The 1153433-nt window shown below is 39.8% G+C and overlaps 24 protein-coding genes, 5 long non-coding RNA genes and 2 pseudogenes across 45 annotated transcripts in view; 19 read left to right on the top strand and 12 right to left on the bottom strand.

Moving 5' to 3' along the window:
* The window catches only part of Nmdar2 (NMDA receptor 2), a 1937843-nt gene extending 1530262 nt beyond the window's left edge, over window positions 1-407581 (bottom strand). For 4 of the 6 annotated variants that reach the window (XM_046618083.2, XM_069134406.1, XM_069134408.1 and 1 more), the window contains exons 1-3: window positions 407092-407581; window positions 331158-331643; window positions 185291-185462 (exon numbers count right to left, since the gene is read on the bottom strand). In XM_046618083.2, the coding sequence (XP_046474039.1) occupies window positions 185291-185462; window positions 331158-331460 (475 nt within the window). In that variant the 5' untranslated portion in view covers window positions 331461-331643; window positions 407092-407581. Of the gene's footprint in view, window positions 1-63289; window positions 63836-168878; window positions 169402-185290; window positions 185463-331157; window positions 331644-407091 lie in introns of those variants that run through there. The other 2 variants (XM_069134407.1, XM_069134410.1) reach the window with 1 other exon arrangement.
* LOC138190653 (uncharacterized) lies at window positions 283879-285021 on the bottom strand. Of its 2 annotated transcripts, none has more exons than XR_011176663.1 (3): window positions 284643-285021; window positions 283980-284033; window positions 283879-283896 (listed from the first exon to the last, which is right to left on the bottom strand). It is a non-coding gene; the product is annotated as an uncharacterized lncRNA (long non-coding RNA). The 2 variants fall into 2 exon arrangements; XR_011176662.1 differs by having other exon boundaries at window positions 284647-285021.
* On the bottom strand, window positions 331550-338785 carry LOC124214352 (jerky protein homolog-like). Its single transcript, XM_046616618.1, has 4 exons — window positions 338281-338785; window positions 336920-337824; window positions 332155-332189; window positions 331550-331643 (listed from the first exon to the last, which is right to left on the bottom strand). Exons 1-4 carry the CDS (start codon window positions 338783-338785, stop codon window positions 331550-331552), a joined length of 1539 nt encoding a protein of 512 aa, XP_046472574.1.
* Window positions 341795-356647, bottom strand: LOC124214351 (jerky protein homolog-like). The gene is made up of 3 exons (XM_069134358.1): window positions 356297-356647; window positions 342157-343000; window positions 341795-342114 (listed from the first exon to the last, which is right to left on the bottom strand). The coding sequence occupies exons 1-3, from the start codon at window positions 356645-356647 to the stop codon at window positions 341795-341797; spliced, it is 1515 nt and encodes a 504-aa protein (XP_068990459.1).
* LOC124215112 (uncharacterized) lies at window positions 365805-366791 on the top strand (annotated as a pseudogene).
* Window positions 366752-379661, top strand: LOC138190333 (uncharacterized). Its single transcript, XM_069134356.1, has 7 exons — window positions 366752-366787; window positions 366881-367082; window positions 370132-370304; window positions 370368-370520; window positions 370607-370783; window positions 378573-378761; window positions 378903-379661. The coding sequence occupies exons 2-7, from the start codon at window positions 367061-367063 to the stop codon at window positions 379659-379661; spliced, it is 1473 nt and encodes a 490-aa protein (XP_068990457.1). The 5' UTR covers window positions 366752-366787; window positions 366881-367060.
* On the bottom strand, window positions 400431-402098 carry LOC124215111 (zinc finger MYM-type protein 1-like; annotated as a pseudogene).
* Window positions 407582-425149: 17568 nt separating the features above from the next.
* On the top strand, window positions 425150-438046 carry LOC124215750 (zinc finger CCHC domain-containing protein 8 homolog). 2 transcript variants are annotated; one of them, XM_046619499.2, is made up of 7 exons: window positions 425150-425546; window positions 429081-429327; window positions 429566-429873; window positions 430667-430880; window positions 431486-431669; window positions 431784-431926; window positions 434476-438046. In XM_046619499.2, exons 1-7 carry the CDS (start codon window positions 425179-425181, stop codon window positions 434935-434937), a joined length of 1926 nt encoding a protein of 641 aa, XP_046475455.1. In that variant the 5' UTR covers window positions 425150-425178; the 3' UTR covers window positions 434938-438046. The 2 variants fall into 2 exon arrangements, with proteins under 2 accessions (XP_046475455.1, XP_046475454.1); XM_046619498.2 differs by having other exon boundaries at window positions 434473-438046.
* Window positions 438047-439587: 1541 nt separating this feature from the next.
* LOC124215751 (small integral membrane protein 14) lies at window positions 439588-467299 on the bottom strand. 3 transcript variants are annotated; one of them, XM_069134903.1, is made up of 5 exons: window positions 467181-467299; window positions 466623-466738; window positions 455135-455189; window positions 447541-447689; window positions 439588-440630 (listed from the first exon to the last, which is right to left on the bottom strand). In XM_069134903.1, the coding sequence occupies exons 2-5, from the start codon at window positions 466695-466697 to the stop codon at window positions 440625-440627; spliced, it is 285 nt and encodes a 94-aa protein (XP_068991004.1). In that variant the 5' UTR covers window positions 466698-466738; window positions 467181-467299; the 3' UTR covers window positions 439588-440624. The 3 variants fall into 3 exon arrangements, with proteins under 3 accessions (XP_068991004.1, XP_046475456.1, XP_046475457.1); XM_046619500.2 differs by having other exon boundaries at window positions 439588-440544; window positions 467181-467298; XM_046619501.2 differs by lacking the exon at window positions 467181-467299 and adding an exon at window positions 466820-466983 and having other exon boundaries at window positions 439588-440544.
* Window positions 442256-445102, top strand: LOC138190731 (uncharacterized). 2 transcript variants are annotated; one of them, XM_069134902.1, is made up of 2 exons: window positions 442256-442712; window positions 443815-445102. In XM_069134902.1, exon 2 carries the CDS (start codon window positions 443828-443830, stop codon window positions 444761-444763), a length of 936 nt encoding a protein of 311 aa, XP_068991003.1. In that variant the 5' UTR covers window positions 442256-442712; window positions 443815-443827; the 3' UTR covers window positions 444764-445102. The 2 variants fall into 2 exon arrangements, with proteins under 2 accessions (XP_068991003.1, XP_068991002.1); XM_069134901.1 differs by having other exon boundaries at window positions 442256-442718.
* Window positions 451134-452140, bottom strand: LOC138190561 (uncharacterized). 2 transcript variants are annotated; one of them, XR_011176607.1, is made up of 3 exons: window positions 452059-452140; window positions 451876-451995; window positions 451134-451815 (listed from the first exon to the last, which is right to left on the bottom strand). It is a non-coding gene; the product is annotated as an uncharacterized lncRNA (long non-coding RNA). The 2 variants fall into 2 exon arrangements; XR_011176606.1 differs by having other exon boundaries at window positions 451134-451995.
* Window positions 453212-454218, top strand: LOC138190556 (uncharacterized). The gene is made up of 2 exons (XR_011176597.1): window positions 453212-453293; window positions 453357-454218. It is a non-coding gene; the product is annotated as an uncharacterized lncRNA (long non-coding RNA).
* Window positions 467300-502590: 35291 nt separating the features above from the next.
* On the top strand, window positions 502591-507063 carry LOC124214350 (uncharacterized). The gene is made up of 2 exons (XM_069134355.1): window positions 502591-502621; window positions 504956-507063. Exons 1-2 carry the CDS (start codon window positions 502591-502593, stop codon window positions 507061-507063), a joined length of 2139 nt encoding a protein of 712 aa, XP_068990456.1.
* A 331-nt stretch (window positions 507064-507394) lies between these two features.
* LOC138190605 (uncharacterized) lies at window positions 507395-507730 on the top strand. Its single transcript, XM_069134354.1, has one exon. The coding sequence runs from the start codon at window positions 507395-507397 to the stop codon at window positions 507728-507730; it is 336 nt and encodes a 111-aa protein (XP_068990455.1).
* Window positions 507731-510638: 2908 nt separating this feature from the next.
* Window positions 510639-514657, bottom strand: LOC124214348 (uncharacterized). Its single transcript, XM_069134353.1, has 4 exons — window positions 514184-514657; window positions 513982-514138; window positions 513268-513523; window positions 510639-513174 (listed from the first exon to the last, which is right to left on the bottom strand). The coding sequence occupies exons 1-4, from the start codon at window positions 514655-514657 to the stop codon at window positions 510639-510641; spliced, it is 3423 nt and encodes a 1140-aa protein (XP_068990454.1).
* Window positions 514658-521973: 7316 nt separating this feature from the next.
* On the top strand, window positions 521974-523902 carry LOC124214652 (choline/ethanolamine transporter FLVCR2-like). The gene is made up of 6 exons (XM_046617153.2): window positions 521974-522254; window positions 522396-522865; window positions 522938-523152; window positions 523217-523320; window positions 523389-523499; window positions 523596-523902. Exons 1-6 carry the CDS (start codon window positions 522046-522048, stop codon window positions 523864-523866), a joined length of 1380 nt encoding a protein of 459 aa, XP_046473109.1. The 5' UTR covers window positions 521974-522045; the 3' UTR covers window positions 523867-523902.
* A 6962-nt stretch (window positions 523903-530864) lies between these two features.
* LOC124214653 (phospholipase A1 member A) lies at window positions 530865-533841 on the bottom strand. The gene is made up of 2 exons (XM_046617154.2): window positions 532637-533841; window positions 530865-531794 (listed from the first exon to the last, which is right to left on the bottom strand). The coding sequence occupies exon 1, from the start codon at window positions 533800-533802 to the stop codon at window positions 532765-532767; it is 1038 nt and encodes a 345-aa protein (XP_046473110.1). The 5' UTR covers window positions 533803-533841; the 3' UTR covers window positions 530865-531794; window positions 532637-532764.
* Window positions 533842-538096: 4255 nt separating this feature from the next.
* On the top strand, window positions 538097-538732 carry LOC138190604 (zinc finger MYM-type protein 5-like). The gene has a single exon (XM_069134352.1). The coding sequence runs from the start codon at window positions 538097-538099 to the stop codon at window positions 538730-538732; it is 636 nt and encodes a 211-aa protein (XP_068990453.1).
* A 5408-nt stretch (window positions 538733-544140) lies between these two features.
* On the top strand, window positions 544141-547645 carry LOC138190603 (uncharacterized). Its single transcript, XM_069134351.1, has 5 exons — window positions 544141-545187; window positions 545335-545577; window positions 545868-546366; window positions 547163-547396; window positions 547509-547645. Exons 1-5 carry the CDS (start codon window positions 544141-544143, stop codon window positions 547643-547645), a joined length of 2160 nt encoding a protein of 719 aa, XP_068990452.1.
* Window positions 547646-566456: 18811 nt separating this feature from the next.
* On the top strand, window positions 566457-567734 carry LOC124214347 (uncharacterized). Its single transcript, XM_046616612.1, has one exon. The coding sequence runs from the start codon at window positions 566457-566459 to the stop codon at window positions 567732-567734; it is 1278 nt and encodes a 425-aa protein (XP_046472568.1).
* A 22816-nt stretch (window positions 567735-590550) lies between these two features.
* On the bottom strand, window positions 590551-595573 carry LOC124214209 (ankyrin repeat and MYND domain-containing protein 2). Its single transcript, XM_046616379.2, has 3 exons — window positions 595286-595573; window positions 593743-594120; window positions 590551-591975 (listed from the first exon to the last, which is right to left on the bottom strand). The coding sequence occupies exons 1-3, from the start codon at window positions 595484-595486 to the stop codon at window positions 591331-591333; spliced, it is 1224 nt and encodes a 407-aa protein (XP_046472335.1). The 5' UTR covers window positions 595487-595573; the 3' UTR covers window positions 590551-591330.
* A 4735-nt stretch (window positions 595574-600308) lies between these two features.
* LOC124214463 (uncharacterized) lies at window positions 600309-608383 on the top strand. 3 transcript variants are annotated; one of them, XM_069134231.1, is made up of 10 exons: window positions 600309-600565; window positions 600826-601000; window positions 601081-601242; window positions 601320-601476; window positions 601552-601836; window positions 602328-602397; window positions 602942-603231; window positions 604482-604793; window positions 606299-607083; window positions 607200-608383. In XM_069134231.1, the coding sequence occupies exons 1-10, from the start codon at window positions 600468-600470 to the stop codon at window positions 607239-607241; spliced, it is 2376 nt and encodes a 791-aa protein (XP_068990332.1). In that variant the 5' UTR covers window positions 600309-600467; the 3' UTR covers window positions 607242-608383. The 3 variants fall into 3 exon arrangements, with proteins under 3 accessions (XP_068990332.1, XP_068990331.1, XP_068990333.1); XM_069134232.1 differs by lacking the exon at window positions 607200-608383 and having other exon boundaries at window positions 600311-600565; window positions 606299-606375; window positions 606458-606532; XM_069134230.1 differs by having other exon boundaries at window positions 606299-608383.
* A 4949-nt stretch (window positions 608384-613332) lies between these two features.
* Window positions 613333-614908, top strand: LOC124214473 (uncharacterized). Its single transcript, XR_006882124.2, has 3 exons — window positions 613333-613986; window positions 614091-614202; window positions 614542-614908. It is a non-coding gene; the product is annotated as an uncharacterized lncRNA (long non-coding RNA).
* Window positions 614909-615070: 162 nt separating this feature from the next.
* LOC124214474 (uncharacterized) lies at window positions 615071-618123 on the bottom strand. Of its 4 annotated transcripts, none has more exons than XR_011176593.1 (4): window positions 617937-618123; window positions 616803-617089; window positions 616118-616700; window positions 615071-615998 (listed from the first exon to the last, which is right to left on the bottom strand). It is a non-coding gene; the product is annotated as an uncharacterized lncRNA (long non-coding RNA). The 4 variants fall into 4 exon arrangements; XR_011176592.1 differs by lacking the exon at window positions 617937-618123 and adding an exon at window positions 617258-617740; XR_011176591.1 differs by lacking the exon at window positions 617937-618123 and adding an exon at window positions 617267-617740.
* A 3104-nt stretch (window positions 618124-621227) lies between these two features.
* DAT (Sodium-dependent dopamine transporter) lies at window positions 621228-1130709 on the top strand. Its single transcript, XM_046615324.1, has 13 exons — window positions 621228-621498; window positions 621749-621942; window positions 623907-624082; window positions 803741-803875; window positions 943755-944070; window positions 1000164-1000302; window positions 1016379-1016513; window positions 1078834-1078937; window positions 1112383-1112620; window positions 1112708-1112836; window positions 1113713-1113913; window positions 1121544-1121711; window positions 1122462-1130709. The coding sequence occupies exons 2-13, from the start codon at window positions 621890-621892 to the stop codon at window positions 1122684-1122686; spliced, it is 2019 nt and encodes a 672-aa protein (XP_046471280.1). The 5' UTR covers window positions 621228-621498; window positions 621749-621889; the 3' UTR covers window positions 1122687-1130709.
* Window positions 875639-877294, top strand: LOC124213732 (LIM and senescent cell antigen-like-containing domain protein 1). The gene is given in 2 exon segments (XM_069134055.1): window positions 875639-875932; window positions 875934-877294. Coding segments are annotated over 2 exon segments (1008 nt in total). The 5' UTR covers window positions 875639-875678; the 3' UTR covers window positions 876688-877294.
* LOC124213735 (LIM and senescent cell antigen-like-containing domain protein 1) lies at window positions 881901-883563 on the top strand. Its single transcript, XM_069134052.1, is given in 2 exon segments — window positions 881901-882196; window positions 882198-883563. Coding segments are annotated over 2 exon segments (1008 nt in total). The 5' UTR covers window positions 881901-881942; the 3' UTR covers window positions 882952-883563.
* On the top strand, window positions 888165-889827 carry LOC124213734 (LIM and senescent cell antigen-like-containing domain protein 1). The gene is given in 2 exon segments (XM_069134051.1): window positions 888165-888460; window positions 888462-889827. Coding segments are annotated over 2 exon segments (1008 nt in total). The 5' UTR covers window positions 888165-888206; the 3' UTR covers window positions 889216-889827.
* LOC124213733 (LIM and senescent cell antigen-like-containing domain protein 1) lies at window positions 894429-896092 on the top strand. The gene is given in 2 exon segments (XM_069134053.1): window positions 894429-894724; window positions 894726-896092. Coding segments are annotated over 2 exon segments (1008 nt in total). The 5' UTR covers window positions 894429-894470; the 3' UTR covers window positions 895480-896092.
* On the top strand, window positions 900694-902342 carry LOC124213731 (LIM and senescent cell antigen-like-containing domain protein 1). The gene is given in 2 exon segments (XM_069134054.1): window positions 900694-900988; window positions 900990-902342. Coding segments are annotated over 2 exon segments (1008 nt in total). The 5' UTR covers window positions 900694-900734; the 3' UTR covers window positions 901744-902342.
* A 3512-nt stretch (window positions 1130710-1134221) lies between the features above and the next one.
* Window positions 1134222-1140563, bottom strand: LOC124214346 (uncharacterized). The gene is made up of 2 exons (XM_069134350.1): window positions 1136478-1140563; window positions 1134222-1134557 (listed from the first exon to the last, which is right to left on the bottom strand). The coding sequence occupies exons 1-2, from the start codon at window positions 1140561-1140563 to the stop codon at window positions 1134222-1134224; spliced, it is 4422 nt and encodes a 1473-aa protein (XP_068990451.1).
* Window positions 1140564-1153433: the final 12870 nt, after the last annotated feature.

The raw sequence follows: 1153433 nt of genomic DNA, 5'->3' as shown, positions 1-1153433 counted from the left end.
GGCGGTTTGAACAAAAAGTGTCGAATGTGACCCTTTTTTTCGACAGTTTTTCGTAAAAAAAATGGGAAGTTTTCAAAAAAAAAAAAAAAAGCTTCCATAGCGCGATACAGGATGACGTTTAAAATGTTCTCCCGAAATTGGAACTAGATATCTTTAAAACTCTTCCTTTGAGAGTGGAAACCGTTTTGAAAAACACCATTCTGAGAAAAACGCGTTTAAAGATTGAAGTTGGAAAAGTTTATATAAATCGTTTACTTACGATCAATCGGCGATGCCAGGTCTTGATTTTTTTTTGGGGGGTTTCTCTCGTACGTCTATCCGTGGTGGATGTCAAAAACGAACTGAAATGCTTGGACAGTTTATTCTGCAAGGTTATAGAACCTAAGCACCTTAGTACTCGCGCAGGTAGAAAACCCGTTCCCTTTCTACAAGAAACGCTGTAGCGACCGTAATAATTTGAATTTCGATCTGAAAATTTGAGAGAATGTTTAGAACAGTGTATACTATACGATAATGCAAAACAAAAAAAAAACAATTTTTTGAAAATTTCACACTGAGACGATCTCTTAACCACGTCAGCCGCCTGGGGAATTTGCCGACCATGAAGACGTCGGAACTCGGAATTGGGGTAGTGTATGACGTCACTGGGTTACGACTAGTCGAAACGAAATTTGGGGTACGTGTTCTCGCAACGATCAAGGCTGACTACAACGTCTTCTTACCACCGAGAATCGTGAAGGTTCTATAAAATGATTCTGATCAGCTGGCTGAAATGTGTAACATGGCTGGGGAAAATCGTCTGCAAATGAAATACTTTGCTGGGGAATTCAACAAGTTTGAATTTTCATGCAGTTATGTACTGATGAAAATGGACAACAAGATTGCTAGTTGCCGCAGATGTTTCCTGCATTATACACCACGATTCGAAGGCGATATAGTGCATGGACCAAATCCTCCAGTGGAAGACTGCCTGGAATGCAACCGTCTGTCTTAAATATGCCCGCATTATGCGCAAATATAGCATTAGAATTCATAACAATTATATTATAGTTTACACATAAAATTAAAATGAAATATTCAGTACAATTATTTACCTATCTAGGAAATATAATTTATTACAAATATATCCAAGTTTATACATAAAATTAAAAAATGAAATTATTACATATCTAGAAAAAATAGAATTTGATACAACTATGCATATATCTTTATAAGTCTTATCTGTTCTTTTCATATAAATTCATCTAGTGGGAAAATGTGAAAGTATTATAAATTTTTTTTTCTGTAAAATAGACAATGAATAATTGTAAATTTTATTCTTCGAAATAATCCCCATTATTATATACATTCTATAAAGTACTCACAAAAGTAGAAACTCATTGAACTCTTCGGGTTTTCCAATGAGCACCTTTTTTCACCACTCACTTTGTCAAACATCTGTTTTTGCACGACGGATTTTTCAAACGCGAGAGAAGTTTTAAACTGCCATTCGAATTTGTACGAAAGGAGACACGCTCACCCTTCACCGAGCAAAAACCAACCAGCCAATCGTTCATGAGGTGTACACTACGTGACATTAGGCAAAAATGTGACACGTGAACAGTATAAGCTGGGAAAATTTTCTCGAGAGCTCGCTACCTGCTTTTTTGTTGACCGATTTCCTTCTCGTCGCATGTCCCACGCTAATGGGGTTGGGGGTTTGCAGGTTCAGACCTGTTCGCCATAAAGAGTCGTAAGCCCTAAAAACAGTATGTACACATACCACCCGGTCAAGAGTAGGCAAGACCAGATTTTTCCCCTGTCATACGCCGCCCATTACCTGCTTTCTCGTTGACCGATTTTTTTTCCCATCACATGCCCCACGCTGATTAGGGTTGGGGTGTGCAGAGGCTCAGACTTGTTTGTCATGAAATTTTTTTATTCTTTGATGGCGGGAGTGGTACAAAGCTTGAACCCCCCACCACCACACCCGAATTCTTGGGATCTATCGGCATATGTTAGCTCAACGCATCCGATGCAGACTCGTCAGTCTTACACGATACGTGCAAGTTGAAATTTCCACAAAGTTCTGCTTATATCAACATTAGTCATGGCCGCCGAAAAATACTTGAATCTCGTCAAGATGATGGAGAATGCGCACAATTTGTTGGATGAGCTGCATCCTGAGCGGGAAAATGACGATATCTTCAAGCACTGGATTGATGTTGGAACGGAAAATCTTCAATTGCTGCGTGATGTTCCCAAGCGTCCGAGAACGAGCATAGGTGCGAAACTGCAAACTCAACATGCAATCGCACTCGTACAATCCTGGGTAGCGAAGATTCAGCAAAAGCTGCTGCAGCGACAGCAGCAGCGGCAGCAGCAGCACGCTGTGGTGATGGGCGCTAATATCGGCAGTACTGCGGGCGTACAGTAAGACGATGTCGATAGTGCTTTTACCAGCCGGATCCGAACAGGAGTTGTCACAGATCTCTAGCATAAGAATTTGGAGGCCTTTCCGGACGACGCGCAGCGTGTCATCGTTGAGCGATTCAGGCTGGTACTGCGCGAGAAGGGAAATGTGAAGGTTAACCTCACATTATCGTGCAAATTTGAAAACACAAAGCACAACGGAACAGCGGAAGAAGTTAAAAGCTTCAACACCTCCAACACCGCGATCCTCCCCTCGAGCGATATAGACGGTTAGTTTACACACGCAAGGAACGATCTGCTTGTGAAGGTTGGAGATTTCGAACAACGCGATTCGGGGTGGAGCATGATCGATATCCTCAATACTGCCGTAAACATTAACTGGTACCAGCCTCTCGCTGCGGGGCTTTCAACATTCGTTGAGCTGCCCAAGGATATTCAGCGAAAGAAAGCGGTGGTGAACGTGAAAACCGACGAAAAATGCCTTCTGACGTCCATCACTGCAGCCCTTCACCTAGTCAACACCCACTCAAAGAAGACTCTTCATTATAGTCGGTATATTTCCGAGTTTGACTGTACAGGTATCAAATTCCCTACTACTTTGCACGACGTGAAAAAGTTTAAAAGTTTGAATAAGTTGCGAATCAATGTAAATGGGATAGAATCTCAAACTTCTTTACATCATGCAAAATCGGAAAAAAGCATCATCGTGCCAATTTATTTGAGTAAAAATTTACATAGCGTAAACATCAACACGATTTATTTTCTAGTGCTTGAAAGTAATGACTGCCACGAAAATGATATGGCTCGCGAGTTGACATGTAGATTCCACTTTGCTTGGATTAAAGATCTTTCACGATTGGTTAGCAAACAATTGTCTGATTATAAAGGTCAGCTATTTTTATGTGACAGATGTTTGTGTCACTTTGCCGTAAAACACGCCTACAACAACAATTGACAAGATTGCATTATGTTAAATAAAGTGCGCATGGAATTCTCCAAGTCTAAAGATTTAACATTTTCAAATATTCAAAATAGAGGTACCGTCCCGTTTGTTGTTCACGTCGATCTCGAATGTATATTAGAGTCTGTACCGGTTAATGAATTCCAGAATCACGCCTCAAACCGTGAAACACATGAATATCAAAAGTATGTCCCACACAGTGTAGCATACTATATACATTGCGCGTACGATGCGATTTTATCGGAGTTCCACAGTAAACGCGGTGCTAACTTCATAGATTGGTTTATTCAGGAGCTTGAAGATTTATTGATTCAAGTGGACTCACACATCAAAAACATAATTCCGATGATGTCTCTCACCCAAGTGCAATGCGATCGTCACATGCGTGTGAAGTATTGTTATATTTGCGAAAATCCTTTACCCCTTAGCAGAAAAAGTGTCACGATCAATGTCACTTCACGGGTAAATATCGTGGTCCTGCTCATAATCGATGTAATTTGAATTTCAGAGAGACGCACACAATTCCAATAGTTTTCCACAATTTGTCCGGTTACGATTCTCACTTTTTAATAAAATCCCTCGCGTCAACTTTTCCTGGTAAAATTACACTGCTACCCATAAATAAGGAAAAATATATATTCTTCACGAAACGTGTTGATGGGACGATGATGCACTTGAGATTCATTGATTTGTTTCGATTTATGGCTAGCAGCATCGATAAACTTTTTTCATATTTGAATGATGCCGACAAACACACAACGTGTACATTCTGTAATAATCCCACACAGTTTAGTATAATGACCCGCAAAGGTGGTTTTTCCTACAAATACGTCGATTGTTGCGGGAAACTCGATGAAACGCGATTACCTGTAAAAAAGCATTTATACTAATACTTCTGTAATGCAAATATTTCAGACGCCGATTACCAGCACGCTAATAATGTTTGGGGGCGATTTCATTTAGAGTCATTGGGGGACTATTCTGATTTATATTTAAAGACTGATGTCCTTTTGCTTGCCGATATTTTTTAAAATTTCTGAGCCAGCTGCTTCAAAAGATACGATTTAGATATATTGCATTACTACACAGTGCCGGGATTTGCTTTTGACGCGATGCTCAAACATACTAGAGTAAATTTACAACTTTTAGACGATCCTAAAATGGTGTCATTTATTGAAAGGAGCGTTTGAGGCGCAGTAGCACAATGTTCTAATCGACACGCTCGGGCCAATAACAGGTTTGTGGGGTAAGATTTTCATCCAAGTAACGTGGAATCGTATCTCATGTATTTTGACGTAAACAATCTATTTATGAACTCACCCGGACGATTCACCGATCGTTTACATCCTGGAGGCGTATTTAGAATATCCTATAGAGCTTCACGAGGATCATAAAGATTTACCTCTTTGTCCTGAGCATTTCACTCCTTCAGGTGGTTAAAACGCTAAACTCGTCACCGCCCTTCATCCCAAAGCAAAGTATATATTACACTATAGAAATTTGGATCAGTGTTTGAGTTTAGGATTAAAAGTAACGAAAGCGCATAGAATTTTAAAGTTTGCACAATCTCCATGGCTTGAGCCTTACATCACTCTCAACACAGACATGCGCAAGTAGTCTAGGAACGAGTTTGAGAAAAACTTCTATAAACTCAAGAATAACGCGGTGTTCGGCAAGACTATGAAGAATGTACGAAATCACAAAGATGTTAAATTGGTCACAAAATGGGAGGAAAGAAGTGCTGTGAGAACGCTTATTGCCCGAGCAAACTTCACAGCTGCACCGTATTTGACACAGATATGATTATCATTGAAATAACTTGTGTCAAAGTTCACTTCGCTAAGCCTATATACATTGGCGCCGCAATCCTAGATCTGTCCAAAATTATTCTCTACAATTTTCATTATAATTATATCAAAACCAACTTTTCGAACAAACAGGCCAAATTGATGTACACCGACACCGACAGCCTTATTTACCAATTCAGTGTACCTAATATATATGATGTCGTCAAACGTGATGTCGACGCAATGTTTGACACTTCTGAATATCCTCCCGACAACGTGTACGGTATTCGGCTGAAAAACAAAAAACGTCTGGGCCTGATGAAGGATGAGAACAAGGGAAAAATTATGACGGAGTTTATTGGGTTACGAGTGAAACTGTACACATTTACCACCATGGGTGAGGACGAAACGAAACACATCAACGACATCAAAGTGAGCAAACGTGCCAAGGGTGTCAAAAGTTCAACGTTGAACACAATCACGTTTGACGATTATAAGCGCTGTCTGTTGGCCTACAAAGAGTTGACCCGTCCTGAATGCTTAATACCTAGCAAAAAACATCAAGTTCACACCATCGTTCAGAAAAAAATTGGCTCTGAGTTGGCAAGATGACAAGCGGCAATTGATACCTGGGCAGAGCGACACCGTACCATGGGGGTTCGTCGCCGCCTCCGAATAGCTATAGGATAGTACTGTAGACAGAGAATCGTTGTAAATATCTGCGTTTGACACCTCGGACGATCCTACATCAGGCACAGACGTTTCTTCATTAATACGATATTGAACGGATCGAAGTTTCAAATGTGAATTCAAATACTTAACAACTATTCATTTATTATTAATATATTGACCAATTACACTGGTCTGCAAAAAAAAATTTTTTTGAGTTCTTATTGTTTTCATGCATGATAACATCATATTTGGTGCTCCAAACATGGAATATAACATGCAAATGAATACAGCACATAGATTTTAAATACAATCTTCATTTAATTATAAAGCGATATTATCAAAGTAACAACAATTACAAAAAAGTGAAAAAAGACTACAGTGTAAGTTTTACAGCGAAAAATGCTAATTTTACAGTCACAAGTTATATAAATACCAGTATATTCATCTTATTATGGTAATATAATTCAAGTTATTTTGTAGTTTTTTTTCTTTTCATCGCTTCCATCGAAGTTTCTCGGCTAATCGACCAACAAAAATCAGCAAGCATTGCTGCTGACCATTTTCCTCCTTTCTCTTACGACTAGCTAAAACCTATTTCGTATGTATATACGTTGTTTATAATGTTAACGCATAAAACGAATTAAAAAAAAAAATGAGCCGTCACGGGACGCCTGGCAGATGTGAAACATCGACATTATTTTGTAAAATTAAAATTAATTATAATTAATAATCAATTTAAAAAAATTAAAATTAATTAAAATTAATAATCAATTAAAATATAAAAATATAATTAACTTACTGATGACTTGATAGTGTGTCATCGGGTGATTTTGCTTTTTTTGCAGGAGGCTGATCACTTTCACTCTCTAAATTATTACTGTCAGACATTTTATTATCAGAATAATTTGTTTTCAAGTAAAACACAGGTTATGTGTACTGTAGTAAACAAAAACAAAAACAAAACACTGTATACACTCCGGGAGTATACAATGCACAGTCGATTGCGCACGGCGACGCGTCGCCACACCGTACTACCATCATATAGCGTGGCGACGCGTCGCCACGCCAGAAATCTGTTTTACGTGCGGCTATAGATGTTTCACATCAAAAAAAACCTAAATTTATGATATTTCGGAAAAAAATTCATATCGTAAAATTGAGACGTGATAGGAAAAATCGGCCACCGGGAACAGATTCAGAGCATCAAAATCTTTATATTTATGACATAGTTTTTTGAAGGAGGATTTTGTTGCAGACCAGTGTTATTCATATTTATTCGCTTACCACGAAAAAAGTTTTCAGAAAATAAAATGTGTATTAATCGTATGGAAAAATTGCAGATTATTATTATTATTGTTGTTGTTGTTGTTGTTGTCGTTGTCGTTGTCGTTGTCGTTGTCGTTGTCGTTGTCGTTGTCGTTGTCGTTGTCGTTGTCGTTGTCGTTGTCGTTGTCGTTGTCGTTGTCGTTGTCGTTGTCGTTGTTGTTGTTATTATTGTTATTATTATTATTATTATAGTAACGAGTATTGCACGTGTGTGTAAAAAGTGGATAAATGTGGAAATATTTCTATAATTAAATCTTTCATTGTAATTCTGAAAATACATACAAATTATGCTACATGTCTGTTTTATTTATCCAACTATCGTGCGAAGTATCAAAACCCAACCCCTTTACATAGAACTGATTCCCTCGTTTGCGTAATATTTTCTCCATAAGGTAGCCGTCGGGGTATTTTACTTTACTGAGCTCCTCCTAATAGAAGCCTCCTTCGATGGGATGATCTAGATAATCGGTAAGCTTGTACGTCGGTGGATTGGTATTTTTCACCTCACTCACGGTGAATATTTCCGTCGTCCAATTGGGCGTATAGGGTCACATCCTCGCTGCCCTCTGCCCCTACCCATTAGTTTTATTTTTGATTACCTTTCAATTTATCATTGAATACATTTATATTTTCTATTTTTCATTTGAGTCTCCGTATGCATTGCATGCATACGGCTCTCTTCATCACTTTTTACTACTGCGGGAAATAAACACCCTAAGCCACAATAACCTTACTGTTTAGATGATTCTTCGGGACAATCCTTACCCAAACAGACTCGTATATACAAACTCCCTAAGAGGAACCAAATGACCTAACACGTGCAACGGATAGATCCGTATGGGTCTATCTCAAGTGTCTGTTTGGGCAGTATTGGCCCGAACATAAAATAAAGATATCTTTATTATATACAAAACACAGCACGGAAATTCCTACCCGCACGTGTCGAAAAGGCAGGGTAGTTCATGATAAATTTTCATGCTACACCGTACCCGAAGGGCGGAGCTAGTTTAGACAAATGAAAAGACTCAACATTTCATCAGAACCTCCTGATTGGTCCAGCATCCCTTAAGGATACTGGGAACCAATCAGAAAGTACCTCAGACAACAGCACACGAATCTTTAAAAAGCATTGCTTTTTTTCTTTTTTGAGAGTCAGGGAGTCAGAGGTCGTCAGTCAGTCGTCAGACAGTCGTCATTCATTTTCGTCATTCAGTCTTTAACAAGAAATCATTCTCTCAGTTTCAGATAATCCAATCATATCAAGTCGAAGAGTCTGTTGAATATGCGTAAAAGGTCTTGTACGAAATCGATACATCAAGCGCTAAATGAATTCCGTGTTGTGTTAATTAAATATAAACTTTTTTTTCCTCCCATTATTTATAACTAAAACCATTTTAACCATCTTCATAAACCTAAATCAAATAAAGGGATAATTGTGTTTTAAAGCTTATATCACGAGTAAACCAATCAATTACCTTTAACGCATTCATTCAATTAATCCATCTAGTATAATTATTTATCTTTTCTTTTGGAACCCCACATGTAAAGTAACACAGTTTACAAGCTAATAAAAACTAAACAATCAGTCAATTAATACCGTATCCAGTCCTCGCCGAGCACGCAGAGCCGCCCCACAAAGCCCGAATCAACAGTTAACAACAAAAGGTAAGTGACCATTTTTATATCAAAGCCAGTTCAATTAGGAGGGAAAACTATATCAAAATTCCAATAATTCATATCCGGGAAAATCAGTCTGAACTAAGCGTTATATTTATGAAGTGGTTTGGTTATCAGCCAACCCAGCCCATAACAATAGCCTTTTTCGAATACATTCTGGTACTTGCTGATTCGAACTCGATCGCCCACATTGAATTTCCGCGTCCGATCACTTAGTTTGATTTGCCGAGGCTTATATACGCTACGATACAGTTATTTACCATTGTCTGTGCTGACATCCACCGATTTCATCTGAATTGTGCGATGCTTGGTGTTGTTGTAGGATCTCATCAAATTACCCAAAATATTAATTCACTTGTGTGATCCTTAGCTAGTAAACCGCTTCCACATTTTATTTTTCAATGTTTGATTACATCATTCGCATATCGGCGCCTTTAAGTTGCTAAATGTCGAATACAAGTTGATATTGTGCTGCTTCACGAGGGCTTGGAATTCGCTGTTGTAAAATTCTTTGCCTTGATCAACGTGTAGGTGTGTAGGTATACGGCTCTGGGCCAGTACAGATTTCATGGCAGCAGTCACATCTTTCCCACTCTTGGACTTTATTGGCACCGCCCACGCATACTTGGAAAATAGATCGATAATTGTTACTAGGTATTTGTATCCGTTGTTGTGCGAGCTGTATGCCATCATATCAATCAGATCAGCTTGCCAGGTCTCATCCAATCCACGTACATCTACGAACCGACGTGGATAATTGCGCCGAGCGGGTCTGTGGAGTTCATCCGCTATTGTCGTCTTCATTGTTTTTCTCGCTCTGTGCTGTCAAATTTTTCACACTTCTCTTCTAGGCGCTTCTGCTCTTCAAACGGGACTGATTCCTCGCTGGTTTGCTCCAGTGTTATCACTTCAGCATAAAGCTTTCTGTTACGCACGCGCGTGTGTTTAAATGCTTTACTGATTTCTGTTACTCTCTTGTGATAGTTTTCGTCCAAACTATTGAGAACTTTTAGGAAAACAGCATCGTTGAACTGTTGTGGGTCGGCTATGTTACACAATCGTTTTCCATCCAAATCATACTGATTGTCGTTGGTGGTTTTGAATCCAACACCCGAAGGCCCACGAATAAATTTGTTACCCCCACCACGCTCCGAGTGTCGCCCAAATATGTCTATGCTCATCACTGGACGGTCACTGAACAAATGATAATTCTATGTTCATTCGCCGCTAATAAACGGTTCCAGCCTCGCGCAACTCCTTGATAATGGTGACTATTTCGTTGGAATGGTTGGTATTGCCTGCAGCGTGTGACGCCATAAGTAGTCGGAGACGATCTATAATTTGATTTGGATCATCCCAGTAGACATAATCAACATCTTGACCCTCCTTTTGCGCAATGTTATGGACGGGTAAGCCTTGACCTGATTTTTTTGGCGAGCTGACGTGTTGTGCAATGAAATTTATATACTTTGTGCTTTTTGAATCGTCTCGAAGACTTCCATCGGCTTGGTAATGTTTTCGATGCGCATTTGTTATCGTTACAATTTTTATGTAAGTATTTTTGTACGCGTCATTTATAATTGATGCATCAGGTGATTTTTTAAACAATAATTCAAGTAATCTAGGTGTTCTTTCGTAACTTTCATCCCTCACATTGATCAGATTATCAATGAGATTGATTGGCGTATCACCAATCGTCATACCGTTTGTCAACTTTCGAACACCGTATGTGGTATCCAAATCCCCCTTTTTGCTTGTGCCGAACAATTTCAAATATCGCGCCATGGAATCCGTTGTTTTCTTCACCGGCGTGCTTGTAGTAGAAATTTCACCAATTTTTTGTGTTTTATCACTTGCATCCATGAAATTCCCATCGTCCATATCCTCATCCTCCTCATCGTCATCCCTGGTACTCTCGTCATCTTTTTCTCCTTCTTTTCCCATTGTAACATCCGTCAGTTCCATTTTAAATTCTTGTTTGATATGCTGCTGCTGCTGCTGCTTTGGGGTATCCACCAATTCCTACAACGGTGTTCCTAAAGGCTTGAATACCTCTCCCATAACCTGTTCGGTCGTATCCTTGTCTAGCTTGATTATTTTGTGCTTCCGACGTATGACATCGCTAACTTTAGATATTTCACTCAATGTATCACTATGTTTACGAATCTTGGTACTCTCCATGTTGCCGGCTCGATTGTTGCAATGAAACTGTGCAAGTTCATGTGAGTTTATGCTTATAAAGCAGTTGAACCCCTTCCCGTATCTCCCCCCATTGATTTCGCTACCCTCGTTAATTACGGTAAAACTGTAATTACCGTCATTCCAGCATGCCGAGCTTTAAATTGCTTATACGTCATGTCTGTGTTCACATGATCGTTGTAGATATGTTTCAGATTCATTTCATCCTGCCGAAATAGCACCAATAAGTTTGCATTGTCACGCACCAGGTGTTTCGGAATGCGTGCGTACGTTTGACTTACAAGGGGACCTTACAGGTTGTCACTCACGGATTTTGATGGGTCTCAGATATGTTGTAGAGGGACCAGCCCCGAGTACCTTAGTACAGAGATTTTTTTCAATGGCTCATAGTTTTCGAGAAAAATCGTTCGGAAATTTAACTCGTACCTATGATACCGGTAAAGTATTATAAATTCCGAACAAGCGAGCGCAGCCCAGTGGGCAAAGTTTACGGCTCTGACTCTGGCGGTCCCGGATTCAAGTCCCGCGCGACAGTTTTTTTTTTTTTCTCACGAAATATGGATAAATTGAATGGACTGTGCAAAATCGTCTAATTATTTATTAACATGTTATTTATTAATATTTTTAGACTTTTTTTTTTATTTTTTTACAAAATTAGAAAATATAATAGAATTAGCTTAATAAAGAGAACTTCACTCAAAGATAACTAGTCGTTATTTTTGGAGTATTGGCCTCAGACGTGCTTTCGGTATTTTTAGCGATATTCTGTACGTAGGGAAGTGCGATAGTTAACACATGTGACGGGCTATGAAATACCACATCAGAAGCCAAAGCTGTCAACGAAGCTAGTGTCAACAATTATCGGTTGAACGAAACCAAACGGCACAAAACAACAATGGAGGCGATTGCGCTAGGCCAGGGATTATACCTGAGCCCCTACCGCACTGGCGTAGGTCTGTATTTACAACCGGCAAAAAACTAGCAAAGCTACCACTCCGAGCTCTCACCAACATTGATTTACGCAACTATGCTAGGAATATAAAAATTTTATCTTTTCATAGCGTTATCATGCGGAATAATCTACCGAAATCAGGACCAAAAATACGAAAATCCGCAATTATTAATTTTGACGATAAAAACGGTCCAGGGACACATTGGGTTGCGTACACGAAAGATGGTGACCATGTTGTGTATTTCGATAGTTTCAGTGATTGGAAACTGTAGTGGGGGAGGTCAGGATAACTGATTACTATTTAGACCGATTATAATAAAGCCACAGTATATCTTCATCAGATGTGACTGTTTGAAGATATCACAGAGATATATGGATCATCGACGTGGGATCCGCGAATTGTTGATAGCTGGCTATGGCGAGGGAGCGGGATGCTTATAATAATCGATTACTAATTGAAGATCCTTTGTTCGAGGAAGATACAAAGGTAGTGCGATCTGTATCGCAAGAGAGGAGAACGATAACTCACGAATTACAGCCAAGGATAGACATTGATGATATACAGATATGATTTCGCAACAGTATAGAGAATAGGACATAGATACAAAGCAGATTTGTTTAGAGTCGCGACACGGACAAGCCGCGAGATTTGATGCAGAGACGGCAAGTAAACATTGCACGCGAGTGTGCGCCCATGCGTGAGGACGATTTTGAGTGTCGCGAGACACACATTTAATTCGATACTTTGCTGAAACAGTCACATTATAATCTTACACGTTCGCCAGTTAGGCGTCGACTACCGCCCGCGGGTCCCCGCTCTCACACCTCTGCCCGAGGTGTCGCTACCGAGGTCAAGCCTGCGGCGATCCCGCAACAGAAACCGCCTAAGGATTTTATGAAGTATCTCGGTGTTGGTAGCGTTGAATACAATCATAAAAGATGTGAGGAATATGATACTGTGATTTGCGGCCACTTGTGTCTCAAATTTCTCAGCGAACTATTATAAAAAGACAAGTGTCACATGAGCAAGCATTAGTCATGTCGGAATCGTTGACGTTAACACTGTCAGGCACATCCTCGGTGCTAGAGGCTCAATATCTCGCCCCAATCGAGTCATCACCGGAGAAAAACTATGTTCTCGGACTGGTCGAGTTCCTGACATTCAATTCAATACCCAATATTAATGAGACGTGTAATAAATTTCACCTGAAACGAGCGGACAACATCAGTGAGGTCATCACGATACCCACGGGAAGCTATGAAATTGAGGATATCAAAAATTTTCTGTGTAAGGAGCTACCTTCCGACATCACCCTCAGTCTAACAGCCAACGACAACGAGCTGAACAGTGGAGTCACGTGCAATGAATTAAACCCAGAGATTCTATCCGCCGATTATTGGGATTTAAAGCGGTTGAGCTAGCATGAGACGTTACTCGTCAATCAGAATTACCAGTGGCCATACTGAAGGTTAATACTTCACGCGTTCAGTGTAACATAACCACAAGGGCGTTCATAAACGAGTGTCGAGCTCACACGATTCATGAATTTTTCCCAACCATTCCATCAGGATGTAAGATTGTCAAAGTGCCAGCCAACGTCATTTACCTACCAATCGCCGTGCAGTCGATACATCATTTACAGCTGAGAATAGTTCATCAAGACGACGAGCTGATTCATTTTCGCGGCGAAACGATTACTGTGCGTTCACACGTGAAATCACTCAAATGATGAGAATCGTGTTTAAGACGAGAAAGTTGGGCAAAGGTTGTAAAAATCAGACGTGATGGTCAAAAATCATCAGCCGCCCGGCACCTCTGACAACGCTTACACCCTCCACGAGGCTGACACCTCTGAAAGTTCGGTTTCTCCGGAGCCTAGGTCTTCGATTACGTGGAAATTTTGGAAAATAAGAATTCGTGTTCGCTGCATCCTTTGTGTGTTACCATGGAATAAATCATTAGAATACAGAAACCTGTGGTATTCGACGAACCGATTGCGCACTCTGAGATTCATGCTCATCAGTCATTTGCATCATCCACTTTCCAGAACAACGATGAAATCCATATTGTTGTTCAACATCAAAACTTGTGCCTACTGCCCAGTAAAAGCTTTCTCCACATCCACGGAAAAATTACAAAGCACGATGGTGTGATTGCGGTGACGACTACGAAATTGATCAATATGGCTGTTTGCCATTTGATTTGTTTGAGGAAGTTCGCTACATGTTGAACGGTGTGGAGATTAATCGCTATAAACATGTTGGTATCACCAGCGTTATGAAGGGACACTTATCCCTAAGTCCAGATCAGCAATATAGTCTGGAGAATACCGGTTGGTTGAGTGGTGATACCGAACTAACTGATGCTTCTGGAAATTTCGACGTTGTTCTACCGTTGAATTATATGCTGGGCTTCGCCGAAGATTATTGTCGAGTGATCGTCAATGGCAAACACGAGTTGATTCTCACACGTTCCAACACCGATTTGAATGCGGTGATTTAGAGCACGCCCACAGAAAACTTTAAAATTACCCTAAATAAAATCGAATTGTTGCTACCCAACATCAAACTGGCCCATAAACCGAAAATCCAGCTACTCAACTACATTGCCAAGGATCCGGCCATATCCATGAGTTTTCTTTCTTGGGAAACGTCCGTGTATCTGATGCTCCCGTCAATGACACGACATGTGTGGGCGGTCAAGACATCGACGCAGTTGGAGAAGCCGAGATATGTCGTTTTGGGATTCCAAACTGCAAGAAGAAACGATCCCCCAAAAAATGCCAGTGAATTTGATCATTGTCGAATCAGAGATGTGAAACTCTTCCTCGACTCACAGTGTGATCCCTACGGAAATTTCAATCTCGATATTACCAATAATCAGTACGCCATTCTCTACAGCATGTGTGTTCAATTTCGAACGGTCTACTACAACAAAGAGGCCGATGCTTTGTTATCGAAGCGTGAATTCATAAACCGAGCTCCCTTCATTTTTATCGATCGCTCGAAACAGAATGAATCGTTGAAAACCGGACCGGTGGATATTCGATTGGAATTTAAAGTGAGCGTGCAATTTCCCGCAAACACCGCAGCCTGTTTCATGATCTTGCACAATCGTATTGCCGAGTACAGCCCAATTAGTGGCATGGTTAAGGGATCGTCTCAGTGTGACCCTTCGAAAAATCATTGATTTTCGCGACTTTTTTTTTTAATGTTGTAATAAACTAATCGGTCTGGTTTTTTTTATAAATAAATACATTCATGCCAAATACAAAATGATTTTTTCAAAGTGAATACTTCTTATGCGACAACGGCACGTTCCTTGGTAACGCTAAAAAGTGTCCGTAAACCAAGTGTCCGTAAACCGGACAAGAGAATGGAGGAATAGAAAAAGAGAGAGAAAGAGTGATGTGTGAGCGAGAGAGAGTGATGGTCATCCATAGCATGGCCGTGTACAAGAAGAGACAGAAAGAGTCATGTGTGACCGAGACAGAGTGATGGGATATCTATAGCCCGCGTGTACGTGTTTTATATGTGGTAGGACAGCAGCGCGCATGCATGTCGTTCTATCCGTTGTGTGTGGGTCCACATATATGTGTGAGTACTTTGTGTTATGTTTGTATATATATATATATATATATATATATATATATATATATATATATATATATATGTAAAAAACTGTGCAATTTTTGGAGTGTTAATATTACAATATTATTATTGTTTCTAAGTTCAGTGCTATTGTGTGGACAAAAAACATTAGTTATAATATATGGTCCAAATCAAAATCATTGACAACATTTGAAAGTAAGGTTATTTCGTCAGCAGAGGGCAAAGAAGTATTCACTTCAGACGCGTATGAAGCACCAGTTTTCTTGTTTTTTTTTAAATTTGACAAAATGGCAGCTGTTTGAACAAAAACTATCGAATTTGGCCGTTTTTTTCGACAGTTTTTCGTAAAAAAAATAGGAAGATTTCAAAAAAAAAAAATCTTCCATAGCGCGATGAAGAATAACGTTAGGAATGTTCTCTCAAAATTGGAAATAGATATCTTCTTTAAGTCTTCCTTTGAAAGTGGACACCGTTTTGAAAAACACGATTCCGAGAAAAACGCGTTTAAAGATTGAAGTTAGAAAATTTTTAGTCCAGTCAAATTAGGGATTGGGTTGGTTGTTGGCTTACCACACTTGGGGACCAAGTGCTTTTTATGTAAAAGAATCGAAAATCCTAGTCCCCGTGGGTGCAAAGTGGTGGAACATGGTTTTAAAAAATTTTTTTTTTTGCAATTTGACGGCCTACAGAATTAAAAAAAAAATCACTTTTTTTTCCTAATAACAAATGGAATAACTTTCAACTTGTACTATAAAGTGTTACTTCATACTACACGGTTAGAAAGCTGTTTTCAAGACGTACAATTTCAAAAAAAAAGTCGAAATCCAATAGGTAGATCCCGAGATAATGGCCTTTAACTTTAGAACTCGTTTTTGAGAAAACTATGAATGCTAGCACAATCTGCGGAACGCCGATCGGTTCGGTAAACCAACTCCTATCTACGTGCAAGTTGTTGAAAATATTATAATACGCATTCGCATTTAGAATGCAGGACAGAGTGAACGCCGTCTCGCGAAATTGCAGTGTGCGCGGCTCCCGTGCAGCGTGCGTGACGGTGGTGGGGGAAGAGCGCAGCCGTCTTTGCAAAAAAAATTTTCTCGCGCGCTCTGTCATTGCGAATTTTTCGGCTTCTATTCGACCGAAATGGATTATTTTTTTTAGTTTGAATGTTTTAAGTCAAGGAATGCAATCCGCATAATCGTTATTCCAAATTCACCACAGGTCACAAGATATTACAGGAAATTGTAGTACAGTTCAGTATATTCCAATTGTTTCAGTTAGTAGAAACGATAATATTTGTAAGAGTTATACAAGTACGTGTATAGAAGCATGGATGAATCGTTGCTCCTATGGAAGACTAGCACATTTGAAAATGTAGCGAAGAAAAACTGATTTGAAATATTCAAATGTGCTAGTCTTCAATAGGAGCGACGAAATTTTGTGGTGATTCTTTCCACTCCTCTCCGAAAAAGATCTACGGGTTCGAGGACAGAGAAATGATCGGGAGCAGGTATACGTTTTAGATGCGAGGGTCAGCTGCCGAGGGTTCGTTGTCGTGCTGCAACTTGTCAGTTTTAGAACAGTCTTTGTGTGAGAAGCGTCTGTCTGCAAACAAGTTTCGATCCAAGTTCTCAGTCAGAGTTTGGATTCTACGTCTTAAGATTGTGGTTTTTTGTGATAAAATTTGAAACCTGAGATTCTTTGGAATCAAGTGAATATCTCTATTTGAGGTGAGTTTCCAATCATGTACTTTCATTAAAATATTTAGTTCTTACGATCGTGAACATATTTCTCATATCCCAATATGATGAATGTATTTATTTATAAGTTTTTGTGCAGTTTTCAATTTGTAATATGAAATCTTTCTATTTTGTGTTACAGCAGTTTTTTCACAATGGATGATAATGAAGATCCTTGTTTCGTATGCGAGCATTGTTTATTGGAAGGAGAGAAGTTCCATAACATCAGTGGTGCAAAAATTGATAATTATAAACGGGCAAGCTTACTAAGGAAAGATAACAAGCACTTGGTTTTGAATGAACGGAATTCAATAAAAGTCTATGAATCCTGCGCAAAAAAGTATCTATCGAAAGACAAAATAGATATATTTCTTCGCCGTAAGCAGGACGTACAACCGATGCCGGATAGAGCAACACGATCTTTGACTGACACTGAATTTGATTTCAAGAATCTGTGTCTTGTGTGTGGAGAAGATGCATCCGATTCCTTCATCGAAAGGCAAAAGAGACGTACACATGCTAGGAGAAAAATAACTGTACGTGTAGTCTCTAGTAACGATAAACGGCAATCGTTTATAGATAATTTGAAAGATCGAACCGATCAACAGAGTGCGCTTATTCTATCACGTATAAGTTCTGTCGGAAATTTAGTGGAGGTAAGTGCCAGATATCATGATAACTGCCGTAGGTCTATTGAATACTGTTCCGTATTGAAATTCAAAGATTCATTGCGATCACAAGTAGAAATGGCAACTGAGTTTATATGTAAATATATCGCTGTAAATAGTGATAAAACTCAATTTTTTTGAAAAGGATACTCGAAGATTATCATGATTCCTGGCCTAATATCAGATACGTAAAGAAAAAATTAGTTGAGACGTATGGCGATAGTATATCGATTATCAATACGAATAATAGACCTGTAATAATATTTACCGAGTCAGTAGGTAATATTTTAGCTAATCATTGGTATACCTAAAACATTCGAAATGAAGGAGAAGAGCGTATGAACATTGTAAAGAAAGCTGCCAAAATTATACTCGAAGACATAAAATTAAAAAGTTATGACAAGTCGTTGTATCCACCAACAAATTCATTTTTTGATAAAGCTAACGAAGATATACCTAAATCTTTGGATATTTTTTTAAAACATATAATTGTACAGAGCAAAAGCAATCCAGTTCCATTTGAGAAAAAAGTCACTGCTATTGGACATGTGCTTATCTCAAATGCTCGGCCACGATCTTTTGTATCTTCTATTCAAGTTGGTTTGGCAGATGTCTTAGCTAAACAATATGGGTCAAAGGAGCTTATTAATATTTTAAATGCTTTAGGATTTTGTTCTTCCTATGCAGAGTCACAATTATTCGAATCATCTATTATGAAACATCACGAAAATCTGAAATTTGATGACAGGGCTTATTCTCAATTTGTGTTTGATAACGCAGATCATAACATCAATACGATCGATGGTAAAAATACATTCCACGCCATGGGTGGCATTCAAATTGTAACCCCTCATGATTTTGTAACGTCAGATAAATATATTGAAAGAAAGCCATCTTCAGCAGTTAAAGCGGGAGGATTCGGTAAAGTTAATCTAAAAGTTTTCGTGAAACCTCCAAATTCAGGATATCAAAACATCATTATCAAACATGTTGATTTGCATGTAACTCCAAATGTAAAATAAGAAAAATTTCTTTCGAATGAAAATTATAAAAAAGGTATTTATAGATAAACTCCGACAGAAATTATATGGACGTGGTATTTTGACAAAACAAGCATATGAAGATGCTGACACGCTTATGGTTGAAACTGCTATTGAAATAAGTAACGATGAGAAACCAACAGTAATTATTGCAGAAGATATTGACGTTTTAGTTATACTAACTCAGCGAGTAAGAGAAGATGAAAACATTTATTTTCTCAAACCAAGTCGCCAAACGGTAGATAAAAAATTATATAATTGTAAATCTTTCAGTATTCCCGAATTGAAAAACTTACTATATTTAATTCATGCTTTTACTGGTTGCGATACTACGTCAGCCTTCTATAATCAAGGAAAGAATAAATTGTTTAAACTTTTACTTTCATCTTCTGATATTAGGATGAAAGCTGAAAATTTTAATTTCCGTCTTGCAGAACACAGATGCATAGAAGAAGCAGGCGAAGCTCTTATAAAAGGTTTATATTTTGGGAATAAGAAACAAAATATGATGTTAAATGATTTGCGATGTGTGAGTTTTAAAACGTGCTCCACAAAAAGAAACTTTTAAATTATCAAGTTTACCACCGACACGAGCCGCTGCTGATCAACATAGCAGGCGAGTTTTTTGTCAAGTACAAACATATCTAGGCCACAAAATAGATCCAACGGAATGGGGGTGGAAGAGTGAAAATAACGAGCTCAGACCAATATTTTCTACAGAAAAAATGTTACCCGTACAATTACTAAAAGACATAAGTTGCAAATGTAAGAAAGGCTGTGGCAAAAGATGTACGTGCGTTAAATTTGGATTCAAATGTTCTGCTTTTTGTGCGACTTGCGTAGGAGAACACTGTACTAATACAAGCGCGAAAATAAACCCAAAAGAAATAGACATGGGCGAATGTATAAACGATTTATTGAATTCTGGAGAACAGATAGACGGTTCAGCAGAACAAATAGATTTAGAAAAATCAAGCGATTTGTATTGTACGAGTGATAGCGAATCAGACAACGGCGATGATTACGATATTCCAAATAAGCAACCGAGAATATGTTACTTATTAATGTGAATAAAAAATGTGTATAAAACTGACATGACCTTCTTTTTATTTGACGATCCATTTATCCGTTTATCATGACATATAATTAAACTGTTCTATCACGGATAACGCTTATCTACAAATACAAATAATTATAATCTCATCAGAGTTCTGCCATGATCGGAACTTCAGAAATACTCTCATATCTTATAAACTGTGGTGAATTTGAGATAACGATTATGTTCATTACATTCCTTAACTCAAAACATTCCAATTAAAAAAAAGTTATCCATTTCGGTCGAATAGAAGCCGAAAAATTCGCAATGACAGAGCGCGCGAGAAAATTTTTTTTGCAAAGACGGCTGCGCTCTTCACCCACCACCGCCGCGCACGCTGCACGGGAGCCGTGCACGCTGCACGGGAGCCGCGCACGCTGCAATTTCGCGCGACGGCGTTCACTCTCTCCTGCATTCTAAATGCAAATGCGTATTATAATATTTTCAACAACTTGCACGTAGATAGGAGTTGGTTTACCGAACCGATCGGCGTTCCGCAGATTGTGCAAGCATTTATAGTTGTCTCAAAAACGAGCTCTAAAGTTAAAGGCCATTATCTCGGGATCTATCTATTGGATTTCGACTTTTCATTCTTGAAATTGTGCGTCTTGAAAACAGCTTTCTAACCATGTACTATAAAGTAACACTTTATAGTATAGGTTGAAAGTTATTCCATTTGTTATCAGGAAAAAAAAGTGATTTTTTTTTTTTAATTCTGTAGGCCGTCAAATTGCAAAAAAAAAAAATTAAAAAACCATCGGACATTGTTCTTGGGGGTGTATATGTGTAAAAAAATCAGGACCAGTGTGGGTGTTATAGCAAAGGCTACAGAAGGCATTACTTTTTTTTTACTTAATTATTCAATAACTATTCAACCCACAGGGATCGGGTTCCACTTACTGTTTTGCAACGAAAAGATGTAACTAATTACAGATCATCAAAGAGGTTGGATGAATTTTAAGGGGGGATAATGAGTACTCAATTTTGCAAAATTTTTTTTTTCGTATTTTGAATAAAAAAAAAATCTAATTATGAAAATTCACATTCAAGACCAAGTGCATCTTGTGGAAAATGTAATTCTAAACAGATTTACCTTGGTACATTTTTTGCCTCAGAGCCATACTTTCCGAGATATTCGACGATGAATGCGAAAAAATGCGACTTTTTTTGGTAATTTTTCAGTTTTTGATTTTTAAAACCATGTTCCGCCACTTTGCGCCGACGGGGACTAGGATTTTCGAAATCAGCGCATTTTTTGACATCAAAAGCACTTGGTCCCCAAGTGTGGTAAGCCAACACCAAGATCGACCTATTATTAGAGCTGATTTGACTGGACTATTTAGATAAATCGTTTACTCACCATCAATTGGCGATGCCAGGTCTCGATTTTTTTCTTGGGGGTTTCACTCGTATGTCTATCCGCGGTGGATGTCAAAAACGAACTGAACTGCTTGGACAGTTTTTTCTGTAAGGTTATAGAACCTAAGCATCTTAGTCCACGCGCAGGTAGAAGAAACATTCCCTTTCTACAAGAAACGCTGTAGCAACCGTAATAATTTGAATTTCGATTTAAAAATTTGAGAGAATTATGAGAACAGTGTGAACTTTACGATAGTACAAGAAAAAACGAATTTTTGAAAATTTCACAGGGAGACGATCCCTTAAGAAATTAGTATAAGTCAATTTTGGGATAGGATGTTTAATTATCATTATTGTGTGGATGATAAAAATATGTGTAAGGTTATTTGCTTAATTTGAAATACGATGATCTATTACCATTAGTATGTATAAGCTGAAAACAAAATGTAATTGTTGATAAATAAAAAACATCTATTCAAGGCATCCAACCGTTATTTTTTGAAACGTCCACCTAATCACATGATAAATAAAAAAGTTACCGTCTTGCGGAGAACATTGGAAACATCACGCAGAGTCGATCGGTGGAATATCTATTCATCGATAATGCGGTGGGGGCGCCACATACGACAAACCTGTGACAACACCCGGTAACACCAACTTTCGGTAAGATCAGAGATAACAATTTCGTTGGTAAAATGTTTGCCATCTAACAATAAAAAATTTGAAATTTCTCTTCATCTGACGGTGAAAAAATCAAAATGGCTGCTCATCTGACTAAGCAAAAAATTTCATTGTCAAACTGCCTGTCGGTAAAATCGGGTAAAAATACTGGTGGCGCCATCTATGTTAACACTTCAGCTGGTGAAAATATTGGGGGTAAGGCTAACCATCGTGGTGGTAACATACCGACCGTCGGTAAGGTAGGAATCGGGGCTACTCTGCCAGTACGACGCCATTTTATGGTCCAGAACTCTTATATCTATACTACTGTAGTAGACTCCTTTCAGGTAACAGACAGACACTGCCACGCTGTGCGACCTATCGTGCTGCTGGTGACACTTGACGCGAATAACGCCTTCAACTCGGCCAGGTGGGTGGACATCTTGGAGGCGCTGAGTAGCGACGTTGGGATTCCACCGTACCTGCTTCGGGTTGTGGAGGGCTACCTTCGAAACAGACGACTGACGTACGAGATGATTAAAGGTCAGGTGACGCGACAGATCACCGCGGGGGTCGCCCAAGGATCCATCCTTGGACATGACTTCTGGAACGGGATCTACAACAGCTTGCTCAGACTGGAGCTCCCGCTCGGCGTTTGCCTAGTTGCTTACGCTGATGACGTGGCGATGGTAATAACTGAGCGCTCCCCAAAACTGGCGCAGTACAAACTCAACCAGACGATGAGACGAGTCAGACGATGGATGACTGACTACGGACTGTAACTAGCGACGGAAAAAACAGAACTGGTGCTTCTCACCAGAAAACGGATACCGAGCAGACTCTTTATGACAGTCGGGACAGACGAGATCGAGACTGGCAGGAAAGTCAAGTACCTCCCTAGATACGAAGATGACTTTCTGGCCTTACATAGAAAGAACAGCCCGGAGGGTGGCCGAAAGGATAGCATCCCTAAGCCGCCTGATGGTAAATACGAACAGACCGAGATCAGGGAAACGTAGACTATTGATGTTAACAACACAGTCGATTCTGCTATCCTGGGCGGAGATCTAGGCAGATTCCCTGAAACCAAAGAAATACTGTCACACCATGAAGACAGTACAGAGTCGAACACGTTGAGGATCGACTGCTCCTACCCGACGGTATCACAATCAGCACAGGCCGCTCTGGCGGCGGCGGGCGTGATCCCCATAGATCTCCTCACCTTCAAACGCAGAAGGATCTATGGCAGAGACGTGGACACGATACGAACGGACACGGCAACGACGGAAAGAGATAAGACGATACAGACGTGGCAACAACGCTGAACGGAAGAAACGACAGGAAATTGGACGAGACGATTGATCAAGGACTTGAGATCGTGGATCCAACGGAACTTTAGGGACGTGAACTTTTAAGTCACCCAATTTCTAACAGGCCACGGTTACTTTAGACGGTACCTCTACAGCATGAACTGAGTACGGACACTGGACTGTAAATACCGCGGAAACGAACGGGACGACGCGGAACACACGTTCTTTGCATGTGACTGCTAGCCAGGACTTAGACAGAGACTGGGGACGACCGTGGGAAGCATCACGCCCGACAACATCGTCGAGGTGATGCTCCACGGAACAGAATGGTGGCAACTCGTTGCTACCTACACAGAGACAATCCTACGACGCAAAAACGCTGATGGCTGCCTGACGTGACGTAATGGATGGACGGTCGAAACAAAACAGACGGACAGAACGACGAGACGTAGATGTACATGGACAGAGATGCCAGCTAGAAGTAATATTAACATAATCCCTGGGTGAGGGTGGTTGCAGAGGAGGTGGCGGTTTAGTGGGTAGGCCAATCGGGAGTCCCACATGAATGCCAGCCTGTATGACTGGCGCGAATCCGTCACTTGGAATCCGCAACTCTTCGAAAAAAAAAATAATAATAATAATAATAACGATAACAACAACAACAACAACGGTGATTATGATGATACACAATTTTTCCATACGATTAATACGCATTTTATTTTAGGGAAGACTATTTGCATATCTGAAAATTTTTTTTTCGTTTCAGGTGTTGCAGGTTTGAAGAAGATTGATTCAACAAGCGGTTATCGAATCACTTCTACACCCACCGAAGATGTTATTTAGATAATTTGGGTAATTTGGGTTCGGTGTCGTCGCTGTTTTTAATTCGGAAATGATGGAAAGAGTGATAATGAGATTCAGTAAGTGTACCTTTTGGGTGTATGAAGGCTTTATTGAAGCTGAGTAATGTACGATTGCATAACTAGGTGATTTGGATTATAAAGAGGTGAAGTGATTATTCAGACTGTTAAGAATATTTGAAAACCACTAAATGCTACATATACTATACATGAGTATAGGCCCAGCGAGGGCGCTGTAGCTTAGCCTTAGCTACAGCACTGTACCAGTTAGTCTGCGTCGAGCTGCGCTTACGCTCGCACGTCCAAGCTCGCGGTCCGTTCGGAGCACACGCATGTCTCCTCAATTCTGTAACTCACTCTCTAATACAATAAAGCTTCCTATATGCAAATAACCGCAGTCCAGTTTATTATCAGGTTATGGGCCCAGACTGTTGGGTGTGACACATACAAGGTTAAAGTATAGTGTTGATTGCAATTGGACTCTGTCGCCAGCCTCCGTGCGAAAGTGCAAAAGAATTGTCTTGTGAAAATGGATACCGATCCAGTGAGAATTGCAAAGTTGAAAAACATTGAAAACTGGGGAGTGTGGAAGTTCCAGATGCGTGTGTTGTTAACCTCTCATGATGCATTTAATGTTGTGAACGGAACCGAAATTAAGCCGGAACCTCCACCGGAAGCTGCCGAACCGGCAGAAGTGCTGACATACGAAAAGGAGCTGAAGGATTTTCTAAAAAAGGATGGAATCGCACAAAAGTTCATTGCTACTTCAATCGAACAACAGCCGATGACGCATATTATGAATTGTGTGAGTGCAAAATCCATATGGGACAAACTCCTGGCGATTTATGAGAATAAATCTGATATAAATGTGCATGTGCTTCAACAGAAGTGGTTCAGTTTCAAGAAAGATCCGAGTGATGATATTGCAACGCACATTTCGAAAATTACTGATTTGTGCAATTCACTGAGAACACTCGAAGAAGAAATCTCAGAAGGCATGTTAATCACAAAAATTCTGATGACTCTTCCATCTAATTTCAACCATTTTCGTTCAGCGTGGGATTCTGCTGCAACGGATCAGAAAACCGTTGAAAATTTAACATCGCGCTTGATCATGGAAGAGATGAGAATGAAAAGTCAAGAAAGTGCCGAAAACAGTGCGTTTTTAGCGGGAAACGAAAATAATCAACGCTTTCCAAAGAAAGTTCAAAATTACAAGTCAAGAGGGCAAAATTCGGAGAAGAACGCAGAAGGCCAGTCAAAACAAGGTAAATGCTGGCATTGTAATAAGCCGGGACACCGCAAGAGCGAGTGTTGGAATCTTCTGAGAACTCCGGAGCAAAACAAGTCCGGCCCGAAGCAGTTCAACGGCGAGTCGACGAGAAGGAGGGACAACGCGCTGGTAGGAGAGGTAGCTGCATTACCGACAGAAGAGGTACTCATCACTCCATCAGCTGACTGCCAAGATCGTTCGACATCGTGGTTTCTGGACTCCGGAGCATCAGCCCACATGTGCGACAAGCACGAATGGTTTGCTACATATGAAGATATAGAGCATAGACCGGTTACATTAGGCGACGGTAAGATTTTGTACGCTGTAGGAGAGGGGGATATTGATGTATTAGCATTTAATGGGACAAAATGGGAAAGTAAATACTTAGAAAAGGTTTTGTATGTTCCTGGTTTAAAATACAATTTATTTTCAATGGGTAAAGCTCTCCAAAAACAAATGCTGTTTGAATCAAACAATACGAAATGTACCTTTTATAAAAATGATAAGACTGTTGTTGTCGGGTGTAAAAAAGAGCACGAAACTATTTTTACGATGAAAATTAAAGTTGAGATTATTGAAAAAATATTGATGGGCAATGAAAATATTATTTCTGATAAAAGCGAGATGCAATTATGGCATGAACGATTGGCACATCAAAATTTTTCTTACGTAAAAGAATTTCTCAAAAATAATGACATAAAAGTTAAGGGTGATTGCAAAAATAATTTTTGTGATGGATGTGCACTTGGTAAATTACATCGTTTTTCATTCCTACCTAGTGACTTTAAAACAAGCAGAGTAGGAGAATTGTTACATGCAGATCTCTGCGGTCCTATGGAGGAAAATTCTATAGGAGGTGCTTTGTACTTTTTCTTGATAAGAGATGATTATTCGCAGTATGTTACTTTGTATTTTTTGAAAAGCAAAACTGAAGTTAAAAGTTGTTTTAAAAACTTTATACAGAGATTTGAAAAAGAAACCGGAGAAAAAGTAGATACATTTAGAAATGATAACGGGTCTGAATTTACTGAAAAAGACATGAATGAAATGTATTTCGCGAATGGTATCAAGCACCAACGTACTGTAGTGTACACTCCGCAACAGAATGGCAAAGCCGAACGCGAAAATCGCACGTTGGTAGAGGCAGCGCGTACGATGCTGTACTCTAAAGGTCTGCCGAAGCGTCTTTGGGCAGAAGCGGTAAACACGGCCGCGCATGTTTTGAATAGAAGCAGAAAAACTCGCTTTGTAAACAAAAGTCCGTACGAACTTTGGCATGGTCGCAAGTGTAGTGTGAAACACTTTAAATCGTTCGGGACGGAAGCGTATGTACACATTGACAAAAGTCGTAGAAAAAAGTGGGACGCGAAATCGAAATTAGGAATTTTCGTGGGTTATGACGATTGCACAAAAGGTTATAGAATTTTAACTGATAAAAACAAAATTGAGATACATAGAGATGTTTGGTTTAAAGATGAATTTAAAACTGATAACTTAGAAGTTGACCAAGAAAAACATGATGATTATTTTTATGATATGTTAATCAAATCAAAAGAGTTTGATGCAGTTGTTGAGCCAAACATTGTTGCGAATGATAACAATCAAAATGTTCTTGATAATCAAAACATAGAAAATGACTTTGAAAATGATAATTTAGCTGGGAATAATCTTGAAATTGAAAATAATCTTGGTGATGAAAATGTAAACCAAAATTTATTTGAGAATAATTTAGAAATGAATGATCAAAATAATTTTGAGATGGATAATGTGAATAATTTTGAAAATGCTATTGAAATAAGAGACCAAAATGTTGAAATGCAAAATGAGCCTGCCAATGTAAACAATGTAAATAATGAACCAAGGTATAATTTGCGAGATCGACGAAATTTACAGCCACCAGACCGTGGAGATGTTGTTAACAATTTTGTATTTGATTTCGAAAATGTAGAAGAATTATTTTTAGCAGAAGTTGATACTCCTAAAAATCTTAAAGAAGCGATAAACAGTGTTGATTCTGAAAATTGGAAAAAGGCTATGAAAGATGAGATGATCGCATTACATAAAAATAAAACTTGGATTTTAGTAGAGGCTCCGAAAAATGCAAAAGTGTTATCGAATCGATGGGTTTTTAAAATAAAATATGAGCCTGGAGGGGAAAAGAAATTCAGAGCTAGATTAGTTGTTAAAGGTTATTTACAAGAAGAAGGCGTAGATTACACTGACCTTTTTAGTCCAGTGGCTAGGTATACTTCATTAAGAATTTTCTTATCTATAATCATTTCTAAAAATATGTACAGTCAAAAGTTCGATGTTACCACAGCCTATTTGAATGGCAAAATCGATGAAACAATTTATATGAAACAACCTGAAGGGTTTAGTGATAACTCAAATAAAGTTTGTTTTGTGAAACAAAGTTTGTATGGTTTAAAACAATCAGGCAGATGCTGGTACAAAATATTTATAGAATGTTTGAAAAAGTTTGGTTTGTATCCTACTGACGAAGACTCTTGCGTTTTTGTTAGCAAAGATTCGAATGACTTTGATTTTCTGATCATAATAACTTATGTCGATGATGGTATCGCGGCTTCTAGAAATAAAAGAAAAGTTGAAGAATTTCTGACATACCTTAAACAAAATTTTGAAATCAAAACTGATGAATCAAATGTATTCTTAGGAATCGAAATTAATAATTTAGCCAATGGATCAGTACTTATAAATCAAAGAATGTATGCTGAAAAGATTGTTAATAAATTTAATATGTTAGAAGCGAACACTGTACGTATACCAGCTGATCCAAATAGTATGTCAAGTATGTTTGAAACGAGAAAATGTAGTAAAGAAATTAATTTTCCATACAAAGAGGCGATCGGGCACTTAATGTTTCTTGCATATGGATCACGTTTAGATATCGCTTACGCAGTGGGAGTATTGAGTCAGTTCAATGAAAATCCAGATAAAATCCATGTAAGTGGCGTAAAGCGAATCTTAAAATATGTAAAAGCGACGCTTGATTATGGTTTAATTTATAAGAGAAATAACAATTGTAAAGAAATTTGTGCTTTCAGCGATGTTGACTATGCAGCAGATCAAATGAGCAGAAAATCAATTACTGGTTTTGTTGTAAAATTGGGTAGTAATGTAGTATCATGGGGATCTCGCAAACAATGTACGGTTTCTCTGTCTACTACTGAATCTGAATTTGTAGCAGCATGCACTGCAGTCCAAGAAATCGTCTGGACAACGCGATTAGTCAAGGCCCTGTGTGGCAATGATATACAGAAACCTCTTCTTTTGGTTGATAATCAAAGCGCCATACATTTAATAAAAGATCTAAGATATCACTGTCGTACTAAGCATATAGATGTAAGATATAAGTTTATAAGGGAAAAATACAATGATAAAGTATTTGATGTTAGATATGTAAATTCTGCAAATCAGCAGGCTGATATCTTGACTAAGGCGCTTCCTGTAAAAACATTTGAATATTTAAGAAATTTGTTGAATGTAAACTTTAAATGAAATGTATGTTATGAATAGAAATGACATGTAGCATTTGCGATTTTCAGTGGGAGTGTTAAGAATATTTGAAAACCACTAAATGCTACATATACTATACATGAGTATAGGCCCAGCGAGGGCGCTGTAGCTTAGCCTTAGCTACAGCACTGTACCAGTTAGTCTGCGTCGAGCTGCGCTTACGCTCGCACGTCCAAGCTCGCGGTCCGTTCGGAGCACACGCATGTCTCCTCAATTCTGTAACTCACTCTCTAATACAATAAAGCTTCCTATATGCAAATAACCGCAGTCCAGCTTATTATCACAGACTGGAACTACGGTTGAACTTGGAAGTTGTGATGGAAGTTGATTATACGAACGTTGAAATAGGACTGATACCGAGGTAAAGACCAGGAGTAGACGAAGGTGCGCAAATTCAGAATGGTGGGGAATAAAATTGACAGAGTCCGCAAAAGCGAGTTGCATGAGCCAGAAAAGAAATGGGAGAACAGGAATGAAATGATAAGGTTACTATGAGGATCGTTAGAGAGTGATGAGATAAGGGTGACGTGTGCCGATAGGCCGGAAATGACACTGGGAAACTTTTCCGTTTCTGGAAAATTTTTTTGACATGCTTGTTACGTCCGTGAAAGTCGTTTATTTCCGAGCGGTAAGGAATAAACTGGTTTGGCTTCACTTTTACGTCAGGGGGCAAACAGTAGTTGGGATAAGGGTTGAATAACCATTGGGATGTGAGATATCAACTATACAGTTGGAACGGAGTGTGCAATTCACGATATCGGTAAGAAAAGTTATACGTGAGGTTGTTGAGTATTGAAATAGGAATAAAATGATAAGGTTACTATAAGGATCTTGGGAGAGTGACGAAATGAGGGTGACGTGTGGTGATACGCCGAACGTAAAATGTTAATCAAATGGGAAAAAAAATTGAAATAATTTTTTTCACTTTCTGGAAAATTTTTTCATTCTCTGGAAATTTTTTTCACACTTTATTACGTCCGGCGTATCGCCGCACGTCCCCCTTATCTTGTCACTCTCCCACGATCCTTACAGTAACCTTATCGTCTTATTCCTGTCCTCCCATTTCTATTCTGGCTCACAACCCTTACGGAAAAAAACCCTAATTTCACCCCTAAAATAACCCTCAAAATAACCCTCAACGTCTAAGGGGTAAATTCGTACCCCTTAATTCAGGGTTAACCTCGAAGTCGAAGGTTTAATCCCAAGTTGAGGGTTTACTTTCAAGTCAGGGGTCTACTCCCAAGTCGAGGGTTCACTCCCAAGTTGTGGCTTTACTGACAAGTGGAGGGTCTACTCCCAAGTCGAGGGCTTACTCCCAAGTTGAGGGTTTACTGTCAAGTCGAGGGTCTACTCCCAAGTCGAGGGTTTACTCTCAAGTTGAGGACTTACCTCAAAGTTGAGGGTGAACCTCCTAATCGAGGATTCACTTTGAAAGAATTCTCGAGTCAAGAGCTTATTATGTTATTTTATTGGGATTATAGATGTAACGGTATTACAAAAGTACATTACACACCATTAGTAAATAAAATAGCAACTGACTAATCAAGAAGTTGTCTGGTTATATCTCATTTCATATCTTGAGGCAATCATATACATATATTATATATGCATTTGGATATTCATTTTTATCAGTGAATGCCACGAAAATTATGTATTAACATTATTAAATTCATGTATATCTATACGAATTCGCGTTTAATATAGAAGGAGGGTATAATGTATCCCCACACAGAAAAATAATCGTAAATATTTAATGTACGTATGTATAATTCATATAGCCATGAAGAATTATCCATATCCAATGCATTCCATTGATTATTATATTATAATTCAGATGTATGCGTACATGTACAATGTACATACACTATATGAAAATATATGAAATATTCAGATTCGATAATTTTCAGATAATTTCCCAGAACCATCACATAAAAAATAACTGAGAAAATCGAAGAGGCTCAATGTTTTTGATTCACCGAGTTGACGTGCGAATCCCCATATATGTATAGTGTAGTTTATGATTTCTAATTTCGAACCTGAAAAAACTAAGTAGTATTCTTTTGGAGCGTTGCATAATGACATGCAGGGTAAGTAAAATGCAATATCAATAGTGATCTTTGTACTATATGATGCGATGGCTTAATTCCAGCGAGCTGCTCGAAAGCTGAATTCAAATTCAATCATTGGATTTGCTATAAATAAGATATAGATAGATCATTTCAGATGTTATTGAGAATAATAGAACTTCAACGAATATCATAAGAATTACCTTGGAAATTTCACGGGTTATGTTGCCTTGCAATGGAATCAAGGGTTCACCACCAATCTTTTAGATATTATATTTTCGCGTTGACACCCAAATTTTAGAGTTTACCGTCAAGAAGAGTTAGATGTATCCCTTGGGGTTGCAGGGGACAATCCCCGCAATGTTGGTAGTTCACACTCACATTTACCATCATTTAAATTTTGGGGATATGAATTACCCTCATCGTTGAAGGTGTACCTTAAACGTCGAGGGTTCACCTTCGTGTCTTGGGGATTGAACCCTCAATTGTTAGGAATCAACCTTTATCTTTAAGGGTTTCCCTTCAACGTTGAGGCTTCACCTTCAAGTCTTGGGGATGAACCTGCAATTTTTGACGGCTAATCTCCAACTATTGGAGATAAACCCTCCATTATTGATGATTTATCTTCAATTTTCGGGGGTAAACCCATAAATTTAGGGGTTTATCCTCAACTTTCAGGATAAAACCCTAAATTTTGAAGCTTACCCCCAAAAACTCAGGGTTTTTTTCCGTGAGGGAACACTCGCTTATTGTCGACTCTGCTAATTATATTCCCCATCATTCTGGATTTGCGCACCTTTTGTCTACTCCTGCTCTTTATCTCATAGATGCAGCGCTATTTCAACGTTCGTATAATCAACTTTAACCCTTATTTCCAAGTTCAACCTCAGTTCCAGTCTAAATATCATTGTCACCTATTCGTACGCAATTGCACATTACTCAATTCTAATGCAGTTTTTATACAATCAAAAGATACACCTTCTCTATCGCATTATCAGTCCTTCCACCATTTCCGGATTAAGAACAGCGATGAGACTGAGCCCCAATTACCCAAATAACATCCTGGGTAGGTATAGAGGTGAAAACCGCTCGTCGTATCAAACCTTCTCCAACCCGTAACAACTTTCTCAAAACTTTCTAATTTTTTATAAACTTTTGTTCAGTTAACGAATGAAAATAAATAATGTTTATTAAATATATTATTATTAAGTGAATGAATGAATAATTGTTGAACATATGAATTTTTCGATACATGGTATTCACATTTGAAACTGATCCGTCCAATATCACATTGATGAAGAAGCGTCTGTGCTTGATGAAGGATCGTCTGAAGTGTTAAACGCAAATATTATATTTACAATGGTTCTATATCTGCAGTTCTATGCTAGTTTATTGAGGGGGGGGAGGCAGCGGCAAACTTCCCAGGTATGATGTCGGTCTCCTCAGGTAGCAATTGCCGCTTGTCATCTTGCCAATTCAGAGCCAATTTCTTCTGCACGATAGTGCTGACTTGGTGTTTTTTGCTACATATTACACATTATGGTCGGGCAAACTCTTTGTAAGCCAACAGACTCCGTTTATAATGGTCAAACGTGATAGTGTTTAACGTTGAACCGTAGACACCCGTAACACGTTCGCTGACTTTGATGCCACTGACGTGTTTTATTTTCGCCCTTATCCATGGTGGTAAATGTGTCCAGTTTCGCTTGTAACCCGATCAACTCACTTATAATTTTTCCGTTGTTCTCATCGTTCACCAGGCCCTGACGTTTTTTAACTTTTAATGAAATACCGTACATATTTTTGAAAAGGTAGTTAGAAGTGTCAAACATGACGTCAACATCATATTTGATGACATCACGGGTATTGGGTACATTAAAGTGGTAAGTAAGGCTGTCGGTGTCGGTGTACGTCAATTTGGCTTGTTTGTTCGAAAAGTTATAATTATAATTATAATTATAATGAAAATCATACGAAATAATTGTGAAAAGATGTGGAATGACGGTGCCAATGTATAGGCTTACCGAAGTAATCTTTGACACGATTTATGTCTATGATAACCATATCTGTATCAAATACGGTACAGCTGTGAAAGTTTGCCCAAGCAATAATTGTTCTCGCGCCACCTCTTTCCTTCCATTTTGAGATCAATTAACATGTTTGTCATGTTGCATATTCTTCACAGTCTCACTAAATACCGCGTTATTCATGAGTTTATAAAAGTTTTTCTTAAACTCATTCTCAGACTGCTTGTGCATGTCGATGTTGAGAGTGATGTGTGGCTCGAGCCATGGAGATTGTGCAAAATTGGACACTCTATGCACATTCGTTAATTTTAATCCCAAACTTGAATACCGCTCCAAATTTTTATAGTACAATATGTACTTTGTTTTGGGATGAATGGTGGTCACGAGTTTAGCGCTTTCACCAACTAGAGGTGTGAAATGCTCTGAACAAAGGCGCAAATACTTATGATTTTTACGGAGCTCTACAGCATCCCGGTTTTCTACAGAAAAACGTTTTTTAAACCGTCTTCCACCTGGGAAAAAATTGACAATTCTAAAATATTTTGTTTAATGTGTTTTTAGCCCGATAAGACAAAATTTTGAACTTTTGATTATCAGAATGGGTCTACTTTAGAAATTTTTCAAAATATGACTTTGGATTCGTGATCAGCGATCCAAAAAAAAACGTTTGAGTTCCAGTTTTGCGCGGAAGTCCGTCTATTCGTGCCATTATTTTTTGAAAGTAAAGGAGCGCAAAGTTAACAGGCTGCCTCACAGTGGTTCCAAATCCCGAATCACTGGCCAAATATAGAAGGTATTATCGAATCGCTATCAAATTTATTACCCTAGGGTTTTTGAGGTCGCTGAACACGAATCTGAAGTCGAATTTCCAAAAAAATAAAATGGCCGCCGAAAATGGCGGATAAAATTATTCAAACTTGAATCAATCTTTATAGAATTTGGTACCAGGGGGTTTTTGAGATCGCTGAACACGAATCTGAAGTCAAATTTGCAAAAAACAAAATGGTGGCCCAAAAATAGCGGATAACTTTATTTAAACTTGAATCAATCTCTATGGAGTTTGGTAGCAGGGGCTTTTTGAGGTCGCAGAACACGAATCTGAAGGAAAATTTTCAAAAAAAAAAATGGCGGCCCAAAAATGGTGGATACTTTTATTTAAACTTGAATCAATCTCTATGGAATTAGGTACCAAGGGGTTCTGAATAGAAATAATTTATCATTACGTACATGTGTAGGATGTAGTAGATTGGGAAAGTATGTAAATGTAAATACGAATTTCAATACAAATACTTGTTCAATAAGAAATTACATTAAATATTACATTCATATAATAAAATGACGTAAAGGCACTTAAACTTCAAGGCTGCAATTGCTATCCGAATCGCTATCGTTATTGTTGCAAGAGTCGCTGCAGTCATACATTGCAACTACTCTTGGTTTGTTTGTAGTTGGCGATTCCAACAAAGCCATGGCTTCACGCGATAATCATTTGCTTGACTTAGCTGGTAGTTTACGTAAACTTGAGATAACAGGGTCAGATGCAATCAAAAGCCGCGCAAAAACATCCTCCATATTTTGTTTCCTACTAAATTTTCTAGCAAAGTCTGGTGTAAATGATTTTATATATTTATTTCAAGATTCCAGGGCTTCCTCGAACATCTGTCTTATCGGCAACATGGAAACCCCTATTTTTTTTGTGCCGTGAATTAAAAGTTTGTGCACAGTAGTCGGCATGTAATACCAAGGATACAGTAGCACGTATCCACGGGCTGTTGTCTACGGGGGCAGTATAACCGACAATGAACATTGTTAACAATAAATTGATGGCACATTTTATTAATCGTAAAATGTTTTCCTTCGCAGCTATAAAAAAATTACTTCCAATAAAAGTTGTAGATGATATTTTTCCCTACAAAAGTAAAAAAAAAACCAAAATCCGACCAATAGGAGCCGAGATATCGAGGATCACCTGTTTCTCATGTTTTTCAAGATGGCGGACCCAACACAAGGAAATTTTGTTGGATTTTGGTGGTTTTAGGCATCTCTAATGACCGTCTACTTCTCCTGAAAAATTTGAGAATTGAGTCCTTTTTGCCATTTTCAAACCTAATTATCTTGTACTATTAGACAATAATAGAAAATTTTTAATAATCAGCAATGATTTGTTAATGAAAATGATAGTCGAATCCAGTACAATAATAATTATATTTATGAGAAACAAATCACTCAGATTCGCATCCTACTGTGATGCACTTCGCACAGTATAGTATACATGCCGCGCCAGCACGCGCCGTGCCTGTATTTCCGCGTCCATTTATCAAAAAATTGACCACAACTAGAGGGGCAACTCGGTTCATCTAATTTTTTGGTGAGGTATTACTCAAGAGTGTATACAATAACGTGACACTTAACCAGTATTAGAATTATTTAGAATTATTAACTTTTATTCAATGTGAACATAACTTTTTTCCGCAGCGAGCACGAGAATTTACGGCAGATTTTCACAATTTTTGTTGCTCGGTGTACGATTAATATAAGAAATCGCAATGATATAATAAGTGTACTTACATCTAGGAAGAGACACCATTTTGCAGAATCAAAATAACTCAATTCTACTTGAAGATATATCACTTTGAACACAACGATATTTTTCTAGCGTAGCGCACGACCAACTATACCAGCTCGAGCGTTCCGTTACGAATGAAATCCCAAAGGCTAAATGCAACACCTGAACCTACGGACCCTTGAAAGGGTTCCCCGAAATACCCCTCTACCTAACCCCGCAGGTAAAATTCCTTGAATATAAACTTCGTTTTTCGGTTTATGGCCAACGATTCGGGATTTGGAACCACTGTGTGCCTGTGCGCCACATCATCGATCGGTAACATTGCGGATAACTCTATTACCAGTTATTGTGATACAACTCTAAGCATCTAAGTATGAAAATATCAATGGGTTAGCAATTGTTCTCCGTGAATATGTTTGCCAAGCTATTTTTCGAACGATAGATTTGACGAACTGTGACGAATTTTTCATGTGATTTGAACTACTTCGACGTTAATTTAATGACTTTAATAATGAGGATTAGCGGATCAGCTGTCCTCGGCGTCAGTCTTCGAGTGTACCTCTATCACGATACAACGTTGTGTATCGTCTAGAGCCACTCCGTGTACATTCAAAAGAAAGTTTATTTTCTGTTCGCGTTTCACGCATCTATATAACGTGTGCAACGTTTCTTTATAAAACCTCTCCATAAAAATGCATCTTTGCCGGTAATTGTGTTTCATCGAATTTCCCCTAACAATCGACGTATTCATAGAGAAAGACGCCTTTGCGGATCATCAAATTGAACTTTGTAGGATTATTATGAAATTTACGCGTTACGTATTTATCTGCATCGTCCAAATATGACGAAAGTTTATCGATACTGCACTGATAAAAATTTCATTAGTTATAGATGCTAGACAATTTCAGTAAAACATGTATCTTTGAAATAACTGTTTGTATATTGTTGGAATTACTAAAAACGAGGTACACGTAACCATTTTGCGCTATTGTCGACCCGTTTTTGGTAATTGCAACGCAAAACCAGTTTGTTCAGTTTACTTTATTTTTTCAGTTAAATAATAATACATTTTCGCAACAGTTACAAGAAAATATAGTAATAGTGATGATAATGACAAAGAATAGTAAAAAATACTAAACATACTGGTGTCAGCTACAAAACTAATTTTCATTTTGTACCTAGACCTATATTTTTCGATTGTGGTTAAAAATTAAAATAGTTAAGGAGTGAGCGATAACCGGAACTAAAAATTTCTCTTCGTTTGCTAGCCATAAATCAAATCGATTCGATAAATCTCAAGCGCATCATCGTTCCATCAAGCCGCTTAATGTGAAGGATATATATTTTTCCTTATTTATCTGTAGCAGTGTAATTCCACCGGGAAAAGTTGAAGAGAGAGATTTTATTACAAAGTGCGAATCCTAACCAGAAGAATTGTAAAAAACTATTGGAATTGTATGCGTCTCTCTGAAATTCATATTACACCGATTATGAGCAGGACCGCGATATTCACCCGTGAGGTGACGGTAATCGTGACAATTTTTTTCCTCAGGGGCGAAAAGCTTTTCGAAAATAGAGCACTTTTGCACGCATGTGGAGATTGCGTTGCACTTGGGTAAGAGACTCAATCGGAATTTCATTTTTGTTGCGCACCAATCTATGCAATCAGCGCCGCGTTTACTGTGGCACTTCGATAAAGTCTCATCGTACGCGCAATGTACATAGTATGCTACACTGTGCGAGACATGCTTTTGAAATTCATGTGCTTTATGGTTTGAGGCATGATTTTGAAATTCATCCACCGGTACGGACTTTAATATACACTCGATATCGGCGTAAACGATGACCAGGATGGTGCCTTTGTTTTGAAGATTTGAAAACGCTAAATCTTTAGACTCGGGAAATTCCATACGCACTTTATTTAACATAATACAATATTGCCGATGGCTGTCGGAGGCGTGTTTCGCGGCAAAATAACATAAACATCTGCCACATAAAAACACGTGACCATTATAATCAGATAATTGTTTGCTCACCAATCTTAAAAGATATTGGATCCACGCAAAGTGGAATGTTGGTGTGAAGTCACGAGTAATATCTTTTTCGAGGCTATCATTATTTTTAAGCATCAGAAGATAAATTGTATTAACGTTTATGCTATTCAAATTTTTACTTAAATCAATCGGCACAATGATGCTTTTTCCGATTTTGCATGGTGTCAAAAAGTTAGAGATTCTACTCCGTATACATTAATTCACAAATTATTCAACCTCTCAAACTTTTTCATGTAGTGCAGAGTATCGGGAAATTTGATAACCGTACAGTCAAACTCGGAAATATACCAACTATAATGAAGAGTCTTCTTTGCGTGGGTGTTAACTAGGTGAAGGGCTGCAGTGATGGACGTCAGAAGGCATTTTTCGTCTTCGGTTTTCACGTTCACCACGGGTTTCTTGCGTTGAATATCCTTGGGCAGCTCAACAAATATTGAAAGCCCCGCAGCGAGAAGCTGGGACAGGTTGATGTTTGCGGTAATATTGAGGATTTCGATCATGCTCCATTCTGAATCGCACTGTTCAAAATTTTCCAAAACCTTCACAAGCAGACCGTTCCTTGCGCATGTAAACCAACCGTCCATATCTCTCGAGGAAAGAATCGTCGCGTTGGAAGTGTTGAAGCTTCTAAGTTCTTCTGCAATCCCATTGTGCTTTGCGTTTTCAAATTTGCACGATAATGTTAGGTTAACTTTCACATTCCCCTCCTTGCACAGTATCAGCCTCAATCGCTCAACAATGACCCGCTGCGCATCGTTTAAAAAGGCCTCCAAATTCCTATGCCCAAGATTTGTGACAACCCCAGTTCGGATCCAGTTGGCGAAAAAGTCTTTCATCATTGTCCCTCTGTACGCCCGCAGTACTGGTGCTATTACCACCCGTCACCACAGCGTGCTGCTGCTGCTGCTGCTACCGCTGCCGCCACTGTTGCTGGTTCTTCGTCACACAGGATTGCACGAGTGTGACTGTGTGTTGAATTTGTAGTTTCGCAGCCACGCTCGTTGTTGGGCGCATGAAAACATCACGCAGCAATTGAAGATTTTTCTTTCCATTGTGAATCCAATGTTGGACAATATCATCATTCTCTCACTCAGGCTGCAGCTCGCTCAACTAATTGTATGCATTCTCCATCATCTTGACGAAGTTCGAGTATGCTTTGGCGGCCATGACTTTGACGTTGATGTTGATATATTAAAAACTTTTAATTTGCAGAACTTCTGACTTGCGCGTATTGTGTAAGACTGACGAGTATGCATCGGATGCGTTGACCCAATATATGCGGATAGATCTTGAGAATTTGGCGGTGAGGGGTGGGGGGTGGGGGTCCAAGGTCTGTGCCACCTTTCAACAAAGAATGAAAAAATTTATGGCAAACAAGTCTGAGCTTGTACACCCCCAAACCTAATCAGCGTGGGACACGTGATGGGAAAAATCGGCTAACAAAAAGCAGGTGGCGAACGATGTCTAATGGGAAAAAAATCATGTCTTCTCGACTCGTGGGTCAAGTGATTCGTGTTTATGCCATTTGAGGAAAGGTCGCACCCGCATAAACTAGAGGCAACAACTAACCATTCGGAAAAACTCGAACCCACAAACACTTGCTAATAGATCAATGTTTACAATGTAACAGGAATATAGGATAATCGTATCTAACTCAACGTCAGATTCGAAATCCCTAATTATAAGGTATCCACGATTAATAAATAGCTTCCGAGTCACTTAAAGTCATTTAAATATTACGCGCCGTTACGCCATATTGACTCGAGACGAATAGGGTACAGACATTCAAATTCAGGCTAGCGCGCAGGCGTCAAATTGTCGAGCGAATTATCGATCCAAGCCACGTGCGGTAGGAGCCGACACACTTCTATGTCAGCTTCAGTGGGTAGCGTTCGCGTGGTTTGACTCTTGTGTCAACCTTATTGTTAGTGCAGTATATTTTGTGACTTTACTATTGTGTTAAGTTTGTGTCAACTAGTACCGAGTATTGTCTTGTAATTTGACTGTGGAATCAATCCTATCGTAACTGCGAGAGTCGGATTTCGACAACAATTTGTAAGTACAAATAAACTTGTATATTCTGTCCAATTCTTTCTTCTATGCTCTTGGAAATTTGGATTCTCCCTTCCTCGGGTCCCCAAATGAACTCCCTTGCGAATAGAGTCTATAAATAAAACTATTATTGTTATTTGTTAGCCAACTGAGCTTAGCCGTTATTTCGTTTTTGTTAATTTTGATAATTAACTGGCGCCCAACATAATACAATAAAATTGTCTGAGCCTCGACAGCACTTGACCCAGGCCGCGTCGAGTAGAAGCAATTCAAAATAAAATATAGTTCAGTATAAATTGTCAATAATCTTGATAAATTATTAAACAAATTGAAGGGAGTGAGTTGCTTCTATCTCAACAATAGTTTATGACACTTGGCATGAAATGTAGCAATTGGGAGGTGTAAGGATATTTTGAAGAATAAAACTGAAAATGACTTAAAATTCACAATCATTCATCATGTATTTCACCGTAAATAAAATTCATAATGTTTTTCCTCTAATAAATTTATATTACAAGAACTGGTGATAGTTATAAAGATGTATGTATAATTGTAATAAATTTTTTTTTTTTACATAAATAAATAATTTTATTTAATACTTTATACTCATTCTACGTGTGAGTCGGGATATAATTATAATAAATTCTATCATCTAGATGATTAAATAATTTCATTGAATACTTGATTTCAACTTCGCTCACGGAAAGAACATCGGTTGTGAGTTCTTTGCAGAAAGAGGTTAATAGTGAGTTCATTCGTTAAATTCGGGCTATCTCAAGGTAATAGGAATAAGAAAGATAGGTATTGCATATTCAAAACAAACTCTACGCTGCTTTAACTTATCCGTGAGGTGTTCAGGGGTTACCTTCGCCACCTTTTTTCACAACTAAGATTGGACTACAATCGTCGTTCGAGTTTTGACCTATTCCACACTCTCGGGTGCTAATGCCGTCACCGTGGTCCCTTTAGCGTTGCCGGGTTTGAACTTCCCGGGCTCGCCGTGCCTGTTCTTTATTTTATTTATAGTCTCTACAGTCCAGGGTGGATTGCCGTGGCTGTCAATCAGGCTCGGGATTCACAATTACACGACTGTATTATGGTTTATAACGATGCCAAGTGTGACGTTTTGTCACCATAGCTGAATCCCTAAATGATACGAGATTACTCCCAAGTTTGTCAGATAATGAAATAACTACGTATAGTTCATAATTGCTGAATGCACGAATAATAACAATATATTATACAAAATAATAGTACGTTGGTTTGGATAACAAAATGGATATAAAAAGAAAAAATAACATGGAGATAAATTTACAGGTGGTGCCATCTATGATAACGCTCCTGTCGGTAACGCTACCGTAGGTAAGGCTTACCATCGCAGGGGTAACATACCGACTATCGATAAGGCAGGTATCGGGGCTACTCTACTGGTACGCTGCCATTGTGTCCCAGAACTCTTATATCTTATTTACTGTCGTCAAAGACGCATTTTTAATTGCCGAGTGTCAATTAATTTCGAACAATCTTTATACATAACATACATGGCAGAGGTACTATTTGGTTTTTTCTTATTGATTCGTAATATCTGTGTGTTTGCTGCTGCGATTATATTTCCCGTAACGCATTTTTTAGCACTCTTGGTATGCTGAATACTGCAAACCGTTATTCGAGCAAATGATCGTTCATCACGATTAATTCGTCTTATTCTTATCTTGAACTCTGTGAGAGTAATTAAGTCCATTGTGATTGATGATTTTTTGCGCGTCTTGCAATTAACCTCCCGCTGCATAGAACAAAGCTTGCTTTCATCAACAGAATTTGACAGAACGATAAACCGTTCCAAATGACGTTTTTCGTAACGAACATTCTTCTGCCGTAATGTCTTTTTGAGTCGCACACACTAGTAACACTTTTTTTTCGAATTTACATGCACATCGTTGATTGGTTGATAGTAATATTATCAATGCATACAGCAGTAGCTTCTGCAAGAACAAATTTTATAATTGTCAACCCATCGCATATACGTAGACGATGAAATTCGTTCAAGATGCTCGGCGTAATTCGAGGATCAGTCAAAATTTGTGGAAGTTGTGGCACGTCATGCATTATAAGCTAGACGAGGACCGCGTACTTCATATTTCTCTTATAATTGATTAATCCGGTTTTCAGAATTACAGTTATAGCTTCATACAATAGTGTCCGGCAAAGATAATCTTATGATTAAGTAAAGTTTAAAGAATGCGAAATAGAAATACAAATATATCATCGTGAACTTCTTCTATTATGCAACCAAAATATGTAATTTAAATATTGTTAATAACGGTTAACAATTATTTGTAACAAAAATAACACTTTTTGCTTCTTCATAAATATCCAGCCAAGCATGAATTACGCACTATATGCGAAGAAGAAATATAGTAACTCAAAAAAAAAAAACTTGGAAACGATAACAAATGTAAGATTTTCATCAATACTTGGTAGCCATACCCTTCTAAGCTATCACGGCAGCAGATCGGTGAGGCATCGATTCAATAAGTTTGATGATTCTATCTCGGGAGATATTTTTCCACTCTTCTTGATTTTTTTTTGCATAAAGCAGCTTTAATGGTACAATTTTCAGTTCCCAGTCTTAGTTTAAACTCTTGCCATAGATGTTCTATAGGATTCAAGTCCGGAGATTGACTGAGTCACTCTAAAACTCGAATTTTTTACTTGCTAAAAACCTGCTGAAGGAACTGTGATCGATGTTTTGGATCATTATGTTACTGAAAAATCTATTGCCATGGCATGTTCTGACGAGCATAAGGCAGCATTTCTTCTAATATTATATCTCTAGATAATTTCACTGAAAATTTCAAATCTCTCAGTAAAGACAGGATTCATAGAACAGTTGGAAGTAGGCGCTAACATATTCCTGGGACAGGCCCTGATTATCAACCAACAAGGATGCCTACGCTTACGCAATCAACTACAACGAATCAGCTGTAGAAATAAGAAGACTAGTCGTAAAACTAGAAGAAGTCGATGATCTCGCGAGCACCGCCCCGCTCAGCGCAAACACACACCTAACGTATACAAGTACTGCAGACAGCGGACAGGTCTTACTAGCACAAAACCATGACAGTAAAAAAAAAACGAGAATCGCGTTCTTCCCACAGCCCTAAATTACGATTTGAGACACCTCGACATTTTGAAAGGAAAGTTGCCACTGGATCATTTGAATGGTGAAGAAAAACAATTAATAATTTTTTATATATCTATAGGTATGTATATAGGAGCGGGAAGGGAGTAGAGCAAAGAGACACACGATGTGATAGCTTGTGTTCCTTTATTTCGACTGCCTCGTCGTCCCGCTCAGCGATAGTCGAGGAAATAAAGCAATGGACTGTCGATTTTTTGAGCAGTAAGACGGATTTTAATGCGGTTTTTTGCATTCGCTTCGTAAGAGCGCCTACAAACTTTGTGAACTAAATTGATTAATTAATTTTTTGAAAATGCATTATGGCATTAATAATATGCATTTTGCAAGTGCACTTCCAAGAGACACTAAATAAAAAATTAACTGCAGAAGACAAATTCTATACTTCTTGTCACCACAATCTACACAATTCTTATAATATTTCAATAAATAATTAAGAACAATATACTTTAATTGAGGTAAAAATGATAATACTCAAGACAATTCCAGAAAAAGACGTTGAAACGTTCACCCTGGGCACCACGTACCTCGGAGACGGTTGTCGTATCGATATTCGTATTCAGTGACCCCAAAAACCCCCGAACAACGAGTTTCGACAAATTCGATCACAATTTTCGCCAAAACTCTAGGAGAAGACGTTGATACTGTCCACCCTGGGCACCAGGTACCTCGGAGACGGTTGCCGTGGCAATATTCGTGTTCAGCGACCCCAAAAACCCCCGAGTAGCAAAACTGGACTAATTTCCATTAATATTTACCGAGTTGCAAATTTTTTATTTCGTGTCTCTTGGAAGTGCACTTGCAAAATGCATATTATTAATGCCATAATGCATTTTCAAAAAATTAATTAATCAATTTAGTTCACAAAGTTTGTAGGCGCTCTTACGAATCGAATGCAAAAAACCGCATTAAAATCCGTCTTACTGCTCAAAAAATCGACAGTTGGGCCGTTTTTAGTGCTTTATTTCCTCGACTACGATGCCTCCTGTGCTACACGTCGACATACACATACGAGCGTGGCGACCTCGCACTTATCAATTATCTCTCTCTATCCTAATATCGACTTCTACATAATTAATCTTGCCAACGAATTCAACCAATTATTTTTCCTCCCAGATGACACCCTGAGACAGACGAACTTATTCAGCCATATGATCCCTACTACTAATGACACACCAATTCACACTAAACAATACAGACACCCAAGAGTACATAAGGATGAAATATAAAAACGTGACCAAGCTCCTTGATCAAAACAGTATTACACTTCCTTCATCTGCTTATAAATCTCCGGTTTGGATCATCCACAAATAATCAGATGCCAGAGGCGAAAAGAAATGGCGAATGGTCATCGACTTCCGGAAACTCAACGAAAAAAACATTGATGACGCTTATCTACTACCAAATATCGTGATATTCTAGACCAGTTATGCTCTGCAAAATATTTTTCAACGTTCGATCTGACGTCCGGGTTCCACCAAATTCAAATGCATGCCGATCATCGCGCAAAGACTGCCTTTCTGACTCCTCACGGCGATTTTGAGTATACTAGACTGCCATTTGGCTTAAATAATGCCCCATTCACCTTTCAACGTCTAATAGATCAGGTTCTATCGGAATTACAGGGTGCCGATATGTTTGTCTATTTGGATGACATAGTCATTTACTCCCGATCCTTGGAGGAGCACGAAACCAGATGAACCAGAGAGTCCTGAAGAGATTGTCTAATGCGGGACTAACCCTTCAACCAGATAAGTGCGAATTTCTGCGTAAAGAAGTAGCATACCTTGGTCACATCATCACTCAAAATGGATTGAAACCTGATCCGGACAAAATATCAGCAATAAAAAACTACCCGGTTGCCAAGAATCCTGAACAGATTAATTAATTCTTAGGCTTGATAGGCTACCACCGAAGATTCATTCCTAACCTTTCAAAAATTGCTAGACCTATTAATAATTTCCCGAAGAAAAAATGCCCATTCCTATGGACAGCAGAACATCAATTTGCATTCGAAACTCTACGCGATAGTCTGTGTCGGGAACCAATACTGCAGTATCCCGACTTTGAGAAACCGTTCGTCCTAACGACTGACGCTTCAAAGTATACAATACGAGCAATACTCTGTCAAGACAAAGATAACGAAGATTTGCCAATCGCGTATTCATCGAGGCTGTTACACAAGGCTGAAATCAATTACTCGGTGTCAGAAAAGGAATTCCTAGCAGTCGTTTATGCCATTAAACACTTTTGCCTTTACCGTTACGGTAGAACCTTCACCTTGGTAACAGACCACGAACCACTAAAGTGGATGAAAAACGTGAGAGACCCGACTTTTCGTTTAATGCACTGGAAACGCACTTTCCAGAAATCCACCTGTCGATCTTTCCGAATTCTGCCTATTACCTCAAAACGGGCACGACTCGATACGGAATGCTCATCTACTGACGCCCACAAGGGCGCCAAAGTAGCTCACCAATACTCAACAAGTGCTCGCGAACCAGATACGCTGTCTTCGTCTACCGGTACTTACAAACACACCAAAATAGCTCACCAACACCCAACACGTGCTCGCGAACCAGATATGCTATCTTCGTCTACGAGCGCTCACAAACACATGAAACATATGGACCAGTACCCAACACGAGCGCGTGAGTCTGCACACGAATCCACCAATCCTTCCCCACAGAGACGGACCAAAACATTACAAGACACCTCCAATTCTGCTGTTACCTCCGACTCAAGTGCCAGTATGACTGACAATAGCAGTACAACAGAGCCACCGATTGTAGGAGGTAAAACGATCAAGTAAACTACGGAACAAGTTCAACCACTTACCTCATCTAAACCAAACCAAAACTCCGGTAAACCCCAGGGCCGTAGTATTAAAATATGTCAAAAACTGTCCTACACACTGAATCAGCCGACATTCAAAGTCACTACCAGCAAGGGACGAAATCACGCCCCTCGATTCACGCATTTCCTGATAAACTCAATATCTGACTTTTGTTGCTAAACACTTCGATTTATATTCAAACTACGTTCCCACTGCGACTGCATACTTGTCAGCATCCACCCATTATTATATTCATATATATCGATGACAAATTACTCGCCAATTACCATTGTCATATTTCGAATGACGTTATTATAATCATATTTCCTTCATATTTACATATCAATGACTATGCAACTTATATGTTTTATTTGGGGTCTCAAAATACTATATTCAGGTTATTGATACCTGAAGGAAACAATTTCGAAATTTTTAGGTGAGTTGAAAATTTAACGACGGAGCCAGGAATCGAACCTGGTATCTAGAGATGCTTTACCGGAGACTTACTCCACTAGACCACCTAGCCGCCCTGACTACATGTCATTAATTTCTCTCATCATCTGTATTTCGAAAATTGTTTGTTTTCGTGTGCCTTTGAATATATTTACATTTTAAAGTTCGTCGCGATAGCACATATTTTGACTTTGTGTGTGAAGCTTGTTGACATGTGCTCACATGTAACGTTTGTATGTGGCTATTAATGTGAATTACATTAATTTAGCCGTTAGCCGTTCGGCGCGCCGTTTAAAATGGCTAAATTAATGTAATTCACATTAATAGCCGCATACAAACGTCACATGTGTGCACATGTCAACAAGCTTCACACACAAAGTCAAAATATGTGCGATCGCGACGAACTTTAAAATGTAAAGTTATTGATACTGTACACTACCTATATTAAGTAAAATTATACAACTAATTTTAAGCACATTTAATTTCGAAATCATGTTTCACTACTGTTATATGACATCTCCACCTTCTTGCTTTCCATATTCGGCACCATATCTACCGCTATGCTTCCTCTGACGAGGGGGGTGTTACTTTCGGCGTACTACCTTCATCTATTTTTTCCTACTTACTAACTCTCCCACAGTTCTTATATTAATATCATGGTCTCTGTCCTGTCCTCTGATCTCTACTTAGCCTTACGCTACTCACTATAGCCCTTACACAGCTAATTCCGTTCCCTTTCTTCAGCATCCTCACACTTTTCCCGCACCCGTACGGTTTGTCTCTGAGGACACTTCTATTCTAACTCTCAACAACGTCACATCCAGACTTCTTATGTACCTTTCGCACAGCACACTTCATTCCTACTGCTATCTCAACTTCTTCGCAATAAACATCTAATCGATGTATCAAACATGCCCAAGGTTATTCAACCCTCATTTTAACTTCCGGTTGTCTTAGTACGTAAAAGCGAAGCCGAACCTGTATATTACTGCCGCTCGGGAGTAAACCCCCTTTAAGGACGTAACATCATTTTGACCTTGAAATGAGCTTGATTTTGGCCTGATGGGAACAAACGGATCCCAGATTCGGATTTAGCGACCCCAAAAACTTATAGTTATGTTGATTATAATTTCGATAACTCATACGACCGTGTATTACTATTTTCTTACTTTCAACAGCAATTTACTCAAAAATCGGCCCGGAAGACCCCCCATTATGACTTGAGATTTCGATTTAACGAGAAGAAGTACGTAAGAAAACATATTTCGTATATCGACTCCAGACGCTTTTTTTTGGTCTGTGTTATCGATTCTTGCGAAAACAATGTTTCAAAATTTTCCACCACTTGATTCAAATCATTGCAGAATTTAAACTCATTCTTGACTCTAAATACTACCGTAGACAAATAACTGGAAATTCAGCCATCTTAAATATCGATATTGGAATCTACTTCCTCTTTGATCGCCTTGAACTCAATATTTCATGAGCTTAGAATACGCAGTATTGTTAGGAATTATAATTTTAATATGAATGTATAGTACTATACTATATGTACTAGTTTGTCTCATCGATACTGTATAATGTACATGTACGATTCCTTATACTGCCTTCTAACCACTCTTCGATTTTCCTGTGATCTCATTAAAGCAAAGTATGATCATCAAAGATTCCTGCTAAATTTATTAATTCTCCCAGACCACTGCTTATCAAATATTAATAGGTTGCTGTAAATTTTCATTGTTTGTAATCAGGGAATGACTTCACTGTGATTACAATTTTTAATAGACCAAGTGTGGAATTTATGTATAAATATAATTCAGTCAATTTTCACATTTAATATGCAACACCTGAGTTGAGCAACAGATGAATAACTCCACTAAATTTTTATAGCACTATCTACATGCATAGTTGCTGAAACATAACTCAAGATTTTTTCGTTTTTCGTTTTTGTTTTGTTTTAATAAATTATCTTCATGATAGCTGGCAGGGTCCATGCGAGAACGCCACACATTACCGAAAAACAAAACAAGGCATGTTTCTTCTTCTAACCTTCCCCGATGAGTCTAAGGCCTCAAAGTATAATAGTTCACGAGTCACAAATCTCGACTCTTCTATGTTTGTGTGATGCACGAGAAATGTGAAGTATGTGATGTCAATACCACACATAGTCTGTGCTTTCTGATTTCATTACACTGCAATATTGTGCAAATCTGAGCTGCATGAAGTTTGTGGAATGCACAAGGAAAGAATTCTTACGTATGAAAAACGTATAAAAAATTGATGTCGTGAATCTCGAGATTCTTGTCGAGTAAAATAAATATTTTACCGAGAAAGGTGAATTTTTTCTTTTCCATGAACTATTCAATGCGATATATATTATTGGCATTGCATCAAAAAAATAATATACACCGCATTCAATAGTTCATGAAAAGGAGAAACTCAAATGTAGCTTAATTCACCTTTCTCGATAAAATATTCATTTTGCTCGTCAAGAATGCCGAGTTCGACGATGCCATTTTTTTACACGTTCCCGATAGACTGCCAAATACCCTGTAAAATTTACAGCAGAATCAAAAGTGACGCATAGAAAGAGAAAAAAGAATCCACTTTCTTTCTTGCTCAAAATAGGCTTTTTGATGCCATGAAAAATATAACATATTGTAACGTTCTTGGACGTTACGAAAATAAATATGGATTCGTGAGTTTGATTATCAAGCCAAAATCAAAGGCGTAAATAAAATGCTGAGAAAAAGCTTTAATTGCAGGGTACGTGTTTCTGGTTTTAAGTCAGAAACAAGACTGTTTTTACAATAATGTTGGTCGACGCAGCAACCTTATTCTTTTCAAAGACATAACAGGTTTATAAACGTCTTTTATCTTATGATGACTACTAGATCATTAAAAGGGGGCAAAACGGGTGATTTCACCCTTTATAACACTACTCCCCTCCGAGAAAAAAAGTCGTCCCGACTTGGGAAAGATAAAACAATTGTAAAAGTGATCTAGCAGTCAGTGCTCAAAAATTCGCACAGTAAACAGGGAAAAAGATAGGTCTATGGCGCTAAGCGAATTTGGGAAAATGCACGAAAAAGTTAAATTAAATATTCATTTAAAATAGAAAAGAAACGATCTTATCTGAATCATGTCCACGTGGTTCTTTGAAATAAGGCCACCAGTCATCCTCAGAAATCGCGAAAAGTCGGAAGGAAAAGACTGTGTATCAAACAACCTGAAAAAGGTCTCACAAAAACTGACACTTGGGGTTGATAAAATGTGAACATCAAGCAATCGCTCATCGACCTCGAAAAATAATCGTGGCCCTATTCACATCATTAAAGAAACCAAAGCCTATCCGACAGAAAATCCGATTCAAAAGAAGAAAACTTCTAGAAGGAAACAAAGAAGGAAAACAAATCCCGAGTTGATTAGCTATTCAGAAATAACAAATCATTATCAAGTTATCTCAATTAGAAGAAGCATGTCTAAAATTCATAATTTAATAAACGCCGGGATACTGACCCAAAAGTTTGATTTTCAAAGTTTTCAAAATCTTTCGGAGGAAGAAATGGAGATTAAATTTGAGCAAAAATGGAAAAAATTTTCCTACGGATTTTTCAATGGAAGAGTTGAAAAAGGAAAACCCGGTTTCTTGTGTCCAACATGTTTTATTCACGAGTAAGTGAAAAAGTAAATATAAGAAACGATTTCCTTTCATTAATCTTTTATTAATTTTTTTTTTAATCTTTGATAGTTCCAGTCCCGAACATCTGCGTTGTGAATTAGATCTTCATGCAACCTTTCATAATGACAAGACTTCATGCAAAGGCTGTAAAGAAAGCCTTTTTTATATCGAGAAGCAGACCGAAGGGTGCGAAGAATGCGAGTCCGTCAAGACGGAACGAAAAACAGTTATTGAGACCGCTTTCTATTTTCCGATTGTTTAATTCACCGTTTGAATATTTGATTTAATAAATTTCTTTCAAAACAAATCCTCAATAGAAAAATTTTTTTTAGTATTAAATTCAAAGGCTAAACCTTGTCCGTGTGACATTGCGAAACAAAAATTAGAATGAATTTGGTCGGCTGTGGATTCTGCATTGCTAACCAAGACGGGAGCCGATAAAGAAGAAAAGGTTTGTTTTATGAACCAATCCTCATGAACCTCATGAATAGTTCTGAGAAGCTCTGAAGAAATGTTCAATTCTTCCTGACGAGAACGGGAACTGACCCGGGCGAAAGAAGTTTCTGGGGAGACTCGCAAATAAACAATTAAATCTACTCTGAACTCAGACGAGCGAATGAGAAGATTGAAATTTTTCATCAATAAATAAGATTCGAAGTCGCGAAAATGACCTAATCTTCGACGAGCTTCTATAAAACAATTGCTGCTAAATATCGACCTTTCCATCACCTTTACTGGTAATGAAGTCGTCTGAAGATGCTTATCTAACTTAACCATTTGAGCGAAATGCTGAAAATGATAGCATTGTCGATCTGGGTCCTGGTACATCAAATTTAAAAGATTAATTCCAGCCACGTCTCGATATTCCTCAAGAAGTTCTAAAAGTGTACAGACCTGGCGATCTGCTAAAAACGTCTTGGTGAAAGTTGATTTTCCGCAACCGATATTCCCTTTAATATTAATCGTAAGCGGTCGAGTTTTATTCAAATAAATTCCAAAAGGAAGATTCTTCTTCCGAACAATGACTGACTGTACAGAAGGTTGAATCGATCATAGTTGACAAGAGTGTACGTCCGAAGATCTAACGTCGAAGGATGTCCCAGGTCTTGGAGAGTCTGTTTCGGGTTGATCTTCTCCAAATGGAGCAAGACGGTCCAGGTGTACCACTTTTGCCTTGGAATAAAGGTTTTTTCGGATCCTGTAAACGACATCATTGATCCGGTTAACCACTAAATAAGAGCCTTCCCAATTTCTTTGTAGTTTTGGACATCGTCCTTTCTGTCTTCGAGGTAGAAAGAGCCAGACAGAATCTCCGAGATTAAATTTTAAATCCCTGGCTCGAATATCATGACGAGTTTTTAATTTGTCTGAAGCCATATTAATTCTACTTCCAGCAAAGCTATGAATTTCTTCTAATCTTTGTTGTGAAACAGAGGCATAATCTGTTTGGTGCTGTCTTTGCACAGGAACAGGGCTTTTTCTAAATCTGACGGAAGTCGAACATTTCTTCCAGTAAGCATGAGGGCTGGCGTCTGTTTTGTCGTCTCATGAATCGCAGATCTGTAAGATAAGAGGAAGAACGTGATCAAGGAGTCCCAGTCTCTTTGGTTCTGCTCTACGAAGGACGAAAAATATTGTAGTAAGGTTCGATTCAGACGCTCTATCATGGCGTCAGATTGTGGATGCAAAGGAGTCGTACGAGTCTTTCTAACCCCCAAAATCTGGGTAACCTCTTTCATTAAGGTTGACTCAAAATTTCGGCCTTGATCAGTATGAAGTTCTAGAGAAACTCCGTATCTACAGATAAACTCTCTAACGAACGCTTGAGCTACAGTAGAGGCTTCTTGATTGGCAAGTGGGACCACTTCGGGCCACTTGGTAAAATAATCGGCAATAACCAGAGCATATTTATTTCCTGTATAGGTTGTAGGGAGAGGTCCGAGAATGTCCATTGCTATTCTCTCAAAAGGAGTTCCCACGTTGTAAACTTGAAGAGAGCTATGTCCTTTAGCTCGAGGTCCTTTCTTTGCCGTGCAGATTCGACATCGTCGGCACCAATCTTCAACGTCTGTCTGGCAACGAGGCCAAAAGTAGAAATTGCGTATTCTGCCTAAAGTTTTATTCGAGGCGAAGTGTCCGCCTGTAGGAGTATCATGATGAAGTGCAATAATCTCTCGAACTCGAGTCCTAGGAACCAAAAGTTGCCACCTGATTTCCTTCAAGTCTGCAGATTTCCATTTACAGTATAAAATTCTGTCAATTAAAAGGATAGAGTCCCATTGAGCCCAATAAAGTTTCAAATCTGTCTCGGCTGAAGATATAACCTGCCAGTCCGGGCGGGTCTCTGTTTCCTTCCAGGACTTAATTTGAGTTAAAGTGTTGTCCTCTTGTTCAGATTTTCTCCTTCCGTAATAAAGGAGGGAGGTTTCGGTTTTTCTCTAATCGTGCACATTGTTTACACTCTGGCATTTCTTCGCAGGGTCTTCGGGAGAGAGCATCGGCGTTTCCGTGATGAATTCCTGCTCGATGACGAATATCAAAATCGTACTGTCCGAGCCTTCCTTACTACCTAGCTACCTGACCTTCGGGGGATTTAAACGAAAGTAACCACCTAAGGTAAGCATGATCTGTCCGTATCAAAAATCTCCTACCGTATAGATAATGATGAAAGTGTACCACGGTCTTTACAACAGCTAACAGTTCTCTACGAGTGACACAATAATTCCTTTCGGTTTTACTCAGAATTCTACTGAAATAACTTATCACTCTCTCCTGACCACCCTGAATTTGCGATAGAACACCACCTAATCCTGAAAGAGAGGTATCTGTATCCAGAATAAAAGGAAGTTCGACCTCTGGAGAGGCTGAAATCGGCGAAGAAATAAGTTTTTCCTTCAATTTCTCGTAAGCTTCTTGGCATTCCGGGGTCCAGTCAAAAGGAATCTTGATTCCGGTTAAATGATGGAAGGATTTAGCTATGCTAGCGAAACCTTTTACAAATCTTCTGTAATAAGTACAAAGACCTAAAAAGCTTTGTACTTGCTCTTTATTTTTAGGTGCCGGCCAAGAAGAAACCTTCTCGATTTTGCATGGGTCGGTCTTCACACCTTGAGCTGATACGACATGTCCGAGGAAGCCTACTTCTTTCTGGAATGAATGGTATTTTTTCAGGCTCATTTTTAGGCCTGCTTGCTTCAGCCTGGCGAAAACTTGTTTGACAATTTGAACTTCTTCTTCAAAGTTCTTACCAAAAACAATTATATCGTCTAAATAAGCGCGGCATATTTCGCCAGTGAGCCCATATAGAACAGCCTCCATCATTCGTTCAAAGGTAGCCGGGCCATTACTCAAGCCGAAAGGCATGACCTTGAACTGCCATAATCCTCGTAAGCCGTGACACAAGCTGTTTTTTCTTTGTCCAGAGGATCCGTTTCGACCTGCCAGTATCCACTCTGTAGATCTATGGTGCTGAACCAAGTTGCACGAGCTATCAGGTCGAGTGTCTCGTCGATTCTGGGTAAAGGGTAAGAATCTTTCTTCGTTATGTCGTTCAGCTTTCTGTAATCGATACAAAATCGTTTGGATCCGTCCTTCTTGTTAACAAGGACGATTGGTGAGGCCCAGGGGCTAGATGATGATTCGGAAGAGGGTCCTCTGAAGGTGAAGAAATTTTCTCGGAAACCCGTGGATTTTCTGTGATGGAAGGTTCTTCTCTGCAACTTTCCCTTCGACGAGAGCGTGTCAAATGACTATTGCTCATAGTTAATAAATTTCACGCACTGAATTGACTCGATTAAAACTCTTCATCCCACTTCTGACACCAGTGTAACGTTCTTGGACGTTACGAAAATAAATATGGATTCGTGAGTTTGATTATCAAGCCAACATCAAAGGCGTAAATAAAATGCTGAGAAAAAGCTTCAATTGCAGGGTACGTGTTTCTGGTTTTAAGTCTGAAACAAGACTGCTTTTACAATAATGTTGGTTGACGCAGCAACCTTATTCTTTTTAAAGACATAAGAGGTTCATAAACGTCTTTTATCTTACGATGACTACTAGATCATTAAAAGAGGGCAAAACGGGTGTTTTCACCCTTTGTAACAATATATTGCATTAAATAGTTTATGGAGAAACATAGTTTTTTTATGGGTAGAATTTTTTTGGATGACTTCAATCTTCCATGATATACGGGTTTTTATACACAAAGAAAAAAACATTTCCAAGTCGAGTAAATTATAAAATCTAAAAAAATTCACAGAGAGTATGCTTGACTAGTATTATATATGTATCTAATATTTATTGTTCCCCTTGAGATTACAGAGACTCCCGTTTCTCTCTCATTTTACGCATTCTTACATATCTTCTTACCCTATTCTTAACCAATTCTTACACCCTACCTTATCACTACTTATTCTCTACCTGCCTTTGCCCTGTGCCTTGGCTTGCCTTGCCAAGCTCTTACTTTACATCTTATCTTTACCTTACACCTTATCTTTACCTTACATCTTATCTTCACTTTACTTTGCTTTATCTTATTTTATTTTATTCTATACCCTATCCATCCTTAACCTACTCGGCTTCCGTTTCCCATTCATCTCTCATTCTTTCCTTCTCTCTGACATTCCTGACCCTTTCCAGTTCTCTCATCCAACGGTCTCCGTCCCCCTCCTCTCCTAACATCTCCCTGACCATCTCCTGCCAGCTTTCCCCCCTTCTATCCCAGCCTAAACACCTTTTCCAAACGTGCTTCCATGTTTCCTCTTCCCACCCACATACCCTGCACCTTCTCTTTTCCTCTTCTTCCCAGTACTTTGCCTCCCTCATCTCGCTTCCTAATCTGAACCTAGCGACCCTTGTCCACCTGCTTTCTCCCCAACCCTTTTCTAGATACCCTGGTATCCGCTCTCCTTTCACCAACCTATACCATCTATTGTACCTAGATTCCCCTATCTGCTCCCATCTTTCGTTCCTCTGTTCTTCCCTCTCTCTGTAGTCTATCTCCCTAAATTCTAGCTCTCCTCTCTCCCTCCTCTTTACTACCGCCCTACTTTCTGCTCCCTCTTCCGCAAAGAAACTTTGCTTTTTCCGTTCCCATTTCGATCTCTGCTTCTCCTCCTCTACCTTTCGCCGTACCTCTTCCCAGCATCACCTCGCTAACTCGCTTCCCTCCCCTCTCTCCAGCTGCCTTTCAAAATTCCATGCCCTTTTGCCTGCTCTGGTCCCTAGCTTCCCCCTCTGTCACTCCACTCTGACTAAATACCACAGTACTCGCCAATCCACTCCTAAAGTCCATCTTAAATACCTATCCTGTGCCGCCTCGATCGTTCTCCACTCCCTCCACCCCCATAACGCCGCAGCGTATTCTATAACCGTGCACACTAACCTATCAAACAGCTAAATCCTTTTCCCTCAGTCGCTCCTAAACCTTCTTTTCCCCATTCGCCATACCAGTCTCGTCACTACCCCTGCTTTCTGTACCCTCTCTTTCACGTGCGCTTCCCCCCCCCCATTACACTTTGCTATGTACCCTAGGTAGTAAACCTTTCCACCTTCAATCCACTTTTATTTTATACCTCCCCCTTTTCTCCATCTCATGATCTTCGACTATACTACACTTGCTATCAGCCTCTTCCATCCACATATTTTTTTGGCTTCCTAACAATAATTGCCATCTCCTCATTCTGCTCTGCTAGCAGTACTGTCATCGGCGTACACTATAGTCCAGACCCTACCTCCCCCCAACTTCACCCCGCTGACCCTTCTCCCTCTCACCATCCCCTCTTACATATACGCCAACAAAAGGTACAATAAGTGTGGACTAAGTGGCCAACCCTGCCTTACCCCCCTTGTCATCCAGAACACCTCTCCCCCCCCCTACTCCTTTCCTTACTCGCCGTCTCCTTGTATATCTTCTCTGCTATTGCCCTTAAGCCTACCCTTACCCATGTTCTTTCCACAGCCTCCCACAGTTTTTTTCTATCTACCGAATCAAATGCCGCCTTTAAGTAAACAAAAAACGCGACCATCTTCCCCTTGTGCTCCCCAACCTGCCTGTTTATTAGATAGTTAAATACGTACACATTGTCTATCATCCTTATTCCCTTCTTAAAACCCGACTGGTTGTGCGGTACCACCCCCTTCTTTGCCACTTCCGTTTATAACATGTCCGTAGACATTGTACAAAGTCGATATTAAAATTACCCCCCTGTACTCTTCTGCCCTTTTTCCCTCTCTCTTCTGTACTATCGGTGCTATTCATCCCTCTCTCCATTTTCTCGGCCAACCCTCTCCCATCCATACTCCATTACATATTTTCCATGCCAACTGCTACATCCCCCCCCCCCCCCCCGCCCCAATCTCTCGATACCTCGATAACTACTCCATCATCTCCCGGTGTTTTTCCATCCCTCAATTGTCCTGTCGCCTTTTTAATCTCTTCCCTCAGTAGCTCCCCTTCCACGTCAACCTCGCTGCTTGCTGTCTCTCACCTCCTGTTACTGTCCTCTCCACTTCACCTAATAGACTCATGAAATACTCCCTCCACTCCCCCTTACCTGTTGCTTCATTCGCCCTCTTCCACTTTTTTCATTCTCTATTTATTATCTCCCATACTTAGCTTTTTGTCTTTGTTTCGACTGCTTCTTTTATGAAACTCTCATTCTCTTTCCTTTCTCTTCCTTGCATAACCTATTATATTCCCTTCTCTTCTGTTCTATATTATTCGCTTTCTATATTTTTCTCTCTCTCCCTCCCTCTTTCTCCAATTTCCTAGATTTTACCTAACGTCTATTTTCTTTTGCCTACATTCCTCATCCCACCAAATCTTTTTCGCTTTACCCTCCCCACTTCCTGCCTCTACTGCTCGCCTAAGCTCCCTTAGTCTTTCCTCTATCCCTTTGCCTACGTCCGCTTTCCCTACCCCCTCCCATTGTACCTCTCTTCTAAACCTCTGCCTACCCTCGACACCTTTTTACGACACCTTGAAAGTGATAAATTGGCATACTTTCCATCAGTTCGCCACTCCAATTCCAGACGAGTTGCTTCGTTGTCTGCAATCTAATCTCGACTGTGCTTTGGATGCGACTGCTCCCTACAGAACTTTTACTGTGAAACGGGGACTGGACCCGTGAATCTCGCCTGACTTTCGCTCTCTGGTTCGTCGTAGGGATGCCCTCTACAGAATTAACAAGCGATCCCGTTGCTTCTCTGCTCTTTTACGCTATCGTGACGCGAGGGATGATCTTCATAAGCGTATATCTTATGCCCGCTCTGCCTTTCTTGCGAACCGCCTGGCTAATTGTCATGACTCACGTGCCCTTTGGAATCAGCTGAGAATCCTCGGACTAGCGTCCTCTCGCCCCAATGACTGTGGTGGTCTTGCTCCTGACAAGCTGAATGCTCATTTCGTGGCTATTTCCCAGCAACCACAGTCTGACCAAGCTGTTAGAGCCTTTTTCTCTGGTCTTCCTTCACCGGCATATAACGACGACTCGTTCTACTTCCAGGACATTTCTCCCACCACACTTGCCAGTGCCATTTCTAAATTCTCGTCGCAATCGCGAGACGTTGATGATCTTACGTAATAGCAAAGACGCTCTGCCAGTTATTTTTCCCTTCCTGCTGGCTCTTCTTAACCAGTCCCTCAGTTCAGCAATATTTCCAGCCGAGTGGAAGAAGGCGCGGGTTGTTCCGTTACCCAAAGTCAAATCTCCATCTTCGCCGCAGCATTTTCGACCAATTGCCAACCTGTGTTTCCTCTCTAAAGTTTTGGAACGGATTGTTATAGAACAGCTTATCGCCTATTTGGAGGATCATGCCCTCCTCAATCCGCATCAATCCGGTTTTCGAGTTGGCCATAACACGCAAACAGCTTTGCTCAAGCTCACAGATGACGTTCGTCGAGGTGTTGAGTTACCGTATTGGTACTCTTCGACTTCACCAAAGCGTTTGATTCTATTTCGCATGCGAGATTACTTGCTAAGCTGCTCACCCTTGGGCTCTCCCATCATTTTTTAATGTGGATCTCTAGCTACCTACTCGGTAGAACTCAGGCTTCGTTGCCCCCTCTGGGGAGTTATCCTCGGGGTTAGGGCCAGATCTAGGTGTGCCTCAGGGCTCTGTTCTAGGCCCTCTTCTCTTTTCTCTCTTTGTGAATGACCTCTCCAGAGCTGTTAAGCACACTGAGCACCTGATCTACGCGGATAACCTTCAGGTCTATATTCAATATCCCCGGGAAGAGTTAGATCTGGCGGTGGAAATACTGAACCTGGACATTGCTGCGGTTTCTGCCTGGGCCGTCACCGAGAATACTGTTAGATGGGACCTCAATGCCGTTGTCTACAGTCGTCCGTAAGCTAGGACTTGTCCTGGACAATAAGCTTGCGTGGGTGGATCAGGTAGATGCTGTCTCTAGTCGCGTCCATTGCGTTCTCCGGCAGCTCTCCATCTCTCGCCGTATGCTCTCTGCCCCTTTGCGCAAGCTGCGCATGACGTCGTTGGTCTTTCCCATATTCGACTATGTGTGCATAGTTTATAATGACCTCTCGGCCGTCTTGAACATTAGGCTGCAACGCCTACTCAACACCTGTGTGCGCTTCGTCTGCGGTTTTTCCAGGGACGAAAGGATCACCCGCCATCGTCGAGAGCTGGGATGGTTGGCGGTTAGGGATCGCAGGCTCTATTTCATCGGGTGTCTGCTCTTTACCGTCTTCTATTCTGGAATTCCCTCGTAGCGATCTTTTTCTCAAACGTGACCCTGCCGCTCCAGGCTCTGATGGGTTGATGAGGGGGATTATCTCATTCCTCGTTTTGTGACGGAGACCTACAAGAAATCCTTTCCGGTGGCCAGATTGTAATTTTGGCACTCGCTTCCTTCTAGCTTGAAAGTGATCTCCTCTTATCCAAGCTTTAAAGCTACCTTGCGCTTGCACTTTTTTGACACGGAGCTGGATCGTGATCGGCTTGCTGCACTATAGGCTAGGCCTTTCACCTACCTTAACTTACTCTGCGTATTCTCGTTTTGGTCCTGTTCGGTCGTTCTCTAATCTCTCTCCTGTCTTACTTTGAGCACCTTTTCTTCGTCTTTGTTCTATCCTTTTGTTTTTTCTTTTCTCTGTTAGTTAGTCTTTAAGTAGCCTTAAGTATTCTCTGTAACTTTCTTGTATTTGTCCAGCATTGTCACGGACATAATAAATTACTATTCTATTCTATTCTATTCTACCCTCCTCTGTCCAAACTCCTGTACCAACTCCCCTTTCCCTTTTTTCCTTTCTTTTCCTAGACACTGCCCTCCTCATTCACACTACCACTGGGTGATGGTCTGAATCTACTCTGTCCCCAATCTCTAGCCTTTTTACCCTTTCTCGAACTTCGTTTTTTCCAATAGCATAATCTATGACAGTCCCTCTCGCCCCTCCACATACGTAAGTTTTCCCTCCTCATTTTCCTTCATATCCCCATTCATTACTGACCAGCCTGTCTATTCTAAAAATTCCAACAGCTCCCTACCTTCCGGGTTTATTTTCCTGTCCTTTGACTTCCTATTCTTATTTTCCTCCTCTGTTTTCCTCCCAGCATACTGCCCCCTCTTGCCCCGTCCTGGCATTGAACTCACCCCCCGCTAGCACTCTTGTCCCTCCGCCTGCTTCTTCTACCCGTTCCCTCCATTCCCCTGATTTAGTTTTCAAATCCCCTTTCACGTTGTAACGTGGCGTTTTAGAGCTGCCTGTCACAAGGGCACATAACTGAAGGAAATCTCTAGAAACGCGTCCCTGGCGGGGTACTCCAACCCAACTCGATACAAAATATTATAATTAATATCATATATAATTCTTTTTTTGTAAATTCTGTACTTCGGGCTTTGGCGCACGCTTACAAGGTACTTGGACGATGCCGATCCCGACCACCGAGGGACCAACAGCTATCGATAACTACCGTTTCCAACTCTCGATTACTTCGTCTACCGACGGTCCAATTCGACTACACTGGCTACCTTGGTGCACTTCTAATCACCTGGGGTAGTATCCATCCGAACCTCTCGTATCGCCTCGACTGCCGATGAACAGGGATGTAAAGTCCTCCTGATAGCCAAGGGCACCACTTCTCAAGGAAAAACCAGCCGCCCACTTTCTCAGATGCCGTAAGAATGGCATACAGGGCAGACCGTAGCCTGCCATCTTCCGACTTACCGGCCGGGTTTCAGACCGACCCCAAACCACCACGTCCAGTTTGATAAAGCCCTCGTTCTGAGGATCGACGCAGCCTTCTTATCAGTAAGGACTATAATCAACGGAGCCACAGTCCACGACTTACAGTTGCAGTCCGCCGTCGTCTGACTGCATGGTCTCCTTGATGTATCGTGGGCAGTTGGCCACTGCTTATACGACGAAGCCGGTGGAAGCGAAGAATGAGGCGTCGCTTTTCACTCGGTAACTTTGGCCGAGAGGCACCCTGCGTATGCCTCTGTCAGAGGAATCCCCAATGATAGGCAACCCGGACGGTAAGTTGAAACAACTAATCAAAGAAACGATACACATATGACAAAATAACACTGTAAACAGAAGAACCTGTATCCAAAATTTGGGCCACTTATACTCTTACGTCATCTGAACGTAATTTAACACATTGTGATCCTTTGAAATTGTTAGAATATGTGTAATTCGTATGCTGTGACTACATATATCTTGGTATGAGTGAATGCTCAAACGAGGATGCGCGCGCAGCTATACAAAAGGTGTATGCGTATGTGTGTAGAAGAAAGTATAAGGCAAAGGGAGTCCGCCATGTAGCGCACGAGAGAATATAGCTCAATGCCTTGCATACACTATTAGTAATCTCCATGTATCCTATTAATCATTATAAAGTATGAATAAATAATAATACATTTTTCTTTATCAAAGTAAACCAAGACACCTCACATATTTATTTCCAAGATCCGGACCTAAAACATCAACACAAATGTTACCGCTTAATACTCTAGTCAAATAAAATGGACAGGAAATAAAACCACTGATATCAAAATCAATTGAATGTCTACCATATTGTAAATCGATTAAGGAAATCACTTCCTCTTCGATCCCCGAACATGAAACACCTTAAACGCTTAGAAAAGTTATTTTAAGTAAGTAAATATTAATTCTTTCGTATATATCTCTTTTCACTTCACACTTACCTGTTAAAATTGGAAAGAAAAATTTTAAAAAATGTAAACTCTCCGTTTCTGGCCAATATGTAAAAATAATTTAATGAAACGTGCGCAATTTGAACAAAACCTACAAAAAAAGCATGCGGTCTGAACCGCCATAAGTGTAGTAACAACGGTTAATACTTTTCTGATTATATATTTTGTTTTTCGATTGTTATTAAAGAAGCCTGAAGACGACCGGCAGGGCACCGATGCGTCGCATAATTCAAACAAAATGTTGAATAGGCATTATGTCATTCATTGGCCTCAACCGACGAATCCCTACATAATTGAAAATGTCACGTCCCACTCTATTCAACTCCTCCAGAAATCCTCGTCTTTGTTCTCTAGCCCCGCTACATTCCAGAACACTACTTTCCAACCCTCACCCCCGGTTTCACTTACCAGTCATCCCATTTCCACATCTTTCCTTCTATCCAAATTTTCCCATACTCCACTCTAACTCTGTGTCCCCTTCCCTCCTCGAACGTTGCTATCTCCCTCGATTTCCATTTCATTTTCCTTTCCGTTCAGGTAAGATCTCTATTCCTTCTTCCCTCCCTCCGAGATGACTTTTTTTTTCCATTACCTGCCTCTTTTGCTCCCTGCTCCATAGCCTTGCTATCCATACCCCCTTTCTCCTCCCCCACTTTCGTGCCTACCTCCTACATGTCTTTTATCTCGACCTCTACCCTTATTACCTGCATAATCTTTTGTGATCCTTCCTTTTCCTTTCCTTTCTCTATTGTAGCTCCTCTCAATACCATATTTCCCCTTCGTTCCTTCTTTTCTTTCCTCTCTAAAGCCCACTCGACCTCTCTTACCCTATCCATTGCTATCTGTGCCACCCCTGCGTTCCCCTCCCCCTGCTCTTCTCCCCGTATTCTATGCGCTTCTTCTCTATTTCTGCCAGTCTTTGTTCTACCTTTTCTATTTCCCCCTCTCCCCCGCTTTTCTACAGTCTCTTACCCAGGTCCCTTATTGCTTTCTTCATCACCCTCCTCTCTAATTCCCATTGTTCTTCCCTGCTATTCATTTCCCCTTCAATGTTTTCCATTTTTTTCTCAGTCCCCTTCTCTGCGCTTTAACTTCTTCTCTGCCTATCTTTAACTTCTCTCTAATCACCCTTAACCGATCCTGTATGCTCCCTCTCTTTTCTTTTACTTCCTCTCCACCCTTGCGCTTTGGCGACCTTTGCACTCTCCTGCTTTTCCCAAAAACCCTTTCCCTTTCCTCTATCTTATCTAATTTCTCCCCCCTTGTCCCCCTACCTCGCCCCGCTTTCTTGTCCATAGCTCTGTCATCGTCGTCACCGAACCTAAGTTATGACTCCTTCTCCTGCCTAGTAATGCTACCTCACTCGGTCTACCTTTATTTATATCTTCTTCCACGCTCCACGCCCCTTTTTTCTCATCACCCACATCACTCATGCTATTTCGCTTCGCCGCTCCGTACCTTACCTGCCTGACACTTACCTATCTCCACTCTAACCCCTTTCCTACTCCCTAGATGTTGTCCCCTTTTCTTCTCTACTGCAGTACCCCCTTGCCGTCTCCTATTTCTCGTTACCTAACGTCAAAACGTCTCGTCCTTCCTTCACCTGCCCTTCCCTCTTTTCTCCCGTCCACCTATTTCCCCTTGCCTCTTAGCCTATCTCTTTCCCTACTCGCCCTTGTTATCCCGCCTACTTTCGCTTTACTAGTCGCACTCTCTCACATGCCTGTCACTCACATCCAACCGGAAATAGAAGTCTTTGAGTAGTACTATCATATAAAAAAGTAGGAAACAGATCCGAGAGAATAAAAAACATAGCCGAGTTGGTGGAGAACGCCTCATAATTCACATTGCAGACAGAACATACTAGTAACTCCACAGTACATCTTCAGTTATACAAGAGTGTCAAGGGTATTTTCTCAGTACAATTTAGGGTAATACCGCGCTGAATAAGAAGAAATTTTTTATGTGAGCAATTTCCTGCTAAAATGGAATGGGCATCATGAGAAAAAAAAATTATAGATTTATGGATATTTACCTCTTGGGCTAGGAGTGAGCTCCATCATGACGGTCCTTACGTGATTCTGGGTGAAGTTGTACTTCCTCAAGAAGACGAACTTTGGTGGTCCTCTGGCCTTGTGAAGACTACCAATAGCGGTATTTATGGCTTTGAAGTATTCACGAGCTCCAAAGTTAGTATGGGGCACGATCAATCCGACAGTCAAATTTTGGACCAATACATCACTACTCACTGAATATGGTAGACCATGTTTTGTGATTGGCCAAGAACTCGCGTAAGATATTAAAAATAACCCAGATATGAAAAAAACACTCAATAAATACTGCATTGTTCACAAAGTATAACAGACACTCGTATGGTTTAGTTGTTATACACTTTGGAAAATTATGTTCATATAGATGAGTGTGGCTTCTGTTCAATATCGATTCATCATTCTGTTTGAATGATTGCCCACATCGAAACTCTTTCGCGTAGCTTAATTTCGTAGCATCTGTTTTAAATATCGTCACGTACGGTCGCATGCATATTCAAACTTCTGACTATTTCTTTTTCGTATTGTAAAATCTATGCATCAGTGTGAAGAAATGAATTGGTTTCATAGCCTAATGATGAACAATTGATGCGTCACAATTGTCATATGTATGACATTATGTAAAATTAATTAAACATGCTGTAAATACAAATCGTATCTGGTATACGTATGCAACAATCTTTCTTAGCTTGTGCGCATCTACATTCATCGACATATACTCTGATAGTCACAATCATCGTGAAACTTTCGTAATAAGAACTCGACTCTGGTTTTTCTTTCTTAAATCAGACAACTGACTGCAATATTTTTTATTCTTTTAATCCGTCAGGTTGCTGGCCTAGGCGTTTTGTATAACGCGAAGATTGCCTGAAAGTAAAAAATGCCCGATCAAGACACACGCGATATCGATAGAGGATATGACGGACACATTGTCACAGGGTATCCTGACATATGAACCACGCCGCGCACCGAGCAGTAACGAGATCACCATAGCATCATCTTCGGCACGTAATATCAACTGAATTAAAAAGTTGCCGGTCGAAAAAATGACGGCTGCTGAAAATTCGCCATAAGAATACTTCTTAAAAGTGCAAACTTTGGGGATCCATTATTGGAATTCAAAATTGCACCACGTATACCAAGTCGAATATCAAAGCAAGAACAAATATTATTGGCGTCGAAAAGAAATTTTAATAAGTTTGAGCTGGAAATATAGTTGAAAAAATGCGGGGCGACATCGGAGATTTTTTTGAAGACAAGGAGATCACTTCAAAGTTATGTCTCTTCAGAACATCAACTTTTTTATGGTTTGCCGATTGCACTCCCATCGAAGACTACGTATATTACGATAACTGGAGCTAAAAAAATCATTTGGACTCACACAAAACATAATCGAGGAGGGAAATTATGGAAAACACTATCTATTACCTATAGAGGGCTTAAATATACAGATTTTATAGGGAACGAAATTCTTGAGATGGCTAAAAAGTCACGGTCATTCGCCAACAGCAAGCTGGTGAAGAAAATTCATCGAATGTTATTTCCTTTTTTTCTGTGTCTGCACAGCGCCTTTTTACAGTCAACTTTCAAGTCTACAGGTCTGGTCTCGCTAGCTGAGAGCCAAGGATTCGACCGCACCTGGAATTTCCCTACATGTAGCATTTATGGCGTGACGCGACCCTCAACCTGAACTCGGGGGCGACCTTGCACTTTTTTATATTTTGTAAGTAATATTCGCCGCACACTCAGAACGTACGCATCTACCAGTTAGTTTCATTCTCTTTGCCTTCTGCACCCTTGTTAATCAACCGAAGAAACTCTGTAAGTTGCCTTTTTTTCTGTTTCAATAAACCGTTGTTTAAATTATCATTTGGCTGATTCTTACAGAGTGTACGCGTCTTTCTTTGAGGTCCTAGTTTTACTTAAGGTGTGCAAGTGGTTTGTTGTGAATGCAAATAAAACTGATATCATCGTGATCGTGGAAAGTTCCAGTTTACGTAGATTATTGAAATATTGACTTTAAACCTTTGCTCATCGGAATAAACTTGGTTTTCCTGGATTTTTGCGGCTAGGTTAGGTAGCCGTGTGGTTATCTATTATTATCAGAAAGTGATATCTCTTGATTCTGCTGAGAAGTTCTTATCAATATGGCTAAGGTAACTTGCGCACTCTGTTATGAGTTTATCGACCGTTCCACAAAAGGACTTACCTCAGGGGCATCATGCAAGCATAGCTATCATGCAGACTGTGTTGTTGTTAGACTTAGTGTTGATAATGTGCGCGCTGCTCAAATCGAGCTACAAACAATGTGTCCAGTTTGTGACGTTACTGACAATAGAGTCGTCACACTATTAGAGTCAATCAACAAGAAGATGGATAGCTTTGGAAACCAGCTTACCAAAGTTGCCGACGAATTTAAGTCGCTTCGCAAGGACTTTACTAAGCTTACTGCTAATCAAACTGCTACTGATACCAAAGTTGAAACTATTTCTGCGCGGACTAATGTCTTGGAGAATCGCCTCGATGCCATTGAATCGAATGTAGCTGAGTACAAGCTGTCAGCAGCTGATGAGGCTGTCCTTCTTCGTGCTGCTTGTGATCAGGTTGCTCATCAACTCGTTGTCACTGGGGTACCTGAGGTGGATGGTGAAGATGTTAGGAAGCTGTCCAAGTCTTGGATTGGAGCTCTTGATGCTGCGCTGGATAAAGATGAGCTTGTAGATGCCTTCAGGATCGGAAAAAGGCGCCGTGTTTCAGGATCGCGTCGTAGCGGCCTTGTTGGGCCTCGCTCGGTCATCATATCTTTTAACAGCAAGGATACTTGCAAGAAATTAATTGAAGCTTAAAAGGGTAAGCCAGATTTAAATGCAAAGCAGTTGGACCAATCTCTGCCAGAAGCCAAGGTCTATGTTAATTTTCATCAGCCAGCTCAGCTACATCAACTCAGAGATCGTGTGTTAAGAGCGTTTCCTAATGTGGATCGTAAACACATTTGGATTTCTGATGGGGCTGTTTTTCTGAGAAAATCAAGAGATGATCGGCCGGTAAAAATTTCACCTTCCACGGATTTGCAACAGCTTGCTATTTGACTTTCTGGGTCTCTTCCAACGTTACTTGCTACTAATAAGGATAACAATGCTGAGCTTACTGTGCTAAACATCTGCTCACTAAATGCTCAATCATTGATGGCGCATTTCTGCGAGTTTCAAGAGTTCTTCAGGGTAAACCCATACCATGTGATAGGAGTTGTCGAGACATGGCTTTGTGATGCGATATTGGACTGTCAAGCTGACTCACCGGGATACACAATGCTGCGCGTTGACCGTCATATCAAGCGTGGAGGCGGAGTGGCTCTTTGTGTGAGAAAGAAGCTCAATGCTCGCCTACTTAGTTCGTCAGCTGGAGCTGGAGAAGTTATATTGCCAGAGTATATCATCGCAGAGGTATGGGGTTCGTCGCAATATAAAATCCTGATTGCTATTGTTTATCGGCCGCCAAAAGCAGGCTATATGTCCGTGTTTGAGGATGACTTTGCGCCTAGAATGGTTAGTTACAGATTTCTGTGTGTTCTTGGTGACTTTAATGCAGACCTTCTAGTCAATAACGACAAGGCACTTAGGTTACGTGACTTCTTCGTCAGAACTGGCATGAGTATTCTTCCTCTTCAGCCCACTGATCACACTATAGATGCAGATACTTGGATTGACGTCTGTGCTGTCAGTCATCTGGCAGCTCTTGACTTGTGGGAGCAGTCAGGTCAGCCTTTCCTGTCATCTGATGATCTGATTTACATTTGCCTCAAGTATAAGCATCCTAAATCTGAGAGGCGGTTGATAAAGTGCTTATCGTGGAAGGAAGCTGATTTTACTGCAGCAGCTGGTTTGGTTGCTGCAAGGTTGCATAAATTCGACGAGGATCAAGACAATTCGCTCCAATCTGTTGACTCGCGACTAAGCAAGCTGAATAACTTGTTCAAGGACGTTGTAGATCAGTGTGTCCCCGTTCGTGAATTTATTCCTAAGCGAAGCCCAGCTCCTTGGATTACGCGGGAGCTGCGTGAGGTCCGCAGACAGCGTGATAGGTGCTATCGTCGATTCAAAAGGAATGGTCATCGCCTTGCTTGGGAAGAATATGTTTTATTGCGTCGTGAAGCCCAGTCGCTTTGGAGAAAAAGCCAAGCGAGTTATTTGCAAACAATTTTCAATCGCGCGGGAAACACGAAACAATTTCGGAGTGAAATGGACATGCTTGGACTAACAGTGAAAGCTAGAAAATCGCGAGATGTGTTACGGTTTGGCATTGAAGAACTAAATGACTATTATGCTACTGTGGTTGATGGTAGGAAACTTCCGTCGCTTTATCAAGTAGTGGCTTGTGTGTCGAGACAAAGAGCAGGTGTGTTGTTCGACTTTGCTCGTGTCCGTGTTAGTGACGTTATCAAGTGTGTCTCTGCTGGTACTTCGCGGGCAGAGGGAATTGATGGTCTCTCAAATCATGTCCTAAAGACCTTTAAAGATCTGTTCGGGCCATTAATTTCTGATTTAGTGAATTTATCTTTAAACAGCGGGTACTATCCGACGCTATGGCGTTCGTCGCTTATCACACCGATACCTAAAACTCGTAATCCGGAGTCTGTCGTAGAAATGCGTCCGATCTCAATACTTTGTGCAATGTCTAAGGTGTGTGAGCGTGTTGTGCTAGATCAAGTTGTTCGCTTTTTGAACGATTACAATGTCCTAGATTCGCGTCAAACCGGCTTTCGGCAAGGCATGGGTACGCAGACTGCTGTAGTCAAGTTCGTGGATGATGTGCGGTTTGGGATTGATGAACAGTAGTCACTCTGGCGGTGTTTCTTGATCTAACCAAGGCATTTGATTCTGTTGATCATCTGCTTCTGTTAAGCAAACTCTATGAGCTTGGCTTCTCGCTTGAAGTCGCTCGTTGGATGTATTCTTACCTGGCGGAGAGGAAGCATGCAGTGAGAGACAGTGATAAGGTGTCTACGTGGCGGGAGTGTGTGACTGGTGTGCGTCAAGGTAGTGTCCTTGGACCGTTGCTGTTCTCACTCTTTATTAATGACCTTCCAAAGTGCCTGAGACATTGCAGTCAACTTTTCTTTGCTGATGATGGTGTTATTTATTTTACTTGCAAAATTTCTGGACTAAATAGTGCTATTGATAAAATGGATGAGGATTTAGCAGCAGTAGCGGACTGGTGTCGTAAGAACAAGTTGAAAATTAATGCCTCAAAGACCAAAGCTATGATTTTAGGCAGTGCTTTCAATGTGAATTCTATTCAGCTTGATCAGATTACAGCTTTAGTCCTCGGTGGTGAGGATATTCAGTATGTGGTCAGCTTGAAGTATCTTGGTGTCATGCTTGATCCAAGGTTATCTTGGACTGATCAGGTTGCGAGAACATGCAGTTCTGCATCGAGGATACTGTATCGTCTTCGTCATTCAGTCAATGATCTGAACACCAACTTAAAACGGCAGCTTGTCACTAGCTTAGTCCTTCCAGTCTTCGATTACTGCGCGATAGCGCTTACAAATTTGAATCTGAACCTTGAGAAGAAGTTAACAGTTGCATTGAACAATTGTGTAAGGTTTTTGTTGCGTAAGAGGCTTGGAGAGCACATCAGTAGTCCTCGGCTGGATCTCGGGTGGCTTTCGCCGTGTAACCGCCGTTTATATCCGTTAGGATGTATATTCTATGGAATGTTGGTGTTAAATAAAAACGCTTTGCTGTGTGAGCGTATCAGATTAAATCACAATATTGCTCGGCATAGACATAACAACCGGACTGATACGCTCCTCGCACCAATTCCTCGCACGTCAATCTTGCAGCACTCATTCCTAGTTGTTGGCACTACCTTTTGGAACTCTCTACCGCCAATTGTTACTACTTCCATGTCATTGGATGTGTTTAAAGCAGCTTGCTTCAATCATCTTATGGCAATTGAGCGAGCTGATGTTGTGAGCGCGTTGGATTAATGTGCAGTTACATGCCTGTGTTTGATTTGAGTCCCAAATCTGTGAATCACTATTATGTGCAAATGTGCTTTTTTATTTTTATTTTAGGCAGCCCAGTGCAATTTAAGCTTTATTATTTCCTGTTTGTTATTATTGACAATTGACGTTGACAGACCATACATATAGTACTATTATTATTCTTCAAATGTTTTTTTTTCTTATTGCTTATTGTTAACTACGATTTTCAATTATTCTTCCAACTATTGTTTTTATAGTATGCTCTGTATATTTTTTGTATTTTCTTTAGGCCGTTAGAGGATTTTAATCCTACGGCCTGTTTAATAAATTACATTACATTACATTACATTAACGTGAGCCAAAATTCTTAGTGTCAATCATTTCACTAACCACCCTACAACTCCACACCGATTGTAATTCAGAGATCACAACAAATGGTAAAACCATATGTTTCGGTTTTTCCAAAGAACTGCATCTAAGAGGTGAAATGCCCATACAAATATATACAGTAATTATCAACATTATTGTTAATAGTACAGGGTGCAATTAGTAGTGCTCCTATCATTGTTGTGTTGAAAGACAAACAGTGGGTCTCATTCCCCTTCATGCGATCTCGTGCGGGGCACCGCTTGCGCTCTCGCCTCAGTATTGCTGAGGTCTCCTTGATTCAACTGTTACTACCTTTACTGTCACCTATCCAATATACCTTCAATTTGGCTATCAACTTTTGTTTTCTCGTGAATAAAATCTTGTACTTACATTTTTGAGAAATTTATTATCAATTCAACTTTGGAAAGGATACGTCCAATTTTATCAAACGGGAAGGTTTGATACCATCTATACGTGCTTTGATCGGCCATTGACCGTATGTCGTAGTTTTTTAACAAAATTTATTATCATTTATAGATATTGACTTGAAATATAATTTGCTTACGGAAGCATGCTGACATTCGAACGCTCATACCTTCGGTTCTAACCATCCTACAGATTTCGTCTTGTGCTCGTTTGAAAGCTTTTGGAAAACATTTTTAACACGGTTAACCCTTACGGAAAAAAACCCCAATTTTACGACCAAAATAACCGTCAATCTCTGAGGGGAAAATTCGTACCTCTTAATTCAGAGTTAACCTCGAAATCGAAGGTTTACTCCCAATTCGAGGGTTTACTTCCAAGTTGAGAGTTTACTTTCAAGACGAGGGTCTACTCCCAAGTTGAGGGTTTACTGTCAAGTCGAGGGCTTACCTCTTGAGTTAGGGTTAACCACCAAGTCAAAGGATTACCTCCAAGTTGAGGGTGAACCTCCCAATCGAGGATTCACTTTGAAAGAATTCTCGAGTCAAGAGCTTATTATGTCATTTTATTGGGATTATAGATGGAACGGTATTACAAAAGTGCATTAGACACCATTAGTAAATACAATAGAAACTGACTAATCAAGAAGTTGTCTGGTTATATCTCATTTGATATCTTGAGGCAATCATATACATATACTATGTATGCATTTGGATATTCATGTTTATTATTAAATGCTACGAAAATTATATATTAACATGATTAAAATCTTGTATATCTATACGAATTTGCGTTTAATATAGAAGGAGGGTATAATGAATCTCCACAAAGAAAAATAATCGTAAATAAAATTTAATGTACGTATGTATAATTCATATAGCCTTCGACGTGGATTTTTCCCGCTCCTCGGTCACTCGGAGAAAATGACCGAGAACTCACTGCGTGCACAATAATTTGGCGTCCACGATGTACCCTGTATCTAAAAACAATACCGCGAAGTTTTGTTGGGCGCCTGGCGTGATTAATACGCCTCGAAATCGTTAATGAGCTATACTTCGGCAATATGCTCGGTAGCTCAGTACCGTGGAGAGGGGACGGGTAATTTTTGGAGAGAGAGAGACACTCGAAAACCACACGCTACTTAACAAAAGAAGTAAAATAAAATCTTATATTTCCCAATAGGGGTGATACAAAAACAAAAAAAAAAATAATCCAAAAGTCGCTCATCGCGATTCTAAAAATAAACAGAAAATTACACGTAACGTACTCTATTTCTTACTCTACTGAGCTCGCGACTCCCAAACTAAAATGTCACTCAACCATCACAAAATCGCAATACGCTATTCTCAATCTGCAAATTCGGAGTTTCTTCTCCACAGCGATAATTGCTCAAAACCGGAACTAAAACTACTTTCTCGACGGTGCGCCGTCGGGCTACCGAACAGACGGCGTCCTCAACCCCACCCGAGATCTGACCCGACTCGGAGCTTCGACGCTACCGCGGGCTGTTCTAAATCTAAATGTGACGACCTTACTCAACCTAAAGCTTATTTCCTACTTATTTGAACTAAACAAATCCGCAAACGCCACTAAACTTCAGACGCAACCAAAACTCAATAGTCGAACTTCTCGTCTCAACCGCTGCTCAACGCAACGGCAATTTTGACTGTACATCACCTCGACTCGACTAAACACTATCTTAAATAAACGGCAACTCAACTAAGCGCAAGCACCACTAAATGTAACTTCAACTAAACACAAGCTCAAGGTAACACAACTCAATTAACATTATCTCAACTAAACGGGTACGGAACTAAGCGCAAGCGCAACTAAACGTAACCTAAACCATACGCTATCGCAACGCATCCGAAAACAAACCTTCTCAAAATCCTCGAAAACGTTATTCGCTAATCCAAACACTCCAATTCGGCACTTCCCTACCTACTCGAGTGGTGACACTGAAAAACCCGATAACGCGACTCGACCCGGTACAGCGGAATACAGCTATACTTGATTTCAAAACGAGAGAGACTCAACTAAAACCCGTGACGCATTCGTCTTCATTATAACAATGAATGGAATGCATTGGGTATAGATAATTCGTCATCACGTCACAAATTGCCGCCCGAGAGCCTTGCGAGGATGGAACCTCAAGTTTTCCGGTATTGGCGAGCCAAGTGCCGAGGACTTCTTGACTCGTTTGGACGAATGACGAAGCTTATCGGAATTGTGCGAAAACGAAGTATTGAGTCTGCTCACGATGATCTTCTGGGACGTAGCCTTGGAATGGTTGCGCTGCGAGAGAGACAGCTGGGTCACGTACGACGAGTTTCGTGCGGCGTTACGTTTGTGGCAATTAGTCTGTAGCTTGCCGTTCGTGCAACTGTGCGTTACAGTGAATTTTCGTTTGCGAATAAATATTCGGAGAAACATGGATATAGCAAATAAAGGTTCTCGAGAAGCTCATCGATCCGGATCTTTTAGCAAAGATCAATGCAAAAGGAAAATACCGCCCAAAAATCGATATTGTGCCGAAAAACTTTCCGACCAGAATATTAGTTCCAATGCCAAAAAATTGAAGACTGATCGTGAGACATCCGCAACAGAAGGTTCAAACATCGGATATCGAATTTAAAATTTTCTGACTGTGTTTTCTGCCTTATCGGAATGTGTAAAATGAAAAAAGTGTGATAGTGATGTTCGATTCTCTATAGAAAGCACTCAAGGACTCGGTTTTAAAATTGTAGTCTCGTGTTCATCGTGCAAACTGACTTTCATTCCACCGTGCCCGTACATCAACACAGCTTACGAAATAAATACACGGTTTTTTTTCGTTATGCATTTATTGGGGATTGGTTTGCGTGGAGTTATGAAATTTTGTGGACTCATGGATTTACCGACTCCGCTTCAACAAACGACATATAATATGATAATTAATAACATTCATTCTGCTGCTTCAAGTATTGTTCAATTGATGTTAAAACAAGCTGTGAAAGAAGAACAACAGGAAATAACGTAAGAAAATTCGAGTGCTGATATAACAAAACTGACCGTTTCGGGAGATGGTACGTGGCGAAAACATGGTTTTACCTCATTATATAGAGTTGCGGTTCTCATTGGTCAGTTTACAGGAGAAGTCGTTGATTTTCTAGTAAAATCTTCTTATTGTGCTGAATGTATTGGAATAAACACAAAAATACCGAGCAATATGAGGGATGGAAATCTAATCACGATGAAAATTGTCAGGCCAATCATGAATGATCGTCAGGCAAAATGGAAGTAGACGCCATGATAGAATTATTTTCAAGATCTGTCGAAAAGCATGGAGTTGTGTACACCAATTACGTGGGAGATGGCAACTCTAAGACGTACACGGGAACAGTAAATGCGAGACCGTATGGTAATGAGATTGAATTTGTAATAAAAGAAAACGTGAGACACGTTCAAAAATGAATGGGAACCCGTCTTCGCGGATGCAAAAAAAAACAATCCTGGAATCGGCGGCAAGAACAAATTTACGGCAAAGCTTATAGATAAGCTAAGCATTTACTATCGTTTAGCTATTCGCAGAAACTGTAACTCCAAGGATGACATGAAAAAAGAAATATGGGCAACATTCTACCATTACGGCTCAACAGACAGCAAGCCTCAACATCTTTTCTGTCCCGAAGGCCCCGAATCGTGGTGCAAGTGGCAACAAGCGAATGTTAAAAAAGAACTGAAAAATTTCCGTCACGATTATTCTGTATTGCCAAAAATGGTGTTAGATGTCATCAAACCAATATAGAAAGACCTCAGCAATGACAAATTGTTAGAACGTTGTGTTGACGGATATACCCAAAATAGCAATGAGAGCTTGAACCAACTTATTTGGAAGATAGCTCCCAAAACGATGAACAGCGGGGCCAAAATCGTTAACATTGCTGTATTCTTGCAGCATGTACGTTCAACAATGGTGTCACCTCATTATTGGAAGTTATGAACGCGTTAGGAATATCGGTTGGATCAGGAGCGCAATTGTACGCTGCGCAAGAAGACGACACTCGCATAGCGAAAGCCGAGTTGCAAGCGCAAGAACAAACAAAAGGAGGTCGAATACGGCGCCGACAACAAAATTTAGAAGCTACGAACATTCCGCCGACCGTAGAAGACTTACACTATGGGCCTGGTATCGTTGATTCCATGTGAGTTCGCAAATTTCATGATTTATTCATTCTCAAATTTTCAAACGCATTTTTCTCAAAACCACATTTTTCAAATGGGTGCCCAAAATTTCTCGAAAACCAATGAACCGATTGCCTTGAGGTTTTTTGTGGTTATTCTATACAACATTATCTAGTACTTGTCATAGGCTTTTTTTTCATCACTTAGTATTTCTTTTATAGGCAAAATAACTAATTTTTGGCCCAAAAATCAATATTCATGTTTAAACGCCCGCCATATTGTCACAAATCGGTATTTTTAAAATCGGCTATGACAAGTACTAGATTATAGTATTTAATTTAATAATCTTTTTGGTTTTTTGTTTTCAGATGATTTTTGAAGAAACGCTAGTGTGTACCGTATACGCAGATTTTTTTACGACGCTCCAAGGATCATCTAATATCCTTGTATATTTTTAATATTTTTAAATGAAGAAAATTAAACATATTTTTGGATGTATATGCTTTTAGATAATTAAAACCTCAATCCGAAATTTCAAATATTTTTCCTTGAAAAAATTCACAAAAATGACCTTTTTTCCGGCTCCTAGGTGTATGTCTCCCCTGATACTTTTTGTCAACATCTTAAACGTGTAAGCGACGAGATTGAGAATCGTCGGAACATCGTTGAAGACGCGAAGTAACGCTGACCATGTATATTTGGGCATCGGGAGGTCGCCCTCGCACTTCATTGGCTAATTACCATTGTAACCTACTGCAACTGCAGCTCCTTGGACCCTCAAGCCCAAGAAGCATTGTCTTTCGTCCGTCAAGTCATGAATTGCGTGAATGTCTACCCGGATTAGCCCTCTCGAGCAAGAGTAGCGTTGGAAAATCTTAATTGTGACCGGCCTAAAGTCTCGCGCTAATTCGTGAAAACCGAGAATTCAGTTATGCTGTTACCTGCAAAAGACTCACTATCTTCTACGTTCCAATATTTACTGTTATGTACTGAATTTTATTATTTCGCAAATAGACATTTTCATGATACTCTATTTTCCTCAATTAAATCAAGTTCGGCCCTGATTCAAATAGAATCCGGTAATATTAAGTATTTATAATAATAACCAGCTGCATTATCATTGCCAATTAATAATCTTTAGAATAATTTTCAATATATATTGTAACGTGGCGTTTCAGAATCGCCCGTCACAAGGGCACACAACCGCTATTATTTTTAGTTTACGCGTCCTCAGCAGGGTACTCCAACCGAACTCGATACAAAATAGGCAATAACTACTTTTAACTAATTCTTTTTTGTAAATTCTTTATTTCGCGCTTCGGCGCAAGCTAATAAGGTACTTTGACAACAACGATCCCGATCAACAAGGGACCACTAGCTACCGTTTGCAGCTCTCGACAACTTCGCCTACTGACGGTCTCATCAGACTACACTGGCTACCTTGGTGCACCTTTATATACACCTGGGGTAGCATCCACCCGAACCTTCCGTATCGCCTCGACTGCCGGTGAACAGGGAGATACAAATCCTCCCGGCGGCCGAGGGCATCGTTCCTCGAAGAGGAACCAGCCACCAACTCTATCGGATGCCGTAAGGATGGCGTGAAGGGCAGACCGTAGCCTGCCATCCTCCGACTTACCGGCCTGGTGCCGGACCGACCCCAAACCACTACGTCCAGGTTGATAAAGCCATCATTCTGAGGATCGACGCTGCCTTCCTATCGGCAGGGACTAATTGTGTGGGTCGTGGTCCACGGTTTGGCCAACCGTCTGACTGCACGACCTCAGGTACAGGCAGCTAGCTACTGCCTGTACAAAAGCCGGTGGAGGTGAACAATGAGGCGTCACTCTCCACCCGGTAACTTTGGCCGAGAGGCACCCTATGTATGCCTCTGCCAAAGAAGTCCCCGATGATAGGCAGCCTGGACCATAACCGAAGCGACTACAAAATCGTACGAGTTGGTGTCAACGACGAAATCGCGAGCAGCACATTACACCACATCTAGCGGTAATTTCGGAAGACGTATGACCACGCAGTAACCAATATTCGCCACAGGGGGATGGCCTATTTGCGGTGGGGGTCAACCGACCAATCAAAGAAGAAGAATCACCTCACGACAACCGCGACATCGGCGAGCTGAACTACGACCTGCTATTCTACGCTTGACCTGCTGAGAGACAGCATCGTTCTTCCGCATCCTTCCGATTATTCTCTCGATTTAAGCTACCGATCCTTCTTCCTTTCATTCTACCATTATTGTATCTACTGTTTTTCCATACTCTCGATCATTGCACTACCGTTAACTTCTTCCTGTAAATTCAAGTCCTTTCCTTCCTTTCTACTTTCGTTTTATTATTCTAAGTTTGATTTAAATTAGAGTCAGTTTGTGTGCCTGAGGTCAACCGTCAAGGTAAGGCTTCTGCCTTTGAATTGTACCGTTACGAAGTTGCTCATAATTTCTATTCTTTCTTATGGTATTTATCGACTTTGCGTGGATCATGGTCCACGGCCTAGAGTTGCAGTAAGCCGCCGTGTGACTGCATGATTTCAGTCATTTATTATTTTCGTATCTGAGCGACCTCGTAACTGCCAAATAATTACTTCTCTTGTATTTATGATTTTTCTGATTATTTGTGAATCTCTATTATCCTGCTTCTGTATTTTCTATCGTATTTTGAGCCCTATTGGCTTCATATTTTATTCCATACTCTTTTTGTAATAATAGTGTGCTTTATATTTTATTTCTGTCATTGCTTATTATATTTTTATTTATTTTTGTGCCTATTGTATCGTATATCGAGTTCCTTGGAGTACAAGCGAGCGTAGAATCACCCCTAGCTATTACCGCATTTTTCTTTATTACTATTGACAATTTTATACTATTTCTGCCTGTTATTTATTTTTCCGTATTTTGTTAAATTAAGTTCTATGAATTATTCTTTTGTATTGCGGTGTATTTTAGTGTATTTCTCTATTTTGTAAACTCTCCGAAATTCTCTCACTCTCACAACTTTGTATTTTGGTATTCTCTCAAAAGTTATGTTTAGGAATTCATTATTTAATTCCTCAAGTACGTAATCATTATAAATTGTCGAATCTACCGTTGATGAATAATTCTACCGAAGGCTACCTAGTCGATCGTTTGCCGACTTGGTAAATTGTTACTGAATGTCAATCTCTCATACTGGTTATAATCTATGGTAAATTTGTCGTATCATCTACCGAACTATCGTCACGTTGTTTTCTACCGATCGCAGTGAAGTTCTCTCGTTCCAATTGACAGAATACTAATTTTCGTAGCGTCATTTGCAACTTGGGTAAGATCACGTCGCCCAGTGACGTGTAGTTTTAAGTCAACTCTTGCATTATATCGCATCTCTCGAACTACGTCTATTTTTCTCTGTTAACTACCGTCTCTCGTTTTAAAGCTACCGTTTACTGCTATTCTACCGAAATTTTTGTGAACAACAATTATTTATTTTATTAACTACCGCTGTCGATACCATCTTATTTGCCTGTCTCAATCATGTAACCTTCTCGACAATATATGATCGATTGACCTGTTCATTTTCCTTTTGCCTGGAGTTTATTCGTTATTTTGTTATTTTCTTTAATTCTGGAATTACTGTTAGCTGCCTTGAATTCCGCCACTCTACCGGGATGTACGCGATCGTACCTGTGCCTAGCCAGCCATACAACGGGTTCTCTATTTATCTCTTTTGTACGGTTTTGTGTTAATTTTATTGATTTGCATTATTGTTTGAAAATCGACGCTAACGCGTCTGGCGCCCAACGTAATTATTTTGTTATAGTTTGATATTGCGGATAAGTAGAGAATCGCGTCAAAGTGTCAACGGTAAGTCCTCATCCGAGGGTAACAGAATTTAGCGTTACAATATATATTAGGGTGTTTCAAAAAAAAAAGAATTTTTTTTTTCTTATGGTGTCCAAAAATTAATAGTATATCTAAAAATAAAAATTTTGGCGCCAATATAAGCTCTTAAGGGGGTATTTTAGTGTAGAGGCATGAATTTGAGGTGTTTTTTGAAGTGCTATAAACAAAAAACAAAAAATATTTTTACCATCCATTTTTTTATCAGGCGTTTATTATCATTTCACGATTACAAAAAAAAAAAAACAAGTCAAAAAATACAAAATTGAAAGTGCTATGAGTTGTTGAAGTGGGGGGTACGAAAAAAATTGCGCGCCAATGTTGTCACGATTGCAAGCATTTTCAAAATCAGAAAAAAAAAAAAAAAGATTATTAATCTACATAAATGCAGCTATCGTACTAACCAAAAAAAAGTCGAAAAAAAATTTTTTTTTGCCAAATTACGGCTGTCCGAAAAAATAATACGTTTTTTTTGACTTTTTTGGACGTTTCTGAATTTTTTAAAAATAGTAAAAATTATTATTTTGTTATAATAATGGTTCGTGCGATAGAGACATGTATTGAGAAGATTCTCACCAAATTTCAAGTAAATCGGTTCAATAGAACTTGAGAAATCATGTCAACCGTTTTGAAACATGTAGTTTTGAGAAAAACGCGTTTAAAGTTTCGAGTAAAATTCGTTCCAGCCGAGCCAGTATTGAAGACGTGTCACTAAAATAGCTATATCTCTGAAAATAATTGAAATTTTGACTTGTCCTTTCAAGGACACATTCTTAAAAGGTTAAGCTTTGAAAATATAAAAAAAAAAAAAAATCGATTTTTTCAAATTTCTACACTAGAATACCCCCTTAATATCAATAGGAAGGTTTGCCTCTATCCATTTCTTTATTTTCCATTTAAATAACACCGGAATTTTTTTTTTTATTTTTGAATTTTTATTACTTTGGAACGGTTCATCATAACAACAATATGGAAAAAAAGATTTATATGAAATTTTACGCTCTATAAAAAATGTCTAAAGATCAAAGTTTCTCAGATCAACCGTTTCAAAGATATCAGCGATCAAACATAACACTAATCAAAAGTTTCAAATATTGTCCAATAAAAGTACAAAAAAATATCATATGCCATATTTATATTATTTTTTATGTAAAGTTACTTTAATTCTGTTAACCTGAGACTGTAAAATTTTTTTTTTTTTTGCTAATTAATTCAATACTTAACTCACAACAAGCACAAATACATAAATATAAAGGTTAAAAATATCACATAAATGATTTTTATATATATATATATATATATATATATATATATATATATATATATATATATCGATCTATTTATATAGCGGCGATCTATATATATATATATTAGTAGTGTCGTAAAACCGTTTCTGCGTACAGGCACCGATGCCGCTATTTTACAAACAATTTAGCTACATCACAGTTCGGGCACAGATCTCCTTTTTCGGATGAGGTGCTTAGCACACTCTGGTCAGACATCCCCTTTTTCTAGAGTAGAGGTTATCCCCGCTCTGGTCGACTTGCCCAATAATCGGAAAAATGTCTTCGGTGGAGGGTTATCCCCAATTCAGTCGACTTCATCGATCGTCAGAAAAATATCTTCTGCATGGTGTTCTAGGTCTCTATATCGACCTACTGCGCATGCGCAGCGGTGGAAAATTTAAAATCCGTTAGGTGGAATGAGCACACATGCTTGACGGACCATACGTTCGCTGGTGAGGGTCTGGAGGGGCGGGGAGTCGGGGGGGCATCATTGCGTGAATTTGCATACCAGCTATACCTTTGCCATGGTTTCAACACGTAACGAGCAACGTCGAGACATTACCGTGCTGAAGCATTAACCAGCATACATGGAAAGTTCGACAAGTCAGCTTCTAGAAGTTCCATCTACCATGAGTTAGCATCGAAAAGGTACTGCCATGCCTAGCGAGGGAGTGAGACATTGGAAGGCTAGCAAGTATGAAATTTTCGAAAGCTCGTAAAACAAACAGCTCTCGAACAAGTTACTGGACAACGTCGTGAGGCCCGCGTCGATCAGTAAAACGTGGAATGCTTTGGATCAGCATCAGCTTGAACAAATTCTCGGAAATCAGGCTAACAAATAGTTCTCGGTATCGCTAAACAAGTTGCATCATAATGTTGCCTGGCCCGCGTTGATCGGCAAACGTTGAATTCTGCAAGGTTGATCATCGCGAAGAAGGCTTTGACGACTTCTGCCAACGTCAGTATCGAGTTGTATGCTTAACCCTGAAAGTTGCAGCATCGAGATATTGGTTACCTTATAATGAATACCAGATAAGTCGTATAACGGTCGAGGTTCCCATCCAGAATCTCCGTTTCCAAAATGCCGCCAGACAAAATCCCCCGTGGAAAAATGCCCCTGGCCAAAATCCTTCCTTGTCAAAATTCCCCCGGAGAAAATTCCCTTTTCCCAATATTATTATACGTTTATGAATGTTCGTACAGTTATTTATTTATTTACTTGGGGAAATTTTACCAGAGGGAATTTTTTCCAGGGGGGATTTTATTAAAAGTCATTTTGTTCGGGGGAATTTTGTTTGGCGATTTTATCCGGGGAGATTTTGTCACAGGGGGATTCTGGATGGTCACCGCCGTCGAACGTTTGGAAATTAATCTGATATGTAACATCGGGGATAAGAATTGTTTTACACTCTGTACAAGCCTCTGCCGTTCATTATTCAACGTATTACAATCTTTATTTTTCAACCATAATATAATTTGACACCCGATACACAATAATTATAAAACCAATACACATCTTATATGCTAACGTACAGTTTATTCACAGATGGAATTGAGGATGAAATTTTTTTACGATGAGAATAAGTGATATCCGTTGAAGAGTATCTTAAAACACACATAGCTCAGGTACATGGCTTGTCACAGTCGATTGTAGGAAGCGGGCTAGTACTATTTGGGAATACGATCTGTTTGTCGTCACTCCAGCTCACAATCAATGCAATTTCCTTTTGTCGTACGGTATGGACTATATGTTTCTTAATTTAATCTTAGTTCTTTAATATTTGATTTTGCACATTCTACAAAGTAATTATAAAGATTATCCCCATCTCATGTACTAATATCCAGCTTACGTACATGATTTGTAACCCTACGGGAGCGTGATGTCTGTGGTATGAGGTAGCATAATCCGCTTATCATCATTCTAGCTCAATGCTATTTTCTTTTGCTGTACAGTATAGACCTCATGCTCCGTACTTAATATCAAGTTTTTGATTTTTGAACAAATTTTGATGTTGTACAACACATTCCATATAATTGAAAGTTATTGTTTTCAATGGTGATCCTTCGACACCTTCGGCATGTTTATTGTCTTTCTTATGTCCTAACACTTTGAAAGAATATAATTTTGCTTTCAATACTACGAATTCTGACATTATTTCACCATTGTTCTCATTTTTCACTGAACAAAGAACTTTTTTATCTACCAAAGGTTTCCCATACACATTGTCAGGTAGGTAATCAGAGGTGTCAAATTTACCTACGTCCTGCTTCATACATTGGTGTATGTCAGGGACGACGAATTAGTAAATGATTAGTAAATCAATTGAACTTGGGTTCTAAATTTGGTTTCAACATAATTATAGTGGAAATCGTAAATAATAGTTTTTAAAACTAGCCTACAATGGTTTTTTTAATTTAACTTTCATTTTGTTCAATTCGACTATTACCATGTCTTCTTTGATAACGGTGCGAACCATCTTTTGGTTTTGCAGTGAGAGTTTTAGTATCGTATCTTCCGTCCCATTTCATGACCAATTTCACTTGCCGGTAATCTTTGGCATCATCCATCGATTTTCCGAAAACTGCGTTATTCGTTAGGTTGTAAGAATGTTTCTCGAAATCGTTGTTAGATTTCTTCCGTAAATCGGTATTCAAATCTATATATTTTCTTAGCTATGTTTGTTGGAAATTGAAAACTCTTAACACAGTTTACGAAATAAATACACGGTTTTTTTTTCGATATGCATTTATTGGGGATTGGTTTGCGTGGAGTTATGAAATTTTGTGGACTCATGGATTTACCGACTCCGCTTCAACAAACGACGTATAATATGATAAATCGATATTCAAATCTATATATTTTCCTAGCTATGTTTGTTGGAAATTGAGAACTCTGTGAATTTTAACAAACTTTCGACTCAATTGTGAAATAACAGTTTGAGAAATCGATACTGAATCCCATAGTTTTGTTTCGAGAGTAGCGTGGTTGTCCATTTAAGCTGATTGCATTTTGAGACCGGTGATACATAATGCTGTGGATGAAGTGGTAAATCTTTACGCAATTCATGCAGTTCTTCCGGATATTATAAATCTACCTCGAATATGTACCCCAAGTCGGTTTCATCTGCGATAGCAAGCACGTCGAGTTGTTTGGTATGGATACCCACTCAAACTAACTGTACGGCAGAGCGAAACTCAGACGCACCGTATAAATTATTGACATCGAAATACGTATGATTCTTCTTGCTGTGAATCGAATGTTTCTGCCATATATATATAATATATATATATATATATCTATTATTAGCCTTGGCATGCTTGTTCTAGCACAGAGCTTTGCCACCTCGAATACCTTTTTCAATGAATTACGACGTAGTATTTTATACTCCATCGCATGGGATAAAGTGCCGCACTCCTGTACTCTACAAAATAGCAATAAACCCGATGAATGATGACAATACTCCAAAGAAAGGATTAGCTAATATGCTACGACGCCTCGATAAGGGTACCTGTGTCTTTGTCATTACCGATTTCGTCTGATTGTTGCCAATCTCATTGACACTGCCGTTTACTGCCGAACACCGGTAACTGGCAGATGGTGTACATCGAGTGAGTCAATGCTTCATAACATGGTTGATACGGATTTTGAAACCCCTGGCGTGATCTAGCGCCAAGACAGTGAACCAAATCCTCGGTCTAACTGACATTACTACTCTATCTGTTAGTAAGAGTTAGCGTTTCTTCATTGGAGAGCTAGAAATAGCTCTATCTACTGTTTCATCGATAAAACTATTTTCACGACAGCGTCACTCAACCAGGCGATGTGTCACGAACGCCGCATGTACATACACATAAATTTATCATTATGCATTCATATCATTACTCATTAATATTCGCTTTTAAAGTAGACGAGGAAGCAAAGTCTTAATTTCGTTACTAAAATCACATAATTCAACCATCTTATAATCCAGTTCGTGGCAAGACGAAAGAGCAGCGGCACAGTTTACCGCTGCAACGTCAGCGTTCCCGCGCCCGCCAGATCCCGGGTGTAATCAACAACGGGATGAGGCGAGCGCGAGATCACGCGCTTCCAGGATGAGCATCGCGAGGCGAGCCTTTGTTCAAAATTGTAAATTCAGCAAAAACCTCACTCGCTGTCCAACGCTCCAAGGGGTGTCGGACGAGCGAGCGAAGGCAGTCCCCGTTAGAGACAGCTAAGAACGACATCTACGGAATCCGGCTCCTCCAAGGCTGTTGTGTGAAGAGTATCAGACTTCGAATCACCAACGATTAGAGTGGGCACCCCTCTAATTCCACAAGCGGTATTCCAAAGCATCTCGCGTCGCGGTGTTAGTCCTTGAAATAGTAATAAGTGATTAGAACCTCGTGCCACGAAGTCAATCGAGCTGTGTAGTAATAAGAATAGTGATAATTGAGAGAGAGTGAGAATTCGGAGTAGAAACCACCAAAAGAGTGAGTAGATGTATGAACGAGAACAACTAGGTTAAGAACATTATGTAAGCTTCCTCGTCTCAGATATTTCACCCGCTGCTTTCGCTTGCTATTTTCAATCGCATTTGATTCATTAAAACTTGGTCCGATAGTAAACGTTCTATTACATTAATATCATTAAATCCTCCACCCCTATTCCCAAGGATCGCCCTGTAGAGGACGATCACCTCATATCCACACAAAAATAAATATAAACCTCTGTGGGAATCTTAGAGGGTGAAGTTAGTCGCATGCGAGACCGCTCCGCACGTGACAGATGTGCCCAAGCTTCGCTGGTCCTTACACCTTCGACCAAAGACACAGTGAAAATACTGAGGAATACAGAGCCCTACCAGACCGCCTAACAGCAAGTGACTCCTGCGGTCCGAACAACAATGCCATATACTGATCCTTTTTTCTTTTAGGACGTGTCCGGCAAGTGAAAGAGCGACGCTATCTTCTTCACTTTTTGCCCTGCTATCACTTTGACTAGACGTATCTTTCCTGTATCAGATAACCTTTTGTGTATCGTTGTGTCCGACGAGGGGAAGGTGGGGCAAAGCGGTATACAAGATTTTTTAAAGCAGCATTTGATCCCCACCTATCGGTATTTTCCGAAAGTTGTTCCTGAGTATGCTTGTGTTATTTCCGGACTATTGTATGATTTCCATTGTTTGTTCTCGACTAACGTGTAGTCCACGTCGTAGGAGAGCGGCCTTACTAATTTGTTGGTCTTCCAATGCAAGTAAGTTGTGGTTTAATTAATTACTAGGAAAATCGCTGTAGTATCACGTTTTAGCCTGCACCAGTACCTTTCATTTGTATATACAATTAAGTGTTTTTGTTGGTTAGGCTTATTTTTACGAGTTTTAATTTTCACGCGGGACCTGAGTGCAAAGCGGGTGGAGCAAAGCAGTATACTATTGTGCTCCAACCAATATGCATTAAAAAATGTAGTTAAATACCTACTTATTATTCTCTAGCTAGAAAAATTCGTATTGTATTAGAAATATGTTATACTACAAAGGAAAAAGCAATTTTGCTGGAACGTGAGGAAAAAAATGACAAGAAAAATTATACATATGCCTATTGTTGAGGCACATGTTTTGCAACAATTCTGGTGGAATCAGTATACGATATGAATGGAAACGAACAAATAATTATACTTAATAATTGAGCAAGAACAATAATTATCAATTGTCAATAAACAATTATTAATTAAGATGAAAATTTATTATAAATAATTTAACTGGGTAAATTACAATGAAAATAACGAAAAAAATATTCAAATTCATAAAATATGTATTATTTTTATATCGTAATGTAATATAATATTTTTATATATAATGATGATTATATAATTATGTATATGATTATCCCACACGCGAGCAAGAACAAAAAATCGAGGTACTTTGAGGATGTGCTAGAAGATGAAAGCGACGGTTAAAATATTTTTTTATACTTTTTTGTATCACTAATAAACATTTACTGTCTGAAGACAAAAAGAGAAATCATTTTCCTGAGTTAAAAATGATATTTTTTTTATATTTTCCTGTCGGTATGATTGCACTTTTTTTCAAACAGCAATAATCGACTACATGCAATCAAAAATTTCAAAAGTTGAATACCCATAAAACGTTTATGATACATTGAACTAGCAAATCACTAACTCGATTGAGTAAAAAAAAATTTCTTTTTAGCGAAAAATTTATGTTAACGTGAGGTACACGGTTTTGCCCCGCCTTCCCCTACCTTTATTTCGAGTTTTCCTGTAACGAGTTATTTACACCTTTGTTTCGTCAGTAAGCTTGCCTTATCGCACGACTAGTTAAGATATTAACTTAGATTTTGCCAAGTGAAACAGCTCTGTCCGATTACGACGTAACCGATCGATGACGTCATTGTCCGTATTTCAACCTTTTGTTTTAATTCCCTCGGGCTTTAGTGTACCTATTCTCTTATGTTCAGTATCTCATCCCTCATTCCGTACCGTGTGTGGTTATATTTTGTTCTAATTTCGTAATTTACATGTCATTTTATGGTAATATCGTCTGTAACATCTCCCTGACATATGTGCAAGTGTGCATTTTAGTGTTTGTGTGAGTAGCGTATCATAATTTTCGCCCATATTTTACTCATGTGTGTCCTATTAACGATACGTGGAATCCATTTACTGTAAATATTTCTGTAAAACGTCGTGAGTGAATCTGGCCGCGGATAAATTATCAATATCTAAATTTGCGTTATTGTCACTTGAGCGCTACTTTAAATCACGAGGTGTCCTTCGCTCGCCATTATCTTGTACAATTGTAATGTTTTGTTTTGAGTCCAAGTTATTTTTTCGTTGGTAATTTTTATAGTGATTCAAATCTTGTTGAAATATTTTTTTTTGTTATTCAGAGTTTTAAGTTTCGCTATTATTTCCATGGTAGTTTCTCGTTTATCATTTTATTGTTCGTATATAGCATCATTTTTATATTTTAATATACCTAAGCAATATAAAAGATTGCATATCACTAAACTGACTCATAAAATTTTTCACACTACAAGGGGAGACAATCGCAAGCCAGGTGCCATAAAGAACATCGACTGTTCCAACAAGACACCGTGTCTGGAAACGTAGCCAAAGAGACAAGGCTTGCACACGTTCGACGAATTCGGGACCTCGGACTTTCCCTGTTTATGGCGGTCATGTGGGCGCCAGACGCCTTGCCAGGGCTGCCGGATGAGGGTCCCACGCCGAGGGCCTCGCGAATGTGAAGTAGCTGTATCTGGGTTTTCTCCAACCTCTGCCTGACCACTTGTGGAGGTACTTGGCACTGCCTTCCATCCTCCTGGGTTCGGTCAATATTTTACACGTTTGCTTAACCATGAAGTCAGTCGCCGTCTAATAGTCAAATCGTAGAGTCGACGTCGAGTTTTCGTACGTCGAGGTGCACTGTTACCCCCGGTATTAAGAATGCGGTTCCTGGAGTACACGTTACTCTCGTACAACACTTGCAGCTAATCATAGTTGTAAGTTCACAAATTACAATTGTGCCATTATAAATTTCAGTATTAATAGATCTACTTATATCTACCAGCTAGGAATGCACAACCTCATATGTGTATCACCTATATGTCATTGGGATTTAATAGATTACTTTGTTTGTGTTTAATCCTCATTTCGTTCACACGCATTGAAAAAATAGAAGCGTAGCAGGAGTGCTTGATCTTGCGAACGCGTTATTCCAACAATTTTGATAATTGTAACGCAAGTAGATTCATTGTTGTGAATTTGGATTATTATTCTCTAGCCTGTAATATCTGTGGTAAGATTTGTTGTATTTCTTTTTAGCCATATTTTCTTTTACTCGCTCCCCACTTTTCCGACCGCCTTTTGCGATACAGGCCAAAGTGCCTATGTAGATTTCATGTTACTGACTGTATTGAGGCCTTTTGTACAAGGCAGCATGTTCGCGAGACTTGCCTTACCAGCCCCCAACAAATTCTCGCATTACCTACCAGTTATTCATGATTTGTTTGTGTTTTTTTTCATCCATCGCCCCCACGTTTCCCTGTGCCAAAACTGACAGCTGAGCATATCGCGAGGATGAGGTCAACTAGCGGATTGAATTTACCGATATCAATATTACAGACTATTACGGCCTGATACTTAGCATAATCCCTGTATCTTATTTTCTGACATCTTGTCTTTCATCCATAATTCTCTCTCATATTTTCGATCATTAGTTTTGTCATTTCATTATGTCGTACATTCTGGACATTTGCTAGCGCGCTCACGTTCCCTTCCATTCCCCGTAAGGTCAGTGTGGCAATGACACGGTATACAGTAGAACCTTGATTATCCTAGTCACGATAATCAACACTTCGGATACTTGAAAAGTAATTTTTATCCCAAGGGTAATAATATATACAACACAAATCATGCCTCTCTGCCTCTATCGTTGTGCCGCTACTACTCAACCGCTTCCACGCACTCGGCCCTTTTCAGTCAGCCGTTTTCAGTGCGATATGAGAATATACGTTTTGTAGTACTATACTTTTACTTAAAAATGTTTTTGAAAAATTGAAATCGAGCCATCAATGGCGTAGCGATGCACGCTGCAAAATAATGCATTTCAAAATTCAGATTGCAATTTTGCAAAAACCAATGACCCGACAGTACTTATTTTGCACACTCATAAAATACATGTCAATCACTACTATTTCGCGAAGAGCATGCGCTACAACTTTTTAAATGGCGGAGTCGTGATTTTCCAAAAAAAAAAAACACAACAAAATCTTGTTTTTCTTCGGTACCAAATCTGATCAAGTACTTCTAAAGCTTATTTTGTTCGCATTTTGATTCTCTGCAGTTCATCTTGTCAAAGCATTAAGATTCCTGCATTAGTTTTCATTTTACAAGTGAAAATTGAAAAGAAAGAACGATTGATCGCTTTTAAATGTGATAACAAATTAACAAATGATAGTTGCGAGTAGAAAACGTGAAATGATATAACTATGGCCTATCTTTCGTGTAATCGCACAGTCTGTATCCTGGTATAATGTTTCTGTCACAGAATCACTCATCTTTTGTCCTATCGATTGGCCTGTACGAAATGCACGTATTGTAAATTCTGCGTAATATGCAATTCTCATAAATCGAGTTCGACAGGATCTTTTAGTAGCAATCTGACCGGCTCGTAGCTCGTCACTAGTTTAGTTGAGGTGGTAAGTATAGTACTTTTGGATCCTGAATTAAATGCCCTTTCAGATGCCAATAAAAAAAATATACTGTTTCTTTCGAAAAAACCAAGTAGACCTTCGACTTACCTTGACGGGTCCACTTGCGGAGAATGTAATACTTTTATCTTGTTTCTCTTTTTGAGCCATACAATTTTTGTCTGACTATGAGATATTTTTTACTCACACTTCTAGTTTTCGAGATATTTGATTGGATTAATTGAAATGAGACACCCTGTACATGGAATAATAACCATGCTTAGGAAACTATAGACAATACAGACAAAATATCTCGTATAAAGGTTGCAAAGAATTTTATCATCTACAAAAAAGATCTTTCGGTTTTTGTCTTACGATAAACGGTTCACGAGATATTTTATTAAACATGTTTTCCAAGTTAGCGGCTGAAGATCAACCCCCTTTCCCTGACCGCTCAACTGGAATTCGCACTCAGAAAATACCAGTCTTATGTAAAGTTGGCTAGCGATTATGAATTTCATAACAAATTTCACACAAAAAAAAAAAACTGCTCCCTAATTACTTTTGATTGCTCTCTAACTTTTTTTGCCAGAAGACTAGTAGAGAGATTGCCAATGCAGGTGCTCGAGGAGGTCTCCGCTGGCCGAGGTAGTGGGGGTAGTTCGCGTGCACATTGGCTTGGCCGATACGTCAGATTCTGGAAGTCGCTTCGGCAGCTGCGTGTACATCAGCTACCTGGGTAATGCAGAGTGACTGCAGAGCTGACTAAGCGGCGGCGCCGCGGCGTGCACGTGCCTCGAGCGTATCTACCGGGTGAACCTTTTCGTTTGGAAACCGCGTCTTCCGCATTCGTTGGAGAAACCAACAACTGCGAAAGTTCACGTTTATTCACAGACTCGATTGTATTTTGCTGATGATGAATGATTCTGTAACTGAACATTTAATTGTGATAAGCATATATTTATATCACGGTCTTCTCAATTGGGCCTGTTGCAGAAAAGTACGCTCGTCAATAGGTGCATGACTGCGTCAGAGACTATTCTTTCATTCCAGCACGTATACGCATCAACAATTTTTTCGAATAATATTATACCTAATTGAACTAAATCTACGTAAAAAGTAATTAATTGGCTGTTAAGCCTTCAGTAGATGAAGATGCACTGGACCGCCAAAATTATCGTATATAGTCCGTAGCAGCGGGCGTTGCGCTCATGGCTGGTAATCTAATGATTCTCGGATCGAGACCACATCCTTTTTTTTTTCAAGAGTGATAGATTGACGCATTTTTTGAAATAGAAGAATCTGTTAATGAATTTAAAACGCCTAATAGGAATCTTTGACCGAATATTGAACACCGGAAATGTCAGAATTGAAGTACGAAATTAAATATGCTGAGAAAATGAGTCGAAGCGTGATATGCTCTCCTCGCACGTAGAAAAGTAATTTTTCGAGTCAATCCTGTCTTTATAAATGAAGCGACATTAGAGAAAGTATGTTGGTTCTTTTTCTTGTTGGCGGGTCTATTTTAATTTTCCTCATCAAACAAAAAGGTTCACCCGATAGATACGCTCGAAGCACGTGCACGCCGCCGCTCAGTCAGCTCTGCAGTCACTCTGCATTACCCAGGTAGCTGATGTGCACGCAGCTGCCGCAGCGATCTTCCAAAATCTGACGTATCGGCCAAGCCAATGTGCACGCGAACAACCCCCACCACGTCCAAATCCCCCTGCAACTTGGTTCACCCGCAGGGCGAGCATTGGCAATCTCTCTACTAGTTTCTGCTCAGACGGTTTTCAAGAATATCAAAAAGCAAATGAATTTTCGGGAGCCACAAGGTGAGAGGCGGATTTTGAAAAACCATAGAATTTTTAAAGAATTCATGTACCAAATAATTGCTCTTCAATTGCTCGCTAACATTTATCATTTGCTCCCACGCAGTTCTCCAGAATAAACAAAAAAACGTTTCGCTTTCAAACATTCGCCAGGCGAAGTGTTGCTGAATTCGATTTGATATGTAACTTAGAGGAATAGGGAGATGGGAAATTTGGTAATTGCTACCAATTGCTCCTGGATCACTCAAAATTAATCTGCAAGTTTCGTAATTTGGTCCCTCATAGTGTGATATTCAATGTAATTATAAGATATCATGTGAGAGAGCGTCACGTTATGTAGAGTTAGTGGTTGGCGTAGGAAAACACAGTCGATGTGAAAGAGATGGTCGTGTAAGCGAGACGGAGTGTCGTTCCTCATGATATCATCTCTAAAAAAGTTGATGCGACGATCGAATATTGAAATGATCAAAGTATCGAGCACATTGTTGGCGTTTTATTCGTTCCCTTTATTCGGTCGGTGTAGCATGTCAGTTGACAGTTGGTGTGCCGTTATATGCTTTCATTCGAAGAATATAACCGTGTTTTTTGGTATCGTCTCGTGGTGTCAGTTTAATAGTGGCGCGCCGTTATATTCTTTCAAGGATATGACCGTGTTTTTGTCGTTGTCATGCAAATGATGACCTAACTCGAAAGAAATAATTTGCTCTAACGTTGCAAACATTTCATTGATCAGCGAAAAATATAAACGAATCGTTTCAAATTTTATTTACTTAGTCGCCCAAAATTCCGGGCTATCATCAGTAAATTAAATATTTATATTGACGTGATGTGAAATTTCGAGTATTCATTTTCACATATTGAAGTGATGGAAGATTTTGAGTATTCGTTTCAATAAATTGAATAATCATATAAAAGTAATGTGGAATTTGGGTATTCGTTTCCACAAGGTAGCGCAAAACGATCTCGAGCGAAAATCAGCTTCAGCAAAAGTAAGTTCAGGTCAACCTCTGATAACTATTACATATGAATCATGATATGTCAAAACATTTGTTTTTATTAATAATATTACAGGTTCCATTCATACTACATACATCAGTGAGAACGACGATTGGAATTGTACATATTTCAATCGCCAGCGCCCAAACGGTGACACTAAAAATGGTTTGTAATTCTGATTAGTTATTATAAAGGATGCAAAGATTTCGCACCCTTTCTGTAAACTGGAGGTTGAACTCAAATTGTCAAATTTGAAATTCGAACGCAATCGTAACTGGGATTTAATTACATGTTCAAAACAATGAGTATATCATTCTAACATATATTTGTCATTCAACCTTGGATATATTTCAAGCTCTAAGTATTCAAATGCCTAGTACGTATTATTGGGGAAATATTATAATTTTTTTGTAATCCTCAGATCAGAATCACTGTTCGCAAAACTTTAATTTTTATAGAAATTTATTCAATAGGCAGTGAATACGATACTATCCATATTCAGGATTATATATATTTTTTTTTTTCGAATACGTACAAAAAAACTTCGTTAAACTTTTTCAAATAAGCCTTTATGATCACGTAATCAAATGCTAGTTAACATTTGTTTTTGAATGCCGAATTTAAAATATTTATTTCTACCTCTCCTTCAAGGGTGGGTGAATAATTTGTTCTTTCAGTAAATAAACATTCTTTAGTGATTTGATGTATCGGATGTATTCGGAAATTTTTGGTGACGAATTCGTTATTCTCGCTCGTAACACCGGCCTACAAAATAAAAAAGTGGACTGTACATTTGAACAAACCCACCTACCTTTATGTATTTTGACGCGCTCAATCCGAGTCTGAGGTCCGTTTGGTCCGTACATACTCAAAATTTTGAGAAAAGTGCAAAATACCGTAAAAAATGGAAAAAAACTGCAGTTTTGGTGATAATAAAAATTTCTAAATATAAATCGTATAAGTTTTTCATGTGATTCGATCCGTTGAGTATAAATCTGAAGTTTATTTGGCTCTAGGCCCTCGAAAATATAAATACATTGTAAAAAATTCCTAAAAATTGCTATAATTTGTACATACAATAATAAAAAAATTGATTGAACATGATTAAATTTATTTCTCACATATTGTGATGCACTAAATCCAAATAAAAAATCTGTTAATGTGAATCAGTCAGAAATTCACCAAAAATCGTGCAAAAAAGCATAGAAAGATAAGGTAAGGAACGAGCTTTATCGATTTCAAGCTGTTCTTCGTTTGTGTCGAACTCTTTTGTCTTCGAATGACCTATGCAACGGGTTTCTCTTTTGTTTCTGATTGCCCTTCGTTACTTCTCTCTTCAGCGTCCAGCAAAAATCTGCCATCATGTTGACGTTCCACTTCCCTTGATATCGATAAAGCTCGTTCGTTACCTTATCTTTCTATGCTTTTTTGAACGATTTTCGGTAAATTTCTGACTGATTCACATCAACAGATTTTTTATTTGGATTTAGTGCATCACAATATGTGAGAAATAAATTCAATCATGTTTAACCAATTTTTTTTATTACTGTAAATACAATATATAGTATGATATTTACATATTTTTAAGGATTTTTTGCAATTTATTTATATTTTTAAGGGCTTACAGGCAAAATAAACTTCAGATTTATATTTAGCGAATCGAATCACATGTATAACTTATACGATTTATATTTAGACATTCTTTTCATCACCAAAACTGCAGTTTTTTCCATTTTTTACGGTTTTTTGCACTTTTCTCAAAATTTTGAAGGTGTACGGACCAAACGGACCTCAGATTCGAATTCAGCGCGTCAAAATACATAAAAGTAGGTGAGTAGGCGGGGCACTTTTTATGTGGGCCGCACTGTGGGCAGATTCACAGAAAAATCGGCAAGATCCAAAAATTGAGTTTTCTAATTTTTGATTTGTATGTATGTAATTTCAAAGATCAGGTGTTTCTACGCCCTATTGTATAAGGACCGGTCCCTACCCTTTGCGGTACTCGACTGACGACAGTCCCAACTTATCCGTTTGCGAGTGAAGAACGTAGCGATTTTGTACTCCGAAATTTTCGATTCGCGCGAAGTGAAATATATTTTGTGCTACGCTACCGATTTGAAATCGGTAAAACAGAAGATAATCTTGAAGGTATGTAGAATATTTTCATGTAAAATAGTTTTCTGAAATTTCGAACATTGTATGTTTGAAAGAGTGTTCAATGTATGCACTTTAAGCAAGCGTGTAAATTTAATATTACAAAAAAAGTATGATTACAGTTATGATCGCGGGAGATCCCAGACTTTTGAACATTGTCTCTCTATCTGATAAAAAAGTCCTGTCCCGCGTAAACAAATGAAAAAGAACATTTTAATAACAACAGGTAAAAAAGATTATAATAACAATAATATGCGCATGAATTTGGCGGTGGGGTGAGATCCCGAAAACAAAACAAAAAGCATCTAGCAAACAAAACTTCCTATGTTCATAACAAGATGTGCGCTGAGAAGCCGAACGTGGAGTATTTTCAAATAAATACATTTATTAATAAAGTTACTGTAGCTATGAAGTTAGTGTCAAGTGATTGACAGCTGTTATCGGCTGTTGATGACAGTCTTTGACAAATATCTTTATAGTTATTTGTTTCTGACACACAAAGAATAAATATGCAAACGAGAATTATCAAGATGATTCCCGACGGGAATTGTCTTTTTCGCGCGCTGGCTTATTGTATACACGGCACTCAAGATCGACACGCAGAGGTGAGACTGAGTATCGTTTCAAATATAGTTGATAATTGGTCTACATTTGCGGGTTTTATTACAGGTAATGAGTCAAACGGTGCCGTGATTAGGTCACGTGGTGATTACAAATCACACATGAATAAAAATGGAATTTACGGGGGAGAAGCAGAACTAGCTGCAGCTGCGGACATTTTTAAGATATGTTTAATCGTGTATCGCGGAGAACAAATTCATCCACACCAAACCGGATCCCAAGATGAAAGACAATTCTTGCTATTCTTCACCGGCGACGGAGACAGTGGACACTTTGATGTCTTGCAGAACCAAAATAAAATTCAGATAGTGAGTAATAAGTATCAAAAGTAACAAGCAAATTATAGTCTCTCTATTAAATCTGAATATATCATCAAACAGTCGAAAGGACAGCCAGGACTTACGATGGCAATGGAGAAAGGAGGAGTTTCAATCAGCAGACAAGGCGATGAAGACGATGGATGGTCGGACGTATCACAAAAGAAAAAGGAAAATAAAATTGTAAGTGCGAATAACCAAATAAGCCATAGAATAATATCAAACAAATATTCGTATAACCAGGCAAGAGGACGACCAGGATCTATGTTGACCACAAAGAGGTGTTTTGCGGAGTGAATAGCAACGCAAATATACAGAAAAAAATAATATAAAGAAGGTGATTTTGGAGAATAACAGGCAGAGCGGTAGCGAAAATAATTCAGCAATGGTGAGTGGTAGCCAAAATAATTCAGCGAAGGGTGTCGACGAATTAGAAGAATCGATTGTGATTATTGATTTGGAAAATAGATCAAGAGGACGACCAACCAATATTATGGACATAGAAAAGACAAAAATGAGACGACGAGAATAGCAGCGAAAATATAGGGAAGCGAACAAAAAATATCATACTGGCAAACATGTCAGCATAAGTAATAAAACAGAACTCGAGGAGAGTGAACAAATATCAAGTCAAGGAGATAGATCGATATCAAGGTAGAAGGAACACCAATTTTCAACCAACAAACAGAAGCTTAGATTGATGAAAAAAAAGTAAGCACAGAAGGAATTGAACTGGACAGCAAGAGACAACGAGTAAATGAAACGACAGACGAAAAAGAAGTGTATCAACGACTTATGAGCAAAAATAACGTATCTGAAATTCATGTTTGTGAAGAAATATTAAGTGACAGTGATACGTCGATATCTATGGAGAAGGAACTGTCTGTATCCAGCCAAACAATAGAAGATAGCAGAGACAGGTTGGAATTAGACAGAAACAGAGAACGAGTGGAAGCAATGAATAGTGAACCAGTACTTTCTAAGCGAACTCGCCTAAGAATCGTTGCTGAGCATCGTTACAACGGGGATATTGAAAAAGGCATTTTCAAAACTGTGGAGCAACTAGACATGGGTGAAATGAAAGTAAAATGTAAACATTGCAATGCAGAAAGGTACAAATATGAACCAGGAAGGGTGGCCAATAATTGCTGTCATGGAGGAAATATAACATTACCACCATTTACGGAATATCCTGATGTACTTCAACGTCTGCGAAGAGGAAATCACGAAGTATCAGGACACTTCAGACAACATATACGATCATATAATGACGCGTTTGCGTTTGCATTAGTCAATTGCACCGTGGCAGATCTGGGGAATCGAGGACCATGTGTGATGAAAATAATCGGGGATGTGAATTACAAAATATCTACAAGTTTAGAGACCGCAAATAATAACCGACCGAGATATGGACAAATTTACATCTACGACGCACAAACTCAGCTAGCGCGGAGAGAAAATGACGGTGATTTAGGATGGAGCTATAATATGAAACACAAGAACAAACAAGACAATCTCTCCTGTTCAATACTATGCAGGACATCGATTGGCCTTACGTCGAGGTGAAGCACAGAATCAGTTGTTGCGGAGCGGACGATTGACACAACACTATGTGATTCATGCATATCTCACAACGAATCGCAGCGTTTATTGTTTTTAAGAAATAATCAGAAGGAACTGCGTGTAGAATGTTACAAGGGAATGACTGATCACATATCAAATAGTGAAGCGAATACGTTGGATCGAACAAGACTTGGAAACCAAATGATTTTACACTCAACATTTTCCGGTAGCATGTGACATATGCAACAGCAGTACCAAGATGCAATGGCAATAACAGGGAAAGTTGGTCGACCGGATTTATTCATCACAATGACATGTGATCCTAGGTGGCCGGAAATATGTAGGGTATTAAAAAATTTTCCTGCGGGTACCACTGCAAACGACATTCCATACGCGGTCTGTCTACGTATGGTAAATGAAAATTATACAAGAAAATATAAAGAAAATTATAGAAAATTTATCATTCCACAGCGAAAACATCCTAAAGTGAACGATTTTTCGCTCCCTGGTCAATTTCGAACTAAGTTTAAAATAATAAATGTACAAGACAATAAATTTATTTGAAAAAAAAAAATTGACATCAATTATTCGTACATTGGGAGCTTTCCAGCAAGGAGACACAGTGTGACACAGTGTTACACGGTCGAACACTGTGCCTTGGTGTTTGTTGGAACGGTTTGAGGTTCTTAATTCAGTCACTAGAGTCCGCTCATGCATTATACGAAAAATCTAGGAACATTGAGCGCTCCAGGAAAAAAAAAACATTTGTGAAACGCGTATAGATTATCATTGCATTTAATAAATAAATATAAACAATACCATGCGTCGAAAACAAAATCTCTAACTAAAAAATTGGCAGCAATGAATCCGACACGGTGTCAACCATGCTTTGCAGCTGTGTACGACTGTGTCGTTCTGTGTCGTTGTTGGAAAGCACCATGTTCGACACAGTGTCGCTCTGTGTCGTTGCTAGAAAGCTCCCATTATAAACCAGACACAGTAGACTCTATATCTCTATATGTAGATATACGTAAAAAAATCTAAAAATAATAACTATAGCAAAATAAGTCGCCAAATGCAATTGGGGTTGCATGGCATCGGGGATTTTGTACATGTGAGTGGATTCGTTGACTAAAACAATCTGAGCAGGCCGGGTTGATCGGAAACAACCGATCAACAGTTGCAGACCTGTCATCAAATCAGCATAAATAATTTCACCTGTCTAATAGACAACGTATAAGGAAATAGTGAAGCGCGAAGCGCCGAACAACGAGGCGCGTATTGCCGAGGTGGGGTTGGCGCGCGAAGCGCGCAGGGTGGGGGGGGGGGGGGGGGGGGAGCCCCCAATAGACTATTGATAATGTTATTAAGATTAGCAGTTGATGAAAACTTTCTGCAGAATGTTGCATATCTGGCTTTGGGAACCGGAATTTTCATATCGCGCAACGCTCGGCATGTTTGTTCAGGCTGGGCGCATATTCCCAGCAGGTATACCTGTACAATAGCAGTTCCTTGTGGTATATAAAACAATTTCTACCTAGTGATCTATTCGTCAAGAGGGGGCGGTGTCAAAGTTCCGAATTCGACAAATTCAGAAAGTGCACAATCCCGAATGTTTTCGTGGCGAAACTCGAAGTAAAGAAACAAAACTTTGACGAAACATCAAACTTTCGAATGGTCGAAAATCCGACGCGCAAAGTTCCGAAAGTGCAAAGTTCCGAAAAGGCGGAATTCCGACAGGACAAAATACCGAAAAGACAAAATTCCGAAAGTGCGAAAAGAATAAGGAGTATAAAATGAGCCATCGTGAGACTGTTTTCATGCAGACAATTGTGATTTTTGGTTTTTCTGATTTTTTACCCGCACCCGACAAAAATGTAGTGATAGTAGATTGTGTGGATGATAAACTTTCCTATAACTTTTATTATAAACTTTTTTCTGTATAATGCACATATTTTTATTTATAGCGCGTCAAACTTTCTTCAACATGGTGTTCGCTATTTCTTGATAGCTTTTTCGACCGAGTCGCTTGGAAGGAGTTGATCGCCGTGGTGTCAAAGATGAGAATTTGATGTTATTGTATATACACCTTATTTATTCATTTTCTATTTACATATATATATATATATACAAGGTAGTCAATTATTTGGTTGCCAAGCGAGGGAAGGGATTGTCGTGGTCTTATTGCACCGTGATGGAGGCTGCAGCGAAGATGAGCGGCGACGAATAGGTGCGGTGCTCGGTGGCGGCGTGTAATGGCTCTCTGGTGAGCTAGGCGGCGTTGGAGGACGGCGATTCTCTGGTCCGGTCATTGGTAGTGACGGTTCCCACTCGCTGTCAGATGGTGTTGTCTGAGTGGCCGTTGACACGTAGGTGGGTGGTGACGTCACGTAGGGAGACACCGCCGCTGGGATGATGCGGTTGTACCTTGGAGAGGTGATCCTGGCTCGTCGGACGTCCCAGAGAGATAGAAGAATGCCGGGTGGCCTCATCACTGTCCTTGAAGGGACGTCCACTAGTTGTAGTGCCCAAGGAGCTGGTGGATTGTGGGAACTTATCCTCTTTGCTGAGCTGGCTGGTGCCAGATTGAATGATCCAGTCATGCAGTAGTCCAAAATCTGCGTGCTGTCGAGTAACTGTCGCGTACTGGTGGTATAACGTGATAGTTCTTTGAGTGTAGTTTATGGCTCAATATCGGTGAGACCGAAGTTGTCCTCTCGATCGGTGAGATCGGTTGTCTCTTATCCCAGCCGCGGCTCCACTTTGCAGCGGGAAACCACGCGAGCTGATTACGAGACGCGCGCGGCTGCGTGGGTGGCGTCAGCGGCGCGTGTGACGTCGTGGGTGCTGTCCGCTGTGGCGCGCGACTGGAAAGCGTGTGATGCTTGTTGTGGCGCGTGACTTGTGCGGCACGCGACAGGAAAGTTGGTTTTCACAAGGTTGTTGTGAACACATGGTTATTACTAAATATATAATTAATGGTTAATGAAACATTAAAAATGGTGTTAACCAAATTTGTAGTATATAAAATTTTCAATAAACTTTGTTTCAAGTTTTTTGTTCTGTTGGAATTTTTGCTTTTCGGAATTTTGCTCTATCGAAACTTTACTTTTTGGAACTTTGCTCTATCGGAACTTTGCTTTTCGGAATCTTGCATTTCGGACCTTTGAGCCGTCGGTCTTCTGACCATTCGAAACTTTGATGATTCTTTGAAGTCTTGTTTCTTTACTTTAAGTTTCGTCACGAAAAAGTTCGGAATTCTGCGCCTTCGGAACTTTTCAAATTCGGAACTTTGACACCGCCCCGTCAAGAGTCCTAAGTCATGTAACGAGTGTTCAAAATGTTTCAATAATTTAGTCCATCGTTTACAAGGAGATTAAAATTTTTCCCATGAAAACATTCGATTTTTAGTAAATGTTTATTATACCTGTTTTATTCTAGGTTCACGTGCCATGGATTACACGTGCATTTATCAGGATAGTTTTGGAATGATTAAGAAGAAATTGAAATTGTGCCCGGATGCGCAACTTCGGGTTTCGAAGGATAAAATTACTCACGAGTCATCCGAATCTTTCTCGATTGACAGCTATGTAAAGGATTCATTGAAAAAATTACTTTGTAAAATGAAAAGTAAGTGGCTAGAAGTGTACAGAAGCAACAATGCATTTATTATAAAAAATTAAAAATGGTTCTAAACCTCAATATGTATTTTGGTAAGTAATTTCGTTAATGTTTCGAAAACTCAAGTTACGGGTCAAAATGGATAGTATAATGCTCGCGCTATTGCTTCCAGAATTGTAGGAAAACTAATGGAGAGCCATCAACTCCTGGTATTCCAGGTGTACCTGAGCGATCTCGAAATTCGAGTTTCGAAGAGTCGATTGAACGTACCAAGAAAAGAAGGGCTTTAGAAGTCAGTGAAACGTATTGCGTGGAGGAATTAACTTTGGCTATCAGGATGAGACTCGGTTCTGCAGGATTAAACGATGCTGCCATTATTTTAAAAGACATCACAACAAAATCTCCCTCAAGAGCTGCGAAATACCGAGCAGCATATGAATCGTCGGCGATAGATCTGTCGAATGCTGTTTTAACTATATTTAGCAATAAAATTCGTTTAAAGTGCTTTATAACTAATTTTCCGAAATTTTCTGAAAACTTTCCCTCACTTCCAGAAAAAACGTTTTATTTTCCTCAATTCTAATTTAAAATTTCTGAATCAACAACCTTCAAAACACACAAATATTGATTTCTGATAGAAAAAGTTGCCTGTCAGTAAGATAAAAATATATTTCCGGGTCGCCATTTCGTTTTTTTCCAAATTTCGATTCTAGATTTTCAATAAGTGACTTCTAAACCGCAAATTTACTAATACCCACACAAATTGGATACTTTTTAGTAACGCAGATAGTCACTTCCGGTTCGCCATTTTGTTTTTTTGAAATTTTGATTCGGTATTTGAAATCAACGAGGTCAAAAACTTAAGAATCACCACTGCATTTTTCAGAACGCACATCTGCCTAGTTTTGCCGATTTTTCTATGAATCTGCCCACAGTGGGCCGGTGTAATCTTTCTAATACAGGTTCTCGACTTTCGTTATGTTTTGATATGGTCAGTCCAAGATGTATAACATCTACTCTACTTTTCTGTCCGGTATGGGAATTTTTCCAGTATTTTGAGAGACAAAGTTTCAATTCGCTAGTTCATTATTCCAATTTCTTTAGGATCACTTAATAACATGAATACTTCTTTATACCAATCTTATGTTTACAAGCATTGACACCAGTTTAGTACTTTTTGTTCTGGTCAACTAGTAAAAGGTAGAATTGAAATATCAGCTTTTACTATCAGTGTAAGAAATATTGCGAAAAATGCCGATATGTCCCTAAAATGCCAGTAATTATAGGACTTTTTGCAACAATTTCTTTCCGTGCAGTCCTAATATTCCCAATATCGTCGAAATCGTCAGTTCAATCAAGAATTTTCGTCATTTTCAGTCGTCGTTTTCAGACTACACGCTTTTTGGTGTACATAGATATAGAATCAGTGCTAAATGTGATGGCAATAGTCGTCATCGCGAGGAGAGTGTCACGACTTGTACGATGTCAACTCAATATGGCCGAAACGGCCGAACAGGCTGAACGGATTCACATTTCGCACGTGTTGACATAGGAGGATACTGAAAATTACTGCATTGTTAATAAACAAACATCAGAATCATGTTGTTATTACGCTTGCTGCTTAGATATCATTTGTGATTTTACGAAAGCGACAGCATTTTATCATGGAACATGACTGAAGGTCAGAAAGTAATTATTATACCTAGTTTTTAGTGCAGGCGCATGTAATAATAGATACATTTACAACACATCGAAATGTATCTTTGCATTAGTAGTGCTTTTGCGAAATCATTATCGACATTGGTTTTTAAAAGGCACCCTCAACTGCTACACCATCAACAATGTGTCAAAAACTCATGTGGAATTGATTGCAAAGTTTTTAAATAAAAACAAAAATACCCCCGTAACCGAAACATACGAAGCGACAGCATGCAGGTAAGTGATGTTTTACCATTTATATATTTTACTATATCATATTGATCAAAATTCACTGAAATTCCGAAAATTTCTTTAATGTGAAATTTTCGAAAGTGCATCATAATCCCAAAATGAATGTAGATCACAGTCTATTTTATTTGTTGTATTTTCTGTATACTTTTTTATACCCAGGAGAGTGTGCAGAAATGACTTATTTATTGATATCAATCAGTATCTGCATTTTCCGCGTACATAACCTAACAGATGAACTTGTCATGAAATTAGGTTTGCACAAGCAAGTTACGCAGGGATGAGAGTACATCCAGATATGTCGCTGAACTCAGCATGCGCTATGGAACAAAATCAGTTTAGAGCACAAGGTGCGTAGCAAATCGTATGTCGTAACATCGTCATTTTGTATAACAAATGAATTGCCGTACTAGTATTTGCTGGCCTTGGTCTTTCCTTTTTTGGCCTTTTTACCCAGAAAAGTTGATTGTATTGTAGTCTGTGCAAGCTTGTTCTAGGTCTCTTCTTGTTTGGTTTCGGTTCATTCATTTATCACCATAGGGATTCGAAATTTTTGTGCTACACAATGCAAGTTATAAGGTTGGTAGATAATTACTCAACCACTATTTATGGTTTGCTATATTCTTCAAGTCACGTATGAAACGTATAGTGCTTTATTTCTTCGTAATCTATTTTTTTTTTTTTGTCTATCTTAAACATTACAACATTCTTTCTATATTTTAGTCACTTAAAGCTTCGACTGAATCAGAATTAGTGTGACGTGCGCATGGACAGCTAGTTTTTCAAATATAAAGTACCGAACGCAGGATCAAACACCAGCATCGAAGGACCATTGACTTGAGCAATCAGTTAAAAATCACTGTAAATCACTGAAGTTAAAGAATTACTTTAATATTTAAAATCAGTTGGAAATCATAAATATACCGAACATCCTCGAACGATCAGAAACCACTTGAAGACTAGTAGAATTCAAACTATCCCAATAAACCAGTCATGTAACGGCAATATAACGTGGAAGTTACAATAAATATCACAAATGTTACACTTGTGTAGCATAACTGTTACGTAATATGAAAATAACACCGCAATTTTTCACGCAATACGTGTATGTCATATATATGTAACGTACCATGGTAACATCATGGTTACATTACCAAAGTGTATAACAGTCTCATAACATGTGTGTAACAATGTGAGTATAACATTGGTAATATTCAGGTTATGTAAACATTATGAAAGGGTATAATATTGCAGTTACATTACTAGCATATTGTAACTGTTAAATATTATGCTTATAAAGATGTGAGTATTACAATAATAATGTTCAGGTAACGTGTATGTTATGAAATGTTGCAATATTGCAGTTGTATAACCAGTGCTTGCAACAGTTACATAACATTATTACAACCATGTGAGTATAACAATGGTTGTACGTGCGTGATGTAAATGTTCGAAAACGGCAAAATGTTGCAGTTACATAGTCAACATATCGTAACCGTTACATATTATGCTTGTAACGATATGAATATAACATTGGTACTATTTCCGTAATGTATATGTTATGAAATATTGTAATATTACAGTTGCATAACCAGTACTTGCAAAGGTCACCTAACATTGTTACATCCATGTGAGTATAACAATGGTTGTACGTACATAATGTAAATCTTCTAGAACGGCAAAATGTTGCAGTTATATAGCCAACATATCGTAATCGTTACATATTATGCTGGTAAGGATGTGAATATAACATTAATAATATTCAGGTTAGGTGGATGTTATGAAATGTTTCAATATTGCAGTTGTATAACCAATACTTGCAACATTCACATAACATTGTTACAACTATGTAAGAACAGTTGTAATACAGGTTAGGAATAGTTATAATCTCAGGATTGGCAAGAGTCTGAGACTAAAAAATCAAAAAACATGTTGAAGAGTAAGGATTCTTGCACAGAAATTCACCACAGTTGATACAAAATTGATGAAAACAAAATAACGGCGGATGTTTAAAATAAATTGTTAAGAATCGATCTACATTTTTTCACTGATTTTCACTGAGTATTTTTATTTTTGGCCGAATTATGGTAAATTTTGTTTTGCGGGATATATTGATTTCATAATCATTTCTTCGAAATATTCCAAAATGTAGAAAAATTTGGAAAAAAAATTATAAAATATCACCTAAAGAATATGAATTTTGAATATGTTTTTGCAGTCAGGTTTACCATAAGTTTTGCAAACTTTCAACGACACTTATCCGAAAAAGCCATATATACGGCCATTTTAAAAGTTTGAAAAACGTAATTTCAAATTCGGTGAAAAATTTTGAAAAAAGAAAAATTAACAAATTTAATTCGTATAAAAAAATCAAGGGGTCGTTGTTATATTATTAAACAATTAATTGATAAAACAATTATTTGATAATTTTCGAGTGATTTAAATGTTATTGGTTGTTGTTGTTCATAGCATGCCAATTGTTGCTGAATTTTTTCAGATTTTTATTAAATCACGACCCAGGCAGCACACTTGCTTCGTTTATGTAGCTGCTGGATCACAATAAAAAAGTCATTGATACATCTGGTTGGGTACATGAATGATATCTTCTATGTGCCCTACAAGGTACGTTGACGTTAATGTAACGTAACCGCTGAGTGAAAATTTTATGTTAAATTTACAGAACAGATGTTACGTAACATTTGGGTCTCAAAGCATTCGGCTTTGTGTGGTCCAAAGAATTGATATATCTGTTACATAATGACGTATACATTAAGAAAATATATCGCCGTTAACATCACAGATATGTGTGAACGGATCCATTTCAGTGTGTTTCAAAGTATTTGTATCCTCTTTACATAATCATTTCTATGTAACAATTATAGACCATTGCTAACGTACTTCATATATTCAAGCGGTTCTTTTTTGTGTGTTCCAAGGAATTGATACGCTTATTGCATAATTATGTTTACGTAAGAAAAATCTTCACCCAACTGATACATTGTAACGTGGCGTTTCAGAGTCGCCCGTCACAAGGGCACACAACCGTTATTATTTCTAGTTTACGCGTCCTCAGCAGGGTACTCCAACCGAACTCGATACAAAATAGGCAATAACTACTTTTAACTAATTCTTTCTTTGTAAATTCTGTATTTCGCGCTTCGGCGCACGCTAATAAGATACTTGGACGACAACGCCCCCGACCACTGAGGGACCGATATCTACCGTTTCCAGCTCTCGACGACTTCGCCTACCGACGGTCTAATCAGACTATACTGGCTACCTTGGTGCACTTCTATACACCTGGAGTAGCATCCACCCGAACCTTCCGTATCGCCTCGACTGCCGGTGAACAGGGAGATAAAAATCCTGTGTGAATATAGAAAGTGTTCTTCCTCTTCGAGACACAAATTTGTAAGAATGTCTATAAGTGTTTACATTTTGGAATCTTACGCTTCTTGGTGCGAAGCTCGTAAGACAGTCAATGACCGTCTAATATTGAAATGCGGATATGCATCATCAATATTAATATTAATCACGAGGCAATTTTCATTTTGTGAAACGTATATAATTTTTGAACTACTGGTAAATTCGAAAAATTAACGACGGAGCCAGGAATCGAACCTGGTATCTAGCGATGCTTTACCGGAGCCTTACTCCACTAGACCACCTAGCCGCCCTGACTCTGATGTCGTTAATTCCTCTCATCACCAGTAAGTTCAAATTTGTTTTCTTGTGCTGTAATAGTATGTGTAAATATAGAAAGTGTTCTTCCTCTTCGAGACACAAATTTGTAAGAATGTCTGTAAGTGTTTACATTTTGGAATCTTACGCTTCTTGGTGCGAAGCTCGTAAGACAGTCAATGACCGTCTAATATTGAAATGCGGATATGCATCATCAATATTAATATTAATCACGAGGCAATTTTCATTTTGTGAAACGTATATAATTTTTGAACTACTGGTAAATTCGAAAAATTAACGACGGAGCCAGGAATCGAACCTGGTATCTAGCGATGCTTTACCGGAGCCTTACTCCACTAGACCACCTAGCCGCCCTGACTCTGATGTCGTTAATTTCTCTCATCACCAGTACTGGTAAGTCAATGTCAAAGTCAAATCAGTACTGGTAAGTCAATGTCAAAGTCAAATCAGTACTGGTGATGAGAGGAATTAACGACATCAGAGTCAGGGCGGCTAGGTGGTCTAGTGGAGTAAGGCTCCGGTAAAGCATCGCTAGATACCAGGTTCGATTCCTGGCTCCGTCGTTAACTTTTCGAATTTACCAGTAGTTCAAAAATTATATACGTTTCACAAAATGAAAATTGCCTCGTGATTAATATTAATATTGATGATGCATATCCGCATTTCAATATTAGACGGTCATTGACTGTCTTACGAGCTTCGCACCAAGAAGCGTAAGATTCCAAAATGTAAACACTTACAGACATTCTTACAAATTTGTGTCTCGAAGAGGAAGAACACTTTCTATATTCACACATACTATTACAGCACAAGAAAACAAATTTGAACTTACTGGTGATGAGAGGAATTAACGACATCAGAGTCAGGGCGGCTAGGTGGTCTAGTGGAGTAAGGCTCCGGTAAAGCATCGCTAGATACCAGGTTCGATTCCTGGCTCCGTCGTTAATTTTTCGAATTTACCAGTAGTTCAAAAATTATATACGTTTCACAAGATAAAAATCCTCCCGGCGGCCGAGGGCACCGCTCCTCAAGGAGGAACCAGCCGCCCGCTCTATCGGATGCCTGCCATGTTCCGACTTACCGGCCTGGTGCCGGACCGATCCCAAACCACTACGTCCAGATTGATAAAGCCATCGTTCCGAGGATCGACGCAGCCTTCCTGTCGGCAAGGACTAATTGTGTGGGTCGTGGTCCACGGTTTAGCCAGCCGTCTGACTGCACGACCTCGGGTATAGGCAGCCGGCTACTGCCTGAACAAAAGCCGGTGGAAGTGAACAGTGAGGCGTCACTCTCCACTCGGTAATTCTGACCGAGAGGCACCCTGTGTATGCCTCTGTCAAAGAAGTCCCCGATGATAGGCAACCTGGACAGTAAACCGAAGCAGCTATTAAATCGTACGAGTTGGTGTCAATGACGAAATCACGAGCAGCACATTACGCCACATCTAGCGGTAATCTTCGAAAATGCATGACCACGCCGTAACCAATATTCCCCACAGGGGGATGGCCTATTTGCGGTCGGGGTCAACCAACCAATCAAAGGGAAGAAGAATCACCTCACGACAACCGCGAGATCGGCGAGCCAAACTCCGACCTCCTTCTATTCTACGCTTGACCTGCTTAGCGACAACTCAGAGTGATCCGTATATTCTTCCGTTTTGAGCTACCGATCCTTTTTCCTCTCGTTCTATCGTTACCTTATCTACCGTTTCTCCACACCTTCTATCGTTGCACTACCGTTAACTTCTACCTATAAATTCAAGTTCTTTTCTTCCTTCTTATTTTCTTTTGATTATTCTAAGTTTTATTTTAAATTAACCTCAGTGTTGTGTGCCTGAGATTATCCGTCAAGGTAAGGCTTCTGCCTCTGTATTGTATCGTTACGAAGTTGCTCATAATTTCTATTCTTTCTTATGGTATTTATCGACTTTGTGTGAATTATGGTCCACGGATTAGAGTTGCAGTAAGCCGCCGTGTGACTGCATGATTTCAGTAATCAATTATTTTCGTGTCTGAGCGACCTCGTAACTGCCGAATAATTATTTCTTTTGTATTTATAACTTTTCTGATTATTTGTGAATTTCTATTAGCCGGCTTCTGTATTTTCTATCATATTTTGAGCCCTATTGGCTTTACGTTTCATTTCATACTTTTTTGTAATAGTAGTGTGCCTTATATTTTATTTCTGTTATTGCTTATTATATTTTTATTTATTTTTGTGCCTATTGTATCGTATATTGAGTTCCTTGGAGTACAACCGAGCGTAGAATCAGCCTCTAAATATTACCGCACCTTTTTTCCTATTGCTATTGGCAATTCCATATTATTTTTGCCTGTTATTCTTTTCTCTGTATCTTATTAAGTTAAGTTCTACGTATTATTCTTGATTCTTTCGTACTGCGGTGTATTTAGTGTATTTCTTTATTTCGTGAATTCTCCGAAATTCTCACTAGCATAATTTTGCATTTTGTATTCTCTTAAAAGTTATGTTAAGGAATTAATTGTTTAATTCCTCAGATCCGTAATCATTATAAATTATTGATTCTATCGTTAATGAATAATTCTACTGAAAGTTATCTAGTCGATCGTTTACGCTACCGATTTTGTAAATTGTTGATGAATATCAATCTCTCGTACTGGTTATAACCTATGGTAAATTCGTCGTATTATCTGCCGAGCTATCGTTACCTTGTTTTCTACCGATTGCAGTAAAGTTCTCTCGTTGCTAATTGACAGAATAATAATTTCCGTAGCGTCATTTGCACCTTGGGTAAGATCACGTCGCCCAGTGACGTGTAGTTTTAAGTAAATTCTTGCATTATTTCGCATCTCCCGACCTGCGTTCATTTTTCTCTGTTAACTGCCGTCTCTCGTTTCGAAGCTACCGTTTAATTCTATTCTACCGAAATTATTGTGAACAACGATTGCTTATTTTATTAACTACCGCTGTCGATACCATTTCATTTGCGTGTCTCAACCATGTAACCGTCTCGACAATATATGATCGATTGACCTGTTCATTTTCCTTCTGACTTGAGTTTATTCTTTATTTCATTATTTTCTTTAATTTTGTAATTATTGTTAGCTGCCTTGAATACCGCCACTCTACCAGTTCGTACGTGTGAGTACCTGAGCCTAGCCAGCCATACAACGGGTTCTCTATTTATTTTTCGTACGGTTTCGTGTTATTTTTATTGATTCGTATTATTGAAGACGATTTATCTTGACCTTGATGATTTGTTGATTAATGTTATTCTTGGATATGAAGGTCACAACTCAAAACACTTTTTTATCGTGTTTACGTTTCGGCCCTGATGGGGGCCTTCCTCAGAACAATTTATTTAAACATCTGTCACGAACAAAAATAAAACAATGTACAACTAGGTTTTAACAAAATTAAACATAGTGGTATAGATAATATGCAAGGATGTTTAAGCAAGTATAAAAGAGAGGAATTACCTAGTATCGGATGACACTTCCAATTACATCGAATGCGTGTTGGTAATTAATGAATAAATAGAAACAATAAAACAATAAAAAACAAAAAAACAAAAACCGAAACACACTGCGTTCGCGACACGTAGTTCCCAAGAATTCGTATTTGTTGTTAATTTTGATAAAATAAAATAAAACACACAGCCGTTATAGGTTGAATCCAGAGCACATTTGCACAAGTGGAACGTCCAGTGTGTAGTGGGGGAGGTCGGTATCGATAGTTATCAGAGCAAACGCAGAGTCAACGGGTTAAAAGGAAACCAAAATTTTGTTAAGGAGGTAAAATCGAGAGCAAGCTCAGTCGGTAATGGATAATTACAATGGTCGTATCACAGAGGTGTAAATATTACTCAGATGTTCTATGTCTTGTTTTCGGTTGACAGAATTGGGATGTGCAACAATATTGCACATTTCTAACAGTAGCCTATTATAATACAACGGTTCAACGTCAATAATGCTGGCTTGAGAATAATTGAAGGAGTGGTCGAAATCGATGGCATGTCTCGTCAGTGCAGTATAATTATCCTCGTGTTCATGGATATTGCGTTCATGCTCGGTTATCCTGGTGTGTAGTTGCCTACTAGTTTGGCCTATGTGGGACATGTTGCATTGGTTGCAGGGTATTTTGTAAACTACACCAGAGCGCATACCCGGGGGTAACGGGTCCTTACCCGAACCAAACATCGAGGATAGATCATGTGCACATTTACCCACAAATTGAATTTTGTACTTAAAGGATGTTCTGTTGAGTGACTCAAACAACCCCGCGACGTATGGGATGGAAATATAGTTTTTTTGATTGGTTTGTGCAGTAGTTGCATCGATGTTATTGTTGGGGCTGGTCGATGACAAGATGGAATCGTATTTGAACTGTATATGTTTGTTGAGCAGGCGAGGTGGATAGTCGTTTTTACTTGGTACCTGCCGAATCAAGGACAAATTTTTGTTGTGAAATTCCATAGTTGAGAGTCGGATCGCTCTGTCAACTAAGCAATTAATCGTTCCAATTTTGTAAGATCTGGGATGGTGAGAATGGTAATTTAAATACCTTTGTGACCAAGTAGCCTTATGAAACCAATCAGTTTTGATGAGCTGGTTATCATCGATGATCAGGACATCTAAAAAGCTAATTCGGTGATTACACTCTAATTCAGAGGTAAATTGTAGTCTCGGATGGAAACTGTTGAAGACAGATAGCATTTCTGCAACTTTATCCGAAGGGACAGCTGTAAATATGTCATCTACATATCTGAAATAGAATGAAGGCTTGAAGTCCAGTTTGTTGAGACAATATTGTTCAAGATCATCCAAAACCAAATCCGACAAAATTGGAGAGAGCGGTGAGCCCATCGGTAAACCATAAGTTTGAGCATATATGTTCTGATTAAATTTGAATATGGCAGCCTTAAAACATATGTGCAATGCTTTTAAGAGTTCGTTAAGTGGGACCGGAATTTTGTCCACCAACTGATGCCAACGTTGTTTAACAGCGTTGATTGCAAGATCTTGTGGAACATTTGTAAACAATGATACAACATCCAGCGAAACTAAAATATGATCAGGTGGGAGACGAAAGTCCCTAACAGCATTAACCAGAGCAAAACTATCTCTTACACGTGACAAGGGAGGTACGATGTTGTTGCCTATACATTGACTGAGGAAACGAGCTAGATTGATAGTCGGACTATCAGTGAACGAAACTATAATTCTTACCGGTGTATCCGGTTTGTGAATTTTCGGTAGCCCGTAGGCTGTAGGTGGTAGGCAATCAGTTTTTGCGATTTGACGTCTAAGTTGATCAGAGATGAGTTTGCTTTTAGACCAATCCGTTGTTAGTTTTTTGACTTCTTGTTGCAAGGTACAGGTAAGATCGTATCTAACAACTTTGTAAGAGTTGTTGTTGGAGAGTTGTTGCAACATTTTATCCTCGTACATTTGTTCGTTCATCACAACAGTCGTGTTTCCCTTGTCCACCTTCAAGAAAAGTAAGTCCTGGTTGTTATTTTGAAAGATCTTAGTTTCTTTGATTTTGTGAAGGATATTCTTGTCAGCGTGAAGGGGAGAAGGAGTGTTAATGAACTTTTTTATAGTGTTGGTAAAATCTTGGCGGGCCGTATTACGAGAATTAGAAGAAATGAAGGAAAACTTTGATTCGAAATCAGAGATAAGTTTGTTGGTTGGGATGCAGTGAGGTTTGAAAGGAATGCCTTATTTGGGTCCCATTTTTAGCACGTCAGTAACATTGACAGGAATTTCCGTATTGCTAAGGTTCACGATCCAATTTTCAAAGGTCGAGTCAATTGGATTAGAAGTGGGACGTTTTTTGTTATTAACCAGATTAGCTAACTTGTTGATGTTAGCCGCCTTGTATGACCCCTTACCCCCGGGTATGCGCTCTGGTGTAGTTTACAAAATACCCTGCAACCAATGCAACATGTCCTACATAGGCCAAACTAGTAGGCAACTACACACCAGGATAACCGAGCATGAACGCAATATCCATGAACACGAGGATAATTATACTGCACTGACGAGACATGCCATCGATTTCGACCACTCCTTCAATTATTCTCAAGCCAGCATTATTGACGTTGAACCGTTGTATTATAATAGGCTACTGTTAGAAATGTGCAATATTGTTGCACATCCCAATTCTGTCAACCGAAAACAAGACATAGAACATCTGAGTAATATTTACACCTCTGTGATACGACCATTGTAATTATCCATTACCGACTGAGCTTGCTCTCGATTTTACCTCCTTAACAAAATTTTGGTTTCCTTTTAACCCGTTGACTCTGCGTTTGCTCTGATAACTATCGATACCGACCTCCCCCACTACACACTGGACGTTCCACTTGTGCAAATGTGCTCTGGATTCAACCTATAACGGCTGTGTGTTTTATTTTATTTTGTCAAAATTAACAACAAATATGAATTCTTGGGAACTACGTGACGCGAACGCAGTGTGTTTCGGTTTTTGTTTTTTTGTTTTTTATTGTTTTATTGTTTCTATTTATTCATTAATTACCAACACGCATTCGATGTAATTGGAAGTGTCATCCGATACTAGGTAATTCCTCTCTTTTATACTTGCTTAAACATCCTTGCATATTATCTATACCACTATGTTTAATTTTGTTAAAACCTAGTTGTACATTGTTTTATTTTTGTTCGTGACAGATGTTTAAATAAATTGTTCTGAGGAAGGCCCCCATCAGGGCCGAAACGTAAACACGATAAAAAAGTGTTTTGAGTTGTGACCTTCATATCCAAGAATAACATTAATAGATTCGTATTATTGTTTGAAAATCGACGCTAACGCGTCTGGCGCCTAACATAATTGATTTTGTTATAGATTAATATTTTGAATAAGTGGAGAATCGCGCCAAAGTGTCAACGGTAAGTCCTCCTCCGAGGATAACAGAATTTAGCGTTACAACATATATATACAAGAAAAAAAATATTAGTCTGTGGAACGAACTCTAAAAAATGTTTTGTAAAGCTCAAATTTTTGTAGAGTTACTTTTTTGACAAGTACTTACAGCCATCAAACCCAATCGAAAAAAGAATTATCAATTTTATTTGCATCACCCGCTCAGGCCCCGCAACGTTGAGGGATCGCGGCCGCGTGGCGGCGGTTGCTGTGTTTAGTGGGGGTATAGCGTGAGTTAGTTATGATCGAGCGCTCGAATAGGTAGGACGTGTTGTGAAGCTTTTCTTTCTGTTCGTGCGTCGCGATTGCATCATCTTTTTCGTTACGCGTAGTTCCAAGGTTCGCGCGTGCCTAGTTTTGGTTTATGGGGACGCGGTCCATCCTCCGGTGATCGGAGGTGCCCGTTCCCGGGGCGAGCGTCGACGCGGCGACAGATCTGTTGTTCGAGCATCTCTGCGTTGGATCCCCGAGACGTCGGGACCGTTGTTTGCACGGCTGTGGGCCATCTTGGACGCTCCCCGTTACCCCGCTTCCACGTGACCGTCGGAAGTTGCGGCGTTTTATTTATTTAAATCCGTACTTGGTAAGCTAGTTTAATGTTATTGAATGATCATTCAATTTAGTTAAGAAAAAACGTGTCAGCGAATTTATTGCCTCGTATTCTGTCAATTTAATTTGTGTCAATTTGATATTTGACTTGCTTCGGCTTTTCCCTCTGTCTCGTGAGGGAAATTATGCCGCAGCAAGCATCCTTTTCTTGCCTCGCAAAATTAAGGTTTTATTCATTCGCCCTCTCACTCACTCATCACATCCTGATTAGCGTTAGAAGAGAACTCTTGATAAGTGATTAAACACTCGAAGAACCATGTTAAGTAGCGTGTACTTATTTCTCGCTGTAACACGTTGAATTTGGATATACTCTTACCTGTATATTAAGCAAAATGCGTGTAACGGAAATATATTACCGTTTTCCACATTGTTACTTGTATGACACTACACGTTGAATTTCTATATTCTAGTATCTTTGTTATGCTTTGACATTCCAAGCTGGTTTCGTTTAAGACACATTTTATTTCAATATTCTGGGTGGTAATAAACAATCTTTTCCTTATACATCCTGGTATTTGTGTGCTTTTTTTTAGCAGCGTGCGAATATGAGCACATGTGCACGTGCGCATAAAATGAATCGTCGGATGTTACACGGAGTGACAGATATGTACGTTTATTCAATGGCTCTGATTTGAATGTATTACGTCACAGATAGGAATCTGATCTATCACTGCAAATATAAATGCCATGCGCTGGATGCAAAAAATAACAACATAAATGATACATAACGGATTTGCAAGGATATGAATCTCATCCATATCTGTGATATCATTGATACGTATCTCTGTTCTGTGCCTGTTATATAGCTACAATAATGTTTTCCGGCGGACATAATAGAGTAAATGTACGGTACATGTAGAGCACATGCGATGTAGCTGTAATGTCGGAAGAAACAAGATTCAAGTATTTGTTACGTTACTGGGATATGAATGTGCTGCTTGGAGAAGTACATTAATTGTAATCCAATAAAGTTTTCATCAGAAAAATCTCCCGCATATCCTTATAAGGTTGTGTTCGCGTTAGACGAATTTAAAGATGAATTTTTTTGAATTCGTACGAACCTTCTTAACAATATATCTTTTAATATTTTGTATTTGATGATTTTGCCTTTACTTTGTATATACTATCATGATTATAGCGCAAGAGCATCCTTAATAAGACTTATTATTAGTGCAACCTCGAATTTCGATTCAAACAATTCGCGCCACCATTCAGAGCCAGTGGTGAGCCTGCCGGCCGGTATATGCTCGAAAAAGAGGCGGCATTTTACGAGCACTTTGAAAGTTAGAGGAGATTATATGGGGGAAGTTAATTATATAGGTGTGCAGCCAGCCTTTTAACGATAGAAGAAGAAGCCTGTCAAAAAAGTGTTATATCGCGATAACATTGCGATTACATACATTTATATACCTAAGTTCTGTAATGGTTACGGAGAAAGCGTATAACAAGTGTGTGTAAGCTTTACGAATTCATCATAAGCGTCGCTAGTGTCGTACACCGTGTTCTGTGCCGTGTGACCCCCGTAGCGCTTCATGCCTCGTGCTTTGGGCCCAGCGCATCTCATTCTCATCGTATTTCCGGTGTTTCGGAAGTGTTCGAAGGTAAAAGGTATAATTACTGCGTTCTATTTTTTTTTTTTGTTCAGAATATTTAAGAATATTATAATACCCCGTGAATATATGCGTGTATTTTATGTGTGTTATTCAAGTGATAAAAGAAAAATAGCATGCAGATTTCATATTAACCCGAATTTACATGCGCGTGTGGTTTGATTGAGGTTATAAAAGTGATGTTCGAGTGGAAATTATATTCTTTTTTGCAAGTAGAGCCCATATAGCAATTAATATTATATTTTGTGCAAATGTTAATATCTAGTCGATCGGCAAAGTAAAAAAGAATGTATAATTCATCGTAATTATGAAAATAAAGAACTTTACTTTTCCATATGTATATTTATATATATATACATTATGTTGACTATTAATCATTTTTTATCCATTAATAGATCCATTAATAGAATGGAAATATTTAAAATTACATTATGGCTTAATTATACTTTAAAATTTAGTAATATATTTCATAAAACGACTTTCAAGGTGTTCATAAAACGATAAAATGTATAAGGTCGAGTACAATAAATAACTAATCATATTTTGACGGTAATTACGAATATGGCTTGTTGGAAAATTATAATTGAACCATAGTGTACAATTATTTGTATTTCAAGTTGTAGGAACGGGTCTCTTTGACGTAAACACAATGTTATGGTAACATAACAATTAAAAACACTGTAATTTTGATACAACAGTAAATTTACCTCAATCGTTACGTAAACATACATGTAAATGTAACAAAACATTTACATAAACTGTTATTTAACCATTCATGTACTTGTAATATCACATTCATATCAACCATTAAATAACTGTTCAAATTAATGTAATATTGCAGTTATATCAGCTGATAGGTAACAGCTAGGTTCACTGTTATATTTCATTTCGAAATTGCGGTTACGTAACTGTTGTGCTACTTGATATATTACAGTTTCATTACACGATGAACCAGCAATGTAACTGAGGTATAACGGTTACATAAAATGGTACATTACAAGTAATATGTATGAGCAAGAAATAACAACTTACACGTAAGTTGCATGCAATATTCGAGTAATATAATGTGTAAGTTTTAGTAACGTTACCGTTACATTGCCGTTACATAGCAGTTGCATTATACAGCAAACGAGTAACATAACATAAATGTAACGGTTACATAAAATATTACATAACGAGTAATGCTCATGAGTGGGAAATTTTAACTAAAATGTAAGATGCATGTACTCTCTGGTCAACATTACTAGTTATTTTCGCTTACTTTGCCGTTACATTGCCGGTACAGAACTGTGTTTACTGGGATATTTTTGAGGGTACATTTTTACTGTACTTCGCATAAGGGTTTTGCACCGGAAGTGTTTTTTGGGGGAATAATGTTTGTTTTATACATGACCTATTAGAGTGGTCCTTATTTGGGGGTCGGAAAAATTTTGATTGGGACTCCCCCAGATCTGTTCCAAATCATAAAAAAAAAATTTGTGTAAATTTTCAAGCCTCTACGACAGATGGAATACGGGCCTCTAACCGACAAAAGTTTTCAATGTAAAATAGCGTAACTTGGGGCTCAACAGACCTCCTGAAAAATTGAAAAAAAAAACATTTTCTTCTGTAATATTCATATATTGTTACAGGTTGGTTCAACATGTGTTGAATTAAAATATGGAACATTTTTTATACGATTCTCCATACTCAAAAAAAAAAAATAAATAAATAAAAATGAAAATAAAAAAATAAAACACTCCTACAGTATTTTAGATTTTTTCGGCCAATCGTTAATTTTTTATGATTTGTCAAACCTATTTTAAAGAAGGCATTTTAAAATTTAAAAACATTCTTAAAAATCTTATTGTTTATTCCGATCATTTTGACACCTTCCCGTGTAGAAAATTGTTTAGGTATCCCCAATTGAAGTAAGGGCTCTGTTCGGCATTATCAGGACATCCACAATAAGGGCTTCCTAACTGCTACCCAACTTGGGCCAAGTCGGGACTTACTTAGGCATCCAAATTATTTTTTTCCGGGCTTGCCCAACTTGTGCCAAAGTTGGCCCGAGTCAGGACTTACTCTGGCATCCAACTTAATTTTCTGCAGGCTTGCCCAACTTGCGTCAAATTTGGGCCAAGTCGGGGCTTAGTTACCAGATGAGGCTAAGTTTGTCCAAGCTTGTCCAACGTATGCCAAAGTTGGGCCAAGGCGGGACTTACTTTGGCATCCAAACTATTTTTTTCCGGGCTTGCCCAACTTGTGCCAAAGTTGACCCGAGTCAGGACTTACTTTGGCATCCAAGTTAATTTCCTGCAGGCCTGCCCAACCTGCGCCAAAGTTGGGCCAAGTCGAGGCTTAGTTACCAAATGAGGCTAATTTTGTCCAGGTTGTTCAACCTATGCCAAAATTGGGCCAAGGCGGGACTTACTTTGGCATGCAAGTTAATTTTCCCCAGGCTGACCTAACCTGTGCCACAGTTGAATCAAGTCGGGACTGAGTGGCCGCATCAGGTGATTTTAACAGCCCGTGCTTGCCCAGTCTGTGCCATATATTATTTATATTATTTAATCTTGATATATTTTTAAATATGTACCAAACTCAACTATATGTTATTCGTGCATATTTCTTTCATCGGCATTAATTCTGATTGAAGCTTCCAGTTATCGCCAAACCTGGACTCGTATAGGAATTATCGTAATAGTTCACTATTATGATAAAAAAACAACTACAAACATGATGAATAAATAATTTTTTTATTACAATCATAATAAGTTAACTTGTAACGTAAATGTAGGTTTACATAGAACGGTATATTTAAGGCGCGCTCATAACTGACGATGAGCCCTAGTGTTAAACATTATAATAATCATAGTATATAGCTTCGAATAAATGAATGCCGGTATATAAAATACGAATCATGGCGCATTATCGCACTATTATGTATTACGCTATAACGTTTCAGAAACGGCCCATAATATATATTTTTTTCTTCAGTATATCCACAAAATTATTAAATTTGTCCTTGTACATTATTTACTATCTGAAAATTGAAAGTTCCGTTCGATTACAGTTGTTTTTACAATGACCAGTGACTGAACCTAACCATATGTATATTACATAGCGCTAAAATGGGCACGAATTATTATAAGCTGCTATTCGTATAGAAATGATGAGAACATGTATATGTATCGCCCAACCCTTTTCCGCCAAAAGGAGTTTCGGTGAGAGTTTTGAGTAGTTAAGAATGAGATCAAAATCTGAATAAAATCAACCATATTCAAGATGCTGAGAACATTGTTCTTAAATAATAATAATGCCAAAATGTTATAAATGAATTGTTAAAAAATATTGTTTAAGAAATCTCCGGTAAACTTGTTTTTTGTTATTTTAAATGAATTATATTCTTCTGAATACATGTGAATTTTTTAAAAATTTCTCTGTAGTTTAATTTCAATTTTTTTAAAATTTGAAAAATGTACGAAGAGTCTCAAATTTTTCGTATGTTTTCGGAGAAATGTACCAAATTATATTTAAGAAGTATCCGGGGTATTGAACAAACGGTGTCGTGTATACAGTCTCCGAAAATTTCCGAAAACACGAATTTCAAAATGAAGAGAAAATTTAAAAAAAATGCACATGTATTCAGAAAAATATCAAAATTTATTTGATATAACCAAAAAACAAATTTACCGGAGATTTGTTAAACAATTTTTTTTAACAATTTATTTATAACATTTTGGCATTATTATTATTCAAAAACAATGTTCTTAGCATCTTGAATATGGTTGATTTTTTTCAGATTTTTATCTCATTCCTAAGTACTCAAAATTGTCACCAAAACTCATTTTGGTGGGAAAGGTGTGGGCAATACATCCTTAATATATCGGGGCAAAGAGGGAAGCTGTAAATAAAGACATTTTATTCAAGGTTAAAAATAATTTTTTTGTAGGAGACGAAAGAAAAAATCCAATAATTTCCAAAGAAAAAGGATTTTTCAGGTAAATAAATGTTGAACAATTACTTCGATTAAAATAAAATTTTCGCGGAGAAAACATTACTCATTGATTTCCAGCTGAGAATCCTACTTCGCTTCGGTTCCCTGAACACAAAAAAATTTAGGTATGGAGTAACGACATGACGTAGAGTCGATCTCTCCCCTCAGGTTTCATTGATAGTCGCATAGCGATTAATTTTTGCTGTTCGTGGCTCAGAGGATACGTCATCGTGTGCGGTGTATCTAAAGCGATACTCCAAGTTCCGAAACGATCCGATTTCTGAGGATAGTTATGTGCTGGATTCTTAGTCTTCCAAACTTTGCCAGTAATAAAAATAGATGATAATGTAGTATCCTGTCCACAAATTTGTTCAATTCTCATAATGTACCCGTTTTTGTGGAGAACCGTGTAGTTAGGATTTTTTTCTGTTAAAAAAGTAGAAAAATTTATGGTTCATCTTTTAATAGTGATGCTACCGTTTACAATCTCACTTTTGTGAATTTTGAATTCTATTGGCAATGTGACTTTTTCGCTTTTGAGCATTTTACGCTCATGCTCTCTACGACGAAATTGAGGAATTGGTTTGACTGCAGTTCGAAGGCTACGTTTAATTGCTCCTAATGCGTTCTCAAATGGAAAACAATTCACTCTGCTTAAAGAACAACTAAGATTGAGAACGTCATCGGCGATGTGGACAAGATTGTGCATGTTTATTACCTCCGCTGCGGTGCCATATAACAACGATAGAGCTAAAACGAATTTCTTCACATACTTTTTAGCAACTGAGTTTAAAGAGATTGCTAGATCGTCACTACATAAAATTTAAAGGCAACGTGCAATATTGAAAAGTGTTTGTATGAGTCCTTAGGAATTAGATTTTTGAGCACAATCGGGCCACAGTACAATAAAAAAAATCTGAACTCTGTCGCCTTCCACTGAAGAACATGAAATATAGGTCTCGTTTTTCTTTAAAATCCTGAAAGCAATTGCAATTTCAATGACAGAAGTCTTCTTGATAGTTCCTTTTTGTGTCTTCTGCCCAATCTAACTTTCAGTGGGCCAAACATCAGCATTTCTAATATTTTTTTAGTTACACCTGAGTCCAAATGCATAAAATCGAGAATAAAAATGTTCGTCATGTCTACTGTGGCGCATATTTTCTCTATAGGGGATACTCCAGTGTGGTGCTCAGGGTTCTGACGATTACAAAAGGATGTATTCGTTCTTTCTGGATAGTCGGAACCAGGATAAACCATGGATGAACCCTTCCCAACTGGGGTCATAACGCCACGCACAGTGCATATCTCGCATGCACTATATCCTCCATGACCCTTAACACATTTTAAATATGATCGTGCCGGTGTATCTGCAACTATGCACTTTAGTTGAACCATGTAATTTTTTCCAGATATTACTATTCCATGTTTTTGTAAATAATTAATTTCGTTTATGAAATCTTTAAGATAAAGCGACAGACTTTTAGGTTTGCTATCACCAAGTAAAGGCCACTGTAAAGGGTCTGTACACATCAGGTAGGTAATGCACCTTGCACAAGATTGGCCAGAAGCATTTCCTACCTGATTTCGTTGGAGGCAGCCCATCGATATTGACAATCAATTCAATATTTTGATCGTGAAAATCGGTATTTATGGAAGACTCCAAACCTTTTGCGATACTCAGATATACGAACTCTCCGAGAATTCCACCAGGAGAAGAAGAATCTTGCATTGTAATAATTTCATATTCGGCTAAAGTTGTTTCTAGAAAAGTCTCAGAAGATTTCGGCAGTTCAGGAAGTAATTTTCTACGTAAAATTTGTAACAGTTTATCCAAAGCGAAACAACTGAGATTCGATTCCACAGCCCAAATTCGTATTTCTTCGATTCCTCTATTCTCTTCCTGTGGTGGATCTTGAAAATCAATTTCTTGCAGGTTATTTGGCAGATCAGTACGCAGATGTTCATTTTGAAAATTATCGAGATCTTCGGAGTGCGGGATATCTGATTCGATTAATAATTCACAGATCCCACCTCGTTCAGTTTGATGCTCGGTATTATTAGGAGATTTTTCCAAATCTTCTTCACCTGTATTAAATATTTTAATTTCCATTAGAAATCTTGTAAACTAACTGCAAACGATTTCGAATGATACAATCTTTGCGGTGTTCACTTTAATAATTCTTGTTATTAATTACCTGAAATGCCAGCGACGTCTGTGGAGTTTGCCTCATCACAATCCGTACACGCTTCTCCCAAATTCTCTTCACCTGAGATATATATTTTGATTTTAATTATATATCTTTCGTACCTTTACTGCGAGTAATACTAAGAAAATATTTGTAATAGAGAAATTACATCGTTTTTTTTTTATGTAAAACTTAGTATTCAAAAATTTATTTTCAATTTTTTTATAATTTTCGGTGCATAATTTGATTTGTTATATTTAATTGAGAATCAAGTCACTTTTCAAAAAATTTCAAATTCAAATCACGTGACGCGATGTCGAGACCCTACCGCAGTAGTGCCTCTAGCAGTATTGTGACGCCACCCATGCTGGCCCACTCTAATATATATATATATATATCTATATTAGAGTGGGCTAAATAAATCGACAATTTTTTTTTTTAATTAAAAATAATAATTGTTCATGTAATAGGTGATTGAGTTACACTGATTTTAATATATATGTAAGTAGTGTATATATGCCGGTTCTAACTCAAAGATGGCGGCGCTCCCCCCTAGTTCCCCCCTAGCTCCCCCCTAGCCCCCCCCCCCGGCTCACGGCGCACCCTCTCTCACCCCCCCCCCCCCCCCCGCGACTCACGGCGCACCCCCCCCCCCCCCCCCGGTCATTTTCGGCGGCTATTTCCATAGGATTTGACACACGCGCGCGCACACACACACACACACACGCACGCAAAATAATTCCTGTCGAGACTTGTTTGGCGCCGGAAAGCCGCACATAAATCAGATAGGGTAAAAACTTGCTAGATCTATTGAAAAAATTCCAGGAAATTGCTCTTTGAGATAGTGCCGACAATGCACTTAAACCAATCTGGGATAGTGGGGGAGTGGTCCCCATAAAAATTCCTCGCACAATATGCGTGTCGAGACTTGTCCAATGGAAAAATTGTAGTGGGGGTGGGTGGTATATAAAGCGTACGTCTATCGTGATCGTCACTCTGTTCTCATCGTATTCTCATTGTGAACTGTTCTCGCTCGTGAAATAACCTCGAAACGCGATGGATCTAGCAAAAGTTAACCACGTCAGCCGCCTGGAGAATCTGCCAACCAAGAAGATGTCGGAACTCGAAATTGGGGGAGTGTATGACGTCATCGGGTTACGACTGGTCAAAACAAAATTCGGGGTACGTGTTCTGGCGACAATCGATGGAGAATACAACGTCTTCTTACCACCGAGAATCGCAAGAGTTCTACAAGAAGATTGCAGTCAGCTGACTGAAATGTGTAGCATGGCCGGAGAAAATCGTCTGCAAATGAAATACCTTGGTGGAGAATTCAACAAGTTCGAATTTTCATGCAGTTATGCGCCTTAAATGAACTATGCGATCCCCCTCTACTTCCACAAAATTCATCCACGAGGGGGTAAAAGCGGGTGTGCTGGAGATGGAATAGTCAGTCTTCCACATACAATCCGTCAGTATATAATCGAGCGCAACATTCCCACTCCTCAACATGGCGATGATCCTAGACGTGCAATGTTTTATCGGTCATAACATGAAGTTTGTACCCAAGGAAGTCGCAGTCGTGAATGTAAACGGGTCGGGTCTGGATTACATCATTTTCAAGCCGCCCTATGATTTGGCAAGCCTACCACTTGAATGTAGAGCTACCAATGCATGGTTGACGCACAATCACCATGGAATATCATGGAACGCAGGCAACAAATCTCACGAGGATGTGACGAAGATTGTGAGAAAAATGGTTGAAAATGCGTGTTACGTATACGTCAAAGGGGCGGAGAAGAAAGCATGGCTGACGGAGATCGTCGATGGTACAACGAGGGTTATTAATATGGAAGATTTGCATATCATACCCCCTGCACTGGAAAAATTGAGGTATATGGAAGCGGCATCGTGGCACGACGCGAACCATGGATACTCTCCAGCGAATAACCTCCAGCAAGCAGCAGCGCCAGGCTCAATTTGGTATGATGACAACTCTGAATACATCCCGGCATACAATTGCGCGTTTGAAAATGTGCAGCGACTAAGGAGTTGGTATTCGAAGGAGTGTACCAGCTCCCTCGAGAAATCCTTCCGTCTGTACAAAGAATTGGACGGTTTAAGGGGAATGATGTCCGAGGATATAGCTTTTTTACCAAAAGAATTTATCTGCACGTTCGCATCAAACTCCATAAATGATGCGTGGGATAAACTACCAGAGAATATGAAAATGGACCACACGGTCGCAAGGTTCCGCAGATGTAGCATACATTACACACCAGGACCCGATGGCGATATCGTGGATGGACCGAATCCTCTAATTAAAGACTGTTTAGCTTGCAATCGCGTGTATAGATAATATGGACAATATTTACCAAAATAACAATAGAATTTATTACGATATATACAATTATATTCGCGTTTATATGTAGAATATTCGATAGAATTAATCTCAATTATATCATAGCTTATACATGGAATTAAAAAAATTTACTATTCGATAAAATTATAATCTAGAAATAGGATACATTACAAATATATATCTTTATAACTTTTACCCATTCTCCTCATACAAAATGTAAATGTTATGAATTTTGACTTGTGAAAAATATATAATCAATAATTATGAATTTAGCGTGGCTTATTCCTCGAAATAATCCATAAAATCATTATCGCTATCCTGTTCGTTAACATTATCATCATCATCGCTATTTTCAACATCTATAATTATTACGATAGTTTCATTCGCCCATTTTTCTACAATTATTTGCATACATATATCACCGTAATTTATATAATATTGGCTGTTTGGTCTCACTCGAGCAGCTCGCGCATCCTCAACGAGATCCCGAAGCTCCTCCAACGAGAACTCGCGTGTTGCTTCGGAAAAGCCTATAATTATCTCTTCCTCAGCCTCCTCATCCTCGCCCCAATCAATGCTCGACCACTCGTCGTTATCATCACTCGAATGAGATGACATTTTTTTCTTTCCAAAATTGATTCGCGATGAAAAATCTGTAAAAAGAGCAAGCCGAAATAGAAAAGTTGATGCTGCTGCACTCACCATTTATATGCATGATAAATCTCCAATTCAAAAAAGTTTCCACCTATTCAAAATGAGTGATACGGAGAAGGTGTGGAAGATACTAGAATTTTATTTTAATGTAGTGCTACTCACCAATCCTCGTCCGAAAAATAACCATCATCGTCAGCCCTATCTATGTCTCCCAGGATTTCACGGATTTCATCAATCTGATCCAGAAGTAAACCGAATTGAAAGCGTGCGTCATTATCATCACCGCCATTCCAAACACCCTCCACCTCTGCTTCCTCCTCCTCCTCCTCCTCCTCCTCCTCCTCATCCTCCACATCACTCGATGATGATGATGATTCGAGATGATGCTCGCGAGCCAAATGATGTTCAAACTCGCGATGATCATCACCAACACTATCGTCAATACATCGCTCGGGGTCGATAATTAGCCTATCAGCATCACTATCAGTCAATTCATCCTCATCATCCTCCTCATAATAAGCCGCCCCTCTGCACACCCGCTTATATGTCGGCGATCGTGGTGGTGAATGGGGTGGGGAGTCTGATGGCCCCCTTTTCTGTCCGTTCATATTTTTTCGATATGATTCTAAAATTTTTCCAGAATTTTTATGGATACGATGATAGGGAATACAGAAAAGTTAAAACAAATCGAAAAAAACTTTTGTTAACATACTAATCAAATGCGATAATCATTACGGAATTCAAATCAACATTCACAGTATCGTAAGAGGATTGGCGTAGCACCATATACATATATATGTGTATTCTATAAAGTACTCACAAAAAATATAAACTCGTTGAAGTCTTGAGATTTTTCCAATGAACACCGATTTTTTTCTTTCTCACAGCTCACTTTATCAAAAACGTCTGTTTTGACACGAAGGATTTTTCAAAATTACTAGAGAAGTTTTCAAACCACTGTTCGAATAAATACTAAAGGACTCGCACCCGCCCCCCACCGAGCAAAACCCAGCCGGCCAATCATTCGTAGAGCACGCATCACGTGACATAGAGACGAAAGAGTGACGCGGGGGAGGCGGTATAAGCTAGGAGAAAATTTTCTCAAGAGCTCGCCAGCTTTCCATTGCATACCCCACGCTAATATGGTTGGGGATGTGCAGGCTCGGACTTGCTCGCTATCAAGAGTCGTAAAACCCCAAAACTGCATGTGCACATACCATCCGGTGAAGAGCGGGCAAGATAAGATTTTTCTGACACCAAACACCGTTCGCCACTCGCTTTTCGTTGACCGATTTTTCCCACCACATGGCTCACGCTGCTTAACGACTCATAAAACCCAAAAATTTAGGGATTGTGGGAGGGGGACTGCGGACCCCGTCGCCTCTGACGTCATTTTTTACATGAATTTCATCTTCTCTGCAGAGTCGGGAGGGTGATGAAGAGCGGGCAAATCGATATAACGAACCATCCGGACGATTCGCCGATCGGTTACTTTCTGGAGGTAGATTTGGACTACCCTGTAGAACTCCACGAGGATCACAAAGACCTACCTCTTTGTCCCGAACATTTTACTCCTCCAGGTAGTAAAAATGCCAAACTCGCGACCACCCTTCACCCCAAAACAAAGTATATATTGCACTATAGAAATTTGAAACAGTGTTTGAGTTTAGGATTGAAATTAACGAAAGTGCATAGAATTTTGAAGTTTGCGCAATCTCCATGGCTCGAGCCTTACATCACGCTCAATACAGACATGCGTAAGCAATCTAGGAATGAATTTGAGAAAAACTTTTACAAACTCATGAATAACGCTGTGTTCGGCAAGACTATGGAGAATGTGCGAAATCATAAAGATGTTAAATTGGTTACAAAATGGGAGGGAAAAGATGGTGCGAGAACGCTTATTGCCCGAGCAAACTTTCACAGCTGCACCGTATTTGACACTGATATGGTTATCATTGAAATGAATCGTGTCAAAGTTCACTTCACCAAACCTATTTACGTCGGCGCATCAATTCTAGATCTGTCAAAAATCTTTCTCTACGATTTCCACTATAATTATATTAAAACCAACTTTTCGAATGAACAGGCTAAATTGATGTATACCGACACAGACAGCCTTATTTATCAATTCAATGTGCCTAATATCTACGATATCATCAAACGTGATGTAGATACAATGTTTGACACCTCTGACTATCCGCCCGACAATGTGTATGGTATTCCCCTTAAAAACAAAAAACAACTAGGGCTAATGAAGGATGAAAATAATGGTAAAATTATGACAGAGTTTGTGGGACTGCGAGCAAAGCTGTACACATTTACTACGATGGGTGAGGATGGGGAAAAATATGACAGTGGCGTAAAAGTGAGTAAGCGTGCCAAGGGTGTAAGAAATTCATCGATAAATAGCATCACGTTTGATGATTATAAGCGCTGTCTGACGGCTTACCGAGAGTTGACTCTTCCACAGTGTTTAATACGCAGCAAAAAACACGAAGTAAGCACGATCGTACAAAAAAAAATTGGCTCTGAGTTGGCAGGATGACAAGCGGCAATTGATACCTGGACAGACCGACACCGTACCTTGGGGGTTTGTCCCAGCCCCCCAATAGCTATAGGATAAACTGTAGACATAGAATTGATGTGAATATTTGATGTTTGACGCCTCGAACGATCCACCATCGGGCGGAAACGTTTCACGATCAATACGATATTTAATAGATTTGAAGTTTCAAAATGCGAATTCATATACTCAACAATTGTTTATTTATTTATTATTAATATATCAAGCAATTATTCTTATTTATTCGCTTACCACGAGAAAAGTTTTCAGAAAATGAAAAAAAATTTTCAGGAAACGAAAAAAACTTTTCAGAAAATGAAAAAAACTTTTCAGAAAACGAAAAAAAGTTTTCAGAAAATGAAAAAAAGTTTTCAGAAAATGAAAAAAAGTTTTCAGAAAATGAAAAAAAGTTTTCAGAAAACGAAAAAAAGTTTTCAGAAAATGAAAAAAAGTTTTCCAAAAAATAAAATGTGTAATAATCGTGTGGCAAAATTGCATATTATCATTATTATTATCACTATTATTATTATCATTATTATTATTATTATTATTTTCGTAGTACAGAGTATGGCACATGTGCGTACAAAGGAGATAAAATGTGGAAATATTTGTATATTCAAAATCTTTTATTGTAATTCGGAAAATACATACAAATTATGTTACATGTCAGTTTTATTTATCCAACTATTGTGCGAACTATCAAAACCCAATCACTTCACATAGAACAGATTCCCCCGTTTGCGCAACACTTTCTCCACAAGGTAGCCGTCGGGATATTTCTCTTTGGTGAGCTCTTCCTCGTAGAAGCCCCCCTCGATGGGATGATCTTGATAATCGGTAAGTTTGTAGGTGGGTGGATTGGTATTTTTCACCTCACTCACGGTGAATATTTCTGTCAATTCGTATAACGTCCTGGCGCGGAGCTTCAGGGGCGGCTATGTCCTAGGATTTCACAAGTGGACTAATATTTTGGCTGTGCCGCCCCGAAGCTCCGCGCCAGGACGTCGTATGCGTACCTCAATCATGCGAACTCTAAATCCAGGGGTCATTACTACGCGAGCAATGACAGCTCTTGCGACGACCCTGGTAGGGACGAGGATCGCGGTCCTCCTAGACTGCGGAAGAGAGGGGCTGCAAGCAGTCTCGACGTCGATAGTGCCGGACCCTGGTAGCAGGGGACACCTCCAGCATCACCTGCCGTGATCAAAGGCCTTCAAATGATGATAATAACGATAATGATAATAATAATAATGATAATCTATAATTTTTCGATACGATTAATGCTCATTTTATTTTTTGGTGAACTTTTTTTCATTTTCGGAAATTTTTCTTCGTTTTCTGGAAACTTTTTTTCATTTTGTGAAAGCTTTTTTTTTTTTCTGGAAACTTTTTTTACGTGTTAATTAAATGGGAAAAATGTTTTCGGAAAACTTTTTTTCATTTTCTGAAAACTTTTTTTCATTTTCTGAAAACTTTTTTTCGTTTTCTGAAAAGTTTTTTTCATTTTCTGAAAAGTTTTTTTCGTTTCCTGAAAATTTTTTTTCATTTTCTGAAAACTTTTCTCGTGGTAAGCGAATAAATAAGAATAATTGCTTGATATATTAATAATAAATAAATAAACAATTGTTGAGTATATGAATTCGCATTTTGAAACTTCAAATCTATTAAATATCGTATTGATCGTGAAACGTTTCCGCCCGATGGTGGATCGTTCGAGGCGTCAAACATCAAATATTCACATCAATTCTATGTCTACAGTTTATCCTATAGCTATTGGGGGGCTGGGACAAACCCCCAAGGTACGGTGTCGGTCTGTCCAGGTATCAATTGCCGCTTGTCATCCTGCCAACTCAGAGCCAATTTTTTTTTGTACGATCGTGCTTACTTCGTGTTTTTTGCTGCGTATTAAACACTGTGGAAGAGTCAACTCTCGGTAAGCCGTCAGACAGCGCTTATAATCATCAAACGTGATGCTATTTATCGATGAATTTCTTACACCCTTGGCACGCTTACTCACTTTTACGCCACTGTCATATTTTTCCCCATCCTCACCCATCGTAGTAAATGTGTACAGCTTTGCTCGCAGTCCCACAAACTCTGTCATAATTTTACCATTATTTTCATCCTTCATTAGCCCTAGTTGTTTTTTGTTTTTAAGGGGAATACCATACACATTGTCGGGCGGATAGTCAGAGGTGTCAAACATTGTATCTACATCACGTTTGATGATATCGTAGATATTAGGCACATTGAATTGATAAATAAGGCTGTCTGTGTCGGTATACATCAATTTAGCCTGTTCATTCGAAAAGTTGGTTTTAATATAATTATAGTGGAAATCGTAGAGAAAGATTTTTGACAGATCTAGAATTGATGCGCCGACGTAAATAGGTTTGGTGAAGTGAACTTTGACACGATTCATTTCAATGATAACCATATCAGTGTCAAATACGGTGCAGCTGTGAAAGTTTGCTCGGGCAATAAGCGTTCTCGCACCATCTTTTCCCTCCCATTTTGTAACCAATTTAACATCTTTATGATTTCGCACATTCTCCATAGTCTTGCCGAACACAGCGTTATTCATGAGTTTGTAAAAGTTTTTCTCAAATTCATTCCTAGATTGCTTACGCATGTCTGTATTGAGCGTGATGTAAGGCTCGAGCCATGGAGATTGCGCAAACTTCAAAATTCTATGCACTTTCGTTAATTTCAATCCTAAACTCAAACACTGTTTCAAATTTCTATAGTGCAATATATACTTTGTTTTGGGGTGAAGGGTGGTCGCGAGTTTGGCATTTTTACTACCTGGAGGAGTAAAATGTTCGGGACAAAGAGGTAGGTCTTTGTGATCCTCGTGGAGTTCTACAGGGTAGTCCAAATCTACCTCCAGAAAGTAACCGATCGGCGAATCGTCCGGATGGTTCGTTATATCGATTTGCCCGCTCTTCATCACCCTCCCGACTCTGCAGAGAAGATGAAATTCATGTAAAAAATGACGTCAGAGGCGACGGGGTCCGCAGTCCCCCTCCCACAATCCCTAAATTTTTGGGTTTTATGAGTCGTTAAGCAGCGTGAGCCATGTGGTGGGAAAAATCGGTCAACGAAAAGCGAGTGGCGAACGGTGTTTGGTGTCAGAAAAATCTTATCTTGCCCGCTCTTCACCGGATGGTATGTGCACATGCAGTTTTGGGGTTTTACGACTCTTGATAGCGAGCAAGTCCGAGCCTGCACATCCCCAACCATATTAGCGTGGGGTATGCAATGGAAAGCTGGCGAGCTCTTGAGAAAATTTTCTCCTAGCTTATACCGCCTCCCCCGCGTCACTCTTTCGTCTCTATGTCACGTGATGCGTGCTCTACGAATGATTGGCCGGCTGGGTTTTGCTCGGTGGGGGGCGGGTGCGAGTCCTTTAGTATTTATTCGAACAGTGGTTTGAAAACTTCTCTAGTAATTTTGAAAAATCCTTCGTGTCAAAACAGACGTTTTTGATAAAGTGAGCTGTGAGAAAGAAAAAAATCGGTGTTCATTGGAAAAATCTCAAGACTTCAACGAGTTTATATTTTTTGTGAGTACTTTATAGAATACACATATATATGTATATGGTGCTACGCCAATCCTCTTACGATACTGTGAATGTTGATTTGAATTCCGTAATGATTATCGCATTTGATTAGTATGTTAACAAAAGTTTTTTTCGATTTGTTTTAACTTTTCTGTATTCCCTATCATCGTATCCATAAAAATTCTGGAAAAATTTTAGAATCATATCGAAAAAATATGAACGGACAGAAAAGGGGGCCATCAGACTCCCCACCCCATTCACCACCACGATCGCCGACATATAAGCGGGTGTGCAGAGGGGCGGCTTATTATGAGGAGGATGATGAGGATGAATTGACTGATAGTGATGCTGATAGGCTAATTATCGACCCCGAGCGATGTATTGACGATAGTGTTGGTGATGATCATCGCGAGTTTGAACATCATTTGGCTCGCGAGCATCATCTCGAATCATCATCATCATCGAGTGATGTGGAGGATGAGGAGGAGGAGGAGGAGGAGGAGGAGGAGGAAGCAGAGGTGGAGGGTGTTTGGAATGGCGGTGATGATAATGACGCACGCTTTCAATTCGGTTTACTTCTGGATCAGATTGATGAAATCCGTGAAATCCTGGGAGACATAGATAGGGCTGACGATGATGGTTATTTTTCGGACGAGGATTGGTGAGTAGCACTACATTAAAATAAAATTCTAGTATCTTCCACACCTTCTCCGTATCACTCATTTTGAATAGGTGGAAACTTTTTTGAATTGGAGATTTATCATGCATATAAATGGTGAGTGCAGCAGCATCAACTTTTCTATTTCGGCTTGCTCTTTTTACAGATTTTTCATCGCGAATCAATTTTGGAAAGAAAAAAATGTCATCTCATTCGAGTGATGATAACGACGAGTGGTCGAGCATTGATTGGGGCGAGGATGAGGAGGCTGAGGAAGAGATAATTATAGGCTTTTCCGAAGCAACACGCGAGTTCTCGTTGGAGGAGCTTCGGGATCTCGTTGAGGATGCGCGAGCTGCTCGAGTGAGACCAAACAGCCAATATTATATAAATTACGGTGATATATGTATGCAAATAATTGTAGAAAAATGGGCGAATGAAACTATCGTAATAATTATAGATGTTGAAAATAGCGATGATGATGATAATGTTAACGAACAGGATAGCGATAATGATTTTATGGATTATTTCGAGGAATAAGCCACGCTAAATTCATAATTATTGATTATATATTTTTCACAAGTCAAAATTCATAACATTTACATTTTGTATGAGGAGAATGGGTAAAAGTTATAAAGATATATATTTGTAATGTATCCTATTTCTAGATTATAATTTTATCGAATAGTAAATTTTTTTAATTCCATGTATAAGCTATGATATAATTGAGATTAATTCTATCGAATATTCTACATATAAACGCGAATATAATTGTATATATCGTAATAAATTCTATTGTTATTTTGGTAAATATTGTCCATATTATCTATACACGCGATTGCAAGCTAAACAGTCTTTAATTAGAGGATTCGGTCCATCCACGATATCGCCATCGGGTCCTGGTGTGTAATGTATGCTACATCTGCGGAACCTTGCGACCGTGTGGTCCATTTTCATATTCTCTGGTAGTTTATCCCACGCATCATTTATGGAGTTTGATGCGAACGTGCAGATAAATTCTTTTGGTAAAAAAGCTATATCCTCGGACATCATTCCCCTTAAACCGTCCAATTCTTTGTACAGACGGAAGGATTTCTCGAGGGAGCTGGTACACTCCTTCGAATACCAACTCCTTAGTCGCTGCACATTTTCAAACGCGCAATTGTATGCCGGGATGTATTCAGAGTTGTCATCATACCAAATTGAGCCTGGCGCTGCTGCTTGCTGGAGGTTATTCGCTGGAGAGTATCCATGGTTCGCGTCGTGCCACGATGCCGCTTCCATATACCTCAATTTTTCCAGTGCAGGGGGTATGATATGCAAATCTTCCATATTAATAACCCTCGTTGTACCATCGACGATCTCCGTCAGCCATGCTTTCTTCTCCGCCCCTTTGACGTATACGTAACACGCATTTTCAACCATTTTTCTCACAATCTTCGTCACATCCTCGTGAGATTTGTTGCCTGCGTTCCATGATATTCCATGGTGATTGTGCGTCAACCATGCATTGGTAGCTCTACATTCAAGTGGTAGGCTTGCCAAATCATAGGGCGGCTTGAAAATGATGTAATCCAGACCCGACCCGTTTACATTCACGACTGCGACTTCCTTGGGTACAAACTTCATGTTATGACCGATAAAACATTGCACGTCTAGGATCATCGCCATGTTGAGGAGTGGGAATGTTGCGCTCGATTATATACTGACGGATTGTATGTGGAAGACTGACTATTCCATCTCCAGCACACCCGCTTTTACCCCCTCGTGGATGAATTTTGTGGAAGTAGAGGGGGATCGCATAGTTCATTTAAGGCGCATAACTGCATGAAAATTCGAACTTGTTGAATTCTCCACCAAGGTATTTCATTTGCAGACGATTTTCTCCGGCCATGCTACACATTTCAGTCAGCTGACTGCAATCTTCTTGTAGAACTCTTGCGATTCTCGGTGGTAAGAAGACGTTGTATTCTCCATCGATTGTCGCCAGAACACGTACCCCGAATTTTGTTTTGACCAGTCGTAACCCGATGACGTCATACACTCCCCCAATTTCGAGTTCCGACATCTTCTTGGTTGGCAGATTCTCCAGGCGGCTGACGTGGTTAACTTTTGCTAGATCCATCGCGTTTCGAGGTTATTTCACGAGCGAGAACAGTTCACAATGAGAATACGATGAGAACAGAGTGACGATCACGATAGACGTACGCTTTATATACCACCCACCCCCACTACAATTTTTCCATTGGACAAGTCTCGACACGCATATTGTGCGAGGAATTTTTATGGGGACCACTCCCCCACTATCCCAGATTGGTTTAAGTGCATTGTCGGCACTATCTCAAAGAGCAATTTCCTGGAATTTTTTCAATAGATCTAGCAAGTTTTTACCCTATCTGATTTATGTGCGGCTTTCCGGCGCCAAACAAGTCTCGACAGGAATTATTTTGCGTGCGTGTGTGTGTGTGTGTGTGCGCGCGCGTGTGTCAAATCCTATGGAAATAGCCGCCGAAAATGACCGGGGGGGGGGGGGGGGGGGGGTGCGCCGTGAGTCGCGGGGGGGGGGGGGGGGGGTGAGAGAGGGTGCGCCGTGAGCCGGGGGGGGGGGGCTAGGGGGGAGCTAGGGGGGAACTAGGGGGGAGCGCCGCCATCTTTGAGTTAGAACGGGCATATATACACTACTTATGTATAGATATATCTTTACGTGGGTGACGTCACAATGTCATAATTTTCAATCTGTTATATCATTGGCAATTTCGATTCAATCGAAAAAATAAAAAATACGTCCTAAACATTTTTTTTCAATCTACAAGAATAAGAAATAAAAGAAAAAAATCATTTGAAACCCTAATTTACTAAATGCACAAATAAAGATTTCATAATAAAAAAAATGTATGGTGAAGGCTAATTACCTGCGATTTCTGTATCATCCTCAGTAGGATCCGTACGCATTCTTTTCAGTACTTCTTCTATATCTTCTTTACATCCTTTTTCGAACGCCCGGTATCTACGCTTACGATTTCGGGTACGTTCTGTCCACGCGATTCCATCGTCACAAATAGGTACGAAAACACTCGACGGACTCTGCGATTATTTAATTATTTGTCAGTTACAGTACGTTGTGTGAAACGTATATTTCTTTTCAAGATGATAAGCGGTCGATAGAACGGGGATATTTACGCCGTGCTCTTTCGAAAGTTCGCAATCAACTATTCTTATCGCCACACTATCTCCGGCTCCTTACCTCTTGCACGCTCGTGCGCACAGCCTCTTGTTCGTTCTCGAATATTCGCGAAAGTTGGAATTTTGAAATCGTTAGGCGTAGCTAGGTGTTCGGCGCCCTGGAGCAGAAATGTCGATGCGAGTGTATTAGCGAGTCTTGTTCGCGCCCATTCTATTCTGCGGTGTTAATGCCGATGCCAAATTTCTCTGTATTTATAAAATTATATATCGATATATTACTAAAATAACGTGTGTAAAATAACTTTCCTAAATATTTCACTATTAAAGCATTGAAATTCGCTGCGATAATCGTAAAAAATACGTATTTCTTTACGCAGGACCGAACATAACCTCACACCCACGTGCATAAATAGATACGTGCATAAATCGTGCAGCCCATCATTGTGTGATGGAGCTGGAACATTTCTAATGAAATATAACAGTTTATATCCTCTCGTAGGAACATGCCGGGGATTATTTAGATGAATACAAAATTTATCATGCAGCGTAGCCCGCCTTATGCGCTTGGCTTTCTTATCGGCAGCAGTGCTCAAATTACGCGATTATGCACTTCATATGCACTGTCGCCGAGCCCGGCGAGAGGCCGTGTGAGCAGTCTCAATACTGCTTCCAGGCGTAACGCACGTCTAATTTAATATAATATAACGTTAACACTTCCTTTTACCATTTTTTGTTATCAATCATCATTCAATTCTCTGTTTGAATAAACATATAAATACCTATATAATCGTTGCGCAATATTTGCATGACAAATTTGGCGATCCTTGCCAGGATCCGGTTTAAACCAACGAACGCGGCGCGCGTATCAAACGGCCGGATCATAGTGACGAATTTTGGAAGTGAGTGCGTAAGCCCAATAAATTCACGCGCGAACCTTCGGCTACGCGTTTATAAGTAATTATTACGAATTGTACCTAGCAAGGGATAGAGTGAAAGGCCGCCTTGCGTAGACAATCAAGGACTGCGTGTAGACCGCTTGATAACCAGGGACTGAGTGTAGACCGCCTGATTCTACACTGGACAATTCCTATAGTGAACTTGTGTATTTATTGGAAAGGAAGCAAGTATAAAATTCTGCACTCCTTAGATACAATAAACTTCGCGTTTAAACCATCTAAGTGAAGTGAAGTGAGAATAAGGACATCGAGACTCGAACCGCTCTTATATTCTTGCCCCCGGTGCCTGTCAGAGACTCCAGGACATCGAAGCCTCGTACCGACGGCTACCACGATCTTCGAGTGTGATGCTTCACACCTCAATTTGGCTACTCCTAGCGTAAGTACAAGCATTTTGTTACTTACTCGAGTCACCATAAACTTATCGAAGGACAAATCGTGATCGAAACTAAGAATTTGATGGTCAAACTTGAATCATTCAAATAAATAAAGTCAAAGCTTGACTCAAGGTAAATTTAAAAAAAAAAAATAAATTCACAATGGACGTGAACGAAAACAATGACCGGAGATCGGCAGTACCTCCCACTATTGTTGAGACTGCAGAAGATGGACAATCCGTCACTTCTGAATCCCGGTTTGAAGAGAGATTTTGGGATTTGACGAACCAAATGACTCAGCTTGTGAATAGGCTACAAGAAGCCACCGAACGTAATGATTTAACTGCAATGGGCAGATACCGTCTTGGTCTAGAGCAATTAAACGGAGAGAGGTTAACTGCGCGTCAACTTGCTCGCCGCGAAGATTTGCCTATAGAAGAGGTTACCCGTTTTATTCAATTGAGAAATCAAGAACGCCGTGAACACGACTTCATTCGTCGCAATAATGTAGAAATAAATCGAAACTCTGAAACAGTTCCGCGTCCCGAAGACACGCTTGAAAGCGTCACCAACCAAATGTTTCAGGAAATGCAACAACCGAATAACCAATTAACCGAAGAAAACCGTCAAGAGGAAGCTCTTACAAATAGTAATACCAATCGAGAAGCAATCAATAACTATTATCGCTTAACAACTAGCGATGATCCGAATGTTTCTAATATTTTGAGACCGCCCGGAAACCATACCGGAGCGATACCGCGAATTCAACTAGATACCGCGCGTCTCGTTGAATCAGAGGTGGAAGGTCCTTCTCAGATAGCTCCCTCAATCGTAACAAACCCACCACGTTACTCGGCATTATACGGGCTCGCTCAAAACCGATTGCTGCCACCGACACCGCGCATCAATGAGGTGGGCTCCCCAGCCAATTCAGACTCGGACCATCAAGGTATAAATGCGATGGCAGTACCGATCCTTCACCAAAATCGCTCATTAGAAAACGACCGATTCTCCACCGCGCGAGCCAATGTAAACCATGATATCTTGTCGGATACGGATTCGACACTGCAACGCGTTCTCGAGGAAAGCCGACGTTTATCACGGATGCCGAACGTACGCCTTACACCAAGGCCTAGTCCACAGTGGCCTAATGGTCCGACGGATTACGAAATCCCACGAGGTACTGGTAGCAATACCCGTAACAACGTCCCGCGTCGTCGTCTAGAACAGCAAGAAGAGGATGAACTTCGAAGAGCCTTGGAAATGTCTGCTACTTTACCACATCGTCGTCCGGACACTGTGACGTTCAGTATGTCCCAGTTGCTGAGTGATCCCGAAGCTTTACGCCAACAGCAAGAGATAATGAGAAACATTGAGGAACTTGCGCGAAGAAACCAAACAAGAATTCAACTACCGGCAACTGCGCCACCCCGAGACGTGTTTCCCCCTCGGAATCCAAGAGACCCAGGCCCGTATGCACGAACGGAAGCTTACTTGAATGATGTCAGCCTACGCCCCGATGCTGCCGGAAGATACCCCGGAGAACCAAATCGCCCAGCGGACGAGCCCTATGCGATCCAAGATTTCCTACCCGCGTTTCAAGCCATCAAGATGATTGATTGCAGACTGGAAGGAAAAGCAGGCGAAGACGTACACGCTTGGATCATGCAAGTAAAAGCCGCCGATATGGTAGTTATGCCAACCCAACGTTTCCCGTTTTTGAGCATGGTAATCAGCTTGAAGACAGGAGGAGCTCTTCAGAAGACCATCAACCAGAGGAGACCTCGTACAATCCCAACTTTACTCGAAGTCATAAGATCAGCCGTTATTGTCGAGAAAAGTGCCACCACATTGGAAATGGAGCTTGGCAGAACAGGCCAAAAGGGCGACACTGTGGACGCCTACAATCTCAAATTCAATCAGATCTACCAAGACCTCGTAGCTGCCTTCTCGAATCAACAACTACGAGCGAACATCGATCCTAATCTTCAAGACCTCGAAAATAGAGTGTGCCAGTACTATCTATATGGACTTAATCCGAGGATATTCCATCAAGTCAAAAACCGTCAGTACTTCAAGTTACTAGAAGCCCAGAAGGCCGCGAAAGAAGCCGAAGGCGAGGAATTGAATTTCCGAATGCATCAACAACAGCTGATGAACAGTAACGACACAGCCTCGAAACCCACGTTTTGGAACAAGTCCCAAATTTACGGGCCAGGCAGCGCATCAGATACGCGAAGATTCCAGGTACAACAAAGAACCTCGACGAACTCGCCAAGGTCAACTCCTCGACCACCAGCGTCTGTCCACCACCACGATGAAGCGGAACAAGATGAAGATAAAGAACTCCAGAGATGTGAATGCCACACCTGTAACACACATCGGACCGCCCATGAACAACAAGCAGTATGTCATAATTGCGGAACCAGAGGACACTACAGCCGGAACTGCTACGCTCCGCGCCGACCACAGAACGACCAACGCCCTAATACTAACGGCAATAAGCGAGACGCAAATTTTCAAAACGCCAGCCTCAAAGACAAACCGCCCAACGACCAAGTCAATTGCACGTCAGAGGAACTCCAGTCAGAGGAAGAGGAAATAAAGGGACAGGAGGACGAACTAGAGGACGAGTGCCAACAGGAGCCCGTGTATGTTCAGTTTCACAGGGGTTACTACAGTGTGCTGTAATAAAATTTGGAGAAACAAAGCAAGGAGTAGCCCTTATGGTCGATACAGGTGCATCAATAAACCTCATAAAACGGAAGGTTATTTATCCATCGGATAAACAAATTTGTCCAATTATCAAACGCAAAATTTCCTTTAAGACTGGCAAAGCGCTAAATTCCGCGAATGAAATTGCTGTACTAACTCACATGGGGCTAAAGGACGAATTCGTCATTATACCAGACGATTATCTGCCTGACGAAGAAGATGGAATCATGGGAAACCCGTTTATGAGGAGGCGAGATTTCCGGTTGAATGCCTCGACGCTCACCCTGAAGAATAAGATACACCACCTTAGTAGCGACCGAAAAATTCGATTTAAACCAAATTCGGTGAACAAAATTGCCATCGATACCGACGAAAAGAATCTCGATCTCATGTTACGCATGGTCTATAAAGACGGAATGCCTATGGAAAATATCCCGGTGCAGATTGTACACACGAACAATCATGGTACGGCTTATGGAATCATCACCACCGCTGAAGACGAAGATATCGAGCTCGGACTGGAGAACGTCCAAGTCCACCGAGTAAAGAGTATGTCAACCCCGGGTGTATGGCAACAACCACGTGATGAAAGAGAGCAGACGCTCCAACATACTGTCGACTTGAAACACCTACCGGATGAGTACCAGAAAGAAATTTGGAGTATTCTTCAGGATTTCAGCGATATCTTTGCCTTACAGGAGGAAGACATGGTCAATGGAACTTCAATGGCTGAACATCGCATCGAGTTGTCAGATCCTCAACGCATTGTAAATGTGAAAAGTTTCCGTGCTCCACAGCTGCACCAGCAGGTTGTAAAAGAGGGAGTAGAGAAAATGTTGAAACAAGGAATAATAACGGAATCCGAGTCGCCATACAACTCGCCAGTTTGGGTTGTACCCAAAAAACCGGGCCCCGACGGAAAGCCCAAGTATAGAATTGTGATCGATTTCAGGAAGATTAATGAACTTACCGTTCAGGATTCTTATCCGATACCAATAATCGAGGATTTACTCGATCACATGGGAAGGGCCAAGTTCTTTACTACTGTCGACATGGCCGCAGGATTCCACCAGATCAACATGGCTACTGACTCCAAGAAATACACTGCCTTCTCAACCCCCGACGGGCATTTCGAATACCAACGAATGCCTTTCGGATTACAGAACGCTCCTGCGACCTTCCAACGCATGATGAACGATGCGCTGAGAGGATTGAATCAGAAGATCTGTTGCGTCTACATTGATGACGTAATAATTTTTGGTGAAACGGAGGAAGAACACCATCGAAATGTAAGAACCGTATTTCAGCGTTTAAGACAATGTAACTTGAAACTCCAGCCAGAGAAGTGCGCCTTCATGAAAACTGAAGTGAGATACCTCGGATATGTCATCACTGACGAAGGAAGCAAACCAGATCCGGAAAAGACCAGAGCGATACAACAATTACCCGTTCCAGTCAACGTTAAGACGATTCGATCCTTCCTTGGTTTGACGGGGTATTACCGAAAGTTCATACAAAACTATTCAATGTTAGCGAAACCATTAACAAGGTTAACAAGAAAGGACATCCCATGGGATTGGTCAGCAGCCTGCCAAGAAGCCTTCGAAACCCTGAAAGAAAAGTTGGTCACACCACCGATACTTGTGAGATCAGACCCAGCTAAACAATACGTCGTAACCACCGACGCGTCAAACGATGGAATTGGAGCGGTACTATCTCAAGACGGCCACCCCATATATTTCTTATCTCGAACCCTGAATGATGCGGAAAGGAATTACAGTACGACGGAGAAGGAGATGCTTGCTGTTGTATGGGCCGTCAAGAGACTAAGAGTATATTTGCTCAATACACCGGATAAACCCTTCATCATCCGCACCGATCATCGTGCACTCGTATGGCTGAAAAATTGCGTAGACCCCAGTCAACGCCTGCTGCGTTGGAGACTAAGATTGGAGGAATACTCATTCCTGATAGAACATGTTTCGGGAAAAAGTAACGTAGTAGCGGATGAGTTATCTAGAGTCTTTCGCACAAAGGAAGAGATCTTCGGAAAACTCACCGAATTGGAAAAGGGACTATACGAAATCACACCCATTGACAGGAATCCCAAGTGGGTCCACCATATTGCCGCACGCCACATTGACATCGAGAGATTGTCACTCACAACAGGCAGGACAGAATCTTACATCAAACTCGTTCCCAACCGAAATCGAAAAGGGGAGGACGGCAAATGGGTGAAGATTACCCTAGAAGAAAAGGATGCCTCTGACAACACCCTGATTATACCAAAGAATCAGACTGATAGACGTGAGAAACTCAGAAACTACATTCATCCGAAAAGGTACGAAAAGATATACTTCTGGATTGACCCTAAGAAAACCACCAAAGAAGAAACCAATTCGATCATTGAAGATCTCAAGAGGATACGTCAGGACTCAGGTGCAGACATATCATTTTGCTTGACAGGAAAGGATGTGCCTAACAAACAGCAACAGAAAGAAATCATGGCCAGCGCTCACAACGACATCAATGGACACTTCGGCCTAGCAAAAACAATTGACCGAGTAAAAGAAACGGCCGTATGGTCACGTATGGAGAATGATATCAATTCCTTTATCCAGGCATGCCCCACGTGTCAGATGTATAAAAAGGAAAGGATACAAATGAAATCACCCGCTATTCTTTTCGAAACCTTTGCTGAAAAACCTAACGATCAAATTTCAATAGATATCGTCGGACCTCTGGTCGAATCTTGGAATAAACACCGATATATCCTCACGATGCAGGATTCAATAACTAAATTCATTAAATGTGCCCCACTTACGAACAAAACCGCGACAGAAGTTATCAAGGCTCTATCAGAGTACTGGATAGGTAACTTCGGGTGCCCCAAAGTAATCTTGACGGACATGGGAAAGGAGTTTTGTAACGAGCTGACCGATTCCTTTCTCGAACACTATAATATCAAACATATCACCACAACTGCATACCACCCGCAGTCGAACGGCTCTATAGAACGAATGCATGGTGTCTTGAAAGACTATATTCGAACTGCCTGCAAAGAGAGAATACACACTTGGGACAAGGTTTTAATAGAAATGGCACGTGCCTATAACACTTCCGTTCATCAATCAACAGGTGAAACGCCTCACAACCTCATGTTCTGTCACGAAGCCAACAATCCTGACGGTTTCCGCGAAAACCGATTGGAAACCGTGATTAGTAAGAAAATGTTGTGGATACGAAAATGGGAGGAACGGTTCGAGAAAGCTCTGGTCTGGCTTACCAAATCCAGAGAGAAAAACCAAAAACAAGTGGACCAAGGAACACGACGACAAACTCCTTTATATCAAGTGGGAGATAAAGTAATGATCAAGAACCATACGCGACAGAACGCCTTGGAAAGGATTTGGAATGGACCATTCGTCGTCGTCGAGATCAACGAACAAAAAGGAAATATCACTTACAAGAAAACCGCGGATGATTCCACAGCGTCTTATTGGAAGACCCATCTGAATAATACCAAACCGTACTACGAATACGACACCGGACCAAGGGAAAACGATCCAATCCCTAGAATTAAACTCAAACGGGTTCAGGGTAACGATTGGATCTCCACGGAATAGAGTCTAAGTTTCTTTTGTTATAGGTGTAGCAGTCTGTCCCTAGCCTACTTCGATGTCTCAGTTATCAATGGGACTTTACTCCAGGAGGAAGTGGGCAAAGTATACATGTACCAGGAAAGATGGAAGATATTCCAATCCATTGACGCAAGTGGGTTCACCAAACCATTACTCGACATTCACGACAAACTCGGAGGCCTCCAGACGATACGGGATACCTATCTGGACCATTGGAACCCTGGTCAGCGATCCCTCGCCCAGTCCGCCCTGGACGCTTTAGATTTAGAATTTGCCCGTGCCTCGTCACACAAGAATATTTTGGAAGTCATTTTAGACTTGGGTGCGCCTATTCTTCAAATGACGCGCCGCCCCTCTAAATTAAGGGAATCTCAATCCCACCGAACCAAAACAAGTACTCCGAAAGCGCTCGCGTCGAGCGATGTTACTTACGAAGCCTCGCGCGAAGCTGAGGCGGTATTTGGAAAACACGTCCTTCTGACGGGTCTGGCAAATGAAATGTATCCCCTAAGGAAATCTTATCTCACGCCAAACATCAGACCGAAAAGAGGAATGTTTAACTTTTTAGGAACAATCCAAAAATCAATCTATGGAACTGCTGACGCGGATGATTTGGAAATAATTAATGGGAATCTAGCCTCACTAAAAAATGTAACGGACACTCTAAATCTTGTGGTAACCAAGTCCTTGCACATCAATCAAGTCCAAATTAATATCTTGAATACAAATCAGCTCAAACTTAAACACTCTTTGGAAACTGTATGGGGACAATTAGAATCATTAAAAATAAAAGGTAACGAAACGCTTGCTTATCAGGAATACATGGAAGCTATAACTCTAAGTTTATTTGAAATTAAGGAACTGCAAAGACTGATCGACCTGGTAATGACTGCCGTACAATTAGGAAGGCATGGTATCATCGATAACACCCTTTTTACTCCAAAGGAGCTTATGACAGCTCTTCAAGCTTTCGACGCCAATGACAAAAAGACACTAATACCTATTAAAGAGGAAAATTACGAGAAGTTTATTAAAATAAGTGATTTAACTATAACCACAGATAAAGGCAAACTTATCTATATACTCACAGTGCCTTACTTAGAAAAGGAACCTTGGGTAATAATTCAGAATACCCCGGTACCCGTAAGAATAAATCACACTTATGTAACGCTTAACCCAACATATGCTTTGAAATTAGTACGTAAGAATTTTATAAGAGAAGTCACATTTTCTCAACTGAAACAGATAACCGATTATTTCATTGGTGATTACCGCGATGTGGGACATCGCAACGATACTATTGAACTTTGTGAGAAAATAACTGATCCCATACCACGAGGATGCACTCTGAGTCGTTTTCTCGTCACAGATATTGCTTACATAAGAACGCAGGGATCGCAAATAATCTTACCTTCGAAGCCAATTGAGGTAACCATAACATGCGCTTCAATGCAGACTTTTATTATTCAAATCACCAAGCCATCCCTGATAACCACGAATCAGAGCTGCGAACTTCAAACTTTGAAAACGCGAGTCAAATTAATCGTAGAACATATGACTTCTCAATTAACAGAAATACATGCAGATACCATTTCCCCGCTAAACAAATTTGTAACAGGCCGGGAAATTGTATTGCATCACGTGATTAACTTGGATACCCTCAAGGATCAAGGACAAGCCATTTTAGACCTTGAGAGTGTCCTCGCGAATAACGAAGCGACCCTTCGGGTCAACAATACATGGGCTAACTTCAAAGGTATAGGGATCCCATCAATAGCTGCCGTTTCTGGAACGATATCCGTCTTGTCTATTCTACTCTTGCTGTGGAAATTTAATATACCAACCTATATCTCGGCGTTCGCCGGATATTGTTGCCAAAGGAATCCCTCTGCTTTGGAAGTAGTAGAACGAAGGAAATTAAAACGCAGGATTGAGACACAGGCTAAAAGTAACGAAAGAATCCTACGAGAAATCAGAAGCCGCAGAGACGCGCCTTTGTCTTCGTCGGGGGATGTGATGGAGCTGGAACATTTCTAATGAAATATAACAGTTTATATCCTCTCGTAGGAACATGCCGGGGATTATTTAGATGAATACAAAATTTATCATGCAGCGTAGCCCGCCTTATGCGCTTGGCTTTCTTATCGGCAGCAGTGCTCAAATTACGCGATTATGCACTTCATATGCACTGTCGCCGAGCCCGGCGAGAGGCCGTGTGAGCAGTCTCAATACTGCTTCCAGGCGTAACGCACGTCTAATTTAATATAATATAACGTTAACACTTCCTTTTACCATTTTTTGTTATCAATCATCATTCAATTCTCTGTTTGAATAAACATATAAATACCTATATAATCGTTGCGCAATATTTGCATGACAATTGATACAAAAGTAAGTAAAAATATTGCATTTTATATTCTTCATCTATTTAACTTTTATTCAGTCGAAAAGTGTATATTGTATCTCGAAACAAGAGAGACCCGGGGCAAAACTGACCATATCGTTCTATAGGCTTGAAGCTTGGTATAGAAGAAGTTTTAAAAATATCTATACATTCAAAGCTAAACTTCCTTAAAGTGTCAATTTTTCCCTGTTTCCCCCTATATATTTATATGTGAATTAGCGAATATTCGCAGAAAAAATATAGTCGCATTCCATTGTACCTGTCTCCGGGTGTCTACGGAGCCTGGAAAGATTTTTTTTGCTCCGCACCTTGCACTGAGAGAATTTTAAGAAATGTATTGATTGAGTTGTCAATATATTTGTTGCACTGTATAATACATCATAATTTTTCATCTTTCAGTGGATATCAATGAGACTGCAAAAAAACAGCTAAAAAAATATTCACTCGTCTCGTTTACCGGAGAAGTTACGCCAGAAGGCTTACAAGAAGTGAATTGTGTACCAAGTTCTTAGATCAAATACGACGATGATCTATGTTCGTGTGTTTCCCAGTACCCAAGCCCTCCTTACACGGAAGAAGACAAAAAATTACTACAGGATCTTATAATTCTCCAAGCTAAAGCTCCTGAGGGGACACGCAGGCAAGTTCTAGTATTCGTTGAACTTATTGCATGCTTTTCAAGTGTCATCGGAACTCATAAAATTATTTCGCTTCTCAGAAACCTATGAGGAAGGCATCAAAAGGATAAAGGTACCGAGAAAAAAGCCATATGCGTTCTCGACAGATTCGGAAACACATTCCGAGGAAAAAGCTAAAGAGATTACAAATGTTTTCAAAAAAAATCGTGAGTCAGTTTCCAAAAAAGTCAAGGATATCTTAGCAATCAGCGAGCACTCCGCTTCGTCAGAAAATGAGGATGAAGTGATGAAGGTAAGTATGATTTGTCAGTTGTTTAGTTTTAAGGATATATAGGCCGTACCTTCTCAACCAAAAGTGACTTTTGTCAACAATATTGCATGCTTTATGTTGAGATGAAAATCGAAAAAATTCGATCACAAAAAAGACGATAAGAAAATTATTTTTTAATGATAAATTGCTTAAACAAAACATTATTTCACACATTTTTAGGGAATGTTTTTTTTGTCATGTGAAATGAATTTGTTGATTTTTCTGACTACATATGAATTTTTAAAAAACTTTCTCATTATTTTGTAATTTCGGTTTTCGAAAATTTGTAAAGGTTGTATTTATGAAACTATTAGTTCGATGCCCCGGAAACTTCTTCATTGTAATATACAACGTTTTTACGAAAATCTATCCAAAATTAACGATTTTTCCTCCATTTCTCAAAATTAAAAAATTTCCGAAAACTGAAAAAAATGATAAAATTCTTGGGAAATTCACGTGTATTCAGAGAAATCAATGAATTCATTTCGCATAAAAAAAACACATTCCCTAAAAAGTTGTTAGGCAACGTTTTGTTTAGACAATTTTGTTTAAACAAAATACTGAAGCAGTGATTTGTTTGAACAATTGTGTTTAAACAAGTTTGTTTAAACAATAGTCTGTTTCAACAAAGACGATCACAAAATTAGTTTTGAATAATAATACTCAAAAGTTATCAATAAATATTGATACCTTTTGGGCATTATTATTATTCAAAATTAATTTTCTTATCGTGTTTGCTGTGATTGAATTTTTTCCGATTTTTATCTTAACATAAAGTATTCAATATTGTCGACGAAAATCACTTTTGGTTGAGAAGGTATGGCCTATCCATCCTTAAGCAAATATCAATGCTATATATTCACTTCATGAACTTAATTTCAATAGAAACCTACATCGAGAGTCCTAGCTCAGACGACACATCTGCAGCTATCAATGAAAAAAAAATAATCGAAAAAAAGCAGAAAAATTGCTACGTCGAAGAAAGTACGTGCTCGAAGAAATTCAAATAAACCAAAGTGTTCGAGGTTAACTCGTACTAAGGCTACAAATTTGCCTTCTGTTGAGTACGAAAAATATTCTGAATCTGCAAGAATATCTCCCACATCCAAGGCGCATGATGGTCCTCCAACACAGGACGACACATCCAAGCTTATATTGGAGACAATAAAGAGAAAAGGTAGAAATAGGTTTTAGTTTGTGACACAGTTAAATGTATTTTGCAGTTGGTAAATAAAAAGTAATTAATAAATTTCATAGCTGGCTATCCTAACTCTGTGTTAGATGAGCCTGTTTTGCATTTGGAAAAGAGTGCTGAGGTACAAACAAATTTATCTAAAGCACCAGCCGAGTGGCAAGAGACAAAGGACTTTTCTAAAGGTATACAGGTTTCACGTTTTGATCAGTAACTTCTGCTTTGTGGGGGTCATTACTGTTGGAAATTTATTTGATTTTTTTTTTTCAAAGTAACTCAGATTTTTGGTAAAATTGAAATACATAGATTCGGATAAAAGTAAAATAATTGAGGAAGTGATTACTTGAAAACGAATTAATAAAAAAAAAAAAAAATTATATAGTTTCTGTTACGAATGCGTCGCAGATTCTGCATTAATATATGTGGCGGTGAAGAAATTGGCAATAGGCGTCGGTACCGTCGCAAGCGAATTACAAGCCTTGCGCAATTCTGTTGAAAAGAGCTTGAAAACGAAAGTGGATCAAATCTCTATCATAACGTTCGTAGAGAAATACAACTTCGAAAAGCTTTCAACTGTGGCTAACCTCGAAGCCTTCGATCAACGGTTGGAAAATGATGAATACACAAACGATTTGGTAAGAATGTCTAATGAAACCATAGTTTAACTGCGCAAATCTGTTTGTTAAAAATTATTTTTATAGAAAATCGCGATGGAATACTTGCTGGGCTCGGATCTTCAACGAACGATCAAAGCGATAATTAAAAAGCTTTTTCAACGAGTCTTCACTATGCAGTGTACAGCTTTCAGAAAGTCCAAAGATGAATTTCTGCTCAAAGGCACCCGGTTCTACGACTTACTTTTCGGTATGGGTGCATATTTTTATTCTCCCTAAATATCTGTTACCTGAAATAACACGTAACTTTCTAATAATTTTAGACTTCGTAACTCGATTCCATAAGGGATCAACTGGTGGGGTTGTAACTGAGAAGGAGTTTTATCAAACTTTATCATCCTGTCTAAGCAATGCTAAAGATTGGGAGGGCCATACAAGATATCGCCTAGTACCACCGATAGCTGTAGCTCCAGATGTAGGTCGAAATGCAGTTTCGGCTATAGTTCTTCCCGAGAACGAAAGTAGCTAAGCGTATGCCTAAGTCAAAAGTCTTCGAGTAAGTATACACTCCGAAGAATATTATAAATTAATCATATTAAATACTAACATCAAAGTTCCTAAATAATGAAATACCGTATTGTGCCGATTATAAATCGACATGCAAGTATTTTTTCGTTGATTAGTTAAGGCCAACATGGGGTTGAAAAACGTAATGAACATTTTTGGGTTCTTACAAAGCAATTTTTATCTCTAAAAAATTCCCTCGAATTGGTTAATTTTATTTAAATGCTTAAAAAAAATATATACATATTGTTACAAAGGGTGAAATCACCCGTTTTGTCTCCTTTTAAATGATCTAGTAGTCATCATAGATAAAAGACGTTTATAAACCTCTTATGTTTTTAAAAAGAATAAGGTTGCTGCGTCAACCGACATTATTGTAAAAAACAGTCAGTCTCTAGACTTTGAAAAGAGAGCTTGTGTCCAAATACATCTATTTTCTTTCTAAAATATTCCTTGTTCGTGAGACTTCTTTGGCTCGGCGTTCGCTTAAATCGCACAGAGAACTCTTTGATTCTCTTAGATCTTTCTTAATTTCCCCCGTTGTTACATTGGTGTCAGAAGCGGGATCTCTTCTGTGCCATTTGAGTGGATTTTGAGTGTAAAGAAGTATACAAAACAATTATGCAACGAACTCCTACGTCGAGAGCATCACGCGCGGAGCGACGAGCTGCCGGACGCGTTTCATCGTGCCAGCGTTCTCCTGAACCAGCGTTTCCTCCCATTTCTCGTCGTTCGGAAGCTGAGGTTCAGCCCCAGCCCCAACTAGCTCTCTTGGCAGAGCTCATCCAGGGAAACCAAGATTTGCTGATGCGTCAGATTCAGCAGCAACAACAACATCAACAACAGCAACAACAACATCAACAACTGCTACAACAGCAGCAACAAGAACAGCAGAATCTTCTGCACGAACTCCTCTCGCAACAGCGTCAACGACAAGAAATCGTGTCCCAGGCGTTGATCGGGATCCTGCAAGGTGTGCAGAAGCTTTAGGAGCGGCCGCAGGAATTCCCGATACGCCCAGTCCCATCTCCAGGTAGAAGGACTTCTCTTCCTTCAGTCCCGGTCCCAGCAAGGAGGACCTCCATTCATTCAATTCCGGATCAATCAAGGTCTGACGCTATTTATGGGGGAGGCGAAATTCCCCCTGTTGCTAAAAATTTTCCACCTGTTCATGTCTCGCGACAAGCTCAGGTTAGCTCTTTTCCGCGATGCCACGATGTTCCGTCACGTGATATTTCGGAAGTAGTTGAGCCTCCTGTCGCGTCGTCTCATTCTAGCGTGGATATTCAGTCAGAGTTCCTAGCCTTTTTAAAATAACGCGGAACTGTCAATGTTCTCCCTCCGCAGACTCAGAGCTCGTTCGGACTCAATCAGGTCTCTGTACCTCCCGCGAGTATTGTAGAGTTGCCGTCGAAACAATCGAATTTGAAGCCCGGTTCGTATGACGGTTCGTCAGCTTGGAGTCTATACGAACGTCAGTTTAACATGATTAGTAAGGTTAATGGTTGGAATCCGTCCCAGAAAGCAGCTAATTTGACAGCGTCTTTGTCTGGTCCGGCTTTGGTAGTTCTTGGATCGCTTTCAGATTCGGATTCTGAAAATTTCGACAGCATTTGTGCGGCTCCTAAACTCCGGTTTGGCGAAGAACATCTTTCCAAACTTTATTTTACTCAGTTTGAAAATAGACGTCAAGGGCCCAAGGAAGATTTAGCCTCTCTCGGAAATGACATCGAACGTCTCGCTCGACATTCCCTTACTGATTGTGCAGAAAAAGCTAGAGATCAGATAGCTCGGGCGAAATTCATTAATGCAATTCGGAATCCGGAGCTTCGGTATCATCTGAGGCTCGCAGCTCCAACTTCTCTACATGAAGCAATTATTAAAGGCTTAGAATTAGAAGCCATAAACGAGGCGGATTTAGGTTCGCGTCAACTTCATCGATTGAGTCAAGCTGAACCTTCAGAAAATTCTTCGTCCCGTCCTTCAGTCAATCAGCCTAACTCAGATTCTCTTCCAGGAAGGAAAAATAGTGGTTTCTCTCGCTACAATAGATCAAACTCCAATCGGCCTGTCTCAGAGTGCCAGTTTTGCGGCGTAAGAGGACATATCGCGAAGAATTGTTTTAAACTCGACCGTCAGTTGAAGACTGCGGAAGATTCGTGGCGCAAAAATGTCTCCAAGGGGGCTCCCTCTAATCCGGTTTGGGCAGCGCAACCTTCTGTTCCTCAGAATTCGGGAAACTAGCTACCGATGTTTCGAAAGGGCGGATATCATCGGTTTCTTCCAAGTTCCTTAGCCCTATTGCTTCACAGTTCGTGGTTAGAGGCCTGCGTCGTACCGGCCTATATGCTAAAGGTTCCGTTAACGGACTAAGTTGTTTGTGGGTAATAGATACTGGAGCCGAAATTTCCGTTGTTCGTCCTGATATGATTTCGTTTCTTGCTTCAATTAATCCTTCTGTGTCCATTCGCACTGCTACCGGAGCAACTACCCCTGTTGTAGGTAAGATGGTCGTGCAGGTAACAGTAGCGGATTGTGTTCAATCCCCACATGAAGTTCTAGTAGCTGATATAGAAGATGAAGGCATTTTAGGCGTAGATTTTCTTTCTGCTCACAACTGCATCATTTCTACCGGGGATTCGACTCTCTGTTCTGGTTACCGTAAAATCAACCTCGAAACGTCTAGGTTTATTAACTCCTCTGAACAGAAAGAAACCCTCTCGTCTTTGCGCGTTTTAGAACATGTTTCAGACTCCTTGGTCGTTTCTTCTTATCTCACAGAACGCTTTACTAGGTCTTCTAAAGATTTAGATATCGCTCAGACTAACAGTCTCGTTTGCCTTTTTAACGATTTTAAAGAGACTTTTGCTAAAGACTCTGCCGACATCGGGAGATGTACCATAGCTAAGCATTCGATAGATGTAGGGAATAACGCTCCGATTAAACAGGCAGCTAGACGGCTTCCTTTAAATGGTCTCAGGGAAGTTGAAAAATTAGTAGAGGATATGAGAACAGCAGATGTTATTGAGCCGTCTTCTAGTCCGTGGGCTTCTCCCATTGTCTTGGTCAATAAAAAAGATGGTTCCAAGAGGTTTTGTATAGATTATAGGAAGATGAACGAGATCACCAAGAAAGATGCATATCCACTTCCTCAGATAGGAGATACCCTTGATTTAGATTCTGGTGCCCGTTGGTTTTCTACGATTGATTTACAGAGTGGTTATTGGCAAGTCGAAATGAATCCGTTAGATAAAGCGAAAACAGCTTTTGTCACAGGGTTAGGTGGACTTCGGCAATTTAAAGTTATGCCTTTTGGCCTTTGTAATGCACCAGCTACCTTCGAAAGAGCGATGGAATTCGCCCTTCAAGGTCTGACTGGCAAGATTTCTTTAGTTTATCTCGATGACATCATTGTGTTTGGTAAGACTTTTGATGAGGAATTGGAAAATCTTAAGCAGGTTTTTAGTCGTTTATTCCAAGCTGGTCTAAAAATGAGTCCCAAAAAATGTCATTTTTTCAAAAAAGGAAGTAACTTTTCTCGGACACGTCGTTTCAGCGGAAGGTGTTAAGGCAGATCCTTCTAAAATAGAAAAGGTCTTGAATTGGCCTCGTCCCGATTCAAAAGCAAAGGTTCAAAGTTTCTTAGGACTTTGTACTTATTACAGACGTTTCGTTAAGGGCTTTGCTTCTATAGCGAGACCCCTCCATGCTCTTACAGGAATTAAAGTTGTTTTTGATTGGACTTCCGAATGCGAAGGAGCCTTTGTTCTCCTTAAAAAATTATTAACTTCGTCACCGATATAAGCTTATCCCATCACCGATTCTCAATTCATCGTAGATTCTGACGCTTCTCTCTGTGGTATAGGTGGAGTTTTGTCTCAAATTCAGGATAACCAAGAGCGCGTTATTAGTTATTTCAGTCGGGTCTTGTCTAAACTAGAACGCAATTATTGTGTTACCCGTAGGGAATTATTAGCGATGGTAAAATCCATTTGCCATTTCCATCATTATCTTTATGGAAGGAATTTTTTGATTCGGACAGACAATGCTTCCTTAACTTGGCTTCTTTCGTTCAAATCACCTGAAGGCCAAGTAGCTCGATGGTTGGAGAGGTTAGGTCAATATGACTTCGAAATTGAACACCGTCCCGGAGTTCTGCATGGTAATGCTGATGCACTTTCTCGTCGTCCGTGCGGGGACGATTGCAAACAGTGCTCTCGTTTAAATAAACAGCTAGATCCTTCGCTTAACGTTCGTCAAATTTCTCTCATTGAAAATAAAGAAGACTGGATCATCGCCCAGGGGAAAGATTCAGATCTCCTCCTAGTTCGGAATTGGAAATCCACAGGAGTCAGGCCTCAGTGGGAAGAAATATCTTCTATGAGTCAGTCTTTGAAAATTTACTGGGCGCAGTGGGACTCCTTGTTTCTTCTCGATCAATTGCTTTATAGGAAATGGGAATCACCTGACTCCAGGTTGGTACGTTGGCAGCTTCTGGTTCCTAGAGAAAAGATAGCCGAGATTTTGTCAAGCTTTCATGATTCCTCTGTCGGTGGCCATTTCGCTTCTAATAAGACTTTGGGTAGGATCAGAGAAAGGTATTTTTGGGCTCACTGCCGAGCTGACGTTGAAAATTGGTGCAGAACTTGCACGGTTTGTTTAGCCAAGAAGGGACCTCGTGAAAAAGGGAAGAGCTCTCTTCAAATATATAACGTAGGAGCTCCATTTGAAAGAGTCGCAATGGATATCCTAGGCCCTCTTCCTCTTTCTAGGTCAGGAAATCGGTATGCCCTGGTGATAGCAGATTATTTTACAAAGTGGTTAGAAGTAGTCCCAATTCCGAATCAAGAAGCTAGCACCGTTGCTCGAGCTTTCGTTCGAGAATTCGTCTGTCGTTACGGAGCTCCTCTTGAATTACACACAGATCAGGGTCGAAATTTTGAGTCAAATTTGATGAAGGAGTTCCTTCAAATTTTAGGGATTAGAAAAACTCGTACCACCGCTTTGCATCCGCAGTCTAATGGAATGGTAGAAAGATTGAATAGGACGCTTCTTCGTTATCTTTCTTCTTTCGTTGATCAGGATCAGAAAGATTGGGATGAGTGGATTCCCTTATTTCTTTTATCGTATCGCTCTGCAATTCACGACACTACTGGTTTTTCTCCAGCTATGATGTTGACAGGTCGGGATCTTCGACTTCCGTCAGATTTAGAAAAGGGTGTCAATCCTTCCGTGGCTTCGTCCCAGGTGTATCTTAATTCCGTTTTCCGTCAAAAATTGGACGAGGTTCATGAATTCGCTAGGGAAAGAATTCGTATGGTCTCCGATAAGACTAAGGATCGTTATGATATTAGAGCTAGAAATTTAAAATTTGAGAAGGGAGATTCCGTTTGGTTATTTCAACCTCGTCGGCAACAAGGGCGTTGTCCCAAACTCCAAAGTAATTGGGAAGGTCCTTATTTTATTGTTGACCGGATTAACGACGTTGTTTTCAGAATTAGACGTTCCCCTCGTTCGAAATCTAAAGTCGTTCATCTGGATCGCTTAGCTCCTTATCAGTCAAGAGCATCGTTTCAGTAGCTCTCTGAAGGTTAGAAAGTTCGTTGACAGGTTAAGGTTAGTTCGATGTTGTTCGATTCGAGAAATTTTGATCCATCGATTTCTTTGATTTGAAGAGTGTTTCGGTTCTGCGCTTGAATGAAGTAGTGAGCGTTTGGTCGATCATCTCTTATTTTTCTAACCCATATGTCAGTTTCTTTGAGTTTTTATAGATTTTTCCTGACGAATCTGCCGTCTTTGGCTGTTCCCGATGTTACCTCCAGCTGTACTGTTTGTCCGGTCTTAGCCTGGGTTCTCCGGATATTCAGATAAGATCGTTCCTTTTCTTTTGAATACATATTCAATTTATTTTATTCGTGTATTCTCCCAAATTCACTTAGTGAATTTGAATTGTTTTACCACCACTCACATTTGTCCTCCAAACTCTAGGGTGTGCTGTTTTTGAAGAAGTCTTGGATTCAGTCACCCATTCCTTTTTCCTGTTTCCTGTGCCGGTTCTCAGAGGGAATCAGCCTTTACGTTGTCTAGGACTCAGAGTTTTCCCAGTTATGGTTTCCCGCCTCGTCGTACTCATCTGTGTTCGATTCACCGGGCTATTTTCCCGAAGAGGAATGAATTTTCTTTTCGACAACGATTCGGATGATTTTGATGTCTTCAAATTCATGAAGATACATAACACTAGACAACACTTACCTTTATAAAACAAGGCACACAAATTTTGAAATTCAATTGAACGCTCAACTATCTGCTCAAGGTTTTCTGTGGTTTACCTTGAGACTGTGGGCAAATGCCAGATAGTAAAAAGGGAGTCTTTTAATTTTTAGAGCCACAGCTCCAACTCACCTTCGAGCACTAACTGCTAGATCACTTTTTTTGTAATTGTTTATCTTTTCCGAGTCGGGTCGACTCTTTTCCTCGAGGGGGAGTAATGTTACAAAGGGTGAAATCACCCGTTTTGTCTCCTTTTAAATGATCTAGTAGTCATCATAGATAAAAGACGTTTATAAACCTCTCATGTCTTTAAAAAGAATAAGGTTGCTGCGTCAACCGACATTATTGTAAAAAACAGTCAGTCTCTAGACTTTAAAAAGAGAGCTTGTGTCCAAATACATCTATTTTCTTTCTAAAATATTCCTTGTTCGTGAGACTTCTTTGGCTCGGCGTTCGCTTAAATCGCACAGAGAACTCTTTGATTCTCTTAGATCTTTCTTAATTTCCCCCGTTGTTACAATATATCCAAAAAATGTATGCGTAAAAAAATTCATAGAAAAATGAGTTACTCGGAATAAATAATGAAAATACGTTTTATTTTTTTGTCGAATAATTTGAGAAAATGCCTCGATAACTGCTATTAACTTTAATGGCATTCTTACTAGCTTACCGACACTTTCTCAGTTTGTAAGATTCTCAAGTTCGCATATGTGATTCAAATTGAACCGCCAGATAAAGCGTATTTTGTTAATCTGACTTTACAGTGGCCATGTATGCATAACGTTTACATTGTTCGATAATACTTTACAGTATGAAATATTACGAGCATGAAATTAATATTTTTTGGAGAATTTCTTTAGACATAATTATTACTACATGATGGTGGAACGGACTTGAAAACGAATCAGAATGATATAGCTTCTGTCCAACATATTCCGAAATTTAGCAATTGTTTTGGTGTCTAACTTATTGAATATGATTGACATTCGGTACACTACGGTATTTCTACGTAAAAAGTGTCTTGTATATTTTATATCTACTACCAAGATGAATATCAATCATCCAGAATTTATGTTAGTGCATACAAAAGTACAAGCGTGATAAAATAACAAACTATTAGTATAAAACTGCATTGTATAGACACTATGTGAAGAAATGATCCAAATATTATATTTGATAAAGAAATAGTGTACTACTTTATGACAAATTATAGTATTACTACATGCAATATTATTGTACTAGTTGATGGAAAACGTGTACCTTATATCATTTAAGTTTTTTTTTTTTTTTTTTTATAAAAGTGCAGACACCATAAAACTTTAAAACTAAGTATTATGGTATACACTGTGACGTGGTATTTCATACCCCGTCACATGGTTTAATTATCGCACTTCCCTACGTACGGAATATCGCTAAAAATAACGAAAGCACGTCTGAGGCCAATACTCCAAAACGAATGACTAGTTATCTTTAAGTGAAATTCTCTTTATTAAGCTAATTCTATTCTATTTTCTAATTTTGTAACGCTCTACGAGAACCATCTACGAGACTTCCGCTTCAAGATACCAGGACACTGCCTGACAGGGGTCACGTACCAGCTCAACACCGACCACCACCGACTACAGACGAACGAATACCGCTGAAACCACTCGCGATGGATGTCTATCTGAGTTGTGCACAAACAGCACCTCCAACTATTTAAGACTTATCGGCCAGGAGCCGAACCACGAATCAACGCTTCTACCGCTCGGATGTATCACCAGACGGCGTACAGGGCTGTGCGTCAAAAACACAACAAAGCCTCCCGTCGACGATACTTATCAGCCTGGAGCTGAACCGACCACGACATCTACTAAGTCGTTGTCTATCAAATAGAGGACGGTTTTCTCTTAATGAACCGTCCTATCGAATGGCTGTGGCGTGGAATAGGCTAGACTATGCTGACCACGTGGATCTGGTGGATATAGTGTGGGTATCCGGGTCGAGGGCCATCCCCACCAGATCGTTCCGGCATGAGGGCTCCGATGAGCGAGGGCCGGGATGTAGCGCCAACGAAATAGCTGCAACGGCGAGTACCGGTAAAGCAAGGAGTGAAGTACAATCGGTCGCAAGTCCAAGAGATCGGTAACGCAATATTATCGCACACCTCAATATCGCAACACATGAGCGGTACGACCTCCCCTCTCACCAACGATACAGCACAGCTGAGGGAAAACATCTCCGACCACCTTCCGACGTCCCGATACCTCGATACCTGTCAGCGAAGAAGAAGAAAACAACCGGCGAGGGATTGTCGCCGCTCACCTGTAGACCAGACCTACGCGACCTGCTGGCCCAATTAGAATAACGCAAATTTGAGGAAGAATCACGTGACAGCAGCACGACGAAAATCAGGGTCACCGCTCGTCTCGACACTCTACCTTCAGTTTTCAATAGTAACAGACGTGTTCTTGCTATCGCTATCAAAGTTTTTCGTACCGCTATCGTATCGCATTCTCTAGTACATGTTGTATCTTCTTTTCACGTAAGTGAGGTTCCTTTTCTATTTTGTAAAGCCACGAAATTACTTGCAATATATCGTATCTTTATCTCTCTCTCTCTCTCTCTATCTTGCAGTTGGTTGAGAACCTCTTGAGCCACCTGGGCTTGTACCTTATTCTCTACTATTTCTTATCTTGTCCCTTTCTATTTCTTATTGCAAGTAACTTCGCGACTGGTTGACTCTTACTTACGCATTGTTAGTGACTATTGCTTTATTTTATTATCTCTCTCTTCTAGAATACCTAAATATCTAATATCGCCGTATAGCAGCGTGTTCTGTTAAATTGTCAATTCTTATCTTAGCTATTGAGCATTACTATTTCGTTATACTTCTTCTGATTAATTCATAACTGTTTCTTTACCTATTATCTTTGATTAATTTATCTTAGTGAGTGTACCGCGGGAGCGATCTTACATCGCCGCGCGGTCCCGTTCGTCGTTCTTTTGACTTTGGAGTATTTCGCCGTATCGAATAACATCTTTTTCATTATTTTCTTCGCTAATACCGCTGATCGTAGTTGTCCGTAGACTCTTTGGTTTGTTGTATGTTGCGTATTAATTCTCTTGAGTATTATTTGTCTTAATCCCGAAATTATCTTTTACCGTGCCGAATATTATCTTTCTTTCTTCTCACACTTACCGCAAACTAGAGACTACGTATTATCTGTTAGTTTCTATATTTTATAATAATTCTCTACTTTACCTGTTTCCTTGAATTTACCTCGTAATTAATAATTCCCTGCCTCTGTTATATCTCTGATAATTCTGGTAATGCGATAACTATTACAATTTTTGTATTTCGCATGTTTCTTATAATCGCTTCTCATATTTTATGGTTTACTTGATCAATGCTTAATTTAAGTACCGTATATCTTTTTCTGTTCTGCCTATTCATTATCAAACCGTGTTAATTATTACCTCGAATCATAGTATCGCGAGCCTACGCATATCTCTCGTTTATTCTGAAACGTTCTGTTATTTATTAAATCTCTCGCTTAACTTTTCTCTGGCTGCAAATTAAGTATCGCATCTATCTTAATTGTATCTCAATCTCTCCAGTTGTTTGCTTGTTATTAAAATTTATCGCTTCTTAACCAATATATTCGATACTATTTCTGCTTCACCTGTTTTTTATTTTATCTATTGGATTCAACCCCTTCCCTCTACCATTATCTTGTCTATACTGGGCAAGCTGTGCAAAACCGTCGTAGAACCTGATCTTGTCTTTATCTATATCTTTTTTTTCTAATTATCTATTTTCTGACGCATGTGCGTCTGGCGCCCAACAACCATATATTTCTCTTTTATTATCTCTCAACATCTAATTATTCAGGTTAGTAACTGCGCCGTAGGGTAACCAATCTCATTTTTTATAACCCTCAAAAAAAAAATTGGTTACAACACATGTATAGTATAACATATCATGTATACCACTGTAGTGAAAAACTATGCATTCATGTTTACATCGTACGTAATAAAACATTGAATGAATATTACTGTTCGTATTTATTTGTTATTCGATTGGAGGGCGAGTTTTATGGCGCAAAATTAGGATTAAAATTTGCTTGTAGTTTGGTCCAAGCCTGGTATGCAATACTGGCCCAAGAATAAAACCTTATATTGGCCCAAGCCTGAAATCCAGTATCGGCCCAATATCGATTTATCCCGCTTTTTTCATTTGGCTCCATATGCGCTGTAGAACTTGGGCCTATATTGGTAGCCCAAATTGGCCCCATATAAGCGGTAAAACTTGGGCCTATATTGGTAGCCCAAATTGGCCCCATATGCGCCGTAAAACTTGGGCCAATTTGGGCTAGCAATATAGGCCTAAGTTTTACCGCGCAAATTATATTTAATATGCGTATTTGTCACTCATGATATGTTTTCTTTTCCACAGCTGTCGCAACTTTGCCGATCCGTTGGCGCACGCTCACTTAAGTAAGTCGTAGGTCCCACTCTGATAAGCGGCGCGCGAGGGGTGGGGAGCCGCGGCAACACGCGCTAGCGCCGCCGATAACGTCGTACGCCGCAAGTCGGATGCTGCTGTTCTGATTTACCAGTACGCGGGGGTGGCTTACAACCTCCCGCCGTGCGCCGTCCTCTGTGTACACGCGGCGTCGGTCGTGTTTTTCAAATAATTTTACTTTTGATCGCCGCCTTCATCGTGTCGCTCGTTAGCTATTCGGCTTCGGGCGGCACAATGCCTTCCCGGACACGAAAGGGATGACCCAACAAAACTCGGAAGTAACTTCCGCAAAGGGGTCTAGCGTCCCCAGAGTGACCCGAAAGTCTCTCTGATCGTCGGCTAACACGGCGACGGATCCACCTTGCGGTGCCCGTGCACGTCGAGTTCATATGACCACGATGAAGGCGGCAAAACTGTCAACTTATAAGTATTCGAATTTTCCTGTAGACAAAGCCTCCGTGATTGCGGCGGATCCCGGGAGACTCCCTCTTCGCGCATTCTCTTTACGCGTTGTTCACATAACTAAACTGAAATACTTTCCCGGGAAGAATTAACCGTGGCGTGAAATGTAAATCAAAAATGCTAGAAACGAAAAATACCATATTCGCACAATGGCGGACGTTGTTTCTTTTTATTTATTTATTTCTTTTTTGCGAATATTTTTTTCTCTATTATTATATATATATTTTTTTCTTTTATTTTTCCGGTTTACAACACCGAGTAAGAAGATCTTTATATGATTATTGAGGGATAACACCACTCTAACGGCCAAAAAAACGGCTCAACTCTGACGATTTATTTTGGGAATACGAAAAAAGGAATAAGATTTCTTTTCGATGAGTATATTTAACACGTATTGAAGTATGAAGAAAATAATTCGTCATTTTTATCCCAAATGGCGACGTTACAGCCAATCTTTAAAATCGTCTTTTTTTTTTAAAACTCCTTCACAGGAGAGTGGATTTCTCGTAAAGTATAAGACCTGACACAAAAGATCAAAAAATTGTATAATCTATATACTTTTGCCTATTGAAGTAGGTAGGGTTTTTTTCTTCAATCAAATGTAGAAATTGCGGACTTTTGAAAGAATGAGTTGGTTTTTGGCCAAAAAATAGGCAGTAAATTATTATTGAGAGAAAATGCACTTCCAAAGACAATGTAATTGTGAAGCTACTGTCAAAATTACAAATCGATCTATGCAACGGTGTTCAAGTAATATATCTTTCAGTATGAAAAAAGTGGTTTCGATAAAAATGCGTTTAAAGTTCTACAAACACTTAGCGCGTGCTCCAAGGCACTGTGGCAAAATCGAGAATTGAACCTTCTGAAAATTTTTTTGCACTATAGAATCGACTAAACATTTTTTTTATGACCCTAAAATATTGTTTAAGGAAAAAAAATATCAATTTTCCCAAAATCCTAGAATGGTGTTACCCCTTAAATAAATTTTCCTAGCTTTTTTTAAATCTTGCAGCGCATTCTAAGTATTCTGTTGACAGGTGAATATTTGATGAAAGAGTTGGGTGTGAATATGGAATGGTTACAAAGTGAATTATATACTCACTATCAGTCGAAACTCACATGCATTTCAGAAGGGATTATTCATGTAGGTTATTCAGTAAAATGGGCAGCACAGAATATTCGTTCATTTCACGTCTAAGGGAAAGACGTTCACAGAAAAGAGTTTACATCATTAAAAGTATCAATTTGATCTAAAGAAAGGTGAATCATATTTACTTAAATATATTACTCCTTGTTTTAAAGATATGATACACTATACAACTTTTCGCCAGTAACTAGTGCAAGACATCCATTAATAGGTTTATTTATTCTTTCTAATCGGAATCAGAATAGATATTACCTACTAATTTATTAAATGTGATTTTTGAAAAGTTAAGTTCATCGCGTTTGGAATGATCACAATTATCGTCGAGAATGCATCTGATTGTCAAGGGAAATTATATCAGCGAATTGCAGTTTTACTACTGACCAATCAAATCTACTTGAAAAGTTCAGTAGCAGGTTTCTTGATCTCGCAGGTCTTTCTATATTGTGCGCAACATATAATAGTATGAAAAATATTGGGATAAAGAGCGGTGAAAATAAAATATGCGGCAGGGAGGTGACAAAAATCGGTGGCATACGTTGTTTTTTGTTACTCCAGGACTATATCCCAACTGGCACATAGAGAAAAATGGCATATTTGTCTGATTGCCGTGAAATCTACAGCATTTTGCTACAAACCATATACATATAGTAACTAAACAACTACATTCTCTTTTTATTTTTATGCAATAATTGGGAAATCAATATTGACATGGGAAGTACTTTTCAAAACGGAGAAACGTTCAAAAATCATGATTATTCAGAATGTAATTTTATACTCTTTTGATTTTCAAATATACCGTTCCATGCCACAAGTATTTGAGATTACGTTGCGGTTACGTACTAACTTAAATTTTTTTACATATCGTTTGACGTAGATCAGCATTGTACTGCGAAATCTTCATGTTATAATGTTTAACTTTGGAGAAGATTCAGTAAGGAAATCACACCTTGGACACTAAAATTCCTTTACTAGTGGAAAAAGCAATTCTACGATTAACATCTACATTTTTCGTATGATCTACTTCTTTTCAACTTCACAAGTGCAAAAGTCTGCGACATAGAAAATTGTTAGAAAAAACCAATGGGATGTAACATAACTCCTTCATCAAATATTCACTTTTAGGCAATCTGATGAAACTCAACCAAATAATACACTGAATTAGTAACAGCGGGGTAAACAAATATAACATTTTTTAGTAGTATCAATGGAGACACACCAGGAAATTTATGTTACTTATTCCGAGACGTATTCTACAGTGACGTATACAAACCGGTATTTATGTCTAGCCTAACAGGACTCTAGCCGAGAGCAGCACATACTTCAGGGAGATTTCCTTTTTTTCGTTACATTTATCACTTTTTTCTCATTTTCTGGTGCAGAAACTATGTAACGAATCAATGCGAAATTCGGCATTTGGATTTACTTTTCTCTTATCTATTCTCACGAAATTAAAAATCATTTACTCTTAAAAATATAGCTCCCACCCCCCTTGACGCGCGATGATCCCCAGTTGATGCTGTGCACAATTAAGTCCTCCCATTAATCCGGCATGAAAAATCTAAGAACATTAACCTTTACACACATAAAGCTATCGTTTGACCGACCAAAAAAAAAAAAAAAAATAAGTTGAGGATCCGTGATGTTTTGAACTCAAATTATCAATTAATCCAAAAAAATAGATCAATATTTTTGTTATAAACAAAATATGTTCGACATGTTACTTTTTTTCATCAAACGATAAGGGGCCATCCATAAATTACGTCAGACGAATTTTAGAACTTTTAAACCGCTTCCTGTCCTTGTCACAGGTTGTCACATTTTTAGAACCCCCTCCCCCCTGATGTGACGTCACAAATTTTTCCAAACTTATGCATGTATTTAAAAATAATGAAAGAAAACAGTTATTTTAATTTTTTTCTTATTTTTATTAAATAATCTTTAATAAAATCAACATAGAGTCAAATATTTATGATAACAGAAAAAAAAACGACTAGTTAGGAAGAAAAAGCGACTAATTATGTTGATTAAAGATAAAAAAACTTAAATCATCTTGTGTCCATGGACTTTGGACCCACTCCTTTATATACTTCTCGCAAAAATTAAGGGAACAACAAAATTTTCGAAATTTTTAGGTGATTTTCAACAGGCTGTATTTCAGTGAAAAATGGTCGTACAAGAAATAAAATAACCAAGCTTTTGAAGCTTGAAGACTCTAGTTTTTGAATTTTTTGATTAAAAATTTTTCAAAGCACTATTAGCCATGCAATCCTTGGATAAAGCGCGAAGAAAAAATTTTCAAAATTTTTTACATTTTTTTTTTCGCTCTACGGGCATGGAAAAATTTTTCCGAGCTAAACTAATGCATAGGTCGCATAGCCTGTTTATTCAGCTTCAAGATGCTTTTTTTTAAACCTCGATACGACCATTTGTCTTCGAGATATCGAATTTTGAATGCCAAAGGATCCTTTTTCACTCAACTGCCGATATCTCTGGAACTACCGGTCGCACAGCGAGCCGAAGGGCAGTTTCTTTTTCTGCAGAAAATTTCCTACAAAAATCTGTCAAGGTTGATGTCAAAAAAAATTTTTTTCCACCTGTAGCGTTAACGTGAAAAAAGAGCAAAAAAATGCCATTTTGCCTTTTTTTGGATAATCGACTGTATCTTCGTCAATATTGGGGGGAAAGCATAGGTTAGAAGAAAATTTTACAGCCTAATGTACCCCAAAGGTCCCTCTAAATCGGTAGATCGATCGGTTCAGCGGTTTTCCTGGACCGATTGATTGAAATTTTGAAAAAATTAAGAGAACAAGGTCCCTTAAGAAACAAAAACCTTGTTCCCTTGATTTTTTCAAAATTTCAATCAATCGGTCCAGGAAAACCGCTGAACCGATCGATCTACCGATTAAGGGGGACCTTTGGGGTACATTAGGCTGTAAAATTTTCTTCTAACCTAAGCTTTCCCCCCAATATTGACGAAGATACAGTCGATTATCCAAAAATTCCTTAAGAAACAAAAACCTTGTTCCCTTAATTTTTTCAAAATTTCAATCAATCGGTCCAGGAAGACCGCTGAACCGATCGATCTACCGATTAAGGGGGACCTTTGGGGTACATTAGGCTATAAAATTTTCTTCTAACCTAAGCTTTCCCCCCAATATTGACGAAGATACAGTCGATTATCCAAAAAAAGGCAAAATGGCATTTTTTTGCTGTTTTTTCACGTTAACGCTACCAGTGGAAAAAAAATTTTTTTGACATCAACCTTGACAGATTTTTGTATGAAATTTTCTGCAGAAAAAGAAACTGCCCTTCGGCTCGCTGTGCGACCAGTAGTTCCAGAGATATCGGCAGTTGAGTGAAAAAGGATCCTTTGGCATTCAAAATTCTATATCTCGAAGACAAATGGTCGTATCGAGATTTAAAAAAAAGCATCTTGAAGCTGAATAAACAGGCTATGCGATCTATGCATTAGTTTAGCTCGGAAAAATTTTTCCATGCCCGTAGAGCGAAAAGAAAAATGTCAAAAATTTTGAAAATTTTTTCTTCGTGCTTTATCCAAGGATTGCATGGCTAATAGTGCTTTGAAAAATTTTTAACCAATAAATTCAAAAACTAGAGTCTTCAAGCTTCAAAAGCTTGGTTTTTTTATTTCTTGTACGACCATTTTTCACTGAAATACAGCCTGTTGAAAATCACCAAAAAATGTCGAAAATTTTGTTGTTCCCTTAATTTTTGCGAGAAGTGTATTAGCTATTACTGGTAAATCAGGCACTTCATTTTCGTTCTGAATTTGAACGTCAGGAACATCCTGAGTGTCGACATCGTTTTCTTCCATCCATAAAGCATCATCATCATTCATTGAACAAAGAATTTCTCGGCCACGTCTAGCCGCAATTCTTTGAGGACGAATTTTTGCGACAGGTAATATCTCTTGTGAATTTGAGTCTCTCACTTGCATTACAACGCCGCCTTAGAAGTTGAATGTTGTTGCGTGAGATTAAATCTCATAGCGAGAGTGCTAAATTATTAATAAAAATCTCGATCAAGTGCGAAAGTTTTAAAAATTTTTTATTCACATATAAATTTCGTGTTTTAGTATTTTAAATTTTAACATGTGACGTCACAAAGCTTTTGACCCCCCCTGGCCTTTGTCACACTATGTCACATTACGGTGATACCCTCCCCCCCATCGACGTGTGACGTAATTTATGGATGGCCCCTAACTACGTGTGTGTGAAGTGAAATTTTCTTTGGATTTTGTTGCGAGATTAGTGGGGAGACTCAAATTGTGCTTAGCCTCCACTGGGGATCATCTCGCGGCAGGGATGGTGGAAGATATTTTTTGAGGAAATGATTTTGAATTTGTTTGTGAATAGATAAGAGATAAGTGAATCCACATGCCAAATTTCGCATTGATCCATTGTATAGTTTTTTCAGCAGAAACTTTTCAAAAAAGCGGTATTTTTAGCGAAAAAAAGAAATCCCCCCCTTAAAGACGGCGTGGCGTCGGACACATGTTTTTCCCCCTTAATTATTTTCGTATTTTTAGTAACATAGTGATTCCTCGTTTTTATTATTTCTTCCGTAAGTTTTTCTTGAATTATAAAAGCAAGTACCTATTTCGATTTTTTCAAAATTTTCTGTCACTCCGTTCCTGAGTTCTGATCAGTAGGAATTTGGATATTTACGAAATTGACGAATTTTCGATCAATGTTGCATTGCAACTGAAAATTCCTTTCAATAAAATCAAGGTAGCCAATGAGTTCGTCGTGAATCGAACTTAGCAGAAAAAGTAATACCGAAAATTGATTTGAATGAGGAAAAGTCAAATTATATCGACTAAGTCATTTTTTAAAATATTGACAATTTTTCTTCAATTTCACACATTTCTTCAAATTTAATGATATATGATTTCAACCAGAAAAATTCGACTTCCATTTATTACCCGAAAATATATTTTTGCAACTCAAATGTAAAACACGCTATTTCTCAACGAATGACGTGGCGTTGGGAATTGACGAACCATATTTCCACTAAAGAACAAAAACTCTTTTTGTCCATTGAGCAAACAGCCTTCGTACAATTGCGTGCCTTACCACCCGTCTCGTAAATGTGTCTTGTGAATCGCGGCAAGTTCATTGCGTTCACGCTGTCAGTTCCCTCAGTTTAGGTTAGGTTTTCGAGTCCTTGTAACCTGAATTTTTGATCGTGCAGTTAGTTTGATTCAATTTCAGTTTGCTTTAAACGTACAATTTTTAAAAGATTCTTTTTTCTTTTTTGAGTCCACATTTTTTTCTTAATCGCAGCGCGGAATCCCCCGACGGGGGCGAGCGGTACACCCCTACCAAGACTTCACGTTGACCCCCCCACCCGTTCCCACTCATTCCCTCCTTCGCGGCTCGGTCATGGAATCGTCGTGTACCTTTATCTTCCTGTAATTCTTCAGCATAACCATCAACTAATCAAGAAATCACGTCCTTTGCTCATTTGCAGCACGCAACCAATTGCCTAATTATACAGTTCTGTTGGTGCCAATCGCCTAATTTTATATTTTATTTGAGAAAATATTGCGTGGAACTAGTGGGGAAGACGATTCTGAGTTCATGTGATATCCGCACTTGCTTTCTAGGCCAGTCAAATAGAACTTGAAAATGGCAACACGGATTAAAAAGCCAAATTTTTTAGGACAAGTAGAGGGTCATCTGAGATGCCCAAAAACACCAAAATCCAACAAAATTTCCTTGTGCATCGGCCGCCATCTTGAAAAACAGGTAATCCTCGCTATCTCGGCTCCCATTGATCGGATTTTCGATTTTTTAGAAAAGTTTTTTAGAGAAAAATATTGTCTACAACTTTTATTGAAAGTATTTTTTGATAGCTGTGAATGAAACCGTTTTACGATAAAAAAAAGTGCCATAAATTGATGTCTAAAACAAATTATTGCAGACGAAGACGATTGCAATAATTTGGATTCACTTGCAATGGAATGCAACCAAGGTTTCAGCTACGATTCACAAACCGAAGAAGACGAAATCCGAGAAAGTCGAGAGGATGATGACGATGACGTAGACGACGTCAATATGCCTGGCCCGTCGACAAAAAAGACCAAATACGCATGATTATGCGATCAAATTTCATTCAATAAATATTTTTTAACATAAATTCATGGCACTATTTTATTCATAACCTTTTTTCCTTCCCAATTATCAAAAAATCATTTCAGTAAAAGATGTAGAAAATATTTTTCTCTGAAAAACTGAAAAATAAAGAATAAAATTGAAACAGTAGATGCCAAGATATCGACGATTATATGCAGCTATTCCGGCGCCTATTGTGTCCGTAAGCTTTACAGGTAGAATGCGGACAGAGACAACTTTGACGCTCTCTATCTCAGGTAATATTCGAGTAATCGCAAAATCGTACACAAAAATTATTCAGAATTTAGTCCTCTACAACTTTTATATGAAAAATTTATTGATAACATCGAAAGGGGGCAATATAATTGACAATAAACATTATTAGACATCAATTTATGGCACTTTTTTTATCGTAAAACGTTTTCATCCACAGCTATCAAAAAATACTTCGAATAAAGGTTTTAGACAATATTTTTCTCTAGAAAACTTTAAAAAAAATCGAAAATACGACCAATGGGAGCCGAGATACTGAGGATTACCTGTTTTTCAAAATGGCGGCCGATGTACACGGAAATTTTGTTGGATTTTGGTGTTTTTGGGCATCTCAGATGACCCTCTACTTGCCCTAACAAATTTGGCTTTTCAATCCGTTTTGTAGATATTAGCTACTTTTCGGTCTAATTTGACTGGCCCATTCGGCACGTGCAGCTAGCTATACACTCACTCAGAATCGTGTCTTTTGCTCACTAGTTGCACAATATACTATTTTAACTTCGAGTTTGGAATACATTATTCTTTTGGGAATTGCTTATTCATAATTGGTTATGAAAATAACGGGATTGACTGAAAAGTCGAAGAAAAATAAAGATTTAAGCTGAAATTAGTAAAATCACAACTAATTTGATTTTCAATTGTATGACTGTGAAGTAAATGCAGACATTATTACATATTTGCGAATCAATGAGGAAACCTTGAAATGAAAATTAGTTTCAAATTATTTTATGGATGTATAATGTACGAATAGACGGCTGAAAAAGTGAGTAAGCTTGAGGAATTCACGCTTCCACAACCAATCATTCCATTCATTTTGGGTTTGTTTTTCATAAGTATGTGATTCAAGAATTTTTTTCACTTTGAATTTTTTTTTTTTTGATTTTTTTTCCCCAATTAGAATCAGTAAGTAGGTACCATCGGTATCGACAACAACGTCAACCATTTCGGTCGCTGGCATGTCTTGCTATATCCAAAGAGGACTTTGGTGACGCGCATATATGATATCTCAAAAATGGCTTAACCGATTCAGTTTAAATGTGGAGATAGTATTCTTGAATAGTTTATCTTCTTTAGCATAGTCTCTCTTTTTTTAATTATCATCTTTCTCGTTAACTATGTCAATAATTCGCAGGTTTTCAACAAAAAATAGAATTTCAATTGTAAGCGGTTACAATTTTGAGGAAACAAAAATAGCGCCGTTGAAAAAAGGATCAATTGTTTAAGAATACTATCTCCAAGCTTTCAATGAATCGATACTTATAATCAGCCGTTTCTGGAATATCGTGAACGCAACAAGACACTGTCACCGAGCGAAATGGTAGGCGTTATCGTCATTAAAGCGATGCTTTCCATTGATGGCAAAAAATATTTCATAAAGCCTCTTCTGCATATTCTTGAATAAAACAAACCCGATTCAAATTGAAACATCATCTGTCAAAATGGGAATTTTGGAAATTCATCCACTTCCTCGATCGCCTACTAGTACATAACCTGTCATAAATGGCGATGCTTCTTCTCAATTTGTGATTAAGATGAGTGCAGTACATTTTTAGATTTTTATGGGATAAGAATTATCTAAATAATGTATACTCTGAGTCCATAAAAAATACAAAAATAATATAAAATTTGAAAGCATAGTTACACGCTGAGTTTCTTCATTTGCCGATATTATAACCAGAATAGAAATTTCGAAGAAAAGTCTGTTCACACATTCGTCAGCAGAATTGTGATACGTATTATCATAAGGTGATCGAGATTCTTTATCACGTACGCAACACCCCCCCCCCCCCTGTTTTCCCCGTAACGCGGAAATTTTTTTAAAGTCTAGGGCCGCCAAAATTATAACTCCGGTCCTGGACATAGAATGTGAGCTGTACGAGTTTCATATACTAGTAAATTCATTTTCAGTATAAATGAAGGAGAATTCATTTAATTAATGAACTAAAACCTATAGTATGCGTGACAATTTTAAAAACTCATCACTTTCTACTTAAATAAGTAAAGATTTTGTGAAGTCTGTTAAACTATTGCATCCCAGCGAATGATAAACGGATAAAATAAGCTGTCCAGAGAAATCGCATTCTTTGAGCTTCGCCAAACACACACTGCTAGAGATACAATATCGATGTACTATAATCTATCGGTAAGTGTGCCATTGGTAGACAAATTCTCTCTAATTAAGGTCATTCTCTTATAATTGTCAGTCCTGAAACTCTATCTTTCACACTATCGAATATCGTTCAAGTCAATTGATCCTATTTTCGTGAGATGGAGATAGTGACCCAGTAAACATTATTATGCCAAAAAATCAGTTAATTCGGCAATTTCATATTTTGTATTGAAAAGTTGTCAAAAACGCTATATTTTCGGAAATAGAACTTCAAATGCCGAAAATAGTAGTCTTATTTACTAAGTATGTATGACTTATGCGGGTGATACAAAATTTAAGATAAAATCACGTACGCTAATTTAGACTATTGAAAATATCGTTCTACCTGCTACTGAAAATTTCTTACAATATTATTTTTAACTCTACGGAGTTCAACAATATATATCTATAGTATTCGAATAATTACACTGATAAATCCTGAAAATCTATAGCTAACAACCTTACTGAGCGCGATCGATATCAAAAAACTAGAAATATCACTGGTATTGGTAAATTTACTAATTTGACTAACAAATATACAGTATACACTGTATAGGCAATACTCAAACCAAAAATTCTGGTATAGTGATAAAGTGACGAATATCACCAACGGTTCTGTCGTTTATTTCTGTTTAAAAATATTACTGAAGTCTCAAGATCTACTAACTATCCCGTATAATTTACGTTTACTACGGTGTTTCATATCATCGGTTTGAACTCGAACAGTTGTCAACCCACACATCATTAATAATAAATAGATGATTGATGCGAATGGTTTTACTATGACAGTAATTAGTTATGGTGATTACGATAGCAAAGACTAGTGATTTGAAGAAATACAGGTACTTGCTTGAATCTGTATGCTTTGAAATTAATTATTCCATCACTAAGTATTTATTCGGCTTGTGACCCATCAACTATCAGACACGTAATCTCGACCGCTCGCTTCTACGCCGAGTTAAACTCTAATACGCTGTATTCAATTTTTTAATGTCAAATTTTACTTGTAATTTGGAAATTCGATCGACGATTCGTTCATGTTATCGATTTGCAATTCATAACGACACTCATTAAACGACATCAACGATGTTGTTAATAAAGCGTTGATAACAAGACATTTCACATTTACGTTTCATTCATTTCCGCTAACACTATATTTAGAACACACTGCACCTCACGACACTTTCACTATCCACAACCGAGCACACGCGATTCTATTACATTCAAAAGCACCTCAGCAAATACAAGCGTACATGAAATATTGAAACGAATAAATTATCAAGCTACTTTTATGTGTTTTTTCTTTGTAGAAAAAATTCGCAATTTTTACAGTGTAAATACAGGATAGACGGATGAAAGACAGAAGACACCGCCCAATCTAGTGAATCCCGGGTGTGCCAACACGCGAAACCACCCCTAAGAGATTTCGCCAACCCTATTCAGTGCGCCGACGTCGTTTCCATGACGATCACTGAGCTATGCAACTGAAAGCTCGTATCCGAACCTCACAACACTATCTGCAGCGTACGGCTATACTATAAATCTTCATTTCTCCGTGAGACAGAATTCCATCAATTGACACAATAGCCGTTATAATTAGAATGGTTTAATACTTACAACGCCATCTTGTCAAACCAGTGCGATTAAACATATTTACATGTTTAACATATTTTTAGTGAGTAGTAGGGGGGAATATGACAACTTGATTACCACTCAGCTCAAGCGTTGTTCGAGGTGATTCGGGACTAATAAAGAATAATAATTGACAAATCTAACTCTGGGAAAAATTTAAATGGCGAATGTACGTTACATGAAAAATACAACGCTCTGTTATTGATCCACTCTACGAAAATGTGCTGAATCATGGATATACAATTTTGTTGATTTTTGAGTGGGTGAACTTATTACATACAGAGCGGAATATTTCGAAAATATCATTTGACTTGTAACACTATTTCTGAAATATGTGATTGCAGTTTTACAACACATATATTGTGTGGATTTTAGGCTCGTTATTGGAAACATAAGAGACATATTAAACATAAACTATATATTATATGACTGATTCCGCCAATTACGAGTAAGTCACCAGGTCTAAAAAATTCTATTTGGCTCCAATTTCGGTAAGTCATCGTGTATACTGAAATATGAAAATCCACTAAAAGTTAGACCTCGAGGTCCTACCGTTTACGAGAAATATAATAACAAGTTTTTCACTTTTCTTCGATCACACGGCTTACATCGAATTTTCAGCACCTCTTGTCACAGGACAAAAAGTATGGACCACTATGGTTTTGTGTCAAAGGATTTGATTTTTCAAAATTTTGAATCCGTTTTCGCATAGATCGTCAGTAACAGTGAAAAAGTCTTTTTTGAAGTTTTTTTTCAAGAATTCGGAAATAAAACAAAACTTTGATAGTTAGTTTTGATAGTGGGATGACTATGGAATCGGACTGAGCTCAATTTGTGTGAAATTTGTATTCATCGTGAGATTGATTTGGAAAAACTTGATTTGTGTCATTACTAATTACAACAAATTAATTCATAATTCTCATAGTTTTTCACTCATCGTGTCGAAAGTAAACACTAAGTTTATTGTGATTACTTTAAGCATTTGCGCAAACTGACACAAATTTTAAGCAGTACTGCACGTGAATTTACTTCTTACAGTTTTTTACTCATTGTAACGAAAGTACAGATGTAGTTTGTTGTAATTACTTTTAGCACGCAAATTTGCATGCAGAACTGCTTAGTATTCGTATCAGTTTGCTCGAACGTTAAAACTGATGACAACAGAATGAATGTTTACTTTCGATATAATGACTGAAAAACTAAGAGAATTATCAATTAATTTGTTGTGATTAGAAATGATACGAACAGTGTTGGGCACTATTAATTATTATGTGCAATTAATTACATCTAAATTACCAATTACATCAGTAAGTAACTATGAGAAAATAAAATACTGATTGCATTTTCAATTTGTAATTAGGAAAAAAAAAACTTACTAGTTACAATTGCAATTTATAGCAAAAAAAAATTTCAATAACAAGTAACGATTGTAATGAGTATCGAGTTTGCTTCTAATTGTAGATTACAAATGTAATTAGTATTGCTTTTTCTTCTAATTACAAATGTAATGAGAGTTGGTCTTTGTTCTAACAATAAGTACAAATTAAAAAAGTAAGAAGATTCGGTTTTTCTTCCAATTGCAAACTACGAATATACTTAGAGTCTTTTTTTTCAATTACAACGCAAAAATAGGGAATAAGGATCAAATTTCTATGTAATGACATTTTCCAAATGCAATCGATATCATTTTTCCAAGTAATTACAATCATACTTCAGGTATGAATGGGTATTCCATGCATATCAGTAACTCGGAGTATTATTAATCTAGGCAAAAATATCTGAAATGTAAAGAAATTCGCCAAGTTATCGAAACCAATTCACAATAAAAATTCAATAACAACTTAGATATTGCCAGTCTCTGTCGTAAAGTAATCTCTCAGCAAGTAGGTATACGTCGTGAAGCCGGACCTCGCAGTTTCGTATAGTGATGTCGAAACATTATTCCAAGCGCTACGTACTTTGTGGGCACATTCACTTCATATTTTTTATCGAAACGGTCATACTTGTTCGTGACGTGCGTGATCCCGTGTAATAATTCCGTCTCCAAGACTATCTGTTACCATCTATCAATGGACTGAATTTTTTTTAGCAAAATGAATTGTGCATCAGGATGATTAATTGATGACAGATTCTTTAATTTTACTAACGTATCAGATTTGTTACCTTTCTTTATCACTTGTAGTTTAATTGCATATTTTATAGAATTGAGGGCTTCATGAGATTCAGTCTATTGATCAGTTAGCTTTGAAAAGTAATATTATCGTATAATTTCAATTTTGGAATGCATATGTGCACTTCAATCATTTATTCGAAATCATTTGTTGTTGATTGCAGTCCGAAAACCGCTGCGTGCGAGTGTGCGGGAGTGATGGGGTGCAGGCGCCTTCGACAACGATTTTCAGAAAATGTATTTTTCTTGTAACAAAGTGATGATCACACTCCTTATACACCCTGGCACGGCTGATGCCGATATAATATTCAGTCATATGAGTCATCAAATGTTTAATCATTTGTCTACAACTGAAGAAGGTTGCTGCGTCGTGGCGTCAGCGAATATTACTGTCATAATAGTCAAGCTCCAGACTCTGAGAGAAGCTCTTCGATTCCAAATATATTCACTTTTTGGACACATATTCTTTGCTATAAGATTTCTTCGACACGGTGTGTGCTCATTACGCACGGCGAGCCCATTAATTCCTCTGGATGCAATTCTTAGATTGTCCTTTATTACGTTATTATAAGCATCTTCGAACATGGTTAGTAAAAATTTAAATATTTTTTGGCTAGCTAGCAAGGACAAGATATCGGCAGGTAAATTGGACATATTGAAGCTTTGGCTGCTTGTGCCACGTAAAATATTCAATCGAGTATACTGTTTCCATAAAGCATCGAGTTTTTATTCTGCGTGATTAAATAAATATTATCCCGCGCCGTAAAACTATGTACAGTTTATATTCTCATGTCATTATTCCGCGAATTGATGCGATGGATTATACTCCATGATTACTCTGTCGTTTTGGCATTTGTAATTGATTTTCATCAAAAATGTGCCCGCCAAGTACGTAGGGCTTGGAATGATGTTTCGATGTCACTCCACGAAACAGCGAGGTCCGACTTCACGGCGTTTGTGATTTGGTTCCGATAACTTCGCAGATTTTTTTAGATTTCAGATGTTTTTGCCTCGATTTCATTACTTTTTGTAAGTATGCGGGAATGATACTGCTGTACCGTAGTAAACAATGAAGTAATTGTAAGGGAACCACACTCTTATACCTGTTCAGATACGTACCATTAATAATTGAGAACGTTCTGACTTATGACCATCATGAGAAAGCAAAATAGTAATACGTCTACTCCAATTTGCGCACGTTTACATAAATAATAATATAGCAGTAGACTTTCGAAGACTTGTGTGGTGCACCGGATCATATTACGCGTCTGTGGACCATGTCAAGATGTTCAATAGAAACACCCGTATTCGCATGAAGGATTAGGAAAATTGCAGGCAACCTTACCTAGATGTAGTCAGACTGAGTCTAAGCCTTCATTCACTGATCAAGTGCCGGAACGACATAATCCGTAACCACAAACGTCTATCTCAATTTTCGAACAAGTAATGAATACATTGCGAGGCGAAAACTATGAACCAAAATTCTTTTTTTTTTTACATTTTATTCAACCGCCTAGCACAACAAGTATAGCTAAAATTTGATACTCTCAGTGAATAATCCTATTTTATACAGTTTTCAATTTTCAACACTAATTTATCAATTGATAATACATGTCACAAGCTTAGACCAACGGTGCGAGATCTTTGATATAATGTATTTTTTCGGGAATTCGCGCTTTGAAAGTAAAAGATGCAGTACATGCAACTTCATGTTATGTTTTCTGAAACAACATTTATTCGAGATATTACCGATGGATTTCGGTTCCGTGACACGTTCGAGTAAATGAATCAAACGGAACGGTGAACAGCTGTGCCGCTCGATTATTCGTGAAACGTTCATGAATACCGATTTGTAATCATGTTGCCGGTGGAACATAAATTTGGAGCAAACGCTACGAACATTACGAGTAATGTAATTATCGTTCTAAGAAAGTAAATGATGTAATTCAGCATTTATGTGGACTGCACTAAGTTTTTGTTAATACCATTGTGATTCAATATTCCTTATTACACCACAATATTTATTTTTTTTGAAGGTAAAGGATTGCTAACGCAGATGAAATTGAGATTCATCTATCTTGCGTTCACTTGTTCCTACAAAATAATCTCTCCATATCTATAAAACGTTAAGAGGTGACCCGCGATATTACAGGACATGCGAAGTTATTTCTTTACAATTTTTATATGCCAACCACATGTTATCAGTATAGAGGAAAATTTATGTCTTAAACTGAAAGTGATTCAAAAGTTTCAGATGGTAGTTATTTGTCCAGGGCAGCATTTTACTGCTTGTCCAGTACCTTATAGAACCATGCACAGGTACGCAAAAGTATTGTTTTGAACGTTATACGAAATTAGTGAGAATACAGAGCTTACATTGTGGGTGATGAAATGCATCGGGTGTGGAGCCCATTTTTGTTGATTATAAGCGTTACATGAGTCAAAATGGAATTCATGCTGGTAAAGTTATATTAGCCTTTAACGGCCACACGGGGTAACTAGTTACCCAAGGCTCAGAAAATGTAAAATTAGAGGTCTAAAACCTTTGAAATTGATACAAGTAACGACATCTGCCGGTAATAGACAAGTGTGATAAAAATCATTAGAGATGTTCAAGAACTCTTCAACAAACATGAAACAATCGGTTAGACGTCTTAAAACACCCATATGTCTTGTGCAACTAGGTTTTTCAGCGTGGGGTAATGAGTTACCCCATGTGGCCGCTAAGGATAAGTTGTCGAAATGTGCTGCGTGAAGCGCCGAACATTGAAGCGTGTAGCGCTGAGTTCCTTGAAAACGAGCAATGTGTTGCGGTCGATACGAGAAATCTTTAGTATAATATAATACGCCATTTACAATACCTTGATGTTAACGTCAGTCTATTGAAATACTCGCCCACTTTTGCTCTTAACTTATTTGTCCAATTTCACACCAACAGGCTCCGCAAATTACATTCCTGTTCGATGGACATTTGGTAGACGCTATTTTATAATATTCTATTGCATTAAATAATTGTCATTGGTGAGTGGTGTACATTAATTTCGACAAACAATAGTTTGCACGAAATACTGCCTTCTATGCATCGTATCTTATTTTAGGATTCACGTCTGAATCTGAGAGTCACTTGTAAGGTGAGAAATGAAATTTAAATATTCGCGGCCTTGTGAAGCAAGAAGATGTAACGCAAGAGAGAACAAAGGACGCTACGCCCAGAGGCGTAAATTACCGAGACGGTTAGTATAACCGCTCGGCCAACGAATAGTGGCGAGATCTTCGATATCGCCAAAATCTCACTCTCTTTCTTTCCGGGGACGTCAAGGAGAACAGTCGAGAAGGAAACCATAACAACTCGGAATGAAGGAAGTGAGGAAACGTAGCGGGTATACCGTGTTGGATGTCACGATCGATTTGGCCAGTCTATTATTTCGAGAATCAATTCTTCGCAATTTCACCGACCCGAGAGTCCCTGGAGTTGAAAGGAAAGAGCTAACGAGAAAACCGCGTATAAATAAGATTTTGACATTTTTGTGCTGTGATGAACTGAACGTACAACGGGATAACGTTTGAACGATATATATATCTATACCTCTACGTTTATTTACGTGTTATTGTTCTCTTTTTTCTGTGAATTGGTACAGTCACGGTCGAACGCGCGAGAATATTACTCATGTATGGTGTTTCTTTTTGTTAATATATAGATATATAATGGTCCTATGGAAGTTCCTCTTGAATCTTTTGGAGTTGATAAAGAATAACCAAAAGTGTTTCTCTGCAAATAGAGAAACGACAATTAAAGGTTATATTTCACTCTATTAAAATTACGTTGTCTCTTCCCTGTTTGTTTACGCGAGACTGATCGTTCGGGATACGTCTCCGATAATCCCTCATTATCGGTCACGAAAATAAGGTGACGTAGAGGGGCGCGGCCTATGTAGACTTAGCGACTGTATACTTTCGTTACATCTCCCCTCCCCCGGGTGAAAATTCATAAGATTTTCAGTCCTTGTCACCGTTTTCGAACATTAGTAATAGTTTTGTTACATGGAAAAGTCCAGTTTCTTGGTTTCGTTTTCCCGTTTTTATTTTGTACACTGAGTTGGACACCTTTTCTATTATTTGGAAAGGTCCAACTCTCAGTTCATCTAATTTTTTTCTATTTATCCTGTTGCCATTTTCTATATATACTAGATCCCCCGTGTTAAATTCGTGATTTTTTCGATTTTTGTTGAATATATTTCTGTTATATTCGTGTGATTTTCTTGTTCTTTCTACAGCTAATTCTCTATCCTTTACCCAAGCTTCTTTGTTGTTCCCTTTTTTTATTTCTTCAGGTAAGATGCTGGTATTTGTGCCCTCAAGTAAATATCTAGGTGTGAAGCCCGTTATCATATGTTCTGTTTCGTTGTATTTATTTACACATTCTCTGGCAATCGTTGTCCAGGCTCTCTTTTCTCCCTTCTCGTTTATTTTACATCTCGTTTTGTTAACTAGAGTTTGGTTCAGTCTCTCGTTCAGACCATTGGAGAAGGGCGCATTGACGGCCGTAAAAATTAATCTGACGTCGTTCTCCACCAAAAATTCCTTAAATTCTTTCGCGTTAATTCCCGGATATTGGTCTGCAAGAATTGTTCCGATTCTGTCTGTTTCTAACACGGTGTTTATTAACTTGATGAATTCTACCGCGTTCTGATTTTTTGATGTTGAGATGAACGCGTATCTCGTAAAATGGTCCACCAGTAGGTGAAGGTATCTTTTCGTTGATCTTTGTCCCCCAAAGCCGCCGATGGTATCTATTGACATTATCTCGAATAGTTTTGTTGCCGGCCCTAATTGTGACATCTAGTCCATACTTTCCTTGCCCTCTAGATTTATTCTTAACAATTGTTTCGCAGTTTTTACATACTTTCTTTATGTTCGCGGTCATGTTCTTAACTGTGTAATGAGGACATATCCTATTCATCATTTGTTTAATTCCTAGATGGCACCATTCCGAGTGTATTTCTTTAATTAACTCTAGGCTTAGCTTTTCAGACAAAATTATCTTTTTTTTATTTTTGACGATTTTATAGACCAGTCCGTCTACTTCTGTGAATTTTGTTTTGGTTTTTCGCAATATTTTATTCTCTTTTTGGTCTGTTTTTATCTCTGTTATTTTTATTAGATTTCTTGTTTTTAGTATTTCTTCTGTATTTTCGATTGGTTCGATGACTGGGTTTCTACTTAAACTGTCTGCTTCGACGTTATCTTTTCCTGGAATATATTTAATATCGAAGTCGTATTGTGATAAATAATACGTCATCTCACCGAGTTCCTCATCTGTCCTAGCTTTTAGGTTCATATTCTCTAAGGGTTTGTGATCGGAAAATACTGTAAATCTTTTCCCTATCAGCCACTGTTGCCAATATTTTACGGCTTCTTTTATTGCCAGGCATTCCAAATAAATTGCTTTTTTTCTTTTTTGTGAATCGTTAAGTTTCTTTGAAAAATATGCCACTGGCTTTTCTTTACCATTATCTTGTATTTGTTTAAATATTGCACCGATGCCGTTTAGTGATGCATCTGTATAGATTCTTATTGGTAAATTGTTGTCAAATATTTCCAACACTGGCTGAGAACATAGTAACTTTTTTATGTCCGTGAAAGCTTTTTCGCAATTTTCCGACCATATGAATTTTTCATTTTTCCGTAATAGTTTATGTAACGGATCTAGCAGTACTGAGCTTTTCAGTATGTGATCGTGGTAGAAATTGATTTTCCCGAGAAACTGTCTAACATTCTTTTGCGTTTTCGGGGTCGGGAAATTTCGTATTGAAATCAGGTTGTGTTTCATTGGTCTTACTGTATTGTTTTCTATTATGTGTCCGAGGTACTTTACCGAGTTTGTTGCAAACGTGCATTTTTTGAATTTCAGCCTGAAGCCCTCGCTTGCTATTGCCTTTATGACTTTTTCTATGTGTTCGACGTGTTCTTTAAATGATTTTGAGAAAATTAGAATGTCGTCTATGTAATTCTCTGAAAAGTCTTTTAGATTGTATTTTCTCAGAATATTCGATAAGACTCTTTGAAAAATTGCTGGTGCTGTTTTTAAACCGAATGGGAGGCACGTCCATTGAAAGTGCCCCTCCTGTGTAACGAAGTCTGTTTTTTGTCTATCTTCGATGCGTAATGGAATTGACCAAAAGGCCGAATTGATATCTAGTGATGTGTAGAACATACAGTTTCTTGTTTTTATGATTAAATCGTCTATCAAAGGGAACGGATGAGCCTGGGGTGTGATTATTTTGTTCAATTCGCGAAAATCTATACATAATCTCGATCGTTTATTTTCTTCTCTTTTGAATGTTAGGGTTACTGGTGCCGCAAATGGGCTGTAAGATTCTTCAATCAATTTATTTTCCAATAATTTTCCCACTTGAGCCTCTATTTCTTTTTTGTCCTCCAAGGTGCATCTATATGGCCTCTTACTGCAATATTTGTCCACCAGTAAGTCTATTCGAGCTTCGTAGTCCATAACGGTGCCTACGTCGTATTTATTTCTCGCAAATACTGTGTTGTGTTTGTCTATAAGTTTTTCGATTTCTATTTTTTGTGTGCCCTCTAAGTGACTTAGCGTGATATTAAACTCGTTTTCATTTACGTGTTCGTTGAAGTTAACTCTGATTTCTTCTGTCTTGTTATTTTTGTTCAGTGTGTTTGTTTCTTCTCTTAGGTCTCCCTCTGTTTTGTCTATCTTTATTTCTTTTTTCCGCGATATTTGTAGATTTTCGTCTTGAATTAGTTCGAATTTCTTTATCATATCAAGACCAATAAGGAAATCTTCAAAATCGTCTCTTTCTACAATAAATACGTCTACGTATTCTTCTCTTTCGAAAATTTTTACCTTTATGGTTACTAGACCTTTTGTTTGCGTCACACCATTGACTGTTTTTAAGAATATTTTATTCGCATCTTCTGTTTTTTCTTTTATATTAATTAATTTTGAGTTTATCAGAGAGACTTGAGAACCTGGGTCATATGTTCCGTTTACGTCGAACTTCCCTTCTACAAATAACATTCTCACTTTAATCAATGGTGTGATTATTCGTTTTTTTGTTCTGCATTCAAATTTACCTCTATCACCGAATTGCTTCCGATTGTTCTAGTTTCATTTCCATTTTTTCTTTTAAACCAGCAAGAATCCTCGGGATGGTATCTACTACCCTTGTTTAGTTTTTCGCAATTCTTGCATGGTTTTTTTTCTTCAAAAGATTTTTTTTTTTTGTCCTGTCTTTCCTCTTTTTTCTTGAAAAAACTGTTCTTACTCACCAAGCTCTCGCATTTTCTAAGCTCGTGGAGTAGTTTGGTCGCATCCTCGCAGTTTTCCCTGTCTATCTTATTCCTAATAAATTCGGGCAATCCTGCTGCTACAAGCATCACCAGCGTCCTCTCGCCCATATCGCTGTCCATGTCTCGTAGCAGTTTTTCTTTCTTCATAGCGTATTCCATTAGTGAGCCTTCTCTATATCTGTATGATATGGCGTATACGCCGGTGCTCCATCCTTTGTCCGCGAATGATTCCAGGAATTTTTCCTTCCATTCAGTCCATTCAGCTTCTATCGTCAACGTCGTTAATGTTGCCGAGTGCCAATCCAAGCATGGCTTGTCCAAAAATAGCCGCAGCATTTCGATTTTTGTGTTATCCTTGTCGATTTCGAATCTCTCACACTCCTTTTCGAACGTTTCGAGCCATTGTTTCGCATTTGTGTGTTTACACACAAATTTTTCGACCATAAATCTCTCTGCTACGTTTTTCAGATTCAGTCGATCTTCCTTCTTCTGTGTGGGCTCAAGTGTTGTTGTTTCCACTATCCGTTCTAGGTATGTGTCGTTGAATAGGATATTATCGTCTTCGTCGAAGTAAGCCTCTTCCATCTCTTCTGTGCATGTGATCCGCACCGTTCTTTCTAGACCTCTTTGATTGAGGCTTTTTTTCACCCTTTTATAAATCTCTGTTTTTATTAGTTTATCGTGGACACTCGCAAACTTTTCAGCATCTGGCAATGCGTATTTCTCCTTGTTCTGCGTTGTGATGGAGTTTATCACAATTATGCTTGTTTTTTTGTCATTGGGTGATGCCACATATTTAAATGTGAATCCCAATTTTTTTGCCATTTTGACCAAAATTGTCGTTTTATAATGGTCCTGTGGAGGTTCCTCTGGATTCTTTCGGAGTTGATAAAGAATAACCCAAAAGTGTTTCTCTGCAAATAGAGTGTAGAAACTCCCTTATTTATTAGTTAACAAATTATAATGACGTTACATAATGTACATAGGAATAATATTAACGATAACCTCACCTGCAAATAGAGAAACGACAATTAAGGTTATATTTCACTCTATTAAAATTACGTTGTCTCTTCCCTGTCTGTTTACGCGAGACTGATCGTTCGGGATACGTCTCCGATAATCCCTCATTATCGGTCACGAAAATAAGGTGACGTAGAGGGGGGCTCGACCTATTTAGACTTAGCGACTGTATACTTTCGTTATATATATATATATATATATAATATCCTATACACATTGTAAATTCAACATTTGCGAGCGGTTTTTTCTCTGAGGTTCATACCTCAAAGATTTTCCTCTCTGAGCCATAATAAAACATAGAACTTATGGCTCAAAATACGTATTTATTTCATCTTATTCCTACCCCCTAGATCCTTGTTTTATAGAGTTGGAAATCGTGACCAAATTAAAAAATACGCGGTCTCTTTTTTGTTAAAGAGGACGCGCCCCACGAAACGAAGGTCGAAGATCAAAAGTTGAAAATCAAAGATCGAAAATCGAAAGTCGAAGGTCGATAGTCGAAGGTCGAACGTCAAAAATTGAAGCTCGAAGATCGAAGGGTGAAGGGTCGAATAGGGGGAGGGTGGGCGGGGCGGGTAAGGGAGGGAGGGTTAAAGGAATCTGTGAAGATATGAGGGCATATATATGTGGGTTCGACGTTGAATCTATCAAGGTATAAGGGTACATACGTGGGTTCGAGGTTACATCTGTCAAAGCATACTAGCATATAAATGGGTTCAAGGTTGAATCTGTCAAGATCTCAGCGCATATACGTGGGTTCGAGGTTAAATCTGTCAAGATCTGCAGCAGCGGCAGCGGGATATCCTAGGGGCAGGCGGGGTGAGAGGAATAGTGAAGGGATGGGCGGGTGGTCGATGGAAAAGCTGGATTCTTGACATCGCGGTGACGGCGGCAGCGGCGAGATATCATTATAATATAGAGATATATATATGTACCGGAACAATCTCTTGAAACTTGAAAATCAACTACGCTTGCGCGAGTTTTATCGGTTGTTCGTGCAGGCTGGTACCCTCGAGTTTCAGCTGTCAAACTGTGTTTCTGGCGGCAATGCAGTTGATATGAATTTCAGAGATTAGAATCTTATATAATTGTGGTAGTGACTCGAAAAGGTTTGGGAAGCATTTGCCATCAGGTCGGACAGTTGATTATTCCAGGAACGATCAGCATTCAATGCTTATACTCTTTGAAAATTCGTTTCATTCGATTGAAATAAGAAATCTGTTTAAATGTTGGGTGCTTGTAAGAAACGAAACAGGTAGGTGGGAGCAGTTGATTCAATCATTTTTATTATATCTGTTAGAATGGTTGGGAAAAAACGAGACTCCAATAATTCTATTGGTATATTTATTATATAGAAATACGTTAAGTTAATATTCGAATATTCGGGACAACACCTGACATTCGTGGCGCTTTGTCTGCGATCTTGTTTTCGACTCTCTTCGACTCTGTGTACAGAAAAACAACACTCTTACTTCTCACACACTCACTCGGTATTAGAATACATACGTGTAGGTCAGATTCGGTTTCCTCAATGTCAGTATACATTACAGAGTGTAGATATATGTGTGTACAATATAAATGTATAGTACATACATCAACAATATCATACATTAGAAATAACAATAAAAAATTTTTCTACTGACAGGAAATACAGCCAAAATAATTACATCTCTGTTAGTTACTGATATCTGCTCCTCCTATCCAATTCATCACACGAACAGAAATCATCAGCGATTTTGTTGGTTGGCGAAAGAAGTTGTAGGTATTAGGGTTTCTTTCAATTTCAAATCGGGTGAAACATATCTTCTAAGTACCTCTCTTGTTCTCTCGTAATTTCAGGAGGTAATATTACATTTTCTGAGTTTTGAAAAACAGAGACATTAAACCGATCATTCAAGAAAATTGAATATTTCACTATTTGTAACACAATCGTGAACCCCTTTTTTCCCGAATTTAATTCAACAAGGTGGTCTAGTGGAGTAAGGCTCCGGTCAAGCATCTCTAGATACCAGGTTCGATTCCTGGCTCCGTCGTTAATTTTTCGAAATCACCAATTTTTTAAATTTATATCTCCCAACAATGAATTTTCTCGTAACTAATGATACTGCACATCCGCATATCATTTATTTGACGGCTTTGACCATCCTGCGTGTGCTTCCCATCGGAAGCGTAAGATTCCAACATGTAAACATTCATCTACATACATTCTTACATCAGGTGCTCAAGAGACGAAAACTTTCTATTAATTCAACAAGATATAATAATAATTTATAGTCAATGTATTTGTTCCGATCAATAAATTAATGTGATTTTCACTTTGTGCTACTAGATAACTTCTGTGTTGCAGGTTCCATTTCCAACACCCGGAAGAGATTTTTTTCTGTTGCAGACAGTGCTAACATGAAATGCAGAAATAATTACAAGAAATAGAGATTCCCAAACTTTTAGTCTCAGCGTAGGACCCCTTTAAGAATGTAAATTTGAATCTGGTTTCAAGCTTCCGATAAGTTTCTGGATAACTCTCTGATCCAGATTAATAATAAAAAAGTTAGTGAGCAAGTAAATTCTATTGTAGAACATGTGATTATTTGCATGGCGACGTCTACTACTAAAGTGAATGCATTCTTTAGAATTTGCTGGAATTGAACGAGACTCGAGCACGTTTGATGGCGGCAACTAACTACTCAGATGACACCGTCAACTAAAATTAACTTTAAAGACATTTCCAACTGAAGTTATCTAACCTTGGTAGTTTTGGATTGGTTCAGTTTGCCTAGTAATATTTATCCCTAGAATCTAATACATGATTTAAAACACTATTCATAATTCAATGCAAAAAAGAGTAAAAGTAAGATTGAAAATAAAATATCAAAATGAAATGGTATCAAATTTGAAAAATAATGCTGGCCAATAATACTATTTGGATTACAATAGTATACGGAGTGATTCCTCAGTAAAGCGAATTAGCAGCATCGGTTGAATAACAATTTTTTTTATTTTTTGTTACTGAGTTTATTTATTTATTTCTTGTTCATCAGTACTAATTACAGCCTTTCGGAGCACTGCTCTGTAACAAATCTACTTCCGAGATTACTTCTACTGGGTTTCAACAATCCATTTATTCTTAATTTCATGTAAATAAAGAATTTTTTTACAATAAACATAATTTTTACTCACCCGCTTTAGTTTGTCCAGGCTCACAATTGTTAATTACGTTCCACATCTAACTTCCAAGGTATTACCGAACGATACTATTCTTCTTAAACAATTTACGCTAATCAAAAATTAATAATAAGATAATCTCTATCCGCTACTTTACGCGCGAGAGATTCACAGCACTGCCACATTTTGTATATGTTGTCTACCTGCTTCGCAGTCAAAAATATCACTGCGGGAAGATTTTGCCGACCAATGAGATTGAATTATTTGGCGCATGCGCAGTTGATTTCTAAGTTTCAAGAGATTATCCCGGTATATTAGGATGTGTCGACAAAATAAAACAACTTGTCTTCCTTCTTTGAAACAGGTTCAGAAGTTTCATTCTGGCATCAAAATACGCATGTTAGAATTTGAGCTCTTGATATCAGCATTGAGAGATTGCTACTGTTACGTTCTGGGACGAACGTCGAGAGAAATCCTTTATTCACGGCATGGTTTTCAGCCTGTCTCGATCTGGAACTTTGTCGTGGATCTTGCCAGCTATCACTATGCGTGATTTGAATAAATCGATCGACACACACTTTAGTTTAAAATACACAATTATTATTAATAATATGGTCTTTACATTGATTTTCGAAATACGGTTTTTCGATTATTATTCACTTGGTCAGCGTACCAAAGTTCGGAGCTTTTGAATATGAGTGCTCAATGGCAGAATGGTCTATGACGTTTTTTGATTTCGAGTCGTGCAATGGTTTTGAACTCTAAATCGGTTCTGTTTCTTTTGATGTCTGAAGTGATTCTAATTTGCAGCTGTCTGGTTCGAAAAGGATCTTGAATAGTGGGAGATCTGGAAGAGACTCCAGATTGGTTTTTGGGTACGTCAGTGCAAGATGATTGGTCTTGAAGAGGGCAATCGGTGCAATGCTGACAAGATAGTCAGTTGCAAGAATGCATATTTGAATTCTAAGAATAATACTTTGTGAACTGCTCGTCTTGCCTTTTCTCACGTTCCTTAAGTTTGGTCAGTGAGAGTTCGTGAACCTGAGTTCGGTGGATTTCGATTGTAGACCCATATGGTCTATGTGTGAGTTGAAATTGAAGATGTAAAGTAAAGAAATAAAAATGATACATGAACGATTGTCGGTGCGAGATCATTGCACACCAAGATGGTATCAAAATCTAAATCTATATGGATCTCAAAGGCTATGGTATGAGCACGTGTGCTCTCTTATGGTAATTGCACGTCGGTAGGTTACGGTACAGAGAGGGTACAGCCATAATTATCGGCTGGAATATAACACTACTGCGCTGTTTTATTTTCCATAAGAATAACACGGAAAAAACCGATTTTGCTCCTTTTGATTTTTATCACTAGCTAACGATGCATCGTACGAAAATTCACACACATTTTTGTAGGGAATTGAACACTTTACAAAACAGGACTCATTATTTTATGATAAATATACTGTTTGAAAACTTATTTAAGGTGCGAAACAGTTTTGCTCTTCTTGGTTTCGCAAAATGATTACTGATCTTGCAAAGGTAGAGTTGGACTTCTAGCTAATTCTCCTGTAATCGGTGAAACTTTAAAAGATTTCGTCATCTCAGATTTGTTTCACTATTGTAGTTCAAATTTCATTAAAATACCAGCAACTTATAATACATCCTAATATCGCAAACACTGAATTCATTCATACAAGATGCAACCGTCAGTCACAACTATAGTGTGAAAACTCCCACGTTCCTAAGCGTTTCATGAGCTTAGAAGGTAACATAGCATTCACAAAGTTTCGTGTGTAAATCTAGCATGCATTTTTTATCCGAGTAATTCACGCAAAGAATAGGAAAAAGGTAAGTTTTACTACACGGTTCCTGTATGAAGTCTGTGAGTGTTCTTAGACAAACAGGGATAAATTCTTATTGTTCTATCATTACAATGGTGTTTGACTTACCTATTGGACTCGGTGTCAGTGGCTTCATCGCAATCCTGACTCGAATGTCATATCGTTGGAACAGCCCCAGTTTCGGTCCTCTTGTACTTCTTTGCAGTGAAGTTAAGGCTGACGTTATCGCTCTGGTGTATTCTCTTGTCCCAAAAGATTTGTAAGGGACAATCATCCCCACCTAAAAAAATTCGGCCGTTTCTTTAAAATGGACAGAGCTAATTGTTTGCTGTACTGTCAAAAATCGCGAGTAAAGTTTAGCTAGTCACCTGGTATTGTGATTTGACTATCATAAAATGCTCGCGAAAGCTTTCATTAGTGCATTAGTCCATTCAGTCAAGTTCAGAAGAAATAAACATTAATTCTGCATGAACTTTACTTGCCGATGGCAGCTTATTAGAATATTTAGAATCGAATGTAAGATGTTAATGTATTGTTACAAAGGGTGAAATCACCCGTCTTACCCCCTTTTAATGATCTAGTAGTCATCATAGATAAAAGAAGTTTATAAACCTCTTATGTATTTAAAATTTTAAACTAGAAACACGTTCCCTGCCATTAAAGCTTTTTCTCAGCATTTGATTGACGCCTTTGATTTTGTCTCGTTAATTGAACTCACGAATCCTTATTTTATTTCCGTAACGTCTAAGAACGTTACAGTATGTATTCTTTCTTTATATCTATTTTAGATTTTATTTGAACTATTCATCAATTTTTGTCAGCCATTTCGGTCTGATTTTCAATTTTCGTTCTTGTTTTTCATTGGAGAGCAACAGAGTAAGCACTCTAATAAGTTTTATCGCAATTTGACACGTTGTTTCACCTGATCTTCAGAATATTGTACGAACAATTATTCAACTTTTTATCGGAAACGCGTTTGCACAATTATATGCGGCAAAGTATCTAGTGAATTGTCGGCGCAATTCTAGGCACAAGAATATGTGGGGTCACGTTAACTAACCTTGAAAAATGTCAATCATGACAGTGCTCAGTTTTCAACAGACATCCTTTAAAAAACAAAGAAAAACATCGGAAAATAGTAATCAACACTTGTGTAATACAACAAAGACCGACGAGATATGATATGATCTACTAATGTTTTCCTCTATTGAACAGAATAAAAGGGAAATGAAAATTTAATCTTCATGGAAATTATTTTACGCACTAAATCTCTCACCTGCAATTTGATACACTTCAAACCCTGCGACTCACACCACCGTACTACTACTATCAAAATTTGCAGAAGTGAATCGCTGCAAAGTGCCCTCTAATCAACATTTCCTAGCAGAATAATTGCTAGCAAATAACTTCAAATGAGTTATCTCCGAAACGAACCTGACATTTTAAGGAACTTTTGCAGCAGTGCGCATACACTTTCATCGCAGAAGATTGAACATTTTTTCAGGACATATCACCATAATCTAAATTTTACAGAAAACAATTTCTGATCACATGTTTTTCAGTCATTAAAAAGACGAAAAACTTGATATTATTGAAATTTCACCGAACTTCAACCTTCAATAACATTTTAGTTGATATAAAAAAATTAAATGTGCTATAAAAAATATTGAAAGCATTGGCTCATCGCAGGCCTGGTCTTAGAATGTTAAAAATAGAAAATACAATTTTAGAGAATTTTTTGATAATTTAGAAAAAGGCATTTTCATAATTATGTCACGGGATAGAGGGGTTTGTATTAACGAGCGGGTATCAATACGTCTCTGTACCCACCCAAGATGTTGTTTTGAGTTTCTTTGTCCCCACCGTTCTCGTCAATGCCCTTGGCTTGGGAAAAAAAGGATGCAGCAATAAATGAGACGGAGAAGATTTAATTGAATACGTAGATGATTTATCAGACTATTGAGAAGTGTAAATGTGTAAACGAAGTGGATTTTGGAATAGATAAAATTGGGATTTGAAATGAGAAAATGAGTTTGTTGGACGTAGGAATAGAAAATGAGAAATAAACGTTGGAGTTGAAGTGTGTTTGAGACAGAAAATGGGGCTACAGGAAAGGTGTGAGTATTCGGGATATTGGGAAATAGAATTAGCTGAATGAGGTGATAATAAGTGGAATCAGGCCAGATGGGAATAGGAGGACAGGAAAGAGACTACAAGATTACCATACGAATTGTGGGAGAATTAGGGAGCAGCGAAAAGATGGGGAAATCGTGTGGCGACAGGCGAGTCGTAACACGCTCCCCTTTTAAAGAAACATTCATCAAGGTATAGCAAGCGAATGTTTAGAATAAAGAGAAGAAGGGGATCGGATGACTGGAAGGAATCCACTTCCTTGTTGGAGACTCCATCACATAATGTAAGAATTCGTCTTGACTTCGTGAATTATGTAGGAAAAGTTTGGAAATGTAGATCAAAATAAAAACATAAATTTTTTTTTGTCGACGTTTCGACCACAGTGCGGGCCCTCCTCAGGACGTATTGTTTATTACCATCTGCATATCGAGAAAAATTGTCGAAAATTTTTTTCTATAACAAATTCAAATTTATACTTATACTAGAAAATGGTTCATAGTACTGACATTGAAAGTTCAATTATGAAACAATTTGATTTTACCAACACTACCAACAATCATCACGTTACAATTTACAAGACTAGCATAAAAGAGGAGTCTAGACTTTATATACTGAAACAAAAATATCAAATAACAAGAATCGAAGTGGAAATGCCACAATCAAAAAGAAGTTCCACTAACCTGACTTATATTGCGAGTACATTTAGATTAAACCAAAGAGAGGACATAATCGAATTAAATTTGTTTGGAACCGGATCAATCCGAACTTTATTTCTTTTCCTCATCCACACCTCCATCAGTAATTAGTTAATCACCGTAACAAATATATCAAGGCCGGCAAACCTGTGTCCAGGAGGTGGCACCGTAAGAAAGCAAGGAGGAAGATGAACCGGGAGAGCAGGAATGAAGATCAGAAACAATCAATTCGCTAAACAAACTGTCAGTAACTTATCCTTGAGACTAGCATCGGTGAAGAGCTTCACATAGGTATCGCTTAGCTTTTAACATCTTGCCTGAGATTTATAGAGTCGGTATGACTTACAATATTGCACATTTCCATTATAGTAACGCGGTTCTTTATGCAGAATCTTCACATTGTCGAAATCAAACGATTGATCAAATCGTACTACATGTTTAGATGACGCTTGTGTCACAGGCTTCAGCATCTTTGATGTTGTTATGTTCGTTTAATCTTACTGCAAGATGTTTTCTAGTTTGATCAATGTACGGTTTGTTGCAAGCTCTGCATGAGATCTTATAAACTACGTTAGAGTGCTTATTCTAAAGTAGCAAGTCTTTAACTGAGTCAAACAATAAGTGGACATCCCTCAAACTCTTTCCAACACATTGTACCTTGTACTTCTTAAACGTACGATTTAAAGACTCAAATAACCCAGCAACATACGGCATTCTAATAAAGCTCGACAGATTATTGTTATTAACGTGAACTAGCGAGCTGTTAGTAATTCCGTGGATTTTGCAATATCAAGACTTTATAGTTTTATTCAATAAGTACACTGGATAATCGTTCTTCAACAAGGCCTCCCTTGTTGTCTTAAGATGTAAGTTGATGTAAGTTAAAATTCAAGCACCTCTGCGACCAAGTCCGTTTTTGGTAGCAGTTTGTTCCACTGATATAAGAGTTGTTAATCAGTGGAACATCTAAAAAGTTAATCTTATTATCAACCTTGGTCTTGGAAGTGAATTGTAAACTATTGTGGTAACTATTAAACACATGTATCACATATTACACAATTTCTAGGTACCGCTGTAAGAATGTCATCCGCATATCTATAATGAAATGGTGGCGTGAAAGTTAATTTGTTGATACAATCAGTTTCCAAATCATCCATCACGAGGTAAGATAATTTTATTACATAATGTTCTCGTCGGAATTGTATAATGGTGATTGAGTGAGTGTTAGGGTTCTTATACTAGTAGGTGTGTTATTCTGCTGATACAAATATCTTCGGAATTGTAGTTATAATATGTTGTAATTATCGATCAATGAACAAAATATATTTGGACGTTTAAAGGTGTACGGTTATGGAATTATACGGTTACGTAATACAGATGTCAAAAATGTGGTTGTAATATATTACAGATATTGATACATAAACAAAACATACATATCGTCAGAAGTTGGTGATACATAATTAAAAAATGATATTGTTTTAGCAGATGATATATGTTCGCTAGTTGTTGCTAGCTTTTTCGACCGAGCCGCTTGGAAGGTGTTGATCGCTGTTGAGTCAAAGATGAGATTTGAAGTTGAATAATATACCTTATTTATTCATTTATTTTAAATATGTACAAGTTATTTAATATTTGGTTTCCACGTGATAGAAGGGGTCGTCGTGGTCCTCTGGTATCGCGGTGGAGGCTGAAGTGAAGAGGAGGGGCGACTGATAGGTGTGGTGCTTGGTGGCGGCGTGTAGTGGCTCTCCGGTGAACTAGGCGGCGTAGGAGGACGGCGATTCTCAGGTCTGGTCATTGGTTGTGACGATTCCCACTCACTATCTGACTGTGTTGTATGAGTCGCCACTGTAGTGTAAGTGGGTGGTGACGCCACGAATGGGGACAGAGCCGCTGGAATGGTGCGGTTGAATCTCGGCGAAGTTATTCTGGCTCGTCGGACGTCCCAGAGAGAGAGTAGTATGCTGGGTGGCCTGGTCAGAGGCCTTGAAGAGAAGTCCAAGGGGTGTATTACCCAAGGAGCTGGAGGGTTATAGGAGCCTGTCCCTTTGGTTGAGCTGGCTGGCGCCAGAGTGGATGATCCCGTCATGCAGTAATCCAAAAAAACCTGCGTGCTGTCGAGTGAATGTAGCGTACTGGAGGTGCAACGTGATGGTAAACCTTGGGTGCAGTTTTTGGCTCAATGTCGGTGAGACCGAAGTTGTCCTGACGATGGGTGAGATCGTTGGTCTCATATCCCAGCCGCGGCTCCACTTTGACAGCGGGAAACCACGCGAGCCGATTGCGGGTCACGCGTGGCTGCGTGGGTGGCGTTAGCGGCGCGCGTGACGTAGTGGGTGTTGTCCGCGGTGGCGCGCGACTGGAAAGTGGTTGACGCTTGGGCGCATGAGTTGCGTGTATATTGGTTTTCACAAGCTGGTTGTGAACGATATAGTATATGTCATAAGTGATAAAGATGTACATTGAAGCATCGTACATTGTAGCGGGTTAATTATTCACTTCTAGTTTATAATATTACTTAAGGCTGTCAGACAAAGAGGGGATGTGAAGAATTTGCTTTATTTGATGTAGGTAAAACAACATGAATACGTTAATTCTACTAGTTTGTGGTAGGCGTATGAACCATTCTATTAGTTCGTTATGTACACTTGGGAAGAATGAATCTGAGACGGTTAATTTTTTACAGTAGACAGTTATTTTGGCAACATAGAGAAACCTACAGCGTCATAGTGGGCCGAGCGCGAAACAAACTCAATCTCAATAAACATAATATAACCCATGGCCGTCGAATGTAACCTCCTAATTGGATTGACACGTCAACAAGTCATTATCCCCGCGGTATTGCAAGGTTAGATTCGGCGGTCATGGATTATGTTGAGTGTATTGATATTGAGTTTGTATCGCTTTCAGCTGACTATGGCGCTGTAGGTTTCTCTTGTGTTGCCAACATAACTGTCGAGTATAAAAAATTAGCCATCTCAGATTCATTGTCCCCAAGTGTACCTACATACCGCGACCTTGTATATGGTCGGTTAAAGTCGTCTTACGTGCTTAGTATGTGATAATGTAAAGTCTTAACTAGCAGATACATGTAAACATAAGGCAATGACAAACATCGTTGTTCATAAAGCCGGTGGTTGGTTTGAGACAACATGGTGCACAATATTTACTGCGGCAAAGCAGCTGCATTGGTGGAACGATAGGGTCAGTAATCCATCCAGAAGGAACGTGAGTCAACGCTGCTAGCCAATGACACTGCAAGGCTAGGCTATGGGAGGGGGGAGATAGTTTTTGAGGTTGTCGGGTCAGTTCAATGTATTCTTTACGAGGTTCAAGAGACAGGAGATTCTGGGTATAGTAGGTCTAGTAAACTGGTAGAGCCGAGGATGCTGTGGTTTCGAATTTTCGCGGCATTAGTAGGCGCAAAGCGGATTGTGGATACAGAGTCCGTTACTAATATTATACCGACATTTTGTTCGAGGGTGAGGATTAGGAGGGCAGCGGGGAATGGTGGCATCATCGTCTTTTCTTCGAGAGTGGGGATAGAGGGGTGTAATGACTTAACGAATACTCGAAATTTCAGTTGAAAAACAGTTTTGGTATTGTTAGCAGTGACCACAAAATCAGGAAAGACAAACAATCCGAATTTCTGGAGACAAAAATTTCTCATGATGCTGAATTGATCGGTGAGCGATGAGGAATTCTCAAAATTTGGAATGAGAAAGCAGTTCGTATATCTGCCGGCAAAGAGTTCACGGGAAAGCCTGCATTTATTAGCGTGCAATGAAACATTCCTCGAATTTCACTTGGCAAATAACGGTTCGGATTTCTGCGAGCAAATAGTTCTCGAAGAGGTCAGCGTCGATCTGCAATTGGTGAATTTCAGAAGGTTTTGGATCCACACCTACCTACTTAGTTCACGTATCGTGAAATTGAAGAAGACGAGCAGTCTGCGGAATCGACTTACAAGTTTTGACATGATGTCTAGAGGTCCATGATCGGCAAACATTGAATTCGAAAGATTGTAACATATGCATGGAAGAAAAAATATAGTTATAACGTCAGAAATTCAAGTCAAAACATACGTCTTGCATTGATTGTCCTCTAATGAAGAGAACCTTAAAACAAGTAGAACTGCAAGAGCAAATTGACGTGTTCTTTAAAAACATGTGAGAATTGAAACAAGATATTCATCAAAAGTTTGAGCTGAACCGAGTAATGAAAAAGTTAAGACGTTCAAATTTTGAATGAAGATTAAGTTAAGAAATTTGAAAAAATATCAAAATGGATTTCACTATAATTAACAAAGTCGAATAAGTAGAACGCTGTATTGAAACAAAGAAACTAGCAGACTTGGAAATCTTCAGATCGTATCGAGTGACGAGCATCCGAAGAGTGTCGACGAGGTTCGGTCAACTGGTGGTCATGGATCTCGATGGCACGTTCAGCGTCTTCTTCCTAGCATCACTAGCGAAAGTACTCAACGACGATAACAGCCAATTCTGGAACTTGGCTCATAGTCCGGTCAATCGGTGATTTGACCATGCCTTGTGAGTGAGCAGCAATTTTTTTTTTTCTTTTGTATCATAGAGAGGTCAGCTGTGAGTGTGGAAGCGAGTTATTGGGTTGGGGGATATTGTCATTCGACCGCCATCTTGAAATGAGGGTGTATTTTTTTTTTTTTTTTTGATATATCTCCGTAACCGTGAGGCTCACAAAAATGTTGTCAAAAGCATTTTTGTAGATTATACAATTATCTATAACTTTTTTCTATAAATTTTTCACCTGAAATCAATAATAAACAAATTATGAGTGAAAAAATTCAATGATTAAAGAGATGAAGTACTTTAAGATGAGATAACTCACAAGGAAGGTATCCCAGCCCGAACTCTCCGATTTGATTTTTTTTGTAATATGTTATAGTAGACTAAAAACTAAGCGACACGTATTTTTTTTATCGGCCATGAAACACTTCAAGGGGGTGAAAGCACCCTTCAAAGTGAGGCATGTCAAGGGGCGATCTGGCAGTTTCACCCTGTTACGGATCGGAACTATTAATTCGAGTAATATTCAATTTAAAACAGCGAAACATTTGGCTCGGCAGCAACACTGTCATTACGACGGTCATTCTTTTCGGTTTCCCCCTCTTAGTCTAGTATGACCGGCTCCTTGACGACTCGGCAATACTAGAACAGTCCTGACGAGGAAACCAAACAAGGCTGTCACGCACTTCGGTATTTTTTTTCCAACCGGTTATTAGCGGCTTTCCTCGGGATACATCCTCGTTATAATTCACGGTTTTCTAATCTATGATTAATTTGTTCGGGTACTTCCGTTCTGTGTTTTCTTTTTGTGCTAATTTATTTTCTGTGCGGAAAAAGAGGGAAACGATCAGGGAAACCTCAATCATCGGTTCGGTACTCGTGCCATTTTCTCTCCCGATTGTGAGAAACACCCGACGGACCAAGTCCCTTCGAAAGAAAACCTACGTTTACTCATACTCCTCAAGGCTATTCGCAACATTTGGTTCTTCGAGCCGGATTTTTGTGTGAGAAAACGTGAGAAAACTTGGAGAATTGTGGTGTGCCTCGTGGCGAGAATTCGGGCTCCTCCCGGGTAATATAACGGACAGTGAGAATCGACAGAAAAAGGTGCGTCCTCGAACATTGAACATTATTTATCGGGTTTAGACTCTCGGTCTTTGTGTCGCTCGAAGACGACACTTGATAAGGTCAACCGTGTTTACGAAGAGTGCGCGCACGCTGAACGAGCTATACAAACTCGCCGGCACACGTGCTCTCAGCATTCCTCGAGTGAATCGGACTCTCTCTCTCTCACTCTTGAGGATCACGGTCGATAACGCGGTCAGTTTCTCCATCGGTCGGTATCCAGGGAGTCAGTCGGTAAGTCACAAGGGCAATTATCATCGGAACGGGTTCAAACCTTTTTACCTTCGAGTCAGTGAGTGCCGCGAACGATCAAAACAAAACGTTGTTGTGACAGATGAATTTCGCGATCGGTTTCGAGTGAGTTTACTGTACCACGGGTTACCTTTCTCTCTCGTATTCGTTTAATCTATACTCGGCAAGGGATCGGACATTCCTCGAGCTTCGAATTTGAATTTTTCGAAGAAACGCGGTTTTCCTCGCGTTTGAACGGACAATCCTCTCGCGAGTGCACTGACTATCGGTTTTTCGTACAATCGGAAGTGTAGAGTTCGGTCTCTCATTCCAATCCTCGGTTCGGTTTAATTTCGGTTTAATTTATCCGGAAAATGGCGGACGGTACGAAACCCAAGACGGGCGGAGAGTCCTCGTGGGCGGACTGTGAGGACGATCCCGCAGCCCTTACTCCGGCCGTAACACTGAGCGAATGCCCGACTGCCCCTCCGGAGGGGACGGAAAAAACAGTCCCGCAAACCACGGACAAGGACAAACTCAAGGTTCCTTCGGTTAAGAAAACGGTAGAGCGCTCGGGCTCCCCTCCTCGGTCGGCTTCCCGGAAGGAAGATCCTCGGTCGATATCGAGTGTGTTGCAGTTTCGGGTCATCACGCAAAACGGACGGATGCAAGCGATGGAACGTGTGCTCAACGACGCGAAAGCATATTCCGAGCAACCAATCGACTCGATTACACTCAGCAACGTTGAGACGAGCCTCAGCCTTATCGAGGATCAGTGGAAATCCTTTCGTGTTACCCACGAAAAGATAACGGAGAACTGTATGCTGGAATTTCTCTCTTCGCCTTACGTCGTGTACGACACCTACGACTCGGCGTCGGACATCTACTCAAATACGAAGAAACTCCTTTCGGAATTGAAGGCCAGGGTGAACCGGAACTCGGCACCTGATAACCACACGTCTCAAGGCCCCCTTCCTCGAATTCCTCTTCCAACTTTCTCCGGTAAATATTCGGAATGGAAATCATTTTCTGATCTTTTCCTCAGTTTGGTTGGCAACCACGAGGACATCAGCAAGGTAGAGAAGCTTGTCCGTCTCAAGAGCGCGCTCAAGGATGAGGCTGCGAGTCTTCTGTCCAACGTATCGGTGGCAGAGGACAATTACGCTCCAGCCTGGCGGACATTGATCGAGCGGTATGAGAATCGCAGACTTCTGGCGAGTTCTCATCTAAATAGACTCCTCGGGCGCACATCTCTGCCTCGGAAATCGGCTCAAGGACTCCTTGCGCTCGTATCGACGACCAAGGAAGTGCTCGATGCGCTCAAGGCGCTAGGACTCCCAGTTGTGCACTGGGATTGTACTGTCGTCCACGTACTCACGCGAATTCTCGACCCTAATACAAGAGAAGCGTGGGAAGTACGACTCGGATCAAGGCTCGAGGTTCCTTCACTTACGGAATTTCTCGAGTTTATCGTGGCACGGGCCCGGGCCCTTCAGAACTTCGAACGGGAGACGGCTCCATCGAAGACTCCCGCGAACGCAACGAAACGAACGAGTTATACGCACGCGGCCTCGGGAACGGTCTAAGGTGACAACGACAAGGCGCAACCGTCATCGGATAAATATACGTGCTCATGCTGTAACGGCAAGCACTATATCACGATTTGCGCTCGTTTTCTCTCGATGACCCCTGCTGACAGACGAAGTTTGGTGGAGAAAAGTAGGCTCTGCTATAACTGCCTCGGCCCCCACGGAGCAAGCTCGTGCCGTTCGGTAAAACGGTGCCAGAAATGTGAGGGAAAACATCATTCCCTCATTCATCAAGGGTCTCCAGGGGATCGGACAAAGGCGGCTCTGGCCACAACGACGGCGGCGACAACATCGGGCCAACCCTCGACATCCGGTAAGCAGGACTAACCACAAGGGCTAGACGTTCTCCTCTCGGTCGGCGGATTAACTCTATTCGGGCACAGGAAGAACTTAAAAGGATATTCTTCCAAAACAGATGTGAAGGAGGGAAGTCTCAAGGTCTCGGAAACCTCTCCCCCTCCTCAACCATCAAGGACATCGAACCACGGGCAGCGAGCGTTCAGCAAGAAGGACGCTGCGCAATCTTCCCTCAACTCGGAAGATTTCCCACAAGCAGTTTTACTGGCGACTGCTCGTGCAACGGCTTTCAACGACGATCAAGGACTTTCACAGGCGGTCAGACTACTGATCTATCCCGGTTCTGAACTCTCGTTCATCTCAGAGCGGGTGGTGAATGATCTTCGCTTACAACGAAAAGCAGCGGCTGTTTCAATCATTGGCATCGGAGGATTCAACACGGGTCCAACAAGGGGAGTAGTTTCTTTGAGAATCCAGTCGTTGTTAACTGACGACTCGGTTACAATTCACGCCTACATTCTCAAGCGACTCACCATCATCCTGCCATCATTTCCATCGGAAACCATCAAACGCGATTTTTTCAACAATTTACCCCTTTCGGACTCAAAATTTCTTTATCAAGGACCAATCGACGCATTAATCGGAGCGGACGCTTATGGCAAAATCATCGAGCCTCAAATCGTCAAGTCGGATTCACACGGTCTCATCGCACAGCAAACAAAACTCGGTTGGGTTATCTCCGGCCCGGTGGACGCAACAGTTCGTCTCGGAGGATGAAGACCTCAGCCAGATATTACAACGGTATTGGATTCAGGAAGAAATCCCATCGACAGCAGGAGCGGAAACAAATCCGGACGATTTGATATGCGAGCAGCATTTCAAGGACACTCACTCAAGGGAGTCCACTGGTCGTTATATCGTTCGGTTACCATTCAAGGAATCAACCTCGTTGCTCGGAGAGAGTAAGCCGATGGCTCTACGTTGCCTTCGACGAGTAGCAAAGCGGTTGTCGACGGACGCGTCATATCGGCAGCTGTACACGGAGTTCATCAAGGAATATGAATCTTTGGGCCACATGGAGGCGGTCTCTGACCACTCGGAAACATCGGCGGCGATATATCTCCCCCATCTTGGCGTCCTCAAGGAAGATCGCGTCACAACTGAACTCCGAGTTGTATTCAACGGATCGTGCCGAACATCTTCAGGCGTATCTATTAACGAGATACTTCATGCGGGCGGCAAACTGCAGGTTGACACTTCGGATGTCTTGATTTGGTTACGGCGATCGCGCTGGATCTTCGGAACGGATATCGTAAAGATGTTCCGTCAGATCAAGGTACATCAGGACGACTGGGATTACCAGCGTATATTGTGGTCTGACGAGGACGAGAACCTCGTAAAATTTCGGTTGAAAACGGTTACGTACGGGATGACGTGCGCTCCATGGCTTTTCCTCCGGGTTCTTCAATAACTGACGGAGGACGAAGGACATCGGTTCCCCCTCGCGGTACCATCCCTAACTCAGGGTCGTTATGTCGACGATATCTTCGGCGGTTCAGACACAAGGGACGACATCAAGGCAGTAATCCTCGACCTTATCGGAATATGCAACGCGGGCGGCTTTCCATTGCAAAAATGGAACTCAAATTTTCCGGAAATTCTAAACGAGTTGGGTCTTCAGCCTAGCCCCGACGCCACGATTCAATTTGACGATGAAGCTGTAAGCGTGCTCGGCATGTGCTGGCATCCTGCCTCAGATAGTCTTCGCTTCAAGGCTAAGGTATTCGCCTCACCTACCTTTACAAAACGGTCGGTGTTATCGGAGGTATCTCAAGTTTACGATCCCCTCGGGTTCATTTCGCCGGTAATTATACGAGCGAAGATCCTTATACAGGAACTGTGGCTCCTCAAGGTCGGCTGGGATGATCCACTTCCATCGGACGTTGTCATAAGGTGGCTCGAGTTCCGCACGGAACTCGCACAGTTAAACAATATTATTATCCCTCGCTGGTTACAGATCACTTCCTTGGACACGGTTTTCCATTTGCACGGGTTCTCGGACGCATCGGCAGCCGCGATGAGTGCCTTAGTATACATCAGGACGGAACATCAAGGACAACCCACGACGGTTTCACTGGTCTGCGCCAAGACGAAGGTCACGCCGATCAAGAAAACCGTCATCGCGCGGCTAGAGCTCACGGCTGCACTGATGCTCTCTAAATTGATGGCAAACGCCCAACGAATGCTGGAAGTAAAGACGATACAACTCTACTGCTGGACGGACTCATCGGTTACTCTCGCATAGGTCTTCAGCCATCCCTCGAGGTGGAAGGACTTTGTGCGGAATCGGGTAGCAAAAATTCAAGAAATTATCCCTCAAGGACAGTGGTGTCACGTAGGGGGGAAAGAAAATCCGGCGGATTGCGCCTCAAGGGGTATCTCGCCCTCGGATCTGAAGAATCACCCCCTTTGGTGGACGGGCCCGTCATGGTTGGTCGAGCAACCATCGTTTTGGTCAAAATCCTCGGGTGACGTCACTGCGGAGGAGGCGCCGGAGGCTCAAACAAACCCTCCACGTCACTCCGCCCTCTCGGCACACACTATCAAGGCATCGGTTTGGGATCTTCTCGAGCGATACTCGAGACTCTCAAAGTTGCTCCAAGTAACAGCAACGGTAAAACGCGCTATCAGGCGGCTACGTCGGGAGAAAATTTACGAAACCTCAGTTCTCGATACACAAGAACTCGAGGAGGCTCGAATATTCTGGATCAAGGCCATACAAAACCAATTCTACGGGGGAGTTATTAAAGGCGCTTCAGGACGGCCTCAACGTACCAACATCGGATCCAATTTCTCGACTAACGCCTTTCGTGGATCAACAAGGAATTCTTCGGATCGGGGGGAGATTAAAATTCTCGAACCTTTCGTACGAAGAAAAACAACCGGCAATACTTCCCCGGACATCAAGGTTCACAGACCTCATCGTCGAGGACGCGCACAAGCGGACTCTTCACGGCGGAACCCAACTTACTCTCGCGTGTACACGTGAGAGATATTGGATGATCGGCGGACGCCCGTCGGTACGCGCTCGCATATACAAATGCGTAGTGTGTGTACGGCAACGCGGAATACGAGCGCGCCAATTAATGGCACAGCTTTCGGCCTCAAGGATTACACCGTCTCCATTCGGGTGTGGACTACGCCGGGCCGTTCACAATCAAAACGTGGCGAGGAAGAGCGGCGAAATCATACAAAGGGTACATCGCGGTATTTGTGTGCTTTTCTACTTCGGCGGCACATCTGGAACTCGTTACGGATTATACGTCGGAGGCTTTCGTCGCTGCTTATAAACGATTTACGGGTCGACGCGGAATCTGTGCGACACTTCAAAGTGATAGAGGCACAACACTCGTAGGAGCGGATGAACAACTTCGGAGACTCTTCGAGCAAGCCTCAGCAGGGAACAACCAACTATCGGCTTCCCTCGCATCCCACGGTACAACATGGATCTTCAACCCGGCGGCGGCTCCTCATTTCGGCGGAAAATGGGAAGCTGCAGTCAAATCGGTATAAAGCACCATCTCAAACGGATCATCGGGGACTCGATCCTTACCTATGAGGAATTTACAACCCTCCTGGTCCAGATCGAGGCCATTTTAAACTCTCGGCCTCTCTGCCCTATGTCGGACGACCCAGAGGACCTTGCGGCTCTCACTCCTGGTCATTTTCTGATCGGAGAATCGCTCATCACGGTTCCGGAGCCAGACTGTAGCTCGGACAATATCAATCGGTTGACAAGGTGTCAACTCATCCAATCAAGGGTTCAACTCTTCTGGAAAAGATGGTCTCGAGAATGTATACAACGCTTCCAAGCCATCTCCAAGTGGCGGCATCCATCTACGGAGATTAAGGTCGGATCGCTGGTCCTGATAACGGATGAACGGTTTCCGCCATTTCAATGGCCTCTGGCTCGAGTCACTCGAGTCTTTCCGGGTTCAGATGGCCTCGTAAGAGTCGTCGAACTTCGCACGACTACAACAACGCTTACGCGGCCAGTCACCAAGCTCAGTATTTTACCAATCGATTCCTCTGATACTTTATCACAGTCGTGATAAAGTGCGGGCGGAATGTTACGGATCGGAACTATTAATTCGAGTAATATTCAATTTAAAACAGCGAAACATTTGGCTCGGTAGCAACACTGTCATTACGGCGGTTATTCTTTTCGGTTTCCCCCTCTTAGTCTAGTATGACCGGCTCCTTGACGACTCGGCAATACTAAAACAGTCCTGACGAGGAAACCAAACAAGGCAGTCACGCACTTCGGTATTTTTTTTCCAACTGGTTATTAGCGGCTTTCCTCGGGATACATCCTCGTTATAATTCACGGTTTTCTAATCTATGATTAATTTGTTCGGATACTTCCGTTCTGTGTTTTCTTTTTGTACTAATTTATTTTCTGTGCGGAAAAAGAGGGAAACGATCAGGGAAACCTCAATCATCGGTTCGGTACTCGTGCCATTTTCTCTCCCGATTGTGAGAAACACCCGACAGACCAAGTCCCTTCGAAAGAAAACCTACGTTTACTCATACTCCTCAAGGCTATTCGCAACACACCCACAAGAACATAATATTCTTTAACCGATACAACTGAAAAAATTTTCTCATGCCATGAAGAGAAATGAAAAATGTAATTTGCTCAAAAAGAAAAAAAAAATCAAGAGGGTGAGCCAGCCCTAAATATAATCACATTTATGGAAAAAATTGTTAAATTTAAGTCTCAAAATCTGAAAAAAAATATATATTGCGTATGAATACAAAAGAAAATTGGCCTGTTTTTGGATTTTTCCAAAAAACGATAGTGGCGGGGGTAACTACCCTCGAACGCTGTTTATCTTGCGTGTATGCACAAAATGGTCAAATTCAAGTCTAAAAATCTGAAAAAAACGTACTATGCGTACGAACACGAAAGAAATGTGACGTGTAATTGGATTTCCTCGAAAAAAAGTATCGGAGGGGTAACTACGCTCGAACGCTGTTTATCTTGCGCTTCCGCGAGAAAATGGTCAAATTCGAGTCTAAAAATTTGAAAAAATATACAATGCGTATGAACACGATGGAAATACGACATATATTTGGATGTTTCCGGAAAAAATATTGCACGGCTCAACTACCCCTGAACTCTGTATATCTTGCGTGTACGCGAAAAATGGTCAAAGTCAAGATTAAAATCTGAAAAATATACAATGCGTACGAACACTTAGGAAATATAACATATAATTGGATTTCCTCGGAAAAAAATATTAGACGGACCTACCTCTAAAATGATTTGAATTGTCAACATTTTTTCATTTTCTCACTGTATCATTAAAGGCTCAAAAATGAACCATTGGGAGCAAAGACAATGTTCCCAGACAAAGAAGCTGCTGATAACGGATAGACGCAATACTGTATTATGCTGCGATAAATTACTCTTGAAGTGATATTTTACACTAGAACCTTAAACTGTAAGAAAATGGAAATAATAAATCCGAATTTTCAAAGGTTCTAGACTAGAAATATCACTTCAAGAGTAACTTATCGCAGCATGACATAACATTGCGTCTTATCCATCGTCAGCAGCTTCATTATCAACGCAACCATTTATACATAAAATAACGTATTTGCTTCTACAAATGTGGAAATATTCACTGTATATTGGTTGTTTCGAGACAGTAGCTCATGTTTTCAGTTGTTTTTTTTTTTGTGAGTTCTGCACAGTCAGTGCTACGTCGAAGTGAGCAGTTCGTTTTCAGACAAAATTTTATATTTTATGTGAGCTTATGTGTAGCAATCATAAATTTCTCATTCAAAAAACAGTTAAAGATTTTGTAAGCCTTTCAAATTTTCGACAAGATATTATTCTATAGAAATAAGTTGGTTAAAGAAACGAATTGAAATAATATGTTTTGTTCATTGTTATTAATTGAAAATCAAATTTCTCTCGTATTATTATTATATTATTGTGTTTTGTCTTGTGAATTATTTTTGATGTCAGAAAATTAAAATTTTTCTTGGTTGATTATAAATTAATATTTAAAAATTGTGGGATACAGGTAAATGTTATTTTACTGATGCAATGTGTTCAATAAACAAAACAACACGGTGGCCAACTAATTATTAAATTCATTGCATCATAAATATTGAATATGAATATCAAAGTTCTAACACAAGAAATAAATTGAATTTTTATTGTCTCTCGTCTGCCCTTGTCGCTTTTTTCAACTTCCTTATATACTGTAACGTGGCATTTCACTTATGCCTGCCCGCTACAAGATGCTCCCTGAGCCTTGAGCGGAACCCAGGGATAAGGGTCTGAGATCGGGTCGCGAAAGAATAATAGGCGAACGCCAGAACTGGAGTCCTGCATCCGAGCTTCGACAGGGACGCGATAGCTTTTACGACGATTAAGATATTACAGGGTTTTGTTTTTTTTTTTTATTTTTTTTTTTTTTAGTACACCGGCCACAGGCCAGCGACCAACTCCGACAACGAGGATATTTCGAGGCGAGGCGAAACTGCGACGATCCTGCGAGAAGGATGCCGAGGCTGCGGAGGGAGAGCCAACGCAAATCCCTGCAGCGCGGGAATCCATGGCGGACGCGATTCCCGCTGGCAGCTAGCGCGCAACCTCCTCGCTCACCCCGCCTGCCCCTGATCAAGGCAACCGCGAGAGACTGGCTAGCGACGAGGGAGCACCACCCTGCCCAACCCAGGGACACCGTATAGCTGCGCGGAAGACGACATCGCGATCTAACTTAAGGTCTGCGCCGCGAAGCGACGACAGGTGCGCGTCAAGTTGCGCAATCTCCGAAATCGATGACAGATCGATTGTTGCGCATTCTTAAGGTGATGACGTCACGAAGGATTAGCGTGACGAAATCGGCGTTGCGGCCAATCGGCCATCTGAGATCACTCTAGTTCTGGCGACTGATCAGGGAGGTGTCGTTGAATTTTGCTAGTTCGGGGTTTGATAGTTGCGCCAGAATGTTTCGTGGTGTTGCGAAGACGATGGCCGTTAAGAGTCACGAGGGAGTGGGCGACTTCGTCTTCTGGCTGTGGAGCGGTAAGCGCTGCTAAAATTCTTGCGAGAGAATTTCGAGAGACAATAAATAAAGGCTTGCCGAGGAACGGATAGCCGTCGAGAATTTGCGTCAACGAAAGTACTGGAAATTCTTTAGCCGATAAGTCTGCTTGGTGACCGTAGCCTGAGTTGCGCGTAATAACGTCGAGCCACTTGTGAGCGATTGAGCTGGTCGAGTAGCGTCACGGGTTTGAGTCGAGGCAAGGCTATTTCAAACTGAGTGTAATCGAATTCCGTTGCACTGGGTCACGTCAAGTTCATCGAGATAACGTGTCACTTCACGTGTAGGTCGCGTATCGTCGAAGGGGGAGCGTCGAACTCGCGAACCGTGTTCCAATATCGCGGCGAATGTTGGGCTCGGATGCGTTATAATAAGTTGTAACAGAGGTCGATCGCGGTCAGAGTGACGGGTCAACTTCCGTTTTTGAATCTTGGAGATATTGTTTATTATGAAGGCAGCGACTAGCGCAAGTAAGAACAAGAGGTCGTCCAGATTTGGTCATTTAATTTTCATTCTGCTTTTCTATTATATAATTTTTTTTGTTGTTAAATTCAAGTATTTGAGTACGAATCGCAAATAGCGAATTATGCATTATTATTTTTATTGTTTGGCATTTTGAATAGCAAAGACCGACCGTGGAATTATTGTTTCCCGTTTTGTATTTTGAGTCGCGATGAGCGACGTTTGAGTTATTAATTTTTTTTCATTAATTTTTTGTGTGTATTATCGTTGGAAGAAAATATATTAGTTTGGTTTTATCGTTGCCTAGTAAAATAACGTGTTGCTGTTGCGCATCTCGCTTTCTCTCCCCAAAAATTACCCCTCCCCTTTCTCCGGTACTGAGCTACCGAGCATATTGTCGCGGCATAGCGCATCAACGATTTCGAGGCGTGTTGATCACGCCAGGCGCCCAACAAAACTTTGCGATATTGTTTCTGGATCCAGGGTACACCGTGGACGCCGAATTATTGTGCACGGAGTAAGTTCTCGGTCATTTGTTGAGTGACCGAGGTGCAGGAAAAATCCACGTCACAGTACTAATATTTAGGAATAAAAGAGATATTATTCCAGTTATTACGACATATTTTTTCAGCAATACTGAAGATTAAAGTGAATCCTATAAATGTCGTCAATCTTCTGCTTGGCGTATTTCAATCGCTAAATACAGAAGAGACTCCGATAAATCGAAGGGAAATTAAACTAAAAGAGATCATCGAAGATATTTTATTGGCCGCGGTGAATGAATTTAATGGCGTGGAAATGACGATTGAAGAATCCTTAGATTTTCAAAAACTATACAAAGATACTAATGCCCAAATAATGGAAGATGACATTATGCATACTTTACCTATCCAGCCTGTGCCACCTACAAATAAGTGTACGAAAGACGAAGATGTATCGTATGATTATTAATCAAGAGCCGTAGATTTCTGGAGAAGCGGGCAAAAAAGAAATTTACGCATTGACACTGTAAGAGAAAATTTAAAAAGAGTAAAATTTATAAATCAACTGCGACGATGGGCTCATTCATTGAATAAAGGTGGCACTTACAGGAATAATTTGTTTTTTAAATGTGTACAATTCCGATTGAAGCGAATCCCAGCTGAAGATGCATTCAGGAAGAACTTTGGCTGTCGAAGGACAAAAGCAAGTACAGTACGTAAGGGTAGTTCCGTCCAATATTTTTTTTTCGTCATGTTTACTCTATGTCCTAATTCGCGGCAGCGAATCGCTGCCAAGTTATAAAAGCGAAAGCTAGCCGAAGATACATTTACCCGGCCTAACTACTTCCCTATCTTCCCGTGTACAAGCATTTCCTTATATCGCAGGAACGTGTGAATATTTTTAAATGAGATTTACACAGCTGGTAGATCCGGCCGATATAACCTTCGGGAGAAAGTTTGATCGAAATCTGTCAAGTGGTTTCCGCAGTATTAGCTTTCAAAGATGATGAAAACAACAATTTTTTTTTCTTCTCCACGCCAGAGCACCTTGTGGACACGATTCCGCTCGAACGCGTCTATGAATCGACTTTAAGTTTTAAACACAGATTCTTGGCATCGAAATCTCGCCCCCTATTGATTTTGGTATAAATCTGAATCCGTATTCGGTCGGTATAATATTGTCAAGTTGCGAAGTGGATCGATAAATCATCAAAATGGCTGCTGGGTAAAGCAGTTATTAAATTAATAATTAATAATGCAACAGCCCGATGGCGCTGCCCGCGCTGCAAACCGTTTAACCAAAATGGCCGCCTCATGACGCTGTCACGTTGACGATCGTACAATATTCATGATAAATTATCATTATTTAGTTATTTATATGTTATCCAATCTTAAAATCAATTTGCTAACTTCGTGAAAATCGATCATGTCGATGATCTTATAAAATAAGTGAGTGAGTAAATCAGTGATAGAGTGTAGTAAGAGTGAAATAGAATGAACACTGTGGTTTCGAGCAGATTGTTATTATTATTATCCATTAGGTGACTGTCATTTTTCCCTTGAAATTCGATATTTCTTAGAAGTATGATTTGTGTATATAAACAGTCAACACGTCCAGTGGAGATTCCGATTTATCTACTGACTCCCAAGAGAGCCAGTCCAGCCCTCTAAAGGTTAATTATTATTAGTGGCATCTGCATTACGGGCTCTTGTGATGTCACAAAATGGCTCGTCTGAGGTAGGTGTAAACACAGAATCGAACCAAAGAAAAGATGAGATATTCTGTAATCGGATACAAATTCGATAAACAGCCTGAATAACAACCAGAATATAACCAGCAACATTTGTGACATGCATACATGGCTATTAAGCAAATGCCAAGAACAAGGTTGTTCGCTCGTCATGAATCATCAGATAGAACAATGCTAACCAAAGCTACTGGAAGAATACTCACGATGCTTTATTCAAATCAGACGGTATTGTACTTCGTTAATTCTCATTAGATTATATTTATACACGTAACATTTAATATAGATATAATAGCTTAAGCCTCAACCTCTTCATCTCTACCAAATGCATGACTTGTTTTTTTATTAATTTGTATGTTTGGTATGTATTTGCTCAATTTATTGCTTTGATTCGATGTCGCACGGTGTAGTACTTATCATTGATAAAATGGAACCTTTTCCTTGCTTGTTTATTTTTTCGTTTATTTCAGAGTCATTTGGACCATTCCTATTCTGTTCGAATCCATCGGAACTTGTAAATGTTAAACTTCGGCAAACCGATATTCCAAAGGGAAGATAATCGACAGCTCTGCAAGACACAACATTCTACATATCTTATTGGAACAAACCGATTGTCATGAGACTATTAAGCTTTTACTTCATTTTTTTGTTGTTCAGCATCACTAACTACTGACCAAAAGACTACTATACATTTGTCAATACTTCAATCAACGGTACGCTATACATTTTGATATTGGCGGAATTATGTAACCTCATATGATATGTCCAACACAATAATAAAATGAGGAAGAAGTTAATAACGTTGCTGTGACAATGCGTTTGAGAAAAATCGTCATTTTGCACCTTTAAGAATATACGATATTGAGTAAACCATGATAAACAAGACATGCTCGCATTTTAAAAAACCAAATCCTTGAAAAGTCTTTCGAAAATTGGGCTATGACACTTCTTTTCACTGATGTTTTGTTACAATAACATTACTAACTTCAGCCTCATATAATAAGCTGAAATCATTTCCTTTGTTTCAGCTAAATCCATAATAAAACCCTGATTTTCGTTTGTTTTATGTTTCGCAGTCACCTGGCCCATTGTTAACCGACCGTTGATTTGCTAATATCACTAACATTACGCTGCGGGCATAACTAACACAAAAGAACAGCTACTTTGAGATTGTCACTCATCGCATACTGTCTCGAACAGTCTTTCATTGACTTTCCAATAATTAACTTCATCTACCTATCCATCAGTACCATTGACTTTCCAGCAACAAGCGGTATGCGCTGGCCACAATACTATTACCAATACACCACCTGTTACCATATCAAACAAACTATAGACTTCATAAACATATGATTGTAGTACAAATGGATGACTAATTGAATGCTTATCGTTTTGTATGTGATTGTTATTCTGTCTGTTTTTTACAGCTACTTATGTTGTTCTTACTAACATGTTAGTGACAGAAATTGTGCTCAGTCTTAACGACAGCGAAAGTTAGGTTGTGAATTAACTGGATGCTTTGAATGAAAAAGTTGAGCCCCCATCAAATATGGTGAATTCCCCACTGAGAACTTGTGAATTTCTGTGCGGATCGTGCAGTCTTTTGTAATCATATCTCTCAAGCATGTCTTGTCTGCTTCGACTGTTGCAGTACACAAGGCTGTAGCTACCAGCATGAATTAGCATTCAAGATTCTAATGGTCATTCAAATAAGGTAGTGAAGTATGAAAATCAAAATATGATAAAATAACTAGAACTCTCAACTATTGTATAGCATCATAAAGATAAAACTGAACCGTATTATTTTAATTCAAAAAAGTTAAACACGTGTGACTGCTTACTTTAGCGGCTACCCTCAGCTTCATTTGAAGTACTAGAGTTGCATTGGAAAGTACAACAGCCGTTTTGATAATCAGACTGAAGTTACTAACGTTAGTGTAGAAAAATTTCATACTAAAAAATCGTTATTATTGGGCAATTTAAGAACGACTTTTGCGGAATAAGCTTTTCAACATTAAGGTTAATTTGGTTCATAATAGTTCCCTGAATCTCGGACATTTCTAAAGATGCGAACTAGCGAGTTTTCTTAAACATTCATTGTTACAGTAACGTTTCTAATTTCATCGTCATACATGATACACTGTCAAATGAAAGATACAAGTACAGGATTTACCTCATAGCTGAATGAATAAAACAAAGTGTCAAGAGCTTTAAATCATTACGATTCCCACAGGATTGTCCAAATTGTATAGTGTATAAAATCTTGTCATATTTGGAATCTACCAGTGGCTTGTGTATTTAAAATAAAATTGTTCCGAATGTTCTACATCACTGACAAACTTGAAAAAATCGATTTAAATCACTTGAAGCCTATGAAATCATGATGTTATTCAGCTATTTGTGCAAAAATTTCACATTAAATGGTTTGAAGTTGTTAGAGCATTTGAAATAGCTCATATTATTTGTGAACCAGTCGAATTAATTAAAATAAGTATAATCAAATGTAAAATCAGTTTGAAAATGCTGAAATCATTGAGAGTGCTATGAAATCTGCGTAGATCTATGAGACTTTTTAAATCTGTTAAATCAGATCATGTATTACTTGTTGAATGACACACCCAGTTAATCATACAATATGGACATTACTTATTTTCATTGTAATTTACACATAGATCATCTTCGCAAATAATTGCAATGTCTAAATAATATGATACCTTCACTTTAATTTGGTATTGCCTTATCACAGTTCAACATGAAGTAGGTATTAGGTACTGTGTTACTTCTGACATTCCTTATCTAGAAGATCACGTAATACAGATGTCCCGGATTCTGACCGGTCACTAAGTGAGTCAGGTCACTAAGGACCTCTCTCGTTGCCGACTTAGCACGTTTTATAGTGTTAGAGAGCCGCGGTTACAATTAAGGATATCTTTGGTCTTGTTCAAATACTATTCTATTTATTCTGCGACTTATGACGCTTTACAATCTGGCGTACACACATGTCGAATGCAGTCGTCCTAATAGACCGCAATGCCTCAAAATACTTGGTTCTAAGCCACTGAAACTGTCTATTATTTCTTTCTGAGATTCCGATGACCCGAAGTGATAATCAATTTGATCCATGTAATCCATTCAAAAATCAGACGCCAGGATCCCGACTCGGACACATAGATACCCCAGTGTCCACGCCGAAGGGAACCAGACGCTTTTTGCGTGTGTGATCTGCTCAAATTCAGACGCCGGATCCCCGGTTCGGACACATGGGATACCTCAGTGTCCAGGCCGAAGGGAACTAGACGCTTTCTGCGTGTACAATCCATTCAAATCAGACGCCGGAATCTCGACTGGAACACATGGACACTTCAGTGTCCACGCCGAAGAGAACCAGACGCTTTTTTATGTGTACCCACGCCTATTTGCGTCCTACTTTAAATCGACGGATTTGTCCCCTCACGCCGCGGCGCCGTGACTGCTTAGAAGCCAAATATCTACTCAACTGCTCTGAGCGCTTCTTGTCTCCACCATGTCTGGCGAGCTATTGAGAATTCTGAAAGCCAGCGCGCTACCCCTACTCGCGCAATACCCACCCGATTGCAGCGCCCGACTCCAGTGGCCAATCCAAGAAGCTTTTGCCTGATAACACGTAACACCATCGACGCATAGTATGGACCCGGCTTAGACCGGTAGAATATAATAGGCTGGGCGATTGACCGACACCTCATTCCCGCATTGTTTAACTCTAGCGGGCAATTTCGAGAGCCTTCATGTTGGGATCGCGCAGTCCACACTATACATCGATGGATAATACGAGATCCGTTACTCTTACATGCCTCTCACGCAGTTCAAGCCGCATCTCTACCTATAGATACTGTGACGAAATATTTTTCTTTGCTCATTTCAACTAAAGATTTTTATTTGTATTAACATTCACGTAAACATAGTTATCTGACATCGTCTTGAACACATTAATCGAAATTAGTCACTTTATTTTCACTTAGTTCGTGACAATAGATGAACATAGAATTAGTATTGTTACTGTAACGATGTAAAATCAGGATAAAATATTTTCTTATTTTACAAATCCTATTTCAAGAATGTTATTCTGAAATTATTCAATAATGATTTTTTCACTGATGTTTCATTACGTTAACGTTACTAACTTCAGCCTCATTAATATGGATGGTACCCATTGTTGTTGTACGTTACGCATACACTATCTTGACGATTCACTGTAGTATTGTAATAGAACGATAATGATATTTACTATCAGGCGTTATTGCTTTGTCACAGCTATAAATTAATGAGTACATCTGAATTCAATATGCTCAGTAATGAGATTATTTTCTGAATTTTGTTTTACATAATATTCATGTATTCGATACAATGTCATATTTATTGTAACTAATACGTGTGTAATTGACTACTGAATGTACTGTTATGTAAGTTTACTATTCACAGATAATCCTGTATATGAATTCCATGCTAATTAAATTTGAGCTTCGAATTTGATACTGCCTATTCTATACGAATCTTCAACATGTACTGTACAAGTTAAATTGAACTATTTAAGATAAATAAAGTTGAACATAATGACGCCTGGTTCAAGAAAGAAAAGATTAAGTATAATACTTAATATAAAGGACAGATGCGTTAAAATCATGTGTGTACATTTCGCATTGAATAACTATGTGACATATTAACTGCAGGTATACATACGAATAGTCCACACATAAGTCTTTGGTAATACGAAGCGAATATACCGGGCCATCAATTCGGAACAAAACTACATAGATTTGAGTCAAATTCTAATGTTATTATATTGAATGACAGAGTGACATTATAAACCGAATTTGAATTCAATCGCAATAAATGCCAACCGGTGGAGATTTTGAAATACCTAATAAAAAAAGAATTTAAAACAAACAAGGTACAAACCTTGATTTTCCAAAATTATACCAAAGTTATGATTTGGAAACGCGGCCCAACTATAAATATTAAGTAAACACGAATAATTGTATAGAAGAATTAGATCTGAATAAAAAAAAGTATCACATTTATGTTGTACTGTACCGGTACTTAGTTCATAACGGGCAAAGTAGGAATGAATCGTACACATTGTAACGATATTTTAGATTCGAAAGTGCCCGCAAGGTTTTGCTTGACACAGCCATCTCGATCCAGGCGTCAGGCGGGAGAAACGGCTGAACATTTTGAACATTCTACGGGAAGACGCCAAGCCGACCGATCTTAAATTCCCCGCAGAAATTTTATACTCATTTTTAATACCAGTTTTAATCAATTTTAACACATCGTCATTACCAGTCAGTCTCCGTAAATACAATAACGTATGATTCAACACTGAACAATAAAACGAAGACACGAAATCGAAAGAATTATCAATTTCAAAACTTTCGTGCAATGCTGAGTCAGCACGAAGGAAGCTTCCAAAAAACCGTAGTCTTCAACTTCATCGGAAAATACAATCATCTAGACGATTACACGACGGAGCTGCGGCCAAATAATGAACAACGGGATCAGTGATTTTTAATTTATTTATGAAATTCAAACTTTTTTATCATCATCCCAGACAATTTTATAACCTGACGTGTGTTAATTCCGGCGTATTTTATTTTAATTTTTTTGTAAATGTTTGAATAAATGTGTAATTTTAATTATTTTGACTATGGACAGGATTTAAAGAGTTATTTATATTTTATTTATATTCCCTTTACATTTTATTTATTTTTTCTTCACGTTTTATTTATATGTTATTCATATTTCTTTATATTTTATTTATTTTTCATTCACCTTTTATTTATATGTTATTTATATTTCATTTATATTTTATTTGTATTTAATTTTTCCCAGTTATAGCCAACGTCATATTTATCATCGTATTTATCATTTTTTCTTTCTAAGCCTGTCCAGTGATTTTATCTTTTTCTTTTATATTCTACAATAGACTCAAATTCTTCACCGTCCCCGTATTTATATTATTTATATTGTTACAAAGGGTGAAATCACCGGTTTTGTCCCCTTTTTAATGATCTAGTAGTCATCATAGATTAAAGACGTTTATAAACCTCTTATATCTTCCAAAAGAATAAGGTTGCTGCGTCAACCGACATTATTGTAAAAACAGTCTATCTCGAGACTTGAAAAGGAGAGCTTCGTCACAAAATAAATCCTTTTCCTCTCTTAATTTTCCGCTTCGTAACAATATCATATTTTTACATACATGTTTTTGACCTCCCACATCAATCGAAAATCGGCAAAAACAGAAATAAAAATAATTATTTACAACATCATAGAGAAAGATATTAACGTATAATTTATTGAAATGAATATGTACACAAGTTACCAATTAAAATAAAAACGCACAAAAGCACTTTCGCATCCTCTCTGCCCATAATTTCCTAGTCATCTCCCTCGCCCTCTTTCGCACACCGATCGTCCTCTTTCACTCATCCCCCCTACTCTTCCACCTCTCCCGCGTCCGCTGTCACTCCTCCCCCATCCTCTTCCACCTCTCTCACGTCTGCTGTCTCTCCTTTCCCATCCTCTTCCGCCTCTCTCCCGTCCTCGTTGTGTGCCACTTGTTCTCGACTCTCCCCTCTTCTGGACTAACTGTCCAACCAATTCGAGAATTTGTTGGATCTGTAAATCAAAGTACGAACTGTTGATAACGGATATAATAATATTTTAGTTAGGAAGTACCAAAAGTATTAGATCATGATATGATGTGTTCTTAGTACAGAGCACACGAACAATATAACGCACCCAATTTGTTGTATGTTCATTAAAATCATCAGATTGAAAAAACGAAATACAGAGGTATTTGGTAAGGTAATTTCAAACAGACGTACTTCAAAACACAAAACTATAGAGCTGTATGCATAGTCTGAAAAATCTATTGAAATATCTCTACAAACTCACTAAATAACGAAATATGTTCGAAGTAAATGGCCCACTTGCATACGATTTGTCTTTACAACCATTCAAGCTCACACCATTTGGCTCATAAGACACAAGGTTTAGTAACAATGCAAGACTGTACGTACTTCTGCATCAGACCGCCCATGCACACGACGTACCACTGGATGATCTGGAGCCGGTGCAGGTGCAGGTGCAGGTGCTGGTCCCTGTGCTGGAGTTGCTCCATCCGCACGTTCGTCATCAATTTCTATATCCGCTGCAATCGAATAGATCACGTTACTAGTGTACTACATCTAATATAACCATTATTGATATTATTGAATATACAACGATTGATTAGAATAATAGATTGGTGTAACACTTATGATTGCATCACAAAAATATGAGAGTTATAATGTCGAAAAATGACAGACCATACAAGATCATTGCCCACATAGTTATGAGATTGGACTAATGAGATAAATAATATTAGATGGCAAACAACCAACTATGAAATCTTGATGCCGCTACAATAAGCTATCTTATATTCACGGATCCGGCTATCTATCTCAATAGGCAACACTAATAAGTCGTTCGACATGATAAAAAGTAAACTAAAACATGTACTAAATTACACACATCGAATACCACTGAATAAAAATTGGAACAATTAATCAAACAGATGACGATATAATCGAGCTAATTTGGAAGAAATGCTAATAATTTGTACTTACACATCCTGGTCGTGCAGAGTTGGGCGGAAGAACGAATATCCTGCGTCTAGTCGGACAGAAATTATTTCCACTACCTGATTCATTGATAAGCCAATCAGGATTTGAACAGTTCACCTCGAAACGAATCAAAATCCGTCTATAAAGTGAATTGACCAATCGTATGCAACCGACATCAATGACCGGCCAACACATTACAACCTTATTCTGATTAATAATATATATTATACACTCTTCGTCAAATGTATCAAATAATTATTTATTGTGCAGAAGATACTTATCTGATAAATTTATTCTAGAAAAGTCTTGTATGAATTATTCATATAATCACGACTGAGTGAAATCATGTATTACTAAGTTCGTGGTTTTACGCAATGATTCACCTGACATTCGCAATTAGATAAAATAGATGACTTTGAGAACGGGAGTTCAAAAAATCAAGACGGTGCCCACCGCATTTAGCGAGATTGCGGAAAACATCTGACAGCGCGGTCCCACTTGGAGATACATTGTGTGCATATACCGTACAGATATAATTTGCAATTATTCGACAAGTGAGCTGTGTTATTGTTAATTGGGACGGATTCCAATTGACACAAGTACGCGGGATTATTGATATTGTCTTCAATAATATCGATATTTGACTTATGTTGGTGAACTATTGATACCGTCTTCAACAATATCAATATTCAACTTCCATTAGTAAACTATTGTTATTGTCTTCAACAATATCAATATTCGACTTCCTTTATTAAACTATTGTCTTCAACAATATCAATATCACAAATTCTGCTGGTAAAGTAACCTCTTAGTAAATTAACAATGGAAGAATGTAAAATATTATTTTTTACAACACCTGCTGCGGAAGTTGACTTTTCGAGCGCTCTATGTCATCTCCGAAATACACAATAATCGCATACTTGACGATATGTGTTTCATAAACGCACATGTTCGGTTAAGTATCAGATAACTGCACAGATTCCACCTAAACTATACTACTATAGAAATATAACCACACGAGTACAGTCTGTATTAAACTCACTCTATCTTTTTCACTTTACTAAAAACTACTCAAACGCCATCTGATGCCACTATAGTAATTTAAGTGTTATCGTTCATGTAACTACTCAAACGCCATCTGATGCCGCTATAGTAATTTAAGTTTTAAAATTATTATATTCCACACAAAATTGACTTCCAGATCAGTTTTTGTGAAAAATATTGTATTCTACGTGTGGGATAAGTAGCAAATATGACAGTCGTGATTACGACATTCGCTGTAAGGTTTATGTCGCAACAACACGACTGTCCGATTATTTGCTACTTATCCCACATGTAGCATAAATAACTATTGCGCAATATACGAAGACGTAGACTGCAAGTAGACTTTTAACGATTTTTTTATAACTTCAATAATACCATAGCACAATAAGCATAGATTGACAAACATTAGTTGTGGTCAATAGATTTATATCAGGTTTTTAACCGAAAACATGCCAAAAACTAAGAAACCAAGCTATGCGAAACGTAGGGAACGAAAAACTGAGGCAACGCGATCAGCGCGGATGAATAAGACCGTTGCTCCGAAGCCTGCTGAGGCAGCTAGTAAATATTTACATTCAGTGATACAGATTGACGAATACAATAGATATACATATACACCCCTTTTTAGGTAAGGACTAGGGATCCAAAAAATTGGTTTATAGACACTGTGACATGTCTCACTGAGCGCCATAAGCCGGTTAGGCCGCTTAAGTAACTGTGACTCCGAGCGTGCGGGAGTTATATACCTTCCGTGCCGCGTCTGGTTGGTCGAGCAACAGACTGTAGCCAACGGCCTCTAGCGGCTCAAAGGAAAAATACAACGCGTATGTGTGGCGTTAGTGAAGATGTGATTGTGTTAGTATTGTCGGTGTGATGACGCGTTGCTATAATCTTTGGGGAAACAGTGGGTAACAAATGAACATTTTTCCAAAGATGCCAATTTATTGTGACGTCAAATTATGTTACAATAACGAATATGTCAAAAATCAAAGTATAAATAACGAAGGACAAGTGACGTTTTTTGCGTTACCAAAAAAAGAGCAACTGTAAGTAAATATGAATATATAACCTCACTTTCACGGGAATGTTGTGGGTCCCCACGTATCTTCGTATAATATGAAAACAAATGTACATCGTGATTTTTCATAATACAGGCGCAAAAAATGGCTTGAGTTCATCTAAGCCAAGAATCCGAACCGGCGAGATTTTCGTGTATATAACAAACACTTTGAGCCAAAGTATATCTGGAAGAAATATCCACGATGTTTACCAACGCGTGATGCAGTTCCAACATTGACGGTAATCATCGCCAAGAACAGCTGCATACAGAGTCTAAGGATCTGCAAATTTCGGCTCAAACAAGCTGTTTTGCGATAACAGGTAAAACAAATCAGTATCATTGGCTCTTGCAAACAAATGTAAGCAATTGTTTTTGCATTTACATTAAAATTTTACTTATATTGAAAAATCAAATTCCAGAACAACCACACGTCAGTGGAATCCCATTGGATGATGTCATAACCTCAAAAGATGGACCTTTGACTACGCTGTATAAGGAAAACAAGAACCCAGATATTCGTGGTAAGACTGTAAAAAAGTATTGATAGGAATATCAGCGAATAAATTTGTACATACATTTAATTTAATTAACTGGAAATTCACTCAGAATTCAAGAGCAGGCATTTTCTGCAAATTGTACAGTTAGTTAAAATTGACATTTACTTTCTATTTATATTTATATACTATTTACAACCTATAAACAATTGATATACAAAATGAACGTTTACCATACATATAAATAACCAAATCAGAACTTCCGAGATATACAATCACTAAGTTTTGTACAAAACTTGAAAATGTATTGAAATAAAATATACAAAATCACCAACACTTATGGTTCTATATGATTAAGGCAACGAATTGACCCTTTCAGTTTGTTCACAACAACCTTGTGAAACCAACTTGTCGGTCGCGCGCCGCACAATTCACGCACCGCAACAAGCGTTTCACGCTTTCCAGTCGCGCGCCACAGAAGAAAGCACTCACTACGTCACACGCGCCGCTCACGCCACCCATGCAGCCGAGCGCGTCCCGCAATCAGCTCGCGTGGTCTCCCGCTGCTGAAGTGGAACCGAGGCTGAGATAAGAGACCACCGATCTCACCAAACGGTAGGACATCTTCGGTCTCGCCGGAATTGAACCAGACAATACGACATCCACTGTTACGCTACGTCACCAGTACGCGACAGGTACAGAACAGCAAGCAGGTTTTTTTGGACCACTGCATGACTGAGTCTTTCATCCTGGCACCAGCCAGTCCAACCAAAAGGGCAAGCTCCCTCAATCCCCCAGCTCCTTGGGTGCTACAACCGGTGGATCTCTCATCAAGGCCTCTGACAAGGCCACCCAGCATCCTGCTGTCGCTGTGGGACGTCCGACGAGCCAGGGTCACCTCTCCGAGCTCTAATCGCGGCATCCCGGCAGCGGTTTCTCCATTTGTGGAATCACCACCCACCTACGTGTCTACGGCCACTCAGACAACACCATCTGACAGCGAGTGGGAACCGTCACTACCAATGACCGGACCAGAGAATCGCCGTCCTCCAACGCCGCCTAGCTCACCAGAGAGCCATTACACGCCGCCACCGAGCACCGCACCTATTCGTCGCCGCTCATCTTCGCTGCAGCCTCCATCACGGTGCAATAAGACCACGACAATCCCTTCCCTCGCTTGGCAACCAAATAATTGACTACCTTGTATATATATATATGTAAATAGAAAATGAATAAATAAGGTGTATATACAACAACATCAAATTCTCATCTTTGACACCACAGCGATCAACTCCTTCCACGCGGCTCGATCGAAAAAGCTATCAACAAATAGCGAACACAGTTCTTTGTATAAGCCTTTTGTCATATGTTAGCATATTCATTTATATTCTCAAATTGTCTGGGTCGATATAAGTACACCAGTTAAAAGATCTTCTACAGATCTTTATACAAGAGACACATTTTATGTAACCGTAATTTACGATACAGTATTATGTACCGATATAGATTTTTATTAAGATTTGACATCATTGTTTACGTTTTTTAAATATAAGTACTTTTTTTGATGCTACGTACTGAAGATTAACTATCTAAATATATAATTACGATACAATTTGTTTGATTTGTTGCCATTTATTTCATTAATTTTGCCGTATACTAAATTCACATCACATTCATAGGAGAAATGTGTATGTACGATGCTTGCTTTACGTTTCTTTGTTTACGCAAACATATTTATAGGCTCCCAGATTTGGAGGAAAATATGAGATGGTTCTATAATATATATATATATTGTTACAAAGGGTGAAATCACCCGTTTTGCCCCTCTTTAATGATCTAGTAGTCAGCATAGATGAAAGACGTTTATAAACCTCTTATGTCTTTCAAAAGAATAAGGTTGCTGCGTCAACCAACATTATTGCAAAAACAGTCTTGTTTCAGACTTTAAACGAGAAACACATATCTTGCATTAAAGCATTTTCACAATATTTTATTCACGCTCTTGATTTCTTTTGACTTGATAATTAAACTCGCGGATCCATATTTATTTTCCGTAACGTCAAAGTACGTTACATTGGTGTCAGAAGTGGGATCTTGAGTTTCTTTTCAATTAAGTCAATTCAGTGCGTGAAATAAACTATGAGCAACAGTCGTTTGACGCGCTCACGTCGAAGGGAAAGTAGCGGAGAAGAACCTTTCATCATGGAGAATCCGCGGGTCCCTGAAACGATTCCATCACCTTCCGTGGACCCTCATCCAATTCCTTCGACAATCTCTCAAATTGATCTGCTGAAGATCATGTCTCAACAGCAAGAGGCTGCTGAACGCCAACAACAGCAACTTCTTCAGCTGCTCCTTGATCAACGAGAACAACGAGAAAGAGAACTTGCCTCTCAGTTGGAACAGCGAAGAAGAGAACAAGAACAACGAGAAAGGGAAATTGCCTCTCAGCTGGAGCAGCGTAGGCTAGATAAAGAAGCTCAAGAGCGTTCCGAGACTAGTCTACATGAACTACTCCGGACGACTGTGGCAGCTCTTCAGGCTGTTCATCAGGTGAATGGCTCAGGAGAACCGGCTGTCACCCCACGAGGTTCCAGAGTCGTTACTCCGCTTCCCTCTCCTGTTCCCTCTCCTGTTCCCGTTCCCGCTGTTCGACAGATCCAACATCCAGGACAGTTCCAGGATGTACGAGACTCAAGGTCTGTGCCTTTTATTAGGGGAATAGATGAATCCCCAATTGGTAGAGTAACAGTTAATAATGAGGTTGACTTTTCCGAGTCTTTGCCTCACGTTCAGCCTCGTTATTCCCATTTAAGCCAATTAAATAATACAAGATTTCCTGGGGTTGCTTCTCAAATTAACGAGAAACCTTTCTATCCTTTAAAACCGCCAATTTTTGATGGAAAGATTCCATGGGCAGATTATGAACGCCAGTTTAATACGATTGCAAAACATAACCACTGGGACTCCGCCATGAGGGCCCACAGTCTTGCCTCTTGTCTTCGAACGCCAGCTTTGAATGTGTTAACGGCATTGTCTGAGGAAGAAATTTCCGACTATGAGAAACTTAGCTCTGCACTCAAATTGAAATACGGAAATGACCACTTGACGAAACTGTCCACGGCTCAATTACAGACTAGAAGACAAGGACGAGACGAAGACCTCGCGTCTCTTAGTCAAGATATTGAACGGCTTTCTCGTATAGCTTTGCCAGATCACGAGCCGTCTCGTAATTTATTAGCAACACAAGATTTCTTAAATGCAATTAATGATCCAGAAATTAAAATGGCCGTTGGGACATCGGGTCTCACTTCTCTGCGGGAGGCAACGGCCAAAGCCCTCGAGGTGGAGGCAATGAGGAAACAATATTTTGGGTTGAACAAGCTTCGTCGGATTGAGGTGTCCGAAAGCACCTCAGAAAGACGAAGTTTTGAACACTCGGAGGAGCCAAAACCTCAAAATTATAGAAATAAAAATAACAATAGTAATTTTAAACCAAGAAATCGAGGTTCTTTTCAAAACCAGCAAAACAAGCGTGTAAATAAGAACGCGGTCATGACAAGTCAAACCGGCTTGACTTGTATATTTTGTAAAAAAAACAGGCCACGACGCCAATCATTGTTTTCTAATTAAAAAAATTAGTAGAGAACCGATGCAAGGCTCGAATCCAAACTCTTATAACTGGCGTAAGAAAAATATAGAAATAGGGGAAGCAAATCCTCAGTCGAGTTCTTCAACAGGAATTCACCCAAAAAACTAATTCCAGATGATTTTTCGGGGCGAAAATCATCGCAGATTGTTAGGAGTGAAAGCCCTCTTAGAGAACAGTTTTCAATTGAAAGTCTACGACAGTCTGGTCTTTACGCGCGCGGTACTGTAAATGGCGTCGATTGTCTATGGGTAATAGACACGGGCGCGGAAGTAACCGTAGTTCGATCGGATCTCTTTAAATCCGATGACCAGATTGTTCCCTCTTTTTCTCTGCGAACAGCCACTGGAGAGACGACCCCGGTTTTGAGACAGGTTACTGTCCAAATTAACCTTTTTGGGTGTATCGACTCTCCGCATAAGGTTTTTATAGCAGATATAGAGGATGAAGGTATTTTGGGAATAGACTTTCTTACGGCTCATAACTGTGTTATCTCGACTAAGAGAAATTCACTAGCTTCGAACAATCACGAAATCACTCTTTGTACAAATAGAAATGGAATTTATTGGACTCCTCCTAGAATTCGGGAAATAGAGCTTTCAGAGGATGATTTGCAACAACATTTCCCTTCGCATTTACAGAGCCTTGTTGAGAAATCTTCGATTTCGTTAAATTCAGCTCAGGTAGAATCGTTTAAATCTCTTTTGCTAGAATTTATAGATTCTTTCGCCAAAGATAGTGATGATAAGGGCCGATGTACTTCTGTCAAGCACAAGATCGACGTCGGAGAGAGTTCGCCAATAAAACAAGCTCCTCGAAGACTCGCTCTCAACGCCCGAGAAGAGGTGAAGAAGCTTGTAGAAGACATGTTAATGAACGATGTGATTGAACCATCGTCTAGTCCCTGGGCCTCACCAATCGTCCTTGTTAACAAAAAGGACGGATCCAAACGATTTAGTATCGATTACAGGAAGCTGAACGATATAACGAAGAAAGATTCTTACCTTCTACCCAGAATCGACAAGACACTCGACCTGATAGCTGGTGCAACTTGGTTCAGCACCATAGATCTTCAGAGCGAATACTGGCAGGTCGAAATGGATCCTCTAGATAAAGCAAAAAACAGCTTTTGTTACGGGTTTCGGAGGATTATGGCAGTTCAACGTTATGCCGTTTAGTTTGAGTAATGCCCAGGCTACCTTTGAACGAATGATGGAGGCTGTTCTCCATGGGCTCCCTGGCAAAATATGCCTCGTTTATTTAGACGATATAATCGTTTTTGGCAAGAACTTTGAAGAAGAAGTTCAAAATCTCAGACAAGTTTTCGCTAGGCTGAAGCAAGCAGGTCTGAAAATGAGCCCGAAAAAATGCCATCTGTTCCAGAACGAAGTAGGCTTCCTCGGACATATCGTTTCAGCACAAGGTGTGAAGACCGACCCATCCAAAATAGAGAAGGTTTCTTCTTGGCCGACACCTAAGAATAAAGAACAAATTGAAAGCTTTTTAGGCCTTTGTACGTATTACAGAAGATTTGTAAAAGGTTTAGCTAGTATAGCTAAACCTCTCCATCACTTGACCGGAATCAAGATTCCTTTTGACTGGACCCCGGAATGCGAAGAGGCTTTCAAGAAATTAAAAGAAAATCTTATTTCTTCGCCGATTTTAGCTTATCCAGAGGTCGAACTTCCTTTTATTTTAGATACGGATGCCTCTCTTTCAGGAATAGGTGGGGTTCTGTCACAAATTCAGGGAGGCCAAGAGAGAGTGATAAGCTATTTCAGCAGAGTTTTGAGTAAAACCGAGAGGAATTATTGTGTCACTCGTAGAGAACTTTTAGCTGTTGTTAAGACCGTAGTACATTTTCACCATCATTTGTACGGTAGGAGATTTTTGATACGTACAGATCATGCTTCTCTCAGGTGGCTACTTTCGTTCAAATCTCCTGAAGGTCAGGTAGCTAGATGGTTAGAAAGGCTCGGTCAGTACGATTTTGACATTCGTCATCGAGTAGGAATTCATCATGGAAACGCCGATGCTCTTTCTCGAAGACCCTGCGAGGAAATGCCAGAGTGTAAACAGTGTGCACGATTAGAGAAAAATCGTGACCCCTCTCTTATAATACGGAAGATTTCTTTCGAAAATAACCAGGAGGAATGGAGAAAATCGCAACAAGAGGACGACACTTTGAATCAAGTGAAGTCTTGGAAAGAAGCACAAACTCGCCCGGACTGGCAGGATACATCTTTAGCCGAGCCAGATTTGAAAATTTATTGGGCTCAATGGGACTCCATCCTTTTAATTGATGGAATTTTATACCGAAAATGGGAATCTGCCGACTCGAAAGAAATCAGGTGGCAACTTTTGGTTCCCAGGTCACGAGTTCCAGAGATTCTTGCTCTTTATCATGATTCTCCTGCAGGCGGACACTTCGCTTCTAATAAAACTCTGGGCAGAATTCGCAACTTCAACTTTTGGCCCCGTTGCCGGATGGACGTTGAAGATTGGTGTCGAAAATGTCGAATCTGAACAGCAAAGAAAGGACCTCGAGCGAAGGGTCAAAGCTCTCTTCAAATTTACAACGTGGGAGCTCCATTTGAAAGGATAGCAATGGATATTCTCGGACCTCTCCCGATAACCCATTCGGGAAATAAATATGCTTTGGTTATTGCTGATTATTTTACTAAGTGGCCTGAAGTGGTTCCTCTCGCTGATCAAGAAGCCTCCACTGTAGCACAGGCATTCGTTAAAGAGTTTATTTGTAGACACGGAGTTCCTCTAGAACTTCATACTGATCAAGGCCGAAATTTTGAGGCAACCTTAATGAAAGAGGTTACTCAGATTTTAGGGGTTAGAAAAACTCGTACAACTCCTTTGCATCCGCTATCTGACGGCATGATAGAGCGTCTGAATCGAACCTTGCTACAGTATTTGTCGTCCTTCGTAGAGCAGAATCAGAGAGACTGGGACTCCTGGATCCCTTTCTTCCTCTTATCTTACAGATCTGCGATTCATGAGACGACAAAGCAGACGCCAGCCCTCATGCTTACTGGAAGAAATCTTCGACTTCCGTCAGATTTAGAGAAAGGCCCTGTTCCTGTGCAAAGACAGCATCAAACAGATTATGCCTTTTTATTACAACAACGTTTAGAAGAAATTCATCACTTTGCTAGGAATAGAATTTCTATGGCTTCAGATAAATTAAAAACTCGTTATGATATTCGAGCCAGAGATTTAAAATTTAATCCTGGAGATTCTGTCTGGCTCTTTCAACCTCGAAGACAGAAAGGACGATGTCTAAAGCTACAAAGAAATTGGGAAGACCCTTACTTAGTGGTTAACCGGATAAATGATGTTGTTTATAGAATCCGAAGATCTCCTCATTCGCGTCAGAAAGTGGTTCACTTGGATCGTCTTGCTCCTTTTGAAGAGGATCAACCTGGAACAGTCTCTCCAAGACCAGGAACATCCTTAGAGGTTAGATCTTCAAACGAACACCCTTGACGACTGTGATCGATTTGGCCTTCTTTACAGTCGGTCATCGATTGGGAGAAGAATTTGCCTTTTGGAATTCATTTGAGTAAAACTCGACCGCTTACGATTATTATTGAAGGAAATATCGGATGCGGAAAAACAACTTTCACCAAGAGGTTTTTAGCAGATCGCCAGGTCTGTACACTTTTGGAACCTCTTGAGGAATATCGAGATGTAGCTGGAATTAATCTTCTAGATTTGATGTATCAGGACCCAGATCGTTATTGCTATTATTTTCAGCATTTTGCTCAAATGGTTATGTTAGATAGACATCTGCAGACGACTTCATTACCTGTAAAGGTGATGGAAAGATCGATATTCAGTAGCAATTGTTTTGTGGAAGCTCGCCGAAGGTTAGGTAATTTTCGCGACTTCGAATCTCATTTATTGTTGAAAAATTTCGATCTTCTCATTCGCTCGTCTGAGCTTAGAGTAGATTTGATTGTTTATTTGCGAGTTTCCCCAGAAACTTCTTTTGCTCGAGTAAATTCCCGTTCCCGTGAGGAGGAATCGAGTATTTCTTTAGAGCTACTCAGAACTATTCATGAGGTTCATGAAGATTGGCTAGTAAAACAAACCTTTCCTTATTTATCGGCTCCTGTCTTGGTTATAAATGCAGAAGCTACAGCCGATCAAGTTTTTAAAGATTTTTGTACTTCTATGATGTGTGGGGGTTAATTCAGACTTGAATAATGAAGAAGTATTCTTAATGAAGAGAAAGACGAAAAACAAAGTTTAATTTTCTTTATTAGAACAAGATAAAAAAAAAAGGAACGAATGGTGAAAACGGGAGGTTACATATAAAAAAAAATTAATTTTCAAAAATTTGTTCTGCTATAATCTTTAGAGCAGATTTAACTTCTGCGCAATCGTTGCAACCTTCGGTAGAACTTGTTACAAATAATTTCTTCCTGCATTCGCGGCAAGCTTTGCTTTCTCCCGCGAAGGTCAAATGCGTTTTTTTGAGTTCATGGAAGTTCTTCATGTCCGCGCTGAAATAAATCAGACACGGGGAATTTATATATTTTTAACTGAAAATTTACGTGAGAACTTACCGAGTAACCCAACAGTTTAAGCACACTAGCCCCATTTTGTGTTTCTCTCTGATGGTCTCACCTCGACCACATTTTAGAGTCCTCCATTGGTTTTCAAAATAAATTTTAAATTCTTGCTGCGTCATATTTTTGACGTTCTCCCACGAATAGCTTGAAGTGATTACACCCGCATTGATGAAAGCAGAAACGGGGGGAGTCTTTATGATTGACATTTTGTTCAACTGACTAAGACTGTCTTCGATGAGGACTTTTCTTATAATGATTTGTTATTCCTGCGTTGCTAATCAATTTGAAATTTGTTTTCTTCGGTTGTTTCTTTCTAGAAACTTCTTCTCTGGAATCGAGTTTTGTGTCGGACAGGCTTTGGTTTCTTTTGAAATGTGAATAGAGCCACGATTATTTTTCGAGGTCGATGAGCGATTGCTTGATTTTCACATTTTATTAACCTTAAGTGTCAGGTTTTGTGAGTACTTTTTCAGGTTACTTGACACAGCCTTTTCCCATCCAATCTTTCCCCGATTCCTGAAGATGACTGGTGGTCTTATTTTGAAGAAGGACGCAGAAATGATTCAGATAAGATCGTTTCTTTTCTTTTAAATACATATTTAATTTATTGTATTCGTGTATTCTCCCAAATTCACTTAGTGAATTTGAATTGTTATACCACCACTCACATTTGCCCTCCAAACTCTAGGGTGTGCTGTCTCTGAAGAAGCCTTGGATTCAGTCACCCATTCCTTTTCCCTGTTTCCTGTGCCGGTTCTCAGAGGAAATTAGCCTTTACGTTGCCTAGGACCCAGAGTTTTTCCAGTTATGGTTTCCCGTCTCGTCGTACTCATCTGTGTTCGATTCACCGGGCTATTTTCCCGAAGAGGAATGAATTTTCTTTTCGACAACGATTCGGATGATTTTGATGTCTTCAAATTCATGAAGATACACAACACTAGATAACACTTACCTTTGTAAAAACAAGGCACATAAATTTTTGAAATTATTTAACGCTCAACTATCTGCTCAAGGTTTTCTGTGGTTTACCTTGAGACTGTGGGCAAATGCCAGATAGTAAAAAAGGGAGTCCTTAAAGTTTTAGAGCCACAGCTCCAACTCACCTTTGAGCACTAACTGCTAGATCACTTTTATAATTGTTTTATCTTTCCCGAGTCGGGACGACTCTTTTCCCCGGGGGGGAGTAGTGTTACAAAGGGTGAAATCACCCGTTTTGCCCCTCTTTAATGATCTAGTAGTCAGCTTAGATAAAAGACGTTCATAAACCTCTTATGTCTTTCAAAAGAATAAGGTTGCTGCGTCAACCAACATTATTGCAAAAACAGTCTTGTTTCAGACTTTCAACGAGAAACACATATCTTGCATTAAAGCATTTTCACAATATTTTATTCACGCTCTTGATTTCTTTTGACTTGATAATTAAACTCGCGGATCCATATTTATTTTCCGTAACGTCAAAGTACGTTACAATATATATATATATATATAAGGGCACAACTGGAAATATAAGTAGTTGAAGACTGTAAAAAAAAAACAACTAATAATAAGCACTATAGATTAGCACGAGAAAATTATTAGTTAAATCTAAGTAGTCTCCGCGATTGGCGTGTAACAAAATGTAGCGTGGAGTTATAGATATCAAGCCATGAGGAATTTTCATTGCAAAGCAGCAAAAAAGCGTATTTGATATTCATTCTTCTTAACTAAATAAATATTCCATTTATTTCCATTTCCATGCAAGAATATTGCGCGAGTATTCACCCTCGTTTACTCTCATTCAACTTCCCTGCACTAACTGTATTTCGTCAATTTTCCAGGAAAATCGTCGCTCAACATACGATTTGTCGAAGGAGAAATCAGCGGTTCCTACAACCCAACAATTGAAAACAGTAAGAATTCTCAAATCAATCATTATATAGCTTAATCTTTTATAATCCCAAATTTTGCCAGCGTGTTATGAGTTTTATTATTAATGCCGAACTCATTACCACTTTTTAACATTAAAAATTTCGTTGAAATCACTTGGAAACTTTTACAACAAAATACGAATATTTCAGCATTTACCAAGAGCATCTGTAAGAATGGTCAACAATATAAACTGAAATTGGTGGATACAGCCGGTCAAGATGAATATAGCATATTACCTCCCCATTATTGTATGAACATACATGGATATGTATTGGTCTATAGCATAACAAGTGCAAAAAGTTTCGAAGTTGTACAAATAATCCACGACAAGCTGTTAAACATTACAGGCAACACACAGTATGTAACTTTATACCGATCTTTATTCTTCTTTTGACACCTGAAAACCTGAAACTGCCATCTTTTGTGAAATGCAATATTTTCATTCTTCGATCGATTTCATCATTTAATAGTAGACGAGCGAGAATTATGGATATCGTCTTTATGCAACATCCTCATCACTCGACACTACTATCTTTGTAAAATATAATTGAAGAATGATGTTGCAGCGCACCGATCGTTCTGGTTGGTAATAAAACTGATTTACACATGCACCGAACGATATCGACCGAGCAGGGGAAGCGTTTAGCAGAGACATGGCATGTCCTCTTTTTAGAGACAAGTGCAATACAGAATGAGGTAGCTTGAGATCCGTTAATTAAATAATGGAAAGTATTTATTGCTCTAATATGAAATGTTATTTTGTTTGGAATGTTTCAGTCTGTTGCAGATATCTTTCTCACGTTGGTAGCCGATGGCAATGAAACGAAATCTAGAGTTTTAGACTCGTAAGTAAAATATTTGACTATTTAGGATCACTTTGGAATAAATCCATCATTTCGCTCGCCAAATGCCAAAAGGGCGTATAAAATTTACAACAACAAATTCTGTCTGATTTTGCTATAAAAAAAAAAAAACCTAAGTTTTCACAATACAATAGTAATGTATTGATATACATTCCTAGTTGCATATGTATGTGTGATACCGTAGCGCCTCTACTCTCACGTTCAGAGAGCGAGTCAGTTGTGTGCATGGCTCCGACAAGCACATATGTACTCCGGCATGCTCGTTGCATAGCCGTATCTTTATACATAATAAATCCATACGTTAAATATCATCCCGCTGTGTTGTGAGTGATCATTTATACCCTTACGTTACACCATTGATATATAATAACTGGCGACGAGAAAAAGAATCCTGCGTACTATTACAGATAAACCTTTACCACGCGCTCAAAAACTATTTTGAGGTTAGTGGCAAACACGTGTTCGGGAAGCAATTGAAGATTTGCAGTTAAGCGTAATACGGAAAGGCGTATTACGCAGTGAAAATTGTTCTAAAAAAAGAAAATAAATCGGTCACTATATTTAGTCGGAAGGGGCTAATAGTTCATAAAATTACATTCATTAAATTCAAAGGAGCAACGTTGCAAATTAATGTCGAATAAAACAGGCTGGATACAAAATCTAAACAAAGGAGAGATAATACAAGAATTACAAAACAGAGGTGTAGCATTTGAAGAGGGTGAAAATTATAACACGTTGCGTGAATTACTTAGATCAGAAATAAAAAAAAGTGAAAAGAAAGAAACATCAGAGCAAGCAGCGAGCTCACAAACGCAAGTAGACGGGTCGGAATCAAAAAAACCAATTAAGGGCGTTGCCTAGCTAGAAAGCGCGGGCTACTCCGCTTCCCGCGTTAACCGTGGCGAGAGAGAGAGTAAGAAACAAGTGAGACGGAGCAACCGAGCTGTCGCCGGAGTGGGGCGGGTGACGCGGCTAGCCTCTTCCACCCCTCACGGGCATTCGGATTCAAATACTTTTAAACAGCCCAGTGTGCCGCGCTCGGCACGACGCAGTACCTGATGAATAATAGAAAAAAAAGAGACTCCTTTCAGATTACACTTGAAAAATTTACTAGTAATACAGAATTTAATAAGGAACCCAAAACCATTTTTTTTATAATTCAAAAACTTATCATTAATGAGGTAAAAATCGTCGAACATTTGAATTGTTTATAAAAATTGGGATTTGCAATAATGTTCAACATAACATTTTTTTTATGAAAGCTTATTCGTTCACCTTCCGAATGCACTGTAAATGATGTCTTTACGTCGAATAGAACCGGATATATGCGCGCTCCTTTTGCATCAAAATTGAATGATTGTCTGGTAACTTTCGAAAACAAACATAATTCGGACGAACACCAAAATGCGTATCGATTCTTTTTATCTTTATTTCATGTGAAAAGAAGTATGAATAGATTGAAAAAATACGAGGTCATTTTTTGATTGACGTGACGTAGAATTCCCCGTACGTATGATGATATAGATATACATTCTTAATATTTCAACAAAAATTATATTCACCGGCATCCGTATTTCTACGCAATGCGATCACGGGACTGGTAATAATCTAATAGCCGGTATTCATAGTCAGGTTCGATTTGTCGGACTGTCTTGAGTCAGCTCAAAGCATAAGCTTGATCGGCTGAGAGCTGTTCCTAATACAGTTTCGAAAATAATACGGAACTATTTATGAATACCGACCAGACGTCGTCACAGGTAATTTTAAATTGAAAATTGCAACGAATAGCTGTTAGCAAATTCATGATATAACAACGAATATATCATCAATCTCCCAGGTGGAGGTCGCTATCAAACAGAGACCCACCTAACCCGTCCCTACCTCCCAACCATGATCGGGTTTGCACCAAACAAATAAAAAATGATAAAAAATAATATAAAATGATGAAAGTGAAATTAAACTCGTTTAAACTTAATGAACATAATCACGAAATCTTTATGAAAAGTATCTCATAGAAATTAAATTGAAACAGTATAAGTGAAACATGACAGTAATCTCGATCGAGAAAATTGATATCATAACAAGGCATCGAGCATTGTATACATTATATGGCTAAATAAATTCTATAGAAAGCGCAACCTATGGAAAGTAGTACGTCACGAGTGCAGGTCACAGATAGTAATGAAAAAATAAGCTACAGAATATTTACATAATATATAGGTATATACGCAGTTTGGTCAGACTGCAAAAAGTATTCCTAGAATGAATAATCAGATATATAATTATAACGATATGACTAGCAAATTTTTGGCACAGTAATACACATAACTAACTAAACATAAATCACAGAAATATTGCACGTAAGGTATATACAAAGCTATTATATTTATGAACATATGTACATATATTTATATCACAGTTTTTTATCGTCTGTCGCTCGGGAATTTACTTTTTCTTACGCGCGGCCTTCTGGGCTTCGATGATTTGAGGGGGTTCGCGGATTGAGAGTTGTCGGGCGCGTCTAGAATCTACGATCTCGGGTAATAAACAAAAGTGAAAGAAATCTGCTAATTTATTCTCCATTTTTTCGGTCCAGAATTTATCGTCACGTTTTATTTTATCAAAAATCAATCCCTTTGGCGTCCAAACTATAAAATAGCACCACTTCCTATTTGTAATGTGTAGAAGACCTTGGACCTGATACATGTAATTATGAGAAAGATCTAACTTTGGTTTTCCATCGATTATTTTCATGAATTTAATTTTCTTTGACTCTATGCCCTCCATTGGAGTCAACTCTTTTGCCGATGCTGGACACTTGACTTCTACGACCGCGTCTTTACCTATAAGCCCATCCGGCGATGCCGCAAGGAAGGGTAACGCCTTGTCCACCACTAGACCACTGCTATCAACAGTAACAGAATGTTCGGCAGCGGACTGACCTATTGCTATGGGCTCTTTTTCTGTGCCCCACCTTGTATTTGAATTTCCATGGAAATCGCCGTAGCGGATGCGTTCTACTAATTTAGCACAAGATGTTCGTGGCCTTCGCTTACAAATTTCACCGAAAATTGAGGCAGTCAAACGCTTTCTTCTCTGTTCGTACCATGCGATTGACGAACTCTGCCCCATTGTTTGTCGCTCGATTTCCAATAGGTCCTCCGAATACAAGCTCTGCACGAATGTCCTTTGAGCAGACGCCAATTCATCCACCGACATGTCTGATTGCCGTGGACAAGCAGCATCTGGGCCATAGTCGGCGTCAGCGATCTGGGTCACGAAAGTTTTTTTGCTACCCTTAAAACCCTTTTTTCTAATTTTTATTGACCCCGTCTTATTTTCGCAATATTTTTTCGTGAATTTACCCACCCTTCCTGTCAATTTTTCCTGCACTAATACATGAAATTGTCCACCGGCATTCATTCTCATTACGGCAGAATCGCACCGAGCTCCATATGAATCGCGCAGGGCAAAGTTGACTCTTTTGCCACCTATAGCCTTGGCAACGTGTGAGTTGTATAACTCAGCTACGTTGTTATCCACGTCCCATATGAGGCTCGATGCATGCTCAATGAGTCGATACATTGCCGATTGAATCTCTTGGAAGACACCAGTCAATTTCATATCCTCGACCAGGTTAACTTCCCCTGGTTTGGGGTTACCGTCACAGAAGTAACCTCTCTCCGCACATGATCCATGTTCCCCGAAAACATGGTTCGGACTGTTTTTAATATCTTTGCGCAAATCCTCGACTCGAACGTAAAGTGGCTGATCAACTTGCCCTTTCCTGTAGCGAATTGCGGAAGTTACGGCATATCGTAGTCGCCTCAAGTTTTTGCGCAAATTATTACGTAGGATCACAGTACCAACCTTACGGTTGGTACAGAGATCCCGAAGTCGAGTTCCATAGACGCGGAGAACATGGTTGCGGCATTCAATTTTTTTGACAAGTGCTTCCGGTCCATACGGAAGCGCATCGATAAGTTTTCGGTGAACACTACTATCCCCATCCCCAATTAATTTATCGTATTTAATACCGTGCATTTCTACGCTACACTTAAAACCCTCGACGATAATGTCTGACTCCATCGCGGTACTAGAACCCGTCCAATTTTTCACACATTTATGTTCGCCTACAGATGCCTCGGTATCACCCCGCTTCCTATCACACGTTGAACAATATTTATTTCTTACCCCAATGAATAAAACTTTTCTGGTTTTGAATCCCACTATTACTGCTACACCTGATAGAGAGTCATATTTTGTCCTATACGATCTTTTTGCCCAAGACCCATCGGCGACAACCGCTATGCAAGGGTACCCGTCCTCGTCAACGTCACCCGCCTCACGGGCCAACCTAGCTTCTTCCCTACCTGCCTCTAGCATTTGCTCCCGTGAAATGTCGTGATACGTATCGCTAACTATCCTATGAAATTTTTTCCAAGTCTCTTTAGCCATACATGGCATATCTACCGATGCACTAATCTCTGCGAGTTGAGAAAAACCACCACCTGTGGACACTACACCGGATACTATAGCTGCATTGACGCTTGAGGAACCTGAACTAGAATTCTCTGACGTTATTGATTTGACTAAATTACACATACTACATTTGAAGGTGATGGTGGTAATGAATCCTGTCCGGCTTTCGGATATTGGACACATGTCTGCAAAAGTACAATCAAAAGGGGAGTGACGACCAATTTTTGTAATGCTATCTAAAAAATGCCTAATGTCTACTATTCTTCTCCCAGTCAACTCCAATGGGGGACTTGGTTCGGCCTTGGCATTACCGACTACAAGCAAATTTGAATTCATGTCTTCGACAACATTACTTTCGGTCGCAGGCTGGATACTCACGAAATCCTCCGCGGTGTTGTACTCAGTCGTCTCGTCGTCGTTTCTCGCGTACTGTATCGGAGATTCAGGCATTGTCTCCGAGCAAAACAAATCGGTATCCTGAAATTCGTCGGCAAGTACGACCTCATTAAACGGAGCAACATCTTCTGTTACCTCTTCCGCTGAAGTCATTACTTCGCGAACCATTTCTCCGTCGTTTTGTTGGCTCGCAGCAATTCTACACGTAAAAAAATTTGGCAATGCATGGACGCGAGAAAAAAATTTTAGCAATAAATTATAATGACCACAAATATAATCAGTAACCAAAATGACCAGGTCCCAGGAGACGGTGGATCGAAGAATGCCCAAATTTGCCGCGCAACGATAATTAGGGAATAGCAGATCAGGAATACTTTCACAGTATCACTGTTATATAATATATATATAGTAAATCTTATCGTCTTGTCATTTTTTTTTTTTTTTCATTTAGTGGCACTTGTCGGGTCTTTTTAAAACAAGCACAAGAAAATACAAGTCGAGCCATATCAATGTTGTAATGGCAATATCGAAATGGGCCCGCCAAGTATCACGCACTGCAATTTTTTTTTTCTTCTCAATTTCAATTTTGGTTTCAATTTTTTTTTTTTGTCATCATCAGTTATAGTATATCAAAATCATCATTGGTGTCTAAATAAATTATACTTGGCAGTAGTATCTGATTTGATAACAGTTTTGTGGGGTGGCTGTTTTGTAGGTAATGTATGCATGTATAATTACCCCAGAAGTACGTCAAGTTTATTTCTAAAAACAAAACGCGCGTATTTTAGTGGCCTAATACGTACGCGCCGTATTTACTTTGTATGGAAAATTCTGCCAGATACATTGTAATTTTACATCTCTAGATACCAGGTTCGATTCCTGGCTCTGTCGTTAATTTTTCGAAATCACCAGTTTTTCAAATTCATATCTCCCAACAATGAATTTTCTCGTAACTAATGATACTGCACATCCGCATATCATTTATTTAACCGCTTTGACCGTCTTGCGTGTGCTTCCCATCGGAAGCGTAAGATTCCAACATGTAAACATTAGACGGGGCCAAAAAAATTGACTATTTTTTTTTTTGAAAAATATATTGAGAATATCATTCAGTATGGCAAAAAAAAAATTTCATGAAATTTTAAGCCCTTAATATTAACTTTAAGAGGTCTATCATCGCTATTTTTGATTTTTAGTAATAATTTGATGTTTTACGTCAGAACTGTCGAAATATTGAAGTGAAAAAATTTATGTTTACTTATCCCTTTATAAAATTAAATTCCCTACAAAAAAGGTCTGATTATAGATTTTTGTCAGACAAGCCGTTTCCGAGTAATTAAGCTTAATAAATTGATATAATTTCTCGATTTGACTTTTTTAATTTGGAATTTCGTGACTAACGAATCAATGAATGTATAAAAAAGATCATGACAGATTCTTAAAGGAAATTGATTGTTCTACAAAAAAGATCTCTTAATATTTTTGCCTCAATTTAATTTTTCAAAAGTTATTCTCAATTAAAGTTAATATTAAGGGCTTAAAATTTCATCAAATTTTTTTTTTGCCATACTGAATGATATTCTCAATATATTTTTCAAAAAAAAAAAAATAGTTAATTTTTTTGGCCCAGTCTAGTAAACATTCATCTTCATACATTCTTAGATCGGGTGCTCAAGAAACGAAAACTTTCTATTTATTGTAATTTTACCTTGGATACTTGGGTAGTCACAATAAGTGATCAGAATATTCCTTATGATCGACAAAGTGTAAACACTAATGCAAATAGCCGAATAGTGATTTCGATCATTTAACCTGAACACGTAACAAATTGATGACACATTTTAGCGACTAATGCAAACCGGGCTAGTACCACACGTCACAACGCATTCTAGTTTATGTTTTCATACGTATAAAAAAACTTGAGAATGAATTTGTACTGCTATTATGAACAGCAATATCGGCTCTTGAAAGTACTTTCTTAGATCAAAGCCCTGCGATTGTTCGTACTCATGTGATTGAATCTCGAAGTCAGAGAGGGTGCGACATCAATCATATAAATAATTCAATTTACCTCATTTTTTCCCGAAATTTAGCCAAACTCTTTATGCCGGGTACTTTCTTCTTCTTCACAGACAGATTCCTTCTCTTCTTAGCCATCGCGGGAATAAATACTGACTCGAAATAATAAAAAACACGGTAGAAAAACACAAGCAAAAATAAAAGCGCGGAACACTATCCACGTGCCGAGCGATGAGGATTCGAACGAGGGGAATTGTAGTGGGGGGGTTTGAGTCTACTCTCTTCGCCTGTAATTCGCATGGTCGCCGGCCAACGCGGTCGTGGCGCTAGCAGCCGCCCGCCTTTGGCGCGAAAAATTTGCTGTTTTATGCTTCGTGATTTTCCTTCTCATTTCTTCATTTTTGAAGATAATTAGGTTCTTAGGGAGTCATTTTGAAGATAAAGAATGGATCTGTGTCGCCGTTTTCGCCGAATTTCGAAAAAAAATTCACTGTCCGCTGTGTCTCACTTCAAAGATAACGTACTTTCAAGTACGTTTTTCGCAAATCTGAGAGCGAAATCGAAAATTCGGCAAAAACGGCGACACAGATCTATTCTTTATCTTCAAAATGACCCCCTAAGAACCTAATTATCTTCAAAAATGAGGAAATGAGAAGGAAAATCGTGAGTCTCTGTTCGCGCGCGCTCGTCGAGGCATAGGCAACGCCCTTAAGAAAACTACGTTACCTACACAAGAAAAGGTAGCAAACGATAAGTCCAGCAGCGACGACACTAGCAACGTCGATTCAGACAAAGATAGCGATATGGGCGATCCACATTTTCAATTTAACTTAGACGACGATTGGGAGCTGTTTGAAGATAAATTAGATTTCTTTTTCACCGCAAAAAAGATCACGGACGAGTCGATTAAAATAGCAAACTTGGTTACGCATTTAAGCGACGACGCACACGCACTATTGAAACAGCTCGCGGCTCCAAAGAAAATAAAAGATACTTCGTTCGCCGAAAATATAAAACTCATGTCTGACCACCTTAAACCAAAACCATCAGAGACAATGGAGCGCTGCACTTTTCACAAAGCCAGTCAAAAAGAAAACGAAACTATTGCTGATTTCGTAGCGCGCCTAAAAAAACTATCGCTATATTGCAATTTTAGTAACCTGGATGATGCACTGAAGGACCAGTTTGTTTGCGGAATAAAAGATAGAAATACCCGAGTGAAACTGTTTGAAGAAAAATCTCTGACATTTAAAATAGCATGTGAAATTGCTACCACTCGAGAGTCAGCAGAAAAAGACGCCGCATCTTCAGAAAATGCATTAGATACAAGAAATGCAAAAGCAGATGTATTTGCATTACGCGGTGCTAGACAACCATGGCAGCAGCATCGAGGCAGCAGTTATCAAGGAAGAAACCAAGGATATAAAAATAACTACAACGGAAGACAGCAGCAACAACACAGAAATCAACGATCATCAAGCGAAGCATGGCAAGGTCAACGATCAACGCAGAAAACAAGTGTAGTGAAGTGCTCTTGTTGCGGCAAGGGAAATCACACGCGTGAGGAGTGCAGATATCGTGATTTGGTGTGCCATCAGTGTAATGTAAAAGGGCATTTAGCCCAAGTATGTAGTTTTACGGGAAATAAATTTCCGACAAATACAAATGTTAACTTACTGCAATCGGAAAATGATGAACGAGTCGAAGAGTCAAGCGAATATGATTTTTTCAAATTGAATCTTACTGAATATAACGAATATGAAACTATAGTAGATTGTAAAACAAATATTGTAAATGACGATGTACCGCATGTTAATGTAAATGCAAATCCAAAATTAGAAAATGACGCTTACAATTGTGCTAAGGTTAAGAGTAATGAGAGTAATGCATTATATAAACATACAAGTAAACAAAATGTTGAAGCAACCCCTATGTTTATATTATTAAATGTAAACGGCATCAATGTTTATTTTGAAGTTGATTCGGGCACTTACGCTACTGTTATTTCAAAAAGAATTTATGATCAATATTTTTCAAACTTGAAATTACATAATACAACAAGTGAATTGAAAGCGTATTGCGGTCAACCACAAAAGCCACTAGGCGAATTAATCGATGTAAAAATAGTATTTAATAACGTAGAGAAAACTTTAAATTGTTTTGTTTTACCTGGGCCGGGACCGGCATTAATAGGTCGATTGTGGCTAAAAGAATTTGGAGTGTGGCCTCTTAATTTACCAACTTCAGACAAATGTCAATTATATAAAATAGATAACTTGTATGATTATATAACAACAAAATTTGAAAGATTATTTAGCGACACGCCGGGTGTATATAACAAAAGTTTTATAAAGATTCACATAAAAGAAAACACAAAACCTATTGCGCTAAAATGTAGGCACGTAGCATATGCCTTAAAACATCTTATTGAAATTGAATTGAAAAGACTAGAAAGGTTAGGACATATTGTTCCAGTAGAATTTTCAGAGTGGGCTACACCAATTGTTCCGGTACCAAAATCGAGAGATGTTATCCGTATATGCGGTGACTTTAAATTTACACTAAACCCTCACATAGTAATTGATAAATATCCGCTGCATACCATAGATGAAATTTTTGCAGAATTGCAAGGTGGCAAATTTTACTCGGAACTTGACATGAAACATCAGTACATGCAATTTCCTGTAGATGCTAGCTCCGCGGAATTATTAACTATTACAACACATAAAGGGTTATTTAGATATACAAAAATACCAGAGGGGGTCTCACAAGCACCAGCAGATGTGCAACGCAAAATGGACGAAATTCTACGCGGTATAAAAGGCGTTATCGCTTACCTAGATAATATTTACATATCAGGTAAAAATAGAGAAGAGCATGATGATAGTCTTTTAAAAACATGTGAAAGATTAGACGATTGTAACTTACGATTAAATAAATTCAAATGTAACATTTTAAAAAATAAAATAGAGGTTTTGGGTTTTACAATAGACAAAGATGGATTACACAAATCCGATTCAAAAGTAAAAGCAATGGTTGAAGCCCCGCGCCCTAAAAATGATAAGCAACTAGCTTCCTTTTTAGGTCTTGTAAATTTTTACGCTCGATTCTTAGAGAATAGATCGACAAAATTAGCTCCCTTGTATGACTTACTGAGTAAGAAAAAGCTAGAATGGGATGATGCATGTGAAAATGCATTCATATGGCTAAAAACTGAATTAAGTGCACAAAGTTTTTTAGCACACTATGACCCATCTGAAGAGATAATATTAGCATGCGACGCGTCAGACTATGGGTTATCCGCGATTTTATCGCACCGTTATAAAGATAAGTCAGAAAGGCCAATAGCTTACGCTTCTAAAAGAATTGCAATCAAGGAACTAAAACGTAACATAATTGACAAAGAAGCGATGGCTATTGTCTTCGGTTTTAAAAAATTCTACCAATTTATATTTGGCAGAGTGATAACTCTCCGCACTGATAATAAACCGTTAGAGCTAATATTAGGGCCTAGGAAGGGATTACCTCAAACGGCAGACAATAGATTACAAAGGTACGCGTATTTCCTTTCCGGATTTAAGTATCGAATTGAGCACGTAAAGTCTGAAAATAATGCAAATGCAGATGCGCTATCGCGTCTACCGATTGAGGACCCTATAGATATTTCAATTATGTGTAATCAAGATCCACTGTATATAAACTTTTTTGAAGATTCAGCAACAGCTTTTGATAGCAAGATGCTAGAATCTGAAAGCAAAAAAGATGAGGTTCTAAAAAATGTAATACGATATGTAACAAGAGAATGGCCTTATTTTGATGACTTATCGGATAGAGAAAAACAATATTATAAAATTAGATTTGAACTTACAGTAGAAAAGGGTTGTCTGTTTTGGGGAATACGCGCGTGCATTCCTGAGTCAATGCGTTCTACTATCTTAAACGAGCTTCACGCCACACATTTTGGAATGGTGAAAATGAAAATGTTTGCCCGCTCGTATGTGTACTGGCCAGGTATAGACGCCGAAATAGAGAATATTGCAAATAATTGTAAAACGTGTTTAATCGAACGTAAAGCACCAAATAAAATGCCACTCACACCTTGGCCGTGGCCTACCAAAGTGTGGGGACGAATACATTGTGATTTTGCCAAATTTGGAAATGATACGTATTTGATTGTAATAGATGCGAGTAGCAAATGGCCAGAAATAATAAATTGTAAAAACAATACGGATGCGAAAAGAGTCATAAAAGAATTCAAAAATCTTTTTGTTAGATTTGGATTGCCTATGCACGTTGTAACAGACGGAGGGCCTCCATTCAGAAGTCTAGAATTCTTAACATTTTTAAAACTAAATAATATTCGACACTCCTTTTCGCCTCCGTACCACCCAGCCACAAACGGTGCGGCAGAAAACTTTATACAAACCTTCAAAGATAAGGTAAAAAAAATAGTAAAAGGGGGTAAGAGTGTAGAATATGCCACAAATCTATTCTTATTTGATTACAGAAATTACCCACACATAACTACAGGTAGAAGCCCGGCGAGTATAATGTACAACCGCGAGATAAGAAACAAATTCGATACCTTAAAGCCAAGTGCATCTGATTATGTGGAATGCCAACAAAGGCGTCAAATATTAGCGAGAGCCGGTAATCGCAATGTTATACTCGAGGTTGGCGATAATGTTTATATGGATGCGCACGGGGTAAGAGACGAGAAGAGAGTTCATGGTAAAATAGTTAAGCAAACTGCGCCGCAAACCTATACTGTACAAGCAGACTCGGGTGAGATGCATAAACGACACTCAGATCAATTAATAAAACCAATGCCACGACGCTCTCCGAGGCTTCTTATTAAACAAGAGGGAAAGTTGTAATGTATTGATATACATTCCTAGTTGCATATGTATGTGTGATACCGTAGCGCCTCTACTCTCACGTTCAGAGAGCGAGTCAGTTGTGTGCATGGCTCCGACAAGCACATATGTACTCCGGCATGCTCGTTGCATAGCCGTATCTTTATACATAATAAATCCATACGTTAAATATCATCCCGCTGTGTTGTGAGTGATCATTTATACCCTTACGTTACACCATTGATATATAATAATTTTAAATCTATAAGTTTTCTACCGGAAAATGCAAAATATTTAATAAATATTTGATATTAAAAAATAAAATAAAAACAAATTCGGATAGCTTATGAGGGTACGATTCCTGCACCTTCTCTCTCTTCATCTTGTATTTTTTCACCTAAAAAATAAAGAAATTTATAGAAAATATCAACTTTTCATACACAGAAAATCAGGATTAGAGATTAATGACGAATGTTTTTCCTGCTCACCAAGTTCACGTAAACTCAACCGTGATGCCTGACGACTCAACTCCTCACAACCCTCAAACATGTCTGAACTTTCTTCGACATTGTCATCATCACTTATCCCAGACTTATCCATTGTCGCAAATATTAGGATGTATATAAATATTTATTAGTCACTTTTTATCACAATCCACGTTTTATCATCAAAATGTACAAATTTTCTTCACTTATCACACAGCTGACATGTCATCCAAACCCACTTATCAACACAAACCTCTTGTCACTACCTTCGACTAATTGTCACTAAAACACAAACATCATTAAATTGATTTTTGGAAATGAATGATAACTCATATGAATAACATTATTTTTAATTTGATCAAATTACACTATTATAACAGCAAGTACAATTTCAAAAACTCTGACAAAATTACCTAGCAGTGCACTTTAACGGTTGTAAGGGGCGCCAGCGGTGACCTGGTTCATCATATGGTAACTGAGGCGCGAGATTGAGGATTATTTAAATATTGTCTATATTTTTGCGGAATATTTTTCGCCACATCAGAAGCGAATAAGACTTACTGACGCAATTCAGTTTCTTATCAGTTAACATCTTGATTCAATTTCAGACATGTTCTCGCCCTAGAAATATTTCATTACAGCGTCTCTGAGTTTTGCAAAACAATTTTCAGGGCGCGAACAGGTCTGAAGGAGAATCAAAATGGTAACTCATGACACAAGAAGCTACGTCAGTGAGTTTTATTTGATTCTCATCCGGCGAACAATATTCCGCGCCAAGAATCTACCATGAAAGCACGATGAACGGCTTAGGCAGCCGGAGACGGTTTGTAGTTACGACAGTTCAAATGCAAATATTTGTTCTCATTGTTGAATCATCTGAAACTTGATGGGACAATTTTATTCAATATCAGTTACCATTTTGAATAATACTGATAATAAATAAATCTGGCCCAACAAGTAACGTATGATTTTATGTTGGGAAAAAATATTTAAGGCTGGGCTGTTGAAACTACGAACCGTCTCCCGCTGCCGGACCGTTCATCGTGCTTTTGTGGTAGATTCTTGGCGCGGAATATTTTTCGCCAGAGCAGAATCGGATGAAATTTACTGACGCAGCTGACTGTATTATGAGTTACCATTTTAATTTAGCTTCAGACCTGTTCGCGCCCTGAAAATTGTTTTGCAGACTGGGCGACGCTATAATGAAATAATATCAGGGCGCGAACAGGTCTGAAATTGAATTATAAGATGGTAACGGAATGAGGAACAAACTGCTACAACAAGTTTCATACAATTCTGATGTGGCGAAAAATATCGTTCGCCAAGAATTTACCACAACAGCAGGATGAACGGTTTAGCAGCAGGAGACGCGACAGTGGTTCCAAATCCCGAATTGCTGGCCAAATTTAGAAGGTATTATCGAATCGCTATCAGATTTGTTACCCGGGGGTTTTTGAGGTCGCTGAACACGAATCTGAAGTCAATTTTCTAAAAAACAAAATGGCGGCATAAAAATGGCAGCTGATTTTATTTGACCTCGAATCGATCTCTATGGAATTAGGTACCAAGGGGTTTTGGATAGAAAAAATTTATTATTACGTACATGCGTAGGATATAGTAGATTGGGAAAATATGTGAATGTGAATACGAATTTGAATACAAATACTTATTTATTAAGAAATCACATTGATTATTACATTCATACCTCGGGCAGAGGCTCCGGTCGTTGAACTACCGAATCCTCCAGCATAGGCTCCGGTCGTCGAACCTCCGAATCATCCCGGCAGAGGTTCCAGCTCCTGAACCTTCACCGCCGAAATCAATTTGATCTTTTGATGAAGGCTAACGCTCTAATCGGAGGTTCAACTGCCACTAAAAGACGGCGGAGAAATTGATTCGCCTCTTTGCGACTACGGACTTGTTCACCATAATATACCTCACATGTAATAAACCCCAAAGAAAAAGTACATGTATTTTTAGTTTCATTATACATTTTTTTTGTGGGTATGTAGATAAAGCTACCACGTACGTAAATGTACTAGTCTACAATTTTTGACACCATTCATTTTTGGGGTTTATTACATATGAGGTACAATATAGTGAACAAGTCCGTAGTCGCAAGAAGGCGAATCAATTTCTCCGCCGGCGCCGTCTTTTAGTGGCAGTTGAGCCTCCGATCAGAGCGTTGGCCTCCATCGAAAGATCTAATTGATTTCGGCGTACATACAGTGTATAATAGAAAATAAAATGAAATAGAAGTAAAAATTGTAAAACTAAAATTAATTAAAAGAAAAGAAATTAATACTGCCTTAATATGAAGTGAAGTTTATAAATGAATGTATTATCTAATAACATTATACATTATTTTTGTAGGGGGTATAGATAAAGTTACGTAGATGTACATTTACCGAGTGTTCTCAAGCGCCGAATATCACGATGTCTGCACGTGATATGAAATAATTCAGTGATTGTGTCTCAGCTCGGTTATTGGGTTACTTTATGAAATTCTTTTCTCGTGAGGAGAGAAACAGGATTTAGTCTCTGTACTCGGAAGGAAGGTGGAAAATTTATTTATTGAATATTTAATGAGTTCTTGAAAGAGGCGATTATAGTGGTTTGACCCTGAGTGGTATATTCAGAGGTAACCTCAGCTGGTGTTTCATTACTCTCATAAGCCGTAGCTCAAGTGGAATAAACCCATTCATCACAGGACGTATGAACGGTTTTGGGTCAAACTTATTCTGTGGTCGTGAAGCGACGCACAGAATTATCGCAATGAACAGAGGACTCGTGAGGCGAGAAGTGTTCGCGAGAAGCGTGAGACACCAAAATCAAGAGAATTAGTCAATTTTATACATTTCTTTTTTGTGGGGATATAGGACAAAACGTACGTAAATGTATTTGTCTCTAGTTTATTGAGATACCTTAATTTTTGAGGTTTTTACATATGAGTTACAAATAATAGTAATCAGATCAATTTCTTCGCCGTCTTTTGGTGGCGGTTGGTGAGAGTAGATAGGATATGAGAGTTCTAACCCAAAAAATACCCATGATATTGCTCCCGGAGGTTAACATACATGACGTCACCAGTAAAATCACCCGATTTTGCCGTGTGACGAGCGACCATTTTGATAGCAGCCATTTCGATTTTTGCTTAGTCGGATGAGCAGCCGTTTTGATTTTTTATCGTCATACTGTTTGATAATGTGATTTTTTGCTTGGCCGGATGAGTAGCCATTTTGATTTTTTCACCGTCACCCGTAAACTCTCAAGCTAATAGTTTGCCCCCAGGGCGAAAAATAATATTTTCGACATACTTCGAATATATTCTTTTATGTTAACCGACCAAATGGCGACACCACAATTAGATGGACCAGGAATGTTGATGATGATTCGTAAACTTTCACTTTCTAGAATTTATTATGGGGAGAGAGTGTGGTTGGTTGGTATATAAATCGCGAGCTCATTCAACACGTTATATTGTTCTCATAGTTTTCCTATTGTGAACTTCAGTATCCATTAGGGTGGTCCTTATTTGGGGTGTTGACGAATTCCGATAAGTGCGCCCCCTAGACACGTTTGAAATAAATTTAAAAAAATGTGTGCGAAAACGGAGCGCTGTAGTCCAATTAGAAGACGTGCCTATAAGCTCGTTTTGTTTTTCATTTGAATAACACGGGATTTTCAGACTACTTCAGTCATTATGTTTTTGAGTTGTCCCCATGAACGCAAAAAATTCTTTTTTCACATAAATCTGTTGTTCATGGATCTCGGAATATCGTAAAATCTTTCCCGATCCAGGAAAACAGACGGCGATCAAAACATTTTAATTTTAATTATTACTTTTTAAAAAAGTATAAAGTATAAACGATGTGTTTTTAAATACACTAATTGAAATACATATTTTTTCCCACATGTACAACTATTTTTTTTTACAAACTTATGACGTAAATAAGACTACCTTTTAATTGGTGAAATACTGTCAAGCACCAAGCGGCTAAAAAGAGGTATTCTCACGTTGATCAATTTGCCGTCGTGTATAATATCAGGGGGATGGGGGGCGTAAAGGTTGTGATAACGACTTGTGGAAAAATATACGCGTAGTTGTACCCATGAACAACAGATTTATGTGAAAAAAGAATTTTTTAAAACATGATTGAAGTAGTCTGAAAATCCCATGTTATTCAAATGAAAAACAAAACCAGCTTAGAGGCACGTCTTCTAATTGGACTACAGCGCTCCGTTTTCGCACACATTTTTTGTTCATTTATTTCGAACGTGTCTAGGGGGCGCACTTGTCGAAATTCATCAACACCCCAAATAAGGACCACCCTAGTATCCATAGTACGTCAAATTTATAAAATCTACATCGAACGTTATGGATCTAAATGAAATCAACCTTGTCTGTCGCCTGGAAACCCTACCCACTAAAAGAATGTCAGATCTGGAGGTTGAGGAGGAGTACACCGTGAAGGGGGTTAAGACGTGTAAATACTAAATACGGAGCGAGTATTCTTCTCGCGCTAAATGAGCATTTCGAAATGTTTTTACCCCCCCGAATCGTAAGTCTACTGGAAAATGATGTAGTGCAATCCAACGGGATGCAGAAGGCGATAATCGAGGGCATTCTACGAATGTAATATCAAGGGGGCGAAGTAGTGTAACAAGGAGAGTTCTGCGTAGAAACACCTTCTTCACCGACCAAGCCGACCAATCCGCCTATACCTGCATCCCAGACGCAAACCCTTGAAAGTTACCCCCACTCTCGTAAGATAAAACGTGCTTTGCCGACCGTTCGTCGGTAAGAAAATCTCCCAAATGACCATGATCGTCGGTAAAAAATCCTCCAAATGACCATGATTGTCGGTGAAAAATCCTCTAAATGATCATGATGGTCGGTGCAAAATGCCTGAAATTGCCGTGGTGTTACCCCTTGTGCGATAAATTGTGCTCTTTGTCAGTAAAGAAAATCATGCTCATCGAGCGGGATCGATAACTGCATTACCGAGCGCACTCTGTGGCGATGGAAATCCTCAGGCGTTCGAGCGGACCCCGTGGATCCTCGAACGTTCCACCGAGAATCCTGGCATGTGTCAGGTTTTGAGAGCTTCCAGAAGGTTCGAGAAGATTCTCACGGCCTTGAACGATTCTAGACTGACAAACAATTTGTCCGACGTGTTTCGAGTCGACGGTGAGCGGCATGCGGTCAAAGGATTTCGGCGCAACGTTGAATTCTGAAAGAACCGCTCTGGCCTTGAACGAATTTTAGACAAACAATTCTCGGAATCGTCCGACGGAAAACAATACACGGAATCGTCCGACGTGTTTCGACTCGTCGGTGAGCGGCATGCGGTCAAAGGATTTCGGTGCGACGTTGAATTCTGAAAGACCCGCTCTGGCCTTGAACGAATTTTAGACAAACAATTCTCGGAATCGTCTGACGAAAACAATACACGGAATCGTCCAACGAGTTCCGACTTGACGGCGAGCGGCCTGCCGACAACGGATTGCGGTGCGACGTCGAATTCTGGAAGGTTCTGAAATTTGTATGCGGCTGCTTCGACCCTGAACGAATGTAGGCTGACAAACTATGCGTTAGACAAGTTTCGATTTGACGGCGAGCCGTCCGGGACCGTGAGAAAGAGCTTCTTTGACCCTGAAAGATTCTCGGAATCGTCCGACGAAAACAATACTCTGAATCCTCCGACGAGTTTCGACTTTACGGTGAGTGGCCTGCGGACAACGGATTGCGGTGCGACGTTGAATTCTGGAAGGTTCTAACGTACAATCGAAGACACATCATTTCCGCAACTTCTAGAAGTTTTTCAAGGATTCTGTGTGCCTGGTGGGAGGAATACGGCTATAAAAGGCTGAATTTCAGGTCAGAAAGACAGTCTTGCATCTTCAGCTGTAATGAGGAGAACTCCAAATAAAGCAGAACTAAAACAGCGAATCGATCTGTTCTTAAAAAATATTCACGACTTGAAAACCGTTATTCACCAGAAGTCAGAACTCAACAAAGTGACAAAAAAGTTCGCAAATCTAAATTTATCAAGAAACACGTAACTGCTAAACATTAAAAAAAATGGATTTCACAAAACTGAATAAAGTTGCAAACATGAACGAATTTCTACCGACGAAGAAACTGACGGAGCTAGAAATTTTCGAAATCTATAAAGTCACCAACATTCGACGAGTCCAAACGAGGTTTAAATAGTGTGTCGTCACAGATCTGAACGACGAATTCAGCGTATTCTTACCGGCGCGGATTGTGCGACTGCTGAACGAGGACGAGACCCAATACCAGAAATTGTTGCAGACGATGGAGGAGGAGCGGTTGCTCTTGCAGTATCTCGGCGGCCAGTATGGTCAAATTGAATTCAAAGATGCGTCGACTCTCGCCTAATTTGTACACCGTACCTGGACAACGTGTGCAGCGTCTCCGACTCCTGAATAAGTTTCATCAAATAAAAAAACCGAATCGTTATCTGCATTCCAATTATATGTATACGTGTAGAAGAAGAATCAATCTCATGATAATAAATAACATTCAAGAAAATTATGTGAACGATGATGATGATGATACGAATTTCTACCAGAAAAACATGTTTTATTGAATGAAAGAATGCACATACATTTTTTTTGTTATCTTCGACAACGTTTTAGTCCAATAGTGATCTGAAACAGAGAAAAAACGAATAATGTAATTTTAGAAAATTGAAGAAACCTAAGATCATGTAAGTTTTATGATTGTTATGGTAAAAAAATAAAGAAAGCAAATAAATTTTGTCAATATCATGAAACTATTGTATCACCCGATACTTTGAAAACTAAAGAATAAATTAACCAGCAAATGAATATTTCTTTCCTACAGCATGTAAATTTTTTTACCGCAAAAAATTATTAAAAATGAAAAAAAAATTGTTGTTTTTTTTGTCAAGATGTAATATCAGCTTACACTTTTCAAAACCACCAGGTGCCCTCAGATTCCCGTTCCAGCACCGTCAATACCCCTGCCTGGTGCACGTAAATGTCACTCTCGTTGTTTTCGAAAGCAGCGATTGCGATTCCGATCCCGTTCATAAGTAAGTTAACCGATAATCGACATGTCCATTCTCGTGGCACTCTGATGGTGGCCGTAATACGTACGTATTCCATGTCTGAGAAGACATAAAAAAATGAACACACACGTTTGAAGTTATGATTGTCTATTATTGAAATTTGAGAAAATAAGTCTGTCAGACATCCAAAGTCTTGATTGCCTGTTACAGAAGCTTGAAAAAATTGTAATATTCTGGTACAACTCACCGATTGAGATGGCAATGAAATTATTTGAACAATTTGTTGAAGGAAGCTGAAAAAAAAAACGCACACACGTTAAATTATTTCTATTCACTCAAGTAAGATCGAAAAATTGTTGTGCACTCAAGGTAAAAAAACTGTATAAGTGCACTGATTTCAATCACCCACCTTGACCGTTTGCAAGCTCAACTGCTAATGAATTCATCAGACGGACGGAGCACCCCACTCTTCATACAGCTTCTTCATATGTTTTAGGTTCACGATTAAACTAGTACCAAATCATAAAGTGGTTGACACTTGTTGGTTACGTTTGCAGGATATATTCTTCTCACTCTGTCCTATTGCACTAGTGCGTAGGCCTCAAAATCGTGAAACTGATACCGTGGGCAAAGTAAAACATCCCCGTAACGCTCTCGGTGAACGATATCTACTAAGCCTATCACAGTTCCATGTATAACTCTAGCGATTAGTTCACTCTCACAGCTCTCTCTCGTACATGAGGTGTGCGAAACTTCTTTGCCAAGTTCCAAGAACTGCCTTGCCATCTTCCACGCGCTGCAGGTTCGTTCGAGTAATATCTTGAAATTTTTGTCGCTGAAGAATATTGCATACGGTAGTTCACGAATTTTCGGCAATGTGTAAATCACGTCGTTGTTTACCCATAAAAGGGACCGTGTCAGCGTAGAGCGGTCATTCTAGAGCAAACTTTGCAACTCTATCTCTGTCAAGTGCGTGATCGACAGAAGAAGAAACATGGATTCCGAAAAGTGTTTGAAATTGATACACATCATGGAAATGGCGTTCAAGATTTTATCTGAAAAATCGTCACCGGCAGAGATTGCAAAATGGATTCAATTCGGAACCCAAAATACCAGGCTTTTGAATAAAATCTTACGCAACAACGCCTCAACGATCGGGGAGAAGACAAGAATTTTGACTACAATTGGAATTCTGAAATCGTTGACAGTCAAATTTCAACAATTTCAAAAAGTGGGTGACGGATTACGAAGCCGACGAAAAAGCGATCGAGTACGGTGGGAAGATTTGGAGACAGCTTTCGAGAGCCGAATTCAAACGGGAGCCATTATCAATCTGCGACATAAAGATTTGAACAGATTTTTGAAAGATGCGAAACACCTCGTCGTTGCAAGACCGAAGAAAATCCTACGAAAAGTGGGAAGTTTAAAAGCAAACTGTGTCTTGTGTTGTAAATTCAATATAACGAAAAACGCTGAACTTGTTGAAGAAATGAAATATTTTAACACCAGAAACCAGATCATCCTCCAGCCAGCTGACACACACGGGTGGTTCGAAGAGAACGTAAAGCAAAAAGTGTTGGCCAAGGTGGAAGATTTCCAAGAGAGAGACTCTGGTTGGTCGCTGACTGAAATAATCAATTTGACTGTGAATATCAACAAGTACGTGCCACTGCGAGGCGGTGTGTTCACAGACACACCACTACCCAAAAATATTCAAGATGAGAAGACTGTCGTCAACATCCGCAACAGAGACGCGTATTGCTTCCTCTGGTCGGTCACCGCAGCCCTCTTTCCGACCAACAACAAAAATCCCAATGAAATAACTTCATATCCACATTTCCGCTCAGTGCTACAATACGACGGTTTGCATTTTCCAATGTCGTTAGACCAGATTCCAAAATTTGAGAAACTTAACAAACTTCCAATTCACGTTTATGGTATAAATAGTACAGAAAAACAAAAGCGCAGTGAAATTGTACCCACTTATTTAAGTCGAAACAAGTCTGATAAATCTACAATCCATCGTTTAGTGATAGAGTCTGAAAACAACGATGACGATGATGGTATGGAAAATATTGAAAAGAATGTGACACATCATTTTGCATGGATTCAGAATTCATCGCGGTTGATAAGTTCCCAAATTTCTAAACGTCATGGTCGTACTGTTGTGCGATAGGTGTCTATCACACTTTCAATCTGAAAGGTGTTTGTTCAAGCACAATGTAGATTGCATGAATTTGAATAAAACCAAAGTTATCTTACCAGCAGAAGAGGACAAGATTCTCAAATTTAAAAATTTTCAACACAAAGAAACCGTTCCGTTCTGCGTTTACGCAGATCTAGAATGTTTACTGCAGCCCACACATGAAAGTTCTGGGAAAAATAGAACAATTTATCAGAAGCATCTTCCGTATAGTATAGCTTACTATCTGCATTGTGCGTTTGACGATTCTCTTTCAAAATTCAAAATTAATCGCGGAGAAACTTGCATCTAATGGTTTGTGAATGAGTTAAAGGAATTGGCACATTCGTTAGAGGGATATTACAAGACTGTTGTACCGATGGAACCACTAAATTTCAATCAAATCAACGAATTTGATCTATCGGCGGTCTGTCATATTTGTGAAAAACCGTTTACACCCACAGACGTTAAACATCGGGAACACTGTCACTTCACGGGAAAGTACCGTGGTGCTGCTCACCGCAGCTGTAATCTAAATTAGCAAAATTCGCACACCATCCCAGTGATATTCCACAATCTGTCGGGTTACAATTCGCATTTTCTGATCAAAGCCCTGGCAACGTCATTCGAAGATACTGTTAAACTATTACCTGTTGATAAAGAAAATTACATTTCCTTCACTAAACTCATTAAGGGAACGGATGTAATGTTCCGTTTCATGGATTTGTACCGTTTCATGTCTAGCAGCCTCGATAAATTATCATCGTATCTGGACGATTGTCAAAAAACCAATAACACGTAAATTCTGCAGTAGCTTGATCAAATTTCGGTTACTGACTAGGAAAGGTGTGTTCCCGTACGAATACATAGACGGTTGGGAGAAGCTCGGGGAGTGACATTTACCAGCCAAAGAACAGTTTCATTCAGAATTGAATGACCGGAATATATGAGACGACGATTACGCACACGCGTGCGACGTATGGCAAACTTTTAACGTTCGAACTTTGGGAAAGTATTCGGACTTGTATTTACAGACGGACGTGTTTTTACTGGCTGACGTTTCTCAAAATTTCCGACAGAATTGTTGGACGACGTACAAACTGGACCCATTACATTACTATACAGCGCCTGGTCTGTCGTTTGATGCAATGTTAAAATGTACAGGCATCGAACTCGAGCTTCTTACCGACATAGACATGGTTATGTTTATCGAAAAAGGTATTCGAGGTGGTGTGTCACAGTGTTCGAACAGATACGCAAAGGCCAATAATAGATATATGGGAGAGGAATCCGATCCTGAGGTCGAAGAATCTTATCTCATGTACTTTGACGTTGATAATTTGTACGGTGCTGCTATGAGCTTTGCTCTGCCATACAGTTCCTTCGAATGAGTATCAGACTTTAGACAATGCGACGTTCTTACCATCTCGGACAATGCGGAGTTTGGTTACATGCTGGAGATAGATTTGGAATATCCTGCGGAACTGCATGAAACTCATAAAGATTGACCATTGTGTCCGGAGCACTCTGTACCTCCGATTTCGAACAATAAACAGCCAAAATTGACGCCCACGCTATTTTCCAAGAGAAACTACGTTGTTCACTATAGCGTTTTGGAACAGTGCTTACAATTAGGCTTAAAATTACTCAAAATTCACAGAGTTCTCAAATTCAGGCAAACCCCGTGTCTCGAAAAATATATAGATTTGAATACCGATTTGCGGAAGAAATCTCATAACGAATTCGAGAAAAATTTTTACAAACTGATGAACAACGCAGTTTTTGGCAGAACAATGGAAAACGTGCGAAAGTACAGAGATGTTCGATTGATCACCGAATGGGATGGACGGTACGGTGCTAAAAGCTACAATAGCCAAGCCTAATTTTCACAGCTGCACCGTTTTCTACAAGGAGATGATTATCGTCGTAATGAGTAATACAAAAGTCAAGTTAAATGAACCATTGTATGCAGGTTTCTCCATCCTGGATCTGTCTGGAACATATATCTATGATTTTCATTATAATTATATTGAGTAGAAATTCGGCAACCGAGCAAAATTAATGTATAAGGATACCGACAGTTTGATTTACAACTTTACCGTACACGACATATACGAACAAATGAAGAAGGACTTGCATAAATTCGATACGTCTGATTATCCGCTTGACAACGCTTATGGAATGCCTCGAGCGAACAAAAAAGTCCTCGGCTTGATAGAAGACGAGAATAACGGGATAATAATGTTGGAATTTGTAGGATTAAGAGCAAAATTGTACGCATTCCGAGTCTTGGGAGATGAGAAAGACAATAAACGTGCCAAAGGTGTCAAAGGATCAGCGTTGAGAAAAATAACTTTCAACGATTATTTGGAATGTGTTTTGAACCGTGAGAATTTGTCTACTGATCAGCATTTGATATTAAGTCGAAAGCACGAGGTATACACCGTAGAACAGCAGAAAGTGGCACTGAGCTGTAATGACGACAAGCGGATCGTGTTTCAAAACACAACCGACACGCTTCCATGGGGTTACAAGCCTGCACCTTAGCTTTGTAATTACCGTATCGTAATCTATGTAGGCCTTTATTTTCATAACTGTACCATGATGTATAAAATATTATTATGCAGGATGGTGAATAAGAACGCTCCGGAATATAAAAAATTGTACAACGATGCATATGTCTGTCAATTGTCTGAAAAACAAAGATGCGTACTTGTTATGTCTCGGGTATAAAATAAAGAGACACATACGTTTTTTACAATAAAAATTCATTTATTCAAATGTTACATGTCCGATTCGTTTATCCAACTGTTTTGTGTATTGTCAAAACTTAAGTATTTAACATATATTCTTCTTCCACGCTTCTTGAGCACCTTCACCACCAGATAGATATCCGGATGTTTAACCTTGAGGAGCTCTTGTTCGTAGAAACCACCAGCGATGGGTTGATCTCGGTAGTCTTTGAGCTTGTACGTCACAGGATGAGTATTTTCCACTCGACTTATCGTGAATATTTCAGTCGTCCCATTGGGAGTGTAACCTTTCTCGAAGACATTTTTGAATTTGCTCATTCAAACTTTGTCGCCGGATTTGAACTTTGCCGATATGGTGGTTATCGCTCGAAGCCCTCCGTACGCCTGACGTAATAACAGCCTTTTGTTTGAACGGTGACATCCGACGGTTTCATTCTTATGGTTCGGTGTTTGGCGTTGTTGTAAGCCGAAACCAAATCAGATAAGATATCGAGCCACTTGTAGCTTCCTTGCATGCTGAACCGTGTCCACATTTTACCTTTCAGCGTCCGATTGAAACGTTCACAGATCAAACCCTTTAAATTACTGTACGTGGAGTAAAGTTTGATTCCGTAGCGTGTCATAAGCGATTGGAATTTCGAGTTGTAAAATTCCGTTCCTCTGTCAAGGTGTGAGTTTTTCGCTACCCGTCCTTGGACAAGCACAGATTCCATTGCCTTCGTAACATTATCTTGAGACTTGCTCTTCATCGGTACAGCACACCCATACTTTGAAAAGATATCAATGACTGTGAGCATTTACTTGTAGCCTTTGTTTCGTCCAGCGTACGACGTCATATCAACAAGATCCGCCTGCCAGGTCTCGTCGATGCCGCGCACGTCTACACGTCGACGCGGGTAATTCCGGCGTCCAGGCTCATGCAGTTTCGTCACCAGTGCTTGCTTTTTCTCGTTCGTATTCCAACGCTCTGAGTCTGCTGTCCAATTTGGAAATGATTTCTGCATTTTGAATTAACAGGTCTCTGCCTGTTTTAAAGTCTGTGTAAAAGGTATCCAAGGCTTTCTCCATGGTAAGCTCCAACGATTTGAACATTTGATCGAGGTTGTCGATTTGTTTTTGCAGCACGTTGAATTTTCGTCTCAAGATTTCTAAAGTTACAGCATTGTTCGGCTCTGCGGGATCTGCGACATTGCACAGTCTCTTGTTTCGTATATCGTAATGCCCGTTCGCTGTTATTTGAAACCCGACACCCGGAGGACCGCGAGTGCTCGCAGCTGTGTTTTTATTCAGCTGACGTCCAGACACGTCTACGCACATCTCGTAAATGATTGCAGAGTCGACGAGAATTGGCTAATAAATGAGTACGGCTTTCCGTAATTCTTCCAGAATCGACATAATTTCATTGTTGTGACTTGTATTCCCAGCCGCTTGAGATGCAATAAGCAAACGAAGACGTTCCACCAGCTCGTTAGCGTCGTCCCAGAAAATATAATCTGTTTTAACACCTTGTCGAGTAACCTAAGCCTGAGGTAGCAGAACACCTTTGCCCGTATGCTTCGACATCTGTGCCGATGGTGATACGCCCTTGCTTGACGTAGAAATATTGAGCAGCTCAGCAATTAAATGCTTGAATTTGGTGCTCTGAGCGTTTCGGATAGGCTCGGTGGCGCTATAGTACTTTCTGTGAGCATTTGTTGCGGGAGGGATATTTCTATAATTCTCCTCGTCGTTGCGGGTAACGTGAGAGCTGTTGGGCATATTTTTGAACAGTAGCTCCAGCAGTCCCTGAGTTTTCGGATAGACCGTGCTGCCTATGCGAACGGAATCGCGCTCAAAGCTTATTGGTGAGTCACCAACCATGAGCCCGGCAGTAGAAAGACTCCGTACCCTGTACACGGTATCCAACTCGTGCTGACTTTGTTTATCGTGGAGTATCTCCAGATATTCATTTTCTGATCTCACCGACGATTCTGTGACAGTTTGATCCCCTTCCTCTGCAGTTGCGAAAGATCTTCTGCTTCCATTTCGTTCTTCGGCTCATCCTTCGTTTTAGTTTTGAGTTCTTCCTTCACCTCTTTCTTGACAAGTTTCGTGCTTCGAGAAACGTTGACGAATCCCTGCAGCGGGGTTACCCCAGGTTTGGAGACATCCTTTATTGTTCCCAGCAACGACTCTTTTCCCGTCTTGAGGATTCTGTGCTGACGTCGTATCGCATTACTGGCTTGAGCGATACGATGCAAGACTTCTTTTTCCTTACGAATTTCCTGCATGTTGACACAACTAATTCTGGAAAGCTACTGTTTCGTCGCCTTCGGAGATCGTGTATTTTATTTTTTTGTCATGTTTATAAAATTGTCAAATCCCCTCTTATACCGACCATTACCGAGCTTTTTATCCTCGTCGATCAATACGAACCCATATTTGTCACCGTTCCAGCATGCCGCACACAAGTCTTCAAACTCTACGTACGACATATCGGTGTTTACATGATCGTTGTACACATGTCTCAGATTCATCTCGTCTTGTTTGAATAAGACAAGCAGGTTGGTGTTGTCGCGCACAAGATGCTTAGGGATTCAAGCGTACGTCTGACAAAGATAGAAACAGTCCACATCGTGATGTCTACCCATACAAAAGTACGCGCGTATGTTCTCGCACGCTACGTCCTCGAATATCATGATCGAGTTAGGTTGCGTCTCGTTCCGTGCAATGACGTGCTCATACTCGTTAAAGGGGTAATACACAACACCGTCGACATTTTCGAGCACTTGACTCAGAAACTTGTATTTCGGTTGATTGAGAGATTTTGAGTAAACGTCCAGGTTTTCGAACCTCAAACCGTATGGATGCGTTACAAACGCAAATAATGCATTGGTTTTGCCACAGTTAGATGGTCCGCGGAATACCGCACGTACACTACTCGGCCACAATTCACCATGACGTTCTTTCCGTTTTGTACTCTGCTGCGTAAATTTGTCAAAATTCATCACGGGCAGCTTGGTCGATTTTGTCTCGAACCTCATCTCGAACGTTACTGGCTGGATCTTCTATAAATGCATCGTTCATAACAACTTTCTCTCAGTCGCAGAGCAGACATGATTGTGCACACACGTGATCGTAAGCGATCGTCAAAAAAGCGATCAAGTGGGAAAGGTTTGGTAAATAGCATTACCAACAAATTTCCGAATGAGTTGCATGTTCCCGGTTACCAGTACTGCGGTCCTGGCACCAAGTTGTCGAAAAGACTCGCGAGAGGCGATTCCGGTATCAATCCTCTCGATGCAGCGTGTAAGGAACACGATATAGCGTATTCGAAAAATCGTGAGAACCTTGAAGCTAGAAGCGTTGCGGATAAAATATTAGCCGAAAAAGCCTGGAAACGGATTCTCGCAACGGACGCAAATTTGGGTGAGAAGGCAGCCGCTTGGGCTGTAGCTAACATGATGAAGGTGAAAACAAAGTTAGGCATGGGGTGTCGAAAACCTAAGAACGTTTTCTTGAACAAAATCATACGAGCGGCAAAACAGTCTATGATTCCAAGCTATGACGCGAAAACGGGCATCAAGTCTGCACTCAAAGGTGCTCGAGAAGCTGTGAAAAAAGAAGGTGGTAAACATAAAGTTCGATCACCGCGCGTTCTACCGGTACCCTCAAAAGTTGGAGGATTTCTACCTTTTCTCATACCTATTTTTGCCAGTCTCAGCGCTACGCGTGCGTTAGCGGGAGGTGCTGCGGGTATAGCAAAGGCTGTAAACGATGCGAGCGCGGCTAAACGAGAATTGGAGGAAAGCAAACGGCATAACAAAACGATGGAAGCGATCGCCTTAGGTAAAGGTCTCCATCTCAAACCTTACAAAAAGGGTTTCAGTCTTCATCTTTCAAAAAACTAAATGTCAAGCTACCACGCCGAGCGTTGACCAACTGGGATTTGCTGAAGTATGCAAAAATCATGAAAATTCCATACTTCCGAGGTGTCTTTATGCGCAACGAAATGCCCAAAACCGGGCCGCGTAAAAACGAAACAGCTGTAGTCAATCTCGACAATAAAGATGGTCCTGGGACACACTGGGTTGCGTATAAGAAACGCGGCAGCGATGTAGTTTACTTCGACAGTTTCGGTCATCTTCAACCGCCGTTAGACCTCGTGAAATATCTCGGTGTTGGTAGCGTTAAGTACAACGACGAAAGGTATCAAGATTACGGTACATTCGATTGCGGACACTTGTGTCTGAAATTTCTAAGCGATAAGCTATATAAACATGACACGTAATTTAATAACGTCAGTCGAGCACTCGCAGTCATGGATGATTCGTTTACATTAACGATATCGGGAACGTCGTCGATTCTCGAAGCGCAATATTTTTCTCCGATCCAACTTGCTCTGAACAAAAATCATGTTCTCGGTCTCGTTGAACTGTTAACCTTCAATTCCATTCCCAACGTTGATGTCGGTCACAATAAAATTTACGTAGCCGATAAGGTAGTCACTATATCCACTGACAGCTACGAAATTGAGGATATTGAAAAGTATGTTCAAGACGCGTTAAAAAATACGAACATTGAAATCAGCATAAAGCCTAACAATAATACGTTATGCAGCGAAATCAAATGTAACCATATCGTAAATTTAGAACCTGACGATTCTATTGGTCAGCTTCTCGGATTTACACCGCGCGTATTGGCAGCTAACCAAACTCACCATTCGGATATGCCTGTAACTATTCTCAAGGTCAACGCGTTGTAAGTCGAATGCAGCAATACAACGGGCGCCTACGTCAGTGGACATAAAGTGCATACTATTCACGAATTTTTCCCTATCGTTCCACCGGGATATAAGATCGTGGAAGTGCCGTCGCACGTGATTTACCTTTCGATCACCGTCAAGACCATAGATCACGTACAGCTTCAATTAGTCGATCAAGACGGAGATCTGGTTAATCTTCGCAGAGAAGTTATAACTGTAAGACTGCACATTAAATTGCAATAAAAGATGGGTATAGTATATAACAGATTGTCCAAAAAGAGTTATGTTAGTCAGTCAGCATGTCCCGATTAAGTCCATCATCGATCGATTCCCGAACCGCTAACTCATCGAAACGTGGAGTTCCTGATAGCTTTGGGTCTAAAGCTGACGCCATGTGGAAAAGGAATTTCCGACAAATAAAACTGCGATTCTGCTGTTTCGTTGTATGCTACGTACCTTGGAGGAGGAAATCTTGAGCATCCAAACACCTGTCGTCTTTGACGAATCAATCACCCACCAAGAAATACACGCACACAAACCGTACGCATCGTCAACTTACAACAACAGCGATGAGATTCGAATCACCGTTCAGCATCAGGATTTATGCGTATTACCGAACAAGAGTTCGCTGCATATCTCTGTAAAATTGCTCAAATCGGACGGCACTGCTGCAGCGATCACAACTTCAGTCAATAACGCCAACTGTCATTTATTCAAAGATGTACGGTACGAACTACACGCTGTAGAGATTGATAAATGTAAAAACGTTGGTCTGACCAGCCTGCTGGAAGGTTTCGCTTCGCTCAACCCTGGTCAAAGGTGGCTTATGGAAAATGCTGGATGGCTCGATGTTCAGGAAACGAAAAAATTAACTGATGCCGATGGCAACTTTGACGTAGTTATTCCCTTGAGCATGATATTGGGCTTCGCTGAAGACTATCGCACGATCATCGTTAACGCGAAACACGAGCTGATTCTTACAAGATCAAAAATTGATTCAAATGCCATCGTTCAAAATCAAGACGAAGACTTTAGAATCGTGATCGATCAGGTGGAATGGTTAGCACCCTATGTGAAGCTCTCGGATCAACGAAAAATCGCACTGTTGAATTTCATTGAAAAAGATACACCAGCCTCCATGAGCTTCCGCAGTTGGGAGTTGTACGAATTTCCTTTGCTACCGGCAACCACGAAACACGTTTGGACTGTGAAAGCGTCCACCCATTTGGAAAAACCACGATTTGTCATATTCGGTTTTCAAACGAATCGAAGAAACAAAGCCGGCAAAAATGCCAGTCATCTTGATCACTGTAACATTACTGACGTCAAGCTCTTCTTGAATTCCAAGTATTATCCGTACGGTAACCTGAACTTGGACATGCGTCACAATCGTTTTGCATTACTGTACGAGATGTACGCAAACTTTCAAGCCACCTATTACGGCAAAAAACCTGAGCCTCTGTTGACGAAGAGCGAATTTCTACACTACGAACATTTTATTTTCATCGACTGTTCGGAACAAAACGAGGCTCTCAAATCTGGACCAGTGGATATTCGTATCGAATTTGAGGCTAAAAATAACTTTTCTACTGGTAGATCTGCCTACCGCTTGATTCTACATGATCGTATAATTAAATATAACCCGCTGAGTGGTGGGGTGAGGAAATTAGTATGAAAACCTTGAACGTTGTGACAATCGATTCAGTGTTTGTCACGATGGAGTTCATAGTCGACGTACAAGGATTCAGAAGACCGGGTCCCGGTTTTACACCAAAAGAGTTGGCAATTGCGTCACTCGACGAAGATACCAACCCGTCAATTTTTCTCTTCGAACCTCCGTACGATTGGAAATATTTACTCGCTCCATTCAAAAGCGAAAATTTGTGGTTGTCACGGAATTATCATGAACTATCCTGGAAAGGTGGCGATTTACCTTTCGAGAACCTCGACTTCACCATCGAATGTATGTCTCTGCGCGATGCTTCAACAGTTTACGTGAAAGGTTTGGAGAAGAAAAGTTGGCTGCAAAAAATTCTGGGTCAAAAGTTTAAGTCGTTGATTTGATGGATTTGGGTTGTCCGTTGTTGCAGAAATTGAGTAAAATGTCGTATACGAATTCAAACTGTACGCATCACGCTATATTACGTCCAAACTGCGCAGCTCAAAACGTTTTGTGACTGCGGAATTTTTTACTCAAACACAAAAGACAATCGGTATCTACTCGAACAGTTATTCATTCTCATTGCCCAAAGCATGAGTACGATACCGTTGAGTAAGAACACCCATACATCAGCATTATGAATTTCATTTAAAACTGTAATCTTGAGTTGTTTTTTTCAATAAAATATTGTGCATCGTCAATATCGAACGTTCATTTAGAACCTCTGTCCTGCTGGTTAAGATGTTATTTCAGAACCTTCCAGAATTCAACGTCGCACCGCGATCCATTGTCCGCAGGCCGCTCACCGTCAAGTCGAAACTCGTCAGACGATTCCGAGTATTGTTTCCATCGGACGATTCCGAGAATCTTTCAGGGTCAAAGAAGCTCTTTCTCACGGTCCCGGACGGCTCGCCGTCAAATCGAAACTTGTCTAACGCATTGTTTGTCTGCCTACATTCGTTCAGGGTCGAAGCAGCCGCATACAAATTTCAGAACCTTCCAGAATTCGACGTCGCACCGCAATCCGTTGTCGGAAGGCCGCTCACCGTCAAGTCGGAACTCGTCGGACGATTCCGTGTATTGTTTTCGTCGGACGATTCCGAGAATTGTTTGTCTAAAATTCGTTCAAGGCCAGAGCGGGTCTTTCAGAATTCAACGTCGCACCGAAATCCTTTGACCGCATGCCGCTCACCGACGAGTCGAAACACGTCGGACGATTCCGAGTATTGTTTTCCGTCGGACGATTCCGATAATTGTTTGTCTAAAATTCGTTCAAGGCCAGAGCGGTTCTTTCAGAATTCAACGTTGCGCCGAAATCCTTTGACCGCATGCCGCTCACCGTCGACTCGAAACACGTCGGACAAATTGTTTGTCAGTCTAGAATCGTTCAAGGCCGTGAGAATCTTCTCGAACCTTCTGGAAGCTCTCAAAACCTGACACATGCCAGGATTCTCGGTGGAACGTTCAAGGATCCACGGGGTCCGCTCGAACGCTTGAGGATTTCCATCGCCACAGAGTGCGCTCGGTAATGCAGTTATCGATCCCGCTCGATAAGCATGATTTTCTTTACCGACGAAGAGCACAATTTATCCCACAAGGGGTAACACCACGGCAATTTCAGGCATTTTTTACCGACGATCATGGTAAGTTGAAGGGTTTTTTTTACCGACAATCATGGTCATTTGGAGGATTTTTTACCAACGATCATGGTCATTTGGGAGATTTTCGTACCGACGAATGGTCGGCAGAGCACGTTTCATCTTACGAGAGTGGGGGTAACTTTCAAGGGTTTGCGTCTGGGATGCAGGTATAGGCGGATTGGTCTGCTTGGTCGGTAAAGAAGGTGTTTCTACGCAGAACTCTCCTTGTTATACTACTACCGTTATTTCGCTAATGAGCTTATCGAGTAATGCTATGTGTGATGTATTGGGAAAATAACACATTAATCATTAATACTCTGGATTAATGGTAATACTAATAGAGTAAGAATACATTTAATATAATTTAGGAAATGATGTGTACATGTGTAACACGTTTGACGCTCCCTGGCCAACAACTGAACTTCGCTTGTGTGTCGCTGTATATTACATACTGTGACGTGGATTTTTCCCGCTCCTCGGTCACTCGGAGAAGATCTCCGAGAACTTACCGCGTGCACAATAAATCGGCGTCCGCGATGTACCCTGAACCTAAAACAATACCGCGAAATTTGTTGGGCGCCTGGCGTGATCAACACGCCTCGAAATCGGTAATACGATATACCGCGACCATATACTCGGTAGCTCAGTACCGCGGAGAGGGGAGGGGTAATTTTTGGGTGGAGGGAGATACGTCACACGTACGCCAACAAGTTATTTCACAAAGCAAGAATAAAATTAGACAATAAATTTGAAAATAGCGATAATACAGAGAAAAAAAAAATAAAAATAATAACAATACTGCGAAAGTTTGTCCTCGCGATTCCAAACGCAAACGCTTAGCTTCAGAGAAAAAAAAAAAAAAGGAAAGAGCAAACAGAATAATAAATGAAAAAAATGAATGGATCCACAAGACTTCTACGGCCTACGTGCGCTAGTCGCTGTACTAATCATAACCGCTAATTTATACACAAAAAAAAACCAACAACAAAATGGGACCCAACGCGCTGCCCGCAATCGTCCTCTACAGAATGGCGCTAATCGCCAACTTAATACTAAACCCCTTGACGGAAACGGAACCAAATTCTCGACCGACGCTGTCCGCGATCGGCAATAAATCAAACGAAAGAAAAAGAAATAAAATTGCTTTTGCCCACGGGCGCTGATCGCCAACTTATTGCTAACAGATTATACCAAAAGCCAAACGGAAACGAGGCTCGTCGCGTCACCCGCGACTATCCTCTACAAAAGAATATTCTTGTTAGCATGCACCCGAGCTCAACTTTCTCCGCGACGGCGGGACGCGGTCGCGAATTCGAATGCTCCCCGTTAGACTGATCGCGACCTATACGAGAAATAAGGCTGTATTGGACTAAGTTGAAGTGACCCCGTGTAACGGAATTCGGTTACACTCAAACTCGAGACAATAATGTCTCGGCTCAACCCGTGACTCGAGCGACCTCCTCGATCACCCGAAATTAACGCTACTTCCTTACGCGCAACTCAGGCTACGGTCACCAAGCAGAAGTATCGGCTGAAGAATCTCGAGTACTGTCGTTAACGCCAATCGTCACTGGCTATCCGTTCCTCGGCAAGCCTTTATTAGTTATCTCTCGAGATTCTCTCGCGAGAAGGTTAGCAGCGCTTATCGCTCCACATCCATGCCACGAATCCACCAACTCCCTCGTAACCATGACCGTCCATCCTTCCTCGCAAAATCTAGCTTCACAGCGCGACCAAAAAAAAACAAAACTTCACGGACTTTCTCGCTAGGCACGTGATACTTAATCGTTCGCCAGAACTCGAGTGATCTCGGATGGCCGCAACGCCGATCTCGTCACGCTAATCCTCCGTGACGTCATCACCCTAAGAATGCGCAACAATCGATCTGTCATCGATTTTGGGGATTGCGCAACTTGCCGCGCACCTGTCGTCGCTACGCGGCGCAGAACTTGAAGCTAGATCGCGATGTCGTCTCCCGCGCAGCTCTACGGGGTCCTGGAGTTGGGCGGGGTGGTGCTCCCTCGTCGCTAGCTGGTCTCTCGCGGTTGCCTCGGTTGGGCGTAGGCGGGGTGAGCGGGAAGGCTGCAGCGCGCCGGCCGCCAGCGGGAATCGCGTCCGCCTTGGATTCCCGCGCTGCAGGGATCTGCGTTGCCTCCCCCTCCGCAGCCTCGGTGTCCTTCCCGCGAGATCTCCGCGGTTTCGCCTTGCCTCGAAAGATCTTCGGCGTCGGAGTTGGTCGCTGGAGGGTAGCCGGTGCACTCAACAAAAAATAAAAAAAACAAAAGCCTGTAATATCTTGTTCGTAATGCGCTATTTCGTCCCTGTCGAAGCTCGGGTGCGTGACTCCAGTTCTGGCGCTCTCTAGGATTATTCCGCGACTCGATTTTCGAAACCCTGATTCCTGGATTCCGCCCAGAGTTCAGGGAGTCTCTTGTAACGGGCAGGCCTAACCGAAATGCCACGTTACAACTCCCCCCCCCCTAGACGGAACGTGGGGTGCCAGAGCGCCAGCGCTGCATCCCGCGAGCCGAACTTCGCGAGGTGACCGCAAGCTATTGCGCGGTACTCACCGAGAACCCCATCCCAAGAGAACGATCAAACAACAAGAAAAAACAAAAAAAAAACTCTTTTCTTCCGTATGGCCAAACGCCCACTCGCATGCCCTCCGGGATTCTTCGCGAGCTCAACTGATCCCCTTCCTTACGCCAAGGTTGTCTAGGGGAGCCCTCTACTTCGCCACCGGACCTGAAATTTTTCTCAAAGCCCGCCACCTGGGGTCTAGGAAAGAAAGCGGACGCCAGTTATATTCGATGGATCAATCTTTATTCTAATCTTAAAAAGTAAAAAAAAAGTTTTGTGTGGCCTAGCCGCGTCTTCCCGGCCGGCCTCGATCCCGGCCCCGGCCGGTCGCGGACGCTATAATGTGCCTTCGTAGGGTCTCCGCTTCCCCGACGAACTCGTCGTCCCTCGCGAGCGGGGCGGGGGTTCGGCGGGGCGTCTTCCCTCGCTATAGGGGATGGCGGGACAGGCGTCTCCCTCGCAACTGAGGCTGGTGGGACAGGCGTCCTCCTCGCGATGGGGACTGGCGGGACCACCAGCGTCATCAGGGGGGGTATTGCATGGACGGCTGGTGGCGGGGGAAGGGAGCCCCTGCCCGGTCAGCTCGGCTGATCATGGCAGCTCGGGCAGGAGGGCTTGGCACAGCCCGGCCACCCGCACCGGCAGCAAAAAAGCCCTAATTCCTCCTCGCAATCCCGGTAGTCGTGCGCCCGCCACCAGCAGTTCCAGCATCCCGCCTGGGGCAGCCACTGCCGCCAGTTCAAGGGGGCGGGACGGTCCCAACCATAGCTGGCTCTTACTGGCGGGCGCGGGATCCTTGCCCACCGCAGCAGGTCCCGGACCGCACGGACGTCGTCGTCCGTCCTCGCTACTCCGCCGCCAACTGTGGGGAAGAGTCAGTCAGGATCGTGGCTATCACCCGTCACTCCTTTTCTCTTCCCGAGAAGACTTTTCCCCCCTCACTGTTCCTCCCCGTTTCTATGCGCAAGTGCCTCAGACTCCACGTACCGCTTTAAATCCTTGATGTGGTGCCGACCGAGACCCCGTCCTTCGCTATTCTCTAATTCGTACACGATGGGCGAGATTACCCTCGCCACGCGAATCGGATCGGCGAATTTGGGGCCTAACTTTGCAGCTACCTGTTGAGCGGCGGACGACAGTACTCGGTTCCGCTTTCACACCCTATCCCCAACTGCGAAACGTATATCCCGGTGCCCTTGGTTATAATACCGTGCCTGTCGCTCGTGGGCGTCTTCGAGGTGTTTGGTCACTAGGTCACGCAATTCACCTAACTTCGCCATTCGGTCCCCCCATACTTCGGGATGGGGAACGGGGATTTCCGCGGGACCTTCCACGAGCCGACGCAACTGCGTCCGTGGTTTGGGATCGCGACCCAAATTTAAAAACGCGGGACTAACTCTCAGTGAGCTGTGCACGGCGGTATTGTACGCAAAACGGAACTCGTGAAGGTGTGCATCCCAGTTCCGATGATCGGCCTCGATGTACGCTACGATCATCGTCTTTATTACGCGATTCACTCTTCCCACGGGATTGGCTCGCGCGTGATACGGTGGTACCTTGGCGTGGGTAATATTGTACGCGACGCATAGCTCGTCGACGGCCTTATTCGCGAATTCCGTGCCGTTATCCGTCAGGAGCACCTCCGGGGTACCCCATCGGGACAGCACGAGATTTTCCAGTGCGGCAAGAATATTCTTCGCGTTTGATTTTCGCAAGGGCGCTATCTCCACCCATCGGGTAAACAGATCTTCGAAAACTAAAAGGTATTCGAAACCGGCACAACTTCTGGGAAATGGACCCATGACGTCAGCCGCAACTACGGTCCAGGGCGTGTCGACGGCCCGTCGACTCATAAGGCCCGCCGGTGGCGCCTGTTGCACCTTGCACTCTTGGCAGCGCTCGCAAGCCCGGACCATCAAAACAATATCGCGATACATTCCGGGCCAGTAGTAATCAGCTTTCGCTCGCGCGTAGGTCTTTTCGACGCCAAAATGCCCTGCCTGGGGGTCTTCGTGGACTTCTGTGAAAATCCGCGACCGCTGCTCCCTCGGGAGCACTAATCTCCACGGCGCCAAGTCCGCTAGTATTGGTTCGACTAAGGGGTCCGCCCGCAGATGATATAGCAGCCCCTCGACCACCGACCAAGTCCGGAACTTGTGCGGTTAGTCCAGGACGTCCTGGACGCGGTGTTGGTACCAGGGATCGACGACGGCTTCCCAGGCGGTCTTACGCTCCGTCCCTGGTCTGTCGTTCCCAGCTACGTCGAGGGCGGCCAGCGTTTCCGGCCCCTCGTCTTCGCCTTCGTACATCCGCGATAAGGCATCAGGCACATGGTGCATTGCTCCTTTTCGATGTTTAATTTCGCAATCGTGCTCGAGCAAATCGAGCGCCCACCTAGCTAACCGACCCGTTGGATCCCGCAATTCCCGCAACCATTTTAGACTTGCGTGGTCGTGGTGTATGTGTGAATAGAAAGTTTTCGTCTCTTAAGAGGACTTATGAGAGGAATTAACGACAACAGAGTCAGGGCGGCTAGGTGGTCTAGTGAAGTAAGGCTCCGGTCAAGCATCTCTAGATACCAGGTTCGATTCCTGGCTCCGTCATTAATTTTTCGAATTCACCAGTTTATCAGATTTATATCTTCAACAATGAATTGTCTCGTAACTCATGATAATGCATATCCGCATTTCATTTATTAGACGGTCTCTGACCGTCTTACGTGCTTCCCATCAGAAGCGTAAGATTCCAACATGTAGACCTTCCTTACATACATTCTTACATCGGGTGCTTAAGAGACGAAAACTTTCTATTAACACATACAAAGCACAAGAAAATAAATTTGAACTAAACTGGTGATGAGAGGAATTAACGACAACAGAGTCAGGGCGGCTAGGTGGTCTAGTGGAGTAAGACTCCGGTCAAGCATCTCTAGATACCAGGTTCGATTCCTGGCTCCGTCGTTAATTTTTTGAATTCACCAGTTTATCAAATTTATATCTTCATCATATATTTTACTTATGTCCATTTGGTAGCGCAACAGCAGATCTTGGTAGCAATATGGTAGTTGCCTATTTGTAATAAGGTTTTCGTGAGGTTTTAAGTACTGGTGGGTTTAAAGGAAGTGGAGGTGGTGTGTAAGGAACTGCATCACGGGTTTTTACCTCGTTGGGAATGGGTAGGACAGAAGAAGTAGGTGGATGAATAATGTCTAGCTCGATTGGATTGTCATACCCTGTTTGTCTGGCTCTACATGTCTAGTTCGTTTTCTTAGCTTTACAGTGCGTGCACAGAGTAATGATTTTACCGAGGCATGAGTGACGGTAGAACAAGTATAGGGTTGCGAGAGATATTAAACCTACACCGCTGTAAGTAAGACCGTCCTTGATGTGAAACATATAGCGCTGTGTGCGGTGGTGTGTGCTGATATCAGTAGCTTATTTTACGATATCATGCAGCGATAGTCCGGTATTGGCTAAGGCATGTACATTGATGTGCGAGTTTTTGTAAAGTGGAGGAATTGCAATTAAGGATAAATTTGTGGTTCCATTGTGGTCGGTCTTTTCCGCACTGGCCTTGTGATGATATACATATTCTACTGAGTTTGCAGAAGCTTGATTATTGAGCAAATCGCTTCTTGTTATTATCGGTTGTACTGTGTTTGCTATTGAAGGGGTTAATGTGGGATTTTACTATGTATGTGCGATTTTCAGTTCATTGAGATGGACTATTTTAGTTTTGTTTAGCGTGAGGTATATTTCGGCGTTAACGTCATCTATTTTGCGCTTGATTACATACGGGCCTTTATAATGATCTTGGAATTTTGACCTTGTTTCGTTCAATACGTAGACAGTTTGTCCTACTTCAAACCGTTGTGGGTTAATCGTTGTACAGGAAACTGCCTAACCGACACTATACTCATTAGAACACACACTCTGTCATATTCAAGTGTCTTCGTTGCTGGAGGCAGAAGGCAAAACCAACCACGCAACTCATGAGAGACCTGCCCTTAAGGCGAGTTGGGCAACACAGACCCTTTCTGCACACCGCGGCACCGGCGTGAATTATCTTGGTCCCATCAGCCTGCGCCTCTCAAAAGGACGAGGAACTAAGTCCTACAAAGGCTATATCTGCGTTTTTGTTTGCCTCGCTACTCGTACAGTACACCTGGAAGTAGCATCGGGCTACTCAACAGCAGATTTTCTCAGTGCCTATGAGCGAATCACTTCCTGACGAGGAATTTGCTCGAGTCTTACAAGTGATTGTGGAACCAACTTTGTTGGCGCTGAAAAGGAAATGCGTCATCTCTTCGAGCATGCAAGTGCTCAACACGCTGAGGTTGCCCGTCTCTTGGCGAACGACGGGACTGAATGGAGATTTAACCCTCCCGGTGCCCCAAATTTTGGTGGTGTGTGGGAGGCAGCCGTAAAATCCATCAAATTTCATCTTAAAAGAATAATTGGTGACGCCTCACTCACCTTCGAAGAGATTCCAACTCCGCTCAGTCAGATTAAGGCGTGTCTAAACTCACGACCACTCACACCACTTTCTGATAACCCCTCTGATCTTGACGCCTTGACTCCAGCTCACTTCCTCATTGGAATGTCTACACTCACGACGCCTGAACCTTCGCTACTCGACATATCTACGCCACGCCTGGATCGCTGGCAGATGTTAAGACAAATGTACGAACACTTTTGGAGTCGTTGGTCCTCAGAATACTTGCACGAACTCCAACAGAGATCAAAGTGGTACAGAGAGAAACCGCAGGTCAAGGTCCGTGACTTGTGCCTCGTGCACTCGGATTTACAACCCCCGTGCAAGTGGCCGTTAGCTCGAGTAATCAAAGTGATGCCAGGACCGAATGGCCTCATACGAGTGGTTCAAATGAAAACCGCAACATCCACCCTTTCAAGGCTAATTTCGAAGATCAGCATTCTGCCCTGGGAAATCGAAGATTATTTGCCAATGCCTGGCGAAGGCGGGCGTGATGTACAGGAAACTGGCTAACCGACAGTATACTCACTACACACACACTCTGTAAACATACATACATACTTGCTTATTTACTTGCGCCTATAGCATTCAAAGTTTTCTTGGTCTGTAGTTCGCTAGACGCGACCCCAATCACAACCATACATGACACATAGCCAACTTGTTAACCCCCTAAACTGTTGTCACACCATTGTTAAATATATTAGTTTAATTAAACCACCGTAGTGTTCATTTTTGTCCACCCTAACACCTGAGTAATTGTGCATTTAACAGTGCAATTGCTAACAATCGTTCGATCATAGTGTTCTTTACTTTTCTGTTTAGCTTATTTCAGGTTCAACGCGGCGCGCTTATGGATGTCTGTGAGATTCGCTATTAGATCGAGGAGGAATGTATCGTATGTATGCGTGAATGTGTTGCCTAGTATCGTATCTGTCGGTAGTTTATCTTCCGAGCCGAAGATTAGCTGGTGAGGTGAATAATGCGTACTCTCGTGTTTCGCTGTATTATAGCAGCAAATGGCGAAACGTATGAATTCGTCCCAATCTTTACCTGCGTTGGTGTAATGTTTAATGTATTCGGTAATTACAAGGTGACTTCTTTCTAATGAGCCGTTTGATTGCGGTCTATAGGCGGTTGATCGTAGTAGTTTAATCTTGAACAGCCTGCATATTTTTTTAGAAGCGGTGCTCGTGAAGTTTCGTCCCTGGTCAGTGAGTATAGTTCGCGGAGATCCATAGCGCGTGATGCATTCTTTAGCAAATATTGTCCCTATCGTCTTTCCAGTAGCATCGGGAATTGGAATGGCGTCTAAGAACTTGGTCAGATTACACTGAATCGTCATAAGGTAGTTGTTATTCGATTCTGTAACAGGGAGTGGACCGACTAAATCTAGGGCTACTTTGTTAAAGGCCTCTGCGGGCGTGTCAGTGATTGCCATGAGTAATTTTGTTTTGATCCTGACTAATTTTTTTCTTTGGCAACTGCCGCAAGATATGAGGAAATTTTGAATTTGCTTTTTCATATTTAGCCAAAAATATTTTTCTCTCATTTTATTGAAAATTTTTGTAACGCCTTGGTGTCCTCCAATCAGTGACTCGTGGTACTCCTTGATCATGTCTTCGCGTAATCGTTCGTCTTGTGTAATTGTAGTATTTCTACAAAGCGTTAATCGAATGTCTGAATCCGCAAAAATGTGATAAATGAGTTTTTTGAAGATAGATCGTAGAATATCATCTACTCCTGGTCCTGACATGGGGGAAGATATGGATCGAATGTCTAGTCCGGACAAGATAATCCTCAAGTTAACTAACGTGTAGAAAATGTCGTCAAGTCTGCCCGGGTCTGATTGGCATGATTTCACTGCAAGGGTAAAAATGTATTTGTTGTTTTTCAACCGAGTTTGAATTACATCAGATTTTGCTGGATTCTGGTTTTGAAGGTTTTGAAGGATTCCATGTTTATCAGATTTTCGTCTGTCAACGGTTTTTCTAGTCCTTCTGCCCAACGACAATCAGCTCATATGAAATGAGCGTAATTGTCGCACACCATGAGAAGTCCGTCTTTAGTTTCGGTTACGTTAGGCGTTGGTAATATGTTATTTTGATTTTGTACGAAATAATCTAAGCAACAAAAGTTATCATTGAAAATATGGGGGCGGTCCGGATTTCGCTCTTCGGGAGTGTCGCGACGTTGTGAGCGTGAAGGTGGTAGCGTTGCCATAGGTACAACGGAGGCATCGCTATCCATGTCTGCAACAGCTGACTCCGGATCATGTCTCGCGGAGTCACTCTCCGAGATATCAGTTGGGTAGCGCGAGGAAGCAGAAACGGGAGCATGTCTTGTAGCTGACCTAGTGCCGGTCCGACGCTTCGGCCGACGAGTTAGAGGGGGAGCAGGGATTCTGGGTATTGATGCCTCTGCTTCAGAGTCAGAATATGTCGAGTCATAAGTCGGGTTTTGATAATTACAAATGGCGATCGTTATGTCAGAGTCTTTGAATATGTAATGGATCATCCGATTAACAAGGTTCCAGTCCAACTTACCTAAGCCGCAGCCTAGTCTTGGAATCGAGAGCAATTTCACTTTATCTTTTTCTAAGCAATTCTTTAGGTTTACTGGGGCGTTGAACAGTATTTCTTCAGTTGGTTTTTGGTAGTGGTACTTTTTTATAAGTAGATTATAAATGAGGCGGTTACCATGTGGCAGTGTCAATACGTTCGTTACTTTAGGGTCTAGCTATTGTAGTTGATCTCGGGTGATTATTTTCCTATTGATTAGTTGTCCCGCGACTCCTCGTGATGTCTTGCAGTCTGCCAAGATACAGTGGGCTAGGTGATCTTGCCTGTCGAGTAGATTGGCACGTATTTCTTGAATAAATTTACTATGCGTTAGTGATAGGTGGTTCAGGTCTGTTACGAATTCCATGAATCGAGGGGCGTAATCTCGTCCTTTGCTGGTAGTGGCTTCGGATATCGGCTAATTCAGTGTGTCGGACTGTTTTTACGTGTTTCAATAGTACGACCCTCGGGCTTACCGGAGTTTTGGTTTAATTTAGATGAAGTTAGTGGTTGAACTCGTTCCGTACTTTGCTTGATAGTTTTATTGCCTACGATCAGTGGCTCCGTTGCGCTGCTATTGTCAGTCATACAGGCACTTGAGTCAGAGGTAACAGCAGAAGTCGAGGTGTCTTGTAATGCTTTGGTTGGTCTTTGTGGCTAAGGGCTGGTGAATTCGTGTGCAAATCCACGCGCGAGTATTGGGTGCTGTTCTACATGTTTCATTCGCTTGTGAGCGCAGGTAAATGAAGATAGCGTATCCAGTTCGCGAGCACGTGTTAGGTGTTGATGAGCTATTTTGGTGCGTTTGTCAGCACTGGTATACGAATATAGGGTATGTGGTTCGCGAGCACGTGTTGGGTGTTAGTGAGCTACTTTGGCGCGCTTGTGGGCGTCAGTAGATCAGTATTCTGTATCGGATCGTGGCTGTTTTGAGGTAATAGGTAGAATTCGGAAAGAGTCGACGGGTGGATTTCTGGACAGTGCGTCTGCGTTGGAGTTCGCTATTCCTTTTTTATGTTTTGTGACGTGCGAATATTTTTCCAACTACAGTCTCCGGTGCATTAAACGAGAAGTCGGGTTGTTACCCGCAACCCTCGGCCCGACGCTCACGTGCCAGAGTCGGCCCGAAAAGCGCGAACGGACCCGGCGCGGGCAAATTCACACGTAACCTCATGGAAAATACGCACAACCTTAAGCACAGCGTAAATGCCCGCGCCGCCGCTCCGCGCAGCCACTCGGCCGGCCAGCCTCTCTCCATGGTCCGCGCCGGTCTATAAGCTTACGGTTGCCGGCCGGGGGAGACACGCTACTCTTCATTCTGCGGCAGACACACAACTCCCAACTCTCCGGCAGACACTCCAACAAGCCAAAAACATCGACTATGCAACACCTTCAGCTCCAGCCAAAGAAAAATAAAGAGAATCGCAAAATAAACCAACAGTCCTTTTCAGGATTCTTTTCTTTCTTCTTGTATCCTCCTCTCACTATTCACCTTTCTCTCTCTTCCTGACCCCCCCCTAAACCCTTCTCTTTCTCTTCCTCTGTCGATCCCCTTACCCCCCCCCCCCCCCCCGCCCCACTTTTTTTTTCGTCCTTCTCCACCGCCACCATCCCACCCCTTCTCGCCTCCCCTTTCTCGGGCCCACACGCCCGAAGTCCGGACGATCCCGGACCAAAACCGGCCTCCAAGGCGCCGCCAGAAGCAAGTCCCGCGGAGGCCTGCATCCGGAGACCTACGCGGCCCATCTCCCGTAGCCTCTACGCCGGGCCCGCGCGGCCACCGTCTCGCATCATAGGACCTCACCAGCGGCTTCAACCACCCCTACCTCTCCCCCAGTCCCTTCCTCGCCTCCCCCGCACCTCACCTCCCGTCCCTCCGCCCCGTCGCGCTATCTTTCTCCCAGCTCCTCCAAAGCCCCGCGCCTAGCAGGGTATCTTAACCCCCCCCCCCCCCTTTCCCTTTCCCTCCACCCCCCTCTCCTTTGCTTTTTATCCTGACCTGACTTAACCTCCACGCCAGCCATCCACATTATTCGCAAAAGCAACCACACATGAGCATACAGCAGGGTCTCGAACGTTTTTGATCTACTTTAGTGGTTCGTCGTCCGTTACCAGGGTTAAGGTTCTACCGTGAAGGTAAGGGCGAAAATGTTTGACGGTATAAACGACCGCTAAGATTTCTTTCACAGACACTGAGTAATTGATTTCAGCCTTTTGTAACACCCTCGATGCATACGCGATTGGCAAATCTTCGTCACCTTTGTCTTGACTAAGTATTGCTCCTATTGCATACTTCAAAGCGTCGGTCGTTAGGACGAAGGGTTTTTTGAAGTCAGGATACTGCAGTATCGGTTCCCGACACAGATTATCGCGTAGAGTTTCGAATGCAAATTGATGTTCTGCTGTCCATAGAAATGGGCTATTCTTTCTTAGCAAATTATTAATAGGTCAAGCAAGTTTTAAAACGGTACGAATGAATCTTTGGTAGTAGCCTATCAAGCCTAAAAACTGTTCAATCTGTTTAGGATTCTTCGGAACTAGGTAGTTTTTTATTGCTGATATCTTCTCCGGATGAGGTTTCAATCCATTTTGAGTGATGATGTGACCTAGGTATGCTACTTCTTTGAACAGAAATTCACACTTATTTGGCTGGAGGGTTAGTCCCGCATCAGACAATCTCTTCATAAGTTTTCTAAGTTTGGTTTCGTACTCCTCGAAGGATCGGGAGTAAATGACTATGTCATCCAAATAGACAAACATATCAGTACCCTGTGATCCCGATAGAACCTGATCTATTAGACGTTGAAAGGTGGGTCGCATTTTTTAAGCCGAATGGCATTCTAGTATACTCAAAATGGGCGTGAGGAGTCGAAAAAGCGGTCTTTGGGCTGTGATCGGGATGCATTGGATTTTGGTGGAACCCGGAAGCCAGGTCGAACGTTGACAAATATTTTGCGAATCGTAGCTGGTCTAGGATATCGACGATATTTGGTAGCGGGAAACCGTCGCTGATGGTTTTTTCGTTGAGTTTCCGAAAGTCAATGACCATTAGCCATTTCTTTTCGCCGCTAGCATCTGATTTCTTCCGGATGATCTAGACCGGAGATTTGTAAGGAGATGAAGAATGTGTGATAATGTTTTGATCAAGGAGTTTGGTCACTAGTAGTTATATAAGGGGGGTTCTAGCTCAAACTGATTTACCGACCTCATATGGTGCTGCAGGACGCGCCTCGCCTGTAGTCGGTTCGTTTCCGGTCCAAGCTAACATGCATGACTGACATGGCTGACTGACATGCAAGATGGCTGACTAGCATGCAAGATGGCGGACGAGATGACGGGGCATGTAGTCGGTGCGTTACCGACCTAACCTAACCTAACTTAACCAATATAAACAACAAGATGGCGGGGGGGGGGGGGGGCAAGATGGCTGACATGATGTCGAAACAAGCAGCTAACCTAACCTTACCTAACCTAACCTAACCCAACCTCACCTCACCCGACCAATGTAAACAAAAAGATGGCGGGGCAAGATGACTGACATGATACCGGAGCAGGTTGATAACCTAACCTAACCCAGCCCAGCCTAACGCATGTGAACAGCAACATGGCGGACAAGATTGCAAAGCAAAATGACGATGTAGGATGACGGGGCGGTATTGCAAATTGGCCGGCGGAATACATCCTTTCAAAAATAATATTTTCAGCATACTTCGAATACATTCTTTTGTGCTACGTGACCGGATGGCGACACCGCAATTACATAGGCTGGAAATGTTGACGATGACCCGTAAACTTTCACGCGAATAGTTGACCATCGGGCTTATTTTCCATTCTAAGAAAGTGCTTTAAAAATGAATATTCATAGCCATGATGAGGGAAGAATACAGCTGAAATAACTGCATGATATTTGAAGTACACATTTTTATTTACTAATGGCTACAGATTATTATTATAATTTACATTACACCAATTTTTTCACAGTACCACTAATCGGATTATATTCAACAATGCGATCATGCAAGATCATGCAGTAGGAAGAAGTGTTTGGTGGGAATGCAATGCTAGAGTCAAATTCTAATCGAACGTCCACAGGTCCAGTTCTCAATGTTTCATTTCGCTTGGAGCAATCGATGACGATAAGGGGAGCTTGGTTTATAAATTCACGCTTTGATAGCCCAGGCTCAGATATTTCAGCGGTTCGTTTCTCCTTGCAGTTTGAAATCCTAGAATGACATATATCGGCTTCTCAAGCTGTGTCGATATCTTGACTGACCATATATGCCGCGTTTTTGACGGGAGCATCGGATACACGTACGTTTCCTAAGAACGAAAACTCATGGATATGGCTGGATCCTTGGAGATGTAGTTGAGTAGCTGGATTTTCGGTTTACCGGCCAGTTTGATGGCGATTTTAAAGTTTTCCGTGGGCGAGGTCTGAATCACGGCATTCAAATCAGTGTTGGAACGTGTAAGAATTAACTCATGTTTAGCATTGACAACAACTCGACAATAATCCTCAGCGTAGCCTAGCACATAATTTAACGGTAAAACAACATCGAAATTTCCAGCGGCATTGGTTAGTTCGTTATCCCTACTCAACCAACCGGTATTCTCCAGGCTATATTGCTGGCCTGGACTCAAGGATACGTAACCCTTCATAGCGCTGGTGATACCAACATTTTTATTCCGATCAATCTCCACACCGTTCAACTCATAGCGAACTTCCTCAAACAAATGGCAAACGGCCATATTGATCAATTTTCTGTCACCGCAGCCACGCCATCATCCTTTGTGATTTTTCCATGAATGTGTAGAGAGCTTTTACTAGGCAGTAGACACAAGTCTTGATGTTGAACAATAATATGGATCTCATCGTTCTTCTGGAAGGTTGATGATGCAAACGGCTGATGAGCATGAATCTCAGAGTGCGCGATCGAATCGTCGAATGTTATAGGTTTCTGTATTCTTATCGTTTCCTCTATGGTAATACACACAGAATGCAGCGAATGCGAATTCCTATTTTCCCAAATTTCACGTACTCGCAGTCCTAGACTTCGAAGAAACCGAATGTTTAGAGGTGTCAGCTTCGTCAGAGATCTCAGCCTCGTTGGAGGCGGTTGGCAACTGATGACGTTTGGCCCTAATGTCTTGCTTTCATAGCTGCCACCAGAATTTTTTGTCCCAAACACAATCCCCATTATTTCTGAGATTTCACATATAATCGAACGCTTATGGTTTCACCGCGAAAATCAATTAATTCGCCGTCTTGATCAACTATTCTCAGCTGCAAGTGATGTATCGACTGTACAGCGATTGGAAGGTAAATGACATTGGTGGGCACTTCGATGATCTTATATCCGGATGTAACTGCTGGAAAAAATTCATGAATCGTGTGAACTAGACGATCGTTCATGTGTGCCCCTGTGGTTATATTGCACTCAACGTGCAGAGAGTTTACTTTCAGTATAGCCACCGGGAATTCAGATTTATGAGTGACGGTACTTGGTAGCTGTGTTGCTTTAAATCCAAATAACCGCTCAATGCAATCCCTCGGTCCAAAGTCCACCGCTTGATTTCATGTAACTTCAGCGTTCAACTCGTTGTTGTTGGCTCACAGACTGAGGATGCTGTCTTGGGGCAGCGCCTTAGATACAAAAGTTTCGATGTCTTCAATTTCATAGCTTCCCGTGGGTATTGTGACGACTTCCCGATCAGCATTTGATCGTATTATGTTAAATTTATTGCAGCCCTCTTCAATATTTGGCATCGAATTGAATGTGAGCAGTTGGACGAGTCCGAGAACATAGTTTTTCGTTGATGACAACTCGATTCGAGGAAATATCGCGCCTCCAGCACGGATAATGTACCCAACACCGTTAACGTAAACGAATCAGCCATGACTAACGCTTTGCTCATGCCTCGTCACCCTTTTTGTTGAGTACATATGTAGTACACATTTATATGTAATATGATATAGATGGCAGCACAGCCTACATGGCAACAGCGTGTGAGTGTAGACGGGTACATGCGACGGATAGTGAGAGTACAGAGTGTAACCTCGACAGAGTAAGTCGAATGTGTAACGCCGATAGTGATCCGAGCATATGTAAGACTCGTAGACGTGAAGCATCGCTAGATAATGGTATTAAGAGTGTAATTATTATATAGACAATAAAGCTGTTATTTCACTGATTAATAATAAACTCACAAATCTTCTCATCACACCGAAGAACCTAACAAGATAATGCAAAACATAACACTTTTTATAGTCGCCCGCTGAGGAATTCGAGGCACAAGTGGCGGCAAATCACAATATTATATTCCTGATATCTCTTATGATTCTATTTTACGCTAACACCGAGATATTTCATTAGATCTGTGGGCAGTTGTAAATCGCCAAAACTATTGAAATAAATGACCTGATCGCCATTTTGCTTATATGCAACCCAATGTGTTCCTGGGCCAGTCTTATAATCAAGATTAATAATTGCAGATTCATGTTGTTTCGGCCCCGATTTCGGTAGATCATTTCGCATATAAACGCTGCGAAAATATGAAATTTTCACGGTTTCAGCGTATTTGCGTAGATTGACATCAGTGAGAGCTCGGTGTGGTAGCATTATTAGTTTTTTGTTGGTCGTAAGTACAGCCCCATACCTTTTCGGTAGTGTTTCATGTATAGTCCTTTACCCAACGCAATCGCCTCCATAGTTGTGTTATGCCGTTTGACCTCATTTAACTGCCGTTTGCTTGCATTGGCATCATTGACAGCTTTAGCTACGCCTGCAGCACCGCCAGCTAGAGCCCCCGTAGCACTAAGACCGGCCAGAATTTGAATAAGGAAAGGGAGGATACCTCCGATTTTATCGGGTAGCGGTATAATGCGAGGTATACATATTTTGCTTCGAGCGAGCTTTACCGTTAAACGAGCACCTGACAGCGCCATTGCAACAGCCTTATGACCAGGTTGCATTGTTTCTTTCGCGGCCTTAATAATGGATTTGAAGTTAATTGCCCTCTTCCTCCGCTTAGTCCTCAAACTCGTCAAACGGCGCTTAGCATCTGTTTGCACTTTCCCATTCGTACTTTTGGCGTCAATTTCCGATCACTTTCCCATTAAACCCATACCAAGTTTAGATTTAGTCTTCATTGTGTTGGTAACCCCCCAGACTACGGCTTTTTTACTCATACTAGCGCCTTTAGCTAAGACACGACTCCACGCCTTCTCGGCGAGCACTTCATCAGCTTGATTTCTCACAGTAAAGTTATTCCAATTCTTTGAGTACCCAATATAGTGCTCTTTACATGCGGCATCCAACGGATTGATACCAGGATCACCGCAAGCTAACCTCTTCGACAAATTCGTACCGGGTCTGCAGTACTGATACCCCGGCACATGTAATTCAACGGGAAGATGATTGATGATTTTATTCAATTGACCTTGACCACGCTTCATGCATGTGCATATCGCCATGGTCAAACACCAACTAATCACATTTCTATAAAAGGAAATCATTTATATGTGAACATCTTAGACTTCATTATCATGTTAATCGAGCACCATGAATTTGAAGATCAAATAAATAAATTACCTGTCGCGAATTTCGATAAAATGGTTCAACGTGCAAAAAAGAAAACGAAACGCCACGGAAAATTACTACCAAATACAGTAAGAGCAGTTTTTTGTGGTCCATCGAATTGTGGTAAGACTAACGCCCTCCTTTCGCTTATCACCCACGACAATGGATTGAGATTCGAAAATGTCTACGTCTACTCAAAATTACTGACACAGCCAAAGTATCAATTTCTGTAAAAGTTATTACAACCGGTGCAGGGTGTGGGTTACTATCCGTTCGCCGAAAACGAGGAAGTCGTGAAACCCGAAGATGCACATCCAAATTCCATTATGATTTTCGATGATATCACATGCGAGAAGCAAAAGAATATCAGAGCATACTTCAGTATGGGAAGACATCGGGATGTCGATACCTTTTATCTCAGCCAGACGTATGCGCGTATTTCAAAACACCTCGTGCGTGACAATGCAAACTTTTTGGTATTGTTTCGCCGAGATGAAATGAATATGAAACATATTTACAACGATCACGTCAACACCGTCATGACCTATCAGCAATTCAAAGACTTATGCTCAGCATGCTGGAATGATGGCAAATACAGTTTTGTCGTCATTAAAAAAGACAGGGAAATCGATGGGGGGATGTACAGGAAGGGTTTTGATTGCTTTATAAGCATGAATTAGTGCATAAATTTACACAGTTACATTGCAACAATCAAGACGCCAACATGGAGAGCGCCAACATCCGTAAACATAGCGATGTGTTGAATGAAATATTAAAAGCTGGCAATGCGGTACGCCGGAAGGATAAAATGATTAAATCAGACAAAGACACCACGGAGCAGGCTATGGGGGAAATTTTCAAGCCTCTAGTAACACCGCTGCAAGAATTGGTCGATACTTCGAAGCGGCAGATTAAGCTAGAAATCAAAACAGAACAACCAGATATTACTATGAAAGAAGAAAAACTTGATGAAAACGATGATGATGATGATGATGATGATGATGATGATGGCGATATGGATGACGCGGATTTCATGGATGTGACAGACAAAAAATTCACAGGAGATAATATTCCCACCACAAGCACACCAATGAAGAAGATCGATAAGTCTGCGGTGCAGTATTCAAAAATGTTTGGTACAAAGAAACAAAATGATCTAGACAACACATATGGCGTTCGAAAGTTGACGAAACGCATGATGATTGGCGTTTCGCAAATCCATTCCGTTGAGGATCAGATATATGTGGGGGATAAAACCTATGAGAGAACACCGGGATTACTCGTATTATTGTTTAAAAAATCACCTGACCCCGCCCTTGTGAACGATACAGACAAAAATAATTATAAAAAAATTGTAAACATGAAAAATTGTAATTTATTACAAGGCCGTAGGACAAAGTGCTCTAACGGCCAAAAGCAAGAAAAAGTATACAGAGTGTACATAAAAAAGAAAAAAACTTAAAACTAGCATATTATTAACATTACAAATAGTATGCAAATAGTAATCTTTAACACTGAGAATAGTATTTATAATAATGTTATTAAAGTTATTAAATGGTCTCTCAACGTAATTTTTTTTTTGAAACATCTTCTCAAACAGCCATCTAGCAGCTAGGCTGACGCACTCACTACTTCAGCACGCTCAATAGCCAACAAATAATGATGACAACTCGTCTTGAACACAGCTCAGAGAGCTTACACGTGAGGTAAATAGCACCATCATCAGCATAGAAAAGATGACTGCAGAACCGTAAGCACTTGGGAAGATCATTTATGTACAATGAGAAAAGCAGCGGGCCAAGCAGACTACCTTGAGGCACACCAGCGGAGCACTCACGCTAAGCAGATACATTGTCACCATCTCTCACCGCATGCCTTCTTCCTGATAAATAAAAATACGTCCAGCGAATAACTTCATACGCGAAACCAAGTCCGTAAAGCTTACGTAGCAAAAGCAGATGATCAACAGAATCAAAAGCTTTCGTCAAGTCAATAAACACAGCCAAAGTCACTAACTGTTCATCTATGCCACATCGCACGTCATTCACAAACTTAATCACAGCTGTCTGCGTACCCATACCAGGCCGAAAGCCCGTTTGGCACCGATCCAGCACATCGTAGTCAGTAAGAAACCGAATAATCTGGTTCAGCACTACACGCTCACAAACCTCAGACATTGCACATAGTATCGATATCGGGCGCATATCAGCTACAGATTGCGGGCTACGAACCTTGGGTATCGGCGTGATGAGCGACGACCGCCAAAGCGTCGGGTAGCACTCAATGTCCAACGATATTAATTAAATAAATTTGTGATCAGCGACCCAAACAGATCCTTGAATGTCTTCAGCACATGAACTGAGATGCCATCGACACCTTCAGCTCGCGAAGCCCCAAGCGAAATGCACTTAACAACCTCAGGCAAATCAACACGAGCGAATGAGAACAGAGCACCAGCCCTTGGCCTCACCAAGCCTGCTATCACTTCATCTAGCGACGGAAGCTTACGGCCTTCAATTATTGTAGCATAATAGTCATTCAAGTCCTCAATACTAAAATGCAAAACATCACGTGACTTAGCAGACACTACTGTCAGCCCAAGCATGTCCATTTCAGCCCAAAACTGCTTCGTATGCCCAGCACGATTGAACACGGATTGAAGACAACTGGCTTGACTCTTCTTCCAGAGTGACTGAGCCTGACGCCGCAACATAACGTAGTCTCCCCAAGCCTGCTGATAGCCACTTCTCTTAAACCGCCGATAGCACCTATCACGATCTCGACAAATGTCTCTTAGCTCCTGCGTAATCTATGGAGCCGGGTGACGCTTAGCAACAAACTCGCGCACAGGAACGCACTGATCCACAACATTTTTGAACAAGTCGTTCAGCTTATTGGGACGAGAGTTTAAAGACCGCAGTGTACCACCATCATCCTCATCCAGCTCGTGGAGTCTTGAATTAATCATCTCCGTCGCGACAACAAAATCAGCCTCCTTCCACGATAAACACTTCACAAGCCGTTTGACAGGCTTTGGATATCTATACTTGAGACAGAAGTAAATCAGGTCATGCAAGGCCAGAAAAGGCTGACCCGACTGACCCCAGGAATCAAAAGTAGCAAGATTACTAACGGCACAAACATCAATCCAAGTACTTGCATCAATAGAGTGATTAGTTGGCTGCAAAGGCACAATACTCATACCAGCTCTAACAAAAAAGTCTCGTAATCTCACTGCTTTATCATTATTGACTAAGAGATCAGCATTGAAGTCGCCAAGTACGCAAGCAAACTTATTGTTGACCATCTTAGCCATATAGTCATCCTCAAACGTACACATAAAACCTGCCTTAGGCGGCCGATAAACAATGGCGATTAAGATTTTATGTTGAGATGGGCCCCAAACTTCTGCGATGAGGTACTCTGGCAGTATAGCATCTCCAGCTCCAGTTGACGAACTGAGAAGACGAGGACTGAGCTCCTTTCGAACAAAGACTGCGACTCCGCCTCCACGCTTGCTATGCCGGTCAACACGCAGCAGCACATATCCCGGTAAAACAACTTGGTGATCAGGAATCGCATCGCAAAGCCAAGTCTCGTCGACTCCAATTACGTGGTACGGGTTGGCTCTAAAAAATTCTTTAAATTCGCAGAAATACGCCATTAGAGACTGAGCATTAAGCGAGCAGACGTTTGGAACAGCAAATTCAGTATTATTAACAGCAAATGACGTTGTAGGAGACCCAAATAGCTAAATAGCTAGTTGCTGCAAGTCCGTGGACGGCAGAATTCTAACCGGCCGATCAGCTTGCGACTTCCTACAAAAAACAGCACCATCAGAGATCCAAATATGCTTGCGGTCTACACGCGGAAATGCTTTTATGACACAGTCCTTAAGCTGGTGAAGTTGGACAGGTTGACGAAAGTTAACATAAACCTTGCCCTCAGGCAAAGATTGATCCACCTGTTTAGCCTTCAAGTCACGCTTTCTCTTCTTGGCATCAATAACCTTCCTGCAGGCATCCTTACTTTTCATAGTGACAGTAATTGTGCGCGACCCAGCTAGACCACTACGACGAGATCCTGCAGCACGACGCCTCATACCGATCCTGAAAGCATCCACAAGCTCATCCTCATTCAGCGTGACACCAAGGACTCCGATGACAGATCCGAAAAGCAACTTAACATCTTCTCCTTCAGCTTCAGGCAGACCGCTGACAACCAGCTGATTAGATACCTGCTCAAATATATACCGAAAACATTACAAGGCCGATGAAAGCATTCGTGTTGATGCAAAGAGCGCAAACTATGAAAGTTTAAGTGCGCAATTTGTCGGCTCGTCACGAAAATCTGGCAAAGGTTTACCCAACTATAAGATTGCGCGAAAAGATGGGCAAGAGGTCGATTACGTCTACTGGGATAATCCAAATGAAATTGTGGATCATCTCCGACTGCTTATGGCATCACAGGTGGCCGGCAATACCAACCATTCCAACGAAATAGTCTCCATTATTAAGGAGTTGCGCGAGGCAGGAATCGTTTATTAGCAGCAGATCAGCATAAAATCATCATTCGTTCAGTGACTGTCTCACAATGAGTATAGACATATTCGAGCGTCATTCGGAGCGTGGTGGTGAAAAATTCGTTCGTGGTCCACCTGGTGTTGGATTCAAAATCACCCCTGACAATCAGTACGATCTGGATGGTAAACGATTGTGTAACATAGCTGATTTGCAGCACCCCACCAATGCTGTTTCCTTAAAAGTTCTCAATACTGCTTTACAGTTTATGGCTGAGACTATTGTGGATACTTTTTAATCAAATTTTGAGAGATTCATACATAATCACAACGAGGAGTTGAAACAACTACGCATAAATAGCAAAATCATAGATAACGCGCTGAGTCGCATCGAACATATTGGAATTCACGCTACACCGACGCTGGAACAAGCGAGCAGGGAATTAGTATCGATTGAGGATCAAAAGCGGCTGGACGACAATTCGAAAAATTGGAAGGTGAAGAGTTGGGAACAATGAAGGCGGTAATAGCTGCTGAGCTTCACACACCGGCTCGACGCAATTATCCGCGTCGGTTCGTAGATGTACGTGGACTGGATGAGACCTGGCAAGCTGATCTCGTCAATATGACCGCATACAGTTCGCACAACAAGGGGTACAAATACCCACTAACAATCATCGATATATTTTCCAAGTATGCGTGGGCGGTGGCAATAAAGTCCAAGAGTGGGACAGATGTGACTGCTGCCATGAAATCTGTACTGGCTCAGAGCCGTATGCCTGCACATCTACACGTTGATCAAGGCAAAGAATTTTACAACAGCGATTTCAAAGGCCTCGTGAAGCAGCACAACATCAACATGTATTCGACATTTAGCAACTTAAAGGCGTCGATATGCGAACGTTTCAATAGAACATTAAAAAATAAAATGTGAAAGCAGTTTACTCTCCAAGGATCGCACAAGTGAATTAATATTTTAGATGATTTAATGAAGTCTTACAACAACACCAAGCATTGTACGATTCGGATGAAACCGGTGGATGTTAGCAGGGAGAATGAAAAACAGCTGTATCGTAGCGTATACCGGGACAATCTCTTGAAACTATACATATAATGCGCATGCGCGAGTTTTATCGGCTGCTCGGGCAGGTTAGCCACTCCGAGTTTCAGCTGTCAAACTCTGTTTCTGGCGGCGTTGTAGTTCATACGAATTTTTGAGGTTAGAATCTCAAACAGTCGAGGTAGTGACTCGGAAAGTTGATGCTAATGCTCTTTGAAAATTGGCTTTATTCGACTAAAATGAGAAATCTGTTCAAATGTTGGGTGCTTGGAAGAAACGCAGCAGGTAGGTGCGAACACTTTATTTAATCATTTTTATCATTTCGTACATTAGAAATAACAATGGAATTTTTATCTATCAACAGGTGATACGGCTAAAATAATTACATCTCTGACATTCACTGTTATCTGCCCATTCAATTTGTCAGACGTACAAAGATCATCGCCACTTTCAAGCAACTAAGCAACTTTCTCACTCTTTTGTGATTTCAGGCGGTAATATTGAATTTTATTACTTTCGAAAATGAGACATTAAACCGAGCATTCAAGAAATTTAAATATCTCACTATCTGTAACGGAACTGTGAATCTTTTTTTTCTTGAAAATAGTTCAACAAAATTTACGAATAGTCGATAGTCAATGTATTTTTTCTGATTAACAAATTATTGCTACTACTATTTAAAATTTCCGAATGATTATCAGAATTTATTTCGCAAATTTTCAATGATGTTCGATTAAATAAATGAAGGGAACCTAATACTCAAATTGAAAATTCAAGTGATATTAGATTTATTAAAATGATTTCTGTATTTCATGTTAGTGCGGTTCGAAACAAAGAAAATCTAATCGAAAGCGTAGAACTCAGGAACGTAAATCACATCCTGTGACACAAGTTGCAAATCAGGTTTCTCAAAATGCGCCTCGATGTCACAATTAGCTTCAAGGACAATCATGTTCTAGAGTAATGTCAATTTTAAAGTAATGTAAAGATTGTGTCCCTTGTTCCATCAAAATAAATGAATATCTAATTTTTAACGAAGTTTATGAAGATTTTTTTCCAAATAATGTAATCCGATACAATATCTTGTTCATAGTCCTCCGAACATCACCTTCTAACAAGGATATTTGGAAAGAGTCCCTTTGTTGCAGAAACCATTATAAAATTCTTGGTTTTCAATTCGTGCTATTGAATAACTCTGTGTTTCAGGTTCCATTTTCAATCTCAAAATGGGATTTTTTTTGCTCCAGATAATGCTAACATGAAATGCAGAAATAATTGCGGTACATGGAGATTCACAAGCTTTCAGTCTTAGCGTAGGACCCTATAAAGAGTGTAAAATTGAATTTGGTTTCAAGTTATCGTGCAACTAGCTAGCCAGATGACACCGTCAACTAAGATTAAATTTAAAGACATTTTTAACTAAACTTATTCAACAGTTCTAGATTTAGATTGATTCAGTTTGCCTAGCAAAATTCAACCCTACAATCTAATTGAGGACTTGAAAAACTATTTATCTGAATTCAATGCCAAAGAGAGTAAAAGTAAGCTTCAAAATAAGATACCAAATCAAATGGTATAAAGTTTGAAAAACAATGCTGGTCAATAATAATGCTTAAATTACAATGGTGCACAGAATAATTCCTCGGTAGAATGAATTGGCAGCAACGGTTAAGTAACAAACTTATCGCTATTGGCTCGATCAAAGTAAAATGATGGGATATTCAGCCATTATGATCTGTAGTATATCCCGCTCTTCAATTTTGCCTCAACTGATGTTAAGAAGGTGGCGATGGCCTGATAAAATTCATTCTGGCACCTGATGTCTGACGAAACAACCAGGTTCGATGGTTCTAATGATTGCACCGCTCGAGAAACCAGGATTCTTGTCACCTAAACGTTTTGACCATCAGGTAAGGCATAATTTTCCTCGTGTTAATTAGAGTTTAAACTTCGAGCCTGCTGAAAAAAAAACGAATTTTATCATTGAATCCATGTTAAAATATTGTCATTGTCAAAGATCACGTAATTGGAAATTTACTTACATGCTTCCATGCCTGACAAATTTAGTCCCGCTTTGACAATGAATTATTTCGTACCTGAAAATATTAGAAGCTATTATTATCAAACAGGATCTTTCGGTATTTTTGAAGGCAAAAAAAAGGCAGCACTTTTTGAAAGGCAACCAATGGCCAGACGAGGGGTGATCAGAAGAGTGGAGATTGGTCTCCCAGTGTTATCGGACGATTGTCTTGTAAGTTATTGTTTTGTTTCCTAATTTTTCATTAATAGCATGATTTACACTGTAATATTAACTGTTGTTCTTTTTCTCTTTTTATTCTTGGATATCTGGTGAACCCTCTATGTTAACGGAACACTGATTGTTGTACAATGGAGCTGCAAAAACTTTGTCAACTAATCAATGATGTCGGCGAGGGTTTTTGTGAGTATTGTGTCGGGTACGTTTTCTGTTAATTGCTACTCTTTGTCCTCCTAAGCTTCGTGTTTAAGATGAATAATTTCTTTATTCCTTGTTACTCATTCCTTTTATTAATTTCATGTTCATTGGCACTAATTACTGACTTCTGGAGCACTGCACCGTAACGAATCTACTCTGGAAATACCTTCTACTGGGTCTCAACCATTCATTTATTTTTAATTTTATGTAAATAAAGAATCTGTTCACAATAAACATTGCTTTTACTTACCTACCTTTGTTTGTCCAGGCTCCCACTTGTTAATGACATTTCACGTTGAATTTCAGATTTCTTCTTTCAATAAATAACACCCAATTTCTGTATCATTTGATATTTGCTTTTTCGTTAAATTCTTTATTGCGTCGGTTGAATATCTTCCGAAATCAACCACGGGATTGCTGAACGATACTATTCTTCTTAGACAATTCACGCTACGTAAAAATAAACAGCAGCATAACCTCAATCCACGGCTTTACGCGCGAGAGAATTACAGCTTTTGTTTCATTTTGGGTACGTTGGCGCCTTGCTCAGCAGATGAAAACATCACCGTGGCGCGATTTCACCGACCAATGAGATTAAATTATTTGGCGCATGCGCGTTATATGTATAGTTTCAAGAGATTGTCCCGGTACAAGCCTCGGCAAATCAAACGAAGTGATCGGACACGAAAATTCAATGTGTGCGATCGAGTTCGAATCAGCAAATACAAGAATGTATTCGAAAAAGGCTATACACCCTATTAGACGACTGAAATATTTACCGTGACTGAGCTAAAAAATACCAATCCACTCACATACAAACTTACCGATTATTAAGATCACCCCATCCAAGGAGGCTTTTACAAGGAGGAACCAAGTGAAGTGAAATACCCCGATGGTTATCTGGTGGAGAAAGTATGACGCCAACGGGCAAATCAACTCTACGTGAAGTGGTTGGGATTTGACAGTTCGCACAATAGTTGGATAGATAGGGTTGATTCGTAAAACAATTGCATTTATTAACAATAAAATATATACATAAATCATACAAAATGAATTTTATTCTTCATTTTCACCTATAATCAGTTTATATCGGTAGTCAATGACACTGAATATCGTAATTCAACTGATTCCTATGTACATATGGAATGGTATATGTAGATATATTGTAACGTGGAATTTTGGACAGACATGCCCGTTACAAGATACTCCCTGAACCTTGGGCAGAATCCAGGAATAAGGGTTTCGGAGATCGAGTCGCGAGAGAGCGCCAGAACTGGAGTCACGCATCCGGGCTTCGACAGGGGAGAAATAGTGAATTACGAATAAGATATTGCAGGCTTTTGTTTTTATTTTTTTTTTTCGAGTACACCGGCCACAAGCCAGCGACCAACTCCGACGCCGAAGATATTTCGTCGCAAGGCGAAACCGCGGAGATCACGCGGGAAGGATACCGAGGCTGCGGAGGGGGAGACAACGCAGATCCCTGCAGCGCGGGAATCAAAGGCGGAAGCGATTCTCGCTGGCGGCCAGCGCGCCGCAGCCTCCCCTCTCACCCCGCCTACACCCAACCGAGGCAACCGCGAGAGACCAGCTAGCGACGAGGGAGCACCACCCGCCCAACCCCAGGACTACGTAGAGCTGCGCGGAAGACGACATCGCGATCTAGCCTTAAGTTCTGCGCCGCGTAGAGAGGACAGGTGCGCGGCAAGTTGCGCAATCCCCAAAATCGATGACCGATCGATTGTTGCGCATTCTTAGGGTGATGACGTCACGAAAAATTAGCGCGACGAGATCGGCGTTGCGACCATCCGAGATCACTCTAGTTCTGGCGACGATCGGGAGTAGGGAGAGTTTGTTCTCGCGTAGAATTTCTTTTGGTTGAGTGTGACGAGTAGCGTGGGTATTTGCGAAGCAGAATGGAGGAACACCGTCACGAGGGAGTAGGCTGCTTTGTGGCTTGGATGTGGAGCGGTAAGCGCTGCTAATATTCTTGCGAGAGAATTTCGAGAGATATTAAATAAAGGCTTGCCGAGGAACGGATAGCCATAGAGGATTTGCATTAACGACAGTACTCGAGATTCTTTAGCCGATAAATCTGCTTGGTGACCGTAGCCTGAGTTACGCGTAATAAAGTAGCGCCAATTTCGGGTGATTGAGAAGTTCGAGTCGAGTCACGGGTTGAGCCGAGACGCGGTCGTCTCGAATTTGCGTGTAATCAAATTCTGTTACACGGGGTCACGTCAATTTATTACGATACCACCTCATTTCTCGTGTAGGTCGCGAACAGTCTAACGGGGAGCGTTCGAATTCGCGACCGCGTCCCGCCGTCGTGGAAACCGTTGAGCTCGGGTGCGTGTAAACGAATTTTCTTTTGTAGAGGACCGTCGCGGGTGACGCGACGAACCTTCTCTTTTTCTTTTGGACTTTTGTATTAGTGATTAGAAATAAGGTGGCGATCAGCGCCCGTAGGCATAAGTAATTTTCTTTCCTTTTCTTTTGTTTGATTTATTACCGATCTCGGGCAGCGTCGGCCGAAAATTCGGTCCCGTTTCCGGCGAGGAGTTTATTATTAAGTTGGCGATTAGCGCCATTCGGTAGAGGACGATCGCAGGCAGCGTGTCGGGTCCTGTTTTGTTATTAATTTGGAAGTTAGCGGTTATCGTTAAGACGGTGACTAGCGCACGTAGGCCGGAACGGTCTCCTAGATCTATTGATTTTTTTTTGTTTTTGCTTTGTTGTGATTATATTTAAGCCAGTATCTGGAATCGCGGCGACGACATTCGCAGTATTATTATATTATTTTATTTTTGTAGTATCGCTGGCTGAAAATATATGGTTTCATTTCATTATTGCTTTGTAAAATAACGTGTTGGCGTACGTGTGTCGTATCTCTCTTTACCCGAGAGTTACCCCTCCCCTCTCCGCGGTACTGAGCTGCCGAGTATATGGTCGCGGTATAGCGCATTACCGATTTCGAGGCGTGTTGATCACGCCAGGCGCCCAACAAATTTCGCGATATTGTTTCAGGTCCAGGATACCTCGCGGACGCCGATTTATTGTGCACGCGGTAAGTTCTCGGTTATTTGCTCCGAGTGACCGAGGAGCGGGAAAATTCCACGTCACAATATATATATATATATATATATGTAAGCTTTGTGCGCATGACCCGGGACACTCTGGCTACACGGAGGGTAGAGAGAGGGGGAGAAATAGAAATCCTTCACGAGCTTTGACTCGAGACATAAAATAATCTAATAAATTGGTAACTGATAAAAGTTAGTAAAGTAAACTACGGGCATAGAAACTAAGTCACAATATATGAATAATTGAGAGTGTTGAATCTTCGAAGGAGTAAAAGAGATCTGTGAAGCAATAGCTCTGATTGTTGATTCTCTTATTTCTAGGTTAGTACGACACGCGCTTACTTGGTAAATATGATAATTAGGTAATCAAATAAATAAATCTCTTATTTCTAGACGAATCTAATCGTGCGGCTTCTACTGATTATTACACCGGTACACAAAAAAAAAAATTCTCCGTACTTTTGACCGGACCCATCCATCTCTATGTATTTTGACCCGCTGAATCCGAATCCGAGGTCTGTTTTACCCCTTTACCCTCAGATTTCGAGAAAACTTTGAAAAACCGAAAAAATAACGAAAATTGGCAGTTTTCGTGATATAAAAAATTCTGCGGAGCTGAACTAAGCATGATTTTCATGTTTTTTAATCCGTTGAATACGAATACAAAGTTTACATAGACCATAAACTGTTTTAAATGCAAGAAAATTGCAAAAAATTCTTAAATACTCCAAAAAACCTCATTCATCGATTCAGGAGCTGCAGTTTCTTCTACAACCGAATCTTGATGCCAATTCATCGATTCAGAAGCTGCAGTTTCTTCAACAACCAAATTTTTTTCTGGTTGTACAATTGATGTTACGTTAGCATATTGGATTTTACGTTTGTACATCGAACTAAAACCTGTGACGTCAGTCATGCAAAAGTAGCAGTTCTTTTGATTCGTCGGTGCAGCCCATATCATGGGTTTTGAAAATTTCAAGCATTGTCGATTTCTCGTCTGCTCCCAACGAATTAGCATGGTGTAACACTGATTACAAATGATATGTGGTACCCAAGTTGCATCCTAGTTCGTAATTTGGATACCGAAGCAATCTTCATATACCTTTCTCATTTTGTCTAAAAAAGATCTACGGTACTTTGCTACTTCAAACTCTCCACATATGTAACAAAAGCAATTGGAGCTTTTGTTACATATGTGAGAGACACTTCTTGTCATATTAAACTCTCCAGAAGCCAAGTCAACCACTAATGAAGAGCTGCAGTCGCTTGATGACGACGCCTGCGAGCCTGCTTTCTCACTCTGACCAGACGCCGATACTGGGGTTCCTAATCCCTGCATCGTAAAACACTTTCCGCTTGTGCCTGCCATGACGGCATACACGCCGTTAACCCAGGGACTCTGCCAGACGGATCTGTTGCCCACCGTCACCACGTGGAGGTGCCCTGGTTACAGACACAAGCATCCAAATAAGAAATCAAAAATGCTTTAAAGCTACTCTTGTATAACTGACTTTGCTGGACGACGAAGAGAGATGTACCCGATGAAAACCGAAAGCGAAAAGAAAACGCTGTACATAAAGCATTTTAAGACAAAACGGTTCGATATCAGCAAAAACCGGATTGAAATAAAGGCGATTCACCCCACTTTTTGTGATTTCTGCAGATCTTTTGTGAGTCACTTCAACTTTTTCGAGGTTTCAAGCGAAATAAATTTTAAATTCATACTTCACAAATCAAGTAATATGTAAAATATACTTTGTATAAATTTGAAAATCGATTTTCATCATACAACCTTGAATTTTTTGAAAATAGTTGCAATTTTTCGAGATTTTCAAGAATTTTTTGCAATTTTCTTGCATTTAAAACAGTTGATGGTCTATGTAAACTTTGTATTCGTATTCAACGGATCAAAAAACATGAAAATCATGCTTAGTTCAGCTCCGCAGAATTTTTTATATCACGAAAACTGCCAATTTTCGTTATTTTTTCGGTTTTTCAAAGTTTTCTCGAAATCTGAGGGTGTAGGGGTAAAACGGACGTCGGATTCGGATTCAGCGGGTCAAAATACATAGAGATGGATGGGTCCGGTCAAAAGTACAGAGAATTTTTTTTTTTTGTGAGCCGGTGTTATCCATCCTTACAAATCAACAATCAATCTTTTGTGGAAAATGGAAAAATTAAAATTCGGATTCGCTGTAATACCTAAGCCAGAGGATAACAAATCAAATGTCTACGGCTTAGTATCGATTACAGATACAGAAAACAATTCTTACACCATGCCGAAAGAATATCAACCAGTACATCTACATGGAGAAGTAATAAAACTTGAAGTGTTTGAGCTGATAAAAAATTCGATAAAAAAAAGACATGAAAGGAGGGAAGTATGGGTAAACCTAACCTCTGAATTAACAAAAATTTATTGTGACGATGGAAATATACAATTCCAATGGTTTCCTTCTAGAAAAGTTAGAAAAAGAAAAAGAAGGCCCAACAACAAACACCGATCATATAAAGAAGAAACAAAATAAACTAAGACTAGTGGAAAAATTCTCCATAGAAATAGTTTCAAAATCAACATCGAACGTTATGCAATGGCTAGACATTTTCCAAAAGGAATGTGAACGGTTGGAATTAGATACAGATATAGAGAAGATTGAGATGTTGAGGCTACTGCTAAACGACTCATGCAAAGACTGGTATCTATCAATGATGATAAAAAACACAGTGGAATTAGATTGGTCCATATGGGTACAAAGTTTGAAAGAAACATATGCGGATAAAAGTTGGTCGCCTATCAAGTACGCAATGAATTTCAAATATATAAAGGGATCAATATTAGACAACGCACTAAAAAAGGAGAGATTACTGCTAGAAGTAAACAGCTCAATTAAAAACTCACTACTTATAGACATGATTGCCGTCGGTCTACCAAACTTTGTTACAGATAAGATAGATAAAGAAGAATTGAAGGAGATAGATGATCTTTTTAACAAAATAAGAGGACTAGAACACATAATAAAAGAAAACAATATTAGTAAAAATATATCAGTAGATGATAAATCAAGATTACAAAAGCCAGGAGGCACCAAAGAAAAAACTCCATGTAAAATATGCGAATCAAAAGGGAAAAAATAGATTCCATCCTGAAAGTACGTGTTGGTATAAAAACGAGAAAAAAGAACACAACGAACTAGTAAACACACTGTTAAACATAGAACTATCAGAAGAGGACCCAAAAAACTAAAAATCCCCCCACTAATTGAAATAAAAGTAAATCTAGAAAAGTCCTTGGAGGTGAACGGACTTTATGACCCGGGTTCAAGAATAACAGTAATAAATGCAAAACTACTGAATAAAAAATTTATAAAAAAAAGAGAGACTATCAAATAAAAACGATTAGTGGATGGGGCAGTAGCTACGGTATGATAAAATTAAATGCAGAAATACATGGTATAGCAGGGATTTTAAATGCCTTTGTATATGAGAATGAAAACTTCAACTTTGAGCTGATATTAGGTTTAGATAGCGTACAGAGATTTGGGTTAACTCATGATGAAAAGTTAAACATCACATTCCAAAATAAAAATAAAAAGAATGGGGAAACGATAAATTCAAAAAATAACAAAAGCTCAGATATAGAATGTAAATACGATACTACAGAAGACCTAAAGATTGATAATGAATATGAGATAAACTCTAATGAATTTATGAAAACGAATGAATTCAAAATGGATTTAAATCACTTAAGCGAAGATAGAAAAGAGAAAATAGAAATTCTAATAAATAATTATAAACATATTTTTGCTATGAATAAATATGACGTGGGTCAGGTAAAAAATTATGAAGCCTTTATCGATCTTCAAATTGATAAATATTGCGCCAAAAGACCATATAGATGTTCAAAGAATGACAGAAAAGAAATAGAGGAACAAATAACACAACTCTTAAAACATGGTCTGATTGAAGACTCATATAGCCCCTTCGCGGCACCAGTCACACTAGCCTTCAAAAAAGAAGAAAATAAAAGGAACAGGCTATGTGTGGATTTTAGGGAATTAAATAAGATAATTGTTCCACAATCGCAGCCATTCCCGTTAATAGAAGACCTAATGATGAAAACAGTAGGTTGCAAATACTTCACAACAGTAGACGTGAACTCAGCTTTTTGGTCCATTCCATTGAGAGTGGGAGACAGACAAAAAACGGGGTTTGTAACCCAAGAAGGCCACTATCTTTGGACATGTCTCCCTTTTGGTTTAAAAACCTCACCGGCGATCTTTCAGAAGATTTTGTTAAATATGATAAAAAAATATAATTTGTCTAAATTCTGTGTAAATTACATGGACGATATAATGATATTTTCAAATACATTTGAAGAACACCTAAACCAGATTAGACTACTGCTGGACGCGATAAAAAAAGAAGGATTAAAACTAAAGTTTACGAAATGCAAATTTGCAAAAAATGAAGTAAAATATCTAGGCCACTCAATGAAAAATAACACAATTACACAACTTAAAGATAACTTAAAAGCAATAAAGGATTTCGAGGCACCAAAAAACAGAAAACAGATAAGGCAATTTCTAGGAAAGATAAATTTTGAAAGGAAATACGTACCGAAAATCACACAAATTCTTGAGCCCTTACACAACTTGCTCAGAAAGGATGTAAAATTCCACTGGTCAAAGGATTGCACAACTGCGTTCCAAAATATTAAAGAAATATTGTGTTCAGGACCAATCCTAGACATATTTAATCTGAAATCAGATATCTTTATATACACGGACGCAAGCACGAAGGGTGTTGAAGCAGAGCTAAAACAGCCTCAAGCGGATGGCACAATAAAAACGGTCGCATACTTTTCAAAAAAGTTAAATGAAACTCAGAGAAAAAAAAGCAATCCTCCTAGAATGCCTAGCAATTAAAGAAAGTATAAAGTTCTGGCAGTACTGGCTAATCGGAAATTTCTTTACAATATGTTCCGACCATAGACCTTTGGAGAACTTAAATGTGAAAAATAGAACAGATGATGAGTTAGGAGATATGATACACTATATATCTCAATATAACTGTACGATTAAATACAATCCGGGAAAAAATAATGCAGAAGCAGACTTCCTTAGTCGAAACCCGATCTTAGAACCAGATGAAAATTCAGAAGACGTCTTAGAAAGACTAAATAATATAACCATACAAGAAATAATAGACGATCAAAAAGTAAACAAACAAATAACAGAGAATATACCCAAGTTCACAGTAGAAGATGAAATTCATTACAAAAAAATTAAAAAACAAGAAAAAAATCGTGCCAAGTGAAGAATACAGTAGAACCGTGATAAAACGCGTCCATGAAGAATACTGCCACACAGGAATTAACCAAACTACACTTAAAATAAAACCATTCTATACCGCACAAAATTTAGCTAAAAACATACAACATATATGTGAAAATTGCGAAATTTGTATTAAAAACAAAGCAAGGCTAAACAGTAAATACGGACTTATGTCGTACCTAGGACCAGCAGAGAGGCCTTTTCAAATAATGTCACTAGATACCATAGGTGGATTTGGTGGACAAAGGTCGACAAAGAGGTACTGACATCTATTAGAGGACCACTTTACTAGATATGCTTATATTTTATGCTAAAAAAATCAAAACGCATCTGACTTTATAAAGATAATTAAAAAAATACCGGAGGAAGAAAAAATAGAAATAATACTCTCAGATCAATACCCTGGAATAAATTCCAAGGAGTTCAAAGACTATGTTAAAACAAGAAACATACAATTGATTTTCACAGCCGTGGACGCACCGTTCTCAAACGGGCTAAACGAAAGACTGAACCAAACGTTAACCAACAAAATAAGATGTACACTAAATGGAAACGAAAGAAAAAAATCATGGGCCACAATAGCAGAAGAGTGCAGAGGAAAATATAACGAAACAGACCACTCAGTCACAGGTTTTTCACCCGAATACCTGCTAAATGGAAAATCCACAGATCTACTTACAGCAGAATTAACAAAAAACAACAGAAGAAATTTGGAAGAAGACAGAAACCTTGCACTACTCCGAACCCGTAAATCACACGAATACAACAAATCGCTGTACGATAAAAATAGAATAGAGTATAAATTCAACGAGGGCGACGAGGTGTACGTGGAAAATAAAAATAAGCTAAACAGGAAGAAAATGGACGAGATTAGTGTCGGGCCCTTCAAAATAGAGAAAAAAATCTCGAACTCGATCTTTCAGATAAAAATAGATAACAAAAAAAATTCAATGGGTTTATATCATATCACAAAGCTCATCCCTGTGGACTAATCACTATGATATTAATTTACAGGTAAATTAATGTTTGAAGGGCGGAGATGTAAGCTTTATGCGCATGACCCGGGACACTCTGGCTACACGGAGGGTAGAGAGAGGGGGAGAAATAGAAATCCTTCACGATCTGTGACTCGAGACATAAAATAATCTAATAAATTGGTAAGCGATAAAAGCTAGTAAAGTAAACTACGGGCATAGAAACTAAGTCGCAATACATGAATAATTAAGAGTGTTAAATCTTTGAAGGAGTAAAAGAGATCTGTGAAGCAATAGCTTTGACTGTTGATTCTTTTATTTCTAGGTTAGTACGACACGCGCTCACTTGGTAAATATGATAATTAGGTAATTAAATGAATAAATCTCTTATTTCTAGACGAATCTAATCGTGCGGCTTCTACTGATTATTATCCATCCTTACATATATATATATATATATATATATATATATATGTAAACAAATATGACGAGGCCTATATTCACCTCATCATACTTCTTCCTCACTCCCAAATTTGAAATTTCACCGCACAACAATGAGCGCCCTTGGCAGCTTCACGGTCAATAGTACATGCGTGTAAATATGAGCGAATGGAGACGATAGAATGCCGAAGGCATATGATAGATGAGTACATAAGCTATTATCAGCGGAATCACACGTAGAAACGGCAGAACGAGGAGAAAATAAGCTGTAAATGTCGTTTCTCCATTTACAGGTAATATTATTTTTATTTAACGTTGAATATAAGTAAGTAATGTAAAAAAAAGTAATGTAATGTAATAGTATACGAAACAATAAACTCCATTTACAGAGAAACCCATCGCAGCTTCGACAAGGTTGAAAAAAAGGAACATTATAAAACGACATTTTTGCTTAGAAAAAAAAAAAAAAAAAAAAAAAAAAAGAGAATGGAAAAACTGAAATTCGAATTTACGGTCAAGTCTATATATATATATATATATATTGTAACGTGGCAGTTCGGTTAGGCCTGCCCGTTACAAGAGACTCCCTGAACCCTGGGCGGGATCCCGGAATCAGGGTTTCGAAAATCGTGTGGCGAAATAGTCCTAGAGAGCGCCAGAACTGGAGTCACGCACCCGAGCTTCGACAGGAACGAAATAGCGAATTACGAACAAGATATTGCAGGCTTTTGTTTTTTTTTATTTTTTTTTGAGTGCACCGGCTACCCTCCAGCGACCAACTCCGACGCCGAAGATCTTTCAAGGCAAGGCGAAACCGCGGAGATCTCGCGGGAAGGACACCGAGGCTGCGGAGAGGGAGACAACGCAGATCCGTGCAGCGCGGGAATCCAAGGCGGACACGATTCCCGCTGGCAGCCGGCGCGCCGCAGCCTCCCCGCTCACCCCGCCTACGCCCAACCGAGGCAACCGCGAGAGACCAGCTAGCGACGAGGGAGCACCACCCCGCCCGACCCCAGGACTCCGTAGAGCTGCGCGGGAGACGACATCGCGATCTAGCCTTAAGTTCTGCGCCGCGTAGCGACGACAGGTGAGCGGCAAGTTGCGCAATCCCCAAACTCGATGACAGATCGATCGTTGCGCATTCTTAGGGTGATGACGTCACAAACGATTAGCGTAACGAGATCGGCGTTGCGACCATCCGAGATCACTCGAGTTCTGGCGAACAAAGAGACATAACGTGTGTAGCGGGTAAGCCGGTGTAGTTTTGTTGTTTGTCTCGCGGTGAAAGATACTAGTTTTGAGGATGGACGAGCAGGTTCACGAGGGAATTGGCCCTTTTGTGGAATGGATGTGGAGCGGTAAGCGCTGTTAACCTTCTCGCGAGAGAATCTCGAGAGATAATTAATAAAGGCTTGCCGAGGACGGATAGCCAGTGAGGATTGGTATTAGCGACAGTACTCGAGATTCTTTAGCCGATACATCTGCTTGGTGACCGTAGCCTGAGTTGCGCGTAAGGAAGTAGCGTTAATTTCGGGTGATCGAGGAGATCGAGTCGAGTCACGGGTTGAGCCGAGACCTTATTGCCTCGAGTTTGAGTGTAACTGAATTCCGTTACACGGGGTCACTTCAACTTCATCCGATACAGCCTCAGTTCTCGTATAGGTCGCGAACAGTCTCACGGGGAGCATTCAAATTAGCGACCGCGTCCCGCCGTAGCAGAGAAAGTGGAGCTCGGGTGCGCGCTTGTAAAAACATTCTTTCATAGAGGAGGGTCGCGGGTGACGCGACGAGCCTCATTTCCGTTTGATTTTTAGTGTAATCCGTTAGTTATAAATAAGTTGGCGACTAGCGCCCGTAGGCATAAGAAATTTCATTTCTTTTTCGTTTGATTAATTTATTGCCGATCGCGGACCGCGTCGGCCGAGAATTCGGTTCCGTTTCCATCAAGGGGTTCAGTATTAAGTTGGCGATTAGCGCCATTCTGTAGAGGACGATCGCGGGCAGCGCGTCGGGTCCTATTTTGGTTTTTGGTTTTTTTTTGTTGTGTGTAAATTAGCGGTCACGATTAGTACAGCGACTAGCGCACGTAGGCCGTAGAGGTCTTCTGGATCCCTTCATTTTTTCTTATTTTTTTTTTATTGATTATTTTGTTTGCTCTTTCCTTTTTTTTTCCTTTCTAAAGCTAAACGTTTGCGTTTGGAATCGCGAGGAAAAACTTTCGCTGTATTGTTATTATTTTTATTTTTTTTCTGTATTATCGCTATTTGGAAATATATTGTCAAATTTTATTATTGCTTTGTGGAAATAACTTGTTGGCGTACGTGTGACGTATCTCTCTCTACCCAAAAATTACCCCTCCCCTCTCCTCGGTACTGAGCTACCGAGTATATGGTCGCGGTATATCGTATTACCGATTTCGAGGCGTGTTGATCACGCCAGGCGCCCAACAAATCTCGCGGTATTATTTCAGGTTCAGGCTACATCGTGGACGCCGATTTATTGTGCACGCGGTAAGTTCTCGGTCATCTTCTCCGAGTGACCCAGGAGCGAGAAAAATCCACGTCACAATATATATATATATATGTAATGTTTGTTGTACAGGAGGGTAGGGTTGTCGGATAAGTAAACCAAATTTGTTTCTCTGTAAATAAGAGTTTTTTTTATGTTATAACCGATGTTAATATTTACAATATTTACACACGTGGCCAGTTACTTGTAAATAAGAGTGTTTTAGCGAGTAACAGGAGAGGAGACTCGGGATCTGGTTTGGTACAGGTCGTCACAATAAAAAACTGCGCGCACTAAATTTAGCAAAAAAATTATAACGTGATTTATTGGACACACTATACACAGTTAGCGAATTACCCGATATATACAATGCCAAGAGCAACACGTGGTAGCGAATGCACCCAAATTCACAATTAGTTTAATAATTGCTTTAAAGCGAATTCTCACACATTAATTATTGTTATCAATAGCCAAATAATCAGAAGAATTAGCGACAAAAAAAGAACACGAGGTGAACTAGAGGTAGCCGTAAGTACAATAATGGCGGAGAAACCGTTAGAAATCGCGTCTTCTTCCCCGTGAGGAAGACTAAGCATGTTCCATAGCTAAGAGCCAATAAGAAAATTCATAGCGAGTGACGTCAGAGAATAGCGAAATGCGCAAGCGTCAATGAATTTGAACTAAAAATTCATTGATTGGCTATCGATTGGCGGGTGATCTCTGCTCTGCTTAGTGCTGCCTTCTTGCTGCGAGTAAGCCGAACCTCGCTTCGCCCGGGCAATTTGGGTGTTGACTGAACATTCTCCCCCGGGTTGACGGCTGAGACGTCAAGATCTTCAATGGGCAGAACACACAGTTTTGCAATTGGTCGGATCAGTTCCGTGGTAGCTGTCTTCAGTGTTACTACGCGGGTATGTCCGTCCTTCCCTGGGTGGATAGCGATTACCCTAGCAAGTGGCCATTTTGTCGGTGGGAACCGCTCGTCTGTGAGGAGCACCAGAGAGCCAACTTTGACGTCGTTGGACGCCCGATGCCATTTGGAGATGCCCTGATGACGTTGAAGCACTTCGTTGCTCCAACGTCTCCAAAACTGTTGCAACAGTTGCTGTAGCAATTTGTACCCAGTTAGCGTCGATTCCGTTGTTGAAGGTAGCGAGGGTTCCGATACAGCGGTGAGTGGTTCTCCAATGAGGAAGTGACCTGGAGTTAGTGGTTCCAGGTCGGCAGGATCCTCCGAGAGTGGGGCGAGAGGCCGAGAATTTACCACGGCTTCGATCTGTGTCAAAACCGTAGTGAGCTGCTCGTAAGTCATCAGATGCTCTCCGATAGTTCTAGTGAGATGGAATTTGATAGACTTGACGGCAGCTTCCCATTTACCTCCAAAGTGCGGAGCTCCAGGCGGATTGAACTTCCAGGTTGTGCCATCTGTAGCCAGTAAATGTGAAAGTTCTCCCAGTGATCTTGATCCTGATGCGAATTCAGCCCTTAGAGTTGCATCTGCACCCACAAAGTTTGTACCACAGTCCGAATCTATGGTGTGGCAGATGCCCCGGCGACTTGCGAACCTCCGATACGCTGCGATAAATGCGCCTGTAGAGTAGTCCGTGACAAGTTCCAGATGTATAGCGGAAGTCGTGAAGCACACGAAAACTGCAATCCACCCCTTGTAAGTTTTCGCTCCACGACCCTGGAAAGTTTTCAGAGTGACTGGCCCAGCGTAGTCTAATCCAGTATGTAGAAACGCCCGGGCGGGAGTCACTCTAGAGGGGGGCAGTTGTCCCATCAATTGCTGTGCTCGAACACCTCGGTGTCTAGCACAGACTACGCAGCGTAAGATGTGAGATCTGACTGGTACGCGGCCACCAATAATCCAGTAGGATTGGCGTAACGCAGCCAGAGTCAATTGCGTTCCGCCGTGAAAGTTCCGTTTGTGTGCATGATCGATGAGGAGTGACGTCAGCAGTGAGTATCTAGGCAAAATCGCTGGATTCTTCTGCTGATTGTCCAATAGCAAATTTTTCAAGCGGCCACCGACTCTCAAAATTCCGTGATAGTCAATAAAGGGGGTCAGCTTGGCGAGTGGGTGATTTTTTGGTAGGAATCCCCCGTCAGAAAGCAGCTTGAGTTCCGATGAGAAGTACTGGCCTTGTGTATATTTGACCAGTAGCCATTTTGTGGGTTCCAGGTCTCCAGCGGATAGCGGGGTGGCTAGTGAGGACTGTGGCACCTTTTTCATTCGGCTGATGGCACGTAGACAGATTCCAAGCGTTCGAACCAGCGAAACCCAGCGAGAAAAGCGTTCTAAGAGAATTTGCAGAGGATGTGAATCTGTTTTAGCGAATGTCATGAAGGTTAGACCTGGTCTCTCTTCCTGATGAGTTGCGGTTGTAGCAGATGGTTCAATAGTTAACCAGTTTTCTTGGGATAAGCTGAGCTATTTCGGACCCGACCACCAAAGCGGATGTTTCAGCAGTTTGCCAACTGACAGTCCTCGCGAAGCACAGTCAGCTGGATTACTTTTCCCAGCGATAAAGGTCCAGCGGCTTCCAGGAAGAGAGTCCTGTATTTTCGCAACCCTGTTGCGTACGTAAGTTTTCCAGCGAGAGGGTTGACTTTGTATCCAAGCGAGGGTTACTGCAGAGTCAGTCCACAAATAGATTGGTATTTGCTCCAAGTTAAGTGTTTTTCGCACGTAGAGAGTAAGTCTGGTGAGAAGTACGGCAGCGTTCAACTCCAACCGAGGAATTGTGAGTGTTTTCAGAGGGGCTACTTGAGTTTTGGAGCATAAAAGCGCAACTGACGAATTCCCCTGAAGGTCCGTCACCTTCAGGTAGACCACCGCAGCCATAGCGAGTTGGGATGCGTCTGAGAACCCGTGGAGCTCTGCAGACACACTCTCCTTGAGATTAATCCATCTGTTCACCCGGAGGTTAGCAAGGTTGGTGAGGTCCGCTCGAAATAACGTCCACTTGTGGAATTGTGTCGGAGCCAATTGATCATCCCAGCCCAGTTTTTCAAGCCAGAGTTCCTGCATGAACACCTTGGCTTTGATGATGATCGGAGCGAGGAATCCCAGAGGATCATACAGACGAGCAATTTCAGACAAGAGTGCCCGTTTTGTTGCCGGAGGATCTTCAGGCAAGTTATAGTTGAACTGGAATACATCGTGGTGAGGATTCCAGCCAACTCCGAGGACCTTCACCGTAGTATCTCCGATTTCCCGTAGCGAATTCACTGGTTGATCGTTTGGTGACATTGTAGCGAGTAACCGAGCGCTGTTGCTTGACCATTTTGTTAATGGGAAGCATCCAGCTGCACAGAGTTCCCTGGTTTGTTTAGCGATTGCAATCGCTTCCGTCTCTGTGTCAGCTCCCCCGTAGATGTCATCTACGTAGCGGGTTTCAGTCATTGGAGCGACTGCCAGCGGGTATTTGGATCCTTCGTCCTGTACCAGTTGCAGTAGAGTCCTTATAGCAAGATAAGGAGCACAAGTTGTGCCGTATGTGACCGTAGTGAGGGTGTACGCTTGCTGAGAATTGTCCTTGGTCTTCCAGAGGATGGACTGTAACGGCCAGTCCTTTGGATCAATGTCAATTTGCCGAAACATCTTTGTGATGTCGGATCCAAAAAGTATTGGAAACCGAGGAATGCGGAGTAGTACATCGCAGATTTCTACTTGTATTTTTGGCCCAACGTGTAAGATCCCATTCAGCGAAACTCCTGATGAGGTGTTGCATGATCCATTGAACACTACTCTGAACTTTGTAGTAGTGCTCTGTTCCTTGAGGACACCGTGATGAGGTAGGAAGCAATGTTGTTCCGGTAAATCTCCCATAGAAATGTGTTTCATGTGACCCATGTTCTCGTACTCAGACATGAAGTTGTGGTAGAGGTCACTGAAAGTAGTGTCCGTGCTCATCCGTTTCAAAACCCGACGCAGTGAAAATTGTGCGGATCTCAGTGAATTCCCAAGTGCTTCTACTTTGTCCTTAAGTGGCAAGTGCACCACGTAACGCCCATTTGGGTGACGATAATGTGTGGATCTAAAGTGAGCTTCACATTCGTCCTCCTGCTCACTATAGCGAATGTGCTCATCATGCGGTTCTTCCTGGTCCCAGAATCTGGTGATCAGATCCGGTAGTTGTTCGTCGGCTGCCACGTGCAGAGAATTGGCCGAATATTTCGTAGCAGTTGGATTGACTGAGCCGTAGACAATCCAGCCCAAGAGGGTTGACTGAGCAATTGGCGAATCAACACCCAGTGAACACAATTATGTAAAACTGATGTCAGAATGACGTCATGTCACGTCATGATTTACGTAAGATGTGAGTCATATATGAGTCACATATGACTCATAATTTCCCACTTCCTGACGTAAGATTCTTACGTAAGATAAATGACGTAAATATGACCTCCAATTGACATCATTATGACTTAACTGACGTCAAAATGACATAACTCTGATGTCATAGAGAAGTAAAGTCGGTACCGGAAGCTTACAAAAATATGACGTCCAGCTGACGTACTTGTTATTTAGCTGACGTCAAGATGACTTAAATTTGAGGTAAAATAGTGATGTAAAGTTGCTTATAAAATTGTGACGTCTGGCTGACATGATTATAACTTACCTGACGTCTCGGTGACATAACTCTGATGTCATAGTGATAAAAAGTATTTAAGAATGCTTATAATAATATAACTGTTACAACAGACCTTGTAAAGTCAAAATGTTTATATTTTTCATTTATAAATAGTGATTATTTTGTTACTGTACCTCTATTACAATATAATAATTAATTTTGAAATTAGTTTATATATTTTATTTATGACAATATCCTAATATTTTCAATGTTAAAAATATATTTACTGTTTGCATTTAAAGAGAATTTGCCGTAAGTTAAATTTGGACACTAAATATAAAAGTAAAAATTAAGAAATGTCATATGAAATTCCACTTATGAATTATTAAATCAATACATGATACAACATAGAACATAAATAGAAGAGTATCGTTGATCGTTTTTTTTTATACCGTCGTGACATTAGTATTATGTCACTCGTATGTAAAAGAATGACCGGAAGCTGATGCTTAAGTATGACGTTCATCGTACATCAATTTTACGTAAAAGTATGAGTTGTTTCTTACGTAAGAATATGACGGTATTATGATATCCTTTTGACGTCAGAATATGACTTGTAATTTATGTAATTGTATGATTTATTTCTTACGTAAATAATATATAAATTTATGACTTTGATGTGACGTCACACATGTGATAGGGATAAGACATAATATTCACGTGATATTTAAGTCACAATCATGACGTCATATAAAAGTCAAATTTTATGTCAGCACTATGTCATAATGATGTCATACTACATGACATCATATCAGAGTCATCAATAAAGTCATTTTTATGTCATATCTATGTAAAAAGTCGATGATCTCTATGTGACCTATCTATGACGTCATATGGAGGTCATGTGTTCACTGGGTGTCAATTAGAAACGAGAGAACTTTACTGCAATCGGTAGAAAACAACGTAACGATAGTTCGGTAGATAATACGACGAATTTACCATAAATTATAACCAGTACCAGAGATTGACATTCATTAACAATTTACAAAGTCGGCAAACGATCGACTAGATAGCCTTCGGTAGATTTATTCATAAACGGTAGATTCGATAATTAATAATTATTACGGACTTGAGGAATTAAATAATGAATTCCTAAATATGACTTTTGAGAGAATACAAAATACAAAATTACGAGAGAGTGAGAATTTCGGAGAGTTTACAAAATAAAGAAATACACTAAATACACCGCGGTACAAAAGAATAATTCGCAGAACTTAATTTAACAAAATACAGAGAAATGAATAACAGGAAAAAATAATATAAAATTGCCAATAGAAATAAGAAAAGGTGCGGTAATATCTAGGGGCTGATTCCACGCTCGGTTGTACTCCAAGGAACTCGATAAATGATACAATAGGCACAAAAATAAATAAAAAATATAATAAGCAATAACAGAAATAAAATATGAAGCACACTCCTATTACAAAAAGAGTATGGAATAAAATATGAAGCCAATAGGGCTCAAAATACGATAGAAAGTACAGAAGCAGGCTAATAGTAATTCACAAATAATCAGAAAAATCATAAATACAGAAGAAATAATTATTCGGCAGTTACGAGGTCTTTCAGATACGAAAATAATAAATTACTGAAATCATGCAGTCACACGGCGGCTTACTGCAACTCTAGGCCGTGGACCATGATTCACACAAAACTGGCATCACACGATGCAACCAAGAAACAATAAATATGATATTAATGACCGAAATCATGCAGCCACACGGCGGCTTATTGCAACTTTAAGCCGTGGACCATGATTCACACAAAGTCGATAAATACCATAAGAAAGAATAGAAATTATGAGCAACTTCGTAACGATACAAGTCAAAGGCAGAAGCCTTACCTTGGCTGGTGACTTCAGGCACACAAACTGACTCTAATTTAAACCAAACTTAGAATAATCAAACGAAAGTAGAGAGGAAGGAAAGGACTTGAATTTACAGGAAGAAGTTAACGATAGTGCAACGATAGAGGGTATGGAAAAACGGTAGATACAATAACGGTAGAATGAGAGGAAGAAGGATCGGTAGCTTAAATCGAGAGAATAATCGGGAGGATGCGGAAAACAAAGCTGTCGCTCAGCAGGTCAAGCGTAGAATAGAAGGAGGTCGTAGTTCGGCTCGCCGATCTCGCGGTTGTCGTGAGGTGATTCTTCTTGTTTGATTGGTTGGTTGACCCCCACCGCAAATAGGCCATCCCCCTGTGGCAAATATTGGTTACGGCGTGGTCATACGTTTTCCAAAATTACCGCTAGATGTGGCGTAATGTGCTGCTCGCGATTTCGTCGTTGACACCAACTCGTACGATTTTGTAGCTGCTTCGGTTTACGGTCCAGGCTGCCTATCATCGGGGACATCTTTGGCAGAGGCATACATAGGGTGCCTCTCGGCCAAAGTTACCGGGTGGAGAGTGACGCCTCATTGTTCACCTCCACCGGCTTTTGTACAGGCAGTAGCTAGCTGCCTGTACCTGAGGTCGTGCAGTCAGACGGTTGGCCAAACCGTGGACCACGACCCACACAATTAGTCCTTGCCGATAGGAAGGCAGCGTCGATCCTCGGAACGATGGCTTTATCAACCTGAACGTAGTGGTTTGGGGTTGGTCCGGCACCATGCCGGTAAGTCGGAAGATGGCAGGCTACGATCTGCCCTTCACGCCATCTTCACGGCATCCGATAGAGCTGGCGGCTGGTTCCTCTTCGAGAAACGGTGCCCTCGGCCGCCGGGAGGATTTTTATCTCCCTGTTCACCGGCAGTCGAGGCGATACGGAAGGTTCGGGTGGATGCTACCCCAGGTGTATATAAAGGTGCACCAAGGTAGCCAGTATAGTCTGATTAGACCGTCGGTAGGCGAAGTCGTCGAGAGCTGGAAACGGTAGCTAGTGGTCCCTCGTTGGTCGGGATCGTTGTCGTCCAAGTACCTTATTAGCTTGCGCCGAAGCGCGAAATAAAGAATTTACAAAAAAGAATTAGTTAAAAGTAGTTATTGCCTATTTTGTATCGAGTTCGGTTGGAGTACCCTGCTGAGGACGCGTAAACTAGGAATAATAGCGGTTGTGTGCCCTTGTGACGGGCGACTCTGAAACGCCACGTTACAGGATATAATTTCGAAAGCTTCAGTCGCTGGTCCTAATTGTGATATTGAGCCCAATTTATGTTGTCCTCTTGATTTATTCCTAATACATATATCGCATTCTTTACATATTTTTTTGATATTCTTCACTAAGTTTTTAGCAGTATAATACGGGCTTATTTTCATTCTTGTCTGTGTTATTCCTGTGTGACACCATTCTTTGTGTATTTTTTTTTATTAAATCGATACAGAATTTTCCCGATAATATGATTTTCTCTCTTTTTTTTTACTCTTTTATAATATATTCCATTTTTTTTTACTGATTTTTCTTTTTTATTTTGTAGTAATGTGTTATTCATCTGATCTAATTTTATTTTAAGCAGTCCGCTTCTGTATTATCTTTCCCTGGGATTTATATAATTTTAAAATCGTATTGGGATAGGTAGTGCGTTAGATCGCCTAGTTCTTCATCTGTTCGTGCTCTAATATTCATGTTTTCTAGTGGTTTGTGATCAGAGTGTATTTCGAAGTATCTCCCTATCAGCCAGTGTTGCCAGTACTTTATTGCCTCTTTTATAGCTAAACATTCAAGATATATTGCTTTTTTCTTTTTTTGTGTATCATTGAGTTTCTTTGAGAAGTAGGCCACAGGTTTTTCTTTTCTATCATCTTGTGTTTGTTTTAATATTGCGCCTATGCCTTTAAGTGATGCATCTGTACATATTTTGATTGGAAGGTCTTTGTCGAATATACTGCAGTACTGGTTGGGAGCATAGCATTTCCTTTATGTTTCTGAAGGCTTTTTCGCAATCTTTTGTCCATGTGAATTTTGTGTTTTTCTTCAATAATTGATGTAGTGGATCTAATAATATTGAGCTCTTTTCTATATATTCATGGTAAAAGTTTATTTTTCCCAAAAATTGTCTGATTTGTTTTTGTGTGGCAGGAGTCGGAAAATTTTTTATTGATGTTATATTATCTTTCAACGGTGTCACTGTATTTTCTCCTATTACATGTCCTAAATATCTAACCGAACTAGCAGCGAATGTGCATTTTTTAAATTTTAACCTAAACCCTTCTGCTTTTATTGCTTCTAGTACTTTTTCGATGTGGTCTAGATGTTCTCCGAACGTCGGTGAGTGTATTAGGATATCGTCTATATAGTTTACCGAGAATTCAATTAGTCCATGTTTTCTCAATATGTTGCTCAGTATTCGTTGGAATATAGCTGGTGACGTTTTCAGGCCAAACGGTAGACATGTCCATTGAAAGTGACCATCTTGCGTCACGAATCCTGTTTTTCTTCTATCTTCGATTCTGAGTGGTATTGCCCAGAACCCTGAGTTTATATCCAGTGCCGTAAAGTATTTACAGTTTCTGGCTCTTATTATTATATCGTCTATTAAGGGAAATGGTTGTGCTTGAGGGACAATGTTTTTGTTAAAATCTCTGAAGTCTATGCACATACGAGTCTTTCCTTCATTTTTCTTATATGCTAGTGTGACAGGTGCAGCAAAGGGACTATAGGATTCTTCGATTAATTTCTTCTCTAGTAATTTGGCTATTTGTTTTTCAATTTCTTTTTTGTCATCTATATTACATCTGTATGGTCTTTTACTGCAGTATTTGTCCACTATTAAATCGATTCTAGCTTCATACTCGTTAACCGTTCCAATGTCATATTTGTCCTTTGCAAACACTGATTTGTTGTTATCTATTAATCTTTCTATTTTAATCTTTTCATCTTTATTTAAATCTTCTATTTTTGTTTGGAATTCCCCTGTTTCGATGTGTTCATTGAAATTAACCGAACAATTTAAAGTTACACTCTTTATTTCACTTAATATTACCCCTGGTTTTTCTATCTCTTTTTCGATTCCCTGTGAGACATCTAAGTTTTCACTCAGTCTCAACTTGAACATGGGGATTAAATCCAATCCTATAATGCAATCTTCGGAATCCTCTCTTTCGACTATGTATATGTCTACTTCTTTTTCTATATTAAATATTTTTATTTTTATTCTTACCAATCCATTTGTATGATTCACACCATTGACTGACTTTAAGAATATTTTGTTCACATCTTCTTTATTATCTTTTATCCTTATCCACTTTGAGTTTATTAAGGAGACTTGAGAGCCTGGGTCGTACGTTCCCATTATCTCTATTTTATTTTCAATTAGCATCTTGAATCTGATCAATGGTGTGACTATTCGTTTTTTTTTTTCTGTATTCAGTTCTACCTCTATTACTGAGTTGCTTCCGATAGTTTTAGGTTTTTCTTTTTTTTTCTTGTTTAAACCAGCATTTCTCTTCTGGGTGGTATCTTACACCTTTACCCATATTCTCAAATGTCTTGCATGGTTTTTTCTCTTCATTTCTTACTTTATATTCTGGTTTACCTTCTTTTTTAAATATTTTCTTTTTATCTATCATCCCTTCGAGCTTTTGTAATTCATTGATTAAATTTTTTGTATTCTCTATTTCGTCTCTGTCCATTTTCTCTCTGATAAATTCCGGCAAACCAAATGCAATTCTATCTATCATTGTATCAGCGTCCATGTTCTTATTTATTTCTAATAATAGTCGTTTCATCTTTATTGCATATTGTACTAGTGAGCCTTCTTTGTACTTAAAGTAATGAGCATATGTTCTGCTACTCCATCCTTTACTTGAAAAGGTTTCCGTTAACGTCTGTTTCCATCCTTCCCAATCGTTTTCATGCTCTCTTTTTATCGCTGTAGAAGTGTACCAGTCCTGGCAAGTTGCATCTAAGAATATTCGCAGTAGTTCGATTTTGGTTTCATCTTTTTCTATTTTAAATCTTCCACATTCTCTCTCAAATGTGTTTAACCATTGCTTGACATTCGATGTTTTATAATTGAATTTTTCCAATACAAATTTTTCTGCAATTTATTTCAAGTTTTGCTCTTCTTCTTTTTTCTCTGATTTTTCAACTGATTTTTCCAATATCTTTGTCAAGTCTGAGTGTTCTTTAATGTTTTCTTGAGGTGTTTGTCTTAAATATTTCCCTCCGAACTGGAAATTTTCTTCATCATCCAAATATATTTTTTGCAATTCCTTCGTCATCGTTATCCATATTTTTAATTCATCATGCCTTTTTCCTGATGACTCTCTTACCTTTTTGAAAGCCTCCGTTTTTTTTAGCTCCTCGTGAAACTCTGCATAAACGACTTCATCTGGTATGGCATATTTTTCTCCTTGTTCGGTTGTAATTGAAGTTATGGCTATCACTGTACTTCTACTGTCCTTTGGGGAAGCCACCGCCTTGAACTCAAATTTCAACTTCATTTTGTGACAGAAATTGTCGTTTTGTAATGTTTGTTGTACAGGAGGGTTGGGGTTGTCAGATAAGTAAACCAAATTTGTTTCTCTGTAAATAAGAGTTTTTTTATGTTATAACCGATGTTAATATTTACAATATTTACGCACGTGGCCAGTTACCTGTAAATAAGAGAAACGACAATTAAGGCCACTTATTCGTCTCTCTTTCACTGCTCTGTATGTTGTTTATGGTCTTTGTCCTGGCACGTACTCTGTCTTTTGTCTCTTCTCTCTATCTGTCTCTTCCTATCTCTCCCTCTCTCTATTTCGACTCTGTTTACCTGTCGATCCATTTCGTACTCGACGAGGCATCTAGAAGGTGTCATATAAACGTGGGTGGAGACCATTAAGCGCGCTAAATATAAAGAGAATATATTCTCTTTACATAAATATATATATATATATATATATATATATATGTTGTGACGTGGATTTTTCGCGCTCCTCGGTCACTCGGAAAAAATGACTGAGAACTTACCGCGTGCACAATAAATCGGCGTCCACGATGTACCCTGGACCTGAAACAATATCGCGAAATTTGTTGGGCGCCTGGCGTGATCAACACGCCTCGAAATCGGTAATACGATATACCGCGACCATATACTTGGTAGCTCAGTACCGCGGAGAGGGGAGGGGTAATTTTTGGGTAGAGAGAGATACGTCACACGTACGCCAACACGTTATTTCACAAAGCAATAATGAAATTAGACAATATATTTCCAGATAGCGATAATACAAAAAAAAAAATAATAACAATACTGCGAAAGTCGTTCTTCGCGATTCCAAATACAAACGCTTAGCTTTAACCTAAAAAAAAGAAAGAACTAACAAAATAATAATAAAAGAAAATGAATAGCTCTAGAAAACCTCTACGGCCTACGGGCGCTAGTTGCTGCCCTAATCATAACCGCTAATTCACAAAAAAAAAACCAAAAACAAAATAGGACCCGACGCGCTGCCCGCGATCGTCCTCTACGGAATGGCGCTGATCGCCACCTTAACACCAACTGATAATACCAAAGCCCAAACGGAAGAGAGGCTCGTCGCGTCACCCGCGACTATCCTCTACAAAAGAATACTCTTACTAACACGCACCCGAGCTCAACTTTCTCCGCGACGTCGGGACGCGGTTCGCGAGTTCGACGCTCCCCTTTCGACGGCTCGCGACCTACACGGGAATTGAGAACGTATCGTACTGGTTTGACGTTACCCCGTGCAACGGAATTTGGTTGCACCCAAATTACAGTAGTCTTGCCGCGACTCAAACCCGGGACTCTATTTGACCTTCTCGGTCGCTCAACTGTGGCTCTACGTTAGTACGCGCAACTCAGGCTACGGTCACCAAGCAGATGTATCGGCTAAAGAATTTCGAGTAATTTGGTGAACGCAAATCCTCAATGGCTATCCGTTCCTCGGCACGCCTTTATTTATTATTTCTCGAAATTCTCTCGCAAGAATATTAGCAGCGCTTACCGCTCCACATTCAGGCTACAAATTCGCCAACTCCCTCGTGATTCCTACTCGCCATTGTTCCTCGCAACTTTTACTGCTTGAACAAAAAAAAAAAACTCGAACACGGAACTCTCTCGCAACGCACGTTAGACTTGATTGCCCGCCCGAACTCGAGTGATATCAGATGGCCGATCGGCCGCAACGCCGATCTCGTCACGCTTTTCCTTCGTGACGTCAACACCCTAAGAATGCGCAACAATCGATCTATCATCGATTTTGGGGATTGCGCAACTCGACGCGCACCTGTCGCCGCTACGCGGCGCAGAACTTAAGGCTAGATCGCGATGTCGTCTCCCGCGCAGCTCTACGGAGTCCTGGGGTTGGGCGGGTGGTGCTCCCTCGTCGCTAGCTGGTATCTCGCGGTTGCCTTGGTTGAGCGTAGGCGGGGTGAGCGGGGAGGCTGCGGCGCGCCGGCTGCCAGCGGGAATCGCGTCAGCCTTGGATTCCCGCGCTGCACGGATCTGCGTTGTCTCCCCCTCCGCAGCCTCGGTGTCCTTCCCGCGAGATCTCCGCGGTTTCGCCTTGCCTCGAAATATCTTCGGCGTTGGAGTTGGTCGCTGGATGGAAGCCGGTGTACTCAAAAAAAAATAAAAACAAAAGCCTGCAATATCTTGTTCGTAATTCGCTATTTCGTTCCTGTCGAAGCCCGGGTGCGTGACTCCAGTTCTTGCGCTCTCTATGATTATTTCGCGACTCGATTTCCGAAACGCTTATCCCGGGATTCCGCCCAGGGTTCAGGGAGTACCTTGTAACGGGCAGACCTAATCGAAATGCCACGTTACAATATATATATATGTAAGTTTGAGACTAGCCCAAACTACAGCGCGACATATGAAAGGTCGTCCGCTCGGCACACCTACCAAGCCCGAGACACGCGGTCGTCGCGCTCATGAGTCGAAACTGCGTGATACAGACAGAAACACGCTGATAACGTAAAAGGCTCGTAGCGCTTGACGCTAAAGTGTATAATTAAGCAAAATTAATGATTATAATAAGTACTTGTGGTTGATTCAGGTGAACCTGGGCACAACCCTCTATCGTAATTATTGAATCGCTTAAATACGTGTAAATAGTGTGAATATATTAAGGCTGACGCCGACTAGACCGCGGTGGACGGCGGCGGACGGCGGCGAAATTTTCGCTCATACAGTTATCCATATAGGTGTTCACACTAGACGGCGGCGGACCGCGGCAATTTTTCGCGAGTTCCAGGTTGGGAATATTTCGGCGGTGCGCCGCGCATCGCCGCGCATCGCCGTCGTCTAGTGTGAACACCCGACCGATGCCGAAATTCATCCCAAGTATAAAAATAGGGAAACCTGCGTTACTTTGATGTAAATGGTTATGGTTTACAAGGATTCTTTTCATTCTCTCCGCTGTTCTTGCGAATAATAAATGTATTCATTTTTACATCTTAAATAAATCCTACGGATATTAAATAAATGTTACGTAAGTAACTACTTTATTTTTAAGGAAATTTAAGTAAACGTGAGTTTTAGAACAACAAGTTATGATCAACGGATTCTCTTATGTGAAAAATTTTGTTTTTTTCTTATTGTTCGGGTATGATGCTGATTTCGTGAAGACTGTTTTTTATTTTGCGTATTAATTTTCATGCATAAGAAATGAGAGAGTATATTTTGAGCTAAAATTTATTTCATTTTTACTATACATATATTGTATGTATAATAGGGTGTTTCAAAATAAAAAAATTTTCGATTTTCCAACGGGCCACACCCGAAATAGTTAGTTTAGGTAGAAACGAAAATTCTGGCGAAAGATGAGCATTGTCGGTTGAGTGGAAGATCGGGCACATTTGATTTTCAATCCTTTTTTCCTTTTTATCGAATTTATGATGGACAATTGTTAGTAATTTTTTTTTCGTGTTAAACACTTCTTCATCTGAACTATCCATAATAAGTAATCAAGAAGTAGTGGCAAATATGCATGATTATTTATTGTGTGCCCATGACGACTGAGACAAATGGTGGTCATCAGATAATCGATAAATATCTTTTTTTCGTAGAAACAGTATCGGCGGGTGGTCACGCGACTATAGTGGGCGCATCTCACAGTAACTGCGCCGCGGTCCGCCGCGGTGTAGTGGGCGTCAGCCTTTACAGTTATTACCAGCATCAACCACAGTACCTTATCGGCAACAAAGTCGCCCTAACTACGAAGATAAAGGAAATGTCTTTCATATATATATATATATATTATATATATATATATATATTGTAACCAATTTTTATGAGTTGAGGGTAAAAAGATAGAAACGAGATAATTGGTTACCCTACGGCGCAGTCACTAACCTGAATAATTAGATAGAGAGAGAGGTACTAGGAGAGAAAGATACGATTGTTGGGCGCCAGACGCACATGCGTCAAAAATAGATAATTAGAGAAAAAGATAAAGCTGAAGGTAGAGGTAATAGATAAAGGTAAGGTCAGGTTCTACGGCGGTTTTGCACAGTTTGCTCAGATAGACAAGATAATCATAGAGAAGCGGGGTCGAATCCAATAGATAAAATAAGAAACAGGTGAAGCAGGAATAATATCAAATATATTAAGTAGGAAGCGATAGGTTTAATGACAAGCAAGTAGCTGAAGAGATTGAGATACAATTACGATAAATGCAATAATTAACAATATTTACAGCCAGAGAAAGGTTAAGCGAGAGAGTTAACAAATAACGGAACGTTTTCCGAATAAGCGGGAAATATGCGCAAGCTCGCGATACTACAGGTAATGATTACCACGGTTTTATGATAGATAGGCAAAACAGAAAAAGATATGTGGTACTTAAATTAAGCAGTAAGCAAATAAACCATAAAATATGAGAAGCGATTATAAACACATGCGAAATACAACAATTGTAATAGTTATCACATTACCAGAATAATCAGAAATACGCAGACAGGGAATTATGAATTACAAGGTAAATTCAAGCAACAGGTCAAGTAGAAAATTATCATAAAATATAGGTACTAACAGATAATACGTAGTCTCTAGTTTGCGGTAAGTGCGAGAGAAAGAGAGATAATATTCGGTACGATGAAAGGTAATTCACGATAAGGCAAACAATATTCAAGATAATTAATATGCAACGTACGGCAAACCAAATAGACTACGGACAACTACGATCAGCGATATTAGCGAAGAAAATAATGAAAAAGATGTTATGCGATACGGCACAATACTCCAATGTCAAATGAACGACTAGCGGGACCGCGCAGCGATATAAGATCGCTCCCGCGGTACACTCACTAAGATACGATAATCAACGATAATAGGTAAAGAGACAGATATAAACTAATCAGAGAAAATATAGCGAAATAGCAATGCTCAATAGCTAAGATAAAAATTGATCCTTTAACGGAACGCGCTGCTAGACAGCGATATTAGACATTCAAATATTCCAGAAGAGAAAGATAAAAAATAAAGCAATAGTCACTACAATGCGTAAGTAATAGTCAACCAGTCGCGAAGTTACTTGCAATAAGACAGAGAAAGGGACAAGATAAGAGATAAGAGAGAATAAGGTCGAGCCCAGGTGGCTCAAGCAGACCAACTGCAAGATAAAGAGAAAAGATACGAGCCCAATTGGCTCAAGCAGACCAACTGCAAGATAAAGAGAGAAAGAGATAAAGGTAAAGGTACGATATATTGCAAGTAATCTCGTGGCTTCACAAAATAGAAAAGGAACCTCACTTACGTAAAAGAAGATATAGCAGGTACTAGCGAATGCGGTATGATAGCGAGAATTAAAGCGATAAGTAGCGATAAGGCACTGAAGACTACGATAGCACGTCGGTATGATACAAGAACTGAACGTAGAGTGACGAGATGAGCGATGATCCTGATTTTCGTCAAGCTGCTGTCACGTGATTCTTCCTCAAATTTGCGGTATTCTAATTGGACCAGCAGGTCGCCTAGGTCTGGTCTACGGGTAGGCGGCGATAATCCCTCGCCGCTTGTTTTTCTTCTCCCTCGACGACAGGTATCGAGGTATCGGGACGTCGGAAGGTGGTCAGAGATGTTTTCCCTCAGCTGTGCGGTATCGTTGGTGAGAGGGGAGGTCGTACTGCTCATGTGTTGCGATATTGAGGTGTGCGGCAATATTACGTCACCGGTCCTTTGGACTTGCGACCGACTGTAACTCACTCCTTGCTTTACTGGTACTCCCCGTTGTAGCTATTTCGTCGGCGCTGCATCCCGGCCCTCGCTCATTGAAGCCCTCATGCCGGAACGATCTGGTGGTGATGGCCCTCAACCCGGATCCCCACACTAGATCCACCAGATCCACGTGGTCAGCATATCATTAGCCTATTCCACGCCGCAGTCCTTCGATAGGACGGTTCGTGAAGAGAAAACAGTCCTTTATTGGATAGTCAACGACTTGGTAGATGTTAGGGTCGGTTCAGCTCCAGGCTGATAAGTATCGTCGACGGGAGGCTTTGTTGTGTTTTTGACGCACAGCCCTGTACGCCGCCTGACGATGCATCCGAGCGGTAGAAGCATTCGTTCGTGGTTCGGCTCCTGGCCGATAAGTCTTAAATAGTCGGAGGTACTGTTTGTGCATCACGCACGACCCTGTTCGACAACTAGATAGGCATCCATCGGGAGTGGTTTCAGCGGTATTCGTTCGTCTGTAGTCGGTGGTGGTCGATGTTGAGCTGGTACGTGACCCCTGTCAGGCAGTGTCCTGGTATCTTGACGCGAAGGTCTCGCAGATGGTTCTCGTAGAGCGTTACAGAATTACAAAATAGCATACAATAAGCTTAGTAAAGAGAATTCAGCTTAAAGATAATTAGTCGTTCATTTTTGGAGTATTGGCCTCAGACGTGCTTTCGTTATTTTTAGCGATATCTGCACCTAGGGGAATGCGATAATTGAACAAAGTGACGGAGTACGAAATACCACGTCACAATATATATATATATATATATATATGTATAACTACAATAAATTCTATGAATATTTTTTTTCTATGCACAATATTTACATTTTTTTTTGTTTCGTTGAAAAGACAGAACGATTTCGCAAGAGACCCCGTGCACTCCTTGACATACCACTTCTTCAACCGCTGAACATTTTCGGAGGCACAGTTGTATCTCGTTGAAACTTTTCCATAATAATCATCGCACCAACCTGCCTCTTCCATATGTTTCAGTTTTTCCAGTGATAGTGGTGAAATGTGTAAATCTTCCATTTTTATTACTTGTTTTGCACCGTCAAGGATCTTTGTCAGCCACCGTTTCTTCTCCTCATCTTTGACATATACATAGCATGCATATTTATCAGCCTTTGTTTCAATTTTCTGCGCCTCGGCATAAGGTTCGATTCCCGCATTCCATGGTATTCTGTGAAAATTGTGTGTTAGCCAAGCGTTAGTAGCTTTGTGTTCAGCTGGTAGATCTGCCCAAGCGTACGGTGGTTTGAAGAGAATGCGTCTCAAACCCGATGAGTTTATGTTTATGATGCAAAGTTTCTTGGGTATAAATTTATCGTCGGGGCCAACGAAACTTTGAATGTCCATGATCATCTCCATATTGCAAGTTGGAAAAGTGCTTTTTGTTATGCTCAAATTGCTCATCTGTCACACAAAAATTCAAATTTGTTGTATTCTCTCCCATGACATTTCATTCGTAGAATGCCCTCGATTAACGTCTTCTGCATTCCGTTGAATTGCACCACATCATTTTCCATGAGACTTACGATTCGAGGGGGTGAAAATATTTCGAATTGATCATTTAGCGCGAGCAGAATACTCGTGCCGTACTTAGTATTGACACGTCTTACCCCTGTCACGTTGTACTCCTCCCCAACCTCCAGATCCGACATTCTCTTAGTGGGCAGCGTTTCCAGGCGACAGATGAGGTTGATTTTATTTAGATCCATCACGTTCGAGGTAGATTTTATGAATTTCACGTACTATGGATACTGAAGTTCACAGTAGGAAAACTATGAGACCAATATAACGTGTTGAATAAGCTCGCAATTTATATACCAGCCAACCACACGCTCCCCCCATGATAAATTCTCGCGCGTGAAAGTTTACGGGTCATCATCAACATTCCCAGCCTATCTAATTGCGGTGTCGCCATCCGGTCAATTAGCACAAAAGAATGTATTCGAAGTATACCGAAAATATTATTTTTGAAACGGTATATTCCGCCGGCCATTTTGCAATACCGCCCCGTCATCCTGCATCGTCGTCTTGCTTTGCAATCTTGTCCGCCATGTTTTTGTTTACATACGTCAGGCTGGGCTGGGTTAGATGAGGTTAGCAACCTGCTACGATATAATGTCAGCCATCTTGCCCCGCCATCTTGTTGTTTACATTGGTCGGGTTAGGTGAGTTTGGGTTAGGTTGGATTAGGTAAGGTTTCCCTACGTTGGCTGTCACCTTGTCGTGGTGTAGGGGCTTGATGGCCGCGATGAATCTTGAGGATCCAACGTCACGGGACTCCAAAATCCCAGGGCGGAAGTGATTCTAGATGAGCGTCTACTAAGAACAGCCAGCTCAGTTTCCTGGGGCTGGGTGTATGAATGGTGGTACGAGTGGGTGATGAGTGCATGAGATGTGGTCGGGGCCCCTGGGGATATTCCCCTGAGACTAGACAAGGAAGGAGTAGTTGCCGACCGACCGGGGCTGCGGAAAATGTCAGTACCTTGACCGGGCCGCTGTCGACTCCTAGGAAACCATATGCTCAAAGTGGGAAAACCGCTCTCCGCAGCTGGCTGGAGCCAATCAGGGGGTTGAATCGTGGGGTCTCGGGCGCTTGCATGGAGGATTGCCTGGTCAGTATTTTCTCATACACGAAGTCCGGTAGGGTGAATCCGGGAAGGTCTTACCCGAATGGCGGCCTACCCTAACTCGAATTGACATGGGAATCCCCGAACGAAAGACTTGGAAGAGGTAGGGGGGTAGGAAGGATCGCATGGATAGGGCCGACCACCCGAGAAGCTGACAGCAGCTTCTATGCGAAAGGGGGGTAGGGCTTTTTCCGGCGGGGATAGATGCTGCACCGAGGTACAGCTGCCATGATGGCCGAACCGTCGTAAATAGAAAAATCAAGTAATATGGATCAACAAAAATCGAACCAAAAAACAAACATGGAAATAGGAGTGGAGGAGTTTAAGGCTAATCCCTTCGCTAGGAGGGATAGCATCAGGAGATCACCACCGACAACACCAGCGGGGGATATCGAACTGAAGGCAAGAAGGTCGGAATCAGTAGGGTCCCGGAAGGAACCGCTGATCATCGACCTGGACTTCGGGACGCTGGAGACCGCAAGGATGAGGCCGGGGGAAGCGATTCCCAAGAAAAAGCAGGAGCTCGGAGGAACGTGAGCGGACCCTTCTCGGGCCTGGCAATGAGCCTCGACCTGGGGGGGGGGGGGGGGGGGGGGGCTGAAAAGCGCTCGGCGCAGGACGGAACGAAAGACGAGGCGAGGAAGGGAGGGGACACAATCGCAGCCCTAAAGAAACTGATCAACGGCATGGAGAAATTTACGAGGGAGCACAGGAACGCCCACGCCGCCCTCAAGGAAGCGTCAGGCAAGGCCGCGATCCTCATCCGGCAGGTGGAGCGGGGGTGGAGCTGGGCTACAAAAAAGCTGGACGCGACATCCGACGGAGGAGGGCGAGGCCAGCCAAAACAGATAACAGTGAAGCTCAGCAGCGAGAAGGAACCGGCTACAGCAAGGCCAAACGAGGAGCCGCAAAGACAGACGCAGAAGAACGGGGAGGCGTCAATCAGCAACAAAAATCAGGTCTTCCCGTGCGAGGGGACGGTGGAGAAGAGACACTGTGCGAAGGACAGTGAAAGCGAGGGGGAGGCGGTTGGGCCAACGGGGACAGACGATTAAGCGGAGCGATGGTCGGAAGAGGTAAAAAGACTGGACCAAAGTAAAAGAGGGCGGACCCGAAGCCCGCGGACCCCGGACCGCCGGCGGTAAACCCGGGGCGAACAAAGAGGGAGCCCAGGAAACCCATGAGACCCGATGCGGTACTCATTAAAACGGGTAATGGCGCCGGCAGCTACGCGGAGGTGCTGCGCAGGATCAAGGATCAAGTTGACCCTGGGAAGGCCCAGATCGCTACGGTCAAAATGACTAGGGGGTGACGTCCTCCTAGAACTGAAGAGGGGCAGCAAGGGGGACCAGGCCCTTAAGGAAGCGGTGATAGGAGTAATGGGACAGTAGAGCAAGGTCTCAGCACTGGAGCCCACACTAGTGGTCGAAATTCGGGACATCGATGAGATCACCGAAGCAGCCGAGGTGAGCCAGGCGCTGGGCGCAGCGCTGAAGGGGGAGGTCGAGCTGAAGGGCGAGATCAGGTTGAGACAGGCGTACAGCGGGACCTAGGCCGCGACCATCAGACTACCCGAGAGCGTAGGAAGGAGTGTCATAGCACTGGGAAAAGTAAGAATAGGCTGGACTCAGTGCAACATACGGGAAAGGATAGCGGTTGATAAGTGCTTCCGCTGCCAAGGATTCGGGCACAGGAGCACCGAGTGCGCCGGGAGTGACAACGCCAACGCGTGCAGAAAATGCGGGAGGCGGGGACACCAGGAAAAATAGTGCTAGTCGAGCTCGAAGTGCCTCCCCTGCACGAATGAGAACTGGCGAGCCAACCACTTTGCGGGCAGCGCGCGATGCCTAATGTTTTGAAAGGAGCTAGAGAAAACCAGGGTGAGACTGGGCCGAAACAGAATGGGACGGGTGGTAGGTACGACACCAAGCGAAAGCCAGGGGAGGGTAGACCAAGTATTCCTCTCCCCCACGAGAACCGAGGTACAGTTTAGGAGGAAACTGGGGCTAATGTGGTCGCAATGCCAAGCGTAGCTCGACCCATCTGGGACAGGGGGGGACATGGTACCGCCATCATCCAGGTGAACCTGAACCGCTGCCGGGCCGCCCAGGACCTCCTGGACCACACGACGAAAAGGTGGGCGCTGGGATACTACTGGTGTCTGAGCCCAGCGTCGCGGTAAAAGAGGGCGAGTGGGTAGTCGATACCAGAGGAGACGCGGCCATCACTACTACGCGTCGCTACAAAGGCAACCTGGAACGTGGTGGAAGGGGCGAGGGCTACGTCTGGGCCGGAGCGGGAGGAACGGCCTTTTTTAGCTGTTACTTCTCGCCTAAGGCCCGACTGGAGGAGCTCGAGAGAGATCCGGACGGACTAGCGGAGGCGACCAGAGGAGCTGGCAGTAGGATCCTCATAGCCGGGGACTTCAACCCGAAGTCGCCCGAGTGGGGTTCCGACAGAAGGGACAAGAGGGGTAGAGAGGTGGCAGACCTTATGGCTAGCCTTGATCTGACCCCTCTCAACATGGGGAGGGCCTACACCTGGCACAAGCCTGGCACTGGGTCTCGTTCGGTCGTGGACATTACAATGGCCAGCCAGTGCGTAGTAGCGGAGATGGGGGACTGGACAGTACCGGAGGAGGAGAGCCTCAGCGACTACTGATACATCACCATGAGGTGGTCACCAGCAGCAGGGAGGAGGAAGACGAGGGAGGAGGCCGACCAGGGATGGGTTAAAAAAATGAACAAGGAAGCCATGGTGGCATTCCTGCAGATCGCGAGGAAAAGGACGGGTAGATCGGCGGTGGAGGCGACAATGAACACCATCGTCGGAGCGTGTGATGCAGGGATGCCTAGGAGAAGGCCCCCTCGGGGGAGACCGGCAGCGCACTGGTGGGCCGATCAGATCGCCCAGCTACGGAAGACCTGTATCCAGGCAAGAAGGAGAGTCCAAAGGGAAAGAGCGAGGGGAGAGGAGCCAGTGGATAGCCTAGCGTAGTACAAGGCAACAAAGAAGCGACTGAGAAGCGAAATCAAGGCCAGCAAGGCGAAATGCTGGGAGGAGCTGATCAGGCTGGTGGACGACGACCCGTGGGGACTCCCATACAGGCTCGTGACCAAAAGGCTGGGGGGGTTGCACCAACCGGACGACCCTCGGACGGTTGAACGCGTGCTCGAGGAGCTCTTCCCAGAGCGCACGGAGCCAGGGTGGCAAAGCCAGCGGACACCAGATGGACAACGGCCAGAACCATTTACGGTGGCGGAACTGATGGCGGCCGCTAGGAAGCTTGGTAGGGGGAAAGCTCCCGGGCCAGATGGCATCCCAAACGAAGCCCCGACTGTGGTAACCGAGCACAGCCCAGAGCTGCTGCTGGAAGCCTACAACGAGTGCCTGAACACGTGGGAATTCCATGGCAATTGGAAGACGCAGAAGCTGGTACTACTATCCAAGGGACCAGCGGAAGAGGGCGGGCTCCAGAAATATCAGCCGATCAGCCTACTGGACACGACCGGGAAGCTGATGGAGAGACTGATCCATGCCAGGCTGGATTCAGCGTTGCACGAGGCAGGGGGACTAGCCGAGAGGCAGTATGGTTTCAGACGGGGCAGGTCCATCACCCAAGCGATCGGCGAAGTCGTAAAGATCGCCGGGGAGGCGAATGAGCGTAAGGGACGACTTGCGGCCCCCTGCTTACTGGCGCTTTTGGATGTCAAAAACGCCTTTCACGCGGTGGGGCACGGCACTATCCTCAAAGGGCTCGAGGCCAGGGAGAGCATACCGGCGTACCTCCTAGATATGGTCGCGAGTTACCTGGAGAACAGGCTACTCATGTGGCGCACTAGGGAGGGACCGCGAACGCGCCGGCTCACGGCGGGGGTTCCACAGGGTGCGGTCCTGGGTCCGCTCCTGTGGAACATTGCCTACGACGGCCTACTCCGCATGGATCTGCCCGCGGGGGTAACCACCATCGGCTTTGCCGACGACATCACCCTGGTGGTCACTGCGCGGAACGCCGAACTTCTGGAGGCGAAAACGAGCGAAACGGTGGTTGGTGTGTGGGATTGGCTCCGAACGAGGGGTCTGGATCTGGCCGAGAGGAAGACCGAGATAGTAGTGCTAACTAGGAGGCACACCCTCAGAGTGAACCCCATAAATGTGAAGGGACACGAGGTCAAACCAACTAGCAGTGTAAAGTACCTCGGAGTAACGATCGACGCGAAGATCAACTTCGCGGAGCACATCAGGAGGGCTGCAGATAAAGCGGCAGCGGTAACGGCGGTCATATCCAGGCTAATGCCCAATCTGGAGGACCCGTCTGCGGGCAGAAAAAAGCTTCTGGCGGGCGTGGCGTACTCAGTAGCGCTGTACGCGACACCGGTATAGGAGGGGGCGCTCGGAGTCAAAAGAAACGAGGCCGGATTGGAGGCGGTCGCAAGGACCTGCACGCTGAGGGTGATATCAGCCTACCGCACAGTGTCCACCCAGGCAGCGATGGTCCTGGCCGGAATGGTACCGCTCCGGCTCATGGCGAAAGAAAGAGGGAGGATCGCAGCCGCGGGGGCTGGGGGAACCGGTCGAGACGGAGCAGCTGGAGCCGCGATAAGACGGGAAGGAAGGTGGACAACGATAGAGAAGTGGGACGGTGAGTGGCGGGAAGGAAGGTGGCTGAACCAGGCAAGCCACCCCAACAGTGGGACCGTGGCTGGACAGGAGGCACGGCCATCTGGACTACCACCTGACACAGAACCTCACGGGGCACGGATGCTTCGAGGCATATCTGCACCGAATAGGGAAGGAGAAGACCCCGGGATGCCACCACTGCAACGCAGAAAGGGACGACGCCACGCACACCTGGTTCACTGCCCGGCGTGGGCGGAGAGTAGGGAAGAGCTGATGAGGGTCACGGGCCGAAAGAACAGCATTCATGACGTGGTAACGTCGATGCTAGAGGGTCGAGAGTAGTGGGAGGCGGTCGCCAGGTACGCGTGAAAAGTCCTACGCACCAAAGAAGCAGCGGAGAGGGACAGGAGGCCAGGAGAGGGACCGCGCACGATAGCACCTAGGCGAGATGCGGGCGGGGCCGGATGCGGATGCGACCTGAAGTACAGGCACACTGTGTGCTTCAAAGGCGCCGGATACCTCCACGAAACCGATCCGACGCGGCGGCGGGAAGGAAACATCGGAGAGGAGATGGACAGGATCCAGAGGCTGGCGGAGCACCACGCGGCAGAGCTGCTAAGAAGAGGTCAACCAACTGGTACCGAGGAAGGGACGAGAAGCAGAGAGAGTGCTACGGTACGCATGACATACGGCGATGTCAATTACGTTGGAAACAACCGGGCTACCCTCTACTTTAAGAGGCGTCATGTCGGGACACAGAAATTGGTGAACTCTGTGAGCCCGCTCAGCATGCAGCCGTCGGGGTTCGACATCGTCGTGCTGGACGGGGTGGTGTTCATCGCCAACTGCCAGTGCGGAAGCACTGCTGAACACGAGGGAATGTTTTCCCACGGCCGTTCCACGGTGGAAGAGGGGGAAACTCGCTCCGACTGGTGGTTTGCGCAGGAAAAGACGGGCCACAATAGCGTGGCGGAAGAAGAAGGGGGCCACACTAAAATGGCCAGGAACATACTGTGCAGAAAGTGGTAAGGAGCGAGCACTTTCTGTACGGACGCAGAACGGACACAGGACAAGACTCGAGGCGCGAATGTCGGGTTTAGATCGCTCACACTACGTCGAGGGACGCGGGAGAACTGACGAAGGGGTAATAGTCGGACTAAGATGGTCCACGTCACACACACTGACTGACAGGCAGACAGACAGACAAATACACTGACACACAGTAGGGCGCAGGAGAGAGGCCTAGAATACCAGGCCGGACACAGAAACGGAGTAAAGTAATGCGAAAGCGGTCCTGCTTCGTCCTGGGTGACGAGCGGCGGAGGGGTTTTACCCGGTAAGAATCCGGCACTATTCGAAGATATCCAAGAACATCCGGATGTTTTTTGAAGATTTCCCCTTCGCCGCTGGAACAAGAAAAAAAAAAAAAAAAGGTTAGGTAAGGTTAGGTTAGCAGCCTGTTTCGATATCATGTCAGCCATTTTGCCCTCTCCCCCCCGCCATCTTGTTGTTTATATTGGTTAAGTTAGGTTAGGTTAGGTCGGTAACGCACCGACTACATGTCCCGTCATCTCGTCCGCCATCTTGCATGCTAGTCAGCCATCTTACATGTCAGTCAGCCATGTCAGTCATGCATGTTAGCTTGGACCGGTAACAAACCGACTACAGGCGAGGCGCGTCCTGCAGCACTATATGAGGTCGGTAAGTCAGTTTGAGCCAGAACACCCCTTATATAACTACTGTCACTTGTTTTTGTATTTCATCTTTGTGTACTCTTGGGTGTCTGTATTGTTTGATATGAATTGGTGCGTCATTAGTAGTAGGGATCGTATGGCTGACTAAGTTTGTATGTCTCAGGGGAACCCTGAGAGGAAAAATAAATAGTTGAATTCGATAAAGAGATTAACTATCAATTGTTTTTCTTCGTCATTCAAATGATCCAATCGCAATTTTTCTTTCAAAATGTCAAGGCGTCTAGAATCTTTTAGGGATGTGAGAAGAACGAGATTCTCGATCCCTTTTTTTCATGTAAGACCTGTGGTAGTAAAACCTGTCCGCTGCTTGCAGTACTTGAATGCGTTAGGTGTGTTTTCGCGCTGAGCGTGGCGGTGCTCATGAGTTTATCGACTTCTTCTAGTGTTACGACTGGTCTTCTTATTTCCACAGCTGATTCGTTGGAGTTTATTGCATAAACGTAAGCAAACTCTTGTTGGTTGGTAACCAGGGCCTGTCCCAGGAATATGTTACCGCCTACTTCCAACTGTTCTATGAATCCCGTTTTTACCGAGGGATTCGATATTTTCAGTGCAGTCACCTGAGCCGTTCGTGGTGGTATCAATATGTAGTCTTCGTATAGGAGTTTGAATGGTTTGCTAGTATTGTTCGGTATTATTTTTTCTGTATCCAAAGATATCGTTGTATTTTCGTTCCGTAAAAACATCGATCCTAAGATTCCGTCTTCTTGTATCGGGAACAGATCGTCGACTATATGAAATATATGAAGGTTGTCACCGATTCGAATGCTATTTGTTCCTAATACTTTTATTGGCTAATGTATAGCACTGGTAACGTGGATCTGACCTTGGAGTAATTTACATGGAACATGCGGATGTATTGCTCCGAGTTTAATTATGTTTACATCAGCATCGGTGTCAACTATACATGTGCTAGGTTGTCGTGTGAGTTCACCGATGGTTAGTCGAACCTTCGGTGTTTGTGTGACAGATGTTATGAGGATACGCGGTGGTGTTTTTGTGTTGGTTCTATGTCTGTTAAAGGGAATAACGCCGGTTTCGCAAGAGATAAGGTAGTTGTTTTTGAAACAGATAATCGCCTCTTCCGAACGTAAAAAGTCTGAACTCAGTATACCGTCTTCGATGATAAAGAAGTTATCAACAGGATGGAATTCGTGGCGTGTATTAGCTAACTTGAGGTAAAGACTTCCTATTGTTCTGATGGATTTTTCCGCTATCCCTGAAATCTGCCTAACGTCTGTTTTGTGACATGGACTCTTGAGTCGATTTTATCGATTTTTAACAAATTAATATTAGCGCCAGTATCTATTAATAGTGTCATGTACCCATTTAAAGACTGCGGGCATTGTGTTCGAATCTGTGGAGGTCCAGATTCTATTAGTTCGCGGAGTTTTACGGAGTTGACGTTTGGTTTGGACGCTGCTCCGATTTGAGGGAGGTCGATGCGTCCGCGCGGCCGTCCCTGAACTCGTTTAAATGGCTCGCGTTGCCTGAATATTCGCCGTGTTGCTCTGCTTCAAATTAAACTTCCGGGTCGACGCCTGCATCGCAACTATCGTTTGAGTGATCTTGTGTTACATAATTAACCCTGAAATTCGATTGTGAAGGATTTGGTGTGTTATACCGTTGTGAGCGTTGACTGTCATTTCGCGTCTGGTCTAAAGGTTGGTTTGTCGGGTCTCTTGCTCGATATTGGGTGTTGGGATTGTTCTGTTGTTGACGATTCGTGTTATTTTGGAAAACTCTTGAATCTTGGTGGATGTTCGGATTCTGGGGATATTGGAACCGGTTTGAGCGGCACTTATCGCTTGAGTGGCCTTTGCGACCACACTGCGTGCAAGTTGTATTGTTCCGCTGCCTTGTTCTGCACTCTTCTATAATATGACCTGCCTTCTTGCAGTATCCACACACTACTAATACGGAAGATCGTTCAGGACAATATTTTTCGATGCGATCGGTTCATATCCATATACTACATTTCATATGGTTTTGTGTTTTGTAATTAGTATCACGGTACGAGGCTAGTTAAATTCTATCCGATAATAGTTTTTTGGTCTTGGTGGCCGTGTTTATAGCCGTTTGTAGGGTTTGTGGATTCTCATGAGCCACTCTTATTTCTAATTCGTCTAGTAAACCTTTCATAAATCTTAGTCTTGCAGTTTCTTCGATATTTTTCTTCAGCACTTGAGCATCACTGATAGATTCTGAGGCATCTATTGATTCGCACGCTTGTCTTAACAGATGTTTTATTCTAGCACCGTAATCTAGAACACTCTCGTCTCGCCTCTGTGCCGGTTGTGCGAGGTCCAGCTGGATATCTGGGAAGTGTTGTCTAGATGCGTAGGCCTGTCTTAGGCAGTCTAGCAAATCTCGAAGAGAATCCGGGTTATCTGACTTAACATATTTACGCGCGTCGCTTTCGATTTTCGTGCGAATGAGTGTGGAGAATAAATTCAGTTCTCTGACTAAGACAGCTTGTTTTGCGCATTCTACTTTAGTTATGAATTCGGATACAGGCATATTAGTGCGATTCAACGTGGGAATCAGAGTCAATGCATCTCTAAGAGGCAGATGCGGAAAAATGCTTTCGGTAGCCATGTTGTAAATTTCAACCTAGGATTTGCTGACTTACAAAGTGGAGATGAAGAGAAGGAATGGAAGAAAATGTTGCATTCTTCCGTGAGGATGTTGGTATAGCGATTTCGTGTCTGTAGGCAGTGATGACGTCGGTGTGCGTTGTGTTGTACTAGAAGTCGTGAAGAATGAAGATTTCCTCGTAGTAGCAGCAGGAAATAGTTTTGCAGCAATATCGATTTGGAGATACGGTTTTGTTTGTGACGTTTGTGTGAATCACAGACCGTTGATTACGTCAATCGTAGAATATGATTTTCAGAGTGTCTTCAATACTATTATACAGTGGTATTACTTTTGTATTAACATCACTGAGCTTGTACAATTTGGAACCGGTCTATCAGATGGCACTCCATGCGGAGTACGCACGTAAAATTGTATCACTGGATTTCCGGAAAGCGAAGGTCACCGCTGCCACCAATGTTACGTCCGTGAATGTGGTTTACTCCCGAGCGGTAGGAATAACCTGATTTGGCTTCGCTTTTACGTACTAAGACAACCGGAATTTAGATTGAGGATTAAGTAACGTTGAATTTGTTGGTGATATCAAGTATATATTTATTCCAAGAAGTCGAGATAGAGGTAAGATTGAAGTGTGTTGTACGGAGTTATTTAAGAGCTATAGCTCTGAGGTTCTTGAGAGTTAGGATACGAATGACTCCAGAGACGAGAAACGTACGGGTGCAGAAAAGATGTGAAGCTTCTAGAGGAAGGGAATAGAATTAGATGAGTAAGCGCAACAGTGAATAGCGTGAGACTAGGTAGAGATAAGAGGACAGGAGAGAGACCGTGATATTCATATAAGAACTGTGGGAGAGTTAGCGAATAGGATAAATAGGGAGAGGTGGTATGCTGGACGTAACACAATCACTACACCCGTTTCACTGCTCAAATTTCCCGTGTATAGTGCTTTTACGATTACGTGAAAATCGAATACGGCGTCGAACGCAAAATGACCACTAAATTTGCACTAATTAAGCCAACTCTGCACAGTAGTTCGTAAAACCTCGTCGCCAGTTGTGATGTATTAGAAAAATAACGCATTAATTAATAATACCCGGGATTAATGTTAATACTAATAGAGTAAAAATATATTTAATATAAATGAGGAAATGATGTGTACATGTGTAAAACGCTCGACGCTCTCTAACCAACAACTGAATGTCGCTCGTGTGTCGCTGTATATTACATAGGTACATATCATAATAATGATATAGAGACATATTATAAAGTCGTGAACATTACACTATGCAGTATATATAATTTTCAATCATAGATTCATATCTTCAACCGCATATAGACCACCTGGTCTTACAATCGAAATTTGCAAAACGCAGATTCATAAACCTCGATGACTGAACATAAGGAAGGTGAGAAAAGAAAATATGATCAGTTCACTAACAAGGAACATCCGCGGAGTGTCCGCCTCCGATTTTGATGAAACTTGGTAGGAATGTTGAGTACGCTAAAGTAAGAGATATGTATTTTTTTATATCGGCTGAAACTGATTTTAAGGGGGTGAACTATCCCCCTGAAATGCTATTTTTGACAATTCACAATATATTGCATATTAGGGCTCAATGTACAGATTGCAGGAAAACTTGATTCCTAAGGGTTTTCGACGTCGCTATTTCCAGATCTGAAGGCCAAATTTGAATGTTCAAAATGGCGGATCCAACATGGCCGACGTCAATAACCAAAAGTTGATTTATTTTCACCGAAAGTCGGTGGAAGCTCTTTTCGAGGTCGCTGATCATGGATCTGACCACGAAAATTCGAAATTCGAAGCGACGAATTCAAAACGGCGGTAGAAAATCATCACAATATCCGCCATCTCTACGAAAATTGATATCTATATCTGTTTCTGGAGTACTTCAGAACCCATCCATTTCTGGTTCAATGACGGGATAAAACGATAGCAGGAGTATCATAATTCAGAATTTCTTTATTTGTACCACCTGTAACATTTTGCCAAAATGTTAATTGTATATAATTTTATTTGAACGGTACAACCATAGTGAATTCCCATATATACAATGATAGTTATATTTTGTTGGTTTTATCGTAACAATCCTTGCTTATATGAATGGCTCCTCTACGGAATAAAGTCATGGCAATAATGAAATTCTGTAAAAAAGTGTTTCAAACAAAGTGGTATTCTACACCAAGTGATTATTGCGACCTCGCCACATATATGACACTGTAATGTCAAATCTGTTTCGTAACAAAATTCTGATGGACTTTAAAAACGCGGTGGTCTAGTATCCACGTATCCACTTTTGTGCCATGAATATTTAAATAAGTTTCAAAATCGTGGAGACGAAAATTGGTTGTGCGTCAGAGATTGTAGCTTGAGAATATTATCTCGTAGGTGAAGATTGATATCATAGCCAAGAAAGATCACCATGTCGGAAAAACATCTTACGAAATTTTTCCACGCACGAAACCCATATACGTTTAACGGTTGAATGTGTCCTGTAGTTCCTTTTGGAATGGTCATCAGCTTCAAGTATCGATCATCCGGTACTGCTTCCTGAACACTGCGCTCGCATTGTCCACTCCATGAATCGAGTAACAGGATGCTTGCATTACCTGTATTGGGAAGGTACACTTCCCGAAGCTACATTTGCATATGATCTTTAGTAAGCTTTCCACACTTGGAAGCCATAATGTGAATATTAGGTGGTCTAAACATAGTTTCTCTCACTCTGGGTCCCAATACTCCACTCGTTTCCTTCAGTACTTCAAGAAGAGGAGATAGCAGCGTTCCATCAGCAGATATAGTAGGCTGTATAGTATAACTGTGAGTCGTCGAAGATACGGATTGTATCACAGTTTCAATCTTTTTCTGGCCGACAGGAGCTAACATTCGCCCGGAATGTATCTCCGAATTGAAGTGACTTTCCAAGTTGGATACATTTTGTGATCCATATTGTTGGATAAGTGGCTTTACTTCATTAACGAAACTTTCGCAGTGCTCATTCAAGTTCTGTTCTTGGGCAATGCTCGCCCTTGTTAGATGATTTTTGTGATTTTACGGGAAACGATTCGGTTTGAATGTCCATAACCACGTGTGTCCGGCTAAAAATGATGGAAATTTTTTTTTGATCCTTGCTTGTAATGCCCAACGTCGGAGATCCACATCATGAACTGTTAATCTCGATTCCATTGCTGCCACGAACATATCAAACGTATTTTTGCAATCCGAATCAACTTATCCTTACGTGTTCCACCAGCTCCGACTTGTGCCGCCCATCTTCGTAATTGTCGTTCAGATTTGAGTCGCTTGAACCTGTTTTGAACTACTACAAAAGTTCGATGTTTTTTTTCGCTTCGCCAGTAATCGACAGTTCTTTGTTTACACTCGAAATCTATTAATTCATCTTCGGGTACGCACTGCGGTTTTTCAACGGATGTACAGCTTTCTGGTACTGGTATGCTTGTTATACCTTCCGTTAGCCAATCAGTATCCGTAGATGCTGTTTTACTTGCTGCTACAGAGTCCTCTAGTTCTAATCTTGTCTCATGCACAACGAGGAAAGATAAATCATCCAGAGAATTGGTGATGATTGTATGCACTAATTCTTTGAGGTGCAATTCCGTTGGTACGAGTCTTATAATGTCGTTGCCTGGACCACCAAATTCTACTAACAGCAAGCTTAATACGTTGATGACATTACTGACTGCCATTGGTCAACCAAACACTGAACTGACGAACGACAATGATACCTACTCCCAACGTCCTGGTCATTTTATACAGTATGGGCAAGTTATCGCCTACACATACTGACATGCAAAACATGAGAGGATATCCTTGATCTCGCATGTCATGTATGCAAGCAATAAATGATAGTTTGATTGAATGGTCATACGAAGAGTTTAGAGCCAGAGGAGCCTAACGCTCATTGTTTATATGGTTGATTTTCAAGATCTTACGATATTGAAGAATGACCCTTATCGACGTAATGAGTTAGTTTACTCACGTTCTGAATCCTTTACGTTTACGAAAACGGCTTCCATTGCCTTTCGATGAAAATCGATCGATTTTTCGTTGATGACGTTGGCCATCAATTTCAGCCGATATAAAAAAATACGTATCTCTTATTTTAGAGTACTCAACATTCTTACCAAGTTTCGTCAAAATCGGAGGCGGATACTTCGCAAATGTTCCTTGTAAGTGTCATTCTCAGAACTCAAAAATGCATTGTTGAAACTAAGTATCTTGTTAGCACTGCGCCAATTAGCATCTTCACGACCAATCTCCTTGCACTAACGTAGCTAAAGTCCAATCAGGAGCCTTTTCAAAACTCCCACTATTGAAGATCTTTTCTAAACCAGACTGATGCAACAGAGGATCATTTTAGACAACAGAGAAAACAGAGATAATTTGAACGCAGTACTAATTAAGACGTCAGACAATTCAGAACACTTCGAAATTACGAACAATGCAGATCGTTCTAAATCATAAAACTCTCATATTCAGAAACTTCGAACCTAAGTATAACTAACATGATTTAATAAGTGAATAACACCATTATAAAACCAAACGTCGAGAATCGGTTGAAAGAGTCTCTTATTGTTAATAAATGTGTGTTCAAATGGAAGTGCTGTGTACGAAAAATTATTTTAATCACACACGGTGATAGCTGGTGCGACCCACAGCAACATAATTTCAGATTGAGACAAGCTGAACGAGATATCTAAATGAACAGATTATCGAAGTTCGTACATTTGGACACCACAAGGTCTGTGAATCGAGCTTAACATATGGAAATAAAAGTCATTTACACCTACGGAAGCTTCCTCATTACACGGAGTCACCCTGACCTGAGCCAAATTTGAAACGTTGACATACTCATTTTGTGCAGAATTTTGTGATGAAAAAATTCCTTAGAGTACTTTAGTATGTCAAGAATGGGATCTAATTAGTTATTTGGGAAAAATTAAATTCGAGCCTTGTAAATCATTCTCAAAAAGAAAAAGTCAGTTGTTTTACTGAAAAAATCATAACTCCTACAATTTTGCAATATTTTTGGCTAAAATTTTATTTAGGCATTTTTAAAACACAGTACTTGAAGAAAAAAAATACTGCAGGTCATGGGGTCCTTTCGAAAATATAGTTATTTTGAAGATCGTAAGTGAGAGTTTTCTTGATTCTCGAAATGCACGTTCTACGGTGATATGAGTCTTTTAATCAATCTTTATTCATCCAGAACTGCTTGAATTTAGTAAAAATGATTGTTAAGTGGAGTTTGGGGTGATCTGGACCCCAAATAGGTGACTAGGGTTAGGTCAGAAAAAAGATTATTTTTCAAGTCCACGAAAAAGAATTCTTCCCAGCCTTCCGCAGTCCTGAAATCTCCTTTTTTCTATTATTATTGTTAGCGACTAACTAGCTACGACCCCGAAAAAAATATGAAGTAAGACATTAATATAGTTTGTGCGCTATAGTCAAGGTATTACACTATGTACTCTCGAACCCCTATTTCACTTCACTGACGGAAACTCACATTGATTAACAACGAACCTGAGGCTATTCCACCCCTCCATATATTACGCAAATATGTTACGCTGCGCCGAAAACTAAGAGTCACGTACTTTTTTATTCACTAAAAACGGTTTCGAGGGGTTTCAATCAATCATGGGAATATTTCAGCGTTGGCTTTATCCAAATACATTAAGCACAACTGTTTGAAACTGAGAAACCATCTCCTTGGGCGTCAATCTTTGAGGGTCGCTTTCACCCTTTTAAAAAACGTGTTTCTTTGGTTTTGGTGCTCTACAATGTGTATCAACTAGATGAGAACTGGAGGTGTCGACTGATTTAGGATTCTTTATAAATCACACGTGTGCCGTACTTTTAACCATGACTAATCATAGTGGATTTCTTGATGCCTTACAACAAACTATCTCTGCTTAATAATTGATAGTGATAACAAAATCAGATAAATTGAATTCGGGGATTCAGCGACTAGTAAACGTCAGCTTTATAAATATCGGACAAATGACTGCTGCAAACTATTTTTCGACTTACCGTCAAATTATTCATTACATCCTGATTAGTTGCTGATGAAAATGTAGTAATAAGTTGAGGGACTTCCGTCGATTCAATCGGCTGAACTATTCGTTGCCGCGCGGATCCATTATGAATCCTAGCGTCACCAATTCGAATACCCGTACGTACCCTACTAGTACCAAAGCTACCACCTCTCACAGATCCTTTCTCACTGGTCCCAATCTTGATGCCACTTCCAACTCGCATTATACTATTGTCTCGTGTTGATGCGAAGGCAACAAACCCGAATGAGAACAAAAGAATACCGGAAGTAACCCTCATTTTTTCGCGGTCAGAATGACTGAACTTGAATATTTTTTTCGTAATATCCAATTCAAGCTGTACCTATCTTCAAACTGTGATTGAATCCACTAAGCATGATTGGTATGACTGGGTTGATAAGATGTCCTCTTCTTCGATGTGTTGGTCAAATTTCCGTACTTATCGCAATTGGCTTGGAAAAATCTAAAACAGAAAAGAATAAAAGGTTTATGAAGAGCTGGCAGTTTAAGAAGGACGGGCGTATATTGGAGGATTTGCAACTGCTCTAGGCTAGATGTATTACAATCGGTCCCTCTTATTGTCGGTTAATTCCGGGTTGTACCATCTTTTCAACCGTGGCGCGCTGACAGTCACTTCGTATGGATATGTATATGTATATGTGTATACACGAAACTACACAGATTTCAATATACGTTGGTGTTGTCAAATATGATCAACAGTGTGATTATTCAAGTTCCAATTTCAAGAAAGTTGGTTACAAACACGATAACATATTGAACAATCAAAATGAAGTAGAGGTGTTACGCCCCGACGTACCGCCTTGGCGTACCTTTTTCAAAATTCCATTTCATTTCATTTCTTTAGTTATTTCATAACAATCTCATATTCTAATAAGGTCACGTACAGTCCTCGGCATCCGCTGACATTGTATCTTATTTGCTGACACCAGGAATCGCGCTATAAAATTACTGACCTAGTAACAGCGGCGCTCAGCCCGGGAATATCTCTCTTTTTAAGTCAAAATTATCATCAATAATTAGGATAAACCACTACCTTTGGAACCACCAAATTAAAATAGATTATTTGTTAAGATGTGTGGATGAATGCGTGAGAATTATCTTAAGATACCTTCTGTTAACATCTTGTACGTATAAGTGACGAGATTGAGAATCGTCGGAATACCATCGAATGACGCGAACTAACGCTGACCGTGTAGATTTGGACACCGGGAGGTCGCCCCCGCACTTAATTGGCTAATTACTGTTGCAACTTGTTGCAACTGCAGATTTTTCCCTATTAATACCCTCTGGCCCAAGCAGCCATGTCTTACGTCTGTCAAGTCGCGAAGTGCGTGGACGTAAACCCGGATTAGCCCTCTCGAGCAATAGTAGCGTTCGGAAGATCTTAGTTGTGACCGGCCTAAAGTCTCGCGCTAATTCGTTAAATTCGAGCATTCAGTTATTCTATTAGCTGCAAGAGACTCACTTTCTTCTACATTTCCATCTCTTCTGTTCTTTACTAAATCTCATCTCTTCTGTGAATAGACATTTTTATGATATTCCATTTTCCATAATTAAATTGAGTTCGGCCCTGATTCAATCGAATCAGGTAATCTTAAATATAATTCCAAATCTAAAAGACTAAGTGACCGACGTTCAACACCGTTCGATTGATCAACTCTTCCAAACTTGAGGTGAGGCTCCTGGTCCAGCATTCTACCGACGCAGACCGACACGATCCGACGGCTCTCAATCTCGTCGACCGATTCACCTAAAGCTAAGTCAATCCGAGTGTTAATCTTCGAAATTAAACGAATTCTTGTTTCACCTCTATAATCAAAATCTACTTCAGTAATTTTCATTCAAAATCAAGTCTAGAATTGGTGGCTAGCTTCACTACCCCCAATTAAATCGTACTTATTGTTTCCAAGAATTAACGAATAAGACTTAACCAATATATATATATAATTGATTCAAGATAATCTAAAAAGAGAGATACAATCCAATAATCACGACCAACTAGTTAACCATCGTTCAGAGTAGATGTTCCTGGTACCAAATATTAATATCCTTTAGAATATTATAACACACGATTTGTATGAACTTGAACACTTTATAAATTGTTATTTTCGGCTCATATACAGAAACAGAATATACTTCATCTTTTACCAGTTGAATCATATTAAACATTTATTTTGAACGACCTTCTTCCCACTTTCTTTATTATAAAATTGCCTCAACAATTTAAACAAACCTCACAGACCTGTACAGGACTATAGCAACACGATCCTACAAATTACCGGCTTATCGAAAGGTAGGTCTTCTCTTAGTTTTAATAATTATTCATTGTCGTTACGTGGGAGCTTGATTATTCAATTAATCATTAACTACCACCGCTCAGTACACCCTCACCCCCACGTAATAGAGGTATAAAAGCAAAAATAGGTGACCGCCGAAGCATGGCTCCGAATTGTACATCGCTGCATCGCGGCATCGGGCTATAATTCCAATAAAGAACCGTGCCACTGTTTTGCTGTTCTGTAAAATTCGATGCGGTTTTGGCAGAAATCGATTCCGAGGCAAAATTGTTTTATGAAGCCACCTAAAGTTGAATGTGAAAGACACTTTCGCAAAGATGAGATTTTACAGATTATAATATATGTGTATAGTCTGGTCGAGAAGTGAGTTCACTGAGAAAAATCGTTAGAATGGTCTTAAAAATATGGCGATTGGTGCATTGGATTCAGAATTTAAAATGATGAAACCGGTATTTTTCAATTAATCCGCCATTAAAAATTTCAATAGTTATAAACAAAAAACGAAAAGAAAAAAAGGGAGTCTCAGTTTTATAGCTATAATTTCAAAAATAGAAAAGATAAATGAATTTTGAAAAAAGATCCTAAAAGAAGAGGAAATTTCCGATGGAAAAGTCCGTGATCACGGAATTCTAGCTTTATTATTTATAATTTTAATTTAACGTTGAAAATAGGGCTCCGCGCGGCCGTTTCGGTGCCTAGGCGTCACCGCGTAGCGAAGCATGCAACACGAAACAATTTTTTTATAACATTCAATATTAATTTAAAAATTTGAATAAATTATAGTGTTATCTAGACACTTGAAGGAATGTAGTCTTACCAAAAAAAATTTTTAACTCGATTTTCGTTTAAGTTATTTCATTGTTAATTAACTCTGACTTTTCATAAAATCACTTGTAAAAGTTTAAAAAATGGGTCTATAAATTTTTTTTCTTTTGTGAGCTCTTCTTATATAAATAATAAACAAGATTCAGTGTTAAAAGTTTATAAAAGTTTTTTCATTTGTTTATAATGATTTTTCAAAGTTATCAAAAATGGAAAAATCCGGCTAATGTTATGAAAAAAATTTTTTTCATAAATCTTGAATTTTGGTTGTTTTTAAATTAATATGTTGCGTTTATTAGCTTGGCTGAAAATTTTTTAACGTGTATTGTTTAAAAATTTATCATAAACAAATAGACAAGTTGAATATTTTTGAAAAATTTTTTTTGGTCATTTTATTGTCTTAGTGAAATAATGATTTTAAAAAAAAAATTTTTTCTTCAAAAAATTATTTAATTATTTATAACTGTTTTTTTCATTTATCCACCATTTAAATTATTTATTAAGAAATGATTTTTTTTCTAAAAATCATCATTTACAATTGTTAATATAATTATGAAAAAAATTTTTTTTCTGTTTGAATTTTCATTGTTTATTTTATAAACAATTTGTTATAAACAAATTTATATTTTCATTCTATTTTTTTTTCGTTGCTTTAAAAAATTACAAATACAGCCATGTGCATCAGAGTTGTAAAAAAAATTTTTTGGGGTAAAGTATTTTAAAATTCAATAATAAATAGAGAAAAATTTTTTTTACAACTCTGATGCACATGGCTGTATTTGTAATTTTTTAAAGCAACGAAAAAAAAATAGAATGAAAATATAAATTTGTTTATAACAAATTGTTTATAAAATAAACAATGAAAATTCAAACAGAAAAAAAATTTTTTTCATAATTATATTAACAATTGTAAATGATGATTTTTAGAAAAAAAATCATTTCTTAATAAATAATTTAAATGGTGGATAAATGAAAAAAACAGTTATAAATAATTAAATAATTTTTTGAAGAAAAAATTTTTTTTTTAAAATCATTATTTCACTAAGACAATAAAATGACCAAAAAAAATTTTTCAAAAATATTCAACTTGTCTATTTGTTTATGATAAATTTTTAAACAATACACGTTAAAAAATTTTCAGCCAAGCTAATAAACGCAACATATTAATTTAAAAACAACCAAAATTCAAGATTTATGAAAAAAATTTTTTTCATAACATTAGCCGGATTTTTCCATTTTTGATAACTTTGAAAAATCATTATAAACAAATGAAAAAACTTTTATAAACTTTTAACACTGAATCTTGTTTATTATTTATATAAGAAGAGCTCACAAAAGAAAAAAAATTTATAGACCCATTTTTTAAACTTTTACAAGTGATTTTATGAAAAGTCAGAGTTAATTAACAATGAAATAACTTAAACGAAAATCGAGTTAAAAATTTTTTTTGGTAAGACTACATTCCTTCAAGTGTCTAGATAACACTATAATTTATTCAAATTTTTAAATTAATATTGAATGTTATAAAAAAATTGTTTCGTGTTGCATGCTTCGCTACGCGGTGACGCCTAGGCACCGAAACGGCCGCGCGGAGCCCTATTTTCAACGTTAAATTAAAATTATAAATAATAAAGCTAGAATTCCGTGATCACGGACTTTTCCATCGGAAATTTCCTCTTCTTTTAGGATCTTTTTTCAAAATTCATTTATCTTTTCTATTTTTGAAATTATAGCTATAAAACTGAGACTCCCTTTTTTTCTTTTCGTTTTTTGTTTATAACTATTGAAATTTTTAATGGCGGATTAATTGAAAAATACCGGTTTCATCATTTTAAATTCTGAATCCAATGCACCAATCGCCATATTTTTAAGACCATTCTAACGATTTTTCTCAGTGAACTCACTTCTCGACCAGACTAATATACAGTCCGACCTCCAAATAAGAAACCCGGCAATAAGAAACTTTCCCCAGTTCCTCACTCGAGCGCTTCCCCCACTCCGACTTAAACTCCGAGCTCGAGATTTTTGTGCGCGAAACCTCTGGTTAAGAAACCAGCCCGAAAGGGAATATTTTGGCGAAATAGAGTGAACGCTGTGGTGTCAATTAATGTGTGGATGCGTACGTGAGTATGTGTGTGTGCGTGTGTGAATGTAACACAAAATTTGAAAGTTTATTTGAATCTTTTTGTATTTATTTGACAGATATATGTGGGCGTTGACAATATTTCATGGAACATAAAAACAGAGAGTAGGGCATTTAAAGATTTTCATATAAAACAGCAAAAGATTCCGAGACGTAATGAAAATCGTTTTCGTCTTGTTGAGTATCATTTTGTTCCACAACGCACTCAGCTGACGGTCGAATATTTTCGAGGCAGTCGAACTCTGCCATCGAAGATTAATCCTCAGAAATATCGACTGTTTCTTCTTTTAGATTAATGGGATAAAATAATATGGACATAAAATTAAACGTTTATTCTCACTAGACGATGGCATGACAAGCATAGCTCATGGCCAATTTTAAAGAAGAAACAAAAAAAAATAATACGTTACGTTTTTCGGTTTTTTGAATCCAATTTAATACCGTTGTTGCGCCTACCTCTTCATATCCGTCGACTTTTTTCATGAGATTCAATAGCTTGGTTACGTCTCGATTGTCTGCAGTTATCGATTTAAAGGTGACGTCAGTGCCCACAGACATATCGAGATTATCGATAATAAAAGAGTCCTCGTCCGTTTGAGTCGACGCATCTCTGATTTCTTTGGGCCATAAGTTTTTCCAGCATTTCTGGATCGTTGTGGGTTTTACCTTTTTCCATGCATCAGTAATCCAGAAAATCACTTTGTGCACGTCAATTGTCTTCAAAAACTCGATCAGCGTCACGTTTTCATTTTGAGCCTCAACGATTGCATTTACGAGGTTAATCTCGTAATGTAATTTGACGGTTTGGATAATGCCTTGGTCCATAGGCTGAATCAGAGAGGTGACATTTGGCGGAAAAAAATTTACTTCGATGTCGTTAATTTTTACGTATCGATGAGATCGACAATTGTCGACGAGAACTACTGCCGTCTTTGGTAAGTTCTTGGAGTTGAGAAAACTTTCAACTTTTGGAACAAAAACATCTGTGAACCATTCCTCAAAAATCTCTTTATTTATCCACGCGTTTGTCTGACTGCGGTACCAAACTGGCAATTCATCCTTATTCACGTTCCTCAGACAGCGTGGATTTTTTGATTTTCCAATCAAGATTAGAGGCAACATGAAAGAGCCATCGGCATTAGAACACGTGGCTATAGTAACCCGTTCCAACTGTTTTTTCCCACCAGCAGCTTGTGCCTGATCAGCTGCAACAAATGTCCTCTTGGGGGTACTTTTATACACTAGCCCACTCTCGTCCATATTGAAAACTTGGGACCTTTCAAGTTTTTTTGTAGCCACCATTTCAGCAAATTCTGCTTTATACACATTAGCTGCTTCCACATCGGCTGATAGTTTCTCCCCTTAAAAGTCCATAAGACAAATATCATCATTTATTGGACAATTTTATTTAACTATTTACTAGTTTTTTTGATCATTTATTTAAAAAATAATTCTATTTTTGTTTACAACGGAAACCGGAGCAAAGAGAGTAAAAGAAAGTTCAGAATCAAGTAAAAAGCTAAATTAAGTAAAAAGTAGAATAATGAAAATTCCATTTTGAATAACCCGAAAAACAATCATAAAATGAAACATATAAACCTCACAAAGGCCAGGTTTCTAATCTAAATACAAGAGTCGCAATTTTTCGCAATACATTTCGAGTAAAACACAAAGATATTCCTTAATTACGAGGAAAAAGGAGGAAATAAGGTAAAAGAGTGTTTTTACTAACACAAAACTATACATATTTTGTTAGGTGCTCCGATCTTTTTCCTCCCCTATATTTCCAATCACCTGTGACCTGTGATAATACTTACCGGTGATTTTTAAATTTTTAATGTGGGTTCGTCTCTTCCATTTCTCTAGCCACCCGTGGCTTGCTTTGAAATTTTCTGGTCCGCCGATTCGAGAGTTTATCACGAGAGCTTGTCGGCAAAGCATTGGTCCAGAAACTGCAATGCCTTTGCAACGACAATCAAGAAGCCACATGAATAATTCGGCGTCACGTTCATTTGTTTCTGAAACTTTTTTCAATGTTTTCGAATGGCTCGTTTTGGCGGCATTCTTTATTATCTCCTCATTGGATCTACATTTGCTGAGAACACTTTTATTCAAGCCGTATTTCGCACAGAGTTCTCGAGAGTTCAGGGTTTTACACTCTTCCAAAATTTTCTTCTTTTCTTCAAACGTATATCGATTACGTTTGGTCACAGCAACCTCTTTGTTTAAATTAATATCGCTTTGTGGCGGAGATTCCGTAACATTCTCTTCGACTTGTACACTGCAGTCTGATCTCTTACGCTTTTTCAACGTTTCGGTCATTTTAAGACAGTTATATGATCGAAATTCAGACGTGAAACAAAGATTCGCTAGATAAATGTCCACGCGCAGTCAAAAAAATTTTTGCATGAGCGATGGGAATAACAAGTAGGAACTTGTTCGAGTGTGTTTCCTATTGAGAGGATCGCATGCGGAAAAGAGTGAGAGAGACGGACAGTGTCACTGAGCGTGGAGCGCGCGCCAGGTGGGGGTATGCGATATATACGAAAAACGCTTCCCTTTGGGGGCTTTTGGTTTCTTATTGGGAGGTTGACTGTATCTGTCTATATTATAAAGTTATCTAGCCGCCGCCGCCGCCACCGTGTCAAGAATTCAGACCTTCCTTGCACCACCTGCCTTTCCCATCACTACCTTGCTCCCCTCCCTTTTGGGCCTCGGCCGTTTTTTCTGCTGCCAGGCCCTTCCAGGAACCAGGATCCTCGCCCTTCCGTCCACCCTTCTATACCTTGAAAAATTGAACCTTAAACTTACGTATATGCCCTCAGATCTTGACAGACTTAACCTCAAACCCACATATATGCCCTTATACCTGGACAGATTTAACCTCAAACCTACATACTGTAACGTGGAATTTTTGTTGCCCGTTACAAGGGGCTCCCCGAATCCTCGGCGGAACCAAACTCCGGGGGATACACAGTAGCGAACTGGATGGAGAAAAGAGTGCCAGAACTAGAGTCATGCATCCAGGCTTCCGAGAGGGGACACTGTAGCGAATAACGATTAAGATATTGCAGGCTTTTGTTTTTTTTATTATCGAGTACAACGGCATCAAGCCAGCGGTCAACCACGAAGTTGGAAGTAGTTCGGAGTGACGGAATAGCGATGATTTCGAGCGAAAGATGTCGAGGTTGCGGAGGGGGAGTCAACGAAGATCCCTGCAACGCGGGAATCCAAGGCGGACGCGATTCCCACTGGTGGCTGGCGCGCCGCCGCCTCCCCCGCTCTCCCAGCCGACACCGGACCAACGAATCTGCGAGAGACCGCCTAGCGACGAGGGAGCACCACCCCGCTCGACCCCGGAACACCATGGAGCTGCGCGGAGGACGACATCGCGATTTGGCTTTAAGTTCTGCGCCGCGACGCGGCGACAGGTGCGCGCCAAGATGCGCAATCCCCAAACCGATGACGGATCGATTGTTACGTATTCTTGCGGGTATGACGTCACGAAGGGTGTAGCGTCGCCATATCCGCGTTGTGGCCGATCGTCAATTCCGAGATTACTCTAGTTCTAGTGATTGCACGAAACAGACGATATTTTCGAGGCCGAGGCCATTAAGTTCGTGGTTGGTTGTTCGGGTATTGTGGTTGCGAGGACGATGGCAGCTAAAAACGAGGGGGTAGGAGAGTTCCTGGCATGTATGTGGAACGGTAAGCGCTGTTAATCTTTTCGCGAAAGAATTTCGAGTGGCATTAAGTTTCGTCTTGCCAAGGAACGGATAGCCATTTTAGGATTGGCGTTGTAGAAAAGAATCCGAAATTCTTTTGCCGAATCTTTTTCTTGGTGACCGTAGCCTGAATTGCGCGTGATAAAGTAGAGCCAATTTTGAGTGATCGGGAATGTTGAATAGAGTCACGGGTTTTATTTGCGTCTTTTTCGTTTTTGAACTTTGAGCTGAATTCCGCTGTACCAGGTCGAGCCACGTTATCCGGTTTCAGTGTCACCTCTCGTGTAGGTCGCGAATCGTCGAAGGGGAGGTGTTCGAATTCGCGAATCGAGTTGGGGCACCCCAGGGAAGGTGAGCTCGGATGCGTTGCGATAAGCCGTAACAAGGTAGAATTAAGAAAATATGATTTGAGGTAGTAACTAGGGTTGCGACTAGCGCGGCAAGCACGGCAAGTTATAGTTTGTTTGTTTTTTTTTTCCTGTAAATGCTCTGCTCTTGAGCGCATTAGTCAATGTTGCGATTAGCGCTATAAAATAGAGGACGATCGCTGTTAGCGCATCAAGTGAGGTCTTGTTTTAGTGTTTGTCTAATGGTTTATTGTTAAGTTTGGTGATTAGCGCTGTAGTTAGTAGAGGACGATCGCGGTTAGCGCGTCGGGTCAGATTTTGTTTTTGGTTTCTGTTTTATTGTTTATTATTAAAGGAAGCGACTAGCGCACGTAGGCTTAAGTTTTCTTATAGAGTTAATTTTTCTCAGGTCTGTTTATTTGATTTTAAATCGCGAAGAGTGAATTTTGAATTATTCTTTCTTTTTGTTTTTGTATGATTGCTGTCGTAAAATATATGATTTTATTTTATTTCTGTTAAATAACGTATTGTTGTCGAGTGTCTCACTCTCTCCCCGAAAATTACCCCTCCCCTCTCCGCGGTACTGAGCTACCGAGTTAATTGCCGAGGTCTAGCGACTTAACGGTTTCGAGGTGTGTTAATCACGCCAGGCGCCCAACAGAATCTCGCGATATCTTTTGTAAGATCCAAGTTTCAGCTTACATCTCGGGCCGCCGAATTATTGTGTACACCGTCAGTTCTCGGTCATTTTCTCCGAGTGACCGAAGTACAGGAAAAATCCACGTCACAATTCATGCTCGAATTCCTTCACAGATTTAGCCCTTTACCTTACATATATGCCCTCGTACCCTTACAGATTGAACTCTTTACCCCACATATATACAACATACATCCATCTGAGGATCAATGATTGAACCCTTCACCCTAAATATACCCTTTTATATACGCAGATGCAACCCCTTACTCTAAATATATACCCTTATACCCATAGAGTTAAATAACCATATATATCTTATCGTATCGTCGTATAGTAAAGCCTCGATTATCCGAACCCGTCGGGACCGGGCCTAGTTCGGATTATCGAAAGTTCGGATAATAGTAATGCGTTGTCGTAGATAGCGGTCTCACATATTGCATACGGAAAAAATAAGAAAAACGGGCAGTTATTTTGAGCGATTTAACGTGATGCTTGTGTATTTCAATTATATATTTAAAACAAAACAGTAATATATACCTTCATAAAAATTTAGTGTTCAATTTTAGGTTTTTTTTATCATGAATTGCTGAATCTTTGGCGTCTGTATGGAAGCAACGCGTTTTTTTGCGGCCAAATCCCGCAGTCGCTTGAGCAAAAGAAGCTGCATAGGGCAGCACTCTTCCTGTTTTTCGTACCACTCGAGATCCGTCTCGAAGGCCGAAAATGCCTCGGCATGCGAAATTTTCGTGCTCGAACCTGCAGGTTCGCCGCTACTGCTGTGGTCGTTATTATCCTCTTCGTTCGTATTTGTCAATGAAGATACGATTCCATCATCCTCTAGGTTCTGATATCCAGGATCGTTTACGTCGTCCTTCAACCACTCTAAAGCATCGTCTTCGTTGCAGTTCGTGAATCACGGGATACTCTCGAATAATGCGACGAAGTCAGAGTGTTCATTCTCATCAGAACCGGAATTTCCTTCTTCGCCCTCTCGTCTTGGGTCTTCCGAAAGAGGCCACACTTTCTTCCAGGTGTTACTCAAATTGTTCCCCGTTAGCGATTCCCAACTGTCTGCTAGCATGTAGCAGGCATGCTTCAAATTCAATGACTTGGAAAATGAAATCCCGCATTCTTCGGTAATATCATCTTCATGCAACAGTCGCCTGAGAATTTGTTTGCGGTACAACCGCTTTAATTTTTCGATAACGCCCTGATCCGTCGGTTGGATCAATGATGTTACATTTGGCGGGAAAAACTTGACTACGAAGTCCGAGTCAAGGGCGTTCAATACCTCAGCGGATGGGTGGTACGGTGCGTTATCTAACAGCAGTAACACTCCTCCAGTCTTATCGTTCGCTTGACGCCATTTTCTCACGCCTTCTATGAAATCGTTCACGTACCAATCGCAGAATAACTTAGCGTCCATCCAAGCACTTTTCTGGGCATTGTAGGTGACCGGTAACGTCACAATGTTCTTGAAACAGCGCGGCTTCATAGATTTCCCGATTATTAACAACGGTAATTTGTGAGTCCCTGCAGCATTAGCACAAGTCATCGCTGTCACCCGGTCTTTCGATACTTTAAAACCTCGCGCTGCCGTTTCTTCTTGAGATGCAAGCGATTTTCGTGGTAGAGATATCCAGTGAATGCCCGTTTCGTCTGCATTATAAACGTCTTCTCTCGAGAATCCTTCGTTCAAAATCGTCTGAAATGATGCTTTGAAATTCTCGGCAGCACTGGAATCTACTGATAGTGCTTCACCGTGGATCTACAATTCACGTATCCCATGACGATTTTTAAACATCTGAAGCCAACCGAAACTGGCTTTAAAGTCCGCCGGTCCTTCGAGTTTCTCGTTGAAATCGAGAGCTTTCTCGCATAACAGTGGACCCGATATTGGTTGTCCCGTGCTTCGTTTTTGTATGAACCACTTTGAAACGGCATCATCGAGATTTTCATTCGTCGCACTTTTCATAGTTTTTCTTTTCTTTACCCCATCTCCACAATCCATCTTCGCAGCAAACAACGTAAGTCCTTCACGATTTTTCTTAATGTCGGTGATCGTTGTTTGCCAACATTATAGGAACGAGCTGACGATGCACCGGTCTCACCCTTATCGAGCTTCGATAAAATATCCAATTTTTTTTCCTCTATGAGAACATTGTGTTTCCGCTTAGACGAGGAAGAATGGGACGACGAACTCATAACACAGTCGACTATAAGACTAATATACAATATATATGTCGGCGAAAAGCCTCGGAAAGGCGGAGAGAATGTAAAGCGTTCATTTGGGCGTTGATTATTCATATTTAGCGTGACAATCCCGACACGTCTGGTATGCTCTCTAGCTAACCCGCAACTGTCGATTTCGTCCAAGCGTTGTTATAAACAAACCACTTGTTTGTTGCTAAGATTCCGTCATTCAGCTATACTCTTAGCTTGCTAATAACGCTTGACGCTCGTTTTGTTTAGTTTCATATTCAAAAGAAATATCCTTTTATCCACTTCATACATTATAAAATGGAATTATTTAACGAGATTCGTGATACTCCGACATATATATATATATTGTAACGTGGAATTTCGGTTAGGCCTGCCCGTTACAAGAGACTCCCTGAACCCTGGGCGGAATCCAGGAATCAGGGTTTCGAAAATCGAGTCGCGAAATAATCCTAGAGAGCGCCAGAACTGGAGTCACGCACCCGGGCTTCGACAGGGACGAAATAGCGCATTACGAACAAGATATTACAGGCTTTTGTTTTTTTTTACTTTTTTTTCGAGTACACCGGCTACCAGCCCGCGACCAACTCTGACGCCAAGGATATTTCGAGGCAAGGCGAAATCGCGGAGATCTCGCGGGAAGGACACCGAGGCTGCGGAGGGGGAGACAACGCAGCTCCCTGCAACGCAGGAATCCAAGGCGGACGCGATTCCCGCTGGCGGCCGGCGCGCCGCAGCCTCCCCGCTCACCCCGCCTACGCCCAACCGAGACAACCGCGAGAGACCAGCTAGCGACGAGGGAGCACCACCCCGCCCAACCCCAGGACCCCGTAGAGCTGCGCGGGAGACGACATCGCGATCGAGCCTTAAGTTCTGCGCCGCGTAGCGACGACAGGTGCGCGGCAAGTTGCGCAATCCCCAAAATCGATGACAGATCGATTGTTGCGCATTCTTAGGGTGATGACGTCACGGAGGATTAGGGTGACGAGATCGGCGTTGCGGCCGATCGGCCATCGGAGATCACTCGAGTTCTGGCGACTAATCAGAGTAGTAGTGTTGCGATATAGATTCGGGTTGCGAGTGTTTCGGGCAGAAGTTAGTAATTGCGAGGGAGAATGGCCGCCCAGGATCACGAGGGAGTTGGCGAATTCGTGTCCTGGATGTGGAGCGGTAAGCGCTGCTAACCTTCTTGCGAGAGAATTTCGAGAGATAATTAATAAAGGCTTGCCGAGGAACGGATAGCCATTGAGGATTAGCGTTAACGACAGTACTCGAGATTCTTTGGCCGATACATCTGCTTGGTGACCGTAGCCTGAGTTGCTCGTAATGAAGTAGCGTTAATTTCGAGTGATCGAGGAGGTCGAGTCGAGTCACGGGTTGAGCCGAGACACTATTGTCTCGAATTTGAGTGTAACCGGATTCCGTTACACGGGGTCACGTCAACTTAGTCCGATACAGCCTCATTTCTCGTGTGGGTCGCGAGCAGTCTAACGGGGAGCGTTCGAATTCGCGACCGCGTCCCGCCGTCGCGTGAAGGTTGAGCTCGGGTGTGTGTTAACAAGAATATTCTTTTGTAGAGGATAGTCGCGGGTGACGCGACGAGCCTCGTTTCCGTTTGGCCTTTGGTATAATCAGTTAGTAATAAGTTGGCGATCAGCGCCCGCAGGCATAAGCGATTTTATTTCTTTTTTTTTTTTGTTTGATTTATTGCCGACCGCGGACAGCGTCGGCCGATAATTTGGTTCCATTTCCGTCGAGGGGTTTAGTATTAAGTTGTCGATTAGCGCCATTCTATAGAGGACGATCGCGGGCAGCGTGTCGGGTCCTATTTTGTTGTTAGTTTGGAAGTTAGCGGTTATCATTAAGACGGCGACTAGCGCACGTAGGCCGGAAAGGTCTTCTAGATCTATTGATTTTTTTGTTGGTGTTCGTTCTTTCTTTTTTTTTGGTTATATCTAAGCCTCTGTATCTGCAATCGCGACGACGACGTTCGCAGTATTACTATTTTATTTCATTGTATTATTTGTATTATCGCTAGCTAAAAATATATTGTTTAATTTCATTATTGCTTTGTAAAATAACGTGTTGGCGTACGTGTGTCGTATCTCTCTCTACCCGAAAGTTACCCCTCCCCTCTCCGCGGTACTGAGCTGCCGAGTATATGGTCGCGGTATAGCGCATTACCGATTTCGAGGCGTGTTGATCACGCCAGGCGCCCAACAAATTTCGCGATATTGTTTCAGGTCCAGGATACCTCGCGGACGCCGTTTTATTGTGCACGCGGTAAGTTCTCGGTCATTTGCTCCGAGTGACCGAGGAGCGGGAAAAATCCACGTCACAATATATATATATATATATATATGTATATATGTGTGTGTGTGTATATATTGTAACGGGTGCGGTTTATCCAGGGCCACAGCCTATGTGATAAACCCGTTATTCGAGTGTTCTTTGTCAATTTTAATAGATTTATAAGGAACCCCCTCCGATGGGTAAAAGCTGGATCAGCTTATCAGACCCAAAAACCCCTGATAATCAAACTATACGGACTTAGGAATCACCAAAGCCACCTAGGAATGTGAACAAGCACCTCTGCAGTTGCTCTCTTTGGAAAGACAAGGGCTTGTAGGCCGTTGCTTCAACTGGAGACAAGTGAAGGAAAGCGTATGTCACCTGGTCGGAGATACGGGTTTCCCAGTACTCCCTTCTAATCGCGAACTCGGAGTAAACAGAGTCACCTGCCTATATTTTGTTGTGAGTTATTGACCCAAAACCTCGCCAACCTTTCAGACCAGGGAAATCCTTGGCTGACTGTTGGTTTTATTTCCCTCCCCTTTTCAAGATAACGTTATGTATTCGAGGAATGCGTCGACAGCGAGACAGACGAGTGCATGCTTGACTATAACATAAGTTTAATAGCGATCAATCCAGATACAATGGTCTTTGTCTAAAGACCAAATAAGGTTTTACAAAATATAACCGTAGAGAATAAAAATAGAAAAATAAACTCAAAGAAATAATAAAACTAACTTTTATATCTTTTCTAACTCTTTAGCAGTCCCGGGCTATCGTGGACTCTAATAAACAATATCTTCCCTAATGTTGGAACTAAGCGCTTTGCTTGAGGTTCCTCTCCCTAAACTTGAAGCTTAATTCGATAATGTTCTCTAGGCGAGGAACATTTCGTTTCAATATAATGCAGCTCGGCGCTTTGCCGGTCAACTGGTCTAATAACTTTGATTATCCTTCTACTATGTGACGCAGTTCGGCGCTTTGCCGGATAACTGGTCCCCTAACTGTGACTACCCTTCTACACTGTGACGCAGTTCGGCGCTTTGCCCGGCAACTGGTAACCGCTCTTCGTGGTGCTCCAGTTTTATACTCTTCCGGAACTGTTGTTGGTTGATCCTATCGACGTCATTTCCCTATTTGTGTGTCCTGTTGTGGGTCGTCGTCCTGGTATGCGTTGGTCAGCGTCCGTCGTCTTTGTTTATTATTTTGGATGCTAGCAAGTCATGGTCGCTATCGATGGTCGTCTTGATCAGCTGTCTGTGTCAGTTGCTGACATGTTTTGCGTATGTCACGGGCACGGTTGACATTGCTGCGATTTTGAGCAGCTGTCCGTTACAATATATATATATATATATATATATATATATATATATATATATTTCTTTTCTTCTATTATAAATATATATATAAATATATATATAAATAAATATATATATATAAATATTTATATATATATACATATATAGATATTGTAACGTGGCGTTTCAGAATCGCCCGTCACAAGGGCACACAACCGTTATTATTTTTAGTTTACGCGTCCTCAGCAGGGTACTCCAACCGAACTCGATACAAAATAGGCAATAACTACTTTTTAACTAATTCTTTTCTTGTAAATTCTTTATTTCGCGCTTCGGCGCAAGCTAACAAGGTACTTGGACGACAACGATCCCGATCAACAAGGGACCACTATCTACCGTTTGCAGCTCTCGACGACTTCGCCTACTGACGGTCTCATCAGACTATACTGGCTACCTTGGTGCACCTTTATATACACCTGGGGTAGCATCCACCCGAACCTTCCGTATCGCCTCGACTGCCGGTGAACAGGGAGATAAAAATCCTCCCGGCGGCCGAGGGCACCGTTTCTCGAAGAGGAACCAGCCGCCAGCTCTATCGGATGCCGTGAAGATGGCGTGAAGGGCAGATCGTAGCCTGCCATCTTCCGACTTACCGGCCTGGTGCCGGACCGACCCCAAACCACTACGTTCAGGGTGATAAAGCCATCGTTCCGAGGATCGACGCTGCCTTCCTATCGGCAGGGACCAATTGTGTGGGTCGTGGTCCACGGTTTGGCCAACCGTCTGACTGCACGACCTCAGGTACAGGCAGCTAGCTACTGCCTGTACAAAAGCCGGTGGAGGTGAACAATGAGGCGTCACTCTCCACCCGGTAACTTTGGCCGAGAGGCACCCTATGTATGCCTCTGCCAAAGAAGTCCCCGATGATAGGCAGCCTGGACTGTAACCGAAGCAGCTACACATCGTACGAGTTGGTGTCAACGACGAAATCGCGAGCAGCACATTACACCACATCTAGCGGTAATTTTGGAAAACGTATGACCACGCAGTAACCAATATTCGCCACAGGGGGATGGCCTATTTGCGGTGGGGGTCAACCGACCAATCAAAGAAGAAGAAGAATCACCTCACGACAACCGCGAGATCGGCGAGCTGAACTACGACCTGCTATCCTACGCTTGACCTGCTGAGGGACAGCTTCGTTTTTCCGATTATTCTCTCGATTTCATCTACCGATCCTTCTTCCTTTCATTCTACCATTATCGTATCTACTGTTTTTCCATACTCTCGATCATTGCACTACCGTTAACTTCTTCCTGTAAATTCAAGTCCTTTCCTTCCTTTCTACTTTCGTTTCATTATTCTAAGTTTAATTTAAAATAGAGCCAGTTTGTGTGCCTGAGGTCAACCGTTAAGGTAAGGCTTCTGCCTTTGAATTGTACCGTTACGAAGTTGCTCATAATTTCTATTCTTTCTTATGGTATTTATCGACTTTGCGTGAATCGTGGTCCACGGCTTAAAGTTGCAGTAAGCCGCCGCGCCGTGTGGCTGCATGATTTCGGTCATTAATATTATATTTATTGTTTCTTGGTTGCATCGTGTGATGCCAGTTTTGTGTGAATCATGGTCCACGGCCTAGAGTTGCAGTAAGCCGCCGTGTGACTGCATGATTTCAGTAATTTATTATTTTCGTATCTGAGCGACCTCGTAACTGCCAAATAATTACTCCTCTTGTATTTATGATTTTTCTGATTATTTGTGAATCTCTATTATCCTGCTTCTGTATTTTCTATCGTATTCTGAGCCCTATTGGCTTCATATTTTATTCCATACTCTTTTTGTAATAGTAGTGTGCTTTATATTTTATTTCTGTTATCGCTTATTATATTTTTATTTATTTTTGTGCCTATTGTATCGTATATCGAGTTCCTTGGAGTACAACCGAGCGTGGAATCACCCCTAGATATTACCGCATTTTTCTTTGTTACTATTGACCATTTTATATTATTTTTGCCTGTTATTTATTTTTCCGTATTTTGTTAAATTAAGTTCTGTGAATTATTCTTTTGTATTGCGGTGTATTTTAGTATATTTCTCTATTTTGTAAACTCTCCGAAATTCTCACTCTCTCATAACTTTGTATTTTGGAATTCTCTCAAAAGTTATGTTTAGGAATTCACTATTTAATTCCTCAAGTATGTAATAATTATAAATTATCGAATCTACCGTTTATGAATAATTCTACCGAAGGCTACCTAGTCGATCGTTTGCCGACTTGGTAAATTGTTACTGAATGTCAATCTCTCATACTGGTTATCATTTATGGTAAATTTGTCGTATCATCTACCGAACTATCGTCTCGTTGTTTTCTACCGATCGCAGTAAAGTTCTCTTGTTCTAATTGACAGAATAATAATTTTCGTAGCGTCATTTGCAAATTGGGTAAGATCGCGTCGCCCAGTGACGTGTAGTTTTAAGTCAACTCTTGCATTATATCGCATCTCTCGACCTACGTGCATTTTTCTCTGTTAACTACCGTCTCTCGTTCTAAAGCTACCGTTCATTGCTATTCTACCGAACTTTTCGTGAACAACGATTATTTATTTTATTAACTACCGCTATCGATACCATCTTATTTGCCTGTCTCACTCATGTAACCTTCTCGACAATATATGATCGATTGACCTGTTCATTTTCCCTTTTGCCTGGAGTTTATTCTTTCTTTTGTTATTTTCTTTAATTCTGGAATTACTGTTAGCTGCCTTGAATTCCGCCACTCTACCGGGATGTACGCGATCGTACCTGTGCCTAGCCAGCCATACAACGGGTTCTCGATTTATCTCTTTTGTACGGTTTTGTATTGATTTTATTGATTTGCATTATTGTTTGAAAATCGACGCTAACGCGTCTGGCGCCCAACGTAATTATTTTGTTATAGTTTGGTATTGCGGATAAGTAGAGAATCGCGCCAAAGTGTCAGCGGTAAGTCCTCATCCGAGGGTAACAGAATTTAGCGTTACAATATATATATGCCAGATACGATGATACATTCAGGTGATTAGATCCTGTATCATCGTATCTGGCATATATATATATTTTCTATTATTTGTCATTTTTTTTATATAAAAAAATGACAAATATAAAAAAATGACAAATAATAGAAAAACAATGTACTTCACTGACTGCCGCAGTGACACAGCTTACATGCCTTTCATTAAGCTTCGATACAAGGATAATATTGATTCTAAATATAAAATCGAACCACTCAGTAGCACTGCTAGTAGAGTGTATCACGGAGAGCCTGTTCTAATTAAAAACGTCTTGTCGTAACCAATGACCAAGAAAGTATGACCCGGAGAGCTGTCTCCCACTCCACACATCTTGGCCCCCCGTGACACAACCCACTTGTGGTCCATGCACCACGCATTACCACCATGGTAGGTTCTTCTAAGAACCCTTATCGATTCCTAGCCGGCGATCATATAAACAGCGCGCGCTGCGCGACTCCATCACACGGCACCTGATAAGCTTAGTAAACATCGGCGAGTGAGAAATCGAGAACGCTGTTTCAAAACCTTGATTTCCACGGCGATGCGACATATATATATGTGGCATTCGATGTCAATTCGCCAGGCCATTGGCCTGACCCCTTCCGATTTTGATGTCCAATTTATTTTGGGTTCTGTTTGGCCCAAAATACGACCTTAAATTTTTGTCAATTTTTATTTCATTTTTAAGGGGTTGCACGAGCTCAAAAATCATACAATCGCGAGAAAACATGAAGAGGGATCGTTCTTAAATTGACGATTTTTTTCCACAGAAACTAGGACCCAAAACATGATTTTTCGTCCTGGTCCGAAAGTGGGTCGAGAACTAGCATGTTAATTTTTTTTGTTTTCAAGAATACTTTATTTCATTTTGCGGACGAAAAACAAAGAAAAATAGTTTTTTCTCGTGGAAATTTTTTTTTTCTTAGATTAAAAGTAGATATAAAATAGTAACTTAATAAAAAGTAGAGCTTCTTCGACAATTTTCGGACCTCTTTCCTTAATTTCTCACCTGGTCTCGCCCCTTTCCATCTTCTCTCAATCCTTTTATATCCGCCTTTCCTCTCATTCAGGGGAGTGACAGACTGATACCTTTCCAATATGGTAAAACGTTGCTTCGAACAGTTCGTATTTTTAGTTATTTTGCTGGCCTATGCGCAGCGCCGCTAGTTTTGTGTGCTCACGTGCAGCCCCCTGACACTCACCAATGCTCGTATACTAAAAAATTGTACGCGTTTTGTCCCCGTTTTTTAGTGCCTCTACGTGGCGTTGGTAGACTTCTGGTACGCTCGCTGCCCTCGCTGTCCGCGCGCAAGCTTGTCAGACAACTACTAGCGCCGCTAGTGGTAGAGATTGGCGGCAGAATCGAGGGACATTTTGCGAACCACTTTTAGCAGCGTGTGTCAGGGGGCTGCTCACGTGTGAACAGCATGCGCGATTACTGGCGCCGCTAGTTGGTTGATTGTCGAACTAAAAATCCGAACGGTCGCGTACCGCTCATTGAGCTCGGTGTCACCCCCTACCCTCATCCTTTCATCCGTCACCCTTTGTCGCCACACTTTTGATTTTCCGTTGCCCTCACTTCCTGCTTGTCTTATCCTTTGTTTTATATATCTCACTTCCTCTCTTTCCTTCCTTTTCTTCTCCCGTGATTATTTCAACACTTTTCTCTCTTTTTCCTTTTCCTTTACGTTTTTCTCGTTTTCTCTTCCTCCAACACCTCTCTCTCTAGCGACTATTTCTTTTCCCTCCCAACGAGTGAACATCATTAACAAAATATTTTGTATTTATCCATCGTGACAGCTCGTAATAGCAGCGTTAAAACCCTTGAAACACCATTGCTTCAACCCATAGTAGCATAGCTATGAGAGTTCTACACGCAGTTGTATCGGTCGACGATAAAAATCGCACTGCCTTACCGACAATTCTTATCGGTAGAAGGTCAAAATCGTGCTGTTTTACCAACCGAAGGTCAGAGTCTGTGTGTAGTGCTCGCCAGCCAACGGTAGAGGGTGCAGCGGGGGCGTGAACTTTTTTACCGACCAGGATGTCGGTTACCTGTCCCGCATTCTTTTCCCACGATAGGACTGCTGATTCGTAACATCAACCACCCCCCATTCCTTTGCCACGGTAGGACTGCTGATGTGTAACATCAACCACCCCACATTCCTTTCCCACGTAATCAACCACGCGACATTAATGGTTCTGAGAATTGTTTTTCACTTACTCGGATGCCGGTTTGATATCAACCACGTGACATTCTTTTTGGCTTGTAACTGTCATGTGAACTCAACGATGAATTTTTAACCGGTTCAGTCAAGACCAGAGTGCAAGGTCGACCGATAGCTGCGGTACATTCAGAGCCTGCGGTGTTGGGTTATCATCGCTCTAGGAATGCAAAACATAACTCGGCTTGAGTACAGCTCGGTCAAGTATGGAGAGCAAGGTTAAATCTTACATAAGCTTTGTATTGAAAAAAATTGTCTCTTAAAAGTTAAGGTGAAGGTGTAAAATCATTTCATGAATATTCTTGAAAAAACAGTTTTATTGAGTACAATTTTTAGGGTACAGTTGACAATTACTTCACAACGATAGTACAATAATTCTATTCAACAGTATCATAACCAGGATGATATATTCGCCAGGAATGCGGGACCGTTCTTGTAGACGCTTCTGCGCAGTAACACAAATTGTACAACCTCGCCATCTGAACAGTATGATGATTTTGTAGCCAATTTTGAAGTATCAAAACGTTTTGTGCTGCACAGATTGCAATGGGTGTTGTATGCACGTCACATCTTAGAGACACAGCTGAAGTTTTTTGCAAGGTTTGAAGCGACGGACAGTCAAAGTCCAGCATACCGAGGATTTGAACTTTAGGGGTAATTTTAAGCGACCAATCTCCTTTTTCTTCTCCTTTCACGTACACGGTTTCAGCTTTGCACAGCCTGTCTTCAATGGTCCACTCAACTTCCTCGAACGGTATGGTTCCACAGCTCCAAGGTAAACCGTGAAAATGCGTTCTAACCAAGAATTTCGGCTTTTGTATTTGACGTCCAGTAAATTCCATTCGTAAGGTGGCTTGAAGAGAAACATTGATGGAGATGCTTCCGAGTATTTTGAAATTATGGCCAATTCTTTCAATGTGAAGGTATTGTTGTAAGGTCTACGAAAGCCTTGTATGTAAACGATAAGCTCCATCTTTGAACTGTGCGCGATCGTGGAAACGGGTCAGCTTTTATACCAACTTTTTCACCCCACCACTGAGCGAGTTGTATTCGACAATACGATCGTAAACAATTGAGCAGTACGCCGTTGTTTCAGCGAGAAAGTTGGCTTTAGCTTCATATTCAAAACGGATGTCGACAGATCCGTACTTCAAAGATCCTTTTTGTTTTAAACAGTCAATAACGAATAAGGGGACGTCTCGGAAGAATTCACTCTTTGTCAGCAACGGCTCGGGGTTCTTGTCGTAGTAGGTAGCTTGGAAGTTTGCGTACATCTCGTACAGGAGCGCGTACAAATTACGACTCATGTTGAGGTTCAGGTAACCGTACGGATAAGGTTGAGAGTTCAAAAATAGCTTGACGTCCGTGATATTGCAATGATCGAAATGACTTGCGTTCTTGCCGTTCTTGTTCTTTCTACTTGTTTGGAAACTCAAAATGACGTACCGAGGTTTTTCAAGCTGAGTGGAAGTTTCCACAGTCCAAACGTGTTTCGATGTTGTAGGAAGTAAGAGATATTCGTACAATTCCCAACTGCGGAAGCTCATCGAAATAGGCGGATCTCTCTGAATGAAATTTAGTAGGTCAACTTTTTTCTGATCCGCGAGTTTCAAATACGGTATTAGCCGTTTCACTGCATTGATCGTGATTTTGAATTCCTCCTCTTGAGTCCGCATGATTGCGTTGACGTCAGTTTTTGGTCCCGTCAAAATTCACTCATGTTTAGCGTTGACAACGATCTTGCAGTAGTTTTCCGCGAAACCCAATATCATGCTGAGCGGTATCAGTACGTCAAAATTACCCTAGGCATCGGTTAATTCTTTCTTCTCTTCCACATCAAGCCATCCAGCGTTCTCCATCAGCCAAGTCTGACCAGGGTGCAGAGAAGCGTAACCCTTCATGAGACTTGTCAAGCCAACGTTCTTGCTTCTATCAATCTCAACTGCATTAATTTCGTAGCGAATTTCTTCAAACAGATGACACATCGCGTTGTTTACGAGCTGTGTGTTCACAGTAGCTGTACCATCAGGTTTGAGGAGTCGTCCATGGAAATGTACCAAAATTTTGCTGGGTAATATGCATAAATCCTGATGCTGAACGGTGATTCGAATTTCATCGCTGTTGTTGAAAGTTGACGAGGCGTAAGGTTTGTGAGCGTGAATCTCGTAATGCGCAACGGATTCGTCAAAGACGACTGGTGTTTGAATGTTTAAGATTTCTTCCTCCATGATACGTAGCAGATGATAAAACAGCAAAATCGGATTTTTAATTGTCGGAAATTCCTCTTCCATAAGTGGTCAGTTTCAGACCCAGAGCTATCAGGAACTCCACGTTTCGAGGTGTTAACGGTTCAAGAATCGATCGATGACTGACTTGATCGGGGCATGCCGACTCACAGATATACCTACTCTTTGACAGTCTGTTATATACAATTCCCATCGTTTATTGCGATTTGATGTGTAGTCTCACGGTAATAACTTCCCCACTAAAATCAACCAGGTCTCCGTCTTGATCCACTAACCGGAGCTGAACGTGATCTATGGGCCTTACGGTGATCGGAAGGTAAATGATGTGCGACGGTACTTACACGATCTGACATACTTTCGGGACAGTCGGGAAAAACTCGCGAATAGTGTGTACTTTGTGTCCATTGACGTAGGCGCCCGTTGTAATGCTGCACTCGACTCGCAACGCGTTGACCTTGAATATAGTTACAGCCACGTCTGATTCGTGAGTTTTATCAACTTTCAATACACGTGGTGTGAATCCCAAAAGTTGAGCAATGGAATCATTCGGCTCAAAGTTAATCGTGTTGTTGCATGTGATTTTGCTGCGTAATGTATTATTGTTGAGTTTGATGGCGAGCCTGATATTTGTATTTCTTAGCTCGTTTTGAAGATAGTTCTCTATGTCCTGGGTCTCGTGGCTGCCGGTAGGTATGGTGATCACTCAATCAGCTGCGTGAATTTTATTGTGACCAACATCAACGTAGGGAATCGAATTAAAGGTTAACAATTCTACCAAGCCAACAACATAACTTTTATCACGAGCAAGTTCGATCGGTGGAAAATATTGTGCCTCGAGAATCGAAGAGGTTCCCGAAATCGCTAACGTTAACGAATCATCCATGACTGCGAGTGGTAGACTGACTTTGATAAATCCCGCACCATGTTCATATAGCTCACCACTCAGAAATTTCAGCCACAAGTGTCCGCATTCAAATGTATCATAATCCTGGTACCTTTCATGATTGTATTTAACACTACCAACGCCGAGGTATTTTATGAGGTCTGAGGGTGTTGAAGGTTGCCGAAACTGTCAAAGTATTCGATATTATTGTCCCGTTTCTTGTATGCAACCCAGTGTGTTCCCGGACCGTCTTTGTCGTCAAGGTTGATTATAGCTGACTCGTTCTTTCGTGGACCGTTTTCGGGCATTTCGTTTCGCACGAAAACACCGCGGAAATGCAGAACCTTAAAGATTTTTGCATATTTCAACAAGTCCCAATCAGTCAACGCTCGACGTGGTAGCATCGCATCTAGTTTTTTGGAGGATGGAGACCAAGACCTGTTTTGTACGGTTTTATATAAAGCCCTTTGCCCAACGCGATAGCTTCCATAGTTTTGTTGTGTCGTTTGCTCTCTCCCAGTTCTCGTTCAGCAGGACTTGTATCGTTCACAGCTTTTGCCATATTTGCCGCACCACCGGCTAACGCGCCTGTAGTACTAAGTCCAGCGAAAAAAGGAATCAGAAACGGTAGAAAACCACCGACTTTTGAAGGCAATGGTAGGACGCGAGGTGTTCGCACTTCACATTTACCACCCGCTTTTTTAACGGCGTTCTCAGCTCCCTTCAGCGCAGATTCGATAGCTACTTTTGCATCGTTGCTTGGATCCATAGAACGTTTTGCAGCATTTATAATTTTTCTCAAGGTCACATTTTTTGACTTTCGAATTCCCATTCCGAGTTTAGATTTTACTTTCATTGTATTAGCTATTGCCCAAGCGGCGGCCTTCTCACCCGAATTTGCGTCCTTTGCGAGAACCCGTTTCCAAGTTTTCTCAGCTAACACCCTATCAGCCTCGTTTCTAAGTTCAAGATTTTCACGATTCTGCGAGTAAGCAATGTCGTGGTCCTTGCAAGCTGCATCGAGAAGATTGATTCCCGGATCACCCCGCGCGAGTCTCTTTGTTAGTTTTGTACCAGGCCCACAATACTGATAACCAGGTACATGCAATTCGACTGGAAGGCTGTTGATGATTTTATTCACCAGACCCTTGCTACGATGTTGCTGCCTGCTGCTGCTTCGTTTACCTCTGTACGAGATCATGTTCGTGCGTTGACTGAAGAAAAGTGCTTTAAAACATGGTATATACAGCAAATCCGATCAGTCATGACCGAGATGCGGTTTGAGAAACAACCTACCAAGCTTCCCGTGTTGAATTTTGACAAACTTTCGGAGCAAAATGTCAAAAGGCACAAACGGCACGGTGAACACTCCCGAGTAGTGTACGTGCAATATTCTGTAGACCGTCGAATTGTGGTAAAACTAATGCGTTCCTCACACTTATAACCCATCCCAACGGACTCAGATTTGAAAATATCTACATCTACTCGAAACCTCCCAACCAACCTAAATACCAATTGTTGAAGCAATTGTTGGACCATGTTGAGAATACGGAGTATTTTGCGTTGAGCAAGTGATTACACCGGAAGAAGCACGGCCCAACTTGATAATCATATTTGACGATGTAGCGTGCGAGAAGCAAGATAATATAAGAGCCTACTTTTGCATGGATAGACATCACGACGTTGACTGTTTCTATCTCTGTCAGACGCACGCGCGTATTCCCAAACATCTCGTGCGCGACAACGTAAACTTACTCGTGTTATTCAAACAAGACAATATGAACCTGAGACACGTATACGACGACCATGTCAACACCAACATGTTTTGCACAGAGTTTAAAAGTGTGTGCTCTGCATGCTGGAACGGTAGGGAGTACGGGTTTTTGGTGATCGACAAAAACAGTGAGCTCAACGAAGGACGATACAGAAGGGGATCCGATTCTTTTGTCAGCCTGGAAAGGAAATAAAATCTAACGTGTTCGAGCGAGAGACGCAGTAGCGTTGCAGACTCAGTTGCGTCAACATGCAGAGCTCTGAAATTTCCAAGCAAAAAGATGCCCTACATCAGATCGCTCAAGCAAGTGCTGCGATCCGTCGAAAACACAGATTGCTCAAGTTGGGCAAGGAATCTACGACTCAGAAATTGAGTGACGTTTTCAAACCAGTAGTGACTCCGTTACAAGAACTGGTAAATGTCGCAAAAGATACTAAACCTGTGAAACAAGAGGTGGAAGAAATTAAAGAAGAAATAATGCAGATAAAAAACGGAACGAAAAATGAAACTGTCTCGGACTTGGACGATTCCTTTGCTTCGGCAGTAGATGAAACAATCGTAGAAACACCGGTCGAGAAAATCGAGGATGAGTATTTTGCACTGATGAGAGATGCGAAGACAAAAGGTGAATTGGACAACGTGTACGGTGTACGCAATCTCTCAAACGGACTCATGATTGATGATTCGTTGATATCTTTTGAGAGTGACTACATTCGTATTGGCGATACGCTTCACCTGAAAACAAAGTGTTTGCTGGAACTTTTGTTCACAAAGAAGCCTGACGGTTCTCCTGTGAGCGCCGGAGATCAGGAAAATTTTAAAAACATAATCCTCGCAACAAACGCGCATAAAAAGTATTACTCATCCGATGGAGCTGTTCGAAACGATAACAGTTACAAATTTGGAAATATCATTGCCGGATTGATGGATTATTCCTCATCACCTCGCCGACAGGGTAAAGGTCTACTTCCGAAAGCTATGATCACTCGACAACGTGTTGAAACGGAATGCGTTTTCTGGGATGATCCAAACGAGTTAGTGGAGCGTCTTCGTTTACTCCTGGCATCTCAGGCAGCGGGAAATCCGAGTCACAATAACGAAATAATCTCCATTATTGAAGAGCTACGCGAAGCAGGAATCATTTATTAAGCAGCTCCCATCGTTTCTGCATTCATTACCGAGATGAGCGTTGACGTGTTTGGACGGCATCTGGATAAAAACACGGCCGCGAGCACTCGCGGTCCTCCGGGTGTCGGATTTCAAATAACAGCGGACGGACATTACGATATACGGAACAAGAGACTGTGCAACGTCGCAGATCCCGCAGAGCCGAACAATGCTGTAACTTTGAAAATCTTGAGACGAAAATTCAACGTGCTGCAAAGACAAATCGACAACCTTGATCAAATGATCAAAGCTTTAGAGCTCACCACGGAGAAAGCTTTGGATACCTTTTACACAGACTTTAAAACAGGCAGAGACCTGTCGATTCGAAACGCTGAAATCATTTCTCAATTGGACATCCGACTAAGAGCGTTGGAATATGAACGAGGAAAAGCAAGCTCTGGTGACGGAACTGCATAAGCCTGCACGCCGGAATTATCCGCATCGACGTGTAGACGTGCGCGGCATCGACGAGACTTTGCAGGCGGATCTTGATGATATGACGTCTTACGCTGGACAAAACAAAGGCTACAAGTACATGCTCACAGTCATTGATATTTTTCCAAAGTATGCGTGGGCTGTACCGATAAAAAGCAAGTCTGGAGATGATGTTACGAAGGCAATGGAGTCTGTGCTTGTTCAAGGACGGGTGCCGAAAAATTTACACGTTGACAGAGGAACGGAATTTTACAACTCGAAATTTGAATCGCTTATGACACACTACGGAATCAAACTTTACTCCACGTACAGTAATTTGAAGGCTTCGATCTGTCAACGTTTCATTCGCACGCTGAAAGGTAAAATGTGAAAACGGTTCAGCATGCAAGGAAGCTACGAGTAGCTCGATATCTTATCTGATTTGGTTTCGGCTTACAACAACGCCAAACACCGAACCATAAGAATGAAACCGTCGGATGTCACCGTTGCAAACGAGAGGCTGTTATTACGTCAGGCGTACGGAGGGCTTCGAGCGATACCTACCATATCGGCAAAATTCAAATCTGGCGACAAAGTTTGAATGAGCAAATTCAAAAATGTCTTCGAGGAAGGTTACACTCCCAATTGGACGACTGAAATATTCACGATAACTCAAGTGGAAAATACTCATCCTGTGACGTACAAGCTCAAAGACTACCGAGATCAACCCATCGCTGGTGGTTTCTACGAACAAGAGCTCCTCAAGGTTGAACATCCGGAGATCTATCTGGTGGAGAAGGTGCTCAAGAAGCGTGGAAGAAAAATATACGTTTACGTGTTAGGTTTTGACAATACACACAACAGTTGGGTAAACGAATCGGACCTGTAACATTTGAATAAATGAATTCTTTGTGAAAACGTGTGTGTGTCTTTATTTTATACCCGACACATAACAAGTGTGCATCTTTTTTTTCTAGACAATCGACAGACATATGCATCGTTGTACAATTTTTTATATTTCGAAGCGTTCTCATTCACTATCCTACATAATAATATTTTATACGTCATGGTACAGTTATAAATTACAAAGCTAAGGTGCAGGCTTATAGTTCCACGGAAGCGTGTCGGTTGTGTTTTGAAACACGATCCGCTTGTCGTCATTCGAGCTCAGTGCCACTTTCTGCTGTTCTACGGTGTATACCTCATGCTTTCGACTTAATATCAAATGCTGATTTGTAGACAAATTTTCACGGTTCGAAACACATTCCAAATAATCGTCGAAAGTTATTTTTCTCAACGCTGATCCTTTGACACCTTTGGCACGTTTATTGTCTTTCTTATCTCCCAAGACTCGGAATGCGTACAGTTTAGCTCTTAATCCTACAAATTCCAGCATAATTTTTCCATTATTCTCATCTTTCATCAAGCCGAGAACTTTTTTGTTTGCTCGAGGTATTCCGTAAACGTTGTCAAGCGGATAATCAGACGTATCGAATTTGTGCAAGTCCTCCTTCATGTGTTCGTATATGTCGGGGACGGTAAAATTGTAAATCAAACTGTCGGTATCCGTGTACATTAATTTTGCTCGGTTGCCGAATTTCTGCTTAATGTAATTGTAATGAAAATCGTAGATATATGTTTTAGCCAGATCCATGATGAAGAAACCTGCATACAATGGTTTATTCAATTTGACTTTCGTCTTACTCATTTCAACGATAATTATATCTTTGCCGAAAACGGTGCAGCTGTGAAAATTGGGTTTGGCTATAGTAGCTCTAGCACCGTATCTTCCATCCCATTTCGTGATCAGTCTGGCATCTCTATACTTCCTAACATTTTCCATTGTTTTGCCAAAAACTGCGTTGTTCATCAGTTTGTAAAAATTTTTCTCGAATTCGTTCTGAGATTTTTTGCGCAAATCGGTATTCAAATCTATGTATTTTTTGAGCCACGGGGTTTGTCTGAATTTGAGAACTCTGTGAATTTTGAGTAATTTTAAGCCTAATTGTAAGCATTGTTTCAAAACCCTATAGTGAACAACGTAGTTTTTCTTGGAAAGTAGCGTGGGCGTCAATTTCGATTGCTTACTATTCGAGATCGGAGGTATATAGTGCTCCGGACACAGTGGTAAATCCTTATGAATTTCATGCAGTTCCTCAGGATATTCCAAATCCACCTCCAGTATGTAACCAAACTCCGCATCGTCCGAGATGGTAAGAACGTCGCATTGTCCGAAGTCTGATAACCATTCGAAGGAACTGTATGGCAGAGCAAAGCTCATAACAGCACCGTACAAATTATTAACGTCAAAGTACATGAGATAAGATTCTTCGACCTCAGGATCGAATTCCTCTCCCATATATCTATTGTTGGCCTTTGCGTATCTGTTCGAACACTGTGATACACCATCACGAATACCCTTTTCGATAAACATAACCATGTTTATGTCGGTGAGAAGCTCGAGTTCGATGCCTGTACATTTTAACATCGCATCAAACGACAGACCGGGCGCTGTGTAGTAATGTAACGGGTCCAGTTTGTACGTCGTCCAACAATTATGTCGAAAATTTTGAAAAATGTCAGCCAGTAAAAACACGTCCGTCTGTAAATACAAGTCCGAATACTCTCCCAAAGTTTGAACGTTAAAAGTTTGCCAAACTTTACATGCATGTGCATAGTCGTCGTCTGATATATCCCGATCATTTAATTTTGAGTAAAATTGTTGTTTGGATGGCAGCCGTGTGTCCTCGAGCTTCTCCCAACTGTCTATGTATTCGTACGGGAACACTCCTTTTCTGGTCAATAACTGAAATTTATCTGAGCTACGATAAAATTTTCGTGTGATTGATTTCTGATCATCACCGAGATACGTTGCTAATTTCTCAAGACTACTGGGCATGAAACGGTACGAATCTGCGAATCTAAACTTTATATCTGTCCCCTCGACATATTTTGTAAAAGAAATGTACTGTTCTTTGTTTACGGGTAGAAGCTCAATTGTGCCCTCGAACGATGTAGCCAGGGCTTTGATCAGAAAATGTTATAAGATTATTTGAAAATTAAAAATTAGGCTTAATCAATATTAAAAATCTTTTACAAACTATGAGTAGTAGAGTGAAAATTTCAATTTATTTATAAATATAACCACACATGAGCCGTCATTATGTTTAAAATTCATTCATTCATCCATTCCACAATTCATTCATTCCAGGTGTATATGGTTAAAAACAGTGTATATTGTTAAAATCGGCGGATATTGTTGAAATTATAAATTGTTGTCAATAACCGTTTTTCGTCGAGGCACTATATTTTCTGATATCACTTTTAATATTCTTTGTTTTATCGTCTCTTTTCAAATTTGGGCTTGGGTTTGGAGTGTTTAATTTTTAATTTAATAGGTATGTCCTCGTAGTTTAGATTTCCTTTATTCTCAGTTAGTCGACTATTTCAGAGAGGAACACCTCCGCACCTCCTTCCTCCTGGAGAGACATAGACCAAGCCTCTTAATTTCAAATTTGTGACCAGGTTCCCCACTCCCTGGGTCTAACCTAATCCACTCGTGCCGTGTTCATTGCGCGGTTATATTTGAATCATTACAATGTGAATCGTAACCCGACAGATTGTGGAATATCACTGGGATAGTGTGCGGATTTTGGTAATTTAGATTGCAACCTCGATGAGCAGCACCACGGTACTTTCCCGTGAAATGGTAGTGATCACGATGTTTCACGTCTGTGAGTGTAAACGGTTTTTCACAAATGTGGTACACTGTTGTTGAATGAAATTCGTTGATTTGATTGAAATTGAGCGGTTCCATCGGTACAACAGTTTTGAAATGAACTTCTAACGAATGTGCCAATTCCGCTAACTCCTTCACAAACCATTGAATGCAAGTCTCTCGACGATTAATTTTGAATTTTGAAAGCGAATCGTCAAACGCACAATGTAGATAGTAAGCTATACTTTACGGAAGATGCTTCTGATAAATTGTTCTTGTACCCACCTTTTTAAGCGTAGGTTCCAGTAAACATTCGAGATCTGCGTAAATGCAGAATGGAACGGTTTCTTTGTACTTGAAATTTTTAAATTTCAGTATTTTTTCTTCATCTGTAGGTAGAATAACGTTGGTTTTGTTTAAATTCATGCATTAATACATTGTGCTTTGTCAAACAACTATCACATAACCAAGTACGACATTTATGCTTAGAAATTTGAGATCTTGTTAATCGAGACAGATTTCGAACACAAGTGAAATGAAAGATTCTATTTTTTTCATAATTTTCCATATCAACATCATCATCGTCATCGTCAGTGATTTCAGTTTCTATCGCTAAAAGATGAATTACAGGTTTGTCAGACTTGTATTCGGCTCAAATAAATGGGTGCGATTTCATTGCGCTTCAGTTTTTCCGTACTATCTATACCATAAACGTTGATTGAAAGTTTGTTGAGTTTCTCAAATTTTGGAACCTGTTTTAAAGATGTTGGAAAATGCAAACCTTCGTATTGTAGCACTGAGCTGAAATACGGATATGAAGTAATTTCACTGGGATTGTTGTTGTCGGCTGGGACCAGAGCTGCGGTGACCGACCAAAGAAAGCAATACGAGTTGCTGTTACGGATGTTGACGACAGCCTTCTTATCTTGAATATCTTTGGGTAGTGGTGTGTATGTGAAGACACCGCCTGGTAGTGGCACGTACTTGTTAATGTTGACGGTAAGATTTATAATTTCAAGTAACGACCAGCCTGAATCCTTTTCCTGGGAATCTTCCACCTTTTTCAATAAACGCTCCGTCGCGTTTTCGATGAACCATTCGTTGATATCTGTTGTCTGGAGGATGATTTCATTTCTCGTATTAAAAAATTTGATCTCTTCCACCGTGTGATCATCTTTTCTAACTGCAAATTTACAAGCCAGGATAACGTTGGCTTTCAAGCTCCTGTCTTTCTTCAGAGCGTTTCTTAGTCTCGTCACAGCTAGTACCTTTGCATCTTCTAGAAATCTCTCCACATCTTTATGCTTCAAATTGACGATGGATCCAGTTCGAATTCTCCCCTCGAAAGCTGATTCCAAATCTTCCCAGTGAACTCGATCGCTTCTTCTTACTTTTCGCGTACCTCCACCCGTTTTCTGAAGACGTTTGAATTTTTCCGCGAGCGCTTTCAAGAGTCCAATCGTTGTAATAATTCTCATCTTTTCTCCAATCGATGAAGCCTCTCGCAAAATATTGTTCAGAAGCCGAATATTTTAACTTCCAAATTTTATCCATATCCGAATCTCTGCTGTTGATGATGATTTGTCCAAGATTTTGTACGCCGATTCCATAATATCGATCAATCTCAAACACTTCGCGGATTCCATCTTGAGCTTTTTCCTCACGTATACTTGACAAGTTGAGACTTAATGATCGTTTGCAGTGATGAGCTTTCTTTTTATAGGGCAGCTGTACGTATGTTTGTGTATGCGCGCGCACCTTTTAGCATTCCCAGAGCGATAGTAACCCAACACCGCAGATCCATGGCTCTGAATGTACCGCGGCTATCGGTCGACCTTGCACTCTGGTCTTGACTGAACCCGTTCAAAATTCATCGTTGAGTTCACATGACAGTTACAAGCCAAAAAGAATGTCACGTGGTTGATATCAAACCGGCATCCGAGTAAGTGAAAAAAAATTCTCAGAACCATTAATTTTGGAATGTCGCGTGGTTGATAATGTGGGAAAGAAATGTGAGGTGGTCGATGTTACACATCAGCGATATCCAAGTGGTTAAAAAACAATTTTCGGAACCATCAATTTTCGAATGTCGCGTGGTTGATAACGTGGGAAAGGAATGTGAGGTGGTTGATGTTACACATCAGCAGTCCTACCGTGGGAACGGAATTTGAAGTGATTAATGTTACACATCAGCAGTCCTGTCGTGGGAAAAGAATGCGGGACGGGAAACCGTCATCCAGGTCGGTAAAAAAGTTCACGCCCTCCGCTGCGCCCTCTACCGTTGGCAGGCGAGCACCACATAGAGACTCCGACCTGCGGTCGGTACAACAGCATGATTTTGACCCTTGACCCATAAGAATTGTCCGTAAGGCAGTGCGATTTTTCACCATCGACCGATACAACTGTCGGTAAGGTTGCACGTTTTTAACCTCTAGTCGGTACGGCAGAGCACGTTTTATCTGACGAGAGTGGGGGTAACCTTCAAGGATTTGCGTCTGGGGTGCGCGGAGCGGCTCGGTCGGTAAAGAAGGTGTTTGTACTCAGAACCCCCATTGCTATACTACTTAGGTTAAACCCGCAGCACACAGTACTAATTTTTTACGTGCAGGAGGCGGATTACGTGCAAAAACCGAATTCGATATCGACAAGCGACATCACCTAACGCCTTCTGTTTTTGTATGCAATTCTTTTATAGCCCATGTACTATTGGCCTATGACTAACAGGCATAAACCATGATAAACGGCAGATCGATAGCGCAAAGAAGTTGATTAATCGAATTTGATTGTGCACGTAATTGCTTGCATGCTATTGACAAAACCGTGGACAAAACACATCAAGCAAGCAATCCAACACGTAAATATCACGAAAACAGACATAGTGTGCGGCTGACTTCAGTCTATGGAGGCTAGAGGTAAGGAAAACCGTCTCAAATGGGGGGAAAGCTGAAAAAATGTCCAGCTACAAACACTAAATAATAGTTCAAAAACCCTCCAAAATGGCGCCAGCATATGCAAAGGATGTGGCATGAATGTAGCAATTGTAAATGGATTGAAGTATGCTGAGTTAGAAAATTTAATATTTTCACTGAGTAGAGTAGTTAGTAAAAGTCAAGTATACTATACTTCAACAGTTTACGTAGTCCAAAATTTATTTGTGAACATAACCGAAAATTATTGCTGTGAGAAAACTTTAAGAGTAATAGAATTTTCGTGAACTTTGAATCAAATATTCAGAAATTTTTTAGTGTTGAATGTTATAAAACTTTTTAAAACATTTTAACAACAATGGGCAAAATTTGCGTGGCGAAAAGTTGTACAAGTGGGCGTAAATTGAAAAATAAATAAGATGATTCGTCTCAGCCTCCGTCTTATTTCCAGCCAGCAATATGTATATAAATGTTTTATTAAATATTAACTTCATGAATAATTATGTTATTTTTTTAATTTTTATAGTCAATCAACATGTCAACATAATTTGTTTAATTAAATTTTCAGACACCGGTGAGATCGGAAAATTGGAAAAAGTCCTTGGGAATTAATTTGAAAGCATCAGATTATATTTGCCATCTTCATTTTAAAGAGGAAGACATAAGAATGTACGATAGGGTTGTTATAAAAGGGGAGCTCAAGATTTTTCCTAAAGGGAAAAAGCAACTCAAAGATGAAGCTTTGCCAAGACTCGAGCATCAGTTTGTCCCGATATATTTCAATCACTCTGAACATGAACAGCATTGTCAAATTGAAGAATATCAAATTGAGCAACAAAAAATATTAACAAATAAAGAACTTTCTAATAATTTGATGGACGCTATTATTCCAATAGAACAAGACTTAGACGAACCACCGTTAAGTCAACATGTACATGATATTATCGAAAATCAGCAGGAAACCGAAGCAAGGGCACAATTGGAAGATTTCAGAGCTGAGATCAAAAAAATTTCATTACCGCCGTCTTGGTTATATTTAGATAAACCAGATGGACTGATATTCATGCGGATAGACGAAACTACTAGGCAAATCGTAAACCATCTACGATTAAACGAGGATACGTCAATTACAGTAAGTATTAATCAATGCCCGAGTAAATTTATCCCGTTTATTTTTTTTTAGTAACAATAATTGATTTATATAACATTGCAGGTGATTCTCCCTAATAATGAAGAATTGTTATTGAACGAGAAAATCGATTCGTTTCGTGATATTTACGATTACTTAAAATCTGTAGAGAGATGGCCATTGTGCGTGGGCACTCAAGTCGACAGTTATAGGTAAGAATGATTTATTTTTTACATGCATAAATTAATGAACTACTAAGAAGGGTTGAATACGATTTAAATTTTAACAATCACGTAAATTTTCAGATATTCGAGAATTTGCAAAGGTGTCATTATTAGTGAAAATACTTACAAAAGAAATCAACCCAATCCAAGATGTAAATCTTGTCGAATTTTAAGAAATCGCTTACAGAAACGTGATTCAACTTCCATTAATTTAGAGAGAGTAACAGCTATAAAACGACGTGCTTCAAATCTACTTAAAATATGCAAACGTTTAAAAAGAACGGTAAGTTTTTTAAATAACTATGAACATGAATTTATACTATTAATCAAGCTGGTTCGATTAAATATTGAAAATCTGGATCCAAGATTTTTAACAATTTTTGTATTGTGGTTATGGCATTGTGGTTATGGTTTGTAATTATGGTGTTACAATATTATCACATTATTTGTTTTTTTAACAGAATACTCATGTTCATATTTGTGCTCTTTCAACGGCTGCGTAGTGAATCAAAAATAGATTCTTACGAGGGATTCAGAGACATGAATAATTGTAACAAAAATTCGAAAGAAATAAACATTAAGTATTCATTTAGCATATGTGAATACTAACTGAAATATTTTCAAAAAATTCTTCAGCGAACGTGAGCAATGAAATCTCAATAATATTTCGGCTAAAATAGTTTCGATTTGTATATAAAAATTGTACATATATATTTTTGCTGAAATAGTTATTATTTTTACACTTATTCCAGTGTATTGAAGATTTGTCTATAAAATTTGTATATTTTTTGTAATTCTGGAAGAAAAGATTTTATTATTAAATAAAGCAAGTTTTCTCATTCTAATTACAACAAAGTAAAGTAGGATTATAATTTTGTACATTGTAATCATTACGTTAATAAAATAATTATAAAATTAATTTATTGTGCTTGCATAGATGTAGTAGTCAAACATTAGAAGTTGATATAATAATAAGTAATAATTGTTTCATAATTTTCAATGTTAATAGGACATTAAACTAATATTAACGAATATTTGTAGTACAATATTATTCTGCGGTATTAGCGTTTTTCACTTTAGACAGATATCGAAGAAAATAGTATTGGACATTTTTGAATGGATTGTTAATTAATGTTAAATATTAACTCGATATCTTCAAAATATTTGTTACCAAACTTACGATGAATTTATTATTATTTTTTGTTGTAAAAAGCTGCCGATGGATAACTGTAAGTTTGTAATACATCATTATTTATATCTTTAGCACTTGCGGCACCTTTCATGCGATATTGAATAAAAATATTAGTATCTTAATTAGTTATAATAGGACATTAATATTACTTATACTGAAACTTCGTAGAATGATAACCTTAGCACTACCATGAAGGTTAATCAGTTGCAAAGTATCAACTATGTCATGAATTTAGTAATATTGCAAATTTTTTAATATTGTTATTAAATTAGTGACGTTTACAATTTATAACTTCTTTGCAGCAAATTCAACTGAAAGAACAAATATTTATGGCCAAGTCCGAGTGTGCCAAAAAGTCAGAGGCTGTAGTACAAGATGCCATTCAGAAGTTACCTACAGACTTTCAAAATGCCGTAAATTCATGTTTTGCAGCTGCAAAAAAAAAAAGTGTGAAAGGTCGACGATATACGTTACAATGGATATACGAGTGTACATTGATTCGTTTAAAAAATAGAACCATGTATCAATTTTTACGCAAACGCAACATTTTACCTCTCCCGTCAATTGATACATTAAATAAATTTATCAGAAAAATTAGTTCGTCTGCTTATGGCTTCCAAGTTGCTACTTTTCACAGCTTTAAAGAAAGATGTGAGACAATGCAGGAAGGAGACAAACGAGGGGTGATTTTGGTTGACGAAATGAAATTGAGCGAAGGAGTATTTTTCGACCAACAATCTATGAAATTTTGTGGCTTTGTGGACTTGGGAAGACATACCCCCGATGATTTAAAAAATAAAACGGCAGATCATGCCTTAGTTTTTAAATTTGTACCTTTCAGAGGTAGATGGGTTCAATCCTTGGGTTGCTTCCTTTCAAAGAATGCGTGTAAAAGCGAACCACTACATAAGCTCATTTTAGAATGTATCCCCAGTGAACACATGACCTCCATATGACGTCATAGATAGGTCACATAGAGATCATCGAATTTTTACATAGATATGACATAAAAATAACTTTATTGATGACTCTGATATGACGTCATGATTGTGACTTAAATATTAGGTGAATATTATGTCTTATCCCTGTCATATGTGTGACGTCACATCAAAGTCATAAATTTATATATTATTTACGTAAGAAATAAATCATACATTTACATAAATTACAAGTCATATTCTGATGTCAAAAGAATATCATAATACCATCATATGCTTACGTAAGAAACAACTCATATTTTTACGTAAAATTGATCAGCTTCCGGTCTTTCTTTTACATACGAGTGACATAATACTAATGTCACGACGGTATGAAAAAAAACGATCAACGATACTTTTCTATTTATGTTCTATGTTGTATCATATATTGATTTAATAATTCATAAGTGGAATTTCATATGACATTTCTTAATTTTTACTTTTATATTTAGTGTCCAAATTTAACTTACCGCAAATTTTCTTTAAATGCAAACATTAAATATTTTTTTAACATTGAAAATATTAGGATATTGTCACAAATAAAATATATAAACTCATTTCAAAATCAATTATTATATTGTAATAGAGGTACAGTAACAAAATAATCACTATTTATAAATGAAAAATATAAACATTTTGACTTTACAAGGTCTGTTGTAACAGTTATATTATTATAAGCATTCTTAAATACTTTTTATCACTATGACATCAGAGTTATGTCACCGAGACGTCAGGTAAGTTATAATCATGTCAGCCAGACGTTACAATTTTGTAAGCATTGGACGCAACTTTATATCACTATTTTACCTCAAATTTAAGTCATCTTGACGTCAGCTAAATAACAAGTACGTCAGCTGGACGTCATATTTTTGTAAGCTTCCGGTACCGACTTTACTTCTCTATGACATCAGAGTTATGTCATTTTGACGCCAGTCAAGTCATAATGATGTCAATTGGAGGTCATATTTACGTCATTTATCTTACGTAAGATTCTTACGTCAGGAAGTGGGAAATTATGAGTCATATGTGACTCATATATGACTCACATCTTAAGTAAATCATGACGTGACATGACGTCATTCTGACATCAGTTTGACATAATTGTGTTCACTGGGTCGTGCTTATGGAAAATAGTGCTATATGTATTGATGCTGTTGTTATGGATGGTGCATCATGGAATCGAGGCGTTTGGAAAATTTTTGGTGTAGACGAAAACAACATCAGCTGTGAACATCCTTGCGATAGCTTGAGGCGATTATGGATGATATCAGATTTCAATCATTTACTCAAATGCTTTCGAACTTCTACGTTAGATGATAGACTTCAAGAGTTCAAGGTATAATTGATAAATAATATTTTTGTTTAGTTGCTGTTATTATTACTATAATAAATTTTTCAGACACCTTACGGAACTGTTAAAAAACGGCATTGGGAAGCTCTCTTAGAAGAGGAAAATTATCGTCAACCAAACATGAAAATTGCTTACAAGCTAACACCAGCGCACTTGAATCCGAAAGGCTTTCAAGCGATGAATGTTCCTCTAGCAACTGAAGTATGTATATTTCAAAATCTTTACTAATATCTGCTGCTGAAATGATCCTCTTTTCTTTGATTACTTTATTATAAATTATCTTACAGGTGTTTGGTCATGAGGTATCTGTTGCGATGGCACACTACCAACCAATGTGCAATAAATTGAAAGATTCGACTCCAACGCAAAAGTTTATTGATCTCATTTTCAACTTAGTCCAAGCTATGTCATCGCGTATACCAAGAGATGCTCTGTACGTTAAAGATGATTGTCGTAACAAACAGGTAAGAATCATTATAAAATGAAACAAAATAACAAAATATTATAAGTTTGTAGGTTTAATTGAATGATTAAACGAACTTACATGTAAGTGAAGTTCTATCATAATTGTATGTAGCGCCTCTTCCGAATAGATCATCTTGTAGTACCCCCACTCCACGCCAGTGTTACCACATGTTTACAGTAAAACTAGAAACTTTTGGTCTCCTCCGTTGGTCTATCTGTCTGGACTATCATTTCTTCAAAGTATTTGCCGTAATATTTTGGGTTTACCTCTGTGTACTGTAACGTGGCATTTTTGATGCCCGTTACAAGGGGCTCCTTGAACCCTGGGCGAAACCAAAAATTGAGGAATTGCCGAAATTGAGTCGCGAAGTTTTTGGAAAAGAGCGCCAGGACTAGAGTCACGCATCCGAAACTACGAGAGGGGACACTTTAGCGACCAGCGTAAGATATTTCAGTTTTTTTTGTTTTTTTTTTATTTTTCGAGCTACAACGGCATCAGGCAAGAAGTCGACACCGAATTCGAGGAAATTGCGAAATGGCGGACTAGCAACAATTGCGAAGGAAGGATGTCGAGGCTGCGGAGGGGGAGCCGACGCAGATCCCCGCATCGCGGGAATCCAAGGTGGACGCGATTCCCGCTGGCGGCCGGCGCGCCGCAGCCTCTTCCCCTTCGCCCCGCCAACAATTGACCAGCGGACTCGCGACGGACCGACTAGCGACGAGGGAGCACCACGCTCACCGCCAAGACGTCATGGAGCTGCGCGGAGGACGAGATTGCGAGCTAGCTTTAAGTTCTGCGCAGCGATGCGATCGAAGGTGCGCGTCGAGTTGCGCGATCGACGAAATCGATGACGGATCGATTATTGCGTATTCTTGGGGGTATGACGTCACGGGTGGGATGGCGTATCGAGATCCGTGTTGCGGCAGGTGGTAGGTTTTTGAAACCACTCTAGTTCTGGCGGTCGTGATTAGTAGTCGCGTTTTGGGGGAGTTTCGCGAAGCCATGGAGTCGCCCAAAAATTGCGAAGGGAATGGAAAGGGGGTTGCAAGGATGTAGAAGGTAAGCGCTGCTTCTATCCCCGCGATTGAATTTCGAGCATAATTGTGAAGAGGCTTGCCGAGTAACGGATAGCCGTTTTGGATTTGCGTTGTAGAAAAGTACTCGAAATTCTTTTGCCGATTCTCTTGCTTGATGACCGTAGCCTGAGTACGCGGGTTAGAGTAAAGTAAATTTTGAGTTTCTGAAAAAGTTGAGTAGAGTCACGGGTTTTAGTTGAATCTTTCTCGTTAGTGAAACCAAGTATAGCCGAATTTCGCCGTACCGGGTCGAGCCGCGTTATCGTTTTCTTTTTGTGTCACCTCTCGAGTAGGTCGGGAAGCACCAAATTAGAGTGCTCGGATTAGCGAGTAACGTTTTGGGGAATTTTGAAAAGAATTAAGTTCGGATGCGTTGCGATTGCGTATAGTTTAGGTTACGTTTAGTTGCGCCTGCATTGAGTTCCGTACCCGTTAGTTAAGATAATGTAGGTTGAGTTGAGTTACTTTGAGCTTGTGTATAGTTGAAGTTAAATGTAGTGGTGCTTGCGCTTAGTTAAGTTTACGTTTAGTTAAGATAGTGTTTAGTCGAGGTTAGGCGATGTATAGTCGAAATTGCCGTTGCGTTGCGCAGCAGTTGAGACGAGAAGTTTGAGCATGGTGTTTTAGTTTGCGAGACCTGACGGCGCACCGTTGAATAATTAGTTTTAGTTTCGTTTCGAGCAATCATCGCCATGGAGAACAAATGGCGAATTTGCGAATTGAGAATTGCGTATGAGGATGTTGCGATCGTCGAGTGACGTTTTGAGAATTGCGCATGAGGATGTTGCGATCGTCGAGTGACGTTTTGAGAATTGCACATGAGGATGCTGCGATCGTCGAGTGACGTTTTGAGAATTGCGTATGAGGATGTTTGTGATCGTCGAGTGACGTTTTAGTTAGGGAGCCGCGAGCTCATTAGAGTAAGAAATAGAGTAGGTTACGTGTAATTTTCTATTTAGTTTTAGACTCGCGATGAGCGATTTTTGAATTATATTTTTCTTTTGTTTGTATCACCGCTATGATGAAATATAAGATTTTCTTTTACTTTTGTTAAATAGCGTGTGTATTTCGGGTGTCTCTCTCTCTCCAAAAATTACCCCTCCCCTCTCCGCGGTACTGAGCTATCGGGCATATGCCCGAGGAATAGCGTATTAATGATTTCGAGGCGTGTTAATCACGCCAGGCGCCCAACAAAAACTTTGCGATATTGTTTTAGATCCAGGGTACATCGTGGACGCCAAATTATTGTGCACGCGGTAAGTTCTCAGTCATTTTCTCCGAGTGACCGAGGAGCAGGAAAAATCCACGTCACAGTACACAGAGTTGGGTTACCTATGGGTGGGACTGATCTATTCGGAAGAGGCGCTACATACAATTATGATAGAACTTCACTTACAGGTAAGTTCGTTTAATCATTCAATTGTATTTCGCGCCTCTTCCTCTAGATCATCTTGTAGATGTTTAAAGATCATTACGGCACCAAAACACGGTGAATTGTTGAAAATGAATATATTCTCAAGTAACAAACAACCCAAAAGTGTAGTACAACTACAACCAAAACAAAAAATAGCTACTCGAACAAATGAAAACTTCTTATTTATCTAAAACTGCTTTGGCAAAAGCGTCCTTATCGTTACACACAGGTAAGTTATAGAATCTCGCAAAGGTCTGAGAGGCTGAGGTCCAACCTGCCGCTTTCCTTATGCAGTCTATATTTACTCCTTTCTTATCCGCCGCCGACGTCGAAGCATGTCGAGTGCTATGCGCCGAAAAAATATTTGTGTCCACGCCACTCTGTTCTAACATACTTTTCACCCACCGACTCAAAGTCTGGGCTGAAACCGCCCCGTATGGTTTCTTGATTGCAACAAATAATGCTTGTTCGGCGCCCCTGAGATCCTGTGTCCGCTTAAGATATACCACCAAAGCTGTTGCAGCGCATATACTATTATCTTTCTCGTAGAATGGTACATTTAGCAAAGGTTGTCTTCTGTTGGGCCCCGAAGTCTTTACTTTATCCGGAACTTTAATCTGCATCTTCTCACCCAGGTTCTGAATATTCGGTATCTTAATTAATGAAAGAGTCTGCATTCGTTGACCCGTGACTAGTGCGAGTAGGGTGACAACTTTTAGCGAGAGGTTATTGAGCGAAATCTCTTCGTTAGGCATTAGACTGGCCGCATAATCCAGGACAATCTTAGGGTCCCACGTTTCGTCGTACTTGGGTTTCGGAGGACGCAACTCAGACACTCCCTTAAACAGTCTTTTTACTCTAGGGTCTTGCCCCACGTGAGGTCCCAAAACTAAGGCTAACGCCGATCTTAGACAATTTAGGGATCCGTAAGATGCTCCCTTGTTATATTCGTTGGTTAGTAATAGTAACACGTTTTCAATCGAATTATCGAAAGGGCTGACGTTCCTGTCTGAGCAAAAAGACCACCATTTCCTCAACGCGCCGTCGTATTGCTTCATCGATGAATTGCGGAGCGAAGCCAGCATTAACTCGAAGGATTCCTCGGGGACGTTCCTTATCTCGAAGGCTTTCCTGATAACATTGCGGCCACCAGGGTAGTTTGCTGCCATAACGGATGAGGTTCCCTGTTCGCGGAAAGTAATAATTTCGAGTTAGGCTTAAAAATCAGCGGCTCACTAACACAGAGGGCCCGAAAGAGTGGATACCAAGCTTGTCCTGGCCAGTCAGGGACTACAAGAATACCCGTTGCGTTTTCGTCTCTAATTTTTCTCAGGACTCGCGGAATGACTATAAATGGTGGAAATGCGTAGAAAAAAATCGTTTCCCACGACATAGTAAAAGCATCTACGGCTGTACAGTTCGGGTCGCGTAGCCAAGAGACATATTTTTTACATTTCGAATTTATTCGACTCGCAAAAAGATCGATCTCGGGTCTCCCGAATTTCTGGACTATCGAATGAAACGCTGCGTTTGACAGCTCGAATTCGGTTTCAAGTTCAAGCCGACGTGATTCGAAATCCGCCTCCGTATTCTCCTTCGTACTAATAAAGGACGCGAAGACCCAAATTCCCCTTGTCTCGCACCAGTCCCATAACGAATGAGCTAGACGGTTTAATTCTTTAAAACGGACGCCACCCATTCTATTAATATACGCCACAGCTGTGGTGTCATCCACCCGCAAGAGGATATCGCAGTTTCTCAAGTTATCGGCGAAACATTTCAACCCGAAAAGAGCCGTCTTGAGTTCTAGTATATTAATATGATTTTTCCTTTCTTCTTTACTCCAGAATCCGTGAGATCTCTCGCTTCCACAAGCAACGTCCCAACCTGATAACGACGCGTCGGTAAAGATTTCCCGACAATATTGAGGAGCTTTAATTGAATTTTTTGCGGAGAGGATAACTCTGTCCCACCATTTCAGATCCGAATGAAGATCCTGAGACAGGGTCATATAACCGTCGTAATTTCCCTTATTTTGCTCCAAGGCAAGGTATCGTGCTCTCTCGAATGCCTTTGTGTGACCCAGGCCATATCTAACCGCTGGACAACACGAGACAACGCTACCGACAAATTCTGAAAACTCGCGAATTTTACAACGTTGAATACGGCTATATTTTAAAACCAATTGTTTGACTCTTAATCTTTTCTCCCTTGGAAGCTCGATAGTCATACTTAGCGAATCAAACCAAAACCCGATATATTTACATTTGTTTGTCGGAATTAGCTGACATTTTTCGTCATTAATTGTAAATCCCAATTTCTGCAAACGCGAGCACGTGACTCGAACGTTCGCTTGACATTCCTCAAAAGACCTACCGACGAGCAAAAGGTCGTCGATGTAGATGACCGAAAAATACCCTTGTCGCCTCAGATCGGTCATTACAGGCTTTAGCAGTTTAGTAAAAACATATGGCGCTGTGGCGAGCCCGAAGGGCATACACGTAAACTCATAAAGCTGACCCTCGAATTGAAATCTTAAAAATTTTCGGTTAGATTCAGCAATCGAAATCGAGTAATAGGCATCTTTCAAGTCAATTTTTGCCATAAAACAACCCCTGCTCAAGAGATTTATAACGGTCCTTCGATCTTCCAATTTGAAGTGTTCCGTCTGAATGAACTCATTCAACTGCTTTAGATTCAGAATAAATCGAGAACCACCATCCGGCTTCGGTACCCGGAAAATGCCAGAAAGAAATTCGCCGTGAGTGCTGTCGCACTGGCGGATAGCACCCTTCCGTTGCAGCTTCGCTACTATATCGGCCATCGCCCCCCTCTCTTTTTTGGAATCGAAGATTCCCCTCGGAAAGGTAGACTGACATGGCTGAGACTCGAAGGGTATCTTGTAGCCCTCTATCCACGATAATATTAACGGGTTACGCGTTAGCTGTTCCCATTCTTGTCTAAAGAATCTAAGTCTTCCGACAGTCGAACTTACTGGTTCTAATAACGCTTCCGGTTGTTGCTCCGCTCCGACTTCTGATTGTTCTTCCAGTTGGTCCCGTTCTTGTGGTTGTCTCGGCGGAATGACGAATATCCTTGATTCCTCGGCTCCTTTCTCCCGCCTGACGTCGTAGCAAATCTCTGGTTGTTCTGAGGACGACGCGGCGGGGCTGTCGAGTTTTTTGAATTCTTCTGTCCCTGTGGCTTTTGAGGAGCTTTCAGCTCCTTGCGCGAGCTCTCAAGTGCCTTCGCCGCCTTTAATTTCTCCTCCAATTGTTGTCCGAACAGCCATTCATCTGGGACAGTAGCGTTCAAGGTCTCCTTACACGACACGTTTAAGTTCGCGAGGATCAGGCTTTTCCTTATGATCGACTCGTCGTGGAGGAGGTCAGCTAACAGTCTCGAAGCGTCGCCCAATAGCTCGAGAATGAGTAATTTTTCAGCTTCGCCCTCTAGAACTTTCGAGAAAACCTTTACGATTGCGGCGAGACACGCCGTGATCTTCGACTGCTTTGCGTGAATCCTCTCGTCTCTCTTTACAACCGACCCATGTAAAGACGCCTGAACCTCGGGATTGACTCTCGGTGGATCGATGGTGACGCAATTGGACGGCGGAGGGTGCTTTTTTATGAGAGAGACTCTGTCCTCTGTGGGCAAACCCGTCTTTAGGATTTCTTCCAAACGAACAACTAAGTCCTTAGGAATTGCTTCTGCCAGAACTCGATCCTCCAACAAACGTCTCCCTAAGATCTCTAGGATCGCGGGGTCGAGTGAACCCTCACAGATCGCTGCCTGGGTTGACTGTGTTTCCTCGCCAGCTACGCTGTGACTCTGAGAAGGATTCAGGTGTAGAGCGCTAGCCTGGATCACTGGTTCTGTCACAACAGAACTCTGCGCAGTCTGCCGGACCAGCAAGTCAGCTGCGCTGGACCCCTGCGGAGCCCCTGACTGTGTAACCGTGACAGTCTGTTGGGTTATTTTGTTTATCGCAGGAGGATCTTGTCCCAAAACTGCCTGCGTAGCAGTATGATGGACCACTTGTTCCTCTGCGGATGAGCTTGACAAGCTCCCAACCTGCGCAGCGGTCTGATCGACAAATTGCTCTGAAGGGCTGTAAGAGAGTTCTCGCTGTATCGATTCGTCATACACGCTGGATCCTTTCGAAGAGCTTCTTCGAAATTGGCTTCTTCCTCTGCTTTTTCCTCTGCTACGCCGTCGCCGATTGGCCTCTGACGATGAGGACCTTGAGCTTCGGTGACGTCCTATCAACGAAAGTAAAAACAAAAATGACGACGTTATTCCGTGGTCGTCAGGTATGCGTCTGAAACCTATAGGTTTTCATTCATTGTTTTCTGCCTCCTGGTTAGAACGTTTAGCAATGACGTCGGGCATGTTTTGGCCGAGTTCAACTCCCCTTTATAGGTTAGGGCCTATAGGGTGCCTCGAGTAATGCGCCTTGAGAAACTCTCCTCCGTGTAGGTTAGAGCCTACACGGGTGGCCTCGAAACATTTGCCCGGTCTGAGTAATAACTCCTCGATATAGGTTAGTGCCTAAACGAGTGACCATCGAACGCCAATCTCTGCCATATAGGCCAGAGGCATGCCGATGCATCCTATCGAATATTCTGGAACATAAAGGAAACATAAACTTACGACGTCTCTTCTTGTGACGCTTATTGTCTCGTATTTCCAAAATCGCATCCTCCAGTCGCCTCAGTCGCTTCTCCATTCGATTCTCCTTTTCTTCTTCCTCGTCTGAATAACCTCGGTATCTTTTCTTGTCCATCATTATACAATTTGTAAAAAACTTATAAAAAGCACATGTGGTTTCACCGGCACAAAGATGAAGAATGATAGTCCAGACAGATAGACCAACGGAGGAGACCAAAAGTTTCTAGTTTTACTGTAAACATGTGGTAACACTGGCGTGGAGTGGGGGTACTACAAGATGATCTAGAGGAAGAGGCGCGAAATACAATTGGAAAATTACCAATTGAGAAAGCTTTGGCTCATATTACGATAATTGGTGCCATACAAAGACTCTCAGGTATTCAATGCAAAACATAAACTTGTTATATTACAAGTAGTTTGCAAAAATTTATCTGATCAAAATTTTTGTAGGTGAAGAACGTTTCAAAAGAAATTTAAAATACTGTGTCTGTATGCATTCATGAACTCAAGAAATTGTAAATCTGCAAATTTTTCTATTGTTTCATAATTTTTTTGTTATTGTTTTATCAATGATTTTTTACATGGTCATAATGCTTCTATACTTATTTTGTATTAACGTATTTCAGGCAATACTGAAATTCCTGCAATTTTTTGAAGATTGGGAAAAGTTTGAGAAGAAAATACCTGTTTCGAGGAGTACTTCAGTAGGGTTAAAAGTTACCTTACGGGCAACACTAGAAATTTTGGACATGCTCAAAGACGTATGTGATTTTAAATATTTGATGACAGCAACTTTATCCCAAGACCCTTTGGAGGTAGTTATACAAATCAACATTGTTTTACCATTACTTATTATTATTATTATTGTTATTATTATTATTATTATTATTATTATTATTATTATTATTATTACTACTATTATTTCCTAATGGATATTTATCTACTTTCAATTTCAGAGATTTTTTTCTGTCATGAGATATTCTTGTGGAGGAAATGATCATCCCGATCCAAAAATGTTTGCCCAAGTATATCGCTTAGCATCTTCTTTTTCCCTCATACGTCCACCAAGAGAGTGTAATGTTTCGGGCACGGATCTTCTAAAAAGTCTAGTAGACGCTAAGGAAGTTTTAACTTCTTCAAATAAAGATAGCAAGGGTTTATGGCTTCAAAGCATCGATGATATGTTGGAAAGCACTGAGCTAATACTTAAAGGCTCTTCCATCGACACAGACCATGATTACAACGAGGCTGTAACCAGTGATGCCGTCCAATCATATATTGCTGGTTATATTGTTCGCAAGTTGAAAAAAATTGTGAAATGTGTGAATTGTTTACAATGTATACAAATGAGTGCGGAAGCTGGTAAAAAATTACAGAGAAACGATGTTATTTGTAAAATGGATTTATATGGAGGATTACTTTTTGCCAGTAATGAATTATTTAGTCTAACTAAGCAATTAGAAAAGTGTGTTCTCAGAGCTATTAGTAAAAATCTCACCAATTTGGAAACAATTTCTGACATATCAATAGAGCTTAAGAAAGAAGTTTTATTGAAAGTTGGATGCTTTGAGCATGAATATAAATTAACTAAGAAAATAATTGATATTTATATTGTTATGCGCGCTCATTTTCTGGTGAAATCTGCAAATAGGCGCTATGACGAAGCAAAAATTAAGACAAAGACAAACAGAAAAAATGCCAAATTACTTTCTTAAATAAAAGACTTATATCAAAGACTCAAATATTCAATGTTAAATAATATATTTTATTGTTATAAATTAATATAAGTTTTTTATCTGTAAAACCCGCCTTAAGATTGTTTTTGTAGTTACATTTAAATTAGAAAGTAATTTATATTTTTTATACGTGTTACGAGGTAGATTGCGTAGGCTCCGATGAGCGGTAATCGGAGCTTACTCCACGCCCAGCCAAGGTGTTATTTGGCTATTATAGGGTCCGTTCACGTCGACTATGCACTCGCGTGCTACTACTCCCAGTGCAGGAAGTGAATGGAATAGAAAGGAATCGGTATTAAGGGAAGGTAAACGATTTAAAGTATATGATTGTTTATTAATAGTCAATGCAACGGAGTCGGTCGAACGAAAAAGGTATGGTCTTGGTTTAGAGGGATAGGTGTCTTGCTTGAGCGCTAGGATGGATCTGCCTAGTTTAGCGGGATGTAGAAGGCAAGCTAGCCGCGAGTTACAGACGATAAGAGTAGACTACAGAGCATGAGGTAACTAAGAGTGTGGGAAAGGAATAAGAAGTCTGGAGGCCGTAACATACGAATAAAACTGTTTTGAAGCATTAATTATTTGATATTTCTTTTAATTTATCCAAATTAATTGTTTAATCAAAAAACTGACATTTGTGAAATTGATTTTAATTATTTTTCTTTCGAATAATTGTTGTTCTTAAATTTTGTACATGCTATTCACTCATTTTATTAATTTTTTTAATGTTTTAAAAATAAATCAGGCGTTAAAAAATCATAAGCAAACGATTGATTATGTGTTTTTATTGTATTCTTATTTTCAAAAGTGCGCCATAATTGAGCGGAAGTTCTTCCGTCCTTGTCTATTTCCCTTTCCTTTTCTAATAACTTTTAGCGCTCTTCTTAAATATCACCCGGTGGCTACTGTAGCGCCACCCCTCCGTAGCACATTTTTACGGATACTTTTAATACACAGAGACGGTTCTCCTTACCTCTACGCTCCATACTTCAGTCTCGTTGCCGGGTGTCATGGGATCGGTGTCATGGCGACTTCCATGCGTAAATAATCATAATAATAAAAAGTGTGCGATGACGACGTGAAATTCTATAATAATGAATGAAACGAAGTCGATCATGTTATAAAGCGATATCGGCGATATTCTTATAGCTACAGCCTTCGTTATAGTCTCAATCGAAAGAAAAAAAAAAAAATAAGAAAAAATATACACTGGTGGATTTTCTCCGAGACTCTATAATTCGTTGGTTATGAGGAAAATAAATTTTTGTACATGGATATAGTCCTGTGTATAAGCAAGTTGTGCGGAGTAAGAGTGTCGCGGGCTGTCGAGAAAATGTACTTGTCTCGAGTCGCTACAGCGACTCTTGACTGAAATTAAAGTAAACTAGTTCGTATAAATCTCCGAGTAATTATTTTCGAACATAATAAATGGCGATGAGAACCAAAGAACTTTCGCGATTGAGAAGTGAAAAAAAATGGATGATAATCGATTGAAAGAAATCGAAAGCAGTGTATTGGCTGGTAAAACCTCGTGGATATACGGGCTAAATAAATTGGAGTTACAGACAATCTCGGAACATTTTGGATTATCGATAACGGAAGAGACGACGGTGGATGAGGTAAGAAAACTGCTGTCGGATTTTACAAAAAAGATATACTCTGAAAACAAGGAGAAGGAGGAATCGGTAGGTAAAGATACGATAGTAAAGTCGGCTATCAGCCGGAGCGAGGAAAACGTGCAAATAGTTACCATTATGCCATCAATCGGTAAAATAACCGAATTTGATAGGGAAACACAGACGTGGGAAGATTATATTGAGCAGGTAAAATTTTATTTGGATGCAAATAATATAATCGATGAGACAAAAAAACGTTCAAAGCTCTTGACGGCCGTTGGTGGGGCAAATTATACCGTGATAAAGTCGCTGTGTTTGCCGGACGCACCGAAGAGTGTATCGTGGCAAGGCATATTGAAAAAATGTCAACAACACTTTGGGAAACGAGTGAACGAGCTGTTAGGCCGAGTAAAGTTTTACAAAAGAAATCAAGGGAATAGAGAAACGCTAAAAGAGTTTGTAGGCGAAATTCGGAAGTTGGCGTTAGACTGTAAATTTACCGGACCGACGGGGAAATTACCATTGGAAACGATGTTGCGCGATCGGTTTGTCGCAGGAATAGCAAACGAAGAGCTGCAACGATATTCATGTCAACGACACGAAGAGTATATGAGCGATAAAAACCAGATGGTCTGAGTTTAGAGAAAGCGTTAGAAATTTCCTGCAACGCAGATGCGGCAGAAATGCAACAAAAAATAATTAAAGAAACCGAAGCGTTGGCTATTCAAAAAATAGTTACAAAAAAAAGGTTTGAAAAAAACAACAATAACAAAAATTCAATTGAGAATGCAAATAAAAATGCATGTTTTAGATGCGGGTACACAAATCATACCGCGAATAAATGTTTCTACAAAAATGAAACACGTACATATAGCGAAAAAACGGGACATATTAGTCGAGCATAAGCAAATATAAGTAAAAAAAAAAACTCAAAGCCTCAATCATCAAAGAGTAACGAAAAAAAAAATCATCAAAGACAGAACAAATTAACTTAGGAAAAGGCACGGGAACTGACGAGAGCGACGATGACTTACTTATACGCGTGTCCGGTAATCCGAACGAAGAGCGGAAAAGGAAAGACAAATGATTACATAGTAGAGATTAAAATCAACTCAAAATTAGTCAAATTTGAAGTCGATAACGGGGCACACCTTCCGCTAATAAATAAAAAAACTGTAACACTTTATTCTACCTGAACAATTAAAGAACATTAATAAATAAATTATAGATAAAAGAGTCGCCAAAATTGTAAAGATAAAATAGTATAAATAAAATAATTCAAATAGACAGATTGCAATAAAGGGTAGAAATAAAAGTGTACATATAAAAAATCAAAAGCTATACATTCATTCGAACATTCACACAATTCAATAGATACGCCTTGGATACACAATACGTTGAAATATGCTGCTTGCTTGTCTTAATCTTCGAATGTGGTTGCACCATGTGAGTCACTTGCCGATCCTGATCGTATTTTCTCCATTGCTCTCGTTCAATAGATAGTTTGAATTTGGATGTTCACCTTCAGGCTTCGTCGCTTGCACACGTTCAGAGTGGAGATGAAATCAGCAAGGATCGCAACGACATCGAATATTCGGTGAACTTCGTACTGTGTATATTGAGTTTTGTAATGTAAAAATAGACTAGATTTTGAACTTCTGCGGAGTATTATAAGTTTCGGTCTTACAGGTTGGCGTCTTTCCGCAGAGTCTCCTTCGCTTCTATCCTCCGGATTTATTGCCGGTTCCACCAGACTGGTCAAACGCTCACTCTCCTTCCGTCCGGTCAAATCCGAAATATTGCCGCCCATATTCGAATGCTTGTAATGTCACAAAACATATGATCGGTTATGGCCTGTAGAAGAAACATGTTGGGCGAAACGAAAAACAACATTATTCGGATATGGAAAAAAACAGTTGAACGTCCTCGGAACGACAGACGTTTCGGTTAAATACAAGGAAATTGAAACAACATTACCACTAGTGGTAGTTGATGAGCAAGGGCAAAATTTGCTAGAGAGAAATTGGTTCGAAGCATTAGGAATAGAGGTTACCGGTATAAACAACATCACCGAACCCGAACAACACGTTACTAAAAACCTTGTGCTAGAAAAATTTCCTTCGCTCACACAGCCGACACTCACGGGGCATAACGGACCACTGATTAATATACAACTTAAAGAAAACGCCAGGCCTCATTTCATAAAAGCCAGACGCATACCTTACGGGCTACAAGAGGCGGCTACAGATGCTTTGAACTCAATGGTACAGCAAGGCATGTTGAAACCAGTAGATCAATCCATATGGGCAACACCAGTGATATTCGTACGGAAGCTAAATGGAAAGATACGGGTAGTGGGTGATTACAAAACGACCGTGAACCCGAAAATAATGAATTCGGAGTATCCATTACCAACAATCGAAGAAGCATTGTCAACCCTAAACGGAGGGGAATTTTTTTCGCAAGTCAACCTCAAGGATGCCTATAAACAATTGCAAGTAGACGAAGAAACCTAGAAAATATTGACAATAAATACACCAATGTGTCTGTTAAACATTCTACGTCTGTGAGATGGTATAGCGGCGGCGCCACGAATTTTTCAAAACTACATGGTTATGATCATGTCCGGTATCCCTGGGATAAAGATATATTTGGATAATGTAAAGATACAATGCAAAACAATCGAGGAACACGATCAAAGACTACTGGTCGTATTACAGCGTCTGCAACAAGCAAACCTCCGCTTAAACGTGGAGAAATCTATATTTCGGGTGAAATCAATGGAGTTTTTAAGCCAAAAAATTTCGAAAGAGGGTACTGAAACTCTAAACGACAAAGTGGAGGATATAAAGAAAATTCCCGCACCGAAGAACAAACGAGCACTTCAAGTATTCGTGGGTGATATAAATTTCTACGCCAGGTTCCTAAAAAACCGCACACGGGACGCTGAACCGCTTCACCGGCTATTGGACAAAAATGCGAAATAGATATGGACGGAAAAAGAGCAAAATATATTTGACAAATAAAAAAAACAACTCACAGGATCGCAAGTATTGATACATTTTGACGATAAGCTTCCTATCGTACTCTCTGCTGATGCATCGCCTCACGGTACGAGAGCCGTACTGGCTCATGAGCTACCAGATCAGCGAGAAAAAGCTATTGCATTTTCGTCTAAAACACTAAACAAGACGCAGCGGCATTATGCACAGTTTGATCGAGAGGTCTTAGCTCTCGTTCAAGCGGTGAAACATTTTCACCAATATACAGCCGGGCGAAGTTTCAAATTAATAACAGATCATAAACCACTACTGGGAATATTTGATAATAAGAAAAAAAATCCAGACATGATCTCGCCAAATTGAATCGATACGAGATAATACTATCGGCGTACGACTATGACTTGATCTATCTACCAGCCAAAAAGCATGGGAACGCCGATTTACCGTCTCGTTTCCCCATGGCGGAGGAGGCCGTTGAAGATGAAAAAGTCGGAGCGGTACTAATGCTTGAGGGGATCACCAGAAATGCTATCACACCAGAAGAGCTGGCGGAGGAAACACGGAACGACAATAAATTGCGAAAGATAAAAAAATGGCTCCAAACAAAATGGCCTGAAAAAATCGAGCCGGACTTTCGAGTGTTTTGGCAAAAAAGGGAAGAACTGTCGATAATAAACGAATGTCTGACTTGGGGAGCACGAGTAATTGTATCGAAGAAATTACAACCTGAAATAATAAACCATTTACACGCGAATCATCCGGGAATAGTTGCTACGAAAGCGTACGCCCGATCGTACGTTTGGTGGCTAGGAATAAACAATGACATCGAACTGAAGATAAAAAATTGTGGTAAATGCCAAGAGGTACGAAATAACCCGCCTAGAGCGCCAATAAAAACTTGAGAATCACCAAGCCAACCATGGATTCGACTCCATGTGGATTTGGCCGGGCCTTTCCAGGGACAAATATTTTTAATTATTGTGGATGCCTACTTGAAATGGATCGAGGTCAGACGCCTTCCAATTCACCTCATCGGACAACGTGATCCGCGAATTTCGTAAACTTTTCGCAACTTTTGCACTTCCGCGCACGATTGTATCAGACAGTGGCACAGCATTCCGTTCTAGTGAAATGGAAACGTTCTATCGAAGAAATGGTATAGAGTTCGTTTTCATTGCTGCGTATCATCGGTCATCAAACGAACAGGCAGAAAGAGCCGTACAAACGACAAAAAAATCTCTCAAAATACTGCAAGAAGGAGACTGGGAGGTAACAATTAGTAGATTTCTACTAAAACAACATTCGACGCAAAATGCAGACACAGGAATTACACCGGCAGAGTTGATGATAAACAGGAAATTGCGTATTCCACTTGACGCAATAAAGACAACGGATATTAAAGAAAAAGCAGAGAAGGATAAAACAAAAAAAAAAACTCCGGACGGCGCTCGGGAGTTAGAGCTCCACGATGAAGTACAAATGCGAACGCATAGACAAAGAGGCGCGAAATGGGCTCGAGCGATCGTCGAAAACAAAACAGATCCATTATCCTACACCGTTCGTGAAAACGGCATTGGAATAAAACATCAACGTCACATCGATCACCTTCGGAAAATGCCAAAAACGGGAGGAGAAATTAAAACAAAACTAGGAGGTACTCAGTCAGAAAGAGAAAAAGAAAAACAACCACGCGAGGAGCGTGCCTACAATCTTTGAGAACGTCCAAGAAAGTCTACATAGGCTTACGACTAAACTAGGGTCGAGGGATGTTGTGTACCGCACTGGGAGAGGAGCTCGAGACAAAAGCCCGACCAAGCGACAGAGGATTGGGCAGTTCAGCTCTCGAGCTCTCGGCTACCGCGTCACCCGTGTTGAACAACAATGTATATTGAACTGAAATTAAAGTAAACTAGTTCGTATAAATCTCTGAGTAATTATTTGCGAACATACTATACTTAATACTTATAGTTTTATCAAACCAAAGTTTTTATGTACTTAAACTCTAAGATGGTATCATTATTTCTCCCCAAAGACAAAGTAAAAAAAAACTTTTGATACAAAATCTACTCAATTTATTTAACGCTTACAGTTATGCAGCATCAAATCTTTAGCATTTACATTTTGAATTGTCCATTTATTGCGTACATTTATATAATATACAATTTCATAAAGATGAAATGGAGTTTATCGATAAAATTTTGGAAAAATAAGTTCCGTAAAATATGTAGCAAATAAATTTTGAATTATACATCTACTGCTTACATTTATATATTAGTAAATCAAGTCATCGGAATATCATTGAATTCGAACTCATTTACATCTCCATTATCCGACATGTCATTCCATTGTTGATCAAGTTCGTCATTGAATAAACCTTCCCCATTATCTCCGTTTATAAAACAAATATTGAGCAATACGCAACATGCGACAACAACTCGTATCATGAATTAAATATCTCGAAGAGACATCATTTGCAGTAAACGAAAACGACCCTTGTGAATGCCGAAGGCTAGTTCGACTACTACACGCGTTTGAGAAATTTTCGTGTCGAACTCATCTTCTTCAACTGTTAAATTTCCGTTGTTCCGAAAAGGACAAACCAGCCACGTTTGTGCTACATCATTATATCCTTTATCGCCTAATAAAAAGCTATTGTTAGGAAAAATTCTTTCGCGATTCTGTTTGGCTACTACAAATAGATCGGATCTTCTTAACATTTTGGCATCGTGAAAAGAGCCCGAGTCCCCGCAATTTACATTCGTGAATTTTAGGTCGCAGTCAACCACAGCTTGCAGTAGAATAGAATAATGTTGTTTCCTGTTGAAATATACCCTACCATTTCCTTCTGGCTTATTAATATGAATATGAGAACCATCTGTTGCGTCAATACAACCACGAATACCTGCTACATTTTCAAATCTCTCAGATATTCTCACAAGGTTATTTCCTTCTAACCATTTAATGAACTGAGGAACAAGTGTAATGAGCCAATCAATGACTCTTCGCACTATGCGAAATACAGATGAAAATGAAATATCAAGGAGATTTGACAATAAACTATATGACTCCTTGTTGCCGAGAAACCAAAGTGTCATTAATAAACACAATTCAGCAGGTTTCTTTTCCTTTCCAAAGGTATGGGTTGGAATGAATCCACTATTTTCCAAACTTTGTGCAAATATATTGACGTATATGTACTAGGTTTTCTTTTAAAAATATCAGTATGCAACTACCATGGTGAAATATGTGTACATAATTACCTAATAATATGTTAACAATTGACCGCTCCAATCTGAAATCTTCCCTAAACTTCTCGTTGCTTTTAGCATGAACTGTTTCGAGAAAATTTTGCACACGCTGTCGTTCACGTCCGTCCATTGGAAAGTTGTGAAGGGGGAATAAAAGATCATTTTCGTAGTCATCTTCTTCTAATAGCGGGTTGAAACCAACATCGCTTGAAGAATTTGAACTGCTGCTGCTGTTATTATTGCTGGTGCTGCTACTACTACTGGATTCATTCATCAGGATAGCTAATAAAGCCTCTTCCATCTGAGACAGAACAATTTTCTTTTATCCGAAAAGTTCCACCCAAAGCGGCTGGGTCAGAGCTGTCGGGGCTCATGAGACGAAACTCAGTCTTATTTTAATTGAATAAATAATTAAACTGGGCGCCAACTGATTTCTCCAAAACCAGTAAATGATATTTCTTGTAAATGACCTTTTTTTTAATAATTATTGGCCGACTATTCGGACCCCGCTCAAGGTCGGGGACGCTGGATGACCCAATATACTTTTATAAATTTAACGAGAATATCTACAGGCTGAGAAAGAAAGATAGAGATAGCACTGCATTAACAAAGGTTATTTATTTGAGACTTACTTGGTCGATAGCGATATAGATATATATTCCCCTTGATGGGCTCTCACTCGACAGATTACAATCGACGGGTTGGCGGGGTATCTTCCACCCTCACACACGTATAATCTTACAATTATTTAATAATTTTATGGACGTTATAACGTCGATAGCAATTTTATATAGGCGCAAATATAATTCTTAATCAGGCAAGACTCCTGTACGGTAGGGCTGGCAGACACAGAGTCTCGACTCTGGTCCCGTGAACCTATGTCGCTCGCGCGACGAAAGGGGTGGGGAAACGATTGATATTCATGAGCGTCGTAGAGCTCTATCAACTACTTTTGTCGATAATCAATAAGACGATCGATTCCTGCAGCAGGATTCTGTAACTCTCTACCGACAATTATCGCTGTCGCTAGCTAGCGACAGTTGTCGCTTGCATCGACGATGCTAGCGACGTAGGGTGATTCTGTAACTTAGACGTAACGATATTCATCGATGCAAAACTAGTCACAGGCGCATCGATAAATGTCGATAGATTTTCAGCAAATTTGACAACGTCGCAGATATTATCACTAAAAATCTAGTAACTTCGGATAGATTATTTGTGAACGCAAACAAAACCGTCTATTGTTCTGTATCTTTGCCGTAATCTTTCCTCGCGCTGCGCTGTATAAAAAAACGTTTTCCGATTAATCAAAAATGGAAAAAAATGGAACAGTGTAAGTATACTGAGCCCAAACAGTTCCGATGGTTTTAGCTACTTTGAGTACTATTAACTACATAAATGTTGCAATGCTCAACTAAACTGATTTTGAGAAAAGGCCTTATGTCCTCTGTTTGTCATCTATTAATGACTACAATCACTCTATCCAAGTAATTGTATAAAATTCAGAAATATTTTTTTACGTTACTTTGACTAAGCACTCTTAATAAGTCTATTTCTCAACATCGAAAGAGTTGATTAAATATTATTATTTAATGCATTCTTTCGGCGAATAAAAAATGAACTTATTATTTTTTATATTACAAAGCCATCGAGAGATTTGATTAAATACTATTATTTAATCAACCCTTACGATATCTTATAAATGGACTTGTATATTTGGATAGATATTGAGGATTGAATCAACGTAACCTTAAAAGTATGTTTTCGAATTTTATACAATTACTTGGATAATGAACACCGTTTTATAGAGAACGTTAAAATAATTATATTATTGTACTGAAAAAAATAATTGCTTTTTAAAGTGAATCTTCATATTCACTTGCATGATGAAGTTTTCAATCCTTTTTAAATCTAAATACTATTTTGAAGTTTAGAGAAAAATTCACGCCCAACACATTGACACGTTGTTGCACCAATACTATCGTCCACTGTGTGACTGATTATCGTTACGCCTTAGCGAGACTTCCATATCCATCGCTAGCCGAACGACAATTCTTGTAACCTAACGATTGGAACTAGCGACAAATATCGTTAACTGCGTCGTACAGAATCACCACTAGCGACAATTGTCGATAGGAAGCGTTAACGATAGCGATAATCGTCGCTAAAGAGTTACGGAATCCCGCTACTGGGTGACCTAGCTTACCGTATGCCTCTGTGTCTGTTTTACCTGCTTATACGTAGCGCGCGTGACGTCAAGGAAACGAATCTCCTGTCACATATCTAATAAAATCAGTCATATTTAATTTTGAAATAACATACAATTATAAATTGCAAAAACATATTTTAGCTCTTAAGAAATGAACACGATTAATATGAATACGTTATTCGATGGATTCATTCATATTGTAATTATTTATGTAGTATATATCATGTTTGCTCCATTTAAATATAATACACAGAATTTTAAATATATAATCAATCTTACTTTTACATTTTTATTCACTCACCGTAAAGCTTAAATTTGTTGACACCACTCTTTACACATTCGAACCTTACTGTTTTTTGCGCATCAACTCCATTGTGATGTTCCATTTATTCATTTTCGAGAGTCGACACAAATGTCATGTAAATGGAAAGCACCCACTGTGACATCAAGTACTACCCCACTCTCCGTTGAAGTATCCAGTACCGCCGTTAGGGCCACTGACACCCCGGGCAAGAATATTGTGGTCCCCACTTAATAAGGACGTTGCCTCTTCCCGGCGGAACTGCCGCTTGCAGACGTTGACGCGATGCAAGTTTTCTCCGTCATTTATAAAGATATCAAACTTCTATTAGAAGCATTTTGAAATCGAAGGAGCAATCTGTGTCATGTATTTTTTCGAATTTCAATTTTTTTTCTTAGAGCCGTAAAAAACAGCGCTGAAAGTAAGCAAAGTTCCCGTTGTAATAAAACAAGAATGAATTTTTTTTTCACAATTCTACGAAATACACGACATAGATACATCCTTCACCTTTAATTTGGGACTAAGAGCAATAAAATCGTACTTAAGAGTTGCGAGAAAACTTGCACGAGCTGAAGCATGAAACAGCGGATTTTTGCCACGAAAAGCGATTGCTTGCTAGCGCCACTTTTGGCTCAGGCCGCCCGTCGTACGAACTAACGGCCGTAGCAGACAGCATGCATTTAACACGTGCAAATCCGTAATTCAAACCGCGAGCCGTGAGCGTTCTTCAGTGTGTTCTTCGTAAATAAATATTAGTAAAGTATCTAAAACTCCTTGATAAGTGTTCATCAGTCATTCGCTATGACTAAGATAAGGAAAATCTTACGGAAAAGTAACAAAAAGGGCCAGGGTTGGAAAAATTTGGCGGCTTATCAGCGGGAGAGGTTGAGGTAAATAGAATGGCATCAAGTTTGCGTACATAGACTTGATTGTTTTCATTTTCAGACCGACTAACTAGCATGCACGTTTTATTAATCCAGAACACCGTATTTTCTTAACAATCTCTTCGAATTATTATGTACCGGCTCTTTCTCAATGTGTGTTTTGTCAACCTATTCTTCCGAAAATAATTTTCCATCTTTCGTCCACTCACGATTACAAATTTACCGTTCACTTTTAACGTACACTGATCTACCTAACTGACTATTTGATTGTGATGTTTGACATCTACTTGCCAAGGTCAACGCATAATACATTAATGAATTGAGACATGACGTGTTATCGAAGACATTGTTGCAGCGTAAAGTTTCAATGCCAGCTATGTCCGGTACGCTACATTAACGTTTCGAAATGAGCCAATTACCCAGCTCCATGAAACCTGAGACTTGACTACGGCACTGATTCAGCTTCATCAGTTTTGTGAATTGGAAAAAAAAATTCAATCAGCTATCGCTGTCCTTTTCGAACAGGCGTGATACTGTTTTATTCTCCAATAGCAATATATTTCCGTCTAAAATATCGTAAATTTGACTCGCAAGTGACGGATGGAAAAAATTAATTATTCCTATGTATACTACAATTAGTTGAAAACATAAAAGATTTTCTATTGAGAAATATTACTATCATATGCCTCGCGATTACCTAAAAAATAGGTTTTACGAAGCTGAAGTAACCTACGTTTTTCGACCATTCTGAAGAAAAATTTGTAAATAGAAGTTTTAATTCTATTTACAAATTTTTCTGAAACCACACCCACCTGGGGGTCAGGACTCAAATCAGACCGGCTCCAATATTTCTACATACTTGTCAACGGGTGACATAATATATGGTCAATGTAGAATTGCTACGAGCCAAATGACCGACGAAGAATTGGTCGCGGAAGACATGCCGACCGAAGACACAATAACAGATAATGTTATCGAGTTTGACGAGGTCAGATCTCCAACACAATTCATCGAAGTCGATCTGTTTTGCTCGGAGGTAATACCCAACTCTCCGATTTATATAACGGCAGCCAACAAGGACACGACAGTGCTAGGTATAAGCACATCCGTAAGTGTTTCGCCCACAACCGACAGTCATGTGGTAAAAGATCATGAGTTGCAATTGGAAAGGATAGTGGATCAATCCAAGATCGAATCAAGTCCTCCATTCAAGTTGGCCGGCAGAAGAATAGTGGATGTAAATCACTTCCTGAGCAGTATCAAAAAATTAGCTTTTCATCGACCTGATGATTGTACGTTTGTTAACATGGAACCTATATCCGAAGGCCGGACAGGATTCACTTCAACCATCACCTTCAAATGTAAATTTTGTAATAAGATCGAATCAATAGACTCAGAAGACCGTAAACCAGATTCCCCATCTTTAAACTCAGCTATAGTTTCAGGAATTGTGTCCACAGGTGGTGGTTTTTCTCAACTGAAAGAAATTAGCGCTGCTATAGATATGCCTTGCATGGCTAAGACAACATGTACTTAATTTCACTACATTGTCAGCGATGCCTATCATGATATTGCTCGGGAAGAGATGATCAAGGCTGGGAAAGAAAAGGCGAGATTGGCCCGTGAGGCAGGTGACGTTGACGAAGTCGGGTACCCTTGCGTAGCGGTTGTTGCGGATGGGTTTTGGGCCAAACGATCTTACCGTACAAATTATGATTCTCTTTCGGGTGTAGCAGCAATAGTAGGGTGAAGGACGTAGAAAGTTTTGTTCATCGGGGTTCGAAACAAGTATTGTTCTATTTGTAATAGGTCGAAACAAGGGGAGTCAACATCAGTCGTGGATCATAAATGCGCCAAAAACTGGGGGGGTTCCAGTACCGCGATGGAATCTGACGTAATAGTACAGGGATTAAAATGTAGCTTAGAAATGCACGGCCTAAAATATAACAAATTGATACGAGATGGAGATAGTAGCGTCCACCGGAAGCTTATCGATGCAATGCCGTATGGACCGGAGGCACTAGTCCTAAAAATTGAATGCCGCAACCATGTGCTCCTAAACTATGGTACTCGACTGCGAGATGTCTGTGTGAACCGTAAGGTCGGTACAGTGATTCTGCGAAATGCTTTGCGCAAAAACTTGAAACGCCGACGTTATGCAGTAACTTCTGCTATTCGTCACCGAAAAGCAGAAATTAATAAGTCGCGATACGTTCGGGTCGAGGAATTGCGTAAAGATATAAAAACGGTCCGAATCATGTTTTCGGGGACCATCGATTGTGTAAAGACCGTGGTTATTTCTGCGACGGTAATCCGAAGCTGGATGAAATAAACCATGTGCAGGATATGGAAGCGGCTGGTATCTTCCAAGAGATCTTTTCGGCAATGAATCGACTTATTGATACATGTCTCTAGCCTGATATGGGACGTCGACAACAACGTGGCCGAGTTGTGCAACGCACATGTTGCTAAGGCTATAGGGGGCGAGCGTGTCAATTTTACCCTTCGCGGATCATATCAAGCAAGATGCGAATCTGCCGTAGTGAGGATGAATGCCGGTGGACAGTTCCATGCGTTAGTCAGTCAGAAATTAGGAATGGGTGGGCCGGGGAAATTCACCGTCAAGTACTGTACAAATAAATCGCAATCTCTTCACTCTCGAAAGGCGACTTGCAAATCGAAATCAAAATTTTTCGTCGCCCAGTCCGCTGACACCGACTACGGCCCGGACGCTGCATGTCCGTCGCACGGTCTTACATACAGGTCTGGTAACTAGTAGGGTGGGGAATGACTCAGATAATGAGGCAAAACCGTGGTTCTCGTCTTCGCCGTCTGCAGCGCTGCCCCTTCGGGGTGAGCCAATCATAAATCAGATCCGAATAGCTGATTTTCGGAATCAACAATCCTGAATAACACTCAAAAATGAAGAAAGATGCGAATAAAAAATAATTGAGATGCTTACTAGCATTCCATGGCGGGCGTGATAATTGTTTTATTTTAACGGAATCCTCAAATGTTTAAGTCAATATAATCCATAAACATCAAGCGAGGGCTTACAACTTTTGAGACAGTTTGAGATCTTGTGGAGATGATCCATCGTTTACACACTTTACACTGAGTTATGAACTGTCAAAAACTTCGATGAGCAGGTTATCTTATCGGTATATATTGTGACGTGGATTTTTCCGCTCCTCGGTCACTCGGAGAAGACGACCGAGAACTTACCACATGCACAATAATTCGGCGACCACGATGTCCCCTGAATCTGAAATAATACCGCGAAATTTGTTGGGCGCCTGGCGTGATCAACACGCCTCGAAATCGGTAATACGATATACCGCGACCATATGCTCGGTAGCTCAGTACCGCGGAGAGGGGAGGGGTAATTTTTGGGTAGAGAGAGATACGCCACACGTACGTCGACAAGTTACTTCACAAAGCAGCAATAACATTAAACAATATATTTCAAAATAGCGATAATACAAAAAAAATAAAAAAAAAAATAATAACAATACTGCGAAAGTTTGTCCTCGCGATCCCAAACGCAAACGCTTAGCTTAAAAAAAAAAAGGAACGAGCAAACAAAATAATCAATAAAAAAAAATGGAGGGATCCCGAAGACCTCTACGGCCTACGTGCGCTAGTCGCTATACTAATCGTGACCGCTAATTTACACACAAAAAGAGACCAAAAGCAAAATAGGACCCGACGCTCCGCTCGCGATCGTCCTCTACAGAATGGCGCTAATCGCCAACTTAATACTAATGGATTATGCAAAAAAAAAAAAAAGAACTAAACGGAAACGAGGCTCGTCGCGTTACCCGCGACTGGCCGACGCGGTCCGCGATCGGCAATAAATTAATCAAACGAGAGAGAGATGAAATTTCTTATGCCTACGGGCGCCAGTCGCCAACTTAATAATACCCTACCTCACAAAAACCAAAAACCAGATTTGGACTCGATGCGCTGCCCGCGATCGTCCTCGACTACGACGCTAATCGTCACTTAATTATAAACCGCTAAACAAAAACGTGATCTAGATCATAATCGACGCGCTAATCGCCATCGTGATTAACTCTAGGTGATGTCTTATTTCTACGGGCGCTAGCCGCCACCAGGGGGAGTTCACTCTTTACCCCCACTCCAAGCAATTTTGGCAGGCTGCAGGAGTAAGGCGCGACAAGTTACGAAAACAAAATTCTACTAGAAGTGAATATTTTAGAGTGGTAGAACTGCTAATAATAATAATGTGCACATGTGCAGCCGGAAAATAATATTCCGCCATTCTTGTATCCTATGTTACTGCGATTACATGTGTAAACATTGGTTATCTTGAATTTTTTTGTGATTTCGAGCATTATTTGTCATTTACTATTTATTATTGATTTGTTATTTTTATTTAAAATTATTTATTTTTGGAGCTGACTTTTATTGCTATTTAACTATTTACAACTGCAATTTTTAAAATCATATTCTCTTTCATTTAAACTTCTGCGCTTAAATTTTCTCGAATCACATTACTCGGTAGAGGGCGCTCTTAACATCCTAAGTAATGCTGACATGTTACTATACTCTAGCAAGAAATAACTATAGAAATATAGTAACTGCGAATTTTTCAATATTTTGTTGGTACAGTGTACTCCTGCAGCCTGCCAAAATTCGGTCCCATCTAAAAGCATTGAGTGAACTCCCCCTGGCCGCCACCTTACTGATGCACAAAAACTCGTAAACTAAACCAAAAAGACGTGACTCGACGCGCTAATCGCGACCGAATTAATAACTCTAAGAAGCTTTTCTGATCGTGCGGGTGTGTAGCGTATTATGACGCATCCGAGCTCCAGTCGTAGTCCCCAATTCCACAAAGTTCGCAACCCTTCCCGCTAAACCGAGCATCTACGCACAGTAACACGCGACTCCCCCCGAGAGGTGACCCCTTTTTTACGTGCGCAGACTCGACGAGACCCCGTGCAGCGGAATTTGGCCGCATTCAATCTCGAACCGAAATTGTTCCCCACTCGAAACCGTGACTCTACGCGGGACTTTACAGGGATCCACTTGACTCTACGCGTTATCGCGAACTCTCAGGCTACGGTCATCATCAAGGAGATCGGCAAACAGATTTCGAGCGCTACTCTAACTCCAAGATTAAGTGGGCCGACCGTGTATCAGTGTGCCAATCTAAATTGCGCTCGAAATATGCCCGCAAAGAATTACAAGTGCTTACCACTTCGTAACCACCCGAGGAATTCCCCGACTCCCGTTGCAGCCATGGCACGCGATTTCTCGCTTTTCTTTGTTCTGGCTCACTAAGTTCTATTCACCCACCACGCGACGTCGCCAGGACTCAAGTGACGAGTCCTGCAAATCGGAGCCGTAATTCGAACATGCCCCGAACATAGGCGCTATCCATAGTCAAAATTTCCCCGATCTAATTGGGGTTCTCGTTACGCAATTCTTACAATCTAGCGTATCGCTATCGTTGAATTCCGCTGTCGCGGGGTGTTGATTGGCTGGCCAGTCTCTGGTACCCCGTAGCTTGGCAGTGGCGTGGTGACGACTTCGCGAGGGTACCTGTCGTCAGTTGGGCGACGGAGGGGGGGGGGGGGGGGGGGGCTACGGCTCGCCGGCCACCAACGGGAATCTCGTCCGCCTTGGATTCCCTCGCGGCAGAGCTCTCCGTTGACGCTCTCTCCGTAGCCTCGTGTGAGGCCCTCCTTTCGTCGCGATCCGCCGCGATTGCCATCCAGTAACGTCGTTCGAATTTGCTGCCGATCCCCTGTCTGAAGCCGCATTTACTCGCCACCCAAAAAAAAAATAAACAAAAATCCTGAAAAGTCTTATTCGCTAGACCGGCGATGGTCCCCTCTTAGAGTCTCGGATGCGTGACTGTTGTCCTGGCGCTCTTTTTCGCAATGAGCCGCGGTCTGCTCCGCGTGCTCCCTAAGTTTATGGTCCGTCTAGAGTTCGGGGAGCCGTGTGGAACGCGCAGTAAAAATGCCACGTTACAATATCTATATCTATCATACCCCAGGCCAATGGCGCCCCTAGCGGATAGATAGGAAACAAGACCGTGTGCCTCACTAACGGTGACACCCCCTACCACTCAAAAGTGCCGGAGTTACCAGACCTGTATGTAATACTGTGGTCCGTCGCAACCAGACATGTCCGAAGAGAAATTGGCTGTCGCTAAGAAGGATTTCGTGCAAGCCTTGTATTCGGTGGATACACTGGTAATCGATCGGCAAACTAGAGGACAAAGCACGTCTGACGAATGGTACGATGAGCGTAGAAAGCGGTTAACTGCCTCGATATTTGGTAAAATTTGCAAACGACGGCCACAAACATCTTGCGCCAAATTAGTTGAACGAATTCAATATACCGATTTCCATGGTAACGCGAGTACAAGGTGGGGTATCGAAATGGAGCCTTTGGCGATCAGTCAGTTTGCTTCGGAATATGGAGTTAGGGTGGAATCCAGTGGTCTAGTGGTAGACAAGGAGCTACCGTTCCACGCGGCGTCACGTGATGGATTAGTAGGTGAAATGTTCCGCTTCTGCCAAAGAGCTCACTCCAATGGAGGGCACAGAGTCAAAAAAAAAAATAAAATTCATGTCCATTATGAATAGTGGAGCCAAATCGATCACATAACATAAATATTTTCATCAGGTTCTGGATCTTCTCCACATTGCAAAAAGGAAGTGGTGCTATTTCGTAGTTTGGATGCCGAAAGGACTGATCTTAGACAAAATTATTCGCGACGTCAATTTTTGCAAATTGAAAATGGAAAATAAATTAGCTGACTTTTTTCATTTCTGCCTTTTGCCAAAAATAGTAGACTCCAGACGTGCTCGACAACTTCCGATTCGCGACCCTCCTTAAATAATTGAAGCTAGAAATTCTGCAGTGAAATCAAAAAACTCAATGACTGATGTTTCCACCCGTAAGAAAAAGAAAACGACAACCGACAGTACTAACAAGTAACTATACAGACGTTTGTACATATTTCTATATTTTTCCTTTCATTTATACCTATTTCACAGTAATTTCATACACAGAAAACTATTCTTGATTGAAAAATATGCTATTTTTTGAATAAAAATATCACATATTCTTGAATGAAGAATACTCAGCACTTGATTCAAGAATATTTTAATTCTTGCTTCAAGGATTGTTTTCTTTGTGTGTAGGCCATTTTTTAATTTTTTGTATTACTTATCAATCCTCGCATGTATATCTTGCTTGTTAAATTTTCATTTTTCAGTTACAGTCCATTCGAAATTTTGCACAGATACAACGTGTTTTCACAGTATGTTTGCAAGTTCAGAAATGCATGAAATTCTGAATAATGATCTTTCATATTCGTTGGCTGAATGTTTGCATCTTTCATTCCATAATATTCAATGAAACAGTTTATTTTGAAGATTTGTTTTATTTCTATAATAATTACTTATTATACCAAAGAAACGTCATAACGGAGAGCGAAAAGTATGGTATTCCATGCGATCGAATGTATATATTTCATTTATTGACGCGCCATTACTTTTGGTTATGTTTTGTACTATAGATTTTGCTAATTTTTCAATATGCCTTATCTAATAATTTATAATATACTCCTGCATGTCGAACTCAATTTTTTTTTTTTTGATTTACTAATTTTCTTTTAATATCTATCGATGTATGTAACACTTGTAATTTTTCCTAGCATGATTGGGAGGTTGGGACGGGATAGGGTGGGTCTCTTCATCGCAGGGACCTCCAGGTGGTGAGACCTGGGTAATTGATGGCAATGTATTTAGTAGGGATGCGCAATTCTAAATCGATCCACTCAAGAATCGATCTGTTGGGTCGAGAAAATAGATCTTTTGTATTGATACTTTACTAATCGATTTTTTCTAGAATTGATTCCAAGTCTGCAAGGATCGGATTTGGTTCTTAAATCTTCAATTAAAAAAAGTGTTGAAAGTCTATTTTGGCGCTCTATATTTTATGGATAATATAGATTTGAGAATACAAAAGAATCGACCAATTTCTAGCGCTGAATAAATCTAACATCACAACTAATAAAAAAAGCTTCCCACCTAGTCGGCTGTGTTTGTGTAATATGTATATGAGAACTATTGCTGTGATAAACAACCCAAAGCAAACTATTGTTAGATACATATCAAATCTGTTGAGTAAGTACTACATTTGTGTGACACGATTCTTAATCTCCAATACAGCTACCAGTTTCCATTTAAACTAAAAAGTAAAAATAACGATCGATCTTCTAAAGATCAATCTTTTGTATCTGATTTTTTGGATGAATCGATTTTTCCAAAATCAATTCAAATCGATTCTGAGAATCGATCTTTTGCTTGATATCGCCCATCCCTAGTATTTAGTCATGAATTAGCTAACTGCTGTTTCAGGTAATTTCTCTTGTAATATTTTTCACTTCACCGCAACGAGTTATGCAATAGATCTCTTGAAAACTCGAAGGTTATTCAATGATTTCTGTAACTTATTATTATTTGCATAATCAATAAATATTTGAAATAATATATATGTATACGTGCCAACCTCACCTTGGATAAACGTATCCTAATCTCATCAACCATGCGAAACTCATATAGGGCTTCCAGTTATATTCCTCACACCACAGAACTTTAGAACGTTCAAATACAAGCGGCCTGGTCCCAAAGGAGTGCAGAGTGGGGGGGCCATAGCACGCGAGGGGCATAGACTCAAATCCAGCCCACTTTTCCCCTTGGCCGCCTGGCTTGAGTCGCGCGTGATGACAAAGTTCCCGCGCGAGATGGGTAGGCAACATCCTTACAGTGTTCATGTTGGCTGAACCAATTCTTGCTTTAGCTTTACCCAGAGCTAACGACATGGACGTAGAAGGTTTTGTAGCTGCTTTTTTTTAAAATTTTTTTTAATGTTTTTAATTTTAAAATTTTTAATATATTTCATATTTTTTAATTTTTTAATTCTTAATTTTTTGATTTCTTTGGAATGTTACGGGGTAGATTGCGTAGGCTCCGATGAGCGGTAATCGGAGCTTACTCCACGCCCAGCCAAGGTGTTATTTGGCTATTGTAGGGTCCGTTCACGTCGACTATGCACTCGCGTGCTACTACTCCCAATGCAGGAAGGAAATGGAATAGAAAGGGATCGGTATTAAGGGAAGGTAAACGATTTAAAGTATATGATTGTTTATTAGTGGTCAATGCAACGGAGTCGGTCAAGGGAAAAAGGGTATGGTCTTGGTTTAGAGGGATAGGTGTCTTGCTTGAGTGCTGGGATGGATCTGCCTGCTTTTGCCGGATGTAGCAGGCAAGCTAGCCGCGAGTTACAGGAGAACCTGCTGACTCGCGAACGATAAGGGTAGACTACAGAGCGTAAGGTAACTAAGAGCGTGGGAAAGGAATATGAAGTCTGGAGGACGTAACAGAACCTTTTGTTGATTTTTTAATAATTTTCTTAGATTGTGCTCTTTTTTATGATTTTCTTCAGTAAAATTTCACTTTTCGGGTCTTTTTGTCAGCAAATACACGAATTAAATTAGAAAAATCTAATTGTCCAGCGATTTCATTTTCAATCGAAAGAATAGCCAGATTAGAGAGTCTTGTTTGAGAGATTGTTGATCGAAGAAACGGTTTTATTAATTTTAATTTTGAAAAACTGCGTTCTCCACTTGCAACTGTAACCGGAATAGTTTCAAAAATCCGGAACGCAATCCATATATTTGGATACCGTTCTTGAATATTTCGCTATCGTATAAAATTGAGGACGGTTATACATGAAATATTATCATCCAGGAGAAAATGCTTCAGACTTATGAGCTTTTGCTGGAGATTTGCACAAAACACTGCGAGTTCATTTTAGTCCGGAATTTTTCTAATGTGTAAAAAAGACCACGTTTCCGAATAGTCTTTTAACTGTTGGAATCTCTCTTTTATTGACATTAAAGCGACGTCCAGCAATTTGTTAAAAAATTCAACTTCCAATTTTTTCTCAGCAGATTCTATTGGCTCATCCGTAGCCATTTCACCAGCCTGACATTTAATACGTTGTAAACGTTTCGCAGGTTTGAATTCGGGGGTGATTTGAAGCGTTTATACCAGGTCACTTGCAGTGCAATAAGCTTTTTTGAATCCGGTTTTTCGGTATTCTTCGAAGAAATCACAACAATTTTCGAGCATTTCTGCGGATTTACCGAGATCGATGTCTTTGGATTGCAGTGATTTGCTGACAACATTAATTTGAAACAGAATTTCGTACCAAACCACCAAAGAAAGAATGAAACCGAAAGCTTTCAGTTGCTCTGCTAATGTGCTTGCCTCGTGTGATGCGGTGTGATCAGTTTTTTCCGTTACGTTACCCAATGTAACTCAAGCATCATGAATTTCACAAATTTGATAGCAAACAGGTTTTACGCTATTTATTTTGGCTTCCCAACACGTATCGCTTAGCTTTTTCAAACTGTAGAGTTCTACATGATCAGTGAGTATTTTCCACCGATTCACCGAAGCAGAAAATAGCGTAAATATTCTTTGCAAAATTCCGAACAACGTTACAGACTTGACTGACAATTTAGCAGCATCACACAGTGCGAGATTATATCTGTGCCAGCCACAGGGCACATAAAAAGCCAGGGGACTTAAATCCAAAATTCTGTTTTGTACACCAATATTTTTTCCCTTTATGTTAGCTCCATTGTCGTACTCCTGACCTCTACAATTCGCTATCTCAAGTCCGTGTTTCTTGAGAATACTCAAAATTCTTTCGGTAAGTCCTGCATCTGTAGAGTCATTGACCGGGATGAACTCTACAAAATGCTCCTCAATAGCGACATTAGCATCTGTCAAATCTGCAAATCGAATTGTCAAGGACAATTATTCGACGTGACCTATGTCTGGAGTACAGTCCGCTATGATTGAATAATATTCAACGTTTTTAGCTCGTGTAATAATCTCAAAAGTAACCTTCTCGCCCATCAGATCAATTAACTCGTCTTGGATATCCGTACCACAATAGTGATCAGAAATGTCGCCTGTTGATGCCAGCTTCAAATGCTCCTCCATAATCGGATCGAATTTACCCAATAGTTGTACCAATCTGAAGAACTTGCCATTGTTTGGCGTGTACAGTTTGTCTTAGCTTCCTCTAAATGCCATGTTATTTTCGGCCAGATAAAGAACAATGTTCATTAAACGAGTCAAAACATTATTCCGTCGCAAAGTTTCACGACTTATCAATTTTTGTTCTTCGCAATCAACTGTATTTCCTCTTTTCAACCTTATTTCTCTTTGAAACCACTGATGGTAGTACTTTTTATACAGTGGGCTATTTTCATGCGTTTTGAGTAATTCGGACAAATGTTTCCAGTTATCAAATCCTTGGGATGTTAAATTCGATATCGATTGACTGTTGAAAAGTCGACAGCAAAAACAGTAAACTCGATTTTTCGAAGGTGAGTACACCAGCCAACGACGCAAGATTGTTCCATTATTTGGAAGTTTTCTAAAATACTTAGAACTTGTAAGATGACGACCGGATTCATCTTTCGGAAAGTTGGGTCGCTGAACCTGTGATGGACCGACAGTTATTAAATGGTCAACCAATTTATTATTTCGATTATCCGGCCAGTTGCCTACTTCGGATAAATCCACTGTTTGTAAAATTGTGCTTTCTGAGTCATTTATAAATAATGAACTATCAGAATTCACGTCGCTAGTACTGTGATTATTGTCAGAAAGCTCGGATTCAGTCGTGGTCTTATCTTCATCGTACTTGTCTTCTTTCGTTCCGAAAGATGTAGAAGGATAGAATTTTTCTGAAACTGACGCATGCTCTTTTTGCGATTTTGTTGAAATGTATTTGTCAGTATTCATTAATTTTTTGGCTTTGTGAAACTCTTTTTCCTGTTCACGCTTACGTTTCTAAGGTTGGCGGTGGACGCATCCCGCCAATCGTAAGCGTGCGCGGAGTGTCGTCGAGGATGGACTCTAATAGTCCAGACGAATAAGCTATAAAATCGACTAACTTCTATTCTGGAATAACGTAGGTTAGCCGATTTTTTTATAGGTTCATTAAAGACGGACGAACATATTTTCACCTATGCCCCCAAAAATTAGGTCCGGGTTTGTCCGTAACGATTGTTTAAACTTTTGAGACCGCACATTTTGTTAAATAACGTCTTTGTTATGAGTCATACACGAAAACTGTTGAAACAAAAGTTATTCGTCTCATCATTCTCGATAAAACAAGCTGTCGTGAGATCAATTTCCTCTATTTGTTTATTTGCAAAATGCAAAATGTCGTGAAAAAAAAAAATTTACATTTCTTGTTATAAATTGATGAATAAACAACGTGTGGCTTTGAAATTCATGGTACAGGTAATATGAAGTGTCTTCAAAATTATCGTGCAAGGCTTTTTTGGCTGTGTTATATAGTTGAGCAACAATCCGCGACAAGCCAAAATCCGTATATCGTGTGCCCTTTCTTATGTGATTGGCCCACGGGATGCCAAAAAATCATGGAGTCAGTTCGTTACTAGTACTTTCCATAAATGAAAAAAAAATTCAATATTTATACTCGAAAATCTTAACTTTTGCGTGACTTGAAATTTTTTGCTTTTAAACAAATAGAGATATCTTCGAGAATATTCATATTATTGTAAATATTATGTTGGATTGTACTTGCCCTTTATTTTACGAGTAGTTAAAAAAAAAAAAAAAAAAACATGAATATCTTGATTAGAACTGGAGATAACGGTGTTTAAGTGTTATTTTGTTTATTGTTGTTGTAATTAATATTGAGGGGGAAAAAAAATTTCAGCTATCTCTCAACACCCCAAGACATCACCGTGAATTTTTTCAGATCTCTAGGTGCGTTGTATCTAGTAAAAAAAAACTGCTCAACGTTCGTCGAGCGGCGTTAGTCGGAGGTATGAAGCCGGGCGGCGTGGTGGGGGGCTCGAGGCTTCGCGCGCCCGGCTGTTTTCACCGCTTAATTAACAACTCAATAACTTCGTTAATAATTATCGTACAACATTTTTTTTTTCTGAACTATGCTATTTTTTTCTCAACAATTCGAATCTGTAATTAGTTTTTTAATATTTATAATATTTTTTTTTCTTTTGGATTTTAGTCATATTCTTAGGACATATTGCTATAAATAACTTTAGATATATAATATTTGTGAATTTGAAGATAAAATGAAATTAAAAAAAACTCAATTACGGTGTTGTGAGTATGTATACATACATATCTCGCTAACTAATAAAAAAGTTCTGAACAAATGAAAAAGAAGTTTTGTCAACATTTTTTTTTATCGGGCCAAAAAACACATCAAAAAAAATATTTCAGCAACGTTTTTCCGTAAGAAACCAGAAATCGATTTTTCGGTCATTTTTGACGAAAATTTCACCAAAGTCTCCCCTTGATAGTTTGCAAGTATTGGTTGATATATGTATTGTGTGAATGGATGAATGAATGAATGTAACTATCGAAATGATAATGAAGTATGAATTGTTTCATGAATTATAACTGAACAAAGTTGATGCCAAATAAATAAATATTGATCTGAGAGAAATATGAAGAACACAAAAAATAAAAAGCCGCTTCACTTTTTGCCAAAATAATGCATCAGTTGCCCAACTTTCGTTGCGATCGCTTTAGCGGTGTAGGAGTTTTGGCTCTCCGCGTTTTCGAGATGTACAGCGCTTCTTTAACAGTACCTTAAATTTTCACAGCTTCTTTATTATACCTATTCCTATCGCGTGAACTATAATAATCATGATTGCTCGATTAGTTTTTGTTCATGATAAAAAAAAAATTGAATTTTCATCTTTTTCCATTTGTTAAGCACGTAAAACAAAAACTACCAAAGCGATGACGATTATCCTAGTACATGCGATAGGTATACAAATAAAAAACAATGTAAAAATTTTAACAAGATGAATCTATTTCTACACTTTTTTTACATAGGTTCCTATCGGGCGGTATACATTAGATTACATTGGCTATCTCCTCCCCGAAAAATTTATAAAGTTTGTTTAAATGTCAATAAATATTATGTGAAAATGATGAGAAATTTTATCGCAATGGCTTGTCTTAAAAAAATACCCAAAAACCCTTAAAAAAAAAAACAGCTTTCTAAGTGGAAGAACCCCTTAAATATTTATGTATGAATCATGAAAGATTCATGAAAATTCTACTCAATCCCAATTTTGATACTTTATCGCAATACCAAGTCACTAGCCACAGCTTTTCAGGTTTACTTTTTTTAGATAGTAGCTTCTCACAATCAGTTGAGTGGATAGCGTGTTGTACTCCAAAACAAAGGGACCACAGTATAAGAGGTTTAAGTCCTCTAAAATTTTCATGGATATTCGTTAATTTCACCCACAAAACAGTAAAGTAATATTATAAACGTATTACAACGAAGTTTAATAATAATATTACAAAACTATCACAAATGTTAATCTTCTATGCGGAAGTAATGATGTTTCTATTAGGTATGCCACAGCACCTGATTAGTACACCCACAGAAGCATGAAACATTACACGTATAGTTGTAATATTCCGATAAAGTTGGGTGGGAGTCAAAATCTCGAACGAACAAAAAGTTCACTGGTCGAAGACCCTGAATTTTCGTATACGAATTTTAAAATACCGAATGATCAATTTACCGAAATTGGAATTTTAGAAAAATCACCCCGTAGAATAACTGTTTTCCAGAAACTTCATTCAATCTAAAGCTCTATTATCCGAAAAAGTATTTTCAGAATAGTCAGCATTCCGAATAAACAAGCACAGAATTTGGAGATATCGAAAAATGAAACTTCCGTAATTAAAACTTGAGAGCAGCGAATACTTTGAACAGCCACAAAACGAAAATCAAATTTCAGATGGAGCAAAATCTCGATCCGCAAAATGCAGAAGAACCAGAAAGATCTCGAGAGTACGTAATACCGAATCTTCTGAGAAATCGGATTTTGTGAAATTCGTTAACTCGATGTCAGTTTTATTATGATTAAATCATTGTATTAGACAATCGTCTGTGTCATCAAAGACAAAAAGAACGTGAAGGAACAGGCAAAATATTTTCAATAACATTTGAACAGTACTTTTTCACTGTACATTTAGTTTATTCAAGACATTCACATTCCACATTCACGTACGCGCCCTTGCGTCTCTTGAGAAGCTTAACACCATCTGCAACTGGTGACGTTGGAAAAAATGAATTTATGTGCTTCCGCCGTCTTGTAACCTTTTTTGGTATTCTTTCTATTCTGTCTTATTGTTAGCAGTTTTCAGGATTTGGTCCATTATTATTGATAAATTCGGATTCGTAATTTTTTGAAAAAGGCACGATTCTGATATTTTGAAAGTCAATTTTCGACTGTTCGGTATTTTCGCATTCAATATTTTTCCCTTCGTAATCTTGCCAATTGTCGAAAAAGAAAAATCCGGTATAAATTTATTGATACACTTTTGCGTTCTAAATTTTTATTTTTCTACAACATAACTTTTCGTATTTCTAGTCTTTCTACGTTTTTAACTCTCGATAATTCAAGTTTCAAGATTTCGTCCCATTGACTTCTTGGTCTTTCGCATTTTTGTACCCCACCCATAAAGCCTTTGTCTTATGAATGGGCTGTGTAGGAAAGTGCAACTAACCAGCATGAAAATGAATGATTATTTTTCAGCGTGGTCTTATCGACGAATATTACATCCTAAGTGATATTACATTGTAAGAAGATCTAGCTGGGTTCCAAGAAGTTTAACCAAATTGGTTGAACGGTTCAACCGATTCATGGTTAAATCGGTCGATGACTGAATTCCATGAGAATCGACCATACTGTTGAAACCAGGTAACTTGCAAGCATCATAGACAGTTAACCGATCTTGACCAGTCAACGAATTAGCTAATCAATTCAATCAAATGTCTTGGCTGGTTGAGCCGGGTAAATTATACAACCTTACCTTAGACTATAATTTTTCACATAGACTTTTGTTTGAGGTTGGGAGTACTCGATTACCAGAGGGCATTGATGATTTAAATGAATTTATAAAGCTTTCTCAAGAGACTCTTATACTCAAGCAAGTACTAGATATTCAATCTTGATCAACAGTAAAGTAGGACATGAAAAACTTATATTACCCTCACTTGCTGGTCATTGCTTGCCACAAATACTGACGTGCAGTTTAACTACCGGATGTACGCATCTTTACGTGCTTGAATATCTTTAACTCGACTGTTGACAGTATTTAAAACTTTTCACTGCACGTTATAATCACTATACTCACGTTCTGATACCAACCCGAGACAAAATCAATATAAACGTATTCAGTATTTCCGTAAACTACAGTCATTCAATTAGTTTCTCATATTTGGAAATACTAATATTACCGTTCATAACACTCTCAACAAGGTTAATAACAACCATAATAATAATGATCATGTAATTATAAGCAAAATGACAACACAAAAATGTTACGTCTGTAGCAAAACAACTGACACTGCAACACGTTTTTAGTAAATGAGTATACTGGATGACTTTTTTTTTAACAACATGGTTAAATCCACCACTGGGCTTTTGCAAATCTTTTAAAGTTAACCCTACGCGACACAGAAACCGCCGACAGAGCTAGGTAACGCACGAAGCCCAACTGAACATCGAGAGTCCTGGCCGCGCCTTTGACTGTATGAAGGACGAGCGCAGGCGCCTGGTTAACTAGGATGTCACACTGCACTCGGAGATCATCTTTGGCGAAAAGAATCAGCAGGAGGATGCGCTGTTCTGACACTACCACTGTTATGCCACAACTGCACCCCTATAAAGCATACGCGTAATACATATCGCTCAAAAGCACCCCGGGTGGAAAAACCTTGTACCAAGCAGACTAAAGTTGTAAACACCTACAAAATTCGTTTACCGCAAAAAATATCTACGCCTACAAAAATCCTTTGCTCCAAAAAATACGTATGTAAATGAACCATCAAAATGCTTTGTTCACAGATATAAAATATTCTTATAAATTTTTATTGCCAAGCACATTATTTAGACGTACATTACGCTTTATATGTAGGAACCGTTATTCAGGAATTACTTGATAACTGAAACTTGACAAGGTGTACAATTGCATTGAAACCTATGTAATATCGCACAGCTTCAGGTATATAAATCTGCAGTCAAAGTATTAATCGTACAATCGACTAATTGGATCCTCGATTTGTGTATAAACCTCTAACGGACTTTGTTAGCTCCTTCAGTAGATCCATAAATGAATTTTCCTGTTATAGTGCGAAAACACCGCCCAGTACTAGTCACTAAAAATCTCAAATCTTATCGCCCGTTCTTCATTTTTCACGTGTGTTTAAAATTTTGCAAACGGGAGTGTCATACTGTAAAAATCTCTTAAAATAACACAAAATTTGTTCCAAAAGTTATGCATCTGTTGGCGCACGCTGCAGCCGCGTAACTCTAAAGGAACCCTATTGAGAGATTGGTCACAAGCTGAGCTTGGGTTATATTTATTTGAAATTAATCAACTTGTCACATATTCGAACATTGAATCTGAGGTATGCTCTTACATGATGTACCCTAAACGGACGATGGAAATTTTTCTTTTGCGAGTGTTTAAGATTTGCAATTTATACGGAAATAAAGTAAATTTGAATCTTTAATTAAAAAACTTGTCTTCATACTTAATTAATCTGTTATAACTTCGGGTTGTGTGAGTGGATCTGCGTGACTGATGACGCTTGGATACGGAACATATTGACTGAATTCAAATGAAATGAAGGCTAGCGAACGTGATGTTCCAGAATCGTTCGGCGTCGAAATATGTTATTCCCCATACAAAATGAGCGAACACGTATTTTTTTGCTTACCCCGAAAAAATTATCCAAGTCCGATGTCGTTTTTTAAGATTTAAAAATAAAAAACGTTTTTCGCCAATTTGAGGATTCAAATATTCGAAAAATAGCCGCCAAATCCGCAATTCTCGAGCTTTTTCGACGATTCTTGTTTCATTTGATGCGGAATTTCGTGCTCTGTCGAGGAAAAAAGAAGTCCCAAAAATTTTGAAAATTTCCGAAAATATCGACGTTTTTTCGAAAATATAAAAACTCACTTTTCTCATTAACCACATTTTTTTTTCCTTAAAATTTAATATGTTCTTCGGGGTGATGGACTACTTACCCTATCAATGGCAACTGATATTTTTTCTTGGTTTTCGAGTAATTGACTATTTTATTCTCTGAATTCCTGCACGGCTGAATTTTCACTGTTTAAATGCTATATACTGGTGGGCTTTCGTTTTTCGAGAAGAAGAAATCTTGCAAAAGAAAGATAAGCAAAAGATGTGATTTGTTTGGTAAAATAATTTATTTTTACGCATATATTGTACACAGTTGTAACACAGTTGTAATTTGCTGTCAGTCGAACTACTATTAAGATCTCGTTCCCTTTTCTTCTACGACAGTCTTCCACATGTGGCACTTTTGTATACCCGCATAACCTTCCACTTGACTCCATTCGTCAATTTTCTTTTTGTATGTCACTTTGTATGTACAACACTACTACTACACTAACACTACTACTGTATGTACAAATTGCAGAAGATTTTGTAAGATACGTCAAAACGTACACTTCAGCCATAAATTTGATACTACTATCAACTGGAGATTTAGTCGAGTTCCGAAAAAAGAAAATTGAATCTTGTATGGAAGCGAATTCCTTTACCAACAGAATGATTGCAGGATCAGTCCGCTCCGATGAATAATTTCGAAGATATGAATTTTCAAACATAGCAGTGTAACAGTTTACAAAAATTCACACAGCTCTCACTCCGCCATTTTTGAAGAAATTTCAAAATCCTTGAGATGGTATTTTTTTTTTTTTTTTTTTTACATAGTACTACGAATATTTTGAATGGCGCAAAGATCCGTGACTTGACGGTTTTTTTGTTTGAGTGAAGTGACGTGGACCCACTCGCGTGAGGTCTCTGAGACTCCGCATGTTTTTCAATCAATCTTCATTTTACTAGCACAAACAACCCTGATTCTAGCGCGCTGACTTTAAAATTTTACGTTAAAGTCGGTTCTGGGGTGAATTGGATTCCAAGCAAGTGACTAGGGTTAAATGCGTTTCTCTCAAAAAGCCATTTTTCCAAACAATTTAAATGATGTTTTCAAAACTACTTAACCGATTTTGATAGAACTTGGCATACAGATTCTTTGTAATACCAGTTTATCGGTGAACTAAATAACCTAGAGATTTAACTGAAAACCAGAATTTGGAAATTGGTAAAATCTCTCTATCTAATAAAAAAGTCCTGAACAAAAGAAAAAGAAGTAGCAACAGGTGAAAAAGATTATAATAACAATAGTATAAAAAATATTATAATGACAATAGTATACGCATGAAGTTGGCGGTGGGGTGAGATGCCGAAACCAAACAAAAAGCATCCAGCAAACAAAACTTCCTTTGACAGCTATCATCGGCTGTTTATGACATTCTTTGACAAATATCTTTATAGGTATCTGTTTCTGCCACGCAAAAAATAAACATGCAAACGAGAATTATCAAGATGATTCCCGACGAGAATTGTCTTTTTCGCGCGCTGGCGTATTGTGTATACGGCACTTAAGATCGACACGCAGAGGTGAGACTGAGTATCGATTCAAATATATCATACTGGCAAACATGTCAGCAGAAGTAATGAAACAGAACTCGACGAGAGTTATATCAGAGAAGAAATAGGTTTTTTCGGATCCTGTAAATCCTTGATCCGGTTAACCACTAAGTAAGGGCCTTCCCAGTTTCTTTGTAGTTTCGGACATCGTCCTTCCTGTCTTCGAGGTTTAAAGAGCCAGACAGAATCTCCGGGATTAAATTTTATATCCCTGGCTCGAATATCATAACGAGTTTTTAATTTGTCTGAAGCCATAGAAATTCTACTTATAGCAAAGCTATGAATTTCTTCTGCTATGGGGAAAATAATAACACCTAGCAAAATAAGTCGCCGAATACAATTGGGGATGCACGGCATCGGGGGTTTAGTACATGTGAGTGGATTCGTTTACGAAAACAATCTGAGCAGACCTGCATAGGGAGCCAATAGCAATGTCGGGTCGATTGGGAACAACCGATCAACAGTTGCAGACCTGTAATCAAATCAGCATAAATAAATTCACCTATGTAACAGACACTGCATAAGGAAATAGTGAGGCGCGTAGCGCCGAGGTGGGGTTGGCGCGCGAAGCGCGCAGGGGCGAAGCCCCTTGTATACTGTAAAAAATTAGCCGTGATACATTGGATCGGTGCTAATGGTTACAATCTGTAATGTTATCAGCAACACCATATTGATACCATAAATGACCACGTGCATTGTAAGCCGGTGTTGAGCAATATTCCACCGAAAGAACCCCAGAATCATCTTATAGAAATTGAGTTTTAGTGAAATCGTCTGGATTTTGCATATGTTGAAGATTTTGTTCATTCTGCCGTCTAAACAAAAGTTTCCACGGCCACGACCCTCTCTCATGAATAGTTTCGGCGCTAGAGACGAACGAAACTTAAAATGTTCATCCTATTTCCAGTACTCCTCTGTACAAGTAAGAGTGTGGAAAAAATTATTGTTTCTAATATATAAAACTTAGGCATCCAACCGGATATGGCCACCTAAAGTTTATGGGCCTATCCTCTCCTCCAACCTCAATGATGTTACCAGTAGATGACGTTACCTGGTGCAATGATGGGACCTCGTGTGAATAGGTGTTTTAGGTTCTCCGATGAGAAAATGGAGATTAGAGAGTGCCTTATATACATATGTATGCACATTAGAGTGTTTCATTTGAAAGAAACGTTTTTGGAGTTTACTCCTTAAGAAACGATTTGAGTTATAGGGCCCGGCACGGAAATTATATGAGGAGTAAAATCAAGTGTAACACGAAAAATGCAAAAAAATGAGATGGAATACATTACATAGCGTATCCTATTCTCGGGGTCTCCTCTTTGTGCGGTGCTTCGCACTCTCACTATATAGTTCACTACCTCTGGTCTGAGAGTTGAATGTGTGCGTATGTTTGTACGTGTGCGTTGTGTGCATGCGTACGAATTTATAAGACGTGACGTTATCACGACAAAATATTTGAAAATATGTAAGTAATTGATTTAGATCATAATGAAGAAGAATCCGAAAAACACATGGATGCGGTTAATTGGTAAGCTTATCGTTTACATTTATGAATAATATTTATTTCAAATACGAACAACTAGATCTTTTATTTAGTGTTTTTATTATTTTTGATTAATTGATTTAATATATTTTATATTCATATACATATTAGTCTCATTACTTATATTAACCCTTAGCGGCACACATTTTTCCTTACTTACTATCGACTTGAATTTTGTAGTCGAGGGTTTCTGGGGTCGCTGGTTACGAATCTGCACTCAAAATTTAAAAATTCAAGATACCGGATTCAATATGGCGGACTAAACGTGCAAAACCTCGTTTGACGAGAGCGAAAGTTGCTACTCGGAGGTTTTCAGGGTCGCTGATTACGAATCAGCACTCAAAAGTTTGAAATTCAAGATGACGGATCCAATATGGCCGACCAAAATACAAAAAGTTGTTCGAGAAGTACGAAAGTTGGTACGCGCGGGTTTTCAGGGTCGCTGATTACGAATCCGCACTCAAAAGTTAGAAATTCAAGATGGTGGATCCAAAATGGCGACCAAAACGCAAAAAGTCGTTTGACAAGAGCGAAAGTTGGTACCCGGGGGTTTTCAGGGTCGCTGATTACGATTCCGCACTCAAAAGTTAGAAATTCAAGATGGCGGATCCAATATGGCGGACCAAAACGCAAAAAGTCGTTTAACAAGAGCGAAAGTTCGTATTCGGGGGTTTTCGCAGTCGATGATTATGAATCCACACTCAAAAGTTGAAAATTCAAGATGGCGGATCCAATATGGCGGACTGAAAATGTAAAAAGTCATTTGACGGGAACGAAAGTTGGTACTCAGGAGTTTTTGCGGTCACTTATTACGAATATGCACTCAAAATTTGGAAATTTTTGAAGTAATATAAATAATCCGAATAATTACAGATATATGTTTGTTTCTCTTATCATTTTGGAAGAAGTGTTCATTTACCCTATTTTTCTATTCGATATATATCATAATTATCGTTCGTAAGGAGTAAACTCCAGTCGTGTGTCGGAGCTGACACACACACTTTTTTTCAGAGTCCATCTACCTCACGAATATTTTCTTCAGGATCAGAGTGAATATCTTAGTTGCAGCATCGACTAGGGCTATGCCACGGTAGTTGGCTGGATCAGTTTTGTCCCCTTTTTTGAAAATCATAGTCATGAGCGCATTGGCCGATTGGCCCCATGGTCCTGTGAGATTTTGGAATAACTCAATTGTGAGTGGGTCAGGCCCAGCTGCTTTGGCATGTTTCAAGGAGGAGAGCACCTCTTCTAGTTCTTCATACGAGATTTCGGAGTCAAGCAGATCGTTGTGACGTGTGGGTGGTCTGGAGTATATACTGAGTCTGGGCTGGTAGATATTGGCGTAGAAAGCATTCCAACTGCTGGTTGGTATAATTGCACACCAGTTTCCCTTGAAGGTGTATTTTCTCACCGCTGCCCAGAAACTGGTCGGATTTGATGAGTTGGAGAAGGCATCTTTGATATCTTGTTGATAAGATTTTTTTTTTTCAATATAATCACAATTTACTTTGAGTATGTACGGAAATAATGATCCATCTCGAATTTTAACTTCGAATTTAAATTTGTAAAGGTAGCTCATCGCTTTATAAGTTTTCCCATTTAAATTCAATCGTGAAAAGTGAACATTTTTCTTAAAATTATTCCCATTTGAACGCTTCCAAATATATCGGAATGAATCCAATGTTCACTTGTAGAGTATTTAACGCTGCTCAAAAATGTCCCGGAAATAATTTCAGATATTTTTAGCCGCTGGTGAAACATGAAATAAATCGTAAAACTAATTCCGAAAACGCCCTTTCTAAAAATCTGAACAAATTCACACTGATTCGATCATTTGAAATGTGATTTTCAAGCACCGCTCTATAATGGAATCTCAATATTTACTATTGTTTTCGCAAGTTCTATAGTTTTTCCATGTCGAAATTGATCTTGTTTTTCTCCTAATGTACCTTGATCTAAAAAGATTTCAGAATCACATTATTTTCATGATTCCGTGATTTATGCTGATCGGGTGATATAAAAAAAAAAAAAAAAAACACACGCCCTTTCCAATACGGAAAAACTAAAAATTTGCAAAAAGCCGTAAACATCGAGATCTTACCATCGACTGATGCTCAAAAATCACATTTCAAATGATAAAGGATGTGTAAATTTTTAGATTTTTAAAGATGGTATTTTTTGAATTGATTTTGCGATTTTTGTCAAGTTTTCCCGGTGTCTATAAAATCTAAAAATATCCCCTCATGGGTTGATAAGAAAATCGTCCTAACAAATGATCATAATCGAATTGGGTGAAGTACATGGCCTGCTAATTTGATGTGGAATGCCTCATGTATACGTATCGGATTCAGTACATATTCATATTTTTTTTGAAAAGTTGACAAATTGTCTGCAATTAAGATCAGTATTTATATAAAATAAGACCTTGAATTAACGATTAAATCGTTGTGAATGTATAAAAATTACAAATTTCAAGCTGACTCAATGTTTATAGGCGAATATCTCGTAATCGGTTAGAGTTAGGAAAATTTGATCTCGATACTTTTTTAAAGGGAACGGGCACGAAATCCCGAATGACCAAAGTACCGAAACGCTGAAATTCCGAAATTGTTGTTGAGAATTTCGTAATTGATGGAAATTCGAAATTCCTACACAACTAAAGCGGACCTTTCAATGTCCCGACTTAAGAAAATTTGACAACTGAAATAGCAGCAAAGATACTATACAGACCAACTGGAGACTGAATTGTAATCTCCCTCCATGAAAAAAGTCGAATCCCAGTTATCAGAAGGCTCAGAATTCCGTTTACTAGTTGGTATTTAAAATATTACTGCGAACGTTTATTATTCCGAAAAAATGACTTTCAGAACTAGAAACACCGATAGTCTTAGCTGAGAAAATTTAACATATAGCAAAATCGGATTTTCGAATGGATCCCGAGCCGGCAGCTCTAAATTCCGAAAATGTAAAGTTCCGAAATTAAAGAATCCTAAATTATCCATAGAGATATAAGAATAGAGTACGTGAATCAGCCGATACGACCAGCACGCAATGCACGGAGAGAAAAATCTAAGAAAAATTACCCTGCTGTTACTAATCGTGATGTAAAAGACACCTAATGCAGTTTTTATTGATGCATGTTACAAAAATTATGGGTTTTTATGAAAAAAATTACTACCTTGCTTGCAAACTATGTATTTCGGCAGCACAAAATTTAAAATGTGACGACGCATTTTTCTGATGCAGCACGGTAAAAACTGCATTAGGTGTCTTTTACATCACGATTATAGTAATAGCAGGGTAAATATCTCTCAGATTTTTCTCTCCGTGTACAAAGAGAGAGGGCAACTAGTAAGTCTGGTTTTCTTTGTCTAATTAGGCATGCGCAGCAGGCGAGTCTCGGCCACACTCAATACGAAAATATATATCAAAAAATAATGTAATCAGTAGTAAGACTATGAATAGTAGTATTAATATAATTTAAATAAACTAATGAATCTCAAATTTTTCAAGGATATGTAAAAGTGAAGATATAAAAAATACATTCAATATTTAAATGAAAAGTACATTTATTGTTTCCCTGTGAACACATGACCTCCATATGACGTCATAGATTGGTCACATAGAGATCATCGACTTTTTACCTAGATATGACATAAAAATGACTTTATTGATGACTCTGATATGATGTCATGTAGTATGACATCATTATGACATAGTGCTGACATAAAATTTGACTTTTATATGACGTCATGATTGTGACTTAAATATTACGTAAATATTATGTCTTATCCCTATCACATGTGTGACGTCGCATCAAAGTCATAAATTTATATATTATTTACGTAAGAAATAAATCATACAATTACATAAATTACAAGTCATATTCTGACGTCAAAAGGATATCATAATACCGTCATATTCTTACCTAAGAAACAACTCATACTTTTACGTAAAATTGATGTACGATGAACGTCATACTTAAGCATCAGCTTCCGGTCATTCTTTTACATACGAGTGACATAATACTAATGTCACGATGGTATAAAAAAAAACGATCAACGATACTTTTCTATTTATGTTCTATGTTGTATCATGTATTGATTTAATAATTCATAAGTGGAATTTCATATGACATTTCTTAATTTTTACTTTTATATTTAGTGTCCAAATTTAACTTACCGCAAATTCTCTTTAAATGCAAACATTAAATATATTTTTAACATTGAAAATATTAGGATATTGTCATAAATAAAATATATAAACTAATTTCAAAATTAATTATTATATTGTAATAGAGGTACAGTAACAAAATAATCACTATTTATAAATGAAAAATATAAACATTTTGACTTTACAAGTTCTGTTGTAACAGTTATATTATTATAAGCATTCTTAAATACTTTTTATCACTATGACATCAGAGTTATGTCATCGAGACGTCAGGTAAGTTATAATCATGTCAGCCAGACGTCACAATTTTGTAAGCAACTTTACATCACTATTTTACCTCAAATTTAAGTCATCTTGACGTCAGCTAAATAACAAGTACGTCAGCTGGACGTCATGTTTTTGTAAGCTTCCGGTACCGACTTCACTTCTCTATGACATCAGAGTTATGTCATTTTGACGTCAGTTAAGTCATAATGATGTCAATTGGAGGTCATATTTACGTCATTTATCTTACGTAAGAATCTTACGTCAGGAAGTGGGAAATTATGAGTCATATGTGACTCATATATGACTCACATCTTACGTAAATCATGACGTGACGTGACGTCATTCTGACATCAGTTTCACATAATTGTGTTCACTGGGTTGTGTACCACTTTACAAATTATACACTTTTTGACCATAGTGCTATTTTTCGGGGAAGGCAACACGAAGCAGGTTATGTTTGTGTCAACAACCTTCGGCACGCCAGCGCATGCGTGATTAGACAAAGACAACTAGACTCACTAGTTGCTCTCTCTCTTTCTATCGCGTGCTGGTTTTCACTTACGTGCGCTCCTATGGCTCACGTACTCTATTCTTATATCTCTATGAAATTATCAAACTCCGGGAATTCAATGGAACGGAAAATTGCGAGTTCTGTAAATCAAAATTTTTATTACGAAATAAATTATTATGTGAAGCGAATGCGGAACAAACGATCTGTGGAAAATTATCGTTGTGCTGCCGAGAAACTTTTTTAATGTCCGGTAGCATTAATTATCTGTAATGTGTTGCAAACTAATTTTTACACATACCGTCATACACTGTATTGCCGTTCCCAAAAACTGTGGTTCTGCGGACATATTTTTAATGAGACCTGAATACTCAATAATAATGAAACACCTGGATAAAATCTATAAACAATAATGTTCGCATGGAAAATGTAAAATGCAAACGTATGTATTTTGATCTCATGTGTAAAGGATGATTCAGAAATCATGATAAATATTCTGTACGGAAAATTGTTTGTCGACGTGTTTTCACAGACGTTTTACATCTGAGCCACTTTTTAAAAATAATTTTAGTCTTTATTATCGTTTCTCAATAAAGAAATTTGTCAGATGTCTCAATTGATGTTTTTGTCTCGATTTTCAATTTGGCAGAATCTTGAGCTGAGGTTTTTTTTCTGTAATATAGCTTACCTTAATGAAAATTTTACACCTGTTAACAAAATTTACAAAAGTAATATGTTAATGTTATCAATTTCTCAAACTAGAAGACAGTCTATCATTCTGTAAGCGACGGATATTAACTTTCGGTTAAAAATAGTGGAAAAAAAAAATTTATAATTAGTGAAAAATGAGTGTCGATGTCGTTTCCAAATTTTTAATTACTGACATGAGAGATTTAGTTTAAATACACCTTCCTTACCCAGAAATCCACTTTTGTGTTTGTAAGACATTTTTATTCAAAGATTGTACCAAATACGGATCATGTAACAAGCAATCTGTTCAATATTTCAGAAATGAAATCTCAATGACATTACTTGGGCTCGTGTGGAGTGTGATTCATAAGTAAAACTAAAAACCAAAAAAAATATAATCAAATTTTTTTAGTGTGAAATAAAAGTAATGATTAAAAATGGTCTAGGAGAACGTTGATTCTAATTTCGGAGATGAAACGAAAATATAAATCGTCCTAATTTCCATAGCTATGCTGACCACGATTGACCCTGTAAAATATTTGTCATGAATTTCGAATACACATTTATATAATACTTATACAGTATCGGTCGGTCATCTTGCCTTTCATGAAATTTGATTGTAAAATCATCTCGAATCTAGCGATAACATAATTTTATGATGTAAGATACCATTTTATTAAATTGTCATATTTAAGGTCATCTAGAAATACAATCATATGTACTTATGTATAAGTTTTTACGGTCATATTTTTCGATGAAAGGGATAGCAAGATTACGATTAATTATACCAAAGAAGCTGATTCATAAGGGTTCAAATAGCGTCAGCTGAAGGATCAGGGATTTCGAATAAATGTACAAATTATTATTATTCATGCTAATACTGCATATTTTATTCTTTTGTTGCATTAATTAAATGGTACTATGGCCTGAAAATGGGTATGAACTTGGTGAACGGTCGGCGGCATACTGGGCAATTTCTTGCACCATCGACAAAAATATTGCCACACGTCAGGCAGCAACGATTGTGGCCACAGGGTAGGAAGCAGTGCGTCGGAGTATTCTCCCTGCACACCACGCACACAGATTTTCCTACAAAATAAAAAAATCGTCAGCGTATATCATAATTACGTCTCCGGAAAAAAAATTCAACGTCTCTATTTATCGACCATTTGACTGAACTTAATTTGGGGGGATGTTATTACTATATTGGGCACATCATATTTTATCGATGATAGCGATTACCAGATTTTACGTGTGTTTGAATCCACACAGAGTTTTCTAAGGTTTGTGTGTGTTGCCTAAATGGTTTTCGATTGCAGTTATATACAAGTATCTTTCTGCATTTTGGGAATTCATTACAATGTAGTAATGCAAGTGTAGACCGAGGAAGAGACTGTAAATTGACAACGATAAATTTTATATCTGTCAAAAGAAATTTTTTTTTAAACGCCCATCGAGATTTCGGTGGAGCATCTCAAACAGTAAATCTCATCCAAATATGAGGCAGCCTGGTGACAGAAAAAGATTCCCCGAGCCGGTGAAAGAGAGGGACATACAGTCCGACCTCCAAATAAGAAACCCGGCAATAAGAAACTTTCCCCAGTTCCTCACTCGAGCGCTTCCCCCACTCCGACTTGAACTCCGAGCTCGAGATTTTTGTGCGCGAAACCTCTGGTTAAGAAACCAGCCCGAAAGGGAATATTTTGGCGAAATCGAGTGAACGCTGTGGTGTCAATTGATGTGTGGATGCGTACGTGAGTATGTGTGTGTGCGTTTGTGAATGTAACACAAAATTTAAAAGTTTATTTGAATCTTTTTGTATTTATTTGACAGATATATGTGGACGTTGACAAGATTTCATGGAACATAAAAACAGAGAGTAACAAAGAGAGTAAAAGAAAGTTCAGAATCAAGTAAAAAGCTAAATTAAGTAAAAAGTAGAATAATGAAAATTCTATTTTGAATAACCCGAAAAACAATCATAGAATGAAACATATAAACCTCACAAAGGCCAGGTTTCTAATGTAAATGCAAGAGTCGCAATTTTTCGCAATACATTTCGAGTAAAACACAAAGATATTCCTTAATTACGAGGAAAAAGGAGGAAATAAGGTAAAAGAGTGTTTTTACTAACACAAAACTATACATATTTTGTTAGGTGCTCCGATCTTTTTCCTCCCCTATATTTCCAATCACCTGTGACCTGTGATAATACTTACCGGTGATTTTTAAATTTTTAATGTGGGTTCGTCTCTTCCATTTTTCTAGCCACCCGTGGCTTGCTTTGAAATTTTCTGGTCCGCCGATTCGAGAGTTTATCACGAGAGCTTGTCGGCATAGCATTGGTCCAGAAACTGCAATGCCTTTGCAACGACAATCAGAAAGCCACATGAATAATTTGGCGTCACGTTCATTTGTTTCTGAAACTTTTTTCAATGTTTTCGAATGGCTCGTTTTGACGGCATTCTTTATTATCTCCTCATTGGATCTCCATTTGCTGAGAACACTTTTATTCAAGCCGTATTTCGCACAGAGTTCTCGAGAGTTCAGGGTTTTACACTCTTCCAAAATTTTCTTCTTTTCTTCAAACGTATATCGATTACGTTTGGTCACAGCAACCTCTTTGTTTAAATTAATATCACTTTGTGGCGGAGATTCGGTAACATTCTCTTCGACTTGTACACTGCAGTCTGATCTCTTACGCTTTTTCAACGTTTCGGTCATTTTAAGACAGTTATGTGATCGAAATTCAGACGTGAAACAAAGATTCGCTAGATAAATGTCCACGCGCAGTCAAAAAAATTTTTGCATGAGCGATGGGAATAACAAGTAGGAATTTGTTCGAGCGTGTTTCCTATTGAGAGGATCGCATGCGAAAAAGAGTGAGAGAGACGGATAGTGTCACTGAGCGCGGAGCGCGCGCCAGGTGGGGGTATGCGATATATACGAAAAACTCTTCCCCTTGGGGGCTTTTGGTTTCTTATTGGGAGGTTGGACTGTAGTAAGACGAGTATTTCTCTCTTTCTACGGCAAGAGCGTACCTACCGTAATTCACTGCCCCAAGCACTGCGGCGATATTGTATTCCGAATGATATGTGTTATACATACATATCTCCTAGTAGTGGGTCAGGTTATTGAAATAAGACATTAATATCAATTTAACGTATTTTTAAATGAAATAATCTAATTTATAAATGTGTAACGGATGTATCCGCCAGAAAGGTAAGTAAAAAATTGAAACGTAAATATCGTAATATTTATAAGTAATTAGAATGTATATAAAAATATATGAATGTAGCAATATATATTTTAACATATATCGTAAAAACTAATACAATCTTTTTTAACATCTTGCTCAAGCTTGTACGTAGAAACCAACATTTCCTTGTCATAATTTCATTAATTAAGTATCGACATCTGCTATAACGCGAAAATCTAGCCGCATACTTAGAGCATTGATTTTGATACTTGCAAGGTTATAAGCTGAGAAGGTATGTCGATATGTCCAAAAAACCCAGGGCGCCGGTGCCCTGTGTGTGACGTCGGAACGGTATTTGGTGGAAATTTCCAGATGCTAGACACCGGAATCACTCACACCGCTACAGTTAGACTCACATCAGTAGTTTGGGTCACCAATTACCGATAAAGTATTAAAATACACCGGACAACGGGCATTCTGTCGCTCTAATCGAACGAACCAAGGAAGGAGTAATTATTGGATAAAAGATTTAATTTATTGGCTTACCTCTTGAGAATACTCTGGATATGATGACTTGCAGCGTAGATTGGTGAGAGAATTTAACGGAATAACTGATTTTAATATATTTGGATGCTTTGATTAACTTGGATTTATTTTATAAGTTCAATATTTCAAGTCACAAAAACGGAGTTACTTAGTGTAAGATCTTAAATTAATATGACAAAATGGAGCTGAAACCTCGCTGGACTTTTGGGCAGAGTAACGTTGTATGAAAAGTTTAAATGCAAAAGGCAAAAGGATTTTACCGCGAGACTGTACCGGAACAAGATGACGAATCTGGTGGTAGAAACCAAGAGGACGATCGGGTGATCGGTCGCCGTTTTTATAGGGGTCGATCGTTGCGCAGAACGATCCCCCTCTTTAGATTTTTTGTCACCCTTTGCGCACCTCCCCCTTTTTCTAGTAATTCTAATTAGGACACGACATCTTCGCCGCATGCACGCCTGTGATCTTAGTTCATTAGCTATTACTATATTGCAAGTTTTTACATATGGTATAACGCTGCACTGGTGCGGTGGTGTAGGTGCGGGGTCTTTGTTCTGTAATTTTCCATTCTGCGTGGGCTTTGTTGTTGGGGCGCAAGCCCCCCTTGGCCCCGCGGCTACTGTGCTTTTCCCCCGTCTTGTGCTTTCGGCAGCTATTTCCTAATATGGTAATCGCAGTGCGTATGCGCTGGTGGTGACTCATGTTTTATGTTAGTGCCGTGTGCATTTTCGGGGTCACGATGCGCTTAATTCTAGTTCCTGTTTACTTCTTAATATTTGTACTATCTTGCTCGTTACAAAGTCCATATGTCATATTGGTTACTCGTCGTTTGTTAGTTTTAAAGCGGGTATCTATATAAAATTACATATGTATTATAATTGATTACTGTCGTTATTCACCTGGAGTACAATAGCGATTGTTTATGAAACATAGTTGCTATTTGCTTAACATTATTAGAATCGCGCTGCTGCGAATATTCTTAGGTGTTTGTGTTATAACTATCTTAACAGATTTAGGGTATTTAACAATTTGATAATTCATAGTTTTAAAGCAGGTTTACATGTGTGCTTTCGTATATAATTCTCTTCTGTAATTATTAATTCTTATATTGATATAAATCAGCTTGGAAGCTTCTAGAACGTTTTTCTTATGTTTGTTGGTTGCCTGTCATTGGGCGTTGCCACGTATGCATCTTTGAGTTTATTGCGAGTTGATTTACCTTCGATCGTTTCGTCGGTAAGTTTCCTAATGTGTTCTCCAGATGAAGCTCTGTATGGCTCCACATTGGAGATCTGCATTGCCTTCAAAACGTTGCGCGTGTTGCCTACAATACGGCGTTACGGAGGAAGGTATAGTTCATGCTGGATAATTAGTATTCACGGTTTTGAAGGTTTTGCAGTCTCTGGTTTTATGGGTTATTGCAGCAGTGCTATCTTTACATTATGTTGGTTATATATTTATCTATAGTTTTACAGTCTTCTATACTCCAGGCTATATGGTAAAGCGTAGGTTGCTTATAGTATAGCTCTCAGCTCCGAATGCACAAATGGCATTGTCGAGTGCTATATAATAATTGGATATAATCGTGTTAGTTAATTATGGTGTTGATATGATAGTGATATATAATAACGTATAATAATATCATAGCTCTTTGTAGTACGAAGATCTCGTAACATGGTTTTTAAGCCTTGGTTAGTGAATTTCATAGTTACTTCCATCTAGGGATATTTCAAATAGTTAGACAGTTGTTTTAATTCCTTATGGTTACAAGATTCTCGTACTTCGAGTTTGGTTAGTTGATAAAAGTAACATGCAGTAATAATAGTCGATAAAACATACGGACGTTCCGGTCGGATGTTACATGTGCGACGAGCGTGAGTGTTTGGGGCGCTGACGTCAGTCAACGAATCGCGAGCGTACGAGACAGAGAAAGGTATTCATCTTACTATGCCCCTCTCTGTACAGCTTTCCACTTACACGAAAAGGTACACCAGGCTGCCTCCATACTGAATATGCTCTAAGACAGAACGACACATGGATAACATATTAGGAAACTTAATGATAAAATGAGTGTAGGTAAATCAACTCACGGGACGATCTGTAAGGCGAAACAGCCAAACAGAATTACAATCATTATATAAATACAATAACAATCAATCCTATAAGATGAACAAAGCTTATACCAGTTTTGAGGTGAAACGTAAAAAAACATATCCTTAGCTCCTTACAAGTATTGCACGACACCAAGGAATAAACTCAACGATGTATATGTGGCAACGTCCAGTAACAGGCAACTAACAAGCATAAGAACAACGCTCCGATACCTTTCCAGCCAATCTATAGAGGCCCGGCGACTTTCGTCTGGATGGTATGGACTGAACCATACCTGAAATTTCTCAGGTATGGAATTCCATACCTGGGAATTTGAGCGAATTTTTTTCCGCATTAATGCTATAGTTGGAAAAACCAGAGAAATCAGAAATCTACCATACCGATTAACGATACTGTATCTCTAATGTAGAATACAAATTTTACTCTATCGGAGCGCTGGTTACTATGTTTACTGTTTACAATAGCCGGATTAACCGGTTATCCTAACCCTATTAGTTTCGCTTGCGTGTACCTGTGCCCTATATACCAATTGATCGACTATCATATATTCATACAGAGAGATATTGAATATACATAAATAATTTATATTTATTCGACATAAATTTAAAATATGTGTAATACATATGGCTACTGTTAAAAACTGACCCCCGCCCCCCCCCCCCCCCCCCCCCAACTCCATGCCTGAAAAATTCATAAGTCGCCGGGCCTGAATCTATATGAATATAAGAATTAATAATTACCGAAGAGAATTATACGAAAAGCACCTACATAAACCGATTCCGAAACCACTAACTATCGAATCCTTAAATACCCTAACTCTGTTAAGATTGTTACAACACGAACACCTAAAAATATTCGCAGGAGCGCAATCCTAGTATTAACTTTAATATTAAATAATTGGTTTCTACCACCAAATTCGTTATCTCGTCCTCGGTACAATTTCGCGGTAAAATCCTATTGCATTTTGCATTCAAACTTTTCCCACGAAGTTACTCTGTCTAAACTCCAGTGAGCTTCCCGCTTCATTTTGTTATACTAATTTAAAATCTAACACTAGGAACCACGTTGTTTGCGACTTGAAATCTGAAACTACAAAATAAATCCAAGTTAATCAAAGTATTCAAATATATCCAAATCAGTCATTCCGTCAAACCCTCTCACTAATCTGCGCTACAATTCATCATATTCAGACAACTTTCCAAAGGTAAGCCAATTTAAATCTTTTATCTATCAATTACTCCTTCCTCGGTTCGTTTGATTAGAGCGATAAAATAACCGTTGTTCGGTGTATTTCAATACTTTATCGGTAATTGGTGACCCAAACTACCGATGTGAGTCTAATTGTGTAATCGATTCCAGTGTTTAGCCTCTGGAGTGCCCGGAATGTCTGATTGGTTCTTTAAAAACTCCCTAGATACCGACTCCGTTTCGGATCTGTGAATTCCGGCCCATGGGAACGCAGCCTCATGTCGTGTCGTGCTGTGGTATCATTAGTGAAATCGCAGACATGGCGTCGACTGACAAAATTATTAAGTCTCGGAAACGAAAATTACTGCTGGATACCGACATTTATGAGCTAGACCCTGAAGATCGATCTCCAGTTGCATCACCACCTACTATTATAATTCCACCTTCCGATGAGGATCTCGATGAGTCTAATGTAAGCCAGGAGTCAGAGACGTTCGATAACCTCTCCGGACCTGTCAACTTCGACAAAACAGTTGGTCCTGGCGTTGCCCCGGAAGGTTTTATACTCATCGACGAAGATGTTGGCGTTGATGAAACCGATAATTCACAGAGCCAAATGTACGATGCATCGTCCGAGACATTGAGACCGGTTTTCAAAGTTATGTTTAGAGACATTGATATTGCCAGGTATGGACTACGTTCATTTTTGACGTAAAATAGATCGTCGGTAGATTCAGCGGAAGAAGTTGTGACAGTAGAAAAAATTGCTCATATCCCTGCAACTTTTTGTAAAACATAACAAGTTTGATGGAAATCTGTTTTTAATTCATTTATGTACGATACTTTCAGTGAACTGTGATGAAAGGGTGTATTTCGAAATATACTCGCAGTACTGCAAGTACTGGTAACCGCGTTCCGAAATCACGCGACAACTTATTGCCGCCAGGCAGTGATGTCATGAAATTTGTGACGTTATTGACTGTGACTACTGCGGTTTGGGACATGAGACAGTTGGAGTACTTGAGAGATGGCCGCGTCCTCGGTGTAGCGTTCCGATTTTACTGCGACTGGCAACTTGAAGTAAAAAGGAACACAGTTCATAGTTGACTGTGTGATGTCGCAGTCGGCAGTACTGGAAGTATATTTCGGAATACACCCAAAGAAAGCACCTCTAAATATTAATATTTACATGACCGAAGTTAGTCGTAATGGCATAAAAAGACACTAGAAGACAATCACTATTTTGCAACTTAATGACTGATGGAATTGAGTTTGACAAATTGGAGTAGTATTGCCTTAGTACAGTTTATTATTTTACACTTGGTCTGAAGTTGCTAAATAACGATTGCCTCGAATACCACATTATATCATTCACGCTATCATCTGCAACCTCATTAATATTTGGGCCACCAGGGTATGATATTCTGTGCCTTTGCAAAAATGAAAATCAAAACAAACGAAATAATTGCTTAGTTAGAACCAAACATAGGAATGCATAGGTGTCGGTATTTACTTGGATAATTGGATCTGACACATAGAATAGCAATTATGACGGAATAGAAATGATGAAAAATCGAATAGAATGATATATTTGGTAAAGCATGGATCAGTATCGGATAAGCATATGGTTGTACAGTAAATGATTGTTTATTGATTTAACTATGAACTTATAAATTAATTTGGTTGTTGGGTGCGGAAGCGATCGAGAACTTCAAAACCTTGTAGAAATATTCTATATCGAACCTAAATGTCTATCAAATTTGATTCGTGAGGGTACGCAATTGTTACCTATTTTTTATAAAGGATTTACCGATGAATAATTTTTCTGCTAGGCGTGGAAACGACCAAGGACTTTGAAACCTGGTCGGAATATTCTAGATAGAACCCGAAACTCAATCAAATTTGATTTATGAGGGTACAAGATCGTTAACTATTTTTCATAAATAATTTACTAATGAACGATATTAGCTGGTAGGTGCGGAAATGACCAACAATCTCAAAACTTTGTGGGAATATTGTACGTTAAACCTCAAACTTAATCGAATTTGATTCGCGAGGGTATGCGATCGTTAAGGATTTTTTATAAATAATTTACTCATACAATTTTGCTTGCTGGGTGCGGAAACGATTGAGGACTTTAAAATTTGTAAAGTCGTCCTTTGATAACCGCTAAAAATGATAAAAAATGATTCACGGGAGTACACCGTTGTTTACTCATAAACAACTTTTGTTGCATGACTGATACTATTAGTGATATATTTCCTCAATTCAGCTGACATCTAACTTACGCTTTGCATTATTTAGAATCAATGACATGGATATAGCGAGATTTTGGCTTCTTTACTTCTTGATTTTCTCTGGGTTTCTATTTTTTTCCGAGATTTATTTATAATTCTGAAAGGGATTTTGACATCACAAACTCCGGTACGGTTTTATGCCATGCAAGTGTAGTTTTAGTTAAGCGTAATGGTTTTTGAACACATTTATCTTCAATAAAATAGCATGATTCTTGGAAAAAGTTCCAGATCCCCAAAGAGTGATGTATTAAAGTATTGATTAATCACGTTTGATCTCGAGCCTAAAGTTTTGATTAATAATGAGTTCTGATGGAAAAATTTTTCAACGCTAAGTAAGGTAACTTGAGACTAAATTTTGCATTGACATAAATAATCCATCTTTATCCAAACCTTGCAATCCAGCTGATTGATAAAAGCTTCAGGTATACAAAATGTATTGTTTTTTAATTTTACTTTAATGAATAACCACTCTATCAGCAAAAGCCCGCGTTTACCTGAAAAACATATCAATATGAGTATTTTATCCAAATTTCAAGCAAATCAGTAAAAAATGAACTGTGGTACGCTAGACGCCAGCTATGAAGATGTAATATTAAAAAAAATGTATTTGAAATTTTACAACTAATTATTTAGATGGAAGTGGAATTTTTAAACAAATCAAATTCTTCAGATTCATATGATTGGGCTTCCGGTTCAGGAGTACCTTTTGTAACCTCGTTTTTCTGATGTTTATTTGGGACTCAGGCACATGAGAATTTTTTCTCTATTCAGTCTCTTCATCGAGGAAGTGCAACACCCTCCTTGAAAACAATTTTCTTTACTTACAATGTCGCGATTATTTGAACAGATATTGGTCTTAATACACCAGAATTATTTGTGCAATCAGTTGTGCATCTAGAATTTCACGAGTTTGAACTTTCAAATTGCTGACCAAGTTACGTTCACTCCTCACAAATTTATCATCCGAACTCAGAATCGGCGCCAATTAGAGTTTTCCATCAGACTTCATTGACACGAATCAATACTTCAGGTATGTGAAAAATTTATTCAATAGATTGCACAAATAGTTATCGCGTAGTTCTATGTACGTTAAAGTGTTTAAAAAAAAAATGTTGTAATTTTTTCGAAACAGGTTTAAAAGCTTCATTTAGGTATAAAAATATGCCTGTTAAAATTTAAGTGCTTAATATTAACATTGCGAGGTTGCACATAGTACTTTTCTGATTTCTGTAAGAATAACATGGGAAAACTGATTTTTGCTCTTTCTGATTTTTATAACTAGCTAACAATGTTTCACACAGAAAATTCACAAAGATATTTTTGTAGAGAATTGAACGCTGCTCAAAAAAAGTCTTTTATAATATCATGATAAATCTACTCTTTCAAAAGTTACTTACAGGCTTTCAATTTGTTTTTTTGAAACACCCAAATATACGTGTCTCGGCACATAAAGATTTTTTATAAAATGGAAGTTTGTAACGTTACTCTATCAATTACATAAGAAAGATATCAAGCAACTTCATAAATTTTCAATAATTGAAGTAAACAAATATTAACATTTTATCACGCTAACATTACGAATTTCGTCCTCGTAAGGAAACTCATTCAATATTGCGCTTATACCTAGGTTGGAGAAACAGAAGTAAATTTGGTGAATGGTGCAGGGTGATAGAGATTTCCAATTATCATTATGTTATTTATTATTATAGGTCTTTCCTCAATTGTCGCTTATTAATTTTACTTTTTAAGCCTTAATAGTTCTCAATTATTGTTATTAGATGCAATAATCTCATTAACTCAGTTCACAGTCATTATCATTGCCTTCTGACTTTCTTATTTTATGTGAAATTCATTTTCTCTTTCCCATATTACTTCATTTATTTCATTGCTCATACATTTCGACAAGTTTTCATTTAAATTACAGGAAGCACGGGCAGGCCATTGAAGCATTTTTATTAAATTTGCTTTCTGCGACTACAAAATCTAAAGGAAAGTATGACCCTTCTGGCTCTGTACTTGAGATTTGGGATCAACAAGGGGTATCGGAAGAACAAGAAGCCACCTGTTCAACAGTCCCTGACAATAACCAAGCAGCAGCAGAGGACCAACTTTTTGTGATTGATACTCAGCCTAAATTAAAAGATGATTTAGACATTCCTACATATGGAAAGGTTTGATAATTTTCTCATTTTTAGTCTTCTAGAATTTGATTATTCAGGAGGTAAAATGGATGTAATCTAACTTGCAAATCAATATGGTGCCATCAAACTGTTGTGGCGAGGGGCAGATTTCATATTATGACTGATACAGAGGGATTTCATTTCTATATTCGTTTGTTTTTTGTGTTACTTGCTGATTGGAAATTGTTCAAAAACTATATTGTACATCTTTTTTATGCGGTATGAATAGAAATTCGAAAGAGTATTAGAAAAACATGCCGAGAAGATTGTGGCAAACCTACCTGAAGATCACGCTCCAAAGTTGTCATGTTTCAACTGCTTGGGCAATCACAATTTACGTGATTGTATCAAGCCGCGCAATCATGCCAATATAAACAGAAATCGGAAGGAGTTTACTGCAAACATGAAGCCTAGAAATGGAAGATATCACTTAGAGGAAGAACAAAAATTTGGACATTTTGTGCCAGGGCATCTGAGTAAAAACCTTCGAAAAGCTTTGGGGCTTAGAGACAATGAACTACCTAGACATATTTACAGGTGAAAATTCCACCATCTTGTAATAGAAAAATACTTTCTTTTCCTATCTTTTTAAATGTAACGTATCACCAATTCTGAAAGCATACCTTCCAACTCGCAATAATGATTGGCATGCTTCATAATATCTTATTCAAAAATAATGGTGTTTGTTGCCACCAATCCACATAGCACATTTTTTACTAATGATTATCGTATTAATACCGTAGAGAGAAAAATTCAGTTGCTTAATTCAGGTCCACTGAATCATGATAACTACTGTGCAATATCTTCTTTTTTTTCTTTTTAATCGTGAAATTGCTAGTGGAGATTGTTTGTGAACCTTATGGTTAACAAAACTTCAACCTATCTACCATTTTTGTCTGCCATCCATTTAATTGAAAATTAACAATCATCTGCAAACTTATTGCTAAAGTTCTGTCAATAATTGACTATACAAAAACTATGACAATCAGTGAAATTATAGTTAGCCTTATGAAAAGTGTGCTACTTGGCAAGAAACATATTTTGTATTATAGCAATTCACAGAAGTGAAACACTTTTTTTACTCACAGTGATGTTTGGGAGACGTCATTCATTTCATGTGCTATTGTAGAATTTGACATCTCCGAGACGTCAAGGAGGACGCCAAGAATCGTGTGTCAAGCCAAATTCAAGAGTATTTTTCGGACGCATTAAATTCCGTTTTATTTGTCTGTCAAGGAGTTAACAAAACTAATTATTTCGGGGAAAGATGGGTCAATATTTTTATTTTTTTTTTTTTTCTCATTTTTGTACCTTAAAACATTTCTTTTAGCATGAGATTACTTGGCTACCCTCCAGGGTGGATGGAGGAAGCTCGAGTACAACACTCTGGATTGACGCTGTTTAATTCAGAAGGGAATGCAGATCTTGATCCCACTGACGAAGAAGGAGAAATTATTGTTGCTGGAGAAAAAGATGAATTTGACATCAAGAAAATATATGACTTTCCAGGATTTAATGTCGTTCCTCCTCACGGTACACGAGATGTTAGTAATTTCTATTTCAACAACAATCGTATATGCTATAGAAATTATGCACCAATTTCTGGAATGGGGAAATTATTCAGGTGTGGATAATGGAAAAAGTGGCAAATAACTTTATTAAAATTCTCACTTCACTGAGACACAACAGTACAGTTAATGACTCAATATATGTTCCCTGCATTTTTCGAATTCATACTGTTATTATTTCGAATATTAGAGATTTATGAAAGGACAAAAAGTAAACTACTACTCAAGTAATAAGTTTGTAACTCCTTTTCTTTGCCATCCCCTGCAATAGTTGCAATGCTTACATTCTGTATCTGTTTGTATATGTTTTTTAAAAACTACAATCCCCCAAAATTATGGAAAGAAATTGCTTAACTAATATTCTAAGAAAAATTATGGTATTCGCAGAATCTGAAAAATGTCAAATTTTATTATTGTAAAATATTCAGAGTAACGACTTGTAAGATGTTTTGAACATGGGATCAAAATATTGTTTCTATACATAAAAGTTAGTAGTATGCTGCTTGAAAAATAATTTCAATTTCTCCAACAATGAGATCAATTATAATATTCAATCTGAAAATTTTCTTATTCTAATGCAGGAATACAAGTATTTTGGAACACCACGAATGCAAGAAATGCATAGCAAGGAGGTTATGCTTTCAAGACTGAGTGGTAGAAAAGTGCAGGATGGTTATCAGAGAAAGAAGATGAAAGTGAACAGATCTGGAACGGTGAAAAACACATCTATTTCTCCTATTGAAATGGAAATTGCGGATATAGAAGGTATAACGCCACACTATGTTCACTATTGATAATCTTGCAATACAATTCATAGTTTCTCTGGTATGAAAATATCTTTGCTACTTTTTCGTTCTTTAATTTCGTTATTTAATTCAGATGATGTGGTTGCAACTTTGGCAGTAAATGAATTATGCACCCCGCCGTTACCTACGGACACACCTCCCAAGCCTGATGAACCACCCGAAGCACCGCAAAACTTTGATAGTCAGTCACAAAATCTACCATCTCCTAACTCCACGGTAAGCTACAGAATTCTTTTTTTTTTTCGTATGAAATATAAAGCGAAAGTACCTATTAGTATCTGTCACAAGGCAACTTGATTTCGGTTAATGATTAATTCCTGCGAGTAGTGATTGCGCAGATATTTTATCACGAACAATAAATATAAAGGACCCTGCAGAATCCTTACAGTAAGTGGCTCTCAGTCGAATTGGCTGGATTCTCAGTATATTATAGTACATGTATATCCTCCCTATCAAAAAATCTCATGGACTTTCCATGATATAGGCTTCGGAAAGGGGGTGTGCGGTTTCTTTGATATCTATGTTGAGAAAAATCTTGACCTCAATAATATAATTGTGCGGAGAATTTCTTGGAAATGTAGGTCAGGGTACGTCGAAATACAGACTCCAATTTTTTCCAACGTTTCGGCCGGTTCTGTGGGTCCTCCTCAGGGAAATAATTTTACTCAATAAGAGTTAGGCGCAGACATATATTACACTATTGCTGTCGAGATCGTTGACCACGTTTCCAATGTATTATAAATAAATTGTAACTGTCTGAAGACGATCTCCACAGCAATAGTGTAATATACATCTGCGCCTAACTCTTATTGAATAATATTGTTTTCCCGAGGAGGGCCCACGGAACCTGCCGAAACGTTGCAAAAAATTGGAGTCTGTATTTCGACGTTCCCTGTCCTACATTTCCAAGAAATTCTCCGCAAAATTTGATATCTATGGATTACGCGATATTTACAAATTACAAAGCTGTAAGGCGGACTTGAAATCAAACAAATCACTCAAAAACTGCACAGCCGATCCCGCAGAGACTCCACATATGTGTGAAAAACAGGACAAGTCGATTATTGCAAGAGTTGGAGGGTCTCGTTCTTCGCGTGAAATCTGACGTTGCGCCTCCTTCCAGTAAACCAGCACGTTCATAGATAGAATTAATGCATTGATGGAATCAATCACAGCTTCCTGCCTATCTTTGATAATCAACCGTGCTAAGTTTTCTGTTATTTGTTTGATTTCAAGTTCCCTTGAAGCTTTATAATTAATGAAAATCATGAAATCCACAGATATAAAAAAATCTGGACACCTGTTTCCCTGCCTGTATTTAAGAAACTAATGATTTTTGGGACTTGTGTCCATGAGAACTCCATGAGATTGGGAGGACATGTATTAAAACATACTAAAAATTCGGCCAATTCGATCAGAAGCCAATTTCCATAAGGTTTCTGCGGAGTCCTTTAAAACTTTACGTTTCCTTTTTTATTTTGCTTCATGTTTTATAATTTTCGTTAAATAGAAGAGGTTGACAATTTTCTTTGTAATCGAACGCAATATGTCGACAGCATGTAATGTGTATAAATCAACTCACATCCACATCGTTTTTGCCCCATGAAGCCGTACAAGTTTTTAACAAAATATGTTTTCGTACCGAAATCACTAAATTGCATGCATTAACCAATGCATTCATTAGGTAAAAAAATAGATCGTCTGATATATCTAAAAAATCCATGGACTGTTTTGACACAATTAATAACTGAAGGATCCTTTCATCAAGAGAGGCAAATTTCGCTTTGTGAGCCTCGGTTATAACTTGTGTCTGTATCTGAGTAAAAGATACCAGTTTTACTTTTTCGCTATGTATCACTTAGGTAAAGTTGAAGAAGAAGAAAAAGAATTCTAATCAATTGCTAATGAACGTAATAAATTAGCACCGTTATTACTACCCTCATGGGAAAAAACCCTCAACTTGGCTATAAATTGGGTACTGGGACCGAATATCTTGGGAATAAAAACTCATGCCAACATAACTCATGACAAAAATAACTCAAGCAAAAATAACTTACGACAAAAGGAACTCATTACATGAATAACTTGTAGCAAAAATAACTCACGACAAAGATAACTCATATCATTTTTTCGTTACTGCATATGTGTATTTCTTAATTGGCTTAATGTTATGAAAAATATGTTTAAGTGTAACAATTATTTGTTAATTTTAATTTTTTTTCTCCAATCTAATATCACAATAAAAATGTAGCCAGATTATGCAATGTTAGATTCTTGTGTCGAATGATTTCAAAGCAAAATAATACCAAACAATAATTTTTCGTACGGGATAGTGTGTTATGGTTTAGCTTATGCGCGTTTGTCATACAGAGGCCGAACTTATTCTAACTTTTGGACTGCGACAGTCATCTTTCACGTTTTTCGTACAAGGCGTTGTGTTGTGGTTGCAGTTCTTTTTTATTAATTAAGGTTGTTGGTTTAGGTTATCTTTGCCATAAGTTATTTTTGTCGTAAGTTATTCTTGTCATAAGTTGTTTTTGTCTGAATTATTTCTCACCAGTTATTTTTCGTTGAATTATTTTTGTACGGGTTATTAAAGTTGGTTACGGTGAATTCATACTTTGAACTTCCTCCTTGTGAGAATTTAGCATTATCCGTAATTTAGGCGTACGAATTTACACCCAAGTTGAGTTTTTTTTCCATGACAGTGTAACAACTTTTTTCTGTGTCATCTCATCATGACAATATATTCTTATGTGTAGCAGCAAAATATGGTGTCATCATCGCGAGCAGGTTCACCATCACTGTCTGATTTAGAGATTGCGAAAAAACAACTTCTTGCGGAGTTGGATGAACCCGCACTACCATCAGATCCAGGAAAATCTGTGAATGTTGGAAACTTGAGTACCATTTCAAATCATTCTGACAGCACTGGAATGCCGCCCCCGTGTAATGCAGAGCATACACCCCAGTCGACTAGAATACAGAACAGGGAAAACAATTCTCATTCAAGTAACACGGGTGTAGTGAAATCCATCGACCTGGGCACTCCTGTTCTACAAAGTACATCACCGTATAACAGGCTACCGTCGTCTGAAAAATTTTCTAAAGATATTTGTGACGTATTAAATTTTGAAAACCTGCCTGATTCAACAGGTCAATATGAGAAAATGAGCGAGATTATTCAAAAAGTACGTGGTACGGTGTCAAAGTTGCAACAGGAATAATTGTCAGAATATTAAGGAAACGTTCAGTCTGTGGGTTTCATTTCTCTGTTTGAAAGTTCATGTTTCGAAGTGTAAAATAAGTAATTGTTATTACATTGTAATTTCTTAAATTACATATGAATTATTCTTATACAATTCAAAAGAAATGACAATAGCTTATGAATATTATAATTTTACAGTCTGTAAAATTGTCATTCGAGTATCCTTAATTGTATACAAGATACTACTTATAAATAGTGGCGTAAAATTATTATACCGTGCGTCTGTGAAGAAAGTGCGCATCTTATCCGCGTGCGTTAAATCGTTCGAATTTTATTGGCTGACAGTTATCGCCTGATTGAACAGCCGATGCAATACTAAACGCAACTATCAGAAAATGCCCTTAGGGGCCCACCGTTACCTGTGGACAACTGCTGTTGGTGTTGTTACGAAAAACAATTCGTCGATGCGGAGTTGATCCGAAGTAAAATCAATCAGACACACGTTAATCATACCAATCAAGTCATCGGATTCCTTCCATGGTCAACTTATTACTGTAATCCGAAAATCATTATTAACAAAATACTTATCCAAACCTTTGTGCTCCCTTTGCGATCTCGGAAGAGGTTATATTCGCAAGGGAAGCGCGCAGTTTTGGTAAAGTATTTTGTTAATAATAATTTTCGGATTACAGTAATAAATTGACCATGGAAGGAATCCGATGACTTGATCGACACGATTAACGTGTGTCTAGTTGATTTTACTTCAGATCAGCTCCGAATCAACGAACTGTTTTTCGTAACAATACCGACGGCAGTTGTCCACAGGTAACGGTGGGCCCCTAAGGACATTTTCTGATAATTGCGATTGGTATTGCATCGGCTGTTCAATCAGGCGGTAACTGTCAGCCAATAAAATTCGAACGACTTAACCGCACGTGCAGAAGGTGCGCACTTTCCTCATGGACACACGGTATACGAATTGTAATTGGTAAGGTCAGAAAAATGCTTGTCAGCCAATAACATTAGGTAAGTCTGATGAGAATTTTGGAGAACAAATAACTTATCCGAATGCCGCCAGTAAATTAGCTACTTTGGATGGTCAATGGACTGTGGTATACATAATGCAAACGATATTGAAAGTGGCAAAATACATAAGAATATACAGATCCCATTAAATCACCTGAATTTGAAATGTGTAACATGTACAAAAAATTCAGAATTGTTAGGTCTGGAGTAGTATTTAGCAATACCAGAAAAATATTGCTCAACTAATTCTATTATTATAATAATTTTTTGAAGCCCCAACTTTCTGAGAAAACTTGCAAGGGGTCCTGGATTGATCAAGAATGGCTCATAAGAACATTCAATCTGATAAGTTATAATAGATTTTATACACGTGTATTGTTACTGTACAGAATATCTCATAGATAAATTACAATTATTCGTATTTTCCGATTACAAAATAAAACAGAATTTATTAATCGATGACTGATTATTTACCAAGCTGATAACTACTGATATTACGATTTGTGGAGACTTTTTCTTCCATCTTCACAATAGTAGTACATTGTATATTCAGGGTGGTAAGAAGGAAGTCCCACTAGTGAAATCGCCTACTGCCAGTCGTGCATGCAATTTTTTTATTGTTCTAGTCTATTTGAAAACTTGCCTTTCGCACATGTAAAGTGAGTGCAAAAAGTTGCTGTTTTATGAGTATTACGCAAGTGGGCGGGCATGGAACTCTGCGCTCGCTTGCGAGTGTGCATGAAAACGTCAGTTTTCCGCCCACTTCCCTCGCACAACAAGGCGTTTTTTTTGAGGAGGGTCGGCCATAATATATATTCGGATAGTTTAATTCTAATGCTATGTGTGCTGAGATTCAAGTACATGATGTTTCACCTGTTATCATCTGCTATTGAGAATATCTCTTAAAGCGAGTCTCTTATATCACTTCGTGTAAACCCTCTGTGAATACGAATTAACTGCCTCATGTCAAATCCTCGATAGCTGTGTTAATTTGTTTTATTACTACCCTATTGTTTTATTTTACTTCCTTCTTGTTTTACTTACCTTGTTGTTAAAATAAAATCTGTTCATATTGCGAATGCCAATTTCATGGATTTTAGTTATAGGAAAAGGAGTATTCTGGATGTAATTGATATTGTTGGGAGAAAGTAAAGTGTCATTAAAAATATTTATTATTTATAGAAAACTTAGCTGGAATTTTACAATTTTGGGAAAAAGTTTTAGATGATGATAATATTTATACAGAGACGTAGATCTTTGTAAATATTCTCGACATTCAAAAATATTTCGTTTATATACATATAAATATGTGATGGTTGATGGTCTTACAATTTCTTTTACATTTTTCATCAGTGTTTGTCTCGCTGGGGAAGAAGTATATAATTTTATGTGATTTTGATTTCATCAGATATAACAAATATTGAATATTTATTTGTAACAATATTGAACCTTGGCCAAGAAATTACAATTCATTTGAAATAACTATCAACTATAGTATAGAAAAATTACAAAATTCTTTATCCTATGACGATAATGGAATCTTTGTGGAAAGTTACATCACAATTAAAGTCCTCAGGTTCAACCCATAGCCGAAATGGTGAAAAGTTTTGACTCTTAGTTTTGCGATCTAATTGAAGTTACAAACGAATGAAGTACTAGAACTATTATTAGAGTTATTTTAGTCAAATTTGACACCTGAAATAAAATTCTAATTATTGGCAGATTTGTAATTGCAGATTAAATACATATGCAATTTTAGTTTATAATTATCGGCCATGAAGGCCATATCCGTACAGAGAAACGGTTTTGGGTAAAATCGTACACAGAAGTTGTAGGGAAAGAGATTTACGATATGTCCTTGTCCCTGATTAGCCAAACTCAGATTATTAATTTGCCCCTTGTTGCTGGAAATTTTCTCTTGGGTTCCTATAAAGATGGGAGTTGTACTGCATTAATAGCCGATCAAAGTTCTGAGTGGTTAAAACTCTGAACGGTTAAAACTCCGAACGGTTAAAACCCTGATCAATTAAAGCCTTAAATCGGATAGAGTTCCGAATGTTACCAACCTTTGGAAATGCCCTGAAGCATTTACTGCATATACATATTGAACGAAAAATCCGGTGTGGACTTCTATAAAATACTTTTCGGTGACAATCCTGCACTATTTGATGTAAATCTAACACTGCCTGCGATCAATCTAACACTATCTGCCGTTGAAGTTCTGAGTTGACCACGAAGATTGTTCTATCGTAATCCGCAATGGCCACTTTTTCACAATATAAGGTTGGTAACTTAGTTTTCACCATTCTGAGGAAAATGGTTCTACAGAATATTTTTGTATAGGAGAATTGTTGTAAAGGAATTATTCTACGGAATAGTTTCAGTTTCACGCACCCAACACAATACTCGTTCGACGCAACACACATTCAACACAATTAATTTAAATTACAATGTACGACAATGACGATTAAATGTATGATTTTGATGATTAGATGATTGCTCTAAATCTGAGTTGTGCCAAACACAATCTGTAGAACAATTCTCCTGTGCAAAAATATTGTGTAGAACAACTTTTGTGTACAATGAATCATAGAGGAATATTTCTGAAGCGAATCTCGAATTCATTTCTGTGGAAAAATATTCTGCAGAACAATTCTCCTGTTTTTGTGTCTGTACTGTCCCCAAAGCATATGGTTAGTTTTGGGGAGGGGAGAAAGGGGGAGGGGGGCTGCTGAAAGGCTGCGCTAAGCTACATGTGTGGGGAAAGGGTCTTAATCTGCGATATGTGGTTTTATAATTGATGTATTTTAATTCATTTATCCGTCGGTAATATTGTCTCTTTCGCATTCACAAGTGTCAATGACGTGCCTTCGTAATAGGGGCATTTGAGATTCAGCTCGATTATTACAGAAAAGTTGACAGTTGTTTTCCTCTTCATAATAATTTGCATGTGTGGCTAGTTTCGTCATTCGTTCCTTCAGACGTTTTAGGATAATAAAAATTAAAAAGAAAGCTACTTGTTGATGAATTTTTCAAGGTACAAATTTTTTTGTAAACACATGCCTTTCTGGCGGGGGTGTCAAAAGTGTCCAGAATAGAGCTATGTCATTTATGGACAGCTATTTGTGTAGACGATACAATTGAACAGTCACTCGTAGATAACATGGAGCAGGACAAAGATAACCTGACTGAGAAAAAAAAATGTAAAAAATTATGGTCGCTTTTGAAGGAAATTACCATTCAGTAATTGTGCATGATATTCCTTGAATCTCTTTTTTTTTTGTTATATTCATTTCTTGAAGCTGGCCTTTTTTCTCTATACCTATTATTAAAGCATTGATAACTGTATCACTCACTTCACCAGGTGGAAGTTTTAGTCTTCTAAAGCCTGTGAGTGAAGGCTTTGAATAACGAATTTCTCGGTTTTCTTGATTTATTTTGCCTGGGCCGAGAAGGTAACCACTCCTGAAGTCACGTGTTATCGTAAAGAAGTTCTGTAAAGTTACTTGAAAGTACGAAAAGTCATGTAAAATTCACATGGCACATGAAATTTTTTAACGTCCTGAAGTCAGGTGTACACCAAACTTCAAAAGTGGTTACCCCGTTGGCCGAGACTACATAACAAAATAATTCTTTCAAGCTGTTTGCGCGAGGATTAAACAATTTATAAGGTAACAACATAATACACATTTGTAATTATTCAACACAGATTTCTGAGCCCAGAGGTTATTACAATCAATCATTTGAACAATGATGATGGCGTTAATTATGCCATACGTATTACACTAGCCTTCACATAACTCCGTGCTCTATAACTTTTTACGCAACTGCATTCTGCTTCACATACAACTAACTCATTCTTTGCTTTCCCACTTTGCCAGGCAAGTTCATAAACTAAAGCATTACCTTCGTTTGAATAGCCCTTAAATATAATTGAACTAAAGTACTAAGTTTATTAAGTGATATATAAGATAAGTAAATAATAATATTGATAAAATGATAGGTCAGAATTATATAGTCTAACTGGTATGTTGAATCATTGAATAAAGCAAGGAGAAGAGCATTAACGTAACGTATAAACTTAGATTGACAGTTAGCTCGTTGCGCAAGCCCTATCATGCTCTTCACGAACTAGTTTTTTTGTATGCATAATTCTACGATGAATACAACCGAAAATATAGCGATTCAAAACTGAACTACAAAAGTGCAAAATTCCCGTCTAAATGCTTTTATGTCAATATTATGCATTCTGTTTTGGTTGATCGTTAATACAATCATCTTGACCAGCAAAATGAGTTATAGGGACCAACATGACCTATGATTTCATATTATTAATTTCTTTAAAAACATACTAATGCATCACACTTATGTAGCTAATGTCAAGTTAGTCCTTGGTTTTTTTTTTATCATAAAATTGTATCTATCAATATATCAATATAATGTGAAACAAACGAGTTATCGTTCTATAGATTTATTTTATTTAAAACTTTCAAGCGCAGCAGGGTTTAGGTATATAAAGACGTCTTCAGCAGTATTTAATTTTATCTGTTTACTTTCAATCAGCTGTTGGTGGCGGCATTGGTGGATTTCCACGAGGACCCTGAAAAAAATTCCGAGGTAAAAAATAAAGAAATGGTACAGATTCTATGAAATTTTAATAGTAAATTCATAGAATTCATGCTATTTCTTTATTTTTGCGTCAGATAAAAATGTACTGAAGTGTTTCTGTTAAGAATTGTGTAGCAAACTAACGAAGGACGAGGAATGGAACATGAACAAGCACACAGCTACAGGAAGGTGACATCTGAATACAAAAGATGCGAATATGATCATAAATTTAATTACGTGAATCTTGGAGGATACAGTCTGTGATGAGATGGCCGATATATATCGATATTTATTTCGATATTTGCCTTGCCGATATATCGATGTATCGATACTGTAGCAGCCAATATTGAATAAATTTAAGTTAGTTATGTCTCATGGAAGGAAAGCACAACATCTTATCGAATATGATGAAAAACAAACTCTCAAAAGTTTCACATGTATGCTTGACGATAGATATTTGGACAGACCTTATAAACACCAAAAGTTATCTGGGTGTAACTGCACATTTTTTAGTAGAAAATATTCACAAAAATGTTGCAATTGACGTCACTGAATAAGAGGAACGGAATTCCTGAGAGAACATTTAAAGGTGGTTATTGTGAGTGGTTAACAATTGGAAAATAGATATGAGCAGTGTTGCGTCGTTGTTTCTGATGGTGCTACAAATGTTAAAAAAGCAGTGGTAGATTAATTTGGTGCAGAGAAACAATTGCCGTGCTTTGCACATCTCTTGAATTTAACACCTTTCAAAATTATTCAAAAAAATCGAATCACCAACTCAGTGCGTCATAAAGTCTACGGTATTGTGATATTTTTCAAAAAATCTGTTGTTGCTACTGATCAATTAGGAGCTGTTTCTATGTTGAGGTTAATAAATTGCGTTTACACGCGTTGGAACAGATACAGATAGAAAATGTAGACATATCTATACAAACATGGTATCAGGGCTTGGTTAGAAGAATCTTTTTCTAGAAGAATTTACAAAGAGATTTGAAAATATAGAACAGATAACCCTATCAGCCGTGGCAACTATATTGGATCCACGATTTTGGAACATTCATTTCGTAAATACAGTCCGCTCTCATAATAGTGCCGGCGATGGGGGAGTAGGGGAGTATTTTTCTTGGAACTCAGGTAACCCCACCACTGACGCGCATTCACGCCGTCGGAATTCTCGTCGCGCTCTCGTAATAGTGCCGCCGCACCGGGTAAACTGTGACTACTCGTGTATATTTATATTCGTTTTCCTTATCATATAAAAATGGATTATTTCGATTTTCGAAATTCAATTTCTTTTTCTAAATTTCGTTATTTTAAGAAAACTTTTCAGACGTATTCCCATTTATTCCACAAAACGTGTTAAAAATATACTCATTGATATAGTAAAATTATCAAATGTATATAATCTCTATTTCTTTCAATAAAATCAATTATTATTTTAATGATTATAATTGAAATTTATGAAATTTTTTTTAATGATCTTATTACTATATTATGAATTTTGTGACGAAATAACATTATTAAAAAAAATAATGACTATAATTTGAATTGAAAGCAGAGAATTATACGCTATTTCATTGAGCCAGCGTTTGGCACTATTCGCTGTGAGCCGCCGCTTGGAGGGGAGCTGCGAAACGATCGCAGCGCGCGGGGTGGCGAGTAGTGAGTTGAGCCAGCGTGTGTTGTGTGTGATAGCATTTTGTATGGGAAACAATAGACGGTATGTGGAATTACACTTGTTGTGTTGTTAACTGCAAAAATAACGGTAAAACTAGTGATTGTATATTTTACAAGTTTCCAACTGCATCACATAAAATAGTTCAAAGGCAAAAATGGATTGCAGCTGTGAAAAGAAAAAAGTAAGTAACATAACTTTACTTTCGATGCCTTAGTTTTCTATATTTTTAAAATCAAGCCAACTATATCAATAGGTGAACTGTTATGCTATCTGCATGAAACACTATATAAATACATAAGTATTATTGTTTTTTACTGTCCTGATGGTTCAAAGTGGAGTTCAAAAACTCATCATGTAATATGTAATGCTCATTTGATTGGCAAGAAAAAATCAGATGATCCTGCGAGTCCAAGCTACGCGCCAACTCTATTCCCTCCAGTTTATCATGCAAAGCAAGTAAATGAAAGAGCTGTTTTGAGCAGGTAAATGTATGAGAAGTAAAAAAATAATTATAAAATTGAATAATATATACATTAGAGTGTCCCAAAAAAACCGACTATTTTTTTTTTTTCAAAGAACATTGAAAAATCGTCAGAGTATCTCTAGAAAATGACCCTGTGAAAATATAAGCTCTTAATATTAATATTTAGAGGTGGCGATTTGTAATTTTCTATTTCCCATTTAAATAACATGGGAAAATTTTTTTTTGAACTTTGGAATTTTGTGATGGGATAACGAGCTACTTCATAAGTATGACAAAATCAGGTCTTATAGGAAATTTGATGCTCTACAAAAAAGGTCTGATTGACATTTTGCGTAAATCCAGCCGTTTCAAAAATATCGAGCCTCAAACTTCGGACTGTTTAAAATTATGCTTTTTTTTTCGTAAATACAACAAAAATTAATTTATATGTATTATAAACCCAGAATCATCAACTGAACAATAAATATATGCATACATTTGACGGAATGCAGATCCGAAATTATTAATAATTTGACAAATGATAATTTTTATTGATTTTTAGCGAAAAATATTTACTTACCTAAAAAAAATCAATAAAAATTATCATTTGTCAAATTATTAATAATTTCGGATCTGCATTCCGTCAAATATATGCATATATTTATTGTTCAGTTGATGATTCTGGGTTTATAATACATATAAATTAATTTTTGTTGTATTTACGAAAAAAAAAGCATAATTTTAAACAGTCCGAAGTTTGAGGCTCGATATTTTTGAAACGGCTGGATTTACGCAAAATGTCAATCAGACCTTTTTTGTAGAGCATCAAATTTCCTATAAGACCTGATTTTGTCATACTTATGAAGTAGCTCGTTATCCCATCACAAAATTCCAAAGTTCAAAAAAAAATTTTCCCATGTTATTTAAATGGGAAATAGAAAATTACAAATCGCCACCTCTAAATATTAATATTAAGAGCTTATATTTTCACAGGGTCATTTTCTAGAGATACTCTGACGATTTTTCAATGTTCTTTGAAAAAAAAAAAATAGTCGGTTTTTTTGGGACACTCTAATATACATCGATATTTATATAATAACCTATGTATCTATTAATTATAGGTACAATCGACTCATGAACCGAAGAAAGACTCTTCACAAGCATAACATCGGAGTGAATTGTGATACTGGAAATCAAGTTAATAACGACCCCAACAATGTTGTCAATAATAGTGGACGTGAACCTATGGATATAAGCAGTGCCGAAGTAATTTTAAAAAGTGATCAAGAGTGTCAAGTAGATTTTGTAAGTTCTGCTGGTATCGAACAAATAAAAGCTTTCACTTGTAACAGATATATTTACATGACTAACTACTGCGTTGCTGAAGTTCAAACTGAAATACCGGAAATTGCCACTCTCAAAACTATTGTGAATAGGAAAAAAATGAAAGATGAAGAGGTACAATGCGGCACATCGTTAACAGATAGAGTAGATAAGTCGGTTGGTTTTAACGAGGCTGTAGTTGAACAAAATAGGAAACAGCGTAGTTTCTGTGGTTTTCCATCTATTAAGACCGATGAAGATTTATTAGATATTGCTGGAGTGAACTTCCAGAACTTTAATTTTTTATTATCTAAAACTGAAAACCCATCGGAAAGATCTACAATAACAAGAGAACAGAGGCTTTTAATTTTTTTAGTGAAAATAAAAACTGGACTGACATTTTCAGCCATAGCAATTTTCTTTGGTTTACATCGGTCAACTATTTCCAAGATATTCTTTTCAACTTTACAATATTTGAATTCGTCAACTGCAAATTTAGTGTTTTGGCCAAGTAGAGCTGCCGTACAGAAAACTATGCCGGAATGTTTTAAACCTCAGTACTCTAATACTCGGGTTATCATAGACTGCACTGAATTCAAGATAGATGTTCCGTCAAGTGTTGACGACCGTATTTACTGTTACTTTCATTATAAGAAAGGTTTTACAGCAAAAGTACTGATTGGAATCACATCATCTGGGTTCATCTGTTTCAAATCGAAAGTTGCTGGCGGTAGAAAAGGTGATTAACTATTAACTATTGAATCGAATTTGGTAGATTCATTGGAAGATGGTGATGTGGTTTTAACAGATAAAGGTTTTCCTGAAATCAGATCTATCATTGATGCAAGTGGTAAACGAGTATTTCTTATTATGCCACCATTTTTGGAAAAAAAATCAGAATTTTCGAAAGAAGAAACAGATCTGACTTACAACATCGCAAGAGTTCGAATTCATGTAGAAAGAATTATGCAACGACTTAAAACATATCAAATTTTGTATAAAATTCCACAACATTTGTTCTTTTGCATCGATAATATTATTCATGTTATCTGCGTCTTAGTAAATTTACAGCCACCAATTTTTTCTAATAAAACAAAAACTATCAAGTAGAATAATAAAAACCTTTATTCGTAAAAGGTAGTGGTTTTCATTGTGTATTTATTAATATTATATTGCTACATACTACTGGAGTTTCAACTCGTTATTATTTTCAACTTTTCACTTCACTGTTACAATGGAAATATCACTTATTTGATAATATTTTGCTGATTTGGATATTTATCAGTATGCCTCTAATGTAAATTAACACGCCGGCTATTTAGCTTTTGAAACCGCTAGGTGGCTGCACGAGCGAGGCTCACAGCGAATAGAGAGACAAATATGAAACCCGAAGTGAGCCCGTGGTGGGGGTTACGTTCGAGCGAGAATAAGGGGAAGCGGCACTATTACGGGAGCGGACTGTATTTTACATTTGCTCTAATGCTGTCGCTAAAATAACGAAAATACTCAATACTGCTGAACAATTTTTACCTCAGAATAATAGCAAAGTTAACCACTTAAGTGCTAAGGCGTCTTAGCGGCGTCTTATCGTTAGCGGCGTCAAACGCGCCCATGACATTAGTGCTAAAAATCGCGAAATGACGTCATGAAATAATTCAATCTTTTTGGTGTCTCGGGTGAATATTTACTTTTAAAAGCATGGATTTTAAGTATTTTTGAGATCAAGGAATCCGATTATAACCATAAAAAGTTATTTTTCCCGCGCTTCAAGGGCTCATACACTTTTGAACCCTCGAAGTTGACGAATTTTTTTTATCATTTTCTCAAATGGCGTCATAGAACAAACCATCATTTTTTTTCTTCGAGATGAATTTTTATTTTGAAATACACTGAATGCCGCCGCTATGACGCCTCGGCTCTTAATTGGTTAAAGATTCTCCAACTGCTACAATTTGGTTCGTGTTAATAAAGTTGAAAGAGCTGGAGCGCAAGCTCGTGATAGTATGCCCGATGAATTATGATATTATCTCGGTCAAGATGCAATTGAGCGCCACAATAAATCTATCAGATTTTGGAACCAACATAGCCGATCAAAGCTCCACAAATTGTGTATTACTGCTAGTACAGTTTCGTCGAAATGTTTATTTTCACTCGCCGGACTTGTTATATTGACTCTCACCTACGTAATAGGTTATCCTGTGAACATTTACAAATGTTCGTATTTTTGAATTCCAGAGAATTGGCACATCTTATCGACGTATAAATAATAAAAGTTTTTTTTTTATATCTTGTCATCGGAAAAAGTGTTGAGATGTATCTTGGTTACTTGTATCTAGATTCTAGATACTTCCCAACACTGTGAGATCGAGTAAATTTAGTAATTTATAAATTAATTAACATAGATTATGATTTAATTTAAAAAATTTAATAATGTATCATTCAATTTCATAAATAAACAAATTACAATAGATTATAAACCGTAGATTTTCGAAAAATAAACTAAAATTCATTACAGAATTCATTTTATCCAAAATTTGAAAGACTTCATGCTTTCTTAAAATCCTGTAACTTCTAAACAAAGGCTCATCCCGTCTTGGACAAAGTATAAAAAGTTCCGGCCTCAGTCACAGAATTTCATGTAAAAATATGAGAATAATGAAAGGATTTTATTTCTTGTGAAAAACGTTATTTTCTATTTATTTTGTTACATCTATCTATTCCAAAACCCAAAAAAATGTATAGATTTATTCAAATATGTAAGATAAAAAGTAATCACTTTTGTTCTACACAGTTGCTGCACAATCCTTCAATTTTGGAATACAATCTTTTGAAAAATTTGGATGCTAAAAAACCAAATTCGGTAGCACCGAGACGAAGACTGAAAACATCTATGATTCACACCAGTTTCGTACAGTGGGTAAATCAGAGAAACCGAAGGTCAGGACCCATTCGAGTTGACGTGGAGTAGCCCATAAAATAAATATCTACACGACTTTGTAAAATATTTTAAAGCCTGACCCTACACATGGGTCCAAGATTAGAATGACTACTAATCCGTGACACTTTCAAAAATCCAGATTTCGAATAATTTATCTTTCGTTATTTTATTTTCGCATGTTTAAAATGTCGATATATCAGCCATTCGAAATATTGACCATTCCAAGTTTTGACCCCCACGCTAAGATGGAGTGTTAAAACAAAATGCAAACATGTTGATTCCTGACGCATTTGGCATATTTCTACAACTCAAACACTGTTTTCTATTTATTTGGTGTTGATTGAAATAGAATACTCCTGTTTTGTCTATATACTAATCATCCTTCATTTTCCACCATCAAACATAGATAAATGCTTGCATACGGAAATTCTACGAGTGACTATAGCTATCAATACCGTTTTTGCCCTGACGTCAGTAGACACTGCGCGGAATTTTACGTAACATACACGGCTGGTACATATATTAAAGCACCGGTGACCTTGACATGTGCTATGGTTTATGAATAGATTACATGATAGGAACTCACAGCATCGTGATCACGCCTCTTCGTGTCATTACTTCCGTGTCCTCCCCGAAGTGACCTTGGCCTAAATGCGAGCATAAGTGCTATGAACGCAAAGGCTATGATCATTAAAAAAAAATCCGAATAAGCCGGAGGGGTACCGGGTCCGGGAACTAAAAAGTAATAATCTTACATGAGTATACATATACATTTGCAGTCGACGTACTAAGGTAGATAGCAAAAGGAACATTCGTGAGCTGCTCTTGGCTTACATAATATCAGTATACAATGATAATGGGTACACAAGTTGTTATTTGCAAATTTTCACACCAATTTATTTTTATCATAAAATTACACATTTTTCAAGTTATGGAGTTGAACTGCTACATTCATAGTTGCCAAAATGTCTAATTGTAAGTTTAAAAAATCCTGAAACTCCGAAAATTTTGACACGTCAAGTTTTTCTAAGAAATCAAAGGGCCAGGCTTATAGCAGAAATTACTGGCTGAATCCATCTCAAATCATGCAGGTCAGCGGGGGTCATATTCCACAATTGCTTGTAAATGACGTCCATTAAGCTGGCACAACCACTTGCTCAAAATGTCCTATTTTTGTTGGGTGATTTAATTACTGTTTTCTTTTTTTTTTTGCCACAGTTTCGATTTTTTTGCTTCATCCTTTAATCGTAAATTTTTGGCGGTGCCAACTTTATGTTAGGCTGGCCAAGCCATACGTAAAAACACCTACAGGGTAATTGGAAAAAATGTCGAATAGAAGCATATTTTTTGCTATTTATTTGCTCGCAACATGCACCACTTTTAATTTTTTTACTTACCCCCATACCAACAAACCATCCCCTAGATCCTGACTTCAGACAAAACACGCCGCTTTCGGCGAAAAACAGAGTGCACCATTATTTTTTGCTATTTATTTGCTCGTGATCAATAATACTCGTGAACCATATTCTAAGTCTGGGGTAGGAAGAAAATCGTTGAACTCATTTCAGATTTGATCGAGAAAGAATTTGATGATGGCTCATATCGTGAACAAGGGAATGGCAGAAAAAAAATAAATAATAATTCACTCCATTTTCTGTTATTCTACCGCCCTTGATCTGTTCCCTTTGAAGTCAGAATCCAGAGCGTGGTTACTTCGGATGGGGGGTGGGGCCAAGAATCTGAAAACATCTTACATCGCGAGCAAATAAATAGCAAAAAATAATGGTGCACTCTCTTTTTCGCCGAAAGCGGGGTGTTTTGTCTGAAGTCAAGATCTAGGGGATGGTTTGTTGGTATGGGGGTGAGTAAAAAAATTAAATGTGGTGCATGTTGCGAACAAATAAATAGCAAAAAAATATGCCTCTATTTGACTTCTTTTTCCACTTACCCTGTATGTGTTTTTACGTATGGCTTGGCCAGCCTAACATAAAGGTGGCAACGCCAGAAATTTTCGATTAAGGGATGAAGCAAAAAAATCGAATCTGCGGCAAAAAAATAAAATAAAAAGCAAGGAAATCACCCAACAAAAATAGGACATTTCGAGCAAGTGTGAGATTCTACGTACTCCAAAACGTAATAGAGGTCGTCGCTGAGGCACATTGGAGACTATATGTATCTATTAGGGTGGTCCTTGTTTAGGGTGTTGCCGAATTTTTACCGCCCCATCACTGAAATCAATTTTGAATCATTTAAAAAGAGTCGCCAAATTTTTTCAGATTCTTACAGCAAGTCTGAGATAGCCTGCATTGTGATCGAAGTTTCTTAGGGGCCATCCATAAATTTACGTCACAAGTTAATGGGGGGGGGTATCATCGTAATGTGACATAGTGTGACAAGGGGCAGAGGGGGTCAAAAGCTGTGTGACGTTACATGTTAAAATTTGAAATACTAAAACACGAAATTTATATATAAAGAATATTTAATAAAAATAAGAAAAAAATGAAAATAACTGTTTTCTTTTGATTATTTTTAAATACATGCATAAGTTTGAAAAATTTGTGACGTCACATCAGGGGGGAGGGGGTTCTGAAAATGTGACAACCTGTGACAAGGACGGGGGAAGGGGTTTAAAAGTTGTAAAATTCGTGTCACGTAATTTATGGATGACCCCTTATGGAAATGACATGAGAAAAACATTTTTTCGCATTATATATTTTATCGTGAAAGTAATAATTTTCCAAAAAATCTGTAACTGCGAGGTTTTAGTCGGCATTAGTGATGCTATATGAAAAAAAAATACACATCATCGTACGACGCAATCTAGACGAATTGCACTTCCTCTAAATAAAAAAAAAGTCAGGTTTCGAGGTTGTGCAATTCGTCTAGATTGCCCGGTACGATAATGTGTATTTTTTCCCAGATAGTAGCACTAATTCTCACCAAAACCTCGTGGTTACGGATTATTTGGAACATTATTACTCTTGCAATAAAATATATACCGAGAAAAAAAATTTACCAATGTTAATTTCCATAAGAAACTTCGATCACAATGCGGACTATCTTAGAGTCGATGTAAAAATCTGAAAATATTAGGCGATTGTTTTCGAATTATTTGAAGTTGATTTGGGGGATGGTCTGGTAAAAATTCGTCGACACCCTGAATAAGGACCACCCTAGTATCTATATATATGGCATGTTTAAGTGTGTATAATACACGACTTATTTTAGCCTAATTATAACGGACCCGGCCGTTCATAATATTAAATGAAGAAGTCTTATTAATTATTGTTGAGAAAAAATGCTAGAGAAGTGAATTCGAACATGTTTTTGGTGAATTAAAGAATTAACGACGGAGCCAGGAATCGAACCTGGTATCTAGAGATGCTTCACCGGAGACTTACTCCACTAGACCACCTAGCCGTCCTGACTACAAACATGTTCGAATTCACTTCTCTAACATTTTTTCTCGCTAATAATTAATATGACTTCTTGGTATAATATTACGAACGGCCGGGCCCGTTCTAATTAGGCTAAAATAAGTCGTGTATTATACACACTTAAACATGCCATATATATGGATATATAGATCTCCAATGTGCCTCAGCGATGAAATCTGCAACTTATGCAAATACACGGCACACGAAACCGAAATAAATTCGAATACAGGTGATGAGAGAAATTAATGACATTGTAATCAGGACGGCTAGGTGGTCTAGTGGAGTAAATCTCCGGCAAAGCATCTCTAGATACCAGGTTCGATTCCTGGCTCCGTCGTTTACTTTTCAATTCATCAAAACCATATTCGAATTCACTTCCCTAGCATTTTGTGCTCCAAAATAAGAATTTTAAACAAAGCTCCGAAATCGCGAAATTGGCGGTTATTTTTTAGAAACTATACGTTAACCATCAGAAAAAACCATATTTACGTTATAATCTTAAACAATCATTATCGGGCGCGAAAAATTTATTTGTGTAACTAGGGGCTTCGCCCCTGCGCGCTTCGCGCGCCAACCCCATCTCGGCGCTACGCGCCTCGTTGTTCGGCGCTTCGCGCCTCACTATTTCCTTACGCATTGTCTAGTAGACAGGCGAATTCCTTCATGTTGATTTAATGACAGGTCCTGCACTTGCTGTCCACTTCAATTCCTTCTGTGCTTACTTTTCTTTTTTTCATCAATCTAAGCTTCCATTCGTTGGTTGAAAATTGGTGTTCCTTCTCTATTGATATCTGTCTATCTCCTTGACTTGCTGAATTATTTTTGCTACCGCTCTGCCCGTTATTCTCCAAAATCACCTTCTTTATATTTTTTTTTTCTCTGTATTTATGTTGCTGTTCACTCCGTAAAACACCTCTTTTTCTTGTGGTCAACATCTATCATGGTCGTCCTCTTGCCTGGTTATAGGAATATTTGTTTATTATTATTCTCTGGCTTATTTGGTTCTTCGCACTTAAAATTTTATTTTCCTTTTTCCTTTGTGATACTTCCGACCATCCACCATCTTCATCGCCTTGTCTGCTGGTTGAAACTCCTCCTTTCTGTTCGTTGTTTGAAAAGCCTGTATGATATTTTTTGTTCGCTTCCCTATATTTTCGCTGCTGTTCCCGTCGTCTAATTTTTCGCTCTTCTATGTACATCACATTGGTTGGTCGTCCTCTCGATTTATTTTCCGAATCAATCATCGCAATCGATTCTTCTAATTCTTCGACACCCTTCGTTGAATTATTTTTACTGCCGCTCTGCCGGTTATTCTCCAAAATCACCTTCTTTATATTATTTTTTTCTCTATATTTGCGTTGATGTTCATTCCGCAAAACACCTCTTTCTCTTGTGGTCAACATCGATCCTGGTCGTCCTCTTTCCTGGTTATACGAATATTTGGTGGATATTATTCTATGGCTTATTTGGTTCTTCGCACTTACAATTTTATTTTCCTCTTTCTTTTGTGATACTTCCGACCATCCACCATCTTCATCGCCTTGTCTGCTGCTTGAAACTCCTCCTTTCTCCATTGTCATCGTAAATCCTGGCTGTCCTTTTGACTGTTTGGTGATATATTTAGATTTACTATTATTTGATTGTTACTTTTCATACTTATTACTCACTATCTGAATTTTATTTTGGTTCTGCAAGACATCAAAGTGTCCACTCTCTCCGTCACCGGTGAAGAGTAGCGAGAATTGTGTTCCACTTTGTGATCCGATCCGGTATGGATGAATTTGTTCTTCGCGATACTCGATTTAACATATCTTAAAAATTTCCGCAGCTGCATATATTGCATTTTTATTCATATGTGATTTGTAATCACCAGGTCGCCTAATCACAGCACCGTTTGACTCATTACCTGTAATAAAACCCGCAAATGTAGACCAATTATCCACTATATTTGAAACGATACTCAGTCTCACCTCTGCGTGTCGATCTTGAGTGCCGTATACACAATACGCCAACGCGCGAAAAAGACAATTCCTGTCGGGAATCATCGTTATAATTTTCGTTTGCATGTTCATTTTTTGCGCGTCAGAAACAGATACCTATAAAGATATTTGTCAAAGACTGTCATAAACAGCCGATGACAGCTGTCAAAGGGTTTGCTAGATGCTTTTTGTTTTGTTTTCGGTATCTCACCCCACCGCCAACTTCATGCGTATACTATTGTTATTATAATCTTTTTTACTATTGTTATTATAATCTTTTTTTACTATTGTTATTATAATCTTTTTCTACGTTCATTTGTTTGAAACTTTTTTATTAGATAGAGAGATAGTAAAAAAAAGATTATAATAACAATAGTATACGCATGAAGTTGGCGGTGGGGTGAGATACCGAAAACAAAACAAGAAGCATCTAGCAAACCCTTTGACAGCTGTCACCGGCTGTTTATGACAGTCTTTGACAAATATCTTTATAGGTATCTGTTTCTGACGCGCAAAAAATGAACATGCAAACGAAAATTATAACGATGATTCCCGACAGGAATTGTCTTTTTCGCGCGTTGGCGTATTGTGTATACGGCACTCAAGATCGACACGCAGAGGTGAGACTGAGTATCGTTTCAAATATAGTGGATAATTGGTCTACATTTGCGGGTTTTATTACAGGTAATGAGTCAAACGGTGCTGTGATTAGGCGACCTGGTGATTACAAATCACATATGAATAAAAATGCAATATATGCAGCTGCGGAAATTTTTAAGATATGTTAAATCGAGTATCGCGAAGAACAAATTCATCCATACCGGATCGGATCACAAAGTGGAACACAATTCTCGCTACTCTTCACCGGTGACGGAGAGAGTGGACACTTTGATGTCTTGCAGAACCAAAATAAAATTCAGATAGTGAGTAATAAGTATGAAAAGTAACAATCAAATAATAGTAAATCTAAATATATCACCAAACAGTCAAAAGGACAGCCAGGATTTACGATGACAATGGAGAAAGGAGGAGTTTCAAGCAGCAGACAAGGCGATGAAGATGGTGGATGGTCGGAAGTATCACAAAAGAAAGAGGAAAATAAAATTGTAAGTGCGAAGAACCAAATAAGCCATAGAATAATATCCACCAAATATTCGTATAACCAGGAAAGAGGACGACCAGGATCGATGTTGACCACAAGAGAAAGAGGTGTTTTGCGGAATGAACATCAACGCAAATATAGAGAAAAAAATAATATAAAGAAGGTGATTTTGGAGAATAACCGGCAGAGCGGCAGTAAAAATAATTCAACGAAGGGTGTCGAAGAATTAGAAGAATCGATTGCGATGATTGATTCGGAAAATAAATCGAGAGGACGACCAACCAATGTGATGTACATAGAAGAGCGAAAAATTAGACGACGGGAACAGCAGCGAAAATATAGGGAAGCGAACAAAAAATATCATACAGGCTTTTCAAACAACGAACAGAAAGGAGGAGTTTCAACCAGCAGACAAGGCGATGAAGATGGTGGATGGTCGGAAGTATCACAAAGGAAAAAGGAAAATAAAATTTTAAGTGCGAAGAACCAAATAAGCCAGAGAATAATAATAAACAAATATTCCTATAACCAGGCAAGAGGACGACCATGATAGATGTTGACCACAAGAAAAAGAGGTGTTTTACGGAGTGAACAGCAACATAAATACAGAGAAAAAAAAAATATAAAGAAGGTGATTTTGGAGAATAACGGGCAGAGCGGTAGCAAAAATAATTCAGCAAGTCAAGGAGATAGACAGATATCAATAGAGAAGGAACACCAATTTTCAACCAACGAATGGAAGCTTAGATTGATGAAAAAAAGAAAAGTAAGCACAGAAGGAATTGAAGTGGACAGCAAGTGCAGGACCTGTCATTAAATCAACATGAAGGAATTCGCCTGTCTACTAGACAATGCGTAAGGAAATAGTGAGGCGCGAAGCGCCGAACAACGAGGCGCGCAGCGCCGAGTGCCCGAGGCGCGTAGCGCCGAGATGGGGTTGGCGCGCGAAGCGCGCAGGGGCGAAGCCCCTAGTTGTTATTATAATCTTTTTTTACTATTGTTATTATAATCTTTTTCTACGTTCATTTGTTTGAAACTTTTTTATTAGATAGAGAGATAATGAAATATACGTGTCCGCCTATTTAGGCGAAGAAGAACGTACTTTAGTTACGTGCAATTATGGAATATGACCTCCACTGGCCTGCACAATTTAAAATGGATTCAGCCTACTGCATTTTCATCGATACTTTTATTCGGTACTCTTGTTTTATTGTAGTCAATTTGCATTTCATACTACTTCTTTTGCACTTTGAAATGATTATGGACAAGGTAACAATAATTACAGCCGCTTAAAGTTTTTATACTCTCTCGGTTCAGTGCTTCAGATGCTTTCAGACGAAATCATTGATTGCGCATTATGATAGAAAAACACCTTAATAACTCTCTTGGATAGATATTCGTTTCATTACGTATGAGTTGATAAAAAGTGAAAGTGATGATGAAGAATTTTGTGAAGTACAATTATTTTATGGAGGGTCATCAAATGGAGTTTCCCGATATGCCGTATCCCATTGCATACTAAATATTCAAGTAATAGATACATAATGTGTGCCACAGTTTACGAATGTTCATCATTCCGTGAATATTTGTATTGTTTGTTATTCATGTTTTAATTCAAGCTTTAGAGAAGATGATATTTATTTAACAAATAATAATACATACGTGCACCGTCATTAAGACACTCGTTGTCAGTGCAGTACGCCTGTCTTTGCCGTAACTAAAATTCCAATCACATCAAAATATTATTTTATATTCGGTCAATGTTCGTACAGAAGGCATCATAAACATGCGTATAATTCCTCAAACTATTTTCAAACACGAGACAACACACACGAGTGTCGAAAATCACAAGTGTGAACTTCACAATAATACCCAGAAATTTGTACGTAGAGTACAGTTGACCACAGATGATTGATACGATGCAGTAGAAACAATTGTATTCGGATCAAGTGAACTCGTATTTGCCTACTCTTACCAATAAGAGAATAATTACTCAACTCGAGTGGAATACTTCTCTTACCAAATAAATAATTACACAGTTACTTTGACTGTTGAAAATGACAATTAAAAATAATTTTTATCCAGAGTATGTAAATTTGTTTTAGACGTTGAAGTTAAATGCGCATTCACGCGACTTGATTTTTTGTTTTGTTTTCCGCGTAAATTTTTTTAGCGGAAAGCTGAAATTTCAAACTTCGGAATTAAAATGACCACAAATTAATTACAGAGTACTGACCATACCTGGAAATTTTTTTATATAGTTATAATTATATATGACAATTATATATACATAAGTATATATAGTTTTATTATATCTAATCTACTATATCATTTTAGATGATTATACAGAATTTAAAATAATTATCGATGCTCTCAAGGGCCGTGTTCGTAAATTGACTGTCAGTACTAAAAATTCCCTAGGACAGAGACAGAGCTGTCCATGAACTCGGCAGCGCAAAAGAGATAAAAGATTAATGACAGTACTGTCAGTCAATTTTCGGACACGGCCAAAGTATCAGATACGCTTGGGGACAATGAATCTGAGACGACTAATTTTTTACACCAGACAGTTATGTTGGCAACACGGAGAAACCTACAGCGCCATAGTCGGCTGAGTGCGAAACAAACTCAATCTCAATAAACATAACATAACCCATGACCGTCGAACTTAACCTCCTAATTGGATTTACACGGCAACAAGTCATTATCCCCGCGGTATTGTAAGGTTAGATTCGACGGCCATGGGTTATATTATGTTTATTGAGATTGAGTTTGTTTTGCGCTCGGCCCACTATAGCGCTGTAGGTTTCTCTGTGTTGCCAACATAACTGTCTGGTGTAAAAGATTAGCCGTCTCAGATTCATTGTCCCCAAGTGTATGTACATATAACCATGTCAAATGTTATATTAATTTACATAATTTTATGAAATTAAAATAGAAATTGCAAATTCAAATATTTCAGGTGACTTGAAAAATTAACGACGGAGCCAGAAATCGAACCCGGTATCTAGGGATGCTTTGCCAGAGCCTTACTCCAATAGCCACCTAACCATTCTGACTACAATGTCATTAATTTCTCTCATCACCTGTATTCGAAATTAAAATAGGGAAATTTTTTTCCGGGTACTTCTGTTATTTCAAACTATAAGTAAACATGCGGAAATTGATTCTGCGACAGCTAATTTTTCTCTTCAGCCATTTAAATTATATATAGCCGACATAGTACGATGCAATGCTAAGACAGTTGAATTATGCCTTCTAAGATGTATTAAATTTGTACAGTACGTGCGGGTTATATCGCCACAAGTTCTATCACACTCCGTAACTCTTCTCGCGAGTGCTTCCCCCATTACTAGCCAACTGATGTTTTCTTTCTCGCGCGCGCTAGGTGTTTCGCTATCCCCACTATCAAAATAGCTACATGGGGCTTCGGTGACTGCCTGCCTTAGAGTGGGGGATCCGTAGTATATCGAAGGAGTTAGCCACTAAAGCAGTCATTGTGTGTCATTGTGTCACCTCTTATTGCAGTCATTTTGCAATCACTGTAATCACTTTGTAATCATAAACACATGTGCACTCAAACAGTCGTTCTTTCAATTATAATCATTTGTAATCATATCGTAGTCATTTTGGTGAGAGTAATCATGACATCTTCAAAACCTTAGTAATATTAAATATTAAAACCGCTCCAGTAAGATAGTTTTATTCGTTGCTCGTCAGATGGCATGTAGATACTCTGCGTCATGCGTACGCAAAACGTGTATGCAACATACTTTGGTATGCGTTATTTAACTTGTCAAAAAACAAAATCACTGATGGTTACAGATGATTAAAAATGATTGATTTTTTTTTTTTGTAATCGGGATAGTTGTGAAATTTTCCCGTAGTCATGTGTGATCAAATTTTCATATTTTACAGGGGAAATCTTTTGCAACCATACAAAATTTTACCTAGTCTCTGTAATCTTGCAATCACTGTGTCACTTTTTTCCGAGTGGCCCACCTCTTGCATATATCACAATCATTGCCCCTACATCTCCCGTGTAGTTTGATATAACCCACGCGGACTATAATATAGATTATTTGTAAGTATTCAACTAACAGAAAATGTTAATTTTGATATGATTCTTAAATATCTTGGAGATATGATGAAACTGAAGTTTGAATCAAACTGTACGAGTAATTGTCTGTTTTTGTTTCATTCATTTCATGTAACACATAAAACAGTGCTTCCTTCCAAATTTTACCCCAAATACCTATCAAGTAACTGTTCATAACTGGTGATAAAAGGGAAAAACCTTATTTTAGCCAAACAAGAAATAGCTAACACTCATAACGCTCATCACCGGCTATCACGGTTACTGACAGTAAATAATCTCCGCCTTTCATAGAAAAATGTGATTCTTCGTTGTTACCAGAATATCTGATGGTTTAAAATAATTGATACTCACTGGTTCTACAATGACTTTGTAATTCCAACGATTCAGATCGTTCCCTGTGATGAGGATAGCATTGGCAGACGAAAAAATGTATAGATCGTTAGTGCAATGTGAAAGCAACAAAAGAATTGACAGAAGTAAGAATATCACCATATTATACCGACCATAAGTCGAGATTTTTAATAATGAATTCGAATGAAAAAGATTGGTAAGTCAAATGTAGGTGGTATTTATTAATTTTACTATCAAGTAATTGCGAATCGAAGGATAGTAAAATTAATGTATTTGTAAGCTATGTTAAGAAATCATAACCAAAAGCTTAGATATAGATAATTCTGATATTTTATTTTGAATGGTTCCGAAACTATGAGAAATCGCGTAGATCTGTTCGATTTCACTGAACGATGGCTTATTTTATTCAGAAGACTATCATCTAGAGTTCCTGCTACGAGGTTTTTTCCACTAGTCAATTCAATATTGCTATTTGTCATCCCTAATCAATATCCATGCAATGTTATCAAATAGAATATTTAACGATGGCGCGTAGTGACAAAAAAGAAAATTTATCCAGAGACTTTGTAGTGAATAGTCTTCTGATTAACATGAGGTATCGTAAAGTGAAGCTAAATCCGATGAATGTAACAGACTTTTAACCATTTTGAACTGATTTAAGGGGGGGGGTAGGGTATTTAATTTTTTTTTTCAATTTTTTGAAAATTTTTTACGTGAAAGTACCATATTTCAGGAATGTTCTGAGAAAATTTCAAGTCGATCCGAGAAAATTTGACGGTAGTACAGCATTTTTAGTATGAGTGCCTCAAATGGAATTTTCAGCACTTGCGCGGCAGGATAAATCGATTGTCCCACAACTTGCTGTTTAAAAGTCAGTGGACACTGTCACTCAAAATCTACTGAACCGATCGATTTGATTTTTTACACAATTTTTCTACACATATTTAGCGAGGTAACTCTGTCGAGTTTTTTTTTTTTTTTTTATTTTTAATTTCAAGTATTTTTTATGGGGGCTCAAATGTTGGTTATTTTGGTCGAAAATCGGGTTTTTGACTTTAGAATGCCACCATAAATCCAAAAATGAAAAAAAAAAAAAATTTTCTCGATAGGGTTACCTAGATAAACTTATAAACTAAAAGAATCGCTTTGGTTTTTGTGTTTTACATGATCCAGTCTTGAGTTCTGATGTCCACCGCAAAAGGCTTTTTTTCCGAGGCGCCTGACAAGAGTTGCTGCCACTGGCTCAAATCTTTATATTTTTTCACGAAAATTTCACAGAGTATACTCCAAATGTGACTTGACAATACCCCACTGGGATAACATTATTTATATTAATTCTTTCTTCAATAAAAATTCATAAAAATGTGCCATTTTTTGACCGAATTAACCCTACCCCCCCCCCCCCCCCCCCCTTCCTTAAAGGAAGTATCGATATCTAAGCTTTCGTTTATGATTCAAATATTTCTTACTGCGTAGTCTTGAAGTGATGTTTACCAATATAATAGTTTGATAATCTATTCTGAAGATACTACTATGTATGTGATAAAAGGAATGAAAGTATGGATTTTTGGTTCATAAGACTCCTGAAATTTTTTTTACCTCAGTTATATTCAGCATCAAGCTGTAATAAAATATGTAGAAAAATATGTACGCAATAAAATATGTATAATAGTAAAATATATTTAGACTTCTAAATGTAATTGCAATTGTTGAGCAATAGCTATTGTGTTGCGACACGCATAGACAAGAACGTCACTGCCGTTTGTGGCAACTAAATACGTAAAAATATTCTTCTCTTTCCTTGCCCCCTCCCCTTCACGGACGCTACGTTCTTCGCCAATCACCATCGGAGCGTAACCTACGAATTGAGCGTCATCGCAATCACCATGGAAATTATTCTCCTTATTTTCATTACATCTATCATTGCATCCCACCTCCACTATTCCATTACTCTGATTATCTTCATACTTCTGCTATCGTTATTATTATTATGTATTATTTCTCTGTTCCTCTTTCCACATTTTCTATTATATCTTCCCCCACCTGTCACAACCAACGTAGGGCAAATTTGTAATTAATTTATGACAAGTTAAAAATAACAATTGTATTTTGTAACTGAAAAGGAATGAATTATAATTTACAATAGTAGTTTGTAATTGTAAAAAAAGTAATAACCGATCACAATTGTATTACGACTTAACCCATTTCGTCCCAAATGTCCAAAATTTGTACACGAGTTTCGGCGATGTAACTTTTGATCAAAACGTCGCTTGAAAAAAAAAAAAAAAAAACAAGTCGATAGCTTTTGATCTCTTCTTTCGAATGGCATGGTCAAAATCAACCTACGATTTTTTGGAAAAAAGTTGTGACCATTTTTTCGAAAAAAGAGCCGATTTTTTCCATGTTTTTTCGCAAAAATCGTATACTTTGACAATGAAAAAAGCAATACCGACCATTCTAAAAGGCACTATTCGCATATTTTTGATCATCCCTTTCATATCGCTTTGGAATTTTTTTAATAAACAAAATGGCGGCAAAATATTTATTGACGGCTAAAGAACGCGACATTAACAAATGTGAATCAACAAAAGAAACGAAAAATACAACAAAAAGAACGAAAAAAACGACAAATACAAAAATATCATATCTTCTATCGTTATTCACAGTGAAATAACCAAGATTTGAGCAAGAAAATGAAAGATCATAACTTTGAGGCGCCATATTGGAGCCGCCATTTTGGTTACCAAAGAAATTCTAACGCGATATGAAAGGAATGATCAAAAATACGCGATTAGTGCCTTTTGCAATGGTCGGTATTGCTTTTTTCATTGGTGGGTAGGGGTAAAAAAGTGATCCTGAATGCGTTACGTAATTTAAGTGAGGCCGTTCAGCTTGTTTTGCAGTTGGCAACAAAGTAGTTTGAGACGAAAAATTATTCCCAGATTGAGAGAACTACTAAACATTATCTTCAAGGAGAAGCTGACCTGGCTTTATGACGTTTCGGTCGTACCATTCCAATAAAAAATTAATGACATTAAAAAATGTTCCGTGAATAAGGTTTGAAAAAGTTGGAGATTGTAAAATGTCTTTGATGTATTACTGAAGAAGTGAAATATTAAATTATTATCAATTTATGGGTAATATGCATGATTTTTGTATTACTTCATGTTATTCATACGTTGTAGCAAATGTGTCATGTTCACTTAAAATATAACAGGAACCATTCGGTAAAATAAAGTTAATTTTTTTGTTGATCTTCGTTGGATTATCTCATTTACTTTTATGAAAACTCAAACATTTGAGGGATTGAAAATCCAAATGGTGGTCACTTTTACCTAATTGTTTAGGACAAAGAAATTTGGACCTGAATTTTGAATGAAGAACTTTGAGGTAAAGTTTGATTTTGATTTGTATATTATTATAATTTTTTTTTTTTTTTTTGCAAATGTTTTTAAGTTTATTAAAAATATTTTTTGGAGGATTCAATTTCAATAATTATAGAAAATGAGAATTATAATTAGTGTTACGTCCGGCGTATCGCCACGTCTCCCTCATCTCGTCACACTCCCACGATCCTTACAAGTAACCTTATCATCTCAGTCCTCCTATTTCCATTCTTTCTCACGCCACTCGCTTGTTGCCAACTCTGCTAATTTTATTCCCCACGATTCTGAATTTGTGCACCTTCTTCTACTCCTGCTCTTTACCTCCGTATCATTCCGATTCCAACGTTCGACACGATCAAGTCTATTTCAACACTCAAAAACCTCACGTATAACTTTTCCTACCGATATTGTGAACTACGCACCCCGTTTAAACCATTCCACAAATTCTTCAAACAAATATATAGCTGATATCTCAAACATCCAAACGCTTGTTCAACCCTTATCCAACTTCTGGTTCTCCCCGGACGTAAAAGCGAAGCCGAACCGGTTTATTCCTTCCCGCTCGGGAATAAATGACATCCACGGACGTAACAAGCGTAAAGATTTTGGACCCTAATGAATCTCGGATGTACATTCCGTTGTTCTAAAAAATGAGGTCAAACTGACTGACACCACTTGTATTCTTAGTCCCTCATTTAGTTTATCGTTATTGCAAATTTTTGTTATAGATAACTTACTTTTCATGAAATAATGCTTAAATCTTGGTGCTTATCTTTTCATTAACCTAATATGGGTCTGTCAATCAATTCCGAACTTAAAAGGGTGGTCGACATGAGAATGATGGTAGTTTGTTCGGCAGCAACGTTTCTTTTTGCTCGTACCTGAAAACCTGGTACACAACAAAAAAAATTCTCACGGAACAATTTCCCTTAGATCCAATTTTGAAAGGTTGTGTTTTGAATTTGAAGTTTAGCCACTTGAATAATATGAGGAAGATGTCATCAAGATTCGCGGCTGCGGATCGCCACCAATACTAAGTACCCGTAGGCCGAGGAGCAGTAGCTGAGAATCATTTACCCGGAGAAACTTCTGCCCGAAATCAGGGTATCATATTTCGCGAACGAGTAAATATTTTTCATCGAAACTCATAGGACAGAGACCTCGTCCATCTGACCTGGACTAATAATGAATCTAATTGAAATCTGTACTATAACACTATTGATTTCTACACTGTTCGAATTATTAAATAGTACTAAAAAAAATCGCAATCGATCAGCTCGAATATACATATCCGGATGGCTACATTATATCATTCAGTTTCAAATAATTCAAACTGTGCCAAATATCTTTAATTACTTACACCACCGCCAACACAATTCCGTTTCCCAACTTTTTATTAATTACAAGCAAACTATGTCATTTCTATTCATATAAATGCAAGTGGTACGTCAATCTGATTTTATTTCCTAGTGAGTTATTGTAGTGCTTAACATTATCAACTGTAAACACCGCATGTCGTATGTTAACTGACAGAAGGATTGTGTTTATCACAAATGCTTGGTTCGTACAATATAGTATTATTGTTGTCGTATACTTGCAAAAAGTAGTGAAATCCGTATCAAAAACATCTGAAACGTAAAAACAGCCGCCAAGTACCAAAATTACCTGATAATGAAAAATTTATCGATAATTTTTGCCGTTAAATCAGAAAAATGCCAATGACATAAAACAAATGACTTATACGTGCGGGAAAGTCGTGCTTGCCATTTTTCCTGATTTGACGGCAAAAATTGTCGATAAGTTTTTCATTATGAGGTAATTTTGGTATTTGGCGGCTGTTTATACGTTTCAAATGTTTTTGATGCGAATTATTTTTACTTTTCATGGGTTATGGTCATATCAGAAAAGTATTGGCTTTGGTTGCAAATAACTTTTTGTAATTACAATGAAACTCTATAATTTCAGATGTTTTAGTATTCCAAAAATAGGGTTTTAGAAGAACATCGATCTGTGTTTGTCCCAAAAACTCTAGCGATGATCTCGGAAACGGCTCTATCAAAAAATCTAAAATAACACAACTCTAAATTCAAGTGACGGCGTTGAAAACTTACCATGGCCCGCATTTTTGGAATAAATGATTCTGTCGAAAAAAAAACTTCAATTTTCTACATATTTCCGCAGTGACCTCCGATGAAAGAATCCAATATTTACACAACTTAACCTTTAATAGTAATAAAATAATGGAATACGGAACAATTTTATAGAAAAAAGAAATCATTGCATGAAAAAAAGGAGTGTCAATGACAAACGATTTTGATCATACTTAATGGTACTTGTAATAATTCCATTGGTTTGTAAAGTGATGAAAAGTACCACAAAAATTACTATTTTTACGGCTTATTTTAAATTATTACCACTCAGCCGCATTTTACAAATAATTCACTATCCTACAAAATTACGAATTCAGCAAAATCCGTTACTCAAACGGTTCAAAAATTATAAAGCTCAGTTTGAAGGCATATGTTTTTTGATCGATTTCATTTTTAAACGTCTTATTAGTAGCTAAACTATTGACCGTACAATACAAATTCTCGTAACACTTTTGTCGAGAATTCGATTCTTCATTCGATTCTTGGTGAACGTTTGTTTTAAAAATTACATCTGTACCCCCGTGTCACTGTGACGTGCTCATTCTCTCTTCGTACTCATAACTTATCCTACGTCTTCTTTGTTTGGATGCCTCTGCATTTCATTAGACTAAACAAAGTCTTGCATATTCTGTGCACATTCAACTATCTCCTTGCATTCCCAGAATTCTGATCTCGCAATCTGTTTTCGGCACATACTTATGCTTTGTTCTATTCATTCCAAGTTACTTCTTATCAACTGTACACTTAATCTCCAGTTTTCACACAAATCACCTCACAATAAACATCAAACTCATATTTTAATCATACCCACATTCATTCATCTCTACTTCTCGTCTTCCCGGTTATTCTCGTAATGTAAAATCGAATAAACGAATCCAAGATCGCTAAATACATAACTTAAATCAGAAAACTTTGAATTCCAAAAGCGTCCTTGTAGAATTTGATTTGAGACATATCTGTCCGCAAGGATTTTTCTTTCGTTGTGTGCTACTAGATCCTTTTTTGTGTCAATTGCGCCATTCAAACTACACATGAATGTAAATTGTCAATGCTTGAGAATGCAAAATTTTTCGGAAAATTACTCTCGTTGTATGCGATTTGAATTTTTAAGAAAGTGACAAATCCTTTCTGACAAACGCATGAATAAGTTAGTGTAGTAATTTACGAGACACTTGAAGATGTGTTAGAATCGTGATATCTGAATGAAGATGAAATAATAATAGCGAGGATTTGAACGCCGTAGAAATGGATGCCAACAACATGTTTCAAAGTTTTTATCACTCAATGATTAGCATTATGTATAAATTATTCATATTAATGCTGACCACCTGAGAGCACCACAGTTCAACAAGGATAGCTAATCTCAAGTTTTTACGGTTATATACTGTCGGAATGCTACACTTCGTTATTATACGTTTGTCTCAGATTTCTTCGCCCTGGATGGTTCAAATTTTGTTGTTGACACAATTTTGTTGTGTATTTCATTTGTAATTTTACAGGGTAAAATCAGTTTTGAATTTGCGGAAAAAATATTGCATTGGTGTCTTTAGGCTGTTGTCTCATGATCTGAACAGTCCCGAACCCGGAAGGAGCGATAACCAATCATTCGTTAATTTTTGCCATATCTTTTACTGGATATAAAAAATACACTTACAAATCGAAGCGTCCACCAATTATGTGAAGCTACAAATGAGGGGTGAGGAAGAGATATTACAACGTATCAGACGTATTTTGTTAAATAATTTTCCTTCGATATTTTCAGAAAAATTATTCTAACGAGTTCCAAATATTCTCGTGCTAAAAACTCCATCAAAGCTGGATGAATAATAGCTAAAAAATCGAGTTTATTGATAGAGAGTAGATAATCCAAAATTCCATGCTACCATTTGTGTTTAGCAGTACTGAATATTCTTGAAAAAGAAAAATTTTCAGTTATAACAAAGCAAGACCAAAAGATGTTTTGATGATAGCCCGCAAAAAAAATCTTTGAGACATCTCCTGTCCATGCGTTTTCACAGTAGAGTTTATTTTACATAAAACCCTGTAGTAGCATGGACTAGTAATCGTAACGCGAAATACATCACTTATCACTAAAAAACTCAATTTTTTTGACATTTTTTCAACCATTTCTAGGAGTCTTGCCTGACGCTAATTTTTTCAACTTTAAACATCAGCAGGAAATAAATGATTTCAATTCTAAACCTATGCAAATACAAGATTAAAAAAAATTAGAAAACAATGTAACACATCGGTTATTCATTAAATGATAGAGACCGATGGTGAGGGGTGGGGGGGGATTATCCGCAACCTTATTCAATTGTAAGATTGTAGGCAGCAAAAGGGTGAAACGATAGGAAAAAATAGTTTATGTGATTAAGGAATTCCCCCTCGGTTGGTTTTTGGAAGTGTAGCTTCATTTCTTGCAAGTGGACATGTATTTGCAATGATAGTTTGAACTGTTTAATACAACTAATTGTAAGTGAATACTGTAAACTCGAACTTTGATGTATGTTTGCATTAAAAATTTAAATACTGGGTATACTTTTTACCTCCTCTGAAGAATAAGTATCAATTCCACAAAATATATACTTTTAGCAAAGCAAATAAGACAACTATGAAAGTAATTCTAGAAAATTACATAAGGACCATTGGCATTTTTGTAAGTGATGCCCAATAAATAAATGTGGAGAAACTGGGTGGCTACACATCTAAACATACTATAAAGCCTATTCAAAATCATCTATTCTGAGTTTCATACACCATGATAAGTATGGTATAACACTGTTACCATTTTAAAAATAAATGGAAACACAATTTGATAGACTGTTGAATGTAATTAAATTTTAATCACGGAATTAATTACAAGAATGGCAACGTTCTTCTATGTTACTTTCATATTCATTGTTTTGAGAATGCTACTCTGTAGTGTTTTAAATTATTACTTTGAAATTCAGGAATTCGTTTCAGGTGTAGCTGAAATTCTGTTCACCTTTGATTGCATAAGTATTGAGATGGAAGCAGCGAAAAACAATGCCTCAGCTTCCCATTATCTACAACTCTAGTTTAAATTACATTCATGAGCTTTTTTACAAATATGTGATTATGAAATGGAACTTGAAACATATGATTCTAGAATTAGTAGACTAGCACCATGACATGCTTACAATTGAAAGAAGACGGCGCATGACAACATTTGGGTCCCACATGTACTCGCACATGTCAAATCCTTCGTCACTCATTTTATCCTCTGCTTAGTTGTCAGGTACAGATGTGATTCTTGCTGGACAGGTAAAACAAATTATAATCATAACATGGATGGTGGTGAGGAATTTGAAGAATATTGTGTATTTCAGCCACACACATATTTCATCAATATTGTTGGTGAAATTATTTCATGAAACGAGACTGCCATCTAAACAACGCCACTTATTACGATAAATCGAAGCTACTGTACTCGAATAATGCGAACAACTTCTAAAAGTAGCAATTTCGCATATTCTGAACCTTGATGTGGCACTATAAAATCCTGTCAGATTGACAGCAGGGCACTGCAACGGATCGAAAAAGAGCAAACAGGGTAAAAAAAAAAACAAAATACAAACGTATAACCATATGCAATGTATTACTATTTTCATGATTTATAAATTGGAAAATATATAAGTGAAAACGACAAAAGTTTATCGTTTTAATGCAAAGTACAAATAATACTAGTAAACAAATACCTTTCTACGTGGAAATATCGAGTGTTATGTGCGGTTATGTATATTCTATGCTCATTACATACTGGCACTAGAGATGGTGTACTCATTGCGATGTACTGGTTACTGGTATGCACGGCACGCCCTAGGGTGCGTTCTGAAACTAGCTGACAGCGCTAAAAATTCCCTAAGGCCCAGTTCCCATAAAACTTATATTACTCGAAGGGGGATACGGTTGTTGGGCTGCCGCCGTGGCTGATACGCCAGTAGCGCGATTCCGTAACTCTCTAGCGACGATTATCGCTATCATTACCGCCTCCTGTTGTGAGGTCACAGCTACAGTTAGACTCACATCAGTAGTTTGGTTCACCAATAACCAATAAAGTATTGAAATCATAGAGATATAAGAATAGAGTACGTGAGCCACAGGAGCGCACATAAGTGAAAACCAGCACGCGATAGAAAGAGAGGGAGCAACTAGGAGTCTGGTTGTCTTTGTCTAATCACGCATGCGCTGGCGTCCCGAAGGTTCTTGACACAAACATAACCTGCTTCGTACTCTATGTGAACATGATTATACCAAAAAAGGAGGTTGATGTTCCACAGAATATATCGATGAAGTAGTCAAACATATTAACGGTTCTATAATATTTTGATTGAAGAATAAAATTCATTGTAAACAGTGCGTTGCTGTGATAGAAGGGAATACTGATAACAGCAGCAATTCCAAATTAACTAAACTAAAAAATCGTGGAGGCTTGCACTTTGCATCTGACGATGTAAACTTTATTTGTATTAGTGCTGAAAAAATTTTACGTCAAAATCGACATTTAACATTTTCTTCAAATGTTATAGATAGAGTTGTCTCGGAAACTGAAAATATTACCAAACACGATATTAGATGATGGTAAACATTCTTTGTAAAAAGATCCCTTGTGTGACCACAGCCATAAATTGATTTCACTTATATTGTATATTCGTTTATTTAAATTATACTAATACTACTGATTACATTATTTTTTTTATATATGGTTTCGTATTGAGTGCGGCCGAGACTCGCCTGCTGCGCATGTGTGATTAGACAAAGACAATCAGACTCCCTAGTTGCCCTCTCTCTTTCTATTGCGTGCTGGTCGTATCGGCTAACTCACGTACTCTGGGTATGTTCCGATATACATTGCGAGCACTGTAACGTGTGACGTAAATTTAGTATACTGCGAAGCCGTTCCTTTATACTTAGTTATACTGGTTACTGTTTAAAACGGAACACAGTACAGTATACTGTGATCGACATTTTTTGGCGTTACTTTCATTTCATACATAATATTAGTTTCACACTACAATAAACACAATTTCTTCAAATTTTCCATTTTTGTTTTTAACGGCCGGTATTTTCAAATGACAATATCCAATAATAATAATTATCAATAGTGGAAGCTGTTAAATTTCTGAACGCTGTTGATCACGTGATCAAAGCACTGAGAGCACCTTACCTCGAAAACACCAGTGTTCACAGTGGAAAAATGACGACGATTTATGACGTCATATATTTCCCTAGGATACTGCGACTGTATACTATCAGTCTATAACCAAACGAATTTCTCCCCAGTAAGAGCACTGAACAGTGCTCGCAGTGAATATCGGAACATACCCTCTATTCTTATATCTCTATGGGTAGACGCCGCTATATTAGCATATTTTACTCTATCAAAGATGGCTACCTGGTTTTCTAGAGTGCATTTCGAAATTAACTGGTGGTGCTAAAATCTCCCTAGAATAGAGGCAGAACCATCCACAGACTCGGCAGCGCAAGAGAGATAAAAAATTGTTAACAGCACTGTAGCGGGATTCCATAACTCTCTAGCAACGATTATCGCTATCGTTAACGCCTCCTATCGATAATTGTCGCAAGTGGTGATTCTGTACGACGCAGTTAACGATATTTGTCGCTAGTTTCAATCGTTGGGTTATGAGAATTGTCGCTTGCCTAGCGATGGATATGAAAGTCTTGCTCATGGAGACTAGAGGTAAGGAGTCCGAACGCAATACTAGCCAAATAATCGGTGAAAGTGATGAACGATCCGCGGATTGTAACCGCCTGGCAGCGCTACCACTGCAGGCTCCGTCAGCGCGATGATTTTGAATCGTCAATCCTCACGTATGTATCCTATTCGTAACCAGGCGCTGGTATCGCTTGCGGGTACATCCCGCACTACAAGATCTTTCATCGCTTTCACGAACCATTTTTCGACGATTCCGCCATATGCGTTCGGACTCCTTTACTCTAGTCTCCATGGAGTAAACCATCGTATATCTTTTATTTTTCTAACACTACCGCATGTGCACACGTACAAGTAAATTTCACATAATGATTTCTCAAAGCGAGAACATACTTTTCAAATGCTTTGTAACGAAATGATTCCTTATTAAAAATTGTTGTGGGTGAAATAGCAGTAGGAGATTACAGTTAAATTGAAAGAAACAAAAAAAATTATTATAAAATATTCTGTTGACAGCTGACGCACGTATTCACACACTCGCAACGTCACATGGCTACGGCTGAAATGGCTGCGATAGCATTTCGATTGTTTAACGATTCACAGCACTTAGATACTATGTCACGTGCGGAGTGGTCTCGAACGCGACGACTTAACCCTCCAAGTTTCCGCAGAGGTTTATTCTAATTTTTTTGGTAGGTTGGCAGGTGATCGTCTTCTACAGGACGATCCTTGTGAAATGGATTGGAGGATTTCAATATTATTGTACTAGAATGTTTATGATGGAAAGCCAAATGCTTAATGAAAAAGATAGCAAGAGAAATGGGAGACGGGGAAGCTTACAGGAATATGCTTAACCTGATGTTTACTCTCTCTCTCTTTCGCAATTACTCTTCGGTGGTTCAGCTCCGAATTCGCAGAACGGCTCACACTTCTACACTTACATTCAATTAAGACTACACAACTTGATTAACTTCGTGGCACAGCTTTCTACTCTTAAAATCTAACTTCGAAGGCTAATGTCGCGACGCGAGACGCTTGGATCACCGCGTGTAGATTTAACGGAATGCTTTCTCTAATCGTCGGAGACCCAAGACTTATAATTCTATACTCGACAGCTTTGAAGGAGCCTGTTTCCGTTAACGTTGGTTTGATCCTGTCTCTAACGGGACTGACTTCGCTCGCTCGCAGTGTTGCCAGTCCAAAATTTTATTTCGTATTGGACAGTGGCGAAAAAACGTACTAAAACGTAACGAACGAGAAGAGAGGGAAAGATGCACGAAATGTTTACGTATATATAGTTGTGAGTCGATAAGTTACCGGTAAACTTCATTTTTATCCACTCCCCCGAAGTATTAAATTGTTTTTGTGACGATTAGTCTTATTTTCTGATGTTTATTTCTCTGACGGTGTTGCCAGACGGACACGGTCATCACCCCCTAAACCCTAAACGTCTCTCGGTCACCCCTGAAAATCCTTCAAATACCACCCATTCTGCAAATCAAATGAAAAATACTTGAATACAGTTTTTCACAACGCAGTGTTAATATATCAAACAGCCCTGATAAGTTAGTACCATTTTCGACCATTATTCTTCCCGATGCGCTCGTGGCCGAATGGCGCAAGGCCTCACTCAAGTAGTATAGGAAAGGGGGTTCTGAGTACAAACACCTTCTTTACCGACCGAGCCGCTCCGCGCAGCCCAGACGCAAACCCTTTTCCGCGATGACCTCACAGTCCGCCGTACTGGCTTGCGACATTCTCCCCAGACTCAAACCCTTTTCCGCGATGACGTCACAGTCTGCCGTACCGGCTTGAGGGCGCAGCAGGGGCGAGAACTTTTTTACCGTCCCGCATTCCTTTCCCACGTTATCAACCACGTGACATTCCAAAATTCATAGTTCCGAGAATTGTTTTTTATCCACTCGGATATCGCTGATGTGTAACATCAACCACCCCCACATTCCTTTCCCACCTTATCAACCACGTGACATTCCAAAATTAATGGTTCTGAGAATTGTTTTTCACTTATTCGGATGTCGGTTTGATATCAACCACGTGACATTTTTTGGCTTGTAACTGCCGTGTGAACTCAACGATGAATTTTGAACGGGTTCAGTCAAGACCAGAGTGCAAGGTCGACCGATAGCCGCGGTACATTCAAAGCCATGGATCTGCGGTGTTGGGTTACTATCGCTCTGGGAATGCCAAAAGGTGCGCGCGCATACACAAACATACGTACAGCTGCCCTATAAAAAGGACGCTCATCACTGCAAACGATCATTAAGTCACAACTTGTCAAGTATACGTGAGGAAAAAGCTCAAGATGGAATCCGCGAAGTGTTTGAGATTGATCGATATTATGGAAACGGCGTTCAAGATTTTATCGGAAAACTCGTCGCCGGCAGAAATTGCAAAATGGATTCGATTCGGAACCCAAAATATCAGGCTTCTGAACAAAATATTGCGAACGGCTTCATCGATTGGAGAAAAGATGAGAATTTTGACTACAAGTGGAATTCTGAAATCGTTGACAGTCAAATTTGAACAATTTCAAAAAGTGGGTGACGGATTACGAAGCCGACGAAGAAGCGATCGAGTACGGTGGGAAGATTTGGAATCAGCTTTCGAGAGGAGAATTCGAACTGGATCCATCGTCAATTTGAAGCATAAAGATGTGGAGAGATTTCTAGAAGACGCAAAGGTACTAGCTGTGACGAGACTAAAAAACGCTCTGAAGAAAGACAGGAGCTTGAAAGCCAACGTTATCCTGGCTTGTAAATTTGAAGTTAGAAAAGATGATCGCATGGTGGAAGAGATCAAATTTTTTAATACGAGAAATGAAATCATCCTCCAGACAACGGATATCAACGAATGGTTCATCGAAAACGCGACGGAGCGTTTGTTGAAAAAGGTGGAAGATTTCCAGGAAAAGGATTCAGGCTGGTCGCTGACTGAAATAATCAATTTGACTGTGAATATCAACAAGTACGTGCCACTACGAGGCGGTGTCTTCACATACACACCACTACCCAAAGATATTCAAGACAAGAAGGCTGTAGTAAACATAAGAAACAACGACTCTTACTGCTTTCTTTGGTCGGTCACCGCAGCTCTGTTCCCAGCCGACAACAACAATCCCAGTAAAATTACATCATATCCGCAGTTCAGCTCAGTGCTACAATACGACGGTTTGCATTTTCCAATGTCTTTAGACCAGATTCCAAAATTTGAGAAACTTAACAAACTTTCAATCAACGTTTATGGTATAGATAGTACGGAAAAACAAAAGCGCAGTGAAATCGTACCCATTTATTTGAGCCGAAACAAGTCTGACAAACCTGTAATTCATCTTTTAGCGATAGAAACTGAAATCACTGACGATGACGATGATGATGATGTCGATATGGAAAATTATGAAAAAAATAGAATCTTTCATTTTACTTGTATTCGAAATCTGTCTCGATTAACAAGATCTCAAATTTCTAAGCATAAATGTCGTACCTGGTTGTGCGATAGGTGTCTGTCTCATTTTAATTTCGAAAGATGTTTGTTGAAGCACTGAGCTGATTGCATGAATTTAAACAAAACCAAAGTTATTCTACCTACAGATGAGGAAAAAATACTCAAATTCAAAAATTTCAAGCACAAAGAAACCGTTCCATTCTGCATTTACGCGGATCTCGAATGTTTACTGGAACCTACGCTCAAAAAGATGGGTACAAGAACAATTTATCAGAAGCATCTTCCGTATAGTATAGCTTACTATCTACATTGTGCGTTTGACGATTCGCTTTCAAATTTCATAATTAATCGTGGAGAGACTTGCGTTCAATGGTTTGTGAATGAGTTAGCGGAATTGGCACATTCGTTACAAGTTTATTTCAAAACTGTTGTACCGATGGAACCGCTCAATTTCAATCAAATCAACGAATTTCACTCAACAACAGTGTGTCACATTTGTGAAAAACCGTTTACACTCGCAGACGTGAAACATCGTGATCACTGCCATTTCACGGGAAAGTACCGTGGTGCTGCTCACCGAGGTTGCAATCTAAATTACCAAAATTCGCACACTATCCCAGTGATATTCCACAATCTGTCGGGTTACGATTCACATTTTCTGATCAAAGCACTGGCTACATCGTTCGAGGGCACAACTGAGCTTCTACCCGTAAACGAAGAAAAGTACATTTCATTTACAAAATTCGTTAAGGGAACGGATATAAACTTTAGATTCGTAGATTCGTACCGTTTCATGCCCAGTAGTCTTGAGAAATTAGCAACGTATCTCGGTGATGATCGGAAATCAATCACACGAAAATTTCATCGTAGCTCAGATAAATTTCAGTTATTGACCAGAAAAGGAGTGTTCCCGTAAGAATACATAGACAGTTGGGAGAAGCTCGAGGACACACGGCTACCATCCAAACAACAATTTTACTCAAAATTAAATGATCGGGATATATCAGACGACGACTATGCACATGCATGTAAAGTTTGGCAAACTTTTAACGTTCAAGCTTTGGGAGAGTATTCGGACTTGTATTTACAGACGGACGTGTTTTTACTGACTGACGTTTTTCAAAATTTTCGACAGAATTGTTGGACGACGTACAAACTGGACCCGTTACATTACTACACAGCGCCCGGTCTGTCGTTTGATGCGATGTTAAAATGTACAGGCATCGAACTCGAGCTTCTCACCGACATAGACATGGTTATGTTTATCGAAAAGGGTATTCGTGGTGGTGTATCACAGTGTTCGAACAGATACGCAAAGGCCAACAATAGATATATGGGAGAGGAATTCGATCCTGAGGTCGAAGAATCTTATCTCATGTACTTTGACGTTAATAATTTGTACGGTGCTGCTATGAGCTTTGCTCTGCCATACAGTTCCTTCGAATGGTTATCAGACTTCGGACAATGCGACGTTCTTACCATCTCGGACGATGCGGAGTTTGGTTACATACTGGAGGTGGATTTGGAATATCCTGAGGAACTGCATGAAATTCATAAGGATTTACCACTGTGTCCGGAGCACTATATACCTCCGATCTCGAATAGTAAGCAACCGAAATTGACGCCCACGCTACTTTCCAAGAAAAACTACGTTGTTCACTACAGGGTTTTGAAACAATGCTTACAATTAGGCTTAAAATTACTCAAAATACACAGAGTTCTCAAATTCAGACAAACCCCGTGGCTCAAAAAATACATAGATTTGAATACCGATTTGCGCAAAAAATCTCAGAACGAATTCGAGAAAAATTTTTACAAAGTGATAAACAACGCAGTTTTTGGCAAAACAATGGAAAATGTTAGGAAGTATAGAGATGTCAGACTGATCACGAAATGGGATGGAAGATACGGTGCTAGAGCTACCATAGCCAAACCCAATTTTTACAGCTGCACCGTTTTCGGCAAAGATATAATTATCGTTGAAATGAGTAAGACGAAAGTCAAGTTGAATAAACCATTGTATGCAGGTTTCTCCATCATGGATCTGGCTAAAACATATATCTACGATTTTCATTACAATTACATTAAGCAGAAATTCGGCAACCGAGCAAAATTAATGTACACGGATACCGACAGTTTGATTTACAATTTTACCGTCCCCGACATATACGAACACATGAAGGAGGACTTGCACAAATTCGATACGTCTGATTATCCGCTTGACAACGTTTACGGAATACCTCGAGCAAACAAAAAAGTTCTCGGCTTGATGAAAGATGAAAGTAATGGAAAAATAATGCTGGAATTTGTAGGATTAAGAGCTAAACTGTACGCATTCCGAGTCTTGGGAGATGAGAAAGACAATAAACGTGCCAAAGGTGTCAAAGGATCAGCGTTGAGAAAAATAACTTTCAACGATTATTTGGAATGTGTTTTGAACCGTGAAAATCTATCCTCAAATCAGCATTTGATATTGAGTCGAAAGCACGAGGTATACACCGTAGAACAGCAGAAAGTAGCACTGAGCTGGAATGACGACAAGCGGATCGTGTTTCAAAATACAACCGACACGCTTCCGTGGGGCTACAAGCCTACACCTTAGCTTTGTAATTTATAACTGTACCATGATGTATAAAATATTATTATTATATAGGATAGTGAATAAGAACGCTCCGAAATATAAGAAATTGTACAACGATGCATATGTCTGTCGATTGTCTAAAAAATAAAGACGCATACTTGTTGTGTGTCGGATATAAAATAAAGAGGGACATACGTTTTTACAAAAAAATTCATTTATTTAAACGTTACATATCCGATTCGTTTATCCAACTGTTGTGTGTATTGTCAAAACCTAACCATTCAACGTATATTTTTCTTCCGCGCTTCTTGAGCACCCTTCCCACCAGATAGATATCCGGATGTTTAACCTTGAGGAGCTCTTATTCGTAGAAACCACCAGCGATGGGTTGATCTCGGTAGTCTTTGAGCTTGTACGTCACAGGATGAGTATTTTCCACTCGACTTATCGTAAATATTTCAGTCGTCCAATTGGGAGTGTAACCTTTCTCGAAGACATTTTCGAATTTGCTGATTCGAACTTTGTCGCCGGATTTGAACTTTGCCGATACGGTAGGTATCGCTCGAAGCCCTCCGTACGCCTGACGTAATAACAGCCTCTCGTTTGCAACGGTGACATCCGACGGTTTCATTCTTATGGTTCGGTGTTTGGTGTTGTTGTAAGCCGAAACCAATTCAGATAAGATATCGAGCCACTTGTAGCTTCCTTGCATGCTGAACCGTGTTCACATTTTACCTTTCAGCGTGCGATTGAAACGTTCACAGATCGAAGCCTTCAAATTACTGTACGTGGAGTAAAGTTTGATTCCGTAACGTGTCATAAGCGATTCAAATTTCGAGTTGTAAAATTCCGTTCCTCTGTCAACTTGTAAATTTTTCGGTACACGTCCTTAAACAAGCACAGATTCCATTGCCTTCGTAACATCATCTCCAGACTTGCTTTTTATCGGTACAGCCCACGCATACTTTGAAAAGATATCAATGACTGTGAGCATGTACTTGTAACCTTTGTTTTGTCCAGCGTATGACGTCATATCAACAAGATCCGCCTGCCAGGTCTCGTCGATGCCGCGCACGTCTACACGACGACGCGGGTAATTCCGGCGTGCAGGCTTATGCAGTTCCGTCACCAGTGCTTGCTTTTCCTCGATCATATCCCAACGCTCTTAGTCGGGTGTCCAATTTGGAAATGTTATCAGCGTTTCGAATCGACAGGTCTCTGCCTGTTTCAAAGTCTGTGTAAAAGGTATCCAAGGCTTTCTCCGTGGTGAGCTCAAAAGCTTTGATCATTTGATCGAGGTTGTCGATTTGTTTTTGCAACACGCTGAATTTTCGTCTCAAGATTTTTAAAGTTACAGCATTGTTCTGCTCTGCGGGATCTGCGACGTTGCACAGTCTCTTGTTCCGTATATTACGCTTCGACTGCCATGACTTTGACGTTGATATAAGCTGAACTTTATACAACTTTTTTGACTTGCACGTATCGTGTAAGACTGACGAGTCTGCATCGGATGCGTTGAGCTTATATATATATATATATAGGCCGATAAATCGCAAGAATTTGGAAACGGTGCGCACTGCGTTCTGCGCATCTCGGAGGGAAAAATGACGTCAGAGACGGCGGGAGAGCAATAAAACTCAAAAATTTAGGGATGGCGGGTCGGATAAAGGGTGGACCCAGTCGTCTCTGACGTCATTTTTTCACTCCGAGATGCGCAGAACGCAGTGCGCACCGCATCTCTGACGTCATTTGTCTTTCCGATATGCGCAGAACGCAGTGCGCACCGTTTCCAAATTCTTGCGATCTATCGGCTTATATATATATAAGCTCAACGCATCCGATGCAGACTCGTCAGTCTTACATGATATATGCAAGTCAAAAAAGTTATACAAAGTTCAGCTTATATCAACGTCAAAGTCATGGCAGTCGAAGCGTAATATACGGAACAAGAGACTGTGCAATGTCGCAGATCCCGCAGAGCCGAACAATGCTGTAACTTTAAAAATCTTGAGACCCGTAAAAGCCAGGGAATTCGGAAATTCTGAAACAGTGAAGAAGACGATTTTTTCTTGACCTTGGTGAATTGTTGAATAATATTATTCTTGGATAAGAAGGTCGTGAACATCAACACACTTTTTTTGTGTTTACGTTTCAGCCGTGATGGGGGCCCTCCTCAGAACGATATATTTAAAACATCCCTGCTTATTACCTAAACCTTCCATATCAAATTTTGTTATGACTGAGTTGTACATTATTTTATTATTTCTGTTCGCGACAGATGTAATAAGACTGTTTTTTTTAAAGAATATTCATGAAATAATTTTATACCTTCACCTTAGCTCTTAAGAGAGAATTTTTTTCAATACAAAGCTTATGTAAGATTCGACCTTGCTCTCCATCCTGGACCGAGCTGTACTCAAACCGAGTTATGTTTTGCATTCCTAGAGCGATAGTAACCCAACACCGCAGATCCTTGGCTCTGAATGTACCGCAGCTATCGGCCGACCTTGCACTCTGGTCTTGTCTGAACCCGTCCAAATACTCATCGTAGAGTTTACATTACATGACGCAGCTCGAAACCCTCCATCGTTGCTTAGTGGTGTTCGGAGTAGCATTTTCTTAGATTTTGAGACTTAATTCTAGATACAATTACAAGGTACAAAACGTACGTAGGATCAAAGGTATACAAGATGGATGAATGAAAAAATATTCATAATTTCAATCTTTTTTTTGTTTATTGAACGTAAGACTTACACAGAACATTGGATATTTGAATGCGATACTCAGATTATCTGTATACGAATTCAAGTTGACCGTACGGTCCGCCAAGATAGCGTAGATGCAACCGTATCTCCTTACTGACTGTCGTCACCTTCTGGAACAAATCTTCATTTTCGTGGAGGGCCTTGGTCAGTCGGTTGGGCAGAAAAATCGTAAAAGAGTCATCCAAGTCCAGAACGATTTCGTCTCCAAATTTCGTTTTAACCCGACGAACGCCACTGACCCGGTATTCGAAGTATACTTCGAGGTCCGAAAGCTTTTTCAAGGGCAGAAGTGTCCCAGGCGAGCGACTTCGTTCAATTTTGAAAAGTCCATGATCGTTACGGTCGAGTTGTATGTGCTCGAAATCTCTTGTGAGTTGATTGAGGTTAGATCTGATTTTCAGCAGATGTTTTACTTCTCCAATATTCCTGAGGAGCAGTTCTAGTCGTTTCTTCAATTCACGTTGTTGTTCCAGAGCACTTCTCATTTGCAAGAAGAACAGCTTCAGACTGGCGATGAAGTTTTCACTTTTCGCTTATATAACGTTCCCCCAGAATGAATGAATTTTTTTGTAAAAACGTATGTCCCTCTTTATTTTATATCCGACACACAACAAGTATGCGTCTTTATTTTTTAGACAATCGACAGACATATGCATCGTTGTACAATTTCTTATATTTCGGAACGTTCTTATTCACTATCCTATATAATAATAATATTTTATACATCATGGTACAGTTATAAATTACAAAGCTAAGGTGTAGGCTTGTAGCCCCACGGAAGCGTGTCGGTTGTATTTTGAAACACGATCCGCTTGTCGTCATTCCAGCTCAGTGCTACTTTCTGCTGTTCTACGGTGTATACCTCGTGCTTTCGACTCAATATCAAATGCTGATTTGAGGATAGATTTTCACGGTTCAAAACACATTCCAAATAATCGTTGAAAGTTATTTTTCTCAACGCTGATCCTTTGACACCTTTGGCACGTTTATTGTCTTTCTCATCTCCCAAGACTCGGAATGCGTACAGTTTAGCTCTTAATCCTACAAATTCCAGCATTATTTTTCCATTACTTTCATCTTTCATCAAGCCGAGAACTTTTTTGTTTGCTCGAGGTATTCCGTAAACGTTGTCAAGCGGATAATCAGACGTATCGAATTTGTGCAAGTCCTCCTTCATGTGTTCGTATATGTCGGGGACGGTAAAATTGTAAATCAAACTGTCGGTATCCGTGTACATTAATTTTGCTCGGTTGCCGAATTTCTGCTTAATGTAATTGTAATGAAAATCGTAGATATATGTTTTAGCCAGATCCATGATGGAGAAACCTGCATACAATGGTTTATTCAACTTGACTTTCGTCTTACTCATTTCAACGATAATTATATCTTTGCCGAAAACGGTGCAGCTGTAAAAATTGGGTTTGGCTATGGTAGCTCTAGCACCGTATCTTCCATCCCATTTCGTGATCAGTCTGACATCTCTATACTTCCTAACATTTTCCATTGTTTTGCCAAAAACTGCGTTGTTTATCACTTTGTAAAAATTTTTCTCGAATTCGTTCTGAGATTTTTTGCGCAAATCGGTATTCAAATCTATGTATTTTTTGAGCCACGGGGTTTGTCTGAATTTGAGAACTCTGTGTATTTTGAGTAATTTTAAGCCTAATTGTAAGCATTGTTTCAAAACCCTGTAGTGAACAACGTAGTTTTTCTTGGAAAGTAGCGTGGGCGTCAATTTCGGTTGCTTACTATTCGAGATCGGAGGTATATAGTGCTCCGGACACAGTGGTAAATCCTTATGAATTTCATGCAGTTCCTCAGGATATTCCAAATCCACCTCCAGTATGTAACCAAACTCCGCATCGTCCGAGATGGTAAGAACGTCGCATTGTCCGAAGTCTGATAACCATTCGAAGGAACTGTATGGCAGAGCAAAGCTCATAGCAGCACCGTACAAATTATTAACGTCAAAGTACATGAGATAAGATTCTTCGACCTCAGGATCGAATTCCTCTCCCATATATCTATTGTTGGCCTTTGCGTATCTGTTCGAACACTGTGATACACCACCACGAATACCCTTTTCGATAAACATAACCATGTCTATGTCGGTGAGAAGCTCGAGTTCGATGCCTGTACATTTTAACATCGCATCAAACGACAGACCGGGCGCTGTGTAGTAATGTAACGGGTCCAGTTTGTACGTCGTCCAACAATTCTGTCGAAAATTTTGAAAAACGTCAGTCAGTAAAAACACGTCCGTCTGTAAATACAAGTCCGAATACTCTCCCAAAGCTTGAACGTTAAAAGTTTGCCAAACTTTACATGCATGTGCATAGTCGTCGTCTGATATATCCCGATCATTTAATTTTGAGTAAAATTGTTGTTTGGATGGTAGCCGTGTGTCCTCGAGCTTCTCCCAACTGTCTATGTATTCTTACGGGAACACTCCTTTTCTGGTCAATAACTGAAATTTATCTGAGCTACGATGAAATTTTCGTGTGATTGATTTCCGATCATCACCGAGATACGTTGCTAATTTCTCAAGACTACTGGGCATGAAACGGTACGAATCTACGAATCTAAAGTTTATATCCGTTCCCTTAACGAATTTTGTAAATGAAATGTACTTTTCTTCGTTTACGGGTAGAAGCTCAGTTGTGCCCTCGAACGATGTAGCCAGTGCTTTGATCAGAAAATGTGAATCGTAACCCGACAGATTGTGGAATATCACTGGGATAGTGTGCGAATTTTGGTAATTTAGATTGCAACCTCGGTGAGCAGCACCACGGTACTTTCCCGTGAAATGGCAGTGATCACGATGTTTCACGTCTGCGAGTGTAAACGGTTTTTCACAAATGTGACACACTGTTGTTGAGTGAAATTCGTTGATTTGATTGAAATTGAGCGGTTCCATCGGTACAACAGTTTTGAAATAAACTTGTAACGAATGTGCCAATTCCGCTAACTCATTCACAAACCATTGAACGCAAGTCTCTCCACGATTAATTATGAAATTTGAAAGCGAATCGTCAAACGCACAATGTAGATAGTAAGCTATACTATACGGAAGATGCTTCTGATAAATTGTTCTTGTACCCATCTTTTTGAGCGTAGGTTCCAGTAAACATTCGAGATCCGCGTAAATGCAGAATGGAACGGTTTCTTTGTGCTTGAAATTTTTGAATTTGAGTATTTTTTCCTCATCTGTAGGTAGAATAACTTTGGTTTTGTTTAAATTCATGCAATCAGCTCAGTGCTTCAACAAACATCTTTCGAAATTAAAATGAGACAGACACCTATCGCACAACCAGGTACGACATTTATGCTTAGAAATTTGAGATCTTGTTAATCGAGACAGATTTCGAATACAAGTAAAATGAAAGATTCTATTTTTTTCATAATTTTCCATATCGACATCATCATCATCGTCATCGTCAGTGATTTCAGTTTCTATCGCTAAAAGATGAATTACAGGTTTGTCAGACTTGTTTCGGCTCAAATAAATGGGTACGATTTCACTGCGCTTTTGTTTTTCCGTACTATCTATACCATAAACGTTGATTGAAAGTTTGTTAAGTTTCTCAAATTTTGGAATCTGGTCTAAAGACATTGGAAAATGCAAACCGTCGTATTGTAGCACTGAGCTGAACTGCGGATATGATGTAATTTTACTGGGATTGTTGTTGTCGGCTGGGAACAGAGCTGCGGTGACCGACCAAAGAAAGCAGTAAGAGTCGTTGTTTCTTATGTTTACTACAGCCTTCTTGTCTTGAATATCTTTGGGTAGTGGTGTGTATGTGAAGACACCGCCTCGTAGTGGCACGTACTTGTTGATATTCACAGTCAAATTGATTATTTCAGTCAGCGACCAGCCTGAATCCTTTTCCTGGAAATCTTCCACCTTTTTCAACAAACGCTCCGTCGCGTTTTCGATGAACCATTCGTTGATATCCGTTGTCTGGAGGATGATTTCATTTCTCGTATTAAAAAATTTGATCTCTTCCACCATGCGATCATCTTTTCTAACTTCAAATTTACAAGCCAGGATAACGTTGGCTTTCAAGCTCCTGTCTTTCTTCAGAGCGTTTTTTAGTCTCGTCACAGCTAGTACCTTTGCGTCTTCTAGAAATCTCTCCACATCTTTATGCTTCAAATTGACGATGGATCCAGTTCGAATTCTCCTCTCGAAAGCTGATTCCAAATCTTCCCACCGTACTCGATCGCTTCTTCGTCGGCTTCGTAATCCGTCACCCACTTTTTGAAATTGTTCAAATTTGACTGTCAACGATTTCAGAATTCCACTTGTAGTCAAAATTCTCATCTTTTCTCCAATCGATGAAGCCGTTCGCAATATTTTGTTCAGAAGCCTGATATTTTGGGTTCCGAATCGAATCCATTTTGCAATTTCTGCCGGCGACGAGTTTTCCGATAAAATCTTGAACGCCGTTTCCATAATATCGATCAATCTCAAACACTTCGCGGATTCCATCTTGAGCTTTTTCCTCACGTATACTTGACAAGTTGTGACTTAATGATCGTTTGCAGTGATGAGCGTCCTTTTTATAGGGCAGCTGTACGTATGTTTGTGTATGCGCGCGCACCTTTTGGCATTCCCAGAGCGATAGTAACCCAACACCGCAGATCCATGGCTTTGAATGTACCGCGGCTATCGGTCGACCTTGCACTCTGGTCTTGACTGAACCCGTTCAAAATTCATCGTTGAGTTCACACGGCAGTTACAAGCCAAAAAATGTCACGTGGTTGATATCAAACCGACATCCGAATAAGTGAAAAACAATTCTCAGAACCATTAATTTTGGAATGTCACGTGGTTGATAAGGTGGGAAAGGAATGTGGGGGTGGTTGATGTTACACATCAGCGATATCCGAGGGGATAAAAAACAATTCTCGGAACTATGAATTTTGGAATGTCACGTGGTTGATAACGTGGGAAAGGAATGCGGGACGGTAAAAAAGTTCTCGCCCCTGCTGCGCCCTCAAGCCGGTACGGCAGACTGTGACGTCATCGCGGAAAAGGGTTTGAGTCTGGGGAGAATGTCGCAAGCCAGTACGGCGGACTGTGAGGTCATCGCGGAAAAGGGTTTGCGTCTGGGCTGCGCGGAGCGGCTCGGTCGGTAAAGAAGGTGTTTGTACTCAGAACCCCCTTTCCTATACTACTCACTCACGACGCGAAGGTTCAGTGTTCGAACCTCTCAATTAATTTTTTTTCTTCTATCCATGGGTGAAGATAAGTTGGTAATATGAGAAATGAGAACGGTTACTGATAGAACGTGTACTGTGGTTGATCAAAGACTAAATTTCATTTCTTTCGGGTAAAGACCGAGAGGTAGGCAGTTACAACGATACAACATAGATGGCGCTAGTAGTACATTAAATACATTATTTTGATATTAATTCTAACATCTCCACATATCAAAATAATCTGAACTTTGTAACATATAAACTATTTTTGACAAACAAAAAAAATGCTATTAATTTACAGATAGTCACCTATTAAACAATGTTTTGAATACCTAACTTTTTTACAAAATAGTCATGTTTAATACTATCTAAACCCTTGGTCAGCAAGTCTGCTGGCATTTTAGATGTTGGCATGTAGACTATCTTTATAAGATTGTTAGCAACTGCTTCTCTAACAAAATGATGACGCACATCTATGTGCTTCGTTCTTTTATGAAATAAAGGATTTTCAGACAGCTTCTGAGCACCTTGATTGTCATTATACAATATAATTACATAATCACAACTGTTTATAATTTCAGAAAACAAGTTTTTTAAATAAATAGCCTCTTTACAGGCTTTAGCAATCGCCATATATTCTGCCTCTGTACTTGATAAGGCAATAGTACGTTGTTTTTTACATTCATATGAAATAACAGTTCCAGAAAGTTTAAAATAGAAACCTGTATAGGATCTCCTATCTAGTGTATTTGAAGCCCAATCTGCATCAACGAAACCCTCTAATTTACAATTATCTTTGATAAACATTAGGCCATAAGATTTAGTTTTACATAAGTATCTTAGGATGCGTTTCGCATGCTTCCAATGAGTATAGGAATATGAATTATTAAATTGGCTCAAACAACTCACACTATAGGAAATATCTGGGCGAGTCAAAACACTTAAGTACATTAGGCTTCCTATTAGTTGTTGGAATGGATATTGTTCACAAACATCTACATTTTTCTCTAGTTTTAAATTTTTCTCAATAGGAGTACCAACAACTTTACAGTTTGTCATATTAAATTTACTTAAAATATGATCTACAAACTTTTCTTGATCTAAGGAAATATTGCCATTCTGATACATTTTAACTCTCATACCCAAACATTGTTTTAATTGGCCCAAATCCTTAATTTCAAATTTTGACATTAAATTTGTTTTTAACTCCTTAACCATATTACTACTGTTTGAAAAAATGAAAAAATCATCAACAAAGATTGCTATCATGATCTGCTCCTTTTCACAATTTTTTATATACAGACATGGTTCTAACTTTGACTTAACAAAATTTAATTTTAATAAAGAATCATTTACTCTTTCGTTCCAAGCCCTGGCTGATTGTTTTAGACCATGAATTGCACGATTTAATTTAAGAACACTATTTTCTTTACAATCTAAATTAGGGGGAACTTGCATATACACATTTTCATTTAAGTAACCATTTAGGAATGCAGTAGTTACATCTAAGTGAGTAATTTCAAAGTTAAGTTTGGTAGTTAAAGCAAATAGAAACCTTAGTGTAAAGTAACGAAGCACTGGTGAGTATGTTTCAGCGTAATCTACACCCTCTTTTTCGGTAAAACCTTTTGCCACCAGTCTTGCTCTATATCGCACACTATTGTCACTTTCGTACTTTTTCTTGAATACCCACTTGCACTGTACCACTCTATCAGCTTCTTTCCTATCTACAAACGTCCATGCTTGATTATCGTCGAAAGCTTTCAGTTCATCTTCCATCGCTTTTCTCCACTGTTCCTTGTCTGGTCCATTTATTGCAGCTTCATAACTGAGTTCTTCATCACATGACTCCAGATTATCCAGAAGACAGAGATTGGTCATCCCATATCTTTCTACTGGCTTTCTCTTACGCTTGGCTTCAATTTGAACTTGATTCTCTGCAAAAAACTCTTCTTTAGTAACAGATTGATATGAGTCATCTTGGGAAGACGATGATTCACAAATATATGTTGAATCATTTGGATCTGAACCTGGATTTTCTATTAAGTTTTCATCTTCTTCTAAGTTTTTATCTTTCTTTGACTTATTTTCACAATCGTTTACTACAATCTGAGCTTCGTCCAACTCCATTTTTTCCATAATGATGACATCTCTGCTCGTAGTAATTTTTTTAGTTCTTGGGTTATATAATCTGTATCCTTTCACATTATCTGGATACCCTACTAAAATTAATCTGTCAGCCTTCTTATCCCATTTTTGTCGTTGTACTTTGGGAACATGCACCATTACTTTACTGCCAAAAATTCTAACGTGGCTGAGGTCTGGTTTCTCACCTGTCCACCTCTCAAATGGTGTCATCATGCCTAAACTGGCGGCTGGTGTTCTGTTCTTTAGGTAAACTGCAGTATTAACTGCTTCAGCCCAAAAACTTTTGTCGAGACCTGCTTCAAACAATAAACATCTTGCCCGTTCAACTACAGTTCTGTTGAATCTCTCTGAGAGTCCATTCTGCTCTGGAGTGTGAGGATTGGTCTTCTGATGGACAATACCTACTTGTTTCAAGTAATTTTCCATTTCACGTGAACAAAATTCACCTCCATTGTCGGTTCTCAGTATTTTTATTTTGTTTCCAGTTTGATTCTCAACTAAACTTCGAAATTCTTTGAACTGCTGGAACACCTGGTTCTTTTCCTTCAAGAAGTAGACAAAAGTCATTCTGCTGGCATCATCCACAAACAGAAGAAAGTACTTCGCCTGACCAATTGACTTGGTCTCCATCTGCCCGCATAAATCTGAGTGTACTACATCCAGTAGTTTTCCACTTCTATGGTTTGCTGATGGGAAAGGGAAACGTGATTGTTTTCCCTCACAGCACACTTCACAATTCTGTATCTGTATGTCAGCTTTCTCGTGAAAGGAAACTCCTTCTACTGCTCCTTCTTTCATTTTTTGTAAGGACTTACTATTTACATGTCCTAACCTTCTATGCCATGTTGACATTGCCGATAACGAGTTCTCGAATTTTTTTGTGTTTAACTTGTACACTCCATTTATCAAATTAGCTGTACCAATAAGCTCATTCTCTTGGTTGTATATAAAACAGGTATCCTTTTTGAATACAACTTTATTTCCTTTAGCTATAAGTTGGCTTATGGATAGTAAGTTTGCCGTGAGATTCGGTATATACAATACGTCCTTCACAATCACTTCATACTGAGAACTGTTCACGCATGTCGTTATCTGTGTTTCACCAACACTAACTACAGGCACCGTCATTTGATTTGCCACTACGATCTCTTTAGTTTCGTGTACTGGTCGAGTTCGAAGTAAACATTTTTGGTTTGACGTCATATGCGCGCTTGCGCCTGAGTCGATGTACCAGTCTTCTGTGTTATAATGACCATTGAAAAACGCTGCGCTAAAAGCATTCAAATGTTTATTTGCTTTTAATTCAGGACACTTATTTTTGTAGTGGCCGATCTTCTTGCAATTATAACACTTTATTTGTTTACTGCTGGTTGACTTTGACATTTGCTTGTCAGTGCTGCCATTTTTATTTCGCTGTTTTGACCAAAAAGCAGAATCGATTCCAGTAGTGCCAACCTCCGAACACATGTCAAGTAACTTTTTTTTGATGACGTCAGCGCTAACGGCTATTCCAGAGTGCTCTATTGCCATTATCATCGGTGAATACTTATCTGGAAGTCCCGCCAAAAGTAATGACCCAATCCAGTCGTCTGTGATTTCGAAACCTGTCCCTTTCAATTTATGTGCTGTCTCAACCACTTGAGATACATAGGATGTCATGGATTCGCAGTTATCGAGGCGTATTGAAACCAATGTACGAAGCAAACTTATTTTTCGTTGATACCCCGTGTCATCAAATAACTGTTTTAATTTCTTCCACACACCGTCCACTGTAGTTTCACTTTTTATATGCACATATAATGAACAGTCAATAGTCATAACGAGTTTTGCTTTAGCTTTTTTATTCTCAGATTCACTGATAGTTGCTGGCACATTTTCAATGTCAATGCCTTCAAGTAACATGAAATTACTTGTTGCAAACGCCCAATCGTCGTAATTTTCGCGTCCCTTGAGTTTCGGCACATTCACTAAGTACCCCGACGTCGACATAGTTACTTTTGCACGAGAAAAAACTTTAAATTTAGCAAAAATGGGTCTGGGCCCATAACCTGATAGAACGTGTACTGTGGTTGATCAAAGACTAAATTTCATTTCTTTCGGGTAAAGACCGAGAGGTAGGCAGTTACAACGATACAACATAGATGGCGCTAGTAGTACATTAAATACATTATTTTGATATTAATTCTAACAGTTACAACTCTTTAATTGCTAAAAAAATAATAATTCATTTATATTCAGCATTGTATTTAAAAAAAGGGAAAAAGGGGAAAACTCGGAAGCGACCACTGATTACTGAACTTTCGTTTTTGGAACCAGAAAAAGCTATATCACGTACATATTTATGATCATGCGGTTTGGCGATCAATTTTTTGACAAATAAATAACGAATATTAATAAAACGTGGTTTTTATTACTTTATTTTTTCACATACTTTATTGTCAGTGTCTGTAATGGAAACGTGATGATTGATGAGACAGAACAGAGCTGGAAAGTTGAAAATCAAGTATTAATATGGAAGAGCTTAAAACGTTTCACCCCAAGTGATAGAAATAGAAACGGAAATAATTATTTTAATTTTGATATCAGTGAGGATTGAGGCTCCCACGTGTAACACAAATTATTGCTCAACGCCTCTTTAGCATGGAGAATGCTTTCGCACGTGCCGACATGAAGGCGATTTCGTATTTTACTCTTTATCGAGTTAAGTTGGGAAAAAACTCTTTCAGCTGCCGCCGAAGAATGTGGCAAACAGAGTATCCCCTTAACTAATTTTGTCAAGTTCGGGAACATTGGAATGTCCAATCGAAAGTTCAACTTGAAAATATTTGTCCAAAAATCTTCGATGGGAAGATTTTTTTGGGCTTCCATTTCTTCCAAATCGGATAAAAGTCGCCACTCACTATTCAATTTTTCTATGTCATCCACGAGGTGTGGGAAAAACTTGAGTGCTTGTGTGGCAATACTGCTAATCTCTCCAGATAACACTATGCGCGGATTGAAATAGCTTACAAAAGATAAAACCGGGTCATCGAAATTAAACCTTTGTTTGATCTGTTCCGCGAGCATCACATAAAACCCCAAAGCATGCACTCTGAAGTTGCGCAAGTCGTTTCGATCGATATTTTCGTTTGACATTAATATTTCAGCTTTTGCTCCGAAATATATTTTCTCCAATGCAATGAAATTTCGTGGATCAGTGACTTCAATGTTTTTAATCGGAACACGATCCAGATATTCCTTTTTCACGTAATTCCTCAAAATGTTTCGGAACAAATCGGAAACTCTTTTCAAAAGAAGATGTAGTTGCGGTTTCTCCGCTTGAAACTCTCGATTCAATCGATTTACCCTTTCGAGAATGTAAGAGAGAAAAGTATAATATACTTTGAAAATGGGATTTTTTAATTGATTTAAAATCGCTTGCGTTGCAGGCAAGTCATCTTCAAAGCACTCGTGCGTGAAAAAAAGGATCAAAGCTTCCCAATTCTGTAACACCCGATCAACAGCAGTCTGGATTGAAGAAAAAAATGCCAAGTTTGAGGTTGAGAAAGTACAGAAGTAAACAAATAAGCAGTCGTGACAATGCAAAATTACATGCAAACTCCTGATCACAACCGATGTAACGCACTTACTTGAAGAGACAACCACCGCGTTGCACTCGGGTGCAACAGTTTACGAGGTTTCAGTTCTACGAATATCTGAAACTCTTGTAATCTTCCAGATCGATTGCTGCTGTGCGAGAAGTAAGAATAGACTGCTCGTATCAAATCTTCTAAACTTCTTGGCAACTTTTTAGCTGCAGCTGAAGAGCACAGATGAAATGAATGACAAACGCATCCAAGGACGAACAGATGTGGTATTATTCCTTTGAAGCGGGCTTGTACTCCGTTGATATTTCCCATCATTACAGATACGTTGTCAGCCGCCAAACCGATCATATTTGTCACCGGAATGTTCTTCTCTTTGAAAAAATTGCAGATTGCGGTAAAGATATCATTCGCAGTGCAGGATTGTACTTTTATCAGCCCCAAAAATCTATCCTTGCATTCGTCATTATCGTAAAATCTCACTACGATAGCAAGTGATTTTTCTGTGTTGATATCGGTAGTTTCGTCGATTATTATCGAAAAAACACAATTTTTTAACTTTTCCGAAATGACTGATATCTGTTCCTTGGCGATCACGTCTTTTGTTAAGTTCGTAGCTTTTGTTCGGCAGCATTTTATCGCTTTTGCTATTTTCGAATCCGGGCATACAGACGCAACCAGCTTCGGCAAATGATCCATTAAGAGGAACGGCAAATTGTGTTCGTGCAAAAACATCGTGAGCTTCAATTCATCCGATTTAACCAGTTTCTCCTGTTGTTTTTTTTCGTCGTTAAAATGCTCACTAATCTTGACCGTCCTCTCAGCTTTTCTCATATTTCCTATATGAAAATCAGTAACCTCATGTCGTTTTAAGTGAGTGAACCCACCATTAATCGTTTTGAGACACGCCGTGCAGAACGATTTGTCCGACTTTTTTTCCAACCATGGAAAACCGTGTCGCCAGCTGTCCTTGAATCTTTGTTGGTACGATTTACGTCTTTTCTTGGAGGGTTCTTTGACATAATAATCTGATGCATAGGAATCTTCAGCTAGACCAGTTGTAGTGTCAGTATCAGTTGTCGTACTTTCTGAACAATAAGAATTCTTTTCGGCATCGGCATACCTGCTAAAATCATCATCGATAAGTTTTGGATCGAAAAAGCAGTATTTTTGTAGGGCGAATAGGACACATTTTTGTAAGCGAATAGGACACACAAAACGGTCATAATGGATTGAGCAAAATTTTCATGATACTTTTTATTTTATGATGACAATATATTTCTATAGAAAAAAAATCAAGTCATACATACTTATTTACTGGCACAACAGACAGCTGGTTAATTGACGATATCGGAGGATTCGAAGGACCAGCCTTCTCAATATCCGATGAATCAACATCGTCTATCTTTCGTCGAGGAACGAGGAATCTGGGAAAAATGTTGACGGGTATTTTTTTTATAAAAACGAGCAGAAAATCAAGTCAAATATTCTATATACTAATGAAAAATGTTACTTACCGTCTCATCTTTGGACATTCGTTTAATACCGACTCGGATGAGAGTTTGTTTCCGCACTCGCTACCCTCACAGTCACAGTCCTCACACTTTGACCAAAGTCATATCGAAGATCTCGATATTAGTTCTAGCATTCGCAAAAACACAACAAAGAATAAAAGTCAATTGTCACTTTGTCGTTCGTTTGTCGTTTGTCGTCGGCGGCTCGGCGGTAAAGCCTCGAGTTCACTCCTCACACTTTGACCATCTCGAATAATCTCAATGCGCCGATCGCGAAAATCTCGACATTAGTTGATTAGTTTTAATTTTGAATTGGTTTTAATATTCAGGAAAACACACCAAAGAATAAGTCACTTGTGTCAATTCGTCGTTCGTTTGTCGTTTGTCGTCCGCGCCGTCGGCGGCTCGGCTCGGCGCACTCACTGTTTACGAGCGAGGATTGGTCAATCGTTGCTAAAGAAGCGCTCATGTGCCTGCACGGCAGAAAAAGTAAGCTCAAGATGAATTTTGCCATCAGCGCCATCTACTGGCGCGATCTACTTTTTCAAACGTAGTAGATCGACTATCGGCGTACTAGCGTACTAAATCCTATACAAAGGTAATAGATCTGTTACAATTGTAATAGAGTGGCAACACTGGTATCGCTGATTTTGCAATTATAACAATATTTGAGTAGGAAAAATGTGCTTTTACGAGTATCCTGTTGCGTCAACGTTGTTGGAATAACGCGTCAGCAAGATCAGGATCTCCTGCTGCGCTTTTATTTTCTCAATGCGTGTGAACAAAATCAGGATGAAACGCAAAAAAAGTAATTTATCAAATCCCGATGACATATAGGTGATACACATATGAGGTTGTACATTCCTAGTTGGTAGATACAAGTAGATTTACTAATGCTGAAATGTATTACGGTAAAACTGTAATTTGTGAACTTATAACTAGGCAAGTGACTCAGCTACAAGTGTTATACGAGAGTAAAGTGTACTCAAGGAATCGCGTCTTTAATATCGGGGGTGAAAGTGCATTCATCGATAAGCAAACGTGTCAAATACTGACCGAACCCAGGAGGGTGGGAGGCAGTGCCAAGTACGTCCATGACTGGCCGGCAGTGGTTGGAAAAAACCCAGAGACGCCTACGTCATATTCGCGAGGCTCTCGGCGCAGGACCCTCAGCCGGCAGCCTCTGCCAAGACGTCTGGCACCCCCATAGCCACCATCAACAGAGAAAGTCCGAGGACTCGAATTCGTCGAACGTGTCCAAGCCTTGTCTCTTTGGCTACATTTTCATGCATGGTTTTTTGTTGGAACAGTCGATGTGCATTTTTTATGGCACGTGAAAAAACCCGTAGGGTAAAACTTGGCTTGGGATTGCCTCCTCTTATGGTGTAGAAAATTTTATGAGTCAGTTTAACGATATACAAACTTTTATGACTATTGCTTGGGTATATTAGCCTACGTGGGACTGAACATCCCGCCTGCCTTGAAAGAACGTACTTTCGATAAGTTGACTAAAATAAATGGTTAAATCTAATTAAGTTTGAGGTTACACATTGTCTTATATATAGGTGTTTAAGACTACATGTATTCTTCTAAGGGAAGTACGAATACTTTGGCTACGGCTCGTTGACTATACCGTTGCGTGTTTTCACGCTCACCACCCTAGTGAGACCATCTTTACTTGGGTGGCTTTCTACGATTCTGCCCAGTCGCTATTGCATAGGTGGAACGTTGTCATCCTTCAAAACGACCATGGCACCCTGAAAGTGCTTGTTTCGTGGTTGCTGGTAGCGGATCACGATTCTGAAGTCTTCGTCTTGATTTTGACCGATGGCATTTAAATCACTTTTTAATCTTTAATCTTGTAAGAATCAGCTCATGTTTCACGTTAACGATGATCTTGTGATAGTCTTCAGCGAAGCCCAATATCATGCTTAAGGGAATAACTACATCAAAGTTGCCATCGGCATCACTTAATTTTTTCGTCTCCTGAACATCGAGCCATCCAGCATTTTCCATAAGCTAACTCTGACCAGAGTTGAGCGAAGCGAAACCCTTCAGCAGGGTGATCAGACCAACGTTTTTGCATTTATCAATCTCTACAGCGTTTCATTCGTAGCGTACATCTTCGAACAAATGGCAGTTGGCGTTATTGACTAGGGTTATGATCGCTGCTGCAGTGCCGTCCGATATGACCAATTTTCCAGAGATGTGCAGCGAACTCTTGCTCGGTAGTGTGCATAAATCCTGATGCTCAACGGTGATTCGAATCTCATCGCTGTTGTTGAAAGTTGACGATGCGTACGGTTTGTGTGCATGTATTTTTTGGTGTGCGATTGATTCGTCAAAGACAACAGGCGTTTGGATGCTCAAGATTTCTTCCTCCACGGTACGTAGCATACAACGAAACAGCAGAATCGCAGTTTTATTTGTCGGAAATTCGTTTTCCAAAAGGTGTCAGCTTTAGACCCAAAGCTATCAGGAACTTCACGTTTCGACGTGTTAGCGGTTCGGGAATCGATCGATGACTGACTTGATCGGGACATGCTGACTGACTAATATAACTCTTGTTGGACAATCTGTTATATACAATACCCATCTTTTATTGCGATTTGATGTGCAGTCTCACAGTTATAACTTCTCCGCGAAAATTAACCAGGTCTGCGTCTTGTTTGACTAACCGATGCTGTACGTGGTCTATGGTCTTGACGGTGATCGGAAGGTAAATGACGTGCGACGGCACTTCCACGATCTTGTATCCCGGCGGAACGATAGGGAAAAATTCGTGAATAGTATGCACTTTGCGCTCGTTGACGTAGGCACCCGTTGTAATGCTGCATTCGACTCGCAACGCAATGATCTTGAGAATAGCTACAGGCATATCCGATTGGTGAGTTTGGTTAGCTGTCAATAGGCCCGGTGTGATTCCGAGAAACTGACTTATAGAATCGTCAGGTTTAAAATTTGTGATGTGGTTACATTTTATTTCGCTGCATAAAGTATTATTGTTGGGCTTTATGCTGATTTCAATGTCTGGATTTTTTAGCGCGTTTTGATACTTTATACTTTTCAATATCCTCAATTTGGTAGCTGCTAGTAGATATAGTGACTACTTTATCGGCTATGTATATTTTATTGTGACTGCCGTCAACATTGGGAATGGAATAGGTTAACAGCTCAACGAGGCCGAGAGCATAATTTTTGTTCAGAGCAAGTTCGATTGGAGGAAAATATTGCGTTTCCGATATCGTTAACATAAGCGAATCATGTTTATGCAGCTCACCGCTTATAAATTTCAGACGTAAGTGCCCGCAGTCGAATGTATCGTAATCCTGAAATGTTTCATCGTTATACGTAACGCTACCAACACCGAGATATCTTACGAGGTCTAACGGAGGTTGAAGATGACCGAAACTGTCGAAATATACGATATCGTTGCCGCGTTTCTTATATGCAACCCAGTGTGTCCCAGGGCTATCCTTATCGTCAAAATTGACGACAGCTGCCTCGTTTCTACGCAGTTCGTTTTTCGGCATTTCGTTGCGCATAAAAACACCTCAAAAGTAGGGAATTTTCATTATTTTTGCATACTTTAGCAAATCCCAGTTGGTCAAAGCTCGGCGTGGCTGCTTCACACTTAGTTTTTTGAAAGATGAAGACCGAAACCCTTTTTCACGGTTTGAGATGGAGACCTTTACCTAAGGTGATCGCTTCCATGGTTTTGTGATGCCGTTTGCTCTCCTCCAATTCTCGTTCAGCTACGCTCGCATTGTTTACAGCCTTCGCTACACCCACAGCACCCCCAGCTAACGCACCCGTAGCGCTGAGACCGGAAAAATAGGTAGGTAAAGACGTAAAAATCCGCCAACTTTTCAGAGCACCGGTAGGACGCGTGATGATCGGACGTTATGTTTTCCACCTTCTTTTTTCACAGCTTCTCGAGCACCTTTGAGTGCAGACTTAATGCTTGTTTTCGCGCGGTGGCTCGGAATCATAGACTGTTTTGCCGCGCGTATGATTTTGTTCAAGGAAACGTTTTTTTGGTTTTCGACACCCGATACCCAACTTTGTTTTCAACTTCACCGTGTTAGCTACAGCCCCAGCGGTTGCTTTTTTATTCAAATTTGCGTCCTCTGCGAAAACCCGTTTCCAGGCTTTTTCGGCTAATATTTTATTCGCGGTGCTTCTAGATTCAAGATTCTGGTGATTTTTCGAATACGCTATATCGTGTCAGTTGCACGCTGCGTCGAGAGGACTGATACCGGAATCGCCACTTGCGAGTCTTTTCATCAACTTCGTATCAGGACCGCAGTATTGGTAACCGGGAACATGCAACTCGACAGGGAGTTTATTGATAATGCTGTTCACCAAACCTTTTCCACTTGATCACTTTTTCGAGGATCGCTTACGATCGCGTGTGTGCACAATCACGTCCGCTCTACGACTGAGGGAAAGTTTTTATAAACGATGCATTTATAGGAAATACAAACGGTCAAGTCCAAGATGAGTTTCGAGACACAATCGACCAAGCTGCCCCGGTGAATTGTGACAAATTTACGGAGCAGAGTGCGAAACGAAAAAAACGCCATGGTGAACTTTTACCGAGGAGTGTACGTGTGGTATTCTGCGGACCATCCAACTATGGTAAAATCAACACATTATTTGCACTTATAACGCATCCAAACGGTTTGAGGTTCTAAAACCTGTACGTTTACTCAAAATCTCTCAATCAACCGAAATACAAATTTCTGAGTCAAGTGCTCGAAAGTGTCGACGGTGTTGAGTACTTCTTCTTTCACGAGCATGAGCATGTCATTGCACCGAACGAGCCGCAACCTTACTCTATCATGATATTAGATGACGTAGCGTGTGAGAAGCAGGATAACATACGCGCTTACTTCTGTATGGGTAGACATCATGATGTAGACTGTTCCTATCTTTGTCAGACCTATGCTCAAATCCTAAAGCATCTCCTGGGCGACAACACCAACTTGCTGGTCTTATTCAAACAGGACGAGATGAACCTGAGATATGTTTACAATGATCATGTAAACACCAATATGTCGTACACGCAGTTTGAAAACTTGTGTATGACGTGACAAATATGGGTTCTTGGTGATTGACAAGGATAGAGAGCTCGATAATGGTCGGTAGGGATTTGACAATTTCATAAATATGACAAAAGAATAAAATACACAATTATCAATGGAAACGAAACAGTAGCTTTCCAGAGCTAGTTGTATGAACATGCAGGCAATTTGTGAGGAAAAAGAAGTCTTGCGTCATGTCGCTCAAGCGAGTAACGCAATTCGTCGTAAGCATAGAATCCTCAAGACGGGAGAAGAGTCGCTGCAGGAAACAATGAAGGATGTCTTTAAACCTGTGCTAACCCCGCTGCAGGAAGTAATCGATGTTTCTCGAGGCATGAAAACTATTCAAGGAAGAGGCGAAGGAAGAGATCAAAACTGAACCGAACGATGAGCCGAAGAACGAAATGGAATCTGAAGCAGATTCTATTGCAACTGCAGAGGAAGAGGATCAAACTATTACAGAGTCGTCATTGAGATCAGAAAATGAATATCTTGAGATGCTCAACGATAAACAAAGACAGTATGAGTTGGATACCGTGTACGGGTACGGAGCCTTTCTACTGCCGGGCTGATGGTTGGTGACTCACCGATCAGCTTCGAGCGCGACATAGGCGCACAGTTGGCTGAATCGTCGAAAAAGTCGGCAAAAGTCGAAATTTCAAAGTTGCCGGTCAGAGTTGGTTTTGAAATATATTCAAGGGGAGGGGGTCCTAAGCTAGTTTTCGGAAGGGCAGAGTGCTGACTTAGGTATTTGGATTACAACAGTTGTTGAAAGTGTACCGTTGCGACAGTAACCATTGCGACCTGACGGTGCTCAAAAGAAACGCTGTATTGAAAGTGCCGGTAAATTTTTATTAAAGTGTTGTTTGTTATGTACGACATGGAGGGTGTTCCTGGAGGTATGTAGAATATATTTATGCATTAACTACCTATTTGTTCGATAATTGCATGTCCGAAACGTAGCGACGAAAAATCCCCTGCAACTTGCATCGACGTTTGAACATCTTGATCGAAAATTAGCAAAAAAGTTGTGATCCCAAGAGATCCTGCGATGTATGTGAACCTAGCATCTCAAATGTTAGCGTCTCATATATTAGCTTCATATTTACTTGCATCCACTATAGTTCTACAGTTCCTGATCGGTTTTAACAATAGTTCCGTCGATTTAGCGATTTAAATCGTGTTTAAAGAAATGAGATGCCAACTTAGCAAAACACATGTCAGGATCTCATGTACAGACACGTTTTAGGAATAGTTCTGTAGCCTAAATTCCGCAGAAAATGAATTATAAGCACAAAACCCATGTAATACGATTTTAAATTTCATTTTGGAGTGTCTAAGGGATCGATCGACATAATAGGTTTAATTCTGTATGAGTGTTGAAAGTGAAGACAAGGATGAAGAGTTGCGGTCTCAAGCCCTCCCACAATCGTTATAAACAATTAGTGTAAATATGACATCGACGCAACCGTGAGATGCTGAAGCAAAAGTAGGAGTTTAAGGCTTTAGCGAGGTTCTGAATATTGGTAGTAGTTACCATCCACAATCTCGAGAAGAGTTACGGTTTTCAGCTCTCTCTCTCAATAATTATGAACAATTATTGAAAACGCAAAATTAACAAAACTGTGAGATGCTGATGAAAAAATCGGAGTTCTGGGCTTCACCGAGGTCCTACATACTGGTAGGAGTAACCATAAACAATTTCGAATAGAGTTCCGGTCTTTAGCCTTATCTCAATAATTATAAAAAATTACTAAAAACGTAAAATTAACAAAACTGTGAGATGCTGATACAAATATCCGAGTTTTGAGCGTCAGCGAGGTGTTAAATATCATTAACACGTTAAATATGCAGAAGTTAGGCTCTACGCCGATTTTGGCGACAAATTTTTTTTTCCGTATAAACGCCTTCATATTATTACCATGAGTGATATTCAGTCGGCGGAGGCTGATATTTTTAATTATTTCTACAAATTATGGGGTCTTGAAATTTGACGAAACACGCGATAAAATAGGATATGTTGAGTCCACTTTTGTTAATTTTAAGTTTTCAATAATCGTTTATAATTATTGGGAAAAAGCTACAAACGGGAACTCTTCTCGAGGTTGTGTATGGTCACTACTACGAATATTTAGGACTTCGTTAAAACCCAGAACTCGGGTTACTGCATCAGCATTTTACAGTTTTGTTAATTTCACGTTTTTAGTGATTTTTTATAATTATTGAGATAAGGCTAAAGACCGGAACTCTATTCGAAATTGTTTGTGGTCACTCCTACCAGTGTGTAGGACCTCGGTGAAGCCCAGAACTCCGATTTTTTCATCAGCATCTCACAGTTTTGTTAATTTTACGTATTCAATAATTATTTATAATTATTGAGAGAAAGCTAAAGACCAGAACTCTTCTCGAGGATGTGTATGGTCACTACTACTAATATTTCGGACGTCATTGAAACCCAGAACTCGGGTTCTTGCGTCAGCATCTCACAGTTTTGTTAATTTTAAGTTTTCAATAATCGTTTGTAATTATTGAGAAAAAGCTACAAACCGGAACTCTTCTCGAGGTTGTGTATGGTCATTACTACTAATATTTGGAACCTCGGTGAAGCCCAGAACTCCGATTTTTGCATTGGCATCTCACAGTTTTGTTTATTTCACGTTTTCAATAATTGTTCATAACTATTCAGAGAAAGCTAAAAACCGCAACTCTTCTCAAGATTGTGTATGGTCACTACTAGCAATATTCAGAACCTCGCTAAAGCCTTAAACTCCTACTTTTGCTTCAGCATCTCACGGTTGCGTCGATATCACATTTACACTAATTGTTTATAACGATTGTGGGAGGGCTTGAGACCGCAACTCTTCATCCTTGTCTTCACTTTCAACACTCATACAGAATTAAACCTATTATGTCGATCGATCCCTTAGACACTCCAAAATGATATTTAAAATCGTATTACATGAGTTTTGTGCTTATAATTCATTTTCTGCGGAATTTAAGCTACAGAACCATTCTTAAAACGTGTCTATACAGTAGAACTCTTCAGATTCTTACTTCTCTATACTCAAATATTCGAAATACGATGAGATGCTGACATGTGTTTTGCGAAGTTGGCATCTCATTTCTTTAAACACGGTTTAAATCGCTGAATCGACGGAACTATTGTTAAAACCGATCAAGAGCTATAGAACTATAGTGGATGCAAGTAAGTATGAAGCTAATATGAAGGATTCTCCGTCAACTCGGCCACTTTTTTTTCGACCATCTCAGATCTGCCCCATAATTAGTTATATCAAAGTACTACTAAAAGGTACTCAATGTGAATTTTTTCAGATTTTTTAACTCAGTACTTGAGAAATTGCCGTTTTTTTCAAATGAATGTATCTGAGAAACTTGAAGTAACTGAAAAAAATTGACTCCACATAAAAATTGTAGTTTTTGTTAGCATTCGAGAGGAATTTTTGAAAAAACGGTAACGCTGATTTTTTACCAAAAAGGGAAGAAATTTTTTTTCTTTATTCAAAAAGGACCCCTTTTTTCGCTGATAAAATTACAGAGTCTTTTGATATGTGTGACAATATCGCCAAAAAATCGCCAGAGTGGCACGGATCAAGGTTCTAGGGTAAAAAAAATTAGGTCACACAAATTCGGTCGAGGTTCTGGTATAAAAAAATTAAGGTCACAACTCAAAAACACTTTTTATCGTGTTAACGTTTCGGCCCTGGTGGGGGCCCTCCTCAGAACAATTTTATTTAAATATCTGTCACGAACAAAATAAAAAATGATATACAAATAGGTTTCACAAAGTAAGACATATTGATGTAAATAATATGCAAGGTGTTGAAGCAAATATAAAAGAGAGATTACCTCAAATGCGATAACACTTCCAATTACATAAAAGCGTGTTGAAAATTGAAGAATAAATAGAACAAAAAGGCAAAAACGACAAAAAACGAAACACACTGCATTAGCGACACGTAACTCCCACGAATTCATAATTATAGTTGGTTTGTTAAAAGAAATAAAATACACAGCCGTTATGGTTGAGTCAGAGCACATAAGCACAGTGGAACGTCTAGTGTGTAGTGGGAAGAGGTCGATCTCAATAGTTATCAGAGCAACGCAGAGTCAACGGGTTAAACGGAAAACAAAATTTTTTTGTGTTAAGAAGGTAAAATCGAGAGCAAGCTCAGTCGGTAATGGACAAATTACGATGGTCGTATCACAGAGGTGTAAATATTGCTTAGGTGTTCTATGTCTTGTTTACGGTTGACAGAATTAGGATGTGCTACAATATTGCACATTTCCAACAGAAGCCTATTATAATACAGAGGTTCAACATCAATAATACTAGCTTGAGAATAGTTAAAAGAGTGGTCGAAATCGATGGCATGTCTCGTCAATGCGGTATAATTATCCTCGTGTTCGTGGATATTGCGTCTATGTTCGGTTATCCTGGTGTGTAGTTGTCTACTAGTTTGGCCTATGTAAGCCTTGTTGCAATGATTGCAAGGTATTTTGTAAACTACACCCGAGCGATTGCCCAGGGGTAAGGGGTCTTTACCCGAATCAAACATCGAGGATATATCATGTGCACATTTGCCCACAAATTGAATTTTGTATTTGGAGAATGTTCTGTTAAGTGACTCAAACAAACCCGCAACATATGGGATGGAAATATAGCTTTTTTGAATGGTCTGTGTAGTAGTTGTATCGAGATTGTTGTTAGGGCTGGTAGATGCCAAGATGGAATCATATTTGAACTTTATATGTTTGTTAAGCAGGCGAGATGGATAGTCATTCTCAAATAGTACCTGCTGAATCAAGGACAAATTTTTATTGTGAAATTCCATGCTTGAGAGTCGAATCGCTCTGTCAACTAAGCAATTGATCGTTCCAATTTTGTATGATTTGGGATGGTGAGAATGGTAATTTAAATACCTTTGTGACCAAGTAGCCTTGTGGAACCAATCAGTTTTAATGAGCTGATTGTCATTGATAATCAGAACATCTAAAAAGCTGATTTGGTGATTAGACTCTACTTCGGATGTAAATTGTAGTCTCGGATGGAAACTATTGAAAACTGAAAGCATTTCTGCGACTTTATGCGAAGGGACAGCTGTAATTATGTCGTCTACGTATCTGAAAAAGAATGAAGGCTTGAAGTCTAGTTTATTAAGACAGTGTTGTTCAAGGTCATCCAGAACCAAATCAGACAAAATTGGAGAGAGCGGTGAGCCCATAGGTAAGCCAAACGTTTGGGCATATATGTTGTGGTTAAATTTAAATATGGCATATTCCGGTCCCACGTAATGAACTCTTAAAAGCATTACAAATATGTTTTAAGGCTGCCATATTTAAATTTGCCTTTTTGTTCTATTTATTCTTCAATTTTCAACACGCTTTTATGTAATTGGAAGTGTTATCGCATGTGAGGTAATCTCTCTTTTATATTTGCTTCAACACCTTGCATATTATTTACATCAATATGTCTTACTTTGTGAAACCTATTTGTATATCATTTTTTATTTTGTTCGTGACAGATATTTAAATAAAATTGTTCTGAGGAGGGCCCCCACCAGGGCCGAAACGTTGCCACGATAAAAAGTGTTTTTGAGTTGTGACCTTCATATCCAAGAATAACTTTAATCAACAAATCTCCAAGGTCAAGATAAATCTTCTTCATAAAAAAATTAATTTGTGTGGCTTCATTTTTTTTACCCTAGAATCTCGATCCGTGCCACTCTGGCGATTTTTTGACGATATTGTCACACGTATTGGAAGACCGTAATTTTTTCAGCGAGAAAAAGGGTCCTTTTTGAATAAAAAAAATAATTTCTTCCTTTTTTGGTAAAAAATTAGCGTTACCGGAACGTAAAAATTTTTTCAAAAATTCCTCTCGAAAGCTAACAAGAAACTACAATTTTTATGTAGAGTCATTTTTTTTAGTTATTTCAATTTTTCGAGATATATTCATTTGAAAAAAAAGGCAATTCCTCAAATACTGAATTAAAAATCTGAAAAAATTCACATAGAGTACCTTTTAGTAGTACTTTGATATAACCAATTATGGGGCAGATCTGAGATGGTCGAAAAAAAAGTGGCCGAGTTGACAGAGAATCCCTTATATATAAGATGCTAACGAGTAAGAATTTCTTCTCTGCATGCACGATGTAAGGAGACTGTAGTGTGTAGATGTTTATGTTTACCCTTTTCAATCCTTTGCTTCCGATGAGAAGCCCGTAAGACGGCAATGCCGTCTAATAAATGAGATGCGGGTGTGCAAATCATTAATCTACGAGAGAATTTTGTTGAGAATATGTAAATTTGAACAACTGGTGAATTTGAAAAATTAACGACGGAGCCAGGAATCGAACCTGGAATCTAGCGATGCTTTACCGGAGACTTACTCCACTAGACCACCTAGCCGCCCTGACTCTGTTGTCATTAATTTCTCTCATAACCAGTAAGTTCAAATTTGTTTTCATGTGCCCGATTTGTATGAGTAAGAATTTCTTCTCTGCATGCACGATGTAAGGAGACTGTAGTGTGTAGATGTTTATGTTTACCCTTTTCAATCCTTTGCTTCCGATGAGAAGCCCGTAAGACGGCAATGCCGTCTAATAAATGAGATGCGGGTGTGCAAATCATTAATCTACGAGAGAATTTTGTTGAGAATATGTAAATTTGAAGATAAGATGCTAACATTTGAGACACTAGGTTCACATACACGATCCTGCGTAGTTTGAAGTTTGAGTATATGCAGAATAGTGTTTAGTTTCGTAATTTTTAAACAAATGTTTCATATTTGAGATCACGGCCAATTTTCTCGTTACCGTGCATCGTCCGCACGGCCCGGCACGGTCAAGTTCCCACAGTAGTACAGTGGATTGAATCGCCGAAAAAATCGGCAAAAGTACAACAATGTTGTGATTGTGACGAAATTTTGCGTCCATACGTTTTCGAGGTCGCTGATCACGAATCCGAAGTCGAATTTGCAAAATTCAAAATGGCGGATCCAATATGGCCGACCGATATCACAAAATTTCATTGGATTTGTTCTGATGGTTCGGTGGACGTGGTAGAGGATGACGATGAATGCGAATAGTTTAGATGTAGGTATTTTAGTATATATTGACGATGACTTGTACCGTTTGAAATTAATAAAAACGTTTAAAATGCATGTCTCATATTTCATCAAGCCACGCTTTGAATTTTTTTTTTTTGTAATTATTCATGACAAACCAACAAGTAAAACCTGGACATACTAAGTGTAACTTTGAGAAACCATTTTAACTTAAGAATTTAAAATGTTGACATGAAATTCGTTTTCAAAAATCTGGAAAACATAAGTACAAGACGTTTTACTCAAATCCAATGAAATTTTGTGATATCGATCGGCCATATTGGATCCGCCATTTCGAATTTTGCCAATTTGACTTTAAATTCGTGATCAGCGATCTCGAAAACGTATGAAAACAAAATTTCGTCACAATCACAACCTTGGTGTACTTTTGCTGACTTTTTCGGCGATTCAGCCCACTGTGAGGCGGTACGATCTATCCGAAGACTCAGGGACTGCTGGAGCTGCTGTTTAAAAAGATGCCCAACAACGCTCACGTTACCCGCAACGACAAAGAGAATTACATAAATATCCTTCTCGCAACAAATGCTCACAGAAAATACTATACATATTTGAAACTCGTTGCGAGAGGCTACATTTCAGACTTGTGTGTGTGACTTGTTGACATGTGCACATTAAACATCTGTATGTAGCTATTAATGTGTGTATATCATCGTACATTACATTATTTTAGTCAATTTGAACGGCCCAGCCGTTCATTTTAAATGATATGAAAGAATCATATCAATATTTAAGCGAGAAAAAAAAGCCTCTCGCGACGAATTTCAAATATGTATATATTCAAGGCACACGAAAACAAAACAATTTCGAATACAGGTGATGAGAGGAATTAATGACACTGTAGTTAGGGCGGCTAGGCCGGCTAGTGGAGTGAGTCTCCGGTAAAGCATCTCTAGATACAAGGTTCGATTCCTGGCTCCGTCGATAATTTTTCAACTTACCTGAAAATTTTCGAAATTGTACTCTTTCTAGCAAATTTTTCTTTTATGAAAGTATGAATCAAAATTTTGAAAAATCGATACATTCACATTTGTCTACATCTGGATTAGGTTGAGCGCTATCGGGTTGGAACGCTTTCCAACTTTCCAAAACCTACGAGGTATTCCATGATATCACGATAAACCGATAGCAAGTCGTGGTCTCAGATCGATTTCATAATTTTTTGTATACAAGTACATGACGGAAAAACACAACCGCCATTTTTTCCAGAATTTTTCGACCCACTGAATCTGACGTACATGTTCAAAACTGAAAAAAAACCTAATTTATAAAATCTAAAAAAATTCAGAAATATTTTATATCACGATACACAGGACTTTGAGCATCATGCGGAATCTCGTGAGAGCAATTTACAAGTTTCAATTTGCAGCTTTTTTTTTCTAAAATTTTGACTCGAAAGACATGTGATTAAAATATAAAAATTGGTGTAATCATTGCTTTCATCGGATATTATTTTATAAAAAATGTTTAGAAAAATTGCAAATGGCCAGGGTCATGGTCGCGTGATATGACTTTATATATTTCGATAAAAAATCAAAATATTATTGTGGAGACTGTATACTAAGTAAATCATATTTTTTGTTTGTTTCAGGTCACCGAAAATTCAAGATTTGTAGAAATGATAATCATGAAGATGATGATGAATAGAATTTTATTTATACAGAAATTAAGCTGAATTATATTGAATTGTATTTTTTAAACTGAATAGAACTGAATTGAATTGTATTTAACTAAATAAACTGAATTATATTAAATTGAATCGATTGAACTGAACAGTACTGAATTGAATTGAATTAAACTGAACTAAATTGAATTGAACTGAACTGAATTGAACTGAATTGAATTGTACTGAATTGAACTGAATCGAATTCAACTAAATTGAATTGAATTAAACTGAACTAAATTGAATTGAACTGAACTGAATTGAACTGAATTGAATTGTACTGAATTGAACTGAATCGAATTCAACTGAATTGAATTGAATCAAATTGAACTGAATTGAACTGATTCGATTGAATTAAACTAAAAGTTCACTGTTAATATCCGATATTACTCATATAATATTTGATTCTTTGTTTTGGGTAAGTTTATTAATTCTCGCTAAAGACTGATTTAACTGTTACACGTTTAGAACAATTTCGTGGAGAATTTAATTCATTTCTTCAGGCGCACTGCTATGGGACGGAAGAGAGTTGTTTGAACACCCGAAGAGGAAGCAAAGTTTCAGCACGTCTGTCGAGAACGGAATGCTGAAAATCAGCGCAACCGTACTGGAGTAACTCATACCACTGGAAATATACGATCCATAGAGGTTTCAGAACAGCAGCAGTCAATAGTAGTACCTTTAGGTTACTGTGTAGAAATTGAAAGTGAAGTTATTGCGCAATATGATTCCGTCAATAGAAGAACAAATCAAGTAGAAGAAATTCAACGCACCAGGCGTGAAACAAATGCAGAAAACCAGCGTCACCGTCGCAACAATAATCAAAATTTCGCTGCTGAGAACGAACCCTTGATAGTAATTCTAGAATTACAGGACCCAGCTATTGTGTCAGTACCACGGGAATGCGTTACAGAATTAGCAGCTGAAATTATTGTAACACAAAATTATCGCGACCAAGAAGCTAATAATAGATTAGCCGATGCACAACGTCACAATGTGTACCGTGCACGTAGAAGAGAGGAAAGAAACAGTTTTCTTGCAGGACAGATTGCTGGTGTTCAAGAGCACTATGAAGGGAGCATGACTGAGCTCTGCACGCACTGCAGTGCTGCACATTTTATTTCCGAAAAAGTGTCCAATACGCGGAATTCATTTCACGATTGCTGTAGCCATGGGAAAGTTCACCTTGAACCATTACCAGAAATGCCACCGGAATTGCATTCTTTATTCGACGGGACTCACGAGAAATCAAATTCACTTTTCGAACGAATTCGAAATTACAACGCATCCTTTTCGTTTGCTTCGTTCAACGCCAATTTAATAAACTTTGAAGGAAGACGTCCTGGGCCATACTGTTTTAAAATACAGTGCCAAATTTACTATCAAGTAAATACAGCACTCTGCCCAGCGCCTGACGAACTGCCAACCTATGGCCAGCTATTTATCGTCGTTTCGAATGCAGCAACCGATTCTCTGCAACGATGTAATACTGTCCTCGATCGAGGTATACTGGGAGCCCTTGATCGCATTATGAGTGAGAATAACGTTTTCGCTCAATTGTATCAAATGATGGGTGAAGAGTTACGAGCTCATCAAGACAATCAATTTGATAGCGCACAACCACCGAGTGAGTTACAGGTGCTTTTTACGTTAAAACCAGGAATGGATCGTCGCAGATTCAATTTTCAACGAAGCAACGAGGTCGCTGCCGTATTTTCAATGACTGCCGATGGAGAAATTCCAGAATCTTATGTTACTATTCGCAACAAAAACACAAGAAGACTGCAATCGGTAAGTACTATAGATCCCAATCTTGAGCCTTGGGTATATCCACTATTTTATCCTTTTGGTACTCGAGGCTGGCATCGGGATCTACGACAAACAGGCAATAATCAAAAACGAGTATCTAGAGAGGCTTATATCCGATATCGAATGGCTATTCGCGAAAACGGCCACGGAAATGCCATTCTTTTAGGACGGCGTCTCTTCCAACAATGGGTAGTGGATAACTATGTGAAAATCGAGAAAGATCGCATAGAGTTCATAAAAGAAAATCAAAGGAAGATTCGTGCTGAAACCTACTGCGGATTAGTAAACTATATGAATACTGCAGCACAGAACGCGAATGCCCGTTTTGGACGAATCATCATCTTGCCTTCGAGTTTTAGTGGCTCACCGCGAAATATGATGCAGCACTACCAGGATGCCATGGGAATCGTACGAAAATTCGGGAAACCAGATCTTTTCATTACGATGACTTGCAATCCAAACTGGCGAGAGATAAGGGAAAATCTTCTTCCTGGTCAGCAACCTTCAGACAGACCAGATCTTACTGCGCGTGTCTTTGACATGAAAAAGAAGCATTTACTTGATTTAATCGTTCGTGAAAATTTCTTTGGTGAAACACGAGCATTCGTGTCCACGATTGAGTCGCAGAAACCTGGTTTGATACACATTCACCTGTTGGTGGCATTGAAACACAAATTGTCTACGCCGGAAATGGTTGACAAGTGCATTTCTGCTGAAATTCCTGATCCGGAATTCAATCCTGATTTACATCGAATTGTTATGGGTAATATGATCCACGGACCTTGTGGAGCATGGTGCGAACTGAACGGAAAATACTCCAAGCATTTTCCAAAACCATTCCGAGATGAAACTACGATGGATGCAGACGCATATCCGCACTATCGTAGAAGAGACTATGGAGCTTTGTACGAACGCCGTGGCGGACACGTCGTAGACAATCGATAGGTCGTACCGTATTGCCCAACGTTGTCGCTTATTTTCAATTGCTACATTAACGTGGAAATTGTAACGAGCGTTACGGCTCCAAAGTACCTATATAAGTACATTTTCAAAGGACGCGACGTGGCAGCGATTCAGGTGACAAGTAAGGAAAATGGTGAAGACAAAGAACGCGTTATCAATCACGACGAAGTTACCGATCACGTAGAAGCCCGCTACGTTGGACCGAATGAGGCAGTTTGGCGTATCTGCGACAAAAAGATGCAGGAGAAAAGCCACCCTGTGATACGACTCCGTGAACGACGACGGCATAAGGAATGCCATGAGTCGAGTAAGTATGCTAAATGATTACTTCGCATTGAACGTTCGCGATGAATCTGCAAGATGGTTCGTGTACCCGGATATCCCGTCCCATTACGTATTTAAAAAATCTAACGTTGACGGAGCAATCGTCTCGAGATGGGAAAAACGACAACGTAGACATGATGCGTTTGGACAAATGTACTCGTTAAGTCCTGCTCAAATCGAATTGTTTCATCTTCGATTGCTTTTGTTGAAGGTAAAAGGAGCCAAAAGCTTCAAAGATTTGAGGACCGTGGATGGACAAGTCTGCGAGACGTTTACAGCAACATGCCTGGCACTGGGGTTTATTGAAGATGACGATGAGTGGTGAAAAGCGATTGAAGAAGCGGCCGTTTGGATGATGCCTGGTCTTCTTCGCAGACTGTTTGTCAGAATTCTGATCCATTGCCAACCAATTCATCCAGAAGAACTTTGGGATCAATTCAAAATGAAGTTTTCGGAGGATTACGCAAGACGCCTGAGCATGCAGCAAGCTCAAAGAAAATCCTATTTTAAAATCGCTCGTACGCTCATCAACAAAGGTTCGAATCTCTCTCAATTCCCGGGGATGGAACAGATAGAAATCTTAAACGAAGACGACGAGTTGGATACGTTACCAACTCAGTTTACCAAAATTGGTATGCAACAGTATGGACAGCTAAATGATACCCAAAAGATGTTTGTTGATGCTGTCCTATGTGCGATCGATAACGATGATGTCGAGATAACTTGCTTTTACATCGATGGTCCTGGAGGATCTGGTAAGACTTTCATTTACACTACGTTCTCAAATCTCGTCAGAGGTAGAGGAAAGTGTGTCAGTGCTATGGCCTTCACCGGAATCGCAGCGATATTACTTCCTGAGGGTAAAACAGTGCACAACACCTTCGGGCTCCCAGTAACGCTGTATGAAGATTTCACATCGAGCATCAAGGCGCAATCTCAACAGGGTAACTATTTGAAAAACGTTGATTTTTTTATGTGGGACGAAGCACCTATGGCACCACGCTATGCTCTAGAAGTCGCGGATCGAACATTACAAGATATTATGAATAATAACCTACCTTTTGGCGGGAAAATTATTGTTCTTGGAGGAGACTTTAGTCAACTTCTTCCGGTGGAAATAGGAGGCACTATGGCCACACTTTTCCAAATACGCATGAACGGAAAACATGAGAATTTTTCCCAGCAAAGTGGAGTTTGCTAAATTTCCACTTGACATTGGAGATGGACTTCTCAACGATCCAGATGATAATCTTGAAGTGCCAGACCGTTGTGTGGCAGCTGCAAACCGGGATATAGTAGAAGATACCTACGGACAATTGGTAAGAGCGAGACGATTCAAAGATGTGGCAAAATGTGCCATTCTGTCTGCTCGAAATGTTGATGTTGAACAAATCAATTCGAGGGTCATGAACTTATTTGTTGAAACTACCGAACGACTCTACACGAGTGTTGACAGTACCGATAATTGTGGTGATAATGACCAGGTCAACGAGACAATCTTGCCAAAATATTTGAATACGTTATCACCACTGAGTTTGCCACCTCACGAGCTTCGTCTCAGAAAGTATGGTATTATAATGCTCATTAGAAACTTAAGCATCAACAAAGATTTGTGCAACGGCACGAGATTATTGATTTTAGAATTGGGTAACACAGTGTTGCGTTGCGAGATTCTGTCGGGTGATAAAAGTGGAGATATCGTTTTCTTACATCGCATTACTCTTTATTGTGAAAATGATTATCCATTTACTTTCGAACATCGTCAATTCCCTGCAAAGGTAACTTTTGCTATGACTATCAATAAGTCACAAGGACAAACTTTCGATAAAATCAGCGTTGATCTTCGGAGAGATGTCTTCAATCACGGTCAATTATATGTGGCCTTCTCACGTCTACGTTCTTGGGAAGCTCTCGAAGTGTATATTGGAGCACAACGCGACAGAAATCTCGTTAAAAATTATGTATACAAGGAATCGTATCGCTAAAACAAGGTCACCAAAAACACGTTCAATGAGAAAAAAAAGAATTTCATTCATAGAGTTGTGTACAATACCGACGACATTAATCAATAAATATGAATTAATAAACAGTTTGTCGGGGTGAAGCCTCGGAAAGGCGGAGAGGATATAGGATTTGCATTTCGTGAATTGCTCATTGTAAAAAGCGCGATGATCCCAACACGTCCGGTCAATTCGCTTGCTTTTCCGTGACTGTCGATTTCATCCAAGCGTTGTTATAAACAAACCATTTGTTTGTTCTATATTTAAAGCATGTTGAATAACGCTTGACGCTTGATACGGCGGACTCATTCCAAGTTCTAGTTTCGAATTCACTTGATGATGCATCCTCTTTATTCTTCTCCGACAAGTTAATAAAATAATGTTATCTCCTTAAAAATATTAATTTTGTTTCTGAATAATTTGGCTTCGTGACGTAGACACATATCTATTGATAAGTTATTAGACTAGAGCGCTAAAGCGCTAACAGAAAACCCCTGCCGCGCGTGAGCGCGCGTGGTGAACCCTAGTAGTTAATAAAACAGGCAAAAGTTTATTATTATCGCATTAACCAAATCGTTTTGCTGACAAATTTTGGTGGTTGCAACAAAAAATATTGTTGGATTACACATCATAAAAGTATTTTGTTGTAGATATTTTGTATATTCTACAAAATAATTTTGTTCCAAGCACCAGACGCAACTATGTACGTAAAATCAACAAAAAATTCTGGTATTCTCTACGAAATACAGCGGCTAACGGCACTTTGTGACCCTTTTTACGACCCGTGCGAATTCGAACATGCCGCGACTTGCTGCGGCCAGCCAATATGGCCCCCGGTGTTCGACGTGCGTGTGCAGTGCCGTGCAGTTCTCTAAAATATTTAAACTGTTAGTTCTGTATAATAATGGATATCGCTACTAGCCTTCTTTTACGAAACTGGGTCTTTGAGGATTTCATTGAAGTTTTCAGAGGTAACTGTATGTATGTATGTAATATTTATTGTTCCCCTTGGGGTACAAAGACTCCCATTTTCCTCTCCCTTTACAATGGTTCTACGTGTTTTCTTAACCTATTCTTATCCTATTCTTACATCCTACCTTATCCTTACTTATTCTCTGATTGCCTGTGCCCTGTGCCATTGCCTTGCCATTCCCTTACTTTCCCTCTTATCCTTTCCTTATTCTTTATCCTTATCTTTACTTAACCTTATCCTATTTTACTTTATTCTATTCCCTATTCGTCCTTACCCGACTCGACTTCCGTTTCCCATTCATCTCTCACTCTTTCATTCTCTCGTACATCCCTGATCCTTTCCAGTTCTCTCATCCAGACTTCTCCCGCCCCCTCCTCACCTAACATCTCCCTCACCACCTCCTGCCAGCTTTCCCCCCTTCTATCCCAGTCCACGCACCTTTCCCATACGTGCTCCCATGATTCCTCCTCCCCCCCGCACACCCTACACCTTCTCTTTTCCTCTTCTTCCCAGTACCTTGCCTCCTTCATCTCGCTTCCTAATCTGAATCTTGCCACCCTTGTCCACCTGCTTTCCCCCAAGCCCTTTCCCAGATAGGCTGGTATCCCTTCTCCTTTCACTAACCTGTACCATCTGTTGTATCTCGATTTCCCTATTTTCTTCCACCTCTCTTTTCTCTGTTCTTCCCTCTCTCTCTCCTCTATTTCCCTAAAATCCACCTCTCCCCTCTCCCTTCTCACGACTACCTCTCTACTCTCTGCGCCCCTTTCCGCAAAGAAACTTTCTCTTTCTCTTTCCCATCTCGATCCCTGCCTCCTCACTTCTACCTTTTCCCTTATCTCTTCCCAGCATCTCCTAGCTAAATCGCTACCCTCCCCTCTCTCCATCGTCCTTTCAAAATTCCATGCCGTTCTCCCTGCCCTAATCCCTAGCTTCTCCCTCTGTAGCTCCTCCCTTACTAAATATCCCGGTGTTCGCCCATGCACTCCTAACGTCCATCTCAAAAATCTATCCTGTATCGCCTCAACCGCCCTCCACTCCCTGCACCCCCATATCGCCGATGCGTACTCTATTACCGTCCATACTAGCCTATCAAATAACCAAATCCTTTTTTCTCGATCCCTCCCAAACCTTCTTCTTCCTATCCCCCATACCTGCCTCATTACTACCCCTGCCTTCCGTACTCTCTCTTTCAGGTGTGCTTCCTGTCCCCCATTGCACTTTACTATATACCTTAAGTAGCTAAACTCTTTAACCTCCTCTATCCTTTTCCCTCTCCATCTCCAATCCATTTTCTTCTTTCTGCCACCTCCTTTCCTAAATCTCATAATCCTTGATTTCCCTACATTTACCGTCAGCCTTTTCCTATCCATATACCTTTCTAACTTCCGAATCATTACCTTCATCTCCTCTTTACGCTCCGCTAGTAGCACTATATCGTCAGCATACGCTAACGTCCATACCCTGCCGCCAGTCAACTCCACCCCCCCAACCCCTCTCCCTCTCCCCATTTCCTCTTCTAAATCCGCCAGCAGCAGGTTAAATAGGTGTGGACTGAGCGGGTACCCCTGCTTTACCCCCCTCTCCGTCCAGAACGCCGCTCCTACCTTTCGCCCGCTCCTCACCCGACTCTTTATTTCTTTGTAAATTTCCTCTACCCTTACCCTTAGCCCTTCCCTCACCCCTCTCCTTTCCATAGTCTCCCACATCACCTTCCTGTCCACCGAATCGAACGCCGCCTTCAAGTCCACAAAGAACGCCACCATCTTTCCCTTATCCCTTCCCACCTGTCTATTGATTAAATAGTTCAGCACATACACGTTGTCAATTGTGCCCATTCCTTTCCTGAAGCCAGTTTGATTATGCGGTATCTTCTCCTTCTCCACTACCTCTCTTTCTAACCTTTCCGCTAGTGCCATCGCATACACCTTATACAATGTTGGCATCAACGTCACCCCCCTATACTCTTCTACCCTTTTCCTTTCCCCCTTCTTCACTATTGGCGCTATCAAGCCCTCTCTCCAATCCTCCCGCCAGCCCTCCCCCACCCAAACTCTATTACATGTTTTCCATACCCACTGCTCCATCTCTTCCCCCCCATACCTCCATACCTCGCTAACTATTCCATCCCCCCCTGGTGCCTTTCCGTCCCTCAGCTTTCCTATCACCTTTCTAATCTCTTCCCTCTGCAGCTCTTCTTCCCCGTTCCCCTTCCTATTTGCTGTCCCCCCGCCTTCTATTACCTTGTTCTCCACTCCCCCTAATAATCCCATGAAATACTCCCTCCACTCGTGCTCGCCTATTTCCTCATTCACCCTCTTCCACTTCTTTCTTTCCCTGTTAACTATCTCCCATACCTTGCTTTCTGTCCTTGCTTCCGCTGCTTCTTTTATGAATCCCTCATATTCTTTCTTTTTCCTCTCCTCACATAGCCTATTATATTCCCTTCTTTCCTTTCTATACGCTTCCCCTTCCCCCTCCCTCTTTCTCCAGTACCTTAGACTCTGCCTAACTTCCGCTTTCTTTCGCCTACATTCCTCATCCCACCAACCCTTTTTCACTTCACTCCCCCTCCCTCCTGCCTCTAAAGCTCTTCTAAACTCCCCTATTCTTTTCTCTATCTCTTTGCCCACATCCGCTTCTCCTACCCCCTCCCATTTGACCTCCGTTCTAAACCTCATCCTACCCTCCTCTGTCCAGTCCCCTTTACTAGTTCCCCCTACCCTTTTTCCTTTTCTTGTCCTAGTCACTGCCCCCCTCATCCACACCATTACCGGGTGATGGTCCGAGTCAATCCTATCCCCAATCTCTATCCTTTTGATCCTATCCCTTACCTCGCTGTCTCCTATAGCCTAATTTATCACCTTCACCCCCGCCCCTCCTACATACGTAAATTCTCCCTCCTCATCACCCTCTATGTTCCTATTCATTATTGCCCAGCCTGTCTCTTCCAAAAATTGCACCAGCTGCTTACCTTCTGAGTTTATTTTCCTGTCCTTTGATTTCCTACGCCTACTCACCTCCTCTCCTTCTCCCCAGCATCCTCCCCCCTCTTGCCCTGTCCTGGCATTAAAATCGCCCCCTACTAGCACTTTTGTTCTTTCATCTGCCTCTTCTGCTTGCTCCTTCAATTCCCCTATCTTCTCTTTTAGATCCCCATTTACGTATATCCCTATTACTAGCCATTTTTCTCCCGCTACACTTATTTTCCTTATTATCATCCCCTCTTTCACCTCTACCCTCCCTCCCTCCCCGCTTACAATCTCCTTTCTTACCCCTGACAGCATTCCGCCTATTGCTCTTCCCTTCCTATTTATTTTCACCGCATACTGTACTTTCCATTTATACCCTGCCGGCAACCTATTCCTAATCCTTTCCCACCCCTTCTTCTCTGTCCATGTCTCCATTAAAAATATTACATCCCACTCCCTTAGACCCCTCCAAAAATCTTCGTCCTCTCTCGCAAGCCCCGCCACATTCCAGAAAACTACTTTCCAACCCTCCCTTTCCGTCTCACCTACTCCCCTCTCTCTCCTCCTTCTCTCCCGTCCCCCCTGCCTCTGCCCCTCCCCACTGCCCATTTCCCCGACTGCCTTTCAATACGTCCCCCGGCCTGTGCCTCTATACCTCCCTCTTGCCTTTCGTCGCTTGTTGTCCTATCCCTATCACCTTCCCCTACTTTTTGCCTCCCCTCCCTTGGCCCCTCTTCCCTCTCTCTCCCTGCACCGTCCCTAAGCATCTGTCCTATCTCATCCCACTTCTACATTTTCCCTTTTATCCAAATCTTTGCATACCCTATTCTTACTCTGTTTCCCCTTCTCTCCTCAATAGCTGCTATCTCCCTCAAATTCCACTTCATTTTCCTCTCTGCCCAGGTGAGATCCTCCTCTATTCTCTCCTCCCTCCCTTTTAGTAGACTTTTTCTTTCCATTACCTGGCTCTTTTGCTCCCTGTTCCCTAGCCTTGCTATCCATATCCCCTTTTCTCCCCCCTTTTTCGCGCCTACCTCCCACATATCCTTTACCTCGACCTCTACCCCTTTCACCTGCATAATCTTTTTCAACCCTTCCTTTTCCCTTCCCTTCTCTATTCTCGCTCCTTTCAATACTAACTTTCCCCTTCTTTCTTCCCTTTCTTTCCTCTCTATGGCCCACTCCATCTCTTTTAACCTATCTATTGCTGCCTGCGCCACATCCGCGTTCCCCTGTCCCTGCTTCTCCCCTCCGCCTTCTACCATCTTCTTTTCTAATTCTTCCAGCCTTTCTTTTACCCTTTCCATCTCCCCCCTCTTCTCTCTTCTACCTCTTCTAATCTTTTACCTAGGTCCCTCGTTGTTTCCTTCATCTCCCCCCTCTCTACATCCCACTGTTCTTCCCTTCTGGTCATTTCACCTTTAATCTTTTCCATTTCTTCCCTGAGCCTCCTTCCCTGCCCTTTGACCTCCTCTAGCCCTATCTTTAACTCCTCCCTAATCAACCTTAGCATATCCTGTATACTCCCTCCCTCTTCCTGCCCTTCCTCCCCTCCCTTGCCCTCCGGCGACCGGTGAACTTTCCTGCTTTTTCCAAATGCTTTCTCTTTCCTGTATCTCATCTGCATCCTCCTCCCCTTTTTCCCCTACTTCCTCCCGCTTTCTCTTTCCTGTATCTCATCTGCATCCTCTTCCCCTTTTTCCTCTACTTCCTCCCGCTTTCTCTTCCATAAATCTATCACCGTCATCGCCGATCCCAAGCTATGACTCCTTTCCCTCCTTATCGCTGCTACCACACCCGGCCGCCCTTTTTTTTTCTCCTCCTCTACTCTCTTCGCACCTTCTTTCTGGCCACCCGCGTTGCTCATATTTTTTCGTTCCGCCACCGCTCCCTACCTTATCTGCCTGCCGCCTATCTGTCTCTGCTCTATCCCCCTTCCTGCTCCCTAGATGTCCCCGCTTATTCTTCTATATTATCTTTCCCCCCTGCCGTCCGCTGCTCTCTCCAACTGACCTCAAAAAACTCTCACCCTTTTCTCACCTGTCCGTCCCTTCTGCTCCTGCCTCCCTATTCCCCTCACCCGTCAGCCTGTCCTGGTCCTCCCTGCTCCTTCTCTGCCCTATTTCCCTTCCTCCTGACCTTTGCTATCCTGCTAATTCTCGCCTTTCCACTCACACTCTTTCTCACACCTGCCACTCACATCCAAACCGGAAATGGAAGTCCGTTTTCAGAGGTAAGTGTATTCTCCTTATTCACGGATTTCTGCTCGTATAAGTAATCAACGATGGCAAAGCACGTGGCTATAATAGGCTTTGGCGAGAATACTTATGTTCTGTATTCTACACATTTCTGGAATTAATGTTATCGCGGTGATGAATATATTTTACGGAAATTATCTCAGTTGAACGAATTAATTTCTAAATTTCAGAGGTAGAGTCAGGCGTGCATGTGAACGATGCAAGAAATTCTACCAAACACAGTCCCCTCCTCTATAAACTGTTTACTAGTCCATGTTCTTCGAAGCACGTACTGCTGCAAAGCAACACGTGCCAGATACTTATATCGCCAATGGATTTAGCCCACCGTGATATCTCAATGATTTTCTGTAAAATTTAATTGATACATCTAGATTCGCGGCAGCGAATCGCCGCCAAGTTATAAAGACAAAAGCTAGCCGAGGATATATTTACCCGGCCTAACTACTTCCCTATCTTTCCGTGTATAAGCACTTCGTTATATCTCAGGAACGCGTGAATATTTTTAAATGAGACTTACACAGCTGGTAGTTTCGGCCGATATAACCTTAGTGAGAAAGTTTGATCGAAATCCGTCAAGTGGTTTCCGCAGTATTAGCTCTCAAGGATGATGAAAATCAGAATTATTTTTTTCTTCTTCTCCACGCCAGAGCACCTTGTGGACACGATTCCGCTCGAGCGCGTGTATAAATCGACTTTAAGTTTTAAACACAGATTCTTGGCATCGAAATCTCGCCCCTATTGATTTTCGTATAAATCTGAATCCGTATTTGGCCGGTAGAATATTATAAAGTTGCGAAGTGGGTCGATAAATCAAAATAGCTGCTGGGTAAAGCAGTTATTAATAATAATGCAACAGCCCGATGGCGCTGCTCGCGCTGCAAACCGTTTAACAAAAATAGCCGCCTCATGACGCTGTCACGTTGTCGATCATAAAATATTCATGATAAATTATTATTATTTAGTTATTTATATGTTATCCAATCTTGAAATCAATTTGCAAAGTTCGTGAAAATCGGTGATGCCGATGGTCTTATAAAATAAGTGAGTGAGTGAATCAGTGATCGAGTGTCGTAAGAGTGAAATAGAATGACCACTGTGGTTTCCAGCAGATTGTTATTATTATTAACCTTTACAATTAGAGGGCCAACATTTTTCTCTTAAAATTCGATATTTCTTGGAGGTATGATTTGTGTATATAAACACTCAACACGTCCATTGGAGATTTCGATTTATCTACTGACTCCTAAGAGAGCCAGTCCAGCCCTCTAAAGCTCAATTATTAGTGGCATCTGCATTACGGGCTCTTGTGATTTCACAAAATGGATCGTCTGAGGTAGGTGAAACACAGAATCGAACCAAAGAAAAGATGAGATATTCTGCAATCGGATACAAATTCGACAAACAGCCAGAATAACAAACACAATATAATCAGCAACATTTGTGAAATGCATATATGGCTATTAAGTAAATGCCAGGAAGAAGGTTGTTCGCTCGTCGTGAATCATCAGATAGAACAATGCTAACCAAAGCTACTGGAAGAATACTCAGGATGCTTCATTCAAATCAGACGGCATGGTACTTTGTTCATTCTCATTAGATTATATTTTTACACAGAACGTTTAATATACGAATAGCTTAGGCTCAACCTCTTCATCTCTACCAAATTCATGACTTGATTGTTTATTAATTTGTATGTTTAGTATGTATTTGTTCAATATATTACTTTGATTCAGTGTCGCACGGTGTAGTACTTATCACTGATAAAATGGAACCTTTTCATTGCTTGTTTGTTGTTTCGTTTATTTCACAGTCATTTGGACCATTCCTATTCTGTTCGAATTCATTGGAACTTGTAAATGTTAAACTTCGACAAGCCGATATTTCAAAGAGAAGATAACCGACAGCTGTGCAAAACTCAACATTCTACACATCTTATTGGATCAAACCAATTGTCATCAGACTACTAAGCATTTACTTCATTCATCTGTTGTTCAGCACCACTAAGTACTCACCAAGAAGACTACTATACATTTGTAAATACTTAAATCAACTGTACGCTTTACATTTTCATATTGACGGAATCACCTAACCTCATATGATATTTACAAACACAATAATAAGATGAGGATGAAGTCAATAACGTTGCTGTAACGATGTATGTTTGAGAATAATCGTCAATTTGCATCTTTGAGAATGTACAATATTTAGTAAACTATGATAAACAAAACATACTCCCACTTTGAAAAACCAACTCCTTGAAAAGTCATTCTAAAATTGGGCAATCATACTTTTTTTCCCTGATGAAGCATAGGTGATTGGCAAGCTGATAGCGAGACTCCTAAAACGGAATTCTCGTATATCGTCATTTCAACGAAAGCGTCGAACACACACGTACATACGCAACTGTCAAACTGACAGCGGGACTCTGAACACGGTACATTACATAGCCCAGCGACCAATCACAGGATGAATAAAACGAGTACAATGCTTGCGAGATATATCGTGACACGCCAACTTTTTAGAAGTTGACTTCTATTGTTCTTACTAATACGTTCGTAACAGAAATGGTGCTCAGTTTCAACGACAGCAAGAATTAGGATGTGAATTAACTGGATGCTTTGAATAAAAAAGTTGAACCCCCATGAAATGTGGTGAATACCCCATTGAGAACTTGTGAATTTCAGTGCGAATCGTGCAGTCTTTTGTGATCATATCTCTCAAGCATGTCTATCTGCTTTGACTGTTTAAGTACACAAGGCTGTAGCTAGCAGCATGAAGAAGCATTCAAGATTCTAATGTTCATTCAAATAAGGTAGTGAAGTATGAAAATCCAAATGTGGTGAAATGAAAAAAAACACGTTTGACTGCTAACTTTAGCTGCTACCCTCAGCTTCATTTGACGTACTAGAGTCGCATTACAAAGTACCACAAAGTGACTATATTGTTATTAATCTATGCCCTCATATTTTTCTAAACTCTAAAATTGTTTCAGATATATGACGGTGTCAAATTGACCATATGAACAGGTCACCACGCTTTTCAACCTTCTCTGGACCGTAATAGACATGTATCCAGTTGTATAAAAATTTTCGATTCAATCATAACAGCACCTCAATGGTCTTGAGTAACTCTCAGATTCAGACGTGAATCCTAAAATAAGACACGATGCATACAGGGCAGTATTTCGTGCAAACTATTGTTTGTCGAAATTAACGAACACCACTCATCAATGACAAATACACCGGCCCACAAAAAAAAAAGTGGTCTGTACATTTGAACGAGACCCACCTACCTTTATGTATTTTGACGCGCTGAATCCGAATCTGAGGTCCCTTCGGTTCGTACACCCTCAAAATTTTGAGAAAAGTGCAAAAAACCGTAAAAAAAAATTGAAAAAACTGCAGTTTTGGTGATAAAAAAAATGTCTAAATACAAATCATCATATGTTTTACATGTGATTCGATCCGCTGAGTATAAATCTGAAATATATTTTGCCTGTAGGCCCTTGAAACTATAAACAAATTGCAAAAAATCTCTAAAAATTGTTATGAATTGTATTTACAGTAATAAAAAAATTGATTAAACATGATTAAATTTATTTCTCACGTATTGTGATGCACTTAATCCTCTCGAAATCTCGAAGTTCGAGTTATTTCTGAAGCTGCTATAGACGTATTTTGATTGGCTGTCGATGTCGTGTTCGGAGTTTGTTTATGTGCGTATTTCAGATCATAGGAAAAAAAAACAATTGCAGCTCATCCGATCGCGATCGTGTCAGATACATTTATTTAGCGACAAGAGTGAATAAGTGATGGAGAAATTTAGTAAGAGCGATTTTACGTCGAGCGAGGAACTCGATGCGTTAACGGCGGGTGATAATACAACGTAAGTATTTTAGTTTTCTTTTTTCACATGTCACACGTCATTTTGGGAATTATAAATTCTTTTTGCCACATGGTTACCATATCACCCACAGCGAATTTTATCAACAAAAAAATTGCAGACTATGGTGGATCTTTTTCATTCCATTTCTCCTTTTATTACGCATTTATAGAATTATCATGGGCTATGTGGATGGTATCGAGAGCATACGGTTCGTCGGTGTGGCGAAAAAACCGTTGTTCAAATTCACTTTGAACAACGGCGATGGTAAACGTGTACGAGTAGTGGCATGGGATGATAAAGCTACGCTGTACGAGTCCAGTATTTCACCTCGAATCGTTAGTATAATACCAATAATTTTTATATCAAATAGTAATTATAAAATATATAATGATGAGTGATTAACTAAAAATGAAGTTTCTTCCACAGATAGTTCGGGTTTCTCGAGGATTGGTAATTCCGATTAAGCATGACTATTACAAAGCTTCTGATGATGTAATTCCGTCTGAACTATCTATCCGCCCGAATCGAAGATCGAATTATTTCACAAATATGAAATTGGAGGCATGAATAAATCTCGAATGACATTTCAGAACGTCGAGCTAAAATCCATCGCAGACTCAAGTGGCAATATATGTTTGTACCGTTTCAAATATTCTTTCAATATATGCAATTACAATTCTTCGGATATTATTTTTAATAAATTATTAACGTTTATTGTTATTATAAAAGTTATAAGACAACTAAAGAAAAGCGCGCGATTGCGCGCGCGGTGACCCTAGTCCAAATAATAAATCTGTTAATGTGAATCAGTCAGAAATTTACCAAAAATCGTTCGAAAAAAGGATAGACAGATAAGGTAAGGAACGAGCTTTATCGATATCAAGGGAAATGGAATGTCAACAGGACGGCAGATTTTTGCTGGACGCTGGAGAAAGAAATAACGAAGGATGATAAAAAACGAAAGAGAAACCTATTGCGTAGGTCATTTGAAGAGCTAAGAGTTCGAAACAAACGAAGAACAGCTTGAAATCGATAAAGCTCGTTCCTTACCTTACCTGTCTATGCTTTTTTGAACGATTTTTGGTAAATTTCGGACTGATTCACATGGACAAATTTTTTATTTGGATTGGGTGCATCCCAATATGTGGGAAATGAATTTAATCATGTTTAATCAATTTTTTTATTACTGTGAATACAATTTATAGCAATCTTTAGGGATTTTTTGCAATTTATTTATATCTTTAAGGGCGTACAGGCTAAATAAACTTCAGATTTATACTCACCGGATCGAATCATATGTGAAACGTATATGATTTATATGTAGAAAGTTTTTTTGTTACCAAAACTGCAGTTTTTTCCAATTTTTACGGTTTTTTGGAATTTTTTGAGAATTTTGAGGGTGTCCGTATCAAACCGACCTCAGATTCGGATTCAGTGCGTCAAAATACATAAAGCTAGGTGGGTCTGTTCAACTGTACAGACCACTTTTTTTTTCTTGGGCCGCGACGTACAATTTGACAAAAAATTTTAGCGTTCAAATTTTTGTCGTCAGCTCAACCAACCGATCGTCGAGATGCGATTGTACGATGCGCGTCAAGTAGCCATTTGGCATGTCACTTGTTTAAACATTATTTACGATGTTGGGATATTTTCTTTGCCGAATGAATACGGCAGTGATGATTATTCAATTTGCATACGTTGTGAAAATTTGTTTACTTTGTATAATTTGCGTCACAAATATAAAACAGTTACGATGTCATTCTGTATAAACCGTCAATTGTGGTTTAAGGGTGCGCCCTGGCCGATTTCCACGTTGATGTGTATATACATATATATATGCAGATATGGAAGTTCATGTATTTCAAACGCGAAAAAGGGCTTAACAGCCCCATTTTATGTATATATATTAGACTGGGCCAAAAAAATTGACTATTTTTTTTTTTGAAAAATATATTGAGAATATCATTCAGTATGGCAAAAAAAAATTTCATGAAATTTTAAGCCCTTAATATTAACTTTAACAGGTCTATCATCGCTATTTTTGATTTTTAGTAATAATTTGATGTTTTACGTCAGAACTGTCGAAATATTGAAGTGAAAAAATTTATGTTCACTTATCCCTTTATAAAATTAAATTCCCTACAAAAAAGGTCTGATTATAGATTTTTGTCAGACAAGCCGTTTCCGAGTAATTAAGCTTAATAAATTGATATAATTTCTCGATTAATTCTCGAGAAATTCTCGATTAATTCTCAATTCATGCTGGCTTAGCTTGATGTTACTAATAAGTTTTCGATGCGATCTCATTGTGTGGAAAGATAAATAATTGGCTTAACGTAGTACACCTGTCTTAAATTGAAAAAACATTAAAAATACTGGAACATCACAATACGGAGTCGTCCGGAGCTTTCGCTGAGTCTGGGCAAGAGAAGCTGGTATCAGTCGAAGCAGCGCCTCAAAGGTGGCAAGCCCAAGGTGCGGATATCGAGAATCCGGATTGAAAGCCGCTCCGCAGCTGAAGTACAGATTTTTTTAAAAAGTGTTGAAGAAAAATGAAGAATCGACGAATCACTGACAATTACGTCTCGCATCCTCTTAAGACCGAATGTACAGAGGAAAACGACGACACGTTCAGCGGCAGTCCGTTAAAAGTCCGGGTTTTCAAAAGACGATGGCTTCAACTATTCTTATTTGCTTTGTGCGGCATATGCAGCAGCTATCATTATGCTCAATTCGTCATCGTCAGCCACATAATAAGTCGGTAAGATAATTATTGATCACCCGTAACGGTATTCTTATTCTTCGTACAAATATAGATGAGCTACTAAAATTTGAAACGGAAGCGAAATCAGTACTCAAGACCTTGACTCGTGCTGCTCATACAGAAAAATTGAGTCCTCAGATACTACGACGTCTCAGCGTTGGCGGTAGCATCGACCAACATCATGTTGATGGTAGCCTACGCAGTTTTCCTCTTCCCTGCCATGTTTTTAATGGAACGCATCGGCCTGAAGTGGACGGTCGTGATAGGAGCCGCATTGACGTGTCTCGGAGCTTGGATTAAGGTCTTTTCGGCAGCCAAAGATCGTTTTCCGCTGCTGCTCAAAGGGCAAGCCATGGTCGCGATCGGCCAAGTTTTCATTGCTCCTGTTCCGGGAAAATTGGCTGCATTCTGGTTCGGGAATGACCAACTCGCCCTCGCCACCGCCATCGGCTCCTACGCAGCTCACGTCGGCTTGTCGCTCTGCTTCCTGACCGTTCCGATTTTTGTCCGAAACCACTACGACGTCGAGGAAATCGGGTACCGATTGTCCGTCATTTACTGGACAGTCGCGATTGCATGTTCAGTCGTAACGTTGGCCGTACTTTTTCGTGAGTCTTTGCAATTCTCCACTTACGAAGACGACGAATTCGTTCCTTAACCGATCCTCTTTTCCCATAAAGTTTTTCAGGACGAACCTCCCGCGCCACCAAGCGAGTCGCGGGCGCTTCAAAAATCCACGCACGAGCGTTTCGACAAAGGAATTTTAGTGTCCTTCAAAAAGTTACTAACAAAGAACAGGAACTTCATCATTCTTTGGAACGCCTATGGTCTGATTGTTAGCATATTTAACTCGATGGGGGCAATTTTGAATCCGTTGGTCTTAACTCACTTCAAGGTAACGCTACTTCCGACTCTGCACGTTCCTGCAGTGCCCTCAGTCATATTTAACCGTCTTTCAGAACTGCGAAGTTGATGTGGGAATAATGTTTCTTTTGCTGTGCTTTGTGGGTACCATAGGTTCGTTGATCATCGCATCAATTCTCGACAAAACGAAGAAATTCAGGTTAGTTGACCGTGGCTGTGACGCGTAACGACTTGAACGGTTGTAACTACAGCGTTCAACAATTACAGAGTCATCGCCATCACCGTGAGCAGTTCGTCCTTATTTTGCGAAATACTTTTTGCCACGACCTTGAATATGGAAATTAAATGGACGGTTTTTCTGTCAATTTCGCTTTTCGGGTAAGTATATCACTGTGATTAGACTACAATTTGAACGATTATTTATGTTATGCTCACGTTTCTCGGTGTGACTACACGCAACCGTTTCCGTTTCAGCATTACTCTGCTCAGTTTCAACGCGATTGGATTTGAATTATGCGCCGAAGCGACTTACCCCGAGTCTCAGGCACTATCGACAGGAATTTTGAGCACAGCGGGCCAAATATACGGAGCTTTCGTAATTCCTCTTATCCTCAAGGTGACAGACGTTTACGGCGAAACGGCTGGACACGCGGTCATTCTCGCAATTCTCGGCCTAGGAACTCTGTTGACAATATCGAATAAAATCGATCTGCGTAGGCAAAGAGCTGAAGAATCTGCCATGTGATATAATGCGCTGAGCCAAGGAGTATCAGACGAAATAGTCAAATGATTTTGATTCTAATAGCCTTCGTGGACGATTATAGTTTACTTTCATTATTATACATAACAACCGACAAAAGTGATCGATTGAAAATTCTTGCCAAAAGTCCAATATTCTCGGCATCCGCAAATAAACCATTAGAAATTGAACGTTGCAGAGATCAGGAATCAAGATAATTCTTACTCACCAAGTTAGTTGATTCGTCGTGTTCAAAGAATGTGAGAAGAATTTTGGTGCTCCTAATCCGCACGTGAAGTGTCGCCGAAAAAAATGGAGTAACTTTCTCGCGTCTCACTTGTGTTTTTTATTTGATACTAATCTTAAGATGAATTACACGAATAAGAATTTTCATAATCATCTTTTATCCAAAGTATTTTCTACAATTTATTGAAATTTATTCCTCACATTCCTTCCCTCCTCTTTGTAGAATTCATACAATATCAGTCCTGGATTGAGGAGACTTTCTGTTTCTGCATCCAGGCGGCTCAACGTGATTCTATATTATTTTCAAAAGTTGAAATGGCACCACGTTGGCAAAATGTCAAAGTTAAAAAATCCTGCCTTAAATTATAAACGTTGGTCCTAACCGCATTTGGTGGTTTTCTTAGCTCAGGTATATTTAGCGAGAAGTAAAAAGAGAACGTAAATTTTGACCACTCAACGTTTGCGCAACAAGTATTATAAGCTGTGGGTGCAATCCTCTACGTACACGTGTGATTAAAATAATTTCGATTGAAAATTTTGGTACCCTCAAATTTGGTTGATCAGAAGCTTTAAAAGGCTTCCCTTATTACCCGAATTTTTGATCATTTCTCACTATTTCTTTACGAAATGAGCATCCTTTTAAGCGGATTCTTCTGTACGTCCGAAAACCGATTGTTCGTAACGAATACAAGATTTTGCATTACCTGTAATTTCGAAATCAAGTTATTTGAATCTGCAAGGCATTGGTCAAATTTACCTGTCCAATCAAACGAAAATTAGAAACTTTTTCATTTTCAAGACTCAACAAGAGTTTTTCATTCATTGCCATCACGTTGCATTGAAATATAAAATTACTTCATTGGATAAACTTTATTCTATATTTGTACGATTGTTCTTTACATCAGTATAAGTATGAGTGGTTGCCAAAAAACTGAATAACAACCAAGCAGTCTAATTTCTAAGCAATGAGTGTAATTCAAGGACTAAAACTCTATCGATTACTATTGAGACTTAGATTGAAATAAAAATCTGAATGAGGTTAAAATTTCTTCGTACCATCATCCTATTTTCTCAGCTGTTGGTCCGACGATGTTCTACATTATGCCTATTTAATTTTTCAAGTATTCAGTTAATCTGGATAATATTACATGAATCAATTCCGGAAAATTGGAGTTTTCGGGTCCAAGATGACGAAAAAAAAGGTTTTCAAAACGCCATTTTGAATTTTTTCGATCTAAGATTCGTGGCTTTCGAAAAACACTAGAACAGATTTATTCAGAGAGACTGTGATAAATCTGCAGAATTTCTCCCGTCTTGACGATAATTTACAAGTTTGAAAAAATGAGAAGCTGCAGAGAATGAGAAAAAAAAAAGAATAAGGATCAAACCGACACGAGAGTCTCACAAATCTTCTTCGACCTTTACATCCGATGTAAATTCAATGCAATTTACTAACGAGACCGGAAATTTCTCCAAAAGACGATCCGTAATCCATAAATTACGTGTCGTTGGGAAATTGGTAGCTGTATAATAAAAAGCATGATGAAATTCGTTCAATAGAGTTCAACCTTGAGCTGAATAAAGGTATATATATATACATTGAATGCCTCAGACCGAAACGAAGCAATTCAACAAAAAATCCTTTGATTGCAAAATCATTTTTCGAATTGTTATAATATAATTTTGAATATTCACGATACCTGTTCTATAATTAATTCGTCAGTTTCGCGAGTCGGGTGATAAAAGAAAACAAAAATGTTCATTTATCGGATGATTTATCAATTGAAAGAATATTTGACTGTTCGATTCTTGTACAGTTTAAGAGACGAGTTTGATACACGAAAAAAAAGAATGCCGTTTTACAGTTACTTTTTTTTTTTTTTTATTTACTCGGTTTTTTAGTGAAATCTTTTTGATAATTCAGATTTAATATGGTCAATTCCTCGATGGCGCGTCCTTGACGATTCGCGAACCTTGTCGAATCCTTGAGTTTGCCGATGCAATGATTAATCGAAAACAATGGCCTGAAACGTCGATTGAGGACAAATTTATGCGCGGCAGGCTTAGAACCCAGTGAACACAATTATGTCAAACTGATGTCAGAATGACGTCATGTCACGTCATGATTTACGTAAGATGTGAGTCATATATGAGTCACATATGACTCATAATTTCCCACTTCCTGACGTAAGATTCTTACGTAAGATAAATGACGTAAATATGACCTCCAATTGACATCATTATGACTTAACTGACGTCAAAATGACATAACTCTGATGTCATAGAGAAGTAAAGTCGGTACCGGAAGCTTACAAAAATATGACGTCCAGCTGACGTACTTGTTATTTAGCTGACGTCAAGATGACTTAAATTTGAGGTAAAATAGTGATGTAAAGTTGCTTACAAAATTGTGACGTCTGGCTGACATGATTATAACTTACCTGACGTCTCGATGACATAACTCTGATGTCATAGTGATAAAAAGTATTTAAGAATGCTTATAATAATATAACTGTTACAACAGAACTTGTAAAGTCAAAATGTTTATATTTTTCATTTATAAATAGTGATTATTTTGTTACTGTAACTCTATTACAATATAATAATTAATTTTGAAATTAGTTTATATATTTTATTTATGACAATATCCTAATATTTTCAATGTTAAAAATATATTTAATGTTTGCATTTAAAGAGAATTTGCGGTAAGTTAAATTTGGACACTAAATATAAAAGTAAAAATTAAGAAATGTCATATGAAATTCCACTTATGAATTATTAAATCAATACATGATACAACATAGAACATAAATAGAAAAGTTAATGACGAAAAGTAATCAATTTTCTATTAAATCGATTATTTTTTTCGGATGAATCGAGTAGAATCGATTATTTTTCAAACTCTATCAATCGACACATTCGATTAGTTTTCCTCGCGATCGTTTTTTGTTTCCTGCTCGTATAAAGGACGCATTGCAATATCAATTTATGCGATTAAAGTATCGATTATTATCATTTTCTTACATACTAATTACCAATTTGACATAATAAGTGAAAAACACGTGAATATTTTCACCTAAAATTGAAAAATATTTTCAATGAAACTACAAATTATAGAAATAAAACTTTTCCGCTATTAAGACTGCATACTGAAATTTACGAGATTTTGGTTTCGAATGCGCCGTTTAAAAAAAAAGTTACAAAATATTGGATTAATCGATTCATTTTTACCAATGTAATCGAATCGTGTTCGATTATTTTTAGCTTAGTAGCCATCGCGTTTAAAACAAAACGCCCGTTTTATTACCAAACCTTCAAGCAGCCTTCCGAAAAATGGATGGATGCCCGTGTAATATAACCATTGTAGAGAAATTATTTGACAGGTGAAATAGACGCTCTGTTACTTGACCTCGACTAACGTCTTCGCATTATTCAAAAGCATCGACTCGAACACGCACGATATTCCCATTTATCAACGCGGCTTCACGAGACCTCATTTATACGACTACTAAAAGCGAATTTTCACCCTCCTCACCCTCCTGACCGTGAATATTTTTTACTCTTCTCTTCTTTTCCCTCCTCCCGACATCGTTTTCCCAGAGATAAAAGTGCGGAGTCGTATCTCGGATAGACCCGGCCGGTGTTATTTAATATAATAGAATATTATAAAATAGCGTCTCTAAAATGTCCATCGAACAAGAATGTAATCTGCGGAGCCTGTTGGTGTGAAATTAGGCAAATAAGTTACGAGCAAAAGTGGGCGAAGATTTCAATACACTAATAGACCAGTCAAATAAAATTTGAAAATGGCAAAACGGATTGAAAAGCCAATTTTTTTAGGACAAGTAGAGGCTCATCTGAGATGCCCAGAAACACCAAAATCCAAAAAAATTTCATTGTGCATCGGCCGCCATCTTGAAAAACAGGTAATCCTCGACATCTCGGCTTCCATTAGTCAGATTTTCGATTAGTTTTTTTTAGTTTTTTGGAGCAAAATATTGTCTACAACTTTTATTGCAAGTATTTTTTGATAGCTGAGAATGAAAATTTTTTACGATAAAAAAAGTGCCATCAATTGATGTCTAATAATGTTTATTGTCAATTATATTGCCCCCTTTCGATGTGATCAATAAATTTTTCATATAAAAGTTGTAGAGGACTAAATTCTGAATAATTTTTGTGTATACGATTTTGCGATTACTTGAATATTACCTGAGATAGAGGGCGTCAAAGTTGTCTCTGTCCGCATTCTACCTGTAAAGCTTACGGACACAATAGGCGCCGGAATAGCTGCATATAATCGTCGATATCTTGGCTTCTACTGTTGCGATTTTATTCTTTATTTTTCAGTTTTTCAGAGAAAAATATTTCCTACATCTTTTATTCAAATGATTTTTTGATAATTGGGAAGAAAAAAGGGTTACGAATAATATAGTGCCATGAACTTAGGATAAAAAATATTTATTGAATGAAATTTGCGACCCATGGTTCCTTCCTGACTTGTGGTCCCCTTTATTAGTAGAATTTTTTAAGCCAATACAAAATTTTGACCTTGAGTTTCGGGGTCAAGGTCAATTTTGCGGATCCATGTTGGGGGGTAATCTTTGCCGAACGTGACCTGGAGAATCACCTGACGAAGTGGTGACACATAATTTTTATACACCCTGTACTTGGCGGGCACATTGTTGATGAAAATCAATTTCGAATTCCAAAGCGACAGAGTAATCATGGAGTTTAATCCATCGCATCAATTCGCGGAATAATGGTATGAGAATATAAACTGTACATGATTTTACGGCGTGGGATAATATTTATTTAATCACGCAGAATAAAAACTCGATGCTTTATGGAAACAGTATACTCGATTGAATACTTTACATGGCACAAGCAGCCAAAGCTTTGATATGTCCAATTTACCTGCCAATATCTTATCCTTGCTAGCTAACTAAAAAATATTAAAATTTTTATCAACCATGTTCGAAGATGCTTATAATAACGTAATAAAGGACAATATAAGAATTGCATCGAGAGGAATTAATGGGTTCGCCGTGCGTAATGAGCACACGCGGTGTCGAAGAAATCTCACAGCAAAAAAGCGAATATATTTGGAATCGAAGAGCTTCTGTTTAGAGTCTGGAGATTGACTACTATTATAGTAATATTCGCTGACGTCATGACGCAGCAATCTTCTTCGGTTGTAGATAAATAATTAAACATTTGATGACTCAGATGACTGAATATTATATCGGCGTCAGCCGTGCCAGGATGTATAAGGAGTATGAAGATAACTTCGTTACAAAAAGTATCCATTTTTTGAAAATCGTCGCGTGCGAGTGTACAGGAGTGATGAGGTGCAGGCGCCTTCGGCGCACATATGCATTCCAAAATTGAAATTATACGATAATAGTACTGTTCAAGGCTAACTGATCGATAGACTGAATCTCATGAAGTCCTCAATTCTATAAAATATGCACTTAAACTACAAGAGGCAAGAAAAGTAACAAATCTGATACGTTAGTAACATTAAACAATCTGTCATCAACCAGTCGTTCCGATGCACAATTCCTTTTGTTCAAAAAAAATTCAGTCCATTGATAGATGGTAACAGATATTCTTGGAAACGGAATTATTACACGGGATCACGCACGTCACGAACAAGTGTGACCGTTTCGATAAAAAATATAAAGCGAATGTGCCCGCCAAGTACGTAGCGCTTGGAATGATGTTTCGATATCACCACACGAAACAGCGAGTTCCGACTTCACGACGTATACCTACTTGCTGAGAGATCGTAGGGCTTGGGGTTCTTTCCTGATTTCACGACAGAGACTGGCAATATCTAAGTTGTTCTTGAATTTTTATTGTGATTTGGTTTCGATAACTTGGCGGATTTTTTTAAGTTTCAGATGTTTTTGCCCAGATAATATTTGTCTGGGAGGTACAGTGACAATTTTAATAGTTTATCATTTTTGTGGTCAGGACAAAATGATTTCGTGCACCCCGACTAAATTTTTTTTATTGCGATGCTCAGCTTGGATTTACAAAAGAATGTGTCTAATGCGCATTATGTTGAAGTTAGTAACGTTACCGTAACGATTCGTGTCTAGGAAAAACCGTTATTTCGCGATTTTGGAACTGTTTGAAGTACAGTAAACTGTAATAAAACAAAACATACTCAAGCATATTTTGGAATTTCAGTTCCTTCATAATTATTATAAAAATGAGAAAATAGTGATTTTTTCTCAATGTTTCGTTACTAATCTTCCTTTCACCACTCAACTGCTGTAATATCTTGATATTATGGAGAATTAAAAAAATCCCATTATTCATTTCTATAATGTTGATCATAAGTTGGAAAATTATTATGATTCTACTCAGCTGGCCGAAAAATTTTACAGGTGAAAATCGTTCCTTTCGTGTAATTGCTCCTCTTTATCAACTTACAATAAATAATTCATTCATTTATTTAATTATTTGTTTATTCACGTAGCTATTTGTATTCATTTTTTTTATATAAAAATATATAGTCGAGTGTGTGGATCATGAGGCTTTACTATCTTTGGCCCCTGAAAGCAAAAAGATCGAACAGCTGATTCGAAAAATTGGTGTGAGGGCCAAATTTCAAAAAGCTCTACGAACCTGTCCAATGATCACGTCAAGTCAGTTGGAAATTCAATCACCGGAGACTTCAGATACTATTTTTATGATATCTTCAGATTTGTTGAAAGATAAGGTACGATTCAGATTCTAAAAGTTAATTTCATACGAATGAATAGAAAATATCTATTTATTAGTTAAGTACGGTGACAAATGTTAAATTTATATACACGTTTATGATGGGAAACGAAGCAACAATAAGTTGAATAATGCATCTTGTAATGACATAGCCTTCTGGAGTCGATGATTTAAACTTTTAAAAGTCTCCCGCATCCCCCTCGTCTTCTTTTTCTGACGAAGGCAACCAAAGTAGCTTTAAATTCATGAAACCTATTTAACCCGCAGTTACACAAAGATAGAAGATACAAGCTTTAGGTGCTCCTTTCCAAATCAACAATTCGTAGTAAACAATATTTTGTCATCTTTCTTTGCTGTTGCGAATATTAGGAAAAAATTTTCAGCTGCAAATAATGAGTTATGATGAATATAGCATTTTTCAAGTGTCACTGCCTTTCGAATGATTTCTTGAAATTTGCTTCTGAAGTGGGTTTTACAATTCAGGGAATCTTTTATTGTCCAAATTGTCCAGGAAGTGTATTTTATTGAAAATTGGCTAATATCATTGAAAGCTCGATGACGTATCACTGGCTTTGGCTAGTCTGAGTGATTATAACTTATTAATTGATTTTTTCAACCTATTCATTTACATCTATTTTTTCATCACTTCTTAAGAATTAACACTTGAAAAATCAGATACTGTCTGCATAGTCAAACCTGACGAAGCAATCCCTTTCACTATCTTCACACCGAGTCCCACAGATGATCAAATCATGCAAAGGCAAATAACAAGATTACAATCCATTTAATTATTGGGTGCACCATCAAATCTTGATATTGATCCTCAACAGGCAAAACAAAATATTGTATGCGTTGCTGATAGCATTAGTAATGTTAAATAAGATGAGCAAGTGGGCAAGCTTAAGAACATTGAAGAACTTCGCAAAACCATCTTGTACGAAGGTATTGAGGCCCTGGAAATCAAAAAAATTGCTAGTTATATTATTTGATTCTTTATATACAATTGTGCTTGTTCCTGTCACATATACAAGCAAAAGTATGTCATACTGAACCATGTTTAATAATACAATAAAGATATGTATCTTATAAAGATTTATTCATCCGTTTTGTCATTTTAACCCCTTTTTATGAAGACAACCACATTTTTTGTATGCATCAAATACTAAAAAGTTATTGTATTTGGTAGCATGAACAATATATCATTCTGTTCTAACAGCAAATTTACATCCTGTAACTAGAACCAAAGTATTTTGTTATTGTAACAAAAATTCTGCAAGTGCCATATTTTGTTATACTTACAAAAGTATTTTGTCAAAGACAGTTTGTTACAATCACCTAATTCTACTGTTGTCCGTACCAAATAAATTGGTTACGGGTATCAAATTAAACAACATTTTTTTGCATACAAAACAAAAACTTTTGTTGACTGAAAACTAACAAAACTTTTTTGTTCGGGTAACCAAACTTTGGTAATGATAACAAAACTTTTTTTTGAGTGTATGAACTGCCATGTATAACTATATACCTATTTATTCATTTACAGCTGTTTTTCCCGGGTACAACAGTGATTAAATGTAACACAAGAGACACTTTTCAGAGCAAATAGCGGTATTCTCGCGCTATTGCGTATGCATGGTTTTCCCCGCGGATACACTTTGAATAATAAATAACTGCGTTCGTTCTTATACAGAAGTCCGGATATAACGGACTCCAGTCCAATCGAGAAATATGAAAGGCGGTGACTGGTCAATTACTTCAAATATGCCGAGAAATCGCTACGTATCGTTAAGTTTACCTGCATTGCTATAATCTGCAGAAAGTTTCCACGTAGAACTTCGAGAAAAACGGTACCCCTCATATTTCACACATCGCCCGTAGTGCAATAATAACAGTGCGAAACCGATTTAACCCCCCTCCCCCAAATCAGACGCAACATCTCTCATCTCCTCTAACGTGGCCGTTCCTAGGACAATAGGGGGGATTGACGCTGGTCAAGCAAAAGGATCCTCTGACATTTCTCGGCGTATGCTGTCCCATGATCAAGGCACTCCCACTTCTCTGTATGATTCTTGGCCCAGCAGGACACCATCTTGAACAAGGTTCCGCCATGAGCTCAGTATCCCCATCGATGCTGTGGGCCATGTAACAAACCACCCAGACGTGACTGCAAAGTTGATCATTCCGTCGGTTCTCGCAGAAGGGCTGAAGTTTTCCCCCGTTGACACAAAAGTCGACATGACCGACTCGCCCCATTTCTCCATAGTAACCGGCGTTAGTATGTATCACTTCTACAAAGTCCGCATCGCCGCTGTCAAGCCTGTTGACTAGTCCTGGCCTGACCAACGGTCGGGCGGGGTCGAGTCCGACGATGGATCGGAGTCGAAAGAGCAGATAATTCGCCATAACTCCGCAAATATGCGCACCCAACGAATGTCCCACGCACGTCGTCCTCTCCATCGAAAGCCCCATGTTCCTCAGGGTTGTGAGGGTTCCAGCGAGGCACTTTGCGACAGGGCGAAGGTTCGCGACTGCGGCCGGGTAACAGGGTGCGGCACAGAGTGCCCCCCAGTCGACCATGAAGACGTTGTAGCTTCCATTCCGTAAGTAAGCGTCTCTCAATACTGCGATTGGTAACGTATCATCTCCCCCAGCATAACCGTGGATGACAAAGGCATTCTCAAGCCTTGGATTGTAGGGCTCGCGTCGAAGCCAATCTGACTGATCAATCTCCAGTTTCCGCTTCGGATGTCCAGGTGCGTATAGGAAGACGTGCACGTCGGGGTCCGGGCAAAGGTCTCGGTCGTTACCTCTTCTCCAGGCACAGTCATCCTTGTCATATTCTGCCGCTTGCCCGCTTTGAATTGCCTCCCGAATCGGTCCCTTGGCGGCTGAAGTTTCCTGGATCAGTTGAAGAATCGCAGCGTGACACATCGCCGCAAACAAAACTTTCGAGGTGCGCATGATGGGACCGCGTGTGCTGAGGTACTGTTCGAGTCGAGGCCGTTTGGTGACTAAGTATGGGGACCGCAATTACATCGATTTAAAATCCAAGCCGGTACCATCGTACCGTTTCACGGTACCGTTTGACCCCTTCCACGACTTGGCAGCTGTTGAGTGTCACCTAGGCGTTTTCTCTCACGTATTACATAGGTATAGCTATTTACATATTATTTCAACCTTTCGAAGAAAGCAAGCCCGATATTTCAGACATACTTCAAGGTCAGAGAACCAGCGTTTAAATATTTTAGATAGTCTGTTGCCTTTCCGTTTCATTTCACAATTTGTTTTACGCAACGAGCCAGCATGGGATTGATATTCAGATATTAGTAGAAGTTGCTCAAGAATATCAGTTGGATACAGTCGAATTCATTCGATAGCTAACATAACTTTATATATTACGTTGGCTCTATACTGAGTTTAATATATGCTCAATCTGGTCACTTTCTACGGAAGAAAGGATTTGGCGTTGCGCAATGTATACGTTTCAAACCACTGGCCTAGGCAATGTATAACTATATGTATATTATGTATAAGTACATGCACGCATGCACACATGCACGTACACACTATACATATTGTAATATATCAGTGCGCAATTTTTTTTTGCCCAAGAATTTCTTAAAACATAATCATTTGAGTATTCTAATCATTATCGATTATGGTTTGGAAACAATTTAGTCTGTAAAATGGCGCCGCCTTCAACGTCAGTATTTATACAAGTTATTTACAATATGGATAATGGACTCGAACTTTCTAGGCTGTTACAAATACTAGCTTTCGTAAAAATAGAATCACTGTTGGGTAAAAGTAAAATACAGGGAAAACGTGAATGCGGCACTTCTAAGACTTATTGACGTATACATACAATATATGTATATATATGTATTGTAACAGACAGCTGTTCAAGAACGCATACTATCAACAATGCCCGTGACATACTCAAATCACGACAACAACTATAACGGACAACTGAACGAAATCACCATCGACACTGACAGTGACCTACATAAATCCAAAATAATAAACAAAGACGACGGACGTTGACCAACGCATACCAGGACGATGACCCATAACAGGACACACAAGTAGGGGAAGGACGTCGACAAGGTAATCTGGCAACAGCTCCGGGAGAGTATAAATTGGAAGACCACGAAGAGCGGTTACCAGTTGACCGGCAAAGCGCCGAGCTGCATTATATTGAAACGAAATGTTCCTCGCCTAGAGAACATTATCGAATTAAGCTTCAAGTTTAGGGAGAGGAACCTCAAGCAAAGCGCTTAGTTTGAATATTATAAAGATATTATAGAATTAGAGTCCACGATAGCCCGGGACCTCTAAAAAGAATTAGCAAAGATAGAATAGAGCCGCTTATTTAGAAAACGTTTGAACTGTAGGGACCATTTTATTATTTCTTTATTTTTTATTTTATAATTTTGTTCTCTATTGTTAACTTTAGAAACCAAATCGCTGACCACGGACGATGTCAAATGTATTTGAGTTATCGCTATTAAAGCAAATTTATTACCTAAACATGCACTCGTTGTCGTTGTCAATCATATTTCTCTAACAGAAAGTTTCGCCTTGGATAAAGGAGGGGGGGGAAGTAAACCAACAGCCAGCCAAGGTAATCCCTGGTCTGGAGGATTGGCGGTGTTTAGGGTCAGTAACCTACAATTAATAATAGGCAGGCGACTGTTTACTTCGAGTTCGCAATTAGAAGGGAGTACTGGAAAGCTCGTATCTCCGATTAGGTGACATACGCCTCTCTCACTTGCCTCAAGCTGGAAGCAACGGCCGAACAAGCCCTTGTCTTTCCGAAGGGCACAACGGGCGGAGGTGCCTGTTCACATATCAAGGCGGCTTTGGTGATACCTAAGTCCGCATAGTTCGACTGACCAGGGTTTTTGGGTCTGATAAGCTGATCCTGCTTTTTACCCATCAGAGGCGGTTCCTTATAAATATATTCTTTCATTGAAAAGTGACAAAGAACACACAATAACGGGTTTATCTCATAGGCTCTGGCCTCAAGATAAACCGCACCAGTTACAATATATATACCACCCTAATATATATATCCTAAAGTTTGTCCCACGGCGGCCAAAGTTTCTACATTAAAATAACATGTAAGGTTTTCGTCTTCGTGTTCATTTTACATGTTACTCGGCTGCATCTTATGCTATCGCTTCGTAATTAGGCTGGATTTGCATATATTTATGATATATGCTCTTTAAAAGTGTCCACGGTATCTTGACTGTTCTTGAACCGTTTCCCCGGGATAAGTATTTAAATTAATATTTTTTGCTTTTCTTGAGTAATGAACGGTTAAATTCTGAGCAAAAATAATTATAAAGCCGATCTACGCTATAAAAGTAGGAAAAACGTGGCTGAGTTATATAAAAACTCTATGCCATAAGGTGAAGTTATAAAATAATAATTAAGAAAAAAAATTAAATTCTATATTAGAACGTTAAGAGAAGTACATAAATTTAATTCCAATTTTTTTATTATAATTATATAGTATAAGAATTACGGTGGGAAAAAACTCTAAAATGGAATAATTTTTTTGAAATTCTTTTCTATCACCCTGCAAGTTTTGAAATACATCGTTTGAAGATCTGATAAAATTCTATCAAAATTGTCCATACGTAATTATTTTTGCTGAGAATTTAACCGTTTATTACTCGTTTATAACTTGGACGAATTATTTTTAATATATAAGCACAGTGGTCACTAACTTCAAACTCCTATATATACACATATATACATGTAAGTCTCTATCGTAGAGACTTAACAATTATGATTGTTTGACAGACTGAGAGAACCAACACGTGCTGTTGCAGTGAATAATCACTATAATTAAAGACATATTTAGTACAGTATATGTATTTTTAGCTCGGAAAAATTTTTCCATGCCCGTAGAGCGAAAAAAAAATGTGAAAAATTTTAAAAATTTTTTCTTCGTGCTTTATCCAAGGATTGCATGGCTAATAGTGCTTCGGAAAATTTTGAACCAAAAAATTCAAAAACTAGAGTTTTCAAGCTTCAAAAGCTTTGTTTTTTTATTTCTTGCACGACCATTTTTCACTGAAATACAGCCTGTTGAAAATCACCAAAAAATTTCGAAAATTTTGTTGTTCCCTTAATTTTTGCGAGAAGTGTAAATAGTTTTTGGACTTATACTAAAATTGTGTCATTCCAACAGTATATTTTGGTCACAGCTTCGGACTGAGCCTCTGAATGACAACACTTTTATTGATGTCCAAAAATATTTAGTTGCTGGTATTTGACCGTATGTTTAGCCATATCGACGTTTTTTTTTATCAGTGTACACAAAGATGGAAGGCCTTAGAAACCATTATCCCATCTAGCCAAACTTGATGAGATTTTTTTTTTACAAGTTGTGCCCTCTGTGAACCCATACGCTGAACGTCTAAAACCTCAAAAGTTTATCCATGGCACCTCGCAACAAAATTTACCCGTATAAAGATTCTGATCACTCAAAGTTTGAATCATGGAGCTGGATCTTTGCTTACTAGCTCACTCCAAGTCCAAGCGTATGATTTTCACTTTGCTCTACTAGAGACAACAGATACTAGTACTGGGTTATTCGGTATTTTCGCTGCCACTAGTACTAGTTATCGTACACGGTGGAGAAGAGGAATAATCGTTTCCAGGGTCAGTCATACTTACCGCCGGCCTCTTGAAAAATGCCTCCAGTTTGTTAACTTTTCTTTACGACATCATCTTGCTTCTCGGTCTTTTCTTTCGCTCGCTTTCTGTACTCCGCTCCGCTTAACTTTTTCCGCCCATCACTCATCTTGCAGTATCAAATACTTAACACCACTCTTTAAACTGTAATATATATTTAATCGGAATAAAACTTACTAATCGAATCACGAAATTAACACAACTATTTTAGCAAATCATGCACTCTCGTTATTAGTTTTGCGCTGAATACTGTCTTTACTAACAGAATGGGTTTGAGTCGAATTAAAAGATTTTCGAAGAGCCAAAAGTAAAGAGCAAGCTCCAGCGGATTGCAGCACGTTCACGCAACATTGTATGTTGTTATTATAGTTTTGAAGAGTGTTATTAAGTATTGGATACCACATTGTATGTTGTTAATATACAATGTTGGGTCAACGTGCTGCAATCCCCTCGCGCCTGCTCTTTGCTCTTGGCTCTTCGAAAATCTTAGTTTGTAAAAAAAAAAATTAACAAATTGGAGGCATTTTTCAAGAGGCCGGCGGTAAGTATGACTGACCCTGGAAACAATTATTCCTCTTGTCCACCATGTACGATAACTAATACTAGTGGCAGCGAAAATACCGAACAACCCAGTACAAGTACATGTGGTAACCAGATCGTCCAGATCGTGCCCACAACAGTTCACTCTAACTGTACTGCCGAAATTTTCGTGGAATCGTTAAAAAGTGAGAAAAATGAAAATGATACGCTTGAAGTGAGCGAAGATCCAGCTCAATGGCGTATAAACGACAAGACCAGGAACTGGATAGCAATGAATGGAGTACAACAAAATATGGATGTTGATTTTTCTCAAAGCCAGCGCATATACGAAGACCACACGCGTTATTTATCGAAATCTTTGTTTGAACGGCAACTCTTGGATGGAGAGAAAGCTCACCGAAGCTGGTTGATTTATTCTCAAAGTACTGGTCGAGTTTATTGCGGGCCGTGTCTTGCGTTTGGTGGTGGGACCCAGTTCGGCAGCACAGGATATAATGATTGGAAGAACGCTACCAGTCGGGTGGCACAGCACGAGAATTCCGCATCCCATAAGTTATGCATTTTAAACATGAAACAGAGAGGAAATGTTCTCGGTCGTATTGATCAGCGGCTAACAGCACACCTCAATGACGAAATAACGTAATGGAGGAACGTGTTAAAACGCGTAGCGGCAACCATAAAAGCTCTAGCCTCACGAGGACTACCATTCAGAGGTCACGACGAAAAGTTTGGTTCGCCAAATAACGGCAATTATTTAATGACTCTGGAGCTACTGGCTGAATTTGATCCATTCCTGGCTGACCATAATTCGAGGTACGGCAATCCGGGCAGTGAACGTACGAGTTATATGTCGTCGACGATCTGCGATGAGTTTATCAAGCTTACGGCCGATACAGTGCTCCGTATTATTGGAGTTTACTCCTTAAGAAAGGATTTCAGTTATAGGGCCCGGTACGGAAAAAATATGAGGAGTAAAATCAAGTGTAACACGAAAACTTGAGGCGTTATAGAAAGAGACAAACATATATATTGAACGTGCAAAAGAATGAGATGGAAACATTACACAGCGTATCCTATACTCGGGGTCTCCTCTTTGTGCGGTGCTTCGCACTCTCACTATATAGTTCACTACCTCTGGTCTGAGAGTTGAATGTGTGCGTATGTTTGTACGTGTGTATTGTGTGCCTCCGTATAAATTTATAAGACGTGACGTTATCGGGTCAAAATATTTCAAAATATGGAAAAAATTAATTTAGATGATATTGAAGAAGAATCCGAACAACACATGGATGCGGTTAATTTGTAAGCTTCTCGTTTATATTTATGAATAATATACATTTCAAATACGAACAGCTAGATCTTTTATTTATTTATTTATTATTATTATTATTTTTTGATTAATTGATTTGATATATTTTTTATATTTATATAACTAGGGGCTTCGCCTCTGCGCGCTTCGCGCGCCAACCCCATCTCGGCGCTACGCGCCTCACTATTTCCTTACGCATTGTCTAGTAGACAGGCGAATTCCTTCATGTTGATTTGATGACAGGTCTGCACTTGCTATCCACTTCAATTCCTTCTGTGCTTACTTTTCTTTTTTTCATCAATCTAAGCTTCCATTCGTTGGTTGAAAATTGGTGTTCCTTCTCTATTGATATCGATCTATCTCCTTGACTTGCTGAATTATTTTTGCTACCGCTCTGCCCGTTATTCTCCAAAATCACCTTCTTTATATTATTTTTCTCTCTATATTTGTGTTGCTGTTCACTCTGCAAAACACCTCTTTCTCTTGTGGTTAACATAGATCCTGGTCGTCCTCTTCCCTGGTTATACGAATATTTGATGGATATTATTCTATGGCTTATTTGCTTCTTCGCACTTACAATTTTGTTTTCCTCTTTCTTTTGTGATACTTCCGACCATCCACCATCTTCATCGCCTTGTCTGCTGCTTGAAACTCCCCCTTTCTCCATTGTCATCGTAAATCCTGGCTGTCCTTTTGACTGTTTGGTGATATATTTAGATTTACTATTATTTGATTGTTACTTTTCATACTTGTTACTCACTATCTGAATTTTATTTTGGTTCTGCAAGACATCAAAGTGTCCACTGTATCCGTCGCCGGTGAAGAGTAGCGAGAATTGTGTTTCATTTTGTGATCCGATCCGGTGTGGATGAATTTGTTCTTCGCGATACACGATTAAACATATCTTAAAAATGTCCGCAGCTGCAGCTAATTCTGCTTCTCCCCCGTAAATTCCATTTTCATTCATATGTGATTTGTAATCACCAGGTGACCTAATCACAGCACCGTTTGACTCATTACCTGTAATAAAACTCGCAAATGTAGACCAATTATCCACTATATTTGAAACGATACTCAGTCTCACCTCTGCGTGTCGATCTTGAGTGCCGTATACACGATACGCCAACGCGCGAAAAAGACAATTCCCGTCGGGAATCATCTTGATAATTTTCGTTTGCATGTTCATTTTTTGCGCGTCAGAAACGGATACCTATAAAGATATTTGTCAAAGACTGTCATAAACAGCCGATGACAGCTGTCAAAGGGTTTGCTAGATGCTTTTTGTTTTGTTTTCGGGATCTCACCCCACCGCCAACTTCATGCGTATACTATTGTTATTATAATCTTTTTTATACTATTGTTATTATAGTCTTTTTTTAATATTGTCATTATAATCTTTTTCTACCTGTTCATTTGTTTGAAACTTTTTTATTAGATACCGAAGCGGAAAATTAAGAGAGGAAAAAGATTTATTTTGTAACGAAGCTCTCCTTTCAAAGTCTCGAGATAGACTGTTTTTTACAATAATGAAAGTTGACGCAGCAACCTTATTCTTTTGGAAGACATAAGCGGTTTATAAACGTCTTTTATCTATGATGACTACTAGATCATTGAAAAGGGGACAAAACGGGTGATTTTACCCTTTGTAACATTACTCCCCCCCCTAGGAAAAGAGTCGACCCGACTCGGAAAAGATAAACAATTACAAAAAAAGTGATCTAGCAGTCAGTGCTCGAAGGTGAGTTGGAGCTGTGACTCTGAAAATTAAAAGACTCCCTTTTTACTATCTGGCATTTGCCCACAGTCTCAAGGTAAACCACAGAAAACCTTGAGCAGATAGTTGAGCGTTAAATTGAATTTCAAAATTTATGTGCCTTGTTTTATAAAGGTAAGTGTTAAGGGTGAGTTGGTGAGTTCTTCATGAGATTCCTTGGCCGAAGACACGAGACAGACCGAAGGGCAGGAGACAGAAGGGATCCCAGAGGAAGAGATTTTCTTTCAAAGTTCTTGCGGGGATCAAGACAAGGACAGGTGAACCGACCCGAGGTTTCCTCCGGACACAGCACTCCCTAGAGTTGGGAGGACAAAAGTGAGAGGAAGCGGATGATTCCCAATTCGCTAAGCAAATTTGGGAAAAAAAACGATTGATTGGATTTATAACTCATTCAATAAAAGAAAAGGAACGATCTTATCTGAATATCCGGAGAACCCAGGCTAAGACCGGACAAACAGTACAGCTGGAGGTAACATCGGGAACAGCCAAAGACGGCAAATTCGTCGGGGAAACTCTATAAAAACTCAAAGAAACTGATATATTGGTTAGAAAAAAAAAAGAGAGGATCGACCAAACGCTTACTACTTCATCCAAGCGCAGAACCGAAACACTCTTCAAGCCAAAGAAATCGATGTATCAAAATTTCCCGTATCGAACAACATCGAACTAACCTTAACCTGTCAACGAACTTTCTAACCTTCAGAGAGCTACTGAAACGATGCTCTTGACTGATAAGGAGCTAAGCGATCCAGATGAACGACTTTGGATTTGGTACGAGGGGAACGTCTAATTCTGAAAACAACGTCGTTAATCCGGTCAACAATAAAATAAGGACCTTCCCAATTATTCTGGAGTTTGGGACAACCCTTGTTGTCGACGAGGTTGAAATAACCAAACGGAATCTCCCTTCTCAAATTTTAAATTTCTAGCTCTAATGTCATAACGATCCGCAGTCTTATCGGAGACCATACGAATTCTTTCTCTAGCAAATTCATGAACCTCGTCCAATTTTTGACGGAAAACGGAATTAAAAATCACCTGAGACGAAGCCACGGAAGGATTGACGCCCTTTTCTAAATCTGACGGAAGTGGAAGATCCCGACCCGTCAACATCATAGCTGGAGAAAAACCGGTAGTGTCGTGAATTGCAGAGCGATACGATAAAAGAAATAAGGGAATCCACTCATCCCAATCTTTCTGATCCTGATCAACGAAAGAAGAAAGATAACGAACAAGCGTCCTATTCAATCTTTCTACCATTCCATTAGACTGCGGATGCAAAGCGGTGGTACGAGTTTTTCTAATCCCTAAAATTTGAAGGAACTCCTTCATCAATATCATTTACAGACTTTCATTATTTTTTACTTTCGTTAAATTCTTATACCTCATTCAATTTTTCGCGCTTTGCAGGGAGCAGGGGGGCAGCAATCTTCTGTATCCTAGGGCAGCCAAGGTATCAAATCCGCCCCTGGTTTTCCTTCATTTTGCTTCATCTTTGGCGTCCATCCAGATTGACCAGATGCAAAGATGAGAGGATATGTCATAGGGTCGACATGTTTACACAGAGTTACTATACTTATAGAAACGTCAATTTTAGAATATACACAATATTACACATATATCTCTTTGTACTGGAGGATCTCCATCTTCAGCAATAAACACCACCGCCACTTCATTATATGACATGTTGGTATGTTGAAACGATTTTCATCAACTTTGTCATCTCTCTTCAACCACATTCTCACTTCACACGCTGGGCAACCGGTTGTATTCGACAACAATCTTTCTTTTTCTTCCACCTCGTACTTACATCATATAAAACGCCTTCGCATATGGATTGACCGTTCGTATAATATTATCTAATACGCTTAATAAGTCTGGCAAGCAATCGCTATTGCTGGGATGCTGCATACGTATTCTAGTAGCGATTTCGTTATCAATAACATATAATTGACCGTATTGACGTGCTTCATTGACATCTGGATAAAGCGCATATGAAGGATTCTCCGTCGACTCGGCCACTTTTTTTTCGACCATCTCAGATCTGCCCCATAATTGGTTATATCAAAGTACTACTAAAAGGTACTCTATGTGAATTTTTTCAGATTCTTTAATTCATTATTTGAGAAATTGTCGTTTTTTTCAAATGAATATATCTCGGAAACTTGAAGTAAGTGAAAAAAAATAACTCTACATAAAAGTTGTAGTTCTTTCTTAGCTTTCGAGAGGAATTTTTGAAAAAGTTTTTACGTTCCGGTAACGCTGATTTTTTACCAAAAAAGCAAGAAATTTTTTTTTTTATTCAAAAAGGACCCTTTTTTCGCTGAAAAAATTACAGAGTCTTCCAATATATGTGACAATATCGCCAAAAAATCGCCTGAGTAGCACGGATCTCGGTTCTAGGGTAAAAAAAATGAAGCCACACAAATTCGGTCGAGGTTCCGGTATAAAAAAATTAATTTTTTTACCCTTTATTTTTTTTACCCTAGAACCGATATCCATGCCACTCTGGCGATTTTTTGGCGATATTGTCACACATATTGGAAGACTCTTACTACTGTATAATTCAGAAATAAAATGTTTAGTATTACAAAACTGACGTGAATTAGTTTTTCCCAAATATTGTAGTTCCACTTCGTCTTCTATAAAATCTGGATTTTCTAACACCCTTCCATCAGATATCACAGAAGGAATAATTCTCCTTTTTTTTTTTGTCAGAAGTAACATCAGGCCTTCTGTCCTATTACTGTAGTATAGGCGTGTGAGCAACGAGTGTCTGTGTACGTATTCCCATCTCACACTCGTGAGGTGGGGATAAGCTCCAAGATTGAACGCCGGTATCAGATTCGAAATAAAGCTTTCGCTACGTAAACACTGTGTTAACTTTCTTACCTGTTTACCACAAACACTACAGTGGAGACGAGTTTGACGAAACCAGGCTACAAAAGTAAAATGAGACAAGCAACAGATGTCGGAAAACCGGGGTACCGCGTGGATACAAGCGTTGAATAAACAGGAAATTATCGACGAGCTAGGAAGGAGAGGGTTAGAAGCTAGTGAAGAATTCAAATTGGAAGACTTACGGCGAGTGTTAAGGAAAGACTGCAAAAGTAAGGCGAAGGGGAAAGAAATCGCAGATGTAAAAGGAAATGAGTCTGAGCTAAGTGACGGTAGTGAAGTGAACGAAGTAAAGAGCCGAATAGAGGAAACGGGAGGAAGAAAGATCGCAATAGAATATACTGCAAAACTCTATTTTAAATGCGGAACGGACGACTGGGAAGACTTCGTGAAACGTATCGAGCTATATTTCGAAGCAAATGACATTGATGACGAAGGAAAACAAAAGTCGATTTTTCTAACAAAAATCGATGCGGAAACGTACAGTGTTGTCCGAAAAGTATGCGCGCCAAAGAAGCCGAAGGAAACCGATCTAAACGATATTATAACGAAAATGGGAAATTACCTAAAGCCAAACGTGAATGAAACAGTGCTGAGACAACAATTTCAAGAAAGAAGACAAAAAGAAAATGAATCAGCGGCTCAGTACATAGCTGGCTTGCGCAGTTTAGCAAGGAATTGTAAATTCAAAGACGAGAACGAAGCCCTGCGGGACCAACTCATCACAGGAATCCGAAACAAGGCAATAAAAGTCGCGTTATTCAAAATCGAAAATCTGACGCTCGATGTCGCAATCAAAACAGCGACAGCGATCTTGGGGGCAAACAAGGCTGCCGAGACATTGGAGCCACAGACCGTGGAGAAGGACAGCAGCGAGCGAAACGATGACTTCGACGCTCACCGCATACAGTTTCGAGGCAGGAACATGACAGAAAGGAGAACGAGATTTACACCGCGGGCAGGCCGAACGGAGCGACAACAGAGTACGAGTCGAACACGCTGCTCATGCTGCGGGAAGCCGAACCACTACAGACGAAACTGCTGGCATCTAAACAAACAGTGCGAGACTTTCGGAAAGACCGGGTATCTACAGGCGGTATGTAAAGGGGCCAAGCCGGTAAAGAAAAAAAAAACAAATGGCGAAGAACGTCGATACCGTGAACGCGGAGACGGACGTAACCGAAACAGAAAGCGATTCAGAGAGCGTCGCCGACTTATTTTCAATAACGTTTAGGAATAATAAAATTCTCAAATCGAACCGCAGTGTTTGGGAATAAGAATTGAAAATAAACAGTTGGAAATGGAAATAGATGACGGGTCGGCGGTCTCGATAATCAGCGAAATAGATAGGGAAAAGTACTTTCCGCGACTAGAATTGGAGGAGGCTAAAGTCACGCTGAGCTATTATAGTGGGGAAAAACGTAAACCGTTGGGAATTTTACGCGGTATCAAAATCGAATATGGCGCGATTGCGACGAAAACAAATTGTACGTCGTCGGGAAAACGGGTAAACCACTTATAGGACGCGACTGGTTACACGTATTAGGCTTGTGGCCTCTAGAAGTCTAACAAAAAAAGAGCGCGATACAAAAAATCAAAGCAAATTCGGAGCGAGTCAAAACGTTAACAGAAGAAGAAAAAACGGTACGAGACGAACGAAAAAAAATCGTTAAAAAATATCATAAGTTTTTTTCCCCGGGGCTCGATACTTATAATAAATCGAAATTTGTGATTAAAACGCGAGCAAATGCGGTACCAATCTATCATAAAGCAGGGTCAATACCTTTCGCGTTAAAGGAAAAAGTTTCGCCGGAAATCGATCGACTCGTTACGGAAAAAATCTTATGGCCAGTAGAAGTGAGCGATCGGGGTACACCCGTCGTACCGACAATCAAACCGGATGGGACCGTAAGGTTATGCGGCGATTACAAGGTCACAGTAAACCCGAACATAGCTATCGACAGATGCCCCTTGCCCAAGGTGGAGCATCTAATAGCTAGTTTACAGAGGGGGAAATTCTTTACGAAAATTGATCTAAAAGAAGCGTACGCGCAAGTACCGCTAAGCGAGGACTCGAAAAAGTATTTGACGATAAATACGCATAAGGGTCTCTATCAATATAACAAATTAGCATATGAAATAGCGTCGGCGCCCGGATACTTTCAGAGAGAAATGGAAAAAATCCTTGCGAAAATGCGAAACGCAACAGTTTTTTTAGATGATATAATCATAAAAGCGGGAACGATGACGGAAATTGTAAAAAACTCGACAGAGGTCGTCGAGAAATTAACTGAGTGTGAGTTAAAGTTAAAAAAAAGTCGGAGCGTGAGTTTTTTCAGAAAAAAATCACGTACTTAGGTCTACAGATCGACGAACACAGAGTACATACGCTCAAAGACAAGATAGCGGCGATAGTTGAGGCACCCAACCAACAAATGTAGAAGAGCTGCAAGCTTTTCTGGGCATGATTAATTATTACGATAAATTTATCGAGGACCGCACGACGAAATTCCAACCGTTATATGATTGCTTAAAAATGGAACAACTTCACTGGACGGAAGCATGCCAAAGGGCATTTGAAAAGGCAAAAGAAGAATTGCGATCGACAGAAGTATTGATGAACTTCGATCCGGGAAAACGAGTAATTTTAACATGCGACGCCTCAGATTATGGGCTTTCGGCAATACTTTCGCATGCAACTCCCGAAGGTGATCGTCCAATAGCATATGCGTCAAAAGCGTTATCGCCAAGTGAGCGAAATTATGCGCCAATCGATAAGGAAGCACGCGCGATAATTTTCGGGGTAACAAAGTACTATGGCTATTTGTACGGCGGAAAATTCGTACTACGCACCGATCATCAACCGTTAGTTCGAATTTTTGGCGCGAAAAAAGGTATCCCAATCATGGCAGCGCGAAGAGTGCAACGATACGCCGATTTTTTTAACCCGTTCGACTATGACATTGAATATGTGAAATCGAAAGAGAATTGTGCGGATGGGTTGTCAGGATTACCAATGCCCGTAGACGATTATGAGGAAGAGGAGTATACGTATATGAACTTTGTCGAACAAGAATCATTCTCATGTTTAGATCACAAAGTCATCGCAAAAGAGACGAGAAAAGATAGATTATTGTCGCAAATAACGTTATACTTGAGGAACGGCTGGCCAGACGAAAGAATGATCAAAGATGAGGTCAAACAGTTCGCAACGAAGAAAGACGAGTTATACATCGAACAAGATTGCCTGATGTGGGGCTATCGCGTAGTAATTCCGGAAAAACTGAAAACCACGATATTATCGGAGCTGCATGCATCGCATGCAGGTATCGTGAAAATGAAGGCAACGGCTCGATCATTCTTTTGATGGCCGGGTATGGACAAAGAAATTGAAGAAATAGGGAGAACATATCATGAATGCGTCCGAATGCGTCGTAGTCAAAGATAATCCGATTAAAAGCGAATTAAATCCGTGGAAATGGTCGGAGCGACCCTGGCAAAGGGTCCATATGGACTTTACTGGACCGCACAAAGGACAAAATCTCCTATTAATGATAGACGCAAAGACGAAATAGCCAGAAGTTTTCTTTACGAAGTCAACAACGGCTTCAAAAACGGTTGCGGCGTTTCAAGAAGTTTTTTCGCGTTTCGGATTCCCCTTGCAAGTAGTAAACGAAAACGGGCCACAATTGACGAGTGGCATATTAACCGGTTTTCTTAAAAAGTTAGGGATAAAACATACGCTCTCGGCGGTAAAACATCCGGCATCGAACGGCGCAGCGGAAAACTTCGTGAAGACCTCAAAACGGAAACTAAAGATCTTATTGCGAGAAAACAAACCGATAAATTGTACAACGGGCGAAACGCCAGCGAAGTTGATGCTAGGTAGAGAAATTTGAACCAAATTCGACCTCCTACGGCCAGATATCCAAATAAAACAAGGCTTTGAGACCGCGCGACAAGTACGAAATTCAAGAGGGAAGAGAATAGTCGTGTTTAACGACAATGAGAAAGTTTGGGCAAGGAATTTTAGTGCCCACTCACCATCTTGGACGCACGCGGTAATTAATAAGAAATTAGGGCCAGTGACGTATGAAGTCGAATTTGGATCGGGTCAAATCGCTAAGCGACACGTTGATCAGCTGCGAGAGTGCGGTAGAGATAACGAGGTGAGCGTACCGTCATCTGGTACCGGGGGAAAGTGCGAAACCGAGGGGAAAATAACCTTGCGACGATCGCCGAGAATCGCCGAGAAAAAAGCCTCGCGCTACGTGTAGCCGAGCCGTGGAAGATGAGTATGTATGCGAGTATAGTTGTAAAATAGGTTTACTTAATATAGTTTGTAGATTTGGCGGAAGGGAGTGTAGTATAGGCGTGTGAGCAACGAGTGCTCTGTACGTATTCCCACCTCGCACTCGTGAGGTGGGGATAAGTTCCAAGATTGTACATCGGTATCAGAGTCGAAATAAAGCTTTCGCTACGTAAACACTGTGTTAACTCGTTTACCTGTTTCCCACAAACACTACAATTACATTTTCTTTTATTCAAACGAGTCTTCCAAATAGATTCCCTCATTTCCGTTTTATATGTTACAGCGGCCTTGTGTCTGTTAGCCCGTTCTTCCTCAGATTCTTTTGCGCGACTTCTTTTCGTTCTATCTGCATCTTTTTTATGTATCACGGACGTCTTTGTATTTTCCAGATGATTTATGGTTTCTCTTTTTTGTTTCTTTTACATTGCAGCGACTTCGAGTCGGTAAGCCCGTTGTTCTTCAAATTCTTTCGCACGCCTTTTTTTAATTATATCTTACGTTGCGTAACGTAGCCGTCCGTGTATCGTCTGCCTTTCCTATAGATCCTGTGATTTTCTTCGTATTTGCTTGTATACATTGGAAATCAGTCCCAGTATTTGTATTGAGCGATCGATTCGGTTGCTTCTGCTCCTTATTATACATAGCGACGTTCTTTTCGGACAAACCTATTTCTACCACTGATTTACGTACTTGAATATTCGTCTTACCGACTCGCTTCACAACCTTTGCTTAAGTATATTTTCTAAGAATACCTTGTATTTACTTGTTTGTTTTATTTCTGTTTTTGCCTATTAGGATTGATGTGGGAGATCAAAAACATGTATAAATAAGATATAAATAATATAAATAAGGGGACGATGAAGAATTTGAGCCTTTTGTCAAATTAAAAGAAAAAACGTGAAATCGATGGACAGGCTTACAAAACAATATAACGAGAACGATAATAAATATGACATTGACTCTCAATTGAATAAATTAAATATAAATAAAATATAAATGAAATATAAATAACATGTAAATAAAATCGAGATGAAATATAACTAAATATATGAAGAACCTCTTTAAAACCTGTCCATAGTCAAAATAATTAAAATTACACATTCATTCAAACATTCACAAATAAATTAAAATAAAATACGCCGAAATTAACACACGTCAGGTTATAAAATCGTCTGGGATGATGATAAAAAGTTTAATTTTCATAAATAAATTAAAAATCACTCATCTCGTTGTTTATTATCTGGCCGCAGCTCCGTCGTATAATCGTCTCGATGATAGTATTTTATGATGGAGTTGAAGACTACGGTTTTGTGGAAGCCTCCTTCGTGCTGACTCAGCGATGCGCGAAAGTTTTGAAATTGATCATTGTTTCGACTTCGTGTCTTCGTTTTATTGTTTAATCATGAATTACACGTTCTTGTAATTACGGAGACTGACTGGTAATGACGATGTGTTGAAATGGATTAAAAACTGTTATTAAAAATGAGTATAAAATTTTTGCGGGGAATTTAAGATTGGTCGGCTTGGCGTCTTCCCGTAGAATGTTCAAAATGTTCAGCCGTTTCTCCCGCTTGACGCCTGAATCGAGATGGCTGTGTCAAGCAAAACCTCGCGGGCACTTTGAATTTAAAATATCGTTACAACCTATAGAAAAGGTTTTGCACGGCATCGTGCTGTGCGAGGTGACTTGTATCGATGGAAACGGTATTAAACAATTTGAATTGAACATACTGATTAAATGCGGTCTTATCCTTGGAATATCATACTGAACCTCACAAGAATTCACACCATGAACGATAAAAGTTGCAAAAGCTATCGAAAATACACCGCAATCCCAGTAATTATTTTGTTGCTGAACTTTTTCGAACACAACTCGTATATTACCGTAAGGCAACAATCTATGTAAAAATGTCTTATGGTCATCGTGCAATACTCTCTTGTTAGCGCTACCATATACGTGTAATACTTCGGTATCGTAGTAAACACAAATCCAATGCCCCAATTCTCTCATGCCATGAAACAATATTTAAATGCATACTTCATTTTCCGGAACCCTTCGAATTGATTCCGGAATTCATACCAATAAAGTACTCTGCATGATTGTATGCACAGCATTTACAAAACCGTATACATACCATGATTTCCACGTATTTTATTTCTAAATTTTGATTTATTTTTGGTAATCGCACAGGATTTTGAACGCCAGAAGATCTTTTTTGTGTAAATTCTATCACGACTTCTAAAACTTGAGTGAATAACCGGATAATATGCAATACGCGCATATCTTCACTTTGACCCCATCAAATCATGTACGATAATCCGCAAAACTACTGACTATTTTGTAATAACAGACATAACAGATTTTTCTTAAATTATCGATGTGTCTTTCAGTGTATTGTATGGCAACCCATGTGCAAGTGGGCCACTATTTTGACGCTTCTCAATTTTTAACTAAACGAAAGCAGGATCTTTACTGTGTTTACAACACACGACTCATTCGTCTATACGTTATATTACCTACTCATCAACAGAAGTCTCAGTTTCCATATTTACAGACAGATTGTTTCTGAAACGTAGATGTTGCTTTAGTATGACACAATATTCCCGGAATGCGATTTTTGATGATCAGTTTAATTGACTGATTGTGAACATATATTTCCGTTACCCTATCGTAAGTACAGCAGGTCTGCTCTGCTCTGCGAAGTTCACTGGTCAACTGATTGTGAGACTGGAGCTGGTGATATTTGGAAAACATGGTATGATGGAGAGGTAGATGGGTCATAGATCACATACTACGTGCAATAAGGATCTATACTACATTCCTAAGCATAGATCATTGAAACGCCTTCTTTTTCCTTTCCTGAAGAATTTTCAAGGATTTCTCAAACCACAACAACAATTTTAACAAAACATCAAGCTTTAATAATTTACTACCATACGTAAGATAATATCGGTTTTTACAAACTAAGCTCGCTCGGGGTCAGCTGCCTAGTGAAGCTGGTTTTTGTGCTCGTGCGCTCGTTGCGCTCGCTTACTCGTTGCCAGTGTTTTACCAGATGATACAAGATTTACCGGATACCTCACGCCCTCGCTGCTTGAGGATTGTTCAATGGGTAGTGAATGTTGGTCTGCTAGTCCGTGAAGTCGAGTTTCACCAGGTAGCAGACCTCGAGTGCAGTAACTACGGAGCGCTAGTCCTGGAGGCCGAGTTTCAGCAGGTAGTGGACCTGGAGCGCAGGATCAACGAGATAGAGAACTGGGTACTCGAATTCTGTAGAGCGCGATTTTCATACGTCCTCCCTACTGCGCGACTGTTTCCGGACTGAGGAGTTCGGCTAGCTGATTTTCGTCGTCGACGATTACTATAGATCAATGACGTCAAGAGAGAAAAAATTTTGGGTGACGTCACTTTCTGAACATCCGAACATTCGAACATCCAAAATTTGGTTTCGAACTTTAATACTATATATGATATGATGATAATTGGTATTAATGGTTTTGAAGGTTTTGCAGTCACTGGTTTTATGGATCATTGCAGCAGTGCATCTAGCTTGACATGATATCAGTCATACCGTGTGTCCATGAGGAAAGTGCGCACCTTATGTGCGAGCGTTAACTCGTTCGAATTTTATTGGCTGACAGTTACCGTCTGTTTAAGCCGCCGGCGCAATACCAATCGCAACTGTCAGAAAATGTCCCTAGGAGCCCACCGTTACCTGTGAGCAACTCCTGTCGGTGTTGTTACGAAAAACAGTTCGTCGATTCAGAGCTGATCCGAAGTAAAATAAATCAGATGTGTCGGACACCCGCCACTGGCAAGCCGGCGAAAAACCATTATAATATTTCCTTTTCTCCATTTCTGTCTTTTAACAACTATTGCCCTTTACAGTTAACTTTCGCGTGTCCAGGCCTCGCCGCGCTAGCCGAGAGCCAAGGGTTTGACCGTGCCGGGAATTTCCCTACATGTGGCATTTATGGCGCGACGCGACCCTTGGCCTCGACTCGGGGGCGAGCCTGCATTTTTTTCCTCATCTGTAACCAGTCTTCGCCGTGCTCTTTGCGTACACGCATCTACCAACTAGCTTCGTCTTTTTCCCTGTTTTCGCATTTCTATTATACCATCCAATTCTTGTAACTCGATTTCTCTCATAATAAACAGTTTGTCAATACCATATCACTATCAACCACAATCTCTGGCGTCATCCGTTTCCTAACCTCCCGACTGCACCACATCAGACACACGTTAATCGTGTCAATCAAATCGTCTGATTCCTTCTACGGTCAATTTATTACTGTAATCCGAAAATCATTATTTACAAAATATTTTACCAAGACTTGGTGCTTTCCTTGCGGACTCGGAAGTCATGTTATGTATATCATATATATAGATGTAGTCTTACGCGTAGGGTTATCCAGGTTCGAGGTAAGTGGAGCTTGAATGGGTGTAGTTTAGTCATGGGCTGCTATTCGTTGGTTGTATTTTTATGTCTAAGGGAGGAAAGGCTGACGACCGCGGTCTTGCCCGGTTAAGGTATACTTGTAGTTTGAATTGGATTCGTCATGGCGGTATATACACGTGTTTTTAATGGCGCGTTTTGAAGGGTGAACGTATGATCAGAGGTTATTACGACTTCCCTGCGAATTCCGGTAATTCTGGAAATTGCGTGGTGGCGTGTTTCATTTTTTTCATATTGTAGATTGTTATTTTAAAGTCGTTTAGCAATACTCATTCAATCACCTGCTTTGCAGTGTTGGAATCTAGTTGATCCAATCTGCAGCCTATTCTTGGCATTGCTATCTCGTTAATTCTGAGCATGGAGCATTTATGATAAAGGGTTTTCAATGCATCTTGCAAGTCGTCGTACGTTGGTTTGTCGCTGCTCTTTCTTTTATTAGTTATTAAATAGAATATCAAGCGTTGTCGCCATTGCAATCCAAGTGCGCTGCCTACTTCAGGATTTTGTTCTTTCAGTTGATTTATGGAACCGAATGATGTTTGAATTGTAGGGCTATTCCAGCGTTCATTCCGAGGTCTTTGGCGACACAATGTGCTAGCGGGGTGTGAAGTGGGGCGTCAAATAGGTTGGCTGTTATTTCTTGTATTTCCATTCTGTCGTCTCGCTCCTGCCTTTGTTCTTTTCGACGTTGGTCTGCGAATGGTATGGTGATCGGCGGTTGTCCTAATATTAGTAAATCGTTTTCCAGGTCTATTTTTGCGTCCATTTTGTCTAGGAAGTTTAATCCGAGGACTAAAGGCTGGGATAGGTCTTTCATCACCACTACGTCTTGTTGCAGTCTCATTCCGGCGACGTGCGTGTTTATTATTACTCTTTCTATTGATTATTGAAGACCCCGATTTGTGCTTTTACCATCATTATAGGCCTAGAATTTTTACGGGGTCGGCGATGAATGTTATTCTGAATACATTAACAATGTGTTTCCAGGGAATTGTATAGATTCCTACTTTAGTTTCTGATATGAATAGTGGTGTTATTTTAAACTGTGTGATAAGAGTCTTGAGTTCGTGGATAGCGGATTATAATTGCTCGCTCACATCTCCTTCTGCTGATAAGATTATTCCAAATTGTTTTCTTGAATCCCTGTTCTTAAACCATGTTTCTCCTCCCTTTGCGTTAATATTTCCTAGTTTTATAGCTCTGCCGCAGGCTGCGAGTGATTTTCCTCCGGAATCTAGGGGTTCTCCGTGTTCGTTTGCAAACCAAATAATTGCTCCCTTTTTCGTTACTATATTGTCTCGAATCGTGATTACATTACAGCGGGTCTGGATATCTTCGATTATGACAGGGTTAGACTTTACGATTTGTTTTCCTCTGGTCTGTTCGGTTAAATTTTCGTTAGGTGGTAATATTTCAATTTTACCAACGTCGTCGTACGTTTTTAGCCTGTTTTCTCACGTCTCAAGTTTTTGACGGTAATTTTCCAAACTTTTCGTCATGTTCTTCTAGCGATTCTGCATATAATACAACATCATCGAGGTATACGAAAATTTCTATTCCTTAGAGCCCCGTTAACACTTGATCCATTAAGCGCTCGAAGGTTGCGTGTGCGTTTTTTAAACCGAATGGCATCCTATTGAACTCGTAATGTTCGCAAGGCATTGTGAAGGCAGTTTTACCTTTGTCCCTTTCGTCCATGTGAATTTGGTGAAACCCGGAGGCTAGATCGAAGCCTGAGAAATATTTGGCACCACCTAATTGATCCAAGATGTCTGTGATATTAGGTAGCGGGTATGCGTCTCCTAGCGTTTTTTTCATTTAACGATCTATAGTCAATCACCATGCGCCAGCGCTTATTCCCTTTGGATTCCGGTTTCTTAGGCACTATCCACAACGGAGAGTTGTATAAAGACGCGGAAGGTTGAATAATATCTCAAACTAATAGTTCTACTTGTTTTTGGATTTCTTCCTTATAGATTTGTGGGTAGCGATAGTGTTTCGTATTTATTGGCTGCTCATCAGTTATAGTTATTTTATGTTTAATTACGTCAGTGCATCCTAAATTATCGCCTGGTAAGTAAAATATATCTGCGTTTGTTCGTATTAAGTTATAGACGTTCTCTTTTTCCTCGGTATTTAAGTGTTCTAATCTCAATAAGGATTCCAAAAGCTCGACCCTGGCTTTGACTAGGTTGTGGGAATTTTGAATCATAAATAATCGTTTCAACTTAGGAATATTCATTTCATTAGGTTGATCCGTGTTTTGCGTAGGGATACTTCGTGGGATTGCGCACTTCGTCTTCTTTTTATATTCGTCTTCGGCTATGTTGTGTTTATGCATAAAGGGATTCAGAAATATACAATAAACACAGTATACACGAAACACGTTTATTAAGGAAACTCAGATATACAATGTTATGACCCACGACCTACCGGTCTGGGCAACGGCAGTGTACTGATCCTTTTCATACTCTTATTCCTATTCATTCCTGTATTTACTGACAAGTTCACATATCCTACATTCCTTCCCTTTTTATTTTTTAATTACCAGCCCTTGCTTTATAATGTTCAGACCTACGTAACGAATTTTTCTGTTCAACTTCCTTTGTTTTGGACACTACGGCCTTTTGCTCAAAAGAAATGATTTGATCAACGTGTCTCTTCCAGACTAGGTTCGGCTCGACTTCAACTAAATAAGTAACAGGTGACAATTGTTTCTTTATTACCGCTTTGACACGCTTTTCACTTCTGACTCTATGATCATCTACCATCACGGTATCTTCTACGGAAAATGTTACATTTCTTCGACCTCTTTTACCATCAATTTGCTGTTGTTGTTTCTTTAATACAAATGACTCTGTATCGGGATTCAACAAACTGAAGCGTGTGCGTAATTCACGCTTGTACAGTAACGACGCTGGTGATCTATTAGTCATACTATGAGGTTAAGTTCGATAGTCGAAAAGGAATAAACGAATCGCTTCTTTCAATGATTTTCCGCTTTTTACTATCTTTTTTACCCTGTGACGGGTTTTGAGTCCGCACTAATACTGTGGAAGGGGGGGGGGGGGGGGGGGGGGGGACAATTAGAGACGGGGCGAGAAAGTCGGGGCCGATAGAATAGGTAAAACTTGGTGTGTATATTTGTGAAGGGGGGGTACATGTGTTGCGATCGGGGGGGGGGGGGGGGGGGGGGTGAGTCGACTTAAACTACGAAAGGTACAAAAGGGTTGTAGACTTTAACGGGGGCTGATCACGCCTCAGCCCTTAGCGTCACTTGATCCTAACTTATAGATACGCGCGCGGAGGGGGGGGGGGGGGTGTGTAGGGTGACGGGGAGTGTGAGGTAGGAAGGGTCGGTATTGCGGGGGGGGGGGGGTGGTGTAGTGTGACGGGGAGTGTGAGGTAGAAAGGGTTGGTATTGCGAGGGGAGGAGCAGATCGGCTGTAGAATGCAGGCTAACCTGGTGTCGTCGGCGTGTGCGGGTAATGGTGTACGTGTAACTGTGTGAGTGTCGGTATCTCTCTCGTTTTCTCTCTCTCTCGCTCTCTCTCTCTCTCTCTCTCTCTCCCTCTTCGCTTCTCGTGGATTTCTTTCCTTTTTACTTGTGGCTGCTTCGCAGGCCGTGGTCGTAATGCTCGCTGGCGCTCGGCTCAGCCGAGCGTCGGTGGGCTTCGGTTACCTTCGGGTGTTTCCCGATGGGACGGGACTCACCCGTTCGGCTCTTCCCCGCGGGTTTGGGGTTTGTTGTGACTTGCACTCTAGGTGCAACGTCACAACCCGACTTTTAAAAGTCTTAACAAAATTCTCGGCAGCTCCATTGGTAGCTGGGTGATATGGCGGAGAGAAGCATTGGTGTATTCCTCTTTTCTTTACAACTTCTGAAAATTCTTCGCTTGTATATTGACTACCATTGTCAGTTACAATTAGCTTCGGATAGCCACGTTTTACAAATAAATCTTTGCATGCCTCAATTGTTTGTTGTGCTGTTGCAGTTTGACCCATGTCTATCACCTCAGGCCACTTAGAGTGTGCATCAATGACAATCATGAACCTCTTTCCGAAGAAAAGTCCTAAAAAATCGCTATGGATGCGCGTCCAAGCTTTTGCTGGCCACGGCCATGGCGTAAGGGGTACTTTTTCGGGTGCACGGCTTTCTTCTGCACATATTTTACAGCTTTTTACGGTACTTTCAATTACTTTGTCAATCCCGGGCCACCATACGCATGATCGTGCCATCGATTTCATTTTAACAATTCCTGGGTGAGACTCATGCAGTTCACTTAACATCAATTCCTTAAGGTTACCAGGAATAACTACTCGAATACCTCGCATTAGACACCCTTCCTCTAATGTTAGATCTTCGCAAACATTGTAGTATTCCTTTTCTGTTTCCGTAAGTTTATCTTTTGAGATCCAACCCTCTCTTGTATAACGAATATTTTTTTTTTGTACGTTACATTTTTCGGATTCTTGTTTAATCAATTTTTGGTCAAGTATAGGAACGCATTCAGTTACATAATTAAGCATGTAGCATTCCTTGTCAAAAACAGGTGTATTGTCGTGTATCGGCAAACGCGAAAGCGCATCGCAGTTTCCGTTATCTTTGGAACTGATGTGCTCCATTTGATATGTGAAACCTGCTAAAAAGAAAGCCCATCTTTGTAACCGATTTGCGGTTGTTTGTGGGAATACCCGTTTTCGGTCCGAAAATATACAAGAGTGGTTTGTGATCTGTTCTTAGGATTATTTCTCGTCCACAAATGTATCTATAGAATTTTTTAAACCCGAATATAATAGCGCCTGCTTCTTTATCTATTATTGCACGGCTACATTCCTTCTCAGGAATTACTTTAGATGCGAATTCTATAGGTCTCTCTGTATTATCTTTATAATGATGCGACAATATTGTGGACAAACCGTACGAGGAAGCGTCACAGGCAAGGATCAGCTGTTCTGAGGAATCGTAATGCGCTAATACTCGCTCTGATGACAACTCCTCCTTTACCCACTTGACTGCGTCCTCGCATTGTTGTGTCCATTCCAATGTATCTCCTTTCGTACACTCGTATAAAGGTTTTAACCGTTTTGCTGAGTCAGACAAGAATCTGGCGTAAAATGTAATTAGGCCCAGAAAAGATTCTAACTGTTGAACGTTCTGGGGTATTGGAGCCTCGACGATTGCTTTGACTTTGTTCGGTGACGTACGTAGTCCTGTTTCATCAATAATGAAGCGCAACATTTCTAATTTGTGAAGGGTAAAAATTCTCGACCTCGTAGATAATATATTATTAAGTCTTGGTGAGCGGTCATAGAAATGTATAATGTATTTTCGTTAACGTTTCGGCCCGGATATGGGCCCTCCTCAGAACGATTAATTTTTTTATTTGACTGTCAAGAACAAAAAATTTTTTTTATAAAAATATACAATAAGACATTAATTACTATAGATGTCATACTATTGAAGCTATTGTCTATTGTAGGTTAGTGAGTACATATTAAATATCTGTTATGATTATAAAGTGATAAAACTTGAAGAGTAATTTACCTTTTATAGGAAGGAGGATTAAGATACAAGTCAGAATCGTAAAATACAGTTTGGCGAGCGCAGGTTCTTCAAATAGAATGACAATAATCGTTGTCGACTTCTTCAATTGTTAAAAGTATAGGTGTTAAAAATATGGAAGTAATTAATTAAAAAAACTATGTATCTTCACTGTCTATAAGTCAATGCATTAAAAGGTTTAGAAAAAGGGTTTATGGTAGTTAAAATAGTTTAAACGATGTCCAAACAGTGGTACTGGTATCATTATGACCCTGTTCTCCATGTCTGAACAATTTTTGTTAAACCGTTTGAGTCAACTGGTAAACAACGACTGATGGGAGAATCAAATATGTCCCAGAGTGAAGGTGAACAAGTATAAACAATTATAAAAACATGTGGCCTGGGGACAACAAATTTATGTACTTAGTTGAGGTTAAACAATGTGTGATGTGTGGGCGGTAATCAGCGGTTTGTAAATATTCCTAAGATGTTCAACGTCTTGTCTAAGATTAACCGAATTTGGGTGTCCTGCAATATTGCACATTTCTAGTAGTAACCGTTTATAATAATTGGGTTCTTCACAAAGGATGTTTGCATTGTCATAGTTAAAAGTATGTTGTTTTTTGGTCACATGTTTGGTTAGAGCGGTATGTCGATCCTCATTGTCTTGTACATTGCGTTGATGTTCTTTGATTCTAGTGTCTAGTTAGCGGCCAGTTTGTCCGATATACACTTGATTGCAATCGTTGCAGGGTATTTTGTAAACAACACTGGAACGTTTGCCCATAGGGATCCTATCTTTTCCCGAATCAAAGACAAGTTGTAAGTCTTTTGAATTTTTTCCCATAAATTTGACATTGTATTTGGTAAATAACCTATTCAGTGACTCAAAGAGACCCGATACATATGGGATGGGAATAAATGTAGTGGCTGGTTTATTGTTGTCGTCAGCGGAAGCAGAGTCAATATTATCGTCAAGAAGTTTCTTGATATGTAAGCGTCTCTTATTTATATGTTTGTGTAAAAGGCCGTGTGGATAATCGTTCCATCTTAAAATATTATATATGAGTGACAAATTTTTTTCATGGAATTCTATACTTGATAATTTGATGGCTCGGTCAACAAGATTAAAGATGGTACCTATCTTGTATGACATCGGGTGGTGGGAATTAAAATTCAAATATCTTTGAGACCAAGTTTTTTTGTGGAACCAATCTGTTTTGATTTTAGAGTTGTTATGTATCAGCAGTAAATCCAGGAAATTGATGGCATTATTATCTTCTATTTCGATGGTGAATTGTAATCGTGGATGATATTGGTTGATTGGATTTCATCTCTAATTTTGAAGCAAAAATAACGAGTTTCCCAATCGATTCAAGAAACCAAGTAAGATCAGAATTTACTAACAGAGTTCTTAACTTTCCAAAGAACCCTAGAAACAACAGCATTAATTTTGTCCCAGACAAAAAAATCCGTGATACCATGTTTTTTAAAAAAAACAACCCGAACATCATGTTTGTAAAAGCGGATAAAGGCAATACGTCAGTAGCCATACACAGAGAGGCTTACAATAACAAAATGCGACAACAGCTTTCGGACACTAACACATATAGAATTGCTAGATACGACCTCTGCAACACCTTACAGACTAGGGTGAACAAACTCACCTTCAATTGGTTCAATTCCAAACTAATAAACAAAAGCATACACAGAAGCATCGCTACCTATAACAGTGTTCCCCCACGTGCATATGGGCTCCCTAAAATCCATAAAGAAGGAACCCCATTACGAATTATGGTTTCTTTTGTTAATAGCTCGACTTACGCCTTATCTAAACTAATTAATTCATGGCTCACCACAAATATCACCCCCCCTATCTCCAGAGTCAAAGATAGCTTTACATTGGTTGAAACAATAAATAAACTGATTATTCCAGACAATTATATTTTAATATCACTAGATGTAATATCTCTATTTACCAATGTACCTATAGATCTCGCTATGCTCGCAGTAAAAAACCGTTGGGCCTCTCCAGATAAAAAGATTTCAATCCCACTCACTGAACTGGTTAAAGCCTTAAACATTTGTTTTGATTCGGCAATCTTTAAATTTGACAACGACACATACGCACAACAATTCGGGTTGCCCATGGGATCCCCTCTCTTTCCAATCTTGTCAGATCTGGTGATGGAAGACCTAGAAAGGTCATGCATCAGCAATCTAGATTTTGATTTACCCTTCTATTTCCGATATGTTGACGATATTTTAACTGCTGTCCCTAAAGAAAAAATAGATTACACACTGAATATTTTCAACCAATATCATCCACGATTACAATTCACCATCGAAATAGAAGATAATAATGCCATCAATTTCCTGGATTTACTGCTGATACATAACAACTCTAAAATCAAAACAGATTGGTTCCACAAAAAAACTTGGTCTCAAAGATATTTGAATTTTAATTCCCACCACCCGATGTCATACAAGATAGGTACCATCTTTAATCTTGTTGACCGAGCCATCAAATTATCAAGTATAGAATTCCATGAAAAAAATTTGTCACTCATATATAATATTTTAAGATGGAACGATTATCCACACGGCCTTTTACACAAACATATAAATAAGAGACGCTTACATATCAAGAAACTTCTTGACGATAATATTGACTCTGCTTCCGCTGACGACAACAATAAACCAGCCACTACATTTATTCCCATCCCATATGTATCGGGTCTCTTTGAGTCACTGAATAGGTTATTTACCAAATACAATGTCAAATTTATGGGAAAAAATTCAAAAGACTTACAACTTGTCTTTGATTCGGGAAAAGATAGGATCCCTATGGGCAAACGTTCCAGTGTTGTTTACAAAATACCCTGCAACGATTGCAATCAAGTGTATATCGGACAAACTGGCCGCTAACTAGACACTAGAATCAAAGAACATCAACGCAATGTACAAGACAATGAGGATCGACATACCGCTCTAACCAAACATGTGACCAAAAAACAACATACTTTTAACTATGACAATGCAAACATCCTTTGTGAAGAACCCAATTATTATAAACGGTTACTACTAGAAATGTGCAATATTGCAGGACACCCAAATTCGGTTAATCTTAGACAAGACGTTGAACATCTTAGGAATATTTACAAACCGCTGATTACCGCCCACACATCACACATTGTTTAACCTCAACTAAGTACATAAATTTGTTGTCCCCAGGCCACATGTTTTTATAATTGTTTATACTTGTTCACCTTCACTCTGGGACATATTTGATTCTCCCATCAGTCGTTGTTTACCAGTTGACTCAAACGGTTTAACAAAAATTGTTCAGACATGGAGAACAGGGTCATAATGATACCAGTACCACTGTTTGGACATCGTTTAAACTATTTTAACTACCATAAACCCTTTTTCTAAACCTTTTAATGCATTGACTTATAGACAGTGAAGATACATAGTTTTTTTAATTAATTACTTCCATATTTTTAACACCTATACTTTTAACAATTGGAGAAGTCGACAACGATTATTGTCATTCTATTTGAAGAACCTGCGCTCGCCAAACTGTATTTTACGATTCTGACTTGTATCTTAATCCTCCTTCCTATAAAAGGTAAATTACTCTTCAAGTTTCATCACTTCATAACACAGCTCTACAAAATAAATACTTTTTTTTGTTGCTCTGATTTTTTCTGTGAATCCTGGTGTTTGAGAACGTAAAACTTACGAATATAATTATGATTATATTAGATTGGCTCTGGTTTTTATGTTATTGTAGTATTGTATTCGAGATGACTCAATGTTTAAAGGCGAATTTCTCTTGAACGGTTAAAGTTCTATATCAGTAGTTTTTTATAGAGCGTGAAATTTCCTATAAGAATCTGTTAATACAGATAGTTTATTAGATGTACGTTTAGATGGTTTATATGTCAGACGTTTATGAGATATATTTTTCCTAAATTTTTTTACCTGTTATTTAAATGGAAAATGGAAAAAAATCAATATTAAAAGCTCGTATTTGGCTGAGATATTCTATATAAGATGCTCTACCGAAAGTTTGATGCGTGTTTGAGAGAAATTTTTTAATTTTTTTTTTCGGAACACCCCAATACCCCCCCTTTCGAAGAAACTTGTTGTGCCCTCTTTTTCATGACGAGAACAACAAAGTATTATATTTCTTATATTTTTTATACTTCTGCCCGAATAAAGTAAGCATAACTAAGGTTATTGATAGTATTTTTTTGATAAACTTTAGATATTACAAAAAAGAAATCGAATTTTTCACCTAAACATTGCTTTTTTGAGTCATATGTGAAAATGTCGATAAAATAAATAACTAGAGCCAATTTCGAAAAACTACGCTTACTCCTAAGGTCGTTGACATCGAATCTTTCTAAGACGACTCAAATATCAAGAGCAACAAAACCACTGTAGACCAGTGTAATCATAACAGATATTTAATATGTACTCACTAACCTACAATAGACAATAGCTTCAATAGTATGACATCTATAGTAATTAATGTCTTATTGTATATTTTTATAAAAAAAATTCTTTGTTCCTGACAGTCAAATAAAAAAATTAATCGTTCTGAGGAGGGCCCATATCCGGGCCGAAACGTTAACGAAAATACATTATACATTTCTATGACCGCTCACCAAGACTCAATAATATATTTCTAATTTGTCTTGAAACAGCTTGCATTTAGCACTATTTACTCTTAGTCCAGATTCCTGCAACTTGTGACATCCAGTTTTGAGGGTCTCAAAATGCTCTTCTGCATTTTTTCCCGTTACGTAAATATCGTCCAAATAGATGGCAACATTTTTAATTCCCACTAAGCAATGCTCCATCTTTTTCTGAAAATCTCCAGGACCCGATGCTATGCCTTCTGGTAATTTTTTATATCTGTAAAGACCTTTATGCGTTACAATCGTGAGACATTACCGACGATTTTCGCTAACTGGAATTTGCATATAAGCATCTGACAAGTCAATTTCCTAGAACAACTCACCACCTTGCATCGCAACAAAAATATCATGAACATTAGGCAATGGATGCTTATTCACGATCAGATTTGGGTTTACCGTTAATTTAAAGTTTCCGCAAAGTCTGATTTCCTCACGACCTTTCCTCACAGGGACAATTGGCGTTGCCCATTCGCTGTCTTGTAATTTTTCTATGTGCCCTGCTGCTTCTAGTCTATCTAGTTTGTTTTATATTTTTTTTTGTTTTTTAGAGCGAACGCGAAAGGGTGAGCTTTGAGAGCCACTGGTTGCGCGTTCGGTTTTAGATTTAATTCAAGAGATCCTCAATTGAAAAGACCCGAAGTCCTACTAAACAGTTCAGGAAACAGTTTGATCAATCTCTCTTTAACCTGGCATACTTCTATCTTATTGACATTATTATCTTCTGTTGACAACCTTATTGGCCACATTCCGAACGCTCGCAACCACTGCCTCCCTATCAGTGTTGGGCCTTTGTTGGGCCATTATATACAAATCCACACACGCTCAAGACCTCCCAACTTTGCTTTTATTTTGGCAATACCCAAGGGAACTATTTTGAAATTTCCATAGTTATTCAAAACCGCTTTCGTACTCTCTAATTTCATACTTGGCACAAGTGCCTTATGCTTAGACAAAGACATGACTGATACACGAGTACCCGTATCAACTTCCATATCTACCTCTGCTCCGTCAATATTTACAGTAATATACATTGGCGCTTTTACGCTGTCTTCTACGAGAGAATTTATCTGTATGAATGAAGAATCTTCCGTTGTATCCGATATTGTTGCCACTAGCATCCTCGGCCGTCTGTTCCAGATACCTCACTTGCTGCTTTCCACCCGATGATGCTCCATGTTTGCTTCTGCAAACCCGCTCCATATGTCCTTTTTTTTCACAGAGTGTACAGGTTTGCCACCTGTGACGGCAATTTTTTTTCCAGTGGTTTGGTCCTCCACAGCAATAGCAAGTCCTTGGACTTATGGTACTTTTTTTCCCTTTTACTTCCCGTATTCCGGATAGGCGGCTTCATTGCTGCCCTATTCTTGCCACTTTTCTTTTTCTTTATGAAATTCACGTCTTGAATCGCACTTTCCGGAACAGCAATATTTCCCCTTATGTTTGCATCAGCCTTAGCCTTTTCTTGGCCTACTGCTATATTATAAGCTTTATCAAAAGTCAACTTGTCCTCTCGAAATAATAACACTCGCGACTCTTCCTTTCTTAGTCCACACACCAATTGATTACGAAAGTGCTGCATTCAAGTCCTGAAAATTGCAATAAATTGCTAACTTTCTCAACCGTGCCACGAACTCTGAAACCGATTCTGTGGTCAATTGCGCCGCTTGATGAAATTTACACCTCTCAACGGCTTCCGACGGTTGCGGACACAAGTGATTTTTGATCAACAATTGTAACTCCTCGAAAGTCTTATCTTTCGGCTTCTGCGGTGCACATAAATTTCGGATCAACGTATAAGTCTTAGGGCTGACTTTTGTGAGCATAACTGCTTTTTGTTTTTCTGCATCTGTTATGCCCGATGCAATAAAATACAATTCCAAACGCTCTGTGAAAGTCTCCCAATCATCTTCACTGGCGTCAAATTCTAGTTTTATTTTACTTTCTACCATTATGATTTTGTTTGACGATTCACCTTCGGGTGTACCTTCTGATGTTGGCTCTCGGTCTAACTCTCGACCGTCGACGTCTAGAGTATCAAACGATTCATCGTTACTGTCCTCACTTTCAGCCAAAACTGTTTGGACTAACAATTTTCTCAGAGTGTCCACTGTATATTCCGGAGTTACTTCCACCTTAAATGCTTTTAGCACTACTAATAATTGTTCTTTTGACTGTCTATATATCCAGGATGTAGCTGGCTTTCCTTTTGGCATCGATGCTCCATTATGCGCACGGCACTTTTATACACTTTTATACACTTTTGTGTACCTGTTTATACGTATTCTCACAACGCACTTTTTATACACGTATGTTTCTTGAAATCCTCGTCGCCAAAATGTTATGTTTATGCATTAAGAGATTCAGAAATATACAATAAACACAGTATACACGAAACACGTTTATTAAGGAAACTCAGATGTACAATGTTATGACCCACGACCTACCGGTCTGGGCACCGGCAGTGTACTGATCCTTTTCATACTCTTATTCCTATTCATTCCTGTATTTACTGACAAGTTCACATATCCTACATTAGACATGATCAATGAGTTTTATAGTTCACAAAATTGCAGTTTAGAAAAACAATTCCAAAAAATGAAAGCTTCTAACATTAAAAAGGTGAACAATCTTTTAATTCAAAATCAAACTCTGGAGGAAAACCAAACAACTCTGACAAATCAAAATGGTTTGTAAACTTAACGAATGTCACTATACCTCCACAAGTTATTGAAACTGTAAGTTTGGGACCTAAACATAGAATTCCCATAAAAAACAATGCAGTACCTACATCTAATCTCATAGCTGATTTTGAATCTTACGCTCATAAAATTCCTTTGGAGTCACGCAATCGAGCTAGAATTGATTTTTCTAATAAAATTGCCAATTTTAAACACAATCCACGAATAACAGGTGAATTCAATACCAAAGCACTCAACGCTATTAAAGACTTCCGAGCTTCTCACCCTGGTCTGCTGTTCTTAAAAGCTGACAAAGGTAACGCAACTGTTTGTATTACTCGTAATGACTACAGAACGAAAATGTCACCACAACAATCAGAGAAAAACACGTATAAAATTGTCAAACATGACCTTACTTACACATTACAACAACGGGTTAACACACTAATTAATAGTTGGCAACAAAAAAATTTAATCACCAGACAAGTCAAACGTAGTATCTACACCAACAACAGTGTGCCACCTAGAGCTTATGGCTTACCTAAAATTCACAAAACTGATGTCCCGGTGGGAGTTATGGTGTCATTCTTAAATAGTCCAACTTACAAATTAGCCAAAACTTTAAACTCATGGATAAAACTGGGCCTGAAAAGAGCACCTTCACATGTAAAAAAACAGCTTTAATATGGTCAACTCCATCAATGGATTCAAATTACCACCAGATTACATTTTAGTTTCCCTAGATGTAATATCACTCTACACTAATATACCGCTGAACTTGGTTACCAATTTTATAAAAAAACGTTGGAGTGAAGTATCACCAAACATCCTTGTACCACTTGAACAATTTCTTTTAGCTTTAAACATCTGTTTTGATGCTCCTATTTTCAAATTCGACGATAAGGTATTTTCTCAAATTTTTGGATTACCAATGGGCTCTTCCCTATTCCCAATACTAGCTGACATGATCACGGATGACCTTGAAGACCACGGCACAACAAAACTGCCTTTCTCGGTACCGTTTTATTTTAGATATGTCGACGACATATTAACAGCCGTTCCTAAAGATTACATCCCACAACTATTAAAAATATTCAATACCTTTCATCCAAGATTACAATTCACCATAGAAATTGAACTTAACAACAAAATTAACTTCTTGGATGTAACAATCATCAACAACTCATACATCATAGAAACCGATTGGTTCCATAAAATCACGTGGTCTGAACGATATTTGAACTTCTATTCACATCATCCCAGATCGTACAAAATCGGGACAATAATTAATTTAGTTGATAGGGGAATAAGATTAGCCAACAGCTGTTATCACGAAAAAAATCTCAAATTAATCAGAGATGTCTTAATTAAGATTGATTATCCGCCGGGCCTCTTACATAGAATCATCAACCAAAAGTACAAAAAAATCTGTGAACAAGACAACAATAACTCCTTAAACCCAACATATAAAGAAAACTTGACCTTTATTTCTATTCCATATGTTAAAGGTTTGTTTGAATCACTAAACAGAACGTTTCAAGAATATAACGTACAATTTGTAGGAGAAAATGTCGACGACTTAAGCTTGTTTTTTGATACAGGGAAAGATAAATTACCACTGGAAAAACAATCAAACTTAGTATATAAAATCTGTTGCAAGGACTGCAATAAGCTGTACATTGGGCAAACTAGTCGTTGCTTAAATGTAAGAATCAATGAACACAAAAACAACTTCAAAGATTCAGACGACCGTTATACAGCTTTAACAAAACATGCAATGTCCTTAAACCACCAATTTGACTTTGATAATGCTAAGATATTACATAAAGAACCTCGATATTATAATAGACTAGTGTTAGAAATGTGTAACATCGCCAATCACTCCGATGCTGTCAATCATAGACAAGACATCGAAAATTTAAGCGAAATTTATATTAAATTAATCAAGGATATGAAGGCGTAGGCAGTTCAACGACCTCTTCATAATATGGTTAAGAACGACCTTCTCACTTATCTCACATTTTTTATACCTCTAATCACTCCTCTGTTCTTATCTATGTTCAATCGGCACAAGAAACGGATTATTTTATTTACTCATTGTCCTTCAACTCTCTTTCGTCAATGTTTTTATAACAGAGTGTTATTATATTCGAAACATTTGACTGTTTGTTTTTAATCATCAACAAGGTATTCGAACGACCTTCTTATTTACGGGATGTGAACAACCTCCCACATATCTCACATGTTTATATGTATACATATTTGTTTACTCTCTTCTTCTCATCCTCTCTCATTCTCCACAAGTAAAGGGTTTTATATTCCACCCACCCACTGTCTCCAACTCCTTTCAGTAACGATCGTCGACAGAGTAGTTGCCTTTTAACCAGACCATCTTTTAACCATCAATAAAATATGGAGACAGAAGATAAAGGAAGTGAGAAAAAAGTGAGAATAAACATCTTAACTGTGTTATTATTTAATCGAATTACTTCTCACCGTTTGTAACATTTGACTACTTTATATAAGGTTGGTGTTCCTTTGTTTCTATATAGGGAAGGGTGGGGCAAGACGGCCCCCCTGGGGCAAGAAGGCCCCCTCCAAAAATTTGGTCAAAAAAAATTTATTTTTTTTTCAAATTATCGGGATTTTGATATATTAGCTCATTTTTAACCGTACGCGAGATACCTTGGGCAAAATGGACCAGCCAAAAATTCTGAAAAACAGATTTTTTTATATTTTTATCGTCAAATTATGAAGAATTCAATGTACTTATTCATTTTCAGGCTGATTGTCTACTAAGTAGACTCTACTTGTAGGGTAAAATGAGCCACTAGCAGCATTTGAAAATAATAATTTTTTTAAAATTAATCAATTTTTTTAATTAAAGTAAAGTTTTTTTTTCAGAGTTTCATCAAAATGTCCATGGATTTGTTCGAAATAGGTCAAAAGTAAACTGATTTGATGGTTGAAAGCCACAACGAGTAATAACAGGCTTAGGGGAACCGTCTTGCCCCAACCTCCCCTACACAGTTTGGTTAATTTTATTATTATTCTAATTTCTTATCATGTATCATAATGTTGTTCCGACGGTACCAACAATGCATTACAAACAGATGTTTTCAATAGATGCATTAAATTGTCCTGAGGATGACTCCAATCAGAGTCGAAACGATGACTGAAACTTGTTATTAAATTAATGACCTACATTTCCAAGATCCTACAACAACACGTATAGTACAAGGTCAAGATCATTTTTTCACAGATAATATATAATTATCGAGGCAACACGTAGCTTGTACAATTTTCTGTGCGGTAGATACGGATGCGTCAACTGGCCTATGACAAATTCTCCATTTGGCTGCCAAAATGCTAAATGCGCTTTCGATGATTCTTCGCGGCTTGCTACGCCAATAATTGAATACATTATTCTTTCGGTTTAGTTCACGACTTCTAGGATATGGTCACATCATATATTTAGTAAGGGAAAACGCTTCATCAGCCACTAAAGTAAATGGTGAAATTCGTCCGTCGCTATTACCATATGTTGCTGGCGATATATGAAAGTAATCCCCTTCGAATCCTCGAGCCATTGCACTGTGGCTAAATTTTCCGCCATCACTCTGACGACCCTCAGCTCCAATATCCAGTAACGTGAAGCGATAGTGTGCATCGCTACATCCGAGCAATTCCAGACTATGACTGCCCTTATAATTATAAAATGCTGAGACACTTTTCGCTGGAGCCTGTAACAAAAATAGGCGACAATATGTTTGTGAGATCACTATATTATCAAACAAACCAGTACCCTTGCATATCCTTACTTGCAGAATAACATCTTTGCCTTCAATAACTCCTATGCAGTTGGGAAAGTTCCACATTTGTCCGAAACTATCAGCAGCTGATTTCTAGTTTTCTGATTTTGCAGGTCAAGAAAGCTGATTCTTTGAAACAGTTCTAAATTACATCGCAAGTTTCAAAAATAGTTTTGGATACTGTACCACGTCCAATTCTAAAGGCAAACGAGATCGATGCCATACTCTCATCTGATGCAAGGTAACGCTGTCATTTGTAGTCTGGTATCAGCTGGTATCGGTTCACGCACAACTGTCTGTTTCGTCAGGCCAGGTTTTGTAACGGCAAGTATCTTTTGGAAATCTCAGCATCATCCGAAAATAATTTATGTACTTTTCGTGATCTTATGATTCCATTTCTTTAATTAGGTTGTCACTGCACCCTGACGAAATCGGCATTCTGCCGTAAATATTGGTCACACCCGAAATTCACGGATGCGTTGTTCTTCGGTCTCCAAATAGTACATACAAAGCTAATAATTTAAGTATTTTACGGTGCGTTGCTTCTTTCTCCCAAGGCCGTCCTGTTCTTTTCCATTTCAGAAATAATACGAAGATGGATATTAAAACCGTCTGAGAATCCATTGTTACCACTGATTGGTAGTACCGTGATAGCAGCAGTCCTCAACTTTCAGAAAAATATCCCCTGTATAAAACATTATAACTAACTTAAAAAGTAGTTGAGATACAGTACACCTTTGTGCCTCCTCTCACATGCGCAGAAGTATAAAAATTATCCCATTGCGTCTTTTGTCTGACTTCGCAACGTTGCATTCTAACTCAGGATCTCTTGCCCCTCAAGCATGTGTTATAGAGAAATGTATTGTTTTGAAATCAATTTGAGGTTAGTTATAATTGGAGACTGAAAATAATAAACAATGACTTCGCGATTAAAAAACGGCAGATTTGTCAAAAAAAGGACTGCTGATAAAATTAATAATGCCTTAGCAGGTATGTCTGATGCTAAAAAACCATAAGTTGAAAATGCACTTGACGGAAAGGACGGAGATAAAATTGCTGATGAGAATGGGATAGTTACGTGGAAAGTAATTGCAAAAAATCTGAAATGCACAAGCTGCAGAAGTCTTTTGAATTTAGAGAAGCTTTATGAGTTCAAAAACGAAGGTCTCCATTCAAAATTTAAAATAAAGTGTGATAAATGTGCAAAGCTTGATAAGGTCAACGTTGGAGTAAAAACCAAGACAGTCTCTGATATTAATTCATCCGTGGTACTTGGTAAGTTATAAATATTCGTTGGTTTTCGGGTTATGCATAAGTGAAAAGCACAGTTGAAAGACAATCTGAACAGTTTGATTTTATAGGTAATTAGAGTATGAAACGGTACAAGGTATACATGTACATATTATGTGTTTACGCGTCAGCGGTCACGACAAGAGTAAGTGTATATTCAAAAATACAAAAGGATGTAGCACGTGAGGCGTGCAATGTGTATAGGTTTCAATAGGTGTCAGCACGTCATAGATTTGGCTGGAAGATAGAGTGTCGTTCTATTCTCAACAATATTATATTTCAATGAATATAATTAATTATACACCTAATTATTATCAAATTATTAATATCTATTATATTAATACAGTAATAACGACATCAGAGTCAGGGCGGCTAGGTGGTCTAGTGAAGTAAGGCTCCGGTAAAGCATCTCTAGATACCAGGTTCGATTCCGGGCTCTGCCGTTAATTTTTCGAATTTACCAGTTTTTCAAATTTATCAAATTTATATCTTCAACAATGAAAAGTCCTCGTGATTAATGATAATGCATATCCGCATTTCAATTATTAGACGGTCATTGACTGCCTTACGGGCTTCGCATCAGAAGCGTCAGATTCCAAAATGTAAACACACTTACAGACATTCTTACAGTTGTGCTCAAGAGGAAGAACACTTTCTATTCACACATACAAAAGCACAAGAAAACAAATTTGAACTAACTGGTGATGAGAGGAATCAACGACATCAGAGTCAGGGCGGCTAGGTGGTCTAGTGGAGTAAGGCTCCGGTAAAGCATCTCCAGATACCAGGTTCGATTCCTGGCTCCGCCGTTAATTTTTCGAATTTACCAGTTTTTCAAATTTATCAAATTTATATCTTCAACAATATTAATACAGTGTTATGGTTTAATCAAAAACTACGTATATAAATGTACTTAGTTTGTTATTATAATGTATTAAATAATTATGTGTTTCAGGAGCTATCCATTCAGGTGTAGGAAACACCAGTTTAAATAAGATTCTAGCTTGTGCAAATTTACCTCAAATAAGAAATCAACTATATAAAAGATATGAGGTTATAGTTGGCAAAGCTATTGAATCAGAAGCAAAGGACAGTTGTAAGCGAGCTGCGTCAGAAGAGAAAGAATTGGTCATTAAAAATGTAAAGAAATTATGCGATACATTGTAAGAATTTATTTCGATTTATTTAAAATATTGAAAGAGCTCATGCAGATAAAATAATGATTATAAATCACATTTTTACTCCAAGGTTTTCTGATAGCAAAATATTATTGCATTGTAATTAATTGAATTGTGACATAATCATGGCTAAAAATTGTAAATATTTTTGTGGAATTTCTATCATATATTTGAAATATTATACATTATTGGATGATTTATAATTATTATATTATCATCAAATGCATAATATACGGCAAATTGAATCTTAACTTGAAATATGACTTGTGATTTTCTTGTTTTACTGTTACAAAGGAGAAATTGAGTATTGCTGTCCTAGCTTTAGGTAAATAGTTTATAATTGTTAATCGCGCACTTCGAAATTATGTACTTTACAGAAAAATTTTTGTCGTATGTTGTACATTTGATATTGAATGGAATTAATAAATAAAATAAAAATAAAAACATGATTGGAAATTTAATGAAATTTTGTCGTTCAATTTCAGGCCTCCCGAAATCACCAAAGACATTTTTCCTCAACTTGACATCCTCAACATCTATTCACAGAATAATAATTATTTATTTGATAATGCTTCAGGTGAAATAATAAATATAACAGTATCATTTGATATGGGTTGGACAAAACGTGGTAATGGACGTAGCTATGACAGCTTGAACGGTTATAGTACAATTATTGGATTTTTATCGGGAAAAATTTTGGATTACACGACGAAAAATCGAAGATGCCGGAAATGCGATATGGGTCGTAAAAAAGAAGACCATAACAGTCGATTAAATTTTTACGGAAGTGCTAAGGCTATGGAGGCTGGGGCAGGAGTTGAACTTGTCAATCACAGCAGCATCTTAAAGGAAGCTGGTTTTCAAGTACAAGCCATCATAGGAGACGAAGACAGTTCTATGATTGCTGCTGTACGAGCAGACGATCCAACTCAAGAATTTCATAAATTATGTGATAAAAATCACATGACCAAGAATTTCGGGACAGCATTGTGGAAAATGCAATCGAGTTATAAAGAATTGGCTAGACAGGGTGTTTCTCCTCACATTAAAAAATGCTTCTCATATGCTGTGTATCAAAATAAGGGGAAATCTGAACAGTTGGCTATAAATTTGAAGCAAATACCTGATCACTTATTCAGTAGACACGAAAATTGTCGTAATTGGTGCAATCCTAATAAAAAACATACTCTCAATCTATCAGATGAAACTTTATACGGTGCATTAGTTAACTTATTTGAAGTATATGCCGCTAACTCGCATAAATTCTATGTAGCGGCTTCAAGCTAAGGCAATGAGAGTTTTAATAATGTTGTAGCTCATAAAGCTCATGAAAATAAATGTTTGAGCACAAGTGCTGCTTGTGATATCAGAGTTGCATCTGCTGTTTGTGTAAAAAATGATGGTAATACGAGTATTTTGAATATTCAAAAAAAGTTAAATCTTCCTAATGGACCTCAAACAGTTAAATACGTTCGTCAAATGGATATACACCGAGAGAAAAAAACGATATTTAACCAGTCAAAGACTAAAAAAATACGTCGATTGGAATTGAAGAGAAAGAGAGAGCTTTGGAGGAAAAATAATGAAAAAAGTGAGGGTATTATTTATGAAAGTAATTGCGGGATTAATAGATTAAATGATTATGTTCGTGATAGCAAAAAGAGAAACATTATTGATGAACATGAAACAATTGTCGTTTACTTCGACAGTAGATAGGATATGACAGTTCTAAATCAAAACAAACATTACGTAACCAGGTGACGTAACCATGTGACGTAACCGGTTGACGTGACAACGGCGGCCATTTTGATTTTTTGATGGCGGCCATTCTGACGGCGGCCATTTTGACGGCGGCCATTTTTGATTTTTTGATGGCGGCCATTTTAATTTTTGCTTAGTCAGACGAGCGGCCATTCAGACAGCAGCCATTTTGATTTTTTATCGTCGGACAGTTTGATAATGTGATTTTCGCTATGACGTCACCAGCATAATCGACCGATTTTACCGTCTGACGGCGGCCATTTTGATTTTTGCTCAGTCGGATGGGCAGCCATTTTGATTTTTATCGTCAGACAGTTTGATAATGTGATTTATTTCTCGGTCGGATGAATAGCCATTTTGATTTTTCGCCGTTACCCGTAAACTTTCGCGCTAATAGTTTGCCCCAGGCGAAAAATAATATTTTCCACGTACTTCGAATACATTCTTTTGCGTTAATCGACCGGATGGTGACATCGCAATTAGATAGGCTGGGGATGTTGTTGACGATCACTAAACTTTCACGCTAACAGTTTGCCCCCAGGGCGAAAATAATATTTTCAATATACCATTTTGATTTTTCACCGTTACCCGTAAACTTCCACGCTAACAGTTTACCCCCTTGATTTTTCGCCGTTACCCGTAAACTTTCGCGCTAATAGTTTGCCCCGGGTGAAAAATAATATTTTCCACGTACTTCGAATACATTCTTGTGTGTTAATCGACCGGTTGGCAACATCGCAATTAGATAGGCCGGTAATGTTCACCACAATTAGATAGGTCGGGGAATGTGGATGACAATCCGTAAACTGTCACTCACGCTAATAGTTTGCTTTCACTATCACTTTCCCAAATTCTTACCTTACCCAAGTGCAACACGATCGTCACATGCGCGCAAAGAATTGCTACATTTGCGAAAAGCCGTTTACCCCTGAGGAGAAAAAGTGCCACGACCACTGTCACTTCACGGGTAAATATCGTGATCCTGCTCATAATCGGTGTAATTTGAATTTCAGAGAGACGCGCACAATTCCAATAGTTTTCCACAATTTGTCCGGTTACGATTCTCACTTTTTAATAAAATCCCTCGCGTCAACTTTTCCCGGTGAAATTACCCTGCTACCCATAAATAAGGAAAAATATATATCCTTCACGAAACGCGTTGATGGGACGATGATGCACTTGAGATTCATCGATTCGTTTCGATTTATGGCTAGCAGCATCGATAAACTTTCCAAATATTTGAATGATGCAGACAAGCCCATAACACGTAAATTTTATAATAATCCGACTCAGTTCAGTTTGATGACCCGCAAAGGCGTTTTTCCCTATGAATACGTCGATTGTTGGGGGAAACTCGATGAACCGCGATTACCTGCAAAGAAACATTTCTACTCGCACCTCTGCGATGCAAATATTTCAGACGTCGATATGACCGCATACAGCTCGCACAACAAGGGATACAAATACCTACTAACAATCATCGATATATTTTCCAAGTACGCGTGGGCTGTGCCGATAAAGTCCAAGAGTGGGAAAGATGTTACTGCTGCCATGAAATCTGTACTGACCCAGAGCCGTATACCTACACATCTACACGTTGATCGAGGCAAAGAATTTTACAACAGCGAATTCAAAGCCCTCGTGAAGGATCACAATATCAACATGTATTCGACATTTAGCAACTTAAAGGCGTCGATATGCGAACGTTTTAATCGAACATTGAAAAATAAAATGTGGAAGCGGTCTCCAAGGATCGTACGAGTGGATTAATATTTTGGCTGATTTAATGAAGTCCTACAACAACACCAGACATCGCACGATTCGAATGAAACCGGTGGATGTTAGCACGGAGAATGAAAAACAGCTGTATCGTAGCGTGTACAAGCCTCGGCAAATCAAACGAAGTGATCGGGCGCGGAAATTCAGTGTGGGCGATCGAGTTCGAATCAGCAAGTCCAAGAATGTATTCGAAAAAGGCTATACGCCCAATTGGACGACTGAAATATTCACCGTGAGTGAGGTGAAAAATACCAATCCACCGACGTACAAACTTGCCGATTATCAAGATCATCCCATCGAGGGGGGCTTCTACGAGGAGGAGCTAGGCAAAGTAAAATACCCCGACGGCTGGCTATCTTGTGGAGAAAGTATTACGCAAACGGGGGAATCGGGTCTATGTGAAGTGGTTGGGTTTTGATAGTTCGCACAATAGCTGGATAAATAAAACAGACATGTAACATAATTTGTATGTATTTTCCGAATTACAATAAAAGATTTGAATATACAAATATTTCCACACTTATCTCCTTTGCATGCACATGTGCCATACTCGATACCATGAAAATAATAATAATAATAATCTGCAATTTTCCATACGATTATTACACATTTTATTTTTTGGAAAACTTTTTTTCATTTTCAGAAAACTTATTTTCATTTTCAGAAAACTTTTTTTCGTTTTCAGAAAACTTATTTTCATTTTCTGAAAACTTTTTTTACGTGTTAATCAAATGGGAAAAAAGTTTTCGGAAAACTTTTTCTCATTTTCTGAAAACTTTTTTTCGTTTTCTGAAAACTTTGTTACGGGGTAGATTGCGTAGGCTCCGATGAGCGGTAATCGGAGCTTACTCCACGCCCAGCCAAGGTGTTATTTGGCTATTGTAGGGTCCGTTCACGTCGACTATGCACTCGCGTGCTACTACTCCCAATGCAGGAAGTGAATGGAATAGAAAGGGATCGGTATTAAGGGAAGGTAAACGATTTAAAGTATATGGTTGTTTATTAGTGGTCAATGCAACGGAGTCGGTGAAGGGAAAAGAAGGTATAGTCTTGGTTTAGAGGGAATGGTGTCTTGCTTGAGCGCTGGGATGGATCTGCCTGCTTCTGCCGGATGTAGCAGGCAAGCTAGCCGCGAGTTACAGGAGAACCTGCTGACTCGCGAACGATAAGGGTAGACTACAGAGCGTAAGGTAACTAAGAGCGTGGGAAAGGAATATGAAGTCTGGAGGACGTAACAACTTTTTTTCATTTTCTGAAAACTTTTTTTCATTTTCTGAAAACTTTTTTTCGTTTTCTGAAAACTTTTCTCGCGGTAAACGAATGAAAATGAATAATTTCTCAATATATTGATAATAAATAAATAAATAAATGAGTAAATAAATAAATAAATAAATGTTAAGCATATGAATTCACATTTTCAAATCCAGTCAAATATCGTTTCCGCATGATGGCGGATCGCCCAAGGCGTCAAACGTAAATATTCACAATAATTCTACGTCTACAGTTTTATCCTATAGCTATTGGGGGGCTGGGACAAACCCCCAAGGTAGGGTGTCGGTCTGTCCAGGTATCAATTGCCGCTTGTCATCCTGCCAACTGAGGGCCAATTTTTTTTGTACGATCGTGCTTACTTCATGTTTCTTACTTCGTATCAAACACTGGGGGAGGGTCAACTCTTGGTAAGCCATCAGACAGCGCTTATAATCATCAAACGTGATACTATTTATCGAAGAATTTTTTACACCCTTGGCGCGCTTACTCACTTTTTCCCCATCCCCGCCCATCGTAGTAAATGTGTACAGCTTTGCTCGCAGTCCCACAAACTCTGTCATAATTTTACCATTATTTTCATCCTTCATTAGCCCTAGTCGTTTCTTGTTTTTAAGCGGAATGCCATAGACATTGTCGGGCGGATAGTCAGAGGTATCAAACATTGTATCCACATCACGTTTGATGATATCGTAGATGTTAGATACGTTAAATTGATAAATAAGGCTGTCTGTGTCAGTATACAACAATTTGACCTCGCTGTTCGAAAAGTTGGATTTCACATAATTATAGTGGAAATCGTAAAGAATGATTTTTGACAGATCTAGAATCGATGCACCGACGTAAATAGGTTTAGCGAAGTGAACCTTGACGCGATTCATTTCAATGATGACCATATCAGCGCCAAATACGGTGCAGCTGTGAAAGTTTGCCCTGGCAATAAGCGCTCTCGCACCACCTCGTCCCTCCCATTTTGTGACCAATTTTACATCTTTATGATTTCGCACGTTCTCCATAGTCTTGCCGAACACCGCGTTATTCATGAGTTTGTAAAAGTTTTTCTCAAATTCATTCCTAGACCGCTTGCGCATGTCCGTGTTGAGCGTGACGTAAGGTTCGAGCCATGGAGATTGTGCAAACTTTAATACTCTGTGCACTTTCGTTACTTTCAATCCTAAACTCAAACATTGCTTCAAATTTCTATAGTGCAATATATACTTTGTTTTGGGGTGGAGGGTGGTCGCGAGTTTGGCGTTTTTACTACCTGGAGGAGTAAAATGCTCGGGACAAAGAGGCAAGTCTTTGTGATCCTCGTGGAGTTCTACAGGATAGTCCAAATCTACCTCCAGAAAGTAACCGATCGGCGAATCGTCCGGATGGTTTGTTATATCGATGTGCTGATACTCCCACTCGAACGAGCCGACCGGTAAATGCACGCTCATAGCCGCTCCGTACAGGTTATTCACGTCAAAATACGTGAGATACGATTCCGCTTTGTTTGGATCAAAATCTGTTCCCATGAATCTATTATTGGCCCGAGCATGTCGATTAGAACATTGCGCTACGCCGCCTCGAATGGCTCTTTCAATAAATAACACCATTTCAGGGTTGTCTAAAAGTTGCAAATTTACATTAGTATGCTTGAGCATCGCGTCAAAAGCAAGTCCCGGTGCAGTGTAGTAGTGCAACGGATCTAAATCGTATGTTTTGAAGCAGCTGGCGCGGAAATTTTCGAAAATATCGGCAAGCAAAAGAACATCGGTCTTTAAATATAAATCTGAATAGCCCCCCAATGACTCTAAATGGAATTCCCTCCAAACAGTTTTCGCGTGCTCGTAATCGGTGTCTGAAATATTTGCATCGCAGAGGTGCGAGTAGAAATGTTTCTTTGCAGGTAATCGCGTTTCATCGAGTTTCCCCCAACAATCGACGTATTCATAGGGAAAAACGCCTTTGCGGGTCATCAAACTGAACTGAGTCGGATTATTATAAAATTTACGTGTTATGGACTTGTCTGCATCATTCAAATATTTGGAAAGTTTATCGATGCTGCTAGCCATAAATCGAAACGAATCGATGAATCTCAAGTGCATCATCGTCCCATCAACGCGTTTCGTGAAGGATATATATTTTTCCTTATTTATGGGTAGCAGGGTAATTTCACCGGGAAAAATTGACGCGAGGGATTTTATTAAAAAGTGAGAATCGTAACCGGACAAATTGTGGAAAACTATTGGAATTGTGCGCGTCTCTCTGAAATTCAAATTACACCGATTATGAGCAGGACCACGATATTTACCCGTGAAGTGACAGTGGTCGTGGCACTTTTTCTCCTCAGGGGTAAACGGCTTTTCGCAAATGTAGCAATTCTTTGCGCGCATGTGACGATCGTGTTGCACTTGGGTAAGAGGCTCCATCGGAATTATGTTCTTGACGCGTGACTCTACTTTAATCGATAAATCTTTAAGCTGCCGCATGAACCAATTTATGCAATCAACGCCACGTTTACTGTGGAACTCCGATAAAGTCTCATCGTACGCGCAATGCACATAGTACGCTATACTGTGCGGGATATGCTTTTGAAATTCACGTGTTTTACGGGTTAAAACGTGATTTTGGAATTCGTCAATCGGTATAGACTCTAATATGCATTCGAGATCGGCGTAAACGACAAACGGGACGGTACCTTTGTTCCGAAAATTTGAAAATGCTAAATCCGTCGACTCGGGAAATTCCATGCGTACTTTATTCAGCATAATACAATCATGCCGATGATTGTCGTAGGCATGTTTCACACTAAAGTGACACAAACATCTGTCGCATAAAAACAGTCGACCATCATGATTAGACAATTGTTTGCTCACTAATCGCGAAAGATCTTTAATCCAAGCAAAGTGGAATCTTGGTGTCAACTCGCGAGCCATATCATTTTCTGGGTTACTCTCAACCATCAGAAGATGAATCGTGTCAAAGTTCGCGGTACTAAAATGATCGCTCAAATAAATTGGCACGATGACACTGTTATTTGATTTTGCATGATCTGAAAAAGTTTGAGATTCTATCCCATATACATTGATTCGCAAATTATTCAATCTCTCAAGCTTTTTCACATCATGTAGAGTGGCAGGAAATTTGATACCTGTACAGTCCAACTCGGAGATAAAGCGGCGATAATGGAGAGTCCTATCGGCGTTGGTGTTGGTCGGGTGGCGTGCTGCAGTGATGGACCAGAGAAGACACCTTTCATCTTTGTTTTTCACATTGACCACCGCTTTCTTCCGCTGGATGTCCTTGGGTAGCTCAACGAATGTCGAAAGCCCCGCAGCGAGAGGCTGGTACCGGTTGATATTTACGGCGGTATTGAGGATCTCGATCATGCTCCACCCAGAATCGCGTTGTTCCAAATCCTCAACCTTCACAAATAGATCGGCCCTTGCGTGTGTAAACCAACCGTCGATATCGCTCGAGGGGAGGATCGCGATGTTGGCAGTGTTGAAGCTTTTAACTTCTTCCGCAATCCACTCGTGCTTTATGTTTTCGAATTTGCACGATAATGTGAGGTTAACCTTCACATTACCCTCCTGGCGCAGTACCAGCCCCAATCGCTCAACGATGATCCGTTGCGCGTCGTCGAAAAAGGCGTCCAAATTCTTATGCCCGAGATTCGTTACAACTCCCATTCGGATCCGGTTGGCGAAAGCACTTTCAACTTCGTCCCACTGCACGCTCGCAGGGCTGCCGATGTTACCACCCATCACCACGGCGTGTTGCTGCTGCTGCCGCTGCTGCTGTCGATGCCTCAGCTGCTGCCGAATCTTTGCTATCCAGGATTGTACGAGCGTGATTGTATGCTGAATTTGCAGTTTCGCACCTATGCTCGTTCTCGGACGCTTGGAAACATCACGCAGCAATTGGAGATTTTCCATTCCAACGTCAATCCAGTGCTGGAAGATGTTGTCATTCTCCTGCTCGGGATGCAGCTCGCCCAACAAGTCGTGCGCGTTCTCCATCGTTTTGACGATATTTGAGTATGTTTTAGCGGCCATGACTTTAACGCTGATATTTGCAGAACTTTGATGAACTTTTGACTTGCATGTGTCGTGTAAGACTGATGAGTCTGCATCGGATGCGTTGAGTTAATATATGCAGATAGATCGTAAGAATTTGGGAGAGTGATAGTGAAAGCAAACTATTGGCGTGAAAGTTTACGGATTGTCATCAACATTCCCCGACCTATCTAATTGTGGTGAACATTCCCGGCCTATCTAATTGCGGCATCACCATCCGGTCAATTAACACAAAAGAGTGTATTCGAAGTATGTGAAAAATATTATTTTTCGCTCTGGGGAGTAAAACTATTAGCGTGAAAGTTTACGAATCGCCATCAACATTCCCGACCAATCTAATTCTGGCGAACATCCCCAGCTTTACTTAAAATTATGTGTAACTGTAATTCGAAATATATATATAACTACAATAAATTCTATTAATATTTTTCGAATGTAAAATTTTCGCCCTGGGGAGTAAACTATTAGCGTGAAAGTTTACGGATCGTCATCAACATTCCCTGTCTATCTAATTGCGATGTCACCATCCGGTCGATTAACGCAAAAGAATGTATTCGAAGTATGTGGAAAATATTATTTTTCGCCTGGGGCAAACTATTAGCGCGAAAGTTTACGGGTAACGGCGAAAAATCAAAATGGCTATTCATCCGACCAAGAAATAAATCAAAATGGCCGCTGTCTGAATGGCCGCTCGTCTGACTAAGCAAAAATCAAAATGGCCGCCATCAAAAAATCAAAAATGGCCGCCGTCAAAATGGCCGCCATCAAAAAATCAAAATGGCCGCCGTGGTCACGTCAACCGGTTACGTCACATGGTTACGTCACCTGGTTACGTAATGTTTGTTTTGATTTAGAACTGTCATATCCTATCACCTTTCGACATTGAAACTACTGGATTTGCAGCTGATGCTCATATTCTACAAATCGCTGCTATCTGTGATACAGAAGTTTTTAATGTTTATATACAAACCAAAACTAACATCTCCGCGTCAGCGAGTGCCGTTACTAAACTTCACCATGGTCATGGGAAAAATTTATTTCATGATAAGAAGGTACAAACTCTAAAGATTTCGGATGCATTAGAATCTTTCAGGCAATTTTTGAAATAATTATCTAAGGGTAGAAAGAAATGTTTGTTAGTAGCGCATAATGCCCAGTTTGATGTTCCTCGCCTTTTACGTGGAATAAGTAATGTAAATGCTTCGACTATTCTAGATTCAATTATAGGTTTTGGGGATACTTTAACAACGTTTCGATCAGTATTAAGTGATAGAAAAGGTCCTGGTAGATTTAAATTAGAGAGTCTTAGTCAAGATTTTTTAATTAATTCAGATGATGAGCCCCAATCATTTCACGATGCTGCTTATGACATTTTAATTTTACAGAATTTAGTCCAAATACTTGACGTAAAAAAAAAGTTGTTGGCTTCTCACAAGAAATGTCAAGTTTACTTACAAGAATTATCAAATGCAAAGAAAACAAAAGTTAATTTAAAAGTATTATGCGAATTAAAAGATATTATTTCCTTAAACATGTGTAAAAAATTAGCTATGAGTGACATTTCAGTTGATTATTTAAAAGAAATTTTTAAGCAAGGAGGTGATGACGCTGTGGTACGATTGTTTACTGAAAAAATTGATAATAAAGTGAGGATAACAAAAAAAAAGATATTATAGAAAATGTTTTAAAAGTTTTAAGAAATGAAAACGTGCCAAAACTAGTGATTAATAAACCAAAAAAAATATTTGTAAGAAAGGAAGAGTTTCTAAGAAAAAGTAAAATATTAGTAGCATTTATTATTTTTCTAAAGTTAAAAATAAATGCCTTTGTTACAGACTTTATCGAAAACTGAAATTTTAAGTAAATAAATATTTAATATATTTGTATTGTAGTTATTCATGATTTATCCCATTAATTATTAAAAATATTAACAATTTTTATTTTTTCTGTACCGTAACCTATATCCGCAAAGTTTTGACATTTATTTCAATTCGTTGGGCCTTTATTGCATTTTAAACTTCCCGCGCAGTGCAACGTTGCCAAGTCAGGTTATGAGAGAAAGTTTGAAAATCATTAAAAGCAACAAACTTCAAAAATTATTTACAAAAAAATGAATACTGCTTGTTGATGTTTTTTTTTGAAAAAAAATTACTTGTTATATCCTTAATTAATAATTCTCAGTTTTTGAAAATAATTCTAAGAAAAGTATTGCTGTTATTAAATAAAATGCTCACTCTGAATACGGTCGGGATAAGGAATACATGTTAAATGTACGACTTTCGATTGCTAATATTCCAAAATTTAGTACCGCAAGGACTATGAAAAAAAATTCCTACGCATAAAGGACACTTAAAATTATGTGTATTCAAAAATTGAAAGATATTGTAAGAAAAGTGATTTCTCACGGTACTACCTTTAACACTGCCCAAACCCAAATTTCCTTTCTTCTCGCTGCGCCAATACTCAACGGCCCTTAACTTGTACTCGTAAGATAAGTCTTCGTTATTACGAGTGCATGTATCAGGCGAAAATTCTGGTTCATACAGGGCGTTTGCCCATTCTTTATCTTCAACAATTTCCATTTCCCAATCCTTAAACGGTTCTTCGAAATGCAAAGAATTTTCTTCTACCATTTCGAAACCACTGTATTCGTTCATTGCACTCAATAAAATATTTTCAAAGTTTTCCTTCAGCTGTATTTCATCGTTATTTACTGGCGAATCCGGTAAATGCATAACTTCAAAAGTTGCGAGAAGCATTCTAATAACGTTCAAAGGATTTATCTTCATTTTGAAGAATATTTGCAATTTCGTTTTAAATAGTCTCGAATTGTAAGTGACTTCTTTCGTCGTGTAAAAGAAAAATAGCTGACTGTGGTGAATATATTCCGCGATCGCAGTTTTATCACTGTTTCTACGTCGTATTTCAAATCTAATTATGGGAGCGAGTTACAGACTGAACAGAGGTGACTCCCAGATAACACCTTCAAGTAAGGGGGGGGGGGGATTACGATAACTATGAAAATGTGTCAGTATTTACTAAATTTGTGTGAAAAATATAAGGAATAGATATTTTTGAAGTTCGTCGTGTGGTATATTCAATATTAACTAATAAAACAACTTGTTATCCGTAAAAGTTATCCAATCTGTCATTTTTGGCGGCAAAAATAAATGAGTGAATTCTTTTAAACTGTGAATGTGATTCGTATAAATACCGTAAAAAGTTATAAAAAATAAAAAATTGATAAAGTGGTAGAATTTTCAGCGGAGAAATTTTATTTTATCCAATTTTCCTTGCTCAATTAGGTAAAATCCATTGTTTAAATAAATTTTAAATGGAATATTTTAAGTATAACAAGAAGAGTCTCAAATTGCCTTCAAATAAAAAACAAACCATTAATATTGGATGCATACTTTTGGTCCTATCACTTTCACCAATTATGAAAATGTAATTTCGAGAAAAATCTGTCCATCGTAGATGTTGAGAATTTAGAGAAAAAACGTATCACTAAGAGAAGAAATAATAAAAAAAAAATGACTGCCGTTTTATTGAGATTAAATGTAAACATACATAGGGGTATTTCACCCCCTTAACTTGATTTGCGAAAAAAACGCAAAAACCCATATGTATTATTTTTTTTCATTCTTCAAAGTGCAATTGAATCCATCGAGATAGGTGCAATAGTTTTTTTGTTATAACGATTGTATGAATTTCAACCCTTATAACTTTTTTCCTATGCAACCCCCCGATATGAAACCAGTTGCATTTTTCATCGTTTATCATTAAGGTAATTATCCATTTGGGTGCATTCGATTATCTCAAGTGAAAATAGGTGAAACCCCTCGGAGGTCTCAACTTCAAAGGATAATTTCACCCCCTAGAAACGTTTTTCCGCCGATAAAAAAAATACGTGTCTCTTAGATTTTGATGTAGAATAACATATATAAATTTCATCAAAATCAAAGGATGTCAGCGGAAAGACTTTCCTTGTTAGTTCTTTAGCTATTACTATATTGCAAGCTTTTACGTATGGTATAACGCTGCGTTGGTGCGGTGGTGTAGGTGTAGGGTCGTTGCGCTGTAATTTTCCATTCTGCGTTGGCTTTGGTGTTGCGGCAGCAAGCCTCCCTTGGCCCCTCGGCTACCGTGCTTCTCTCCTCTATGGGCGTTAGGACCCAGGCCGATTTTAGCAGCTATTTCCTAATATGGTAATCGCAGTGCGTATGCGCTAGAGGTGACCCATGTTTCGTGGTGTACGTTAGTGCCGTGTGCATTTTCGGGGTCACGATGCGCTGGATTCTAGTCGTAGTTTACTTCGTAAATATTCTTACTATCCTGTTCGTTACAAAGTCTATATATTAAGATTGCCATATCGGTTACTTGTCGTTCTGTTAGTTTTATAACGTGTAAATATGTAAAGTTGCATATGTATTATAATTGATTACTGTCGTTATTCACCTGGAGTACAACAGCGATTGTTTATGAGACGTAGTTGCTATTTGCTTAACATTATTAGGATCGCGCTGCTGCGAATATTCTTAGCTGTTTGTGTTATAACTATCTTAACAGATTTAGGGTATTTAACAATTTGATAATTCGTAGTTTTAGAGCAGGTTTACATGTGTGCTGTCGTATATAATTCTCTTCAGTAATTATTAATTCTTATATTGATATAAATCGGCTTGGAAGATACTAGAACGTTGTTCTTATGTTTGTTGGTTGCCTGTTACTGGGCGTTGCCACGTATGCATCTTTGAATTTATTGCGAGTTGATTTATCTTTAATCGTTTCGTCGTTAAGTTTCTTATTGTGTTCTCTAGATGGAGCTCTGTATGGCTCCCCATTGGAGATCTGCATTGCCTTCAAAACGCTGCGCGTGTTGCCTACAATACGGCGTTACGGTGGAAAATGTGATTCATGCTGGATAATTGGTATTCACGGTTTTAATGGTTTTGCTGTCTCTGGTTTTACGGATTATTGCAGCAGTTCATCTATCTTTACATTATGTCGGTTATACACGTATCTATGGTTTTACAGTCTTCTATACTCCAGGCTATATGGTATAGCGTGAATTGCTTATAGTGTAGCTCTCAGCTCCGAATGCGCAAATGGCATTGTTGAGTGTTATATAATAATTAGATATAATGGTGTTAGTTAATTATAGTGTGAATATGATAATGATATATAATAACATATAATAATATTATAGCTCTTTGTAGTGAGAAGATCTCGTAACATGGTTTTTAAGCCTTGGTTAGTGAATTTCATAGTTATTTCTATCTAGGGATATTCCAAATAGTTAGACAGTTGTTTTAATACCTCATGATTACAAGATTCTCGTACTTCAAGTTTGGTCGGATGTTACAGTTCTGGTGGTCATTTGTCATCATTTTTCCGAGAAAACAAATATTCGGACCCAGAAAATACCTTTTTCCTATGAAAGACAAGGCAAAGCTAATTTTTGCACTATTAATCATTGTAACAGTTGGAGAAATATCGAGTTAACCGTTATTTACTGTCTCTGGCGACAGGGTCATTCAAAATGATTGGTTAATTTCGTGCTATGGCGTAGCCACGAAAGCCTATGACTGACTGAGTCATTGGCGTAGACAGGAGAAAATACCCGTCGGTTGGGACAATTTCGGCCGATTCGGCCACGGTCTTACATACAGGCACGGAGTAGTAGGACTACTACTCCGTGCATACAGGCTGGAAACTTCAGTGGTGGGGGCTGATTGCTTAAGAAATAGCATTTAATTCCCGTTGGAGCCGCTAGAGGCGGAGCGGTAGAGTAAGGTTGTTTGGGAAAGAGATAGAAACCGGTCTATCATCTCTATATCAAAGAGTATGGGATAGAGTGGAAGGTCCCATAAGATCCAATGTATAAAAGCGTACCTCGATTTTCAGCACGCTCTGGCGGCTCAGAGGAAAAGTAAAGTAGCCCCACTACGATTTTGGCCCTCCCTTTAAACCGGGGAATGTAGACATATTCGGAATGTACGTGTACTATCGTTGACTGAAGAATTCTTAAAACTTTGCATAATAAATTTTTTACAATGAATTCTTCAGTCAACGCTGTTATTATAGAACCATCTCATATTTTCCTCCAAATCTGATAGCCTATAAATACGTTTGCGTAAACACAGAAACATAGAGTAAGCATCGTACATACACATTTCTTCTATGAATGTGGTGTAAATTTAGTATAAGATAAAATTAATGAAATAAATGGCAACAAATCAAACAAATTGTATCGAAATTATATATTTAGATAGTTAATCTTCATTACGTAATATCAAAAAATGTACTTATATTTAAAAAAAGTACACAATGATGTCACATCTTAATAATAATTTATATCGGTACATAATACTGTATCGTAAATAACGGTTACTTAAAATGTGTCTCTTGTGTAAACATCTGTAGATCTTTTAACTGGGGTACCTATGTCGACCCAGACAATTTAAGAATATAAATGAATATGCTAACATATGACAAAAGGCTTATACAAAGAACTGTGTTCGCGCCACTTTATTATTATTATATTAGTTTTGTAAATTTATCATAGCAAATACTTTAGTTTCGTTATGTTGCACCTATTTACCACGTATAAGGTGACTAAAGAGTCACATACAGTAGATTTACTTTCTTATTCCACATGACGCGTAGTTCAACGTTATAGTAATTGAAATTACGTACTTATTGCCCACGTCAGAAATTCGTGAGCCGATACTCGAATCGGCAGTTACGTACGTTCGCTTGGCCTGTGAGGGCGCAGCGCAAGTTAGTTAGTCTCGAGCGCTCGAATAGGTAGGACGTGTTAGGTTTGCCTTAGATCCGCGCGTCGATTATTTCGTTTCGCGTAGTTTTAAGATTTATCCGTTTAACACGGTCGGGGGAGACGTGGTTCACCCTCCGGTTGGGCCGGGGGTGTCGCGTCTCCCTGGGCGAGCGTCATTGCATGTCAGCGTTGGTTCTCGAGACGTCGGGACCGCTGTTTGCACGGCATTGGGCCACCTTGACGCTCCCCACTCCCTGCTTCCACGAGTGCGTGGAAGTTGCGGAGCACGGTTTCTCATGGAGACTTAGATAAGTTGGTTTAAGATTATTGAATGATCATTCAATGTAGTTGACAAGGAACGCACCAGCGACTGTATTATCCTGTTTTATGATGATCTGATTTGCAGTTAATAAACACTTGTCTTGCTTCGGCTTTTCCCTCTGCACCGTGAGGGTTTTTATGCCGAAGCAAGCGTCTTGTCTTTCCCGCGAAATCGTGTTATTTATTTATTCACCCTCTCACTCACTCATCCCATTCCGATTGAAGTTAGAGAAGAACTCTGGTCAAACGACCAAAACAAACTGAAAGGGTCAATTCATTGCCTTTGTCATATAGAACCATAAATGTTGGTGCGTTTGTATATTTTATTTCAATTCATTTTCAAGTTTTGTACAAATTCTCCACCTAAAAGCCTATGCTCTCGTCGGCACTGCAGATTGTTGCTTTAGCAGAAACATAGGACGTGTGCGTATTACCTTGTGGTGTTACCATCTGGTACCGCTTCGGTCAACTACAGCGCTTCTGGAGGTTCAACGTTGAACTAAATTACAGACTTCTCGTGCATCAGAACGGGCTCCTGTCACCTGAAAATCGCCCGCACAAATCGTGCCATATTTACGGAAAACTGACTGGTGCTATAGGTTTTCCCGGATTATGTGTGTGTTTTTGTACGTCGGTATCTCCCTGGCAAAAGTGAAAGAAATTCTGATATCGTACAAGCGGTGAATATTCAACAAGTCGCTAGCCCGATCGGCTATGTTTGACGAGACGTGATTTTATTGAGTTCATCATTATTTTTATTAGACGTTATCAGTGATCTGCGATAGTAGTGACTGGGATACAGACGTACAATTTTATTCTAGCTATGTTTTGAAAATTTTCCCAGTCAGATTCGTACCCCCGTTTTATCAGTATTTGTGCGGGCGATTTCCCCGCTTCTGACGTCACGAAATATATATAGGACATGCCAGGTCAGCGGCACCTTAAAATAAGAACTGTGTGGCACTTGAAGGTTAGAAAGCCTTGTAGCCATCAAACGGAGTAACGAGAAGAACTTGAGAACTGTCAGTTAGTGTTTATAACCTCAGTAATACAATATATGAAGCAATATAATGCAATGTTCTCCGTAATTTTATTCATTCATTAATAATCACCTATCTATCTTTTATTTACCAGTTTTTGAATAGCTTATAATCAACATATATCTCACCTGTAATTCGAAACGCATTTGGTTTGTTGCAAACCCTGGTGATACTTCAACATGGATTATATTTTCATATTAATAATTGTTCAAGTAATAAATATGTACCAAACTTGGTTACGATAAAATGCCGACCGAAGAAAAGAACAAAGCACAAAGAACGGGTTCAAACCACGCGAGATTTCAATATATCTGTCATGTCGGTACGGTTGGCACTACTTCTCTCTGAAAATTGAGCTTAAAGTGGGATTTAGAAAATCTTTAAGTGGGAGGCACTCAAAGTTCATATAAACTCGGCTACACATCAGCTTTAATGGAGACGCACTTTAAGACCCCCCACTTAAAGCGTATGTGCAGACCAGGCATTATCGGTTCAAAGGAGATTGAATAAAATTTTCATGAAGACTAGAGTAAAGTCTCCATGAAGATTTTGATGAAACACCCAGAAGGTTAAGCATATTTGATAGAATTTAGAGGTTGTGTTTGCGAACATTACCTTACGACAGTGCGAACTAGCGGCAGCGTTAAAAAACAAAAGACGCAGCGTAAGCGCATTTCCCCCACCACGCAAATTTCGATGAGTTTCAAGACCCATATATAACGGCGCTGTCGTCAATTTCCTGCACGTCAACGGAATCGTGTAGAACAGGTTTCACTCTGGTGGAAACACAATTTTCCGCGTCGAGATACATGGACTTCGATATTTAAGAGATATATGTATACGTCAAATCGTCAACGTCGACCAGAGTACTCGTTTAATGGTCGGACAGAAAAAATAGGTTATCAGTGGAGACAATTGAAGCAATTTTGATTTGTCGGTATAATTTTACACTTGCACTCAATTTTATAATTATGTGAAAGAAGAAAATGATACAATTAAGAAAGTAAAATCGACTTTCAAATATGACTGGGCTAAAAAGGATTATCCTTGCATCTTTTTTATTATTTTACGTGTTCATTTTATTAGATTGTTTAAACTTTATTGAGTTTTTATTATAGTATAATAATCGATCACCTACCCACTTTTTTCATGTTTTATTTTAATTATGACAACCTTGCTTATGTAGAATGCATATTAAGCAAATTCTATTTTATTTGGAAAATTTCAACAAAATTGCCGTTTATGAACACATATTCACATTTTATTTAAAATTATTCACTATAAAAGTGATTACAAAAAATAACTTCGAAACACCTTGAGTAATCACATAAAAGTATACACATATACATTAATGATAAAACTAAAGGGACATTAGAGCTATTACGAGTCAAGTGAGATCACGCATAGCTGTAAATGCCAATGGCAGCATTAAACTGACACGGAATGCTAGGTAGGAACTCTTCCATTTTTGATCTAATGTATACATGTTTTAGTGCATCAAAAACTGGGAGACAAATATATTTTTTCATCTGCTAATAAACCGTTTAAAAGGGTGAAAATGACTCCCAAATGAATGAAACCAACATTAAAATGTTTCTATTCATTAACAAAACATTTCAGCGTTGGTTCTATTCAAATCCCTCAAACATATGAAGAAATCACCTTGTTGGGTACCCATCTTCAAGGGTCGTTTTCACCCCTCCAAACAGTTTATTAGCAGATAAAATAATATAGGTGTCTTAGTTTTGATGCACTCCAACATATATGAACTAGATCAAAATCGTAGGGAAAAAGCTACCTAAGGTCCCTCGTGAGTACATCTAGCACAGTATGCCATCTCTCGGATCTTGCTTACTGGCTGTATGAGAGTGTCCAGCTAAATTCTATCAATTGAGCGCTATGTATCACGCATCGCTCCCACCTCAAGTCTCGAGAACCCAACAGAAAAGTGAAGATTAAAAAATGAAACCTATCCGACCATCTGATTATGTTTAAGTGACAATAAAACGTGAGGTTGAATCGCATATAACATATAATTATAGTATATATTACAACAATTTCTTCCGAGTTAGTCACACTAATTAGTATAATACATATGTCGTTGATATAGCTATGCAAATATTTATTTACAATCGAATAAATTGGTCTTGTAGTTATTTTACTTATTTGTTTATTTTGTATTATTTGGTTGTTCAATTTAAATAAATACAGAGCATCTGAAATTTTATTGCAAATAACGAAGGTTGTATTCATCACGTTAATTAATTAACAGCTAAATTTTGCAACCTCGAACTGACCGCATTAGCCACCTGAGCTTTATCAATGTCGGTTAATTTCACGCTGGAAATTTGCCCTAGTCTTGCGCAGGACTTTTTGTGCATGAACCAGTGTAGTCTTTGACATTCCCGATCGCAATATTGTACCGCTTTACACTTACTACATTTTTTCGTGGCTTTTTCTTCTCCGCAAGTAACACATACTTGAATATTATCGGAAAAACCTCGCTGCCCGTTAATTGCAGCAGATATAACTGATACAGCAGACGGTGGGTCTGTGCCTGCTAGAGTAGCTACCATCTGACGAAAGATTGTACTCTCTCTGAAAGGAAATTCTCTAACGGATTCTCTGAGAAAGGCTTCTTGATACTCTGAATTGCCATCATTTTTACTACTCTTTAAAAATTTTCTGACAAGCAGCTCAACAGGGTCAGATTTTTTTTCTTCACTGTCTTCACTGTTCCTCTCTTTGTTGGATTTCTCAGCTTTCATAGCTTCTTGACGCTTTTGGCATTTAGCTACTTCTGCTGTTACACAACTGAGATAATGATACTTGAATGCCATCACTTCATTGGTTTCCATTCCTTGCCTCATTTGCTTATGTCGCATTACTTCTAGGACTTTTTGTATCTGAAGTTAGGATAAGAACAGTCACATTAATTGTTATAAATGATGACAAGTTTCATTATGTAAGATACATACATTTGATATATTGGATGATTGAGATGAAAAAACGTTGAATGGTACATTAAAGGTACATGATACAGGTAAAAATTGAAAGTGAGTATAGAAATTACATAATCTCTATTTTTAATGGCAAATTTTTTACTTTCTCTGAAGAATCCTTGATTATAAAAACTGCAAGGACCACTGTTCGATGAAAACCTAAACGTTTCATTGCCCATTCCAAAATTTTTAAACCTATATAAACAAGCAAATTTCTGATACATCTCAAGTCCTAAATGAAAAAAAGAAAATTATCATAAAATTGAAATACTTAATTTTTCCTTTCCACAATAGTTTAGAAATTGCTATTATATAATTTTAATCAACCATGGGATCATCTTATCTCTTCTGAGGTATATAATAACTAGCGAGTGCCAGGTACTGGCAAACCTTCTGATGATATAGGATGCATAATTTATTTCAGGTACCAAGTCAAACATTCTTTCCTTGATTTGTGATACTTTCAAAATGATTGAGATATGAAAATTCTATGAAATTTCATCTTCAAGATGTGTTGGTAACATTCTTTCCAAATTGAAAACTAGAATTGTCATATTCAAAATGTATTTTTTTAAAATTCTGTTGAATATGGTAGAACCCCACTTAACTAGGGTTGGATTAACTGGGAAGCGGATTAACTGTGGTCCCCTCTAGCGCCTCTGCATTTCGTGTGAGCAACCGAGTACACTCATACTGAACTATTTCGAACAGGAAGTTGGCAGTAATTCGATCTACTATTAGCATCTTCGACAAGTGAAACATGTAATAGAAGAAAACCAAAGAAGAAACCAACAAAATTTACTAAATATTAAAAAAAAAGAGTAAAGTACATGTGTATATCATATATCAAAGTATGGAAATAGCTTATTTATATGCCAATATATACACAGAATACCTAGTCATTAAATCATAGTTTTCATGCAATAATTAGGAATTATGTTGACTGTTCAGAATAAAAAATTACTTGTAATTCAGATTCACTGTAAACAAATTACTTGTGATTCCACTTATCCGTAGATTCTTCAGTCCCGAGCAGCACAGTTAATTGGGATTCTACTGTATTTGCTTTTAGGTATTTTGCATAACTGAATCCAATTTTGAGCCATAACAGAATTGCTGCAATCGTCAAAGGTAATTTCTATGCAAATAACCGATATCCAAATTAAATGATATTATAGAATTAAATAGAATTTTTATAGACTCACAATTAAAGACAAAAATTGGAAAATTAGAGATTGTTGCGCACATGAGGTTTATATTGGAAAATAAATATCAGTAACCTGATGTGTAAAATACCAAAAAAAAAAATTTTCCTTGATTAGTTTTAATAAGTTAGTATTGTAGTTTCATGAATTTAAGGAAGTTCGTTTTCATTTCGTATTTTGTTCAATCATTCACGAATTCTCAGTTCCTAAACCACTTGCTGTCAACAAAAGTTCAAAAGCTCGTGCCAACCAGAGATCTATAATATACCAAATTTCCGTAAATTGTTCTTTCATATTCACCATGATTCGAATTCACAATCAGTTTCAGACTCACGAGAAATAAGGATTTTTTTCAATTTCGCTAAAACACAAATTCTTTGTGAAACAAGTTGCTCATACTTCATGGGCTGATTATGAGTTTATTTTTAGATAGAATAGGATTAAAAATAGAATAATGTGACATCACCTTATCTAAATTTTTCAAGAGCCCAGGACATCTTTGTAGATTTAGCGCCACTCTAACGGGATGAACGTTGACTTGCATAATGAATTTGTGAAAAGCATCAGCCAAATGCGGAGGTAGCATAGGTTCCATTTGAAGCCCTTGTGGCATTATGTATTGATCAATATCAGCCTTTGGTATGAAATTGTTTATCGTAGCCACACAGTTGTGGTTGCCAACGAACGCAGCCATTTGAGCTGGAGTTCGTCCCACACTATTGGTGACACTTAAACGAGCTCCATGGGACATCAGTAGATGACAGAGGTCTGCATTTCCACTGAGCGCAGCAAAATGTAAAGCTGTGTAAGCATGTTCATGCTGACAAGAATTCACATCAGCCCCCTGGAAATTTTTTTCTAATTATTACTTGTATACTTACGCGATGATACGTGACAAAAAATTCAGCTAATTCAACTAGCAGGGATTTAGGGAACGCTAAGTAAAGAGTAAATTATCACTGAGATAACAAACTTATCATGTTCATGTCATCCATTAAACCTTCAATGGTTACAGTAACTCAATTTTTTTTCTGTGGTATCTGTCTACTTAATGTTACAAAGTATAATCTCATAAAACACATTAAATGATTCATGATGCTCAAACTAACAATAACTTTAACATCTCAACAACATAATATCAACTTAAATTCATGCATGGGGCCTAGGCTCCTTGGATGTCTAGATTCAGTGTCTTGCGGATTCTCATTTTACTACATAGTCAAATGTGAAATTATACATATGGTACATTAAAAATCATATCTCAACAAAAGCAGTTGTTGAAAAGCACTTTGGAATGATAATTGAGCAATTATTGAAATATATCAATACCATGGTCCAAAGTAGTTTTCATTTTGTTGTAAGGGTTTATTTTTATAATTATAACAGGCCTGTGTGCGAATTTAAAGCTTCATAGTCAGCATTACGACCTGAAGGTAAAGTAATGAACAGTATTTCATACTTCAGTTAAAGTGTACATCATAGGAAAATGGCAAATCAACTGAAAATATATAATAAACGATCCTCCTTAGCCACAAATTGAGATTTTTCCAATTCCTTGCCATCAAGTAAAACACATATTTGATATCTAGCATATACAAATCCGATATCGCGTAGTCGTTTTAAATTAAACTTCCAAATTTTTTTTCAAATAAATAACCAAGCATATTGTTCAAAATTTGTTGATAACTATGGAATATTAATGCCTGACAATGACTGAGTGAACAAACAAGTTTTTCCATAGATCAGCATAATTCCTGAACTCTATAAGTACCGACTTTTGATAGCCAAAAATGTTTTCAGTTTCCCCAGTCTACTGCTTCCCTGGATTACATCTGCTAAAGAGAAACTGAATAAGTAATGGAAATGTAATAATTGAATCAGACCTGCTATTACTTACAGTTAATAGGTAGACTAAGCATTAGAAAGGCTCGGCTATAGGAATAAAAGAGAAAGGAGCAAATACGAACTAATATGCTGGCATGCAAAAAGAAAATAAATACCTAACCTACCTGATCTAGAAGCATCTGAACAATTTCCTTGTTTCCCTTATAGCAAGCATGCTGAAGTGGCGTCATACCATTCTCATCCACAAAGTCAATCTTATTTTTGTTTGCAACCAGCAATGATTTAAGCTCGGCAATCTCATTCTTGCTAATTTTTTTGAAAATATCCTTCTCCAAGTCCGTCAAGCTCCCCGTACTCAGCGCCATGTTGTTTTCGATAAGTTTGCTGGATCGCGAACAATCACGATTATTTCAGTCACACGGATGGTGTATTCCGAAATATACTCGCAGTACTGCGAGTACTGGCAACCGCGTTCCGAAATCGCGCTACAGCTTACTGCCGCCAGTCAGTGACGTCATGAAATTTGTGACGTTGTTGACTGCGACCACCGATATATGCGGCTGGGACGTGAGGCAGTTGCAGTCATGTTGCAGTAATTGAGAGATGGCCGTGTCCTCGGTGTAGCGTTCCGATTTTACTGCAACTGGCAACTTGAAGTAAAAACGGAACGCAGTTCGCAGTTGACTGCGGGCATGTTCCGATTTACACTGCGAGCACTGTAAGGTGTGACGTCAATTTAGTATACTGTGAAGCCGTTCCTTTATAGTTAGCTATACTGGTTACTGTTTAAAACGGAACGCAGTACAGTATACTGTGATCGACATTTTTTGGCGTTACTTTCATTTCATACATAATATTTGTTTCACACTGCAATAAACACAATTTCTTCAAATTTTCCATTTCTGTTTTTAACGACCGGTATTTTTATATGACAATATTCAATAATAATAATTATCAATAGTGGAAGCTATTAAATTTCTGAACGCTGTTGATCACCTGATCAACTGCTGAGTGCACCTTACCTCGAAAACACCAGTGTTCACAGTAGAAAAATGACGACGATTTATGACGTCATATATTTCCCTAGGATACTGCGACTGTATACTGTCAGTCTATTGTAACATCCGACCGGAACGTCCGTATGTTTTATCGACTATTATTACTGCATGTTACTTTTATCAACTAACCAAACTCGAAGTACGAGAATCTTGTAACCATGAGAAATTAAAACAACTGTCTAACTATTTGAAATATCCCTAGATGGAAGTAACTATGAAATTCACTAACCAAGGCTTAAAAACCATGTTACGAGATCTTCGTACTACAAAGAGCTATGATATTATTATACGTTATTATATATCACTATCATATCAACACCATAATTAACTAACACGATTATATCCAATTATTATATAGCACTCGACAATGCCATTTGTGCATTCGGAGCTGAGAGCTATACTATAAGCAACCTACGCTTTACCATATAGCCTGGAGTATAGAAGACTGTAAAACTATAGATAAATATATAACCAACATAATGTAAAGATAGCACTGCTGCAATAACCCATAAAACCAGAGACTGCAAAACCGTCAAAACCGTGAATACTAATTATCCAGCATGAACTATACCTTCCTCCGTAACGCCGTATTGTAGGCAACACGCGCAACGTTTTGAAGGCAATGCAGATCTCCAATGTGGAGTCATACAGAGCTTCACCTAGAGAATACATTAGGAAACTTACCGACGAAACGATCAAAGGTAAATCAACTCGCACTAAACCCAAAGATGCATACGTGGCAACGCCCAATGACAGGCAACCAACAAGTATAAAGAAAACGTTCTAGAAGCTTCCAAGCCGATTTATATCAATATAAGAATTAACAATTACAGAAGAAAATTATATACAGAAAGCACACATGTAAACCTGCTCTAAAGCTATGAATTATCAAATTATTAAATACCCTAAATCTGTTAAGATAGTTATAACACAAACACCTAAGAATATTCGCAGCAGCGCGATTCTAATAATGTTAAACAAATAGCAACTATGTTTCATAAACAATCGCTATTGTACTCCAGGTTAATAACGACAGTAATCGATTATAATACATATGTAATTCTATATAGATACACGCTATAAAACTAACAAACGACGGGTAACCAATATGACATATGGACTTTGTAACGAGCAAGATAGTAAAAATATTAAGAAGTAAACAGGAAGAAGTTAAGCAGCCGAGGGGCCAAGGGGGGGCTTGCGCCTCAACAAAGAAGCTCACGCAGGTTGGAAAATTACAGAACAAAGTCCCCGCACCTACACCACCGCACCAGTGCAGCGTTATACCATACGTAAAAACTTACAATATAGTAATAGCTAATGAACTAAGATAACAGGCGTGCATACGGCGAGGATGTCGTGTCCTAATTAGAATTCCTAGAAAAAGGGGGAGGTGCGCAAAGGTGACCAAAAATCTAAAGAGGGGGATCGTTCTGCGCCACGATCAACCCCTATAAAAACGGCGACCGATCACTCGATCGTCCTCTTGGTTTCTACCTCCAGATTCGTCATCTTGTTCCGGTACAGTCTCGCGGTAAAATCCTTCAGCCTTTTGCATTTAAACTTTTCATACAACGTTACTCTGCCCAAAAGTCCAGCGAGCTTTCAGCTCCATTGTGTCATATTAAGTTTAAGATCTTACACTGTGTAACTCCGTTTTTGTGACTTTAAATATCGAACTTATAAAATAAACCAAAGTTAATCAAAGTATTCAAATATATTAGAGTCAGTTATTCCGCTAAATCCTCTCACCAATCTACGCTGCAAGTCATCAAATCCAGAATATTCTCAAAAAGGTAAGCCAATTAATTAAATCTTTTATCCAACAATTACTCCTTCTTCGGTTCGTTCGATTAGAGCGACAGAATGCCCGTTGTCCGGTGTATTTCAATACTTAATCGGTAATTGGTGACCCAAACTACTGATGTGAGTCTAGCTGTAGCTGTGTGTGAATGTTTCCGGTGTCTAACATCTGGAGATTTCCACTAGGTACCGTTCCGACGTCACATCTGTGTGTCCGTTCCGTGAACTAAATTCTCGGCGGGTAAGCGATGGACGCAGATAACGAAGTATGCTCTGTATTATCTGCTCCACCGCTGAGCTCTCTGTTAGCAGAGATGAGTAGGGAGATCTCCAACGCTCGGCTTTTCGTGATACCAGCTAGGTTGGAGCGTCGACGTGACACCTAGGCGGCCACGCACCGAAGATGGCCCATTTCCGACCTGACACCTAGGCGGCCATGCACCGAAGGCGGCCCACAATCGTGTATATATAGATATACTCGGTCGCTCGAGCAAGTGGTTGCCAATCGCATCCTTGTCCCCGCTCGCACAATGTTTTCAGGAATGCAAGAATTGGGATTTTTTTGTTTCAATTACGAATGTCAGCGAATAAAAGTATCTCCAGATTTGATAAATTTTGGATTCAATTAGCGGACGCTGAACCAAAATAATTAACCATTCCCAGCCCGCATACTTTTTTTTTTAATAAATATTATTTTTTTATTGATATGAAAATATGTGACGCCCGGTGTTCTCGAATATTTGTACACGCAGTCTATGGAAAAATATACGAAGCCAGCTCGATAACATTTATGCAAAATGTGCAATGGGCAAACGGTTGGAGGAAATTTTTTTTTCTCGAACTGAATCTTCCAGAGAACCATCAGCGAATTCCAAGCAAGCTCCATAAACATACCGAGCAAACGCGCGATCACGGACGTAGCTGTGGTGTAGCTGAGTGGATACCACATGAGGATGAATTTTCAATCACAGGTTTTTGCGCGAAGTTTTCCTGTTTTTTAATAATTATTAAAAAATACAATACATTTGTTTTTAGTAATCTCTATTTTTCATTACTGTCAAAACTTTTCCTTATTAAAAAAGAGGCGCCAAAAACGGGGAACAAATCGATTCACTCTCGGAATTTTATTGTTTCAATTATTTGTTCTCTTCTGGGTTACCCCCACTACAAAAAGGTTGGGTTCAGTAAAAAAAAAGCAAAAGGAAAGAAGGAAAAAATCGACCGGCTCTGGAAATTTTCTTTCTTTCATTTGTTTTTTCTCTCCGAAAATACAAAAACAAAAGCCGGGATTGAATTTAAAAAAAAAACAAAATAAAAAGAGTGAACTGCGATCGAACCCGTGTCCCGCATCACTCCATCCTCATGTTTTTTTTTTTTTTTGAGGAGGAAATCATATTTATTTAGATGAACAATAAATGTACAATATTTACAATGTTGCACTTGTAATTATCTTAGTTTATGTAACTCCGGCTTAAATTTCAAGCTCAATCTAACATTTTGTTTTACATTAAGTGGTCAACTTATTTTTTAGTGTTTTGTTTAAGACTTGAATGCAGTATTATAGCAAAGGCAGCAGTAATTAACTTAAATACAGGAAAACTTCGCGCAAAAACCTGTGATTGAAAATTCATCCTCATGTGGTATCCACTCAGCTACACCACAGCTACGTCCGTGATCGCGCGTTTGCTCGGTATGTTTATGGAGCTTGCTTGGAATTCGCTGATGGTTCTCTGGAAGATTCAGTTCGAGAAAAAAAAATTTCCTCCAACCGTTTGCCCATTGCACATTTTGCATAAATGTTATCGAGCTGGCTTCGTATATTTTTCCATAGACTGCGTGTACAAATATTCGAGAACACCGGGCGTCACATATTTTCATATCAATAAAAAAATAATATTTATTAAAAAAAAAAGTATGCGGGCTGGGAATGGTTAATTATTTTGGTTCAGCGTCCGCTAATTGAATCCAAAATTTATCAAATCTGGAGATACTTTTATTCGCTGACATTCGTAATTGAAACAAAAAAATCCCAATTCTTGCATTCCTGAAAACATTGTGCGAGCGGGGACAAGGATGCGATTGGCAACCACTTGCTCGAGCGACCGAGTATATCTATATATACACGATTGTGGGCCGCCTTCGGTGCATGGCCGCCTAGGTGTCAGGTCGGAAATGGGCCATCTTCGGTGCGTGGCCGCCTAGGTGTCACGTCGACGCTCCAACCTAGCTGGTATCACGAAAAGCCGAGCGTTGGAGATCTCCCTACTCATCTCTGATACCTACTACGGACGTAAGAAATGTGGGGACGAAGCGTCACGACGCGGCGAGTGTCCACATCAGCGGTGGGGGGGACCGCCATCTTGGTAGGCAAACTTCGTTGCCTACGTTGCCTAGCTTCGTTCATTGCTGCCCGCGTTTTGAAAAAAAAGTTTATGCAAGGAATAAGAAACAAACTATCAGTGGTACGTGAGGGTGAGGACTCAAAATGCCCTGTTGTGCAGTCTCAGCGTGCTTGAATCGTACTTACAAGAAAAGTAAATCCCAAATTGAAACCGAAAAAACATCGAAAATTACTTTCCACAGGTAAGTAACATTTTTGTAAATAATTTGTAAGTAAATCCACGAACTGTTTGCCACATCCCCATACATATACCAGTTTCCTATATTTTACAATTTGTACAAAACAAATGTCACAATTTAAAAAGTACAGAAAATCTAACCAAATCTAAATCTCAAATGAAACAGTTTGACAGTTTGGTTATATTTCTTCGGCGACGTGTTTTCATTTACTACCATGTGTGCTATCTATAAGATAACGTACTTTCATCTGGCATACAATTTAGGTTTCCGAAGGCTGAGAATCAGAGACTAAAATGGGTTGAATGTACACAATTGCCATTAACATCATTACCTGCAATTGCATACCTCTGCTCTGTACATTTTGCAGAGGACAGTATTGACCGTACTTCCCTTAGCTGTACAAGGCTGAAAAGAGACGCTATTCCAGCAATAAACATTGTAAGTATTTATTTTCTTTTTCTACTGTGAACGTATAATGTAGCTTTCCATATCTTGAACAAACCTGCATATTATTACAGACAAATACCGGAAAACCGGAAAACTTGAGTGAACATGAACATGAGCATGTATCACAAGTCCAACAAGACGTGTATCCATCAACGTCAAAAACAATAGATAAAGAAATACCTGAGGAAATATTTGACGATTTCACATGCGGAAAAACTGATGCCAATACCAGAGTAAGTTTTTACTTTCGTTCACAAGTAAATTAAACATTTATAGCTGAAAATAACTTTACTTTAATATTTACTTATAGTCAGACTTACTAAAGACACTGTTTGAGAATACACCAAAACGCATTCATAAATGTGATGTAACAACCGAATGTAAGCCACAAAAGCGTCAATGTATTCAGTCAGCATTGTGTGAACAAACTGTTCAGGGAACACAAGTTAAATCAGAGAGTTCATCAGGTGAGTAGATGATTTTTACGACATGATAGAAATATTTGGAGAAGGATATTTAATATTGTGTTTTTAAATTTGCAGAAATGACAGATGATACGTATTTGTCAAAGTCACCATTTCTGATAAACCAACAAAATAACGAGGCCTTAAGTGATTCCCGAGGCCAACTACAGTATACTCCTAGAAAAATACTTCTGTGTAAAACGTTAAAAGCTCAACAAGATATATCACGACGGCAGATACAAACACTCAAAAAACGAAATAAGCGGCAAGAAAAAAAAATAGCTATCCTTAACTCGATTTTAAATGAATTAAAAGCAAAACAGATGCTTGACGAGGAGCAGCTTGATTTACTAAGGACTATTGGTACGTCAAATGCACATCTTTTGAAACGGTTTGTGGGAAAACGTACAGAGAAAAAGTGTGTGCGCACGAAAAATGGTGAACTGATTTCACGGGAATATTCAGGATTCGTACGCACCGGGAAAACCTGAAAAACCGGAAAAAGTCGGGGAATTTCTTACAGCAGGGAAAAGTCAGGGAATTTCGAAAATAACACTGGAATTTTATGTCTGTCAAAGAAATAAACTCTTTTTCTATACAAAATACTATTGATCTTAAGGGGAAAAAATTGCCCATAAAATTCCGTTTCGTCGCACCACTTCATATATTTTATATGTTTGGCGCGTAAAGTCGCAACGCTATGAAAACTTCGGGCAGCGTCGGCCTCGCTCAGATCAGCGCCACTCGTTAACGCCTCATGCCAGTAGAAACTTGTCACCGGAATACGTCACGGTCTAGCTTGCCTGTGTGCGTAGCATTTGTAAAACTCATACATATTTAAATTGTAAAAATAGTATTTGCCACCAACGCGTCAACGTATAAGGAGATTGGTGAATCAAAAAGAAAAACGAAAATTAATATAAGGTAAGTAGATCATCATTATGTCGCGATAGGTTATACGATATACATAAAGTGCATGTATTTTATTCAACATGTCAAGCATGATCACCATTGTTTACCCGCGCTTTTCGATGACTTATCTCTCGGAAGTGAAAAAGTTGTAATTGACGTAATAACATGCAGATTAACCTTACACATTTAATATAGAAACTATAAAGTCAGTTGAAGGGTTTTAAAGAAAACTATGCATTGAAAAAATTGCTAACTTACCAAGCCTAGTCCACGCTTTAAATTTTAGAGTACGAATTCATGTGAAATGCAGTCGATGTGATTTTATAATGTTATTTTTGGAAATTGATTGTCATATCACTTGTGATCATTGTATGGCCAAATAACTGTAGTAAAATATTTTATGAGATTACATTGTATGAGTTCTGCATTGGAATGACTAATGAGGAATAAACTTTGTATGTCATAGGTATTCTAAAATAACATTTCAATGGAGGTCAATGCAGTGCGGTCTTGATCGAAGTCATAAAATTTTACGTATGCTATCCTTTTTTCTTAGATCAATGCCTTTCTCTAAATCAAGGAGATCCACGTTCAATATTCAATGGCTTAACGAAGATCATTTTTCGCCATGGCTGAAAGAATGCAAAAATGATAAGTTTGCATTTTATTGCATCATGTGTAAGAAAACCGTGCTGCTGAGCAACGTGGGCCGACAGGCTTTAACTAGTCACATGAAAGGACGTAAACACGAACACGCTGCGAGGAGTCAAAATAATACTTTTGGAATCGGAGTATTTCTATCACCGAAAACAGTAGACGTCCCAAAATCTACTACACTTAGACTTGGTGAGTAGGCTGCTCAACGTTCGAAATTTTTTTTCGGTCGACTATCTGTGAGATTCTTCCAGCCTTCAGCGAAATCCAAATTGCTCAGCGTCTCCAGCCACGGTTAAAAATTGCGCACGCCGATCACAAAAGGGCGTCGCCGCGCGAAATTCGGTAAAAGTATTGTGCACAGGCAGAAAGCGGAATGAAAAAATAGGTGTCAAATAAAAAAAAATAAAAGATGCTAATAACTAAACCTGGCAAAAGTCAACATTTATTGCTGATATAAATTATAAATCCGATTATTAGTTGAAGTAATAATTAATAAAAATTGCATTTTTCACCGCGACCAAATTCGATGTTATCAAAACTCAGCTCACCGATTCTAGCTCAATGATTAGTGAAATGATTTGAAATTTTTACCGCATGTTCAGAATACATACGTTACACCTCCAAAGTCGATAAAACACATAAAAATTGCATTTGTTTACTTATATTCAATAACAAGTGGCGGGGTATCGGTAAACGGATTTCGGACACTTATTGGCGGAAAACAGTATGCGAAGAACTTCACCTTTGAGAAAACTTCCAGCGAGCCGTTTTCCCATGACGTTTCCCATTTTTAAAAAAAAAAACTTTCTAAAAATTTCAGTGTAATCGGGTCATAAATATTGTAACTATGGATGATTTTCTAAACAACGCTCGGCGCGAGCAGCTCGTTCAGCGTTTGGGCGCTACGTGCGGTAACGGAACATTATGCGTTTTTCGCAGATTTTTCTAACACTGCAATGTTACATTGCAAGATTTATTGCTATTTCATTATTTAGAATATTTATATCGTTAATCGTACTCACGCACCATTTTTCTCATCATTAGTTTTTTGATTTTATTTACATTAAATATTAATTTTCCCACCTGTCTGAAAGCAATTTTTATGTGTTTTATCGACGTTGGAGGTGTAATGTATGTATTCTGAACATACTGTAAAAATTTCAAATCAACTCACCAGTTATTGAGCTAGAATCAGCGAGTTGAGTTTTGAAAACGTCGAATTTGGGAGCGGTGAAAATTTATAAATGATATCGGCAAAACATGTCGCCGTTTGCCAGTTTTAGTTGATGGTATTTTTTTATTTGACACCTTTTTTTTCATCCCGCTTTTTGCCTGTGGACAATAGTTTTATCGAATTTTGCGCGAGACGCCCTGTTATGATCGGCGTGCTCGATTGTGGAACCCAAACGTTGCATCTCATGAATGGTGTTTCATTTCAGATGGAAGTTTGATTGCAAATGTTGAAAAAATAGCCGAAGTACAAGAAACTGAGAAGACAGGAACGATTTCACAACCAAGCACGTCAACACAACTAGAATCAACGTCCCTCTTGCACATACTACCAAAGCAGCGAGGAATGAATCGTTTCATTGAAAAAGAGAAAGTTATGCGAGCAGAGATAATCTGGTGTCTTCAGACTGTATTCTGCCACCTATCCCTTGCTGCTGCAGGGAAATGCACAGAAATTTTCAAACTAATGTTTGATGAAAATGGGACAGCTAAAGCAATGACACTGGGCCCCAACAAAATGGGTTATACAATTTTGCAAGGCCTTGCCCCGTTCTTTAAAAATGAGTTACTAAATGATATACCGCAAAACAAGTGCTTTGTCGTATCGTTTGACGAAAGCTTAAGGGAGCTTTCCAGTGTGACAGCCCGAAAAATCGCTGTTTTTCGCGATTTTTTTTTTTAAAGAAAAAATAATCTAATCGGTCTGGTTTTTTTTTTGTATATTAATTGGATATTGAAGAATACAAAACAATTTTTTGAAGATCGATTCATTTATTAATTAATATCTATAAAAATGATGAAACAATTGTTGCAAAAAATGCACTTGGATGTGGTGTCCACGTTGGGGGTCACAATTTTGATCTGAAACAAAAAACACAAAAAGATTATTGATCGCTTTATAATTGGCTTTCGTGCTATGGAGGCTTTTTTCTTTTTTTTTTTTTTTGCAAAAATGGCGCCGGTTTGAACAAAAAGTATCGATTTTAGCATTTTTTTTTGCAGTTTTTTTTACAAAAAAATAGGAAGATGTCAAAAAAAAAAAAAAAAGCTTCCATAGTACGATAAACAATGACGTTAAGAATATTGTGTAAAAAATTCAACTCGATAGCTTTAAAACTCTGCCCTCCAAGTTGGACACCGTTTTGAAAAATGCTGTTTCGAGAAAAACGCGTTCAAAGTTTCAAGTGAGGAAATTTTAGGTAAATCGTTTACTTACGGTCAATCAGCGATGCCAGGTCCATACAATATCCCTTCTGCTTCTTCGAAAAGATCGTGCTCAATGGATTGTTCAGTCCGACGAGCTGTCCTCGCCTCTTTGCTATCCAGGGACGTCCGGCGGTTTGCTTGGGTGATGCGCGCATTCTTGTACTTAGCGGCGAAATCTGCGACGCTCGGCCCTATCGTGCATCCCATCGTCTCCAAAATTTTTAAAATTGGGTCGTAACCTTCATTGAAGGTGCACACAGCACACTGCGTAGCGATTTCTACTATCTGCTTGCCGCAGAATACGTGCTTTGGGGCTAGTTGCCACACACAGTGATTGATTGATTTTCAAGAATTTAGCACGCCATCCGCTTTTTTTTTGAAAATTGAGTGCAACCAAAAAATAAGTCGCGCGACTAATTTACGGCTAATTAACGGCAAATTATGCAATAGTCCGAATTCACATTTTCGACAATTGGTGAGCCAAGTTCATGTACGTGCAGGTAGGAACGAGACAATAGAAATAACGGTCGCACGGGCAGACGGCCGACGCGTCAGCTGTAGCGCTCCGTTGCCTTCTTCCAAAAAATGCTGTACAGTAACCAAAATAATCTGAATTTCGGCATGAAAATTTCAGGGAATATTCGGTAGAGTGTATACTATTCGATAAAGCAAAAAAAAAAAATCGATTTTTTGAAAATTTCACACTGGAAAGCTCCCTTAAACGAAGTATGCTAATTAGAACAGATGGATTTCGTTTTACGGTACTGGAGCAAAACCAAAGACGAGACTGTTAGTAGATATTTTGGATCTGCTTTTCTAGGTCATACTACGTCGGCCGATCTCTTGACTACTTTTAAAACGGAATTGTCCTCACTGAATATGAAGAATCTTCTTCAGGTATCTATGGATGGGCCTAACGTAAACCTCAAGTTTCTACGTGACCTAAAGAGCGAACTAAATGATGGTCCTGATATTTCAGTTCTTTTAGACATTGGAAGCTGTGGGCTTCATAATCTACATAATGCGTTTAAAGCTGCCATGAAAGCAACGGGTTGGAACATCGTACAATTACTACGCGTTATTTACAATTTTTTTGCACATGTACCCGCTCGCAGAGCGGATTACATTCGATTCTCCGGGTCCCGGCAATTTCCTATGAAATTTTGCGCAGTAAGGTGGCTGCAAAATGGTGCTGTTGCTAAACGAGCCGGCTTGATATTACAGAATTTAGAGAAATACATTTCTGAAGTTCAAAACGAGAAGAAAGAACCAAAATCCGATTGTTACGAGTTGATGAAAAAGGTCATGAAGGACAAGTTTATGAGGGCTAAGCTCGCATTTTTTCAAACTATTGCTACTGAAGTAGAGCCATTTTTGACTGCCTATCAAACTGAACAACCGATGGTGCCATATCTTTACACTGATCTGAATGAAATAATTATTTCAATCATGGGCCGATTTGTTAAAGAAGTATCAGAACAGTCCACATCAGTGTATGATGTGGAAGTTTCAAAAGTGGAAAATCTAAAAGAAGCAAAAAATATCAACATCGGACATGACACTCGTTCAGCGTTTCGGGCAATGGACGGTTTTAATACAAAAGAGGTACTTCTTTTCAGGCAAGATTGCCTACAGTCTCTACAAATGTTTTGCCGAAAACTGCAAGACAGATCCCCTATCACGTATCGTCTGACGAAAGCTCTTTCTTTCTGTGATCCTAGAATCTCGAAACATCGCCTCAAAACGACTTTCGACCGCCTTGACTGAGTTTGTTTCTCATAAGTGGATCAGTGGCATCTCAGCAGATAGATTCGAACGAGAATTTAAAGCGTTAAGCGCAAAGCCAGCAGTAATCGAACAGCTAAAGGAGTTCACAAAAGACGAGCGGTTGGACCATTTTTGGAAAAACATGGCTGTAAGCAACAATCTTTCCTCAGAGTTTATGTCATTCGTCAAATAGCTCTTTGTCATGTCACACGGAAACGCGTCTGTCGAAAGAGGATTTTCAGTGAACGTGAGTGTCTGGTTGAGAATCAATCGGAAAAATCGTTAGTTGCCCAGAGACTTATATGGGAAGCTATTCGAAGTGCAGGAGGAGTTGACAAAGTATCTATCACTCAGCACCAGATCCACTATGCGAGAAATTCTCGTGCTAGATATCATGAAGATCTTGAGAATCAGAAAAAAGAGGCAACAGAAAAAAAACGTCAAGAGAACGAGAGAAAGAGAGCGCACCAGGTAGTAAAAGAATTACAATCAAAGAAACGAAAAGTAATGGCAGATGCACACAAAGAAGCCGAGATTTTGGATGACCAAATCCGTGCCATTTCTAAAATTTAATTTATTGTGTTGCGTCTATTTTAATTTCTCATAAGTTGTATTTCTTTAATTCTGTGATATCGAAATATTTTATGCTAGTCTTTTAATTCATGAAGTACCTGCAGTTACTAGTCAAACATTTGAATGTAAGATCGTTACCTATTTCAGTTTTTTTATTATTTCTTGCGAAACAAATAGAGCTGTAAAGTTGTAATATTATTTTGAACAAATATATTAATTCAACCTTCTTTCATCTTTTCGCTTACAGAAAATCGCAGTTTGTCGTTTGTAAATAGATGGTCAGACAGAAATATATTTACTAGGTAATATTGAGTATTATTGTGTAAAAAAATTGTCATTAATCAGCGGCATATTTCGTGAAAGGTTACTGGAAAAATTGTATTTTCAGGCTGGAATACCTGGAAAAGTCAGGGAATTTCAGATTCCAAAAAGCGTACGAACCCTGATATTCACCAGAACTTAGAACTTTTGCTGTAACTTTACAATATTACTCCCCCCGAGCATACAATTATGTACGTCAAAAACCATTAGTAGTTGGTATCGCTCAATCAACTGCAATCCGGATTTTATTGACAAAGCTTTCGCATGTATTGCAGAGTGTGTGAAAGTCATTAATTATCAGTTGGTCGGCACTTTGGTATTTGACGAAATGTCCATTAGGCAGCACGTAGAATACGATGTCAAGAAATACAGTGTCAATATTGTAAATGACCATAGTACAGTTGCAAAAGATGCATTAGTCTTCCTATTTGTCTGCATGAACTCTTCATGGAAAATATCAATTGCATATTTTCTTATAAATGGTTTGAGTGCTGACTAGAAATGCAACCTTATACTCCAAGGTATATCTTTATTACACAACGCTGGTGTCCAGGTAGCTGCATTAACATTTGATGGTCCACCAGCAAATTTATCTGTCACGAAAAAGCTTAACTGCAATCTGAATCCAAATTTTTTACAGACTCATTTCGAACATCCGATTACTCGTGAAAAAATATTTGTATTCCCTGATCCTTGCCATATGATAAAATTAGTAAGAAATATTTTCGGGGAAGTACAAATTTTATTAGATGGTAATGATCAGAGAATAAAATGGAGAATGATCGAAGAACTGCATAAATTGCAAACGAACGAAGGGATGCATTTGGCGAACAAGCTTCGTTCAACTCACGTACTCTTCCACAAGAACGAAATGAAAGTTCGATTCGCTACAAAACTATGCAGTATATCTGTCGCCCAATCTCAAGGTTTGTAGAGAAGACTTACAGCTACCGAAATTTCAAAATAGTTTGGCAACTGAAACATTTTTGTCAATTTTTAACGACCTATTTGATATTTTTAATTCAAAAAATATGCGTCAGGTAAATTTAAAAAAACCAATCAATGCAAACAACTGGCAGCAAGTGTTACAAAAAATGGAGGAGTGTAAGGTCTACATATTAAATCTAAAACTATGCGATGGTAAAAGAGTTGTTGACTAGTCACGAAAAACAGGATTTCTTGGCTTTCTAATATGCATTTACAGCCTGCAGGGATTGTATCAGGACTTGTATCAGATGTCGAAATTACTCGCATATATTCCGACCTATAAAATAAGTCAAGACCACATAGAACTATTCTTTGGATGTATTCGCTTGCAGGGTGGACACAATAATAATCCAACTACTCGTCAGTTCAAATCAGCACTTAAAAAATTATTAATTCATTCTGACGTTAGGGACACAGATTCTGGAAATTGCATACCTCTTGAGCAAATAACTATTTTACACGTGTCTTCTGCTAAACTTTCAGAGCATGTTCTTAACATGTCTACCCCATTTACCAGAACGTGTGATCGAGAAATCCCGCGCTTATCAGATTCAAATGACATCTTAAATACTATTGAAGATCATTCTTATATACCAGACATTCGCTCTCTGACACAGTTTTCACTGAGAGTCATAGCTTACATAGCAGGTTTTGTCATTAGAAGTTTGAAAAAAACTGCTGTATGAGATATGTATCGATGCTTTGTTTGGAGATGAAAACTACGTAGAATCAACCCTAATTAAAATTAAAACTCGCGGTGGCCTGCAGTTTCCATCGAAAGATGTTATTTGGATTTATAAGGAAGCGGAAAATATTGTAAGATGCGCCCTAAAAGAAAGTGGTGGTAGGTTTATGACAAACAAATTCACTGAGCTGTATCTTGTTAGCCGTGCACTTTGGAAATTCACAGATTTTGATGTAATATTTGAGAATTTTCGGCAACATGTATACGACCAAAACTTTTTGGAAAATCATGACATACATTTAGCAAGAGCGATACTGTCAAAGTATATTAAAGTAAGATTATTTTACATTGGCAAACTAGTTGTTGATAATTCTACAAGCGAAAGACAAAAATTCAACAAATTAACTTTGTTCAAAGGCCAGTAGTCAGTGGACTCAAAAAATTTTTCACACATGTGAATAAACTTGTATCAATAAAATACAATGCAATTTGAAATAATGACTTGGTGTAAAAAAGATATGGCAGAAAAAAGTGGTTTTGGGAGAAATACTTTTTCTTACGTTACAACGGTTGAAAAGCGCAGAAAAGTGGTATTTCGAATTTTGTTTTTTTATTGTGTCACTGATTCTCTTTACACTAACCCCCTCAATTGCCAATTTACGTTTTCGAATACCTCATCATCTATACATGAATATTGGTGTGTATAATCCGTAAGTATATTCAGTATTTCAGTGACCGTCTCGATACATTGTGTAAAATTCTAAGTAATCGGGTGCTTCTCCGTTTGAATTTAGCTCCTGAACTTTGCCTACCAATATGGCCGACCGGCTCCCCGCGCAAGCCGGTCCCCTCGCCGATATTGGGACTTTAGCCTCCGTCCCTATATTTCTTACGTCCGTGATACCTACGCTCTAAAGGGCTCTAATGGGTGCTTTCCATTTACTGACTCAAGTCGACTTGTGTCGCTATTTCTGGTGTATTGTACAATCTGGTAATAAACATAAATAGAAGTATAATTTTGTTTTACCATCACTCTATGATCACGTCACGTACCGAGGGAGCTTTAAACAACGTGTGATTGTTATTTTTTCTTTATATTTGGTTTTGCACTGCGGTGCACGACACGCTGACATCTTACCGTAAAAACTAACCTCACTGTCATAACAAAACTATCTCACTCGCACTTTACGCGAAAGACAAGGACGCAGCTAAGTCGTACTGCGCATGCGTGACTCGTCAACTCTGTTATTCTTCGCAGCGAACTGCTCACTTATCGCTGGAAAATCGATCCCACTTTTGGGATGCGGCCTCGGCAGAGTTCGGCTCCTCACTGATATATATATATATACACATATATCAGTGGGTCTCCTTCCCTCTTACTTCGTGGGTTAAAGTTATCCAGAAATTAAATTCAACTGTGCGTTCCACAATACGTCTCTAAACGGGGTTTACATAAACCTATAACCGATTGCAGTGTGACGTCGTACGGTACCTGGTGGAAATTTTCAGACGTTAGACACTGGAATCGTTCACACAGCTACAGTTAGACTCACATCAGTAGTTTGGGTCACCAATTGCCGATAAAGTATTGAAATACACCGGACAACGGTCATTCTATCGGTCTAATCAAACGAACCGAGGAAGGAGTAATTGTTGGATGCAAGATTTGATTAATTGGCTTACCTTTTGAGAATAATCTGGATATGTTGAATTGCAGCGTAGATTGGTGAGAGGATTTAACGGAATAACTGATTTTAATATATTTGAATACTTTGATTAACTTGGATTTATTGTATAAGTTCAATATTTACAACGGGATTACTTAGTTGTAAGATCTTAAATTAATATGACTAAATGGAGCTAAAAGCTCGCTGGATTTTTGGACAGAGTAACGCCGTAGGACAAGTTTAAATGCAAAAGGCAAAAGGATTTTACCGCGAGACTGTACCGGGACAAGATAACGAATTTGGTGGCAGAAACGAAGAGGACGATCCGATGATCGGTCGCCGTTTTTATGGGTGTCGATCGTTGCGCAGAACGATCCCCTTTTTTAGCTTTTGTCAACTTCTGCGCACCTTCCTCCTTTTTATAGGAATTAAAATTAGGGATTCTAGTCGTAGTTCACTTCTTAAATATTACTACTATCCTGTGCGTTACAAAGTCTATATATTAAGATTATCATATCGGTTGCTTGTCGTTTTGTTAGTTTTATAGCGTGTAAATATGTAGAATTGCATATGTATTATAATTTATTACTATCGTTATTCACCTGGAGTACAATAGCGATTGTTTATGAGACATAGTTGCTATTTGCTTAATATAATTAGGATTGCGCTGCTGCGAGTATTCTTAGGTATTTGTGTTATAATAATCTTAACGGATTTAGGGTATTTAACAATTTGATAATTTTTAGAGCGGGTTTACATGTGTGCTTTCGTATATAATTCTCTTCTGTAATTATTAATTCTTATATTTAGATATTATACAAGGTATTAGGACCAGTTGGGACGTTGTTCTTATGTTTGCTGGTTGCCTGTTACTGGGCGTTGCCACATATACATCTTCGAGTTTATTCCTTGGTGTTGTACAATACCTGTAAGGAGCTAGGGATGTGTTTTCTTATGTTTTACCTCAAAACTAGTATGAGCTTTGCTCATGTAAAAGGGTTGATTGTTAGTGTATTGATATATTTATTGTAATTCTATTTGGTTGTTTCGCCTTACAGAATCATTCCGTGAGTTGATTTACCTTCAATCGTTTCGTCGTTAAGTTTTAATGTGTTCTCCAGATGGGGCTCTGTATGGCTCCCCATTGGAGATCTGCATTGCCTTCAAAACGCTGCACGTGTTGCCTACAATACTGCGTTACGGAGGAAAGTATGATTCATGCTGGATAATTGGTATTCACGGTTTTGAAGGTTTTGCAGTCTCTGGTTTTATGGATTATTGCAGCATTGCATCTATCTTTACGTCATGGTTATACACGTATCTATGGTTTCACAGTCTTCTATACTCCAGGTTATATGGTATAGCGTAAGTTGCTCATAGTGTAGCTCTCAGCTCCGAATGCACAAATGGCATTGTCGAGTGTTATATAATAATTGGATATAATGGTGTTAGTTAATTATGGTGTTAATATGATAATGGTATATAATAACGTATAATAATATTATAGCTCTTTGTAGTGTGTTTGTGCAGTGAACTTCCCCCTTTTTTTCTGGTGGAGTTGTACGGCTTATCAGGTGGTCTCCGTTAGGGGAGGATGGATGTTATTTTATGAAACTAACTGGTGCACACTGGATTTATAATTATACTTCAACTAAGTTTATTTGATATAGGAGTTTTCGGTACAAACATCATGGCTTGACTCTCGTAAGTCTTATCTGTTTGGCCTCTTGGCTGGTACTGACTAAGGTGCCAGAAGGACACAGGCAGAACCACGACTTGACCAGAAATGTAGCTCTGTCCGAACGGCCTGCCTTCACTCTATCGCAAACATAGTGCGAAAATCTTGTAACATGGTTTTTAAAAAAAGCCTTGGTTAGTGAATTTCATAGTTATTTCTATCTAGGGATATTCCAAATAGTTAGACAGTTGTTTAATTTCTCATTGTTACAAGATTCTCGTACTTCGAGTTTGGTTGTTGATAAAAATGACAATAATAATAGTCGATAAAACATACGGACGTTCCTGTCAGATGTTACAGCAGAAAACTCTGCATTCCGTAAGAACTTGCGCCAGGATTGGCGGTTTGAGTCGCGCCACTTTTGTTTGCTGCGCCAGTTTTGTCGCGCAAACAAAAAAGCAGTATAAATAAAGTTGGCTTGCGTCTGAGTTGTAGAAAGAAAATTTCAGTACTAGAAAATTTAGAAGAAAATTTCGTTTCGGTAATGGATGTGAAAAAAACCAGACTAGGTAATTTTACCATGCGTGAAAAATTGAATCTCCTAGCAAAATTACAGTTGAAAGAAACCAAAGGATTATCGAAAATAAGAAAATCGATGCGGTGAGTTCAAGGCAGAAGGAGGAATGCTGGAAGAAAATTGTCAACGAATTGAATAGTGAATGCACTGGAGAACATAGAAATGTCAACTCCGTGAAAAGTATCTGGAAAATTAAAAAAAAAAAAAACTCGCAAGCATTATGCTGCAATTCGCCAAGAAGATCTTGCAACAGGTATGTATCCATATTTGTAATTAATTATGATAAAGATCCCAGCAAATAGTAACACAGGCATTGTTTTATTCTGTTCTTTAAAAAAAAAAACTATCTTTGTTAAGGTGGTGGCACTATGGATATAAAAGAAGATCCATTACTGAATTTAGTATAAGGGCGATAACCAACCATCTGTTGATGGGTTGGTGGATGTATTTGATAGCGATGCTACTGAAGGTAATGTTATCTCAGAAAGTTATATTATTGCATAGAATTGTTTAGTTCATTATGATATGTAGTTATCTTAGTTTTAGATAATAATGAACCTGAAATAGCTCAAAATTTTGTTGATGACTAGGATTATAAAAAAGAGTACGAACTTATGGTAACAGAGGGAAGTACTGTCCATAATTAAATTTTTTTATTGCATACAGTAGAAGTAGTATAATAATTCCGTTTGTTCGCTTTTTCTTCGTCAGAAGTAATGTTATAATATAAGAACAATGAAATAGGTAGAAACCAAGGATCTCATTAGTGGTGGGAAGGAATTATTGAAAATTTTGCTTCTCGTTATAGAGTCTCGAAGAAACAGAGAAATCGGATTGGAGTTGCTGGCAACCAAAAATGCGACGTCAACAGAAAATTAAAGAGCTGATGGCATATCAATCCAGTGAGCAATTGACATTCGCCGACGTTGATGCAGCATTGTCGTCATCACATCATGACATTTCAGCATCTCGACCTGGTGCATCGGCATCACAACCTTATCCGTCGATATTGCTGCCAGAATCATCTGTTTTATCAAACTTGCGGCGGAAAAGGATGCGAGCGGCAACAACATCGACACGAGTAAATGTTGTTACTCGTAACCAACATTTTGCCGTTTTGGTGCAATCAAAGTTGGAATTAGTTGAATTGATGAAAGCAGATATGAGAGCGAAATCTGCAATCGAAATACATATTTTGAAAACACAGCTGGAAAAAGAACAATTTGAAGTAAAATTATTAAAATATGAACTTGAACGAAAAATGCATAACTCAGGAAGCGAAAATTGATCTCATTAGAAGTTAAGCCAAATAAACTGAGTTCAGGTGTAAAAATGTACTTTATTTTTTGTTTCCTGATTTTTAATCTTATCATATAATTAAGGTTCATATTTTTTTACATATTGTTATGTTAATAAATACCTATGTTTATTATATATCAAGTACACTTGATGATACGAGCGATATAAAATTCATAAATAACTTTATTTACTATTCACAAAACGTATCAATTTCTACATCTTTTACCGAATGCATCTCCTCCATTTTCAAAACAATCCTGTGAAAAGAGAGTTATCAAACTTGAATTAATTTTCTATCAATCAAACATTTACAAATAACTCTAAATCAACTGAGAACTAATTTACAAACTATAAGTCAATGAACAAGCTCCCTCCCCCTCCCCGAGGCCGAATAAATTTCAACAAGGACTTTTTCGGTTTGGTCGCTGAAGAAAAGGTTTGAACAAAATAATATTCCTCGTACCAAAATTCTCACTTTATAAGGTTTCCAAGGAATAACTATTTCCCTTCTTGACTCCTGTCACTCTAAAAGGTCAATCATAAAGTAAAAATAAATTTTTTATCTTTTTATCTGACAGACTAGACAATTTTTGTGTTTCAACAAGAACAAGATCCCCAACACAAAACCCCTTAAAAGGGCTCAATTTCCAATCATGTTCATCGCATCTAGCTAATACTGATATACGATTACTAAATCTAGCCTGAGCAATTTTTTGTTACAGATTAATGTCTCTATTCTGAAGTACTAACGGAAAATTATTCATAATAATACCCTTTGTAACATCTAACATCAACTTGCTGGGAGAAAAACCAATCGACCAATGAAACATCAAATTAACAGTTTGTTCAATGGAACGAACCCATTTAAATATTTATAATTATTACACTATATTATTCACAATTGTCCGTATGAGCATATGTACAGTCTGCACGTTAGACTTTCTTCCAGTAACTCACTCTAGCAAGCTGAAATAAGTTTAAAGAAATGTATTAATGAATGCTATTATATATAAAATTCGTAAATTCTGGCTTGGACAGATCACACATTGTGATTGGTCTCAATAATAGTATGTCAAGCAGCATACCTTTGGAAATACTTGTTGATTAATATGTTTTGAACAGGATTATTGGCAATCCCATGATTCACTGCAGGTACATTTCCTGGTAACAGCAGTTCATCCCATGGTGCAGGCAAGTTAACATCTCGATCATCCGGTGGTAGTAGATCACTGGCTCATCGAGCGATGTTATGCAGAACAGCAGTTGCTACAATTACTGGCAAAGTCCTCTCGATAGTTTGGAAGCGAGATCCTAGAATTAATATTGGGAATCTTCTCTTCCAAATTCCAAACATACGCTCGATGGTATTAAGTGTTCTTATCTGCGCCTCGTTATACAGTTGTTCAGCCCGAGTTCAAGGGTTCTGTAGTGACGTCATTAAATAAGACCGAAGTGGATAACCGCCATCACCGAGCATAATAGCATCATTGAATGTCCCAGCTTCGAACAACGCGCGTATCCTTGAATTATTAAATATTGTGCTATCATGCACATATCCTTGCCATCATGCTACTATGTCAATGAATTCTAAGTTAGCATTACAAATTGCTTGCACATTTATGGAGAAATATCCTTTCTGATTTCTAAAATATTCTGCATTATCTCCACCTGTAACAAAAGTTGATATAATATTATTATTCACGTCACATTATTTTTACTCATGACTACATGCTTATAGCTAACAATTTGGTACATGATAATTATAGTCACCAAGCGATTGAAGTTTCACATGTGTACAGTCCATGCAACCCAACACTCTTGGAAGTCGTGCAATGTCAAAAAATAGGATTTGCGTACTTTTCATATCATTAGACAGCATAGGAATACGTATAATATTCGGTCGAAGGCGAGCAATCACAGTAGTCACACGATGCACTATTCTATGTGCACTAGTCATACTTACTCCGCTGAAATCACCTGCTGAAATTAAATGACTCCCAATTGCGTAAAACCTCAATGTCAGAAGTAGCTAGTTCATTGGAGATATAAAATTATTTCTGAAAAACATAAACACGACCAGGTTAAAAATATATCCATCCCAGTTTACTGCAATCCCAATTTTCAATAACACAGGCAATCAAGATTACTACCAGGAAATCCCTACTTTTAGGTACGACTAGGGCTTGGGGAGCAGTTTGTAAAATGCAATAAAAATTCTACATTACAATATTTACTGTTGTGTTGTATGTTCTAATTCATGCCCAATATTCATCAGCACCGTTTAACGGTAACTTTTAATAACCGGAATCGGGCTCGGAAATCAACTTCGTCCATATATTAATAAAAATTTGGACGGCTGCGCACTACTTTTGGTCTGCGGTCGACAATATCAACAAAATCCTCATCAACTGATGATGACAAAATATTATTTATCATCGCCATGGATCGTATATTCTTCTTTTTCTTCTTTTCCGTATCACTGTTTCCGGCTTGGATATTTCAAAATTAATATATATTACGCGCGACTCGACAAACAAGATTGACGTAACCTAGAAGAGAACGGTGTTTGCTCCCCAAAATCCAGCGTTTAGTTTAAACTCCGTTGGTATTGTGGAACGCAAAATACCAGTTAACTGGTTAAACCGGGTTTCTGCGGTAAACTCGGTTTAAAGTCAAGTTGTGGAACTGGGCCTAATAGTCTAAGAGCCCGCGACGTCCAAACCTTCGTTATATTATAAAAGCTGAAAATTCTTCTATATATGTCCCCTATGCAGGTATAAGCAAACCCAGCCTATACAACCTGGGTCGCGGTGACTTTGGCAGGTAACAGGTAGTAAAGGTGAGTAAAATTGTGTTTCAAATTTGTGATAGTATAAAACTTAGTTTTCATATATTTTAACTTACAATCATATTAGAAACCGCCTTGTCTATTGGCGGACACTTAGGACGGTAACAACCCCTTTCCAGACACCCTCACGGTCTAATTATTCATAAATCTACTTTCGGCATAGTATAAAATCTGACTTTTATATATGTTATTCAGAAAATTGTACGAATAATGTTTCCACAATCCCCAGTCACTTTCGATGGTTCCCCTATCTTCCCAGACACATTGAAGTCTACTCCAGGCGTGCGCGCGATGAATATACATACTGGGACAATCTCTTGAAACTATACATAGGTATATGTACACCACGACCACGAGGCTTCACGGGGTTACCTGTAACTGCATAGGTATCTAGATTATGAATACTCTAGTACGACAGCGCAGCTCATGGAGACTAGAGTACAGGAGTCCAAAGGCGGAGATGCAGAAAAGGCGTCCGCGAAACTCCGAGATTTAATAGTGCACGGTTTTATCACCAGCGTCGCTCCGGACGTTCTGATCCTATAAATATAGTAATACAGTGATATAGTGACCAAAATTATAATAATTATAATAAACGGAAATATGTGCGGCATCATGGAGACTATTATATTTAATATATATATGGCTACGTCCAGAGTGACGACAGCGCCGCTGTAGCGGAACCCTTATTTCTCATGATTTCGTGGACACATCTTCAATACAGAGATTGGACTCCTGTACTCTAGTCTCCATGGCGCAGCTAGTGGACAAACGAGGAACACAGTTTGGTCACACTAGCGATGAAAATCCCCACCACTTAAAAATAGCCGAGTTCCCAGATCCATGTGTAAGACCGTGATTTTTGCTGAATTCTTCCTTGGGGCTCCATTCCAGTATTCATTCCGTACGGAAATCGAGTGATTCAAAAAATGCTAATCAAAGGCGTTCCGGCTTCGCTCGTTCGGGTTGTTTTTGTTCGGCTGTCCCACAAACCGGAATTTTTACGAGCGGAACGATCGTCGGAAAATGGTAGCGGATGCCTATGGCGTGAAATTGGAAATGCGCTGCTATGATTGGGTGTCAGCGGTTCCGGGTCTATGAATACTGGACCATGGGACACGGGATAAATAAAGACCCAGAATACGGATCTCCAACACACGCATATCCTAAGTAATTATGACACTCGTGTCAGCGTAAACGCACGTAGAAACTGTTTTGCTGTTTATTGTAGCTATTATATTTTAATTAGGGCAACTGTGTGGATCGAATGGAAGGTGGTACACAACCACAGCAGAATGAGGTTGTATATCAAAAATCGTGCCGATTAATCTGTATTCAGGATATTTTGAAGCCTGAATGAAATCATCCTGAACGACAATTATGGGTTGTACATTAGAATGTAATGTGAATACATAAATAATCCATTATGTTTAGGCGAAAAGCTTACGGATTGATTTATTTCTATTTAGTTTTCTAAATAGTTATATACTGACAAGACCTAATAACGCATTCAGCTTTTCTCACCTCGATCTGATTACGCACGTGCTAAGACGTGTTGACACGATGCTAGAAATCGGTCCCAGTTCTCGGATACAGGTTTAGTAACTTAAATTTCACCATCGTTTTGCGCTGGGAGGAATCCAGACGGCGCTGCGGTCGAAAACGTGAAGTTGAATGGTAATTATTTACATGATACCAACAGTGCAGAATCCTAAATAGATAATGCGATTGAATCATAACCTCTATTGTGCTCAAGAAGGTAACTTTAATGTTTTCTGCTTAATATGGTAATTTCCCATTCCTATATATTAATTAATGCATTTCTAATAATTCTATTTATTTTGGAATTTTCATGTGGATCCAGATACTGTACATTTAAAGGCCGATCTTATGCCTGTAAACCAGTTAAATAAATAAATAAATCATATGAAATGACGGATAAGAAATGTAAATTTAAACTACACATTAATCATACAGATTTATGTGGAATTATGTATTCAAAAGTAACGAAGGTCTATTCAATTTGTATTCATTCAAATATATTTTCATTCTATATTTAATATTTACCTTTGAAATTCACACATGCGTGATGAAAACTCTGCAATCATCTGCAATTGGCTGCCTGAATTAGAACAGGAGTGAATGCAGCAACTAGTACGGAATAATGGGACGCGATCCATTTTTTCATCCGCGTTTTCGATCATCGATTTACGTTCGAGTTTGCTGTATACACGATACGAGTTCTGGTAACTTTTTCTCGGTCCGAGAAATCGATCCGATTTCTAACACCGTGTCGACACGTCTTTACGTATGCACAGATGCATCTCATAGATGCATTCTTCCGTTGACAGAACGCAATTGCCCCCCATGCGTATGGAACGGAATGCCCGGAACGCCTCTGATTGGTGCCTAAGAGTAACTAGATTTCCCTCTAGAACAAATGAGTGCACATAGGATACCGGCCTAACGCTAATTCAACTTGATTTGTACCCGTTAACCAACTCCAACTCGATTAATTAAAACCGGACTTTGGCCCTCGGTATAAACACGGTTACAGTTTCCCCAGTCTTTCCGTTGGATCGATTTAATAACTGGATCACGAACATTCTGTCGTTCGCTATTTCTGTAAAGATTCGATTTCACATGTGACCGCGCCTTAACAGTGACGTTCAATGAAGCAAACTCGCATGGGAATAGCCTTATACCATACAGCTTTGGCCGTGTTCGTAAATTGACTGCCAGTACTAAAAATTCCCTAGGACAGAGACAGAGCTGTCCATGAACTCGGCAGCGCAAAAGAGATGAAAGGTTGCTGACAGTACTGTCAGTCAATTTTCGAACACGGCCATTATTCCTAGTCAGTGTTATAGTGAGTTTCACGGCTGCCATGAGTGGCTCCACATTTCGGTCAAAATTCATCTTGTGTTTTACAGCTGGAAATCTAACGGAAAAATGCAATATGGAAGAACTGATCGCCAATGAGTGAGCACCTTTCTGTTTCATCATTGACGGTTCAATCGGAAACTGAGTTGTGATTTGTTACTGTTCATTTCGCTCTGCGGTATTGTAAATGTAACGAATTTTTTTGGAAACCATAAATTGTAAAAATTATTCAATCACGTAATATTGAAAACCTTTTACTCGGCCATTGAAATTCATTTTAGTATTTCATAATCAACCAGCTTCGTCAGATCCGTTGGATCTTACGCCGCTGCATTTGCATGCGATTGATGTCTGTCATTGGCCCTTTCTCTTGTACCTGTTCAATGGCGCTCGTATAAGCGAGAGTTCTCCACCCAATCTTCTCATTTGCTCTTTTCAGAGCTGTAGAAGCATTAAAGTCTCGACGAATGATTTTCTGGTCTGCTTCTAAGTTAACTTTGAGCCTTCGAAAGCTACGTTTAAATTTTAAAACGCTGTGAGAAAAAAGCGTCCGCGAATAAAATGTTGTCAATTATAATTATTTATATTCTTATTATTGATCGTTTTAAAAGTTTAATGTTTTAAATTGAAGTTTGCGAATTGTATTTCAAACAATTCAATAACACCATGCATCGTTATGATTGCTTTAATGTGAAGTCTAATTGATCGCAGTTGGGTTTTCTTCGGGAATTTCGGGTATGGTTATCACCAGAGATGATTTAATGCACTTAAGAATTATACAATTTTAACTTCGTTATCATTAAACTATAAATAATTATATATTGTTCCTAGTATAATTAATAATTCCGTGTAAATGTTGATAATTTTTATCATGCCATAACAATCCTTGCATAATTGCGCGGTAGTATTTGTTGCGACTACGAGCTTCTAGTTTTCCTTAATTATTACTCGGGGTGATTGATTGCATTTTTTTTTTTTGTACAAGTGAGTCCATTTAGTTCAGAATAGGTATGGGTTTGACAGACACGAGTTTTGAGCTACTTTTGACCCTCTGGCGAGTAGTGGTCTTCGGCATCGCGGGGCCTTTCAGATCGTCTGAGTTTGGCATACAGTACCGTGCTGTCCCATGCTGCTGCAGCATCCCGATCATCGCACAGTAGCTGCTCCAGCAACACCAAGGTAAGTCTCTTGAGTAAAATAAACAAACATACATCCCCATATCACTATTTTCCGAAAATGCTATTCAATAACCTGGATATTTTACATTTCACGTATACGTATAATTAGATGTTAGCTTTTTTTTATATTCCACAATCATATTACATACATTCCCGATGTATCGAAATGTCAAACTTTTTTCTTGTAATATTTGTAATGTTTCGAACACGGAGGTATGAAAAAACTTATATCGCTATATTCATTCATTTTCTGTTTTTTAAGATTGTTTGTCTCTTGATTCAATTCATAGCGTGAATTGTTAATGAACTGAAGGGTCCAGAGAAAAAAAAGACTTTAGTTCACTTGAACTGATTTCAAGAAAAATGCAAATCAATATTTGTTTTTTCGTAAGAGTACGTTTGATAGCAATTTTTCTGGCAGGTTTTTTTGGACTGGTAATGGTTTTCTCTTTCAACAAAGATGTTTTCAGAAACTACTCTCTGATGCAATAACAATGGTATCGCTAACTCGTTTTCAATAAAAAATGGAATAAAGCGGCTTTTCCCCTAGACTCTTTAACTAATAAACGAATTACGTGCACATTGAAGATATGTTTTTGTAAATTTTTTCGAAACGTCCACTGACCATAATTTCTATGAAGTCATTCAAACATTTTTTCGTAAGTTTATCGGATACGTAAAATTGTACCCATAATTCTCTGTTATTGTGATCCAATGTGTTTTGTTTGTATTTCGCATGAAAAATATACTTCGTTAATATAAATTCAGGTATGAGTTTTCCAACGAAACTGCGCCCGAATTGAATATTCTTTAGTATTTCGCAACATCATGTTAAGCGTGAACGTATCGTACGGTATTTTGTTCGCGCAGCTGCTATCTCAGCTTCTGGACCGTTTTTATTGCACGTTATTAAAGAGGCTGTCCGTTAAAGATATAGGCGTAACAATTACCAACGCCCACGATCTGTTAATGCGTGTTTCCTCAATTTCCTCAGGTCCGAGCAATTATTGAAATAATCAAAGTACGGAATCGTTTTGTATTTCGTCATAAGTATTTTTTCCAAAAATACTAATCGTAACTAAATGATGTGTTTAACGTTTGTATCAATTTTAAAATCATTTACGCCATGAATTTTCATCTCAGATGAACATTTAAACTTTATCTATACGACAACTGCGATTGGAATTATTGGTTCTGTACATACTTATTACACCTGCTCGAAAGATGGGATAGAACATGAAAAATTCTGAACAAACATTGTAAAAGTGGAATCCGAAACATGATATACTTCTCATTTAGTATCTTGTTTTGAATCCTATTTCACGGTATTTTTTATACCTAACCGCGATCGATTAAATCCTATAGGACTTTTTTAGCAGGATAGATAATTTAATATTATGAGTTGGATATTACCTGATCATAATTTAATTCATTATCTATTATTGAGCAAAAGTGAACCAAATGGGGATTATTCTATTTAAATCGCGAGTAGATGCAAAGCGTGTGATCCACCCGTTGATGATCATAATAAGTTGCTGAAACTAGAAATAATGGTGTTTCAACATCTTTAACATCATTGAGTGAATCGTGGACGATATTATTATTTGAAAACAACACGCGAATCATGCGGTTGACAGAAAACTCTCAACTTTCATCCTTGTGACTTATAACCTTTGAAATAAGTACTTGAATTTGTATAAATCGGATAGACCGGTCATCGCCGATTCTCGCCGACGTCGAAGTACAATGGGCTTGTTAGGGTCGAGTGTGATGTCGAGGGCCATCGATAACCTACGCGTCAGCTCCACACTAACGATACCCTCTGATATCAGCGTACCTGAAGGCCTTGTAAAATTGACACCCCATTACATATCAAGCGAATTATTATTAGCATACCGTTGAAAGATTAACATAATGTGGTGTTCCTCGGAACAGACAGTTCTATTTTGTTTTTCAACTCCTTAGCAAGCGCGACACTATGGCGTCCAGGATAATGAAATCCCCTACTTTGGGGGATGTCGACATCGAACGCAGAGAAACCTGGTCCGGAAAAGTTGACTTCCTACTATCCGTCATCGGCTTTGCGGTTGACCTGGCCAACGTCTGGAGGTTTCCGTACTTATGCTATAAGAATGGCGGTGGTGAGTTTTTTTCTATCCGCATAACGAACGTTTGCAGGTTTTAGATACTGATATCTAGTCCCTTACTTTTGTTTACGTCAAAGTTAAAGTGTACGCTTTACCACAGCGTAGTCGTTAACTTTTCAATTGTTTTGTAATATTGACAACTTTTCATGTTATCGGGAAACGTTTTAGCGTTTTATTGGACAAATTTGGGCGCCACCGGTTAAGAATATCCCACTGCTTTCTTCGCCGGTTATAGAATAGTCAATTTATAAATGACGTGTCACTGTAAAAAATGTTTCTTTAAAAAACCTCTGATCCCGAGAGATGTAAAGTGAATAAATGATTTTATTTTATCGACGTAACGGCAGATCTGTGAAACGACGAGAAAAGTTGAGTGTTTGTGTATACAGTGAAATAGTTTCCGTAGTGTTGGTGAATTGTCGGTACCTTTGAGTAAGGTTATGGAAGACTACTCAGTCGCTGTTATTGAATTATTTTACGGGAAGCCTGTCCGTTGCACGATAGCGTTCGTCCATGGTGGTATTTTTTGATGGAAGTTTAATCCAATCAGTCTTTCATAGCCATGTCAGTGCCAGTCCATTATTTCGAAGAATTCCTACTAAGTGCTATTTAAATTTTTCATCAATGCAAAGTGAATCATCTATACGTATTTTCATATGAATATATGTACATGTACGTAGATAGTTATTTCAAAATCCCACAATCTCTTATGTTTAACTGAAATGGATATCCGTACGTATATTGCAAAGGTCTCATTGAATTAGAGAAATAAGTAGAAATAGTATTCAGAGTAGGACAACTGTGAAATTCGATTATATATGTGAGAAATGATCGACCTTTTAATGAAAGTATTACAGATTTATTAAAAAATTAGAAACGCACTCGAAAGTTCAAATATCAACAAAAAAGCAGTCTTCTCGAAGGGGCGTATGCTTTCGTTTTAAAATGAACATCTTCGTCGTATTTATTGAAAATTTCGAAGTAAACGACGGCATTCATCGGCACAATTCACTGTAGTTTGACATGTGTAAAAAAAAAAAATTCAAACGAAATGGTTATTACTTTCGAGGATTTAATATAGAAGTCAATCATAGTCAATATTGTTTGCTATTCTTCTAGTTATCTAATTAAGATTTGATATTCGTAGTTTCATGTACTAAAGGAATTGTATGAGATGGAAAAATGATGGATTTTTTAGGAACCTTCGCTATACGACTAGTAGGATGAAGAAATTTTTTTTTTTTTTTTGGCAAGGACCGCGGTTGCATTGAGGATTATTAAAGTTGTTGATTTTAGTGAAATTGATAGAGGGTAAAGCAAAAATTGAAGTTAGCAAAAGTTTTAGAAGGCTTATGCTATTTTATTGATACCTGTCGAATCGGCTGAAAAATATCTTTTTTAATAATGGATGTAGACGGATGAAAATTGCCAGTGAAAAGGCGCGTAATATCCATGAACTCGGTGCCAACTAACAAGAGATTCTAAAAATTATCAAATCATTCAACAGTTTATGTGGTCACCATCTTGCAACCGAAACTTACAGGAGATTAAAAAGGTTGGTGGCATATCTCCACAAAATATGTCATTGTTTGTATGTAAATTTCTTCCGAATCGATCATGGCCTGCCAAGGATGCAGTAGTATTTACTCCAACCATGTTATAACTGGAAATTTCAGAGGTCGTAAAACGTATCGTCAAGAATCTTTGTTAAGGAGGTTGGTTCACTAAAAATTGATTTTAAAAACAATTAATTTCAATACCAGATCATCGTACATTAAGTATTTATCAAAGTAATATATTCGTGAACTATAGAGACTTCTTTGAAACTACGAGAATAGAAAACAATGAAATTAAAAACAAAAGTTTAAATATCAATGCTACGTTTTAACCAGCTTGAAACTCGATAAAAATAAGGTCCATTCAGTCGATTACATTCTACGCTGGCTCACTTCATTCTGAAAACTGTTTTCCATAAATTCACAGAAATTTTTTTTTTTATCATGCTGGAGTCGTTAAGTATTAAATGTCAAAATATTAAATCGATATCAAAATGTATGATCAACAAATCGCAATATTTAATTGACTATCGAAAAACACGAAAATCTGTTTGAATGACTTTTTAGGAAAAAGTCGGTTGAACAAACTGATCAAGATAATACATTCATGATAATAATATGATAAATAATCAATTTACGAATATCACACAATACAATTAACAAGGGGTATCGTTTTCTGGCTGTACGAAACTCGCTAAGTGCTTGCTTTTTCGCACACCTGACAGGTATAAAAGAAAAAAGACGCATGCGTGCGTAATGAAACGTGTTTCCTATTTGAAAACGAATTTTTTTCAAATCGACACGTCAGTTGAGATGAAAAATTTATTGGAGGGTTAAGTTCTCCTGTTGATAACGAGTCAAATTGACAAGAACAGAGAAAATAATTGATAAAAATTTATTAATTGGTCAAGAGCTGTATTTTGGTATACCATTGAATATACTGGAAGTGCTGATCTCTATCTGCACGACTCGATCCGTCACAAAGAAAAATGGTTCTTAACTTCCTATTGCAATTTGAAATTTTCGGCTGGAGCGAAGCCTGTTTCGGCTTACGTGTAGAGTACGTTGAGCGTCGCTGCCTGAGCGAGGAGTGAGCGTAGCTGATACAGTGAGACGGCGAAGTCGACTCTGAAGGGTGACGGATTGGGTTCGTTTGCGTTGCTTTTTTTCCTTTTTTGGCAATTCCTACTACTTGGAATTGTAGTACGCGACTAGTACTGGAAGTAACGTCGTCTGTAAGGTTATGAGCCGTTTTTTGACCTTCTAAATCCACAGTGCTATGATCATCGCCTCGATCTTTACCGTCTATCATAAAGAAATCATTAACGGAACCCTCGTTTTCGCGTTGAAATGAGAATCTGAACTTAGCCATGATGTATGATGGCGGTATCCACATATCGCCGCGCGTTTTGGTCCTGCATTTATGCACCCACGGGAGGAAGTGCAGTCTGTTTCACAATGACTTGAGCGTCAGTACAAGTTTAAGACAGTTGAATAACGACAATGTGATGAACAAGTTCCTCCGAAAGTGAAATCGCAGAATTTTTAAATCTATCTGGCTTGACTTCTGTGTAATCACTCTTGAACCAAAAATACTTCAAAAGATTCATATACCGTGGAGATGATGATTGATTGTAAGTCAGAGATTGTAATTTGAGAATATTATTCCTCAAATGCAAATTCAGATCATAATTCGTTGTTAAAACACTGTCGGAGAAAGGATAGATGAAATTTTTCCACACCCTAAAACCGTAATCGTCAGGGGTTGAATCTTTTCGGTTCTTTTAGGTACAATTTTCAACGTATCGTCTTTATTCGGAGGTGTGTGTCATGTACAGCTGCAGGGCAGTGGCCACTCCATGAATCAATCAATAGCACACTTTTTGAATCAACGTTGGGGACAAAAACATGCTGCAACCAAGTTTTAAAATATTCTGAAATATTATAATACCATATTTCTGTACATATAACTTTTTCATTCCCATAAGTGAATAATCATGAAATCTATAAATCGTTTTTTCCTAAAGTAAGTTTACCAGACTTTGATACTCCTGCGTACACATTATCTGGAGGAAATAATGTCTGTTGCGCAATTGGACCAAACACACTACTTGGTTCTTTGAGAACCAAAAAAGTGGGGAAAGAAGTTTTCTTTCAGCTGACAAAGTTGGCTGAATTGTGAAACTGTGTATCGTAGAAGCAACTGACTACACTAAACACTCCACCTTCTTTTCTCCTTCGATACTTACAGCATTAACCATGTTGGATTTCAAAATTGCACGGTCAGAATTTGGTCCAGTAATCTCACAAATCCTTGAAATACCGAGCTCCGCAAGATTACGCGGTCGCAAAATCAACTCTGCATGAAGGCGGTCGCAAATTTGGGCGGGTGGTTTTTATCATTAACGCAACAAAATGTTATCTGAACGAATAAGCTCCTCAATTGTTGCTTAGAAAAAGTTTTGTAATATTAAGTAAGATAAACTGAAGCAAAATAATACCAATTCAATGTGACATTATTTCGAAAAATGCAAAAACAGGTATCCCTTACTTGTTTCTGCTCTTTGAAATGCAATTAATCGCATTTAAATATGAACAATAGTATTTTCTTTATAAATAATTTGTAACTTTCAACCCTTCCAATTTTCGACCATTTAATCTCATTGTGATCGCACAAAATGCATTTTTCATTATTCGCCATGAGAATCATGTTCCAAATAGTTTCATTCAAATATCTCAACTAAAACCATGCGAAACTGCGAAACTACCACTGGGGATGCCCAACTTTGGGAGTTGATTTCACCCGTTTAAACCGTTTTTCCGCCAATAAAAAAATACCTCTCGCTTGGATTTCAATGAAGAATAATATATCCGAAAATTAATGAAATCTGAGGGACAGCTCGATATCATTCCTCATCAGTTGCAGGTGCACCGTGTACAGGCATGGAAAAACTTTCTGTAAACTAACAATAAGTAATACTATGATGAAAAGCTTTGTCGACAGTTAATGCGATAACGATATTATGTATCGGAAAAAAGTTGCTGTTATGCAAATAATTAATTAAATGTATCCATTTATTCTAACTAACTTGTCTCAATTGATTAATAATTCATTTGATTTAAGTAAAATGTCCTAGAATCTACTAAATTTACATCGATACAAGTTTTGTTTGATTCAATTTTTCTTTTCTAAAAACAAGTAAATATTAGCTAAAGACTCTCGAAATAATTGAAGGCGATTTGAATCCTCAAAATAAACCCTCGATTCGAATAAAATTTACCATACATAATTTATAGTAAAATTTACCCAAATTGACATTTTGTTATTACTCCGTTACCAACAATACCAGATGAAAAATTTCTTCCGATTGTAACGGACTTTTCGCTTCAATATAAATATACAGCCATAAACAAAAATGAAATATACAGTTTTTACGTGCTCAGTTTGTGTTCTCACTCATGACTCATTCTTCTCTCTCCTATCTAGTAGACTCTCCATTTCACCTTCCATTCTCAGAACCCTGATTCTGCTCTTTGCTCTCTGCACTCACCGAAGCTTCATTCGGCTCGTCCTAGGACACTACTCACCTACCCTCTGAACTGCATTCTTTGTCTTCACTGTTCCACCAATTTCCTCAGAATAAATATATTATTGATATTCTAAACATACGTAAAATTATTCAACCCTCAACCTAACCTCCGGTTGTCCTAGAACGTCAAAGCGAAGTCCATTCCTTACCGCTCGGGAATAAACGACCTTCAGGTCATTACATGGTTAATTGAATATTTTATTTAGAGAATGTTTCTCTTGTCGCCTTTCTTTTCAAGATCTAATTTATCACAAAGATTTGACACATCGACTCATGCACAGTATTTGTAATTTGTTAATGTTGACTTTCGCAACTTTTCATACTCTTACATTAAAGCCAACATTCTGATACATGTTTTTTATATAGAGATATATTTTCCCTTGATGGAAAAACTGCAACTTTTACATTTACTTGTACATGACGATATTTTATATAATACACCATGTTTTCCGAGCTTCGCATTAGAAAGCTGCAGTACACGCGGAAACTGCGTTGTAACGAAAGGTGCCTGTTAGTAGAGCTGGGGGTCCGGGGGGTGCAAAACCCCTCGGCGGGGCAAAGAGGCAGAGCCCTTTGTGAGGAGTTGGGGGAGCCCCTCCTCCAGGAACAAAAAGAAGAAGGAGAGGAAAGGAAGGAGCGGAATGAGAATAATAAGAAGATAAGTAACGAGAACGAGAATATGAAAAAAAAGGATCGTTTACTTTCAAGTCCTAGGAGTCCAAAGAAGGCTTAAAATAGTACTCTAGTATCTGTCTAGACGCACCGAAAGCGAAGAAAACATGATTTTGTGGTATAATATACATTTTCGGTTGCCGAAGACAGGTGGATTCTGCTGAAATACCTATAGCCTGAAGTGCATATGAAATGTAGGTGAACTCAACCTATGTTTAAATGCCCATGCAACATTTTCACAAAATAAGCTGGTATATTTCACAATGTGAAACATGATGGTTTTTGGTGCGTTTGAGATGATTCGAACGTCTCTAGAAATTCTCAATGTTAAGAACCTCACAATGAGTGATTGTGTGTAATGGTTAATTTACAAGAGATTCAAAGGGATCGAAAACTCTCAAATATACTTATAGTTGCTTGAGAGTACAACTACTCTGCAGCTGAAGTACGTTTTGAAACATGTGTTTTTCATCGATTCAGAGATAGTTTGATTTTGCATCTCATCGCTCGTTTGTATGATGTACAGTTCACCTTGGTATGAGCACATTAAAACGAAACGCGTGCACTAAGTCATATCGATTCCATTCTGATTGGCCCTTTCGAACCTCAGAGGGTAATTTCAAGTAATTTGCCTGATGTTTCTTTAATCATCCCAAGGTGAATACACGTTGAATTTTCTTATTCAATATCCCTCACTGTGTTTTCATCATTCACTTATACATCCGTTGCATTGTAATTGATTTTCTCGCAATAGCGTTTTTTTAATTGAAAGCGTGTAGAAAATTCAAATAGCTGCGTTTATTGTGGACTTTTTCAAGACTTACAGACGCGTGCATAACCAATTGAAATCCGAATACAGATCATTTCCAACATGAAAAGTGTCTAAGTTTAATCTATATGACTCTAATTCTTAAATTCATAAAAAAAAAAGAAATGAATAAAATCGATCCAGCGAAGCTGGAACATCACTCATCATCAATTAAATTCTCAATCACGCCTATTTATAAAGAAACAGAAAATTTATTCAATATTTCACGTGTAAGTAGTAATAAATCGAAGAATTGCTTCCTGATTAGTCCTTATATCGACACATAGAGCAACATCATTTCATAAATTTATCGAATGGCCATTAGCTCTTAGCAAACTGTCGTATGCCTGGTTTGCACTGACAAGAAAGTTACCTCAGGTGTACAATACTGATTTTCTCCATATTGTGATGTATTTATAAATGATAGTGTATAAAAAATGTATTAAAAAAAGCACTCCTAAACTGGACCCACAGGAAATAAGGGATGCAGCCACTGATTGTGAAAGCACTACACATATTATCTTTTGTTAATAGTGAATAGATTTCAATTGGTTATATCAAAAAATTTTAGGTTATTATAGAAAAATCTTAAGACACCGATATTTGGGGGTCCACATCAGGGATGATTATTACCCTGAAGGAGAAGCCTGAGTAAAACAAATTGCCCAGGCAAAGTGAATAATGCTTATTTCTCGTCGCTAATTGTATATTCAAATATAATTTTTTATTTTTTTAGAAAGTTGGTGGTCAAGCAAATGCCGCGAAAATGCCTCTCAGTTGCTCTGAGTAAACACTCGTGTACGAGGAGTAAACTTAACTTTTTTCATGCTTTCTTGCGATTTTCTTCAATGTATGTGTCTGAATTATTCATGATTATTACTTATCAACCAGAATTATTAGTTCTTAATCAAAAGTACTTATGATTACCCTTTTTACAGGTAGTCGAATATTATTGTTTCTTTTTCCGAATTGTCACTCAGGGTGACTTGTTTCAAAATGAGGGTACGGGTCAAAGTGGATACGGGCAAAGCTGATGGATATCTAAAGTTTATCGCAGAATAACGTGATCGAATAGTGGAATTAGGAATCAAGATGGATGTACACCCTAAGAGTGAAAATACTGTTGGAATAGCTTCCAAATAACATTATCAACAGTTCATGCACGGGTACGTTAGTTTACATTAAACAATGCAAGTGAATAAAGACTTTCATACGACTGCAATTTTTTCAACGTAAATTGTAAAGCTCAAAGTATCATATGAAATAGTTAAGTTAACAACTTATGCATGGTAACTGTTTATATGATGATTTTCGTTTATTGCAAAAATTCGTTACTGGAAAATCATTACAAACATACGACGGGGATTGTTCATGTTATTTGGAAACGATTCGAATAATAATCTCGCTGTTAAGGATTACATCCACGCTACAGGTTTTTTTAGACTAATTCCATTGGACTAGCTTTGGTACTTACTTTTTTGCCGACAATGACGAGTGTATCTATAAGTCTCATCACATGTGTTCAGAATCCGTTCTGTCCAGGCTTCCTCTACTACACGTATTACGAAATGAAGAAAATCGATAAGATTCACCTCGGGTATTTTCCTCGTAAGTATTTTCGACTCGATTTGTGGTTTGCTGCAATAAGAATCTAACTTGTCATAGTCCCTCGATGTGCGTGAAATCCGAAAAAAAACTGAGCCACTTTAAATGTAGTAACCAATATTTATGAATTTGAAATGTGAAAAAGTTAGTTGTGCTTTGTGCATATAAATTTGATAATTTGAATTGACTTTAAATTGGTAAACACGTAGAAGACTTGTCTACAGTGGAGGAATGAAAATATTATCGCAGTTAATTGGGGAATTCGAGTCCTGCGTTCCTTGCGCCGAGAATTAAGTTTAAGCTGGAAATGAGCGAGTAATATACACCATAGTAATACGGTGTTAACAAGGTGGCTAATTGCCATTTAATCAACGGAAAATGACTCGCTGTGAGTTTAGTGGGGCTGTTTCTAGTCGGGTAATGTAACTTTATCTACGTACCTATCGTATACAGGCCAGGGTGCTCGGACAAACATTTTAATATCAATGTTTGCTTTATTATTTATTTATCATCATAATAAAATGTACGAAATTACGGAGAATCGAAGTAGTATAATAAGTATTCCTACATTAATAAGAGATTAGAGTATTTCTAAATGAGTTGTTATAATATTGACAAATAAAAGTTCGTACTGCACGTTTAGAAACAGTGTTATCTACTGTTGGAAAATTGGAAATGTGAAAGTGTTACAGATGTTATGTCCATTATGGACAGTTCATATTATTTGGGTTCTTTCCCGCTTAAAGTACGGATATATCTGAAGGGTGGTTATAATCGGATATAGTTTGGATTCGATGAGGACGTCAGTAGGGTACTGATTAAATGGTTTATTGTGCATAATTGAAAATAAATAAAAGACCAGGAGTGATAGTGAGTGGCGTGAGGCTGGATGGAGATAGAAAGACAGGATATAGACTATAATGTTAATATAAGAAATGTGGGAAAGTACGCAGTAGGAGCAATAGATGGTAAAGACGTGTGGCGGTACACCGAACATAATAGGATAAGTAATAAGTTTTTCAACAATAATTTTGTCAGACATTTCTCTGACGGTGTTTTATTGATGAATTATGATCTGAATTTGCATCTGAAAAATAACATTATTAAATTGCAATCCCTGACTCACAGTCAATTAACATCTCCACGATATGCCAAACTTTTCAAGTAGTCTTGGTTTAAAAGTAGTTACACAGAAGTGAAGCCAGAAGGATTCAAAAGTCCTGTGGACTTCGGTTTCGGAGAAACTTGTTCCTCACATTGTGAAATTCCAGGATGCGATAATATTGCGATTAATCGTTGTTCCTGGTGCAAGAAGTCCTTATGTTTTTATCATTTTTTCGACGATTACCATTACTGCAGTACTTATAATGAGTAATGTAATGCATATTCCTCCGAATACGGAAATAATGTGACAGTAAATAACTAATTATTGTTGAAATTCAATATATTGTTGGGTGCGTAGTAAGTCGAGATTTGTATTCATCGCTGTACAATAATGTGTACTTGACGGTCGACTGATAGCGAAGAAATCAGACCGGAAAAAGAGAAAGAGAATTAGACTATAGACTTGGAGCTAAACTTACGTATTCGGATTAATAAAATAAAATAAAAACCGATTTTCCTCATTCGTTGTAATCGTTTCATAAATATAACAATATCATATTTGTATAATTTTGTGACATCTACTATGTGATGATTCCAAAATTGCAAGGTCAGAATCAATAATATCAATTGATGCGCGGCTGCACATAATGACTGCATCTATTGGACTGGCCGCCCGAAATTCAGATCTAAGTTTAAACAGCCGCAAAAGCGGTGGGGACAAGCTATTTTAATTTTTTTACCTCTATGGTTTTTACGCGCCAGTCAACCAGAAAAACTGATTCATTTTTATCATATGTCTCGCATGATACGTCGCAACAGACAGATCAAATTAGAACTCCGCCGAAACAAAATGTAATTATTTTGATGCTTCTGCGTCACAAGATAATTTTAATTTTGTCAATGGTATACAAGCCATTTCATGTTAACTTTCCGATTTAATTCAATGTTTTGGAAAAAAATAATAACCAAAGTCCTAAATGTTTACAGCATTAGCGATGTTGATTCCAAAATTGTAAGCTCGCAATCGATTCCAGTAACCTCACAAAATACTAAAATACCGTGCTCCGGAAGATTTCACGATCGTAAAATAAACTATGCCAGAAACCGTTCGGCAATTTGTGGGAGTAGTTGCTGTTATAAATACAACCGAAATTTATCGAAACGAAGAAGCTCCTAAATTGTAGCTTAGAAAGAGCTTTGTAATGTTAAATAAGACGAATTGAAACAAAATAGTGCGATTCTAATGGGAATTCGGCTGCACGTGTATAAGGGTAGTTCACCCTCTAAGTGACGTTATTTTGAAGAACGCAAAAATACGTGTCCCCTCCTTTTTTTTCCTGTTTCAAATGCAATTAATTTAATTGAAATCTGAACAATAGTTTTATAGTTATGAAAATTTTTTAACTTTGAACCCCTATAATTTCCGACTATTCAACCCCGTCGTAACCGACCAAAATGCATTATTCTTTATTGGTCATAGGAATTATTCTCCAATTGGTTTCATTCAAGTATCTCAACTGGAAGTATGCGAAGCTATGAAACAACCACTGAGGATGCCCAACTTTGGGGGCTGATTTCACCCTTTTACACCGTTTTTCCGAGGATAAAAAAAAATACGGGTCGCTTAGATTTCGATGAAGAATAACATATCCTCAAATGGTTGAAATCGGGGGGGGGGGCTCAGGCAGTTTCCTTACGAGTCATGCAGAAGCTTAGATACAAATTTTTGAAAATGACGGAAAAATCGAATTTTTTCAAATTTAAAAAAATCTCCAGCGGCCGGGTTTGAGCGCATCAAGCTTAAATTTTGAGAATCACCATTTTTTCTGACTTGCTTTCGAGAAAAAAAACGGCAGCTAAATCGGTGACCTACCCCTGCAACTTTTCGCCGAAAAGTAATAGATCTGCCCATCGGAGAACACTTTCAAGATATTGCACTTTCGAAATTTGATATAAAAACAATTGATTTTTTGAAGTTGCTAATAGACCCTAACCCCTCGTGGTCGGGATCAACCTAGGTCACTCGCGTGGTAGTCGTTCGTGATTGTTAGATGCAGGAAGAGGTTCGAGGATATCCATTGCCACTCTCTCAAAACGAGCTCCAACGTTATAAATCTGAAGTGAACTGTGATCCTTGGCTCGAGGTCCCTTTATAGCCATACAGACTTGACATATTTTGCACCAGTCTTCTACATCAGCTCGACAGTAAGACCAAAAGTAACGCTATTTGATCTTGCAGGAGGTCTTGTTTGAAGCGAAGTGGCCGCCATCTGGAGAATTATGACGGACGGCTAGTATTTGTGGAATCCGATTTTTGGGAACCAAAAGCTGCGATCTGAGTTCCCATAAGTCCGAAGATTCCCATTTTCGGTACAAAAAATCGTCGATTAAATAAATAGAATCCCATTGAGCCCAATAAATTTTCAAATACAGCACGGCTGAGGATAGTTCTTGCCAGTGCGAGCCAGCTTCTACTTCTTTCCAGGATCTAACCTGAGCTAAGGCGTTATTTCTAGCTGTGAGATCTGCCATTCTTCAAATTGTCCTTCGAGTGAAATTATATGAATAGCAAGAAGGACATCTCGATATATTTGTAGGTGCGCACACTGTTTACAATCCGTCATTTCTTTACTGGCTCGACAAAATAGGGCATCACCGTTTCCATAATGAAGTCCAGTTCGTTGACAAATCTCGAAGTCGTATTGCTCAAGCCTCTCTATCCACCTAGCTATCTGACCTTCGGGGGGGCTTATTGTTAAGCGAAGGTAACCACCTTAAAAAAGCATGGTCTGTTCTGATGGAAAACTTCCTTCCATACAGATTGTTTTTATGACAATTGAAAGTTCTCTCCGGGCGACAAAAATTTCTCTCTGTTTTACCAACAATAAGGACTCTACTATAATAACAAGTCACACTTTCTAGGCCTTCCTGAACCTGAGATAGAACTTTACCTATTCCAGAAAGTAAAGCGTCAGTATCCAAAATGAAAGGAAGCTCAGCTTCTGGAAAAGTTTAAATAGGCGAAGAACTAAGGCAGGTATTCAGGTGATTGAAAGCCTTTTCGCACTCCGGACTCCATTCGAAAGGAACTTTATTTCCAGTTAAATGATGAACAGGCTTTGCTATGATGGCGAATCCTTTCACGAATCTTCAGCAGCATGTGCATAGTCCCAAAAAAGCTCTGAATTTATTCTTTGTTCGTTGGCGTGAGCCACTGAGATACCTTTTCGATCTTGGCAGGATCCGTTTTCACTCTATCAGCTGAGACGATATGACCAAAGAACCTAATTTCTCGTGGGAATAGATGAATTTTTTTAGGCTCATTCGCAAGCCTGCCTGCTTCAGTCTAACTAAAAACTTCTTTAAAGGTCTGTACCTCTACTTCGAAAGTTTAACCAAAAACAATTACATCATTCGATATAGGTACAAGGCATATTTTCGCTATGAGTCCTGATAGAATGGCTTCCATCATACGTTCAAAGGTAGCTGGAGCGTTACTCAGACCGAAAGGCATAACCCCAAACTGCCGTAATCCTCCGAGTCTGGTCACGAAAGCTGTCCTTTCATTGTCCTGAGGATCCATTTCAACCTGCCAGTAGCCGATTTGCAGTCGATAGGGCTGAAACAACTAGCCTCGGCTGCCAAGTCGAAAGTTTCGTCGATCCTCGAAAGCGGCTAGGAATCGTTTTTCGTGTTACCGTTCAGTTTCCTGTAGCTGATACAAAACCGCTTCCAACCGTCCCTTTTGTAGACTACAAGCCCTTGGATTCAAGAGAATTTATGACTTTAGTGTACGATTGAGGTTCTACACTCTTATTGTTAGTTGATAGCGCACTATATATCTCTGTAGCGTATCGGCGGAACTACTACGTTTCTCCGAAAATTATATGTTGGATGCTGCTACTCTTCTGGATTAGCTGGATAATGCTCCTCTGCAGGTATCTCCTGTTCAACTTGCTGCTGTACATTTCGTTCTTCAGGTTCTGCAGGTGCTTGATATGCTTTATTTCTCTTCACGTCATCGTCTGGTATAAACCAAGCAATAGAGCAGAAAACGAGTGAATCTGTGACAAAAATATTACCAGGATACTGACTGTGCGATTACACGGAAAACGGTCCGTCATTATATTCTGCTATGTTTTCGAGTTGCAATTATAATTTATTAATTTGTTATAAACATTTAATAGCAAAAAATCGTGCTTGTTTGTTTTCTTTTGTAAGTCCAAAACTAATGAAGCAATCTTAATGCTTTGAGTATACGAACTGCAGAGAATCAAAAGTCGAAGAAAGCGAGTGTTACAACGACTCGATAAGAATATTATTAACGGAGAAAGGCCGGAAAACCCGGAGAAATCGGCATTTTTTCAAAAATTAATAATGCTGCCAATTTTTAAGTTGCCGCACAGGCTCTTCGCGAAATAGTAGTGATTGATAGGTACCTTATTTGTGCACAACGCAGGTGCTGTCAGATAATTGGTTTTTGCATAATTGCAATTAGAATTTTTTATGCATTATCTTGCAGCGTACCTGGATGCATCCAAAGTAGTCTGACTTCAATTTTCGAAACAGATTTCAAACAACGCTTCTCCGCGTCTGCCGCTCTACCCTCACTACTCAACCGTTTTTACGCGTTCATCCGTTTTCAGTCACGTTTGCAAGGATTTTTCACTTATTTCGCAGCATTTCAATGCAAAACGAGAATACAGGTTTGTAGTATTATATTTCTACAGATCTGCACATATCCGATAGAAGTGGCGCCTCTTGTCGAGAATAGGTTCTATTCTACGCCTGGAACATACTGAACATTGTTGACCTTTCGGGGCTCCCACTCCTTATTGATCTATGCATCGACCAATACAGTTTTTGCACCGCGTGCTCGGAGTTGTCTTCTATCTGGAACTATCACGAATATTTCGTCTAAATACTATTCGTAATCTACCAATCAGTCTTTTCTCGGAGACATACGTTTTGAAGCCCGGTTAGGGGACGGGTTGCGCCTGACCATTAATTGTACGAAAACCCATATATATGATAGTTCTTGGAAATTATCTGAAAATTATCGAATCTGAATATTCTATATATTTTCATGTAGTATATGTACATGTACGCACAAATCTTCATTATAATATAATAATGAATGAAATGCATTGGGTATAGATAATTCTTCATGGGTATATGAATTATACATACGTACATTAAATTTTATTTACGATTATTTTTCTGCGTGGGGATACATTATACCCTCCTTCTATATCAAACGCGAATTCGTATAGCTATTCAAGAATTTAATAATGTTAATATATAATTTTCGTGGCATTCAATAATAAAAATAAATATCCAAATGCATATAGTATATAATATATGTATATTAGACCTGTCCTTAAGAAGGGCACAATCGAATTTCGATGGTCTTACCCCCCAAATTGGTTCGTAATAATTCAAAAAAAATGTCAGAATTTTTTAAATTTTTTCCCTCCATATTTACCCATTGCTAGGAAGCCTTACTTTTTCCCATAAGAAAAGCATTGATTTTTCGTGATTTTTAATCTTTTTTTTACCGCTGCCTTAATTATCAGCTAAAAAATCGTGAATTCTCAGAAAATGTTGACAGTTATGTTACCTTTTTGTCGATTTTTTTGGAATTCGATACAAGCATTTTTTGGCTAGATTAATCACATCTTTATTCTCTGCATGTTGCGAAAAACGCGGACAAAAGATGTGATTGATCTAGCCCAAAAATGCTTGTATCGAATTCCAAAAACTTTGACAAAAAGGTAACATAACTTTCAACATTTTCTGAGAATTTACGATTTTTTAGCTGATAATTAGGGCAGCGGTAAAAAAAAGATTAACAATCACGAAAAATCAATGCTTTTCTTATGGGAAAAAGTAAGGCTTCCTAGCGGTGGGTAAATATCGAGGGAAAAATTTAAAAAAATTCTGACATGTTTTCAAAATTATTACGAACCAATTTGGGGGCTACGACCATTAAAATTCGACTTTGCCCTTCTTAAGGATAGGTCTAATGTATATGATTTCCTCAAGATATTAAATGAGAAATAACCAGACAACTTCTTGATTAGTCAGTTTCTATTGTATTTACTAATGGTCTGTAACGCACTTTTGTAATACCGTTACATCTATAATTCCAATAAAATGACATAATAAGCTCTTGACTCGAGAATTCTTTCAAAATGAATCCTCGATTGGGAAGTTCACCCTCAATTTGGAGGTAAACCCTTGACTTGGGGATTAACCCTCACTTAAGAGGTAAGCCCGCAACTTGGGAGTAAATCCTCGACTTGGGAGTAGATCCTCGATTTGAAAGTAAACCCTCAACTTGGGAGTAAACCCTCGACTTGGGAGTAACCTTTGACTTCGAGGTTGACCCTGAATTAAGGGGTACGAATTTACCCCTTAGAGGTTGAGGGTTATTTTGGGGGTTGTTTTGGGGGTAAAATTCGGAGTTTTTTCCGTAAGGGTCGGACGCTGAATATAAATAGAATGTCACTTACCTTTCGATGGTTTTGGTAATTCGGGCTGTGGGCGGCTCTGTGTGCTCAGCGGGCAGTTGAAGATCATTTTTTGTCTGTTACTTTATAAGGTTTATTAAATAAATTTTAGTAAGGCCAGATTTAGGGTAGCACAAAAAAATAAAGAATATAACGTTTATATGAACAATAACAAAAGTAAAATTAAAGAATTTAGTTAATTATAATTTTAAGATAGGTATACCAATAAGGGTTTAAACAAGGACGACAGATTATATATAATTAACATAGTCGAGCAAAACTGAATGAATTGAAAATGTAATATGTATGGGCAGAACTTGAAGTGTTTTCTTTAAATTCAAAAGCTGAAGTTCTGAAGTGAAGCTAAGAAAAACTGTTGAACGGGGTTTTCTTCTAGAATTTGGAAATTAATCCGAAGAAACCCCTGATTGGTTCCTTGCTATTTCACAAGGAGGGAACCAATCAGAAAAAATGAAATATATTTTGTAATTTCTGATTGAAGGGAATATACCTATAACCCGGAACAGCCCCTTGATTGGTTATTCACGGTTTTTGGAAGGTGGGACCAATCAGGGAAGAGAAAAGATATTTTGTGAATTCTGATTTGTTAATATTTTGCGCGCCCTGGGGCCCGGGGCAGGGTAGTGGAACAGCTTCGCCCACCGTCGCTCCACCCGCACGGGTGCAGGCAAAAACCCCTCATCCCTTGTTTATGCTTACAAACTAATCTATGTTACTGTTGCAGTTTTCTATCTACGTGCCACTTTTACGGATAGTTTATTGCCCTGCATGTGCGCTCCAGATGTCTACTCCTCGAAAATACCTTCCGACATTTTCGGGCATTTATTTTGGCATTTAGAAAATAATCAAAGGGATCCACGTGGCGTTCACATGCACGCGGCTTACTTACTTTTAAGCAAAGGAAAGATTAAAATGAACCGTGCAAGCTGTTAATGAAAAATAGTATAAAATCGTGCGATGATTAATATTTAGGGGCAGAGAGCATCGAGGATGTGGCAGCCCCTCAGACTGCGAGACAAACATCCAGATCTTTTGCTGTTCCAATATCTGTTTTCATTGAGAAACCATATTCGACGGACCTTGTCTTTTTTGATTTAACTTCTTTTTTGTCACTAGACCTCGATTTTTCTTTTTTATTTGGGTATTCCGCGTTTTAAATGTGCAAATTCAACATACAAGAGAAATTCGGTGACTTTCTTCAAGTCGGCGATCGTTTTGTTGCTTGATCCCTTCTTTTTCTTGAAGTTTGCAATGTATGCGCCCCCAGAGACGTCTACTTCGCTTATTTTGTTCAGCTGATCTTCGCCAAGTTTAAGTCTCGAAAGCAAACTATTCAAATCACAGCCTTTCTTCATATTGTACCAAACAGTTTTAAAATTTTTATAACGTGAAGTCAAGCTGCTGACGACCCGTGCCATTTTAATATTGTCTGATAGGACTTCACCTTGATCTTCTATTTCTGCTACGAGAATCATCGCATGAGATACATGTGCGACGACTGTGTCTGTATCTTCATTTGCAAAGCGAAATTTTCATCGAAAAGCATCATTAAACTAACCTCGCTTCGTTTACCATGTATAGGAGACTTTCTTATACAAATCGGACAAATTTGCATAAAAATTGACCGACACATTTTTGATTTAGCTGCATCTTTTTTACGGGTTCTATATCGAAAAAAAAGTGATACTCATTCAAGGATTTTTTTTTCACACAATTTGGAAAACAGAGGAGATTGAAAATTTGAAAATCCGGCGATGTTCGGCTGGAGACTGATTTTCAAAAATTCATAACTCCAGTTCTGTTTGAGCTAGAGAGTTCTTTTTTTTTCATTTTTAAACTAAAAGAATGAATTTTACTAGAAAAATAGTTTCATTGGAAATTATTAACCAATTCATATTGTTATACATGTCACGTGCAGAGGATGATCTGAAGGATCTCGTCCTGCGTGATCTAAAAGAATATATATATATATATTCCCAATATACTTTGGGCTTCGCTTGTATAAAGTGTAAACGCACCTGCTGTGATGAAAGTATGCTATTCTAAGTGACAGATTCTCAGTGGTACGGTCAAAACGAATGGATGGGACTCGAATTGTTCACAATAGTTTATATTTTGTTCAATGAAATAAATCAAGTATACTATTACAAATAACAAAGAGCTTTAGGACAACTGAGTGCTACGTTACGGTTTAGCGAAGGTGAGTCGAGGAGTGGGCCACATTGGGTAGTGCGAGGGTGACTCTTAGGACACACCACTGATTCGCCGAGCCGTTCCGTTAAGAAATCTTGAGTCTCCACGTTGCCTTTATGCGTGATGGAAGGTCCTTTCCAGTGGCTGGTTCGATCGATGGGGTGCACCACTCACTTATCTCCTGGCTGAGACCTCGTTGATCTCACACTCCTCAATTTCGACTGACTTGAAGGTGTCGATGGATTAAAAATTACGGTTCGGTTTCGTCGGTGGTGGGGCGTTATTCTGCAGAGTAGCCATTGTGCCACTTTTTCGGTGTTAATGCACTCACTGACTCATCTAGTTGTGTACGGGGAAGCGACTCTCGCAGGAATGTGCTGGGCAAGCAGCTTCACGTTTTGCGCGTGTCGCGTGTTTCAAAGGGGCGGTTCGTAATACAAACAATTAAAATGTTTAAATTGATTTTTAACAATTGCCCCCACCTCGTAGCGAGTTCTTAGTATAACCATCGTATTCGACGTCAAATTTTCTAGCAAAAGCGCATTTTTAATTGATGGAGAAATTATTATTGCTATTGGAAAAAAATTAATTTATCTAGTACGGCACGTCACATCGGCGCGCGGGTTCCATGGCAAGCCTCATTTTCTTACCTCGTATTTTCTCTGTAATATAAATGATTATTCTATATTTTTAATTAAATAATATTATTTAATTAGCAAATAACACTTCGTAAAGAATTGAACGAAAAAATAATTGAATAAATAAAAAATATTATTGTAGCAAATAAAAAATTAATTTATTAAGATTTCAAGACATTAGTTTATAAGTACCTCGTTCTGCATTACATGGTACAATATCTACATTTACTCTTAATGTACATAGTATTTTTCATTTAAAAATTTTTACAATAGTTTTTTTTTCATACAATGAAAATTGCTTTGCTTCCAATTCTTGAGGAGAGATTGGATTCATACAATGATACTTCAAAATACCTTTTACCGTTATAGCTTTTTGGAAACGCGGTGATAATCGTTTTTCTTCCTCGTCATACTCATCATTTGTCGAATAGCGCCTCGTTATATTCGGTAGAGCTTCTGTCGCCCAAGTAAATAATTCGTCGGGTGTGCGAATAGGATTATTTACCCTTTGAAGACTAACTCTAGCGGCAAGTCGTTTTAATGTTCCACCTATACTGTCACAAGGCCCTTCACCATGTGAAGTTGGGAAAAAGTGCCACTCAGCTGCTATTTGAAAATCTTTGAAATCATGAGCAAGATTTATGGAATTTTTGTTTGTTTTTATACTGTCCGCTTGCACCATCCGAAAAATACAGGGTGAGTTTTTTATCTTGGCACGTCAAAATATCTCAAGAAATACGCATCGTACAAAAAAAATTTCAAAATCAGAACTGTTTGGTCTCGAGGAGGAAAATTTACTATGTGAAAATCAACCCTCCCACCCCAACCTATAAATGCGGGAGGGGCAGTAACTTTAAAATTTCGAATGGGTACCTTTATTTTTCACTGCAGATTCGAATTCTACATGAAAAAATACACAAGTTTCATTTGAAATTTTTTTTCGATTCGAGACAAATGGCGTTTGAATCGCGAAAAATCAAATTTTTGATTATTCCAAGGAAGGCGCTCCAAATCGAAGATAAGGAAGTACGTGTTGAATGTTTTCAGGAGAACAATTCGATTGTGCATAGTTTCACCTCAATCGCCACAACCACTCTTAGCGCTACCCAGGAATAACGATGTAAATTCATGTTTTCTGTTCCCTTCGGGGTGCTTGCTTTCAGTGAGTCCCCTCGCCTCTCACTATTGGGTGCTTGTTTTTAATCGATCTTTTACATCAAGTGCTCGAAATGGCGACCTCCCACTTCGATGCATTTGTTGATCCGTGTTTCGAATGAGGTTAAACTATGCACAATCGAATTGTTCTCCTGAAAACATTCAACACGTACTTCCTTATCTTCGATTTGGAGCGCCTTCCTTGGAATAATCAAAAATTTGATTATTCGCGATTCAAGCGCCATCTGTCATGAATCGAAAAAAAAAATTTCAAATGAAACTTGTGTATTTTTTTATGTAGAATACGAATCTGCAATGAAAAATAGAGGTTCCCATTCGAAATTTCAAAGTTACTACCCCTCCCGCATTTAGGGGTTGGGATGGGGGGTTGATTTTCACATAGTAAATTTTCCCCCTCAAAATCAAACAGTTCTGATTCTGAAAATTTTTTTGTACGATGCGTATTTCTTGAGATATTTCGACGTGACAAGGTAAAAAACTCACCCTGTATATTATCTTATTGATAGAAACATAGAAACAAAACTTTTGATCTTTAACTCGTCTTTGTCATCTTTATGATAAATTGAAAATGGATGTATTGTTACTTGATCATTATTTCAATGTATACCTTGAACAGAATATTTAATGATAAAGGTATAATTTTTAGAAAAATCACAAATTACGATGCATTCATTTTTCATTAATTTAGTTTTTTGTCATTTAAAACTTCCTTTTGTTTATTTACTATAAAAGAATGTAGCGATAATTTACTTGAGCGGTTACTTAAAAATTGTAAAAATTCGTTAACGGGTAAGGTTTGTAATGAAGTCCTTTCAGCTGTAACCAACTGCTTGTACTTAATATTTTCGATTAATTTCTCTTCACAATTTTGTTCTAATTGCTCAGTAATATTCGTTATACCAGGGCACTTGTCACACGATCTCAAAAAGCAATTATTAGATTTTACATCACACATCATACGATCCAAACAATCATGATAATTTTTGATTGGTCGTTGTGAATTTTCTGTGACTGATTTTAAATTCGCTCCATCTAATAATAATTTTACATTTTAATGTATCGGACAGACACACACTGAATGAGTACCACTAGCTTCTGCCAATACGCAGTGTTTCGGTCGTAAGCTAGCAAAGTTTGAAGAACAACATTTTACTGTTGGATGATTGATTTTGAATGATTTGTATAATTCTTTTGAATTGTTTAAAAGTAAGCGTTTCTGCATCTGCATTCTTTTTCCATTCACTTTTACAGAGATGTAATATTTTTAGCCTGGCATGAATTGAGTGTAATTATCAGACTGAGAAAAGGTAATTATAGTATTAACAGCATCTGCTTCTAAAGATGGATGGTTTTTAGGATTTGGATCGCTTAATGTGCCTTCATCTTGAACAATATTTTTTGCAACAGATATCATATGGCGAGTAGTGGTAGGAAAATTCTAGCAGAATGTTTTTGTAAGACCAATGTCTAAAAATAGTAAAAATTTTTATTTTATGAGTTCGGTCTTCAGTAGTATTAAAACTTTCGTGTAAAGTTCTTAAAATTGTGATATCATCATCATCATCATCATCACCCAGTGAACACAATTATGTCAAACTGATGTCAGAATGACGTCATGTCACGTCATGATTTACGTAAGATGTGAGTCATATATGAGTCACATATGACTCATAATTTCCCACTTCCTGACGTAAGATTCTTACGTAAGATAAATGACGTAAATATGACCTCCAATTGACATCATTATGACTTAACTGACGTCAAAATGACATAACTCTGATGTCATAGAGAAGTAAAGTCGGTACCGGAAGCTTACAAAAATATGACGTCCAGCTGACGTACTTGTTATTTAGCTGACGTCAAGATGACTTAAATTTGAGGTAAAATAGTGATGTAAAGTTGCTTACAAAATTGTGACGTCTGGCTGTCATGATTATAACTTACCTGACGTCTCGATGACATAACTCTGATGTCATAGTGATAAAAAGTATTTAAGAATGCTTATAATAATATAACTGTTACAACAGAACTTGTAAAGTCAAAATGTTTATATTTTTCATTTATAAATAGTGATTATTTTGTTACTGTACCTCTATCACAATATAATAATTAATTTTGAAATTAGTTTATATATTTTATTTATGACAATATCCTAATATTTTCAATGTTAAAAATATATTTAATGTTTGCATTTAAAGAGAATTTGCGGTAAGTTAAATTTGGACACTAAATATAAAAGTAAAAATTAAGAAATGTCATATGAAATTCCACTTATGAATTATTAAATCAATACATGATACAACATAGAACATAAATAGAAAAGTATCGTTGATCGTTTTTTTTTATACCGTCGTGACATTAGTATTATGTCACTCGTATGTAAAAGAATGACCGGAAGCTGATGCTTAAGTATGACGTTCATCGTACATCAATTTTACGTAAAAGTATGAGTTGTTTCTTACGTAAGAATATGACGGTATTATGATATCCTTTTGACGTCAGAATATGACTTGTAATTTATGTAATTGTATGATTTATTTCTTACGTAAATAATATATAAATTTATGACTTTGATGTGACGTCACACATATGATAGGGATAAGACATAATATTTACGTAATATTTAAGTCACAATCATGACGTCATATAAAAGTCAAATTTTATGTCAGCACTATGTCATAATGATGTCATACTACATGACATCATATCAGAGTCATCAATAAAGTCATTTTTATGTCATATCTATGTAAAAAGTCGATGATCTCTATGTGACCTATCTATGACGTCATATGGAGGTCATGTGTTCACTGGGCATCTGGACCATCGTCAGTTAAAATAAAAACTTTTTTCTTCATCACTCCTGTAATTTTTTTTAACTTTTCCTCAGAATATCTTTTTTGCGTCAATTTTCTTTTTTTATAGGTAACAATCCTAACAAACTTTATTCTTTGCTGACATATTTAACGTGATCATCAATGTTGCACATTCACCCGAAAGTCCCGAAGTTTCTACACTACCAATTTTAGCATCTGATTCTTCATTTGATGATTCTTTTTTATTTTTCGGCTATAAAAAATGAAATACCTTTTTAGCAGTATTGACGAAATATCGAATAATTATATACTAAACAGATTCGATAGACTTAAAGGAGTTCACTGGCTAGGGGAATTAACGGAGCAGAACGCTGCTGCTGGCTATGTTGCGCTCTGTGGTCGTGTATAAAATGTCTTACGCACACCTTAATTTAATATGATATAGTTACATACCATTTCAACTTGATCATTTTTGTTCCCGTCTTCATTTTCTTCATTTTAATCTTCTTGATGCGCAGGCGACAGGAATCACACATTTTTTGTTGTAATGACTCCGTAGTTATCGGTAAATCACATACGCACAACAGTTTGGGTTGCTCCCCTCTCTCTTGGGATCTTGGGGATCTTGGGATCCCCACTCTCTCCAATCTTGTCAGACCTTGTAATGAAGGACCTTGAGTTGTCATGCATCAGCAAACTTGATTTTGATATACCCTTCTATGTTAGATATGTTGACGATATTTCAACTGCTGTCCCTAAAGAAAAAATAGACTACATAGTGAACATTTTCAACCAATATCATCCCCGATTACAATTCACTATTGAAATAGAAGTTAATAATTCTATCAATTTCCTGGATTTATTGCTCATACACAATAACTCCAACATCCAAACAGATTGGTTCCACAAAAAAACTTGATCTCAAAGATACTTGAATTTTAATTCCCACCACCCGATGTCCTACAAGATAGGTACCATCTTTAATCTTATTGACTGAGCCATTAAACTATCAAGTACCGAAATCCACGAAAAAAATCTGTCACTTATATACGATATTTTAAGATGGAATGATTATCCACTCGGCCTTTTATACAAACATATAAATAAGAGACGCTTACATATCAGAAACTTCTTGACAATAATATTGACTCTGCTTCCGCAGACGACAACAATAGACCAGCCACTACATTTATTCCCATCCCATATGTATCAGGTCTCTTTGAGTCACTGAATAGGTTATTTACTAAACACAATGTCAGGTTTGTTGGAAAAAACTCAAAAGATTTACAAATGGTCTTTGATCAGGGAAAAGATGGGATTCCTATGGGCAAACGATCCAATGTTGTTTATAAAATACCTTGCAATGACTGCAATCAAGTTTATATTGGACAAACCGGCCGCCATCTAGATACTAGACTCAAACAACATCAACGTAATGTACAAGGTAATGAGGATCGACATACTGTACTAACTTAACATGTGATCAACAAAGAACATTCTTTCAACTACGATAAGGCAAAAATCCTTTCTGAAGAACCCAATTATTATAAACGTCTACTATTAGAAATGTGCAATATTGTAGGGCATCCAAATTCAGTTAACCTTAGACAAGACGTCGAACAACTTGTCAATATTTACAAACCGCTGATTACCGCCCACATACCACACCTTGTTTAACCTTAACTATAAGTTGTACATAATTTTGATGTCCCTATGTTGCCTGTTTTCACATTTGTTTATACTTGTTCGCCTTCACTCTGGGTCACATTTGTTTCTCCCAACAGTCGTTGTTTACTAGTTGGTTCAAACGGTCGAGTAATATTGTTCTGACATGGAGAATAGGGAGATAATGACACCATTATCATTGTGTCGGCATCGTTTCAACTATTTTAACTATACCAAACCCTTTCTTAAACCTTCTTAATCTCTTGATTTATGCATTGTGAATATGTACAGTTATTTTATTTATTAACTTTCAAATCCTTTACACCTAACCTTTCTAACAATTGGAGAAGACGCCAATGTCTATTGTCATCCAATTGAAGAACCATCGCTCTCCATTTTGTATTTTATGATTGTGACCAGTGTCCTAATCTCCCTTCTTATACAATGTAAATTACTCCTTAATTTCGATAATCTTTCTAATCATAATAGATATACGATATGTTCGCTCTAATCTACAATAGATAATAACTTTCAATAGTATTATATCCATAGAAGTTTATGTCTTACTGAGAAAATTTATGTTTTTGACAGACAAATAAAAAATTGATCGTCCTGAGGAGGGCCCCTATCCGGGCCGAAACGTTAACGAAAATACACGTTTACTTTCATTGACCGTTCATCAAGATTTACCAATACATTACATACGAGGTCGAGAATATCAATCCTTCATTGTAAAGTACGTGTGGTGGGAGGAATACGGTTATAAAAGTCAAAAATGGGTGTAGCCGAATAAGCATGTCAAAAATGCGCCCGAAGTTTTTTGGCGGGTAATGGGGTCAAAAGATTTGTCATCCAAAGGAATACACTTCGACCAAACTTGAACCCTCTCATCTGCCTATTTAACGGGGACTGTTAAATATTGCGTTTTGGAGTTCTTATTTTTTTTCGACCTCATTGAAGCCATCGTCTTGAAAAAAATCACAAACCCGGAACTGGTGAGAATAATTGAAAAAAATTTTCTTTTTACTTATCCTGGCGTTAATTCCGAGTACAAAAAAATGAAGAAGTTTTCGTTTCCTGTTTTCATTATGATAGAATAGACTAGCATCTACCAGTATTTAAAAAAAAAGTGTGTGCTTGAAGTACATAAGATCTGGTTCTTTCAGATTTTTTTCATCGGTGCGCAACTGTAAAAAAAAATGAAACCCGGTTTTTTCATTAGTTTTCCGGGGTTGTTCAATATCTGGGTATTCTATGGTCGATTTATTACACTTCCAGAAACGCTCCTGCAAATACACAAACAGATCGAAAAAAATTTCTCTAAAAATATATCGATTGTCCAATACTACTCATAGAAATTCCCAATGTAATTTTAGAATCTCAATATTGTCATCATTTGTTGCAACCCTTTACTTCTTCGCCATTTGAATTTTGGTACTCCCCGAGTAGTGCACTCTGTGTTTTATTGGTGAAAGATCTAAGTGCGCGAATATATTTTCCCCCGTGATCCTCGTATCTTCGTCGTAATCTCGCCATTGCAGTGCTCCCGTCGCTTTTTCCGTGGAGTTTTTTGAGGTTAGTTCTCAAAGAATCTCTTCAAACATACGTACAAATCGATGCATGATCTATATTTTGATATTACTTGTATCAATACTGCTAATATGTAGGTTCTGAATGTTTGATTTTTTATTTTCTACGTATATGCCAAAATGATGTCCACTTGTGGAGTGAAAACTGATAGAAGCAATTATATTAAATGCGGTATATTCATTTATAAAACAAGTAAACCTAGAAAAATTATTCGGACAGAAATAGAAGCGCAAATTGTAAAAAACCTTACAGGAACAGATGTAACAATTGGTGATGTACTGTGTATTGGATGTCGATAGAATTGAGAATTAATTTCACTGTTAAGGAATCTGAATATTAAGGAACCGAAATGTGCGTCGCATAAGTGTCTAATCTATCGCTGAGTTTCTCACAATCTTCAAGTTTTGTTCTTACTTCCCAGTTATCAATAGAGTATCCGATGTTTACAATTCACCCTGTAGTAGAAATGAACAAGCAGTTCACTTTCACGCTTTTTCGTAGAACAATTTCGACTCATAGATTTTGCTGCGTGTGCAGATATACGAAAAATATCGCTCTCGTACCATTCGAAACTTGATTACAATCTTTCATAAAGACAATGATATTTATTCCCAATGGTAATCTATGCTGCCAGAATCATTTGTTTAAAAAGCGTTTTTTCAAAGAAGAGCTTCATAATTTACGTGTATTTTCAAATACAAGCACAATTGAAATCAACGCATTATCAAAGTATCTGGAAAAAATGGCAGTTACGAGTGATTCTTCAATTTTCGACAGAGTAGGGGATTTGATGTTCTCCGAAGACCGTCTCAAAATCTTCACAGGCTTGTCATGGGACAATATTAGTCATCTAACTGAAATAACTTCGATGCGGAAATTGAAATCCCGGAATATCACGTAAGCTGTAGTTGTATTTTTGTTTAAATTACGCAGCGGTAATTCGAATAACATGATTGCTTTCATACTTGAATTTGAGCGAGAACAACAAGTTTTTGATTTTTGTGCATCAGTAATGAAATCTTTTGAAAAAGATATTTCAACTTCTCATTTCAAATTCAGAAGTCTGCGCAGGGATGATTTTATTTTTGAGCATACGTCCGTTACTGCTAAGAAGCTTTGTAACATACATGTAGAAAACCAATTGGCGTTAATTTTTGATGGCACATACATTCGCCATGGGAAAAGTTCAAATGATGAGTATTAACGAAAATCATACTCTGGACAGAAGAAGTTGCCAACTCTTCACGATTTGTACCACAGACGGTTATATTATCGAAGTTTGAGGGCCTTTCTAAGCATCTCAAAATGATGCCGAAATCATGCAAATTGTAATGTCAGATCCAAACGGTTTGCCAAGGCTAATGAGAAAAGGTGATATCTGCATTGTTGAAAGAGGTTTTCGTGATGTGAAATAGTATTTAGAAAAAACGGATATAAGCTTCTCATGCCGGCTCCCAAAGGCAAACACTCACAATTAACAACTGAAGAATCAAATGCATCGCGTATGGTAACTGTAAAATTTTTATTTTATTTTCTATTATTAGGACAATGCATATTACCTTAGAACTATAATTAAAAATTAACCTTCGGCCTACTGATAGCCGGGATGTCGTGCCCGAGGGTTGGAGAGAGAGAGAGAATCCAAATTCTGTCGCTTTCGTCAGCACGTTCAGGCAGCCGTAGTGAACGATAAATGGTGCATCCAGTCCCACCAGGTTCCGTGAACTTTCTTCTAATTTGCAGCCTTCGTAGATATTTCGCTCGACTATTATGGATACTAGACGAGACAGTCTATTTCTTTATATTGACTATCAGATTTGGTGGCCTTTCCACAGTCCTCCCTGGCCAGAGGATCTAGGCCGACTGGCTAATCCCTCGCTGCCTGCTTAACGTGTGGATCCTGTTGCCTTTCTTTCCTCTCTTTCTCTCTTTCCTTTCTTTGTTTCTCTCCGTACTTCTCATATTCACACATAACAAAGCTGCGATGGGTAGTTGAGGCAGTTCACGGTATCATTGGCTAGAAGTTTAAGCTTCTGTATCACTAGTGAGACAACAAATTACTTTCTAGGGTTGGCTTGAATTGCCGTATAGCTCGTTTTTTAAATAACACTTTCACAAAACGCTTGATTCCCAATGCAGGTATGCACGACGAAATCGTTCATGGAATGCTATTTTCAAAACATACGGAAAATTTATTGGCTGTAGAAGTTAATGCCGATAGATGGGCTCAAAGAAAACAACCGTTTCAGCAACTCTCCCAGTAGCTTTGCTAGACTTTCCGGAAATCACCGAAAATGAGTTGAAGATACTTTATACAGGGTCTTACCAATTGATATAAGCAGTGTCATATTTGGCCGAAATGATGGATGTCGACGGCGACATTATTCTACAGTATGTTAAAGCATAGAATAACAAAAAAAGTTCAGGTTCAATCACACCACATCAGTAGAATAGTTCACAAGCACTTTATCCATTATTAATCAAATGGTATTGGCTGTAAGAGAATTTTAAGATATACATGCGAATCCGGTAATTAATGACGACATTGACGAAGATTGAAACTGTTTGGTACGCGCTTTATAAATGAATAAATTTTGTAAATACGTATAGGACTATTTATTTCCAATCTACCACGAACCATTAATACTAGAACATTAATTTGAGTGACCTCCAGTGTAAATGTAATACATAAAAACTAAAACAAAAATTCATTTACCGTTCCTTTTCATTTGATATTGGGTCAATCAAGTTTGGTCGAAATATGTTCTCTAGTCTTACATCGACCCTTCATCGACCGTTCATGAAGAGAACCTCGGAACAAATAATACTAAGAAAGCGAAGTAACATATTCTTAAAAAATATCTAAGAATTGAAGAAAATTATTCGTCAAAAGTCTTCGTTCAAAGAAGTAAGAAAAAAGTTGGAGCATTTGAATTTCAATAAACAATAAAGCCAATAGGTTAAAAAATTGTGAAAAAAAAAAAATGGATTTCACTCAACTGAACAAAATTAGTAAACTGGAGGAATTTTTACCCACGAGGTAGCTGTCAGACATGGGGATCTTCAAAAATTATCAAGTAACGAGTATCTGGAGAGTGCAGACACAATTTGGTCAAAGGGTGTTTCATTAGGGTGGTCCTTGTGTAGGGTGTTGACGAATTTTTACCGCCCCATCACTGAAATCAATTTCAAATCATTTAGAAAGAGTCGCCAAATTTTTTCAGATTCTTACAGCAAGTCTGAGATAGCCCGCATTGTGATCGAAGTTTCTTATGGAAGTGACATGAGAAAAACTATTTTTCGCACTATATATTTTATCGTAAAAGTAATGATGTTCCAAAAAATCTGTAACTGCGAGGTTTTAGTCGGTATTAGTGATACTATATAAAAAAAATACACATCATGGTACGAGGCAATCTAGACGAATTGCACTTCCTCTAAAAAAAAAAAAAGTCAGGTTTCGAGGTTGTGCAATTCGTCTAGATTGCCTGGTACGATGATGTGTATTTTTTCCCAGATAGTAGCACTAATTCTCACCAAAACCTCGCGGTTACATATTATTTGGAACATTATTACTCTTGCAATAAAATATATACTGTGACGGGATGCCTCGCCGGCGCACCGGCACCTGACAGTCAACCCAAGCCCCCAAATATTATGCTTGTCGGCGACAAGCACAAATTTTACTACACACTCGGTGACCCCACCACGTACCGACAAACCTACCAAATCACGCGATTTACCATGCTCCCTCCTCAAGGGACACGGCCAATCACACTTCCCCGAATTTGCAAAACCATATGCCACAATGTGTATAAAAGTCGAGCACAAAGGTGTCTCGATATCTATCGTCTATCGTCTCACCAGCAGTAGATCAATTATTAGGTCCAAGTACGGACACATCAGAACATCCGCTTGCCGGATCATCATATACCAAGAGCAACTTGCAGTCGACACAAGCCTTCAATTACGAGGCAAGGATTCGTCACTCCAAGGACCCTCGACCACCACTCTCTATCGAAGGAGGGTATTCAACGTAGATAAAGAATTCGTCTTTTTCTTAATATAACTCCTCAGGTATTAGGGAGCCGTGTCTGGGTAAAGCCCAGCATTGCGTCTGACGTTAAACTTCAGACACGGTGTTCGTCTCAGATTCCTTTGACCCATAGGCAGGGCCCCTGAACCTGTGAAGAGCCTCCTGCATTGCGTCAGGCCGTCTTGATACAGGCGACGGTATAATTGCGTAAAATTCCCGTCCTTCCGACAACCACGATATCACGTAAATAATATCTCGTTTTGCCGTTTGAAAAACGAAACATTATCCACACCAAATAATAAGTCGTCAACGACGATCTTCCATCGTCAAAGCTTCATGAAATATTTGCATGTGTGTAGCGATCAGACGAATTAAATAAGATTTCTTAACATTACGAAGCCTTTGTATCGGGCTAAGAAAAAGGTAAATTTACAAACATTCTTTCTGTCGTACATCCCACTTCTTGGGGACCAAACATTTAATTATTATCAATTAAATATTTCCCTTCTGAAAATAAATTTCTCGCCTCACGAGTCCGTCGATTATTACGATTACTCTGTATTTTGCTTCGCAAGCACAGAACAAGTTTGACCCTCAACCGTTCATACGGCCTGTGATGATGGGTTTATTCCACTCGAGCTATGACTCATGAGAGTGATGAAACACCTTCTGAGGCTATCTCAGAATAAACCATTAAGGGTCAAACCATAGTCACCTCTTCCAGGAACTCATCAAATAATTAATAAATAAATTTTCCACCTTCCTTCCGAGTCTAGGGACCGAATCCTGCTTTTCTCCTCAGGCGAAAAGAAATTCACAACTAAATAATCGAGTTTATTCACAATCACTGAATTATTTCACATCACGTGCATACAAATCATGATATTCAGCGCTCGAGAAAAGCTCGAAACGTTTCAATACTGAGAAAAAAAGTTTTACCCATGTTAATTTCCATAAGAAACTTCGATCACAATGCGGAATATCTTAGATTCGATGTAAAAATCTAAAAAAATTAGGCGATTGTTTTCGAATTATTTGAAGTTGATTTGGGGGATGGTCTGGCAAAAATACCTCGACACCCTGAATAAGGACCACTCTAGTGATCATATGTAGATGTTGATGAGGCGTTCAGTGAGTTCCTACCGTCGCGCGTCGCGGACGGCAAAAGTATTATGCGAGGACGACGTTCTATTCCAAAACATGATGGCTACGCAGGAATATCTATTGGCTACGAAGTATCTGGGTAGTTAATACAACCAAATCGAATTCAACGATGCTAATATCAGAATCAATTGTAATAATTTACCTTCAAAAAAATGATGTGAGTAGTACAGCAAGGGGGGTTCTACACGCAGATTCCGGTTACCGACACTTACCGACCGAGCCGACCAGTCCGCCTATACATTCTCCCCAGACTCAAACCCTTTTCCGCTCCGCGCAGCCCAGACTCAAACCCTTTTCCGCGATGACGTCACAGTCTGCCGTACCGAAGGTCAATTACCGACAGTTGTATCGATCGAGGGTCAAAATCGTGCTGTTTTACCTACAATCTTACCGACAGTTGTATCGATCGAGGGTCAAAATCGTGCTGTTTTACCAACAATCTTACCGACCGAAGGTCTGTAGTGCTCGCCTGTCCCACGATAGGACTGCTGATGTGTAACATGAACCACTCCGAATTCCTTTCCCACGGTAGGACTGCTGACGTGTAACGTCAACCACCTTATCAACCACGTGACATTCCAAAATTAATGGTTCCGAGAATTGTTTGTCCCAACGTCGCACCGAAATCCTTTGACCGCATACCGCTCACCGTCGAAACTTGTCGATCGCATTGTTTTGTCTAACCACCTTATCAACCACGTGACATTCCAAAATTAATGGTTCCGAGAATTTGCTGATGTGTAACATGAACCACCTCACATTCCTTTCCCACGTTATCAACCACGTGACATTCCAAAATTAATGGTTCCGAGAATCGTGTTTCACTTATTCGGTTTGATATCCAAGGTCGACCGATAGTCGCGGTACAGAGCCTGCGGTGTCGGGTTACTATCGCTCTTGGAATGCCAAAAGGTGCGCGCGCATCCGTACAGCTGCCCTATAAAAAGACGTCTATCGTGATCGTCACTCTGTTCTCATCGTATTCTCATTGTGAACTGTTCTCACTCGTGAAATAACCTCGAAACGCGATGGATCTAGCAAAAGTTAACCACGTCAGCCGCCTGGAGAATCTGCCAACCAAGAAGATGTCGGAACTCGAAATTGGGGGAGTGTACGACGTCAACGGGTTACGACTGGTCAAAACAAAATTCGGGGTACGTGTTCTGGCGACAATCGATGGAGAATACAACGTCTTCTTACCACCGAGAATCGCAAGAGTTCTACAAGAAGATTCCAGTCAGCTGACTGAAATGTGTAGCATGGCCGGGGAAAATCGTCTGCAAATGAAATACCTTGGTGGAGAATTCAACAAGTTCGAATTTTCATGCAGTTATGCGCCTTAAATGAACTATGCGATCCCCCTCTACTTCCACAAAATTCATCCACGGTTCAAACAATGTTCTGTGTGTAAGTCTTACGTATAATAAACAAAAAAAAGATAGAAATTATGAATATTTTTTCATTTATCCATCCTGTATACCTTTAATCCTACGTACGTTTTGTATCTAGAATTAATTCTCAAAATCTAAGAAAATGTCCGAACACCACTAAGCAACGACGGAGGGTTTCGAGCTGCAACTCTACGATGAGTATTTGGACGGGTTCAGACCGGAGTGCAAGGTCGGCCGATAGCCGCGGTCAGAGCCTGCGGTGTTGGGTTACTATCGCTCTAGGAATGCAAAACTCGGTTTGAGTACAGCTCGGTCAAGGATGGAGAGCAAGGTCGAATCTAACATAAGCTTCTGAAAAAAATTCTCTCTTAAGAGCTAAGGTGAAGGTATAAAATTATTTCATGAATATTCTTTAAAAGTTTTATTGAGTACAATTTTTAGAGTACGGTTGACAATTACTTCACAAAAAATAGTACAATAATTCTATTCAACAGTGTCATGACCAGGGTGATATATTCGCCAGGAATGCGGGACCGTTCTTGTAGACGCTTCTGCGCAGTAACACAAATCGTACAGCCTCGCCATCCGGACAGTACGATGATTTTGTAGCCAATTCTGGAGTATGCAAACGTTTCGTGCTGCACAGATTGCGTTGGGTATTGTGTGAAGGTCGCATCTCAGAGACACAGCTGAAGTTTTTTGCAGGGTTTCAAGCGACGGGCAGTCAAAGTCCAACATATCGATGATTTCAACTTTCGGAACGATTTTGAGCAACCAATCTCGTTTTTCTTCTCCTTTTACGTACACGGTTTGAGCTTTGCACAGCCTGTCTTGAATGGTCCGCTCAACTTCCTCAAAAGGTACGGTTCCACAGCTCCAACGTAAGCCGTGAAAATCGCGTTCTAACCAAGAATTTTGGCTTTTGTATTTGACGTCCAGTAAATTCCATTTGTAAGGTGGTTTGAAGAAAAACACTGAAGGAGATGCTTCCGAGTAGATTGAAATTACAGCCAATTCTTTTAACGTGAAGGTGTTGTTGAGAGGTCTACGAAAGCCTTGTACGTCAACGATGAGCTCCATCTTTGAACTGTGCGAGATGGTGGAAACGGGTCAGCTTTTATACCAACTTTTTCACCCCACCACTGAGCGGGTTGTATTCGACAATACGATCGTGAACGATCAAGCAGTACGCCGATGTTTCAGCGGGAAAGTTGGCTTTAGCTTCAAATTCAAGACGGATGTCGACAGGTCCATACTTCAAAGATTCGTTTTGTTTCGAACAGTCGATAACGAACAAGGGGACGTCTCGAAGGAATTCACTCTTTGTCAGCAACGGCTCGGGGTTCTTGTCGTAGTAGGTAGCTTGGAAGTTTGCGTACATCTCGTACAGGAGCGCGTAGAGATTACGACTCATGTTGAGGTTCAGGTTACCGTACGGATAAGATTGAGAGTTTAAGAATAGCTTGACGTCCGTGATATTGCAATGATCGAAATGACTTGCGTTCTTGCCGGTCTTGTTCTTTCTACTTGTTTGGAAACTTAAAATGACGTACCGAGGTTTTTCAAGCTGAGTGGAAGTTTTCACAGTCCAAACGTGTTTCGATGTCGTGGGAAGTAAGGGATATTCGTACAATTCCCAACTGCGGAAGCTCATCGAAACAGGCGGATCTCTCTGAATGAAATTTAGTAGGTCAACTTTTTTCTGATCCGCGAGTTTCAAATACGGTATTAGCCATTCCACTGCATTGATCGTGATTTTAAATTCCTCCTCCTGAGTCTGCATGATTGCGTTGACGTCAGTTTTTGATCTCGTCAAAATTAACTCATGTTTAGCGTTGACAACGATCTTGCGGTAGTCTTCGGCGAAACCCAATATCATGCTGAGCGGTATCAGTACGTCAAAGTTACCATCGGTATCGGTTAATTTTTTCTTCTCTTCTACATCGAGCCATCCAGCGTTCTCCATCAGCCAAGTCTGACCAGGGTGCAGGGAAGCGTAACCCTTCATGAGACTTGTCAAGCCAACGTTCTTGCTTCTATCAACCTCAACTGCGTTAATTTCGTAGCGAATTTCTTCAAACAGATGACAGATGGCGTTGTTCACGAGCTGTGTGTTCACAGTAGCTGTACCATCAGGTTTGAGGAGTCGTCCGTGGATATGTACCGAACTTTTGCTGGGTAATATGCATAAATCCTGATGCTGAACGGTGATTCGAATTTCATCGCTGTTGTTGAAAGTTGACGAGGCGTAAGGTTTGTGAGCGTGAATCTCGTAATGCGCAACGGATTCGTCAAAGACGACTGGTGTTTGAATGCTCAAGATTTCCTCCTCCATGGCACGTAGCAGATGATAAAAAAGCAAAATCGGATTTTTATTTGTCGGAAATTCCTCTTCCAAAAGGTGTCAGTTTCAGACCCAGAGCTATCAGGAACTCCACGTTTCGAGGTGTTAGCGGTTCGGGAATCGAACGACGACTGACTTGATCGGGACATGTCGACTTACTGATATACCTACTCTTTGACAGTCTGTTATATACGATTCCCATCGTTTATCGCGATTTGATGTGTAGTCTCACAGTGATAACTTCTCCACGAAAATTAACCAGGTCTCCGTCTTGATCCACTAACCGGAGCTGAACGTGATCTATGGTCTTGACGGTGATCGGAAGGTAAATGACGTGCGACGGTACTTCCACGATTTTATATCCTGGTGGGACGGTCGGGAAAAACTCGTGAATAGTGTGTACTTTGTGTCCATTGACGTAGGCGCCCGTTGTAATGCTACACTCGACTCGCAACGCGTTGACCTTGAGTATAGTTACAGGCACGTCCGATTCGTGAGTTTTGTCAACCTCCAGTACACGTGGTGTAAATCCCAAAAGTTGAGCAATGGAATCATTCGGCTCAAAGTTAATCGTGTGGTTGCATGTGATTTCGCTGCGTAATGTATTATTGTTGGGTTTGATGGCGAGCCTGATGTCTGTATTTCTTAGCACGTTTTGAAGATACTTCTCTATGTCCTCGATCTCGTAGCTGCCGGTAGGTATGGTGATCACTTTGTCAGCTACGTAAATTTTATTGTGACCGACATCAACGTTGGGAATCGAATTAAAGGTTAACAGCTCTACCAAGCCAAGAGCATAACTTTTATCACGAGCAAGTTCGATCGGTGGGAAATATTGTGCCTCGAGTATCGAAGAGGTTCCCGAAATCGTTAACGTTAACGAATCATCCATGACTGCGAGTGGTAGACTGACTTTGACGAATCACGCACCATGTTTATATAGCTCGCCACTCAGAAATTTCAGACACAAGTGTCCGCATTCAAATGTATCGTAATCCTGGTACCTCTCATGATTGTATTTGACGCTACCAACGCCGAGGTATTTTATGAGGTCCGAGGGTGGTTGAAGGTTGCCGAAACTGTCAAAGTAATCGATATTGTTGTCGCGTTTCTTGTACGCAACCCAGTGTGTTCCCGGACCGTCTTTGTCGTCAAGGTTGATTATAGCTGACTCGTTTTTTCGTGGACCGTTTTCGGGCATTTCGTTTCGCATGAAAACACCGCGGAAATGTGGAACCCTCAAGATTTTTGCATATTTCAACAAGTCCCAATCAGTCAACGCTCGACGTGGTAGCGTCGCATCTAGTTTTTTGAAAGATGGAGACCAAGACCTGTTTTGTACGGTTTCATGTGAAGCCCTTTGCCCAACGCGATAGCTTCCATAGTTTTGTTGTGTCGTTTGCTTTCCTCCAATTCTCGTTTAGCCGCGCTCGCATCGTTCACAGCTTTTGCTATACCTGCCGCACCGCCGGCTAACGCACCCGTAGCGCTGAGACCGGCAAAAATAGGAATCAGAAACGGTAGAAAACCACCGACTTTCGAAGGTACCGGTAGGACGCGAGGTGTTCGCACTTTACATTTACCACCCGCTTTTTTAACGGCGTTCTCAGCTCCCTTCAGCGCAGATTCGATAGCTACTTTTGCATCGTTGCTTGGAACCATGGAACGTTTTGCAGCATTTACAATTTTTCTCAAGGTCACATTTTTTGACTTTCGCATTCCCATTCCGAGTTTTGATTTTACTTTCATTGTATTAGCTACTGCCCAAGCGGCTGCCTTCTCACCCAAATTTGCGTCCTTTGCGAGAACCCGTTTCCAAGCTTTCTCAGCCAACACCCTATCAGCCTCGTTTCTAACCTCAAGGTTCTCACGATTTTTCGAATACGCTATATCGTGTTCCTTACACGCTGCATCGAGAGGATTGATACCGGAATCGCCTCTCGCGAGTCTTTTCGTCAACTTCGTACCGGGACCGCAGTATTGGTAACCGGGAACATGCAACTCGATCGGAAGTTTGTTGATGATTCTATTCACCAGACCCTTGCCACGATGTTGCCGCCTGCTGCTGCTTCGTTTACCTCTGTACGCGATCATGTTCGTGCGTTGACTGAAGAAAAGTGCTTTAAAACGGGGTATTTATAGCAAATCCGATCAGTCATGTCCGAGATGCGGTTTGAGAAACAACCTACCAAGCTTCCCGTGATGAATTTTGACAAACTTTCGGAGCAAAATGTCGAAAAGCACAAACGGCACGGTGAATTACTCCCGAACAGTGTACGTGCGATATTCTGTGGACCGTCGAATTGTGGTAAAACTAACGCGTTGCTCACACTTATAACCCATCCCAACGGACTCAGATTTGAAAATATCTACATCTACTCGAAATCTCTCAACCAACCTAAATACCGATTGTTGAAGCAATTGCTGGACCATGTTGAGAGTACGGAGTATTTTGCGTTTACCGAGCGTGAGCAAGTGATTCCACCGGAAGAAGCACGGCCCAACTCAATAATCATATTTGACGATGTAGCGTGCGAGAAGCAGGACAATATTAGAGCCTACTTTTGCATGGGTAGACATCACGACGTTGACTGTTTCTATCTCTGTCAGACGTACGCGCGTATTCCCAAACATCTCGTGCGCGACAACGTAAACTTACTCGTGTTATTCAAACAAGACGATATGAACCTGAGACACGTATACAACGATCATGTGAACACCGATATGTCTTACACAGAGTTTAAAAGTGTGTGCTCTGCATGCTGGAACGGTGAGAAGTACGGGTTTCTGGTGATCGACAAAGACAGTGAGCTCAACGAAGGACGATACAGGAGGGGATTCGATTCTTTTGTTAGCCTGGAAAAGGAATAAAATTTACCGTTTTCGAGCGAGAGACGCAGTAGCGCTGCAGACTCAGTTGCGTCAACATGCAGAGCTCTGAAATTTCCAAGCAAAAAGATGTCCTACATCAGATCGCTCAAGCAAGTGCTGCGATCCGTCGAAAACACAGATTGCTCAAGTCGGGCAGGGAATCTACGACTCAGAAATTGAGTGACGTTTTCAAACCAGTAGTGACTCCGTTGCAAGAACTGGTGAATGTTACAAAAGACACCAAACCTGTCAAACAAGAGGTGGAAGAAATTAAAGAAGAAATAAAGGAGATGAAAAATGAAACGAAAAATGAAACTGTCTCGGAAATGGACGATTCCTTTGCTTCGGCGGGGGATGAAACAGTCGTAGAAACACCGGTCGAGGACGAGTATTTTGCACTGATGAGAGATGCGAAGACAAAAGGCGAATTGGACAACGTGTACGGTGTACGCAACCTCTCAAACGGACTGATGATCGGTGATTCGTTGATATCTTTTGAGAGTGACTACGTTCGTATTGGCGACACGCGTTACCCGAAAACGAAGGGTTTGCTGGAACTTTTGTTCAAAAAGAAGCCCGACGGTTCTTCTGTGAGCGCCGGAGATCGGGAAAATTTTAAAAACATAATCCTCGCAACGAACGCGCATAAGAAGTATTACTCATCCGACGGGGCTGTTCGAAACGATAACAGTTACAAATTTAGAAATGTCATTGCCGAATTGATGGATTATTCTCCGTCACCTCGCCGAAAGGGTAAAGGTCTACTTCCGCAAGCTATGATCACTCGACAAGGTGTTGAAACGGAATACGTCTTCTGGGATGATCCAAACGAGTTGGTAGAGCGTCTTCGTTTACTCCTGGCATCTCAGGCAGCGGGAAATCCGAGTCACAATAACGAAATAATCTCCATTATCGAAGAGCTACGCGAAGCAGGAATCATTTATTAAGCAGCTCCCGTCATTTTTGCATTCATTACCGAGATGAGCGTCGACGTGTTCGGACGTCAGCTGAATAAAAACACGACCGCGAGCACTCGCGGTCCTCCGGGTGTCGGGTTTCAAATAACAGCGGACGGGCATTACGATATACGGAACAAGAGACTGTGCAACGTCGCGGATCCCGCAGAGCCGAACAATGCTGTAACTTTAAAAACCTTGAGACGAAAATTCAGCGTGCTGCAAAAACGAATCGACAACCTCGATCAAATGATCAAAGCTTTGGAGATCACCACGGAGAAAGCCTTGGATACCTTCTACACAGACTTTAAAACAGGCAGAGACTTGTCGATTCGAAACGCGGAAATCATTTCCAAATTGGACACCAGACTAATAGCGTTGGAATATGAACGAGGAAAAGCAAGCACTGGTGACGGAACTGCATAAGCCTGCACGCCGGAATTACCCGCGTCGACGTGTAGACGTGCGCGGCATCGACGAGACCTGGCAGGCGGATCTTGTTGATATGACGTCGTACGCTGGGCAAAACAAAGGCTACAAGTACATGCTCACAGTCATTGATGTCTTTTCAAAGTATGCGTGGGCTGTACCGATAAAGAGCAAGTCTGGAGATGATGTTACGAAGGCAATGGAATCTGTGCTTGTCCAAGGACGGGTACCGAAAAATTTACACGTCGACAGAGGAACGGAATTTTACAACTCGAAATTCGAATCGCTTATGACACGCTACGGAATCAAACTTTACTCCACGTACAGTAATTTGAAGGCTTCGATCTGTGAACGTTTCAATCGCACGCTGAAAGGTAAAATGTGGACACGGTTCAGCATGCAAGGAAGCTACAAGTGGCTCGATATCTTATCCGATTTGGTTTCGGCTTACAACAACGTCAAACACCGAACCATAAGAATGAAACCGTCGGATGTCACCGTTGCAAACGAGAGGCTGTTGTTACGTCAGGCTTACGGAGGGCTTCGAGCGATACCTACCGTATCGGCAAAGTTCAAATCCGGCGACAAAGTTCGAATCAGCAAATTCAAAAATGTCTTCGAGAAAGGTTACACTCCCAATTGGACGACCGAAATATTCACGATAAGTCGAGTGGAAAATACTCATCCTGTGACGTACAAGCTCAAAGACTACCGAGATCAACCCATCGCTGGTGGTTTCTACGAACAAGAGCTCCTCAAGGTTAAGCATCCGGATATCTATCTGGTGGAGAAGGTGCTCAAGAAGCGTGGAAGAAAAATATACGTTAAATGGTTAGGTTTTGACAATACACACAACAGTTGGATAAACGAATCGGACATGTAACATTTTAATAAATTTTTTGTAAAAACGTATGTCCCTCTTTATTTTATATCCGACACACAACAAGTATGCGTCTTTTTAGACAATCGACAGACATGGTAAAGTTATAAATTACAAAGCTTAGGCTTGTAGCCCCACGGAAGCGTGTCGGTTGTATTTTGAAACACGATCCGCTTGTCGTCATTCCAGCTCAGTGCTACTTTCTGCTGTTCTACGGTGTATACCTCGTGCTTTCGACTCATGATCAAATGCTGATTTGAGGATAGATTTTCACGTTTCAACGCACAGTCCAAATAATCGTTAAAGGTTATTTTTCTTAACGCTGATCCTCTGACTCCTTTGGCACGTTTAGTGTCTGTCTCATCTCCCATGACTCGGAACGCGTACAGTTTAGCTCGTAACCCTACAAATTCGAGCATGATTTTGCCGTTGTTCTCGTCTTTCATCAAACCGAGAACTTTTTTGTTCGCTAGAGGCATTCCGTAAGCGTTGTCAAGCGGATAATCCGACGTGTCAAATTTATGTAAGTCCTCCTTCATGTGTTCGTATATATCGGGGACGGTAAAATTGTAAATTAAACTATCGGTATCCGTGTACATTAATTTTGCTTGGTTGCCAAATTTCTGTTTAATGTAATTATAATGAAAATCATAGATGTACGTTTTCGCTAGATCCATAATGGAGAAACCTGCGTACAATGGTTTATTCAACTTGACTTTCGTCCTACTCATTTCAATGATAATTATATCTTTGTCGAACACGGTGCAGCTGTGAAAATTAGGCTTGGCTATGGTAGCTCTCGCACCGTACCGTCCATCCCATTTCGTGATCAATCGAACATCTCTGTACTTTCGCACGTTTTCCATAGTTTTGCCAAAAACTGCGTTGTTCATTAGCTTGTAAAAATTTTTCTCAAATTCGTTGTCAGATTTCTTTCGCAAATCGGTATTTAAATCTATATATTTTTTCAGCCACGGAGTTTGCTTGAATTTGAGAACTCTATGAATTTTGAGTAATTTTAAACCTAATTGTAAACATTGTTTCATAACGCGGTAGTGAACAACGTAGTTTTTCTTAGAAAATAGCGTGGGTGTCAATTTTGGCTGTTTATTGGTCGAAATCGGAGGTATGTAGTGCTCCGGACACAGTGGTAAATCCTTATGAGTTTCATGCAGTTCCTCAGGATATTCCAAATCAACCTCCAGTATGTAACCAAACTCCGCGTCGTCCGAGATGGTTAGAACGTCGCATTGTCCGAAGTCTGATAACCATTCGAAGGAACTGTATGGCAGAGCAAAGCTCATAGCAGCACCGTACAAATTATTAACGTCAAAGTACATGAGATAAGATTCTTCGACCTCAGGATCGAATTCCTCTCCCATATATCTATTGTTGGCCTTTGCGTATCTGTTCGAACACTGTGATACACCACCACGAATACCCTTTTCGATAAACATAACCATGTCTATGTCGGTGAGAAGCTCGAGTTCGATGCCTGTACATTTTAACATTGCATCAAACGACAGACCGGGCGCTGTGTAGTAATGTAACGGGTCCAGTTTGTACGTCGTCCAACAGCTCTGTCGAAAGTTTTGAAAAACGTCGGCCAGTAAAAACACGTCCGTCTGTAAATACAAGTCCGAATACTCTCCCAAAGTTTGAACGTTAAAAGTTTGCCAAACTTTACATGCATGTGCGTAGTCGTCGTCTGATATATCCCGATCATTTAATTTTGAGTAAAATTGATGTTTGGATGGTAGCCGTGTGTCCTCGAGCTTCTCCCAACTGTCTATGTATTCGTACGGGAACACTCCTTTTCTGGTCAATAACTGAAATTTGTCTGACCTATGATAAAATTTTCGTGTGATTGATTTCTGATCATCACCGAGATACGTTGCTAATTTCTCAAGACTACTGGGCATGAAGCGGTACGAATCTACGAATCTAAACTTTATATCTGTCCCCTCGACGTATTTTGTAAATGAAATGTACTTTTCTTTGTTTACGGGTAGAAGCTCAGTTGTGCCCTCGAACGATGTAGCCAGTGCTTTGATCAGGAAATGTGAATCGTAACCCGACAGATTGTGGAATATCACTGGGATGGTGTGCGAATTTTGGTAATTTAGATTACAGCTGCGGTGAGCAGCACCACGGTACTTTCCTGTGAAATGACAGTGATCCCGATGTTTCACGTCTGTGAGCGTAAACGGTTTTTCACAAATATGACAGACCGCCGACAAATCAAATTCGTTGATCTGATTGAAATTTAGTGGTTCCATCGGTACAACAGTCTTGTAATATCCATCTAACGAAAGTGCCAATTCCTTTAACTCGTTCACAAACCATTGGATGCAAGTTTCTCCACGATTAATTTTGAATTTTGAAAGCGAATCGTCAAACGCGCAATGCAGATAGTAAGCTACACTATACGGAAGATGCTTCTGATAAATTGTTCTATTTTCCCCAAAACTTTCACGCGTGGGTTGCAGTAAACATTCGAGATCCGCGTAAATGCAGAATGGAACGGTTTCTTTGTGCTTGAAATTTTTGAATTTTAGTATTTTTTCCTCATCTGTAGGTAGAATAACTTTGGTTTTGTTTAAATTCATGCAATCAGCTCGGTGCTTCAACAAACATCTTTCGAAATTGAAATGAGACAGACACCTATCGCACAACCACGTCTGATGTGCGCGTTTGGAAATTTGGGAACTTGTTAATCGAGACAGATTTCGAATCCATGTAAAATGAAAGATTCTATTTTTTTCATAATTTACCATTTCATCATCATCGTCATCGTCAGTGGTTTCAGTTTCTATCGCCAAAAGATGAATTGTAGGTTTATCAGACTTATTCTGACTCAGGTGAATCGGTACTATTTCACTTTTTTTCCGATCACCTTGGTCTATACCATAAACGTTAATTGAAAGGCCGTTAAGCTTCTCAAATTTTGAAATGGTGTTTTTGTCTAGAGACATAGGAAACGTTATACCATCATACCGTAGCACTGAGCTGAAATGTGGATACGAAGTAATTTTGCTGGGATTGTTGTCGGCTGGGAACAGGGCTGCGGTGACCGACCAGAGTAAGCAATACGAGTCGCTGTTACGGATGTTGACGACAGCCTTCTTATCTTGAATATCTTTGGGTAGTGGTGTGTATGTGAAGACACCGCCTCGTAGTGGCACGTACTTGTTGATATTCACAGTCAAATTGATTATTTCGGTCAGCGACCAGCCTGAATCCTTTTCCTGGAAATCTTCCACCTTTTTCAACAAACGCTCCGTCGCGTTTTCGATGAACCATTCGCTGATATCCGTTGTCTGGAGGATGATTTCATTTCTCGTATTAAAAAATTTGATCTCTTCCACCGTGCGATCATCTCTTCTAACTTCAAATTTACAAGCCAGGATAACGTTGGCTTTCAAGCTCCCGTCTTTCTTCAGAGCGTTTTTCAGTCTCGTCACAGCTAGTACCTTTGCGTCTTCTAGAAATCTCTCCACATCTTTATGCTTCAAATTGACGATGGATCCAGTTCGAATTCTCCTCTCGAAAGCTGATTCCAAATCTTCCCACCGTACTCGATCGCTTCTTCGCCGGCTTCGTAATCCGTCACCCACTTTCTGCAATTGTTGAAATTTGACTGTCAACGATTTCAGAATTCCAATTGTAGTCAAAATTCTTGTCTTCTCCCCGATCGTTGAGGCGTTGTTGCGTAAGATTTTATTCAAAAGCCTGATATTTTGGGTTCCGAGTCGAATCCATTTTGCAATTTCTGCCGGCGACGATTTTTCCGATAAAATCTTGAACGCCGATTCCATAACATCGATCAATCTCAAACACTTCGCGGATTCCATCTTGAGCTCTTTCCTCACGTATGCTTGACAGCTTGTGACGTAATGATCGTTTGCAGTGATGAGCGTCCTTTTTTATAGGGCAGCTGTACGGATGCGCGCGCACCTTTTGGCATTCCAAGAGCGATAGTAACCCGACACCGCAGGCTCTGTACCGCGACTATCGGTCGACCTTGGATATCAAACCGAATAAGTGAAACACGATTCTCGGAACCATTAATTTTGGAATGTCACGTGGTTGATAACGTGGGAAAGGAATGTGAGGTGGTTCATGTTACACATCAATAAATTCTCGGAACCATTAATTTTGGAATGTCACGTGGTTGATAAGGTGGTTAGACAAAACAATGCGATCGACAAGTTTCGACGGTGAGCGGTATGCGGTCAAAGGATTTCGGTGCGACGTTGGGACAAACAATTCTCGGAACCATTAATTTTGGAATGTCACGTGGTTGATAAGGTGGGAAAGGAATGTGAGGTGGTTGACGTTACACGTCAGCAGTCCTACCGTGGGAAAGGAATTCGGAGTGGTTCATGTTACACATCAGCAGTCCTATCGTGGGACAGGCGAGCACTACAGACCTTCGGTCGGTAAGATTGTTGGTAAAACAGCACGATTTTGACCCTCGATCGATACAACTGTCGGTAAGATTGTAGGTAAAACAGCACGATTTTGACCCTCGATCGATACAACTGTCGGTAATTGACCTTCGGTACGGCAGACTGTGACGTCATCGCGGAAAAGGGTTTGAGTCTGGGCTGCGCGGAGCAGCTCGGTCGGTAAAGAAGGTGTTTGTATCCAGAACCGGCCTTGGTATACTACTGATGTGAATCATGTAAATTGAAACCAAAAAAAAAAATTTCCCACTGTAACGATTGATAAGAAAAAAAAATCTCAACTAGCAGGGAAAAGGTTCAAAATTGATGCTTGATATTAATGAAAGCAGATTTAATGAAAACTTAAGATTACAGTTTCACATAAGATTCATAATACTGATATAAGAGTGATTACATGTTTCTTAACGGTATCCTAATCATGCTTTAATTATAATCATGTTAATTATTAATCATGCAAAATTCTCTGAAACCACATTTTCTTCTCCAAGCCTTTTGCGTACACTGTTGAAGGATCACGCAGTGACAGGTATCTGATGACAAAATCAAGCTTTTCGAAAGATGTATATCTCTTGAGTCCTTGCACGTCAACTACGAACTCCATTGTGAAAGGTACTTAATCGAATGTCACAACCTTCAAGGTTTTTATACCAATTTTTTTACCCCACCATTCAAGGGATTATTTTCAATTATACTGCGACGTCTCGTTCTCAATGATTACTTGTAGTAGCGTCAGCTGTGGTCAGAACCACAACGTTTAGAGTTTCGAATTTTCTTGCCTTCGGCATAGCAGCTGCGACGCTGCCGCAGTCGTCTAACTTCATATTGTTTCGTTGTGCTTAACGATTCACACACGAAAGAGTAACGTCGTGCAATAATTTGTCCCGTAAGTCATCAAAATACCGGAAAACAATGCCAAAGTACAAAAAGAAGAAGCGATTTTGGTCCCCTTCAAGAGAGAGGAAAAAGGCGTTTACCAAAGACAAAACGGAACTGGAAAAAATGCAAACGTAACTGTATAATCTTACCAAGCTAATTTGTGACAGCATTTCTCCGAAGAATACGGAAAATCAACCGAATGAATATTCAGGAAAATAAAAAGTTATTATTCTCTTTTTTCACACGAAAAGCAGAAGGCAAGTTCCACACGAGCTTCACCGCCCAGTAAGGGAAATAGAACAATAAGTCCAACAAGCTCCACACGAGCGCATGGGACAACCTTTCAAAGACATAACCTCACCTCGTAACAAGAAAAACAAAGTATTGTTTCAGACATAGAATCTAATGAGGAAAACGTAAATCAGTCAGTCAGTCGTATATTTAATACAGAGGATGATATGTCTGTCCTCACAACACGAGGTAAAAATATAGCTCAGAAAAATCGAAGTGCAGTAGCATAACCCGCCATGGATACAGAGATAGATATGGTGCTTGCGAAAGAGAACATCATGGACGAAGGAACTCTTCATCTTGTGGGAGAATATCCGAATGCAGCTTAAGGTGAGACACTTAATCTGCGCCTAGAGATAAAAAGGCGCTGACAAATGTGGATGAATGGAAGTTTATCCGAGGAAAACCGCAAGTGTTTTACGAAAAAATAGCCTTGCAAAGGAGAGTTATATACGGAACCTTTTAAGGTCAACTTAGAAATCATTGCGGCCATGACAGATATCGCAAAAAAGAGAAACGAACATTTTGCCCAAATGCAAGAATGCGTAAGTACAGCTATCACATCGCTCGGGGCAGCTGTGTCTCTTTTACTCAACGACTCTGACGGTGGCATGGATTAAATAAAACTGATGTGCGACACGGGGAAATTGCTGATGTGTTTCATCAGCAGTCGGTAGGAAAAAAATCGTTCATTACACCAATGATGAAAACAAGTGTAAAACCAGTAGCAGAGGCAACTCACTCAGACGAGTGGCCTTACGAAATAAACTAACCGACCAAATCAAGGAGGCTAAGGCTATTGGAACAGCATGTCAGAACCTCAAGACACATGATAAAAAATTTCATCCACGTCAGACGCAAGGAAACCGGAAGGGCCCGTGTACCTAATACAGACAGACAGGCGGATACCAGAGGAAACAATTCATACGCTTCAAACAGAGAACACGGTACCGGTCAACTCATGTGAATTGAGACAAGAGTTCATCGACGAAAGTCATCGAAGAAATAGCGAAGGTAAGGAATATAGCAGGTAGATTGAGTTCTTTCAGTGAGGAGTGGACAAAGATCTCGACATGTCATTTTATTTTGAGTTGTGTGAATGCATATAAAATTCCATTCGAAGAAACTCCACGCTAATACGGACCCCTTGAACAGCAAAAATGGAAAAATGGAGAACTCGAGTCACTGGAGAAAGAAATTATACATTTATTAGAAAAAGGCGCGATAGAAAAATGCGCAAAATTTGTTCGACAGTTTGTGTCGCGAATTTTTCAAGAACCAAAACCTGATGGCTCGAAGCACCTTATATTAAATTTGAAAAAATTAAACACGTTTATCAAAACCCTGCATTTTAAAATGGACGACATTAGGTCAGTAAAAATTTAATTACTCCCAAGGCGTTCATAGCCTCACTCGACCTCAAAGACATATATTTTTTAGTGCCTATTAGATACACGAGGAAGACAGAAAATATTAGCGATTTATTTTTAAAGATACAATCTTTCAATTTAGATATGTACCATTTGGCTTATCTACATGCCCGTACGTGTTTACCAGAATTATGAAAGCGGTAGTGAATGTACTGAGAAACAAAGGTTTTTTATTCCCGATGTATCTGGATATCCTTTACATATGTAATGAAAACATACTTGGATCAATGGATCTACTAAAAAAATTTAGGTTTATAATAAATTATAAGAAAAGATCGACAACCCTATCACAGAAATGCAAATTTCTAGTATCCATAATTAACTCAACTGACTATAGAATAGAACTGACAGGTAAAAAAGGGACCAAAAAAAAAAAACTGTTGGACAAATTTTGGTAAGAATAGAATGCATGATTAGAAATTTCGCACACTTGTTAGGGGTTCTGAACGCGGCTTGTCCAGCTGTAGCATATCCAGGGTGTCCCAATTGAAAAGACGCATTACGTTTCCAGCCGACCTAATGGTTCAATTGGAAAATGTGTCCTACAAGAGTTGTATGGTTCAGAGGGGGACACATGAAGAATTTGCTTCTGCGGTCCAGCATCATAACGGCTGATGCTGTAGAGCATGGACCAGTTTTTTAAAATGGAATCATACATTTTTGTTTCAATTCAAATATTTCTTACTCGAAAATGTACATCTTTCTCAGAATTTTTTTTTCATAATATGAATAGTTCGTGAGATAGAACAAAAAATCAAATTCTGCAATACACGAGGAAATTGAGCCTTACGCGTCCCACGCGCGCGCACGCGCGTGTGTGTATGTATGTGCCCATACATTCGTATTGCGTCGTATCTTACCTTTTTATAACACGACAAGGATACACGGAGCGCGGAAGACTCAATCTAAAAGGTATATACCTTGATGCGCGCGATGGCGAGTACTGATTTCAGCGGCTTGTCTCTCTATCTCGCGTAAAGTTATACTGGTGGTGGCTAAGTCATGGATGTTAACAAACGAGGGCTTCCTTAATGGTGGAATAGATACCACCGATGGATTGGTCGAAGAGTTTGAATTGAGATTTTTGTAGATTGCTTGCAGATCGAGATGGAAGTTAGGAATATATGAGTCGGATTCGATTGATTGGAAACGTTTGCTAGTAGTTAGAGTCGTATCTCCAGTATGTCCAGTGCACGTGTTATTAAGATGTGTAGTGCCGACGCCTGGGACACGGTATGTGAAGTCGTTGGGACATAACATAGATAGCGTTTCTGTTTTGGAAGCAGAATAGATCCATGAATTCGAGTTAGTCAATGCAGTCCAGTAGATGCCAGTGAAGGATGTCAGTCGCACGTCACAGCTTGTGGTTGCTAATTGCGAAGGATTCAAGAATAGGTCTACTTTGCAAAGTTTATGGTTTCCGGTATGGAACAGAGGCTGGTTTAGTCTAGATATGTGGATATGTTGAATTAGGATGCACTTTGAAAAATTGAGTTCCGATCATTAGAAGTACGATGTGTGGTTGAGGGCTATCGCTACGTAGTCGCTTGCGGGCTGTATGAACGCGAATTTGTTATCTGTCGAGTCGTATTTTTGTTTTTCAGGTATTGGAAGTAGGCGATAAATGTTAAAAGCGTAATTATTTAATAACGGGATAGTTATGACGTAGATTAATAGTGGTTCGATGTAAGCAATGTCCAAGCTCGATATTCTAATCATTTCCTCAGCGTAGGTGGCGTCCATAGGTATTGGAAATTCGAGTTGAGATTTCAAATTTTGAATGTGTTGGAAACTGGGTATGATATGTGCTGGGGACAGGACCTTCGGGTCAACGATATCATTTTGTGCGAACAAGATGGCGACAACCAGGTTATTTAGATCAATTTCGAACTCGTTCATGTATACATCTAGCTTGACTAGACGGTTAATGAGAGTTATTGCGAATTTGTTACTTGATATTTCAGCTTTAGAAGTAATTCCCTGGTTCGTAAGTATCATGAGTACATCGTCTTGGTCACGATTATGTTGTATAATGTTGTCGAGTTTATTTTTATAGACTCCGAGAGTTGACTGTACAATGTGTGTTTGTTTGTTAAATAGTTTCGTTAAATGTTTTATGTCATTATACAAGGTGTCAATTTGATCGTTTAGGTATTGTCCGTTTTCTGTGTCTAGCGTCGGGAAAAGTGATTTTGCGATCGCGCCTATGAAATTTACGGCACCTCGTTTGTTGCGATGTGTTACGAGTTTAGCCAATTCCGCATGGGATTTGCTGTTGAAGCGGTGACCTATCAATTCTCTTATTTGAGTCTAGTATTTTCTGGACGAATTTAATCTCTGGGTAAACATGCGTATGTGGTCACCTGTGTTACAATGATTCTGTATTGCGGTCCATTTATTACGAATTATGTCTAATTATTCGGAGATGCGATCGAGTTTCTGGAACATGTTACCGAGGTCGATAAAATTGATAATTCTCCATTCCTTGTTAAAGGTCTGAAGGTTTCATCGTTGTTCGAAATAGATACCCGGATTTGGCTCGATTCGCTTCATGGAGTATCGTACCGAGTTATTAGTGCCACTAACAGTTATGAAGTACCTGTAATAATACGTTATGAAAATAAGGTCTGATTAGGATCCGGTCATCCAATCAATTGTGGAGCTATCAACTACTTAATTATCGACGTTTGGTTGTTCATGATCTAGTGGTGTCAAGACATAATATTTTGGGAGTAGGATGTGCGTGGCGCGGGGGGAGATTTTGTATTCTTATTCGAAAGATATATTTCGCCATTGATGTTGTTTATGATACGTTCTATCTAGTACAGCCCTTTGTAATTGTCTCCGAGTTTCGTTTTGGTCTCATTGAGTAGGTAAACTTGTTGACCGGGAATGAAGGCGCAAGGGCGGGAATTCCTGTCACAGTACGTGTAAGATTTGTGTTTTGCTGCTGCAGGGTTTGCTGTAGCTTGTCTGCGGAGCTGTGATAGGAAACAACTGGCGGCGGTGACGGAGGGGGACAGAAGGAGTGATTGGAAGGTGACAAGGACGAATTGTAAGAACGTCTCTGGGCAGGGAGAGGGGGTGGCGGAGGGAAGCTAGAAGCGTGTGAGGTGCGCTTATTGCGCGGGGGAGGATCTGGGGGGTTTAATGTGTCGCGAACAGGTGAGGAGGAGAATCGAGGTGAAGGCTGAAATGGCTGCGGTTCAACGGGCGAAGGAATGGCTGAAACACTGACCTGCACAGCTGTTAGATTGACTTGATTTCGAGTGGTGTCGGATGAACTGTTGTTTTTGCAGATCGTAATGTTAATGTCAGAGTCTCTGAACATATAGTGGATCATGCAGCTTACGGATCTCCAATCTAATTTTTCCAGTCCGCAGCCTAGTCTCGCAATTGATATGGATTTTATCTTGCTTTCGAGCAAAATATTCTTTAAATTGGACAGGGTTTGGAAAAGGTTTTCTGTCATAATACTTTGCTTTAGTTACCAAGTTTTATACGTACCTATCACCGTGTGGGGTCGGAATGACGTTGGTAACTTCCGAGAACAATTCGTTTAGTTGGGTTCGGTCTCAGTTTTTTCGTTGCACTAATTACAAGGCAACACCTTGCAATAATTTGCAATCAGCTAATATGCAGTGGGCTAAGTTGTCGTTGTGTCGTATTATAGTATTTTGAGTTAGAACACCTGGACAATCGTTTGTGTGAGTCTGCGTCATAGCCTTTTGAGTCAGAGTCGGGTGTCATCAAGTTATCGGAATTGTCAGATATGTCAGCCTGGTGTGTTGAGTTCGGTCTTTTATACGGTTCCGAGTTACTAAAGGTACAGAACTCTCGACTGCGTTTAACTGCGGGATCACGGGAGCTGTGTTGACGGTTGAGGAGTGACATCATGAGTGCATCGTCGTTAGCAGATTTGCTGCCTGAAGAATCGGAAGATTTTGCAATAACTATAGGTTGTGGGTTGCTCCGTTTCTTACGAGGAGTCGGATTGCCTGATTCGTCGGTATTTGATCAAATTCGGCGAAGGTATTGGTATGTGTCTTTCTGTCTTTTGAAAGTCTTGTTGGTTGGATTGTCTGACGCTGGGCGGTTTGCTTTTACTGGCAGGACTTGAACTTGGTCTGGTTTCGTGTGTAATTGCGTGAGATTGGTGTGGTCAAGCGTTGGTACTTAAAAAATTTGCTGACGTGTGTTGTGAAAGGTTTTAAAGTTACTTGATGTAAGGTGTGCAACTACGTCAGAGTCGGCAAGATCGTAGTCATGTACGTGTGGTATGTCAGCTAATCTGGTAGCGTCAGAGGTACAGTCGTGAAGGAAATGTTCGAACGTGAGGGGTTTTGTTTCGCGACAGGCGTTTACAGGTATGACCTCCTCGAGGGGTCCGTCTTATTGAATAGGGAAGTTATCTGGGATCATATGAAATGTCCGGCTGTTTTCATTGGTGTGAGTTTGGGTCTTAGAAATTGTGTCGATTGTTTGGTTGATAATACCGGTATGGGATAGTCGTTCTTTTGTTTTACGTGGTATTTTTGATCTAGCGACGTTATTTTTTTCTAGATTAACGTCGGCACCTGTCGCAAATATGAATGACGAATTCTCGTGCAGTTTAGGGGCATTAATTTGAATCACTGGTGGCTTATCGTCTATTGATCTTGTGATAAGGACATGATTTGGTGCACTGAATGGCGGTTGTTGGTGCTGCCCGGAGAACGCACTGGCGTCGTTCGAGTTTAAGGACTGTTCGGTCATTCTTTGATCATTATCACGATTTGAATTACGGTTGGCATTGTTATAGACGCGAGTTCTACATTAGTCAATTACATGTCCCAACCGTCTGCAGTAATTACAATAATGTTCTTAACTCCGGTCTTGTCTATGAGTATCGGTAAATTGGCAATCCCTGTGTGAATGACCGGTTCGTTCACATTTTGTGCAGAATTCTTTGGGAATGTAGCGGCATTCCGCGGCCGAGTGACTTGAACGGCTACAAAATTGGCAGATTATGTCGGGCCGGTCACTGGTTCGGTTTTTCGATCTCGCTTGTGCGTATGTAGCCGGCGCGGGGGACGGGAATGAGTGAGGTAATTAGATTGCAGTGGATGGCAGAAACGGAGATGGCAGGGAGGGGGTGGGTGGTGGTAATCCTGAGAGTAGAAATGGTGTTGGAGGTGGAGATGCAGATGGAGGAGAACGGGCCGATCACGGCCATAGAGGATGAAGATTGACTGAACAGGGCTGACTAGCCCTTCGTAGTCGTCGCCTCATCAATTCACGCTCTTCACCGAAAGCAATCTATATCGCGCCTCTGAGTGTAGTTGGTATATGACTGACTAATCTTAATTCTAGCTCATTGCGAAGACCTCTGATGAAGGTCAGTAGGCTTTGTTGGTTAATGTGATCCAACCAACCATTGACTCTGTGGCGGGGATATTTGGCTACAATCGTGGTTAATCAGTTCATTGTTAATCGATCTACTCTCCCGCCAAAAAGTAGAACACTCTCGTATAAACCTTGCTTCATGCTGACTCCCGTAAGTATAATATACATATCGCTTATATCGTTAGGAGTCTGGAAAGCTCGTTTGAGAATTTTAATAATATCATGTATCGTGGTGAACTCTTCGCCATGTAATACTGTTTGTGCATCTCCAGTCATCCTGAATATAATCATTTTCGCGAATATTGGTTTTTCGTTCGGTCCTACGGGTGAGTTCGCGTGTTGTATTGTGAAGACGAAGTCGTCTACTGGGATGTTATGACCGTTGAAGGGCTGAACCAATTGTATAGTGTCTTTGGCTAATACGTATGACATGTTATCATTTTTGTGTCAGGCATTGTACTTTAGTGTTCGAGTTATTGAGGTAATGAGAGGTGTAGGTTAAGTTAGCAAGATGGTTTATAACAATTTTACAGGTAGATGCAAAACGAGATCACGAGAAAATGCATAGTCGACTGGTTGTAACTCATGTAGATTACTGGTGTAGCTGTTTTGGGGTTAGTGCGTAGTGATGTCTCAGGTATCCTGCGTTGAATCGTCAGTGAAGCAGAGGTGGACATCGTGAGCGAGTTCGTGGAAGATAGGTGCCTGAATGGGTCTCGTACTTAGTGCTCGATTGATTCGTATTCATATTCGTATACATCAAGCTGCGATGATGACGTGATAAGGTTCTGTGCTTCTTGTCCACTAGTTTGTTGTTCACGTAGTTACTCTGGTAGATTTCGTGCTGTTGCTGTTGCTGATGTCGTTCGTTTTGATGTCGTTTTCGAATATCTTGAGTGTTTGTTGGTCTATTATCTGCCACTTGACGTGTATTTGGTAATATGTCCCGTACGATTTGATTACGGTTACATAGGTTCTGGAAAAGACCACCGCTGCCACCAATGTTACGTCGGTGGACGTCGTTTATTCCCGAGCGGTAAGGAATAACCTGGTTCTACTTCGCTTTTACACCCGGGGACAACCAGAAGTTGCGATAAGGGTTTAATAACCGTTTGGATTTTTGAGGTATAAACTATATATTTGTTTGAACAATTGGTGGACTAGTTTAAACGGAGTGTGTAGTTCACAATATCGGTAAGAAAAGTGATACGTGAGGTTGTTGAGTGTTGAAATAGAATTGATCGTGTCAAACGTTGGAATAGGAATGGGTATGATGTAAGGAGGAGTAGATGTAAGGTACGCAAAATGGTGCGGAATAGAATTGGCAAAGTCGGCAAAAAGCGAGTGGCGTGAGCCAGAATGGAAATAGGAGGACAGGAATGAGATGATAAGGTTACTGTAAGGATCGTGAGAGAGTGACGAGATAACGGAGACATGTGGCGATACGAAGGACGTAACAGTTATTTAAAAAAAAAGTCATTTTTCTCAAAACTTCATAACTTTTTTTTGGTTTGGTAAAAACATTTGAAAATATTCTGAGAAAAGTTTTTTATAGGGTAGAAAAGGATAACAGATTTTTAGCCAAATCGAAATAGGTCGGGTTCAAAAGTGGTCGATTTGGCGTGGAATGCTCCAGACACAATTGAAAACTTGATCATGTTATATGACGTAGAGCCTAGAGAAGTATATAAGTATATCATGGGCTCAAAGACAGAAAAAGCTACCGCGTTTAATGGTATTACGGCGAAATGTTGAAGGTCGGAGTCAATTCTACAACCATATTATTATATCCTTGGCACACATCATAAGCTAAGCTTTTAAAATACGTGAATGTCCCAGCTACTTTAAGAGAGCTACTGTGATACCAATATTCAAAGCAGGAAGTAGGGAGATAATTTCAAACTACCGACCAATTTCCTTACTGCTGGTAATATCAAAATTCTTCTAAAAATGTCTGGTAACAGAATAAAATCTTTTCTGATCATAATAGGGCTAATTAGCGAGAGGCAACTTGGTTTTTGGAAGGTACATCGACAGAATCTGCCATCGCCACACTTGTGAAGGATGTGTATACCGCTCTGGACCATGTTAACCGTGCCTAACAGTTTTTATAGACTTACAAGGAAGGTATCCCAGCCCGAACTCTCCGATTTGATTTCTTTTGTAATATGTTATAGTAGACTAAAAACTAAGCGATACATATTTTTTTTTATCGGCCATGAAACACTTTAAGGGGGTGAAACCACCCTTGAAATTGAGGCATGTCAAGGGGCGATTTTACAGTTGCACCCACAAGAACATAATATTTATTAACCAAGCCAACTGGAAAAGTTTTCTAACGAAGAGAATGGAAAACGTATTTTTTTCAAAAAAAAAAAAAAATAAGGGGGTGAGCCAGCCCTAAACATAATCACATTTATGCAAACACTTGTCAAATTCAAGTCTAAAACTGAAAAAATATATGTTGCATATGAATACAAAAGAAAATTCGCGTGTTTTTGGATTTTCCCGAAAAAAAAATATTGGCCGGGGTAAAGACCCCCGAACGCTGTTTATCTGGCTCGTATGCACAAAATCGTGAAATTGAAGTCTAAAAATCTGAAAAAAAATATTCACTGCGTACGAACACGAAGGAAATATGACATAATATGACATATAATTGCATTTTCTCGAAAAAAAATATTGGAGGGGTAAATACCCTTGAACGCTGTTTGTCTTGCGTTTACGCGAGAAAATGGTCAAATTCAAGTATAAAAATCTGAAAAAATATACAATGCGAATGAACACGATGGAAATGCAACATATATTCGGATTTTTTACAAAATAAATATTGGGGAGGGGGGTAACAACCCGTGACCGCTGTTTATCTTGCATTTATTGAATTGAAAGAGAACATCGAAGATATTTTATTGGCCGCAATGAACGAATCTAATGGCGTGGAAATGACGATTAAAGAATCCCTAGATTTTCAAGATCCATACAAAGATACTAATGCCCAAACAATAGAAGATGACATTATGCATACTTTACCTATCCGGCCTGTGCCACCTACAAATGAGTGTACGAAAGACGAAGATGTATCGTATGATTATTAATCAAGAGCCGTAGATTTCCAGACAAGCGGACAAAAAAGAAATTTACTCATTGACACTGTAAGAACAAATTTTAAAAAAGTAAAATATATAAACCAACTGCGACGATGGACTTATTTCTTAAATAAAGGTGGCACTTACAGAGAAAAAATCGCTAGAATTTGCGACATTACGTTGAATAATTCTAAAGTTAGCTGTCGACGCCGGTTTCATCGTTCATTATAATGATTTACACAAATGGGCCTAACAAGCCCAGAAAGAAATTGGTCATTAAGATTTCCGATTTATAGCTTCAAAAAAATGGTTGAATCGATTTAAACACGCACACAGAATAGTATCTAGGAAAATCAATGAATTTATCACTAGAAAAACTTCAGAAGATGCTGAACGGTTAAAAGTGACGGCAGATGAATTTGTGGCTCACGTTAAACACGATATAGCAAAGCTTGGAATTCAAGATGTGTACAATTCCGATTAAAGCGGATTCCAGCTGGAGATGGATTCAGGAAGACCTTTGGCTGTCGAAGGAGAAAAGCAAGTACAGTGCCTTGTCCAATCAGTTACATCTACATCCATAGTTACACAATACAGCCGCTGATATCAGCTGAAGGAAAAGTTTTATCACCTCTCTTTTTGGTGTTAAAAGAGCAAAGTGGCAAGTTCGGGCCGGTTGTAGAAGCGAATTTATTCAGACCCATTATTATTTATATAGCGGCATGAAAATCTGAAAAACTTACTTCAGACACAAAAATAACATAATTTTTATTTAACACTCTTATTCATAAAAATATACCTTAAGCCGCATTCACTTCTTTTTATTTATTTCAGATCACTTTAAAACTTCGTTGACGGAAATATATTTTCAAAATGTAGGACAAAGCAGCGTAATACTAATTGATTCATGGAGTGGTCATTGTCTTGCAGTAGTAGCAGAAATTACACCCTGGAATAAAAATATTATTCTAAAATTAAGGGGTAACGCCACTGTAACGGTCCAAAAAAAAAGGTTTTTTCACGAATTTTTTGCTTCCAAAATTGAAAGTAATTGAAAAAAAACTTTTAAGGGTGTTATCGGGCATACATTAAACTTCATTATCAAATTTTTTTTACAGCAAAAAAAAAACAAAATGGCGGTTCCACAGCCATCTTCCCGGGGCATGTTTTGCTTGCAGGGCTCCGCGGCACGCAGCACCACTGGTGCACTTTTGAATCTAGAACAAAAAAAAAAAAAACCATCAATCTAGAGGGTTATAGCTAGAGAATGTCGATCGGATTTTAAAAATTATCAATTTTTGTGGATTTGGCATGCGTTTGAAAAAAAAAATTGATTTTTGACGAAAAAACGGCTAGTTTTTTGTTAATAAAAAATCAATAAATAAAGTTATTGAAAATCCCGATCGACATTCTCAAGATAATGTTAATGTTCACATCTGGTCAAAATTTCAAGTAAAAAAAATGAAAATTGTTCGAGTGATGCTGCGTGCCATTTTGAAAAACCGTGTTTCGAGAAAAACGCGTTTAAAGTTTTGCGAATAGTTTTTTATTGGAAAAAATAAAAAAAAGAAGGTAAAAAAAAATTTTACCGTTAGTCTGCAATCCCAGCACCATACATTTGTCCTTCGATGACCAAATTTTCGTCTTCTTCGTCTTTCCTGGTGGATTTTTGGAGCGCGCGCGCACTTTTTGCCGCGTCGCTCAGAGATGTCTCCGCGTGCGTAATGCGTTTGGCGTCGGCTTCGATGCAGAAATTATATAACTGTACACCAATTTCCACCTCCAACATCTTGAATATTTGAAGATATAAATTTGAAAAACTGGTAAATTCGAAAAATTAACGACGGAGCCAGGAATCGAACCTGGTATCTAGCGATGCTTTACCGGAGCCTTACTCCACTAGACCACCTAGCCGCCCTGACTCTGATGTCGTTAATTCCTCTCATCACCAGTTAGTTCAAATTTGTTTTCTTGTGCTGTTGTATGTGAATATCTTGTATGTATATCTTGAATATTTGCAAGACGTTGGTAAGGCCGCCATTGAATGTGCAAACAGCGATATCCATCGCGATATCTAGGACAGTTTTTCCGCTTGAAGATGATTTGGGGGCCAAAAAAAAATTTTTCTCGCACGGGACCTTTTTTTCCTTATTCTAGAGGGTTTAAACTATTTTTGAAGCCAATAAAAAAAAAATCGATTTTTCAAAAAATTTACAGTGGCCATACCCCTTAATACTAACAGGGCCGACAGGAAAAATTTAACCTCTAGATGTACACGGTTTTAGAATTTGGAAAAATTTCGTGCGACACTTCAGATAACGCCATTCTGACGAATCATGAAATCAGTCTATATTTAAGAAATAACATTGTGAAATTGCAATCTTTGGTCCACAATCAATAAATTGTACTCTCTACGATACATTAATCTTTTCAAATACTCTTGGTATAAATCTGGACACATTGATGAAAAACCAGAAAAATTCGAAAATCCAGTTGATTTCAGTTTCGGGGATTCTCGTAAGACCCATTGCGAAATCGAAGGCTGCACAAGCGTTGCTGTTGTTAAATGTTCATGGTGTAAAAAACCCTTGTGCTTTAAACACTTTTTCAACGACTATCATTATTGTTCAAGATTGGAAAATTAATAACGTTTTGTTTATAATTTTCGTAATGACAAGTTATACCAACAAAACTTATTAAAATTCATTTTAAACATTACATTGTCTTTGTTCCAGATGATTTATTTTTGAGCCTTTGATGATAAAGTGAGAAAATAAAAAAAACCTCAATAATTCAAAGCATTTTAATGGTAGTTCCATTCAATATTTATTTTCAAGAAAATCCGAATATATGTGGTATTTCCATCGTGTTCATATGCATTGTATATTTTTTCAGATTTTCAGACTTGAATTTGACCATTTTTTGCATAAATGTGATTATATTTAGGGCTGGCTCACTCTCTTAATTTTTTTTTTTTTTTTTGAGAAAAATACCTTTTCCATTTCTCTTCATGAGAAAACTTTTCCAGGTGGATTGGTTGAAAAATATTATCTTCTTGTGGGTGAAACTATCAAATCGCCCCTTGACATGCCTCACTTTGAAGGGTGGTTTCACCACCTTAAAGTGTTTCATGGCCGATAAAAAAAAATGTGTCGCTTAGTTTTTAGTCTACTATAAAATATTACAAAAGAAATCAAATCGGAGAATTCGGGCTGGGATACTTTCCTTGTTAATCAAAGCCTTTGACATATTAAACGATAAGAAACTGCTAGAGACGCTATACAACTACGGCCTCAAGGGTAGGGTGCATAATTTAGCTAAAAATTATTTGACAGACAGCAAGCAAAACGTCGGGATCCAAGAGGCGACTAGTAACTGAAACATCCGACTGGGGGATACCACAGGGAACTATACTATACGTGGGCAACTTTTCTTTGCAATAATACATATAAACGAATTGGGCGTCACAGAATAAATAGAATAGGTTCGTGAGCTTATGAAGCAAATAAACAGTCAGCGAACTAAAAGATGAGGAACAATGCTTTAATGGCAATGCGTGTTTACAGTTTAAAGTCTGAAACAGGACTGTTTCTACAATTATACTGGTTGACGCAGCAACCTCATTCATTTTGTCATATACGAAAGCTTTTATATATCTTCTACCTATGATGACTACTGGATCAGAAAGGAAGGCAAAACAGATTATTTTAGCCTTTGTAACAATATATATATATTAGGGTGATTGAGAAAAAAAATTTTTTTTTTTAAACAGGTTCAAAAGGTTCATTTAGGTATACAAAGACACCAGTTAAAATTTAAGATTTTAATATTAATATTCAGGGGTGGCTCATCGCACTTTTCGATTTTTCATAAGAATAACATAGGAAAAATGTTGTTTGCTTCTTCTAGTTTTTATAACTAGTTAACGAAGCGTCGTACAGAAACCTTAAAGAGATAGTTTTGTAGGAAATTGAATGTTCTACCAAAAAGGTCTCTGGTCAAAATTTCGAAAAACTAACTGTATCAAAGTTACAGCCTGTCAAAAGTTGAGTTACTTATAATTTAACCTTTTCTGATTATTATAGCGTAACTACCGGTCTTATAAAAAAGTGTACATGAGTTTTTTTTGTAAAGCATACACTCGACTTCAAATAGACGATAACTGATAATTCATTTTTGCAACAATGACAAAAAACTATCTTTCACCATTAAAAAAAAAATAATAAAACGAGAAAACCAATTTCAGAGCAGATTTCTGCGAAAATTTTTTTTAAAGTGTACAATTTTTTCATTGTTACAAAAATTAATTATTAGTTATCATCTATTTGAGGGGGGGGGGGGAAGGTTTTGCACTTTCGAAAAATCGAATTTTTTTTTGTCTTATCTTATTGTTAAACATTTCAAGAATATATTCCCAAAATTTTAAATCGATCTGAGCAAAACTCTTGAAGTTATAGTCCAGTTAGTCTCTTGCCGTTTAACACTATAGCTCTGACAGTAGGTATACAGCTTATTCACTTCTATCGTTCTGGTCCATTATCCTGTTTCGAGAATATTTTATTTAGTAAAGACAGGTAAGTAAAGCCATAAAGACATATTTTATACTAGTATGTATACTATACACTGTACAATATTTTAAAACGAGAGACGAGCGTCAGTTTGTCGTTGTACGTTCGATCGTGCGCTTGTGATTTTTTCTCAAAACTACTTCTTCAAAGTCCGTGTTCACTGCTATTTGAAAACTACTTGACCGATTTATTTCAAACTTGGTAGGTACACATTTTCCACATATAAAATACCTCCCCCCGAAGTTTAGTTTAATTTTTTTTTTTACATTAAGGGGGTCCTCTAGTTTCTCGGGTCGAAAAAATCGATTTTTTTTTTTTTTCATAAATCACATCTACAACATGTGTAGAAAATGTGTGCCAAAGGATTTTTCGATATTCGAAGTGGTTCACAAGTTATGGCCCTGGAACGGAGCAGGAGCGCGCGCCGGGCTGCTCCGAAAGCCGAGCGGCGCTGACCATTGGATTGATATCCCCAAATCTAACTGCTACCTGAACCTTTTGTGAATTAGGCCCGAGTAAAGGGGAGCCGAGACCGTTGACAGACGCTTTTGAATATTGACTAAGACGCCGTGAAGTTTTAGTTCAGTCTTGCTGTGGCAGTTGCGAAGCGTACTATATTTTCTCTTGCGAGTCGCACGTAGCTGATTTTTTCGATCGACCTAAAAAGCGAAAATTCGCAGGCAACCGACACACTTTTGAACAAGACAAGTCGTTTACATCGGCGTCAGCGACGAAACTTCGTCAAAATAAAAATTTTGAAGTGAACGTTGAACAGACTGTTTTGTATTGTATTTTGAATTTTGTAAGTGTATTTTCAACCATTTCTTCGGCTGTTATTTGTAAAGAGTGCAAAAGTACGGTGACTTTCCATCAACGTGATATACGAGGACTGGGCTTTAAAATTTCTATGGCGTGCAAGTGTGAGAAAGAAAAAGAAATAGATTCATGCCCAAAAATCTGGACTTTTGCTCCGAAGCACCTCCATTCTGGGCCAAAAGTGGTTGAAATCGCCACGTTTCTCGCTGTCATAATCTTCAACGAAGGATTCGAAGCTATCCTGAAGACCTTGGAAACCATGGGAGTGAAAATCGGCCCACAAGCTAAAGGATATGTTCAACAGCGTGATAGCTCTCGGATCGACCGTTCAGAAAGGCGCACGAGCGATGTTGTAGAACAGGCCCGAATCGCGAAAAGAGAAGACAGAGCAGCTCTGCGTGACCTCCAAGAAGAAGAGGAAGGCCTGTTGTATGGTCCAGGCATAGCAGATTGACGGTGAGATGGAATTTTTAGTATAAATCACATGCGCGAACTTTCAAACGCGTTTTTCTCGAAACACCATTTTTCGAAACGGTAACCACGATATTTCAGAAACTATTGCACCGATCTTGTTCAAATTTATACAGCATCTTTAATATGTTATAAGCCAGCGATTGAACTAGAATTATCATGATTGCTTCGATAGTTTTTTTCGTACGAGCGAAAAACTTAAGAAAAAATGAGTAAAAAATAGAATGTAATTTTCAAAAGTGTATAAAAATGTCAATTTTTGTAATTTAAAATTCACTCTAGTTCAATCGCTAGTCTTGAATATGAAGATTAAAATGCCGTTTGGTTTTTTGATTTCAGATAAGCAGAACAGCCGCAATCTTGGTTACCGTCAAGCACCTCTTCTACTTGATGTCTTCCTGTCGGCCACTATAGCTGCTATTCTATTATATATTTTGACTTTAAAAAATTTGTAAAGCTCATTTAAATGTTGATAAAGATTATGCAAAAACAATGAGATTGATTATTTCGATGCTTTGCCCGTAAAAAATTGTTGAAAAAGCCATAAAAAAACAGCCGAGAAACTAGAGGACCCCCTTAAGGAGAGTTCCACCCACAAAATGGCGGAATTTTTCGTGAAAAATAGCAGTTTACACTTTAGATGGCCACCAAAAATTTTGGAATGAAAAAAAAAAAATAATCAAAGAACGTTGGGGGGAGGATTTGATGATACTTTGACTAAATTTTAATGGTTTTTTATATCAGATAATTTTCGATCGAGATATAGTGAACACAGCAAATTGTTTTTTTTCTGAGTCGTTCTGGGGCAAGCTCTGTCAGCGGCTTGTTTTTCAATATTTCCGCATGAAAAAATTACGGAATATTGTTAAAAGTATACTTAATAATGTAAGAAAGGTTTGACTGAATTTACTCAATCTATACTGTAAAAAAAAATTCACAAAAAAAGTGTTTTTTTACGCTGAAACCCTTACCTCCCCCCCCCATAAAGTAAAATGTACGCTTCACAAAAAAACTCATTCACACTTTTTTTTATGAGACTGGTAGCTATGCTATAATATTCAAAAAGGTCAAATTATAGGTAATTCAACTTTTGACAGGCTGTAACTTTGACACAGTTAGTTTTATGAAATTTTGACAAGAGACCTTTTTTGTAGAGCATTCGATTTCCGACTAAAATGTATCTTTAGATTTTTTGTACGACGCTTCGTTAACTAGTTATAAAAACTAGAAGAAGCAAACAACATTTATCCTATGTTATTCTTATGGAAAATCGAAAAGTGCGATGAGCCACCCCTTAATATTGATATTAAAATCTTAAATTTTAACTGGTGTCTTTGTATACTTAAATGCAATTTTTGAACCTGTTTGGTTCCCTAATTTATATACTATATATTAGTGTTAAAAAAAAAAAAATTTGAAAACATGCCTGTTGGGGGCCTAAAAAATAACCTCTTAAAATTTGAGCCACGTAGTTTATACGTAACAACTGGCGCAATTGATTTTTCGTTTTTTTTCACTTCTTCCTAAAAATCTCCCAAAATATAACATATATGACAAAAAGTCTGAGAAGATCTTTTTTATGAAAATCAATCTACTGTGAAAAAAGTCTCTCGTGATTTTTTCATATATTACATATTTATTAAGATATGTACAAAATGCAAGATTACAACTTCAAATATTGACTTTTCTTTTTCAAAAAAAAATTATTTTTTTTTAAATCTTCTTCAGATCTCATAAATTAATTTTCAATTCTCAATAAAAAAAGAAATTTCATATCGAATCCCAAATTTTATTGATCGACTCTGAATTGACAAAAAAAAATTGTTTTGTACCATCTTTACCAGCAATTAGCTTTCCGTAAATATGGCACGATTCGATGAAGAAATTTTCAGGTGACAAGAGTCCGTTCATGATCCACTATTATTCATTATTTTTTCATTATTATAAATTATTTTTTATTGTTATTTAGCAATATTAGGTGTCATACGTCGTGTTGTACACGATGTAATTTTAATATCTGAGTCGGAAATTTGTTTGTGAAATATATTTTCCAAATATCACCATCCTTAGTCAATGACGTAATAATTCAAACCACGAGTCAAGATGAAGACATGGATGTTGCAGGTATACATATTTATTTTATAAACTAGTCGTGCATACGGTCACTGCCACACTTTCATTACCTTTTTTTTAACTTTACAGACGACGAGGACGTTGAAAATAATTTCGGCAACGAGTACAACGATGGCAACAGTTCAGACGAATTATTTGATGATTTTGAAGACGTACAAAAACAAATTAGCCATTTTTACGTATATTTTGTATTTCTGCTTGAAAAATGTACGTACACTTTCACAATCAATTATTTATAATAACAATAAAAAAATAATTAATAATAATAATAACAATAATAATTTTGAATAATACTTAAAAATACATATGCTCGCCCTGCTATATAACAATATAACGAAATAAAATTCTGGTAATCGAAAATAACTATAGCGCCCGCTTCAAAATCTGCGCGGATTTACCGGTCGTTTTCGTTGTCTGCCACGGTGTTCGGGTCAAGATATTTGTCTGCCCTTTCGTATATAGAATTTGGATGACTTCCTGTAAGAGTTTATTTTTGTTCCAACCCTTATAGTATGACGTAAGTTAGATACATTTTCGCGTGTCTTTATTGTTGTCTGCCGCCATTTTTCCAGCGACCGAGGTGTCTGCCAATTTTACTATTGAACTCAAAATATCATTCCCTGCTACCGAACAAAAAATTAACGCTTATGAAAGGACGTTTTTCAATCGATTTTTTTAACCCTTTGCGCCCCTCCCACCGCGTTCTCCAGTACTGGAGGCCAGGCAGACTTCCGAATCAATTATCAGCTATGTTAAGAGAGTATGACAAGATGGAAAATTTTGTTTATGAAATGACGTAACTAAAAAGTTCACGAGCTCTTAGACTCTTCGGTGATCGCCGCGTATGCACGCAACTGTTGATCTAAATTTTGCAAATCTAAATATCCTTACTGTTACGGATGTAGAGGTGGGAAGTAAGAAGAAAAAGAAACGGGAAAAATTCCAGGTTCCTTAAAATATGATTAACGCATCTAGTCCACGGTTAATCCTGTTTTCTCAATGTAAATAGGTCAGTATGAACAGAATTAGGTTATGTTACAAAAACACGTGTTGATCACGCTTAACTTATCGCTTTAACCGATTCAAATATCGTTATGCGATATTATATTTTGGTTTTTTTTTGCTTGTTCAAGGTCTTATTATCATAAAATTTCGTGTGTGAGTTCCGTCCAGAGGTCCACGTCGTTTGTATAAATTTAAAATGTTGAACGATTCAAAGTGAAGAAAGAAAAAGAAGTCTTCACCGGAAAGATACTTTCCTTTTTGGTTTTTTTCTTCGTTTTTTTGGTTCGTTGGAAATTTTGTACTAGGTCACTATGTTACTTTACACCGTTATGCCATAATTGAGATGGTATGTAACAAATAAGGAAATTTATTTAATTTTTGTTCTCTTGTACCAGATGCAATAAACATTCCTAAAGATGACCCACATCCTAGGGTCGAAACGTTGACTTATAATTTCGATGTTTTTAATAAGAAGACCTACACATCCAAGAAATTTTTCTCAATTGTATTTTGTAAGAGAAACAGCTGATCGAGGCAGCGGACTACGAGAAACGTACACTAATCAAGGAAGGCATACTGCCCGCTTGACAAAATGCAGTAGGAAAATACGATTGCGATGTTTTTCTTATGCCGGGCCAAAAGTATACAATCTGTATTTTTACACCAAAAGATAGCTGGAAGAGAACAGCAACATACATAAGAAATTTAACGCGTGGGTTATTACATAAACCACCCATGAAATGGGACTCGTGATCTGATTTGCAATATTAGTTTTAAATGCTGGAAACAGCTACTCAAGTAACTGAATGAACAAAAACATTGTATTCAAATTTAGGAGATAAATGAACAAAAACACTAGATTGACACTTATTTTTGTTATTATCAGTATATAGTAGATAGTAAAATAGGATAAGGAAAATACAGAAGGGGCTAGGGCACGGGCAAAGGTCTGAAAATTTTTTTGCGAATTCCATTTTGTCTAGGTCTTTACAATACAACTTTCTTTTAATATAAAATTGAAGTGATATTGAATTTAAAAAGGTTTTTGCACCAAAGGTGCTTTTTGGACGATATCGTTACTTTTTATGCAAATTTATTTGTCACTCGTTCCTATGTATAAACTATTTTTGGTAGACATTGATAACCTCGTAATGCAGTGAATTGTTTCCGAGCAAAATTATGGTTATTTTAAGACTGTTTCATCACAGCATCGAGTTGGTTCGAAGGTATTATAGATTGTTAATCCAAGTTTACCTGATCATATAAGCATAAACTTAGGCTTCACAAGACTACTAGCTCTGTGTCTAGCCTCATCGAGAGCTTCGCAGCTCATCAAACTAATTTAAAGTAGTCTAATAACTATGATTGGTTTGCATACTTCTACTTAGTTCTAAACGTATGACTATGAAACATATGAACATCATTTTCATTCATTATATTAAACGCTCTCACCACGTTGATAAACAAAACAAAATGAATGAAAAAATCAAAATAGCATTATGGAACGCCAAAAGCTCAACTCAAAGAAAGCTAAAATTAAAATCAATTACAAGAAATCATGATATTGATATAGTTTTAATATTGGAAACTCACTTCACACAAAAAAACGACCTAAAAATTCCATGTCACTCAATATGCACTACAAATCATTCAGACGGGAAAGCGCATGGAGGTACAGCTGTAATTATTAAAAACAAGAATAAATACTAAGAAAATCAACATTATTGTGAAGACTTCTTACAAGCTGCTAAAGTCTAAAAACTAAGGATAGGAACGGACCTAAAACTCGCTCTGTTGTATATAGCCCACCAAAACATATTATCAGCAAAGAAAAATTTACCAACTTTTTCGAAAGGCTGGGAAATCGCTTCCTAGCAGCAGACTATAATGCTAAACACCCCTGGTGGGGACCCACGTCATTAAATCTAAACCTTAACGGCAGGCAATTGTATTTACCCATGCAAGTTGTTAATCTCATGGCATTATTTGCGAGCGTACCCATTAGCCTTCTGACACAAGCAAGTTACCTGATTTAATCGAGGATGCAGTTGTAGAAGGCATAAACATAAATTACCTAACTGCAAAATCTTGTATCGACCCAACTTTGGATCACTCACCGATACTCGTCAAAATGCTTTCTCAAATCAAAAGGGTACAAAATAACTATTTTCTACACAGCAAAATAACTAGTAGAGAAAATTACAGAGCAATCTTAGAGGACGAAATTACGTGTACTATACCCCTTCAAACTCTGGAAGACACAGAATACGTGATTGAAGAGTTTAAGATAAAATTAAACGACGTCATTAATCTAGCGACGCTTTTATTCGTACAATAAACCACTAGATTAAACTTACCAAAAAGTGTTCTCGATAAGACATGAGAAAAAAATAAAAAACAAAGATAATCTGGCAGAGCAATGGATCTAATTTGGACATAACTAAACTGAACAAAGCTATCAAAGAACATAAAAAGTGCCTGATAGAGAACCAAAATGAGGGCATTCATCACTATTTGGAAAAACTCATAGCCACCGAGAACACTGACTACTCACTTTGAAAAGCAGTAATAAAAAAAAATTGCCCACAGCAGTTTGTCCGACTTTTTTACTTCGACGTGCCGAACATTTAGTTACATCAAAATCAACACACATGAAAGTTCGCTGTTAAATTATTATCACTATAATTTTGTGGAAAGCCTCGACTTCAAATTCTGAATGTGTGAAAATTTCAAATCTTCCTCAAGCGATATAATAAAACTATCTTTGATGCACCATAAAGTTGTACAAAGAAATCTGTGGACGGATTCTACGATGGTTATCAAAGGGGCCACTTGTTTTGAAATTATCAACGATTCATAAGTGATTTCCAAGTGATTTTCAATATAAAACTTCAGTTTGAATCCCGGTGAATTCTAGTGATTTTCTACTAATTCTTCAAGAAAATTGCCTCGATGCTGGGTGTTGATCCTGCATTTGGTTACTCATATTTGAAAAACTAGCTGTGCATGCGTACGTCACATAAATTCTGATTCAGTCAAAGCTTTTAGCGTCTAAAATCTAGAAGGAATGTATTCATTTTCACGATAGACAGAAAAATTGATTACGTAAAACACAGCACTATATATTTCATATATATTTTACTCAAAGTTATGACGCGAAGAATATTTAACACTATGACTAGTGCTTACGTAATCATTTGCCAACCTTATAGCGTGCATTGTGTAGCAAAAAAATTTCCAAAACTTTCTTGTCATGCCGGCGTGTTCTGTTTCTTCATAACGTTTATAGCCGGTCATTAAAAACAAGGATTGGGATGCGATTATTGGATCTTATTCATATAATCTCGGGTGGGTCCATATCATTCAAACGAGTCTCTTCATACAATTACGATCGAAGTTCACAACAGGTAAGTTTGTTTGATTGTTCAATTATATGTATACGAGTCTCGTTCTCACGATAACTATGTAGATGCTTAGAGAATTCTCTAATTACTGTTTTTCCATATTCAATAATCATACTTCTTTATTATTATACAGGTATTTTTTTTTTATTATTTGACCTTAACATTGGCCGCAACACGTCTCAGTATACATACTAGAAACTAATCAATGACCGAGCACTTCTATCTGATACAATAGGTCGATTATAAAATTGAGCAAAGATCTGAGAATTTTTCGACCGTTGATGTAGCCGCATGACGTGTACTATGCGTCGTGAATTGTTTGCTTATTCCACAACGCACGCGAAACGCCCTAATCCATCTACTAAAAGTTTGAGGATTCGTAGCTTTATAAGGTTTCGAAGTCGTAATCAATAAATTATCAATATTAATACGTAGTGGTTCAGTAATCACCAAGTAACGGTCTAACGTACTGGCTATGCATAGATTAGGCCTATCTATGAAGAAAGATATCACTAAAAGAGGCTAAAACGCACCCGGACGAGACGTCTTAATCAAGTCTAAAATTCGAATTTCAAAACTTCCATTATTCATTGAAATGTTACTCAATTTAATTGTGGAAAGTGTCTGCGCTCTGTGTGCCGTACTTGAAGCTAACAAAAACCACCAATCTATTAGTCAATTTTACTTAATTCAAAGAATCTAGTGGGCGAAGCTTTGAAATTGAATATAAAACTGGTTTCACGTTCCATGTCTTTTCGTATTTTGGTTTCAGTGGCCTGGACCTGACCACTCCTTTGGAAAACCTCGATATTACAGGGCTTTTTGAAACGCGATCACCTGCAGTTAATAACGAGAAATTGCTGATCTACAAGTGTTCAACGTCCCATAGGACGCACCTGATTGCAATACGTTAGTTGACCACATTAAAATCCTACTTTCACCAGCTTTAGAAGAGTTACAACCAACAGACGTACAATAAACTAACAGATCCATGGTTGGTTTACTATACTGCTTCACAGTTGCTGTAGACAGAGAAGCAATCAAAAAGTATACAAACTCTTTTGAAATATTTTTCCGCTTTTACCCTTCCCTGATAATTTGCCGACAATCAGTGACGACTTGTTGGCAAAAGAAATCAATCTAGCAGGTGAAAAAAGCAGGTAAGAAGATGATTAAAAAACCATAGGTGGTTCGATTGTAAGAGAAGTGAATAGAGGATACCAAGGCTGCGCGTGCCAGTCTGGTATCACCAGTACACCCTGTGCTTGATCCGATATAATTATTTGAATTTCTCGTAAGATCATCAAAATAGGCGGGAAGGCATAAAAATTCAAACGTAGGTGAGCCTCGAACAAAAAATTCACCGAATCTAATTGATACTTTATCAACAAATCTCCATCATTTTTATCCAGACCTTTCTTAATCAGCAACATAAAGAGCTCTACCCAGGTAGCCGCAATAGCTAAACCAACTATACAGGTATTTAGATCAGCAGCGAAAAATTCATTCCTCTTTTTAACAGCGACACTAACTGTAGATTATATCTCCGGGTTAAGGGTAGGAGCTTCCAAAAGTACACTATCTTTACGTGGGTAGGTGCTAAATAAATTGATTTTCACATCTTTTCTCATGCCACTCTGTATCCACTGCGAGATGCGATTAGAAAGCTCAGCGTGGGACGTAAGCGAACCTTCCGAAGGTGCATCACTCTCCGCCAACAGATTAGTCGACTCCTCCTCAAACACAGCAACTTTAAGCAACTGAAGATTAGCTAAACCTATGTTTGTCTCCGGATCATCAGCCTCACAGTTTACCGAGTTATCATCTGACGAAACAAATGAGGAATGGTTTGATCCTGTAACAATTGCAAGGAAATGTGTGTCCGTGCTACAACGACACCATACACAACCACTAGCCTCAATGCACGGTCTATCCCACCTCTCGTGAGGACTTACCGCCAAAAAATCGCACCGTGTGTTCCATCGCTCGTGAGAGTCCACCGCCAAAACGCATGATTTATCTTACCTCACGTGTAAGCATATCACTATAAACCTTGTGCTTGCAATAGCAACTATTGAAATAAAAATATAATTTAAATTTACTTCCGCAAAACAACGCTTGCAGCCTGAGAAAAATCGCTGCGATATTCCTCGTCATCGATAGAAATGTTGGTTTCTACTGCTAACAACCGCCATGCTTCGCTTCGAAGAAAAACTGGAAAAACTGCTGGGACAACTGCGACTGTGTCTCAGTCTCTTTATTTTTCAATATAAATTGTTAATTTGATCACGACGATTTTATTTGGACTTTTTTCCCACCGTTCACGAAGCAAAATAATACTTTTCGTACAAAATTAACGTCTAAAATTGTCTAACAACAAAGAAAATGTGGCTTCTTCACGAACAAAAAACGTTATGAAGAAACAAGGTACGTCAGCATGAGGGGTCTCTTTCGTTTTTAGTTGAAGATCGTAGCGTCATCATGTATGAAGTAGCGGTACTACATAGTTATCATGAGATCGAGACTAGAATATAATTGATGATACTTCATACGTATTTGATGCCAAAAGGTACAAAAAACACAATAAAATCCAATTGGGCATTTTGGTTTCTTAACTGACCTTCCCCGACGAATCTCCTTCATCTAAATTAATTTTTGGTCACGAATCTTCAATATAGTTATACATGTGGAAAATGTAGATGTTCGTGATTATTAATTAATAAATAATTCCTGTACACTCTCCTGGGTTTAAAGAAGTACATAGAAAATACAATCAATGAAACAGACTGCGATTTACATTCATTTTGAGATTATAATGCACTTTCGAAAACTTTACATGAAACACATTTTCGGAATTTCAATAAATCAAACACATATATGAGAGAGGAGCTACGATTTATTGACCAATCTTAAAAATTTTTAACAACATGATATACCTACTATTTCTCTTTCTAAATTTTTATACGGTTCTGCAAAGTACAGGGAACTTTCTTCCTCCATCTCAACGCAATTGTATTCCTTTGTTGCATTCAACAATATAGTTTCAAAATGATTTTTCAACTGAATTTCCTCGTTACTTACAAGCGTTTGAGTAATATTCATCGCTTGAAATGTTGTCACAAATAACTGTATAACGTTGAAAGGATTGATCTTCATCTTTGTTATGGAAAAGCATTAATGCTCTTTCAAATTCTCAATTACATATAAGCCACAAACAACTTGTGCAAACACACCACTGCCGATTAAGAATGTGAACTGAAAGCTGGCAGCTTACAATGACTACAGTTATTGAACTAGCCGCCCGAACTTCCAGTAAGGATTTAAACAGTCGCGAGAGCGGTGGGGACAAGCTATTTTAATTTTTTTACCTCTAATGTCTTTTACGCGCCAGTCAACCAAAAAAACTGATTCATTTTTATCATATGTCTCGCATGATACGTCGCAACAGACAGATCAAATTAGAACTTCGCCGAAACAAAATGTAATTGTTTTGGTGCTTCCGTGTCACAAGATAACTTTAATTTCTTCAATGGTATACAAGCCATTCCATGTTAACTTTCTGATTTTTTTCAATGTTTCGGAAAAAAATAATAATCAAAGTCCTAAATGTTTACAGTATTAGCCATGTTGATTCGAAAATTGTAAGTTCGCAATCGATTCCAGTAACCTCACAAACGACCAAAATACTGGGCTCCGAAAGATTTCACGATCGTGAAAGAAACTATGCCAGAAACCGTTCGGAAATTTGTGGGAGTGGTTTTTGTTATAAATGCAACCAAAATTTATTGAAACTGTCACGTCCAGCGTACCACCTTTCTCTATTTTTCCTATTCGCTAACTCTCGCAAAATTCTTATATGAATATCATGGTCTCTGTCCTGTCCTCTTATCTCTACCTAGTCTCACGCTATTCACTATCGCGCTTACTCATCTAATTTTATTCCCTTCCTCCAGCATCCTCACATCTTTTCTGCACCCGTACGTTTTTCGTCTCTAGATTCATTCGTATCCTAACTCTCAAGAACTTCAGAGCTAAAGCTCTTAAATAGCTTCGTACAACACACTTCAATCTTACCCCTATCTCGACTTCTTGCAATAAATATTTACTTGATGTCACCAATAAACTCAACTTTACTCCATCCTCAATACAAATTCCGGTTGCCTTAGTACGTAAAAGCGAAGCCAAATCGGTTATCCCTACCGTTTGGGAGTAAACCACATTCACAGACGTAACAAAACGAAGAAGCTCCTAAATTGTTGCGTAGAAAGAGCTTTGTAATGATAAATAAGACGAATTGAAGCAAAATAGTGCGATTCTAATGGGAATTCAGCTGCACGTGTATAAGGGTAGTTCACCCTCTAAGTGACGTTATTTGGAAAAACGCAAAAACACGTATCCCCTACTTTTTTTGCTGTTTCCAATGCAATTAATTTCATTGAAATCCGGACAATAGTTTTTTAGTTGTAAAACTTCTAACCCCTATAATTTTCGACTATTCAACCCCGTCGTAACCGGCCAAAATGCATTTTTCATTATTCGTTACAGGAATTATTCTCTAATTTGTTTCATTCAAATATCTCAACTGGGCGTGTGCGAAACTATGAAGCAACCACTGAGGATGCTCAATTTTGCGGGCTGATTTCACCTCTTTGAATCGTTTTTCCGCTGATAAAAAAAAATACGTGTCGCTTAGATTTTGATGAAGAATAACATATTCTCAAATGGTCGAAATCGGGGGGTGGGGACACTTCAGGCAGCTCCCTTGTTAGTGGCATCATGTTGCCGGTGAAGACAATCCCGCGGATTGTGCTTCTCGTGGACTCTCTCCTCAACAACTCACAAAGGATTGTCTCTGGTGGAACGGTCTCGCATGGCTAAAACAACACTCTCAATTATGGCCATCAGCAGCGCCTGTCTTCGGCGATAGCATTGGCCTCGAAGAAAGAACAAAGGCCGTATGAACGACGCTCAAAGATCTATTATCTCACCTATGGAGTCTTATCGATCGCCACTCCAGGTTAACTCGACTCATTCGAATCACCGCGCTATGCAGATGTACCATCGAACAATTTCGCAATATTAAGAAGGAAATATCGTTTAATTACGTCCTCACGCCTCAAGAACTTGATGCAGTTTGTCTATACTGTGTCAAAGCAACGCAACAAGCCTACTTTGCCCCGTAATCAATCGAAACCACTCGTTCGACTTAGCCCGTTTAACGGTTCGTCTGGATTACTCCGTGTTGGCAGGCGGCTCCGTAAGTCAGTACTCAATCCAGATATGAATCATCTACTGATTCTACCTCTGCAATCAGCACTCACGACGCTGGTCATAAAGTAAACTCATCTAGCGACATTACATGGAGTTAACCCAAGTTACGTTCGCAACAATCCGACGATATAGGTACTGGATCATCACTGGACGAACTCCAGTTCGCTTTCACATCTTGTGTTACGTAAAATGCGCGACTGTGGCACGAATCTCATCAGTGCAGATGCTGAACTTCGCAAACTCATTGGCGTATCATCTCGTGAACTCGGACATCTACCCAATCTCCTTGTCAATGACGGCACAAGGTGGAAGTTTAACCCACCATCCGCTCCTCATTTCGGTGCAAAATAGGAAGCTGGAGTCAAGTTGGTTAAATTTCACTTGAAACGCTTAATCGGAGATGCAGTACTCACTTACGAAGAATACTCAACGCTTCTCGTACAAATCGAAGCAGTTCTCAATTCGTGACCTCTGTCCACTCTCAGACAACTTAACGAATGTCGAAGCGCTGACTTCTGGTTACTTTTGCTATGAGATGGATTCTGGCTGGCTATTATTTATTCACGGAAAACCAAAATTCGCCACAGTAAATTAACGCTCGTACAAGGACAGAATTCTTAAACACGATTTAATTTAGATGAATGTGGAGTTTTATTCTCTTGGTTGAGCTTTTGAAATAAAAATTGTCACTTACCTTCAGTCGATCTGGGTTGTCTCGGGCAGTATGGGCGGCTCTCGGTATCCAGCGGAGACTGGATAAGGAATAAATTGCGAAATTGTGTCTATTTTTTCGAAAAGCACGCCTTTTAAAAATTGTGTGACACTATTCACGCACGATTGCTCTGGCATTTACAAAATTTAACCCTTCTGCCTACTTAACCCCCTTCTTCTTAGCTGTTTAGAGATCTTGCTTCTTGACATCTACAGAGGGGTTTTATGGAAGGTTTTTCAAAAGAAAAAAAGAATCATTCACTAAGGCCAAATAGAGCACCCGTGGTTTGGGTAAATAGGATTTAGATAACAACTCAACAACTCGGGAACACCAAAGATTTACCAATCCCAAATAGGGTGCTGGTGGACGAATGAATGATACAAATGCTATTGAAAAAATGGTAGAGTAGAGATAAGAATTCACCAATGCCAGATAGGGCGCAAGTGGATATACTAAAATCGGTTGGGAGACAATTTAGTAACTTTGCCAGTTTGGTCTGAATTGATTGCCAGTCACGTTGAAGGTAATTAATTTGGTTAACTCACAGTATAGATTTAATACGATGATAAGGTTTATTCAATTATGGTTAAATCGAAAGTATACTGATCGATTATTATAGTGAAAACGATGCTATTCAAAGAGGAAGACAAGCACGGAATTTTTTCAAAGTTATTTTACCTGTTTTGATTGTAAGAGATTTTATGAACTATTCCGATTGAAGGTTCACGAAGAATTGTTATCGTTAACAAAGATTTTTGAACTGCCTCGATCAGAGGGTTTTGAAGAACTGCCCTAGTTTGATGACGTTTTAGAATTGCCCCGATCCTGCATACTGCAACGCTCTTCTGATCGTGAGTTCATTCTTTAGCGTGCGGTTTTCTAATGTGCTTCGTAATTGGTTCCCGCCATTTCTACGGAAAGAGAACCAATACGGAAGATTTACGTATGTTGAGATGATATTTTAGGCCTTCTTATTTGCTCTGAACTACCCCTACCTTCTGGGTCCAGTGTAGTGGGTTAGTTACTTACACCCACTGCGGCCTTTCCCACCGGTGCTGGTAAGAATTTCCATACTTGCATCATATATACAAAGATAACCTATTCTGGCCTTTGGTCGCCCTTTCTCAAACAGATACCACTTGAAAAAAGGTGTTATTACGCTGCACGTGTACGCCAGTTCCTGTCTTCCGAAAATATCAGAAAGTGATTTTCGGGCATATGGTTTATCTTTAACGAAATGTTGTTTCACGCTAAACAGTTTTTGCTCAAGTGTCGATCAGGTGAATAGGCAAAGTCATAAATGGCATTGTGAAAGAGAAAATTCTTTGACCGTTAGCTTGCGATATTTGAAGGATACCACTCGTTCTCTGGTGTGGTCCTTATGATACGCACTTGCACGTAAGTCTATTAGGATTAGACTGCCGTTAATATGATTTGAGTATAACGTTAAAAAAAACAAGAATAAATGTTTCTTAGAATGGTTAGAAGATAAAAGAAACCGTATGACTTAAAGCGAAATTATAAAAGTTATAAGTATGTGAAAAGATACAGGTTCGACTTAGTTGGGTGACGGTCAAGGGTGAAATGATGCAATTCGCAATCAATTATGTTTTTACACAACGTTTTGGCAGGCCCCGTCTACCATCTTCAGGTTTCTTTAATCTAACAAGAGTAAGAAATTTTACATGAGAAATATATGGTGTTTACTACGTGGAATATATGGAAAAACTAGAACAAACTGTCACCAATTCTCTGCCCGTCGAATTAATTTTCTAAAAACGATACGTAGATGATAAGTTTTTAACTTATTTACGTAAAAAATAACCGATAAAAAGGAAAAGTAAACAAAATATGGTAAATTTTGCTGTGTTTATTTTTAATTTTAATTCTTGTCCTACGTACTTATGGAGATCCCAAGTTCCTTTGAGTCATTTTCGATGTAAAAAACTTTGAATTTTCCGAAAAAAATATTTTCAACGATCTAAAATTGGGGGCAAGGGCTGAAATATCGATTTATAGATTTCAACTTTGATTTTCGAGGTTATAAACATAGCATCGTATATTGATATATTTTTTGTTTAAAACTTCAGATTTTTACGAAAAAAAGTCTCTGAAGTTTCTTTCCATCTATTCAGGGAAAAAAGATATATCGAGTTGAAAATTTTGGAACTTCGAAAACTCGAAAATTTGCCGCCGCCATTGCTCAAAAACCACTGGCCAAAAAATTTTTCAAAAAATCATGGATATCTTTTTGAGTACTATTTTTCGAAAGGCAAATTTAGTTTTTTGAAATTTTGACCACTCGGTACAACTTTGGCCAGTCTTTGGCGAAATGACTCATTTATTAAAATCTCTTTCCATTATATTGTTATGACATCCACACACGCGGAGCGTGTGACACCTTAGGCAGATAGGCTTATCCCTTCTCCCCGCCAGCGCATCTTCTGTTTACTCGGACTTTGTGAATTGTATTCATTCGTATCCAGTCTTGAGAAGCGTTCGGTCCATAATAAACCTTGTTCTCCATAAGACTGGCCCCCCCTGAGTTTTATTTTCCTAACATCAGAAGTGGGATACGCGAAAACTGTTTTTCTTATACATCTTCGCGAGTGGACCCGAACTAAAAGATGCCTTCGGGCAGACGTAGCAGGCGCTCGAGCGCTTCCTCGGGCTCGAATGAGATAAGTGACTTTCGAACATTTATGCAATCCTTGGTGAGGAACGCGAAACAGACCTCTGAAGTCGTCGCAGTGTCGCCATTCAATCCGAGTAGAAGTGCTGGGTACACGGCCGAGGCTTGGTGTGGACAACTGGAGAAACTCCAGTGCATTCATGGATGGACGGATACGGAACTTCTTGGCAGAGCGGAAAACAATCTCTTTGGCGATGCTAAAACTTGGTGGGAGACCTGGACCCCCGATAATCGGGAGTGGGAAGGGTTCCGTATATCGCTAACTCATACCTTTCCGTCAGTCAGGAATTATTTACACGAGATCCGAGACATTGTGAATAACACTACGCGCCGGGAGCAAACGCTTGCTTGTTTCGTCCGCAACAAGCATAACTTACTTTCTCGCCTCGGGTGGGATATACCGGAAAAGACAATAGTAGGATCGTGATTGATTTAATTAATGAGCAAAGAATTCGTGACAGCTTGCACGCTTGTAAACCTAGTAGTATGGCAAGGCTTTACGAACATATGAGTCGCTTTGATGCTGAGCTTGCAGATTCTAAGCGACAACACGATAGCCGTAGTCCCGAGCCGACAACCAGTAAACAACACACTCGTGATTGTAACAACACAAGCCCTGGTCCTCCGGCTAGCAAGCGCCGAGCTCACGATTCCAAAACAAAAACTTTCAAATGTCATCATTGCGGGATCCCCGAGTACAAACGGCACGAGTGTCGTAAGTTGAAGCGAGAGTTGAGCTCTAGTAACGGGGGTGAACCGTCCACAATGACTTGCAACTTTTGTAAGAAACCGGGGCATATCGAAGCAAATTGTTTTAAAAAGGAACGAGCACCCAACCAAGTGGTGCTCGCCTTTTCAAAGCCGGGACGTAAGAACGACGAGATCATCATTATTAGAAACAAAGTGTTTTCTTGCTTGCTCGATACTGGAGGTGACTGTAGTTTGATATCGGACCAAGCAGCTACGCGCTGCAATTTGACGCGCACACCACGACGATTGGAACTCTCAGGGTTAGGCGGCTGCACAGTAGGGTGTCCGTTATTTCCCAAATCGATTTTTTTGTAGCTATCGCCCACTGAAGTTTTAGTTTCTGACCTAAAAAAAATTATCCACCCGAAATCAGCTCTTAATTTTCAAATTAAACCGTGCCGAAATCATGTCACTTTTCCCATTTAAATAACATGGGATTTTTAGACTTTTTATTTTTAATTTTTTTTCTCAGAAACAACTGAGAATAAAAACCTAACCAAAGCATATTCCGGTGTAAAATTGAACGCTCTACAAAAAGTATCTCTTATGAATTTTTGATTAAATCACTCCTTCAGAAGTTATTTAAGGTTAAACTGGTGTTTAATTTTAATTTTTAATTTTTTTCAATTTTGTTTTCATTTTTTCCTTTTTTGACTCCGAAATCTTTAAAATAAAAAATAAAAATTGTGCTAAGTAGAGCGCTGATGTTTATTCATGTCGATTTTATGGCTTAAACTGAAAATTTTAAACAAAAAAAAATTGTTTTTTGAGAAATGAATGAAACAACATACTTTTCCTTCCACAGACGGACTTTAAAATGGATAAATGGACATTGGTGAGATAAAAACGTCGAAAATTTCTTTGTTAATCATGTGATAATGAGGTTTATTATAGTTTTTGCTGTTTTTACAATTTTTTCGTTGAGCAAGCTTTGGTTGCATTAGGATATTTTGATTTATACTCACTCACAACTTGTATCAAATACTGTTTTTGGTCTTCTCGTGTTGTTAAAATGTTAATATACTCTTGGGTTAATTTAACTGCTCTTTCGGCGACATCGTTAACAACTTGGATATTTTTAACAATTTGTAAGCCCTCCAAATAGTCATGATTGCTAGCCCACTCATTAACATCCAATTCCAAAAAATTTTTATCAATGTTAAATCTATCAAAAAATTTCAAGGAATTTGAATTAATAAAAAAATCAATATTTTTTTTTTGTAAGCTTGCAATTTCACTAATCGTATTTATCCCATAGCGTTTGGGAGAATCAAAATCCTCACTTTCATTTTTTTTTAAAGCCTTTACCATGTTCCGTTTGATCAAAATAGATATGTTATGATCAAAAAATGAAAGAGCAACTGTTTCACTATTCAAATACCATAGGTGGTTTTTAAATTTATGTAAGACAGCTACGGATATGTCTTTGTCAATTGTCTTATATTGATACACAGCTTTCAAGAACTTCAAATCTTGATTCGGAGCTAATGCTGCAAGAGGTGCTTCAAACCAAAACGGCACATAAATAAAGACGACAAATAAGCAAATATCCAAAAGATTTCTTTTCGTCTCATCATCTAATTCAAAAATATCTCGAAAAATATATATTTTGAGTGAATAAATCGCTTTAGACATCCAGCGGGCGTGGTGAAACGCTCCTGGCTTGTAAAATTTTACTTTTTCGGTATCCATGGTTCCAAGGAATATTTTACATAACTCTAAGAGTTCCTTATAGTCATCACGAGGCAAAATCGTACCCAGAAAATGTTCAATTTTACGATTTATTTCTTCTACCTTGCCTAATAATTTTCGAGGAATTTTATTACCTACTAATCCATTTTTGTACTTGGTTTGATCAGCTGTACTCCAACTTTCTTGAAAGCTCTTAAATAGTTTAACATTTGGTCCCTCTGTGCCTGGTATTTTAGTTGTAAAAACACAAGATAATACCAACTCGTAGATGTGGTGCCTGCATGGTAAATATAAAAGCTCAGTTTGGAGCATTTGTTCGAGGTGTATCGCCGCTCCATTCCGACAACCAAGATTTGAAGCCGTAGTGTCACAACAGATCGCTTTAATGTTTTCAGTAATTCCCCAATCTTGGACCGCTGTAAAAATTGCTTCTGCCTGAGTCAATCCTTTTCCATCTGGTAATGCTGGCACATCTAAAATTTTTTCAATTGTGTTACTTCTCATTATTATCGGAACTCGGTCAACCTTTTTACACGTTAAACCATCAGGTATTAATTTTCCATCCCAATGGATAACCACTGCACCAACATCAATGTCACCAAATATCATTTTAATTTTTTCAGCAGCAGTCTTTCGGACTTTTGATCTATATTCATTAAAGGAAGTCTTATTAAGAATTAAATCATTGGTATCAAACCCTAGAGCTGTCGCAATTGATGATACCACTCGTACAGAATTCCTGTAAGAAATTCCGCAACTATCTAACGTCGCAACGACATCTTCAGTGAGAATATTTATTGTTCCTCTCTCATGTTTTGGTTCATAATTTCGCCCTTGTGATTCGAATGTTGACGATGTGCTTTGCTGAGACGTAGATGTTGTTTCGCCACTCAAAATCTGCTCGCTTATACTTTTTGAACTAGATGGTAACGTCAGATCTAACATATAAATAAAAAAAAGTTATTACTACATTACTCATATTTGGTAGATAAATTTTGTTTAAACAAATACTTTGATAAATTACCTGACATTGAGCGATCATCGTTTTCTTTTGAATCAACACCGTTGACACTAATTTCGTCTTGATTGATAGATTGGACCACCGTGATATCGTCGTCTTCTTTAAAAATTGAGTTTTCTAGAATTAATTACATGACAAATGAATCAAGAAATCTCTCACTGATCAATTACAATAATTTTTATTAAGTCCTATTCATTGTTTGTTAACTACAATTTATAATTTAATCGCAACTTACCAACTGACTTGCTAGAATCTTTGTCTCGTTCATAAATGTGCAAATGATATTTTCTTACTGTTCTTTGGTCATCTAAAAATTTCAAAACGTCACTGTCGACTTTATTTTTAACATCACCATGTGCAATATCAAATAGCTCGTCTAAATATTCTGAAAACTCTTGCTTGAGCTCCGCATTCAAACTTTTTTGTGCACTTCTGTAAGTTTTGTAAAGTTTATCTAATTTTGCTACACATCTTGCATTATATTGCTGTGGAATTCCAGCCCTGTTCCAAAATTTTGACACCTCATCTATGACTATTTTTAAACTTTCTTCGAGTGCTTTTTTAGATTCTCTAGTATAATGAAATAATAACTTCAGCACTTGTTTATTTGTCGGTAGTTTATTACCACTGATTGAGTCAGTTGTTTCACCCAAAAAAACCATAGGATTTCGTAAATTCATAGATATATTCATTATGACAGCAATGATAATTAGGAATTTGATGAAGTAAATAGTTTGTGTACTCTAAGAGGTTGATCATCAATGAAGAAAATAAATCTTCAACTAAATTCATTAACTTTGTTCATGGATTAAATAAATAAGGTTTTTTTTTGTTTCAATCTCAACTTACATTAGAATTTGTAAACAACAAACGAAAAACACTGCACGAGTTTATTTTCTACTCTTCTTTCTTTCTCTTGACTTCTACTGATGGATCGATCGATAAATCAACTCAATAAAAATAACTTCTTTACGTTTTTATAAATTTCTCATAGATGGCATTAGGCGAAATAGTGAAAATTTGAATTGAAATTGCAATTTCTTTTATTTTCTTCAATTGACTGGCGTAAAATTCACTAATTGAATACAAGATACTAATTTAAATACTAAAATCCATCGTGTATAAATTGAATTTCACATTTATTGCAAATTTAGAGTTATGTTGTTTCATTTATTTCTCAAAAAACGATTTTTTTTGTTTAATTTTCAGTTTAGGCCATAAAATCGACATGAATAAACATCGGCGCTCTATTTAGCACAATTTTAATTTTTTATTTTAAAGATTTCGCAGTCAATAAAGGTAAAAATGAAAATAAAATGGAAATTATTAAAAAATTGAAATTAAACACACGTTTAACCATAAATAACTGTTGAAGGAGGGATTTAATCAAAAATTCATAAAAGATACTTTTTGTAGAGCGTTTAATCTTACACCAGAATATGCTTTGGTTAGATTTTTATTCTCAGTTGTTTCTGAGAAAAAAAATTAAAAATAAAAATTCTAAAAATCCCATGTTATTTAAATGGGAAAAGTAACATGATTTCGGCACGGTTTAATTTGAAAATTAAGAGCTGATTTCGGGTGGATAATTTTTTTTTTGGTCAGAAACTAAAACTTCAGTGGGCGATAGCTACAAAAAAATCGATTTGGGAAATAACGGACACCCTAATGTACATGGACAGCACCAGATCTGCTGTCAGATTCCTCATCTGTTTCAGAATAGCTCCTAGAGGGATACAAATGCGTTCGAGGACGATCGCATCGTCAGAAGGGCCGTGTTATGACATCCACACACGCGGAGCGTGTGACACCTTAGGCAGATAGGCTTATCCCTTCTCCCCGCCAGCGCATCTTCTGTTTACTCGGACTTTGTGAATTGTATTCATTCGTATCCAGTCTTGAGAAGCGTTCGGTCGATAATAAACCTTGTTCTCCATAAGACTGGCCCCCCCTGAGTTTTATTTTCCTAACAATATTATCTAATAGCTGCCAATTTTCGGCTGTGTACAGCACTGCCGTGTCATCCGCATAAGCTAAAGTTTTCCCTACTGAGTCGAGGATAAGCATATCGTTAATAAATAAAATAAATAGTATGGAGCCTAGTATGGTTCCTTGCGGTACTCCATGCGTTATCTGTATAGGCTCGCTATAGGCGTTTCCGATTTCAACCTTTTGGACTCTATGTAACAGATAGCTCGCGAGTAGGTCGTGTGTTTTCTCCCTCAATCCTAAATCCTCCAATTTTGCAAGTAATAATTTATGGTCAAGAGTCTCAAAAGCCTTCGCTAAATCTACAAATATCGCCGCTGCAGCCTTTCCTTCATCAAGCGCTTTGTGAGCCATTTTTGAGAATTTTGCTAGTGCGTCTGTAGTGGATAAGCTCTTTCTGAAATCGTATTGCATTGAACTTATTAAGCTATATTTTTTAACAAAACTCATTAGCCTTTCTTTGACACATTTTTAAAAAACTTTAGAAAGGTGCGATATTAACGACATAGGTGTATAATTTTTGCACTCGGTATTAGGTTCTGCTTCGTATATTGGTATCACCGTAGCAATTTCAAACTCACACGGGCATACTCCTTGCTTGAAGCACAAATTCCCAATTTTCACGAGCGGTCGCGCAATGTAGTCGGTTAATGTTTGTCGAACTTCGGCTGTTATTCCATCTGGACTCGGCGCTTTGTGCTTTTTCAGGTTTGCGATGATTTTGCGTATTTCCTCTTCGGTGACCGGTCTCGGGAACATCGAGTTTGTTAAGCGATTTCTTCTTCTTCTATTAGTTTCCGTACTCAGAATCTTTCTTGCCAGTTCAGCCCCAACTGTAGCAAAGTATTTATTGAATTCGGTGGCAATATCCTTTTCGTTGGTTACTACATTTGCATCTTCCTTCACGATTTGTTTCGGTTTTTTATTTCCTTTTTTCGGCATTCTGTGTAGTAATCCATTTATGTTCCTCCACAGTCTTTTTGGATCCTCCATGCAGGATTCCACTTATTCTCTGTGGTACTTGTTTTTAGCCTTTTTAATTATGGTGTTTAATGTGTTGCGGTGCATCTTGTAGTCGTCTTTTGTTTTTCGATTTTGTGTCAATCTAGCTTCGTTCGCTAGCTTGTCTCTTCTCTGAATCAATGCTATTATTTCCGATGTGATCCAAGTTTTTCTTTTGCGTTGTCTTCGCTTTTCGGTGTAGGTCGCTTTTTCCATTCCCTCCCTGAGGGAATTTACGAGTCTCGACAACGCAGTTTCCGGGTTAAGTTCTTCTTGATATGTGTGCCAGAGTTGCAGCATCGCCCACCCCTTAAGGTTGTTGTAGTATATTTTTCTTTTTTCTGCATCCTTCTCTGCCATTTCGCTACTTAAAGTTCCTAGTTTGAAGTTCAGCAACACTAGGTAATGGATCCGTTATGTCAGTTTCGATAATCATCGGTTTTAAACTATCCTTTCTCGATTCCATGAGTATGAAAACGTGGTTGATGAAACTTTCGCTTCCGTCTTGCTTGCAGTCCGTACATCACGTTTAGGTAATTTTCTGTGTTCTTGTTGTATGTCAAGATGCTAATATTTATATCGCCAATCAATATGTGTTCACCCCAAGATTCAGTACCCTCCACGTAATCTTGTAGATTTTCGATAAATTCTTCCTGATTTGTTGCCGGGCTTCTGTGAACCGGTGTTATTGTTAGCGGCGTCTTCTCGCGTCGTAATTTCGTCTTGAGTGCGGTGATCGCTCCGATTTTTGCTTAATGATGATTGCAGGGACGTTTGTGGGAAGGGTTGTTCTTTCCCCGCTCCGTTCCTTCAGTGCCTCGGAGTACGTCCTTCCTGTTTCCTGTTTATTATTTTTGAGGTTAGTTACGATTTTTAAATTTAAATCGTTTACCTTTTCTGCGAGCAAAGCGTTTTTATGTGTCATCTCGTTTATCAACTTCCTCAGTAGTTCATTTTCCCTTCTCAGAGCTACTATTTCGTCTATCCTGCCGTCGTATCTAACCTCAAAAGAGCTATTTAGCGATTCGCATATTTCCTCAACTCTTCATCTTCTTCAGTATTTACGTCGTCTTGGACTTAAAGATCGTCCATAACCATGTCTGCTAGTATTGGCGATAGGGGAGAACCCATTGGTAATCCAAAAATTTGAGAAAATATCTTGTCGTCGAATTTGAATATAGAGGCATCAAAGCAGATGTTTAAAGCTACAAAAAATTGTTCGAGTGGTACAGGGATATTTGAAGACAGTTCACGCCCACGATTTGTTATCGCATCAGTAACCAAGTTCAACGGGACATTAGTATAGAGTGACACTACATCTAGAGAAACTAACATGTAATCAGGCGGCAATTTGAACCCTCTGATGGAGGTGCCTAGATTGAAACTGTCTTTTCCATATGAAGCTGGTCTTATCAAACTTAATTTTATCCATGAATTTAAGATTTTGGCTAATTTATAAGTTTGGCTATCTGAAAATGTATTTTGACACGCTGAATCCTAATCTGAGGTCCGTTTGGTCCGTACACCCTCAAAATTTTGAGTAAAGTGCAAAAAACCGTAAAAAATGGAAAAAACTGCAGATTTGGTGATAAAAAAAATTTCTAAATATAAATCAAATAAGTTTTACATGTGATTCAATCCATTAAATATAAATCTGAAGTTTATTTTGCCTGTAGGCCCTTAAAAATATAAATAAATTGTAAAAAATCCCTAAAAATTGCTATAAATTGTATTTATAGTAATAAAAAAATTGATTAAACATGATCAAATTTATTTCTCACATATTGTGATGCACTCAATCCAAATAAAAAATCTGTTAATGTGAGTCAGTTAGAAATTTACCAAAAATCGTTCAAAAAAGCTTAGAAAGATAATGTAAGGAACGAGATTTATCGATATCAAGGGAAGTGGAATGTCAACATGATAGCAGATTTTTGCTGAACGCTGAAGGGAGAAGTAACGAAGGACAATAAAAAACGAAAGAGAAACCCATTGCGTAGGTCATTTGAAGACAAAAGAGTTCGACACAAACGAAGAACAGCTTGAAATCGATAAAGCTCGTTCCTTACTTTTTCTTTCTATGCTTTTTTGAACGATTTTTGGTAAATTTCTGACTGATTCACATTAAAAGATTTTTTATTTGTATTTAGTGCATCACAATATGTGAGAAATAAATTTAATCATGTTTAATCAATTGTTTTATTATTGTAAATACAATTTATAGCAACTTTTAGGGAATATTTGCAATTTATTTATATTTTTAAGGGCCTACAGGCAAACTGAACTTCAGATTTATACTCAGTGGATCGAATCACATGTGAAACTTATATGATTTATACTTAGAAATTTTATTTATCACCAGTTGTAGTTTTTCCCATTTTTTACGGTTTTTTGCACTTTTCACAAAATTTTGAGGGTGTACGGACCAAACGGACCTCAGATTATATACAAAATACATAAAGCTAGGTTAGTCTGTTCAAATGTACAGACCACTTTTTTTTTGTAGGCCGGTGTAATTTTTCATCAACTTAAGCCTTGGGAAACCCGACTTCGACGAAGTGAAAATGTTAATGTATTCAATGAGTTGGTAATAGGGAATGTAATATATGCAATAAAGGGTCAGGTCAGAGTATTACGGAATTCGACCATTTATCAGAAAAAAATGCATTGTGATTGGAACGATATAAGGTTCTGCTCAGATGACCAAGCACGTTGGGTAATTTCATAACAGATTATAGGTTAGTGAAAACAAAAAGTGTCACATTCTGGAGATTTATCTCCAACACAACTTAAAGAACAAATACTTACCCGTAGATGACACCTTAGCGATATGGTTGAAAAAACAGTCAATATGGTGCATAATTGGTTTCGCAATATTTCAAATTTCGATCTTGATTTGTTGATTTTCTTTAGATGTAAAACATACCAGTGTCTACTGCGCCCCCATCAAATAAACGGTTGCCATCGGAACCCAAACGTGAATCATATCGTAAGCTTTGAGTAATAAACTTTACTCATAGTGCCTCGAGACATCTGACTCTTTATTTAAAGTCACTATGATGTTTTGAATTCCAAATAAAAGCGCATTTGTGATAGATTCATTGTGAATTACGTTGAAAGCGCCATCAGCCAGTATAACAGTGGTGTCATCTGTGCACCTTAGCCAGAGGTGTAAGGGAAGGGGGCTCTGTGTCGCTCAGTGCTCGCTGGTCCGCACCAGCGTGAAGACGCAGTTGTAAAATCTCGCCATTTTAATTGAATAACCTTCGGTGATGTGTACTTAAAAACCTTCCATGAGTGTTATTTATTTGCTAAACTGTTCTTACACATAGTACGGGTTTTTTCATCAGTTAATAATATCAGTTTAGAAATTTGAAAAAATTTCAGACATTTAAAACAACATTATTTCATGAAATTAGTTAAGGAATGTAAAAACTTAATTTTCAGCCCACTCAATGGTACCCTTTAGCTACCTGTCATCCGGGGCAGCCTCCGCCTCCCCTCGCCCCTCAGTCCCACACTGCATTGGAGCGAGTATTTACCGATCAGTTTGTCCGAGTGCGAACATAATCCTATGAATATATGTTCACACTCGGACGATTTACCGATCGGTTGCATCCTGGAGGTGCATTTGGAGTATCCTGCGGAGTTTCATGAAAATCACAAAAATCTACCCTTCTACTCGGAGAATTTCACTCCTCCAGATGGTAAAAACGCCAAACTCGCCACCACTCTTTATGTCAAAATAAAATACATGTTGCATTACAGAAATTTGAAACAATGTTTGGGATTAGGGTTGAAATTAGTGAAAATACATAGAGTCTCAAAGTTCGCAAAATCTCCATAGATCGAGCATTACATTACTCTCAACATCGACATGCGCAAGCAGTCTAGAAACGAGTTGGAGAAAAACTTTTACAAACTAAAGAATAACGTGGTGTTTGGCAAGACCATGAAGAGTGTGCACGAAGGTGTAAAATTAGCCACGAAATGGGAGTGAAGAGGTGGTGCGGAAACGCATATTGCTCGGCCAAATTTCCATAACAGCCTATTCGATACAGATATGGTTATTATAGATATGAATTGGGTCAAAGTTTATTTCAATAAACCGAGTTATCTTGGCACCGCGATTTTTGATTTATCAATAAACATTCTGTACAACTTTCACTTTGATTACATTGAAGCCAACTTTTTTAATAAACAGGCCAAGTTGTTGTTCACCGACACCGACAGTCTTACTCATCAATGCAATGTACCAAATATTTACGATATCGTCAAACACGATGTTGAACAATTTGTACAGTATTCCACTCAAAAACAAGAAACGTTTCGGCCTGATGAAGGATGAGAATAATGGAAAAATCACGACAGAGTTTATTGCTTAACGAACGTAACTGTACACATTTACCAAAATGGGTCAGGGCGAGAAAAATATGCGAAGGGTGTCAAAAGTTCAACGTTGAAAACCATCACGTTTGACGATTATAAGCGTTGTCTTTCGGAGTATAGAAATTTGGTCAAACCGCTATGCTTGATGCGTAGTAAAAAACATCAAGTTAGTACCCTTGTAAAGAATAAATTGGTTCTAAGTTTGGGCTATGACAAGCGGCAATTGATATCTGGGCAGACTGACAGCTTACTTTGGGGGTTTGCCACCGATCCAATAAGCTAGTCACAGTATTACCTGTATATATATGTAAGAGTGTAGAACCTTGTATGCATTCACGTTTGACACCTCGGACTATCCTTTTTTCACTATTTTCATCCTTAGCAGACACAACGTTTCTTCTTCAATGGGATGTTGGACGATCGAAGTTCCGAATGTGAATACCATGTGTTGAAATCCACAATTTTTCATGCAATATATTGAACAATTATTTGTTATTAATACTAGGGGCTTCGCCCCTGCGCGCTTCGCGCGCCAACCCCATCTCGGCGCTACGCGCCTCGGGCACTCGGCGCGTCGCGCCTCACTATTTCCTTACGCATTGTCTAGTAGACAGGCGAATTCCTTCATGTTGATTTGATGACAGGTCTGCACTTGCTATCCACTTCAATTCCTTCTGTGCTTACTTTTCTTTTTTTCATCAATCTAAGCTTCCATTCGTTGGTTGAAAATTGGTGTTCCTTCTCTATTGATATCGATCTATCTCCTTGACTTGCTGAATTATTTTTGCTACCGCTCTGCCGGTTATTCTCCAAAACCACCTTCTTTATATTATTTTTTTCTCTATATTTGCGTTGCTGTTCATTCCGCAAAACACCTCTTTCTCTTGTGGTCAACATCGATCCTGGTCGTCCTCTTACCTGGTTATACGAATATTTGATGGATATTATTCTATGGCTTATTTGGTTCTTCGCACTTACAATTTTATTTTTCTCTTTCTTTTGTGATACTTCCGACCATCCACCATCTTCATCGCCTTGTCTGCTGCTTGAAACTCCTCCTTTCTCCATTGTCATCGTAAATCCTGGCTGTCCTCTTGACTGTTTGGTGATATATTTAGATTTACTATTATTTGATTGTTACTTTTCGTACTTGTTACTCACTATCTGAATTTTACCGCTCTCTCCAATTTTGTCTGATTTGGTTTTGGATGACCTTGAACAACACTGTTTTAATAAACTAGACTTCAAGCCTTCATTCTTTTTCAGATACGTAGACGACATAATTACAGCTGTCCCTTCGCATAAAGTCGCAGAAATGCTTTCAGTTTTCAATAGTTTCCATCCGAGACTACAATTTACATCTGAATTAGAGTCTAATCACCAAATCAGCTTTTTAGATGTCCTGATTATCAATGACAATCAGCTCATTAAAACTGATTAGTTCCACAAGGCTACTTGGTCACAAAGATATTTAAACTACCATTCTCACCATCCCAGATCATACAAAATTGGAACGATCAATTGCTTAGTTGACAGAGCGATCCGTCTCTCAAGTATGGAATTTCACAATAAAAATTTGTCCTTGATTCAGCAGGTACTATTTAAGAACGACTATCCACCTCGCCTGCTTAACAAACATATAAAGTTTAAATATGATTCCATCTTGTCATCTACCAGCCCTAACAACAATTTCGATACAACTACTACGCAAACCATTCAAAAAAGCTATATTTCCATCCCATATGTTGCGGGTTTGTTTGAGTCACTTAACAGAACATTCTCCAAATACAAAATTCAATTTGTGGGCAAATGTGCACATGATATATCCTCGATGTTTGATTCGGGTAAAGACCCCTTACCCCTGGGCAATCGCTCGGGTGTAGTTTACAAAATACCTTGCAATCATTGCAACAAGGCTTACATAGGCCAAACTAGTAGACAACTACACACCAGGATAACCGAACATAAACGCAACATCCATGAACATGAGGATAATTATACTGCATTGACGAGACATGCCATCGATTTCGACCACTCTTTTAATTATTCTCAAGCTAGCATTATTGACGTTGAACCTTTGTATTATAATAGGCTTCTGTTAGAAATGTGCAATATCGTAGCACATCCTAATTCTGTCAACCGTAAACAAGACATAGAACATCTAAGCAATATTTTCACCTCTGTGATATGACCATTGTAATTTGTCCATTACCGACTGAGCTTGCTCTCGATTTTACCTTCCTAACACAAAAAAAAATTTTGTTTTCCGTTTAACCCGTTGACTCTGCGTTGTTCTGATAACTATCGAGATCGACCTCTTCCCACTACACACTAGACGTTCCACTGTGCTTATGTGCTCTGACTCAACCATAACGGCTGTGTATTTTATTTCATTTAACAAACCAACTATAATTATGAATTCGTGGGAGTTACGCGTCTCGAACGCAGTGTGTTTCGGTTTTTGTCTTTTTGCCTTTTTGTTCTATTCATTCTTCATTTACCAACACGCATTTATGTAATTGGAAGTGTCATCTCATATGAGGTAATTTCTCTTTTATACTGCTTCAACACCTTTGCATATTATTTACATCAATATGTCTTATTTTGTGAAACCTATTTGTATATTATTTTATTTTATTTTGTTCGTGACAGATATTTAAATAAAAATGTTCTGAGGAGGGCCCCCACCAGGGCCGAAACGTTAACACGATAAAAGTGTTTTGAGTTGTGACCTTCATATCCAAGAATAATTTTAATCAACAAATCTCCAAGGTCAAGATAAATCATCTTCATCTTTATCTGAATTTTATTTTGGTTCTGCAAGACATCAAAGTGTCCACTGTCTCCGTCGCCGGTGAAGAGTAGCGAGAATTGTGTTTCATTTTGTGATCCGCTCCGGTGTGGATGAATTTGTTCTTCGCGATACACGATTAAACATATCTTAAAAATGTCCGCAGCTGCAGCTAATTCTGCTATTCCCCCGTATATTCCATTTTTATTCATATGTGATTTGTAATCACCAGGTGACCTAATCACAGCACCGTTTGACTCATTACCTGTAATAAAACCCGCAAACGTAGACCAATTATCCACTATATTTGAAACGATACTCAGTCTCACCTCTGCGTGTCGATCTTGAGTGCCGTATATACAATACGCCAACGCGCGAAAAAGACAATTCCCGTCGGGAATCATCTTGATAATTTTCGTTTGCATGTTCATTTTTTGCGCGTCAGAAACAGATACCTATGAATATATTTGTCAAAGACTGTCATAAACAGCCGATGACAGCTGTCAAAGGGTTTGCTAGATGCTTTTTGTTTTGTTTTCGGGATCTCACCCTACCGCCAACTTCATGCGTATACTATTGTTATTATAATCTTTTTTTCACTATTGTTATTATAATCTTTTTCTACGTTCATTTGTTTGAAACTTTTTTATTAGATAGAGAGACTAGTTTTCTGGGAAAAATTACACAGATCTGCGTTTCTTTTTTTTCTGAAAGTTCTTTTACCGGAATGTTAATATTCATGAAAGTAGTCCTGAACGTAATGTAAAACGACATTCATTTGATATACACCACGTCACATTTAGCAGATTTAGCTGAAACTGTGTTTAAATGGAAAATAGGTGCAAACTGCAAGCGGAATTAAATAAATCTACCTATATCTAAAGTTTTGATTACACTGGTTAACAGTGGTTTTGTTGCCCTCGATTATGAATAGTTCTAGTAAGATTTTGCGTTAACGATCCTAGGAGTAAGCGTAGTTTTTCAAAACTGGCTCTAGTTATTTATTTTATCGAGGTTTTCATAAATAGGATAAGAAAGCAATATTTAGATGAACATTTTTTTTCACCTCTAAAGTTATCAAAAAAATACTACACAGCTCAACAAATAAAAATAATTTTGTTTTGCCCTGATTCTTTCCGTCAATTTTGGCATTTGAGCGCGTAGAATTTAGAAATAAAATCGGGATTATATCAGAAACTACTATGTATTATAGCCCAAATAAAAGAAACTCGAATGCATTGCAGAGAAGTGCTGATATAGAAGGATCCCGAAAAATGACGTAATGCATTCCTTTGTAACATATTGTTACCAAGGGTGAATCACCCGTCTTACTCCCTTTTCTAATGATCCAGTAGTCAGCATAGACAAAAGACATGTAAGAGCGCTCATATATTATGAAATGAATAAGGTTGCTGCATCAACCAACATTATTGTGAAAATAGTCTTGTTACCGACTTTAAACTGTAAACACGCATTTTGCTATTAAAGCATTTTTCCCCAAACATTTAATTTCACTGCCTGATAATTCTTTTAATAAGCTCACGAACCCAGTTATTTATTCTGTAATACCCAGTCCATTATAATATAAAAGAGATAATATTTTTCAAATGAAAATATACCACATCTATTGGACCCTTTTATATCAGCATTTCTTTGTAATACGCTTTGGATAATTCTTTTCGGGTCATAATGGAATTTTTTTTTGTAAAATATAAAAAAGTAATACGTGTTAAAAGGGTACTAATATCGATTTTTCACTAATTTAGAAAAATGGTTTTTGCTGACCCGAAAACTGGTGCTACAGCGTTTAGTTATTTTGAGGTTTCTTTTTGGACCAAAAGCAAGAATTTTTTGCATGCGCCTGTGTAAAAATCGAAAATTTTTCAAATGTAAAATATCCTGATGCACATATAGTAGCTTTACTGACAATCAGACTTATTGTCGCAACGACAGGTTGACATCATGATTTTTCTCGTTTTTTAACATTGTTATTTATTTTCTCGTTGCTTAATCGATTGTGATCCATCTCTTTCTCTGCCGTCGCTCTTAGTTTCGTAACCACGTCGACCGCCGACGAGTTGTCTGTTTTAATCATTATTGTCTCTGACATAATAATGGTTCCTAAAGAATCCGATAAATAAGACTACGTCTCCTACTGTGTTTTGACAAGCTTTCGGTTTATGATTTGTTGGATTGTATCGGATTGCGATGCGAGAGTAACACTCAAGTTGCCATTTATTAGATGACTATTGGAGATTCGTCGAATTTGATTGGCATTTGGATTGTTCCTATTCTCATGGTTGTTTTTGTTGTAACCAAGTTTCACCATCCGTTAAGCGATTTTCATCGTATATGAATGTAAGTTCTGCCGAATAGAAGATTTTTTGTTCCTTATTCTTAGGCTTCGTTTAATGTATGATTTAATATGGTGCTTGTAATCTCTTTAGATGCATTATAATATAATTGTGTTTGGACAAATATATTATAGTTTTTGTGAAACAAAAGAATTGACCACTTTTTTAATGACCTCGGACACATGGAAAGCTGATTCTTTTCAAAGTAGGTATATTAATAAGAACGATGACGGTTAAAGCGTGTTTTAAAAAAGAATTTGAAACGAGTGAAAGAATATTCATTCTTTATAAGTGAACTTTTCCACTCCAAACGCTTGAAGTGAATAAAATCACTCTGAATTTCATTTTATTGGAATGAAATATGTATTAACTCGAATTGGAGTTGCGCCGTTTTTACTCTTACTTGGTGATTTTTCACTCCATTGGATTGAATTCTCACTCGAAAACATTAACAGTAGACATGTCCAACAGCTGTACGTCCTACCCAGTCGCTTATAAATTGCTCCATTTAAAAAGATGTCTAATCGATGTTCAGCTATGTTTATATTTAGATCGAAGTCTAGTCGATAACAGAACTCGAGTTAACAGCGTAGAAATATTTGTCACAGATTTAAATTCGGCTTCTATGAATTTATTACATCTCTGGTTCGACACCATTAACCCTCCATCAACTCCTCTAAGAGGTGGGAATATGATTAAAGGACGGCTGTCAACGATACAGAACCTGTTCCAGCGCTTTGCCTCTCAAAAGCGGCCACTAACGCAATTAAAGAGAACGATAGACTGTAGAGGCTCAGAGAGGAAGGCAATAGAGTTGTGAGAGAGAGAGAGAGAGAGAGAGAGAGGGCGGAAAGGGCAAGAATATGACAGAGGGGAGTTACTGCGATGACCAAGATTGGCTACTAACTCTCAATTGCACTCATTGACTGATCACTCATTTCATAGTCCAGTCGCTATGTATGTGCGCAGGATCCTAGGCCCTTGGATTGATTCTGAAACATTCAACGCCACCAGTAGCGTCTGATTCCTGTGATAAACAAGTGGTATTAGGCTACAGACTAGTGGCCTTTAATGGGGGTACATTCGAAATTGTATTCAATAAAAGCAGCGATTTTTTTTCACAATCGTTAAAGGGGGTGACATCGGTAATATAAATTTGAATTCCGGAACTCGAACCTTGTTACGTTAATCATCATTTTAAACCAAGGGTAAATTGGTTTTTATTAATTATGTCATTTCTTTAGGTTTTGCCGGTTGTCTTGGATAATTTACGTCATCTCTTTCTTTCTCGCCAATTTCGGGATTTTCTTCTTAAAGTTCAGGTTGAGCGGTGATGTATGCTCGTTCTAATGGTAGTTCATCCTCACTATCTTTGTTACAATCGATATCATTGTCATCGACCAGCTCGCAAATTTCTGTGACTTTCTCGCACGTTTCTCCGCTGCAGCTGTGGCGTGAAGGAGAACGTTGAAAGCCTGCTTTAGGATAAGCGCCTTTTCACAGCCGTTTATTTTACATTTACAAGATAGTCTATAGAAACTTGAGCAATGAGTAATTTGTCACCCATCTTCCCCTCCCTGCCGCTATCAGGTCGGTGTTGGAAAATATCCTTGGCAAAAAATGATGACAACCAAACTAATAGAGAATTGCATTTGCTACAAGTTTAATTATTACCATTTTTAATCTGCAGTCGAAAGTACGAAAGTGATTTACCTAATGAAACCAAATTCACCCTTGATTTCAAGATGTGGACTAGGGCAAAATATCTGAATTCAGACTACTAATGAGCTTCCCAAACTATCGAAGGAAAAAAATTGTTGCATTTAATTGATACAATTCCTTATATGGACTCCAGCCATAGTTAATCCTTCAAGAGTACCACTGTAGGTGTATAAACTTTGCGTCAACTACAATCAAGCGGAAACCATCAACAACATATCCCCCTTTGGTTTCAACAGTATTAGTATTGTTACCTGCAGAAATATTTCATTGAGCTGCTAGAACTGTTAAAATCTAAACTTATTGCCAAGTGATATAAGTACGTATGGAATAAAAAAAAATCCTAATCAAGTATAATGCAAGTAGCTTCGTCGTAAACGATTTCAAATATTCATGAATTTTACAAAATAAGGTAAAGAAATAAAAGAAAATATTTTGAGTTTGTTGATAAAAACCCTGCCAAAAGTGGTTACATTATGTCTCAAAATCTTCGTAATTGTTTCTACGATAGTCCGTAATTTTTTTCAGATATTTAGAATTTGTCCGCTGGAATACTTTCCATGGAAAAGCCCACTAAACACCTCCACCTCAATATTTTCATTTAACAAAAGATAGAAAAAAACCTATGGAAACTTACACGCGGGGGATCCTCTCTTTTTGTGTCAAAGAACTCATGTGTGAAACAAAAATATTGTATCATGTTGGTAATATTGAACTTAATGAGTTCAAATTAACTTATAAAATTGACATCTACTTTGAAGGGTCCACGAGACAGTGAAAAAATTATAGTAATTTATCCAGAAATGAAAACATCATAAAATTCCTTTCTTAATATACTGGTTTAATGGCATTGTAGTCGGAATTAAAAAAGAGCTCGTACCTGATGATATTTACAAATTATACAAACTTACAATATTTTGATTCCGATTAATTGCTTTTAGTAGGTAGAATACGTTCAGTCTTCAAATAAACTGATGTATTAAATTAAAGTAAGTGTACCAGTTATTGAGACGTTTTGACCCAATTATTGACCCTTTTATTTTTCATAATTATAAATTGACAGCACAAATTGTGAATTTCTCGATATAATAACTGAAGCCAATTGCTGTAGGCTTAGACACTACTAATTTATTTTCTTGGTAATCTTAGAAGTAAGAATGAATCAGATACAACCAAAAAATGTCAATAATTGAGACAGGGTCAATAACTGGTACACTTACCTTGTAACGCATTGAAGGAAATGGCGCCCGAAATGAATTTTATTCCTGAATTGGTATTTATCGAGAAAATGGTGAATTAAAAAAGGTTATTCAAGGTGCTCATAATACTATAAGAATATAGATTTTTTTAAAAATAAGTTTGAAAAATGTTTTATGTTATAGGAGATGAAAATTGTAAATATTTCCTTATATTTTGCTATCTCAATTTATAGTAATAGCCGAAAAAAATACTGTATATTTATTCATTCGCCGATTCAATCATTCACTCATCCGTACAAAAATTATTGGTCAAAAGGCGCACGGAGAGAAATTTATAGTAATAATAACAAAAAAAAATATGGTAATGAATCCTATACAGTATGCCATTCGTGACGTATACTTGAGATATGCCAATTTGCGCGATATCTGATAGAAAAAAAATAATTTTGGGAGGTTTAACACACGATGTGAAAAAAACCATTACACAAAGCATAGCAAGAACATCTTACATAGCATAGCGGCTCCAACCAAAGCGTGATGTCGCTTATCTTAGTAAACGGTATAAGTCCTGAACCAGGTGGGACATAACAAATTTCGTCATACAGCATACCGAGATTTTCGGTACAACGCAGTCATTCGGTCTAAAGTATGGTATTGTAAATTTCACCATACGGCATGGCTAGGACTACGAAACAGTATACGGTTTTTCTACAAGCACTGTGACGGGACTAATACAGTACCTGGCATAGTACACATTATAATACTTTAATGTAAAGTATTCTGTACGTACTTTATTATAAATTATACTGGGAGAGGAATGGTACGCGCCACTCTGAGAAAAAAATGTATTTGAATATAATATACTAAGATTTTTTCGATTTAGTGAAATAAGCCACTTAAAAATAAATTTTGTTCAACCAAAATAGATTTGATGTTACCCCAAAGAAATAACGAATAATTTATTTAGTATCAATAATAGTGAGTTGAACTTGGCTTATTTCATTGAATCAAAGAAATCCTAACACGTTAAACTCAAATCAATTTTTTCCGCACTGTGACAGATGTATTGAGGAGCGTAAATACGAAAAAAATTCACAATACTTATCTATTAAATACATAAATCTGTTATTTTTGAACACCTTAGATCCATTTCTTCATGATGTAAAAGAAGTCATCACTACATTCATTTACATAAGTAATAACTGTTGATTGCAGGTCCTCATCTAATAAAATTCGAGGGTTATAATAATTTATATTCATAATCTTGAAGGCTTGTTTGTGCTCATTAAAATGACAATCAAGTAATTCTTTGTTCACTAGAACAAACTTGCCATCATCGTCCACGATGATACATTCCACTGCATGAAATAGGGGACCCTCTACGGAGGGTACCATTACTATCGTGTCTTTCTTCATTGATTCACCTTTGTACTTCATCCAGCTCGCAAGGTAGATATGATCTTGTAAGTAGACAATAATATATCGGGCAAAGAACACGTTTCAGATACATCTTTCACGATGAATAGTTTCTTGGGACCCATAGTATAAGAAGGAAATCAGAGATGACAGGATCGAACATGTGGAAACATCACAGTAGCTAAATATGAAAATTATTAGGTAATACTCACACGTACCTTTTCCGTGCGTTCCACGATATTTAAATAAAAACTTGTACAAACTTACGAAAATTGTGGATGCAGCCACTCGCCGTGAGTGCTAATATGCAACTGAGCATTTGGTAACGGCGCATCAAACTTCTCAAAACGCTGTGCAGCAGTCTCCAAACATTGCACTAAAGGCTGGCGGCGGCTATGCTGTATGGGAATCTTTACTATACGAGTAGTTCGAACTCATAGACATATGGTTACGGATACAATGTTGCTCAAACATCGTTTAGAATGCTGTGTTGGTGAACACCTAGGCATCACCTGTATGGCGATGATTAGTATACAGATTGCATCTAGTCCTAGGATTATTAGAAATTATGTCATAATTCCCAACCTAGCATTTCGTCTACCATGATACATTGGGAATCATCATCCTTGTACAGCAAGTATTAAAATACTTTACGCATAACTTCAACAAATTTTGGCGTTGTATTTCTCAGTGATATGATATACATTGTTCTGTTGTCAAGTAAAACTTACATACAATTTTTGAAATACGTATAACAATTACTATGGTACCCTGTCAAAAGTTCGTTCCTAGGTTTATAGCGACGTTATGTATAGAAATAGCAACGATCGTCATAATCAAAGTATATGACGCGATTGCTATACGAAGTATGAGAAAATTTTTTATAAATTTCTGTCCGTGTGTATGGTATAATTGTAATGTAAGTCCTCTTTCTCTTGTTAACATTTGTATAAGTAAATTGCCTTTCTTAGTTTAATCTGTCTGTATAAATTGTCTCTCCCTAATTTAAATGGTTAAATACTCTCTCACTTTAATTTTATATATTTCGATGAAGCTTTGTCATTTTAAATGTTTCAATAGTTTCACTAATAATCACTTATCTTTTGGTTACCAGTAGCGTAGGTCAGTTGATGTTTTCAATGGCGACACGTCCGCCGAAATCGGAAATTAATGTTATTTCATTTTTGAATATATCTCAAAAGGTTTAATGTGAAACTTCTTACTGATTTAGTGATTATTCAACCAATTTCTTCGTTTGAATGTGTTTTGTGAGAAAGGTACTGTATAATTATTATCAAAGTCAACATTTTTCAAAATATAGACGACACTTATCGTTATAATTTATAAGTTATAAGTAGTTACGAAAATTCGCCACGTTGTGCTTTGAAGAGAGGTATGTCGAGAGAGAGCGCTCGTCTCCGAGAGAACAAGTGTAAAATTTAAGAAGTCGGACACCACGTGATGTATACTGCGAGTCAATTATCACTGAGTACTTGTTTAGGTTTCAGGCGAGGATATTTAAATTGTAAAATGCACTCTAGGGTAGTTTATCACCCTGAGCATACTGCATTCTTTCATTAGAAACGGGATTATACAGCATGGGATCTCTTCGTTATTCTCCAATGCAGCGATTCATATGTATAGAAATGCAATTCGTGACATAGTTCATTTGAAGTATGTCAATCCTACGATAAATACAAAATATGATTGTTTCCAAAGGACAAATGCAATTTTTTGTTTATTTTATCGATTTCAAAAATGAAAATACATGACATGCAAAAATGAAAGTGCTATTGATTTGTTAAAAAAATATGGATATTCGGGTATCATGAACATCGACAGAAGATGAGAAATTAATTGTAAAAGAATTTTTTTTAAAGTACGGTCTACATTTTTTCTTCTTCAGTTTTATTTATAAAAACTCATTGAAATTTAGTGAAATTGTATGAAAAGTATGGTGACTCGGCGATCGAGTTGGCAAGTATGTCGAAACATTTTATTACTCCCGAGCTAGTGTTTAAAATTATACTTCATATCTTGCCCTCGAAGATTATGAATGTAGTACAGCTACTTGATGTCTACAAATCATACGTTTAGAGTATAAAAGACTTTTAAATTCGCGTCTGGTCGCTGCTGGCGCCACCAGGCGTTCACTTTCGTCACTAATTATTTATCTGTCAAATAAATTTTACGGTCCTCGTTTAATTAAACAAATTACTGCAATTGTTAATGTTAAAATGGGAAAACACAAGAAGAGGTCCCTTAGCGAAGATAGGTTAAAGAAAATAAAAGACTACGCAATGAAGGAGTTAAAATCGTTCGTGCTGAAGTGATTGCCAACTCAACATTCACATGATGTAACAAATAGGGAGTTGAACGAAGAGAAAAAAAAATGACAACAATTGTCAAGATAAATAGTTAATTTTATTGAAAAATAAAATCAATAAAAGGAGAAAGAATTAGGGGAGCTGTGCGAGAGACGAATCGTATCCTTAATAAATAGGTCAGACCTACACGAAGGCAGGATAAGGATTAAGAAATAAAGATCTAAAATGCCGGATGTCACAGGAGAGGTGAAAAGAAACCCTGACCTTGCGGATATGGCCAAGCATCTCCAACAACCTTAAAACTCTCCTGCGTGGGCGTTTATGCCTGCAGATAGATATGACATTTACACTTACATGTGTATATTTCAAGTACTATTTACGTATACATTTACACGTACACTTATGTATACATGTTCGTACGTGAAATAGCAAAATACATGCAAAACTAAGCGCCTGGATCTGTTACAGACGATCCTGAACTAGATTTCACTGATCAGATCAGAGATACCAAGCAAGAAAGCTCTGAAGTATTTACGAGTCAAGGCAAGATCCATCGGCTTCAGGAGGATTGACTTATCTGTGGACCCTATAACAAAGATCAGAGCCAGATGGTCAGACTGCACAAGTTGGATTAACGGATCAATCAGTATTTACGACTCGGTCAATCCAAATAGAAACTGAAACACAAGACAAGATTGTGGATTCAGAATCAACAGTAATTCTGTACGATGACATTATTAAAATAATTGGCAAAGAACCAGAAGCTAGAGAAACTTGTCTAAAAATTCACTGAAACATTCCAAATCGATGGAATGCGTGGCTAACATCTGGGCTGAAGAAAGAAACAAAAGACGACATGCTAAAGAATTATCCGCGAGCTGGTTCTTGCCTCTTATTGTTAGATCTACCTCTCCCCAGTACTCAACCCTGAAATGGCATCTACTTTAAGTGAAGCGGCTCTGAAACGAGATAAATATTTTTGTGTTACATAGAAATTAGCAGTGTCCAGTTTATCAGCTCTTGTTCCAGTGATTACCCGGCTCTCAGAAAATGAGAAGGTAGATTCAAAATTGATACCACGTAATATTTAGGAAGCAGCTATGATCCAGGCTATACTGCATCGGCTACAATCAATTGCTCGCAGTGCTTATATCCTACCTAACCTAACAAAGCAGGTAACGCTGTCACTGTAAGAAAGAGAAGTACTCACCTACTCGGGGAGAAGCTTGGGGGAAAAATTAAAGAAATAAAGGTAATGGACAAATCGAGCCAGGATTTAAAAATTTGTAATACAAAGAAAATCAACCCAGCCAGTTTGGGAAACTGGAAAGGCCCGTCAGTATATCCAAGATCGACTGCATTGACGGGCTACAAATTGAAACCACAACAGGAGTCCGTTACTTCGAAGAATTAATCGAAACGACCAAGTCAGCACAGATTCTATCAGCCCCAGAATCAGCTTTCATCGTCAACACGAGAGCATAAACAAATCACAGACACGTCAAGTGATTACCAAGATTATGTAAAACTAGCAGGCAGACTCGGATATTTTCGATGGCGTGGGTACAAATTACATCAGATAATTTTATTCTACAATGCGTTTTGGGTGATAACATTAAATTCAGTGAGAAACCGCATCAGGGATCTCTCCCGAAGGAAAGAATTTGGTTTCCTCAGGAGCGATCGAAAAGTGCTCAGACACTCCAGATCAGTATTTCAGTCAAGGTATTTCGTCCAACATAATATAATAAAATTGTCTTCGCCTCGACAGCACTTGACCCAGGTCACGTCGAGTAGAAGCAATTCTAAATAAAATATAATTCTGTATAAATTGTCAATAATCTTGTTAAATTATTAAACAAATAGAAGGGAGTGAGTTGCTTTTGTCTCAGTAGTTTAAGAGTTATAACTCGGTAAACGTTGCACCGCGTGAATTATAAGTGAAAATGTTGCTCATCGTACACGGAAAATATTTCGCAACACATAAAACGGCAAAAAAAGATTATAAATAGTGTAAAAAACTGCTGATAATTTATAGTTCTCTCTTACTTGCATGGGGATAGAAGGTTTTATCATCAAAACATCAAAAAGTTTCAATGTAGCATGGTACAATAGTTTGTACATCACTTTATATCATAAAAATTTATCATAAAAACAATAATAATAATACCGAGACGGAGAAGGTGGAGAAGGGGATAACAGAGTTCAATAGATGCAAATTAATTTTGTAAAATAAAAAAACGAATAACACTTGTCATAACACTAATTTAATATTTTGTCAACCGTTAACGATAGGTATTTAGCAACAACCATTCTGGTAAAAGTTTGTCATGCTATAAATAAAAATCTATGCACTATAAAGGAAAATGTTCAAGATAAAAGTTTCGTAGAATTTTATTACCCACAAGAGAGACATGTACCGTATTTGTCGTATGATGCACGGTTCACAAGATATTTAATAAAACGTGTTTTCCAAGATAGCGGCTAAAGCTCAGCCTTCTACATCCCGCCAACCATAATTTATATCCAGGGGACACCCCGCGAACATTTTCAAGCAAGATAATGAATTCTGTAGAAGATTACAGAAAAAAAGTACCTTGCTCTTGGACTAGTCAATGCGTGGCATTTTGTATATGCGTGACAGTTTGTACAAGGGAACGAAGAAATTAATGTCATCAACAATCTCGATAAGTGGATTAACATGGGTAGAAAAAAAACGCAATTTATAACTGATAATAATGAAATTGTGAAAAAATGTTTGCGTATGGAAAAGTTTCGAGAATATCAACAAAACGCTCTTGACAGAACAGTAGATAATTCAAGTTAATTGCAGTCAATTATACATGGTTCTTTTCACCAAGGGGACACGAGATTTTCACCACCTAGTAGAGGGAAGTAATGCACGGCTAATATATAACCAAAAGATTATTTATTTCTGAATGAGCAAGAATTTTTTGTAGTGGCGAAATATATGAAAAAAGAGATTCGGCCACAGTACGTGCGACAGCACGCGATGATTTGATACTAGTCTCTGTCAAAAACCCAAAAATATCACAGCAAAATACCGTTACAACGTCAAGAAACCGCAGAAATCCGAGAACGCTCGAAAGAGGTATACTCGACACACAGAGTGTAGAAACGGCCCATAAACTGTAGCTAAATGCCAACAACAGAATCTTCCACGAAGTGGGCAGAAAGTGTAAAGAAAACCATCTCCCACAAAGCGAGCGGCAGATGTCAAACAATGCCCACCTCCTTTTTAACGCATAGGATAACTGATCAAAGCAATCCGCGTCTACTTTGGAATCATTGTATATTACACTAGTCTGCAACAAAATCCTCCTTCAAAAAACTATGTCATAAATATGAAGATTTTGATGCTCTGGATCTGTTCCCGATGGCCGATTTTTTCTATCACGTCTCAATTTTTCGATATAAATTTTTTTCCGAAGTATCATAACTTTAGGTTTTTCTTTTAATTTGTTTTATGCGTTAACATTATAAAAAACGTATATACATACGAAATAGGTTTTAGCTAGTCGTAAGAGAAAGGAGGAAAATGGTCAGCAGCAATGCTTGCTGATTTTTGTTGGTCGATTCACCGAGAAACTTCGATGGAAGCGATGAAAAGAAAAAAAACTACAAAATAACTTGAATTATATTACTATAATAAGATGAATATACTGATATTTATATAACTTGTGACTGTAAAATTAGCATTTTTCGCTGTAAAACTTAGACCGTAGTCTTTTTTCACTTTTTTGTAATTGTTGTTACTTTGATAATATCGCTTTATAATTAAATGAACATTGTATTTAAAATCTATGTGCTGTATTTATTTGCATGTTAAATTCCGTGTTTAGAGCATCAACTATGATGTTATCATGCATGGAAACAATAAGGACAAAAAAAGAATTTTTTTTGCAGACCAGTGTTATTATTCATTCTGGCCTTCCTATGTCTAAGTTAGTCGTAGCCCAGATACTGGCTCATTTTCTTTAGGCTTATACGAAACGAGAATGTTCATTGGCTCGAGAGCACATTCAGCTGATCTCACATTACCGGCTTTTAAAATATCTGTAGGAATTGTTTTTGTCTATTCTGTTTTTCCGACGATCTCTGAAGAATACTCGTCTGACATGCTCTGCACAATTTACACTGATGTAAACCAGCTGTTACGCAACATATTTCGCTTGATTCCATGAATTAGCTTTGATAACGAGCGTTTGATTTAAAATGACGGCTTAGTCTCCTGATTTTCAATAGTAACCTGTCCACGTAAGCTTTAGCGTTATATGTGTAAAACGTTTCCGCACCATTTAGCACGGCGATTTCCATGCTATATGTCACTGGATTTCCAGATATGTACATTTTAAAACGATAACGTCCTCGAACTGGGGGGTTATTCATTCCAACTTTCGATGCACAAGTGACTCTGTGACTCCGGATGATTACTGATGATTTCAAATGATTTCATCTGATTTTTTTGATTTTACATCATTTCACGCGAATGCACATTATTTCATAGGATTTCGTATTGATTTCAAGTGAATCGTATACGATTTCACGCTGCTTGAAAATCATTTCAACTCGATTTATACGGGATTTTATGTGATTTCATATGTTTTATTGTGATTTCAACTGATTCTTTAGGATTGTATGCGATAAATTTGATTCTAAATAATTTCAGGTGCCTTCGTGCAAGCTTATACTGATTTGATAATGTGATGATTTCGAGGATTATTTCTTCTCGTAATTTTCTATGCTCGGTTCTATAATATCATATGATATAATCTTTCTGATATGGTTAACAATTGTTATGAATTCATATTGTAACCTTCTATGACGTTGCAAAAATTAATAAGGATTCGAGAGCTTATTTAATGAGACAAATTAAAGGAGCAAATAAAATGTTGTGAAAAAGCTTTAATAGCAGAGAACGTGTTTCTAGTTCAAAGTCTGAAACGAGACTGTTTTTATAATAATGTTAGTTGACGCAGCAGCCTTATTCTTTTTGAAGACATAAAAAGTTTATAAACTTATTTTATCTATGATGATTACTAGATCATTAAAAGGGGGTAAGACGGGTGACCTCACTCTTTGTAACAATATGATAACTGCTAAGGTGATTACCTGTGACTTCGCCGAGTTTTACTTATCTGTAGCATGCTACGTTTCGATTTTAATTTCTGTGTTTTGAAGTATTGCCATGGTAAGTTACACTATAGTTGTATAACAAGGCCGGTTCTGGATAGAAACACCTTCTTTACCGACCAAGCCGATTAATTCGTCTATCCGTGCATCCCAGACGCAAACCCTTGAAGGTTACCCCCACTCTCGTGAGATAAAATGTGCTCTGCCGACCGCTCGTCGGTAAGAAAATCTCCCAAGTGACCATGATCGTCGGTAGAAAATCCTCCAAATGACCATGATTGTCGGTAAGAAATCCTCTAAAGGACCATGATCGCTGGTAAAAAATGCCTGAAATTGCAGTAGTATTACCCTTTGTGGGATGAATTGTGCTCTTTGTCGGTAAAGAAAATCGTGCCATCGAGCGGGATCGATAACTGCATTACCGAGCGCACTCCGTGAATCCTCAGGCGTTCAAGCGGACCTCGTGAATCCGCGAACGTTCGACCGAGAATCCTGGCATGTGTCAGGTTTTGAGAGCTTCCAGAAGGTTCGAGAAGATTCTCACGGCCTTTAACGAATGTTGGCTGACAAACAATGCGTTCGATAAGTTTCGACTTGACGACGGGCGCTCCGGGGCCGTGAGAAAGAGCTTCTTTGACCCTGAAAGATTCTCGGAATCGTTAGACGAAAGCAATTCTCGGAATCGTCCGACGAGCTTCAACTTGATTGCGAGCGGCCTGCGGACAACGGATTGCGGTGCGACGTTGAATTTTACATAGGTAGCAAGGTTGAATGATACATAAGCTTTGTATTGAAAAAAATTCCCTCTTAAGAGCCCAGGTAAAGGTGTGAAATTAATTCATGAATATTCTTTGAAAAACAGTTTTATTGACTACAATTTTTAGGGTACAGTTGACAATTACTTCACAACGATAGTACAATAATTTTATTCAACAGTATCATAACCAGGATGATATATTCGCCAGGAATGCGGGACCGTTCTTGTAGACGCTTCTGCGCAGTAAAACAAATCGTACACCCTCGCCATTCGAACAGTATGATGATTTTGTAGCTGATTTTCAAATATCAAAACGTTTTGTGCTGCACAGATTGCGTTGGGTATTGTATGCACGTCACATCTTAGAGACACAGCTGAAGTTTTTTGCAAGGTTTGAAGCGACGGACAGTCAAAGTCCAGCATATCGATGATTTGAACTTTGGGGACAATTTTGAGCAACCAATCTCGTTTTTCTTCTCCTTTTGCGTACACGATTTCAGCTTTGCACAACCTGTCTTCAATGGTCCAATAAACTTCCTCAAACGGTATGGTTTCACAGCTCCAAGGTAAACCATGAAAATCGCGTTCTAACCAAGAATTTCGGCTTTTGTATTTGACGTCCAAACAATCCCATTCATGAGGTGGCTTGAAGAAAAACATTAATAAAAATACTTCCGAGTAGATTGAAATTATAGCCTATTCTTTCAATGTGAAGGTATTGTTGAAGGTCTACGGAAGCCTTGTATGTCAATGATAAGCTCCAGCTTTGAACTGTGCGAGATGGTGGGAGCGAGTCAGCTTTTATACCAACTTTTTCACCCCACCACTGAGCGGGTTGTATTCGACAATACGATCGTGAACAATCAAGCAGTACGCCGATGTTTCAGCGGGAAAGTTGGCTTTAGCTTCAAATTTAAGACGGATGTCGACAGGTTCGTACTTCAAAGATTCGTTTCGTTTTGGACAATCGATAACGAATAAGGGGACGTCTCGAAGGAATTCACTCTTTATCAACAACGGCTCGGGGTTCTTGTCGTAGTGGAAGGCTTGGAAGTTTGCGTACATCTCGTACAGGAGCGCGTACAGATTGCGGCTCTTGTTGAGGTTCAGGTTACCGTACGGATAAGATTGAGAGTTTAAAAATAGCTTGACGTCCGTGATATTGCAATGATCGAAATGACTTGGGTTCTTGCCGGTCTTGTTCTTTCGACTTGTTTGGAAACCCAAAATGACTTACCGAGGTTTTTCAAGCCGAGTGGAAGTTTTCACAGTCCAAACGTGTTTCGATGTTGTGGGAAGTAAGGGATATTCGTATAATTCCCAACTGCGGGAGCTCATCGGAATAGGCGGATCTTTCTGAATGAAATTTGGTGGGTCAACTTTTTCTGATCCGCGAGTTTCAAATACGGTATTAGCCATTTCACTGCATTGATCGTGATTTTGAATTCCTCCTTTTGAGTCTGCATGATTGCGTTGATGTCAGTTTTTGATCTTGTCGAAATTAACTCATGTTTCGCGTTGACAACGATCTTACGGTAGTCTTCGGCACAACCCAATATCATGCTGGGCGGTATCAGTACGTCAAGATTACCCTCGGCATCGGTTGATTTTTTCTTTTCTTCTACATCAAGCCATCCAGCGTTCTCCATCAGCCAAGTCTGACCAGGGTGCAGGGAAGCGTAACCCTTCATGAGACTTGTCAATCCAACGTTCTTGCTTCTATCAATTTCAACTGCATTAATTTTGTAGCGAATTTCTTCGAACAAATGACAGATTGCGTTGTTCACGAACTGTGTGTTCACAGTAGCTGTACCATCAGGTTTGAGGAGTCGTCCATGGATATGTACCGAACTTTTGCTGGGTAATATGCATAAATCGTGATGCTGGTAGCGACGTGGTAGCTTCGCATCCAGTTTTTTGAAAGACGGAGACCAACACCTGTTTTGTATGGTTTCATACGAAGCCCTTTGCCCAACGCGATAGCTTCCATAGTTTTGTTGTGTCGTTTGCTCTTTCCCAGTTCTCGTTTAGCAGCACTTGCATCGTTCGCAGCCTTTGCTATACCTGCTGCACCACCGACTAACGCACCCGTAGCGCTGAGACCGGCAAAAAAGGTATGAGAAAAGGTAGAAAACCACCGATTTTTAAAGGTACTGGTAGGACGCGGGGTGTTCGCACTTTACATTTACCACCCGCTTTTTTAACGGCGTTTTCAGCTCCCTTCAGCGCAGATTCGATAGTTACTTTTGCATCGTTGCTTGGAACCATAGAACGTTTCAAAGCATTTATAATTTTTCTCAAGATCACATTTTTTGATTTTCGAATTCCCATTCCGAGTTTTTATTTTACTTTCATTGTATTAGCTATTGCCCAAGCGGCTGCCTTTTCACCCAAATTTGCGTCCTTTGCGAGAACCCGTTTCCAAGCTTTCTCAGCCAACATCCTATCAGCCTCGTTTCTAACTTCAAGATTTTCACGATTCTGCGAGTAAGCAATGTCGTGGTCTTTGCAGGCTGCGTCGAGAAGATTGATTCCCGGATCACCCCGCGCGAGTCTTTTTGTTAATTTTTTACCTGGCCCACGGTACTGATAACCAGGTACATGCAATTCGATTGGAAGACTGTTGATGATTTTATTCACTAGACCCTTGCCACGATGTTGCCGCCTGCTGCTGCTTCGTTTACCTCTGTACGCGATCATGTTCGTGCGTTGACTGAAGAAAAGTGCTTTAAAACATAGTATTTACAGCAAATCCGATCAGTCATGACCGAGATGCGGCTTAAGAAACAACCTACTAAGCTTCCCGTGTTAAATTTTGACAAACTTTCGGAGCAAAATGTCAAAAGGCACAAACGGCACGGTGAATTACTCCCGAGTAGTGTACGTGCAATATTCTGTGGACCGTCGAATTGTGGTAAAACTAATGCGTTGCTCACACTTATAACCCATCCCAACGGACTCAGATTTGAAAATATCTACATCTACTCGAAATCTCCCAACCAACCTAAATACCAATTGTTGAAGCAATTGATGGACAATGTTGAGAATACGGAGTATTTTGCGTTTACCGATCGTGAGCAAGTGATTACACCGGAAGAAGCACGGTCCAACTCAATAATCATATTTGACGATGTAGCGTGCGAGAAGCGGGACAATATTAGGGCCTACTTTTGCATGGGTAGACATCTGACATTGACTGTTTCTGTCTCTGTCAGACGTACTCGCGTATTCCCAAGCATCTCGTGCGCGACAACGTAAACTTACTCGTGTTATTTAAACAAGACGAAATGAACCTGAGACACGTATACAACGACCATGTGAACACCGCCCAGTGAACACAATTATGTCGAACTGATGTCAGAATGACGTCATGTCACGTCATGATTTACGTAAGATGTGAGTCATATATGAGTCACATATGACTCATAATTTCCCACTTCCTGACGTAAGATTCTTACGTAAGATAAATGACGTAAATATGACCTCCAATTGACATCATTATGACTTAACTGACGTCAAAATGACATAACTCTGATGTCATAGAGAAGTAAAGTCGGTACCGGAAGCTTACAAAAATATGACGTCCAGCTGACGTACTTGTTATTTAGCTGACGTCAAGATGACTTAAATTTGAGGTAAAATAGTGATGTAAAGTTGCTTAAAAAATTGTGACGTCTGGCTGACATGATTATAACTTACCTGACGTCTCGATGACATAACTCTGATGTCATAGTGATAAAAAGTATTTAAGAATGCTTATAATAATATAACTGTTACAACAGAACTTGTAAAGTCAAAATGTTTATATTTTTCATTTATAAATAGTGATTATTTTGTTACTGTACCTCTATTACAATATAATAATTAATTTTGAAATTAGTTTATATATTTTATTTATGACAATATCCTAATATTTTCAATGTTAAAAATATATTTAATGTTTGCATTTAAAGAGAATTTGCGGTAAGTTAAATTTGGACACTAAATATAAAAGTAAAAATTGAGAAATGTCATATGAAATTCCACTTATGAATTATTAAATCAATACATGATACAACATAGAACATGAATAGAAAAGTATCGTTGATCGTTTTTTTTTATACCGTCGTGACATTAGTATTATGTCACTCGTATGTAAAAGAATGACCGGAAGCTGATGCTTAAGTATGACGTTCATCGTACATCAATTTTACGTAAAAGTATGAGTTGTTTCTTACGTAAGAATATGACGGTATTATGATATCCTTTTGACGTCAGAATATGACTTGTAATTTATGTAATTGTATGATTTATTTCTTACGTAAATAATATATGAATTTATGACTTTGATGTGACGTCACACATATGATAGGGATAAGACATAATATTTACGTAATATTTAAGTCACAATCATGACGTCATATAAAAGTCAAATTTTATGTCAGCACTATGTCATAATGATGTCATACTACATGACATCATATCAGAGTCATCAATAAAGTCATTTTTATGTCATATCTATGTAAAAAGTCGATGATCTCTATGTGACCTATCTATGACGTCATATGGAGGTCATGTGTTCACTGGGCGATATGTCTCACACAGAGTTTAAAAGTGTGTGCTCTGCATGCTGGAACGGTGAGAAGTACGGGTTTCTGGTGATCGACAAAGACAGTGAGCTCAACGAAGGACGATACACGAGGGGATTCGATTCTTTTGTTAGCCTGGAAAAGAAATAAAATCTAACGTTTTCGAGCGAGAGACGCAGTAGCGTTGCAGACTCAGTTGCGTCAACATGCAGAGCTCTGAAATTTCCAAGTAAAAAGATGTCTTACATCAGATCGCTCAAGCAAGTGCTGCGATCCGTCGAAAACACAGATTGCTCAAGTCGGGCAAGGAATCTACGACTCAGAAATTGAGTGACGTTTTCAAACCAGTGGTGACTCCGTTGCAAGGACTGGTGTATCTTACAAAAGATACTAAACCTGTAAAACAAGAGGTGGAAGAAATTAAAGAAGAAATAAAGCAGATGAAAAATGAAACGAAAAATGAAACTGTCTCGGAAATGGACGACTCCTTTGCTTCGGCAGGAGATGAAACAATCGTAGCAATACCAGTCGAGAAAATCGAGGATGAGTATTTTGCACTGATTAGAGATGCGAAGACGAAAGGTGAATTGGACAACGTGTACGGTGTACGCAACCTCTCAAACGGACAAATGATTGGTGATTCGTTGATATCTTTTGAGAGTGACTACATTCGTATTGGCGATACGCTTTACCCGAAAACGAAGGGTTTGCTGGAACTTTTGTTCAAAAAGAAGCCTGACGGTTTTTCTGTGAGCGCCGGAGATCGGGAAAATTTTAAAAATATAATCCTCGCAACGAACGCGCATAAAAAGTATTACTTATCCGATGGGGCTGTTCAAAACGATAACAGTTACAAATTCAAAGATGTCATTGCCGAATTGATGGATTATTTCCCATCACCTCGACGAAAGGGTAGGGGTCTACTTCCGCAAGTCATGATCACTCGACAAGGTGTTCAAACGGAATACGTTTTCTGGGATGATCCAAACGAGTTAGTGGAGCGTCTTCGTTTACTCCTTGCATCTCAGGCAGTGGGAAATCCGAGTCTCAAAACGAAATAATCTCCATTATCAAAGAACGACGCGAAGCAGGAATCATTTGTTAAGCAGCTCTCATCGTTTTTGCATTCATTACCGAGATGAGCGTCGACGTGTTTGGATGGTATCTGGATAAAAACACGGCCGCGAACACTCGCGGTCCTCCGGGTGTCGGGTTTCAAATAACAGCAGACGGGCATTACGATATACGGAACAAGAGACTGTGCAATGTCGCAGATCCCGCAGAGCCGAACAATGCTGTAACTTTAAAAACCTTGAGACGACAATTCAGCGTGCTACAAAACCAAGTCAACAACTTTGATCAAATGATGAAAGCTTTGGAGATCACCACGGACAAAGCCTTGGATACCTTCTACACAGACTTCAAAACAGACAGGGACCTGTCGATTCGAAACGCTGAAATCATTTCCAAATTGGACACCAGACTAAGAGCGTTGGAATATGAACGAGAAAAAGCAAGCACTGGTGACGAAACTGCATATGCCTGCACGCCGGGATTACCCGCGTCGACGTGTAGACGTGCCGGCATCGACGAGACCTGGCAGGCGGATCTTGTTGATATGACATCGTACGCTGGACAAAACAAAGGCTACAAGTACATGCTCGCAGTCATTGATATCTTTTCAAAATATGTGTGGGCTGTACCGATAAAGAGCAAGTCTGGAGATGATGTTACGAAGGCAATGGAATCTGTGCTTGTCCAAGGACGGGTACCGAAAAAATTACACGTCGACAGAGAGAAGGAATTTTACAACTCGAAATTTGAATCGCTTATGACACGCTACGGAATCAAACTTTACTCCACGTACAGTAATTGGAAGGCTTCGATCTGTGAACGTTTCAATCGCACGCTGAAAGGTGAAATGTGGACACGGTTCAGCATGCAAGGAAGCTACAAGTGGCTCGACATCTCATTTGATTTGGTTTCGGCCTACAACAACGCCAAACACCGAACCATGAAAATGAAACCGTCGGATGTCACCGTTGCAAACGAAAGGCTGTTATTACGTCAGGCGTACGGAGGGCTTCGAGCGATACCTACCATATCGGCAAAGTTCAAATCTGGCGACAAAGTTCGAATGAGCAAATTCAAAAATGTCTTCGAGAAAGATTACACTCCCAATTGGACGACTGAAATATTCACGATAAGTCGAGTGGAAAATACCCATCCTGTGACGTACAAGCTCAAAGACTACCGAGATCAACCCATCGCTGGTGGTTTCTACGAACAAGAGCTCCTCAAGGTTTTTCATTCGGATATCTATCTGGTGGAGAAGGTGCTCAAGAAGCGTGGAAGAAAAATATATGTTGAATGGTTAGGTTTTGACAATACACACAGCAGTTGGATGAACAAATCGGACATATAACATTTGAATAAATGAATTTTCTTATAAAAAACGTATGTGTCTCTTTATTTTATACCCGACACATAACAAGTATGCCTCTTTATACTTCAGACAATCGACAGATATATGCATCGTTGTACAATTTTTTATATTTCGGAGCGTTCTTATTGCCCATCCTACATAATAATGTCATATACATCATGGTACAGTTATAAATTAAGTCCTACATAGATTACGATACGGTAATTACAAAGCTGAGGTGCAGGCTTGTAACCCCACGGAAGCGTGTCGGTTGTGTTATGAAATACGATCCGCTTCTCGTCATTCCAGCTCAGTGCCACTTTCTGCTGTTTTACAGTGTATACCTCGTGCTGTCGACTTGATATCAAATACTGATTTGTGGACAAATTTTCACGTTTCAACGCACATTCCAAATCATCGTTGAAAGTTATTTTCCTCAACGCTGATCCTCTAACACCTTTGGTACGTTTATTGTCTTTCTCATCTCCCAAGACTCGGAATGCGTACAATTTTGCTCTTAATCCTACAAATTCCAAAATTATTTTCCCGTTATTCTCGTCTTTCATTAAGCCGAGAACTTTTTAGTTCGCTCGAGGAATTCCATAAGCGTTGTTAAGCAGATAATCAGACGTATCGAATTTATGCAAGTCCTCCTTCATATGTTCGTATATGTCGGGGACGGTAAAGTTGTAAATCAAACTGTCGGTATCCGTATACATTAATTTTGCTTGGTTGCCAAATTTCTGCTTAATATAATTATAATGAAAATCATCGATATATGTTTGAGACAGATCCAGGATGGAGAAACCTGCATACAATGGTTTATTCAACTTGACTTTCGTCTTACTCATTTCGACGATAATCATCTCTTTGTCGAAAACGGTGCAGCTGTGAAAATTAGGTTTGGCTATGGTAGCTCTAACACCGTACCGTCCATCCCATTCGGTGATCAATCGAACATCTCTGTACTTTCGCAGGTTTTCCATTGTTTTGCCAAAAACTGCGTTGTTCATCAGTTTTTAAAAATTGTTCTTGAATTCGTTGTGAGATTTTTTCCGCAAATTGGTTTCCAAATCTATATAGTTTTTGAGCCACGAGGTTTGCCTGAATTTGAGATCTCTGTGAATTTTGAGTAATTTTAAGCCTAATTGTAAGCATTGTTTCAAAACGCTATAGTGAACAACGAAGTTTTTCTTGGAAAATGGCGTGGACGTCAATTTTGGCTGTTGATTGTTCGAAGTCGGAGGTACATAGTGCTTCGGACACAATGGTAAATCTTCATGAGTTTCATGCAGTTTCGCAAGATATTCCAAATCTACCTCCAGCATGTAACCAAACTCCGCATCGTCCGAGATGGTGAGAACGTCGCATTGTCTGAAGTCTGATACCCATTCAAAGGAACTGTATGGCAGAGCAAAGCTCATAGCAGCACCGTACAAATTATTAACGTCAAAGCACATGAGATAAGATTCTCCGACCTCAGGATCGAATTCCTCTCCCACATATCTATTGTTGGCCTTTGCGTATGTGTTCGAATACTGTGACACACCACCTCAAATACCTTTTTCGATGAACATGACCATGTCCATGTCGGTGAGAAACTCGAGTTCGATGCCTGAACATTTCAACATTGCATCAAACGACAGACCGGGCGCTGTGTAGTAATGTAATGGGTCTAGTTTATACGTCGTCCAACAATTCTGTCGAAAATTTTGGAAAACGTCAGCCAGTAAAAACACGTCCGTCTGTAAATACAAGTCCGAATACTCTCCCAAAGTTTGGACGTTAAAAGTTTGCCATACGTCGCACGCGTGTGTGTAATCGTCGTCTGATAAATTCCGGTCATTCAATTTTGAATAAAACTGTTCTTCGACTGGTAAATGTTTCTCCTTGAGCTTCTCCCAACTGTCTATGTATTCGTACGGGAAGACACCTTTTCTAGTCAATAGCTGAAATTTGTTCAAGCTACTGCAGAATTTTCGTGTTATTGTTTTTTGACAATCGTCCAGATGCGATGATAATTTATCGAGGCTGCTAGGCATGAAACGGTACGAATCTATGAAACGGAACGTTTCATCCGTTCCCTTAACGAATGTAGTGAAGGAAATGTACTTTTCTTTATCAACAGGTAATAGTTTAACAGTACCTTCGAATGACGTTGCCAGGGCTTCCATCAGAAAATGCGAATCGTAACCCGACAGATTGTGGAATATCACTGGGATAGTGTGCGAATTTTGGTAATTTAGATTACAGCTGCGGTGAGCAGCACCACGGTACTTTCCCGTGAAATGACAGTGATCCCGATGTTTCACGTCTGTGGGTGTAAACGGTTTTTCACAAATATGACAGACCGCCGATAAATCAAATTCGTTGATCTGATTGAAATTTAGTGGTTCTATCGGTACAACAGTCTTGTAATATCCCCCTAACTAATGTGCCAATTCCTTTAACTCATTCACAAGCCATTGGATGCAAGTTTCTCCGCGATTAATTTTGAATTTTGAAAACGAATCGTCAATCGCACAATGTAGATAGTCAGCTATACTATACGGAAGGTGCTTCTGATAAATTGCTCTATTTTCTCCATAACTTTCATTTGTGCGCTGCAGTAAACATTCTAGATCTGCGTAAACGCAGAACGGAACGGTTTCTTTGTGTTGTGAAATTTTTAAATTTGAGAATCTTGTCCTCTTTTGCTGGTAAGATAACTTTTGTTTTGTTCTAATTCATGCAATCTACATTGTGCTTGAACAAACACCTTTCAGATTGAAAGTGAGTCAAACATCTATCGCACAACCAAGTACGATGCTTATGTTTAGAAATTTGAGAACTTGTCAACCGCGATAAATTCCGAATCCATGCAAAATGATGTGTTACATTCTTGTCAATATTTTCCATACCATCATCATCATCGTCGATTTCAGACTCTATTACTAAAAGATGGATTGTAGGTTTATGAGACTTGTTTCGGCTTAAATAAATGGGTACAATTTCACTGCGCTTTTGTTTTTCCGTACTATCTATACCATAAATGTTAATTGAAAGCTTGTCAAGTTTCTCAAATCTTGGAATCTAGTCCAAAGACATTGGAAAATGCAAACCGTCGTATTGTAGCACTGAGCTGAAATGCGGATATGAAGTGAGTTCGCTAGGATTGTTGTTGGCTAGAAAGAGGGCTGCGGTGACCGACCATAGAAAGCAATACGAGTCGCTGTCACGGATGTTGACGACAGCCTTCTTATCTTGAATATCTTAGGGTAGTGGTGTGTATGTGAACCCACTGCCTCGTAGTGGCACGTACTTGTTGATATTCACAGTCAAATTGATTATTTCAGTCAGCGACCAACCAGAGTCTCTCTCTTGAAAATCTTCCACCTTGGTCAACACTTTTTGCTTTACGTTCTCTTTGAACCACCCGTGTATGTTAGCTAGCTGGAGGATGATCTGGTTTCTGGTGTTAAAATATTTCATTTCTTCAACAAGTTCGACGTTTTTCGTTATATTGAATTTACAACACAAGACACAGTTTGCTTTTAAACTTTCCACTTTTCGTAGCATTTTCTTCATTCTTGCAACGACGAGGTGTGTCGCATCTTCCGAAAACTTGTTCAAATCTTTATTCCGCAGATTGATACTGGCTCCCGTTCGAATTCGGCTCTCGAAAGCTGTCTCCAAATCTTCCCACCGTACTCGATCGCTTCTTCGTTGGCTTCGTAATCCGTCACCCACTTTTTGAAATTGTTGAAATTTGACTGTCAACGATTTCAGAATTCCAATTATAGTCAAAATTCTTGTCTTCTCCCCGATCGTTGAGGCGTTGTTGCATAAGATTTTATTCAAAAACCTGGTATTTTGGATTCCGAATTGAATCCATTTTGCAATCTCTGCCGGTGACGATTTTTCAGATAAAATTTTGAACGCCGTTTCCATGATTTGTATCAATTTCAAACACTTCTCGGAATCCATGTTTCTTCTTCTTTCGATGACGCACTCGACAAAGATAGAGTTGCAAAGCTTGCTCGAGAATGACCGCTCTACGCTGACACAGTCCCTTTTATGGGTAAGCATCGACGTGACTCACACATCGAGGCGGCTCCTTCACAGGGCTCACGAACTCAACGTCGCACCGCAATCCGTCGTCCGCAGGCCGCTCGCCGTCAAGTCGAAACTCGTCGGACGATTCCGAGAATCTCTTAGGGTCCAAGAAGCTCTTTCTCACGGTCCCGGACCGCTCGCCGTCAAGTCGAAACTTGTCGAACGCATTGTTTGTCAGCCTACATTCGTTCAGAGTTGAAGCATCCGCATACAAATTTCAGAACCTTCCAGAATTCAACGTCGCACCGAAATCCTTTGAACGCATGCCGCTCGCCGTCAAGTCGAAACTTGTCGAACGCATTGTTTGTCAGCCTACATTCGTTCAGGGCCGTGAGAATCTTCTCGAACCTTCTGGAAGCTCTCAAAACCTGACACATGCCAGGATTCTCGGTCGAACGTTTGAAGATCCACGGGATCCGCTTGAGCGCCTGAGGATTCACGGAGTGCGCTTGGTAATGCAGTTATCGATCCCGCTTGATGGCATGATTTTCTTTACCGACAAAGAGCACAATTTATCCCGCAAGGGGTAATACCACTGCAATTTGAGGCATTTTTTACCAACGATCATGGTCATTTGGAGGATTTCTTACCGACAATCATGGTCATTTGGAGGATTTTTTACCGATGATCATGGTCATTTGGTAGATTTTCTTACCGACGAGCGGTCGGCAGAGCACATTTTATTCTACGAGAGTGGGGGTAACCTTCAAGGGTTTGCGTTTGGGATGCACGGATAGACGAATTGGTCGGCTTGGTCGGTAAAGAAGGTGTTTCTATCCAGAACCGGCCTTGTTATACTACTCACTATTACAAAGTCGAATCAATTTTACGACACATTTTTCATGTCAACAGAAAACCATTTCTCTCAACACTAATTTTCTATGACGATAAATTTGAATTTTGCGACAAATCGGAAGTACATAACAACTCAAAGGAAGTAAAATGAAGTTCAGGGATGTAATCTCGCACATAATTGTCTATGGAAAGTTGTATATCTTAATTGCTTGATGAAGACTTCTGTGCAACGATGAAATCATAACCGACACAATTTTTAAAAAGCATATTGAACAAACCAATAATATTTCTGTTCATAGTAACACATATACATATACGTTAACAACATATACCTATATTAGGTATACATGAACGAAACATAACAATTGTACTTTTCGCTAGAGTTATAATTCATAAAATATACTATATAAATAGAGAAGAGTACAATGTAAATATATAAATAGGGAAAAATAAGTGTACTTTTTATATCAGTTCATAATAGGTAACGGAGAGAGGGGCAAAGTGGGCACCTCAATTGAAAATTGAACATTATTTTTTCCCCTTAATAATCTTCTCTCTTCAAAAAAAGAAAATAATTTCGATGAAAAAAGATTTTTGATGTAAGCAAATTTCCAAAAATGTTCAAAGAAAAAAGCTTCCTGAGGTAAACAAAAAATGTCTCACTTTTTATCTAAGCTACATACTTTGCCCTGCTCTCCCCTACTTCTTAAGCGTTAAATGAGATCTGACGAGGGTCAGTATATTGCGATATATATTGCTTTAAGTCCATTTTGTCATCTCACCTCAATTAGTTTAATATATTACATATATTAAACAAACATTAATATTATAGTTTACAATTACATAAATAACACACAAACAATATCTATCGTATAAATAAATAAAATTAGAATAGTATTTCTCACAGTGGTTCGTACTATAAGGACTCATGAAACTAAGCATGAAACCTCGCATAAAACGCTATGAACGCGAAATTGAATAAAATCAATACAACGACTAACAGCATTCAAAGCAAAAAAAAAGACTAATAATAATGTAAGACTAATATCAAAATAACAACTAGAATATCGTGATATTATGACCTAAATTTTATATTTAATTATTGCAAAAACTTTGGGGTTTACCTGAAGCCGGTTTCTTCGATAGTTGGAGCGCAAAGAGTTAATATAATTCACCATATCGATACAACCATGGACTCCTACAGGCTCACTATGAACACATTCATCCGAATTGAAATTGTACTAATCGCAGAGCACTCCTATGGCTTTTTGTTTTCTTTAATTCGGGCGAAATCGTTCGAGTATTCTCACGATTTCCGTTTTGTCCCTTTAACATAAGCAAAACTGAGAATAAGTCCAATAAGATTCTCATCGTTGTTGATTTTTCGGCACAAACACCAATCCACAGTGCTAATTTCGTCGTATTTCTTGGCAGAATGGAAATCTAAATTTAAGGTGATACTTTTGTCGTATTATTTGGATTCTGACTCGCGTATTCGTTGAACCCTGTCACCGGTTAATGAAGATGAGTTTTTATTCAGGAGCCAACACGGAATTCCAGTCTCCCGTCGATACTATTGAGTCTGATCAAATCGTGAATTAATTCTGCAGTGTTTTCAGATCATGCTTCACTGACAAATGAAACACTTGGAACGTCAGCATCCTGCTTGTCATCCTGCTGATGCTCTAAGACAATTTCCACATCTTTAACAGCGATGGTATCACAGTCAGACACATGTAATATCATTCCAAGATCCGTACTCAGCAAAAATACATCGTTTTTGACTTTTTTTAACAGCTTCTTCTATATCGGTATATCCTGGAAGTCTCCTGAAATAATCTATGTCATTATTATCGCTTACCAGCCGTAAAAGGTGTTGCACTTTTTTGACACGATAGAAATCAAAATTCAACTGTTCGTTATTCGCTATATCACCTTGTAGATGAATCTTCTGAACTCTACGAATTGTATCCAAAAGAGTGCAGTTTACCACAGTTAAGAACGCAGGGCGAGTTAATTTCCCCCCTACAGCAGACTGAACCAATTGTAGGAGTGGAACTTGATGTAACGAATATTGCGTCTGCAATCGTAGTAGTTTTGGCCTCAGTGATGAAAACACCATAAACGCTCGCGCTAGCGTCAATCAACTCATCGTACATCTCAGTTTCATATCGTCGCCATTGCGGTTCTACAGTATGTGTATAGTCGAAGCTTCTTCATAGGCGAAGTTGCCTCGTAGTTTTGAATTGAACCCTTTTTATTAGGGTGAAGGATAGAGGTTGAGGTTTTCTTGAATAAAAAACTCTCGCGTTTGAGCCATCGAATTATGAATGTTTATTGGCTCTTGTGGGAAAAGCCTTGCGGCATAAAAACCCACGAAGTATGAACGTGTATTTGTAAACGTATAAAAGCATGTGTCGATTGTGTATATGAATGTGTATATGCCGGTTACAGCCCGTTTGGCTCATGCCACCGCGATCTCGAGTGCGTTTCGTATTGCGATTTTTGTTTTATTCGATTCGATCGAATTTCGTATGATTTGCGTTTGCCTTACTCCGAGGAGCGAACGTGTATGAGAGTATGATTGGTGTTGGTAGTACACCAAGAGCGCTCGGGCTCGTTGTATGATGGAAGGGTGCAAGACCCTTGGTATGCGTGTATGGGCACTCGGTCCCGTGTAGAATGAGAGACACTCGGGCCGTACTTATCTACCTTACTCCGTAGAGCGAACGTATACGAGAGGATATTTGGGCCTCTCGTCTTTTGGTCGTGGTACGAGAGAACGCACGGCGTCACTCACGATCATCACTAGACGGACGACTTAACTCGACTGTTTTAAAAAATGCGTGATGCGCGCTCGCCTCCTCATCTACGCGAGATTTGGCATCCCTGCGGAGACGAATCGTTCGAGCGCGGCTCGCACGGAGATCGCAATGACACGGGCACAAAACGACGCTCAGGCACTGAACAGTATGTTTGAATCAACTGCAGAACTTAGAACAGGAAAGTTGTTGCAAATAAGTGATGTTCTATCTCGATTTACTCCTACCGTTGACATATCATGAACGGCATTACGACTTGGATAGATACACAATATTGTGCTGGATTTTTTCGTTGAAGGGTTCAACAAATTTTATAAGTTTTTCGATCTTTGAAATGATTTTTTTAAATGTCTTTTGAAGTTTATGATGATCCATCGCTTCTCCTTACCATTCTCAGTACTAAATTTTGTGATTTTGACGTGATTATTTTCGCAAAGAGCGCTTCGCTGTATAGGTGAAGCTGACTGGTAGATTCTCGCCATTGTATTCGCCTAATACTGATACATTGATAAAATATTGGCAGCTGATAATTTTCTTCCATTCGTTTCGCTATAATTTTCGTCACCACTTAAAGATTTCATATACCCCTGGACAAGCTTTGTTAGTTTTATCGTTTCAGATTGAATGTCGATCGCTGAGAGCTTTATGCTATTCGGCTGCTCACAGGACCTTTTGAGCTGAATAGTTTTTGGAGGATTCTTTGCTCTATAGACTGAATTCGTGTGGCTAAGGTAATTTTTCAACGCGGCAGTCTTCGGCTAGGTCGAGAGCTAAGTGCTAGATTTAACCTCGTATTTGACTCAAGTTTGACTCATGTAACTGAAATTTATCTGGGACTTGATGAAATACACCGTAGTATTCTTTTTTATGGTGGTACGATTCAATGAATTGGATCATTCTTTTACGTACGATATCTCTAATCCCACAAGCCTTTCATTTTAAATAATAGTCCGGTCATAGAAAAATACAGAAAGGACCATATTTTGCGAAGTTGAAGCCGGACGTACTGACGAGGAAATAACGCGCTGAATTAATGTGCATAGGTTTATGAAATAATTGTGATGCACCTAAATTAAAGTGAATTAACCGAATTAACAGAAATTAACTGGAACAATGAGAATCAATCAAAAAATAACTGAATTACGGAAAATTAAGTCAAATTGATTTGAATTGGTTTGGATTCGTGCTAGAATTATCGAAGTAAGAAATTGAATTGAAATGCCAAAATTAAAGCTGGTTCCATTTCAAACCGCCCAGCAAGGTCGGGACGAATAATTCAACAAATATAGTCTTATTTTTGAAGGGATTTTTCATACTTTTCCTACCTACTCATTTCGTCGTAAATATGTAATAAACAGAAAGAAACAATGTAGCGATATAAAGAAATCAATTTACAGTACAAAATATAAGCTACCTGAAAATATCAAAAATTCGTGATATTGAAAAATTCATAACTCTTTTTACAGAACTAATCCGCTAACTAAACTTGTGCAAAGAGTTAGTACCTTTAAAGAACTATTCGAGAAAAAATTGGGAGAGAAAAAAAAATGCAATTCCCGAAAATCGGGGTTGAATTTCTTCGGATTATTTTACATTACGTTGAATAACTCCGGCGATTTTGTGCCGATCTTCCTGAACTTAGAATCTTCTGAAAGAAGATAAAAATACGCAAATTTTGAAAATAAAATCACTCAAATCCGTTAATTCGTTCGAAAGTTATAGCACTTTAAAAAAAAAAGTAAATTTATGGAATCTGTAAAAACGAGTTTTTGACAAAAAATGGTAATAGCCGTGCAGAGACGAATTTTTTTTAGAGCGAAATGACCAAATACGGGTCCCCTTAAATTACCCAAAGAATCATATAAATTATTTACAAGTCGTTTGAATTTTTCGTTCCGACCTTGCTGGGTGGTTTGAAATGGAATCAGCCTTAAGTTGAATTAAAAGGAAAATTGACTTCAATTAACAAGAAATACAAAAGAATGGAGTCAAATTTTTTTTAATTAAATTAAAAAATTATAGTGAATTATCGCGAATCGTCAAGAAAAAAAATTTGAAATTCATTCATTTTAAAAAATTCATTCGGAATGAAAAAATTAAATCGAATTACATGAATTAATTTTAATTAATTCAACTAAAAAACTTATAGTTTCACTGAAATCTCGAGTTATTTTCCCCTCGGAACATACCCTCATGATCTCGCCTTCAATACTTCTTGTAAACATCCTGCGAGTAAAGATCGGAAGCTCGATTGAAAGACTCGGAAATTTCCTGTATTTTCTTCAGTTTAAAAAATATTTGCCATCGCCACATTGACTTATCTACTTTTACATTTATTTCTTTCATGATTAATTCATTTACTTGTTTCTAAGAACCCTGACTTGATCACCTCGGCATGACCCGAGTAAAAGATATCTCTAATAGTAACAACTAACAACTTCGAGAAGAACTTATTATTGCCTATAATTTATACTCGTATTTTTGCTTTGACTTATAATAATTTTACGTAACACGTTCGCTATCGCGTTTACTTCAAAACAATCTCTCCTTAATCTTTGCTTTGATTGGAATCCGATTTCAATTTATTTTCGAATTTATTAGTAGCAAAACTTGATAAAAGCTTACCTTATTGCCACTCGGAGAGGACATTTCGATTATGATTTATTCTCGAGTATAATCTCGCTCTGTCACCAACAATATTCACAAGTTTTAATTAAGGTTTCACTCGTTTCACGCTCTACGCTGACTTTGTTAGATTATGTGTCTATACTGCACGATTTAATCGCTTATTAAATACATATTGTAAATTCATGCTCGTCTTCTCGCTCGCATGAAAAAAAAACATGTACCGCCGAAGGTAGCGCTCATGCGTCGTACATCTCGAAGTCGAAAGCGTTGCGACTGTCAACAACCTCGTGATGATTTCGTCGTTATTCCATCTGACTTCAAAGGAATTACGATGTGATTTCGGATAGTTTTGATATGATTTAAAAGTGATTTCAGATGATTTCAACGTGATTTCAAAGTAATTTCGACCGGATTTCAGCTGACTCTGACTGATTTCAATTGATTTCAGTTGATGTCAGCTGATTACAACTGATTTCAGCTCATTAGGAATGATTGCATGTATAACTTCATATAATCTCATACGCATTTTGAGACACTACCAACTCATTTCAAACAAAAGTGTACGGCTGATTTCAGGAGTGAATAATCCCTCGCCTCGAACCCACAACCATTTCTCTGTAATGGTCCAACAGTTGTGCGTAATACTTTGTGCAATTGAATAGGAATTATTGTCATACTTTGCGGATCGGTAGGAATTTTTCCGTTCAACTTCACTTCTTACGAGTGTTTTCATCGCTAAGTCGGAGCCCAGATAACAATAATTGAAATCATCTCAATGACAGTTTGTATCGTTTCATGTCTTTTTGAGTTGTGAAAAATATAAGAGATCAAACCAGGTTTTTAATTTAGAAAGACAAGTTACATCCTCGTAGACGTGTTCATTGCTTATATTGATTTCCATTTCAAATGCTTTGCAATATTAAATAATCTACTTGTTGCATGGATCACTATGTGGAGTATTTCAGAATCGAGTGAAAAGTTCCAAACATCAAAAGGATACTTGTTTTTTCGAGCTGCTCCAATTGAACCCGGTGTGCGACTCGTTGTTAGCAACTTTTTCGTCTTCTTTTTTCCGTATCCGGAGGAATTTTTTTACATTTCGTCATTCTGCCTGTGGTTCTAGTGAAACAAGAAATTTCAGCTAACCCAAAGTTTTTTTTTTGGAGTTAATTCAACAAGCTTTTCTCGTGAAGTTGAATACAATTAAAATTCATCCACACTAGGCAAATTACTTTCCATAAATTCAAAAGCAAGTTGAGTCATGATGCAATTTATACTACGAAAATTTTTCTACAGACATGGTCAGAATTGGTATCGATGCGAAGGTGCAAGGATAATTATGTTGCTCACTGTAGATTTCAACATCGATATTATATTTCTCGCCAATTTTATTTAAATCTTTTGTTTGGACCACAGGGTTGGAAAGTTTGTATCTAGCAAAAGAGTATCTTTTCTGCACTCACATTGATCTAAGCGTTACGTCTCATTTTCAGATTTTCATTAACCGATCGAATCAAAGCTGAAATAAAATGTCGGTAAATATAAATTTTACAACAAATCACTGAATCTTCGGCAGATTGTGCAATTGCAGTGAGAAAGGGTAATATCACTACACCCATCGCGGAGTAGAAATTTGGTCAAGTTCAAACTGGAAGAAATTTTCTTAAAAATGTGCATGGCGCAAAAATGTACAGAATTTCTTTTGTGTTTGCATAACAAGAATAAAAGCTTGTACAGTTATTCGACACTTTTGACATAATTTATCCCATTGTGTTCTTGGTTCCAGTAAAATTTGAATTCAGAGACTTTTTACCACAAAATTTGACGCCACAACGCAGTAGTGAAAGCCTTAAGAGTCCGGTCAAAGGTGAGGCGCACCGGAAGCTCATCTAGCAGCGGAAGTTTGCTCGTGACACCACAAGTGAGGAAATTTACACCGAATAAGCAATTTTCGGTTCGCCGGTAATGTAATATAGAAGGCTCGGCTACCACGAATAAATTTGGCCGAAGCCCGAAACATTTGCCATGTTTTTTTTTACATGTAGTACTTGATACGTGAATCACCGCGTCTTCTCTTATAAGCCCATTGTATAATAATTGGTTGATCACTCATCGTTAGGTGGCCTACGTTGGATCTATGCTGTGCAAATATAGAGCCATCAAATATCAAGTTCTCAGAACACGCCAAACCCTCCGTAAATTGAGAGAAATTTGAGTACTCATTGTGTTCATTTTAGTACTCGATAGTCACCCATTCCATATTTCTTAAATTTATCGAATCGTCAGCAGCGATTTATCAACAAAAAATTGTGAAAGTAGTGTTTCATTACGATACGCTTCAAAATGATGAAAATTCGTAAGATTCGTTCGCTTTTACTCTACGATAGCTTATTTTATTCTCAGATTGCTTTCTATCCCAACGGAACATTATTTTTGCTAACTTGGTTCGAATCGTTGAATATTCACTTTTACAACATTGAACCGATATTGGCTACACAACTCAACACAGTTTTTACACCTGACAATGAGTAACGCAAAGTTTGAATTCATTCCTTCCATCTCAAAAGTAAAGAAAATCGTTGTTTTATTGTTCAACAACTTCGTTCTTATAACCAGATAAGCAATACTTTGAAGATTGGTAAAAGATAACTATATAATTTCGTATATAACTAAATAGATCTACTGTTTCAATAAAGTAAAACAAAACTTTCTAATCGTAAGACGGCTTTTTTTTTAGAAATTCACTCGAAATCAGCTACTTTGAGAGGAGAATACACCCGTTTATTCAGGTAGGCGATGGAAACGTCACACAGAGTGGATGATTTATTTTCTCTGATAACTTTTCACACCTAATGCAATGCTGAAGAATCGCAGAAAAATCAATGTAATATCCGGATGTTTTTGAATTATGAAATTTAGAAATAATGAAGGTATTGCAAGATCTATACTTTCATTTCTTCGAAATATCAATTCAAACCCAAATAAAGAATCTCTAAATTCAAATTCTGTTTTCGCGACCTGTAAAACGTTTTTTCCGAAGTAAAAATTTGTTTTTGTTGAATATATCTACAAATATATATAATTCTCGACGATACATGCATCTACCAAAGTTGCAGATCTCGACATGATGCTTTTTTTTTGTTTCACACATTTTTCACGTTTATCACAATATTGCTTCCGTCAATTGGCTTCGCATCTGAAACATCACCTTTTCGACAAAAATGAAAATCTTACGGCGAAATCATATTCATTGTGAAGATTCCTCTCAGAAAAACATAGAACGTTGTTCTGAACATAATTTTCTAATGCCGGTAATTCTGGAGATGGAAGGCAAAAAATTTCATTCAATGTATTTGTTGCACATCATGGAACGACATCCGTTCACAATAAAAATTCTCTCTTATGCGATTCAGTCAAACAGCACATACCCGTACAAAATCTCCAGCCTTGTAGCTCTCACCTTCCTGAGCAATAATAAGACGATATTATAGGAGTCCCTGATTTCTGAGGATCATCGTTTTTGATGTTATCCAATGTTTGCAAAATCAGGATGTAACCTAGTGAGAGCCTTTACTTCAGCATTGATATTCCGACGTGTTCTAGAGACTGACTTAGGTACTAGACATTCCTTGGGCAGTGCAGATGTAAGTAGGTTCCCGCAAGAAGTTAAAGACGAGAAAAAATTATAAAGCTCTTGAACTAGCCTGAAGAAAGATATGGCTTCAATTATACTGCAGTCTACTACAGACTGACGAACAAGATTCAATGAATGAGCTGTACATTGAATGTAATTAGCGACGGAACATACTTCTTTAATTTTAGCTTGCATTCCTGTATATTTTCCGCTAATGTCACTGGCATTGTCAAAGTTTTGACCTCTACAGTAATCAATGTCTATTCCTTACTTCAAGTGATCTGGCCAACTTGGCCGCTCGGAAAATGGGTATATTTTGCAAAAATTAGTCTTGAAGTGAATAGTGTCGTTACTATGTAGTGCAGCGATATTTTTTTCAACTATTGGGAAAATTATGATGAGCCCGAGAAAAAAATTGGTACTTTTGACCGAAATGTTACTAGAAAAAACGCCAATAAAAAAAAAACCAATTAAGTAATCGCGAAAATCCTACCCTACTTTTTGGATAATGTATCTAAGAGTATTATGTACAAGTCTTACAGCAATTGGACCGATAGGTAACGACACTGCATTAACACCGTTAGGAAAATATAGTTTTCAGATAATCGCAAGAGAAAGTAAATGTGCGATTATTCGCTTGACGGTGCAGTTTTTGTGAGTCCTGCCTGCAATTAATGATTCCTGGTCTATACATGCCCCCCTCGGCAGCGGATTGAGCGTCCAGGGCCTCTTTTTGAGAAGATCTACGTGCTTGACGTGCTTCTTATGTGCTTTTTTTAGTGCTCGGACGTTTGCTGTAGGGCAACGCTTCTGGTCGACTACCGCGCAGAAATTGTAACAGTGATCTCCGATGTTTAGATTCATGGTATTTATCGTCAGTAGAATACTGTTATAACCATTGTTGAAGGTGCTGGTAGCAAAGTAACTAACTATTCGGACGATATTCGCACCGCTGGAACTTGTTTTTTGGAGCATTGACTAGGTGACGGCGTTAACGCTTTCGTTATTGTTTTGCGTGAAGCCTACTTCACACCGTTGCAACAATTCATCTGAAACGAGGTCCTCATAAATAGTTTGAATGGCATCTTGAACCATTTAATGTAGAGCATTTTTGTATGTATATTCATCTAAATTGTCGATCGTGTTTGATATTTGCCAAGAGCTCCACGAGTCTTTTCCTGAAGGACAATTTTCATGCTGCTGTCGCCCAAGTGGCTTTCTTCATTCGGTCTTTGCAATGGGAGAACCTTCGTATAGCAAGACCGTACTATACGGTTAGATCGTTGATTAGCTTATCGGTTAGCTGTCCTTTGCCTCCAAGACCTTTTTTTTTTCATCTTTTTATGCACATGACCTATGCATTCCCCTTGTCAAAGTTAACGATGAACCCATACAAAAGTACCCAACAAAACAGCTGCGTATGCTAAACCGTGAGAGGCGTAGGTATAGACTGATTGTGAGTGAATCGCGCGATGGACCTCTCGCAGCGGCTCGACCTTCCTACCGAAAAATACCTGTTACTTAGACAATTTTGAGATTTTCAATACCAACTGCGGCTTAAATTGTTGGTAAAAAATTAAGGGCGGTCAGCCCCCCGGAAATTGCTGTAAAGTAGAAAATACTGCTTCTCCCGTATGAATAGAGATATTCAGTAAGGTGAGAAAACGCCCAACAGCGCCACTCAGGGAAACGTAGCGAATGATGACAGTTAATTGGTCAGCATGCGAAGCACCAAGGGTGGAGTCAACTGACACAGAAAAATACTGCGCACTTTTGATCTCACTAATAATGCACGAAAGCACTTTGACCAATCTTATAGATATCGTGAGACTCCAGCCATGTGTCTTTCGTAAAAGAAATATGTATGCTGTGTGCCAATTGCTTTCTGCAATAATAATTAAGAACGAAGCGAAAATGTCTAAGCGCAGAGCGACAAGATCCTTCTCAGGATGTTTGGACTATTTTCCATGGGCTATGGATAGATCTTGGGTTAGATAAATGAGCGTGCGCAATAAATTTACGAGACAAGGCAGACAACTTATTAGTGATGAGAAACAAATTAAGGTATTTATTGTAACAATTAACGGGATAAGCTGGATATATATGATGGGTTGGAGCAGGAATGTTGGATGTTTAAAAGTAAGCACAATTTTAAGTGTATTCTATTCCTTTCTTCGATACAAAATTCTATTTAAGACATCTATGCCAAATAAGATTACGCAAACTTTCGTTAGCGTTTTCGGTGCAACACATGTACTCTTTGCATAAATCACAGAATATAATGAAAAAAGAATAGTTGAGAACAGCGTTTCATGTTCATTTTTAGCGAAATCTTCATGATAAATCTAATTTCACCGTAAAACTTGTATTTTTATGGAAAACCTGATATTTTAGGTGCGAGGCCAATTGACGGAAAGAATATTGTAATAAACGTGAAAAATGTATGAGACCAAAAAAAAGCATCTTGACGTGATCTATAACTTTGGTGGACGGATGTTTCGTCAAGAATCATATATTTGTAGAGATATTCGACAAAAACGCATTTTTACTTTCGACAATACGCTTTATAAGTCGTAAAAATACAGCTTAAAATTCGAGTTTTTTATTTATTAATTTTTTTAATGATATTTTGAAGAAGTAATGGTATGAACTTTACGATACTTACTTAATTTCTAAATTTAACAATTTAAAAATATCTGCGTGTTCACATTGACTTTTTCGGTTTTCGGAGATGCGTTAGGTGTAAAAAGTTACTCAAAAAAATAAATCATCACACTCGTATGACATTACTATCACCTGAATGAATAAATAAGTAAACCTTTCCCTTAAATTGACAGTTGAAGATGCACAGTTTTTGTTTGTGTTACAATTATACACAAAATTACCTTTTCACATTAGTCTTATATCAACATTCTTCCAGCTGTAAGAGAATAGTATTCGCAACCCAGACGCAAAAAAATTTGAATTTGTCGGTCGGTGTTATCATAAAGAATGGCAATACTGACTTAGCAACTTAAAACCGCCAAATTAGTTTCAGTAAATTTGTATAAAATAGTCTTCAAAATAAATGTATCAGGTGAAATCTAACAAATCTTTTAGATTTTCCATTATTTTGGAGCGATTCAAAACGAAATACTGGTATATTTCAGCTGTTGTTCATGATTTCCGTATTTCTTTTAATTTTCAAAGCATCCATCGCAGCTTACAAATATATTAATTTGATGAATATCTAATGTGGGACTACGTCGAAGTACACTTAATAAAAAGTACTCGCTTTTAGCTGAATAATTTCCTGGAACCAGTAAATGCCAAACATATCTAACATCTATTAACGTGCACTTGGTATTTCTTTCAGTTATAAACTACTATATTAGCAAAGCATGGCATAGGGGATCCTTTGCATTAAATTGAACCACCTAAATATGCGTCGATATACGATTACTCTGGGTGGTTGCTACGATTACCAGGATAAAGATGATTCTTTTTCGAGCTGAGGAGGTCGTGATATTTTAACGTGCCAGTCGTTGGCGACTGCTTGGCAATGCTAGGGGATAGATTGACGAGGGGACTCAATCCCGCCAAATCCTGAAAATCGTTTTACGAGCTCTCTGACTTAATTCGTCGTTCTATTACTTTTATATGGAGCTGAAGGTATGATATTACAGCAGATCTGGTGAGTATTATACTTGTATGTATGTTTCATGATTTAGTACGAATGCTTTTGGGGTATACAAAAAATACATTTTTGGTAGATTCAAAAGTGCGCAGAGCTCTATTTTCTGTCAGAGTGAGCCTGACGACTCAGAAATGGTCCGAATTTGTGGAAATGTATATTATTGAGAATAGAATGGCCCTGGTGGGTTTTGTCGTTTATTAATCAGATCTTATTGTTTCCAAGCCTCCCTTACTACGCTAACTCTATTCCCCACTATTCTAGATTCTCACACTTGTCCCGCTCTTATACTCTTTGTCCCAAAACACTTTTAGTCCAACTTTCATCAAACAGATCTTTAATCCACTCTTCGTCACGTACACTTCAATTCCAACATTCGTCTAATCAGCTTTTATTTCTACGTCCAACCATCTGAACTTCTAACTTCAAATCCCAATTTTATCTATTTTAAAATCCACTTCGTTTACCCATTTACACTCCTCACTGGTCATACTCGTAAATTGATAATGCTAGTGGATAATAACTATTGAGAAAAAAGAATGAGCATTGTAAAATACGACTTCAATTGCCTAGAGTTTGTAACGATATTATGCAGAATAAAGAATACATCATTTAAATTTAAGCACTTTGAGTAAGTACTAAACGTTTCAAAGTGCTTCATAAATATAATGTGAACGGTTGACCCCAGGTGTCGCAATCGTCAATATTACCTTTCCAATAGAATAAATGTAGTCACGCTCTCTCTACGGGAAGACGCCGCGCCGAGGCGAGCAGTCAGCCTAAATTCCTCGTATCAAGTTCAGAATCATTTCAATTTGACCATGTTTTAAATTACACAAACCTAAATTAGACCCGTTAAACAGTATAACTGAAAATTAGGCTCGTATATCTCATGATTTTCGCAATTTCAATGAATCGTCGAATGCGGAAATCCTCGCTGGCATCACACTTAATAACTTCGTGATGACCAATTATTAATTCACGTCGCAAAAATTACAAGAAACTATCTTATCTACAGAGCCGTTGAGCCACATATTATTCTTGGACTTATACCGAGCTAAGTCACATTAATGAACAAATCTTAGGTATACCGTAACACTGTTCGTTCAATTATCATCCTGATTACGTTTAAAATTTTTCGTATTTTATCATATATTTAGTATACAGAGTTTAAACTTTGCTGTGATATAAAATCACTAATTTCGAGTCAATTGCTTGATTTAGAATCAATAGAATCAGCAAGCTTTAGTTTAATAATATTAATAACCTTTATCACGTGGCGTTTTTGTTCTTGTATTTATTCAAATGTCCATAAATTAGGTTTAAGGTTTGTTTACGTAAAAGGTGGAACCTAGAAAGTAACGTTACACGTTCAAATCCCAAATAACTATTTTCATGCTTCGCACGTAAAAATGTAATTCCACTCTATGCGTGGAATTACATCTTTTTACAACTATCAGGAACTCTTGTACCTTAAGCTTTGATCTATTACGCACTTGATTAACCTTTCCACTGATATTGATCCAACTTTCAGTCTCGAATTCGTAATATCATGTTTTCGCATAATTGATCAACTTCCATCAACTTTGTTCCACCGGACTTACCTTTGGGACTTAGTATTAGCAACAACTTAAGTTTTTCATATAGTTTGATTAGTCAAAGTTCCAAGTACACAAGAATCAGGTCTCTATGAGACATTCATTCTTCCGTTTTAATTCTGGCTTTAGAACTGGATACCAAATTCGATCGGGCGTATCTCGCTAAAATTTGTGTTAAATCTCTTTTTATATCAGAAACTCTGAGCAAGCAAATATCTTGTGAATGAAATTGATTAAATAACAGTCTGGTTCAGTTATTGAAGTTGAGGTTTTGTGTTCCATTACTTAGCTTTGCTCCGTCTCTTCAGCTGATTATGCATAGATATATTACGACACAATTCAATCGGCAGATATTATCAGTGTCTCATTATTTGTTAGTATCATTTTGAAGCAGACTGTGAAATGAAATACAGTAATAAATATGAAATCAAGAGGGATATTTAAAACAAATACATCTGCGAATGGCTATACAACTCTTAGGATTTAAAAATATTGTTTACGGCTTTATCAATTAGTCATAAGTTATGAGCCGCGTTCTGAACTTCTGAAGTTCTGAATTTGCCTCAGTTCTGATTCACCTACAGACGATTCCGAGCCAAAAACGGGACTCCAGTTGGTCGAGATGTTCGCTGAGATAAGAGAGAAGAGAAAGTAGATGTGTATACATGTATAGTATAGGTGAGGAACGGAAGGTCTTAGGGGAGAGATGAAACTCTCGAAGATGTAATTGCTTCCTAATCTCTTGAGCGCGTGCTTTCGCTTGGAAGATGATCCTCTGATTCAGTTCAGTATTTCGCCTTTTATCATCCTCGTCCGGTCAGGAAGCTAAATCTTACCTAATTTGATTTGATTGAAGAAAGCAGGCGTGACTTAAATTTTTTTATGTACATTTTGTAACTCAAAATAACGAACTGACCAAAATTGAGATTAAACAGACATTCAAACAATCTGACAAAAAAATGTATTGATATTGTATTGAAGACACTATATCATTGCTTTTGTTGTTTTCAAAAAATTTTAATTCAGTACAGTATTATCATTATTACATTATATATAATATTCAGCGACCCCAAAAACGTATAGTTATAATGATTGTAATTTCGAAAACTTATACGACTGCGTGTCACTATTTTCTTACTTTCAACAACCATTTACTGAAAATCGGCCCGGAAGACCCCCCATCCTGACTTCAGATTCGGATTCAGCGATGAAAAGTACATAAGAAAACATGTTTCTCATGCCGAGTTCAGACACTGTTTTGTTTTTGTGGGCCTGTGTAGTTTTCACAATAGACTACAATTCGCTTCTAAAGTGGAGGTTGATAAAAAAAATTAGTTATATTACGAGTCTCGTTTTCGAGATTACATCGTAGTACCGTCTACTTCACGTTAGTGTCACACGAATATTCAGAGCTTATAAAAAAAAAAAAAAAAGAGAGCGCCTGGCCCCCTGGCGCTGCGGTTGTTCCTTCTCCAAGTCATAACGTTTTTCGTGCGTGAAAGTGTAGCACGTTTAGAGCATTGTTCCAGTTTATTAATCAAGAAAAATCATGGGAAAATCACACAAGAGGAAGAAGAATAAGGAGAATAAGAGCGAGAAGTTCTTTAAAAAGTTGAAGAAGATAGTTGATGCGATGCCTGATAGCTCTTCAGATACGACCTCGAGTAGCCCGAGACGCGAGGTTATGCAAACAATTGCTGGCAATCAGGAGGCATCGACAGGTCGTCAAGGTATTTTCTTCTGTTTTTCTTTCGTTATTTCCGTAGACCGGGCGGCTTTGCCGTACGGAGACAAGTTCACAGAAATTGTCTCGGGTCGAACAAAACCTAAAAAGGTTTGAGCGGGTGTCGCTCGCGGAAATAGCGGGCCACAGACTCGGCGGTTTTGTCCGTACGAAGGCAGACTCTCAGAGTTCTGCCTTGAGTCGATTGTGAATGTAATTCGCAAAAATGAATGATTATTGCATATTCCGCATTTATCATGGCCACATGACTCGGCGGCCCAGGCCGTACGAAGGAAATCTCTCAGAGTATTTTCTTAGAGTCGAACTGTACGATTCCCCTGTATGGAGGAATCGGCAGATGGCCCAAGGTTACGGTCGCGTAACTCGACGGCTTTAGCCGAACAAAGATTAAGTAATTTTGTCAATCACGAGGCTGTTGCGAAATGAGACTCGTTTGCGTAACAAATACGAGAGGCTGTCTTTATCGCAGGTTAATCCATTGCAGGCTTGTCACCAACGAACGACAACAAGAGGGGAAATATTCTCCCCGTCGCATCGGATGATCCATCGCGAGATACCGAAGGACAAACTCCAGCGGATGCTGACAGTCAGGCTACAGAGGACGCAGCACAGGCTTTCGACGAAGAGACGCTGCGTATCCTGGGTGCCCTTGAAAAATCTGGTGCGCCAGAATTACAGCTAAACTCAACTTTGGCACAAAATTGGGAAAAATGGATAGCCGAAGGACTCAAGAAAGACGACCTAGAGGAGTTGTTGTCAAAGTATGCGCGAACAGGCAATTGTCGCTTGGAAGCGCCAGTGTTAAACGCAGAAGTAGCGTCATCGCTCTTCGAGTCGGCCACGAAACGAGACAAATACTTGAGAAATGCGCAAAATATTCGCGGTTCAGCTATGGCCGCATTGGGTGCTGGAATTTCGTTGCTGTTGACCCCCAAGGAAGACGGCATTGACGAGTATCAATTGTTGGAGTATCTTGCCGACGCGGGTCGACTGCTGGCACACGCTTCTCGTCTGGACTCGATTACACGAAGATCGTGCATTACGCCGTCTCTCGACAAGAAGATCAAGGGAATTCTGGACGAAACTAAGCCCGACGCTTTTTTATTCGGCGAGGATTTGCCCGGAAAAATAAAAACGGCAAAGTCGATCGAAAAGGTGGGCTTGGAGTTGAAGGCTCAACCATCGGTGCCCAAGACGCCTCTTCGTAACTCGAATTCGGGAAACTGGAAAGGCCCGTCGTCCAACTCGTTTCGAGGGGGATCTCGGGCGGGCGCGAACCAGAGAGGATCGAGGAAGACTGTCAAATTTGTCCCGAAGTCGAATCAGTCGTATCAACAACGAGATCAACAACGAGCTTGGAGCCAGAGTCGCAAGCAGAGCTCGTACCAACGCTCGCGGCACAGGCCTTAGAGGTAAATAAAGCAGCGGGGCGGCTGCAAAAGTTTCTCCCCCAATGGGAAAAGATCACGCGGGATCGATTCATTTTAAACTGTGTAAGAGGGTACAAAATTGAATTTGACCAGTCAGTACACCAATCTCTACCGCCTCCTCAGCAAAAATTCAATTCTGGGATATGAAACTGGCGAACGCCAAATTGTTAGATCTGGGCGCAGTCAGACCCTGCTTGCCATGCCCGGGACAATTTATTTCGTCGTATTTCTTAGTACCAAAAACAAACGGAAAAATGAGATTCGTGTTAAACTTGAAAAAGCTCAATAACTTTATAGTCACGCAGCATTTCAAGTTAGAGGACATTAGAACTGCGACGAAACTAATCTCGCGAGGTGATTTTATGTGTAACATAGATTTACAAGATGCATATTTTTTGGTATCTATGCACGTGGAAAGCCGGAAATATTTGAGATTCATTTTCGGGGATATAATGTAAGAATTTGTATGCCTCCCGTTCGGTCTATGCACAGCGCCGTATATTTTTACAAAAATCCTAAAACCGGTAGTGAATTATTTACGAGGGAAAGGATTCATCTCGACAATTTACTTAGACGATATCCTCTGCATCGGCTCGAATCTTAACGCGTGTCGCACAAACGTAGAAGTCACTATTAAAGAACTGCAGTCACTAGGGTTTATAGTGAATTATCAAAAAAGTAGCTTGATTCCCAAGAAAGATTGCACTTTTTTAGGATTCGTTATTAACTCTCGAAAAATGAGATTGGAGCTACCGGAAGTCAAGAGAAAGAAAATGGTAGCCGTGATCGACGACTTTAGCAATCGCAAGTTTTGTACAATTCGGGAATTCGCTCACCTCATCGGGAAGTTAGTCGACTGTTGTCGCGCAATTGAGTATGGATGGTTATACACCAAGAGATTCGAACGAGAAAAGTTCTTCGCCCTGTTAGTCAGCGGGGGGGATTACGATGCACAGCTCGAATTATCCGCAGATTTGCAGATCGAATTCGATTGGTGGAAACAAAATATTACAACGTCATTTAGTCCCATAAGAAGTTTTCGATTTATTAAGGAGATTTACTCGGACGCGTCAAAAACGGGCTGGGGCGCGTATTGTTGTAATGAAGGCACACACGGTTTTTGGAGTGACACCGAAAGGGGGCTGCACATTAACCAACTCGAACTAATTGCCGTCTTTATGGCCCTTAAATGTTTTGCAAGCGAATTGTACGATTGCGAAATTTTACTAAGAATCGATAATACGACAGCTATTGCATATGTGAATCGAATGGGAGGAGTTCAATATGCCGCATTTCACGGGATAGCAAAAGAGATTTGGCAATGGTGCGAGTGTAGGAAAATTTGGATTTTCGCATCTTACATAGCGTCCAAGGAAAACGTCGAGGCCGATAGGGAGTCGAGGATAAAGAATATAGACACGGAATGGGAACTGTCGAGTTGGGCATACGAGAAAGTAATTTCGGAATTTGGCAAACCAAAATTGGACCTGTTTGCATCCAGGATTAACGCAAAATGTCAAGCTTATTGTTCGTGGCACAGAGATCCTGATGCCTTAGCTATTGACGCGTTCACGATCAACTGGAAATCGGAGTATTTTTATGCATTTCCACCCTTCGCATTGGTACTCAGGTTCCTTCGAAAAGTTATCGCAGATCGCGCCTGTGGGATTGCGATAGTGCCGAATTGGCCTTCGCAACCATGGTTCCCTATATTTATGGACATTCTCGTAGAGAAACCGATGATCTTCGCTCCCGCTAAATGGCTTTCATTGTCTCCTTGTAGGTCTCTCCAGCATCCATTACAGAAATCACTGGCTTTGATTGCCGGGAAATTGTCGGCGAATCTTACCGCCGCAAGAAGTTCTCGGACTCAGTGATCGAGACGTTGTTGGCTTCTCTCGCCGAGAGTACATGGAAGCAGTACTCAGGACCTATTAAGCTATGGGCGAATTTCTGTCGAGAGACGGAAACAGACATTTACAAAGCGAGCGCGAACCGCATTCTCGAATTTCTGCAAATGAGATACGGTTCAGGAGCCTCCTATGGCACATTAAACGCGACGCGATCGGCGATCTCGTTAATATCGACGAACGACATGACTAACGATCGGATTATCAGTAGATTTTTTAAAGGGATTTTTCGGCTTAGACCAACGAAACCTCGATACGACGAAACATGGGACGTCGGCATCGTACTTACGTACATTGCGAACTTATATCCTCTCGAATCATTAAACAATCAACAATTGTCAGAGAGATTAGTTACGCTGTTAGCTTTAGGTACGGCTCATCGAGTGCAAACTTTCTCGCTCATGAGACTTGACAATATTTCTCACTCGGCACAGGGCTTCGAGATAAGGATCTCGGACATCATTAAAACGTCGAGACCAGGGGCTTTCCAGCCACTTTTGTTATTGCCGTACTTTCGCGAACAGCCTAGACTGTGCATAGCGAGCACGTTGAAGAGATATTTGGAAATAACAAAACCACTCAGAGGCGATTGCAGTAACGTACTGATCACTTCGAGAAAACCCTTCAAATCGGCGAGTACCCAGACAATAAGTCGTTGGATCCGGTCAGTGTTGGCAAAGAGCGGCATAGGACCTGAGTTCACGGCGCACAGTACAAGGCACGCGTCTACGTCGGCTGCCTTGGCAAAGGGGTTGGATATTAGCGCGATAAGAAATACCGCGGGCTGGTCAAAGGACTCGCAGGTATTTGCAGAGTATTATAATCGGCCGATTAAATCGGGCAGAAAAGACTTTGCAGCAACCGTGTTCTCATAATATTTATAAGTTATTGCATAAGATATCATTAATTACATTTTGTTAGAATCGAAGTAAGCGAATAAAAAACCGCTGATTCTTGTTCTCGAGAGACCACTGGTCTCGATAAAAGTTACGTTTTTGTTGCCTGAGGCTGTTTAGAAAATAATAAAATAATTTTTTCTCTGAACATCTACGATGTAATCTCGAAAACGAGACTCGTAATATAATTAAACGATCAAACGAACTTACCTGTTGTGAAGTTCGATCGTAATTATATGTAGAGTCTCGTTTGAGATGATTACATCCCACCCATTGAACGTTTTATTTCCGTTCGTTTCTATCATTCCCTCCCCCTTTATTTATTCAAATGTGTTTGCTTTATTATTTTCAATCCTTATGGAGTACTTTAAACAATATGACTTGGAGAAGGAACAACCGCAGCGCCAGGGGGCCAGGCGCTCTCTTTTTTTTTTTTTTTTTATAAGCTCTGAATATTCGTGTGACACTAACGTGAAGTAGACGGTACTACGATGTAATCATCTCAAACGAGACTCTACATATAATTACGATCGAACTTCACAACAGGTAAGTTCGTTTGATCGTTTAATTTTGTCGACGTGTCTGTGATAAATCACGATGACTCGATAATGACTGGCTGGTACCAGAAACCAAATTGGTTTTGTAGGTACATGAACAGCGTGTCCCACCATCTACCCAAACAGAAGATTGCCAATATCTATAATTTAGTGGACAGTGGAATCCTATTGGCAAACAGTAGGTTTCATGACAAAAATATCACCTTGTTTGAATAAGTTTTGGTAACTAATGACTACCCATTACAATTTATCAATTAATGCGTTGACTCTAGATTAAAATTTTTAAGAAACAGACTAATTGAAGAACTTGACATATGTTGGGAGTATGGCAATATTTATCGTTGTATTATAGTTAAATAAACAGTATTTATTCAAAGACTTTTGTTCACACACAATGTACTTATGTTTTAGACAGTACGAAACGAACCAACGATCTTTTAGAAAAGATAATAATCATAGAGTTAAAAATATTTAGAGGTTTGACTGAGAAGTATAAAATATATTGCGGTAGTTCTATAATTTACCGCTGGAGCTTTTAAACAAAATACTCGTTATATCTAACAGCATAGTTTTGAAAAATATTGATGTTGTTCCAATTGTGAAACCTATGATGAGATTTCTCTTTGTTAAAGGGCTGCGCAAGCAATATATCACGCCAAAGGTAGATTCAATATTAAATATGTGTTTCGTAACACAAACAATTTTGTCAAGATTTTTTTTTTTACCGAAAGACAGAGAACCAAAGGAAAGTGGTCCAATTTAGTTGATAAATTACCGTGTAAAGATTGCGACAAATTTCACATTGGTCAAATTGGTAGATTATCACAAACCAGAATCAATGAACATGAACGAAACCTTGATATTTTTGTGGATGCGGAAGAAACTGTGATCATGTGTTTAATTTTATGGAAGTTAGTATTCCTCAAAAGCACCTGTGGTGTAAAAACCTGGCGCCAAGTATATTAAAGTGGAAACTACGAACAAAAATTTACTTTTCAACTTCGAAACCACGAAAATGGTAATGTACATTCAAGTAAGTACCTGCAACAAAACCCTTACTATAAAAAAATATCGAAATCAAAATCTTGACTGCCAAGGATATAACGACTTCGCAATAATTAAGAAAAACTCGGAATTTCCCTAAATGCGGCATTTATGGCGCGATGCGACTCTAGAATTCACACCATGTTGCTTAAATTCGTCTTATTTAACATTGCAAAGCTCTTTTTAAGCAAAAATTTGGGAGCTTTTACGTTTCAATAAATTTCGAACTTGTTTTTGCGTTTTTCGAAATAACGTCACTTGGATAGGGGGTGAACTACCCTCACACACGTGCAGCCGAATTCGTCTTATCAATTCGTCTTATTCAACATTACAAAGTTCTCTCTAAGCAACAATTTAGGAGCTTGTTCGTTTCAATAAATTTCGGTTGCATTTATAACAAAAATCACTCCCAGAAATTGCCGAACAGTTTCTGGCAGTTTCTTTTACAAGCGTGAAATCTTCCGGAGCCCGGTATTTTATTAGTTTGTGGGGTTACTAAAAACGATTCTGAGCTTACAATTTTGGAATTCAACATGCCCAATGCTGTCAATATTTAGGACTTTGGTTATTATTTTTTTCCAAAACATTGAAAAAAATCGTAGGGTTAACATCAAATGGCTTGTATACCATTGAAGAAATTAAAGTTATCTTGCGACGCAGAGGCACCAAAACAAATACATTTTATTTCGGCAGAAGTTCTAATTTTATCTGCCTGTTGTGACGTATTAAATGGATGAAATCGGGCGGGGACACCTCAGAGTTTCCTTGTTAGTCTTGACTCGGGGAGCGAACCTGCACTTCATCACATTGCGTTAGTCGTTGCTGTGGTCTCAGAACATACGCATATGTGTGGTTAGCTTCATTCTTTTCGCCTTTAACAAATTTGTTAATAAACTGTACAAAACTCTGTAACTTGTTTCTTTTTCTGTTTCAATAAATTGTTGTTTAATGTGTCGTTATTTTTAACCGTAATTCTTAGCGTCAATTATTAGACTAATTACCCGATAACTCCACACATATAGTTCCTCCGCTGTCGGTTTATCAGCTTTTCCTGTGCAATTTTTCGGCCCTACCTGTCAGAAGTGATTTGGAGATCCTAGACAGACATTGTCTCGAAGTGGGGTCATTTTGCGGTTGTTGTTACCACCAATATTAATTCCGGTTTAAACATAGACAATAATAAGATGCTAATGTCGGAAGTGACCATTACTGAATGAAATTAACCAAAACTTTTTGAATACAATAACGATGGTGGTTAATAATATCAACCTTTCAACTGCATGTGCGTACCAAATGTCATACCTTCGGAAATACCTTCCGATATTTTCGAGCATTTATTTAATTTTCAGCAAATATGTAATAGATTTCTCTGACGCACGCATGCAAGGCGACTTACCTAGATTATCATTAAGATTACTTCATTTTGCAATGAGGGAATTGAAAAGGACAAACCACGCAAACAGTTTAAAGTAAAAATAGTCCAAAATTTCCGCAAGCGGTTAAAGAATATAGAACATTTCATGAGGTAAAGAAATAGTATGAAACAATTTAGAATCAACTATAGGCTGCTTCTAATATCTAGAGGCAAAGGACATTGAGGATATGACGTCGTTGGTGCGATTTTCTATGTGTCTTGTGCCACGGAAAACCAGTTACGATTGGCACGATATACTTTTCTAGTACGAGTTTTTCCACCCGACTATTTTCGATACACCGAGCATTCTGTGTTATGTATTTCATTTCGTATAATTGAACTTCCGATCGATCGAGCTTATTTTCAGAGTTTCAAGCTACTCAAGTTTGCTCAATTATTCAAATATTTTGCCTTGGTATCTTGGTATTAACGTCGAATTGAGTCTTCAGTAGTGTATATATGACAGTTCTAATCCAAAGATGGCGGCGCTCCCCCCTAGCTCCCCCCTAGCTCCCCCCTAGCCACCCCGCCAAGCCCCCCCCCCCCTCGACCCACGGCGCACCCTCTCACCCCCCCCCCCCCCCCCCCCCCCCCACCCGGTCATTTCCAGTGGCTATTTTCATAGGATTTGACACACACACACACACACACACACAAAATAATTCCTGTCGAGACTTGTTTGGCGCCGGAAAGCCACACATAAATCGGATAGGGTAAATACCCGCTAGATCTATTGAAAAAATTCCAGAAAATGACCCCTGTAGGAAGGTTTAAAAAGGCGTTTTGAATGCTTTTAACAATTTTTTATTTAACATCAATTACATTTAGTTTTCTTATTCTATTCTCAATTATCTTATTCTAAATTTTAACGAGTAAAATTATAATTATTTTCAATATCCATATTAATTAAACATATTATTATTCCAAAATTGACTTATACCAATTTTTTAACAGTACCACTGATCGGATTATATTCAACAATGCGATCATGCAAGATCATGCAGTAGGCAGAAGTGTGTGGTGGGAACGTAGTGCTAGAGTCAAATTCCAATCGAATGTCCACAGGTCCAGTTTTCAATGTTTCGTTCTGCTTGGAGCAATCGATGACGATAAGGAGCTTGGTTTGTAAATTCACGCCTCGATAGCAAAGGCTCAGCTTCTTTGTTATAGTAGCTCATTTGAAACCGAACATACATATCATAGAGAATGGCGGGGGATGTGCAGGCTCGGACTTGTTCGCTATAAAGAGCCGTAAAACCCAAAACTGTGTGTACATATACCATCCGGTGAAGAGCGGACAAGATAAGATTTTTCTTACACCAAACACTGTTCGCTACCTGCTTTTCGTTGACCGATTTTTCACACCACATGGCCCACGCTGCTTAACGACTCATAAAACTCAAAAACTACATTAGGCGGCGGTGGGTTCGTGGAGAGGGGGAGGGGGTGAAAACCTGTTCCAACACGCTTTTAGGCAAGATGCAGCTGCGGAACTGGGTGACTTCAAACTGGCAGATGAACCGCAAAAATTTAAGGATGGTGGGGGCGGGGACTGCGGACCCCAGCCGTATTTCGCGTCATTTTTTACATGAATTTCATCATCTCTGCAGAGTCGGGAGGGCAATAAAACCCAAAAATTTAGGGATGGCGGGTCGGATAAAGGGCGGACCCAGTCGTCTCTGACGTCATTTTTCCCTCCGAGATGCGCAGAACGCAGTGCGCACCGCATCTCTGACGTCATTTTACCCTCCGATATGCGCAGAACGCAGTGCGCACAGTTCCCAAATTCTTGCGATCTATCGGACTATATACATATAAGCTCAACGCATCCGATGCAGACTCGTCAGTCTTACACGATACGTGCAAGTCAAAAAAGTTATACAAAGTTCAGCTTATATCAACGTCAAAGTCATGGCAGTCGAAGCGTATATGGGACTTGCGGAGCAGATGGAGAGGACGTACAATTTGCTGAGAGAGCAACCACCCGGAGAAGAGAATGACGCCGTCATCAATCATTGGGCTGATATTGGAATTGCGAATATCCAAGTTCTGCGCGATATTTCCATGCAACGAGGAACAACCGTTGGTGCGAAAATACGGATCCAACATACGATCGCACTCCTGCAATCTTGGGTGACGAAGATCAAGCGGTTGCAGCAGCGCATAGTGGTGACGGGTGGAAATATCGGTACTCCTGCGGGTGTACAATGGGACGACGTGGATAGCGCTTTTGCCAGCCGAATCAGAACGGGGGTTGTCACAAATCTCCGTCATAAAAATTTGGACGCCTTTCTGGACGATGTGCAGCGCGTCGTCACCGAGAAGTTGGAGCTGATACTGCGCGAGGAGGGAAATGTGAAGGTTAACCTCATATTATCGTGCAAATTCGAAAATGCCAAGCACGAAGAGATCTCCACCGAAGTTAAGAGTTTCAACACCTCCAACGTGACGATTCTTCTCCCATCGAGCGATATAAATGGTTGGTTTACACGTGCACGGGGTGATCTGCTGTCAAAGGTGGAAGATTTCGAGCAACGCGATTCCGGCTGGAGTATGATTGAGATCCTTAACATCGCTGTAAATATCAATCGCTACCAGCCTCTCGCCGCGGGGGCTTCAACATTCGTCGAGCTGCCCCAAGACATTCAACTGTGGTGAATGTGAGGAACGAGGACGAAAGATGTCTTCTCTGGTCCGTCATAGCAGCCCTCCACCCGGTCAACACCCACACTGAAAGGACTAGCCGTTATCATCGATATATTTCCGAGTTGGACTGTACAGGTATCAAATTCCCTGCTACTCTACATGATGTGAAAAAGCTTGAGGGATTGAATAATTTGCGCATCAATGTATATGGAATAGAATCTCAAACTTTTTCGCATCATGCAAAATCAAATAAAAGCGTCATCGTGCCAATTTATTTGAGTAAAAATTTGCATAGCGTAAACATTGACACGATCCATCTTCTAATGGTTGAGAGTAATCCGGAAGACGATATGACTGGTGAGTTTGCACCGAGATTCCACTTTGCTTGGATTAAAGATCTTTCCCGATTGGTGAGCAAACAATTGTCTGATCATGATGGTCGACTGTTTTTATGTGACAATTGTTTGTGCCACTTTAGCGTGAAACACGCCTACGACAATCATCGGCAAGATTGTATTATGCTAAATAAAGTACGCATGGAATTTCCCAAGTGTAAAGATTTAGTATTTTCCAATTTTCAAAACAAAGGCACCGTTCCATTTGTCGTATACGCTGATCTCGAATGTATATTGATCCCTGAACCTGTGGATGAATTTGAAACTCGTAAGACTTGTGAAATTCAAAAGCATATCCCGCACAGTGTAGCGTACTATGTACATTGCGCGTACGATGAGACTTTATCGGGGTTCCACGGTAAACGCGGTGTCGATTGCATAGATTGGTTTATGCAACAGCTTAAAGATTTATCAATTCAAGTAGAGTCACGCATCAAAAACATAATTCCGATGAAGTCTCTTACCCAAGTGCAACGCGATCGTCACATGCGCGCAACGAATTGTTATATTTGTGAAAAACCGTTTACGCCTGAGGAGAAAAAGTGTTACGATCACTGTCACTTCACGGGTAAATATCGTGGTCCTGCTCATAATCGGTGTAATTTGAATTTCAGAGAGTCGCACACATTTCCAATAGTTTTCCACAATTTGTCCGGTTACGATTCTCACTTTTTAATAAAATCCCTCGCGTCAACTTTTTCTGGTAAAATTACACTGCTACCCATAAATAAGGAAAAATATATATCCTTCACGAAACGCGTCGATGGAACAATGATGCACTTGAGATTCATCGATCCGTTCCGATTTATGGCTAGCAGCATCGATAAACTTTCCACATATTTGACCGATACCGATAAACGCATAACACGCAAATTTTATAATAACCCGACTCAGTTCAGTTTGATGACCCGCAAAGGTGTTTTTCCCTATGAATACGTCGATTGTTGGGGGAAACTCGATGAACCGCGATTACCTGCAAAGAAGCATTTCTACTCGCACCACTGCGATGCAAATATTTCAGACACCGATTACGAGCACGCGAAAACTGTTTGGAGGGAATTCCATTTAGAGTCATTGGGGGGCTACTCAGATTTATATTTAAAGACCGATGTTCTTTTGCTTGCCGATATTTTCGAAAATTTCCGCGGTAGCTGCTTCAAAACATACAATTTAGATCCGTTGCACTACTACACTGCACCGGGGCTTGCTTTTGACGCGATGCTCAAGCATACTAATGTAAATTTGCAACTTTTAGACAACCCTGAAATGGTGTTATTTATTGAAAGAGCCATTCGAGGCGGCGTAGCGCAATGTTCTAATCGACACGCTCGGGCCAATAATAGATTCATGGGAACAGATTTTGATCCAAACAAAGCGGAATCGTATCTCATGTATTTTGACGTGAATAACCTGTACGGTGCAGCTATGAGCGTACATTTACCAATCGGTTCGTTCGAGTGGGAGTATCAGCACATCGATATAACGAACCATCCGGACGATTCGCCGATCGGTTACTTTCTGGAGGTAGATTTGGACTACCCTGTAGAACTCCACGAGGATCACAAAGACTTACCTCTTTGTCCCGAACATTTTACTCCTCCAGGTAGTAAAAATGCCAAACTCGCGACCACCCTTCACCCCAAAACAAAGTATATATTGCACTATAGAAATTTGAAACAGTGTTTGAGTTTAGGATTAAAATTAACGAAAGTGCATAGAATTTTGAAGTTTGCGCAATCTCCATGGCTCGAGCCTTACATCACGCTCAATACAGACATGCGTAAGCAATCTAGGAACGAATTTGAGAAAAACTTTTACAAACTTATGAATAAAGCTGTGTTCGGCAAGACTATGGAGAATGTGCGAAATCATAAAGATGTTAAATTGGTTACAAAATGGAAGGGAAAAAGTGGTGCGAGAACGCTTATTGCCCGAGCAAACTTTCACAGCTGCACCGTATTTGACACTGATACGGTTATCATTGAAATGAATCGTGTCAAAGTTCACTTCGCCAAACCTATTTACGTCGGCGCATCAATTCTAGATCTGTCAAAAATCTTTCTCTACGACTTCCACTATAATTATATTAAAACCAACTTTTCGAATAAACAGGCTAAATTGATGTATACCGACACAGACAGCCTTATTTATCAATTCAATGTGCCTAATATCTACGATATCATCAAACGTGATGTAGATACAATGTTTGACACCTCTGACTATCCGCCCGACAATGTGTATGGTATTCCCCTTAAAAACAAAAAACAACTAGGGCTAATGAAGGATGAAAATAATGGTAAAATTATGACAGAGTTTGTGGGACTGCGAGCAAAGCTGTACACATTTACTACGATGGGTGAGGATGGGGAAAAATATGACAGTGGCGTAAAAGTGAGTAAGCGTGCCAAGGGTGTAAGAAATTCATCGATAAATAGCATCACGTTTGATGATTATAAGCGCTGTCTGACGGCTTACCGAGAGTTGACTCTTCCACAGTGTTTAATACGCAGCAAAAAACACGAAGTAAGCACGATCGTACAAAAAAAATTGGCTCTGAGTTGGCAGGATGACAAGCGGCAATGGATACCTGGACAGACCGACACCGTACCTTGGGGGTTTGTCCCAGCCCCCCAATAGCTATAGGATAAACTTTAGACATAGAATTGATGTAAATATTTGATGTTTGACGCCTCGAACGATCCACCATCGGGCGGAAACGTTTCATGATCAATACGATATTTAATGGATTTGAAGTTTCAAAATGCGAATTCATATACTCAACAATTGTTTATTTATTTATTATTAATATATCAAGCAATTATTCATATTTATTCGTTTACCACGAGAAAAGTTTTCAGAAAATGAAAAAAAATTTTCAGGAAACGAAAAAAACTTTTCAGAAAATGAAAAAAACTTTTCAGAAAACGAAAAAAAGTTTTCCGAAAACTTTTTTCCCATTTGATTAACACGTAAAAAAAGTTTTCAGAAAATGAAAAAAAGTTTTCAGAAAATGAAAAAAGTTTTCAGAAAACGAAAAAAAGTTTTCAGAAAATGAAAAAAAGTTTTCCAAAAAATAAAATGTGTAATAATCGTATGGCAAAATTGCATATTATCATTATTATTATCACTATTATTAATATCATTATTATTATTATTATTATTATTTTCGTAGTACAGAGTATGGCACATGTGCGCACAAAGGAGATAAAATGTGGAAATACTTGTATATTCAAAATCTTTTATTGTAATTCGGAAAATACATACAAATTATGTTACATGTCTGTTTTATTTATCCAACTATTGTGCGAATTATCAAAACCCAACCACTTCACATAGAACAGATTCCCTGGTTTGCGTAACACTTTCTCCACAAGGTAGCCGTCGGGATATTTCACTTTGGTGAGCTCTTCCTCGTAGAAGCCCCCCTCGATGGGATGATCTTGATAATCGGTAAGTTTGTAGGTGGGTGGATTGGTATTTTTCACCTCACTCACGGTGAATATTTCTGTCGTCCAATTGGGTGTATAGCCTTTTTCGAATACATTCTTGTACTTGCTGATTCGAACTCGATCGCCTACACTGAATTTCCGCGCTCGATCACTTCGTTTGATTTGCCGAGGCTTGTACACGCTACGATACAGCTGTTTTTCATTCTCCGTGCTAACATCCTGTAAGTAGTATAGCAAGGCGGGTTCTGCGTAGAAACACCTTCTTTACCGACCGAGCCGACCAGTCCACCTATACATTCTCCCCAGACTCAAGCCCTTTTCCGCTCCGCGCAGCCCTGACGCAAACCCTTTTCCGCGATGATGTCACAGTCTGCCGTACCGAAGGTCAAAACCGTGCAACCTTACCGACAGTTGTATCGATCGAGGGCCAAAATCGTGCTGTTTTACCGACAATCTTACCGACCGAAGGTCTGTAGTGCTCGCCTGCCAACGGCAGAGGGCGCAGCGGGGGCGAGAACTTTTTTACCGTCCCGCATTCTTCTCCCACGATAGGATGCTGATGTGTGTAACACGAACCACTCCGAATTCCTTTCCCACGGTAGGACTGCCGATGTGTAATATCAACCACCCCACATTCCTTTCCCACGGTAGGACTGCCGATGTGTAATATCAACCACCCCACATTCCTTTCCCACCTTATCAACCACGTGACATTCCAAAATTAATAGTTCCGAGAATTGTTTGTCCCAAATTCAACGTCGCACCGAAATCCTTTGACCGCATGCCGCTCGCCGTCAAGTCGAAACTTGTCGAACGCATTGTTTTGTCTCACCACCTTATCAACCACGTGACATTCCAAAATTAATGGTTCCGAGAATTGTTTTTCACTTACTCGGATGTCGGTTTGATATCCAAGGTCGACCGATAGTCGCGGTACATTCAAAGCCATGGATCTGCGGTGTCGGGTTACTATCGCTCTTGGAATGCCAAAAGGTGCGCGCGCATCCGTACAGCTGCCCTATAAAAAGGACGCTCATCACAGCAAACGATCATTACGTCACAAGCTGTCAAGTATACGTGAGGAAAAAGCTCAAGATGGAATCCGCGAAGTGTTTGAGATTGATCGATATTATGGAATCGGCGTTCAAGATTTTATCGGAAAAATCGTCGCCGGTAGAAATTGCAAAATGGATTCGATTCGGAACCCAAAATATCAGGCTTTTGAATAGAATCTTACGCAACAACGCCTCAACGATCGGGGAGAAGACAAGAATTTTGACAACAATTGGAATTCTGAAATCGTTGGCAGTCAAATTTCAACAACTTCAAAAAGTGGGTGACGGATTACGAAGCCGACGAAGAAGCGATCGAGTACGGTGGGAAGATTTGGAGACAGCTTTCGAGAGTCGAATTCGAACGGGAGCCATTATCAATCTGCGGCATAAAGATTTGAACAGGTTTTTGGAAGATGCGAAACACCTCGTCGTTGCAAGACTGAAGAAAATGCTACGAAAAGTGGGAAGTTTAAAAGCAAACTGTGTCTTGTGTTGTAAATTCAATATAACGAAAAACGCTGAACTTGTTGAGGAAATCAAATATTTTAACACCAGAAACCAGATCATCCTCCAACCAGCTGACATACACGGGTGGTTCGAAGAGAACGTAAAGCAAAAAGTGTTGGCCAAGGTGGAAGATTTTCAAGAGAGAGACTCTGGTTGGTCGCTGACCGAAGTAATCAATTTGACTGTAAATATCAACAAGTACGTGCCACTGCGAGGCGGTGTGTTCACATACGCACCACTACCGAAAGATATTCAAGATAAGAAGGCTGTCGTCAACATCCGTAACAGAGACGCGTATTGCTTCCTCTGGTCGGTCACCGCAGCCCTCTTTCCAGCCAACAACAAAAATCCCAATGAAATTACTTCGTATCCACATTTCAGCTCAGTGCTACAGTACGACGGTTTGCATTTTCCAATGTCTCTAGACAAAAACACCATTTCAAAATTTGAGAAGCTTAACGGTCTTTCAATTAACGTTTACGGTATAGACCAAGGTGATCGGAAAAAAAGTGAAATAGTACCGATTCACCTGAGTCAGAATGAGTCTGATAAACCTACAATTCATCTTTTGGCGATCGAAACTGAAATCCCTGACGATGATGATGTAGATATGGATAATTATGAAAAAAACAGAATCTTTCATTTTACTTGTATTCGAAATCTGTCTCGATTAACAAGTTCCCAAATTTCTAAACATAAACGTCGTACTTGGTTATGTGATAGGTATCTGTCTCATTTTAATTTTGAAAGATGTTTGTTGAAGCACCGAGCTGATTGCATGAATTTAAACAAAACCAAAGTTATTCTACCTACAGATGAGGAAAAAATACTGAAATTCAAAAATTTCAAGCACAAAGAAACCGTTCCATTCTGCATTTACGCGGATCTAGAATGTTTACTGCAACCCACACATGAAAGTTTTGGGGAAAATAGAACAATTTATCAGAAGCATCTTCCGTATAGTATAGCTTACTATCTACATTGCACGTTTGACGATTCGTTTTCAAAATTCAAAATTAATCGTGGAGATACTTGCGTTCAATGGTTTGTGAATGAGTTAGCGGAATTGGCACATTCGTTGGAAGTTTATTTCAAGACTGTTGTACCGATGGAACCACTAAATTTCAATCAAATCAACGAATTTCACTCAACAACAGTGTGTCACATTTGTGAAAAACCGTTTACACTCGCAGACGTGAAACATCGTGATCACTGCCATTTCACGGGAAAGTACCGTGGTGCTGCTCACCGAGGTTGCAATCTAAATTACCAAAATTCGCACACTATCCCAGTGATATTCCACAATCTGTCGGGTTACGATTCACATTTTCTGATCAAAGCACTGGCTACATCGTTCGAGGGCAGAATTGAGCTTCTACCCGTAAACAAAGAAAAGTACATTTCATTTACAAAATACGTCGAGGGGACAGATATAAAGTTTAGATTCGTAGATTCGTACCGCTTCATGCCCAGTAGTCTTGAGAAATTAGCAACGTATCTCGGTGATGATCAAAAAACGATAACAAGTAAATTTTATCATAGCTCAGATAAATTTCAGTTATTGACCAGAAAAGGAGTGTTCCCGTACGAATATATAGACAGTTGGGAGAAGCTCGAGGACAGACGGTTACCATCCAAACAACAATTTTACTCAAAATTAAATGATCAGGATATATCAGACCACGACTATGCACATGCATGTAAAGTTTGGCAAACTTTTAACGTTCAAACTTTGGGAGAGTATTCGGACTTGTATTTACAGACGGACGTGTTTTTACTGGCCGACGTTTTTCAAAACTTTCGACAGAGCTGTTGGACGACGTACAAACTGGACCCGTTACATTACTACACAGCGCCCGGTCTGTCGTTTGATGCAATGTTAAAATGTACAGGCATCGAACTCGAGCTTCTCACCGACATAGACATGGTTATGTTTATCGAAAAGGGTATTCGAGGTGGTGTGTCACAGTGTTCGAACAGATACGCAAAGGCCAACAATAGATATATGGGAGAGGAATTCGATCCTGAGGTTGAAGAATCTTATCTCATGTACTTTGACGTTAATAATTTGTACGGTGCTGCTATGAGCTTTGCTCTGCCATACAGTTCCTTCGAATGGTTATCAGACTTCGGACAATGCGACGTTCTTACCATCTCGGACGACGCGGAGTTTGGTTACATGCTGGAGGTTGATTCGGAATATCCTGAGGAACTGCATGAAATTCATAAGGATTTACCACTGTGTCCGGAGCACTACATACCTCCGATCTCGAATAGTAAGCAACCGAAATTGACGCCCACGCTATTTTCCAAGAAAAACTACGTTGTTCACTACCGCGTTTTGAAACAATGCTTACAATTAGGCTTAAAATTACTCAAAATTCATAGAGTTCTCAAATTCAGGCAAACCCGGTGGCTCAAAAAATATATAGATTTGAATACCGATTTGCGGAAAAAATCTGACAACGAATTTGAGAAAAATTTTTACAAGCTAATGAACAACGCAGTTTTTGGCAAAACTATGGAAAATGTTAGGAAGTATAGAGATGTCAGGCTGATCACGAAATGGGATGGAAGATACGGTGCTAGAGCTACCATAGCCAAACCCAATTTTCACAGCTGCACCGTTTTCGACAAAGATATAATTATCGTTGAAATGAGTAAGACGAAAGTCAAGTTGAATAAACCATTGTACGCAGGTTTCTCCATCATGGATCTGGCTAAAACATATATCTACGATTTTCATTACAATTACATTAAGCAGAAATTCGGCAACCGAGCAAAATTAATGTACACGGATACCGACAGTTTGATTTACAATTTTACCGTCCCCGACATATACGAACACATTAAGGAGGATTTGCACAAATTCGATACTTCTGATTATCCGCTCGACAACGTTTACGGAATACCTCGAGCAAACAAAAAAGTTCTCGGCTTGATGAAAGACGAGAATAACGGGAAAATCATGCTCGAATTTGTAGGATTAAGAGCTAAGTTGTACGCATTCCGAGTCTTGGGAGATGAGAAAGACAATAAGCGTGCCAAAGGTGTCAAAGCATCAGCGTTGAGAAAAATAACTTTCAACGATTATTTGGAATGTGTTTTGAACCATGAAAATCTATCCTCAAATCAGCATTTGATATTGAGTCGAAAGCACGAGGTATACACCGTAGAACAGCAGAAAGTAGCACTGAGCTGGAATGACGACAAGCGGATCGTGTTTCAAAATACAACCGACACGCTTCCGTGGGGCTACAAGCCTACACCTTAGCTTTGTAATTTATAACTGTACCATGTCTGTCGATTGTCTAAAAAAATAAAGACGCATACTTGTTGTGTGTCGGATATAAAATAAAGAGGGACATACGTTTTTACAAAAAAATTCATTTATTCTGGGGGAACGTTATATAAGCGAAAAGTGAAAACTTCATCGCCAGTCTGGAGCTGTTCTTCTTGCGAATGAGAAGTGCTCTGGAACAACCTGAATTGAAGAAACGACTAGAACTGCTCCTCAAGAATATTGGAGAAGTAAAACATCTGCTGAAAATCAGATCTGACCTCAATCAACTCACAAGAGATTTCGAGCACATACAACTCGACCGTAACGATCATGGACTTTTCAAAAATTGAACGAAGTCGCTCACCTGGAGACACTTCTGCCCTTGAAAAAGCTTTCGGGCCTCGAAGTATACTTCGAATACCGGGTCAGTGGCGTTCGTCGGGTTAAAACGAAATTTGGAGACATAATCGTTCTGGACTTGGATGACTCTTTCACGATTTTTCTGCCCAACCGACTGACCAAGGCCCTCCACGAAAATGAAGATTTGTTCCAGAAGGTGACGACAGCCAGTAAGGAGATACGGTTGCATCTACGCTATCTTGGCGGACCGTACGGTCAACTTGAATTCGTATACGTATAATCTGAGTATCGCATTCAAATATCCAATGTTCTGTGTAAGTCTTACGTTCAATAAACAAAAAAAAAAGATTGAAATTATGAATATTTTTTTCATTTATCCATCTTGTATACCTTTGATCCTACGTACGTTTTGTACCTTGTAATTGCATCTAGAATTAAATCTCAAAATCTAAGAAAATGCTACTCCGAACACCACTAAGCAACGATGGAGGGTTTCGAGCTGCGTCATGTGATGTGAACTCTACGATGAGTATTTGGACGGGTTCAGACAAGACCAGAGTGCAAGGTCGGCCGATAGCTGCGGTACATTCAGAGCCAAGGATCTGCGGTGTTGGGTTACTATCGCTCTAGGAATGCAAAACATAACTCGGTTTGAGTACAGCTCGGTCAAGGATGGAGAGCAATGTCGAATCTTACATAAGCTTCGTATTGAAAAAAAATTCTCTCTTAAGAGCTAAGGTGAAGGTATAAAATTATTTCATGAATATTCTTTAAAAAAAAAAAACTGTTTTATTACATCTGTCGCGAACAGAAATAATAAAATAATGTACAACTCAGTCATAACAAAATTTAATATGGAAGGTTTAGGTAATAAGCAGGGATGTTTTAAATATATCGTTCTGAGGAGGACCCCCATCACGGCTGAAACGTAAACACAAAAAAAGTGTTTTGATGTTCACGACCTTCATATCCAAGAATAATATTATTCAACAATTCACCAAGGTCAAGAAAAATCGTCTTCTTCACTATTCCAGAATTTCCGAATTCCCTGGCTTTTACGGGTCTCAAGATTTTTGAAGTTACAGCATTGTTCAGCTCTGCGGGATCTGCGACATTGCACAGTCTCTTGTTCCGTATATTACGCTTCGACTGCCATGACTTTGACGTTGATATAAGCTGAACTTTGTATAACTTTTTTGACTTGCACGTATCGTGTAAGACTGACGAGTCTGCATCGGATGCGTTGAGCTTATATGTATATAGTCCGATAGATCGCAAGAATTTGGGAACTGTGCGCACTGCGTTCTGCGCATATCGGAGGGTAAAATGACGTCAGAGATGCGGTGCGCACTGCGTTCTGCGCATCTCGGAGGGAAAAATGACGTCAGAGACGACTGGGTCCGCCCTTTATCCGACCCGCCATCCCTAAATTTTTGGGTTTTATTGCCCTCCCGACTCTGCAGAGATGATGAAATTCATGTAAAAAATGACGCGAAATACGGCTGGGGTCCGCAGTCCCCGCCCCCACCATCCTTAAATTTTTGCGGTTCATCTGCCAGTTTGAAGTCACCCAGTTCCGCAGCTGCATCTTGCCTAAAAGCGTGTTGGAACAGGTTTTCACCCCCTCCCCCTCTCCACGAACCCACCGCCGCCTAATGTAGTTTTTGAGTTTTATGAGTCGTTAAGCAGCGTGGGCCATGTGGTGTGAAAAATCGGTCAACGAAAAGCAGGTAGCGAACAGTGTTTGGTGTAAGAAAAATCTTATCTTGTCCGCTCTTCACCGGATGGTATATGTACACACAGTTTTGGGTTTTACGGCTCTTTATAGCGAACAAGTCCGAGCCTGCACATCCCCCGCCATTCTCTATGATATGTATGTTCGGTTTCAAATGAGCTACTATAACAAAGAAGCTGAGCCTTTGCTATCGAGGCGTGAATTTACAAACCAAGCTCCTTATCGTCATCGATTGCTCCAAGCAGAACGAAACATTGAAAACTGGACCTGTGGACATTCGATTGGAATTTGACTCTAGCACTACGTTCCCACCACACACTTCTGCCTACTGCATGATCTTGCATGATCGCATTGTTGAATATAATCCGATCAGTGGTACTGTTAAAAAATTGGTATAAGTCAATTTTGGAATAATAATATGTTTAATTAATATGGATATTGAAAATAATTATAATTTTACTCGTTAAAATTTAGAATAAGATAATTGAGAATAGAATAAGAAAACTAAATGTAATTGATGTTAAATAAAAAATTGTTAAAAGCATTCAAAACGCCTTTTTAAACCTTCCTACAGGGGTCATTTTCTGGAATTTTTTCAATAGATCTAGCGGGTATTTACCCTATCCGATTTATGTGTGGCTTTCCGGCGCCAAACAAGTCTCGACAGGAATTATTTTGTGTGTGTGTGTGTGTGTGTGTGTCAAATCCTATGAAAATAGCCACTGAAAATGACCGGGTGGGGGGGGGGGGGGGGGGGGTGAGAGGGTGCGCCGTGGGTCGAGGGGGGGGGGGGGGGCTTGGTGGGGTGGCTAGGGGGGAGCTAGGGGGGAGCTAGGGGGGAGCTAGGGGGGAGCTAGGGGGGAGCGCCGCCATCTTTGGATTAGAACTGTCATATATACACTACTGTCTTCGATGCAAATTTATCTATCGGACCTCAGATAAATTTCATTTCTGAATCAGGTACGTCGAATTGAATTTTGGATCACCAACGTCGAATAACACAAGACTTGATAGTAGCAGGTTCTACGACATAGAGTAGAGAGGTAATTTTCCATGTTATGATATTTTACTGCGAAGGAACGAACAATTAATTGCACTGAAATAAATACACGTGTAAATTTTCTGTTGCATTGGTATCACTATAATTTTACAGAAAGGTTCAACTATAGATTCTTAAAATGTTTAAATTTCAAGCTTTGCTAAAGAGATATTTTCAAAATACTTTTGATGCATCATGAAGTTGTACGAAGAATTCTGTGGATAGATTCTACGATGATGGTCGCAGGAGGCATTCGCTCGTAAATTATCAATGATTCACAAGTTATTTCCAATAGTGAAAGTCAACTCGAATTCCACAGATCTCCAAGTGATTCCTAAACATTCAAAATAGTTGAACATCTCAATGATTCCCAAGTCATTTTCAGTATCAGTACAGCTTGAATTTCAGTGATTTCCAGTGATATTTAACTAATTCTTCAAGAGAATGGCCCCTTGATGCTGGTGTTTGATCCCGTGTTTGATCGCTGATATTTCGGAGAACTAACAGTCCATACGCACATCGCATTAATTCTGTTTTAGTTAAAGCTCTTGTTATCCAAAATTCAGAAAAAATATTATAATGTTTGAGATATCCTGGGTTCGAATAAGGATGTTTTCTAAAAACTATACTAAGACGAGATCCTTGCGTCACTAACAAATTTCGGTATCGATTCATTATTTCTATATGACTACGTTATGGCCTTTAGGCATTATTCGACAGAAAAACAGATTACGTGGAACAGAGCACTGTACGTGTTATGAATGTCTCTACTTAGAGTTATGACTGAGAGAATATATCAAACTAAGAATAGTGTTAAATAATGATTTGTTAACTTCATAGCTTGCATCAAGCAGCACAAAAATGTCAAACCTATGTGACAGTAAATGAATGAATAGAAATTGTAGAAATCACAGAGCTAGATGAGATGCTTGCCAATTGGTGTGCCAGGTGGAGATGTATGTGTATCTGAAAGCTGATTGAAACATTATAAACGATTGTATGACCTCTCTCGTCTGTATTAGATACTGTCTTCCAAGCAGCACTCTCATCATATCACCGAGTTAGATTTCATAACCATGCCAAACGACGGTCGGGCAGTGACATACATTGGCCTGATCAGTTTATCATCAATATCATACGAGAATGGTCATATTCCGTACATATAACATGTTTTTCTAAACTAACGTCAACGAGGTTAAACACTCTATCAAAACTACAGTATCAGGAGGTTGTCGAATTTTGCACACTCTACTTTAGTAACTACAATATTTTTATGACCGCTCCCTGAATGTATTTACAATCAGGCATCGAGATTAGGTTCGATGGGATAAATAGTACATCACGGAACAAGGGAATAATCTACTTTTATTCCTGTGTTACATATAGGATTTTATTTTCCACTCAACTTTGCTACATTATTGACTTGAAAAGAAAAGAAGAGAAAATCCAAACAATGCATACAAGTAAGTCGGCGGGAGTCAAGGTGTGAGAGCAAATTAAGTGTTGCAGGCTCTGGTGGGGGTGTAGAGGGCAAGACCTACACGGGGAGAGGGGTTAACGTATATGATCTCACGCACTTGTCGACTATTTGCAACAAATCGACGCGACGCAGAGGTGCTTGAATGGTTACTTGGATATCGGGAAAACAAAAAAATTGTGGAAAGGAAACAGGAGTTTAACAAACAAAATTGAAAAAAAACTCCGGTCACCGGTGCACAGCGCAAGGGCAATTCTCTTTTGAAAAGAATCTTTTTTGAAAAAGGATTTTTATTTGTGTTAAGAGTTTTTGCTTAGCGAATTTTTTGAATTAAGCGATAGAATCCATCCATTTTTGATCGAAGAATGAATTTTTTGGGTAATGACCACATTTGCTATGCAAACCGCTTGGCGGTTTTTGGACCATGTTTGATTTTTGTGATGTTTGATTTCGTGGACTGTATAATTTTAAGGATAGTGGAAACGGTGAAGGGAATGAGTTCGTCGATATGCGCATGAAATACCAATAAACAATGTTCTTATTAGCTGAACACAGCTACCGTCTATGAGTGCACCAAATTCACTGATTTATTTCGCAGTTGATGAGTGATACCGCACAGAATTGTATTAATTTGTGTGCGGTTACAGTTTGAGTTACCCGACGGCCTTAAGCCTTCACACGCGGTCGGCACGCCGCGAGGATGAAACATGAGTTTTGGACGATGAGTTGCACTGAGTTTACGCAGATTGAGCTCCGAGTGCTACAATCGCTAATGACCCGTGTAGAAATTCAACCATGGTACAGGTCGGGTTCTCGATAGTTCGCCAGATTACAAATCAGGCCCAAATCTGGCTGAACTGTGGCAGCCCGTTAGGGTCCTGGCGGAATGTTCCTGTTTTAGGTACTGTGCCCGATCGGGGACCAATTAGGCTAGCAAACATCGTACCCGACTCGCGCCACAATTTCTGCCAAAACCGTGCCCGAACTGCCTATATTCTGCAAATCTGGGTGTTTTGGATATACATACACACAATTAAAATATTCCATTTTCAGAAACTGGAGTTATTTATTACTTAACAATATCAATATTATTACAATATATATAGAAAATTAACAAGTATCACTTTTTTTTTAATATGAAAATATATTATTTTTAAAATCTTTTATAAACTAAAAATCAAAAGAAATTATAAGGTTCTTAAGTATGGGGCTGGTTCTTATTTGGATCATGTGACGCTCACCCCCAAAAAGTAACCATGTTATGTATAAAAAAATCAAGCTAAATTCAAAAAAATTTGCGATAAGTTTAACACGCCCCACCAAGCAGTCGAACTTTTGTATGAAAAAATTTATTAATTTGAAATTTTTCCAGCAAACGGTTTATTACTTTGAAACTATATATTGGAAAAAAATTTCATCCGGCTATTTTATAGTAAACCTTTCGTAAATCTAATATTTATTACGTTATCAGCGATCATTTTCTCCGTGATAAATATTCGATTTACAAAATTCTACACAAGATCTTTTTGAGAGAGGATTAAACTTCTTGAAAAATAGCGACAAGAAATTTTTGGATGATATATAGTTTCAAAGTAATAAACAATTAGTTAAAAAAAAATTCAAATGCATGCATTCTTCCATATACAAATTTTACTGCTTGGTGGGGTGTCTTAGTCATCTGAACATGTTTTGGATTTAACCTGATTTTTTTCCATACAGCATGATTACTTTTTGGCGGTGAGCGTGAAGACATTCAAAAATAACCCGAATGAGAACCAAATCCCCCCAAAAATTATTATACGACTAACCGAGATCGAAAACTAATATGACTAAATATAAAGGATTACAAAAATATCAACTATTATAATAAATATTATATTAAATCAGCCTTGCCCCATGTTCATCATTTCTCATGAACTTGTATTAATATCACTCATGGGCCATTCCTTCTCGGATCTTTTCCTCCCTCTTAGCTTTTTCTTTTTTCGCTCTTTCTATTCGAGCTCCATCCCAGTCTTTAGAATTCGCAATTGCTTGACCCAAGCAATAAAAAAAATATTTTTCCGAAATCTGCTTTCCTTGATTGTCCGTATAATGATCCGTAATAACGTCTGAAGAGAATACGATCAAATTTTTTAGATATCTATGTTTTGAAGTGTGAATTGTGCTAGAAAGTGGCTCCTAAAGATATATTTTGTGAACATACCAAACATCACATTAGAAAATTTGGTATCTTTAAAAACCTCTTTCGTCCCCATCTGTTTAACAGCTGTAAAATTCATGCAGACGTTTCGACCAATAAATTTTCTTAATATTGTTGTTAGACTCTTTGTGACGTAATTTTCACGATCGATGTAGAATAGTAACGAAGCAGCCTGGAAAAATAAACGCGTATTGTAAAGCAGGAATAATTTTAATTTTTTTTTTTAATTATAAAGATAATTTACTATTATATAACAACTACTGCGCAAGAGGCTTAAAATATATTACAGTATATCTTTTTATCAATGAGAATTTTCAATAAAATTCACACAGTGCTGTCGATACTCGGGATCCTTCAGTTTATTGTCAAAATTTTTGAAATATTCAAGCGTTTTGAAAGGCAATTCAAAATCAGTCCCTGAGAATGCCTTTGGTTTGAAGCTGGTGTCAACAGTAGCTTTACCGTTATTAATTGTTGCACACAAGTTATTGATGGCATTGATATTTTCACTAAGGTCGGTGCTAAGTCCTTTCAAGGCGGACAATATCAACAAAGTATCTGAAATTAACAGCCATTATTTTAGAAGCAGTGGGTGACTGAATTATTTTTGAATACCTTCGGTATAGTTCTTCTTTCCTGTCTTTTGCAGTGTATCAGAAATTTTCGAAAGACTTTGCTCAAAGCTCAAAGACCTGAGTAAGCCATGGACTTCCTTTTCTGGATTTTTTTTCTCAGGAAGCTCTGCAAATTAGACATACATAGAATTATGGATGGTTTTATCAATCTGTGAAAAATATTCTCCGAACCATGTTCGTTAGCGAAACTGGAAATTCGATTTGATTCGATAGCCGGTTTTCCAAGCGAATCTCGAAATAGCCAGTTTTTGAAGTCGAACTCGAGATAGCCGGTTTTTCACGCCTGACTCGAGATAGCCGGTTATTCTACGCAACTGTCGATTTATTCCCCCTTGTTTACACATGTGACATGTTAATTATTATAAAAATGATAATATTAATAATGATAATAAGACACAATTTTTCCATACGATTAACTTAGATTTTATTTTCTGGAAAACTTTTTTCAATTTCTGAAAGCTTTTTTCGTTTTTTAAATCTTTTTCATTTCAAACGTGTCTTATGGGTTTGAGGAGGCTTGAATCGATGAGCGGTTATCGAATCGCCTCTATACCCACCCAAGATGTTATTTGGCTAATTCGGGTTCTCTCTCGTCGCTGTTCTCAATCCGGAAATGATGGAAAGACTTATAACGAGATGGAGAAGGTGTACTTTTTGAGTTTTATAAAGGCTTTATTAGAACTGAGTAATGTGTAATTGCGTAACTAGGTGATTTCGATTAAGAATAGGTGAAATAATTATTTGAACTGGAACTAAGGTTTAACTGGAAGTTAGAGTTAAAGTTGATTATACGGATGTTGGAATAGGACTGCTACTGAGGTAAAGAGCAGGAGCAGACGAAGGTGCGCAAATTCAGATTGGTGGGGAATAGAATTAGCAGAACCGGCAAAAAGCGAATGGTGTAAGCCAGAATGGAAATAACAGGACAGGAAAGAGACGATAAGGTTACAGTACGGATCGTGGAAGAGTGACAAGATGAGGGATACGTGTGGCGATACGCCGGACGTAACACGTGAATATTTACAACGGTTCGATGTATACAGATCATCCTACGATTAGGTCCAGGTATCAATTGCCACTTGTCATCTTGCCAACTTAGTGCCAATTTTTTCTATACGATGGTGCTAACTTGGTGTTTTTTGCTATGTAATAGACATTGTGGTTGGGCTAACTTTTTGTAGGCCAACAGACAGCGCTTATGATCCTCAAACGTGATGGTGTTCAACGTCGAACTTTTAACATCCTTGGCTCGTTTGCTCACTTCGATGCCATTGACGTGTTTTCCCCCATGGTGGTAAATGTTTACAGCTGCGCTCGTAAACTGATGAACTCGGTCATAATTTTTCTGTTGTTCTCGTCCTTGATCAGACCTAGACATTGATTGTTTTGGAGTGGAATACCGTACACATTGTTGAAAGGGTAGTCAGAAGTGTCAAACATTGTATCAACATCACGTTCCACAATAGCATAGATATTAGGTATATCGAATGAGAAAATAAGACTGTCCGTATCGGTTGTCAGAAATAAGACGACGCTAACAGAGAAATATATTCAAATTGGCGCCTCAGCGCGTGACCACGATTGGCTATGATGAATGTAGCTCTTACGCGTAACATACTAGAAGCGAACACACTCTCTTCCTTTTTGTAATTCTACCTGTAATATATAATACAATATAATATCTACTTATAACAGAGCCATCCTGATAATACGAGTACTTTATTTACCTAAAACTAACAGGTTATGGGCCCAGGATACGCTCGCGATAAAAGGTTAAAAGTAGAAAAGTGCTAAATACAAAGCAAAAGTCGAAAAACGCAACGAGACATTTTTGAGGTTAGCCAGCCGCGTGCGAAGTGCGAAGAAAAGACCAAGATAAAATGGATCAAGAACAAACCAAAATAAATAAGCTTGAAAAGGCAGAAGATTGGAACCTGTGGAAATTCCAGATCAAAGTAATGCTTATGAGTAATGAAGGATGGGAAGTCGTCAACGGAACAGCGGAAAAACCAGGAATTCCAGCAGAAGGAGTGCCGCCAGAAATCAAGGCACAATACGAGTACTTTATTTACCTAAAACTAACAGGTTATGGGCCCAGTTGGCATCAAGACAGGAAATGGAGAAATAATAAAAGCACAAGGAAAAGGCAACATCGACGTACAGGCGTACGACGGAAAGAGCTGGAAGCGCAGGTACTTATCGAATGTATTATATGTACCTAAATTACAATTTAATCTATTCTCAATGAGCGCTGCATTATCCAAGGGTCTCACAATGAGATCAGATGGAAATAAATGCACACTGATGAGAAACGAAGAAATAATAGCGCTTAGCTCACGAATCGAAAAACTTTATAAAATGGATTTCAAAGTAATAGAACCTAAATTAAATCTTTTGAGTCAGGAAGTCAACGTCGCAGGAAATACAAAAAGCGAAATACAAGTATGGCACGAAAGACTGGCTCATCAAAACTATCAACATGTCAGACAAGTGCTAAAAAAACAAGGAATAGAAATAAAGGACAAAGTAAACCCATTTTGCGACCAATGTGCACTGGGAAAATCACATAGACAACCGCTGAAAGAAAGTAAAAGCGTTTCAAAGAAAATTGGAGACCTGGTTCACTCAGATCTATGCGGACCGATGGAAGAAGACTCACTGGGAGGATCAAAGTATTTCCTTCTGTTCAAAGATGATTTTTCGAACTACAGAAAGATATATTTTCTGAAAAGGAAGACGGAAGTGTTGGATTGTTTGAAGAATTTCATCGAGAGAATGAAGAAAGAAACGGGCTGCGAGTTGAATACATTAAGAACAGACAATGGATTGGAGTATGTGAACAAGCAGGTCTCGGAATTGCTCAACCAACATGGAATTAAGCATGAAAAGTCAGTGGCATACTGTCCACAACAAAACGGGAAAGTAGAAAGAGAAAACCGGACAATAGTCGAAGCAGCTAGAACAATGTTACAAGGAAAAAGTTTACCAAAGTCATTATGGGCGGAAGCGGTCAACACCGCAGTCTTTGTACTAAACAGAACAGGAAAAAGCAGAACAGAAGAGAAAACTCCTTACGAGCTATGGTTCGACAAAGAAATGGACATAAAATTTCTCAAAATATTTGGAACAGAAGTCTACGTCAACATCCCCAAGGAAATGAGGAGAAAATGGGATGCCAAGGCAAAACCAGGAACATTTGTAGGCTATGATGAATGTACAAAAGGATATAAAGTACACTTCACAAAGACCAGAAAGATAGAAACTCACATACACTTGATCTTCAAAAATGAAAACAGCCCTACGAATGATGAACAGAGCAAACAAACAGAAAAACAGTGGGAGTTGACAGACATGAAAGATCCAGAAGAAAACGAAGAGAACAAAGAAGACGAAGAAAACGAAGAGAACAAAGAAGACGAAGAAAACGAAGAGAACAGAGAAGACGAAGAAGATAAACACAACGAAGAGAGAGAGAATGAGGATGAATCTGAACACGATTCAGGCTCCTCAAGCTACGAAGATCCCGACAATGCAACCCAAGAAGAACCGACTGAACAATATCGTTTGAGAAACAGAGGGAATCTACGACCACCGAAAAGGTATGGCGAATTTGAAATTGATTCTCTGTTTCTAGCTAACTGCGGAGAGCCCTTTGATTATGAGGAAGCGATAGCTAGCAAAGAATCAAAAAAATGGAAAAAGGCTATGGCGGAGGAAATAGAAGCGCATAACAAGAATAAGACATGGACATTAGTCACACCTCCACCAAATACGACAATCCTGAAGAATCGATGGATCTATAAAACTAAACTGAAACCAAATGGAGAACTTGACAGACACAAAGCACGACTAGTTGTGAAGGGATGCAATCAGAAAGCAGGGCAGGACTACACAGAGACATTCAGCCCGGTTGTAAGGTATGACTCCATAAGAATTATTCTATCATTGGCAACATCTCAGAAGCTGAAACTGAGACAATTTGACGTAAAAACTGCATTTCTTTACGGAAATTTAGAAGAAAAGATTTATATGGAACAACCAAATGGTTTTGAAAATGGTACTAATAAAGTATGTATGCTAAAAAGGAGTCTGTATGGACTAAAACAGGCTTCCAGGTGCTGGAACAAACAATTTACCTCCATACTCAGGAAATTCGAGATGAAGGTCACAGAGGCAGATCCATGCGTGTTTATCAGAAAAGATAGTAAGCTAATATTGGCAATCTACGTGGATGATGGGGCAATAGCGGCGAAAGACGATGCAATTCTAAACGAATTTCTAACCTGCCTGAAAGAAGAATTGGAAATCAAAGAAGGAAACTTGGATTATTTCTTGGGAATACAAATCGATCGACTACCGGACGGATCAATCCTGGCGCATCAACAACAATACACGAACAGAATCTTAAAGAGATTCCACATGGATGAAGCGAATGCTGTTGGGATACCTATAGATCAACACCAAGACTTGTCCATATACAAAAATGAAGATGATGGGATGCCCATAAACGCTCCCTACAGAGAAGCTGTGAGCAGCTTGATGTTTTTGGCAATGGTAACCAGGCCGGATATAGCCTACGCTACGAGTATCGTCAGCCAATATGCAGAAAATCCTAAGAAGATACACTGGCAATGTGTAAAACGAATTCTGAAATATATAAAAGGGACGGTAAATCACGGGATTAAGTTTAAAACTAGTATTATGAATAATCAGTTATGTGCTTACAGCGACGCAGACTTTGCAGGTGACTCGAAAACTCGACGATCTACTACTGGGTACATACTGAAATTAAACGATAATCCTGTAATCTGGGGGTCTAGAAAGCAAAGGTCGGTTGCGTTATCGACAGCAGAATCAGAGTACATGGCGGCATGCCAAGCCGTAAAAGAAATTATATGGAGTACAAAACTAGTCGCAGAACTAACCAGTAACTATACTAAGACACCTATTCTGTACGTAGACAATAAGAGCGCAATCAAACTCATTAAGAACCCTGAATTTCATAAGAGAACTAAACATATCGATGTACAATACCATTTCATTAGAGAAAAATTAGAAGAAAAGGTCTTTACAGTAGAATAAGTTAGCACAGATAATCAAGAAGCTGATATACTTACAAAAGCTTTAGCCAAACCAAAGTTTCATAAAATAAAGGAAACGATAGGAGTAATCAAAGCTATAAAAGACTGAGATGACATAAGCATAAGTACATGAACCAAGGTTTATTATGTGTAACAAAAGTATTAAAATAAGCAAATTTCTATATTATGTCGTAGTGGGAGTGTCAGAAATAAGACGACGCTAACAGAGAAATATATTCAAATTGGCGCCTCAGCGCGTGACCACGATTGGCTATGATGAATGTAGCTCTTACGCGTAACATACTAGAAGCGAACACACTCTCTTCCTTTTTGTAATTCTACCTGTAATATATAATACAATATAATATCTACTTATAACAGAGCCATCCTGATAATACGAGTACTTTATTTACCTAAAACTAACATCGGTGTATATCAATTTGGCCTGTTTGTTCGAAAAGTTAGGTTTGACAATAATATAATGAAAATCCTACAGAAGAATTCTGAAGATATCTAGGATTGCGGCGCCAATGTATATAGGTTTACCGAAGTAAACTTTGACACGATTCATTTCTACAATGACCATATCTGTATCTAATATTGTGCAGCTGTGAAAGTTTGGCTGAAGTACGTACTTGTTTATCGTTATAGTGGTCAACAACGTCAGCGATGTAATTTTGGACGCGCGGAACTTTGCTTCTTCTATTGGCGATATTCCGCAATAATAAAATATCATCTTCATCATCGGAATTCTCTGACGAAAATAAGTAATAAGCGTTCTCGCACCACCTTCACCTTCTCGTTTTGTGATTAATTCATCATCTTTGTGATTTCGCACATTCTCCATAATCTTACCAAACACAGCGTTATTCATGAGTTTATAAGTTTTTCTCAAATTCGTTTCTGGACTGCTTGCGCATGCCCATGTTGAGAGTGACGCCAGGCTCGAGCTATGGAGATGGCGCGAACTTCAAAACTATGCACTGTCGTTAATTTTAAACCTAAACTTAAACATCGCTTCAAATTTCTATAGTGCAATATATATTTTGTTCTGGGATAAAGGATCGTGGTGAGCTTAATGCTTTTCCCACCTGAAGGTGTAAAATATTCTGGACAAAAGGGTAAATCTTTACGATCCTCATGAAGCTCTACCGGATAGTCTAAATTCACCTCCAGGATATGACGACCGGATGAGTTGTTAATTTTGATGCGATTATGTTCCCACTCGAACGAATCGATCGGTAAATGTGCGCTTATAGCCGCACCGTATAGATTGTTTACATTGAAATACGTAAGATATGATTCCTCGTTACTCTGATCAAAATCTTCCCCCATAAATCTGTTATTGGCTCGAGCGTGTTGATAAGAGCATTGCGCCACACCGCCTTAATTGCTTCTTTCAATAAATGAGACTATTTCAGGATTGTCTGAAAGTTGTTAATTCGATCTCGTGTGTGTGTTTAAGCATCGCGTCAAAAGCAAGCCTCGACGCCGTCCGATACTGTAACGGATCCAGATCATATGTTTCAGAGCAACCAGCCCGGATGATAAATCAGAATACTTCCTCAATGATTCTAAATGAAATTCGCTCCAAACATTTTTAACATGCTCATAATCGGCGTCTGTAATATTTGAATCGCAGAGGTGCAAGTAGAAATGCATATTTGCCGGTATTTATGTGTCATCGAGTTTCCTCCAACAATCGACGTATTTCTAGGGAAAAACGTCCTTGCGGGTTATTAAACTGAACTGTACGGGATTAGTTTAAAATTTACGCACTACGTGTTTATCCGCATCGTCCAAATATGACGAAAGTTTATCGATACTGCTGGCCATACATTGGAACAAATCGGTAAATCTCAAGCACATCATCGTTCCATCGACTCGCTTCGTGAAGGATATATATTTTTTCTTATTTATGGGTAGCAATGTAATTTCACCTGGAAAAATTGAAGCGAAGGATTTTATTAAAAAGTGCGAATCGTAACCAGAAAAATTGTACAGAGTTATTTGAATTATATGCGCCTCTCAGAAATTTAAATTACACTGATTACCAGCAGGACCGCGATATTTACCCGTGAAGTGACAGTGATCGTGACACTTTTTCTCCTTAGGGGTCAACAGCTTTTCGTAGATATAGTAATTTTTTGCGCGCATGGGGCGATCGCGTTGCACTTGGGTAAGAGACTCTATCGGCATTATATTTTTGATGCGCGACTCCACTTGAACTGATAAATCTTTAACCTACTGCATCAACCAATCTATACAATCAGCGTTGCGTTTACTGTGAAACTCCGATAAAGTTTCATCGTACATACAATGTACTGTAACGTAGCGTTTTAGAGCCGCCCGCCACAAGGGCACACAACTGGAGGAAATCTCTAGAAAACGCGTCCCTAGCGGGGTACTCCAACCGAACTCGATACAAAATAGGCAATCACTACTTTTAACTGATTCGTTCTTTGTGAATTCTGTATTTCGCGCTCCGGCGCACGCTAACAAGGTACTTGGACCACGACGATCCCGACCACCGAGGGATCAACAGCTACCGAAAACTACCGTTTCCAGCTCTCGATGACTTCGCCCACCGACAGTCCAATAAGACCACACTAGCTACCTTGGTGCACTTCTAAACACCCGGAGTAGCACCCATCCGAACCTCTCGTATTACCTCGACTGCCGGTGAACAGGGATGTAAAGTCCTTCCGACAGCCGAGGGCACCACTTCTCAAGGAGAAACCAGCCGCCCACTTTTTCGGATGTCGTAAGGATAGCATACAGGGCAGACCGTAGCCTGCCATCTTCCGACTTACCGGCCTGGTGCCGGACCGACCCCAAACCACTACGTCCAATTTGATAAAGCCCTCGTTCTGAGGATCGACGCAGCCTTCCTATCAGAATGGACTACAATCATGTGAGTCGTGGTCCACGGCTTACAGTTGAATTCCGCCGTCGTGTGACTGCATGATCTCGTCGATATATCGTGGGCAGCCGGCCACTGCCTATACGACGAAGCCGGTGGAAGTGGACAATGAGGCTGTCACTTTCCACTCGGTAACTTTGACCGAGAGGCACCCTGCATATGCCTCTGTCAAAAGACTCCCTAATAATAGGTAAACTGGACCGTAAACTGAAGCAGCTAATAAATCGTACGAGTTGCTGTCAACGACGCAATCACGAGCAGCACATTACGCAACATGTAGTGGTAATCTTCGACAACGCATGACCATGCCGTAACCGATATTCGCTACAGGGGGATGGCCTAATTATGTTGGGGGTCAAACAACCAATCAAAGGGAAGAAGAATCACCTCACGACAGCGGCGAGATCGGCGAGCCGAACTCCGACCTCCGTCTATTCTACGCTTAACCCGCTAGGCGACAGCTACGACATTCCTTATTCTTTCGTTTTGAGCTACCGAACCCTTGCCTTTTTGTTCTATCATTACTTGATCTACCGTCTATTTACCACCCTCTATCGTTGCACTACCGTTAGCTTCATCCTTTTTCCGTAAATTACCTTCCGTCCTTCTCGTTTTCTCTCGCTATTTCTTTAAGTTTCATTTAAAATAAACTCAGTGTTGTGTGCCTGAGGTTACCATTACGGTAAGGCTTCTGCCTTTGTATTGTATCGTTACGAACTTGCTCATAATTTCTATTTTCTTTCTTATTGTATTTATCTTTTATTGGTTGCATCGTGTGATGCCGATTTTGTGAGAATCAAGGTCCACGGCTTAGAGTTGCGGTAAGCCGCCGTGTGACTGCATGACTTCAGTAATTAATAAATTTCGTGTCTGAGCGACCTCGTAACTTCCGATTAATCAATTCTTTCGTATTCATGAGTTTTCTTTGATTATATTATTTATGGATTTCTATTAGTCTGCTTCTGTAGTTTCTATCGTATTTTGAGCCCTATTGGCTTTATGTTCCGTTTCTTAATTTTCTATGATAGTAGTACTTATTATATTTTGTTCTCGGTATTGCTTATTATATTTTATTTATATCCTGCCTATTGTATCGTATATCGAGTTCCTTGGAGTATAACCGAGCGTAGAATTAGCCTGCAAATATTACCGCACCTTTTTCTATTGCTATTGGCAATCCTATATTATTTTTGCTTTGTATTCTTTTCTCTGTATGTTACCGCAGTATCGTATTTCCTTGTTAATTTAAGTTCTGCGTAGTATTTTTGATTTTATTATACTGAGGTGTATTTAGTGTATTTCTTTATTCTGCGAGCTCTCCGAATTTCTCACTCTCTCATCATTTTGTATTCTCTCGTAAGTTATGTTTTAAGATTTCTTCGCATAATTCTTCGGATCCCGAAATATTGTAAATTATTGATTCTATCGTTTACGAATAACTCTCCCGAAAATTTCTCTCGTGCTTGACCGTTAACTCTAGTCTATCGTCTACGCTACCAATTTTTGTAAATTAATAATGAACGTCAATCTTTCATACTGGTTAGAATCTATGGTAAATTGGTCTTATTCTTCCGTTATTATCTCCCAAGTTATCGTTATTTTGTTTTTTACCGATTGCAATAAAATTCTCACTCTCATTTTTAATTAACAGAATAATACTTCGCGTAGCGTCATTTGCAACTTGGGTAAGATCACGTCGCCCAGTGACGTGCAGTTTTAGGTAAATTCTTGCATTATATCGATTCTTCTGACCTACGCTCATTTTTCGCTGTTAACTATCGTCTCTCGTTTCAAAGCTACCGTTTAATTCTATTCTACCGAAATTTCTGTGAACAACTATTGCCTGTTTTATTAACTACCGCTACCGATGCCATTTAATCTGCCTATCTTAACCTGTAACCTACTCGACAATATATGACTGATTGACCTGTTCATTTTTTCTGATTTGAGTTTATTTTTTATTTCTTTATTTTCATTAATTCTTTAATTATCGTTAGCTGCCTTGAATACCGCCACTCTACCAGTTCGTGTGAGTACCTGAGCCTAGCCAGCCATACAACGGGTTCTCTCGTTATTTTCCGTATGATTTCGTATTGTTTTTCTTGATTCGTATTATTGTTTGAAAATTCGACGCTACCGCATCTCGCGCCCAACGCATTTGATTTTGTTATAGTTTAGTGTTCAGAATAAGTGGAGAATCGCGCCAAAGTGTCAACGGTAAGTCCTCATCAGAGGGTAACAGAATTTAGCGTTACAGTACATAGTATGCTACACTGTGCGGGACATGCTTTTGAAATTCGCGCATTTTGCGGTACAAGGTGTGCATTTGAAATGCTAAATCATTAGAGTCTGGAAATTCCATTTGCACTTTATTCATCAGAATACAGTTTTGCTGATAGTGGTCGTATGTGGGTTTTATGGCGGAGTGACACAAACATATGTCGCATAAAAACTGTTGCCATTATGATTAGACAATTGTTTGCCCACTTATTGTGGAAGATCTTTAGTACAAGCAAAGTGGAATCTTGGTTTGAACTAAAGGGTTATATCATGTTCAAGACAATCGTTACTTTCAAGCATTAGAAGATGAATCGTGTCAACGTTTGCACTACGCAAATTTTTGCTCAAACAAATTGGCACGATGACGCTTTTTTCTGACTTGCATGACGTGAAAAAGTTTCAGATTCTATTCCGTACACATTGACTTGCAAATTATTCAATTTATCAAAGTTTTCGACGTCATGCAGAATAGCTGGGAATTTGATACATGTGCAGTCAAATTCGGAAATATACCCACGATAACTTCCCACCTGGCTAGCGTTGATTTTCACAGAGTGGATAGTAGCAGCGGCAGGCCAAAGAAGGCATTTTCGTTTTTCACGTTGACCACAGCCTTCTTGCGCTGAAGGTTCTTGGGTAGCGTGACGAATGTTGAAAGTCTTGCAGCAAGAGGCTGGTAACCGCTAATGTTTACAACGATGTTGAGGATCATGAACATGCTTCAACCAGAATCACGTTGTTCAAAATTGTCGAACTTCACAAGCAGATCGTTCCGTATGCGCGTAAGCCAACCGTCTATATCGCTCGAGGGAAGAATCACCGCGTTGAATGTATTGAAGCTTTCAACTTCCGTGGTGATCTCATCATGTTTCACGTTTTCAAATTTGCACACCAGTAAGATGTTAACCTTTACATTCCCATCATCGCGCTGCACCAACCTCAATCTCTGGACGATCACCTGCTGCGCATCGTCTAGAAAGGTCTCCAAATTTTTATGATGTAGTTTTGTGACAATGCCGGTACGAATCCGATCAGCAAAAGCACACTGTAACCGCAGGACTACCGATATTGCCGCCTGTCATCACAGCATGCTGCTGCTCCACGCTCATTTCAGGGCGCAGGGAAATATCACGTAGAAATTGGACATTTCTCATTCCAATGCTGATCCATTGATTGAAAACATTGTGATTCTCCTGATCTGAAGGCAGGTCGTTCAGCAAATTGTGCGTGATCTCCATCTACTTGAAGAGTTTGGAGTATGCTTCAGCAGCCACGACTTCAACGTTAATGTCGTTGATAGATTCAGAACTTCTAACTTTTTTACGTATTGTATAAGACTGATGAGTCTACAATGGATGTGTTGACCTTATATATGGATGGATCGTGAGAATTTGGGGGTGATGGAGGTGCTCTACGCTCTGTACTACCTTCCATCAAAGAATCAAAAAATTGATAGAGAGCATGTCTGAGCCTGCACCTTAACAGTGAAAAAATTGTAATGTCAGGGACATCTGATAGAAAAAAATCGGTTAAGGGGGGTCAATACCGTCTAGAAACTTCAAAAATTAGATTTTTTTTAATACTTTCTTATAATTTGCAAGATTTCTTGCAAGACCTTGAAATAACCTTGAAGGACATCGCCAAGGTAAAAATGAAAGCCACCATTGAATTCCTTGGAAAAAGTTACTTCCAGAACGACCTTAACATTTTGGGAAATTATCTAACCTGCGGAAATATTCAGCCGTCCCGTTACTTTATTGACACCCTGTATAACTTTTAGTGAAGCAAGTCCTCGTAGATGGGGCTTCAAGATAGCGGTGAAGTGCAATTGTCGTGTAAATTATATAAAGTCATGTCCTCTGATTGATAGGGCTTTTGAAATAAACCATCGAATAGTTTTTGCCATGAGACTCTTAGGCATTGATATGAAAGGAATTATTCTATTTTGTGGCATAATGGATATTTGTCAAGGACTTCGTCAAAGTACGTATTACGCAGATTTGTAAAATATTTATAACACGAGTCAAGGGGTCTATGACATCATAACAAAAAAAGCAGCCGAGGAAGAGAACGAAGGAAACGCTAAGCGAAGTAATCCTCCAGCGGAATTGACTATGTCCGGGAAGGGAACGTGAAAAAAAAGAGGCTTATCTTCGCTATTTGGTATCACTACGCTCATTGCAATATATTCCAATAAAGTCATTGACACAATAGTGAAATTAGGTTTCCGCCAATCGTGCAATGTATGGAAAAATAAGTCTGACACAGTGGAGGATGACTTGATTTTTAGTATTGAAAAATTTCGGTTCTTCTATAATTTTAGAGTTTTTCGTTATACTGAATTCACAGGAAAAGACGCATTTGTTTTTAAACTTCCCGCTTTTCGCAGCATCTTCTTCGGTCTTATTACGACCAGGTGTTTTGCATCTTCCAAAAACCTGCTGAAATCCTTATAACGTAAATTGATAACGGCTCCTATTTTAATTCGGCTCTTAACAGCTGTCTCCAAATCTTCTCACCGTACTTGATCACTTCTCCGTTGGTTTTGTAATCCGCCATTCACTCTTTGAAACTGTAGAAACATAGCTGTCAGTGATTTCAAGATTCCAATTGTAGTCAAAACTTGTGTCTTCTACTCAATCGTTAAGGCGTTGTTTCGTAAAATTTTATTCAAAAGCTTAGTATTTTGGGTTCCAAATCGAATCCAGGTTTGAATTTCTGCTGGTGATGATTTCTCAGTTAATATCTTTTTATTAATTTCAAACACTTTTCGGATTCGACATTTGTTTCTTCTTCTTTCGGTCACACGCTTGTTTCATAGTAACTGTTCTACGTTGGTACGGTCTCTTCAACGGGACAAAGTCATGACTCACACACATTGTCGAGAATTCGCCGATAACTGTTTGCAATATTCTTTAAAGAAAATTTCAAAATATTCCTCGAATGAACCTGTAGCGTTTATGTGTGAGATAGTAAGGCAGTTCTTGGAACTTGACGAAGAAGGTTTGCAAGAGTGATACACGGAAGTATAGTAGTATAGTAGATGGGGATGTTTTTACTTTTCCTACGGTGCCAGATTCATGTCGTTGAAATTTCGAGATCTACGCACTAGTGCAGTAGGACGGAGTGAGACAGAGGTATTATGCAAACGTAACCAACAAGTACCAACCACTTCGAGATATTATATAGGTTTAATTGTGAACCTAAATACATGAAGATGCTGTACGAACAGTGGTGCCACATACGCCTGATGAAATCATTTACAGTCGAATCGGCGACGAGCTAAGGTGTGTGATCGAAATCAGTGCAGTTACTCAGTTTTTACGTTTATTGTGCAACAACTTGGGATTTTTACAGTGAATAAAAATAATTTAACGCGTGCGTCTTTTTTTTGGTTTATAAAAAAAAAATAAAAATATCACCACCATCTATACCGGTAAGTTGTACCAGAATATCACCATTTTTTTTTCTACGTTTTGTTATAGACAATCAAGACTTTAGAAATGTGTGTTTCAATCATATTTTTTTTCTTGGTATTCTGTGATAAACAATCAACACTTCAGACATGTGTTGAAATTTTTTCTCAAGTTTTTTTTCTAGAATATGGAGTACGTAAGCATAACTCCGTTAATTCACGTGCCGTGAGAGTGGGCAATTAATTTTCCCCTCGACTTTTTAAGGAGTTCCGTCAACATGGCTATCGCGGCTTATGGAACTCAGAGAATGGAAATTTTTATCCATCAAGCGGGTGTACCTACTAGCTCACCTACAGAAGAAGCAGGATAAGAAATAGTGGTTCTACAAAGTATCCAGCATATACCAGTAAGATGAAGTAATATGTTGACAAAAAAAAAAAACACTGTTTTTCATTTTATTCATTTTGCAGTAAGAAAACTATAAAACTTACGTGATTTGAGGTTTATTCTATTACTAAAACCACATTTACTTGCTTGTTTTGTTTTAGATCACTCTAATAGACTCATGGACAACCTGAACAAATCAAAAGGATTCTTATAATAACGTTAAATAAAAATAAGAAAATTTCTTTCATAAGAATAAATATGTTTTGAACATTTACATCATTTCCATAATTTTTTAAAGTTTAATTGAAATTGATTCTTACATACTCAGGACAAAGATGACTGTTATATTTTTTTTTATGAAACTTATTCGAGAGTCGATATGTCGGCAAATTCTGGTTGATCGTGTAGGCCGCCTAGATATTTCATTAGCAGCCGATCCTTCTCAGAAGCCTGCACCATGTTCCGGAATAGGATGTCATCGTCGCACAGCAGTTTCGCCATCCGTGCCAGGAGGATAACGCATGCACGTACCATCCACATCGAATAGCCAGCCGTTGTCCGAACCGTGCCTGCACTCTCCTGATACTTGTGACTCGATAATTTCTTAAGATCTGCAAGTCTGACAGCTTCGACGTGGGTAGAAATTGCTCCAGTTTGCCAATTTTGTTCAGTTTTGTCAAATCCATTCCTTTCTTTTTTGTTTTTATTCTCTAATCAAATTCAAACGTTCCAACTTTTTCATCACTTCGTTGAGCTGAGATTTTTGATGCATAATTATTTTCAAGTCTTTAATATTTTTTATGAATATATCATTTCACTTTCGTAGCTCCGTTTGTTTCGATGTTCTCTCCGTCAGCGAAGATCTGAGACTAGCGTTCTGACGTGAAATTTTTTACTTTTATAGCCGTATTTCTACCAGCATTCGTTCATTATAATTCTTTAGACTTATAATGAATGCTTAGTCTTTAGACTTATAACTTCTAAAAACTTCGTAATCTATGGAAAAACGTCTGCGGAACGTCCCAGAACTCAAGGTTACATTTAATGCTGCCAGAATTCAACGTCGCGCCAAAACCCGTCGGTTGCTCGCAGATCGACGCAGACCTCTCCACGTCAAATCGAAAAACTTGTCGAACGATTCCGAAAATTATTTGTCAGCCTAAATTCGTTCAGAGCCGATACAGATCTTTTCTCACGAATGCAGAACTTTTCAGACTTCAATGTAGCGCGGAAACCCGTCGAACATATAGGCCTATCAACCTGAAGTCGAAACTTGTCGAACGAATTGTTTGTCAGACTAAATTCCGAGAATTCGTTCAGGATCGTTGCAAGCCTCCCAACCGAAGGAACCTTCTTTAAGCTAACAATGAACTTGACACGTGCACGGGTTCGAGGTTGAACTATTGAGGGTTCAGGGTGGCGCTCGGTAATACAGTTTCTCGATCTTGCTTGATGAGCATGGTTACGGAGAGCGTAATTTATCCTATATTTGTCTGATGAGGTTAAAAGTAGAGCATATTTTGGGGGGTTAGTATAGTAACATAGAAAGTCATTCATCCGACAAAGGTGAAAACCGTGGTAATTTGGAGGATTTTTTTCCGATTATCGATAATCAGCCAGAGTGGGGCTAACTCCCACTCCTCGAACGTTTTAGAAAAGGGTTTGCGTCTGGGAGCTGTGCTGTAAATGTAGAGATTTGTATTCAGAACCCGCCTCGTATTACTACTGAGGGCATCCCCAATATCATCACAAGGCCCTTCTCCATGTGGAGTAGCTATGAAATTCCATTCTGCGCTAACATTCTAAAGTCTTCTTCGTGAAGACATATGTTAAATTTTTTTTTTCGTTTTCATACTGTGCGTTGGCTCATCAGAGAAGGGAATGACTTTATCAATTTTACGCATTTCACGTTTTAGAAACTTCACAAATTTTTGAGTGAGAATTTCATCTCTGTATGCACGATGTAAGGAGACTGTAGTGTGTAGATGTTATGTTTACCCTTTCAATCCTTTGCTTCCGATGAGAAGCCCGCAAGACGGCAATGCCGTCTAATAAATGAGATGCGGGTGTGCGAATCATTAATCTACGAGAGAGTTTTGTTGAAAATATGTAAATTTGAACAACTGGTGAATTTGAAAAATTAACGACGGAGCCAGGAATCGAACCTGGTATCTAGAGATGCTTTACCGGAGACTTACTCCACTAGACCACCTAGCCGCCCTGACTCTGTTGTCATTAATTTCTCTCATAACCAGTGAGTTCAAATTTGTTTTCATGTGCCAACTTTATGTGTTGAGTGAGAATTTCATCTCTGTATGCACAATGTAAGGAGACTGTAGTGTGAAGATGTTGGCGGCTAGGTGGTCTAGTGGAGTAAGTCTCCGGTAAAGCATCTCTAGATACCAGGTTCGATTCCTGGCTCCGTCGTTAATTTTTCAAATTCACCAGTTGTTCAAATTTACATATCTTCACAAATTTTTGTTGGAAAACATGGACGGCGACGGTACCGTGTTTAATGCACTCTGAACATGCTGTATAATTCTTTAGCTGAATTGTACCGTCTTCTTTGTAGTAGGTGACGGAAGCGACCCTGGGCGTACCGTCACTTTGTCATTGTTCCAGTCTACACCTTGCATCGCGTCCTGTATAACAAACGCTCGTTTTCTGCAACATCGCGGACCACTAAACACTCTCTAGGTTCTAATTGTTTGTTTTCTTTTTCCGAAAAATAAGCGAATTCCTAATGAGCAATAAATACATGTGTCATCAGCGATTCCCTTGTGATTGGAATTTTATCAAGAAATCTTCCACAGGTGTTTGCATAGTTTCAAGCTTTGTTCTATCCACTGATACCAATTGTCTGCACGTCTCGGTATCAATCAATCCCTCCTCGAATAGTTCTTTCAACTGCTTCACTACGTTTTCGGTGCCTGGACACCTTACAGACCGCTTCAGGTGACATTCGGCTGCTGGTAGGTTGCACATTATTTGTTTCAAAAAATCTTCGTAATTATTCAATGGCTGCGGTGTATTTGCTATCAGTTGTGTAATTTTTGCACCATCTAACGATAGTTTCACATTTTCATGGATCGCGCATACACAAACTAAGCGAGTCCCACTAGCTCCAAGGAGTACGCCTTAGGTCATAAAACTTTGAAAAACCCATCTTCAAGTCAGGGTACTTTTCCTTGAAGGTGCGGTATGTCTATTTTAAATTGGAAAGTATCAGTCGTTTCTGTTTATGAATGTTTTGATCATATTCTTCAACGGCAATATCAATTTTTTTACCCGCCACCACACGACTAACGAGATCAGATGTATAAAAATCCACAACACAGGTCAGTGTATCTTGGCTCGACCTTTTACCAGTCTTTACGTTGGGGGTGGATAAAATTCCGTGTTTTTCTGCGGTTTTTTGGCTACGGCAATCATCTGGTTCGAAACGTCGAAGTTTTTATAACCATTAAGAAATGACAAAGTTTGAAATATTGTTAAAATTTGAATTTTCTTCTTCTGGTCGTTTGTAGAGTCAAACTCTACCTTTAAGTTTTGAATTACTTCACTGTTTATGGTTTTTTTTCGAATCCGTTTTAATGTCACCTTCAATATGAAATACCTTTGAATCCAATATTTTGTGCAATTTTTTTAATTTGTCTTGATGATATTTTTTCTGTTGTAATTTTCTTTCACTGATACTTGATGTTCACAGTTCAATTGAACTCTCATTTAGTTTCAAAATATCCACAGATCTTTGCTGGGGCATAGAATTCTTTTCGTCGCTTGATGATTGAATTACTGCATTGGTACCAGGTTGAGGCTCCTCACTCGTTGGTGTAAAATAATCACTAATTTCACTGATTGCAGGCAGTTTTACAAGTTTCAACCGACAGCAGTCACAAATTTTCGTATTTGCGGACTTTGTTATATTTTTCATTTTCAACTTGTGTAGCATCGTCGGAAGTAGACGTCTCAAAATTTTCACTGATTTTCTTGAGTGCTTTGCTAAATTGAACGGATTTAAGCAGCGGGTATAACTTATCTGTTTTAGTGACATAATAATTAGTAATGATTTAATTTCAAAGCACTTCCAAAAATATAAAATGCTTTTGAGTCGTTCGAAGTTACGTGATCAGAAAATCGACGTGACTCTGGCAAGTGTCAAGACAATACTGAAATAGTCAAATAATATAAGGCGTTTCGCGAGTCAAGGGAAATCATGAATACCTGAAAGGATAAATAAAAGGAGATATTCAAGAGCCTGGTAAGAACTCAGTTCTAGTCCAAAATGTATTCCTGAGGATCCGCGCAAACGGGTGTTCATACAATAGGTATTACTATTCTATTACTCGGAATACCTTGGAAACTAGTGGATTACTGGTGCATACAACCTTTTGAGAAATTCAGTATAAACTGTGATAAAAATTTCTGGAAATATATTCGAAATTTCGGATTTGAAAACCAATTGTATAAAAGGGAAAACTAACACACAGTTTGTTACCTGAGTTGAATTTCAAGTACGTATAACCACGCGCGAGCAAGGTCTACCGTGCCCCTGCCTGTGGTCATGCCCATGAAACAATCGCTTTTTAAATATAGTTTCCGCCGTAGCTCCACTTTGAAACTCACAGGGTTTTCAGAGAATGAATCAAGGAACATGCTAGTATTTTTTTTCACTATTTTACAAGTAAATAATATAATTATTTATATAATGTGATTTATTTTGGAGGTTAGGTTTGCAAATTAACAAGACGTGGCGTTGCTCTGAAAACAAAGATTTTTATTTTATCCTTTTTTTTCCTTCAGGGATCTGTGCATCTTATTATTTCATTAACAAACTCTCACCTGAAAACAAAGAAACGACATTTATGTTCTTTGTTTAATTTGCCGATTTCTCCTTAACGTTTCACTATTCCGTCTTTTATTTTGAGCCTCTTTGACACATGGCTCTTCTCTCTTATCCCTACCGTCTATAGCGACCCCGGGTTTACCGACATGGCGCATGCGCCTTTCAAAGACATATATTGTCTTTACATTTATAATAAGTGGAAAATCATTGTTCCCTAAATTTGAAATAAACAAAATGAAAGTACGATTCAAGGGCTTTGAAATGAGTGTTTGCTGGAATCTGTACGACAGAGAGAACCGGAGATATCGATGTTTAAAAGAGAGCATTATTTCTTCAAAGTATTATTTTTTAAAATTCAATCCGTTTCAACTTTTGAACAATACATATTTAAAAAAATTATTTGACGTCTTCATTCTGCTCAGAGAATCCTAAGAAAAAATTACGAGAGAGTCAGAAACATTGAGGTATATTTTTGGCCAAATCCGTCCGGCTTGACTTGGAATGACTCATATATGATCTTATATGAATTGTGCATCGACAGAAAACAATTTGTTTTTCTCCACACATGTTCTTGTTTGAACATTTATGACCATATATGATCTTTTATGAATTGTACATCGACAAAAAAAAATTATTTTTCTACATATATGGTCATATATGAATCATTGAATCAGATAAATCATATATGATTATATTCAAGTATATATGGTCAGACATGGACGTTTTCTCCCGGGTAGTAAGCGAGAAATACCTGTATGGTGGAGGTACTCGAGAAAGTTCCCGGAAAAACTCTTCCTCATGGCGGCTTTTGCGGTCTTATTGAGAAGTCGAACTATTTGCTAAGATACTATTATTGAGCAATTCATGCATTATTAACACCTTTCGAAGAAAATTCTTTATTATTCTGAAGTGGTCGACGTGTTAGCTTTGAGTACGCACTTTGAATTTCCTATGTTACTAACGCCTGCTGGAATCTCGACTACTGTGATATCCGGCCTATATCTCGGTGGACTATATTTTTCCAGGCTAAATTTTGCGAGCACAATCCTCCTGGATAAGATTTTCTCTCGGCTAAAATCTCTCTGAAGAAATTCTCTCCTTCGTAAAATCTCCACCGACGATTTTCCTTGGCTAAAATCACCAGGAAGATAAATAAAATAAATTGAAATAATTCAAATAAATTAAATTGAATCAACAAATAGAACTAGTACATGAATAAACTTATGAAATTTAAAATAAATGAATATATTAAAGTGAATGTCCATGGAAATTTGGCAGTACAGAAAATCATGTCTGGAGAAATTTCCGAGTGGGGTGATTTTTTCCGGAGAGAATTCATTCGCGTGGATATTGTTTAAGAATTTCAGTCTGCGGAGAATAAATCTAGGGGGATTGAGGCCTAGAACCACTACTGTAGGATAATGTTTGGTAACGTTTTTTTGAATGGCCTATCCCTGTTTTAGCGTTAGCTAATACTCGAATGGTCCCCAAGTCTGAATACTGTTCATTAAATTTACAGGAGCATTTTTAGTTCCATACTGCATCATGCTTGTGGTTGGAGGCATCCCTCTATTCTACATGGAACTCGCTTTGGGACAGTTCAATCGCAAAGGAGCGATTACTTGTTGGGGCCGCTTAGTACCACTTCTTAAAGGTAGAGTATTAGTATTTGATTGAAATTTTTATATGTTTGAGCATGTATAATGATTTAAAAGAGCGTTTCGATTACTAATCAATATTAACATAAGTGATTGGTAGAAGAAGCATGCATCGAAGCTGTGTCACAGTTTTACCTATATGGACTAATCGTATACTCATGTCATTTTTTATTTTGTTCATCCGATGAACGAATGAATGAAATCTGTTGAAACTTCGACACCTTAATATTTTTACTTCAATGAATGCGGAAAAATTGAGGATGAGAAGTTATATTTGGAAACTTATCTATGTAATATGTGATTTTAGCTGGATGTATTACTTATTTTTTATATTTGATGGGATTAAATACGTAGCAATAATGTCCAGAGTCGCAAGACATTTCATTATTCTAGAAGTACCTATTAAGGCAAAAAAGGTATGTCTCAGACATGCTTTCGTTATTTTTAGCGATATTCCGTACGTAGGGAAGTGCGATAATTAAACCATGTGACGGGGTACGAAATACCACGTCACAATGTATATACATGCAGATGTTTTAATTATTCGCTATCGCAGTGTACATCAGAAGAACAATCGTTTGGGTGGTATTTATCATAAAAGCACGTGAAGCATAACACAGTATCATGACATGTACATCTTATGAATCCCAATGCTATGAATATATGTATACTTGGGACTTCGACAAGGGGCCAGATCCTCGATTCTAACAAAAAGAAAGAGCTAGTTTTATAACTGTTCAAGAACCGTACATCGTATATCAGTTTTTTTCTCCGCAACTTTCTAATGCAATGTTTGTTATTAATATTCAGTAAAATAGGCTGTGTAAACTAGAAAAAAAGACAACAGATAGAAAAAAAAAATAAAAAAAGTCGCGTGCCGACAGGACTCGATCACCTGCTACCAGCGTGCCGGTCGTGAATCTTGCTTACTGCGTCACGCTCACTTGTTCAATGGATAAACATAATTACTGGTATAGATATACTATAACGCGAGTGAAATTTTACCGTCGATTTTCTTGAAAACCAAGACTTAGCGCATGAATTCCCATTCACCTGGTACTTAGGGAAAATACCTCTGAAACATACCTGAGTCCCATCAAAATCCATTATTAGCAAGTCTGATGGTCCCCTCTGAAATACGATGTTCGTCCATTTTATTAAACAACGTAGAATCATACTCTATAGCCAAGGATTCCATTAATTTTTCAAACTCAAATGATTCAATGTAAGGCGAATTTAAAAATACTTTTAAAAGGTGGAGATCTTCTGTAAAAAAAGGTTATTAACTATACGATTTGCACAGCATCGGTTTCCTTTGGAATATAAATTCCTTGCTTTATAAAAGCTTGCATCCGCACATTCATCGGGACAACTGACGAGTTATTATTACTGGTAACATTACAAAGGTAGCAATATGCATGTGTCGATACGGTTCTTTGGATCAAAACTGCAACGTATTCTACATCATCATGATCACTATTTGCAACATAGGATAGATTGTTCCTACTTGACTGTGATAAAGATAGCTGTGCCAAAATTCAGGCACATCTTTCCAAGTCTTCTTCGACATATTCTTCCGATAATTCGTCTTCACATTCATTACAATCATCTCGATTAATTTTTCTTTTTTTACATTTTAACATACGGCAGTATCCACAAATCACGTCACATATAAAAATCTGTGTGGTGAAAATTAGTGAAAATTCATCAATGTCTTCTTGAGTCAAAATAACTTGAGGAATGCCAAACCGTTTTTTTAACTCATTAATCACAAGTACAACACTTGGTATTATGAGGTTTTACTGATGTCATAATAATAGAAAATAGTAGGGAATTTTTATAAAAGAAAATAGTAATTTCGTCAGAGTACTGTTATGTGTTATATCTCAAGGTGCAATAACCTCAAAATTATTTATTTCAGGGATTCCCCGTTACTTTCATCGTGATTCTAGAAGTGCTACTTAGGGTGCGTTCTAAAATTAGCTGGCAGCGCAAAGAACTCCCTAGATCAGAGACAGAGTTAATCACGAACTCGACAGCGTAAAAGAGATGAAAGATTGTTGACAGGACTGGGAGCTAATATCGGAACGCACCGTCTAGTGGTGATATTACGCATTAATTTACTACAGCGACACACCAATCTTACGACGGCCTTACGAACTATTTTATTGAAAGCACCATTCTTGAAATTCTGATAGTCTTATTATTTTCACATTCAATATTGTATTTTGAAATATGATTTTGAAAAAGGCGTTCTGAGCATGTTACGGGATAGAGGGGTGTTAGTTAGACGACCAGCTATCGAACAACCTCTATACCCACCGAAGATGTTCTTTACGTAATGCAGGTCCGGTCTTGTAGCTGTCCTCGATCCGGGAATGATGGAAGGAATGATAATGAGATAGAGAAAAAATAAACCCATCCCTTTTGGTTGTATAAAGGATTTATTAGAGCTGAGAAATGTGTAACCACGTAACTAGGTAAAGTGGATTCGGAATAGGTGAAATGATTATTTAGATTGGGACAGAGGTTGAAGTTCGAAGGTGGAGTTTTTATTATATTCAATTACGGCGTATAGTTACAAAAACTGTGAAAAAATACCATTTACTGAGGAACGTACAAGGATTCTAAAAATGATAGTTTTAGGTTTTTTCGCACAAAGCATCATAGCGAAAAACAAGGATTTGGGAGAAAATAATTTTCTTCGTCATGAATTTATCAAGCTAAAAGTTTGCAGATTGTATCTGCATAAGCTTTTGACTTGCTCAATAACATATTGAATTTTCGAACAAATCGGTCGAGCCAATTCTGAGGAAAAAATTATTGTATATTTTTTATTTTTATTTTTTCTCTCAAAAACCAATTGAAATTGAGGTCTGATACTTTCAGAATCTTAGTATTCTATTAGTATCCAGTTATCCATAAAATATCATTGAAATATTTGCAAAAGGCGTTCTGACTTTGTTTATCCCCCTATGGCCTTTCATAAAATTCGTACTTTTTTGCGATCGGTGGGCATTGGTTGTTGAAAAATCACATATTCAAACGTCACTGTATCAGTATTTTGTACTACGTATCGCTATATGTGTAATAGTCTATTCGACCAAGTATTGGTTAATGATCCGTGGCCAAAATTTCAACTTTCCAGAAATTTTGTCATCTTGTAGCATATGCTGGTAGACAAAAAAGTTGGAAGTACCAGCCCGCTTTAAAGTCTAACGATTCAGGAGAAACACGTTAATGATTTTCTCAACTTTGAATAAATTGATTCTGATACTCGAATTCTTATTGAATGTTACAATTAAAGAGGGAAAAGATTTATTTCAGCGATACGACGTTAAAAAGTTGCCCGATGATTCTGGTTCTAGCTGAATTTAATTAGGATTTGACACAGAACAAAAAAAGACAGTAGTGATTTTCCTTAGTGAACCGTCGAGTATGAGGGGGGGGGGGGGGGGGGGGGGAGCGCTTGCACTCTACATTTCGGTTTTCGGTAATCACACTCACTGGCTTCGGCCGCCATCTTCAATTTAAGAGTGAATTTTTGTTTATTGAAGAACTTGTTTATATTCAATTTCACATGAAAAATGGTAATGACTAAAGTTTGTTTCAAATTCCATTTTTGATTTCATAATTTTTCTGGTCTTTACTGTCGAAAGAAAATTCAATTTCCAACAAGTCCTTTTATCACTGTTTATACGAAAAATCAATAATGAACGAGACGACAATTTACCGCCATAATTTACCCCCACCTCTTTTTAGGTCTAAATAAAGAAATATTGATCTAACAAATTCTTAGAGTCAGAACTTCGAACTCAAGTACTGCTATTGCAACCGTAATTAAACAACCTTACGAGTGAATAAGACATTGTGAAAACCTAGTTCTAAGAATTTGATGAAAAAGAACTTGTTATTTATTTATAGATGTGTATTTTAAATTAAAGCACTCAAGCGAATAGAATTATTTCAATCACACATGGTGATAGTTGACACGACCCAAAATAATGAGTTCGTCACAGACAGTGAAGAGCTGAACCAGAAACAGAATGAACCGAACATCAGAGTTCGCACACATGGCCATCAAAAGATCTGTGAATCTGAATTTAATCTGAATCAAACAACGAATAGAAGATTTCTTGCAGACGTTCTCTCAGAATGTAACACGTCTAATATCACTGATTTATTTATAAATTCATTCCAAGCAATTTTTAACACAAATAAAATTAATATTTTCGACCACAGAATCCTTTTTAGAGTAGATCTTCTCGAACGCATAATTACACAAAAAGGCTTACTTCGATTACAAATGCAAGACACGGTAAACCTAATTACTTTCAACCACCACGTGGTTACATAAAAAAAAAGTATTGACTTCGGTCAAAAATGATTTTTTCTAATTTCAATGTAAGTCAAGGTTTTCGGCCTCTAGTGTCTGAAAAATAGGTCTTTAGGCAATTGTGAATCCATCTGTCGGAAATGAAATTTACACAATTTTAGATTCGAATATTGAGCATAAAAAATTGACATATTGTATTTTTTTTTTTGAACGCATGGTTGTATTAAAAAAATCAAAATTTCAATTCTTGACAAACTCCCGCGATGATCTCAAAGATGACTGGATGGAAAAACTAGAAATTTACATGACTCTCATTCAAATTGTGAGCATAAAAATTGCCATATTCTGTTTTCTTTGACCGGATGCTTCTGTTAGAAAAATTCATAAAACTTGAGGGACTCCAACACAGGTCATACGACGCTTATAGAGAATTTTATATTTCAAATTGCTATAAAACGAATAAAATAATAGAATAAGAAACGATCTTATTTAAAATGAAGGAGCTACTTTATGGAAGAGAAGAAAATTTCAATAAGAGATTTTATCCGTGTTTGATGGTACTGCCTGTAATTTAATTGGTGTGTACAGAGATAAAAAGTAATGCAAAAAAAAAAAAACAAAAAAACTTCTTTTAAGGCTTGTTTTTTTGTTTTACAAAAACTGTAAAGTACATCCAATTTCAATAAATCCTAGCTCGTTTTCTTTGCAACTGAATTATCTGCAAATCATCGCAATCCAAATTTTCATTGAGATCTTGAATTGATCGAAACAGTCAGTGGAGATTGCGTATTGCAATCTCAAGCTTAACGTTCATTGAATCGTACACCTTAAATATATAATTTTTGAATTGAGGGGATCACAATTAGTACAAAAAATTGCTACCCTACTCACGTGCCGTTTTTAACCTTTGACAACAATTTTCTGACCTCTGATAGTTCGTGAATTTTATAGGCTAATAGAATCACCTGATAATAACGATGAATTTTAATCGGTATGATTTGATTTGTAAAATAGTACAAATTTCGCCTATTTATCGAAAGCCGATCCCCATCAGGACCATGGGATTCCTTTAAACTGATATTCAATTGATCGAGGAACATCAAATAGTCGCGGTTTTATAAAAAAATAATGCAGTATTATTAAATGCTCTTCGACGATATCGACGTTCGAAAAACTTGAGACATATTTATCGTGTCGCACAATTCATTTGAGAAACGATCATTTACAAGGTGGACCGCAGAAAGTACAGTGAAAAGCTTAACTTCGTTCACCCTTCATTGAAAGCGGAGCGCAAAATTTGCGGAAATGGAAGTCCCATAGCATTTCCCGACGTTAGAAATTGCACCGTTTAACTTATGAAGCTTGACGCCGTCCTCTAAGCACCCCCATTTCAGACTTCGAGCTCTCGGCTGACAAGCCCGACAATTGTCCCTTAAGTGACACGTCGGGGATGGTGGGAAGAATGGAAAGAGTGAAAAGTGACTGCGGTGGTATTCCGCTTGTGGAATACCAATGCTCCAGAGGAAATGTGTCGTGGCCTTGGGCAAAAAGTTACTGAAGCGGTCACACAGCTGTAAAGAATAAAAGCTTCGTGACGGAATTATTTCAACCCGCACCGCAACACTGTTTTGCACTCTCCTTACCCAATAAAGATTCGGAGAATTATTGTTGGCGGTAAGTACCTACTTGCAAGTGATACGCTAGTAGATCATATAATACTTCAGATCTATGAAAATGGTTTATTCATTCGAAAGAAAAACAGTTATTTGTAACGTATTTATTTTATTGAAGTAAAACATTCTGCCGGAAGAAATGTTTATTTTCCGTAACTAGAGGTATTTATTTGACCAGAATAATAGAATTTGTTTAAAATTGATTCATGCCATTCAAATAAAAATTTATCACTTCCAAAGAAAAACATTTGTCTTACACATGTTTATTTGATTGAAATGAAATATTTTTCTTGAGGAGGGAGATGAACATTTTTTTCCTCAACTAGAGGTATTTACTTTTCTTAAATAACAAAATCTGCTTGGAATTCATTTATTCCGTTCCAATGAATTGGTATAAAATATATTTTTTCAATCAAAAGTTTATTGCAAGCTTATGTACTGCATTCATGAAGTTCAGGTGAATATGAAAAGTACTTGAAATGAATAGTATGAATTAATAAAGCTGAGGGTTCTCAACCTTCATGGATTATGATTGCAACGTTGTCGGTGTCATGGGTCTAAATAAAACTAGTATCTTACAAGGAAAGTCTTTCCGCTGACATCCTTCGATATTGATGAAATTTATATATGTTATTCTACATCAAAATCTAAGAGATACGTATATTTTTTTATCGGCGGAAAAACGTTTCTAGGGGGTGAAATTATCCTTTGAAGTTGAGACCTTCGAGGGGTACTTTTCAGGTTTCACCTATTTTCACTTGAGATAATCGAATGCACCCAAACGGATAATTACCTTAATGATAAACGATGAAAAATGCAACTGGTTTCATATCGGGGGTTGCATAGGAAAAAAGTTATAGGGGTTGAAATTCATAAAATCGTTATAACAAAAAAACCTGTTGCACCTACCTCGATGGATTCAATTGCACTTTGAAGAGCGTATAAAAATAATACATAAGGGTTTTTGCGTTTTTCTCGCAAATCAAGTCAAGGGGGTGAACTACTCCTATGTATGTTTGCATTGAATCTCAATAAAACGGCAGTATTTCTTTTTTTTCTTATTTTTTCCCTAAGTGATACGTTTTTTTCTCTAAATTCTCTTCATCTACGTATCAAACGATGGACAGATTTTTCTCGAAATTACATTTTCATAATTGGTGAAAGTGATAGGACCAAAAGTATGCATCCAATCTTAATGGTTTGATTTTTATTTTAAGACAATTTGAGACTCTTCTAGTTATACTTAAAACATTCCATTTCAAATTTATTTAAACAATCGATTTTACATAATTGAGCAAGGAAAATTGGAAAAAATTTAATTTTTCCGCTGAAAATTCTACCACTTTATCAATTTTTTATTTTTTGTAACTTTTTACGGTATTCATATAAATCACATTCACAGTTTAAAAGAATTTACTTATTTGTTTTTACCGCCAAAATTGACAGATTGGATAACTTTTACGGATAACAATTTTTTTTATTAGTTAATATTGAATATACCACAATACGAATTTCAAAAATATCTATTCCTTATATTTTTCATAAAAATTTAGTAAATACTGACATATTTTCATAGTTATCGTAATCCCCCCTACTTGAAGGTGTTATCTGGGAGTCACCTCTGTTCAGTCTGTGACTTGCTCCCATAATTAGATTTGAAATACGACGTAGAAGAAATGGTAGAAGAAAATTCGTTGCATTTCGAAGAACCGTTTAAGGATTGGAAAATGGAAATTGTTGAAGATGAAGGATGGGCAAACGCCCTGTATGAACCAGAACTTACGCCTGATACATGCACTCGTGATAACGAAGACTTATCATACGAGTACAAATTAAGGGCCGTTGAGTATTGGCGCAGCGGGAAGAAAGGAAATTTGGGTTTGGGCAGTGTTAAACAATAGTTCAAGAAAGTGCAATCTATACGACAGTTGCACCGGTGGGCCCACAATTTGAACAAGGGGGGGACATACAAGTAAAATTAGCACGAATTTGTGGTTACACTTTCGAAAATTTCAAAGTTGCTGTGGATGCTGGTTTAATAGTGCACGATTCTGATTTAAAAAAATGGGCCTTACATATTAGGGTGATCCTTATTTTGGGTAAGTCGGAATTTCAAACCTCTCACCCCTTGCATATCTCCCATTTGCCAAAAAAAAAATGTGTGCAAAGTTTAAGCCCAATCGGACAACGTTTACCCGTGGCCCAAGAGGGTCAAAGTTCAATATTGGAGCCAAACGGTAAAAACGAGCTTGAAGGCCTTTATTTAAGTAGACCAGCGAAAAAAAATCGTAGCAGGCTATAATCCACAAGATTTCTAACTAAATTCACTACTAATTGAATGTACTGATACAGAGTTCCGCCAAAAATTTCTATGTCGAGTTGTAGATGTAAATACGTAGATTCTACAACATACGTACATCTACAAATACGTACATCTACAACTCGATATAGAAATTTTTGGCGGAACTCGGTATCAGTACATTCAATTAGTAGTGAATTTAGTTAGAAATCTTGTGGATTATAGCCTGCTACGATTTTTTTTCGCTGGTCTACTTAAATAAAGGCCTTCAAGCTCGTTTTTACCGTTTGGCTCCAATATTGAACTTTGACCCTCTTGGGCCACGGGTAAACGTTGTCCGATTGGGCTTAAACTTTGCACACATTTTTTTTTTGGCAAATGGGAGATATGCAAGGGGTGAGAGGTTTGAAATTCCGACTTACCCAAAATAAGGACCACCCTATTACATATTCAAAAAGAAATAGGGCATACTGATTTTCGTTTCAAAGCATCTCGTACGTGGATAAACTCATTCAAAGCAGCTCATAGTATCGTACCGAGAAAAATTGACAAATTCATTACATCCAAAACAATTGAAGATGGAAAAGTCTTGGAACAACGAATTCAAAAATTTGTCTATGACGTAAAGCAAAATATTAGAACGTACGGATTGTCAAATACATTTAACGCAGATCAGAGTGGCTTCCAACTAGAAATGCATTCCGGAAAAATTTTAGCAGTCGAAAGAGAAAAGCAAATACAATGTCTTGTACAATCAGTCTCTTCTACGAGCCACAGTTACACTATTCAGCCGACTATATCAGCTGACGGCAAGCTGCTATCTCCTCTATTTTTGGTTTTAAAAGAACCAACTGGCAAGATTGGTCCAATAGTGGAGAAAACGCTTTTCAGACGAAATGATGTGTACATAGAAGTATCCAAGTCTGGGAAGCTTACTTCAGGTATAAATTACACCCACTGTTTTTGTATAGACATTATTTCTAATGAAAAATAATAGGTTTTTCTATTTTCAGATCATTTTATAATTTGGTTGCAGCATGTATTTTTCCCGAAAGTTGGTTCAAAATCTTTATTACTGATTGATTCTTGGACTGGACACTGTCCCCAAGCTGTACTTGATGTGAAACCTTCAAATAGAGTTGTCAAAGTAATAATTATACCTAAAGGAACTACCGGAAAAATCGAGCCCCTCGATGTTTTTGGATTCCGAGTATGGAAAAATTTTGCTAGACATTTTTCTGTTAATTGTCTTTTGATGAATTATGATATTAATTTGCATTTGAGAAACAATATCATATAGCTTCAGTCACTTGTTCATAACCAACTGTCGTCACCACGTTATATCGATCTTTTCAAATATTCTTGGTACAAAAGTGGTTACATAGAAGAAAAACCAGCGAATTTTGAAAATCCTGTACACTTTGCATTTGGAGATTACTGCAACTCACACTGTGAAGTTCCAGGATGTGAAAATGTTGCTTTTGTTCGCTGTTCCTGGTGTAAAAAGTCGTTACGTCTTAAACACTTTTTCAATGACTATCATTACTGCAGTACTTACAACGGCTAATAGAGCATACGATTATATATTCGCTTCTATTTATTGCTATAGTGATTATTTTGTTAAACTGTTGACATATTATCAATAAAAGGTACAAGCATATTGTACGCTCTCTTTTTTTTACTTGACTGCGCAGTTTTTCTGTGCGTCATCCCAAAACTTGGTCTTATCTATCGAAACGAATATGTGTAAGTGCTGATCGTATGCTTATGTTATCTCATTGCCAAATATAAATCAGTCAGAATTATCTATAAGTCAGATATAAATACTTTTTCAACGAAAGATCGATCTATAAATAAGTTGGCTCCTAGATAAAACCGTTCATTAAATGCTATATACGTGATACGGTTGTGGTAAATTAAAAAAAAAACATATCACTAGGAGAAGGAATAAAAAAAAAAGAATTACTGTCGTTTTATTGGGATTAAATGTAAACATACACAGGGGTAGTTGATCCCCTTGACTTGATTTGCGAGAAAAACACAAAAACCCTTATGTATTATTTTTTTACGCTCTTCAAAGTGGAATCCATCGAGATAGGTGCAACAGGTTTTTTTGTTATAACGATTTTATGAATTTCAACCCCTATAACTTTTTTCCTATGCAACCCCCCGATATGAAACCAGTTGCATTTTTCATCGTTTATCAGTTAAGGGGGTCCTCTGGTTTGATGCCCTGATTTTTGAGCATTTTTTGGAATTTTTTTGTAAAGACCAATGAAGAGATAGAACTTTGAACTTCTTACCATTTATTTATACATATTTCAAGAGTATACAGTTAAATTTTTAGCTAAAAATATTCAGTAGAATTACAGTTATAGTGGTCTGAGGACACCCGCCTCGAAAAAACGGACACCCACTTCCTCCACGATATCAGCTGATTGGCTTATCTGAAACAAAAAAACCCGGCGGGGTTTTAATCTGTACACTGAAATACACCGAGTGGACTACAATCAAAAAAAAAATTTGAAAATTGGATTTTTGACAGACTTCCGAACAAAAAAGTTCGAATTTCATGTATTTTTGTCAACTTTTTGATACAAAAAAAATAGAAATTTTCAAAATTTTGGGTTGATAATAGTCCACTTGATGCGTCCAGATGTACTGACTAGACCCTCTAAATTTGAAGTAAATCGTCCAAACCGTTTTTGAGATATGATGGAGGAAAGTTTTAAAAACATGGTTTCGAGAAAAACGCGTTCAAAGTTTCAAGCACAGTTATAACTATGAAAATTCTAACTTACCACTAATCTGCGATGCCTGGTCCGTAAAGTACACCTTACTCCTGCTGTTCACAACAACCTTGTGAAAACTAACTTTCCTGTCACGCGCCGCAACACGCATCACACACTTTCCAGTCGCGCGCCACAGCGGACAGCACCCACGACGTCACACACGCCGCTGACGCCACCCACGCAGCTGCGCGCATCTCGCAATCAGCTCGCGTGGTTTCCCGCTGTCAAAGTGGAGCCGCGGCTGGGATAAGAAACCACCGATCTCACCGATCGACAGGACAACTTCGGTCTCGCCGATATTGAGCCATAAAACGAAACTCAAAGTACCATCAGGTTACGCCACCAGTACGCAACAGTTACTCGACAGCACGCAGAATTTTCGGACTACTGCATGACTGGATCCTTTAATCTGGCACCAGCCAGCTCAGCAAAGGGGACAAGTTCCCACAATCCACTAGCTCCTTGGGCACTACAACTAGTGGACATCCCTTCAAGGACTCTGACCAGGCCACCCAGCATCCTGCTATCTCTCTGGGACGATCGACGAGCTAGGATCACCTCTCCAAGGTACAACCGCATCATCCCAGCGGCGGTGTCTCCGTTCGTGACGTCACCACCCACCTACACGTCGGTAGCCACTCAGACTACACAATCCGACAGTGAGTGGGAATCGTCACAGCCGATGACCAGGCCTGAGAATCGCCGTCCTCCTACGCCACCTAGCTCACCAGAGAGCCACTACACGCCGCCACCGAGCACAACTCAGATTCATCGTTACACCTCGTCACTCCAGCCTCCACCGCGTTGCCAGAGGACTACAACAACCCCTTCCATCATATGGAAACCAATCATTGAATAATGTGTACATATGTAAATTGTAAATAAATAAGGTGTATATAAAACAACTACAATTCTCATCTTTGACACCACAGCGATCAACAACTTCCGAGCGGCTCGGTCGAAAAAGCTATCAACAAATAGCGAACACCTGCTCTTGGAAGTCTTTCAAAGCAGATTTTTTAGCTCTATTTTTTCAGAAGGGTCTCAGGTATAAAGCCGACAGAGAGCAATAGGCTCAACCTCCAAGCGCTCCGCTCAACGCTCCGAACACCTGTCCCTTCTAACTGCCTTATCTTTACATGGGCTTCAAATATTGAAAAATCACTTTACCTCCACATTCTAGACACATTAAAGAAACAATTTAGGCAAAAAAAAAATCGATTTTGTGAACCTATTAAACCAGAGGACCCCCTTAAGGTAATTATCCATTTGGGTGCATTCGATTATCTCAAGTGAAAATGGGTGAAACCTGAAAAGTACCCCTCGAAGGTCTCAACTTCAAAGGATAATTTCACCCCCTAGAAACGTATTTCCGCCGATAAAAAAAAATACGTGTCTCTTAGATTTTGATGTAGAATAACATGTATAAATTTCATCAAAATCAAAGGATATCAGCGGAAAGACTTTCCTTGTTAGTACATTAATTACGTTTCGGTTCTTTAAGGGGGGCCCTCCTCAGAGTAAAAGGTGTTTATTCACATCAAAATTATGAATTCACTCTAACAGTGGTAACTAGTAAACAAAACTAAGGATATTATAATGACAGAAAAAATTTTAAAAGAACACTAAGAATAGGCACGGGGAAACAATTTTCACGCAGATCCTTATGGAACATGAATGTAACTCGAAAAAACATGTCAATGTAGCGAATGCGAAGATAATCAACGAAAACGACACAAACAAAGTTAGTTCTGCCAGCCGTGCACAATTCAACTGCTAATTCATATTCAGGTGTGTAAAAATACATACGAATGACGCAAGGAACTTGTCAGGTTCTTTAAGTACCATTTTTCAATGGATTTTTTACATTTAAAATCAAACACTTCGAAAGCAAGTAACAACAGCCCAACCGGGAAGAATAAGGCAGGATCAAGACGGACAAATTGTATTAAATACACTTCTAACGACTGTGCTATTTTCTTTAACTCATTCACACACCATTGGATACAAGTCTCTGCATAATTAATTTTGAACGTTGAAACGGAGTCGTTGAATATGTAATGAAGGCGATATACTACGCTGTACGGAGGATGCTTTTGGTAAATTGTTATTTTGTTTCTGATACTTTTCAGAGTAGGTTGCAGTCAACACTCAAGATCTGCATGGATATAAAACGGAACAGTTTCTTAATGCTCAAAAATTTTGAAATTTACAATCTTATCCACTTCCTTCAGTAAAATAACTTTGCTTTCGTTGAAATTCATGCGATCAACATTGTGCTTCAACAAACATCTTTTCCATTGAAAGTGTGACTAGTCCAGTAGAATTAGGTCAAAAAGTGGCAGATCGTGGTTGTGATTGGTGGGAAGCCAATTTTTTGTGGAATGGGTTCCTTTTACATATAGAAACATATTCTGAAGTTGCGCCATCTCAAGCTTTTCCGTACAATTATTTAGAGACGTTTAAATATTCCAATTTCGGGATTTTCTCCTTTTTTAGACCATTTTTCCTCTATTACTCGTAAAGTATCGACCCTACGAGAAAAATGTATAGAAGCAAACTTGTTCAAAATCAAATTTTACACACGGATACGTTGTTTAAAAGAATTTAAAAAAATTTTTTCATCGCCAAATTAACGATTTTCGATGATTTTTTATCGAAAAAAGTACTTTTTTCACACGTATTTTGCAAACTATTGAAATCGAACAATCTTTCTCTGGAGGGTCAGAAAGAGTACATCAAACCTTCATGAAAAAGCATGCGCAGCCCGATCGCTGTGCGCTCGATAGTTTTTTCCGAATATCATTGTTAATTAAGCCCGATTCGAGAGTTGCGTTATCGTAATTGTTAACGTGAGCCAAAATGAGGCCTTCTGAGTTGCTGCCGATTTTTTTACAGATACCTGGGACCTCCCCCTAACGTGTCCAACAAGTTTTACCATCCTATTGCAATTATTATGAACTAGGGAATTTTCCGAAAAATGACTCAAATTTGACCTTAGCAACAAATGCTAATAAGTTCGTCAATTATTGTCGGAATCGAATTCGGGAAAGTGGAACAGTTAGAGCAAAAGAAGACGCAACTTTTGAAACAAGACTCATGGTAATCGGACAGTTTGTTTGTTAACTAGAACACTTCAAAGTCGAAGTGACTTTGTTAATTAACAAATTACGATTTCGACATTTTACGAACGCTATTGTCTTCTTTAATATCAGTACTTGATATGCCAAACAATGTTTTTCAAGCTTCTAACTGATTTCATATCGAAAATCAAGTGAACAACTTAGCTTGTTGAGGCAAAAAGTGCGCGGCAGACCGTCGGGCGCCGTGGTGGGGGGAGAGACTCGCCGCAGCCGGCAGGCGCAAAAATCGAATTCACTGTTTCAATAACGTGCGCGCGTTTTTTTTCGACAATATCTCGGGTTCTAATTGACGTATTTTGATGATTTTTTTTTTAAATCGATATGCCGAGTCGTGAGTAACACGAATATCGAATCACATTCAACAAATTCTTTTATTTAAACACTCAAAATCGGACGGAAGTATAAATCTTGATTTTTTTCGTTGCTAATCATTAGTTTATTCATGAAAATTTAGATTTTGATGGTCATTTTTCACATGAGGAATATGTAATAATAGTTGGGAAAGGTTCACATATAATATAAATAGACATATATATAAGAAATCATTTATTACAAAGACTTAATCTAAATTTACTATAAAACTTACAGCTAAAGTACATAATGAATAATATTGTATTTGATTAATTAATAATAATTCACTTATTATAATACTGATTTTTGCAACATATTACAAACTCAACAATAATGTTATTAAATTTTTTAAATTTGGGAGTATTTTGTTCATTTTATCATAATGATGAATAATAAAGTAAACGAATACTCAGCATGGAAATCTAAATTTTCATGAATAAACTAATGATTAGCAACGAAAAAAATCGAGATTTATACTTCCGTCCGATTTTGAGTGTTTAAATAAAAGAATTTGTTGAATGTGATTCGATATTCGTGTTACTCACGACTCGGCATATCGATTTAAGAAAAAAATCATCAAAATACGTCAATTAGAACCCGAGATATTGTCGAAAAAAAACGCGCGCACGTTATTGAAACAGTGAATTCGATTTTTGCGCCTGCCGGCTGCGGCGAGTCTCTCCCCCCACCACGGCGCCCGACGGTCTGCCGCGCACTTTTTGCCTCAACAAGCTAAGTTGTTCACTTGATTTTCGATATGAAATCAGTTAGAAGCTTGAAAAACATTGTTTGGCATATCAAGTACTGATATTAAAGAAGACAATAGCGTTCGTAAAATGTCGAAATCGTAATTTGTTAATTAACAAAGTCACTTCGACTTTGAAGTGTTCTAGTTAACAAACAAACTGTCCGATTACCATGAGTCTTGTTTCAAAAGTTGCGTCTTCTTTTGCTCTAACTGTTCCACTTTCCCGAATTCGATTCCGACAATAATTGACGAACTTATTAGCATTTGTTGCTAAGGTCAAATTTGAGTCATTTTTCGGAAAATTCCCTAGTTCATAATAATTGCAATAGGATGGTAAAACTTGTTGGACACGTTAGGGGGAGGTCCCAGGTATCTGTAAAAAAATCGGCAGCAACTCAGAAGGCCTCATTTTGGCTCACGTTAACAATTACGATAACGCAACTCTCGAATCGGGCTTAATTAACAATGATATTCGGAAAAAACTATCGAGCGCACAGCGATCGGGCTGCGCATGCTTTTTCATGAAGGTTTGATGTACTCTTTCTGACCCTCCAGAGAAAGATTGTTCGATTTCAATAGTTTGCAAAATACGTGTGAAAAAAGTACTTTTTTCGATAAAAAATCATCGAAAATCGTTAATTTGGCGATGAAAAAATTTTTTTAAATTCTTTTAAACAACGTATCCGTGTGTAAAATTTGATTTTGAACAAGTTTGCTTCTATACATTTTTCTCGTAGGGTCGATACTTTACGAGTAATAGAGGAAAAATGGTCTAAAAAAGGAGAAAATCCCGAAATTGGAATATTTAAACGTCTCTAAATAATTGTACGGAAAAGCTTGAGATGGCGCAACTTCAGAATATGTTTCTATATGTAAAAGGAACCCATTCCACAAAAAATTGGCTTCCCACCAATCACAACCACCCTTTTTCCTAATTCTACTGGACTAGACACCTATCACAGAATCAAGTATGAGCACGGTGGTCAGAAATTTTTAATTTTCTTAATGGTGATGAATTTCGAATCTACGCAAAATGATGATTAATATTCTTTTCATAATTTTCCATATCATCATCATCATCATCATCATCATCATCATCTTCCGCAACAGTTTCAGTCTCCAACACTTCATGAATGACAGGTTTGTCAGACTTATTTCGGCTTAAATAAACAGGTACAATTTCACTGTGCTTTTGATTCTCAGAACGATCTATACCGTAAACGGTAATCGAAAGTTCGTTAAGTTTCTCAAATTTTGGAAATTCATCTAAGAACATTGGAAAATTCAAATCATCATACCGTAGCACTGACAATGAGCTGAAATGCGTATACAAAGTTGATTATTCTGGGGTTGTTGTTAGCTGGAAAGAGGGCTACGGTAACTAACCATAGAAAGCAATGTGAGCCGTAGTTGCGGATTTCGACAACAGCCTTACGCCCTTTTTTTTAGCAATTTCTACATTAGAAAATTGTTAAAATTTTACATAATTCAAAAAAATATACATATTTATCCGATTATTTTGTTACGTCCGGCGTACCGCCACACGTCTTCCCCATCTCTTCACTCTCCCATATTCCTTGTAGTAACTTTATAGTTTCTTTCCTGTCCTCCTATTTCTATTCTGGCTCACGCCACTCGCTATTGAGCTGACTCTGCTGATTCCATTCCCCACTATTCTGGATTTCCGCACGTTTCATCCACTCGGACTCGTTACCTCGGATTCATTATTATTCCAACGTTCGAGACAATCAATTCAATTCCAACACTCAACAACCTCATGTATAAATTTTCTTACCGAGACTGTCAACTACACACTTCGTTTGAAATATTCCACAAATTCTTCAAAACATATGTAGTTGATATTCCGAACATACTGACGATTATTCAACCCTTATCCTAACTTTCGGTTGTCCTAGGACGTAAAAGTGAAGCTGAACCAGTTTACTCCTTACCGCTCGGGGATAAACGACGTTCACGGACGTAACAATTTAATAACAATTTTATCGTAAGATCAACTTTTTTTTCAAGTATCTTGGAAATACAATAGTTTCATGACTTTTTATAAAAATTCGAATACTTCATAACAATTTTTTCATAGAATTCAATTTTTTCAAGTATCTGGTAATACGATATTTTCATGACTTTTATAACAAATTTGATTAATGGGGTTCCTTATTTTACAATAAAAATTACATTATTTATTTTTTATGTGTTCTGGATCACCCTAAAACTGGGGGCACTTCAGAAATATATGTTTTTTTTTTATAATAAAATACATTTGTAGCATAAATTTTTTTTAAGTTGAATTATTCTTATAACTGATTTTTGTACAATTCGAACAAAGATGAAGGTTGGGTCTTAGCTTTATTCATTTTATTCGAGAGTCGATGTGTCGGTAAATTCTACTTGGTTGTACTGGTCACCTAGACACTACATCAGTAACCGATCCTCCTCAGTAGCCTACATCACGTTCTGGAATAGGACGTCATCGTCACACAGTTTTGCCATCTATGCCGAGAGAAAAACGCTGCACGAACCATTCAGATCAACAGGCACCCGTTTTTCGAATTGTGTACTCTCCTGATACTTGTGACTTAATAATTTTTAAAGAACTCCAAGTCTGACAGTTTTCGCCTGGATAGAAATTCCTCTAGTTTGCCAATTTTGTTCAGTTGGTTGAAATCCATTTTTTTTCAATAGTTTTTGACTTTATTCTTTATCAAAATTTAAACGTTTCAACTTTTTGATCACTTCGTTGGCTGAGATTTTTAATCCATAATTTTTTCAAGTCTTCAATACTTTTGAAGAATATTTCAATTCAATCTCTTTTTTTTTTTTTATTTCTTTTTAGGTTGTCTCCATCAGCAAAGATCTAAGACTATCATTTTGGCGGTAAATTTTTCTAGCCATATTTCGTCCACCATGCGTTCATTATAATTCTTTAGAAACTTCTAGAAACTTCATAAGCTATAGAAAAACGTCTGCGAAAATTTCCAGAACTCAACGTTGTATAAAAAAACTCTTAGGTGATTCCGGAACTTTCCAGAATTCAACGTTACACCGAAACCTATTGTGACCTTTCGTTCAGGGTCCAAGCAAACACCAGAACTTTTGAGACTTCAACATCACTCTGAAACCCGTCGGACGCTTGCAGATTGACGCAAACCTCTCCACTTGATTCTGAGAATTGTTTGTCAGCCTCAATTGGTTAAGGGTCGAAGCAAGTCTTTCTCACGGCTCCAGAACTTTGCAGAATCCAACGTCAACTCGAACCTTTTCGTATTAATTCTTTGTCAGTCCAAGTTTCAAGAATTCGTTTAGGATCTTTGCAAACCTCCCAACCGAAGGAACCTTATGGAAGCTGAACTTGACACATGCGAGGGTTCGAGTTAAGATCGGTAATGCAATTCTTCGATTGATTTTTCATGGTAACGGAGAACGCAATATGTCTGATAAGAGTCAAAATAGATTGAATTTTAGAGGGTGTGTATGGTAACGTAGACCGCAATTTATCTGACCTGGGTAAAAACCGTGGTAATTTGGAGGATGCTTTTCCAATTACCAATAATCGGGTAGAGTGGGGATATCCCCCACCCGTTGAATCTTGTAGAAAAGGGTTTGCGTCTGGGAGTTACGCCGGTAATGTAGGGCTTTGTATTCAGAACCCCCCTTGTATTACTACTGGTTATCACCATTTTCAGTGTAAAGTTGAAAAGAACCGAATAATTTAATGAATAATGAATTCACCCTTATATTCAACACGGCGACTGGAAGATGAACAGTGGATTCCCGACAAGCTGGATTTAGACTACCAACGACCCCCGTCCCCATCGATTCGCGAAGAAAAATTGCTGTTAAAAATTTTTACAATTTCAATGTGTTTCGCCATTCTTAAAAACTGTCGTAACCACGAAACTGATTGATTTCAATTAAATTCACTAATTTCAATCCGCTAAAATATGTTATATTTGTAAAAAACCGTTCACACTCAAAGACGTGAAACATCATGATCACTGTCTTCTCACAGGAGAGTACCACGGTGTTGCTCATCAACGCTGTAATCTGAATTATCAAACTCACATACGATCTCAGTGATATTCTATAATTCGTCAGGGTACGATTCGTATTTTCTGATTAAAGCATTGGCTACATATTTCGAGGGTACTATTCAGCTTCTACCCGTTAACAAAGAGAAGTACAATTCGTTTACAAAATTTAGTAAGGGAACGGGCGTATAATTTTGATGCATAGATTCGTTTCGTTTTATACCCAGTAGCCTTGAAAAATTAACAACGTATCTGGGTGATAATCAAATATCAATGGCGCGCTAATTTTACAGTAACTTGGATAAATTTCAGTTACGGACCATGAAAGGTGTTTTCCCGTACGAGTATATAGATAATTAGGAGAAGATCATGGACAGACAACTAACAACCAAAGAACAATTTTATTCAAAATTGAACGATCAGGATATATCGTTTACGATTATGTACACGCCTGTTTACAAACTGACGTTTTTTTATTGACAGACGTTTTTCAAAATTTTGGGCTAAATGTCGATATTACACCCGGTCTGTCGTTTGATGCAATGTTAAAGTGTACTGGCATCGAACTCGAGCTTCTCATCGATATAGATATGGTTATGTTCATAGAAAAAAGTATTGGAGGTGGTGTGTCCCAATGCTCTTACATGTATGCGAAGGCTAACAATAGATACCATGGGAGAGGCATTCAATTCAGAGCTCAAAGAATCATATTTCATTTAGGTACAAAGGTATGGACTGGATGAAACTTGACTGGCTGAACTGGTGGATATGGGCGCATACAGTTCACACAATAAGGGATACAAATACCTGCTCACAATCATTGACATATTTTCGAAGTACGCTTGGGCGGTGCAGATGAAGTCCAAGAGTGGAAAAGATGCGACTGCCGTCATGAAATCCATACTGACACAAGATCGCGTACCCCAACATCTACATGTTGATCAGGGTAAAGAATTTCATGATAGTGAATTCAAAGATCTCATAAAACTATACAATATCAACATCTATTCGACATTCAGTAATTTAAAGGCTTTAAGATGCAAGCGTTTTAATCGAACTTCGAAAAATAAAATGTGATATCAATTTACTCTCCGGGGTACTTACAAGTGGATTAATATTTTGCATGATTTGATCAAATCCTGCAACAACTTCAAACACCACACGATTTCAATAAGGCCGGGGAAGCTGGCCACGAACTTCAACAAATAAATGAAGCGCAATTTCATCTTTGTGCCTTTGACGTCCTTTGTATGTGCGTCATAACCCGACAACTTGTGAAACACAATCGGTATATTGTGCGACTGCGTATTATGTAGATTTCAACCCTGATGCGCCGTACCACGATATTTACCCGTAAAATGACAATGATCGTGGTGCTTTATAACCGTGCGTGGTGGGCGCGATCGGCTTTCCGCAGACATGACAAACCTCCACCGCTATGAATTGTCGTTCCTATTCTGCGCTCAATGGTTCCTTCAGTACAACTTTAATGGAATAATCTTCGACGGCCATGGCTAAGAATTTGAATTCACTGATGAATCATGAAATGCAGTCAGGACCACGGTTCAGGCGGAATCGAGACAAAGAATCGTCAAATGCACAGTGAACATAGTACGCCACGCTGTGCGGGGCGAGCTTTTGCACCCCATTAACCCCTTGCCCTAAAACAACGGATGAGACTCGAGGTAAGAAATTTGTGCAAAAACAATAAGCACGAGCCTGACTCGTGGTACTTCGAAGCGTGATCAACCGTCTTAATTTACCGTGGCCCGAGTAAGCAGAAGTTTGCAAGTAGGACAAAGGGTTAACCATGGACTCGAGAATGCATTCGAGATCAGCATAGACGGCGAATGGCACAGACTCCTTATACCGATAATTTTCAAACACGATCTTATGCTCGTTGTCGGGTATATATACTTTACATTTATTTGACCTCAAACAATCTTGCGTCTAACTTTGGTATGCGAACCTACTTGAAAATGACGTGAATAGCGGTCACATAATTTTGCGGTTCTATGACGCGATAGTTGGCTGCTGAGTAAACGTGAAAGACTTCAAATCCAGGCCTAATGGAATATCTTATGACGGTCATGTTCGTGGTCATCGTCTAAGTTATTTCTGTTTTCTATAATAAGTAAGCGAATCGTCGGTCGACTAAATGAAAATTTTTACTTAAATATTGCGGCATTGTTACACTCGATTCCAGCTCATAAACGTTAATTGATAAATTATTCTACATCTCAAACCTGGGAATATTTGAGCAAGATGTAGGTAAACTTGTCCTCTTGTACCGTAGCCGTGTACTAAAGTGCTGTAGTCCGGATAGTTGGTGAGTCGGCATTGAATTCCTAGTGCTGGCCCAGTGTACAGCGCCACATTGACTGCGTACAAAAAATTATGCTCATCGGTATTGACAATATTTAGTACAGTGTGCATTTGTCGAATTTTTTTTGGCAACAGTGCCAATATGGATACGCCCCCACGCAGTGGGTGATACCAGTTGATGTTAATCGCCATGTTGATCATCTCCACCATAACCCAACCGGAATCACGATGTTCAAATTCTTCAACCTTTACTGTGAGACGGCTGGTGATGTTATCGTCGAATCACTGGTCAAGATCAGTGTGCGGCAGGATAATCTCATTCCGCGTGGTAAAGTCTTTTATTTCAACCATTTTTATAATAATCCTAACATTTTCGAAGTTGAATGATAAAATGTCATTCGCCTTAATGCCCTATCAGTTTTAACGGCTGCCCCCAATCGAACGATTGCCAGATTGTCACAGTTTGAATACGCCACCAATAATGAAGACAACAGGACTCAGTAGTAGGTAAGCCTTGACCTAGGCGGTTATTTGAATGATGTATGATCTCTCAATGAGCAGACTGATCCCGATACGACGATCGAACGGTCGATAGTTCCAAAAGCGCGCTCTTCAAAGAAAATTATCAACGACTCACTTTTTGCGGATCAGCGATGACGAAACACCCCCAGAACATGACGGACGAAGGGAGTTCTATTGGCTACGCAAGGGATTAGCGAGTGAAACTGAGGAAAAGGAAACCGGAAGATAAAAAGAACCTCCAGAAAGAAACGGTTATGATAAGTTTTATAATGTGACATGTATTTATTTGTAATTTCATTCGTATCCACTTTATTGAACCGTTTTCGTTATATATGTCCGTCGTTTCAATTTTACTTATACAATTTATTTATCTCCTTTGTTATATTTATACCTTACTTTTACCCGGTTTAGTTTATATATGCATGTAACTTGATCATTTTAAACATTGAAAAGGTCTCGTTTAAACCTATGTCCTGTCACGCAAAAAAAATAAAAGTAAAATGATAACGGATAGTTTTGTTATATGCAAGAGGCTCCTCAGTTACAATTACATATTAGTCGGAACAAACCGTGATCAATAAAGAGTCCGTTACAAGATGCTTAGGATTGGCGAAAGATCGCTCAAATTGAAGTGTTGTAGGTTTGTGATGACACCGGTTTAGATCCCGTTGGCGAAAGCGCTGTCTGCATCGTCCCGTTGAACGCGATTATTACGACCCGCAGGAGTGTTGACACCGCATCCGGTAATGAAGCGTCCCCGGAATTTCTTTACCCAAGATCGCAGGAGCGCGACTTTGTGTTGAATCCGGTGTTTCTCACTCATGGTTATCCTTGGACGCATGGAAACGTCACGCAAAAATTGCATATTTTCCAGCTGAACGTTGATCCAATAACCTGCGGTTCCGTTGCGCTCTTTCCCCGGAGACAGGGTGCGCGTCAAATCGTAAGCGTTTCTCATCGCATCGACGACATCCGCGCATGCTTCACTAGCCATGACTACTATTGCAGTTTGAAAACTTTCTCAGCGAGCGATGTGTTTCACATACAGGCCGATATATGGTAAAAATGTTGGAAGTGCTATTTAACGTTTCAACAGCACTTTCTGAAAATATAATTCACTGTATTGTTTTGGGAATCCCCTGACCATCATAAGTTCAAAAGGCGAGAACGTTTCCAACCCTCAAAGAAATATCGCTAACTTGATGATGTCTGTTAATGTTCGGAATAGTGATGTCATTAGCGTTTGGTGTACAATGTTATTCATTCAACAGAAAAACTGAGTTCACTATTGGAATCGGTATCATTAGCAGTCGGTATGCAGCGTTATACATTCGATAGAAAAATTGGGCCCATTAATGAAGTATTCGTATAAGGTTTACTGTAGAGGTAATATGCCGCTCGGGATGTGCTATGATTGGATGGTATGCGCAGGGCAAGTATAATCTAATTTCCAACGATTTCTATAGGAAAGTGGATATTAGTTCAAAATTTTATGACGTGTTAAAATAGTCGTCGCATCGATTTGTATCGCTTGAAAAGTGGTAATTGGAAAAAATCAAGTGTAGAGTTATGGAGAGAAAACTGTTTTGCAATGTAAGCACTAAATCAAATAATTATTGAGTGGTTTTGCCCCCAAAATCTTGTATGAAAAGTTCTGAAAACTTTTAAAATCTTTTTATTAATTTTTAAAACTTTTGAAAACTTTTAAAAACTTTTCAACTTTAAACTTACGGTAATAAGTTAGAATGGTGTGTTGTATGAAAATGCATTGGAATGATACTACTAAGACAATCGATAAAGTGTGATGATTAAGTATTTTATTTCCTTTACAGATTCTGTCTCCAACAATACATACCTTTGCAGACATTTTAGACTCATTTGTACGAACATATCAAAGTTTCACATTCTATAGTTAATATTACAAAAAAACTATGGATAATTGTGATGCCAATAGATACTTGTAATAAATTCTATCAATAATTTTTTTAAACATGATACAGTTTTTTGGGTAGCAATCGGCATTGTAGGCAGTCTTTAATTATGCGAGTGAAACCATTGAATGTATAACTATCGGGATCAGTTGAATTATAATGTAGGAGACATGTATGGTAACTGATGATGTCATCGTCTATTGCATATCTTCAGGCAGTTTATCCCACATCTCGCTAATGGAGTTTGGCGCGAACGAGAGGATGAAATTCTTTTGGAAAATTGGCATTATCTTCAGCCCGTACCTCCTTCAAACCGCCCAATTTGTTGTATAGTAGAACAACTTCGCGAGAGACCCGATACACTGCTTTACATACCATTTTTCCAGCCGCTGGACATTTTCGGAAGCACAGTTGCATTCCGTTAAAATCTATTCGTGATGATCAACAAGCCAACCTGCCTCCGCCGTATGTTTCAGATTTTCCAGTGATGCCGGTGAGATGTGCAAATCTTTCATGTTTATTACTGGTTTTGCATCGTCAAGGATCTTTGTCAACCAATGTTTCTTCTCCTCACTGCTGACATATACGCAGCGTGCATATTTAATAACCTGTTGTACAACCTTGCGCACCACAACGAAAGGATTGGTTCTGGCTTTTCATGGTATTCCATGAAAATTGCGTGTTAGCCAAGCGTTAGTAGCTTTGTATTGGACCGTTAGGTCTGCGCAAGCGTATGGTGGTTCAAGGACGATGTGTGCCAAATCTCATGCGTTCGTGCTGATGGCGCAAAGTTCCTTGGGTATAAATATATCGTCGTAGCCGACGAAACCTTGAATGTCTATGATTATCTCCATATGGCAAGTTAAAATAGTGGTAATTTTTCTTGAGTGACCATTGACGGAAGACTGACTACCCGGTTTCTACCAGAGGCAGCTTGACTGGGATTCACTTTAAAATCGACCTACACTCCGAAAAGGGTTGAAAGTGATTGGGGACAGATGTGCTGCTTAGCTAACAAGGAACATCCACGAAGTGTCCGCCTCTGATTTTGATGAAACTTGGTAGGAATATTAAGTAAGCCAAAATAAAAGATACGTACCTTTTTATATCGACTGAAATTAATGTTGAGGGGGTGAACTACCCCCCTGAAATGCTATTTTTGTCAATTTTTAATATATTGCATAATAGGGCCTAATGTACAGATTGTAGCCAAACTTGATTTCTAGGGGTTTCTGACGTTGCTCTTTCCAAATCTGAAGTCCAAATTTGAAAGTTCAAAATGGCGGATCCAACATGGCCGACGTCAATAACGAAAAATCGATCGATGTGCAGATTGCAGGGAAACTTGATTTCTAGGGGTTTCTGACGTTGCTCTTTCCAAATCTGAACTTCCAAATTTGAAAGTTCAAAATGGTGGATCCAACATGGCCGACGTCAATAACGAAAAATCTATCGATTATCACTGAACGTCGATGGAAGCTACTTCTGATCATGGATCTGACTATAAAAATTCGAAATTCAAAGCGACGAATTCAAAATGACGGTAGAAAATTGTCACAATATCCGCCATCTCTACGAAAATTGGTATCCATATTTATTTCAATAGAACCTGAATATTACCACGCATACATTTGAAAATTCTTTGAAACAGGGAAACAAGAATGAATAATCGATGACAACAAAAAAATATAACTATCATTGTATATGTAGGAATTTGCTATGGTTGTACGGTTCAAATAAAATTATATACGATTACCATTTTGCACAATGTTACAGGTGGTACGAATGAAGAAATTCTGAATTATGATACTCCTGCTATCGTTTCATGCCGTCATTGAACCAGAAATGGATGGGTTCTGAAGTACTCCAGAAACAGGTATGGATACCAATTTTCATAGAGATGGCGGATATTGTGACGATTTTCTACCGTCATTTTGAATTCGTCGCTTCGAATTTCGAATTTTCCTGATCAGATCCATGATTAGCGACCTCGAAAACAGGTTCCACCGACTTTTGGTGAAAATCGATACATTTTTCGTTATTGACGTCAGCCATGTTAGATCCGGAATTTCGAACTTTTGAATTTGGCCTTTAGATTTGGAAAGAGCAACGTTAGAAACCCCTAGAAATCAAGTTTCCCTGCAATCTGTACATCAGGCCCTACTATGCAATATATTAGAAATTGTCAAAAGTAGCATTTGAGGAGGGCAGTTCACCCTCTTAAAATTGATTTCAGCCGATATAAAAAACACGTATCTTTTATTTTAGCATACTTAACATTCCTATCAAGTTTTATCAAAATCAGAGGCGGACACTTCGCGGATGTTTCTTGTAAGACTCCAGATCCACGGGAAAAGGTCCCTCTACGTTGCTTTGTCTGGGCGGGAAAAATTCAGTCCGACTACTTTCCGCACAGACTCTGTATACCTACTGATTTACTTTTCTGTCTTATTGTCTCGAATCTGTTGCAAGAGTTTAATAATCCGACATTTGACGTTGTGCGTCCTCTATGGAGGCTAGTGTTGAAAAAGATATGTCGTTGAGTTCTGCAAATAATGTATATGGTTTTCTCAGCCTTGCGTAGCTACAAGTTGGTTTTGCTTCATAACAGATGGTGTGGTGCATAAGAATTATGAATGTAGTTTTGATGTTTACCAAGATGGTAATTATGTAGACCAATGTAGATATAAAAATTCACAGTAAGAGGGTGTAAGATGCTATTATGGTAAGTGCATGTCGATAATTAGTGGTGCTGAGAGGGCGCATTCGCGATTACCGGCTAGGACGTAACATATGCTCAGTTTGAATGAAAAATAATTCATTCTCTTCGTTTCGAAAAATTTCAAAAAAATTAGAGCTATCATTTTTCACCGAACCAAACCAAAAAATCTATTGGGCATAAGAATCTCAGCGGGTCAGGTCTATGACCGATTAGTTTGACGTGGAATGCCCCATATGCACAATTCTTTTTTTTTTGTTGAGCTGTGTTATGATTTATGTCAGTCATTCAGGTATGTAACGTAGCAGAACTTGATTTAAAGCACATGCATCACCCTTAAATTTAAAGATCAATTTTTAAGGCAGTCGACCAACACTAATCTAAGCAATGGATCAACGTCCGAAGCGGCAATATCAGAAACCAGTTAGATTTTAAGCAACATCATCATTCGATGACAACGGATATAAGAAACGGCGTATACAGAAACCGATCATAGCTCCAAGACTGACAATACTTTTGCTCGGCATGCTCGGAAAGCAGCATGGAATGCTAGCCAAGGCAGCAAGAGACATAAAAAATCCAGTTGGTGATATAATTCCCTCAACCCACGTCCTAATCACCACCAGTACCTCACCGACAATTGTGTTTCTGAAATCTTTGATTCCTAGCCCGTAACTTTATATCATGTGTGTTCCGCATATACTGCATTAACGTCATTTTCAACAGCTGGATCATCTATTTACGTCCCCGTTCCATTCTAGAACCCGCTTTTTACACACGGCTTCAAAGGTCAGTTCTACCCTGCACGATCCCTCAATTAACGGCCATCCCACGCCAGGTAATATAACACCTCGGTCATCTTGTGTCATTACCTCCACTTACACCCGTTCATCTTGTGATTATGATTATATTGATCAGGGTAACTTTCCTTTTGTCATTACTTCTCATAGCATCTTTTGGCAGTAGTATAGGGGCACTTTGGGGCGTCACAACAAACCCCCCTCGCACCCCTCTCCGGCGCCAGCCCCTCGCCAAGGAGTGACTTTGGGGCGCCTTCCCCTTCCCCCGCCGCCCCTCGCCTAGGAGTGACTTTGGGAAGCCTTCCCCTTCCCCCGCCGCCCCTCGCCGAGGAGTGACTTTGGGACGCCTTCCCCTTCCCCCGCCGCCCCTCGCCTAGGAGTGACTTTGGGACGCCTTCCCCTTCCCCCGCCGCCCCTCGCCACGGAGCGAATTTTGGGACGCCATCCCCTTCCCCCGCCGCCCCTCGCCGCGGAGCGAATTTTGGGACGCAATCCCCTTCCCCCGCCGTCCCTCGCCAAGGAGCAAATTTTGGGGCCCCTTCCCCTTCCCCCGCAGCCCCTCGTCTAGGAGGTATTTTATTCTAGAAGCTTCTCCGGACGACCACCCCTTTCCCGCAACCCCTTACCAAGGAGCGGTTTTTCCGCCTCGAAGTTCCGCGGCTCGTCAGCCCTTCGCCCGCGACCCCCTCGCCACGTGGTGAATATCGTGTGACGACCCCTTACCCCGGGTACCGTTGACCGCGAATCAGATTCCGGACTCTACGGGATGGCCTCTGGGCCTGTGCACCCTGAACATGGGACGATCCCCTTACCCTGGTGCTCCTGGCCGTGCGGCCGATTCTGGGGCCACCTACCCATCTGGCCCCGCTACCTCCGTTCACGAAGCGAACTCTGCGACTTGGACGTTTGGGGTTACAGGTCCTCCACCCCGGCTCTCGTTCTTTCTCCATCCCTGCTCTCTGTGTCGGGTGCTCGTGTCACTGATCTTACCCAGCCGTCAGTGTTTATCCTAAGGTTTACGTGCGCTTGGAAAATATAGACCTGGTCACTCTCTCTCTCTTTCTTAATGCAAGACTATAGGCATACTTAGATGTACGAGGATCAGGGTGGGTGGGTGAGGAAACAGAACTCAATGGTGGATTGCATAGAAAAATCAAATCTCATCCTCGCAGGTTTATTCGGTTAACACAGGTGCAAATACGTACATGGTTATTACAGATAACGACCAAGTGATAATTACAATGTTCTTATAATTACACAAAATATGTTATCAAGGTTTTTTATTTACCAGCCTTATAATCAGCAACATTACAATTCTTAGAGGTACAACATTGAAGACAACTTATAGGATAAATGTGATTTGAATTGATGGTGTTAGTTTTGCGTTTTGTGACATGGGCTATTCGGTTGTGGAATAATTCTGCGATACGATCGTTTCTTTCGAGGTCAGGAGTAAATATATTGAGAAAATCCCGCAGAGAAAAACCAGCAGCCATAAAGTGCATAAACATAATACAAAATTGTCCACATACATCAGAAGTGAGGCTTTGAAGCTGTCTGTCGTTCCAGTCGTATCGTCTGCAATTTCTTCGTAAAGTCCGCTTATGGTGAGGGACGAATGGTGGTAATCCGAAGCTGTCGAAGTATGTACCGTGTCCGGAGGAACTGACGAAAAATGCCACCCAGTGGCTACCGGGGCGTGTGTGATCATCCGTGTTTGACACAAAGGCTGTCGGGCGTGTCCAGATGAGGGGTATCTGATCCGCTGCAAAAACCCCGGTCTTCCCGTTCGGAATCGCCGGCATCGCGCTCCATATCTGTAGACTGTCCATTTTGTACCTCGTCTTCTTCTCCTTCTTCTTCTTCTTCGCCCTCGTTATCGGAGATAATCATACCACTCGTAGAAGGTTGTGAGGAGGTATGTGAGTCAATCGCAGTAGTAAGTATTTCGTAGGGAACGGTAACTTCGCCGTCTGACGTAGGCGCAGACGGATCAGGAGAGATTTTCAGTGAAGCGACTGACTCTGGTATTACTGCTTGTAGCGTGAAATTTCTTTTTGGTACCTGCAGTGGCTGATTACTAGTCGAACTCTCCTCTCCGGTGATTTTGGGCTTACTGGCTGACAATGCTTCTGTATAATCGTATTTAGTTAGAATATCGTTGTTGTTGATCCATTTCTTCAGTTTGAGTGCGTTGTTCATCGCACATTTGAAAAATTCCTCCTTCTTAACACCGTGGAAGAAGCACCATACCGAAGACCGTTCCAGTTTGTCGAACGCCGGGCAATCGATGTCCTCCAAGTTGAATATTTGACGCGCGGTACTACTTTCAATATATTTACATTTATCGTGTCCACGGGCAAAGATTCGATGAGCGTTACGTGCGATTTCTCGGAGGTTAACGTCTAATTGAACCAGCGAGATATCACCTTCAAACCACTCGATGCCATGATGGTAGCAGGTTACGTAACTGTTCACGCCACGTTCTTTGAGCGGTAGATCCGTGAAGGGATATGGCGGTTCTATTAACCAATGCGCCGAGTAGCGGTGATCGATGGTGACGACTGCCACCTCTTTCGGTATAAATTTACCATAGATATTTCGAAATCCTTGAATATCTATCACGTAATCCATACTTGAACTTGAAAGAATGTAGTCGAATGAATAGAGAGCTGGAAGAGCGAACCTGCAGTGACGTAGTTTGAATGCTGACTGGCTCGGCACCGTAGTTACGGGTGTTTATATACAGCCTTGTGTTACAATCCCCGTCTCAATTTTTGTTTATCGGGTGTCTCCAGCCGGTCTGTTGCTCCCCTTGAAGACGTTGGCGTGGTGTAGTCACAGTGTTCTCTCTAACGGAAATCACCACCTGGTATATCATAGAAGCGGTCGTGATAGGAGGGGCGTGATCTCCCTCTCTTTCTTAGCCCGAAAAATCTGTAATGACCTGACGTGCAGCATCAACTTCAATAAGATTATCAAATTCAGCGTACACTAGGCAATTCACAGTTTCTTTGAGAGCATCGTCGAACCGCACTTCGACCCTGAGAGTTCCATGTTTGATGAGCGACCAGTGCGATGTACAGTTGGCTGAGAGATCGGGGGTTAGGTCAAAAGCCAATAGACAATTTCCTTTAGCGAACTGCTGCCGGCCGATACCGTTTCCTTCGTTCAGAAAATGAATCCCCGTACCGGAGAAGAGGGTGTGATAAGCGTCCACGTAGAGTTCGTCTTTGCCAAAACTCATCTGTAGCGGCTTCGATGGGACTTGCACCCCGTCGACGTACAACGACAGGAAATTCAAAGAGTAGTTTTGAAAATTAAACGGATTGCGCTGTCTGTCGCCGTTGAAGGCTTTATTGCTGACAAAACCGATTATCACTCGTTTCGGTAGTTGTCCGAGTATGACATTGTCCAGTGTTTCTGCCTGTACTCCTGCGTGTATGGTGAAAGACTTCACCTCGACTCTGGTTACGGGATATTTTGCCGTACCTTTGGCTAGCGTCCGTGCGTGCGCCAGCAAGATTCCAGGGCTGATCTTCATTCGGCGAACGAGCAGTAAAGTTTCCAGTATGTGCAGCTTGTGGCGATTTTCGGCTTCCATGATGCAAAAACTGTCTCTTGATCTCACAAGTCGAAGACGCAGTTCCACACCGTTGATTAAAAATTTGTCTTGATTAAATACGTCACAGTGCAGATGTCCAATCAGATCAACGGTACGTGCATTGCTCATGATCCGTTTGCGTTCGATGAAACCTCGGTCAGCACCGACGGCGTCGGCGTCGTATACATCCGATACTCCATCCTCGCTGTCGTACCATAGAGCCGAAGAAAGATGGGATTTTTTGGCGGGGGGTGCGTAATTCAGTAGAGTCTCTATATATGCTCGATAGGCGTAAGAGTTGTTGGCTGGTGAGACTAGTTTTTGATTGAAGAATATATCAACTTGATTGAACATCGAGTGAAGCAGATTGTTTACCGGAGTGGCATGCGGAGTAGCCGCGTTGCCTTCGCCTGCCGGTGGGGTAGGAGCAGACGGTTGTAGCTTCACTCGTACGCTAAGCATAGTGTGTGCCAAATCGATGTACTCATCACCGTTTCCAGGTACAACAAATTCAATCGGGGAATCGTCGGTTAGAGATGATACGGGCTTGTAGTGTACCCATTGACCAGCCTCAATAGACGTCTGCGTTGGTGGTAGAGAAAACAAATCCAGTTCCGACTTCATACACTCACCCGAGTGCGCGTGCAGGAAGGCCATTGTTGATGTTTAGATTGAAGACGAGCGGCGCGCGGGCTTACCGGGGTCCGAATATGTCTGTAAGGTCCCGTTTTTTACAACACTTTTTCCGCTTAGTTTTCTTGACGGTTCCGGCACGCTTGGGTATCTTGGCCGATGTTTTCTTTTTCGACCTTCGTCTAATTTTTCTCGTAGTACCAGCTGCTCGGTGCGCGCCGACAAGTCTGTTGACGCGGGCAATGTTTGACTGACGCGCTAATCCGCCGGCTCGGCTTTTATAACCGCTACCCTTCATGAGTTTATCAATTTTTTCTTCAGCAGCTCTTTTCAATTTGTGTCCTGATTCTATGAATCGACTCTTGACTGCCTGTTTGAACGGAGTGTCGTTTCTTACGTCTGTCATGACGTTCATCCCTGCACGTAGTGCTTCTCTTCCGACCGCGCGAGCACCACTGGACAGCAGAGGTAGTATTCGACGAAACAGGCCTCCCAAGAAGCTGCCGATTCCGTGCCCGCGTTGATGAGGTGCTCCTCGGTAAACCGTCTCAATGCCTCCACCGCCGAGCTGATTTTCGTAATGTTGTATATAATGAGCCATGTCGTACCTGGTATGTTTTCCCTCTCTCTTTTGCTGAGCGACTCCTGTGATTCCAGTCAATTACTGAACGCGTCTAAAATGCAGCGTTACCGTCAGTGTCCCGCTCGTGAATGGTGCTGGACTACCGAATTGATCTCTTATATCGATCTCGATGGTTTGAAAGTTCGTGAGCATCAGTGGTACGTAGTACAGTGGCGATAGTGTTTTCATCTCTGATTCGCCTTGTAAGATATTGTCTTTGCCGCATGTTTGAATGACTTGTAACAGCGGGGCGTAAACATCTCCAACGATACGTGGCTCCACCAGATCGCAATAAATAAACATCTGGCAGCCGGGGATCCTTGATGATTTGTTGGTTTCGGATAGCTTGCAATCTGATACCTCAACTGCACCTTCCCCAGGAGTATTGTAATGCGTGACACAGGGTATCGTTTCATTTTTCACTGGCGCATACCCCCGAGGGTGTTCAAACGTGAGTGGATAATGAATTTCGGCCAGCCCGACTTCCCAGTCTCCCGTTAGTTGAATCTGACGCGGTAGCTGGGTAATGTAACAGCACGTCCGATTCTCCGGAAAAAACTGCATCGAGCTGTTGCTCGGTAAAGTTAGGTAAAACTGATCCCGGGACATTTTCTTTGATGCACGAGTCGAACGGTGAACACTCAACGACTGCGAGACATACTGCAATAACACGCTATTTTATCATCCCCGTGTTTCCCCCTCCACACGCTGAAGTTCAGGGTCGTAGAACAAGCCGTCGATTACTTCGCCGTTGAGATCTTCCAAGACGTACACTATCGGTGAACGTGCAAGCACTCGTCGGATCTTGAATAATTCTTCGCTCCAGTTTGCCGCGTAGCCTTTTTCAAATGTTCCCTTGGTTTTACTAATTCGTACAAAATCATTCTTATGGAATCTCGGTTTGCCATTTGGACGCGGAGCATAACGCTTTTCCATGTGGGCACGTGCTGTAGCAGCATTGCGAAGCGTCACTTCCGACGGCGCCATGCCGATGCTCGAGTGAACTGTATTGTTGTAGGCTTGCACGATTTGTGGTAAAACATCGACGTAGCGTTGCGTCTTTTTATGCGTGAAGTAACGCCACAGGCGTTCTTTGAGTGTACGATTGAATCGCTCCACGATAGCTGCTTTCACGTCGGGATTACGAGTAACACGATATCGTATTTCATTGTCGCGAAGTATCTTCTGAAAAGCACTCCCGACAAATTCTTTACCTTTGTCCGTTTGCAGTAGGTCGGGTCTGCGCGGCGTAGTGTGTAACACTTGCTCGAAACCTTCAGCAACGGTTGCGGCTGTCTTTCGTTTCAGCGGGACCACCCATGCGTACTTGCTCAATACATCGATGACCACCAGGAGATAGCGAAAACCGTTGTTGCGGCTCTTCATGGAACTCAGGTCAGCCAGGTCAGCTTCCCATACGTCGTCTATGTTGGAAACGTTGTACCTTGCTCTCGGAAATTTCCTGTGCACGGGCTTGTGTAAGGTGTAGGCATCTTGAGCTGCCAGCCATTTTCTCACCGAATCGCGAGAGTTGTTTTCGCGTGCAACATCTTCCAGAATTCGTGCTCCCGCGTAACCGGCAGTATGCGAGGGATTGTAATACGTTTCTTCAAGAAGAGTCGTCATTTTTCTCCAGCCGAAATGTTTTCCAACCGGATTTTGCTCCGGTGGTGCGTTTTCGTAGAGCGTATCCTGCGTCGTGAGAACGGCTGGTTACAGGTGTAACGTTTGCGGAACTTCGTCGCTTCGTCGGGGAACTACTGGCGTGTGTCAATAGTTGTTGCGATGTTACCGTCGGTAGACCCGGAGCGTCGAATGTGCGTATGTCTTTCCAAAGCGTATCGTTCCCCACGTATTCTCGGGGTACGTTGATCGTCTGAAGAAACCGTGCAAACTGACCAGCCCCTGTAGGAGTAAAAGTCTTCCTAGATCGCATGGCATGATTGACCAGGTCGACGATGTTTGCGCCGGGAACTGTAACACCGTCTAACGAGACGGTTCCTGCGGCATCCCAAGAAAATCGTTCCGGTACGCTGCCGAGTTCGCGCATCAGCATTTCGGCCTTTGCACGATACTTCCTTGGTACCGCTGACGCGACTTTCTTTGCGCGCGCTTGAACGTTGCCAGGACTCGCAGCTACGGTGGGAGATATCATTGATTCTTCGGCTGTGTTTCCGTCTTCTTCTTCCTCCTCTTCCTCCTTCTCCTTTTCCTCGAGAACGTCTAATTTCATGGGTTTGCGTGCGTCGTTTGCAAAAAACAAATATCGTTGAAGTACCTGCTGATAGAGTTTCCATTTTTCTGCGTCGTCTTTCGACGGTTTGTTCAAGATGTCCTTCATCTCGTTGTCGAGTCTTGAAACGGGATCGGTGTGTGTGGTAGTTGTATTTCCAGGTGAAAGCGTAGTGGCTATACCCTCGCTGACGCGTTGTTGAAATCTCTCCATACTCTCCATAGGAATTAAAACCATCTTCTTTGTACGTTCCATTTTGCTACTTGGAGAAGAGGCTGGAAGCTAAAGTCCCGAGTAACGGAGCGAGCAAGAGGGTGAGAAATCCGTTCCCACGTTGAACAAGAAAACGTTTTTTGGACTTCCAGGTACCCCGGTTGCTGGCCAACCGCCGTAATGTCTGTTTATGACGTGCCAGACGATTTTTCTGAATTCTGGACAGTGCTACGTTACCCTCCAAGGTGTTCAATGCACACTCACAAATGGTCTTTACCAGCGAATTGTCAGCCGTGCGTAGCAATGCCGATCTCTGCGACGGGTTCAATTTCTGCAGAGCGTGCAGCGCTACTGCGTTTGCTTTGGTGAAATCGGCACGAGCTCTGCGACCGGACGCGGTACGGCGTATTCGAGGCATCACGGCTGAACGACTGGAACCCGGTGCGCATTGGTGACCTTTATATCCTTTCGCGGAACGTAGACATAGTGATTATCGTCCGAAGGGAAGATGTTTGATCGGAAACGGCAATTCTCCGGAGTGGATTGCTTCAGGTCGAAAAGCAGATATCCGTGTGGCGCTGCGGTAGCGTCGTGATAGGCCTCTTGAAGAAACCTCGGATCTTCGGGATACACCTGTCTGGCAAGGTGTTGAATTTGGGCACGATCCCGTGGATTTTTGAAGAAGACTATGTAGTTTGCGTTGAGGGAAATATCTCGTTGACCGTTGCCCTTGTGAAAGAGATTTTGCGTTATGTAGAAAACGCTGAGGTTCTTATGATGACAGACCTTGGTAAAAAGATCAACGACGACATTGTTTGAAGCCTCTCGCATCAGATCATCGATTACCAAAAGTTCCGGTTTTTTGTCACCCTCGTAATCGGCGTGTTGCGGTAACCCCTCGCGGTACTCTATACTCTTGTCCCCGTCGTACAACGGCTGCCATTCGTCAAAGTACCATATCACACGTCTAAATCTTGTGTCGCACATTGACGTTCCATGACGCAGAAAGTTCTTGACGAAATTTGATTTACCGCATCCTGATGGCCCGGCTACAATGGCCGAAAACGGATGTTTCCAACGTGTGTCCGTCATCGAACAAGAAGAAGAAGAAGAAGAAGAAGAAGAAGAAGAATCCATGGATAATGCGGGATCTATAAAAAATTGAAACAATTGAAAACACGTTCTTTTACTACGCTAGCTTGCTCGCGGCGGCGGCGGCGGCGGCGGCGGCGGCACTCCCTTCGTGCGCTGACCTTGAGCTTATTCAAGCGCACGCGGAAGCGTAACCGCGCAGGTACGAGCACATCGGCGCGGTCGCGGTCGAGCTGATTGTGCGTGAGGCGCGTACGCCATGAGCTTATTCGTACGCGTGCGCGCAGTGATATCAGCTTGAAAACAGCGCGCCCCGCCGCGGCTTACGAGATGAATTTTTACGAACAATGCGAGATTTTTTCACAATTTTTCATGCGTAGGGTTTAAGCGTGGTACTAACCTTTATACAGTTTGGCGGGACACATACAAGAGAGTATCTGATGGGTTGGCCTGGCGTCTCGCCGGTTGGAATAACAGGCGGTTGGGGTAAGAATCCCTTCGGTGTCCTCTGTCTGTCCGTCTATTTGTTTGTCTGTCTATCTATCTGTCGCTCAAACGCGCGCGTGGCTTGCCGTCCGGGTGTCTGTACTACCGCAGGGTGAGAAGACAGAAGCTGTGGTGTGCAACTGCTCGGAGTCTGGGATCTTCGTCATCATCCAGTGCGATAACCGTAGGGCAGCGTATCGAAACTCGTGACGCAACAACGCCTTTTCACGTACACCGGTTTACACGTTTTGTGCTCGGAGCGCGTCACGACTGCGTGCAGTTCCGTTCGGCGAATGGCGCGATACTCCAAGGGAATGGGTGCAGCGGCTTCTACCACCATCCGCTTGATGGCCTCGAAGTTGATTTTCGAGCTCGTTGCGTGATTCAGTGATATGCCTTTCACCTTGCAAATTTCCATCTCTTCACCATTCGGACGTTTAATGATGAAAGCATAGAATTTCGGCCCTCCCGAGACGAAAGCGCGTATAAAACTCCCACGGCCGTAAGACGCCAACTCGTCCGTCAGGTCGCCAAGAAAGTTACCCGTGGGAGGTTCATACTCGTTTGGCCTTCGGAGGTTTCGGGTATAAATTACTGAATCGGTGTCGTAATAGAGCACGCGCCGATCGAGCTTCTCAAGGAACGAGAAGAGCTTCAGCCGAGCCTGGGCAGTGGTGTACGAGGCAATCACGACGTTTGCCAGCGCTGACGGTTCAACGCTGTGTTGCGCGTGCGACCAACGCACGTACAACACTTCGTCGTTCACGGGCAGCAAACCGGACACCTCGACTTCAGGGTTGGTCAAAAGCTCGAGCAGCTGCTGACGCGTCTTTATAACCTCTGTTTTTACCAGATTCTCGCGTTGCCCGAACTTGCCCCAAAACGAATTTAAGCATAATTTGGAAACTGATCGCATGCCGGGATTCTTAGCAATACGGTCGCGATCTAGCCGTATACCCTCGACCCGCTCATACTCATCAAGGTAGCGCATTCGAGCCGACTCGTCCTCGCATTCAGCAGGCCAGCCGCTTGCCTCTTGCTTAATCTTGAGGAAGGTGTCGATATAGCCGGCGAAATGCCCACCTTGACGAGTAGTCGGGTCAAACGATGTCACCGTATACGACCAGATCTCGCTTATAATCCTGATCTTGTATCCCATTTCCACGGCTTTTGGAACGAAGTTCCTTATCGCTCGTTCACCGTAGGGGCTAGGCGGAAAAAAACGACACCAAAAAACCGACACTTTTTGGCTATAGTGCTCGTTTGCTATAGTGCGCGCGATCTCCCTCTCTCTCTCTCTCTCTATTCCAGCGTGTGCGCGCGCTCTCTCTCTCTGTCTCAGCGCTTGGGGTGGGAGACGGCAGCAGCGGTCTCTCTCACTCACAGCGCACGACTATACTTCGCCCCTCTTTCTCTCTCCTACAGCGTACAACTATACTTTGGGCCGCAGCGCGCTCTCTCACAGCGTAATATAGCGTAAGGAACTTCGTTCGTACCGGCTGTCCCATGACAGCTCTCATGTTTTTTTTTAATTCGATCGACACCCACGTGCCCTCGAATTCTCGCGCAGCCTCGTCATCATGTCTACACTCGTCCTGGTTCAAACTCTGACAACATGAGCGGCACAAGGCAAACATGAGTTTGTCATGCATGCGCACCGGCAAAACAGGGTGATAAAGATTGCGAGGCGGTAAAACTCGGCACTTGATGAGCCCCTCAACTCGCGTGATGTCGCAACCGCTCGACCCTGTCAAGAGCTTACACTCCTCTCCAACGTAGACCGTCGGGTGGCCAACAGGGAACTTTCCATTCTTACAGATGAACGGATACAACTAGCAAACATCGACGTATCGTATTTCCTCGTACGCGTTGCCCGTTGCATCTGTTTTCACCTCGTAGTATCGGGAAGCGTTCCCCGTTCGACCGCCGTAGAACGCATCACGCGGATTGAGTGCTTCGCTCGTGGCAGTGCCAGCGATCAGCGGGTGTGTTGCCACGTACTCCCTCATCTCCTCGTTCTCCTTCAAGCTCCGATCAAACTCGCATTCCCACTGTTCCGTCACGCGGTAACCCAATTCGCGCATACGGCTGATCTTTGCACGAGTTTCCTCGTAACGCCTATCCAACGTCTCGCCGTTGACGCTACGCCTATCGCGGTTGATTCGTAAACATTTACGACAGCCGTGCCAGAAACAACCGTGAAACTCGTAGACGTGTCGCGTACCGTCGCCCGCGACATGGTATCCGTCCACCTTGCGACCCGTCTCCGGAATCCGAAACTCACGTCCGTTTCCGGCATGCCTGATGTCAATACCCAGCTCGCGCTCTTTCACGACCAACCACTCCAGAGCCTTACGAGACTGGGCATCGGCAAGACGATAGCCGCCCGGTGGCAGGATACCTATTCGCTCCGGTTGTAAAAAATTTTTACGGAACAGCACCGAACAAGCCGAGGCAATTGTCGTGCTCTCGGTAAAGGGACACACTCTGCCGCACTCCAGAAATATGTACCTGAATGCTACGCACGCACGTCGCAGAATATCCACGTCCGACCGACAGTACGACAACAATTCCGCGTCAAAGTCGAACAGATGGTCGTTCGCTACAGCCTCGTTGTACCATGAGTAAAACTCTGCTCGCGCATCGCTACTCATGGTATCCGGAGAGTAAAACTTCGCTGCGGGGAGCGGTCCCACGTAACCCGCGTTTTCAGGGGTATTGAAAAGGTGGGGAAATACACCTTTCACGGAAGTAGTCGGTAGTCCAAAAGCCTTCGGTAGCGCCGATAATGCCATAGGCATATATGCTAAGGAATCCAGAAATCGGGTGTGACCCGTTTCGAGCATAATGATCTTACTGCCGCTTAGGATGACCTGCGGCGGGTTTCCATCCCGCTCAACCATATGCCGCAGTATGAATTGCGCGTCAAAACCTTTTGCATTGTGCGCAATGCATACGATGCGGGCAAAGTCCTGAACGGGCCGAGTAGCAAAGTCTACCAACTCCTTCACCGGTTCCCTCCTGAAAACGAACTCACGTACGAGCCCGCAAGCGGAACAGCCGTTCGATATATCGGGATCGTGGATACATTGCGTACACACTTGTTGCGCTACGCACAAGTTCGGCACATGTCTGTTTGTCGTCGCGTCACCGTCTACCGTCTCGCATTGCTGCGTTTCGAAATCATAAAAAATGAAGATGTAACGTTTCGGTCTTGTCGCGTCTTTCAGCGGCGTCATGAAGCAGTAGTGATTGTACGGTCTGTTGCAGCGGCACGTTGCGCAAAAACGAGTTTCACAAATGTGTGCCCTCCGCGAAAGATTTACGAATCGCTCGCAATTCCGGCATATACGCAGCGTTGCACAAACGGAACGACGCGGACTGAAGGAGCCGATCCTGCGGTGGTACTCCAGACAACCGTTACCGCGGAACACGCGTCTGCAATCGGGACACTCGATTTCGCGAGACTGGCTGTTGCACGGTGGCGATGCGAGGCACTGTGGGCACTTTACGGAACATCGGTGTTCGTACCCGTTGTTAAATTTCCTATTGCAGGGTTGACAGAAAAAGGCCCCTGCTGCCGCCGCGGTTAAATTTACAATTGGGCAATAATGCTGTTCTTCGGGATAATACAGCAGATTCAATCGGTGCCTGACATCGCCTGTACCGTTTGCTCTCACCACGGCAGTACCGTCGTAAAATGCCGCTTCGCCGGTACCTAGCCTCCCCAACTCGTACACTGTGATGAGAAATCCCTCGCGTGCCAGATAGTTCTGGAACTGTGCGATTTCATGCACTGTGCACCCCGTTGGCGGAATCTCGACACCGGCGTTCGCAACAAGATTACGCGCTTCTGCACGCTGGAAACTGGACCTAGCGAATCTCACCATCTCGTAATGCTCGTGCAGAGCGCCACTGCGGTTCGGACCTCTCTCGGCGTGAGCCTTGGCTACAACGAGGGCACGAGGTAAACACAACCCGTCACTGTTGACAATCTGCACGACGGATTTTTTGAGTACCCCCGCGTGCGTGATCGGCTTCGGCTTTCCGCGACCCTCCGGTACTCCAACACTGTGTACCGTCACGGTGAAGACGCTGTCGACGCCAAACTCTGATGCGCTCTGGGCTACGCTGAAAACTAACTTCCAGAGGTCACTGTACCGCGAATCCCTCACCGGCCGGAACGATAACCACGCAGGACCATGATTAAAACTCTCCGCGCTAAACGTGAAACCTATGTAGTCGCTACTCCGACACGTTGCTACGGCATAAGCATGCAGGTCTCTGAACGCGTCCTCCAGCCACTTCACTAGATTAACACCCGATTCAGGGGCCGCGATCTTCATTCGCAACTCACGCCCTGTGACCGCGAATTTACGAATGAATTTCGTTGATTCACCGATAACCGTGAAACGGTTACCCAGTGAATCAGCCCCGTCATCGGGTGCCTGACTTGACTCCTTCTCGCTCACGGCTTCACTCTCCAGCCCCGATTCTCTCCCCATGTTTCCAGAGTATGCACCCTCTGTCTCGTCGTCGTCAGCATCGTCATCGAATTCAAACGTCACGTCGGAAGCTGTCTGTGTCTCGTCATCTTGATCGGCATCGTCATCGTCTGACTCTAATGTCACGTCAGAATCGTAATTCGGAGCCCTCCGGGCCCTACCCCCGCCGATCTGTATGCCCGAGGTACTGGCGCCCTCGTTCACGCGAAACGGTCCAACAGTTTGCATAAGACCCCCTGTTGTACATATAAAACAAAAATAAGACTAAACCCCCATGGTAAAGCGTCGTCAATCCGCAAGTATAGTTGAATTTCGCGGTTTTACTAGAAACGCACACCCTCGAGTACCCGCGTGATTAGCTCCCCTAAAAAATATCCTCGTCCATCGCCGGCGGAGTATAACTCATCTGAGTGAATATTCCACTCTCGGGTGTCTGCGGCCACGAGAATATTATCGCCTCATCCATTGGGGATATGGAATAATTGTCTCCTTCTTCTTCTGCTACCGCCGGCTCATGAGCATCGACCGGATCTAATTACCCGCCCCCACCAGAGAAGAAATTGCTCGTGAGTTCATATCAAAATACCTAGTCTGCATTTTTTGTTTTTAAACTTTTCCTATATACCTTGAATTTCCAACACTCCTGACGGACCTGGACGTGACAACACTAAGGTCGACGCCTGTGATGAATCGATTTCTGCAACGGACACAATAACCTTTAGTACACGCGTGAAAGAAGAATTCTAGAACTCTTGGAACACCGCTCACGCACAACGTATTTACACACGGGTACTCCATGATATACGGCATATCGTACAGACAAATCATCTGGACTTACCGTCACGAGCTCCGACAGAAATCGACTCCTCGGCGGTCCTATCGTTCACCATGGTCTCATTCACCCCTGTCTCTCCCGCAATCGCCAACTCCTCGCAGGCAACACAGCCCTCGAGGAGAGCTGCCTCGTTCTCGCTGGTATCATCCATCATGAATTCTAACACAAGGAAATTTTGATATACCACTCGCGCACAACGTATTTATACGCGACAACTCCCTGCTACGCCACAGCGTACGGACAATCATCCGGACTTACCGTCACGAGCGGTAGAAACCGGCTCCTCGGTGGGCCTCCCCAGCGCTACTCCTTGCGACGCAATCGCCTCATCGGCGACGTCGACGACGATATCGCAAAGAGCCGCCTCATTCTCCGCGGAGTCCTCCAGCATCGCGCGGAATTCTAACGGTTGGAAAACTTGATCTAAATTTTTCCATATTACATATTTTCTTTTATCTTTTTACCCCACTTTGAAGATCCGGTAATTCAAACTCCACACAAACGTACACTGCGCACAACACAAATAACAACTTACCGTTTCGCTCGTTGTACTCAGCCATCAGCGCCCGAACAACGGCGAAGCGGGTGGCACCCCGCTGACGAATTACACTCGCGGCTACACTGAGGCACTCGTAACCCCGCAACGCACCGGTGCTGTGGAGGTGCGCCAGGGCCCGTGCCCCGCAGACCGCCAGAAGCTTTCGCAAATGCCGAAGCAATTCCGCATGTGACATGCGGAACAACAGCTCCCGACGGAAAACAGGGCACACCCGCACAAGACTCGCGTTAGCCCTCCTAGCCTGGCTAGCTGCCATCACCACCGCGTAACGGAGATCGTTAATTGATTGCATTATTTTAAAAATATGGCAATAATTGAAACAGAATCGTTGTTTGCGCCAACACTGCGATTTTCTAACTGAGAAGATCTCCGGGCCCACAACTATTTATAAGTTTAACAGGTTGGGTTTTGTTTAGGCCAAATGCTATTACAATACGTTACCACGCCGCTTCTTGAGCTAAGTATACGAAATTTTACTATGGTCCGCTAGCGTAAACCTTCCGCGGCGGTTCGCGGTGAGACACCCGCAGCCAGGGTGAAAATAAACCAAAGCCATCCGGACCCAACGCGGAGGCTGCCTGCTACATATGGCAAAACAAATCTATTGACAGCGATAATCATGGTTTTCTCATAATTAAACAAAGTTGTACAGCTGACGTCATTTATCCTGTTGAAAAACTTGCATGCCCTAAAGTCTACTTTGATTAACGGGAGAACGGGTATTCGTCGAGACATATGAAATTTAGAGATAAAATAGAAAACGATCCGATGGATTCACTCGCAATTCCTACCTCAAATCGTGGAGCTGATTCGACGGTTGGTAACGGTTAGAAACAAGTGTATTTGAGAATAATGTTAATACTCTTCTCATGCGACGTCTATGTATACCGCCATCGATAAACTGCAACTGTTTGTACCACCCTCAGAATAGGAAACGAGTTATAAACCTAATGCATACTGGACCTATGGAGATTGTAGACTCATCTTGAGACATCAAAATGATACAGCCGATGAGACCCCCTTTTGTATTCCATCGTTCACTGAGGCATAACAATCAACATACCGTAAGAGCGTACGTTGGAAAAACAGGGACCAGCCTACCGTCCGACGCAAGGCCCAAACATTGCAAGTATAACACGGTCCATGCTGTATACACCCACAGCTCTTCCCATCATCTTTCTTCTGTTACAATGATTACGTATACGTCCCTCGATAGACTGCAACTGTTTGCACCACCCTAGGGAACGGAAACGAGATATAAACCTAATGCAGACCTACGGAGCTTGTAGACTCATCTTGCGAATACGAAATGATACACCCGGTGAGGCCCCCTTCGTATTCCCGCGACGACCACTAAGGCAAAACAAACACCATATCCTAAGGCTGTACGTTGGAAAAGCGGGGACCAGCCTACCGTCCGACGCAAGGCCCAAACATTGCAAGTATAACACGGTCCATGCTGTATACACCCACAGCTCTTCCCATCATCTTTCTTCTGTTACAATGATTACGTTTACGTCCCTTGATAGACTGCAACTGTTTGCACCAGCCTCAGAATCGGAAACGAGATATAAACCTAATGCAGGCCTACGGAGATTGTAGACTCATCTTGCGACAACGAAATGATACACCCGGTGAGGCCCCTTTGTATTTCCTCGTCGACCACTAAGGCATAACAAACAACATATCCTATGGCTGTACGTTGGAAAAGCGGGGACCAGGCTACCGTCCGGCGCAAGGCCCAAACATTACGGGTATAATACGGTCCATGCTGTACACACCCACAACTCTTGTCATCATCTTTTCTGTTACAATGATTACATATACATCCCTTGATAGACTGCAACTGTTTGCACCAGCCTCAGAAACGGAAACGAGATATAAACCTAATGCAGACCTACGGAGATTGTAGACTCATCTTGCGACAACGAAATGATACACCCGGTGAGGCCCCTTTTTATTTCCTCGTCGACCACTAAGCCATAACAAACAACATACCCTAAGGCTGTACGTCGGAAAAGCGCGGGCCAGCCTACGAGCCGTCACAAGTCCCAAACATTACGTGTATAACATGAACCATGCTGTATACACCCGTAACCCTTCCCATTATTTTCTTCTCTTGCAATGTCTACGTATACATACCTCGATAGACTGCAACTGTTTGCACCGACCATAGCTCCGAATTCGAGCTCTAAACCTAATGCAAGTTTGATACTGGCCTATCGAGATCGTTGGGTTTTCTGGCGACATATTTACATTTGTCTTACTCCCCATCGTGGAAACGAAATATAATCAACGGCGTAAGCTTGATATAGTCTGGTAAGGAATGCCTGAATCATACGAGGCATTAGAATTTCGTTAATTCTTTTTAGTCACGCTGCAAACGCCATTTTGTAGAGTGGGGGGTTACACCCTCTATATTCAAGTGAGACACAAAAGAGCGTCAGTCTTGCGACAACTACGGAAGAATCCTCACGTGAACTATGGCTACATCCAAATCTTCTGCACCAATGGGCAACGTGAATAAAATGTATAAAACATTTACGAAGGCTTTGAAAAAGACTGAGAAAAATCTGCTGTTGTCGACAACGTATAGTCTGAATAATTCTTTTACTAAGAAAATAGTCATCGGTCTCGGTCTACGGCTCGACGATCAGTTCGAACCGGTCATCAAACTCGTCAACAACTCCTCCGGAGGCGTGCGTCTGACACCAGCGGCCTGGTCGCGACTCGCAGATGAGTTGGACAATATCTCCGAATACCTTGACATAGAAGGATACACCGATGCGCAATGGTATTTTAATCGGATTGAGCTTGGTGGCTGCAACGTCGAATTGTCAACAGCACACGGTGAGCGAGCCGTCAGATTTGAAATACCTACGGAATCCGAAGTCACCGAATGAGAAGATAAGGAATCAGACTGCCCAGACACGGCCACCCAGGATGAGAACTTTCAGTCACCCGCCAAACGCCAGAAAGTGTATCAACCCGCCATTGTAATGCAGAAATCCACATTCAACGGACTTAAAGCTATATTTGTGTGTGTCGACGAACGGCGACGAAGGCTTCAGCGTTTAGCCCATTCGGTAAACGAGTGCAAGAAATCATACGTCGCATACATAGCCGAGAAAGTGAATCTGACGCAGCTCAAGGAACCGAGTCTTCATCGCATCAGGCAAATAGCGGAGAAGGAATACGGCGCTGTCCTAGAACACATCGCGTCGTCAGCGAATCCTGCCTTTGCCGAGAATTACCTCAGTATTGTTCTCCTTGAAATTACCCGGCTGTTTCCATCATACCTCGCTGCTGAAATCAAGCAGGCCATCGAAACTGAGGACAAAGCCTTAGCCAGCCTCTGAACAAACTATTTCGACACTACCATCATTAAGCATCGGGATAACCTCCTGTCCGCTATTTCGCAATGAAGACCAAGGGCACCGTACAACTCGAAATTAATCAAGAGGAAATATCAGACGTATGTGTTACCCTGAGAATTTTTTCGTGTGAAGAGACTCGGATCAACACGGCTACACCCCGCCAAGCGAACGCAGATGCTGTAGATGAACCATTGTACGTGCCCGAAGAACAGCCTTATCCATGGGTGGTACTGTCTATACTCGTGATTGCTATAATTATTATAAGTATAGTGGTGATGTGGGGCACTGTAACTATAACAAATAAAAACATCCTGCTCCAACAACAAGCAAACAAATAGTAATAACCATGTACGTATTTGCACCTGTGTTAACCGAATAAACCTGCGAGGATGAGATTTGATTTTTCTACGCAATCCACCATTGAGTTCTGTTTCCTCACCCACCCACCCTGATCCTCGTACATCTAAGTATGCCTATAGTCTTGCATTAAGAAAGAGAGAGAGAGTGACCAGGTCTATATTTTCCAAGCGCACGTAAACCTTAGGATAAACACTGACGGCTGGGTAAGGTCAGTGACACGAGCACCCGACACAGAGAGCAGGGATGGAGAAAGAACGAGAGCCAGGGTGGAGGCCCTGTAACCCCAAACGTCCAAGTCGCAGAGTTCGCTTCGTGAACGAAGGTAGCGGGGCCAGATGGGTAGGTGGCCCCAGAATCGGCCGCACGGCCAGGAGCACCAGGGTAAGGGGATCGTCCCATGGTCAGGGTGCACAGGCCCAGAGGCCATCCCGTAGAGTCCGGAATCTGATTCGCGGTCAACGGTACCCGGGGTAAGGGGTCGTCACACGATATTCACCACGTGGCGAGGGGGGTCGCGGGCGAAGGGCTGACGAGCCGCGGAACTTCGAGGCGGAAAAACCGCTCCTTGGTAAGGGGTTGCGGGAAAGGGGTGGTCGTCCGGAGAAGCTTCTAGAATAAAATACCTCCTAGACGAGGGGCTGCGGGGGAAGGGGAAGGGGCCCCAAAATTTGCTCCTTGGCGAGGGACGGCGGGGGAAGGGGATGGCGTCCCAAAATTCGCTCCGCGGCGAGGGGCGGCGGGGGAAGGGGATGGCGTCCCAAAATTCGCTCCGTGGCGAGGGGCGGCGGGGGAAGGGGATGGCGTCCCAAAATTCGCTCCGTGGCGAGGGGCGGCGGGGGAAGGGGATGGCGTCCCAAAGTCACTCCTAGGCGAGGGGCGGCGGGGGAAGGGGAAGGCGTCCCAAAGTCACTCCTAGGCGAGGGGCGGCGGGGGAAGGGGAAGGCGCCCCAAAGTCACTCCTAGGCGAGGGGCTGGCGCCGGAGAGGGGAGCGAGGGGGGTTTGTTGTGAAGCCCCAAAGTGCCCCTATACTACTTTTGGCATACCCAGATTACCCTCCATTGCCTGCCGTCGAAACTTCACACGTTACTTACAAGGTGCCTATCACTTGCATTGCTATTTCAAAGCCAACTTTTTCGCAGACCCTTTAAATCCAGGCAAACATCTGAAGTGTAAAAAAATCCACCAAGTTCCGTAAAATTTTATAAGTGTCATGTGAGCTTTGCAGGTATGAATTGATAATTAAGGGAACTAGATTGAAATAGAAAACAAAAAAACAAAACTGGTTTTATACGTTTTGCGGGTAAAGTAACCAGAACAATTCAAATTTTTAATTTTTTTCTTGTGCACAAGGACGAGACCTACAACTTTTATGTTGAACATTTTTTCCCTTACACGTGTTACGTCCAGCATACCACTACTCTCTATTTTTCCTATTCGCTAACTGTCCCACAGTTCTTATACGAATATCATATTCTCTGTCCTGTCCTCTTATCTTTATCTAGTGTCACGCTATTCACTATCGCGCTTACTCATCTAATTCTATTCACTTCCTTCAGCATTTGCACACCTGTTCTGCACCCGTACGTTTCAAGTTTCTAGCGACACTCCTATTCTAACTCTCAACAACTTCACATCTAGACTTCTTACATAGCTTCATATAGCACACTTCGTTTTTACCGCCATCTCAGTTTCTTCGAAGTAAATATATAAGTAATATCTAAAACAAACCCTACGTTATTCAACTCTCATACTGATTTCCGGTTGACCTAGTTCGTAAAAGTGAAGCTAACCGGTTTACTTCTACCGCCCAGGAGTAAACTTCATTCACGGACGTAACATTGGTGTCAGCGGTGGCTTTCCCTTTCCGGAAATCCAGTGATACAATTTTACGTGTGTGCTACGCATGAAGTGCCATCTGATAGACGGGTTCCAAATTGTACAAGCTTAATCTCGGTGGTCGGGATCGTCGTCGTCTCAGTACCTTATTAGCGTGCGCCAGAGCGCGAAATACAGAATATACAAAGAAAGAATTAGTTAAGAGTAGATATTGGCTATTTTGTATCGAGTTCGGTTGGAGTACCCTGCTGGGGACGCATTTCCTAGAGATTTCCTTCAGTTGTGTGCCCTTGTGACGGGCGGCTCTAAAACGCCACGTTACAATACATATTATATATTTAATTTTGTTTAGCTTCATTGAGAAAAACATGTAGAGTATGATTTTCATAGAATCCTCAATTGTTAAGAGATACTCCTCAAAACGATATCTATTTTCAACCCCCAGTGCAAAGAGATTTTCGCATACATATGCACAAAACTATACGCGTTGCCAAACAAAGGGTCCGAAACAATGCTTGCTAGGCTCGTGGACCACGCAGGGTGGGGATATTAGGCAGAGCCAGGAAGCCGAAGCAGCAAGAATAATTGCTCGGCGCCGTGACGGTGATGAAACTGGGAATGAATCTGATGAACATTAACATTTTAATACGTATAGAATAAGATTTATAAATAGAAAAGATTTATAAACACCCCTTTAATAATAAAGTTCATACGTTGCATAAGATACATCCTCTAAACATTATTGTAGTTGTTATGTATAGCATAACCTGCCGGAAAGCAGACAGAATGGCCGATCAGACGGGGTATTACCAACCCAACCTAACCAAACCTAACCTATGTAAGCAATAAAATGGCGTGACAGTCGGCGTTGGACCAGCCTGACCTAACCTAATCAATGTAAACAACGAGATTGTGGAGCAATATAGTTGAAAAAATAGCGGAGCAGGAGCGTGTTACTCAGCTAACCTGACTTGACCTAACGCATGTAAACAAAAAGATGGCAGTAAAATGGCGGTCAGTCGATATGTTACCAAACCTAACCTAACCTAACCTACATAAACTACAAGATGGCGAGGCAACAATGCGGATAAGATCGTGGAACAAGCCCACGTGGAGGATGGTGGGTGCAAGATGGCGGAGTGTAATGACGTGGTTGTAGTGGTGTTGTAAAATGGCGGGGTGAATCTATCATTTCAAAATAATAGTGGGATACTTCAAATACATTCTTTCACACTAATGGACACGATGGCGACATTACAATTTAGTAGGCTGAGAATGTTGATGACCCGTAAGCTTTCGCGCAAATTGCTTAACCCATGCATATTTTCCATTCTGAGAAAGCGTCATATATGTATATAAATCTTGTCAGCGATGGGTAGAGGAATACCGGCAGAAGAACAGTGGTAAACACACCGTTTGAAAATAACGGTAGGATATTTCAAATATAGAACACGAATATACAATGGAAAAAATTTATCGTGGGGGAGGGTGTGGTTGGTATACAAATCACGAGCTTATTGAACAAGTTATGCTGTTCTGATAGTCTTTTTATCGTGAACTTCAGTATGCTTCGTGTGTGAAGTTTGTACAACTTTCATCGACCATGATGGATCACAACAAAATGAACCTCATCAGTCGCCTGGACACTCTACCTACCAAGAGAATGGAAGATCTGGAAGTTGGGGAGTAGTATAACGTGACGAGGATAAGACGCGTTAACGCTAAATACGGTTTGAGTATTCTGCTTGCGCTCGAACAATGCGACATCTTCTTACCACCAAGAATCCGCGGAAATCCGTAAGACGATACTTGACGATATTCTACGCCTGAAATGTCTTGGGGGTGAATATAATGGATTTGAATTTTTGGGAAACGGATGCGCATAATTGGCAAAAGCACAAATATATCCGCAGAATAGTATGATTCTCTTGAGAAATGTTGACTGTTAGTCGGTGTCGCATATGGATTGGAAATTTGTATCAGGCGTACACTTTTGATTGAAATTTGTCTGCACTGAAAATAAAAGCGAATGCGGCAGAAACCGGATAGTCAGTTTTCCATCAATATTCACACAAGAAAAGTAAACACTATTTCAACTTGTAATATGGCGTTGATCGTGGACCTTCAACGTTTCGTCGGTTCCGGCAATAAATTTGTACCCAAGGAACTTTGTGCCCTAAATATAAACGCATGAGGTTCAGCGCGCATCCTCTTCAAACCACCTTACGCTTGGGCAGTTCTACCGGTCGAATACAAAGCTACTAACGCTTGGCTAACACGCAATTTTCATGGAATACCATGGAATGTCAGAATTAAACCTTACGCTAGGGTGGAGAAAGTTGTAAAAAAGGTAGTTGAATACGTAGCACGCTCCGTATACGTCAAAGGGAAGGAGAAGAAACGATGGTTGATGAAAATCTTCGACAGTGCAAAACCAGGCATGAACATGGAAGACTTGTACATTTCACCCCTATCACTGGAAAAACTGAAACATATGAAAGAGGTGGGATGGCGCGATGATAGTCACGGATACGTTTCAATGACATACAATTGTGCTTTCGAAAAGATCCAGGGACTGCAGAAGTGGTGTGTGCAGTGCCGGCGTTAGAGGGACTGACACCCTGGGCAAGAATATTTTGGCGCCCACTTAAGGAAATCAAAATCGAGAGTTAATTTTTTTCTGAACCAATGTGAACGTGTATTAAGAATTCTATCTTTCCTTTAGCGTGACCCAGAGCTAACGACGTGGACGTAGAAAGTTATGTAGCTCCTCTTTTTGATTTTTTTTTTTATTTTTTTTTTTTTATATTTTTTATTGTTTTTTTTGTTTTTTTTTCATATTTTTTTGTTGATTTTCTTTTTTTGTTATCCAAAATTTGTTTTTGCATGAATTTAATGCACATTTTATATTTTAATTACTCTTCATTTTGATTTAATACTTTGTTAATTTTTGAATAACTTTCTTCCTTTTTTTTGTGCTGTTCTTTAGTAAAATTTTACTTTTCAGGCCTTTTTGTCAGCAAATACACGAATTAAACTAGAAAAATCCAATTGTTCAGCGATTTCATTTTCAATCGACAGAGTAGCCAGGTTAGAGAGTCTCGATTGAGAGGTTGTTGATCGGAGATACGTTTTTATTAATTTTAGTTTAGAAAAACTGCGTTCTCCACTTGCAACTGTAACCGGAATCGTTGCAAAAATCCGGAATGCAATCCATACATTTGGATAAAGTTCTTGAATATTCCGCTGTCGTATGAAGTTGAGAACATTTATACACGAAATATTCTCATCTGGGAGAAAAGGTTGCAAGCTTATGAGCTCGTCACAAAGTGCGTCTCCGTCGATATCGGAATTAGAACCAACAGTGAGTTTTTGCTGAAGATTGGCGCATAATACTGCGAGTTGATTTTTTTCCGGAATTATTTTAATGTCGTGTAAAAATGACCACGTTTGCGAATAGTCTTTCAATTGCTGAAATCTTTCTTTTAATGACATTAAACCGACGTCCAGCAACTTGTTGAAGAATTCCACTTCGAATTTTTTCTCTGGAGATTCAATCGGCTCATCCGTAGTCATTTCACCATCCTGACGTCTTATACGTCGTGAACGTTTCGCAGGTGCAAACTCTGGTTTGGTTTGAAGCGCTTTTGCGAGATCGCTTGCAGTGCGTAAAACTTTTTTGAATCCAGTTTTTCGGTATTCTTCGAAGAAATTACAACAATTACCGAGCATTTCTGCAGATTTACCGAGATCGATATCTTTGGACTGCAGTGATTTGCTAACAACGTTTATTTGAAACAGAATTTCGTACCAAACCACCAAAGACACGATGAAACTGAAATCTTTCAGTTGCTCTGCTAATGTGCTTGCCTCATGTGAGGTGGTGTGATCGGTTTTTTCCGTCAAGTTAGCCAATGTCACTAAAGCATCATGAATTTCGCAAATTTGATAACGAACAGAGCTCCACGTGATCACTAAGTATTTTCCACTGATTCACTGAAGCAGAAAATAGCGTAAATAATCTTTGCAAAAGCCCGAACAACCTTACAGACTTGACTGACGATTTAGCAGCATCACACAGTGCAAGATTGTAACTGTGGCAGACACATGGCACATAAAAAGCCAAGGGATTTAAATCCAAAATTCTTTTTTGCACCCCAAAATTTTTTCCCTTCATATTCGCTCCATTGTGGGTTTGAAGGTAGTGGAGTTGTCCACTTAGTTGATAGCAGGCCCACTCCCGCTGTGTTCAATGAGAAGGTGCACTAAAATAATTAACACTTTGATTAATAGTAACAAAGGAACTTATTAAAGATATAAAGAGTACAAGAGATGTGTAAAGCTTAAGCGTCGACACGCAATTGCCGCGCGAGAGTCACCATGTTCCCCTCTCGCCTTCTTGGCTTTCTCCTACTTCGCCGCTACTCCCACTCTAGCGCTTAGAGAGAGACAGAGTATCTATACCCCACACCATTGTCGTACCCCTGACCTCTACAATTCGCTATTTCAAGTCCGTGTTTGTTGAGAATACTTAAAATGACTTCGGTAAGTCCTGCACCTGTTGAATCATTTGCCGGGATGAACTCTATAAAATGCTCTTTGATAGCGACATTGGCATCTGTCAAATCTGCAAATCGAATTGTCAGGGACAATTGTTCGACGTGACTTATGTCGGGAGTACAGTCCGCTATAATTGAATAATATTTAGCGTTTTTGACTCGCGAAATAATCTCAGACGTAACTTTTTCGCCCATCAGATCAATCAACTCGTTCTGGATATCCTTACCACAATAGTGATCAGAAATACCGCCTGTTGTTGCCAGCTTCAAATGCTCCTCCATAATCGGATCGAATTTACCCAACAATTGTACCAATCCCAAGAACTTGCCATTGTTTGGTGTATACAGTTTGTCTGAGCTACCTCTGAAGGCCATGTTATTTTCGGCCAGATAAAGAACAATGTTCATTGAACGAGTCAAAACATTATTCCATCGCAAAGTTTCACGACTAATCAATTTTTGTTTTTCGCAATCAATTGTGTTTCCTCTTTTCAACCTGATTTCTCTCTCAAACCACTGATGGTAGTACTTTTTATGCAGCGCGCTATTTTCGTGCATTTTTAGTATTTCAGACAAATGTTTCCAGTTATCAAATCCTTCGGATGTTAAATTTGATGTCGATTCACTGTTGAAAAGTCGACAGCAAAAACAGAAAACTCGATTTTTCGAAGGTGAATACACCAGCCAACGACGCAAGATTGTCTCATTATTTGGGAGCTTTCTGAAATACTGAGAACTTGTAAAATGACGACCGGATTCATCTTTCGGAAAGTTGGATCGCTGAACCTGCGTCGGACCGACAGTTATCAAATGGTCAACCATTTTATCATTCCGATTATCCGGCCAGTTCCCTACATCGGATAAATCCACTATTTGTGAATTTGTGTTTTCTAAATCATTTATAAATGACCGACAATCAGAATTTACGTCGCAAGTACCGTGATTATCGTGAGAGAGCTCGGATTCATTAGTTGTCTTATTTTCACCGTTCTTGTCTTCGTTTTGGTTTTCGTTCGTTCCGAAAGATGTGGAAGGGTAAGATTTTTCTGCGACGGACTCATGCTCTTTTTGCGATGTCGTTGAAATGTATTTTTCAATGTTCATTAATTTTTTCGATTTAAGAAACTCTTTTTCCTGTCCCAGTTTACGTTTCCGATATTCCGCACCGGAAGGTTTTTTTTTTATCTTTTGATCCGACATTTTTTGAGAAATTAAGAAATCATCATGGGAATAACCTGGAATTGTAGTTAACTTAAAACAGTACAAGAACCATGGAAAAATTCACAATTGTGAATTGTGTAAAAAAATTTGAAAGAGAAATGCAGGAGTATTTTTGAATGGAGAAAAAAAGTAATGCAAGATTTGGGATATTCGAAAAACTATTTTGGAAAGGGCGGAAAGGCGATATCGCGGAGAGTTGTGTCCTCTGTAGCATTCAAAAGTTAAAATGTTAAGTAAACGGTCGGAGCCGCCAGTAGACTCGGTTTTTTCGCTGAATGCCGCTCGAGACGAGAGACCAGGGACCAAGTATACAAATCGGCGACCTCGCGCCCCGCTCTCGAACATTTAGCTATCCCCACCATCCACCACGCGTTCCAGTTTGGTGGGTGGTGGGGGAAGTATCCCACCTCCACCAATCGCCCCCCAAAATTTGGCGCCCTGGGCCGTCGCCCCATCGCGCCCCCCCCTAACGCCGGCACTAGGTGTGTGATGAAGTGCATCGGGTCTCTCGCGGAATTGTTCTGTCCATATAATAAATTAGGCAATTTCAAGGAAACGAGGGCTGAAGATATCGCGAATTTACCAAAGGAATTTATTCTCACGTTCGCGCCAAACTCCATTGCGCTATAAACTGCCTGATAATATGCGAATGGCCGATAACATTGTCAGCTACCGCACATGTCCTCTACATTATAAATTTATAATTCAACTGATTCTAACAGTAATGCATTCAATGGTTCAACTCCCATAGTTAAAGACTACCTACAATGCAGACTACTATCCAAAAAATGTAAATATTAAGAGTAGAAAAAAATATTGATCTAATTTTTTGCAATTATGTATTCAGATTTGCATTACGATTACCCATACAGTAGCGCTCAAAAGTATTTTGATAATATGTAATTCGTAATTACTTTGATCACTCGTTTTTCTTACTTTTCTTCATTTTCATTTTATTTTCAAGGAATTGAGCGTTAATTTTTAACAATTATGTAGAATATCGAATTTCTTTCAACAAATAATATTATTGATTTTTGTAGCTCATACTTGCATGTAATTAACTCAATTACTATCTTTGTCAAAACACTTTTGAGCGCTACTGTAGTTTTGAGTAAAATTAGCTATAAAATGTCATATTTTGATATTTTCGTACACATGGATCTAAAATATCCACAAGGGTATTTATATTGGCGGAGACAGCATCTGTAAAAAAAAATAAAAATACCTATCAATCGCACTTTATTGATTATCTAATTAGTATTATTTTATCGCATTGTCATACTACACACCATTCTAACTTCTCACTATAACTCTAAAGTCAAATTTCAAAAAGTTTTCAAATGTTTTTAAAAGTTTCTTAACATTGTCAATAGTTTCTGAAAGTTTTCAAAAGATTATATAAGTTTTCAAAAATTTCCACAATTGTTTAAGTAGCAATATAAGGAGAGTTCTACTTACAGATTCCTGTTACTGGAACTTACTAACATCCTCCCCAGACTCAAACCCTTCTCTGCGGTGACGTCACAGTCTGCCGTACCGACTTGAGGTCAAAAACGTGCAACCTTATCGACAATTTTATCGGCCGACGGTCAAAATCGCACTGCTTTACCGAGAATTCTTATCGGTCGAACGTCAAAATCGAGCTGCTTTACCGACAAACTTACCGAACAAACGTCAAAGTCTCCATATTAAGTAGGGGGGACGTGAACTTTTTTACAGACCTGGATGGTGGTGATCCGTCCCGCATTCTTTTCCCACGATAGAACTGCTGATGTGTAACATCAATCACCTCAAATTCCTTTCCCACGGTAGGACTGCTGATGTGGAACATCAACCACCTCACATTCTTTTCCCTCGTTGTCAACCACGCGACATTCCAAAATTAATGGTCCGAAGAATTGTTTTTTACCAACTCGGATGTCGATACGTTATCATCCACGTGACATTCTTTTTGGCTTGTAACTGTAATGTGAACTTTACGATGAATATGGAACGGGTTCAGTCAATGTTAGAGTGCAAGGTCGACCGATAGCTGCGGTAGTATAGGATTCAAAGCTATGGATCTGCGGTGGTGGGTCACTATCGCTCTAGGAATGCAAAACATAACTCGGTTTGAGTACAGCTCGGTTGAGGATGGAGAGCAAGGTTAAATGCTACATAAGCTTCGTATTGGAAAAAATTCTCTCTTAAGAGCTAATGTGAAGGTGTAAAATTAATTCATGAATATTCTCTAAAAAACAGTTTTATTGAGTACAATTTTCAGGGTACAGTTGAAAATCACTTCACAACGATAGTACAGCGCACGCGCACACAAACATACGTACAGAGCTGTCCTATAAAAAGGACGCTCATCACTGCAAATGACCATTCAGTATCAACTTGTCAAGTATACGTGAGGAAAAAGCTAAAGATGGAATCCACGAAGTGTTTGAGATTGATTGTTATTATGGAATCAGCGTATAAAATCTTGGGAAAATCATCATCAACAGCAGAAATTCAAAAATGGATAAAATTCGGAAGTCACAATATTCGGCTGCTGAAAAAAATTTTACGAAAAGCTTCAACGATTGGAGAAAAGACAAGAATCATCACAACGACCGGACTCTTGAAAGCGCTCCCGGAAAAATTCAAACTTGTTCAGAAAACGGGCAGAGATACGCGGAAAGAAAGAAGAAACGATCGAATTCACTGGGAAGATTGGAACCAGGTTTTGAGGGAGAATTCGAACTGGATCCATCGTCAATTTGAAGCATAAAGATGTGGAGAGATTTCCAGACGACGCAAAGGTACTAGCCGTGACAAGACTAAAAAACGCTTTAAAGAAAGCTAGGAGCTTGAAAGCCAACGTTATCCTGGCTTGTAAATTTGAAGTTGGAGAAGATGTTCACACGGTTAGAGCCGTGTGACGTTCTTCAATCTCATATAAATTGCGTTGGTGTTCCCTGATTCTGGTGTTAAGGTGGCGGCCAGTTTGACCTATATAAACTTGGTTGCAATCATTGCAAGGTATTTTATACACAACATTGGATCGTTTGTCAATGGGGATCTTATCTTTTCCCGTATCAAAAACTAGTTGTAAATCTTTTGAATTTTTTCCAACAAACTTGACATTATGTTTGGCGAATTGGCGGTTCAGAGACTCGAAGAGACCAGATACATATGGGATGGGGATATATGTAGTAGCAGGTCTATTGTTATCGTCTGCGGGAGCAGAGTCAATATTATTGTCAGGTAAGTTGTTGATGTAGGTGCGTCTCTTATTAATATGTTGGTGTAATAGGCCATGAGGATAATCATTCCATCTTAGTATATTGTATATGAGCGACAGATTTTTTTCCTGGAACTCTGTACTAGAAAGTTTGATGGCTCGGTCAACTAGGTTAACGATGGTGCCTATTTTGTAGGACATTGGATGGTGAGAATTAAAATTCAGATATCTTTGTGACCAAGTTTTTTTGTGGAACCAATCCGTTTTGATATTATTGTTGTTGTGTATCAGCAATACATCTAAGAAATTGATGGCATTATTTTCTTCTGTTTCGATAGTAAATTGTAAACGTGGATGATATCGGTTAAAAGTATTAAGAGTGTGATCTATTTTTTCTTTAGGAACAGCAGTAAGAATATCATCAACATATCGAAAATAGAACGGTAAATCAAAATCAAGATTGTTAATTCAAGACGTTTCCAAGTCTTCCATGACAAGGTCTGACAAGATTGGGGAGAGAGGAGATCCCATGGGCAACCCAAATTGTTGTGCATACGTATCGTTGTTAAATTTGAATATTGCAGAATCAAAACATATTTTTAAAGCTTTATCTAGTTCAATAGGAGGAATTGGGATCTTATTTTCAAGAGAAGCCCAACGGTTGTTTACTGCGCGCAATGCGAGATCTGTCGGAACGTTGGTAAATAGTGATATTACATCTAGCGATATTAAAGTATAGTTGTCTGGGATAATCAATGTTTTTATTGTGTCAACTAAGGAAAAGCTATCTTTAACTCTAGAGATGGGAGGTCTGATATTAGTGGTGAGCCATGAATTAATTGTCTTGGCTAAGGCATAGGTTGGGCTATTGATAAATGAGACGATAATTCTTAATGGGACTTCCTCTTTGTGAATTTTAGGTAGCCCATATGCGCGTGGAGGGACACTGTTATAAGTAGAAATGCTTCTATGTAGGTTTTTGCCTATTAGTTTGAAGGTAAACCAATTGAACGTGAGTTTAGTCACCCTAGTTTGTAGGGAGTTACACAGATCATATTTAGCAATTCTGTAAGTGTTGGTGTCAGAAAGCTGCTGCCTCATTTTGTTGTTATAAGAGTCTCTATGCATAGCAACCGACGTATTGCCTTTGTCAGCTTTTAAAAACATAATGTTAGGGTTGTTTTTTTTAAAAGTCATGGTGTCACGAATTTTTTTGTCAGTGACTGAATTATTGATGTTGTTTCTAGGGTACTTTGGGAAAATAAGAACTCGGTTAGTGAAATCGGATCTAACTTGATTTCTTGACTCAGTAGGAAATATCGTAATTTTTTCTTCAAAATTGGAAATGAGGTTGAAGACCGGAAGATCGCGATAGTTGTATGGACGTCCGAATTTGTGACCAAGTTGTACTATTTCAGTAACATTTTCAGGAATATGAGTGTCGGTTAGATTTATTAACCAATTATTTTTTCCAATTGAATACGAATCTTTGTGTTTGTTCGAAGATTTTTTTTGAGCAAGTAAATTGGTGAATTTATTGATATTACGATTTTTGATAGCAATGAATTTATTGTTTAGCATCCGATGTTGGGATTCAAAGAATTTATTTCCTGAAGTACTCCCTAGTTTAAGGTTGATTTGTTCTGCTAGGTTAATCAATATCTTTTCAGAGTTGATAATATGTGTATGGACATCATTGATTTCTAAATTCAGTAGCGATATTTGGAAATAAGTTGTAAGTTGTTTAGCTTTGGTTTTTGATTTTGACTGGTTAAAATTAATACTATCAAAGGTAGTCTTTGAGAAATTTAAATGTTTAGGCATTATTCCTTGTTTCTTACATCGAAGAAGGAAGATCCTGTGGTTCTTCATCCTCGACATTTTTTCGGTTGTCCGGATCCAACGGCGTAAGTAATCAGCTGTAATAAATACAGTTTTAATATAAAAGTAGTTTAATATAAAATAAAATTAAAAAAAAGTTTAATATAAAATAGAAAAAAAAAAGTAATCAGCTGTAATAAATACAGACATGTGAATATAGAAAGTGTTCTTCCTCTTCGAGCACATTTGTAAGAATGTCTGTAAGTGTTTACATTTTGGTATCTTACGCTTCTTGGTGCGAAGCTCGTAAGACAGTCAATGACCGTCTAATATTGAAATGCGGATATGCATCATCAACATTAATATTAATCACGAGGTAATTTTCATTTTGTGAAACGTATATAATTTTTGAACTACTGGTAAATTCGAAAAATTAACGACGGAGCCAGGAATCGAACCTGGTATCTAGCGATGCTTTACCGGAGCCTTACTCCACTAGACCACCTAGCCGCCCTGACTCTGATGTCGTTAATTCCTCTCATTACCAGTAAGTTCAAATTTGTTTTCTTGTGCTGTGATAGTATATGTGAATATAGAAAGTGTTCTTCCTCTTCGAGCACATTTGTAAGAATGTCTGTAAGTGTTTACATTTTGGTATCTTACGCTTCTTGGTGCGAAGCTCGTAAGACAGTCAATGACCGTCTAATATTGAAATGCGGATATGCATCATCAACATTAATATTAATCACGAGGTAATTTTCATTTTGTGAAACGTATATAATTTTTGAACTACTGGTAAATTCGAAAAATTAACGATGGAGCCAGGAATCGAACCTGGTATCTAGCGATGCTTTACCGGAGCCTTACTCCACTAGACCACCTAGCCGCCCTGACTCTGATGTCGTTAATTCCTCTCATTACCAGTAAGTTCAAATTTGTTTTCTTGTGCTGTGATAGTATATGTGAATATAGAAAGTGTTCTTCCTCTTCGAGCACATTTGTAAGAATGTCTGTAAGTGTTTACATTTTGGTATCTTACGCTTCTTGGTGCGAAGCTCGTAAGACAGTCAATGACCGTCTAATATTGAAATGCGGATATGCATCATCAACATTAATATTAATCACGAGGTAATTTTCATTTTGTGAAACGTATATAATTTTTGAACTACTGGTAAATTCGAAAAATTAACGACGGAGCCAGGAATCGAACCTGGTATCTAGCGATGCTTTACCGGAGCCTTACTCCACTAGACCACCTAGCCGCCCTGACTCTGATGTCGTTAATTCCTCTCCGTCGTTAATTTTTCGAATTTACCAGTAGTTCAAAAATTATATACGTTTCACATAAATACAGACAGTTAAATAAATAATTCGTTCTGAGGAGGGCCCATATCCGGGTCGAAACGTTAACTAAAAATACGTTTACTTAATTGACCGATCACCAAGATTCTATAATAGATAAAGTTTCCTATGTCTCTAGACAAAAACACTATTTCAAAATTTGAGAAACTTAACGGACTTTCCATCAAGGCTTATGGTATAGACCAAGGTGATCGGAAAAAAGTGAAATAGTACCGATTCACCTGAGTCAGAATGAGTCTGATAAACCTGTAATTCATCTTTTAGCGATAGAAACTGAAATCACTGACGATGACGATGATGTTGATATGGAAAATTATAAAAATAATGGAATCTTTCATCTTACTTGTATTCAAAATTTGTCTCGATTAACAAGTTTTTAAATTTCTAACCGTAATGGTCGTACTTGGTTATGTGATAGATGTTTGACTTAGTTTCAATCTGAAAGATGTTTAACAAAGCACAAAGTTTATTGCATGAGTTTGAACGAGACCAAAGTTGAATTACCCACAGAGGAGGAAAAGATATTAAAATCCAAAAATTTCAAGCTCAAAGAAACCGTTCAATTCTGAATTCATGCGGATCTTGAATGTTTGCTGCAACCTATTCATATTCAAGTGTTAGAAAGTAGAACAATTCACCAGAACCATGTTCCGTACAGCGTAGCATATTACCTTCATTGCGTCTTCGACGATTCCATTTCAAAGTTCAAAATTAACCGTGGAGAGACTTGCATCCAATGGTCCGTGAATGAGTTGGGGAAATTGGCACATTCCTTAGAAAAGTATTTCAAAACGGTTGTACCTATAGATCCGCTCACTTGCAATCAGCTCAACGAATGTAATTTATTAACGGTGTGTCACATTCGCGAAAAACCGTTTACGCTCGAAGACGTCCAAACATCGCGATCACAGTCATTTCACTGGAAAGTACCGTGGTGCTGCTCACCGAGGCTGTAATCTAAATTATCAGAACTCACATACTATCGCGATGATATTCCATAATCTGTCAGGTTACGATTCGCATTTTCTGATTGAAGCAGGTACTATTCTGCTTCGACCCGCTGCTAAAGAAAAGTATATTTAGTTTACAAAATTTGTAAAAGGAACGGACTTACAGTTTAGATTTATAGATTCGTATTGTCTTATGCCCAGCAGCCTCAAAAAATTGGCAACGTATTTGAATGATAACAAACAGACAATCACATGTAAATTTTGCACTAGCTCTGTTGGATGAGAGTTTGTCACACTTGAATCTCGCGCGCCTGTGAGCGCCATTGAAAGAGAGGCGTCAGTGCGAGTGTAATACGAGTAGAGCGCTGGTGTGCCTGAGCATGTACAAGAGAGATAGAGTGAGAGAGAGTCTGTTCCGGTCAATGTACCACGTGGTAAAAGACACGTTCGTTTTATTCCAACAAATAAAACTTGCTTATCGTTTTGAATCTATCTGCAGTGTGTCATTAAATAAAAAATTATTACCTGCTTCCTATTCCTGAAAAATAACAACAGGTTATGGGCCCAGGCGTTTTGAAAGAAGTGGTGTAACTGTTTGGTGAATTCGGGAAGTGTGCGGCAACAGGTCGGTCATACCGCCACGTGGCAGCAATTGTGCGTTTTTTTTTTCGAGGAAAGAATCGTGTCGAGCAGGTTATCGAAAATAGCGTGCGCGGTCAAGACAATTAATAGAAATGGCGAGCGAAATTTCAGTGCGACATGTTAAAAGACTGGACGGAACGAATTTCGTAACGTGGAAATTTGAAATGGTGTCTGTATTCAGGTCAGCGCGAGTGCACCACGTCGTAAACGGCACGGAGGTGTTGGTGGAGGACGCCGCGTTGGCAGTAAAGAACGCGTGGGAGCAAAAGGATGCGACTGCGAAAGTTTTGATCTCGATGACTCTCAAGAGGGCGCAAAAAATATCCCTGATTACCTGTGAAACCGTGAAAGAAATGTGGGACGTGCTATGTAGCCAATATGAACAAAAATCAGCCTTAAGCAAGTTGCTTTTGTTGAAAGGCAGCTAAAGGAAGCCGGTAGAAAAACGCCCGACGACATCGTCATGGCGACAGTACTTTCCGGGTTGCCGCTGAGCTACAGCAGCTTCCTATCGTCGTGGGACAGTGTCGACGAAGAGAAGCAAACCACCGCAAAATTAACGAAGCGATTTGTGAACGTGGAAGCGAGACACCAGTCGAATGGTGACGCGGTCGAAGTGTTAGCGGCTCTGAGAAAAAGTGGGGCGAAGAAAAAAACAGAGAACTCAAATTAAAAAGAAAAAAAGGAACAAAAATGTTTTACGTGCCATGAAAAAGGACACTACGCGCGTGATTGTCCGTTAAAGAAAAAGTGTAGGAGTGATAGTGAGAAAGACGGAAGTAGTTTGTGCAAATATGTGCTTGTGGTCGCGGTAGAAGAGAGTCGGGCGACAACGCCAGTAAGGCGTGTCGGTATCTCGACGGAGCAAGTGAGACAACTACTCGAGGTCGATAAAGTAGACACCTGGATTGGCGACAGTGGGGCCTCTCGCCATATTTCTTATAGGCGCGAATGGTTTGAGACTCGACACAGGCGCTAACGGCACGGTGGTGCTGGGCAACAACCTTGAGTGTAAGATAAAGGGAGAGGGAAGCATCAATCTCGAAGAGTTAATCGACAGGTATTGGAATTAAGTGCAACTCAAGCATGTTTTGTATGTGCTGGAGATGAAGAAAAATTTACTTTCTATGGGCGCGTATGCAGAGGAAAGTTGCTTTATCGGGATCGATGGTGAGCGCGTGACGATATCGATAAAGGATGAAATCGTGATGACCGGGGTGAACCAAGGTAACGCGATTTATCGAATGCTCGTTCGCGTGATGACACCGGGAAAAACGGCGGAAATCAATACGGCGACAGCGGACTTAAAAGTGTGACATGAGCGTTTAGGTCATGTCGGACCGCGTGCACTCGAGGACATGGTCAAGAACGATCTGGTAACCGGTGTGAAGTTGAAGAACGCAAGAAAATTTTTCTGTGAGCCATGCCAGCTTGGGAAGGCGCACCAACAACTGTTCACAGGAAAGTCGAGTCCGCGAGAAATGAAGCCGGGTGAGTGCGTTCACACTGACATATGCGGACCAATCCAGGTAAAGTCACAAGGAGGCGCGAGTTACTTCGTAACTTTTATAGACGAAACCTCGAGTTTTTGCATTGTTTATTTCCTCAAGCACAAAGACGAAGTGCTCGAGAAATTCAAGGTCTATGACTAGCTCGTCGAAAACAAATTCGGAACGAGGGTGAAGGTCGTGAGATCAGATAACGGGGGCGAAGACAAAAGTAAAAAATTTGCAGCATATCTCGTAGGGATAAGCATAAAAAATTCGGCGCCCCACACACCTCAACAAAATGGGAAGGTCGAGAGAGCGAATCGCACCATCTTCGAGAATGCCAGAACCATGATGCGAGTGAAAGACCTGACGAAGACGTTGTGGGCTGAGGCAGTCAACACGGCTGTATACGTGCTCAACAAGACGACCCACTCGAGCAGAAAACGCCTGAAGACGGCATACGTGGTGTGGACCGGAAGGCGACCAGAGTTGGGCCATGTACGAGTTTTTGGGTCAACGGCGTACGTGCACGTTCCCCGACAATTCAGGAGAAAGCTCGACGACAAAGCGAGGAAGCTGATATTCGTAGGATATCAGGACGAGTCCACAAATTATCGTTTGTATGACTCAACGAAGCGAACGATAGTTGTGTCTCGCGACGTCGTGTTTAATGAGTCCGTGGCCGACATAAACACGAGCGTGAGTGACCCCGACGACGAGATCCTAAGAACAGAAAAAGACCCCGATGTTGTCGAGGTTCCGGACGAGTTGGAAGGGGAAGCCGAAGAAGACGAGGCAGTACCATGCCAGCATGAAGAGTGGGACAAAGAGCACATCGAGCAGCGCGAGGAAGTAGCTGAGCGAGTGCTCAGAGATCGGAACCTGATTCAGCGACCAAAAAAGTATTAGGTTAAAATTGATTTTGTAGAACATCATGCACCGGAGACTTCCAGGAAGCGATAACGGGTCGTGAAAAAGGAAAATGGTCGGCGGCCATCGATCAGGAGCTACAAGCTCATACGACTAACAACACTAGGACGTTGGTTGACAAGAGACCGGGGGACAAGCTGATAGACTCAAAGTGGGTCTTCAAGGTCGTACAGGGGTCAACAAAGGGTGAGTGTCGTTACTAGGCACGCCTATGCGCGCGAGGTCTTCTGCAGCGGCCGGGTGTGGATTATAACGAAACGTTCGCACCTGTCATTCGTTATGATTCGCTCCGGGTGTTTCTGGTCATGACAACGCAGGAGAACTACGAGCTAGCACAGTTCGACGTGTGCACAGCGTTCCTATACAGGGAACTGGAGGAGGAGTTCCTCACGAAAGCTCCTGAAGGTCTCGCAGTCGAAAAAAACGACGTGTGCAAGCTAAACAAATCATTGTATGGTTTGCAACAGTCACCCAGATGCTGAAACCACAAGTTTAGCGAGTTTTTGAAAAAGTTCGAGTTCACACAAAGCAAGGCGGAACACTGCATATCTTCAAGGGGTATGCCGACGGCGAGAATGTCTTCCTGGCGCTGTTCGTCGATAACGGCATTGTGGCCGCGAAGTCGAGTCGAGTGTTAACCACTGTGATAAAATATTTGAACAGTGTTTTTAAAATTAGAGTAGGAGCGCGTCGCGTTTTGTGGGCGTACAGATCGAACGAAATCGTGTCGAGAAGACGATGTTTATTCATTGAACTGACTAAACCAAAAAGATTCTGAAAAAGTTTGAAATGTTGGACGCGAAAAAGTTGTCGGTGCTTGCTGATCCGAACGCTGTGTTGTGTCCGGTCGAGGACGAAGACGAGTGCGAGAGTGTACCGTATCGTGAGGCGGTGGGTTCCTTGATGTTCCTGGCGGTCTTGTCGCGCCCTGACATCGCTTTCGCAGTAAATCAGGCGTCAAAGTTTTTGAAGAGACACAATCGTGCGCACTGGTCAGCGGTGAAACGAATCTTTGCATACTTGGTCGGAACACAAGATCGCGGAATTCTCTACAAGTGTGGAGGAGACGAGTCGGAGCTCGACGGCTACTGCGATGCCGATTTTGCCGGGGACATAGAGACGCGTCGGTCGACCACCGGATATGCGTTTGTGTTCGTGAGTGAAGTGGTTTCGTGGTCGAGTCAGAGACTAAAACTCGTCACGTTGAGTACGACCAAGTCTGAATATGTGGCTGCCACAGCAGCTGCTCGCGAGGCTGTTGGCTGCGTAGATTGCTCAAGGAAGTCGGAGCGCGTTGCGATAATCCGTCTGTGATCTGGCTGGTCAACCAGAATGCGATAAAGCTTGCGAAGAATCCTGAATTCCACAAGCGTACTAAGCATATCGACGTAAAGTTCCACTTTGTACGAGAAAAATAGCTAGTCGCGATGTAGAAATAAAATATGTATCTACGAAAAAACAAAGAGCAGACATGTTTACGAAAGCGTTATCAAGAGTGCAATTTCATTGGCTGTGTGAAAGTTTGTCAATTAGGAGTGTTCAAACGGTGAGTGTGTTGAATGAGAGTTTGTCACACTCGAATCTCGCGCGCCTGTGAGCGCCATTGAAAGAGAGGCGTCAGTGCGAGTATAACACGAGAGGAGCGCTGGTGTGCCTGAGCATGTACAAAAGATAGAGTGAAAGAGAATCTGTTCCGGTCAATGTATGACGTGGTAAAGAACACGTTCGTTTTCTTTTAATCAATAAAACTTGCTTATCCTTTTGAATCTATCTGCAGTTTGACATTGAATGAACCATTATTACCCGCTTCCTATTCCTGAAAAATAACAACAAGTTGAGACGAGTGAAACGGGAAAATAATAGCAGAATTTGTCGCATTAGGAGCGAAACTGTATTCATTTAGTGTTAGGGGAGGATAAAAATAAAAAACGAGCCAAGGATGTCAAAGGATCGCTACTAAAAACAATAACTTCTGATGATTACTCAAAGTGCGCTTTTCAACGTCAAAATTTGGTCAAATATCAAAGTCTTATACTGAGTCAAAAGCATCAGGTCTGTACCATAGAACAGAAGAAGATGGCACTGAGCTGGAACGACGATAAGCGGATCGTATTTCCAAACACGACCGATACGCTTCCGTGGGGCGACAAGATCTGCAGATAAACTGAATTTTATGGGTGTTACGGTGTGAAACAGAATTTTACGTATATATTGTAACAACGGGGGAAATTAAGAAATTAAAGTCTAGAGACTGACTGTTTTTACAATAATGTCGGATGACGCAGCAACCTTATTCTTTTGAGACATAAGAGGTTTATAAACGTCTGTTATCTATGATGACTACTAGATCATTTAAAAGGGGACAAAACGGGTGATTTCACCCTTTGTAACATTACTCCCCCTCGAGGAAAAGAGTCGACCCGACTCGGAAAAGATAAACAATTACAAAAAAAGTGATCTAGCAGTCAGTGCTCGGAGGTGAGTTGGAGCTGTGGCTCTAAAAATTAAAAGACTCCCTTTTTACTATCTGGCATTTGCCCACAGTCTCAAGGTAAACCACAGAAAACCTTAAGCAGATAGTTGAGCGTTCAATTGAATTTCAAAATTTGTGTGCCTTGTTTTATAAAGGTAAGTGTTAAGGGTGAGTTACTGAGTTCTTCATGAGATTCCTTGGCCGAAGACACGAGACAGACCGAAGGGCAGGAGACAGAAAAGATCCCAGAGGAAGAGATTTTCTTCCAAGTTCTGGCGGAAACCAAAATAAGGACAGGTGAACCGACCCGGGGTTTCCTCCGGACACAGCACATCCTAGAGTTGAGAGGACAAAAGTGAGAGAAAGCAGATGATTCCCAATTTGCTAAGCAAATTTGGGGGAAAGATACACGATTGATCGGATTTATAACTCATTCAATAAAAGAAAAGGAACGATCTTATCTGAATATCCGGAGAACCCAGGCTAAGACCGGACAAACAGTACAGCTGGAGGTAACATCGGGAACGGCCAAAGACGGCAGATTCGTCGGGGAAAATCTATAAAAACTCAAAGAAACTGATATATTGGTTAGAAACAAAAAAAAAAAACAGAGGATCGACCAAACGCTCACTACTTCGTTCAAGCGCAGAACCGAAACACTCAGTCCATTGCGACTCTTTCAAATGGAGCTCCTACGTTATATATTTGAAGAGAGCTCTTCCCTTTTTCACGAGGTCCCTTCTTGGCTAAACAAACCGTGCAAGTTCTGCACCAATTTTCAACGTCAGCTCGGCAGTGAGCCCAAAAATACCTTTCTCTGATCCTACCTAAAGTCTTATTAGAGGCGAAATGGCCACCGACAGGTGAATCATGAAAGCTTGACAAAATCTCGGCTATCTTTTCTCTAGGAACCAGAAGCTGCCAACGTTCCGACCTGGAGTCAGGTGATTCCCATTTCCTATAAAGCAACTGATCGAGGAGAAACAAGGAGTCCCACTGCGCCCAGTAAATTTTCAAAGACTGACTCATAGAAGATATTTCTTCCCACTGAGGCCTGACTCCTGTGGATTTCCAATTCCGAACTAGGAGGAGATCTGAATCTTTCCCCTGAGCGATGATCCAGTCTTCTTTATTTTCAACGAGAGAAATTTGACGAACGTTAAGCGAGGGATCTAGCTGTTTATTTAAACGAGAGCACTGTTTGCAATCGTCCCCGCACGGACGACGAGAAAGTGCATCAGCATTACCATGCAGAACTCCGGGACGGTGTTTAATTTCGAAGTCATATTGACCTAACCTCTCGAACCATCGAGCTACTTGGCCTTCAGGTGATTTGAACGAAAGAGGCCAAGTTAAGGAAGCATTGTCTGTCCGAATCAAAAATTTCCTTCCATAAAGATAATGATGGAAATGGCAAATAGATTTTACCATCGCTAATAATTCCCTACGGGTAACACAATAATTGCGTTCCGGTTTAGACAAGACCCGACTGAAATAACTAATAACGCGCTCTTGGTTATCCTGAATTTGAGACAAAACCCCACCTATACCACAGAGAGAAGCGTCAGAATCCACGATGAATTGAGAATCGGAGATGGGATAAGCTAATATCGGTGTCGAAGTTAATAATTTTTTAAGGAGAACAAAGGCTCCTTCGCACTCGGAAGTCCAATCAAAAACAACTTTAATTCCTGTAAGAGCATGGAGGGGTCTCGCTATAGAAGCAAAGCCCTTAACGAAACGTCTGTAATAAGTACAAAGTCCTAAGAAACTCTGAACCTTTGCTTTTGAATCGGGACGAGGCCAATTCAAGACCTTTTCTATTTTAGAAGGATCTGTCTTAACACCTTCCGCTGAAACGACGTGTCCGAGAAAAGATACTTCCTTTTTGAAAAAATGACATTTTTTGGGACTCATTTTTAGACCAGCTTGGAATAAACGACTAAAAACCTGCTTAAGATCTTCCAATTCCTCATCAAAAGTCTTACCAAACACAATGATGTCATCGAGATAAACTAAACAAATCTTGCCAGTCAGACCTTGAAGGCCGAATTCCATCGCTCTTTCGAAGGTAGCTGGTGCATTACAAAGGCCAAAAGGCATAACTTTAAATTGCCAAAGTCCACCTAACCCTGTGACAAAAGCTGTTTTCGCTTTGTCTAACGGATTCATTTCAACTTGCCAATAACCACTCTGTGAATCAATCGTAGAGAACCAACGGGCACCAGAAATTAAATCAAGGGTATCCCCTATCTGAGGAAGCGGATACGCATCTTTCTTGGTGATCTCGTTCAACTTCCTATAATCTATACAAAACCTCTTGGAACCATCTTTTTTATTGACCAAGACAATGGGAGAAGCCCACGGACTAGAAGACGGCTCAATAACATCTGCTGTTCTCATATCCTCTACTAATTTTTCAACTTCCCTGCGACCGTTTAGAGGAAGCCGTCTAGCTGCCTGTTTAATCGAAGCGTTATTCCCTACATCTATCGAATGCTTAGCTATGGTACATCTCCCGATGTCGGCAGAGTCTTTAGCAAAAGTCTCTTTAAAATCGTTAAAAAGGCAAACGAGACTGTTAGTCCGAGCGATATCTAAATCTTTAGAAGACCTAGTAAAGAGTTCCGTGAGATAAGAAGGAACGACTAAACAGTCCGACACATGTTCTAAAACGCGCAAAGACGAGAGGGTTTCTTTCTGTTCAGAAGAGTTAATAAACCAAGACGTTTCGAGGTTGATTTTACGGTAACCAGAACAGAGAGTCGAATCCCCGGTAGAAATGACGCAGTTGTGAGCGGAAAGAAAATCTACGCCTAAAATGCCTTCATCTTCTATATCAGCTACTAGAACTTCATGTGGGGATTGAACACAATCCGCTACTGTTACCTGCACGACCATCTTACCTACGACAGGGGTAGTTGCTCCGGTAGCAGTGCGAATAGACACAGAAGGATTAGTTGAAGCAAGAGACGAAATCATATCAGGACGAACAACGGAAATTTCGGCTCCAGTATCTATCACCCACAAACAACTTAGTCCGTTAACGGAACCTTTAGCATATAGGCCGGTACGACGCAGGCCTCTAACCACGAACTGTGAAGCAATAGGGCTAAGGAACTTGGAAGAAACCGATGATATCCGCCCTTTCGAAACATCGGTAGCTAGTTTCCCGAATTCTGAGGAACAGAAGGTTGCGCTGCCCAAACCGGATTAGAGGGAGCCCTCTTGGAGACATTTTTGCGCCATGAATCTTCCGCAGTCTTCAACTGACGGTCGAGTTTAAAACAATTCTTCGCGATATGTCCTCTTACGCCACAAAACTGGCACTCTGAGACAGGCCGATTGGAGTTTGATCTATTGTAACGAGAGAAACCACTATTTTTCCTTCCTGGAAGAGAATCTGAGCTAGGCTGATTGACTGAAGGACGGGACGAAGAATTTTCTGAAGGTTCAGTTTGGCTCAATCGATGAAGTTGACGCGAACCTAAATCCGCCTCGTTTATGGCTTCTAATTCTAAGCCCTTAATAATTGCTTCATGTAGAGAAGTTGGAGCTGCGAGCCTCAGATGATACCGAAGCTCCGGATTCCGAATCGCATTAATGAATTTCGCCCGAGCTATCTGATCTCTAGCTTTTTCTGCACAATCAGTAAGGGAATATCGAGCGAGACGTTCGATGTCATTTCCGAGAGAGGCTAAATCTTCCTTGGGCCCTTGACGTCTATTTTCAAACTGAGTAAAATAAAGTTTGGAAAGATGTTCTTCGCCAAACCGGAGTTTAAGAGCCGCACAAATGCTGTCGAAATTTTCAGAATCCGAATCTGAAAGCGATCCAAGAACTACCAAGGCCGGACCAGACAAAGACGCTGTCAAATTAGCTGCTCTCTGGGACGGATTCCAACCATTAACCTTATTAATCATGTTGAACTGACGTTCGTATAGACTCCAAGCAGACGAACCGTCATACGAACCGGGCTTCAAATTCGGTTGTTTCGAGGGCAACTGTACAATACTCGCGGGAGGTACAGAGACCTGATTGAGTACGAACGAGCTCTGAGTCTGCGGAGGGAGAACATTGACAGTTCCGCGCGATTTTAAAAAGGCCAAGAACTCTGACGGAATATCTACGCTAGGATGAGACGACGCGACAGGAGGCTCAACTACTTTTGAAATATCACGTGACGGAACATCCTGGAATCGCGAAAACGAGCTAACCTGAGCTTGTCGCGAGACATGAGCAGGTGGAAAGTTTTTAGCAACAGGGGGAATTTCGCCTCCCCCGTAAATAGCGTCAAACCTTGATTGATTCGGAATTGAATGAATGGAGGCCCTCCGTGCTGGGACCGGAACTGAAGGAAGAAAAGTTCTTCTACCTGGGGACGGAACTGGGCGTATTGGGAATTCCTGCGGCCGCTCCTGAAGCTTTTGCACACCTTGCAGGATCCCGATCAGCGCCTGGGACACGATTTCTTGTTGTTGACGCTGTTGCGGGAGGAGTTCGAGCAGAAGATTCTGCTGTTCTTGTTGCTGCTGTTGTAGCAGTTGTTGATGTTGTTGTTGCTGTTGTTGATGTTGTTGTTGCTGCTGAATCTGACGCATCAGTAAATCTTGGTTTCCCTGGATGAGCTCTGCCAAGAGAGCTAGTTGGGGCTGGGCCTGAACCTCAGCTTCCGAACGACGAGAAACAGGAGGAAACGCCGGTTCAGGAGAGCGCTGGCACGACGAAACGCGTCCGGCAGCTCGTCGCTCCGCGCGTGATGCTCTCGTCAGAGGAGATCATTGCATTTTTTTTGTATACTTCTTTTCACTCAAAATCCACTCAAATGTCACAGAGAGAATAATAACATGTCAACTATACAAACATATTTTAGAATTAAACAGAAACAACTTGATTTCCGCTCAGAGATATAAAAAATAATGTGACGTTTTTTTAACCTTCGATACGCTTGACAATTTTACTGTTTGACGCCGAATATACTTTTCTGCTGTGTGATGTAACTCAATTCTATTGCATTACTCACATGATGATTATATTGAAGCCCGTTAGTCAGCTGTGCTTAATCAGCATTAATTATTACACCGAGTGGCAAAGTCACAGGGATGTCTCTGGATGACATGTTCTGCTCCCGCTGTCGCGAGGGATTCGAGCCGCACGAGAAGATTGTCAATTCTCGCGGAGAATTGTCGCATCCGCAATGTTTTGTTTGTGCACAGTGCTTTCGGCCTTTTCCCGAGGGTATTTTCTACGAGTTTGAAGGAAGAAAGTATTGCGAACATGATTTTCATGTTCTATTCGCCCCTTGCTGTGGCAAGTGTGGTGAATTTGTCATTGGACGAGTAATCAAAGCCATGAATGAACTGGCATCCTGGCTGCTTCCGTTGTGAGGAGTGTAGCGGTGAACTAGCAGAGACTGGTTTCATGAAATGCCAAGGAAGAGCATTGTGTCATACCTGTAACGCTCGAATAAAAGCTGGGGCTCTTGGAAAGCATATCTGCCATCAATGCCATGGAATAATCGACGACAAGCCGCTGCGTTTCCGTGGTGAAGTATATCATCCCTACCATTTCAACTGCACGGCTTGCGGGATTGAGTTGAATGCTGATGCCAGAGAAGTTAGGTCCGGGCCTGGATTTGCGGCTAATGAAATGAATGAACTGTATTGTCTGAGATGCCACGACAAAATCGGAATACCGATCTGCGGAGCTTGCCGGCGTCCGATAGAAGAAAGAGTTGTCACTGCCTTGGGAAAACATTGGCACGTAGAACACTTTGTTTGTGCAAAGTGCGAGAAGCCATTTTTAGGTCATCGTCACTACGAGAAAAAGGGCCTTGCTTACTGTGAGACTCATTATCACCAGCTCTTTGGAAACCTATGTTTTGTTTGCAACCAAGTAATTGCTGGAGATGTTTTTACGGCATTAAACAAAGCATGGTGCGTACATCATTTTGCTTGCGCATTTTGTGACCAAAAGATGAACCAAAAGACAAAATTCTTCGCATTTGACTTAAAACCCGCTTGCAAGAAATGCTACGAGAAATTTCCCCAGGAATTGAAAAGGCGTATGCGTCGTATGTACGATTTAAATCCAAAAAAAATACCTGCCTAAACAAATAATAAAACACTTTTACCAGATGTGTTTAAAAAAAAGTACATGTATGTCTATATATTTATTGTGCTTAGCAATTGCCGTTTAAAATTACATTAGACAAAGATCATTCTTTGAAGAAGTAATCAAAGTAAAACGTAACATTGATTAAATTTGTCCCCCAGACTACAAAAATATTTTATATAACTGACTTTATTTTTAAGTAAATACTTATCACGTAATGGAAAAATATTACTTGGCCAACTAACGCGCATCTTCTGATTATTCGATATGTACTGTTCGCATTCTGATATTCGGATTTTTCCAAGTACACCTAGAGGATGAACAACCATTTCGATCTAATATTGAAGCATTCTCAAATGTTCGTGCCTTACACCTAGCTCAGGAATAGAAAAAGTATCGCTTATCATAATTCGCAGTAATTATCTTACATTTGACTGACGAGTTATTAATGCATCGTAATATACTACACAAATAATTATACAAACAGAAATTTTACACATATACAGTATCCACACAATATACATTATAATGCTGATCTGTGAATATTTTCATCACTTTATAGTGGGAGTCCTTAGAAAATTTTTAATGGTGCTTTTCTATAAATCAAATTATTATGTTGCACGTTGTAACAACATATATATATGTATAAGAAAAATAAATATTACCGATTTTGTAATACACTTTCAAGTCAAGTATAGTATGTAATATTACTGCTTCGGAAAACTAAAAAAAAAAAAAAAAAAAAAAAAAAGAAAAAACGGAGGATCGACCAAACGCTCACTACTTCGTTCAAGCGCAGAACCGAAACACTCAGTCCATTGCGACTCTTTCAAATGGAGCTCCTACGTTATATATTTGAAGAGAGCTCTTCCCTTTTTCACGAGGTCCCTTCTTGGCTAAACAAACCGTGCAAGTTCTGCACCAATTTTCAACGTCAGCTCGGCAGTGAGCCCAAAAATACCTTTCTCTGATCCTACCTAAAGTCTTATTAGAGGCGAAATGGCCACCGACAGGTGAATCATGAAAGCTTGACAAAATCTCGGCTATCTTTTCTCTAGGAACCAGAAGCTGCCAACGTTCCGACCTGGAGTCAGGTGATTCCCATTTCCTATAAAGCAACTGATCGAGGAGAAACAAGGAGTCCCACTGCGCCCAGTAAATTTTCAAAGACTGACTCATAGAAGATGTTTCTTCCCACTGAGGCCTGACTCCTGTGGATTTCCAATTCCGAACTAGGAGGAGATCTGAATCTTTCCCCTGAGCGATGATCCAGTCTTCTTTATTTTCAACGAGAGAAATTTGACGAACGTTAAGCGAGGGATCTAGCTATTTATTTAAACGAGAGCACTGTTTGCAATCGTCCCCGCACGGACGACGAGAAAGTGCATCAGCATTACCATGCAGAACTCCGGGACGGTGTTTAATTTCGAAGTCATATTGACCTAACCTCTCGAACCATCGAGCTACTTGGCCTTCAGGTGATTTGAACGAAAGAGGCCAAGTTAAGGAAGCATTGTCTGTCCGAATCAAAAATTTCCTTCCATAAAGATAATGATGGAAATGGCAAATAGATTTTACCATCGCTAATAATTCCCTACGGGTAACACAATAATTGCGTTCCGGTTTAGACAAGACCCGACTGAAATAACTAATAACGCGCTCTTGGTTATCCTGAATTTGAGACAAAACCCCACCTATACCACAGAGAGAAGCGTCAGAATCCACGATGAATTGAGAATCGGAGATGGGATAAGCTAATATCGGTGTCGAAGTTAATAATTTTTTAAGGAGAACAAAGGCTCCTTCGCACTCGGAAGTCCAATCAAAAACAACTTTAATTCCTGTAAGAGCATGGAGGGGTCTCGCTATAGAAGCAAAGCCCTTAACGAAACGTCTGTAATAAGTACAAAGTCCTAAGAAACTCTGAACCTTTGCTTTTGAATCGGGACGAGGCCAATTCAAGACCTTTTCTATTTTAGAAGGATCTGTCTTAACACCTTCCGCTGAAACGACGTGTCCGAGAAAAGATACTTCCTTTTTGAAAAAATGACATTTTTTGGGACTCATTTTTAGACCAGCTTGGAATAAACGACTAAAAACCTGCTTAAGATCTTCCAATTCCTCATCAAAAGTCTTACCAAACACAATGATGTCATCGAGATAAACTAAACAAATCTTGCCAGTCAGACCTTGAAGGCCGAATTCCATCGCTCTTTCGAAGGTAGCTGGTGCATTACAAAGGCCAAAAGGCATAACTTTAAATTGCCAAAGTCCACCTAACCCTGTGACAAAAGCTGTTTTCGCTTTGTCTAACGGATTCATTTCAACTTGCCAATAACCACTCTGTGAATCAATCGTAGAGAACCAACGGGCACCAGAAATTAAATCAAGGGTATCCCCTATCTGAGGAAGCGGATACGCATCTTTCTTGGTGATCTCGTTCAACTTCCTATAATCTATACAAAACCTCTTGGAACCATCTTTTTTATTGACCAAGACAATGGGAGAAGCCCACGGACTAGAAGACGGCTCAATAACATCTGCTGTTCTCATATCCTCTACTAATTTTTCAACTTCCCTGCGACCGTTTAGAGGAAGCCGTCTAGCTGCCTGTTTAATCGAAGCGTTATTCCCTACATCTATCGAATGCTTAGCTATGGTACATCTCCCGATGTCGGCAGAGTCTTTAGCAAAAGTCTCTTTAAAATCGTTAAAAAGGCAAACGAGACTGTTAGTCCGAGCGATATCTAAATCTTTAGAAGACCTAGTAAAGAGTTCCGTGAGATAAGAAGGAACGACTAAACAGTCCGACACATGTTCTAAAACGCGCAAAGACGAGAGGGTTTCTTTCTGTTCAGAAGAGTTAATAAACCAAGACGTTTCGAGGTTGATTTTACGGTAACCAGAACAGAGAGTCGAATCCCCGGTAGAAATGACGCAGTTGTGAGCGGAAAGAAAATCTACGCCTAAAATGCCTTCATCTTCTATATCAGCTACTAGAACTTCATGTGGGGATTGAACACAATCCGCTACTGTTACCTGCACGACCATCTTACCTACGACAGGGGTAGTTGCTCCGGTAGCAGTGCGAATAGACACAGAAGGATTAGTTGAAGCAAGAGACGAAATCATATCAGGACGAACAACGGAAATTTCGGCTCCAGTATCTATCACCCACAAACAACTTAGTCCGTTAACGGAACCTTTAGCATATAGGCCGGTACGACGCAGGCCTCTAACCACGAACTGTGAAGCAATAGGGCTAAGGAACTTGGAAGAAACCGATGATATCCGCCCTTTCGAAACATCGGTAGCTAGTTTCCCGAATTCTGAGGAACAGAAGGTTGCGCTGCCCAAACCGGATTAGAGGGAGCCCTCTTGGAGACATTTTTGCGCCATGAATCTTCCGCAGTCTTCAACTGACGGTCGAGTTTAAAACAATTCTTCGCGATATGTCCTCTTACGCCACAAAACTGGCACTCTGAGACAGGCCGATTGGAGTTTGATCTATTGTAACGAGAGAAACCACTATTTTTCCTTCCTGGAAGAGAATCTGAGCTAGGCTGATTGACTGAAGGACGGGACGAAGAATTTTCTGAAGGTTCAGTTTGGCTCAATCGATGAAGTTGACGCGAACCTAAATCCGCCTCGTTTATGGCTTCTAATTCTAAGCCCTTAATAATTGCTTCATGTAGAGAAGTTGGAGCTGCGAGCCTCAGATGATACCGAAGCTCCGGATTCCGAATCGCATTAATGAATTTCGCCCGAGCTATCTGATCTCTAGCTTTTTCTGCACAATCAGTAAGGGAATATCGAGCGAGACGTTCGATGTCATTTCCGAGAGAGGCTAAATCTTCCTTGGGCCCTTGACGTCTATTTTCAAACTGAGTAAAATAAAGTTTGGAAAGATGTTCTTCGCCAAACCGGAGTTTAAGAGCCGCACAAATGCTGTCGAAATTTTCAGAATCCGAATCTGAAAGCGATCCAAGAACTACCAAGGCCGGACCAGACAAAGACGCTGTCAAATTAGCTGCTCTCTGGGACGGATTCCAACCATTAACCTTATTAATCATGTTGAACTGACGTTCGTATAGACTCCAAGCAGACGAACCGTCATACGAACCGGGCTTCAAATTCGGTTGTTTCGAGGGCAACTGTACAATACTCGCGGGAGGTACAGAGACCTGATTGAGTACGAACGAGCTCTGAGTCTGCGGAGGGAGAACATTGACAGTTCCGCGCGATTTTAAAAAGGCCAAGAACTCTGACGGAATATCTACGCTAGGATGAGACGACGCGACAGGAGGCTCAACTACTTTTGAAATATCACGTGACGGAACATCCTGGAATCGCGAAAACGAGCTAACCTGAGCTTGTCGCGAGACATGAGCAGGTGGAAAGTTTTTAGCAACAGGGGGAATTTCGCCTCCCCCGTAAATAGCGTCAAACCTTGATTGATTCGGAATTGAATGAATGGAGGCCCTCCGTGCTGGGACCGGAACTGAAGGAAGAAAAGTTCTTCTACCTGGGGACGGAACTGGGCGTATTGGGAATTCCTGCGGCCGCTCCTGAAGCTTTTGCACACCTTGCAGGATCCCGATCAGCGCCTGGGACACGATTTCTTGTTGTTGACGCTGTTGCGGGAGGAGTTCGAGCAGAAGATTCTGCTGTTCTTGTTGCTGCTGTTGTAGCAGTTGTTGATGTTGTTGTTGCTGTTGTTGATGTTGTTGTTGCTGCTGAATCTGACGCATCAGTAAATCTTGGTTTCCCTGGATGAGCTCTGCCAAGAGAGCTAGTTGGGGCTGGGCCTGAACCTCAGCTTCCGAACGACGAGAAACAGGAGGAAACGCCGGTTCAGGAGAGCGCTGGCACGACGAAACGCGTCCGGCAGCTCGTCGCTCCGCGCGTGATGCTCTCGTCAGAGGAGATCATTGCATTTTTTTTGTATACTTCTTTTCACTCAAAATCCACTCAAATGTCACAGAGAGAATAATAACATGTCAACTATACAAACATATTTTAGAATTAAACAGAAACAACTTGATTTCCGCTCAGAGATATAAAAAATAATGTGACGTTTTTTTAACCTTCGATACGCTTGACAATTTTACTGTTTGACGCCGAATATACTTTTCTGCTGTGTGATGTAACTCAATTCTATTGCATTACTCACATGATGATTATATTGAAGCCCGTTAGTCAGCTGTGCTTAATCAGCATTAATTATTACACCGAGTGGCAAAGTCACAGGGATGTCTCTGGATGACATGTTCTGCTCCCGCTGTCGCGAGGGATTCGAGCCGCACGAGAAGATTGTCAATTCTCGCGGAGAATTGTCGCATCCGCAATGTTTTGTTTGTGCACAGTGCTTTCGGCCTTTTCCCGAGGGTATTTTCTACGAGTTTGAAGGAAGAAAGTATTGCGAACATGATTTTCATGTTCTATTCGCCCCTTGCTGTGGCAAGTGTGGTGAATTTGTCATTGGACGAGTAATCAAAGCCATGAATGAACTGGCATCCTGGCTGCTTCCGTTGTGAGGAGTGTAGCGGTGAACTAGCAGAGACTGGTTTCATGAAATGCCAAGGAAGAGCATTGTGTCATACCTGTAACGCTCGAATAAAAGCTGGGGCTCTTGGAAAGCATATCTGCCATCAATGCCATGGAATAATCGACGACAAGCCGCTGCGTTTCCGTGGTGAAGTATATCATCCCTACCATTTCAACTGCACGGCTTGCGGGATTGAGTTGAATGCTGATGCCAGAGAAGTTAGGTCCGGGCCTGGATTTGCGGCTAATGAAATGAATGAACTGTATTGTCTGAGATGCCACGACAAAATCGGAATACCGATCTGCGGAGCTTGCCGGCGTCCGATAGAAGAAAGAGTTGTCACTGCCTTGGGAAAACATTGGCACGTAGAACACTTTGTTTGTGCAAAGTGCGAGAAGCCATTTTTAGGTCATCGTCACTACGAGAAAAAGGGCCTTGCTTACTGTGAGACTCATTATCACCAGCTCTTTGGAAACCTATGTTTTGTTTGCAACCAAGTAATTGCTGGAGATGTTTTTACGGCATTAAACAAAGCATGGTGCGTACATCATTTTGCTTGCGCATTTTGTGACCAAAAGATGAACCAAAAGACAAAATTCTTCGCATTTGACTTAAAACCCGCTTGCAAGAAATGCTACGAGAAATTTCCCCAGGAATTGAAAAGGCGTATGCGTCGTATGTACGATTTAAATCCAAAAAAAATACCTGCCTAAACAAATAATAAAACACTTTTACCAGATGTGTTTAAAAAAAAGTACATGTATGTCTATATATTTATTGTGCTTAGCAATTGCCGTTTAAAATTACATTAGACAAAGATCATTCTTTGAAGAAGTAATCAAAGTAAAACGTAACATTGATTAAATTTGTCCCCCAGACTACAAAAATATTTTATATAACTGACTTTATTTTTAAGTAAATACTTATCACGTAATGGAAAAATATTACTTGGCCAACTAACGCGCATCTTCTGATTATTCGATATGTACTGTTCGCATTCTGATATTCGGATTTTTCCAAGTACACCTAGAGGATGAACAACCATTTCGATCTAATATTGAAGCATTCTCAAATGTTCGTGCCTTACACCTAGCTCAGGAATAGAAAAAGTATCGCTTATCATAATTCGCAGTAATTATCTTACATTTGACTGACGAGTTATTAATGCATCGTAATATACTACACAAATAATTATACAAACAGAAATTTTACACATATACAGTATCCACACAATATACATTATAATGCTGATCTGTGAATATTTTCATCACTTTATAGTGGGAGTCCTTAGAAAATTTTTAATGGTGCTTTTCTATAAATCAAATTATTATGTTGCACGTTGTAACAACATATATATATGTATAAGAAAAATAAATATTACCGATTTTGTAATACACTTTCAAGTCAAGTATAGTATGTAATATTACTGCTTCGGAAAACTAAAAAAAAAAAAAAAAAAAAAAAAAAGAAAAAACGGAGGATCGACCAAACGCTCACTACTTCGTTCAAGCGCAGAACCGAAACACTCAGTCCATTGCGACTCTTTCAAATGGAGCTCCTACGTTATATATTTGAAGAGAGCTCTTCCCTTTTTCACGAGGTCCCTTCTTGGCTAAACAAACCGTGCAAGTTCTGCACCAATTTTCAACGTCAGCTCGGCAGTGAGCCCAAAAATACCTTTCTCTGATCCTACCTAAAGTCTTATTAGAGGCGAAATGGCCACCGACAGGTGAATCATGAAAGCTTGACAAAATCTCGGCTATCTTTTCTCTAGGAACCAGAAGCTGCCAACGTTCCGACCTGGAGTCAGGTGATTCCCATTTCCTATAAAGCAACTGATCGAGGAGAAACAAGGAGTCCCACTGCGCCCAGTAAATTTTCAAAGACTGACTCATAGAAGATGTTTCTTCCCACTGAGGCCTGACTCCTGTGGATTTCCAATTCCGAACTAGGAGGAGATCTGAATCTTTCCCCTGAGCGATGATCCAGTCTTCTTTATTTTCAACGAGAGAAATTTGACGAACGTTAAGCGAGGGATCTAGCTGTTTATTTAAACGAGAGCACTGTTTGCAATCGTCCCCGCACGGACGACGAGAAAGTGCATCAGCATTACCATGCAGAACTCCGGGACGGTGTTTAATTTCGAAGTCATATTGACCTAACCTCTCGAACCATCGAGCTACTTGGCCTTCAGGTGATTTGAACGAAAGAGGCCAAGTTAAGGAAGCATTGTCTGTCCGAATCAAAAATTTCCTTCCATAAAGATAATGATGGAAATGGCAAATAGATTTTACCATCGCTAATAATTCCCTACGGGTAACACAATAATTGCGTTCCGGTTTAGACAAGACCCGACTGAAATAACTAATAACGCGCTCTTGGTTATCCTGAATTTGAGACAAAACCCCACCTATACCACAGAGAGAAGCGTCAGAATCCACGATGAATTGAGAATCGGAGATGGGATAAGCTATTATCGGTGTCGAAGTTAATAATTTTTTAAGGAGAACAAAGGCTCCTTCGCACTCGGAAGTCCAATCAAAAACAACTTTAATTCCTGTAAGAGCATGGAGGGGTCTCGCTATAGAAGCAAAGCCCTTAACGAAACGTCTGTAATAAGTACAAAGTCCTAAGAAACTCTGAACCTTTGCTTTTGAATCGGGACGAGGCCAATTCAAGACCTTTTCTATTTTAGAAGGATCTGTCTTAACACCTTCCGCTGAAACGACGTGTCCGAGAAAAGATACTTCCTTTTTGAAAAAATGACATTTTTTGGGACTCATTTTTAGACCAGCTTGGAATAAACGACTAAAAACCTGCTTAAGATCTTCCAATTCCTCATCAAAAGTCTTACCAAACACAATGATGTCATCGAGATAAACTAAACAAATCTTGCCAGTCAGACCTTGAAGGCCGAATTCCATCGCTCTTTCGAAGGTAGCTGGTGCATTACAAAGGCCAAAAGGCATAACTTTAAATTGCCAAAGTCCACCTAACCCTGTGACAAAAGCTGTTTTCGCTTTGTCTAACGGATTCATTTCAACTTGCCAATAACCACTCTGTGAATCAATCGTAGAGAACCAACGGGCACCAGAAATTAAATCAAGGGTATCCCCTATCTGAGGAAGCGGATACGCATCTTTCTTGGTGATCTCGTTCAACTTCCTATAATCTATACAAAACCTCTTGGAACCATCTTTTTTATTGACCAAGACAATGGGAGAAGCCCACGGACTAGAAGACGGCTCAATAACATCTGCTGTTCTCATATCCTCTACTAATTTTTCAACTTCCCTGCGACCGTTTAGAGGAAGCCGTCTAGCTGCCTGTTTAATCGAAGCGTTATTCCCTACATCTATCGAATGCTTAGCTATGGTACATCTCCCGATGTCGGCAGAGTCTTTAGCAAAAGTCTCTTTAAAATCGTTAAAAAGGCAAACGAGACTGTTAGTCCGAGCGATATCTAAATCTTTAGAAGACCTAGTAAAGAGTTCCGTGAGATAAGAAGGAACGACTAAACAGTCCGACACATGTTCTAAAACGCGCAAAGACGAGAGGGTTTCTTTCTGTTCAGAAGAGTTAATAAACCAAGACGTTTCGAGGTTGATTTTACGGTAACCAGAACAGAGAGTCGAATCCCCGGTAGAAATGACGCAGTTGTGAGCGGAAAGAAAATCTACGCCTAAAATGCCTTCATCTTCTATATCAGCTACTAGAACTTCATGTGGGGATTGAACACAATCCGCTACTGTTACCTGCACGACCATCTTACCTACGACAGGGGTAGTTGCTCCGGTAGCAGTGCGAATAGACACAGAAGGATTAGTTGAAGCAAGAGACGAAATCATATCAGGACGAACAACGGAAATTTCGGCTCCAGTATCTATCACCCACAAACAACTTAGTCCGTTAACGGAACCTTTAGCATATAGGCCGGTACGACGCAGGCCTCTAACCACGAACTGTGAAGCAATAGGGCTAAGGAACTTGGAAGAAACCGATGATATCCGCCCTTTCGAAACATCGGTAGCTAGTTTCCCGAATTCTGAGGAACAGAAGGTTGCGCTGCCCAAACCGGATTAGAGGGAGCCCTCTTGGAGACATTTTTGCGCCATGAATCTTCCGCAGTCTTCAACTGACGGTCGAGTTTAAAACAATTCTTCGCGATATGTCCTCTTACGCCACAAAACTGGCACTCTGAGACAGGCCGATTGGAGTTTGATCTATTGTAACGAGAGAAACCACTATTTTTCCTTCCTGGAAGAGAATCTGAGCTAGGCTGATTGACTGAAGGACGGGACGAAGAATTTTCTGAAGGTTCAGTTTGGCTCAATCGATGAAGTTGACGCGAACCTAAATCCGCCTCGTTTATGGCTTCTAATTCTAAGCCCTTAATAATTGCTTCATGTAGAGAAGTTGGAGCTGCGAGCCTCAGATGATACCGAAGCTCCGGATTCCGAATCGCATTAATGAATTTCGCCCGAGCTATCTGATCTCTAGCTTTTTCTGCACAATCAGTAAGGGAATATCGAGCGAGACGTTCGATGTCATTTCCGAGAGAGGCTAAATCTTCCTTGGGCCCTTGACGTCTATTTTCAAACTGAGTAAAATAAAGTTTGGAAAGATGTTCTTCGCCAAACCGGAGTTTAAGAGCCGCACAAATGCTGTCGAAATTTTCAGAATCCGAATCTGAAAGCGATCCAAGAACTACCAAGGCCGGACCAGACAAAGACGCTGTCAAATTAGCTGCTCTCTGGGACGGATTCCAACCATTAACCTTATTAATCATGTTGAACTGACGTTCGTATAGACTCCAAGCAGACGAACCGTCATACGAACCGGGCTTCAAATTCGGTTGTTTCGAGGGCAACTGTACAATACTCGCGGGAGGTACAGAGACCTGATTGAGTACGAACGAGCTCTGAGTCTGCGGAGGGAGAACATTGACAGTTCCGCGCGATTTTAAAAAGGCCAAGAACTCTGACGGAATATCTACGCTAGGATGAGACGACGCGACAGGAGGCTCAACTACTTTTGAAATATCACGTGACGGAACATCCTGGAATCGCGAAAACGAGCTAACCTGAGCTTGTCGCGAGACATGAGCAGGTGGAAAGTTTTTAGCAACAGGGGGAATTTCGCCTCCCCCGTAAATAGCGTCAAACCTTGATTGATTCGGAATTGAATGAATGGAGGCCCTCCGTGCTGGGACCGGAACTGAAGGAAGAAAAGTTCTTCTACCTGGGGACGGAACTGGGCGTATTGGGAATTCCTGCGGCCGCTCCTGAAGCTTTTGCACACCTTGCAGGATCCCGATCAGCGCCTGGGACACGATTTCTTGTTGTTGACGCTGTTGCGGGAGGAGTTCGAGCAGAAGATTCTGCTGTTCTTGTTGCTGCTGTTGTAGCAGTTGTTGATGTTGTTGTTGCTGTTGTTGATGTTGTTGTTGCTGCTGAATCTGACGCATCAGTAAATCTTGGTTTCCCTGGATGAGCTCTGCCAAGAGAGCTAGTTGGGGCTGGGCCTGAACCTCAGCTTCCGAACGACGAGAAACAGGAGGAAACGCCGGTTCAGGAGAGCGCTGGCACGACGAAACGCGTCCGGCAGCTCGTCGCTCCGCGCGTGATGCTCTCGTCAGAGGAGATCATTGCATTTTTTTTGTATACTTCTTTTCACTCAAAATCCACTCAAATGTCACAGAGAGAATAATAACATGTCAACTATACAAACATATTTTAGAATTAAACAGAAACAACTTGATTTCCGCTCAGAGATATAAAAAATAATGTGACGTTTTTTTAACCTTCGATACGCTTGACAATTTTACTGTTTGACGCCGAATATACTTTTCTGCTGTGTGATGTAACTCAATTCTATTGCATTACTCACATGATGATTATATTGAAGCCCGTTAGTCAGCTGTGCTTAATCAGCATTAATTATTACACCGAGTGGCAAAGTCACAGGGATGTCTCTGGATGACATGTTCTGCTCCCGCTGTCGCGAGGGATTCGAGCCGCACGAGAAGATTGTCAATTCTCGCGGAGAATTGTCGCATCCGCAATGTTTTGTTTGTGCACAGTGCTTTCGGCCTTTTCCCGAGGGTATTTTCTACGAGTTTGAAGGAAGAAAGTATTGCGAACATGATTTTCATGTTCTATTCGCCCCTTGCTGTGGCAAGTGTGGTGAATTTGTCATTGGACGAGTAATCAAAGCCATGAATGAACTGGCATCCTGGCTGCTTCCGTTGTGAGGAGTGTAGCGGTGAACTAGCAGAGACTGGTTTCATGAAATGCCAAGGAAGAGCATTGTGTCATACCTGTAACGCTCGAATAAAAGCTGGGGCTCTTGGAAAGCATATCTGCCATCAATGCCATGGAATAATCGACGACAAGCCGCTGCGTTTCCGTGGTGAAGTATATCATCCCTACCATTTCAACTGCACGGCTTGCGGGATTGAGTTGAATGCTGATGCCAGAGAAGTTAGGTCCGGGCCTGGATTTGCGGCTAATGAAATGAATGAACTGTATTGTCTGAGATGCCACGACAAAATCGGAATACCGATCTGCGGAGCTTGCCGGCGTCCGATAGAAGAAAGAGTTGTCACTGCCTTGGGAAAACATTGGCACGTAGAACACTTTGTTTGTGCAAAGTGCGAGAAGCCATTTTTAGGTCATCGTCACTACGAGAAAAAGGGCCTTGCTTACTGTGAGACTCATTATCACCAGCTCTTTGGAAACCTATGTTTTGTTTGCAACCAAGTAATTGCTGGAGATGTTTTTACGGCATTAAACAAAGCATGGTGCGTACATCATTTTGCTTGCGCATTTTGTGACCAAAAGATGAACCAAAAGACAAAATTCTTCGCATTTGACTTAAAACCCGCTTGCAAGAAATGCTACGAGAAATTTCCCCAGGAATTGAAAAGGCGTATGCGTCGTATGTACGATTTAAATCCAAAAAAAATACCTGCCTAAACAAATAATAAAACACTTTTACCAGATGTGTTTAAAAAAAAGTACATGTATGTCTATATATTTATTGTGCTTAGCAATTGCCGTTTAAAATTACATTAGACAAAGATCATTCTTTGAAGAAGTAATCAAAGTAAAACGTAACATTGATTAAATTTGTCCCCCAGACTACAAAAATATTTTATATAACTGACTTTATTTTTAAGTAAATACTTATCACGTAATGGAAAAATATTACTTGGCCAACTAACGCGCATCTTCTGATTATTCGATATGTACTGTTCGCATTCTGATATTCGGATTTTTCCAAGTACACCTAGAGGATGAACAACCATTTCGATCTAATATTGAAGCATTCTCAAATGTTCGTGCCTTACACCTAGCTCAGGAATAGAAAAAGTATCGCTTATCATAATTCGCAGTAATTATCTTACATTTGACTGACGAGTTATTAATGCATCGTAATATACTACACAAATAATTATACAAACAGAAATTTTACACATATACAGTATCCACACAATATACATTATAATGCTGATCTGTGAATATTTTCATCACTTTATAGTGGGAGTCCTTAGAAAATTTTTAATGGTGCTTTTCTATAAATCAAATTATTATGTTGCACGTTGTAACAACATATATATATGTATAAGAAAAATAAATATTACCGATTTTGTAATACACTTTCAAGTCAAGTATAGTATGTAATATTACTGCTTCGGAAAACTAAAAAAAAAAAAAAAAAAAAAAAAAAGAAAAAACGGAGGATCGACCAAACGCTCACTACTTCGTTCAAGCGCAGAACCGAAACACTCAGTCCATTGCGACTCTTTCAAATGGAGCTCCTACGTTATATATTTGAAGAGAGCTCTTCCCTTTTTCACGAGGTCCCTTCTTGGCTAAACAAACCGTGCAAGTTCTGCACCAATTTTCAACGTCAGCTCGGCAGTGAGCCCAAAAATACCTTTCTCTGATCCTACCTAAAGTCTTATTAGAGGCGAAATGGCCACCGACAGGTGAATCATGAAAGCTTGACAAAATCTCGGCTATCTTTTCTCTAGGAACCAGAAGCTGCCAACGTTCCGACCTGGAGTCAGGTGATTCCCATTTCCTATAAAGCAACTGATCGAGGAGAAACAAGGAGTCCCACTGCGCCCAGTAAATTTTCAAAGACTGACTCATAGAAGATGTTTCTTCCCACTGAGGCCTGACTCCTGTGGATTTCCAATTCCGAACTAGGAGGAGATCTGAATCTTTCCCCTGAGCGATGATCCAGTCTTCTTTATTTTCAACGAGAGAAATTTGACGAACGTTAAGCGAGGGATCTAGCTGTTTATTTAAACGAGAGCACTGTTTGCAATCGTCCCCGCACGGACGACGAGAAAGTGCATCAGCATTACCATGCAGAACTCCGGGACGGTGTTTAATTTCGAAGTCATATTGACCTAACCTCTCGAACCATCGAGCTACTTGGCCTTCAGGTGATTTGAACGAAAGAGGCCAAGTTAAGGAAGCATTGTCTGTCCGAATCAAAAATTTCCTTCCATAAAGATAATGATGGAAATGGCAAATAGATTTTACCATCGCTAATAATTCCCTACGGGTAACACAATAATTGCGTTCCGGTTTAGACAAGACCCGACTGAAATAACTAATAACGCGCTCTTGGTTATCCTGAATTTGAGACAAAACCCCACCTATACCACAGAGAGAAGCGTCAGAATCCACGATGAATTGAGAATCGGAGATGGGATAAGCTAATATCGGTGTCGAAGTTAATAATTTTTTAAGGAGAACAAAGGCTCCTTCGCACTCGGAAGTCCAATCAAAAACAACTTTAATTCCTGTAAGAGCATGGAGGGGTCTCGCTATAGAAGCAAAGCCCTTAACGAAACGTCTGTAATAAGTACAAAGTCCTAAGAAACTCTGAACCTTTGCTTTTGAATCGGGACGAGGCCAATTCAAGACCTTTTCTATTTTAGAAGGATCTGTCTTAACACCTTCCGCTGAAACGACGTGTCCGAGAAAAGATACTTCCTTTTTGAAAAAATGACATTTTTTGGGACTCATTTTTAGACCAGCTTGGAATAAACGACTAAAAACCTGCTTAAGATCTTCCAATTCCTCATCAAAAGTCTTACCAAACACAATGATGTCATCGAGATAAACTAAACAAATCTTGCCAGTCAGACCTTGAAGGCCGAATTCCATCGCTCTTTCGAAGGTAGCTGGTGCATTACAAAGGCCAAAAGGCATAACTTTAAATTGCCAAAGTCCACCTAACCCTGTGACAAAAGCTGTTTTCGCTTTGTCTAACGGATTCATTTCAACTTGCCAATAACCACTCTGTGAATCAATCGTAGAGAACCAACGGGCACCAGAAATTAAATCAAGGGTATCCCCTATCTGAGGAAGCGGATACGCATCTTTCTTGGTGATCTCGTTCAACTTCCTATAATCTATACAAAACCTCTTGGAACCATCTTTTTTATTGACCAAGACAATGGGAGAAGCCCACGGACTAGAAGACGGCTCAATAACATCTGCTGTTCTCATATCCTCTACTAATTTTTCAACTTCCCTGCGACCGTTTAGAGGAAGCCGTCTAGCTGCCTGTTTAATCGAAGCGTTATTCCCTACATCTATCGAATGCTTAGCTATGGTACATCTCCCGATGTCGGCAGAGTCTTTAGCAAAAGTCTCTTTAAAATCGTTAAAAAGGCAAACGAGACTGTTAGTCCGAGCGATATCTAAATCTTTAGAAGACCTAGTAAAGAGTTCCGTGAGATAAGAAGGAACGACTAAACAGTCCGACACATGTTCTAAAACGCGCAAAGACGAGAGGGTTTCTTTCTGTTCAGAAGAGTTAATAAACCAAGACGTTTCGAGGTTGATTTTACGGTAACCAGAACAGAGAGTCGAATCCCCGGTAGAAATGACGCAGTTGTGAGCGGAAAGAAAATCTACGCCTAAAATGCCTTCATCTTCTATATCAGCTACTAGAACTTCATGTGGGGATTGAACACAATCCGCTACTGTTACCTGCACGACCATCTTACCTACGACAGGGGTAGTTGCTCCGGTAGCAGTGCGAATAGACACAGAAGGATTAGTTGAAGCAAGAGACGAAATCATATCAGGACGAACAACGGAAATTTCGGCTCCAGTATCTATCACCCACAAACAACTTAGTCCGTTAACGGAACCTTTAGCATATAGGCCGGTACGACGCAGGCCTCTAACCACGAACTGTGAAGCAATAGGGCTAAGGAACTTGGAAGAAACCGATGATATCCGCCCTTTCGAAACATCGGTAGCTAGTTTCCCGAATTCTGAGGAACAGAAGGTTGCGCTGCCCAAACCGGATTAGAGGGAGCCCTCTTGGAGACATTTTTGCGCCATGAATCTTCCGCAGTCTTCAACTGACGGTCGAGTTTAAAACAATTCTTCGCGATATGTCCTCTTACGCCACAAAACTGGCACTCTGAGACAGGCCGATTGGAGTTTGATCTATTGTAACGAGAGAAACCACTATTTTTCCTTCCTGGAAGAGAATCTGAGCTAGGCTGATTGACTGAAGGACGGGACGAAGAATTTTCTGAAGGTTCAGTTTGGCTCAATCGATGAAGTTGACGCGAACCTAAATCCGCCTCGTTTATGGCTTCTAATTCTAAGCCCTTAATAATTGCTTCATGTAGAGAAGTTGGAGCTGCGAGCCTCAGATGATACCGAAGCTCCGGATTCCGAATCGCATTAATGAATTTCGCCCGAGCTATCTGATCTCTAGCTTTTTCTGCACAATCAGTAAGGGAATATCGAGCGAGACGTTCGATGTCATTTCCGAGAGAGGCTAAATCTTCCTTGGGCCCTTGACGTCTATTTTCAAACTGAGTAAAATAAAGTTTGGAAAGATGTTCTTCGCCAAACCGGAGTTTAAGAGCCGCACAAATGCTGTCGAAATTTTCAGAATCCGAATCTGAAAGCGATCCAAGAACTACCAAGGCCGGACCAGACAAAGACGCTGTCAAATTAGCTGCTCTCTGGGACGGATTCCAACCATTAACCTTATTAATCATGTTGAACTGACGTTCGTATAGACTCCAAGCAGACGAACCGTCATACGAACCGGGCTTCAAATTCGGTTGTTTCGAGGGCAACTGTACAATACTCGCGGGAGGTACAGAGACCTGATTGAGTACGAACGAGCTCTGAGTCTGCGGAGGGAGAACATTGACAGTTCCGCGCGATTTTAAAAAGGCCAAGAACTCTGACGGAATATCTACGCTAGGATGAGACGACGCGACAGGAGGCTCAACTACTTTTGAAATATCACGTGACGGAACATCCTGGAATCGCGAAAACGAGCTAACCTGAGCTTGTCGCGAGACATGAGCAGGTGGAAAGTTTTTAGCAACAGGGGGAATTTCGCCTCCCCCGTAAATAGCGTCAAACCTTGATTGATTCGGAATTGAATGAATGGAGGCCCTCCGTGCTGGGACCGGAACTGAAGGAAGAAAAGTTCTTCTACCTGGGGACGGAACTGGGCGTATTGGGAATTCCTGCGGCCGCTCCTGAAGCTTTTGCACACCTTGCAGGATCCCGATCAGCGCCTGGGACACGATTTCTTGTTGTTGACGCTGTTGCGGGAGGAGTTCGAGCAGAAGATTCTGCTGTTCTTGTTGCTGCTGTTGTAGCAGTTGTTGATGTTGTTGTTGCTGTTGTTGATGTTGTTGTTGCTGCTGAATCTGACGCATCAGTAAATCTTGGTTTCCCTGGATGAGCTCTGCCAAGAGAGCTAGTTGGGGCTGGGCCTGAACCTCAGCTTCCGAACGACGAGAAACAGGAGGAAACGCCGGTTCAGGAGAGCGCTGGCACGACGAAACGCGTCCGGCAGCTCGTCGCTCCGCGCGTGATGCTCTCGTCAGAGGAGATCATTGCATTTTTTTTGTATACTTCTTTTCACTCAAAATCCACTCAAATGTCACAGAGAGAATAATAACATGTCAACTATACAAACATATTTTAGAATTAAACAGAAACAACTTGATTTCCGCTCAGAGATATAAAAAATAATGTGACGTTTTTTTAACCTTCGATACGCTTGACAATTTTACTGTTTGACGCCGAATATACTTTTCTGCTGTGTGATGTAACTCAATTCTATTGCATTACTCACATGATGATTATATTGAAGCCCGTTAGTCAGCTGTGCTTAATCAGCATTAATTATTACACCGAGTGGCAAAGTCACAGGGATGTCTCTGGATGACATGTTCTGCTCCCGCTGTCGCGAGGGATTCGAGCCGCACGAGAAGATTGTCAATTCTCGCGGAGAATTGTCGCATCCGCAATGTTTTGTTTGTGCACAGTGCTTTCGGCCTTTTCCCGAGGGTATTTTCTACGAGTTTGAAGGAAGAAAGTATTGCGAACATGATTTTCATGTTCTATTCGCCCCTTGCTGTGGCAAGTGTGGTGAATTTGTCATTGGACGAGTAATCAAAGCCATGAATGAACTGGCATCCTGGCTGCTTCCGTTGTGAGGAGTGTAGCGGTGAACTAGCAGAGACTGGTTTCATGAAATGCCAAGGAAGAGCATTGTGTCATACCTGTAACGCTCGAATAAAAGCTGGGGCTCTTGGAAAGCATATCTGCCATCAATGCCATGGAATAATCGACGACAAGCCGCTGCGTTTCCGTGGTGAAGTATATCATCCCTACCATTTCAACTGCACGGCTTGCGGGATTGAGTTGAATGCTGATGCCAGAGAAGTTAGGTCCGGGCCTGGATTTGCGGCTAATGAAATGAATGAACTGTATTGTCTGAGATGCCACGACAAAATCGGAATACCGATCTGCGGAGCTTGCCGGCGTCCGATAGAAGAAAGAGTTGTCACTGCCTTGGGAAAACATTGGCACGTAGAACACTTTGTTTGTGCAAAGTGCGAGAAGCCATTTTTAGGTCATCGTCACTACGAGAAAAAGGGCCTTGCTTACTGTGAGACTCATTATCACCAGCTCTTTGGAAACCTATGTTTTGTTTGCAACCAAGTAATTGCTGGAGATGTTTTTACGGCATTAAACAAAGCATGGTGCGTACATCATTTTGCTTGCGCATTTTGTGACCAAAAGATGAACCAAAAGACAAAATTCTTCGCATTTGACTTAAAACCCGCTTGCAAGAAATGCTACGAGAAATTTCCCCAGGAATTGAAAAGGCGTATGCGTCGTATGTACGATTTAAATCCAAAAAAAATACCTGCCTAAACAAATAATAAAACACTTTTACCAGATGTGTTTAAAAAAAAGTACATGTATGTCTATATATTTATTGTGCTTAGCAATTGCCGTTTAAAATTACATTAGACAAAGATCATTCTTTGAAGAAGTAATCAAAGTAAAACGTAACATTGATTAAATTTGTCCCCCAGACTACAAAAATATTTTATATAACTGACTTTATTTTTAAGTAAATACTTATCACGTAATGGAAAAATATTACTTGGCCAACTAACGCGCATCTTCTGATTATTCGATATGTACTGTTCGCATTCTGATATTCGGATTTTTCCAAGTACACCTAGAGGATGAACAACCATTTCGATCTAATATTGAAGCATTCTCAAATGTTCGTGCCTTACACCTAGCTCAGGAATAGAAAAAGTATCGCTTATCATAATTCGCAGTAATTATCTTACATTTGACTGACGAGTTATTAATGCATCGTAATATACTACACAAATAATTATACAAACAGAAATTTTACACATATACAGTATCCACACAATATACATTATAATGCTGATCTGTGAATATTTTCATCACTTTATAGTGGGAGTCCTTAGAAAATTTTTAATGGTGCTTTTCTATAAATCAAATTATTATGTTGCACGTTGTAACAACATATATATATGTATAAGAAAAATAAATATTACCGATTTTGTAATACACTTTCAAGTCAAGTATAGTATGTAATATTACTGCTTCGGAAAACTAAAAAAAAAAAAAAAAAAAAAAAAAAGAAAAAACGGAGGATCGACCAAACGCTCACTACTTCGTTCAAGCGCAGAACCGAAACACTCAGTCCATTGCGACTCTTTCAAATGGAGCTCCTACGTTATATATTTGAAGAGAGCTCTTCCCTTTTTCACGAGGTCCCTTCTTGGCTAAACAAACCGTGCAAGTTCTGCACCAATTTTCAACGTCAGCTCGGCAGTGAGCCCAAAAATACCTTTCTCTGATCCTACCTAAAGTCTTATTAGAGGCGAAATGGCCACCGACAGGTGAATCATGAAAGCTTGACAAAATCTCGGCTATCTTTTCTCTAGGAACCAGAAGCTGCCAACGTTCCGACCTGGAGTCAGGTGATTCCCATTTCCTATAAAGCAACTGATCGAGGAGAAACAAGGAGTCCCACTGCGCCCAGTAAATTTTCAAAGACTGACTCATAGAAGATGTTTCTTCCCACTGAGGCCTGACTCCTGTGGATTTCCAATTCCGAACTAGGAGGAGATCTGAATCTTTCCCCTGAGCGATGATCCAGTCTTCTTTATTTTCAACGAGAGAAATTTGACGAACGTTAAGCGAGGGATCTAGCTGTTTATTTAAACGAGAGCACTGTTTGCAATCGTCCCCGCACGGACGACGAGAAAGTGCATCAGCATTACCATGCAGAACTCCGGGACGGTGTTTAATTTCGAAGTCATATTGACCTAACCTCTCGAACCATCGAGCTACTTGGCCTTCAGGTGATTTGAACGAAAGAGGCCAAGTTAAGGAAGCATTGTCTGTCCGAATCAAAAATTTCCTTCCATAAAGATAATGATGGAAATGGCAAATAGATTTTACCATCGCTAATAATTCCCTACGGGTAACACAATAATTGCGTTCCGGTTTAGACAAGACCCGACTGAAATAACTAATAACGCGCTCTTGGTTATCCTGAATTTGAGACAAAACCCCACCTATACCACAGAGAGAAGCGTCAGAATCCACGATGAATTGAGAATCGGAGATGGGATAAGCTAATATCGGTGTCGAAGTTAATAATTTTTTAAGGAGAACAAAGGCTCCTTCGCACTCGGAAGTCCAATCAAAAACAACTTTAATTCCTGTAAGAGCATGGAGGGGTCTCGCTATAGAAGCAAAGCCCTTAACGAAACGTCTGTAATAAGTACAAAGTCCTAAGAAACTCTGAACCTTTGCTTTTGAATCGGGACGAGGCCAATTCAAGACCTTTTCTATTTTAGAAGGATCTGTCTTAACACCTTCCGCTGAAACGACGTGTCCGAGAAAAGATACTTCCTTTTTGAAAAAATGACATTTTTTGGGACTCATTTTTAGACCAGCTTGGAATAAACGACTAAAAACCTGCTTAAGATCTTCCAATTCCTCATCAAAAGTCTTACCAAACACAATGATGTCATCGAGATAAACTAAACAAATCTTGCCAGTCAGACCTTGAAGGCCGAATTCCATCGCTCTTTCGAAGGTAGCTGGTGCATTACAAAGGCCAAAAGGCATAACTTTAAATTGCCAAAGTCCACCTAACCCTGTGACAAAAGCTGTTTTCGCTTTGTCTAACGGATTCATTTCAACTTGCCAATAACCACTCTGTGAATCAATCGTAGAGAACCAACGGGCACCAGAAATTAAATCAAGGGTATCCCCTATCTGAGGAAGCGGATACGCATCTTTCTTGGTGATCTCGTTCAACTTCCTATAATCTATACAAAACCTCTTGGAACCATCTTTTTTATTGACCAAGACAATGGGAGAAGCCCACGGACTAGAAGACGGCTCAATAACATCTGCTGTTCTCATATCCTCTACTAATTTTTCAACTTCCCTGCGACCGTTTAGAGGAAGCCGTCTAGCTGCCTGTTTAATCGAAGCGTTATTCCCTACATCTATCGAATGCTTAGCTATGGTACATCTCCCGATGTCGGCAGAGTCTTTAGCAAAAGTCTCTTTAAAATCGTTAAAAAGGCAAACGAGACTGTTAGTCCGAGCGATATCTAAATCTTTAGAAGACCTAGTAAAGAGTTCCGTGAGATAAGAAGGAACGACTAAACAGTCCGACACATGTTCTAAAACGCGCAAAGACGAGAGGGTTTCTTTCTGTTCAGAAGAGTTAATAAACCAAGACGTTTCGAGGTTGATTTTACGGTAACCAGAACAGAGAGTCGAATCCCCGGTAGAAATGACGCAGTTGTGAGCGGAAAGAAAATCTACGCCTAAAATGCCTTCATCTTCTATATCAGCTACTAGAACTTCATGTGGGGATTGAACACAATCCGCTACTGTTACCTGCACGACCATCTTACCTACGACAGGGGTAGTTGCTCCGGTAGCAGTGCGAATAGACACAGAAGGATTAGTTGAAGCAAGAGACGAAATCATATCAGGACGAACAACGGAAATTTCGGCTCCAGTATCTATCACCCACAAACAACTTAGTCCGTTAACGGAACCTTTAGCATATAGGCCGGTACGACGCAGGCCTCTAACCACGAACTGTGAAGCAATAGGGCTAAGGAACTTGGAAGAAACCGATGATATCCGCCCTTTCGAAACATCGGTAGCTAGTTTCCCGAATTCTGAGGAACAGAAGGTTGCGCTGCCCAAACCGGATTAGAGGGAGCCCTCTTGGAGACATTTTTGCGCCATGAATCTTCCGCAGTCTTCAACTGACGGTCGAGTTTAAAACAATTCTTCGCGATATGTCCTCTTACGCCACAAAACTGGCACTCTGAGACAGGCCGATTGGAGTTTGATCTATTGTAACGAGAGAAACCACTATTTTTCCTTCCTGGAAGAGAATCTGAGCTAGGCTGATTGACTGAAGGACGGGACGAAGAATTTTCTGAAGGTTCAGTTTGGCTCAATCGATGAAGTTGACGCGAACCTAAATCCGCCTCGTTTATGGCTTCTAATTCTAAGCCCTTAATAATTGCTTCATGTAGAGAAGTTGGAGCTGCGAGCCTCAGATGATACCGAAGCTCCGGATTCCGAATCGCATTAATGAATTTCGCCCGAGCTATCTGATCTCTAGCTTTTTCTGCACAATCAGTAAGGGAATATCGAGCGAGACGTTCGATGTCATTTCCGAGAGAGGCTAAATCTTCCTTGGGCCCTTGACGTCTATTTTCAAACTGAGTAAAATAAAGTTTGGAAAGATGTTCTTCGCCAAACCGGAGTTTAAGAGCCGCACAAATGCTGTCGAAATTTTCAGAATCCGAATCTGAAAGCGATCCAAGAACTACCAAGGCCGGACCAGACAAAGACGCTGTCAAATTAGCTGCTCTCTGGGACGGATTCCAACCATTAACCTTATTAATCATGTTGAACTGACGTTCGTATAGACTCCAAGCAGACGAACCGTCATACGAACCGGGCTTCAAATTCGGTTGTTTCGAGGGCAACTGTACAATACTCGCGGGAGGTACAGAGACCTGATTGAGTACGAACGAGCTCTGAGTCTGCGGAGGGAGAACATTGACAGTTCCGCGCGATTTTAAAAAGGCCAAGAACTCTGACGGAATATCTACGCTAGGATGAGACGACGCGACAGGAGGCTCAACTACTTTTGAAATATCACGTGACGGAACATCCTGGAATCGCGAAAACGAGCTAACCTGAGCTTGTCGCGAGACATGAGCAGGTGGAAAGTTTTTAGCAACAGGGGGAATTTCGCCTCCCCCGTAAATAGCGTCAAACCTTGATTGATTCGGAATTGAATGAATGGAGGCCCTCCGTGCTGGGACCGGAACTGAAGGAAGAAAAGTTCTTCTACCTGGGGACGGAACTGGGCGTATTGGAAATTCCTGCGGCCGCTCCTGAAGCTTTTGCACACCTTGCAGGATCCCGATCAGCGCCTGGGACACGATTTCTTGTTGTTGACGCTGTTGCGGGAGGAGTTCGAGCAGAAGATTCTGCTGTTCTTGTTGCTGCTGTTGTAGCAGTTGTTGATGTTGTTGTTGCTGTTGTTGATGTTGTTGTTGCTGCTGAATCTGACGCATCAGTAAATCTTGGTTTCCCTGGATGAGCTCTGCCAAGAGAGCTAGTTGGGGCTGGGCCTGAACCTCAGCTTCCGAACGACGAGAAACAGGAGGAAACGCCGGTTCAGGAGAGCGCTGGCACGACGAAACGCGTCCGGCAGCTCGTCGCTCCGCGCGTGATGCTCTCGTCAGAGGAGATCATTGCATTTTTTTTGTATACTTCTTTTCACTCAAAATCCACTCAAATGTCACAGAGAGAATAATAACATGTCAACTATACAAACATATTTTAGAATTAAACAGAAACAACTTGATTTCCGCTCAGAGATATAAAAAATAATGTGACGTTTTTTTAACCTTCGATACGCTTGACAATTTTACTGTTTGACGCCGAATATACTTTTCTGCTGTGTGATGTAACTCAATTCTATTGCATTACTCACATGATGATTATATTGAAGCCCGTTAGTCAGCTGTGCTTAATCAGCATTAATTATTACACCGAGTGGCAAAGTCACAGGGATGTCTCTGGATGACATGTTCTGCTCCCGCTGTCGCGAGGGATTCGAGCCGCACGAGAAGATTGTCAATTCTCGCGGAGAATTGTCGCATCCGCAATGTTTTGTTTGTGCACAGTGCTTTCGGCCTTTTCCCGAGGGTATTTTCTACGAGTTTGAAGGAAGAAAGTATTGCGAACATGATTTTCATGTTCTATTCGCCCCTTGCTGTGGCAAGTGTGGTGAATTTGTCATTGGACGAGTAATCAAAGCCATGAATGAACTGGCATCCTGGCTGCTTCCGTTGTGAGGAGTGTAGCGGTGAACTAGCAGAGACTGGTTTCATGAAATGCCAAGGAAGAGCATTGTGTCATACCTGTAACGCTCGAATAAAAGCTGGGGCTCTTGGAAAGCATATCTGCCATCAATGCCATGGAATAATCGACGACAAGCCGCTGCGTTTCCGTGGTGAAGTATATCATCCCTACCATTTCAACTGCACGGCTTGCGGGATTGAGTTGAATGCTGATGCCAGAGAAGTTAGGTCCGGGCCTGGATTTGCGGCTAATGAAATGAATGAACTGTATTGTCTGAGATGCCACGACAAAATCGGAATACCGATCTGCGGAGCTTGCCGGCGTCCGATAGAAGAAAGAGTTGTCACTGCCTTGGGAAAACATTGGCACGTAGAACACTTTGTTTGTGCAAAGTGCGAGAAGCCATTTTTAGGTCATCGTCACTACGAGAAAAAGGGCCTTGCTTACTGTGAGACTCATTATCACCAGCTCTTTGGAAACCTATGTTTTGTTTGCAACCAAGTAATTGCTGGAGATGTTTTTACGGCATTAAACAAAGCATGGTGCGTACATCATTTTGCTTGCGCATTTTGTGACCAAAAGATGAACCAAAAGACAAAATTCTTCGCATTTGACTTAAAACCCGCTTGCAAGAAATGCTACGAGAAATTTCCCCAGGAATTGAAAAGGCGTATGCGTCGTATGTACGATTTAAATCCAAAAAAAATACCTGCCTAAACAAATAATAAAACACTTTTACCAGATGTGTTTAAAAAAAAGTACATGTATGTCTATATATTTATTGTGCTTAGCAATTGCCGTTTAAAATTACATTAGACAAAGATCATTCTTTGAAGAAGTAATCAAAGTAAAACGTAACATTGATTAAATTTGTCCCCCAGACTACAAAAATATTTTATATAACTGACTTTATTTTTAAGTAAATACTTATCACGTAATGGAAAAATATTACTTGGCCAACTAACGCGCATCTTCTGATTATTCGATATGTACTGTTCGCATTCTGATATTCGGATTTTTCCAAGTACACCTAGAGGATGAACAACCATTTCGATCTAATATTGAAGCATTCTCAAATGTTCGTGCCTTACACCTAGCTCAGGAATAGAAAAAGTATCGCTTATCATAATTCGCAGTAATTATCTTACATTTGACTGACGAGTTATTAATGCATCGTAATATACTACACAAATAATTATACAAACAGAAATTTTACACATATACAGTATCCACACAATATACATTATAATGCTGATCTGTGAATATTTTCATCACTTTATAGTGGGAGTCCTTAGAAAATTTTTAATGGTGCTTTTCTATAAATCAAATTATTATGTTGCACGTTGTAACAACATATATATATGTATAAGAAAAATAAATATTACCGATTTTGTAATACACTTTCAAGTCAAGTATAGTATGTAATATTACTGCTTCGGAAAACTAAAAAAAAAAAAAAAAAAAAAAAAAAGAAAAAACGGAGGATCGACCAAACGCTCACTACTTCGTTCAAGCGCAGAACCGAAACACTCAGTCCATTGCGACTCTTTCAAATGGAGCTCCTACGTTATATATTTGAAGAGAGCTCTTCCCTTTTTCACGAGGTCCCTTCTTGGCTAAACAAACCGTGCAAGTTCTGCACCAATTTTCAACGTCAGCTCGGCAGTGAGCCCAAAAATACCTTTCTCTGATCCTACCTAAAGTCTTATTAGAGGCGAAATGGCCACCGACAGGTGAATCATGAAAGCTTGACAAAATCTCGGCTATCTTTTCTCTAGGAACCAGAAGCTGCCAACGTTCCGACCTGGAGTCAGGTGATTCCCATTTCCTATAAAGCAACTGATCGAGGAGAAACAAGGAGTCCCACTGCGCCCAGTAAATTTTCAAAGACTGACTCATAGAAGATGTTTCTTCCCACTGAGGCCTGACTCCTGTGGATTTCCAATTCCGAACTAGGAGGAGATCTGAATCTTTCCCCTGAGCGATGATCCAGTCTTCTTTATTTTCAACGAGAGAAATTTGACGAACGTTAAGCGAGGGATCTAGCTGTTTATTTAAACGAGAGCACTGTTTGCAATCGTCCCCGCACGGACGACGAGAAAGTGCATCAGCATTACCATGCAGAACTCCGGGACGGTGTTTAATTTCGAAGTCATATTGACCTAACCTCTCGAACCATCGAGCTACTTGGCCTTCAGGTGATTTGAACGAAAGAGGCCAAGTTAAGGAAGCATTGTCTGTCCGAATCAAAAATTTCCTTCCATAAAGATAATGATGGAAATGGCAAATAGATTTTACCATCGCTAATAATTCCCTACGGGTAACACAATAATTGCGTTCCGGTTTAGACAAGACCCGACTGAAATAACTAATAACGCGCTCTTGGTTATCCTGAATTTGAGACAAAACCCCACCTATACCACAGAGAGAAGCGTCAGAATCCACGATGAATTGAGAATCGGAGATGGGATAAGCTAATATCGGTGTCGAAGTTAATAATTTTTTAAGGAGAACAAAGGCTCCTTCGCACTCGGAAGTCCAATCAAAAACAACTTTAATTCCTGTAAGAGCATGGAGGGGTCTCGCTATAGAAGCAAAGCCCTTAACGAAACGTCTGTAATAAGTACAAAGTCCTAAGAAACTCTGAACCTTTGCTTTTGAATCGGGACGAGGCCAATTCAAGACCTTTTCTATTTTAGAAGGATCTGTCTTAACACCTTCCGCTGAAACGACGTGTCCGAGAAAAGATACTTCCTTTTTGAAAAAATGACATTTTTTGGGACTCATTTTTAGACCAGCTTGGAATAAACGACTAAAAACCTGCTTAAGATCTTCCAATTCCTCATCAAAAGTCTTACCAAACACAATGATGTCATCGAGATAAACTAAACAAATCTTGCCAGTCAGACCTTGAAGGCCGAATTCCATCGCTCTTTCGAAGGTAGCTGGTGCATTACAAAGGCCAAAAGGCATAACTTTAAATTGCCAAAGTCCACCTAACCCTGTGACAAAAGCTGTTTTCGCTTTGTCTAACGGATTCATTTCAACTTGCCAATAACCACTCTGTGAATCAATCGTAGAGAACCAACGGGCACCAGAAATTAAATCAAGGGTATCCCCTATCTGAGGAAGCGGATACGCATCTTTCTTGGTGATCTCGTTCAACTTCCTATAATCTATACAAAACCTCTTGGAACCATCTTTTTTATTGACCAAGACAATGGGAGAAGCCCACGGACTAGAAGACGGCTCAATAACATCTGCTGTTCTCATATCCTCTACTAATTTTTCAACTTCCCTGCGACCGTTTAGAGGAAGCCGTCTAGCTGCCTGTTTAATCGAAGCGTTATTCCCTACATCTATCGAATGCTTAGCTATGGTACATCTCCCGATGTCGGCAGAGTCTTTAGCAAAAGTCTCTTTAAAATCGTTAAAAAGGCAAACGAGACTGTTAGTCCGAGCGATATCTAAATCTTTAGAAGACCTAGTAAAGAGTTCCGTGAGATAAGAAGGAACGACTAAACAGTCCGACACATGTTCTAAAACGCGCAAAGACGAGAGGGTTTCTTTCTGTTCAGAAGAGTTAATAAACCAAGACGTTTCGAGGTTGATTTTACGGTAACCAGAACAGAGAGTCGAATCCCCGGTAGAAATGACGCAGTTGTGAGCGGAAAGAAAATCTACGCCTAAAATGCCTTCATCTTCTATATCAGCTACTAGAACTTCATGTGGGGATTGAACACAATCCGCTACTGTTACCTGCACGACCATCTTACCTACGACAGGGGTAGTTGCTCCGGTAGCAGTGCGAATAGACACAGAAGGATTAGTTGAAGCAAGAGACGAAATCATATCAGGACGAACAACGGAAATTTCGGCTCCAGTATCTATCACCCACAAACAACTTAGTCCGTTAACGGAACCTTTAGCATATAGGCCGGTACGACGCAGGCCTCTAACCACGAACTGTGAAGCAATAGGGCTAAGGAACTTGGAAGAAACCGATGATATCCGCCCTTTCGAAACATCGGTAGCTAGTTTCCCGAATTCTGAGGAACAGAAGGTTGCGCTGCCCAAACCGGATTAGAGGGAGCCCTCTTGGAGACATTTTTGCGCCATGAATCTTCCGCAGTCTTCAACTGACGGTCGAGTTTAAAACAATTCTTCGCGATATGTCCTCTTACGCCACAAAACTGGCACTCTGAGACAGGCCGATTGGAGTTTGATCTATTGTAACGAGAGAAACCACTATTTTTCCTTCCTGGAAGAGAATCTGAGCTAGGCTGATTGACTGAAGGACGGGACGAAGAATTTTCTGAAGGTTCAGTTTGGCTCAATCGATGAAGTTGACGCGAACCTAAATCCGCCTCGTTTATGGCTTCTAATTCTAAGCCCTTAATAATTGCTTCATGTAGAGAAGTTGGAGCTGCGAGCCTCAGATGATACCGAAGCTCCGGATTCCGAATCGCATTAATGAATTTCGCCCGAGCTATCTGATCTCTAGCTTTTTCTGCACAATCAGTAAGGGAATATCGAGCGAGACGTTCGATGTCATTTCCGAGAGAGGCTAAATCTTCCTTGGGCCCTTGACGTCTATTTTCAAACTGAGTAAAATAAAGTTTGGAAAGATGTTCTTCGCCAAACCGGAGTTTAAGAGCCGCACAAATGCTGTCGAAATTTTCAGAATCCGAATCTGAAAGCGATCCAAGAACTACCAAGGCCGGACCAGACAAAGACGCTGTCAAATTAGCTGCTCTCTGGGACGGATTCCAACCATTAACCTTATTAATCATGTTGAACTGACGTTCGTATAGACTCCAAGCAGACGAACCGTCATACGAACCGGGCTTCAAATTCGGTTGTTTCGAGGGCAACTGTACAATACTCGCGGGAGGTACAGAGACCTGATTGAGTACGAACGAGCTCTGAGTCTGCGGAGGGAGAACATTGACAGTTCCGCGCGATTTTAAAAAGGCCAAGAACTCTGACGGAATATCTACGCTAGGATGAGACGACGCGACAGGAGGCTCAACTACTTTTGAAATATCACGTGACGGAACATCCTGGAATCGCGAAAACGAGCTAACCTGAGCTTGTCGCGAGACATGAGCAGGTGGAAAGTTTTTAGCAACAGGGGGAATTTCGCCTCCCCCGTAAATAGCGTCAAACCTTGATTGATTCGGAATTGAATGAATGGAGGCCCTCCGTGCTGGGACCGGAACTGAAGGAAGAAAAGTTCTTCTACCTGGGGACGGAACTGGGCGTATTGGAAATTCCTGCGGCCGCTCCTGAAGCTTTTGCACACCTTGCAGGATCCCGATCAGCGCCTGGGACACGATTTCTTGTTGTTGACGCTGTTGCGGGAGGAGTTCGAGCAGAAGATTCTGCTGTTCTTGTTGCTGCTGTTGTAGCAGTTGTTGATGTTGTTGTTGCTGTTGTTGATGTTGTTGTTGCTGCTGAATCTGACGCATCAGTAAATCTTGGTTTCCCTGGATGAGCTCTGCCAAGAGAGCTAGTTGGGGCTGGGCCTGAACCTCAGCTTCCGAACGACGAGAAACAGGAGGAAACGCCGGTTCAGGAGAGCGCTGGCACGACGAAACGCGTCCGGCAGCTCGTCGCTCCGCGCGTGATGCTCTCGTCAGAGGAGATCATTGCATTTTTTTTGTATACTTCTTTTCACTCAAAATCCACTCAAATGGCACCGAAAAGATCCCGCTTCTGACACCAATGTAACAACGGGCGAAATTAAGAAAGGTCTAGGAGAATCAAAGAGTTCTCTGTGCGATTTAAGCGAACGCCGAGCCAAAGAAGTCTCACGAACAAGAAATATTTTAGAAAGAAAATAGATGTATTTGGTCACGAAGTTCTTTTTTTAAAGTCTAGAGACTGACTGTTTTTACAATAATGTCGGTTGACGAAGCAACCTCATTCTTTTGAAAGACATAAGAGGTTTATAAACGTCTTTCATCTATGATGACTACTAGATCATTTAAAAGGGGACAAAACGGGTGATTTCACCCTTTGTAACAATATGTATGTACATGTAGGGTGTGAAATAGAGACAGATGCTTTAAAAAAATTCCGTTTCTTTATTCAATGTTACATATCAGATTCATTTATCCAACTGTTATGCGTCTTGTCAAAACCTAACCACTTAAAATATAATTTTTTTCCACGCTTCTTGAGCACCTTCTCCACGAGATAGATATCCGGATCTTCAACCTTGAGGAGCTCCTGTTCGTAGAAACCACCAGCGATGGGTTGACCTTGATAGTCCTTGAGCTTGTACGTCACAGGATGAGTATTTTCCACTTCGCTTATTGTGAATATCTCCGTCGTCCAATTGGGAGTGTAACCTTCCTCAAAGATGTTTTTGAATTTGCTGATTCGAACTTTGTCACTAGTTTTGAACTTTGCCAAGTTGATAGGTTTTGCTAGAAGCCCTCCGTACGCTTGAGGTAATACCAACCTTTCGTTGTCGACGGTGAGATCAGTTGTTTTCATTCTTATGGTTCGGTGTTTGGCGTTGTTGTAAGCCGAAACCAAATCAGATGAGATATCGAGCCACTTGTAGCTTCCTTGCATACTGAACCGCGTCCACATTTCACCTCCCAGCGTGCGATTGAAACGTTCGCAGATCGAAGCCTTCAAATTACTGTACGTGGAGTACAGTTTGATTCCGTAACGTGTCTTAAGCGATTTAAATTTCGAGTTGTAAAATTCCGTTCCTCTGTCGACGTGTAATTTTTTCGGTACCCGTCCTCGGGCAAGCACAGACTCCATTGCCTTCGTAACATCAACTCCGGACTTGCTCTTTATCGGTATAGCCCACGCGTACTTTGAAAAGTTATCAATAACTGTGAGCATGTACTTGTAGCCTTTGTTTTGTCCAGCGTATGACGTCATATCAACAAGATCCGCCTGCCAGGTCTCGTCGATGCCGCGCACGTCTACACGACGACGCGGGTAATTCCGGCGTGCAGGCTGATGCAGTTCCGTCACCAGTGCTTGCTTTTTCTCGTTCATATTCAATCACTCTCAGTCTGTTGTTCAATTTAGAAATGATTTCAGCGTTTCGAATCGCCAGGTCTCTGCCTGTTTCGAAGTCTGTGTAAAAGGTATCCACGGCTTTCTCCGTGGTGATCTTCAAAGCTTTGATCATTTAATCGAGGTTGTCGATTTGTTTTTGCAGCACGTTGAATTTTTGTCTCAAGATTTCTAAAGTTACAGCATTGTGCGGCTCTGCGGGATCTGCGACATCGCACAGTCTCTTGTTCTGTATATTTTAATGCCCGTCCGCTGTTATTTGAAATCTGACACCCGGAGGACCGCGAGTGCTCGCAGTCGTGTTTTTATCCAGATTCCATCTAAACACGTCGACGCTCATCTCGGTAATGAATGCAACAACGATGGGAGCTGCTTAATAAATGATTTCTGCTCCGCGTAGTTGTTCGATAATGGAGATTATTTCGTTATTTTAACTCGGATTTCCCGCTGCCTGAGATGCCAGGAGTCACCGAAGACGCTCCACTAACTCGTTTGGATCATCCCAGAAAACGTATTCCGTTTCATAACCTTTTCGAGTGATCATAGCTTGCGGAAGTAGACCTTTACCCTTTCGCCGAGGTGATGGGGAATAATCCATGAATTCGGCAATGAGATTTTTAAATTTGTAAGTGTTATCGTTTCGAACAGCCCCATCGGATGAGTAATACTTTTCATGCGCGTTCGTTGCGAGGATCATGTTTTCAAAATTTTCCCGATTTTCAGCGCTCACATAAGACCCGTCAGGCTTCTTTTTTGTTAGAATATAAAATACATTCATATGGTAGCTACAGTCCAAACAGCTGTAAAGCGCGACAGTGTGAGAGCGCTGTGTGTGAGAGAGAGAAAGAATGTGCTAGAAGCACACATGTACGACTCCCCTCCAGTGTAAATGTGTGAGATTCGTACGACAGTTGAAGGCGTTCGAGGGAGACATGCGAGGTAGTTCGTTCCGGGATGCTAGAGAGAGCATATGTAACCTGTATATATATATATACAATAAATCATTTTATTTATATTAATCCTGATTTCTGCTCCTATCTCACGTTATTTCAACATTTTTGAACAAAAGTTCCAGCAAACCCTTCGTTTTCGGGTAAAGCGTATCGCCAATACGGATGTAGTCACTCTCAAAAGACATCAACGAATCACCAATCATTAGTCCATTCAAGTAGCATTACAAGGCCAGTTCTACTTACAAATTACTGTTATCGACACTTACCGACATTCTTCCCAGACTCAAACCCTTTTCCGCGACGACGTCACAGTCTGCCGTACCGACATGAGGTCAAGAACGTGCAACCTTGCCGACAGTTGTATCGGTCGAAGGACAAAATCGTTCCACAATATTTCTGTTTTCGGAGGCAACAGATTGCTAAGGGAGATAAAATTGAAATTCATCTATCATGCGTTCACTTGTTCGTACAAAATAATCTCTCTATATCAATAAAACGTTAAGAGGTGATCCGCGATATTACAAGGCATACAAAGTTATTTTTTCACAATTTTATGTGCCAACCACATGTTATCAGAATGGAGAAAAATTTATGTCTTAAACTGAAAGCATTCAAAAGTTCCATATGGTAATTATTTGTCCAGGGCCGCACTTTACTGCTTGATCAGTACCTTATAGAACCATGCATAGGTAAAGAAAAGTATTGTTTTGAACATTATACTAAACTAGGGGCTCCGCCCCTGCGCGCTTCGCGCCTCGCGTATTGTTTTTCAACCCCCTTATTGTCTAAATTTCTAAAAACGCAGAAAGTAATTTTTAGGTATTTATATTATGTACTGTTTGAATCAAAAACCAAGTCGATGTCTCGTCTGTGTGCGGAGATATCGTCAAATCCGTAAGAATCACGTTTAACCACTTTTCACCCCCTTAGGATTCGAATTTCTAAAAATCGCTTCTTAGTGGGTGCTTACGTTCCGAGGGGAATATGCATCTTAAATTTCAAGTTTCTAGGTCAAGGGGTTTGGGCTGTGTGTTGATTGTACTTATTCCTTTATATATAGTGATTGGTGAGAATACAGAGCTTACATTGTGGGTGATGAAATGCATTGGGAGTTGAGCCCATTTTTGTTGATTACAAGCGTTAAATGGGTGAAAATGGAATTCATGCTGGTAAAGTTATATTAGTCGTCGAAATGTGCTGCGTGAAGCGCCGAACATTAAAGCGTGTAACGTTGAGTTCCTTTAAAGCGAACAACGTGTTGGGGTCGATACGTGAAACCTTTAGTATAATATAACACGCCATTTACAATACCTTGATTTTCACGTTAGTCTATTGAAATATTCGCCCACTTTTGCTCTTAACTTATTTGTTCAATTTTACACCAACAGACTCCGCAGATTACATTTCTATTCGATGGACATTTGGGAGACGCTATTTTATAATATTCTATTGCATTAAATAATTGTGATTGATGAGTGGTGTTCGTTAATTTCGACAAACAATAGTTTGCACGAAATACTGCCTTCTATGCATCGTGTCTTATTTTAGGATTTACGTCTGAATCTGAGTGTTACTCAAGTCCATGAAGGTGCTGTTATAATTGAATCGAAAATTTTTATACAACTGGATACATGTCTATTAAGGTATAGAGAAGGTTGAAAAGAGTGATGATCTGCTCATATAGTCAATTTGACACCATCATATATCTGAAACAATTTTGGAGTTTAGAAAAACATGAGAGCATAGATTAATAACAATAAAGTCACTTTGTGGTACTTTGTAATGCAACTCTAGTACTTTAAATGAAGTTTAGGGTAGCAGCGAAAGTTAGCAGTCAAACGTGTTCAACTTTTTTGAAGTAAAATAATGCAGTTCAGTTTTGTCGTCATGATGCCATAATATAGTTTTAGTTTTAGTTATTTCACCATATTTTGATTTTCATACTTCACTACCTCATTTGAATGAACATTAGAATCTTGAATGCTAATTCATGCTACTAGCTACAGCCTTGTGTACTGCAACAGTCCAAGCAAATAAACATGCTTGAGATATATGATTACAAAAGACAGCACAATCAGCACGATCCGTACAGAAATTCACAAGTCCTCAGTGGGGCATTCACCATATTTTATGGGAGTTCAATTTTTTCATTCAAAGCATCCAGTTCATTCACATCCTAATTTTTGCTATCGTTAAAACTGAGCACAATTTCTGCGACGAGCGTATTAGTAAGAACAACAGAAGTATCTGTAAAAAACAGACAGTACAACAATCACATACAAAACGAAAAACATTCAATTAGTCATGCATTTTTACTACAATTATATATTTAAGAAATCTATAGCGTGTTTCATTTGGTAACATGTGGTTTATTAGTAATGGTATTGTGGCCAGCGCATACCGCTTGTTGCTGTGAAGTCAATCGTGCTGATGGATAGGTAGATGAAGTTAATATTTGGCAAGTCAATGAAAGACTGTTCGTGACAGTGAGTGATACATAGAGGGCAAATTTCCAAGCAGCTGTCCTTCTATGTTAGGACGTAGTTATGCCGCAGCGTAATGTTAGTGAGTTTAACAGATCAACGGTCGGATAAGAATGAGCTGGGTGACTACGAAACATAAAAAGAAGAACAATCAGGTTTTTATCATGTATGTAGCTGAACGAAGGAAATGATTTGAGCTCATTACATGAGGCTGAAGTTAGTAATGTTATTGCAAAAAAACATCAGGGGAAAAAAGTATTATTGCCCAATTTTAGAATGACTTTTTAAGGAGTTGGCATTTCAAAGTGGGAGTATATTTTGTTTATCATGGTTTACTAAATATTGTACATTCTCAAAGGTGCAAAGTGACGATTTTTCTTAAACATGCCTCGTTGCAGCAACGTTAATAACTTCATCCTCGTCTTATTATTGTGTTTGTACATATCATATAAGGTTAGGCGATTCCGTCAATATGAAAATGTATAGCGTACCGTTGATTTAGTAGTAGTGAGTGGTGCTGAACAGCAGATAAATGAAGTAAATGCTCAGTAGTCTTATGACAATCGGTTTGTTCTTATAAGATATGTAGAATATTGAATTTTGCACAGCTGTCGGTTACCTTCTCTTTGAAATATCGGCTTGCCGAAGTTTAACATTTACAAGTTTCAATAGATTTGAACAGAATAGGAATGGTCCAAATGACTGTGGAATAAACGAAACAACAAACAAGCAAGGAAAAGGTTCCATTTTATCAATGATAAGTACTACACCGTGCGACATCGAATCAAAGTAATAAATTGAGCAAATACATACTCAACATACAAATTAATAAACAAACAAACGAGGTTAAGGCTAAGCTATTCATGTATTAAATGTTAAGTGTATAAATATAATCTAATGAGAATTAACGAAGTACAATACCGTCTGATTTGAATGAAGCATCGTGAGTATTCTTCCAGTAGACATGTTAAAAACAATTTTTGGACATCGGTAAAGTGGTTGATCTTATTTCTTTGAAAGAAACTCTTGAGTTTAACTCTCGGCAGATTAAAATAAGGGCATTCCCAGAATATATGATTTACTGACGAGACCGGGTGTTCGCACCGGCAAACCCTAGACGTAACCAAGCCCATCCTGACCAGGTGGTCATTACAATTAGTGTGGTTAGATTTGATACGGTTGATCAGAGAGATCTTCTTCCTACTAATATCAAGGCCTTCAAACCAAGGTTTACAGGAAAATTTTCCTGCCGATGAACAGTAAATAACGCCTTTGCTACGACCTATCTCGGAGATGTTATCGTGACTTGAAGAGAGAGTGAGGCTTCTGGAGACGTGCCTCAAATCCGCCCAATAGACCCGGTTACCAAACTCGACGGGCCGATCCCTCACGGAACGAGCAGCCCAGTCCGCAAGCTCGTTCCCAGGAATACCGATGTGAGAGGGAATTCAAACGAGAGCCGGGTACCACTCCGGACAATGCATATTATGTATAACGTTTTTAATTTTAAAAAGAATGGGGTTAATCCCGTTTTTTGTAAGAGGAAATGCTAACGCGCTAAGAATACTCAGAGAATCCGTGAAAATCACTGGGTTTTCACAACCTATATCCACTGCCTTTTCCAATGCCCTGAGAATGCCAGTAGCTTTCGCAGAAAAGATTGACGAGTTTTTATTCAGCTTAAAGCGAACGGGTTCATCCTCGGTGGAGGAAACGAAGGCTGCCGAAACCCTCGGAGGGGTATCAGATTTGGAACCTTCTGTGTAAAACGAATGGAATTGGCAAACTGAGATTCGCAGAAGGTTCTTAATTTTATAGTTGGGTCGGAGTCCCTTCTGATGTCGAGACCTACGGTAATGTTGACGTTCATGAATTGAAAAATAGCAAAATATTCCTGTTCAAAGCACGGGGGGAGCCTGGAGGACATCATCCAGGAGGCCTTGCCCCTTACATAAAGCCAGGCCTTGTATATGAAGGAGGCTAACGGGCCGGGATTTCGACCGCGTCGATCTAGTACGATCTCCATCAACTGCAACTTTGGAATCAACATGTTACCTTGATACGTGCGAGTTCTATAGATGAAATTGGCTGTAAGCTCAAAGCTTCTGACGTGAAGGGAGCGGAATGTCACTGAGATGTAGTGTCATATTGTTTGGTGTGGTTTTCAGACATCCCAAACAAATTTTTAGAGCCGATGCCTGTACAGATTCCAACCTGGCAAGGTGGGACCTGGATGCGTCCCTCGAAAATTGGGAGCTCCATTCCCGAATGGCCCTTACGTAGCCCTTGTATACCGTTATCATGGTGGAGGGATGACCTCCCCAAGTCAAGCTGGAAATGGATTTTAAGATTGACATGGCCTTGTAGGCCCTGGTTCGGTTGTAATCTATATGGGCTCTCCGAATCAACTTTCGATCGAGATGGATACCCAGGAACCTTATTACCCTAGAACTGGTAATTGGATAACCTTTAAATTTGATTTCTATGGAATTATTCCCAAGTTGCCTTCTAGAAAATACGCACAGTTGAGATTTCTTAAAGTTTACTGAAAGCCCTCTCTGCAGTAACCAATCGCTGAGAGAATTCAATGAAGCAGAAACCACGTTCAGGGCTCCCTGTAGGTCCTTGTCAGACGAATAAATGACCACATCATCCGCATAAGTCAGGATCCTGGTTCCTGCCTGAACAAAATTCTGGATGGACCTTAAATATATTGTAACGTTCTTCGACGTTACGGAAATAAATATGGATTCGTGAGTTTGATTATCAAGCCAAAATCAAAGGCGTAAATAAATGTCGTGAAAAAGCTTTAATTGCAAAATACGTCTTTCTCGTTTTAAGTCTGAAACAAGACTGTTTTTACAATAATGTTGGTTGACGCAGCAAGCTTATTCTTTAGAAAGACATAAGAGATTTATAAACGTCTTTTATCTATGATGACTACTAGATCATTAAAAAGGGGGCAAAACGGGTGATTTCACCCTTTGTAACAATATGTTAAATAAAAGAGGACTTAAAATAGATCTTTGAGGGAGTCCCAGGTTGGTAACTCTTGAACCGAGAGCAGCTCCCTGTGCTCTACCGTGAACAAACCTACTCCAAATAATGTTTTTGATAAAAACTACAATACGTTCCGGGATACCAAGGGCCCTCAAGTCCTGAATTAGGATGCTAGGAACCACATTGTCAAAAGCCCCTTCGATGTCCAACAAGACCGCCGCGAGATATTTCTTCTTGATTAAGGCCAGCCTTATATCAGTGCATATAATGGCTACGTTATCAGTAACCGACTTATCTCTCCTAAAACCGAAGAAACATTTCGGTAAAAGAAACCGATTCACCACCGACCACATTAGACGAAAGTTAAGGGCGTTGCCTATGCCTCGAAGAGCGCGCGCAAACAGAGACTCACGATTTTCCTTCTCATTTCCTCACTTTTGAAGATAATTAGGTTCTTAGGGGGTCATTTTGAAGGTGAAGGATAGATCTGTGTCGCCTCTTTTGCCGAATTTTCGATTTCGCTTTCAGATTTGCGTAAAACGTACTTGAAAGTACGTTATGTTTGAAGTAAAACACAGCGGACAGTGAATTTTTTTTTGCAATTCGGCGAAAGAGGCGACACAGATCTATTCTTTATCTTCAAAATGACTCCCTAAGAACCTAATTATCTTCAAAAATGAGGAAATGAGAAGGAAAATCACGAAGCATAAAACAGCAAATTTTTCGCGCAAAAGGCGGGCGGCTGCTAGCGCCACGACTGCGTTGGCCGGCGACCATGCGAATTACAGGCGAGGAGAGTAGACTCAACACCCCCCACCACAATTCCCCTCCTTCGAATCCTCGTCGCTCGGCACGTGGAAAGTGTTCCGCGCTTTTATTTTTGCTTGTGTTTTTCTACAGTGTTTTTTATTATTTCGAATCAGTATTTATTCCCGCGATGGCTAAGAAGAGAGGGAATGTGTCTTTGAAGAAGAAGAAACGACCCGGCATAAAGATTTTGGCTAAATTTCAGGAGAAAATGAGGTAAATCGAATTATTTATATGATTGATGGTGCACCCTCTCTGACTTCGAGATTCAATCACTTGAGTACGAACAATCGCAGGGCTTTAATTTAAGAAGGTACTTTCAAGAGCCAATATTGCTGTTCATAATAGCAGTATAAATTCATTCTCTAGTTTTTTTATACATACGAAAATATAAACTAGAATGCATTGTGACGTGTGGTACTAGCCCGGTTTGCATTAGTCGCTAAAATATGTCATCAATTTGTTACGTGTTCAGGTTAAATGATCGAAATCGATATTCGGCAATTAGCATGAGTGTTTACACTTTGTCGATCATAAGGAATATTCTTATCACTTATTGTGACTACCTAAGTATCCAAGGTAAAATTACAATGTACCTGGCAGAATTTTCCATACAAATTAAATACGGCGCGTACGTATTAGGCCACTCAAATACGCGCGTTTTGTTTTTAGAAATAAACTTGACGTAATTCTGGGGTAATCATACATGCACACATTACTTACAAATCAGCCACCTACAAAACTGTCATCAAATCAGATACTACTGCCAAGTATAATTTATTTAGAAACTAACGATGATTTTGATATACTATAACTAACGATGTCAAAAAAAAAAAAAAAAATTTAAATCAAAATTGAAATTCAAAAAAAAAAAACAAAAATTTTGATAAAAAAAAAAATAAATTGGAGTACGTGGTACTTGGCGGGCCCATGTTTATATTGCCATTACAACATTGATATAGCTCGACTTGTATTTTCTTGTGCTTGTTTTAAAAAAGCCCGCCTTTACCACTATCTCCAATTTTTTTTTTTTTTATAAAAATTATTTTTTTTTTTCAATTTCAATTTTGATTTCAATTTTTTTTTTGTCGTCATTAGTTATAGTATATCAAAATCATCATTAGCTTCTAAATAAATTATACTTGGCAGCAGTATCTGATTTGATGACAGTTTTGTAGGTGGCTGTTTTGTGGGTGGCTGTCACATTAATATACTTGGCGAAAGGTTTTTGCAACAGAGGTGCTTTTTGGGGATATCAGTACTTTTTGTGGGATTTCGCTTGAACATTTAAAAATTTTGCTCACTCGCTGCGCTCGCTCGATAGATTTTTGGGATACAGAATTAATATTTGAGACGAAAATAATCGGTGGAAAAGCCAAGTTAGAGCTTTCTCATAATTACATGTATCAGGTCCAAGGTCTTCTACACATTACGAATAGGAAGTGGTGCTATTTTATAGTTTGGACGCCAAAGGGATTGATTTTTGATAAAATAAAACGTGACGATAAATTCTGGACCGAAAAAATGGAGAATAAATGAGCAGATTTCTTTTACTTTTGTTTGTAACCCGAGATCGTAGATTCTAGACGCGCCCGACAACGCTCAATCCGCGAACCCCCTCAAATCATCGAAGCCCAGATAAGGCCGCGCGTAAGAAACAGTAAATTCACGACCGACAGACGACAGAACACTGTAATCTAAATATATGTACATATGTACATGAATATAATAGCTTTGTATATAGCTTACGTGCAATATTTCTGTGATTTATGTTTAGTTAGTTATATGTATTACTGTGCTAAAAATTTGCTAGTCATATCGTTATAATTATATATCTGATTATTCATTCCAGGAATACTTTCTGCAGTCGGACCAGACTGCGTGTATACCTATATATTATGTAAATATTCTATAGCCTATTTTTTCATTACCATCTGTGACCTGCACTCGTGACGTACTACTTTCCATAGTTTGCGCTTTCTATAGAATTTATTTAGCCATATAATGTATACAATGCTCGATGCTTTGTTATATCAATTTTCTTTATCAAGATTACTGTCATGTTTCACTTATACTGTTTCAATTTAATTTCTATGAGATCCTTCTCATACAGATTTCGTGATTATGTTTATTAAGTTTAAACGAGTTCAATTTTACTTTTACCATTTTATATTATTTTTCATCATTTTGTATTTGTTTGGTGCAAACCCGATCATGGTTGGGAGGTAGGGACGGGTTAGGCGGGTCTGTTTGATAGCGACCTCCACGTGGTGAGACCTGGGAGATTGATGATATTTTCGTTGTTATATCATGAATTTGCTCACAGCTATTCGTTGCATTTTCAATTTAAAATGACCTGTGACGACGTCTGGCCGGTATTCGTAAATAGTTACGTATTATTTTCGAGACTGTATTAGGAACAGCTCTCAGCCGATTAAGCTAAGCTTTGAGCTGCCTCAAGACAGTCCTGCAAATCGAACCTGACTATGAATACCGGCTATTAGACTATTACCAGTCACGTGATCGCATTGCGTAGAAATATGGACGCCGGTGAATATAATTTTCGTTGAAATATGAAGAATGTATATCTATATCAACATACGTATAAGGAATTCTACGTCACGTCAATCAAAAAATGACCTCGTATTTTTTCAATCTATTCATCCTTTTTTTCACATGAAATAAAGGTAAAAAGAATCGACACGCATTTTGGTGTTCGTCCGAATTATGTTTGTTTTCGAAAGTTACAAGACAATCATTCAATTTTGATGCAAAAGGAGCTCGCATATATCCGGTTCTATTCGACGTAAAGACATCATTTACAGTGCATTCGGAAGGTGAACGAATAAGCTTTCATAAAAAAAATTCAATGTTGAACATTATTGAAAATCCCAATTTTTATAAACAATTCAAATGTTTGACGATTTTTACCTCATTAATGACAAGTTTTTGAATTATAAAAAACATAGTTTCGGGTTCCTTATCAAATTCTGTATTACTAGTAAATTTTTCAAGTGGAATCTGAAAGGAGTCTACTTTTTTTTTCTATTATTCATCAGGCGCTGCGGCGTGCCGAGCGCGATACACTGGGCTGTTTAAAAGTATTTGAAACCGAATGCCCGTGAGGGGTGGAAGAGGCTAGCCGCGTCACCCGCCCCACTCCGGCGACAGCTCGGCTGCTCCGTCTCACTTGTTTCTTTACCCTCTCTCTCGCCACGGTTAACGCGGGAAGCGGAGTAGCCCGCGCTTTCTAGCTAGGCAACGCCCTTAATGATCCGTTCCATGGTTTTCAGGAATGCGGAGGACATGTATATTGGCCTGAAACGCTTTGCCCCTGGCTTAGGGATAAAGCACACCGAATAATGTGCCCAGGCGATGGGAAAATCACGCGAGTTGAGAATCTTATTAAAAAGACGGCATAAAAATTTTATGGCTTCAGAAGGAAGATGCTTCAGAATTTCGTAGTTAATGAGGTCCATCACTGGTGCAGAACCGACTTTAGACACCCGGATGGACCAGTCTACCTCCTCCTGTTTCAATTCCCTGTCCAATACCAGGTCGGAGCTACTATTCCGTGAGGGAGAGAACGCCTGAGCGGCGAAAGGTACCGAAATCTTGTTGAAAGCCTGAACTAATTTAGGATCTTCCGGGGAATATGAAGTAACTGAGTTAGAGGTATTAAGTCTGTTCTTCAAAGCCTTGATTGAATGCCAAATCTTATCTAGGCCTGTTTGTGGACCTGTGGAGGAGCAAAAGTCCTTAAAACTATCCCGTTTTTTCTTCCTAAGGAAGTTTTTAACCTCCTTTTCTAACTTTAAATACGCTGAGAAGTTCTCTTGTGTCGGGAAGTTTCTAAAATGCCCGGAGGCCCTGCGCCTTCTGGCCATCAAACTGGTGCACTCCTGGCTCCACCATGGAGCCGCAGGAGGACAGCTCTCGTTGGGAGATCTCCCAGATCTTCTACCCCCGGCAAGAATAAGAGAGTCGTGTAAGTGGTTTACAAATGTATCATAGACTTGCTTGACGTCATTGTCGGGGAGAAAGAAATCTGCGAGCTTTGAAACTAGATCTGGTCCAAAAATTGAACAGTCAGTATTCTCAAGGGATATTTTCTCCGTGCCCTGAAATTTAGAAAAAATGACCCCTCCCACTCGCACGTCGATGGGAAAGTGGTCGCTACCCAAGGGATCCTCCAGAACTTTCCAGGAGTTACCGGATAAAAGCGGAGCTGAAACAAAGGTCAGGTCCGGAACACTCCTTCGGTTAAAGTCCACATGTATTCTGGTAGCCTCTCCGTTATTAAGAAGGCGCAAGTCGAAGAATTCTAAGGCGTCAGCTATGAACCTCCCATCCTGATTAAGCAGCTGGCTACCCCATAGCGCATGGTGCGCATTAAAGTCACCACAAATGACAACATCTCCCAACTCCTCTGAAACCTTGAAAAAATTCTTCCATTCAGAACGGGTCAGAAATTTATTTTGAGGACAGTAAACGTTGAGGATATATAAGTGAGAACTGTCAAGCTTGAGTTGTACCATGTCCCATTCCAGCTTGTCCGAAAGGGGAAGATCGTCCACCCTTTGATAAAAGAATTTCTTGTTGATAAGGAAAGCCAGACCACCCCCCACGGAGAGAGACGGTTTGTCCCTTCTCATTACATTGTAACCCTTACAGGTCAAGAGCTGGTTGGAATTAAGCCACGTTTCGGTCAAACACAGGACATCGAAGTCTCGGGTAAAACCCGGGAACTCGCTACACTTACTAAGCATGCTACGACAGTTCAACTGCAATAAATTGAGGCCATTAGCTATGTTAGGTCGGGCGCTGCCACCTGAACAGCTCCTCCAAAGCCCTAATGCTAGAAACTATGTTGTCAGATTGGGGGAATTCCTCGGCAATTCTGCGACATACAAAATTTGAAAAATCGCCTAAGGACTTCCGAATCTCCAACCCCACCCAATCCATCATCCTCGTGTCTGCATCCGACAGAGAGACGATGGTCCGGTAGAGGTCGAAGAGGTTGTTGGAATCCATGCCCTCGTCCATATCCTCGAACAAATGGTCCTGAGTGAGTGTAACGGAGTCAATACTCTTTCCGGAGGTAGAATCTCGACCGGAGGCGTTCAAAACGGGAGTGGAAGTACCCTCCCTTTCTTGGTTGACAGTATCCACATCGCCGGTGTTTCGAGAATTACTAGAAATTGTTGGGTAAGGAAGGTGTGGTTGCGCCACTGAATTACTCTGACGAGAGGTACCTAATGATGGGAACTCATTGTCGTTAAGGGGAGAAACCTGAGAAGAGTGTTGCTTGTAAGTTTTATTTGCTGCAGAATTTTTTTTAGGAATTTCTCACGAATGAAATTCTCCTCCTTCAAATATTCTGGGCAGTTCCTGTCCGAAGCTCGATGTTGGCCCCGACAATTAGAACACCAAAAGTTCCGTGAGGATCTGGGAGTCTCGCAAGATCTTTCACTTTGCTGGCCACCGCAATTAATGCACCGTATCTTCCCGTGGCACTGAGGTTGAACATGCCCAAATCGAACGCACTTCCTGCACATCTTCACAGAAGGGAAATAGGGAACAACGTCCCTAGTGTTGAGAAAAATAGCCACTTTATCTGGAAGGGTCATACCCCGAAAGAATACCTTGGTACGCGATGAATTTTCCCTAACCACGTGCCCCTCAGAATCTTGAAAAACCTAGGGAATTGTTTCTACATACGCCACTTCTACACTTGAGTCTCCCAAAATAGAAAAATTCTCAATAATCTCTTCCTATGAGAGGACGAGGTTCACCCCCCTTATTAAGCCGATGTTGAAAACACACCCATCAGGAATGTAAGCACCTAACGCCAGATTACATATATCTATGCCTTCTTCTACCATGTAGTTGGCATCCTTGATGTTGTCAAAATCAATATTGTATCTGTTGATACCAGAGGCCTTGAAGGGCAGTGATGCCCTTCAAAAGATTGTTGTTTTTCAACATTTTCGCAAAGCTCATTGCAAGAATCTCACCCGCATTCCCTCCTTTTTTATCATAAACTTGCACAAGGAATGGGGCGCAATCACGCTGTCTAAACCTGTTGCTACGAATCCTGGTTGACGGAATCCAGGGTCTAATTTGATCCGTACCCCTTATTTTATTCGGAGGAGAGCCAGAGACGCCAGGGGTCTCATCCGAGGGATCCCTAGGCTTTTTTGAATTGATGGTTAACTTATCGCTGGATATTACAAATACAGAGGAAAACAATTAACAAACGTGCTAACCTTAACCAAACCCGAGAAGGGAGAGGGGAAAGGGGAAGCCAACCACTCGCCCTTGACGTTTCCTTATCTAGCGGTTCGAGCCGTTGCTTGTTGCGCTCTGATGTGCTAGTTCATCGTTCCGGCTGGGATGATATAATGGCGGCTAGCCTGATCGTTGAAAGATGAGCACTGGACCGGTGGTGGAAATTAACAGCAGCAAGGTAGAAGTAGATGAGGATGAAAGAACTTGCACCGTTCAATTTCGTTCGAGTGAGAGAGTGAGAATTGAAGAGTCACCAAAAACTGTACTGATTTCGCAGGAAAAAGCTCGGTGAAAGAAGACTGTAGTTAACACGACTTGACTGTATCAGCCATCTTAGAGCACTCCATCGCCAGAGTTCAAGTGATGTCCTCTTCTGGCAGAGTCTTCCTTAGACTTTGGGAGACTCTTGCGAATTTCCTGATTGATTCCTCACAATTTCAGAAAAATGAAACCAATCAGGAAAAAGGACAGATATTTTGCGTTCTCCGATTTGTTCTTATATTTCGGTTTTCTGGGACCAGGGTAGTGGGGCAGTTACACCCGCAACCACTCTCTCCCACGGGTGCAGGTAGGAATTCCACTCTTATCTCTTCGTTTGTAGCTACATTCTATTTTTGGAAAAACTCACTTTAAACAGATACCATTTGATAAGTGGTTTTATTATCCTGCATATGTGCACCAAATGTCTAATCTTCCGAAAAACTCTCCGGCGTTTGCGGCCATTTATTTAGTAATTTGCAAATATTTGAGGGAACCCTCCGGCGCGTACATGCAAGGTAGCTTACTTACATTATCTTACAATATTCTCAAGAAAAGAAAAGGATAAACTGTAGAAAAAGAATATAACGAAATTATTTCATGTAAAGAGAAAAAATAGAATGAAGGTGTAATACAATTTGGAATATGCTCAGAGATTAGGGGCAGAGGCTGTTCGGTCCTACCTAGCCCAATATATTTAAGCAATAGTAATAAAATTTTGTATATCGCTGAATTGACTCATGAAGTTTTCCACACCATGAGGGGAGACAATCTCAAGCCAGGTTTTACCCTACGGGTTCTTTCACATGCCATAAAGAATGCACATCGACTGTTCCAACAATAAACCATGCCTGGAAAGGTAGCCAAAGAGATAAGGCCTGGACATGTCCGAAGAATTCAGGACCTCGGACTTTCCCTGGTTATGGCGGCCATACGGGCGCTAGACGCCTTGGCAGGGGCTGATGGCTGAAGGTCCCACGCTGAGGGCCTCGCGAATGTGATGTAAACGTCTCTGGGTTTTTTCCAACCCTGCCGGACTACTCATGGAGGTACTTGGCACTGCCTCCCACCCTCCTGGGTTTAGTCAGTATATTTAATGTTGCTTAACCATAAGACCAGTCGCCGTCGAACCGTCGCCGTCAAATCGTCGAGTCATCGAGTTTCGCATTCTGGGGTGCACGTCCAACCCCGGTATTAAAGATGCGATTCCTTGAGTATATGATGTCCGTAGCTCTGGTGCTTTACAAATAAAATTTTCCTTCAGACGTGTTGTCAAAATAGTTCATGTCACACGTGTAGATGGGCGATATCTGAATCACGCGATTAGAGCCCTCGCCGTCGTTCACACTGAAAACTTCACACTTGTCGCAAATCGCCCAGTTTTTGCACTTGTAACACAATATACTATTTCTCATTACTTCAGGATTATTTGAAATTTAGTAAAACATAATGAAGCAGAATATTATCATATTTTGACAACTCAACTCTTTCAAAATCATTCTGTAATTGCAAAGTGATATTTTTGTCTTAATATTATGTTACTATTATGATTTTGCTTCACCAAAGTGTCGACGATGGAAAATCTAAGCTTATACATTAGATGAGAAAAAAATCTGACCCTGATTTCACTATATTTAATGTTGTATGTGAAGTTGTCATACCCAGTAAGTGTCATAGAGAATTATGGCACAGGCGCAAAAAGCGCGCGCTTCAGGCCTTGGCGCATGGCGGGTGGGGGGCCTCGGCCATCAGATCAACAAAAGTTATTTTCTTTAAGTTTACTTGTTTTATCATTGTTAAGGCTTCACGGTCCAATACTCCATAAATATGAGAAAATGATAGTAATGCTAATGAAGGCTGATTAGACCATGTTTCGGCAAATGCCTCAGGTATGTCGCGATACATTGTAACCAATTTTTTTTTGGTACTATCGTGGCCCCACGTTGGGCGCCATTTTGTAACCAATATTTTGTTAGTTGAGGGTAAGACGATAGAAACGAGATAATTGGTAACCCTACGGCGCAGTCACTAACCTGAATAATTAGATAGAGAGAGAGGTAATAAGAAAGAAAGATACGATTGTTGGGTGCCAGACGCACATGCGTCAAAAATTGGTAATTAGAGAAAAAGATAAAGGTAAAGGTAAAGGTAATAGATAAAGGTAAGGTCAGGTTCTACGACGGTTTTGCACAGTTTGCTCAGATAGACAAGATAATGGTAGAGGGGCGGGGTCGAATCCAATAGATAAAATAAGAAACAGGTGAAGCAGGAATAGTATCAAATATATTAAGTAAGAAGCGATAAGTCTAATGACAAGCAAGTAGCTGAAGAGATTGAGATACAATTACGATAAATGCGGTAATTAGCAATATTTACAGCCAGAGAAAAGTTAAGCGAGAGATTTAACAAATAACGAAACGTTTTCCGAATAAGCGGGGAATATGCGCAAGCGCGCGATACTATGATTCAAGGTAATGATTAACACAGTTTTATAATAAATAGGCAGAACAGAAAAAGATATACTGTACTTAAATTAAGCATTAAGCAAATAAACCATAAAATATGAGAAGCGATTATAAACACATGCGAAATACAACAATTGTAATAGTTATCACATTACCAGAATGATCAGAAATAGGCAGACAGGGAATTATGAATTACAAGGTAAATTCAAGCAACAGGTCAAGTAGAAAATTATCATAAAATATAGGTACTAAGTGATAATACGTAGTCTCTAGTTTGCGGTGAGTGCGAGAGAAAGAGAGATAATATTCGGTACGATAAAAGGTAATTCAAGATAAGGCAAACAATATTCAAGATAATTAATATGCAACGTACGGCAAACCAAATAGACTACGGACAACTACGATCAGCGATATTAGCGAAGAAAATAATGAAAAAGATGTTATGCGATACGGCACAATACTCCAATGTCAAATGAACGACGAGCGGGACCGCGCAGCGATGTAAGATCGCTCCCGCGGTACAGTCACTAAGATACGATAATCAACGGTAATAGGTAAAGAGACAGATATGAACTAATCAGAGAAAATATAACGAAATAGCAATGCTCAATAGCTAAGATAAAAATTGATCCTTTAACGGAACGCGCTGCTAGACAGCGATATTAGACATTCAAATATTCCAGAAGAGAAAGACAATACAATAAAGCAATAGTCACTACAATGCATAAGTAATAGTCAACCAGTCGCGAAGTTACTTGCAATAAGACAGAGAAAGGGACAAGATAAGAGATAAGAGAGAAAGAGTACGAGCCCAATTGGCTCTAGCAGACCAACTGCAAGACAAAGAGAGAAAGAGATAGAGGCAAAGGTACGATATATTGCAAGTAATCTCGTGGCTTCACAAAATAGAAAAGGAACCTCACTTACGTAAAAGAAGATATAGCAGGTACTAGCGAATGCGGTACAATAGCGAGAACTAAATTGATAGGTAGCGATAATGGCACTGAATAGTACGATAGCACGTCTTGGTTATTCAAAAACTGAACGTAGAGTGACGAGATGAGCGATGATCCTGATTTTCGTCGAGCTGCTGTCACGTGATTCTTCCTCAAATTTGCGGTATTCTAATTGGACCAGCAGGTCGCGTAGGTCTGGTCTACGGGTAGGCGGCGATAATCCCTCGCCGCTTGTTTTTCTTCTCCCTCGACGACAGGTATCGAGGTATCGGGACGTCGGAAGGTGGTCAGAGATGTTTTCGTTCAGCTGTGCGGTATCGTTGGCGAGAGGGGAGGTCGTACTGCTCATGTGTTATGATATTGAGTTGTGCGGCAATATTACGTCACCGGTCCTTTGGACTTGCGACCGACTGTCACTCCTTGCTTTACTGGTACTCCCCGTCGTAGCTATTTCGTCGGCGCTGCATCCCGGCCCTCGCTCATTGAAGCCCTCATGTCGGAACAATCTGGTGGTGATGGCCCTCAACTCGGATCCCCACACTAGATCCACCAGATCCACGAGGTCAGCATATCATTAGCCTATTCCACGCCGCAGTCCTTCGATAGGACGGTTCGTGAAGAGAAAACCGTCCTCTATTTGATAGTCAACGACTTAGTAGATGTTAGGGTCGGTTCAGCTCCAGGCTGATAAGTATCGTCGACGGGAGGCTTTGATGTGTTTTTGACGCACAGCCCTGTACGCCGCCTAACGATGCATCCGAGTGGTAGAAGCATTCATTCGTGGTTCGGCTCCTGGCCGATGAGTCTTAAATAGTCGGAGGTACTGTTTGTGCATCACGCACGACCCTGTTCGACAACTAGATGGGCATCCATCGGGAGTGGTTTCAGCGGTATTCGTTCGTCTGTAGTCGGTGGTGGTCGATGTTGAGCTGGTACGTGACCCCTGTCAGGCAGTGTCCTGGTATCTTGATGCGAAGGTCCCGCAGATGGTTCTCGTAGAGCGTTACAGAATTAGAAAATAGCATACAATTAGCTTAGTGAAGAGAATTCAACCTAAAGATAATTAGTCGTTCATTTTTGGAGTATTGGCCTCAGACGTGCTTTCGTTATTTTAAGCGATAATTAAACAAAGTGACGGGGTACGAAATACCACGTCACAACTTCCCCCTCCTTACGGAGGACCGAGGAGGTCCTTTGCCATTCGGAAACCATTATGTTGACCACTTACTTTTGCATGTGAGTAGATGATCGTTAGAGATGTTAGAGATAGTTGCAATAGATAGGATTGAAATTGAAAATCCGTGCGATACTTGACTTAGTTGAGAGACTTTGGAGTACGGCTTGCTGACTCTAGGCGTAACATAGTTTTCAAAGTTCTACCATTGACCTGATCGGTTGTGAGCGAAGGAAGCGAAAGGATGAGCTAAATTTTTGCGAGAAGGTAGAAAGGTGGTTGATTTGATTGCTTGGTTGAAGGGTGTTGTTGCGGAGGAGTTCAGACAATTTATGCGGTATAGAGCGATATTGAAATATTGGCCTCATGTAAAAAGTTATTCTGGATAAAGCGACCAAAAAAAAAAATTTGTAACCGTTATTTTTAAGATAATTGCGACAAAAAAAAAGGGTTTTGACCTCCAGTTGTTACTGCGTTAAGTGACTAGACATGGCGACGATGACGTGGTAGAATTTAGGCGTTTATCTTACCGAGAGCGGGTTTCTTTAGTTTTTAATTCCTTCAATTTTGAAGAAGTCATGATGCTAAGGTCGAGTGGGGTTTTAATTGTTGGACGTTATTTTGTAACCGATTTGCGAGAGTGGGGGGTTAATTGATTCTGTATCGGTGAATATGACAGAATTCAGGAGTGGATCGTGGGCGCACCGTGAGTGATTGGGTACATGTGATAAGGTGGGTCACTGTTACTATAGTAACGAGAAAATAATTGTGTAGCGGTAATAAGACTGTTTATTTATAAAAGCCTGGCGGCATAAAAGAAGAAAAAGAACAATTTTGCGGTATATAAAAAAAATATGCGATAATAATAAAAAAAATTGCGGTAATAAGAAAAATTAGAATTGCGGTAGATAGAAAAAAAAATGAATATTAGCGATAGTGAAAAAAACGTTTGCGAGAGAAAAAAAAAAACGTAGCCTTAGCTATAGGTTTTTGCGGTAAAAAAAAAGGTTTGCGGTAACGGAAGATTAAACAACGGCATTAAAATAGGCGAAAGTCGCGGTGGGCGGTGCCGCCGCTGCGCCAGGTCCAGTACACGTCTGGCTCCCCCGGTGGCGCAGGGGATGTGCCCCGTTGTCTACTGAGCGCTTTGGGTGGCGGGTGGCACTCCGGGCACTCCGGATGCAAGTACCCGTATATTCCGCATTTGTAGCATGCGCGGTCTTCGGGCACCCTGTCCTCGCACGCCGATACCCGGTGGCCGTACTGCTGGCAGATCCAGCACAACCCGTACGGGGATCTGCCGCCGACCACCGGTCGTGGGTACCTCGGCCACACCGGCGAGAGGGCGGTTGGTGCTGGCCGGGGGTTGCTGTTTGCCGCCCGGGGTGCGGTCCTCTCCCGGGAGTTGCGGCGCTCGGGTGGGGTGGAGGCCCGTTTCACCCCCATTACTGTCGGCGGCTGGTCGGTAATGGTGACCCTCCTGGTCTCGCGGGTCTGGGTGCTGGATGACCGCGTCTCGCACCGGATGGCCGGGTGCTCCGCCTGGGTCGCGACCTCGTGCCGCCCGAGGCCATTCCCGGCCTGAGTACTCCGGGTACTATCGTCCGGGTGTGGGTGGACGATAGCCGCCTGTCGTAGGGCCCGGTATCTCTCCGCCCGGTCTTCCTGGACCTCCAGGGCGGCGGTCGTCAGGTCCAGCCAAAAGACGGGATGTTGACGTCGTAGCCGCTGTAGCAGCGGCTGGTGGCGAGCCAGCCTGGCCCAGCCCCTGGGTTCTCCAGCGTCCGCTTCGGGGAACTGAGGTTCCTCGAACTCCTGGTCGACTTCCCCCTCCGTCCCGCTTGAGTCGCTCATGTTTGGTAAGGTTGCGGCATGAGGTTGTTGCGGTAAAAAAATTTTCTTTTTGCGAAAAGTTTACGGTATCTGCGAAAGTCAAGTCTAGTTGTTACGATATGCCTTTGAATGCCCAATATGGGTTGTCCCAATCACCTTGTTACTAACTACGTCGCTGAGTTCAACGACTACAGGGGAGATGGTTCTGGTGATGCGATATGGTCCATGGAATTTCTTAGCCAGTTTGGCGCTGTAATTTTAAGCAGCCGAAGAAAGAGTATGTTGGCGTTTCAATACTAGTTCTCGCTGGACTCGTTTGGGCGGAAGTATGATATGCGGTATTGTAAGCGAAACGAAAGTCCGGGAGGTGTAGGTCCCACTCACGGTGTTCTTGCTCGAGGACAGCGATAATCATGGTTTTTAGCACGCGGTTGACTCGTTCTACGGGATTTGCTTGGGGGTGATACGGTGGCGTCGTCACGTGGGTTACGTGGTAGGTATCGGCAAGTTCTTTTATGGATTTGTTTCCGAATTCGGTGCCATTGTCAGTCAGTAGTACTTGGGGGGTGCCCCAGCGTGATACGATTAAATCGGTGAAGGCGTCACTAATATTACGACCGGTACCCTTGCGCAAAGGGCAAATCTCGACCCATTTCGTCAACAGGTCCTGGAAGACAAGGAGATAGGCGTAGCCCGAGCGACTGGGAGGGAATGGACCCATTATGTCGGCGGCGACTACTGTCCACGGTTGTTCAATGACCCTACGTCCCATTAAACCTGCTGGGGCCCGTTGGTCAACCTTGCTTCGCTGACAGGCGTCACAACGCTTAAGGTGTTGGACCACGTCGTGATACATGTTAGACCAATAGTATGCGAGAGCTAATCTGCGGTAAGACTTGTCGACACCTAGGTGACCGGCCTGGGGGTCACTATGTGCTTCTTGCAAGGCGCGAGAATGAAGATTTGCGGGTAGGACTAGTTTCCAAGCATCTAGATCTTGAACTAGGGTACCGATTATTGGATCTTCGCGATAAAAATACAACTTGTCCCCTTCTATTTTCCAACGCGGAAATTTCTTAGGTTGCGATATTACTTCGGCTCTACGACGATCGTACCAGGGGTCATCCGACGGTATTATAACGGCGGCTACTTCGGGGATGCGGGATAGTGCGTCAGGAACTACGTTCAGCGCACCTTTACGGTGGATGATTTCGAAATCATAACTAAGTAGCTCGAGAGCCCAACGGGCCAATCTTCCCGTGGGGTTTTTGAGATTATGGAGCCACCTTAGACTACTATGATCGGTAATGACGGTAAAATGGTAGCCCTCAATGTAAGCGCGATATTTCTGTATGGCCCATAACACGGCGAGACATTCCAGTTCGGTCACTGAATATTGTCTTTTGGCGTCTGATAGGGTTCGACTGGCATACGCGATAACACGCTCCGCGCCATCTTGCGTCTGGGTTAATGCTGCCCCGATTCCGACATTACTAGCATCCGTGTGTAAGACAAAAGGTACTTCAAAATTTGGGTAGGCTAACGTTGGTGCGGTAGTTAAATGGGTTCGAATTTCATCGAATGCGGTATTTTGTTCCTGGTCCCAAATCCAGTCCTGAGATTTCTTTAAGAGCCTGGTTAACGGTTCGGTAATTGAAGCAAACTTGGGAATAAAGCGACGATACCAAGATGCCATTCCGAGAAAGCGTCGGACTAATTTGACGTTAGTCGGTACTGGATAATTAACTACAGGCGAGACTTTATCCGGGTCTATTTGTAAGCCGTGTTCATTTACGAGAAAGCCGTGGTACTTGACCTCCGAGCGACAAAACTTACTCTTTTCAGGGTTGACGGTTAATCCTGCGGAATGAATGACGTCTAAGACATGTTTGAGCCAGTGAAGGTGCTCGTCAAAAGTTTTAGTAGGTATTATCATATCATCCAGGTACGCAAACGCATGTGGATCCATATCCGGCCCTATTAATTTATCTAATAGCCTCTGAAACGTGGCCGGCGCTCCGGTTAGGGCCAAAGGCATCCTAGTGAAATGAAATAATCCTTTCTTGGGGACTATGAATGCGGTAATTTCACGGCTGTCTTCGGTAAGCGGAATTTGATAATACGCCTGGCTAAGGTCGATGGTCGAGATATAGCGAGCTGAACGAAGCTTGTCTAGGATACTGTCCATTCTAGGCAGAGGGTACGCGTCTTTCTTAGATACCTGATTGACTTTGCGGAAATCTATGCAGAAGCGATAAGAACCATTTGGCTTCTTTACCATTACTATGGGGCTAGCCCATGCGCTATGAAATGGTTCGATGATGCCGGCTGCTAGCATTTTGCCTACCTCTTCGTCTATAGCCTCCTGTATTTTAGGCGATACGCGGTAAGATCTCTGGCAGATCGCGGGAGCGTTCCCTACGTCAATTCGATAGGAAGTGGGCTTGGTTACTCCAATGTGTTTAGGCATAGGCGGTATTTCGGACTTCATAAAGGCTGTTAATTTGAGAGTTTGCTGTTCCGATAAGGTGACTAAACCATTGCACAACGGGTTGGAAGCTACGCGTGGATCATTATCGAATGTGTAAATACGTTTAGGGTCATCCTGGAAACGCCAGGTCAATGCGGCAAAATTCACTACGATCCCAAATATTCGAATGAAGGCTAACCCAATGATACAAGAAAAGCTAAAACTGGGCACTAGACGAGCGGGAATATTATGGTACACAGCTCGTAGCATGACCGGTGAAACCACTTCACCGGTAATCTGTGCCTCCTGTCCGGCGGCCATCTTGACCCGACCTAAGTGGGACGGTAACATTGGAAGTTTTAAGGCGGTAACTAGCGATATAGCCTCTGGGCCAAGAAAGGTGCGAGAAGAACCACAATCAAATAGTGCTGCGACTGGTTGCGATGAAATTTCAAAGTTGAGTAACAATAGCGGAATTTTAGCGGGCGCTTGGATCGGATTACAAAAATCTAACGATTCGGGTGATGGAGGGGTTTCCGCGGTTCCCCGTTCGTGCGGCTACATCGCTGGTTTCCCGCACACCGATTCGGGCACGTCACCTTCGTATATCCGACTTCGCCACATCGGAAACAGTATAGACCGGTCGCGGGTTCGGGACAATTCGCATATCGGTGACCGGGTTTTCTACACCTGTAATAGATTAGCGTACCCTTCGGGCTCGGCAGAAAGGGGTTACCGGCGAACTCAGGAGAGTTATTCGCGATGCTTGCGGTATCCGTTTGAGCCGTGGTAGCAGTAGGAGTGGTTGGCGCACTGGTGTCGTTTCGACTATTGAATTGAAGTGTCTTAGCACGCGGTTGTGCACTTCGACCGTTGGGTCGGTTACCCTGTGTGCCACGATTAGGTGTTGATTGAGCGAATTGGGTCGCGTTGGCTAGTTCCGTCTCGGGTTCCGGGCCTTCCTCGAAAAAGTTGAGTGCTGCGAAATTATTACGAGAAGGCCTTGGGTTTCTTTGCCCGCGGTAAGCTAATTCGGGTAGTACCGATCGTTCCGGGGTTGGCGGTGCTTGATAATTATTTGCAACCCGGAAGCTAATCTCTATCCGACTCGCAATGTCTTCTAATTCATCAAGGTCCTGTAATTCGTCTCGTCGAATTGAAACCTGTAATCGCGGTAGTAAGTTGCGGTATGCGTAATCTAACTGTTCATCTTCCGACCACGCGGGCCTCAATCTGTCGAAATACGCCCTCATACATGTTAAATAATCGGCGACTGACTCGAATTCGCCCTGAGTTCGTTTACGAATTTCCTCCCTCAATGCGAACTGCAATTCCGGATTGACAAATCCACGACGCCACGCGGCTTTAAATTCTGCAAAAGAATGCCACGTTTCGCGTTTGTTGCGGAACCAATAAATTGCGACACCTGACAAAAAGAAGGGGATGCTATTCAAAATATCCTCGTCGCGAATGTTAATGAGCGATCGGCCCTCGTCAATACGTGCGAGAAATGCTTCGGCGTCCTCGTTACGCGTTCCCGAAAACTTGAGATTCCATTTCCTCATAACTTCGTACGCTGCTAACGCTGTCGGTCTAGACGGTGATGCTAAGTTGCTATTCACGCTCGGTCGCGGGAAGTTATACTGGCCGTCCTCGAAACCCTGGTTGCGGAAGGCAGGTCTCCGCAGGTCTACCCTGTGCGGTAGTCAAATGGTTGCGGATTCGCCGGGTGATATTCTCGTGATCTCAAAGGCGGTTGCTGAACGGGCGCCGGCTTAGCCGGTGCGTTACTGCCGGGAAGGAATTCTGGCGGTATATTTCGCGGGCTAATTCGGCTAGGTTGCGGTTCCGGTGGCTGTTTCCGAATCGCGCCGGTCGCTGACGTATCGGGGTTACTGTTCGACGGTCGCGTCACGTCACGAATTTCGTCGTCGGTATAAGACGCGGGGTTGATTGGTTGCGTCTGTGTAGGTAACGTCATGCTATCGCTGTCGTCTGTCGGTGTAGCCATATAAACGTCGTCGAGAGCAGGGGGGTCGTCCATGCTTAGGCCGTGTTGTTTACAGTAATTCGTCAGCCGCTGACGACGGACTGGTAATATACCTGCTATTGACAACGAGCGTCCTTCCAATTCGGTGTTTAACTCGGCGTCGGTCAAGGATTCTACCAACGCCTTGGCGGACGTGTGTATTGACATAAGACGTATTTACTAGCGATAGGTGACCCGAAGAGAAAGAAATTGCGATATTGACGGATTATTGAATCGGTTAACTAGCGTGACCCTGTAAAACCGGAAACTGCGATATAAACAACGGAAGATTATATTATCCTACCCAAGCCAAAGGTTTCACAATAATTTTCGTCGCGCAAGAAGGTCAATATGGTAACCTCGCTGAAGAAACCAAAACACAGCGATCTAGCGAATCGATAACAAGTTTGATTATAACAAGGGATCACCCCTGCCATACACTAGACTGAGCAGTTTATGAGGTCAGAATGTTTAGGTCGTATCGTATTATCCCCGAGTTTTTCTATTGTTATTATTCGAGAGGCACGTCGGTCAATCTGTGCGGTATCCAAGTGTTTTTATGTTCGCGATAGTTACGGCAGTTATGTTGTGCGATATTTAAATAGTTTTCGAATTTGCGTTATGGATGGCGGTTGAGCCGTGCGATATTTAGATAGTTTTTAGATTTGCGTTATTGATGGCGGTTAAGCCGTGCGATATTTAAACAGTTTCGAATTTTCGATATTTTTAATTTAGCGATATCTATGCTGTATTCTGTCGCAATATGGAATTCTAATATTCAAAATTTGGTTTATATCCAATCTCGGTTGCGGTAATCAATTAATTTAAATATGTTGCTCAATTGTCTGAGTTCCTCGCAATTTTTGTCAATTTTTTTTTTTGGTTTCTAGGGTTCGCGTTCGGTCTCTTACTTTTCTCTGGCGCTTTGACAGTATGCGATAAAATTTGCTTTCAGCATTGAATAAGATACTCCCCCTTTATTGGCGTGGCCCCACGTTGGGCGCCATTTTGTAACCAATATTTTGTTAGTTGAGGGTAAGACGATAGAAACGAGATAATTGGTTACCCTACGGCGCAGTCACTAACCTGAATAATTAGATAGAGAGAGAGGTAATAAGAGAGAAAGATACGATTGTTGGGCGCCAGACGCACATGCGTCAAAAATAGGTAATTAGAGAAAAAGATAAAGGTAAAGTTAAATGTAATAGATAAAGGTAAGGTCAGGTTCTACGACGGTTTTGCACAGTTTGCTCAGATAGAGAAGATAATGGTAGAGGGGCGGGGTCGAATCCAATAGATAAAATAAGAAACAGGTGAAGCAGGAATAGTATCAAATATATTAAGTAAGAAGCGATAAGTCTAATGACAAGCAAGTAGCTGAAGAGATTGAGATACAATTACGATAAATGCGGTAATTAACAATATTTACAGCCAGAGAAAAGTTAAGCGAGAGATTTAACAAATAACGGAACGTTTTCCGAATAAGCGGGGAATATGCGCAAGCGCGCGATACTATGATTCAAGGTAATGATTAACACGGTTTTATAATAAATAGGCAGAACAGAAAAAGATATACTGTACTTAAATTAAGCATTAAGCAAATAAACCATAAAATATGAGAAGCGATTATAAACACATGCGAAATACAACAATTGTAATAGTTATCACATTACCAGAATGATCAGAAATAGGCAGACAGGGAATTATGAATTACAAGGTAAATTCAAGCAACAGGTCAAGTAGAAAATTATCATAAAATATAGGTACTAAGTGATAATACGTAGTCTCTAGTTTGCGGTGAGTGCGAGAGAAAGAGAGATAATATTCGGTACGATAAAAGGTAATTCAAGATAAGGCAAACAATATTCAAGATAATTAATATGCAACGTACGGCAAACCAAATAGACTACGGACAACTACGATCAGCGATATTAGCGAAGAAAATAATGAAAAAGATGTTATGCGATACGGCACAATACTCCAATGTCAAATGAACGACGAGCGGGACCGCGCAGCGATGTAAGATCGCTCCCGCGGTACAGTCACTAAGATACGATAATCAACGGTTGTTCCGTAGGAAGAGTAAAAACATAAATATATATGTATATCAGCACATATATACACACACATAAACAAATAACATTTGCTAGCTCGCGAGAGTCTTCTTTCAAAAAAAAGGACTCTTGTTGTAGCAACTGAAGTTTCAGTTATCGCGAAACCTTTTTATCGTACGCACGGAGTCCCGGAGCAAAAAACATATAAACCCATATAAAATCGAATACACCTTCTTAAAGCAATTGCCTTTGGCAAACGAATTATACGATCGAGCGCTGTCTCTCAACTAAATCATACGATCGAGCGCTGTCTCTCAACTGAATCATACGATCGAGCTTGTCTCTCACAATATAACGCGACGGGCTGACGAGCCCGTCCGTAGGAGTCGAGCATTTTCTCCTCCTGACTTTCCTCGTGGAGTCGAGCGGTCTCCTCCCAATTCCCACACTTAATTATTCACACGTTATTAAATATTCATACCTCTTCGATATTTAATTGATTTCATCTAATCTTTGTTCTTGTGTTGAAATATAAATAAATTTGGGTTTTTTATGCCTTACGGCTTTTTCCCAACTAAATTCCCTGGTCCAAGTTATTTTCACATAGAATAAGTGTCTTCGTAAGTTTCCTCGTTCATGAATAAACAACGGTAATAGGTAAAGAGACAGATATGAACTAATCAGAGAAAATATAACGAAATAGCAACGCTCAGTAGCTAAGATAAAAATTGATTCTTCAACGGAACGCGCTGCTAGACAGCGATATGAGACATTTAAATATTCCAGAAGAGAAAGATAATAAAATAAAGCAATAGTCACTACAATGCGTAAGTAATAGTCAACCAGTCGCGAAGTTACTTGCAATAAGACAGAGAAAGGGACAAGATAAGAGATAAGAGAGAATAAGGTACGAGCCCAGGTGGCTCAAGCAGACCAACTGCAAGATAAAGAGAGAAAGAGTACGAGCCGAATTGGCTCAAGCAGACCAACTGCAAGATAAAGAGAGAAAGAGATAAAGGCAAAGGTACGATATATTGCAAGTAATCTCGCGGCTTCACAAAATAGAAAAGGAACCTCACTTACGTAAAAGAAGATATAGCAGGTACTAGCGAATGCGGTACAATAGCGAGAACTAAATTGATAGGTAGCGATAATGGCACTGAATAGTACGATAGCACGTCTTGGTTATTCAAAAACTGAACGTAGAGTGACGAGATGAGCGATGATCCTGATTTTCGTCGAGCTGCTGTCACGTGATTCTTCCTCAAATTTGCGGTATTCTAATTGGACCAGCAGGTCGCGTAGGTCTGGTCTATAGGTAGGCGGCGATAATCCCTCGCCGCTTGTTTTTCTTCTCCCTCGACGACAGGTATCGAGGTATCGGGACGTCGGAAGGTGGTCAGAGATGTTTTCCTTCAGCTGTGCGGTATCGTTGGTGAGAGGGGAGGTCGTACTGCTCATGTGTTGCGATATTGAGGTTTGCGGCAATATTACGTCACCGGTCCTTTGGACTTGCGACCGACTGTAACTCACTCCTCGCTTTACTGGTACTCCCCGTTGTAGCTATTTCGTCGGCGCTGCATCCCGGCCCTCGCTCATTGAAGCCCTCATGTCGGAACGATCTGGTGGTGATGGCCCTCAACCCGGATCCCCACACTAGATCCACCAGATCCACGTGGTCAGCATATCATTAGCCTATTCCACGCCGCAGTCCTTCGATAGGACGGTTCGTGAAGAGAAAACCGTCCTCTATTTGATAGTCAACGACTTAGTAGATGTTAGGGTCGGTTCAGCTCCAGGCTGATAAGTATCGTCGACGGGAGGCTTTGTTGTGTTTTTGACGCACAGCCTTGTACGCCGCCTAACGATGCATCCGAGCGGTAGAAGCATTCATTCGTGGTTCGGCTCCTGACCGATAAGTCTTAAATAGTCGGAGGTACTGTTTGTGCATCACGCACGACCCTGTTCGACAACTAGATAGGCATTCATCGGGAGTGGTTTCAGCGGTATTCGTTCGTCTGTAGTCGGTGGTGGTCGATGTTGAGCTGGTACGTGACCCCTGTCAGGCAGTGTCCTGGTATCTTGATGCGAAGGTCTCGCAGATGGTTCTCGTAGAGCGTTACAGAATTAGAAAATAGCATACAATTAGCTTAGTGAATAGAATTCAACTTAAAGATAATTAGTCGTTCATTTTTGGAGTATTGGCCTCAGACGTGCTTTCGTTATTTTCAGCGACATCTGCACCTAGGGGAATGCGATAATTAAACAAAGTGACGGGGTACGAAATACCACGTCACAACATATATCTGCAATGTATTTCTCACATGTTCAGAAATTTGAAGTCTCGTTGTCACTCATGCTGCTATATCAGTCTCACTCTTTGTAATCTCTGCTGCTATCATCTCTATCTTCACTTTTCTTCTGTTCTCTGCTTCGCGATATTCTCGCATTAGCTGTAACCACTAGTACTGCCCTAAGCGCGGAATAAAGTGAACCAGATTAAAGTGAATATCTCTCTTCATTTCGATCACCACGCATCATCAAACCCTTTTTCCTTTCGCCAACTTTCTAGGATTAAAACAATAGAACTCTCGCTATCTGTAAACAGACCATGTTTAACTTGGTGGTCGTTATTTTCAACTTTCACAGTAAACGTGTATGATGTCATTTGCGAGGTACTCATATTCGAAATATGCAAACGGAGCGCTTTTTACAACAAGGTTTTGAGTGCAAATGACTGACGACACAACCAACGAATACGTGCGAAAGTTAACCACGAAATATAAGATATTGATATTGCATATTTTAAAGATGAGGTGCCTTATTTCATTGAATATTGCTAGGACTAGAACATCTTGAATCTTTCTGAAATGTATGAAATCTAAGTTAACGGGCTGCAATCTATATTCCCTCACGTGAACTTTGAAAATTTTCTTAATGATGCCCATTTGTAATGCTACTGGTGAACACATATTTTCTGTACTGAAACCAGTAAAGACATACTTATGAAATTCATTGTATCAGTTGCATCTAAGCGATTTATCACTAATGTCTATTGAAAATAATGTTGTGCAATCATTAGAATATGAGAGTAATAATAGTAAATTTGATCAAATTAATGCTAGGAAGGCGCCACTTTAATCTTGTATTTATATATTATACATGGATAAATGTCTAAAAGAGAAGAGAAAAGAAGTCTTAAGTATTTTCGTTGTTGTTCAGAATGAAGTCTGTTTGATTTATCATTTATGTTCGTAGTCGTTACTTATTATACGATTAATGTGGTGGTAGCCTGTGACTTCACTATTTTTCAATGTGATATTCAATGCCTAAGCGTTTTATTTTATTATATATTATATAGTTATATTTTGATAATGATTCTAAATTGGTTATGCAGTTTATTTCGACCAGTTTACCCAAACTTTTCCATCAATCTTATGTCAGGGGGGCCTCTAAATTTCAATGCGCTCCGGGGCCTCCAACTGCTTCATCGGCCGCTGCATATTGATTTGAAGATACAATTATGGATTATATGATTTCTTACACCCTCAAAAGTACCCGACTGTGGCCGAGAGGGTGGTTACAGTAAACTTTAGCTAGGGTAACCGAATGTCTACAGCTAACACGAAACACATTCTATTTTTTGCAACACATCCGAAAGAAGGTTTGATCTGCGATATGTTGAAGATGGAGAAGAGACAAGACCACAGCTAAATCGTGGGACTATCGTTTACGATATTGAATTGTTAATAATATCGTGGACTGATAAATGAAAAGCCGGACAATTAGATATAATTGTGTATTTATTAATAAAGGTATACTTAAACTTGATGCAAAAGGATTCGTGAGGATATACAACCGGCTTGCTCTCTTTCTTATCGCTATACCGTTCTGAGCTCCAAAAACGGACACACTCGCTGGCTGTGTCGGAATATACGCGCATGCGCATTTATTACATAATACATTTTAATACAGTAAGATGTCGCTACCAGACTTAAATTTACATGTATTCCAACACGCCTCCTTAAATTTAAGTTTTGTTACAATTAGAAAAAAAAAAATTAATAGATATTTTATTTATCCTTTCACATGATCACCTCTGCTCTGTGCAGATTAACTTATGTTTGTTTTCATTTTACATTTAGCATGCCGACAAACTTATTGAACTTAGTTTTTCCTAACGCTTTAGTTAGTATATCGGCAACGTTATTTTCACTATCTATCTTTACAACGTCAATCAAGCCTTTCAAATAGTTTTCATGAACGAAGTGGTAGTGAGTTTCAATGTATTTGGAATTCTTTGTGAAATTTCCAAATTTTACAATGCATACGGCACCAGAGTTGTCCTCATAAACCTTTACTGGCTCTTTTATCTCAATTTTAAGATCTTTCAGCAAATCTTTAATCAGTTTCAACTCACTAACTACATCAGATAAAGCAACGTACTCTGCTGCAGTTGAGGATTTAACAACACTGCTTTGTTTCTTAGATTTCCAGTAGATTACGTTGCCAAACAATCTAATTACGAAGCCTGTTGTAGATTTACGGTCTACAGTATCGCCGGCCCAGTCTGCGTCTACGAAGCAATCAAGTGTATCGCAATTCACATTTTTCGTATAAGTTAATTTTTTTTCTCTAGTCAAGTACAAATATTTTAAGACGCGTAAGGCGTACTTGTAATGAGTTTGATCATAGCAGTTCTGGAAACGACTTAAGTAATTGGTACAATAGGCAGTATCTAATCGTGATCCTGAACTTACGTAAAGTAGTTCCCCGATTATGCTTCTATAATTTAAATAATCAGACACTGACTGCGCAGGCTCACATTTTAAATTTTGTTCCATCGGTGTTTCGTAGAGTTTACAATTCTCTATGTTATATTTCTTTGCTAAGGATTCTATGTATGACTTTTGATCGAGGGTGACAGTATCTCTAGCCTTGTTAAATTCTATATTTATTCCTAGATAAGTTTTGACTTCGCCTAAATCTTTCACATTGAACCTTTTTAATAATAATTTCTTAACGTTGTTTATTTTCTCTATATTTTTACAACAAGTCAGTACATCATCTACGTAGGATATGAAATAAACAGGATCTTGTTCACGCTCATCGAGAATGTATAAACATTGATCGTTGTTGCTTCGTTTGAAGCCAATACCTTTTAGAAAATTGTCAAGACAATTGTACCATGCTAACGAACTTTCACCTAATCCGTAGAGAGCTTTATTTAGTTTCCAGACCCTACCTGATTTATTGTCGTAACCTTCAGGTTGTTTGACGTAAACCTCTGAGATTATTTCTCCGTTTAAAAATGCGGATTCTACGTCTAATTGATGAACTATCAAATTAAGGTTTACACTAAATGACATTAATAATTTTAAAGTTTGAGATCTTATTACAGGTGAATATATGTTTTCTAATTTATCTCTTTGCTGAAAACCTTTTACAACGATTCTCGCTCTAAATTCTCCATTTGACTTTTGTGTATATACCCATTTTAAATCTAATACATCTTTATCTTTTGGACATTTGACTAGATCGCAAGTGCCATATTTTTTAATGCGTTCCATTTCTTTATTCATCGAATCCTGCCAAGCTTTAGAATTACAACTATTTATCGCTTCACAATAGTTTTCTGGAACATTCGCATTAATGTAGTTAACGTAGATACAATTTACAAATTTATGTGACTGATAGATATCGGTTTGTTTTCTCTCTCTACCTGACCTCCTTAAAGGAGTATTTACATTTTTATCATTAGATTTTAAACTTAGATTCTTTAGTGATTCATCGTTATCATTGTAAATACTATCGTTATCAATTTTTTGACTAAATTCTTCATTTACGACATTTTTGGCACAATCATTGTTTGTTTCAATAAATTTATCTTTACTATCAGTTTCACAATTCTCTTTATCATTTTCTTCTCCAGTAAAACCCACTAGTTTCACATCTTCTTCTATCACGTCAACATGTTTAACTACTGTTACTTTATCACCCATAAGTACTCGATAACCTACATTTTCGTATCCCACCAAAATCCCTACATCTGCCTTCCTGTCCCATTTATGCTTTCTTTTGACCTCAGGTACTCTGCAAAAAACTTTACTACCATATAGTCTTAGATTTTTTATATTTGGCTTTTCACCTGTAAATATTTCAAATGGTGTTTTTCTTTGAATAGTATTAGCAAGAGTCCTGTTCTTTAAATAAACCGCTGTTTTTACTACTTCAGGCCAGAATTTTACGTTTATTTTTGCGTCAGCTAGTAAGCATCTTGCAATATCCATCACAGATCTATTGTACCGCTCCGCAGTTCCATTGAGTTCATGGACGTACGGAGGGCATGGCTCAATCAAAATACCTTTTTCCTGTGTGAATTTATAAACCTTTTTACATACTATTTCTTTAGCGTTATCACATCTAATTTTTTTAACCCTTTTTTTTGTTAAATTTTCTACTAGATTTACATATTCAACTAGGCATTCAAAGAATTCGTCTTTTGTTTTGATAGTGTAAACTTTAGCTACTTTACTATAATCGTCAATGAAAGATACAAAATGTTTTTCACCTAAATTTCCAGTTATTTGTGGCCCATTCAAATCACAATGAATAATTTCCAATAATTCTTTGGCTCTGTGCCTATCGTTGTCAAATTTTGTATTGTGCATTTTATTTTGTAAACATGTACCGCATTTTAAATAATCACTTTCAAATTTATCTGGTAAGCCATCGATCAGTTTTTCCTTACAAAGTACATTCAAGTAATTGAAATTAACATGTCCAAGCATTTTATGGAACTTTTCCTTTACAGTTATATTGCAAGCTATTTCGTTGTTACAAACATTTTTCTTATCTTTAAGGCTATACATTTTAAAAATATTATTTTCTTTGAACGCTACAGCAATCAACTCATTGTTTCTAGTATAGATTTTTGATACATTGTACTTTGAAAATATTTTGTGCGTTTCAGTTACTTTTCCATAGCTAATTAAATTTTGATACATTTTTTCTACATAGAAAACATTAGATAATTTTACTCTTTTTGTCTCATTAAATACAATAAAATCAACGAAGATATTGCCAACTTTTGTGGCTTGTAAAGTTTTGCCGTCTCCTACTTTTACTGGAATTGGAGTTTCCAAATTTATGTAATCATTGAAGTAATCTATGTTATTTGTTATATGATCAGAGCACCCGCTGTCAAGTATCCATTCGATCTTATCCGCGTTTACTTCATTGTTACAATCGTTTTCTAACTTACAATCTGCTTCAGTGCAGAATGTGCTACTGAACCTTTCGCTATTACTTACTGACCGTGTAGAATCTTCTCCATGCCGTTGCCAGCTCCCGCGACCGCGTGGAGTTGGATACCTGCCTCTGCTTGGGTTCACGTTGTTGCCATGTTGTTGCTGATGGTGGAAAAGACCCCGTGCGCCTCCTCGCGTCACGTGCATATCTCGGCCTCTGTTTCCCCTGCTGTTGTATCGCCATGTAGAGGTGGATGTAGATGTACGGTGATTCGGGCACGTATATTGTGTGTGACCAGGTTTATTGCACTTGAAGCACACGCCATTGAACTTCTTTTCACAAACGAAAGCGTTTGAATTTCCGCTCCGATTTCTACTCAGTTTATTTTCTTCTTTTTCCTTGTTTTCTGCTGCTTTTATTTTGCTTTTTACAAATTCAACTGTCTGGTCTTCTTCTTTCAAAACGTCGATGAGATCTCCAATGTGACTAAATGAACTTGGCAGTGTTCTTAGTAAATAATTTAACTTTTCTTTGTCACTAACTGTGGCACCTGCATTTTTTAGTTCTGTTATCATTTTTTCAAAATCGCAGAAGAAATCTTCTGAAGTGTCATAGTCTTTTAACCTCACATTTTCTATTTTGTTCCTTAAGCTGATTTGCAATGCTGTAGATTTTCGTATGTACATTGAGTCCAATTTTCTCATTATTTTAAATGCAGAGTCTTCAGCGTTTAGAAATTCCATTTGTCTGTTAGAGAGAGCACTATATATATAATTGACTGCCTTGATATCTTTTTCGTCCCAGGTTGCGTTATCACTTTCGATTTTTTCTCTTTCAACGACGTCTTCACATTTTTTCCATTTTAGGAAAATTAATAAACGTTTTTTCCACGTGGTATAATCTTTTCCGTCAAATACAGGAATAAATATTTTGCTGTCTTCGCTCATCTCGTTAGCGTCAGACTTTTCAAACTTTTCAAATATAGAATTTTTCAGCAGCAAAACTCTTCTTGTGACCTTTAAGAAGAATTTCCTAACACCTTTGATTAATTTTTCTTGTTCTAAAACTGAAGTTTTATCGGTGAGATTTTCTTCCTTAACCTCAAAAGCGTTTTCGTCACCACGTGTTTTTACCGGTTCTTCTTTGTTCATTACAACACCATACAACAGTCATTTTTATTCACAACCACGGTCTGCTACCATGTTAATAATATCGTGGACTGATAAATGAAAAGCCGGACAATTAGATATAATTGTGTATTTATTAATAAAGGTATACTTAAACTTGATGCAAAAGGATTCGTGAGGATATACAACCGGCTTGCTCTCTTTCTTATCGCTATACCGTTCTGAGCTCCAAAAACGGACACACTCGCTGGCTGTGTCGGAATATACGCGCATGCGCATTTATTACATAATACATTTTAATACAGTAAGATGTCGCTACCAGACTTAAATTTACATGTATTCCAACATGAATAAGTCAAATTAGTATGATAATATCCAAAATTTGATTTATTATCTGGTGTCAGTTTTTTCATCTACATTGTAATTACTTATAGGTAAACCATAAAAATGTATATCGACTATAGATTAGAAACTGTTTTGATACTGCCATAAGGATTGTTCAAATGCATAAGAATGTTTTTTTTTTGCAGGAATCGGTTACGCGGTTGCCTTAATAGCGTTTTACGTTGACTTTTATTATAATGTAATAATCGCATGGGCGCTTCGTTACTTCTTTGCATCGTTTGCTGCCATGTTGCCTTGGACGACCTGTGACAACCCGTGGAACACACCGAGATGTCGCAGACTCGACATCAATGCTTCGTATGTTGGTGATTATGCGATGGCGGATAACCAATTCACTAGCAACGACTCGGGCGTTACTTTCGAGGGAATCCAAAACACAACACTGATAAATCACTTTAGTAATGATACCCGATACACCAGTGCCGCACAAGAATATTTCAAGTAAGGACATAAAAAATCTGCAATAATTAATATGCTTGTGTTCAACAAATTATACATCATCACCTGCTACTTCTCAAATTTTTGAACTGTTCGTTGATACTTATGTAACTGAAATTATTATGGTTAGACGCATTTAGTTGGTTGATCTAAGATCATAACGTAGAAATGATATTACGTATCAAAGGTGGAAAGAAGGCGACTACAAGAGTGAAATCACATTCCATCCGTAATGCACACGTGTTCTTTTATTTTTTTAGGTCATTTGAAAATTTGCCGTTTGAGCATGTGAAGCGGATTATTGTTTTTCATTTATTATTGATTATTTTGATTATGTGGCAAACCGGACGCAAATTGTATTGTCGCCCGCATAATAGTGTGCATGAAACTGGCAATTTTGCACTTGCTTCATATGCGCGAAAAATAATTTACACGTAAGCGGTCTATAAAAGAGTTCTACGGTAAACAAGTCACGAGTCGATTACATTTTTGAATATTTATTTATGATGAATTTATACTAACATATAAAATTCTTTGTCTTTTTGTTTGTTTGCTATCGATAAACTTGAAAACTAGTTGATCGACTTACATGAAACTTGCACGAAATTGTTTCATAGATAGGCCCGAGTAATATAGACTATATAAGTTATACGAGATGGGTTTAACTCGTTGAAAAAGATAAAAAATATTACAAATACCTTGAGTTTTGACATGAAATGTACGTTATGCGCTTGGGAACCCTAACCGTCATCGGAATATGGCGGGTTTTGCCTCATATATATATTATATGTATTTCGATTTCTCGCGTCCACGGACAAAGATTCGATGCGCGTTACATGCGATTTCTCGGAGATTAACGGCTAGTTGAAGCAGCGTGACGTCACCTTCGAACCGCTCGATGCCATGATGGTAACACGTTACGTAATTGGTCACGGCACGTTCTTTGAGTGGTGGATCCGCGAAGGGATATGGTGGTTCTACTATCCAATGTGCCGAGTAACGGTGATCCATGGTAACGACTGCCACCTCTTTCGGTATGAATTTACCGTAAACGTCTCGGAATCCTTGAATATCCACCACGTAATCCATACTTGAGCTTGAAAGAACGTAGTCAAATGAATAGAAAGTCGGAAGAGCGAACCTGCCGTGGTGTAGTTTGAATGCTGACTGACTCAGCATCGCAGTTGTTGGCGTTTATATGCAGCTGCGTGGTAAAATCCTCGTCTTAATTTCTGTTTATCGGGTGTCTCCAGCCAGCCTGTTGCTCTCCTTGAAAACGTTGGTGTGGTGTAGTCGCTGCGTCCCCTCTAACGGAAATCACCACCTGGTGTGTCATGGTAGCGGCCGTGATAGGAGGTTGCATAATCTCTCTCTCTCTCTCTCTGGATGACGCCCGAACTCCGTGAACTTATTTTGCTACGTAATCGTGCGTACTCTAAATACCGACGCTCAAGATGGACATCCGATCATCTTGTATTGGGATCCGTGGGAGAGGCGTGGCTTAAGTTTTAGCCGCCTGGTGGTTAAAAAATGAACTAGTGATTGTAGGACTCTGGAGTCAGCTGTTGCATGCAAGCAAACGTGTGACAATTAATCATAAAGTTATTAAAAATTAAAAATGCGTGTAAGCATACAAGAAATTTGTAAATTTGCTTCAGCTACACCTACAAGTAGAAATTTTACTAGTGGAGAAAACATTATTGATGGTGATCATTTATTGAACTGCGGTACAGTAAATCATAGTGATGATAGTGATGTTTATCATATCCTCGCGTTTCGTTTACAACATTGTTTAAAAACTGAACCTCATGAAATAAATGGTGAAATTTCGAAAGACGGAAAAATAATTGGCATGGAATGCTCATGTAAAGCTGGATTAGGAAGTACCTGTAAACATATTGTAGCAGTACTTTTATTTTGTAACCGGTAATTATTATATTTGATATTTTTCACTTGATTAATCAACTTTCAAATTATTAAATAATTATGGAATTATTGACTTTATTCTTTTATACTTACAGAAATAATTTGGAAGAATTCAAAGATATAACATGTACTGATAAAAAATGTGTTTGGAGTGCACCTCATAAATCCGCTCTAGAGAAATATGAGATGAAGCCTTTACTTGAACACAAATGTTTTGAAGAGAAACAAAAAAAAGAGGAAGAAAAAATTAAAAAAAAAAAAAAACGTAAGTCAGATGGTGCTCAAGCCAACACGTCACCTGGAGACAATACTCAACCTGTAGCTACTACATCATCTACTACTACTGATCCTCCACTATGTTTAAACAATGGTTTAACTGAATTAGACGAAGCAGAATATGATGAATTTCTTAGAATTATGGTGGAAGATAATCCTCAGTCTGCGTTAGCAAAGCATATGTAAATAATTTTTGCTTTAAATAATTTCAATTAATTTTTTTACTGTTTTTTTTTTGTAGATATCTCACATCATCAATTTTATATTTGACACATACATGATTTTTTTTTGTAGTGAATTTTTTCGAATTTTGGATAATGATTTTTTTATAGTAAATTTTTACCAATAAATTTTTTTTTCCCTCCTTTTTTTAATATATACAGATGTGGAAGACACGAGGTTATCACAGACTTTAATAATGATGATAATAATAATAATTTAGTTTTATGTCCTGAAAAACTCCAAGCCATCATCGATAGTCAAAAGTCATCAGAATTACTTTCAGATTTAAAAAATTTTAAGATTGGTCGCGTTATTGGAAATTGTTGTGATGAAATTTTTAATCAGTTGTCAACGGATGCTTTAACAATTTGTTTGAAAAGTACTGAGCTTTATTCCGTATGGCTAGCTGAACGAGAACTCCGGATAACAGCTAGTAGAGCTTACTCACTATTTACTTATTATTCGAATAAAAATCCAGACTGGAAAAAAAAATCTAATGATTACTTTTACAGTCCCTCGTTTAGCAATGAAAATACAAAATATGGTTTAGAGCAAGAAACTTATGCACGGGAAACTTATGCTAATTTAATGTCTATGGAAATAGTTGAGTGTGGCTTAGTTATTTCAGAATTAAATCCTTGGTTAGGTTGTTCCCCGGATGGTATTGCTTTTAAAGATAACAAACCATTTAAACTCATTGAAATTAAATGTCCAAAAGAGGGTAAACGTAACGGTATTGAAGAAACTGTGAAAGCAATTAAATGGTTAACAGAGCAGCATGGTGAAGTAACTCTAAAAGTTAAGCACATGTACTACGCTCAAGTTCAAATAAGTATGGCAATACTTAATTTACCATCTACGGACTTTATAATATATTCTTCTTTCGACAAACAAATAAAAATAACACCTATTAGTTTTAATGTCAAATTTACCAAACATTTATTAAGAACTTTAAAGAAAGTATATTTTAAAAAAATGATACATAATATATGTTTGAAACAACAAGAGAAGAATGAAAAACAAAAAGAACAATAAGAATCAGTGTAATTGTTACTTATAAGTTTTACTTTGTACTTTGTTCATAAAAATAAGTTACAAACGTAATAAAATATTTATAGAAATTATTTCAACCATTAATAACATTATTTTAATCCTGAGCAACTTTTTTTTTATCTTGAACAAATTTTTCGTCTTTTAAAATAGGCTGACTTAAGTTTACAACTGCACAAATAATTGTAAAAATTTTTTCAACTTTATGAACAAGTCCAATAGGCATTTTTGATGATAAGATTTCAAAATTTTTAATACGTTGGTTACTTCGCTCAACGTGCACACGAGCTTTAGCAATTCGCCGTCCATTCATCGCTTCAACTTTGGAAAACTGTTTTCGGTCTTTCAAGAAAGGTGGTGAAATTAATTTCACATCATTTTTTTGGCAAAATTCATCAAGAGTAAAGCCTCGATCAGTCATGACATCATCTTTCTTATCGAACTTTGTTATGATCCCACTCTGTTCAAAGATAGAATTATCAGAAGCTCGTCCACCAAAAGGCTTACTAATAAAAGAAATCAAACCAGCAGGAGTGACAGCAGTCATAAATTTGACCGTGTAACAGCTTTTATACCGCGAATAAGTCACAACTTGGCAACACAGACATTTTGGTCTTTGAATTGAAATTTCAGTGCAATCAATGACTGCACGAACATTTTCAAACCCAATAAAATCAAGAGGAATATTCTTTAAAATATTCTCTTTTTTGGGCCAATATATTCCTGGCTTTAAACAAATGTATAACAAGTCAATCATTTGAAAAATTTTCTCTTTACAAGTTTCTGCTGTGTAACATTTAAATAGAACAGCTAAAAGTGCATGTGACATATTTTGCTTTAGTTTCATAAAAGTCATGATGATTATGCCTAACAAATCTAATTTAGCATTACAATGAGACATTTTTTGTTTTTTTTTGTCAACTAATTTTTTTATAGAATTTGAAAGAGTAAAATTAGGAATCCCAGTCAATGTACTTAGTTCACCGTCATCAGAAATGAAGTCAGTAAATTTGGGAATAAAATTATCCGTACGAACTTGTGTTGCTACGTCTTTAAATTGTTTATTAATTATTTCACTAGCACTTTTTGCACATGATTAAGCTTCGTTCTTAGAAACTTGATAAGTTTGTAGATTGGAGTCCTCTTCACCAACAGAATTTTTTGGTTGACTTTCATCTGCATGTCTGTGGTCAATCTGACCATCCAAAACTAGCTCATCTTGAAAATTGTTATCAGTATTGAAATCGCTAGGTTCGTTGGTAGTTTTTAGTTCGTTTTTTAAAAACGACCTTTTAATTTGCCTTTGCTCTCGTTCAGCTGATGAAACATGGTTTACTTTTTTAGAGCAGTCGAGAGAGCTCCTCGGTAAGTTAACTGAGGGGACAGCTGTTTTCTTCAAATAATGTTGTCGACTTACTGAAAAATAAATAAAACTATTATAACTTTGGTCTAAGAAAAATTAAAGCTAATTATGTTTTGTTATTTGTTATACTTACAAGAAGGAATATAATCATCTTTTGTAAAATGTCGCGAACATACTCTCATGGAGGGTGATATTTTTTTGCCCGTTCTCAGCACTTTCACCCACATATCGTGTCTATCGACTAGCTCTTCTTGATTGAACGTATTCAGTATTTTCACTAAACTATCATTCTTTTTTGGAAAAGAATGAAAACGAACTGTTTCATACTTTGATGCATGACTTTTACACCCATACACACAACAGTATACATGACTATTATTTTTATGAGGAGAAAATTCCATACTTGAATATATTTAATTACAAATTTTTATTGTTTATAAATTTAATCATTTAATTCACTCGTTGTTTAATTTTTTTTTTTTTAATAAAGAATATATCCTGCGGTGAAATTTTTTGTTGACACTAATATTATGGTGATCATATGATTCTATCCTACAATCGCTAGTTCGAATTCGGACCACCAGACGGCGTATTTAAATCCTCAGTTTCCCAATACAAGACGCTCAGGAATCCGGTCAAAGTGATCCTCACGTGTACGAAAGCACGATACATCTCGGATCGGCTATCAACAGCTGGAGACTCTGAACATCTGTAGCAGGAATTACGGCGACTAGGAGTGGTCTCCAAAAGAACCCACCTTGATATTGTGTTCCCACCGGACGAACTAAATGCATATTTTTGCTCTGTCTTTAATGCAGCGCCTTCTGTATCTCCGGCGGTTTTGCAGGTTGAAAGAGACTTTGATGACAGACGGTTCTACTTCTCGCATATCACACCTACCGTTTTGATAAGACACATTCATCTGGCTGACTCTCACATGGCAGGACCGGATGGGTTTTCTGGGTTTCTTCTGCGACATTGTACTACGCCTCTATTCCCGCTCATCTTGGACATTCTGAATCTATCTCTACTTACCTCGGTCTTTCCTTCTCTGTGGAAACGATCGTTTATTGCGCTAGTTCCGAAAGTTGGAAATCCTTCAACGCCGTCTGATTTCAGACCGATCTCTCTACTCTGCAAGCTCTCGAAGATTCTTGAGAGGATGGTACTCGCCGATTTAACCAAACATTTTCAGGATTCCAGTCTTGTCGACTCCCACCAGTTCGGGTTTGTGGTGGGCAGGTCCACTCAGGCCGCCCTGGTGAGGGTCTTAGATGCCGTACGGCATGCTACGGATCGTCGGGAGGTCGCAGTACTTGTTCTCTTAGATTTTTCAAAGGCGTTTGACACTGTTGAACATGGCTAACTCATCGAAAAATTGGCTGCACTGAATCTCTCGCGTATCTCACTACAATGGTTCTGGTCTTACCTCACGGGTCAGACACAAGCAGTGCGTACGTCTGGCGGCACATCTAATTGGCTCCCTGTTACATACGGCGTACCCCAAGGATCTGTCCTGGGTCCGGGTTTATTCTCGCTCTACGCAGCAGATATAAACACTGCTATAAATCATTGTGGGGTAGCCAAATACGCGGACGATCTCCAAATTTTCATACACTGCCCGTCATCTCGCTTAGCTGAAGATGTTGAACGAGTGAATGAGGATGTGGCTCGTGTCTGTGACTGGGCCGACGAAAATTTTTTACGGCTCAACCCTGTGAAAACTCAAGCTATGCTTCTTGGCTCCGCCCGAACTCTCAATATGATCCGATATAACCAGGTCCCTCAGATTGTGGTGCGGGGAACTATCGTCCCGTACGTAAATGATATGAAAATTCTCGGTCTCTACGTTACTCCGACACTAAATTGGCGGGAGCAGGTCACCAACATGTGCAATAAAATCCTTAAAACGCTCTACCAACTTAGGGCCAATGGGCAGGCTCTTACGTCTGCTCTCCGACAGATCCTGGTCTCAGCTCTCATCTTCCCCATTTTTGTCTACTGCTCAATCGCACTCCTCGATATTACAGGCGTCGAGTATACTCGATTGCAGCGTTCCCTAAATGCTTGCGTTTGCTTTGCTTTTAATGTAAGGAAATCTGAACACATCACGTCTTATTACCAAAGACTCAAGTGGCTGAGAGTTTCACAGCGCCGTAACTATTTTCTCGCGCTTTTTGTTTATCGGGCTCTCAATCTCCGCGTTCCGCTGTTTTTCGCGTTTTAACTTACCCTGCGGTCTGAAGTTCGGGAGCGTACGATCCCCTCGCGAGCATCGAAATATGAGTTACATATTCCCTCGTATAGAACTGCTTGCTACGAAAAATCTACAATTGTATCAGCCGCTCGCTCGTGGAACTCTCTGCCACAGGCATTACGTGAAGCGTCTTCTTTGGCGATTTTCAAAAAAGGACTCTTCGATCACGTAGCCCTTACATAATATATTGCTGTAAACTAGTGCCTCTCTTACTTCTCTTATTTCTCTTATTTCTTATTTCTTTTTTTTCATTACCTATTTCTTATTACTTATATCACTTACTTGTTTATTACTTATTATTTATTATTTTTCACTTTTTACATTCACTCGCTTCTTTTTTTTATTTTTATACGCTCTCCTGCTCTAATTCGCAACACCTTGAACATTGTCTCCGTAACGCGTGCTATAACCACTATACTCCCCATACCTTACCACTCTCTTGGATATTATTTAGAACATTCAGAATTAAAATCAGAATTAAATTAGTATTCAATCTACTTGTTCTCTTTTTACAACATGTATTGCTTTCTTTTTTATACTTAAGGGTTACCGCCCTTGTATAATAAAACTATGTTCTATTCTATTCTATACTTGACCCGAAAAATCTGTAATCACCTGACGTGCAGCATCCACTTCAATAAGATTATCTAATTCAGCGTACACCAGACAATTCACAGTTTCTTTGAGGGCATCGTTGAAACGTACTTTGACCCTGAGAGTTCCATGTTTGATGAGCGACCAGTGCGATGGACAGTTGGCCGAGAGATCGGGGGTTAGATCAAAACCCAACAGACAATTTCCATCAGCAAACTGCAGTCGATTGATACTGTTTCCTTCCTTCAAAAAATGAATCCCCGTACCGGAGAAGAAGGTGTAATAAGCATCCACGTAGAGATCCTTTTTGCCAAAATTCATCTGTAGCGGCTTCGATGGGACTTGCACCCTGTCGACGTACAGTGATAGGAAATTCAAAAAGTAGTTTTGAAAATTAAACGGATTGCGCTGTCTGTTTCCGTTGAAGGCTTTATTGCCGATAAAACAGATTATCACTCGTTTCGACCCTTGTCCGAGTATGACGTTGTCCAGTGTTTCTTCCTATACTCCTGCATGTATGGTGAAGGATTTCACCTCGAATCTGGTCACGGGATATTTTGCCGTACCTTTGGCTAGTGTCCGTGCATGCATCAGCAAGATTCCAGGACTCATCTTCATTCGGCGAACGAGCAGCGAAGTTTCCAGGATGTGCAGCTAGTGGCGATTTTTGGCTTCCATGAGATAAAAGCTGTTTCTCGATCTCACAAGCCGAAGACGCAGTTCCACACCGTTGAGTAAAAATTTGTCTCGATTAAATACGTCACAGTGCAGATGTCCGATCAGACCAATGGTACGTGCATTGCTCATGACCCGTTTGCGATCGATGAAACCTCGATCAGCACCGGCGGCGTCGGCGTCGTATACATCCGATACTCCTTCCTCGCTGTCGTATTATAAAGCCGATGAAAGATGGGATTTTTGGCGTGCGGTGCGTAATTCAGTAGGGTCTATAAATATACTCGATAGGCGTAAGAGTTGTTGGCTGGTGAGACTAGTTTTTGATTGAAGAATATATCGACGTGATTGAACATTGAGTGAAGCAGATTGTTTATCAGGTGGAATGCAGAGCAGCTGCGTTTGCTTTACCTGCCGGTGGGGCTAGATCAGTGAGCTGTAACTTCATACGTATACTAAGTATAGTGTGTGCCAAGTCAATGTACTTATCGCCGTTTCCAGATACAACAAATTCAATCGGGTAATCATCGGTTAGAGACGATACGAGCTTGTAGTGTACCCATTGACCAGACTCAATAAACGACTGCGTTCGTGGTAGAGAAAACAAATCCAGTTCCGACTTCATACACTCACCCGAGTGCGCGTGCAGGAAGGCCATTGTTGATATTCAAGTTCAAGACGAGCGGCACGTGGGTTTACCGGGATCCGAACATGTCTGTAAGATCCCGTTTTTTACAGCACTTCAGTTTTCTTGGTGGTTCCGGTACGTTTGGGTATCATGGCCGATGTTTTCTTTTTCGACCTTCTCCGTCTGATTTTTCTCGTAGTACCAGCTGCTCGGCGTGCGCCGACAAGTCTGTTCACGCGGGCAATATTTGACTCGCGCGCTAACTCGCCGGTTCGCCTTTTATATTGTGTTAGGTAGAGGTATAATACAATCATAGGCAAAGCAGGCAAGAAGAACTTGGTGTTCAGAAATGATAGGCATGTAGTGCTGTGAATAGAAAACTAGGTGCGAATTGGTAGACAATAATGGTAGACAACAAATTTGCCACATGATATTTTGCATCGAAAGGTGAACGCTTAAGATTACACGTTTGCAGAGAACCGGCTAGTATTTTACGAGGTGAAAGAGAGGAAAACCAATTATTATTGAGGTCACCAATGAGAAAAATATTATCATCGGCGCCTCCGCAACCGAGTAGCGCTTCGTCAACCGTTTCACACCAAAAGCCTGATTTTGGAGGGTTGTAAACAAGTGTGCAGAGAAATTTATATGAGCCGAATTGAAGTTGAACGAAGAGATACTCGGGTCTGGTATCTTTTGCAGTAGATTGCGGCGAAAGAGCAACCACTTTGGTCTTAATTGAGACGTGAACATACATTGCAACACCTCCACCGCCTCTGGTCGTCCGATCATTGCAATATCAATGATAGTGCGGAATCTTATAGCAAGAAAAATATTTCTTTGGCTTCAGAAAAGATTCACTACTTTTCGTAACATACACGTCATAGTCTACTATGAAATCTTGAACCATAACAAATTGTGCAGGAAGAGACTGGGCATTACAGTGACTAATCCATAGGTATCTTGATAGTTTACCGTTATTCGCAATAATTAATAAAAGAGATCGAGCGATCAATTTGTTTACGCAGCACAAGGCATTCGCTTCTATCGTATGCGGAATGACAGACATTAGTTGCCTTGGCCGACAAGCAGTTAGTACAGCGCAACTTATGTTTACTCCCGCAACTACTTGTCGCATGTGTATCAGCGCAACAACCGCAACACACATTGTTTTGACATTCACTACAAATATGACCGAATATTAAACAGTTAAATAGCGCTATATTAAAGAGACGTGATCATTGACACGATAAAATCGCCGATCTCATTGTTTAAGTCAATGAGAATTTTAATCGAACTGACGATTTCAACAATGTTCGAAATCTTACAAGTCGTATATTTCGGCTCTCCATGCCTCGATCGGATTGATATAGGGCTTGATTGAAAGATCAGAAGATATGTACATTTGTGAAACTTGTCGAATGTCGAATTTCATCATAAGAGGACATATCTGTGATAATATTCTCGCCAGGAAGATTAGAACGCTTCTCATCAAAGTAAAATATGGTGCAGTCGATGGCGCACTTTTATGTTTTTCATGAATTTGGAGCGATCGGCGACTGCAGTAGATACACACGGGGGGTTCTGGATACAAACACCTTCTTTACCGACCAAGCCGCCTATCCGCTAACCAAGCCGCCTATCCGTGCATCCCAGAGGCGAACCCTTGAAAGTTACCCCCACTCTCGTAAGAGAAAACGTGCTCTGCCGACCGCTCGTCGGTGAGAAAATCTCCCAAATGACCATGATCGTTGGAAAAAAATCCTCCAAATGACGATGATCGTTGGTAAGAAATGCCTGAAATTGCCGTGGTATTACCCCTTGTGGAATAAATTGTGCTCTTTGTCGGTAAGGAAAATCATGCTCATCGAGCGGGATCAATAACTGAATTACCGAGCGAAATCCGTGAATCCTCAGGCGTTCGAGCGGACCCCGTGGATCCTCGAACGTTCGACCGAGAATCCTGGCATGTGTCAGATTTTGAGAGCTTCCAGAAGATTCTCCAGCGATCAAAAGGTTTCGAGGGCGGAGGTACGAGGTTGGGAGGCTCATGCAATGGCCTTGAACGAATCCAGGCTGACAAACAATTCGCCCGACGTGTTTTGACTCAATGTTAAGCGGTATGCGGTCAAAGGATTTCGGTACGACGTTGAATTCTGAAAAACCCGCTCTGGCCTTGAACGGATTTCAGGTCGACAAACACCTCCCGGAATCGTCCGACGAAAACAATATTCGGAATCGTCCGACGAGTTTTGACTTGACGGTGCGCGGTCTGCGGACAATGGATTGCAGTGCGACGTTGAGTTCGTGAACCGTGAGAAAGAGCTTCTTAGACCCTGAACGATTCTCGGAAACCAAGGCTGACAAACAACGCGTTCGTCGAGTTTTGACTTGACGGCGAGCGGTCTGCGGAAAACGGATTGAGGTGCGACGTCGAATTCCGGAAGGTGCTGAAATAAACTCTTAACTAGCAGAACAGAGGTTCTAAATTAACGGTTGATATTGACGATGAAAAATATTTTATTGAAAAAAACACAATTTAAGATTAAAGTTTCACATAAAATTCATAATGCTGATACATGAGTGTAATTACATGTTTCTTACTCAACGGTATTGTACTCATGCTCTAGGCAATAGGAATGAATAACTGTTCGAGTAGATACCAATTGTCTTTTGTGTTTGAGTAAAAAATTTCGCAGTAACAATACGTTTTGGGCTGCGCAGTTTGGACGTGATATAGCATGATGCGTACAGTTTGAATTCGTATCTGACATTTTATTCAATTTCTGCAACGACGGACAACCCACATCTATCAAATCAACGACTTCAACTTTTTCACCCAGAATTTTCTGCAGCCAACTTTTCTTCTCCAAACCTTTTACGTAAACTGTTGAAGCATTTCGCAGCGACACACATTCGATGGTAAAGTCGAGCTTCTCGAAAGATAAATCACCACCTTCCCAGGATAGTCCATGATAATTCCGTGACAGCCACAAATTTTCTCTTTTGAATGGAGCGAGTAAATAATTCCAATCTTACGGAGGTTTGATGGTTTGATGGTTTATTGAGATCTTTCCCTTGGCAATGTTGGGAAATAACGAGAAAGGTATACAAAGTTGAGCTATATTCAGAGTCTCAAATCCAAAAACTTAGCCTAGTTTGATATCTAGTGTAAAGAGGAGCACAGAATAAAGACAGAGAACTACGACATAGACAGGAGTAGAAATATAGAGATAGAAGGATGCAAAAATTGGAAGAGTGAAAGACGGCAAAGACAATGTTAGAAAAAAAACAAATAGAATAAAAAATAGAATAAAGTAGAAACATAGAAACATAAGAAGCAGGAAGTAGAGAAATCTAAAATCTAAATGAAGAATCGCCATGAAGAGTAAGTCTCTTTTATCCGGAAGAGATGCTGATAGAGTGCACGTTTAAGACATCAAGCGTCAAGGTAGACCTGAGTTCGGTCCGTGTGGTAGCCTGGTAGCAAGACAGCGGAGTCCGAGATCTGCGAATGGAGCCAGGTTTCAGTCACAGCTAGCAGCGGCCGGAAAGGCGAGAGAGGCAGTGGAGGTAGCTACGGGGAATCGAGCCTCGAAAGCAGCCAGAGCGGCAGCCGATGAGATGCGGTGAATAGGAGAGCCGTCAGATTTTCGTAGGAGAATGACGCCCTCACGGTGCCAAACGTACTTAAAGCCACGAGATTTCGCAATGGCTTTGGTGGACATAAGTAATTTATGAAATTCAGAGGAAAGAGCTTGATTTACATTCACACTGAAAACTCGTACCTGCTCAACCACGGGTAGGTCGGTTGTACGTAAAATCCCTTTATTCTTCTTGGCAGCCAATAAGCGATGGGTGAGATCCCTGGACGCAAGCCTCACAAGGAGTGGCAACGGAGTGTCCTTCCGAGCCTTTGAAGGAGGGATCAGAAAGCGACAGGCCAAGATGTCCGATCTGGCAATGGTAAGGTCAAGCGCAGCAGCCAGTGAGGTGACGACAGGACGAATGCCATCAGCTGAGGAACAGGGAAGGCCAGAAATTATGACCTTCTCTTCGCACAGACGAGCGGAAGCACGAAGGCGCTCAGTGCGATCAGTATCGCGCTGCTTACGCAAGTCCCTGACTGCCTCTTGTAGCGTGCGATTTTGGGCCTCGAGTTCTTGGATGCGGGCGGTATTGGCGTCAATCTGAGCCTGCAATGCTGGTAGGGCGTCAAGCCGAGACTCAAGCGCATCGAACCGACGATCCATATAGGCTGTAAGGTGACGCAAAATCGCCTCAATAGAAGTCGAGTCAAGAGCTGCGGCCGTAGGCTGTGAGGCGGTGAGCGTCTCGGATGAGCTAGACGTGGACGGTGCGCCGGTCGGTATGCACTCAAGAGCGGCACCGGGGCAGCAATGCTGAACACCGGTCTGCAAGATTTTCTTGCGGCAGCAGCCAGGATGGTAGTGGGATTTGCAGCCCGAGCAAAAGGTGGTCTCTTTCACCACATTTTTGGAGCACATACCGCAGACACGAACGGGCGCCATGTATTTGTGGGAGACAGTCAGTAAGTTGCCGACAGTTGTTGAGAAGGTCAAGAGTAGACGAGCCGTACGTTAGATGGAGCGGCAGGTACAATTCAAGCTCAGGTACACAACAGAGATGTGTCACAGGGCAGCAGAGCAGTAAAAAAAAGGCAGCACTTCTGATTGGTCAAGGTGGTCAGGCCGGAGACGTTTGAGCAGCAAAACCGTTGACAGGTAGAGGTTATGTCCAGACAGGCAGTTGCAGATAAAATAGAAAGGACAGGCAGGAGAAGCTTGTAGCAGAGAAACTACAAGTCCCAAGTGGGCTTGCAGAAAGGCGCATGCAAGAGAATCTGAAAGAAGAGCGCCCGAGGGCGGAAAGCGGCAGAAAAAGGTCGAGGAAGAGAGAGCTTAAGAGAAGACGTGCAGAGCATACTCACGTGTGGGTTAGCCTTCGTTCGAGGTTCGAAGAGAAAAATTGACGGGTTGGTATCTTAGTCGAGTGACACAACTGCCAACTCTTTTGGTGTAAAACCAAGACCCGGTCTTCTGAATCCTTGTACGTCCACTATGAACTCCATCGTGAAAAATAGTAAATCGATTGTCACAACCTTCAAGGTTTTTATACCAATTTCCTCACCCCATCACTCAGCGGGTTATATTCAATTATACGATCATGTGAAATTAAGCAGTAGGCAGATGTACCAGTAGAAAAGTTATTTTTAGCCTCAAAATCGATACGAATATCAACCGGTCCAGATTTCAAAGCCTCGTTTTGTTTCGAACAGTCGATGAAGATCAATGGTTCGTACTGTAGGTATTCGCTCTTCGTCAACAGAGGCTCGGGCTCTTTGCCGTAATAGGTGGCTTGAAAGTTTGCGTACATCTCTTACAGTAATGCAAAGCGATTGTGACTAATGTCCAAGTTCAGGTTACCGTACGGATAATACTCGGAATTCAAGAAGAGCTTGACGTCAGTAATGTCACAGTGATCAAGATGACTGGCATTTTTGCCGGCTTTGTCTTTTCGATTCGTTTGAAAACCGAGCATGACAAATCGCGGTTTTTCCAAATGGGTGGACGCTTTCACCGTCCAAACGTGTTTCGTGGATGCCGGTAGCAAAGGATATTCGTACAATTCCCAACTGCGGAAGCTCATGAAGACAGGTGTATCTTTCTCAATGAAATTGAATAGTGCGATTTTTCGTTGATCCGAGAGCTTCACATAGGGTACTAACCATTTCACCTCATCGATCACGATTCTAGAGTCTTCGTCTTGATTTGGAACAATGGCATTGAAATCATTTCTTGATCTTGTAAGAATCAGCTCGTGTTTCGCGTTAACGATGATCTTGCTCTTCAGCGATGCCCAATATCATGGTCAAGGGAATAACTACGTCAAAGTTGCTATCGTCATCAGTTAAATTTTTCATTTCCTGAACATCGAGCCATCCAGCATTTTCCACAAGTCAACTTTGACGAGGGTTGAGCGAAGAAAAACCTTTCGGCAGGCTGGTCAGGCCAACGTTTTTACATTTATCAATCTCTACAGCGTTTAGTTCGTACCGTACATCTTCGAACAAATGACACATGGCGTTATTGACTAAAGTTGTGATCGCCGCTGCAGTGCCGTCCGATTTCAGCAATTTTCCAGAGATATGCAGCGAACTCTTACTCGGTAATACGCATAAATCCTGATGCTGAACGGTGATTCGAATCTCATCGCTGTTGTTGAAAGTTGCCGATGCGTACGGTCTGTGTGCATGTATTTCTTGGTGTGCGATTGTTACGTCGAAGAGGACAGGCGTTTGAATGCTCAAGATTCCCTCCTTCATCGTACGTAGCAGGCAACGAAACAGCAGAATCGCAGTTTTATTTTTCGGAAATTCCTTCTCCAATTTGTATCAGCTTGAGACACAGAGCTATCAGGAACTCCACGTTCCGACGTGTTAGTGGTTCGGAAATTGATGGATGACTGACTTGATCGGGACTTGCTGACTTACTAATATAACTCTTTTTGGGTAATCTGCTATACGCAATACCCATCTGTTATTGCGATTTGATGTGCAGTCTCACAGTTATAACTTCACCACGAAAATTATCCAGGTCTCCGTCTTGATCGACTAACCGAAGCTGTATGTGATCTATGGTCTTGACGGTGATCGGAAGGTAAATAACGTGCGACGGCACTTCCACGATCTTATATCTCGGCGCAATGATGGGGAAAAATTCGTGAACAGTATGCACTTTGCTCTCGTTGACGTAGGCAGGTTCGCTGTAATGCTGCATTCGACTTGCAACGCGTTGAACTTGAGAATAGCGACAAGCATATCCGATTGGTGAGTTTAGTTATCTGCCAATACACGCGGTGTAAAACCGAGAAGCTGACCAATTAAATCGTCAGGTTTAAAATTTGTGATACGGTTATATTTGATTTCGCTGCATGAAGTATTATTATTGGGAACATACTTTCCAACGTCCTCAATTTCGTGGCTGCCTGTAGACATAGTGAATGCTTTATTGGCTAGGTAAATTTTATTGCAACCGACGTCGACGTTGGGAATGGAATTAAAGGTTAACAATTTAATGAGGCCGAGAGCATCACTTTTGTTTAGAGCAAGTTCGATCGTAGGAAAATATTGCGCTTTGAGAATGGAAGATGTTCCCGATATCGTTCACGTGAGTGAATAATTCATGACTGCAAGTGTTGGACTGACGTTATTCAATTTCGTGTCATGTTCATACAGGTCACCCCCTAGAAATTTCAGACACAAGTGTCCGCAATCGAATGTATCGTAATCCTATATCTTTCATCATTATACTTGACGCTACAAGCATCAAGATATTTCACAAGGTCTAACGGAGGTTAAAGATAACCGAAACTTTCGAAATATACGACATCGTTGCCACGTTGCGTATATGCAACCCAGTGTGTCCCAGGGCCATTCTCATCGTCAAGATTAACGACAGCTGCCTCGTTTCTACGTAGTCCGTTTTTGGGCATTTCGGGGCGCATAAAGACACCTCGGAAGTATGGAATTTTCATGATTTTTGCATACTTCAGCAAACCCCAGTTGGGTCGTCAACGCTTGACATTGTAGCTTCACACTTGGTTTTTTGACAGATGAAGACCGAAACCCTTTTTTACAGTTTAAAATGGAGACCTTCACCTAGGGCGATCGATTCCATCGTTTTGTTATGCCGTTTGCTTTCCTCCAATTCTCGTTTAGCCGCGCTCGCATCGTTTATAGCCTTTGCTCTACCCGCAGCACCCCCCGCTAACGCACCCGTAACGCTAAGACCGGCAAAAATAGGTATGAGAAAAGGTAGCAATCCGACAGCTTTTGAGGGTACCGGTAGAACGCGCGGTGATCGGACATTATGTTTACCACCTTCTTGTTTCACATCTTCTCGAGCACCTTAGAGTGTAGACTTAATGCTCGTTTTCGCGTCGTAGCTCCAAATGATAGACTATTTTGCCGCTCATATGATTTTGTTCAAGGAAACGTTCTCTGGTTTTCGACACCCCATGCCTAACTTTGTTTTCACCTTCACCGTGTTAGCTGCAGCCTAAGCGGCTGCCTTTTTACCCAAATTTGCGTCCTTTGCGAGAACCCGTTTCCAGGCTTTTTCGGCTAATATTTTATCCGCGACGCTTCTAGCTTCAAGGTTCGCATAATTTTTCGATACGCTATATCGTGTTCCCTACACGCTGCATCGATAGGATTGATACCGGAATCGCCTCTCGCGAGTCTTTTCGTCAACTTCGTACCAGGACCGCAGTATTGGTAACCGGGAACATGCAACTCGATCGGGAAATGTTGATAATGCTATTTACTAAACCTTTCCCACTTGATCGCTTTTTTGAGGATCGCTTACGATCACGTGTGTGCACAACCATATTCGCTCTACGACTCAGAGAAAGTTGTTATAAACGATGCACTTAAAGAGAATCCAGCCAGTCCCGTTCGAGATGAGGTTCGAGACACAATCGACGAAGGTGCCCGTGATGAATTTTAACAAATTTACGCAGCAGAGTACAAAATGGTAAAAACGTCACGGCGAATTGTTGCCGAGTAGTGTACGTGCGGTATTCTGCGGACCATCTAACTGTGGCAAAACCAACGCATTATTTGCGCTCATAACGCATCCGAACGGCTTGAGGTTCGAAAACCTGTACGTTTACTCAAAATCTCTCAATCAACCGACATACAAGTTTCAGAGTCAAGTGCTCAAAAATGTCGACGGTGTTGAGTATTACCCCTTTAACGAGCATGAGCACGTCATTGCACCCAACGAGGCGCAACCTAACTCGATTACGGTATTCGATGACGTAACGTGCCAGAAGCAGGATAACATACGCGCGTACGTTTGTATGAGTAGACATCACGATGTAGACTGTTCCTATCTTTCTCAGACAACACCAACTTGCTGGTCTTATTCAAACAAGACGAGATGAATCTGAGACATGTGTACAACAATCATGTAAACACCGATAAGTCGTACGTGGAGTTTAAAGCCTTGTGCACGGCATGCTGGAACGGTGACAAATATGGGTTCGTAGTGATCGACAAGAATAGAGAGCTCGGTAATGGTCGGTAAAGGAAGGGATTTGACAATTTCATAAACATGACATGAGATTGAAATACACGATCTTCCAAGGCGACGAAACAGTAGCTCTCCAGAACGAGTTGTGTCAACATGCAAGAAATTCGTAAGGATAAAGAAGTCTTGCATCGTATCGCTCAGGCGAGTAATGCGATTCTTCGTAAGCACAGAATCCTCAAGACGGGAGAAGAGTCGCTGCAGGAAATAATGAAGGATGGCTTCAAACCTGTGGTAACCCCGCTGCAGGAATAAGTCAATGTTTCTTGAGGCACGAAACTTGTCAAGGAAGAGGTGAAGGAAGAACTCAAAACTGAAAGGAAGGATGAGCCGAAGAACGAAATGGAAACAGAAGATTCTTTTGCAACTGCAGAGGAAGAGGATCAAACTGTCACAGAATCGTCAGTGAGATCAGAAAATGAATATCTCGAGATGCTCCACGATAAACGAAGACAGCACGAGTTGGATACCGTATACGGGGTGCGGAGTCTGTCTACTGCCGGGCTGATGGTTGGTGTCTTACCGATAAGCTTCCAGTGCGATTCCGTTCGCACAGACGGTACGCTCTCTCCGAAAACTCAGGGACTGCTAGAGCTGCTATTCAAAAAGATGCCCAACAGCGCTCACGTTACCCGCAACAACAAGGAGAATTACAGAAATATCCTTCTTGCAACAAATGCTCACAGAAAGTACTATAGCACCACCGACCCTATCCGAAACGCTCAGAGCGCCAAATTCAAGCATTTAATTGGTGAGCTGCGCAATATCTCTACGTCAGGCAAAGGCGTATCACCATCGTCACAGATGTCGAAGCGTACGGGCAAAGGCGTTCTGCTACCTCAGGCTTGGGTTACTCGACAAGGTATTAAAACAGATTACATTTTCTGGAACGACGCTAAGGAGCTGGTGAAACATCTTCGTTTGCTTATAACATCTCAAGCGGCTGTGAATATAAGTCACAACAATGAAATTATGTCGATTGTCGAAGAATTATGGGATGCCGGAATAATTTATTAGCCAATTCTCGTCGACTATGCAATCATTTACAAGATGAGAGTTGACGTGTTTGGACGTCAGCTAAATAAAAACACAGCTGCGAGCACTTTCGGACCTCCGGGTGTCGGGTTTTAAATAACAGCGGACGGACATAACGATATAGAACCCAAGACTGTGCGATGTCGCAGATCTCGCAGAGCCGAACAATGCTGTAATTTTGGAAATCTTATGACGAAAACTCAACGTGCTGCAAAAACAAATCGACAACCTCGATCAAATGATCAAAGCTTTGGAGATCACCACGGAGAAAGCCTTGGATACCTTTTACACAGACTTCAACACAGGTAGAGACCTGTCAATTCGAAACGCAGAAATCATTTCCAAATTAGACACCAGACTAAGAGCGTTGGAATATGAAAGAGAAAAAGCAAGCACTGGTGATGGAACTGCATAAGCCTGCACGCCGGAATCACCCGCGTCGACGTGTGGACGTGCGCGGCATCGACGAGACCTGGCAGGCGGATCTTGTTGATATGATGTCGTACGCTGGACAAAACAAAGGCTACAAGTACATTCTCACGGTTATCTTTTCAAAGTACGCGTGGGCTGTACCGATGAAGAGCAAGTCTGGAGATGATGTTACAAAGGCAATGGAATCTGTGCTTGTCGGAAGACGGGTACCGAAAAATTTACACGTCAACAGAGGAACGGAATTTTACAACTCGGAATTTAAATCGCTTATGATACTTTACGGAATCAAACTGTACTCCACGTACAGTAATTTGAAGGCTTCGATCTGCGAACGTTTCAATCGCAAGCTGAAAGGTAAAATGTGGACACGGTTCAGCATCCAAGGAAGCTACAAGTGGCTCGATATCTTATCTGATTTGGTTTCGGCTTACAACAACACCAAACACCGAACCATAAGAATGAAACCGTCGGATGTCACCATTAAGAACGAAAGGCCGTTATTACGTCAGGCGTACGGAGGGCTTTCAGCGATACCTAGCATATCGGCAAAGTTCAAATCCGGCGACAAAGTTTGAATAAGCAAATTTAAAAATGTCTTCGAGAAAGCTTACACTCCCAATTGGACGACTGGAATATTCACGATAAGTCGAGTGGAAAATACTCATCCTGTGACGTACAAGCTCAAAGACTATGGAGGTCAACCCATCGCTGGTGGTTTTTACAAACAAGAGCTCCTCAAGGTTAAACATCCGGATATCTATCTGGTAGAGGGGGTGCTCAAGAAGCGTGGAAGAAAAATATATGGCCAATGGTCAGGTTTTGACAATACACACAAAAGTTGGACAAACGAATCGGAAATGTAACATTTGAGTAAATGATTTTTATATAAAAACGTATGTGCCTCTTTATTTTATACCCGACACATAACAAGTATGCATCTCTATTTTTTAGACAATCGACAGACATATTCATCGTTGAAGAATTTTGTATATTTCGGAGCGTTCTCATGCACTATCCTACATAATAATATTTTAGACATCATGGTACGGTTATGAATTAAGTCCTACATAGATTACGATACGGTAATCACAAAGCTAAGGTGCAGGCTTATAGCCCCACGGAAGCGTGTCGGTTGTGTCTTGAAACACGATCTGCTTTTCGTCATTCTAGCTCAGTGCCACTTTCTGCTGTTCTACAGGGTATACCTCGTGCTTTTGACTCAATATCAAATGCTGATTTGGAGACAAATTCTTACGTTTCAAACTACATTCCGAATAATCGTTGAAAGTTATTTTTCTCAACGCTGATGCTTTGACAACTTTGGCACGTTTATTGTCTTTCTCATTTCCCAAGACTCAGAAAGCGTACAATTTTGCTCTCAATCCTACAAATTCCAAAATTATTTTCCCGTTATTTTCGTCTTTCGTCAAGCCGAGAACTTTTTTGTTCGCTCGAGGCATTCCATAAACGTTGTCAAGCGGATAATCAGACGTATCGAATTTCTGCAAGTCGCTCTTCACATGTTCGTATATGTCGGGGACGGTAAGGTTGTAAATCAAACTCTCGGTATCCGTATACATTAATTTTGCTCGGTTGCCAAATTTCCGTTCAATATAATTGTAATGAAAATCGTAGATATATGTTTTAGACAGATCCAGGATGGTGAAACCTACATACAGGGGTTTATTCAACTTGACTTTCGTTGCACTCATTTCGACGATAATCATCTCTCTGTCGAAAACGGTGCAGCTGTGAAAATTAGGTTCAGCTATGGTGGCTCTAGCACGGTACGTTCCATCCAACATATCTGTACTTTCGCACTTTTACCATTGTTTTGCCAAAAACTGCGTTGTTCATCAGTTTGTAAAAATTTTTCTCGAATTCGTTGTGAGATTTTCTCCGCAAATCGGTATTCAACTCCATGTATTTTTTGAGCCACGGGGTTTGCCTGAATTTGAGAACTCTGTGAATTTTGAGTAATCTTGAGCCTCATTGTAAGCATTGTTTCAAAACGCTATAGTGAACAACGTAGTTTTTCTTAGAAAGTAGCTTGGGCGTCATTTTCGGCTGTTTCTTATCCGAAATCGGAGGTACATAGTGCTCCGGACACAGTGGTAAATCCTCATGAACTTCATGCAGTTCCTCAGGATATTCCAAATCCACTCCCAGTATGTAACCAAACTCCGCATCGTCCGAAATGGTGAGAACGTCGCATTGTCCGAAGTCTGATACCCATTCAAAGGAATTACACGGCAGAGCAAAGCTCAAAGCCGCACCGTACAAATTATTAACGTCAAAGTACATGAGATAAGATTCTTCGACTTCTGGAACAAATTCCTCTCCCATATATCTATCGTTATCCTTTGCGTATCTGTTCGAGCACTGCGACACACTACCTCGAATACCTTTTTCGATAAACATAACCATATCTATGTCGGTGAGAAGCTCGAGCTCGATGCCTGTACATTTTAACATTGCATCAAACGACAGACCGAGCGCTGTGCAGTAATGTAATGGGTCTAGTTTATACGTTGTCCAATGGTTTTGTTGGAAATTTTGAAAAACGTCAGCCAGTAAAAACACGTCCGTCTGTAAATACAAGTCCGAATACTCTCACAAAGTTTGAACGTTAAAAGTTTGCCATACGTCGCACGCGTGTGCGTAATCGTCGCCTGATATATTCCGGTTATTCAATTTTGAATAAAACTGTTCTTTGGATGGTAAATGTTTCTCCTTGAGCTTCTCCCAACTGTCCATGTATTCATACGGGAAGACACCTTTCCTAGTCAATAACCGAAATTTGTTCAAGCTACTGCAGAATTTTCGTGTTATTGTTTTTTGACAATCGTCCAGATACGATGATAATTTATCGAGGCTGCTAGGCATGAAACGGTACGAATCTATGAAACGGAACGTTACATCCGTTTCCTTAACGAATTGAGTGACGGAAATGTACTTATCTTCATTAACAGGTGATAGTTTAACAGTACCTTTGAATGACGTTGCCAGGGCTTTGATCAGAAAATCCGAATCGTAACCCGACAGATTGTGGAATATCACTGGGATAGTGTGAGAATTTTGGTAATTCAGATTACAGCTGCGGTGAGCAGCACCACGGTACTTTCCCGTGAAATGACAGTGATCACGATGTTTCACGTGTGTGGGTGTAAACGGTTTTTCGCAAATATGATAGATCGTCGATAAATCAAATTCGTTGATCTGATTGAAATTTAGTGCTTCCATGGGGACAACAGTCTTGTAATATCCCTCTAACGAATGTGCCAATTCCTTCAACTCGTTTGTGAACCATTGGATGCAGGTCTCTCTGCGATTAATTTTGAATTTCGAAAGCGAATCGTCAAACGCACAATGTAGATAGTAAGCTATACTATACGGAAGATGCTTCTGTTAAATTGTTCTATTTTCACTAAAACTTTTAAGAGTGGGCTGCAGTAAACATTCTAGATCTGCGTAAACGCAGAATGGAACGGTTTCTTTGTGTTGAAAATTTTTAAATTTGAGAATCTTGTCCTCTTCTGCTAGTGAGATAACTTTGGTTTTGTTTAAATTCATGCAATCTACATTGTGCTTGAATAAACACCTTTCAGATTGAAAGTGTGATAGACACCTATCGCACAACCATTTACGAGCACGGTGGTGAGAAATTTGGGAACTTGTCAACCGCGATAAATTCCGAATCCATGCAAAATGTTGTATTGAATTATTTTTATAATTTTGCATACCATCGTCATCATCATCATCATAACTGTCAACAATTTCAGACTCGAAGACCAAAAATGGATGGTTGGTTCATCAGACTTGTTTCGGCTCAAATAAACGGGTATAATTTCACTATGCTTTTGTTTTTCAATACAATCTATACTCTAAACGTTGATTGAAGAACCGTTAAGTTTTTCAAATTTCTGAATTTGATCTAAGGACATTGGGAAATTTAAACCATCATACCGTCGCACTGAGCTGAAACGCGAACAGGAAGTGATTACCCTGGGATTGTTGCTAGCTGGAAAGAGGGCTGCGGTGACCGACCATGGAAAGCAATATGAGTCGCTGTTGCGGATTTCGACGTCAGCCTTCTTATCTTGAATATCTTTGAGTAGTGGTGTGTATGTGAACACACCGCCTCGTAGTGGCACGTACTTGTTGATTTTCACAGTCAAATTGATTTCTTCAGTCAGCGACCAACCAGAGTCTTTCTCTTGAAATTTTTCCACCTTGGCCAACACTTTTTGCTTCAAGTTCTCTTCGAACCACCCGTGTATGTCAGCTGGCTGGAGGATGATCTGGATTCTGGTATTAAAATATTTCATTTCTTCATCAAGTTCGGCGTTTTTTGCTAGACCAAATTTGCAGGTTAAGATGCAGTTGGCTTTTAAACCTCCAGCCTTTCGTAGCATTCTCTTAATTCTGACAACGATGAGGTGTTTTGCATCTTCGAGAAATCTGTTCAAGTCCTTGTGTCGTAGATTGATGACGGCTCCCGTTCGAATTCGACTCTCGAAAGCTGTCTCCAAATCTTCCCACCGTACTCGATCACTTCTTCGTCGGCTTCCTAATCCGTCACACACTTTGTGAAATTGTTGAAATATGGCTGTCAACGATTTCAGAATTCCAATTGCCGTCCAAATTCTTGTCTTCTTCCCGATCGTTGAGGCGTTGCTGCGTAAGATTTGATTCAAAAGCCTGGTATTTTGGGTTCCGAATCGAATCCATTTTGCAATCTCTACCGGTGATGATTTTTCAGTTAAAATCTTGAATGCCGTTTACATGATTTTTAATACTTTCAAACACTTTTCGGAATCCATGTTTGTTTTTTCTTCTTCCGATCACGCACTTGACAGAGATAGAGTTGCAAAGCTTGCTCTAGAATGACCGCTCTACGCTGACACGGTCCCTTTTTTGGGTAAACAACGACGTGCCTCACACATTGCCGAAAATTCGTCAACAGCCGTATGCAATATTCTTCAGCGAAAAAAATCTCAAGATATGTCTCGAACGAACCTGCACCGTGTGGAAGATGGCAAGGCAGTTCCTGGAATTTGGCGAAGAAGTTTCACACGCCTCATGTACGAGAGAGAGCTGTGAGAGTGAACTAATCGTTAGAGTTATAGATGGAACTGTGATAGGCTTAGTAGATATCGTTCATCGAGACCGTTAAGGAGATGTTTTACTTTGCCCACGGTCTCAGTTTCACGATTTCGAGGCCTACGCACTAGTGCAGTAGGACAGAGTGAGAAGGATATATCCTGCAAGCGTAACCGACAAGTGTCAACCACTTTATGATTTGTTATCAGTTTAATTGTGAACCTAAAACATATGAAGAAGCTGTACGAAGAGTGGGGTGCACCGTCCGTCTGTTGAATTCGTTAGCAGTCGAGCTTTCAAACTGTCAAGGTGGGTGATTGAAATCAGTGCACTAATACAGTTTTTTCTTACCTTGAGTGTACAACAATTTTCGATTTTACTTGAGTGAATAGAAATAATTTAACGCGTGTGCGCTTTATTTTCAGAAATTTCAACGTAAAAAACCATGGAGCACGTGAATGTTCTTCCACATGTGCGGATGCCTAGAGAGTGGGTCTCCCAAGTACCTTACGATTTTCTCCTACAGTTGGTCCGGCTGGCGTTGAGCGTGCATACGGCGAACGGCGGCCGTAATGATAATATTAACCCTCGAAATGACGTGATCGTTTATCAGGCGGGTGTGGCGGCCCACCTGGTACGTGATGAATGGGGAGATTTTTTGTTTCAAAAAATGTAAGAAAAATTTTTCTTTAATTTCACAACTTTTAGAACAAATTTATTTATTTTCCTTTTTTTTTCTTTTGAACGGAATCCTTGAAACTTTTATGATACATACATGTCTTACGTTTCTTAAATATCATTTCGCAACTTTGAGAACAAATTTGATAAATATTTTTGCGTGTGATACATCATATCTTAAATTTCCAAAATTTATTGTATGTTTCAGAGAGCTGTAAACAACAACAGCATCCAACGTAACCAACGTAGTAGTAGTTGTATATACATAGTTAATGCGGAGTTCAGCAGAAAAATATAAGCCTTGTGAAAAAATTTATACAATTTTCTTATAGGTTATGAACCGTAGAATAATTGGAAACTTCTTGGAAAGTTTTTTGTTAAGTTTTTGAAATTGGTTCTTGATCACGTTCAGTAGTCGCGCGGTCCAGGCTGGTAAGAAGGAGACGCTGCACACGATGCCCAATTACGGTATACAAATTAGATGAGAGTCGACGCATCTTTGAATTCAATTTGACCGTACTGACCGCCCAGATACTGGAAGAGCAAGCGCCCCTCCTCCATCGTCTGCACCAATTTCTGATATTGGGTGTCGTCCTCGTCGCACAATCCGTGCCGGTAAGAATACGCTGAATTCGTTGTTCAGGTCTGTGACGACACGCTGCCCAAACCTTGTTTGGACTCGTCGAATGTTAGTGAGTTTATAGATTTTGAAAATTTCCAGTTGCGACAATTTCTTCATCGGCGGAAATTCGTTCATGCTTGCAACTTTGTTGAGTTTTGTGAAATCCATTTTTTTGAAATGTTCAGTAGTTATGTGTTTCTTGGTAAATATAGATTTACGAACTTTATTGTCACTTTGCTGAGTTCTGACTTCTGATTAATAACGGTTTTCAAGTAGTGAATATTTTTCAAGAACAGATCGATTCGCTGTTTCAATTCTGCTTTGTTTGAAGTTCTCCTCATGAGAGCTGAAGGTGCAAGACTATTTTTCTGATCACACCGAATCCTTGAAAAACTTCCAGAAGCTACTGAAGCTAACCCATTTTGTACAGATGGTGCACCTGGTTAGATGTTACAAATTTCCCTTAGAACCATCCAGAATTCGACGTCGTACTGCAATCCGTTGTCCGCAGACCGCTCACCGTCAAGCCGAAACTCGTCGGACGAGAATCTTTCAAGGTCGAGACGGCTTCTTTACACGGCTCACGAACTCAACGTCGCACCGCAATCCGTTGTCGGCAGGCCGCTTACCGTCAAGTCGAAACTCGTCGGACAATTCCGAATATTGTTTTAGTCGGACGATTCCGGGAATTGTTTGTCTGCCTGAAATTCGTTCAAGGCCAGAGCAGGTCTTTCAGAATTCAACGTCGCACCGAAATCTTTTGATCGCATGCCGCTTAACGTCGAGTCGAAACACGTCGGATGAATTGTTTGTCAGCCTAGATTCGTTCAAGGCCGTTGCATGAGCCTGTCAACGTCGTAGCTGCAGCCTCGAAACGTCTCGATCGCCGGAGAACCTTCTGAAAGCTCTCAAAACCTGACACATGCCAGGATTCTCGGTCGAACGTTCGAGGATCCACAGAGTCCGCTCGAACGCCTGAGGATTCACGGAATGCGCTCGGTAATGCAGTTATCGATTCTGCTTGATGGCATGATTTTCTTTACCGACAAAGAGCACAATTTATCCCACAGAGGATAATACCACGGCAATTCCAGGCATTTTCTTCTAACGATCATGGTCATTTGGGAGATTTTCTAACCGACGAGCGGTCGGCAGAGCACGTTTTATCTTAAGAAAGTGGGGGTAATCTTCAAGGATTTGCGTCTGGGATGCACGGATAGGCGGCTTGGTCAGTAAAGAAGGTGTTCGTATCCAGAACCCCCCTCGTATATCTACTTACTGCTAATTTTGATCCTGAGAGGAAGAGTTTCGCCTCATACAATAAACGTATCCTAATCTGATCAACCACGCGAAACTCATATGGGCTTCCAGTTATATTCCTCGCACGTCAGAACTTCAGAACATTCAACTACAAGAGGCCTGGTCCCAACGGAGTGATGGGCCATAGCACGCGAGAGGCGTAGACTTAAGTCCCGCCCACTTTTACCCTTGGCCGACTGGCTGGAGTCGCGCGGGAGGCCAAAGTTCCCACGCGAGCTCGGTAGGCAACGTTCTTAATGGCAGCCACGGACCATCCACATAGGTTGGCTGGCGCGATTGCACTGCGCGGAGCGGCTGCGCGGGCATAAGCACTGTGTTAAAGTTGTCCTAAGGTAAGTGTACCAGTTATTGACACGTTGACACCAAATTCTTGACCTTTTCATTTGCCAGAATTATAAACTGACGACACAAGCTGCGAATTTCTTGACGTATCGAACCAATTGCTAGAGGGTTGAACAATGTAAATTTATTTTTTTGGTAATTTTAAAACTAAGGATTAAACAGATACAATCAACGAAGTGTTACGTCCCAGCCGATCATTTCGGCTGTACCCTCTCTGTACCGTAACCTACCGACGTGCAATTACCATAAGAGAACACACATGCTCATACCATAGCCTTCAAGATCCATTTCGATGTAGATTCAGTTACCATCTTGGTGTGCAATGGTCTCGCACCGACAATCTGCATACAACATACCATCTGTCATTTCGCAAGCGTGCTTACGTTCATGTAATGCCATGCAATATACATATCATTTTTATTTCTTTACTTTATATCTTCAATTCCAACTCACACATAGGCCATATGTGTCTACAAACGAAATTCACAGAACTCAGGCTCACGAACCCTCACTGACCAAACGTAAGGAACGTGAGAAAAGACAAGACGAGCAGTTCACAAAGTATCGTTCTTAGAACTCAAATTTGCATTCTTGCAACTAACTATCTTGTCAGCACATAACCGATTGGCCTTTTCAAGATCAATCGTCTTGCACTGACATAGCCAAAAACCAATCGAAAGTCTCTTCCAGATCTCCCACCATTCAAGATCCTTTTTGAACCTGACATCAAAAGAGAATCACTTCAGACATCAGAAGAGAACAGAACTAAATGAATTGCAGGACCAATTCAGACTTTAGACCATTCAGAACATTTCGAATTCAAGAACGTTATAGAACATTCTGAATCATAGAACACATAGAAGATCAATAATTGCGACAGGGTCAAAAAGTGGTAGACTCATCTTATTTTTACATACATGAAAACACATGCTAATTGCCCGCGCTTGTACTGCTCGCGCTGCCTGAGCCGGCGTAGAGCCGGGCCGTGGTGAGTCCATCAGGCGCGGTTTCAGCATAGGGGTCCGAGTCTACGAGTAACAATTTGATCGTGAGATATCTCATTTATGATGGCAAAATTCTTGACCTGAATTACTAAATAGTGAAAAAAAAATCATTGGTATGTAAATAGTGAAGCTATGAGAGTTCTGAGTACAAACACCTTATTTACCGACTGAGTCGCTCCGCGCATCCCAGACGCAAACCCTTGAAGGTTACCCTCACTCTCGTCAGATAAAACGGGCTCTGCCGTACCGACTTGAGGTCAAAAACTTTCAACCTTACCGACAGATGTATCGGTCAACGTCAAAAATCGCACTGCCTTACCGGCAATTCTTATCGGTCGAAGGTCAAAATTGTGCTGTTTTACCGACCGAAAATCAGAGTCTCCATGTAGTGCTCGCCTGCAAACGGTAGAGGGCGCCGCGGGGGGGGCGTTAACTTTCTCACCGACCTGGATGTCGGTTAGCCGTCCCGCATTCTTTTCCCACGATAGGACTGCTGATGTGTAACATTAACCACTTCAAATTCCTTTCCCACGGTAGGCTGCTGATGTGTAACATCAACCAACTCACATTCCTTTCCCACATCATCAACCACGCGACATTCCAAAATAAATGGTTCTGAAAATTGTTTTTTACCAACGTTGATGTCGATACGTTATCATCAACGTGACATTCTTTTTGGTTTGTAACTGTCATGTGAACTCTACGATGAATTTTGAACGGGTTCATTCAAGGCTAGAGTGCAATGTCGACCGATTGCTGCGATACATTCAGAGCCATGTATCTGCGGTGTTGGGTTACTATCGCTCTAAGAATGCTAAAAGGTGAGCGCGCATACACAAATATACGTACAGCTGCCCTATGAAAAGGACGCTCATCACTACAAACGATTATTAAGTCTCAACTCGTCAAGTATACGTGAGGAAAAAGCTCAAGATGATATCCGCGAAGTGTTTGAGATTGATGGATATTATGGAATCGGCGTACCAAATCTTGGACAGATCATCATCAACAGCAGAGATTCAGAAATGGATGAAATTCGGAAGCCAAAATATTCGGCTTCTCATCACAACGCTCGGACTCTTGAAAGCGCTCGCGAAAAAATTCAAACGTCTTCAGGAAACGGGTGGGGGTACGCGGAAAGTAAGAAGAAGCGATCATATTCACTGGGAAGATTTGGAGACAGCTTTCGAGAATCAAATTCAGACTGGATCCATCGTCGATTTAAAGCATCGAGATGTGGAGAGATTTCTAGAAGACGCAAAGGAACAAGACTAAAAAACGCTGTGAAGAAAGACAGGAGCTTGAAAGCCAACGTTATCCTGGCATGTAAATTTGGAGTTAGAAAAGATGATCGCACGGTGAAAGAGATCAAATTTTTCAATACGAGAAATGAAATCATCCTCCAGACAACGGATATCAACGAATGGTTCATCGAAAACGCGACGGAGCGTTTGTTGAAAAAGGTGAAAGATTTCCAGGAAAAGGATTCAGGCTGGCCGTTACTTGGAATTATAAATCTTACCGTCAACATTAACAAGTACGTGCCATTACAAGGCGGTGTCTTTACATACACACCACTGCCCAAAGTATTCAAGATAAGAAGGCTGTCGTCAACATCCGTAACAGCGACTCATATTGCTTTCTATGGTCGGTCAGCGCAGCCCTCTTTCCAGCCTACAACAACAATCCCAGTAAAATGACTTCATATCTGCAGTTCAGCTCAGTGCTACAATACGAAGGTTTGCATTTTCCAATGTCTTGTGACGTTGCACCTAGAGTGCAAGTCATAACAAACCCCAAACCCGCGGGAAAGAGCCGAACGGGTGAGTCCTGTCCCGTCGGGAAAGACCCGAACATAACCGAAGCCCCCCGACGCTCGGCAGAGCCGAGCGCCAGATTCAGTACGAGCACGGAAGTAAGAGCAGCAACACCTGAGCAGCCCAGCCTAAGAGCGAACGAGAGAGAGAGACAGAGAGAGAAAGAAAGAGAGAGAGTCACAAACACACACCGATACACCCAGCTACACTCCACCACACCTCGAGACACCCACACACACGCCGACGACGCCAGGTTAGCCTGCATTCTACCGCCGATCTGCTCCTCCCCTCGCAATACCAACCCTTTCTACCTCACACTCCCCGTCACACTACACCACCCTCCCCTCGCAATACCAACCCTTCCGACCTCATATTCCCCGTCACCTCCCACACTCCCCCCCCCCCCCCCCCCGCGCGCGTATCTGTAAGTTAATATTAAGTAACGCTAAGGGCTGAGGCGTGATCAGCCCCCGCTCAAGTCTACAACCCTTTTGTACCTCTTAGTTTAAGTCGACCCCTTTTACAAAAATACACACACCAAGTTTTACCTTTCACATCCGCCCCGTCTCTAATTGTCTCTTCCCCCCCCCCACATTATTCGTGCGGACTCAAAACCCGTCACAAATTGGCGCCCAACGTAAATTACCCACATTTTTACCCCAAATCCAAACAATTAAGAGACGAAACACAGGAATAAACGCTAACAAAGTACACATAGACTCACGAGACAAAACTACACAGTCACGAGAATTCAAATAAAGACAGTTGAACACACACACTACCAAACACGATACACACAATGGCAGACCAAGGACACAGGGAACCGCAAGGCCTAGCGCGCGAACACATGGACATACACACACCCGAACGCAACCAAAACAACTCGACACAGAGCGAGCCGCGCGCGACACGAGATCAACAAACACCGACCCAACGGCAGGAAATAAATAGACGAGGCACGATAAATTCACCAAACACAATAAATATAATTGATGCAGCTATCATAGAGAATACACACAATTTACACAGTACACAAATTCAACACCAAGAAAGCCCAGAACCAACAAATCCCACACAAACATACAATACAATCCCAACACCTACACACACGCAAACTAACACGGTAACCACCAATCAAACGAACCGACACTTCACAGGAACAGACACATTTTCAGCCACCAACACACGTAACACACGACTTATACAAAACCTAATAGACCTCGAAGCATCACCAAGCGACAGAAACGTATACGAAGATCCACACATATACAGCACACAGTCAATACACCCCACAAACACAAACCACACATCAAACCCAAACAGTACATACTGGAATCAGCCAGCAATGGCAATGAAAACAATACAAACATGGAACATAAAATACTCAGGAAACACAAACGAAGACATAGATGAATTTTTACAAAATCTCCGCGACTACCAAACGGGTTATGAAATACACGACACACAATTAATCAACAACCTCAGCCCGATACTCGAAGGTGACGCAAAAAACTGGTACAGATTAAATAGAGGCAAATGGCGAACACTGGAAGAATTCGAAAGAGACATTACACACGCATTTCAAGACATACAACATAGGGACAGGCTGGAACAAAAAATCAGAAATTACGTACAAGGACCAACACAAAAAATCACACAATTCCTAATACAATTTAGAACACTACTATCACAACTAAAACCACCATACCACCCACGAACACAATTAGACTTGGCATACAGAAACATGAAAATAGAATACAAGGCATACATAAAACCATACGACTTCGCGAACTTCGACCAACTGAAAATGGCCGCAAAAGAATGGGAAGCGAATATCGAATGGGAAAACACGAGACAAACAATATTAAACAACTACACACACCCGCGAGAAGCCTACACACACCAAACACACCACACACAATACATCCCGTACAAGTACACACAAACACAACCCCGCCCAGCAATACTCCCAACACCAAATATACCACCGGCACTCACAGACAACATACGACGAAACCAAACAAACCAAAACACGCAACAGACTCGATACCCCGCAATCACGTACAACTCACCGCACTACACTCAGCAACAAACACAAACGAACCCAAACACAGGCACAACACCACGCAGATGCTTTAACTGCAACCAACCCGGGCACTTCAGATGGCAATGCACACAGGCACAGAACCAGGGAAACGAGTAAGGGTTGACCCAGCAAGGGTGGAGGGCAACCCCACAAACAACACAAACACACCCGAAACAGTAGCACCTACGACAGATAACAACAGAACGGAAAGTAGATTCCACATCAGAATAGAAATACACGGTCACGAATATAACGCATTAATAGACACAGGCGCAACACACTCATACCTAGGCGCAGAAGTAATACAAATACTACACAACACAGATACACAAATAAACGACACGCCCGACAGAACAGCTACAATGGGAAACGGAACACAGGTGACGATAGAAGGAGCAGTAACACTCCCAATACGCCTCGGCAACATAACAAAAGAAATTAAGTTCGGATTAATATCAAACTTAGGCTCGCAATGTATCATTGGTAACATCGACTTAATAAGATTTGGAATACTAATAAATTATGGAAAAAACACATGGTCACTGATAGACGACCCACAGACACACTACCACATGCAAGCTAGACCACAAGAACTACCAACACCACTCAAAGAATACATACAAATACATCAAACACGAGAAACACGACACCAATCAACACAAACACACACAAAACAAGCAAAAGCAGCAGAAAAATTAGAAGCAACAAAACAACAAACAAACCCGAAAACAACAGAAAGACATGAAAACACAAAAAAAAAACAACCATGAAACAAAAACCACTAACACCAACACTACCCAGCACAAAGACACCACCGGAAAACACCCCCCTAAAAGACAACCCACAGAACACACAAGTCACAAATAAAAAAATCACACCCACAAACGCACAAACAACAGACGGCACACAAACCAGCAAAGAAACCGAACCACAGATATGCGCAGGAATACAAGAACTCACACAATCACAACACACACAACTACAGACGACAATACAACAGAAAATCTCAACACTAACAGGCCAGCTCGGCCAAACACACCTAATTAAACACAAAATAGACACACAAGGACACGCACCCATAAAACAAAGATACTATATGGTATCACCAAAAATTAGAGAAGCCATCCACACAGAAATACACAAAATGCTGAGAGAAGACGTGATAGAACCATCAGAAAGCGAATGGTCGAGCCCAATTGTCATGATAAAAAAACCAAATAACACATATCGCTTCTGTCTAGACTTTAGAAAGGTTAACTCAGTATCAAAAAAAGACGCATACCCACTACCATACATGACAGCAATATTAGACAAACTACGGACAGCACAGTACATATCAAAAATCGACTTAAGCCAAGCATACTTCCAAATACCACTCGACAAAGACAGCAAACACATAACAGCCTTTACAGTCCCGGGAATGGGCTTATTTCAATTTAAAAGAATGCCATACGGACTGACAGGCGCACCAGCGACATTCCAAAGACTGCTAGACAGACTCATAGGCCCAGAATGCGAACCATATGCATTCGCATACTTAGACGACATAATAATAGTAACACAAACATTCGACGAACACTTACAAAGACTAGAGCAAATACTCAAAAGAATTACAGACGCAGGACTAACAATAAACCCAGAGAAGTGCGAATTCGGATGCGCACAAGTAAAATATCTCGGATACATAGTAGACAGACACGGACTACACATAGACCCCGACAAAACACAACCCATAGAAAACTACCCTAGCCCAAAAACAATAAAACAATCACGGAGACTAATTGGCATGGCATCATGGTACAGACGCTTCATACCTAACTTCGCACACATTACAGAACCACTAACACGACTACTGAAAAAAGACCAGAAATGGCACTGGGGGGAAGAACAAGAAAACGCAATGAACACAATCAAACACGCACTCACATCACCACCCACACTCGCATGCCCAGACTACACACAAACATTCACACTACAAACAGACGCTAGCGGAACAGGGATAGGTGCCGTACTAACACAATCTCTCAATGACGAAGAGCATGTCATAGCCTACGCTAGCCGTGCGCTAAGCGAGGCAGAACGTAAATACTCGACAACTGAGAGAGAATGTTTGGCGGTACTCTGGTCCATTAAAAAATTCAGACCCTACGTTGAAGGATACCACTTCAAAGTCATTACAGATCACCACGCACTGAAGTGGCTTAGACAATTAAAAAACCCCACAGGCCGACTTGCACGATGGGCACTAGAACTATTAGAATACGACTTTGACATTACACACCGAAAAGGTACAATGCACGACGTACCAGACGCACTTTCAAGACGACACGAAGACGAAGAACACATAGAAACAATAGAAGACACGACAGACAAATGGTACACATACAAGAAAACACAAGTACAAACACGCCCAGAGAAAAACGAATCGTGGCGAACCAGAAACAATCAACTATACTTCCACCGCCCTAACCCCCTACACTCAAACCTCCTACCAGACACAAACCCATGGAAACTAGTCATACCCAAAGACAAAATAACACATATACTACACGAAAACCACGACGTAACACAAGCAGGCCACTTAGGGATCGAAAAGACATACCAAAGAGTAGCAAAAAAATATTATTGGCCGGGGATGTACAGAGACACAGTAAACTACATAAAAAAATGTGACACATGCCAAAGAACAAAAACAACACAAGCGCGACCGGCAGGACTAATGGGCATTAGAATTATCGAAGAACCGTGGACAGTAGTAGCCTCCGACATCATGGGCCCACTCCCACTATCAAAAAAAGGAAACCAATATATCATAGTGTTCGAAGACCTATACACCAAATGGGTGGAAATCATACCGATACGCAAAGCAAACGCCAAAACAGTAGAACAGACATTCCACTCACACGTAATATCACGATCGGGTACACCACGCATACTACTGACAGACAACGGCACACCATACATAAACAAACTCATACGCGAACTGACACAAAAATTCAACATAAGACACGCAACAATCCCCCCATACCACGCACAAGCCAATTCCGTAGAGCGAGTCAACAGAACCGCTAAAACAATGATCCAAGCCTACGTAAACAACGACCACACAGAATGGGACATACACTGACAAGACTTACAATTCGCAATCAATACATGTACACACACATCAACTAAACACACACCAGCCTTTTTGAACCTAGGAAGGGAATTAAATCCCACACAATGTCTAAGAAATCAGTTAGAGAACGACGACGAAGTAGAATTACAAGACACAGACAGATGGACAGACCACTTGAGACGACTACAAATACTAAGAGACGAAGTACAGAGGCACTTAATAGAAGCAAACGAAAAACAAGCACACTACTACAACCTACGAAGACGAGACATTCAATTCAAGGAAGGAGACAGAGTACTGAAAAAGAACCATACACTCTCATCCGGACCAGAACGAACGACAGCTAAGTTAAGTAAAAAATTCATAGGCCCATACATAATCACTAGAAAAGTCTCACCCACAATATACGAATTAACAACAGAGAGCGGCAAAAACATAGGAAAATGTCACATAGAAGACCTAAAATTATACACATAATCAAATAGGCAATAAAAGAACCACGCCCAACAACACACCTCGAAAATAAACTAACATGTGTATTCACCCCACAGAAACACAACATGGAAAAGCAGCAACCTAAAATACCGGCCCTGATGACACTGCGACTGACGAGACCGACAACAACGACAACACAGACAGAAAGAACACCACTATTGCAAACACCAGGACAGGCCCCACACCCACACCGATACGGACGCGACGGCACACACCACCCTGAGACCCGACGAACCCTACTACCGACACCCACCACATACATACAGGTAACACAAACCACCACAACAACAACACACATAACAACCACTGCACCCACAGCCACACAAAGACACCCACAAACACACACACCGATGACCACACACACAATTACACCCTCCGGACCAAGGCAATGCCCGAAATGCAACGGGCTGGTCCGGGGCACAAAATACACAGAACACATACAAACCTGCACACAACCTAACACAGACACACCACACCCACCACAAATTATCACACACCCACCAACAGTTACCCACACCACACGAACCACGGCCACACACATGACTACACACACACCCAACAAGAAACAAACACCCCATACAACCACACGCCCCACACCCACACCAACACCACGGCACACACCACCCCCCGCATCAACCCCTCAATGGGCACGCACCAGATTCGCGAGACCACAGACGACAGAGAACAGGATCTTACAGACATTCGCCAACATGGACAGACACACAGAATCGACACAGACAAAACAAACATGCAAACAACACACAGGACCACACCCCGAAATAATAGCCATAATTGCAAGTTTACAACCAGCAAGCACCCTAGACGACGAATTACCAGCACAAAGAGAAAGATACATGACCAGACGGGCACACGAACGCACAAACACCGACGAAACAGAAGCCAGCACCTCAACACACCAACCACACACCACACATCAAACAGCACCACACAAAACACAACCCCCCAACACACCAGACACCGACAGCGACACAGATTCCACCACCTCCACCGCAGAGACAGTTATACACATCGAAACCACACACACAAGCACGCTACAAACACAAACGACGGACAACGACACAGACAGTAACACCGACACCACCTCACTCACTGACACAGTCGAACATACACAAACACCCTAACCAGCCACACACACCACACGGGACTCAAAACGATACAAAAAACGAAAATCAATACGGAAACAAAAAAAAGAACAAAACAGGAAACACTAGACAAACTGACAACACCAAACGGACGGACGAACAACGACGCACACACAACACGGGACGCAATACGATACAAAAAAAAAAAAAAAAAAAAAAAAAAAAAAAGGGGGGACTAAACAGAAAACACCAAATACACTAACAACACTAAACCGACGGACGAACAACGACAGACGGAGGCCAAAGAAACAGAACACAACCCAAAAAGAGAGAAGAGAAGGGAGAAGAAACCACGAGCCATGAGGTACAAAGAACAACGCAAAAACTCACCAAGACCCACACCGACGAGAGCCACCGAACCAAAACCAAAAATTCAAGTACAAAATAATATAAGAATAGAATAAGTTTATATAAGAGAAAAAAAAAACATGATTTTGATTAAGACACACGAGACCAAGTAGAATAAGTAGATATAAGACGACCCACAACCCACACCAAACACACATCCCGCAAATACAACCCAACCTCCATCCCTTAACCCCGACAGATCGGAGCAGACAACACAGAAACAACAAAAATAACAAAAGGAGAATACACAGACGAAAGGACCACAAAATCCGTCACCGAAACCGGCTCACCCTATAGGCCTCGCCCCGCGTGGGGAGGGGGGAGTTGTGACGTTGCACCTAGAGTGCAAGTCATAACAAACCCCAAACCCGCGGGGAAGAGCCGAACGGGTGAGTCCTGTCCCGTCGGGAAAGACCCGAACATAACCGAAGCCCCCCGACGCTCGGCAGAGCCGAGCGCCAGATTCAGTACGAGCACGGAAGTAAGAGCAGCAACACCTGAGCAGCCCAGCCTAAGAGCGAACGAGAGAGAGACAGAGAGAGAAAGAAAGAGAGAGAGTCACAAACACACACCGATACACCCAGCTACACTCCACCACACCTCGAGACACCCACACACACGCCGACGACGCCAGGCTAGCCTGCATTCTACCGCCGATCTGCTCCTCCCCTCGCAATACCAACCCTTTCTACCACACACTCCCCGTCACACTACACCACCCTCCCCTCGCAATACCAACCCTTCCGACCTCATATTCCCCGTCACCTCCCACACTCCCCCCCCCCCCCCCCCCCGCGCGCGTATCTGTAAGTTAATATTAAGTAACGCTAAGGGCTGAGGCGTGATCAGCCCCCGCTCAAGTCTACAACCCTTTTGTACCTCTTAGTTTAAGTCGACCCCTTTTACAAAAATACACACACCAAGTTTTACCTTTCACATCCGCCCCGTCTCTAATTGTCTCTTCCCCCCCCCACATTATTCGTGCGGACTCAAAACCCGTCACAGTCTTTAGACCAGATTCCAAAATTTGAGTAGCTTAACAAACTTTCCATCAACGTTTATGGTGAAGATAGTACGGAAAAACAAAAGCGCAGTGAAATGGTACCCATTTATTTGAGCCGAAACAAGTCTGACAAACCTGTAATTCATCTTTGAGCGATAGGAACTGAGATCACTGACGATGACGATGGGGAGGAAACAATACTGAAATTCGAAAATTTCACGCACAAAGAAACCGTTCCGTTCTGCATCTACGCAGATCTAGAATGTTGACTGGAACCTACGCTCAAAAAGATGGGTACAATAACAATTTATCAGAAGCATCTTCCATATAGTATAGCTTACTATCTACATTGTGCGTTCAACGATTCAATTTCAAAATTCAAAATTAATCGTGGAGTGACTTGCATTCAATGGTTTGTGAATGAGTTGGAGGCATTGGCACATTCTTTAGAACCTTATTTCAAAACTGTTGTACCGATGGAACCGCTCAATTTCAATCCGATCAACGAATTTCATTGAACAACAGTGTGTCGTATTTGTGAAAAACCGTTCACATTCACAGACGTAGAACATCGTGATCACTGCCATTTCACGAAAAAGTACCGTGGTGCTGCTCACCGCAGCTGTAATCTGAATTACCAAAATTCGCACACAATCCCAGTGATATTCCACAATCTGTCGGGTTACGATTCGCATTCTCTGATCAAAGCACTGGCTACATCGTTCGAGGAAACAATTGAGCTTCCACACGTGAACAAAAAAAAGTACATTTCTTTCACATAATATGTCAAGGAGACAGATATGAAGTTCAGATTCATAGATTCGTAACGTTTCATGCCCAGAAGTCTTGAGAAATTAGCAACGTATCTCGGTGATGACCAAAAATCAATGATACGAAAATTTTATCGTAGCTCAGATAAATATCAGTTAGTGACCAGAAAAGGAGTGTTCCCGCACGAATACATAGATAGTTGGGAGGAGCTCGAGGACAGACGTCCACCATCCAAACAACAATTCTACTCAAAATTAAATGATCGGGATATATCGGACGACGACTATGCACATGCATGTAAAGTTTGGCAAACTTTTAACGTTCAAACTTTGAAAGAGTATTCGGACGTGTTTTGACAGACGGACGTGTTTTTACTAGCCGACGTTTTTCAAAATTTTCGACAGAGCTGTTGGACAACGTACAACCTGGACCCGTTACATTATTACACCGCGCCCGGTCTGTCGTTTGATGCGATGTTGAAGTGTACAGGCAACGAGCTTGAGCTTCTCACCGACATAGACATGGTTATGTTCATCGAAAAAAGTATTCAAGGTGGTGTGTCACAGTGCTCGAACAAATACGTCAAGGCCAACAATAGATATATGGGAGCGAAATTCAATCCTGAGGTCGAAGAATCTTATCTCATGTACTTTGACGGTAATCATTAGTACGGTGCTGCTATGAGCTTTGCTTTGCCATACAGTTCCTTCTAATGGGTATCAGACTTCGGACAATACGACGTTCTTTCCATCTCGGACGATGCAGAGTTTGGTTACATACTGGAGGTGGATTTGGAATATCCTGAGGAACTGCATGAAGTTCATGAGGATTTACCACTGTGTCGGGAGCACTATGTACCTCCGATTTCGGATGAGAAACAGACGAAAATGACGCCCAAGCCACTTTAAAAGAAAAACTACGTTGTTGACTATAGCGTTTTGAAACAATGCTTACAATGAGGCTCAAGATTACTCAAAATTCACAGAGTTCTCAAATTCAGGCGAACCCCGTAGCTCGAAAAATACATAGAGTTGAATACCGATTTGCGGAGAAAATCTCACAACGAATTCGAGAAAAATTTTTACAAACTCATGAACAACGCAGTTTCTGGCAAAACAATGGAAAATGTTAGGAAGTATAGAGATGTCAGGCTGATTGCGAAATGGGATGAAAGACACGGTGCTAGAGCTACCATATCTGAACCTAATTTTCACAGCTGCACCGTTTTCGACAAATATATAATTATCGTCGGAATGAGTAAGACGAGAGTCAAGTTAAATAAACCATTGTATGCAGGTTTCTCCATCATGGATCTGTCTAAAACATATATCTACGATTCTCATTATGATTATATTGAACGGAAATTTGGCAACCGAGCAAGATTAATGTATACCGATACCGACAGTTTGATATACCACTTCACCGTCCCCGACATATACGAACATATGAAGGAGGACTTGCATAAATTCGATACGTCTGATTATCCGCTTGACAACGTTTATGGAATGCCTCTAGCGAACAAAGAATTTCTCGGCTTGATGAAAGACGAGAATAGGGGAAAAATAATTTTGGAATTTGTAGGATTAGGAGCAAAATTGTACGCATTCCGAGTCTTGGGAGATAAGAAAGACAATAAACGCGCCAAAGGTGTCAAAGGATCAGCGTCGAGAAAAATACCGTTCAACGATTATTTGGAATGTGTGTTGAACCGTGAAAATTTGTTCACAAATCAGCATTTGATATTCAGTCGAAAGCATACGGTATACACCGTAGAACAGCAGAAAGTGGCACTGAGCGGATCGTGTTTCAGAACACAACGGACACGCTTCCGTCGGGCTACAAGCCTACACCTTAGCTTTGTAATTTATAACTGTACTATGATGAAATCATATTATTATCGGGTATAAAATGAAGAGGCACATACGTTTTTGCGAAAATTCATTCATTCAATGTTACAAATCCGATTCGTTCATCCCTCTGTTGTGTGAATTGTCTAAACCCAACCATTAAACATATAGTTTTCTTTTAGGCTTCTTGAGCAACTTCTCCACCAGATAGATGTCCGGCTGTTTAACCTTGAAGAGCTCTTGTTCGGAGAAACCAGCAGCGATGGGTTGATCTCCATAGTCTTCGAGCTTGTACGTCATAGGATGAGTATTTTCCACTCGAATTATCGTCAATATTCCAGTCGTCCAATTGGGACTGCAACCTTTCTCGAAGACATTTTTGAATTTGCTGATTCGAACTTTGTCGCCGGATTTGGATTTTGCCGATATGGTAGGTATCGCTTGAAGCCCTCCGTACGCCGGACGTAATAACAGCCTTTCGTTCTTAACGGTGACATCCGACGGTTTCATTCTTATGGTTCGGTGTTTGGCGTTGTTGTAAGCCGAAACCAAATCAAATGAGATGTCGAGCCACTTGTAGCTTCCTTGCATGCTGAACCGCGTCCACATTTTACCTTTCAGCGTGCGATTGAAACGTTCGCAGATCGAAGCCTTCAAATTACTGTACGTGGAGTACAGTTTAATTCCGTAACGTGTCATAAGCGACTCAAATTTCGAGTTGTAAAATTCCGTTTCTCTGTCGACGTGTAAATTTTTCGGTACCCGTCCTTGGGCAAGCACAGATTCCATTGCTTTCGTAACATCATCTCCAGACTTGCTCTTTATCGGTACAGCCCACGCATACCTTGAAAAGACATCAATAACTGTGAGCATGTACTTGTAGCCTTTATTTTGTCCAGCGTATGACATCATATCGACAAGATCCGCCTGCCAGGTCTTGTCGATGCCGCGCACGTCTACACGTGGACGCGGGTAATTCCGGCGTGCAGGCTTATGCAGTTTCGTCACTAGTACTTGCTTTTCCTCGTTCATACTCTAACGCTCTTAGTAGGGTGTCCAATTTAGAAATGATTTCAGCATTTCGAATTGACAGGTCTTTACCTGTTTTAAAGGCTGTGTGAGAACTATCCAAAGCTTTTTCCGTGGTAAGCTCTAAAGCTTCGATCATATGACCAAGGTTGTCGATTTGTTCTTGCAGCACGTTGAATTTTCGTCTCAAGATTTTGAAAGTTACAGCATTGTGCGGCTCTGCGGGATCTGCGACATTGCACTGTCTCTTGTTCCGTAAATCGTAATGCCCGTCCGCTGTTATTTGAAATCCTACACCCGGAGGACCGGGAGTGCTCGACGTGTTTTTATCCAGATGCCGTCCAAACACGTCGACGCTCATCTCAGTAATGAATTCAAGAACGATGGGAGCTGCTTGATAAATGATTCCTGTTTCGCGTAGCTCTTCGATAATAGAGATTATTTCGTTATTGTGACTTGGATTTCCCGCTGCCTGAGATGCCAGAAGTAAACGAAGATGCTCCACCATCTCGTTTGGATCATCCCAGGAAACGTATTCCGTTTCAACACCTTGTCGAGTGATCATAGCTTGCGGAAGTACACTTTTACCCTTTCGGTGAGGTGATGGGGAATAATCCGACAATAAGGCAATGACATTTTTGAATTTGTAACTGTTATCGTTTTAAACAGCCACATCGGACGAGTAATACTTTTCAAGTGCGTTCGTTGCGAGGATTATGTTTCTAAAATTTTCCCGATCTCCGGCGCTCACAGAAGAACCGTCAGGCTTCTTTCTGAACGGAAGTTCCAGCAAACCTTTCGTTTTCGGGTAACGCATATCGCCAATACGAATGTAGTCACTCTCAAAAGATATCACCGAATCACCAATCATTTGTCCGTTTGAGAGGTTGCGTACACCGTACACGTTGTCCAATTCACCTTTCATCTTCGCATCTCTCGTCGGTGCAAAATAGTCATCCTCGATTTTCTCGCCCGTGTTTCTTCGATTGTTTCATCTCCTGCCGAAGCAAAGGAATCGTCCAATTTCGAGACAGTTTCATTTTTCGTTTCATTCTTCATCTGCTTTATTTCTTCATCAATTTCATCCACCTCTTGTTTTACAGGTTTAATATCTTTTGTAACATTCACCAGTTCTTGCAACGGAGTCACTACTGGTTTGAAAACGTCACTCAATTTCTGAATCCTAGATCCCTTGCCCGACTTGAGCAATCTGTGTTTTCGACGGATCGCAGCACTTGCTTGAGCGATCTGATGTAGGACATCTTTTTGCTTGGAAATTCCAGAGCTCAGCATGTTGACGCAACTGAGTCTGCAACGCTACTACGTCTCTCGCTCTAAAACGTTAGATTTTATTTCTTTTCCAGGCTAACAAAAGAATCAAATCCCCTCCTGTATCGTCCTTCGTAGAGCTCACTGTCTTTGTCGATCACCAGAAAGCCGTACTTCTCATCGTGCCAGCATGCAGAGGACACACTTTTAAACTCTGTGTGAGACATATCGGTGTTTGCATAGTCGTTGTATACGTGTCTCAGGTTCATATCGGCTCGTTTGAAAAACACGATCAAGTTTACGTTGTCGCACACGAGATGCTTGGGAATACGCGCGTACGTCTGACAAAGATAGAAACAGTAAACGTCGTGATGTTTACCCATGCAAAAGTAGGCTCTGATATTCTCCTGCTTCTCGCACCCTACATCGTCAAATATGATTATTGAGTTGGGCCGTGCTTCTTCCGGTGTAATCACTTGCTCACGCTCGGTAAACGCAAAATACTCCGTATTCTCGACATTGTCTAACAATTGCTTTAACAATTCGTATTTCGGGTGGATGAGAGATTTTGAATAGATGTGGATATTTTCAAATCTGAGTTCGTTGGGATGGGTTATAAGTGTGAGCGACGCATTAGTTTTACCACAATTTGACGGCCCACAGAATGTTGCACGTACACTATTCAAAAGTAATTCACCGTGCCGTTTGTGCCTTTCGACATTTTGCGCCGAAAGTTTCTCAAAATTCATGACGGGAAGCTTCGTAGGTTGTTTTTCAAACCGCATCTCGGACATGACTGATCGGATTTGCTATAAATATCCCGTTTTGAAGCACTTTTCTTCAGTCAACGCACGAACATGATCGCGTACAGAGGTGAACGAAGCAGCAGGCGGTAACATCGTGTGGGGGTTTGGTAAGGGTCGGGTAAGGGTCTGGTGAATAAATTCATCAACAGCTTCCCAGTCGAATTCCATGTACCTGGTTATCAGTACTGTGGGCCTCGTACAAAATTAACAAAGAGTCTCGTGCGGGGTGATCCGGGAATCAATCCCCTTGACGCAGCCTGCAAGGACCACGACATTGCTTACTCGCAAAATCGTGGAAATCTTGAAGTTAAAAACGAGGCTGATAGGGTGTCGGCTGAGAAAGCTTGGAAACGGATTCTCGCAAAGGACGCAAATTTGGGTGAGAAGGCAGCCGCTTGGGCAATAGATAATACAATGAAAGTAAAATCAAAATTCGGAATATGAATTCGAAAATCAAAAAATGTAACCTTGAGAAAAATTATGAATGCTGAAAACGTTCTATGGTTCCAAGCAACGATGAAAAAGTAGCTATCGAATCTGCGCTCTAGGGAGCTGAAAACGCCGCAAAAAAAAAGCCGGTGGTAAATGTGAAGTGCGAACACCTCGCGTCCTACCAGTACCTTCAAAAGTCGGTGGTTTTCTACCGTTTCTGATTTCTATTCTCGCTGGACTTAGTGCTACAGGCACGTGAGCCGGTGGTGCGGCAGATATAGCAAAATCTGTGAACGGTGCAAGTGCTGCTAAACGAGAACTAGAAGAGAGCAAACGACACAACAAAACTATGCAAGCTATCGCGTTGGGCAGAGGGCTTCATATGAAACCGTACAAAACAGGTCTTGGTCTCCATCTTTCGAAAAACTAGATGCGATGCTACCACATCAAGCATTGACTGATTGGGACTTGTTGAAATATGCAAGAATCTTTAAGGTTCCGCATTTCCGCGGTGTTTTCATGCGAAACGAAATGCCCAAAAACGGTCCCCGAAAAAACGAATCAGCTCTAATCAACCTTCACAACACAGACGGTCCGGGAACACACTGGGTTGCATACAAGCAACGCGACAATAATATGTATTACTTTGACAGTTTCGGCAACCTCCAACCACCCTCAGACCTTATAAAATACCTCGACGTTGGTAGTGTTAAATACAATCATGAAAGGTACCAGGATTATGACACATTTGAATGCGGACACCTGTGTCTGAAATATTTGAGTGGTGAGCTATACAAACATGGTGCGTGATTCATCAAAGTCAGTCTACCACTCGCAGTCACGGATGATTCGTTAACGTTAACGATTTCGGGAACCTCTTCGATTCTCGAGGCACGATATTTCCCACCGATCGAACTTGCTTGTGATAAAAGTTATGCTCCTGGTTTGGTAGAATTGTTAACCTTTAATTTGATTCTCAACGTTGATGTTGGTCACAACAAAATTCACGTAGCTGATAAAGTGATCACCATACTCACCAGCAGCTACGAGATCGAGGACATAGAGAAGTATCTTCCAGACCTTCTACGAAATACAGATATCAGGCTCGACATCAAACCCAACAATAATACCTTACGTAGCGAAATCACATGCAACCACACGATTAACTTTGAGCCAAATGATTCCAATGCTCCACTTTTGGGATTCACATCACGTGTATTGGAGGTTGATAAAACTCACGAATCAGACGTGCCTGTAACTATACTCAAGGTCAATGCGTTTCGAGTCGAGTGCAGCATTACAACGGGTGCCTACATCAATGGACATGAAGTAAACACTATTCACAAGTTTTTCCCGACTGTCGCACCAGGATTTAAGATCGTGAAAGTACCGTCGCACGTCATTTACCTTCCGATCACCGTCAGGACCGTAGATCACGTTCAGCTCCGGTTAGTGGATCAAGACGGAGACCTGGTTAATTTTTGTGGAGAAGTTATTACTGTGAGACTACATATCAAATCGCAATAAACGATGGGAATTGTATGCAACAGACTGTCAAAGAGTAGGTATATCAGTGAGTCGGCATGCCCCGATCAAGTCAGTCATCGATCGATTCTTGAACCGTCAACACCTCGAAACGTGGAGATCCTGATAGCTCTGGGTCTGAAACTGACACCTTTTGGAAGAGGAATTTCCGACAACTAAAAATCCAATTTTGCTGTTTTATCATCTGCTACGTACCATTGAGAAAGAAATCTCAAACATTCAAATACCAGTCGTCTTTGACGAATCCGTTGCGCATTGCGAGATTCACGCTCACAAACGCCTCGTCAACTTTCAACAACAGCGATGAAATTCGAATCACCGTTGAGCATCAGGATTTATGCATATTACCCAGCAAAAGTTCGGTACATATCCATGGACGACTCCTCAAACCTGATGGTACAGCTACTGTGAACACACAGCTCGTAAACAACGCGATCTGTCATCTGTTTGAAGAAATTCGCTACGAAATTAATGCAGTTGAGATTGATAGAAGCAAGGACGTTGGCTTGGAAAGTCTCATGAAGGGTTACGCTTCCCTGCACCCTGGTCAGACTTGGCTGATGGAGAACGCTGGATGGCTTGATGTAGAAGAAAAGAAAAAATTAACCGATGCCGAGGGTAATTTTGACGTACTGATACCGCCCAACATGATATTGGGTTTTGCCGAAGACTACCGTAAGATCGTTGTGAACGCGAAACATGAGTTAATTTCGACCAGATCAAAAACTGACGTCAACGCAATCATGCAGACTCAAAAGGAGGAATTCAAAATCACGATCAATGCAGTGAAATGGTTAATACCGTATTTGAAACTTGCGGATCAGAAAAAGTTGACCCACCAAATTTCATTCAGAAAGATTCGCCTATTCCGATGAGCTTCCGCAGTTGGGAATTATACGAATATCCCTCACTTCCCACAACATCGAAACACGTTTGGACTGTGAAAACTACCACTCAGCTTTAAAAACCTCGGTACGTCATTTTGGGTTTCCAAACAAGTCGAAAGAACAAGACCGGCAAGAACCCAAGTCATTTTGATCATTGCAATATCACGGACGTCAAGTTATTCTTAAACTCTCAATCTTATCCGTACTGTAACCTGAAGCTCAACATGAGTCGTAATCTGTACGTGCTCCTGTACGAGATGTACGCAAACTTTCAAGCTACCTACTACGACAAGAACTCCGAGCCGTTGTTGACAATGAGTGAATTCCTTCGAGACGTCCCCTTCTTCGTTATCGACTGTTCAAAACAAAACGTATCTTTGAAGTACGGACCTGTCGACATCCGTCATGAATTTGAAGCTGAAGCCAACTTTCCCACTGAAACATCGGCGTACTGCTTGATTGTTCGCGATCGTATTGTCGAATGCAACCCGCTCAGTGGTGGAGTGAAAAAGTTGGCATATAAGCTGACCCGTTCCCACCATCTCGCACAGTTCAAAGATGGAGCTTATCGTTGACATACAAGGCTTTCGTAGACCTTACAACAATACCTTCACATTGAAAGAATTGGCTATAATTTTCAACTACTCGGAAGCATCGCCATCAATGTTTTTCTTCAAGCCACTTTACGAATGGGATTGTCTGGACGTCAAATACAAAAGCCAAAATTCTTCGTTCGAACGCGATTTTCACGGTTCACCTTGGAGCTGTGGAACCACACCGTTTGAGGAAGTTGAGTGGACCATTGAAGACAGGCTGTGCAAAGCTGGAATGGTGTACGTAAAAGGAGAAGAAAAACGAAATCGGTTGCTTAGAATTGTCCCCACAGTTCGAATCATCGATTTGCTGGACTGTGGCTTTCCGTTGCTTCAAACCTTGCAAAAAACTTCAGCTGTGTCTCTAAGATGTGACGTGCATACAATACCTCACGCAATCTGCGCAGCACAAAACGTTTTGATACTTCAAAATTGGCTACAAAATCGTCATACTGTTCGGATGGTGATAGTGTATGAGTTGTGTTACTGCGCAGAAACGTCGACAAGAACGGTCCCGCATTCCTGGCAAATACATATAGTATCCTGGTTATGATACTGTTGAATAAAATTATTGTACTATCGTTGTGAAGTAATCGTCAACTGTACCCTAAAAATTGTACTCAATAAAACTGTTTTTCAAAGAATATTCATGAATTAATTTCACACCTTCACCTCAGCTCTTGAGAGAGAATTTTTTTCAATACAAAGCTTATGTAAGATTCAACCTTGCTCTCCATCCTTGACCGAGCTGTACTCAAACCGAGTCATGTTTTGCATTCCTAGAGCGATAGTAACCCAACACCGCAGAGCCTTGGTTCTGAATGTAACGCAGCTATCGGTCGACCTTGCACTCTCGTCTTGACTGAACCCCTTCAAAATCCATCGTAGAGTTCACATTACAGTCACAAGACGCAAACGCAGCTCGAAACCCTCCATCGTAGCTTAGTGGTGTTCGACTTAACATTTTCTTAGATTTTAAGACTTAATTCCGGTTACAATTACAAGGTATAAGACGTACGTAGGATTGAAGGTATACGGGATGGTTCAACGGTAAATGAAAAAATATTCATAATTTCAATCTTTTTTCTTTTGTTTATTGAACGTAAGACTTCCACAAGACACTGGATATTTAAAGGTGATACTCAGATTATACTTATACGAATTCAAGTTGTTACCGTACGGTCCGCCAAGATGGCGTAGATGCAACCGTAACTCCTTACTGGCTGTCGTCGCCTCCTGGAACAAATCTTCATCTTCTTGGAGGGCCTTGGTCAGTCGGTTCGGTCGAAATATCGTGAGAGAGTCCTCCAAGTACAGAACGATTTTATCCCCAAATTTCGTTTTAACCCGACGAACGCCGCTGACTCGGTATTCGAAGTATACTTCGAGGTCCGAAAGCTTTTTCAAGGGCAGAAGTGTCTGCAGGCGAGCGACTTCGTTCAATTTTGAAAAGTCCATGATCGTTACTGTCGAGTTGTATGTACTCAAAATCTCTTGTGAGTTGATTGAGGTCAGATCTGATTTTCAGCAGATGTTTTGCTTCTCCAATATTCTTGATGAGCAGTTCTAGTCGTTTCTTTAATTCACGTGGTTGTTTCAGAGCACTTCTCATTTGCAAGAAGAACAGCTTCAGACTGACGATGAAGTTTTCACTTTTGACTTATACAACGTTCCCCCACCACATGATTTGAAATTTGGTGGGGGGTAAAGATGATCACGTGGTTGATATCAAATACGTATGTTTGTGTATGCGCGCGCACCCTTTAGCATTCTCAGAACGATAGTAACCCAACACCGCAGATCCATGGCTCTGATTGTACCGCAGCTATCGGCCGACCTTGCACTCTGGTCTTGACTGAACCCGTTCAAAATTCATCGTAAAGTTCACATGACAGTTACCAGCCAAAGAGAATGTCACGTGGTTGATATCAAACCGGCATCCGAGTAAGTGAAAAAAAATTCTCAAAACCATTAATTTTAGAATGTCGCGTGTTTGATAACGTGGGAAAGGAATGTGGGGTGGTTGACGTTACACATCAGCAGTCCTACCGTGGGAAAAGAATTTGAAGTGGTTGATGTTAAACATCAACAGTCCTATCGTGAGAAAAGCATGCCGGACGGGTAACCGACATCCAGGTCGGTAAAAAGGTTCACATCCCCCGCTGCGCCCTCTACCGTTGGCAGGCGAGCACTACATAGAGACTCTGACCTTCGGTCGGTAAAACAGCACGATTTTGACCTTCGACCGATAAGAATTTTTGGTAAGGCAGTGCGGTTTTTGACGTTGACCGATACAACTGTCGGTAAGGTTGCAGGTTCTTGACCTCAAGTCGGTACGGCAGAGCACGTTTTATCCGACAAGAGTGGGGGTAACCTTCAAGGGTTTGCGTCTGGGATTCACGGAGCGGCTCGGTCGGTAAAGAAGGTATTTGTACTCAGAACTATCATAGCAATACTACTTATGTAGGTCAAAGATATAGGCAGGAATTTTGTACGTCGATCAGCCCACAGTATGTGCCCTTAAGGTTCCCTCCTCAGGGAGCATTGACTCTATATGAACAGGAATGAAAAAAACGTCATATTTTCTCATCATTCAATAATTTTTCAATTCAAAATTTGCGTCGTTGGAGACGATTTCTGCAGTGGGTCTTAGAGCTATTTTTGCTCACCTCACTTATGTGGTTGGTGCCTCTTTCTTTTTTAATACCCTGTTTTCAATAGCTTGAACACTATAAAAGAAATATGGTTTTTTTTTGTTGCTTGTTCGTACAAAATAAATGTTCTATGAGGAGTGCTTATACTAGGGTCGAAACGTTGGAATAAATTCTTGCGCACACTTTTGACATACATATCCATGATTGTTTTTCACGTCCTATTTATGTCGTTGTCTGAGATTTAATAGTGATGGTGAATCATTAGTAATACTTGGGAACTGGGAAGTGGCGGCGCGGCGGGAGGAGGACTCAGAAAGAGAAAAGGCACTTTTGGCATGCTTACTCGGCTATGGCCTGTCGATAACATCGAGTTGTTCATTGCAATTCATGAATGACTCGAAACGATCCAAACAAAAATTCCTTTTAAGAAAATTTAGGTCTTGTATACATTCGGTGAAAAAAACTCAAATTTTCTGAGATCAAAGTGCCTGCGCAAGGAAGTCTTAGCATAAAATTTCCAGCAAACCGCTGACAAAAGTTCCTTGTGCACACACTTTCATCTCAGAATATTCAAATTTTTTTTCAGAACACTTATTACCATATGTCATCTGAATTTTGTTGAAAGAAATTTTTGATCACATTTTTTTCTATCATTTCGAAAAGGAAGAACTCGATATTATCAAAATTTTATCTGAGTTTCTCCTTAAACAGAACCTTCGTGCCGTCTCATCGGCAGTGGTGTTCATACTCCCACGCGTGGACTTGGATTTCTTGCACATCTTCACGACTTTTTGTTATTTATTGATACGGAAGTCAAGCGGTCGTCTCGCTTCCCCAGTATATAAACGTACTTGCACTGGCAGAGATTCAAACATACGCATTACTTCCGGCTTGTCCGTGGTCAGGAGGTTTCATTTGTCTCAGCTGGCTACCCACGACAAGCTTACCATGAAACTTGAAATCGATGCAGGGCTACCCTTTTTGAATACCTTGGCCCACAAGACTACACACAGAGACCTGCATACGAAGGCGTACCACCAGGCACCGCACCCGCGAAAGTACCTATATTTCGGTTCTAACTACTTAAGACGGACAAAAACGGCTGTAGCACAATCCTTTGTCCAACGTGCTTATCAACTGTGCATTACTACAGAACAAAGCCTGAAAACTGAACTACGAACAGTGGAAGACACGCTCAAGAAGGATGGCTATTCGGAAAAAGTCATCTAGAAGGTACATCTTTTGATTTGACTTTTTAGTCATCACTGAAACGACAATTAAGCTAAGTGGAGCAGTACCCAAACCATGATGACGATTCCGTACATCCCCAAATTGGAAAAAGAATCCGTCGTATCTGCTCTTTCCATTGTGACGTTACTTATTGGCCTCTACCTTTCACGCCACAAATCTTATTCTACTACTAACAAAATGAAACATATTTACAGAGGTTGAGAATATTCAATAAATAAAGGACATGAATTTGCAAAAAATATGGTGATGCAAAAATATTACGTTTATTCAGAATCAATCTGAGAGAAGGTAAACGGTAAACTTAGTGTAAACGTGGATCAATCAAAATTATAAAAATAAATCATTCATGCACTCTCGCACTCCAATTAAAATACGCCTAATACAGAAATTTAAAAATGACAAAAAAGGAATTCTTGCTGTTGATAATGACGCTAAATTATGGAATAACTCGACTTTGGGTGAATGACTCTTCACAGCAAGAAGTATGATTCTATATAAGGCATTGTGACAAAATTTAACCATGTGAATTGTAACGTGGCATTTCGGTTAGGCCATGTAACACTTTATTGAACCTGAACAACTAAGAACCATAAATAATTAAATCATAAATAAAATAGTCGACAAAATTGTAAAGATAAAACCGTAAAAATAAAACAGTTCAAATAAAAAGATTGCAAGAAAAGGTAGAAATAAAAGTGTACAGATAAAAAAAAAAACAAAAGCTATACATTCATTCAAACATTCACACATACACACCATTAAAAAAATACACCTTCGATACACCATATGTTAAAATCAACTGGTTCCTTGTCTTTGTCGTTGAATACAGTTGAAACAGATAAGTCCCTTGCCAATCCAGATATTCTTCTCTTCTTCACTCTCGTTCGATGGATAATTAGAGCTCTGGTGTTCACCTTTAGGTTCCGTCGTTTACCCACAATGAGATGGGGGATGAGAGCAACTTGGATCGTGGCGACATCGAAGATTCGGTGAACTTAGTATGGTGTATATGTGACTTTATAAATCTTATAACTGGCTAGATTTTCTACTTCTGCGGAGTATCATTATTGTAGGTCTGTACTGGTTGGCGTCTTTCCGCAGAGTCCTTTTCGCTTCTCTCCTCCGGACCTGTTGCCGGTTCCGCCAGACTGGTCAACCGCGCACTTTCCTTGCGTCCGGTCAAATCCGAAATATTGCCGCCCATATTCGAATGAATGTAATCGTTACAGCCTGCCCGTTAGAAGGTACTGCCTGAACTTTGGGCGGAATCCAGGAATAAGGGTTTAGGAAATCGAGTCGCGAGATAATCATCGAGAGCGCCAGAACTAGAGTCACGCATCCGGGCTTCGACAGGGACGAAATAGCGAATTAAGAATAAGATATTGCAGGCTTTTGTTTTTATTTTTTTTTTTCGAGTACACCGGCCACAAGCCAGCGACCAACTCCGACGCCGAAGATATTTCGAGGCAAGGCGAAACCGCGGAGATCTCGCGGGAAGGATACCGAGGCTGCGGAGGGGGAGATAACGCAGATCCCTGCAGCGCGGGAATCCAAGGCGGGCGCGATTCCCGTTGGCGGCCGGCGCGCCGCAGTCTCCCCGCTCACCCCGCCTACACCCAACCGAGGCAACCGCGAGAGACCAGCTAGCGATGAGGGAGCACCACCCCGCCCAACCCCAGGGCTCCGTAGAGCTGCGCGGAAGACGACATCGCGATCTAGCGTTAAGTTCTGCGCCGCGTCGCGACGGCAGGTGCGCGTCAAGTTGCGCAATCTCCGAAATCGATGACAGATCGATTGTTGCGCATTCTTAGGGTGATGACGTCGCGAAGGATTAGCGTGACGAGATCGACGTTGCGGCCGATCGGCCATCTGAGATCACTCTAGTTCTGGCGATCAAGTTAAAGGGTTTGAGTGGTTGCGCGAAAAAGTTCGTTGGGTTGCCAGGCACGATGGACGGAGACCGAGATGAGGGAGTTGGAAGCTTCGTGAGCTGGATGTGGAGCGGTGAGCGTTGCTGATATCCTCGCGATCGAATTTCGAGAGTAATTGAGCGAGGGCTTGTCCGAGAAAAAATAGCCGTTTGTAATTTGCGTGTCGAAAAATCCTCGAAATTCGTTTGCCGATTATTTCGTTTGGTGACCGTAGCCTGAGTTGCGCGTAATAAAGTAGAGCCAATTCTGAGTGATCGAGAAGATCGAATCGAGCCACGTTTTGAGCCGAGGCACTATTGTCTCGAATTTGAGTGTAACCCAATTCCGTTACACGGGGTCACGTCAAATCAGTGCGATAAAGTATCATTTCTCGTATAGGTCGCGAGCCGTCGGAAGGGGAGCGTTCGAATTCGCGAACCGCGTCCCGACGTCACGGAGAAAGTTGAGCTCGGGTGCGTGTTAATAAGAATTTTCTTTTGTAGAGGACAGTCGCGGGTAACGCGACGAGCCCCTTTTTCGTTGGGGCTTTTGTATTATTGATAAGTAATAAGGTGGCGATAAACGCCCGTAGGCATAAGCAATTTTTTTTTTTTTTTTATTTTATTTATTACCGATTGCGGTCACCGTGTCGGTCTGGATTTCGGTTCCGGTTTCGTCGAGGAGCTTATTGTTAAGTTGGCGATTAGCGCCATTCCATAGAGGACGATCGCGGGTAACGCGTCGGGTCCAATATTGTTTTTGGTTTTTGTGAGTTAGCGTTTATTATTAAGGCAGCGACTAGCGCACGTAGGCAGTAGAGGTCTTCTAGATATATTAATTTTTTGTTCTCTCTTTTTTTTGTTAAACCTAAGTATTAATGTTGAATCACGCATAGCGACTTACAAAGTATTATTTCTCTGGCTTTGTAATTGGAATCGCGAAGAGCGACTCTTGCAGTATTATTATTTTTATTTTTGTATTATCGCTGGCTAGAAATACATTATTGGAATTTTATATTAACTTGGCCAAACAACGTGTTGGCGTACGTGTTTCGTATCTCTCTATACCCAAAAATTACCTCTCCCCTCTCCGCGGTATTGAACTGCCGAGTATCTGGTCGCGGTATATCGCCTTACCGATTTCGAGGCGTGTTGATCACGCCAGGCGCCCAACAAATTTCGCGATCTCGTTTTAGGTCCAGGATACCTCGCGGACGCCGATTTATTGTGCACGCGGAAAGTTCTCGGTCATCTTCTCCGAGTGACCGAGGAGCGAGAAAAATCCACGTCACAGAATATAATAGAACGAGAAATGAATGAATGTGGCACAGGCACCTACTATTCATTCATTTCTTAACTTAGCTCGGATCTTCCTGGTGAAGTGGGCGGCTTGATGGCTCCAGAGATTTAACAGTTGCTGGTGAATTTGCGAAGGAATCAATAATTGACCGTCAGCAATTATTGATTATGATGTCCATGCGGATCCTCTCTCGATGATTAGTTTAAATTTTAAGGCCAAGAGATATATGAGTCTGCTTCTTTACAGCTTTTATTATATATAATAATAAATAATTCAATACACCTATTGACACAAACAAAACCTCCTAACTGCGGGCAAGCCACGAAGGAATGCGTATACGGGATTCCCTGCCAGTGTGGGTACGTTTTCGTAGAGAAAACACGAAGACCGCTTGACTTGCGAATCAAGGAACACCAGACAACCGTGAAGATGTGCGAGAGATGCAAGTCCAGACTGACAGAACACGCGTGGGCGCATGAAATTCACTAGTGAAGGGACGACACGAGAATTCTGTTTAAGGAACCAAAGTTAGTCCTGCGTAAGATCAAGGAAGCAGTCTGTGTCGCGTTGATGAGTACTGCAGTGAGCCAGCTGAGTTCAGAACTTGGTAACTATGGCTTAGCCTGATTGGAAAAGATGCGACGAAGGCACTTCACAATAACACAAACCACTAGATGGTGCCTCAAATGAATTTGAATTAAATCAAATTACCGGAATAGTTAATTCAATATGCGGCGGTCGCCATATCGCTAGCTTCAGAAGACGAGAGCAGATTCCAGCGCCCGAAATATCAAAATAAAGTCGGAAAGAAGCAATGGGCCTGGTCCCACCGGCGCTCGACAAGGGAAGTAGGGTGGGCTCCCCCCCCCCCTCTTTAACTCCCAAATATGACTAACGTCTCATTTATGTTAGCTAGAAATGCCTCAAATCCAATACTTTCGATAGCAATTTCGACTAATTCGAGCCAGCCCTTACGATTGTGCGACAACATTTAATAAAAAATAATAGCGATGAGATAGAAAGATGATCTGGATCAGATGGAAAGCGTCACATGTTTAAGTTTTAGGACCTTGCAAAATCAGTCCTCCATTCGTTCTTACGTCAAATTGATTTGATACTTCATGTTTCAGTCGGGCGATATTGGAACTTCATGAAAGCGGCGGTCTACATGATCTTGGAGCTGTCAAGTGGGATATAGCCTTGTGCCTGTTGGTGGTGTACATCATATGCTACTTTTCTTTGTGGAAAGGGATTTCCACTTCAGGAAAGGTAAGTTATTGAAAATGTTTCGTGGCGCGCGTCCTCTTTAACAAAAAAGAGGCCGCGTATTTTTTAATTTGGTCACGATTTCCAACTATAGAAAACAAGAATCTAGGGAATAGGAATAAATGAACATAGGCTTGTCCTCCAACTGTTTTATTGACCACTTTTTTATATTATTTACATTAACATTCAATGATTTTAATATTCTCGATAAGATTTTTCCAATCTAGCTATTTATTGTGATTAATCAATTAAAAAAAGAAACCAAGAGTGAGGCATCGGGGAATCGAACTCAAAACTTTCTATTCTTCCATATATAATGTACATACAATTTGCTGTAAAGTTAGTAGTTTAGGAGAAAAATGAAAAACAAACCATAATTTTTTAGCAAAAATCAACTTTACAATTTTTTACTGGCGAGTACTTCATACATTCTAAATCAGCTGTAGGAACTTCTAAAGAGGAAGGATCCCTCTAAAACTTTCGGCCATGGTCAATTAATAGTATGAAAACTCGCGATGCTATAGATGATTGACAAAAAAAAAATTATTTCTACGTGTTAATTAAATGGGAAAATTTCAAATTCATTTAGCGAGTACTTAAAATTAAAATTAAGAGCTAGGCTTTGGTGGGAATTCATTTTTTTTATATGTTCAGAGTGATATTTCGTCTATGGAGCGAAAAAAAAAAATAGTCGTCTCAAACGAAGCACCCTAATATATATATGATTGTATTGGTTGCTGGTTTCGTTTGAAACATCCGAATTGAATCTCTATATTTATATATAGTTACGCCGGGCGTTTTGACTGTTTCGTGCATTATAATCGTGGTAAATGAAGTCGCTGGCGACTGCGTATAAGTATTGCGCTTGTGCTCAGGTATCACCGCTTGATTCGGTGTGCCGGAAGGATTACCTTGTGTGAATCCAAGTATGTACCAGCAATCTGTAGATTACTTGCGTCAAGCATTGCGCTTGCTCATTGGTACAACCGGGCTGCGCCGGTGTGCCTGGCGGTACGTACCGCGTTTGTGTTAGTGTACTTACGAGGTTATTCCGGCTCCCCAGCATGCAACAATCAGGAAGGATTGAAGATACAAGACACCACTAGATCCGAGTACCGATCGAATTGCAGTCAGACCCCTGAGGTTTATCCATCTCTCCGGAAACGAACAGACAAAAGAAAGGCAAAAAGAATGAATCAACTGACCACGAGTTACCCGACTACTTGACTGACGCGGCCTGGCCCGCGCTATTCCCTCCACCTTCATGCTCGTCTAAACGCTGTGACGTGGATTTTTCCCGCTCCTTAATCACTCAGGGAAAATGACCGAGAACTTTTCGCGTGCACAATAAATCGGCGTCCGCGAGGTATCCTGGACCTAAAACAATATCGCGAAATTTGTTGGGCGCCTGGCGTGATCAACACGCCTCGAAATCGGTAATGCGATATACCGCGACCATATACTCGTTAGCTCAGAACGGCGGAGAGGGGAGAGGTAATTTTTGGGTATAGAGAGATACGACACACGTACGCCAACACGTTATCCTACGAAGCAATAATAAAATTAAAATAACATATTTCCAGCCAGTGATAATACAAAACAAAAGAAATAATACTTCAAAAGTCGCTCTTCGCGATTCCAAATACAAAGCCAGAGAAATAATAATCCGTGAGTCGCTATGCGCGATTCAAAATTACATCGTTAGGTTTGACAAAAAAAAAAAGAAAGAACAAAAAAAATTAATAGATCTAGCAGACCTCTACTGCCTACGTGCGCTAGTCGCTGCCTTAATAATAAGCGCTAACTCACAAAAACCAAACACAAAATTGGACCCGACGCGCTGCCCACGATCGTCCTCTACGGAATAGCGCTAATCGCCACCTTGGCTATTGTAATTAAGGGCAAACAAAAAAAAAAAACTATATCAAGGCATACGGGCCGCATTAGTCGCAATCTTAATTACTACCTTAACTCGTTTTCTTACTCCTACTTTGTTATTACTTAGAACCACGCATCCGAGTTCAACCTTCCCCGCGAAGTTTTGGCGTGGTTTGCGAGTTTGAACGCTCTCCCTTTGACGATTCGCGACCTACACGAAAGGCGACACTTTATTTTAATGGACTCGACGTGACCCCGTGTAACGGAATTTGGTTACACTCAAATTACCGTAGGTTTGCCGCGACTCAATCCCGGGACTCTACTCGACCTTCTCGGTCACTTAACCGTGGGTCGACGTTAGTACGCGCAACTCAGGCTACGGTCACCAAACAAAATGATCGGCAAACGAATTTCGAGGATTTTTCGACACGCAAATTACAAACGGCTATTTTTTCTCGGACCAGCCCTCGCTCAATTACTCTCGAAATTCGATCGCGAGGATATCAGCAACGCTTACCGCTCCACATCCAGCTCACTAAGCTTCCTACTCCCTCATGTCTGTGTCCGTCCATCGTGCCTCGCAACCCAACGAAACTTTCTCGCGCAACAATCCAACCCCTTTAACTAGCCAAACTCAACGACACCTCCCTGATCAATCGCCAGAACTAGAGTAATCTCAGATGGCCGATCGGCCGCAACGCCGATCTCGTCACACTAATCCTTCGTGACGTCATCAACCTAAGAATGCGCAACAATCGATCTGTCATCGATTTCGGAGATTGCGCAACTTGACGCGCACCTGTCGTCGCGACGCGAGTAGTATAGCAAGGCGGGTTCTGAGTACAAACACCTTCTTTACCGACCGAGCCGCTCCGCGCAGCCCAGACTCAAACCCTTTTCCGCTCCGCGTAGCCCAGACTCAAACCCTTTTTCGCGATGACGTCACAGTCTGCCGTACCGAAGGTCAAGACCGTGCAACCTTACCGACAGTTGTTCGATCGAAGGTCAAAATCCCGCGATGACGTCACAGTCTGCCGTACCGAAGGTCTGTAGTGCTCGCCTGCCGACGGTAGAGGGCGCAACGGGGGGCGAGAACTTTTTTACCATCCCGCATTCTTTCCCCACGATATGACTGCTGATGTGTAACATTAACCACTCCGAATTCCTTTCCCAATATCACTGATGTGTAACATCAACCACCCCCACATTCCTTCCCACGTTATCAACCACGTGACATTCCAAAATTAATGGTTCCGAGAATCGTGTTTCACTTATTCGGATGTCGGTTTGACATCAACCACGTGACATTTTTTGGCTTGTAACTGCCGTGTGAACTCAACGATGAATTTCGAACGGGTTCAGTCAAGACCAGCGTGCAAGGTCGACCGATAGCCGCGGTACATTCAAAGTCATGGATCTGCGGTGTTGGGTTACTATCGCCCTGGGAATGCTAAAAGGTGCGCGCGCATACACAAACATACGTACAGCTGCCCTATAAAAAGGACGCTCATCACTGCAAACGATCATTACGTCACAACTTGTCAAGTATACGTGAGGAAAAAGCTCAAGATGGAATCCGCGAAGTGTTTGAGATTGATCGATGTTATGGAAACGGCGTTCAAGATTTTATCTGAAAACTCGTCGCCGGCAGAAATTGCAAAATGGTTAAAATTTGGAAGTCAAAATATTCGGCTTCTGAACAAAATTTTGCGAAAGGCTTCATCGATTGGAGAAAAGATGAGAATTATCACAACGATCAGACTCTTGAAAGCGCTCACGGAAAAATTCAAACGTCTTCAGAAAACGGGTGGAGGTACGCGGAAAGTAAGAAGAAGCGATCGAGTTCACTGGGAAGATTTGGAATCAGCTTTCGAGGAGAGAATTCGAACTGGATCCATCGTCAATTTAAAACATAAAGATGTGGAGAGATTTCTAGAAGACGCAAAGGTACTAGCTGTGACGAGACTAAAAAACGCTCTGAAGAAAGACAGGAGCTTGAAAGCCAACGTTATCCTGGCTTGTAAATTTGAAGTTAGAAAAGACGATCGCACGGTGGAAGAGATCAAATTTTTTAATACGAGAAATGAAATCATCCTCCAGACAACGGATATCAACGAATGGTTCATCGAAAACGCGACGGAGCGTTTGTTGAAAAAGGTGGAAGATTTCCAGGAAAAGGATTCAGGCTGGTCGCTGACTGAAATAATCAATTTGACTGTGAATATCAACAAGTACGTACCACTACGAGGCGGTGTCTTCACATACACACTACTACCCAAAGATATTCAAGATAAGAAGGCTGTCGTCAACATCCGTAACAGCGACTCGTATTGCTTCCTCTGGTCGGTCACCGCAGCTCTGTTCCCAGCCGACAACAACAATCCCAGCAAAATTACTTCGTATCCACATTTCAGCTCAGTGCTACAATACGACGGTTTGCATTTTCCAATGTCTTTAGACCAGATTCCAAAATTTGAGAAACTCAACAAACTTTCAATTAACGTTTATGGTATAGATAGTGCGGAAAAACAAAAGCGCAGTGAAATCGTACCCATTTATTTGAGTCGAAACAAGTCTGATAAACCTGTAATTCATCTTTTGGTGATAGAAACTGAAATCACTGACGATGACGATGACGATGATAGTATGGAAAATATTGAAAAGAATGTAACACATCATTTTGTATGGATTCGAAATCTGTCTCGATTAACAAGTTCTCAAATTTCTAAACATAAACGTCGTACGTGGTTATGTGATAGGTGTCTATCACACTTTCAATCTGAAGAGTGTTTAACAAAGCACAATGTAGATTGCATGAATTTAAACAAAACCAAAGTTATTCTACCCACAGATGAGGAAAAAATACTGAAATTCAAAAATTTCAAGCATAAAGAAACCGTTCCATTCTGCATTTACGCGGATCTCGAATGTTTACTGGAACCTACGCTCAAAAAGATGGGTACAAGAACAATTTATCAGAAGCATCTTCCGTATAGTATAGCTTACTATCTACATTGTGCGTTTGACGATTCGCTTTCAAAATTCAAAATTAATCGCGGAGAGACTTGCGTTCAATGGTTTGTGAACGAGTTAGCGGAATTGGCACATTCGTTAGAGGGATACTACAAGACTGTTGTACCGATGGAACCACTAAATTTCAATCAAATCAACGAATTTCACTCAACAACAGTGTGTCACATTTGTGAAAAACTGTTTACACTCACAGACGTGAAACATCGTGATCACTGCCATTTCACGGGAAAGTACCGTGGTGCTGCTCACCGAGGTTGCAATCTAAATTACCAAAATTCGCACATTATTCCAGTGATATTCCACAATCTGTCGGGTTACGATTCACATTTTCTGATCAAAGCACTGGCTACATCGTTCGAGGGCACAATTGAGCTTCTACCCGTAAACAAAGAAAAGTACATTTCTTTTACAAAATATGTCGAGGGGACAGATATAAAGTTTAGATTCGTAGATTCGTACCGTTTCATGCCCAGTAGTCTTGAGAAATTAGCAACGTATCTCGGTGATGATCAGAAATCAATCACACGAAAATTTTATCGTAGCTCAGATAAATTTCAGTTATTGACCAGAAAAGGAGTGTTCCCGTACGAATACATAGACAGTTGGGAGAAGCTCGAGGACACACGGCTGCCATCCAAACAACAATTTTACTCAAAATTAAATGATCGGGATATATCAGACGACGACTATGCACATGCATGTAAAGTTTGGCAAACTTTTAACGTTCAAACTTTGGGAGAGTATTCGGACTTGTATTTACAGACGGACGTGTTTTTACTGGCTGACGTTTTTCAAAATTTTCGACATAATTGTTGGACGACGTACAAACTGGACCCGTTACATTACTACACAGCGCCCGGTCTGTCGTTTGATGCAATGTTAAAATGTACAGGCATCGAACTCGAGCTTCTCACCGACATAGACATGGTTATGTTTATCGAAAAGGGTATTCGAGGTGGTGTGTCACAGTGTTCGAACAGATACGCAAAGGCCAACAATAGATATATGGGAGAGGAATTCGATCCTGAGGTCGAAGAATCTTATCTCATGTACTTTGACGTTAATAATTTGTACGGTGCTGCTATGAGCTTTGCTCTGCCATACAGTTCTTTCGAATGGTTATCAGACTTCGGACAATGCGACGTTCTTACCATCTCGGACGATGCGGAGTTTAATTACATACTGGAGGTGGATTTGGAATATCCTGAGGAACTGCATGAAATTCATAAGGATTTACCACTGTGTCCGGAGCACTATATACCTCCGATCTCGAATAGTAAGCAACCGAAATTGACGCCCACGCTACCTTCCAAGAAAAACTACGTTGTTCACTGTAGGGTTTTGAAACAATGCTTACAATTAGGCTTAAAATTACTCAAAATTCACAGAGTTCTCAAATTCAGACAAACCCCGTGGCTCAAAAAATACATAGATTTGAATACCGATTTGCGCAAAAAATCTCAGAACGAATTCGAGAAAAATTTTTACAAACTGATGAACAACGCAGTTTTTGGCGAAACAATGTAAAATGTTAGGAAGTATAGAGATGTCAGACTGATCACGAAATGGGATGGAAGATACGGTGCTAGAGCTACTATAGCCAAACCCAATTTTCACAGCTGCACCGTTTTCGGCAAAGATATAATTATCGTTGAAATGAGTAAGACGAAAGTCAAGTTGAATAAACCATTGTATGCAGGTTTCTCCATCATGGATCTGGCTAAAACATATATCTACGATTTTCATTACAATTACATTAAGCAGAAATTTGGCAACCGAGCAAAATTAATGTACACGGATACCGACAGTTTGATTTACAATTTTACCGTCCCCGACATATACGAACACATGAAGGAGGACTTGCACAAATTCGATACGTCTGATTATCCGCTTGACAACGTTTACGGAGTACCTCGAGCAAACAAAAAAGTTCTCGGCTTGATGAAAGATGAGAATAATGGAAAAATTATGCTGGAATTTGTAGGATTGAGAGCTAAACTGTACGCATTCCGAGTCTTGGGAGATGAGAAAGACAATAAACGTGCCAAAGGTGTCAAAGGATCAGCGTTGAGAAAAATAACTTTCAACGATTATTTGGAATGTGTTTTGAACCGTGAAAATCTATCCTCAAATCAGCATTTGATATTGAGTCGAAAGCACGAGGTATACACCGTAGAACAGCAGAAAGTAGCACTGAGCTGGAATGACGACGAGCGGATCGTGTTTCAAAATACAACCGACACGCTTCCGTGGGGCTACAAGCCTACACATTAGCTTTGTAATTTATAACTGTACCATGATGTATAAAATATTATTATGTAGGATAGTGAATATGAACGCTCCGAAATATAAGAAATTGTACAACGATGCATATGTCTGTCGATTGTCTAAAAAATAAAGACGCATACTTGTTGTGTGTCGGATATAAAATAAAGAGGGCCATACGTTTTTACAAAAAAATTCATTTATTCAAATGTTACATATCCGATTCGTTTATCCAACTGTTGTGTGTATTGTCAAAACCTAACCATTCAACGTATATTTTTCTTCCGCGCTTCTTGAGCACCTTCTCCACCAGATAGATATCCGGATGTTTAACCTTGAGGAGCTCTTGTTCGTAGAAACCACCAGCGATGAGTTGATCTCGGTAGTCTTTGAGCTTGTACGTCACAGGATGAGTATTTTCCACTCGACTTATCGTGAATATTTCAGTCGTCCAATTGGGAGTGTAACCTTTCTCGAAAACATTTTTGAATTTGCTGATTCGAACTTTGTCGCCAGATTTGAATTTTGCCAATATGGTAGGTATCGCTCGAAGCCCTCCGTACGCCTGACGTAATGACAGCCTCTCGTTTGCAACGGTGACATCCGACGGTTTCATTCTTATGGTTCGGTGTTTGGTGTTGTTGTAAGCCGAAACCAAATCAGATAAGACATCGAGCCACTTGTAGTTTCCTTGCATGCTGAACCGTGTCCACATTTTACCTTTCAGCGTGCGATTGAAACGTTCACAGATCGAAGCCTTCAAATTACTGTACGTGGAGTAAAGTTTGATTCCGTAGTGTGTCATAAGCGATTCAAATTTCGAGTTGTAAAATCCCGTTCCTCTGTCAACGTGTAAATTTTTTGGCACCCGTCCTTGAACAAGCACAGACTCCATTGCCTTCGTAACATCATCTCCAGACTTGCTTTTTATCGGTACAGCCCACGCATACTTTGGAAAAATATCAATGACTGTGAGCATGTACTTGTAGCCTTTGTTTTGTCTAGCGTATGACGTCATATCAACAAGATCCGCCTGCCAGGTCTCGTCGATGCCGCGCACGTCTACACGACGACGCGGGTAATTCCGGCGTGCAGGCTTATGCAGTTCCGTCACCAGTGCTTGCTTTTCCTCGTTCATATTCCAACGCTCTTAGTCGGGTGTCCAATTTGGAAATGTTATCAGCGTTTCGAATCGACAGGTCTTTGCCAGTTTCAAAGTCTGTGTAAAAGGTATCCAAGGCTTTCTCCGTGGTGAGCTCTAAAGCTTTGATCATTTGATCGAGGTTGTCGATTTGTTTTTGCAACACGCTGAATTTTCGTCTCAAGATTTTTAAAGTTACAGCATTGTTCTGCTCTGCGGGATCTGCGACATTGCACAGTCTCTTGTTCCGTATATTACGCTTCGACTGCCATGACTTTGACGTTGATATAAGCTGAACTTTGTATAACTTTTTTGACTTGCACGTATCGTGTAAGACTGACGAGTCTGCATCGGATGCGTTGAGCTTATATATATATATGAAGGCCGATAGATCGCAAGAATTTAGAAACGGTGCGCACTGCGTTCTGCGCATCTCGGAGGGAAACATGACGTCAGAGACGACTGGTTCCACCCTTTATCCGACCCGCCATCCTAAATTTTTGAGTTTTATTGCTCTCCCGCCGTCTCTGACGTCATTTTTCCCTCCGAGATGCGCAGAACGCAGTGCGCACCGTTTCTAAATTCTTGCGATCTATCGGCCTTCATATATATATATAAGCTCAACGCATCCGATGCAGACTCGTCAGTCTTACACGATACGTGCAAGTCAAAAAAGTTATACAAAGTTCAGCTTATATCAACGTCAAAGTCATGGCAGTCGAAGCGTAATATACGGAACAAGAGACTGTGCAATGTCGCAGATCCCGCAGAGCAGAACAATGCTGTAACTTTAAAAATCTTGAGACGAAAATTCAGCGTGTTGCAAAAACAAATCGACAACCTCGATCAAATGATCAAAGCTTTAGAGCTCACCACGGAGAAAGCCTTGGATACCTTTTACACAGACTTTGAAACTGGCAAAGACCTGTCGATTCGAAACGCTGATAACATTTCCAAATTGGACACCCGACTAAGAGCGTTGGAATATGAACGAGGAAAAGCAAGCACTGGTGACGGAACTGCATAAGCCTGCACGCCGGAATTACCCGCGTCGTCGTGTAGACGTGCGCGGCATCGACGAGACCTGGCAGGCGGATCTTGTTGATATGACGTCATACGCTAGACAAAACAAAGGCTACAAGTACATGCTCACAGTCATTGATATTTTTCCAAAGTATGCGTGGGCTGTACCGATAAAAAGCAAGTCTGGAGATGATGTTACGAAGGCAATGGAGTCTGTGCTTGTTCAAGGACGGGTGCCAAAAAATTTACACGTTGACAGAGGAACGGGATTTTACAACTCGAAATTTGAATCGCTTATGACACACTACGGAATCAAACTTTACTCCACGTACAGTAATTTGAAGGCTTCGATCTGTGAACGTTTCAATCGCACGCTGAAAGGTAAAATGTGGACACGGTTCAGCATGCAAGGAAACTACAAGTGGCTCGATGTCTTATCTGATTTGGTTTCGGCTTACAACAACACCAAACACCGAACCATAAGAATGAAACCGTCGGATGTCACCGTTGCAAACGAGAGGCTGTCATTACGTCAGGCGTACGGAGGGCTTCGAGCGATACCTACCATATTGGCAAAATTCAAATCTGGCGACAAAGTTCGAATCAGCAAATTCAAAAATGTTTTCGAGAAAGGTTACACTCCCAATTGGACGACTGAAATATTCACGATAAGTCGAGTGGAAAATACTCATCCTGTGACGTACAAGCTCAAAGACTACCGAGATCAACTCATCGCTGGTGGTTTCTACGAACAAGAGCTCCTCAAGGTTAAACATCCGGATATCTATCTGGTGGAGAAGGTGCTCAAGAAGCGCGGAAGAAAAATATACGTTGAATGGTTAGGTTTTGACAATACACACAACAGTTGGATAAACGAATCGGATATGTAACATTTGAATAAATGAATTTTTTTGTAAAAACGTATGGCCCTCTTTATTTTATATCCGACACACAACAAGTATGCGTCTTTATTTTTTAGACAATCGACAGACATATGCATCGTTGTACAATTTCTTATATTTCGGAGCGTTCATATTCACTATCCTACATAATAATATTTTATACATCATGGTACAGTTATAAATTACAAAGCTAATGTGTAGGCTTGTAGCCCCACGGAAGCGTGTCGGTTGTATTTTGAAACACGATCCGCTCGTCGTCATTCCAGCTCAGTGCTACTTTCTGCTGTTCTACGGTGTATACCTCGTGCTTTCGACTCAATATCAAATGCTGATTTGAGGATAGATTTTCACGGTTCAAAACACATTCCAAATAATCGTTGAAAGTTATTTTTCTCAACGCTGATCCTTTGACACCTTTGGCACGTTTATTGTCTTTCTCATCTCCCAAGACTCGGAATGCGTACAGTTTAGCTCTCAATCCTACAAATTCCAGCATAATTTTTCCATTATTCTCATCTTTCATCAAGCCGAGAACTTTTTTGTTTGCTCGAGGTACTCCGTAAACGTTGTCAAGCGGATAATCAGACGTATCGAATTTGTGCAAGTCCTCCTTCATGTGTTCGTATATGTCGGGGACGGTAAAATTGTAAATCAAACTGTCGGTATCCGTGTACATTAATTTTGCTCGGTTGCCAAATTTCTGCTTAATGTAATTGTAATGAAAATCGTAGATATATGTTTTAGCCAGATCCATGATGGAGAAACCTGCATACAATGGTTTATTCAACTTGACTTTCGTCTTACTCATTTCAACGATAATTATATCTTTGCCGAAAACGGTGCAGCTGTGAAAATTGGGTTTGGCTATAGTAGCTCTAGCACCGTATCTTCCATCCCATTTCGTGATCAGTCTGACATCTCTATACTTCCTAACATTTTACATTGTTTCGCCAAAAACTGCGTTGTTCATCAGTTTGTAAAAATTTTTCTCGAATTCGTTCTGAGATTTTTTGCGCAAATCGGTATTCAAATCTATGTATTTTTTGAGCCACGGGGTTTGTCTGAATTTGAGAACTCTGTGAATTTTGAGTAATTTTAAGCCTAATTGTAAGCATTGTTTCAAAACCCTACAGTGAACAACGTAGTTTTTCTTGGAAGGTAGCGTGGGCGTCAATTTCGGTTGCTTACTATTCGAGATCGGAGGTATATAGTGCTCCGGACACAGTGGTAAATCCTTATGAATTTCATGCAGTTCCTCAGGATATTCCAAATCCACCTCCAGTATGTAATTAAACTCCGCATCGTCCGAGATGGTAAGAACGTCGCATTGTCCGAAGTCTGATAACCATTCGAAAGAACTGTATGGCAGAGCAAAGCTCATAGCAGCACCGTACAAATTATTAACGTCAAAGTACATGAGATAAGATTCTTCGACCTCAGGATCGAATTCCTCTCCCATATATCTATTGTTGGCCTTTGCGTATCTGTTCGAACACTGTGACACACCACCTCGAATACCCTTTTCGATAAACATAACCATGTCTATGTCGGTGAGAAGCTCGAGTTCGATGCCTGTACATTTTAACATTGCATCAAACGACAGACCGGGCGCTGTGTAGTAATGTAACGGGTCCAGTTTGTACGTCGTCCAACAATTATGTCGAAAATTTTGAAAAACGTCAGCCAGTAAAAACACGTCCGTCTGTAAATACAAGTCCGAATACTCTCCCAAAGTTTGAACGTTAAAAGTTTGCCAAACTTTACATGCATGTGCATAGTCGTCGTCTGATATATCCCGATCATTTAATTTTGAGTAAAATTGTTGTTTGGATGGCAGCCGTGTGTCCTCGAGCTTCTCCCAACTGTCTATGTATTCGTACGGGAACACTCCTTTTCTGGTCAATAACTGAAATTTATCTGAGCTACGATAAAATTTTCGTGTGATTGATTTCTGATCATCACCGAGATACGTTGCTAATTTCTCAAGACTACTGGGCATGAAACGGTACGAATCTACGAATCTAAACTTTATATCTGTCCCCTCGACATATTTTGTAAAAGAAATGTACTTTTCTTTGTTTACGGGTAGAAGCTCAATTGTGCCCTCGAACGATGTAGCCAGTGCTTTGATCAGAAAATGTGAATCGTAACCCGACAGATTGTGGAATATCACTGGAATAATGTGCGAATTTTGGTAATTTAGATTGCAACCTCGGTGAGCAGCACCACGGTACTTTCCCGTGAAATGGCAGTGATCACGATGTTTCACGTCTGTGAGTGTAAACAGTTTTTCACAAATGTGACACACTGTTGTTGAGTGAAATTCGTTGATTTGATTGAAATTTAGTGGTTCCATCGGTACAACAGTCTTGTAGTATCCCTCTAACGAATGTGCCAATTCCGCTAACTCGTTCACAAACCATTGAACGCAAGTCTCTCCGCGATTAATTTTGAATTTTGAAAGCGAATCGTCAAACGCACAATGTAGATAGTAAGCTATACTATACGGAAGATGCTTCTGATAAATTGTTCTTGTACCCATCTTTTTGAGCGTAGGTTCCAGTAAACATTCGAGATCCGCGTAAATGCAGAATGGAACGGTTTCTTTATGCTTGAAATTTTTGAATTTCAGTATTTTTTCCTCATCTGTGGGTAGAATAACTTTGGTTTTGTTTAAATTCATGCAATCTACATTGTGCTTTGTTAAACACTCTTCAGATTGAAAGTGTGATAGACACCTATCACATAACCACGTACGACGTTTATGTTTAGAAATTTGAGAACTTGTTAATCGAGACAGATTTCGAATCCATACAAAATGATGTGTTACATTCTTTTCAATATTTTCCATACTATCATCGTCATCGTCATCGTCAGTGATTTCAGTTTCTATCACCAAAAGATGAATTACAGGTTTATCAGACTTGTTTCGACTCAAATAAATGGGTACGATTTCACTGCGCTTTTGTTTTTCCGCACTATCTATACCATAAACGTTAATTGAAAGTTTGTTGAGTTTCTCAAATTTTGGAATCTGGTCTAAAGACATTGGAAAATGCAAACCGTCGTATTGTAGCACTGAGCTGAAATGTGGATACGAAGTAATTTTGCTGGGATTGTTGTTGTCGGCTGGGAACAGAGCTGCGGTGACCGACCAGAGGAAGCAATACGAGTCGCTGTTACGGATGTTGACGACAGCCTTCTTATCTTGAATATCTTTGGGTAGTAGTGTGTATGTGAAGACACCGCCTCGTAGTGGTACGTACTTGTTGATATTCACAGTCAAATTGATTATTTCAGTCAGCGACCAGCCTGAATCCTTTTCCTGGAAATCTTCCACCTTTTTCAACAAACGCTCCGTCGCGTTTTCGATGAACCATTCGTTGATATCCGTTGTCTGGAGGATGATTTCATTTCTCGTATTAAAAAATTTGATCTCTTCCACCGTGCGATCGTCTTTTCTAACTTCAAATTTACAAGCCAGGATAACGTTGGCTTTCAAGCTCCTGTCTTTCTTCAGAGCGTTTTTTAGTCTCGTCACAGCTAGTACCTTTGCGTCTTCTAGAAATCTCTCCACATCTTTATGTTTTAAATTGACGATGGATCCAGTTCGAATTCTCTCCTCGAAAGCTGATTCCAAATCTTCCCAGTGAACTCGATCGCTTCTTCTTACTTTCCGCGTACCTCCACCCGTTTTCTGAAGACGTTTGAATTTTTCCGTGAGCGCTTTCAAGAGTCTGATCGTTGTGATAATTCTCATCTTTTCTCCAATCGATGAAGCCTTTCGCAAAATTTTGTTCAGAAGCCGAATATTTTGACTTCCAAATTTTAACCATTTTGCAATTTCTGCCGGCGACGAGTTTTCAGATAAAATCTTGAACGCCGTTTCCATAACATCGATCAATCTCAAACACTTCGCGGATTCCATCTTGAGCTTTTTCCTCACGTATACTTGACAAGTTGTGACGTAATGATCGTTTGCAGTGATGAGCGTCCTTTTTATAGGGCAGCTGTACGTATGTTTGTGTATGCGCGCGCACCTTTTAGCATTCCCAGGGCGATAGTAACCCAACACCGCAGATCCATGACTTTGAATGTACCGCGGCTATCGGTCGACCTTGCACGCTGGTCTTGACTGAACCCGTTCGAAATTCATCGTTGAGTTCACACGGCAGTTACAAGCCAAAAAATGTCACGTGGTTGATGTCAAACCGACATCCGAATAAGTGAAACACGATTCTCGGAACCATTAATTTTGGAATGTCACGTGGTTGATAACGTGGGAAGGAATGTGGGGGTGGTTGATGTTACACATCAGTGATATTGGGAAAGGAATTCGGAGTGGTTAATGTTACACATCAGCAGTCATATCGTGGGAAAAGAATGCGGGATGGTAAAAAAGTTCTCGCCTCCGTTGCGCCCTCTACCGTCGGCAGGCGAGCACTACAGACCTTCGGTACGGCAGACTGTGACGTCATCGCGGGATTTTGACCTTCGATCGAACAACTGTCGGTAAGGTTGCACGGTTTTGACCTTCGGTACGGCAGACTGTGACGTCATCGCGGGATTTTGACCTTCGATCGAACAACTGTCGGTAAGGTTGCACGGTTTTGTCCTTCGGTACGGCAGACTGTGACGTCATCGCGAAAAAGGGTTTGAGTCTGGGCTACGCGGAGCGGAAAAGGGTTTGAGTCTGGGCTGCGCGGAGCGCCTCGGTGGGCTGCGCGGAGCGGCTCGGTCGGTAAAGAAGGTGGTTTGTACTCAGAACCGGCCTTGCTGTACTACTGACCCGGCGCAGAACTTAACGCCAGATCGCGATGTCGTCTTTCGCGCAGCTTTACGGGGTCCTGGGGTTGGGAGGGGTGGTGCTCCCTCGTCGCTAGCTGGTCTTTCGCGGTTGCCTCGGTTGGGTGTAGGTGGGGTGCGCGGGGAGGCTGCGGCGCGCCGACCGCCAGCGGGAATCGCTTCCGCCTTGGATTCCCGCGCTGCAGGGATCTGCGTTGTCTCCCCCTCCGCAGCCTCGGTATCCTTCCCGCAAAATTTCCGCGGTTTCGCCTTGCCTTAAAATATCTTCGGCGTCGGAGTTGGTCGCGGGCTTGTGGCCGGTGTATTCAAAAAAAAAAATAAAAACAAAAGCCTGCAATATCTTATTCTTAATTCGCTATTTCGTCCCTCTCGAAGCCCGGATGCGTGACTCCAGTTCTGGCGCTCACTATTATTATCTCGCGACTCGATCTCCGAAACCCTTATTTCTGGATTCCGCCCAAGGTCCAGGGAGTACCTTGTAACGGGCATGTCTGTCCGAAATGCCACGTTACAACGTTGATTCGCAAATTATTCAATCTCTCAAGCTCTTTTACATCATGTAGAGTAGCAGGGAATTTGATAGAAGATCTTGCACAAATTCGATAAGTTTCTAGATTAGGATTCGTGAAACACACCTTAAAACTTTCATGTTCCTACGCATCATAGTTCCATAGATATCTTGTCTCGGAGCTACTGAACTGCGGAGAAGGAGACGAAGAACTAGATCAATTTTTCATCACCCGTGAAGTTCAATAAATCCGTAACTACAGGATTCAAAATTCACAGGATAGGTTTATCCTGCCTGGGACTTTTGATGACGCAAGTTTTGTATTAAAATATCTAGCAGTTTTCAAAATATGGTACATTGATCATACACGTAAGATGTACATAGCAGCTAGTTCGGCAGCGTGAATGATTCTGGTTGCTTCCGGTGGCATTCTCATACCTGGCTGCGATTCGTTGACGCGAATATTGATCACACGATGAAGTGTTTAGACTGAATTAAGAATCAGAAATTCATTTGTTTACAGGTGGTGTGGTTTACTGCCCTTTTCCCATATGCTGTCCTACTGATACTGCTGGTGAGGGGAATTACTCTACCTGGAAGTACAGAAGGAATAAAATACTATTTGAGTCCGAATTTCTCGGCAATCACAAAAGCTGAAGTACGTATGAAATAAAACTTAATTACTTGGTGATTATTTGGTGAACCGACCGTAGTAACGTATCGTGTAGCGTGCGAGACTGCGGAACGAAAGGACCCGAGTTTAAATCCACAGACTGTCGACGAGGACCTGAATGGCAGCTTGCAAAAATTGTATTACAGGTCACGTTGTGCAGGGACCGAATCGACGAGCTAAGGTTTGAAATCGGTCCCGCTACACATGGACAAGGTTTTCTAAAGTTTTCCTTGTTTCCCGTGCGAATGCGGGTGTTTCTATTGATCGTCTTAAGACGGCTGCAGACGCATAATCATGGTTACTAATTCATCTCTTCTCTTGCTCCGTAGAAGCCAAAAAGGCTTTTGGAGACATACCCTTCTTACGTTCTGGAAAGAACGCTGCGAGAGAAATTTGATTCAGATTTAAATTCGATTCACAAATCTTGTGAAGCTCACGCGTGCGAACTCTGATGTTCGGTTCGTCCAGATTTCTAGCTCAGATCGTCACAATCTGTAAATTCGGTTATTGTAGGTCGTAACAACTATCACTACCCAGTGAACACAATTATGTCAAACTGATGTCAGAATGACGTCATGTCACGTCATGATTTACGTAAGATGTGAGTCATATATGAGTCACATATGACTCATAATTTCCCACTTCCTGACGTAAGATTCTTACGTAAGATAAATGACGTAAATATGACCTCCAATTGACATCATTATGACTTAACTGACGTCAAAATGACATAACTCTGATGTCATAGAGAAGTAAAGTCGGTACCGGAAGCTTACAAAAATATGACGTCCAGCTGACGTACTTGTTATTTAGCTGACGTCAAGATGACTTAAATTTGAGGTAAAATAGTGATGTAAAGTTGCTTAAAAAATTGTGACGTCTGGCTGACATGATTATAACTTACCTGACGTCTCGATGACATAACTCTGATGTCATAGTGATAAAAAGTATTTAAGAATGCTTATAATAATATAACTGTTACAACAGAACTTGTAAAGTCAAAATGTTTATATTTTTCATTTATAAATAGTGATTATTTTGTTACTGTACCTCTATTACAATATAATAATTAATTTTGAAATTAGTTTATATATTTTATTTATGACAATATCCTAATATTTTCAATGTTAAAAATATATTTAATGTTTGCATTTAAAGAGAATTTGCGGTAAGTTAAATTTGGACACTAAATAGAAAAGTAAAAATTAAGAAATGTCATATGAAATTCCACTTATGAATTATTAAATCAATACATGATACAACATAGAACATAAATAGAAAAGTATCGTTGAACGTTTTTTTTTATACCGTCGTGACATTAGTATTATGTCACTCGTATGTAAAAGAATGACCGGAAGCTGATGCTTAAGTATGACGTTCATCCAACATCAATTTTACGTAAAAGTATGAGTTGTTTCTTAGGTAAGAATATGACGGTATTATGATATCCTTTTGACGTCAGAATATGACTTGTAATTTATGTAATTGTATGATTTATTTCTTACGTAAATAATGTATAAATTTATGACTTTGATGCGACGTCACACATGTGATAGGGATAAGACATAATATTTACGTAATATTTAAGTCACAATCATGACGTCATATAAAAGTCAAATTTTATGTCAGCACTATGTCATAATGATGTCATACTACATGACATCATATCAGAGTCATCAATAAAGTCATTTTTATGTCATATCTATGTAAAAAGTCGATGATCTCTATGTGACCTATCTATGACGTCATATGGAGGTCATGTGTTCACTGGGTACGCGTAATTGAAAAATTTTTTCTTCACACAAACATTTCAATTCAAATACACATTCATTAACACATAACAAGTTCTTTCGATCATTTCTTAGCTTTGGATTTGAACAAAGTTTTATTCCAATTCCAAATTTTTGATCACGTATTCTATGTGCAGGCTAATATTGAAAGATGAGTAGTATAACAAGGTTAGTTCTGGATACAGATTCTTACATACGGACACCCCCAAGATACAAACCTTTTTCTAGAATGAATAAGAAGTTTCTTCTCTGCAAGCACTGTGTATAAGGAGACTCTAATGTGTAGGTGTTGTGTTTACCCTTTTTCTAGAATGTTCCAGGGTGGTAAATGCAAACTTGCGTTATTGTTTATATCTTGTTTCTTTTTCCGTGGGGTTGCAGAAACAGGTGTAGTTTATCAAGAAGTAGTATACGGAGACGTGATAAGTGCAGAGATAATTATCGAGCAAAACATGTAAGTCTGGATTCGTGAAAATACGTTACTGAGGCGACAGTTTTGATAACCTGCCCTACGGTTACTATACGGGATGATAATGAACTCAGCCTGTAAACAAACAGTTTTACTGTATTGCTCTTGTCTTCTCACCGTGTGATACAGAAAACCGCATAAGCCACACGCCCATTCGACTGTCAGACAGACAAACAGGCATGCGGATAGATAGAGACGCCTAAAGGAATTTCGCACTCTGTAAGATCCGGAGAGGTGCTCATGCACGTCCACCCTCGCAGACCCCGCACCCCCGACCAGCTATGCAAACGTTACTACCGTACGTAAATCCTAATCCCGCATGAAAAAACTGAAAATCTCACATCGTTTGAAAAAAAAATAAGCTCGTAAAACACGGCGGGGCGCGCTACTTTCGATCTAATGTCACAGTGCGCCTCGTGCGCAATCAAGCTCGGCCGTTTGTGGCTACTACGATACGCTCATATTCCCCCAAGAAGCACCTCTGGTGCTAAAACCTGTAACTAAGTACATTAGAAACCTGGACATCACGCACAAAAAGACCTTCTTTGATCAAAATTGTTTGCATATTATCTTGTACAAGAAAAAAAAAGGACAAAAACACAGGATATATAAATGTTCTCATCCTTTGTCAAAAAAGATTCAAAACACATACTACTGCTAAGTACATGTCTGATAATTCACAATAAAAGAATGATTGAAACTCAACCCTTAGCTTCCACATCTCTCTGGAATCACGCTGCTGTCATACTGGGTCAGCCTGACCCTAAACTTATCCAACTAGGCAACTTCAAATGATAATTGGGTATCAATAAGAAACAAAATGACTTGTACACTACCATACTTTCAAATTACAGGTAAATTGAACAGTGCCCATCGGACCCCGGTGTGGCAGGCAAGAGTTAATAAAACTTTCCGATTGAGATATGATCGTGAGCAGTGGACATTGATTGTATTTGTGGCCTAACTATAAGTGTGCTACTGAACCCTACTCCTTACTAATTTAATTTTATTTTCTGGATTTTCAATACCATTATGCAACAGTTGCCAATCCTTCACTTACAATTACGCAGTGGTAGTAGGGTTCAGTAGCACACTTATAGTTGGGCGTCAAAAGTACGGACAATATTCACTGCTTACATCTCGGTTAGAAAGTTTTATTAACTCTTGCTTGGTACGCTGGGGTCCGATTAGCACTGCCGTATCTTATCTGTAATTTAAAAGTATGCTAATGTGTGAGGTAGTTTCTTTTTTATTCATAACTGAGGATCATTTGTAGTTGCGTAGTTCGATAAGTTTAAGGTCAGTCTTACCCCAGTTTGGGAATACACAGTGGGGGATTTCAGCTAAAACGTGGTCATAAGTCAGTAATAGATTAGAATTTTACCAAACTTAGTATTTTATAGTTCTTGGGGTCGCTCAATACGAATTTAGGGCGCAGATTTTCAAAAACAAAATAGCTGCGGAAATATAGCAATGCGATTATCGAAATACTTGTTGGAAAAAGCTGAAAGTCAGCCCCTATACATTTTTGGGATCAATAAATACGAATCTGGGGCGCAAATTTTCAAAAACATAATGATGGCTAGAATGTGGTGGTGCGATTATACAAATACCATTGCATATGGCCGAAAAATACTGAATTTGAGTTTTTGGGTTCACTGCATACAAATTTCAGACGTTTTGGTGAAGAGCGATTATGTTAATAACTTTATTTGTCAAAATATTGGTACAATTTAATCAGAGACATCCACCCAATCCTCATTTTTGCGTAGAAAAAAATTTCATTGGCATTCACCTTCTTCCACTTCGTACGCATTTAAAAAAAAACAATTTTAATATCTGCGTTTCGGCATTTGATCGTATCTGCACAAGACAATCAGCTTCATTTGATACCAAATTCCAAACTTAGTATTTGGTGATTGATGTCCTGTCATGCAGTTTCGCAGTGTAGCAAATACCTTTCTTCGTGGCAAAAAGATAAGCTGATCCTGAGATCCTGTAAAAATACGGATACATATAATGACATGGATATCTACGGTGTTGAAATTGTGTCCACTGTAGAGCTCTGGTTGCAGAATACATTTATATTTTATAGTTTTCAGCCAAGATTTGATTACAACAGCAGGAGTTCAACTAAAGCATCTGAACATATTCTTTATATTGTATTCTGCCTTTAAATTTTCAAACATGCATTTCCGAGAAAATTCTGCATAGAGAAAGGAATAAATGCTAGTCAGAGACATTTCAATCTATCAGAAGTAACATCAATTTGTCCTCCTCTTTTGTAATTTAGGAAAGCCTTCCGTACGCAAATAAAAACATAAGAAAAGGTTCGGTATTCAAACGTAGAACATGGCAATCTTTTTTTAGCCCAATGCAAAAACGAGACGAGATGTCTCACTAGAACAAACACGCTAATGTGCAAAAATACGTAACGTCAAAGCTAACCAATATTAAAAACTGATTTTTGCAGAATCAGTTTCTAATAGTTGATGCTTTAGATTCATCGCAGAATGAGCGCGGGATTCAACGGGATTTGGCACTTTTGGTCTGCATATCATTGGTTTTCTTTCTAACAACTAGCCACTTCTTTGATGAACAATTGTATATAATAAACAAATAGAGTGACGTTTCTTTTTTGCAAAAGTAAAATATTTGTAATGTTCTACATACTTTCAGAAACTGCATCCATATTCTCAATTTTCTTTTTTAATAGAAACTTTCAATTTATATGAGTTTGAACTTTTTAATGAGATCCGTTGATGCGCGCACTTAGAAACTGCCGTTGTAGCAGATCAACTTTAGGCAGAAATATTTCGACAACCACACGTAGGGGCCGGGCCTAACGGCTTTGAGCAGAGGGAATAAATAGTTTGTAAACGATGCCTAGCGACCAAAGGTTTCGAAAGGAAATCTCGTTATTCGACTTTTGGCCACGTTTTCGCTGAAATCTTCCACTGTGCAGCAGTACGATTCCAGAAAGATATGGAAGCTAAAGTTTGAGTTTCAATTATGCTTTTATTGTGATATTAACAGGCATGTACTTAGCAGTAGTATGTGATTTGAATATTTTTTGGTAAGGGATGAGAACTTTTACCCTACTGAAAATTTTCATGTGATATATCATGTAGAAAACTATTTAATAGATCACATGATAAATCGCAAAATGTTACGACCGAATCCAACAAATAATTTATTAGTAAACTTATCACGCATTTTTATACATGAGTTATCAGATTCAGAAAATTATTTTGTAATTTATCATGTGATTCGTTACCTGACCAGATCTAAAGGGAGAACAAACATGAAAGTGTCCTAGGTTAGGATCGAACCCACGTGTGACATATTGGTAAGCATTGATGTTGACGCCTGAGCCACACCACACTTACATACAGGTTACAATCTTGCAATCATAATTCACAACCGCTACGAAAGAACTTGAGTACATTCAAACAATAGCTCAATTAGTTATTTGGTCCCACCCCGGGAGACTTTTTTTTCTTTTTCTTAAATCATATGTTGGAATCAGTCATAACATTTTGTGATTTATCATGTGTTTTATTACGTACTTTTTTACATATCACATGTACACTTTCAGTAGGGTGTGTGTGCTGCGTTTTTTGTTGTATGAGGTGATGATATGCATATTATTTTGATCAGAGAAGGTATTTTTATAGGTCATGACCAGATTTTTAATGTACTTGGCGAAAGTTTTTTGCACCAGAGGTGCTTTTTGGGGGGATTTTTCATTGTCCAAACGACTAAATTCACCCTCGGCCTTTGTCCCGAAATTATACTGAACTCTTGCCCTTTTTCTCCTATGAACAATTTCTCTTCTACATCTTTTCATTATACTCTCTAGATTATTCGCAATAAATCAATTACCTGAGCAATCACTTATCTCCTCAATATCAGTTGCCTTTGATTTCCCCTTATCCTTTGTCCGTGTACGCGGTCGACGGATTTCGCACTCAAAATAGGCCGTAGTGCAATTACGGCTGCGTGTGGAAGGGATCATCGCCAGCTGCTCGTCGTGATTATAGTCATCTACCCCGTAACATTTATGCAATTTAAAAAAATTTTTATTCTTTCTCAGCTCAAGAAGAATGAATAATTTTTCGCAGTTGTACAAGTTTGCCTCAAAACGTAAGACTTTTATTTTCTCAAAAGAGGTAGAAAAAAGTAAAATATAAAGGTCCTTAAAAAAAATTGTACAAAATTTGGGATGATTAGTCGATATGTCTGGACATGGGAAAAATCGGCAGCTGATTCAATGAGTGTCAGACGGAACGTTGCTCATTTTTACATATAGACTGCCTCCCGGACAAAACACGGATACAAGCATTATATTCTATGTTGGGAAGTCTCTCTATAATATGTATATGCTAATTAAATGCTGCTGATATTTTGATATAAAAATGTACCTGAGAGCATTCATAACGAAGTGAAATTTATACTTGCCAGTTGCAAATGATTGCGTGGCTCTTAAGCTTCATTTTTGGGTAGTTATCAGTATTTAAAAAATACCGATAATTCGAGTTGCGATAATTCAATTCAAAACTAAGAAGTAAGAAAAGTTACTTTCTCATTTACAGCAATACATAAAGACGGTGAATGGCATTATAATTTCATAATCCTAAACAACATAAAAGAACGTCACACTTGGCACCTGATTTTGAAGTATGATTACGGGTCATTCTGAAGGTTTTCCGGTCAGAGCTGTTCTGTAATTGGTCAAAATTACGTTTATGACCTATGTTACCAAGGTGATACAAATCGCAGAAGTAAACCAAAGAAATGGATTACGATTCAATCATACAATGGGTCCTGTTAATCAGAGACTAGTTGAGTATTTAACGAATTCTGACAACCTTTCGTAAGTAACAGGATTTATACAGAAGTCGTCCACCCAGCATAACTTTCTGTTGTCGGAGTTTATTTTCCCATGAGAGTTAGCTGAAAATATGATTATATCCTTGGTCAATGAAATAAGTAAAATATTTATGTTTTGTGTTCTTCATGAAAAAGGCATGTCAGTGATATTTAACATTTTATTGTTATCTCTGGAAATTCATAAAATGAACTTTGGAAGCGCATGCTGTGCTAGTGATATGTGAAAAAATAAGTAGGCTATTGACTTCGTGCTACATCATAGAATTGACGCAGTACAAACATTTTGAAGCTTAGAACCGCGAAGACTTCAATTATTCATCAAACATGTGGAGGTCGATGGTAGACTGGCTATTTTTGGATACTGTTTGACAACTCATAATTCATAAATGTTGACTTTTTCGATTTCAACCTGTCTCTTCGTTTGCGAGGACACTATGCTACATAATTGTCGAATGCTAATGCAAAAATCCATTGCATAAAGATCATAATTAGGTTATTAAACAACTGGAGGCTCTTAACATGATACCAAAGCATTTAATTATCAACATCTACCAAAGCTTGATGACAGTGAAAGATAGACAGACTTATCCACAACACTGCCTCAAAGGCAAAGCTGGATCTAAGAAATTATTCTTTTATCTTTCTTCCTAAAATAATAGTCACGACTGCGACCGAGGCAATGACACATGTGGGTGGGATTTTAGCGAATTTTATTCTGATCACGGAAAATCCTGACTCATGGTAATGCATCATAATGCTCTCCACGTCGCCGTGAAAGAAACAAGACCGTCAAGGTGAGAGGAAGGGTTGGAAATGGAAACTCGATGTAACTGTCGTACGGCCATTTATTACCGCAAGGAAGACAAGTAGGCTGCTTTTCTCATATTTATGGGGAAAACCCTATATCAGTTAGATAGCAGGAGAAAAAAGGCATGGGAAAGTTTCACGTACTTTACATCATTGTGTTGCGTAGTATATCCCGCTTGATTTTAATCGTAATAATTATGCCTCATATTTTTTCATGTCACCAATATTTTACAATATTAGTTTATCTGTTGTGGGGTATCGAACTGAAAGCTGTGAAATATTCTTCACTGTTTTGTTTCGACTATTAGTACATTACGACCCACGCCCCGAATGCTGGATGCCCTGGTCGTGTGTGATATAAAGGCCTTCGCCTCGCCTTTATATCACACGCGGCCAGGAAATCCAACTTTCGGGCCTAGGGTCGTAATGTACTGAAGAAAATATACATTCTTTAATTTGAATCTGCCGCGCCGCAACAGTTGGTAGTAGACCGAACTTTGGCAAAACTGATAGAGAGAAATAGGTAGGGATTAATAGACAGAGGTGGAGCGATACGAACAGAAAATAAGAAGAAGCACTCGCGATAATCAGTGCAATAATTAAGAGAGACAAAGTGCGAAATAAAAAATTGGAAAGGATAATCACAGGTGTGACGGAGAAAAAAACTTCAACTCTCGTTTATCTTGTTACAGAGCAACTAATCGAGTTTGATTTTCCTGAAAATCCTCAATAATAATTTATGAGAAAAAACCCCCTGCATACATAATCTTACCCAAGTATTCTTTAAAGGGAGGTGTCTTTTTTTCTAGTCTTACTTCATTCTTAAAGATGTTAAGAATATGTGAGCAAAATTTCAATCCTAAATTCGCAAAATCGACTTGAGTTAGCAGATGAACCCTCCGAATACTTATCATCCTGTGCACTCTAGTCAAAAGTTTAAATGCGTTGTTGTCAAAAGAGCTTCTTTACACCTGGTGTGTACGATATTTGAGAAATCAGAGTACTGATCGACTTCAAATGATAACAGCATGCAGAGTATACATTCTCCTATCGTTCGATGAATGAAAAAAGCTATTCGTCGACTATTTGAGTTTGAATGTGAACATTTCGTAGGAAGTTTTTTTTTCCTTGGTTTAATGAACGATAGCTACATGCATACAAACTAAAATGCCACTGAATTTTATTTCATTCAGACAATCAGAAGTTAAGAAAACCTGCATACCAGCGATCACGACATTTTTGGCGGGATTAGAGATGAGAAGGATCAGCAAGCCGAATTTTTTAAAAAAGAATTGACAATTTTTTTTTAATTGGTAATATCAATAAATATACGGTAAAAATTTTGAAGTAATTAATAGCACAGTCCCATTTTCATTAAAACCCAACAAAAACTCTCATTTTAACGAAACAAATGGGACACTTCCTGTAACAATCAAGGCCTCAACAACTTAACCTAACCCGATTTTCCCACCTTCTTGAGCACATATAACTCCTCGTAGAGTCCCTTAGTCGGAGAAATGGGGCATTCTTTATGCGAAATAAAGACATTTTTTCCACATTTTTGGTACTTTGTTCAAGTTTGCCAATGTTTCACAATAGTTGAATAATTAATTTTGGTGAGAAAAACTAAGAGAGCTTTTTTTGCGATCCATAAACAATAAATTTTTTTTCTGGATTTTTATAACTCATTTTTGAAACAAAATATCACGTTTGGAGTGAATTTCGTCCCGTGTGACCGTTATGCAATTCTACTGAGGTGTGACTTACTAGGGTGTTATGTGGGGGTGGGCATGTACTGAGCGGGTGGTAGTGAATGATTATAAATAATCAAAGATGCTCTGACGTAACGACGCTGAATAAAAATTAGAAAACTAAGACAAACTTACCTCTCGATAAGCCGGTAATGTAGGTACGTTGTTGCCTAGTCCTATACAAGTCTGTGAGAGTTGTTCAAATGGTTGAGGCTGATTTATAATGAAGTGGGATAGGTTATCGTTCAAAATAAATGATTTAATATGATTTGAATTGGTAAAAGACAAGGTATATTCTTCAAACGATTAATTATGAAATGAATCAATGGTACAAAAGAAAAATCAAAGAAGGTAATCACAAAGTGTCTGAATTTAAACATAGATAACGTCGACGGACGAATTCATATTCAAATATAGAGAAGCTGTAGAGCAGATAAAATGAAAAAAGGCGCGCGAAAGAATCTGAAAAACAACGGGCTAACAGAATCAAGGCTGCGGTAACATATAAACCGGAAATGATCGAATCTATTTCGAAGAAACGTTTGAATAAAAGAAAATGCAATAGGGCAAAAGGCCTGGTGTCACCTCTGACAAAAAAAGGAGACCTATTCCTTCTGAGATATCTGATGGAAGGGTGTTATTAGAAAATCCAGATTTTAGAGAAGACGAAGTTGAACTACAATATTTAGGAAAAATGAATCATTCATGTCAGTTTTGTAATGCTAAACATTTTATTTCTGAGTTTCCTGGTGATAAAAAGTATAGTACTTGCTGTAACAAAGGTAAAGTGTGAATTTTAGAAGATAGTCCTTACCCGAAAGAAATTGTAGAATTGCTAACCGGTACCGATGCGTATAGTCGGAATTTTAAGAGAAATCTGAGAAGTTATAACAATTCCTTGGCATTTGCAAGTTTCGGTGCTAAATTGGATTTCATCGAAGGTCGAGGTCCATTTGTGTTCCGTATATGTGGACAAACGTATCATAATACTGTAACGAGCTTTGGATCTCGCCCGGGGGGAAAACGGGATCAGTCCAGCGGCAAGTTTACAAAAGAGGCGTTCTCTAACCCGAAAAATAAAATATAGAGGTTTATTTGATAGCGGCAAAGCAGAGGCTGGGCGCTAGGTTTCGGAGAGTCAAAAAAGAGCCAATGCTCTCGCAAACATCTGCAAATTCGACTAACGAACCAGTTACCGACTCGAACGGCGACTCTTAACAATATAAGCAGAGATATCACGCTGTTTAATTACAAGACTCGTCATCTAAACGTGACGTGCTGGTGGTCGGTAAGGGGAACGTGGGCGCGGAGATGAAATAGTATGATTGGCAATCAACAGATTGTAGATGTGTTACCAGCATCTTTATTTTACAAAAGCCGTACAGCAGGGCAGAAGGCTGAACAATTAAATACTAAATAAGACGGCAAACGAATTCGTTGGTGTCGGCATGCTTCGATACAATTTGAAATAATTATAATATACCAACGCGGCAGTACATAACAAAATAACAGTTCATAAACAGGCGATCAAGTAAGGTAAAAAATGCAAATACAAACCGTGCTCCTATCGCTATTGATTACTTCGCAAAATACAAGCGAAACTTAGCTCTCGGCAGTAACGGCACGGGCGCGTACGCACAATCTCACCACTCTGTCTCACTCACATTCACACGCCAGCTGATGCACCGCTGAGACGCGGCACGGCACTCGACGGTTCTAATCTCTAAATCTTATAACAGAAACGGCAGAAGGCCATGGAACGACGATTCAGAGCTGTTTATTAATTATCAGTAAATCAAGTAGGAAAGAATTTAATGTGAAATCGGCTTGACCCTCACGGAAAAAAACCCTCAATTTTTAGGGGTAAGCCTCAAAATTTAGGGCTTTACCCTGAAAGTTGAGGATAAACCCCTAAATTTGGGGCTTTACCCCCAAAAATTGAAGGTAAACCATCATTAATGGAGTGTTTATCTCCAACAGTTAGAGATTAACCCTCAGCAATTGGAGGTTCAACCCCAAGAGTTGAAGGTGAACTCTTAACGTTGAAGGTGAAGCCTCAACGTTGAAGGTACACCTGCAACGTAGAAGGTAAACCCGTAACGATAAAGGTTAATTCCTAACAATTGAGGGTTCAATCTCCAAGACATGCAGGTGAACCCTCGACGTTGAAGGTACACCTTCAACGATGAGGATAATTCGTATCCCCAAAATTTAACTGATGGTAAATGTGAGGGTGAACTATCAACATTGCGGGGATTCTCCCCTGCAACCCCAAGGGATACACCTAACTCATCTTGAGGGTAAACTCTAAAATTTGGGTGTCATTGCGAAAATATAATATGTAAAAGATTGGTGGTGAACCCTTAATTCCATTGCACATAACCCGTGAAATTTCCAAGGTAATTCTTATGATATTCGTTGAAGTTCTATTATTCTCAATAACATCTGAAATGATCTATCTATATATTATTTATGGTCAAACCAATGATTCAATTCGAATTCAACTGTCGAGCAACTCGCTGGAAAGAATACTACTTAGTTTTTTCAGGGTTTAAATAATAAATCATAAACTACACTATATATGGGAATTCCCACGTCAACTCGGTGAATCAAAAACATTGACCCTCTTCGATTTTCTCAGTGATTTTTTATATGATAGTTCTTGGAAATTATCTGAAAATTATCGAATCTGAATATTTTATATATTTTATTCATTTTCATATAGTGTATGAACATTGTACATGTACGCATACATCTTCATTATAATATAACAATGAATGAAATGCATTGGGTATAGATAATTCTTCACGGCTATATGAATTATACATACGTACATTCAATCTTATTTACGATTATTTTTCATCGTGGGAATACATTATACCCTCCTTCTATATTAACCTCGAATTCGTATAGATATATACAAGAATTTACTAATGTTAATATATAATTTTCGTGGCATTCACTGATAAAAATGAATATCCAAATGCATATATAATATATGTATATGATTGCCTCAAGATATCAAATGAGAAATAACCAACTTCTTGATTAGTCAGTTTCTATTGTATTTACTAATGGTGTGTAATGCACTTTTGTAATACCGTTACATCTATAATCCCAATAAAATGACATAATAAGCTCTTGCCTCGAAAATTCTTTCAAAATGAATCCTCGATTGGGAGGTTCACCCTCAACTTGGAGGTAAACCCTCGACATGAGAGTGGACCCTCGACTTCAAGGTTAACCCTGAATTAAGGGGTACGAATTTACCCTTTAGAGGTTAAGGGTTATTTTGGGGGTTATTTTCGGGGTAAAGTTGGGGTTTTTTTCGGTAAGGGGGCCGCCACGAGGCTCGCTGGCGTTTACGAAAATAGCCAATCGAGCCGGCCGGCTACCTGTTGCTTGATAAAATGGCCTGAGGTCGCGAAAATCTGAGCAACCAGCGAGATTCGTGTTGGCGTCCGCCGAGCTGCGTTTGACAGCTTAAGGGGGGGGGGGGGGGGGGGGGGTAAGGGTTTCAGCGTAAAAAAAAACACTTTGTTTGTGAATTTTTTTTGAAAGTATGGATTAAGCAAATTTAGTCAAACCTTTTGTACATTATTAAGTATACTTTTAACAATATTCTCTAAGTTTTTCATGCGGAAATATTGAAAAACAAGCCGGTGACAGAGCCAGCCCCAGAACGTCTCACATAAGAAACAATTTGCGGTGTTCACTATATCTCGATCGGAAATTATCTAATATCAAAAACCATTCAAATTTAGTCTAAGTATCATCAAATCCTCCCCCCAACGTTCTTTGATTATTTTTTTTCATTTAAAAATTTTTGGTGGCCATCTAAAGTTTAAACTGCTATTTTCCACGCAACATTCCGCCATTTTGTGGGTGGGAAACCCCCTTAATGTAAAAAAAAAATTTAACTAAATGTTGGGGGGAGGTATTTTATATGTAGAAAATGTGTACCAAGTTCGAAATGAATCCGTCAAGTAGTTTTTGAATGGCAGTGAACACGGACTTTGAAAAAGTAGTTTTGAGAAAAAATCACAAGCGCACGATTGAACATACAACGAAAAACTGACGCTCGTCTCTCGCTTTAAAATACTGTACAGTATATAGTATACATGATTTAATAAAAAAAATACAGACTGGTCTATACGGAAGAAATTTGTAAAACCTCTTTTGAGTAGAATATACTTTGTGAGCCCAAAAGAAATCGAACACTATTATTTACGAGTGTTATTACTACACGTTCGAGAAGCTCAATTATTTCAAGATATGCGCAAATATGATGGTACAACATATCCAACCTCTCTCGAAGCGGCAATAGCACGTAGGTTAGTTTTTTAAGATGAAGAATGTGATAAATGCCTTGCCGAAGATTCGAGTCTCATATTATCAACCGAGATGTGTCGCTTATTTACATATGTGTGTCTGGTATGCGAATCAACGCTCGACAATTATTTGAAAAATACAAATATGAGTTTGTCGATCAAAATGAATACAACGAACAAAACGAACAAAAAGCTTTGCGAGTTATAAATGAAATACTTATATTACACGGTTTTATATTGCAAATCTTTAATCTACCGGATATTAAAGGTCTCACATTAACGTGTCATATAGGTAATGATGACAAAGATCCTGAGAGTATGATTGCGTCCAAACAAGTAGACAAAGTATTGATTGATAGTTTGACCGAAAATCAATGAGCTGTATTCAATGCAGTTATGGCTGCCGTTCGTGGTGAGTCTTCTGATAAGCTTATCTATTTGGATAGTCCTGGTGGCAGTGGGAAAAGCTATTTACATAACACTATTATTTCCACGTTAAATAGTGAAAATATCATCATATTGCCTGTGACTTGGACTGAAATCGCAGCAAACTTATTACAGAGGGGTAGGACGGTTCATTCGACGTTCAAACTGCCGTTGATCTTCAATGAACAATCAACATGCAATATAAGATTCAATTCGAAACATGGAGTACGTATGAGTGATGCGAAAGTTATAATTTGGGTACAATAACAATGGCGTCAAAATACGCACTAAAAGCCGTTGATCGTATGTTAAGACATATGCCACTGCAATGAACCATTTGGGGCTAAAGTGGTTATACTTTCAGGGCATTTCCGGCAAACTGTACCTGTCGTACGACATGGTAGTAGAACACAGATTTTGGAAGCGCGCGTCAAAAGTAGTTTAGGGATTATTTTTACTCGTATGTCATTGAAGGGTAACATTCGTGTGCGTGACGGACAAACGGATTTCAAGCAATGGGTTTTGAAAGTTGGCGATGGGATGCCAATTCATTTAAACGTAATAATGAGGTTGTCGCCATTCCGTCCCATATTTTGTCGGAAGGGAATATTGTGCAAGAAATATTTGGAGAAAGTGTGGATCCACAAGATCCATTAAATTATGGTAAAGTTATTCTAGCTCCAACAAATACCGACGTTACCGCAATTAATAATGAAATCTTGTCGAAAATCAAAGGTGGTGGAGTTGATTATCTGAGTGTAGACTCAGGTGAGGATGCAGATGATACAGATATCGCGAATGTTTTTCTGATTGAATTGATGAACTCACTGACGCCGAATGGTCTTCCACCACATAAATTAACATTAAAAGTAGGAAGTATTGTTATTCTGCTGGGTAATCTGAATTTATCACAAGGATTATGTAATGGAACTAGACTGGTCGTAAGGAAGTTGCATGAACATCTCATTTGTATTGGGATCATTAGCGGATATTGCGCTCGAGAAATAGTATCAATACCGCGGATAGATTTAACGCCATCGGAAGAGGAGATTTTTTTTAAGATGGTTAGAAGACAGTTTCCGGTCAGATCAGGTTTTACAATGACAATCAATAAGTCCCAAGGACAATCTTTTGATAAAGTCGGTGTATATTTAATTATTTACCGAATCCAGTATTCGGTCATGGTCAGTTATACGTCACCCTGTCCAGAGTTAAGTCTGAGAACAATTTAAAAGTGTTGGTGACGAAAAATTCTGGTATCACAAATAGTGAAAAGTTGAACGATGTCAAATCCTGTACAAAAAATATCGTTTACAAAGAAATCTTAGGTGCCTTGTAAATCGAACGAATAAATGCTGTATACATATTTGTACTATGAAAATATATTTTATTCCAATGGCATCAGCTGCTACTGCCTCACATAGATCTAAGCGCTAGTCAAAGTCAAGTGCTAGAGATTTACATGGATATAGTCTCCTACGGCGGATATAATTAAGCGCTTCCCACAACCAGTTGTGAATGCCTTATGTGGATATACTTGCGCTACGAAATTTAGCTGCTACTTCCTCAAGTGCGTGGATACAAGCGCTACGAAAAATTAGCTGCTAAAAATGTATATGAATGTAAGGAAGTTTACTTCCTAAGCATGGGTTGAATAGACCCGCGCCCACACGCGGGTCGGTATGGTAGTGGACCATCGATACGAGTGAGGAAAAGAGAGAGGAGATAGAGATTGCGAAACATCAGGTGCAAATAATAAATAAATAGAATATTGTAAAAGAGCGAATGAAAGAGGTGAAGAATAAACATTGAATGTAGTTTCTTTGTTTACTGCAGGTTAGTAGATGGTTGTATATAGAAACTATGTAAGTTTGAATAAGTAAATAAAATACAAAACTTTGTTCATTTCAGAGAAACGGTTCTTAGTTATTTTACACCCACCCATTGGACTACTCAATAAAGTAACCAAGTATTACATGAATATAATTTCCTACGGCGGATATAAGCGCTTCGCACAATCAGCTGTGAATGCCTTATGGGGATATACATGCGCTACGCAATTTAGCTGCTACTTCCTCACAATCAGCTGTGAATGCCTTATGGGGATATACATGCGCTACGCAATTTAGCTGCTACTTCCTCACAAGGATACAAGCGCTATGAAAAATTAGCTGCTAACGATATTCACAAGATATATGTTGATATACTGCTAAATAAAATAGCTGCTGTGTTCTATGGATAAGTGTTGAACACCGGCTGAGTAAAATTTCGAGTAACAATCTCAATAATTCGAAGATTATATAATGGTTATATGTAGTTGTAGTCTGACGATGTAGGTCGGCTATAATAACGTACGTTTTCAATGCGACTTTGAATTTTAGTATGAGAGAGACGTTTGAATTAAATTTCTTACATTTTTTAGGCTGTGTTATTCCAACACCTATATATTTTGACTTGCGATGTCATTACAGTCGACGTGCAATATGAAAATACTAGAAAAAAATGGATATAGTGATCTATTTTTATCATGTATTCATGTATGTTCATAGAATAAGTTTGACACGCAGCGAGTTTTGAGATTGTTTGGACAAATTGATTAAGTGGACTGTTCTTGGTTCGAATCGCGTAAGCAATGTGAATGTAAACTATAAAGCTATATACATATATTTGAAATTCGTCGCAAATATAAAGCTATAGTCATACAGGTAGACAGAAACTCATTGTACAATATTAAATTTGAAGTTATTCAGACAATTATTAGTGGTTATAAGTGACATAACGTGACTATCTAGCAAATCATTTAGGAGGTCAAAGTACCAGTATAGCAACTGAGATAATGTGACCTAATTCAACTTACGTTAATTTGACATGGAGAAAATAGGGTATTCCAGGACAGAGAAGGAACAAAAAATAAGATGAAGCGACAGCAAATGAATGTGGACATAATAAGAAAATTCAACAAGTCGATAAAAATGTTATAAGAGGTGTGTGAAACATGAACTATCTGCGATGTGTTTAACCTAAAAGAAATGCTTCCATTTAATATTTTGATATACAAAATAATCAGACAAGTCATATTTTAATTGTATATACTATATTCAAAATTGTGATCCTGTATGAAGCTATGTATCTATCAGAAGCAATGATTTTATATTTCAATGTCTTTCGCTGTTCACATTCACATTGTACCGAGTCTCACATACATTTTTGTGGCTTGCATTTAAGATTCACTAATATAGTTCCATTGATTTTTGCATTTTTGAATCTGAATATAAGCGTTGTTCGTGTTTTAGATTACATGTAAATTTGTGTCAATTTATCTTTGTATTAAACTTTTAGTGTTGTATGATGATATTTTTACCTAGAGTTGGCAATAGCTTATGATAGTTTTAAGTGACCCGTGCACTAAGAGGGCTCGGTTTGTGAGTCAGCATCGTGTAGGTTTATATTGATTTATGTAAAAAATTATTTTGTTTGCGGTTACGGAAGGTATCCACTAATTAGTCACTTTGTTTAATCTCCGGTGAATTGTAAAATGAGTATATTACATAAGTATTCAGAATGCAACGTGTTATTGTTACCGTTATTATTTTTCTTGTTATCAATAAAAGTGTCTAAAAGAAACACTTTATTAGTGGTGCGGATTGTAAGTTTGTGAGTCGCGTATCTCAGCCTCAACTTTCGCGTTCGAGGTTTGTCATGGCGACGTCATTAATTCTCGAAAATATTACGATATTCGGGAGATACTGTATTCTCAGAAGGGGGAGAAGGTATTTTTAAGCCTTATGTGTGCGTGTAGTATAGTCCTACAATAATCCGTTGTGTACGTGTTATATAATTTATGATTCATTTGTTATTGTATTGTATCATGTTCTTGAAAAATGGCTGGTTACGGCCTCAGTCGACATTGACACTTCTTGGCAATTAGTCACGGTAAGACAGTGAAAATATTTATGTTATTGTTGTAATTGATTGTTTAAATGGTTATTCTGTTAGCATTTATCACCAAAAAACGAACATATATGTTTTAGATAAAATCAAAGGATGAATTACCAGGTGGAGAAGACTTTTATCGGAGAGTCGCTAATATAGTATATATAGCTACATCGTAGTTGATCTGATGAATCTAAATTTTTCGTTATTTATTAGCAAAATCAGTATAAAATTCTTCTGTGGCCTGAGGAGTTCAAGCACCGGTACACGGTACATCACGATACACAACTTTTCGAGCCTCGCTATCCACTTGGCGTGATGAGATAAGAAGGCTAAAAATGCAACAGGAAGTGTCAGTGAACTCAGTAGAACCATGCTTATGTTTCAGTTAATCACTAGTGAGTAAGATAATTACTCGAAGATCTCGTCATATCTCTTCCAATATGGCAGGAAAGCATCTCCATTCTTCGTACCTGAGCATCATGCTCAAAATTAGTAACTTGAATGATTGAATTCGTAAATTGCGTCATTTTTGTTACTTCAGTCTGGTTTCCAAACATCAGTTACCTGTATGAATGAAGTAAATTTCGATTTCAGAATTCTCCGTAGTTACTGCGCTCAAGGTTCGCTACCTGGTGAAATTTTCAGGTGATGGAATCGGACAGTATTTTGGTACTTGCAGACCTTACGGGACTCCGTTCCAAATGAAAAATCCATATGCACGAAATAAAAATGCGGTATCACTAAATATATAAGAATAATTATATTTATTGTGATCACTTTTGGAATACTGTAACGTCGTTGTTTATGTTATCAAGTTGAATTTTTTTAAATGATTTTCCTCTCTCGATTTAAGGGCATACCGACTGAGGTGATTTGCGGTGTATAGAATTCATTGCACAGTTATAGGTTCTTGCGTATATTCAGACATTGCATCGTCCAAATATTCAAAAACTTAATTGAAATGCGTACCCAATTGAGTTAACGGTTCTAGCAAAGGTACCAACATAACGCTATTGATGATTTCGTACATATATTGTGACGATATATTTTCTCAACATTCAATATTCACTAATAACGTTATTAACTGGACGTCGAGATTCATTGTGTAAATTATTGCATATGAATATTACGATACACACGAGCAGAATTATCCGTTAGTGAGTTATGTTTCAACATTCTACGAATGTACGCTAAACCATTGGCAGTAAGGCTTTATCCAAACGAGTACAATAATCAGCTGTACTAGCCAGTCTAACTTTTTCAGCAGCTCACTCAATTAAGTTAATGATCGTATGTTGCAGTGGAAATGACACAAACTGAGTTAATGGTCGTAGTGAGCGCACAAGCACAGCTTGAATTTTGTATTTGCACATATGTTGTGATAATGTATTGATTAGCATTTATTACCCATTGAACAATCCTCAAGCAGCGAGGGCGTGAGGTATCTGGTAAATGTCGTATCATCTGGTAAAACACTGACAACGAGTAAGCGAGCACAGCGAGCACACGAGCACAAAAACCAGTGACACTAGGCATCCGACCCCGAGCGAACATAAGCGAGCGAGGTTTTTAAAGCTAGTAATTAATTATAGTTACAAAATTCAATCTTACATGAAAGCTAATTTGATAAATTGTATATAATGATGCAAAAGCTTTATCTAAACAGACAAATAAAGTCTGTTCACAACAACCTTGTGAAAACCAACGTTCCTGTTGCGCGCCGCACAAGTCACGCGCCGCAACAAGCATCACACACTTTCCAGTCGCGCGCCACAGTGGACAGCACCCACGACGTGACACGCGACGCTGACGCCACCCTCGCAGCCGCGCGCGTCTCGCAATCAGCCCGCGTGGTTTCCCGCTGTTAAAGTGGAGCCGCGGCTGGGATAAGAGACCACCAATCTCACCGATCGACAGGATAACTTCGGTCTCACCGACATCGAGCCATAAACTACACTCAAGGTTTACCATCACGTCACCACCCACTTACACGTCGGTAACCACTCAGCAACACAATCCGACAGTGAGTGGGAATCGTCGCAGCCAATGACCAGGCCTGAGAATGGCCGTCCTCTTACGCCGCCTAGCTCACCGGAGAGTCACTACACTCCGCCACCGAGCACAACACCTGTTCGTCGCTACTCCTCTTCACTTCAGCCTCCACCGCGGTGCCAGAGGACCACGACAACCCCTTCCATCCATGAAAACCAAACTTATGAATAAAGTGTATATGTGTAAAGTAAATGAATAAATAAGGTATATTTAAAACAACTTCAATTCTCATCTTCGACATCACAGCGATCAACTCTTTCCAAGCGGCTCGGTCGAAAAAGCCATCAACAAATAGCGAACAACGTCGAATAACACAGATCTGAATCTGCTCCGTTCCGTCATTTCGTGCGGATTTGGTACATGGGACGACACGGTTTTCAAAGAGCCGGGACGGATTTCGGAAATCTACTAGATTTTGTCTGCGTTCCGTTCCGTCATTGCGGATTCCAGCGATCCGATCTTATATGAGACTGCATCGTGAGGCTTCGGTATTTATTTGAGAAATAACAGACCAAAGATTAGAAATATTATCTAGTCATCGATGTAAGACGGCGTTAGAGCTTGCGATCGGAAGTAGCTACTAGTGACAATCGATAAACAAGTTTAACTTGTGAAGAATATATTATATTTTAGAATAATATGGTCAAAGACTTCAAAAATGACGTTAAATCGGAAACGTTCTTGGATACTGATTACACATTACAGTTTCCAATGTTATTCCTGTGTGTGGAAAAAATCATCTTGAGGTCGTGCACATAAAAGAATAAAAAATATCGGGTTTTAATTTTTTTAACAATGACGCACCTTTAGGAAAAATTTGAAAAAAAACAGAAAATTACACAAAACCAGACGTTCAAGCTGTCGAAAAGAGAAGGTGATCACTTGATAGAATCTACCGGAAATCAGCAATCTAAATTTTCAAGAATTTCTAGATGCTCGAGTTTGCTACCGAAAAATCTGAGAAAATCCCTGACACGTGTACAGATGTCTGTTGAAATGGTGATTTTTTTCATAATTTGCGAAGTTTAAATGGCGGTTTAACACGGAAAAACTGAAAATCGCGTGTTTTGGCGATAACTTCGAGGAAAATGGAGTTAGAAGGCTAAAATTTGGTATCGGTCAATCATTCATCAATAGAAAACAGAGGGTCACTTGCAGAATCCATTCCGAGCGGAGACACTTTTGGCATGCATACCAGGCTATGCCGAGTAACCTTCAAGAGTTGTTAAACTCCATCTTGATAGCGAAATCCTATTAAAAATTTTATTAAACTCTTTGTTGTGTGAGTGGGCTCAGTAGCGTCGGCTTGACGCAAGTGTGTGATGGTATGTCGTGGAGAGTACAGCACGAGAGCAAGATTCACTCGTGCCCTAGCCTCCATAGCGTTCGCGTAATTGTCAGTGTGTCTCAAATGAATAAAAAGTAAATCATCCAATAATCTCAATCGTTTCCTCCTACCCCTTTCACTCCTGCGTGATCGAGAACCCGAGGATGCACCCCTACTAGTGTGTTTTCCCAACTATGAATATATCACTCTTCTATTTTCTTTTGTTATTGAAAAAAAATTCTTGATTAACAATATTAGTATTATGAAGAAAATTCATGACAATAAAAATGCATCCATATGAGTAGTGTATATATGAGAGTTCTAATCCAAAGATGGGGGCGCTCCCCCCTAGCTCCCCCCTAGCCCCCCCCCCCCCCCCCCCCCCCGACTCACGGCGCACCCGCTCTCACGCCCCCCCCCCCCCCCCCGGTCATTTTCGGCGGCTATTTCCATAGGATTTGACACACACACACACACACACACACATACACGCGCGCGCGCGCGCAAAATAATTCCTGTCGAGACTTGTTTGGCGCCGGAAAGCCGCACATAAATCGGATAGGGTAAAAACCCGCTAGATCTATTGAAAAAATTCCAGGAAATTGCTCTTTGAGATGGTGCCGACAATGCACTTGAACCAATCTGGGATAGTGGGGGAGTGGTCCCCATAAAAATTCCTCGCACAATATGCGTGTCGAGACGTGTCCAATGGAAAAATTGTAGTGGGGGTGGGTGGTATATAAAGCGTACGTCTATCGTGATCGTCACTCTGTTCTCATCGTATTCTCATTGTGAACTGTTCTCGCTCGTGAAATAACCTCGAAACGCGATGGATCTAGCAAAAGTTAACCACGTCAGCCGCCTGGAGAATCTGCCAACCAAGAAGATGTCTGAACTCGAAATTGGGGGAGTGTATGAGGTCATCGGGTTACGACTGGTCAAAACAAAATTCGGGGTACGTGTTCTGGCGACAATCGATGGAGAATACAACGTCTTCTTACCACCGAGAATCGCAAGAGTTCTACAAGAAGATTCCAGTCAGCTGACTGAAATGTGTAGCATGGCCGGAGAAAATCGTCTGCAAATGAAATACCTTGGTGGAGAATTCAACAAGTTCGAATTTTCATGCAGTTATGCGCCTTAAATGAACTATGCGATCCCCCTCTACTTCCACAAAATTCATTCACGAGGGGGTAAAAGCGGGTGTGCTGGAGATGAAATAGTCAGTCTTCCACATACAATCCGTCAGTATATAATCGAGCGCAACATTCCCACTCCTCAACATGGCGATGATCCTAGACGTGCAATGTTTTATCGGTCATAACATGAAGTTTGTACCCAAGGAAGTCGCATTCGTGAATGTAAACGGGTCGGGTCTGGATTACATCATTTTCAAACCGCCCTATGATTTGGCAAGCTTACCACTTAAATGTAGAGCTACCAATGTATGGTTGACGCACAATCACCACGGAATATCATGGAATGCGGGCAACAAATCTCACGAGGATGTGACGAAGATTGTGAGAAAAATGGTTGAAAATGCGTGTTACGTATACGTCAAAGGGGCGGAGACGAAAGCATGGCTGACGGAGATCGTCGATGGTACAACGAGGGTTATTAATATGGAAGATTTGCATATCATACCCCCTGAAATGGAAAAATTGAGGTATATGGAAACGGCATCGTGGCACGACGCGAACCATGGATACTCTCCAGCGAATAACCTCCAGCAAGCAGCAGCGCCAGGCTCAATTTGGTATGATGACAACTCTGAATACATCCCGGCATACAATTGCGCGTTTGAAAATGTGCAGCGACTAAGGAGTTGGTATTCGAAGGAGTGTACCAGCTCCCTCGAGAAATCCTTCCGTCTGTACAAAGAATTGGACGGTTTAAGGGGAATGATGTCCGAGGATATAGCTTTTTTACCAAAAGAATTTATCTGCACGTTCGCATCAAACTCCATCAATGATGCGTGGGATAAACTACCAGAGAATATGAAAATGGACCACACGATCGCAAGGTTCCGCAGATGTAGCATACATTACACACCAGGACCCGATGGCGATATCGTGGATGGGCCGAATCCTCTAATTAAAGACTGTTTAGCTTGCAATCGCGTGTATAGATAATATGGGCAATATTTACCAAAATAACAATAGAATTTATTACGACATATACAATTATATTCGCGTTTATATGTAGAATATTCGATAGAATTATTCTCAATTATATCATAGCTTATACATAGAATTAAAAAAATTTACTATTCGATAAAATTATAATCTAGAAATAGGATACATTACAAATATATATCTTTATAACTTTTACCCATTCTCGTCATACAAAATGTAAATGTTATGAATTTTTACTTGTGAAAAATATATAATCAATAATTATGAATTTAGCGTGGTTTATTCCTCGAAATAATCCATAAAATCATTATCGCTATCCTGTTCGTTAACATTATCATCATCATCGCTATTTTCAACATCTATAATTATTACGATAGTTTCATTCGCCCATTTTTCTACAATTATTTGCATACATATATCACCGTAATTTATATAATATTGGCTGTTTGGTCTCACTCGAGCAGCTCGCGCATCCTCAACGAGATCCCGAAGCTCCTCCAACGAGAACTCGCGTGTTGCTTCGGAAAAGCTTATAATTATCTCTTCCTCAGCCTCCTCATCCTCGCCCCAATCAACGCTCGACCACTCGTCGTCATCATCACTCGAATGAGATGACATTTTTTTTCTTTCCAAAATTGATTCGCGATGAAAAATCTGTAAAAAGAGCAAGCCGAAATAGAAAAGTTGATGCTGCTGCGCTCATCATTTATATGCATGATAAATCTCCAATTCAAAAAAGTTTCCACCTATTCAAAATGTGTGATACGGAGAAGGTGTGGAAGATACTAGAATTTTATTTTAATATAGTGCTACTCACCAATCCTCGTCCGAATAATAACCATCATCATCAGCTCTATCTATGTCTCCCAAGATTTCACGGATTTCATCAATCTGATCCAGAAGTAAACCGAATTCAATGCGTGCGTCATTACCATCACCGCCATTCCAAACACCCTCCACCTCCGCTTCCTCCTCCTCCGCCTCCTCCTCCTCCTCATCCTCCACATCACTCGATGATGATGATGATGATTCGAGATGATGCTCGCGAGCCAAATTATGGTCAAACTCGCGATGATCATCACCAACACTATCGTCAATACATCGCGCGGGGTCGATAATTAGCGTATCAGCATCACTATCAGTCAATTCATCCTTATCATCCTCCTCATAATAAGCCGCCCCTCTGCACACCCGCTTATATGTCGGCGATCGTGGTGGTGAATGGGGTGGGGAGTCTGATGGCCCCCTTTTCTGTCCGTTCATATTTTTTCGATACGATTCTAAAATTTTTCCAGAATTTTTATGGATACGATGATAGGGAATACAGAAAAGTTGAAACAAATCGGAAAAAACTTTTGTTAACATACTAATCAAATGCGATAATCATTACGGAATTCAACATTCACAGTATCGTAAGAGGATTGGCGTAGCACCATATACATATATATGTGTATTCTATAAAGTACTCACAAAAAATATAAACTCGTTGAAGTCTTGAGATTTTTCCAATGAACACCGATTTTTTTTTCTTTCTCACAGCTCACATTATCAAAAACGCCTGTTTTGACACGAAGGATTTTTCAAAATTACCAGAGAAGTTTTCAAACCACTGTTCGAATTAATACTAAAGGACTCGCACCCGCCCTCCACCGAGCAAAACCCAGCCGGCCAATCATTCGTAGAGCATGCACCACGTGACATAGAGACGAAAGAGTGACGCGGGGGAGGCGGTATAAGCTAGGAGAAAATTTTCTCAAGAGCTCGCCAGCTTTCCGTTGCATACCCCGCGCTAATATGGTTGGGGATGTGCAGGCTCGGACTTGCTCGCTGTGAAGAGTCGTAAAACCTCAAAACTACATGTGCACATACCATCCGGTGAAGAGCGGGCAAGATAAGATTTTTCTTACACCAAACACTGTTCGCCACCCGCTTTTCGTTGACCGATTTTTCCCACCACATGGCCCACGCTGCTTAACGACTCGTAAAACCCAAAAATTTAGGGATGGTGGGAGGGGGACTGCGGACCCCGTCGCCACTGACGTCATTTTTTACATGAATTTCATCATCTCTGCAGAGTCGGGAGGGCAATAAAACCCAAAAATTTAGGGATGGTGGGATGGGTAAAGGGTGGGCCCAGTCGTCTCTGACGTCATTTTACCCTCCGATATGCGCAGTGCGCACAGTTCCCAAATTCTTGCGATCTATCGGCCTATATACATATAAGCTCAACGCATCCGATGCAGACTCGCCAGTCTTACACGATACGTGCAAGTCAAAAAAGTTACACAAAGTTCAGCTTATATCAACGTCAAAGTCATGGCAGTCGAAGCGTATATGGGACTTGCGGAGCAGATGGAGAGGACGTACAATTTGCTGAGAGAGCAACCACCCGGAGAAGAGAATGACGCCGTCATCAATCATTGGACTGATATTGAAATTGCGAATATCCAAGTTCTGCGCGATATTTCCATGCAACGAGGAACAACCGTTGGTGCGAAAATACGGATCCAACATACGATCGCACTCCTGCAATCTTGGGTGACGAAGATCAAGCAGTTGCAGCAGCGCACAGTGGTGACGGGTGGAAATATCGGTACTCCTGCGGGTGTACAATGGGACGACGTGGATAGCGCTTTTGCCAGCCGAATCAGAACGGGGGTTGTCACAAATCTCCGTCATAAAAATTTGGACGCCTTTCTGGACGATGTGCAGCGCGTCGTCACCGAGAAGTTGGAGCTGATACTGCGCGAGGAGGGAAATGTGAAGGTTAACCTCATATTATCGTGCAAATTTGAAAATGCCAAGCACGAAGAGATCTCCACCGAAGTTAAGAGTTTCAACACCTCCAACGTGGCGATTCTCCTCCCATCAAGCGATATAAATGGTTGGTTTATACGTGCACGGGGTGATCTGCAGTCAAAGGTGGAAGATTTCGAGCAACGCGATTCCGGCTGGAGTGTGATTGAGATCCTTAACATCGCTGTAAATATCAATCGCTACCAGCCTCTCGCCGCGGGGGCTTCAACATTCGTCGAGCTGCCCCAAGACATTCAACGGAAGAGAGCGGTGGTGAACGTGAGGAACGAGGACGAAAGATGTCTTCTCTGGTCCGTCATAGCAGCCCTCCACCCAGTCAACACCCACACTGAAAGGACTAGCCGTTATCATCGATATATTTCCGAGTTGGACTGTACAGGTATCAAATTCCCTGCTACTCTACATGATGTGAAAAAGCTTGAGAGATTAAATAATTTGCGCATCAATGTATATGGAATAGAATCTCAAACTTTTTCGCATCATGCAAAATCAAATAAAAGCGTCATCGTGCCAATTTATTTGAGTAAAAATTTGCATAGCGTAAACACTGACACGATCCATCTTCTAATGGTTGAGAGTAATCCGGAAGACGATATGACTGGCGAGTTTGCACCGAGATTCCATTTTGCTTGGATTAAAGATCTTTCCCGATTGGTGAGCAAACAATTGTCCGTTCATGAACACAAAATGTTTTTATGTGCCAATTGTTTGTGCCACTTTAGCGTGAAACATGCCTACGACAATCATCGACAAGATTGTATTACGCTAAATAAAGTACGCATGGAGTTTCCCAAGTGTAAAGATTTAGTATTTTCCAATTTTCAAAACAAAGGCACCGTTCCGTTTCTCGTATACGCCGATCTCGGATGTATATTAATCCCTGAACCTGTGGATGAATTTGAAACTCATAAGACTTGTGAAATTCAAAAGCATATCCCGCACAGTGTAGCGTACTATGTACATTGCGCGTACGATGAGACTTTATCAGAGTTCCACGGTAAACGCGGTGTCGATTGCATAGATTGGTTTATGAAACAGCTTAAAGATTTATCAATTCAAGTAGAGTCACGCATCAAAAACATAATTCCGATGAAGTCTCTTACCCAAGTGCAACGCGATCGTCACATGCGCGCAAAGAATTGTTATATTTGTGAAAAACCGTTTACGCCTGAGGAGAAAAAGTGTTACGATCACTGTCACTTCACGGGTAAATATCGTGGTCCTGCTCATAATCGGTGTAATTTGAATTTCAGAGAGACGCACACAATTCCAATAGTTTTCCACAATTTGTCCGGTTACGATTCTCACTTTTTAATAAAATCCCTCGCGTCAACTTTTCCTGGTAAAATTACACTGCTACCCATAAATAAGGAAAAATATATATCCTTCACGAAACGCGTCGATGGAACAATGATGCACTTGAGATTCATCGATTCGTTCCGATTTATGGCTGGCAGCATCGATAAACTTTCGACATATTTGACCGATACCGATGAACACATAACACGCAAATTTTATAATAACCCGACTCAGTTCAGTTTGATGACCCGCAAAGGCGTTTTTCCCTATGAATACGTCGATTGTTGGGGGAAACTCGATGAACCGCGATTACCTGCAAAGAAGCATTTCTACTCGCACCTCTGCGATGCAAATATTTCAGACACCGATTACGAGCACGCGAAAACTGTTTGGAGGGAATTCCATTTAGAGTCATTGGGGGGCTACTCAGATTTATATTTAAAGACCGATGTTCTTTTGCTTGCCGATATTTTCGAAAATTTCCGCGCTAGCTGCTTCAAAACATACAATTTAGATCCGTTGCACTACTACACTGCACCGGGGCTTGCTTTTGACGCGATGCTCAAGCATACTAATGTAAATTTGCAACTTTTAGACAACCCTGAAATGGTGTTATTTATTGAAAGAGCCATTCGAGGCGGCGTAGCGCAATGTTCTAATCGACACGCTCGGGCCAATAATAGATTCATGGGAACAGATTTTGATCCAAACAATGCGGAATCGTATCTCATGTATTTTGACGTGAATAACCTGTACGGTGCAGCTATGAGCGTGCATTTACCAATCGGTTCGTTCGAGTGGGAGTATCAGCAGATCGATATAACGAACCATCCGGACGATTCGCCGATCGGCTACTTTCTGGAGGTAGATTTGGACTACCCTGTAGAACTCCACGAGGATCACAAAGACTTACCTCTTTGTCCCGAACATTTTACTCCTCCAGGTAGTAAAAATGCCAAACTCGCGACCACCCTTCACCCCAAAACAAAGTATATATTGCACTATAGAAATTTGAAACAGTGTTTGAGTTTAGGATTGAAATTAACGAAAGTGCATAGAATTTTGAAGTTTGCGCAATCTCCATGGTTCGAGCCTTACATCACGCTCAATACAGACATGCGTAAGCAATCTAGGAATGAATTTGAGAAAAACTTTTACAAACTCATGAATAACGCTGTGTTCGGCAAGACTATGGAGAATGTGCGAAATCATAAAGATGTTAAATTGGTTACAAAATGGGAGGGAAAAGGTGGTGCGAGAACGCTTGTTGCCCGAGCAAACTTTCACAGCTGCACCGTATTTGACAGTGATATGGTTATCATTGAAATGAATCGTGTCAAAGTTCACTTCACCAAACCTATTTACGTCGGCGCATCAATTCTAGATCTGTCAAAAATCTTTCTCTACGATTTCCACTATAATCATATTAAAACCAACTTTTCGAATAAACAGGCTAAATTGATGTATACCGACACAGACAGCCTTATTTATCAATTCAATGTGCCTAATATCTACGATATCATCAAACGTGATGTAGATACAATGTTTGACACCTCTGACTATCCGCCCGACAATGTGTATGGTATTCCCCTTAAAAACAAAAAACAACTGGGGCTAATGAAGGATGAAAATAATGGTAAAATTATGACAGAGTTTGTGGGACTGCGAGCAAAGCTGTACACATTTACTACGATGGGTGAGGATGGGGAAAAATATGACAGTGGCGTAAAAGTGAGTAAGCGTGCCAAGGGTGTAAGAAATTCATCGATAAATAGCATCACGTTTGATGATTACAAGCGCTGTCTGACGGCTTACCGAGAGTTGACTCTTCCACAGTGTTTAATACGCAGCAAAAAACACGAAGTAAGCACGATCGTACAAAAAAAATTGGCTCTGAGTTGGCAGGATGACAAGCGGCAATTGATACCTGGACAGACCGACACCGTACCTTGGGGGTTTGTCCCAGCCCCCCAATAGCTATAGGATAAACTGTAGACATAGAATTGATGTAAATATTTAATGTTTGACACCTCGAACGATCCACCATCGGGCGGAAACGTTTCACGATCAATACGATATTTAATGGATTAGAAGTTTCAAAATGCGAATTCATATACTCAACAATTATTTATTTATTATTAATATGTCAAGCAATTATTTATATTTATTCGTTTACCACGAGAAAAGTTTTCAGAAAATGAAAAAAAATTTTCAGGAAACGAAAAAAAGTTTTCAGAAAATGAAAAAAAGTTTTCAGAAAACTTTTTTCCCATTTGATTAACACGTAAAAAAAGTTTTCAGAAAATGAAAAAAAGTTCTCCAAAAAATAAAATGTGTAATAATCGTATGGCAGAATTGCATATTGTCATTATTATTATCATTATTATTATCATTATTTTTTTTTTTTTTTTTTTTTTTTTTTTTTTTTTTTTCCGAGGAGTTGCGGAATCCAAGTTACGGATTCGCGCCAGTCATACGGGCTAGCGTGGATGTGGGACTCCAGGGTGGCCTACCCACTAAACCGCCACCTCCTGTGCAACGCTCCCAGCCAGGAACTATGGTGATATTACTTCTAGCTGGGAGCTCTGTCGGTGTGTTTTGTCAGTCTGTCCGTCCGTCCGTCCCGTGCAGGCAGTCCGTCAGTTACGTTACGTCAGGCAGCCGTCCGCGTTCTTACGTCGTAGAATTGTCTCTGTGTAGGTGGCAACAAGTTGCCACCTTTCTGTGCTGTGGAGCATCACCCCGACAATGTTGTCGGGAGTGATGCCTCCCACGACCGTCTCCAGTCTCTGTCGCAGTTCTGTCCAGCGGTCACATTCGAAGAACGTGTGTTCCGCGTCGTCTCGTCCGTGTCCGCAGTACGTACAGTTGGGCGTCCGTACTCGGTTCAGGTTGTGTAAGTATCGTCTGAAGTAGCCATGGCCCGTCAGAAGCTGGGTGACGTGAAAATTCACATCCCCAAACCCCCTCTGGATCCACGGTCTCAGGTCCTTAATGAGTCGTCTCGTCCAGTTTCCCGTTGTTTCTTCCGTCCACCGTTCCTGCCACGTCTGTATCGTCGCGTCTCTTTCCGTCGTTGCCGCGTCCCGTCAGGTCACGTCCGCGTCTCTTCCGTAGACCCTCTTGCGCTCGAACGCGAGAAGGTCTATGGGAATCACGCCTGCCACCACCAGAACGGCCTGTGCTGAGACCGTCCGATAGGAACAAGCGATCCTCAACGCACTTCGTCTCTGTACCGTCGTCATTGCGTGACAGTATTTCTTAGTCTTCAGGGAGTCTGCCCAGATCTCCGCACCGTAGAGGAGGATCGAGTTTACCGTCGACATCAGAAGTCTCCGTTTCCCTGGTCTCGGTCCGTTCGTGTTTGCCATCAGGCGGCTTAGGGATGCTATCCTTTCAGCCGCCTTCTGAGCCGTTCGTCGTATGTGAGGCCAGAAGGTCATCTTCGTATCCAGGGTCACCCCCAGGTACTTGACTTCCCCTCTGGTCTCGATCTCGTCCGTCCCGACCGTCATGCGTAATGTCGTCGGTATTCGTCTCCTGGTGAGAAGCACCAGTTCTGTCTTTTCCGTCGCGAGTTGCAGTCCGTGGTCAGTCATCCACCGTCCGACTCGTCTCATTGTCTGGTTCAGTGCGTATTGTGCCAGATCTGGAGTTCGTTCGACTATCACTGCCGCCACGTCGTCAGCGTAAGCGACCAGACGAACGCCGAGTGGGAGCTCCAGTCTGAGCAGGCTGTCGTATATCCCGTTCCAAAAGTCGGGTCCTAGTATGGAACCTTGAGCGACCCCCGCGGTAATCTGTCGCGTCACTTGTCCTTCGGTCGTTTCGTACGTCAGTCGTCTGTTCCGAAGGTAGTCTTCAACAACTCGGAGCAAGTAAGGCGGGACCCCGAAGTCGCCTCTCAGCGACCCTAGGATATCCACCCACCTGGCCGAGTTGAAGGCGTTCTTAACGTCCAGTGTCACCAGCAGCGCGACGGGTCGCACAGCGTGGCAATGTCTGTCTGTCGACCGGAAGGAGTCAACCACCTCTTGGATCGCTCCAATTGTTGATCGACCCCTCCGGAAGCCGAACTGCCGGTCAGAGAGGCCTCCGCCGTCCCGTATCGCGTCCGTAAGTCGTGGTCGCAGAAGCTGTTCGTACAGTTTCCCTGTCGTGTCCAGTAAGCTCAGCGGCCGGTAGGCCGACGGCGTGCTGGGGTCACCCTTACCCTTTGGGATAAGGACCAGCCTCGCCACCTTCCACTGGTCGCTGAATGTCCCTGTCGTAAGGCACGTGTTGTAGAGGTCGAGGAGTATCTCCGGCCTCAGGCTCGCCATCAGCCGAAGAACCTCCGCCGGTACCCCGTCCGGTCCTGGCGCCTTACCCCTCTTCATTGCTTTGGTCGCTCCGACGAGCTCCTCGGCGGTGAAGACGGGGGGCGCCGCCGTCTCGTCATCGTCTGTCGCGTCCGTACGCGTCGGGTGCGTCGGGAACAGTCCGTCGACGATCCGTCGTGCGGTTTCAGCATCCTTGAGTTCTGGCGGGATCCGGGCCCCCAGCCTACCGGTCACAATCTTGTAACCGGCACCCCAGGGGTCGCGGTCCACCTCCTCGCAGAGCTTCTTCCAGCATCGCGTCTTGCTGTCTCTGATGGCGTACGTCAGTCGTTTCCGTTCAGTCTTGTACTCGGCCTGAAGGGTTTCCCTTTCGGGTCTCCCTCCAGCCCTCGTAACCCGTCGTCGTTTTGCCAGGCAACTCTTCCGCAGCTCGGCTATCTCGTCCGTCCACCAGTATTGTGGTGGTCTGTTACGTCCGTACCGTCGTTTTGGCATTGTGCTGTCGCACAGCCACGTCGTCAGTTTGGCCGTCTCGTCCGCTAGTCTTTCCGCCCTTTGCCGGCCAGTCAGCTCTGGGGGGACGTCGGTAGTTGGGGCCGGCGCTGCCGCCAGCTCCGCCGAGAACTTCAGTACGTCGAGTTTGTCTACGTTCCACCGCGGGGGGTGCCGTGTCCTCGTCCGTGTCGTCCTTGTCTCTCCTGCCACTTCGAAGGCGATGTACTGATGATCGCTGGCCGTGTAGCCCTCGAGCACCCGCCACCGCCCTATCCGTGGCAGAATTCTGTCCGTCGTCATCGTTACGTCCGGGATGGAGTCTCCAAATCCCGGCCGTCTGTACGTTGGTACGTCTCCTGTATTTGCCACCACTAGGTCCAGCCTTGCGGCCATCTCCAGCAGCAGCCGTCCGCGTCTGTTCGTTGCCGTCATGCCCCACTCGACCGCCCTCGCGTTGAGGTCCCCCGCGACCCCGAGGTCCGCGGGCAGGTCCCTGAGTCCGTCCTCGAGGAGCGCAACCTTCGCCCGGAACTCCGCCGCAGCGCAGTTTGGGGTCAGGTAGACGCTGACGTAAGTGACAACGCCCACCCTAGCCCAGACGTAGTCGTCCCCGACGCCACGAGCGGTTATCCGGGCTCGGGCAGCGCCCCTCACCCAGATAGCCGCTGTCTTGGTCTCGTTCGTAATCCAATCCTGCGTTTGTCGCACCCTGTACGGCTCGCACAGGATCAGAATGTCGGCGTCTTGTTCGTCTGCTATCTGTGGTAGTAGCATGTCTGCTGTCCTACTGCGGTTCAGGTTGCCCTGAACTATCCTGTCCGTCTTCCGGCCTGCTTCTTGCACTCCTCCAGCGCAACCCGGTACACCGCGCATCTCCCGGAGCCCGCGAGATGCGCCGCATCGCCGTGTCCCGCCTCGGCGCACAGTGGGCAGGCCGGTCTGTTCTTACAGTCCGTGGCGTAATGTCCTGTCTCGCCACATTTCCTGCAACACTTCGTCCGGTCTGTATTTGTACATTTCGTCTTCGTGTGCCCGTATCCCAGGCACTTATGGCATTTCGTCACCGTCAGTCGTGGTCGGACGCGGCAAGCTACCCATCCAATTCCGATCCGTCCCCGGCCGAGCAGCGCTCTGGCTTCCTGCGACTCTAGGTCGCATACGGCCATAAACTGCTCGGCCCGGTTCGGACCGAAGATATGGACCCCAAAGTCCGCGTCTCGTCCCGTCTCCCGTCGCAGTGCCTGTATTACGTCGTTTCTGGTCGTGACACAGTCCAAATCCATGATCTCCAGTTGAACCCTGGAGGTCCCGGTCCTGACGTTACCTGCGTCGCCGACCGCGTCCTGCAGGACGCGTCGGAAGTCGTCTCGTCCGTTGGCGTCTGTCTTCATCTTCAGAAGACACAGACCATTCTTCGTCTTCCTGAGAGTCGTCACTTTAACGTGACTCTTCGCAGGGTCGACCGTGGTCCGTATCTTCCTCACAATGTCGGAGTACGTCGTGTCGTTCCCGGGTTTGACGAGCACCGCCGTCCCCCAGTGTTTGGGAGCCGCTCTGCGCCCCTCAGCCCCGGCCGTCGTGTCCGTCGTCGCGTTCGTCCCTTCCGTCCGCGTCTTCCGTTTCTTCTTTTCCTTTCTTGTCCTTGTCACTGTCTGCCAGTCAGCGACCGGTTCCGCAACCGTTGCCCTCTTCTGAGAGGTTTCCGGAGTGGTTCCAGTCGCCTCCCGTTTCCGTTTCGTCCGTGGAGTGTTTTTTGTCCGTTGTTCAGTCTCAACGTCCGTCTCCGTCGTCTCGTTGTCCGTCTTGTGGTCCTCCGGGGCTGCTTTAGCGCGCCTGTTAAGCGCAACATCGGCAGCCTCGACAATAGTCTTGATGCCCAGTTTAACGGACATACTCATGTTTTTTTGGATGGCCGCTGCCTCGGCCATCCTTGTCGCCGTACTGTGAATCAGTAACAATACGTCCGTCAGGTCCATATCGTCCGTGATTCGTGTCTTTGTGCCGATCGTGGATACAGCGGAAGCGCAACTCGCTCCGCTGCCCGTGCTCGACACGCTGTCCGTCCTGTCTCGTCGCTGGAGTCCCAGTGTCGTCCTGTCCGCTGTTCCAGTTTTCGTGTCCGCTGTCTTTGTTGCCGTCTTTGTCACCTGGTCTTTGCACAATTTGCGGCCCTCAGAATCCATGCCGCTGCCATGAGCCACCGGGGCTTTCACCCGATCGGAACTCAGGGTGGATTTCCCCTGTGCTGGGGCTACCACCTGAGGTATGTCGTTGTTATTCTTGTGCATCTCCATAAAGTTCCTACGTGCTACGGGTCTCTCGGGGGCGCGACTCCCCGTACCGCGCCGGAACATAGCACGGCCCCTGAGGTCGCCTCGGGGGCCTTCCGTCGGGCTTGTGCCGACTTCCGTCCCCTCCGACTTACTAGAAAACCCCGGGGTCGTCACTTCCCGAGCGGACCAGGTTTTTACGCCCAATCCGCCTCCTGAGGCCGCCTCGGGGGCCATCCATTGGGCCTGTGCCAACTTCAGTCCCCCTTGACTTACTCGATGTACGCGGGGTCGTCACGTCCCGAACGAGGGATTTAACCCCCCCGCCACCTGCGGTAATTATTATCATTATCATTACCATTACCATTACCATTACCATTACCATTACCATTACCATTACCATTACCATTACCATTACCATTACCATTACCATTACCATTACCATTACCATTACCATTACCATTACCATTACCATTACCATTACCATTACCATTACCATTACCATTACCATTACCATTACCATTACCATTACCATTACCATTACCATTACCATTACCATTACCATTACCATTACCATTACCATTACCATTACCATTACCATTACCATTACCATTACCATTACCATTACCATTACCATTACCATTACCATTACCATTACCATTACCATTACCATTACCATTACCATTACCATTACCATTACCATTACCATTACCATTACCATTACCATTACCATTACCATTACCATTACCATTACCATTACCATTACCATTACCATTACCATTACCATTACCATTACCATTACCATTACCATTACCATTACCATTACCATTACCATTACCATTACCATTACCATTACCATTACCATTACCATTACCATTACCATTACCATTACCATTACCATTACCATTACCATTACCATTACCATTACCATTACCATTACCATTACCATTACCATTACCATTACCATTACCATTACCATTACCATTACCATTACCATTACCATTACCATTACCATTACCATTACCATTACCATTACCATTACCATTACCATTACCATTACCATTACCATTACCATTACCATTACCATTACCATTACCATTACCATTACCATTACCATTACCATTACCATTACCATTACCATTACCATTACCATTACCATTACCATTACCATTACCATTACCATTACCATTACCATTACCATTACCATTACCATTACCATTACCATTACCATTACCATTACCATTACCATTACCATTACCATTACCATTACCATTACCATTACCATTACCATTACCATTACCATTACCATTACCATTACCATTACCATTACCATTACCATTACCATTACCATTACCATTACCATTACCATTACCATTACCATTACCATTACCATTACCATTACCATTACCATTACCATTACCATTACCATTACCATTACCATTACCATTACCATTACCATTACCATTACCATTACCATTACCATTACCATTACCATTACCATTACCATTACCATTACCATTACCATTACCATTACCATTACCATTACCATTACCATTACCATTACCATTACCATTACCATTACCATTACCATTACCATTACCATTACCATTACCATTACCATTACCATTACCATTACCATTACCATTACCATTACCATTACCATTACCATTACCATTACCATTACCATTACCATTACCATTACCATTACCATTACCATTACCATTACCATTACCATTACCATTACCATTACCATTACCATTACCATTACCATTACCATTACCATTACCATTACCATTACCATTACCATTACCATTACCATTACCATTACCATTACCATTACCATTACCATTACCATTACCATTACCATTACCATTACCATTACCATTACCATTATCATTATCATTATCATTATCATTATTATTATTATTATTATTATTTTCGTAGTACAGAGTATGGCACATGTACGCACAAAGGAGATAAAATGTGGAAATATTTGTATATTCAAAATCTGTTATTGTAATTTGGAAAATACATACAAATTATGTTACATGTCTGTTTTACTTATCCAACTATTGTGCGAACTATCAAAACCCAACCACTTCACATAGAACAGATTTCCCCGCTTGCGTAATACTTTCTCCACGAGGTAGCCGTCGGGATATTTCACTTTGGCGAGCTCTTCCTCGTAGAAGCCCCCCTCGATGGGATGATCCTGATAATCGGTAAGTTTGTAGGTGGGTGGATTGGTATTTTTCACCTCACTCACGGTGAATATTTCAGTCGTCCAATTGGGTGTATAGCCTTTTTCAAATACATTCTTGTACTTGCTGATTCGAACTCGATCGCCTACACTGAATTTCCGCGCTCGATCACTTCGTTTGATTTGCCGAGGCTTGTACACGCTACGATACAGCTGTTTTTCATTCTCCGTGCTAACATCCACCGCTTTCATCCGAATCGTGCGATGTTTGGTGTTGTTGTAGGACTTCATTAAATCATCCAAAATATTAATCCACTCGTACGATCCTTGGAGAGTAAACCGCTTCCACATTTTATTCTTCAATGTTCGATTGAAACGTTCGCATATCGACGCCTTTAAGTTGCTAAATGTCGAATACATGTTGATATTGTGATGCTTCACGAGGGCTTTGAATTCGCTGTTGTAAAATTCTTTGCCTCGATCAACGTGTAGATGTGTAGGTATACGACTCTGGATCAGTACAGATTTCATGGCAGCGGCAACATCTTTCCCACTTTTGGACTTTATCGGCACCGCCCACGCGTACTTGGAAAATATATCGACGATTGTTAGTAGGTATTTGTATCCCTTGTTGCACGAGCTGTATGCGGTCATATCGACGAGATCAGCTTGCCAGGTCTCATCCAGTCCGCGTACATCTACGAATCGGCGCGGATAGTTGCGTCGAGCCTGTCTGTGAAGTTCGGCAGCTATTGTAGTCTTCATTGTTCCCAACTCTTCACCTATCAATTTTTCGAATTGCTGTCCAACCACTCTGGTTCCTCAATCGATACTAATTCCCTGCCGGTCTGTCCCAACGTTGGTGTTGCCTGCTCCCCAATATGTTTGATGCGATTCAACGTATTTTCAATGATTTTGTTATTTATGCGTAGCTGTTTCAACTCCTCGTTGTGATTATGCGCGAAACTCTCAAAATTTGATTGAAAAGTATCCACAATATTCACAGCTATAGACTGTAAAGCAGTATTGAGAACTTTCAGGGAAACGGCGTCGGTGGAGTGCTGCGGATTGAGAACTTTCAGGGAAACGGCGTCGGTGGAGTGCTGCGGATCAGCTATGTTACACAATCGTTTACCGTCCAAATCATACTGATTGTCGCTGGTGGTTTTGAATCCAACACCCGGAGGCCCTCGAATAAATTTTTTACCCCCACCACGCTCCGAGTGTCGCCCGAATATGTCTATGCTCACCACTGGACGGTCACTAAACGAATATGATGATTTTATGTTTACACGCCGCTAATAAACGATTCCAGCCTCTCGCAACTCCTCAATAATGAAGACTATTTCGTTGGAATGGCTGGTATTGCCTGCAGCCTGTGACGCCATAAGCAGCCGGAGACGATCTACAATTTCATTTGGATCATCCCAGTAGACGTAATCGACATCTTGCTCATCCTTTCGCGCAATCTTATAGTCGGGTAAGCCTTTACCTGATTTTTTCGGCGAGCCAACGTGTTGTGCAATGAAATTTCTATACTTTGCACTTTTTAAATCATCTCGAAGGCTTCCATCGACTTGGTAACGTTTTCGATGCGCATTTGTCGTCGTTACAATTTTTATATAATTATTCTTGTCCGCGTCATTTACAACCGATGCATCGGGTGATTTTTTAAACAGTAATTCGAGTAATCCAGGTGTTCTCTCATAACTTTCATTCCCCACATTGACCAGATTATCAGTGAAATTGATCAGTGTATCGCCAATCATCATACCGCTTGTCAACTTTCGAACGCCGTATGTAGTATCCAAATTCTTCTTTTTACTTGAGCTGAACATTTTCAAATATTGTGCTGTAGAATCCGTTGTTTTCTTCACCGGTGTACTTGTAGTAGAAATTTCACCAAACTTCAGTGTTTCATCATTTGCATCCATGAAATTCCCCACATCCATATCCTCATCCCCCTCATCATCATCCCCGGCACTCTCGTCATCTTTTTCCTCTTCTTTTTTCATTGTCACATCCGGTAGTTCCGTTTTAATTTCACGTTTAATATGCTGCTGCTGCAGCTTTGAAGTATCCACCAATTTTTGCAGCGGTGTTACTAAAGGCTTGAATACCTCTCCCATAACCTGTTCGGTCGTGTCCTTGTCCAACTTGAGCATCTTATGCTTCAGCCGTATGACATCGGATGCTTTTGATATTTCACTCAATGTATCGCTATGCTTACGAATCTTGGCACTCTCCATGTTGCAGGCCCGATTGTTGCAACGAAACTGTGCAAGTTTATGTTAGTTTATGCTTATAAAGCAGTCAAACCCCTTCCTATATCGCCCCCCATTGATTTCGCTATCCTTGTCAATTACGGTAAAACTGTAATTGTCATCATTCCAGCATGCCGAGCACAAGTCTTTAAATTGCTGATACGTCATGTCCGTGTTCACATGATCGTTGTAGATATGTTTCAGATTCATATTATTCTGCCGAAATAGCACCAATAAGTTTGCATTGTCACGCACTAGGTGTTTTGGAATGCGCGCGTACGTTTGACTTAGATAAAAGCTATCGATGTCGCAATGCCTGCCCATGCTGAAGTATGCTCTGATATTATCCTGCTTTTCACAAGCCACATCGTCGAAAATCATAACAGAGTTGGGGCGAGCATCTTCCGGTTTTACAACCTCATCGTTCTCGTGAAACGGGAAATAACCCACTCCCTGTACAGGTTCTAGTAACTTTTGCAAAAATTGATACTTTGGTTGGATGAGAGATTTCGAATAGACATAGACATTTTCGAATCGCAATCCATTGCTGTGGGTGATGAGTGCGAGAAGAGCGTTAGTTTTACCGCAATTGGATGGTCCGCAAAAAATTGCTCTCACGGTATTTGGCAGCAATTTTCCATGTCGTTTTTCTATCTTCCTCTTACCACGTCGAACCATTTTATCGAAATTTGCGATAGGTAGTTTATCGGGCTGATCTTGAAATCTCATGATGCTTCGTTAGCATGACAACGAAAACTGAGATGACGGTATATAAATTCCGCCTTTTATAGAAGTCACGTTAGTTGTTGCCTGACTATGAGGATGTGCACACGGAAAAAACGCGGTGGTGGTTTGTTAAATAAAATCATCAATCATCTCCCAGTTAAATTGCATGTGCCAGGGTATCAGTACTGCGGACCTGGAACGAAATCGACCAAGAGGTTGGCTCGTGGAGATTTGGGGATCAATCCGCTGGATGCCGCGTGTAAAGACCACGACATTGCATACGCAAAGAATCGCGATACCGCAGCGAGAAATCTTGCCGATAAAGCGCTCGCTGAGAAGGCGTGGAATCGCGTCTTGGCCAAGGACGCTAGTGTGGGTGAAAAGGCGGTAGCCTGGGGAGTCACCAACACCATGAAAGCTAAATCTAAACTCGGAATGGGCTTAGCTGCAAAGCGGTCGAAACTTGGAATGGCTGCGAAGAAGAAATCTGGAACTGACGGAATGAGTAAACAGCGGAAGAGAACTGTGAATCTTAAATCCATCATCACGGCAGCAAAGGTCGCCATGCGACCGGGTTATAAAGCCGTCGAGTCGGCGTTGGCGGGTGCTCGTGCGGCCGCGCGTGGGACTGGGAACAATATTCGTATGCCTCGCGTTATACCAGTGCCTGATAAAATTGGCGGCATTCTACCGTTTCTCATTCCAATTCTGGCCGGTCTAAGCGCTACTGGGGCTCTTGCGGGTGGTGCTGCGGGTATAGCTAAAGCTGTCAACGAAGCTAGTGTCAACAAACGTCAGTTGAAAGAGGCCAAACGGCACAATGCAACAATGGAGGCGATTGCTTTGGGTAAGGGATTATACCTGCGACCCTACCGCAGCGGTATGGGCCTGTACTTACGTTCGGCAAAAAACTAGTAAAGCTGCCACACCGAGCTCTCACCAACATTGATTTACGCAACTATGCTGAAAATATGAAAATTTCGCATTTTCGAGGTGTTTTCATGCGGAATGATCTACCGAAATCAGGACCAAAAATGCGAGAATCCGCAATTATTAATCTTGACGATAAAAACGGTCCAGGGACACATTGGGTTGCGTACAAGAAAAATGGTTACCATGTTGTGTATTTCGATAGTTTCGGTGATTTGAAACCGCCTAAGGACTTGATGAGGTATCTCGGTGTTGGCAGCGTTGAATACAATCATCAAAGGTATCAAGAATATGATACTGTGATTTGCGGCCACTTGTGTCTCAAATTTCTCAGCGAACAACTATAAAAAGACAGGTGTTACATGAGCAAGCAATAGTCATGCCGGAATCGTTGACGTTAACACTGTCAGGCACATCCTCCGTGCTGGAGGCTCAATATTTCCCCCCAATCGAGTTATCACCAGAGAAGAACTATGTTCTCGGACTCGTCGAGTTCCTGACATTCAATTCAATACCCAATATTCATGAGAGGTGTAATAAATTTTACCTGAAACGAGCGGACAACAGCAGAGAGAGCATCGCGATACCCACGGGATGCTATGAAATTGAGGATATTGAAAATTTTCTACATAAGGAGCTACTCTCCGACATCACCCTCAGTCTGACAGCTAACAACAACGAGCTGAACAGTGAAGTCACATGCAATCATGTGGTAGACTTTAAGCCCAAAGATTCGATCGGCCGATTATTGGGATTTAAGGCGGTTGAGCTATCACAAAACGTTACTCATAAATCTGAATTACCCGTAGCCATACTGAAGGTTAATACTTTACGCGTTGAGTGTAGCATAACCACAGGGGCGTATATAAACGGGCGTCGAGTGTTGTGGGTTGGAAGGCGCGCGACCAACGAGTTGCGTTCACAACGTTGTTGTGAACATATGGTTTCTTCGAAGCCACCGCCGACAAATATTTCTCACACGATACTTGATTTTTCGGAATACGACTTATAATGTAGCCTAAAATTGTTTTTCTTTATAGTATTAAGGTAGTAGTCTGGTAACTTATGCCTATTTTTATGACTTTTTGGAGGGTGGTTTTTTATAGGAAAATAAAAATGAATTATCTTGAATATTCAGAGTGTTTTTATTTACGTATTAAAATATAAAAAAAAATTTATTTGAAAAAATTCAATAGTGTATTACTATTATTATTGTCATTCAAAGTTGGAACCTCAAGAAAATGCACGTGGGTGGCCCGGGTGATTTTGGCTCTTGATGTTATCTGAAATCAAATATTCTTTATTATTCCTAATCTATGGACATGTCATTCTGGTTGGAACTACTGAAGTTAAATTTCAAGGGTAAATAACAAAATGGCGGACTTTGAAAAAAAAAGTCCTTTTATTTTAGCAAAGAAAGGGTTGTAAAATAAAAAGTTAGGGGTGAAAAAAATTCTCGTTAATACCGACGAGAACTATAAGTGTGTAGAACAGCCTGTTAAAATTTGAAAGCAATCGGTTCAGTAGAAAAAAAAGTTAGGACCCGGGCCGACCAGAAAAACAATGTTTTGAGAAAAACGCGTTCAAAGTTCAACAACAAATTTTCATAAGTAAACTTATACTTACGTCAATCGTCTATGCCTGTGAATAAATATATATAATATAAATATATATAATAGAATAACACAGTCAACCCAGGTATAAAAAATGCGCGCAAACAATAGAAGGGTCCAAGCGGTTGCAGCTGCTGGTCGACCTTAAAGGTTGGACTCCGAGGCGCTCTAGGAAACTCGTTATAACTCCCGAAATATTCCGAATTTCCGTCTAAAATTTTCACAGTATATTCTCAAAACATTGTACTTTCAGATTTCAGATCATTGTACTTCAGCAAAAAAAAAATTTTTCGATTCTTTGAACCCAAGTTACCGGACTACTACCTTAATAGCAAGGTTTAACATAAGTTTAAGATTTGGCATTGGTTTTTGTGAGCTATTATGCGACGTGGCTTCGCCCTTTTCTTCGGTAGTATTTAGTGTATCCAGGAATTCTGATGAAAACTCACTGTCGTCCTCTTCGTAATTCCCCCTGTTGACATTTTTCATAAATTGAGATATAGTGACAATTTTCAAACTGTCCTTGAATGTAATAGAATTAGGAATTTCGTGTCTCGTCCTGATAATGCAAAATAAATTTATAATACAGTCTTCTGTAAATCTTGAGCTAAAGACGAAAGTAGTATAACAAAGGGGGTTCTGCGTAGAAAAACTTTCTTTACCGACCAAGCCGACCAATCCGCCTATACATGCATCCCAGACGCAAACCCTTGAAAGTTACCCCCACTCTCGTAAGATGAAACGTGCTCTGCCGACCGTTCGTCAGTAAGAAAATCTCCCAAATGACCATGATCATCGTAAAAAATCCCCAAAATAACCATGATTGTCGGTAAAAAATCCTCCAAATGACCATGATCGTCGGTGAAAAATGCCTGAAATTTCCGTGGTGTTACCCCTTGTGGGATAAGTTGTGTTCTTTGTCGGTGAAGAAAATCATGCTCATCGAGCGGGATCGATAACTGAATTACCGAGCGCACTCCGTGAATCCTCAGGCGTTCGAGCGGTCCTCGTGGATCCTCGAACGTTCGACCGCGAATCCTGGCGTGTGTCAGGTTTTGAGAGCTTCCAGAAGGTTCGAGAAGATTCTCACGGCCTTGAACGAATCTAGACTGACAAACAATTCGTCCGACGTGTTTCGACTCGACCGTGAGCGGCATGCGGTCAAAGGATTTCGGTGCGACGTTGAATTCTGAAAGACCCGCTCCGGCCTTGAACGAATTTTAGACAAACAATTCTCGGAATCGTCCGACGAAAACAATACTCGGAATCGTCCGACGAGTTTCGACTTGACGGCGAGCGGCCTGCGGACAACGGATTACGCTGCGACGTTGAGTTCGTGAGCCCTGTGAAGAAGCCGCCTCGGTGTGTCAGTCACGTCGGTGTTTACCCATAAAAGGGACCATGTCAGCGTAGAGCGGTCATTGTAGAGCAAGCTTTGCAACTCTATCTTTGTCAAGTGTGTGATCGAAAGAAGAAGAAACATGGATTCCGAAAAGTGTTTGAAATTAATACAAATGATGGAAACGGCGTTCAAGATTTTATCTAAAAAATCGTCACTGGCAGAGATTGCAAAATGGATTCGATTCGGAACCCAAAATATCAGGCTTTTGAATAAAATCTTACGCAACAACGCCTCAACGGGTCAAAGCTTTAGTTTCTCAAATTGAGAGAGAATTTTTCAACGTTCGGTTTTGACAGAAAAATGGATTACGCAAAAAAGATTACAATACATTTAATACATGTCTTCACTCAAAGTTATGTCTCGAAGAATATATTAAATCATGAATAGTGTTCGAATAATTATCTGCCGATATTATAGCTTACATTGTGTGGCACAAAAATATCCAAACCCTGTGATCATAAATGAATAAACAGAAGTCAAACCAGAACGGATCTGAGATAGCTCGCAGAATATAATAAGATGAACTTTCGAGGGTAACAGAGCCCAATAAGGAAAAACCAAGGCCAGCAAAACCTTGTACGGCGACTCATTTGTTGTACAGAATGGCGGACGTACGTTTGCATCATGTGCCAGGCAGCTGACGAATTGTTTTCGAATTGCGTTATTTAACCCTTCAAGACATGGGTTATGAGATTTTCTCTCATGCTCAACGTAGATCTCAAATATCTTTTAAAATTCAAATGGAAAGACTACTTGAAAATTTTTGTATCTTCCTATAATTTAGTTTTCTAGATACACATTCACTAAAAACTGTTTTTTTTTAAGTCAAAATTGCGAAAAAAAATAATTTTTTGGAGAACATGAGATTTTTTCTCATGGCCAGAGTATTAAAGGGTGAGAGATTTTAGCTTTCGTTTCTTTTCGGCCTAGTTCGGGTCGTTCCGTAGTATGCGTCCGCCATACTTGTTTACATGATACATATACCTCAAGAATAATTGTGCAATGTGCTGTTATCTGCTTTTAGAAAGGTAAAATTTATAATTTAATTGTTGATATTCATTAAATGAATATTATCAAAAGGTGTTAAATAAACGTAAGTCAATATTTTTGTTTTATATATAACTCTGACAAATACATTTTATGAGTACTTAGATCTAAGTTATTTTGCATTGTGAATATTTAAGGTTATTCATTTATATTATTTTTTTCCAGTCAAAAATTTTAAATGATGAATAGAACAAGAAAAGACCAAGCAGAGTGGTTACAATGCGAACGAGAAGTAGATTCTATTCACAATGGGCACGATTCAAACAGCGAGGATGATAATGAAGCGTTCAACGATTCTGAAGAGCAACTTAGTGAATCAGAATATTCTGATAGCGACGTTGATGAATCTTATGATGATTCCGATGTTCACAATAACAACAACAATAATAATGATAATAATAATAATAATAGTGGTAGTGATAATAATGACAGTGATGAAGATGAAGAAGATGGAGAAAAGCTATTAGGAAAAGACAAAGTAACTGAGTGGTCTACAAAACCTCCAAATCAAAAAAAAAAAACTCCTCAACACAACATTGTACTTCGTCTGCCCAATGTAAAAAAAAGTGCGCAGTCAACTACAACTCCATTAGATTGTTGGAAATTATTTTTCCCGGAACACTGTGTGGAAGAAATAGTTAAGTTTACAAATATGTATTTAGAAAAGAAAAGGCCTAACTATCAAGACACTTCATCAGTACACCCGACTACTATTGAAGAAATGCATGCCTTCATTGGATTACTTTATGTTCTTGGATTGTACAAAGCATCACATTTAAATCTGAGAGAATTTTGGACTCTAGATGGTACTGCTCCGGATTGTATCGGAGCTGTTATGAGCTTGAATCGTTTCCGTGCACTCATGGCTGCTATTAGATTTGATGATCGTAATGATCGAGAAGAGAGAAAAAAAACGGATAATCTTGCTGCTGTTCGTGAGCTTACGTCGGGATTCATTCAAAGATGTGCAGAAAATTATTCAGTTGGCGCATATACAACGATTGATGAGATGCTTGAGGGCTTTAGAGGAAAGTGTAAGTTCAGACAGTACATCCCTAGTAAGCCTTCAAGGTATGGGATTAAAATCTATTCCTTAGTAGACTCTAAGTCGTTTTATACGGTGAATATGGAGATATACTGCGGCAAGCAGCCACCAGGTCCTTATGACCAACCAAACTCATCACTTTATTTGGTAAAGAGATTAATAACACCTATATCTGGGACTGGTAGACACGTAACGTGTGATAACTTCTTCACGTCTATTCAATTGGCTGAAGATCTCTTAAAAAATCATAAAACAACGTTTGTTGGAACTATTCGAAAAAACAAACGAGAGCTTCCACCTGAAATTGTAGATGTGAAAAAGAGAAACCTTTGTAGTAGTATGTTTTTATTCAAAACTAATTGTACGCTTGTCTCGTATGTGCCAAAAAAAAATAAAAATGTACTGTTGTTATCAACGCTTCATCATAACTCTGAAATTGATAAAGATTCTGGTTTCAAACTAAAGCCTGAGATATTAACTTTTTACAATATGACCAAAGGAGGTGTTGACGTTGTCGACGAGTTAAAAGCCAACTATTCTGTAGCACGCGAAACGGACAGGTGGCCTATGGTAATTTTTTTTTCTTTTTTAAACATTGCTGCAGTAAATGCTCAAATTATTTGGTCGCAGAATACACAAGAGAAAATGGAACGTCGAAAATTTTTAAGACAATTGAGCGTACAGCTGATTCAACCACATCTAGTTACTCGAAGCAAAGTACCAAATCTCTCAGCTGATCTAAGAAACACGATACATAAAGTGGGCAACATACAGGTTCAAACAGTTGAAACTAACTCAACAAGGCAGGTCTGTCGATTTTGTCCACGTCAAAAAAATAGTTGTTCAAAAAAATCTTGCTCTGTTTGTGGGTTGACTATTTGCCTCAAACATACTACTCTTCTCTGTCCACAATGTCCCTGACTTTTGATGATGGTGACTCATTAGTGTTGATAAGAACTATATGACATACATTATCTATTTGTTTCAAAAATTTCACAAATGTGTTACCTACTTTTATAATTCCCACCCAGTGTTTATTATTATACTTTTATGACTAGTCCATGTAAACGTGATTTTAATGTAATAATTGCTAGTCTACTACCAAATTATTAATTTATTTAATAATTATAATTCATTTTAGTAATTTGTAAGTCTTACAAAGACATTTATGTACTAAGATTTAATTTTTGTGCAATTTATTACTTAAGAGGACTGTTAATTTTGAAAAATAAAATAACTACTACTTTTAATTTCAAGTAACACAATAAAATGATAATTATTAATAATATTTGTTTCTATTATTTTTTTTTTAATTGATATTACTTTAATAATAAATTTGAGCAATTATTTTACCTTAAAAACATTGAAAATTATAAATAAATGATATTCTCTTAAGAAAGCTGTATTTAAAATATACTGAGCGCATGCGCAGAAGCCATGAGATTTTCTCTCATGGCCAGAGTAAATAATGGCAGTCAAAACACCCATGTCCTGAAGGGTTAATTAGAGCCAAGTTTTCTGTATATTTGAACCCTTGTCCTTTGCTTCTTGCCACTATCAGCTGATTTCTGTTGGCACCGGATCTACGCTTCTTCGGTGAACCCACATGAGAGCGGCAATAGCATATTTGCATCCACCTGTCAACCAAGATACTAAACTGAAGATACTTCACACATATTTCACGTCAAAATGCATTCCTTTGTACATACTGTGACGTGGATTTTTCCCGCTCCTCGGTCACTCGGAGAAGATGATCGAGAACTTACCGCGTGCACAATAAATCGGCGTCCACGATGTACCCTGGACCTGAAACAATACCGCGAAATTTGTTGGGCGCCTAGCGTGATCAACACGCCTCGAAATCGGTAATACGATATACCGCGACCATATACTCGGTAGCTCAGTACCGCGGAGAGGGGAGGGGTAATTTTTGGGTAGAGAGAGATGCGTCACACGTACGCCAACAAGTTATTTCACAAAGCGATAATAAAATTAGACAATATATTTCCAAATAGCGATAATACAGAAAAAGAAAATAAAAATAATAATAATACTGCGAAAGTTTTTCCTCGCGACTCCAAACGCAAACGCTTAGCTTTAGAAAAAAAAAGAAAGAGCAAACAAAATAATCAGTAAAAAAATGAATGGATCCAGAAGACCTCTACGGCCTACGTGCGCTAGTCGCTGTACTAATCGTAACCGCTAATTTACACACAAAAAAAAAACTAAAACCAAATAGGACCCGACGCGCTGCCCGCGATCGTCCTCTACAGAATGGCGCTAATCGCCAACTTAATACTAAACCCCTTGACGGAAACGAAACCGAATTCTCGGCCGACGCTGTCCGCGATCGGCAATAAATCAATCAAACGAAAAAGAAATAAAATTGCTTATGCCTACGGGCGCTGGTCGCCAACTTATTACTAACGGATTATACTAAAAACCAAACGGAAACGAGGCTCGTCGCGTCACCCGCGACTATCCTCTACAAAAGAATATTTTTACTAGCACGCACCCGAGCTCAACTTTCTCCGCGCCGGCGGGACGCGGTCGCGAATTCGAATGCTCCCCGTTAGACTGCTTGCGACCTATACGAGAACTGAGGCTGTATCCGACTAAGTTGAAGTGACCCCGTGTAACGGAATTCGGTTACACTCAAACTCGAGGCAATAATGTCTCGGCTTAACCCGTGACTCGAATCGATCTCCTCGATCACCCGAAATTAACGCTACTTCCTTACGCGCAACTCAGGCTACGGTCACCAAGCAGATGTATCGGCTAAAGAATCTCGAGTACTGTCGCTAACGCCAATCCTTACTGGCTATCCGTCCTCGGCAAGCCTTTATTAACTATCTCTCGAGATTCTCTCGCAAGAAGGTTAACAGCGCTTACCGCTCCACATCCATGCCACGAATTGCCCCACTCCCTCGTGAACATGTCCGTCCATCCTTCCTCGAAATCTCTATCTTCAACCGCGCGACAAAAAAAAACAAAACTTCACGGACTTGCTCGCGACACACGTTATACCTAGTCGTTCGCCAGAACTCGAGTGATTTCGGATGGCCGCAACGCCGATCTCGTCACGCTAATCCTTCGTGACGTCATCACCCTAAGAATGCGCAACAATCGATCTGTCATCGATTTTGGGGATTGCGCAACTTGCCGCGCACCTGTCGTCGCTACGCGGCGCAGAACTTGAGGCTAGATCGCGATGTCGTCTCCCGCGCAGCTCTACGGAGTCCTGGGGTTGGGCGGGGTGGTGCTCGCTCGTCGCTAGCTGGTCTCTTGCGGTTGCCTCGGTTGGGCGTAGGCGGGGTGACCGGGGAGGCTGCGGCGCGCCGGCCGCCAGCGGGAATCGCGTCCGCCTTGGATTCCCGCGTTGCAGGGATCTGCGTTGTCTCCCCCTCCGCAGCCTCGGTGTCCTTCCCGCGAGATCTCCGCCTTTTCGCCTTGCCTCGAAAGATCTTCGGCGTCGGAGTTGGTCGCTGGAGGGTAGCCGGTGCACTCAAAAAAACATAAAAAAAACAAAAGCCTGTAATATCTTGGTCGTAATGCGCTATTTCGTCCCTGTCAAAGCTCGGGTGCGTGACTCCAGTGGCGCTCTCTAGGATTATTCCGCGACTCGATTTTCGAAACCCTGATTCCTGGATCCCGCCCAGAGTTCAGGGAGTCTCTTGTAACGGGCAGGCCTAACCGAAATGCCACGTTACAATACATACCAGCTCATACCGCACACTCGTGATATTCATCAGATTTTATTGAATCTTGCCCTTTGTTCGTGCCCTTGACGTACAATTTGTCACGCATTTTGTGCCCTGGACTGATATTTGTTCCACAGTCCATGCTGAGCTCAGTGACGGACTTTCTCGTGCAAACGTAATTATAGAAAAGGTATAACTGTCAGGTTACGTATATAGTGGAAAGTGTGGATGCTCATCGATATTGATAAATAAATAATCTCTGTAGACTCTTCTAGGTGTATAGAAATGTATAGAAAACAGAATTAATGAAGTAGACTGCGATTGACGTTCATTGTGCCATTAGAAGGCATTTTCTACAACCCCACGTGAAATAATGAAAATTTTAATGAATCACACTCATGTATGAGAAAGAATCCACAATTTCTCAAACAAATTTCATAAATTTAGACCAACATGATATAACTTACCTACTGGGCTTACTCCACGTGTTTCAGCTCCAGTGGAATCTTAGTTTATATTGAAAAACTTTGTCACCATACCTGCATCAATTTTTGGTACACTGTTTGAGGTTGCCTTTTGTAAATCGTGGGTCTTAAGTTCACGTTTGTGGGAAATTATTCTAGTTACACATTCACAAAAGTATCAAGATCTATAAATGAATAATGTTAACCCACCACAGGAACCACCCTGTTTAAAAGTGGTTGATGTATCAAGCAATCGTAGCTTAGCCCAAAATTCAGCAATTATTCTTTGAATAGAAATAACGATAAATTGTTCCGAAAACGGTTACGAAAAAAAAATGATTACGAAATAACACTAAATTCTGCCACTGTTAAATGAAAATCCGCCACTTATCCGAAACGTTGATTCCACTCTCTAACTTCGTTGCATGTTCCGGCACGTTTGATTATTATTATTTAAGTTTAGGTTGAAGTGAGCTACAATCACGGTCGTAAATAATCCTAACGAACCGAATAAATATACTTATACATCTTATACACGTATATAGTATACGTATATAGTATAGTATAGAGTAGAGCTCACATCGTGCTGCTAAATTAACACATATAAAAGTTTGTTAAGTGATAAATATATACATGGTGGTGATCTATTACTTATAAAATATTTCTTTTCGATCTGAAATATAAATTAATAACATCCGAGTGAAATTGTCTGAAATTTCTAGTAAATTAAACATCTGACATTTCCTAACCTAAAATTACTCTGTTATTATTGTTATTATTATCATAAACTCTACCACTATTATAATTGTCAGTCACCGCGCAAGTATGCGCCACCTATACTGGCCGTTAACTCAAAAAGTAGCACAACCGGTAATACAGTTATCTCTCTAACAACATATTTGTAAATAAACATAAAGACTTACTACATATATAGATTTTAAATAATTGCTCAATTCATACGTCACAAAATGTCAAATCCTAAAACAGTTGAGGGCTCTGGGGGTACTAAAACACCACAAAGAGAGTGCAAGGGATGCTCCCGAGCTGTTGTGAAAGAGGTAGTGAACTGTGGCAAGTGTGAGGCAGCATATCACCCAGCCTGTGCTAAATCAACGACTGTACTACCATTGGGAGGATTTCAGCGTTGCTGTGGATCGAAAAAAACACTGTCATATGATGATATGTGTGAGTTAATAAATACACTCCGTACTAATATAGGTAATGATATCAATGCAAGTGCCATGACTCTGAAAGGAACATTTACTGAAACCACTGAAGCTCTGTCAAAAAGGTTAGTAGTAGTCGAAAGTGATACGAGTGATCTTAAAACCACGGTCAAAGGCCTGAAGGAACAGATCGACGAGAATAAAACGGCTGCGCAGGGTATCAGAAATGAATTAAAGTCATTTATTAGTACCCCAGGCATGGATAAAGTGAAAATACTCAAAGAAGTTGAAGATAGACTATCACGTCGCAACAATGTTATTATTTTCGATATTGAGGAGTCGAGTGAACCAGTGCAAGCTGAAAGGGACGCTGAGGACCTTACAAAAGTAATTAATATTTGCTCTGCTCTTAATGTTCCAGTTGCAAACTGTAAGTGCTTTCGTATTGAAAAATATTCCTCAGCCTTGATTAAACCACGTCCACTTAAAGTAATCCTGAATGACTCCTCTTCTGTTGACCAGCTAATACTCGACATAAAGAAACAAAAGCAGGCTACAGTAAAGGATGCAGTACTATCCAAGATTTCGATTGCCAAGGATCGCACAGAACGCCAACGAGCGGACTACAAGACAATGAAAGCCGAACTGGGGAAACGTCAAGCAGAAGGAGAACCGGATCTACGTCTAGTGATGAGGAATGGCTGGTACATCATCATCAAGGATCGACGTCGACATTCAGTACCACTAGTGAACATCTCGATGCATTAAACACTACTATAAAAAATTTTACAATTTATCATCAAAATGTTAGAGGACTCAATACCAAACTACGTAATGTACTAATTAATACTATTGATAGAGAGTATGATATCTTTATATTTACTGAAACGTGGCTTAACCACCAAATTTATTCATCAGAGCTATTTGATAACAATATTTTTTTCTGTTTATAGATGTGATAGGCGAGAGACGTACAGAAAGACTGGGGGAGGGGCATTGATATCATGCCGAAATATGCCGGATATAAAGTTATTAAATCTTGAAGACATTACAGTTCAATTTCCGCAAATAGATATTGTAGGCATAACTGTTGGCCTTGGTAAAGTTTTACATATTATAGCAGTCTACATCCCGCCTGATTTACATGCCTCAATCCTCTCTGACTTCCTGGACTGTCTCTCGTCTCTAGATGTTATGGGCACTGGATCACTGTTACTGGTTGGAGACTTCAATTCACCTCTTTTCCAGGCTCACTATCACAGCCATAGTTATGCCACCTATATTATATATATATAGCCACCTATATTGTATATATATATAGGTTCTTAAAATATTTTGCGTGGAAGAAGTACGGTAACTATCCGTGTCAAGGTGCTGACTATATGGAATTATGCACGGGCCGCGCTCATCGGAGCCCTCATACCGGAACGATCTGGTGGTGATGGCTCTCGACCCGGATCCCCACACTATATTCACCAGATCCACGTGGTCAGCATAGTCTAGCCTATTCCACGCCACAGCCCTTCGATAGGACGGCTCATTAAGAGAAAACCGTCCTCTATTCGATAGACAATGACTTAGTAGATGTCGTAGTCGGTTCAGCTCCAGGCTGATAAGTATCGCCGACGGGAGGCTTTGTTGTGTTTTTGACGCACAGCCCTGTATGCCGTCTGGCGATGCATCCGAGCGGTAGAAGCACCGATTCGTGGTTCGGCTCCTGGCCGATAAGTCTTAAGTAGTTGGAGGTGCTGTTTGTGCATCACGCACGACCCTGTTCACAACTTAGATAGGCATCCATCTGGAGTGGTTCCAGCGGTATTCGTTCGTCTGTAGTCGGTGGTGGTCGGTGTTGAGCTGGTACGTGACCCCTGTCAGGTAGTGTCCTGGTATCTTGAAGCGGAAGTCTCGTAGACGGTTCTCGTAGCGCGTTACAAAATTAGAAAATAGAATAGAATTAGCTTAATAAAGACAGTTTCACTTGAAGATAACTAGTCGTTCGTTTTGGAGTATTGGCCTCAGACGTGCTTTCGTTATTTTTAGCGATATTCCGTACGTAGGGAAGTGCGATAATTAAGCCATGTGACGGGGTACGAAATACCACGTCACAATACATACTTACATACACACAGACGTCCATTTGAAAATCATTGGAAGTGATTCTCTGGACCTCAAAACGTGGAGATCTAGTGAGAACTCATAAAATATGCACTAATTAAAAATTTTCATGCAACCTTTTTTATAGGAAAATTCATTTCCTACAAAAAGTGTCTACTATCATTTTTTCAACAACTGCATATTTACCGTGATATTTCGAAAAAAAAATCGATATGTATCGATATCTTGAAAACTAAGCGAGATGTCGAAAATTTTCATTCCTTATTTTCGATTTCTCTCGTCGAAATACATCAGAATCAATCGTCAAATCGTGTCGCCCCGGAAATCGTACTCATGCCGAAATTTGCTCAACTCCGATTGCCGGGAGCCTCGAAAGATCATCACGACCAGGTGCCGATATACGGCGAGCTAACCGGTCACGTAGCCAAGGTAAATTGGCAAAATGTAAAATAATCTGGCTGGGGCCCAAAATCGATCGTAATAATAATTCATAGAATTCAGTGAGGTAGATAGGCATCCATTCGTCTGGATTACGATCTCGTGTTTAGCTGTCGCGTTTTCGCAATTCGTGTTACAATTTGTGCCAGTTGTCGCTAGCTTTTTCGACCGAGCCGCTTGGAAGGTGTTGATCGCCGTTGAGTCAAAGACGAGACTTGGAGTAGTTTACAATATACCTTATTTATTCATTTATTTACATATATACAAGAAAATCAAAGTTTGGGTTTCCAAGTTATGGAAGGAGCAGTGATTGTTCGCCTATGGTGTGATGGAGGTTGCAGCGAAGATGTGTAGCTGCTAGTTGGTGTGGTAACAGGTGGTGGCGTGTAGTGGCTCTCTGGTGAGCTTGGTGGCGTAGGAGGACGACGATTCTCTGCTGAGTTTTTAGGCTGCGAAGACTCCCACTCGCTGTCTGACTGTGTGGTTTGAGTAGCCACCGTGTTGTATGCGGCTGGTGACGCCTTGAATGGTGACAGAAATGCTGGGATGGTGCGGCTGTATCTCGGCGGTGTGAGTCTGGCTCTTCTGATGTCCCAAAGTGATAGCAGCACGCTGAGTGACCTTGTGAGGGGCCGTGGCGATAACTCCACCGACTGGAGTACCCAGGGAACTGGAGAGTTTTGGGAGCAGGTCCCTTCGATTTCGCTGGCTGGAGCCAGAGCGGAGGTGCCAGTCATGCAGAACTTGAAACTGCTAGCTTCTGAAGACGTAGAGCGTACTGGTATGGCTGCTTGGCTGCTGATCTGGATTTTTGTGAATGTCCAAGAGTCAGTGAGACCGAAGCTGTCGTGACAATGGGTGAGATCGTTGATTTCATATCCCAGCCGCGACTCCAATTTGACAGCGGGAAACTTGGCGAGCCGATTGCGGGACGCGCGCGTGGCTGCGTGGGTGGCGTGCGTGACATAGTGGTTGCTGCTTGCTGCGGCGCGCGACTGGAATGTGGTTGATGCTCGCTGCGGCGCGCGACTGGAAAGTGGTTGATGGTTGGACGCATGAGTTTGCGCGTTTATTGGTTTTTCACGAGGTGGTCTTGAACCCAATTGTTAAAAAAGAATCAGTTAAGAAAGAAATAGTCAAACAAGAATCAACTAAAAAAGAAATGGTTAATGAACAGACGGTTGAAAAAAAAGTTCTTCAAAAGAGTCGATTGAAAAAAGAAATTCGGATAAATAAAGTAAAAATGCAAATAAGTGACGTTGAAAAAACAAAAAATTCCAGTGAAATTCAAACAAATTAAAATATTAAAAGCTTATAGCAAGCACGTAGGCATCGCTTGCAGTGACCTTGACATTCGTTAGTTTTATAATTTCAATGTTACTTGTTATAATATTGTAAATGATACTCTGCTCTTAGATATTCTTATCTTTCGCAAATAAAAATTACGCATCGATAATGTAGTTACTTCTAGAATTTATTTAACCATATTAAAAACCATATTACTAAAAACAGTAACATAATTCACAAGAATATTCTAAATGATATTTTTGTTCCAAACATACTTACATGTTTCTTCGGTATGGTTCAGCGGTTTGATAATGTGCGCACAACGCAGAGGCGACCGCGACACGCGCTCGTAGAAGAATTAACAATGCTCTTAAACAATGAGTGCTAAGAAGCTAAAAATTTCCACTAGACTTCTTCGAAGCATAGTGAAAATGTTGGTATGATTGAAAAATGAAAACTTAAACTTTCTGCACACAACTTTTTCAATTTATAACTTCGGCAGAAGATTTTGACGAAATTTCTTCAAAAAATCGCCGTTTTGTTTGTATTTGATATTAAGGATTGTAAGTGGGCTTGATAGACATAAAATACAATCAAGTTTATCGTGTGCAAGTGTCAAGAAGAAATTTGAATATTCAAAAGAGTTATGACGAGTTGAAGTGAAAAAAGCATTATATTTTTGTTTCTTCGAGAATGGTTTCTTGTTTGAATATTTTATAAAATATAAAAATGATCATATTTGGGAAAAAGATGCGGAATAAAATTCTCTACCGAGCCTACTTTTTCAAATTGAGTTTTGTGCAAGTTGAAAAAATATTCTACTGGACAATACTTACTCGGTGAAATTTCGTTTCATCCCCTTTTCGTTTCGACGCTTATTTTAGACCTCTAATTCGCGGGTATCGTTCTTCCGACATACTTAAAATCCTTTCTATCTATTTGAGAGTTCTTTCAAATACCGACACAGCTCCACTATTGACCCGTATTTCTTTTCTAATAACATAACTTAGGGTATTCCGAGGTAAACCAAAGATTCTCTTACAGAACAAGAGCTGCACTTTTTATAGATCTTCCAGATATCTCAAACTGTAATCGAGTGATGCAGCCAAGAGAATAGAGTTGACCAGTGAATCCAGTTATCGAGCAACAATTTTTAACGAAATTACTTTAATGTATCACAGAATTTATCGATATACATGCTGCCTTAGCTTTAATGACCAGCCTATTCGTATTGCTTTCAAAAATTACAGACTGAGTGAACTTACCTCTCAGATATACACATATATATTCCTGGACATACTCCACAATTTCATCACCAGAAAATGAACGCGCAAGTCTTTTTGTTATGTCCATGCCCCCCCTTCGAAATACTATTACCTTGTGTTCGCTATTTGTTGTTAGCTAGTAGTTCGACCGAGCCGCGTGGAAAGAGTGGGTCGCTGTAGTCAAAGATGAGTTTTTGGTTTTATTATATGTACTGTAACCAATATTTTTATAAAGTTGAGGGTAAACGATAGAAACGATAATTGGTTACCCTACGGCGCAGTCACTAACCTGAATAATTAGATGGAGAGAGAGGTACTAAGAGAGAAAGATACGATTGTTGGGCGCCAGACGCACATGCGTCAAAAATAGATAATTAGACAAAAAGATAAAGGTAAAGGTAAAGGTAATAGATAAAGGTAAGGTCAGGTTCTACGACGGTTTTGCACAGTTCGCTCAGAGAGACAAGATAATGGTAGAGGGGCGGAGTCGAATCCAATAGATAAAATAAGAAACAGGTGAAGCAGAAATAGTATCAAATATATTAAGCAAGGAGCGATAAGTTTTAATGACAAGCAAGTAGCTGAAGAGATTGAGATACAATTACGATAAATGCGATAATTAACAATATTTACAGCCAGAGAAAGGTTAAGCGAGAGAGTTAACAAATAACGGAACGTTTTCCGAATAAGCGGGAAATATGCGCAAGCTCGCGATACTAAAGGTAACGATTAACACGGTTTTATGATAGATAGGCAGAACAGAAAAAGGTGTACTGTACTTAAATTAAGCGGTAAGCAAATAAATCATAAAATATGAGAAGCAATTATAAACACATGCGAAATACAACAATTGTAATAGTTATCACATTACCAGAATGATCAGAAATAGGCAGACAGGGAATTATGAATTGCAAGGTAAATTCAAGCGACAGGTCAAATAGAAAATTATCATAAAATATAGGTACTAACAGATAATACGTAGTCTCCAGTTTGCGGTAAGTGCGAGAGAAAGAGAGATAATATTCGGTACGATAAAAGGTAATTCAAGATAAGGCAAACAATATTCAAGATAATTAATATGCAACGTACGGCAAACCAAATAGACTACGGACAACTACGATCAGCGATATTAGCGAAGAAAATAGTGAAAAAGGTGTTATGCGATACGGCACAATACTCCAATGTCAAATGAACGACGAGCGGGACCGCGCAGCGATATAAGATCGCTCCCGCGGTACACTCACTAAGATACGATAATCAACGGTAATAGGTAAAGAGACAGATATGAACTAATCAGAGAAAATATAGCGAAATAGCAATGCTCAATAGCTAAGATAGAAAATTGATCCTTCAACGGAACGCGCTGCTAGACAGCGATATTAGACATTCAAATATTCCAGAAGAGAAAGATAATAAAATAAAGCAATAGTCACTACGATGCGTAAGTAATAGTCAACCAGTCGCGAAGTTACTTGCAATAAGACAGAGAAAGGGACAAGGTAAGAGGTAAGAGAGAATAAGGTACGAGCCCAGGTGGCTCAAGCAGACCAACTGCAAGATAAGGAGAGAAAGAGATAAAGGTAAAGGTACGATATATTGCAAGTAATCTCGTGGCTTCACAAAATAGAAAAGGAACCTCACTTACGTAAAAGAAGATATAGCAGATACTAGAGAATGCGGTACAGTAGCGAGAACTAAATACAGTGATAGGAGTAATGGCACTAAATATGACGATAGCACGTCGTTGCGATTCAGGAACTGAACGTAGAGTGACGAGATGAGCGATGATCCTGATTTTCGTCGAGCTGCTGTCACGTGATTCTTCCTAAAATTTGCGGTATTTTAATTGGACCAGCAGGTCGCGTGGCCTGGTCCACGGGTAGGCGGCGATAATCCCTCGCCGCTTGTTTTTCTTTTCCCTCGACGACAGGTATCGAGGTATCGGGACGTCGGAAGGTGGTTAGAGATGTTTTCCTGCCGCTATGCGGTATCGTTGGTGAGAAGGGGGTGGGGTCGTACTGCTCAGGTATTGCGATATTGAGGCGTGCGGCAATGTTACGTCACCGGTCTCCTGGACTTGCGACAGACTGTAACTCACTCCTTGCTTTACTGGTACTCCCCGTTGTAGCTATTTCGTCGGCGCTGCATCCCGGCCCTCGCTCATTGAAGCCCTCATGCCGGAACGATCTGGTGGTGATGGCCCTCAACCCGGATCCCCACACTAGATCCACCAGATCCACGTGGTCAGCATATCATTAGCCTATTCCACGCCGCAGTCCTTCGATAGGACGGTTCGTGAAGAGAAAACCGTCCTCTATTGGATAGTCAACGACTTAGTAGATGTTAGGGTCGGTTCAGCTCCAGGCTGATAAGTATCGTCGACGGGAGGCTTCGTTGTGTTTTTGACGCACAGCCCTGTACGCCGCCTAACGATGCATCCGAGCGGTAGAAGCATTCATTCGTGGTTCGGCTCCTGGCCGATAAGTCTCAAATAGTTGGAGGTGCTGTTTGTGCATCACGCACGACCCTGTTCGACAACTAGATAGGCATCCATCGGGAGTGGTTTCAGCGGTATTCGTTCATCTGTAGTCGGTGGTGGTCGATGTTGAGCTGGTACGTGACCCCTGTCAGGCAGTGTCCTGGTATCTTGACGCGAAGGTCTCGCAGATGGTTCTCGTAGAGCGTTACAGAATTAGAAAATAGCATACAATTAGCTTAGTAAAGAGAGTTCAACTTAAAGATAATTAGTCGTTCATTTTTGGAGTATTGGCCTCAGACGTGCTTTCGTTATTTTTAGCGATATCTGCACCTAGGGGAATGCGATAATTAAACAAAGTGACGGGGTACGAAATACCACGTCACAGTACATCTTATTTATTAACTATTTTATTTACATATATACATGATTAACATAATGGTTGCCACGCGAGGGAAGGAGTGGTCTTCGTCCGGTTGTACCGCGGTGGAGGCTGTAGTGCGGATGTGATGCGTTGAATGGGTTTGGTCTCGGTCCTCGGGGGCCGCGTATACCGGCTTTCCGGAGCGCTCGGCGGTGTCGGGGGGCGGCGATTCTCAGGCTCGGTGCTCTTTATCGGAGACTTCCACTAGCTATCCGACTGGGTCGTCTGGGTGGCAGTCGAGACGTAGGAGCGCTGCGGTTCGGGAAACGGAGAGACCGCTGCTGGAATGCGGCGGAAGTAGCTCGGTGACGTCACTCTTGCTCTCCTCACGTCCCACAATGAGAGTAGCACCGCCGGGGGTCTGGTGAGAGACCTTGACGGGAGATCTATTTGATGCAACACCCACGGAGCTGGAGGGTTGCAGGCTGTTGTGCTTCGGAGTGGGCTGGCTGGTGCCAGGGAAACAGGGTCCGTCATGCAGGAGGGTCTGCGGTCAGGTCTGGAGTGTAGCGTTGCGTAGCGTAGCGTCGTGTAGCGTAGCGTAGCGTAGCGTAGCGTAGCGTAGCGTAGCGTCGTAGCGTAGCGTATCAGTTTAGGGCGGTCAATTCTGGCGAACCCGAAGTGTCCTGCCGATCGGTCCGATCGGTCGTCTCTTATCGCAGCCTCGGTTGGTCTTCAGCAGCGGGAGACCATGTTGGCTGATTACGCAACGCGCTCGGCTGCGTGGGTGGCGTAAGCGGCGCGCGTGACGTAATACTTTCTTCTGGGTCGCGCGACTAAAAAGTGTGAAATGCTTGTTGCGGCGCGTGGGTTGTAAGGCGCGCGACCAACTAGTTGCGTTCACAATGTTGTTGTGAACACCTTGGTTTTACCAATGTTAAACCCTAAGTTATTCAGCTGAGGGTATTTATAGAGCAATTTTATTATCTTCTCAATATAAATCTAAGAGTCTGCCAAAATTATTATAACGCCTGCATAAGCTAGCAGTAATATATAGGGCAGTCCATACCATTTCGACCTGGATCAAACCCTTGACCTCTCGGATGGAACCAGCGATTTTTAATATAATTGTTTTCACTTTGAAAGGCACCTGATTTTTTTTAGATTTTTTTGACACGATTTGTACTTTCTACGATTTTTTAAAACGATTTTATTGACCGACACAATTCAAAAATCTGAAAAAAATCTGAAAAATCGTATATCAGATATCAAAATTTTTAAACTCAGAGTCGGATTGGGGAATTTTTCTTCTCAATGTTTTCAAACTTATTCCGAACAAAAAGTTGAAAAAATTAAAAGAGGGAGTCCTTTTACTAGGGATAGTTATTGAAACATTTGCACATGTCACACCAGATTTCAAAAAAATTATCGGAATCATTTTCTGTTTGCAATTTTTTTGATTGGTAAAATAAAAAAGAAAATAAATCCCTTGAGAAAAATGAGAAGAAAAAGAGCTTATTCCTCTCTTTGACGTTATTCAGATAACTTGGTACGTAATGAATGATGGTTTGTAACTAAATTGCAGTTCTGAAGAGGACCCCTTTTACAGGGCCGAAACGTAAACATTTTGTTTTGACATTTGATTTGTGACTTTGGTTACCAATCTATCTCCGCCCTTGCCCTGCACAAACCGAAACCAGCTTCTTACATATCTTATTTAGTTATACTCGTATATAATTATTGTTATTATTATTACTATTATTAATATACTCGTTTCGTTATTCGATGATTAAATTTATTCATCTCAAATTCGGATAGCATCGAGACAATTGACAGCTTCGATTAAGCAAATAACATTGGATGGCAGTGTTCATTCCGTATCCGGGATCGTTATTTGGGAATCCCGAGTCTGGTATACAATCATGGCTTTAAACCTCGTCTGTGGGTCAGTTAATACTTGCAATACGTGATTCAGACATGACAGACACGGAATTCCGATTTCTCTGTTTTGTGGAGAAAGGCGTCTCTGGTAATAACCTGAGTCCATGAACCAGCGTTAGGAAGTAACTTCGGTAACTTGTTACTCAAGTTTACGAGAACGTGGCTCTGGTGAAAGCTCGAGTTCCTGAAACGATTCAGCCTAGTTAAAAAGGAAGTTTCGTGTTAGCGAACCCAACCTTACTTCTTTCTCAAACTAGAAAAGTTCCGTTTTCTATCGTGATCAATTGAATTTTCCATCGATTTAGGAAAAAAATAACTCACCATGATACGGATTCACGGGCAATTGCTCTCCGGAAACCTGCACATGTTACGAAGCGGTCGCATGAAATTGTTTTTTGATGCTTACCTCGCAAGTGGTTGGCCATGGAACCTTGCGCCTGCTGTAGCATAAAGTTGTATTTTCGCCCACTTGCGACTATTCATGCACTTTTCACCAACTTCAAACGCACGAAATGGCGGTTGTTCAAGGGGGCTCGGATGAAAGGAAATTATTTTATTCAATTGAAAATTTACCTTCTGAAAATAAATTAGTTTTACTGTAATAGTTTATCAATATCAAGAAACGTCTTTTCTTTAGCATTTTAAAGCGAAATGTCCGACAGATTTCATGTTTCGAAAATTGTCACTATTCTATACAATTTCAAAAGACACCTCATTACGTACCCATTTATGTTCCAACAGGTCTGGGTGGACGCAGCGACTCAAGTATTCTTCTCACTTGGTCCGGGCTTTGGAGTCTTACTGGCGTACGCTAGTTACAACAAATACCACAACAACGTTTATAAGTAAGCTCATCTTGCCTACATATTATATTTTTCTCTTTTCTATAGTGTTTGCAAATCGCCATAAGCTGTATGCCACGGCCTAGTACTTCTGCGGATCACTGGATTTGCGAAGTTTAAGGGAGCTTTCCAGTGTGAAATTTTCAAAAAATTGATTTTTTTTTTGCTTTATCGAATAGTATACACTCTTCCGAATATTCCCTGAAATTTTCATGCCGAAATTCAGATTATTTCGGTTACTGTACAGCATTTCTTGAAAGAAGGCAACGGAGCGCTACAGCTGCCGCGTCGGCCGTCTGCCCGTGCGACCGTTATTTCTATTGTCTCGTTTCTACCTGCACGTACATGAACTTGGCTCGCCAATTGTCGAAAATGTGAATTCGGACTATTGCATAATTTGCCGTTAATTAGCCGTAAATTAGTCGCGCGACTTATTTTTTTGTCGCACTCGATTTTCAAAAAAAAAGCGGATCGCGTGCTAATTTTTCAAAAACTTAGCCCCAAAGCACGTATTCTGCGGCAAGCAGATAGTAGAAATCGCTATGCAGTGTGCTGTGTGCACCTTCAATGAAGGTTACGACCCAATTTTAAAAATTTTGGAGACGATGGGATGCACGATAGGGCCGAGCGCCGCAGATTTCGCCTCTAAGTACAAGAATGCGCGCATCACCCAAGCAAACCGCCGGCCGTCCCTGGATGGCAAAGAGGCGAGGACAGCTCGTCAGACTGAACAATCCATTGAGCACGATCTTTTCGAAGAAGCAGAAGGGATATTGTATGGACCTGGCATCGCTGATTGACCGTAAGTAAACGATTTACCTAAAATTTCCTCACTTGAAACTTTGAACGCGTTTTTCTCGAAACAGCATTTTTCAAAACGGTGTCCAACTTGGAGGGCAGAGTTTTAAAGCTATCGAGTTGAATTTTTTACACAATATTCTTAACGTCATTGTTTATCGTGCTATGGAAGCTTTTTTTTTTTTTGACATCTTCCTATTTTTTTTGTAAAAAAAACTGCCAAAAAAAAATGCTAAAATCGATACTTTTTGTTCAAACCGGCGCCATTTTTGCAAAAAAAAAAAAAAAAGCCTCCATAGCACGAAAGCCAATTATATACCGATCAATAATCTTTTTGTGTTTTTTGTTTCAGATCAAAATTGTGACTCCCAACGTGGACACCACATCCAAGTGCATTTTCTGCAACAATTGTTTCATCGTTTTTATAGATATTAATTAATAAATAAATCGATCTTTAAAAAATTGTTTTGTATTCTTCAATACCCAATTAATATACAAAAAAAAAAACCAGACCGATTGGATTATTTTTTCTTTAAAAAAAAAAATCGCGAAAAACAGCGATTTTTCGGGCTGTCACACTGGAAAGCTCCCTTAAGTGGATTTATTTCTTATTATATTAAATATGTGTTAGTGTTTCAGAGAATTTTTTTTCTCCTATGTAGGTTGAAAAGTTTCATTTAGGTGTGAAAAAATGCCTGTTACAATTTGAGCTCGTAATATTGACATTAAGAGGTTGCTCATCGCACTTTTTATTTTCCGTAGGAATAATTCGTGAAAAATGGTCCTTGCTCCTTCTGTTTTTATTGCCAGCTAACGATGCGCCGCACAGGAAATTCACAAACAAATCTCTTCAGGGAGTTGAACGCTCTATAAGGAAGGTCTCTTACTAACTTATCATTTGCTAATAAATTCACTCGTTCGAAACTTTCTGAAAGAATAGATTTAGCATAAAATAATGGGTGACCTCTATCGTAGAGCATCCAATTACCTACAAAAACATACTTGTGAATTTCCTCTACGACTCACCGTTAGCCAGTTATACAAATAAGAAAGATGAAAAACCATTTTTCCCATGTTATTCTTATGGAAAATAAAATATTATAAATGTACAGCACAAATTTTAACAGGCGTATTTTCATACATAAATGAAACTTTTCAACCGATTTCTGCGAAAGGAATTTTTTCTTTTCTTGAAACCCTAATATACATTCAAGTTATAAGCGTGACTCTTATAACTTAAAAGAGTTGCGGAAATAATAATTCCTGAGTCTCAACGACTTAGGTTGATGTAGAAACGATACTAAAACATTATATTAACACCAATCACAAATAATTACATAAATAATAACAAAAATAATTATAACACTTATAGTCACCTAAATCAACAACAATGTCGGTTTTGACGATCGGGATTGTAGGCTTAGTTGACAACGATGAAAAGAATAATTTACAATATAATTTACAATATATTTTACAGAGCATTCACTATGACGCTAGTGGATGTCTCGAGCGCCTGTCAATCACTCCCCTCTCTCCCGAGGCGATGATTCCGCGATGGTCACTCTTGGTTATCCTTTCCGTAACCCGTTCAGCGTGTTTGTTGTTTTTCATAGATAAGTTTGGGTAAACAGGCCACAAACTTACATCCCCCCTTCCCGGAGAGGATTGGTTAGGATCTGGGACGGGTTGTGAATATGGGACCATTTTGCTTTTGTGAAAAATATTTACATCTTTTTTTCTTGTACCGATATCAATTTCATAAATGGATTTAGATATTTTTTTTGTAATTTTGAATGGTCCAGTTCGGACGGGATCTAATTTTTTTCTATTTAATTTATTCCCATTTTGTATATACACTAAGTCATTTTCGTTATATTCTATTGCATTTGTGTGAGTGTCGTAGTATAATTTATTCCTGTTATGCGATTTTATGGAATTTTCTAATGCTTTAGCTCTATTGACATCTAAATTTTCTTTTGTGTTTTCATTTAATTCCTTTGGAATTATTGACCTGTCCATTCCCGAGAGCAAATAGTTTGGTGAAAAACCTGTAGAGCTATGTACTGTATTGTTATATTCACTTATGCATTGTTCGGCAATTGTTGTCCATGATTTATTTTGGTTTTCGTAAAGTTCACAGCGAATTCTGTTCACTAATGTTTGACTTGTACGCTCGTTTTGTCCATTGGAAAACGGACAATCTACCGCTGTGAAAATCAGTGTTATATTTTTTTCTTTCAAACATTTCTTGAATTCTTTGGAATTTATCCCAGGATATTGGTCTGTCAGAACTGTTTGAATTTTACCTCTCTTTTCTATTATTTGGACTAGGTTTATAAAATCTTTTGCTATTTGTGATTTTGAAGTGAAGATAAATGCATATCGAGTTAATTGATCTACCATTAAGTGCATGTACTTTTTTTGAGATTTATTTCCCGTGAAACCGCCTATTGTATCTAATGAAACTATTTCTAACGGCTTGGACGCAGGACCCAACTGCGACAATGGCGCCTTAAAGTTTCCAAATCTTGTTTTATTTTTGATACAAGTTTCGCATGATCTGCAGATCATTTTAATATGTTTGTGCATATTTTTAAAATAAAATATTAGTGTAATCGTAAGTGTCATCTGTTTAGTTCCAATGTGACCTTGTGACTTATGTAAGTTTTCAAGGGCTGCAATACCATATTCTTCTGTTAACCAGATCTTTTTCCTTTTGTTCAAGGTTTTGTATATAATATCATTTTCTTTACTACAATGTTTTTACCACTTTAATTCTTTTTGGTTCTGTAAGATGTTTTGCATAGTTATGAAGTTGACGATTTGTATTTTAGAACCTTCATCATTTTTGTTTTCTGATAAAACCGGGTTTCTTGATAAGCAATCAGCCTCTGAGTTATTTATGCCGGGATTATATTCGATATCAAATGTAAATTGTGAAACGTAATTTAATATGTGTAAAAGTTCTGTATCTTTGCAATTTTTTATGTTGAAATTACGTAAAGGTTCATGATCTGTGAATATTTTAAATTTTTGTCCTATTAAGTGATATTGCCAATATAGAATCGCCTCTTTGATTGCTAAACATTCAATAAATATAGCTCTTTTTATTTTTTGAGATTCTGACAACTTTCGCGAAAAATAGAAGACCGGTTTAAGTGTGTTATCTTCTTGAGGTTGTTTTAGTATTGCACCCACGCCTTCTAAACTAGCATCTGTATATATGAAAATTGGTTTAGTGGGGTCGAATATTGCTAGAATTGGTGCTTCACATAAACAACCCTTGACCTTATCAAAACTGTTTTGACATCTAGCGGACCAATCGAACTGCACATTTTTTCGCAAGAGATTGTGCAATGGATCCAAGATAATTGAGGATCTAGGAATATATTTCAGATAAAAATTTACTTTCCCCAGGAATTGTCTAACTTGTTTTTTTGTTTTCGGAATCGGAAAGTTTTTGATCGCTATTAAATTGTCATTAATCGGTTTTACACTATTGTTTGATATTGTGTGTCCTAGATACGTAACTTCTTTTTTAGCAAAACTGCATTTATTCGTGTTTAATTTCAAGCCTTGCTCATGTAAAACTTCCAATGTTTGTTTAATATGTTGTACGTGTTCATCGTAATTTTTCGAAAATATCAGAATATCATCGATATAATTTATTGCAAAGGTGTCTAAATTGTTGTTTCTAATTATGGTTGAAAGTATTCGTTGGAATATTGCTGGAGCCGATTGTAAACCAAAAGGAAGGCACGCCCATTGCCAGTGACCGTGGTGTGTGACGAAAGCCGTTTTATATTTATCTTTCGCACGTAATGGTATTGACCAGAAGGCTGAGTTGATATCTAACTTCGAGAAGTAAACACACCTCCCAACACGAGCAATCAGATCATCAATTCTAGGAAAGGGGTAACCTTCTGGTACTATGAGTTAATTTAGTTCGCGATAATCAATACATAGTCGCGATTTTTTGTCTTCATCTTTCTTGTGTACTAAGGTCACTGGTGAGGCATATGGACTATACGACTCCTCGATCAATCCTAATTCCAATAATTTCTTTATTTGAAATTCTATTTCTAATTTATCGGGAATAGAGCACTTATATGGTTTTCTCGATATGTACTTATTTTCCGTTAATTTTATTCTTGCTTCGAAGTTTCTGACTGTACCTATATCGAACTTTTCCTTGGCGAAGACTGAATCGTATTTATTTAACACACCATTCAGACTATCTTCGTTATTGTTCGAAGCATAGTTTATTTTAACGCAATCAAAACTTTGGTTCGAACTTATATTTTGAAAAATTTCAAGATTTTCGTTTTGACGCAATCGGAATGATTTTATACAATCCAAGCCAAGCAACAGATCTTCTTCAAATAAATCATTTTTCATTATTAGGAATGGCGCTACTTTTTCTATTTCAAATATCTTTAATTTCAAAAATACCCTTCCATTCGTACTTGCTACGCCGCCCATTGTTCTTATTGTTGAGCCCCCACTCATAGGGATATTCATTTTTAATTTTTTGTAAAATGTATAATTAATCAGGGACACATTGGCTCCTGAATCGTAAAGAGCAACTGCCTTTTCATTACAATTTACGATAACATGTAGTCTTATGAGTGGGAGGCTATCTAGTTTTTTGATTCGGCAGATTTGATAATCGCTGATCTTGCATTTCTGCAAATTTCCTCTGGATGGAATCTATTTTTATAACCGGCTTTCTCGCAAATACGACATGGATCGAACTTTCGATTTTGCTTATTTACTTCTATACGTGAGCTGTTATTGTTTGATATTGGTTGAAGTTGACTCAGACTAGACATTAAATTTTCTATTGTTTTCAATTCACGTTTATGAAGGTGTGATCGAACAAATTTTGGCAGGGCAATAACGATAAAATTTATTTGTGAACTGACGCCTAATTCTGGATCTGCATCTATTAATAGGTTTCTCTTTTTTAATGCAAAATCTAAATATGGTCCACTTATCCAACGAAAAGAGTAAGCGTATTCGACCTCTGACCACGATTTTTCCCCGAATGTTTCAAGAAAGGAACTTTCCTAAAAGCTCCAAGGTTTCGTCATACCATAAGTTTTAAAAACTGATGTAAACCAGTCTATGGCTGGTCCTTCTAAAACTAGTTTCAGAACCTCGGGGAATTGATTTTCTTCCACTTTAAATCTTTCACATTCAAGCACAAATAAAGTGAGCCATGATTTTGCGTTCTGATTTCTGTTTGAAAATTTTTCTAATAAAATGCCCTTCGAAATCAATTGGATCGGGGTTTCACGTGCCGGAACTGTTAAACTGGATGAGTTTGGAGTGGGTTGGGGGGTTTCTATTTCCTCCAGGCAATAATCGTTGAACACTACATTACCCTCCTCATCGAAGTATAACCTTTGCAGATGCGCGTCCAGTGAGACGATAGCTTTTCTCTGCTTCCCTCTTTTATCCAGACTTTTGATAATTCCTTTGACCACTGGTAATTTGGCCAGCTCAGCATGGTTCGAAATAGGTTGATCTTTTTGTTCGAAAGAAAAAATTTGTTCCTGTTCCAATACTTGGATGGATTTAACTTTGATGACGGTCGTCTTGGCATCCCAGGCTTCTGCGGCGAACTGGAATTTGACCTTGACCTTCTCCATCTTGTTGTTGATTTTTAAGTTATAAGCGTGACTCTTATAACTTAAAAGGGTTGCGGAAATAATAATTGCTGAGTCTCAACGACATGGGTTGATGTAGAAACGATACTAGAACATTATATTAACACCAATCACAAATAATTACATAAATAATAACAAAAATAATTATAACACTTATAGTCACCTAAATCAACAACAATGTCGGTTTTGACGATCGGGATTGTAGGCTTAGTTGACAATGATGAAAAGAATAATTTACAATATAATTTACAATATATTTTACAGAGCATTCACTATGACGCTAGTGGATGTCTCGAGCGCCTGTCAATCACTCCCCTCTCTCCCGAGGCGATGATTCCGCGATGGTCACTCTTGGTTATCCTTTCCGTAACCCGTTCAGCGTGTTTGTTGTTTTTCATAGATAAGTTTGGGTAAACAGGCCACAAACTTACATACATACATACTGTAACGCTAAATTCTGTTATCCTCGGATGAGGACTTACCGTTGACACTTTGGTGCGATTCTCTACTTATTCACAATATCAAACTATAACAAAATCAATTATGTTGGGCGCCAGACGCGTTAGCGTCGATTTTCAAACAATAATACAAATCAATAAAAATAACACAAAACCGTACAAAAAAATAAATAGAGAACCCGTTGTATGGCTGGCTAGGCTCAGGTACGTACGCGTACATCCCGGTAGAGTGGCGGTATTCAAGGCAGCTAACAGTAATTACAGAATTAAAGAGAATAACAAAATAAAGAATAAACTCCAGTCAAAAGGAAAATGAACAGGTCAATCGTTCATATATTGTCGAGAAGTTTACATGGTTGAGACAGGCAAATAAAATGGTATCGACAGCGGTAGTTAATAAAATAAACAATCGTTGTTCACAATAATTTCGGTAGAATAGCAGTAAACGGTAGCTTTAAAACGAGAGACGGCAGTTAACAGAGAAAAATGAACGTAGGTCGGGAGATGCGATATAATGCAAGAATTTACTTAAAACTACACGTCACTGGGCGACGTGATCTTACCCAAGTTGCAAATGACGCTACGAAAATTATTATTTTGTCAATTAGAAACGACAGAACTTTACTGCGATCGGTAGAAAACAACGTAACGATAGTTCGGTAGATAATACGACGAATTTACCATAGATTATAACCAGTACGAGAGATTGACATTCATTAACAATTTACAAAGTCGGCAAACGATCGACTAGATAGCCTTCGGTAGAATTATTCACAAACGGCAGATTCGATAATTTATAATTATTACGGACTTGAGGAATTAAATAATGAATTCCTAAACATAACTTTTGAGAGAATACAAAATACAAAATTATGAGAGAGTGAGAATTTCGGAGAGTCTACAAAATAAAGAAATATACTAAATACACCGCAGTACAAAAGAATAATTCGCAGAACTTAATTTAACAAAATACAGAGAAAAGAATAACAGGCAAAAATAATATAAAATTGTCAATAGCAATAAAGAAAAGGTGCGGTCATATCTAGGGGCTGATTCTACGCTCGGGTGTACTCCAAGGAACTCGATATATGATACAATAGGCACAAAAATAAATAAAAATATAATAAGCAATAACAGAAATAAAATATGAAGCACACTAGGTACTATTACAAAAGAGTATGAAATGAAATATAAAGCCAATAGGGCTCAAAATACGATAGAAAGTACAGAAGCAGGCTAATAGTAACTCACAAATAATCAGAAAAATCATAAATACAAGAGAAATAATTATTCGGCAGTTACGAGGTCGCTCAGATACGAAAATAATAAATTACTGAAATCATGCAGTCACACGGCGGCTTACTGCAACTCTAGGCCGTCGACCATGATTCACACAAACCTGGCATCACACGATGCAACCAAGAAACAATAAATATAATATTAATGACCGAAATCATGCAGCCACACGGCGGCTTACTGCAACTTTAAGCCGTGGACCATGATTCACACAAAGTCGATAAATACCATAAGAAAGAATAGAATTTACGAGCAACTTCGTAACGATACAATTCAAAGGCAGAAGCCGTACCTTGGCTGGTGACTTCAGGCACACAAACTGACTCTAATTTAAATCAAACTTAGAATAATCAAACGAAAGTAGAAAGGAAGGAAAGGACTTGAATTTACAGGAAGAAGTTAACGATAGTGCAACGATAGAGGGTATGAAGAAACGGTAGATAAAATTACGGTAGACGAGAGGAAGAAGGATCGGTAGCTTAAGATGAAAGAATACTCGGGAGGATACGGAAAACACAGCTGTCGCTCAGCAGGTCAAGCGTAGAATAGAAGGAGGTCGTAGTTCGGCTCGCCGATCTCGCGGCTGTCGTGAGGTGATTCTTCTTCTTTGATTGGTTGGTTGACCCCCACCGCAAATAGGCCATCCCCCTGTGGCGAATATTGGTTACTGCATGGTCATACGTTTTCCAAAATTACCGCTAGATGTGGCGTAATGTGCTGCTCGCGATTTCGTCGTTGACGCCAACTCGTACGATTTTGTAGCTGCTTCGGTTTACGGTCCAGGCTGCCTTTCATCGGGGACTTCTTTGACAGAGGCATACACAGGGTGCCTCTCGGCCAAAGTTACCGGGTGGAGAGTGACGCCTCATTGTTCACCTCCACCGGCTTTTGCACAGACAGTAGCTAGCTGCCTGTACCTGAGGTCGTGCAGTCAGACGGTTGGCCAAACCGTGGACCACGACCCACACAATTAGTCCTTGCCGATAGGAAGGCAGCGTCGATCCTCGGAACGATGGCTTTATCAACCTGGACGTAGTGGTTTGGGGTCGGTCCGGCACCAGGCCGGTAAGTCGGAAGATGACAGGCTACGGTCTGCCCTTCAGGCCATCCTTACGGCATCCGATAAAGCGGGCGGCTGGTTCCTCTTCGAGAAACGGTGCCCTCGGCCGCCGGGAGGATTTTTATCTCCCTGTTCACCGGCAGTCGAGGCGATACGGAAGGTTCGGGTGGATGCTACCCCAGGTGTATATAAAGGTGCACCAAGGTAGCCAGTTTAGTCTGATTAGACCGTCGGTAGGCGAAGTCGTCGAGAGCTGGAAATGGTAGCTAGTGGTCCCTCGTTGGTCGGGATCGTTGTCGTCCAAGTACCTTATCAGCTTGCGCCGAAGCGCGAAATAAAGAATTTACAAAAAAGAATTAGTCAAGAGTAGTTATTGCCTATTTGGTATCGAGTTCGGTTGGAGTACCCTGCTGAGGACGCGTAAACTAAAAATAATAACGGTTGTGTGCCCTTGTGACGGGCGACTCTGAAATGCCACGTTACAATACATATATACATGGTGAGTTTTCTCTGGCTCCGAATGAGGAAGGGGCTTATCACTGCCGATATCCCGCCTCTTGCTTCATCACACTGTTATGAAAATCTAGCTCTTACGTTAAGCCGTCGATACTGAGCCTAGTCGAGTGAGGTATTGTTGATATTAAAATAGAAACAATGAGCAGAATAGGACCACGAATTTCAGTTCATTTGCTGTTAAGTATTCACATCAAATGTTCAAACTGACCACCTTCTTGTTCCACACATTTTATAAGTCTCAATTTCATATTTTCTCTCACAGCTCTGCATGTTTCAGGAGTTATAGCTGCGCAAGCTCATGTGATCTTATTTTTGAGTTGTTTGTACGAGCTTATAAATATACTGAATAAACTGAAAGTGAAGGTCCTGTTCTGCTCATTGTTTCTATTTAAATGTTGATAATACCTCACTCGACTGGGCTAAGTATCGTCGGCTTAACGTGTGAGCTGGATTTTCATAACAATGCGATGACATAAAAGGCGGGACGTCGGCAGTGATGAGCCCCTCCCTCATTCAGAGCCGAAGAAGACTCACCCTGAATATCGTACTATAGTATTGTGACATGGATTTTTCCCGTACCTCGATCACTCGGAGAAAATGAACGAGAATTTACCGCGTGCACAACAATTCGGCGTCCCGCGATGTAACCTGGACCTAAAACAATATCTCCAAATTCTGTTGGGCGCCTGGCGTGATAAGCACGCCTCGAAATTGTTAATGCGCTACACCTCGGCAATTAACTCGGTAGCTCAGTACCGCGGAGACGGGAGGGGTAATTTTTGGGGAGAGAGAGCGAGACACTCAACATCAGCACGTTATTTAACAAATTTAAAATAAAATAAAATAATATATTTCACGACAGCGATAATACAAAACAAAGGAAAGAATATTCGAAATTCGCTCTTCGCGATTTAAGATAAAATACTTAGATCTAACAAAAAAATTATATCTCCACATTCACTCTTCGCGAGTCGAAATCGAATAACAGACCAAACAACAGCAAAAAAAAAAAAACATTATTTGTAGAAGAAACTTAAGACTGCGTGCGCTAGTCGCTTCCTTTAATTTTCAACGCTAAACTAGAAACCAAAAATAAAATCTGAACCGACGCACTAATCGCGATCGTCCTTGACTAATTACAGCGCTAACCGCCAACTTCAAATAAACCCCTGGACAAAAACTGGAACCAAAATCTTCCTCGACGCGTTAACCATGGTCGTCCTCTATGGTGTCGCACTAAACACAATCTTGGCTTATGCTCAAGAGCGAAGTCTTTAGCAAAACAAAAAAAAAAAAACTATAACTGGCCGTGCGTGCCGCGCTAGTCGCAATTCTAATCACTACCTTGAATCATACTTGCATATTCCTACTTTGCCACCGTTCCTCGCAACGCATCCGAGTTTATTGAGTTCATATATATAGTGCGTATATCTTTATGTGATATAGTACGACATACTAGGGAGGCTTCGCCCCCCTGCGCGCTTTGCCCGCCGACCGCCATTTTGGGGTCTGGTTGGGAGGGGGGAGGGAAGGCGGTGAGAGGTCAGATTTTATGTAGTGTAACGCGAGAATTTCGAGGGATAAAAAGATAATGTGCTCGGTTACCCTACGGCGCAGTCACTAACCTGAATAATTAGATAGAGAGAGAGGTAATAAGAGAGAAAGATACGATTGTTGGGCGCCAGACGCACATGCGTCAAAAATAGATAATTAGAGAAAAAGATAAAGCTAAAGGTAAAGGTAATAGATAAAGGTAAGGTCAGGTTCTACGACAGTTTTGCACAGTTTGCTCAGATAGACAAGATAATGGTAGAGGGGCGGGGTCGAATCCAATAGATAAAATAAGAAACAGGTGAAGCAGGAATAGTATCAAATATATTAAGTAAGAAGCGATAAGTTTAATGACAAGCAAGTAGCTGAAGAGATTGAGATACAATTACGATAAATGCGATAATGAACAATGTTTACAGCCAGAGAAAAGCTAAGCGAGAGATTTAACAAATAACGGAACGTTTTCCGAATAAGCGGGAAATATGCGCAAGCTCGCGATACTATGATTCGAGGTAATAACTAATGCGGTTCTATAATGAGTATGCAGAACGGAAAAGATATACTGTACTTAAATTAAGCATTGAGCAAATAAACCATGAAATATGAGAAGCGATTATAAACACATGCGAAATACAACAATTGTAATAGTTATCACATTACCAGAATGATCAGAAATAGGCAGACAGGGAATTATGAATTACAAGGTAAATTCAAGCCACAGGTCAAGTAGAAAATTATCATAAAATATAGGTACTAACAGATAATACGTAGTCTCTAGTTTGCGGTAAGTGCGAGAGAAAGAGAGATAATATTCGGTACGATCAAAGGTAATTCAAGATAAGGCAAACAATATTCAAGATAATTAATATGCAACGTACGGCAAACCCAAGAGACTGCGGACAGCTACGATCAGCGATATTAGCGAAGAAAATAATGAAAAAGATGTTATGCGATACGGCACAATACTCCAATGTCAAATAAACGACGAACGGGACCGCGCAGCGATGTAAGATCGCTCCCGCGGTACACTCACTAAGATACGATAATCAACGGTAATAGGTAAAGAGACAGATATGAACTAATCAGAGAAAATATAACGAAATAGCAATGCTCAATAGCTGAGACAAAAATTGATCCTTTAACGGAACGCGCTGCTAGACAGCGATATTAGACATTCAAATATTCCAGAAGAGAAAGATAATAAAATAAAGCAATAGTCACTACAATGCGTAAGTAATAGTCAACCAGTCGCGAAGTTACTTGCAATAAGACAGAGAAAGGGACAAGATAAGAGATAAGAGAGAATAAGGTACGAGCCCAGGTGGCTCAAGCAGACAGACTGCAAGATAAAGAGAGAAAGAGATAAAGGCAAAGGTACGATATATTGCAAGTAATCTCGTGGCTTCACAAAATAGAAAAGGAACCTCACTTACGTAAAAGAGGATATAGCAGGTACTAGCGAATGCGGTACAATAGCGAGAACTAATTCGATCGATAGCGATAATGGCACTGAAGATTACAATAGCACGTCTTGGTTAGTCAAAAACTGAACGTAGAGTGATGGGATGAGCGATGATCCTGATTTTCGTCGAGCTGCTGTCACGTGATTCTTCCTCGAATTTGCGGTATTCTAATTGGACCAGCAGGTCGCGTAGGTCTGGTCTACGGGTAGGCGGCGATAATCCCTCGCCGCTTGTTTTTCTTCTCCCTCGACGACAGGTATCGAGGTATCGGGACGTCGGAAGGTGGTCAGAGATGTTTTCCTTCAGCTGTGCGGTATCGTTGGTGAGAGGGGAGGTTGTACTGCTCATGTGTTGCGATATTGAGGTGTGCGGCAATATTACGTCACCGGTCCTTTGGACTTGCGACCGACTGTAACTCACTCCTTGCTTTACTGGTACTCCCCGTTGTAGCTATTTCGTCGGCGCTGCATCCCGGCCCTCGCTCATTGAAGCCCTCATGCCGGAACGATCTGGTGGTGATGGCCCTCAACCCGGATCCCCACACTAGATCCACCAGATCCACGTGGTCAGCATATCATTAGCCTATTCCACGCCGCAGTCCTTCGATAGGACGGTTCATGAAGAGAAAACCGTCCTCTATTTGATAGTCAACGACTTAGTAGATGTTAGGGTCGGTTCAGCTCCAGGCTGATAAGTATCGTCGACGGGAGGCTTTGTTGTGTTTTTGACGCACAGCCCTGTACGCCGCCTAACGATGAATCCGAGCGGTAGAAGCATTCATTCGTGGTTCGGCTCCTGGCCGATAAGTCTTAAATAGTCGGAGGTACTGTTTGTGCATCACGCACGACCCTGTTCGACAACTAGATAGGCATCCATCGGGAGTGGTTTCAGCGGTATTCGTTGGTTTGTAGTCGGTGGTGGTCGATGTTGAGCTGATACGTGACCCCTGTTAGGCAGTGTCCTGGTATCTTGACGCGAAGGTCTCGCAGATGGTTCTCGTAGAGCGTTACAGAATTAGAAAATAGCATACAATTAGCTTAGTAAAGAGAATTCAACTTTAAGATAATTAGTCGTTCATTTTTGGAGCATTGTCTTCAGACGTGCTTTCGTTATTTTTAGCGATATTTTCACCTAGGGGAATGCGATAATTAAACAAAGTGACGGGGTACGAAATACCACGTTACAACTTCCCCCTCCTTACGGAGGACCGAGGAGGTCCTTTGCCATTCGGAAACCATTATGTTGACTACTTACTTTTGCATGTGACTAGATGATCCTTAGGGATGTTAGAGATAGTTGCGATAGATAGGATTGAAATTGAAAATCCGTGCGATACTTGACTTAGTTGATAGACTTTGGAGTACGGCTTGCTGACTCTTGGTGAAACATAGTTGTCCAAAGTTCTACTGTTGACCTAATCGGTTGTGAGTGAAGGAAGCGAAGGGATGAGCTGAATTTTTGCGAGAAGGTAGAAAGGTGGTTGATTTGATTGCTTGGTTGAAGGGTGTTGTTGCAGAGGAGTTCAGACAACTCATGCGGTATAGAGCGATATTGAAATATTGGCCTCATGTAAGGTGTTATTCTGGATAAAGCGACCAAAAAAAATTTGTAATCGTTATTTTTAAGATAATTGCGACAAAAAGGAGTTTTGACCTCAAGTTGTTACTGCGTTAAGTGACTAGACATCGCGACGATGACGCGGTAGAATTTAGGCGTTTATCTTACCGAGAGCGGGTTTCTTTAGTTTTTAATTCCTGCAATTTTGAAGAAGTCATGATGTTAAGGTCGAGTGGGGTTTTAATTGTTGGACGTTATTTTGTAACCGATTTGCGAGAGTGGGGGGTTAATTGATTCTGTATCGGTGAATATGACAGAATTCAGGAGTGGATCGTGGGCGCACCTTGAGTGATTGGGTACATGTGATGAGGTGGGTCACTGTTACTGTAGCGACGAGAAAACAATTGTGTAGCGGTAATAAGACTGTTTATTTATAAAAGCCTAGCGGCATAAAAAAAAGAAAAAGAACACTTCTGCGGTATATAAAAAAATATGCGAGAATAAAAAAAAAATTGCGGTAATAAAAAATATTGCGGTAATAATAACAAAAAATATGCGATCCTAATAAAATTGCGGTAGAACAAAAGAAATGAATATTAGCGATAAAAAAAACGTTTGCGAGAGAAGAAGAGAAAAAAAAAACGTAGTCTTAGCTATGGGTTTTTGCGAGAAGAAAAAAAAGGTTTGCGGTAATGGAAGACAAAAAAAAATAGCATTAAAATAGGCGAAAGTCGCGGTGGGCGGGGCCGCCGCCGCGCCGGGTCCAATATACGTCCGGCTCCCCCGGTGGCGGTGGGGATGTGCCCCGTTGCCTACTGGGCGCTTCGGGTGGCGGGTGGCCTTCCGGGTACTCCGGGTGCAAGTACCCGTAGATTCCGCACTTATAGCATGCCCGGTCTTCGGGCACCCTGTCCTCGCAGGCCGATACCCTGTGGCCGTATTGCTGGCAGATCCAGCACGGGCCGTACGGGGATCTGCCGCCGACCACCGGTCGCGGGTACCTCGGCCTCACCGGTGAGATGGCGGTTGGTGCTGGCCGGGGGCTGCTATTTACCGCCCGGGGCGCGGTCCTCTCCCGGGAGTTGCGGTGCTCGGGTGGGGTGGAGGCCCGTTTCACCCCCGTTGTCGGCGGCAGGTCGGTAACGGTGACCCTCCTGGTCTCGCGGATCTGGGTGCCTGCTGACCGCGTCTCGCACCGGATGGTCTGGTGCTCCGCCTGGGTCGCGACCTCGTGCCGCCCGAGACCGTTCCCGGCCTGAGTACCCCGGGTACTATCGTCCGGGTGTGGGTGGACGATAGCCGCCTGTCGTAGGGCCCGGTATCTCTCCGCCCGATCTTCCTGGAACTCCAGGGCGGCGGTCGTCAGGTCTAGCCAGAAGGCGGGATGCTGACGTCTTAGCTGCTGTAGCAGCGGCTGGTGGCGAGCCAGCCTGGCCCAGCCCCTGGGTTCTCCAGCGTCCGCCTCGGGGAACTGAGGTTCCTCGAACTCCCGGTCGATTTCCCCTTCCGTCCCGCTGGAGTCGCTCATGTTCGGGTAAGGTTGCGGTATGGGTTGTTGTGGTAAAGAAATTTTTGCGACAAATTTGCGGTATCTGCGAAAGTCAAGTCTAATTGTTACGATATGCCTTTAAATGCCCAATATGGGTTTTCCCAATCACCTTGTTACTAACTACGTCGCTGAGTTCAACGACTACAGGGGAGATGGTTCTGGTAATGCGATATGGTCCGTGGAATTTCTTAGCCAGTTTGGCACTGTAATTTTGAGCAGCCGAAGAAAGAGTATGTTGGCGATTCAATACTAGTTCTCCCACGGAGTACGGCTGGGTCCGGTGACGGCGATTGTAATAACTGGCTTGTCGCTCAAACGCGTTAGCCAGGTTTTCGGCGACCCATTCCCGTAACAGTTGGAGGCGTTCCATACGCTCTTTCCAGAGCTCGGGACTCTGTCTTTCCACTTGTACGTCGCCACTGGCTATTCGCCGAAGGGAGTTTATTGGAACTGGTGTCCGACCGAGATTTAAGAACGCTGGACTCGTTTGGGCGGAAGTATGATATGCGGTATTGTAAGCGAAACGAAAGTCGGGGAGGTGTAGGTCCCACTGACAGTGTTCTTGCTCGAGGAAAGCGATAATCATGGTTTTTAACACGCGGTTGACTCGTTCTACGGGATTTGCTCGAGGGTGATATGGTGGCGTCGTCGCGTGGGTTACGTGGTAGGTATCGGCAAGTTCTTTTATGGATTTGTTTACGAATTCGGTGCCATTGTCAGTCAGTAGTACTTGGGGGGTGCCCCAGCGTGATGCGATTAAATCGGTGAAAGCGTCGCTAATATTACGACCGGTAGCCTTGCGCAAAGGGCAAATCTCGACCCATTTCGTAAACAGGTCATGGAAGACAAGGAGATAGGCGTAGCCCGAGCGACTGGGAGGGAATGGACCCATTATGTCGGCGGCGACTACTGTCCACGGTTGTTCAATGACCCTACGTCCCATTAAACCTGCTGGGGCCCGTTGGTCAACCTTGCTTCGCTGACAGGCGTCACAACGCTTAAGGTGTTGGACCACGTCGTGATACATGTTAGACCAATAGTATGCGAGAGCTAATCTGCGGTAAGACTTGTCGACACCTAGGTGACCGGCCTGGGGGTCACTATGTGCTTCTTGCAAGGCGCGAGAATGAAGATTTGCGGGTAGGACTAGTTTCCAAGCATCTAGATCCTGAACTAGGGTACCGATTATTGGATCTTCGCGATAAAAATATAACTTGTCCCCATCTATTTTCCAACGCGGAAATTTCTTAGGTTGCGATATTACTTCGGCTCTACGACAATCGTACCAGCGGTCATCCGACGGTATTATAACGGCGGCTACTTCGGGGATGCGGAATAGTGCGTCAGGAATTACGTTTAGCGCGCCTTTACGGTGGATGATTTCGAAATCATAACTAAGTAGCTCAAGAGCCCAACGGGCCAATCTTCCCGTGGGGTTTTTGAGATTATGGAGCCACCTGAGACTACTATGATCGGTAATGACGGTAAAATGGTAGCCCTTAATGTATGCGCGATATTTCTGTATGGCCCATAACACGGCGAGACATTCCAGTTCGGTCACTGAATATTGTCTTTTGGCGTCTGATAGGGTTCGACTGGCATACGCGATAACACGCTCCGCGCCATCTTGCGTCTGGGTTAATACTGCCCCGATTCCGACATTACTAGCATCCGTGTGTAAGACAAAAGGTACTTCAAAATTTGGGTAGGCTAACGTTGGTGCGGTAGTTAAATGGGTTCGAATTTCATCGAATGCGGTATTTTGTTCCTGGTCCCAAATCCAGTCCTGAGATTTCTTCAAGAGCCTGGTTAACGGTTCGGTAATTGAAGCAAACTTGGGAATAAAGCGACGATACCAAGATGCCATTCCGAGAAAGCGTCGGACTAATTTGACGTTAGTCGGTACCGGATAATTAACTACAGGCGAGACTTTATCCGGGTCTATTTGTAAGCCGTGTTCATTTACGAGAAAGCCGTGGTACTTGACCTCCGAGCGACAAAACTTACTCTTTTCAGGGTTGACGGTTAATCCTGCGGAATGAATGACGTGTAAGACATGTTTGAGCCAGTGAAGGTGCTCGTCAAAAGTTTTAGTAGGTATTATCATATCATCCAGGTACGCAAACGCATGTGGATCCATATCCGGCCCTATTAATTTATCTAATAGCCTCTGAAACGTGGCCGGCGCTCCGGTTAGGGCCAAAGGCATCCTAGTGAAATGAAATAATCCTTTCCCGGGGACTATGAATGCGGTAATTTCACGGCTGTCTTCGGTAAGCGGAATTTGATAATACGCCTGGCTAAGGTCGATGGTCGAGATATAGTGAGCTGAACGAAGCTTGTCTAGGATACTGTCCATTCTAGGCAGAGGGTACGCGTCTTTCTTAGATACCTGATTGACTTTGCGGAAATCTATGCAGAAGCGATAAGAACCATTTGGCTTCTTCACCATTACTATGGGGCTAGCACATGCGGTATGAGATGGTTCGATGATGCCGGCTGCTAGCATTTTGCCTACCTTTTCGTCTATACGTGCGAGAAATGCTTCGGCGTCCTCGTTACTCGTTCCCGAAAACTTGAGATTCCATTTCCTCTTAACTTCGTACGCTGCTAACGCTGTCGGTCTAGACGGTGATGCGAAGTTGCTATTCACGCTCGGTCGCGGGAAGTTATATTGGCTGTCCTCGAAACCCTGGTTGCGGAAGGCAGGCCTCCGCAGCGGCGGTGGGTCGCGATATTCATAGGGTGGAGAATTCCCTGTGCGGTAGTCAAATGGTTGCGGATTCGCCGGATGATACTCCCGTGATCTCAAAGGCGGTTGCGGAACGGGCGCCGGCTTAGCCGGTGCGTTACTGCCGGGAAGGAATTGAGTATTTGCATGATTTTTATATTCCTTAACTTTTGATGTTTTTCGATTCTATAAATTTTTTTAGAATTTTTGAAAAAAAAATATTTTGTTTTTGTTTATAAATATTTAAGTAATTTAATAAATAAAAGTGGTCCTAAATCACATAAAAGTCACGTGACATAAAACGGAATGTGATTGGTTTGACGTCATTGTGCTGCTACTGGCGCGTTTATTTGAATCCACAAAGAGTAATGTACAATATTTTCTAGCGCTAAAAAAATTTTGAGTAAGTTTTTTAAACTTTAAGTTTGATACATTGTATAATTAATGTCAGACTTCGGTGAAAATAATTAAAATAGAAATCAATTTTTGTGTGGTGTTTTTTTTTTTTTAACTCACACGGATAATTGTGTGGAGGTTATGATCACGTCAATGTTATTATACTAAGAATGTTAAGCAAGCATTAGTTTGAGTATTTTCACAAGTTCGTACTATACACCAACAAAAATCGTTTTTTAATGACATATTAAACAATTTAATAACTTTAGTTTATAATAAACAGCACTATCAGACGTTCTTTTCATCAATCACAACACAGAGCAACAGCTGATTACACGTACGGCGTGCTTACAGGAGAACTTGGCGCTAAAAATTTCAAAAAAATTCAGCATTGTGACGTCACATACGCGAGATGGAGCTACTTATTCATTTAAATATTGCCTTTTTTTTATTTATTAAATTAATTAAATACTTATAAACAAAAACAAAATATTTTTTTTTCAAAAATTCTAAAAAAATTTATAGAATCGAAAAACATCAAAAGTTAAGAAATATAAAAATCATGCAAATACCCAATTCTGGCGGTATATTTCGCGGGCTAATTCGGCTAGGTTGCGGTTCCGGTGGCTGCTTTCGAATCGCGCCGGTTGCTGACGTGTCGGGGTTACGGTTCGACGGTCGCGTCACGTCACGAATCTCATCGTCGGTATAAGGCGCGGGGTTCGATTGGTTGCGTCTGTGTAGGTAACGTCATGCTATCGCTGTCGTCTGTCGGTGTAGCCATATAAACGTCGTCGAGAGCAGGGGGGTCGTCCATGCTTAGGCCGTGTTGTTTACAGTAATTCGTCAGCCGCTGACGACGGACTGGTAATATACCTGCTATTGACAACGAGCGTCCTTCTAATTCGGTGTTTAACTCGGCGTCGGTCAAGGAGTCTACCCACGCCTTAGCGGACGTGTGTATTGACATAAGAAGTATTGATTAGCGATAGGTGACCCGAAGAGAAAGAAATTACGGTATTGACGGATTATCGAATCGGTTAAGGTAGTACCGTGATAAATCACTTTTCTTACAATATCTTTCAATTTTTGAATACACATAATTTGAAGTGTCCTTTATACGTAGGAATTTTTTTTAATAGTCCTTGCGGTACTAAATTTTGCAATATTAGCGATCAAAAGTCGTACAATTTACATGTATTCCCTATCCCGACCGTAGTTAGAGTGAGCATTTTATTGATTAACAGCCATACTTTTCTTAGAATTTTTTTTAAGAACTGAGAATTATTAATTGAGGATATAACAAGTAATTTTTTTCAAAAAAAAACATAAACAAGCCGTATTCATTTGTTTGTAAATAATTCTTAAAGTTTGTTGCTTTTAATGATTTTCAAACTTTCTCTCATAACCTGACACGTGAGAAATAGTGACTTGGCAACGTTGCCCTACGCGGGAAGTTTAAAATGCCACAAAGGCCCAACGAATTGAAATAAATGTCAGAACTTTGCGGATATAGGTTACGGTACGGTTCAGTCTCCAATTATAACTAACCTCAAATTGATTTCATAACAATACATTTCTCTACAACACATGCTTGAGGGGCAAGAGATACTGAGTTAGAATGCAACGTTGCCAAGTCGGACAAAAGACGCAATGGGAAAATTTTTATACTTCTGCGCATGTGAGAGGAGGCGCAAATGTGTACTGTATCTCAACTACTTTTTACTTTAGTTATAATGTTTTATACGGGGGATATTTCTCTGGAAGTTGAGGACTGCTGCTATCACGGTACTACCTTAACTAGCGTGACCCTGTAAAGCCGGAAACTGCGATATAAACAACGGAAGATTATATTATCCTACCCAAGCCAAAGGTTTCACAATAGTTTTCGTCGCGCAAGAAGGTTAATATGGTAATTGTTGAAACGTATAATTTTGAAAAACTGGTAAATTCGAAAAATTAACGACGGAGCCAGGAATCGAACCTGGTATCTAGCGATGCTTTACCGGAGCCTTACTCCACTAGACCACCTAGCCGCCCTGACTCTGATGTCGTTAATTCCTCTCATCACCAGTAAGTTCAAATTTGTTTTCTTGTGCTGTGATAGTATGTGTGAATATATGAAGTGTTCTTCCTCTTCGAGCACAACTTGTAAGAATGTCTGTAAGTGTGTTTACATTTTGGAATCTTACGCTTCTGATGCGAAGCTCGTAAGACAGTCAATGACCGTCTAATATTGAAATGCGGATATGCATCATCAATATTAATATTAATCACAAGGCAATTTTCATTGTTGAAACGTATAATTTTGAATATTTTTCGAATTTGCGTTATGTATGGCGGTTAAGCCGTGCGATATTTAGATGGTTTTCGGATTTGCGATATTGATGGCGGTTAAGCCGTGCGATATTTAAATGGTTTTCAGATTTGCGTTATTGATGGCGGTTAAGCCGTGCGATATTTAAACAGTTTCAAATTTTCGATATTTCAATTTAGCGATATTTATGCTGTATTCGATCGCAATATGGAATTCTAATATTCAAACTTTGGTTTATATCCAATCTCGGTCGCGGTAATCAATTAATTTAAATATGTTGCTCAATTGTCTGAGTTCCTCGCAATTTTGTCAATTTTTGGGGTTTCTGAGGTTCGTGTTCGGTCTCTTACTTTTCTCTGGTGCTTTGACAGTATGCAATAAAATTTGCTTTCGCCACTGAACAAGATAATCCCTCTTTATTGGCGTGGCCCCACGTTGGGCGCCATTTTGTAACCAATTTTTATGAGGTTGAGGGTAAAACGATAGAACGCGATAATTGGTTACCCTACGGCGCAGTCACTAACCTGAATAATTAGATAGAAAGAGAGGTGATAAGAGAGAAAGATACGATGGTTGGGCGCCAGACGCACATGCGTCAAAAATAGATAATTAGAGAAAAAGACAAAGGTAAAGGTAAAGGTAATAGATAAAGGTAAGGTCAGGTTCTACGACGGTTTTGCACAGTTTGCTCAGATAGACAAGATAATGGTAGAGGGGCGGGGTCGAATGCAATAGATAGAATAAGAAACAGGTGAAGCAGGAATAGTATCAAATATATTAAGCAAGGAGCGATAAGTTTTAATGACAAGCAAGTAGCTGAAGAGATTAAGATACAATTACGATAAATGCGATAATGAACAATATTTACAGCCAGAGAAAGGTTAAGCGAGAGAGTTAACAAATAACGGAACGTTTTCCGAATAAGCGGGAAATATGCGCAAGCTCGCGATACTGAAGGTAATGATTAACAAGGTTTTATGATAGATAGGCAGAACAGGAAGAGATATACGGTACTTAAATTAAGCAGTAAGCAAATAAACCATAAAATATGAGAAGCGATTATAAACACATGCGAAATACAACAATTGTAATAGTTATCACATTACCAGAATGATCAGAAATAGGCAGACAGGGAATTATGAATTACAAGGTAAATTCAAGCCACAGGTCAAGTAGAAAATTATCATAAAATATAGGTACTAACAGATAATACGTAGTCTCTAGTTTGCGGTAAGTGCGAGAGAAAGAGAGATAATATTCGGTACGAAAAAAGGTAATTCAAGATAAGGCAAACAATATTCAAGATAATTAATATCAACGTACGGCAAACCAAATAGACTACGGACAACTACGATCAGCGATATTAGCGAAGAAAATAATGAAAAAGATGTTATGCGGTACGGCACAATACTCCAATGTCAAATGAACGACGAGCGGGACCGCGCAGCGATATAAGATCGCTCCCGCGGTACACTCACTAAGATACGATAATCAACGGTAATAGGTAAAGAGACAGATATGAACTAATCAGAGAAAATATAGCGAAATAGCAATGCTCAATAGCTAAGATAGAAAATTGATCCTTCAACGGAACGCGCTGCTAGACAGCGATATTAGACATTCAAATATTCCAGAAGAGAAAGATAATAAAATAAAGCAATAGTCACTACAATGCGTAGTAATAGTCAACCAGTCGCGAAGTTACTTGCAATAAGACAGAGAAAGGGACAAGATAAGAGATAAGAGAGAATAAGGTACGAGCCCAGGTGGCTCAAGCAGACCAACTGCAAGATAAAGAGAGAAAGAGATAAAGGCAAAGGTACGATATATTGCAAGTAATCTCGTGGCTTCACAAAATAGAAAAGGAACCTCACTTACGTAAAAGAAGATATAGCAGGTACTAGCGAATGCGGTACAATAGCGAGAACTAATTCGATCGATAGCGATAATGGCACTGAAGATTACAATAGCACGTCTTGGTTAGTCAAAAACTGAACGTAGAGTGATGGGATGAGCGATGATCCTGATTTTCGTCGAGCTGCTGTCACGTGATTCTTCCTCAAATTTGCGGTATTCTAATTGGACCAGCAGGTCGCGTAGGTCTGGTCTATAGGTAGGCGGCGATAATCCCTCGCCGCTTGTTTTTCTTCTCCCTCGACGACAGGTATCGAGGTATCGGGACGTCGGAAGGTGGTCAGAGATGTTTTCCTTCAGCTGTGCGGTATCGTTGGTGAGAGGGGAGGTCGTACTGCTCATGTGTTGCGATATTGAGGTGTGCGGCAATATTACGTCACCGGTCCTTTGGACTTGCGACCGACTGTAACTCACTCCTTGCTTTACTGGTACTCCCCGTTGTAGCTATTTCGTCGGCGCTGCATCCCGGCCCTCGCTCATTGAAGCCCTCATGCCGGAACGATCTGGTGGTGATGGCCCTCAACCCGGATCCCCACACTAGATCCACCAGATCCACGTGGTCAGCATATCATTAGCCTATTTCACGCCGCAGTCCTTCGATAGGACGGTTCATGAAGAGAAAACCGTCCTTTATTTGATAGTCAACGACTTAGTAGATGTTAGGGTCGGTTCAGCTCCAGGCTGATAAGTATCGTCGACGGGAGGCTTTGTTGTGTTTTTGACGCACAGCCCTGTACGCCGCCTAACGATGCATCCGAGCGGTAGAAGCATTCATTCGTGGTTCGGCTCCTGGCCGATAAGTCTCAAATAGTTGGAGGTGCTGTTTGTGCATCACGCACGACCCTGTTCGACAACTAGATAGGCATCCATCGGGAGTGGTTTCAGCTGTATTCGTTCGTCTGTAGTCGGTGGTGGTCGATGTTGAGCTGGTACGTGACCCCTGTCAGGCAGTGTCCTGGCATCTTGACGCGAAGGTCTCGCAGATGGTTCTCGTAGAGCGTTACAGAATTAGAAAATAGCATACAATTAGCTTAGTAAAGAGAATTCAACTTAAAGATAATTAGTCGTTCATTTTTGGAGTATTGGCCTCAGACGTGCTTTCGTTATTTTTAGCGATATCTGCACCTAGGGGAATGCGATAATTAAACAAAGTGACGGGGTACGAAATACCACGTCACACCGTATACCAAGTTACCACACTAATGCTCTTCGAAAATTGGCTTTATTCGACTGAAATTAGAAATCTGTTTAAATGTTGGGTGCTTGGAAGAAACGCAGCAGGTAGGTGGGAACACTTTATTTGATCATTTTTATTAATTCCTATATTAGAAATGACAATGAAATTTTTTTCTAGTAACAAGTGATACGGCCAAAATAATTACATCTCTAATATTCACTGTTATCTGCCTATTCAACTTATCACACGTACAAAGATCATCGCCATTTTCAAGCAACTGAGCAACTTTCTCATTCTCTTGTGATTTCAGGCGGTAATATTGAATTTTATCACTTTTGAAAATGGGACATTGAACCGAGCGTTCAAGAAATATTAATATCTCACTATCTGTAATAGAACTGCGAACCTTTTTTTTCGAAAATAGTTCAACAAAATTTACAAATAGTCGATAGTCAATGTATTTTTTTGGATCAAAAAAGTATTGCGACTCCTATTAAAAATCTTCCTGTGATTATCAGAGTTCATTTCGCAGATTTTTAATAATGTTCGATCAAATAAATGGAGGGGACGTAATACTCGAATTGAAAATTCAAGTAATATTAGATTCATCAAAATCATTTCTGTACTTTGTGTCAGTGCCGTTCGAAACAAAGAAAATCAAATCGGAAGCGTAGAACTCAGGAACGTAAATCATATCCGGTAGGACAAGTTGAAAATTGACTTTCTCAAAATGCCCCTTAACGTCACAATTAGCGTCAAGAACAATCATATTTTAGAGTAACGTCAGAGCATTAATACGAGGATATTGACTCATCGGATTCAAGATTGTATCCCTTGTTCCATCAAAATAAATGAATATCTGATTTTTAACGAAGTTCATGTAGATTTTTTTCCAAATAATGTAATCCGATACAATATCTTGTTCATAGTCCTCCGAACATCATTTTGTAACAAGGATATTTGGAAAGAGTCCCTGTGTTGCAGAAACCATTAAAAAATTCTTGGTTTTCAATCGTGTCACTGAATAACTTTTGCGTTTCAGGTTCCAATCCCAATCTCAAGATGAGATTTTTTTTGTTCCAGACAATGCTGACATGAAATGGAGTAATAATCGCGGTAAATGGAGATTCACAAGCTTTTAGTCTTAGCGTAGGATCCCGTAGAGTGTAAAATTGAATTCGGCTTCAAGCTATCGATAAATTGCATTGTAATAAAAAAGTTAGCGAGTCAGTAAATCCTATAGCAGACCAAGTGATTAATTGCGAAGCAACGTGTACTAGTAAGTGAATGCATTCTTTACACTTTACTGGGGTTCCACGAGACCGAAGCACGGGTAATAACTGCAACTAGCTAGCCAGATGACACCGTCAACTAAGATTAACTTTAAATACATTTTTAACTGAAGTTATTCAACATTTATAGATTTGAATTGATTCAGTTTACCTAGCAAAATTCGACCCTACAATTTAATTGAGGACATGAAAGACTACCTGAATTCAATGCCAAACAGAATAAAAGTAAGCTTCAAAATAAGATACCAAATCAAATGGTATAAAGTTTGAAAAACAATGCTGGTCAATAATAATGCTTGAATTACAATGGCGCACAGAGTGATTCCTCGGTAGAATGAATTGGAAGCAACGGTTAGGTAACAAACTTATCGCTATTGGCTCGATCAAAGTAAAATGATGGGATATTCAGCCACTATGATCTGTAAGGTATCCCGCTCTTCAATTTTGCCTCAACTGGTGTTAAGAAGTTGGCGATGGCCTGATGAAATTCACTCTGGTACCTAATGTCTGACGAAACAACTAGGTTCGATCGTTGTAATGATTGCACCGCTCAAGAAACCAGAATCCTTGCCACCTAAACGTTTTGACCATCAGGTGAGGCATAATTTTTCTCGTGTTGATCAAAGTTTAAACTTCAAGCATGTCGAAAAAAACAAACTAATTTCATCATTGAATCCATGTTAAAATCTAATAGTCAAAGATCACGGAATTAGAAATTTACTCAGATGCTTTCATGCCTGACAACTTCAATCCCGCTTTGAGGATGCATCATTTCGTACCTGAAAATATTAGAAGCTATTATTATCAGACAGGAGCTTTTGATATTTTTGGATATAACTACTTTCCAATAAAATGCACAAAACATAAATTGTGAATTAAACGCATTTTTAATTTTATGTAAATAAATAATCTGTTCACAATAAACGTTGTTTTACTACCTCCGTTTGTCCAGACTCCCATTTGTTAATGACATTTCACATTGAATTTCAGATTCCTTCTTTTAATAAATAACACCCAATTTGTGTATCATTTGACATTTGCTTTTCCGTTGAATTCTTTATTGCGTCAGTTGAATATTTTCCGATATCGACCACAGTATTGCTGAACGATACTATTCTTCTTAGACAATTTACGCTACGTAAAAATAAACAGCAACATAACCTCAATCTGCGTTTTATGCGCGAATGGCTTATACGGCTCTTGAGTATTGTCTTGTGTTGTGTACGTTGGCCCCCTGCTCAGCAGACGAAAACATCGCCGCGGGGCGATTTCACCGACTAATGAGATTGAATTATTTGGCGCATGCGCATTGACTGTATAGTTTCTAGAGATTGTCCCGGTATGTGGATTTGAGGTCAAATCTGTCAAGATCTGGGGGCATATACGTGCGATCGAAGTCAAATTTGTCAAGGTATAACGGCATGTACGTGGGTTCGAGGCTAAATCTGTCAAGATCTGACGGCATATACGTGGGTTCGAGGCTGAATCTGTCATGATCCGAGGGCGATGGCGGCGGCAAGATATCTTCATAATATAGATGTACTCGTATATAGGAATGTAGGGCCCGTATTCATAGTCAGTTCTTAAATTTAAGCACGGTCTTCAGACCCTGAAGTCCTATCTCAAGTCATGGTAAACGAGGACTCAAGACCGTGCTTAAATTTAAGAACTGACTATGAATACGGGCCTAGGAATTTTTTTCGATATGGTGGATTAAGCGGGATCGAGCGGTTTGATGCCTATAAACAGGTAGTTTATTAACATTCGTGAAATGATACATTGATGAATTACATTGATGAAATGATAAATAGTGTTAATGACGAACATTCCTAACATCCCAACCATATTATATTCGACCTTGCGAATTATTCGAAAATTTCGAATTATTCGTTATTTTTCGAATAATTCGCGAATTGACGAATAATTCCAAAATTTCCGAACTACTCGTCAATGTTTTGGATGATTTTCGAGTTTTGATATTTTTAATGCTCAAACCTGAGATTCGTTACGCTGTACATTATAAGTACTTCATAAACAAATGATAGCATTTTCATTTCAAATATTAAAAATACAATTTATAGATAAATTCATGAATCATAGTTTCACTTAATCTGAATGAAGGTAGAAGACATTTAAAACAAAAGATATTCTATTGAAAATACAAATTTATTAAACTACATATATAAATACAAATTTTTGTTTTGTGACGTGGATTTTTCTCGCTCTTCGGTCACTCGGAGCAAATGACTGAGAACTTACCGCGTGCACAATAAATCGGCGTCCGCGAGGTATCCTGGACCTAAAACAAGATCGCTAAATTTGTTGGGCGCCTGGCGTGATCAACACGCCTCGAAATCGGTAATGCGATATACCGCGACCATATACTCGATAGCTCAGTACCGCGGTGATGGGAGGGGTAATTTTTGGGTAGAGAGAGATACAGCACACGTACGCCAACACGTGGTTTGGCCAAGTTAGTAGAAAATTCCAATAATATATTTCTAGGCAGCGTTAATACAAAAATAACAATAATAATACTGCGAAAGTAGTTCTTCGCGATTCCAATTACAAATACAGCGAAATGATAACCCATAAGTCACTAGGCGCGATTCAAAATTAAAAACTTAGGTTTAACAAAAAAAGAAAGAACAAAAAAATGTTTACTAAATCTAGAAGACCTCTACGGCCTACGTGCGCTAGTCGCTGTCTTAATAATAACCGCTAATTTACAAAAACCAAAAACAAAATAGGACTCGACACGCTGCTCGCGATCGTCCTCTACAGAATAGCGCTAATCGCCAACTTAATAATGAATTCCTCGACGGAAACGGAACCGACTTCTTGGCCGACGCTGTCCGCGATCGCTAATAAATCAAGCGAAAGAAATAAAATTGCTTATGTCTACGGGCGCTGATCGCCACCTTAATACTAACTGATAATACCAAAGTCCAAACGGAAGAGAGGCTCGTCGCGTCACCCGCGACTATCCTCCACAAAAGAATACTCTTACTAACATGCACCCGAGCTCAACTTTCTCCGCGACGTCGGGACACGGTTCGCGAGTTCGAACGCTCCCCTTTCGAGAGCTCGCGACCTACACGAGAAATGAGAATGTATCGTACTGATCTGACGTGACCCCGTGCAACGGAATTTGGTTGCACTCAAATTACAGTAGTCTTGCCGCGACTCAAACGCGGGACTCTACTCGACCTTCTCGGTCACTCAACAGTGGCTCTACGTCAGTACGCGCAACTCAGGCTACGGTCATCAAGCAGATTTATCGGCTAAAGAATTTCGAGTACTTTCGTTAACGCAAATCCTCGATGGCTATCCGTTCCTCGGCAAGCCTTTATTTAATATTTCTCGAAATTCTCTCGCAAGAATATTAGCAGCGCTTACCGCTCCACATCCAGAATGCGAAGCTGCCTACTCCCTCGTGACGGTGGACATCCATCATGATCCGCAACCTCAATGTTATTAACGACACTCAAAGTTTATTTCGCGACTCGATTTCCGAAACCCTTATTCCTGGATTCCGCCCAGGGTTCAGGGAGTACCTTGTAACGGGCAGGCCTAACCGAAATGCCACGTCACAATGTATATAAGCTGCTCCTTAGCGCAGCTTGTGCATTTATCGCATTTGTAAAAGAGGTACTACTTCCTGATTCCATAGTGGCATTGACCAGCCTGGTTTCGTTGGAAGTAATAATAGGATAGTTGGGATGTTGGCTTTTTGTGCTACTAGCAGAGTACATTGAGTGAAAAACTTTCATACAACACACACACATGTGAGTATATAGACGTGGGCTCAAAGCCTCTATTATACATGCCACACATAGACATAGTAACTCCGTATATTAGGGCTTTATATTGCAGTCATATAAACGCAGAATTTCTACAGGCTGGTTGTCACTTATCCTGGCGTGATTAATTTAATCTCTGTACTACGAGAGGCCGAAAATTGTTGTTGCTAGCATTACCCCGAATTCCGACTGACATGTGCTTTCAATCTCACAATTATATAGAATCAATCTATGCGCGTGCAAGGAGCTTTCCGAAAAACACCACTTTTTGACGCTAACGTACGTGATATTTGGACGAATATGGAAACATTATTAATTGAAACTTGGTACAAACCACTTGACTTTCGTAGCTTTACTAAACGTAAGCTCAAAATTTAAAGCAAATCCAAAAGTAATAAAGTTTTACTGATGTGTTCCGATAATTCTTAAATTGCGTTTGACATTTACAATTGGTATTCTTAGGCTGAATCACAACTGAATTCTAAGGAATAATTATTGGAATTCTATCACATCAAATATTCAATGGCCTCAGAAATGTTGAGATAAGGAGTGACTTTACGATGGTAATTTTACATTGCATCCTTAGCCTTCACTCACTTCGACGACCGCTTTGAATCGGGGGCCCGTTAGTTTACATCATACGAAAAACGGTGATCATAATAGTTTATCTTTTTTCCAGAACCATTATTCCGAAATTGTCTCACCGTGATACCATAAGGAATTGTAAACTTGTTCTTAATTCACCTGACAATTGACCTTATTCTTTAAATCGTGTGATATTTTTCTCAAAATTTCTAAGGCCTATACCGACGCGTTTTTGGACCTGTCCAACGCACTTTTTCTTGTCGAGTTGCCTGGTGGTGGGCCAAACTGAATTCTGATCGACGATATTTCTGAACCAAATACTGAAATGTGATGTATTTGAATCAAATTTCAGATACGATGGCTTCCACGCAACTGCTGAGTTGGGATGTTGTTCTGCTCATACATCAAAACAGTTCAATTTTTCTTTGATATATAAAGGTACTTTATGAGCAATGACGAGTAAAATTGTAATTTGAGGATCACAAATCACAAACTACAATTATAATTTGGGTTCCAGACAGTAATGAAGTACTAATTATATTTTTATTTTACAATGGAAAAAAAATGTATACATAATTTGTATTGAGGACTACATATGAAATATAATTAGGTCAAAGGTAACTGTATGGAGAGATAACAATGGAGACTGGATCGTTGATGTGGGATCTACGAATTATTGGTGAATGACTATAGCGAGGACGCGGTATGATGATCGATGTTTGATTACTAATAAAAGTTACTTTATTCGAGAAAGATACAAAAGTGATGCGATCTGTATCGTTTGAGAACAGAACGACAACTGACAAGGCGAGAATACACATGGATGATACACATATATGATTTCGCAACAGTAGAGAATAGGACATTAGATACAGAGCTGATTTGTTCTGATTGTGAGTCGCAACAGAGGCAAGCGGCTAAATTTGAAGTAGAGACGGATAGGTAAACATCGCATGCGAGTGTGAGTACTGTGACGTGGATTTTTCTGCATCTCGGTCACTCGGAGAAAATGACCGAGAACTTACCGCGTGCACAATAATTTGGCGTCCACGATGTCCCCTGAACCTGCAATAAGACCGCGAAATTTGTTGGGCGCCTGGCGTGGTCAACACGCCTCGAAATCGGTAATACGATATACCGCGACCATATGCTCGGTAGCTCAGTACCGCGGAGAGGGGAGGGGTAATTTTTGGGTAGAGAGAATTGCAACACAAGTAAGCCAACGCGTGATGTGGCCAAATCACTATAAAATTCCAATAATATATTTCTCGTCAGCGATATTACAAAAAAAAAATAAAAATAAAAATAATCATACGACTGCGCAAGTCGTCCTTCGCCATTCCAAATACAAAGGTTTAAATTTAATCCAAAAGAAATAAGAAAGGGAGAAACAAACCAAATAATAAAAAAAAAGGTGAATAAATCTAGGAGACCTCTACGGCCTACGTGCGCTAGTCGCCGTCTGAATAATACCCTAACGCGCAAAAACCAAAAACAAAATCGGACTCGATGCGCTGCCCGCGATCGTCCTCGACTACGACGCTACTCGTCACTTAATTATAAACCGCTAAACAAAAACGTGATCTACATCATACTCGACGCGCTAATCGCAATCGTGATTAAATCTAGCTGATATCTTATTTCTACGGGCGCTAGTCGCCACCTTACTGATGCACAAAAATTCGTAAACTAAATCAAAAGGACGTCACTCGACGCGCTAATCGCGACCAAATTAATAACTCTAGGAAGCTTTTCTGATCGGGCGAGTGTGTAGCGTATTATGACGCATCCGAGCTCCAGTCGTAGTCCCTATTTCCCCAAAGTTCACAACCCTTCCCGCTAAATCAAGCATCTACGCACGGTAACACGCGACCCCCCCCCCCCCCCCCCCCGAGAGGTGACCCTTTTTACGTACGCAAACTCGACGAGACCCCGTGCAGCGGAATTTGGCCGCACTCAATTTCGAACCGAAATTGTTCCCCACTCGAAACCGTGACTCTACGCGAGACTTTACAGGGATCCACTTGACTCTACGCGTTATCGCGAAAACTCAGGCTACGGTCATCATCAAGGAGATCGGCAAACAGATTTTGAGCGCTACTCTAACTCCAAGATTACGTGGGCCGACCGTTTATCAGTGTGCCAATTTAACTTGCGCTCGAAATATGCCCGCAAAGAATTACAAGCGCTTACTGCTCCGCAGCCACCCGAGGAATTCCCCGACTCCAGTTTCTGCCATTGCACGCGATTTTCCTTTTTTTTTTCTTAACTCTGACTCGATACTATTACCACCCACTACGTAACGTCGCCAGGACTCAAGTGGCGAGTCCTGCAAATCGGAGCCGCAATTCGAACATGCCCCGAACATAGGCGCCATCCATAGTCAAAATTTTCCCGATCGAATTGGGGTTCTCGTTACGCAATTCTTAGAATCTAGCGTATCGCTATCGTTGAATTCCGCTGTCGCGGGGTGTTGATTGGCTGGCCAGTCTCGGGTACCCCGTAGCTTGGCAGTGGCGTGGTGACGACTTCGCGAGGGTACCTGCCGTCAGTTGGGCGACGGAGGGGGGGGGGCTACGGCTCGCCGGCCACCAACGGGAATCTCGTCCGCCTTGGGTTCCCTCGCGGCAGAGCTCTCCGTTGACGCTCTCTCCGTAGCCTCGTGCGAGGCCCTCCTTTCGTCGCGATCCGCCGCGATTGCCATCCAGTAACGTCGTTCGGATTTGCTGCCGATCCCCTGTCTGAAGCCGCATTTACTCGCCACCCAAAAAAAATAAACAAAAATCCTGAAAAGTCTTATTCGCTAAACCGAGGATGGTCCCCTCTTAGAGTCTCGGATGCGTGACTGTTGTCCTGGCGCTCTTTTTCGAAATGAGCCGCGGTCTGCTCCGCGTGCTCCATAACTTTATGGTCCGTCTAGAGTTTGGGGAGCCGTGTGGAACGCGCAGTAAAAATGCCACGTTACAGTACATAAGTGACAATTATTTCAAATAGCGAGTGAAATGAGAATGTGATTAGCGCGAAATACTTTCGTTTAAACTTATGCCTCGCTATTTTGCCGAAATAGTCACAAATAAATGCGAGATATAAAAGTAAAAAAACCCCATCTACCGTGAATGTCTCTTGAAGTACTCCCCAATTTCTGACAAGATACCTCTTTTTGAAGCTTGCATAACAATATTGTATGAATTAGGTAGGGTGCGATTCAGTTGAAATAAATTCACAACAGTTTGTTGTTGACAGTCAATATTATTCTGGGCTAAGAAAAAACCTTGAAAACCTTCAATGTGTGTTCCTAATCTCAATGTTTCAGGGACGCTTTGCTGACGAGTGTCATTAACAGCGTTACATCCTTCGTTGCTGGCTTCGTAATATTTTCCGTGCTTGGCTATATGGCCCATGCCAGTGGAAGATCTATCCAGGATGTTGCAACGGAAGGTCCTGGCCTAGTCTTCATAGTATATCCAGCAGCCATTGCTACAATGCCAGGATCGATCTTCTGGGCTCTGATATTCTTTATGATGCTACTGACCCTGGGCTTGGATAGTTCTGTACGTAATCCGGGTGAATGCTGCCATATTCTCCATGCGCACCATTCTCCATGATTAGGAGTCTGACGGTTCTGGTTTTGATTACAGTTTGGAGGTTCCGAAGCGATAATTACTGCTCTTAGTGATGAATTCCCGCTAATCGGGAACCACAGAGAGATATTCGTTGCTTGTTTATTCAGCCTCTACTTCCTTGTTGGTTTAGCCTCTTGTTCTCAGGTGAGTATTGATGAAAATATATCGTTAAATGACTGTCCAAAACTTCTCAGAAATCTACCGAGTAGAAACTTTCAAAACTGGCCAAAGCAAAACGAATTCGCAGTTTTCTGGTACTATAAATATTTGAACTATATAAAGAACAATTCGATAATAGTGTCTCTCATCTCGGAAGTTGCAATTTTTCCGAAATATTTTACAGGCTCTAATTCGTCTCAGTTCTCATAGTGTCCATAAAAACATTGGATACTTATGTACGCAAATCGTACGATGATATTGGATTATTAAGCCATCCCAATCCAATAACTCTTTAGCAGTACTATGCAATTTATATACTTGTGATCATGGCTAGAGCATTCAAGATATAGCTACTGTTCAGTAGCAACTGCATGACTGAGTTGACGTGATGCTTGCTAGTGAAATATTTATATCACGCACCACTGCTATCTCTGTCTAAAAGTACGAAGTTTGAACAAGGTTTGGAAAGTTATGGAAAAGTTGTGTAAATTTAAACATTCCTGAAGAAAAACAGATAATTTTATTCAAAGAATTTAATCTTCAATTATATGTCGGTTGCTCATAATGATTGTAGAAAGATGTCAGGTTTCTTAGAAGTGATAAAAATAATTTTCAGTCATTTGCAGTAAATTTTATGAAGAGCTATAGCTCGTATACGAGTACATCACATATTATGTTGGAACATTATGATGAAATGGAAAGACTTTCACAAAATTTCAGTGAGATTTCTTGATAAAGTGAGAAATTTCAGAAAAGGGTGGAAAAAATTTTTGAATATAAGCATTGGAATTTTTGAAGAAAATAAAAGAAATTTTCGTGTTTGCAATATAAAAAATGATATACATGTTTTCTTGATTTCAGGGTGGTTTTTATTTTTTTCACCTGCTTGATCGGTACGCAGCAGGTTACTCTATGCTGATTGCTGTTCTAGCAGAGACAATAGCCGTCAGCTGGATTTACGGAACGGATCGCTTCTGCGCTGATATTAAAGATATGATTGGGTTTGCACCAGGAATTTACTGGCGCGTCTGCTGGAAGTTCATTGCGCCAATTTTTCTTATGGTAAAGCAACATTCCATCGTTTCGATAATTCGCTTTTAACCGAAATATTGTGTTTGTATGCATTTATATACCGCGACTGACGTAGCTGAAACTAGTAGCGGGCGCTAGCAGCGAAGTGTCCCCCAGCCAGGGCCGAGACAGTCCTCGAGCACCCCGCGCATACCTCGAATCGTAAAGGTCATAACTACGAGCAAATTTTTTAAAATTTATACTCAATTCACTCTTTACCTTGGACAATTGATGAAGCGAGTAATCATCGTGAGACGCGCTCTCCCGTAATTGTTATCAATTTTTTAAGCTTAATAAATGTTGTTTTATGATATCATTGACGTTAGCAAAGAGCGATTTTTTTCAAATTTATACTCAATTCCCTCTTTACCTTCGACAATTGGTTACGGTCATCCGACTAATGTTCTACCGTTCTTTGCGTTACCCGGAGCAGACGACGTGGACGTGGCGGAGTTCCGGCTCCATTTTTTTTTTCTTTGTGTTTTTATATTTTTTTTCGTTTTTATGTTTTTTTTTTGTAATTTTATATATTTTTTTCGTTTTTAAGTTTTTTTTTTGGTATTTTTTGAACTTGTTTGGTAACTTTTATAGATATTATGCGTTATGTGATGATTTTTCTTTCAGTCCCCATTCAGTCATCAAACCCTATGCCTGTTTCCTCGATTGCACCGGACGCCAAAGCTCTACGTTTATTACGCGGAAAGTTGGGCGCAGTATGCTAGCGTGCTAGAATATGTGATCGGTGGTCGAAGCAATATTCGGGTTTTTATTGGGAAGCTCACACGACGATACCTCGATTGAATCGCATCATCAATATCGACTAGATAGCCCGTATATTCTTATTGCCTCTCCTGAAAATCGGTCGTCTCCTTGGCTCTCATTATTGTATATCGTACGATACTTTTTCTGATAGATGGCATATCGTTGCTGGAAAATGAAGTTGACCAACCAGTACAAATTACGTACCCCCACGTGCATACATATACTCCACAATCTCCAGTCGCAATTCTTCGTCCAGCACTGGTTACGTTCTGGTTCGGAATATCACGTGGGCAGTACAACCGCCAATTGTTCCAGTCGGTCAGTTTTCCGTATGCTCTCATTTCTTGGGCGATTACCAAAATGTAACCATTGAGCAGCACTTGCGGTGGACGGCCATGGAGTCAAGGTATAAAAAGAGGTTTTCTCGGAAATCGACGATAAAGAGCGTCCAATGATCATTATTGATCACGGGCAATAGCCAAACCTCGTAGTCAAGGACAGAAATCCTCTCCACTCACCTCTAAAATCCGCGGCTCATTTTGCCCGTCAGAATTATTCTCTGGGTACAAAAAATGTCGAAAGACAATATCGATGCACCCCTATCTCGTGCCTCGCTCGTTATCGTTGGGAAAAACGCGTTCATGATGTCATCATTGAACCACTCATCACAGTCAAGCTTCCGAAAATTCTGCTCGACCAATTTAAATCCCGCAATTTTTTTCTTAAGGTCTGGAAAACCGAGAGGCCACGAGATATCATTTGAGAAGAAATCTTCAGATTAGACGATTTGTTCCACGCAGAGATTCCGAATTTCTGAATGCGTTTGATCAGTATCCGCAGAAAATATATTCTCTTGATTGGTATACTCCTCGTCATCAGGAGACTCAAATTTTGGCGATATGGATCGAGCGCATTTCTCGTAAAACAAGGCGGGAGCTGTATTGTCCAATACGATCGGGGAATCTGAAAATTGCTCACTCGTTACATCTGATGGCTTCTCGTCGCAGCTAGGACTCTGCACAATTAGTTTTTTAACCGTTTTAGGGCCTTTGAGAAACAATGGTGTTCTTTTTTTTGTTTTTTTTCTATCGAACCATTGCTCGCTCGGTTGTAAGCCAGCGCAGAACGTCCTCGATTCTTCTCTCGTTTTTGTCGACTCGTTCTCGTGGTAAACGATCTCTCTCGTATTCGACCATCTAAAATCAATTTCATTTTTTGAACGCGTCTCGGAACGGTCAATCGTTTGCCTTTGAGCCAGAGATGTTTAAGCGTCCTGTACCAACTCTTAACTGATCGAATAACGAGTTATTCCGAAATTTGTCAAATGTGCGGCAGAGAAAAACGAGTAGTATGACAAAATGTACTTGAGCAGGTAGTCAAGGAATTCTTAACAGTACACGTCGTTATCCTCGGATGTGCATAGTTCCTCTTTCTCGTCAATCACAGATTGATAAATCCTGTCGACAAATTGAAAAAAGGGCGATTTACTCGATGTTGCTACGGCATATTCGAGATTATCGTCCGGTAGCATGAACTTTGCGTCCTTCTTTTCCTCCTTTGTGACGCAAATTTCCTCGATCTCTGATTCCTCGATCTCTGATTCCTCGAAAAGAAAATCGATGCTTTCCTTAAAATCTCGCACCATCGTCTCGAAACCAAAAACTTTGACGATACAAATAAATATCTTTCGAGCAGAGTCCAAATCGTTACTGGGGATCAATTTCGTCATTGCCATTCCTGCTACGCGATACTGAGCCTTCGTGTGGCAAATCGTTTTGCACTTTCTCAGTACCGTATGCAGCATGTGCCAGGAACAAATAAGCAGAACCGTAAGCGAGGAAATCGAATTTGTTTTCTCAGTCATATCAGTATATGAGCGGTTCATGTACTCGACGAGCGAAATACCGTTGAAACCGTCCATAACCGAATTCATGAGTCCCAAGCTGAAATCTGTCTCCACTTTGTCGATGGCCGGTGATCGGGTGCTCAACATCTTCAACGATAAGGCCACCATCCTTAGGAAGTGGCTTATGTTGAGAGTAATGTGGACACTAGAAATGAATTCTGCCACAGGAAATTGACCAGCGTTCCCATTCCCAAGCACGATTAAAGAATAATAAAATATTTTTTTTGTTACGTTGGGTGGCGAAATGGTGACAGAGCCCGTGGCATCGAGATGAGAACACACCGTACCCGGTTCTAAGTTCAGTAGTACCCGCAACTGTTTCTCAGTGAAAAGAACGATACACAACGGTTCTACTGATTACTGCTGAATATAACCCTTTATGTGTGTTCCTTTCCACGTCTCCTTCGTCTCTTTGAATAATTTGTGCATAAACATATAATAATCACGATCCAGGTCATCTAGACAGTTGTTTTCGCTCTTCTGCAACAAACTTAGGCTGTAAGCGTCATTTGGATTTCCTGCATCTAAAAGGCGTTCATCAGCTGCTATGAACTTGATCTGTTTCACGGTGCTGGGAGCATTTGCTACCAGCTCTTCCGAAACAGACAAGCGTTTTTCGCCCGTTACAAATCGACGGTGGGTCTCCCCTGCTGTATGGTGCATGGGGCCGGCCGGGATTATTTTTAAGCATACATCAACAAACGGCGGACCTATTGGTTCAGTTGTTGAGAATTTGTAAGTCGTACAAGTCGAAAACGTGCGAACGGCATACGTTTGAAATGTTACTGTCGATGGTGGAGAGTTGCATTTGTGCCAGCGAAAACACAAATTGTAGACCATCATTGGCTTGACCAAGTCGTACAACGCGTCAGTCCATCCTTTCTGTAACTTCAATTTCGCTGACCAAAATGTTTGCCAAAATGTCGACGGTACGGTTACAGACATCTCTCCTGGAGCCGTCAAGATTTGGCCATTGTCTAGCGTCGAAGAATCAGGAGCCAATTCTTGACTTGAGTGTCGCAATTCACAGGTATCCGAGCTCGAGATTTCCTCATTCCAATGGCGAGGAAGCAAAATTTCATTTTCCGTTAATTGACACGAGTCTACACGATGCGATATTAGAGACTGACGGGAGTCGGGGTTCAACAAGTCGGCGATTGGCGACAAAAACGCGCTAGAACAGGTTCGAGGATCACCTGTGTTTCACAGTGGAGGAAAACTATCTGCTCTAACATCTGGATCGAGAAACGATTCCTCACTTGAGTTCGTAGAATCGCTTACATTCCCGGTTGTTCCCCTTTCATTATGGACGCTCGAAATTGGATCAATATCATCCAAACCGGAATTATTGTTTTGGCTTGGATTATTTTGACATCGTGATATCCGTGTCTGGCAAGAGTCGGGCATCCAAGAGTCGCCAACCGGCGACTGGATCCTGATGGGTACATATGGAACCTCGTCTTTGCCGTTAGGCGATCGTGGAAAATTATTGATTTCAACAATCGTTAAAGCGCGAATATTGTCGGCGTGTCGTAAAAACATCTTGTACGTCTGTGGTACGTAAGACTTTACCGACCTTGGGTCTTTGTCCGGGAAAAAAGCTTTGCAAATCTGCTCCCATGTGCAACCAGAGCTTCGCCATGACTGGTTTTTTAAAAAGTCAAATAACTCATCGGTCACGACGTCGTTAGGAAGATCAAAAGGATACAACTTTACAATCGCTTCCGCTATCATTTCCGGGGTTACAATAGATTTACGTTTGGTCCCCATGTTTCATGCCCATTGTATGAAAGTTTTACTCATGTAATAAGCAAGAGAGAGAAACAGAACAAAACTGAAACGAGAACTATATCCACTTAATATCTACGTATCAAAATGAGTAGCTGCAATCAACGAGAGGGTACAAAAGCTGCCAGGATTGAGGTGGAAATTTTTGCATCAATGCATAACGGTCTGTGTCATACAAAAACGAAAGATAAATAGATCTCCTCTATATACAGCAGAGATTCGGAATGGTAACGGATCGCGCAAAAAACGAATCGCAATGTACCATGGAATCGAGGTCTGCTCGTAGTGTCTACACTTCCATGGTAGTCCAGTGGGCATAAGGACGCGCAATAAGCGGTCACGTACAGCAGTAGGGATGGAGACATTCCGTATTAACGATGAGAGTTGGGAGCATTCACTTATTAGAAGTTTGCGTTAGTATGAGCGGAAGAGACAGCGTGAGCAAGAGAGTGCGCGCGCGTACGAGAGAGAGAGAGAGAGAGAGAGAGAGAGAGAGGGAGAGAGAGAGAGAGAGAGAGAGAGAGAGAGAGAGAGAGAGAGAGAGAGAGAGAGAGAGAGAGAGAGAGAGAGAGAGAGAGAGAGAGAGAGAGAGAGAGAGAGAGAGAGAGAGAGAGAGAGAGAGAGAGAGAGAGAGAGAGAGAGAGAGAGAGAGAGAGAGAGAGATACGGGTTCCCATTGTTGAGAGCCAGCAGAAGCAAGAATACACCGATACATATGACGCTTGGATGGTCGCTAGTTGGAGGCGCTCGTATTATGCGGCGCCACAGTGGTCCAAAAGCCCGAATTCCTGGTCAAAACTAATAACTCAAATATTTCTCAGTGAAAATTGCTAGGATTACTATACCTATAGTTTTTTGGCTTGCTGGTTTCGAAAATGGATGCAAAAATGCGAAATTCAAAATGGCGGCCCCGAAATGGCGGATATTTATTACAAAAAATGGTACGAATTTTTAGAAATTCATAGTACGAATGTTTTTTGGGTCGCTGATTCCGAAAAAAAAACAAAAATGCAAAATTCAAAGAGGCGGACGTTAAATGGCGGATGTTTTTCGCGAAAAATGATACCAATTCGCTGAAATTCATACTAGTAATGTTTTTGGGGTCGCCGATTCCGAAAACGAATGCAAAAATGCAAAATTCAAAATGGCGGCCCCAAAATGGCGGATATTTTTTACAAAAAATGGTACGAATTTTTAGAAATTCATAGTACGAATGTTTTTTGGGTCACTGATTCCGAAAAAAAAACAAAAATGCAAAATTCAAAATGGCGGACGTTGAATGGCAGATGTTTTTCGCGAAAAATGATACCAATTCGCTGAAATTCATACTAGTAATGTTTTTGGGGTCGCCGATTCCGAAAACGAATGTAAAAATACGAAATTAAAAATGGTGGACCGAAAATGGCGGGAATATTTCGTGAAAAATGGTACAACTTTGTTAAAAGTGATATTTTGTAAATTAATTTCTTTAATTCATACAGATTTTTTTCTTATAAAACAAAATAACATAATTTTTAAAGATACATACTAATCGCTATCTGAATTCTCATCATCGACGTCGTTTTGATGAATGACGTTGTCTGCGTCGCCCCGCTACACTAATCCCACGAGGCGGGCCACGAGGCTCCGACCGAGTCGACAAAACACTGCTTCAAAGAATGCGTATTTTTGACCAATGGAGCAAAAACGAGCAGGCGATGCCAACGGTTTCACATTCTCTATACTTTTTCACACTAGGAATCGTTGAGATCTCCGCAGGATCTCCGGGGATCATAACTAATTCTCTACAGATAGTAATGCAATTCAATGAAATAGGTTATTTTGCAGCACTCGTATTGCATCATTAATATCATCGCCATAAATTCCGAAACTTGGTTCATTCACAAAATTTATGTAATTCACTTACCTTGAGGAATAATATCTATTTTGGTTGACTCGATTTTGATGAAAATTGAGAAAACTACAGCCTTTTTTTTTCGCGCGCTCGAAAGCGTGCACACACCACAGTCCCGCGCGAGTCTCGACAATGGTCACTTTCGAGGGCTTACCACAGGCCATGGAATGAATATGAACATCTTCCCTTTTGGATTTCAAAGCTCTAATGCTGTCTATTGACAAATATGTAAAGCTTTACCTCGGATGATAACTTTCAGTTTTGGGGGTTTTGGCCAAGAATTCGGGCTTTCGGACCACTGTGGCGGCGGCGAGACTCAAGTCCGAGCGTGTTGACGTTCGTACGGAAAAAGAGAGAACGAGTAGAAGTCGTGGGGAGAGTAGTGGGCAGGAGAGGAGTGACAGGTCCCAATTTTTTCAGATCTCGACAAAATACGGATACATCGTTCCATATGAAGCGCGCATTTTTTTTTTTGCAGCAAATTAATTATTTTGGAAATTCACTGCAATTTTAAAATTACTCTTGGGTTTGTAGCTACATAAACTGAAACGCTTTTTTGCTATCGACGACGGGTCAATAAAACCACATGGATTAGGCTCAAAAAGTTAATAACATCTACTAGAGGGTCTCACGGCGATTATTTGTTTTAAAATAACATATATAAAGCTTGAAATATTATCAACAATTATGAGAGGGCAGGTATCACGGCAATAACTCGCTCAAATTGTCCAAAGTAAACAATGAATCAAGTATAAACTGAAAAAAAAACCTTTTTGCTATCGTCAATTGAGAGTATAAAACAACATACTAATCTCAAAAAACTATTAACAATTATAAGAGGGCGCATCTCACGGCAATTACTCGTTTCATCGATGGTCCAAGGTGAAGAGTGAATTGAGTATAAATTTGAAAAAAATCGCTCTTTGCTAACGTCAATGATACCATAAAACAACATTTGTTAAGCTTAAAATATTAATAACAACTACTGTAGGGCGCGTCTCACGACGATTACTCGCTTTATCAATTGTGCAAGGTGAAGAGTGAATTGAGTATAAATTTAGAAAAAATTGCTTGTAGTTATGACCTTTACAATTCGAGGTATGCGCGGGGTGCTCGATGACTGTCTCGGCCCTGGCCGGGGGACACTTCGCTGCTAGCGCCCGCTGCTAGTTTCAGCTACGTCTGCGACTGTCCAATGAGTTGGTTATCGTGAACTTCAAATAATCGTAGTGCCCTAATTTATAATATAACTTACCAGTGAAACCATTTCAGTTCATTATCGTCTATGGACTAATGGGCTATGAACCCTTAACCTACGAGGACTATGTTTATCCACTATGGGCGAACGTCTTGGGCTGGTTAATCGCTTGCTCGTCGATAGTCATGATCCCTGCAGTTGGTGCTTACAAGCTTCTTACTACTCCAGGAACATTTCGTGAGGTATTGCATGGATTTCAATTTACATCAATTTTCAGTAAAACTGTCTCTGGTTTAGGCTTTGGCCCAGCAATTTTATTATGATTCTTTATGATTTGTAAATACCGTTTGTTTTATTACCAATGTCACAAAATTCGAAAGGATTGAAAAAAAAATTTCATAAAACACTGATATTTCTTAAATTTTCTCATACATCATTTACGAAACAATGATACCAGAAGGGTTTGATATCACCAGCTACAACTTCAGTAGAATCTTGATTAACAGTTTTTCAAACCTCGAAGTGTGAAGTAGTTACCAATGAGGTATTATTTTTCCAGCAGTTACGGAGATTTTTCAATTTGAGAATTTTGAAAATCTCTTTTTCGAATACGGTATATGTAATATCTTTCTAGAGAGTAACAAAAAATATGAAATCAGATATGCTTGTGTACCCCACAGAAGGTACCTAGAGCGTGCAAATCGCGGGGCATCTCACTCATTTGGTGGGACATATTCAAACTATTCAAATAGACAAGGTCCGAATTTTAAGATAATGCAGGCGAATCTATAAATAACTCCGGATATATTTTAATTTCCTACCTGTCTGAGTCGACAGCAGACGTGAAGTTACTACGACGACCCTAAGAATAATAAGTTTAATATTCATAAGGATATCGTGTTATAAAATTAGGTTAGATCATTGTTCGGTATAATTATTCTACATTGTTATATTTATTTTTCAAATCCACTGAAATGCTTCACTGGTAACAGAGAATGAAGATACTCACAACGCCATGGAAAGATACGCAGCGGAAACAGTTGACCACGGCCACAACCAATGGATCGGTCCGACGAAGTTCTAACGGTCGTTTGTCCCAAGGAGAGCTACCAACGTCCAATTCCAATAGTCAAGCAGATCTAACAAAAGAGCAGACCGAAGTCATAATTTCATCCTGCAAATCCTCCAAAGGGGATCCGCCGCCACAACCCGTATAGGACGATAGCGTTGTCGTTTTCACCGGCTCTAAGTTTAAAGTGTATCTTTGTTAAGGTTAACGTACAGTCCGATCATCGATCGAGATATAACTACCTAAAAACAAAGAAACAAGACCTAAAGTGCAAGGCATCGGTCTCGATTCGTGAAATGCAAATGAACTATCGTGAAATTATCGAAATTGGTGATGTGATCGGAGTTTTGGGTTTCAAACGGCTATTCAATGCTACTGTTGACCATGTACCAAAAATTGTACCTGTCTATTTAAAATGGATAAATGACTTTGTTTCAAGGTGTTCATCAGTTCGAGAAACATTGAATTTTAAGAGAAGATTTTTTTTCAATAACGCAGCTAAAGCTGGCGACCACAAGTGGGGATCCCTTGACAATCGGTTATTCACGCTATGGCTTTTATATTCTGACTAAAAAATAGATTTCGCGGTTGAACAGGTTACAAAAGTCTTTAAAAGATAACTGCATATTCATATGGCTCACGTCCAGATAGATTTGTTTGTCTTTCGAATTTACGGCTTTTTAAGGATATTAGTTACGGTTTCATTATATTAACTACAAAACAAGGAATGAAGTATAGTTTTTTGAATTTCTCAGGTTCTATTCAACGGTTTCTTGGGTGTAAATTTTTATATTTTTTGCAGCATCTACTTGGAAAGTTTGATTCTCGAAGATTGTGGAGCGTGCGTAAATGATCCTATTCCTGAAAAATAAGGAAATAAAAAGTTTGATGCATGCGCTCGCTACAAATTTTCCGCTTTCCACGATCCACTTACCATTGAGCGCCGGTTAAGTGAAAAAATCCCAAGCTTTCCCATGAAGTGCATTATATTCAGAGTTGGCAAAATCGGAGGTGCTGAGTTGTAAAGGTAAATCGGATTGGCCTGGACAACTTCAGATCACTTTATCTATAGCCTATGAGAAATTCTGCATGCAGCATATTAAACTTGATTATATTTAACTCGAACGATAAGTTTATTCCGTTCACTTTTTTTTTATGATCCATATCACAATGAAACTCAATGCAAATCCCATAAATGAAAATGAGTTGCCAAAAGTGCTTGTATCGATCCTTTCTTATTTTCGCGTTTTATTTTAGCGTACATGACCAATAAAGTGAATCTATCAATGGCATACACAACGTTGAATAGCCCCTTTGCAGTCGAGTGTGACGACAAATGGCATCAACAATTCAATTTCAAACAGTTTTTCCTTATTTGTGTACTATTACACAGTCAAGTACAACAATACCAGTATTGTAATTTTATATACAGAATGATAATGCAGTTTCATGCTTAATACAGAACGCGTATTTTTTACTTTAATACTTTGTTGATGGGAAATTAGTCATGGTCTTCAATGGGGAACAGTTCCATGACCGTAGGTACACACACATATGAATTCCTTAGTTATGCATTCATTCATTTCAACCTTTAATCTCGAAAGGCAGCAAAGTGACAAATCAATGACTTTGACTTATAATAGCAAAGATACTTACATACGTAAGTATCTACCCGATCGATGAATTTTTTAATACACAATATGTAGGTATAATATTGCCCGTGATAGGGAATCAAACACAACTTGAGGTCATTCCGCCATTCATGTTAGCTTCGGCTTAGCATTTTAAAAATAGGTCTGTAAAATAGTTACTCTTCATTTCATTTGAAACTACTGCCTGTAAGGACGTTGTGTCTCCCATTGCAATATTCAAATTTGGTAAACATTTTTCGAATCTAAATTTCACAAGACTTCAAAGTATATTGACAGTAATAGTTGAACAAAATCTTATAAGCTCTTATGCCTCAAGGCCGCTGATTGACGAACTTGATGATAATTAATATAATGAATAAGACTGTTCACTGTAGTCGTACGAGATACCGCATCAGGGACCTTTTACATTCTATTCAACTATTGACTGAAAAACTATTTATGACGAACATATCTTTTAGTAGTTTTTAAATATTCCGTTGACTTGGAAATAACAGTGATTCGAAAATTCTAAAAATTAATGTTAGTCAAGTCATAAACCAAGTGTGATCGCAGTCACCATTTCTTACGGGAATGAAGTGTTGCACTTTTACGGTTCGTTTTTCAATTTTTTGGAGCCAACTGAGGGATAGGAATGTTATGTTTTCTTCAAGCTGTGTTGAAAAACTACCAGGGGATATCAAAGTGTCAACCAAATGAATAAATGGTATTTTACAGTTAAATTCCTTTTTCTGGTAACGATATTGTTTTGAACTTTTGAAAATAATAGTGTTCAATTGCTATTGTGCTTGATTGTGATTGAAAAGATTTCGAAAAACAATAGTCAAATGTACCAGAATATGGAATTCAGATATCCTTAGTCTATAACCTCAAAGCTACATGCATATTACTAGTATTTTTGGTTATTTTTCGAAATTTTCTTAATGAATACAAGCACAATTATGAATACTATCATTTACCATAATTCGAACCGATTTCATCATTCTGAAGATAAAAACAGTGTAAAATACGATTTGCTCACTACCTCAGCACTTCGACATTCTCTTCGTATATTCGGAGTTTTTTGTAAAATTCGTAGCTCAGCGCTCGCATATAGGCAACCGAATCTCAATTTGCCATCTGTGTACCCAATTCTAAAAATTTGACTGATAAAAACCCCATCTGACTGACAGAGTCCACGTCAACTATAAAAATCAAGTTACGTAAAGCTGAGTCCTTACAGACGTAGCGATGCAGATCGCAAGTGTAACTTCGGTTACCTATCGGTTGGCTGCTGGGCGGCGGATTTCACAAAAAATACCAATATATACTTTGAGAACAAGACAAGAGGGGAATGGAAACAAGACAAGAGAACATTACACGTACATCGAATGTCAAAACGCTTTCGATAAAATATACCCATTCAACACAAATAGTAAGCCTGTGTGCCTGTCACCTTTCTATATCAATCTTGTAAACCTTCACGAAGCGCTAGCGATAATCGCGGGTTACGAACAACCCCACTTGGGCACCCCAACTTGCGTACAAAAACCATATACGGACAGAGATAGACTGCGCAGTCTGTGTAACGAGTTGAAACCATAATAAAGCCCAAATCACGCGAAATGCAGTGTGCCGTGTGCCGTCATACACAGGTTTGTACATCAGCGGCCCCGTAAGACCACGGAATTAATCTCTATAAGTCTATGGCCAAAACACGCTTATCATGTTCATGGGGTCTCGGGTATCGTTAGCGTTTGCTTCTGATTGTGAGTAACCAATCATAGTACGCGCATATGTGTAAGATTTAGAGCCCGCTCCTTGATCGACGTTCAGTCTTCAAAAATGTCGACTTCAATGCTGGATCTCGCGTTAGTCGATGCATGCGCATAAAGAAACTTCCGCCGTGCTTTCGTCTCTTTCACCATTATAATATGTGCAATACGAAAGGCCCACCATCAATACACCGTTTACGTTACTACATAATATACCTAGAGAATATCTTGAAAGTTCACACTAGGTCACCGCTGACTCGGCACCACTCAACTTCTTCGTCTGTTTCTCGCAGGCTGGCCATCCCGTCTTTAATTTTAAACTGTCAAAAGCAATAAAATGGTTGTATCGACAACGATGACGATTATTTATTGACAAGGAATGCCCCATAAATAAAATGAAAACATAATCGTTGTCGTTTTTGTTTTGACAGGGAATGCTCCATAAGTGAAATAACACATCAAAGTCGTTAACGAATGAAAATCGTCGTCGTCGTCGATGTAATTATTTTACGGCCTTTAACAGTTTAAAATCAAAGATGGGATTGGCAGCCTGCGAGAAACAGACGATGAACTTGAGTGGTGCCGAGTCGGCGGTGACCGAGTGCGAACTTATAAGAAATTCTCTCAGTATATAGCTTAGTTGATCAATTAACGCTTCCAGGCCAGCCAGCTGCAACTTGAACATTGATATTAATGTAAATAAGTAGCATATCTGTGTATTCGTCGACACTGTCAATTACCATTTCAGAATATGTGATATAGTCTACTGGTCTGATAGTAATAATACGAAGTGGTACTGAGCGATGTCGAATCTGCAGTAGAATATTGCTTTCATCAAGTACAACCGATTTCTTCAGAAAATACTGACATTATTTTTATATCTAACAAGACGGCTTTCAGTTTAAACTGTTTTATCTAAAATCACAGGCACCAGTATTCAAACACTTCTTGTTGTCGCAAAGGATATTTTACAATTAGTTGTAATGTGCCGCCAATACCAAACTCATGAAGACTTCATTGCGATATCGATAATGACATTACTTAATGTGGTCTGCCTGATCCGTCGTCCCATTAGCTGCCGGGCGGTGCCTCTTGATCAACTGAGCTGCTCCTATTCTCGGAGTTTGTACAGACGTACTTTGTAAAATTTCACCATATTTGAATTCTCCAAAACGATGAAAATACGGCGAAAGAACTGAAATCTTTGGTTCAGTGAGAATGTACGTATAATAATAATACACAGATATTGGAGCTCAGAAATTAATGTATAAATTCAATAAACATAGGTAATGAAAAAGTGGATATTATAAGGAATTGAGAAAGAACTTATTATGTTAAGTACACAAATCCCTAGATCTAACCCTGACAGCACGAAAATATTTCAGAAAAATTTTTAATACATAACACTCTTATTTTACCGAGATTCATATTCGGTACTTAAGCATTAGGACTATATTTAATTCTATTCTTTCTTTTCTCTACATAAAAAATGACGATTAGTCGTGAATGTCGGTGGCGAACGATTTAAAAAATCAGTATACCGGCTATCTTATACTGGATTAAAAGGATCTCTTTTTTTCCGGTCTTGCATGGTGATATATAAGCGAAAGAATCAAGAAGAGCTATTTATTGGAGTGTCAAAAATCGGTAATGAAATCACAAAACAGTTATTTTTCGATCCTTTTATCACGATATACGTTGATTGGGCAGAGTGAATAAGCCCTATTGATGTATCGGTCGCATTTAGCTCAATTCTACATGCCCGATTATACATATCCAAAAAAAATGTTGTTCTACTGAAATACTTTTTCTGTCGTTATTCTACCATGAAATGAAAAATTTTTCGTATACTTTTTTCTACATAGCACGTATAATTGCGCCTTTGACGGCATTTTCACGTTAGTAATGCATACGAGGCTCTGATAATTGGCAAGATAAGTGATTTTCCTCGATCGATAGAGTTTGATTATAGCATCCTTTCAAGATGTATTTGAAAAATTTTCACAAAATGTGTGTTGCCTTGGGAAGTTCTAGAAGTAATCTATTCCATCTGTGTAAGCTTTAGTTTTGAAGTACATTACTTCGATGTTATGTGGATTTTTATATTTTAGTTTTAGTATAGTATGTTCTATGGATGATGTTGAAATGGTGATATAACACTTCTAGTTCCGCTTGAGTCTTCTTCCGATATGCCAAAGCCAAAGTTTGTGTGAATAAAAAATTACGACGGAGCGTCGTAATAATTTAACAAACGAAATTCTTCTTCGCGATGCTGGCTGTTTCTATGAACAAACGTCTGAACAACAATTTTAATAAGTCTTCCTTGAAAATGAGTTTTTGTACTACGCACTGTGCAAAATTGGGGGTTCTAAAATTGACCACAAGTGACCGGTGTAGACAACTATTTTTGTGGTCGATTCAGAACTTGAACCTCATATATTATCAGATTGAGGACAGGTAGTATTAAATTGACATTAAATAGTGTTATATTGATACCAAAAAATATTCTATAGACATCCACACAGCATTTTTTGCAGTCTATGCGTCGCTTTGTCGCCTTATATGGAGTGGCTTTCGATTTTAGAGCTGCCTGGGTGATAACATTATTTCAGATGAAAATAGATTGAACGTGACTTGTGGTACTCAGCATAGTTTTGTCGCGTCACGTTTTGCTAAGTTTTTATCTAGATATAGTAAGATGCACCTATTGAAACAGAGGAAAACCAAGCATGGAGCTCCAAAAATAGTGAAGGGGCGGTATTTTAACGGTAAAAGTATTATTATACGTCATTCTGAGTTGTACGTTTGCCAATTGAGATAAATAAATCAATAAATGCAAAAACGAAAACATAAGCACATATGTAGGAGGTATTTCTGAATCGAATTGCTTCAAAAATGTGTAAATTGCACAATCAGTTACAAGTCAAGTCGGATTTTTTTTGAATAGTATAGAGTCTTTCCATATAGTAATACCAAAGCCTTGCTTACCTGGAGGGCCTGATTTTTATTCACAACGTGGTTTAGAAATTTAATGTACCGCATTGTTATGTATTTATTACATCATCAGTCAAAGACATTATTGAAAAAAAACATGTCAGATCAGAATTCTAATACTTACGTAATTCAACCATCTAATGCGTAAATAATTTATCCCTGAAAATATTAATCATTCCGTTACTCGGTATATTGTTCTTATAATTATTCGTAATCGGAATAAGATAGCGGCTTCAGAAGTTGAACTTTTTTATCTGAAGAAATTCTACAATAATTTTTGGGCTTCTGTCCTACTTATACTTTTTGTTAAATGATCAGTGAAATTTTTTCAGAAAGTAGTGGCTCAAAATCCAAATGTTATTACATAAAATAGAACAGATCGTGGTCGTATCACTTACTCATAGTAGGTAGTGCGTTGAAAAGGTTGAATAATTTATGATATGAAGGATTGTAAGTCACAGAAAATAGGTGATTTTAGATATTTTAATACATTTTGCAGGACCATAGCGATTAGTGGCTATACAAACTCGATATGTTACTGTTATGATCTTGTTTCTGTGTTCGTTTCTTGAATATATTGCTGTAATCACTGAACAATCATACGAGGACTCAATGCTGTACGTAGCACAAAAAACTCAAATTCCTAATCGACAAAAAATAATCATAAATAAAAAGTCCTCACATTATGTGATAAAAGATGGCAGAGAATACAGAAAAACATACTTCAATCTTCTTCGAAAAAATGTATCCGTATTTTACTGAGTGTAATGATAGTACGTACTTTTAGTAACTTGGACTCTGTAAGCTTTTCCTAAATAGATCATTCGTATTTTGATATAAAAGATAATATACGAATCATCGGCGCTAGTCACGCTAATAATGAGCTTTCTTGTAACTTGTAATAAGAGTGTATAGTTAAGCAATGCTGTTATCTAAAATTTTGGTGACAAGTTTTTTTGCTATAAACAAAAAAACTAAACCAAACTAGTATAAAAATAATTATGAAACAAAATCGTATACTAAAACGACGTAAATTCGAAGCATTTTTGAATGGCCGGGAGCAACAAATATCACTGCTTACGTAGAAAATGGCTTCTGAAAACATACATGTATAATAAAGATACAATTGTACAACCTCAACGGCAAATGTCACTGTCATTCCAATGCCAGCGTGCTGTAAATTTACCGCGTCAAATTCTATACTCATAATTCATAATCAAATATTACTGAGTTCCTCGTACATACCTGTGTTGGTCAAATAATTTAAAGACTTCATTGATCTAATATTACGCTTGTCGCATAGAATTATTTACAACACAAAATGAATTAACAGCCGTAGAAATAAAACAACGAAAGCTGTATGTACTGTAAATTGAACCTCTATTTCTGCAAGTATTACTTAAGTATGACCTGTAAGTCGACATGGACATTGAACAGAGAACGTAGTGCGAATGTGGTTTTTACATGTGGGTACAATAGCTCAGAAAGTAATAATTGTCCCTTTTATTTTATAACCTGATGCCCCTGTAAAAGCACATGCTAACACTCAATCTGAGTAGTAGTTGTTAATGATAATAAAATACATATTTTGTACATCGCGTTTGAACTGCTGCCACAGCCATAGGTGGCAGTTTAGGCCTTGTTGATCTATGATAGTGAAAAGTTTGGAAGTGATGCATACTGTAGTAGTAGTGTACGAATAATAAAATGCATGTATCCGTATTGATAAACGAAACACTGTATTATGATGTACTATAAAACATGCTTTAACGTCCATCAGTCTTTACTTTTTGAAGAGTCATATTGGTTAAGCAATTTTCATCTAGTCCCGAGCGCAATTTGTATGATGATAATTTATGTGTTAATAATTATAACCTCCGTATATATGTATCTACTTAGCCGAATAACCTCACAGCTCTCAATGTTAATAACGTTATCGCATGAAAATAGGTATAATCCCTAGTAGGAATTTTGAGCGGGTACTAGTAAGGGGCTGGCTAATTTGGCTCTGGACGGCACAGACGCTGACACAGTGACTGTACCATCGCGTCACCTAGCTAAGAATTTCAGGGCTGAAGGAGATGCAAGACAGTGTTCCCTTTGCGGAATCACCTACAGGTTGTGATATTCAGTTACACCAAGTCTGCATGTGATCAAATGTGATGAAATGGCACACGGCCTTCCATATACTTCAACCTTTCCATTTGGTCAGGCCCACATCCATCCGGACTCTTGTTTCTGAACGGTGAGGTAAATAGAAAAAAGACCAGAAAATCACATTTCGAACATCTCAAATCATTTGGAAATCAACAAACTAAGTGGGAATCGATTCCTTGTGATTACATTAACTTGCCATTAGGCTAAAAAAAATCTCTAATTTTGGGTAAAAATATCTTCGGGTGATGAATCCAGAATGTTGTCCATGGGACCACGGCACCCTTGTTGTCGTACCTGCTAAGAGCATTGTAGAACACTAGTCCTGTCACCAGAAAACAAAAGTTTTTTACTTCAGAATAACTGAACCAGCCTGAATTTTGATAAGGCGTTATTTTAACCTACAAAATATAACATGCTAAAAATAACATGCTATAAATTACAATCAATTGGATGCGCAGAACCATTAATGGGCGGTTAAAAGGTGCAATACGCACTTTTGCAGCAATTTCTTATAATCCGTAGGTCCTGAATACGGAAAACGTATCTGAATGAAATGAACTGTATTCAGCATGAAAAAGACTGAATTCTTTTCTTCTCTACAAGCAGTGGTTGTGAAGCACATCGCGTGGAACTATCTACGAAATGCGAGTCGCGCTGTGCCACCGCGCGAACTGCAAAAACTGTAGCATTCTATTTGGCCGATATACCTATCCTGGAAGTAATTTCATCCAAACCAATGTAGATGAAAAATCTTAGGCAAAAGTTTAAAAGTTCCAAATTTCAAGTGCTCATAACTCAAAAATTAACATGTGAATAGAGATCGCACAAATAGCACTGTAAACGTTGTTCATATATCAACAAAAAGCCATATTGAATACATGTTGTGTAACGATCGGCTGGTCGCAACCCGTGCCAGTGACAGCCGGCTATGACATCGACATTACGATGGACGCCGACAATAACCAAAGTCGATCAAAGACGAAGTGGCCAGGCGAAAGGACGACACGCGACGCACAGAGTCAGCAGGCAGGGACAAGAAGCGTACAGACATGGGACTCACGGAGTATAAATAAAGGTATTCGAGCAGGCTTTGACAGTAGATTTCTGGCAGAGAGTCGAGTTGACTTGTTGCGGGAGGAGCGTTCGTCCAGGGAATATTCTCTAACTTAGAATCATTTTTAAGAATCTTCACGCAAAGCGCCTAAATTCAAACAGAGAGAGTTTCTTTGAAACATTTAGGATCCGCGATAGCACGGCATGTCTAGAGAAAAAGTAAAACGGAAGAAAGTGGGGAAAATATAAAAAATCTTGAAAGCAGGAGCAGAACCTAGGAATTCTGATATATTAAATTTATGTTACTTTTAAGTTTCATCACTGTATAATTTTTTGATTGTATGATTTAATTAGTTTTGTTTATTAGTTTCATTTCTATTAATTTGATTGTTTGACACGATTAGTAATTTGATGCATCTATTTTCAAATACCGATACAAGGCAGCTATAGTATTTTCCCGAGTCTGCAATACGTATAGATAGAAGAGGGTATTTTCAGATCGACAAGACTAGTAAAACTTTCAGTAAAACCTATATTTGTTAAGCTCTTTCTAATTGTAGCAATTAGACAGCGATATCAACAATAACGTCGCATTCTCATAACCTGCGCCTTCAGGAAAACCTGCTCACTTTACAATTGTGAATTCGATCATGAAGTCGATGGATACAACGATCAAACGAAACCCTACATTTTTTTCGCCCGGGAGTGTGTAAGTTAGGACTAATACAGGTCAAGGTTGCAATATCTTAATGGACTCCAAAATACTTGAAAATTATGAAGGAAATTAATATTTATTGGAATCCATATCCCATTTAGAATTCAAAAAGTAATTTCTAAATGATATTCAGACAGAGCACGATGAGAATATTATAAGGAATTCTATGAAAGTTAGGAGTATTCCATCAAGATGAGGAACAACTTGATATTCAAAGTTGATCCAACATAAGCTTTTTTTCAGAATAATTTACTAAGGTGGTGCTAGCAATTTTTTCTCCCTCATTTGCTGTATAACCAGAAATAAATATGAGCCGGGGTATAAAAGGGGTCCAGATATTTAGTTTTTACAGTTTTTCGGGATCAGTATTGAAACACCATCATTACTTATCGAGAAATACGCTAGTAACGTTGCTGTCAGTCCTTTGGCGAATTCGACTTGAACAAAGAGTGCGCATTAGCACTTTTACACAAAAGGGCGGCTATGGACTGGCCCTAACAAATTTAATCGATATTTAACATACCTGTAGTAAATCGATCACACTTTAACAGGTGCAAGCGATAGAACCCGCTTTTCAGATATTTTTCAGAAAATCGATTATGAATGTTTGTCACAGAGCACGTGGTGTAGCGAGTTAGCGATCGAGTTTGTTATTTTGATCACCTCTCATGCAAGTAGATAGAATGGAAGAGTTCAGATTGTAAGACACAATGGTGGCGTACTGACAGAGCTAGTCGCGATTCCTGCCTTACCAACAGTCGGTCTTACCCGCGAGAGGCAAGAATTCCTGCCTTACCAGTCGAGGTGTTACCAACAAGAGCATGAAAATAGATGGCGCTACCTATATTATCGGTCGATTTTATCAACGGGTAGTCCAATAATGAAATTTTGTGCTGTTGTAGTAGATAGGGTGGGCCAGTTCTGAATTTAATTCCAAATTCCTTAGGCAGATAGCGTTTTTCCCGTTTCCACATTTCTTTTGAGTGGATCCGGCATGGTAGCATTTGTCAAAAAAAAAAAAAAATATTTGACTTGTTGAATCAACGCATATAGTATAAAATATTTGCAACGAGAATCTCAATTTTATACATAAGTAAATAGAATCGAAGAATTCTGGAATACAATGATAGCGTACCGACAGAGTCAGCCCCGATTCTTGCCAGTTGGTATCCCAGGCAGTACACTTGCGTCGTTTATGTAGCTGCTGGATCACAATGAAAAAGTCAATGATATATCTGGTTGGGTACATAACTGATATGTTGTATGTGCCTTTCAAGGTACGTTGACGTTAGTGTAACGTAACCGCTACGCAAAAATTTTATGTTAAATTCACAGAACTAATGTTACGTAACAATTGATATCTACCGTTTCGAACTCTCGATGACTTCGCCTACCGACGGTCCAATGAGACCACACTGGCTACCTTGGTTCACTTCTAAATACCTGGGGTAGCATTCACCCGAACCTCTCGTATCGCCTCGACTGCCGGTGAACAGGGATGTAAAGTCCTTCCGACAGCCGAGGGCACCACTCTTCAAGGAGAAACCAGCCGCCCATCTTATCGGATGCTGTAAGGATGGCACACAGGGCGGACCGTAGCCTGCCATCTTCCGACTCACCGGCCTGGTGCCGGACCGACCCCAAACCACTACGTCCAGATTGATAAAGCCCTCGTTCTGAGGATCGACGCAGCCTTCCTATCAGCAAGGACTAATCATGTGAGTCATGGTCCACGGTTTAGAGTTGCGGTAAGCCACCGTGTGATTGCATGATCTCCTCGATTATAGGCATCCGGCCACTGCCTATACAATGAAGCCGGTGGAAGTAAACAATGAGGCGTCACTTTCCACTTGGTAACTTTTACCGAGAGGCACCCTGTGTATGCCTCTGTCAACGGAGTCCCCAATGATAGGCAACCTGGACAGTAAAATGAAGCAGCTGATAAATCGTACGAGTTGGTGTCAACGACGAAATCACAAGCAGCACATTACGCCACATCTAGCGGTAACCTTCGACAACGCATGACCTCGCCGTAACCGATATTCGCCACAGCGAGATGGCCTATTTGCGATGGGGGTCAACCAACCAATCAAAGGAAAGAAGATTCACCTCACGACGGCGGTGAGATCGGCGAACCGAACTCCAACCACCGTCTATTCTACGCTTGGCCCGCTGAGTGACAGCCAAGTTCTCCGTATTCTCCGTATTCTCCCGTTTTGAGCTACCGATCCTTTTCCTTTTGTTTTATCGCTACTTTATCTACCGTTTTATTGATCACCCTCTATCATTGTATTACTGTTAGCTTCATCCTTGTCTTTTGTAAATTACCTTCCGTCCTTCTAGTTTTCTCTCGATATTTATTTAAGTTTTATTTTAACTAGACTCAGTGTTGTGTGCCAGAGGTCGTCCATTAAAGTAAGTCTTCTGCCTTTGTATTGTATCGTTACGAAGTTGCTCAAAATTTCTATCATTTTTCTCATTATGTTTTGTAACAGTTGAATTTAGCCGCCAGAGAGACTACGGAACTCAGTGATAGGTAGGTCCGTAGGGAGGGGGGCTTTCACCTAAGCGGTGATACGACGGTAGAGAATCGATCGAGAAGTGGAAGAGAGAGGACGGTTGAGAATCGATCGAGCGGGAAGCGGGAGACGACGGATGAGGGGATCGTCAGCAGAGTGCGCTCGCAATAAAGAATCATCACGAAAGAAGAAAGACAACCGACGAAACAAAAAACGCATTCGGATTCCCGATCGAGGAAAGCCCACCAAGAATGACGGACGAGGGAATTCGAATTGGCCGGACACGGAATTAAGGATCTGAAGAATATCCTCAATAACGCTGATGATAAGTTTTATCTACGTTCTGACCTGTCCTATTTTATTAATAATTTTATGAGTATGACTTTTATGAAATTGTTGTCGTCCTAGATGTCCGCCGTCCCTATTTTATTCATACACTAGCTGACCCGACAAACGTTGTTTTGTCATATAAATTATTTCTAGAGAATATTTTTCTAGAAAAAAATAACTAACTTATTGTAAGTATGTAAGGGATGTGGTATATAAGTCAAAGAGGTAGGGAGCGTTGTGAACGGTGACGGAATATAAAAATAACAAAACACCGAACACTATTTTGTTTAATTTATTAAAATTGATTCTTTAAAATTATATACATATCGCTAGTTATGACAATATTACTAAAAAACAATATCAATCCTTTAATGCAACAGAGTGTACAATATTTTTTGTTATTCCATCTTTCGCCAACACAAATAAACTGGATGGTTTGCCCACTCGAGAGCACGCCACGTATAATTGTCCGTGTGAAAAACATGATGTGCTCAAATCTAAACCACAGACAGACATCGTTTGGCCTTGAGACTTATTGATAGTCATTGCAAATGCCAATCTAATTGGAAATTGAAGGCGTTTAAATTGTATTGGCACATCTGTGGGTATAATAGGAATTCGCGGCAGTAATACAATTTCACCTCGAAATTTGCCATTTAAAATGATGGCTTCGATAACATTTTTCATTAATTTTTTAATGACTAATCGCGTGCCATTACACAACCGTGGTGGGTTCAAATTACGAAGTAAAATAACCGGAGAGCCAACCTTTAGTTGTAAATTATGCGGTGGCATGCCTGGTAAATCCAATGAGTTTAAAAACTCTGTTGGAAAATTTACAGCTTCGGTGTCATCGCAAACTGTATCAATAGATTTGTATGACACCAATTCTCCTGGTAACAAATGTTGAATCTTAAGATTCAATTCGTTGACGTCCACATTTTTTGCTGCTAAAATTGCTCTCTCTGCCAGCCACCCATGATTTGCGTATTGTCTGCGTACATCGGGAAATATCTGGTCAATGAGAGCATCTTGCGAATCAATGACTGTGCAGAAATCAGCCTGTAATTTTATGCATCCACTTTTATCTCTAGCAACTTTTCCATCGCCGATATCTAACAGTTGTTTTGAAAATGTTTCAGCGGATGGATTTTGAAGCATTTGAACGCGCATATTTACTTTCAGTTGTACTTTTTCAACATTACGCCACAGTGGCGATGATTTTAAGCACGCGTTGATTTCATCAGCGTATGTTGAACGTGGAATAACGGGAAGTGTTTGTCTGAAATCACCTGAAAGGAGTAACAGAGTGCCGTCGAATAGTTTGTCGTTGTTTTTTATATCTTTCAATGACCTGTTCAACGCCTCAAGCGAATGTTTGTGCGCCATAGTGCATTCATCCCAGATGATAATTTTACAACGTTTAAGCACTGTGGCCATGGAAGATTGTTTTTTTATATTGCACACTGCGTCTGGGTTGTTTTGAATATTTAGCGGCAGTTTAAATACTGAATGAGCTTTTCTGCCTCCATCCAATAAAGTTGCCGCAATGCCAGATGATGCAACAGCCAATGCAATGCCATTATTTGATCGTATTTCGGCGAGAATTAGCGAAATAAGGAATGTTTTGCCAGTTCCACCTGGTGCATCCAAAAAAAAGAAACCACCTTGTCCTGCCGAAACTGCGAGCATGATGCGGTCGTAAATTGTTTTTTGTTCTTCATTCATTAGTGGGACATTGCGAGCAACAATCGCTGCCATTTCTGCAGTATTGTATTGTAGTTCACGATTCAATTCAGTGTTCATTAAATCAGATGCATTTCGATTTGGTGAATGCATACCGAAATGACTGAGTGGTAAGTTGGCAATGGTAATGCAAAGATCCTCAATAGCAATCAATGCTTCATTGTACATAGCGTCACTGAAAACTATCGTTGGATCGTTGCACCGTGTACGATGTTGATGCAATATATCATCAGTCATTGAATCTTTGTGATTGTCCCATAATGTCTCTGCTCGGGTCGGGAAACATGTAGTCAACACTATAGCGAATAGTAGACGAATTTGTTTTGCTGCACAGTTCAATCCCGCTTCAGCAAGCATACATTTCCACTGGTTGTCGTCTTCCAGCAAGCCGAGTGCATGGCATGCATCTTTATACGTTGGATACTGTTGTCCATCCACTTTCCGTATATCTTGAAATGACAATGGCCCGATGACATTAACCAATAACAGGCGAAGATAAAAGCACTCAGTCTGCCTTGGATTGACTGTAAATACTCGCCCCAAGGTGTTTGATTTGAATAAACCGGGATATCCATCAATCGGCGTGCCTTGCTTGCGGGGCATCCATTTTTTTGTTGGAGCCCATGTGAAATAGCGTGGTATTTCTGAATACAGCAATGTCCGTGCAAACGCACCAAAAACATCCGCACGATTGCACAATTCAAAAAATTCAGTGAGTGTTGTTTTTGGTGGATTTATAGCACGATCGATCGCTGTCTCGGTCGTGAAATATACGCGCTGGCCGTTTTCAAGATGGACGGCCAAATGAATAACTGCTGGATCCCGTTCATGAATTGGGAAACCAAAGATACGCCAACCGGCTTCATTGGAGCTGACGTACCGACCAATTTGGTAAAGCGTTATTTCATCGTTAGTATTCACCGGAGGAGCATTCGCATTGATATTGTCAACTCGAAATACAGCCATATCGCTGCCTTTATTGACATACGTGCAAATGTATTTGATGCTCTTTACTGAACTGCAGAACTCAACATTAATATGAGCATTGAATGTTTTGCTCAGCAGAGGCGAATATGGGACCACCCAACGGTTATCAATGTCAATTTCTACTCTGTTTATATTTTTAACAAATGATTGCCCGCCATTATCGGAACTTCTTCGACGATATATGGGGTATCCGTCAACATTTGTGATCGTATCGTTCGTGAAATTTTTCGGATAACTTTTGGTACATTTTCCATCTACCATGCAAGGCGATGTACGATTCAGATTGCCGCATGGGCCATGAATCATGTTTGCTGTAACAATATCAAACAACATTTGATCAGTAGACGGATCTGGAATTTCCGCAGAAATTATACTGTCGATTTCTTCAGGTCGTATTTTATCGATTAACCAAACCAAAATGTGGGCATGAGGTAATCCCCGCTTTTGCCATTCAACGGAATACATCCAGCAACGTGTGGGACCGAATACATGTAGTTTTGTAATGAAATTTATCAAAGACTTCAATTTTTGTCTGAACACACGTGCTGTAATGTCATGACGATGTACTGCATTTTGGCCAGGCAATAGTAAAGATGTAATCTCCGGCCATTTTGGATTACATGTGAACGTGATAAATAAACACGGCCGCCCATATTCGCGCACGTAAGTCAGAGCATCCTGTATGTATTCTTGCATATGACGTGGGCTGCCGATGTATGATGATGGTAGAATGACAGAATTACCGATTTGAGCGGCATCGGCGTTGTTGACAATAGCGTCTCGCAGGTGAATGTATTCTTCCGCACGCAGCTTTTCTTGATTAAATCGCAAGTATCGTAATCGTTCGCTCTCTATCTTTACATACATGTCGACCATGAATTGTTGACAAAGCTCACGACATCGTAGAATAACGTTGTCCTGATCACGTCTAATCATCAACCGATACGCATAATAGTCCTTCGAACTAACATTCTTGTTCGTTTCGGCACCTGTTGCGGGATTTCGTTGTTTAATATTTATGCAATACCCGTCTTGTCCCTTCCAGAACATTAGCGGATATTGGAGAGCGTCATATGAACGGTGTGTATCAGCAATGAACTGTAGATTATTATTTCTTCTACGAATCACTATTTCTCGTTTAGCTGTACGATCGCCAACCATGATTCCAGCGACATCGTCAAGAACAGGTGCATTAAATCTACGAATATGCTCTCCAGCAGGTGTTCTATCCGGATTGATGACAATAGCGTGATTATCACTTTGTAATTTGTGCATGTGTGATTTGAATATTTTCAACAATTCATTGTGCTCATTCAATAGGGAATCCAGGTCACTGACGATGCGTCTGGCAAAAAATGAATCGAGGTTATTATAGCCACAACGTGCATCTACACGTGCATCCTCACCGCCCATAAAGTAAATTTGTAAAAATTTAGGTGATCCGTTTGGCATTGGCAGCAATGAGCCCACTTTATGATAAATTTGGCCTTTGATTTTGAATGTTGAATTAAATTGCTGACCATTGATAGCATTATTTCTAATTATTTCTGTTGCTCCGAACGATGTCATTTGAAAACATGAATTAAATGTTCGAATTGACTTTAGGAATAGATTAGAATCTGGATCCGTGCCGATAAGTAAACCGTTCAATGGTTCAGGTGGTGTCTCAATTGCAGGTAATTGCACCTTTCCTGACGAACAACACATTCCAGGTGGCTCAGTTTTAAACTTAAGAGCATGACAATGCGGACATTCCTTGTCCATAGCACCAATTACCCCTTTTGAATGAGCATAATATTGAATATCGTGCTCATACTCGAATGCTAGACGCAGGAATGAATTAGATGTAAATAATCGATGCACCTGTTGGCGCTGTTGTTCATTCGCTCTGCATCTGCCAACTATAAGACGACGCGATTGCCTTTGTTCTAATCTTCTTCGTTCATTTCGTTCAGCTCGTACATCTTCTGATTCAGCTTGACGCAATCGCGCCATGTTCTCACGCACATGAGTGTTATCTTGCTGGATTTGGTCTTCTGTTCTTAGGGCTCTTGTATTTCGCCTGCTTGCAGATCTAGGTGTGTGACGGGCTATAGAAGCTCCTCTGCGTCTTGCTGGCATTGTACTAAACACTTAAATCGAAGAAATCCAATTAGTTAATGATGAAAAGCAGTATATTAATTAATTATTTGTGTATTTTCGTTTATTATTTATTTACCATTTACAAATTACCTACCGAATGTGTATGAGTCTCCTAGCAGCGACACCTGGCGGGCTAATTATCGACCGATGCCAAAAATTATTAAATTAAGCAGCGACACCTGGCGGGCTAAACTGGTATCAGCCGGTGATGAGCAATTATCACTTGTGCAGTTATCGACCGATGCCAAAAATTATTAAATGAAGAATATTTATTAAACAATAGCACTAAGAAGTATGAAAAAAGTTATAAACCTATTCTCAGACCTACCGAATGTGTATGCAAAATTTCATTGAAATCGGTTCAGCCGTTTCGGAGGAGTTTGGTGACAAACACTGTGACACGTGAATTTTATATATATTAGGATTTATTTATTCTTTTTGTTGATATTTATTCGCTTCTCGTATTCGATTCTAATTTTATCCATACATGTCATTGAGTCAGACCAACGTCCGAAATTTCGTTTAAAATAAAAACAATAAAACACCATAAAAGAAAATTGTTACGGAAGATTTTCGTTAATTGCGAGGGGCTCCGCAATTGGAGTGGATCCGAGTCTACAAAAACCGCGAAAACGAAAAGACCGTTACAAAATTGGCGCCCGAACAGAATTAAACAAAAGATTAACTTAAGGTCGATTAGACGTATATTTGTATATAACCCTAATTTTGTTTATATGTCTCTTAAGCATTCACCTGTTCTAACTAGATCTCGAGACAAAAGGGTAACATCGCTGAATAGTTCAAGTTCACAACAACAACAAACTACGAAACAGACGAACAAACAAGAAAAAATGGAGGAAGAACTAAAGCAGTTGCGTGAGAAGGTCGATACGATGAAAGATCTGCAAAAAATGGTGGATGCCTTATACGCTCAGCAACAGCAGAATCCGAAGATTTCTGAAGAAATACAAGAATTACGTAAGCAGAATGAATTGCAGCGTATAGAATTAGAAAAAATTAAACAAAGTACAAGTAGTCAACAATCTAGCAATGAAAGTAGTTTAATCAGTGGGCTGGTAGAGAACTTGCAACAACTAAGAGTTGATTTAAAAACCCCAGAATTTTCAGAGGAAGAAGGAGTTAATCCGAGAGAATTCCTGGAAGATATGAAAAATTACTTAAAATTTAAACATATTTCAAATGAGTGTCATTTATTCGTCGTAGAAAGTATGCTCAAAGGTCGAGCCAAGACATGGATGGAATCTTGTCGAGGACGATTCTTGAATTTGAAAGATTTTGAAGATGAGTTTTTAAAAAAATTTTTTTCCATTCCTTTGCAAATAAAAGCCGAAGAACATTGGCGATCTCGTCGATATAGTTCACAAGACGGTACTTTACAAAATTACTTTTACCAACAAGTAAAACAATCTAGATTTTGCCTTTCGAATTTAAACACGTATAAACTTAATTTTACAATTGTACAACAAATGCCTGTGCGAGTCAGAGATGCACTTGCATTAGCTGATTTCAATAAAGAAGATGAAATAGTACAAGCTTTATCGATATTAGATGCTGGTTATGAAGCTAGACAAAGAGACGATCAGAAAGATAAAAAAAAGTATACTAATAGTTCGAGTCAAGTCAACACTTACTCAAATTTGAATCAGGCTAATCAAAGTTATAAGAGTGACGCAAACAAAATTCAAAACAACGCGGCTAATCCAAATATACAAAGTGTTCAAAGTCACGGTGGTGATAATCAATATTTACCAGTTGGACATCCAACTTTTTCTCGTCAAACTTATCATCAACCGTTAACAGCAAATTGGCGAAATAATCCACCAAATAATTATCCGCATTATAATCAAAATATGGTATTTCCAAACACTCAGTATCCTCCACCTGTAATTTTAGATGCTCATAGGAATAGCTTAGGTCACAACAACGTAAATACGACAAATGCAAATCCAAGCAGGCAGCATTTAAACTGATGTGCAACGCGGTACAGCTAGGTCCAACATCGGGTTGCGCATTATCTTTTCAAGATATAGAACAGGACCTAATTTCAGATGTAGAGTTAGAATTTAATGGGAACGCACAACAATCTCACCAGTCATATAAATGTCCGTTTATTTTTGGTAATATTGAGGGTGTTCCTGTCTCTATTTGAGTAGATACGGGAAGTCAAATCTCTTGCATATCCGAAAAATTATTTAGACGTCTAGAAAGTGTAAAGAAATTTGACATTTTACCGGTTAGTAATATGCTAGTGTTACCTGCCATTGGGAAAAAGGCAACTCCAGTAAAGAGGCAGATACTAATCGAGGTTAAAATAGGCGATATGTTGAGAAGATGTTCATTTCTTGTGATACCAGGGTTGGCGAATGAGGTGATATTTGGCAATGATTGGCTTTCGATCAATAGAGCGATTTTAGACTATAACAAAAAGACGATAGTAATTAATGGGAGTTTGCTTAGTGCGTCGTTGGTATCGTACGGGTGGACCTCTTCTGAAAGATTGCTCTCTTATTTAATTTGTAATAAAATATGTATAAGGATTTCAAACGTAGAGGTAGAGGAGATAGTAAGTGAAAAAACTAAAGTCATTGAAGCAGAGAGAAATGAGAACTATGGGAGTTCGACAATTGTTACAGATAGCGGTGTAAATAAATTCAATGAATCTGAAACTCAAATTTCGGATGATAATTTGGCAAATAATTTAGTAATGACTAAAAAATCTATACTCGTTGAAAAAGAAATTGATAATCATAATATTGAATCTGTTGTAGAAGAACCTTTACTTAATAATGATAATGAAATTGATCATAATAATATTGAATTTATTGTAGAAGAACCTTTACTTAATAATGATAATGAAATTGATCATAATAATATTGAATTTGTTGTAGAAGAACCTTTACTTAATAATGATAATGAAATTGATCATAATGATATTGAATTTGTTGTAGAAGAACCTTTACTTAATGATAATAATGAAATTGATCATAATGATATTGAATTGGTTGTGGAAGAACCTTTACTTAATAATAATAATGAAATTGATGATAGTGATATTGAAATTGTGTTGCAAGAAATGTTAAGTTATGATTATAGAATTGATAATAATGATAAGGATAGTAGATTAGAGAGAAATCCTATTGATGAAGATTTGTGTAAAAAAAATCGTAATTTAAATAGTCAAACGCTTGATGATCAACCTGAAAATGATATGGTGACAATAGTTGAAAAAGAAAATGCTAGAATAGAGAAGGAGGGAGAAGACCACAACTTTTTTGACGAAGTTTTAGTAAATTTGAACGCAATAAGCTTTAATGAATTAGATAGGACAAGCGGCTTTTTGGAGGATGTCCAAACGATCGCGGATTCAATTACGATGATTGACGACAAACAACGGCAGGCTCTAGCTAATGTACTGTCGAAATATGAAAAGTTATTCTCAAACGAAGTAGGATGCGTTAATATCTATGAACATAGTATAAAACTAAAGCATAGTAAACCTCATATAAAGAGATCTTATCCAATACCTTTGAAATTTAGAGATCCAGTAGCTGAAGAAATTAATTTAATGTTGGAGGCAGGAATTATTGAAAGGTCTAATAGCCCTTATTGTAATCCGTTAAGAATTGTACACAAATCAGATAAGAGTATTAGAATTTGTCTCGACGCTCGATTCCTAAATAAAGTTATTGACTCGGATAACGAAACTCCACCTCCGATACATGAGTTAATAAATAAACATCACGGTATTAAATTTATAACTACAACCGATTTAAGGCAGAGTTATTGGCAGATACCGTTGGCAGCGGAATCGCGCAAATATACAGCTTTCTTACATAATACATCGTTGTATCAATTTACGAGAATTCCTTTTGGATTGAAAACTGCCGGTAGTGGGTTTATGAGAGCGTTAAATTTAGCAATTGGGGAGAACTTTTCTGAATTTTTGACAACTTATATAGATGATCTTTTAATAACTTCAAAATCGTTCGATGAACATCTCAATCATCTGCAAATGGTATTTCATCGGTTAATGGTTCATGGTTTTACACTGAAACTCAACAAGTCGGTATTTTGCCAAGAATCAGTTTCTTTCCTAGGATTTGTTTTATCACCCAACGGAATAACACCTAATCCCGATAAGCTCAAAGTAATACAGGAGTTTCCTGAACCGAAAAATGTAACACAATTACAACAATTTTTTGGGATTTGCAATTATTATAGACAATTCGTAATTAAACATGCAAACTTTGTCAATCCATTTCGTGATTTATTAAGTAGTAAAGAGACATGGAATTGGAAACTAGAACATTCAATAGCATATCAACAATTGAAAAAGAATTTTTTAAACTGCGTAACTTTACATCATTATATATCAAACGTTCCCTTTAAACTTCAAACTGATGCTAGTGACATAGGAATAAGCGGCGTGGTTTCCAGATTGACGAAAACGGAGATAAGAAAATAATATCGGTAGCGAGTAGATGTCTAACAAAAGCTGAACAAAAATATTTCACGACTGAAAAGGAAATACTTGCGATTTTACACTCCATAAGAAAATTTAGAACGTACCTAATTGGTGCAGAATTTGAAATAATCACGGATCATAAGGCTTTAATATTTATACAAGAAACCGAATTTAAAAACGATAGACTCATGCGATGGAGTTTATACTTACAACAATACACATATACAATCAAATACTGCAAAGGCAAGGATAATATTGTAGCAGACTTTTTCAGCCGTAACATAAATGGTTTTTCGGTACCAAAAGAACAAAGAAAACTAATAGTATCTTGGCTTAGTGAAATAGAAAATAATAAAAATTTAGACAGTTTTTTTGAAGTAGTGGCACTAAATTTAGAACCGGAGTTAAAGACAAGATTAAAAAACCTAGCAAACTTACAGATGGAAGATACTCAGTTAAAACTAGTTAGGCAGAAAGTAGTGGACGGAATTAATGCGGATAAATATAAAATACACGAAGGGATACTATTTCATAAAAAATTTAATGAACAAAATTGGAAAATAATGATACCTACAGAATTGATTTGGCTATTAGTAAATACAATGCATGATAAATTAGGCCATGTAGGGGCATTCAAGACTTATAGCTATCTTGCGCAATTTTACTGTTGGAAAAATATGAGGCAGTATATAAAAAAGTTTTGTAGTATGTCAGCGTGTAAAGCCATTGACGTATAGTATGGAAGGAGAATATGGCCGAGTATCTGCAAGAAAACCCAATGAACTATTGACACTGGATTATTATGGGCCGTTACCTAAATCAGTGGGTGGTGTTCAATTTATATTAGTAACGATTGATGCATTTTCGAAATATGTTAAATTATATACGCTAAAAAAGGCCACAACATTGAGCACAATAAATAAGTTAATAAAAAATTATTTTATTGAGGTAGGAAAGCCAGAGAGAATTTTAACAGATCACGGAAGCCAATTTACATCTGATAAATGGAAAACTATGCTAGAAAAAGAAGGAGTTCATGTAAGTTTTTCTTCAATTAGACATCCGCAATCAAATCCCACAGAACGGGTCATGAAAGAATTAGGCCGTTTATTTCGAACCTTCTGTGTAGATAGGCATACAAAGTGGGCTGTTTATATTAAGCAAATAGAAGAGCTTTTTAACATTACTACCCATCATAGTACAGGTTTCACTCCACTAGAATTACACTTTAACAAAAAACCGAGTGATAAAATCGAACAAATGGTAAAATTTCCACCAGGTGAAGAGAAACCAATCAATGTAAAAATAATGTTAGCAAATGAAGCTCTGACAAAAAATTGTAACATCCGAAAAAAGCAGCAAAGAACAAAGTCAAGAATCGTACTGGACATTGATGATTTAGTCTTGTTAAGAATCCCATATCAATCTAGTGCTTTGGATAAAATGACGAGTAAATCTTTTCATATTTTCCATGGACCTTATAGAATTCATAAAAAATTGGGAGAGAATGCCTATCAGCTTACTGACATAAACGACAAAGATAAAATTTTAGGTAACTATAATCGATATAATTTAAGAAAATATCATCTGCCTACGTAATTATTGAAATTGGTGAATAGGGGGGGAATTTGAAAGATAGACAACTGTTCTAAACTCTCCTTCCATTTTTTTTTGTATTTGTGAATTTAGTAAGTAAGCTTGACTGTGTTGTTGGTAGTTACGAAATTAGAAATTTTGACGACATATTCTTTCTCTGATTATTTGAAAGAAGTAGAATAAATAGGAAATAAAGCTTATCGACATTGGGAATACTGTTATGTTAGTAATAAGGACTCGATGTACAGCAAGAAGACTGGATTTGACAAGATGTACAATTAATTTAAGAAATGACTCAGCGGGTGAATGCACAGTGGTAAATGTAATTTTAAGACTTTTATTTATACGCCACAAGATTTTGATTGTCATTGTAAAGAATAAAACGCCATATCAAAATCAGGGGGGGAATTGTAACAGTTGAATTTAGCCGCCAGAGAGACTACGGAACTCAGTGATAGGTAGGTCCGTAGGGAGGGGGGCTTTCACCTAAGCGGTGATACGACGGTAGAGAATCGATCGAGAAGTGGAAGAGAGAGGACGGTTGAGAATCGATCGAGCGGGAAGCGGGAGACGACGGATGAGGGGATCGTCAGCAGAGTGCGCTCGCAATAAAGAATCATCACGAAAGAAGAAAGACAACCGACGAAACAAAAAACGCATTCGGATTCCCGATCGAGGAAAGCCCACCAAGAATGACGGACGAGGGAATTCGAATTGGCCGGACACGGAATTAAGGATCTGAAGAATATCCTCAATAACGCTGATGATAAGTTTTATCTACGTTCTGACCTGTCCTATTTTATTAATAATTTTATGAGTATGACTTTTATGAAATTGTTGTCGTCCTAGATGTCCGCCGTCCCTATTTTATTTATACATTTATTTATTCTTTTTGTTGATATTTATTCGCTTCTCGTATTCGATTCTAATTTTATCCATACATGTCATTGAGTCATACCAACGTCCGAAATTTCGTTTAAAATAAAAACAATAAAACACCATAAAAGAAAATTGTTACGGAAGATTTTCGTTAATTGCGAGGGGCTCCGCAATTGGAGTGGATCCGAGTCTACAAAAACCGCGAAAACGAAAAGACCGTTACAGTTTATCGTTTCTTGGTTGCATCGTGTGATGCCGATTTTGTGTGAATCATGGTCCACGGCTTAGAGTTGCGGTAAGCCGCCGTGGGACTGCATGATTTCAGTAATTAATAATTTTCGTGTCTGAGCGACCTCGTAACTGCCGAATAATTAATTCTATCGTATTTATGAATTTTCTTAATTATTTATGAATTGCTATTACTCTGCTTCTATATTTGCTAGCGTATTTTGATTCCTATTGGCTTTATCTTCCGTTTCATAATTTTTTGTAATAGAAGTGTGTCTTATATTTTATTTCTGGTATTGCTTATAATATTTTGATTTATATCCTGCCTATTGTATCGTATATCGAGTTCCTTGGAGTATAACCGAGCGTAGAATCAGCCTCCAAATACAACTGCACCTCTTTCTATTGCTATTGGCAATCCTATATTATTTTGCTTGTTATTCTTTTCTCTGTATCTTTCTGCAGTCCCGTATTTCCGTGTTAATTTAAGTTCTGCGTATTATTCTTCATTCTTTTGTACTGAGGTGTACTTTGTGTATTTTTTTTTTTAGCGAACTCTCCGAATTTCTCACTCTCTCATGATTTTGTATTCTCTCGAAAGTTATGTTCAAGAATTTATAGTATAATTCTTCGGATCCGTAACTATTATAAATTATTGGTTCTATCGTTTATGAATAACTTTCCCGCAAATCATCTATCGTACTTGACCGTAAATCTAGTCGATCGTTCACGCTATCGATTTTGTAAATTATTAATGAATGTCAATCTTTTGTACTGGTTGGATTCTATGGTAAATTCGTCGTATTCTCTCGTTATTATCTCCCGAGCTATCGTTACTTTGTTTTCTACCGATTGCAGGAAAGTTCTCACTCGCGTTTTTAATTGACAGAATAATAACTTTCGTAGCGTCATTTGCAACTTGGGTAAGATAACGTTGCATAGTGACGTGTAGTTTTACGTAAATTCTTGCATTATATCGCTTCTCCCGACCTACGCTTATTTTTCACTGTTAACTTCCGTCTCTCGTTTCAAAGCTACCGTTTAATTTTATTTTACCGAAATTTTTGTGAACAACTATTGCCTGTTTTATTAACTACCGCTATCGATACCATTTCATACGCCTGTCTTAACCCTGTAACCTACTTGACAATATACGTATGATCGATTGACCTGTTCATTTTTCCTGACTTTAGTTTATTCTTCATTTCATTATTTTCTTCAATTCTATAATCATCGTTAGCTGTGCCTTGAATACCGCCACTCTACTAGTTCGTGTGAGTACCTGAGCCTAGCCGGCCATACATCGGGTTCTCTAATTATATTCCGTATGGTTTCGTGTCATTTTTCTTGATTCGTATTATTGTTTGAAAATCGACGCTATCGCGTCTGACGCCCAACATAATTGATTTTGTTATAGTTTAACGTTCAGAATAAGTGGAGAATCGCGCCAAAGTGTCGACGGTAAGTCCTCATCTTGAGGGTAATAGAATTTAGCGTCACAAATTAGCGCCCAACGTGGGACCACGAAAGGCCAGTTGCGGTAAATTTCAGTTAATAATTTAGTCAAAAACTTGAAAGAGAATGAGAGAGAGAGAGAGTGAAGGAGAGAGGGAGGGAGGGAGGGAGGGAGGGAGGGAGGGAGGGAGAGAGAGAGAGAGACAGAGAGATTTAGATTTAGATTTAGATTTAGATTTATTTGATGTTATGCCGTGGCCTGCAGGAGCCAATGGGCAAGTTTAACAAATGCGGAACAGGATTTGTAACAGAGAATAATACAGTATCTTAGTAGTATAACTAGAAGGAGACATGACATAAACAGAAAGAGCAACAGCAAACTTATAATACTAAATAGATTAGATATAATAGTGGAAAAGAAAATAGAGAGGTACATATGTGAGATTGATCAAGGGTAATGTAACAAAATAAAATAACACCTATAATTACAATAATGGGGTAGGGAATAGACTTAACCTAAAAGGGAATGAACGAACTTAGCAATCAGAGCCTCGGCGATGGTGCTAGATTGACAGCTGCTAACTCCAATGCAAAAAGCCGATCGAAGAGTTTAGCCTTGAAGACCGCCAGAGAGGAGGATTGCCGCAGTGATAGGGGTAGACTGTGCCAGAAATAAATAGCCGACAGGAGAAATGAATTTCGGTAGCAAGTCGTGCGATGAGCGGGGATATGGAATGATGATGGGTAAGAGAGAGAGAGAGAGAGAGACAGAGAGGGAGTGGGAGAGGGAGAGCGAGAGGGAGAGGGAGAGGGAGAGGGAGAGGGAGAGGGATTTAGATTCAGATTTATTTTGATTTTATGCCGTGGCCTGTAGGAGCCAATGGGCAAGTTTAACAGAGACAGAGAGAATAATAGAATATCTTAATAGTATAACTAGAAATAGACATGACATAAACAGGAAGAGCAACAGCAAACTTATAATACTAAATAGATATAATACTATATAGATATAATTAGGAAAAGAAAATAAAGAGGTACATTTGTGAGATTTATCAAGGGCAATGTAACAAGATAACAAAATAACACCTATAATTACGATAATGAGGTAGGGAATAGACTTAACCTAAAAGGGAGTGAACGAAACTTAGTAATCAGAGCCTCGGCGACGGTGCTAGATTGACGGCTGCTAACTCCAATGCGAAAAGCCGATCGAAGAGTTTAGCCTTGAAGACCGCCAGAGAGGAGGATTGCCGCAGTGATAGGGGTAGACTGTGCCAGAAATAAATAGCCGACAGGAGAAATGAATTTCGGTAGCAAGTCGTGCGATGAGCGGGGATATGAAATGATGATGGGTAATCTGTAGTTGCAAGCCTCAAAGAGCGACGTACGTCGGGATCTGTTTCGACAAAAGAACTTCGTAAATAAGTCGGTATAGACGTCAATAGAAGCTGATACAGAAAAGAGCCTAAAAAGTACAGGCGACGATTTGCTACCGACAGCCATTTCAACTGAAGACGGTAAGGTGTAATATGAGTGTCCCTACGACAGTTGTAGATAAATCGGATGCCACAGTTTACGAGCCTCATCAGTTTAAGATTTAGATAATCGGTAAGGTCGCAATAGACGAGGCTACAGTAGTCAAGATGAGGGAGAACTAGCGCATGAACGAGTAGCGTTTTGACTTCCGGTGATAGAATATTTCTATGTTGTTTTAATTTATGAAGAGTCCCATGGACTCTGCGAGAGATCTGAGCTACGTGAGCGTTCCAAGATAAATCGGCAGAAATAAAGACGCCAAGATTTCGAACTGAGTTAACGTATGGGATACACTGTCCATTTATAGTGACTCGTGGAAGATTTTCGTGACATAGTTGAGTAAGATAGGAAGAGCTACCAAGGATAATGGCCTTGGTTTTCGCAACATTGAGCTTCAAGCCGTTTTCGGTCGCCAATCCGACACCGCCCCTGCATCGATACTGACCCGGCCGAGAGCCGAAGCAATTTCGGTCAGGGAGGTATGCAGATATATCTGGAGATCGTCGGCAAATACAATATGCTTCGTGTGGGTTGGTACATGGCCAATATCGTTAATGAAGATAAGAAAAAGAATCGGACTCAGTATCGAGCCCTGAGGAACTCCTGAGTGGTTTGTTAGGAAGCTAGAATGTGTGCCGAAGAGAGTTTGGACGGCCTGGGATCGGTTTGAAAAGTAAGAGTGGAACCACCCAACTGCATCGGCAGTCAGCCCGTAACGAATGAGCTTAGCCAGTAGTAAACGATGATTTATACTATCGAACGCCTTCGAGAAATCGAAAAGGACTAAAATAGTAACGCATCTATCATCAATCGCTTCTCTTGCATCGTCTAGTAACTTGAGCAGAGCCGACTGGGTACTGTAGAATTTACGAAAACCCGATTGATACGGATCTAGTACGGCATTCTGCCCGAGGTGGGCCATAAGTTGAATTGCTACTAGCTTCTCAAAGACTTTCGAAAGATGAGCTAGATTGGCCACAGGTCGAGTATCTGATTCGGAGGCAGGTGATTCACATTTGTTCAACGGGATGACATAAGCCTGTTTCCAGATCTCAGGAAATGAAGTATGACGAAGGGAGCAATTGAAGAGGTTTGTCAGAAGAGGTGCGATCACGTTTAGGTGATCCCGGAGGTGTAATAATTGGATATCGTCAGGGCTCTGACCGCGCGATTTAGTAAGACAGGATGAGAGTAGGCGCAGGACTTCGGATTCAAGGACAGGTGAAAACGAAAACTGAGATTTAACCAAAGGTAAAACGTCTTCTAGCAGCTGATCTAACTCATGAGTTGAGCAGGGAGGATGGGCATTTGTGATGGAAGTATAAAAAACATTTAGTTGGTCAGCCCCGAAGTGATGTAAGGGGGAGGCCAACGGACCCTTTGATACAATAAGCCCAAGGCGGCCAAGTTCGCGCCAGACGCTCGATACATTGGGGAGATTCGATAAGCGATCATTAAAATATACGTTTTTTGCTCTTTTAATCTCGACTTTGACAGCGCGGCGTAGAGCGCGATATTGAGACATCAAATCAGCTGATTTCAGACGTTTCGCCGAGGTATATAAATAATTTCTAGCGCTTATACGCCGCTTAATTTCTGGCGTAAACCAGCCCGCTGGAGGTCCCCTAAATTCGCGCATGATCAGCGGTGCATGGGTATCTAGCACGTGAATAATAGATGAACATAAGAACTCTGCCTGTCTATTTATATCCGATGAGGAGTCAGAGGGAGGTATAGTGGCGATAGAGCAAAGATCGTTTTTCAAAGCTATGGGGTCGCAGTTTCGAAAATTACGGCATTTTCTTAACCGAGTGGGCCGGTTCGGAGCTAAAAGTTTGTACTGGAAACTCAAGTAGGTCGTGCCCTGCAATAAAGGGTGCAGATGATTTCACAAATGAATGAATCTTTTGAGACGAGTTGACTATAACAACATCTAGCCAGGAGTCAGAGGAGCCTGTATGATGGGTGTTCCCGTAAGGGATAAGATATAAGGAATGACTAAAAATGAAATCTTGAAGGTACTTGGCCTCAAAATTGGAGGAACTTGAGTTGCAATTGAAGTCTCCGGTAATAATTATTTCACTATAGGCTGTAACGTGGCAGTTCGGTTAGGCCTGCCCGTTACAAGAGACTCCCTGAACCCTGGGCGAGATCCCGGAATCAGGGTTTAGAAAATCGAGTCGCGAAATAATCCTAGAGAGCGCCAGAACTGGAGTCACGCACCCGAGCTTCGACAGGGACGAAATAGCGCATTGCGACCAAGATATTTCAGGCTTTTGTTTTTCTTATTTTTTTTTTGAGTGCACCGGCTACCCTCCAGCGACCAACTCCGACGCTGAACATCTTTCGAGGCAAGGCGAAACCACGGAGATCTCGCAGGAAGGACACCGAGGCTGCGGAGGGGGAGGCAACGCAGATCCCTGCAGCGCGGGAATCCAAGGCGGACGCGATTCCCGCTGGCGGCCGGCGCGCCGCAGCCTCCCCGCTCACCCCGCCTACGCCCAACCAAGGCAACCGCGAGATACCAGCTAGCGACGAGGGAGCACCACCACGCCCAACCCCAGGACTACGTAGAGCTGCGCGGGAGACGACATCGCGATCTAGCCTTAAGTTCTGCGCCGCGTAGAGACGACAGGTGCGCGGCAAGTTGCGCAATCCCCAAAATCGAT

The sequence above is a fragment of the Neodiprion pinetum genome, chromosome 3 (assembly GCF_021155775.2).
Source record: "Neodiprion pinetum isolate iyNeoPine1 chromosome 3, iyNeoPine1.2, whole genome shotgun sequence".
NCBI lineage: Eukaryota > Metazoa > Arthropoda > Insecta > Hymenoptera > Diprionidae > Neodiprion > Neodiprion pinetum.
Note: the sequence above shows the minus strand (reverse complement) of the source record. Positions and strands in the feature narration are given on the sequence as shown.

What these genes read in the sequence shown, in the direction of transcription:
- LOC138190333 (XM_069134356.1), top strand. Translation starts at nt 367,061, where the DNA reads ATGCAAACGTTTAAAAAGAACG. An exon ending in ATAGACTTCAAGAGTTCAAG is followed by an intron (nt 370,305 to 370,367) that starts GTATAATTGATA and finishes TAAATTTTTCAG; the next exon opens with ACACCTTACGGAACTGTTAA. An exon ending in ATGTTCCTCTAGCAACTGAA is followed by an intron (nt 370,521 to 370,606) that starts GTATGTATATTT and finishes ATTATCTTACAG; the next exon opens with GTGTTTGGTCATGAGGTATC.
- LOC124214352 (XM_046616618.1), bottom strand. Translation starts at nt 338,785, where the DNA reads ATGACCGAAACGTTGAAAAAGCGTAAGAGATCAGACTGCAGTGTACAA. An exon ending in TAAAAATTTAAAAATCACCG is followed by an intron (nt 337,825 to 338,280) that starts GTAAGTATTATC and finishes TGGACTTTTAAG; the next exon opens with GGGAGAAACTATCAGCCGAT. An exon ending in AAGTCGACGGATATGAAGAG is followed by an intron (nt 332,190 to 336,919) that starts GTAGGCGCAACA and finishes TGACTTAAAAAG; the next exon opens with AGAGATATTCCCGGGCTGAG.
- LOC138190603 (XM_069134351.1), top strand. Translation starts at nt 544,141, where the DNA reads ATGTCGGAAAACCGGGGTACCGCGTGGATACAAGCGTTGAATAAACAG. An exon ending in TATGTAAAGGGGCCAAGCCG is followed by an intron (nt 545,188 to 545,334) that starts GTAAAGAAAAAA and finishes ATCGAACCGCAG; the next exon opens with TGTTTGGGAATAAGAATTGA. An exon ending in CGTCGAGAAATTAACTGAGT is followed by an intron (nt 546,367 to 547,162) that starts GTGAGTTAAAGT and finishes TCTCATGTTTAG; the next exon opens with ATCACAAAGTCATCGCAAAA.
- LOC124214350 (XM_069134355.1), top strand. Translation starts at nt 502,591, where the DNA reads ATGACGATGAATGCGAATAGTTTAGATGTAG. An exon ending in TGCGAATAGTTTAGATGTAG is followed by an intron (nt 502,622 to 504,955) that starts GTATTTTAGTAT and finishes TACGATCCATAG; the next exon opens with AGGTTTCAGAACAGCAGCAG.
- LOC124214348 (XM_069134353.1), bottom strand. Translation starts at nt 514,657, where the DNA reads ATGGAAAGGGTAAAAGAAAGGCTGGAAGAATTAGAAAAGAAGATGGTA. An exon ending in AGGAGAGAAGGGGAAACAGA is followed by an intron (nt 514,139 to 514,183) that starts GTAAGAATAGGG and finishes GGGAAAATGTAG; the next exon opens with AAGTGGGATGAGATAGGACA. An exon ending in GATGAGGAGGGAGAATTTAC is followed by an intron (nt 513,175 to 513,267) that starts GTATGTAGGAGG and finishes GATTGGGGATAG; the next exon opens with GATTGACTCGGACCATCACC.
- LOC124214653 (XM_046617154.2), bottom strand. Translation starts at nt 533,802, where the DNA reads ATGCGCACCTCGAAAGTTTTGTTTGCGGCGATGTGTCACGCTGCGATT.
- LOC138190604 (XM_069134352.1), top strand. Translation starts at nt 538,097, where the DNA reads ATGACTGACCCTGGAAACAATTATTCCTCTTGTCCACCATGTACGATA.
- LOC124214347 (XM_046616612.1), top strand. Translation starts at nt 566,457, where the DNA reads ATGGTCAACTCCATCAATGGATTCAAATTACCACCAGATTACATTTTA.
- LOC124214209 (XM_046616379.2), bottom strand. Translation starts at nt 595,486, where the DNA reads ATGGCGCTGAGTACGGGGAGCTTGACGGACTTGGAGAAGGATATTTTC. An exon ending in TTCAGATGCTTCTAGATCAG is followed by an intron (nt 594,121 to 595,285) that starts GTAGGTTAGGTA and finishes AAAAATTTCCAG; the next exon opens with GGGGCTGATGTGAATTCTTG. An exon ending in TCTTGAAAAATTTAGATAAG is followed by an intron (nt 591,976 to 593,742) that starts GTGATGTCACAT and finishes TCCTAACTTCAG; the next exon opens with ATACAAAAAGTCCTAGAAGT.
- LOC124214346 (XM_069134350.1), bottom strand. Translation starts at nt 1,140,563, where the DNA reads ATGCCAGCAAGACGCAGAGGAGCTTCTATAGCCCGTCACACACCTAGA. An exon ending in CGCATAATTTACAACTAAAG is followed by an intron (nt 1,134,558 to 1,136,477) that starts GTTGGCTCTCCG and finishes CCTTGCTGATAG; the next exon opens with GAAGGCTGCGTCGATCCTCA.
- LOC138190605 (XM_069134354.1), top strand. Translation starts at nt 507,395, where the DNA reads ATGCTAAATGATTACTTCGCATTGAACGTTCGCGATGAATCTGCAAGA.
- LOC124214652 (XM_046617153.2), top strand. Translation starts at nt 522,046, where the DNA reads ATGAAGAATCGACGAATCACTGACAATTACGTCTCGCATCCTCTTAAG. An exon ending in GTCAGCCACATAATAAGTCG is followed by an intron (nt 522,255 to 522,395) that starts GTAAGATAATTA and finishes TTGAGTCCTCAG; the next exon opens with ATACTACGACGTCTCAGCGT. An exon ending in TGGTCTTAACTCACTTCAAG is followed by an intron (nt 523,153 to 523,216) that starts GTAACGCTACTT and finishes ACCGTCTTTCAG; the next exon opens with AACTGCGAAGTTGATGTGGG.
- LOC124215750 (XM_046619498.2), top strand. Translation starts at nt 425,179, where the DNA reads ATGGCGTCGACTGACAAAATTATTAAGTCTCGGAAACGAAAATTACTG. An exon ending in ACATTCCTACATATGGAAAG is followed by an intron (nt 429,328 to 429,565) that starts GTTTGATAATTT and finishes CGGTATGAATAG; the next exon opens with AAATTCGAAAGAGTATTAGA. An exon ending in GGAAATTGCGGATATAGAAG is followed by an intron (nt 431,670 to 431,783) that starts GTATAACGCCAC and finishes TATTTAATTCAG; the next exon opens with ATGATGTGGTTGCAACTTTG.
- LOC124215751 (XM_046619500.2), bottom strand. Translation starts at nt 466,697, where the DNA reads ATGAGTGACGAAGGATTTGACATGTGCGAGTACATGTGGGACCCAAAT. An exon ending in GTGTCTTAATGACGGTGCAC is followed by an intron (nt 447,690 to 455,134) that starts GTATGTATTATT and finishes ATTACTTTTTAG; the next exon opens with TTCCCGGACCCGGTACCCCT. An exon ending in AGAGGCGTGATCACGATGCT is followed by an intron (nt 440,545 to 447,540) that starts GTGAGTTCCTAT and finishes AATTTTTTTCAG; the next exon opens with GGTCCTCGTGGAAATCCACC.
- LOC124214351 (XM_069134358.1), bottom strand. Translation starts at nt 356,647, where the DNA reads ATGATCTCGTACAGAGGTAAACGAAGCAGCAGCAGGCAGCAACATCGT. An exon ending in CAATAGCTAATACAATGAAA is followed by an intron (nt 343,001 to 356,296) that starts GTAAAATCTAAA and finishes CGTGAATTGTAG; the next exon opens with ATCCACGGTGAAGCACTATC. An exon ending in CTTCGTCGCATTATTCGAGA is followed by an intron (nt 342,115 to 342,156) that starts GTATCCCGTGAT and finishes ACGATGCTTTAG; the next exon opens with AGTGGTTGAAGGACGACGTA.
- LOC124214463 (XM_069134230.1), top strand. Translation starts at nt 600,468, where the DNA reads ATGCCCTGTTGTGCAGTCTCAGCGTGCTTGAATCGTACTTACAAGAAA. An exon ending in CTATTCCAGCAATAAACATT is followed by an intron (nt 601,001 to 601,080) that starts GTAAGTATTTAT and finishes ATATTATTACAG; the next exon opens with ACAAATACCGGAAAACCGGA. An exon ending in ATCTACTACACTTAGACTTG is followed by an intron (nt 603,232 to 604,481) that starts GTGAGTAGGCTG and finishes GTTTCATTTCAG; the next exon opens with ATGGAAGTTTGATTGCAAAT.
- DAT (XM_046615324.1), top strand. Translation starts at nt 621,890, where the DNA reads ATGCTGCTGCAGCATCCCGATCATCGCACAGTAGCTGCTCCAGCAACA. An exon ending in TACCACAACAACGTTTATAA is followed by an intron (nt 1,078,938 to 1,112,382) that starts GTAAGCTCATCT and finishes TCAATGTTTCAG; the next exon opens with GGACGCTTTGCTGACGAGTG. An exon ending in TTGCGCCAATTTTTCTTATG is followed by an intron (nt 1,113,914 to 1,121,543) that starts GTAAAGCAACAT and finishes AAACCATTTCAG; the next exon opens with TTCATTATCGTCTATGGACT.